The sequence below is a fragment of the Cardiocondyla obscurior genome, linkage group LG02 (assembly GCF_019399895.1).
Source record: "Cardiocondyla obscurior isolate alpha-2009 linkage group LG02, Cobs3.1, whole genome shotgun sequence".
NCBI classification, from domain to species: domain Eukaryota; kingdom Metazoa; phylum Arthropoda; class Insecta; order Hymenoptera; family Formicidae; genus Cardiocondyla; species Cardiocondyla obscurior.
The window spans coordinates 11,864,553-12,967,700 of record NC_091865.1 but is presented as its reverse complement, the minus strand read 5'-3'; the positions used below and the strand labels follow the sequence as shown (position 1 = coordinate 12,967,700).

At 41.9% G+C, this 1,103,148-nt stretch overlaps 84 protein-coding genes, 6 long non-coding RNA genes and 2 other non-coding genes across 204 annotated transcripts; 50 read left to right on the top strand and 42 right to left on the bottom strand.

Moving 5' to 3' along the window:
* Positions 1 to 12,655: 12,655 nt before the first annotated feature.
* On the bottom strand, positions 12,656 to 15,863 carry Jhbp-1 (take-out-like carrier protein). Its single transcript, XM_070674325.1, has 6 exons — positions 15,691 to 15,863; positions 14,956 to 15,048; positions 13,796 to 13,946; positions 13,497 to 13,630; positions 13,158 to 13,307; positions 12,656 to 13,069 (listed from the first exon to the last, which is right to left on the bottom strand). The coding sequence occupies exons 1-6, from the start codon at positions 15,746 to 15,748 to the stop codon at positions 12,921 to 12,923; spliced, it is 735 nt and encodes a 244-aa protein (XP_070530426.1). The 5' UTR covers positions 15,749 to 15,863; the 3' UTR covers positions 12,656 to 12,920.
* On the bottom strand, positions 15,769 to 18,920 carry LOC139113289 (uncharacterized). Of its 2 annotated transcripts, XM_070674323.1 has the most exons (6): positions 18,377 to 18,897; positions 18,025 to 18,168; positions 16,745 to 17,932; positions 16,361 to 16,505; positions 15,926 to 16,015; positions 15,769 to 15,787 (listed from the first exon to the last, which is right to left on the bottom strand). In XM_070674323.1, exons 3-4 carry the CDS (start codon positions 17,815 to 17,817, stop codon positions 16,460 to 16,462), a joined length of 1,119 nt encoding a protein of 372 aa, XP_070530424.1. In that variant the 5' UTR covers positions 17,818 to 17,932; positions 18,025 to 18,168; positions 18,377 to 18,897; the 3' UTR covers positions 15,769 to 15,787; positions 15,926 to 16,015; positions 16,361 to 16,459. The 2 variants fall into 2 exon arrangements, with proteins under 2 accessions (XP_070530424.1, XP_070530425.1); XM_070674324.1 differs by lacking the exons at positions 15,769 to 15,787; positions 15,926 to 16,015; positions 16,361 to 16,505 and adding an exon at positions 16,518 to 16,673 and having other exon boundaries at positions 18,025 to 18,920.
* A 65-nt stretch (positions 18,921 to 18,985) lies between these two features.
* Positions 18,986 to 21,264, top strand: LOC139113288 (zinc finger protein 37). The gene is given in 5 exon segments (XM_070674322.1): positions 18,986 to 19,430; positions 19,539 to 19,787; positions 19,899 to 20,393; positions 20,498 to 20,884; positions 20,887 to 21,264. Coding segments are annotated over 5 exon segments (1,491 nt in total). The 5' UTR covers positions 18,986 to 19,232; the 3' UTR covers positions 21,049 to 21,264.
* Positions 21,265 to 23,235: 1,971 nt separating this feature from the next.
* Ift54 (intraflagellar transport 54) lies at positions 23,236 to 26,441 on the top strand. The gene is made up of 10 exons (XM_070674318.1): positions 23,236 to 23,764; positions 23,885 to 24,002; positions 24,102 to 24,214; positions 24,282 to 24,605; positions 24,786 to 25,150; positions 25,252 to 25,380; positions 25,450 to 25,699; positions 25,788 to 25,913; positions 25,982 to 26,067; positions 26,160 to 26,441. Exons 1-10 carry the CDS (start codon positions 23,630 to 23,632, stop codon positions 26,308 to 26,310), a joined length of 1,797 nt encoding a protein of 598 aa, XP_070530419.1. The 5' UTR covers positions 23,236 to 23,629; the 3' UTR covers positions 26,311 to 26,441.
* Positions 25,157 to 28,982, bottom strand: Spag (RNA polymerase II-associated protein spaghetti). Of its 2 annotated transcripts, none has more exons than XM_070674320.1 (9): positions 28,561 to 28,982; positions 28,314 to 28,436; positions 28,005 to 28,249; positions 27,717 to 27,921; positions 27,374 to 27,655; positions 27,012 to 27,287; positions 26,760 to 26,955; positions 26,553 to 26,694; positions 25,157 to 26,182 (listed from the first exon to the last, which is right to left on the bottom strand). In XM_070674320.1, exons 1-8 carry the CDS (start codon positions 28,702 to 28,704, stop codon positions 26,594 to 26,596), a joined length of 1,572 nt encoding a protein of 523 aa, XP_070530421.1. In that variant the 5' UTR covers positions 28,705 to 28,982; the 3' UTR covers positions 25,157 to 26,182; positions 26,553 to 26,593. The 2 variants fall into 2 exon arrangements, with proteins under 2 accessions (XP_070530421.1, XP_070530420.1); XM_070674319.1 differs by having other exon boundaries at positions 25,157 to 25,334; positions 28,561 to 28,981.
* A 401-nt stretch (positions 28,983 to 29,383) lies between these two features.
* LOC139113285 (bestrophin-4) lies at positions 29,384 to 36,851 on the top strand. 2 transcript variants are annotated; one of them, XM_070674317.1, is made up of 10 exons: positions 29,384 to 30,208; positions 31,048 to 31,440; positions 32,796 to 33,071; positions 33,224 to 33,358; positions 33,438 to 33,604; positions 33,673 to 33,830; positions 34,470 to 34,781; positions 34,985 to 35,136; positions 35,206 to 35,340; positions 35,516 to 36,851. In XM_070674317.1, exons 3-10 carry the CDS (start codon positions 32,893 to 32,895, stop codon positions 36,399 to 36,401), a joined length of 2,124 nt encoding a protein of 707 aa, XP_070530418.1. In that variant the 5' UTR covers positions 29,384 to 30,208; positions 31,048 to 31,440; positions 32,796 to 32,892; the 3' UTR covers positions 36,402 to 36,851. The 2 variants fall into 2 exon arrangements, with proteins under 2 accessions (XP_070530418.1, XP_070530417.1); XM_070674316.1 differs by lacking the exon at positions 31,048 to 31,440 and having other exon boundaries at positions 29,385 to 30,208.
* LOC139113294 (uncharacterized) lies at positions 34,685 to 35,582 on the bottom strand. The gene is made up of 3 exons (XR_011547665.1): positions 35,462 to 35,582; positions 35,238 to 35,346; positions 34,685 to 34,804 (listed from the first exon to the last, which is right to left on the bottom strand). It is a non-coding gene; the product is annotated as an uncharacterized lncRNA (long non-coding RNA).
* Positions 36,852 to 36,964: 113 nt separating the features above from the next.
* LOC139113293 (protein transport protein Sec61 subunit gamma) lies at positions 36,965 to 38,360 on the top strand. 2 transcript variants are annotated; one of them, XM_070674331.1, is made up of 4 exons: positions 36,965 to 37,091; positions 37,463 to 37,569; positions 37,639 to 37,741; positions 37,827 to 38,360. In XM_070674331.1, the coding sequence occupies exons 2-4, from the start codon at positions 37,476 to 37,478 to the stop codon at positions 37,834 to 37,836; spliced, it is 207 nt and encodes a 68-aa protein (XP_070530432.1). In that variant the 5' UTR covers positions 36,965 to 37,091; positions 37,463 to 37,475; the 3' UTR covers positions 37,837 to 38,360. The 2 variants fall into 2 exon arrangements, with proteins under 2 accessions (XP_070530432.1, XP_070530430.1); XM_070674329.1 differs by having other exon boundaries at positions 37,038 to 37,190.
* A 2,875-nt stretch (positions 38,361 to 41,235) lies between these two features.
* Positions 41,236 to 44,117, top strand: Scp1 (Sarcoplasmic calcium-binding protein 1). Of its 3 annotated transcripts, XM_070674327.1 has the most exons (7): positions 41,236 to 41,516; positions 41,637 to 41,904; positions 42,075 to 42,497; positions 42,737 to 42,903; positions 43,290 to 43,419; positions 43,558 to 43,661; positions 43,868 to 44,117. In XM_070674327.1, the coding sequence occupies exons 3-7, from the start codon at positions 42,446 to 42,448 to the stop codon at positions 43,994 to 43,996; spliced, it is 582 nt and encodes a 193-aa protein (XP_070530428.1). In that variant the 5' UTR covers positions 41,236 to 41,516; positions 41,637 to 41,904; positions 42,075 to 42,445; the 3' UTR covers positions 43,997 to 44,117. The 3 variants fall into 3 exon arrangements, with proteins under 3 accessions (XP_070530428.1, XP_070530427.1, XP_070530429.1); XM_070674326.1 differs by having other exon boundaries at positions 41,637 to 42,497; XM_070674328.1 differs by lacking the exon at positions 41,236 to 41,516 and having other exon boundaries at positions 41,597 to 42,497.
* A 122-nt stretch (positions 44,118 to 44,239) lies between these two features.
* On the bottom strand, positions 44,240 to 61,141 carry Npc1a (Niemann-Pick type C-1a). 5 transcript variants are annotated; one of them, XM_070674314.1, is made up of 20 exons: positions 60,816 to 61,140; positions 57,703 to 58,054; positions 57,318 to 57,610; positions 56,579 to 56,771; positions 55,355 to 55,486; positions 54,049 to 54,168; positions 53,730 to 53,947; positions 53,292 to 53,593; positions 53,025 to 53,222; positions 52,750 to 52,951; positions 52,374 to 52,671; positions 52,164 to 52,291; positions 51,831 to 52,085; positions 51,560 to 51,723; positions 51,371 to 51,483; positions 50,702 to 51,285; positions 50,395 to 50,583; positions 50,151 to 50,238; positions 49,378 to 49,469; positions 47,683 to 47,823 (listed from the first exon to the last, which is right to left on the bottom strand). In XM_070674314.1, exons 1-20 carry the CDS (start codon positions 60,936 to 60,938, stop codon positions 47,818 to 47,820), a joined length of 4,050 nt encoding a protein of 1,349 aa, XP_070530415.1. In that variant the 5' UTR covers positions 60,939 to 61,140; the 3' UTR covers positions 47,683 to 47,817. The 5 variants fall into 5 exon arrangements, 4 of the variants coding, with proteins under 4 accessions (XP_070530412.1, XP_070530416.1, XP_070530415.1 ...); XR_011547664.1 differs by having other exon boundaries at positions 47,685 to 47,823; positions 49,255 to 49,469; XM_070674313.1 differs by having other exon boundaries at positions 47,685 to 47,823; positions 49,306 to 49,469.
* Positions 61,142 to 65,222: 4,081 nt separating this feature from the next.
* On the top strand, positions 65,223 to 71,083 carry LOC139112310 (mitochondrial outer membrane protein SLC25A46). 3 transcript variants are annotated; one of them, XR_011547364.1, is made up of 7 exons: positions 65,224 to 65,734; positions 65,885 to 66,167; positions 66,267 to 66,323; positions 66,399 to 66,675; positions 66,753 to 67,169; positions 70,267 to 70,411; positions 70,483 to 71,083. XR_011547364.1 is itself a non-coding variant. In XM_070673287.1 (6 exons), exons 1-5 carry the CDS (start codon positions 65,563 to 65,565, stop codon positions 67,158 to 67,160), a joined length of 1,197 nt encoding a protein of 398 aa, XP_070529388.1. In that variant the 5' UTR covers positions 65,223 to 65,562; the 3' UTR covers positions 67,161 to 67,169; positions 67,244 to 67,578. The 3 variants fall into 3 exon arrangements, 2 of the variants coding, with proteins under 2 accessions (XP_070529388.1, XP_070529380.1); XM_070673287.1 differs by lacking the exons at positions 70,267 to 70,411; positions 70,483 to 71,083 and adding an exon at positions 67,244 to 67,578 and having other exon boundaries at positions 65,223 to 65,734; XM_070673279.1 differs by lacking the exons at positions 70,267 to 70,411; positions 70,483 to 71,083 and having other exon boundaries at positions 65,223 to 65,734; positions 66,753 to 67,578.
* On the bottom strand, positions 67,575 to 71,701 carry Clpx (Caseinolytic protease chaperone subunit). Of its 2 annotated transcripts, none has more exons than XM_070673244.1 (6): positions 71,559 to 71,701; positions 71,264 to 71,470; positions 70,960 to 71,108; positions 70,640 to 70,832; positions 69,505 to 70,409; positions 67,575 to 69,394 (listed from the first exon to the last, which is right to left on the bottom strand). In XM_070673244.1, exons 1-6 carry the CDS (start codon positions 71,626 to 71,628, stop codon positions 69,140 to 69,142), a joined length of 1,779 nt encoding a protein of 592 aa, XP_070529345.1. In that variant the 5' UTR covers positions 71,629 to 71,701; the 3' UTR covers positions 67,575 to 69,139. The 2 variants fall into 2 exon arrangements, with proteins under 2 accessions (XP_070529345.1, XP_070529354.1); XM_070673253.1 differs by having other exon boundaries at positions 70,652 to 70,832.
* Positions 71,590 to 77,809, top strand: Pgm2a (phosphoglucomutase 2). Of its 4 annotated transcripts, none has more exons than XM_070673224.1 (10): positions 71,590 to 71,724; positions 73,344 to 73,548; positions 73,669 to 73,925; positions 73,986 to 74,448; positions 74,540 to 74,727; positions 74,808 to 74,985; positions 75,064 to 75,287; positions 75,369 to 75,474; positions 76,831 to 77,054; positions 77,219 to 77,809. In XM_070673224.1, exons 2-10 carry the CDS (start codon positions 73,474 to 73,476, stop codon positions 77,319 to 77,321), a joined length of 1,818 nt encoding a protein of 605 aa, XP_070529325.1. In that variant the 5' UTR covers positions 71,590 to 71,724; positions 73,344 to 73,473; the 3' UTR covers positions 77,322 to 77,809. The 4 variants fall into 4 exon arrangements, 3 of the variants coding, with proteins under 3 accessions (XP_070529325.1, XP_070529315.1, XP_070529330.1); XR_011547363.1 differs by lacking the exons at positions 71,590 to 71,724; positions 77,219 to 77,809 and adding exons at positions 72,796 to 72,983; positions 76,485 to 76,545 and having other exon boundaries at positions 76,831 to 76,849; XM_070673214.1 differs by lacking the exon at positions 71,590 to 71,724 and adding an exon at positions 72,799 to 72,983.
* A 689-nt stretch (positions 77,810 to 78,498) lies between these two features.
* On the bottom strand, positions 78,499 to 130,988 carry Kst (spectrin beta chain, non-erythrocytic 5 kst). 3 transcript variants are annotated; one of them, XM_070673035.1, is made up of 28 exons: positions 130,535 to 130,988; positions 110,445 to 110,695; positions 109,996 to 110,163; positions 95,994 to 96,219; positions 95,367 to 95,644; positions 92,633 to 95,236; positions 92,235 to 92,551; positions 91,678 to 92,055; positions 90,841 to 91,506; positions 90,446 to 90,731; positions 89,598 to 89,816; positions 89,005 to 89,447; positions 88,731 to 88,784; positions 88,075 to 88,480; positions 87,803 to 88,003; positions 87,131 to 87,731; positions 86,700 to 87,043; positions 86,305 to 86,589; positions 83,002 to 86,187; positions 82,701 to 82,927; positions 82,506 to 82,609; positions 82,172 to 82,402; positions 81,793 to 82,070; positions 81,166 to 81,652; positions 80,950 to 81,096; positions 80,757 to 80,831; positions 80,317 to 80,345; positions 78,499 to 79,727 (listed from the first exon to the last, which is right to left on the bottom strand). In XM_070673035.1, exons 2-28 carry the CDS (start codon positions 110,562 to 110,564, stop codon positions 79,488 to 79,490), a joined length of 12,600 nt encoding a protein of 4,199 aa, XP_070529136.1. In that variant the 5' UTR covers positions 110,565 to 110,695; positions 130,535 to 130,988; the 3' UTR covers positions 78,499 to 79,487. The 3 variants fall into 3 exon arrangements, with proteins under 3 accessions (XP_070529136.1, XP_070529127.1, XP_070529119.1); XM_070673026.1 differs by lacking the exons at positions 80,757 to 80,831; positions 130,535 to 130,988; XM_070673018.1 differs by lacking the exons at positions 88,731 to 88,784; positions 130,535 to 130,988.
* LOC139112266 (U3 small nucleolar ribonucleoprotein protein MPP10) lies at positions 79,989 to 133,947 on the top strand. The gene is made up of 5 exons (XM_070673200.1): positions 79,989 to 80,271; positions 131,506 to 131,690; positions 131,917 to 133,252; positions 133,359 to 133,467; positions 133,549 to 133,947. Exons 2-5 carry the CDS (start codon positions 131,617 to 131,619, stop codon positions 133,911 to 133,913), a joined length of 1,884 nt encoding a protein of 627 aa, XP_070529301.1. The 5' UTR covers positions 79,989 to 80,271; positions 131,506 to 131,616; the 3' UTR covers positions 133,914 to 133,947.
* Positions 133,948 to 134,630: 683 nt separating this feature from the next.
* Positions 134,631 to 165,628, bottom strand: Tgo (Aryl hydrocarbon receptor nuclear translocator homolog tgo). 8 transcript variants are annotated; one of them, XM_070673129.1, is made up of 13 exons: positions 165,515 to 165,628; positions 164,108 to 164,156; positions 150,005 to 150,084; positions 142,322 to 142,483; positions 139,530 to 139,859; positions 139,162 to 139,365; positions 137,989 to 138,174; positions 137,705 to 137,863; positions 137,476 to 137,623; positions 137,226 to 137,383; positions 136,938 to 137,116; positions 136,713 to 136,857; positions 134,631 to 136,569 (listed from the first exon to the last, which is right to left on the bottom strand). In XM_070673129.1, exons 2-13 carry the CDS (start codon positions 164,137 to 164,139, stop codon positions 136,355 to 136,357), a joined length of 1,998 nt encoding a protein of 665 aa, XP_070529230.1. In that variant the 5' UTR covers positions 164,140 to 164,156; positions 165,515 to 165,628; the 3' UTR covers positions 134,631 to 136,354. The 8 variants fall into 8 exon arrangements, with proteins under 8 accessions (XP_070529230.1, XP_070529223.1, XP_070529196.1 ...); XM_070673122.1 differs by lacking the exon at positions 165,515 to 165,628 and adding an exon at positions 165,081 to 165,289; XM_070673095.1 differs by lacking the exons at positions 164,108 to 164,156; positions 165,515 to 165,628 and adding an exon at positions 159,564 to 162,729 and having other exon boundaries at positions 139,530 to 139,847; positions 142,322 to 142,479; positions 150,004 to 150,084.
* Positions 165,629 to 168,610: 2,982 nt separating this feature from the next.
* On the top strand, positions 168,611 to 175,423 carry Mys45a (SDA1 domain containing protein Mys45A). Its single transcript, XM_070673058.1, has 11 exons — positions 168,611 to 168,858; positions 168,967 to 169,074; positions 169,309 to 169,413; positions 171,639 to 171,737; positions 171,833 to 172,348; positions 172,429 to 172,663; positions 172,830 to 172,965; positions 173,058 to 173,370; positions 173,449 to 174,042; positions 174,115 to 174,323; positions 175,309 to 175,423. Exons 2-10 carry the CDS (start codon positions 168,988 to 168,990, stop codon positions 174,313 to 174,315), a joined length of 2,286 nt encoding a protein of 761 aa, XP_070529159.1. The 5' UTR covers positions 168,611 to 168,858; positions 168,967 to 168,987; the 3' UTR covers positions 174,316 to 174,323; positions 175,309 to 175,423.
* On the top strand, positions 169,433 to 171,385 carry Orc5 (origin recognition complex subunit 5). The gene has a single exon (XM_070673266.1). The coding sequence runs from the start codon at positions 169,661 to 169,663 to the stop codon at positions 170,972 to 170,974; it is 1,314 nt and encodes a 437-aa protein (XP_070529367.1). The 5' UTR covers positions 169,433 to 169,660; the 3' UTR covers positions 170,975 to 171,385.
* On the bottom strand, positions 174,754 to 180,349 carry LOC139112240 (protein MTO1 homolog, mitochondrial). 6 transcript variants are annotated; one of them, XM_070673186.1, is made up of 11 exons: positions 180,257 to 180,349; positions 179,162 to 179,195; positions 177,972 to 178,088; positions 177,548 to 177,847; positions 177,280 to 177,456; positions 176,681 to 177,088; positions 176,302 to 176,474; positions 175,582 to 176,031; positions 175,300 to 175,403; positions 175,114 to 175,174; positions 174,754 to 174,897 (listed from the first exon to the last, which is right to left on the bottom strand). In XM_070673186.1, exons 1-11 carry the CDS (start codon positions 180,332 to 180,334, stop codon positions 174,793 to 174,795), a joined length of 2,007 nt encoding a protein of 668 aa, XP_070529287.1. In that variant the 5' UTR covers positions 180,335 to 180,349; the 3' UTR covers positions 174,754 to 174,792. The 6 variants fall into 6 exon arrangements, with proteins under 6 accessions (XP_070529287.1, XP_070529251.1, XP_070529260.1 ...); XM_070673150.1 differs by lacking the exon at positions 180,257 to 180,349 and adding an exon at positions 179,649 to 179,783 and having other exon boundaries at positions 177,972 to 178,237; positions 179,162 to 179,329; XM_070673159.1 differs by lacking the exon at positions 180,257 to 180,349 and adding an exon at positions 179,395 to 179,490 and having other exon boundaries at positions 177,972 to 178,237; positions 179,162 to 179,329.
* On the top strand, positions 179,863 to 181,568 carry Ap-2sigma (adaptor protein complex 2, sigma subunit). The gene is made up of 4 exons (XM_070673304.1): positions 179,863 to 180,166; positions 180,541 to 180,690; positions 180,778 to 180,951; positions 181,134 to 181,568. The coding sequence occupies exons 1-4, from the start codon at positions 179,975 to 179,977 to the stop codon at positions 181,233 to 181,235; spliced, it is 618 nt and encodes a 205-aa protein (XP_070529405.1). The 5' UTR covers positions 179,863 to 179,974; the 3' UTR covers positions 181,236 to 181,568.
* Ints2 (integrator complex subunit 2) lies at positions 181,559 to 189,208 on the bottom strand. Its single transcript, XM_070673047.1, has 5 exons — positions 185,613 to 189,208; positions 183,391 to 185,483; positions 182,964 to 183,168; positions 182,560 to 182,866; positions 181,559 to 182,474 (listed from the first exon to the last, which is right to left on the bottom strand). The coding sequence occupies exons 1-5, from the start codon at positions 185,894 to 185,896 to the stop codon at positions 182,022 to 182,024; spliced, it is 3,342 nt and encodes a 1,113-aa protein (XP_070529148.1). The 5' UTR covers positions 185,897 to 189,208; the 3' UTR covers positions 181,559 to 182,021.
* Positions 189,209 to 189,528: 320 nt separating this feature from the next.
* Positions 189,529 to 192,279, top strand: LOC139109123 (receptor expression-enhancing protein 5). The gene is made up of 4 exons (XM_070667951.1): positions 189,529 to 189,747; positions 190,304 to 190,536; positions 190,616 to 190,751; positions 190,873 to 192,279. The coding sequence occupies exons 1-4, from the start codon at positions 189,621 to 189,623 to the stop codon at positions 190,917 to 190,919; spliced, it is 543 nt and encodes a 180-aa protein (XP_070524052.1). The 5' UTR covers positions 189,529 to 189,620; the 3' UTR covers positions 190,920 to 192,279.
* A 138-nt stretch (positions 192,280 to 192,417) lies between these two features.
* Gudu (Armadillo repeat-containing protein gudu) lies at positions 192,418 to 198,493 on the bottom strand. 4 transcript variants are annotated; one of them, XM_070667937.1, is made up of 11 exons: positions 198,053 to 198,493; positions 197,760 to 197,942; positions 197,487 to 197,684; positions 196,949 to 197,278; positions 196,554 to 196,757; positions 196,132 to 196,218; positions 195,731 to 195,979; positions 195,192 to 195,623; positions 194,086 to 194,490; positions 193,550 to 193,771; positions 192,418 to 192,793 (listed from the first exon to the last, which is right to left on the bottom strand). In XM_070667937.1, exons 4-11 carry the CDS (start codon positions 197,231 to 197,233, stop codon positions 192,674 to 192,676), a joined length of 2,004 nt encoding a protein of 667 aa, XP_070524038.1. In that variant the 5' UTR covers positions 197,234 to 197,278; positions 197,487 to 197,684; positions 197,760 to 197,942; positions 198,053 to 198,493; the 3' UTR covers positions 192,418 to 192,673. The 4 variants fall into 4 exon arrangements, with proteins under 4 accessions (XP_070524038.1, XP_070524035.1, XP_070524028.1 ...); XM_070667934.1 differs by having other exon boundaries at positions 196,949 to 197,249; positions 197,487 to 197,687; positions 198,053 to 198,482; XM_070667927.1 differs by having other exon boundaries at positions 196,949 to 197,249; positions 198,053 to 198,482.
* A 68-nt stretch (positions 198,494 to 198,561) lies between these two features.
* Mrps21 (mitochondrial ribosomal protein S21) lies at positions 198,562 to 199,387 on the top strand. 3 transcript variants are annotated; one of them, XM_070667978.1, is made up of 2 exons: positions 198,562 to 198,651; positions 199,005 to 199,387. In XM_070667978.1, the coding sequence occupies exon 2, from the start codon at positions 199,005 to 199,007 to the stop codon at positions 199,278 to 199,280; it is 276 nt and encodes a 91-aa protein (XP_070524079.1). In that variant the 5' UTR covers positions 198,562 to 198,651; the 3' UTR covers positions 199,281 to 199,387. The 3 variants fall into 3 exon arrangements, with proteins under 3 accessions (XP_070524079.1, XP_070524071.1, XP_070524064.1); XM_070667970.1 differs by having other exon boundaries at positions 198,590 to 198,851; XM_070667963.1 differs by having other exon boundaries at positions 198,597 to 198,776.
* Positions 199,388 to 208,082: 8,695 nt separating this feature from the next.
* Positions 208,083 to 228,389, top strand: LOC139113282 (uncharacterized). Its single transcript, XM_070674310.1, has 6 exons — positions 208,083 to 208,456; positions 219,591 to 219,720; positions 221,671 to 221,813; positions 222,940 to 223,075; positions 224,689 to 224,803; positions 225,500 to 228,389. Exons 1-6 carry the CDS (start codon positions 208,393 to 208,395, stop codon positions 225,611 to 225,613), a joined length of 702 nt encoding a protein of 233 aa, XP_070530411.1. The 5' UTR covers positions 208,083 to 208,392; the 3' UTR covers positions 225,614 to 228,389.
* A 222-nt stretch (positions 228,390 to 228,611) lies between these two features.
* LOC139113283 (uncharacterized) lies at positions 228,612 to 260,180 on the top strand. The gene is made up of 3 exons (XR_011547663.1): positions 228,612 to 230,815; positions 252,879 to 252,976; positions 259,576 to 260,180. It is a non-coding gene; the product is annotated as an uncharacterized lncRNA (long non-coding RNA).
* Positions 260,181 to 263,710: 3,530 nt separating this feature from the next.
* On the bottom strand, positions 263,711 to 310,209 carry Wge (winged eye). The gene is made up of 21 exons (XM_070674309.1): positions 309,346 to 310,209; positions 289,525 to 289,743; positions 287,603 to 287,725; positions 285,055 to 285,339; positions 283,643 to 284,035; positions 282,923 to 283,147; positions 281,305 to 281,472; positions 279,821 to 280,075; positions 278,526 to 278,636; positions 278,216 to 278,437; positions 277,845 to 278,011; positions 276,732 to 277,349; positions 274,639 to 276,632; positions 274,114 to 274,411; positions 273,717 to 273,929; positions 273,300 to 273,620; positions 272,752 to 273,135; positions 272,328 to 272,556; positions 271,820 to 272,261; positions 270,735 to 271,701; positions 263,711 to 270,444 (listed from the first exon to the last, which is right to left on the bottom strand). The coding sequence occupies exons 2-21, from the start codon at positions 289,721 to 289,723 to the stop codon at positions 270,223 to 270,225; spliced, it is 7,836 nt and encodes a 2,611-aa protein (XP_070530410.1). The 5' UTR covers positions 289,724 to 289,743; positions 309,346 to 310,209; the 3' UTR covers positions 263,711 to 270,222.
* A 2,065-nt stretch (positions 310,210 to 312,274) lies between these two features.
* Trnaf-gaa (transfer RNA phenylalanine (anticodon GAA)) lies at positions 312,275 to 312,347 on the bottom strand. The gene has a single exon. It is a non-coding gene; the product is annotated as a tRNA-Phe (tRNA).
* Positions 312,348 to 312,365: 18 nt separating this feature from the next.
* Sturkopf (lipid droplet associated hydrolase sturkopf) lies at positions 312,366 to 314,165 on the top strand. The gene is made up of 3 exons (XM_070672518.1): positions 312,366 to 313,025; positions 313,110 to 313,301; positions 313,414 to 314,165. Exons 1-3 carry the CDS (start codon positions 312,723 to 312,725, stop codon positions 313,846 to 313,848), a joined length of 930 nt encoding a protein of 309 aa, XP_070528619.1. The 5' UTR covers positions 312,366 to 312,722; the 3' UTR covers positions 313,849 to 314,165.
* Positions 314,166 to 314,604: 439 nt separating this feature from the next.
* On the top strand, positions 314,605 to 319,841 carry LOC139113396 (protein shisa-5). 3 transcript variants are annotated; one of them, XM_070674534.1, is made up of 5 exons: positions 314,605 to 314,797; positions 317,127 to 317,283; positions 317,503 to 317,630; positions 319,050 to 319,175; positions 319,439 to 319,841. In XM_070674534.1, the coding sequence occupies exons 1-5, from the start codon at positions 314,740 to 314,742 to the stop codon at positions 319,516 to 319,518; spliced, it is 549 nt and encodes a 182-aa protein (XP_070530635.1). In that variant the 5' UTR covers positions 314,605 to 314,739; the 3' UTR covers positions 319,519 to 319,841. The 3 variants fall into 3 exon arrangements, with proteins under 3 accessions (XP_070530635.1, XP_070530637.1, XP_070530636.1); XM_070674536.1 differs by having other exon boundaries at positions 314,606 to 314,797; positions 319,065 to 319,175; XM_070674535.1 differs by having other exon boundaries at positions 314,607 to 314,797; positions 319,062 to 319,175.
* Positions 319,842 to 320,505: 664 nt separating this feature from the next.
* Axn (protein axin) lies at positions 320,506 to 344,937 on the bottom strand. Of its 2 annotated transcripts, XM_070674529.1 has the most exons (9): positions 344,596 to 344,936; positions 344,271 to 344,439; positions 326,111 to 326,266; positions 325,121 to 325,925; positions 324,572 to 324,736; positions 323,726 to 324,372; positions 323,204 to 323,517; positions 322,844 to 323,130; positions 320,506 to 322,762 (listed from the first exon to the last, which is right to left on the bottom strand). In XM_070674529.1, the coding sequence occupies exons 3-9, from the start codon at positions 326,196 to 326,198 to the stop codon at positions 322,636 to 322,638; spliced, it is 2,433 nt and encodes an 810-aa protein (XP_070530630.1). In that variant the 5' UTR covers positions 326,199 to 326,266; positions 344,271 to 344,439; positions 344,596 to 344,936; the 3' UTR covers positions 320,506 to 322,635. The 2 variants fall into 2 exon arrangements, with proteins under 2 accessions (XP_070530630.1, XP_070530631.1); XM_070674530.1 differs by lacking the exon at positions 324,572 to 324,736 and having other exon boundaries at positions 344,596 to 344,937.
* A 1,607-nt stretch (positions 344,938 to 346,544) lies between these two features.
* On the top strand, positions 346,545 to 354,300 carry LOC139113395 (fatty-acid amide hydrolase 2-like). 2 transcript variants are annotated; one of them, XM_070674532.1, is made up of 10 exons: positions 346,545 to 346,687; positions 349,265 to 349,435; positions 349,644 to 349,863; positions 350,119 to 350,336; positions 350,805 to 350,916; positions 352,563 to 352,861; positions 352,919 to 353,020; positions 353,504 to 353,671; positions 353,744 to 353,923; positions 354,047 to 354,300. In XM_070674532.1, the coding sequence occupies exons 2-10, from the start codon at positions 349,268 to 349,270 to the stop codon at positions 354,158 to 354,160; spliced, it is 1,581 nt and encodes a 526-aa protein (XP_070530633.1). In that variant the 5' UTR covers positions 346,545 to 346,687; positions 349,265 to 349,267; the 3' UTR covers positions 354,161 to 354,300. The 2 variants fall into 2 exon arrangements, with proteins under 2 accessions (XP_070530633.1, XP_070530634.1); XM_070674533.1 differs by lacking the exon at positions 346,545 to 346,687 and adding an exon at positions 348,273 to 348,397.
* A 728-nt stretch (positions 354,301 to 355,028) lies between these two features.
* On the bottom strand, positions 355,029 to 368,425 carry Jar (Myosin heavy chain 95F jaguar). The gene is made up of 18 exons (XM_070674528.1): positions 368,280 to 368,425; positions 361,737 to 361,931; positions 361,073 to 361,146; positions 360,856 to 360,985; positions 360,617 to 360,781; positions 360,049 to 360,461; positions 359,652 to 359,911; positions 359,374 to 359,531; positions 359,127 to 359,291; positions 358,643 to 358,866; positions 358,267 to 358,458; positions 357,208 to 358,191; positions 356,923 to 357,062; positions 356,759 to 356,803; positions 356,361 to 356,481; positions 356,166 to 356,283; positions 355,877 to 356,092; positions 355,029 to 355,489 (listed from the first exon to the last, which is right to left on the bottom strand). Exons 2-18 carry the CDS (start codon positions 361,915 to 361,917, stop codon positions 355,338 to 355,340), a joined length of 3,738 nt encoding a protein of 1,245 aa, XP_070530629.1. The 5' UTR covers positions 361,918 to 361,931; positions 368,280 to 368,425; the 3' UTR covers positions 355,029 to 355,337.
* Positions 368,426 to 374,601: 6,176 nt separating this feature from the next.
* Positions 374,602 to 388,006, top strand: LOC139113085 (uncharacterized). Its single transcript, XM_070673973.1, has 10 exons — positions 374,602 to 375,782; positions 377,236 to 377,478; positions 377,866 to 378,033; positions 378,617 to 378,778; positions 378,889 to 379,032; positions 379,378 to 379,585; positions 379,722 to 379,889; positions 382,380 to 382,679; positions 383,311 to 384,382; positions 387,744 to 388,006. Exons 2-10 carry the CDS (start codon positions 377,267 to 377,269, stop codon positions 388,004 to 388,006), a joined length of 2,697 nt encoding a protein of 898 aa, XP_070530074.1. The 5' UTR covers positions 374,602 to 375,782; positions 377,236 to 377,266.
* A 2,412-nt stretch (positions 388,007 to 390,418) lies between these two features.
* Positions 390,419 to 392,154, bottom strand: LOC139113173 (uncharacterized). Its single transcript, XM_070674124.1, has 3 exons — positions 391,752 to 392,154; positions 391,417 to 391,539; positions 390,419 to 391,314 (listed from the first exon to the last, which is right to left on the bottom strand). Exons 1-3 carry the CDS (start codon positions 391,943 to 391,945, stop codon positions 391,137 to 391,139), a joined length of 495 nt encoding a protein of 164 aa, XP_070530225.1. The 5' UTR covers positions 391,946 to 392,154; the 3' UTR covers positions 390,419 to 391,136.
* Positions 392,155 to 392,570: 416 nt separating this feature from the next.
* LOC139113175 (uncharacterized) lies at positions 392,571 to 398,846 on the bottom strand. The gene is made up of 7 exons (XM_070674126.1): positions 398,745 to 398,846; positions 396,931 to 397,031; positions 396,473 to 396,624; positions 396,162 to 396,410; positions 395,378 to 395,837; positions 394,462 to 394,968; positions 392,571 to 394,080 (listed from the first exon to the last, which is right to left on the bottom strand). The coding sequence occupies exons 1-7, from the start codon at positions 398,827 to 398,829 to the stop codon at positions 393,643 to 393,645; spliced, it is 1,992 nt and encodes a 663-aa protein (XP_070530227.1). The 5' UTR covers positions 398,830 to 398,846; the 3' UTR covers positions 392,571 to 393,642.
* Positions 398,847 to 407,189: 8,343 nt separating this feature from the next.
* On the top strand, positions 407,190 to 413,071 carry LOC139113165 (arf-GAP with dual PH domain-containing protein 1). 5 transcript variants are annotated; one of them, XR_011547646.1, is made up of 8 exons: positions 407,201 to 407,491; positions 407,874 to 408,099; positions 408,226 to 408,424; positions 408,496 to 408,855; positions 408,932 to 409,154; positions 409,230 to 409,334; positions 412,519 to 412,636; positions 412,933 to 413,071. XR_011547646.1 is itself a non-coding variant. In XM_070674108.1 (6 exons), the coding sequence occupies exons 1-5, from the start codon at positions 407,410 to 407,412 to the stop codon at positions 409,295 to 409,297; spliced, it is 1,233 nt and encodes a 410-aa protein (XP_070530209.1). In that variant the 5' UTR covers positions 407,191 to 407,409; the 3' UTR covers positions 409,298 to 409,334; positions 412,519 to 412,655. The 5 variants fall into 5 exon arrangements, 3 of the variants coding, with proteins under 3 accessions (XP_070530210.1, XP_070530209.1, XP_070530211.1); XR_011547645.1 differs by having other exon boundaries at positions 407,267 to 407,491; positions 408,932 to 409,334; XM_070674108.1 differs by lacking the exon at positions 412,933 to 413,071 and having other exon boundaries at positions 407,191 to 407,491; positions 408,932 to 409,334; positions 412,519 to 412,655.
* On the bottom strand, positions 409,799 to 411,289 carry LOC139113171 (PXMP2/4 family protein 4-like). The gene is made up of 5 exons (XM_070674119.1): positions 410,926 to 411,289; positions 410,660 to 410,850; positions 410,474 to 410,586; positions 410,326 to 410,396; positions 409,799 to 410,250 (listed from the first exon to the last, which is right to left on the bottom strand). The coding sequence occupies exons 1-5, from the start codon at positions 411,058 to 411,060 to the stop codon at positions 410,086 to 410,088; spliced, it is 675 nt and encodes a 224-aa protein (XP_070530220.1). The 5' UTR covers positions 411,061 to 411,289; the 3' UTR covers positions 409,799 to 410,085.
* On the bottom strand, positions 411,378 to 413,044 carry LOC139113172 (alpha/beta-tubulin-N-acetyltransferase 9-like). 4 transcript variants are annotated; one of them, XM_070674122.1, is made up of 7 exons: positions 412,908 to 413,044; positions 412,672 to 412,808; positions 412,470 to 412,579; positions 412,069 to 412,121; positions 411,856 to 412,015; positions 411,692 to 411,786; positions 411,378 to 411,603 (listed from the first exon to the last, which is right to left on the bottom strand). In XM_070674122.1, exons 2-7 carry the CDS (start codon positions 412,746 to 412,748, stop codon positions 411,499 to 411,501), a joined length of 600 nt encoding a protein of 199 aa, XP_070530223.1. In that variant the 5' UTR covers positions 412,749 to 412,808; positions 412,908 to 413,044; the 3' UTR covers positions 411,378 to 411,498. The 4 variants fall into 4 exon arrangements, with proteins under 4 accessions (XP_070530223.1, XP_070530222.1, XP_070530221.1 ...); XM_070674121.1 differs by having other exon boundaries at positions 412,896 to 413,004; XM_070674120.1 differs by having other exon boundaries at positions 412,891 to 412,993.
* A 10,761-nt stretch (positions 413,072 to 423,832) lies between the features above and the next one.
* Positions 423,833 to 438,949, top strand: LOC139113166 (homeobox protein TGIF2LX). Of its 2 annotated transcripts, none has more exons than XM_070674112.1 (5): positions 423,833 to 424,503; positions 432,474 to 432,766; positions 433,501 to 433,748; positions 434,004 to 434,162; positions 434,594 to 438,949. In XM_070674112.1, the coding sequence occupies exons 1-5, from the start codon at positions 424,422 to 424,424 to the stop codon at positions 434,907 to 434,909; spliced, it is 1,098 nt and encodes a 365-aa protein (XP_070530213.1). In that variant the 5' UTR covers positions 423,833 to 424,421; the 3' UTR covers positions 434,910 to 438,949. The 2 variants fall into 2 exon arrangements, with proteins under 2 accessions (XP_070530213.1, XP_070530212.1); XM_070674111.1 differs by having other exon boundaries at positions 423,835 to 424,518.
* Positions 436,872 to 440,388, bottom strand: LOC139113176 (uncharacterized). Its single transcript, XR_011547648.1, has 2 exons — positions 439,466 to 440,388; positions 436,872 to 439,048 (listed from the first exon to the last, which is right to left on the bottom strand). It is a non-coding gene; the product is annotated as an uncharacterized lncRNA (long non-coding RNA).
* LOC139113167 (uncharacterized) lies at positions 440,018 to 448,997 on the top strand. The gene is made up of 5 exons (XM_070674113.1): positions 440,018 to 440,215; positions 446,271 to 446,565; positions 446,640 to 446,979; positions 447,130 to 447,267; positions 447,481 to 448,997. The coding sequence occupies exons 1-5, from the start codon at positions 440,018 to 440,020 to the stop codon at positions 447,611 to 447,613; spliced, it is 1,104 nt and encodes a 367-aa protein (XP_070530214.1). The 3' UTR covers positions 447,614 to 448,997.
* On the top strand, positions 448,857 to 451,207 carry LOC139113168 (E3 ubiquitin-protein ligase RNF34). 2 transcript variants are annotated; one of them, XM_070674116.1, is made up of 6 exons: positions 448,857 to 448,997; positions 449,361 to 449,553; positions 449,668 to 449,776; positions 449,921 to 450,284; positions 450,357 to 450,537; positions 450,691 to 451,207. In XM_070674116.1, exons 1-6 carry the CDS (start codon positions 448,950 to 448,952, stop codon positions 450,864 to 450,866), a joined length of 1,071 nt encoding a protein of 356 aa, XP_070530217.1. In that variant the 5' UTR covers positions 448,857 to 448,949; the 3' UTR covers positions 450,867 to 451,207. The 2 variants fall into 2 exon arrangements, with proteins under 2 accessions (XP_070530217.1, XP_070530216.1); XM_070674115.1 differs by having other exon boundaries at positions 449,894 to 450,284.
* A 330-nt stretch (positions 451,208 to 451,537) lies between these two features.
* LOC139113162 (uncharacterized) lies at positions 451,538 to 467,488 on the top strand. Of its 6 annotated transcripts, none has more exons than XM_070674102.1 (9): positions 451,538 to 451,676; positions 455,169 to 455,228; positions 462,198 to 462,278; positions 464,478 to 464,608; positions 465,227 to 465,470; positions 465,577 to 465,755; positions 465,878 to 466,141; positions 466,320 to 466,593; positions 466,805 to 467,488. In XM_070674102.1, exons 2-9 carry the CDS (start codon positions 455,192 to 455,194, stop codon positions 467,158 to 467,160), a joined length of 1,566 nt encoding a protein of 521 aa, XP_070530203.1. In that variant the 5' UTR covers positions 451,538 to 451,676; positions 455,169 to 455,191; the 3' UTR covers positions 467,161 to 467,488. The 6 variants fall into 6 exon arrangements, with proteins under 6 accessions (XP_070530203.1, XP_070530206.1, XP_070530201.1 ...); XM_070674100.1 differs by having other exon boundaries at positions 451,606 to 452,335; XM_070674101.1 differs by lacking the exon at positions 451,538 to 451,676 and adding an exon at positions 453,614 to 453,883.
* A 113-nt stretch (positions 467,489 to 467,601) lies between these two features.
* On the bottom strand, positions 467,602 to 469,798 carry Thoc6 (THO complex 6). The gene is made up of 6 exons (XM_070674117.1): positions 469,548 to 469,798; positions 469,228 to 469,447; positions 468,881 to 469,108; positions 468,595 to 468,762; positions 468,352 to 468,514; positions 467,602 to 468,224 (listed from the first exon to the last, which is right to left on the bottom strand). Exons 2-6 carry the CDS (start codon positions 469,341 to 469,343, stop codon positions 467,904 to 467,906), a joined length of 996 nt encoding a protein of 331 aa, XP_070530218.1. The 5' UTR covers positions 469,344 to 469,447; positions 469,548 to 469,798; the 3' UTR covers positions 467,602 to 467,903.
* A 93-nt stretch (positions 469,799 to 469,891) lies between these two features.
* On the top strand, positions 469,892 to 472,709 carry Got2 (glutamate oxaloacetate transaminase 2). The gene is made up of 8 exons (XM_070674107.1): positions 469,892 to 470,108; positions 470,275 to 470,431; positions 470,504 to 470,632; positions 470,721 to 470,942; positions 471,179 to 471,335; positions 471,400 to 471,498; positions 471,588 to 471,904; positions 471,974 to 472,709. The coding sequence occupies exons 1-8, from the start codon at positions 470,020 to 470,022 to the stop codon at positions 472,094 to 472,096; spliced, it is 1,293 nt and encodes a 430-aa protein (XP_070530208.1). The 5' UTR covers positions 469,892 to 470,019; the 3' UTR covers positions 472,097 to 472,709.
* Positions 472,710 to 473,234: 525 nt separating this feature from the next.
* Positions 473,235 to 477,641, top strand: Wdr24 (WD repeat domain 24). 2 transcript variants are annotated; one of them, XM_070674098.1, is made up of 15 exons: positions 473,235 to 473,364; positions 473,444 to 473,469; positions 473,548 to 473,684; positions 473,757 to 473,854; positions 474,042 to 474,158; positions 474,299 to 474,521; positions 474,616 to 474,829; positions 474,912 to 475,160; positions 475,237 to 475,397; positions 475,482 to 475,665; positions 475,749 to 475,917; positions 476,007 to 476,154; positions 476,303 to 476,807; positions 476,942 to 477,103; positions 477,209 to 477,641. In XM_070674098.1, the coding sequence occupies exons 4-15, from the start codon at positions 473,758 to 473,760 to the stop codon at positions 477,335 to 477,337; spliced, it is 2,358 nt and encodes a 785-aa protein (XP_070530199.1). In that variant the 5' UTR covers positions 473,235 to 473,364; positions 473,444 to 473,469; positions 473,548 to 473,684; position 473,757; the 3' UTR covers positions 477,338 to 477,641. The 2 variants fall into 2 exon arrangements, with proteins under 2 accessions (XP_070530199.1, XP_070530198.1); XM_070674097.1 differs by having other exon boundaries at positions 473,752 to 473,854.
* A 229-nt stretch (positions 477,642 to 477,870) lies between these two features.
* On the bottom strand, positions 477,871 to 477,943 carry Trnav-aac (transfer RNA valine (anticodon AAC)). The gene has a single exon. It is a non-coding gene; the product is annotated as a tRNA-Val (tRNA).
* A 556-nt stretch (positions 477,944 to 478,499) lies between these two features.
* Rpl36 (ribosomal protein L36) lies at positions 478,500 to 479,571 on the bottom strand. Its single transcript, XM_070674125.1, has 4 exons — positions 479,418 to 479,571; positions 479,104 to 479,233; positions 478,892 to 479,026; positions 478,500 to 478,658 (listed from the first exon to the last, which is right to left on the bottom strand). Exons 1-4 carry the CDS (start codon positions 479,495 to 479,497, stop codon positions 478,575 to 478,577), a joined length of 429 nt encoding a protein of 142 aa, XP_070530226.1. The 5' UTR covers positions 479,498 to 479,571; the 3' UTR covers positions 478,500 to 478,574.
* Positions 479,572 to 479,579: 8 nt separating this feature from the next.
* Positions 479,580 to 490,324, top strand: Non1 (nucleolar GTP-binding protein 1). 6 transcript variants are annotated; one of them, XR_011547641.1, is made up of 13 exons: positions 479,580 to 479,788; positions 480,563 to 480,837; positions 480,908 to 481,145; positions 481,234 to 481,476; positions 481,550 to 481,804; positions 481,880 to 482,164; positions 482,246 to 482,524; positions 482,657 to 482,800; positions 482,927 to 483,120; positions 483,376 to 483,547; positions 483,697 to 488,687; positions 489,096 to 489,640; positions 489,762 to 490,324. XR_011547641.1 is itself a non-coding variant. In XM_070674099.1 (9 exons), exons 1-9 carry the CDS (start codon positions 479,741 to 479,743, stop codon positions 483,080 to 483,082), a joined length of 1,923 nt encoding a protein of 640 aa, XP_070530200.1. In that variant the 5' UTR covers positions 479,580 to 479,740; the 3' UTR covers positions 483,083 to 483,325. The 6 variants fall into 6 exon arrangements, 1 of the variants encoding a protein (XP_070530200.1); XR_011547642.1 differs by having other exon boundaries at positions 483,697 to 489,208; positions 489,387 to 489,640; XR_011547644.1 differs by having other exon boundaries at positions 483,376 to 483,524; positions 483,697 to 489,640.
* Mav (maverick) lies at positions 484,770 to 495,937 on the bottom strand. Its single transcript, XM_070674118.1, has 2 exons — positions 495,636 to 495,937; positions 484,770 to 485,563 (listed from the first exon to the last, which is right to left on the bottom strand). Exons 1-2 carry the CDS (start codon positions 495,772 to 495,774, stop codon positions 484,770 to 484,772), a joined length of 933 nt encoding a protein of 310 aa, XP_070530219.1. The 5' UTR covers positions 495,775 to 495,937.
* Positions 495,938 to 521,930: 25,993 nt separating this feature from the next.
* Miox (Myo-inositol oxygenase) lies at positions 521,931 to 524,836 on the bottom strand. The gene is made up of 6 exons (XM_070674261.1): positions 524,467 to 524,836; positions 523,560 to 523,746; positions 523,222 to 523,430; positions 522,883 to 523,019; positions 522,425 to 522,655; positions 521,931 to 522,321 (listed from the first exon to the last, which is right to left on the bottom strand). Exons 1-6 carry the CDS (start codon positions 524,482 to 524,484, stop codon positions 522,213 to 522,215), a joined length of 891 nt encoding a protein of 296 aa, XP_070530362.1. The 5' UTR covers positions 524,485 to 524,836; the 3' UTR covers positions 521,931 to 522,212.
* Positions 524,837 to 526,258: 1,422 nt separating this feature from the next.
* Su(w[a]) (suppressor of white-apricot) lies at positions 526,259 to 531,309 on the bottom strand. Its single transcript, XM_070674249.1, has 8 exons — positions 531,089 to 531,309; positions 529,969 to 530,138; positions 529,683 to 529,885; positions 529,373 to 529,595; positions 529,040 to 529,119; positions 528,117 to 528,284; positions 526,744 to 528,029; positions 526,259 to 526,557 (listed from the first exon to the last, which is right to left on the bottom strand). The coding sequence occupies exons 1-8, from the start codon at positions 531,283 to 531,285 to the stop codon at positions 526,395 to 526,397; spliced, it is 2,490 nt and encodes an 829-aa protein (XP_070530350.1). The 5' UTR covers positions 531,286 to 531,309; the 3' UTR covers positions 526,259 to 526,394.
* A 375-nt stretch (positions 531,310 to 531,684) lies between these two features.
* Lin (protein lines homolog) lies at positions 531,685 to 535,300 on the top strand. The gene is given in 3 exon segments (XM_070674252.1): positions 531,685 to 532,674; positions 533,000 to 533,153; positions 533,156 to 535,300. Coding segments are annotated over 3 exon segments (1,920 nt in total). The 5' UTR covers positions 531,685 to 532,669; the 3' UTR covers positions 534,917 to 535,300.
* A 1,146-nt stretch (positions 535,301 to 536,446) lies between these two features.
* Rnf11 (Ring finger protein 11) lies at positions 536,447 to 539,820 on the bottom strand. 4 transcript variants are annotated; one of them, XM_070674262.1, is made up of 2 exons: positions 539,280 to 539,820; positions 536,447 to 538,842 (listed from the first exon to the last, which is right to left on the bottom strand). In XM_070674262.1, the coding sequence occupies exons 1-2, from the start codon at positions 539,418 to 539,420 to the stop codon at positions 538,459 to 538,461; spliced, it is 525 nt and encodes a 174-aa protein (XP_070530363.1). In that variant the 5' UTR covers positions 539,421 to 539,820; the 3' UTR covers positions 536,447 to 538,458. The 4 variants fall into 4 exon arrangements, with proteins under 4 accessions (XP_070530363.1, XP_070530365.1, XP_070530367.1 ...); XM_070674264.1 differs by having other exon boundaries at positions 536,447 to 538,839; positions 539,280 to 539,819; XM_070674266.1 differs by having other exon boundaries at positions 536,447 to 538,839; positions 539,289 to 539,818.
* A 722-nt stretch (positions 539,821 to 540,542) lies between these two features.
* Positions 540,543 to 544,174, top strand: Dppiii (dipeptidyl peptidase 3). Of its 2 annotated transcripts, none has more exons than XM_070674250.1 (4): positions 540,543 to 540,827; positions 541,316 to 541,613; positions 541,699 to 543,460; positions 543,574 to 544,174. In XM_070674250.1, the coding sequence occupies exons 2-4, from the start codon at positions 541,317 to 541,319 to the stop codon at positions 543,717 to 543,719; spliced, it is 2,205 nt and encodes a 734-aa protein (XP_070530351.1). In that variant the 5' UTR covers positions 540,543 to 540,827; position 541,316; the 3' UTR covers positions 543,720 to 544,174. The 2 variants fall into 2 exon arrangements, with proteins under 2 accessions (XP_070530351.1, XP_070530352.1); XM_070674251.1 differs by lacking the exon at positions 540,543 to 540,827 and adding an exon at positions 540,974 to 541,152.
* Positions 544,175 to 544,273: 99 nt separating this feature from the next.
* Dnapol-alpha73 (DNA polymerase alpha subunit B) lies at positions 544,274 to 552,983 on the top strand. Its single transcript, XM_070674253.1, has 7 exons — positions 544,274 to 544,638; positions 545,227 to 545,455; positions 545,560 to 545,614; positions 550,772 to 550,869; positions 551,097 to 551,879; positions 551,957 to 552,172; positions 552,280 to 552,983. Exons 1-7 carry the CDS (start codon positions 544,560 to 544,562, stop codon positions 552,593 to 552,595), a joined length of 1,776 nt encoding a protein of 591 aa, XP_070530354.1. The 5' UTR covers positions 544,274 to 544,559; the 3' UTR covers positions 552,596 to 552,983.
* Positions 552,984 to 553,198: 215 nt separating this feature from the next.
* On the top strand, positions 553,199 to 569,756 carry Err (estrogen-related receptor). 5 transcript variants are annotated; one of them, XM_070674257.1, is made up of 9 exons: positions 553,199 to 553,318; positions 565,143 to 565,289; positions 565,473 to 565,583; positions 565,662 to 565,809; positions 566,049 to 566,255; positions 566,441 to 566,476; positions 566,718 to 566,858; positions 566,950 to 567,152; positions 567,241 to 569,756. In XM_070674257.1, exons 2-9 carry the CDS (start codon positions 565,149 to 565,151, stop codon positions 567,577 to 567,579), a joined length of 1,326 nt encoding a protein of 441 aa, XP_070530358.1. In that variant the 5' UTR covers positions 553,199 to 553,318; positions 565,143 to 565,148; the 3' UTR covers positions 567,580 to 569,756. The 5 variants fall into 5 exon arrangements, with proteins under 5 accessions (XP_070530358.1, XP_070530356.1, XP_070530357.1 ...); XM_070674255.1 differs by lacking the exon at positions 553,199 to 553,318 and adding an exon at positions 557,126 to 557,437; XM_070674256.1 differs by lacking the exon at positions 553,199 to 553,318 and adding an exon at positions 557,129 to 557,437 and having other exon boundaries at positions 565,683 to 565,809.
* A 2,175-nt stretch (positions 569,757 to 571,931) lies between these two features.
* On the top strand, positions 571,932 to 575,349 carry LOC139113254 (uncharacterized). Its single transcript, XM_070674260.1, has 3 exons — positions 571,932 to 572,368; positions 572,553 to 572,877; positions 573,673 to 575,349. The coding sequence occupies exons 1-3, from the start codon at positions 572,311 to 572,313 to the stop codon at positions 574,382 to 574,384; spliced, it is 1,095 nt and encodes a 364-aa protein (XP_070530361.1). The 5' UTR covers positions 571,932 to 572,310; the 3' UTR covers positions 574,385 to 575,349.
* Positions 575,350 to 587,031: 11,682 nt separating this feature from the next.
* On the bottom strand, positions 587,032 to 901,752 carry LOC139113103 (kin of IRRE-like protein 1). Its single transcript, XM_070674020.1, has 14 exons — positions 901,121 to 901,752; positions 761,256 to 761,385; positions 662,125 to 662,336; positions 639,011 to 639,121; positions 629,207 to 629,297; positions 628,956 to 629,068; positions 626,047 to 626,213; positions 620,654 to 620,798; positions 618,172 to 618,302; positions 608,300 to 608,459; positions 604,617 to 604,916; positions 601,581 to 601,901; positions 591,957 to 592,187; positions 587,032 to 591,072 (listed from the first exon to the last, which is right to left on the bottom strand). The coding sequence occupies exons 1-14, from the start codon at positions 901,197 to 901,199 to the stop codon at positions 590,732 to 590,734; spliced, it is 2,532 nt and encodes an 843-aa protein (XP_070530121.1). The 5' UTR covers positions 901,200 to 901,752; the 3' UTR covers positions 587,032 to 590,731.
* Positions 668,657 to 680,952, top strand: LOC139113106 (uncharacterized). 2 transcript variants are annotated; one of them, XR_011547627.1, is made up of 4 exons: positions 668,657 to 668,881; positions 668,959 to 669,319; positions 669,408 to 669,506; positions 680,188 to 680,948. It is a non-coding gene; the product is annotated as an uncharacterized lncRNA (long non-coding RNA). The 2 variants fall into 2 exon arrangements; XR_011547626.1 differs by having other exon boundaries at positions 668,657 to 669,319; positions 680,188 to 680,952.
* LOC139113105 (uncharacterized) lies at positions 689,593 to 773,968 on the top strand. 14 transcript variants are annotated; one of them, XR_011547615.1, is made up of 8 exons: positions 689,593 to 689,868; positions 689,978 to 690,018; positions 744,933 to 745,832; positions 746,167 to 747,189; positions 747,297 to 747,629; positions 747,738 to 747,841; positions 773,570 to 773,694; positions 773,876 to 773,968. It is a non-coding gene; the product is annotated as an uncharacterized lncRNA (long non-coding RNA). The 14 variants fall into 14 exon arrangements; XR_011547614.1 differs by having other exon boundaries at positions 689,593 to 690,018; XR_011547616.1 differs by lacking the exons at positions 689,593 to 689,868; positions 689,978 to 690,018 and having other exon boundaries at positions 744,833 to 745,109; positions 745,697 to 745,832.
* Positions 798,049 to 822,184, top strand: LOC139109507 (uncharacterized). The gene is made up of 18 exons (XM_070668612.1): positions 798,049 to 798,226; positions 799,686 to 799,921; positions 811,629 to 811,757; positions 812,397 to 812,593; positions 812,767 to 813,126; positions 814,529 to 814,676; positions 815,147 to 815,464; positions 815,737 to 816,107; positions 816,519 to 816,679; positions 818,029 to 818,224; positions 818,704 to 818,917; positions 819,142 to 819,270; positions 819,347 to 819,543; positions 819,619 to 819,713; positions 820,167 to 820,443; positions 820,547 to 821,015; positions 821,410 to 821,789; positions 822,079 to 822,184. The coding sequence occupies exons 2-18, from the start codon at positions 799,717 to 799,719 to the stop codon at positions 822,169 to 822,171; spliced, it is 3,939 nt and encodes a 1,312-aa protein (XP_070524713.1). The 5' UTR covers positions 798,049 to 798,226; positions 799,686 to 799,716; the 3' UTR covers positions 822,172 to 822,184.
* An 8,363-nt stretch (positions 901,753 to 910,115) lies between the features above and the next one.
* On the top strand, positions 910,116 to 911,024 carry LOC139109485 (uncharacterized). Its single transcript, XR_011546838.1, has 3 exons — positions 910,116 to 910,521; positions 910,589 to 910,716; positions 910,828 to 911,024. It is a non-coding gene; the product is annotated as an uncharacterized lncRNA (long non-coding RNA).
* Positions 911,025 to 911,120: 96 nt separating this feature from the next.
* Positions 911,121 to 913,883, bottom strand: Npc2b (Niemann-Pick type C-2b). Its single transcript, XM_070668567.1, has 3 exons — positions 913,680 to 913,883; positions 911,673 to 911,977; positions 911,121 to 911,411 (listed from the first exon to the last, which is right to left on the bottom strand). Exons 1-3 carry the CDS (start codon positions 913,756 to 913,758, stop codon positions 911,328 to 911,330), a joined length of 468 nt encoding a protein of 155 aa, XP_070524668.1. The 5' UTR covers positions 913,759 to 913,883; the 3' UTR covers positions 911,121 to 911,327.
* Positions 913,884 to 914,097: 214 nt separating this feature from the next.
* On the bottom strand, positions 914,098 to 924,236 carry LOC139109461 (glutathione hydrolase 1 proenzyme). Of its 2 annotated transcripts, XM_070668555.1 has the most exons (11): positions 924,088 to 924,234; positions 921,266 to 921,413; positions 920,759 to 920,883; positions 920,520 to 920,659; positions 920,143 to 920,375; positions 919,856 to 920,016; positions 919,057 to 919,280; positions 918,448 to 918,643; positions 917,931 to 918,096; positions 917,307 to 917,453; positions 916,357 to 917,188 (listed from the first exon to the last, which is right to left on the bottom strand). In XM_070668555.1, the coding sequence occupies exons 1-11, from the start codon at positions 924,093 to 924,095 to the stop codon at positions 917,000 to 917,002; spliced, it is 1,737 nt and encodes a 578-aa protein (XP_070524656.1). In that variant the 5' UTR covers positions 924,096 to 924,234; the 3' UTR covers positions 916,357 to 916,999. The 2 variants fall into 2 exon arrangements, with proteins under 2 accessions (XP_070524663.1, XP_070524656.1); XM_070668562.1 differs by lacking the exons at positions 916,357 to 917,188; positions 917,307 to 917,453 and adding an exon at positions 914,098 to 915,032 and having other exon boundaries at positions 924,088 to 924,236.
* A 523-nt stretch (positions 924,237 to 924,759) lies between these two features.
* On the top strand, positions 924,760 to 926,430 carry Prosalpha4 (proteasome alpha4 subunit). The gene is made up of 6 exons (XM_070672958.1): positions 924,760 to 924,974; positions 925,282 to 925,408; positions 925,483 to 925,596; positions 925,741 to 925,874; positions 925,956 to 926,138; positions 926,238 to 926,430. Exons 1-6 carry the CDS (start codon positions 924,873 to 924,875, stop codon positions 926,325 to 926,327), a joined length of 750 nt encoding a protein of 249 aa, XP_070529059.1. The 5' UTR covers positions 924,760 to 924,872; the 3' UTR covers positions 926,328 to 926,430.
* Emc5 (ER membrane protein complex subunit 5) lies at positions 926,272 to 927,921 on the bottom strand. The gene is made up of 3 exons (XM_070673005.1): positions 927,710 to 927,921; positions 927,525 to 927,577; positions 926,272 to 927,419 (listed from the first exon to the last, which is right to left on the bottom strand). Exons 1-3 carry the CDS (start codon positions 927,789 to 927,791, stop codon positions 927,228 to 927,230), a joined length of 327 nt encoding a protein of 108 aa, XP_070529106.1. The 5' UTR covers positions 927,792 to 927,921; the 3' UTR covers positions 926,272 to 927,227.
* Positions 927,922 to 927,956: 35 nt separating this feature from the next.
* Positions 927,957 to 931,450, top strand: Noc3 (Nucleolar complex protein 3). The gene is made up of 10 exons (XM_070672706.1): positions 927,957 to 928,106; positions 928,205 to 928,482; positions 928,563 to 928,851; positions 928,917 to 929,205; positions 929,426 to 929,760; positions 929,858 to 930,228; positions 930,314 to 930,478; positions 930,561 to 930,915; positions 930,991 to 931,088; positions 931,194 to 931,450. Exons 1-10 carry the CDS (start codon positions 928,101 to 928,103, stop codon positions 931,399 to 931,401), a joined length of 2,394 nt encoding a protein of 797 aa, XP_070528807.1. The 5' UTR covers positions 927,957 to 928,100; the 3' UTR covers positions 931,402 to 931,450.
* A 30-nt stretch (positions 931,451 to 931,480) lies between these two features.
* On the top strand, positions 931,481 to 934,692 carry LOC139112024 (protein VAC14 homolog). The gene is made up of 7 exons (XM_070672778.1): positions 931,481 to 931,701; positions 931,871 to 932,252; positions 932,334 to 932,916; positions 933,018 to 933,589; positions 933,823 to 933,941; positions 934,034 to 934,113; positions 934,189 to 934,692. Exons 1-7 carry the CDS (start codon positions 931,598 to 931,600, stop codon positions 934,497 to 934,499), a joined length of 2,151 nt encoding a protein of 716 aa, XP_070528879.1. The 5' UTR covers positions 931,481 to 931,597; the 3' UTR covers positions 934,500 to 934,692.
* Positions 934,190 to 937,600, bottom strand: Ikkepsilon (I-kappaB kinase epsilon). Its single transcript, XM_070672764.1, has 4 exons — positions 936,975 to 937,600; positions 935,663 to 936,836; positions 935,389 to 935,590; positions 934,190 to 935,313 (listed from the first exon to the last, which is right to left on the bottom strand). Exons 1-4 carry the CDS (start codon positions 937,396 to 937,398, stop codon positions 934,876 to 934,878), a joined length of 2,238 nt encoding a protein of 745 aa, XP_070528865.1. The 5' UTR covers positions 937,399 to 937,600; the 3' UTR covers positions 934,190 to 934,875.
* Positions 937,601 to 937,731: 131 nt separating this feature from the next.
* Usp5 (ubiquitin specific protease 5) lies at positions 937,732 to 941,626 on the top strand. Its single transcript, XM_070672692.1, has 13 exons — positions 937,732 to 937,947; positions 938,042 to 938,167; positions 938,365 to 938,541; positions 938,604 to 938,710; positions 938,833 to 939,360; positions 939,513 to 939,584; positions 939,679 to 939,874; positions 939,986 to 940,138; positions 940,215 to 940,396; positions 940,549 to 940,928; positions 940,997 to 941,209; positions 941,311 to 941,420; positions 941,504 to 941,626. The coding sequence occupies exons 1-13, from the start codon at positions 937,846 to 937,848 to the stop codon at positions 941,567 to 941,569; spliced, it is 2,412 nt and encodes an 803-aa protein (XP_070528793.1). The 5' UTR covers positions 937,732 to 937,845; the 3' UTR covers positions 941,570 to 941,626.
* Positions 941,627 to 941,753: 127 nt separating this feature from the next.
* Myo31df (Unconventional myosin ID) lies at positions 941,754 to 950,300 on the bottom strand. Its single transcript, XM_070672678.1, has 15 exons — positions 950,073 to 950,300; positions 947,046 to 947,152; positions 946,740 to 946,935; positions 946,297 to 946,516; positions 945,981 to 946,193; positions 945,675 to 945,878; positions 945,394 to 945,592; positions 945,135 to 945,304; positions 944,781 to 945,041; positions 944,466 to 944,710; positions 944,248 to 944,407; positions 943,839 to 944,171; positions 943,555 to 943,745; positions 943,230 to 943,481; positions 941,754 to 943,146 (listed from the first exon to the last, which is right to left on the bottom strand). Exons 1-15 carry the CDS (start codon positions 950,156 to 950,158, stop codon positions 942,948 to 942,950), a joined length of 3,036 nt encoding a protein of 1,011 aa, XP_070528779.1. The 5' UTR covers positions 950,159 to 950,300; the 3' UTR covers positions 941,754 to 942,947.
* A 151-nt stretch (positions 950,301 to 950,451) lies between these two features.
* On the top strand, positions 950,452 to 954,568 carry LOC139112146 (uncharacterized). The gene is made up of 3 exons (XM_070672964.1): positions 950,452 to 950,928; positions 952,615 to 952,945; positions 953,121 to 954,568. Exons 1-3 carry the CDS (start codon positions 950,715 to 950,717, stop codon positions 953,203 to 953,205), a joined length of 630 nt encoding a protein of 209 aa, XP_070529065.1. The 5' UTR covers positions 950,452 to 950,714; the 3' UTR covers positions 953,206 to 954,568.
* Positions 954,569 to 954,669: 101 nt separating this feature from the next.
* Positions 954,670 to 957,368, top strand: LOC139112101 (carbohydrate sulfotransferase 11). Its single transcript, XM_070672909.1, has 5 exons — positions 954,670 to 955,558; positions 955,695 to 955,891; positions 955,971 to 956,090; positions 956,284 to 956,424; positions 956,508 to 957,368. Exons 1-5 carry the CDS (start codon positions 955,310 to 955,312, stop codon positions 956,893 to 956,895), a joined length of 1,095 nt encoding a protein of 364 aa, XP_070529010.1. The 5' UTR covers positions 954,670 to 955,309; the 3' UTR covers positions 956,896 to 957,368.
* Positions 957,369 to 957,644: 276 nt separating this feature from the next.
* Positions 957,645 to 960,917, bottom strand: Uba2 (Ubiquitin-like activating enzyme 2). Its single transcript, XM_070672793.1, has 8 exons — positions 960,627 to 960,917; positions 960,188 to 960,342; positions 959,819 to 960,106; positions 959,606 to 959,673; positions 959,298 to 959,516; positions 958,964 to 959,221; positions 958,223 to 958,815; positions 957,645 to 958,155 (listed from the first exon to the last, which is right to left on the bottom strand). The coding sequence occupies exons 1-8, from the start codon at positions 960,768 to 960,770 to the stop codon at positions 957,913 to 957,915; spliced, it is 1,968 nt and encodes a 655-aa protein (XP_070528894.1). The 5' UTR covers positions 960,771 to 960,917; the 3' UTR covers positions 957,645 to 957,912.
* Positions 960,918 to 960,990: 73 nt separating this feature from the next.
* LOC139112032 (U6 small nuclear RNA (adenine-(43)-N(6))-methyltransferase) lies at positions 960,991 to 963,854 on the top strand. Its single transcript, XM_070672806.1, has 6 exons — positions 960,991 to 961,248; positions 961,382 to 961,598; positions 961,698 to 961,838; positions 961,929 to 962,289; positions 962,371 to 962,566; positions 962,652 to 963,854. Exons 1-6 carry the CDS (start codon positions 961,144 to 961,146, stop codon positions 963,159 to 963,161), a joined length of 1,530 nt encoding a protein of 509 aa, XP_070528907.1. The 5' UTR covers positions 960,991 to 961,143; the 3' UTR covers positions 963,162 to 963,854.
* Haspin (haspin) lies at positions 963,330 to 1,005,574 on the bottom strand. 8 transcript variants are annotated; one of them, XM_070672649.1, is made up of 19 exons: positions 1,005,252 to 1,005,574; positions 1,004,861 to 1,005,038; positions 1,001,308 to 1,002,084; positions 1,000,335 to 1,000,730; positions 999,365 to 999,616; positions 999,216 to 999,272; positions 971,491 to 971,577; positions 967,594 to 967,785; positions 967,165 to 967,429; positions 966,275 to 967,090; positions 965,520 to 966,192; positions 965,388 to 965,459; positions 965,042 to 965,296; positions 964,823 to 964,943; positions 964,499 to 964,672; positions 964,157 to 964,424; positions 963,904 to 964,056; positions 963,676 to 963,818; positions 963,330 to 963,599 (listed from the first exon to the last, which is right to left on the bottom strand). In XM_070672649.1, exons 8-19 carry the CDS (start codon positions 967,776 to 967,778, stop codon positions 963,389 to 963,391), a joined length of 3,336 nt encoding a protein of 1,111 aa, XP_070528750.1. In that variant the 5' UTR covers positions 967,779 to 967,785; positions 971,491 to 971,577; positions 999,216 to 999,272; positions 999,365 to 999,616; positions 1,000,335 to 1,000,730; positions 1,001,308 to 1,002,084; positions 1,004,861 to 1,005,038; positions 1,005,252 to 1,005,574; the 3' UTR covers positions 963,330 to 963,388. The 8 variants fall into 8 exon arrangements, with proteins under 8 accessions (XP_070528750.1, XP_070528691.1, XP_070528743.1 ...); XM_070672590.1 differs by having other exon boundaries at positions 965,388 to 966,192; XM_070672642.1 differs by having other exon boundaries at positions 965,388 to 966,162.
* LOC139112166 (small ribosomal subunit protein uS13-like) lies at positions 968,095 to 969,403 on the top strand. The gene is made up of 4 exons (XM_070672989.1): positions 968,095 to 968,235; positions 968,593 to 968,778; positions 968,859 to 968,960; positions 969,066 to 969,403. Exons 1-4 carry the CDS (start codon positions 968,233 to 968,235, stop codon positions 969,231 to 969,233), a joined length of 459 nt encoding a protein of 152 aa, XP_070529090.1. The 5' UTR covers positions 968,095 to 968,232; the 3' UTR covers positions 969,234 to 969,403.
* On the top strand, positions 969,535 to 971,893 carry LOC139112089 (uncharacterized). Of its 2 annotated transcripts, XM_070672874.1 has the most exons (6): positions 969,535 to 969,826; positions 969,944 to 970,078; positions 970,157 to 970,500; positions 970,682 to 970,934; positions 971,065 to 971,336; positions 971,480 to 971,893. In XM_070672874.1, the coding sequence occupies exons 1-6, from the start codon at positions 969,719 to 969,721 to the stop codon at positions 971,589 to 971,591; spliced, it is 1,224 nt and encodes a 407-aa protein (XP_070528975.1). In that variant the 5' UTR covers positions 969,535 to 969,718; the 3' UTR covers positions 971,592 to 971,893. The 2 variants fall into 2 exon arrangements, with proteins under 2 accessions (XP_070528975.1, XP_070528978.1); XM_070672877.1 differs by lacking the exon at positions 969,944 to 970,078 and having other exon boundaries at positions 969,535 to 969,660.
* On the top strand, positions 984,986 to 992,889 carry LOC139112057 (segmentation protein even-skipped). 3 transcript variants are annotated; one of them, XM_070672853.1, is made up of 5 exons: positions 984,986 to 985,077; positions 985,616 to 985,740; positions 987,285 to 987,526; positions 988,852 to 989,767; positions 990,033 to 992,889. In XM_070672853.1, exons 2-5 carry the CDS (start codon positions 985,623 to 985,625, stop codon positions 990,074 to 990,076), a joined length of 1,320 nt encoding a protein of 439 aa, XP_070528954.1. In that variant the 5' UTR covers positions 984,986 to 985,077; positions 985,616 to 985,622; the 3' UTR covers positions 990,077 to 992,889. The 3 variants fall into 3 exon arrangements, with proteins under 3 accessions (XP_070528954.1, XP_070528950.1, XP_070528961.1); XM_070672849.1 differs by having other exon boundaries at positions 985,043 to 985,154; positions 990,033 to 992,887; XM_070672860.1 differs by lacking the exon at positions 990,033 to 992,889 and having other exon boundaries at positions 985,043 to 985,154; positions 988,852 to 989,778.
* Positions 1,005,575 to 1,005,700: 126 nt separating the features above from the next.
* On the bottom strand, positions 1,005,701 to 1,007,146 carry Zetacop (COPI coat complex subunit zeta). 2 transcript variants are annotated; one of them, XM_070672971.1, is made up of 5 exons: positions 1,006,889 to 1,007,146; positions 1,006,324 to 1,006,569; positions 1,006,111 to 1,006,244; positions 1,005,955 to 1,006,045; positions 1,005,701 to 1,005,863 (listed from the first exon to the last, which is right to left on the bottom strand). In XM_070672971.1, exons 1-5 carry the CDS (start codon positions 1,006,904 to 1,006,906, stop codon positions 1,005,816 to 1,005,818), a joined length of 537 nt encoding a protein of 178 aa, XP_070529072.1. In that variant the 5' UTR covers positions 1,006,907 to 1,007,146; the 3' UTR covers positions 1,005,701 to 1,005,815. The 2 variants fall into 2 exon arrangements, with proteins under 2 accessions (XP_070529072.1, XP_070529077.1); XM_070672976.1 differs by lacking the exon at positions 1,006,889 to 1,007,146 and adding an exon at positions 1,006,747 to 1,006,878.
* A 67-nt stretch (positions 1,007,147 to 1,007,213) lies between these two features.
* Sqor (Sulfide quinone oxidoreductase) lies at positions 1,007,214 to 1,011,055 on the bottom strand. Of its 2 annotated transcripts, XR_011547318.1 has the most exons (10): positions 1,010,762 to 1,011,055; positions 1,010,472 to 1,010,656; positions 1,010,296 to 1,010,404; positions 1,010,007 to 1,010,231; positions 1,009,728 to 1,009,928; positions 1,009,443 to 1,009,652; positions 1,009,182 to 1,009,368; positions 1,008,868 to 1,009,114; positions 1,007,711 to 1,008,783; positions 1,007,214 to 1,007,567 (listed from the first exon to the last, which is right to left on the bottom strand). XR_011547318.1 is itself a non-coding variant. In XM_070672868.1 (9 exons), the coding sequence occupies exons 2-9, from the start codon at positions 1,010,555 to 1,010,557 to the stop codon at positions 1,008,723 to 1,008,725; spliced, it is 1,326 nt and encodes a 441-aa protein (XP_070528969.1). In that variant the 5' UTR covers positions 1,010,558 to 1,010,656; positions 1,010,762 to 1,011,055; the 3' UTR covers positions 1,007,214 to 1,008,722. The 2 variants fall into 2 exon arrangements, 1 of the variants encoding a protein (XP_070528969.1); XM_070672868.1 differs by having other exon boundaries at positions 1,007,214 to 1,008,783.
* Positions 1,011,056 to 1,014,244: 3,189 nt separating this feature from the next.
* LOC139111925 (cyclin-T) lies at positions 1,014,245 to 1,031,320 on the bottom strand. Of its 3 annotated transcripts, XM_070672577.1 has the most exons (8): positions 1,030,341 to 1,031,320; positions 1,028,220 to 1,028,430; positions 1,027,960 to 1,028,089; positions 1,027,819 to 1,027,864; positions 1,027,523 to 1,027,613; positions 1,027,152 to 1,027,349; positions 1,023,813 to 1,027,052; positions 1,014,245 to 1,016,815 (listed from the first exon to the last, which is right to left on the bottom strand). In XM_070672577.1, the coding sequence occupies exons 1-8, from the start codon at positions 1,030,484 to 1,030,486 to the stop codon at positions 1,016,741 to 1,016,743; spliced, it is 4,137 nt and encodes a 1,378-aa protein (XP_070528678.1). In that variant the 5' UTR covers positions 1,030,487 to 1,031,320; the 3' UTR covers positions 1,014,245 to 1,016,740. The 3 variants fall into 3 exon arrangements, with proteins under 3 accessions (XP_070528678.1, XP_070528657.1, XP_070528668.1); XM_070672556.1 differs by lacking the exon at positions 1,014,245 to 1,016,815 and having other exon boundaries at positions 1,022,205 to 1,027,052; XM_070672567.1 differs by lacking the exon at positions 1,014,245 to 1,016,815 and having other exon boundaries at positions 1,022,205 to 1,027,052; positions 1,027,966 to 1,028,089.
* Positions 1,031,321 to 1,031,738: 418 nt separating this feature from the next.
* Dgt1 (dim gamma-tubulin 1) lies at positions 1,031,739 to 1,034,961 on the top strand. 3 transcript variants are annotated; one of them, XM_070672829.1, is made up of 9 exons: positions 1,031,739 to 1,032,012; positions 1,032,212 to 1,032,471; positions 1,032,605 to 1,032,786; positions 1,032,970 to 1,033,138; positions 1,033,592 to 1,033,770; positions 1,033,828 to 1,033,964; positions 1,034,044 to 1,034,163; positions 1,034,240 to 1,034,380; positions 1,034,471 to 1,034,961. In XM_070672829.1, the coding sequence occupies exons 2-9, from the start codon at positions 1,032,221 to 1,032,223 to the stop codon at positions 1,034,717 to 1,034,719; spliced, it is 1,428 nt and encodes a 475-aa protein (XP_070528930.1). In that variant the 5' UTR covers positions 1,031,739 to 1,032,012; positions 1,032,212 to 1,032,220; the 3' UTR covers positions 1,034,720 to 1,034,961. The 3 variants fall into 3 exon arrangements, with proteins under 3 accessions (XP_070528930.1, XP_070528938.1, XP_070528922.1); XM_070672837.1 differs by having other exon boundaries at positions 1,031,739 to 1,032,071; positions 1,033,607 to 1,033,770; XM_070672821.1 differs by having other exon boundaries at positions 1,031,739 to 1,032,071.
* A 685-nt stretch (positions 1,034,962 to 1,035,646) lies between these two features.
* Positions 1,035,647 to 1,043,160, bottom strand: LOC139111991 (zinc transporter foi). Of its 5 annotated transcripts, XM_070672743.1 has the most exons (12): positions 1,043,029 to 1,043,090; positions 1,042,063 to 1,042,128; positions 1,039,667 to 1,040,379; positions 1,039,526 to 1,039,581; positions 1,039,178 to 1,039,421; positions 1,038,895 to 1,039,064; positions 1,038,613 to 1,038,813; positions 1,038,407 to 1,038,536; positions 1,038,048 to 1,038,317; positions 1,037,785 to 1,037,961; positions 1,037,480 to 1,037,667; positions 1,035,647 to 1,037,400 (listed from the first exon to the last, which is right to left on the bottom strand). In XM_070672743.1, the coding sequence occupies exons 3-12, from the start codon at positions 1,040,367 to 1,040,369 to the stop codon at positions 1,037,254 to 1,037,256; spliced, it is 2,286 nt and encodes a 761-aa protein (XP_070528844.1). In that variant the 5' UTR covers positions 1,040,370 to 1,040,379; positions 1,042,063 to 1,042,128; positions 1,043,029 to 1,043,090; the 3' UTR covers positions 1,035,647 to 1,037,253. The 5 variants fall into 5 exon arrangements, with proteins under 5 accessions (XP_070528844.1, XP_070528837.1, XP_070528853.1 ...); XM_070672736.1 differs by lacking the exon at positions 1,042,063 to 1,042,128 and having other exon boundaries at positions 1,043,029 to 1,043,160; XM_070672752.1 differs by lacking the exons at positions 1,042,063 to 1,042,128; positions 1,043,029 to 1,043,090 and adding an exon at positions 1,041,976 to 1,042,058.
* A 24-nt stretch (positions 1,043,161 to 1,043,184) lies between these two features.
* On the top strand, positions 1,043,185 to 1,052,155 carry LOC139112126 (metaxin-2). 3 transcript variants are annotated; one of them, XM_070672953.1, is made up of 7 exons: positions 1,043,185 to 1,044,775; positions 1,044,881 to 1,045,132; positions 1,046,166 to 1,046,745; positions 1,047,221 to 1,047,358; positions 1,047,763 to 1,050,366; positions 1,050,668 to 1,051,301; positions 1,051,405 to 1,052,155. In XM_070672953.1, the coding sequence occupies exons 3-5, from the start codon at positions 1,046,273 to 1,046,275 to the stop codon at positions 1,047,821 to 1,047,823; spliced, it is 672 nt and encodes a 223-aa protein (XP_070529054.1). In that variant the 5' UTR covers positions 1,043,185 to 1,044,775; positions 1,044,881 to 1,045,132; positions 1,046,166 to 1,046,272; the 3' UTR covers positions 1,047,824 to 1,050,366; positions 1,050,668 to 1,051,301; positions 1,051,405 to 1,052,155. The 3 variants fall into 3 exon arrangements, with proteins under 3 accessions (XP_070529054.1, XP_070529050.1, XP_070529045.1); XM_070672949.1 differs by lacking the exons at positions 1,043,185 to 1,044,775; positions 1,044,881 to 1,045,132 and adding an exon at positions 1,045,579 to 1,045,873 and having other exon boundaries at positions 1,047,224 to 1,047,358; XM_070672944.1 differs by lacking the exons at positions 1,043,185 to 1,044,775; positions 1,044,881 to 1,045,132 and adding an exon at positions 1,045,609 to 1,045,873.
* On the bottom strand, positions 1,050,870 to 1,058,807 carry LOC139112100 (beta-1,3-galactosyltransferase 5). Of its 2 annotated transcripts, XR_011547319.1 has the most exons (3): positions 1,058,306 to 1,058,807; positions 1,056,210 to 1,058,140; positions 1,050,870 to 1,056,041 (listed from the first exon to the last, which is right to left on the bottom strand). XR_011547319.1 is itself a non-coding variant. In XM_070672888.1 (2 exons), exons 1-2 carry the CDS (start codon positions 1,058,436 to 1,058,438, stop codon positions 1,057,050 to 1,057,052), a joined length of 1,224 nt encoding a protein of 407 aa, XP_070528989.1. In that variant the 5' UTR covers positions 1,058,439 to 1,058,807; the 3' UTR covers positions 1,050,870 to 1,057,049. The 2 variants fall into 2 exon arrangements, 1 of the variants encoding a protein (XP_070528989.1); XM_070672888.1 differs by having other exon boundaries at positions 1,050,870 to 1,058,140.
* On the top strand, positions 1,058,802 to 1,061,409 carry Pgap3 (Per1-like protein PGAP3). Of its 5 annotated transcripts, none has more exons than XR_011547320.1 (9): positions 1,058,802 to 1,058,937; positions 1,059,039 to 1,059,221; positions 1,059,298 to 1,059,440; positions 1,059,569 to 1,059,721; positions 1,059,870 to 1,059,994; positions 1,060,163 to 1,060,296; positions 1,060,369 to 1,060,573; positions 1,060,825 to 1,060,953; positions 1,061,270 to 1,061,409. XR_011547320.1 is itself a non-coding variant. In XM_070672927.1 (8 exons), exons 1-8 carry the CDS (start codon positions 1,058,922 to 1,058,924, stop codon positions 1,060,901 to 1,060,903), a joined length of 1,038 nt encoding a protein of 345 aa, XP_070529028.1. In that variant the 5' UTR covers positions 1,058,802 to 1,058,921; the 3' UTR covers positions 1,060,904 to 1,061,047. The 5 variants fall into 5 exon arrangements, 1 of the variants encoding a protein (XP_070529028.1); XR_011547326.1 differs by having other exon boundaries at positions 1,058,835 to 1,058,933; XR_011547321.1 differs by having other exon boundaries at positions 1,058,925 to 1,058,978.
* Positions 1,061,052 to 1,068,530, bottom strand: Mew (multiple edematous wings). The gene is made up of 16 exons (XM_070672662.1): positions 1,068,111 to 1,068,530; positions 1,067,871 to 1,067,998; positions 1,066,518 to 1,066,621; positions 1,066,306 to 1,066,433; positions 1,066,011 to 1,066,219; positions 1,065,593 to 1,065,797; positions 1,065,364 to 1,065,513; positions 1,065,140 to 1,065,281; positions 1,064,532 to 1,065,032; positions 1,064,134 to 1,064,365; positions 1,063,684 to 1,064,080; positions 1,063,308 to 1,063,537; positions 1,062,905 to 1,063,131; positions 1,062,682 to 1,062,776; positions 1,062,431 to 1,062,560; positions 1,061,052 to 1,062,342 (listed from the first exon to the last, which is right to left on the bottom strand). The coding sequence occupies exons 1-16, from the start codon at positions 1,068,281 to 1,068,283 to the stop codon at positions 1,062,112 to 1,062,114; spliced, it is 3,282 nt and encodes a 1,093-aa protein (XP_070528763.1). The 5' UTR covers positions 1,068,284 to 1,068,530; the 3' UTR covers positions 1,061,052 to 1,062,111.
* Positions 1,068,531 to 1,068,966: 436 nt separating this feature from the next.
* Positions 1,068,967 to 1,071,582, bottom strand: LOC139108966 (lys-63-specific deubiquitinase BRCC36). 3 transcript variants are annotated; one of them, XM_070667701.1, is made up of 9 exons: positions 1,071,368 to 1,071,582; positions 1,070,880 to 1,071,118; positions 1,070,643 to 1,070,807; positions 1,070,261 to 1,070,394; positions 1,069,956 to 1,070,160; positions 1,069,777 to 1,069,865; positions 1,069,569 to 1,069,673; positions 1,069,385 to 1,069,487; positions 1,068,967 to 1,069,258 (listed from the first exon to the last, which is right to left on the bottom strand). In XM_070667701.1, exons 4-9 carry the CDS (start codon positions 1,070,372 to 1,070,374, stop codon positions 1,069,113 to 1,069,115), a joined length of 762 nt encoding a protein of 253 aa, XP_070523802.1. In that variant the 5' UTR covers positions 1,070,375 to 1,070,394; positions 1,070,643 to 1,070,807; positions 1,070,880 to 1,071,118; positions 1,071,368 to 1,071,582; the 3' UTR covers positions 1,068,967 to 1,069,112. The 3 variants fall into 3 exon arrangements, with proteins under 3 accessions (XP_070523802.1, XP_070523784.1, XP_070523793.1); XM_070667683.1 differs by lacking the exon at positions 1,070,643 to 1,070,807 and having other exon boundaries at positions 1,071,368 to 1,071,577; XM_070667692.1 differs by lacking the exon at positions 1,070,643 to 1,070,807 and having other exon boundaries at positions 1,070,880 to 1,071,115; positions 1,071,368 to 1,071,577.
* A 2,637-nt stretch (positions 1,071,583 to 1,074,219) lies between these two features.
* On the top strand, positions 1,074,220 to 1,081,643 carry Spin (Protein spinster). 2 transcript variants are annotated; one of them, XM_070667617.1, is made up of 10 exons: positions 1,074,220 to 1,074,533; positions 1,074,630 to 1,074,872; positions 1,074,964 to 1,075,160; positions 1,075,355 to 1,075,506; positions 1,075,588 to 1,075,791; positions 1,075,905 to 1,076,039; positions 1,076,130 to 1,076,391; positions 1,076,472 to 1,076,570; positions 1,076,659 to 1,076,869; positions 1,080,494 to 1,081,643. In XM_070667617.1, exons 2-10 carry the CDS (start codon positions 1,074,674 to 1,074,676, stop codon positions 1,080,601 to 1,080,603), a joined length of 1,569 nt encoding a protein of 522 aa, XP_070523718.1. In that variant the 5' UTR covers positions 1,074,220 to 1,074,533; positions 1,074,630 to 1,074,673; the 3' UTR covers positions 1,080,604 to 1,081,643. The 2 variants fall into 2 exon arrangements, with proteins under 2 accessions (XP_070523718.1, XP_070523726.1); XM_070667625.1 differs by adding an exon at positions 1,078,490 to 1,078,582 and having other exon boundaries at positions 1,074,221 to 1,074,872.
* The last annotated feature ends 21,505 nt before the right edge of the window (positions 1,081,644 to 1,103,148 follow it).

Below are 1,103,148 nucleotides of genomic sequence, written 5' to 3'. Positions count from 1 at the left end.
TAACTGACGTGAATAAAATTGCCATTTTATGTGCGCGGCTAATGATCTAAGTCGCGCTAGTAGCTACCGAAGTATTCCGTGGTGCGATTAAGTTCAGTTAAACGCGAAACGAGCCCGACGTCCGCGAGTCTACCGTCCGCGAATGGCGTTTCCCGCTCGCACGGGCACGAGCTCGTTAAGGGGGGAAAAACACGGCGGAAGAAACTGGTCTCGAGCATTACTAAACACCTCTCGGCGCAACACGACTTCTTTGGCGCTGACACGCGGCTAGGCGTTTACCGCGCTCTCGCGTTCTCCTCGTCATTACGTAAAATTAAATAAACATAAATCGCTAAGCGAGCGAACGAGCGAAGAGCGAAGAGCAAAACGCCGCACACGTCGACTGTAATCGAACCGCTGAAAGGAATTTGCTTGAGCAAATCAACCCCTACAGTATCGCATTTTTATCTAACGAGAGAAGAATAAAAATTTTGGTTCTAATCGAGTTATTTGATTAAATATATATTAATTAAATTTTTTTTTTTTTAAAGTGATTAGAAATATGTAAATACTAGAAGATCGATGATCTCTCAGGCTTGTCAAGTCTAGCGTAAGGACGAGACGCTACTAAAACGATTTGAATCACAATTCAGAATGCAAGATCGTGAGCTGGAGGAACAACGCTTGGAAACTACGTTTCACAACAACAAATTATATGCATGTCACAAGCGAGAGAAAAAGCACACTATTGGGAGTACTGAAAGCGAAAGGGTTAAATAATCCGACGCGCGCACGTTGGTCGCGAAATTCGCGCGGCGATTTACTCTCGCCAGGTGCTTGGAAATGATTAATGCTACGCGCGCGATAAATGCTCACGCGATTACGCGAGATCGCCGCCGGTAGCGAGCGAACGAGCTTCGACGTGAATATCGCATGCGTGCAATTAGGCTTGACGGACGGAACAATGGCAAATGCCGCTTGCATACGTCGGCCGGGGATCGGTAATAACGGGAACGAGATCGGGCCGCAAAACCCACGTAGAGATTAGAATTTTTTAGACGACGCTGGTACGATTCAACGATTCAGTTCACGTCGGCCGCCTGAATCGGTTTTCCGTGTCTCGCGATCGAAAGATCAATGCGGTCAATAAGATCGGTGATCGACAGTGATTGGATGACACGGGATTAACAATCTCCGGGATCTGTATCGCGTCGGTGCATTAATGATACAAATCGTTTTTCACGAATTACCACGAACGATAACAAGTGAAAAAGAAATTTATTATGAAACGGTTGCATAATATTTTTTAAATGACAGAGCGCTCAAAAGTTTTATGAAGAAAGATTACTTGTTACCAAATGTTAATCGATCATTATTGCGTATCAGTCTGAGGCTGATCCGAGAAAGGGGACGTTAGGAAAGAATCATTTATCATGAAATGATTTTCATTGAACGACCGCTCAATAGCGCTAATTGTACAGGAATTATAAAACATTCTTAAGAAATAAAATAATGAGTTGATAAGCTTCGTATATGGATTCGCCGTGAATTGCTATCATATTGTAATCGTTACGTCCTATACACTTAAATTGCATTCACAGAGTTACGTGCACATATGCAGGTAGCCTCAAAGGCCAAGTATTCAATAAATTCCTTAGAAAAATTCAACTTTTTTTCCGATACACTCTTAAATAAATCCCTTCGTTTATCTTCACGTTAAAAATTGAGTTACAATTCGCCCAAAAAAATCATCAAGGTAACCCAGGCATATACGGAACATCTATACAAGACGATTAATACATTAATTAATAGTAATGACTTTTATTCGAATGCTCGTTCAAGGCGTGTTCAGAGAGCCGCGAAAAGATGACTTCCTACCGCGGTGTTTATCGATTGCTTATTAACGATATAACCCCGATAGCCGTGTATGGCATAGCATTTAATTATGCTGCAGCCGCAGTGCACAATTTGATTGACGATGAATACGACGCGGCGCGCCTCGATTTTATGACGCGATATTTATAAAAAAAAAAAAGTATATATATATATCTCCCGGATATATTCCGGATATATAAATATAGCCGCCACCGCTATCTCTATATACGCGGAACCTCGTGCCGCGCGACAGCATTTCCGTTCCGCATCGTGGCTGTATTGTTCGGAAATCTGGCTCGTGGGCGACACTTACGATGTTGTCGCCGATTTAGTAGCATTCCGGTGCATTCGTTCCAACACAGTGGTTCGTATCGAACTAACAAGAAACGCGATAGATTCTTTAAACACAATCATAGATAGGGTAACGAAAAATCAATTTTGTTTCAACCCAAGAGTCGCGTATTTTTATACATAATTAATATTAAAATTATTAGAATGGTTGGAGTATGATTTTAATTTTGAGTCAATTTATCGAGGCCGGTGAATTAAAAAAGGTTCGAGATTTTATGATGTGATAGTGTTTATCGTGATAAACGCGAAGGGGAACAAGAAAACTGCAAATACGGAAGAACAAGTAGATCGGCGCCGGAGGAATTAGTGAAAGAAAAGATTAAAAAAAAGAAAAAAAAAAGAAAAAAAGGAACACGCGGAAGCACGGAGCCTTGAAGATGCCATTTTCGGACGAGTCCTCGTGCCGCGCCGTATAAAGCGCGCCGTTTGCCCGATCGAATTTGCTCGTGATTGGTATGGCATTGCCAGAGTTGATCGAGTAATTTGAGAACCAGCAATACCGGCATAATGAGAATGACGCAAAATCATGAATATTCACGGCACAGCGGAAAAAGTTGTTTGCAAACAGTACAAAAGTTCGATGTAACGTTATGCGACACGGTGGGCGAATGATGATTTTTCAGAATCCTTTTTGCGAGACAGCCGATCCGTCACACGAACGCCTACTGCACTGTTTTTATATTTTGCACAATTAAGCTTCATTTGAAAGATTCAACAAAACAGCGATACGCCACGAAAAGAATTCGTACGCATTAATTTAACATTAATACAATCGAATACTATAATAATGTTCGGAATAATTCATGAGCTATATTTCTTGAGCATTAATTATCTTTTCTCATCTGTCAATTCCAATTTAGCGTTCGTATGAAAGACGCTGCGAAACCTACATATATTAATTTGATGAATTATAATTTCGTATCACGATAAACATTACTTGAGAAAAGATTAAAAGTAAAAAGTTTCATATTTTATTAAAATTCGTATTTTTGTATCTAGATAATTTTTTTTTCTTTTTTTTTAGAATATTGTTTGAAGGCATGTTTAAATCATGCATTACTTTGTCTCGAACGTATGACTCGCGAGCGTGACTCGTATTTTAGCGGTCGTGAACACTTTTAAAGTCATCTGATTTACGCGGGTAGGAAAGAGCAACTATCCTTTCTTAAGAGGGAAATGTGATTCACATCGAAATAGACACGAGCCGTTTTTAGAATGAAGATGAGTGAACTCAGGTCACGAGAGAGAATTATATTACAAAAGGGAACTAAACGGGTGTATGTTAACTTCGTCCGGGTGTATCGACGTGCCACTTTTCAAAAGGTCCAGCAACCTTGCAGAAACATATAAGGCTCGACACGCGTATCAACGCGTGTAATCCACCAGAAATCGATAATGATGGTTATCTCGATGCCAATAATGAAAATAAAACACTCTTTTATAATGAAGGAATTTATTCCAAAAAAGAAAAACGGTTGCCGTGTACTAGCTGTAGCTTTATTTCCCTTCCTCTTTTTCCTCCGAAATAAATTTATTCATTGCGATTATCCGTAATTTAATTTCGTTTATTTTCTTTTCAAGATAATTAAATGTTTTTCGCGGAATTATTTTTACTTCATATATATTATGTTTCTTCTCGGACTAACGATAGCGAGTAGAATTTGATACGTGAGAGCTAAAGTTACGAAAGCTCTGTAAGCTTTCGTGGAATGCTGAGCTGCGCATTACCTTGCTTTCGGTACGTTCTGATTTTAGTTGTCCCGCATACGCCGCAGGTCGAAGTTCGTATGACCGACATCGATTATTTTTGACCCGGAACAAACGCAGTTTTAGTATACCAAGGTAGAATTTCTACACGACCACTTACATAAATAGCGTAATAAATATTAAATGCAATAAGTAGGCAAATTATTTCGTCGATTACAAAAAAGAAAAAAAAAAAAAAAAAAAAAAAAAGTTTAATTAACAGATTAATTTCCATAGTAATCAAATCCTCAATCTAATTCGACCACAAAATGAAACGTGCAGTTAATAATGGTACACTTATAATTTTCCTTAATAACAAGAAAAGAATTCCGTAAGTTTACCAAACGGTATGTCAATCATTAATAAGAGACGAGAAGATAATGATAGAAATAAAATGAAAGATATGGTGCTTGTACTATAATGAAGAGCACTTAATAATAATCTACAAGATAATCTTCAATCTTATAAGAAAGGGTAAATTGCACGCGGAAAACAATCTTCGAGCGTGTACATGTCCAGGGTGCACCTTGGATCTCCCCAAGTAGGACAGGTGGAAAAAGCAAAGGTTGCCGTATATAAATAGACCACGATATCTGTGGGTGCAATACCCAATAGTAGTAGAACCAGGCTTACTGTAATACCTATGTCGCCGTACTCTCGTGCGCGTATATGTATATGTTAACGTAAGGGTGTATCAGACTTTTTCCCAACAATTTCCGACCAAGTGTGTGTCGCGCCTTGCATTATGCATATGTTTACCCGGTTCGAAAATCACGGCGCGCAGAGAACGAAAGAGAAGTTAAAAGCACGGTGCACTTCCGGTTTACGAGCATCGCTTTTGCGCCACGACTCGGTGCATTACGGCGATATAGAATGTCTGATTTTTAGCGAGGTCGCGCAAGAAGAAGGTGTTACAAGTGTTTTCGCGTCGCTTCTGGATGTTACGCGGGAAATTAATAGCGCGCGATGCACGACGCGGCGTTACAACGTGCTTCCTGCTGTTGCGAAAGGGAAATTGAGATTGCGCGTGTTAAAATACCGTGAAGTGAAAGACACTTCGAGAAACGTAGGAAAACCGTTCGATATGTCTCGGAGTATATCATATAAAGATTTTTCTTAATTTCGTCGCAATATTTATAATAATCAATTAATTCTCAGTTAAATTAAAAAATTAAATCTTATTTGCTTTCTTTCCTTTTTTTTTTTATTTTTCGGCACTAACTTGTAAGAAGAAACTTAAAATGTCACTGGGTTATTTTAAAGCTATCTAGAATACGAGGATAATACGGCTCGTTAAATGCACCGCGAGCGAGAAAGGTAGAAAGAGAAAAATAGGCATTTGACAAAGGAGCCAAAGTTGTTGTCCAATCGGCCGTGCATTCGCGCGAGTCATCGACATTGTCCTTCGTTGTCGAGTGCATGACTAATTTTAAGATTCGCGGCGACTGTTTTGGGCCGACAACGTTAATACGGCATATGGAGAACGCCGTGAACCCATGAACGCGGCCGCCCGCGAGGTCTTTAGGCCTCCCTTAGATGGCAGAATTTTTTATTTGAAATTATCTGACGGAGGCCGAGAACGGATCAACCGGCAAGGATACACTTCCTATTAGCGCCACCGTGACTCGCCGTATAAGGCTTAAGGCGTACTGGCTCGCGGGTCAACCGGTCGCAACAAAACTCGCATTGGTTGCTGTAACTTCAAGGTTACTTCCGAAATATCCGGTCGTCGTTTCGAAATGTGAAAAGACCGCCGCGATTCGCAATACTTTGCAGTAAAGTCTCGAACACGCATATGTGTACCGCATTTGTAGGGTAAATTATTGATCGTCCCGTGATTATTGGCTATTTGAACAACCTTTACGAGTTTCTAATTGAAGAGGTAAAATAATTTTTCAACTCTTTAAAGGAAATCGTGAATTTTAAATTCTAATAGAAAGTTAATTTTCTACAATTTACAATCCGTAAAATCGTAAAAAAATTTTGTATAGTATAATAATGAAAAAAGTGAAATATTTTTAAGCTTATCAAAGCTAGAGGATAGGTGAAAAATGGTAAATAGCATTGTTTGCTTATTCGTAAGACACGCTTTCGTCAATACCCGTCATCATGTATCGCCGATCATCATTGATTATCGCCACTCTGATTTTCATCGTGGTACTCGCCTTCGGGCATCACTCATTCGCGCGTAACACCGTGATTATCCGTTCTCTGTTATTATCTTTTCGCTAAACTCTGCAATTTGGAGCGGTATCTCGTATACGTCCGCCATAATCGTTTTACGTCGACTACGGTGGACAAAGTGGTATTCGAGATTAAGAGTGTAAAACTACGTCTGCTTCGCGGTATGCAGCTGCGAAAAGTTTACGTAAAAATGACCGCACACGCTTGCCCTTCGTTGTATTGGTTTTTCATTAAACGCGAGCGGAGCAAAATTTCGTTATAATATTAATTTAAAAAGATGTAGCGTTATAAAATAAAAACGAATATTAAAGTTTTCGGAAGAATATTGCGAAAAATAAATTGTTCAATATTTAAGATGTTGAGTAATCAAGTTACTTTCTTTTCTGCTTGCGATAACATTTTTTAATTAATTTATCGTGACATCGAGCAACTTTACAAAATCTTGTCTCAAATACTTCTTTTGCATAATAAAAATTAAAAAAAAAAAAAATACACAAAGATAGTCATAAAATAAAATCAATTTTAATTATTAAAAATTTATGATGTAATTAACTGGCTCAGGATCGATGTTAATTGCGGCAAATAATATCTCTACGTTAAATTTCAAAATAAAAGTGTCAAGTTATTTATACGGGATGCATGATATTAGTGCTCTTTGGCTTTCGGCGAAACACCTTGTGCAGTCTTGAGACTGTTACTCGAATTTTTCCCGCAACGGGCTATTAGGATTTCTTCATTACGAGAGGAAGGATCGAATAAAACTATCGCGAAGTACTTTTATGTGCCCGGATAACGTTACGTTTTCCGGAGAGTTACATCAGGCCGACGTAATCGCGGCCGAGTATCGCAACGAATCGGTGCACTCGATTATTACGATAAACCGCATCATCCGCCAGCCAGCCGGAAGCGGCGTGCAGTGACTGCCACGTGCGTGTCACCATGCCGTTGGCGATCGAGTATCGCCTTCCGCGCGCGTGTATGTACAAGCGGCCAATTAACTCGCCGAGAGAAGATGATCCGCTCTAATCTCGTACCGGCTCTCAGAAAGGCGAGCACCTGCGCAAGTTTCCCTCCCTCGACGCTCGCGGGAGGTCTAAAGGCACATTCTTCAACTTCGCTCGTGCATTTCAACTATTCTGTTCACATGATCGCTACGCGAACCGTTTATTTTAGAAATAATGCACGCCCGGTCGCAAAATCCTGTATAAATCTTTTGTACGTGAGAGTAAATCAAAGTGATCACCCCGAGTTTAAAATCTGAGCCCGTACAATGATTTTTAACGAGCCGGGGTTCATTAACCGGCCGCGCTGTAGAATCAAAACCCGATGTATCTGATAATTTTCAACGAGAGACACCATATCGCGCATCTTGGTATCTTTCATTTTAAAACGTGACATTTCTTCGTGACACGCGTAATTAAATTCAAAGGTCAGTTCTCGCGGTACGGAGACAAAGAAATACGAAACGCGCCGGGGGGTTTAAAAAAGTTAAGCTAGCTTTAACGCAATCTGTATCATACCTGTAGATATCTTTTCAAGTAACAAAGGAGAGGATTAAGAAACGATCACTCTACCTTTTCCGGAGCACGCAACGCGGTTGTACCGGACGGATTAATGGATACGCACGGTCGTCATCGTGACGCGGACGGACTGGGGTGCACAGCCGAGGAGAGAAAATAAAAAAGGGAACGTAAAAGAGAAGGCTGTACGGAGGAACGTATATGCGCCTTCATGGGCAGGCTTCTCGTCGGGAGGATGCACAGCGATAATTGGCGATGCCTTAAAGCATCGCTATAGCTCTGGGTGTACCTATTATACCTACCGCGGCGCGTGCATTATGACGAATGAACGTGCACACGAAGGAGACGAGTAAAGTCCTCCTCTCCATCTTTCTCTATATCGTGTCGGTCGTTATCCGCCGGTGCTAGTACGCTTTTCTATTGTACACGCAAGATTACGTCTAGGTAGTTGGACATGTTGACATACTGTTTAGTATAACTCGGGATGAGAGGAAATAAAGCTTCAGCACTTGTCTAATTACTATTTTCGTTTCTAATTGTTAATGCTTGTTTAAGTCTTAAGTCTGACTTTTGGAGTTAATAACAGCTTTTAAGAATTTTTACATTTAAAAAAAAAAAAAAAAAAAAAAGCGATTATTCCTGATTGTTATATCGTGATTTTACTTATCGTGGTAAATCATGTTATTTCGTTACGGTAAACAAACTACGTTTCATTTCTCAATGATATACAGAATAGATTGTACAATGATTCCTGACTAACTGTTAACACAATGGGGCTGTGTGTCAAAGGTTAAACATGCCATCGATCGTCATCTCGGCCTCACCGTAACGTCTACCGATTTCTTACTTTGAAGTCCAACGATATCACCCTGAAACCATCTCGGACTACCACAGTGACTCGAGGTAGAATTTCAGAAAGAGAGAGAGACGAGTCTTCCGGGTGGAACTACTATTACCACCACTACTTCCAACAAGCCTAAAGGGTTAAAACGTATCGCAAGAAACGGACCTCCGCGCGCGGCGATGCTGTGTGTTCGTGTGCATACACACACGCGTGTGCCTGTGTGTGTGTACGGGCAATGCTTCCTCTTCCCATCGCGATCTCCATTTCCTCGGGCTAAAAAGTGGCCGCGCACAGCGGCGGTGGACTACAGTCGCAGTTTCTCTACAAGGTATGCTAAGCTAAGCGCAAGAAGCGGCGGCGGAGGCGGCCGCGGTCGGTCTCTCGGACAACCTCGAAGGTGGAAGGAAGTGGCGAGGCAGCGAGCAGCGGCCAAGCTAGGCGTGAGTCATCGAGGCGAGACAAGATCTCGGGTAAGGAGGCGGCGGCCTTGATACCGCGAAACCGTTCGCGATATCGGAACGCCGACTCCGATCGTCGTCACGTCGCGCGCCGATGGACTATGGACCGCTCCAAGGAGGATTAGGGTAAATCAAACTATATAGGATATTCAAGGAATACCGGAAATCTCGCGACAACGGGATCTTACAATTAGTACTTTGCAAACGGCACAAGGACGTCTACCTAATTAATTTAATTAATTTAATCGATACAGATAATGTATATATATATATATATATATTTTTTTTTTTTTTTTTTTTTTTTTTAAGTTGAGGGTTTGCAATAAATAATCTATGTATCCGTGTGATTTTAACTAACGGCTAGCACAGAAATCGAGAAACTGTCTAGGCTGCAATTAAATTTGTAGAGAAGTGTCGAAGGAAGCAATAATCTTCGCATTTGTATTTTTAACTCGGCAATACTAAATCTATGACACGCGTCGCGAACTTGATTCCATCTTCGGGACGGTCTAGCTTAAGCGGGATGTCTTTGGGAAAGATAAATAACGGAGAGATATATTTACAGCCTTGTGCGCTGGCGTTTGTCGGAAAACACCTGCGTTTTAGTCGCCTAGAGCGATAGACAATTGTTTGTTGCCAGCCTTCCGTAGCGAACCATTGCGAAATCGTTATCACTAGGTACGATTGCGACGATAACAGCGAGGTTATCTACTATTAGCGTATTTCCGTATTGATCCATTTTTTATGCGTGCGTGAATGATTTAATGCAAATCCGTTCGAAATAAAGAGAAGATCGCAACGAAACTTAATTTTTTTTTAATAATTTAAAATACAAATCAGAAGACTCAATGGCGAAGCGATACATGGAAAAAATAGATACTAAGAGGTTTTAAAAATAATTTTCATAAAACTATTGTCATAAAATACTAATTTCTTCGGATATATGATAGAATATTTTTCGACACGAATAACAAGTAACCACCTCTCGTTATTTTATATATGTATGTATAAAAGAATGTGTGCAGAGTAATTTTTGATGTTCCTCTTAGTTAACGCCACCCGTGGCGTAAGAAAATTGAAAAAAAAAAGAAGCACGGAACCGAACGGAGAAAGAAAAAGAGAGAAAGATGCGGAGAAAAAGCGGGCGTTACCAAAGAAAGACCCGTTGTCGCCAGTAAAATCAACCGAATGGAAAAATCGGACGTCGGATGGGCTCATTACCGATTCGGCATGTGAATTGCTCAATTTGCAGCTGCAAAAGCACGAACGAGCTCACCTGGTGCAAAGCGTAGTACCCGGACCGCGACGGAATAAGAAATCGCTACACTGATCGGACATATTAAAGTAATGGCAAAATTAAGATATTTATTCGCCGAGTACCTTATATGCAATTTATACGATGTTTTAAATTTATAATTTATTTACACGTTAAGTTTTTTTTTTATTTTTAGTTAAAAAACCGATAGCACAAACATATTTGCGGATTACTATAAGATTGCACCGGACTTTCTGAAATAAATGCGTCGCTAGCAACGGAGTTGGAATTTAACCGTGAAAAAAAAAAAAAAAAAAAAAAAAAAAGCAACCCTAGCAGCAGCATAAAGATATACTTGTTAGCTACTTTTGCATATTTTATTCATTACCGACTTTTATTTACGACGCGATTTGTCGCTAGCTAGCAACACGCTCGCTTCTATAAATTTGTAGCAGATGTGATAATCTGGAAATATATTTCTTATCGTCTTTTATTATTTTTTTCTCCCCTATTTCTCGATATTATTTTATATCATTTTACTACTGCGACTTTTCCCACCCGCTGATATTTTAAACGCAAGTACTTCTTATGTGCGATGTACCTACTATTTAATTGTAGTAACTTTTGATCAATAATATGAAGAAAGAAAAATTATTTTATCAGATTTTTAAATAATTTTACGTCGATACTTCTGCGAGTTCAACTAACGATTAAGAGTTTTCAAGGGGATTGAGTACATAAAAATTTTTCAATAATGCAACAAACTTTTTTAACTAACAGATAGTGTCATCTATCGCGACCTGCTTGCACTAACAGTAAGCGACTTTACCCACAGGTTATTACCGGCGTTTTACTTGCGATATGAATGCATCACTATTGCCGAATAATAAAATTGTACATGTTGTATAATTTCTCATATGCAATATAATTTGTCTAAACTCATCATTCGGAGAATCAAATATATACAGAAAATAAAATAAAAACTCACCGGTGCGGTGCAACCAAGTATTCGCAGCCACCAGCGTCGACAGCACCCACTAGTTGCTCTGTTCCTCTGTTGTCGCCAGATGCCCTCTCCAGAGTCCGGACGGTCCTCCTGGTCCTCCTCTTTCCTCCTTGTTCCAGGTTGATCCTCGATCCATCCCCGTGATTGTCCGTGACATTCACCAACACTCGCGTACAATCCCGAAAAAACCGAACCTCGACTGACGCCGTGCGTATCATCGAGGCATCTCGATCGCGATACTTCGTTCGTACGGCACTCCCGGTATTAATTAAACGCGTTGCTTGCTCTTTATTACCAAGCTAACAGATTGATGTGAAAAATGACGCGGTATGATCGTACGGAGAGCTTTTATATATATATATATATATATATATATATATATATATATATATATATATATATATATATATGTTCGCAAAGCGCAATGATCAAAGAGACGATTGTCGTTTTAATCGCTCGCACGATACACATCGAAGGAATGAACTTTGCGAAATGCACGTTTCGATGGAATTATGTGCAAATAATTATACATGGCAACGATACATATTAGGTTACATAGATAGACGATCGAGTAGACACCGAGTAATAATGCTTGAAACTGACTTACTAATTTCTAGCTTTTCGACTCGAAGACGATTTACATCGCAAAAGTACAATAATAGGCTGATATGGCATTTACTTCGACGACGGCGGCCAAGTCTTTCAGTGCACGAACGACGACTACGAACTGAAAAGCCGGCAAGTCCGGCAACTTCGTTACGTACGACGTGAATCAATGGACGGCTAATAAACGGAAATCTGTACTCAAAGTTCAATATACATATGTGTATATATATTAAATATATTTCGTAACGCATTTCGATTAAATACTTATAGTATGTACGCGAATTAATAAATAATCAATTCTAATATATACTTGAATGTTGAGAAACCTGTGACGTGCGTAGCTACCGTCCCGTTCAAAGCGTGTCGTACGAATATAGCCATTTCAAGCAACATCGTTGCCCGCGCGTTAACAAACCGCGCATTATTAACTATCACTATACATTATCTCAGCTAAATCTTTATTCTCGATCACAATTTGTTGCCTGTGTGCAGAGCACATTTTCAAGTCAAAATGGCTTTGCAAATCCCGTTTAAAATAAACGTGCGTCAACGTGCGATATGTCGCACTTTGACGAAATATTGGTATTATATAAGATATTTTTTACACAGAATAATTTACTCGTCACATTTCGGAATAATCTGTATGGGTTCCGATTGCACAATGAGCATCTTGCCGTTGTAAATCTGCAAACGTTTAAATTTTTAAGCCGTTAGATTTTTCTTCTTTTAATTTAAGTGGTATATGCTTAGTCATACATTTGAATATACTGTTTTACGCATTTATACGTGTACAGTAGTTTGCTTCAAATATTTTTTAGATGGCACAACATATAAAATATAAAATAGGACTTTATTCAAAACTTTAACGCAAATCCAATCGGTATAAAGCTGTAAAAGTTATTTCATGTTTAAAATAATCTTTCTTGAGGTATATACAAGTTATTAATATTATCGCTAATTATTAAGTTTTAATAATATCAAATATCACGCATATATACAACTTTTGGCATGTTAGTATTTACTTTCACCTAATCTTATAGAAATATTTTACTAGACAAAAATATTAGCACAAAATAGTAAAAAATAAAACGTTTGTCTACTTAAAAATCTTATTCATTGGCACGCGAGAGAAAATATCATTCGCGAGTTTAGTAAAGACTAAACCGAAAGTTTCTTCATAAGGTGCTTCGAGTTCCTTGAAGATTAAATCTGAATTCTCATTCAAGAATCTATGCATTTGTTCACCTGTAATCAGTAAATTAAAAACAATTAATATTTTATTTGTAACAAAATATTAAAAAGAATAAAATAAGATTTATTTGAATGAAAATACCTAAAATGCTATCTCCATTGAAAAGATTGCCGAAATGAAGGCTTACGTGTTCGGGTATAAACTTAACAAGATATTTTTTCGCCCTCAAATAAGTCTCTCCATCTTTTTGAAACTTTTCGTAATGCGTTTCATGTTTTGTTATCAAATTATCTAAAATACAGTAATAAAAAATTTTATATATTATTATAATACTTCAAAATGCATAATTTATTTTAAATTTATTAAATATATTTTTATCAGAATATTCACGAAAATGTGTACTATATTAAATTATAACAATTTTAAACTGTATTATATTTTATTGAATAAATTATTTCAAAAATACATTTGAATACTTACGCATCGATATATTGCATTTACCCTCTCCTCGTATAGGTAGTAATAAAATCTTGCCATCGAGTTTATAATCAGCAACAAAGTCTACTTGATTGTTAAAAGACTCCGATGTAAATATTAAGGTGTCCCAGTCTATTCTGAAAAAAAAAGAACAATATATTAACTAAAATTATGTAATTAATAATATATAAATTACGTAATCTGATATTTATAAATTGTATTCTATCATCTTTAATTAAATACATTTTTATTCTTTTTTGCGCACCAAATAATTTCACTGGGATTATTTGATAGTTACGTACTGATAATTGTAAACTTTTAAATCTTTCGTCAGTCCATGTATCTTAACATTCCGATATTCTTGCTTAAGTGACACCGACCCTTGGGACTCTCCGATTTTTAAACTGTCAACCGCTAATGGTTCAATTGGCAGAATTTTGAAACTCTTCAGACCTAAACATGAATACGGAAAATAATTAATATGCGATTTCAATGTACATCTCTTTATAACCTTGATTGTATTCTAAGAATAATGAACAATGTATATAATTTACATTGCAAAATAGAAATTGTAGAATTAAAACGATACAAATAAGACAAATAAATTATCATAATTGCTTATACATTATTTTTACATTAAATCAGTCTGATTTATTTTTAGAATCAAAACAGTTATATAAGTAAATAATAAGTAATTAATTAAATGCAAATATATAGTACTGCTTACCATTACTAACAATATTTTTTATTTATAATTAAAATGATTTAATATTCATAATTATGCAAATGTTTTTGTTACAAAAACTGAGATACGATTACCTACTTTATCATTATAATTTCTTCAAATAAGATAAAAAAATTATTTATATTTAATTGAAATTTCTACTAAATGTAATTATTAATTATAGTTTGTTAATAACAAAGTAGTATTACGATAATTTCAATCATAATTTATTAACAAACAATTGTTAATAAATTAACTTATGCAGTTGTGCGATAATCAGGTACTTTGTTGCACACAGCTAGTTTACCGTGACACGTCTTATTCTAATGAGCTAATAAATACTTTTCGCATTAAGAAACGTTGGTTCACGGTGAAAGATAAAACATCCTGTTTAATTTCCGTGCACGTCAAAGTAATTTGAATTTTATAGACGCAAGATTTTATGGACTCTTTACAACTCTTGCTGAGGCAATAGTACTGGTAAATAACCATTGCGATTTAACGATTATATTATCTTACTGATCTTTTTTAAAGAGAAATAAGTAATAAAGATATTAAATAACTTTAGTTATTTTTTCAACAAAACATTAGCACATTATGTTTATCTTTTAAAGTTTCTAAGATTTATTTTTAATCGCAAATATATCGATGAGTATATGACAATTTATTTTACATAAGAATGGGTGCTCGAATAAAATATTAGTCTACCACTTTGTAACAAAGAAATTACATATTCACCTTTGGCCAATGAGACGACTGCATCTTTGACTGAATCCGCAATACATTCTAATACTTTCGGGTCCGAATTATTACAAGTCTTGAAATTGCTGGCTGTAAAATAGAAAAAGAGGGAAAACTATCGTATATAAGATATTATATAACTGACTGCATTGCTGCAGATCCAATAAACCTGCGTGCTCACTCGATCTTTAAACGGTTGTTAGCTTTCTCTTTAAACCTGCGTGTCAATCGGTCAACAGTTCAAATCAATTTAGGAAAAAGCAATTGATCGCGAACAAATCTGATTATAGATTTCAGTGCAACAGTATTAATAGATCATAACTCACGCGCGAATAGTATTTTGATCGAAAATGCATTGTACTTAATCTGGAACTATTAGACTGATCAGCATGGCTAAATATATTTTTGAAAGTTTAATTATAATATTAATTTTAATCTTTACTCAGATTTTATTTAACCAGTAACGAATTAATTATAAATTAACGTAAAATAACTCAGTTGACTGAAATGTATTGCCTAAAAAGAATTAGCAAAGGTTCAGAAGATTATGAATAATCGTGACTAATTTTAATCAATTAAAGTGTCTTTAGATTATTATCTATAATTAATAATTAAACTAAAATAAATAAGTTTTTTTTTTAAATCGGCATATTTTTAAAGAAAATGACCGGGTTAAAGAAACGGTGTACACAGTATATCTGATTAAAAGAAAGGTATACAGTAGCTACTTACGGAGATCTAACGCCGTCGTGCTTACAACTACTGCAAGCAAGAAAATCGCCTTCATCATTCTTGAATTTTAACTTTCGTCCAATTAAAAAGGAAATTTCTGTAGACAAAAATATTCAGCCAAGTTTAATATGAACTGGAAGACGTAGACAATCCAGGCAGGCTATTTATGTACTGTTTGCCCCACCATATTTCTATACTGGACATTTGTATATACTGTATATGTATGTATACGTACACGTGCGTTCAGAGTGAGGCATAGAAAGTGGACACCTGTTATTGTCCACCGTGTACAGGATAGGGTCAACTATCAGTCATTCTGACTAATCTGTTTAAATAATTATGTGATTAATGAATATTAAAAAATGCAGATTTGTGCATTCTCGATATATCTAATCTTGATAATTATTAAATAATCTTAAAGTATAATATAATTTAATGTATTTACGTCTCTTTGCGACTAAATAATATCTAATGGTTATTTCTTAATTTAAACGTAAAAAAAAAAATATATATATATATATATATATTTATATGTATATAAAAAATTGAATACACGAATAAAACTAAAAAAAAAAAAAAACTTATTTAAAAAAATTATAGCATTAATGTTAAAAATGATTCATAGCGTAATTCGTAGAAAAATAAGTAAGAAAAAAAAATACGAACGTACTGCAGACAACGTGGCAAATGGATTTTCTCAGAAGTATAATTTGTAAACGTGTTGTGTTCACATGTCTTTACTTTAGCGAATTTGAATCTTGACAAAGGTTTATTTGACTTTGGCTCCCTTGTACATCTGCTTATGCATTAAGTTTCTGTAAAACAAATTTTTTTATTAAGAAAAATCATAAAATGCAATTATAATTTCATCAAAACTTGTTTTTTTGTACTTAAGTTCCAAGCTATTAATTAACGATTTAGTTTTCATAATTCCGAGATCAATAGCATGCCCGATGAGAGGATAACTTTAACAACGTTTACGCCTGTAATTGGTATTGCTAAATAAAGTACTTTTCTCTTGTCACATTACATAGTGCATTTCTTAGATACATACCTAGAAAAATAATGAACGCGCTTTTTTTGCTTTGTTGCGCACGATGGTATCGTCACCACACAGTCCTGCTTGTGAATCTTGCCTACTGGCTCCGGAAACAATCGCTCATTTAGCAGATATTGCTGCAACGATTCCGATGACCTAAATGACGTTAAAGTGTGGCTTGAACCATGCGTTTCAAAATAATTCTGCTCTCGATACTTCTTCAGATTCTCTACTTCCTGATTCATAAAATCTTCAACTTCAGATTTATCAATCTGTCTCCAACATTGCTCACAATAATCCAGTAAATCGTATTTTTCTGTACTGTTATTGCTAAACCTTTTAGTTTTTTTCTCAATTTTATTTCTGTAGTAGCAAGGACAATCTTGCTTGTGCAATCGCGCTGTCCTTTTACCTCGCGTCGGTGATTTCGATGTAGATCTTTCGCTCGACTCTGGTATCTGCCTTCTGGATCTGATAGTCTTTCGTAATGTTGACTTTGACAACTTTCGCGGAGACACTTGAGTTCCTTTGCTCGAAGCGCAGACGACATCGTCGATCCCGCTTTGTTCACTCGCTGGTAAATTTACAGGGGCCGTCGAGGATGTTGAAGATTTTTGTCTGTTGTCGACGCGTTTACGTTCATTCAGCAATGACGTTTTCGTATCAGTACCCTGTATCTTTGCACTCATAAATCGGTGGTAACTGGGCGATCGCGAACATGACCACAAATAATCGCCTTGCTCTGCAAGACTTGCAGTTTGTAATTCGCAGATCTTATTTTGTACATTGCGAAGAAATTGCGATCTGGGCTCATAATCGATTTTCTGAACTCTTCTGAGTGTCTCACAACTGATTAGCGAAGTTTCTGCCACTTTGTTGCCAATCTCTTCGATGGGTCCGAGTACATACTTACTTTGACAATGATTGCAAGACGATACAGATTTGCCTTGAGTTTTTGACAACCTTGTATCTATGTCAACTGCAAAATGACAATAACATTCTTTTACTGGCTTTCTAGGTGCAATTTTCGAGCATTGTTCTAAAAGTTTTTTGGATTTTAGTGTGAGTTTCCCAGGACTTGCTGACATATTTAGACCTTGTGAAACGTATTATATTAACTTGAAATTGTTTTAGGTATAAAACAGAGAGGCAATATATTTTTCCATATAATTATCTTCTCATGATTGCAATAAATGAACCAATCTACAAAGAAATAATAATTAAATTATTTACATATATATAAATATAACTCATACCTTTATTTGTATGCAAATTTATATGCAAATTATACTTACAGTTCACAAATATAATTTTTTTACTTCGATATTTATTTGTTTAATTAAAATTTTCGTCAATAAGTGCTATATGTATAATTTAGTTTCTCATGTTCACTTTTCTAAGCTGTCATATAGCTTTTTTTTCTCATATTTTTAAAGTTTCTGAAGCATCATTAATATTATATTGTATAATTGGATTGTTCCAATTGTACCAGTATATTATCGTAATAAAAATCCGGATTATTCCGGCGGATTAATATGATTAAAAAGCTTGAGTATTATATAATATATAAATAAAAAATAATCGAGGTTATTTTGATAATCTGAATTATCGTCATTAACAAAAATAAAAAGTGGAATAAGAATATACCTAAATAAATAATAATACAGCACTATGATTATTACAGCACGGAGAACAGTCTGTGGATTGTAAATATTTTTTTCATCGATATACAATATATACATTATATTAATTGCAGTCTTTTTTATCTGAAGCCACAGTTTCAAGCGCAGATAGTATTAGAAGTTGATCGACAACTTATAATTTTATCACTGTCTCTCAAGAAATTACCCCATACGTCTTAACGTCCTTCGACTGTTGAGCAATATAACGTATGCATGCATGCGCGCACACACACACACACACACACCGAATATCGATTGCCATCGCCGTGAGATTTGACGCGAATCTACTGTAAACAAAAAGGGACGCTTCAGGCTAGCCAAATTCTGAACAATGCACTTTTCTCGCGGTAATTCGGTTCGATAGTTCTTCTGTCAGAAAAAGATTGCGTCTCGTCGATATCGTGAACGTAAAACTGTGCCCTGTTAAAGTTCTCTCGAGCAACAGTAATTTACCCTCGCGTACCCTCGCGATACGGGAAGAATTTTACTCGGTCGTTCATGAGCGGCAACTTTACGGCGCTTTGTTGCGGCGGCGAGCGCACGCGTGTGCGCGTGTGTCGCCATGTTGATCATATGGGACGACGCCGTCCATGGACGTATTGCGCGGTTCGTAAACGTAGCTTAATTTAACTAGGTAAGATTCCGCGTTCATGTGTCACCCGACACGCCATAGGTGATATCCTAATTTCACGCGTTACCGTGCCGTGGAAAATGCGTTTGACCGTTGCGTGATCCGATCGCGTAGCGGACGTAGGTTACCTGCGAGGTTAGAAACGCCGCCGCGGTCATACTTTCCGCACGAGTGTTTTACGCGCGGCATCATGGATTTACCCGGGAACGGAATGCCCCGGGATGTCAAATGTCCTCGTACGCTGCCGCAGTTTTCCGAGCTGTGTTCAATGCCGGCCACCGCCGCCGCCATGGCCTCCATTGCCGCCATCGCCGCGGCCGATAGCCGTAATATGCAATCGCAAGGGATGCAAACCGCTGCTCAAGCAACGTACCCGCAAGAGACACCGGTGAGCTTCTTATTATATCGTTACGTCGCTTTTCTTTTTCCTTCTTGCAGTTTTATCGGTTTTGCTTTGGAATTTAATACATATATTTTTTGTTTCATGTTCTTTCAGACGAATACCTTTAGCAAGTTTTTTGCAACGCCTTTACCTGGCTGGCAGGATATGCTTACACTGTGCGAGAAGCAAGTTCTTAATCAGATAATTAATGTTCCGAATTATAGTCAAAATAATGGGACACTTGGTGTACAATCAAACAGTTTTAGTCTTATCAACAGTTTATGCTTACCTTCCACATCCCAGGCAGATACTATGAAACAAGAACCAAATATCCAAATTAAAGAAGAGAAAAATTCAGATAAGGTAGAAAAAATTAATAGTTAAAATATTAGTAAAATAAGAACATTAGTCATATTTGAAAAATAAGCATAAATTTTTAATTACATTTGTATTTATTTGCAATATAAATTTCAGGACTCTGATATTTTTGTAAAACAGCAACAAACAGCAGCAGCCATGGCTGAATATCTTCAAAAATTACCATCTGATTCTTTACGGGAAGCATTCGAATTGTGTGTGGAGCAAGTGAAGAGAGAGAAAACGCGAGAGGAGAAAGTAGATCACACTCAAAATAATATTTTAAATATACCAAATATCAGGAATATCTATTTACAAAACGGCAACAATTTCGCGAACTCAGATCAGATCTCAGTGCCCGTCAATTCAAATGATCTAAATTTGCAAAATGAACAAGAAATTGAAAATAGTTTGCGAAACGTTTTAAAAGTTGAACAGCAAGTACAAACTGATTTACCGAAAATCGAAAAAAAATCGAAATTTCGAGCGAAAATTGGCGAGATCAAAGTTACGATAAATTATGATGGAACTACAGTTTACTGTTGCCCGGAGTGCAATTTAGGGCTTCCAGATAAGGCGGACGTCGAACAACATATACAAGCTCACTTACAAGTATATATAATGCACACTCACATATATATTTTTTATTGTCTTTGATTAAAAATCAGATAGTTAAAATAAATATGTACCGAATCTAAAATTTAATTTTATTTTAGGAGCGCAAGTATCAGTGCAAGGAATGTGGTGCCATGTTAAAAAGAAAGGAACATCTCGATCAGCACATGCGAGGTCATTCGAATGAAAGACCTTATAAATGTGATGTATGTCAGAAAGCATTTAAAAGAAATGAGCATTTAACAAGACATACCGTCATCCATTCTGGAAACAAGGATTTTTCATGTTCTATGTGTCAGAAAGCGTTTTCGCGTAAAGACCACTTGAATAAGCATTTGCAAACGCATTTTGGCATTCGTAAAAATAAAATGAAGGAAGATTCGTATTATATCGATCAAAAAGATACAACACGAATATTCGATAATGCGGTGAGTACTGATACTGTTACAACTAGGAGTTATATGTTAAAGGATGATAGCTTATTTACTTAAAAATCTCTTTTTTTTTGCAGCATATACAAAATTCAAAAAGTGCAAATTTATTGCACACGTTTGCCTCCCTTAAGGAACATGTGATGAAAGATATAAATATGTCTGAACAAGCACAGAGCAGTAATATGAATGAAAACACGAGGTATTTAATGCAGTCTTAGTTGTAGGAAAAATCCGCGTATGTTCCAAAGCAATATAGCAATTCGCCATAGGAAATTTTAATTCTCGAGTTTGTATTTTCTCAGTGACTATGACTATTTCATAGCTTAATTTTCATACGTCGAAAAATTTTAATATCGGATTAAAGGCATACTAAAAGGCATATTAAAAAATTGCGATATCATGTAAATATCATACATATCTCTTCTATTCTAAAGTCATCGGGACCGAATAGATTTTCTCTATTCCACAATTTCTCCTCAATTCTTATTTTTAATTAATATTACATATGAAGAATGAAAATATTCTTCCATGATCTGTTTTTTATTTGATCTTTAATTTATAGTATAAAATGAGTTGTGTGTGACAAAACGATATGAGAGGAGAAACTCAGTTTAGAGGAAGTTAACTTAGAATAATACAGGAAAATTTAGAATAGAGGAGTTTTGTATATCATAAATGTCAATCTCATACCTTTAATGCGGTAAAATGACGAAATAATTATACTAAGCTATAAAATAAGCTGTGATTACTTTAATTTATCATCTTTGTCCTTCCATCATTCTTCGTCATTTTCTCTATTTCGTCATATCATTGTTATATTAAAAAAAATGTTTATAACTACAGAAAAATATTACGAATTAATTTTGAAAAACAGATTTTTGTATGCGCATTTGTATGATAAAAATTTATTTACATTATTTTTTTAAAAAAACTCAATGATCATGATAATTAATAATTAGTAATCACATTTCCATGCGGATATATTGTTGCTCTTAAATAAATTAAATTTTAAAGGAATAGATAATTGTTAAAATATTAATTATTGGTCTATCTTCACTCAAAACTTATTTTTTTTTAATGCATTCTATATAAAATAAATATTTTTAAACGTGAATAAAAAATTGATGAAAGGGGATAATGAGTAAAGGAAGGCCAATTTATGTATTTGCATGCTTGTCTGCCTTACTTAAGTTAGTCATAAAAAACATTAGTTATTGTCAACAATTCTAGTCCATTGTCGTTATTTTTAACTTAAACTGATTACTTGCATTAAGCAAAGACTTGGACATTTGGATTATTTCACGATAACTAAAACTCACATTAAATCTGCGTAATAAATAAATAAAAAATTAAGATAATTGAAGAAAAATATTGTTAAAATATCGAATCGTCAGGACAAGTTTGTCGATAGAAAATTTTTTTTTTTTTTTTTTTTAAAGAGAATGTCATTAAATAATGATTTGCTTCTGACATTCGAAAGTTTCTCGCTCTTTCATATGTAGTGCTTTTGTTACATAATTTGATTTTATTAACTTTAATTCGGAAAATCGATTAATAAGAGGGCATAATGCGAATCTTTCAAGTTTTAATATTGATGATGGTTATCTGATTAGTAAATATTTCATGTATAAGATATTATTAAAGAGACTTAGAAATAGCAAAACAATATACCACCAAAAATGTTATCAAAAAATTATATCTAAATTTGTGATTAATGTTTAGTAAAATTTTTATATTAAAATCCAATAATCGATTTCTTTTGTAAGTTTATATCGCATTTTACCTCAAGAAATTTTACTTAAATGTAATCTTAAAAAGTATAAAATTGTTATTGTCTAAAAGATAATTTGTAAATGACAAAACTTAAATTGATATTCGTAAATATAAAAGAATGTATTACATTTGATATTATTTTTAAAATATCTTATTAGTGTAGTTAATTTAACGTTTTAAATCTTACTTTATACATATACTAGAGCGAGAGATCGTTGAAGGACTTCCATGCGTCGTAAATTTACGATAATTATAGTTTTCTAATGTTCTCTTATGTATGTGCGATTACTTATGTATGCGTTAGAGTACTAAACATATGGTACTAATACATACCAAACTCTGGTATTACGTAATACAACCAAAGACTTCATACATACGCGTATGTCAAACAGCAGTATTTTAGATCATTCGAGCTGGGGTCTTTTTTTTAATTTTCCATAAGATCCTGACGATTTAATAATGTTTATGTACTAATTTTAATTTTTATTAAAACGATGGAACTTTTTAAGAGACAGCGATCTTTATGTTTTTAAAAGAACTTTCTTTTTTTATCGAGATTAGAAATAATGTAAGGTAATAGAACAACTTTTTAAACAGTGAATGTGCATTTATAGGATTTGCGTTCGAGCACTGTCTTGGACAGCGAAGATGTATGTTTACAAGACTTTATGCATTATCCCATAAGAGAATTGTTATTGTATAGATAACAAAAAAAAAAGATAGCTAAAAATGATATGTATTTTTCAAATCAAAATATTTTTGAATAAAACGTGTATAATGTACATGATTGCGAGTTGTTTCTTAATTTCCTTTCTACGAATACATTAATTCAGTATACTTACTTGTGGCCACCTCGGTGGAAGATCGACCCGACGGCCGGCGCTTTGCGGCACGTATGTATGCACGATGTCACATGTCTACAGTTGCTTAGCAACCATTTAACATTACACTAGGTGCAGATGGCCATGCATCCACGTTGACAGGCATGATTTGTTAACTTGAGGAAAGAAGAAAGTAAATGACACGATGGCAGACGAGGTGCGACCTGATGTGATAAAGAAAACGCAGGATTTACTTGGAAAATATTTTAAAAAACCACCACTGACCGAGAAACTGCTCCGCAAACCGCCGTTTCGCTTCCTCCACGATATTATCACAGCTGTAACTTATCACTTGTGCATTCGACACGTCTTAGTATTTAAAGTTCTTTTTTTTTTTTTCTAAACTTGTTTTATTTTTAATATTATATAAAGCGTAAAAATAAAAAAAAAATTATTTTAGATTATTAAAGAGACTGGTTTCTTGGAAGGATTATTCAGCGAGGAGGAGCTAAACTCTGATAACATAAAAGACAAGGAAGCAAAGCTTGCCTTCTTGACAAAACTTATCGATGTTGTCAGTCAGTATAGTAATTTAATTTTATTTATTGCTTTATTTAAATCTTTAATTCTTAAATATATGATGTCCAGATATATTATATAAATGCTGCATATTTCAGAATTAATTTCGGGTGCTAATTTAACAGTCAGAGCTAGTAAGATTGTATCCGGCCAAGAATCAACAAAAACAAATGAATTATTGCAGGCCATTGGAAAAGCTCTTGATAAAAAGGTAAATAATTTTTACTGCTTAAATAAGAAATAATTTTTAAAATAAATTAACATTTTGTCGGTGTTAGGTCAGTAGTGAAGAGGCAATTGAACACTATAAAAAGAACTTGGAAAAAAAAACGAAGGCTGGATCAAAATCGAGATCAACAATTAAAGAAGAATCCTCGAAAAAAGTTGCATCAAGACAATCTTCGCAAACGAGAAAATCGTCAGAGAAAGACAAGATTTCGGCGGAGCGAAAAAAAAGATCGTCTAGCACAGGCAAAATAGCATCAGGCGAAGCAAAGCGCGACAATGATGCCAAAACTGAAGAGAGTAAAGTAAGAAAAGGGAATAGCAGAAAGGAGGAAAATTCAAAGAGTACCGAGGCCATAGATATTCCGCCAGCTGAGGTAAAAATTTAAAGGAAAATATTACAGCTAAAGTGATTTAGTTACGGTACTTTTGGTACAAATACTTATTAAAAAAATTAAAGTTTGATTGTACGACTAAAATATATTTTTTTAATTATTTTTTAAACATGTACTTTAATCAATATGTTTTTATTTGCATCTTATTTTTATTTTATTTAGCCAATTCAGAATAAAGTTCCTACCTCAGCGCAAAAAAGGAGGCCTTCTTCGTCCGTCAAAGAAAAGCAGGATGCCCTAATTTCTGCAGATGCAAATTACGAAACCAAGGGAGAACAAGCGCAACACAGGAGCGCGTCCAGTAGACCACGACGTTCAGCGCAAGCAAATAGGGCACAGGAAAAAATAGGAAATATTACTCCGCAAACATCTAATAATGAAGAACTAAAGAAATCAGTAACGAACAGTTTTATCAAAGAAATTAAGGAAAATGAAATGGAAGGAAGCAATGCTCAACAAAGCTCTGAGAACGATGATCAACCAGTGTCAGAGCTTGCAGGATCTCAAACTGAAACAACTGAGATGACGTAATATTCAATTTTATAAATTTTTTATAATTTATTATTGGTAACGAAATGATGTCGGAATATGGTATTAATTTTAATATTAAATTAAATGTTTGTTTTAGCATTTTACAGCAATCAAACGAAAGACCTAAAACATCTCTTAGACCACCTAGTGCCAGACCCATTAGCGCTAGACCGGCTGCTCCTAGAGTAAGAGCGAAGACAGAGATAACAGTTAATGAGGAAATACAGTAAGATAATAATTAAATTTTATATTATCTGGATAATTATTATATTAAAATTTCGAAATATGATTGCAGAACACCATTAGGAAATATCAGTGTCATCGTAGAGAATTCTGACTTAAAAGATAATGACGACGATGATGCAGAAGATATGGTTGTAATGGAAACAAAGGGTAGTGGTGGTGATATTTTAGAGAATGGAGATTATAAAATAGATAATCAGTTAATGCAGGAACATGGACATCTTGTGGCTCAAATATTAGAGACCCAAAGAGAATTGGTTAATACGGACAATGTCGATGTAATGCCGAAGAAAGTTGATATTGTAAGATTAAAATTAAATAACTATTTCTCTTTTACTTTTGCGTCAAAATTGCTGTTGTCAGTAAATAAACAAATGTATTTTGATGTAGGCATGGGAATCGGGCTCAAAACGCGACCGAGAAACAGCGGCTAAAGAAATCGACAAATTACGCGGAACTATACAGACATTAACACGCATGACAAATCCTTTGGGAAAATTATTGGATTATGTACAGGTAATATATATACTTATTTATACAAAATTTAAATCGACGTCTATTTGCAAAATTTAATTTGATATTAGGAAGACGTAGAGATGATGGAAAAAGAATTATTGGATTGGAGAAGTCAGTATCGTCAATTGAGCGAAGAATTAGAAGCGGAACAGAAGTATGTACAACATTGCACGTAATATGTAAAATTAACCGTAAAAAATTCTAATTTTTATTTTTTTAATCATTATGCAAAAATATTTTTTGCAGAGAAATGCAAGAGATGGTAGAACCTATGAAAGAAACATTGAAAGAAGTTGAAAGTAATATGAAAATTCAGTTAGATAAAATATATCAAGTAAAGGCGCAAATTATGAAAAATAATCAAAAAATAGGACGATTACTCAATGGTAATTTATAACATAATTATTTAGCTACATATTGGATTGTAAATATTTTTGTAAAGCATTAAAATGTATAATTAATTCTTCTGTAATAAATTATATAGCTTATACCAAAATTTATTGTAAATTTTTTTTTTAATTGAATTAATTATTTTTATCTTCACCATAAAATAATATAGTATAATAAATAAATGTTTATTTTCACATAATTTGCTAAAGTTTTTTATTTGTTAGAAATATGTAACTGACAATACTTTACCTTATTTTATTTTATCGTATGGCTTTAACAAAACTTAAATTTTAACGAAGTTCATATTTGTACCATAAATGTGGAAGATGTACGTACATTTCTAGAGGTATTTCTCCAGCTGTATTAGAATATGCAAGCATAAGTTTTAAATCTAAAAAATAAAGACATTATTTTAAGACATGTATTAAATTATTGTGTATATATATCTATACATACCGTATTTTTCCGATTTATTGAGAAACATAATAAATGTTCTAAACCTTTTAACATTACTAAGGTCTATTAAATATGAAAGTACTGGTTCGTTGCGTTTCCTCATAAATTCTGTTTTAAGTATCATCAAAATATCACTAAAAATATCACTTTCCATTGAATCTTTGAATATTTTTGGCAAGTCACCATATGGTATTTGCTGAAAAATATTTTAATATAGATTATATTTTTCGTGTGTAAAAATTTACAACTTACTTTTAAGTATCTGTAGCGAAAATCAGATGAAGTATCTTTTCTCCAATTTGTTATAAACTGCACTGCATTTATTGGAACAGGAGGCATTTTTCTACTACTTTCGATAAAGTTTTTTTCCGCTTTATTTATTGTAACATTTTCTTTTTGTTTTATGGTATTATCAGAATGTACATCTGACAATTCTCGATATTGGTTTTTACTGCATGTTGCCTTAATTTGTTCTTTAAATGGTTTGCTTAAATCGGCCTTAACTACAGGTATTTTTTTTAATGGCTCCTGATTAAAAGAAAAAAGTATTTGGTTACATTATTGCTCAGTTTTATCAATTTCTACACGTATATAAAATATTAGTATAAATTTACCTTAGAACGTAAATGAGGAGGTTTTTCAATAGGCTCTATAATTTCAACATCATCTTTTTCGGGTAACCAATCGGGAATACATTGATTTTTCTGTAGTTCCATTGCATTTGTTATGCTTGTAGTTGTTGGTTTTACAATATTTTCTACATTTGTATTACTTTTTTTATTTTTATCTTCCTTGATTTCAATTATTTTTTGTTCTGTTTTTTTATGATCAGATTTATTAATTATTTTTTCATGCTTAGGAACATCAGTTGTACATAGTTCTTTAGACAAAAGTGACTGAAAAAAGATAAATGTATAACACATAATTAAATAATAATAATGACAATTTAATACATACATTTTCAATATGCTTCTCAACTTCAGCAAGCAAGGTTTTAGTTTCTTTGCTATTTGGTTCCAAATTTGCGATTTTATTTACATCTTCCATTGCCTCTTTATATTGTTTCAATCCTAATCTAGCTGTTGCTCGTCTGTGATAAGCCTTCACATAAGTCTCATCTAATTGTATTGCAGATGAGCAGTCTGCTTCTGCTGAATACAAGCTGCAAAATAATAATAATTCAGCAGTTAATAAAGTAAAAAATAGAATTATTAGTTTATTATTTTATTAAAATGTATACTTTACTTGTCTTGCTTCAAATAACAAAGTGCACGATTAGCATAAAATATAGCATCATAAGGAAAAATTTGTATTGCCTTGCTATAAGAAGCAATTGCTTTGTCCCATTTTTTTTCTTTCACAAAATCATTGCCTTGCCGCTTGTACTCTAATGCTTTTCTCTGATTCTTTCTCAGCTCTTCCTCAGATAAGGGCTCCTCTATAGATTCATCAGATTGATCCTCACTCTCTAGTTCTTTGCATGCTTTGTCCTATATAATTTATTATAAATTATATCTCAAATCTTAAAAACAGAATATAAATAATAGTACTTACAACATCAAATTTATTCCAGGATGAATAATCATATGATTTTATTCGTTTAGAATTTGTAGGAGTTTTAGTTTCTTTTTCTGTACTCGTTTTCTTATTCTTACTTCTAATAGGTGGAATAATTTCCTAAAACACATATTTTTATACTGTGCTTGACAAGTCGTAGTATATGTTTAAGTTAATAGCTAATTATTTTTTATAAATTATTCTTTTTTTTTTAATGTATATTAATTTATTTGTGAATATCTACCTGTTCATTGCGGTCGTTCAATATCTCTTGTTCTTTGCGTTTCATTTGCGCCTCCCAGTTTTTCAAGTCTAGAAATTCACTTTGCAAGTCCTCCGAATTATCTCGTACTTGCTTTTGCAGCAATATTGAACTGTCGAGCTCCATGATAAGCAGTAATTCATGAAATTTCACGAAATAGTATTGCGTATCACACTCTGCTCGTCGTCAACGACAACAAGAGATTAGGTTATCACAAACAAAATCCGGTGCTTGCATGCTATTATAACCTACATTACCGATACGTTTGCATTTACTTGCAAATTCAAGACAATATTAAAGAGGACACTACTATTCACTTTTGATAAATCTCTGCACCGTTGTAGAAATTATTGCATTCTTGCAGGTAAAACTACGCGAGATAAATTATTATACGTAGTATAAAACCGATATAGAAAAATGAGAAGGTACATTTACAAAAAGTATCTATAAAAATCTAAACCATAATTTTAAAAAATAACAAAAAATTAATATACTCCAATATATTTAAAGACAATTAAAATCAATAATTAAAGAACAAACAAAAAGACTGAAACTTTATATAAATTACGTTGGTGATTTAAATAGATGAAAAATATGCACGCGTGGCTGATATCCTCATCTCATTTTACATCCCTTCTTGCAGAACTTTGCGAGGGGTAACTTTTTGTCTCGACGAGTGCGACCGGGCGCGGTGGCACGCGTCGAGCTTGACATTCGGCCCTTTTTAGATCTTGGGTAACTGCCATCGCATTACGATCGCGGCCCAGGCCGCGAGAATGTTTAATATCTCGCCGACCACGCGACTTAGCCGCGACTTCCTGTTCCCAAGTCACTTGAGGTGGACGCAGTCCGCTGTCGACGAGCGCCAAGCTCGCATGTTTTGGTCCCACACGAGTCGCCGTCCTCGTGCGTTATCGCGTCATTTTCACCGGGACTGTAACTCTTAGGACTTTTGTAATCGAACATTCCCGCAATGCAAAAACTTACTCCGCAAGGAAATCTCGGTTCCGTTAGTGTGCTCGAAATCTTAGAAAAATTTCAAGACGCGTTTGGGATTCTAAAAAAAATTCACAATAATCAGTGTTTGAAAGCCATCGATATCGTGGAAATGAGTCGCAGAAACATTCAAAAGTTATAAATAAAAATTAAGAAAGCATGGATTTAAAACACTCACCTATTTTAAATACTATTTTTTCATTAAAATTAATACCACGTTATTTTAAATAAAATCACGTCAAAGTAAAGACCTAAAAAGAAAAAAAAAATTAATTACAATTTATTATTACTTTAACTTTTAAATAAAGTGGGCAATAAATTTTATTTTCAAGTTTTCCTAAAGCGGGGACTCGAAAAAATATTTAAATCGAGAAGCTTTTAATAATACAAAAAAATCGCGATTAAAGTTATCGCAATCGCTAGCAAAAATTGTAGATCAGGCCTTCAAATTAATTCACCACTTTGATCAGTTGATTTCGTAAATCGTACGACTGACAGGGATCGTCGATTCGCGCGTTAACGATTCCACACGATAACGTCTATGTTGGTGAGTGTGTGCGCGAGTAAAAAATGATTTTACACGCAGAGAAAGATAACAAGTGCGCTAGTTATGACTGAAAAAATATGTTACACGGTAAGTCGAAACCATCGTGTTATAAATCATCTTACTCAATGCACTTTGCACAACGTCGCAACGACGTTGAAATACTCTTTCGCATGAAGTTCCATGAATAAGGTAAAGCAAGATCGAAGATCAAACGTTTTGCGAAGCCATCAGAGAACGGAAATTGGTTTCTTGATAATTTATGTACTGCTTCTGTTGAACTATAAATATTTATGGAAATGGTTTCTCCGCGTATTTGTCATACGCCTGTCAACACTTAATACGTCTTCTGATTTTATCTGCATCTTTAAATGCAATTGTTGATCCAATTGATGTATCTGTAATATATATATATAAAAAATTATAAAATAATTAGAATTATTTTCAACAAGTACATCAGAGAATTTTCATGTACTCTTCATGTATTTTACTAACAAGTAAATATTTTTTTATTATTAAATCCTCGATAATATTTAAGCAATCAAATAAATGTTTTAAAATATTTATATAATATTTTATATAATATAACGATAGAATTTATAGAAGTACATACCCATGCGCTTATCAAAGTGTCTTGACACAACCTTGGCCAATATTCAAAATGTTCAGGTAATTTATTCAGTTTTTTCCATTTCTAACGCACGTAACATTGAGTCATATATCGCTTATTTTACAAACCTTTTCGTTATCAAAGACACAATAACAGCGACAACAAAGGAAAAAGTAACCTGAAAAAAAAAAGCACAACATGTTAGAAAGCATTTGCAAAATCATAGTATCGTAACATTCTCACTTGATCGTAAATCTTTAATATGTCATACTGAACGCAGGATATGCCTAATCGTAAGTCTTGTTTTGGCGTTAAATAGATGCGCTTGCTTCGAAGAAATACCACATTTCTCATTTTGTCAAACGCCGTGATTCTCGTCGCGAGTATTTTCGGTAAGGTCGCGCGGATATATAGCACGTTGGTCAGAACTCAGACGATCTGTCAGACACGGCGACGGCATTGTCACACACGTATATTATTAACGGCGTCATCGTTTCTGCGATAACACGAGAGGTGTGACTAACAATAAGGATGAAGCTGACCACCCTGGGAAAATATTCGTTGCCGACTCTAAACGACGCCCTGACGCTCATGTCAAAACCGTCAAAGCGATTCGCCTTATTTACTTTACGTAACAACTGACGATCGGTTCAGAGCTAGATGCCACACGGGACGATAGTGACGGTAATTTTCAAGGGAGATGTGAAAGAAGGTAATACTACACTTTCCAAAATCATCTTTGACGAACGTTAACGTAAAATATTCTAGTCTTAAATCCGTCGTAATATGATTTTTAACTTCAACAGCTGTTGTTTGTTTTAATTGTAATTGTTATTCAATCATTACGTGAAAATAAAAAAAAAAAAGGCGATGGTGAGAATTACAGAAACGATAAACGGGGTCGTCTGTTACATATTTGAATCACTTCGGAAGTCAAATCGTAACGAGTAAAGTGCCAGCCACTTCTGGCCGCTCTTCGAGATGCATTTTCAAGGTGTCGATCGACAAAGTGTATGCTGAAGTGCCGGGACGCAAAGGTCGTGCGTGCGGAAATCTCGTGCAAATAAGTGTGTTTACCTAGACACTCCGTGGTTACTTCGACATCCAAAGCTATAATTATCCATTGCATTATTGGCGCGATTCCCGAAGAGACATTACAACTAGACATTATTTACTAGAAGTCTCCGTAACTGAGTGAGAAAAAAAAAAAAAATGCAGCCACGCCGATATTCTCGGGGTTTGGCAATGACGTTTCGCTCGTGACGCGTGCAACTGTTTTTAGCGTCACATTGGATCAATTCGAAACTTTATGCTGCTCATAACGATGACGAAATACGTATATAAGGCGCCAGGAATGATACAAATTTCTAAATCCGTAGTCGTAATGAAATAGAGTTCAAGAAATTGATAGAAATAAAAAAGGAAAAGATAAACTCTCGATATGAAATTTACAAATACAGAAATTAAATTTTAAAACAAATATAAAGGGACAATTTTTCTAAATCTATATAACTTTTTAACGCGATACATATAATTCTATACGTTGATAAGCGTTGAAATTATTTTAAATAATAAATATAATACATGTATACATATGTTCGATTAAAATAAAATAAAAAAATAGAATTATATTGAGTTAATAAGTGTAGAGCTATGTCGTTATGTCCATGTTAATAGTTAACAGAAAAATCATTTTTTATGATAGCTGTTTTGCGCTGTTTAAAATAGACTATGTTTATCTTCTGCATCAGAATACGAGCCCATTTCGATGCAACAGTCTACCTTAAAATAGTGATTGCATAGAAGAAACGAAAAATAAAATTCTCGAATATTTGAGTATTGAAACCAGATTTTATCTCGCATGTCTTTCTACTAATATTCGCTCTGTATAAATTAATTTAAGGAACTCATTACCATTACTTTAAAATGTTAATTTAATAATGTACTATTCAACCTAAAGAGACTTAGATGTAACAAGAAAAACCGCAAGCTCTTCACACAATTTCTCGTGATATAAAATATTCCAAATTGAAGTACACGTCAATTACAATAAGATTTCTTTCTCAGGTTCGACAGACGAAAACTGTAAGCATGAGTAACAACGCGTTCATGGGCGCGTCGTTCTCGAGAAGAAACTGGCACGGTGCTCCTGAATGGATAAAAAATGACGGTCTCTTATCAATACGAGGTCGCCAGTTCCACCAGCGGTGGATTCACCAGGCTCCTGCTTATGTGGCGCGGTTCCCTTTACAAACTCATTTACAGGGAACTGATGCTCTATCTAATTCTTTTTGGTATTTTATCCACACTTTATCGTCACGTCTTCACTGCCGCCCAAAAAAGGTGGACATTCTAATATTTTATTTAAATTTTAAATAATTAAACATCACTTAATTTCACATATTTCTCGTTTGTTTCGTAATTTTTCTTGAAACGTTTTACCGTGAATAATTTTTTTCTATCGAGAATTATTCGTAACGTTTAACATGTTACAGAGAATTCGAGCAAATTGTTATCTACTGCGACACCTTAATCAAACTGATTCCGCTGAGTTTTGTGCTTGGATTTTATGTATCTTACGTGGCACAAAGATGGTGGAAGCAATATCAAGCGATACCGTGGCCCGACAAGTAAGCTCGTATACAATTAATATCTTTTTTATTAAATTTCTAAAGTTTGTATGTTAAAAATTTTTTTCTTTTATTGCAGAATAATGCATCTTGTAGCACTCTATGTAGTCGGAAACGACGATTACAGTCGGATGTTACGCAGGTCCTTAATGCGTTACTTAAATCTCTCGCTGATACTTGTGCTGCGTTCTATAAGCTCAGCAGTGAAAAGACGATTTCCAACTCTTGATCACGTTGTTGATTCCGGTAAATCTCAGTGTTGGAACTACTAATGTTGCTCTCGTGGCAATTAAAAATTAACGACCTTGTTGCAGGCTTCATGACCACGCTGGAACTCCAGTTATATCAGTCGGTACCAAGCGTCGAGTTTAATACTTATTGGATACCGTGCACATGGTTCATTAATCTTCTCAAGGAGGCACGTAAGAACCATCGAATATCCGATGCACAAGGTTTAAAATTAATAATGGAGGTGCGAATAAATTTCACATGTTTTTCTCTTGATTTTCTTGTTTTAAATTTGGAAACCTTAAAATAAAAGAAATTTTTTAATTATTTCTTGTAAATATATAATAGTATATTAATATTAATATAAAAAGAAAGCAATTAAAATCGTACTTTAGCATTTAACTTTTTCTTAAAATTTAAATAAAAATAAGAAAATAATTATTTTACAGACACAAGAGTCGGTTTTTTATTAAATTATTTGTTTATTTCTATATTAGTTCGAAGTAAAATATATGAAACGATACCATTGTAACTAAGTAAATCAATCGTTCGGTTACAGAAGCAATTAGATTTTATGGACAGTTACTGACACCGCGTAGGTTGAGTGTGCGGTGATTTGAAATGCATCGTAAACCATGTCACAGTTTATCAGCTATATTTTTATTTTTCGCGATTAGGCACGTGTCTCAAACACATTATATACATTCTCGTACAAATATCTCAATTTATATTGGATTGTTGCAAATAATGCAATCCTTTTTTAGGTGTTTAAAAATAAAATAAATAAAAATTAAATATATTTAATTAAAGTTTTTTTAGAACGATGATAAATAAAATTAATTAAATGGTATAAAATATCTTTATGGGATCAACTAACTTGTAGGAATTCAATGAATTTCGGACGAAGTGTGGCCTCTTGTGGAGCTATGACTGGGTGTCGATACCTTTGGTGTACACTCAAGTGGTGACACTCGCCACGTACAGCTTCTTTGCGGTCGCTTTGATTGGCCGACAATATATTGAAGGCGTCGAGAAGCAATTCCAATTAAAAATAGATAAATATGTGCCCATTTTCACGATTCTGCAGTTCTTCTTTTTTATGGGGTTGTTGAAAGTAGCTGAGCAGCTAATAAATCCTTTCGGCGACGACGACGAAGATTTTGAGTTAAATTGGCTGATTGATCGTCATATGAAGGCAAGGAACTAGTTGCCATTTATCTAGATAAATTAAAAAAAATGTTATTTTTAGTTCAGAACTTGTAATTAAATTTTAAGAATTAAACATAACATATATTATAATCCCAATAATTTTTTTGCCAGTAAATAATTCCGAAAATATAAAATTATTTAATTATTTTATATTTATGCAATCATACGTTTTATATTTATTGTAATTAGGTATCGTATCTTGGAGTAGACACGCTAATGAGTCGCTGTCCGCCACTTGTTAAGGACATTTACTATGACTCTGAAAATGTGAGTCTACCGTATACGGAAGCGGCTGCAGCTTACAAAAAGAAGACTTATCGTGGTAGCGTTGCAAATATGATGTTAGTATCACATCGCAAAATTTATTTCAAACCGGAATAGATTAAAGTTATCGTTGATTTCTTGTTCAGGGTGCCGGAGGAAAAGCAAATGATGTTCTTACCAGGAATTTTAGAAGAAGAGGAAGAACAGTCGTCAGTTTTAACGCCTCGCACTTCCACTATTAGTTTAGCGAATCCGTCCGACAGTCCATCGAACGAAAGACGGTAAGACTGTGAAATTATAAAAATGCAATTAAATAAATAACTAATTATTCAAGTACTAAATAAGCAAATATGATTACGAAGTCATTATTTCAGTAAAAAAAAAGTCACAAAATTCGCTTACAGGGAGATAAATAAATTTTGAGGAACTCTATTAAGTTAGACTCGTTTGTTTCAGCCAGATTAGCAGGTCCCCTTCAACATCTGCAAAGGTGGCTCGCAATTGTTCCGAAACGGTTGTGCAGCTGGATAATCAAGAACAGCCGCCAATTGAAACGGAGCACCGACGGGTAATAGTCGAAGCCGTACGGAAGTTCTCTTCCTTGACGAAGAGTTCGACATCTCGTCCAGGAAAGCCCTTTCGTCCAGTTCTGACGAAATCTAAGCCAGTGTTGCATCCTTGGCCGGGCACATCAAACGTTTCTCGCCCCGTTCAAATATCGTCGATTCCGACGCCGATTCCCGCTTCAGTTAACGTCGAGGTCGAGGATTCTTGGAAAAAGGATCCATACGATTGGAAAAACCCTTTGTATCGTCGGCCTTCCGGGGAGGATTCTGAGGGACGTCCCAGCATTTCGTCGCAGGGCGACAAGAGCCAGGAAGGTGTCTTGAACTCGGCATTCTCCGAGGAGAAAGTGGACGATTTGCCGGATATATGTGACTGCGACGACGTCGAGGAAGGTTACGACAGTTCTGAGCCTTTGCGGGAATCTCGACACCAGCAAGTCGATCAGCAGACATTGACCCCTGAAACGATTAATATGTCTGTTATCAGTGGCGAACCAGATAAATCGATGCTCAGCAGTTCTCCCAAGTATCCGATGACTAGGAGGGTTCGGTCGGTTAGCGATTCCAGGAAGAAGGGTATCCCGTGGCGGTCAAGGTTGTCCGGTAGGGCGCTGAAATTTCGCAGAAGAACCACCGACAGTATACCTACGGCGAGCGAGGTTTTGAGTCAGACTCACTGGAGCTCGCCGAACCTGAGAAACTTGGAGGAGCAGGTGACGGCGCCAAGTCCCATTGTTTATCCTTCTAGCATGCAGGAAGAAGATTCTAGGTTATAATTACCATTTAGGCGATTTACTTAAACAAAGATGTAATTAAACTTGTGATAGTCCTAAAGAAATTTCATTGGCGATCGAAATACTGTCGCAGAAAACTTACGTTTCCGTTGATTAATTGTGAATTATTATATTTATTTAAAAGGTTTATCCAAAGTGACGATTATAGCGATTATAACAATATTCGCGTTAGTTCAACCAGCGATATAAAATATTCTTCCCTGTATTCATTTAAGCTAATTGTAACTGTCAATTAACACGCGCTCCAGATCGCGTTTATGTACATATTGTAAATATTATAATGAATATAAACTGTATAATTATACAAACAATTAGCTAATATAGCTAAAATAGCTGTACGATTATGTATATGGCAAATAATATATATTTTCGGAATAATTTAATTATTGAAGTAAAAATTGACGTGACGTTGGATTCGATTACCAGCTTCCGCTCGTGACATTATCGACTAAAGTGTAAGAAGTCGTGTGTCGTTCAAATAATTGCCACATATTGGCGCTACGATGCTCCGTCGCCAACGACGCCAACATCAATCGTAAGGAAGTGACGTCCTGACAGCACACCGTCCACGTAGCATTTTGAGTACTCGCGCATCACGTAGTCACGTATACAGCGGTGCGTCTCGGCGTTCAAGCTAAAACATTTCGTGTGGTGTGCTCGTTCGTAACGTATGTGAGTATCGCAAGTCGGCACTTTTCGATCAATTTTTGCGTGTAAGGTTTATTCTCTCTCGGGAGAGAAGTACCTGCCTGCGTGATATTTCGCGAAAAGGTTCGGACTCTTCAACATAACCCAGATCTGATTTGTCATTTTATCTAAAAATACGTCTTTGCACTAATATGAATTAATGAAATACTTTTATGAACTAAAATACTGAGATGTGATAATGCAAGCTAGTCAATTAATACTAAAGTTGTGTATAAAATGATCTATTACTGCTGTTTAATATAAAAGCTTGAGAAAATCTGAATAATCTACGTATATTTAGTTTAATTAGATGGTTTTGAAACATCTCGTTTAAATAATTTCTATTTTCTTTACAGTTATTGAATTACCATGGATCAAATCAAGAAGCTTACCGAACCTGGCCGTCAGTTTACCAAGGATAGCATCAGGCTTGTCAAAAGATGTACCAAGCCAGATCGCAAAGGTGATTAATTTTAATTGTACTTAAACGTATTGTGTCATAATTGGTTATAATTTTTTTTTTTTTTTGCAGAGTTTCAGAAGATTGCTATTGCTACTGCAATTGGTTTCTGTATAATGGGCTTCATAGGATTCTTTGTTAAATTAATCCATATCCCAATCAACAATATCATTGTGTAAGTATTTACAGAATCACTGTTTTATTTTTTAACGTTTCAAGAAAATACTTATGCCTATATATATTTTTTTTTTAACTTTTAGAGGTTCATAAAATTAGCCCCGAATGTCTGAAAAAACATCTCGAACTGAAAAGGCAAGGGTTTTCTTTTTTCCAAAAACTTAACCTAACACGCGTGAATGTATTTAATAAAATCTTCCATACCAATTATACAAGATGGATACCTTCTCCGTCGTCATTGCGTGAAGCAGACCGAAACCGAGAGAAAAATAGCCCTTGAGTCGCAATCGCGATATTCTCTCGTCCAAGGCGCACGAATGTATCTTCCCATTTATTAATTTATTTTGTTTAATTATACTTTTTATTACGGCAAACTTTGGTGATGGCTATGACTTTCGGTGGAGAGTACAAGAAGAAAAGGGAAACGGAACAGGCGAGAAAGTCGTTTACTTGCAAGTGCACTCCCGCAAGTCAAGTTTGCAGAAGCTAAACCACCAAGCTAAGAAATTAGTAGTTGATTGAAAACGCGCCTACGGAGAAAGGAATTATTTATATGTTAACGAATGTAATTATGTTCTATAATAAATTGAGAATAAATTAAAATAAAATTAAAAAAATATCCGTGTGTGATTATTTGATATGTTGAGCATAAACTTTTTCCTGGTATGTCAGACTCTCGCTCTAATACGAATTAGCCAATTATACATAACATATCTCATAACAGCGCTGGTACACTCTCACAATGTACACCGAAGAGCAGATACGTTTTTTGCGGCGACAGCGGCTAGCGTATGTAATACGTATACTAGGCGACAGAAGCAAGGGATGAGAGCAGTGGTCGCGGATTTTAGACGGGCAACATATGCACACTAGGCACAATGCCGTGTCCGTGTGTGCCCGTAGCGCCTGCTAACTCGGACGCAGAGAGCCCAACTCGGAATCGCGGCTTCCACGCGTATAGATATAGAGGCTCGTCCGTGTGAAACCAGCGTTTCGACTGCCGTTGGATAGAAAAAAAGGCCAGAACTATACACTGTCCTACTCTTTCGCGGCGTCGCCGGCAGTTATCACAGATTCGCTTCACACTAACATCGCCGAGTTATAAGATGAGAGCAGAAATATAAACTTAACAGTAAAATAAAAAGATTTTGTAATGATTTTATAATTAAATACGCGTAATTGCGGAGCGATTAACGACGCGTCCGCACCCACGAGGCTCCGCAACTAGACCGACCGTCAGAGATTTCGGCGCGTACAGAGAAAGATTTCGATTGCGAACGAGTATAAATTTATTTAGAATTTTTGCCGATATGTGTATCGGTGAAACGCGCTTTAATGCGCGTAGCTATTATGCGATAACTCAATCTCACGTTTCTTGATTAAAACGAACGCCATCGATCGGATCGTTTATTGTTAATGAGCGGATTAAATTTCTACATATAATTTAATTAGCGGGGTTCGTTTTACACCGCGTATCTGAAAATCACTCGCGCGTGCTGGTCACTAAAGCTCTATTTGACTTTACGATATCGCGGATGAGAAGCGACATGTCTAATTTTTATTCACAATAATCGTCGAAATAATTGAGTGGCTTTTTTGCACGTTATCACTCTCGCTTTCTACGGATTAACTTATTGTAAAACTGCGAACTCTCTTTTTCTTATACCGACAAATGTCTAAATAATTGCCTTTACGAGTATGCTTCGCGGGAAAAAATTGTCCATAGCCGGTTAAATTATTTTCTTTTTTGAATATTAAAACAAACCATGCGCATGCTTTGCATCCGCTATTTTTCAAAAAGTTTGTTGTCAGCGGAATGAACGGCGCCAAAAAAGTGCGCATAACGGTAAAAATAAACGGGTCGCAATACAAAATTTTTCACACTCATTGGACACTCGCGGTATCATCCCCATGCCGACCAATTACAACCCTTCTCTTATCACCTGATAGGTGGGAACGTTTTTTCCCTAGTGCGCCAATTAATTACCCCCTCAACATAAGTACCGTTATCACGACCGCGCTACCCTCATTTTGCGCCTAAATGTAGTCGGGAACGGATGTGTAAAGGGGGAATAACTGTTCTCTACCGGAGTTCAAGTTTAAGTTCACGGTCACTTCGATGAGTCAGCGCCTTGAGGAGTAATAATTAAATAAAAGTTTCATCGACGATACATCAAGATACATCAAGATACATCAAGATACATCAAGATACATCATATTTCTTTTGTCAAGATCGAGGATTTAACGGAAGCGTCGTGGACTATCCTGCGAGCGATCTAATGCGCGGTGAATATTATGTGAGCGAGTGTGAGTGTGAGCGTACAGTTTTGCGTTTTTGTATATTATACGGGGTGTTGTGTTTAAGTTATTATAAAACAAGGTCGCTTTTCTCGTGATCGGAATATTGTTTCGCGCTCTCGGGTTATAATTCGCGTTTTCAATTTATTTTTAATTGATCGTTGTACAGCCCGGAGTATTCGTCGGTCCCTCGCGGAGTGTCGTTTTCTGTTTCGTTAGCCGTGACTGATAGTGCGTGCGCTACTGCACGCAATTCGGGAAATTGGCATCTGCTGCTTGAGATTCGCGTTACGCCGGATTGTGTGACGCGTATTTTAGTAGTTTTATAAGTCCTATTCGAACAATTTTTCCTTGTTTTATAATAATTTAAACTAAGTATGAGTGATATTGTAATAAAATGCGCGGTGAATATGAGTCATAGTGTTATGAAGTGCGCGGTGAATATTATGTGAGCGAGTGTGAGTGTGAGCGTACAGTTTTGCGTTTTTGTATATTATACGGGGTGTTGTGTTTAAGTTATTATAAAACAAGGTCGCTTTTCTCGTGATCGGAATATTGTTTCGCGCTCTCGGGTTATAATTCGCGTTTTCAATTTATTTTTTAATTGATCGTTGTACAGCCCGGAGTATTCGTCGGTCTCTCGCGGAGTGTCGTTTTCTGTTTCGTTAGCCGTGACTGATAGTGCGTGCGCTACTGCACGCAATTCGGGAAATTGGCATCTGCTGCTTGAGATTCGCGTTACGCCGGATTGTGCGACGCGTATTTTAGTAGTTTTAAAGTCCTATTCGAACAATTTTTCCTTGTTTTATAATAATTTAAACTAGGTATGAGTGATGTGTAGAATGCATCAAAAATTTTTAACCACACCGGTTGTACTTGCAGAAAATATGAAAAGTATATACAACCGACAGTCCGCAGTCTGTTTAAGTGGGACGGAAAATTTTTGTTGCATTGTACATTAAAAACTTATATTACATTATACATTGAAAATGTCGGACCATACACAATTCGGTGACTCGAATTTCGTACTACTTAAAATTATTTTAGACTCCGCGATGTTACCGAGAAGCGGATCTGAGATATCTGCCGGCGACGCCACGAAAGAATAGGACAGACAGTGTATAGGTCTGGCCTGTTCTTCTATCCGACGGCAGCTGAAACGCTGGCTTCACACGAGCCTCTGTATCTGTCGCGTGGAAGCTGCGATTCCGAGTTGGGCTCTCTGCGTCCGAGATATTAGCAGGCGCTACGGGCACGCGCGGACACGGCATTGTGCCTAGTGTGCATATGTTGCCCGCCTAAAATCTGCGACCACTGGATGAGAGAACGGAAAAAAATCAGTCATCGGCAAACCGGCCGGCGCGGTATATACGTGCGGTACATGTGAAACTCGACGCACACGACGCTGAAGTTACGTTCGCCAGCTGCCGTCGCCACATTTGTCTTTCAGCGTACTACGGACAGTATATAATAATGTAATATAATAAAAAAAAATTTTTTAATGTGCAATGTATAGAAAAAAATTGCGTATAGAAATATGTATATTGTAACATAGCATTAAAAAATTTTGTTGAGATAATACTTTTTGTAAACAGAGTGTGCTCGCGTGTGCGTCGTGACGGTCCACTGTCTACCGAGGACAGACCATGTACGAAAATACATTTTACGTGGAGTAAGAAGATAAATCGAGGTGCCAGCGAGAGGTGGTCGTCGCTTCGTTGACCTCCGTTCAAATTAGAATAATGCCGTGAAGAGAGCACCAATAAAGACGGAACTGCCTGGTGAGACAATGCAATTCCGTAAAAACGACATCTCACGAAGAATTTACTCTTCCCCGGGTAGAGCAGAGGCCAAAACAATCGGGTATCAAGTTAATCGATTTGTAAAAAAAGAGGAAAAAAAAAAGAAAAAGATGTAAAATCGATGTGACGTATATTGTATTCTTTAAATATTAGTATTTTTTTTTATATTTTTATTAATTTTACGTTCGTTGTAATTGGTATTTCAAATTTAACTTTTTTTTTTTTTTGCAGTGAAATTTCGTAAAGTACAAGTTCGCTAAATGTAGCTGCACAGTTCATCGCCATCGTTATCATTGTCACCATTGTCATCATTGCCACTACCACCGCAGTGTCCGAGTTCTCTTCCCGTGCAATACCACGGCCTTTGTACCCTTCAGAGGGGGTAGCCTAAGTATAGACCCGGCAATACTTTGGTCCAGTTCAGTACAAAACCATCATTCTCTAGAATCACTTTACTCGCGTGCCTTCCGCGTGGAAGTTCCATCGCGTCCAACCGGCGAGAAAGCTCACCTCGGAAGAACGTTTTCGGCTTCTTTAAGCTAGAGAGGTTTTTCTCGCGATCAGAAAAGTAATTTGAAAGAGGAAAAATCATCGCAATCACGATGGCGTACAGCTGGGATAATCGTGTTAATTTCATAGTGAAGTTTCTGTACGGTTAGTAAATACGAGGATCATGTAATTATGCAAATTAAGCAAAGTTCAAGCACACGTGTTACAAAATCTCTCTTTCGAAAATAAAAAGTAAACGATAAATTAATACTTTTTATAAAGTGCAACATATGTTTTATCATTTTTTTTTTACACAGAATGTAATAATTAGATACAAAATATCTTTATTAATTTTTGTTTGAAATAAGTGCGTTTAGTGAGAGAAATGTTTTCTGTAACTGCAGATATTGATAACAATGGATACTTGGACAAGCACGATTTCGAGTGTATGGCACTGAAAATGACGCTGATTGAGGGCAAGGGCGAATTCAGTTACAGCCGGTACCAAGAGAATCTTCACATTATGCTCTCGCTGTGGGAGGAAATAGCCGATTTGGCAGATTTTGATAAGGTATTGTTTACACGCAATAAACAGACTGACTATTTCTCCTGGCACAATTTCGATCTCGCGTCGGTCTTCAAATTCTTCAAATTCCTTAGTCGCCCGAGACCGCGGAGCTCTAAATCATTTGCAGCTGACTTTGTTACGAATTTTCTTACATTCTACAAAGCTGGTGATCTATTAAAATCCGCACCTTGCTGCGGTATTTTTAATATGTCATGTTTAATCACGGACGACATTTAAAACTTTTTTATAAAATTATTAGTATTTCGTAAATTCTTTTTTTTAGTACAGAATAAATATTTAAGACTTTGTGTTCAATTTCTATTAAAGTATTGTATAAAAAATTTTTTTATCTAGATAAAGAAGTAAATACTTAATTATTCTCTTCCTAGGATGGCGTAGTGACAATAGAAGAATTTAAAAAAGCTGTGCAAAATAGCTGCGTTGGTCGCTCTTACAACGATTTTCCTCAAGCTATGAAGATGTTCATTGATAGCCACTTCAAAATACTTGATATGAATGGTATTGTGCAGTATTAAAAAACGTAAACGAATCTTGTAAAAATACAGATTAATAGATAAAAAAAATAATTATTATTTTCTGAATTAATAGATTAAATAACGAATAACTTTCAATTTTTAATGTCTATGTTCGTACCAGAGGATGGCGTGATTGGAGCCGAAGAATTTCGATACGACTGTGCTTCGAGAATTGCCGTGGACAATGTAGACATTCTTGATAAAGCTTATCAAAGCCTTTTAAACGTAAGTAAAATAATTCGATTACTTAATGACATAGCAATAAACTATTTTTTTAAATTCCTGAATTAATTCAATCAAAATCAATCTTTGATATTGTAATCTTCGATTCTACCTTATGAGTCATGTTAGATAGAATCGAAATCACTGTTGCCGCTTTTCCACGATGCAGATTGGTTCTTCCACTTTAATATGTATAATTACATTGACAGGATGACGATAGAAGACGCGGTGGACTGACTTTATCACGTTATCAGGAATTATACGCACAATTTCTCGGTAACCCTGACGACAATTGTCCAGCGATCTACCTCTTTGGACCAATAGGTCAAGAATCGTAAATGAAATGCTACTTCAAAGCGAAATAAACCTTAAAATCATTGTATATAAAAAAAGAGATGCCAAAATGTATTTAATTTAATATCTGCATTAATTCTTGTAAAAATTATTGTAATAAATCAGATATTTTATTGTAATAAAACAATGGTTCATATTTCTTTTATAGCAAGACGTTAAAATATTAAACGACAAACAATATATAGTTTTCTCTAAAATATGTCATTAACCGAATTAACATAATGCAATTATGTTACAAACAAGAGAAAATTTATTTATATTTATGACAACACATGCTTTTCGCACGCTACCGGAGACATTTTACTAAGTTCTCTCCCATCTCTCACTTTCCATTTATCCATCACAACATTAATTTAATTTAATTTGATGCTTACACTTTTCGCTTTTTCACTTTACAGTTACATCAAAGCATCTATTGATATGCATTTTGTCATATAATATACATGGTGCAGTATAAAGATCATTTACGATACTCTTCGAACCGGCCAGTACGATTTAATTTAACGAAGGTATCGCTGTATATCGAACATACGTATGCCTGCCAGACAATGTAATAAACTTGCACATACGACATATTTTTATACACATGATTTATAACATTTAATACGAACATTTCTCTTCTTGTCTTTTATACTGTTGTAGTACGTACATTCATCTCCACGCAAATACATATATCGCAGTAACAACGTAGGAAATATTAACAACTTTGTGTGTGTCTAGTGAGTTCCTTTCTTTCGTAATTACACGTACTGCACGAAGTATAAAAGAATACGTTCTATATCGAACGCTCAAATCCATGATGAGAATTCTCTCAATCGAAAAGTAAGCGGGTATGTTGAAAAACATATTAATACTAGCAATTAATTCGTCTGCTGATATTTTTGTTAGATTATATTCCTGTGTATCAAATACAGATAAGACACTGTTGTAAAATCTGTTAGACACATGACGCGAAAGCATTGCATAGTATAGATGTAGAAAACTTACACGTACTAATGACAAAAAGTTAGCGAATCTACCCAGTTTTTAGGAGCCTAATAATTAAACGTAATATAAACCATCCCATTTTCTTCTATTAAAGGTCGTACATAATTCTAAATATTTGGCTAAATCATAATAAATTTATGCCTATAATCAACCGATAATCAAATTTTTTTCTGAATTAAAATACATTCAGCTTAAATATGCGAAATTGCAAAGCTTATCAAAGAAGAATATATTTAAATACACATTTTGAATACGTTTTTATCTCAATTAATTTTAATAATTCGAAATACAACGAGCACAATTCAAACATGTCAATTACCAGAATTGATAAGATTCGTATTTCGTTGTTTTAAGGTTTCTGCTTATTAAAGATATCGCAAGATCAAATTTTTTTGCACAATTTCCGTTGATATAACTATAGTATACGAGTAACTCGATTATTAAAAATAAATAGAGTTATTTTTCCGCAGTGCTTGTATCTTATTGCGTAGAGCAATAATGAATTTAAATGTTTTAAAATTAATATATGAACCATACTACGCGAGATTCTAAATTAATTTTTATTAGTTGTCCCACGTAATTCATTCGACATAATTGCTATAAAGTAAAAGAAATAATTTTCGTATTTATTTTTTAGTAACATTGTAATATCTTTGTCTTGACGATTATTCTCGTACTTAATCGCAGCAGTATTTCTGCTAAAGTAATTTACTACTTTATATATATTTTATAAACTTTAATTTATTTTCAGTCATCCAAATATTCATACATTTATAGGTTTTTACTTCTCAAATGTTATACTTTACTTTTCCTTTTCTTGAAAAAGACAAATATATTTTCTGTTATATCGAAATATGGTACAATTCGTTATACTATACTTCCATGCGTGCAGACTTACAGCCCGTTTTCTTGGTATCTATTAAACTCTAATCACAAATTGGTTTATTTAGCTTCTCGTATTACATTGTTAGACTGAGTGCTTTGAAAACAGAAATAAAGCTATTTTTTTTAGAATATTTATGTAGAAAAAGCAAACATTTAGCCAATCAAAAAGAAATAAAAGAATAATTTTTTAAATAAATTACGTGATTTGTTAGATATTTGATCACTCAATAATCTGATAATAGAGAAGTCACTCAAAGTGATTAGCTAACGTTTTCAAGAAAAAGTATTAATACCGGCATAATAAAGTCGACGTGAAAGATATTTGAATCTTAGACATAATGTTCTCCATTGACTTACACAAATGAGCTAACGACAAGAGAACAACCTAACACTTTGCCTTAATTTAATAACTGTCATATATTCGGAACTTGGCAAAGTAGGATTTACTTAAAAAGTAAACAAAACGCACTCAAATCTAAATAACAATACTGATAATAATTATATACCTCACGACAGAAATTTAATCCTTAAGTAACGTGGTGCAGATTTGTAACATATATATTATTTACGCTGACAATATACACTCAAATGCACATAATCACGATTAATGATTAATAAATGTAATAAAATCCGATTTTTCGTATTATTACTAGACATTCATTAATTCTTTCTTACATACAATTTTTATATATAAAAATAATCAGTGTGAAAAACTCGATATATTTTCACACTATAAATTAAAGATAGTTTCACATGCAATGATGTAGCAAGAGAATTTAATATGAATTTAAGTTGTTTAGATACGATCTCACCATGAAACTTAAGGATTACGAGACTTGAAAACTTGAATCCTGATACAGATATCACTTTTAATGCGATACCAATATCAATGGTATAGGGCTTCATATTTTACTTAACACGTATGCTGATTGTGGACGGCATAAGAATAATTTTTAGTTGATTGTTATAAGTATTTAGTTATAACCGATTTGATCACAGATTTTAAAAAATACGCAAATTTTAAAGTATGCAATTTTTTATATTATTAAAGCAATTATTAATTGTTATAGTTTTAACTTCTTAAATAAATTGCATATTAAATAATTTTGATTCAATAATTAATTTTTTCAGTATCAATATTTTAACATCACACTTACGTAAAAGTAATTGCGTAAATAATTGGATATCAATATCAGAAAAAAAGATTCATGTCACAATTGAAAAATGCATTAAAAAGAGGAAAATACATTTTGTCCGTCACATTTACAATAACCACTTCTCTATCGATTTCCTTAACAAATATGAAAAAAAAATTCTTCGTTCTAGAGAAATTATTCTACCTAAAATCCATAGCACGTACATTTAAGCCTTCGCATTTGCGAAATATATCAATTTCGAATAAGTATGTGAAAAATAATATTAAATTAAAAAATAAGAAAAAAGCCTTGCCCGAAATAAATATGCTAAAAATGTGTATGACGAAGACCTAGAAATTCATTTATCACTAAAATATTAATGCCAGATATGAACGTAGATGGACATCTTCACCAGTCTCGAAGAACCACGTAGGATTAATTCGTATTAAACTTTCTCTGTTTCGGAAGGGAGAATTTATTACAAAAAAAAAAAAAACTCCCTTCCTTGATTTACGATGGTTCGAGGTAAACAATTCTATTGACACTAAATAAGTATTTAGTAGATTTCAGTTCTAAGTACAAAAATTGTATCCGATTAAATCGGCGACGGTTAATTCTTCGTTAGAATTTTACATGGTGATCAAGCACATCAGTGGAGTTCACACTGGCGTAGGAAGTGGACGCGCGTTGGTGGTTGTCGTTTTGGAGTAGAGGAGAATTCGGCTTGTCACGTTCGTGACGCCTAGCTTCGCTTCCGCTCGCAAGTTCGCGGGCTCTTCTACGCCCTCGGCGCGACATCACGCCTGCAATGGCAAAAGAAATATTTTAAACATCTCGAGTCACCACTTTTTATCTACTGTAATCTCCCATCGCACTCCGTGTAACAACAATAAATTAGTATGATTAAGATTATGCTGTTGTGTGATAACATTACTAAAATTTTCTACGTGTTTATGCACTTCTATTTTTTTTTTTTTTTACACAATACACATATACAAAATGCAACTTATTAAATATAAAACATTCATGCAAAACTAAGTATTCTAATAAGTTTATAAAAATTTACTACTGCTTTAATTAAGTGTCAGATGCAACAAAGGAAATGTATTTATACAACATAGCACAATTATTTTAAATGACATTAATTTTAAAAAGGTGTGTACATACCAGCAAAGTTTTAAGATAAAATATAAAAATAATTTGTTACTTCGTCTAAAGGATAAAATTGCAATATAAGCACAATGATGTGATATTATCCTATACTTTGCTTTTTCACCAGTGATAATATTTTCGGATTTCCATATCCCTGTTATAATTAATGAGTTTATAGCAGCATAAGCTCAATCTATTTTTTAATAATTTAAATTATGTAATTCGACAAAGAATTATTTGATCACAGATTAACTCGCAATTTGAGATTATATTGTATATATGCTACGCAACATATACATATACGTTATGAGAAATATAACACATAATGCAATATGTTTCTTATGTATTAATATACACATTGTATTAACCACATAGCGATAGACATCAACACATGACGCGTAAAAACACCAATATAAGTATACATAAAATTAAACCTATATTTGTGACAATGTAAGAGAGAAGTGCCGTGTGAGTATGTGCAAAGCGTGAAGTGAGCGAGCACGCGGAGATTAGGTTTCCACGCCTGACGGGCGTAACGCTATATTATACATATATGTAAATTAAGCAAAAAAACGTACAAGACAAATATAAACTAATACTTTTTATAATTATTACTGGTTTGGTTTGTATGTATGTATAAAATTGAAGTAATGTGCTTGATACTTTTGTAATTTTAAAATAAGTTTACGAAAAGAAAACCATAATTTTGCAAACTTAAATTAAAATCTGATCTATTATTAAATTTAAAAAGAATTACTTCTTAGATGCATATTTACATGTGGTTAAAATAATGATAAACATCAAATCATATTTCAAAACTGACAATATACAAAATAATCTTCTACAATTTACTTTTGTTTAGGCTCGATCTACGTTTCCGTAGTAAGCTTTAAGTCGTAAGAAATTAATCAATCACGTTGGATAATTCTCTTGGAATTTGTAAAACAATTGGCTGATTTTTTACGGCTTAAAACTTACTACCTACGGTAACGTAGATCGAGTCTTATCAGTGCAAAATAAATACGAACACGTACGATGACAGATTTTGAACACAAAAGAAAAAAAATAGTAAGAAATTTTACCACATATCAAAATGTAGACGTTCCTGTTATATATTCAGATGCTCTGCATACCTATCTGTCACATTCAAGCACTTTGAACGTAGGTGTAGTTGTAGTGGGTGTGGGAGAATTATGTTTGCTTACTCGATGATTTAACGACGTCTCTTGCACGTTGTCCAAATTTCCGTGAATTGCTCTCTTGTGGTTCGCCAATTTCTCTTTATTCATGGGTGAGCCTAAAACCACCAGGGGTCATAATGCTAGTCCGCATTACTCAAAAAAAGTACATGTAAAGAATGCGAGTCTTCTTAACGAAAAAGACGAAACGTAGTTAGTAAACGAATTCGGCATAGAAGTATTTCAATGCAATTTGTTACTCTCTGTCGAATTTATAAAGCTATTAATTATGAGAGAAGCTTAAGATATTGCATATAGGGATATGAAAATAAAATATTAATTAATATAACACTGGTGAGTTCAAACAATATTAATTATTTAACTATTTTCTCTTTCGCAAACTCTGAAATATTTTAATAAAGTTTAAAATTGCGGTGACTGTGCTATAAAGTATATTTAGTAATAAAGTATAAAATTATATAAAATATGCTTCATGCAACATAAAATGTTAATGCATGTATGATCGATATATATTTTAATATAAAAAATTTGTTTATTTAAATTTTGTATTTTAAATCAAGCAATTGAGCTTATTCTGTTGTGCGTAATAAAAAAAAAAAATTATTTTTGATAAATAAAAATCAGAAAAGACTTCAAAAAATGTAACATAGACTTTTCTGACATATACTTAGATATTCCAATAAAAAATTGTATACTTAGCAGTGCTGTAAATATATACATATATAAGCCCGCGCGTGTTGATGTGCGTTCATAATTTTAATCATAAATGACTTTCTTACCTATATAACTTAGCAGTACTGGCAAAAAGATGAGACCATGTGCCGCTCCAAATAGTACAATACCCAAATACATTCTGAAGTAAAATACCTGTAAATATATTTTAGCTAAGTAATTCTGAAAATTTTAATTCAAATATAAACAGCAAAACTCCATTCTTGACTGTTTTTTGATCACGATAATTGGTAGTTAATATTAATAAATAATTAATGTTTCATTTACTGTTATAATGAAACAAATACTAACCTGGAAAATTTGGCTTTTTGCAAAGCCCAGCACAATAATTCCGCCAAACTTGGTCAAAGTGATACCGCTAAATACTGAACTCCCCATATTTGTTAATGCATCTGCGACTCTCTCAACCCTAGTTTCTTGAACTGACACAGAGAAGGAATGTACCAGATGACTGCAAAATTCGACGGCTATGCCAACTGCCTGTAACAAAAGCAACATAAAATGTTATATCTTTATAAGTTGCTATACATTAAATTTATTTAATTAAAAATATTAAAATAGAATCTAAAATCTATAGCGCTCGAAACAATTAACTTACCATAACAAGATTTACTAGCGATACAGCGTTCAAAGTTATATGCCACCAATACATCAAACCACCAATATTAACGACAATCATCGCGATTGTAATTATAACCACAAGTGAGGAGAAGATATCCAATCCCATTAACAAGAAAGTGACTACAAATATAGCCAGCAATGAAATTCCTATACTCTGCAGTGTGTCGGGCCACATAGTCAGATACTGTTCGTAAAATACGTAGAAAACACTGTAGGGGAAAACTTCTACACTAGCGTTTTCATCGAATTTTTTCAAATTGTAGTTCAGCATATCTGTAATATTTGCTGCCACTACTCTGGCCGCTCTCATCGATTCATAATAATCGGCTGACGATTTAAGAATAGTGTGATAAGCCATGAAATATGAAGCGCCAACTGTTGACATTCCCGTGTTAGGATTGGTAATGTAATTCACACCATGTCCGTAAGCTGCATGACCTCCTTTAGCACATGTTTCATCGGGGTTGTCTTGGAGGAAGAACGACACATATTTGTCGAAATCAGTCGGTATTGGTCTGTTGTACTCATTTAACGTAATATTGCAAAGAGAACAACGCCGAGCTAAAATATATATTAAAAAAAAAAAAAGATTAAAATAGAATATAGAAATTGAATTATTAACATCAATGTTTTAAAGAATACATACCGGTATGCGGACAGAATGAACTGTTCGTAGGAAAATATCTGCAGCAACCTGACAATCCTGACCAATCAAAATAATCATCTACCCAAGATGAAGCAGGCTTAGCTATATAAGTTCTAAAATAAAAATTAAAAATATTTTTTAGTAAAAGTAAAAAACAAAATTAAAATTAAGAAAAAGTTTCCACAATACCTATTTGATTGTTTAGATGCTGTAAATATTTGCGTCGATACTGAATCGCTATTACAATATTGTCCACCGCACACTAAGTTCTGTGTTTTCGTATTCGAATAATTTAGGCCGTCTTTAACAACAAAATACATTGGTGGGCCAATAGATAAGTAACTATTCATGAACTGGAAAAAAAAATTTTTTTAAGTGCTTTTATAACTATAATAGTAAAGTAAAAAATTATTATAATTTATATTTAGCTCAATATGTTCTATTGATTACTCATACATACCTTGAAATATTTAAGCACAAAACTATCTTCGGGCATAGAAAGTTCCTGATCTAAACCAATTTCAATATGTGGTATTACAGCAATGCTGCTGCAAAGCCAACCAAAGAATACAATCATCACAACCGTACGAACCCATTTTTGGAGTAATAACGGGACGTATACAACTTTGAAAATTTTATATAGTATTCCATCTACCACTTCTTCTCCATCATCACGTTTAGAGCGAATAAAGCAAAATACATCTAATCTGTTATTCTGCAATAAAAAAAAAATGTATTTTATATAGAATAGAATAAAAATAATTAATATAAATTTTTTTTACACAAAACATACCGTATGTCGAATTGTGTCAAGTGCTAAAAGACTGACAAAACATGTGATTTGCAATATGAAGTCTATTAATAATGCCATTCCAGCATAGAGAGCGAATGCTTTCACGGCAGGCATATCAGAAAGACTGCCTATAAACAACAAAAGAGATATATCATTGTAATAGCTTATTAATTAGTACCTTGTTATCGATTGAAGTATATCAATACATACCAAGGAAAAAGCAACAGCTTTCCGATACACTTGTGAGCAACATACTAGGACCAACTTGACCCAATGTACGACCGATATGTTCCGGGATCGATTCATTTGGGCGTCTACCCTCCCTTTGATGAGTTTGTACAAGAATAAAAATATTATCTACTCCGACAGCCAATACCAAAAATGGAATAACCTCGATAATGATCAGTGTAGCTGGTATACCAATAAAACCAAATAATCCAACCGAACAGATTACAGATGCCAACACTATAAGTACACCTCCAAGTCCAAGAGTTATTTTAGAATCGTGCTGAAATATAATAAATAAATTACATATTAAAATAGTAATATTTTTTTTAATGCACAAAAAAGCAAGTAAAAATCTTACCAAAAGACGGGTGCATGATCTAATTTGACCAAGAGACACCGCAATATATCCAAACATAATAATATATGATACCAGGATGGTTACAATGTCCGATTGAGATTCACGGTTTAATTCATCCTCAATTGAACGTTCAGATGTAAACGCTATATCCATAAATGCCGGTTTTCTTGTTGCCGTCCAATTTTTCATAAAGTTAACATAGCTAAAAATTGAATATATATGAAATACAATCTTTACAATAATTTTATTTGATTAAAAAACTCGCATAATTTTACCTCTCTTCCCATTCCATAGCAGGTAATAATTTAGCTTTATTGTGATAATTGTTTACGAGAAAAGTAAGGATTATAGCAGTTGCTTTTTCATATGGTGGATTATGAAGATCTTGTCCTGGAGATAAAAATCCACCAACTGCAATTGCTGGCTCTACAGGACCACCGTAAGGTGCGAGGCATTCAGGATTATATGCATTTCTAAAAGAAAAATATATAAATGTAATATTTTTTGTATACATAAGTATTAATTTTTTTTAAATTACTTACTGTGAGCATACTCTAAAGTGATCCAAATAATTCACAGTGTAATTTCCATCTTCTTCTGAATCTTCAAACTTTTTTATACTATCTTGCCAATAACCCCAAACACTTTGAATAGTGCATTGCGAAACAGTCGTCGGACCGGTGAATGGCCCAGTTAAAGGTGCAAAACATATATCTGCTAATGTATAATTATTGGGACTAATTATATTTTTAATTCCTTCTTGTAATTCAAAGATTGTTTTTAGAAAAGTGTCATTAAATACAGGACCAAATACAATTGGGCCATTAGAGGTGTTGTGTATAATCTGTAACATTAAATAATTATATAATATCTATATAATAATTACAGTGACTATTTTTGTGCTTTAAATGACGAGTATGTATTAAAAGAATATAATTTATTCTATACGAAAATAAGTAATATATTTCTGTAATACATACTTTTGGTAAACCAACAGAAGTGATAATAATTTGTTCATTTCGATAAAAAGGTTCAAAGTGTTTATCAAAATATTCCCTTTCTACACGTGATCGAGAATGTGGGGATGCCCATAATTGCACAGGATCGGTAATAACTTGCATATATTTTATGCCATGTCCCAAGGCAATAATCAATAAGAAGCCAAGAAAGAGAATTAACCAAGGTCGAGAAGCGCAAACTAGAAAAGATTATTAGACATTATATGCAAATGTAGAGTACAGTAATTTAATTTTGTGTAAACTATATTGTAAAATACGTAATATAAATTATTTTACTTACATGTTCCCCATTTGCAAAAAAATTCTTGTAAAAATTTATCGGTATTTGCTCCAAGTTTCTCAATAAACGTTGATTCTTCTTGATCAAATTCAGCTGGCAATTCATCAGTGGATATAACACCTAAAAACATTTACACAAAGAATAATAAATTTTTCCAATTAAGCGCCACTATACAGTTTAAACAATCTTGAGTGCACGTGCTGTAAACAATTAACGTTCTATCACTTATAATAAACATAATAACGTCACAAGTAGCCAATTTCTTATATACAATAAAAATATTCATCCAAAAAAATGTTAAAACCTAAAATAAATGAACTTTATAAGATTATAATAATAAAGAGTACTATCTCTTTATATCATTTTTTTAATAAAAATAAACTTAATATCAGTTTTAAATAGGAAATAGTTGAGACAAAACAGAAATAGCTAGTAATAATTAAGATAATCGAAAAATTAAAGAGACGGGTAAACGTAAGATCTCATATACATATATGTATGTGTATGTATATTTATATATGTATACGTATATAAAATTAAAATAATTTTTTTTTTTTTTTGCATTTTATGTAAAATTATTTTTAAAGTTATTTTACAATTAATTATTTACGAAGAATTCTTATCAAGTTCATAAACACATTTCAGTTATCTTCTAAATGACTATCCAAAGCAGTGCTTCCTATCACATACACATGACAAACATGCAACATATTGAGTATTATAAAAAAAAAAATTTTAACGTAACATTAAAACAAAAAATATAAAATATTTAATTGTATAACACAATTTTTGTGAGCAAAAAGATACGAATTTTTGAAAATTATTTCCTTATAAGACTTGAAAAATGTTTAACGACGCATACTCATAAAAAATAGATTACTAATTATCCGCAAATTATAATGAGATTATGCAATGTAATGTAGCATGGAAATACATATCGTAAAGCTTATAAATTGTTTACTAGTTATATAAAATGCAAACTTCTTGCAAGCATTGTTTTTAAACATTTAGATTTTTAGTGCAGTAGTTAAATGTCTTAATTCGTCATAAATATACATTACTGCGTTGCAAAAGAGACGTAAGAAGTTATGTAGAGCTATGTAAAACATTCAATAAAACGAAAAGTGGATAGATAATTATAAAAATTAACGAAAATTTTGCCTAATGCGCAAGTGGACATCCTGGCAGGTGTAATCTGCAAGGGCTGAAAATAAAGCGAAAGACACAAAAGCTGGGAAGCAACAAAGAAGCTGTAACAGCAATGACAAATACATCAAACGTAACTTTTAGAATCGAAAAAACCTACTAGAACGCTTAGACTGAAGTGGACTGTCTTCTTGGTCAGCAGCAAGGGCAATACGAGCACCATCTCCTGGGTGGTGTAATCCGGCAGCTAGCCGTCTACCCACCTGTCTTCCTACCTCCTCTCCTCGTGCAACTATACATATGCGCACACCATACATACACAATCTATAGTTCGTACTTATTTTATATTTATAAGATGTACATAAGTATTTTATAATGTACATTGAAATAGGAGTCGTACATGTTTCAAATATAGTTAACACGGCAAAATAGAAACTTATTTCCACACACGACAAAAATTATTTAAGTCACTCTCTTTTAATATAATTTTAATGACCATAATAACCATGATATAAACCATTACACATATATTAATTTATGAAGTAACGAAAAAATGAAGTTAGTGCAAGTATTAATAATAACACTTCTAAAATTATCATTACGTATACGAAATTCTGCAGCAAATATGAAATAAATCAAAGTAAATGATATACATATAATACATTCATTATAAAAGGTTATTTTGAGAGATTTTCTTTGAAACCAATGGTTGAGTAATTGATATTTTATAGATTTTATACAGTTCGTTTGTGAACAGAAATGACTTGTCTGTTAATTGGTAAAAAACCTATATGTGTATAATTATAATAACAATTGCCAATTCTCTTGACACTTCTCACAAAAATAATGTTTGTTCTTTAACGTATTTATATAAAATAAAAAATAACGATACCAGTGTTATTATGCATGCCTCATTCGAATTTTTTCAATAAAATAAACAAGGTGCAAGATTTCACCAAAACCAAAAAACCAAACAGTAGCAATAAAATATATTCAAAAATTATTAGAATAAATTAATCACGTAATTAACTCCTTATTTTATCTCCACACTTGATATACTTATTTAGAAGTGATTAATAATAATAACACACGTTAACTACAATTAGTCACTAATATATTCAATAAAATGTCAAAAATAAACTAACTATAAGCAAAATATAATTTAAAAAATAGCTTTGATTCAAAAAAAAAAAAACACAATGCATTTTCCATTTCCACAACTTGCTGCAATTTTCTGTATATGTTTGTAAATGATTATTTACATAGGTTGGTTCATTTTATCTTTTAATATTTAAATACTAAGATCATAATGAACCTTTCTATGCAAGTATATATATTTGAAGAATATGCATTTTTAATATATAGACAAAGTTAAATTTCTTACCTATACGCTTTCTATGACTGAAGCACATCATTAACAGAAGGAAAAGGCAGGTACCGCATATAAAAATAATTGTCATTATCACTTCATAACCATCGTAGCCGAATATTGAGAATGGTTTTGGTAGTGGAGGCATCGGTGGTGCCACTGGACAACTTTGTTCACAATCGACGCAGCTGCAAGCTGGACTATTTTTCTATAAAAAAGTTAGATAAATCTTTTTAGTCCATCTTTCTTACTATATAATTTTCTATTTTGCTATTTCATTATTTTATTAAAAAACCTAATTTATATTCTTGGTAATTATGTTATTTACTAAATAATAAGAACTAACTTCGCTAAAAGCAAAATATTTAACAAAATGCTTCTAGAAGCAGTAAATAATATTAAATAATATATCTTACATTGAAATAAAACAAATAACTATTTAATCTTAACTAATGAATATTGCATTAGCAATTGAGAACCTATTATTCTTGATTGCTTACATTACTATTTAATTGCAAGCTAATAAAAAGTATGAACGTACACAAGTTATTCAGAAGAATATAATCATTTTTTTCTTTTTACAGTATTGCATTTTAAAGTAGAAAAAAAAGTGTAATTTGTCAATAAAAAATCTTACGGAAAAGAATATGTACAGTAAGCAAATCCACCTTAATTATTTTACTAAAGTTTTACTCTATCAACGAAGTTTATATATATATATATTTTTTTTTTTTTTCTAAAAATGTAAACTAACGTTTAGTGCTTTGCTGCATGGTGTAATTGGAGGATCCATCGGCACGAATAAACCGACAGGATTATCAGTATTCACGTATGTGATTTGGAAAGGAACATAAACATTGTTCGCCGCGTCACCCATAAAATGGAACCATTTTAAAGGAGTACATCTACTTGCACCCCACTCTCCGCACATCAAATCTAACGCCAACTGTCCCGTACTCGGCACTGACACTTTATTGCACGAGTTAAACGTTCCATCAAGATACTTGTTCGTTATATATACATCTATCCCATCAATATATTCTATACCTGAAAATAAAGATAAAAAACAACGAAACGTATGTATTAAAACATTATACGATATTTAGCTTTTAATATATCGAATAAAATGTGATAATTACTATTTGCTTCGCCTTTCGCCGTGATATTGATGAACTTGCTTTGGTTAGTGCTGCATGTAAAATCGCAGAAATGTTTCACTAAATTGTCTAAACAACTAGGACATCTTTTTAGAAAATTTGATGCAAGTTTGATATTTGAATCTAACGTGATAAGTTGGTTCGTATCACAGCAAGTGTTAATGCCTTTGCCATTGTCCACTAGTAAATGTGGACAATGCTTAGCCAATAATTTTTGCCCCTCAGAATTCAACGGTTTCGCAGACCCATCGTAAAGGCAATTCTTCTTGTGCATAAGTGGATCTGTGTAACATTCTCCATACCATATACAATGGCCATTTTCTTCGCTGACAGCCTGTGGGAATAATGAGAATTAGATTTTATATATTATTTTTTTTTTGTTGGAATTAAAATTTTTTTTTCAAAGTTTCTTAAAATGTTAAAAAACTGAATTATACATTTAATATAAAAGGTTTTCAGCGAGTTATATATTAATACTTATATTATAATAAATTGAACATTGTCATTTGATGTTTGAGAAATTTCACTGACTGCAATCACATATAAAATGTGTATAGAGTACATAGGTATTACATAATGCATATCCTAATTGAGTTCTTCATGACCTGCGTATTAAAGTCTGATGAGATTTATTTGAGTCAATGAGCTGAATTAATGATTTAATTCGCCTAATATAAAATACAATATTAAATAAAGAACTCTAACAAAGGAATGAAGATTTAATTTCTTGTCACGAAAGACATTCCCACGTGTTTAATTAACAATGGGTGTGAGATAATATTGTTCAATTACTTTAAATTATTTTTACGTTTACACCAAAAACATATTATATTTGCAATAAATAAAATAATATATTATCAAGAGAGAGAGAGAGAGAGAGAGAAAGAAACAATTAGTTACTACATAAAACTTATATTTAAAAATAAAATAAAATTATTAATTTATTTCCAAACAGATTAAATTCAATATAATTCTATTTTAAATGTAATTAAATTGTAAATTTTTTAAAATTAAATTAATTAACATTATTTAACTCATTTTCTCAAAAAAATTTCATTTATGTCATTGTTGCGACAGATGAGAGATATCACACGAGAAACGACGTTTAGTATCAGTTCTTCGCATGAGTCATTCGTCTACAAGGAGTTATAAGTCACGCAATGGGCGTTATACTTTGGATTATGCCCGACACGAATCTGTAGAACGTCTTTAACCGTTGTTATAAACGATTAGTGATAAAATATGCACAAAAAACCTCCCTCCCCTCCAAAAGAAAAAACCCACCAGCTTACAATTTTATTCTCGACTTTAACAACCTGACTAAAAAAGTTTCCATTGATTATAAACTCTGGTCGTAAATTACGTCGCATAATTTAACTTCCGCAGAGATTTAATTAACAAGATATCTGTATGACATGTGAGAAACGTTAGAAGGCACGTATCCGTATTATAGTTACGAAAGTTTTTATTAATTAAATGCATATATTGTGCGGTAATTATATGCATACGTAATTCGATCGTACACATTCATCTGGAAATACCACGAGTTTTCAGTCGCACTGTGTCGCGAGAAAAAAAAAATTTTTTTTTAAAGCGGAACACTAGTATAAAAAATTATTTTGTTTCTAGCCGCGCTTGTGGACTCTTCAAAGAGCAGGCAATTGTCAAGAAATCATAATAACGACACGCGTGAGAATTATTTCTTAGAAATATAACACGCACGATGTGCTAATTGTAAGCATGTATCTTATACAATAATATATAGAATATATACTGAATTAACAAGTATAAAAATTAATAAAATAATAAATTCTTTTTTCTATCTTTTTTTCGCTTAATACATGTCACAGTCTTGGTCTTCTATTACATTTGGAAAGCAAATAATTTCGTATCAGTTTCTTTAATTCAAGATAAATATCCAAACATAAATATTTAATTTCTTAGTTTCTCTTTATTATCCCCGTTCAAAACGTTCCTCGCTACGTAGAGCCTATTTTAAAAAAAGATACATATATGTACAACGATAAAAGAAACATAGTTATATGATACGAATGGCTCGCGTGTGTATGTGTGTGCATTGCAACACACGAGATGCATTCTTTGTCCGATAGTGGTCAGCAACTATCGCCGCTAATGTCATTTAACACTTATGTTAGTCATGTTAGCTGACTAACTCGACTTTCTTTTCTCACCGCTCGCATTATAAACGTACTAATGGCGAATTATGTGAAAGGTCTAACCCTACGGTCTTTTCCCATAACGTAAACGTTCGACAGCGTCAAGTAAATGAGAATGAGATCGAGGATATTTTTCTCGATGGAAGGTTCCAGCAACACGAGGACGACATCTCCAAGGCGAGTCGGTTGATTCATAGACTCGACTTGTCAAAAATATTTCCCTCTCGTCGTCCTCGACCCACAAACACGAAAATTATCATCCACGTTCAGCTGATAGGCTACTCGCGATACGTGATTAGATAATTTATTATGATAATCGCGAGAACAGATTATTATTATTATCGTCACGTTACTTTATTATTATTCTTATTGACACATGATTATTGCAATTGTACATTTTCTTCGATGACGCAATGACATTCTTAATAAAATAAAATAAAAAGAAAATGCAAGTTTACAACGATAACAACATAATTATTATCTCCGTATAAGCTGAAGCCAGGTTTTTTTTTCAAGAGATTCTTTCGAGCTCGCGGACTGGAAGGGGATGAGTTCAACGGCGTAAAGTTTTTCGCAGAAAACGGGAAACGTAGTTATAGGCTTTCTCGGCGATCACCCGAGGTGACGTCACACGGCGCGTAAGCGCCGTCGATTCTACTTCGCTGGGGTGTGGACAACGTGCAGACAGGTACGGAAACTACGGGAAGATGTGTATAGCGTGACGCATGTATACGCGGCGATGAATGTGTGCGGTCGTTGCTCGAGCGCGCACGCGAAGGAGAAACAAGAACGGAGAAAACGAACGTTGACGTGACGCACGCGCGGCGCGCATGCAGAACCGAAAGACGTCGCAAAAAGACGTGCGGCGCATAATACGTATTATATATTCGTCCGTCGAACACTATGCGTATAACTCACCAAATCCACAAGGCCGGACAAGGCCAGCAGCAGGAACAGGGAGCAAAGAGCACCGTGGCGCGTCACGGCGGTGCTTAACAAAGTCCGCCGCGCGGCCGCGCTCGTTTCACTAGTCCTGTGCATCGCGTAACTTAACACCGCTCGCTGAATCCGCCGTTCTGCGGCCGCGTTTGATCTCGCACGAACGATCGACTGGATGTGCGTGGCTATGTCACAGGGCGATCATCGCACGCGAGCACCCTCCTCGACGACGTTCGTCCTTCTCGACCACAGCCCACGTATGTCTAACCGCGCCGCCTAAACGTCACCGACTGCCGTCTGTCGCATTTCGTTCGTCGTCTTCGTCGATCGTCGCGCGACCCTCGGTTGTTTCGTCCACTCCCGCTGCCGCCCCGAGCGGCGTTAGCAACTCTCGGCAGAGAAGCCTCGATTGGTCGGTGCTCGGGAGGTTATCAACGTGATTCGCTACCGTTCTTAAAACCGGATGTAAATCGACAGTCAACTTCATGGTGAAGAATCACTGACCGTTCGCAGATCAGTTTCTTTTCCCCACCTAGCATCATTAATCCCGACGACCCGCCGCAACTCGAATCGCATAAATCACACGAATCATCAGTATACCTTGCTATTTATCTCTCGATCGAATTAAACTTCCGAGGCTTTGATCAGATTGCCATGGCGGCGATGAAGTCGCGCAAACACCGCGCAAACACCGCGCAAAAAGCGAACTCAATAACAATCCTCAGGTCAGTTTCGAGAAACGTTTATCGTAGATATATCATGTGACTGTTACCTTGAGATCTTTCTCGGCACGACGCCAAATTCGCTACCCGACAATAACATTCGTCACAACAACATCGAAAATATTATTAGCTAAAGTAAGCTTGAACAGAGCATAAAACAAGGAAATACTTTTAAATAAATTAAATAAAAAAATGTTGATATTAAGACAATCCTGTTTGATTTACGATTTATCTCATTGAGATTCACAAACAGAGCAGCTCTGCTTTTTTATATAGGAATATAGGAATACAGAAATTTTTATATAGTAATATATGAATTAATTTTTTTTTTTTCTCAAAAAATAAAAATTAAAATAACAGAAATTATTAGACGACGTTCTTTTCTGTCTTGGATATTAAAAATTCGTCGAGTGATTTTTTATCTACTTTACAATCTCTGGTCATGAGCAATGATTGCATAATGAATCATTGCTTGTTCTGAGAAATAAATGTCACCGAAAATCTGACTAGTTTCTAAATAAAGATAGGAAATGTGTAGAACAGCTTAAAGGAAAGCAAGCTGTATATTTAGAATTTGTTTTACTTGAAAGACTGATAATTGATGTCACAGATATAATATTCTTTAAACACAAGGTTATCCATATGTCTCCCCTTTTTGTTATTTTCTTCTGTTTCTAGGACATCCGTTATTGATAACATTCTTAATATGAAAACATTGCTTTCTTGTAAATTAATTTACAAACTATCCTACTACAACTAGTATAAAGTCAGGAAACTGAAAATATGAATGTACTTCTGTAATTTGTTATTCATTCTAAGCAGAAAGAGATTTTAAATGACTCTGAATTAATTACCAAAGATTATTTTAATATATTAATTCGAATGTTGCTTTTATATCGTTTTGACCTTTTGTTCTGTTTTAGATGCCTTTGATGAACCTGGAAAAACGTGATAGGACAACCGTTCCATGAATGTAAAAGTAGAAATGCATCCAATTGTAAAGTATAAGGTGAGAAAATGTTAAACGTTCTCCTATGAATTCTAGTAACCCCGATTTAATGTATCTGATAAGAAAGAGTAGCACTGCTCATGAATTTTATCTCTTTTCGAGAGATGTATAATTCAAATTTCTGTGAAAAAATAACAGGCATATATTAAAGCTGTTGCTCTATTGTCAGGTCAAGGTTGGTAGATTAATTTAAAATGATTGACGAAGAAAGAAAAAAAGTAAAATGAAACGAGAGTTTGCATGTAATGAAAGACTTATAATGTTGATGTGTATGAAATATTGAGAGCTGTACAACTTTATGTTTTTGCGTTGATCTCATCTTCTCATTCAATTTAACCAATGTGTATACTTTGGATGTACATACGTGTTTGTTATATCACGTGCTTAGTACACATTCATAATCACCTAGTGCAAGTTCACGTTTCCTATGTACCGGAAATAGCATTGGCCCGAACTCATATCATATATTTACGTTTAAACTGTCACTGACCGTGCAATCTGCTTGTTTACAAGAAGATAAGTAGTTTCCCAGTTGTTAATATTATGTACATTCAAAATTATATATAAATGTTTCAATACATAAATACACTATTGTATATTAAATTTTGTAGATTGATATAGGTAGGCAGATTGACGATATACATTTATATTATTTAAATATTATATCATTTACTTTAATACTTTAAATGTGCCACGATAATTATTTTCAATATACCAAAGTCACATTTTATTAAAGTTAATGTGCTGAACTTATTAAATTCTGTTTTATGAATTTGAATTTTGCCAATAGCAAAGAAACAAAAAAACATTCCGGGCTCTGTTTCGTGAATGACTTGCAAGTTACGAGTAGGAATACATAGATTAGCTATAGCAGCCAGGTGCAGTTAAGTCTTATAAGCTTCTTAGACACAAGCGTTAATTTACTCAACAGACGCAGTAGTTACTTGCACGCGAATATCCTATTTGAAGTCTTCCTGTTTTTCTCAATTTTCACAAAATAAGGAGAATAATTGAGTTTGCTGTTTTAATACTTGGTACTTGTTAAGGACACAACGACATGCGCATGATTTAAAATCAATTTCGATGATTGTTTATTTGAAGAGAACTATATTTTGTATGATAGACAATTTTTTTTTTTTAAATTTAAATTATTTGTCTTTATCCAATTCATTTTGATCGTAATCATCAGAATTATATTAATATGAATCTACTGCAATTAAAACGTCGCGATTACGGCAAATTTTTTTGTCTTTTAAATTTCTTGAGAAAAAAATCATCGCTTAATTCTTTTTTTTTTTTTTATTTTAAAGTTATTTATGTGTCCTATCTTAAAAAATTAGCGTGACGCGTAAATTAGCTGTTCTCTCGATTTCTCTCAATTAAATAAAAAATTAGTAAAAAAAATTATGCGGCTTACCAATCTGCATGAGCGTCAGCGGAGTTATATATTCTGCCGGTGGCTGTAACATAAAGAGAAAAATATTAATATACACATGCTAGTTAGTTCATAGGTTTAAAAAAAAAAGTAAAACTTTTTTTTTTTTTTTATTTAATTTAAAAAATTGATATTTACCTAAGAGTTGCTCCGCTGATGCACGATGCCCCCCGGGCCTGCTCCTCCTCTCAGATGGGACGTGACGAGCCATCCTTCCGCGCACAAGTCACTCGCGAACGCGACCGTGATTTTATATTCGCGAAAATTATTGATCACTTGCGCGCGTTATTTTTCGACATCTGAAAAAGAAAATCCTGAAAACAAGTTACTGGCTTACCCAATCTGCATACAGCGGAGTTGTAAAATTCTGCCGGTGGCTGTAACATAAAAAGGAAAATATTAATGTAGACGTGCCGAAAAATTAATAAAATTAATAAAAAAAAAAGATAAAAATTTTTTTTAATAAAGATATAATTTAATAAAATTCATGCTTACCTAAAAGTTGCTCCGCCGATGCAGGATGCCCGTCCCGGGCCTGCTCATCCTCTCAGATGGGACGTGACGAGCCATCCTTCCGCGCACAAGTAACTCGCGAACGCACTTCCGTAAAAAATAATCGTATAAAAAAACGTCCGTAAACTAGCGGCACTCCCGAAACGACCGACGAACCGGCTGCGGTTCGTATGATGACTGATATCGGCGCACGGCACTTTAAGTTCTCGTTAAACGATGCGAAGCAGCGGAGTTTCTCTTGATCTGAAACACACAAATTAAAGAATTATTTTGTAGATATCACATTCAAAGCATTTTATTTCAAAGACAAATTTATACTTACCATGGGGTTGCTCCGCCGGGGCAGGATACCCTTCCTGGGCCTCCTCCTCCTCTCAGGTAGCACGTGTCGAGTCGTCCTTCCGCGCGAGATAGTCCACGATACTTCCGAGATAGTCCACGACACTCGCGAGATAGTCCACGATACTCCCGACCGTCTCAAATCTTCAAATTCGATACGAGAAACGGGCTACGACGCACGGATGCCTCGACATTTTCGTTTCGAACTCGGACCGCGTGCTCGCCATGACCTCTAGTAGTACACAGTAGCACGAGTCACCTAGTCTGTTACCAACTCACAATCAGGCGATCGATGGAGCGCTGTGATTGGTCGACGCGTAGTTTCTCTAGTGCGCCGTCTAATACTCAGCTACTGTTGTTTTTCCGTCGATTTTTGCTTTTTAAGAGTTATCTAACCTGAAAAGAAGAGGAAGACGTAATACTGCTTTATACTGGCGACTTCACAAAATTAAAATCTAAATTTTTATGCATATATTTATTTTAATTTATAGAATTATTTATAAAACTTATCAAAAATTGTAAAACTCTTGCAAGTGCGAACACAACTATGAAGAAATAATTTAGTTTTTTTATGATGGAGTGTCAAGTTGATAACTTGACAGGGATCGCTTGCGAGAGACAGATTTCAACGGCGTTATAAGAAAGGTTGATGGTTCGAGCAAATGCTGAGTGAAACGACCTAATTAAGGATTTATCTCGTACGGAAAAATGGCGGGATTAAAAGACTACGAGGATGTGTACAGGGGTCGACCTGCCAGATCATGGGAGGCAGCAGGAACCTCTTATCCACAAAGGTACTATGGTCGAGAGGTTATCCGTCCTCTAGAAATACCCGTTGTCCATCCACTGGCAGAGGACAATCCGCCGGTCGTTGACGATGGTAAATCACGTTATTTACTGATTAATATAAATTAAAAATTTGAAGGATTAGTTAAATAGTTGATTACATATATCCAAAAAGTTAAATAACAAATTGTTGTTTAAACTAAAATATACTTTTAGTAAACCAGATCTGTTTATCTTTTATTAGATATTACTGTCAGCAAGTATGTCGGATTGGGCTGTGGACTAGCTAGTTTAATCACAGGAAATCTTTTGATCCATCCATTTGTGGTATTAAGAAGACAATGTCAAGTCAATCCAGGTGCATCCAAGTATCATCTAATGCCTGTAACGCTAGTACCAGTGATAATACGTTTACATCAAACCCAAGGTATAAACACACTGTGGAAAGGAATTGGCTCTGTTCTACTTGTAAGAGGCATGACATTAGCTGTTGAGGATTTGCTTTCAAAGATCACACCATGGCAAAAGTAAGATAGCTGCCTGACAGAATACTTAATGTTTTGCATAAATTATTTATAATATTGTTTGATTCGTAATTATCCTTAAAACAAGACATTTGATTTCAGAAAAATTACTTATAACAGCTCCATGAAGGCGTTTGGGCAACATATTCTCCTCAAGTGGTAATTATTTTGCTAATTTTTATCGACACATATGAACCATAGCAATTTATTAATTTTTATTTTTTATATTTATAGTATTTCCATAGGTATAGTGACTCCTTTTTATTCGGCATCACTTGTGGAAACTGTTCAGTCTGAGATTGCTTCTGAATGTCCTGGTATTTTGGACGTTTTTCGTGATGGCGCGATTCGTTTACTTGACGTATGCAATAAAGGCAGACTCATTCCCATTTATGCTCTTGTTCCACCTACTATAGTTTATGGAGTATCCAAATATCTTTTCACCTTCACAGTGAAAGGAATTACTAGTTGGATTATGCATGTCAGACGCAAACACTCACAGGAAGTGAGAGTACGTATTAAATTAAGATGCTGAAAAGCAGTAATGCACGTAGATTTATTTCTATACTTGAAACTATTTTTGTTTAGGGCGCTTACAGTAAGGACTTGCTGTCCGAGAGCGTCGTTCAAGACATAGAAACGCAATCTATTCTTGTTTCGATGTGTGTGGCTGATATTGTATTTTATCCTCTCGAAACTGTTATACATCGATTACACCTTCAAGGTACGCGCACCATCATCGACAATCTAGACACCGGAAGGAGTGTTACACCATTATTAACTGGATACACTAGCGCAACCGATTGCTATCGCACAATAATCTCAACCGAAGGACCACTTGGCTTGTACAAAGGATTCGGCGCCCTTGTCTTGCAATTTGCGGTACATTTTATGGTGTTGCGCGCGACAAAGTGGCTCCTGACAGAATTGAGCGCGATATTGATGCCGAAACCTAAGCCGATAAAGCCGCAAAAATCTCCGTATGATGAAATATAAACAAAAAAGGTAAGAAAAAATTATTTTATTCAAGCGCGCACATCTTTGATCATTAAATTTAATTTTTCACGTTTTTCACGCAGTTGATGCTATGTTAAAATGTTTAGTATGTGCGCGACTATGGTTATGCAAATGTTATGTTTTGTAAATTTTACAAGCGATGCAAATCGAAGAAAGGAAATGAGAAAAATTCTCTATAAAAATTCATAAAATGACAAGGATTAAAGTTATGAAATATCGACAATATTTGTAGATAGTCGTTCGTGTACGACATAGTCATTTTCAGTGAGTACTTTCTACATACGATACAATGTAATTATGTGATGTGATCTATATAACTTTATTTGATTATTATATTGATATATTAATATATATAGTATAAATTGTTTATAAGGTAAATAAATTAAAGTATACTACAGTTCCATACATTAGATTTATTACAAATACAGAATTATTCTATATAGGATATCAGATTACCCTGGGAGAAATGGAAAAAACTTGAGAAAAAATTTTATGCAAGTGCGTTCACTCCGTGTTATTACTTTGCACAGCCTTTTTTTTTTATTTTTTTATTTTTCCCTTGTTTTGAACGTTTTTATCGGAAAGTAAATTAGTGATAAGTAGTTTGCGAGGATGTGTATATTCTATGATCAATCTGATTTTATAATTCGCACATCATACAGACCATCCTTTTCACTAATATCTATTATATTATGTACAATATATTACATGAAAGTTTCTATTTTATCCTGACATAAAAATAATCCTGTTATATTATTTACTTAGCTTTCTTTTTTTCAAATTTTTTTTTTATATATTGACGTTCTTTCATTATCGGGAAAAAAACAAACGTTATATCATATTCGTTAAAATTATTGTGCTACAAGAATGTTCTTAATTTTTCGTAACCAATGCGTAACGATAGTGATTTTCTTATGAACACTCCTGACGTAACAATTTATTTATAAGTTACATTAAAATTCTCTTTATTATATGGCTTGTTACAACTTTGTATTTATTTGATCAGAATTTTTTATTTTCATATCGTAAGCCAATCCATTTAATCTACATTCACATCAATCGATATTTGTAATAGAAATTTATCTTATCATATCAAATGTATACACCATTTACATTTCCAAAAGGATTTATGATACTGATTGAATGCGTGTATATATAATATATATATTATTTCACTTTCTTTGATTTATTCGCAATATTTCGCTATTAAATACAAACACGTGTTATGCCGCTTTATTTTCGATGTTATCATCAATAAATGCATACAGGATGCAAAACTCGATACGATGTGGAATGCTATTACGTATGATTTTTGGACTTTTCCTGCAATATGAATGAATTAAACGATATAAAGTTTAATTATACTTTTCCCATTGTCAAAAATTAGGTCTGTAGATTTTTATTATTCTGACATTTTATGCGACACTTTCTCTTGGAAAAGGCAATAATAATGCATGTCCCAAATAGGCAAAAAGACACGTTCGATTTACAAATTTTTTATATTTTTATGAAATGAATAATCTTAAATATATTGGCAATTTCGGGTCTATATTCCTGTCATTCGGCAACATATGTTCTGTTATAAAATGGCTTTTGAAAGATTCTTTGGAAAAAAAGGGAATATATGATAATGTACATAATTAATAATGTGAACAAAAACAATATGTCCAATATTATATATAATATCCAAAATTGAGAAATTCATTGTAGCAAAAAAAAAAAAAAATTTACAATTTTAGAAACGTACAACACAGTTTGAAACGTATGTTTTCACATTACTTTCGTTTTGTACAAAATAATTACGTATCTAAAAGAATATATTATGACCTTTGTAAAATAATTAAAATAACAATTTACACGAATGTTTTAATTTCATTTTTGTTATTAAAAAAAAATATAAAAAAAAGTTACCGAGAAAAAAGCGATTATATCAAAGTGTCGCATTCTTTAATTATTTGTTAATTATGTACATGCTGCGCTTGCTGAATATCATCTTCATTACTATCGTCTCGTTTTACGTATTGTGGTTTCTCAACGCCATTCACACAGTTTTCTGTGATATGAACCGTCACTATATCGCTCCCTGGTACTTCGAACATAGGTTCCAAAAGCAGCGATTCCATTATCGCACGCAAACCTCGCGCTCCCGTTTTCTTTTTCATTGCTAAAGATGCGATTGCATTCAATGCGTGCTCGTCGAATGTTAACTCCACCTGTATAAATCAAACATAATTTTTTTTAATTAAAAAAATATACGATTAAACTATACGATTTAAAGCGGTAGATTTATCTTCACGCTATTGTAAAAAGTATCTGGTTATACCTTGTCCATTGAGAATAACATCTGATACTGTGGCACGATAGCATTTTTTGGTTCTGTCAGAATTCTCGCTAACATGTCTCTGTCGAGAGTGTGAAAAGGCACGAGCACGGGAAATCTGCCAACAAATTCAGGTATCATACCGAAGTCAATCAGATCTCTGGCTTCTACTTGTTGCAACAGCATGTCCTTCTCCTTATTGTCCCTTTCGGTGGAAGGTGACATATTGGCAATGTCGGCCAATGTCGCCGCTCTCCTACCCGGGTTTTCGGTCGCGGGCGCCGCGCCAAATCCGAGATATTTTTCCGATTTGCGCCGCGCTATCAACCTATCTAAACCATTATAAGCGCCTGACGCGACGAAAAGAATATTCGTAGTGTCCACTTGCAACATTTCTCCGCGTAATTTTCTAGAACTGTTTCTTTCCGGTACATTAACTATCGTTCCTTCCAACATTTTTAACATTCCTTGTTGCACACCTTCCCCGCCTACGTCACGCAACTGATGAATTCCGGGAATAGCACCTATCTTGTCAACTTCATCTAAAAAGACAATTCCCATCTGAGCACGATCCACTACATAATTAGCGTCCTGAAGAAGCTTAGCTATAACACTCTCTATGTCCTCGCCGACGTAGCCAGCTTGCGTGAGAGTGGTGCAATCACAGATAGCGAATGGGACGTCCAGGCACTGCGCAATCGTTTGCGCGAGTAATGTTTTTCCAGAACCTGTAGGTCCAAGCAACAGTATATTGCTCTTTTCTAGTTTCAACTGATGCTGCTTGCTGTCTAATATAGCTGATCCAGGAGCCGTCTGACTATTCGCCTTTTGTTCGCCTCCTGGATTGACTGTATGTTGAAACCCGACTCCTGAAAACGGATTTCCGATACCTGATATATGCAGCAAATCTGTAATAAAAACAAAATAAATAAACAAAAATATTTTAAGATAACTGTGTAAAATAATTTTTTTTTTTTTCAGGGAATTATGCAAGTATTGCTATATTAGATCGTAATCTGCTTCAATTACTGTTACGATAAATCAAATTTTAAATTACACTTTTATGTAATAAATTCAAATAACGATGCAAATTGTATAACTTCTTAATAATTTATAACATCGGGGTATTGTTATTTACGTGGTTTAGGACCTCTGTGAGTGAAGGGATGATTTGTTTCCTGCGTGCTGACTGGATTAATGTTAGTTTGCATCTGTGAGTTTTGAGTTGGTAGATTATTGTAAATCCGCTTGTAGTGGTTGTAAACTGCAACACTCAGCACCTTTTTTGCGTACTCCTGGCCCACGACATGTTTATTTAAATATTCAAATATCTGAAAAAAATTATTGCACTGTTTTGTCTTGTTCTAAAATTGAAATCGATGTATTTTATTAAAAAAAAAAAAAAAATTGTTTAACAAACTGAAATAAACTAAAATAAACGGATATAAAGCTAATTACTTTTTTAGGAGGTGGAGGCGGTTTTCTATAAAATCCTTGCTTGCCATCTTCCGGTCTGATAGCCTCTTTTAAACTTTTCTTCGAATCGCTCTCCGACAGCACAACGAAGAAATGATGGCACTTCTCGCATTTGACAAACCTCGTAGATGCTGTGTTATTTGTAAAAATGGGAGAAGCTGTATTAGAATGTAACATTAGTATATAAAGACAGATAAAAGATCTGAATGTAAGTATAGCTGTGAATATTCACAACAGAAGAATGCTTTAATCTTGTCTTTCAGTTTCTACTCAACGATCTGCTTACAGACGAACGTCTCGACGTGTGTGCAAGGATCTCCACATTTGGGGCAGGTAAGCGTGTTTTTTCTTCCACCACCAGTGCCACCGCTCGAAGATCCGCTTGATGAGACAGTGTCCTTAGAAGGTGGTGTCGGTTCTGTCGGAGCTTTGCCCAAGCTGCCACTGATTGTCAAAGCTCTGCTGGCCACGATGACTCTGACAATTTTGTGTACTGCCCGGTTGCAAGTTAAAATTATTTATTACATTTCGTTCTGTCTCTTATACTTGTTTGCTCCAAATAGAGCTGTTTACAAACTCACCATGACTGGTGACTTGATTGGAGGAAGCTAGGCGACCCGCATTGATCAGGCAGCAACGTACGCAGCTCATGATCGACGATGGATCCCGATGAAGCCGAAAGACGCGGAGATAACGGGGCTTGAACTATCTACGACGTTCCGCGCGTTTGGATCTACAATCAGAGAGGTATTTTTTTGCGTATGACCATATTGCTGAATCGGCATCAACGGCCAATAATCCGCGTCCGCGCGCGTTTGCGAAACGATGCGTTGGATGAGCAAACAGTTGTGTACGTCAACGATTCGAAGGCGCGAGGAAGGCAAAATTCACGAGCCCGTTTTGCGGTAGGCGACTCCGTACGGGGGTGACCTATGTGACAGACGAAATCCGTGACATCGTCGCGCTCGCGACGTTGGCATCAGGCATCGCGCGACACGCGCAAGAACGATAAGGCCAAAAAAAAAACTGCGATATATCGGCGCTCCATAAAGTAAAAGACGAAAGAGGGGAAGAGATAAAAAAAAAAAAGAAAAAAAAAAGAAAAGAAAAATAATAATTAAAATTAAAAAAATGACAGATATATATCTGGACGGGGGATAAGTGGAGGGAAGGGTGGACGTCTCACGGATCGCCAATGCGACAAGCCGAGGTCTATTTAACGCTACCCGTGATCTTACCCAACTTGGTGATAAGAAAACGCGACCAGTCGTTGTCGTACGTCAATGCCGCGGATCACCGCGGATGCACAACACCACACAACACCGTCGGGAAAAACATACGTGGGCGCCCTCCCCCGCGTCAGGCTAGAAAGACGTAAGGGGAGAACTTGAAGGCGCCATTTTTGTGTGGACTATTGTAGCACGATTTTTCAGGTTTATTTTCTGTAGCCGTACTGTTGAACTGGTGCACTATTGCAATAAGTTGAAGTAAAACAAATACACTTTCTTTCACTCTAACTTACTGCACTAGATTGGTAGTGCAGCTGCAGAAAACAGGCCTTTGAAATTGGCGTGTTGGTTCTTCCGTGTATCCTTACCTCCATCCACCTCTATCCTCCATGTTCTCACTCGACGCTCTCCGCGTCCTCCTACGGGATTCAAAGAAACTCGTTTCCACGACCTAGACCTTCTCTCTCGTGTGCAATGCTGAAACGTTTACGTTCTGTCACACATGGTCGGGCACAGTTGAACGCGCGCGTAAAAAAAAGGACAAAAAAAAAACTCAAGGCTTTCCTGTCACAATTGTTTAAATATGCATTCATCCCTCCCTCGTATATACACATATATACGTATATAAAGACGGTCGTAATGGTTGCACCATAAAACTGCGTGTATCCAAAGGATGCTTTATTGCCGCGGTATCTTTCTCTATCGATAGACATCTTCGGCGTCTCCCGGCGGAAAAAGAAGCCTTCGACGTTCGTGACTCGTAGACCGAGATTGGAGGTAAATTCAAATTGATTCACGCGACGTCCTCCTGGCCTTCTCGATCGGGTCAGATAAGACGAGATAATTTCGCGCGTGCTCGCAAACGACGAGTACTCGTCATTGAGAAAGTTGCGTGGCCCCTTTTTGTGTAACCTATAACGAACCGATAAGACGGTACGTTTCCCCTCGCCGCAGCTTCCCGTCAAACCGCTATTTTAGTCGATACCAATTAGATATCAATGTGAAGCAACTACATTACTCTTATCATTTGTACACGGTTTTTTTTCTTTTTTTTTTTTTTTTTTTTTTATATATCGAATAACTCTTGAGTGCACAACACATTCTAATCAAATTTTTTTTATTGCGTATGTGTTACAGAAAATTTGGCGAAAGCAGATACACGAGTAATTAAAACGCTTCCCTTTGCGTAGAAACCATTACGCCGATAAACGTTGACTGGATTTATTTGAAAAAGATTTTATTTGGATCGGAGCGCTATCGGCACAGCATGGCTCTCCGTTCGATAAACACGGGCGATGGTAATTTAGACAGTAAGATTGTTGAATGGTTCAAGTGGAACAAGGTATAGTTATTTTGTTAATTAGTTTTAATAGGCATATTGTATTTTAATTTAAAATTACGTTATATATTGCATTAAACGTATTTGAGTTATATTTATATTAAGATAAATGTATTTTTATAGGATCCTAAAGCAGAAAATGAGATATTGGAATACTTGGACAAAGGACAGATTAAGGTATTGTCCAAATTGTTTTTTAAGAGACTTGAATTTGGAACTGCAGGCCTCAGAGGCCGTATGGGACCAGGTTACAGTCAAATGAATGATTTAGTTATTGTACAAACTGGTCAGGGATTAACAAAGTATTTGATAAATACAATATTAGATGTTGCACAGAAGGGTGTTGTAGTAGGATATGATGGCCGTTACAACAGTAAAAGGTAAGTTATGCATGTTTTTAATTTCACTTAATTCAAATTACCGAAAATTTGTTTTTTCAGATTTGCAGAATTAACTGCTGCAATTCTCATAGCTAACGGTATTAAAGCTTATTTATTTTCCAAAATTTGCCCCACCCCATTTATACCTTACACTATCTTGAAATATAAGTGTGCAGCTGGGATTATGGTGACTGCTTCTCACAATCCTAAAGACGATAATGGTTACAAAGTTTACTGGGAAAATGGGGCGCAAATTATTTCACCGCACGATAAGCAGATTCAAAGCTATATTCTTAATAATCTTGTACCGCTTGAATCCTCATGGGATGTAAGCCAGATCTATGAAAGCTCTTATTATAAAGACCCAAGAGACGATATTATGCAGCAATATTACGAAGATTTACAGAATGATGTCATATATCCTGCGGTTAATCGAGACAGCACATTAAAATTTACATACACCGCCATGCATGGTGTTGGACATGAATATATGACTGCTGCTTTTGAAGCAGTAAATCTTAAGGTAGCATTTTTATAATTAATATTTTTATAATTAATAAATAATATAATTCATATTTAGAAACGCAACTAAAGATAAATTATATTTGTTTTAGCCATTTATAACAGTGGAAGAACAAAAGCTACCGGATCCAGAATTTCCTACGGTGAAATTCCCGAATCCAGAAGAAGGAAAAAGTGCTCTTGATCTCAGTATAAAGCTAGCAGATAAAAGCGATTCGTCCATAATACTCGCTAACGATCCCGATGCCGATAGACTTGCATGTGCAACAAAGACAGAAAGGTTCGCGAGTGTTCTTAATAAATTTGTACTTGAACTGTGATAAATGAATAGACAAACGATACATTTTGTTATATTGATAGCGGAGAATGGCATGTCTTCTCTGGAAACGAACTTGGTGCGTTGCTAGGTTGGTGGATGATTCACATTCATCAAGTGTTGCACCCTGATGTTGATATGAGGAAAACATATATGTTGGCATCTACTGTTTCTAGCAAAATCTTAGCTTCAATGGGTAAAAAAGAAGGTTTTAATTTCGAGGTTTGTGTTAAAGTAAATGTGTTTTGTACACTTATATTTATACGATAATAATTTTTATTTTATTTTATTTTTTTACAGGAGACTTTAACAGGCTTTAAATGGATGGGAAACAGGGCTATTGAATTAATGAAAGAAGACAAAGAGGTTTTATTTGCATATGAAGAAGCTATAGGTTTTATGTGTGGTTCCAACGTATTAGATAAAGATGGTATCAGCGCTGGCGTACGTGTCGCGGAACTAGCGGCTTATCTTGATACATTAGGATTAACTTTATCTGATAAATTGGAGGAGATATATGAGGAGTATGTTGTATCACGTTAATGTGAAATTTAATACAAATCTTAACGTGAATTTACTAATGAATTTTATTCTATGATTAATAGGTATGGCCATCACATCAGTGATAATTCTTACTGGATATGTCACGACCCAGATACTATCAAGACGATATTTGAACGATTGAGGAATTACGCGGGCAGACCAAATTCAGTAAGTACCATTTTAGTTTCTATTGCATTAAAAAAAAAATTTTCTTTTTTTTCTTTTGAGTAAAGTTTCAAGTAAAGACAGCTTGCATGTTACTTTCTAATAATTATCAATTCCTATTTACATTTGCATTTTAACCTGATTTGTAATGGATTAAATTACTACTAACCATTAAAAAATACATTATATAACATTTGACATATAAATTATTATATTACATAATACAAAGTCATGTATCATTTACAAAGATATCGCTTGACTCTATAAAAAAAAGAACAAAAAACCTGTCCGACGAGTATATCTAATCTGAATTCTGATTGGCGAGAAGATATCTTTCAAGCAATATAAAAATATACCCGGTGTAGAAATAAAATATATAAAGGAATAGTTTAGATAAAGTTGATTTTCTGTGTCTAGTATAACAGCGAACGCCGTTTCATAAACAACTAAAGTATTGTAATTGGTGTCTAATAGTATGTGTCCGCAAGGTCAACAAGTATACGTGATGCATGAGTGAGGTAGCATAAATTGGCTGACCACTTTGAAAGTGTAATAAAATTGACGCGTTGATGTATTTCTGCATGTGTCATCCTAGGTGACAGTTGAGTCGACAATGGCATTTTATTCGTACTTTTGTGATAAACTCACAGTAAACACAATGTAAAAGTAAAGTGGTGTGTATTGAAGAATAACTCTTTTTACCGAAAAAAATATTTCTCTTTCGATTAACATTTTAGTGCGCAGTTAATTTTTTAAATTTTAACGAACTATTATGTGTTGTAGTGCGTTAACATGTTTGGCGTTCGCAATAAGTAGTAAGATTATTTCTAAAAGAATTTGCTCAAGTATATTTTCTACTTTTTTATTGCATTTTTTACCAATGCTTACGACTAAATGCATACGATCTAAAATGCAAAGAAACAGAAACAATATTTGTAACAAGTATGCAAATGTGGTTGTTATATCATTAACGCTACTACCCTCCGTGCTTCTTGCTATTTTGTTTATTCCAGTAGTATTATCCTTATATCATCTAACACCATTTCTTGAAGAAGAAACAGATATAAGCACGATGTAAGTACGTTTAAATTAAAAAAAGAAAAAGTTAACTGTATTAATTACCGTATTAATCGAACTGTTCACGTTGATTACTTCGACGCAAAAGCAGATTGCATTTTTTAAAATTATTTTATAAACATTAACGATGAATGAAAAGATAAAAATGCACATAAAAATAATTATTTTCTAAAAACGCTTAAGAACTTTGCTTTAATACAAAATTTTCTTCTACATTTTTATTTTTATTCCTCGGTTTTTTTTTGTTTCACGAAGATTCATATGTAATTTCTTTAACGGCAGTACCCAGTCGGAATTCTTAAAGGAAAATATACAATAACTGGCATTCGAGACTTAACAACTGGCTATGATAATTCAAAACCTGACAGCAAAGCAGTTTTACCTGTATCAAAGTCCAGCCAAATGATCACATTCACTTTTAAAAATGGATTGGTTACTACTTTAAGGACTAGTGGCACGGAACCTAAAATAAAATATTACAACGAATTATGTGGATCGCCAGGAGAGTAAGTTCTATGCAATTGTGTTTATAAATTTGTGTTAAATTTATTCTTACTCCTAAATTATTTTTTTTATCTGTTGTAATTTTATTATCTTTAATAAAGTAGCTTATATGTAAAATTAATTACTACGTTATATAATGTATAACAAAATATTCTCTTTATTTTAGGGATTTAAACAAATTAAAAAGCGTTCTCAGCGAAATGGTATCAGCTATTGTTGCGGAATTTCTTCAACCAGAAGTAAATGGACTTGTCGCTCGAGAAGAATAAATTATAATAATGATATTACACAAGCATGTTTTACTTAACAATTAACTCATTTGCATCAACGATACATTATATAATTTACACTTCTCTAAATACTTTAGTAAAATGATTTCGAGAGTTCGTCCGATTTATAAATTTCGCGAGTTATATGTTTTTTGTTATTAAATTTTTAATGCATTAGGAAAAAATTAGTTTATGAACATTTACACGAAAAAGATGCTTTTATTATAAGCCTATAAGACAATAGAAAATGGCTGTGTACTTACATATCATTTTATTTATTGTTACAATTGTTGAAGAAAAATTGATTGCGTTTAAATATCTTTCTTACTTCTACAATTAATGCTTAAAAATATACATATAATGCAAAAAAAAAAAAAAAAAACGTACATTCTGTAACTCTGTAATGTTTTTAGTTTAAAAATTGTGAAAATGCGATTAAAAACAGATTTGTAATGATTAAATGATTATTCGGTCGTTATGTGAAAAAATGTTTTTGCTAGATTATCGAAATTAAAAACCTGAAGTTAAAAGTGGGTAAAATACTCGTCGACTGTAATTTAAAACGTTTAATTTGTGAATTTCCAAAATTATGTCCCGCAGCAAATTATTTATTTTGATGTATGATTTGTGTAGTCAAAGTTATTTTTATTTAATGTAAAATCAACTTGCTCGAGTTAGAAATAATTATTGTTTAATTACGTTATAGAATTATTTTTTTATTTAATGTTACAATAATCGATAAAGTAGAATCTTTGTTATAAATATTTGTCTCCACTGTCCGATGGCGTTGTTGTAGCGTTCGTCATTTGGCTCTCTATGTATTCCGCGAACGGCTTTCCGATGTGGCGTGTTGCGTGCGGCTGTTGTTATCAATTGACCCCAGTTCGTCGCCGTACTCCGAGCAAGTTGCATCGCGCGCGGGATTCGCATATACGGTAACGAAAAAGAAATATATTTTAGAAACAAATATAAAAAAACATTTTTTAATTTTTTAAATGTTAAAGCAAGACAAATAACGTGTAAGCTCTTTTATTTTTATAAAAAGAGAAAAAAAAATGTGGAAATTTTATAAATAAGTGCAGTTTCTTTATTTATATAATATTATATTTTAACCATCTTTCTCTTTCTCTCTCTTTCTTTCTATAACTACATGTGGGGTAGCGATAATACGCTTGCATAGTACACATTTTTATATTGTATTAAATACACTTTACATTTCGTAACATCACCATTATCGTAAGAAATGGTATAACGCTCGAGAATATATAATATTTCGTCCTTCTCATCAAAAATAATGTCTATCTCTGGTATCTAATACATTAAGATCATTGGTCCCACATGTGGGTCTTCAAATATATAATATTTGCATATATTACGACATCTACAACTTAAACATTACGCTCTCCTGGCAGAAAAAGATAATCTTCGAAAACAGAGGTAAACATACATTTCGTTTTTCAAGTCAGGTACATCTCAAATAAACTTGGTAGTGTTCACCTCTTACTCATTTGCGGAATTGTAATTTTTATATATTACAAAACGTAAAGGAATATATAATTTGAAGAATTTTATCATTCAATTCTTGAATTACGATAGTTGATTAACTTAAATTTTTAATTTGTAGCGACTCAAATATTATTTTTGTATGTATATTATACAAAGATTCATCAATAAAATCTAAATAATTCGAATAATATCTACGAACTCCATATTTTCGAAGAATATGAATTTCTGAATAATTGAAATTTTATTGATGACATGAATTTAATTTTTATATTAATATTTTCTGACTCCTTATGATGACTTTTCAACTTATTTATAAATAAAAATATATTTTGATTATAATTAACAATCGATCTCGATCGTAGATATTTGAAAATTTGCTGCATATTTATTTACGTTTCAAGTATTGAAGTACAACATTAAAATTATTGCACAAATTATAATGAATACTTTTTTACAATACTTCTTACAAAAAGATAAATAAATTATTATGTAGTTTAGCAAAAGTACCATGGTACTTAAATTCCCAATGTTCATTCAAGGGACTTCATCGTTCCTTTTAGATAAGAAAAATTCTTTCGCCACATTTAAATCAACAATTTGTGAAACAGCTATAAAAACGATAATTACAAATACGCTTCGTAAAGGTTCTTAGATATCGCGTTACGATTGAGAAGGTTTTTTGCGTCTTCCGAATAAATTGCTCAATACGGAACTTCGTTTGTAATCGCGATCTTTTCGATTGCCGCCCGAGCTTTGCTCGCTTTCCGATCCACTTTCTGACGCTCGTCTATTGTCCACTATTGCGGAATTTGGAGACGTTTGTGGAGCTGCTGGCGGAGCGACATAAGGCGGCAATGATGTTGGTCTGCCAGTGAAAGTATTATTTTGTTGCTGTATACCCTGTAATAAGACATGAACTCATTTACTCTTCAGGCTTATAATAATTTTGTCATTAAAAATATAACAAGTGTTATAGTTTCAGATTGTTTATTATACTAATCAAAAAAATATCAGATTATTTTCTTCTCTTTTTGATTATTAAAAGAAAAAGTTATTTACATTTCCTATCTGATTAGCTGATAATCAATTCTATTGTTGCCGCATATTAAATTATATATATTTTTTTTTGTTACAGAGATCGACGCAGCTGCATCACTGCTGTCAACGAAAGTGTCGTCACCGCCGATATTATTAATTATACGAACCGCAGCCGGTTCGTCGGTCGTTCCGGGAGTTTCGTGCAGTATTCGGACGGCTTTATTCTAAACGCGAGTGCCGAACCATGGAACGCGCGAGAGTGATCGTTGAGTAATTTTCGCGATTATAAAATCACGGTCGGGGTGTTCGCGAGTTACTTGTGCGCGGAAGGATGACTCGACACGTCCCACCTGAGAGGAGGAGCAGGCCCGGGAAGGGCATCGTGCATCGGCGAAGCAACTTTTAAGTAAGTAATATATATCTTCTAGTAATATAAAATTGAAAAGCTTACCTGTCTGATATTTGGCACATTTCCGTATGCTGTAACAAAATAATGCAGAAATTAAGAAATTTATCCATTAAAATAAAATTACAATCGACGTATTTGAAATTCAGCTATAAAGATAAAATAATTGTTATCGTATAATGAATAACTATTTACAATTATTACTATCATTCGTGTAAATTGTAGTTAGAAAATCAAAATTTAAAAGTACCAGCACAGGGTGATATTAAATTAAAATTTTTTAAGTGTTACGTATTACGATTTCCTAATATTGCTTTAGCTTTGTATGTCCCTTGCCAACCAATATTGTTAAATATAAACAAAAATTTTGATTAAATGCCGGTGTAGATAAAAAAAAAAAAAAATAAGTGTATACGTAGAGTGATTGCATGCGATTTCACATTGATATTTCGTTTATCAAATGTGAATGTTTTGTAATGACTGACCAGAATCACGAGGAATATTCCACTGAGCCATTCTAGTCGACGGAGGGGCAGTTGATGGCAATGGAGGTGCTAATTCTATAAAATGACGATGAATGTTCACGTGTCGACGAATATTGAGTAGAATCTTCCTGAGTATTCTGAATCTTTTTAACTTACATTATTATTTGAAAATTTATATTATACAATAACATACCTTGATGTTGCGGAGGAAGTTCTACGCTGCTTTGTCGGTGCCATACTGGTGGTTCGTTCGATGAATATTGTCCAGATCCATTATGATTCAATGTTGCGCTTCGTTGATAGACATTGGCCCTTTCTTGTGGCAAATGGTGTTCCACGTCTAAGTAGAGATAGCATTTAAATAAATTTTTATTGATGCGTAAAAGTACAATAAAATAAAATGATATACCATTGCGCCTGTATTGCATCATGTTTTCTGAACTAGGTGATCGAATAGGGATAGGTGGAGGAGCGCCTCGTGGTGGTATGGGTGGTTTGTCGGTCCCCAGCATCGTAGAATTTTGTTGATACTGATCCCGTTGACCCGCCAATTGTTCTTGCTGTATTAAGAGTTGTCGCTGTTGCGCAAGCAACTGCTGTTGCCTGTGTATTTGCAAAAATTCCGTCTGAGTTTGCGGCTCGGGTCTCTGTGATGTCAAGAATGCCTCAGCGTTCTGCGCGTCGTTTCGTCTTTGCTGATTGTGTCGATGCATCTGTAGAAATTCTATTTGTACCGAACTAGGCGAGTGTTGAGTCGGCGAGATAGGATCGCGCCTAATCACAGAATTCTTGCGTTCCATTTCTGGTGTAGAAGCGCGACTACTTCCAGTTGACGCATTGTCGTCCGCGTGCTCATGTCTCGAGCTCTGTAGCCTCTGCAAGCCTTCTTGTTGCATCTGAGTTTAAAGAATAAAAAATTCTTTTACAATTCAAGAATAAAAAGGAATATACAAGGGGAATATATAAATAAATAATATTTTCGAAAAGAGAAAAAAAATTTAGGAATAATAAGAATATAATAAACTTTATTACGAACCTTTTGAGACTCGTCGTAACTTAAAAGCTGTAGACTTGGTGGCAATTTTGCGTGAAACGAGATTTTATTAACCCAGTCTTCCATCTCTTCTTGACTTAGCGCTAAAAACAAGAATTCCGAACCATCTGTGCACTTCAACCGAAATACGTTTTTCTTCTTGGTATAATCATCTGCTTTCTCGCACACAGCATTGAAAATAGTTATAGGAGCGGTGGCCGCTTTACTTGACAAGAAATCATCTTCATCTTTGAAAAAGCATAACAATTGTCCACATAGTACTGAAACAATTGCGAAATAAAAATAAGTTTAAGATTAAATAAAAATTTCTATTTCTATTTAATGTTTTTTTTTTTTTTTTTTTAATATTATTATTAAATACCAGTATAATATTGCTTCCATGATCTAACAGCTGCCTTTTTTCCGGCACTTTGAAGCTCGTGTTTTCGCTCGAGAAGACCTTGAATCTCGACTGGACGAAGGGCGTCCATATTTTCCATTCGTTGCAATTTCCGAAAGCTTTGCGTTCTTCGTCTGGTCGTGAAACTCGGTGTACGTTTTGGTTTCTTTGTGTCTACTTTCATACTTTCGGCTCTCTTGATATCTGAAGTTGCTAAAAAAATTAATATGCGATCGTAAAATCATTATAATATATAGATAAGATTTTATTAGAATGCAGGAATAATCAATCAGCTTTTTTTTGTAAAATCATGTACCTCGTCTTAATTTCTCGCTGAACATATGCGTTATACCGTATGGCTTCTGAGGTACCGCAAGTTCGGATGTTTCGGAAGCGGTAGCACCTTTTAGCGGAGATAATCTAATAAAAAAGTTAGAGTTGTAAAGATATGAAATTATTGTTTCAAAATATTTTAGCTTTTGATTTTAATTAAATGTTAATTTTTACTCACATGTTCGCAGACTCGTGTTCGTCGACAGACCCGTTAATTTCGTCATGTTGCGCGCGATGAGAATTATCTAGTAATCGCCTACGTTCCTCTTCGCGTTTTCGCTCTTCGGTTATCCTTTGCACCTCTTTACGCTTTCGTTCCTCGATTCTCGCACGTTCCGCACGCTCTTTCTCTGCTTGACGAGCAGCCATTTCGGCTTCTTGTTGTTTTTGAAAGGCTTCTTCCAGCTATATAATGTTAAACGCAATGTTATAAATTTTTAATAATTTATTACCTTTATTGTATAAAAGAATAAACTTACCATTGTAATTCGTTTAAGTGCGCTGAATCTTTCCTCTTGCGCTTGTATAGTTTTTTCAAAATCCTCATGCTTTCTTATTAACTCCTCCACTTGTGAAATACTGTCTCCTAATTTTTCATCTTGCAGCATCGTTTCCCTGTTGATTACCCAATTCTCCAGGATTTCGGCGTCTCTCTTAAACAGCTGCGTGTCTAAATTCTGTTCATAAATGCGCTTTCTCTGTTGCCATGTGTCTTTCAGAATCTGCTGGCGTTGCTGCAATACCGATATTTTGTCCTCGATCTCTTTCGCTAAAAAGTTTCCTTGCTCAATTAGTTCTTGTCCGGTTCGATAAAATTTCTCAAAAGTTTCCTCGCGCGTATCGATTTCTGTTTTGTATTCGTTGTGTCTGGAGAGCAACGCCTCGGCGCCAGGAACATCACGAGCTAATTCCGGCGCCGTCACTTTCGCAACCATCTCATTTATCCAAGATATCAATTCTCTGTACTCGCCTAAGTAGGCCTGTAGATGTTCCGCCTGGGCTAGTTTGCTTCGTCTTTGCGCCGCTTGTTCCAGTAACTCAGCCCAAGCTGCTTCTGCCTCCTGATGTTTTACGTTAATGTGTATACGCGCATCCGGAAACAGTTCAATCAGCCTTGACGCTTCCTCCATCAGACTCTCTACTTGTTCCTTCACAGCCGCCAAATCAGTCTCGAATCCTTGATGCTTCCTTACCAATGCCTGAATCGTTTCTAAATCTTGACCGTAGCCATCCGAGCTGAGAGCTGCTTCCTTCTCTTGTATCCAGGAAATAGTTTCGTCAGCTGTCCTATCGAACATATGAACTTGTTTAGCACCCGCTAACGCCTCTTGTCGAGCGTGCGCCAATTCCTTCAAATCCTCCCATTGTTGTTTCGTTTCATCAATTTTTTGAAGTATTTTATTTTTTTCGGGATTATTTTGGTCGATCAATCTTTGTCCTTCGTCAAGTATAGCAGATACACGTCCTTCACTGGTTGTTAAGCCAGCTAGGAAATTGTCGAATATTTGAATCAGCAGTTCCACGTGTTCTACGTCACAACCGTAGTCTTCTGACGCGGCAATCGTTGTTTGATCCCCGATCCATTCGATAACTTCATCCGCTTGTCTGACAAATTTGTACAACTTTTCGCTCTCCGATAATCTCTGCAGCCGATACTCTTTTAATCTTTGTAATTCTTTGAATTTAAATTCGATATCCGTCTGTTTTTGCGCGATGTTCTTGCTATCAAAGTGATGCCGTTCGACTAGGCCACGCGAAAGTTTCTTTAAATTATCGACCGTATTTTCGAAACCAGACAAGTCGCGTTCGATGCCTTCTAGTTTTTTTAGCAGAGACTGCACAGAGTCTTCATCCTTGCCGTGATCAGATGACGTCAGTTGTGGGTGCTTCTCTCTAATCCACTGTTCAGCTTCTGCGGCTTCGGCATAAAACATTTGTGATTCTACAGCGTCGAGTAATCTCAATTTTCTAACGCTTGCCAAATCTCTGAGATGTGATAATTCCTCTTGTAATTTTTTAATTAGCTTGTCAATTTTATCTGCTGCAAAATGTCCACTTCTAATCATTACAGTTGCTCTGCTAACCAGAGAAGCCACTACTGGCTCTCTGGATAATAATTCCGCTTCCAGAGCGTGATGTTTCTTTTGCAATCGTTGTACAGTAGTCAACGAATTACCGAGATCGTTGCTCGCGGCTAATGGTTCCTTCTCCGACAGCCAATGCAACTCATCTTCGACATCTCTCGCGAACTGATGTAATAATTTTGCATCTTCCAGGTTATCCCTACGTATTTGTATCGGCTCTTGAAGACTGTGATACCTGTTGATTGTAGTCAATGCTCTCTTTTGAATCTCGTCACTTAAGAAATGATTCGATTTCTGAAAGCTGGCGGCGGTATCCTTGATAGATTCGCACGCTTCATTATGACCGAGCACGTCGTTTTCCAAATTGGTGTGTCTTTTTAATAAATTTGCCACGCTCGAGAGATCTTTACCGTGATCTTCTGATTGCAATTGAGTTTCCACGTCATCCATCCACGTTTCAAATTCGTCCAAACTGCGACTGAATAACAAGGCTTGATACGCGTCATTCAGCCGGTTTTTTTTTAGTTCGCTAATCTCTTGCAAATAACGCCATTCTGCCTCTAACTCATCCAAACGTTCCTGTATATCCTTCGAGGCGTAGTGATTTTCTTCGATAAGAGCTTCACCCTCATTGACAACTGCCGCAACTCTCCCTTTATTTGCCATCAATTCGCTCTCGAATGCGGCATGTTTTTGTATCTTGCTTTGTAAATTTGAGGAATCTCTATAGTTTTCATCGCTCGCCACCTGTTTCTTTTGATGCAACCAACCATCCACCTCGTATATATTCCTAAGGAACTGGTGCAAATGATGACTTTCTAAAAGTTTCTTTCTTCTGGCTCTCGCGCTGTTCTTCAGCTTGTCCCTTCTGGTGCAGACCGAGGCGAGTCGTTGTTTTATTATGCCCGCATCCGCGTGTTCATGCGATAGGATTTCGTTAGCAAACTTTTCAAGCTCTTCGATACGTCCCAATTGAGACGTCAACATCTTTTCGAATTCCTCATGCTTGCGTAACAGGGTTTCGACGCCCGACAATGATTCGCCAAGATCATCGTTATTGAGAAACGCCTCTTTCGTCGCTAGCCAGCTATCAGCTTGATCGGCTTGCTCTTTGAACAATTGCAATTGATGTGCTTGCGTTAATTTCTGTCTACGATTATCCCAGGCATTTACTAAAGTTTGCCTAAGTTCCTCCAGATGTACAAGATTATCTTTAACATCCTCGTTAATCGACAGAAGCTTTTGACCATGATCTTTTAAGCCTTTAAAAATGTCCTGTCTACCATCGATTTCCGCCTTTCTTTCTTGATGTAATTCTAATAGAGCTTCGGCTTCGGATATAGTGGTCGGTGGTTCAGATTCGTCCATACGTTTAATAGTATCTGCCACCCAAATATCCAATTCATGTAAATCAGCTTGAAACTTGTGTAATGTATACGCTTGATTCAAAGCGTCGCGCCGATGTCGAGTTACACGTTGTAGATCATCCCAGTTAGATTGCAGCTCAGATAATATCCCATTTATTTCAGATGCCTTGTCTGGATATTTCTGCGACAAGTTTCGCGCCTCTGTCTTATGCTCCTTAAAAAAAAAAAAAAAAAAAAAAAATAAATAATAATAATAAAATAAAATAAAAAAATTAAAAATTGAACATTTTTTTGTTTCAACTATTGTTAATAAAAATTGATATTAGCTCACCTTTAATTTGCCCTCTATTGCTGTCATATCTCGTTCCATAGCCTCTTGTTTTCTTTGCAACTGTTCGACAGCGGGCAAATCTTTTCCTGTATCACTCGTGTTCATGGCCACTGATTTTTCAATAACTCTTTGGTTTGTATCGTCTATATCTCGATTAAATAGATGGATTTCTAGTGCACCCGCTAATGTTTCGCGATATGTGCTTAGCGCACCTTGTAAACCTTTCCACTTATTGTTAAAGTTATCGCGCCGTTGTTGAATTGCTCTTGATTCATTATCACGACCCTGTAATTCAAAATAATAAAATATAATAATGCATTTTACAACAATAAAATTTACATTTTAATAATATATTTTAATATATTTATTTTATTTTATTATGCAAAAGATTTTACTTGTTTTATGAGCTTATCTGCCAAAGCATTGATCGTCTTTATTCTGGAGTCATCTACTCGCATATCACTGTCTACATCATCGAGTTTTCTCTGAAGACTCAAGCAGTGTTCGTAATCCTTTCCGGTATCCCCAGCCTGAACCATCATTTCCTTATCTCTAATCCACGCTTCAATCTTCTCTACTTGATTATTAAATTCCAAGATATCTTGAGCTTCTTCCAAACCTCTGCCACGATTACCAGATTCTAACAATAATTTGCGCCAGGATGCATGTAAATGTTCCAATTGTTGATGAATTTCCGTACTCGCAGGGTGTTTTCGTGCCAACAATGTCTCTCCTTTCGCTATTTTGTAAAGAAATTTAATATTAATTTTTTTAACAAATGAGAAAATTTTATTAGCAAGTGTTAATTTAATTATTAATTAATTACCTTTAATTTCCTCGATTCTACTTTGATTCGCTGCTAACTCTGCTTGGAATGCTTGATGTTTTTGCAATTTCTTGATTTTATCCTCCAAGCTGGATACTTCACCTTTCGATGCTTCCGCTTCTAATTTCTTTTGCTTTTCGCCGATCCAAGATTCAGCTTCACCTACGTCTCTAACAAATTGTGCGTGTAACAAGCTGGCCTCTAATCTTCTCCTTCGCGCATCGCATAAGTCACGAATTCTTCCGCGCCTTTGAATGACTTCGTTTAATCGTCGTGCGATCGTTGATGAGTCGAAATGATTCTGAGCAAGAAGCTTATTCCCGTGTTCTTGCAGCGCCGTCAATTTCTCCTCGTGAGTAACTAATAATTTTTCGAATTCATTGTGCTTTTTCATCTGCGCATCTACCTCTTCGACAGAGATTCCAAAATTATCGCCACTTAGTGCGGCTTCTTGAGTGCTGGACAAAGTGTCGAGTTGTTTAGCATCTCGTAGGAAGAAATGCAAATCGATAAGCTGATCTAAATGCACTTTCTTTTGCTGCCAAGCAGTGTGTAGTCTTTGCCGCTCATCCAGCAATTGATTACATTTTTCTTCAACCTCCTAATAAGTATATCGACGGTGATTAATAGCTATTCGTAAAAATTATTACTATTTTCGATAAACAGACTTACTGTAGCAGCATAGTGACCGGTTTGAACCATGGCTTCGCCCAAATCAAGCACCGAACTAAAGCTGTCCTCTCGTGCTTCGATTTCTCCTTTCAAAGCTTCGTGTTCCGCCTTCAAGATCTGCGCGCTGGCTGCGTCTCGAACCTTTTCTTCCGTCGACATCGTAGCGCGAAGTCCAGCTGCCCAATTCATTAAATCCCTTACCTAAATAAATATTTTTGGTTAAAAAAAAAATAGATTCTTGATATTTTGATATAAACAGTAAAAAGTAATACCTGAGTGAGAAATCTTTGCAAGTCGCAACTAGCTTGCAATTGATCCCTTCGATGAGCGGATCGTTCTTTCAGCTCCTCCCAATGAGCAACAACGATTTGTTGTTGCTGATCGATGTGTACCGCGTTATTACCCGGATAATGAGCTTGTAATCTGGAAGCATCTTCGACTAATACTTGTAGTTGAGCCTCCAAAGCGACCAGATCGTTCTCGAATCCTTCATGGCGTCTAATTAATGCCAAAACCGAATTCAAGTCGCGACCAAGATCCTCTGGCAAAGCAGCCTCTTTCTCTTGTATTCGTGATAGCGCTTCCGCCACGTCACGATGAAAACGATGAATCTCGCCTGCCGCTTGTAATCGTTGCTCGCGATTTCGAATAAGACCCAATAGATGTTGCCATGATTCTCTGCAATAATAGTATTTAAAATTTATTAAATTTTCTTTTCTAAAAATAATGTAAAATTTTTTAGAGAAAAAAGCATAAAGAATTTAGAAAAAAGCATAAGATTGCGAAATTAAAAAAAAAGAAGTGTAGAAGACAAATGAGCTTTGAATTGTAATATAAAACAACTTACTTGTTTCTTACGCAAAACCTTAGTTTTATACAGTTTAGGTTACAGTTTAGATTAGTTCTCAGTATCAAAGCGTATACTCACTTCATTAAATCATGTTGCTTTTGTACTTGTAACACTGGATCGTCTTCATCAGATCTGTGTTGAATTTTATATATGGAAAAAGAGTTAGTTACCCAACACCAAAAAAAAAAAAAACTTATTAATTAATTGCGTGCAGGTGATAAAATAGTAATATTCTACATACATAGAGAAGACAGTGATACTACGTATACAGAGTAATAAGAAACAATGAAATAGAAACGGGAATGAGAACAAAAAGATTCTTATTGGCTAAGAATGTTATTAAAAAATTTACCCTAGTTGTTCCTGACGTTTTTCAATGTCCTGAATGTACGGGCTTTCGTTCGCGATCAGTTTTCTAGCTAATTCTTCACACTGATTGAATCGCTCGGAGCCAGCCTCGATTCGATGTTTGAAGTCATTAAATTTCGTTTGCAATAGTAATAGATGCTCGTAATCTTGACCGTAATCTTCCGACGCGGCTGCTTGCTCTTGCTCCTTGATCCACTGTTCTAATTCTCTGCTCTCTAGGAAATATTCATGACGATACATACTCTCCATTAAACGTTGCTGCCTTACGGTAGCCAGTCGCTGTAAGGCGCGCATTTGTTGAACGATCGCTTGCTGCTTATTGCCAATCGCTTTGCTGTCAGGATGTTTCGAATTGATCATTGTAGAAGCTGTATGTCCCATTTCTGTTACAATGCCATTGTATGTATCTAGTTCGAGTTCAACAGCCTATAAACCAAACGTGAATTGTCAGTAATATTAGTTAATTAATGGCAGTTAATTATGACAATATTGATTAAATTTTAATTAAACTTCAATCGAATAATAAAATAATAATAAGGAATTTAAAATCGTATTTTGTTTTGTAAAAATACAAACTTTGTGTTTTGTCAATAATTTTGTGGCGGCATCGCGATCTCTTCCATAATCAGTGGAGCTCAGGACATCGTTCTTTTCATTAAGCCAACTTTCAACCTCGCCTGCTTCGAAAAAGAATTCTTGTGCCTTTAAAGATAAGTCTAATGCTCTGCTACGCTCTCCGGCTTTGTCTTGCAAATCTCTCCACGCGTCATCCAGAACGTCGCACAGTTCTTGAATCTGGTAAAATTATTAACGTAATTAATTACTTATTACAATTTAACAATTTAATTAAAGACATTTTCAACATGTTACTCGCGCGAAATAAATACGAATAATTTACTAATAATTAATTTTTGAGGTTAATAATACACCGATCAAAGTTTCGCCGTTGTTGGCAATAATATCAGTTTGCATGCAAGAACATATGTTTTTTATATCACAGTTACTTAAGTTACTTGTTTATTATAAAATATAATAAAATCAAAAAGCTTCTTGTAACATAAAATTGCATATATGTATTTTTTTAAATAATAGATTTTATATTTTTATTCTAAAATAAGCTGCAATGTATTTTACACAGAAATAACATAATTGTTAACATTCTAATAAAAAATAATAATTTGTAATTAATATGGTTTAGGATATATAGACTGCTAATAATTATCATCGATCACTTAAAAGCGATAAAAATTTGTAACATTTCCCATGCGTTTGAATATCTACCTTACCTCTATATACGCGACACTCTTCGAAAAGTTCCAGCTGTGCAAAAATCACAAGTTCTTACTCTAGTTTCGTATCAGCTGATTGTACGAATCCACGAGAGAACAAAATTGTTACTTAATAAAAAAATCTTTGTAATTTACCTTTTTCTTCTCTGGATGAGCCTGATCGATCAGATTTTGTCCAGAAGCCAGAGTCTTGTCTATCATAGGCTGATGACCTGCAATCTCTGCTTCCAATTTCTTGTGTTTCTTGTGTAAAGTTTGGGCTTGATGTAAATTTTGTCCGTGCGTTGTCGAAGACGCTTGAGGTAAATGATCCTTGATCCATTGCAACTCTGCGTCCAACTCGAAACCAAATTTGTGGAAACGCAGGCTTTCTTCCAATGCTTCTCGGCGTCTTTTAGCTGGCTCTTTCAGGCCTCGAAATCTATGAGATATAATTATGTTATTTATATATCCATGATTATCTCGATAACTTATTTAAATTTCAGTTTAAAAAAAAAAAAAAAAAAAAAAAAAATCAATTTTATACGTACTTTTTCTGAGTGGCTTGACTGGTCTTCAATATATTTACTGCATCAAAGTGGCCTTCATGCGCCATTTCCTGACCCATGGCCACAAGATCATCCACTTTCTGTTCCCATTGACACATATCGCTTTCGAGAGTTTGATGCTTTTTCAATAACTCTTTACAGCTACGAAGATCCGTGCCTACTTGTTTACTCTGAAGGCAACTCTCTATCTCTTCTAATTTTAATCTAGCGTCTTCCATAGTGCGATTGTACCCGTGTTGCGAGGCCGCTTGTCGTAATCTACGACCTTTTTCTAATGACAATGCAACCAGTCGATCCCATTGATCATTTAGATCCTTCAAAATTTGTCCTACATCGTCCGATCGGTAGTTTTCTTCCGATATAAGTGCTTTGCCTGCCTTGTTGACCGCTCTCAATTGTCCCTCATTAGCACGGAGTTCGCGTTCAAAAGCTTCATGTTTTTGCAATTTTCGTTCGAGATTATTCAAATCACGGTAGCTTTCGTCAGCAGCGGTTTTCATCTTGTCACCCAACCAATCACGTAAGTCGTCTACTTCGGCTGAAAATTGTTGATAATGCTCAGATGCTTTTAAGGCTGCTCTACGACGTTGAGCGGCATCTTTTACTGCTATACGACGGGCTAGGACTTGATTCCTTCTTTCGTTGATGCTAGAATTATAAATAATGTTCATGTAATTTATATAATAGCTTCTCTTTAGTATGTACATATTAAAAAAAATTTTAATTGCAACAGATTAAAAAATTTAATTTAAATTTATACAAATAAATATACAAATATATTCACAAGTGATTATTTTAATATATTTTTGCGATACTTACTAATCTTTATCATAGTGATTTTGGGCGATTAACTTATCTGCAGTGTCACTAAACGCTTTTAATCTGTCATCTTGCGCATGAAGAGTATTTTCGAATTTTTCGTGTTGTTTTAACAGAGCTTCAACGTCATCCAAAGATTCGCCCAAGTCAGTAAATTCAAGAAAAGCTTCGTGTGAACTAGTAGTAGCTTCGATCTGATCGGCTTCTCGATTAAATTGTTGTAATTCAAGACATTGTCGTAACCATTCTTCTTTTGTCATCCAGTTGGCTGTTACTGCTGGATACAATCCATTAAGCTTATCTAAACGTTCACGTACATCCGTCAACGTCGGGTTACGGCGTAATAGTTCTCGACCGAGATCTTCGACTTCACGAAATCTGCAATATGAATGTAAAAGAATATAATTTATTAAAAAATAATTTTTTTATTAGGCACTTTACATTTTATATTAATTTAATAATATCAATTTATTATTAATAATAAATGATTTTTGTTACGCTATATTTCAAGAAATAAAATAAGAAATTGATTTTATACAACTCCAGCAATTACATACTCGTCTTCTTTGGTTCGTATTTCTTCTCCAAGTTCCGTGTGTTGTTTTTTAAGCTTCTCGGCCGTTGCAACGTCTCTCACTGGTTCCTCGGCTTTCATTGTTTCTTGTATGTCCGTGGCCCAATTAATTAAATTCTTAGAACTATTGATAAATATCTGTTGACCAACTGCATCTTCTAAACGAGATCGTCGCTCCTTAGCCTTCGTTTGAACTTTATTCCATAGATCCTTGATTTCGTTTTGTCTCACATTGACGTTATTACATTCGTGTGGATACGAACTTTTTACGCTGTTGCCTAGTAAATCCACTTTCCGTACCTAAAAAAAATTAAGTTGTATAAAAAATTTAAGTAATTATTTTCTACTAATTATTCAATATAAAATATATAATTATTTAACCTTTTCTTCTACTGGTGCCAATTCTCGTTCTAAATGTTGGTGTCTTCTCTGTAAAGCTTGCACAGTCTTCAAGTCAGGTCCCAATTCGGCCGTGTCAAGTTGAGTGATTTTCTCTAGCATCCAATCATGAGCTTCATCGCAGGTTCTATTAAACAGTTCAACACTGGACGCACCTTCCAAACTTTTTTCTTTTTGAGTTTTTAACCAATTCAGATGGTCCCACAGCTGATGAATATGCTTTTGTCTGGCTTTGACTTTGTCGAGCTGACTATGGCCTTGACGAACAAATTCATCTACCGCTGCGTCTATCGCTTCTACTCGTTTTCCAGAGGCTGACAGATCCGTTAAGAACTTTTCGTACTTCCTCCTCGCCGTCTCGACGTTGTCGCGAGGGTCGTCGACTCTTAACATCTTTTCTTTATCTTTAATCCATTTTTCAAAATCGTCACATTCCCGGTAAAATCCGTAAAGCCTGATAGCGTCCTCCAGCAATGCGTGACGTTTCACAGCGAGTTCCTGTAAGTCGCTGTAAGTTTCGTTGATTTTCTTTTGTCGCTTCTCCACGCTATCACCGTCGCTCACCGCCTTTCGCTTAATCGGCTTCACAGTAGACTTGATAGATTTTAATCGTCGAACCGGCACCACCTGCTTCACCATCTTCGTCTTTTTTACCCGTTGCGTCACTTTAACCTTCTCAGGTCTGCGTACTTGCACTTGCACGATCTTCGGTTCGATCTCACGCACGTAATTAGCTGGCACAAATCCATCCGTGCCATCAGCTTTTCTGACACTCCACCAGTCAGGATTCGTTTTGTTCAACAGGAACATTACTTCGCCCTTTACCATGTGCATGCCTTGACCGTTAAATGGATATAAACTTTTTACTTGCGGTACCATTCTATCTTCATGAATGGTTTTCTGCTCGAGTCGTTCAACTACCTCATCGACCCATTCGTCTTGCGGAACCAATCTGATCTCCTTGCTCCATTCCTCCTGCTCGAGTTCTGCTACTGGTTCTGGATCAGCCGACAATTCCAAAGTGGAAATGCCAGATTTGATTAGTTTTTCCGCCTGTGTATTCAAAGATTGCACATCACCTTTGTAAGCATTTAATTCGCCTTCCAAATCTTTGTGCCTTTGCAATAAGGCCTGGGCGCTCGGCTCGTCCACTCCGTAATCCTCAGAGGCTACTAAAGCCATTTTTTCGTTCATCCACGAATCCGCCTCGTTGGCGTCGGCATAAAATTGAAACGCTTCGGCTGCGTCATCCAATTGCTTTTTCCGCAATGCAGCAAGTTCCTCCAAGACTCTCCAGTGTTCTTGCAGCGAGTCGATTCGATTCTGTATTTCCAATGACGATGGATGATTATCGGCTATCAATTTTCTGCCGGCATCGCAAAGTTGCTCGGATTTCGGCCTGCGTACTTTCATCTCGTCTTGCAAGGCCTTATGTTTTTGCTGCAGCGATATTACGGCTCGCAAATCTTTCGCAGAAATTCCAGCTTTGCATATACGCTGTTTCTCCACTAACCATGATTCTTCGTCTTCATGATCTTGAAGGAAATGAAAGAAGTTCCTAGCGTCTTCTAGGCGAGCCTTCCGCTCTTTGCTGTTCTCTATAAGTTCGTCATAAGTGCGATTCAATAGCTCCAACTTCTGCTGCAATAACGGCGCCTCCTTGTTCTGCGGCTGTGCCAAATGTTGAGCAGCCTGTCTACCGAGTCGTCTCTGGCTTTCGCCTAGAGCCGTCACTTGTAATTCTTGCAAGCTGTGCTTTTGCAACAAGTCCTCGACTCCGAGTAAGTGCGGGCCTACGTCAGTACTCTGGAAGTTTAATTGAAGCTCTTGGATCGAAGCCAGCGTTGTATCGATTTCTCTCATTAAGGTCATTAATGAGCTGAGCGCAACCAGATTAGATTTATGATTGTCCAGCAAAGCCAGTAATTCTTTCCATCTCTGCAACACTTCTTGTTCTCGGTTGCGAACTCTTTCTAAACCGTGGTAATTTTCTCGTACTAACTCTTCGGACATATTCGTCAGGTCGTGAAAGCGTTCTTCGCGTGCCAAGATATCGGCACTGATGGCCTCGTGCTTCTTCACTGTGGCGTCTACTTGCGCCAGATTACTACCGTATCGTGGATCCGTCAGGACCTGAATCATCTCTTTTAAGTAACCTTCTCTAAGTACGCTCTTTCTCTCAAATTTGTAATTTAATTGCTCAAGTCTCTCTTGTCGCAACAACTCGGTCCTCAGGGCGACTTCACGACGATGCTCCGCTCTTTCCAATTCTACCCAATTTCTTTCAATGTCGTGAATCAGCTGGCCCTCCTGCGGAGTGAACGCCGGCTGATTCAGAGACTTTAATCGGGTGTTTATGTGAAAATATAACGCTTCTATTTCGGATCTTTCCTTATACTTGGGTGGTTTTTCCACTGTTCGATATTGCTTGAAAGATAAAAGTTCCCGTTGAATTCCTTCCAGCGAATTTGGAAAGCTCCGATTCTCCAGAACTTCAATTTTCATCTTGATCCATTCCAACAGGTCAGTTGTTAGCTTTTCGTAATGGATCTTCATCTTATCGGCGTCCATCATTTGGCCAACGATCTGTCAGTAAAAAAAATGTTAAGATTTCTAATTGAAATATATAAAAAAATTTAATTAACTTTTAAATTTTTAAATCTCTAAATTTAATATAATTTTACACATATTAAATAAGACTTTCAAATAAACGTACATTCGCTATTCTCTTGCCGCTCTTTATTTCATTCTTCATTCTAGCGAATGTATGATAATAAGATGCAACATAGGTGATAATGGACTTCTCGTCTGGCCTGGCTGTGTCCACGTCTTCCGCGTCCAACAGCCGCGGTATGCCGAGTTCTGAGTTAGCAACGTCAAAGGCATAATTGAGATTATCGATGTTCTTATTTTGTTGCAATTCCGACCAAGTGACCAAGTCTGGCCTGTGAGCGTGTATAAGAGCGTTGAAACCAAGTCCATTTCTCCAGGAACCTATTTGTATAATATTTAAAACATTTAAAAAATGTTAATACACTTTCATACACGTGGAATATTTATTAATTAATATTAATTTCTTATAAAAAATATACTTGTATATAATAGAATATAGTAATTGTTATTTATAATATTCTCAATCACTTTATATATTTTTTAACACTTGGAAAAATATAAGGTGAAGGATTATGAGCTCGAAGGTTTCGTGTGCTGATAAAGATTATGCTAAATGTCTTCTAGATTCGTAGATATCATACTTTCTTCATACTTTTTTTTTTTTTTTTACTTAAATAATTAAAATATTCATGCCCGGGTAAGTGTATGCAAGACGAAAAATTTAGCTCACCGGTAAAGTCCTGGATGTTAACGCCGGGATAGCCATTTGTCTTTCTCTGGCACCAAAGTAACAAAGCATCTTTGGCAGACTTCTTCTCGCTGCTGTCGTTCTCTTCGTCCACGTCGATTTCGATCTCTTGAATTTGAAACCTCAGAATTATAGTCCAGATAAGACCGAGTATCAGTCTAGGATTACCGTCCACGATATCCTCTGCACCGATACTCTCAAGGCGGACCTGAAAGCGAAACATAATTTTTCAATTTTCTCTTTCCTAACGTCTTATGTTAACATAGTAATATTTCCGAGTTTCTCCACTTCGAGACCTCGTCATTCCAATATTTCCAATGTGCTATGCCGCGCGGCAAGGTTTTTTTTTTTTTTTTCCGCGAAACTCATCGATCAGCGAATGAATAATGTGCCCATATAATTTACTCGGGAGTTTACCTGCTGTTCGCATGATTACTCGCATTCCTATCTATTGCACAGTCGCGACATAATATTCGATGAAGGTTGCGTAAACGACGGGTTTTAATAACGAATGAGTAATCAGTAAAAATAGAAAACGCCGCGCGACGTAATTCCGAGTAATCGAGAGTATCAAGGCACTGTGCTGTGCCGCGTAAAGTCACCGAGAATGCACGTTGGATAGATATAATTGTCGCCTTGTTACAGCGCTAATTAACCGCGGCTGCATGCAGCTGTCGCCGGGAAAACTTTCTTCGGGGCGCAGATTTTCTACGTTACGAGATAAAGGCCGAAGTCGCCGTTTATTAATTTTTGAATATAAATGAATCAAAATTTCGAGACGTCAGGAATACGCATAAATCTTAACGGCGATGTGTTTGGTAATTAATTGTCATTGCGCGCGTGGTCCATGAGGAACGAATTACAAACATCCGTACTTAATAACTAGTCTTCCACGCGAAAGATTCCAGTTAATTTTATTTAAGTCATGGATGCGCACCGGTTATGAAATTTATTTCGGACCATTAATTTCGAGGCGCGTAAAATCCCGTTGAGATCTCGGGCGGAAGTAATTATGCGACTGCGCCATATAATGAATCACAACCGATGCGATTTAATAATTGCATTTTATTCCGCGTGATCGAGGAGCATGCGGAACGGCCGGAGAAATCCTTCTTTTTTTTTTTTTTTTTTTTTAACCTCTTTTCTCCGCACGGCCTGCTTTCGTGTTTTATGACCTCGCGTCTCGTAATTATTCAAAATAACAAAGGTGGACTTATAGTCTTTAAAGCATGAATTAGGCAGAACGATGTCTCCAGGGTCTTCAAAGTGTAGCTATCATTTCTCGGATAAAGTTTATCTCGCCGGTGAGCGAAGCCACTCGCTATCTATCGTTGAAATAATAATATAAGAGTGAAATAAAAAGCATAAGCTGTAAATGCAAATTATACAGAGATATATTTCAATTCAGCCTTGTCTGGGAAGAAATTGAAGACCCTGGTTCCGAAGATGATAATTAATGGTTCGATTATTCCGCTCGTGAATCTCTCTTCGTCCGAGTAAAATTATTCTCGCGCGCCCTACAGCCGGTTGCTGCACGTCACTACGTTATAGTTGACTTGAGCATAATGGGGTCTTATTGATAATACAACATTTGTTACTTTCAATCGGCGGCGACGAACGCGACCGGCAGTCCACGTTATTGATAATCTCTTGTCGATGGTGAAAGTGGAGCGTTAGATCATTTGACGTCTGCGGCATTATACATTTGCCGAGCGCTAATAATCCTGCGACGATAGCCGATGTGTTTTTAATCATCGCCTTAACGCTCGCGAATGTAGACCCTGATGATATAATTATAGGTATACGCATGGGAAACGTATCAAGATCACCGACTATCCTCGTAAGCGATTGTTCATAACTTTGCTTTTTTATAACAGCTAGGTTGTTTCGATGTCAGATAAGTCGTGAGAAAATACGCTTATAGCGGATATCGAACTATATTTTTATTTGGGCAAAGTCGGTCTTTCCCGTGCTTCTCGCCAGGCTATTGTAGTTAATCGTCGACGTCGGCGACGAAAGCGTTTTCCGCGCGCGGCTGTTGCTACTGCTGGAATGCAGTCTGATCACTTGTGCCGTGGGCTCTATCAAGGCCGCTGAGAAATGAAAATTATGGCGATTGTCGGCCGAGATGGTTGACAGCTCGCGGAATTCAAAACAAAGAGAATGCGTAACGTCACCGTTACCCGGCCCGTCACCGTCTTCGCGAACGAGTCTGGCTGACAATGAGAATGCCGCTGGATCTCGACAACTTGGACCGGACAGACTTCCTCATATCCCGCAGGTTTCTAGCTACGCGCTTCATCTCGACGCATTTTGCGGCAACCGATTGCCAGATGTCCAACCGGGGCGGTTATTTAGTAAAATTTTTTTTTTTTTTTACTCAAGCTGTGAAACGTGAAATAGACTTGAATCGTAGGTCGAGCATTATATCTACAACTCATACGGATTAGGAAAAAAAGAAGAAAAAAAAAGTAAAACGGTTACGGTCTAATTAGTTTAATTAGATTGTCGGTAAAAATTTAACTATATTTTATCCGGGCAAGGTATTGGGCATTGCATATTATCGTAGAGAGGAAATTATTTAAATGACTTATATATTTTTTTTCATCTCTCTTTATTGCGCTGCTTTAAGATCGAGGAAGTATCTCTAATATATTTTATATAATTCTATTAATGGCATGGAGATAACATATTAAGAATTATTACGTTTGACTTTTATTAAGTATTTTGTTCACTTTTTAAGCTTTCACTAAGCTATCTCGCGTTCGATATCATCAAGATAAATTAAACCGACATTCGTAGAGCGTCCCGTCTTATCGTTCTTGACGATTACTGTTGCTCATGATAAATATACCCCACGGCTGCTGTTCAAAGATGCACTCGCGTGCCCTCCCTACGCGAGAAGACACAGTCCTCTCTGCGAGACAAATAGCAAACAAGGCGCGTTAGGCTTAGCAAACGTCGCGACCGTTCCTAAAAAGTTTCATCCCTTCCGGGCGTGATTCACCGCGCGTGATAACGAGACAGGACGCAACGACTAATGATCTACTTAGGCTAAACTACGCGACGAGAACACGAGGGCAGGCGGGATTCTCGTCGCTGTCACCGCGATGCAATTTGCAGCTACCGCGCGCATTATGCATCTCGCCCGTAATAACAGCGAGCGGATAAGATACCTGCGAGCGGTATCCATCCGATAATGATAGCGCGACGCTTAACGATGTGCGACGAGCGGTGCAACGCACTCTGGTAGTCCGGCACGATCAGCTGATCTCGCGCTCCCTCGTTTCTTCCACTCGTCATTAACGTTGGAATCCTAATGCGATGTCAACGATACGCGATACGGCGTGAGCGATACCGCTGTTCAACGGTGCATCGCGAGCTGAAATGCAATTCGAAGCGAAGCACGCCCGAGCGACGATGCAACGCTCGCCGCGTCCTGGCTCGGGACAACGCGATTCTCTAAACGAAACGTAACTAGGATTCAAGTTTTTATCAATTTTTTTTTTTTTTTATAAAATTTCTTTTTCTTGAAACTCAATTAATAGGGTGTATCGTTGCACAATTTATTCGAGACAAACGCGGTTATTTTTCCATCGCGGTCTGATTATGCGACCCAGCGAAGCGTATTAATTACGGAATATTAATTTTAAAGCGCAGTTGGATTTTTTTTTTCTGCGTAAAAATCAAATCAAATTAAATATAATATATATAACGTGCATTAACGTCGCGATAAAAACCGTTGCGTTTAATCTTAACAATTTATACGCCTATATTTATAAGTGGAATATTTGAACGTCGAATATCTTGAAATGTGAGTGATTTACGTTGGATGGAGAACCCAAGTGCAAGTAAAAATCGCCGCTTGTTCAACCGCTTCGTCACATTCGCCGTACGCGACACGGAGTCGCGTTTCGCGAAATTAACCGCGAGGTATTTTTAAACGTCCCCAACGGAGGGATACTCGGCGAAATTCTACGGGAAACGAATAGGATAAATATAGTCCAGTCGTGACAGGTTCGCTAAACGACGCGTTAAAAGAAAACTGCCTTTGACGAAATAATTGACTCCCGTTTTACGACGAAGGTCAACGTTGCAATTTATTTTCGACGCATTCATCGTTGCGAATATAGCTCGACCAGCATTCGTTGACGTATGTACAATTGAAGACTTATTAAAATTACAACTACGTGACCGAGACAAACATCTCGGCCACATTCTCAACAGTTTGATCAATATTCTTTTTAAATTATTCACGTGGCATGGCAAAGCGGATGTTTTTCGATAAATTTCTTTCCCAGCCGCATTTTCATCTTTAATTACGCGAACAGCAATCCGTTAGTTAACGAAGACGGTGACAGGCATTAAAGAGGGATACCGAAACGGGTGGTACCTTGGAATTTTCGCCACGCCGAGGCGCGTGCACTCACGTTGCAAGTCGAGTTTCAGCGGCGCATGAATAATGAATGAGCGCCGTGGTTGCATAGCAAAACGCGATACTGTTATGCGTCGCCGGCTAAAATGCGGGGTACGGTCAAAACTCGTGCAAGGGAAACCCGGCGTCGATAACGGGCAACGGCGTTAAATAACTCAACCGGCCCCCCGAGATCGGGGAGGAGACCCGTTCACCGCGGCAATCGCTTTTTGCGCGTTGCGCATGGACCCGACCGCAATTTTGCGCACGGTTTTAAAGCGCCTCAAGCGCCTCTCGTATAGCCCCCCTTAATTGAGGTATTGTGCCGAAGCGTGCCCGATCGAGTAGATAAAATTTTCGAACCCCGACCTCGCCGTCGCCGCCGATGAAATACGATCGCCTCAATTGATAATTGCATAATGCGCGAGCTGAGCATTTTACACAAGGCGGAGAACGTTACATGGTTCAGTGCCGCGAGGTGTTTCAATGGTCTCAGCCAAACCAAATCGTAGAAAAAAGAAAAAAAAAAAATGCGTAACAGAGTTCAATATATTACATTATTAACCAATAATTTCAAAAATTATATTTCAATAAAATGTTAGCTTACTTAATATTCGAATAGCAATAATCCCGGAGATCGTGGTTTTCACGGCCGTCGCATGAGTTTCCGAGCCGAACGTCGGAAGCGAAGCAGGAACGGAAAAGCCTTTCCATGCCGCATCTTTTGATTCACAGTTACTCGCGGAAGAAGTAGCCGCGAATTCATCGTCATCGTCCGCGTTGAGGAATGCATCCGCGCGACGCGACTTCATGTACGGCTTAATAGAAACATTCGCGGGAATTAATTTCGCGAAGGGTTGCGGTCTAGTCGCGAGGCCCGGAACGTCGAATGGAGATAGCAATTCTAATGCATTTACCGTGGAATGCGACTCCTACGTACGGACATTCACTGGATCGGCTGTGCCGTAAGGTACCCGCTCGACCGTGCTTGCTTCTCGAAGACAGTAACTGCACCGTGGAAATGCAGCGCAACGGGCTGCGTCCATAAGATGACGGTCGTTTACTCGACTCTTCATTCGATACGGTAGCAAATTCGCAATTCTTCGTCAATAGGTTCTTGCCTCGTTCTCTTTTTTTCGCGTATATTTTATTATCGCAAATAAATTCCGGCAAAACAACTGTATACATTCTTCCGAATGATACACTTTAACTAAGTGTCTTTTGAATCTTTTACGAGAGAGCTGACGATGATATTTTCGCCAGTATTCTAGGTAGACAAACGGGAGCGGACAAAAGGAAGATCTACGCTAATCTACGGCAGATCTCGATTACAAAAGCGGAAAGGTCGAAACATTAATTTGTACCTCTACGTGCTCTCTATTTTTAAATAAAACTAAGGTCCTGAGAATTAACGAGATTTCGGATATATTCTCAAGAGTTTAAGAGAAAAAGTGCTAGTCGAGGGCCGCGTAGCGGTTTTCCTACAGCATCTGATCGCGCATTCTTCACAGGACTGCGGAATATCGATCACAGGCACGTAGAAATGATAGCTGGAAAAGGTAACTCTGCCGCTCTTAGTTTATAGCAGGATTTAACCACGGGATTCTCAATGAGTTTCGTCACCGTTTCGAGAAAACGCGCGGAATTAATCCCGCGGAACTCTCGACCGAGGTGCGTCTAAGTGGGTTAATGAAGCTCTCGGAACGATCGTTCGTGACTTCGATATAAGTGTCGTACGTTAGATTTATGCCACAATAAAGTGCGAGGTAATAAAAAAAAAAAAAAAAGTCGATTTCGTTCTATCGACTTGGCGCGTCTCGCTAAAGAAATCTCGTAATCACTGTGAACTCTGTATCGAGAGTTGCCGGGAGAAAAATAAAACGACACGACTCTAAATCTCCCGCTAGATGCCATTCGAATAAACGGATAGATAATTGAGTTGTTTCTTTGGTATTAATTTAGTTGAAGAACTTACGTTAATTATTATTATACCTCGTTATTTGCTTTCCGTTTTCCTTTGGAATTGAGTTGTAGTTACTCGCGATAGAGATTAATTCGACAGGTTACGACGGAGAAGCGACACAAAAATTTCGACAATTAACGATCGCCGTTATCTTCGCCTCTCTTCAAGACGAGGCGCAATTCGTCGTAAAAATACTCTTGGAACTTCTCGCAAAGGGAGGGAGGGTCTGCACGTTTCATCTCTCAAATTGAATAATTGAAAAAAAAAAAAAAAAAAAAAATTCCATCCGCCGACTGCTTCGAGACATCCTTGACGACGGATGTCTCGCGTTAACATACTCCGCCGGTGAGTTTGGGATGTCATTCAAGTCTCAGAGCGCACGTGCACGCTCGTCGGCTTTGGCGCTTTCCGTGAATGGCTATGGAGTACAAGGTTGCAGCGTGTCCGCCTGCGACGGCTGAAGGATGATGATGCAGCCGCGGGGTTGCTGCGGGCAGAGGGGTGGTCAAGGTGGAAGCCCGTTAGAAAAGACGTCCCTTGGCTTTTACGACCGGTATCTCATCTTTGCGGGACCCGTTGCCCGTCTTCGTAAAGACTTACAACATCGACGGGTGCAGTTTTTAGAAGAGAAAAAAGAGAGCGAAAGAGAAAGAAAGAAAGAAAGAAAGAGAGAGAGAGAGAAAGACAGACGGACAGAGAGCTCGTAATAGTGTTGGAATCGTAAAATTGGGGAAACTCTACGGGCGAGCGCAGTCGATGCGTCGAACGAGGACAAGCAGAAAGCTTTCTCTGCGACTACTCTGTTTAAAAGAGAAACGTGGGAAGCCCGCGTGCAGCGTATATGAGAAAAAGGAAGCGAAACATATGCAAATTCGCGATATCGATCGTCGAACATCTCAAAGAGATGAGAGATTTGCCGGCGGCTGAATATCTTGAGATCCTGGAAGACCGTACGTTAGACCGGCGAGTCTATCTCCCTTTCTTTTTTGTTTCCGATCTCTTCGTCATCTCTTGGTTATATATATATATTTTTTTTATTTTTTTTATTTTTATTTTTTTTTAATCAGCGTTTGCTACTCGCACTTCGAAATCGCGATCGAACGTATGCGGTCGCGTAACGACGGAATCAAATCAAATGTCGTACATATTTTGCGTGGACCATCATGCGAAATTAACGTAATCACGGGTTTCGTATGGTAGTACTTCGAAACGGCTCTCTTAATTTGCGTGATTCGATTCTGTGGGAACGACGCGTAGAGGATACGCAAGGACGAGGCTGATTCGCGCCGAACCGCGTAATTTGCCGGATAAAAGGGCAGAAGGCTGGCTATCGAAATTTTCTCCGGGCATATGGCGCGCTGATCATTGATAACACGTATTTGTGATAATTGACTGTCGATTGCTCTCCGCTATGCGATTGCCTCGCGTTTCAATTTGTTCTTACCTCGTCAGAGCTAAGTGATCATCACGGAAAACAGTAAAAATTCAGGTAGATTGCTTTTACGTTTTAATTTGATTCGAGAACAAAGTTCTAAAAAGCAATTAAGAAAATTATTCGGGATTACGAAATTTGTATTTTATACACCGTGATAAACTGAAATCGTATAAGGGTTTGCTCCACTTTAATTAATGTTTAAACTTCTTCGGTCGACTGTCACGTTTCACGCAGATAACACAATCTACAGATTATTAAATACACGCATATTACTCGATAAGGCGTTAAATCCAGTAAACAGTAATCTTTTCTTTATTATCGCTGTAATAGAAGTATCTTAGGACTATCATAGCGCTATCTTTATTTTTTTTTTCACTTGATATCTTTTAATCATCCTATCCCAGTTTTGTACGTCGTTCTGATTTTCTATCGTAATCATTTTTGAATAAAACTCGTTCTCTTGCCGTACTTTCACCTGCATTTTCAAAAATAATGTTCGTTATCAGTGGCGTGATTTTCAGTTTGTTTTTCAAGCTGATACTGCTGCATCATGCTATATTTCTAATTGCAGATTCATAATTTTAATAAATTGAAAGCAATCAATCGTTGACGTGTAAAGGATTTCGTAATCAGGCCAAACATATGTGGCATTTAGATCAAGACATTAAATAATCGTGCCATCATTAGTAAGAAATTACTTGGGGTGCATTTAATATTACGAGAGTAACCGATTGACACGTGTAGTGATCAATCAAGACTTCCAAGGAGAAGTTATCTCTTTACTTGATCGACTACGTGTCATTATTAATGTGTGTTTCTCGTAATATGCGTCAAAACTTTAAGGGGAATTGTTCAAACAATTTATTTTTTAAACGCTATCATCTAACACGCGAGGATCAATCGCCTGTCACGTTTCTTAAATATATTGAAAATGCTCTGCATTTCTTAGTAAATTTTTCCGACATGCCTCGGGTTACAACGGACTCCTACATCAACATGTCGATCAATCGCGTAATTTCGCCTTATCTTTATATCACGTGTGTAATTTTATCTTGATAAAAATCTGCGATATAATGCGAAAAAGTTTGCAAGAAGTTAAAAAATTGAAACTAATGAAATCTTGAGCGATTAATTTAATTGCTTGATCACTAACGTTAGTACGAAGAAAAAAAAAGAATATTATCTTTTCAAATAGGTCAATGATAAAAATTTTCTTTTTCTTTCGAATTGCTTTATTCATCTTTGACCATTAGCTTTCAACTGCGATGGAGACGTTCTGTCAAGGTAAAGACGTAACGGACGTAGTTCAGACGAGGTCGGGCTTTAAACAGTTCTAAAAGCTATTGTCTAACACGCGAAGATCCGCATGGGTCGACGTGTCTGCAGGCATAAGAATAAAACAGAACGTTAGGGGGAATGAAGCCCGAGGGGCAGCAGGAAATTGCGGTCTATGCAACGTGTCTGATGCCTAAATCAGACAACAGGAAGCCACCGTAAATTAGAAATCTCAGATCTGGAATGTATTGTAATAATCGCAAACTAAGGTAATTCCATAAATTAAGTTCAGTTGTACGTTTTTTTATTTTTCGTCAATTAATACATGAAAATATAACAAAATGTATCAATTATAACTTCAAACGATCCTACCGATTATGTTGGCGAGCAATCCACGAGAGGAGCCGATATTAAAAATTGCGATTCCTCCTCAATACGGCCAGCGTTTACGCTCTTTTCTCTCAAACTTGGTACTCTTCATTTAAATAGGCACCTTCGGGTGCTCCCTCTTGTTGCGCTCTTCTATGGCGGTGCCGTCTGGTTTCATTTCACATCTGCAAGGCCTCGCGACGGTCTAGCAAGTTTTGCCTGCCGGTCGCTGACCTCCACCTCTCGTCCTCCATCGACTACCCCGCACTCTTGTCTTTCCCGTTCTTTTCTTCTTCTTCCTCCTTAGCTCTTATCGAACTCACGTTTTCCTTGTCGCGTTTGCTCCTTTCTCCGCCTCTTCCGATTTATGCCTCGTGAAAAATTAGCCGAAATGTAGTGGGGAAAAAGTCAAAGGGAAGTTCGTACCCTCTTCTTTTGCCTCTGCTTCTTCTTTGATATTTTCCGCTTCATCTTTCTTCTTCGTATTCGTGAGGATTTTCTATGTGTGCGCGTGCAACGCGTGCCGACAGCCTCGCGCAAGAGAGATCGTTCCTTTTCTTAGAACATTCAGCGGGGATCTTCCTAATTACCTTAGGGTTGGATTCCTGTAAGTGCCTGAGAAGAACCCCTGGGCGAGACACAGGAATCGTGACGCCACGCTATGCTCCTAGCGAGCCTCCCAAGAATTTCGTACCTCCGCGATCTCTTTGTCATCTCCTAACCTTTCGGGACTTTGCAATATATGACGAGTGCTAAGTGCTATAAACGTCTAAACATCGATCAAGTATTCTCTCAATGATTCCGCAAGTCCTTGACGTAACGCGTCTTACGTTATAAATTAATAATCATAACGCATGTATGTATATGAAATCTCGAATTATCATTTTATTTGAAATTCATTTCTTATGTCATACTTATATCAAGAGACTCGTTAATTTAAGGTAAAAAGTTTAAGTAAAAAAAAAAAATAATAATAATAATAATTTAAAATTGTTATCGATTTTACGTTAACGTGAATTATCTGCCTGAAATCTACTCGAAAGAAGTTTCAAGCAGATATTACGAGGCTAATGCGGTTAATTCTTCCGTAACGAGAGCTCATTATTTAAATCGTTTGTCTATTGATTAGCGTCATTACTATGCTGATTAGTAAATAGGAAGAAACTGGTACTAAATCGTGACTTTTCTTTCATTCGACGAATGAAGGCACAAAGCGTTTCCTTGTGCCGTGTCGTGTTGTAAAAGAAAAATAGGAGATAATACTTAAAAAAAAATTATTGATTGTTCCGCACCCTTCTTTTCGGTTCGTTTTAAATAATTAAATTTTACACAAAGCGGATATTCCGCTCGCGACTCATTTTTAAAATGACTTCAATTATCATTTATGACAATTATTGATTTTTTTTTTTTTAATTTTTAACTCGACGTTGGAACCAAATCATTGGTAGCGTCCCAAGCGTCATTAAGCGATGCCGAGGAAGGATTTGCTCAAGCACACACTCACTCGCGGAATGTTTGTTCGTAACGGACAGCATCGTCGTATCATCCTCCAGAAATAACTCGTGTCCTTTTTCGAGAAGTCCGCGGTGGGAGGTGAGATCGTCACCGCAAAGACAGCCGCGCGATAAGACCGTGATCGATTCGTGCGGCATTCGTAATGCACGAACCAAATTTGACGCCCGGCTCTCGGGTGTGGCCTTTATTTAATCCCTTCGTGTCTAATGGCTTTTGTAAAACCGCCTTTCCTTTCGCGGGAATCTAGAGGCCGAACTGAAGAGTTAACGGTCGCCCCGACGCCAAGTTTCTTGAGTTATTGCTAGCAATTAAAACGTTTCGGTGAATCAAGCTTTGGAGATACGAGCGAGCAATAGGGGAATGCAAGGAGCCTCGTATTCCAATTAATTTTAAAAGGCGGTCTTACTTTATTTCAACAAGTATTTTATTCAAGGTTCAAGGCATTATAAATGGAATGTCGTTTTTTTTTTTCTTTTTCTAATAAAAACTAGCAGAAGATCTATCATAATCAACTCATGGGGTGTTGTAATTATTATCATTTGTATTTTGTTAAATAATTTTAATATGCAATTTTTTTTAAGAAAAAACGAAATGCAAAAGTTATATAAGTAAATATCTGCGGTAAGATAGTAGTCTCGTTACAAAAAAAAATTATGATTTTTGCTACTATAATTAAGTGTCCTAACATTTACAATGAGTTATGAAAATGCTGTTTCTGCCGGTTACGGACCGCGAATAGGGAATGCCTGTTGCAGAAAGACCGTTAAGGTAGAAACGAGCGAGTGGCCAAACGTGGCTTTTCCACCGTTCTCCAAATGGGGGGAAACGAGTAACCGGGGAAAATCGTCTTTTGCATCGCGCGCGCAACGATGTACCGTTTGGTTCGCCGATTGGAGTCGCAAAAAGTTGCACCGCGGAAACACGCACCGCTCGTCCTACCGTGATGGTCTTCGACGTCAAGACACGGCGGTAAACGGCGTCATGCATTATTTAGCAAACGCCATGGATCACTGCTCGCAAATGCAGTCGCATTCCGCCCACCGAAATTATGCGAACGGCTCACATAAATAATCCGGCGAGAAGGGGCCAGCTCGTAACGTTAAGACGGAAGGACCCGCTTAAATTAAGCCTTTATTGCATAACAGCTTTTCTGAAAACTTTAGTATCATTCTCAAGTGTATCAATTGACTGAGAATTTTATTTTATACCGTGCAGTAGCTCGATAAATTGTATCTAGTCGTTGCGCGATTTACGTAACGTTCAACATTTACAAAATAATAATAAAAAAAAAAAAAAATTGTAACAAGAATTTCGAAGGTATTCGAGTATTCTCGCGAATTGTGGTTTACGAAAATTTGATCATTTTATACGCGAAGGACAATGAGTTTTTTCATCGCACGCGAATCAACCGCTGTACGAGTTACGGCGATTTAACGCACGGCTTCGTAACGATGCCTAACGATTACGTTCATATTACCGCGGTACCGATAAAACACGTGCTCGCAGTAAAAAGTATACGGCCGAGCATCACGATCGTTTCGCCACTGATTGTGAGATACGTTTCCGTTAAAAGGTAACGCGTTAAGACCGCGCGCGTTGATCCCGCGAATTGCATACGTGCGCACGAGGGCGACGAGAAGTATCCAATTTCTTTATCGGTCCATATCGATTCCTAATTGAATAACAATTATTTTACCATTATCGCGCAATCTGTTCCGGTCGGCTCCACGCGAGTACGACGTTCGCGAGGTTCATCGGTGAATTGCTCAAAGGACCGAGGAGCTCGCGGAAACAGCTATTTGCCGAGGCTACCGAGAACCGTTATCGCGCCGCTCGCCTACTCGCGGTCTACGCGTTATCTCGCTGAAAAATCAACGGATTATCTAAATCTAAATTTAATGACGTCAGGTTTACTTAAAACAAACAGCCAGACCGGGCAGTTGCGCTCCGGGCATTCCGCGATTATTCTTTCTTCGAGCCCGCCGCGCTCCGGCACATCGAAGCCTGGGAAGTGTAAACTCGTCGTGAATGGCCTCTTATACTTGGTGGCTTATGACATAATAGTTTCACTCCGGGTGCGCGCGGTGGAGTCGCGGGACCGGACGAGAGAGGAGCGGCGTAAAACTCGAAGCCGCGCGTAATGTAAGACGAACCGCGGGCGGAGGCATTGACCAGGCGTTGCGTCGGCGTCGGCGTCCGCGTTCGCATCGGGGTCCAAAGAGATGAACAGAAATCACAAGGCGGCCCCGATCCTCGTCTCGGTCTTACCGGAAGCGACGCGTCGCACACATGATATTTCTTCAGCCGGCCTCGTCCGCGAACCCGTCGGCCATAGGTTTTCTAATCTCTCTCGGATCTGAACTGTAGAATTTCTTTGGCTTCGATAGGCAGCGTGCCCCGACACTGACACGTGTGGGCTACCAGATAGATAGGAAATAACGACTGGGAACGCTGCTATATTAATCGCCTGAATGACTCTTGGCGTTAAACGCGCCGATCCTCGCGATTATTAGCGTGCAAGTCATCGGCGTTGCCGGCGAACCTATTCGAATTTCCAAGACGAATTGGTATTTAGTACCGCAATGTTGATATCTCGCGCCTATTATCTTTCAACGCGTGTTCATTTCGAATTGCGTATAGGCCTGGCAACGATTAAACGTCGCGTGCATCTATCTCTGGCACATTTGCATCGAAATGTACAATCGCCGATCTGTACGGTTCAACGGAGAAATTACGAGCGAGGCTTAACGGCCCTCCTTGTCGTCCCGCTAATTTATCTGGCTCTCAGCTTCGTTTGGTTACTTTTTTTTTTCCGAGTCTTTATTTATTCCCCGGTGAACAAAGTTGTTCGCGCAACAACACGTGCAGCCGCGCCGGGACCGGCCACCGCGTAGTTGATCGTTCGTTCTCGAGAGGTTTTTCGAGAGCGAGCAACGTTCCGGAGAAACACACTCGAGATCCCGAAAGACCGGGACGAAAAGAGAGAAAGAAGAAGGCGTGCAGGATGTATTACCTTAGTATGGAGGAACGCCAGAGACTTGTTCACGTTCTCGATTTTGTGAACTCGCATACGTCCGTTGTTGGGTTTGGCCAATCGCTCGCCGGAGATGATCTCCAATAGTTTGAGTAATTTCTTGCCATCCCCCAAGTCGGTGAAGAGATCGTCCACTTCCATGCGCGCCTGAAAACCCAGATCGTGTCCCGATATAATTCAATTCGAAAGACCGATGCCCGGAGAGGTATTGTAATTACAGATAATTATGATTCGCCGAAGGTAATTTGGGGCATCGGAATTAATTGCACAGAAAAGTATTTGCGACCAGGCCGCCAAGATATAATTTTTAAGATATATACACAGATATTTCGTATCCGCGGCGAGGGTAAATTTTCATCCCTTGCAATTTTCATCTTGCGACGATTTAATTATTCAATGTACGTCCGAGTTAATAACGCGGATATTACCTTGAGCAGAAAGGAATTGATCCATTTTGTGAACGTCTTCTTTTGGATGTGAAGACGTTCCTCTTGCAGGGCCTTAATGCGGCCCTGCTCGAACTTGAGAACGTCTTCCCTCTGAGTCATTCTCTTCTGTATCTGCGCCCCGCCCCTGTATCGGTCGACTCTCGGTGGCGGATATGCGGGGGTGTGCTCGGGATTGCGGGTTTTCTCGTGGGGTGCGACGCTGAGCCCGGCGCCGGGCACATACTGCGCCTCTGAAACAGAAATCGTTTGCTTTTGAAAACTCGTCCAGTCACCGTTAAAACGTGGCGTGAGCACAGGAACACGTGAGGCGGAAACAGAGCCATAAATGTTCTCCAGATGAGGCCTCGGGCGCGATTAGCATCTGTGACACTTCCTTTCCTAGGGAGCACGCGCTCAAAAATCTTTTCGTGAGTTTCACGCAGCCCGCACAGATTCATAAGAGTTGAAATTAATTATATGGATAGGGACAAATGGCAAAATTAATATATGAAGAATAATTTCAAAGTATTAAGCAAATTTTTTTTTTTTTTATATTGTATTTTAGGAATTGCGTCAAACCCTCGTGCTTTTAACTATAATCGATTTCAATTTGAACGATAGACATCTATAATAATAATAATAATAGTTATTTATCGTTGATTTACAAGCGGAAGCCTGATTTCAATAGTTTAATTGAAATCGAGAGGCAACGAAACCCGTGCGCGCAAATAGCTCTTGCAACTTGTAATCTTTCATTATTTTCATGTAGAACGTGCTAACCCGTTTCATCGCTGCAGTAATGCATTGTCGATTTGTCATGATGCATTGAATAGCAACGTCGATAAGAAACTATTGAACTCTCTAAGAAATTTAACCTCGTAAGACTTTAAGTTGCGGCTTGCTTTCTAAGATTAATAAAAGTATGTAAGAAAAAAGTTTTTTCCCCCTCAAAAAAAAAAAAAAAGTAATATACGAATAATTATAGGGGAGATAAAAGATATAACGCGCATGTTAATAGCTTTTTTAAGTAGTTTAATACATTTTTTTTATAAATAGTCGTGCTTATTCGGCATTTTTCTTTTTTTTTTTTTAAAACAATTTATTTTTCAAGATAATTGAAGAGGCGAAAGCTACTAAGAAGAGATTCGTCGCGCCGTGTCGTCTTTTCCATATCTATCGCGAGACGAGATAAGACGTATGTATCGTAAAATAGGGTGATAGGGAATACCATAGGCGTGGATATCGCATCGAAAGATGAGAGCGCAGCGTGGCTTTTTTCTCGCGCGGGAGAAAGGAACAACGGGCATGCTCCTCGGGGAAGATTAACGAGTCGTGATAACTTTTACGAGTGGCAGTATTTACGCAGCGGGCAGATAAACGGCGAATCGAAGCTCGTACGAAGTCAACATTCGAGGCGGCGCGGTGCGAAAATATTCGCGACAGCCTTAATCCGAATTTACGGGATTACGTGGATTAAATTAAGCGAGAACAGCGTGGCCGCGAATATTGAAAATTACGATTTCTCGGAGGACAAGGCGATAAATTCAAGCGGGGATGGCCGCATACCGCGCGTTAACTTCTTTACGATGACGAGGCTCATAAATATCATACTTCTGTACGAGATAGGTGTTCCGCGCCGCTATCAGAGTGCTAATGAGAGTGAATTAATAAATTTGTCATCTCGAAAAAAAATTGATGGCGATTTTAATCCAAATCAATCAAAATGATTCTTGCGAGTGTTGAACGTTTACTCAGTTTTTTTTTTTTTTTTTTTTTGAGATTTATAAACGGTGGAAAAGAATCTGATAAAAAAAAAAGTCTCAATTTCTTCGTACACTAAATGCGTGCGGTTATACTACGCGTAACTATAAAAGGGCTATAGGGTTTCTCAAAGTCAAGCGAATATCAACGCGGAAAAATGCGTGTTTTATTTAATTCTTTTCGAGGTAATGCTCCAGAGAACGCTGATGAAAAAATCGCATTTCATGGGCGACAACCCGATAATGAGAGCAAGTGCATAAACGCTGTACACTCGAGGCAAGACGACTCGTTTCTTGCTGGGCGTTCGTGACTCGGCGGGATTATTGTCCGCGCGTATTGTCACTCCGGCTAATGCTACGTAGACGCAGTCGTAAATTTTTTCGAACCTCTAAAAGGACGCGCCAGCACGAACGTGAGCGCGAACGTAAATTGGCCTGGCGAGCGCGAAAGAAAAGAGTGTACGCTAAAAAAAGGGAGAAAAAAAAGAAAACAAAAAACACGAGCAACTTTCAAGTGTCAATTATGACGACTGCGCGTGCAGGACAGTTAGTGTGCACGTGCGTGCATTAGTAGCTTCGTAGGATTTAACGCCGAATGCTTTTCGAAGCTGTCATTTTGTCCCGTACATATCCGCGTCTTTTTTTTTTTTTTTTTTAAATGAATGTGATTGATTTTTTATTCTTTTAATTTGTCAGAATTCAATAATAACCGTGTTTTTAATAACTCGTGTAATTAATTCTTTCTGATTTTTTTGAAAATCAGGTGCGATACGAAAGAAGGAAATTTCAAAATTGATGGGCAATGTCATCACTTTATCGACGTTGTTTATCGGCTATTAGAAAGTTTGCTAATAGAAAATCGTGATCGTGTTGCTTGTACGTACGCGAAGAAACTCATTCGGAAGATCAAGGACGTGTCTCGACCGAATGCAGATTAAAGGACACGCTTTCACGAGCCGGCGGAATACATTTACATGCGCAAGGGATTTTTAAATGTCACTACGTTTCGTTTACGGTCGAGTGTTATGTCATGTCTAAAGCCCAATTCGCAGAATCGCCAATTGTAAGACGCGCATTTCGAAAGTGGATTAAACACGACTATTTCGTAACGAATCGACACTTTCACAATCAATACGTCAACACGGAAAAGCCATATTTTTTAATTAATAAAAAACGGAAGAATACATCTCTTTCCTACCAAGAGCTTTTTATATTGATGTTTTTTTTTTTCTTTTTTTTTGCATCGTTTACGAGAACTGACGTTGCAAAGATCTACGGCATTGAAAATCTTAGAGGTAGCGGTATCTTGATCCATCTGCGCTACCAAAGAATCTAATACTAATGATTTATCCGTTGCAACTGGTCGATTACAGGATCTATAGCACTGACGATTTATGGCATCGCAGGTCAATGACGTTAAAGATTTATGATATCGGGCGTTTACACCGGCGGTAATAAATGTACGATGTTGAGAATCCGCCAAGGATGCACAAAAAAAAAAATTTAATAAAAAGTTGCCAATAATAAAGGATATCCTTGACATACGGTGGTAAAATCATAAGATCATAACAGGAGGGATGTTGCGAGGAACTATGATACGGGAATTTTATCAAGTCTTTGCCGAAGAAGGATCCGCGTACCGAACGAAGGAAACGTCCGGCTGGGCGACGCGTCGGCGTGGCATCTTGGCATATTTGATTAGAGTACTTAGGCATTCGGTGCTCGCGCACCGAGTGTTTCTAACGGCGGTCGGAACATGTAACGTGACTGTAACACACGTACTTAGCGCGAATTCTTCGAGCGTGACGTGCGCGGCAATACGTATGCTCTCGCCGTACGCGTTAAGTACATTTCGCACGAGCCCGCGGCTTACAGCGAGATACCCCGTGTACGTACATCGGTAGCGATATCTCGAAGTGATGATGTTAATTCTGTGAGAATTGAAGAGAAATATGTTAAACGTTTTGACAAATCTTAAATATAATTCCTTGGTTCTTCTTCGTCAAATTAAGAACCGACGTAATGATGACGTAAAACAAAAAAAAAAGTTAAGCACCGAAATAACAGAGAAAAACGTATAATAATTTTACGTAGAATCGCGAGATACTAAATTGAATTATAACGCAATTCAATTCGTTTCGCCAAACAGCGCAACTGTTGAACTATCTAAAATAAATATATCTCCAACGATAAATGTAGGTTATTAATCCGTCAGAATAGTGGATCAAAATTTCCGCCCAGCCTGTTTTATCTGCGAAGATAAGACTGGCAGACAGGTGTGGTGATTATGGAATTATTTCTAACGCTTTGCACATTGGATCGCAATTAGACACCGCACGAGTATATACAATTATACATTGCATGGAATGATTAGGAGCGCTCTATTACGCAAGCAAATTACGTAACAAAAATATATATTGTACGTGTGGAACGTAAAATGTTTTTGGAGCAACAGCCGTTTTTCATCAAGTATTTACCAGAGTAATAGTGACGATTGTATGCCATGGCACGTTTCACATGCGAGATATTATCCGTTTATCGCGCCCTTCCGGTCGGCCGCGCAATTCCCATCGTTGATCTTTACGTAAAATCGACGAAACACTGGCGAGGTGAGGCGCAAACGAGCGGTGACACCCAACTGATTCAGTTGCCAGTCGAAGACCAGTGACAGGACTCTTATCACATATTGTACGTGTATCATGTTGGCCGGTTTATTTATGTAGCAGAAGCTAAGTACGCGCAAATGTGTGCGACGACGCATAGGCGTAGAAACGAGGAGAGAAAAATTCGCGAGGCAAATAAGCTGGACGATTAAACTTACTCCAGATTCGAAACCGAATTGAACGACTCTCGATTATCAATCTCGTACAGTTGTGAAATTTCTAACAGCTATAGTATACATATGTGTATAACGTTGCAAAATATAATGCAGCTAGTTAAAATTTTTAAGTAAATCACGCCTCATACTTTGTAGCACATTCACGATAAAAAGATTAGTAATGGCAGCGTAAGAAGATAAACGGACAGCGCGAAGGATACGATTGCGCGCATAAAACCAGACAGGATATGTGGAACTTAATCCGGGCTTTTTAAACCGAGGAATACGTCGTTAAAAAGATACCTCTTGCGAAATGTTTACAAGTGACACGTCCCCGACGATAAGCGCGGCCTCAAATTCGACTCCAGTGGGAGATGGTGCAAAATTAAAAAAAGAAAAGAGAAAAAATATTGACCCCTATTTTTAGATCTTTTAAGGAATCTTTTACGTATCTAAGCGGAATAAATTTTGCGTTGGAAAACACTTTCCTATATAGTAACTGTTTAATATGCCGCGTATCTTATTTCAAAGAGAATAATTAAGGCTGAGAGAAAGAGAACCCAGTTTCATATTTCCGCTGGAGGTTGTTTCTTCGTAACCTTGAACTCTTTCAAGAGAGATAAACGATGAAATTGTACGATAGGTAATATCTGCTTTAAAATTGCAATTCGAGGACGATCGAGAGCGTAGATGCTCCCGGCAAGATTAAACATCAGCCCTTTAATCGTGGAGCCGTCAATGCGGCAGGAAGCGCGGAATCGCAGCGGAAATACGGCGATTGCGCCGAAGTGGGGTCGGGTTGGGTTTTTGACCAGGAGGCATCTTCGCGTTATATGGGACTTTGTCAAAGCTGCGCCAATGAAGCGAGCGAATAAATCTGATATTAATCGAAGACGCGAAAAATCGATTTATTACTCACAAAATTAGATTAGATTAGATTAAGCCGTTGCTGAGAAATATTCTAAGAATGTTCTAAAATTAATAATGATGAAATTAAAACTTTAATATTGGGTACAATTAAAAAAAAATATATATAATTATTGTAGATTGCTACAAAGCTCACGTTTTATAGATAAAAAAATATATTTTTATACCTTCGAAATAGTCGGTTTGTATTTTAGCGCGGAACAATTTCGGTGCGCGAAAAATTTCTGCAGGATTTCTAAATTTAGCCTCAAGTTGCTATTCTCGGCTCGATCGGCTCGAAACGCTCTAGAAATCGAACGTGTGTGCGATGAGAAAGATCCCGATGCTGTTCGAAAGGGCATTGTTGTTGCCGGCAGGAAGCGCGGAATTGCACCGGAAATACGGTGAACGCACCGAAAGAGCCGAGAGAGGAGCCGCAAGACTAGCGGACCAGGTGAAATCGGAGCCGTATTATTATCGGCACTCGTCCTGCCTGGAAAGTGCCAGCTCGTTCTGTTGACACTGATAGCCGAGGCGAACATTAATTCATTCTCGTATCGTGGTGTCGCGCGTATGTAACCGAAGCAGAAGCGAGTTTCATGGCAACCGTACCGTGCAGAATTTATAGCGACGTTCAGTCGTCTTCTTCTTCTTTCGAGGAAACGAAGAAATCTCATCGCTCGAAAACATATATGATTTAATTTAAACGACCGCGTAATTAAGTGATTACATTTCGAGTTTTTATAAAACAGAAATATCTCTTTTTTTTTTTTTTTTTTTTTTTAATCGAAGCCCGTTTTAATGTGTGACGCTCGATAAAGAACGTGAGTTAAGTATCCAATAAAGAACACGAACCCGCAAGGTATAATCGATGATTAATTCCGCATCGCGAATCACGCTTCGAGAAATCAAAGTAATTTAATTAGTAGCTGGCTTATTTGCGCGTAATTATGAAAGAGACAACAGAGTGCGCACATAACTTTAGCAACCGCTGGACAATTGAGATCAAACTCAAATTCCTAGTCACATTATCGAAATAATAATAATTTACGTAACAATCGTCTAGCGTTTCCTTGCGACGTATCTCTCTATTGATAACCCTGCTATCTGATTCTCGTATCGAAGTGCACGTAGAAGAAAATAAACGCAATAACAACTTCGCGGTTTAAACGACGGTGACAGCATGGCTATATTTGGTCTGACATTGTGCAAATAAAAAGTGGGATTATTTTTCTAAGCGCTTCCCGCGGCATTAAAACTATTCGTTTCGACACCCCACGCGAGATTCGATCTTGTAAAAAAGATCGATCGGATTGACGTCGAGCAAAAGTGTAATAAAGTTAAAATAAAGTTATGAAATTTAAGTCAATACTTCCGCAATTCGTTTGCGTCCGAAGCCACAAATTACGACGCATAAAGTGCATATTTTTCTTATTACACGTTGCTCTTCTTTTGCAAATGACGAAGCTCGTTGAATCATCTCTCCTTCACGATTATGCATAACATCTCTTGGGAACGAAATGGTAATGGATGAGAAATATTTTTCTACACCTGCGGGATAGTATTTTTAACACGTGATTACGTATGCGCGTTGTATCTGCGGAATGTGTAATTTTTTTTTTTTTTTTTTTTTTTATCGAACATTCGATGATCGTGCATCCTTATCTCATTGGGAGCACATGTGCACTTTGATACGTTTTATGAAAATGTCGCAAATGGCTTTTCGCGTTATCGCGCTCTACTCCAGGCTCGTTGTCTCGCAATCAATTTCGAAGAAAATTCCGCGAAACGAAAGGAATATGCATAAGACAATCATATTAAATCGTTACAACGCAGCTCTAAATTCACTTGGTGCTCCAAAAGTAATTCAATTCAAATTTCACCTCGTGAAACTCTAGTCTCCGGATGAAAGCGGTTCGTGCAAAAATGTCGTAAACGAATACGTGAGTAAATTGCAAATAGTTTATCGTAGTCTGAGATGCCGGGGCGTGACAACAACCGCGGCTCGTTCCGACACTTTACGGTCGGCGCGGCGAGGCGACTTAAAGCGAAACTGCAGGTAATTGTGTCAACTGGTCACGAAGTAATTAGGCGAAAGCATATGAACGGTTGGAAAATGATGTCAGCCCGCAATTACAAGTCGTAAGGGAAAAGTTGACTTGAAAGTAATCGCGTATCCCGAGGAGCTTGGCGCTTTGTTTTGGTATTCTATAATATTATACGGTTTTTCTCTTTGCCGATGCGAAGCCATATGCGGACTCCCGCCGATGTATAACGGCCGCAGCTCTTCTAAGAGTTCGAAAACGCTTCAAATGACTCAGCCATTAGATCGCGGAACGCAGAAACTTGCATACTCACGCGAATTCAGATTGCGCAATAGAATCGCCGAGCATCAGCGGGATTCGTCGCTATTAAGACGTCAACTGTGGCGCACTCGAAATATGTTTTTAATGGCGATTGTTATCTCGGGATAAATTTTCAGACGCCGCAATAAATTACGAGAAATTTATTCCGTACGCGGAGAGAACGCTCGCCGCGGTCTTACATTATTGTTTTGCACATGAGAAATTAATTTTGGAGACACTTCATCTACGATGACCCCACGGAATTGGAATGCGAGATTATTTAGATAAGTGATAACAGACTGTTGACAGTAGGAAGCCGTTGCGCAAAATATTTCGGTTAAATAACGGCGCCGGAAAATTAAGTATCTATTTGCGATGATCAGCACGTAAGCCGATACTGTAGATTGCGAATAACTCCTGAAAATTGCTTGATATTTCACGCACAATTCTTTCTTCTATACACGTTTCTTTTTTCTTTTTTCAGTAACAATTTATCTCTTTATTTTTGCGAGAGGGTGAAAGCTTGATTTATACGATCCTGTATAAATCAACGTTCTCCAATTACTCAGACGTTGATTAAAGAAGATAAAGCTTGACTTTATCTGACGAAACAAATATTGCGTAAGACTGTATAAATATTTCTGCGATGACTTGACATTACTCGCGATATTGTCGGTACTTTGGCCGGTTTCCGTTTCGTCCCATGGCTAAACGTTGACGAGACATAAGGATGTGACGACTGTGACGACACACATATCCTCTTGTCTCTAAATATTTATCTTGCGCGCACGGAACGAACGGACGATTGAAATATTTTTAATCACTTTACTGCGAAATTTTATTCCTGACAAAATTATTAATATACGTAGGTATATAATTTATGTTCAATGACTAATGATATTAAAATAATTAATTTAATGACTTTGCGTGCACAAAATGTGCACAATACGTGAAACAATGTAAGATAAAAATCAATTCAAATTAATACTAATATTAATTTAGAAAAAAAAATAAAAGTGACGAGACCGAATCACTGTTCATGCAAATATTTTTAATAATTGAGCATAATATTATAATTTACTTTGTACTCTTGATTATAACGGGCTCTAATTAAATATCTACATCGATACAATAATACTGACAAACGCGTTCTCGTCCCGCGACTGTCCTAATTAATCTCAAAGGGGGATTGGGTTGGTTTGCGTTGCATCGACGGGCTTTTATTAGCGAACGGAATGCCGCGCCCATAATTGTACATTGATACGATCGATCTTATGGACGATGACTTTTGTTCCTCGTCAAAACCGTCTCTAATTGCTGCTCAACTTTATCATTAAGGCGTGAGAGTAACGCCACCGTGCAAGGTCGAAATGATCTTCCACTTGTCAATCTGACCGCCGGTGAAATTCGCGGGCTAGGAATTGACCCCAATAAACCTACTTTATTCCGCTTAATTAAGAGACGGGGTTTGAATATCCGGTAAACAAGCACGCGTCGACGTCCTATTCGCTATTATCTGCGAATCTGTACGACGCTTCTTCTCAGGTTGTCGAAATTAAACGGATACTCTTACGTTACGACCTCTTGGTCTGGCCTGAAGACGAGGAAATGACAGCAGAACGCGTAAAAAAATTTAAAATATTTTTTTATCGCTATATTACTTCTTTACATTGCCCTTATCTTATATTTACCCTGTCGCATCCGATATCTTATCAAATTATCATTGCGTGTACCTAACTGCGGATTAGCCTGCTCGCCACTTAAATTCCATCTACATTTAATTCCGGGATTTTAAAACGGATAATCCAAAGGACATGCAAATAAAAAGGACGAATAATCGTAATCGCGTCTCAATAATATTCGAGAAAGTATTTTACTTGGAAGCGGGAAGACTTTAACGACGTAATGACGAGGCTCCTTTTTGTTTGAACCGCGGAATGATAACGCTCGTTCTTTCTTTTGCAAGAATTTCTGTCCTATTTTGCAATATCTATCGCGTATCATACCTCAATAGAAAATCGCTGCAATCTCCGCGTAATCGCCGTAACATTTACACAACGAGTCGTTTTATTGCCGCGGCCCCGTAATATCTACATTCCGCGCACACAGAAACGCGGCGGAGACAAAGCGGCCGCTGTTGGATGCAGGAAATACTTATTACAGTGATTACGAAGAAATAATTGTCTTAAGGAACCATCGCCCGATACGTTTATATCGATCTCGCATCGTTTCATTTCATAAAACGTAACAGATGTCAAGCCGGCCAAAGTTGTTCGCCCAACGAGCGGAAATTATTTGCTTTTCACATCAAGTGATAACGAATACATTTTTAGTTACAAATATAAACATATTACTTAAGGATGAAAGCCCTGATATTAGAATCTTCACGTCCGGTAAACGCGGCGCGATTTCTGTGTCGATGCGGTAAAATTTACACATCGAACACGTGCATTAATGCGGCAAGCAGCGATTTCCTTTTTCGTACAAAACACCGGCCATCCGCCGCTGGTCGGCAAACTGGTCGACGTCGCGTTAATAACTTGTTAATTTCACGATGCAGCAACGTAATCGCTTAATACACACAAATCCGACGCGCAGATTACACGCGGAACAAGTTCTTAACGGCACGGCACGAATCGTTGCACTTTTGCGACGACGTTTCCCGTACGTAAACCGGCAAAAGTCGCCAAGCTGAATAAGAGAAAAAGAGAACGTGTAAAAGATGGAATTGCGCAATCTTCCTCGTTGTTTTACGACTGTCGGCTTTAGATTGAACCGATGACCAGATGTAATGAGATATCTAACGTCCTTATCCGCGAATTTCAATTTGACAAGAAGTTCGTTACCTATCTAATTAATTAATCCGACGCTACGTATCATAACTGACATTATATCCAAGAAATAATTAATTCCTCGCGACCTGTAACTCGCGTACGCTGTTACGGAGTTGATTCCGCAAAAGTACCCACGTCTTTTCCGGTGCTGTTTATAATTGCCGCGAGTGAGGCAATTTTGCTTGAAATAATGATTCATTAGAATTTCTAAAAGTAACGATATTACGGCAAATATACACGGGGGCGGCTTCTCAATTCTTTTTTTCTTTTTATTTCTAAAGGCAAAAACGCGACGCGCGTTTCTCAAGCTCGCGCGAGATACACAACGGTCAGGAGACGTAACGTAATTCGAACGTTATATTTAAATTTACGACGACGATTAGCTGTAATTACCGCGGCCGAACGACTTCTCCCTAGACGACCTATTACGGCGTGTGAATGAATCATTGGCTACGTTTCCTACAGGCGTTAAGAATCATAGCTTTCACGAAACGTATTAAGCAACCAAGTATTGCGGGACTTAAGGTCCGGTCCGTCTGTGTTCTATCAGAGGCACGTTTGAATCGGTCAATTACCTTACCGTGATGCTTAACGAGCGGAATGAGCAGAATTGATTAACATATCTCTCTTTTTTTTTTTTTTTTTTTTTTTTTTTTTTTTTTGTTTAGCAAGACGGACAGCATGATGCACCCGATGCAGTCTCTGTATCAATTACATAATTTATATACGCCAAACCTTAATTGTACGTTTTCATTAAAAACTCCTTATGCGATTTATCGTAAATCAGTGGGAAAATATTCTTTGATACGACGGATCTGGATTTTTTTTTTTCCTCTTGATTAATCAGCGGCTAAAGCTTCTTTAGTCCGTCCTAAATATTTTCAGCTGTTCGCAGAGAAGATGACGGAAGGAAAAGAATACCCTGTTACGCGATATGTAGTACGGAAACAGGGTCCTGGCGGGTCGACGCGGCCAGCTGGCCGACGTGAATGGAAGGTGCTATTTCGCGAAAATGCCGTACAGCACAATGCAGCGGTATCTAGCCGCGGTATCTCACAATCAGACGCTTGCACACGAGACACACGAGAACGTGCGCCGACATGGGGTGTCCTTAGTAAATTTCGTCTTAATGGTCTCTATACTCCCACGTGCCACATACGTCTTCCCTCTTCCTCCATTATGCGCGCACCTTCTAATATCCGTTCGACAAGGCTGTATTTACCGCCCTATTGTCCCCATTTAATGCTCCATCGCGTGAAATAAGAGTATGCGTGAGCGAGATTCGTAAAGGGAAGGATTCGCGTAACCTTAAAGTATTTGCGGTATGAAATATAGAGAGGCTCGTCCGCATTTCTCTCGCTGCGATAGTAGGCCGTCAAAGTTTGGAGTCGACCGTTGCAACACAGTCTGCACTTGCCTAACAACTTGATAATTTAACACGAAGACGTTTAATAACGAACGTTGCCGCGACACGGCGTACATTGCAGCGGCGTCGCGTCGCTTTTCATCGAAACTTTAATTGCACGTCTGTCCGATGCACCTGAAGCAACCTGAAGAAGCGGGTCACGTATTAGACCACGAAATTAACGCGGAATGCTTTTCTTAATAGAAATCTGGACTAACGAAGAGCGCGCATTGTATTTTCTCACAATCACGCGAGTATCTGCGAACAGATTTTAATTTAAGAGCATTCATTAGTTTAATGATGCCGCTTTGTCTGTATCGAATAACGCTATAATTTCATTGACAATTAGATTACTTGATGATCTGTATTGTGCCGCATGAAATATGGATACTTGAAGGTAATTTTAAAACAAGACTCAACGTATTGTGATCGCTGTCTTTTTTTCTCTGTCGATGAAAAACGTCATTAAAAACGTGCGCGAAACACGTCGATCGAACAAAGTACATAACAATGCGATTTTTACGCGGGGAAAATATTGAGCGTCGTAGGTACAACGTGAAAAGAACAATATGTATATATTTTCATAGAATATATTTTTCCGACACTTCTCGTCGTTAAGAGGCGCGCGCGGGGTCACGGATGTATAATCGCGATCTCCCTTTCGCGGCGATTAATCTCCGTGGGCATATCGATACGAGCAGAAAAACGCAGAAAAATAGCTAATAACGTCGATGCGGGGTGGGTGCTTAGGCCGGAGTGAAAGTGACGAGCGCGTACTACGATCGTATCGCTCGCGCCGGGGCAAAAACGATTCTGCCGGATGGAGGAGCCGTGCAAGTTACGTACGTACGGTGCACCGCGCGTAATAAACGCCTCTAAGCCGGAGGTCGGCGACCCGTGGCTTTCTTAATTAATTAAGTAAGAAACAACAAACGTGCCCCGTCTCGATAACGCATCCATCATAATTTCCACGGCGTCGCTTACGAAATATCCCCCCCCGCGTATAACGTTGCCGGCGATTTTCGATTCATTGCCGATTACCTGAGCGCGTTACGCGGCTGCCGAAACGATCGCGGAACATTTAGCAAGTCCGTTCAATCACTTCGCTTTGATCTCTCAAAGTGGACCGATTTCGAATTGATCAGTATCGTTATCTAATATGCATCGACTCGATTGGCGGGCGGGCGATTGACGACTCGGGTAGAGAAAATGATTCTCGTGACGCTGGCGCGAGGAATCCGGACGATTTCCCGCAGGTGAGCGATGCGAACTTCTGCGCCGATCGATTTAAGTTTCCGCTCCGTCGGCTTAATTCCCTCTCCGAACGAAATGCATAAGGCTGCACGCGCCAATGCGCATTCCGCGGCCGAACGTCTCTCAACGGGAGAGAGAAAGGGAAGAGATGCATCCGGACGGGACCGTTAGCTTTACGTGCATGCGAACAATTCCAGAGGATGATACAGTTACGAATATGCATTTCTCTGCATCGTCGCGCGTGTTCGGTAATGATTTCAGACTCTAGAAGCGCCTTCAGTTTCACGTGGCATCGGCATTTTCGGAGCGTTCGATATCGCAGGGAGATTACGGTCCGTCGAAGAAGAAAGCTTCGATAGTAATAAATTACAGTAAAATCGATTTACAACAATTTGCGCGAAACGCAGACGCATAAATCACTCGATTTTAGTCGACGGGCGCGAGGACGATTCTATTAGCCACATGATGCAACTGCTCAATTTTCAAAATTATACATTCTCGCATAACCCAAGCCGCAGATTAAAATTCTACCGAAATGAAATCCACTTTCTAAAATGACTAAGGCATACGGTTTTGCAATTTGTTTCCCCGAGGCTTGGCCTCTGCCGGAAGGTAAACTTTCAATTACACGAAAATAATAAAAGCCTCGATATTTTTGTCGGGCGATAAGCCCGAATTGGAAGAGCGAAATAACGGTAGCGGAAACATTCTGTCGTTCATAATGCCGACGCATTTTCGTGCCCGCGGAAGCTTTTATCGAGAGTTATATTTTCTCGGTACTCACGTCGCTGTTTTACACTTCTGGTTTACGGCTATCTCGATCGACGGTGACCGTTATCGTTAAGTTATTGTACAGCGATATAAATTGTCTGAATTATGCATTAGCAGCCGGAGCGATCCCAACTCAGCCGCTCAGCCGTGTCGCCGCGTTTATTCGCTATTTTATTGCGCCGGGCGAAATCCCGTCGAGTTTGTCACCGTTCATCGGTTTGTCGACGACGTGGCATCGTTAATTATACCGAGGTCGCGCGTATCAACCACCTGTTCTCGCCTATTCTCGTCATCGCGCCGACCCATCTCTCGCGTTTGCATTAAATGCGTTTTTCACTCGGCCCCGTTTAGCGTTAAATATGCGGCTGGAATGTGGGCTGTTTTTCTCCTTCCGCACTGTTTTCTCTCGTCGTTATAAATTTGTCGTTAAAAACCCTGCGATGCGATACGTCGCCGGGCATATAATGATTCTCGATATCTAATTCTCATCCTCTTTTCTCCATTCTCTTCGTTGCGCTCGGGGATGACGGACAATGTATAATACAATGCATCGAACTAGCAGGGCTTCCGGGCCCGGGCGCGACGTCACGAACGGATAGAAAGCTGGCAAGAAAAAAAGTCTACATTCCTGCATGTGTCTCTCCGGTGGATTTTACATTCACCGACGAGCTGGCCAACGGCTTCAACCTGCTCGTCGCGTGAGCCAAATAAAGCGTTTCTTCATACCGCATTCCGGCGTCGTTCCGCGAAGGGTCACGTCGAAAGGGTCGGCCGCTAATTAGACCGACAGCTCGCTATCGGGGACAATCTCCGGATCCGTGCGACGTTCCGCTTCCGGTTCCGACCGGAAATTTATGCAACTGGTCCGTTAGGCACTTTGACGACATAATCAACTGCGAAGTCAATCTTTTCGCATCCTCTTTTGCATTTCGTTTACGAGACGTATATCTTTTCACCGATGAAGCGTTCTCGCGAGTAATATACCTAAATATACGATAGAGTTATTTTAAGAATAACTTTCAAGTTTTGATTTCCAAGTAAATTAAATTCGACGGCCGTGCCTTAGAAAAGACGCTAGTAATGTTGCAAGAAACGAGCTATCTTTACGATAGAGTCTTTACTATCGTAGTCCATAAATGTAACTGTAGTTTATCTTTTTTTTTTTTTCTTTTTTTTGCGGCACGGCTGGGGCAAATGCAACGTTCCGATACAAAACGGCACCGACGAGCCGGCGATAATTTGTCATAAATTCACTTAATCCGCAAATGATAACGTATCGGGAAGTAAACACGTTACGCGAAACAAATTCTTATCCTTTTCGACAACGTCTCGCGGCCGCGGTCGCGGCTCGGCCGGCGCAGCTTACCGAAGAGGTGAAAGCATTCACGTGCATATAATTTATTATTAAATATCTGCCGCGGGTGAGCGCTCGCAAATAACCCGCCGAGTCTCTTGGCTCATGTGTTCTCGTTCGCGGCAGGAAGCCGTATTAATTAACACGCATGGGAAATATTAATTGAAAAGCAGTTAACAACCGTTCTTCATTGCTGAAAGCTTCGCGTCCTCGAGTTGATCGAAGATATCGTCGGATCGTTTCCGCTCTGGCTAACAATTAATTGCGCAACGCTCGAATTCGCCTACCGCAGAAAATTCCCAATGTCAAGCCTGCGAACGGACTTTTTCTTCCGGCTCGCTTTCCAGCGCGTGATATAATCCGCGGCCTCGAATGTGCAACCTGCAACACACCTGGGGTTGCCTAATCGCGCGAGTGATTGTGAAAATCGACGGACCGCTCGAATGCCTGGAAACCGCGCGCGGGCTCCGATGAGGATCGATGGTCGTTTCGCGAGGTCGCGAGTTTATCGTGCCTCTTGGAATGTGCAGCACGTCTAATAGAACTACGGTCGCTTTCGAATCCTTCGGAATTCCGTGTCGCCGCTAGATGTATCCCTTCGGATACCACAATTCACGGCGAACGGTCGCAACCTGGGAATTATTCTCATTATGCAATCGCAGCTGTACGCCGATGAACTTGGCCGTTTCCTCGCCGCCCGCTTATGAAAAAGTTTTCGTTTCCATTTATTAATTAAAGGCTGCGATAACCCGCGGGACTTGGACGGCGAATCCTGTCGTATCTCACGATAGACATCGTGTATTAAAATAAAGACGGTAAAACCAAGAGTATAGCGAGATCCCGGCTTGCATCTGAATTAAAATTCGTATACGCGAAATTGCCGATGACCACGCGACACAGGTTATATAATAGCGATTTCAGCAGGATGGAAAGAGTAGAAACGGTAGTGATAACTCGATAGTTTACAGCGTGCGCGTTGAAAGTAGTTTCGATAGCTCGCTTGACCTTTCTAGCGTCTGGAATCCGACACAAGAAAACTAATACCGTCTCTCTCTCCCTCTTGGGACGTTTATCAACAATTTTACTTCCAGCTAAACGTGCAAACTTACTAGGAATGGCATAGTCGCCGTCGATATGCACGGAATGTGAAAGTGAGCACGAGAGGAGAATAATTTGATAAAAAGAAAAAAAAAAAAAAAAAAAAGTCTAATTGCAGAGTACCTGAAAATCGTAACTGGAGGAAATATTGAAATTCACGTTTATACGGTGCCTCACCGGGGGCGGGCGCGTAAAACACGGGACGTAAACGTAATAGCCGCGGGCCGTCTAATTTTATAGGTCAGTCACGTAAAATTCAATGACCAAAGGTAATCTCAAGGAGCAACAATTTGCAACTAGGACGCACCTTCTTCTAGTGAACGCGCGAAAGCCGCGTCTAGTTGTAAGTTAACTGTTCGAGCCACGTCGTCGCGAAATTTCTCTCGGGAAGAATCATCTCGACGCGGTCCACGAAAGTTTTTTTTTCCCCGGTCCTCGCGCCAATCGTCGATTGACGGAAGGCGGTGGTCGGATCGATCGTGGGCCTTGAAGAGCAGCGCGTAACCCGAGTCGTCCCGGGGCCGGGGCCCCGCGTAGGTCTCAAGGATCCCTCCGGGTTCGGCGGGAGGGGAGACAGGCTCCTAGAGCGGTCCAGCAACTTCACAGAATACAGGCATGCGGTTTACGCGCGCGCGAACGTATGCACACACGCGTGCCGGGCGTCCTACCGCCGCTCGGTAGGACGCACGCTACCGCACGCACACAGCTTCCGCCCCAGCGGAGTTACAACATCGAAGACGCGCGTCGCTGGCGAAAAAAGGTCCATTGAGAGCTACGGCATTATGCTGTATTTATTGCAGGGCGCGGAGAAGCACCCCGGAGGGATCTGTTAGAACCTTCTAACAACGTTTAAACGCAATACAATATATGTATATGTGTAATACAAACCCGCCGCGAACACCCGCGATACTCTCTCGACTCTCGACTTCCAGCCTCGTCGGCCAGCTGCCGAGACGACCGAGCCCTCTCTTCAATTTTTTACATTTCTCGCTCGAATTTCGGTCCCGTCGGCCTTCCGGAATTTCAGCCTGCAAGTATTTCAAGTCTCGAACTTTTGGAGACGTTTTCGAAAGACCAAAGTCGCGAGCCCCGTCTCGTGTCTCGACTATCGACGCGCGTTCTCTAAATTTATTTTCGCGTCACTCTATTACGTTGCGTGACAAATTGCTTTTGTACATTCGGTCAACTTATTTTATCACGTCGTTGCACGAGTAAGGAGATAAATTATTTCTGACGATCCTTTTGCAAAATATAAAAAAAAAAATAATAATAAAGTCACCCGCGAATGTGCCGCGCCCGAAACCTTCCCTCGCAAGAGTCGGGAGAATATATGCAAGATACAATAGTTTGTTAACTGTCTCTCTCTCTCTTTCTACATGTATCTTTCTTCCTTCATTCCTCTCCTTCCTTTCAGAAATATGAATCACTTGTTACGCAGGTGCGCGGTTTCGTTACATGACGATGCCTTCTCTCTCACTCCTGAGGAGTATCTGCAATTCGCGATTGCATCACTCATTGTTCCTTATGGAACGTGCACCGGAGGTGATACCGACGCGAATACCGTTTGTGGAAGGATCGAAGTACCGCTCTAATTTCACGTACACCTAAGCCGAGATCCGCGCCCGTTATAATCGCCGTCGAGAGAACTCGTTCGAGGCAAGGAAAAGGAAAACTCGCAGACCGGTATATTTTTTTCTAGATTCCACGCCGGTCCGGTTCGTCGCGCTGTCCTGCAAGAGATATCGTCTGACCGAGGAGACAAATATTCTTCCTCCTTCATAGGTCTTTATCGGATATTTTATTCGCCCACAATTAATTTCCTCGGGAGCTGATGAAAAAGATAATACGAGGATCTAGGCAATTTAACGTCACGTCCGTTTAACGTTGACGCGGACCGAAAAAAAAGGGAATGCCAGACATTTACGCTTCAATTGATTATTAAATAAAAGGGAAACTTTTTTCTTTTCCCAAACTACGAGATAATGTCGTTGCCTGTTACGGCGGCAATTTGTAAATTGATTTCAGTACGTGAAAGGGAACAAGTATTTGCATAACTATGAAATAATTATAAACTGTGAATGAACCGTTGATTAGTGCGGTAGAATAAACTCCCCCCCTTCCTAATTTTTTTTTTTTTTTACACAATGCAGAATTTGATAGAATATTTTTACAATACACAATATCTATATGCCCGATGTATCATCCGTAATGATGGAATACGTTAGACTTGCAAGAAGAAATTTCCAAACGTGACTGGAAAAAAAGGAAGCGCGTGATCTCGCATACGCTCCTTAGAAATCGAACAAAAATTTCGCTAGCTGCCAAATTATTGTGCCAGAGACGGTTTATGGGATACGCTCTTCAGACGAAGAGTTGTGGAAAAGTTCATAGAAAAAAAAAAAAAAAAAAAAAAAAAAACTCTAATTCCGGTATATGTATTTTAGAGACGCCTGCTGAAATATTTTGTGGGTATATTGATACATATAATATCCTTCGTGTCACGCTGATTTTAACGTGAAATAAGCGGGACGTCTCCCAAGCCGATCAATTAGACACAGAAAATTGTTAAGCATTGCGTCGCATGGCTGAGGAGATCGCGACGGATTGTCCGGACGATTCCTCCGTTAAAATCGTGACAAATGTCGCGATTTTAACGGAGTAATCGTCGTGGATAATCATATCGCATGCTTCAGCCAAATTATATCATTAGACTTTACTTGTAGATTCGATCGCTAGCGACGGTATTGTTATTTAAACGACATACGATATTTAATTTTAACACAAAATTGTAACACTTTTTGTTTTAAAAAAAATAACTGACGATCGCAAGAAGTGGTATTAAATAACAGAATATTAATCTACTTGTAAATAAATATTTTCCCGAGCTCGATTACGTTCGTGCGAATTTTTCAGACGAAAGTATCTCGCGATGCAATTCCAGCCGAGTCGCTATCGCGGTACCAACAGGGATCAGGAACAAAGTTTAAGCTCGGCGATAAACGACACGTCGTAATCAATTAAAGGCTAATCGTCGATAACCCGCTATCGCCAAGTGTCGCGACCCAAATATTATCCCACGTCGTCGGCTTTCGAAATTCATGCACCGCGGCGAGGAGCGATCCTTCATATTGCGATCAATTATACTCGCCTTTTCTCCAAGCCGGCGGGCCATCTTCGAGCGATAAATAGAATCACGTGACATTTCGTTAAACCGGTTCCGAATTGGATTTCGATTAGATACGATCGCGCGGGTCCATCACGACTTTTCTCGGTGGCTCGCACGGCGGCGGCTCCCGGCTTCGCGCGGAGCGAAACTCGTTCGGCGGATTTCGCAATTTTGGATTCCACGGGCCGCGCGGAAGACGAGCACGACGAGAGCGGCTTGAGACCTGACCCGGACGGAGAACGATCGATCTGAGCGCGAAACGCACACCCGCCGAGCAACGCCGCGCCGCACCGCGCCGCGCCGCGCCGCGATCGGTGGTCCTGTCGGCGTCGTGGCGGTCGTCGGCTCCACACGGTAACACGCGACAAATAGTACATACCTTGCTCCTTTGTATGCGCGGGTCGAGTTATCCAAAAACTGGAGCGGCGGCTTCACGTCGAGATCGGTACTTGGCAGCCAGCGACGACACCGTGAATCACAAGTAAAAATCCACCAGAAAGAAATCATACAACCAAACGCACTCCGAAAACTTTGCTCGGTCTCTCGCCGATCGGTGCACTCGCGCACAGTTCCCCTGCGGAAGTTTATACCTCTTGGAAATTCGAATTACAGTACACCGGGGGAAGAAAAACGGAAGGAAGAAATGAAACAATTAATAAAATGAGCAAACGCACGTCAGCGGCCCGTGCGTGCACGCCTCGCTTCTGCGTCCGTTGGAGACGGCGTTTCTCGCGTATCTCTTCTCCCCTTAGCGCGTGAACCGGCGTCAACTAAGCCGAGATCTGCGCCAATGCCTCAGCGGCCGCGGACTTGCTCTTCGTTTGCTTCGGGCCGTTTCATGCCGCAGCCCTTCCCTCCACCTCGTACGCCCTCGACGTTCTTTCCCTCACTCATTGCCGGACGCGCTTCCCCACCTCGTCAAAAAAACGGGTTCCCCTACCCTGACGGCCGACGAACGAGTTTCTCTTCTCCTCTTCGTCCCCTTGGCGAACGTGGCAAACACGTTTCGTCGTATCTGCCTTCCGATACGCTAGAGGGTCCTTGGGCTTTCGTTTATCGCACATTTTGAGCAATTTTTCTCTCACATTTTTCCCCCTCGCCTAAGATTCTATCCAATATCAAAGAGAACACGTAATGGCGATTCAATACTGATCCCTGTAGCTCTACGTGCTTTCACGTCGCACGCAAGTAATGCCCTCTAAACAAATTAGAGTGTTAGTCGTGGAAAAAAAAAATCTGAATTTAAATAAAGAGAATCTAGGGTATTAAAATTTAGAGAAGTCATACAGTATATAAAGATATATAGATTTGGATTTTATGGCTGGTATTCATGGTATGTTCTTATTGCAGGACATTCAGCAAGAAAGAACAGGCCAGTTCATTCGTTTTTATGGTCGAAGCGAATGTGCACGTGAATGTGATCGCTTGCAAAATATTATTTAATACATTTATTAATGGACAATGGCTAATATCGACGTTCTTGGCGACATTATATCTAAACTTGACAGTATTCGATCATTGGAACAAATCAAAAGGTAAATAAAATGTAGAATTTTTATGTTATTTACATCGTTAACCTAAAACTTTCTGAAATAAATAAAATAATTTTTAGTTATTTTAGAAATGAAAGAAGTTAATGAAATAATAAAAAACACATTGTTAGAATGACGATATTTTATTAAAAATTTTTATAAGAGTTTGTATCAAATGTAGAAAAATAAGTAAATTTGTATTGCAAATATAATTTCCTTTTTATTTCAGTGGAAAGAATAAAATCAATGTCACAGCTCTTATTAAAAATCTTTACGATTTTACGAAGGAGCAGTCTTGTAAAAATGAAAAGTTTTATAGGAATACAAATGCATTGCCAGAGTTAGTCATAGAAGGCTTTGACGAAGAACAAATCTGGCAACAATTAGAACTGCAAAATGAAAGTGAGATACCACATTTTTCAAATGCAATCTCGAGAATTTTAGTCGAAAATAAAAAAATAATTCCTGTAAGCTCGAAAAAACCTGAATCTGTACAGATAAAAAATGATAAATTATATCAAGAGAATGAAGACATGTTGGAAAATGAAGAATCAAAGAATGAGAATGCAAAAATTAAAAGCAATTTGACAAAGAAAAAACATAAAAAGTCATCTATTGTTGACGATAAATTTTTCAAGTTACAAGAATTAGACGAATATTTAACTAAAGAAGAGAAAAAGGAGAAACAAGGAAATGACAATAATGATTCCGACGACGAATCATTGGATTTATTCAATGATGATTCCGAGGAAGAAGATGAAAGTCAAGCTAAGAAAAAATATGTCAAGTATGCCGATTTTTTTGATAGTCCTGAAAGTGAAAATGAGCAAATCAATGAAAGTAAAAATTCAGAGGATAATGACAATATTAGCGATTCTGAAGAGGAAGATTTAGAAGACGAAGAAATGGATCTTGATGAAGAGGATGACGAGGATCAAGCAGTCAAAAAAGTAAGATTCAATCTTACGAACGATTCAGATGAGACAGATAGTTTAGAAAATAAAGCAAATCATAATAAGAAGAATAAAGAAGAAAAAAGGGAAAATGATAAAGATCCAAAATCTACTTTAGAAGCTCGTCAGGAGAGGATACTAATGAGAATTAAAGAATTGGAAGACGAGGCAATCAGTGAGAAGCCATGGCAATTGAAAGGTGAAGTAAGTGCTTCAAATCGACCACAAAATTCCTTGTTGGAAGAATTTGTGGTTGTTGATGTAAATACAAGGCCGGCTCCTGCGATCACGGAGGAAACCACTATGAAGTTGGAAGATATAATCAAGCAGCGGATTAAGGATAAGGCTTGGGATGACGTCGAGAAAAAATTTAAGCCAGTTGAAACCCCATTGGAATATAAGAAAAAATTGATATTAAATCAAGAAAAAAGCAAAGAAAGTTTGTCCCAAATTTACGAGAAAGAATATCTGAGACAAAAGCAAACATTAGATCCAGAGAATGATGAGAAGAAAGTGGAAACTCCACAATTGCATAATGAAATTCGGCAATCGATGCGTTCTTTAATATCTAAATTAGACGCATTATCTAATTATCATTATACTCCCAAAATGGTAAGATTTGTCATGTGCATCAAATATCAATTTTTATTACAAAATGCTTATGTGTTGAGAATCTTGTTGGTATCCAATGCTTATAATATATATTTTTTTATTTTAGGCTAAGCCAGAAATTAAAATTGTTAGCAATATATCTGCAGTTAACATGGAAGAAGTAGCACCTACCGCGACCACTGATGCTACTTTATTAGCGCCTGAAGAAATTACAAGTATGTTATATAATATTCCATACAGCTAGCATTGGTTTATGTTACAGTATTTTTTTTAATATTATCCAACGATTCTTTTAGCCAAACCACGTGGTGATCTTATTAGTAAATCGGAACGTACAAAAACCGATATGAAGCGCGAGAGAAGGCGAAAGAAAACGAGGCAGCGAGCTAAACAGCAAGCAATTGAAAATAAGGAAAAATCAAAAACATTGCAGCCAGGAATCGCTAAAAAGTATAAAGATAAGACAGAAAAGGCTGCATTGCTTAAAAAAGTGACTAAAGATAAAAACGTTACAAAATTAAATGAAACAACGCATAAAGTTGCGAAATCTTCAACTACATTTTTTACACAATTACAAGATCAAGTCAAAAGTGCAACAAAAATTAAAAAAGATAAAAAGAAGACTTTTAATACAGTTTCCGCTGTAAAACTAAAATTGTAAATTTTGTATAAATATATTTAAAAATAAAACGCGCTGTGCGTGCGTTATTATTTATTCCTTCCTAAAGAAAACTGTTTAACGTTAAATCTGAACATCACCTGAAACAAGAAACAACTAATTTTCGAAGCCTCCACGTTGCGAAACCCCGGGATTGACAAATTTATCATCTTGTTAATTTTTAATTATAATTAAGGATTAAATAATATTTATTCAATTGCAATAAATGTGTTTTTTAGTAGTTCTTTCTTGTAATTTAACTGATCACACGTTTTCTTATTTGGTTCACTTGAGGTCGCAAGAGTAATCACTTTAAAAAAAATTAATATAATTGATTTAATTAAAGAATATTGATATACTTAAAGAAATGAGACGTTCAAATACCAAGTAAGTACATACATACGTTTGTAGTTTCTAAAAATTGTTAAATGTAAAACAGCTTTTTTAAAAAGAATGAAAAAGAAATAACGCGAAGCATGTGCTTTGTAGTTTCTAATTCATTTAAATAAAATATATAATATTGATGAAAAAATTTGTTAATGTTGAATATCGTATCTTTTAAAAAGACTTTGTGCTATTTATTGTAGCTTATATTACCTGTGCTGTCGTCGTTGTTTATAAATCGCAAAAGAATGAAACTAATAAAAATTATTAAAGAACTTACAGTAACGTAAGTTCTTTACTCGTTGCATAATGTAAGATACATATATACACTAAAAATATTTTTTATATCTTTATTGCATGATATACGTATGCATTTCTAACACCCTTCAATTCTTCAAATCATATGAATCGCGATGTTTTTGTGGAACTATAATATGTGGGTGGATATTGTGCAAAGGAATATATAACAGTGGATAAGGGTTTGTGAAGTAATCTTTTTTTCTTTTTTTTCTTTTTTGATAGAGACGAATTCATACTTAACATTCGCATACAAATATTGATACCTGCACTAGGCTCAATATATTAGTTATTGTCAAAAAGTGATGGTATTATTCTCTTCATGATGTAGGATGATTAAAAAAAATTCATGCGTATATGTATAGTTTATATATTAGTGAAAAATGTTCCCAATTCATCGTGATATGCTGTAATTTCGTTCCAATGTGCTTGTCAAAATTTGCTAAAACACGTACAAACGCGCTAAGTCACACGTGGTTACTTATAAATGCAATTATTCGTATGTGTAACATTATCTATATTTTTTTTTTCTTTAAGAATATCTAAAAACGGTGTCTTGCACAGAGAAGCAAAGGTGGATTACACGATTTTTGTACATTTTCAATGTCTCGAACGATTTCTTGTCGCGTGTTTGTTTATGATTGCACTGTTTATAATTACAAAAATCTAAATTAAAATAATTAAGCTAACCTTACAAATCTAACGATAAGCTGGTATTAAAATTACCGTGATTTGTGTATAGATTTTTGATTGAGAAGGTTATTTTTTTAAAAATACTTTTTCTTATTGTTTAGAGTACATTTCTGTTATTTTCATTTTTTTTTTCTTCGGTAAATATGTATCGAATCGCATCTTAGATATCTCACGATATCTTAATTAAAATTGTCATGAAAATTAAAGTTATGTCATTTGATTTATATAATAAGCACAGATGCTTACATATGTTTAGAATACCTGTAATAAGGCCATGAATATTTATCTACAGGCCATTCATTACTCATCTTTATAAAGCTTTTATTCATGGGCAGATTTGATAAATTCGGAATTTTTTGAATTTTAATATTTTATTCCAAATTCATTAAAAATGCAATCGTCTAAATTATTAAAAGCAATAATTAGTATTGTTATTAGTTACGTATTAATTTTTTTTATCTTCGATATTTTTTCGATGCGAAAAAACTAAAATAAAAGTAAATGGCGCACATCAAGTGCACGTTTTGCAATATCTAGTCCAATGTAAAATTTTATATTTAACATACCTTATGCCAAACATGGATAGCCCATCTGTGCGCATTATAATTTATTTCGAGCACTAATTAATAATTGTCATAAAGATACAGTCGCCCGTTGACGTTTTAATGGTATTTTCGTAACGAAATGATGCTCGTCAATTGGGATAAGTACCTGAAACAGTCGGAGCGCATGACGCAACGATTATACCCGGTGACGTCTGATATTTCTGACAATGAATCAAAAACCTCTCATTATAATAGGTATGAATAATATGTAAATAATCCGGTAGACTAGGCTGTCCTAATCCCAGTGCGATCGTTTTTGTGTAAAGTCTATATATGCGGTGCTAAATTATTAAATCGCATTTCTCCTTTCTCCGTGAATGATTCTTCGAATGTCGATATAAACGTGCAGATTGTGATATGCAAGATCAACTCGCAGTAATATCAAACAGCCGAGGAAGGTCCCGAAGAAAGAGAATTTCTCTAAAGTAAAAGCTGCTTTTCAAAGGCGTGTCGCCTTTCTCGCTGCTACTCAAAGTTAGTATTGAACATGTTCAGGTCTTCAAAGCTAGACGAGCCACCCTGATCTTGCAGCATCTGCAACATGTCCGATAATTCTTGCGGCTGTGTGCCGGGGCCAGCCTGCCCAGGATGTGGTGGTTGCGCTTGCCCAGACACTTGAGGACCGGTTTGACCGTCTGGTTGCTGCGTTTGATGCTGTTGACTTTGCCAACCCCACATACCTGACAACAAACACATATTTCAACTTAAACGCATTTTTAATTTTAATATAAAAACAGTGAAAGTTGCTAAAGAAAAATTATAAAAAAAGTAAAACGTTTAAAAATAAAAAAACTAGTGACACAAAGTATGTTTGAAGGCTAACCAGGATTATTAGGCACTGTTGTGACTGCATGATATTGCTGCGTAGCTGGAGTTCTAGCGCCGCTACTAAGCTGAGTGTATGTCGGCCCGCTCGGTGATCTTGACGGGCTTAATTGACTATATTGGTAGCCTTCTGTCACGGGTTGCTGGAGAAAAATGTAATAAATGTTTTAAATATTTGTATTTTTAATTGTTCACATTTAATAAAAAATAAAGAATTAAATACCTGTCTTCCAATCGTCCATTGTGGGGTTGGAGATGTATTAGCCGGCTTCTGAATCCTATTTAAAACCGACGAGGACGCGCTTTGTTGTCCAGGTGATCCATAAGCTATCGGAGATTGCGTCGTCTCATAGCTTTGGTATACGACGTTTTGTGTGCTGGACGGCCTTGGTTGTTGCGGACCTACAAGTAACGTGCATTTAATTAGTTGACAATAAAACAATAATAAAAAAGAGATAGTTTCGGATAAAGTATTTTTATAAAGCTGGATAATATTCGGTAATTGTCTTACTGGCTGTAGCTATAGTAGCTGGATGCTGCATCATGTGATGTGCAGAATAGAGTGAATCCCTAGCAGGATGTCTTTGATGAGAGTAATCCAGACCAGGTTGTCCATATCCAGGTACAGCTTCACTTTCCGTTTGACCGTCGCTACTAGGAGGATATGGCCTAGATAAAAACATGCACGATAATAACAAAAAAAAGGAATAAAAAATATATATAATATATCTTTGAAGATCAAGTTGTAACTTTATTCTTACTTGTACGTGTTTGTACAAACGATATATTCGATGTCTTCGTTGTACGGATTTAAAAATGCAAATGCTGACGTTCTCAACCATACCCATTTGCGATTTTTAACTTGAAATCTGTATGCCACAGATACAACTTGGCCTTTCAATTTCAACACTGGAAGAAAGCGACATGTTGACAATGTTGACGACAGAATAAAAAATGTTTAAGTATAATGAATATAATATTGAACATTACCGTTTTCAAAACTCTCCCGCACATGTGGCAATTCTTCCGGATGAATAAACTCGTAGCATGGATGACCTAAGAGTTCCGATGGAGTGTAACCTAAAATTCCGCCGACTCTTTGATCCACGAAGGTAAATTTGCCTTCTGGAGAATGACGTGATATAAATTCTACAACAAAGAAAAGTATAATTAATACGCGTTTTTCTTACGGCAACTGTGATTAGCCCGTACTGTTAAGTAAAATAAATTTTAATTTCCTGAGAATCTAATTAAGTTAATAATATGGTATTTACCGCTATTGCTATTGGAGCCCGCTAAGTCGCTACTATTTGGTGTGCTAGTAACCTGTAATCGCCCAATGGCGACAAGGCAGCAATGCGTAGAAGCATTTTCATCCGTGACCACACCGTCTGGACCAGTTTGCACGCCTCCTCTGTCACCTAGACCCACACCTGGTACACATGGGGGAACAAAATCACCTACAGCGTAAAATCATGAATCAGTCCATGATTTCCCGTTGATCGGCTTGAAAAAGAGTCTTATGCTAAGAGATACGCTATATAATATAATATACTTAAAAAAATGTCGATACATCGACATTCTAAAGTATTTTATAATAGTTTAAGATTATAATAAAATATTAAAATGTTTAAATACTGTATAAAAAAATCAATACACGTCTTGAAATATGAAAGTTTCAAAGTAGTTTGATTTGCTTCACCTCTATTAATGTGCGCGAGAGCTGTCGCTGTATCTTTCTTTTTTAACGTAACCGATAAGATTGAATTAATTAGCGGCTGCGACAAAGCTATCGATGAAACAAAAACAGCTATGTACGTGATCATGAATATTAAACAAATATGTTAACAGCCGATAACCGCCTCGTCGCGACTCTTAATTGTGACTTTCCATTCAGTTAAACCAATGTCTTGAAAAGGCGAGTATTTCAAACCAGAAAGTTTGTGAGAGAAGCATGATAATATTTTTTCTTTTCTTAGTCTCTAGGTTTTTCTCTTTTTTTTTTCACATGCATCGTTGAATTTATCATTTGCAACATGCAATTAGTAATCTATGTTACTACGTCCTGCGGCGAATTAAAAACGTAGACGATACAATAAATATTTACAGAAAAAGAGTGAAGTACTTGATGAAAGACACAAAGTCGAAAAATTCAGTCACGGTAACCCGAAGCAGTTCTTAATTTACAATATACACGTGGCATACGCGTTTCGCCGTGTTCCAGGAACGGTTCGTTCGTATTCCTCGAGCGCGACGTCTCCCCCGCTTTAAAATAGAAAGCCGGAGCCCGTGTACGTCGCGCCCAAGAAAGAGAAATAAAGAGAAAAAGAGAGAGAAAGAGAGAGAGAGATCACCGTTACCCGGTGGTAGCACATCGACAACGTACGATTATGTGCGGTTCTCTCAACTCAGTACGGATGACAAAATCTATCTTATGTCAAACCTACCGGTGGAAGGCCAGTTTTTAATGTATCCGGTGCAGTGCACCACCGCGTAATTTTGGCCGTCCTGCGCCGGCGGTCCCAGAGAATTTCTCTGTTTCATCCGGTGTAGTCCATGTGCCGCTGCCATGTCGCCAGTGGTCTGCAGATTTCCGACTTTCATGCGGCAGATAAAACCTCTTCTTGAGCCCATGCATAAGCGCATAGAAGCTGCAATCGGAAAAATAATTGTATCATTCCGCACAAACGTGAATAATAAATTCCGAGAAACGCGAATAAAATAGGTTAATAATAAAACAACAGAGATAATACTTTGCAAAGACTTGGCAAAATTATCGAATAGTTTTTTTTTTTTTTTTTCTTTCGTTACTTACATTGGCCTTCCTTTTTGACTGTTCCAGTTTTAAGGTCCAGCACTCTGCCACCGTGCTGCGGTTCTGCCGCACTGAGCTGCTCTCTCACCTTCTCGGTATCATCGGGATGAACTTGCGAATACAAGCTGGTACCGAACCAGTCGCTCTGGGTATAGTTCAAAACCGGCGCAACCGAGTCGGATACGTAAATGATTCTGCCTGTATCGCAGCTTACAACGAATAAGAACCCATCGGCTGCTTCAAGGATCAAGTGCTTCAATTCTTGATCCGTGAGGAAGGATGGCTTATAAGCATTGTCCGTGGCAGTATTTCCGGTACCTGAAATACATACTATTTCACTGTGACAACGTTCGTCCCGACGACTGGATAACGGGATTTATACAGAATGATCTAAATATATTCTACTTGGGCTTACGGTTTTATATGTATCTTATGTTTTATATTTTATATGTATCTTTTCGTGTATCTTTATATGTATATTTTATATTTTATATGTATCTTACATACACCTGGAACTGATTATAAACTTTACTATGCGTCGAGAATTTATCAACTCCCCGCAAGTGCTTTGATTAATTGGAAACTTAAGTTTCCTCGTATCGACGAAGGTTGAACTAACCTAAAAAACTGTCGATTAAGTCTCTGAGGGGAGGACATCGATCCCGAATTCGTCAAGAGCGAGGTAATTCCGTTTGAAGCCTAATCCAAACCTTGAAGAGCACTCTGTGAATTCCTAAGCAAGTCGTGTCCTATCGAATATTAAAATCGCTCCTCGATAGCTTCTTCTGAAGTTGACCTCCGACGAGACGCGAAGACCGGCGCGGCGGTGCGGTACCAAAAATGAGGACGGGGCATCTCGCCAGCGGAGGTAACTATCGAAGTGCAAGATCGGAATTGCAAAGCGGACGGCGGATCTTGAGAGAAAGAAAAAGAGGGAGGAGGAGGTGCGAGGGAGAAACAGCGGCTCTCTCGCGCGGCGATGCGATCTTTACCCCGATATACAGAGAAATTCCGGGAAGAGGTACTTTAACGACTTCCAAACAAGATCTATGGAAGACCTCCGGGAACTTACGTTACCATTACTCTCCACGTGGTGCGCCGGTCTACGTTACTGCCGTGGTTACCTTGACACCTTCCGCGAAGGCATTCTAACGCATTACGACATTTGTAACGATTCCGACTAATGAGATATTAAATTTGTAAAACTCGCAAAATATTTCCACATTTTCAAGTATCTTTTTTTATCTATTTCATATTTTATTTAATCATTTTTATTTTGTTCAGTTTCTCCTCTTTTTGCACGTTTAACGCAGTAACTTCGTTTCAATGCGCTTACTTATGAATATGAGAGAATAAGTCTTTCTTTTCCGTCTTTTTTTTACCGTTACCGGTTGTCAACGATAAGGAACGATGCAGTTTTCGACGCGGGACGTGACGATTAAGTTGCAACGATGTTTGAGTTATCCGGCACGAGCAATGCAATAACTTGGGGGCAACGCGAGATCTCGGTGCTTTAACGTGAAGCCGATTAAATTACGGCCGTAGTTGACCTGCCCTATGTTACATTACGTACCTCCGACTATCGATTACGCGAGGAAACATTCGCGAGCGTCTTTTGCCGGGCCGATGCGGCTGGATCTCCGTCTCGGCAAAGGTGAGAATTTACGAGCTCTTTTAGGATACTTACTCTGTCGGTGGGGTAAGTATCTACGACTTCCTTGTTAGTTAAATCGAAGATGCTCCGTCAAGTTTACAAATCGCAATAGATGCACATAAACGGCGCGCGGGTCTTTAATAAAAAAAAATTACAGTTACATTAAATAATAATTATACGAATTTAAAATTAAATTATCGTTAGCTTTGAAAGTAGATGTTGAAATTCCCGGATATATCTATTATAATTAATCAACGAGAAGACTTTTAGGAGAGTGGGAGGCGGAAGAGAAAGAGTGAGTACGGTCGTAAGAGTCTACGTCGAGTTTCGAGAGCCGGTTGACGGTCATATCGAATGCAGCGAACGCGATATATGCTTCCGGTGAGCACGATGGGCGGAGTTGTGCGTGTCCCGTCCGTCGGCGGCTGTCCCTTTGGGAACTCTGCTGGGTATCTGGCTATCTATTTGAAGCCCGAGGGAGCCTGCGGCCGATGGACGCGTGCTGCGTATCGTGCGTGAACGCGCGCGGGTATATGCGCGATTCCGCCGTGATTCCACCTAGGTATTGGTGGTGCGTCGCGTTGTTTATAGCCGCTTCTCCTCTTTCCCGACGACGAGGGCCGTTGCATACAAATCGCCTTCTCTCCCGGGAGAGGAGGGACCCTCCGTCTCTCTTTTCTCTCTCACCTGTGACGAGAACGATGGGGTGAAGGGGGAGAGGCGGAGGAGGATGCTCGTTTACGCGCGTGAATGCCCCGGGAGTGCGCTATGTGGAGGAGTATTACGCGGTTGCGACGAGAGGTACCGGACATCGGCCGGTTTTTTTTTTTTACGACCTCTGGACGACGGGGATAAAAATTGCCAGAAGGCTGAAGAACCCGTTCGCCGATAGGGAAAACGACGTCGTTTTGTCGCGGAAAACTGTGTCGGAATTTTACGTTCGGGAGTAACCCGCCCTCATCTCGTATAAGATACTTAAACCCGAACAGAGGACAGTCGTTAATATTAAATTCGCAATTTACGCGCTGCAGCATTCGACGATGCCGCGTGGATCCTGTATCATCTCCGAGAGTTAAAATTTGATGAAAAAATGGGGTCGTTACCGTAAATAAAATGTCGCATGACCAAAGTTACTCACCTCTGAGAGCTTTCATGTGCGCCACCGCCATCCTTAGGATCGTAAGCTTGTCGGGTTTGCGGGCCAGGGCTGAACAGGTCGGCACCATGTCGGAGAGCTCGGTGATGTAGGCGGTCATCTTGTTCCGCCGCCGCCGCTCGATCTCGCAATGATTCTCCCTGCAGTAAGTCGCAAGACAAAACCGAGGTAATTGCATAGTTCAAGAAATCAGGGTGCGGTTTCTCCTGCTATGGCTAAAAACGGCGCGAACAACGACATCGAAACGCGGAACAACCGTGGAGACAAGACTGACTTTCTTGCACGTCCCGCGCGAGAGACCGCCGATCTCAGGAAGTAGCGTGAAATAACGTTCGCGATACGGTGTTTAATGTTAAATTTAATTAATTAATAATAAATTAACTAATCAATAAACTATCGATAATTTTTATTATTTCCTATCGCGTCGTTTATCAAATATCAAATAAAGGAACGAGTTCGCGATCCTGTCCCACGTTCATTGACAAGCGCCGTAAAACTTTTTTTGCCAATTAACCATACAGGGTATTTAATTAAAACTTGACATCGGCTACCTAAAATCATGCCGATTACAGACATCGTTGGCGCCATGATCGATTCGGCCGATAAATTCTCGAGTAGTCCACCTAGACTAGGGGGAGGATATCGGGGCGAGACCACAATTTGAGGCCTCCCCTGTTATTACGCTCCCAGAGGGTAACCGCCGCGGGTAACGGTCAGGCACGTCTCCCTTTACTTCAACGGCGAGCTGCGTAATCGCCGGTGCGCGCAAATCGTAAATTTAATGGCATTTAATTCGCGACAATTTTCCAAGAAACTTTGCAAAGGCTGAACCCGCGCGCGGATCCGCACGCAACACGTAAGCCGGATTCCCCGCTCGATTCCCCGATGCGCAAATCGAGCGGCGGTTAATTCGCTATCGGCGCAAGGTTCCGCTCGCGAAGCCAATCATTTCGCCGAGTCAACTTTGCGAAGCCGAACCTTCCCGGTGGAGCTTACGATCCGCGATTATTTTCTGCCCGATACCCCGAAGGAAATTAAGAGATACAAATAAATATTTGCAATCAGTTGGCCTGAACCCGAAGCGAGCTTTCGTACGTTGCTTATTGTACTCCGAGAACGAATTCTTTCTGTCTTTCTTCATTATCCAATCATTGTATTTATATGTATAATATAATTATAGAGAGCACTCCTCGCGATGGGAATTATTGTATCAACTGACATACTCTTTATTGAACCGGCCAGGTTGATCGGTGCCTATTTCCTGAAACGGATCTCTGCCCTGAAGCGGATAAGGAAGAAGATCGGTCCACGGGATGATAAAAAATTTGTTCAGTCCGTGAAATAGATAGTCTCGCGATCAGACCGTAACGTCGATACCCAGATATACACAGGGTGCGAGATTAAAATTTGATATCGATATGCTGATTGGTTTGCGCTAACTCTTTTTCCCCCAGCGTCTATTCCCTGCGTCTGGATGACTGCGGTATGAAATATTGAAAAATAAAATTGATCCATTCAACGCGGCTGGTCCGTCCCCGGGCGAACGTAGGTTCACAGTCTGCGTAAAACGTGTCCTTGCGTTGCGCTATGTTCGTTTTTAAAAATTCTTTTCGAATAAATTATAAAATTCAATAATTTATTTGTAAATTTATAAATTAAATTTATATATAAAAAAAAATACGCGTAAAAGGACCGACCACAGTTTATAGTAATATACTTATAAGACTAGATACGTATATATAAAAATACAACAAGATTAACAAAACCTTCGTTCGAAGACACGATGGATCCGAAAGAGAAACGAAATCATCACGATTACCTTTCCACGTCCCGCTCATTACACGATTCGATGCAACTTTTTTTTTTTTTTATTGAATCGCGCGCGCGGCCGATTGTTATCGTTATTATTATCTCGTCCCGAGGACCAAGGAAATCGGTAACGCTCGACGACATCGTGGATGGCTCCGGCAGAGGTCCGCTATTTAAAAGAGGCCACGGCGCTTAAAGCGCAAGTATAAAGCAAAGTATGCCCCGCGTGGCGTGGCATGGCGTGGAGAGGAGAGGAGAGGAATGGAGGAACGCGATCCGTGAAGAGGAGGACGGGGAGAGAACTCCTGGGTCAGAGGTCAGACGCTCCGAAGTTGCCCGTTCGCTCCGTGGGTCCAATCTCAGTGTACCGGGGTATACCGGGTGTCCCGTACTTCATCACCCCGGCTCCCTTTCAATCCTCGGACTCGCGATGCGTTTATATTTTTACATCTTTTCGCAAAGTTTAATAACGTAAAGTTTAATTCTTGAACGATCGATCTAAATCTTCTCCTTTTAATCGAAAGTATCAGCTTCTTTCGATCAAAAATCGTTATTATTTTTTAACAATCGGTTTTTTAAATTAAAAAAAAAAAAGAAGATATATATTACAATTTTACTTGATAAAAAAATAAAAATTTCCACCCTTTGTATTTATGTAACTTTCATATTTAATTTTTTTAATCGACAGCAATGATTATACACGTCGACGAATCGCTATGAACCGAGACACCGCGGTTGCCACGCTATTTGATACACGGAGGTCGTCGAATGCTACGGCGGAGGACACGGTAAAAGTGCCTGATCTCTAGACCAGAGGTCAACGCTGACCCCGTGACGCCGGTCACGTTACTTGAAAAAGAGGATACTAGTTGAAGATCGTGGTAATAGATCCCTTTATCCTGCCGTGACTCCATTTTAAGTGTAAAATGCAACGTGTGCACGTCTCGCGGACTTAAAAACTGCAAGATGGAACGGAATCTAATATCGCGGACATGCGACTCGTTTGCTATTTTCGCTGCTGATCGGCCGTGAGATGTTTCAACAAGATTGCAAGATGTTTGAATATTTTCTTTGACGTTTTTCTTTAAAGCCCGGGCTCGAAAATTTCTCGCGCAACGATCGATCAAGCATCAAACCGATGGGGTTATAACAAGATGCTCTAGTTGTTACGGTAAGTCACGACCGTCGGAATAGCATCGGTACACCCTGTACCGTTCACGGTGATCTAACGTTGGTTCAGAAACACCCGCGCCGCGCACAGCATCCGGAGCTTCTCGAAGGGAGAAAAAAATCTTCTGGAGAAGACAACGATTCGAAGAGAGCGAGTTATCATCGAATTGCCTCGCATTTAGGACTTTGCCTGAGATGCCACGATGTAAATACAATTCGCTCTCTATACCTCTCGTCGATTTCCGGCATGATTTATTCTCGATATTAACTAGATACTAAATCAAACGAACGTAACACGATTGTATAACGCTTCGCAAATGCGATTCGTACATGCAATTTATAACACGTCTGTTCGCAAGATCGTCTAATGACACTCCCCTGGCGAATATTCGACATTCCTGAACGCTCGTATGCATAAATTTATGGACTTGCGAAACGAAGTTGTTGCGCGCCGTTACTCAATCGTACAATTTATCGTTATGATTTGCTTCTCGCACACAGCTGCATCGATATGCATGAAATTAAGTATGGGCGGATAAATGACGCATTCGCTACGCTTACATCGATAGAAGAATGCAAGTGTAACATAAACAGCAAACGGATATAAATTATCCGAGCATTCGCATTGTCTTCGTTACGAATAAAGAGTCGGACACCCCACGGCGTTATCCCATTCCGACTGTATGATTGAAAATAAAACTTTAATGGTAACGTAACTTCCTTACTTCGCATTTGCATCTTGTTTGCAACATTTTTTTTTTTTTTTTTCTTTAATTTATATTCGGAATTTTTAGTCGACATCTTGCTCCGAACCTTCGCGCGGGCTCCTCGTAATTTTGCAGCAAAGACATTAAATTCGCAAAATAATTAAAAATCCGATTAACGCGTTTATTTTTACGTGTTAAAATAAAGTTTAATTGCAACGGCTGATGCCTTCGCGCATCGATCTGGGAACCCTCGTTAGCGTGCCAGGAGTAATTTCCTCGTGCGTTTAACCGTTCCGCGGCTTATTACGCCATAGAAGAAGCCTGCCTTTTAATTAATTGGCCTATGAGAGCAATCTGCGCGACGATCTGCATCATGTGCTCTCCTCTGGGAGAAGTGAGGCACCGTTTGCCCTTCCTTATGCGGCGTTTAAGGCACGTGCTTTTCACTGCAGCGCAAGATAATCTCTCCACCGTTCGTTCAGAGCCTCCTTACGGCGATTCTGATTTCTGCGAGATTCCAACACACTCTTGTAAACTTTTGCCATTCCTGTAGGCTCGGCGTTATGATCGTGTTTCACGTCTGATTACCGTTTTAGAAGACACTTTGGCTTCTCTCTCTCTTTCATTTTTTTCTGTTTTATATTGTTCTTTATATTTTACACCGAAAACTTTTTTAAACAGAACAAAAGTAAAATAACTTAAAAAATTCAGTAACGATAAAGGATCTCTGTAATGATGTTGGTAAATTCCAATAAAAAGGTCGTAATAGCGATATTCGGTTTCCTCGTTTTTCCCGGGCTACGAATCGTTAATGATGTGCAATGTCCATGTCCACCAGGCATCGAACGGTATTTAAATCACTCCCAAACTGGACGAAGACATTATAATCACGCGCGCGAAACGACAGGGTGTCAGGTCGTAAATTTTCGCGTAACGTATTTACTGCCGTGAACGAATAATCGCAAAAGCGCAATGTTTGCCGGACATATACGCGTTATAAACGATGACTGTACCTGGATTTATTACAGCACCATGTTGTCACAACCTTTTTCCAATAGCTTCTCCTATATTTCTCTTTTACTTTCTGTCTTTTATATTTCCAAGTGATATACTACGAAAATTGCCCTAAACCTCACGTAAAAGTTTTTCGAGTATTTAAGTGACGATTCTTCTTTCATCCATTTAAAATTAATTTCCTTAAAAAAAAATATTTCCATAGATATTTTAATTAAAAAAAAATTTTATGCGACATTTAGGTACACGTTACATTTTTAATTAATAATTTTTTTTTTTTTTTTTTTAATAATACCAAGTTAATACGTAATATAAAAGATTTACATTTCCAAATTTCTTTAATGTGGAAATGAATCGCCGTTGTCGAAAGGGGAAGATCCAAACGCAAACAGAGAAGATACCTCTCCGAGCAAGACCGCCGGTATGCGACAAAATTATTTCGTGGTTATCGCGGCACCAAAAGTGCCGGCACCCGCATTAATGCCGAGAAAATGCCAAGGATGAGGAAAAGAAAAGTGGGAGACGTAAAAGAGAAGAAAACGAGAAGTCTGAGAAAGAGAAAGAGATAAGAGTTACGGACAGGCGGCAAGGAGAGGCGCGCGCGTCTTGCGGCAGGAGGCAGTAATTGCGTTATTAACTTAAAAGTGAGGTTCTCCGGTGAGAGAACCGGGAGCGAGAAAGAGAGAGGGACAAAGGGCGGGGGGGAGGAAAAGGAGAGAGAAAGAGCGCGCGACATCAGAATGTTGTCGGTCGGTCTTTGCCGCGGAGTTTGCGTATTCTTTCGCGGCACCGTATATACCTGGGAAACGACAGCGCGGATACGGAATTGCAGGTGAACCGCCACGGACCCACCCGTGGCGGCACGCGATGAGAGACCATGGATAAGATATCGTTATTGCTATTATGGCGGATCGACAGTCAGTCTTCAGATTGGCCGGCGTTAAAAAATAACAGAGCGCTTTTTTCGACAAAGCAATTGTCTGAATTAAAGTGAGACTTTCTAGAGTCTCACACACACATAAAATTCAGTTGATTTCTAAGAATCAAACTGTTTTATTGACCCAACTTATGGTTTAATGGAATTTATTTTTATTACGATATAAAATTTTTATAACAAAGAAATTAATTTGTAACGAATAAATAAGATTGTAAAATAAATCCAAGACAGTGAGAAAATTGTATGGCTTCTTCTCGCGTGCATGAAATTAACGAGATGAGAAATTCCTAGCTAACCCTCCGCAATGAGCAACCAGATCGAGCAACGCGAGAAACGCTCGCGAGCAATTCCACCCTATCATTTCGCAAGTATGTATGTACTGTGAATAGCGGGCAAAAATTATAAAACGAGAAAAAGAGAGAGGGAAAGAGATAAATAGAGAGAAAGAGAGCAGTGTTCTAATCTCGTTCAGTGAAACGAAAGATGATTGCATCTCAGTTCAGAAGAACAGAGAGGATAATATAACATTCGTTGCATCTCGCGTCGAGTAGCTTCAGGCACAACAGCGAAAATATAGCGTGCATTAAAGAACATAAACGTGAAATTTACGCGGACAGAAGTGTGACGATGCATATAATGCATGCGGGGGATAAAAGCCGAGCTTCCTGCGTTTCCGAATAATAATTTAAAAAATAATAATATATTTCATACTTTTCGAATACTTTTTGGCAAGTTTTGTATAGCCAAATTTAAGATTTAATTTTATCATTTTTTTCTTAATTTAATAATATATAAATAATAAGAATAATAACACGAAGCAAAAAAATTTTTATAATCAATCAAAATTTTACTTAACTCCAATGTATTCGCACGGAATCCTGGTTATATTTGGTTTTTCAAATACGTTGCCTATGATCAGCTTTATACCTTGATTATATCAGGTAGGGAAGCACCGTGAGCCTGGTGCTTAATAGAGACGTAACTCCATACACAGTCACGTTACACAAAGCAGGGGGCTGAGTCACGACCAATCAATGTTACACGCGGTAGGCTCAACCTCCCAATCCCGTTTTTTTTACCTTCCATTTATTGATAAGTCAATTAATCAAGATCGATCGTTGTTATCACATCGATATGATTTATATTCCTTTGTAATGCGCGTAGCAAATAAAGCCGTGATATTTTTTTTATTTATTCTGGTATCAAGCATCGTTTAAAAAATTAAGTACCTATCTTGAATTAAAGTTTTGTCCCATAATTAATCGTCGTCAGGCAATTAAGCGTTATAAAATTTTAATTAAAAAGAAAAAAAAAAAGAAAAAAAAGAAAAAAGAAAAGAGAATCATGTCGAAGTGTCTGTAATCGGTAAGAGACACGCAATGTCTCCGCGGCACATCCTGCGTAATTTTATACGCACGGCGCAAAAGGTCCGTCGAAGATTTTGACGTAGATTTTTATTCACGGGGCTTGGGGAGCAGCCATATTTTATACGTAAGTTATGCGTCTCACGTTGTACATTATTTTCCGGCTTTTGTCCGGCGAATTTAATGCCCGTGCCAGCCGAAATATCTCGGAAGGGAATCAAAGTACTGTGTCTCTTTCGTTATACACGGACTTGAAGGACGCGCGCACTCCGGCGCGCGTATAAGTACCTTATGTTCCCACGCTGGAGCAGCCTCGAGGGCTTCCCATTCCGCTATCGGCTCCTCACATTGCCCGGTATCATGTAGGTATGTATGTACCTTTTCGTACTTGAAGAAGAGAAGGCGTATGTACAGGGTGTACCGGCGAAACGTATTGAGCCGCGATTTCGTGAGACGAATCAACAAACTTTGAAGACGGAAAAAAAGCGTGCCTCCAAAGGAAATTTTCGTAAACGTCCGACTACCGCGACCGGATTTAGTTGGCTCGAAAGTGTCACGACGAAATTGCGAAATAATAAAAAATACAATAAAAATACGAAAACATTAGCGATTCGATGGAACAATCGTCGCAACGTTAACTGTTTAATTAGAGTTAAAACTCACCTGGCAAATCTCTCCTTATCCTGCACATTGTCATCGTCCAGTCTCCTATATTTACACCCACTAGGATCATCTTCATCGGATCTGGAAATTAAATCGTCATCGTTATTAAATTTTTATTTATCGAATACTGCAGCATCGATTGTCACGATATATCGCTTATTTTATTATTTCAACTTGGTATTATTGTCGTTTACAAAATCAACGAAACTCTATCCCGCGATAATTGCTTGGAAACGGAGTTCAGTTAAACGAAAAATAAAATATATTCTAGGTATCAATCTGGACAAATGGTTGCGGACAGCCAAGTCCAGCGCCTGAAGAAACGAATAAATTCTACGTGCGTCGCGTCACCGATACGTAAAATGTAATCGTTTCCGGACTGCCAAACGTGACCGTACGTTCCAAAATTGGTCATCGGTCGTCGTCGACCTTTCTCCCTTCATCCCTAAATCTGGAGCGTCCAGAGCAGTAAATGACGAGAATCTTGTGTGACATATTCACATACTACCCCGTGATCACAATTAAGATATAACTATTTAGAAAGTTAACAACTGATTATCATCAGGGTTACATCATACAACTCAATAAAAAAGAAAAATTCTCTTTAAATAGTCAGTTCCATAAAAGTTTACAAATCTAATGCGAGTTTTGTAATGTATGCGTGAAAGTCATACAATATTAAATAATTAATTAATTTGTCGGGTTCTACACATATATATAATTCTCAAAAAGGTTTAGACAGCGCGATTATCGCGCTATCGATACCGTGCTGAGCTCATTGAAGAAATCCGGGAGCAAGAGCGTTTACGAATCGCTTTTGGCGGATGGTGAGAAAGACAGAAAGAAAGAGAGAGAGAGAAAAGAGGGATGAAGGATAGATAAATTGGAGATCGATAAATCCGTCACCGATCGTCTCATTATCCGTGCGGGTGAGCGTGTATGCCGTCTCCGTCGTGCGCGATAGAAAATTATGCCCTCATTGCGAGAGCAGACTCCACGCAGAAATCCGGCCGATCGTCAGTCTGTATCGCACAGAGAGCTCCGCACGGGTGATGTACGATTCTGACCCTGAGCAAAAAAGCGAGACCCCTTTACTTCCCGGTATCCCTCCACCCGCCGTACTTCTGTTGCGCCCCCTATTCTGCCCGTCCCCCCTCGCGCACGTACCCCTTTTCCTCCTCCTGGAGGTTCGCTCACCGGTGAACGTCGCGTTGAAGAGACGTTGTACGGTCTTTCTGTGCCTCCTCTCCTCTTTCGTTTCCCCGTCGCACAGTCCATAAAATCCGACGGACTCAGGGTAGGGATGGTATAGGGCAGCGAGTGTATCCGGGTATCGCAAGCAACGAGGAGGGTTGAGGGAGAGTCCCCCTTTGCCCCGCCGTTTCCCTTCCCGTCATCTTCCTGCGCGGGAACCTTCTTGGTTCCCTTCGTCCCCACGTTCTCCGCGTTCCTTTTTTCCTGCTCTTCTTCCTCCTCGTGAGGGAACGACAGAGAGAAAGAAAGAGAGAGGAAGGGAAGGAAAAGGGGTGAAGAGGGGCAGCCGCGGAGACTTATGGAGTACATAATGATGCGCCCCGCGGTATTACGTCGACTTAACGGACGCGTATGCGTGCTTCGCAAGCGATCAAGTCGACGACATCGAGAAGTACTCGTGGTGGACGGGCAAAGTCTCAGGAGACAAGTTTTAGAAAAGAAAGAAGAAAAAAGAAAAAAAAAAGATTGCATGCAAATCGATTGTGAACGATTGAAGAACAGAGAGCTTACGACTCTTCCGCTTAAAATAGCGTTTAATTCGTTATATTTTAATTGCGTTTAAACTTTCATTTTTTTTTTTTATATTATTATAAGATAAAATTAAGTAATACATCGACTATACGTATTAAGTTTTACTCCGATTCAGCTTACCCCGGCCCTAAACGAAATCCTTGGCTTACATCGTAGACGAATATGAAGAAAATGAAGCTATAAATTCTGACTTTTCCATTCCGCTCTCTTTCTTCAACCTGGACCGAGAAAAGTATCCGAGGTAGAGCGACGGATAAAGTGAAAATTATGGGGGAAAAGACGGCCGCAGGCGAGAAAGAGATAAATGTGTGACAGAGAGATGTATGAAGCGCATAATGATGCGCAGCGCAGTATTATGTCGGCTTAATAGGTGTTTCGCGTCCGTTTCGCAAATAGAAAATCTCGCGCCGAAGGCCTAGCGACTCTATTCGCTGCGAGGTTTATTTATGACAAACAAGAGACCTAGTTTTTCGATACTTAATGCCTGCACGTTCCGTGATAATAAAATAATTTCGAGAATACAATTACAGCTTTAAAACAGTGAAAAAAAAAGGGATCAATTACGATGTCTCCTCGAAGAGATTTACTTTAATCACGATTACGGTTGCATCAGCTTCTTGCTTAACCTTTACGAGAAGGTGTCATGCCCCGATCATTATATCGTCAGACATTAGCCTGTAATATATAGATATTTGATATATTCTCTCTTGTACGAAGCCTAATGCGAGTATTAATTTATAATTAAATGTCACGCTCTATACGTATATTCTATAATTACACGGCGTATCGATAATCATATAAAATACCTAATAATGATTGCTAACTAGAAAATTCCACCAATTTACTTTTCCACAGTTACGATGAGAGCGATTCTTGGCCGTCTTTCAATTGTAACTTTTTCCTCTCGGGATATTTAATATATTTGATAATCCAAGCCAAACAACTGTGGATTTGTATTTATCGACGAATTCGTTTCCAAGATCGGACGCAAGCCCGAGAGAGAAGATGTGCGGCATGACGCCGCTCTTCCATTACGGTATTTTGACCCTTGACACGAAAGTGATTTGGGCAGTTCAGCTCGGAATTTCGGCGGCGCCGATTGAAAGACCGGACAAACGCAATGCACAGTTACAGTGAAAGGGTTTCTTTCTCTCTTTTTCTTGCTCTCCGCGCATTATAAGTAGGCTCCGATCAGAGGGGTAGGGAGAGCACCCGTCGCTCTATTTCCCCGTTTACGCGCCCTGGAACGACTGATAATTTGTATACGTCGCGAAAACCGTGGGAACAAAGGCGCCGATACTTAGGTGTACGCGGCGATCGTTATCTTCGCTATCGGATACCGTCGTAAACTGTCGTATCTTTCAATGTAGCTCCGCGGGAATAACGAACAGTCGTTCGAGAGAGCAGACACATGCCGCTATTGCGATATGCACACGCGGTACACGATGCATTTCCGTTTAGGTATAACGGGTTAATAATTTAGCGATACGATAACCCACGAACCGTTCAAGCTGTTCGTCATAATGCAATGTTGGCGCCTGCTATTAATATTTCTCGAGTCCTAGTTGATAAATGTACCTACATAAATTTGGTATACAATTGTGTCTGTATTTAAATAATTGATAATTATTTAAAAAAATGGAGAATAATACCAAAATTTGTGCGTCAATTTGTACGATAAAAAAAATTTTACATTGTTCAAAAAAGTTAAGAGATCTCTTATCGTCATAAAGATGCACGTGCTCCCTCGAGTCCCGTCGCCAGTTTTACACCCTTCTTTTTTCGGTGAGTTTAAAGAGCCAGCCAGAAGAAAAAGAAACGCGATACTCTTGCGAAGAAGAAAAAAAAAAAGAGGAATTCGTGTGACGTGTCCAGTTTACGGTGGCGCCTTTTTGCATTTTTCCGCATGGCGCCGAAGTCACGACTTGACCCTTTCGTCTCCCCTCATCCCACCCTTTCTCGTCCACCATCGTACTCTCGCATTTACGTTCGCATTACGTTCTTTAAGGTTCACGTGTTACAAGTACTCTTTTTGTGCGCTGCCAAATGTATATCTAAGTAATTCTCAAGAAAAGGAACATTATTTACTAAAGAAAAAAAAGATAATAAAAAAAATTAATTATAGTTTTTCTCGAAAACATTACATCCTTCTGTCTAATGTAACAGAATTAAAACGTGGAAGAATCATTTATTTTGCAATTCTGCCGACTTTTACGTGTCCAATTCGTAGCAAAATCGCCGAGTTCTTAGAGAGGGAAGACGCGGAAAAAAAAAAAAATTGAGGGAAGAAGACAATCTCTAGGGCGAGAAGACGATGCGTCCGATCGATCGCGAACTGTGGAAAATCGTCACGGCAATCGGCGACGACGAGGGTCGGCAAGAACGATCGAAGAGGTGGTGACCAATAAGGTCGCTGAAGAACGGATAAGAGTCGCAGAGTTGAAGAACGATGGACCGCCTCCTCGCTGCCACGGCAGGGCACGAGGCGGCCCACCAATGGCCACGCTGTTTTCGCGTTAATATGCAAGCCTGGCCGCCGGCATTACCGTTCTCGTAATGAAAAAATTACGTCACCTAACCGCTTAGGTGTTAGATAGTCGATCGGCGCTACGAGACGCTCCATCGCTGGATCGTTCGCCGGCGCCGAGGTGATCTAAATGCCCTAGGCGTTTACGCGATCGATTCGAACTCGAAGAAGAAAAGTATTGTTAGAGATCTACCTAATTCTTTCATATAGTACACGCAGATAGATATGACGAGCCGCTAATGAACGCGCCAAGGCTTTTGGTTATTTCGTACATCAAGCACGGATCTCCTGCCCCACAAAAGCAATTCAATTTTTTTTTTTTTTTTTTTTTATGAAATTTTATTCACGCGTAATTTTTAATAGTTGAGAAATTTCTCCTCGTGTGACTCTACCGTCCGGAAACTTTGATTATGTTGATCGGTTGAGTGATCGCAAAATTTTCCGCTACATTTTTTTAACTGTACACATGCTTTTTTTATTACATCTTTGTTACACACGCAACGTTTTTCCGAAGTGGAATCGTATCGGAGATTGTGATTGATATCTGCAACCTTGGGTTACATTGAATCTTGAATATTATCATAGACTTTCGATACCGCATATCCTTAACACGCAAACCCCTGCATTTCTGTGATCCTCAACGTCTTGATGTTATAGATCTGTAATATCAGATCCGCAAATTGAGCGATCTCTATAGATTACAGATTGTCGATACCGCATCTTGCGGCTTTAAATCTCAAGTTCAACGATTCAAGTAAAATAATTTTTCAATGCCGAGAGCAACAGATTTCTAATGTTATCAATTTTCGCTTTTGATTCGTAAATATTCTACGTCAGGGAAAACAAAGTACCAGACATTTTTCACGTTACTAATAAAGGAATCCTTCATAAATTCGACATAAAAATGCCGGTGGACTTTGAAATTTGTTCGATATCGTTTGATTGCACGCCAAAACGGAATGGATCGGAAACTCGAACGTTTTCACGCCTGAGAAAATCCTTATTGTCTAAGGCGCGGGTTTGGTTTGCCTAGAGCGGAAAGTCACGCGAATCGACAGAGAAGGAAGAGGAAACGAGAAATCGACTTAATTGCGCATGCCGTTTAGTACTTCTGTGCGTACAACAAACAACAATGTACAACTGACTGCTTTTATACGTCTTCCTTCCGTTCTGGACGTTCTTTTTTTTTTTTTTATTACATTTTTTATTCCTATTTAAGAAAACAAATTCACAAAGTATTAAACGTTTATTACTTTTTGTTAAAATTTTGATTCACCTTTGGTAAAAATGCAAAAAGAATTTTACGCGCTGTCAGCCGGTTCTTCTTTTATTTGGGTTGGTTATTATATATATATTTTTTTGATTCTCCATTCAACAGTTCCTTGTATGCGCATGGCAAACGGGGTGCGCGTGTCCAGATGCATGTCGATCGTGTACGATATAAATATGCATCACGGTCCGCGCGTCCGGAGCGTTACTAACAGGGTCTTAATTATGAATGAAAATAATACGAGCGCTTCAATCTCGAAACACACTTTCCTCGGCGTCAAGCCATCCGGTTCAACGACTCCTACGGCAAAAGCGTGCCCGCGCGAAAACGCGTACGACCCCGGTGACGACGACCAAGTTGATATGTGCTCTTCCATTTTCCCCTCGGTCACACGTTAATCGCATCGACGGGAGTTTTAATCAATCAGATTTATCACCTAAAGGTCATATAAACTTTGAAATTCTCGTAATGCTTCGATTTTCCAAACTAAACGTCGAGAGAAGTCGTAAGACCCATCTTTTTCTCCTTATTTTTAAATTAATTCCGCGCGTCGTGGTGCAAGATTTAGCAAATTCTTTTTGCGACGGAAGGCGACCGGATTCGGGAAACTGCGTTCCTGCGTAACGTAATGATCTGGTAATCGGTCACGTGGATTTGCGTTGGACCGGGCCGGCCGCAAATCTCCGCTACGTGACGAATTCCGCGACGAGCGGGTTTTGCCGCGTACCTGCACCCGCACGTGAGCGCATCATCCGCACGCGCGGCGCTAAGCTCCTCGCATTAGTTCGCGCGCTTCTGCAATCGGCAGGAGTTTTGTTTGCTTCGTGGCGAACGGGGGCGACGCACCTCCTCGCGAGCTGTGCGAGGACGAGCAAATCGAAACGCACAGTAACGCCGCTGCGTAACGTCTCATTAGCGTTCGAGGGAGTAAGGCCGTCCGCTGCGAAAAATCTTTTACTTTTGCCGTAACAGCTCGGTCGAGAGAGAACTTGCCCGCATATCGGCTTTTATAGGTACTTATCAAAAGTCTTTCTTTTACAGACGATCACCGTTCTAATTAGAAGCTGCCCTGCGGTTTTACATTCTCTTAAAAGCGCGATAAGAGCACTTGAAATGAAGAATGACTCTTAATTTACGTGGAGCAGAAAGATCATCTTGTGATTTTGATCGCAAACCCTCGCGAGGAAAACGGAGGAACATGTATCACGCTGCTTGTTCATTGTTTTTGAAAATTAGCTTTTAATATGCGATTTGAATAACATCTTCATGAAAAGCCGCGCTCGTGTTTTGTCCTTCACGGTTTGAGATTCACAGCCGCCTGTAAGCGTAATTTCGTTTTGCATGGCGTGTGCGTGCAAGGATGCACGTATTAAATGCAACCAACCTCTCCCCCCCCCTCTTTTGCTGCCGTTCGATGTTAATTACGCGCGGTAATCATTTTAACATACGTTCCAATTATGCGAATGCTATTTGGATTACATTTACATCGTGAAAACTTCCGATGTGCTCGCCACTCTCGTTCGCAAAGCGTCTACGTGGCGTTTAACATAGTTTTTAATCCCGTTAATACGTCCCGCTTTAACCGTCAATAAATTTTACCAGCTACGGTGCGAAACAATACTCGTCGCGATTGCCGATAAAATTTGTATTTATCGCGCGACGATGATTTTTGTTAATATATATTTTTAGATATCTGGTCTTATCGCGTCGCACGTGCCTAGGACTATAATTATGAGTATCCTTCTCGTAATATTGTCTCGCCACGAGTTTCGTTATGCTTCCGAGAGATTATCGTTATCGTTGTTTCGATGACTGTACCTAAATATCGCTTTATTCAAGGCCAACGCAAAAAAAGTTTTTTTTATACAAGATACACGTGTCAATCTTTATTGCGCGAAATACAGCGCGAAAAACGAAGCGGCGAGGGTTCAATTATTAAAAGTTTATTTTGATCCCGCGGGCAAGATACCAAGCCACCTTTCAATTATCTCGTATTATTTTATTATAAAATATTTCCGTTTTCGGAAATGTATATCCTATCAAAAGGTAAAAAATAAAAGATTATCACTTTTACAAACAAAAAATGCAATAAATGTGAAAATCGTGTTCCTGTATTTAAAAAGTCATGTTCCTGTTATTTTTTTCATTGTAAATAACTTTTTCAGAATGCAAAATAACTTGTCCAATTATCACAATGTCCTAATTATAATATTAATTATTGCCAGCCTAATAAGAAAAAAGGAAAAAAAAAAAAAAAAGTTTTATTACAAATCAGTCTACTTTTATGCGTTTCTCTCGTGAATCCTCCCGCTTCACTCTCTGAGAAAAAATTCATTCGCGGTTCGATATCGAATAAAATAATTCAGATCGAGTCGTGTCAGAACGAGGTGTGAATCTATTGAAAATTCTCACTTTGGCCGCACACCTCCCCACAGGAGGTGAGCAACAAGTGAGTAAACATTCGTGGGCACGAATCCTCGAGTTCGCGCGAATCGTAGCGGCACGATTGAATCGGATGGCAATGCGTGGTCCAAAGCTGCAAGGAAAAGTGGCGGGAATGTCGTGACACGCGTACATCAGAACGCCAAGAGACGAAACTGGGATCAATGACGCGTGACTGCGTCCTGTTCGTCGAAAGTGAGGCGGAAATATAATGGCCGCGCGGGAGAAAAGGGAAAAGACGCTTCCCTTCGCGCTTGTTCACCCCTCGGAAGGGCCGGCAGCTATTTTCGATAGATCAACCTTTCACCCCGTCGCAGAAATACCGAAACACGGAGAAGGCTTCCAAATGGAAAATGCGTGAATGGAAAGTTACAACTGAAATATAAGGAAAACTATAATCGGATTAGAAACACGTAATATTGATGCGCGATGGATACTTAGCTCAATTAAATCTTATCTGAAAACGACGAATAAAAGATAAAATTACGAGGGGAAAAAAAAAATTAAAGAAAGAGATACTGTAATCAATAACCGTACGTGCGGGGCTTTTGTATGAATTATTGTATGTCGAATTATTTCGATGTATGTATTGAAATATCCAGTCAGTCAGTTAGTTACAACGAGAAAAACAAAATCGTTATACGAGCCGTCAGTTGACATGCTGATGCGGATAAAAACCTGCTGATTCCGCAATAACATTCTGTACAAAGACTAACAATAATATGCCTCGATGACGGAGTAAAATGAAATTAAGCGACATAAAGATAAAAATATGGTTTTAGCGCACTGCCTGCGGAGACATTTCAGATTTGCTTTTAATACTTTTTTTTTTTTTTTTTTTTTTATATAAAATTGCGAATTTCAATTTTTACCCTACTACGCAATTATCTAAAATAATATCGTTTTAAAATACTAATCGATAATAATATCGCTGAATTCCTAAACATATTTTTTAAAATATTTTTTTCATGAATAAACTCGGTTTAAAATAATCCACGTTTTATTTCAAAATTTAACTTGATAATCAAGTTATTTCAATTCAAAGAGGTGCTTTCTACGCTCCTCTCCTTTCCCCTCTTTTTTTTTTCTTCCGCGCGGTCGCGAAACAAGCGCATTCTGCGAATTGTTGGCACCACGTCAGAATGACTCGTCGACTGATGAATTGCAATGTGGCGAGCGCTAATTGAAGACGTGCGGTTAAAACGACTGAGAGTTTGTAAGCCTTAGAATATGTGCTCACGAAAGTTTTGCTGCAATCGAGACATACGTCGAGTACGATAGAGATAAACGTCATGAAAATTATCAAGTTGATAACCACGTTGTAAAAATGTATATTTATATCACGTGCTTATGTGTGTATAAAGCGTTTGAAACGTTTTAAGGACTCGCAATGCGAATAATAATACGTCCAATTTCCCCCAAAAAAAAAAAAAAAAAATACGTTTTTGGAAATAAATCGAGGAAAATATATTTAAAAAAATTTCACTCTACGCTCAAAAATTCAGACAAACGGTGGACATAATTTTTTTTTTTTACCTCCGTCTTTTCTGCGTCTCCGTATGGGTCGGCTGAATATGATGGGGCGACAGATCGGGACCGTAAGACAAAAGTTGACTTCCCGTGGTGATGGGACAGGTAGGCGGGGGTGGCGGCGGCGGTGGCGGACCCAACTGATACCCCATCGTTGCGGAGGGAGGTGCGAAATGCGAGGGACCCGGCCCGGAACCGACCCCATAGCCCGCGCTACCCGCCGAGCCGCCCCCGTACATTCCACTGCTGTCGGGATACTCTATTTTGACGGTTTTTCGCTGCCACGGTTTTTCCAAATCGATTATCCGAAACAGAACGCGTATTACACTTTTGAGAAGAAATCACTCAACAAGAGTTAACTCCCCATATCGCGGCTACGAGATTACGTTGTCGCAAGCACTTTCACAGAGATCGTCGTTGCACGCTCCTTGTATCGTTATCGAATCGCGCTTAAATTACTGACTCGAATCGCCGTCTTGTTACTTCGAGGCTCACCAGTGATGCACTCTTGTATCTTGTCACAAAAATACACTTACAATTATCGAGTTGTTACTTTTTAATTACCGACTCGTCGTTTTATCGCTGAGATTATTCGTTGCCTGGGACGCTTTTAACGGTATTTATACATTGTCAAAGCTCGATGACCGACAACATGTCGTGGCCCATGCCAGAGTGAAAGCTGTTATTCTTCTTTCCCGAGAGAAATTCCATTCCGTCATTCTCGATTTCCGTTTAATACATCAATCTCCGAATTCTTTTCAGTTTATATACGTATATATACACAATGTTTTAATTGATAAAATATGCGTTGAACAATCACATTTTTCTAATCCTCATCGTGCCCGAGTGAAACACAATTTTTCATCCTTCGTTCCTTTATCGCATCTCGTCATGTTGGGCTTCGGTCTTCGGTGAAATAAAAAACATGAAAATATCTTGACGGTTTAATAGCACGAGTGCACGATTTCGAGGTTCCTGATACAGAAACTCGTTCGACTATGTTGCGCGCTCGCCTTCTACCGAATTATCTTGTCATCTCGTTACCTGGAGCAAGATGTAGATCTACCATCGGTCTACCAGGCAGTTTTGTACTTTGCGTTTCCCTCTTCAGCTTTAACCAGAGATACTTCAGAGCTTCAAAGACTTAAGAGTTTCGAAGGACTATGTATCTAAATTCTACTCACGTTCGCTCTCGTGTACTTTTTTACTGATTTTGAAAGAGCGCGGTGGTATACCGTAATAATTTATCCCTTAATCATTTTATATTCATTTATTTCGTCCGCGCTCTTCGCAAACTCATTCTAACATAATGATCGATGACAGAAGTGCGTTTGTCTTTCGATAGATAATTTTTTTTTTTTTTTTTTTTTTTTTCCTTTTCATTAAAGATTAGTCATTCGCAATTACGTTTGGTCCACGAAAGCACGTCAATCTTTCGATGAAATCACAGAGATAAGCGCGAAAAGACGGACGCTTTATCTGAGATTGCCCTATATTTCCCGGAATTGTCTTTATCTCTGACTGGGACGATCTAACGAGCTCTGTGGCTCGTTTTACTATTTGGTACACGCATAAAATACAATTTTATTTCTACAAACCATCGATTTTTCTTTTCAGCCGGAATTTGCAAATCGAACAAAAGTCGCTTTTTCTATTGATAGCGAGCGTCCTGCGTTCTGCGACGGCACGATTAATCGACCAAGAAAGAAAGTACGGAGAAGCAAAGAAATTCGTTACGGAAGTGCGCCTCTAGCGCGGCGTCGATTTCGGTTTTGAAAAGCGTCAAACCGGCTACTTTCACGAGCTGAATTCTATTTACTTGCCAATAGCAAACGAGTTTGCCTGCCTACGCTCTATTAATTATTGTTTGTTTCGTTTCCGCTCGTGATCTGCCGCTTGCAGAGTCGTCCGGAGCGCTCGCCCCCAAAGGAAGATACTCCGGTTACCCCAGACGTCGCGAATCCGAGGACGTCACGAGATTCTCGATCTCGCCGGACCGTCGTGGCACTCGCGCCGATTTCTGCACGCTCCTCTCGTCGCACTCTCACGTACGATCCACGGGACAATCGCGCTAATGTTTCCCTCGCCTCGCAATTTCCACGGAGCGACGGCCATCGCTGATGCGATTCGTCCGCGTCGCTATCACTTATCTCGATGGACTCCGTTCAAAGCCATTTTCATCGATCTACTTGATCTTCTCAAAAATCTTTATCCGAGTATTTACCATACGGTTCTGGAGCACCGCACTCAAATCACCGTCGCCCCGGCGGTCATGCGACAAGCGAGACACAAAACTATTTTACACGGTTGATGTGGAAAATTAAAATTCCATGTTACATTCGTTTCGGAATGGACGTTCGTTCGTTCGAAATCAACTCGGCTGAGTTTGCGTAACGAGAAACGCACGCAAATCACGGATGCGTCAAATTCCCGCGCAAAACCGCGCCGCGGAAATACCTTCGCTTACCCCGACGTTATACCAGGAAAGTAAGCTCTTTCTCTTCAAAGTCTTTACAGAGTCTTCAATTGTATGTCACGTAAATTCAACACGATAAATCCTAAATATTTAATTGTCGATGCCAGAGTAGGTGAAGACACTTCTCTTTGTACAAGATCTTCGAGATTGCGCGACGACTTAAGAAGATTGATCTTTCTGGTCGATGGTTAAACTCCTTGGGAAGCTAAGAGCCGACATAAAATTCGATCTGATTTTCGACGCCGAAGTTTCTCTTGCGGCGCGCAAGACTTGATCAACGATGCGCCGGTGATGATCGCAGTCCCAAGATCGCAATCGATTGAAGATCGCTGACAAAGTAACGCGAAAAGACTCTTCACTGACGTGAGTGTGGAAGTGCGGGTGAACGTACGTACGGACGGACAGACGGACGGATGGGTCGCCGACTAGCCACCACCCACAACTCGCTAGTGACTGATTCCACCATAGCCGCATAATGTGCTGCTGCGGTATACCCCGGTGAGGACTATCACTTCTCCCACCCGAGAGCCTGGGACAGCCACCGTTGCGAAGCCACGACTTTAACCGGGATGCATCGCCGCCGTTCGCTCGCGACGGAGTATACGCGTTCGGGGTACTCCCTTTTTCGTAATTAATTTAATAAATCTTTCCGGACCTGGACTCTAAGCCCCATTCATTATTAACATTTGTCACTCAGAAGTAACGCATCGAAGAATAGAGACGTCTTATTGTTGCTGAAGATTACGTTCAGAGCGAGAAAAAGTATAGATCACAAATTTAAAAAAAAATTGTTTTTAATTATTAATTAAATATTAATTATATCCTTGAATTGATTTTAAACTTCTTATTAAAATTAAAAAAAAAGAAAAATTTATGTTTTAAACGTACGCTTTGATGCATGATCGTGGCACGCAATAGTGACAATTGATAAAAGCCAGATACATATATCAGAATGAGTGGGAACGGTAACGAAAGGCGGAGCGGACGAAATATTCTTATCGCGCCGAAAGGATCGCGCCGGCCGGGTCCGACAGATCGGAAATTCACGATATAAGAGGGGTCGACCGAGACTCGCTGATCCAACGCGGCGGTTGACATTTGCGCCTGCTTCGCGTGTCGCAGCCGCGCGACAGAAAAGTATTTTCGAGAAAGACTCGTGCACCGGTATAAGTAACGCGACGCTTACGATAACGAAGCGTTTACTTGAGCGATGTCGCAACGCGGACCGCGCTCTGGGCGCACATTGGCCGAGCCCCGACATTGTAAGCCCCGGGGTAGCGGAGAATTGCCTACTGTGTTATGCGTGGCGAACGTCGTAACTGATCCCCAGCGCTGCATCATTTCTCAGAACTGCGTCAATCAAGCGCGCGACACCAAGTTCACCGTGCATGTAAACCGGTAACGCGGCGAAATTTCACCGCGATCGTTAACGCCGGAGCGGCTATTTTCGTCGTCAAACGTCTCTCCAAGCGCGATCTTTTTCTCTCGTTCCCCCTCGCGTGATATCCGACGACTCGATATGGAAAATGCAAATGCGGACAAACGCACTTGTATAACAATTATCTCTGTTTTGAGCGAAATGCATGTCCGGAAAATTATACTTTTCAGAGTTTCTATTTAATGCCTGGTAGGTATATATAAAACTTTTGTAGATAAATATGTTAAAGTTCGTATTTGTGTACTTATGCATAAGCATGCAAAATTAAATAACTGGATTTGTGCTATATAAGTTTAATATTATTAAATTTTTATCGTCTTTTCTTTTCCTTTTTCTTTCTATGCCCGTATATTGTTGTATTCGAATTTGTTTTTGTTAAACAAGTTACCAGTAAAACAAGTTACCAATTTAAAAAAATTAATTTTGTGTAACTTTAATATTTTTTTTTTAATCACTTTTATAATTTCAAAGAGAATTCCTTCTAACGTGATTTCAATTTTCAGAACAATAAAGACAGTTATATGTATAATAGCTACGTTAAATTTAAACAAATTTGAATACAAGGACTATTGGTATTTAAATACTCGGTTAATAAAAATAAATTTATATCTAAATAAAACATTTGCTATGACTCACCCTATGTGGACAGCACTGCGCTTCTGTGCCATTTTGCTTGGATCACCTCCTGTGTGAAAAACAATATTGATTAATATAACGACAAGTAACTTTCCCAGAGAAGACTTGATTTAAAAACTATCTAAGATTCAGATATAAAACTCACAGATTTACTCTTAGTATTCGCAAGGGGTACAACATCTTTAAATTCTATTACAAAATTGTAATAATAGCCTGGTTAACGAAAACTAATAATGATATCCAACTTTGAAGATCAATCGTATCAATATTAATTGTCATACCAAGTATTAAAATTAACTTTTCTCCCTTTTCTCACTTTTAAGATCAAAACTGTGAGTCAGAAGAGCTTTTCATTAGCTTATATTTGCTCATCAACCGTCTGTGTAAGAAACTTTGACCATGCTATTATATAGCATTGAACAGCACCAGTCATAGTACTTACAATTAGATTCTTATGTACTCAATTAGCTTAATGGAAAGATAAATATCGCAGAGACAATTGTTCCAACTTCTTGGTACCTTTCATCCCCCAGGTAAACCCGTATCAGTCTTTAGCCTTCTTTTCAAATGAATAAAGACATCTAATCGAGCACTCATTAAGTAAATCTTATCAAGAGGCTGGAACAATTGGCCTGTAGAGAAACCACAGTCTACTATTTCGTCAAGTGGACTTTGCCTCACAATTGGCTCTCGCATTTCGCACGATAAACTGGAACAATTTGGGAAGAACGTAGTAGTTTCGTCTGATTCGCGCGTGCACGCGAGAGTGCACGAGGGGGGAAGAAGAGAATCGCGGGGAAAGCGACTCGTCTCCCTTTCTTTTTGGAGACTCGTTGCGAATTTTCCGCGCGTGGGAAGCAGACGGTTTCCCAAGTTTCTACGTGATTTCGACCCGACTGCGCCGATTGGGAGAAACGTGGGGCGGACAGAGGCACAGAGGCCAACAATGACAAAACTCGCGGCTGGTTATTACCTGGAATAGAATGGGAGATCGAGGATACCGTGAACATTCAGCCGGGATTTCCTGTTGCCACGGTGCGACGGAAAAACGCTGCGCGCGGGGCGCGAGGGTATATCGACGCGGACGTACGGCAGCTTCCACACTTCGCACCGACATTAAAACTGGGTGTTTACACTCGGCAGTCGCGCCATTTTGGAGTTTCCACTCGGCTCCGGGGTTTTATTTTCACGCATACGAAGAGCCGACGGAAACGCCGCGGAGCGACGGAACTACCGCGCGGCTCGCCACCTGCCGGCGAGGCGTTGATTTTATTCGCCGATACGACAGAAATCGCGACATTCCGATTCCTGTCACACCTAAACTGATGAATTTCTTGATATTCCGAACATCGAGTACGACGTATATCGTCAATTTCTATAATAAATAACACGATAATTAAAAATTACCTAGAAATTTTTAGCTACATGACGCGTCCAAAGGTACCATTGGAGGTTATCTTGTCGAAGCGTCATCGACGAATCCGTTTGCGCATTGTGCACCGTCTGAGGAAACAAACAAATAAAAATATTTAAACGTAGGTGATAGTATTATGATAGTATTAATCAATAAACTCCGTAGCGATAGAATTTTCTCAAAAACCTATCAAGTATATCATCGCTGATCCCTCAGTTAAATTCTGCCGCTTATTACTTTCCTTCTTAAAGTCTGCCAATCTTCTCATTTAATATATCCCTGGTAGGTGCCACCAGTGGTCGCAGATTTCAGACGGGCAACATACGCACACTAGGCACAATGCCGTGTCCGTGTGTGCCCGTAGCGCCTGCCTCGGACGCAGAGAGTCGAACTCGGAATCGCGGCTTCCACGCGTACAGATATAGAGACTCGTCCGTGTGAAGCCAGCGTTTCGGCTGCCGTCGGATAGAAAAAAAGGCCAGAACTATACACTGTCCTACTCTTTCGCGGCGTCGCCGGCAGTTATCACAGATTCGCTTCACACTAACATCGCCGAGTTATAAGATGAGAGCAGAAATATAAACTTAACAGTAAAATAAAAAGATTTTATAATGATTTTATAATTAAATACGCGTAATTGCGGAGCGATTAACGACGCGTCCGCACCCACGAGGCTCCGCAACTAGACCGACCGTCAGAGATTTCGGCGCGTACAGAGAAAGATTTCGATTGCGAACGAGTATAAATTTATTTAGAATTTTTGCCGATATGTATATCGGTGAAACGCGCTTTAATGCGCGTAGCTATTATGCGATAACTCAATCTCACGTTTCTTGATTAAAACGAACGCCATCGATCGGATCGTTTATTGTTAATGAGCGGATTAAATTTCTACATATAATTTAATTAGCGGGGTTCGTTTTACACCGCGTATCTGAAAATCACTCGCGCGTGCTGGTCACTAAAGCTCTATTTGACTTTACGATATCGCGGATGAGAAGCGACATGTCTAATTTTTATTCACAATAATCGTCGAAATAATTGAGTGGCTTTTTTGCACGTTATCACTCTCGCTTTCTACAGATTAACTTATTGTAAAACTGCGAACTCTCTTTTTCTTATACCGACAAATGTCTAAATAATTGCCTTTACGAGTATGCTTCGCGGGAAAAAATTGTCCATAGCCGGTTAAATTATTTTCTTTTTTGAATATTAAAACAAACCATGCGCACGCTTTGCATCCGCTATTTTTCAAAAAGTTTGTTGTCAGCGGAATGAACGGCGCCAAAAAAGTGCGCATAACGGTAAAAATAAACGGGTCGCAATACAAAATTTTTCACACTCATTGGACACTCGCGGTATCATCCCCATGCCGACCAATTACAACCCTTCTCTTATCACCTGATAGGTGGGAACGTTTTTTCCCTAGTGCGCCAATTAATTACCCCCTCAACATAAGTACCGTTATCACGACCGCGCTACCCTCATTTTGCGCCTAAATGTAGTCGGGAACGGATGTGTAAAGGGGGGATAACTGTTCTCTACCGGAGTTCAAGTTTAAGTTCACGGTCACTTCGATGAGTCAGCGCCTTGAGGAGTAATAATTAAATAAAAGTTTCATCGACGATACATCAAGATACATCAAGATACATCAAGATACATCAAGATACATCAAGATACATCATATTTCTTTTGTCAAGATCGAGGATTTAACGGAAGCGTCGTGGATTATCCTGCGAGCGATCTAATGCGCGGTGAATATTATGTGAGCGAGTGTGAGTGTGAGCGTACAGTTTTGCGTTTTTGTATATTATACGGGGTGTTGTGTTTAAGTTATTATAAAACAAGGTCGCTTTTCTCGTGATCGGAATATTGTTTCGCGCTCTCGGGTTATAATTCGCGTTTTCAATTTATTTTTAATTGATCGTTGTACAGCCCGGAGTATTCGTCGGTCCCTCGCGGAGTGTCGTTTTCTGTTTCGTTAGCCGTGACTGATAGTGCGTGCGCTACTGCACGCAATTCGGGAAATTGGCATCTGCTGCTTGAGATTCGCGTTACGCCGGATTGTGTGACGCGTATTTTAGTAGTTTTATAAGTCCTATTCGAACAATTTTTCCTTGTTTTATAATAATTTAAACTAAGTATGAGTGATATTGTAATAAAATGCGCGGTGAATATGAGTCATAGTGTTATGAAGTGCGCGGTGAATATTATGTGAGCGAGTGTGAGTGTGAGCGTACAGTTTTGCGTTTTTGTATATTATACGGGGTGTTGTGTTTAAGTTATTATAAAACAAGGTCGCTTTTCTCGTGATCGGAATATTGTTTCGCGCTCTCGGGTTATAATTCGCGTTTTCAATTTATTTTTAATTGATCGTTGTACAGCCCGGAGTATTCGTCGGTCTCTCGCGGAGTGTCGTTTTCTGTTTCGTTAGCCGTGACTGATAGTGCGTGCGCTACTGCACGCAATTCGGGAAATTGGCATCTGCTGCTTGAGATTCGCGTTACGCCGGATTGTGCGACGCGTATTTTAGTAGTTTTAAAGTCCTATTCGAACAATTTTTCCTTGTTTTATAATAATTTAAACTAGGTATGAGTGATGTGTAGAATGCATAAAAAATTTTTAACCACACCGGTTGTACTTGCAGAAAATATGAAAAGTATATACAACCGACAGTCCGCAGTCTGTTTAAGTGGGACGGAAAATTTTTGCTGCATTGTACATTAAAAATTTATATTACATTATATCTTGAAAATGTCGTACAATACACAATTCGGTGACTCGGATTTCGTACTATTTAAAATTATTTAAGACTCCGCGATGTTACCGAGAAGCGGATCTGCGATATGTGCCGGCGACGCCACGAAAGAACAGGACAGACAGTGTATAGGTCTGGCCTGTTCTTCTATCCGACGGCAGCCGAAACGCTGGCTTCACACGGACGAGTCTCTATATCTGAACGCGTGGAAGCCACGATTCCGAGTTGGGCTCTCTGCGTCCGAGGCATTAGCTGGCGCTACGGGCACACACGGACACGGCATTGTGCCTAGTGTGCGTATGTTGCCCGTCTAAAATCTGCGACCACTGGGTGCCACCCGTGCCACTCAACATTAGAAAAAGAAGAAGATTTCGCACATGAGGCCACATGAGGCGTAAAGCATAGAAAGAAAACGGTTTTCGACGAATTTAAAGTTACGATATTTCACGTAAAAGAAATTGTTAAGGACTAAAAAACTTACGATTTGTTGTTTAACATACACAGGATGAAAATAGATTATAGTGCTTCACCACGAATTTAAACCAAAAATTTATGAAGGTTAATTAGTTTCCAAGCTGTGTGAGTATGCAAGTGTAAAAACGTTTTTATATTTTATTAAAATTGATAAAATATTTTTTATTAATAATCGCAATCTTTTTTTTTAATTATTAAAAGAATTTTTTTCAGGCGTTTAATTAGGTTTTAAATATGGTAAGACACAACAACCAACTACCGGATAATCTTCCACAACTGCAAAATCTTATCAAACGTGATCCAGAGTCTTACAAGGAAGAGGTAACCTCTTTATCTGAGTATATTATACTTTTCTATATTTATTTTATGTATAAATTGCATTTTATGTATGAATTTTTTTTAATGAGTTTCTATGTACTTTATATACTCCTTTATTTTTTTAGTTGATATTTCATAAAATTAAAGTATTAATAAAAATTAAAAACCACTATTAAAAAAAATAATAATATTTGCTTATTAAAAATAATACTAATGAATTATATAATTTGCTTACAGTTTCTTCAACAATATCAACACTACAAGTCTACTTTAGAAGTTTTCCATCTAGAGCCCACTCAATTTAACAAAAGTCTTGATGAGCTGATAATCTTCTTAGCTCAGGTTAGCAAGTACATACATGCTTAAATCATAAAAGCAATAAGAAACAAAAAAATTAATTAATAAATAAAAAAAATATATATATATATATGTATAAATATATATATATATATATATATATACATCTGTTGTAAGTGCACAAATAATTTGTCAAAGCTGTCATCATTCTCAGATACATGTAGCATAGTTAATGATAAAAATTGAAGAGTAAATTTCGGTCTTATTCCTTGGGTAATTTTAAAGTGCAAACATGGAGAGGTATTTAAAAAAGATTGCAAAGAAGAATAAAATTTTGTGTCGTGAGAAGATTATAATGCAGCTGTATTCTTTAATTGGTACAGCTGACGAACCGATGCCAGAGAGCATATTTGTTTATGGACATATGGCTACTGGAAAATCGTTAATTATACAAAGCCTGCTCAATTATTTAAAGTACAATGTTAGCTACATTAATTGTATAGAGCATTTAGGTAGTAGACACATATTTAATTATATCCTGGATGATTTAGCCGAATCAACGAGAGACTTGAGCGATGTACAATTGAAGTGCAACTGCGACAATATTATGGATTTTATTTCCGTGCTTAAAAAGATTTTCCACTACGACAAACGCCCAATTGTGTTGGTATTTGATAAATGTTACAAGATAAAACACTTTGACGCGACCTTTTTGCCGGCGATCTTGAGACTCAAAGAGTTATCTGGCATTAATGTGTGCACGATTTTGATAAGTGACATCGCATGGGATAAATATAACGGCAAAATAGGCGCATTGAAGCCAATAAAGATTTATTTCCCGCAATATACGAAAGACGAAATGGCCGAACTGCTGCTATTAGACAAACCAGCGAATTGTAATACGGATTTTTATAAGAATTATTTGAATCTCTTTCTTTCTGTATTTTTTCGCTTTTGCCGAGATTTTAACGAGCTTCGGTACATGGCCAAAATTAATTTTATCAAGTACGTGGAACCTGTAGAAAGCAAACGAATCGAACCGGATAATGTTGCCGCATTATGGCGAAATATCTCTGCCACTTTGAGATCCAATCTGGAAATTATTTACCTTAGGGTTTCCACAGGGGATTTTTTGCAACCCAATCATGAAATTTCAAGAGAGATCGAGTCGACAACAAAACTGGCTTTGAGTTTTGAACTACCTTTTTACGCCAAGTACATGCTAATCGCGGGATATTTAGCTTCGCACAATCCTGCAAAGTATGATAAGCATATTTTTATGAAGCAAAGTAGTAAGAGACGAAAAAAATTACGATCAGTTAAAAAAACGGAAAATGACTTGCAAAAGAAATCTCGCGTTTTCACCATTTCGAGAATGCTCGCGATTTTCTGCGCTATTCTTAACGAAAAGGTGGATATCAATGCTAATTTGTTGGCTCAGATATCTACTATGTGCCAGCTTGGTCTGTTGTCTATTGCAGGAGATAACGTTACACAATTGGATGAGACTAAATTTAAATGCTGCGCAAGTCACGACTTTATTATCGTCGTAGCTAAAACGATTGGCTTTGACATAAAGCATTACTTGAGCACGAACATGGATTAAGGGCTAGTTGTTCCTAATTTTTTGTACTTTTTTTGGTGAATATCTTCCTTTCTAATTAAATAAGGACACATAATATATTATTTGCCAAGTAAAGTTATCAAAAAGTTTAAACAATCAATCCTAATTACACTTCATATACACGCAATTCATTATATTTATCTTCATTTATAATTTCACGTGTGTTTCCACTTTAATTTTATTTAACTGTTTGTTACACAAAAGCTTCTTGAGTACTAAAAAACACATTTACGTATATAACATCTTAATTTATACTTTAGAATAAGATTTTATTTTTATATATATTTCATATGTAATCGAGTTTGTGTAATGCATGACATAATTTGAAATACGAGAAATGTAATTTGTATAAACAAGAATTTAGTTTTCTTTTAATTAAAAACTTTGCAAGTACGGATACTATGTTTATTTAAATTATTTCCTATGCTGCATTAACATTTACATATATGAAGCGTTTTACAATTGTGTTAATGTTTAAATTATAATGAAATACAGTAATTTTTTTTGCATGCATAAAGTGATATATAAAACAATATATCATAATTTGAATTAGCTACATAATTGATTTTTTTATAATTTAAAAAATTACTCGAAAAATTAACCCATGTGCCAAATTGCTTGTCTACCTTTTTATATATCATTATAGGTAGCTCATTGTTATCCAGGTGATTTGAAAACATATCCTCAAGAGATTGTTGACATATTACAAACTCATAATATCATTCTAGACAATGAAATGCGAATGGTAAGCATTAAATAACACTAGGTATCAAATGCAAAATATATATTGTATGTAATTATAATTCTGTCTCTTTTACTCTTTTTTTTTTCTTTTTACAGACGTTTTGTAAAGCGTTGATTCAGCTGCGTAATAAATCTCTTTTGGAACCCACTGCTCTACTCAGTTTATTTTTTGAGCTTTTAAAATGTCAGGATAAGGCTTTAAGGCAGTTTCTTCAAACGCACATAGTTACAGATATAAAAAACGTTAATGCAAAGCATAAAAATGCCAAGATCAATACAGTATTACAAAACTTTATGTTTTCCATGCTGAAAAATCCTAATGTTAAAGCCGCAAAGATGTCCGTAGATATTATGATAGAGCTGTACAACAAGAATGTCTGGAATGATATCAAGACCGTTAACGTCATAGCCACAGGCTGCTTCTCGAAAGTAACAAAAGTAGCAGTAGCCAGTTTAAAATTCTTTTTAGGAACTGATCCCGAAGAAAAAGACAGCGATGACAGCGATTCGGATGATGAACCAAGTGTGAGGGAAATTATGATGGCTAATAAAGTAAATAAAAAAACGAAGAAAAGGCAGAAGCAATTGAAGAAGGCTAAACAAACATTCGTGGTAAGTAATTTAATATTTGGAATTTGTAACGTTTATAGGAAATGTAAACTATAGCTTTTAATTTTTATGTACATTTTTAGAAGGCGAAAAAGAAAAAATCTAAGGCGCCGCAATATAATTTTTCAGCGTTACATTTAATTCACGATCCCCAGGATTTTGCTGAAAAACTGTTCAAGCAGATAGAAAAAAATAATGATAGATTTGAAGTGAAACTCATGACGTTGGATGTTGTTTCTAGACTTATTGGCTTGCACAATTTATTTCTCTTAAACTTTTATCCATATATACAAAGGTTCCTTCAACCCCATCAACGAGGTGAGATTAATATAATGTATCAACATATTCGAATATTAATTTTTTTTCTATTAATTTCTTAATTAGTTTCTTTTTTATACTCTTACTGTGTTGCTCTTATTTTATTTATTCTCGCGCAACAAAAAGCAAAGCGTGAACTTATGGAATATATGTTTTTTTTTTCCAGAGGTTACCAAACTGTTACAGTTTATAGCTCAAGCTGCGCACGAGTTAGTTCCCCCTGAGGTGTTGGAACCCGTTTTAAAAACGCTGGCAAACAATTTTGTAACTGAAAGAAATTCTGCGGATGTTATGGCTATTGGGTATTTCGACTTACTTTTACTTTAATTCTAACGATTTTACATATATACATACATATATGTATGTATGTACATTATTAATTATGTATTTGCAGTTTAAACACCGTACGTGAAATATGCACACGATGTCCATTGGCCATGAATGAAGATTTGCTTGAGGATTTAACACGATACAAACACTACAAAGAACGTTCTGTTATGATGGCAGCGCATTCTTTAATTGGAACATTTAGACGTGTAATGCCTGATTTATTACATAAAAAAGAGAAAGGTCGTCCTACAGAGGCCAATATTATGATAAAATCTTCCAAGTATGGTGAAATTCGAGCAAGTGAGTTTGTACCAGGGGCAGAAGTTTTGTATAATCAACCTGCTAAGAATAATAAAGAAAATGATAGCGACGAAGAGGTAAGTAAAAATATTTGAATCTTCTGACATTTGTTTTTTGTAAAATATATTTTAAAAAATGTATCTTTGAAAATATAGGATGATGACGAATGGATTGACATAAGTACAAGCAGCAAAGAGGAAACTAGCGAAGAAGAGGAAAGTAATGAAGAGGATATTAGTGAAGAGGAAACTAGCGAAGAAGAAATCAGAATAAACGAATCGGTCGATTTAGATGAAACGACAAGATCTTCTATTTGTAAGAATGAAAATGATAAGACACTATTGGACAGCGAAACTATTGGTACACAAAATACTTGTGAAGAAAATAGCCAAAATAGAGAAACAAATCAAGTTTTGCGAAAGAAAAATGTTTTAACGAAGCAGATGAAGAAAGCACAAAAATTGGAAAAGAGGATAAAACACAAGTCCGAAAAGAATGAAGAATTGACGGCTGAGAGGAAAACGAAAGCGTCCGAGATATCTACTCAACGAATTCTCTCAGATAAAGATTTCCGAAAGATTGATGTTGCATTAGCAAAGCAGGAAGTAACGTATGCTAAACGCGGCGTTAAGAGGTCGCACGACCAAATTCTGACGAATCAAAATGGAGAATTGGTGAAACTTAGCGATATAGAAAATATATATAAGAAACGCAAACATGATAAGGCTGCCCGGCAGCAATCGGTAAAGGTACGTATAAATTATATTATGTTTTAGTCTCATGTTAAGATTGGAATAGTTTAGACATCGTTAAATTTACAGAAAGGACAAGAAACGCGAGACAAGTTTGGATTCAAAGATCGACGACAAAATCCATTGTGCAGCACAACAAATCGTGAAAAGAGAAAAGGAAAAGTATTCTCGATGTTAAAACAGAAATTAAAAACAAAAGTAAAACGGTCTTTTAGAGAAAAACAAATTGCTCTTAAAAATCATCTGATAAAGCAACGGAGAATGAAATAAATATTAAAGTATGTAATTAACTTCTTTATAATAATATACTTGTTATTTGTATACTCACCGTCAGAAATGGTGTTCATGGTGCTACGACGGCGGCTAGCGTACGTGATCTTGGCGTGATGTGCATCGAATCTCACACGAAGCGCGCGCGTAGATGTGTTACGGAGCACCGGTCACAGAGGACTGAGAGAGAACGCGGATTACTACACCCTCCCGTACTCGGCGCCCGAGAATAGGGGAAGTCACGTACGCCAGCCGCCGTCGCCGCTCGCCGCAGCAAATGCCATATCTGTTGTTCAGTGTACATATAATGTACGTTTTTAAATACATTTAGATTCTTAAAAAAAATTAAAGGGCACGTTATTCTATCGTTATTTGATTTACTTGTGATTAAATTCTTACTTGAATAATTTGGTGTTTGTTAGCAAAATATTAGACACATTATGAAAATCCTTGACGTTTATTTTTCATTATAATAAATTATTGTGTTCTAGCAACATTCTCATTGGAATGTTGTCTAATATAATAAAGTAGTCTCAATATAGCAGAAGGTGTCACCCCCGAGATTTTATTAGCCGCTGCGATCTGTAAAATAACTCTCGGTAATACAAATCGTTAGTATAAATAAGCATAATTTGATTAATAGATAAAAGGTGTTAATTTATGGAAATAATTGTGCCTCAGTCAAAGTAAATACTATTAAGATTAAAATAAGCAAGGAAAAAATATACTTTTGCAAAATTTATTAGAAACGTAACTTTTTTATTAATTAATTGTAAAATAATTAATGAAAAAATTTACCGTGCGTGGAAAATGTTTCATGAGTTTTTCTCGATCTTCATTCGATAGATTTAAATCAGAACTATAACAAATAATATAAATGATGAATAATCTCGTACTTTTCTTGAATATTTAGAACATTATTATGTTTATTAATTTTACAACATACTAATTAAGTAATTAAATAGACGATTCTTTAATCTTTACCTGTTATAGTCGATATCCTCGGGTATGATCATCTTTTCATTTCTCCTAATGTCATCGACTTGGACCTGCTGCTCTGCGACAACATAATTATATTTTGCCTCTATCTGAAAATAAAATTATTACGTGTTACAAAAATATTTGCGAATACATTTGACTTTTACACATTCAAATATATTTGGTTGAAAGTATTGAAACTTATGTTACACATATTTCAATCCCTTTTTTTTTAATTAGACTTTTTTTTCCAAGATACGATATATGTTCAATAATGAATTCACAAACCTCTACTCTTCTCGCAAGATTGGGATCTTCATCCATATGTTTTAAACTCGGTAACAGTTTCACAAGTTGTGTGAATGTAACTTCCTCATCAGTTATGGAGAACATATCAAATGCCGACTTGTACTCAGTAGACTTTGACTTTTTCATGTCCAACATATACCGCCATTTATTGACCGTCCGTACGTCACTTTTGAGTATTTGTATAGCTTCCTGCATTTTATTAAAAATTGCTCTCGTCCTCTCAATTCTCTCGCGGGAAACGCAGCCTATCGCATACCCCTTTTCTGTTAATCTTTGATCAGCGTTATCAGGACGCAAGCTCAGACGAAATTCCGATCTGCTGGTGAACATTCTGTACGGTTCCGTAGTACCTTCCGTTATTAAATCATCAATAAGAACGCCAATATACCCTTCGGTTCGACTTATCAAAAGTGGCGGCTTATTAAATACCTAAATATATACAGACTTGTTTATTCAAAATGCATATAAAATAGAGTTATAGTTACTAACTTTTCGATTAGCAATAAAAAAGTCATGTTTGGAATAAGTTAAAGATTTATAATCGTAAAATAAAGACATATAAAAGATAAGCTAAATTAATTATTAAAAAAAATTAAACCGCTTAATTTACAGAAAGTTAGTAAATTTTAAATTAGTTTTTTCTCAAAATTGAAAAATGTTAACATTCTCTATAAGGACTTTGTATATAACACTAATCACCTTAGCAGCCGCGTTAACACCCGCGATGATACCTTGTGCGGCTGCTTCTTCATAGCCGGTGGTGCCATTTATTTGCCCAGCGAGAAATAATCCTGGAATTTTTTTCGTCTCCAATTGAGTGGTCAGTTCCCTGGGATCTATGTAATCATACTCGACACCGTAGCCAGGTTTTACTGAATTAAAATATAAATATAAAAGAAAATTGGAAAAACTTTCTAAAAAAATTACGTATAATAAAAGGGCTCTATCATCACCAGAGCTTAATTATAAATATTTGAATAACATTAATGTGATATTATAAAAATTTGCAAATAAGATTTACGAATAATTAAATACGATAAATTTCCAAAAGTAATCAAAACTTAATCTAAGAGATTACCTAGACGAGCGTTTTCCAGTCCTGGGATGCACTTAACGAGTTCCACTTGCTTATCTTCTGGTAGAGTACATGACAATCCACTCGGATAAATTAGCGACGAGTCCAGGCCTTCCGGCTCCAGCCAGATTTGATGTTTAAGCGCTTTGAATCGTAGAATCTTACTTTCTATACTCGGGCAATATCGGGGGCCTGATAATTCCTCTGTTACATGTAAATTACAATGCATATTATCCCTTATGATCTTTGCAACATTTTCATTTGTATATGTCAGGTACGTTAGCACTTGTTTGTTGGACGGTAACCATACGTTATCACTCATAAACGAAAATGGTATAGGAGAATCGTCCGGCAAAGATTTCAAACACTTGGTGAAGTCTATACTTTCTTTCTCCAATCTCGGTGGAGTGCCTAAAAGTACATACATAATATTAATTAATAAGTTGTTATATTAATAATAATACATGCATAATTAGTAGATTATTAAAATTTTAATTATATATACTATATTACAATAAAAAATAAAACATAAATTTAATGATTAGTACATTATATAATTTTATTTTATTTAAAAAATATATTGCGTAAAGTATTGTTCTTGCCAGTTTTCAATCTTCCTATTCGAAATCCAAGTCTGTCGAGCGTATTAGCCAAGCCAATGCTAGGTTCATCGTCCAATCTGCCTGCAGGTCTTTTTTCTAATCCGATGTTTATTTGGCCTTTCAAAAAAGTTCCTGTAGTTATAATCACCGCGTCACCAAATATTTCCGTTCCATCTTCTGTAAATGTAATCAACTACATTTTTATCATTTTAATTAAAGTAAAACATTTCAAACTTGCTTTTTAGTTTATAAAAAAATCCAAACATACTGAGAATTACTCCTTGACAGAACATCAGATCGTTCTTCAAGATTAGATCTTCTACAGAGGATTCGTAAATATGTAATCCAGGCATACTGAAAAGTTCTGCTTGAAGGTGCTTCTTATACAGCGCTCTGTCGATTTGAGCTCTGAGGCCCCATACCGCTGGCCCCTTACGTTTGTTCAAGACTTTGTAGTGTATCCCTGAAATATCGCATATTCGACAGCATACTCCATCTAAAGCATCCACCTCTCTCATCAAATGGCCCTTTCCAATTCCACCAAAGGATGGATTACATGACATTTCTCCTGCAAATGTAATTGTATTAAAGTATATTATGTCAATTTAACTTTAAATAAAAGTGCTTATTACATGTTGCGAAATTTAAACTTTAGCACACCATTATTATTTAAAATTTAAAAGTATACGCACCTATGGTACTTTTTTTCTGAGTGACCAACAGTGTTTTTGCACCCATTCTAACGGCAGCAGCAGACGCTTCAGTTCCGGCATGACCGCCACCAACAACAATCACATCAAATTTATTATCTATTACTTTTTTTACATTTATCATTTTTCTTAACGAGCACTTCTGTCGAAAGCATTCGTCACCCCATTTGTTTAATAGAGATGGCCTGATCCTTGTAAGTATCATCATCTTGCGTTATTTATCACGCCCTTCGTTGGTATTTCATTTACTGCAAAGATATTTCGTCATTAAACGTTATGAAGAAATTCTCGTAATAAAATATTAATTTACTAATACATGATAAATATCACGGAATAAGATTAATTATTTATATTTCTTCGATAAACAAATGCCACTCTTATCTAACTTATCCAACTTTTATTTATATAAAAAATTATTCCTTATGTAACTTTCTTTTCACAATTTTGTGTTTTGTCAATAGAAAAAGAAATTTGTGGCGTCAAATAATGAGGTGAATGTTTATTATGTTTTTATTATGTAAGTTACAAACAGTATAACAATATAAAATGGAAAAAGTGACAGGAATAAATATATTAAGCATGGTAATCTAGTAGTAGATACTCCTCATCCTTCAAGGCTCTGTACAACGAAATGTAACGAATTGCATTATGCATTTTTAATAATATTAATCGCTCACATAAGTCCTCCTTACTTTCAAATCTCAAATCCATGTATCCTAAATTATTGAAAAATTCTAAAACAAAATTAAAACAATTCATGCTGATGGCATTGTAATAAACAGATTTCCACTTGGGATCGTTCGACATGAGCAATAATGTCTCATCCCATCGTGCAGCCCAAGCAGCTGGTATGATTTCTAAGGCGATGCAATCAGTCCATCTAGCTGTGTCATTTTTTATTAATCCTTCCTTGTCAAATTCCAAAATACTACCGGTAGAATCGACTATTCCGATATGCAGGTTGTCACTCGTTACATTGTAATCAAGAAAGCTACCTCGCAAAGGCCGAATCACGACACTCGTCGGACTGTGTGCAGCATTCGCAAATGGATATGGAACACGAAATGGATCCGTAATGAAGTTTTGTATCTCCGACGAGCACATCGGGCACGTCGCTGGCACGCGGAAACAAAATACATTCTTCGCTGAACAATGACGGAAGCAGATGATACCTGGATCGTTGTTCATGTTTTCAAAGAGCATTCTGTGCACTTGATAACCGCAGAATTTTATTTTTCTAGAGAAATCTTCATTTGTCTTCTCAAGTAAGACGAGAAGTCTGCCAGTTTGCGAAACGAGACGTATGTAGTACATACATATATACAACAAACGTTTATCACCTGAAATCAATTTAGTTGATCATCCCTTTTTTAAATCCTTTTTTTCGCTATTTTATAATGCTTACACTGAAAACGAGAAAACAAAAAGAAAGAACGAAAGAAAAATGACAGGATAAAAATATGTGCGATAACATAAATAAAGTATATATGAAGCAAGTTTGTAGATACATGTGTTAAGTGGCAAGATCATCTCATTTTAACTTATATAACGTATTTAACAAACAGCGCAGAAAATTCAATGGTATCACACCATACTACGTTTTTACATACAGCAAAGATATCTTATGTGCACGTGTCAAGTGTAATTTAAACGGGATACCTTAAAGCAGTGCTCGGAATAAAATGCACATTTCGTTTCGACTCGATTCTCAAAACTTCTCCGTTCCTTCACTGTAAGCTCGAAGGCTAGATTGCATGTGGAGAAAATTAGAAAATCTGTTGAATTCCGATCAAGTGCTAGCGAATGAATAAAATTTCGTAAAATTAATCTATATTAAATCAGGAGATTGCAAATTAACGTTTAAAAGGAAAATGTTAAATATTAATAAATAACGCGAAAAACAAGAGCGAAATATTTCGCGATTGTTATTCACCAATAGAAACACAGTATTAATTCCGATATCCATGCAACGACTCGAGAAATGAATGTGTTTACGGATTTCACCGCGGCCGGCGGCACTGCTCTGCCCATACAGACTATACACTATACAGAGTATATCTCGAAATCTTGATTCCAAAGTGGCCGCATCTGTAATCGTGGTGGGCGGAGAATTGATAAAATTTTATGTTTACCAAAGTTTTGTAGAACGTTCGTGTACCGAATTACCTTTCAAAATGGTACGTGTGAAAATATTTTACTGAAATTTAATTAATGTCAGCTTTTAACACTGATAAGAATATGAACAAGGACAATATGCACGGAAAAATATGCGTTAAAATGTAATTTTTGCTTCTGTTAGGTGGTTGAGCCATTCTTTTGACAAATTTAAATACGATTTGTGACATTCGTTGATAAAAAATATATATATTGTAGTGTTTGCTTTATTAAAAGCTGTAAATTGAAAATTAAAATGCAGCATCTTTGAGAATTATTTTACATTTTCAGTTAAAAATGTGAAGAATTGAATTAATAATATTTAAATAAGAAAACAATTTTTTTTAAGAAAATGTAATTAAGCTTTGAATACTTGTTTCTTTTTTTTTTTTTGCAGATACGATTTATCCTCATACAAAATAGAGCTGGTAAGACTAGGTTAGCAAAGTGGTATATGAACTTTGATGATGATGAAAAACAGAAATTGATAGAAGAAGTTCATGCAGTGGTTACTGTAAGAGATGCAAAGCATACAAACTTTGTTGAGGTTGGTTTGATCAAATACAATTTTTTTGCATTATATATGTGTGTGTGTTTGTCACATATGCTAAATATTGAATGTTATATATTTCAGTTTCGCAATTTCAAGATAGTATACAGGCGATATGCAGGCTTATATTTCTGCATTTGTGTCGATGTTAACGACAATAATCTCTGTTATTTGGAAGCAATACACAACTTTGTTGAAGTACTGAATGAGTACTTCCATAATGTATGTGAGCTGGATTTAGTCTTTAATTTTTACAAGGTATTCTTCCTCACTTTTTTTGATTCATGTCTTAGCAATTATTTACCATAAACTTTGCAAAAATCAATCATTTCTTTACTTAAATTATCATGAAAGTAATCCTAAAAAATTTAATTACATTACTATTATTATATAACTGGCATTATTTGATAATAATAATTATGGTTACAATTATATTTTAGGTGTACACTGTTGTAGATGAAATGTTCTTGGCTGGTGAGATCAGAGAGACAAGCCAAACCAAAGTGCTGAAGCAGCTTCTGATGTTGAATTCTCTGGAATAAATCAGCTTGTTGATGTTGGTTTTATGTGTTAACAAATGCATGATCTGAATATATCACATGTCTAATGTGAACTTACAATTACAGTCGCTCACATAATGATTCGAAAACTACTAAATTTTGACTTTTAATTTTTATATTTTTAATATACATACAAAGAACAACAAAAATATATTGTGTTAGATTAAGTCATTTCTACATTTTTGCGTTATGACTTGTAAAATAGAAAAGAATAGCGCTCAAAACATGACAAACTATTGTAGACGCGAAAAAGGTAGAAAATATATTGCCTTTGTTTTAAATATATAATAAATCATGTAAATATGTTCTAAAGGATATGAAAAATGTCTTTTTATTATCACACGTTTCTTACATTAGAAAATATAAATTTATTTTCTCAATGCAAAACAATATTTCTGTAAAAGAAAACAAAATTATATATACATTCTTTTGTACTTACTTTTAAATTCAAAATAAATATGCAACTAGCATTTTCGTCTACAAGAAAAGTCGTTAAATATACAGAAAGATAAAGTTAATAATTTGATATGTATATGAAATCAACTTAATAAATTGTTATTTATTAGATGATTCAACGATGTACTACTCTTATTAACGCTACAAAATGGAATTCATCAAAATCAAATATTTTATATATTATTAAAAACCGTTTACAAACTTAAATTAAAAGTTGCTTTACAATAACGCATAACTAAGATTTATGTACAGATAATACATTAGAAGTCTCAAAATAGTCAACAAGTTTCTACTGCAGCTAACTATTGCACTTTAATAAACTCGCGATTGCAATATAGCTTTCTGCAATAGCATACAAAATGTTGTATTTACTTTCTGACACAACAAATCTGCTGCTTTGTCACCTAAGGCAGCTTGAGCTGTACTGACTCTGCCAAGTTGCAACAACAGGCCTGTAATATCTTCAACCAATGGAGGGAAAGCCAGACAAATTCGCGTTAACGATGGCAAAACTGGCATGAAAAGATTGACACGATCCTCGGCGGATAACACGCCCAATAGCGTTATTAGGGTATTAATTGCCAATCGAGAAACGCTCAGGGCTTTTGGCAAAGCATACTGAATTGCTAAGTGTGAAGCGAGATCAACGGCGAATACTTGTTTTTCCGATTCAGGCTGCGACAATAATTCTGGAATCCAATCGAGGCATATATGCATCGATGGAATTCCAGAAACCGTGATTGGAAGTAATTCCCGTGGATAGCCCTGTAAAAAGATTTTTTTTCGTGAGAATTATAAATTAAAATTATATAAAAATAAATTGACTAAATCAAGAAAATAAACTTTATACCTGAAAATGAACTAATTTAGCTAAAGATGGATCAGCTATGAATACTTGATGCAAGTAAGAGCACACAACGCTTCGTATTTCTCGAAGAGACCACATTTGTCCAAGAGTTTTTCTGTCTTCTTCCGTCTCCAAACATGTTTCCAGTAAAATCTGCACTGCCGCGCTTTCTTGACCCGCCACTAAAGCTATCCTCAAATCTTCTCTTTCCGTCTCGCTCGTTAACTGTCCGATTTTTTCGGTCAAAGGCTTATCCTGCATGTGCCTGGATAATTGAGATCGCGAGGCGGCCAACGTAGCTTGTAGAATTCTACGAACAGTTAAAAAAAAAAAAAGATTTGATCAACTTTATTTCAAAAATAAATTAATTACTATTGTATTTTATTTAATCAAATTATCTTGCTTACCTTAAGATTACAGATAAAATTGGCGCGCATCTAAAAACTCTCGTATCACATCTCAATACTTGTAACGGATCCAATACGATATTATCTTGCGTTAAAAAAACGTTTTTCACTATTGAATTTTCTACAAGTAACGCGTTTATGGAAAGCACCCATAAGCAACGTGGCAGAACAGTGTTAAGTCTGAGCCACACTTGTTTATAAAGTTCTGAAATTAGAAAAGTTCTTATAAGTTTCTTGTTAATAAATGTTGACATCTCCTCGTATTTAATAATTAATAATATACATATTTAATTAATTCTAAAATCTCCATTAATTAAATATTAATTAAAAATATATAATTAAATATATAATACAAAACAGTTAAAACAGAATTACAATGAGAAATGCAAATAACTTTTACTAAATACTTATTAAACAAACAATGTACCTTGTATATATCTAGGAACCTGCTCGTCAAGAATATCTTTAAAATAATGTATTATCAATTCGGCATGCGGCCACACTTCAGTCGGTTTTAATGCCATCAATTGTCTCAATAATCTGCCGGTCCTCGACGGACAAGTTTTAACGTGACTAAACGCCTCGACGATCGCTACTTCGCTAATTTTTGTGTTTTCGTAGCTCGCGATGGCAGAATCTATATTAATCATTTCATCATCGAGCCAATCGTCCACCAGAGATAAATGTGGAAAGTGTATAGCCAGCAGCCGAAGAAGAGGCGAAAACAAGCTGGCATAATTCATCTGATCTCGCTGGACCAGTTGCAACAGATATTTGATTGGTAATTCGGATAAAAATTCCGTCGAGTAAGATTTAACTTTCCTGTTTTGCGATATAAACGTGTGCATGTTGGACAATCTCACGTCCTCATAAAGCAAAAGATAGTACAGCAATAATAACTGCGAGGTGAGCGAAGGCTTCGACGTGTCGATGTCCATATTATCAGCGTCTATTTGCATAACATTGATGGGATTTTTCTTAAAATCGAAGTTCGCCCCGAACACGCTGTTCTGGAACACCCGTCGGATTTCGTTCTCAGTGATAGGTTTGTTTGTGTGCTCAGACGTTTTGTTGTTCGTCATCAGGATAGAATTCACGTAGACCTCTACGAGAGCCGGTAGAACCGGGTGCAACGGTGGCACACTCGCACAGATCTGTCGATATATCCAGTTCTTGATGGGTACTCGATGCTTCGCGAACGCCCGCGATTTTAACAACTGATGAATGCAATGCACCGGTAAAAAGCCAGGAATGTTGGCGTTTAACATCGCGGTAACCGGTACCTTCACGGCATGAGCAGTGACTACTTGTTCCGTGAAAATCTCCTGCATAAAAATTTGCTTGATTCGCGTAAGATTATTGGGCCTGATAGGTATCTTCATGCCGAGCGTGGCGCATACTAGCTCGCAAATAGCCGACAGTTGATTACTATGAAAATGTATCGCCATCAACAGTAGCATTTCGCCGAAGCTGGCAGTGACGCCGCTCGCGCTCTCGAAGTAGGCTTCCTCGCGCACCAGCCATTGTACCCATTCGATGCTGCGCTTTTCTAAATTGTGATGGCCAATTAGAGACGGGCATGCTATCAGCATGCACAAACCGAGAGACACAAATCTAACACCAGCCGGCGACGGCGGCGGATGCGACGTCAGGAGCTGTACGATCATCGCAACCTCGTCATCTTGAAACTTAATGCCGCCAATACCTCGCAGAGCACAGTATAGTCTAAGTAGTGCGCTCGCTTGAACGACCTGTGACTCCGCCAACTGACTGTCCGTACTTTGCGATGCGATTGTTTGCAGACGTTTCAGCAATTCCTCCCGTAATGACTGCAAAGCCGTCTGAGATTCCCACTTGCGCTTTTGCCCATTCCTGATAAACATAGCAATCCAAGAACGTACCTGCTGGTCGCTACCAAGTAGCAAGCCAGACACAAACGCGACTACATCACTCTCAGGCTGCAAACTGTTTGCGTTCTCATGTTCAAGGCTCAGAGTTATAGCCAGCGCAGGCATTCGGCACAATTCCACACACTTGGCCCTAATCGCCAATGCTTGGCTTGGATTCATCTGACAGAGCAATGTTATCGCTTGTGTTCTGATTCTGCCTAAGGCAGACTCTTCTTGGCGTTCTCCATTAGCTATTAAATGAGTGCATACCTCTGAGAAACTGTCTGGACTATTGGCAACAATCCAGCAAATAATATCTGAACCGTGCTTAACATGCAAGAGAGTCTCTGTAATGTCCAGGATGGAAAGTAACGTCGGTAGTTCAGCGAGAGCAATGCAAATCACGTAACTAATCTCCTCCATGTACACCACATTGTCAAACAGATCTGACTGTCTAATCTGGAATTCCTGATTTTTTTGCTGCTCTTGTATTTGGGATGCTATAAACAAAATTTCGCTGAGCACTAACCTGATTCTGCGAATGGATTCGCTGCGCTCAAATTCCAACGCCAAGCCACTTTGCAGAGACTGAGCCAGCACACTGTCTCTCTGTACACTACCAAGCTTTTGTCTAAAAAAGACAGGTAAATGTCAGTATATTATCAATTCAAATTTTAAAAAATTGGTTAAAAAAATAAAAAATTTTTATAACAGATAGTTCTTCAGTAATAAACTTTAAGCTCGGCATGCAAATCCTAACCTCAACTGCTGTTCCTGCCGCACGTCGGTTTCGAGGGCGTGAAAGTCAATGGACAGTAGAGCAATGATGGAGTTCACGGATTCGATGCCGGACAATATAGTCAGCACTTGCTTTCTGCCTTCGACGCACTCCTTCGTTATGTCCAACGGCGAAATAAGACTCATCCTAACCAAGCACGGAAGAATAGGCCTGATCTCCTTGTGCGAACACAAGGACAATTCCATAATGTCGACGTTCTGTATCGCCGTGAACACGCGCGGCGACACGCGCGTGTTCTCATACATTTTGTCCCGGAGTTTTCCCGATTACTCTTAACGTGAGCTAACTGCAAACGAAACTGAACGACACTAAACAAGACTAAACCAGTGGTCGCAGATTTCAGACGGGCAACATACGCACACTAGGCACAATGCCGTGTCCGTGTGTGCCCGTAGCGCCTGCCTCGGACGCAGAGAGTCGAACTCGGAATCGCGGCTTCCACGCGTACAGATATAGAGACTCGTCCGTGTAAAGCCAGCGTTTCGGCTGCCGTCGGATAGAAAAAAAGGCCAGAACTATACACTGTCCTACTCTTTCGCGGCGTCGCCGGCAGTTATCACAGATTCGCTTCACACTAACATCGCCGAGTTATAAGATGAGAGCAGAAATATAAACTTAACAGTAAAATAAAAAGATTTTATAATGATTTTATAATTAAATACGCGTAATTGCGGAGCGATTAACGACGCGTCCGCACCCACGAGGCTCCGCAACTAGACCGACCGTCAGAGATTTCGGCGCGTACAGAGAAAGATTTCGATTGCGAACGAGTATAAATTTATTTAGAATTTTTGCCGATATGTGTATCGGTGAAACGCGCTTTAATGCGCGTAGCTATTATGCGATAACTCAATCTCACGTTTCTTGATTAAAACGAACGCCATCGATCGGATCGTTTATTGTTAATGAGCGGATTAAATTTCTACATATAATTTAATTAGCGGGGTTCGTTTTACACCGCGTATCTGAAAATCACTCGCGCGTGCTGGTCACTAAAGCTCTATTTGACTTTACGATATCGCGGATGAGAAGCGACATGTCTAATTTTTATTCACAATAATCGTCGAAATAATTGAGTGGCTTTTTTGCACGTTATCACTCTCGCTTTCTACAGATTAACTTATTGTAAAACTGCGAACTCTCTTTTTCTTATACCGACAAATGTCTAAATAATTGCCTTTACGAGTATGCTTCGCGGGAAAAAAATTGTCCATAACCGGTTAAATTATTTTCTTTTTTGAATATTAAAACAAACCATGCGCACGCTTTGCATCCGCTATTTTTCAAAAAGTTTGTTGTCAGCGGAATGAACGGCGCCAAAAAAGTGCGCATAACGGTAAAAATAAACGGGTCGCAATACAAAATTTTTCACACTCATTGGACACTCGCGGTATCATCCCCATGCCGACCAATTACAACCCTTCTCTTATCACCTGATAGGTGGGAACGTTTTTTCCCTAGTGCGCCAATTAATTACCCCCCCCCCAACATAAGTACCGTTATCACGACCGCGCTACCCTCATTTTGCGCCTAAATGTAGTCGGGAACGGATGTGTAAAGGGGGGATAACTGTTCTCTACCGGAGTTCAAGTTTAAGTTCACGGTCACTTCGATGAGTCAGCGCCTTGAGGAGTAATAATTAAATAAAAGTTTCATCGACGATACATCAAGATACATCAAGATACATCAAGATACATCAAGATACATCATATTTCTTTTGTCAAGATCGAGGATTTAACGGAAGCGTCGTGGACTATCCTGCGAGCGATCTAATGCGCGGTGAATATTATGTGAGCGAGTGTGAGTGTGAGCGTACAGTTTTGCGTTTTTGTATATTATACGGGGTGTTGTGTTTAAGTTATTATAAAACAAGGTCGCTTTTCTCGTGATCGGAATATTGTTTCGCGCTCTCGGGTTATAATTCGCGTTTTCAATTTATTTTTAATTGATCGTTGTACAGCCCGGAGTATTCGTCGGTCCCTCGCGGAGTGTCGTTTTCTGTTTCGTTAGCCGTGACTGATAGTGCGTGCGCTACTGCACGCAATTCGGGAAATTGGCATCTGCTGCTTGAGATTCGCGTTACGCCGGATTGTGTGACGCGTATTTTAGTAGTTTTATAAGTCCTATTCGAACAATTTTTCCTTGTTTTATAATAATTTAAACTAAGTATGAGTGATATTGTAATAAAATGCGCGGTGAATATGAGTCATAGTGTTATGAAGTGCGCGGTGAATATTATGTGAGCGAGTGTGAGTGTGAGCGTACAGTTTTGCGTTTTTGTATATTATACGGGGTGTTGTGTTTAAGTTATTATAAAACAAGGTCGCTTTTCTCGTGATCGGAATATTGTTTCGCGCTCTCGGGTTATAATTCGCGTTTTCAATTTATTTTTTAATTGATCGTTGTACAGCCCGGAGTATTCGTCGGTCCCTCGCGGAGTGTCGTTTTCTGTTTCGTTAGCCGTGACTGATAGTGCGTGCGCTACTGCACGCAATTCGGGAAATTGGCATCTGCTGCTTGAGATTCGCGTTACGCCGGATTGTGTGACGCGTATTTTAGTAGTTTTATAAGTCCTATTCGAACAATTTTTCCTTGTTTTATAATAATTTAAACTAAGTATGAGTGATATTGTAATAAAATGCGCGGTGAATATGAGTCATAGTGTTATGAAGTGCGCGGTGAATATTATGTGAGCGAGTGTGAGTGTGAGCGTACAGTTTTGCGTTTTTGTATATTATACGGGGTGTTGTGTTTAAGTTATTATAAAACAAGGTCGCTTTTCTCGTGATCGGAATATTGTTTCGCGCTCTCGGGTTATAATTCGCGTTTTCAATTTATTTTTAATTGATCGTTGTACAGCCCGGAGTATTCGTCGGTCTCTCGCGGAGTGTCGTTTTCTGTTTCGTTAGCCGTGACTGATAGTGCGTGCGCTACTGCACGCAATTCGGGAAATTGGCATCTGCTGCTTGAGATTCGCGTTACGCCGGATTGTGCGACGCGTATTTTAGTAGTTTTAAAGTCCTATTCGAACAATTTTTCCTTGTTTTATAATAATTTAAACTAGGTATGAGTGATGTGTAGAATGCATAAAAAATTTTTAACCACACCGGTTGTACTTGCAGAAAATATGAAAAGTATATACAACCGACAGTCCGCAGTCTGTTTAAGTGGGACGGAAAATTTTTGCTGCATTGTACATTAAAAATTTATATTACATTATATCTTGAAAATGTCGTACAATACACAATTCGGTGACTCGGATTTCGTACTATTTAAAATTATTTAAGACTCCGCGATGTTACCGAGAAGCGGATCTGCGATATGTGCCGGCGACGCCACGAAAGAACAGGACAGACAGTGTATAGGTCTGGCCTGTTCTTCTATCCGACGGCAGCCGAAACGCTGGCTTCACACGGACGAGTCTCTATATCTGAACGCGTGGAAGCCGCGATTCCGAGTTGGGCTCTCTGCGTCCGAGGCATTAGCAGGCGCTACGGGCACACACGGACACGGCATTGTGCCTAGTGTGCGTATGTTGCCCGTCTAAAATCTGCGACCACTGGACTAAACCTAACTAAACCATAGTGGCACAGTGTAGACCAGATGGCTCAACTCTAGGTTTGTTCTTTCCAAGCTGCACTGTGTTCTTATTGGTTCCTATTGGATAACAGTCGCGAGATATTTTACGCTTGTTTTTCACGTTATTTATTAGTATTTTTTTATTTTCTTATTTTAAACGTTAATTTACAACTTTCTGATTTAATATAATAATTAATTTCACAAAATTTTATTCTTCAAGTCGTTGCACAGATATCGGAATTAATACTGTGTTTCTATTGGTTGATAACATTCACATACGCTTTTTTTTGTGTTATTTGGTCATTCTTTTATGAAGTGCACGCCTGCACGGTTAACCAACGCTACGCGCCCAGCTTCGTCGGAAGGCACGATATATTTAACGAGAGAAAAATGGCCCGCATTGCTGCTGTGAAGGAATATCTCGAGAAAGCGTTGAGGGACGAGAGTAAGCCGTGGGCGAAACTATTTGTCTGTGCAGAGGAAAAGACCGGCGTCGATCGGCTATACATTTTTGTCGGTGAGTCTAATTCGGTGATTAGGTGAATTTCCATTTGTCATTCATATTGATTACTCTTCCGCATTTGAATTATTACTCGGCCGCACACTTACATATTATCGTAGTCTTTCGGTATGCATTACCGCGCACTCATTACGCAACCGAATAAATGTGTCTAACCTTCTTTTTTGCATTGCTCCATTTTTTCCGCAATATATTGCATCAATTACTCTTCCGAAAATTTATAACTTGTTGATCTTTGCCCAAGTTAATCGATAGTATCTCGTTCAAAGTACTCCGTATTTTTCGCTTACGTCAGAATTTCTTGCAATCAACAGTAAGTTAAATTCAAATTAAAGCACTTACAATGTAAGGACAGTTACTTTTGAATCCAGTTATAATTTTATAATATTTCTAATTATAGATATGATTGACTCGATTATATTTACAGTTAATTTAATGACATTTATTGTTAGAAATATCGTAAAATTATACTCAGATCTGAATAAGTAACTATATTTTTTTATGTGTCTTTTATAAATTATTGTTATTAAATTCATTATTTGTATGCTAATAGGATCATTGATACTGCTGGCTGTATACTTGGTGTTTGGATTAGGACAACAGCTAGTATGCAACTTAATCGGTTTTGTTTATCCTGCATACCAGTCTATGAAGGCACTAGAGAGTCCAAAAAAAGATGATGACTCAAAGTGGCTCACTTATTGGGTCGTTTTTGCTGTATTTACTATTGTAGAGTTTTTTTCTGAATATATTGTCTGCTGGTTTCCAGTTTACTGGTTGTTCAAGGTATCATCTTAAAAATAACTTAATTCTTGATGATAAGACTCAAGGTCAGGTATTATAAATTATAAATTTATGTACACAGTGTATATTCTATGTTTGGTTGATGGCACCAACTGAGTACAATGGTTCCTTGATCTTATACCGCCGCCTTATCCGTCCAAAGTTCATTCAGTATCAGCCTGGATTAGACAGATTATTGTCTAATGCTCGTGACACAGGTAAGACTGTTACTTTTTGAAAAATAATATCTAAAAAATATATTTTTCTAAAATACAGACTATTATAACAAAAGAATATTTATTTGTGAATGCAAATTAAAGCAAAATTTGATTTTTATAGCAGTTAAAACTGCAGCAGAAGCTCTGCTGACTAACAAGCAAGATTAATGAAGTCATGAATCAAGCAAAATAGAAAGTCCATACGTGTCTTTCCCTTTTTACTCATTCCTAGCAGAGAGAGAGCGTGGATTTCGTGCTTTATCGAATGTTGTTACATTAACGACTACAAGGACGAAGAAAATGCCAAACATAGAAATTTCAATATCCTAAGATACAATAAACAATTGTAAAATAGATCAGGGAAAACCAAAGCTGTCCAAAATTGTGAATAGCGAATACGAAGAATGCATGAAAGAAAGCCTCCCTCTGAAAATAAATCATTTAAAATATGTAGCTTGATTTAAAAAAAAAAAAAAAAAAAGTAAGATTAGGAAAAATTTACATCACGAAAATCGGCGTTTTATTTTCAGATAATTCGGTTTTATTTCGATTCCGAGACGGCTGAAAACAAAACTCGGAGTGTTTTGTATAATAGATTTAGACTGGTCGCGTATTTTGCCATTGTCATTTGCATAATCATTGATGATATACATGTATTGGGATACTTTACTTTTAGAGGAAAGTTTTACCAACATTAAACTCTAATCTCGTTTAAACGTTTAATTTTTTTAAATCAATATTTACTCGAGTAGTATTTAGCTAATAATATTTTAATATTTTAACTTTAAATATTTCCGGTGTTATTTAAAAATGATAAAATTGATTGTTGGTGAAACCGTCTTTTACATTAGATATGTTTTATTACATAAGTCGTTTATCATGCACTGTTAATACAACGCTGGTAAGAACTTGAATATTGCAAAATGACAAAGGTCCAAAATAAAGTTAGTAATACAATATATTCAGATACGTGAAGATATATCGTTAAACCTTATTAAAAGTTTGAAATATTTGATGACTATTTTTGATTACCATTTAATTGTTATATCACGGTAAATTGTTATGAGCGAGAGTTCTAACCCTCATCAGGCATTCTGCCTTCTAGAGTTGTCAGTGAAACGACGCGCACAATTAGCTTAAATTTGTACATTTTACATATGTGAGATTGCATTAAAACTTGCATGCGATTGTCTTCTTATGTTTATAATATGTCAGCATCTTTAAATAGCTTGAATTTCAAGTAATACAGACGAATTTAGAATATGTATATTGCTCAAATTAAGCCATTATCTTATACAATTTAATACTTGATAACTACACATTATCGACTAAGTCGATGTTATATTTGTGGAACCTACGAAAGTTTAAAGACAGTTTTTCTATGTCTTTTTCAGCACTCTTAAAACTCTTCATATGATGTTAACGATTGTTAAAAGAAAAAAATATTACGAGTTTTAAACAAGATTATAAATTTAGTAATATTGACCTGAATTAATAATTATCACAATAATACACACATTACAATAAATGTGTTTTTATTTTATTTTACACGCCCTTTTTCTTCCTCTCTGTTTTTTGCTGATAACTGACGTCATTTACAAGCTGATATCGATTTTCTATAACAAGCACCTATGGAAAACTTAAATAATTATATTTATATAGCAGCTTTATTAAATAACAAAAGCGAAACAATATAATTTATTTATGAAAAGTGCAAATAAATTTTACATATAAAGATGATACTAATTTTCTGTAAATTAAATTACAACAAACTGTTTAAAAAATGCATATTTTATTGCACAAATTAAATGTATATTTAGATATTTAGAATTATAGATAACAAACAAGGTATTGATCAATTTTATTTTTAAATAGAACTTAAGTTTTACTCTTCAGGATTTAGTTCATAAAAAGTGAGATAATTATATTTCGTTGAGATGGAATTTTTCTGCAGTCAATGCGAGTTTCCTGATGTGACGAATAGTGGATGCAGCTGCGATTTGAACTTCTGGGTCATTTGAGCCCACCAAACGCAATACATGCTGAAAATTTATTGACATTAAAAAATAAAAAATTAAGATATGCCGGTACTTTTTGATTATTTATCTCCTGTTATTTAAAAGTACATTAACAATCAAATAAATAATATTTAATTATGAACCTATTAGGTAATAAAAAAATTAAAAGTAAACAAAATGACAAAACCGTCAATCCTGAGGTTTCGCATCGTCGAGTATTCGAAATCGCTCGGAAAATATCAGAAGTATAGGAAAACTGAGTTGATGGTACGGTTAGAGCGCTGCTCCTGCCAATTCCATGGACACGCCTTTTTTATAATGGTTGCTGCTCCCGCCAATTTCGTGGCCACGCCACTTCTACAATGGCCGCAACTCTCATTTACCGTGTTACCAACTAACAAAACGCACAACACTTGGCGGCAAATTTAAGTCTTTTTTTAATTTCGAGAAATCTCAAAATGCAACTTTACTATCGCCGACGACAACTCGAGGTTATCGAGGCAGTGATGGGAGTCGATAAGCGCAAAGTCAGACACATAAAAATTAAAACTTACAAAGTAATAAAAATTAAACCGACATCTATTCTGTCAGCACAAAATGAGCCAAATAAGAGTCAATCGGCATAGCGGATGAGCAGCAATAATCGAGCAACAATGAAATACACTACATCTTCTTTTTAACAAGAATAAGTCTATTTTGAGAATTTAATTTTGTAGAATTATGTTTTTTTAACATTATACAAAACTATCTATGCAAGAAAATGTAAACACCTAAATGTACCTTGATTACACCGCAGGTGTGCATGGTCACGCAATTTAACGGCTCCTTGCTTAAATGATACACGGCAATGCAAACACCCTTTAACACAACCTTGTTCTTGCTGGTCATGTAATTAACGAGCGGTGCAACGGCGTTTAGTTTGCCGAATTCGTAACTGTTCCGATCCCAATCACAACAGTAGGCTATCGCTAGCGTCAGATTAGCGCGCAAATTCTCGTCATCCTTAAAAAAAAAAAAAAAGCTATAATTATCGCCCATTATAGATATTTCAATTCAATATATTCAAACGTGCCTGCTTCGTGGAAAAAAATGGCTTTTAATCTTTTAAATATCACAATTAACAAATTTATCTGGTAAAAAAACACAAAATTATAAAAAGTACATTAGCAAATAAGCATTAAATATTTCATTCCGCACTTTCACTACAAAAGTATTTTAAATAATTACTGAATTTAATTAAAACATTAACAATATATCTCAATTTCCACAAAACAGCGCACATAAAAAGAAGCAATTATAAGCTGCAGTAAACTAACAGTTTCCACGAGAGCGGCCAGTTTCTTCACGACACCGTGATCTGTCAAGATGCCCAAGTTTTCAGAATCGGTGGCGATCTCCGCGATCATCGCGCAAACCGCGCTGAGCACTTCCGTGTCCTTACTCTCTAACAAGCTGACTGTCAACTCCAAACCGCCCACGAAAGCACGCACCATTTCCGGCGAGTCCTTGGCGTGTCGGATGCAGGGTACCAGAGCGAGACAAGCGTTACGCTTGATAACGTCACTGGGATGCTTCAACAGAGACCAAACTAATCGCACTCCATCTAGTCGATGCTCAGAGTCGTTAATAATGTCCATACATCTCTCATCGGCGGCACACTCTTTCAGTACTAACGGCACGTTCTCCAGTAATGGCTCGTACGTGGCGCTCAATAGTCTAATCTGCAAAGGTCTCTGAAGTATTCATTCTGCGGTATCGCCAAATACCGAGGTAACGAGGAAACATCGATCGTTGGTGGGACAGTGTAGCGCACGTTAACTCGATTAATCATCGGGAGCGGTACTCGCGGACCACCCCTCCAATGCGCAATCCAATTTTCGCCTCATTTGGAAATTATCTCTCACACAAACTCAAATGAGATAATTAAACGTAAATGGATTAATGCAGCAATATTCTAATAATAAAATTGATAATAATTATTAAATTGTTAACAAACATAACGAGAATTCATCTAATAATCGCTCAATGATTATTAAAAAAGTCACAATTATCGGTTTTGTTACTTGGATTTGAATGCTTGCTTTGAATGTTAAATAGATTTCCGTTCGTCTACGGACTGAATATATCCCAGTCTGTTAAATAATTTTTCCTTCAATTTCCTTCGAAATTTTTTATTCAAAAAGTGTGATTTTCTCCACAACGGTATATTATATACCATTGTGAAGATTCACACGATGACAGCCTCGTGGATATAAAAAATATACCGTATATTTTTTATATCTACGAGGCTATCAACGTATACGTGTGTTTTCCTCTTATAATTCTAATGTATAAACACGTAGAGAAGCAAAATTCAATTCGCTAGCAGAGAGAGAAGAAAATTACGAGCTGAAGTGTACTCCCGACTTTGAACAGTCTTTACCAGTTTCGGTAGACCCTCGTTAGTCCTCAAGACGTCCCTGTTAGCGGGATCCTTACAGCACTCGGCAAGGGCGCCTACGACGTTGGCCAACACCCGTTCATCCTCGTTTTCTTCGAGCAGAGGCACCAGTGACTCTACCAGGCCATTCTGATTGAACCTCATTATGTTCTCTGGACTGATGGCGCATTTCCAAACACCGCCGGTGACCGCAGCTAACAGACGTTTGTTAACGCGTACCTCTTCGCTTTGTACGAGTTTGCAAAGTGGGTCGAGACCACCGGCACGACGCACCATCGTTCGTGTTTCCCGATTTGAAGCGCACTTGAAGATGGCCAAGGCGGAGTTTTCCTTCAATTTCATGTTGTCATTCTTCAAATGCCGTACTAAGTCGTTGATAACGCCTATTCGCTCAAACGCCTCCCTAAAAACACTCTGCACATATGCGATTTAAATATAATATTAATTACAAAATTTTGAAAACATTGTACTTAAATAATTATCAATATTACTAATAGATAAAGAAAAAAAATTCAATAAACCAGATCAGCGCACTGCTGCACAATGCCCATCGTAGGTACTATCAGTTGAGTGTGTTTCGATTTGAGAAAACGTGACATTAAACGAACGACACCATGTTTACGAAGTTCCTCCTTAACTTTTGGACTGCTGCCCAAAGAATCTAAAATTTTGGCACAGCCTATAGCGACGTTAACAAGTTCTTTGTTAGCTTCGCTCAATTCATTATACGAATGACGAAGAACTTCATCCGGCACATCCATTACATCTAGCTAAAAAATCAAATATTTTGTTAAGCTTATTACATTAAAGAAGGATGTATTTTGATACTTATTAATATTAAATATCGCACAAAAAGTAATTTTAAAACAGATTTAAAACAAACTTTTTTTTTTATTCGAGTAGTTACAACCGAATAACTTACTATGAGTGGTATTCCACCGCGAATTCTAATTTGTTTTCTGGCCTTTTTAACTCGAGCTATAATGGCCATCGTTTCAGCTGCTAAAACCTAAAAAAAATAAAAAATGAATATTATATCAATATAATAAGATTCTTAGAATTTTAAAGTGTTTTTAACAACAAGTTGATTAATTTTTTTAATTTATTCGCTAGATTTTATCTGTAATTATTATTTTAAATTTATCCAAAAATAGAATCTATATAAAAGTATTTAATTTAAAACAATTACTTTTCATAATTTTAGACTGTCTAAATTTGTCCTAAATCTAGTGTTAAATTAACTTAAATTTTATCAATTGATAAATCAATTAGATTCTAAATAAAGCATTTCGTGCAAGAATGAAAAAATCAGATTCTAGTGTAACAAAAAGACCAATAAATAACCTGGATATCTCTGGCAGGATGCTTCAACATTTGAATCAATGGTGTCGTGATATCCAAGTCGATTAAATTTCGCTTCATCTCTGTGGAAGTCGCGATTTGCAGCAAAACCGATAATGAACCATTTTGACATTTGATATCATTCGTTTCAAGGAGATTCACTAGAACCTCAAGACCTCCCATTTCTTGGACAGCTTTTTGTATGATCTGTACTAATAAATTTGACCATGCCATGTATAAAACAGAAAAATTATTTTAAATTAAGAATGAAATTAAACAGTTGATAAATAAGAGAATAAAGCAAATAAAAAAGCAAAAAATAAATCCCTTTACATAGACATATATTTTATTTAAAAGCTGATATTTAACATGTAAAATATTAATTTTTTTTAACAAACCTTGTCAGTGAGATTGTAATCTTTCAATAAACACAAGGATACCATGGTGGCAGTTTGATTTCCAGCCTTCATGTATTTAATAAGTTTCTGTATGTGCCAGAATTCTGAAGGTACTTCTGGATGATCTTCTTGAAGATATCTGGCCTCTTCTTCACCTTCGGACTCAGGTTCATCGTCCGAGCTCTCCTCTTCAGCTTTCTCACTAACTATACGAATACGAGGCCCATAAGGTTCACCAGTGAGCATAGACACCTGTTTTGAAGATTCTGATTCGGCTGCCTTCATGATTTCCAGTTCTGGTCTACAAAAGTAGATCCATTGTCACTAGTCCTACATTTCAATTTTGTTTTTTTATTATACTTAAAAAAAAGTTAAATTTGTTTTATTCTTCTCTAAGCAAAAAAGTTTATGATTAATCTTATTTAAAAATTAGTATTAAATTGTACGTAATTCATAATTGTAAAATAAAATCAACAATAAAGAAAACATAACTCGATTTATGAGACAATTTATTTCCGAATTAAATCCATTCGCTTACTCAGAATGTTCCAACTCCTGTACAACCTCTTTCTTTGGCAGAATCTCCTTTTTTTTCGATGGCATTTTTTGCAGCGGGTATTAAATTCGCAATCGTTTTCTTTTCGAAAAGTATCCAGCACAGTCTAACACCTCCAACCGTCCTCACTCGCTACCACGACGAATTATCGATCAAACAATCACCGCCAATTTCGCTGTCCTGCTGAAAATAACGGAACTTTAAAATCATTAAAAAAAAAAGAAGAGCATAAACGAGATATCAATAGTTACTTACTCGATACGCCGCGGCCGTCTCGAGTGTCACGCTGCTTGAAGCAAACAAACCACTTTCTCGAGCATGTCAGCGTCAGCGTCTATTTGCCAGATATAACATCTTCGCTAAATTATCTGTGGTTTATTTTTAAGTCATCACGAACGCTTGTCGGTGCATAAAAATGTCGCGCAAATTATTGACAGCCTGTTAAAAAAAGAAATTTATAAAGTAATAACCGTTTTACGGGGCTCCTTCGACGGGACCGATCACGAAGTCAGATCCGAGTTTGAACACAGAGATGAGTGAAATCTCACATTTAAAACTGGCCAGAGCGACACGGTGATCCTTGCGAAGATGTGCGTCTGCAGAAACTGAGGAAGACACGAAGAAGGGAAAACAGGAACAAATGTTTGTCGTGCATATATACGCGTCTCCCTTCGTCCTGATTTCGATTATGATTTCTTTAAGCGTATGGCTGTGTGTGTGCCGTTGGGGGTTCGGCTACAATTTGAAAGACAGAGAAGTAATTAGGGTGAAAAATCAACGAAATATCCGCGGGGCGAGCCTTTCGGCGGCGATCTCCGCGCGTTACTCTTCTCCTTCTTGCAGATCACTCAGTGTCTGGTGGTCTACTTCGTCATCATCACCTTGCTAAACGTTATATTCCTCGGACATGTACGATTGTTTTACGATTATTCGCCGGAACAGTAACGTGACCGAAAGTCGCGGGAGCTTCCAGCGCGCGTCGTTGTCGCGCTGAAAAGGGTCGGCAATTGATAACGCCATCGACGCCTGAGACTTCGACCGCTAGATATCACCACCCGTACGATTCTCCATCATCGTTGCGTCACTCCAACTCTGGGGTCGGATCTGTGATTGTCAATTTGCGAGTGAGAGACAACAATTTCCCACGGTGTGTTATTGGCGCAGAACGTAGTTTACTCCGGCGGACGTGCAAGTCAAGTACTTTTAGTTCTCCGAATTGGCGGAAACAGCGTGTGGATTGCGGGATACTTTCCGACCTAACCTAAAAGCAGAGTTCGTAGCAAATATCTCTTACTCTTATGTCTTGTACGAACTTGTAGATCATCACGTAACAAGACTAGTTTTAAGGTTCTTTTTCTTTTGTAACGTTACGTTATTATAAATACGATTCTAGAGTTCTTTTTACCTACGAATGAATTCTCGTCGACAACGAGCTCTCTGACTGTAAAGCGTTCACGAAGGTGGTACAGAAATTAAGTTGTTTCTCGTGTCATTTTGCAGATGGGTATCGCGCGGCACGTCCACCAATTCGCGAGCCGCACGATTTTCGTTCAGAACAACGACGTGGAGAAAGCATGCCGCGTGCTAAACCGCATCCTGTCTAACGAAGACATCTTTGGGCAGTTCCGACGCACGAGGTACTACGAGAAGCCGACCTACGTCAGGCGGAGAGTTAATTTCGAGACGTGCAAGTCGATCTACAACGAGGACATGAGTCGGAAGATCAAGTTTCTCCTGCGCAAGAACAGAGTGGACCCTTTTCCCGGCGCGTCGTAAGACCATTCCGCCTTAAATTGTACAATTACAAACCTCTGTGTTAACACCATACACATTTATTTATGTATGATATAAACGTTATTAAAAATATAGGAAACGTTCCATGAGCCCTGGCAAAGGATTATTTCTGTGCATTATTCCTGCTTCTCTATTCAGTGTCTCCTCAATTAATTCTAAGACAGGGCCGCAAATATTTTTCTTTATTTCGCGCATGAAACGCTTTGACGTGGACGTCGGCTCAATTATATTTGACGAGGACTCGATGCTATTCTCATGCAGATAAAAATGAATTGGTACGTGTGACGTCGAAGAGCAGAAATACAATCTGCATTGAGGAAAATGGATCAATACAAAACGCGCTTTAAACGTTAATACAGTTCCAAAAAGCAAGGTGAAAAATTATCTCGGCGGACGATAAACGCGCTTGCCCGCTATCTCGCGCCATAAGTAACTTCAAGAGGTCAGCTTCACGCGGGAAACGCGCATTTTTTTCACCTCTCTTGCCGTAAACGATTTCCATCATCTTTCTTTCGCGAGAGAGGCGGGGAAAGACAAAACGTCGGTCGGCTTTCCTGGCAACGACTCCGCCAACTTGGCGAAAATTGAATAGATAGCGGGCGCCCGGACTATGCCAAGTTTTCCAGCAGAGTTCGCCGGTGGACAGGAGGGTAATTCGGCCTTGCGGAAGAAAGAGAGAAAGAAACGGAGGGAAGAAAGGAGCGAGAGCAAGAGAAGGACGGCTACTCTTGTTTCCTTTTCTCGGCGATAACGCGGACGGGCGTCCTATTAAGGTAGGATAAGTACCTTTGCTCACGCTCGCGACTCGATTTTCGAAATAGTTCCCACGGCGAAAAACGTCTGACGAAAGTGTCCCGTCGGAATATTAGCGGAAAACTGGAAAATAAGCTCCTGTGCACGCTTACACTTGGCGGACGTTCAATTGTTGAATATTTCTCGCGTTGAATCGACGCCGGTCCTATGAACTTTTCCTTCTCCTTCCTATCTAAAAAAATTCGTGTTACGCGTGACGTAGCGGTTAATTGCTACCGCTTTTCCGCGACGTTGATTGGTTTACTTGCTTGGCTCGCTATGTATGATTTTTTAAGACACATAAATTTTTACGAAACAGAAAAATATTCGGATTATTAGATTATTTTTGGGGCTGGCTCGAACAGGAGTTTTATAACGGCGACGATCTGGAAGCTCGAAAGTGCGGTAGATCTCGGATTCGCGAAAAAAATGCTTCATATTTTTTCTTTTGGAGGAAGACGCCTCGAGCTTGCCGAATGCATAAAAAAAAAAAAGTAAACAGATGAACTCGGTGTTGAGCTCGGCGCTTTCGAGGAACTCGGGGCGAGAAAGACAGCGTTCAATTGACGATCGGACCTATTGCTGTCTCACTTTTTTTTACGCGGTTGTCTCTTTCTATCTAAGGGCCGAAATCTCTACGGTCAGTTTAATTGCGGAGCTTCGAGCACGATGACGTGTCGCTAATCGCTCCGCGATTTCGCGTATTTTCGACCGCGGACAGGATAGCATACTCGCATACGAATAAGTGTCGACTCGGGAGCAAACTATCATTTTTTGCATTCCTGTATCATTTCACTCGTCGTTCTGTGTCTCATTTTGTGACTCGAAAAAGTGTTTCGGAAAAAAAAGGTTATGTCGAGGGAGCAGCGCACGGAGTGTCCGACGTGAACATCGTTGCGTCCAGCGTTTTCGACCCGCTTCACTCGTCATCTCCTTCAGCGACATTCAGTGGATTCCGGTGACCGCCATTAGAGAGCGTGAGGTGATCCGCACCTCGCCGTCTTCTTCGTCGCGGCCGAGATTCTCATTCCGTTTGGAGATAGGAAGGAAGGAAGGAAGGAAGGAAGGACGGAAGGAAGGATGGAAAATAACCCACCCTAACCTAACTGAAAGCTACAAACGTAAGTGAACCGGCAACACGCCGTAGATTACTCAATTGTAATTATCACATAGAAATTATAATACTTAATAAATGTCCCCAATTATAATATACTTAATGACGCGCGCGAATTGGGTTATAAACTTAATTTAATTTGTCAGTCTTGTTTTTTTTAAAAAGCAAATATCGTTCGATATATATTTTTTTCTACGTGAATCTATTTAGTCTTTCAAGTTTGAAAAGTAATAAAAAACGTCCCGTCAGTCCGGCACATTCTGAAAGTTGTTTAATTAGCAAGTCGCTCGGTGTTCGCGCACACATTTCATTCTGAAATAAAAGAGTATCCCCCACGTAAACGGGAGAACCTCGCGAAAGATGCAAATATTCGCGTAGCGGATAAACCACGTTCTCTCCCGAAAGGGTTAAACGGGTTAAATGGCGATAAATTCCAAGAAGTCATCGGAGAGACCAGGATGCCTCCCGGCCGGAGGGACGCTGGGAAGCTTCTCAAAGTGCTCGTCAAGTCGTATAATCCGCGATTTATTTGACCCCGGCCGTCATAAATCCGGCCTCGGTGCGTTATTCCCGTAACTAGGAGTAGCAAACGGATCTCATTTCAGCCATCGGGACCGCACTGTCGCGCCGTCAAAGAGGAAGAGAGAAGGCCGAGGGAGGACGATCCCCGCGTCGTCTCGCTTGAGAAGGCGGTTTGGCTTAACTCCCGGGAATCTGGATCCGAAACTATCCGGCGAACTACTCGCAAGACAGTTTGCCCAGAAACGGATTTCTCAGTCCCGGGGGACGCCACCCTGCCTGCGGCCCCCTCGTTCACCTCACTCCCCCTTTCAACCCCCCGGGCCGTTCTCCTTCTCCGGGCGTTTCGATTTGAAACTCCGCGTATGCCTCCTCTGCCGGGCCGAATAACACGATGGCTCCATTATTGCGCGAGTGCTTTTGGGTATTATGCGATGGGATCGGATTTCAAGCCTGTCTGTCAAAATTGTCGAAACGGAAAAAGGCGCGCGAAGAAAAAGAACTCGACCGCGCAAATGAGAGGATTCCTCTGCTCCCCTCGCTTCTCTCTTCTTCGACGAAAGCTTAGTCTCGATAAAACAGCCGACTCTGAATATATCTTTGCGTGATTATGCTGCAAATTAAATTTCCGTCGAGGCGAGTCTACTTTGAATCTATTGAAAAGACACAACCTTCGCTCGTAATTTTATTTCGAGTTTATTCCAAATGAAATCTGTAAATTTGTATTTTTAATCTTTTTTTTTTTTTTTTTTTTTTTTTAAGTAAAGTGTATTTTAATTTTCAATGAAAACTCCCAACGAGAATGTTAAAAACATCGTCGATTATTATGTAGAGGGACGAACGAGATCTATCAAAAAACACATCAGGCACTGTCACATTCATCCCCTTATTTTCCATGTCGTGATCCGATATCCGACAAAGATCTCGGTGAACGAGAGAGTCGAAATTTTTATTTAAACATTATCCCGACGTTTGCCTGGCTTATGAAAACATTCGAGACGAGGCGAAATGCCGAGTGTGTCCTTAGCGAGAAATAGACCGGGATCGTTTTTCCGCAAGACGGATACTCGCGAGCTCTCCGAATGTTCTCCAAGTTTCAGTCGCATCGAAAATTTCGGATTTAAGAGTTCGTCTTGTCACTTCGCAGCCGGAGTTGCGTTCGCCACAAATTTATTCGCGACACCAACTTATCCTCTCGCTTCATAGATCAATTCGAGATGCCTCTCGATTTAGAAAACCATTTCACGAAGAAGGCGTAAATTTTATTTTATTTTTTTTTCTCCAATACAATTTGTGCAAGAAACGCACATTAATAAAAATTAAAAATAGTAACGTCACGATAATGATATTCATAATCGTTGCCGAATGGCAAAAATTTAAGGCGTAATAATCGATAAGGTGACGGGACGATCGCCGCTCTCGAGCTGTAAAATAAACGGACGTCCCGTTCGCTTTTCCAAGATTTAACTGCTGGCTCGCTTTTCGCCGGTCGTTCCTACGAAGGGTCTCCGCCAGTTTTATCCGTCAAAATCTCACCTCGCGCGGGATTAACTGCCCTTCAGCGAGCCGCGCCGGCCTCTTCGAGATGCGCTTATCAAAGGAACTTTCACGACGATATTTTTGTCTGTCTTCGTACCGCCGGGAAAAAGTTTGCAAGGCGGAATTAGTGGGGAACTTTATAGCCGCGATCGTAAAGCACCAGTCCGCGGGAGTTAAGCCGTGTACGCGCCCTGATCTTCCCCGACCTTTTATTTCATTTTTTTTTCCCTCCTTCTCGCCGCTCTCTCTCTCTCTCTCTCTGATTTTCCACGTTCAATGGAAACCTGCTTAATTCGCCGGTCGTGCGCCGTCGTGCAGCGTTAAAAGCAAATTCTCTACACGATGTAATATTGACACAGCGTTTTGCGCGGCTTAAGATATCAAATTAATGAACTTCCGCAAATATGGAATTTAAAGTATCTCGATTGTTCCGCGCCGGGAGCGCGCTTCCACCTGTTTGACTTTCCGTCGTTGCGATTTCCCGAAAGAAAGGGAAGATTTATCAGGCGTCTTAAATCGCGGCCGACATGGTCGTCGAATTTTCTACTCAGCCGCGACAGCGGCAGCGACAGCGACAGCGATATAAACGAGCCCTCGAGTAAACCGTGGGACTGACGCGCCGATCGAGTTTCGGTTAAAATAAACTGACGTTAATTTCCTTGTCGTGCGACAAGGCGTGGTATTCCCGCCGGCTGTTTCTCATCGCTAAATACGCTCGTCTAATTCTGAATTTCGGTCGCGATAAGATCGAAGCGCCGCGGCGAGATTGGGAGGAGCGAGACGTCAAAACTCGTCACCGGACGCGATCGATCTCCTGCCGGACGTCAATATCGCCTTATAAGTCTTTCGGGGGAGGAAAAGAACGTTGTTCGTTATAGGACGATTACCCGGGGCTGAAGGCTACTCATGAATAGCCGAGGGCCGAGTGTACAAAAGCGCGCGAGAGGCACAGAGACGACAGTATCCCCTCGTGCATATTGCAAGGGAAGCCTCAAAATTACTTTCGAGCACGGTTGGTTAATGCCCGCCTCTCTCTCTTTCTCGGCATGCATCGGGGCTTTAAATATTCCAATTGGTGAAGTTCGTCATCGGCTGGCCGGTTGACAATAGGTACGCCGAGGAAGCTAAATGAGCCGCGGGGTAATTCAAAGTTTTACGCGCCGTCACGAATCGCGGACGTTGCGCTACCCCGAATGCAGTTTCACGTGGGAAAGCTCGTCCCTTCGCGCCGAAAAGCGAAGCCCTACTGTCACTCGATAGCGAACGTCCTCGCTAGGAAGCGTCCGAAATAATTTTCTCCCGGTTTATTTCGTCCCGATTTATTTTATCTCACCGAGAATATCCGACGAGAACGCTCGCCGTGCCTCAGCTCTGATAGCGCCAAGGGTGTGTCATTCATAACGAGAAGACTTCGCTGGGAAGAAACGAGGACGCACTCCACTGACGGTCGAACCTTCGTTCGGCGTATCGAGCAACGAAAATTCAAACGAGCTCGCGGGAATATACAACGGGCGGTGGAGCGCGGATCTTGTAATGCGTGGCGTCAGTTATTTTAGCGGTTCGCCGCGGGAAATCGATGTTAAAGACATTACATCGCCGCCACCGCCGTCGTCGTCGCCACATCGTCGCGTATGGCAGTCGCTTGAAAATCGACGAAAAGCGAGAAAAAGGAGCAAGCGATCGACCGGAGAGGGAAAGAGAAGATAAGCGAAGAATGCGTCTCGCGGGTCTTGGCGATCGATGAATATGGAACGGAGAAAAATAATGTTCGCGGGTGGCTGGGCGAATAAGGACGATTCGGCATCGCGCCCACCGAGACACGCGTTTCTGTGAGTCTCGGGCATCGACGTCAATTCAATTCGATGCTAATGCTTGCAGATGATATACCACAAAGGTATCAGGCCACTGATGAAAGTTAAACAGCGCGGGAGCGAATGGCAAAGTGGTATTACAACAACTTTCGTATGCCAGAGTAGAGTACGCGAACAAACGGCGAGCAACACGAGTTATATCTACATATACGTGTAACGATTTTCCTCATTTCTTTACGCGTATGCATGCGTGAATAATGAGCATTATTACGCAATTATTTGTTTGCGGAGAACGACAAGTTTTAACGGATCGAACATCAACTCGTACTGCTTTTACCGTTGAAAATATATGTACCGGCAAGTTGCAAAGTAATCAAAGTATAATTAGAAGTGAAATAAAATAAGATGGTTATGTATTATTTCGCGGCAATTAAATCTTTATGTGTTTCCTAGTCCAGTTATTCGCGAGATTTTCAATCTTTCAAGCTTCGTACATGTTTTATGATGGTTCTTTTTTTTTTTTTTTTTTTTTATAACATAAAGTTAACTTCTATTTTTTCACAAAAGTAATAAGTAGCCGCAATTAGGTATTGTATTACTTGTGGAATATCTTGGATGGTCTGTCTTAAATATTCCATAAATAATTTTCACTTCGTGAATATTAAGAACGAGAGTCATTATATTTAAAGACAAGTTGCACGTGCGAGATAAAATTAAATACGATTCTATTGATTTTCAGAGATATTTAAAACAGTTGGTTTTACCCTATATATGCTTATATTGTTTTCAATCATTTTTATCATTGAGTTTTTCTACATTTTAATTGCGTGGAATGTCACGTATAAAAAAAATTACGTAAATCAAGGCTTATCAGCTAGTCTAATCGCGAAATAAATTTTTATCTTCCCAGTTTAAGAGTAACGGTTTCTAAGAAACAAATACCTTTGAAATGTCCAGACAATTCTCGAGACTGTTAGCCACGAAACGAAGACCCGCGTTATATTCTTTCACGATAATATTGTTATCGTAAAACGTTATTCTAACTGTTATTGGTGATGATAATGACCATAATTCTGATTTGATTTTCCGTGAAAGGACAAAGCGCTCTTCGTGCCTTCCAAGCTTTGTTTGACGACTATTCGTTCTTTTTTTTTTCTGATCTTTGCTCCATTTTTGTAACGATCATCCCCGAGGCAATATAGTACTTGAATGTGCGTCATTCGGCGACCACCGTCCTGGCTCTGTCGGGCTTCATCATTTTATTTACTTATTTTTTCTCTCCTCTCTTTCTCTCTCTTTGTCTATCTATCTATCTATCTATCTATCTATCTATCCCTGTCTAATTCTCTCTCTGACAGCCTGCCTGTCTCTCTTCTTCTCTTTAACTCTAGAAAATAGTTGAACGTGAAACGTGGACCGCCCCATTTGCATGGATTTCAATCTCAAAGATCACGGATCTGCGAGCGGTATCCTTCGGATAGACGCCCGTCGTAACCCCTTTCTGGTCTGAATTAATGGCCTAGACCATGTACCTTCCAATAGATACTCTCGGACATAATTTTCCCTTATATTCTTGTTTATTTTTACATCAGGCAGTTCGAAACGGGCGTTAGTGCTCCTTTTCACCGTCCAAGACCCGAACGGCGTCTGATATTAGTTATTCTCAACGGTAAATTTTAATGCTCCACGGTAAATTCAGAATTTTCGCGAAAATCCAGCGGTTCAGGTGACTCGAAAAGGTGGTGGAAAAACGAAGGAAAGGCGGCGAGGCAAACTTTATCTGTAGTCACAATTATTCCCGCTCGGCGAATATTCAGGAATAATGTCTGGACGCTTTGTGATGCAATTTGTGCGACGATTATGAGAGTCAGGATACATACATACATATATCGGGACGTGTGCAAACTGCTTTCGGCGAAACAGTAAAGCGGGGAACGGAGCTTTTTACTGCCGCCGTTCATAGAAGGGAGTTTCCGCGAATGGCGCTGGGAAAGTTGAGAAAACTCGCCATACATACCGGTAGCGCTAAGAAACTTTTAATGAAAATCGAGCGGCAGACTCTTCTTTTCTATCCCGCGATCTTCCGTCCCAGGGAATGGATTCGAAAATGGTTTTTCGAAATTCTATCTATCTCGGGCACGCGACGTGCGGCGCGTATCGTCCGCACAAAGCAACACGCCGAATGGCTTCGCTTCTTTTTTTACTCTCAAGTTATTCTCAACGCCCGTATCAATTGGACCGAAAAGAGAGAACTCATATTTCACAAAGAGATCGCGAACGAGATGAGAGGGACCCAATACAAATATGTTACGTAATCTGTACGCGAGTCTGTCGGTTGTTTACTCTATAACCGATAAATTCCCGGATATCAAAGCGAGCCTAATCAAATTCAATTTAAATTGAAATCAAATCCCCGCGCGTCACTCGCGACAAACGTTTCCGCCTTTCCTAGGAAAATTTTCTTATTTTACGCTTTATTAGGCATTATTAGAAGCGTCGTAGAAAGTTATATCTCTCGAGGTAGAATTGTAAACCATGTGGAAGTGATATTTGAATAAAAAAATGTTGGAATAGTTTTATTGACCGCCGCGGTGTGGAAAACGCGGGAAATATCCCATTTCCTCTCTTTCTCTCTCGTTCCCTTTTTCGATCTTCTTCTTTCATTCTCTTATCTCTCTTAAATCGCGCGACCGAGCTCCGGCTCTCGTAAGAGTTCGATTAATAAAATCTCACGCCAGTTGAACGAGCGTGGTAACGACATCGGCGCCAGCGGGCGCGACGGAGGTGCGTGACGATGACGCGAGAAGACGGTCCGATCATCGGGGATCCGGGAGGAGGCGAGGACGGCCGGGGGAGACGCTCGCGAGTGCGAGAAGGACGGCGCGACGTAGCGGGGAAGGGAGAACGGATTGGTTCGCGGGATCGGTGGCGTGAGCGATCCACGCGTGCGCGTTGGCGCCTTCGAAACTCGGCGCGCGTTCTCTCCGCTGCCGTCATCGCGACATCCGCGGAGTCAGTCGTGCACGATCGGTCGCGTGGGACGCACGTTGAGAGAAGCGTGGATCGCGAGTGAAATAGAGAGAAAGATAGACAGAGAGAGTAAAGCCAAACGCACAGCCGGACAACAGACCGCGCGCACGCACAGACGCAACGCACACAGGCGCGCGGCGCGATACTTCGGCTCGGCTGTACTTTCTACCTTCAACTGCTCGGCCACTCGCGTGTTCCCGAACTGCGAAGGACGGTCGGACGGACGGACCTTCTTCCCCTTGCAGTCCTCGATAGACTAACGCATCAGGATCCGACGAGCGATCGTATCATGAAAACGCTTATGGAGAATCAGCTGTCCTGGCTCGCGCTGCTCATGACCGCCTTGTATTCCCGTGAGTATTCTATTTAGCCTCGCGCAATCCCCCGCAGCTCCCTTTCTCTGGGCTTGCGATCGTCGGCGACCGGCGTTCCCGCTCTATTATATTACAACGTCGAGGCGCTTGCGTTTTGCTCTCGTACACCCGTTTGATCTTGATACTTCTTTGATCTCTCTCGAAGATCCGGATGCATTTCTCGTTCGCGACTGCAGAAAATGCAATCAAGCCGATCCGCGTCGCGACGCTCGGGGGCCTCTAATTGGAGCAAGCGAGTTGCATCTCGCTTCGGCTCGTATCAAAATATCGTTTCGCGTTTTCCGAGCGGTTTAAAAGCTTCCGCAGTTTTTTTTCTTCAGATTCGACCGTTGATCCTTATACCTTTGAACGTTACGTTCTTCTTCTCCGTTTCGTTCGAGCTTCCTCGCTGCGAAGCTAGCCACGTGTGCTGCAGCATTCGATATTACGCTACGACGTGCGTGAAGTGACGTTAGAGAAATGATAAACGCCGCGCTCTGCAAAAGTGATCGACCGCCGTGGCCGTGACCGTTAATCGCAAAGTCATCAAACGAAAAGTGACTGAGAAAAAAAAAAAAAAATACGCACGCGAGCGTCGCGAGTACAAACGTGAGTAAATTTTCCGAAAACAACGGACATTCGAGCCGGAGTGACGTCAGCGCTCTATCAGCTTTTTGCGTAAGTCGCGACTCGATTGAGCGAGAGAGATGAGATTATTGCTTTTCCGTTGTCGCTTTTAGGACGCGTAATAAGCGTCGCGCACGCGACACCCCGGTCTCTTTCGCGAAGCGTAGGTCAAGGACGCCGCAGCTGCTTCAAGTGCATAACGGCGGCGGAGGATCGACGGCGTCGGCTAGATTAAAGCAGGACGCGCGCGCTCGTCCACGTCATTACGCGAAATTTGCGTCGAGAAAGTTGGACCGAAAAGCGCGGCGATTAATCGCGGGCGTGTCCTCGCGGATTGACGTCGGTCAGCGACGCGAAAACAGCCGCGCCGCTGCCAAGGGCCTCTGAAATTAGAATCTGTTAATTTGGGGGTGTGCGTCGCGAGTAATTTCCGAGAAGCCGACGTCACGCCTTGACCCCCGGGAGACCGAAGTTCCAAAGATATTTTTAATGGGGCCGCAAATTGTGCTCGGGATTAATCTCGCGCGGAAATTAACTCGCGCCCTAGGTTAAAACAATCCTTCTTCTTTTTTTTTTTTTTTTTTTTTTTTTTGAGGTGGCTTCTTTCCTCTCCCGTTTGCCGAACGGAGGACAAAAGATCGGTTAAACTACGGTCAGAGTTAACGGCGCGATTTTAAGAAAAAAAGATGGACAAATTCTTGAGGACGGCGAAAATGTTTCGCCGGGGCTCGTTTGAGGAGTCGCGCGAATTACCGCGGTAATTGGCCCGACTACGAAATCGGGACGTTTAATTAGAGCGAAGATTGATACTGGCGTGCGAGAGCAAAAATTCCTCAAAGTATCGACCGAGTTTTATCTAATTGGGTCGCCGGCGAGCTCGGCCGCTTCCGTGTCTTCGACGGCGACGCTCCGAGATTATCGAAGGGCCCGGCTGTAGGGCGAGGGCAGCTTTCCGACAATTAGTGCTGCAATTCCTGTCCCGTATTTCCCTCGACCCGAGTCGTTTATTTTGGCGACGGCGTGAATCGATTTTTGCCGGCGCGCACTAATCCGTCGGTGTGCAACAAAAATTTCACGATTGAAGGGAACCGCGGTGAAATGCTTTTTTATCGAGTCGATCTCCGACGAAATATTCATCGAAGGGAAAAAAAAGTATGAAATTTCCCTCTATTTCCACGTCCATGTCACTTCGGTGAGAAAAACACGTCCGCGCATATTTCTAACATATTAATTATCAAAATCGTCTGAAACGTCCAATTTCAAAAATGACAGGGCAAAGACAATTTATCGGAAATTTAAAATGCACGTCTCGTTCGGACGAGATTTAATTTTCATTCGACACTTGCCGGCATCCGTCGGATTAAAATAAAGAGAGCCGAGCAGCGACTACAAGATTCAAATTTACTGTATCGATTAAGGAGCCTTGAAATAAACAGCTGACACGTGCCCGAGAGAGGCGTGACACGTTCAAGGTACGTCCAAGTGCACGTCCGGAATTATCTAGGATTTAAAGTCGCCCCCGCAGAGATGCACGAGCGGGTCTAAAATACCAGTTGCGATTAGCGTCTCGCGGCAAGAATTTCCGTAAATTGTGTTTACGACGCGCTGACGTCCGGCGTGAATCGCGCCGGCCTTGAATCCATTCGGGAGACATTCGCGTCGCGTAAACGAGTCAACAAAACTATCCGCGTAGTGCTTCCTGCCGTTCCGATTGCGAGCTGTGCCTATAAATTTATGCGATAGCAGGTCACTTCGATTCATAGATAACGGCATTGGCGTCACGGCGCGGCGTGACGTTTCTGAATAAATTCCCAGACGCATTTTCCAAGCGGTGTAACATTAAATTACATCACCGCCCGAGGCGCGCCGCATTAGATAATTGACTTGTTTATCAAACCGTGTTATTCTCTCGTGTCCCACGCGTATCATTTCGCGGCCACGATCTCCAGCGTTTTCGCGAGCGATTGCCTCTTCAATTTATTTATTTATTTTTTATTTTTTTTTTTTTTTGTCCTTAAAGTTCGCGGGAATTTAGTTGACCAATTTGTAATAGTAACGCGACAACGCGAGACCGAAAGTTGTCGCGAGAGCAACTCTCCAGATCATTCTCTTGGGGACAGACGGCCTTTCTCGCTACCGAAATAGCCGCACGGCGCTCGGCAACCACGTGGGTGACTCCGCTCCGTTACATCGTACGAGATGACGTAGCGGCCGGTGATTGGCTGAACAGATGGGCGTGAGTCTCGCCTTACCTTTACTGACTCACGCACACGGTGATCGGCGTCACGCCACGGTATCGCGCCACGCGAGGAACGCTTGGACGAGCGGCCGTTTTTCCTTCGCGCGAGAGAGCGAGAGAGCGGAGAAAATCGCCGTGGATATACGACAGATGCGAGGAAGAGACAGGAGAACTGCCAGTTTACGCGCGCGCTCACGCACAACGCATTCCACGGAGTTTAGGTTGTTCTACGTAACCACGCGTACGAGAATGAGGACTTGTTGCGCGACGGCGGGAAAGAGAGCGAAGACGAACCACCGTACGTGATTGATTCGTGCGAGAAATTTTTCAGGAGACTGGAATCGATGCCTTTTTTTTTTTTTTTTATTGCATGCCTAATTGCAGTTTACTCGCGCATATCGTTATTTATTCGGAAAGCGCGATAAACCACGGGCTAATGTTGTAATAATAAGTGGCGTAAACAAGCAATAATACATAGGGAAAAAAAAAAAAAAAAAAGAAAGAAAGGGAACAGAGTAATAAACGTGCATGGCGAAGCGAATTAATTAAAGCGAGCAAAATCTTGTCATTCGCGTATACCGATGTCATATTAAACGCGGAGAGAGTGCCAGGAGGCCGCGCATAAAACAAACAAGCCACCGTTTTCCGGCTGCGGGAGTCGTCTCTCATTTATAGGAAATAAAAGTGAGGCGAAATAACGAGCCGCTTGCTCCGCGGATATATTGTTGTAATAGATAATTTCGTTTCCTGGCCAAACGGAAATATTATTCTCCGTCGGAGCAGAAATCGTGCGCCGATCTGATCGGATTAATTTGCCGACTTCTATTTTCTGTTACTCGCGTGTCGTTTTCAATGTGCTCGCGCGTTTTCCAATACGCTTGAAAGATTCTATAAATACGACGTGTAATTCCTCTACTTACGACATATCGCAAATTATAGATCGCGTGATACGAGCCGGCGCTTTTCAAGGAAATCGAGTAACGCCGCCGGTTTAGAAACATCGCCGGCCACCTCGGCTTCATTAACATTAACCTCAAGTTTTCGCGAGCGCGAAACCGGAATACGCTTTACGGCGTTTCGCGAAAATAAGTAACCCCCGTGAGTTGCAAAATAAAATCGCCGCGACGCTGATCAGCGCTAATATTCGATAATGCAAACAACGCGGCGCTAATGACCGTTAATTACCTCGACCCGTGAGTGAATCAACTTCGGTATTTAATTAAACGGCGCTAAGTGGTCGCTAAATACTTAGCATTTTTGCAGCGAGTTGACTAAAGAGTCGCCGGCGGAGTTGCGACGATTTTCAATTTATCAGTCCGGGATTAGCGACCCGCCGTGTTTTCCTCCGCCAAAAAGAGGATCCCCGTCGGCTAATAGGAACTAACGTTGAAGCAATCGCTTTCCATCCGCGATATGTGGGACGATTTTCAGAATGCTTCGCGCGAAGATGGGGAGAGGGGGTCCCCGCCGTAATTGTTGCAATTTTCTATTTTTATCACGGACGTTTAACGCTGAAATAAACGAGCGGTCGTACCGCAACGACTTAATATAACGCGCCGATTAGATTAACGTGACTCGCAGACACCGCATAATGTGAGCCCGGGAATCCGTGTTATCATCCTCCAGCGCGTGCGTTGGCCTCCAGGTATTTCGGCCCATTAATCACGGAATGCGCGGCCAAAAGTATTATCCGCCGCGCCGCACCGAGCCGCGACAAGATAGAAATATAATAATTACTCGAGATTATTTTGCTGATTAATGATAACTCGTAATTAATGAAACGCGGAGAAAGAGAGACGGGTTTATGCTGCGTTTCGACTGTAATCCTCGTTCCTGTTTGTGCGTGAAAGACCTTTGATCAAACGACGCCGTCTTATCTTTCACGCGGCCGGCTAAAAATGAAGCTATTTTTGTGTGCGCAATCAGCTTATTGCGAGCTGCTCGTCACGTCTGCGGCCCGTAGGTCAGTTACGCGATCAGGACGGCACGCGAAAGAGCAGGGTCATCGTCATCTGCGGAGCCGCCGTCCCGTCCGCGCGGAAAGAGCAAATTGAAACCGGAACTAACGTAGCCACGCGCGTAACAATCGTCGACGATAAGATAACGCCTCTTGCCCTGACGCAAAACGGATCGTCGATCAATTATTCAACTATTTTGCGCCTATTTCTGCTCGCGTCGCGTCGCGCGGAAGAAGCGCGACCTTCTTATCATCTTCCCGTCGTTTATTTCAACCTTGCTGGATAACCCGGAAAGATTTCATTATAATCTAGTACGCTCGGCGATCTCGCTATTCTTAGCGTCAATTATTCCGAAATTTCATCCCACGGCGATCGCTCTCGCAAAACGACGGACACAATGACATTCGTCTGCCGCGGTATAGACGGACAATGCAACCGATACACGCCGCCTCGATACCTTCCATTGTCGTTAGAATTCTGAAGCAGTTCGCTTTGTCGGAATTAGGCAGACGCGGCGCGTGCTCGAAGGTGCGTTACATCACGGAGATATCTACGTTCGCCGCGAAAAAAATTCCACGAGCTTGCTTACACCTCGTTCGTAACTGGAGATTCGTAATTAAGTCTTTGCTTACGATTGATGACGTGACGGAAAGTAATGCATAAGAGATAAGGTTGCGTAACACGAAGATGGAAAAGTTACGATAATAGTCGCGAATTGATATTGACATCGTGACATGGGTCTTATCAGTATTTAAAAAAAGATACGTAGCGCTCAGGTGTATCTTTATTTAATTTTCAGTGGCGTGACTGATTAACAAGACCAACAATGACGTTGATTTCGCGCGAACGTTTGGTTTGCAAATTTCTCGGCGAGCGCATATTACTTCTATTGCAATCGACGCGATACATTTTTTTTCCCCATACCTTTAAGAGATCTGACAAATGAGACGACGAACATACGTACTAATTATTCAACAGATTCCGGACTCGCTTTCGCTTCGCCGGTGTAAATAATTTATTTTCGTGATTTGTCAGAAGATTTTTTTGCAACGAGAACGCTTTGGCGACGCGATTGCTGGCTTTTTTTTTTAATGAAAATACGCGGATCGTACGAGGTGACGTCACGACGTACCGACTTGACACACGCGTGAACGAGCAAGCGGTAACACGTATTCGCACACGCGTTTAGTCGTGGCAAGGCCAGCCTACGGGTTGGCTCGCGATTGGCTGTGCCGGCATCGTACGATGGTCCCATCTCGCCTCGTTATAAATACGAACCCTAACCAACCTCTTCCTGCTGCAGCTGCGTGTACGCGTGTGTGCCTGCGCACGGGCATATTAAAACGAGCCACGCGAGTGTTGGCTGCTCGTAACGTCCTACCGGTCGGTTTTACAATCAGCATAATATATTTCTCGTGGATTTGACGCACGAGAAGAAAAAAGACGACGAACAATGAGCAAATAAAAATTACAAAGTCACGAACATGTGATTGACCCCGCGTGATAATAGAGCTGGTGACGTAAAATCAGGCTTCAATCGATCGAAATGGAAATCCAAGAGTGCGTAAGATTACGCGAGTACGGCATTGCGAGCCACGATAATATCGACTTCCGGGCGACTAATTACGCAATGCGAATTGAATTAAAGAGAAGTGCCCGGCCGGGGAGTACGTGCGCTAAAAATGTTAATTACCGAATTAATTAGGATCGCAATTATCGTGAAACACGAGTCGATTACCAATCGAAGCAGTTATTAGGCGCGATTAAAATTGTCACGACTCGCGTAATTCCGAATAATAAATCAACTTATCCCGGAAACTCATCTCGGGGAATCACTGGCGCTGAATAGAATTACACGTTCCTCCCCCCGTCCCGTGAGCCGGTATTCTTCTCACGAGTGATATCTTAGCCGAGAAAGCGAGTGAAAGAGCTAAAGAACGAAATGCGATCGGAGATGGAAAAATGAATTACGATGTATAGATGCACCGAGAAATAATCATCTTGGGGAAAAGGATTTATATTTTTATTCGCTCGTTCGCCAGGACAAATATTGATAACTTACTACTGATAATTATAGCAATTATCGTAACTCACTTTTGAAGCTTGTAGAACGCTTGAAAATTATTCAGATTGAAAGTGTTTTTAAGCGACCACAATTTCGTACGAGTAAGAAATATAATACCGAGAAAGACGCTCGGAGAAGACGTTATCACATTGTCGTTGCGTAATTCGAGCGCTGCAAATTGCTCGGATGCATCGCGCTTGAACAGAGCTATTTGTTTAATCATCGAAGGACGGATTTATCACAGGCAGACGACGCCCGTTCTCCCGTTGTTACATTCGGTTTACAAAACAATTGCGCCGTTATATCGGCCAGGCCGCGGCCAGTTTCGCGGGCGGCTCATCGAATCGTTCTGGTCGTTACCGCGGTGGCCGCTCGTCCACGACGAGCTCTCCAATAATTTCGATAGTTTGTAATTAAATTTAATGACGTCGGGCCGTCGCGCGAGGGATTTACTCGCGTAGTTTGTCGCGCCCGTCGCCGAATCGACACGTAATGACACACACGCACGTGCGTGACTGTGACGCGACGCGTCCTCCGGCTTTCCCGGCCCGGATACCGCGTCTCGAAATACAGTTTTCCAGCGGGAGTTTGCTCGGTAAAGAAACCCGCAGTTTGCGCGCGAGACAATAAATAAATATATAAATCTGCAGCCGGGGACGGATCGCCCCGTTTGACTTGGAGGGATTGAAAGAAACCTCGCACGTTTCTTTCAATTTCTCCGAGCCTGCCGGGACATTTCGTCCCATCTAGAGCCTCATATATTTATTTGCTGTTTGCCAAGCAAATATTTTTACGAGAATCGCGAGGCGGCGCTCGTCAGCTGAGTTTGACGAATACATTTTTTAATCCAGTCAATTTTTCTACAATTCTCATTTGCTCGAGACTTTTATCTCGCTTTCTCGCGGCTTTAAATTTAAATAAAGGGATACGCCTTTTAAACCGGACCGCGGATCGTGTTTATCGTCGCATGTTTTAGCAATTTCATGTCTTGATAACGATGTAGCATCAACGGCAACTACAAACATTAATTTGCAATGTTTATCTCAATACATGCCATGTTTACAAATACGATGCATACGTTGCAAAGATTATTCAATATCTGTATCACGTGTGCGGACAATCTATTTTGTGATATCGAAAGGGTCGATTTCTACAGAAAGTACCGATTCAGCAGTTAGAAGGACGGCGTGTGAAAAAATTAGCTTGGAACTTTTATGTGACAAGGGGGCATCGCAGATAAGCCAGTCAATCTTTAATTCGTACAGTCTCATTATCTAACAGTCGACCGATATCTCACCGGCGTCTTAAATAAAATAAGATCTCCTGCATAAAACATCTCGATATTTTGAATAACTAGAAGAAACCATGCGCGCACTATTTTTTCAACAGACTCCAATTACAAGCTACGAAAAAAAAATCATGCGACTTACCAATCTGCATGAGCTTCAGCGGAGTTGTAGAGTTCTGCCGGTGGCTGTAACATAAAATAAAACATATTAATGTAGACATGTCAGTTAATTAATGAGATTAATAGAAAAAAAAGATTTTTTTTTTTAAATTTATACTTACTTAAAAGTTGCTCCGCCGATGCACGATGCCCTTCCTGGGCCTGCTCCTCCTCTCAGATGGGACGTGTCGAGTCATCCTTCCGCGCACAAGTCACTCGCGAACACCCCGACCGTGATTTTACAATCGCGAAAATTATTCATCACCTTCGCGCGATCCTGTTCGGCACTCGCGTTTAGAATAAAGCCGTCCGAATACTGTACGGAACTCCCGGAACGACCGACACGGCACGAAACACGCGGTCGCTGCGTAGTGCGTACTTTAAAGAAAGGAGACGTAATCGCACGTGCTTTCCTCATACGGAGAATCACACGTGCTCTTCTCACACGGAAAATAAGGAGGAGAAGATAGTTTTCGTGCCGGGCGGTTTTCGTTAAACGCAAGTACGTATTAATTTCGGCACGAGCACGCGGTCTGCGTAGCGCGTACGTACGTGTGTGTTGCTCGACCGCTGGAGAAGGACAGAGTGAGAGTGGGAGTAGTGGAGGAATATACCTAGCGCGCGGCACGTAGGCTCGCGCTCGCTCTCACCCCCCGTTTACCCCCCGCGCCTATCTATTTGTTACTCTCGTTCGATTTAATTGTAATATTTGATTAGTATGTCCATACAAAGACGGTACTTCCCCCAGGTCGTCCTCGATCCCGAAAATCGCCAAGACCGTCTTTGCCTGGACGTATTAATTAAATATTAAAATTAAATCAAACCTCAAAATCGCCGACTTAACAGCCGACGTTGACTCTCGCTTGGCGTGAAGCAAACCAAGCGAGAGAGAACTAATCAGCGTCGGTTTTAAGCGGTAATAATTAACAGCTAAATCGTCGCGTCACCCCAATTTTTTAAGATAGGATTCGCAGGACGCGCGACGGACTGGCGCGAGCTTGAACATTTTCATCGGACTTTAAATGTAGCGACCATTTATTTCGCTTTTTTTTTTTTTTGTCGTGACGTGAGATATAATGTTACTTTCCATTAGCACCGCCATCGCGCGTATACAGAAACTCTATATTAGAGCAAACACGGTATGAGAGATGAAGAGAGGGGACGGTGGGAGAAAAGTTGCAGGCGTTAACACACAGAGAGACGAAGGGTAGCGGTCCTGCTGCCGGTTCCCTTTTATTACCTGGGAAGTGGCACTTCCGGGTAATCGGTTTCGAGCGGAAGTTATAAGTTCGTTTGGCGGTATCGAGAGAAAAGTCGATCTTGACCCCGTTCCTGCCCTCGGCCTTCTCTTACAATAGCTTGTTTATTACGAGCGAAGTGTAAAGCGCTCTCGAAAGTACTTAATAATTTCGCGGAGAGTGTCTCGAGATTCGCACCCTCCCCTTTAAGAGCCCGGGTACGATGTTTGAGCGGAGATGTTCCGGCATTTCCGACTTTAATTTAATAACGGATTCTTCGATCAATTTTAACCCGATTTTTTCATAATTAAAATTTCGAGGCACCGGTAATTTTCGAGATGCAACGTTTGGCGTGATTAAAAGAACAAGAATAGTGTCTTTAATACAGATTCGCAGGCATGCAAAATTTATTAAAATATTTAAAAGTTGCGGCGACAACTATCCATAAAAAAAAAAAAAAAATTGTTTGAAAAGATAAATCGACTTGAAATTGTCAAAATTAAAATGTGGTTTTCTTAGACATCGAGCGAATGTGCGCGTATATGTATAATTTTCACGAAAACGCGCGAATAGACACACACACACACACACACACATACTCGGTGTAATTGGTAATGAATTCCCAAAAGTTGGAATGAAAAGCACGACGAAAGCGCGGCTAAACTGGCAAACGATGCACCCCCATTAAATCCAAATCAACTTCCTAATATGAACGAATGGTTTTTCGCCAACGGCACATGACGCCGTGATAATATCGCGCGCCATTCGTCATCATTAGTCCGGACGGCGAATGCATTTCCTGTGTTTTTTATCCCACATCCCGAATTCGCGTGTGACCACCGATACCCACACGCGAGCAGCGCGAGCGCATCTTATGTGCACCACCGCGGTAATTCTGTTTTTCCAAATTGAAACACAAAAGATTTTAGCGAGCCGAGGATCATTAGAGCAGATGATAGACAGATGAAAGATGAAAGAAGGCAGAAACCAAACAAACGGTTGAAAAATGCAGAATTATATGGCGAATAAAATCCAGCGAATTAAACTTTGAAAAAAAAAAAAAAAAAATTAATTTAATATAATTCTATTTTATTTTCTTAATCGAGTCAAAATTAAAATCTGAAAATGATAATTCCTCAAGATTCAGTAAACAACGGGGTGACGAGGTTATTTTTCAGCGTGACACAATAAAAGTTTAAGAACAACATCTCGCCGGACGGACGTGTACGCGATACCCCGCGATACGACAATTCCATCGGAATGAGAGAATATTGGGGATCCGTTCGAGTATGAAGTTCTAGGTACAATCTGCATTGTTTCCACGTCAATTAAACTTGTTTGATATTTCCGCTGCAATCACGCTGCAGCGGTAACATCGATTCCGCGCGCTCGTCGCGCGCTTAATCGAATTCGAGAAACAGCGCTGCTCTTTGCGATTCCCTTACTAATAACGTTGTTATCGATGGGGGCCGAAGTATCGAGTCCCCGTTGCCTCTTCGCAGATCGACCACGTCTCTCTCTCTGTTGCCAGCTAACCCGATTATCGCGTTTCTGTTTCAGTGCTCGCTAGCTGCCGAGGTGAAGAGTGCGGACACGAAGAACTGGTGAGGTGCGCCAGGCCTCTCGAGAAAATCAGCAACAGTGACCTGAGTTTCGTCACGAAAAAGGAGGATATCAACAAACTATGCCCGTGAGTTTTCTTCGCCTCTACGCCTGCACGAACGATCTCTTTAAGCGGAAAACGTCCGTTGTTATTCACCGTCTTTACATGTTCCATGAGGAAAAGACGTCGGTGCGGGTTACGCTGACGTTCCGTTTCGCGGAGAGAATTTCGTGACGGTCTACCTTCCTCCTTGAGCTTTCTTCTCGCGCCACGGAAAATTTTTCGCCACGAGAAAAATGCTCGGTCGTTTCTCTCCCTCGTCGCACTCCGTATCAATTTTAAGAACGCGCACCGTCGCGGAACTCTCTGCGGAGCTTAATCGCGCTAATTGTGACGTCGAGGGGAAAAAAGATAAGGAGAGAAGAACGTGGCGGAGAGCTGTTCGCCGCGACTTTATAATTATTCGAAAAATATCCGTCGCGCGAATGTAGCAGTTCTAATCGTCGCCGTTAATCATCGCGCGGGTTCGTCGTTAAAAAGTCGATCGGCACAAACTCCGGAGACGTGCCGGTGGACGACGAGACTCACTCGTCGATCCCGGGGAAAATTGGAAACGGATCCGAGAATAATATTCGGCGCTCGCTCGGCCTTAGTCCATTACATCCGTCCGAATTCGCGATCATATCGAGGTCTCTGGCTTATCGCGACCGGCGATGCTCGATCGGCCCAGTCTCTCGCGCCGTCGGTACGTATGTAATTGAGTGGATGATTGCATGCAAGCTGCCGGATATTTCGCGCGATATTTCCAGCCCCGGTATTCGACGAAGAATCTTATTACAGTTGCAATTTAGCTGCGCCGGCGATAGCACCCAGCGGCCCAGCACGGCGAGGATATTCGGCTCGTTTCATGGAACTTTAAATTTCATTCAGACCCGACTTTCGTGCGCGGGCCAAGCGTGTCCGACAGGTCGTGGCCGATATGACAAATTATTAATCGCGATGCGCCACATCGTGCACGCGCGTTTTCTTCCGCGAGGCCGCCGGCGCTATCGAGGCCCCGGTGCATATAGTAGGTAGAAAGTAACGCGCTATGATATTTCTACGTTTGCTCTTCGATATGGTTCTTTAATCGCGTCCCGCACAATCGGTTTGAGGTAAGACAAAGCGCGTGCCCCTATTAGTAATCCGACACGTCGAAATGGTCGGAAAATTTCTACACGTTGCGCAAATATCGACCCGCACTCTCGCTCGATGTTTCAATGCGGCTTCGTATCCAAGATGTGGCACGATATTGGCTCGTATTTATAGTCGCATTTGTGGCGAACAGTTGAGCTGGAAACTTCTTGAGAAGTGACACGGTTCAATAGATGGATCTTGAAAGTCAATTTGATATTCGTGACGTCGTATTTATAATCGCGACTCGATCGAGGAAGCTTTTGTCTCGGGACCGCGGCTCGAATTCGATTTCCCGTTTATTATTATTTTTTTTTTTTTTCTCTTGACTTTTGAAAGAGAATCTGTGACATCGCACGTGCGGGGGTGTCGACTTTAAAACCCGTATCACTCACAATCAATTAAATTAAGAAAAACCGCACGTCGTTCAATCCGGAAGCCATTTGAAAACACTTAAAGTTTTCGACTTAACATTAGAATTTTTCTTAGGGTAGGTAAAAATTTTAATTAACACGTAAAGTATTTTAATTTTGAATATATTTTCAAATCGCTTCCGGCTTGAATAACGCGCGCTCTTTCCTGGTTTAATTCAATTGCGCGCAAGCAAACATTAAATTAAATTAAATTAAATTAAATTAAATTAACTTAATTTTATTAATGCAGTCTAATAAAGTTATTTTTCTCGGCTCGACGGTAATATTAACTTTGTGATTATACTTGTCTTCGGGGTGTGCTCGCGGTACTACATGCAGTCTCTATTTGTGTGCTGAAAAATTGTTATCTTTGGAAAATTAATTTTGGAGCAAAATAAATAATTAAATAATAATAAATTGAATAACGATGTTCATCCTGTTTTTATTGCAGAGATCTCGAGGCGGGTATGAAATGCATCAAAAGATATACGATAAATTGCATGAAAGAGAAGCAGCGGGAACACTTCAACTCTCTCTACACCGGTACCAATATGGCTATCATGGAGCTTTGCCAAGACGGCCCGTACCAGGACGGTAAGTGCTCTCGCCTAAATCATCGAACCGATTAGACATTTGCATCTTCGATACAATTATAATTGTCACTCGAGAACACACGTGCGCGGGGGAAGGAATTATTTTGAATATCACAATACTCTTTCTATATCTTGCGCATTTAAAATACTACATGCAAGTGTACAACGTGATCACTCTGCGATTTAAATGAGACCGAGGAAAGGAACGAGTGAGAAATTACAGAGGAATGCGGAAGATTGACGCGTCGATAAGCGAAGAGTCGGATAAATTGACTTCTCTAGTAATGCCGCGGTACTTGATAATTCGAGATTTGATTGTTTTCGAGAACGGAGTTTGAAAGCGTCCGCTGCGGAATCTATATAAGTCTTACCCGCGCGAGGAGAGAAATAACGACGCGCAAAGTCATCCGGCAGTCGACAAAGCCCAGTAGTCCGTTTGCCAATTGGGCAAGCGGCGGGCATCAATGCAATTCCAAACTGTCGGTCTCCAGTCGGAGATAGCACTAGACTCAATAATGCATCCGGCACTCTCGAGATTACGGGAATATCGCGTAGATTGTCCGCGGGTCGATCGAGCTGGCATGACTCTTCATAATGTACTCTCCTCCGTTCGAGAGAGGTACTGTAACATAATGAATTGTTAGCAAGGAGAGTAATATCGATTCCTCGTGCCACACTCCGGTCGCGCAATATTCGGCTCGCCTATCGTAAACAGGAGCCAGGAAGGCAGCCTTCGTACTCAAAACCGCAATCTCAAAACATAACGACCGCGCCGGTATGTCAGTCGAATGACCTATATTTTTTTCGGAGCTCGTCTTGTCTTAATTTAATATTCAAACTTTGCTCACGAAACGATTCTATTAATCGATATCCGATTACATGCGCAGTTTTATATTACTTGGATTTTTATAATCATTCATAATTGTCACATGTTGAGATAATTATTTATTGCGAGAGATTAAATATATCAAACGTACGGTTTTTTCCCTTTAATAATATCGAATTATTATTTTCCGGCTTGTTTGCTTGATTTAATTTTAAATTTTATTTTTAATTTATTTATTATCAATATCTCTGTGTCTACAAGCACACGATTACTTAACGGGAACGCAATTTTCTCTTCGCAGAATTTCTGAAGCACGCGCCATGCATGCAAAAATCACAAGCCGAATACGAGATGTGCTACAAATCGTATCAGAAGACGACTCAAGAAATAATGTCCACCGGCTCGTTGGAACAGCAAAACCTCAAACCCCTTTGCTGGTAAGTAGCAAAAGAGTTTTCTCGGGACGCGTGTAAAAAAAATATTTGATTAAATAAACGCAGAGTAGCAGTTGTGCTTTTAATTATCTCAACAATTAAATTCTGAAATCGTTGACATTCTTAAGGGGAAAAAAAAAAAAAATAGATAGTATAACGTGACTTTTCTTCGAAACAATTGGCTTTATCGTATTGTAAACAGAATGATTAAAATGTGTTGAGAATTTTATATCGCGCGAGATACACGTACATTACATTTTGCCGGAATTCTACATCTTTGCAAACAGGATGCAACTCATGGTCCATTTGCTTATTCGGGAAAGTTTGTTAGTTCGGCAACACGGAGGTAAACCTTAGAACTCAAAGCGAGAGTCAATTTGACCTGGCCACTTTTCAAAATGTATACCCTTAACTGTTTTATCTGAATACACCTTATTAACTTTTCCACGTAAGAGTAAAATGGAGCGGTGTAACATTTGTTTTGTGAAAAGAGCGCTCGCCGTGCAGTTTATTTAAACAAATTCGACGGATATAAAAAACATACTTTCATGCTTACAAACGAAAAAACTAAATATTAAAATAATTCGTTGTATTATATCATTTGTGGTATTAAATCGAGTCGCGTTCTGAAATTGTTGAATTGTATAATTTATTATTATTTTTTATTTTTGAAGAATCAGTCTGTAGCTCCTAATTAATAATTTATAAAGACAATATTAAAATAAAATAAGACACAGGGAGATGGAACAAGTACAATTTGTTAAATTTTTAATGCGCCGGACTCTCGTATTTCGAGTCCAACTTCCGAGGACTGATCAATCTTTTTCTCCGGAACGTTAAAGGAATTTTCAAGGAAAAATCGAGTTTAAGATTACAACATGAAGGATCGTCGGGGCAAAGCGGAGTACGAAACGCGGACAAATAGCTTTAAGCAATGCTCGAAATTCCGGCATTTCGCATTAGCGCAAAGACGTAAAATCCCTCGACTGCGATAATTTAACACTTAAGAGCTCGCCGACGAAACAACTGCATTAATAACGACGGGCGTTGCTCAAAGGACCCGCGCAAAAAGAGTGTAATCAGTCCTTTAGGTCGGAAGTTTCACGCTGATGCTTGTACAGACACACAAGGGTGTAATGTCATTAGCGTATCTCTACCACGGTCTACTGCAGCTTTTGAACTTGCGCATCCCTCGCGAACGGGGGACATAAGTAGTATGATGCTGACCCGAAACTGTATAACGGGCCCGCAAAAACACATTCCTCGCGTCATTTTGTTTCTCCGCGGTGATCCAATTAAACCACCGCGCGGTCGCTCTTCACCGAAGGGAGGATAGGTTACTCTATGAGAGCGCGAAAAAAGAAAAATGAACGTTGGTTTATTCTGCGGCAAGTTGGGGGTTTCACGCGCCTCTCAATCGGTGTTTTAACGAGACAATGAAAATGTGCCGTATTTTTCATAATTTCGCAAATTGTTTGATAATTCCGGCACGGTTTTGTAATTTAGTCTACTTCATCGCTGACGTTTTATTAATTATAAAGCTCATTTGTCCGCTTTATTCTATTTGGACGTTTGAAAAGGGATGTTGAACAGAGTTTGGGATATTGTTTGTGCAGCGCCTTCCAGGAGTACTTGGAATGCTCTCATCATACGGTGCGCCGTCAGTGTGGCGATGATACAGCGCGATTTACGAAGGACTTCCTTGACAGAATGTCAAATTCGCTGCTAAAGGTGAGTGCTACATATTGCATGCAACATCACGCGTCCCCAGCATCGAAAGTACACACGAAAGATTTGCATTAATTGCTCCGTTTATAATTGATTTTAATAGCTCACGCGACACTGCGACGCGTTTAAAAATATTTCGATTTTATTGGTAGTTTGATCAATTTGTTTTGACCACATTTGCCAAATATGGAATTACTTTTTATATTTTTTATCAAAGTTTTTTGTTAAAAATTAATTTTTTTTTATGAATAAAATTCTAAGGTAAGTGATATTGTCACGTAAATTTCAATTTGTTAATTTTTGATTGTGTGTCATTTTTCTAACGAAAAAAAAAAGAGACTAGGAAAAATATTTTAATGGAACAAAAAAGTAAGTTCTTTTTGTTACTGAATAAATATATAACACATATTGAATTTTATTTTAATTTATTGATTTAATATTATACATTGTTAAATTTTCGGTGTCATTATCATGCGATTGCACAAGAATTATTTTGTCGTATCCAATTGACGGCCTGTCCAAAAAAAATGTAAACCAACCTACCGAGTACCTAACACCTACGGAACCTACCATTGTCCTACGAAGTCGAATAACGAAGAGCGACCGGCCATCCTAACAAATCATCACATTAACAAATAATAAGATCGATAAACCAGGCAGATTGAAGAAAGGGCGAATCGTTTGTCTTGTTTGTTACAGGCGCACTGTGCGCCCTACACGGAATGCACCATGCTGCACAGCGGCGTTTCCACGCTAAATCTTTCCGCTATTATGCCAATGACTCTGATTCTCCTTATGAGGTACTTCACGTAATTGGTCCTAGCGAAGATTATTTTTTATCTGCGAAAGGTAGAAAATGGGGAAACGTGAATGGGGTGGAATGTACGGGAAAAAGGGAATCGAGGACGAAGAATGGAGAGACGACGAGGATGCTCGTGGAACATGGGCAACAGGAGGCTTTCACCGTGCTTTGCTTCAGAGAGAATATATTCCTTATTTTCGAAGAGTTCCCAGGGAAAGGCTGAAGAGGTCGAAGCGATCAAAGAAGAAGAAAGTAGAAAGAGGAGATATCGAGGGGCGAAAGAAGAAGAAAAAAGACAGCGTTTCTTTCTCCGAAAAGAATATATTTTTCATTTGCAAGATGATGCGTGAGATCGCAATAATCACAATTACGGAAGCAAGCAACAACGAGAGATCAGTATTAAGAGCCAAGGGGGGAGGGAGGAGAGGGGAGGGGATTGGAGAATACTTGAGAGGTACGGTATAAAAGAGCGGCGGAAAGAAGGAGACGGGATCGCAGAAAAGGATTTTCAGGACGGTTTTCTTCCGCGCACGTCACGAAGATATCGCGAATTGATAAAGCCGATCGTGACGCGATACCCCAGCGAGCCTGTTGAATTCCCGATTGCGCAACGCGATCCGCCAGTCCGTATCCACCATGCAAGACTGATTCGATTTTTGCGCGGATTCGTCGCGAGACGAGAATGAAATAAAAATACTCCTTATTAACCGGCGAGATCCTTCGCAAGCTCTCCTCGAATCGGCCGCGCGCGTGCTGCTCTGATTCGAGTGCGCGAACTGGAATCTGATACTCGCGAACACGTGGCGTTTGGATCAAGTCGGAGAAAAAGGCGACGAAGGTAAGAAGACATTTATTACGAGACGGAGGAAGGCGAACGTGTCTTCCCGGCGCACGTTTTCGGCCTCGACTTCGGAAAGGAGTGCTCGTGCGGAAGGAACGAACTATCGTTGCCCCCGAAATCAATTTCATCGAATAATCGTGATCCGCCGATTCGCGACAGAAGCTCTCGGCGGAAGGATTCTAAGAATTTCCGCTCGAGCGGAGAATCGAGGGAGAATGAAATCACGGTGCGCGTTCCTTTGCGCGCAAGAGATCGTGTTTCGCTCGGGAACGCGATCGATTTGACGAGCACGCCGAGAGACATTGAAATTAACACGTTATCGCGACTCATCCGAAATGAAAGTTTTGAGAGAGGATTGGGGTAACTAACTCTCGCCCTCGGAATATACAGCGCGAGCCGATACGCAACGAAGCTTCGAGCCGGGCATGTCAAACTAATTTTGTCCTCCACGGATTATACGAGCGCCGTTCGCGCTATATCGGGGGCCCACGTACTTTCAATATTTGCGAAATGACCGAGATCCGAAAGTTTGAAGAGCACTTTTTAATTCCGTCGTCATAATGTGGCTTTTAAAAAAGTTTTAAAATTCTTTCTCATCAAAATGCATAGGATCACCGGGGGGGTGAATTTCGCGCAATTGAAAATAGCTGAGATAATTAGGGCCGAGATAGTGGAAAGAATCAGCCCCTCGATTAAAATCTCGCTTAATATCGCGAACGTTAACGTGAATGTGATATTTGCGAAACGATGCTCGTCCGGGTGAGACAGACGGAGGGAAAACTCGAGGTGTCCGGTGCATTCGACATGCTTGTCCGAGGCGTGCTGGTTTGTACAAATTTACGAGTCCTAGGTAGAACCGGACGGTCTATATTTTTCTGAGATCTGACGTAGGGTTGTACGTGTTACTTATAAAGACACACGCGCATCATCGCGATTGTACTCGCTGCACAAATGATAGTATTAGCACTTGCATTGTCGTGTCTTAATTATTAAGTAGCTGGAAAGAGTGACTCTGTGTGCGCCGGAGGCGATGAGAAAGTTACGCGTGGCCTTATTTTTACGTCGAATCGATTTTCGGTGTTTGTCGTTGAGACATTGCCATTAAATTTGCACGTTGCATTATGTGTTTAGATAAATTTTATTGAACAAAGTTTATTTATGCGTTAGGGAGATTTCGAGAGGATAGATGTACTCGTTAAAAGATTTCAAAAATCGCCGAAACGGCCGGCCGAAAGAAATAATTTTTATTTACGCAAAAAAAGAAGAATATAAATAAAAAAAAAATAAAGAAAAGAAAAGAAAAAAAAAGAGGAGGGATTACTTTTACGAACATTGCAAGAGATATATTGGATCGACTGAAGACTTTTACTGGAATGTTTACTGCGTTATTGTTCACGTCGTAGATTAATTAATTGTAATCAATTGTTTGGTTTATGAGTTGTTATAAAATCCATATGAGAAAGTCACGGTATTTAATCAAACGTGTCCCATTCATGCAATTATCGATATTTCTCTATTATCCCGCGCGCCGTGCCATTCGGAATATAATGCAGATTAATAATCTAGAAATTAAATTCCCTTCAACGGGGAGTACGTTTATCGATAGCCTCGCCCATACACGTGTGCATAATGCGTACTCAATGTCGACGTCATTTGTAATTTATTATTTCCTGGAGAATTCCGCGCTTTTAACGGCACGATGTTTAAACAAACGGCGAATTTTCCGCAAAAGAGAGCACATTTTTTTTATATTATATTTTTTATCCCCCTAGGATTCTCCGAAAATCGTGCAGCCTTCCGCTTTGCCGGGAGGCTAAACCGTGGTATGTGTGAACAGAGATATTTATTTGTAATATATAGCGAGTTAAGGAAGCATTGTAAATATCATCGAGCTGTCGAGCTTAAGAAAATGTAAGATAACTTAAATACATTCACAATAAAATCCATTATATTTTTATTTAAGAAAAAAAAAGAAAACAAGAGGAGAAAGCTCTGCATATGTCCCGTTAATTCCAACATTACCGCAACAAGCTCCTCGGAGCGCGACGCACGTTGCTGTACGCGGTGCATTGTGCATAGCGTAAGTACACGTGCGCTCGTGTCGGAGTCTCGTAAAGTAATAAGCTCCCTTCAACCCTTTCCCAGTGATGATGATACAGCGTTCCTCTAGGGACAATACATTGCGATAGACGTGCAAATACCAAAAGCCGTCGACCCGCGCTCGCAGCGCAGACGCATCGATAAATAACGGATTATCGAATTCACGGGATCCTTGATTAGCGAGGTCTCCTCGTTCTATTTTTGTGTAAAGCGATAATTATACTCTTGCAGAATTAATATTGGTTTTTCAGATTTATTCGCGCCGTTATAAATTATCTGGATCATTAACGAACGTAGTTCTTCGTATTTTTAATTTATAATTCTTTTTTTTTTAGAAATGTTTCGTTTCTTTTCCCAAAATCCCCCTTTCGCTTTCTGCGCTGGAACATTGTGATCTCACTTGAAGTTTTAGGAGACAAGTATACGGCGAAAATATTTTTATTTGGTTAAGAGACTTGTTTAGGAACGGGAATTAGCAAGAAACGAGGAAGGAAACAACGAGGAGATATATTTAAGGAAAAAAAAGGTAAGTTCAAGTATTAACTTTTTCGCTATGCGTGGAATGACCTTTTCTAAATTAGCGAAAAAGAAGATGCGGTACCACGCGGTATTCCAAATTAAATTATTAAGCTTGTAATACTCTACCGAAAATAGTATTAAGAGTTTTACACTTAATTGCAAATGGACAACAAAATTGAATAAATAAAACCTTAGATCATCGTGAAGGAATCGGCTCTCTATCTCGCAGATTATTTTACATAATTTTGTATTCCTTCCTTTTTAAGGTAAAAGCATTTTACATTTTTACGTAGAATAAAAACAAAACCAGGTGTAACGGGCAAACACTTAAAATCCGAAACGAGAATTGTAAGAGAACTGGAATGTTTCCTTTCGACGTGTTGTCGGAGTAAGAAGTCGTAAAGACGTATTATTTCCTACAATTAGCGAACTAAAGCAAGTACCTCAGGTACGCTTAGATATTTGCAGCTCGTTCCCTTTCGAGTCGAATTTTCTAAACGCGTTGGGCGTAATTATTTATCATACAAAGCATCGGATAATGCTCAAGATATAATAATTAAATTACATCTCGAAAGGACTTGAACGTTGATTTAATCTCACGTCTTTTGGCTGTAAGTACTTATAATGCGAAAAATCACGCGGGCGAATATCGCGCATTTTTGTATTTATCGAATATGACGTGAAATGAAAGTTTTTGGCCGGCGACTGTGAGCGCGTTCAGACCGTTGCGGAGTGGGGGAAAGAGGAAGGTCAGACGTTTCGCACGCACTGCACGGTAAGGATCGGATCGGAGTAGTGTTCGTCCGGACGCGCGCGTAGGTGGTAAATAAACACGCAGGTAATACTCGCCTATACATATTCGCGAAGCGCACGCGGTCGTGCGTTGGGGGTGTTCGCCCGATGCGGGCGGAGGGCGATTTGGCTTGTAACATATAAAACCGTGCGTTGGGACACATTCGATCCGGCAGCGGGTCCGCCGGTGGTCGAGTCTCTCGACAAAACGACGGTCGTATTTCCGGGGTATCGCGTATCGCGAATATTTATCTTTCATTTCGACCGGCGTGTTTGCTCTCGCTCGCATATTTGCTCACTTATCTCGTAACGCGATGCGATCGGGAATCTAGAATGACGCGCGTTCGTAATTCAAAGCGCAGCCAGGAGCAACAGATGCGGTCGCCGCCGGCCAACAAGTCGCGTGAAGTCGCCCGCGTAAAGTTGCCTGCGCGTACCCTCGCTGCCATGTTTAGCGTCGCTCGATTGTAAGCACAGAGTCGGGATGCTTGTCGCGCAACGTTTCCACGTCGAGCCGGTCGTAATTTCGGAAATGATCGTCTCCTGCGTCGTGAGTGCGGGCGTGCGTGCGTCGGGAGTGCCGTGCAAAGAGGTCGCGCGCGCGGTCGTTCTGGTGATTAACACGCGTGCGGTCGTAATTAACCTTGTTTCGGGATTAGTGTCGTGAAGGAACGAATAGCGAAGGAGGAACGAGGTGTAGAGGAGGCAGGAGGAGAGGAGGGAAGCGGCAGCGCTACCACCGGGTGAGTAATTCACCTACATTTAATATTCATTAATCTAAATAGTCTATATTGTTTAGCGATATTTATCTATATTTGCGTGCCGCGCGAATTAATTGTTGTTCCATACGTACGCAATAATTGTATTTTGAAATGTGGGACGTGAACAGGGTGATAACTTGGATTTAATTGTATTTTACAGGCTCGACGTTGAATGACGTCCGGTGGGGTGCATCGTATCGGTGAGTAAAAAAAATCAATTTTAATTTTGTGCCGATATACGAGATTATTATTATTGAATATAAATGTAATACCTGTATATTTATCATAATGTGAAATATATATGAGCTTAATACATAAATAAAGTTGCAGAATACTGCACGGGGATAGTAATGTTTTATAGATCTATTGCTTCGAAATGGACAATGCTCCTGAAAAAGATTAGTAATATTTAATCCTGGAAAATATCAATATCGCAGCGGTGCATTCGGCGAGATTTTCTATTTTTTATGTATCAAACGCTCTTTGTGCAGGCAAGATTTTTAGTAATGAAATTGAAGAGTGAGTATAAATATTAATAACACCGTTTTGTAAATGTATTTAATGTACATTAAATTAAATTAAAATTTTTCAACTTTTTTATTAGATTAATAATGAAAGGTAGAAAGCAAAATTAACTTACCGCGAATAAAATGTCATTTTTGAAATATGAATCTTTTATTCAATTTTTCTCATAACGTTCGTATTTTGACGACAAAGATGAGGCTCTGATTCCATTTTCTACGTGTTTTGTTTTTCTTCCATCTACTCCTAAATGTCTCGAACAGTCATTTTTATCTCTTTCAGGATTAAATATTGTATAAACTGGTGGAAAAAAAAAACTATAACTAACTTGATATTTTTTTTCTAACAAGTATAAATTATAAACGAATAAAAGAAAAATATTAAATCTTTTTTTTACAATACAACTTTTTAAATTTATTTATTTGACATAAATTGTCATATTAGTTGATCGCTATTTCTATTTTTGTTACAGTGCACCAGTCTATTATAATCTTTTACAGTTTACAGCCAATTATGTTTATATTCATTAATTATTGCATCGTAGATAAAAATAAAAGATTAATTTAACAATTATCGTTATTATGTGCAAACATAATTGCGGGAGGGATATTGTGTAATAATTATACAGTAATTAACCGCGTTAAATTATGAAATCGCCTCATTTCTTAATTAAATAACATTTCAGTTGATCTTTAATAAGATCGAAATTAAGTCTCGTTATAAAGCGTTTCGCTTTCTCTAAAACGCAAAACTCTTTAATAATATTTAACGGCTTAATGATTTTTGAAACAATTAAAACGCGTCTTGCCTTTTTGAGAAATATTATATAACTATCTCTCGATTAAAATGTCGAGACAACTAAGAGAGCTCTCGGATGACCGTCAAATAAGTTTGCGCCGTGAAGATATATTAGTAGTGATTCCGCATTCGCCAAGTTGCCAACTAGTTACGCGTACTAGATTATAGGGATTCGCAGGGTACAAAGTAGAAAGAGGACGACGGGCTAGCAAACTTCCGTCTGTAACGGCTGCAACACACATTAATTGTAAGTTTAGCAGATATGTCTATAATTCCATAGAGACGTCAGCTCGCGGTATCGGCGATACGAAAAGCCGTATCTATTTACAAAGCGCCGGAGGAGCGTAACAAAAATCAAAATTTGCGCAAACGATTTGAACCACGTAGCACGGCATTGCGATACATATATGTATACATATCTCTTTATATTTCAACGAAATTCCCCGATTTGCGCGAAACGATTTCGAAAATCGCGTATATAATTACACCGTTTTCGAGGCTCGCGTATGTTTGCCGTAAAAAAACACATCTCTGATTTTTCATTCGAAACACTTTTCTCCCTTTGTACGCGTCAATCAACGACACGTACGACAATCGTTGCGATAGTTCAGTATCGTGCAATAATTTGCAATATTGAATGGGGCAAATACAAACGAGAAGTCAGCGCGAAAGGGTAGCCTCCTGTACTCATATTCCCACCGTTTCCCGTAGGAGCAGTTTTTCCCGGGGAATTATTGGTTTATACGAACCAGATAAAAATACGTGACAAAGGCAAAAGTTCAGCACGGGTCGAGGCTTATGCGTATACACATTTCCAGGGTATATGTGTGTGTGCGCGCGCGTTCGTCCCTGCATACGCGCGTCGCTTAGCTTCTGTTTCCCATTCCCGTGACTTCTCTGGAGTTGTCAGCGCCTAGCGGTATCGATGGGTGAGTTTTGTCGATGGTTAATGGAAATTAATGGTACGCTTTGGTAGGAAGTGAGGGAGAGAGTCAAAGGCCGGGATGAGTCGCCGCGGCTTTCGTCGCTTTGGGAGCCGCATGATACGAGACGAGCTGTAATCTCTCGTTCGAATTACTGCTTTATTATCATTACCGCGCTAGAAAACCGTAAATGGCACGACCGCGATGATTAAAGAAAATATATAACCGTGCCGTTAAATTATATCGCTTCCGCTCAAGATAATTCTCGCCCCACGCGGTTTTTTTCTTTCGAAACTGTCACGCGATTCTTCTTGAATAAATTTGAATCTGCGTCCTGGTTGCAACAATTAGGTAATTGAACACTAGAAAGTAGGAAACATGAAGGGAGCTATTTCATTCCAACTTGAATCGCTGTCGGTGCCAGAGCAGGATTTATTTGCGTCCGTATATTTTTCAAGTATTGATTCTCTGTTATAAAAATTTAAACATGCGTATAATTATATATATATATATATATATATATATGTATATATATATATATATATATATATATATATATATATATATATTTTAACATTTTCACGTAAAAAATTTTAGTTCTTATTTTAATAAAAATTAATTATAAAAAACTCGAGAAGGATCGTTCCTTGAACCATATCTTCGATTATTCGCGCACCGTATTTCACTACGCGCGTGTTCAACTTATGTATATGCATAGAATATATTCATCTTCTAATTTCTCGGGCAGAGAGAAAAATGGTGGTTTTGATGACCTGTTTAGGTGTTTATGATCACGTTTCCGATCTAGTTTCGAGTAATGACTGAAAAACCATTTGCATGCCCGCGTAAACTATAAATAATCGCCGATGTCGATGCGGGGCGATGATTTATGGTTAATTCGACTGAATTTTCCCCGGGGAGCGAATATGCGCGACGCACGCACCCGCGCGGGCCGTCTCGGCCGGTTTTTTTTACAGTGATTGTAACTGCCAGTCATACCTGATCGAATGCATTTTGCAAAGATTTATCGCCCGCGCGTTTTCACGCTATTTTCGTTATTGTGCCACGTACGATATTTAGTGAAATCTTCCAAAGAACAATCGAAACAAATTCAACGCCTATCTATATTATTTATTGGAAATTTCATTTAACTGAATTGCAAAAGCATCGTATTGTCTCGATAAATTTTGGATTACACGCGGATTATAATTCGTTTTTATCTTCGCGCGAAATATTGTTTATAAAAAAAAAATTTATTTTTGTGCAACGTGACGCGCGCGAACGCAGGCCGGTGAAATTTTATCGATCACAAACAGTATCATTCGGATTGCGATAATTTCGTAATCGCAACTTTAATTGACTCTAATTGATATCGAATACTCGCACGGGGCAAATGATCCATGCGGGTATCACGGATCGTTTAAAGTTACCAATCGGAAATTTGCTACGAGCGAAATATAAATGCGGCGACTTGTAAACTTGAGCGTCGAAAATTTCACGAGTGCCGGCTTATTAACATTTTGCGGCTGGTGCTCCTCCTGAAATTACTTTCAAACGGCGAGCGCCGTATTGTTGACCGAAGCTTTTTAATTAGTTTATGACGGAGCACTTACGTTGCGCAGGACTAGTGATTTAATTAAAACGAAACACCCGCGGCGATTTCTGTAAACGACTGTCGATTGATATGCAGTCGGACTTGCGATCGTACTTGCCGAGAGGGGAATAAAAAAAAAACCAAAAAAAAAAAAAAAAACGCCGGACAGAAAATCGTCCGACTGTCACCGGCAGTCTCTTTTCGCGGTCGCTTCGTTCGCCTTTTCTCTTGCCGCTGTAATTCGAGTACGTCAATTTAGACGAAATCCTAGCGATCACCTCTAAGCCTGACGATAAACGATCCGCGCTAAAAAAAATATATCCTCGACTGGCGGGTGAATAATTTTTCGTGACAATCACGGCGAAATCCAGGACTCGACTTGAAACGACATTTTGAGCAAACTTCACCGCACAGATTTCATTTTTAAGAAGAATAAAGTAGGCGACTGCACTCGGTCGTCTTCTTGCCCTTTGCGTGGCCAACTTTTCCCCCCATCGATTTTCGAAGAGGGAAAAGTTCGTTGTTACATCTGAATAAAAATGCAGACGTTTAAAAGCGAGTTACTAGGCAAGTGCACGACAGATTTAGTAAAAGAGAAAACAGTTTGCTCTCCCGGATTTCTCTTTTTCTTCCCGTGCCCTCGTGGTATCAAGAAAACTTACGCCGTCTGTTTAAAAAAGGCGACTGAAATAGTACTTTTTATTTCTGTTGTCATTTTGCAGCGCAGTTTTCTTGCGTTGAAAAGGTTAAAATCAAATTTCGTGAGTGGAGAAATTTATGTATCGAGAGAAATATAATTTTGCGCATTACGAAAAAACAAATTGGAGTTAAGCGAAAAACTGGTGCGTTTCCGGAAAAAAAAAAAGTTAGCTCTGAAGAGACTAATGATCTCGTTTATCGATTGTGTCATCCCGATTGTTCGCCGTCCTAATTATTCTCGGTCGCAAAAAAGACTAACAGCTAATTACGAGATAACGCGAATTACCATTGACGCGGTGCGTACTTTCGTTCGTCTTTCGGGATATCCGGAGGCGAGATCCGCTTTTGCCAACAAGTATAATTACTTGTACTCTAATTTTGATTCACGAGCTGTCTACGCTGCACTCTCGCGAGAAACGCCTGACGCGCAAAAATCTCCAAGACTGCTGGCTCTCGCTTCTTAATGAAGGAAAATATCGCTGTTGGTTTTAGAAAACGCATAATTAAAAGAAAGGATTTTTTCAAATTGACCACGTTTATATAGAATATTCCCAAAATAATGGCTCTAAAACAGCAGCTCGAGTCGCAATTTTTGATCGATATTTTCGGCTAAAGATGAGTTGACAAATAAATCTGCTGAAATTATTATGATGAAATAATAAAATATTGTTACAGATTTTTTTTTTTTTTATGTAAGGGTTAGATAAATGACAAAAACTTAAATCGATTTAATATCGGATAGACTTTTAATAGAATTTAAAGCTGAATCTTAGTCGCTGAGATAATGGAAGTATGAAATTAAAAAGTTGTGAAGAAAAATGAGATAAAGATAACGTTCGATGAGATTTTCCTTGAGGAACAATTTTGATCCAGGGAAGCGACCGTGAATCACTATTTTCGGGCACATCCCGCACAATATAAATTATGTTTCTGTCTATTATCGTTGCTGTTATTAATTAACGTGTCTATTTAGTTTGGATTAATCTCTTTTGTTATTTTGACTTGGATGCGAGTTCGATTAATGCGAGCGAGTGTAATGAGACATGAATCGACGGCAAAGCAAAGAAGAAAAAATTAAATTAAATGAAGGGAAAATATAATAAATAGGGAAAGAGAGAGTGAGAGAGAACGAGCAAAATTTCTTTTAACATTCGTCACTCGTGATCTTTCTGTTTCGTCAATCAACGGACATAAAGAAGAATTCCGGAAATATTATATTGGATATCGGCTGTTCCGGATTATCGAATATCGGCAGAATGTCCTCGGTTTTCTTTCGTGTTTGCAAAGTGGACGTATAAAGCGTGTAATATATCGTTCGGCAAACAGATTCGTTCGTTCGATGCGTTTCAATCGCGTTTTACTATTTGCCCGAAGATGATAGTTGTGAATCGCGAGGCGCGGGATTATTTTTTGTCGAAAAGCGGTATTACTTATTGCACATTGAAAAAGGGGTCACGAGGGGTATTCGCGAAAGTGATACCGTCGATAAACGTATCGATAATACGATCGCGAAATGGCTGCGCTGTCATTTCACGCGGCATTGATGTAAATTTTGTAAAAGTGTTTTGAATAAAATACTATCGTATCACTGTAACGTCGTACTTCCTGGTCGTGAAGGGAAAAGTCACATGTCCCGCCAGAATAATCTCGCATTATTCTTCTTGCAACAAGGTATGCCTGACCGTTATCGATTTATACTTTGCCCAGACGACATTTTAAACTATATCGTTTAGATTGGAATAAGAATACGCGTACAAATACTACGAGTGTCTTACGAGCATTTAAAAGACATATAAGAGGAAGCATATAAAAGCATATGGACGTGTAATCGTCTTGCTGAAATAACAAATTCCCAGGTTCGAAGCTTTCGGGGTCCGCGACCGACCGTATCTAAAATAAACAGCTTCCGAAATTGGCTCCTGGCGCGAAAAGATCGCCATCGCTGAGACCACATCGAACGTACGTACGCTATAGCGGACGAACGCGAACGGAACCGCCAACTTTTGCATATTCGGCGCGCATTATGTGCGTCGGGTTTAGATTAGTCGATGATTTCGCCTTATCAGGCGACCGTTGTCCGAACATGACGCGAACGTCCGGAGACTGTTGGGTCGCGTCGTCCAACTTCCCGTCTAACTTTCTGTATTTCCCTTTTATTCTCTCGGCCGATCCTGGGTTAGCTCACACGTAGGTGCACGTATGTAGGTACGTTTTCCAGACGGCTTTCCAGCTCGCTCGCTCGCGTCGGTTTTGGCGATCGTCCAGCGAGTCATCGTTTGAGTCGCCATCGCGCGCGTGGCATGATTTACCACTCGCCCTTCGTCATTGCGCGGGTGCATCTTGCCCTTTGCCCTCCCCCGTCAATTCATCACTTTAACGATCTTACGGTTCCACGTTCGCATCGTCGCGGATTATCGCTAATGCACTGCCTGAGCCACTCGTGCGCGACGCGCCTAACGTAGATTTTCGCGCCTTGATGAGAATTATTAAGCCGCGTCGCACATACGAGATCCGATGTGCGCGTGTTAAATGCGAACAGCGGGCCGCGTTATTACGTAACGTTATTTTCGAAAATGCAAAATTTCGCCCCCCGGGCTTCGCGCTAAATGACATAGTTAAAATTTCGTATTGTACAAATTTATTAAGCTGCAATATTTATATAGTTAACGAGTGCAGTATTGCCGGGATATATTTTTAACGGGGGTTAATTGGTGGGTTGATGACGTCCCAATTTTATTATGATAAATAATGATAACTCCAGGTTAAAAATTTTGTGACAAACCGTGATGCGCGCAGCGACGAAAGGGTCTCGGAATGAAAAATCGAAATCCGTGAAAGCGGCGGAAACCATATGGGCTAGTCAGCCATATTGACGTGTCAGAGTAGACAGCTCGACCGTGAAACTTTTTTCGGTGGATTAATTTTTCCATTCCGCAACGGTAGACAACAAATAAAGGTGCCAGGGGGTTATCTGTAGGTCCCAATTTTATTTCCGTTTTTTTTTTAATTTTATTTTTAAAAGTTACTTTTTCTTATAAGTTTGTATTTTATCGAAAATTTCTTGATTCTATTTGGGATTAATTAATCAAATTATTATTTTACTTTTGAGGCAAAATTGATATTGCATGAAAAAAAATAAAATAAAATAAAATAAAAACATCTATCTCGCGGGAGTGGAACATGATTAAGGACTTCGATAGAAATTGACGTGCTGCCTACGTGTGGCGCGTTAGATTTCTATCCTTCATAGTGGCCGGAAGCCAGACTTGCACTTCTGGTGATTCGTTATGGGCGAACTTTGAGTTTTGCGGCGGCCGCGGTGGGCGGATGGTCAGTAATGCCAGTCGAATGAAACTCTTTCGCTCTGCTTCCTTCCCACGTTAAATTACTGGCATTTGATAAAATATTTTACGGCCAGGATAACGGTAAACTGACTTTCTTCGACTTTTCACATTTGCCATATGTTACGGTAAAATAATTTTTATATCTCCTTTTTGAAGAAAAGGTAGGAATGTCGGACGGACGTTTGCGATATCGAGACGCCGTATGTACTTGGAATATATCCATGTAATTTTTATATAATTTCTAACGATAGCGCGTATAAAATTTTGTTTGAATTATTGCGCGATTTGTTTTATTTAAAATTACGACGGACATTCCATTTATAGTATTAAAAAAAAATTTTTTTTCTGTTACGTAATTAAAGATTTTTATTTTTTAGTTTTAGTTTTACTTTTAACTCTATAAATTAATGAACATTACTACAAATTCACGTATTTTACACGATACTTTTAATATTCCTTGTTTCTTTAAATGTATATTATATCAGATATTAATTCATTCCTGTAGGTCGATCAATATATTACGCGATCTATAATATAGTATAACCGACATAGACAACGTATTTACTAAATTCGTGATTTTGAGGTTAATATTGAATATAATTGGCCTATATTTTCTTTTACAACTAGTTCAACATCGCAGCGGTCAAAATAATTGTTTTAAACAAAAGTCGTCGGATTTTATCGGCGTCATAACTTTGATATTCAAGCATGTTCACGTGCAGAAATATTATTTTATTCGACGAATAAAACTATCGACTGTCGCGCATTAACTTATGGGATTAATAATCTGCACGCGGATGCTACTTACGAAACAAATACTTTACACAGACCATTTCATACATAATTATTTATAACGCAGCTACTTTAATCCTTATCTCGTCTACACATTTTTGCGGTATATCGATTACTCGAATTTATGTTATAAAGTACTTCCCTCCCATAAGTATAATACGATCTCGTCGCGGTGGGTGGGCCCGATACCGCGAGGATGTTATCCAAGTGTTATTATCCTCGTTCTACAATGTCAAGTACTATTATGAAATTAACAAGTTTTAATATTACATATTTTTTTCCGCTGGCTTAGTTCATTACCGCCTGTTTCATTTCGTTATTGTCCACCACGGTCAGTTCGCCTCGCATCGCTTTCCATTCGATGTATTAGAAGTGACTAATTTTCGTGGCTCATAGTAGAACAAGCACCACTCCGCTCGCAGCTCGATAAACGCGCTTACGTGTCAAAACTTTCAAGATAGATAGCCGAGTTGCGGATTCATATTTAATATGACCTAGCTTGTGCACCTACGTCGGAAACAGTTCCATCACAAACCGTGATTTTCCAAAATACACGCGAGAATATTATCTGGAAAGACTTTTTCTCCATTTTATAATCTGTCTAACATAAAGGGAACATTTCTCAAGTACGTATTCGGGACTGAGCGAAGTAATGGAATGAAATAACCGTCCGACAAACGGAGTGGCAACTCGCCAGTAACAAAACGTTTAAAAAATTATCACGAAACTATTGTTATTTATTTCATTTATTAAATTTATTTAATTATTCTTGGAAAATAACGGGTACCTACTTGCGAAATAAGATCGAAAGTACTATGTTTCTTCTGCAAAAAGTGCAAATTGTATTTAATTTTGTGGATTTTTAAATTAACATAAAACATTCGAATTACAAACAGGTGCATAGCGAACAAGTTCTTATAAATACCCGTCTCGCAAAAATGGCGTTATGTCGTCGTTCAAAATTTATATGTTAAACAGAAATTAGAAAAGCATAAAATAATTATTAAATATGGTGGCGGATTTTTTAGCAATTTCGTAAAACATATATCGCATTTTTGCTGAAGCAAATTTTTTTACAAACTTTTTTTTTTTTTTTTCGACCAGAATTCGCGCGTATTCTTCCCTCTGCTTTTCGCCTCGGCCATCGCGCCGTTCAAGTATCGCAGACTGGTTAATGAGACTTTTGTGTAATTAACGAGAATGGACAGTGAGAAGAGCAGGAGGGAGAATTTCGATGAAAATATATCGGGATCCACGGACGCGGTGAAATAACTTGTAGGAGATGCGTGCGAGCACTTTGCGCGCGCGGAAAAGAAATCGGATGAGATTTAATTCACAAGGCTTCGCACGTCGGTTGCGCGTATTTGTTCAGGGATCATTCGCAAATTTAAAGTTTATCCAGCTCGCACGGCGGCAATGACAATTTCCCGTCGTGCTATTTAATACGCGTAGCATTTGTCGGCGCGTAGGCCGAAACGCGGGGCGCGGCGATTATTGCATGCAAATCTAATTAAGGTACAACATTAATTCAGCACCTAATGGCAGTAATGAGATTTCATGCACAAAGCGCATGGAACTAATTAAAATGGAATATTGGCTGAGCGCGAGTGAACGCGCAATGAAACGCCTGTATTGCTGCTCTCCATGACAATTCCGACTTCCCCTAAAACATTCGTAAGAGACGAGCCGCCATACAGTTCGGTGACTGTAGTCTTACATACCCGCGTTCCTTGTCGATGTGTGGGTGGGGGTGTGTGTGTGTGTGTGTGTGCACGCCCGTTTGAGTCACTGGATATATACAGCGAAACGTGACCGGACGAGAAACGCGAAGGTTAGAGCTGCTGCTCGACCACTGTTTGGACTGACAGTGAAGCGAACGCGAAATATGTCAGACGTTCCAATGCGAGACGTGAGAAACCGAAAGGTTGCCGGATTCGCATTCTGAAGTAAAAGCGCGGTGAAACGCTTGCAATTTCTCTGTTCCTCCCGCGCCGGGTTCTCAGTTAGTCAGCAGGTTCGGCCGTCCTGCTGTTTATTTCAGAACAACGGAGAGGAGGCTGCGAATAAAAATGTACTGCATTAGATCCGCGGAATAATTTATCGCGTGGAGATTGTGTATTGCACACGTATGCGGTCGCGAGAGGATTCCGGTTAGGTCTTCCGAGGCAAATAATGTTTTGTAAAGAAAATATTTAATTAAATTCGGTAAAAAAAAATTTTTTTTTGTTGCCTAATGATTATTTAATAATGAAATAACATTTTTTTATCTTTGAGAATTTTTTCTCTCCACTTTTGGGAATTAAAATCAGATTACGTGCGATGCATTAATGTTGCAAGTATGCAATATAATTTACAGACAACGTATTTTTATTAAAAAAAAAATTTTTTAATGTAATTTTTGTTGATTTTAATACGATCGCAAAACGAATGTAATATTTTAACGGCCATTTGATGGGTAAAGACAGATGAAAAGAAAGAATCGATGTAAAGTCACAATCGACATGTTCAACAATTATTAATGGATTATCGCGCACAATAGATGATGGAACGTTTACATTCTCCTCCATTTCTATTTGCATGAAGCTGCAGCCCCTGCCGCGTCTGTTTTTTGCCGATTTCAATTGTATTGTTGTTTGTACAGCGACGTAAATATGGTATTGTTGCAGCTCGAACAGCATCCGCTGCAAAATCTGATTTAACGTTTTATAAAGTCCCCCGTTGTTTGCCCCGGAATTTTTACTTGTCTTAATAACTGACAATGAAATTATTTTTGAAACAAATTCTTTTTTTTCACAAACGTGGCCAACAGTAATTGTTTGATAATTCGAATTATTCGAATGCAAAGAAGTTCGATCTTCTCGCGAAATAATGTGGTAATTTAATACGAGAATTATCACATTATTGGTTTCGCAGCCATAGAAGATGGCATAAACCGTTGACGTGAGATCTCATCGAAATCGATTGAAACAACGCGAGATAGGGACGCATACACAAACACTTTTATCGTTCTGCATGAAATCCCTTGTCTATTTTTAGCCTCTGCTTTGGCGGCCTTTATATCTTTCATGATGCTTTTATGAGTTATGAATCCAATATCCGATTTCTCAACACGCGTCTCTTTCGTGACCCATTCGCATCTACTGACACGTAAACACGCAACAATTCGCCACCGGCACAAATTACAATCGAACGTTATTACTAATTACGCTAAGAACGTCGAGGTAACATTTTTTTAATTATGAAACGAATATTGTAATCTCCCGCGGCAGACGTTATCGTCAAATAATACCTCGCCTCGATCGAATGATCGACAGTTGTTTTCCCGCGTCATGTATTATTAATCGCGGCGAGGTTAGCAATTTTAATTTCGCGCACAATGAAATTTACATGCCGTCGAACCAGCAGTGGTCAAAGGGTTCGACGCGGTATTCGGATTATCTCGTCGTCGATTATTATCTTCCGCCGAGACGTACGTTCCGCGATAACGAAAAAGAGAACGCGGAAAGCAGGGAGGGGCACTAACGAGTACACGTAGAACGTACGTTTAGTATGTCGACGGCATCTGCGGCGGAGCGAGGTTTTCTAAGGCTGGCAGCCACGACCCCGCAGTGGATAAACAAGTGGTAACAAGCTACGTGCCCGGCCTCGCCCTCGACCCTCTCGCATTACCCGTGACAAATCCACCCTTCGGCAAACCGTGGCCCCGCCGGCGCGCTATCTGCCGCGTCTCGTACAAGATTTAACCGCGATTTGTCATTTCTTCCCGCGGGTTAACGTTAAACGTGTACGTCTGTCCGCGAAAATTGTTTGCGCTAGACACACGCGGCGATGTATCATCCGCGCTTTTGTGAGACGTGACATCTCGCGAGATGCGGCACGCCGGAGTCGCTGTTGACTCGAGAGCCGCTTCGAGGAGGGAGACGCGCGTCGTGGCGAATCATGATTTATGTATTATGTATCCTATAGAGAACCCGGTCACTGCTCGGTCGATTGTTTCCAAACGCGTTCGAAATCCTTTGAGGTAACGAGAATTTACAGGCCGGCGAACCGCCGACTCGGAATTCTTAATTATTTCCAGCAAGCAGCTGGAAGGCACTCTTAAGTGCGCATCCGTTTTCCGATTAATAAATGTTAATTTAAAAAATTACCGGATTTCTCGGCGGGGCGAGCCGGCGGCTTCCGGTGGCGCTCACAAAGAAAAACGGCGATAGATCATCGTTAAGCGCACTCGAGTGGTTTCGCCGCGCTCGTAGGTGGACTCCTATATATTTTAAGGCGCCTGCAACGTAGAATGCCTCAAGTTAGTTGCTTAGCGGTTGCCAGCTGGAGAAGGTGCAGCACTTAATAAATACCAATTACGAGCTTTAGCGGGCCGGGCAATTTAACGCGGATAATTTATATCGCTTAGCTTAAAAAAGAAAACACGCCGTATGCCTTAATTGCGCTCATTTGTGCTCTCTCCGTGTTTTATACGTATTTTCTTGCCAGGTAGTTAATAATTTTGACCGCATTACAGTTAAAGTCGCCGCGTCTAACGTACGATTAGCTGCCGGGTCGAATCCCACGCGTTTTGTTAAAAATCAGCACGCGCGAATACGTTGAGGAAATAAACTATTTAAAGGCACATCTAATTGGAGCAATACGTCGCTCAGAAAAAAAATCTCTTAAAAATAAAAATTTGTTAAATAAAACGTTTGAAAACAGAGAACGTTTGAAATAGATTATCGAGCGTGTTAAAAACCACCGCGAGATGTATGCATTCGTTGGCGCATTTCGACTGGCAGCAGCGAAGTCAGATACGGAATAGTGTCGGGTAATTGATTGAATTGAATACATAAACTTGGCGAAAAGAATGAGAGAAAAAAAAAAAAAAAAATGGAACGTTAAAACGCGGGGGAAGGAGCGAGCACCTAATACCAACGTCGCTGCCATTCGACCGTTCTCCAAGTACCCGCTGTTCCGCCCGTGGAAAACTTTCGCGCAGCCAGTTTTCTTTAACGAAGCGCGCCGCGAAACTTAAACTTTATATTAAGTACGCATTGCTAAAATGTTTGCCTTCCATTTCCCCGTCTGTTCCGCTTGCGCCGCTGCCGGGCCGTCGCTGCCTGTTTTTCGCGATCGCGGTATATCGGCGAAAAATATTCGTCGCAAAGAATCGGTCGTTTCTCGGCATCGTCGGGAAATATAATCGCGGTCACCAAAGCGATCGAAACGCACGCCGGTGAAAAGCGTAAATAGTAATTAATCGAGGGCGAATTAATTAACGCGACGAGACAACGTGCGGGGCTAAAAATCAGTATCGAGCCCTCCCTTTCTTTCACGCGAAAGAGCAATTGTGCCTTTTTAAAGCGGTAAGATTGGTTAATCCCTACGCCCGCAAAGTACTCGGCGCCGCGAAGGTCGTTACGAAATTGTATTACTTATTCACGCTTATCCGGGGCCTTTCTGCGCGGAGTTTACCTCGACAAGTGGAAGTAAGAGCTTTTCGGAAAGAACAGTAGAAGGACGGAATCGTGAATAATCTACGGCCACGGAGCTTCTAAGATACTTAAGGCCGCGGAATCGGGCTCGCCCTTGCCGGGAGATAACGCGGAGCAGCGGTTTACGTCGGATACCTGGAGACGGCGATATCGATGCATTCAACCAGCACGGACGTGCAGGGGAATTATTGATCAATCTCGACTGCGTTGAGAGGCGCCTCCTTTATTTCGTTCAATTAACGATACAATTACAACGAGTCGAATTAAATTAAATGCCGGCTAAAGTAACGCCGAATCGTTCGGCAGGGAACGTGACCCGCGTCTGACTCCACGCACGACTCGCTACTTAAAGCCGGCTATTGTTCCCCGCGTCTTACAAATCACGGGCTCTGTCCGTTGCCCGAAGCTTTTTATTTAGCAAATCTATCGTCGTTCGGTAGCACCCAGCTCAACGCGCACACGTACACCCCCGGTGCTCGTAAATAATACGATAACTGCTGGCGAGAAGAAATTGCGTCGCGCACACGTGCCGCTGGAAAGGCACGATCCGCTGCTGCTTTGCACACGGCGTGTAACGTGCAGCGGCGGAAGCGGATTCTGTGTGTGCCAAGCCCAAGAGTGACATTCTCTCTCCCGCCTTTGAGGCGGAATATCACGATCGATTCGCGGCGTTGAGGAAGCGGCTATATATCGCCTCACCTTCGTCGATTTACACAGCCCGCCCGGTCCCCGTTGCCGGATAGAGAGACGCCGAGAGAACGGGGGCGGAATAATCTTCCGGTTGCACTACCGGGCACACACACTTTCAGTTTTGTTTATCTCCGGCGAACAAAAGTTGGCGCGCAGTCCCGAACAACGTCGCTCTGGATATTCTCTCGCCGTCTCGCTCTTTCGCGCGCAGGTCCCTTGTAGGTACCTTTATTGAGGCTACGTGGTCGGGATAGGGCATCCTGTGTTAGGTCCTCGGGAAGCTAACGGCGTCATTACGCTTTTCGCCCGGTTACGGCTGACGGCGGGTGACGGTGAAAGGTAGAACGGAACTTGGAGAACATGTCCCTTGCACCTCGGGACTGGAAACGTCTATACGCGAACGGCGAGGAGCCACTTTCTTCAATGTGTCGAAACATTAAACTTTTTCGTCTGTAACGTCCACTGTAACACGACGTTTTTTTGTTTTTTTTTCTCTCTTTTATTTATGAGAATATTTTAAAGCTCATTGACGCGATTTGTAATTTGATATTAATTATAAGTATATGTATTCATAAATTGTGCGAAAAATGCACGCGGAGCTGCAGCGGCATGCAAATGCTCGCGTATCTCAGCCGAATGCAAGACGAGAGAAAATACATTGTGCTCGGGAAATGCACGTATTGCGATTCCATCTCTAATTCCGGGGGAGAGCAATCAGATTTGGAGAACCGACACGTTCACGTCGCTCGTCGGATCCATTTTTCCGTCTCCGGGAATCGGCCGCCGTCGCTTCTTCTTCATATATCGTTGTCTGCCTCCCAAGACGCATGCATCGCATCATTACAAAATTGCTGACTATTCCCGCAGCCGGCGCGGAGCCTTTCCGCCCGTTCGTCTCGATCGCCTCGAGCGAGGAATCGAAAATGGCAGTGAGCGATCGCGGCTCCGTTCCGAGACAGAGGAGCATGGGCGAAAACGAAGAAGAAAAGGGCCGCTTATCGGAAAAATAAAAAGACCTCTTTGGGCCCTGGGGGTGAGAAGGGGCGAAGGGACGCGCGGGGAGAGGCAAAAATAAAGCGATACTTTCCGGCACGCGAGTCACGTGATGCATATATCATATGCATAAGCGAAATCGCTCGGGCGGAACGGAAGTGGCTGCGAGATGGATGGCGATCTGGATCATCTTGCCCTCGCTTTCATATCGATCTCGTTTGGGATACTAAAATATCGAGGAGGATTTTTAATCCCGAGATCTACGTGCGTTTGCTCGCTCCATCGTGAAAAATGGCTCTCGCCGCTGGCGCCGCGCGTCAGAATTTCGTCACTTTAATGCCCGCGGACATCCGCAATTACAAAATACGCGGGCGTGCGTTTGCGCTCCTTAAATCCGTGCCGCTTCTCTTCCACTTTTCCGTCGGAGCGCGATCAAACCGCGACTAATTACATTTCCAGATCAAAGAATTGAGATAGCGGGCGCGATCGTTTCTCATCCGCTATCTTTTTAATCCCGTGCCGATCCCCAACTAAAATTGAGGAAAATCCCTCGGAAAAGAGATGGATTTTGCCGGACGGGCACAAAGCTCGCCGTCACTCGACCGCGTCGCGGAAATATTCGGTCGCTCTTGGCGCGAAGGAACGTTAGCAGAACGACGAGGTCGCTCGTGTAATTTCGCTTTGCGAGGCGTAAAGCGGCAAGGGGAGCGCGGCATTTATTTTATTTTTCCAATAATGCGTAACTGCGCGCGATATAAAAGTTGGAATGGGAGGAGGACACTTAAAAACTGCGATACAGCTGCTGATTCGCGACGTACGCAGGGAACACGGCGGAATAGTGATTAATCGATACGTTTATTTATAGCGGAAAATCAAATTTTCAACCGCCACTTCTTTTTAACGAGATAAACAATTTTTTTTTATTATTATTTTTTTTTTTATTTTCTAGTCCGGTGATGTTTGCAGACGGTACGCTATTTCTGGTCGCTACTGTTTATCGACGCGTTATTTATAATGTAAGAATAAATACACGGACGTATGAATATTGCGAAGATTTAATTAAGATAGCAATTTACATTAATTCCGCGAGGGCGTTGCGTCGCAAACGCGCGAACGTTTCCCAAATCGCAAGATGGAATCGTAATCGTCAGCGCGCTATTACTATAACGATTTTCCGCGCTTGCACGGCTTCCTCGAAGGGCCGTTAATGCAACGTACGCATTATGCCGTCGCGGCTGCACGCACCCCGCCGCACCAGCTTGCTCCGTATTCAGCTAAAATTCGACATTATTTTTGACACAAATTACTTTCACCTCAAAGATTAAAAAATATATTTCACGCCGGGGACAAGCGCCTTTCGTGGACTTTGTTGACGTTCGAACGTCAGGCCGATCGAAAGAGTCAAACGGCGCGACATTGCAAAAAAAAAAAAAAAAAAAATCTCAACGGCGCCGTGGCGCCGGGAAATATTTTTTCCTCGCAAAAACTTTGGATGTTAATTTAAACGTCCACCGTTCTGGCGTTCAGGAACGAACCGGCTGCTGCTGCGCCGCTGACGGAATCGCGATGCAGGCGCGTGTAAAACGTGAAGGAGCTATCAGGCGTGAAGTGTAAAACACGAAGGGGATGCGCATCGGCGGTGGCGGTGGCGGACGGCTGGTGGCCGAGGCGGAAGCGAAAAGGAGTACGACGTATAATGGAGGGTGCGTGGTGAGCTGTGAAGCTACACTGATTCCATTGTGATCCTGGATATAATGGGGCACCTACACGGAAGTGTAGCTCTCGCGAAAAATAATGGCGCGCTATTGGGGCCGCCGGTGGCCGGGAGCGTCGGGCAGGAAGAGAGCCTTTTTGCTGACTGGATTTCGAGTGCACGGCTGATGAGGCACGAAAGCTTCGGCGTGAATTTTTACAAGGGCTGCCAGCGAGCAAACGGTCGTTTAATTGAGATATTTTAATTATTGTTGCACGCCGCGAGAACGGCCGCGTACGTGTACCGTCCATGTGCGCACATAATAGAATCCCGGTGAAATTGAGACAACTCGAGATCCGCGTTCTTCACCGGGCATTCATTTCGAATAAATATTGAATATTGTTTCTAATTTATTTACGGCGTGCGTGGGCGTTGTTGTAAGATGAGTTCCGCAACAAGCGTTGTATATGTATATGGCGCTTTAATAGCGTATTCTGAAAATTAATTGAAAGATATTTTAGCATGGAAATGTTAGCGTCAGTAGTACCGATTTAATTATAAATAAGTGTATGCTGTTACAATATTTAAGTTTTTGATAAAAGCTTTTTTTTAATAGATAATTATTCAATATTGAAATAATAAATTAAAAGGAATCAGAATGTTACGTTAATAAAAAAGTTAATAAAATGCATAATTAATTGACATTCAAATATGGTAGTTTTAGATTTTATCTAGTAATTATTGAAAAAAAAAAAGATGAAAAAAAATCTTTTAAATCTTTTAAGAGAAACGGGAAAAATATAAGATTCGAAAGTCACTGAATTAAGAAGACAATCACCCGATATTTTTCTTCGTTACGGGCTTCACTAACGTAAACTTACATGGATTATAATTAGGTCGGAATATTTTAAATCTGAACTTGCCGAGTTTATTGAAAACAAAGAATTTATTTTTAGTCGTTCCATAAGTGAACGTTAAATATCGGGAATAAATTAAGTTCAGACTGATAGTACAAAAACGATACAATTAACTTTGCATTTCTATTTGTATTTAAAACAGAGAGCTCTTATCAGTGCGATGCTATTCCCCAAATTTATAATAAGTTTAAATTAATAAACTTGTCAAAATTAAAGTAAATTTTATTATTTACTTAAATAACGAGCTTCAATTAATTGTCAAATTAATTTAAAATACAAAAGACACGATATGTTGGCACAAAAGTATCTTAAGTATGCGTACACTGAGAAAAGAACATAGTTATTTTCCGACCTATAAATAAATCATAGTTTTAGATCTAATGATAAATTCATTTCAGTCAGTTATACATATAATTGAGTTTACCATGTTTACCGTTCGAAGTGTTATAAAATTATGATCGAGTCCAGAAATAACTATATATTTTTACGACAAAGTGGAAGAACTCAATTTGAAAATTTTATTCCTGGGGAGGGAGGGGAAGTATTCGAATACTGTCGCAAGTCGATGTTAACGTTGCGCAATTAATTAAATTACCAATTATTATTATTATGTGACGAGCGAACAAACGCGAGCGAACGCACCGTCAACGAGTATACGAATGGCAATGCCGCTGCTGGCGGCGTGCTTTTCGCACTCATTGAAACTAGTTGTTCAATCGTGTTTGCTCGCGCTCGTTTACTTAGTCTCGAATTTCAGTTTCAAATATCGCGCGCGATAATCATGCGTGCCGCCAAGTGTTGCATATTTTAGTAATTAATATATGTGATTGTAATTAACTACGTTTGAGTCCCGCGAGCGAATTCCACGCGCGCGAGTTTCCGCTAATGATTCCGCGAATGATTTCACAAGTGATTCGGGATTGAATGAATTCAGGTGGTCTGAGAGGGCGAGGTAGGGGAGGAGGCATGGGAGATAACAAGCAATGACCAGGTGGTAATTACTTATAAATAATTTATTATTTTCAGTTTATACATATTCTCATTTATTTTTGTTATTGTTTTATTTGGTCATTGTTTGTGTGCGTAATTAAAATTTGAAACAAGATGTTTGCTTTTATTATAGAGTTTTACAAAAATACATTTGAGAATTAAAATGTATTTAAGAAATGAGACTGGATTATCTTACGATCCTGCCGTTTGCAAATAGACCGGCTGAAACAGGCCGGAATTAGTATACATTATTTAAACTTTTGTACGGTTACATATACATATATCGATTTATTGTTCCCATTGCGCGAAGGGGCTGAGTTAATTTAAAATTTATAGCACAATCTTGCTAATAAAAATAGAAAACGTTGGAACAGAGCAATCTTATAAAAGAATCACGGATTAAATAATCAAATAAAGTTTATCGTTTGGGAATTGTAAGCGAACACCTAAAGTGTAAAAGAGGATCCGCGTACTTGAAAAATTTTATTCCCGTCGCGAGTAACGATTCACGAAGAACGGCATGAAGAAGATGTACGGTGAAAATTTGATGTCGTCATAGTGATGCGAGAGAAAGAAAGAAAAAGAGAGAGAAACAAAACGCGTCAACTGTGATCTCTTGCCCGTCGTTTCCCTTGCGCTCGGGGGGAAAAGTCAAAATTTTAGATGCAAGTGCGAACGGGGGAAAAGAAAACGAGAAGACGAACTCGTGGAATTTGCGGAACTTCAAAGGCAAAGAATAACGAAGCGAATCGGGAGTACAGGTCGCCAGTCGGCGGGCACAAAGATGTAATTTACAAGACGGAGGGGCATATCGTTCGACAAAGCAATTATCGTTGCAAAGAGCACGAGCGAAAGAGAGAAACGGTACGAGTGTATTATACGAACATAAAAGGAGTTTCGCGTCGCGCTGGTTTCTACTACTTGCGTCGTGCCGCACAAATACTCGCTTTCTCCACTATTTACTGCGAGCAGTAGTGGTAGTTCGCAACGTACAGATCTTATTCTACGAAACGACTCCGCTGCCTTCTAATTTATCGCTTTGCGCTTATGGCTTCCCGATAAGCAAGAAAGCATTTACATTCCATCGAATGCCGACTTTTTTTTTTTTTTTTTTGGCAATAACAATGACGCGGGTGCTTGCGCCACGAAAATATTTGTCTTTATTTTTAAAACCGCAACGCAAATTATATTTCTTAAAAATACATGTTTATACATATATGTATAATGCCGAGGAATCCAATAAGCTTTTAATAATAATTTTTTAAGCAAAAAATTTATTAAGATTTAACTTAATCTTGTTTTGATTCAATTCTTTCTGCCTGTCATTATTTTCGATTATTTTTCAAACATATTATTGATGCCCCTTGAAAAATAGAATTACTTATTGGACACCTGAAATTGGATAAGTAAAGCGCAAGAAGCGCGGGATTATATTTTTATTCTTTGCAATTAAAGAAAATCTAAATTATTTAGACTGTATCCTCGATGATTCGCTTGGTGCATTTATCTTACTGAGTTTCGCCTCTGTCGCTCTGCTTTCCGTCAAAAATGCGGGCGCGAGTGATAAAAACAGGACGCGAGGCGCGGAACGCGGAGTTGCTAACTCGCCACGTGAAACTCGCCAGGTCGAGGACTAATCATCAATTAGGAGCGCGCCCAGTATTTCCATTTATCACACGCATACCGGTTCCGCGACCGAATTTTCGCGTAAGCAAGTTGTACCGTTGTATCACGCGCCGGGCATTATCTCTTACTAATTGCATTAAAAACTACAGGGCAACCCGGTGCACACCTAGGTGGCACGTGCATACACACGCGTGCACTCGTGTTTCGCGCAAGAAATTCCGGAATTCCGGGAGTTACACGCACACCGCGGGCAAACGCCGCTCTTTATGCACATATCATAATTACGCCGAGCGCACTTGTACAGGACGCGGCATACCGCTGTATTAATAACGTCTCCGCCGTTTTAAAGCGGATATTAGTTTTTACACGTCTGCAAGCGGCCGCGATGAACTTTGCCGGACGGCGGTCACAAACGTCGTTCTCGAGCGTTTATCCCGCCACCGTAAATCGCGAGTTAAAATCGTAAAATAGAATCTCGCGCGGAATAATTCAAGCTATTACTTGTAAGCGCTTCTTGTGGAGCGCTCTTTCCGCGCGAGCGGGATTGATTTATTAATAACAATGTGCCTTTAACGAATATAACATTTTGCGCGATCGAAATTTCGAGCTGAATTTTTGCCAACAACATGTTTTGTACTTTGATAAATTAATATAGAAACATAAATAATTATATAAAGGTTTTTAAAAAAAAAAAAAATAATAATAAAAATAAACACAAAGTCCGCGACAGGTACGTGGAAAAATAATAAAAATGTATACGTTATTTAATAAAAACTTAATAGCTTAAAAACAGATATGAAATTAATTTAATTAGCCGGGTACTCTTGAAATTTAAATCTCAAAAGACTTTTATCAGAATAATGCATATGTTTCGTTGATAAAATTTTATTTGTCGCGACTCTTTGTGCGCCTCGGTAGTACTTGGCTAATTAAATTGATTTTACACCTATTTTTGCGGTAAAAATTTTTTTATCAAATACCGCATACATTTTGATTAGACGACTAATGAAAAGTAGAGATCGCGCTGGGACTCGTCCCAGCTGCTTGGGTAGGTCGCGCTTAGGAAGTGCAAAGCGTAACCTACTCGGGGCTGAATATTTTCACGCAAGCTTTATTGTAACGGGAATATGCCCTCCTAGTGTCGCGCGAAAGACTTTAGTCCGCGCACGATTGTAATTTATTGCGCGGGTTTCATGTTCTAGTGCCCAGGATAAGGAAACCACCTGACATCACAAACGTCTGGAGCCTCAGAGGACAAGTTACAGGATCATCGTGGACTCCGTCGGGGCGCGTCGGATCGGTGAGTTAAAAATTTATTATTATATATTATATTTTTTAAACAGTCAACTGGTTCACGAAGTACTCGAATCGATATTAATGTAACGTTACCGTTTAGATATTATCTCCGTGCAGATACGCGAATTACATTTAGCGCTAACGGAAATGTCGGCGTTACCAGCTAAAGCGAAACGTACGTTTTCTTTAAAGTCCCTGTTTCCAATAGAACGGTAAATATCTGCTACTTGCTCATTATTTGCCCGTATGCGTTGCAACGCGCCGTGTTTGCGATCTCTTTTTCGCCTCCGCTTCCCCGACCGTTCGTGCAGCGCGCAAAAGATAAGCGAACTGAGAAGAATCGATAACGGTGTGTTTGGCGAAATCTATTTTTATATATTCCTTTTATTCTTTACTACGAAAAGCAAGCGGGCTCTTAAAGCAGTAAACTCACCCACTTGAAATCAAGATACGTCGAAAGCGAATTTCTCCCGCTTAGAGAAAATTTTTTTTTTTTTTTTCAAGATTTTGAACCAACGGCTTTCGCAGAAACGGATTTTTCCCAACTTTAATTTGTTACTTTAATTTGCTACTTTAATTTGCTACTTTAATTTGCTTTGTGTGTGTCTGTGTTTTGACGCCTCTTAGCGTTTGGAATCCTTTAGTCTCTCGTCTTTCCAAGTATTCTTGCGCCAATTTCCAATCGATTTTGCCTTAATGAGAATTTCGTCGACGCCTCTTCTTAAAACAATTTTAAAGCGCAAGTCTCCGGAAATTAATTTACAAAATTGCACTCGCACCGACATTTTCAGAGCTTCACGATGTAACGATCGCGCGCTAAAATAAATAACCTTATGGCTTTCTTAACTTTTCCCGCACGGTATCTGCGGCCATAATTCCGAGATAGAATCGCTCCGCATAAATTAAGATGTAAATGTAGTCGCTGTAATGCGTGCACAGAGGTTAATCTTCGAACGGAATATTTAACGAGGAATCGATGGCGCCGTTAATATCGCCGCCGTTCTTAATTCGTTCGTTAATAATTACAGGTAAAAGCGGCTCGTTCCGCGAGCTCTCGCATTGTAGAAAATGTATTTTTCTGATTTTAATGACGTCGTGTCTATACGCTCACGCTGTCCGCCGTCGTGAGCGTGCGCGGGATCGCGGGCGGGCGAAAAACAAGTAATAGACAGGAAGTCGAAGGGAAGAGAAGTAACAGAGGACGGGTTTCCTCTTACATTTTCTCGGAATTTTTCCAGACACGTCCGTGCTCTCGACGCTCCCTCGTTCTTTGAGCTTTTCCACTCCGGGGAAAGGCGAAACGCGAGAGCGCGTCCGGCTAAGTTTCTCTGGAACTTGTCGCCCCGGCCGAGTGCAAATCCGGCTTTTTGCGCGCGAGACGCGCCCGAGGTTCCGAATTATTATTCCAGCGGATCGAGAGCCCCCGATGCCGATCGTTCGTCACGCGATCGTTGAATATCCCCGCTTATTCTCACCGTTTATTCTCACGCCGCGCGCCGCTCGCGTATGCAAATCGCACGGAACTCGTGTATGTGCTTACACGAGCGCTTAGTGTAGAAATTCAGCCGCTTCATTATGGTGTTTCATTTCGCGCTTCTTGAAAAGGCAAAGTCACAAAGAGGGAAGGAAATTTTTAACTTACCGTTACGCCAGCGTAGCTCTGCACATTTGTCGCGGCGAGTTTTCTACTCGCCTCTTATTTAATTAAATATGAATATTTCAATGTATGTTTCTATTTTTTTTCTTTTTTTCTAATTAACGTTTGTGTGAAAAAAAAAAAATCGTACGTCATGTCTGAGAGAAAAAAAAAAAAAGAAAAAAGTGCGACGAGCAGAGAGATATTACGCTCCAGTTGAAAATCACCGGGCGATACGGCGCGGAATCGCCTGACATTCGGTCGCGTTTAGGGATAGCCTTAAATACAAATGGCAAACTCGATTGTGCGCACCCGAGTCGTACTCACCGCCAATTAAAACTTTCGAATTCGGCTGCGAGCTACTTAAACAATGTAAAGTTTTTCGTCGGCACCGTTTAAAGCTCCCCCGGTATTTACTCGTCTTAATTAATTCACGGCTGAAGTTTCGCTCGCGGATCTCTCTACGGGAAGTTGCTTTCAATTCGTAAATACGATCGGGAAGTTCGCCTCCTCGCGGCAGTCGCTAAGCCGACGATGATGTGGCAGGTATACCCAATGACAGTGTCAAGTTACGCGAATCCTCTCACGGTCTTACGAGTCGTGAGTCTCTTCCTCTTCTCTTTCGGTCTCCTTTTCTCTTGCCTCTAGGCCTCCAGCTGGGGTCTATCACGGCGCGGCGAGATATACAGTCAGACGTGACCGAGCGATAAGGGCGAGACTTATGTTAATGTTATTCCGCAGCATGACGGGCATAATGAGCGAATATATTCTCCGGACACTCTGCACGAGATATCAAAGGATCTCCCGGATTTCTCCGCACCCGCGAGAGTATTTAAAATATTGTACACGCGCGCCGAAAAGGAAATTAGGAAGACTGCACGGGCTCAAGTTCAGCCGCGCCGCGCTCCTCGAACAATAGCTACGAAAGTAGCACCACAAAGCGGTTCTGCGTGCGGCATAACTGTTATTGCATTAATTCAAGTTCTGCTATAAATGTGACTTAGGTCCTATACCCGCGGTCCTTCGTATAAATGCAAATTCCGCCTGGATTGTTCTCGAGAAATAAATATCTCTCTCTCGCGGCCGCGAATTCCATCGCGTGCGGGCTCTTACGATTTTTATTCCCCGCAGAATTGCGCTTTGTCGACGCGCGAGCTGTTTACAAGCCTCTAGATCGGAAATTTATATTTGCACGCACTTGCATTTATTTTTCTTTTTTTTTTTTTTTTATCTCTGTGATGTTTGTATTTTTATTTTATTTTTATTTCGATGAGGTGAAAGGGGAGGGAGCAGGGGCCGGGGGGCAGCAATGTGCGGTTATAATCGTAACTGCGAATCGATAAATGTGCGACACGGTTCACGCGATCGGTATTGTTAAAAGTTAAAATATGAACGTCGCAGTTTTTGAAATTGACTGGCGAGCAGCGGTGGTGGGAACGCTTCATGCTCGCAGCCATAAACGAGGACTCCCGCGTTCGTTGAGGTATGACCCTCTCGGGAGGGACTCGCGCTTAGACCGAGGATATAGACGGAGGTTCACGTACACCACTATTCGTTAATGGTCCGCCGTTCTCTATCTCCGCTGCAAAGGCGGCAAAGCATATGGGGCCGCCTGACGCATGTAACGTATATTCGCGGGAATGTCGCGCCGGCGAAGATCGAAAATGCCGCGATGCGGCCGGGAAATCGCGACTCGCGCCGCTCAACTATGCGAAATATTTCGCTGGTTCCCCTAAATAAAGCGACGTCGAATGGAGCGACGTGCCTTGAACGGCCGTGCTTGCACTATGCGCCAAAAACTTGCGCGACATGCGCCGTATTACAACGGTGTATCAACCGCATCCCCTCGCGCGTCGTTCACCCCCGCGTTGGTCCCTCATCTTGAGCTCGTGCGCTCCCACCATGATACATGGCGAGCATTACGGAGGCTTAACACAGACGCGTGTATATTTCGCACACCGTGAAACGTGCCACGACGAAGGCAGGTTGTCAAGAGAAAGAGAGAAGGACGAGGGAGGACGAGAGAGTCCTCGAGTGTATGCCATCACCCCGATATATACGGTCTTTGCGGCACTTATATTACATACCCCGTCTGTGCGAGCGCGACTCGTTAATGTACGCCGTTAATGCGTCACGTGCACCCCGATACGCGTCGTTAATTTCATTCGATCGTCTCTGACCCTTTGAGATCCGCCGATGCCGATTGCGTCTCGTGTTCGCGCGGGTATAAAGGCGCCGAAAATTGTCGATCAACGATATCGTAGTTTCACCCCGGGGGAAGACGGGGCACAATCCTTCCGTCGCACGTCGGGCGGTGGTATGAATAATTGAACTTCCGGAGTTTCGGGGAGTCAAACAGCTTCGCGTCTCAATTAATTTTGAGCGGGACTTTCTTTTGACAAGAAACGCAATTTCAAAAGTAATTACCGAATACGTAGCGCGGGACTTTAAAAAACAAGCGATTATTGAAAATAACGAGCGGCCAGGCGAATCGAATTTCCAAAGTATCTAATTAACAGCGGGACTTTATTGTTCATCCCGCGAACGAGTTTTATCTGTTCCTTCTTTAATTTTAATGACCGCTCGATACCGGATGTTAATAAGCAACAATGGACAGCGCGCGGGAGCCGCGCACGATATTCCTCCAGAGAAAGATTCACCGGCGCGCGTAACAACTGCGGGGCATAGCCAATAAGCGAATCGCGATGCAGTCGGCGAAATGAATCCGACGAGACCGTAAAGCGAGCGGCGAGATAAACAGCGAACGTTTCGTCAAAATTACACCCCATGGAAATTAGGTGGAGACTAATTTCGAGCCTTCGCGAAGACTCGGGCGAAGATAAACGTCAGATGGGAGACCGAAGACGCGCTCTCTTTAACGTCGAATGCGCCCGCGAGTCGCGAGAAGGGTCTCGATACGAGAGTTACTCGATCCGCGAGACTAATTGCACACATATGTATCCATTGTGTGCGACGTGGTCGTTTAAAATAATAATTAAAAAACGGACACGGAGGGAAACACGGTGGCGTAGCTACGCCGCTCTTTTTCCCGAGACCGACCAGCCCCGATAAACGAAGCGCAAATGATAAAAGCGACAAAAAGGTTCTGATTGTTAATAAACGCGCGCGCGCGAACGCGTCGATAAACTGGCGCATTGTTGCAGAAAGATAACGCCGCTCGCGGTATATAGACAACGCATTTGTAACTCGCGCATTATTCTGTCAGAGCTGCGGTATCGGCCGCGAAAAACGTTCCTTGGGGCGCATTGCGTCATGGGAGCGATGAACCGCCGGCATCGTCGGAATAATATCCATCGCTCCGCTTAATCGGCACGCTAATTTCACTTTTGCATTCCCCGAGAAACGCGACTTTGGAACTCGAGTCTCGTTCTGTTTTTTTTTTTTGTCTTTTTCCTTATTATTTACCGCCGTCTTCTAAATTATTTTCTCCCTTTAATTATTTTTATCGTGGGAATTGTTTAAAAATGCTACTTTGTCGCAAAGAAATTATTACCCCGTGCAATGAATTATTTGAAAGCCATTGCACGGTCGTTTAAATTAACGCGACTTTGTATGAAATAAAACTTGAAAATAATATTTGAAGATGATAAAGTAAATTGCCGTATCACAAGAGAGAAATTGCAAAATCATTTTACACGAATTATTTGGCTTTACTACGCGCCGACCGCGATATGTTTTAATATTTAGTCAGCAGAAAGTTAATTGATTTGCTTTATCGATCTTTCGCTTTAGCTGCTGTTAAAAAAAAAAAAAAAATAAAAATAAAATAAAATTTTTGCTTCTATTATGTATGTAAAATATAAACAGGTTTTTGCTCAAAATATCTCAAATTTTGACTTGGTTTTGATCCGGTTGACATTTTGTTATTTGCAATTACTCACATATTATATGGGGCCTCTCCTGCTATTTCTAACACGACGCAAATATAGATCTCGTTGCCACAGTTGCTCTTATATCACAAACAACATTATTCATTCACCGTCACCGTAATCTAATTAGATCTCTTATTGTCATTGCGGAACACGTGCGGCAAGTCCTCGCACATTTTTATCAACATGTTGACATGAAATTCGTTAATTAAACTTTCGACTTAATTAACGGATCGTGATTGAAAATCATTATCCCTTTAATCTTCTTTAAATAAAAAAATCAGTGTGAAGCCTAAATTACTTGTTGATCGATTCTATTATTGCCGTTTAAAATCGATTTTGAAAGATGGAAAATAACCTAATCGAAAGGTACAAATGTAAGTGAACCGGCAACATGCCGTCGACCATAGATTACTCAATTGTAATTATCACATAGAAATTATAATTATATAATGTTCCCAATTATAATGACGCGCGCAAATTGGGATTTTTTGAAAAATAGCGCATGCGAAGCGTGCGCATGGTTTTTCTAGTTTTATATAAATTTTCATTTGAGTTCTTTATATTTTTTTTTCCAAAGTCAATTTATTTTCACATATTTTAAATTTAATTTTCGAAAGCGGGATTTAATCGCGAAAAGCGATATTCATCGCATGTCCCTCAACGATTTGTCCGCCCGTATAAAATTTCGTTTTACCCCAGCCGCGTTTGTCGCAGCACCAATAATTAGGAATCGCTTACGTGATATCCGATTGTTATTTTAAAGTGCATCGGCCTGTAAGATTTTGCGATCGCTCGATACCGTTTTATTGAGCGACCTCAATACCGATCGCCTTCTCCGGCGGACGTGGCTAATTGTTTTCGTACTGCAAATAAAATCGTATCACTCGCGTATATTTGGACGTTTCATTTAAGGAAAGAGATTTAATTCGATTCCCAAAAAAGGCAGAACAGTCCCGAGTCTTATTTACTTGTATTAAATATTACAAAGCTTGCGTCGTTTACTTTTGACTTTTTTTCAGGTTAAAGAAAACTATTAAATTCGTTATTAACCAATTAAAATTTATTTTGTTTCAGATCCAGAGGAGAAGCTAGACGAGTTCTCGTCGTCGTAACTTAGTGAACAAATCGCAATCGGTTCGTTGCTTTTTGTCGGGAGTGTCGCATAATAGTTCCGCGATTTTAATTGGTAATCCGATTTCTCGCGAAAAATTTCATGTATCGTCGTCGCCTATTAATCGAATGAACGAACCACGGTCGGGGTTCGTCGCGGATCCCGTACAAAGTTATCGGGTCATCGAAATTTATAACTTAAATTTTTCAAATGGGAGTGCCGCTACCACACTCGTGCGAATAGAGTCTACAGTCCGCGAGTGCCGCAAGTATCTTGTGCTTGAAAGAAATCCAGCTTAGATAACTGAGAGGAGGAGGAGGTCCGGGGTGGACATCATGCTTCGGCGGAGCAACGTATTGGTAAGGATAATTTTTTATAAAAAAAAACTTAATAGTTTAACATTTTGTAAGATTTCTTTATCATTGAAATAATAATTTAATAATTAGTAACGAAAAAATATTTTAAGTTTAAAACAATTTAATTTTTTAAAAATTTTGTTGAGATAATAAAATTTTGAGTTTAATTGTTTAATTGAAAAACTTATTAGAGGTGCGTTAAGTTTTTTTTTTTTCTTACGGTAAACATTATTTTGATTTGTCTACAATTTAATTTTATATTATTTTTTTTACAGTATCATCACAGTCGCAGATCTCCGCTGCTGCGCATTGATCGGTGAGTTGCATGATTTGTTACAATACGTTTTAGGGAAAATTATATTACGCGCAGGAAATAAAAATTATACCGACATTTGCTCACGCACCGCGAGGTGAGCCAAGAGAGTTGGCATCAGTCAGTATCGTTGAAAAGCCGACGATTTATTCGATACAGTTAATTTAAGGCTAATATGACTTTTTTAAGGACACATACATTTTTGCTGCAGCCGTTTAATAATCGGTCGGTTCAAAATCACGTAGTTACAGATTATCGCGGTGATTTTAGAACTGCCTATATTTATAATTTACATTCGCGTGATACACGAGCGACGGCGCTTAATTTCGACTGCTCGCGAATGATTTGGGTGGGTTAAATGACGAAGGAAAAATTTGCAATCTACAATTAACGCGTGATTTACAATTATTAATTGCAAAATTATGCAATTGGCTATAATAACATAATTGAATACAAAGTTTCGAGTATAAAATGAGACGGATATTTTTGAGGTTGATGTTTTCAATTCTATTCCGAATTGAAAGTCTGACATTTTTCCGTCGTGATTATTAAGTACATTACACGATACTTTTGCCACTTTTCCGATAATTATGTTGCGTGAAATATTAATCGAACGGTATTTATCTGGCTCCTATTCGGTGGTTCACTTGACGTCGTAATATGCGTCTTGACACCTCAGCAAAATAAGCTGTACAATTTTGCAGAATTATCCATCGTATCTATGTTATTGAATTACTTACTTTATCTCCAATTTTCTTCACGTATCTTTCGTACATATTTTTAGGAACGTAGAAAAATATTTAGCGGCGGTACATTAAGAGTATTTACATTTATTATTTAATTTAACGTTCGACAACGAGTAAGAAGAAACATTTATCACGCGCTATCTATTTAATCACGGCACCGGTTGTAAACAACGCGACGATCCAGCGTTCCGATCGGCGAAACAAATCGGCGCTGATTAGTCGATACACGCGTTGCGCCGCGGCACGAACAAATGTCGGATGTAAGTGGATGTAGCCGGCGGTTGAGCGGGCAAATTAATCGATTGTCGACGCTCCATCCGTGTCATCTGTCACGCTGCAGCACAATATGCGCCGCAACAAGAAGCGTCATCCGGTTTAGCAGTCAACTAAATATACCAGGCGCGTCGTTCTTTTTAGCGATAAGCGCGTTTGTCGCGAAGCCCGCAATGGGGAAAATTGAAATTCGGACGAGAAAAATTGCGCATACCGCCGAGTTGGGCGATTAACGTTCTATTACGGGTTATATGTTGATGGGACATTTTTAAAAACGAGCGAAAACCAAAGAACAACGCTGAGCTGCAAAATTTAAGGCTAAACCGCGTTTGGCGCCAGCTCAGATTCTAATTAATTGACACGTCGCGCCGCTGTTATACTCGAATTAAATCGGGATTGTAATTACACGTTACATTGTGCTACGAAAGCTGGGGGACAATTAATCGACGCGCTTTTTAGCGTAAGTACGGAACGACGGCTGACGCGAACGTACAGTCAAAGCGGGCCAGAGCCGTGGCCTGCGAAGAACAATCGGTTTTCCATTCCAACTCCATTTAAGCTCTCGATTATCTGGCGGCGGTCCAATCCGCGCCACGTGTGCGCGCGAACATGTTTGTAACCGAGTTAAATTAAAATCCAATTTGTTGCAATAGCTTTCTATATCAGTCGCCGCCGGGAGAAGGTCGACGCTGATGAGAATAGGAGTCTACGCGCACGGCCGATCGCGCTTCATTGATGATGAGATACGCGGGAGAGCATTCGCGCATAACGTTTTCACGCGGAATTGAACCACCCGCGCCGCAACGATAAGCCGAACGATGCTTTTAATCTGATCGCGACGTGATCCCGTTTTCACGAAATAAAGCTCCGCCGCGAAAAAACGGAGCATTAATCGCGAGTCGCGGGTTTAACGGGAGAAAACAGCGTTTAACTGATTCTAATAGATTAACAAATCATACGTTCACCGAATGGAAAAATGCAATTTTGATACAGCTTCCGAATTTTTTTGGTAGCTCAAGGGTGAGCTACAAGAGACACTTAAGAATTCGGAAGTTGTATTAAAGCCGCCACAGATTCAACGCGTAGAATTCGCGAAAAAATTTAAGTAGCGACTGACAACGATGGTTCGAACGTGAGCCGTCTGGTAGCGAATTAATTACACGCGACAACCGTAAGCGAACAAAAGTACGAGTTACTGAATTTTTAATTGCTACTCGTCTCCTGTAGGAAGTCGCAAATAATTCAAGGATGAACGCATCGCGTTACAACCGGGCCGGCTTGTTTTACATTCGCGCGAAAACTGGGGTAAACCGTGCCGCGCGAATTATCATCCGTTCGAATTCATGGCCTTTTAATTAGGATAATTTTCGTCTCGTTAATCTTGCGCCGGAACATCAGTTTCCTATTTCGAGACGGTGACGAGTTGATTGTCTTTCTGTCTCTGCAAGTAAATAATTAAAATACAATTTGATAATTACACTTTTTACCGATCCCGGTGCTATCGAGCTATAATCGTATGACGGCTGAGATTTATTCCAACTTAATGAGTCAAAAATTAATCGGCATCGCGAAAAAGCGGCGACAATTGGGGAGGAATAAAATTTCCACATCTCTCCGTTTTAAAATAGGGAAAGACAAAATCGCTAGCAATTTCTTTCAATTGTCTTTTATCAACGAGACTGTGGGGGTTTTCGGTTGAGGTAATTTCGCATGAATCGCATAAAAATAAGATTGTCTTTTAATGTGCTTGCACGGGTGGCGTGCGTAACTTTTTATTACGGCAGTAACGTTTACAGTACAAAAGGTCCAGAAGGTGCGAGAAAGTAGGACAGGCTCGATTAGAACGCTATGGTCGTTTCCATCCTCGACATATTGGAAGCAGTGCTTGAAAATGGCTCTCGTTATGGCTCGTTCTTTTTCTTTATCACGCAGTAGAAAAAGGCGGGATGTAATTTCTCTTCCGCTACTTATTCCGATAACTCTCCCGCTGTTCGTCTTGGTTATCCACCGAACGATTTATTAATTCTCAATAGCCAGATCCCGACTATTAATAAATTCCGCGTTTACGTGACGAATGTCAGGAAAGCTAATTCAAATAATTAGGAAATCAATTCTGGGAAATAAAATTGTGAGAAATCAGCTCGAGCATCGAGATTCTTATCAGTAATAAAAAATAATAATAATAATAATAATACATAAATAAAAATACCGTTTCTGCCTCTGGCAATCATTTATTAACGCGTAATAGAATTTTCATTACTCTTTTAACGCTAATAAAATTCTTACTGCTACATCAAGATCAATTTGACTTCTTAGCGTTTTAATACGTACATAGGGAGAGCTTAGAGTCAGGTCAAAGGTATGAATGTCTTAGGAACACGTAGGGGATGCAATATTAACATAGTCCTCGTTCACTCATCTAATATGCACTTTATTACCGACCAAATAGTGATATGATAAAAATAAAGGGGAGTGTGCCTGCGCGTAACACTGGCACGTTCGCGCCCGTAAACAAGTATATCCGGTCAGAACTCACTTAATCCCTCTAAAATCTCATAATTAATCATACAGGTGTATGTACAGTTCTATTTATGCGTGTGTCTGTATGCGTATATTTCTCTTGCATTTCATGTGCGCTCGCGAGCGATCAAAGTTTCGGAACAGCGAGTGAATTGATGAGCAGCGAATGAATTAAATCGGTCGCTAATACCAAGGACAATCGACATCACGGCGAAACTACGGGTGTCTTTCGTCTCTAAAAGCACACAGATAGATGAAGTCTCGCGTTCTAAAATCCTTATCTCGACCCCGATCCTTAACGACTATCAAACCGCCCTCATACAGGCACGTTTCTGAAAGTACAAGATAAAAGGAGACGCGCTTTCCTCCCTTTGTTCCTTCTCGCGTCTCTCGCGAAAATTTTCGCGTCCTCGAACTACAATCACCACCCGTCGCCTATCAAGCGCGTTGCTTTGAAAAATATAATCAATCTCGAGTTTTTCTACAGGTCCAAAATACCGCATATTTTTTTTTTTCTTCTTTTTTTCTTTTTTAATTCCTTTTTTCCATCGCGCGCGGGCGCGCACGCGCGAGAAATAAAGCCACTTCGAATCGATTCGCCGTTTTGTTTCTTTTATACGCGGCATGTTATTAAAATTCATTCGCCTTTCCGTTCTACCGTAAAATTCATGTTTGTACAAGGTGCTGCTTCTGCCGGCGCCCGTCGTCGCTGTTGCTGGACCAGTGATGGGAATTCAATTAATCGCGCATCTATCGGGCGGATATGAAATCGAGGAAAATTGTCGGGATACTTACCGCCTATCTATTGATTGCTAGCGCGCGGGCGAAAAGACTTAATTTCGAAGTTCGTTTACGAAGCGGGACGTGTGTGCGCGAAACTTTGGCTCGCTACGTGCTAGATAAATCAGACTTGCCCGGAACGGATGCGTTCTCCCTGTACCGAGCAACCTTGGCCAGAAAGTTCGAGCGATAATTGAGTCGTATGAATAAAGTGGGGCGAAATTTCTTTGCTCTTATTTGCCGAAGAAAATGCACTCTAATTAAACGAGAATAAATATTGAAAAAAAAAAAAAGAAAAAAATGATGATGTACGTTTGGGCATCGAAAATTTGTTTTCAAAAGTATGAAATTGAACGAAGCTAATTAACCAATACGCGAATTGTGACTTTCGAGTTAAAATTTTACGGTCACGTAATTTTCGCTAATAAATAAAAGAAAGTATGTCGCGGAAACGAGATGCATTGATAATGCCATATGCGATACATAATTCATCAGTGTTTATATTTCAAATAGGAGACCGTCAATAAAGATTCTCAGGTTTCTGGTTTATTAAATATAATAATTGAAACGCGCATTAATTATATTTGGATTCCCATCACTGCTCGGTTCCACGCAAAATCCGAGATAAGTACACGTGGAGTGTCGATACTTAAAGATTTATTAATATTAATCTGCTTCCCCATCTCGCGAAAGACACGGGGAGCAGCGGGGGATTTTGTCGACGAATTAATCGAATGGAAAGAACGATTGAACATCGAAGACATAGATATTTCATCTAATTCTTCTCTTCCTCGCCCCGCTTTCTCTCTTTCTCTCTCTCTCTCTCTCACTCTCTCTCTCTTTCTCGCTCTTTTTCTTTTTTACGATCTAAATACATATTTACAAAAACTTCAAAAAGCGAACGTTAATTTTATAACATTCGCGGACGCGACGGAGAGTTCAAAAGCGGCAAATCGGAAAGCCAGACCAGCTGATGGACAGAATTTCCATTTTCATGACAATTTCGAATGAATCGAACGTTGACTCGTCAGTCGTTCGCTCGTGCGAGTGAATTACGCGTTCAGGATTGAATTAGTAATCATATAGCAATTTATTACAATTACACAGTAAAAATATATAATATCCAGAATATATAACGAGGGTGTATATGCGACACCACGCGAGACGAATGCATTTCGCGTAGTGCCACGTCGTCGCGGTTAATATAATAAAATATTATATACCGGCGCTATAATATTACTACAAGCGTGTAGAAAGATTGCGACTCGTTGCGCGTTCTTTGCGCGGAGAGAAGGTACCGTATAATTCACCGCCATCATCCACGCTTAGCCCCCGTGCGAGAACACCGAGCTCCTTATCTGTTACATGCTCTTACCGGGCCAGAGAAAGGCGACCACTTTGCACAGCTGCTGTTTCAGAATTTTTTTTCTTTTTACTTGACGACTATAGTTACTGTGAAGAAGAGGGGGGGGGGGTGTAGCTGCTCTTGACGACACGTACCCGCGGTATCGACCGTATGCAAATCGGTGACCCGTGCGCTTTTAAAGATGCGTCCCGCGAGCACGCATCTTGAAACGCGTGCTCCTCGCGAGATGCAAAGATTCGGGTGAGGCCCGATTGCACTCAGGAAAAATTGGGCACCATCAGTCAGATTACTTAAATTAATCTCAACTCCATCACAACTAAGCACCTCTCGCTGACGGTGTCCGATTGACTTTGTGCGCGATCGGATCGGTCCGAAAAATTCTCACGCCTCGCGATTCTCCGTCGTGAAGAAAGATCGAAATGAAAGCTGGATGGCGCTCGGTGTTCTCGGGGGTCTAGAGACTTTATTATTTCCGATAAGGCCTGATTGCATCCGCCCAACACTGTCTAGACATTCAGTAACCACTCGCGGAAGCTTCACCTGCGCGTCGTCAGCGGGACGATCAAGATCTCCTTTCCTAGACTTAAAAAGCCGGGCCGACTTGTTCGTCGTCCTGTTGCGGTCCTCATGAAAAAATACTATATATTGTACACACGTATTTATATTTTTACGTACTACGTGATTGAATCGTGTGCTCTATACAACGAATCCATTCGACCGTCAAAAATATCTTTCGAACGTTGCGAAATATCGCACGGTTCCGGCGCGCCATATATACACACGGGGCGTCCTACAGGTATATTTACACAGAGAACAAATTTGCCATTTTTTACGCCTGTTATATGTAAGTACCTCTTAGCCCTCGCCTCGGTTTCCCGACTACCGCATCACTCGCGCGCGCATTGCATTTATTGTAACTTCAGTTTGTACTTCACACTCTTACCACTTCGATTTTCAACTCTACGCTAGTATTATAATATTATACACGCTCTGCATATCTCTCGCTCTCTCTCACTTTTTCTCTCTCTCTCTCTCTCTCTCTCTCTCGACAGCAATTTTTGGAAATTTTCTCCGTATTGTACATATTTTATTTGAGAAAACGCGGTAAGATCTTTAGACCATTTTCTTCGATTTTGACGAAATCATTCTAGTCTTCGAGAAGAAGTAAATCTCCTCTGGATGTCGATTGTGTAATTGTTAATTGATTCACGTTCATTTTTCGTTTGTTACACATTTGTCGTGAATTTTACGCAATTAGAACGCCCTGCTGTCGCTGTAAAATCATTTGATTTCTCGTCAACGTTACATATAAATTTGTATTTTCTCGTTTGAGAAATCGATCGATCGCCTGGAGGATCATATGATAGTATTTACCGTATCTATAACATCAAAATTTCTCTCTCACATAAAACGTTCTAAAAATTATATCTATAAAAGAGTCTTTAATTTCGACCACTTCGGAGATCTATCTCAGCGAAGTTTAACATCCCGGCGATAGAGAAGGTGGAAAACTACGATCGAAGCGTCGGTCTTGTAACGCGATTCTATTATTATTATTATTACTATTATTATTATTATTATAATTATTATTAAGGAATTGTACTCTGCTAACTCGCGCGCGGTTGTATATGTATTCTCCGTAATAATCTCAAAAGTAACTGGCGAACGCTCCGGGAGCGGCTTGAGTAAATACAACTGCAAACACATAAAGGCTGAATGTTAAAGTTCATCTTTTAAGATTTATACCTCGGGTTCGGCAAACGTTATTAACTTCCTTTAATTTAACGAGCACTTTTCTGCCGTTTCTTTTTTGCAAACCTGTCCCGCAAGTGATTACTACATTTCGATTCTTTCAATAGTTTTCAATATGTAAAACAAATGTCGCATCGGAATGCAACTGGTTACCAAACGCATTGCGTGTGGATGTAAAAGTAAGCGTTGTAATAAAAAAAAAATAAAAAAGAAAAAAGAAAATTTGTCTCTTAGAACTGACTAATTTTTCCGGCTTTAAAATTAAAAACAAATATTTTACATTTCTTCGGTTAAACACTCGTGTTTATGAAAAGAAAATTAATCGTCTCTCGACGTATAGCACCTTATTTTGTATCACTACGTTTACGTCAGAATCTTTTTCTGCATCGGAGGGTTAAGGGGAAAAACGAATACTATCAAGCTAATTGACGTATCAATTAACATATAAGTATAATTCAGGGAGCGAGCTTGTATTTTACAAAAGTAGCATGTAACTTCGGGATGAGTTACATATCATTTTTATTTAATAAATATTTGACAATGTTGAACGTTACGTTGTGTCTAGAAATGAATTTTATAGTTTTGCCCGTTGCAATTCAAGAACTATTCTTTACTCAACCGTTCCATCTATTTTCTACTCGCGAAATATAGAATTAATCAATAAGTCACGTGTCACGTGCTCTCTTTATAAATACATTTTCGATCATTTAGGCTTGAGCCTCGCGAGTCAGATTTATAAGCTCTAATACGAATTATGATTGAATCATTTGCATTCTCATCAGCAAAAGCGGTTATCTATCCCTTCGCGAGTCGTTTTGATAGAAGGCTTATCGCTACGTCATTTGATGCATACCGTAAATTTGCATTTCAACGTCATAACATTCTCGTTAAGCTTCATTACGAAAACTCGTCTAGCTCCTTTCTCCGTTAATTTGACGTTAAGGTTTTTACTTCTGTCATTATAACGGCCTTCTGCATTCCTCAAGGGGGAGGGGGGGGAAGTGCTACCTTAAACTCAGCGAACAGCCTGTTATTTAAATAATTGATTTTCTTGCGAGCCTTGATGGGATTAATTTTTTATTGCTCGTTACATCACCGCAATATTTCAAGTCAAAGCGTGTCTGACTGCGTCGCAAAATATGCAAATATCTATTCTATCAACGCGTTAGAAGATATATCGATTAGCGAAGTAAAAGCACGACATCGTCGTGTTCGTCATCGATCTACTACGATAAATCGAGCGAAATTCTCTAAAAGCTGTATCCCTAAAGTATGACTCGAATATTTTCATTTTTATTTCGTTTCCCTTCGGCGAAGCGACATTATCGTTATTTTATCGTACCGTCGTTTTAATGATCGTTAAAAAATTTTTACTCTCCGAACATGAAAATAGTCTGTACTTCCCTCTTTTTTTGCTTTTTTTTTTTTGTTTTTTTGTTTTTCTTTTCTTTCTTTCTGTTAAATATCGAAACGTTATTGTTACTCGGGTCATTAGCTTACGGCTTAAAACTTAAGCTATATAAAGTTGAATCTATGCTTTTGTAACGCGATTTACATCAACGAGTCGTGTGCACGTGAATGTTAGACACACATTCTTAAAATGATATTTACAATATGTACAGCAAATAACTTTTTATCTCGATCACTTCCGCATTTAATGCCACTTAGTGTGATTATTGCATCGATCCATTTCTCTCGCTCTATCGTTCTTCCTCTCTCGCTCTGTCACACACACATACACACACATTCTCTCTTTCTCTCCCGCTAGCAAAATGTTAAGCGTAATTACAATTCGGAAATTCACAGAAACCGAACGGCAGTCGGATCGTAACGAGAGAAATTTTTTTCTTTTTTTTTTTTTTTTTTGGACAAGGCACAAGTATTGCCTGTTATGAGGATTAAAATTTGCAGGCTACGAAGTTTTATCAATCTACGTCATTTTGGATCGCGTGCGTGTTCAAACGACAATACACTCCCTTTTTTACTTTCTAATGACTTTAACCAGGATCGATAAAGTATTCAATTGCGTCACGTATACAACAAAATTTTCACATTACTTAAAGAATGCGACGGATAGGTAACACGTTATTATTAATTAATGATGAAATTAAGATTGTTCGATTCTGATAAAATAAATTTAACCTTATTGGGTAGTAAATAATGTTCTCTTATCTCAAAAACGAATGTTCCGTTAAGTATCTCGCGAATGAAGTAATGCTTGTGCCTTGTAGACTCAATGAGCAACGCTCTCGCGATAAAGAGACTTAATGAGAACAAAAAAAAAAAAAAATAACTTCGCATTTATTTTTTGTTTTGCGTGTAACGTATCGCCTACGTTTCTATCAACGTATCAGCTACAAGCTTTCAGGTTTACTTTTTCTCCGCAAAAAAAAGAAAAGAGAGCCGTTCATTTCAAACGGTTGTCGCGTCAGAATTTTTGCAGAGTTATCAGCTGACCACGATTAAGTAATGCCGGCTAACTTAATCGTCAGCTTAAGTTGTTCTCATTCGTTTATGATGGCCGTGACACCAGGCGCGTAAGTTACCGTCGGGTGTGTATAAAAGCCGGCGTAATAGTAATAAGGATCGTTGTCCTCGTAGCCCTTTTGATGTCTATGCGATGCCTGCAGTATCTTATTGTAATCTTCAAGTGGTAGCACCATTACTTTGTGAGAAATCGTCTGCACGTCGTTCGAATCGCTGTGTTTCGACTCAAATAAACCGCCCTGCGAATAAAGAAAAGTATTACCAGTCACGTTTATTTGCATTTTCTGTTAGATAAATTATATATAAAAAAATTGACTATTATTTCTTGAAATTCTCTAATATATTTTGATAATTGTTAAATTAACTTAGAAATATTTTTAGTTTCTAGAAGAAAGTACTTTTAATCTTTTTATATTTTCTTCTTTTGCTTAAAAAAAAAAAAATTATTTGGGTTATAATGTAAAAATAAAAATAATCTTTTACTTTAAATATTACAATAAGATATATTACATTATGAGAGATTAATTACCGAAGGGTTTAGGCTGCAAGGCGGCTGTAGCTCCTCGGGGCGATAGAACCATTGGGACCTGACTCTCATTTCTAGTTTTTGATTTAGCCATAACGACACAATTTTACCGATGTACGGTTTTTCGTGGGGCTTGCGGTAAGAGTAAAATAACACGCTGTCACCTATGTTTATCGTTTCTCTGCCACGTCGTATGGCCGTAAAATATTGATTTCCGCCGGATACGCGGCTGCTGCTCGCCCATTTCCAGTGACGTTTGTTAGGTAACATGCGCGCTATCGGACTAGGTGTTTCGACGAGGTTCGACGCGTTGGCCGGTGCGACTGTCGGGTTGGCGGTGCGATTCTTCGTGACGCGACTCGCGGTGCCGCAGTTCGTTGTGGCGTGTCTCGTTAAAGCGCGATTCGCCGCTGGGCGATTCGCTGTAGCGCGATTTACCGCTGCGCGATTCGCGGCACCGCGAACTGTTGAGGTTGCCGAAGCTTGGCTCGTTAGAGTGCGATTAGCGGAGACACGATTCGCCGAGGCGCGACTTGCCTTCTGTTGTACCTTCGGCTTCTTTACAACTGGCTCTTGCGGTTCTTCAGGCTCCTCGTCATTCACCTGAACCTCTTCTGACAGTTCCTCGGATTCCGTATGACCCTCGTCGCAATTTTGCTCAGGCTCTTTAGCTTGAGTCTGCTGGATCGGTTCTTTTTTCTCGGGTTCACTCTCGATCTCGGTCTGGGTTTGCTGAATAGACTCGGGTGGTTCTGGCACTGTCTGATCGTCGTCGTTGTTCTTTTGAACTAGTTCTGACGGCTCTTCGATTTCCGTTCGAGTTTTACTGTCTTTTTGAGCGGTCGCAAACGATTCCTCGATTTCATCTTCTTCGTCGGACAATCTCGTTTCCTCGGCGGCGGAAAAGCTTGCATTCAGTAAATCTGTCATTGCTTCTTCCTCATTCCTTTGCTCCCAATTGTCTCGATTGCTAAAAAATATTCAATGCTTTAGATAAAGATACTCAAGAAGCTCAAAATGCTTATTTATTAGAAAACACTTGTAAAACATTATATAGCTGTAGAACAAATGACGATAGTGTATTATACCTTACGCTGCTCGCGTCCCCAACGCTACCGTGATGTCTGTGTTTGTGCTTCCGATGTTTCCTATGCTTATGCTTTCGGTGTTCCTTGCAGGACCTATGCTTTCTATGCTTCTTCTTGCCTTCTTGAGCCTCGAGTAGTTTTCTATTCTTTTTTATTTTTTTCATATGCTTTTTCTTGCGATATTCCGTACCGCTCGTGCTGCTCGTTTCGACGTTTGTTTCGGTCTCTGCCTCGACGCACTCGCTGGTGTTTGTTAATTCTACATTAGAAATGTAGGGACACGTGGCGAAGCCATTAGACCCGGTTGTCGCACTCCGAGATGTCGACGGAACGCCTTGACTGCTCGGCGAAGCGGTTTGATTGCTCGCGGAACGCTTGTCCTCCGAAGTAGACGTCTGTCGCCGTCGCTTACCCAGCGAAAGTAGAGGATTTGGATCGTACACTGCACACAAAAGCAAAAATGAAAGATGCGATAACATTTGCGATTTAATTACACCGGAATACGTGCCTACGACAGGATAATTCGGTTGCAAGAGTCTGATGTCGTCCAGGACGATTAAACCACTGTCCCCGTCGTCGAACTCCACAGTGACAAACTTCTCGTCGTGCTGCGGATCGGGTACCAAAGGTTTCACAGAAGTTCCCGGATACAGACACCTATATTGCTGGCTCCAGTAAGCGCAAAGCCTCGTACCGGGCGGTAGCTCTTTCGTAGAAGTCGGACACACCTCCACGATCTGTATAATAAAATGTTTTTATTTTTGTATACTGAACTCGCGCCTGTAAAATTCGGTTTCTACTCGCCTCATGTTTATCTAAATTTTTTTTTTGTCATACTGCAACTAATTGCATTATTACTGCTTGATAGTGCAATTCATTGCGTAGTAACGAGTAAAGTAAGCCGATACTATTGGCATCGGTTTCGAGCCTACCGCGTCTTTCAAGATTTCTTCTCTAGAGTGAATGTGCGGTCTGTTCCCGCGTTCTCCATCTAACGTGATGGCGTAAACGTCAGGTGCCTGCACCGCGCTCAGCCTGCCCGCGTAGAAAAGACCGCCGATCGCCATGAGAACTCGCAGCTGGTCGATGGCTAGGTGAGCAGAAGTTAACTTGCACCGGTTAACAATGCTCTCTGAAGTCTTCGCCGCTGCCTTAGCGCACTGCTTACACTCCAGGGACTTGCGTCGCTTAGATTCTTTCTTGTCGCGATTCGGCGACTGTGACGAACTAGACTTCCGCTTCTTTTTCTTCGACTTCTCGTGTCGCGATCTTTCAGGCTCCTTTTCCGACTGATCCACAGGTTCGATCGACGTTTCCTGATATATATATAAAAGCAAGATTTATGATTAAGCAATAGTTGTTTTATTGATTAATTAATTAGTAATTAAATTTAAAAATTAATAATTAATTAGTAATTGTGGTTTTTAAATTATTTGTTTTCTAATAGCGCAATGAAGTAACATAGGAATAGTTTCGTTACCTTGATAGGTTCTTGAACTATAGGCTCTTCAAGTGGAACGTTTTCAGGTTGTATTACATCGTTATCGTCATCCTCCCAATTTTTCACCTTTACTTCCGCTTTAAGTTTCGGCTTTATTTTACTGATGTGTTTCTCAAGCTTCACCTCTTGACTCAACTTTGCTTTTTCGGCGATGATCGAGCTGATGACGTTTTTATTGTGCAGCGGCGTCTGCTTCGCTGGCTTTGCTTTTAGTTTCTTTTGCATTTTGGCTTGCGGTTTTGGAGAAGAAACCCTTGATTTGAACGGTAACGGGGTGTAGCCAGTTTTACTTATGCATTGCTGGAAGCAAAGACGGCATTTTATTTATTACACTTGTACGATAATTTAAAACTTTTGTATAAAAAATTTTAGGAAAGATTAATATTGACGAGTTACCTTGCTAGATTGTAGATGCCTGTTCTTTGCGGATAGCACGTAACCCACGAGAGAACTTTTACTCTTAGGTTTCTTAGCAACGATCGTTTCCGTTAGGTGTCTGACGCTTCCGGAGGTGCACGTGAGTTTTCGCGGTCGACCCACTTTCCTCTTCTTAGAAGCAGAAGACGAGCTTGCGATAGTTGGTGCTGGCGATGACGTGTCATAACTCACCTAAAAAAAAAAAAAGAAAAAAAAATAGAAAATAAGAATTCAGGAATTTAAAATGAAGAGCACGTTTCTAAAACTGCAACCATTATTTTCTATGTCGTGTTAATAATAAATTTAATTTAATCAGCAATAAATTAATAAGTTAATACGCTAATAAATAAAATTAGGTAACTGTTGAATTACGTACCGTTTCTGTGCTTTTTTCATCATCTTCTGGTACCGCTTTACTAATGTCAGGTAACACTGAAACTGGCGACGGCACGGGCGGTACCGATATCGGGATACTAAGTATACTATCCAAAAGTTTTATATGACTTTTAGGCTCGCCGAGTTTCATGAGATTCACGTTGCATTTCTGCATGGTCAGAACCGCCGAGGCTAACGGCGAGGGTGCGTCGCGTTCCGGTGACCTCGAAGGCGACATTCGCGATGGAGAGGTTATCAAATCCAGGGCGAGTGGCGATGACAGCGTGCCGTGATCGGAACTGAAAGAATCAATAATCGAATTAATTGAATTGAAACAAAATTATTATGTAAATATCATTATGCTCCGATTAATTTTTAAAGATGAAGAAATTTAGCTGTATTATATGTATTAAAAAAAATTTTTTTTTAGTTTAAAGAATAATGCTTTTATGTTTCACGCCTCAAAATGTATTAAATGTATTACGAATGCATCATATAACTTCTAAACTTTTAAATTTTTACTTGCCTGGTGGAGGAATGACTCTTTTTCCTCGGTCTGCCGGGGATCTTCTTATCGTCCTTTTTCGGAATCAACTTAGAAAGCTCCTTCTGTTTTTCCCTGTATTGTCTCTGAATGTCGGCCATCCTAACTCTCATATCAAGTTCCGTGGCGTTCATGCTCGGCCAGTCGTCCTCGTTATCATGATTTCCTTTCTTGGCTATAAACTTTTTCACTTCCAACTTCATCCGAGCGTTTTTGTAGTCGTGAGGGTCTCTCTCGTCGACGGACGTTTTACGCTTATTGTTTCTCATCTCGCAGCTGGTTGACTGTTCGCACGAGGTCTTCAATTCAAATGTCTCGCTCTCCGAGTCCGACGGGTCCTCTTTCGTCATCTTATCGTACAACGTGTCGCTAGTTCGTGAATTATCAGGGACCTCGTCCAAAAGAGCTTGAAGATTTTTAACAGCTTTCGCGCCGGAATAATAATCTTCATCGGTTTTGTGGTGATAGTCTTTTGAATCAATGGCTTTTCCGTCTGTAATATTGCTAATCTCCTTATCAGATAAGCTATCAATATTCTCAGCGCTTTCTTTTGATTTTAGAGCATTTTCCTGCTGCTTTTCATTCACTTCCGGTTTCGATTCCTCAATATTTTTCTTACGATAATTTAAGGACGCGTTTTCGCTTTCTTCTTCGTGATCGTCGATCTTGAATCTTTTGGAGGGATGATTGTCGATCTCGGTGTACTTGATTTTATCCTCCTCTTTCTCGAGAGAACCGCTTCTTCCCAGATTGAGCAGCAATCTGCCGGCTTGCGAGATTTCTTCCGAACTCTCGAGATTTAATTTCCGCGGTACCTTATCGCCTACTTCCATAATTTGCTCAGCCAGGGCGCAGAGCAAGCCCAGAGGACTGCCGACGTTGTTATTGTTACTCTCACTCTGTGGACTTATTAACTTACTTTTAATGGGCGATTTTTCGGTGTCCGTATCCACCTGCGAGTGTTCCGGTTGCCCGACTCGTTGCTCCAACTGTTCGATGCTGTTCGACAGCAGCTCGAGACCACTCACGTCAATGGTAGGCTTTTGCTTCTGCTCTTTAGACTTCGTTTCTAAAGTCGTATCCTCGACCTGGTCGGATTTACGAATGACGTTAGGCTTTCCGAACGGCTGCACCTCGCACCGCCAGACAGTTTTCGGTTTGACGTAAGCGGTAATATCATGGAAGACATTCTTTTCGTTTTTCGCCAGCAGTTTCTTGTCCTCGAATGTCTTGATATTATTATTGTTGCTCCTGCTGTCGTTATTATTCTCGTTAATTAAACTCTCGCTGGACATATCGCTGGTCTGCAAGTGCCTGTCGTTTAAAGGTGAGTGGCGTCTCGATTGCTGTCTGACTGGTTGCTCCGACATCGTGCTTTGCGAGGAGGAGATCTCCGTGTCGGTCGTGCTACTCTCCAAAGAATTTTGACAAGATCTTAGAAGATGCAGCTTTTTCGGTAGCGTTTCGGAGAATCTCCGCGGTTTGACACTCTCCACGCTCGATCGCTCCGTGGATTCTTCGATTTTTTGAACGTTAGGTGTCGCGGCTTCTTGCAAAGCCGCTGCGTTCTTCTTCAACTTCTCCACCACGTTCTCGATGCCCGCGTGGTGAGTCTTCTCCACCGAGTGCCTCTTCGTCGCCTCTTGCAACTTTTCGCAGCTAGATCTGGACTTCTCGCTGGTGGACGTCGGCTCGCACTGAGAATCGTAGCACACCTCGTAGCATCCATCATCGGCTTCCTGCTTGATGGCCACTTGCGGCATTTCTTGATCGTCGCAATCGATGTTAGGCATGTCGAAAGATTTAACGGTGATTTGGGGTCGGTTCTTATCACAGCTTTCGCAGTTGACCTTCGATAATTCCGTCGAGTCGGGCGCGTTCAATTTTACTTCGTTAATCGCTGACGATTCTAATTTAGAGCACGCTTGACGATGAATTTCGACGTTTTCCGAAGCATCGATGATCTTCGGTTCGATCTAAAAGAAATATAACATTTTTAAGTATCACGTCAGATCAAGTCCGGGATATGACGAAAAGCAATGTTGGAAAAAAACGTTGTTATCGAAAATTGTTACCTCTTTCTCGCTGTTAGACTCCTGCCCCAGAGGCTTCTCCTCGATGTCCTCTCGATCGTGTTGATCCACGTCTTTCCTCATCGCGAAGAATTCCAAGTTCTCGTGGAAGCTATCACAGTTCTCTTCGGTGATCTCGATGATTCTCGCGCCGAACCTGCTCCTGCCGCAGACAGGCGTCTTGTCGTCCTTGCAGGTTTCCTCGTCCGCGCAATCGGCCTCGCCCGTTTTCGTCAGGCCCTTTCCGTCTTTCACCGAATACTTGGCGCAATTAGCCATGTTGATGATCGTGTTTTCCGCCTTGTCTACCTTGGTCATGATGCCGCACACGGTCGGGTTCACCGTTGTCGTGGTCGTCGTGATCCTGACGACGTTGCAAATTCTCTCCGTCGGCGCGATCTCGAAGTTTGCGGCTAGATTTGCCCCCGCGGGTTGAGACGCGACTTGGCAGGGACTCAGGCCCTGTTCTTGTTTCACGAAAGCTTCGTGCTTCTCCTCGGTGTCCTCGGGCGCGTCCGTCTGATTCGAGGCGTCTTGCACCCCGAACGACGACGGCTCGATCGCGTGTACTGTCGCTGGTATTTCCGGGGGTGGCGTCAGACACGAGACCGGCGATGTAGCCTTCGGAAAAATTTTTATTAAGACCAAAAGTACAAAGTATCTTGAAAATCTATCTCCAAAAATATTTCTCTTTATAAATATCATTATTATTACAAGATTACCGGTAACTTCTGTATCATTAAACTGCTTGAAAATCTCTTTTTACATGCACCTTTACTCGAAAGCTCTCTCTAACTTTTAAGACTCGTCGTTCTGCGCAGATATCGCCAGATTTGCTCTCGCGCGAGGAAAATTCAAAGAGAGAGACCTTCAGGCGGGAATGAAAGGGGGAGCGGGGACAAGCGAGCGCTGCGGTAATTACGTCAAACTCCCGGGCGCGGTCCAGCCATTCGCATAATGTGGAAACGTTGTGGCACATTGTATTAATCATGGGCAAGCCCGATTTGCATCGCTATCTGCATAGATATTGCCGGCCGGCTAGGCAGTCGCGCAATAATTCGCGCTGTGCGCTGCATACCGCGCTTGCAGCACCTGGTGAAAGGTGACGTTGCTTACCTGCGACCTGCAGTGCGTAGTAGTAGTAGGCTCGGCCTGGCTGATTTGTACCAGCGCCGGCGCTTGAGGATAATAATGCAGCGTGGTGACCAGAGCTGCGTCCGGTACCAAAGCACCCGTCACGGATGTCATGGTCTGTAGCGCGGTCTTCGACGATTCGGTGGACGCTGCGAATGATCGGAAACCTTTCTCAGATTTTGTCTCAATTGAGCAGCATACGAAATTTAAGATCGGTTAGGAGGATACAAGCGTCGCGATCCCGATTAATTCTTTCAAAAATATATACTACGAATTTTTATTTTATTTTATTTTATTTTTTTTATTCAGATATTTGTGGGTGTTTAATTTTTTTCTGATGCGGTCTTACGTACTGATTATGGTCGTTGGGCTGTTGCTGCACTCGGTCTCGATCTTAACTATCGGCAGCGCGCTTTGTTGTTTCCGCTTGTTCTCGGTCAGCACTAATCGCGCGCCGCCGATGTCACCTAGAAGTTGTATCGAGGGTGGCGGTGGCGGTAGCAAGAGCGGCGGTGGTGCGACGTTACTATTATGGTTCGAGTAGTTCGGCCACACCAAAGCTTGCTGCATTTGTTCTGTTGGAAAGAGCGCCAAGTTGATTTTTGTCACGCGCGTATTAATTATTATATTAAATTAAGGAAATGTTCCGCGTTTTCGCGTTACCTGCGGCGTGAATAAGGAGAATATGTCCGGTCGTTGGATCACGAACTAGCTGTAATCCACCTTGCAGCCCGGAGCCCATCTGCGGAAATCCGACCGGCTCCGTTGGCATCGCTGAAAAAGCCGATTGTTATTTTTATTTAAAATTATATGATATTACAGATTGATTATTCACAGCCCAATAATCTTTGTTGTAATAACAAAAGTATTTTTTCGGCCGCTTTTCTCGTCCAGAGATCTTCCGCGTCGCGATTTCCGGCAAGCCATAATCATCGCTATTGTCATTTAAACGCGTGTTACAAGAAGGCGACATCGCCGCTTCTTCGTCGTGAATTTTCGTCTCTGAGCACCCATTGAGCGACGAATTAAATTAAACCAAGTATGTGTGAATGATTTACACGGCGCGAAAATACGCGCGCGGAGCTGCAGACCGTGATGTAGTTCAGCGTTATTTGGATAAATGTCACTCGGTCAGCGAGGCTTGGGAGGTTAGCGCGAGGGGTGAATTCGATCCAAAATTGTATAGGGTCGCTCGTTAGTGGCCCGGTTAATCCCTCGCGCTGATAAACTTGGCGTACGCGAGCGCATCCGCACGTACGCACGCACACATCGCGATACGCTAATTAATTCGAATTTTTGTTCATTGATTACGACTCGTTTACATCGTCAAAAATGAAAATTATATTAATTTGCACCCGCGCGGGTAAATATGTTGCTTCTCGACGACGCGCGTCGCTCTTTCGTTAAATTTTCCTTCGGTAAATAATCAAACGCGCCGAGCACGTAACAAATACGATTTAATTAGCATTAGAGAAATTTTATTCGTAGACCGTTTCGTCCCGATCGATATATCGAGGAATATCCGATTCTCCCGCGATCTCACGTTTTTCACATAAAGTCTCTAATTCCTATTTCGCCATTCCCCCAATCGTCTCGATTTTCGACTGTGTCTCCGGTTAGATTTATAATCCACTCGACTGTGCGTCGCGGCGTCAATAATTCCTTAGGTATTATACTTTTTAATAACCTTTCAAACTATAACTCCCAGCGGCTCGAAAACACCGTTATCATTATTATTATTCACGTATGCGTCAAAGGGGGTGAAATTAATTGGTCCTGCGCCGTGGAGTCTGTTTGCTGCGTTTTAATCTGCCAGCGCGTAGCCGCTTGCCTCGAGAAATCGGATTTCGTGCGATCGTAGATTTCGTTCGTCCGCAGCGTTCGGTTTGACGAGGTCGGTGCGATTTCGCATATCGGCTCGTTGTTCTTATAACAATGCCGAGGCACGGATTACTCACCTGCGGCGGCCGTAGCCGGATACTGCCACAGGGTGGGCGGCCAGGCAGCGGCGGCCGCGTCGGCCGCGGCTGTCGGTCCGCCGCCGATGCTGCCCAGGGTGGAATTCAGGCTGGAATTCAAAGTGGAATTCAGGCTCAGCGAGGGCGCGAGAGCCCCGGAGGGAATGGCAGCGAGGTGGGCCGCACGATCCTCCCCTCCAGGCCCTCCGCAGTGCAGCAGGGTAGTGCCGCCTACCGCCATGGCCGTGCTGGAACCTACAAACGGACCCAAGTTCGTTCATATCGGGCATACAAAGGTCGGTTGGAACCGAGGGGAGCTAGCCCTCGACGGTAGGAAACGGAATTTCTAAACGGAAACCGTCCCCGCTCGCCCGATCGACATAAAAGCTAGCAATTAGAGAGATTAAATATAGGCAGGTCATGTAAAACATAAAAATCTGATAAGGCATCGGTTGGACGAATATCTGCAGACGGTTCGCAGTGTTGCACAATATTTTAATCCGTAATAAAATTATTAAAAAATAAATTAAAAATTGAAGAGTAATAGACGAGATCTTTTAAAAGATCGAGACGTCGGAAGAAGAAAAAATTAATTTGTATACCGATAACTCTATCGCGTTAATAAGAGAAGCCACCGATCAAAAGTCCGTACTTTTTCCTCGAGAATCTTCGTGAAACTCTGCAATCTCCTCCATCAACGTCGCAGGCGTCATTTTCGAGGAAGCATCGTCATGAAAATAATAGCCGTCGGCGGCGATAATAGCGGTGATATTTTTTCGCAATAAATTACGCCGAAGATGCGAAACAATGCGGCAGAAAACCGTTCGACATTGACATCGACGACGACAAGCTTTCGAGCAGGAAGGTTGAGTTGGAAAATAATCACGCGAGCGACGTTAAAGATATTTCAAGTGCGACGAATGAATTTTCGAATATACGCCGATAAATCTAATTGTAAGCGAATTCTCTCTAATACTCGTTTTAGATTTGTAACTTTCGATATTGCGAGGAAATTTGCTGTTTAGTTGGACACCGTGTATATCGCACGCAACTGGGAAGCACGTCCATTCGAAAGAAATATCTTCTAACAAAAAGTTTGCAAGACCATACAGGTTCGTCGTAATTTAAAGCCAATACTTCGTTAGGTAGTAGACTCCTTCAGATGTTCGATATCACGTTCGGCGCAAAGTGCGATTATTGGATCTCGTATAATAAATAATTACGCGGCGCAATTACTGGGATTACTGAGAGAGTTCGCAGCTTTGCGAAGAGATTGAAATGTTTCGTCCGTTCGCGTCTTTTTTTTTTTTTCCTTTTTTTTCTCGTTTCTTTCTCCGCGATCTTACGTGTTTCCAAGCACGACGTGTTGCGTTCACGTTATTAAACGTCGATTTCATATCGCGGATGAGAACGTTCCGGCGTTAGACGCTCGCGTGATTTCATTCATCGGGGAATGGAGTCTCGTAAACGCGAGGGAAACTCACCCAGGCTGTCCGGTTGAAAATGATGGTAGCTGGTCGCGTGATGCGACGTGTGATGACTTAGGGACACATTGCGCATAGACGTCGAAGTCTCCTGATGCTGCAATCGCTGCCTCGCCACAGCAATGCCGACCGGTATGCCACCGGCACCCGTGTTCGAGACGGCTATCCCTGAAACGGTTAAGGAAATCACGCGTGAAACGCGACGAGAGACACCGCCGCGATCGATTCGATCAGCTCAGATCTGAAATTAGGTAACGCGTCGTGAACAGACATTTTAGAGGAACAATGAGATTTCTGAAAAGGCAGTTCTATCGAAATTTGCTCATTATTAAATATTGGTAGACTCGTTTTTTGTTTCTTTTCCTTTTTTAATTCACTTTTATGCGTTTTGAATATGACATGTGTCGCGCTTGTTTCAATTAGATTGTGGACTTAAAATTTACAGTTCGGATAAATTGTAGATACCATATCGCAGATAAGAAAACGCAATTTTCGAAATCGTAATGTCTGCGAACTTCGGTGTCTGGTTTTCATACTTTACGAAACCGTGACATCTGCGAACTTCGGTGTCTGGTTTCATACTCGAAACGTATTTGTTCTTATCATCCCCTGGATCTCCCTTTCGGATTATCGACTCTCCCGTCGCGTCCTGGGAACGTCTCGCGGCGGGTTACAACTTCACGTGGCATTCGTGCGTTTCGCATTATTCTCTTCTGGGTGTTATGCTCGTCGAGCTCAAGCCGATGTATTTTCACGGGAATACGGTAATTCACTCGAAAGTGCATTCATTTAAATCACCATCTCGGACCCCCTTTCCCTTCTCTCGCCGACCTCGGTTCTTTCTTCCGTTTCTCTCTCTCTCTTTCTCTTCCTCGCTCTCTCCGCACCTTCGACGACACGCGTTACGCTCGCATGACGTAACACGTGTGGGCATCACGCACGAGCGTGTGGTGTATCAGGGAGTGCGGATGTGTCAGGATCGCAGAGAGGGTCGAGACTCTTTCGAACCACGCCTTGTGTTTGCGTCGCCATGCGTGCCACGCACCTCCTACTTTAACGAGATTGTCTGCTCGCCACTCTCTCATTTTCTCTCGCTCTCTTTCTCATTTTCTCGCTCTTTCACACTCACTCACTCTCTCTCTCTCTCTCCCCTTTATTTTTTTTTTCTCCCTCCGTCTCCCTTTCGCGCCTTCGTCTCGCTCGCGAACCAACCGGTCGGTCTTTCGTCTCGCGCGATCCCGCATCGTTCTTTCCTCTCCCCCCTCGCGCCTCCTGCTCCCCGCGCTCTTGCGTTCCCATATCGCGCGATTATGCGGTTTCTTCCCGGCTCCCGTACTCGCGTCTATCGAGAAAGGCGTCGCGCCGCCTTCGTATCAGCGCGACGACGATTCTTCTCTCGGCCGGTATTATCTGTTATCAGACAATTCCTCGTTAAAAGGTCCGAATGTCTTCATCTCGAGGGCCTTATTTGTGTTCTAAACGCTTCCGTATCGCGCCTACGTGCCGACGACTCGCCGGTGACGTAATTTAATCGGACAATTTAAATGCAATTACGACAGAACGGATCGGACGCGTGTTTTCTCGAACACGACGAGGTTTTCGTCGGGGATCGACTTACCGTTCTCGGACTTGGGCGGAACGGGTTCGATCTTGACGGAGGTGGTGGTCGCGTGGAGGGACGTGGACACTTCCGCGACTTGACAGGGCACCGAAGCCATGGGTTCCCTTTTCACGGTCAAGCTGGCACTACCGCTGCCGGCGTTGCTATCCTGCCCGCTCCAGGACGAAACCACAGGTAGCGTCCTGCTGCATCCCACGTCCGAGTGCACCACCTTTGTCTTCCCTGCAATCAATCAATTTCCAGTACGTCGTTAGCGAAAGGCACCCGGCCTCGTTGATCGGCAATCCGTCGTCACGCGTGCGGCAATAACTTTGAGAGCCAGCCATTGGTTTCTAGCTCGTCGAAAATTTCTAATTTTAAAGTTCCACGACTGTTAAAAAAGAATTTTTTTAAATGAAATCTCGGAAAACTTGGAAGAAACCGCGAGAAACTAAAGCAGCCTCGACGACCCGTAAAACGAAACACTAAAAGGCCTCAACTTGTCTCACGTCAGTCAGAAATTCTCGAGTACAAAAGTAGGAAAAGTCCTAAGCGGTCGGAAGAGCATTATCCCGAACGGAGCCAATTACGCCCGAATACCTGGGTATCGCCCGAGTGGCGAGCAGGTATCCGGCCAGATTATTCTGTCCAGTCCAAAGTATCGGCCCTAATCTGAGAGCGTGACGCGTCCACTCGCATGCGACTCTATCGTAGGAAAAGTCCAAGCGGACGTCGTACCGTTCCCGTTCCTGCAGAGGCACGACGTCCTGGTCGATTTGTTCTCCAGCTTCACTGGTTGGCCTTGACTCGAGAGGAAAGCCTCCCGCTTCTTCACACCGGTGGTCTGCACGATCTGGCCGCCGGTCTGGCCGCCGATGCCGCCGTGCACCATCATGCTGCTGCTCGTGCTGCTGGTGTTGGTCAGGCAGGATGAACCGTTCACGGTGACGGTACATCCTGTCGCAGCCGCGGTCGCGCCTATTGGCGGCTGGTACTCCTGCAGAAGGACGCCCGTCGTGGGCGCGATGCCGCTGGTCGAGTTGGGCGACGAGAAACTGTTGATGGTCAACGTCGGCGCGGCGCCGGTTACCAGCGACAGCTGGGGCGAGAACGCGTTCTGATGGAGCCCACCTTTCCCGAGAAACACAGAAAATTACATTAACGCACTCCGCCGAATAAATTGCGCGTTCGAACGCGTCAATATCTGGGTGTCTTTTATAATTAGTCTCGCATCGACATAGAAAGACCTTTAGTGACGAATCGAACCGACCCGCGCTATTTTCGCGGCGATTGATATCGCGCCAATAATAATTTGAAATTGAAATGACTTCCGTAAAAATGATGCCGGAACGCAGCGGCGCGAACGTGTAATCGGAGAGTATAGGGAAAACTCGCTCGTAGGTTTTTCCAATTTTTTTTTTTTTTTTTTTTGTCCGAGCTTTTCCCGTTGCCTCTTGCGCGCGGGAAGTGTTACAAGTGTTCATTCGCTACGTAGGCAAAATTGCAATTCGCGTAACGAGTTACATGAGCTCGCTTGTCGAGTGCGAAAGAAATTAAAGGCGGGTCTGATTCCAATTTAGCTCTCTGCGCGCCTCTCCGCTCGTCGAATTCGGTTTATTAAATCCGTCAAACTGGCGTTTCTCCAAAATCGGGAAGATTCAGCCCCGATTTTGCCCGCGCTTGACTCCACAATGTGAATTTACTTCTTTGTTTACCGCGAAGGCGAGTTACGCCGACGACTTTGAATCGGTAAAACTGAGTTATCCGAGTGTTATTATAATAATACCAACGACTGATTATCGAAATAGAAATGAGGGCTTTAATATTACTCGGCCCATCACCTCCGTGACTTTTTATCGATTGCTAGTTCTAAACATTCAAGATTTAGATACGACACGAGCTAGCAATTAGTGACCACTCCCTCATACAGATTTAAGACTGTTTCCTTCAACTTCCTGATAAACTCATTTATTACGCAAACACGTATTTTATCTTCGTGCATTAAATAATAAATAAGTAAAAAAATAATTGTTTTTACATAAAATTATTTTTTTTAATTAAAAGAAAAATGAATGGACAAGTACCCCAGAAAATAAGTAAACAACCTTTCCTTTAGAGATAAGTATAGTAACTTTTTCGGACGTTCTCACCATGATGAAGGTGGTGGATCCCTGTGAGGTTGAGGGTGTGCTGCGTATGTTGCGTATGCTGCGCATGATGCAGGCTGCCTGCGACGTTAACGCCGACACCCTGCAGGCTGAGGGCCTGCTGGCCCGTCGCAGCCGCGGGTGCTAGGCTCGCGAAGTTTTTCGCCAGCAGCTCCAGCTGCGTCACGGGCACGGGGCTGTAGGGCGATCCAGGCGGGGGCGTGGGAGCGCCCCAGGTGTAGCCACCCACCCCGACGCCGACCGCCGCGGAAAACACGCTCTCTGAAACTGTAGAATCCGCCGCCGATTAATCGACCCGACCGGCCAAACGTAAGTTCCGCGCGAGCGTAACGCGCACAGTTTGTTAACCTTCGAACCGTCTAACTTTTTTTTACGCGCGATAACTCGACGCCGCACAATACGCCGCCTTCCTTCCCTTCCCGCACGGAAGACATGAGGCTTTCCGCGTCTACCCATCCTTTTAATTTTTTTTTTTTTTTTTTTTCCGATTATTTTAATTATTACTGCCTGCATTCGTTTTATCTCAACTATTTTTCGAATCTTCTTGCGGCAGTATAAAAATAATTATATCCGGCGTTAATTAGCCCGTTTCTATAAATAAAGTTTCACGTTTATTCGTCCCTTTAATTTTTCAATTTATTTAATTATTACTCCCTGCATCCGTTTTATCCCAACTATTTCCATTTTCAAAATTGATATTTCGTATCTCCTTGCGACAATATTAAAAAAAAAACTACGTCCGACGTTAGCCCGTTCCTATATGAGATTTCACGTTCGATCATCTTTTAATTTTATATATTAACACATGTACGTTTCCGTGGGCGACCACGCGGAGAAACGCAATTTTAAAAATAAATTTTTTTTTTTAATAAATAAAATACATGTTTCAATTTGAGAGTAATGTGAACGCCAACCGCCGATTGGCGTAGGCAAAGCGAGCTTGGCGAGAGTTGAAATTTAATTTTTGTTTTATTTCCCGTTAATTAAATAAAAAAACGAACCTCTTTCCCGCTCGCAGCATTTTATTCCGACGATTACGTCAATTTGTAATACGTAATCAAGTGGCTCTTGTAGATCTGCATTCGCAGATTTTCGCGATTCACATACCGGATACTGTACTTTTTATTATTGATAAAACGGCCGAGTAGTCCCCATATTTCGCCGGTAATTAAAATTCCATATTTCGCCGATAATTAACTGATTGGGTATTTCATCGATAATTAGTTAACCGTGCAGTTTTTCCAAGAGAGACTCGCGCACAATGGCGTGGAACGATTAATATTTTCGGGATCCGGTGCAAGGAAAACGCGCGACTCTCGGGAGGAAGCGCGTCTATCAACGCGCACGGCAGCGCGATATATCCTCGGCGGCGCGCTGCGCCATCGCTAGGACTATTGATTTTATCTAAATGCGGATACGTATCTACCTATGCGATTTAATGTGCGTGAAAAATATCCCGCCGATGCAATGTCTACGCCAACGCACGAAATCGGCTGCCATTAACGAGCACACAATTTTTCCTTCTTCTTTCTTCTTTTTTTTCTGTTTTCCTTTTCTTTCAAATTCCAAAAAACTTGCATTTGCACTCGGCAGATTTTTTTTTTTTTTTTATTAACATTAAGTTAAATCCGTTTGTACTTACTTGTCCGTTCTGTACCAGCGTTAAGACATGAAAGGTAACATACGAAATTAAAAATTGTGAGGAACGAAGGTTTCTTCGGTGAGAAATCGACGCAGGATTTGATTCGGAAGCTCGGCGTTGGGCTTTTTGCGCCGCTTTTTTCGGCGGGATCCGCGAGAAACGTCTCGTCTTTTCACGGGTTTCGCGAGTCCCTTGTGCGACCCACAATGGAGCAATTATGCAATTAAAGCGATGGACTCGGTTGAGAAGCCGGCGTTGGAGAAAAACGTGCGCGCCGCGAATAGAATTCTCGCACGCGGCCGCGTGTCCAAGCGTCGTGTAGGCCTCGTCTTAGTTCTTAAAAAGCTCATTGTTCGAGGTGTAACCCAAAACGCGGCTCCGTGAAACGGATTCAAGAAAGAAGAAGGGAAAAAAAAAATCGAAGAAGAGAACGTAGGAACGCGTTGATCCTCGTTTTCGGCGTCTTGTCGAAAATGGAATCGCGTCAGAGAGATTTCAATTACGAATGAAATGATTGTTCCACTCGCGATCGGAAACATTGCGGAAACGACAAAGTTTAGGAACAATTCCGATCAATTTGTTCGATTATCGAGCGTCTCTCAGTTCCTTTTTTGATCCGCCATCGAAATTTATTCACGCAATTTATGAAAATCCACGGATAACATTATAAAAAGCATTATTAAAGAGAAATTAACTCGAAATTAATAAAGTTAAATCCCTAGTAATCCTTTTTAAATTTCTGAATTTAATTTTATGAAAGACGCGATACATTATTCAGCTGTTAAAGAAGAGATTGCGGGACCGTTCTTTTTGCAAAGCGACGACACGCTGCGGTGAAAGGTATCTCTGAAGAAAGCGAAGGCGTAAGAAAGGAAATGGAAAACTTACCCTTGTGCGTCGCGTGATAAGCCCGTGTTGGCATCGGTTGCTCGGGGGTGGCGGGGGTGGCGGCGACGTAACTGCCCCCGCCACCCCCTGGGAATAACGAGTACAGTCCGTAGCGATTTGCACCTGTAACATCATCGTCGAGATATCAGGCGGTTAATAATTAATGAGAAACTTAAGACTTAACGACGGTGTAACGGGCTAACGTTTGTGCGATTATTATATTTTAACTGAAGACGAGACGGGGCTGTACAATTACGGAAAAAGAATACGATAAACCGGCCCGTGCAAAGATAGACGTGACATTGACATCCGTACTTATCTCGGCATCGTGAAAAATGAGAGAAAGCAGATCATTCTGTTCTTGAATTCCGCGGACGCGCGAGTACTATGAAGTAACGAACGCGAAAGAATTTAATTTTTCTCAGGTTTTATCTGAATTTCTTTTTCTTTCTCTTTTTTATTTTTTAATATTTAATTTTTTTTTTTGTTTTGTTTCGTCACTCCGTCTGTGCAAGGTAAAAATATATTTTGCGCTCGTTTATCCTTCGCGACAAAAGTTTAATCGCCTTGTTACGCGTGGATTAAACGATAAATGCGGTTGTAATAATATTTTGCGCATCTGTTATCATGTTGGATCTAAAAGTCAGATTTTCTCTAACGTCCTCAGCTTCCGTATGGCATTTCAAACATCGCACATGTAAATCATTATAGAATTATTAAACTCAACGGCGGTATTTGCATTTCGCGTCGCACCTCGTCCGCAATGTCTCGAAAGAGATTTTGCGTAATATAAACTGCTCGTATTTATAACTAATTTTGTTAAAACATAATTAATTGCAATATATTATCCAATTTTTCTGCGGACAGACGGTTGTCGGTGATCGTTGAAGCAAATATATTATAGCGACAAACCCTTGCGAAACATAATCTATTAAGTTCAACCGTAAATAAACGTGAAATAAACTTGATTGAAAGGGAAAAAAGCAAATACTCGTTCCACCTTCGAATTGACAAAATTCCATAAGGGTCGCGTCTCGACGTCGCTAAAATTATTGCGCGAGATGGAAAACGAGAGACTCCGCGCCGAAACTTGGAACTGAAACCGGCGACATTTAGCTCCTCTGTTTAACGCTCACGCAACTAAGCCGTTTCGACGCACGAGAAGCCGCCGTGCATGCAGCCCGAATTCAAGATATCGGATTGATAAAGCGTGATAAACGTATTACACGTCAAGCGTGAACGACCTCTGATCAATAGTGAATATTACGTAACGTGTATCGGATCGCAAACATACCTTTCGCCGGTGAGACGACTTTTTCACTTCCACAAATTTACTCAAACTTTGTATCTCATTTTTTTTTATTGAAGAATATAATTAAAAAAATTAATTACCCTCGCATTCTCACGAGTGTTTGAATTTGTCAAATTTTTTGCGACTCAAAGAAGCGCTCGGATCGAAATCGGAGAAGTCGAGTTGACATCGAGACGATAAAGCTGCTTATCACCACGTCTTGAAGTGAAACGATTTCGCGATCGTCTCGAGGTGTGTTTCGGCGAAAAAAAAAAAAAAGAATAAAGAAATTGCTCTCGAGCGGTGCCGCGTAAAAATTTAATGTAACTGCAATTTGGTCAAAACGTCAGATTGTTAGACAAAAAAAAATTTTCACCAAGAATTGCTATGGTGCCACAGTACTTTAGCAGCTTTAAGGAATCGACCTTCAAAAAATTATAGGATTAAACAGAACGGCTGTGCCATAAGGTTTAAATTAATCCGAAGATAGTCCACATACTGTGACACGGTAGTACTTGTTGGTAATTAAATGTATATGTCTTCTCAGTCTTTACGGAGCAAAGAGTCCGCGGATCGCCGCAGCGCCTCTCGAGACAATGACGGCGATTGATACGTGTAATGTAATGCGAACCTTGATTGTGAGCGGGCGTAGGCGTAGCGGCCAGAGGTGGTATGCCCTGGGACTGCTGATTGGGAATCTGATTAGGCTGCGCAGGTGCTAAAGACCATAGGTTTGTCGCAGCGGGGCCGGTTGTCTGCTGAGCCCGTGCCACCGTGTCTCCCACAGGACGATCCCCGGTCCCACTTTGGGCCACGGGAGGGACCAACATCGAACCACCCCCTCCCGAGGCTGCAATCAGAGTATCGGAAAAAAAGAAATGCGACATTAATCTCATTGTCACTTACGGACAGATGCACGGGCGATCTCAGTTTCAGCCGCGCTGAAAGTTGAAGCAAAGCTCGAGCTTTCCTCGAACTTTCGGCCGCTGTTGTTCGACGCGCGACAATTTTCTGTACAATAATTCTCGGTGTTCCGTCAATTAAAAAGATTTCAGAACACACGAAAAGGAAGACTGATGACTTGTGAGATCTTATAATTAATAATAAAAAAAAAATAAGATAAGGCTTAAGATTAAAATTGATCGAAGCATCTATTCTTAATGTTACGAACTTATGTTATTCTTCGAGTGGGTTCGCAATAGATATATAAATCCCAGTTTGAATTTCTCTTTAAATCTACGTATCGACAGCGCAAAAATGTGTGAACGAGACATTATCACTTATTATTACGTTCGGAGATTGCCATTGGGTCAAAAACGTCGATGTCGCTGTAAGTCGGGGCATCGATATTCCATTATTAATGTCTCGGCGTCATTAGCGTCTCGAGTGGAGAACGGCCTTTTGAGGGAAAGGAAAATCGACGAGCTTAAAAAGAACAAGGGAGAGACAAAGAGCGCGGAGACGAGAAAAGAGACGCGGTAAAGAGATCGACCGACCGACCGACCGATCGAGCGAGTGAGAAAAAGGCGGTAAATCGCCAAGTTGACGAAACCGAAAGGGAGAAAACGAAGGGCTAAATCGAAATGAAGAGTGGCTTCGATAAACCGAATAGAAGGAACACGAAAAGCGCGCGAGGACAGAGAGGGCGGGAGAGGAGGGCTCTATTTCGTGGCGGCGGGTGGATTAGATCGGAAGGAACAGTAGAAGGGCGTGAAGTACGAAAGGGTAGCAACAGGTCGGCAAGCATAATGTAGTCTCTTAGATATACAGGGTGACGCGCCTAAGGGTGTGCGCGCGGCAATCGTCGTAAGTCGATATATCCGGCAACCGGCTCCAGTCTTTTTTCTCTCGATCTAACATCGCGATTTTTCAGCAGCTAATTCATCGGCGACAGTACCTCGTCCGTCACCATCGTCGGACTACGGTCGCGTAAATTTTAGAATCGGCCCACTTTTCCCAGCGGCCGCCAACGAGCCGCGGCAATGGGATCGAGTTCATTAAAACATGAATAACGAAAAAAGGCATTAGCTTTGTGCTCGAAGTGTGCCGGGAGTGCGAGCCGACGGTTTTCAAGAACTCAGCGGAAAGGAAGTAAGAGCGAGATCGCGTCGCGGGCTCGTTAAGAACGAGATATTTATTTCGGTTAATTAATTCGCATTCAAGAAGGGGTTTTTTTTTTTTTAATTTTTTTTAACGGACAAGAATCGCGCGTTAATAAAAAGTACAAAAGAACGAAGGTATTTTCGTGCACAACCGGATTTATTTGCGCCAGCGAAGTAAAAGTCTCGCCTCCCGGTTCGGTCAGGATTAATTTCCGGTTACGCCCATTGCGTCACGCGTTGGTGTGCGTGCGCGTCGCTTCCATAAGGAAAATATCAGCGCGGTATTGCGGCCGAGTGGCAAGTAACAAAGTTAATCGCGATCCTTGACGCGCCCTCGCGTGCGCTCGGTCATGCGTGCACGCGCGCTTACGCATACGCGCTTACGCGCGTTCGCCCTCGTTACCGCGCCGCACGCGTGCAGGAACGATCAGCCGCCAATAACCTGTCAATCTGCAGGTATACGCCGCGTTGGAGGAGCACACGTGGCGAGAGTCTCGCGCGAATCGCTACGACCGGCCCGCGTTTCTCTTTCTCCAAGTCTCTCGCCCTCGCGATAAGAGCACAGTTAAGAATTTCGAGTCGGAGGTTTCGGATTACGGTCGGATAGGATGAAACAAAGCCTCAAACGATTCCAGATTATAGAAACTGTTTTCCTGCGCGCAGACTGCGCCAGACTTCTCATTCTGTATTTACACGACGAGAGTCGGGTTTTTCTTGAAAACGTGCGGGGAGCTCAGGTTCTCGAATTCCGAGCGATTAAAGCCGAAGGATCGAGACTCGAGGCGCGTTACGCGAACGACTCGGGTTACGCATATTCGTGGGAAACGGCGGACAAATAAACGAGACGAGTTCGGGGGAGCCCTTTGACGGGGCGTTCTCCGACGCCGGGCACCTCGGGTCTCTTTTCTATCGCGCGGCTGACCGGCGCGAAAATCCGGCCGCGTGTTTCGCAAACACCCCGTACGTACGTGTCGGCGCGCGATAAATAAATGGCGGTGACGAAAAAGTCGGCGCGCGAAGCACGGACGGGAACAAACGGTGCTCCGGAGGAGGCGAGGTCCCGACAGCGGCCTAATTTTTCATTTCCATCGCTGCTGCCGCCGCCGGCGCGCCGGCCGGGGGCCGCGGAAGGGGAACGGGGAGGCCGAGAGGGCGGTGGGCGAGGGAGAAGGGAGAACAGGTTTCCAGGTCGATAGGGTACCCCTACGCGGGGCCCTACGAGTATCTACCTGACGACGCGAGCCCTCCGCGGAGGGAAAAATGGTGAACAGGTGCTCGTAAAAATCTGACACCTTCGACTTTTCTCGCTGCCCCCCCTTGTTTTATTCCCCGCTCTGGCGAGGGGCGAGTTACGGGATCGAGACTATCGCGGGCTTCGTCCAGGCAGAGTCCGATTACGCCGCGATCGACGGTCATCTCGCTTTTTAACTTCCGCCCCGCGTGGACTCGGGGACATCGCTATCTACGCCGCGGGCAGAAAAACTTAATTCCATTATCACTAATTGACGGCCGACGCCGACGGTGAGGCTGCGGTGAGATGGAAAACTGCGGGAAGAATAAGATTATCCGTCAGGGTTCTTAATTTTTTATTTTTCTTTCTATTTTGAGAAGTGGTAAACAGATTTGCGACCTCCTCTTCCCCTCCGTGGCGAGAGCTCGCGATTAAAACGTCGAGAGAGAACTGCGTACGTCCTGATCGAAGAAACGCACATTCGCCCGTCCCTCCCGAGAGCTTTATCTCTCCCCGATTATTACTTATCGGTTACGTCGGGTCTCTCTCGTAACCGCGTTATCAGCGACTGCACTCCGGAATGATCGATAAACGATCAGCGGCAATGGCCAACGCCTGGCTCCGATATCCGTCGGCCCGTCAAATTTTACCCCGTGACAACGCGGATGAGGGTTAAGGAGTCTTCGCTCTCTGTTTTTCTCTCTCGCTTCCTCTCTCTCCTTCTCATGTGTGCGCGAGTCAGGGGTCGTGCACACTCCGCTTCGCCGTCGGTGGGTCGATATATGCAGCCTAGGCGACGGGGAAGAGGGTGGCTGGGATTCCCGTGCGCACCACCCTTCGCCTTCCCCCCCGCGCGACGTGACGGGGGCGACCGAACCGAGCCGGCTGTCATTTCCACACAACCCCGCGCTATTTCGAGGGCCGAAATTTCCGATCTCCAGCTATGCGCCGCGCGGAAGGCGCCGTTTTCCTTTCGCGACACGGCCGACAAAGTGATCTTAATAACTTTTCGAAAAGCAAAAAGGGAACCCAGGGTATTTGGTGGACCTTCCTAGATCCGGAAAGCGGAATAGCCTGCGAATTGAATAACACGCGAGAGGATCGATCTGCGACAGAATGAATTTTTCTCGTTCGCGCCGGCGGCTCTAGGAAATTATTCCAGCGCGATTAGAAGAGCGCGTTCGAGGCGCTCGTCATGGCCGTGAGCCAAGGTCCGAGGGGCCGAATCCCGAAGGCCTTCTTTAAGTCTCCTTCAAGAGGAGGCTCGGCTCGAGAGGACAGGTTCTCCATCCTCGTTCGTTCTCGTCGGGTTTCACCTACACGTTCCCTCGTCGGTCCCTCTGGCCGACCCACGGATCTCGCGTTCGCTGATAGTGCTCGCTCCCTGCCGGAACACCTGGCCGAATCCGACTAAAATCTCCCGTGGCGTTGAGGAATTTTTCAGCGCATTTTCCGAGCGCGTATCGCTTCATCGTGAGATAACGAGCCTCGTTGCGGACTTGGAATTATCTCTTCGAAAACCTTAACTTCTCCTAAGAAGATTCACGGACGGGCTGCAGATTATTACTAATTCATGGGGTGCGAGTCGGAAAATCCATCTGGCCGTAAACAAAATGAGAACCCCGAATCTGGGATGCGGGAGAGGATGGAGAGGAAAAAAAAAGAGAAGAGAAAGAGACGCCGATCTTGGAGAGAAGGACAGAAGACGCATCGTCGAAGAAAGACAGGAAGCTAAGGAAAGAGAAACGTGATAGCGGAGCGGCAAGGGACCGAGGAGGAGGAGAATAACCGAAGGACGAAGAGACGAAGGAGGAAGAGGCGAGAGCCGGCGAAGGAGAACGGAAGGGGAGAGCGAAAGGCGAAAAGAGAAGAAACAGACTTGAGCTTAGAAGATAGGCAGACAGAGATAGAGGGAGGAACTCTCTTCGAGCGAGAGGACCAAAGCGGCGGGCAGAGGAGAGGAGATCGAGAGATCAACGCGGGGAACACGCGGGCAGAAGTAAGAAGAGGACAGGTATCCGAGGGTTTTAAGCTAGCCACGGCATTCCAGGACCCGTCCGTCCGTTCCTTCATCCCTTTCTCAGAATCAGGGTCAGCGCTGGCGAGAGAGCGTCATGAGTAATGCATTCTGTGCCGCATTCGAGCCGCCGGATTATACCCGCCGCGTCGCGTTTGTCATTGTGCGCAAAGACACTCGAGGTGTCTTCATTGAGCGCACGCGACAGGAATCGCCTGCATTTACAGGGCCCGAGGTCCACGCGACTCCGACTTCGGGTTCGCACGTCGTTACCTACTCTAGACTCTTCCGCGCCGGTCGAACAGGCGGCTTTTCGATAACGAGATCGCCCGTTAAACGCTTTCGCCACAGAGTGGCTTAGATTTCCTTGGAAACGTGCGGCGAGGGACTTTTCTTTGTTAAAGGATATTAAATATTTCTCTTTATATCTTTTTCCTGCGCTGTATTGTTGGCGACGGAAATAAAGCGGAAACTATCGTTGGGAGGATGCCGTAACTCTTGAGACGCGCCAACGTCGTCGATAACGCGGGCAATCAAGCTGTCAATGTAGGGCGAAATTGCGTCGTCCAAGGGCCGTTTGCGCACGCGAGAAAGGAAAACTGTACTCCACCGGTGGTGGGCTGCACGAACAATTTGCATTCGAAGGGACGAAAGAGCCGCCTCGGTATTTCGCACGCTTTTCCGTTTATTCTCTCGAGCTCGCAGGGGATCGAGGATCGAGAATCTATCCATGCGATTTTTCCAGGTAAAACTTTTCTTTCGAGCTAGAGGAAGTGGGATGTTCGAACTACTATCGATCGCAAGGATTAAATACTTATTTGCAAAAGTACAATAAAGTTTTGCAACTCCTTGATTTTTTTTTAATTTTATTTTTTATTATAATTTTTTTTTTTTTTTCTTTTTTTGCAAAATTTTTAGATTAATATTACGTCTCTCTCGCTTCATAATAATTTCGATAGGAATCTCGCGTTCGAGACGAATATCGGTGCAACCAGCGTAATACCTACATTTCTTCCCGGCGTTGTTATCTGCGGCGGTCCGCGATCGCCGTGCATACGGGCACGTAAAAGCTTTGTGTTTTCGGGGCTATGGCAAACAAAGTGTGCCCGAAGAGGACTACAGGGCTTCCCGGGGTAGGTCGCTAGGCAACTGGCGCCCCACTATTGCCCGCGGTGCGATGCCGCGTTCACGGGGTGTACCCGAATTAAATGACTCTGCACCACGCGGCGTCGGCGTTTCCTCCCTTCCTCCCCTTCAACCATTCTTTCAAACCGCGCCGGAGATCCGCGTCCGCTGAACGCGTAATCGTGGGCGGGCAAGCCATGGAATCTCAGCTTCTCCTCCACCTCGCCCGTATCGCGAAACGAAGAGAAAAGGAGACAGGAGCGACGTTAAGAGAGACGGGAGAGACGACGTTGATACCGCGAGCTAAGTCAGCGAATACTGCGGAACAAGGGATCGTTACCGTGTGCGTCTTCCGTCTATTCTGATTAATTTCGCGTAAAGTAATCGTAAATAAGCCGATGGACCGCGCACGTTTTTCTGCGTCTCGTGACAAAAGCCCGTTCCTTTCAATGCCTTGAATTATTTTCGGCCGCCTGCCGAAACGCGTCCGTGCCAACTTAATTTCGTGATTCGGCTCGCGATAGAGCCGGCTCCAGCGCGTTGGGTTAAGACCAATCGAACAAGTCGGTCTATGTTTCACGGCGGGCCGACACGTAGCCTTGGCACCGGGCACGCAGGAAAGATCGCGGTGTCAAGTTTCGACGGGGTTCTGCCAGTACAATCGCACGTTAATGGTTAATTCTGGCGTACCCCCATAAAGCCCCCGCGGGCCCTTAGGCGCGCCTTTAAACCCATCGAGCCCCGCGCGCCGGGGAAATTAAAGTCCCTCGGCCGCACTCTTTCTCTCCTCTCGCTCCTGTCCGCTACAACTGGCCGCCGTTCGTAAATTGAAGTAAACTAGACCCAACTTAAGTCGAGCGCCAGAACCGTGTCCGGAGCCACGGCCGCGACGCGTATGACAAACAAACGCGACTTCACGTTTCTAACGCGCGGCCAAGACCGACGCTTTCGGGATTCTAACGACGACGGGAGGTCCTCCTCTTCCCTTTCGCTACCTGCGTACTGGGTACCCCGAAAGTCCCTCTGCAACCGCGAGCCGGAATGCCGAGCCGCGTCTCGTTAGAAACGGGCAGCGTTTGAGGTCTCTCGACGTCCAATTTGTGTTTGCACGCCGTTAAATCTCCAATTAACAGCCGGAGCAGCGGCGTTCGCTTGAATTTAAATGAGAGGCGAGATCGAGTCGTCTCGCATACGGTTGTCCCGAGTCCCGGGCGCTATTCACGCCTCGCGCGTCGTCAGGAATCGGCTTCGAGTCGCGCGAGCGACTCGAAAATTTGGTCTCGAGGACATCGCCGGTTCTCTCGGACTCTCGCAGTCGCGGTTAAACGTCGAGCGTGACGGCGGGAACGGGGCCGGGAAGGAAAGAAGGAAGAAGCGTCGAAAAACCGATCGATCGGTCGGTCACGATTTCACGGATCACCCCGTATATGCGCGGTTAGAGAGATGGGTGGAACTCTCGTATCTGCGCGCCCGCGCGTTCAGATATATAGGAAGTGGACGGGAGAGAGAAGAGGAAAGAGAACGCGAGAGAGAAAGAGAGAGAAGAAGATAAAGAGGCCCCTCTCTTTCTCTTTTTCTTTCTCTTTTCCTTCTCTCTCCCTCGCTCGCATAAAGAGGATATACTCTCGGCTCGGTGGCGAGCAAGGCCGACAGGCCTGTAGTAGCGCTCTATCGGCTTTAACAACGAGTTTCAGAGCGCTTTCTGCCTCCCCCGACCTCCGTTCACCACCGCCGGGCCTCTCGGTCTCCCCCGCCGTCCTCTCGCCCCTCGGGGCCCCCTTCACTCGCTCTCGCTCTCGCTCTCGCCGCCTCCTTTTCTTGCTCGGGGTCTTTCTGAATTTTTCAGCCTCCTCTCTCCGTGCCCCTTCTTGCAAACGAGACCCGGCTTCTTCTTCCACTCGACGCGAAGCCGCGCTTCTTTTCCTCTCTGGCTCTCTCTCGCTCTCTCCTTCTCTCTCGCCTCGCTCATTCCTCGCTTTTTTCTTCTCTTCTTCTTTTTTTTTTTTTTTCTCGTTCCCCTCCCTCTTTCCCCGCGTCTCTCCCGCGAACAAGTGCCGATTTATTATTTGTCGTTGCCGTGTAGCGCGATACGTTTCGCTCTCGCTCGTTCGCGAGTTTCCTCGACGTGATCCCGGTGATTATCGGCGAAACGCGAACGATCAGGGGAGAAAAAGGGCCCGCGAGTACGCGAGGGGCACGCGCGGCGGAAATTATCCGTGGGAAGCTGCGAGCCGGAAGATCGTACCTTCTCGTGGGCCGCCGCCAAATTTCCGTCTCGACTATTTGCGTCGTCTCTTCTCATTTTCTCGACGGAATTCAACTGCGGGTGAAAATTGGGTTACTCGCGTAAACGGGGAGGGGGAGGGGGGAGACGTTTTTAGCCGTGACGGACAGCGTTGAAAAGAGACAAGCGCCGGCCTCCTCCGGAGTGTCTCCGTCTTTTTGCCCGGGCACTGTCGTGTGAGTCCAACCCAGCCTCCCCCATGCGACTCTCCCATATGTCTCGCTCATGTGGAGGCCTCGGAGGCCGTTTAGCACGCGGCCGAAATTAAAAAAAAAAAAAAAACAGACCTCGGTCGCCGGCCGGCGAGCCGGCTCGCTAAGTTTTCCCTGGCGAATCTCGGGTTCTCTCGGCGAAAAGTCGTCGTTCCCGCTTTTTTCTTCTTCTTTTTTTTTTTTTTTTTTTTTGCCAGCGTGATTCGAAAACGCCGTTTCGCCGTCGACGCGGGAAGTTACGGCGCGGCGGGATGTCGTCGGGAACAGTGTCGCTCGGCCGACACGAAAAACGGAAAAGCGCCTTTAGCGTCGACTCGAAAAGCGCATCCGACCGCGGGCATTACCGCCCTATCTGCCCTTGCTTGCCACGGGGTGATTAGGCCTTATCAGATTGACGTAGTTGCGAGCGGCGTTCGTTACTCACAGGTGCGCGTGGGGAAGCGCGATGTTAAATATTTCGATACGTCATCTTTTCCTTATTTTATGCCAATCGAAACTCGGCGCCAAGATTAAAAAAGAAAAAAAAAAAATAAAACCACACAAAAGATAAAGTTTCATTCTTTAAAAGTATTATCTTGATTTATTTTTAGCCTCTTACGGAGAATAATGTCGTTTTCTTATCAATCCCGGCACGGGGTTCAAATTCCTAAAACGTTATCGGGCGAAATCGATACCCCGGTATTAATAATTCGCTCGAAAAGATATTCGCCCGGCCCGCTCGGCGAGATAATAGTATCGGAAAGAGGATGTCCCGACTAGAGGCGTCCTCGGAATAAAAGCGAGCGAACGGGGTTAAAACGATCCGCGATCGCGGGAACGGTCGCAGGGGGAAAAAAGATGGCGCCAACGAGATACACGCGTTTCGCACGCCACGCCGCCGATGCGAGATAAGGCGCACAACTAGGTTACTCCACGCAGTTGCGCCATTCCGCTTAATTGCCCGACTTGGAGCAAGGTAGAGCTCTCCTGGCGGCGGCCGATTAAAAAAAGAAAAAAGAAAAAAAAAAGGAGGAAATACATAAGCATAATTAACAAAAACGGCGCGCCGGACGGCGATAAACGATGAATAGAACGCCGCGGGCGTGTCTCGGGAGAGATTCTCTTCCTGCTGCCGATACGGGCGTTTATTAGGTCGGAATGCCGAGCCTGCTCTGCGTTCTTCTTCGAGAAAACCGAAGCGGCGTAGCCTGAGTGGCGTCAAAATCGTTAAAGTGTGGGAACAGGAATAGACGCGGTCAAAGCGAAACGGCATTTCCTTCCTCGGCAAATTCACTATTTGTTTACACGTCTCGTTTGTTAACACAGTTGCGAAACGGGAGAGAGAGAAAAAAGTGCTTTTTATTTTACGAATCTTTCTTTTTTTTTTTGCATCTTTCTTTCTTTCGGCGCATGTGGCAAGTCGACGGTGATAAAAATTACCGCCGTAAGATCAGAAGCCCTTGATGTACCATGTATTATAAACGCGATTCAATCTTGTGTATTAGTCCCCGGAGAATTTTTCCAGTTTTTCGCGTTCCCCAAAGGAAGCTTCTCCAACTTTTTGATACTCGTAAGATTTCGTAAATCGTCGGAATTAGAAAAAAAAAAAAATTACAGTTTCTCTGGGAGAACCCTCGGTATACGTCGCAACGATTACAGGCCCCTGCTTCGCGAGTTCTGCCCCTCCGACTAGAGCCTGGCCCCGCTCTTTACAGCCCGCGTGCCCCTTTTTCCCCCTTTCTATTTCTCTCTCTTTCTCTCTTCTTCTTCTTCTTCTTCTTCTCTCTCTCTCTCTCTCTATCGCACGTAGCAAAGCGCTCGGGCGATATCACGCTGCGATATCTACTTTTGTTGCATGCCTGCGCTATCTCCATCCTGCCCCTTTCCTTCTTCCCGCATCCCCCCCCGCCTTGTCTATCTCTCTCACACTCTTTCTTTCTTTCTCATTTTTTCTGTCCTTTACTCTCTCTCTCTCCAAGTCCTTTCTTTCATATTCTCCCGCTCCGTTACACGCAAGTCGATTGTTGTTGGCACTTTCCGTCCCCTTTCAAGCCGATACAGCGAATTTTTAGGCGCGATCGCCTAGCTGACCGGGGGCACTTGTTATTTCGGACAGAGCGAATATACGGGAGGGAAATTAATCCCGGCGGGTGTCGCGCGGTTTTGTCTCGCTGGCGTGTGCGAAATAAGATTACACAGCTGACCACGCACATTCGCTTCATCGTGTCGTTATGTGCGGACGCCAGGTGGAATGCATCGGGGCGCCCGAATGTGGAACGGAACTAAGGAGACGAAGAACGGATACCTTTCGCGCGCGATTTATCGGGGAATTAGAGAGCCCCATGTCGAGCATGAAAAATGCAAATGGGTGCCGGATCAATCCGCGCGGTTTATTTCACCTGGACCTCGTCTACGGAGACGCGGCCTCAAAGTTGAATCGATCGCCGCGGAATTCTTCCGCAAGTTCGCTACGCCGGAAAGCTCGTAATAACAGAGATCGCGGCAATCACTGTCATTTCTAGCTGGAAACACTCCCGCGCAGCCGGCAAAACTGTTGTTAAGCACGTCGCGGATCGACACCGGCTGATAAGAGAGTTCGAACCAACTTTTGTTCCCGCTGAACAGCTCGCCGGTTTTTCCAAGGAGCGTTTTGCTAACTCGCGCCTAGATCCGAAGAGACTCGTCGCTGAAATTGCGACGGCGATTTGCGTCTCTTGCCTTTCTCGCGAAATAAAGTTCCACGATCTTTAATCGGACGGCAAATTAGCTAATCGTGAACTAAGAGTCTGTTCTGTTCAAATTTTTTTTTTTCTTTTTTTAGTGGCAAGAGAGCGAAGAGCGAGTGGGTTAACAAAAGTTAACGCTAAGCAGATAAACCCCGACATTTCGAAAATAAAAGTAGACGTAACCGACAGCAAGATTTCCTTCCGCGGTTTTCGTTCAGAAGACAGAGATCCATTAGGAAATTTGTACCAAGTTCTGTTCTACTCGCATAGGTCGGTCTCTTTCTCTTTTCTTTTCCCCCTCGCTTTTTTCCCCGAAGCCTTAATAATCATTATAAAGGTTACAGTTCGCGAAGGTCAGAAGGAGAAAAAGTTTGTCAGTCAGGAAAACTGTCGGAGAACTTTCGAGCTTCGTGCAACAACTCCGCCTCGTTCTCCTTCTCTTTCTCTCTCTCTGTCTTTATTTCTTTCTCCCACTATCTTCCGCGGTTGTTACCGTCCTTTTCTCTCCGCGTCGCGAGTTCTCGAGGGCCACGTACGCGGCGAAACTTCCGAAAAAAGCGAAAAGACCGACGCTCGAAGGCGCTATCAACGTCGTCGCTTGGAAATACGATAATTGGCTGATATTTTCGGTTTTACGAGGACGAGCGGGGCAGCTGCCGGCGAAGCGTGGCGGTTAATCGCCGTTCGGAAGCAACGAGAGGCGAAAATCGAGGAGGCGAGAACGCGTACCGATCTACGAGCGCTCCAACTGACATTTCGACCGAATCCGAGGGAAAGGGGACAGACGAGGAACAATATTACAGGGTAGGATCAAAGGAGTGACGGCAAACGATGAGGCCGAGGTAGAATAGTGTCCCTTAAATGATTGACGGTCGGCCCGGGCCGAGAGAGCGGCCGAAGGACGAGTCGACCGAATGCTTTCCAAATGTTTCTCGTCTAGTTGCCTCTCGTACTTGCCGCTCGACCCCCGGAGAGTGCCCGGATCATTAGGCGTTCCATTTTCGTCGGAGAAAACTCGGCGCTCGCTCGTTGGGATCCATTCGCACCCCCCGCTGCGGCGGATATGAAATAATTGTCGGTTTGCGCGCCTAGCTTCGGCCCTAGCGAACATCGCGAAACTCGTTCCTCGACGCACTTGATGCTACTAGAGCGCCCTAATTAAAGAAACTTTTATTGTGGTCAATATTAATTTTTTTTCAATATAACAGCTGCACGGTAAACTTTCAATAATTACCCAGAGTTTTATAAAAAAAAAAGATCTTTATTTCTTTTTAAAATTCGCTCGCCGCTTAAATTCGAAACGTAGAAAAGAGGATAGAACATGTGTATGTAGTTTTGTGTAGCGCGCGCTTGAAAGCTTTCCCCGGCCTCTCGGTTGAGATTACAATCCCGGACGTCGCCGGAGGACCCAGCTTCCGAAGGTGACGGCCGTTCGCGTAGGTTATTGCAAATACGTCGGGAGTATTGCAGAAAATAATAAAATAAAACAGCAGGCCAGGAGGCGAGCGGTGGTCGCTCGGTGTCAAGCCGACCCGGGCAAACAGGAAGTGAGAACTTACGTCACGGTCGCCGACACAACTCGGTTGGCTGCGTGTCGAGCCGGCGACTCTAAAATCAAGATCGAGACGGCGCAGCGGCTTCCATAAATTTTGTGAATCGCCCGTGATCAGGCGCGAAAAGCGAGAGAAGATCGTTCGGTAAATCGATACGACGAATTCTACGGCGCGCCGCCCGATTACAAGTTCGAAAGGGGCGCAAAAACATCCGAGAGCTCTTCAAAAGTGATAACTACCGACTCGTGATGTATTGGCCGTCCATCGCGCGCCGACAAATTACGCCGCGATAGCGATAATCGCGATTGTTACTCCCGACGATGTTATAATCTGTATTTTCTCAATGCCGGCGACGTGCGCGATTAAAATTGACGCGCGATTCCCGGCGACGTCGCGCGAAACGCCGAGTGACAATGAGGCTGAATTAATTAGCACACTGTGAGAAAAGCCGGCGTGAGTTCAAGTGAGTTTAAAAGAATTCTCCGCAATTCCATATTAATATGAAATGTCGCGTCTTTTTCACACGAGCGATTGATCCGAAATGCTTGATTAACTTCGCAGGCTCGTTAGAAACTGGGAGATAAAACGAGAACGTACAGCGCGACAAAAGCGAAAGATTACGTTACGCAAGTGTAAGGTTGTTTACTTAATTCTGAGACAAAATAACGACAACGGTAATGGTTTTTCACCTTTAAGGAATCACCGTCTTAACGCGTAATATAATATACATATACTAAATATAATTAACACGTACAAATTGCAATATTTCGCCGCGACACGCGAGCAAAAAAAAGTCGCGCCTGCCGCCTACGGACCGCAGAGGAACGTGGATTATTTCGCGAACCTGTTTCGCGAGGCTGATAGGACGAAATTTCGCAATACGGCGCTAAGACGGCAAGACGACCGGTTCAAGGCACAAAGGAGAGAAGGCCTCGCCTCGTGTCCTCCCTCTCCCTCTCTTTCTCTCTCTATCTCTCTATCTATCTATCTTTATCTTTCTTTTTCTCGTGGCTCGCTATCTTCTCCCTCGCGGCGCTCCCCAGCGGTCACATCATTCAAAAGGGACGAGAGGAGTACATGAAACGCACTCGCGACGCGCTGGTCCTACACGCAACGTGATGCGCGTAGGTAAGAGCGTAGCGTGGTCCCGCTTCTTCCTCCTCCGCCTCCGCGCGGCCCCTCGCCTCTTCACGTCGTCTCCTCGCCTCCGCTCCTAGCTCGCGTGTGAGTTTAAACACGTGCGCGGCCGCCCGTTCACTCGCCCGCTCGCTCGCGCTCTCCTCGAAGGTAGGCGTTCACTCGCGCGCTCGCGCGAGCTCTTACTCTTCGTAATTCGGACCGCCGCGCCGACCCGAACGCGCGCTATTGTTCGACGGGTAGCGGAGCTGGAAAAACGTGAAATTAAAATTCATACTTCGGACGCGCCGTTTTTTCAAGCGGTCCGCACTTCGAAGCGGACTCTCGCGTGTTTTTGAGAAATGTTGAAATAAGAGCGTTTCTAAAACAGTCTAAAACTTTTGTTTAATCGCTTATTTTTATTCATTTACTTTAATGTTATCTGCGAAAAAAAAAAAAAAATACTATTCGATATAATTGTCAGAATTACCCGTGTAGGAAGTTTAGGTGCTCGACGAATACGAAATTGTTACGTTACCGAGGAAAAAAAAAAAAAAAAAAAAAAGAAGGAAAAAAAAAAAAGACCAAGTTACATTTAGACATATGTTCGAGCGGAGAGAAATTGGCGGCCACCGCAGCAAAATTAACCCCAACGGTTTACAATAACAATAATTATAATAATTACAATACTTTCTAAGTAAAACTCGCTGGAGGACCGAGTTATTTTCCCCTTTGTTTTGCATACGAGAGCGTGCGCCGGAATCTCCCTCCCCTTTTCCCCCCTCGCGTTCCGCGGCTCGTTAGGCATTCGTCATTAATCGACGACGGGGACGATAGCGACTCCTGTTCTCGTATTCCGCGAAAGTGCACTTCCCGATCGCATTAAGAACCGGGCAGGCAAATGTACGTGATTCGCGAGGTGACTACGCGAGCCGCTCGCTCGTTTTCTCGTTCCGTGCCGCGCGAGAGCCGCCGAACGTTCTCCTCCGGCGAAGTAGGCGGAACATCGCTTGCACGCACCTCGTCGGCGGTCCTCCCCGGTAACGAACGCTCGAAATGATAGTCGTCGAAGCCAAATAAACGCCACTTTACCCCGACACGGAACGGGCAGCGAGAGCGATTGATATAGCCAAGGATGTCGAGCCCGCGAAAAATTGCGCGCCAAGCTGAATCTTTAACCAGTTTAACCCTATACCTTTAATCTAGCGGTGCGTGCAAAACTTGGAATGCAAAAGAACAAGCTAGTCGTACCAAAAGCAGTAAATTGATTATTAATTTTTAAATTGATATTAGTACATTATTTTAATTGTTATTACTTTTTTTTTTTTTTTTAATAGCGTACAAATTATTTTTAATTTTTTGTTTAATTATTTCATTTTTGCACATATATTGGACCTGCAAATAAGATTGATCTGAGGTTTTTGTGTATTCTGCGAATAGAGAAGTCGCTTTATCGAGGACGAAAATAGTCCTGAAAAATACACCTGCGCCTGTTGAGGGATCAAAACGGTGTATTCTCGACGCATCGTCGAATTCAATTTATAGCACACACCGCGAGATTCTTAATAGCCCGTGACGTACAAAAAAAAAAAAAAATAAAAAAATCACGGAGAACGCTCGATCGAAATTATTCATTTGAGCGCAACTGCCGGTTTCGGTAATTCTTTTAAACGACGCCGCAAATTCCATTTGAGTTAAAATATTGTATCATGTTCGCGACCGGGAGATAAACTAAATAAAACCTCCCGATGCATATAGCGAGCAGGCACGAAGCGAGCGGAAAGAGATGACTGCACGCGCGCGGCAAACCCTTTGCAGTAAAGGATAAGCGAACGCGCTCGTGATCGTACAATACCGCGCCGAAAAGGAAGTTTTTTTACGCTTTCGACAGCGCGCTGTTAGCGCTAACGTATCATCCTATCTTTGTACATTTACTTATGAAAGAATTTAATCAAATTGAAATCGATCCCAGGGGAGTTAACTGTATTTTTTTGGATTTTTTTTTTCTTGTTTTCTAAGTCAACATTACCAGCCGTTCGCAACTCGTAACTGCGGTCATGAAAGTCTCGAGTCGATTTTCCAAAGATGCTGCTTTCGTAATGGCAAGATACCCCGCCCGAGAATGCGGTCTCAGGCTCCTCGTTTTCCTCCGGGAAATTTGTTATGCGCGAGAGCTGCAGTTTTCGGAGAACCTTGGGGCGACACGCGGACAATTTATTTCCCGCGGCTATTTTGCCAAAAGTGCCCAGGTCCGGGAACTCCGCCGAGAACTTACCGCCGCGTAATGTCTTATAGCGACAAACCGGTTTCCCGGCGTTTTCTCCGCTTCCCCGTGCAGCCCCCGGGGTCTGCGTTATAGAAAAAAAATCGGGCGATTTAAAGCGACCTTTGTAGGTAAACGGGCTCACTTTGCGCGCTCATGTATTGACGATTAATCAGAGTTCATTAAAATATAAATATGACACCCCCGATAAATATGATATTCCGAGCGGCGCTATAAATTAACGGAAGCCTGGGATAAATTTCAGTCGCTTATTTACGTTTAGTTGAACCCCACGACCTCGATTTTTCAAGAAAAATCAGGCGAAAAGTGTCGCCCGCATCGGCTATCTGCTGAATAGATAACGTCTAATCACAGCCTTATCGATAAGCGCGTGATAAACGCATAACAATGCATCAACAGAACGCGAGCCCTTCTTTGCGTCACGTAAGAAGGGACACTTATTGGAACCGACTCTCTTTTTACTTCCACGGCTCTCCCTACGAGTTCGTAGATTTTTTTGTTTTCCAATCCCCGTCACCTCACTTTTATCACGCTCGAAGAATTTTATTGTTTTTATTGTTCGCGGCCGATATGCATTCGCGTATGAGTCAAGTCGTTACGAAAACGCGCCTGGCGATGGTAAACGCAATAGACGAGACGTTGAAACGGTAATTAAAATTGTCGGGGAACGACAGAGATATTCGGAATTCAGATCCCGAGCGCACCTTCGCGCGGCCGAATTGTCGTGGCTTCCTGCGTAACTGTCGATGTTAATGATTGCGTAAGTGCACGTTATTAAGTGTAAAACTACGTAAATCCCCCTTTTTTCCCCCGGTGCTTTATTAATATTTATCTCTGAGATATCTCCGAGGTTTGCCGCTTGACGCAAACGGATACTGGACGCTGAACTGACCACAGTTCAGGAATTTATCGGCGGCTCGGCATTAAAATCGTATTAAACGTAATCAAGCAAGTATGGCGGCCGACGATGATGACACGTTGGCGTAAAAGTTGCTCAGCGATGCTATCTGCGATTAATGAATTACTGACGCAACGAGATCGCGCCGGAAACGATCGAGCTGAGCGCGATATCGCCGGTTCGAAACGAAACGCTCGATCTCGTCGATAAATTGTGCCTCGCGTTCAAGTGTAAAAAAAAAGAGTCGCTGTCGAAATACCCTTGACACTGAGAAAAAAAAGAAAGACACACTTATCTCGCGCCGTAATATTACGAATATATCAAATAAGTTGTATTCGTCAACGATGATTCTTATTACAGAGCGATAATTAATTACCCACGTAAAAATACATAATGTGGGTGTTGATTAAAAAAAAAAGAAAAAGAAAAGAAACGCGGTACGTAATCGGAAATTAAAACGGGTACTCTTCGTGCGATACTCTTTTTATTTCTACGAAGATTGCAGCGCGATGTTCTTAAAATTCGCGCCTCATCGAGAGACGAGCGTTTTTTTAAAGAGAGTCATCGGTTCCGCCGACGGGGTCCGCGTGTATTTTTGAGAAACGCGTCACGCAAACCACGTTAAACGTCGCAGAGAAGTAGAAATCTTTCCGTCGACGATCGTTTTTTTTTTTTTTTCGCGCAAGTATAAAAAGAAATTCCCGCGCGACAATTCCTTAACGCGTACGTCGACAACGGGCGATTATATCTGTATAACATCGCTATACGGGAAGTGGGAACGCTGGCTATCGATTAGATCCCTAAAAAGGGCCGGCGCGAGCCCTAGAATTAGAAGTGCAGGCCCGCTGATCTCTTAGACGAAGGTGGTCCTCCCGCGAAATTGCCAGATGGAACGAAGACAACTTTTATTTTAATTTTTTTTTTTTCCTTTTGAAGGAGAGTAGAGTTTCGTCGGGAAAAATCGGTTCCCCGTCAGATCTGCGTGGCCTGATAAAGAGGGAGGTCGCCGCAAATAAATTCACGTTGCAACGGAAACGCGACGATGGTGAAAAACGTTACCGCGACGTCCTCTTCGTTCGGTCTCGTTCCGTTCGCTCCCTCACGCACACAACAACGTGTCGCTACCGTTTTTGCCCGCCCTTCGCACCCGCAGCCTTCGTCTTGCGTCTTCCGTGGCGGAACTCTTTACGACGCCCGGCGTCTTCTCACCTGCGCGACCCGCGAGTCCGTCGTGACGTCACCGCTTTGTTTGGTTTCGGCTCTTGTCGCACCGTCGTCACACGTTCTTGAATTTTAGGAGACGCAACGCGCGAGAAGCTACAACGAGAAGATCGCGATTCGTCCCTCGCGATGCGCCCGTCTGATCTCGCCCTGATTTTCGGTAATTAAATGGTATATAAATAAATCGATTAATGAAATTTATTAAACGTCACGTTAACGACAGGTCGATAGAACGCTTGATTTAATTCCCGAAAAGTCAAGAAGCCAAACGTAAGTCTAACCGAGGTGAGAGTTTCTCAATTGGATTACGTGCGAGAGGAAAAAAAAGAAAAAAAAGTTATACCGAGAGCCTAATCGATTGATAACGCAGCTGCATTGTCCACTGGTCAGTGTCGTGCAATAACATTCCGCGTGCTCTCCTTCGCCCGGGCGTGATATCGCTATCGGTACCACGTCGCCGATCTCATTCAAACACCGACTTGTTTTCCAACTTACGTAATCCGCGGCCAGAGTCTCGGGATTATTTTCTCGGACGCGCGCGCGTTGTTAAATTTCCCGACTATTCGGCGGTCGACCCGCGGAATCGCGCCACCGCGTCTTTTCTTCGCTCGTCCTCGAGGGACTTCTGAAAGAACGAATCCATCTCCCTCGCCTTTCGGCCTTGCCTTTCCTATCGCGAAGCGGCACCTCCGTCACTCCGTGATATTAAAAATTTCCCCGAGAAGAGCCCTTCGATTGTTCATCGTCGTCGAAATATTTTTCAGGCCCGATATTCTCGGGGCAAACCCTTGAAGCGAGTCGTCTCTCTCTCGGCCGGAACACTCGGCCCATTGTAAAATCGAGCGATGAGTGGCCGGGAGACTTGGCTGGCTCGCTTCCTTTGCGACATCGCTAGGCCGGGTCTAAATAAATTGTTTCGCGCAGCTGTTGGACGGGGCTCGTTTCGCCGATCCTCGCAGGCCAGCAAAGCTCTGACGGACTCCCCGACACCACCGAGTGGCCGTAAAATTACGTTTGTCACGAGCGGAGCCCGTGCGGCTAAAAACTGCGTTGAAGTAAGCGCGATTTTGAAACGACGTTACTTGGAAAGAATCGAAACGCCGATCGGCAAATAAACGGCCGAATTTCCGGAGCAGCGCCTCGCCACTTTCGAGTTAGAGGAGGCATAATGAGCGCGGCAATATCTACTAAGTGCGAAGCAACGGCCGTTATCGATCGCCGTCGACGACGGAGAAAGTACATTTACGGCTGTCTTGGTGCGTGAGCCGCGTAATCTTTTTAAATCTTCCCGTGCACGACGGCGGAGGGGAGGAGGGGGAGTAAGCCCGAAAATGAAGATAATCGCGAGACGCGTAATTGCGCGTATCAGATCCTAGCCGCGGATTTTCCCGCGCGCGAAACATTTTCCCAGGCACTTTTTTTTTTCTCCGAAAGTCCGCGATAATAGCGCGAGAAGTACGTCGCGTATCGCTCGGAAAAAGTGTCTAGAAGAGAACTGACGAAAGCTGCGCAGTTGTCGCGTTCAGTACGTGCCATTGTTCCGCGACGACGACTAACTATGCCAATTCACGCTACGTTCCGCGGCCCGTGATCCGTACAAACGACTCGCGTACGTGCGTTCTTCGGAAGAATCTTCCTTCTAAAGCTAGGACGGAGCGCCCGTCACGTAGGCACGATCGAGGCACGCGTCCCGTCGGAACTTACCTGCGATTAGGCAGAACTCCACTGTGACGACTAGTCGAGCGCGTCCGGCAGGCAGGTTTCTGTCATCCTGCGACGAGCGGCGGAGTCCTCTTTCTCGATATCCAATTCACAGGCACATCGCGGATGCGTCGCGGCCCGACGTTCCTGTTCTAGCGTCGGTAGAAACTTGGTTAACCTCTCGGGCGTCACTTCGCGGCACTTAACGAGCGCGAGAGGGACAGTTTTGTACCTCCGTTTGGTTCTCAGTTACGACAGACTGAGCGCCGTCTTCCCCCTGGGGAGGCACGGAGGATATATCTCGCAAGCTACATTTCGCATCGGAGCACTCGACCGAATGTTCGCCTTTTCGCGTTGACCGATCTACATGGATTCGCCCGGGCGACCTCGCATCTCGTCACCGAGGGACGACGACGGGATTTCACTTGCACATGGATCGCCGATACGCCGCGAACGGCATCGGTGGAGCGTCTGTTAGTCGGTTGCCGTCGCTGCTTCGGGCATATCTCTCTTTAATACAGGCACCGCGCCGGCCGGGCGTAGCTTAAAGCTGCACTTTGCCGAGCGAGTCTTTCGAGAAGAACGCTCCGCGGGGAACTACGCTGCCGGTAATATCACTCTGCCGTGACGATTTTCACTCAGCTCCGAAATTATCGAAACGATCAATCGGTTAATTTCTGGACAGCTCGGCCTCAAAGCGTCCAGCTCGATTCCGAGCGATCCCTGGCACTACCAATTGGGGTGTCTGGCGAGCACCTCGGGTAAACGGGACGAAATCACTTCGGAATGTTCGGCCGGAGGTGCCGAATCGCACTTCCGGTAATCAAAATTTACACGCGACACAAAGCGGCGTAACGTCTGCACCGCTGAACGAACGAATTGTGACTGCGGACTGCGAGCTTGGACGACCGTGGCTCCACCGCAGGCTTGTCCAGGATGGGGTAAATGTAAATTGTCACGCCCACGAAGCTCCGCCGACAGCAGACGGCTACGCCTTTACCCCCGAAGGTCGACGCTGCCTCCTCTCTCCGCGTTTCTCGACTGTTACCTCCGATTGCGACCTACGGATGACGATCGGATTGAAATTTCATTGGCGCGATTAATTATACGAAAATTTCTCGAGAATAATAATGAGAGGGGAAAACAGTCGGCAAATCTCGTGATAATTGCAATGTTTTTGAAAAAAAAAAACTAACTTCCGCGATCGGTTGGAAAATAATTGCGCTCTTTTCAAACGGATTACTTCACAATTTACAGATAATTCATATTATTATTAATTATCTTTTTGTATTGATATGTACTATTTGATTTATGATATTCTTTCATTAAATTTCTTACATATACAGTTGGTGGAGCACATTTACTTGAAACAGGGTTTGTCAGCCTGAAATATTTTATATTTTATTTCGAGAATATTATTGCTATTTATGACGTAATAGTAAAATCCACATTTCGCTCATATATTCTTCAGTTCAAATGCTGAATATATTCTTCTTAAGCTAATATTCTTTAAGAGCTGAACAAAGTCTGTAAATATTTCCTCCTTGCGTTTTTATATCGCTTATCGTAATACGAAAATCTTGCGCGTACAGGCAAGACTGGGTCAGTTCGTCGAATCACAAACCACAAATGCATTATTAACAAGAACGAAATGACGATGGTCATTTTACAAGTTTGCATCCGGAACGGGCTAATCTAATTCAATCTAACCTTATCCTGCATTCTAATTCTACGATTTATTTTATCCGTCACCTTTTATTTCCGGCGGGATAACGTTTTTGGCAACAGTCGGGCCTACCTTGTCCCCCGTTGTCGTAGCGAGGCCCCGAAGGCTTCGGGGTTACCGTGCGTAAAGAACGATGCGGAAGAACGATCATCCGATTACGCGGATGTCGCGTGCGCGTCAGCATGGCGCCTTCCCGCGAAAAAGGCAGAGCGTTTCTCAGCGACACCTACTTGTTTCCCCTACCGTTTTGCAAGACGCGCCCAGATTGCGAGGCCAACCCGTGCGCTTTTTGCATGCACGTTTACGTGCACACGAACGTACCGCACGACCCGCCCCGCGAGCGCGCGATCAAACGCCATGACGCGTGCGCCTCCACTCGCGGGACTGTATGACGCGCGTTCGAATTACCGCCGCCATACTTTTCCAATGGAAAGCACGGCTTCGAGATGCGGTCGCGGCGGCTGGCTGCGCGTCTATTCTCTCGTTCTATTCCTTGCCGTTTTCCATGCGAATAGACGTCACGTGAAAGATCGGCGATACCGATCACAACGTTCAGGGTGGGAAGCGATCGGTTACGTTTTTGCTACAGTATACACATTCGTCAAACACATTTGACTGTGAACATCTGTAGACGTCCTTTTAATGTCATAATTTTTAGATTTAAAATCTATTTACTTCCACGTGTATTAAAAAAAAAATTAAATAAAATTGAGATTTATAGTTGTCAAAACGTTCCATTTTTCAGAACTTTGAATACATTCTTATATGTGTTTCTTATAAAAAATTTTGGAAATCTTCCAAATATTTTAATTTTAGATGTTTTGCTCTTTCTTAACCTATAAGCACGACTGTTTAAGTTTGATTTTTAATGTATTTGATCGTAATCATGATTCAGCCAACGATAAGATTAAATATTGAACTCTTAATTTTGTGAAGCACTTTTAAAGACGTTTCTGTCGATAGAGTTCTCTGCTGCTGAACTCGAAAAATTCCTAAAAAAATTATTAGAAACATAGAAATATATTTAGAATTAATACAAAAATAATTATTACAACATGTACTTATCTCATGTTCATTCGTGCAGCAATAGAAATATGATAATTCAACTTGTTGTTTTAATTGCCAAAAAAATAAAATAATAAAATTATATTATTGGTTTTATATTTCAATTTTAATAATTAATATTTAAAATAAAAAAATTATTTTTGCCGAAACCCGGGATTGAACCGGGGACATTTAGATCTTCAGTCTAACGCTCTCCCAACTGAGCTATTTCGGCTGACACGAGTAACAGTCCCGTTCCACTTTAGTTACGGTATCGCATACTACCACGTAATCATTTACCGTTGAAACAATCGCGATCGTGGTTTCACTCGACAAAATGTTTTCGGACACAAATATGCTGCGCGTTCACTAACCAACGCAGCTTGAAAATCCAAGAAATCTACGCCAGTAAGTGAACGCACACTTTACCTTGGCAAGGAAAACATTTTTTTGGACAAGTTTACTTTTGTCCGGTCTATTTTGGTTTATTTTTTACTGTGGACACGTCGACACGCGTGAAAGGCCAAGGTCTCCCGATTCGAATAAATATCGAGGCACAAGTTTCCGCATACCTCAAAATTTTCCATCATCGCAAGATTCAAGATCGAAAATGCACCGGGGTACGATCAATTGCAACCAGGTGCAGACTGAGGTGATATCCGAAGGCCGCTGGATAGAGGAAGACCCGGTGCCACATTCAAACAAGCGAGTGGTTTTAGTAATTCCCGGTAACCCAGGTCTCCCACGATTTTACGAAGGCTTTATCAAAGCTCTGAGGTCGAAATCAAACACAGATGTGTGGGCCATTGGACATGCCGGGCACACTCAACCACCTGAGAATCTTGCCATCGCTATGCCTGGTGATGAGAAGTGGGCAGAGTACTACAGCTTGACAGCTCAGGTTCAACATAAGGTACTCAAATGTCTTTATACATATTCTGTTAAATGTCTGATAATAACATGATAATATAATGCCACTGTAACTTTATGCTGGCAGGCTGAATTCATCAAAAGATACATTCCAGAAGATGTACATCTGCATCTTATTGGACATTCCATAGGTGCCTGGATGGTACTTAAATTACTCAAAGACAAGGACATTGAAAGAAGGATACGCAGGTGCTACTTACTGTTTCCCACCATAGAGTATATGGCAGAGACTCGAAATGGATTGCTCTTTACCACTGTTGTATGTTTCTATATATGTTCATTCTTACATTTATCTACCACGTCTATGAAATACTATAGACACTGTAATTATTACTTTTTTTTCTAATTATAATGTTAACATTTTTTTTCAGATATCACGTGCAGCTCCAGTTTTGATATTCCTGTCCTGGATCTTTACTACAATGTTCCCAACGAGCGTGCAAACGTTTATGATACGCGTTTTCGGCTTGTTTTACGGCATTCCAGCCAAATCTGTGAAGGCAGTTCAAGAAATGCTGAACGCACGTGTTTTACGTAGAGTTATCAATCTTGCCAAGGAGGAGATGATCTCTGTCAGAGAAGCTGATCACGAGATTATATCGCAGCACGCCAATAAGCTTTGGTTGTATTATGGTGCCACTGACGGCTGGGTTCCAGTAAAATACTACAAAAACATAATGTCAAAGCATCCCGATTTGAATGCTCAACTATGTCAACGTGGCTTTCAGCATTCGTTTGTGCTGAAGGACGATGTGGAGATGGGAAACATCATTGCTGATCTCCTCAATGAAGACTCTGAACGTTAATGTTTTATACGTCGAGATATTAATGCATTTACACTATATCTCGTATTTAAATATGTTTTAAATGTACTTTTAATATATGTTTACTTCTGTTTATGTTATATATTTTTTATATAATTTTTTTTGCATTTTATGTATATTAGGGTAATTATAACTTATAGATGTATTTAATTGCATGGTTTTTTTTTTATCGTTATGACTTTTACAGAAATCTAATCACTTTATATGTATATGAACAAAGGCAAGAGATACAAACAAAAATTGATGTAATTAATTTTTATATATTAATATTAAAACTGTTAGATATATTAATACTAAAATGTTACACAAGTTTTGTTATCATTGATTGAAAATGTTATTTGATGTATCAATAAATTTTTTTATTTATTCGCCGGGTCGACTGTATTTTAATTCTTAGCGCCGTTCATGATACCAACAATGTAACGACAAACTTACATCTAGGACATTTTAAACAGCAAAACTATCTCCCTAGAATTAAATAGAAATAATTTATAGAATGCTTATAATATAACCAACATTCGTACTCATTTAATATACAATTGTCTTCGACATTTAATCTGTGGTACACTTTGACATTTAAAAAAATATTCGGAAACAACAGCGAGTGTTTCGAAAATTTGCGAAACGACGAATATGCTAAGCCAATTGAATGTCGTTTGCAGGTAACGTGATTTCCAGACTCACCAATCGCTTCTCGCGTTCCACTACTCCCATCTCGCGATTCTCGCGTCAGATAGAGCGATTCGGGCTGCGGCTACTGCGGGCAGTGAGTAATCGGCAGGTAGTTGTTCAAGATTCGTTGTCAGATTGTGATGCTGTTCGACTGAGCCGCCGAGCGACGTTTGCAGATTCATTCAACAGTACGGCATCAAAATGTCACGTCTTGTGGTAGCGTTGCTGCTGATTTATCTACACGCAGAGTCTATTTACGGTAAGGGAACGAAGTCGCAATAATCGAGTGCGATTTCGTCGACGGGGTAGTGTGTGTCTATGTATGTACGCGTATGTGTTACACACGGGGAATCATTACGCCTCGAGCCACGAGACGCTTATCAGGTCATGGGGCTATATGGGCCAGTGATTAATGGCACCCCGTATAATAGAAGCGTTGCCCTTAATTGCGTAACGTTGCATTTTTTGTGATACACTTTGATCGATAAATACGCGTCTCTTGTGTCTGGCTCTTTTGCGCGATGTTTGTGTTTTAATCCTCGAGATTAACTTGAGGATTGTCTTTTTTTTTTGTCTCGTCACGACGGAACAACAGCTTTCAAATTAAACCGAACGTTCTTTTAAATAGCATTTTTATGTATTAATTAATTATTTTTTATTGTAAACGTTTAATCAAAGGCTTATGTTATATTTGTGTCACCTTATACCCGGCGTGTAATACACGGTTGTACTGCGAAAAATCAGCGACCCCATTGCGGAATAAAAATAGACTTCTCGTACCCTAATGGTTAATAAAAAGGAAAAAAAATTGCTAATATATTGCGAAAATCAGGTTACAGAGTAATAAATAATTTGACGATGTGGCGACTTATGACTAGACCGCGTTCGTGTTTTGTTTCTCAAAGGCCCGATTGTTTCAGCTTTTTTGGTAAATTTGCCAGGAAGTTGGAATAAACGGCTCGAAGTCGCGACAAGCATTTCCTTGCTGCACGTTTATGGCACCCCTTAAACGAAATCGATGAATTGAATTCTCGGTCAATGGTTTATTAGTTCGGCACGTTGAAGTAGGTTTGATCGGGATTTCAGGGCAAATAGAGCGCGATTAAATCCATATAAAATTTTATATTATTTCTTTGATTAAATTTTGTCTTATTACATTTTCTTTTTTAATAATTCTTTAATTTATTTCTCGCATTCTTTGAAGCGGCCTTTATGTTTCGAAATGTTAAGCGTATAGTATTATTTTAATCTCATTATTCTTGAGATATGACAATCGCTCTGTTCGTTGGGCAAGTTCCAGGGAAATGAATGATGATTAATGTATGGGAGAGAAGAGCATATCCTGTAGGTTCGAGTTTCTACTGATAAGGCATTGATATGATCCGTCGCTACATTTCTATTTATCATTTTTAGTTTATCTTTTTTTTTTTTTTTTTTTGTTTTAACTATTCCGGCCGTTTTTCCAATTAATTTACGTAATAGATTATTTACGGTAGCGATTGCAACTTCACTTTTATCTGTGTACTTTATCAGTTGTAGTAACATTGATCGATATCGTCATCAGCTCAATCGATCTTTTGTTTCATATATTTTGTACGCGTATGTGCTGTGGGCTTACAGTACAATGATTGATTACGTCTAGTCAAACGAAAGTTCTAATAATGATACCACGAACTTAATTTCTCATGTGTCTTTTAGTAAAATTTATAAGAAACGACAATAACTGATTGTGAATCAAATATAATTTTATTTTGTCTTTGTACTTTATATATTTTTGTTAATTTTCTTTTTATATATTTTTTCTTTTGCATTATTCCATTTGTTAGATAAAGCTATATTTACTTGCAATAGAAAAATCGTTGAGTTCTACAGGAAAAATGCACAGCTAAGCGGGATAACTTTTTAATTCGCTAGCAAGCGAAGAGCAGAAAGCTCTTCGCATTTCGAAGAATAAAATGCGACGTCGGGAATACGTATGCAATTTCTCGCGTACACCGAAGAGCAGATATAGCGTTTTCTGCGGTGATAGCGGCTAGTGTACGTAACTCTAGGCGGCAGTGGCAAGGGATAAGAGAACGGGGGGAAAATCAGTCATCGGTAATCCGGCCGGCGCGGTATATAATACATGCGGCACATGTGAAAGTCGACGCACACGACGCTAAAGTAGCGTTCTCTTGGTGCCGTCGCCGCAGCAATCGCCATATCTGCTTTTCAGTGTACATAGTTTACACGTGATAGTATAAACTGGATCGTCCGTGCATTCCTGATCTGTTACACGTTGAGCTCGAGAGCTGCAGAAGAGCTTCGAATATAATTCCTGTAGTTGATATTATTTTATTTTTATGTTAACCATTAATTAGCAGCGAAACGCAAATAAATCGCAATTATTTATTATTTTTGATGAAATGAGATTGAAATAAAATTACGTTGAAATCTGAAATTATTTAGGAAATAGTACTATTGCTAAATAACTAGCAATTATGAATTAGCGGTCTTAATCCTTTTCTTTAATATTTTTTTTCTCTTTTTTTAAAACATTTTTTATTGTACAACAAAACGTAATATTTTGAAGCTCATTTAATTTTTAGGAATGGAATGTTCTTTCGGAGAGAAGAATTTCATGGACAAGCTGATAGGCTCCAAGTGTCCGGGACCATTTGACTCGTCCGAGAAGTCCTTTTGTTGCTACGATGCGGAAATGGATAGATCCTACTGCTGTTCCAGCGACGAATTTGCAAAGACTTGGTAATGCAATGTTATAGTTACTTGTAAATGATAACGCCCTCAAATCAAATAATATTTAATACGTAAATTTTAAAGAACGCACAATTTTATATGTAACTGATGTTAATTGATATAAAAAGTGTAGAGTGACATGGTAAAAAAGAAAATTATTTGACAAAGCTATTTATAAGAGAAAATATATAGTATATGTGTATATTTACGTACGCTATTACTTTACAGGATGAATATCATCATTCCTGTGCTAGCCGTATCGGCTCTAGTTGTGGGACTAATAATTTGCTGCGTCTGCTGCCTGTGCTGCAACTGTTGTCCCTGGTATCGCCGTCGTCAAGGCGCAGTCTATGGAAGTATGTATTTTCTTTTAGATTTTACGTCTATATTGCACTATATAATTTTCTTGACATTAAATTCATCATAACACTTTTGCATTTTAATATTCCTATTGTATATGACAATTATAAGAACAATTCGTATCAGAGACAGCAGCGATCTTTGTAAAGACATTCTTTTAAAACGTCCAAAGTCACGCACGCTTTTGCACGATGAGAACACCGTCACAGATATTGAATCATTTAATAAAATTATATGTATATATATGCATCGATTCTGAATTGGCTAGTAACAGAGTCGTCATTCTTTCTAGGGCCAGTCACAGCATAATACCATTCCGATACACCATTCCTCCTATGAAGAGTAATTGTATGTTAGTGTTTGAAATTTTTTTACTACTATTCATATTCTGCTTCCTGTACGTATCCAAAGATTGAGTTAATTTTTGTAAGGAAACGTTTATATTTAAATATTTATATGCTTTAAATATATATATACACATATATACGAAAATTGATTTTCTCAATGTAAGAATATCTGCACCGATGTTATTTAAATATTATGTTGCCGATAGTCTTTTTATAGAAGGTCTAAATTTTTGTTCTTGCCGCTGTATTCTTATATGGAGAAATCAGTTTTAGATGTAAGATAACTCGCACAGTGGAAACTAAAAGTCTGAGGTGCACATGTGGCAATTCACAGAATGCTACGTTACCCAGTATTTTACATGAATCTCATTGTGATAATTTTAGTAGTCGTTTTGCTAATAGCATTAAGCGTTATATCTACATACGAGATGTTCCATTTTATATATAATACAAATGCTGTGTGTAGTTTTTAGTTTATAAATTACTTATTTATTATCGAAAGCAGTGTTCATTCATAAAAAAAATTATCACTATATGATTAATATGATAATATTTCACTAATATATATAAATATTGATATACGTATAAATTTAGATGGAACATTTTATATGTAAATTGTCTTCTTTTTTATACTTTTACATTCTTTTTATAACACATTTCAAACTATTGTGTTCAAATAAACATTCCTTCCACTTGTGCATATATTTATTCCTAATATTAAACTTGTCAGTATAATTTGCCTACATATAAAGTTGCAAATCAAATATTATATTTAACATACATAACGTGTAACATTATAACATGTTCAAAAAATATATTTTTTTGCCATAAAACGTTCATTATTTTATATGTAACCTGATTTTTTCATGTTCGTTAATTGTTAAGATATTTAATAAGAACGTCTCTAAGAACAATTAAATGTTGCATGTTTAAAATATTTAGAAAATTCTATTAAATTATATTTTGTTTGTTAATCTGATTTTATAGACCTTTTATATTAATTTGCTCGCTGTCTCTGAGACTATTTTAAGATACACTTTCAGAATTCTCTTCTATCTATTTGACAAGCGTTTGTTACAGAAGTTCAGACACCAATTGTGCAAGTAATTCAACCTCCACCAAGCCTTCCACCGAGCTACTCCGGCCAGCCACCAGTTCAAAATGATTACCTTCCATATCCAATAGATTCAACAGGTAATTAATCAACATTTCTGAGATTCAGATTCAGTCGTTAAACGTGTGTAACGTGTACAAAATTATTAAAAAAATATATTTTTAAATAATTTTTACGATCTTTCTCTAGTATTATTTCATATTATTATTATTAAATATTATTTGGTAATTGAATATTATTTAGTATTGAATTTGGTATTGAATATTATTTAGTAAAGTACAAATAAGAAAAGTACTATAATTTTTTTGTTCTTTGTCTGTATGTTTTTTCTTATTTTTTTTAGGGATACCACAACCTCCACCATATAACGAGGCGTATGCTAAACAGTCTCCGTACAATCCTGCTTATCCACCACCGCAATGATCTTATAGTTACTGGAATTAATAATTCTGAAATATTTACGAGATTCTTTTTTGCTGTTCGAGCGATCTTCTCTATTGGAATTTCGTCTTGAGTTAACACAAAAAGTCAATACAGTAAAAATCGTGTTCATACATTATCACAACAGCGATTGTAATATATGTTTGTAGATATATGCGTGAATGATTTATCATTCAGCATAGACGTTTTTTTACGAATTTTCACTGTTTACAGGCGTTATGTACTTTTTTAATTTTTTACTAAACCGACTTTCTTAGAGAAGTATAGTCGATACATTATACTTTTGCCAGAAAGTTATTCTCACATTTGCCAGGAAGTTATTCTCTTACGAGTTCATAAATCCGTTGTTTTTACTGAAAATGTTGGAACAAATTGAAACAAGTTGGAACTTCGCGAAATACTTCCGACGACATTTGAACTTGTAATGAAGAAAAGAAAAGTTTGTTGATGAGATATTTAACTTTACATAAATTTGACGTCGTTTGATTTCTATCATTATTTCGATTGATCTATAGCACAAAGTGCCAAGCAGCACTTGGCGACAAATTTTATTATTTTTTAGTAGTAAGATATCTCGTCTGAAGTTTAATCATTAGTCTTTACATTAAAATATTATTAAAAATGTTATCTAGTATATTGTAAATAAGATTGATATTCTGCTCGTCAAATTAACCTCAAATTTTTATCACAACAATATATTGTATTAGATTGTAAAACTATACATCGCGTTTAAATAATTTTTTTCATGCAGAGGAATTAAAAGAGAAAGGAAAAATATAAGGTTATAACACGTAAATCTTTATAATACATAAGATCTTTCACAAGACGAGATTTCGTTCGATTCAGTGAAAATTGCGCTGTTATTATTCTCAATATTTTTGATATACAATAATAATTGTTATTAATTAATTAGGTACAGGAACACTTTAACGTTCGCGATTGATAATCAATTACCTTTTAGTCTCGGGATTTATCTTTTTTTTTTTTTTTTTTTCTTTCAATAAACGAACTCTGTTTTTATACATACGTTTTTTTTATAAATCGAAAAACGAAACAATAGATTAGGTACATTTTTTACACTACTTCAATCTTTATTAGAATATACAATCGAACATTTTGACGCGAGACAAGTCCTCGCACAATTTTTCATCCACCGAAAATAAGACTTCAGTCACTCGAACTTCTACGGCTGAAAGAATTAAATAAAATACTATAATCAGTTTCAATGAACGACTTCCTCCTTCGCCCCCAAAAAGCAAAATTCTACGATAAAAGTTACAATTTTGACGGGATTTAACATCTGATGTAATAGGCCTGTTCATTTTCTTTGCATTTCTGAATCAGTGCAATAAGTTGAAATAGGTTTAAATTATCAATACTATTGTACAATAATTAATACATAAATCGCACAGGAATATTAATGGAATTTGTGGAATTTCTTGAAAGATAGTGTAACTTGCGAAATATGAATTCTTTTGTAGAACCGTCACTTACGAATTAATATTGCTGCAATTTTGAACGGGTGAAAGACAATGTACATACAATACAGTTATATCTACTTTTCTTTCATTTCAACTTTGCATCGGTGCACGCCAGTTTCAAAATGTAACGAAAACGAGCTGACCTCGTACTGTTCCTATTAATTGGGCCCCTGTACTCGCAATTTATAAATATCTCTTAATCATTTCTCTTAGATTTATTTCGATCTTACTGCACTAAAAAGGCACATATTTCCGCACCTGATACAAACGTTATTACAATCTAAACGCTAATGATCTGCCTTTCTCATTTGCTTTTTTTTTTTTTTTTTTTAATTTTTTTACCGATGTTTACCGTCTCGATGCCAAACTGCACGTTGTCATGTGATGCAAATATCGTCCCATATGTAGGCTGAAACAAACTTATCTCGCAATACGAATGGATGACTGCGTCGATGACGATAGTGGCACAACGGAAAACAAAAAAGAACATGATTCGCAGTTTCTTTTATCGTATCGCGGATACGTAAAAATATATTACATATATCGTATATATATATATGATAACTTTTCGTATTTACATAAAATATATGTAATATATTTATACGTAATGTATTAGATACTAGTTTGTAATAATTATCCCTTCCTATATAAGTCTAGTGCCTATGCGGACTTTACTAAGGCGATCAACTACGCGGATCTTTGTACAGTCGTGTGGAGAACTATGGGAAGTCTTCGAGAGGAAGAAATTGTTTTAGTCACAATGTATTCGGTGCTTCAACGTGCTGCTGCCCGTTCCCGTCCAATTTATCCCACGAAAACATATCACGCCAGGCGAAATTATAATAAGAATTTCATCTGGCAAAATTCGTACTGACAAAACACATAGCATTGTCATCAAAATCGTTACATACTAATTATGTACAATAAAGCGCCGTCGCGCGAGCTATTCATCACGAAAATTCGTTGACAAATTTCGATTAATAAACGCCATTTTCTCTTTCTCCTGAATAAATGTGTTAATATAAATACGATGAAAACTTAGAAGTGAGAAATTAAAAGAGTACGGCTCTGTAAACTTGATTTTACTCCACTCAAATAGTTCTTTTTGATAATTTAATTTTATTGCTTGGTTTATCCGCGATGGCAGAAAACAGTGAAGTCGACTAGATAAAATGTTCAATTATTATTAAAATAAAAATTTAAATACTTTAGTACGACACTTTCAACACCAAAGAATATTTGAGCCAAGAGAAATAAAAAATAGTTTTGCGCTACATTTGCAATGTAAAAAGTCTAGGATATAATCTTTCAAGAATATTCGATCGAATTTGAAGTGACGTTAGGTGAGGCCGTCCTCTTCTTACTTTTCCACAACATTCACGCACGGAACAATATTGCGCGACTCCGATTTTTCATCTTTTTCATCGATTAAAACTACTTTCTTAGGCAATTATGAGAAAGAGGCCGCGAGACAAGCGTTAATATGTATATATATGTATATATAAACACCGAGCGCGTCGGCTTGCCGAGTGGCGATCTCTTAAATAATATTTATTGCGGCACTTGGTCAGAATACGCGCATTTCGCGCTCGGCTTCATTTTCTTTTTATTCAGTCTATTATTCGAGCGCTTTAACCTGCGCCATCACTTTACCCTCCCATAGTGGCAGAACTTCGGCATCATCCGTTATTTCTTCTTGTATGACTTTTGTGTCTAAGTCTTCGCATTCCGTTTTAAAAAAGTACCTATAATTAAAGTTTTTTTTTAATTAGAAAAATTTTTAGAAATAATTCACGAAAATTTGTCAGTAAGACACGATGCATTACCGATAGTTCCCTTTCTTCGGAAGGTACTCCTTAAACTGCTTCAATGTGACGTTGTGACCAGGAATTTTGGTCCTATAAGGGAACTGCTCGTCACAGAAGCTGAACACAATAGTGGTAAAATCGTCCTGCTTCGGCTTCCGCAAAGTAGACTGATTCGACTGGACGTACGGTTGACTTTGCGATGTGTATTCATAGGTCTGCTTCGAAACGTTGAGGTGTCGTTGCTTACAACTAGCGCGGATCTTTTCTTCTTCTAGCCTTCTACAAGTCTCCTCTAATTGTATAACCTGTAATAATATTGGTAATACATATGTTTAAATTTGTCAAATAAAAAAAGGGAAAAAAAAAGTTTTTACTCACCGTATGAGGTGGTGTTAGAGGAGGCATTCCCGGATCGGCAACGAATGGTTGAGCAGGTACTCCCATGCCCCACGTTTCTCTATTTGGCCTCTCTAAGGATCCGCTACGCGAACCATACTTCTTACCATAGCGACAATGTTTTAAGTCAACTTTTTTATCCACTTCTTTAAATCGAGGCATTAGGCGGACGTCCTTATTTATGGAAGGCTGCACATCGCTAACAACGCTTACCCCGCTATCTGTTAACTCAGTCATTGATTTTTTCGTAGCTGATCGTCTCGTCATATCCGACCTTCGGAATCTTTGGTCGTGGCCTAAAAAAATGAAAAAAAAAAAAAACATTTTACATTTAATTTTACTAGCGATCACAATTTCGTATAAATAACGCGTATTTATGTAACAAATTTAGGCCATAGACCACGTCAATACCGTAGATAGTGAGTCAACTCGTTATTACAAAATATTTAAGTCTCAATTCGAGACTGACTATTTTATCTAAGTATTTTCATCGCTTACATTTACCTTGAACATGCAAGTCCTGCTTGTGGAGGAAGTCAGCGTAATCCGATGGCACAGATTTGGATTTAGGCAGATGCGAGCCTAACGAGCTCATAGAACTGGCTCCGACAAGGTCACTGCCGTCTTGGAAGTCGTGGATATTACCGCTATCCACTGAAAACGTAGAATCCATATCTTTCTCCTTCCTCTGCTTGTAAGGCCGTGGATAATTGTGAGGGGGACGTCTCCTTTCGGGCGAAAGCCTGGGAGACCTTGAAGGTGTCTGATCCGACCAGACACGAGATACATGCTCGTCAAGAATCGCTTGATCACTATCTTCCTCCATGGATAACTTTTCTTTCAACGCATCGTCGAAAGTTTTGGAAGCTCCACAATTTTTTACCACCGGTTCGCTCGGCACATCGTTTTCTTGAAGATACTTCTCTAGCTTTTCGTGAGCTTTCTGCTCTCGCGCCAGAATCTCCAACTTTTGAGTGAGCATCTCCGCGAACTGCTCCGCCGACATTTGTTTAGGAGATGCCATTCGCTGAGTTCGCGGGACAACATGAATCGCCATAGGTTCGCGATTTATATTCGCGGACTCTTTAATTGCCCTACTAGATTGTTTGCTGTATTGCTTCTTGCTCCTCTGTCTATTGCTCGTCCCATCGCTACGGGCAATAAATAAAACACGTACAAATTAATAGTGTATCACAAATGCTTAATGCATATTAACGAATTCTAATACTTCGTAGTGCAGGTTAAACTTTTTTTTTTAATATTAAAGTTGAAAACGTTCTTACATTTTCTATCTCGGGCGCAAAATAAAAAAAATGCTGTATAAAATAAAAATAAGAAAACCAAACTTACATAGAACCATCGTTAAGGGAAACATTGTCCACCTCGGTACGTGCATCACTGCTCAAACTCTGAAGCTCGGAATCCTGTCTGGATACTGGGTTGTAGGAGGAATATTGTGCGTGCAATCTGGATACGTGCATGTGATACGGACTAGTCCCATGTTGCAAGTAAATGCTATAAATGCCACGCAAAATAGCAAAACAAAAACAACTAAATAAAATATAAAATAAAAATATCAAGTTATTCATCAAACAAACAAAAAAAAATTAATTAAATTTTAGCATATCCTGCATGTGAACAAATTATCAAAAACGTTATTTTATGGACAAAACAGCAAATCTATTTTCTGGCGAAGCCAATTGCTTCGAAGAACGACAATAATAAAATGTAAACTTAAAATATAATTCAGATTATGCAAGTTCATCACATCAAGCTTCAAAAGAAAAAAAAAATAAAACGACAGCAATGTTAAGACATTCGCAGGATTGATTTAAAGCGTACTATATAAAAATAACGAATGGTACTTTAGACTCGACAGTTTTATAAAAAGTGCATTACCCGGCGAATGCTTCTTGCCTCGGTCGTAGGTCCATTGCTCTACTCTGTTGGGTGGCCATTAGCATATCTTTGGTCAGTCTCACTTCCCCGGGAGTCCCGCCAGTCGAGTGTGAATTATGCATGTGTCCGTAACTCGTACCGACGTACTCGCTGTCTTCGTGAACGGTGGGCAGTAGACTCGGTCCGCAGAAGATCGACATCTCGCGGCTACCCGAACTCGAGCTCGGGCAACCGCCAGAGTCGGGATTCTGGCAAGATTGAACGTACTGCACGTACACATCAGATTGAAGAAAGTTGGGGTATGTTGTTTCGTTGATTAGCCGCTCGACTTCCAACTGCACGATGTCGAAAACCTTGTAATCGGCGCGGCCTTCTTTGATTCGACGATCCGCTTCCTTCATCACATCCTCCGGTATGCTTAACTGCGACTTGAGAAAAAACCTCCGGTAGATAAGCTTCACCAGTTGCGAGATCTTCTCCGTGTCTTGCTCTTTGAGGCCCTCGCAGGCAAACCAAAAATTGAGCGGATCCAAGTGCCCTTCCTGACTTAGGTACCTCTTGAACAGATCTAGACCCACCGGATCCTCTAGCAGGGAGTGCAGATTTCTCGCCCACCGTGCGTAAGCAGGGGGCGAATTGCTCTCCATGGTAGTGGTTCCGCAACAACCCTCCGGCTCAAAACCCAATGGCGCGGAAACATCGCAACCACTGCCAGAGGTTTGCGATGTTGCAAAAGAAGAGCGTCTTGGTGTCAGAGCGGGACTCTGTGGACGGATCCGGCTAACATAGCTTCCAGTTTCCTCTCCTAAAATATATATAAGTATATAGATGGCTTTATTTTCAATTCCCTTATTTAAAATATATTTAAATATATAAATTTTAATTTCAAGCTATAATTTCTTTTTCCAAAAATTGTAAACTGTCTTATATAATTTTAGTTAATGTGTAGCTTCGTATATAAATTTTTGCCTTAAATATATTTTATGTTACCTGGTACGGGCGGCCTAGGAGAGTTTTCATTGAAGCAACGCGCTTCACTTTGCCGAGATGCGCTCATTCTATCTATTATGGCCTTCATGTGCTATTTTATTATCTAAGCTTAACTTTTGTCCGCAGTGCCTCTTAGTGGACATGATTAGTCCCAACCTAAAACATAAAATAAAACAAATTAATAAATTTTGTAATTAAAAATAACATGCTATAATTTCTTTTTTAAATTTTTACATGTTGCATCCAAGAAATAAAGCTGTCAAGATGTATATATTTTATTTACAGCTAATATATAGAGTTAACTTTTTCAATATGTAGAATTAAACTAAAAATTAAATCATTTATAGCATTTATGCTTCCTAAATATCATTGATTTCAATATAGCCATATTTCTTATGAAAGAGCAAGGCTGGTACGCTTTAACAAAGGAGAGAAATCTGGGATACTGGATCGATCGAGCCCTGGTAGTGAGTCATATCTCCCAATTAAGCAGCTAAGGGAGCATTTTCTGTTGTCAGAAACTTTAAGGGTGGAGCAAAGCGGAGAAACTATAGACCATCTCCTGGCAGGCTGCGCAGAGGGATGCATTTTTGCGTTTACATGTATATATGCACAACCCCTATTGGTCTGTTGCGCAGACCATTGGTATTGATCGACAAAACCTATAACACAATCCATTGAATGTTCTTGGCAGTTTCAAAAATCCATATAGCGAGTTTTGATATCTTCTATTAACTGAAATGGAGCTCTAACACGGTGGAAAAATATTAATAGGTTTATGAGGTAAGGCAATCAGGGGAAAAAAGGGCCATTATGCCTTTGGGGCCTGTTCCTTTGTTATGACAGGGCATTGAAATATGGCTCATATGGGCCATACTCCAGCCCAAACAGCAAATGTGCAACTATCCACTTGGCCAAGAGATATTCCCCTCGTATACATAATTAATTCACAAAAACTGCTTTTGCTGCACTATACAACACATATCACAGTACAAATCACACTGAAAAACTTGAAATAAACCCTATGTGCACATTTCCTACGATGTATTCACAAAAAAAGATCTCATGTATTTACAGAAAAATACACAACACATGTTTGACTTATATCATCAGCTCTAGGACAATATATGACGAAATAATTTTGACATAATGCTATCAATATCATAGGGCTGTTCAGGGGAAAGAAGGTATAGCTCTCGAACGAGCATGGAAACTTGATCCAGACCCACACAAAGGCAGAAATATGAAATGAAAACCTGTCATAGTCAATCATTTCGCTCCACCGCACATTTACCTGAATCAAAGGAGAAGGAAATCAGAGTACATACCATCTTGGTGGTGAGTCTAACACAGATAGCTCTCAAATTTGCTAAGTCCACAATAATCTATTATGATTTTGACAAAAAAATGAGTCGATACGATACTATAAGCACTGCTAAGTCTTTGTTCTATAACAAAGGATAGGGCTAGGATGCTTTCGATGGCTTCGATAGCACTGCTGCAGGCATACTGAACCAAGGCTGCGTCCTGACCAGGACTGAAGCCACGCTGATATAACGATAGGCAGGGTAGGGATAGCGTCTAGGCTCCTTGCGACCTATGTCGATTCCGACTTGCAGCAAAATTCCTTCCTGAAACCCCTTCCTCCCATTGTTCACTGAAGATGAATTAATACTATTTAAAACGCCTATTTTTGAGCTTATCTATCTTCACAAAATTATTTAACATAAAAATATTGCATTAATAATCATGAAATATAGCCTAAAAATGACTATAGAGTATCTCAATTAATTTTATCTCAATTTTAGATTTATATATTGATGCCGTTCAACTGTGCAACAAAAACTATTGGCATTAAAAAGCTTATGTGATTCATCTACGTATAATTTGTTTATACTGCAAATAAATTGTTTTTCTTCGTGTTAATGAGCAAAGAAACAGAATATCAACAAATCTCAGCAAAAAGAGGCCGTATTGGAAACAATCCCACGCTATCTGCTTTCAAGCAAACGCAATAATCAGCAGATTCTTCTATTCGTTTTTCGTTTTTCTTGCTGGTGTACCTTACACGAGCGAGCCGAAGGTGGACTGGTTGAACGCGATATCCCCGGATGAAAGGGAAGGAAAATGTTTGTCAGCAACGGCGGCTAGGTATTAACTTAAGAGGCTTTTCCAGCCGTATCAGTCCCACTGCAGACATCTCGGCATTGTTCGAAACTCTCCCCGGGCTCATTCTCGAAGACGGACGCCGTCGATCCGGTTGGCGAGATCTTCTCCTGGCAGCGGCGAAACGAGCTACGCGACGACACAATCGCCGCCGAGGACGCGCATTACCGAGTCGCATTTCTTCCCTCGTGCCCTTCGCCTCCGCCGAAACAACCGGCGTTCGATCCGTCGAGGGCGTGTCGATATCAGTATCGATCGTGAAGATCCATTCGAAATCGTAACGTACAGCTCGAAACATTTCGAGTTTCATTGTTGCGCCTGAACGGTGCCGCCACCTACCGCGACGGTGACACCAATTCGAGAGAAGGGTGAATCTGTCTTGCCGATCGTTAGGGAGTACGGAAGCACGCACCCTTGTCTCTTCGATCCCGCAGAAACGTGATTTCGTGAGTTTTGATATTCGCACTGGCGGCATTTACCAACAACGCGAAATAAAAAGACGCTGAAAAATGTAAGACTTTCAGAGAAGCACGCGACTGTGCAACGTAATCTCGTATAACTTTGTTCTTTTTTTTTATTTTAATAATTAATAAAAATACTTTGATGAGAATTTTTCTGAATTTTTCATGTATTATATAACTCAACGGGACTGTTAAACGTAAATTTCAGAACTCTTCGAAGATAACTTATTGTATTGTATAACCTTTCAGAAAATTTTTCTATAAATGTTGCAGCTCGTAAAAATTCAGAGAAAAATTCAGAGAACTACTTAATTGTATCATTCTCGACGTTGAGGGTCATTTAATCACGAATAATTAACTTTTATCAGTAATGTGTTGCCGGTCTTCTTATTTATGAAAAGAAAAGACCGCATCGAGAGAGTGATTAGAATTAATTCTAAATCTAAATCTTAAACTTTAACGAAGCTCTCCGCGGAGAAAGAAATTTACGTCGCCGTCTCGATAACGCGCGCGTTCACTTTCTTTTAATTATATGTTAGCGAGCGCGGCGCTACGTCGAATAATTACAACGTCGAACGTCATTAGGCGGGCATAAAATGAGGGGAGAGCGGGCGGTAGGCGCAAGGTGCAAATTAAAATTATTATATTTCGCGCCGCGACGGTTAGACTTTCGCGCGCACGCTAACAAATTGCGAAACGGTTATCTGTACGCTCCGCCACCTCCACTTCCATCGTCGTCCCTCTACTTTATCATTAACGACCTTAACCCTCACGTTTTCAGAACTGGAAACGTATTAAGCCTCTTCCGACCCGGCAGCGATTCCAATCGGCACCCGGCCGCTCAGAATCTCTACCTGAAACTTTATTTTTCCTCCCCCCTTTAATTTATTCGCTGCACTGTAAAGATGAAAAAGCAGCATCTACTTTCGCTAGAGCCGACAACTTTTTATAATTTTTTCTTTTTTTTTATCTTACGTTTTATTTCATTATCAGTTTCAGAAAACGCCGAATGGAAGGTTTGCTTTACAATTTTTTTTTTTTTTATAAACACTGTTTTGTATTCTTGATACTTTTTTTTGCGTGTAGCATTGTCGAGAGGATTTAAGATACTCGGTTTGCTGGCGAGTTCTTCAATAAGATCGCGATTGGTCCAGCATGAAATCGCGTCCGCTTCGACGTGTCGTTGGGCTCCGCGGATTTCGGGGAAAACGGAATATCGCGGGGGCACCGAAAGGGACACGTATTCGACGAGATATTAAGATCTGCCGAGGCGTGCGATATGGTTGTCGCCGTGTGTCGCGAGGAATCCGCGCGAGAAATTCCCCGAGTAAAAGATATTCCTTTCTCGCCCCTATGCGCAGAATGATATTAAAATTTACGCTCCCGTAACTCTGGATGCCGGATCACAAAGAAAAATCGAGCGAATACTAAAGAAATCGTGATGCAGTCGATAATCTCGAGAGCTTTGCATATCGTTCACTGGTATTCACTTTAAGAAACAGTTATCACCGCGACATGTTCCGGGAATGATAAAAGCCCGGCCTTTATCAAATCGCGATATTACCAACGAGAGTATAAAATGAATATGAAATTGCCACGTGACCGATAAAACGCAGAAGTCAAGTATCAAAATCGTAATTCGAATAAAAGATCTATGATCAAAAATAAATTGAAATTATCAATTTTTATCTCGCTCGCGTGCAGCATTAAAAAGTTCATAAAAATAAATCACCTAAATTAAAAATAAAATAAAAATAAAATCCCTTCTATAAAAATCTTAAAACAATGAAAGCTACGCTCAACAAAAATCCAGAAGCAAAGATTCTGCATCTGATAAATTTAACTTCGCAATAATTCCAGTATGCATCATAAAAAAAGAATATTACATTAAATATTATATTTATATTGTGTAATATAAATATTGCATTAGACGATAACAAAGCCGCATTCGAAAGATAAAGCACATATCGTGCGTTCAATTGGACTTGATACGCGATAGAGAGCTCCTCAAGCGAAACGGGGAAGGAAGAGAGAGACGGGAAAATGTCGAAAGCCCTTCGGCCCTTTTCTACCGTGCGAGATGTCGCACAGCGGCGGGATTGTGTGGAATGCGCTTTGAAATCGTCGTCTCGCGGAGGACCATCGAAATGATTTGCTCATTCGAAGCCACTCGAGGGATGATAATTTGCGGTTGCTTCTCCACGGATTTTCCCTACATTCGAACAATTGGTTTTCCACTTCTCATTGCCGCGCGAATAGCGACGTTCTTTTGTCTCATTCAAACTGATATCGCTATAAAGAACCGAGGCCACTAAAATCTCACACGTTGAACGGTTGATTCGTCGTAACGAAAAGGAAACTCGAATGATACTCTGGTAAAATTCCGGTAAAATTCTGAGCCGAGTGCTAATTGTGAAATTAGAGGGCGAGTTTGTGAGAATGAAAAGCAAAGGCTGCATGGAAGGAATTAGAAACCGAGAACGATTACGAGCGGCCGCCGGCCGGTCGCCCCGATTCTCGCGGGGTCCGTTTATCGGCGCGAGCGATTAAGATTCTTTCAAAAAACGAGAGACGCGAACGGGGGCGGAAGGGAGGCGAAGAACGGGCGAGCGAGAAAAGAAAGGCACCAGCGGACGGAGAGGAATCTTAAAGGCCATCCGGCGATACACCTCTCTATGCAGCCGCTGACACGCCGGCTTTTTGTGCGTCGCGATTGAACGAATCCCTTAGGAAACCGCGACTTTCCGCTCCCGCCACCAACGCTAATATGCACCTCGATAATTATTCGACGAAAGTAAGAATTAAATTTAAGTATTTATTTTAATTGAAAAACGAAATCAATACAAATTTTCGTAACGTTCGTGCAATTATTATTATAATTATTCTGTTCTAAATTTTTTTTTTGCTGACATTACTTGTTAACATAGATTGATAATTAACTAAATTAAAATTAAGATAAACCCAGTGGTTTCTATAATTTTTAATTATGAATATTATCGCAACGGTACGCGATGAATATAAAATCTTTAGCGCAACTAGAATTTGAAATACTGTTCAAGTTGAACGGGGATGATTCGGAACGAAAGAAAGAGAGAGAGAGAGAGAGAAGGATTCAGAGAGCAGAAAAGAAAGCACGAGCGAGAAAAGAGAAACGGAGAGAGACCTATAGGTAAGTTGGGTTCTCGGCGCAGGTACGGCGGTGCTTTTGGAAGAAAAGGAGAAAAGCGGAGAAAAAGAGATCGAAGCGGGAGGCAATGCCGTACCGTGATTCCATCGCGTTTCCCGGATACACTCGCGGTTGCTCTCAAAATCGTCAAAAATAGATCCATAAAAATTAATTCTAATTCGCGCGCACATAATTCCCAAAAAGATAAGAAGCATAATTATAACGTACAACGTGACTAGAACGGTACAGAAAATAAATTAATTATTACCAACGTTAATTTTTTTTTTCTTTTAATTTAAAGACCATTAATTAAGAGTTTTGCAAACCTATTTCACAATTAAACAGCGACTTGGCCAAATTATTCTTATCTAATTTTAATAATTAATTAAACTGTTTGACTTGCCGAGATAGCGTTTCGAGCGGTGCTCTGATCCATCTCGCGGGAGTACAGCCCTGTGGAGGGAAGACGGGAGGACAGAGACGGTGGAGAAGCGCGAGAGCGAGGTAAGAGAAAGGCGGAGAAAAGAAACGGATATAAAAAGAGAGACGGAAGACGTAGGCCTCGGCCAGCGGCTGGCGACTGGCGGCGGCACCGCTTGATGTACGCCGGGTCCGTAATTACAGGTTTTCGGAACGCCTCGCTCGCTCGCTCGCTCGCTCGGCGAGCCGCTCGAGAGTTCTCCGGGGCCCTTCCTTCGTCGCGCCGCGCGGTCTAACGGGTGTCCCGAGCGCGTAATCGGGGGTCCGACAGCCTCGCGTAGCGCCAAACGGTCCATCGACGAAACCGGCGAGTGCCGGTTGATGAAAGCGTCTCTCTCTCTCTCCCTCTCTTTTCCTTTTTCCCCTTTTCTCGCCTCCGAGGCATTTGAAATTCTAATTATAGAGCGGCGCTTTTGCCGCGCGAGATGAAAAACGGAGACGTAAACTTGGGATTTTTTTCCCGCCGGTGAAGGTATCGCTTGATAACCGTAATATGCAATAACCGCGATGCGCGCGTACGGCGGAGTCCTCGGTAATCTCGGCGCATCCGATTTCGCCACGCCGCATATTTATATCGCGAGTAGGCTCGGAATCGGTGCTTGTCAAGATCGAAATCGTACGACGAGATGCTTTCCGTAACGGCGAGAAAAACGTTCGAGAGAGGTCACAAGTGAGCGACGTCCCGGGACGATGTTTTCCAGGAAGAACCGTCCGCGCAGCCAGGTAAACGGCCGCCCCGCTTTCAGAGCGAGATACCGATCTCCGATGAGCCGAAAAAATCCAACTCATCGCGGTGCCCTGTTTCGACAGCGAAACGATATTCATCTTCGCGTACTCGTACCGCTCGGTTTCGAGTTAAAATTGAAAGCAGCAACCCGATTTTCAAGGAGCGCACGTTCTTTTCCTTCTCGTCTGCCTACGCCCCAAAAAATTTGTGCTCTGCTTACGTCTACGCTAATTCCTCGATGCTTCACGGACCACCCTGTAGGGGTGGTGCCATCGAACCCTCCGCCGATCAATTTGAATCCGTACAAATGCCGACGAGAAAACCAATCGACCGACCGCCATTAGCCCATATACGGCTCGAGCGATGGAAACTGCCGTCGCGGCGCGCTTAAGGGGTGTCAAATAATTATGCGGGTGGTTTATCACAGGGGGAGAAGGGCACGTGAAGGGATAAGGGCGCGGCGCGATTCCCTTACAGCCCTGGGCGACGCAAGGCTTCTCAAACGAGGAAAGCATACACACGGCTCCCATTCAGCTAACCCTTTCAGCTAACCCTCTCCGCACCTCCGGCCCTCTCCGCGCGATTCTTTCCCTCTTCTCCCCTTTCTTCTTTTCTTCTCCTCTGGTTCTCTATCCCGGCGGTGTTCCGTCCGCGAGGATCCCCTTCGGCCTCTCGTCTTTGCGGAGAGGCAGCGTCGGCGAAATCTCTTTCGCGCGCCCGAGAGAGCCGGCGACATGTCCAAGATCTCTTTTCCCCCTGCTCCGCTTTCCTCCTTTCTTGCGGCCCCCCCTTTTCGGAGCACGCACACCCGGGCCTCCCTTTTTTTTTTTTTTATTTTATTTCTTTTAGATAAGACCACGAATGTTTCGGGACTCGTTTTCCTGCAAAGATTAGCCGGCGGGGTCCTTTTCGATCTCTCGCGCGTATCTGTTCGGGAGCCTTGATAATCAATCGCCAAATTAAACGAGAGTAGACGGTATCGTCGTTCCCAGCTGATATTAGCATTCTATTTTCTCGTGGCGCTTGTTACGATCGGGTTAGCCACGAATCGCTAGGTGATTAGGTACTAATTACGTCGCCCAATGAACCGTGATTAATCTCGGTCGCTTTACGTAATAGTGACGCGGCTGATTATCAATTAATAACCTCATATCCGTGATATGTATATCGCAGACGATTGCCAGCGAGTCCGCGACCTCGCTCAGCGAGAATTCGAATTCGATCTGTTAAACCGGAGGCGAAGGAGAGACGGACACTCGGCGAGTTTCGTGTTTTCTCTTTTTACGCGCGGATGGAAGTGAAGGGTGAAAGGGGGCCCTTCTCGATACCGATCTGAGAACATGTTCGTTCGAGATACGGCTGGCGAAGGGGAGAAGTCACGGCGGAAAGACAAGGCGGAAGCGATCAAAGGCGTGTCACCGTTATCATCGGATGACTTCACGCATCACCTCCGCGGCGTGGCACTACTCGAGCTGCAAATCTCTCAAAGGGACTTCTGAAGGGCCGCTCGCACCAGGTGGCGGCGCTGGGAAGGACGACGTTGCGGCGCGGCATCCACCAAAGCCGGTTCCTCTTCCCTCGGCAAACACAACTACCTGACCTGACCTATCTCGAGTTTTTCCAAATATCCAGCGCTGTCCGTCTCGGGTAGCGTCATTACCGGCGGCGGACATTTAAAGGATGACAAAGAGATTTAATGACTTACCGAGCTTACGGTAATTTAAAAGAAGACATGCCTATCTATTCCTCGATGTTCGTCGGAGAGAGGAACGGTGCCGCTTGATACGAATACTTGGAAAACGCCCAAATATTTTATACAATCACGGTATTCATTGTCCACGCTAATGTAGGCAGAAAAAGGGACGGACGAGATGACAATGGTAAAAGAACTTTGACAGAAGACTTTCAACGGAAAAAAAAATTTCGCGTTGCACTTCCTCGAACGAAATAATGTTTAGAATCGTTTACGTGGAATTTTAAGCACGTGTCGCTTCAATGTGAAATCCTTCTGCGGGAAAGGACGGCAAATCTTTCTCGAAACGGTTTGCGAACTTCCAATTGTGTTTGTTGCGACATTCGGATCTGGCGGATAGTATATCGCGAGAGATAACGGTGAGAATTCGCCGAACGGAAGTGGCCCCTCCTGTCTCCTTTGATAGGTGTCGCGATTAACGATCCGTTTGGCGCGCCGTAATTAATAGTCTCCTGTATAATTCGCCACAATTAATGCCCCAAGTCTACGCCAGTTCAAGGATCAGACGCGTTCGTCATTATCGTCGCCAGGTTGTGCGTGGCCGATGCTATCGCTCGTGACATGTCTCGTCTACCTGCCCTTTTTGAACCGGCATCCGTCCGATAGCATCGGCATCGTTCGCCACGCACAAAGTTATCGCGGAACGGCGGACGTTTCGTCTCGCAAAATCATCAACACCGAAGTGCTTTCTCTCGAATTGAAATTCCTTCGACTCTACCTTTTCTTTTTTTTTCACCGACTTTACGAATGTTGTCGTAACAAAGAAATAGATTTTCCTGAGAAATTCCAGTCAAATTATTCACAAGTCTTAAATCCGAACTTTCCTTGGACGCGCGCTTCCGCGAAATTACTTTCGTTCTCGATTCGATTCTCCGATCCGGAAGATTTCCCTTTTTTCCCCCAGATTTACTCGTCCGATAAAAAAAAAAAAGAAAGTGATTGGGAAATGACGCGGCAATCATTCGTCGATAGAGTATCACGGAGTGCGAGATCGTGTTCGGGTGATTGCAGCATCACTCGCGCGGAGATTTTTCAGACGGAGGCATCGAAGTCTCCTATCGTCGAACGCGCGTTCTCTCTCCTCGCCTCGTCACGGATCAATCGATCACCGAGCTGATTTTACTTCCGCATTGAGATTACAGTCGGTTCCCATCAATAAAAATAATTTCACGACAACCCGCGTCATCGTCGTTATCTAAATCTTGACGGATAAGCCGAGAATTTAATTTTTTCCACAATATTATAATTTACCTGGATCCTTAAATTCCTTATTTTCGTCAGTAAGAGCTAACGGACGATGCTCGAGCAATTAACTTTTCCTTCGGCAACTTTTCTTCTATTCTTGGCTTTTTTTTTTTTTTTAAGTTTCACAGTTGCTTCTAATATTTCAAATCATTCGGAATCATTTATTATCCGCAAAGTATTTACACACTGCACATTTTTGTGAAAAACGATATATATTTCGAGTAGAACGTCACTTTGAAGTACCAAACTATCACGTTTCTCGGAGAATGGACTTGCGGAATTACTCCGGAGGGAAGAGTCGAAGACTTCGCCGACGAACGGAGGGACGACGAAGGACCGTAGGGACTTGCGTCCCATGCAACGTACACGGTGAGACTGAAACTACAGTGACCGCAGGAGCCAAGGAAAAGAGCGAACATTATCTCCGTCTCTCCCTCTCACTCGGTTCCTCACGGCATGCCTCTCTTTTTATTCTTCATCGTGCTGCAACCCCCCACTTGTTCCTCTCCTTCACCTTCCCTCGCGAGCTCGCCGATCTCCACTCGTTCTCCTTCTATCGGGGGGGAAAAGGGGGAGAACGAAAGGGGGGAGGAGAGGGAGAAGAGGGATCTCTCGGTGGACGAAGCCGCGGAACAAAAAAGTGATAGGGTCCAGGTACAAGGGCGAATTCTTAGGAAGATCTTTAAACGCAAACTCGTATTTTTCAGCGATATTTACTGGAACCGCTTTTATGATCGAGAGGAACAATGATCTCTGTCGAATTATCGATTACCGTTATCAGTTCGCTATCATCTAGCCTAGGTATCTACTGGTTAAACCGTAACCGATCGGTTAACGATAATTTATAAAAATAATGATTACTGATAATTAGGTAATTTCTTTAAAGTTTTGTTTTTTTATTAATATTTAATGCCACGAAAAAAAAACCTTGGAATAGTCATTCTATCGATGCGTTAATTCAATTTTTTTTTTACTAGAAAATCAAAGTATTTACTTATAGAAAAAAAAATATATATATATTTATATATAAAGGATTAAATGTGGAGATATAGCGACGCGATAATAAAGCGACAAATTCGCATGACAGCCAGGAGGAGGACAAAGAAAACACACGAAAGACTGGCGGAACTGAAGAACGAAGGAGGGCCGGGAGGGGAGAGCGGAAAAGTGAGGAAACGTGAGGGGAAGAAAGTCGGCGACTTGAAAGGTGTCAGCGGTTTGACCGGGCCGACGGTGGATCGTCAACGAAAGAAGCCGGATGACACTCGATCTCGAAAGATAATGATATATATACGAGGTGTCCCAACAAAAAAAAAAAAAAAAAAAAAAAAAGAGAGAGAGAGAAAGATTTATGTCGGTGCGCTCTAAATTTCTCTTTGCGACGAAAAGTCAAGCCCTGCACTCGATTCTCTCTTTCGTCTCCTTTCGTTTTTATCACCTTACCGATTTCGCTCTTACAAAATAATCTCGGCATAAAAAAAGAAAACAACGATATTATATGTATATCGAATAGATCGTGATAATCTGTCCAGTTTGGAGATGCTTCAGAGTTTTATCTTTTAATTTCGACTTCGAACAGAACATTGATTCGTATCGAGTTAATTACCGGTGTCAAGCTTAAGGAGGTATGATCGATTATTTGCGGGAATAAATCACGGAAGAGATGTCTCTATCTTTCTACATTAAGAATACCAACAAAGAACATAAAGATTAAATTCAATTTTAATACTTTTTAGAACGTTAAAATAATAAGCCATTAACTGCCAATTTTTCTGTATAATTTTTTACTATCGACGCATGTATTCTGAATCTTCGATCGTACCTTCTTAAATCGACGCATCGAATGCATTTGAAATGCGATTTGGCATCTCTCAGCGGCGGCAGCTGAGTATCCCGACAATCTTATCGACTTCGGTAAATACCGATTTAAAGAGATTGTCAGGTACACGGCCGGCCCCGTTACGAAATTCTCTTAGAACGGAACGCCGCAAGACGCGACTAACTCCACCTGTCCCAGACCAAATCTGTCTTTCGCATGTTCCAAGTAATTACGGTTTCGTTCTACAACGTTATGTAGAAGAGATAATGTTATTTTACAGAAGTAAAAAGTCTCAGGGAGGTTCCCAATTAAAAAAACGCGATGTAGAGATATAATTGTTGCACGATTGTCGTCGCTTCTACGCGATGCCGATCGATTCCTGTTTCTCTCTTGTTTCGCGAAAATAAACGTCGGATTGGTTTTTATTATTTTGTACATTTTTTTATTCCTATTATTTTCCCACGTGTAATATACTTTCCCCGAAATTTAATGTAAGTACTTCTCGGCCACGTACGTACGGTGCTTCGCTACCATGACGCGCGCGCTCCGTAACGTTGTAGGAAGATTTCATGTGAAAACAACCGTTACAAAAAAGAAAAAAAAAAGAAAAAAAAAAGAAAAAGAAAAAAAAAAAGAGAGATAGATTTTATTGTAAATTTTATTCGTACTGTTCAGTTTTTTAATTGAGAAAAAATTCATACTCGTGGAGCGAGATAATTTTCAAAATTCGACAATTTACTCGCGCGGTCAATTTCCAAGTACACTACCGGTCGCGAAAAGGGCTGGCATTTTAATTTCGCAGGATCCACGAGAAGTTCCGCGCGCCCGGCAATTAATGGAAATTAAACTATCGGCGATAATAATGGAATCGCGCCTGCGACGGCGGCCTCCTACTTGCGGGGCAAAAGAAGAAGATAGAAGCCAAAGGACGAGACCGACGAGAGAGAACCGGTGCCGCGGTTCGATGTTGTCGTCGAGGAGAAGAGAAAGATGACGAGAGAGAGAGAGAGAGAGAGAGAGAGAGAGAGAGAGAGAGAGAGAGAGAGAGAGAGAGCGCATTCACGAGCAAAAGTGAGAAACTGAAAGCGTGTTTGTCGGAGCTCGGGCGCGACCGGGAAGGGAAAGGAGAAGGCGCGACGACGACGAGGACGACGGCGATGAGAAAAGGAGAGAATCGAGCAGATGGTAGGAGAGAGAAAGTCGCGGCGCGACGAAGAGAGAGAGACGGAGCGCGATCCGTTTGATCTCGCCGCCGCACGCGATCCCACACACGCGCTCCTCCGACGATCCCCTCGCGCCCCCGCCGCAAGATGTGGATTCGCATGAATGCACTAACACATCACGCGATTTAAAACCTCTGCGTCTCCGTCTCTCTTCTTCAGCCCTCCCCGCGCGCGTCAGCTTCATCGTGATCCAACGTTCTCTTCGCCACTGCCAATCGACTCCGGACGCCGGTGCGGCGCTCCCGCTCTCCTCTCTCTCTATCTATCTCTCTCGCTTTTTCTCTTTTTCTCTCGCCCTCTCCTCGATCTTCGGCCCCGTTCTCTCTATCTTTCTCTCTCATATTGGGCCCTGTTCCCTCTCGCGATGCGGCGGACACGCGTAATAAACACCGTGCAAAGCAACCCGGCGCTGAGTCGCCTATAATTTCTCACGGAAAATTATATGTTAATGCGCCCTTAATGGCGTCGTTCGTTAACGGGATCGCCATCGTGGTCGGGGGAGCCCGGGGGACAGGGGAGCACCGCGCGACTCGCTCGAGCGATTCACCCTTTTCTCCCTTCTGTGTCAAAGAGACGATATGCGGGTTAAGTCCGCATTTCTGAATTCTCCGCGAAAACGCGCGGCAGGAAGGTCAACTCACGTTTGTTCCTTTTTCGACCAATTCGACGATTAAACTCCGACCAGCTGTAACACTCGCGTCGCGCAGCGGGATTAAACGAACGATCGTCGTAAGGGATCGTTACAAAACCGTGGGCTTAAGAACTCGCCGGAGAACCGAGAACCGAGAACCGTAGAACGGCATCGCGGGATTACGGCGTAGAATCTTCCGCCGGGCTTTACGAGCGTTTTCTTTTACGGCGAATGAAAAATGCACAGCTCTCTTGCCGAGTTTCGCTCGTTTGATCGATCTCGACCGGAAGATTTGCGGAAAGAAAAGGGCGCGGGGACGGTGAAACCCGCCGAAACTTTTACATGGGATTAAGCGGGACGAGTTTTACCTCTCGCCGACATTAAAAGATTCAGTCGGCCGGATAAGAGGCAATAGTCTCCGCAGACTGTCGCTTCCGGTACCGCGGCTGAATTATTTACGTACCGTGCCTCGCATTTTATCGCCGAGAAACGGGCAACGGAGCTCGGCCGCGAACGCAATCGAACCGTAGATTTATAACCGATAATATTTCTGCCAATCGTATGCCGCTCCTCGATCGAGCGACACGTCACCTCCGTCACCCCGCAACGAGAGACGTCCAGAGGCTGCAAATAATTGTATCGCAATCATTATGCATGATCTCGTGAAGGAGCTCGTGAACGAAAAGACGGGAACGACTTCGGCGAAGCAGTTTTCCGGCCGTGTGGACGCGAAAAGGCTTCCAGGAGACGGGCAATTTGTTTTTCTCCAAAATCAGCGGGACTGCCGTGGCCGGACAAAAGGGCCATACGCCATTTCTGGCCGGAACGAATTAGTCGGTCGGCCGCCGACGTCGAGATATCCTTTCAGGGGCCGCAGGACGCCCCGCGTTTCATTGTGCCCTTTATCGGGTGTCCCCTCGTCGACGCGGCATTTTCGGAGAGCGTTGGAGGGACAGGGCGACTCGCAGCGAGGGCACTCGAGTAAGAGCGCACTTCGAATTCGCCGGACGATTAGCGTCACCCGTCGGGTTGGCTTTGCGATAGACATGCGAATCAAAGCGGCGATGAAGCGACGCGCCGAGGATCTCGAGTGCCGAGAGAAGCGGAGGAGGCAAGAGAGAAAGAGACCGAGATGAAACGGACAAACAGCGGAAAACAACAGAGACCTGAACCAATTACGCGGCGGCAATTACACCCGCAAACGAGCCAGATAATATTACCTCGTTTCCCCTCACGTGGGATATCCGTACTTATAGTTTACGCTAAAGGCGATGCGTCCCGCGACTAGCCGGTGTCATCGAAATGATTAAAAACGTATAAAAAAAAAAAAAAACACTCTTAAAGGCGTAATAGACGCCTTGCCATTTATACCTCTCTTAGAACGAATAGATTTCGAAACCGCCTTTTGGGCCGCATCCCCTTTATCGCTTCGAAGAGAAAACACGGACAAATCTCGCGAGTGAGTGGATTAAAAGGGAACGGCGGTAGATACTCTCTCACAGGGGCCGAGGAGCCGCGACACTTTAAAGGGGCTTTCCTTCCACCCGCGGCGCGATTTCAGTGAGAAAATATTGCCTATAGACGGCGGCGGCGCCGAGTGTATGCACGGCGTAAGTCACTTTCTTTGGCGGGCGGGCGCGTTTGCGGCAAACAAGAAACGGACTCGAGAAAAGTGGAGAGAAAGAACGTAGGCGACACCGCGGGTAAAGAGAAAGGTTAAGAGTGGCGCGCGCGGAAGAAGGGGGGGGGGAAGGGAAAAACGCCAAAGCTTTGTGATGTCAAAGAGCGTCGTTTTAGCGGGACTCCCGCCGGAGAGTCTTTGATATCGGAATGGGGAGGAGTTGCCCCGCCGCTTTGCCGATGTCGGTCGCTTTTTATCCCGGCGAGGAACCACGTGGTATCAAACGCGACGGCACGACTTGGGAGGCGGGGGAGGAAGACGAGGTGAACCCCGGCAGCTACTTTGTCGACGCTTCGCCGGTGTCGTGCTTCGGGGGATTCCCGTGTCCCGTACTTCGCCGTGCGTGCCACTCTTCGTCTCTCTTTCTCCATTTTCCCCCCTTTTGCCTTCACGGAGGGTGGCCACGCGTCTCCGCGTAATCCCTGAGCCACGGCGAATTTCCCCGTGTTATCTATCACGGCCTGCTAACGCGAAGAGTGAATAAAGACGAGGGAAAGGTCAAGGAAAAGCTAAACAGCGATCTCCGCGGCTTCACAAAGCCGGACACACCCGCGCGTGCCGCGAATTCTCGGGGGGGGGTTTCCAATTTCGAGCGAACTTTGATCTGTTCTTTGAAAGCGCCGCGATCTTCCGAGATCTAGTTTTCAGATTTGCCACCCGGTGATCTCGACAGGTGAGTCCGTTTTACTTTCGCGCGGTGGCTGCCGAGATTCGCGGCTTGATGCTGAACCGCCGGTTGCGTGTCCCGCGTTTCGGACGTTAATAGGTGTTAATAGATAGACACGGGCAGTCCGTCGAGGGTGCCGCTCGCATACGTAGTTCGGTGAAGCGGACAGAAGCCTCGGCATGGTAATGGTGGTGGTGATAGCCGGGGGAGACGGCGACGGGGGCAAAGTGGAGCTCGGCAGCCGGGCGCTTTGATGTAGACACGCTCCGCGACTCCTTCACGCCAATAAACCAACGGTTAGGTTAAGCCGTCTCTTTAGGCCGTAATATCATTATCCTTGCCTTGTGCCCTCGGCGCGGCACGACGTCCCGACGTCAACGTCGACGTTGCTTTTGTCGCGCCGCGGCTTTCTTCGCGCGAACGCCGGCGCGCTTCCGGAAATACGGACGCGCGGGCTCCGTTAGGAGAGAACAACGGCGCGACGAGTGCCTTTGGAGATTTGTATAAGCTGGGCGACTATGGCGGAGTCGGCGCGGATCAAAGCGCCAGATGAAAACGCTCGTGTCTCGAAATGTCAATGGGATGTTGAATATCCGAAGGCTCTCGCTTTCTCTCTCTGTCCCGAGTGCGCCAACGCGCAATCAGACAATTCAAGGATCTTTTTTTTTTTTTTTTATTTGGACGGCCGGCGGCCGTAAAAGAGACTTTAAACCTCGTGTCCAGTATTTACCGCTAATTTTTTTTTACTCGCCGGAGTGTCGTTCGAAAATCTGTCTCCGTCATTCGAATTGATCAGTATCGCGGTGTCCGCTAATCGCTCGTCTGTCTCGTTTCGCATCCAGACGAGTCCTCCGTGTCCGAACGGATTTTTGGTTACGAGACGATTATTTTTTCCGCGGGAACACCCGGTATACCGGGCGCGAGTAGGAGGCCGCCGACGGCGCGGCGAGGCGCGGGCCGAAGAAAAAGCGCGCCGCGACCGGTCGAAACGAAAGCACCGACCGCAGAAAACCACCGCGGCACGAGAAAACGCACGGGCTGCACTCGCCGATACGCGTCCGTACGCACACGCACGCGCCCCGCCGCGTGCGTGTGCGCTCGCCGAGCGTCTACCTTTAACGAGCCGGAGTTTTCGAAGGGAACGGCGTTTTTACCCTCGCGGCGACAATAACGACGGGCCGACAGTCGTCCAGCTCGATTTAAAAAGCTCCCTGATTGCATTAGACGCCGTAATACTTTGCTCGCTGCGTTAATTCGAGCCGTCGGAGCGTCCTCGATCGACAGCTTCGTTAGCCGAAAAAAGAAAAAAGAAAAAAAAAAAAAAAAAAAAAAGAGCGATAAAACAGAATGCGCTCGACAACCAGTCGCTTTATATAACTTGCAGAAAATAAGCGGTCTTGAAAAAATGTTTCTCGTTCGTAGAACTGAATCCGTTATGGCTATTAAAAAATCATTATTACTTCCGGGAAAAAATCTCCCAAACGTGTGTCTGGAGCTGTTCGATTCCTCTGCCTGAGAAAAGTGCAGGAAGTCACGCGGGAAGCCAGCTGGCAAGGTTGAGGAAAAGTAAAGAGGAGGCGAGGAGAGAAGGAGAACGGAGGGGAAGAAAAAGGGCAGTCCAGTTTGAATGGCTGCGAGAAATTTGCACCACAATGAATCCCAGGGTGGGAGTGCAGATGATATCCTACAGGGCCGCTCAAAGACGCGCGTAAACAAGCTTAGACCCCGCGGCCGGAAAGTGCGTAAAGAGCGACGTTGTTTCTTCTCCTCTCGGAATACGATCTCCGAGGGCCACCGGAACCAAATTCCCGTCGTGAGCGGCGAGGGTCCTCGCGGTATACGAAACATCAGACGGAATCTCTTTCGGAAGGAATAGACGTGCTCTCGGGGGTCCTCTCGCTTTTTAACGCGGCGAGGTCAGGGTCAGGTATCGCATCGAGAGAGAAATTGCGGGCGGATAGTTAAATCGGGGGCATGAGGGAGGGCAAAAGGGGAAGAGCGGTGAACGAGAAAACCAAAAAGCGAGGAACAACGCAGAGAAACGCGAGATCGAGAGAAAGAGAAGAGAGAGACAGAGAGAAGAGAAAGAAAGGAAGAAAGAAGACAGAAACGTGGACGAAAGCAAAGGAGCAATGACTCACTCTGTATATCCGTCGGTGCTCGTGTTTACTGACGACGTCGGGGGGATGACGATGACGACGACGACGGTGCGGCGGCCGCTTCTCGGTGATGGTTCAGAGACGACTGGTGGTGTGCCTCCATGCTCTCGCGGAAGTGTCAACTCTCGTACACGCGGCGACTCGCCGTGAGCTGCAACACGAACGCAATGTTTCTTTTCCGTTCTTATTCAGAGAGCCTCTTTCTCTCGCGCACACACACATACATACGTACACACACATCCCTCTGTCTCTTTTTATCCATCTCTCTCGTTCCAGCTTTTATTTTTACGCATTCCAATATATTTACCTATGTACGCGTCTCTCTTCCCTTTGCTGGGCACAGACAGACGATCCACCGTGTTCTGCTCGGCGCTTCTTCGACAGGCGCACACCACACAACCACACCATCAGCCACACCAACGAGCACTCGCGCATTCACGCGCGACGATTCGCGGCACACACTCGACGGCGCGGACGACGTGCCGCCGCTGTCCCGCGAGGACGGAAAAACGCACGGAAAACCGACGACGGCGACCCGCACGCACGGGCAAGGGGAAGAAAGGGAGACACGCACGGGGACGCGGATCTAAGGACGGCACGGCGGCACCACGTAACTTCGCAGGCACATCTCGGCGGTCGTCGCCATCGGTCGCTGGCTGCTGCACCACGAGAGTGCGAAGCTTGCTCGCGAGCACGACCTGGCGGCGCCGTGGCGAACTCGCTCGCGCGCGTCGCGGTCTCGGCCAACCAAAACGCGCCCGCGCGGCTCCGAGAAGTCCGCCGCCAGTCGCCACGACGATCTCGCGGTGATAATGAATTAATGAATTTTATTAAGCGACGCACATCGTCAGTGGTACAAAGCCGTTTGTGACGAGCCGCATGAATGACGGCACGTTATTAGTCTTTAGGGTTAAAGATCAGAGATGTACTCGTAAGAGTGTGTCGATGCTGTCAACAAGAAACATGGAAATACCCAAGTTTTTAGAAATTTTTAAATAGATTTTTAAGAATAAAAAAAAAATTTATTACGCGGCGTAAATTTCTTTTAGAAATAAATAAAAGACGTGTTTTTATGTCAGAAAGTTTAAAAATAATTTGCAGTTGCGGGAGGAAAAAGGAAGAGTTGTTAGTTCGCAGTGTAATTATATTGCGTTATACCGATTGCAAACGCGGAAATTTAAGAGTTACAGCTGTATACTTGAACGCAGCTTAATTGTAGCTTGGCAATCTATTTAGCGATGTGTGAAATTGATGCTAAGCGGATTTTAATTGAAATATATTATCAAATCGCATAATATTGGGCTAAGAGTTCCTTCCGATCAATAATCAAATCTACATTTCATATCTCCATCTTTCACGCATTCGCTCACACACGCACCCACACCCACACTCACACCTGTAGCCATACTTTTTCCTCACGCCTGCTGAATGCATTCCATATCCATCTCGCCGTACATTTACATATCATATCCATTACTCACATTATAATTATCCACCAATTGCATTTCTTTGTTTAATTTTCTTACATTCGCCATGTAGTTAGACTCTCGCCATTACAAAAAAAAAAAAAAAAAAAAAAAAACTAGAGCATGCCTATTACATTTATTCAGTATTATTTCTCCTACGACTTCCTTGTTCTTACGCCTTACGTCATTCCTGGACCTTCGTTTTCGTCGCTTTTGCGTTTTCTCTTTTATTTCATTTTTCCTGTCACCCTATTCATTCTCTCTCTTCTTCTGCTCCTCTTTCTTTCCCACATCACCCTCTCCCCATGCGTGCATCCATGTTACTCTCAAAAGTAAAAATAATAAGAGAGAAAGCAATCGCACCACAAAAACACAGCAGCCCGACTTTAAGAATTTCATGGATACGTAGAGAACGTATTACTTGTGCAACGCTGTCAGCTAATTGTTAGCGTAATCAGGTTAATATAATTCAAAATATGCTACGTAGATGTGTATAAGACCGATCGCTGGAACGCTGTCCGTTTCACGCAGCGATGTGGGTACTCGCGTTGAGCTTCACAAGGCACCCCAGAGAGATCCATCGGACTCCCCCACCGACTTTGTTAAAATCTCAAGTCGTGGCATCGTTAGTCTCAGTCCGCTGTGCCGCGCGTCGTTGATACCAGTTGATACCCACGCACTCCGGGACTCAGGGTGTAATCGGGATCTGGTTCGCGCGGATCACTTTGTCCATTTGCATGGCACCTACTCGCGGGCTCGTGGTATTTTTCTTTTAACGCCGACGGAGTGTCACGGCGAGCAAAGTAAGCCGCTGGATAGTATTCGGCACTTTGCTCTCCGCACTTTCGTGCATTTCCAATTCCACGGTATAGACCGGAAGTTATTTTCGAAGGGAAAAATTCCGGCGAAGTCAGCTTTGAACATTGTCTCACGGTACGTGCAAAGAACGATTTTTCCTACCCGCTGCGATATCCTCCGACGACCGGAATGACGATCCTTTTGGCGCGATAAAAGACCTCGCAGACAGATATTTCTTTTTTTTTTTTTATTTTTTTTTTTTTCGAGAGAGAAACGAAATAAACGGTAGGATAAAAAAAGATTAGGTGTTTAATGAAACTTGCCGCAACGTCGTAAAGTGGACTCGGTGAGACTAACGTAGGGAAAAAATTGCTGATTCAAGATCTTAGGTTACATTTCGGCCCATACAAATCGCTTTATCGTGCGTGATAACGATATAATAGATAAACTCAATGACTAATTAACAAAACACATTATCAAGTTAATATGTTATTTGACGTACCAAGATATAAGTAACGATTCGATAATCATATACAGCGTGTATAATTTTATTTTTGCTGAGCTCGTTCTTTCCTATCAGCATTATGCAATAGGAATAATTAATAAGAAACAAAATACAAAAAAAAAAAAACATTATGTTAATTGATCTTAATACCGCGCGTATCAAGTTTTTGCTATTAAGAGACGAATATATAAATGCAAATGTACGTTTAAAATGTATCAATTAACCATTAAAAATATTTGCGTATTTAAGAACGATATATGTAATATAAACGAATAAAATGATTTTTTGCAGATATAATACGTAAAATTATTTATTTATTAATTTTATTTTATTTTAATTAAATTTAATTTTTTTTTAACGTAATGAATAAAATTTTCTTTCCCGGAGTTCTGAAGTATAACGAGCTGTCTAGGTACTTGTCACGTTGCGCGAGTGGGCAGCCTATCACACATTTATTACGTTTAATATTCCGTAATATTGTTACATGCGCGGCTGCTTGCGTAATATTCCTACATGCACTGCGTATTTTTCTTTTTGATAAAGCTCGATCAACGACTTGAACATTATTGCGCACGCAATCATTTAAACCGCGCGGAAAAAAAAAAAAGCGCGAGGACATCTCGATCACTAAGCGATCCATCACCGAACGCGTGAACCTGCAGACCACCCGAATCGTTTATTAAAAATACTGTCCACTCGAAAGGTATTATAGCCTTGACCACTTCGGCATTAAAATCTTCGTATTACTAGCAATTGTACGTCATTAAAATTTTCGTCGCGAGCCGCGAGGCGTCTCGCAACATCTGTCTACGACTTATTAATAAATAATCTTATCGGCGTTCCTGCGATAGAATTTATTTATTCAACGCTGCGATCGCATGCGCGTTTTAACGGAAATGATTGCTTCGCCAAACAGCATTTTATTAATTCTTTTTCTCTATTTATTACGTTTATTGTTTCAATACGTTTTGAAATGTACAATCGACCCGCTCGAATTTATGCAGAGATTTGCAAATTATTCGAAACGTAGATCGCGGTCGACGCGTGTGCCGCGCGAACAAACTGCTTCCATCATTTCTGCGTGTGCAATTTTGTAGAAAATTAAACGACTCGAAAGCCGAATTCCTCGCTCGTTCGAAATTATTTTCGCGAAGTAAGCGTTTTCGATGCGGCTTGGTTCCCCGTAAATGTCGACACGATCCGCGCGAGGATCGCGCTGAATATTGTCGAGCGAAAGCTCTCGTTTTTACGTTCGCGTCGGCCGATGATGAGGAAATCGCCTTATATGCGGTCGCGCGCGGGAAGAACTGAATAATTCAAGATTCACATCACGTGTCCAGGTCTAGATATTTTATACGTACGTCGCACGAGTGTCTGAGAGTATACTTGACCAAAGGGCAGATTCCGGGTCGCCTCGATTAATTCGCACGTGTATTTAGCTACTTCTCCTTCTGTGAAAACATATTGTCGTGAACAATGCAGGAATAAAGAAGTGTTTATTATACCGCGGTAACGAATTCCTCGCGACAGACGACCGTGAGAACCGCAAAAAACTCACAAACTACTTACTTACTACTACTTACTTTTTGTTCTCTTTTTTTTTTTTTTTTTATTACTTTATTTTATTTTATTTATTAATGCTAAACCAAATAATAATCCGCGACAAAAAGATGATGAAGAAAGAGGAAAAAAAGAAGAAAAAAAACAAAAAACGTAAGATCCTGGAGATCGCTCGAGAAAAATGTCATCCGATTAATCCGGCACAAATACGAAGAGAGACATGTATTACTATTGGCCCGAAAACACCTAATCGCGGCCGATTACGCAACAACCCATCGTTAAAGCGCATTGTTATTCAATGATCTGTGCGTGACAGGCACGCGATAGACTTATGGTTACGATTATCCGGAGCCCCGCGGACCGTGACGCGAAATTCAATAAGACCACCTTAGCCGCGATTGACGATAGCGCTATGTGTCCGTGACTTTAAAACTCCTTACGAAATTGCGCAATGCTAATTTCGACCGTTTCATGTATCGCGCTCCGCGCCTAGCGTGCCGTTTTCTTAAACCGTGTACCTAGAAAACACCCGGGCATTCGATATTTTTACGGGGACCGAAATTACCGGCGATAAACTAAATAAAATTAGTTGCGTTATTCGACAAAAAGTTATTAGTCCGACGCATAAAATAGAGTTTCCTTTGCAGACGATGTTGCTGAAGATAAGAATACTGTTCGTTGTGCTGAACGTAGTATACGGAATATGTCGTCGGCTCTTGCTGCTTATTTGCAAAAAACCGCCAAGTATACCGCCGATAACTGATTCCGTGTACATGTTAAGTGCCACGACTCTTGCAAAAAAGATTAGACAGAAAGAGGTGAGTCATCGACTATGTTTTTGCAACTGTTTTTTTTTTTTTTTTTTTTTTTTGTTTAATAGGTGATAATTGTAACGAATTTTCTTTCACTCCGCGCCTGTATAAATATTACGATAAATTTTAACACTCGCTATTTCACGGTCTTTGTAATACGCGTGATTTATACGTAAAACGATGTTGAACGCACTTGAATATATTTTAAAAACAGATTACGAGCTACGAGGTGGTGCAAGCGTATATAAATCGCATTAAAGACGTGAATCCTTTCATAAACGCTGTCATCGACGAACGATTTGTTGCCGCAATCGATGAGGCAAAAAACTACGACAAACAATTTAAAGAAGGCAAAATTGATGTCGAAACTTTGGAAAAGGAAAAACCGCTCTATGGCGTTCCGATTACCGTCAAGGAATGCTGCGCCGTAACGGGTAAGTAATTTTTTAAGTTCCTCTGACGTGAATGCTTCAATTGCATCTTTAAAGAAACGCACGTTAAGTGTGCCAAATCAGAAATATGCTTGAATGATTTTAGCATTAATATTAATAAATAAAGAATTTAATATTAATTTCGTTAATCATTTCACTAATCATCAAAATCATAATTAATTATCATTTTACGTACTATTTTGTAATATAATATTTAGCGGTAATTTTAATTGACTAAGGATTTGACAACGATTGCAGGTTGCAGTTATACAGGTTGTACCTTGTCTCGCAAGGGAATAAAAGCGAACCACGATGCCGTGATCATCCAGCTGGTCCGAAATGCCGGCGCGATACCATTGTGCGTGACAAACACGCCGGAGATGTGCTCCGGTTTCGAGAGCACGAACTACCTTCACGGCCGCACTCGTAATCCCTACGATGCTAGATATTCGGCCGGGGGATCGTCCGGTGGCGAAGTAATTTAGTTCCAATTATTAAATACTCGAGATATTATTTATAAAAAATTATTGCCTCATCATGTGAGGCGGAGGAAAAAAAAAAAAAAGCAAGTCTCGCGAGAAAACTCTTCGAATTTTTACGACCAGTCAATTAGAGTTATAAACATTGCTCCGTTGGTCACGAACACAGTTTACGGTCTAAGAAAATTACACCTCCGGTGATAATTTTAGTTAACATCGAAACTCCACGCGAAACCCTTGCGTAAGCGAGATATGCTGTAGTTTATTATTTATTGCGACTTTCGCTCAGAGCACTTTCCTTTCGCGGAAAAATGCAAAAAAGAAAAAAAAAATGAAACACCACCAAGCGACAGTTTTAGTTTGATAGTTAATCATAAATCGTAAGATTAAAAAAAAAGGCGGTACGCTCGAAAGATAGAAAAGAAAAGTCGTTTCAAATCGTTTTCAAATAAATTCTGGTTTAAGGGTGCATTGCTCGGAGCGGGTGGTTCCGTGATTGGAATTGGCTCAGACTTGGGTGGCTCCATAAGAATGCCAGCCTTTTTGAACGGTATTTTTGGGCACAAACCTACATCGGGTGAGTCGATCTTTTTAATCTATAATTTATATTCTTAACTACTGCAAATGTATATTTAAGAAAATACTAGAAGAGGCTACGCGCGCACAGTTTTTCAAGAGATCCCAATTCGCACGCGTCATTGTATATGGGGACATTAATTAATTAATTAATTAATTAATACGGTTTACTTACATTTGTAGCTTTCGGTTAGGTTAGGGTAGGTTGTTTTCCATCCTTCCATCCTTCCTTCCTTCCTTCCTTCCGTGGCAGTCTCTGGATTATCCTGACTTGAAATCACTTGAAAATCACTTAACACTGTATTAAACTGCTCTGCTTTTTTATAATTACTTTCACTAATTACTAACACTATCACTCGAGAGACGAACAACCGAGAGTACGACGGTGGATTATCGCGGCGATTTTTTGCGATTAAAATTAAGAAGCGCGAACGAACGATCATTCGTTGTATAAACTTGCGCCCACGGTATTCGTGGCGTTGCTTACTTCCACCGGATCGTCCTCGATCTCGACGCAAGCAACTGGTTACGATGTAAGACGAGGTCCTTTTGATTCTTCGGTCAATTCTCGTCGGCGGAATAAATGAGAAAATTTGCGCCAAGCAACGAACAGACGGGTCGCGATATTAGATGTTCTCCGCGTACTTAATCTTCTTCAAATTCCTCAAAAATCTCTTGCTCGAAACGGGATGAGAATCTCGGCCGCGACGAAGAAGACGCGCGAGGTGTAGATCACGCTCTGACAATGGCGACCTCCGGAACACGCTGAATGCAGTTGAGAGAGATGGCGAGTGAAGCGGGTTGATAACGCCGGAAGCGAAGCGCTCTTCATGCCGGACGCTCCGTGCGCTTCGCCCGTGACGTCACTAGCCTCGTCGGAGCACTTTTTCGAGGCCCAAATCGAAGCCCAGAACGATGAGTAGAATAACAGAAGTGTAGAAAATGATCGTTCGTTACCGAGTCGACGACGTCGACACTTATTCGTGCGCGATACTTTGCTATCCGCGATCGAAAATACGCGTAATTACGGAGCGATTAGCGACACGTCCTCGCGCCCGAGGCCCCGGAATTAGACTGACCGATAGAGATTTCGGCCGTTAGAGTAACAGAGACAACCGCGTAAAAAAAGTGAGACAGCCGATGCAACTCGATCGCTGATTGGTCGGTGCTCGTCTTGCAAAGATGGAAAACCGAGTCCGTGTGAATTCTCGGAAAAGATCAGCGACGATAACCCGCGACTGTTGTGTACGATGTATGACCACGAGCGAAAAAACTACAGAGGCATGTAAAAACCATCGTTCTTCATGCCTCACCCTCTACCGCACCCTCCTGTACGTTCGATCGTCAACAGAACGCTGTCTTTCTCGCGCGGAGGCGCCGAGCTCGACTGCGAGTTTTGTTTACGTTTTTTTTAAGGACTCGCCGAGCTCGAGGCGTCTTTCTCCAAAACAGATGATCGTCCTGCTCGACGCTCGAGTATATTTTTTCACGATTTCGAGACGCAGCCGTCGTTTTCGAGCTCCCAGATTGTCGCCGTTATAAAACTCTCAAGTTCGAGCCAGCCCCAAACATAATTCGAATATATTTTTTAGATAGACTTAAAAGAAAATTAGAAGGGCAGCTCAAATCACTCTCTTTCTTGCGCAGGAATTATTCCTAGCGAGGGACACTTCCCGTATTCTGACGATAAGTTCTTTCAAATGCTGCTGACCTTTGGCCCGATGGCCAGATACGCCGAGGACCTCAGTCTGCTCATGAAAGTAATGACATCGAAATGCAATCACGATCTACGGCTAGACGTGCCGGTGAATCTGCAGCAGATAAAGATTTACTATCGGGAGTGTTTGGATCAGTCGTTCGGCGTGCTGCCGATGACAAATACAATTAAGAAATGCATTGTAAACGCCGCTAATCATTTCGCGCAACAAGGAGTTCGGGTGGAGAAGGTACAGTGTTTTTGATAGCCACGCGTGACATTTTAATACATTACTTTAAAATTGCAGCTGCCAATCGAGTGGCCGGTGACGTTGACCGAAATGATGCTCGTGGGATTCCTTAACATAAAGAACCCGCCGCCGCTTCTGATAGACTCGAACAATCCCAAGGTACCCGAAACGCACACGAATCTTTTCTTTTTCGCGAGACGATGATTAAATAATTAAAGACTCGACGCCTCGCGAAGAGCTTCTAAAATATGATCTCTCTCGGAGAGTAGGAAAATTTAATTAATCAGCCTGTTTTACGTACGTGAAAGTCACGTCACGTTCGTGCCCTTTCCATACCGCGGTGAAAAAAAAAAAAACGCAAACTTATTTCACCGCGAAGCATTATGGTATTGCAACCGCGTAGCATACTATTGCGGCAACTTCGTTTCAGAAGTGGAATACGTTACTTTTATCAGTGCTGCGATGCATAAATGTTGTAAGAACATCGTAGGAGTCGAGACGCGAAATGGAAGACTTGTACGAACAATCTCTTATTTTTCTAAATACTTTTAGTACGTATATATCCATTAATTTATCTACGTCTAAAGAATGCACATGTTTTCAATTTTTTAAATCCAACTAATTCTCTTTTCTCTTCCACAGGATAAGAAAAATCCGGTTACCGAGCTGATAAAGTCATTCTTCGGTCTATCTCGGTACACGAAGCAGCTGCTCCTCTTCGCCACTTTGCTCGACACGCATTTCCCGTTAAAGCCCTTAGAAATTTCACACTACACGAAGAAGGGCCAGGAGCTTCGCCAGAAGCTGCTGGTCAGTGTTTCCTTCGCAATTGTCGCGTTCGCACGAGCTGACTTACCGAAATTTTTTCTTTTTTTTTCGCAGGATTTATTAGGAGACGACGGCGTGTTTATTTACCCGACATTCCGGGGTTCAGTCCTCCCACAATTGATAGCATACGAGTTGCTGTCCTTATCGAGCCTCGGCTTCTTCAACATCATCGGATTTCCCGCGGCGCACGTGCCTATGGGACTCGATCACGCGGGAATGCCCATCGGCGTTCAGGTAAATCTCGATTAAACGATACGAACTTCTCTGTTGCGTTTTGCGGTGCAAAATATTGTGAATAATGATCACCGCTAGTATGAATATATCACTTTATTGCTTAACGTATATGAAAATTCGCAGATTATCGCGGCACCTTATCAAGATCGGCTCTGCCTGGCGGTTGCGAAAGAGCTGGAAACGGCCTTCGGCGGCTGGGTGCCGCCGGCAGCATCGCTGGACGATTCGTCTAAATAGGCCTTTTAATTTATCTTATACATAAATTTATTTAGAGGTTGCATGTCTGCTTTAAGTAGCAAGTCTTGTGACTTTATTTCGGCGAATTCTCAACGTTTTAACGTTTCCTAATAAAATATTGCCAAAAACGCTGCCAAAAATGTTGCATGCTTTCTGTTGCCAAAGATTTATTAATATAATATCAATATAGATATAAATATTTAATAATATTATTCTATAATTATCCATTTGATGCGCAGTAACCATCGGTGGGTTTTAATGCAAATACCCAGATGAGATCACTATCGCTCGAGAACTATCATTTATCGCGTAAAAACTTTAATTAAAATTAAACTCATCTATTACCGTATTTACTTAGATTGTGATTATCGATATACTCTATTTTTTCTTTTTTTTTTTTTTTTTTTTTTTACATTGACTATGTTTTTCGCGAATCGAATGAGTGACGTAAATGTGAAAATTTTTCTAACAAACAACTTGTCAGTAGCTCTTAAACTTAATATAGTAAGGAACCTTCGACTATTTATAACAATTTCTTTTTTTTTTTTTTTTTTTTTTTGCACATAGTTCATAAACGCTCGTTTTTAAATTGCAAAACTCTAACTACAAAAGACAAAGCAAACGCGAATGCACGGAGAACAATTATTATTGCTTGGACGATTTAATGACGTGGTATTATTCGAGTAAAAAACACGACTTGATCGGACGACCAAATCAATCGATCGCGTCGAAAGATTTTCTCAGTGTGCAAATAATTATCTTTTTCATGTTTTTAATCTTTAAATATATTAATGTTTACTTTACGCTTTGCGGAATACTGATTAATCGGCAATTGCTAAATCGCTAGTTTTATTTAAAAAAAAAAAAGAAAAAAAAAAGAAAAGAAATTAATTCGATAATGCTTCGACGACAAAATTCTTCGACTTATGTAACCACGACGCAGCGTACAATTTGCGATAGACATATCGTGCGTGCCGCAATGAACAAGGCACCGAGAATCGCTGACGATCGTCCGTCACACGAAAGGCTACGCGAGATACGCGAAATTTATTATATAATATCGCGAATTACCGCGCCGGTTAGTTTACACGACGTTCTTGTTTTTTCTTCTTTTTTTTTTCTTCCTCCGTGACATGACGCAGCAATCCAATTCCATCGTGCATCCATCACAGCGTCTTCACTTCCTACGATCGCACGAAGCTATGTACGGCTTGCCGCCGTATTTTTCCCACTCGCGGTTGAATTCGTGCTCCAAAACCTCTGCGCCGCGTTTCCTCGTTAATCCAGTCTCGTCCAGACTTAATTCGCACATCTGCATATCGTCAATGCCTAGGAAAATAAAAAGAAATCTTTTTGAAATAAAAATTATACCGGCGGTCGTGAACTTTACCCTCGACGCGTAAAATGTAATAAATTAACGGACGGCAATAACACTTCTGGCAAGGATTTCTGCAGAAGTAAAACTTGCTTGGGCAATTGTATTTTAGCGCCCGCGGATAAATGTGGGAAATCGCTCCACGGAGAGTCGCGCTTCGTTTCATTTATCTTCGTTAGCTTTATTTATCGCACAAAGCTAATCGCTTTGACCCAGCTGATCGTTATTCGGTTTCAAAATGTAGTCCGCGTTCCAGACCGATATTTGCAATGCAGAGAGAACGCTCGTGTCGGCACGAGTAACTAATACGTTGAAAGACAAAAGCGACGAGCAGAGCTCACCTGCTACGAGGAGGATGGGCGGCTTGTCGGGATGAAGCTCCATTTGCCGCGCCACGTACTGCCCGTCGAAATGTGCGTACCACCAGCCCCGCTTACCCCCTCCGTGGGTGTTGTCCTGCTGCCCGGCTGCGGAGGAACGGACAAAAGGGATCCGAAAGTATCTCTGGGAAGACTCGACTATCTGTTGCTTCAGCGGCGTCCTCGGCGTTCTCGCGGCTAAAAAGTAACGATCATTTGATTGAAACATCGAAAATCGAACGCAATAAGCGTTTAGAACTGCATTATTCACCCTCTTCCATGATAGACTTCGGCGCTCGCTCATTCTCGTCCATGATAGTCCTTCTGCGGTTTCTCGCCTTCCAGGCGTGGTACACCTTCAGCCTGCGATGGAACTCGTGACGGCAGGCCTGCAGCAAGCGATTTTCTCTTACTTTTTCTCTTTTACAGGCAAAAAGTTGCGGTCACTCGATTGACGTATACGTACTTCAAGTAGCTCGATATCGCAGGATGTATTGATTGCGTCCCGCAATTCCGAGTACTTCCATTTGGACAAGTCGTACTTCTTGTTGCTCATAGCCGCTTGTTGGTTACGCACTTGCTCCGATCTGCGTCGCGTGACAGATACTTGTGAGAACAGTACGTAATCGCGATTTCATAATACTTCATCATACTTTACGGAACGGAATACGCACTCATCGCGTTTTAAGTCTACGGGAAAATCATTTGCAAGCTAAGATTTATGAAATCATGCAGTTTACAGAGATCTAAGTATCATTTCTATTTTGTTCTAATTCTTAGACCAGTATTCATAATTTATTTTTATTTCAAAATCATGAAAAGGGGAAATCTCATTAGTCTTTCGCACGAGAAATTATACGATACCTTATTAGCCTGTTGTTGTTCATAGGCGCGCGTACGTCAGAGCCACTGCGTCAATTTAAAAAATAAAATATGTTATTTTTTATTTAATAAAAAACAATAATATTAAAAAAATTATTTATACTATTATTCGGGACAATTGCGTTAATTAATAAGAAAGGTTTTACCTTCGCATAGGCGGTGGAGAGTCTTCGACTTGTCCATTCGATTCCTGAGCAAGCCTGACCGCCAGCTCGTGATCTCTCCTTTCCTGCTCCAGCAGTTCTCGAAACCGACTCTCTTCCATGGCTTCCTTTTCCAGTTGCGCCTTTAAATAATACACATATAGAAAATAAGAGAATTTTTTAATGGATATTAATTATTGTTTAACTAAAAATAAATTATTAAATTAGAATTAAACATAAAATAATAATTTAGGTTTTTGCCTGACCATGTGACAACTAAACACAAACCTGAAGAGCAGCCGCGGTCTTCTGATCCTCTTCTTCCTGCTTTTTCCTCTGCTTCTCCTCGATCTTCCTCCTGGCTTCCATATCCAGCTTTTTCCTCCTGTTCTCCTCCTCTTCTCTCTTCCGGCGTTCCTCTTCTTCCTTCCGTTTTTTCTCCAACTCGAGCTCCTGTTGAATCTTTCGCAATCTCGCTTGCTCCTCCGCAACCTTTTGTTGTTTCACCATGTCCTGTAGAGTAGCCATTTGCTTATTCACCTGGTTCACTAAGGACGTGTAAAGGCCGTCGATCTCCGTTGGTGTGATTTTCGGGTTGTTCCGAATCTTGCGTATGGCCGTCTCTAGGTCGTCGTCGAGCCTTTTCATGTCTCGCGTTGAATTCTCTCGACTCTTTAGTTGACTCACGGTTTCCTCCATGCGTGTCAGTTGCTTCCGCAGATTCCTGATTTTCATGATACCGCGGATGCGCGGCCGATGCTGTTTCCTCGCGATGTACATGCGCGCCGTTTTCTGCAGTACGATCAAATGCTGTCGGCGATAAATAATCTTATTCTTTAGCTTGATTACCGAAAGCGCGCAGAACTGCAGTTTGTTCCAGCGCGACTTCAGCAGCCACTTTTTCACGTTGGCAATCAGCTTGCGTAGATTCTCTGGGTCGGACCGCATAATCCGATCAAATTCCGCGAACTTGCCTGGCTTGAAGAATACTCGAGTGATGCCAAACTTGAAGTCTTTCTGATTTAGCTTTAAACTGTGCAGCAACGCTTCACAGAAAAATCGTGGATCAAGCTTGGCGAGCTCCGGTGGTAAATACGACTTATACATATTGTACAGCTCGTGGAAAGGCACGCGGCTCGGATACCCGTGCTCCATCAACTCGAGAACCGACGTCATTCCCGAGCAGCGCAGTTGGTTCATGATGCTGTTACCGTCGAACTGATGTGCCACCATATCACTGTTCGGCTTGATGCACCTTATGAAGTTCGTTCCCTGAAAAAATCGACGCGAGTGTCGTTAAAACATCCAATCAAAGCTCTGCGAGGTCGAAAAAATACTCATTCTCACATTGCTCTTCAGCTTATCCATGAGTTCGCCAAGCTGCGTCTTGAATTTGCTGCCGACGCTGATGAAGGTGAGCTTTCCTTTCTGCAGCGAGTGACTGGCGAACTGCGTTCTGAGAAACTTATTACCACTTTCTTGAATCAACCCTTCCAGAGAAGCGTGCAACGCGTCGTTGTTCTTTTCAATGAACTGATTCTGTGAGAAGAAAACGTGAATTTACAGTTACAGTGTGTAAATGTAATACGGAAAGTTCTTCAAACGTAAAGACGCAAAGTGCGTGTAAAGGAAGTCCAAGAAATATTTTAAAAAATGCGTAACGCCGGTTTCCATGCGTTTACGATGGTTTTTGCGTCGTTTTGCGGGTAACACGTCGCCTTACCGTTTGATAGCAAACACCGCCGGCGTAATGGCGAATCACGAAGCCCTCATCGTCTCGTAATTCCCGATGAGCCTTCAATCGTGACGTTCGCGGCAAAGTGATGCGGAAATGACCGCTCCACGCGCGATGAACTTCGTTGGTGAAATGCGCGAAGCTGTGAGTCGGCAGTTTCGATTCTTCGTCCAGCAGGCTGAAGATACCCGTATTCTTCGACTCGATTAAATCTGAAAGTTAGCGTGACATGTCATTTATCTTCAAAATCCACAAACGGAAGTGCCATTTATCGCTTTTATTCGCGATCCCAATAAAGTTTAGGAAAAATTTATTTAAAAATCGACATTGCCGTTTTTCAAAATTTTTTTTTTTTAATAATAAATTAATAAATTTATATTATTAAGTAGTTGCATAATTTTTTTTAATTAAAAAAAAAAATGTTTAAAAATAATTCTACAATTTTAATCAGAGCAATTACAATTTTACGCACCGATGCAATCCTGATTGTCGACGTACGAGATTTTTGGGACGTTCAAGGCCTCTCGGGCGTAAAGCTCCTGCTCGTACTTCAGAATCCGCTCGTTAAAAAACTGCTGAAGTTTCTCGTTGCAGTAATTTATACAGAACTGCTCAAAGCTGTTGACCTTAAAATATTCTATAAGCACGAAGAAGAAAAATTATCGCAATTTATTTTCGTGTACACCAACGGAAGTTCGTTGATAAAGAATAATTCTCACCGAAACCTGCGATGTCCAACACGCCGATGTAGTAACTTGATGCTTTAAAGGGTATACTCTTGTTGATCCGCGAGACAATGTGGTCGAATAGTTTGCTGTAAATGGCTTTGCTCAGAGCATCTCTAGCGTTATTGGCTTCATAAACCTTTAAAGGCACCCTATCGCAATTTAAAAAATTATTAACGTTGCATCGTTAGCGTTTGAATCGTAAAATAGTTTTAAGAAATCCATTTTTAAAGACCATAAAAAAACATTTCTTAAAATATTTGCGCACTCACATAATCACTGTTCCCTTAATTCCACCGCGACTGGTTTGCATCACTTTCGAGACCAGTGCTTGTCGCAGCTCTTCAGGGTCCACTTCCAAAAGTTTCGCGGATATCGTGACCGCCTTATTCGAGTCAGCGGTTATCCTGCAGCCGCCCTTCGTGTCTTCCGGGTTGTCTTCGAATGTGATATTGCCGAGATGAAGCACGGCGGCTACCATCGTGTAAATTTCCATACGTTCGGCGTCCGTCAGGCCAAGTCGCGTGAACGCCTTCGGCACAATAAATATAATTAAAAATCTAATTAAATAATAATATGAAAATATAAAGTATAAATAATTGCCAAAGGTTTTAAAGCTTTTAGATTATTGCAGGTTATTAGGTAAAGAAAGAGATTCCACCAACGCACTTGATCGATGGCGTTGAAGCCTTCAACGTCGTCCAGAATCGGATCATGGAGACTGCCCTTCTGTATCTGATCACGACTCTTTTGTGCCTCGTTTAACCGTTTTTCCGATCTCGCATTGCAAAAGTATTGAGTGCAGCCATTCCTCAGATAATGAAAATCGTCTGGCCGGGTAATTCCCAATTTTGCGCGGAGATCAGCCGGCGCACCAGCGCACATCATATAGAACACATGATAGTTGCGCTCGTCCGGGCTCTGCAAGCACACCCTGGACTTCTCCAGCAAGTAGTGGGAGATGTATCCGCCGACCACCTGACATTTGGCGTCGAAGTGCACCTCCATAAACTTGCCGAAGCGTGAGCTGTTGTTGTTGCGCTTTGTCTTCGCGTTTCCGAACGCTTCCAACACCGGAGTCGCTGCGAGATAATTATGACAAATAATTACAATTATTAATGTACGGCAAATAATGCGACGCTATTTAAGTTTGCTCAATAAATGATTATTAAAAAAAAAAAAAATTTAGCACGTTTTTATTATTTATTTTACGTCGACAAACAACTGTTTTTCTCACCATCAAGAATTCTTTGCTCTATCGGACCGGCCGTTGAACCCCAAAGATCGCAAAGATATCGCAGGAGATACTTGGTCGACTCGGTCTTGCCCGCTCCCGATTCGCCGGACACGATGATGCTCTGAGATTGTTTCAGCACTTTCATATCTCTGAACGCTTTGTCGCCTGTAAAGATAAAGGAAAATAACTGTGAACTCTCGTCGGCAGTAAATCAACCGTGAAAAAATGGGGGGTCGTACCAATAGCGAAAACGTGCGGTGGCGTTTCACCCAAGGACTTTCCCTGATAGGATTTGATGGTCCGCGGCGAGTAGAGATCCTTCACCTCGTAGTACGGGTTCACGGCTATCAAAATGTTGGCGACGTAGGTCTGAAATTCGACGGCGGATTAAAAGTCGTAGAAACTACGATCGCACGAAGCGAACGGCACGATCTCGTCGACGCCGCGATTACTCACGTATATTCTGTCCTTGAAGTAGCGGGTGCGAATGTTATTCAGCAGCGTGGCTTCGTTCAGGTACATCAGGGCGCCTGGGGACAATAATTTAGAGAGGAAAAAGAAGTGGTGACAAGGAAGGAAAAAAAAAATCAGTGAAAGCGCCTTTGCGAAAGAGGGAAAGTCGCGTGAGAAGTGAGCGTGACCGCGTGATCCTAATCTCTGATATATAAAATAGACGAAACGCGCGAGTACGTCACGGTGTAGAACAATCAGGGGAGGAATCGCGAAATAAACGGGCGTTAACGTTATCTTTTCACTCTGTTCTTTTACTTCCCGTAGACGTTACATGCGCGCAACTGTTTTGCATTTGATAACTTTTGGCAAACGAATTTGCGGAGGTATTTCTTTAGAATAATTACGGACATTACAAATGATTGAATAATTTCGACATAATATTCGGTGTAGTTTTTTCATAACGCGTTAACTGGCACAGAGGTGAGATACAAACACAGATCCAGCCGGGCGATCTTGCGCATTTTTGACGTCACGGTTCTCGTGTTTCTTTCCAGTGATTAAGTAAATAATACGCAAGTTACAAAAAAAAAAAAAAAAAAAAAAAAAAAAGAGAGAGAGAGAAAGAAAGAAAAAGAGTTTATTAAGGTCCAGAAATATGTATACTTACAATTATCCTCGACATCTTTGGTATATTCGCCGGCGGGATACACTTCGTCCAGCGGACAGGTGCGCTGCGGATACTTTGGGTCGAGTGGCACGATCAAGGCGTCTCCGTCCACCATGTCCGTGAATTTTCCGATGATAAAACCCTCCTGGGGGTCACGGACCCACACCTGTTGGTTCTCCATTCCCGAGCTTGACTCTGAAACAGGCGCACGATCGAAATGACATACAGACAATTCTCTCTCTCTCCGGCAGCTGCCTTAGTCTTCGTTTTGAACGGTTGAGAGAAAGCGCGTTAGCCGGAACGTTTCGTATAACATAAATCGTAATTACAATGTGAGAAATACGCGTAAATTATTTATGAGAAGTGTCACTCAGTGTGTGAACAATTTTAAAATTAATACGGTGTTTTTCTAGAAATCGAAATTCTTCGTATTTTAAAGAATTAATTCTTCGAATTAAAAAATTTTTTTTTTAATTAAAGTTTGAACAAATAATAAAATAGTGTTGATTAGACAAATTGAAATATATCTAAGAATTGCAGAAAATGGTGGTTTTCTTCGATATCTTCGTTGAGGGAAAAATCGATTTCGAATTAAGCAAAATAAAGAACTCTGTAGTCAAACAAACGTTCGGTGGTTTCACGAGAGTTATTCGCGAACGAAAGCGTTGAAATTTGCAACGAGAGCAACCGTTTCAAAGACGATCGGATCCGTGTCATTGTCGCCTTTGCGAAACGGAAATTCTCGACGACAGCATTTGCTGGCGCAGACACTTTCTAGCCTTTCGAAGAAATTCCCGGCGAATGGATCGCTAGTCCGACTTCCGGTGCTTTTCTACGTATGCTGAATGGAGATTCCCAGCAATTCTGGCAATTCTTGGTCTCGTTTTAAAAGCGGCGCATTATTGACGGAAGAAGCAACAAAAGTGCCGAGGCGATCAATAAAGATTGAGAATTGCTCGCAGTTTAAACAGCGGGAGACCGTCTTCCGAGACAGAACCTCTCGAGTCAAACAATTTTAGATAAATAATTTCGATAAAAATCGTATCGACATGCTATCGGAACATGAACTCAAAAATAAAATACGAATTTCATTACGTTCGGCGGGAAAAATGCTTTATGATTATTTCCGCAATAAAACCTTTAATTTTTTATATTTTAAATAATATTAAAAATATCTTCGATCGTACTATTCCAATAAAATAAAAAATTAATTAATTATACATATATTTTATTAAAGAGATTTAATTTTTATTTAAAGTGTAGAGCATTGTTTCAGCTATCTAAAAATACGTCGGCTGGGAAAACGAAAGTTCATCATTCTGGGACATTCTGTACATGCGCGGCGTCATTTCGGTGGTAGAATTTTATAATAATGACGGAAGCGAAAATTTATCGGTTTGAAAATTGACCGATAAAAACTGGCTTCGCGCTCTTTGCATTGCGATGAATCTATTTTTTGCACGAATACAGGCAGAAATCGAAATGCCCGTTTCAATTTATCGCTTATCACAACGTGCTATCCAGATAAGCGCGTGACGGTAGGCACGACTCCGAAATAATCGTCGTTATTTATCGCCTAAACTCGCAGGTGCTCCGCGTGTCTTTCTACTTCTTAAAACAGCGGGCACTACAGGATTAGATTTTACTTGATGGTATCTTGGCTCGTATCACTAATGTTTCAAGAAATTACAACGTGAAATGACAATTCTTTGAGTTATGATTTTCATCATTAAAAAACGCTTTTGAAATTAATTTATCTACGCGTTGAAATACCGACTAAAAAACGACTCGGCAAATTTTTCTACTTTATTATATTTATAATTAATTCAATTATATTTATTATTGGAAATATAGAATTTATAAATTTGATGGTAGTTTTTTTTTCCTTAATATAGGCAGAAAATTGAGGATTAATTTTTTCTTTCGAAACGACGTCGTCATTCCTGGGCTCCTTAATTTTCATCCTGTCAGCCATCGCGCGGAGATAATTTTACGATTGCGTAACGCAATCCTGCCGACGATTTTCGAGCGCAGCTCGCGCGGCGGACACGCTTCGGGGTTGCGCAGGCGGTCGTACGCGATAAAATCACGGGCACAGAACGACGTCGGGATCGTCTCGTCGTCGCTCCGCGTGTTTCCCGGTGTCGCCCGGATTCGACAATCCGACGAGCGCGATCAAAGGTCGTCACGAGCCGCTGCGTCTCGCGTTTTACACGCGTCGTCGACGCGCCGCGACAGAATTTCAAAAAGGCCGTCGTGCCCTTATCACCGATGCACTAAACCTGTCGCATTTGCATGCAAATGCGTCCGATATATGCGACGCTTCTACTTAAAATCGAAAAAAAAAAAAAAGAGGTGAGCATCGCGAGATTCTAGACATTCTTTATTTTCAACTTCACCGTTTTATTATTTGAATCTTTCATTTATCTTTCTTACTATCTTCGATTCGTTATAGCGCGCGCCCGAACGCTCTGCTGATTTTGTTCTCCGTTCGAAATTAAAATGGATTATCCGAGGCGGGCTTTAACAGAGCGCGAGACTCGGTATCGGTATAATGACGGGATAAAGTCACTTTGAATGCCCGCAATTTTGCCCGATATATAATCCCGCGATTACCGCGTCGGACGGCAGTCGCAGCTGCTGGGAACGGCGCGCGATCTGGAAAGCGCGAGAAATTGCCTTGTTCCTTCTGTCATACTCTCCCGTGCGTCCCGTTAGAGATATCGTAACGGTAAAAGCCAGCGGTAAATCCTTGCATCGATCCGCAGGACATCGCGGCGCGCTTTGGATCGCGCTAATCCACGGAACGAATTCGCGGCGACGGCGAAACGACGGCGGACCCCGAAACGACTCCTTAAATCGATCGGGATCGACGCGGGCGAATAACGTTGCGACACGTCGCGGCGTCTAAGCATGCTAAGGAGCAATTTTCTGCGTTCCGAGAGATGCATCGCGAAGAAGAAGAAGAAGAGGAAAGAGAAAAAGAGAGAGCGAGAAAGAGCGAAAGGAGGAAGAGAGAGGCGAGGAATCGTCCGCATCGGTTCGTTCACCTTCTTCTACTATATAGCAGAAGAAACCGTAACGTCCAGATGTTGCGTCCGTTTTCCTCCTCCCCCTCTCCGCCTCCCTCGTCATCTCGTTAACCCTTTCCTCTCCTCTTTCTCTTTCTTCTTTTTTAATTCGCGGCAAGGCGCGGTGGTATCGATCCCTCGGCCTGAGTACTTGGGGCACGGCGTCTTTTCTTCCGCCCCGGCGTTGAAGAGATCGCTCTAGCGCATTGCATTGTTCTCGGAGCGAGGCGCGGCTCCTCGCGATCGTCGCCGTTTTCGAGGACAAGATCGGCCCCGCGAAGACAATCGCGGAGACAATCGATCCTGAGATCGCGGCTTGCGTGCGGCCGCGCCTCACGTCGACACGCCGCACAACGGGCCCTTAATCCGTCGGAAGGGCCGATCGAATGGGAATGCAAGGGGAACACGAGAGGAAGCAGGAAACGGCAGGTGGGGCCGACATACCGAAACAGGGAGACACGCGTGAGCGCCCACCGAATTTACCGCGTTTAAACCGGCAGCCGAAATAACGTTGATACTTTTTTTTTTTTCCTCTCTGAAAACGGATGCATATCTACAATGTTTTTCTTTATTATTATTTAATGCAGCGGCAGGATTGTGTAAATAACGCAGATTGTACCGCGATAAAAAAAAAAGTGTAATTACCTTCGAATAATATATTCAATAATTTATACTTATTAATTCGAAATTAATCCTGTTGCTGAATATTTCCTTTTTCGTTGCAGAAACAACACGAATTTTTTATTTCTTTGGTTTGTTACGTGAATGCGATTAGGAGATCTCGGATCATGGCGTTAAAAAAAAAAATAGAGTACAGTGAACAAAGGAGTTGTTAAAATGCAGAAATTCGTTCCCGAGAATTAAGCGAGATCGTTCGTTTCGTTAATTAACTCTCGCAGGTAAACGATCTGATTATAATAAATTCATGACGCGAGTTTCATGTTTCGATCATAGCGAGGTATATATAGTCGTCATTTCACGTCGTTTAACGTTAATTGGAACAACCTTCGCGCCACCGCCGTTATCAAGAGCGTCTGGTGATTAGATCGAGTGCAGTGGGTCGAGCTTTCGGTCCCGCGGTCACCCATTTGCATCGAGTTCCGCTCGGCGTTTCGCAAAATAGCCCAATCATAACTTAAATCCATTTCGGAATATCGGTGACAAGTTCTCCGACAATTAAAAAAAAAAGTATAAATTATTAATTGTGGAAATTACAAAATATTAATATAATAATATAACTATATTACAACAGCAATAATTAATTATCGAAAGCCTTTTTCAGTCCGATAGTTCATAACTAACTTAGATTAATGTCGCACAATATCGCGGATATTATCGCTGCTTCAGCTGCGTATTATTCACTCCTTTGTCACCGAGCGGCAACTTTTTTTTTTTTTTTCCAGTCGACGACGCGGCGCCTCGAGGTGTCGCAGGTGCCATCGGCAACGTTTAGTCAGCAAAACGGCCGGAAATTGGTCCCGGTCGTCTGCCCCGCGGCCGGAAATGTGCAAATCTTTGCCAAATGATTTGGTTCCGCGTAAGAGAACCGATCGACAGCGGCGCGATATAAACCGACGACGCGATCCGCGTCTAAGTGCACGGTGATCAAGAACCGCGAATGAGTCACTGGCGTCTTCGTCTCGCACGGCAGCTCGCCCACCTACATCTACATATATGTATAGGGATCGAGCGATTCTTTTTCCCGCGGTTGCGTAATGCGATTCGCGTCGCGTCACACGCGCGCTAAAAGGATCTGATAAACGACGTCGGAGCTCCTCGCGACGAGGAGGAAGGGGAGAGTAATCTCGATTCCGCAGACTCACTTTCGCCGCGGCGCTTTCGCCTAAGGAGACAAGGGTGAACGTTCTATCTCCGATTTCGTCGAGTCTCGCGAATGTTATCGGAACGCGTGTCTTCTCGCTGAGTCGCTGAAATCAAGATGGATCGCTCGAGAACCTTGGGACCGATGATGAGGAAAAACGGGTCGACTTTTCTAGCACGATGAGCAGCGGGGAAAAATTCCGGTGAATCGCGAGATTGGTTTAAGTGATCCTCGTTAAGGACCGCAATTAACGCGACGCGCGGCATGAATGATTAAACGCGGGGAGAACAACACAGCTCCGTGCGCCGTAATTGTGCGGCGACCCGATAAGAACCATGAGATAACGCGTAATTAGGAATCCCGCGGTAATCGAGGCAATCTCCGGAGCACGCCAGAGCGCAACAAAATCGCGACACGTGCATACATATACGCCTAGAAAGCAAAGTGCGAATGTATTCAGCCACAGTAGTTCGCGCCGATTCTCATCGCCTTATCAGAAAAAAATTCCTCTGCGCGTTATCGTCTCGTTATCAGGCGCTTTCGTGCGTTCAAGATGATCTTTCTCGCAGCTCGCTCTCTTCTTTTTTTTTTTCCGAAGGGGGTCGTTGCGAAAATCCCGCGGGGAAACGCAATTACGGTTTTGCAAGGGTGTAGCCACCCATCTATTTCGCAATCGAAACGTTTCGCGAGCGAGGCGTATCATCGTGCATTACGTGCGGCAGAACGCGGGTAATTTTTCTCTCTTCCCCCCCTCGCTCGTCCCGTCCTCTCACCTCACCTACAATCGCGCCGGGATTGTTTTACGAGGTGCACGTAGCCGCTTACGCAGGTTCACACACTAATTCACACGGGCCACGCTTTTGCATTCGCGCTGCACCTGCCGCACCGTTCCACTCTCCTAATCACGAACTAGATAAACCGGCGAGCGCGCGCGGCGAAGTAAAAAGAACGCGCGATATTTTTTTTATTTTTTTTATTCCGGGTCCTCGGCGGCGCAAAAGCCCGGCGCCATAAAAGGGACACGGTAGCGCATTACGTAAAACTCGCGTCTGCGATTATTCGCCCCGCGTTTTCTATTGTTCGCCGAATGGTAACGTGTCGACTTTAATTGTTTTTCTTTTTCTACTCCTCGCTGCGCTACGTCGTTATCTTTCGCGGAAACGCGACGTTCCTAATAAACGAGCGAGGACTCGATATCGCGTACGACTTTCAGCGTGATTCTCACTGTCGCACCCCGGAAGTTCAAATTTGTCCCGCGTCTACTTGGAATTTGCTTGGGGATTATTAAAATAAAGGAAGAGAGTAAGGTTTAGCTGCATTGTTTCGCGTCACGTCGACCGTTCGTGTCTCGACACTTGAGGGGCTTTGATACTCGTAAGCGCGATCCGGCGTCCGATTAATTCAACGATTCAACAGCGGTCTCGTTATTTCTCTCGTCAAGCTTATTCTTGGTCAAACAATACATTCGGGAACGTACATAACGTGTGTATACACAAGGGCAGTGCCGCCGGTTACACACCTGTCGGGGATACAATATCTAATGTTCATCACGTGCTTGAGCGAAGATCAGCTTCGTGTGATCGTAGTTCGACGGCTCGCGGACGGTGAGTTTCTCGCAAAGAAAACACTTCGTAGGGCAGGTTTACTTACCGTCTCGCCGTGCGAGGACAGTTAGTCGGCTGGAGCGGAGCTACACGAACGGCACAAAATCCAGCATGCAACTGTCGGCGCGACTCCAGAGCGAAATCGACGTGCCCGCTCGCTCGCTCGGCGATCCACGGCCGTTTCCGCCGATGCCACGCGGCAAACAGCGATCGTAGCAGACCGTAGATCGCGGTACCACCGTTGGTACCACCCTCACTTTTTGTTAAATTTACAAGATATAAGTAGTTTTAATTTAATAAATATGACGATTAATTAAAATTAAATAAAATGATATATCTGTCAATTAACTTTTATCATTACTTAAATTGTAGGTGACGGTAGACTCCAACAATAACGTCAACCGCTACAAGCCGCCACTAACATATCGAGCAAGTAGTAAAAGTTAACGAGTCGCTAATTAATCGGTATCACATCGGTAGTACGTCTAAATAATAAATTCAATCATATTTTACAATAAAGCGAAATAGATAACCGTTTTATTTTTTAACGCAATAAAAATATAAATTATTGTCATCAGTTTTACTTTGTCGATATTTTAATGTTTGGAAAATGACGTTAATTATTACCGAGAGCATGTTAGTTTATCGAATGTTGGTATTTTAATCAATACGATAATTTTTTTATACCTAATTTGAATTAATTTTTTGTTTATGCAGCGTTAAAAAATAAGTAGAGCGATGAAGATATAAATAAATATTATTATCAGCAATCGAGCAATGTTAAATATGTTTTTTTTTTTCTTTCATCGAATATTTATTACTTTAGATATCTGCGATTAGAGAGTTGAGACACGGTTTATTTATAGAAATTCAGTCTTTTTCTTTTTCCTAATTATTTGCACCCACAATTTTGGATTTATTTACTTTTCATGTTGTGCAGTTTAGAGTTATAAATTGTAAAACTTTAAAAGAAATTTCGAAATTACTTATATACGTTCTAATTGTTCGAAAGGCATGTTCAGCGAAAGAAGCGTTGACTTATCATTATCTTGATTCCTCAAATGTACTTTACTTTGTACAATCTGGTGTGCACGCATTCAAATTGCACATGCACGTTTGATGACGTGTATAATCAGCGGTAAACCCCCGATTTATTTTCGTCAAGCAGGATAATATTATTTTTTACGTTCATTTTTTAATCTCTTCTTTTCGATCTCTTTCGTCTAATCCGTCTCTTTACACATTTTAAATAAATAATGATCGAGCGGTTCCTCGAAATCCTCGCAGAAGCTGACACGGACGGAAAATAAACTACGTCCCGTTTTTCTTTTCTTAAAGAAAATCAATTGCGGCGTTACGTAATTAAATTTCAAGTTAGTTCAAAGCAACAAGCTCCGGCTAGCAACAAGAAAGGCCTAATCGTCGCGATTACAAATTTGATTGTGAATTAGTTGGACCGAGACAAGAATTTTCGTCGAGATAATTTTCGATGCCGATACGCGGATAAGAAAAACAAAGACTGGCAGGTGGTAATCTTGTTTTTCACTAAGTGATTAATATTTAATTTAACAAGAATTATTTTATCGCCGGCTATCTTGACCACCATGGTCTCAGATGGCACGCAGTCAATTAAACATGACGAACAAACATGTATATTGTTTGGTAAATGATCAGAATCATCGACTCGGCGTGATAACGCGAGATCGAAGAGGCGATAGAGCGAGAAATAGTTCGCTGGCATTGAACTCTCGCAGTTTCACGATTTTCACAATCGAATGGCTGGCACGTTCGCGATCTCGCGCAACTCGGCGCGATTTTTCTCGACGCTGGTGAAAGCCACGTGTATCTGAAACAGAATACCTCGCGTTCGTCGCAGCGCAATAGAGATCCTTAAGGATTCTCTTTTTTCTAATTTAAAATATTATATATTTTAATAAATATTAATTAGCTAAAAATAAATATGGTACAGTACGTAAAAACTACTTAGAAATTACAAAATTAGCGAAAGATGGCAAAGATGGTTCATATTTCTCGTCGCTCAATTTTGTGAATCGTTAAAGTGACAAAGCGCGCGATGAAAGAGGCGATTCTTTCTTCGCGGGTTTTTAACGTGGCCCGTCGTTAGTCATCTCACAATCAGTTATAATTCACATTATATCGGGAATGCAAACATCCGCCGAGTGGGTAAAATACACGGCGACGTGTTTTTTATTTTCGTCACGAATATTTACGGGCGGTGTACGACGAGGACGAATTTACGCCGTGGATCTACTTGCGATCGAAATCTTCTGCAAATGAGGTAATGTAAACCAATTATACTTTAACGCTCAACTTGTTTCATTACGGACGATAACCGCGTGCACATCAGATACACGCTCGTTTTGCGTTGCACGCATATCATTAGCAGACGTTGCTTTCTTGACGTGATTACGTCAGATATTCAAATTCGTAATTAATTACGTAATTGCGTCCGCCAGAGAGCGGAAAGAAACTGCGTGGAACAAACGCGTAGGAAGAATCACGGAAGCGAACAAAAGTGCCGACTTCTGATGAATTCTGACGAATCCGTGATGCACAAAGTGAGTGAATTGAAAGAAGAATCGATAAATCGGTAAAAATATATTATGCGTTTTGCCAAGTTAAACATGTTTTAATATTAAAATTGTATTTTTAAACATTTTTTTTTGCAGTCGGAAATTTTCACATTTATATAAAAAAAAAATATTTTTTTAATTTTATATATTTTAATAAAAAAAATTTTTATTAACTTTTTTTTTAATTAAATGATTAATCGAAACTTTAACTCTTGATTTATAAGAATGAGTACTGCATTTCGCAGTAATAAATGCATTCTCCATTTATTTAAATCTCTATAATTTTTTTGTGGCTATATTTAGCCTGATAAAAAAAAAAGAGAATAATACGTTGACGGTATGGAATTTTGCAAGGACACAGCGCAAAAGAGAAAATATTAAATAAGTTAAGCCAAAAGGTAACGAAATCCCGGCAATAAGCAGAAAATATTCGTGTCGATTAAACTAAAAGCATTCTCAATTCTGGCGAGAACGATACGATTTACGATTACGATAACGTGTTAAGTTTTGTTACTTTCGATAATTTTGAGCGTTTCTTCACATTTCTAAGAAAGAAAAAAGCATAAACAAAGCAGGAAAAAAATGGAAATGTTTTCCATTACTTATCGTTCAACTCGGTTTACTCAATGTCGACATAATTGTACGAGTGAATAATTAAACACGCGTATGTTTTATAAACGTGCGCCATTAATCATGCTAATTAGAATTTACGTTTAATCAATAAAAATATATAAACACGCGTAACGATAATAAAGCGCGTGAAATTTCCGTTTCGCAGTCTTCAAATACGCAGGTAACGCGAAAAGGACGCGACGGCGGTGCGAAAATAGTTTTCATCCGGTTATCTCTCCCATACGTTGTGTAATATAACGCATTGATAAGCGGGCATATCTCAATCAAACACACGCCTCTTATGCCACAGAATCATCGCCCGTAGAGCCCGCGGCGAGAATTTCTTTTCCCGCCCGCGCGGGAATCCGTGAAAGCGCGACAATTTCCTCGCGTTTCCCCGCATTTTCGCGGGGAAAAGGGGGCAGGAAAATCTCGCGATAAATAACGCTTTGAGGAGAGCCGAGATAATCATATGCGAGAGATACGGCCAGCGTTATTCAGCATTCCGGGCGATTATTCGATCCTCGTTAACTGCATTCCGTAGCTTGGATGCTCTCTTTCCTCTGCCTCCTCCATCCGTTTCGTGCATTGCGTGACTCGCAGTCGGGATAAAAATGTGGCTCTGATTAACGTTAACCGATACCGGCTGGGAATTCGCGGAAACGCCGCCGGCGAGATTCGCGTTAATCATCGAACAAAGTTAATCGAAGTTGGGGAAAATCTCCGGCGCTTTTTCCCCACCACGAAGTAACGCCGAGTGACCCCCGTTGGAGTCCTCTCAGCCTCTTGCTCGTGCATTCCATCCGTGATCCCTTCTGCCTCTTTAAAGTCGGCGGGACGTCTTGGCGTTGCTACTTCGCGTCCGACATCCTTCGGTATCGCAGGTTAGATCGACCGGGCGGTCTGAGCTTCTCGCGCGCTTTTCGTGCACGAGGAAAACCCACTCCGTACGAGCTAATTGCTCGGATCGTTCCGACGCCTCGCGGCTTATCGGGGACTGCAATTCGAGTATTTCGCGCGAGTGCGTGCTGATTCACGGATCCCAGGCGACGGCGCGTCGTCTATTGACGGTCTGACATCTCGCCGATAACGAAGCCCATCCATCAGACATCGCTTGCCTTCGTTTCGATCAATTACCGCGATTACATGTGACACTACGCAGCGACGTTCGTTATTCGTTAATACGACCACGTTCGAGAAGTGGCTGGCGACCGGCATTCGGCGCGTTTCTCGGACCAGTGGAACGCCGACCGTTGAAAGCAACGCGACGTCTATCTTTTTGTAAAGAGACCACGGATCTCCTGAACTCAGGTAGGAAAAAGAAAAAGGCCATTTGACGCGCTTCGAACGTGGAAAAAGATATTTTACGGAGCACGGACCATTCATGCGTCGCGCTATGTATATAAACAATCGGCGGATTGTCTCTTAAACTAAAAATTTCTGGTGAGGTCTTGCGACGCTTGAGTTTTTTTTTTTTTTTACTACGTGAGGATCCCGAGGGAATCGGTTCGGAATCAAGTGTAAATTGTCAGCTTGCAGTAAAGTTCGTCAAAGCGGCGAGCAAGACGTTGCCGTTGGTCCGCTATTATTAGCATAATCTGCTAATGACATTTGCTGCTGATGACGTGACGATAATCGACGATAGGTCAAAAGCATCCGGATGTGGTCCATGAATTATATTGATAACTGACGTTCCGAGCGGGCGTGTACACTTCAAACTGAGAGAAGTGACAATAGTACGTATCGGGTTTGCGTATTAAATAACATGCGCGTGTCAAAATTCAACTCGTAAGTTTCTGCGAACTTCCTGAGCGAGAATGAATTTCCTGAAACTCTGCGAAGGCTCTTCCGGAATATTGGCCGAAAAGCGCGAGTAAAACTCGAAATGCTTCTCGTTTTCCGCGACGGCGCCTGTTGCTTTTCGAAAGTGAGGAAAAAAAAAAGAAGGAAAAAAAAAACGCGAGGGTCTTTCTTTTTTTTATCGATGTACACGCATATCAGACGCGGAGATTAAAATTATCTCGCGCTCTTTAATTCAAGAGATAAATATTGGAGGAGGTAACTGCAAAAAAAATTGCATACCTGGCGCAGCAAAGAACGCAGTTTCGCGGTTTTCCTAATACTTTTCCTCGTGCAGCGGGATTCCCCGCGCCTCGCGGGAACACCCGGCCGGCAAAATGCTAATGCGAAGGTACGTGCGACGCCTTCTCATTACGTTTGAAACCGTACAATCGGCCACTACAATTGACCCCGTCGCCGAGTCAGCCTTTAAAAGTTGTCACGTTCTCACCGAATCCATTGTGCGCGTGCGATGCCTCCACCAGCTGTAACTTAATCGCGACAGAATCCGAAACGCGATGCTCGTACCGAGGCCAACTGAAAGTAGTTAATGTAAAATGAATAATATTCTAATTACCGATGGCTGCCGTGGCTGCTGAGATGTGACGCGTTAATAAAATTAATCGCTAATTAATAAATCGACACGTTACTAACCGCGTTCGATGGAAAAAGCGGAAAAGAGTTGCTTTGCAACTGTTGTAAAAATTGTCAATCTAATTAACGTGTGCTTCTGAATTCGATCAAAATTAAGAGCACACGCTAAGAAGATTCACGATTTTTGCGAGGCGAAAGGTTGATCGCGGCTGTTGTTGGCAATTGAAAAAATTTTGAGAGTAATTTTCCGAGCGTCAAATAAGTATCTTTTCTGATCCGTTATCTTTTATTTCGCGATGTTAAGTAGCTGTTGTTCGTTTACGCGGTTGAAATTCATCGGGAGATGTCAATCAATCAACGAGACGTCGATCGGAAGTCCTTATAATCGCATCTACGATCAGGCGGCGTACTTGACCAACATATGTATTTACATGTGAAATTTCTTTATACCATTGCGTAATCCTAAAGTATCGGGATGGAGATATCAGCTGTTTAAATGTAGATTAACAGCCCGAAGAAAGGGAGTGGCGAAGAATAGGTGGGGGAGAAAAAGAAACACCTGAACCTAATCGAGGTGACGAAACATGCCCATAAATGAAAATTAATTAACAAGCGGCTTAATTTCGTAACGAATCGAATATATACATTTTTTTTTTTTTTGTTTTATCCTCATGAATTTAATTCTCTGAGAGCTTCACGTCTGATCTTCGATCTTAACACTGGAACCACCGATATAGTTTATATTTTTATATATTAAAATATTTTGTATAGAACTTTAAACTTTAATTGGCTTATTATTTTTTTTCATTTTTATTTTAATTAGAATTTTAATAAAAAATATTGAGTCCGTAATTTAAAGAGAAAACAACTTTAGATTTAATTTTTACGAGCTTGGCAGTTCTAGTGTTAACAATCAGAAACGTCACGGTAAAAGGCAATGGTACGATTGACGAATTCCTCGTTCTTTCCAAGATAAACGATCGATCTCCTCGAACGTTTACCTTGAACGACACAGAAATTCCTCCCCGCCCTGATGACTTCTGACTTTTTTTTCCCCTGCCGGAGGGTCACAGCGCGCTGCACTTTCACTGCATTCGATTCCCCGGTGCCTAGCACTGCCGCGCATTTCAAAGGCCGTTACTTCTTCTCGCGAGCGTTCTCGTTGTTCGTTCGCGCGCCGATTGCTCGAGCCGAGCACTGATTAACGAGCGGACACCGTTAAATCGCGCCACTGAATCGGCACGAGCGGAAAATATCGGCACGATCGGGCGATTCCCACGTCTCGGGTGAGCTTTTCGCAACGATTTCCTTTCGCCTCTTCTCGAGAAAACACATATCCCGATCAGCAAATTTGTATCGGGGAGCAACTCGAAGGAAAATACAAATTTCCCAATAGATTACAGTAACGATACTATAAATTAACGAATTAAATCGACCCGATAATTAAAAAAAGGTACAAATATGCAGAAAATTTTTCCTTTTTGCATCAAAGTCGGTCGTCATCCGATCTCAGAATGAAAACGCCGTCCTTTGTTGGCATCGATTCCTTATCCTTCGACTATACGCGATCGTTATCACTTTTTTCCCCTCACGCAGAGACCAAGACCAGGCATCTCGCATTCGTATACGCAAGACTTGGACGTGTGGAGATGCCTGTTGCCGCGCCGGCGGTGGGTTCGCTTCCATCCTCGAGAGTGTTATCGCGACGCCGACGTGACGACCGCGAAGAGATCGGATGACGATACCGAATAGCACACTGTATATATACGTCGACTGGAAAAGAGTGCGATTAGTGAGTGCGCCGGCTCTCGCAATTATACAGTATTCCGAACGTGTGCCGAATTTGGGGAGAAACGGGCTGCTGTGCCATCGCGAGGAGAAAAGCTCGTGGAGGACGTCACGAAAAAGAGGTAGAGGCGAGGTATTAATTGCCTAATGTAATTTATTGGTAATCGACGTAATTTCTATCGCGAACTTTATTCTATACTGAGAGAAATCGTAGTTGGCTTTGAACCCAATCATAATTAAATGAGCTTTTTGCATAATATATTGCAGTAATTGGCAATAAAGTGCAATGACTCGAGTGTTACGCGGTTTACTACTTCAAATAATCACTCTAAAATTTTATTATCAAGTTCCAAGAAATCGTGCCCGACACGTTCACTGACACCGGGTTGTATTGGTTTTTGCTCCGATTTTACGTTGCCGCTGACGCAATCTAATTTTTCTCTTTTCAATTAAGACCCGAGTATTAAATCCGACAAATTTACAGTTAAATGTATTCACGTTCAATCAAATAAATTGCATAAGTTTAGACACAAGTTACGTCAAGCTACGAAAGCTATCGAAATTTTCAAGTGGCGCGATAGTAAAACTTTTGTCGCGCAATCAATATTTAATGAAGCGGTCCATCTGTTTTCCCGTTTAGATATGTTTGAAATTGTTATATCAATGACAAAGGAAAGTACATTGAAAGACTGTAATTTTCCAGTCAACTCTTTATCTGTGTATCTTTTATCTCTTCGAAAGTGAAAATGTGAGAGTTTAATTGGACTCGAGCTAATATACAAATAAAAAATGAAACTAATTTGAGGTTTATTAATTTTAAGAAACATTAGAAATACGTGGGATAAAAAAAATAAAAGCTAGCTGACAACACTATTGAGTGAAACTTTTGAATGAATAGACAATATTGTATCTAATGAAATCTATAATCTCTTACTAAAGTGATTAGTCAGCAGATTATTAATAATTCTATTTTCTGGACATACACGATATATAACAATAATCTTTCTTTGCCAAGTAGCAACACTATCGCGTAATAATCATTGAATAAAATCCAAGAAGCGTGGAACAAGTGTCGTAATAATATTGTAAAAAAAATTTCAATTCTTAACTGCAAAAAAATATGATATTCTTGGGTAAGATAAAAGTAATAATGAGACTTTTCTCATTATTATATATTATTATAAAAAAAATTCCTGAATTTCGAAAATTATCTTCGGAGATGTGAGAAAATATTCTTTTTCATTTTAAGCTAATAGACTAACACAGAATTTGCGCGCTAACAAAATATCTTGAAGTCGTGAAGAGAAATAAAATTATATGAAAAATGCGCGAGTCGACATTTTAACTGCTAACTTTGAGAAATATATGCGAGAAATGTCTAACTAAGCCTTTGTGCAAAAAAAAAAGATTACGCACGTATTTTTTAACGGAGTTTCAAGCAGACTCGGCAGCATCCATACACAGTTCTACTGCGACTGAATGTGCAGCACGGCGAAACGAAAGTGTGCAACGACACCAGTTATTGCTTGATAATTAATTAATTTATCATTAATTTATTATTTCTTGGGTTTTCAGAAAAAAAGGAATCGAAAAAATTGAAGGGACCATGTCGCTAATAAATACCTTCCTCAGAACGGAGGAAGTGAACGACACGTCGTCTCCCGACGAACACCTATCGAGTCCAGACACGGAACAAGATGCATTAATTGCCAAGGCTGTTACCATGGTGGTTCTGTGCTTCGTCAGCACGATTATGGGCATCGTACCGATATTCTTAGCCAGGTCGCTGAAGTGGGATATGAGCGGTCAAAATCCGAGGTAAAGATACCGTCTCAAACGTTGGAAAACAGCCTCAGCGTATTAATCGCGATAAGAGTTATCGTAACGATTTTCAAGAGAATTACTTAACGTATTGTTCAACTATTTACATCTTCGTAAGTTACAGCGATCTCGATAACGACTTTTGATACGCCGTTTATCTGTTGAAAACTTTTACCGCCGCGAGATAAATGTGAAAGTCCAAATTTGTACTTCGCGAATAGCGTAGACGTAGAGGCAACAATTCGAGCTTGCGAGCTGTAATCCTCAGACGACACGATCAACGTACATCACGAATCCCGCCGATACCGTTTTATGGTCGATGATGTAATGCGGCCGAATTGACGAGTTAAATCACCAGCAATAAACACGTTTTATCGCGCCTAGATCGACGAGGATGGTCAGCGTGCTGCTCGGGTTCGGCGGAGGCGTTCTCTTGAGCACGACGTTCCTTCACTTGGTACCCGAGGTCGCCGAGGGCGTAGAGAATCTCGTCGAGTCCAACAAGTTGCCGCAGCTCAACGTCTCGCTGGCGGAATTGCTCTGCTGCACCGGGTGAGTCAGTCTTTTGACGTCATCACGCGTACGTGAAAAAAAAAAAAATCGCTTCCGCGGAGGTGGAATGCTATTTCGCTGGTCTTTTCAGCAAGAGAGAGAAAGCAACGTGTTACACACGTTGCGCAATTTAAAGGTACCGATCGATCATATCGCGATGGAGATAACGACTTTTACATTCAATTCAATACAATTATGAGGCCATTAATATCGTTCGAATTGATTGACTGTACTGACAACGCCACTCACAAACAACGCACACTTGCCGAAAGAAAAATATAGTTACTATTGGACCCAGCCACAATTTTATACGTATTTTGATAACACATAAAATTAAGCTTATCATATTCACGACTGGAAATATAAAATAAATGACATAATGGCAACGTTATTTTTAATAATTTTAGCGACAAAATAAATAAAATTATAAGTGACTCCGAAAGCAAATATATTCTTCTTTCAGTGCGTAACACGTGCTTTCTCTCTTTTTAATTATATTACATTTTTTAACGACGTAAAATCAATCAAATCTACAGGTAGCGCGCTTCGGAGCAGGAGCATTGATTGTCGATTTCTCCCGCAGATTTTTCATCATGTATCTAGTGGAGGAGTCCGTGCACACGTATCTCCGGAAGCGGCAGGCGGAGCAGCAGGACACGAAGAAGAACGTGAACCTCAGCACGAACGATTTGGTGGAGAACGGTCAAGTTCCGCCGCCGTGCGCCAACAACGGCCACGCACACACGTAAGCCTGTTTGCTCGGCTTTATCAATCGCTTCGTATCATCGCCAACGTGCCGATGACACTTCGCCAGCCCGTGGAAACCACGAGACTTCATCTTCTCTTAATTTATAGGGGCCACAGCCATTTACCGGCGATAATGGACGATGACTTGGTGATCACCTCGCTGAGAGGATTATTAATAGTCCTCGGTTTATCCGTGCACGAGCTGTTCGAGGGGCTGGCGATCGGCTTGGAGAGCTCATCCGGACAAGTCTGGTAAAGCTGCATTACGAATACGACCTTAAACTTTTATCTCGAGCTCGACTACCTTGGATTAATCGTTAAAAAATAACAGACTCCTTGTACTATTTAAATAGCGCTGTTTTCATCTTTATGTTACGTTACATAACGAAAAAAAAAAAAATCGTTTTCGTAATTTGATTTTAATTATTATTTCGATTTCGAAGACCAGATTTAATACAAGGTCTTTAAAGTACGGATATTAAGCTGATTAACTTCTCAGATCAGTTGTTGTTAATTAAACTTCGTCTAGTGACGGTTTTACGTATCAAGCGTTAAGCGCGCGGGACGAAGCGCATGACGAGCAATTTATACTCGCAGGTACATGTTCCTCGCGGTAGCGTCTCACAAGTTCGTCATCGCCTTCTGTATCGGCATGGAGCTGCTCGCGTCCAGGACGAAGCCGTATTTGTCCGTGATTTACACGTGCACGTTCGCCGTCGTTTCACCGATCGGCATCGGCATCGGGATGGGACTCGTCGGCGGTGGAAGCGCGGCCGCGAGCGGACCGATGGCAGTGATCCTGCAGGTAAGTTCTTGAAAATAATGTTTGTTCACGCTCGAGGTATACGAGATTCCGACGATCTGTGAAGTGGCCGTGTGTGGTAAATCAACAGAAAGAGAAGTACTCATGTAGCTCTTTTTTTTTTTTTTACTGCTCGCAGGGATTGGCATCGGGGACTCTTCTGTACGTGGTGTTCTTCGAGATCCTGCAGGAGCACCGCACCGGACTGAGGCAGTATCTTTCGATCCTCGTCGGCTTTCTCGTGATGTTTGGTCTTCAGATGCTGAGTGAGTACGATTTTACTTCGCGTCGACACTTTAGCATCTCCTGATAACGGCGGGCGCGTAAAAATTGGGAATGCTTAACGCTATAAATAAGCGCCCATCTTCGCGCTCCATTAAACGCGCCTCGTATCCAACAAATAGAATTTTAATTGATAAGAGCACCGCACTGATACGTCTCTGCATTTATCGACACTTCTGTCGTTTAAGTGCGCAATCTTCCTTTTCCGTATCAATCGCACAAGTATATTAAAAGACATAACGCGATAAAAAGTACGATACGAGAGTAGGCGATTAAAAAAAAAAATATTATTACATGATAGCACGTTAAATCAACTATTGCTCGTAATTAACCGTCACTCTTTTTCATGCGGGATAATTCTCGACCGAAATTCGCGATCCTTTCTCGCTAATAGACACGACTCTTTTATCTCAAAGTAATATTTTAAACGTAACGCAATTTTTCAGAAACGCAGGATTTAGTTATTGTATAACGCGCAAGTTGAGAAAGAGGCCTGAGAAAGGCTTTCCTTCCGAATGTAATTTTCAAGTGTACTAAATAAGAGTAATAGTAATGCTCGAGCGTGCGTTCGAGGTCGAAGATCACCGACGCGGCCGGCGCTTATCGATTCTCAATGTGCAATTATTGTCGCTGGTCAACAGCCAGCTTATCGCGGAGCACAAGTATGCGCGTTTTTCCCAGAGAGAAGACGGTGCGCCTCTCGTCCGGGCTTATATATTCGAAATGACGCGCAAAATGCACGTCACCGCGGGGTACAATGGCAGGGGGGGGGGAGAACGGAAGGGGAAAGGGGACGAAAGAGAATGTGGCACGAAGCGCAAAGGACATCCTGCCGACGTGATTCACGCGACACGGTTCCCGTATGTAACGTTTGATTTTTGCACGCCGCGAAAAACTTTCCCGCTGACAATAGACCTACCGCTTGATAACCGGAAAAGCAAGCGATATGAAAAACACGGTTTTCGTTTGCCTGATTAATTCGTGAGTCACTTTAAACTGTCTTCTCACGCGAGACCTTCACGCGATTTATCGCTCGACAATTGCGATAGGTGAGGAAAAAAAATAGAAGCTGCTGTAACAATAATAATAACGTAAGGCGCAATTAATTTGTTATCCACGTGACTAATGTTGCGATTATAATTAATATCGACTTCGCGCAATTTTGCGATTCCGAGGACGTTTAATTAAGCGTCGAACCGTGGCGGCGGCATCCTTTCGCTTTTCGTGCGAAAAGGGTGAAAGTACATTAGAGCCAACGAATAATCGCAGAGGCGTGATCGTCTCGGCGGCCCACATCGCGAAATTCACGCTTTGAAAGCGACGAGTGCACTTTACTTTTACATTTTCTCATCCGTGTCACAACGCCATATAGAAATTGAATAAATCTCTCTCGCAATTAGGAGAAATTTATTTCTATGAAGTGCACGGCGGTGCTCTGCACCGAGAAACTCAGAGGGTTGGTTCCGCCGGAACTTTCAGAAACTTCTTCCATTTTTTTTTTTTTTTTTTTGCTCTTTCCTCGCTCAGTTTCTTCTCGTTCTCGTTACCACTCGCGGGATTCTCCTGCGGTCTGACCCGCGAATGTTGTTTGTACCATCGTGGGCGCGAACGTAGAATAGACTGCCTGTCCACGACGACGTCTCCGAGTGCCGTCAACGAGCCTGTTTCATTCATACGGGCGTGAAGAAGGGAAAATGCTTTATGCGTCGCTTCTCGTTAACTACGGACCCGTTACAACGATGTAACCGACACTCGACGTACTTAACAACGCCGTAAAGATAAAAGAAATTCAGCACAGATCTCGTTTCTTTGCCTCTTTATATTTAAAATTTTTTATTTCTTTTTACTTTCTTTATTCTTTCTCTCCTCATTTTTCTTTCCTTTTTGCGCCCTTCTTCCGGTCCCGTTCTATTCTCCTTTCTCTTTTTCTTTTCGTGCATTTCGACGGGAAAGGGAGCAACTCGCGAGGCCGCCGGTCTTACGCCACTGAATGAGGGACGATCAGCCGCGGTGCAGGTGCCAGAAAGAGTATGCATGTTGCCGAGTGATCGTTGAACGAGGACGAGCGTAGCGTTCGCGGGAGTGGGCAGGAAACGGTTCGGCTCGTACTATGTAAGACGACGGTGCGGCGGTCGAGGGGTCCGATCGAGTCGGGTTCCTCTCGAGACCGGAGTAGTGTCCGATCGGCTGTCGCGGCGCGTGGAGCTTTTCGTCGTTTGCGATCGCGAGACTCGCTCTAGATCGATAGCGCACCTGATCGATCTCGGGTTCGCAGCGCAACTTGCAGTTCCGTCCGAACGAACGTCGCCGAGAACGTTCCCGATTGTCCTCGCGAGAGTCCTCGAGAACTGAAGAACGGATCCTCGATGAGAAGTGCGGGATTGTGAGATGAATCTCGTCAGGAACGCGCGATCGAGAGAGGTGGTGAAGTGGTGACCGGCCGATTTCGTCAATGTCTCGCGCGGATCTCGCTCTTGGCATTTTACACGCTCGACGAGAAGAAAAAAGAAGGTAGAAAGGAGCAAAGTTCTTTCTTGCGTCGCATCGCTCTTGTTATCGGTGCCAATCGGTCAGGCGCGTAATGGAGAACGCGATGACGTCGAACGTCCTGCTGATGTCGAAAATCGGCGCGATGATCGGTTTAGGGTTCGGTTCCCTCGCGCTGGGAACGCTGCCGTTGATGGTGGGACGGTACCGAGCCAGGCGACTCCGCCAGAAACGTCGTCGTGCGATCTCGTCTAATCATTCCAGCAGCTCGACGTCCACTTCGGCATCCTCGCCGAGCATCGACTCGACCTCCGCGGCGAACAAGCAAGTACGTCCGAGGAACAGCCGAAAGTCCTCGATACCCGCTCCACTTCCGCAGCTCTCCGGAAGACTCGCCTTTGTGCCGGTCGCGGGTCGAATCGGTTCGCCGAAGACAGCTTCGGCCGCGAAGTCACGCGCGCGGAAAAATAGTTGATATCAAGGATGTCCAGCGGAGAATCCTTGACACCAATGGATATTCTTGCGTATCTATTAAACGCGTTGACGCTGCATACAGACCGTTTTTTAATTCTGAAAAATTTTATCTCTTATAATTGTTTACATTTCAATTCAATTATCAACACGCGCGAATCGAGGCATGTATCTAGCACGGCACAAAGCTGAGACGTATAATAATTATTGTTGTTCGTACAATTCGATTAATGATTACCGATCGATGACTCCGGAGTAGCTGCTCGCTATAGGGTGCTCGGTATATTTGAAAAATTCATGCATCTATAAATTGCAGTAAAATTTTCAATAGTCAGTTATTTGCTTTCTGTAAATTTATACAATTGGCATTTCATGTAAGAGATTGCAAAACGGTAAAAAAAAAAATGTAAAAATCGTTATTCCGAGCCCCTGATTTAACGAACGTAAGTCCTAAAACGAATCCCAAAGCATCGCGGCATCGTCTTCAGGGTCTCCTGACGTCGCTCTTGCTCTGCTTCGGCGGCGGCGTGCTTCTGTTTACGACGTTCGTGCACTTGGCACCGGAAGTGCGCGCCAGCGTCGAGAATCACCAGTCCAACGGCCAACTACCCGACTTGGAGACTCTCGGCCTGGCGGAGCTGCTCTTCTGCAGCGGGTTCTTCCTCGTGTACCTGGTCGAGGAAGCCGTGCACGCTGTCTTGACCGGCAAACCCGAGTCCTCGGAGGCGCTGCTCTACCGGACGGTGTCGGTGCGTAGATGCAACAACAATCAGACGGGTCCATCCGGCTCGGCGATGATGTCGAACGGCTCGATTACAACCGTATCAACGACGACCAAGTCGGCTGTGTGGAACGACGCCAACGACGTCGAGGACGACAGAGATCGGGCGAACGCGAACCGGTCCAAGCTCCAGCTCGATGATCCTCGCGAAGCCGGCAAGGACGACAAGGTGCTACCGACTGTGTTCGTTCTGCCCGTTCCCTTAGCGAGCGAGGGAGCTCAAGTCATTCGGAGACATTCCGAGCTACAGTTAGCCATGCCGGAACTAAATTATCCGGTCGGCCATCATCATTCACACGAGCATCATCAGCACGCCGCGATGATGCAGAACACTTCGGTGCAAGGATTGCTGACCGTGCTCGCGTTGTCCTTCCACGCGATATTCGAGGGCCTGGCGGTGGGCCTGGAACCGTCCATCAGTTCGGTCGCGTATTTGGCGGCCGCGATCGCGACCCACAAGCTGGTGATCTCCTTTTGCGTCGGCATGGAACTGTACGTAGCCGGCGCGTCGACCAAGACCATCCTCGGCTACTTGTCGATCTTCTCGATGGTAACGCCGATCGGAATCGCTGTCGGGCTCGTCCTCGACTACTTCAAAAACGACAGCGAGAACCTGGGGCCTACGCCCACCATACTTCAAGGCATGGCAGCCGGCACTCTGCTCTACGTGGTGTTCTTCGAGGTGCTGGCACGCGAGAGAGCGAACGAAAAGAGCGGCCTGCTGCAGCTGCTGGCTATCATAGTCGGCTTCACGCTGATGTTGGGCCTGCAGATCGCTAGTGAGTCCATTTCCCGGAAAAATCCCCCGTGACTCCAGGGCGCACCGGAGCGTGTCGCGACGTATCGCCGGACAAACGCATTATCGTCGTCGCTCCAACGTCGTCCTTCGTGGCCGCGGTTATTACGCGTTTCCGCTTCCATCCTGTTTCTCGCGTGACCGGCGAATTTCCGCGTGTCAAAGCGGGAAATCACGCGGATTTATTGCCGCGGGGTGAAAGTCCATCCCGACGCACCGTTAGGGCACACCGGAAGCTATCTCCTCCTCGATTTCCTCCGTTCGAATTTGCATGATATACGAGCGCATTATTATTCATGAGAAGGCCAGTTTTATCCTGAATAATTCCGACATTTTTCCTGGTTGCGTTTTAAGGCGCTATACAATGTTTTCCCGCGTGGAACGTCGATTACCTCCTTCGGGAATGTCGATCAAACGCTCTCGCGCGACTTCTCGATCGTGGATGTTTTTTATTCTGCCGATTAAAATGTTTAGAATCGCACGTTTTGGGGCAAATCCACCCACCCTAGGTACGTCCTTGATTCGTTTTCACGTGTCGTATTTCTCGGCGGTTGTCTAATTTGTCTATCGATTCGCCCTGAACCGACGTGGTACCGAAAATCGAGGTCACAAGTGGGAGAAGGCAGAAATTCTTCCTGCATGCAACGCCTCGTTAGGAACTCGCCGCGAAAATAGATCTTATCGGCACGCGTTGTTCCGTTAAAAAATTGGTGCACGAACACGGCGAATATATCTTTCTGTGGGAGACACGTATCTAAGAACGAGTGCGCGAGCACGTTAGCGCTTAAGAACTGGATTACTCGTTGATCTCGAAACGTCAATTGATAAACTCTGTCCACTCTTGATAGTTTATGCCACTTTGTTGCGATTTCAGCCAAACACGGTTTATAATTTTGATAAATTCAACGCGGGGCTAAAACTGAAACGAGAAGTTATTCGGGTAATTTTCAAAGTACTCCTCGCTCGAAATCATAATTTTCGAGATTACGCGGTTACTATTTTCGCGATCAATAATGTAATCGGGCTGCCTCTACTTTTACGACCGAATATTTCGACTTCAGAGCGAGGCCCTTTCTTCTTTTGCTTTTTCGGTATAAAAACGTGCCGCATTAAGTATTATAAAATATATTATATAATTGGGATTGGAATGGTTAAAAGAATTCCATCCCCGACCTCTTAAAAGTGTTTTTTTCTTTTTGCTTGATAGGCTGTCCCATTAATTCCAAATTCTTTCCGATGAGTTTGAAGCCTAATTATAATATTCCTCGACGCGATACCCGATCGGTTATTTGCATGCATATCGTATACATATATTACTATGTATCCAGTAATAAATCGTGCGCGCGTGTCATTTCACCGAGAAAGTAACAGGTGGGAGAGATGGCTCGTAATAACGGTTACCTCTGCGGATGTCACCTGTTACGCAATCCTGCATCGTGACCTTCTCGCGCGAATAAGGAAGGCTCGTGGGATCACGAGATCGCGCGTGTAAAATGAGTTTCGATGGGCGAATGCATCGCGCAAGGCAGGCTCGATCTCACGAGACAATACCACGAAATTAAAATAATAATCGAAACGTATTAATATCACAATTAAGACCATAAAAACGAAACGTAAAGGTAGCATTGAACGAGCAGCATTTATTCGAACGCGGAGCAGCTTGTTGCGAGGCGAAATACCGCGGCTCGAGGGAATCAGGCTAGACGCTCTCTACTGTATCCGTTAAACGGTTTATTGGAGCATTTACCCTGCATAAAATATGCGCTCGTCACTCCTACGTCGGCACGAAACGCGAACTTTTACACGACTCGCGTTGGCTGCGATATGATTGGCAAATTGCGCGCGGAAGCAACCCACTTCTTCCAAGGCACACACGGGTTTCACGTGCCGGAATGACGCGCGGATCGTCGGTGCCGACAACGGGCAGACGAATCTCGAGGTTCATAAGGGATATGCTTATAGTCTCCCAAGGCTTTCTCTCCACCCATGGCAATGACCCGGGACGGGTAGGTCGATGGACGATCCGACCGACTTTCGACGGCTTTCTCGACCGTTTGACGCATTTTGCGATGACGAAATTGCCACGCCGGAGCGTCTGAGTACCGTTTGGAGATGCGAGCATGTACACGCACACGTGTGGAAGTTAATTACGCTCGATAGGCGACTCGACGGTGGTGGAAACGAACGGTGCGCGATCAAACGCGTGGCGCAAACTATGCCTGGGTTATCAGTTATTATTCTGCCGCGGAATATAATTATTTTAATAACTACTACGGACATTCCATAGCGCAAGCTCGGCGCGCGTCATTTATTTTTTCTTATCACGTATTAACTTTTATAGAGATGAAATGTATACAAAGATCGGCTGGCCGGGTGACCTCGCAAGACTTTGTCATCACGACTCCCGCATACCTTTGCCGTACGTACGTGATCGAGAAGTGCTCGTATTATGCTTCGGAAAAAGTGTATTGCGCGCAGAAAAATTAAGCAATTTAAATATATAAAATAAAGCCGATGTTAATCTCACGGCGCGAAGTGAGACAAACGAGAGAACCATCGCGGAAAAGCGGTAACAATCGAGCAACAATGAAATCTCTACGTCTCCTATTTAAGGGATTATATAATTAATTTGGATTATTAATAATAATATATTTGGAGAGATGCTATAGTTGTTATTAACGTATAACTGGTTCTAATAACTAATGCCGAAACGAGCGTTTACTGAAACTGTCGATTATTGTGAAACTTCTGACACTCAGCTTCAAGCAATTTGCTTTATCGTTGCACACGATATCATTATTGTTGATTAGATACTTTTCGATAATGATTAAATATAATGCAGCGTTCGATATTACCTCGACGCGCTCCGACTAATCATCCTTTCTCTTTCACAATAACAGCCGATAAAAATTAATCCGCCGCTCTCCAAATTATTCCGCGAAAACATACACACGTAAATTTGAAATAATTAAAAAAAAAAAAAAAAAAAAAAAAGAGAAAAAGAAATTAAAGAATGTGCGTTTTTGCAGATTAAAAAACTTAAATGTTAAAAAAATTCGAAAAGCAACTAGAATAAAATTCTTACTCCAAGCAAATCTTTCAAAGTAATATAACGGATATGAATGAAGGAAAAGACGGAAGAGTCGATCTTTTAAATAAAAAGAGAATTAGTTATGCAAAATTAATCGCGCACGGAAATGCGGACAGTGCAATTATTCAAACTCCCCGTTTCCGCAATTAAGGTGGTATAACTTGCCTTAAATAAATTGCTGCCGGCTCCTTTCACGGGTCTAAAGATTTAAGAACTCCATAAATCCTGAAACGTCTGCTTTTTCTGTCCACAGCGGCCCACTCTCACTCTCACGGTGGTCACGGGCACTCGCACGGCGATCACGAGGTGCACCAACACGGGCACTCGGAGGAGGACCACGATCACGACCACGACCACGAGCACGAGCACGATCACAAGCACGACGTGGTCGCGGAGGCGATCGACAAGGTCACCGATAGCATCGCCGAGGCCCTCTCCAACGCCTTGACGTCCTCGACGACGGTGCCGTCGACCAACGTGAGCGAGACCAGCCCGCTGTATCCTCGGGACAGTTAGGGACCGATCTCGAAATTCCCGCAGGTATCAAGCTTCGCGGCTGAGCTTTTCAGGCTGAACCTCGGGCTCAGCGCAACCAGGATCTCTCGGAGAACGCGAAGACCTCAAGACGCCTTTACTCAGGGGACTCTTCTCGCGCGCATTTTACCACTTAGGGAAATAGGAAGATAGAGTATCGAAAAGAGCCGATGCTGACTTTCCGGCGGATTTACGCGAGTCCACGAATCCAATCGCGTAGCGCATCGACGGATTTCGATCGCGTTCCTGGCGGATGTGAAGCAAAACGGGAAACTCGCGTTGCAACTCGCGTCGCGTACGATAAGCTGGCATTTTTTTTCGCCGCCAACCAGAAACCGCGTGTCGCAGATGAAACCTCCGGTTTTCCGACGCTTTCGCTGACCGGCGAGCCGAAGGATTTCTCGCCCGAGCAATCGGGAAAGGACGCTCTCGTGTGCCTTTACTCTGCATTTCTGTACCGAGCCGAGTTAATTTCTTTTTAGATACGTACTAGCGAGTAAGGTAATCTATAACTGCATGATGTATTAAGTGCCTCCAAGACCTAGATACTCAACAGTGTCGACAATATTTATTGATAGTAACATGCGAAGGCGTACTTTAGAATTTAAACAAGTTTCCTAGTAATACGAAAGAAAAGAAAGAAAGAAAATGGACACAGAGCCTGTCACGAGAGCCAGTCCATCGACTTCCTAATTAGTCAACGAATCCGAACAGACCATGCATTTATAGTAAGAAATTTTAATAAATTATCATACGTATTTTTTACTACGATCCTTGTTTTTTTTTTATATCCGCAGTAAAAGAGAACGGAATAAAACTATCAGCCCTCTCGGGCTTCACTTTCCTCCGTATTTTTATAGAAAAATTGAATAAAAATTTTATTTTCCGTTTTTGTTTTTTTTTTTTTTTTTAATGTCACAACAAGATAAAATCTATAGAACTGTTTCGAGAGTCAATACTAATTTATGCAAAATGGATTTTAGGCAAATAAAATCGGGTTTACTTAAAGAAAAAAAGAGAAATATAAACGCGAGCTCTTTGAAGCTTTCCGAGACACCTAGGCTGCGTGTTGAGCGGAATTATTGTTAAAAACTATGCGTCATTATTTGCAGTATACGACGAAACAATAACAGCAGCGTCAAGACACGAAGAGGTACGTTGTACCACACAGCAATCGACCAATGCTTGCGGTTATATAGGGTGTCCCTGTTAACTACAGTCAAAGGTGTAAAATTTCATCCACCGAGTCTTTACCTCGGGGTTCCTCCTAATTTTCCAACATTTACAAATCGACAGAGGCCTCTCGAATTTTTTCTTCAAAAACAAGTTTGCTCTAAACTGGCGGAGAATATCGGTACGAGCGAAAAAAGCTCGCTGGACACCGTGTATATCGACCCTCCATAAAAAAAACCCTCCACGTCTATGGCTCTCGACGCGCAGTGTCGTCTTAACGAGATAAATTGTCGTATTTCTGCGATTATAGGGACGCATTGAACGCAACGCGTCGCGGGGAATAAGCCGCCGAGATTTCTTCGGCGATTCGCGACGTCAACTTCGCCCTTCGCGGTCGAAAGCGATCCCTACATTCGTGCCACAAGATTATCAGTCTTGAAAACGTCGATTACGCGGAATTAATTTTTCTCTGTTGTTCTAAATAATATAAATTGTAAATAACTGAATGAGCTTAATCGGGGATCTTATCGCGCGCGACAGGAATTAAGAATCAAATGATAGTGAGTCAACTCGCGAAAACTTGTTGCAACGAGCTGCTTTGCATTCGTTTGCGCTGGTTTAAGAGTCGCCTTATCAGGCTTAATGCTCATGATCATACGAGGGTGCAATAGCACGCGTAAATAAACGATAATGATTTTGAAGAAACAGACGCGTTTCAGCGAGACAACAAGGGGACGGCCAGCTGTGGACTGATAGAAAAGTACAGCAGCTTTTGAACCCAACCATAACTTTGTGATATTTCCAACGAAAAGTATGATAAACGCAATTACGTTTGCAACCGGTTCAATCGTATTCATCGTTAGAAATACCATAAAAATGTGGCTAGGCCCAGAAGCAAGTATATTCCTCTTTCAGGACGCTTATGCCGTCCCCTTGTGAGAAGCGAGCTACGTATTTCTGTTTTATGCTATCAACGCACCTTCCTCTCAACTGTTCTGACTGTTAACTGCGCGACCGAGAAGTCTCGAAAAATTATATATCACGTATAGAAAAAAAAAATATATATATATATATATTTATTTTGTTTAAATAAATAAATGAAATAATGAATGAATAAACTAGAGACATTCTCAATATAAATAGTATTACTTGATCTATGTCGGAAGTTAAACATGCAAAATAGACGGAAATCAGGAAGGTGAGGAGAGCCATTTGCATCGCTTCTTCTTTTTTTTTTTTTTTCTATTGCGTCACAATGCGTTCTTCCATATATTTATGGTGACAAGTTATCTACACATTACAATGCACTTTTATGCAGCTTAGTATTATAAAACATCTTTTGTTGGGCACACCACATTCGTATTTTGCGGCTCCCGTCGAAAGCATTGGGGCCTCGTTTGAGGTCAAGTGCGTGTGCATAACCGTTATATCGTAACGAATAGCTTATCGAACACCTTTTAACATGCGATGTTCAATTGGTGATCCTGTGAGCGATGGAGCGAAGAGACAAGTGTAGAACAATTCATCAAAACGTTCGCTACCCGCGTAAATTCATTCACAATGCAAGAACCACCGACGTCGCATTCTCGTGCGACATAACTGTTCTTACTTTCAATACCGACACAAACATCGACTCAAATCTTTTTCTGTTTTGTCCTTTTGGTTTTAAAAAGAAACTCGTGTATACAAAACTCGTAGTGGAAAAGAAACACGTTATTATTCCGATAGTTTACACTCGGAACAATTTCAGAGATTCGATTAGTTAATTCGAATCCCTAATCTCTTGTCGCAGAATAAAATTTCCGTTTACCGTTTCGGGAGAGAACCGCGCTCGAAAGGTGCTGTGTCTCCTTCAACGGGGTCCAATTTCATTCCGCGACAAATTCCAAGTACAAACTTTAGGAAGGAAAGAAAGGAATAGAAAAAGTAAAGGAGCATCCTACTTTTTCGCTACTTGTCCGTCGACAAACTTGAGATAATTTTGCCCGGCTTCCAAAACTGCCACTCCGGTGCAGATACCAGCTGCTGTGAGACAAGCTGAGTTCGCCGGCATTATAGAACGTATCACTGCCCACAGTAGAACTGATCCCAGGCTCAATAAAACGGCTCCCGTAGAACTAAAAAGTAGACACAATTAAAATGACAATTCGATCTTTATATTAATAAATTTAGTCTTATTTGTGAAAGATGCAACAATTCTCACTGAAGCAAAAGCTTACCTGTACAAAATTCTCTTGTGCTCCGGTGCTGACTTCATATGTTCACGTGTGTAGATGTACGACCCGGTGCCAACCAGAGATCCAAACAATAAATAATTCGTGATTTCCCTTGTCGGGAATATTCTGAAAGAACGATCGATACTATTCACCCTTCTTTCATCGAGTTATTTACCGGGAGTTACATTTTCAACTTAAAATCTATGTTTGTGCACGCATCGCTTCCAGTTACGTAATAAGAGTGAGAGAGAAGGAGAGAAGGAGCGAGGCAGAGAGACAAGACTCGTGCCACACTCGCGACCGATTGAATCATGCCGAAGTGAAGAAGACTGACTTACTTAACGATAAGCACAGGGTTCATCACGTTGACGGACATCGCGATGTACGAGGCGGCGCCGTATGCTGGCACATAAAACTTTGCGAGGTTGCACCGCGTAATCGGTCGCAGCCCGAGCATCTTGATGATCTCAGAGAGGCCACCGGGGACGTTGTCGTCAGTGGCATCGCCACCGCCGTTTCCCGTGCCGGACATCTTTCCTTCCGTCGTGTTGCACGTTTTTATCTCCTTGCCGTGTGTGCGAACCACCGGAAAATTCCTCTCCGCCGGATAATCACTGCCGCGCAAGCCAATTGTCGTTGATTGTCGTCGTCTCTACGCCGCGAGACTTTGTTCAGTAATTTTTACGTTCGCTCGCACACCATCACTCACACACATACACGTACGCAATGATGGTTTTTCTCGCGCATGCGCGGCAGATGTACGTATGCACGAGCAGCGTAACGTTGCTGCTGAGTTGCCTGCCGTGACCTCTGAGCGGCGGCTAAGTGTACCGACGGACGAGACAGAGAGAACAAGATGGCGGCCGGGCAGTAAACTGCCGTCGATACACGTACACAAGTGCGGTAATGTTTCGTGTAGCTTACGCTACGTGACGCTTGTCGGTGCCACAACGGAGATGTAACGGATCGTCGCGCATCTTGCACTTTTGAACAAGTTGATGAATTAATTGGATTTATCGGAGAGACAAGACGACGGTTAATTCGGGATCTTTTCAACGTTGGAAAGACGTTTCGTGATTACGGCAAAGTTCGCAAAATCTTTTGTATAAAGTCGAAAGCGTGTGCAATGTAATTCGCGGTGTCGGGTTGCGGGTGTGCGGTTAATGTGCGTTGCAGGGATTGTGCGTGTGTGCAAGGGACCTCGATGACGACGACGGCGGCGGTTCTTCTGGTCCTACTTGATTGGAGTTGGAACATCGCGGAAGCTGAGACAGGTGAGTCTGCACAGGTAACATTTTGGAATTAGCGATTAATGCGAAGGTGATTTGATCAAAACAGATTTAGTTGACGAGCGGCTATAATTAATTTTCCGTGAGATACAATTTCCTTTCAGTCCGCGTACCGCTTTTCTTCCCCTCCCCCTCGCCGCCATTATCGATGTCCCTCATAATAAAAATCGGCAATTCAGATGTATTAAAATATTTAGTTTGTACGCAAAATATTTATTTAGCAAACGATCGTTTATTTGCAAGCGTATAAAAATATTTTTTTTAAAGTGTTAAATCGGAAATGAGAAGTCTCGCAGAACGAATCCACATTGATTTACATATTTTTAAAAAAGCATTTAAATTACTAATTTTTTTCGTGGCGTAAAGGTAAAAAAATAACAGACGAAAATATTTTTGTTTTTCACACATAAAAAATAAAATGAAAATAAATTATTACTAATCGAAATTGAATTAGTCGTTTTGAGGATCAAAGTACAAGTTCGTCATTATTATTTTCTGCTTACACTGTATTTTATTGCAACTTAATATTTCGTATATATTATATCGTATAAAAATTCAGGTCGGTATACAATAGTTGTACGTCGTTCTTCGTGCGTAGAAAAGCGACGAAGGTTAACATGTTTCCGTGTCGACGACTTCCCCGCCGCGTCTTCTCCTCGCGAATGTTCAAGCGCGTTCAATAGACTCGCGAAAAAGTTGGGCCGAAGTTTCCGCGATCCTTCCGGCATCCGGAATACGAGCCTCGGCGGGAGATCTAATATCCATATTTTTTTTTCCTCAATAATAATAATAATTTCGACGTAGAGGAGGAAGTTTGCTGTTCCCCGCAAGACTCGTCCCTCTCAATCTCAGAACCTTGAGATATCTGATCCGATCAGCGAAGGGAGACGCGAGACCCTTAATTATACCCGCGAGGCCCTTAATTGCGCGTCCCAGGCTCTCATTGTTTCGCGTTTTGAAGAAGCGTTTTTTCGGAGGAGCCGATTCTCAGGCATTTGACGGTTAGGGCGACTATCGTGACGACTGCCCCGACGAAAGACACGACGCCGAAGACCGCCAGGATCGCGAACCAGTTCCTAAAGGTGCCGATTCTGCTGTCGCAGTCGTAGGTGTCGGTCAGGTTTAGGTTGAGAGCCGACAGGTTGACCGGTCTCAGGGAGATCGGCTTGTACTTGCGCCTCGCGACGGTCGAGTTCCGCTGCCGCTTGACGAATCGGTAGAATATGGCATAAGTGAATCCCTGCCCATCGTGAGACCCTTTGGCGCTGTAGTACTGGATCAATAATTCGTTTCCGCTAGACGTCAAAGGTACTTGGATGTTGTTGATGTCCCAGTGAGACGCGTCGCAGTAGGACCATATCAGGAAGCTGTCGTTTACCTGCGATTTCGCCACCGACTCTTAGAACTCGAGCTGTCTCGCGAGCGAACGCGACGGGTCCGCGGTAAACGTAAATCACGAGATAGAAAGGAATTTCAAATTCGCTTCAACAACGCTGCGATCTTTTATCAATCGTTGGCTGCTTTCCCTCGCGTATTTGATTAGCAATTGAAATTCATTCAATTAAAACCGACAATCGAGATCCGTTTAACCGCGCGAGCGCGTCTCTATTTAATCGCGCGAAACGCAAAACTAAAGGAAGATCCCAACGGGGAAGATACGAAATCTCGGGAACGAGTCCACGTCTCGTTTTGTTTCGCGATTTCCAAGGCCGGGCATTGTGAACTTAAGATTCAAGTGGGTAGAGCTTATCGCGCTTACCTGAGCTCCATTATAAACAGTAATCTCGTTGCCCGGACAAGAGCCGAGGGTGAGATTCTGGCGCCCTGGCTCCGGCCTCCCGGCCGCGTTTCTCAGGATCTTTATGTGGATCGAGACCCTCTCCGTGATCCTGCCGAGGAACCTGTAGACGCACGAGGTGCCGGGGGGATACCAGGTCTGCGGCGACCTAATGCTCTCTCTGTTCCGCCGTCGGCCCGTGCTGTGATACGCGAATTCGCACTTGGCGCGCTTCGTTTGTCGCGAGACACGTTCCTCGTGCAGAGTCACCTGAAAGCCGTCGTGGGTGACGGTGCCGTCGCCGCGCGTCACGAACTCCAGAATCACGTTTTTCCCACGCGAGTAGGTGCGCGGTACGCGACCGCTGCCACAGAATCTCGAGATCTCCTGGACCCGGCCGTCCACGGTCTCCAAGAGCGCGAGGTAGTCACCGGCGCCGCACGCGTCTGCCGTCGATCGATCTTCCCCGAGGTATTCGGGCGCTGGCACCTTAATGGATTACACGGGGCATATATCGATCTAGGCGAATAAATAGACGGGAATTTTCAAATATATTTCGCGATTAAATCCTCACGCTGAAAGGGAATGAGACTCGCTCGCAAAGTCTCGATCATGATTTATCGCGACAACTTATTAATAGAAATTGAAAAATTGAATTTCAGCACCGCGAATATGATTTTAAATATCAATTATTTCAAGCAGCTGCGGTAGATCTGTCATTTCTAATAATTAGATTAAATTTCTTTTTCAAATTAATTAGCAGATTTGAATAATGATTGAAGAACCGTGTATATCGTGTATTTTACACGTGGCTGTTATTATCAACTTAGCTAATTAGGAAATTAGAGAAGGGTTTATTTATTCGTTAATGCGCCTTTCCTTAAATTAAGCTACGTACCGCGCTACCGATTGTCCCGCTCGACCTTTCAGGATCGCTATTGAAGTAACGACTTGGGACGACCCCTCGATGATTCTTTCTCGTTATCTTCGATTTAATGCGGGGTTCGCCCGCGTCTCTCCTAGGCAGCTGCCCTTTGTGATGCTGCTTTCCCTCGTGACGTTGCATCGTCTTTTTCTCGTGGTGCCTGAGCCTCGCTAATTGTCCATTCGTCTCCGCGGTGCGTCTCATCGCGGAAATCCAGCCGTTTCCCGATTGATCGTCCCCGATAATGGATTCGTCCGCCTCGACGTGATCCCGAGAAACCAACGGTCCGCCCCTTTCCCCCGAACCGTAGGAATCCTCGCAATTCTCCATCCGACAACCCTCCTGGTCGCTGTAGTTCATCAGATCGAAAAGATCCTCCGGCTGGCCTCCGATTCTGAACCGACCGGCGTGCGATTCCAAAGCGATTCTGCATCTGAGAACAAAAAAAAATTCGACTGATTTCGGCGTTCAATATTCACCGCGAGGATGCGGGGCTATTTTAGAACCCCGAAATCACCAAGATTTTATCCCGTTTACTCCCGAGAAGCGTGTGAAAGTAGTTGATCTCGCCGGAACGTTCGAACGACACCGGCCGCTCGATATTTGACCATATAATTCGATGGCGATGAAGCGAAAAGGCGGAATCGTGGCTTGTTTGCCGGCTCGGCGGAGAGGCTTGTGTTATTTCGGCGAGCCATTCGTTCGAAATTCCGGCAAGCTCGAGCTTAACGGACTCAAAGTAGTCGATAGCGAGCACCTAATCCCGCGTGGATAGACGCCAGGGTAGCTCGGCGAGGTCAGCCTGCAGGATCTGCGCTCGTTGCGGACGGTGCACTCGACGGGGCAGGTCGGCGACGTCGACGCGGAATAGCCGCGGTGACGCTCGATCGCCAGGCGGACCGGCAGGACGGAGAACTGGGCGGAGAAGATGACCGGATGTGCCGAGGCGAATTGTTCGTCCGATGTAAGGGTGAGCGTCAAATCGGGTCCGCGTCGCAGAAACAGCCTGAGGGATCGTGTTAGACGTTTACAGCCGCCCCAGCGATCGACAAAGGGGAAATGAAATACCTCGTGGCGTTTCCGGTCACGTGGCCGCAGTATCGACCTGTTGTCTCGTTTTCCGGATCGTCGACGTTATCTGAGAACTGAAAATACGCCCCTTCGCACCGCGCCTCCTTCAGAAAGCCTACCTGCAGCCTCCGGACTTTCACTTCGATCACCTAGATTCGTTACAAATTGCTGATTAAATCTGTAAAGATGTGTATACACTTAGCGAACCAACACTAAATGGATAGCGAACGTGAAGATTCACGAACGAGCCAATCACTACAAAAATAACGTACTCGACAACACACATCACCGACAAAAGTCGCGGTTGCTGTGTTTGCTCGCTAAGCGTACCCACATCTTTATGCTTACCTCGTTTTTTATTATTTTTTTATTTTTTACTTTTATTTTACTTTATTTTAGTATTTATTTTAATTAAATTGTATCGGGTGATTGAAGATGATTGTTGCGAGATAAACCTGCGGATCCTTAAGCGGCGCTTTGATTCGCACGACGCACCGACCCATTCTTCCCGTCCAGCGAATCCAGCCGACAGAGTGTCTGATGGTGCGATTGCATCCTATTGTAAATGCGAAAAATGCGTCACATTCAAACGAAAAAAAAAAAATATATATATATATATGTATACTATACGTAACGTGTATAAATATTTGCCGTTTACAGCAAAGCAAACGCGAGTATGAAAAAAATGTGAAAATTTTATTTGGAAAAGCCCGCCTGTTCTAAAGCGCACCCGATTAAATAATTAATATTTCTCACTTTACGTTATTTTACGACAGAAATTATATTTTACATCAAATGCAAGTAAAATACAATGTAAAATTTAGATGTGCTCGGTTGCGCGGATAATATTTAATTCTTCTCCTTTTTTTTTTTTCTCTTCTTTGACTCTTCTGTAAGATTTCTTCGAGGTCTTTCGGAATTGATTAAGCAAATTATTTTGGAGAAGAAAAGAAACGGTAATCGAAACACCCTTCGGTATTCGCTGACGAAAGCGCGATCTTGTTTATATAACGATCCTCAGCCCTTCGCCGGACTAATGAAATTACTCGGAGTTTACCGGCTAATTAATTGCCATTGATGTAAGCAATCTCACTGAACTGAGGCGCTGGTTTGCCGATATCGTGTTTCGTCTCGTGTACTTCTACTCCTCGACTCGGCTATATTTGTCATCTTAATTATATCGTGCACGCATGCACACACACGGCCGAGGCGCGTTCGCGTAACGCAGCTGTTAAACAGATATTAATTAACGCCGTTAATATTTCCGTGAATGCCTTTCCGGAAACCGTATCGAGTTAAGCTTTCGGATTCGATTCCAAGCTTTAACGTTACCGGAATTTAATCTCGATTTCTACACAAAAAAAAAAAATTACTTTGCGGTAAACAAACGTCAACGGGCAGAAAAAATAGCGATTATTACGTATAATTAATTTTTATTTCATTTAATTAATTCACTCTTCTTCTCCTCCTTTTTTTTTTTTTTCTTTACGCGACTCAGAAACGTGCAGGATCTCTTCTTCGTTTCCTAAGAACAGGTGTATGCTTATCATTTACCCGTTGGATACTGAGGATCGCCGCGAGCCATCCGTATCACAAACGCGTGACAATGCATACGATTAATTACATCAGGTACCCTCGGGCGATGCGTCTCTCCGCGTAACGATTTTCCCGTCATAAGGGACATGAATAGTCATCAACCAGCGTCTCCTTTGACGCGCCGAGTCCGGGGAAAGCGTGTCGAGGATTCCGAAACGGGTGTTTTTATTGTCACAGATACGGCGAGCGCGTTTAAATTTCGAAATATCGCAGTCGCGAGATATCACGTGCCTCCTTTGCAAAAGGACGTAAGGACGAAAATCCGTTCAATCTGCTCGCGCTCGTCAGCAATTTCGACGCTAAACACGTTGTCCCTCGATCTAGGCGAATGTTATTCCATTACAAAGGTGATCAACGTTCTTTCTCGATGAAGTTTCGCCCCTCGTACTTCATTAAGCCGCGCAATCTCATTCCCGCCGAGGCTTCTACCGGAATTGCAGCCGCCCTCCAATCGAATTATTCGCGAATCGCTCGAACACATTCGCACCGTCGCAAACAATATCGCGTGTGAGTTACTCGAAAAGAAATGCAATAGCTACCGCGAGATGGCTATTTGCCTGTTAAATAGGAAGCCGCAATTAGGCGTGCCGATGCGTAATGAGCCGATAATAACCGCTAATAATGTCTCGTTTACAGCGCTAATTAGCGAAGATACTTAGTGGCGTCGACGAACCTCTGATCTCCGCGGAGGCCCACGAAGGATCATTGAACGACAGGATCAGCAGCGAGAGGAGGTACAGCGCAGTTTCCGATCTCATCCTCGACGCCGTGTATTATGACGCGGCTTGCTTCACGTCCGCTTCTCCGTGCTTCCTCTTCTTCCGGTTTCACTCATTTTCCGCTCTTCTCATCGCGGAGACCCGCCACAAAAGCGGCTAATTCGTTCGTGACGTGCGCTTATCTGGGGGAATGAAAAACGTTCGGAACTTATCTCGCGATCGTTTTCGGCGATCATTAGCTCGTTAGAGCTAATAATTAAACGTAAATCAAGGCGCAAACTCGAAAGCCGCGATCGAAAAATCGCCGACGGAGAATCGGGAGGGACTCGCGAGTCCGTTAGTTACGCGAAAATTGATTCGCCTTTGGCTCACTTTAAATTTGCTCGCTCATTCGGGATTCTCACGACGTATTTCCTCTTACGCAGCGAGACGAATGGCGCAAAAATAGAAGTCGGGATAAAGTTGAAGGATGGTGGGTAAGCGGAGAGCGGGAGCGTAGGATATACATGTAAGCCTTGTAAGTTCGGAAGACGACGAAAAATCTCCAAGTTTGAGCCGTCTCCGAGGTAAGAAAGAGAGAGAGACGAGTCACAGCTAGTGATCCCTCCCGAAGAAATAGCGACGGTCTTTAAGAACTTTCTCGGATCTTTCTCTTTTTTCTCCGGACCAGCCGAACTGCCGTGGAAAAAAAAAAAGAAAAAAAACAAGGGATAATCAGGTCTTTTTATCCCGGAGACGCGCGAGTTCTAAGTCTCTTTTTTTTTTTCTTTCTCCCACTCTCTCCGACTGCTCTTTTTCAAGCAGGGAAATCACTCGTAATCGATCAGGTTATAACTCGGAATATCGAGAAATAAACTAGAGTTACATAAATGACAGTGCAACAAGTAGCCGGTGTTAATTCCTTCGCCGCGATAATAAGTGCAAGATTGAACTGGCCTTCCAGCTGGTGAACGTTGACGAGCGAATGTTAATTACAGAATTCGTGTTACATTTCGTTAAAAATGCGATCAAGCGGGCGTTAATCGCAGTCTTAGGCGACTTCGCAGGAACGAGCTCGCGAAACGGAGCACGTGGAACGCGCGATAACAGCCGCTCGTCGAGATCAGTTTGAAATTAGATGAACGGGGAATATTACGTTTGCGCGCTCAAAACATTTCGTGACGACGGCACGTCGACGGTTATCTACGATGTACAGCTTTACATGCAAGGTCGTTGTCGTTTGCTGAGTAGAAATTCAAGAGAAAGATAGTGGCACGATTCGTCTCGTGTGTCGCAATGATTATCCCTCAAGATGCAAGTAGCATCTTGCAAAGAAGCGCAATTACTTCTTCCGTAAACTTATCGGGGACAACGAATGTCACGTGCGAGCTTAAATGCGATTCGAAATTGAAATCGTGCCGGCGCGAGACAGTTCGTTTCTCTCATTACGTTATTTGCAAGCGATCTTTTTAACAACGGCGCATAGATTTTCTGTCGAGTTTTAAATATTACTCACCCCAACGTAATTCGATCAGTCGCTCTTGGATTAAAATCAGTGAATAATGCACGGATCCGCGGGTCGAGTGACGCCAAATCGTGATATGCCCGTTTCATTATTAATGCGGGTGTTTTCGAGCCAAAGTGTATTCCGCGAGCGTAATTAGCTTTTCGCGAATGAACGTAACGACATGAAGAAATAATAGCGGAGAAAACAGAGGAGAAGAGGAAGAAGAGGGCGTTCGACAACGTGGGAATACCTGCGGGGTGAGTGCTTCACTTGACGTTTTATAAATATATTTTATACAATTATTTCTAATTATCTCTCGGGCGGGCAATAATTATTTCCGAAGGCAATAAAGTGACGTAGCGTTTCAACGCAAACATTTTATTTACGTTGTACGAAGGAAATCCTTGCGAATGGACCATTTCAAAGAGTCGAAATTGAAATTCCTGCGTCGCGAGGTATTGCGGTGCATCGCGTTTGTACTTTGCACGTATCAATTACAAATATATTTTTTTCTTCTTTCCTCTTTACATCGCGTACAAGTTTCCGGGATATTTCGCGGATACATATATTTCGGTTGACTGGCTAATGCCGGGCAAACAAATGTACCTACGCTGTCGCGCCGGAACGTTGTGCAACGCGATGCCGCGCATCTCAATTCTCGATTTGGTCCCGAATTTAGCGGGGGCACGCGCGCGAAAGCCATTTCCCACCAGGGTGGCGCAGGTTCCGGTTATTTTCGGCAATTGTTAAGTACTGTCGCGCGGCCACGCCGAAAGCCCATCTCCGCGCTCGCGTCTCATCAGGCTCGTGATTCAGCGCGCTCTTATCTCGCCGCTTTGTCCGCCCCTAATAAATGTAAGGCCGGCCCGGTGTAATCAGTCTTACCCCCGCGATTATCTAAATCTCGGTGTATTTATAACGGGGTTTCTCGGCTCGCCGTTAAATTAGTTGCTGCCTCGTATATCGTCGCCCTCTTTCTCTCCCTTTAATTCTTTTTTTTTTCTCTCCTCTTCGGAGAATTTTTTATTTAATTTTTTTTTTTTTTCCCCACCTTTGCAACTCGATCCGGTCGGCACTTTTTAATTTCCCATGACACACTTTCGATAATTAAATAAGTAAGCCCTCGCTAAGCGGATCTATTTCCCCGAAAGTTTGCATTATTTGACGGTACCGCGTCGCAATTGCGTCAAGTTTTAATTGCGGACACTCCGTGGAATCTGTAGAACCCATTAGGCCATTTAATTTCGCTCTTCTCAAAAAGTTCAAACTTTAATTCTCATTGAAATTACGCTCGTGATACGTCGAATAAGGTTTTCACGCGCGAGTTACTACAGCAAGTAGCAGAAGTAATGGAAGCAGTATTAGAGGCATAAAAGCGCATTTGCATGGTTGGCATAAAGAGACGGAGAAGAATGATACGGAGCTTAACTTGAGGCAATTACGTGACTATCGCGAATATATATACATGTATAATATATAACCGAGTCACTATAAAATATCAGCATTATTATATTAATTTTATAAAGAAGCTTGTTACATGAATAAGTTACCTGTTTTGAGTCACGATGATAAAATTTACGTCGTCCTTTTCCTAGTCGGCGAGTGCCACGTGCTCCGTATCGAAACGCAAAGCGCGAACATCTCGCGAACTGATCGCTTGATTCGCCCGGGTGTTTCGCAAATTCGCGAATCGGGCGATAATTAGGAACTTTCGACAACTGAATTTAATCGATATCCCACGGAAACGAGCTGGTCACCGTTGTTATTAGCGGCGTCACGTGCTGCCTGCTGTATCGCGCGACGTCCGAATTCTCTCTGTCGCGGTGGAAAAGCTTTTTCCACGAGCGCGCTTCCAGCGCGACACGTAACGCTTTTTATCGGGGCCAGGCACACGTGTCACGCGAGATTATTGGCCTTTGTGAGCCGGCTGACAAATGGTCCACCGCATATGGCGCGTCGCGCACGACTGAGGCCAGATTTTGGTCCAGCAGCCTCCCCCCGAGCCCGCGTCGTTCTCCCCCTGGCACCCGGCCACCCCCGCTCGCGATGCATCACGCAGAATCCACGCATCCCTCCGACGCGATTGTTAACGAGAGCCTCTCGCAATAATACGTTTTATCTCTTGCAGAACATTCGTTCGGCTTAAATTCTACAGACGCTGTAAAGACAAAATTTTCAAAAGCGCTTGAAAATCACTTGATGCAATTTTCGCTTTTGTTATTTTTTTATTTCAATTTTTTATTATTATTATTATTATTACTTTTTTTTTTTTAACGACACAATGGCAGCGTTCAGCGGAAAAAGCTGCTTCGCAACTATTGTAAAAATCGTGAATCTGATTGGCGTACGCTCCTAAAATCGACGAAAATTAAGAGCACACGTCAATCAGATTCACGATTTTTCCAACAGTTGCAAAGCAACTTTTTTCGTTGCACACGGGCATTGGGTTTTTATTTCTGACGCGTACCAGCAGTTTCGATTTTTGAATTATAAATCATGTCCGCAAATTTAACGGATATAAATTGGCGAATCTCCCGCGGCTGATCTCGTCTCCCGGATTTCCCTAACGGACGGACGACAGGAAGGATATACGAATATAACCGGCGACCAAACTTGAATGAAACTTTCTGGGAGATTGCACCCACGGGACTCGTGACGGAGGCTAATACGCTTTAAGAATATCACAAACGGAAATGGTGAAAGGGCCAATCTCGAAAGGTGTCATTTAATTCGAGGAAAATCTCCGCGCTCTCGGCAAACGGCGTGGAAAAAATTCACGTCTGCGATTTAAAAGAGCTCGTTTTAATTTGATCCGGAACACGCAAGCTGCATCTTGATCCCCAATTATCCTTCGCGAGATAAACATATAAAACTTAATAGGGGTATTAAAAACGAACAGTTATTCTTAATCTCAAAGATCGATTTTTCGCGTATATTAATAAAACAGAGAAGGAAAAATTGAGATCAAACCGCTTCGATGTTTGCCGCGCATTGCTGAAAATCTCTCTCAAGTCGATTATTTTAATTCAGTTATTTTTGTCATCGCCATTTCGAATATGATTACCATCGACGCGTTCTGGTTCGGTTGGCGGCAGCTCGGGTCGGATAATGAACGGTCGAAAATAAACTGGAATCAAACGAAGTCGACGGCAATTCGATCGCGATTGCTCGGGCGGAGGCATTCTGCCGGAAAAAAGTACCTAAGACGTGTGAAGGGACCGGCGAACTTTTCACGAACTCGAAACTTGGGATCTTCTCTCCCGCTGAGCCCTCTCGCCTGCTTGATCCCTCTTGCTCATCCCGCTCACGTACGCGAGGGTGGTTGTTTTGGCGATGAGGGTAGCCGGGATTCGCCCGGGCGGTGCTCTCGGCAAAATACGAGATCCGAATTATTGGGACGCTCCGCCGAAACCATCGCGATTCCCAAGTGCGACACGTATGAAGTCGATATATCGTCGCGGGCGATATATGCCACGGTTTTCCTCTCAACCGGGTCTGTCACGAGGGGGGTTGAAAAAGAAAAAACGATCTCGTTAGGAAGAATAAAAAAATCAATTTTACTTTGCGACGAAATATAGAAATTATTTTTTAATTATTAAGAATTGTCGAACGTTATTTTATAGTCCTAATCAACTTTAAATAAACAAAGGAATTCACATTCCGTCTTTTCTCTCGATCGCATTTTGAAAGAAAAAATAATTAATTAATAAATTTAAAAAATAAATTCAATAAATAAATTTCTAGTAAGACGCCGTCGTCTTGTAACTTCCGCGAAACCAGCTCGCGTCTGCAATCCGTTTGTTTTTCCGTCCGCAAAGTAAGGTAGTTTTGTCGAACACTCGGCATCGAGTGATCGTCATTATTGCCATGGGATCCCGTGTGTCGGACGGACAGCAGAAGTGGCTTGTACCCGTCGCCGGGTACAAAGAGCACGCGGGGGATCCGCGAGACACCCCACAAAATTCCAACTGCAATAAATTATATTCGGGGCACGTGCCAGTCGTAGGGGTGAGCGTCGTGTGTGCTGTACCAAATGGCACTTTCATTGCACTTGCCCCACGGCCTTTGCATCTTGCCGAGTTTCGTCACCCCCAATTTATGACTCCTCTTCGTCTTCCCTCTTCCTTTTTTTCTTTTCTTTCTTTTTTTTTTTTTCTTTTTTTTTTATTCTTCCTTTTTAGGGGTGGAGAACCACTCGAGCGGCGACACGTATCGCACATACATTACGCGTTACGTTTATTTATAGAATTTTTTCGAAGATTGTGAACGGCCTGATGTAGCCGAGAGGGTATCGCGCGTGTCGAGGGGTTAGAACCTTTTGTTTCATTTTCGGCCTGCTTTCTTCCGATCCGCCAATCTCCCCCGACGATTCGCAACGAGATATTTTATCTTTACACCGTGTATCCGCCGATAGCGTCATTATTTCCCGAAATGATTCGCGCCGAGCGAACAACGCGCGTGGGAAAAAGGGGATGGACCATTAAGCCGCGCAAGATACGTCATTTTTCATACTTTAACGCGTACGGGGTGCGTGAATAAACCAACGTGAGATCCGCGAGCGAGTTGCGATAAATGACACGGCCGGCTAACAAATGATAATTACGACGGTACCGCGTTTTGAAACTCGGTTGCAATTTTTGTAGCACGAACAGCTTAAAAAAAAAAAAAAGCAAGCCGCGCGATATATTTTGATATCTTTATTAAAAAGAGATAATTTATTTGGTCTCTTTTTGTTTCTGTAACTTTGCGTTTCACTTCTTTAAATTTTTTATATCCGCGACTAGATTTTTCAGATATTCTACATTTTTGTTTCCTCGTAACTCTTCGATTTCTACATTTCCGAATCTGCGGGTTCGTAAATCGAACGGATTTATGAAGCTAAGGCTGCCAGACGTATAGATCTCGTCTACGACCGACCGACTTGTCGTTCAAGATCGCGCAGCGTTAACTTATTACCGGGTGGAAATAATGCGCGAAGTTGCAGAAGCGTCGTTATTGCCAGGCATTGCGGCGAGACGTTAGTTTCGTGTCTCATCGTGCGGTTGACATTTAATTCAAAATCTTGCGTCACCCTACCCTAGCCACCGACGCGAGCTTATTCACGCCTTTAGCCGCAATGCCCGTGCACTCATAAATCTCGGAAAACTTGCCGGTGGCTACGGGCTAACCACCCGCCAATTAGCATCTCGAATTCGAGGGTGCGAGCGAAAGTTTCCGATTTCCCTATTGTCGCAGCGGCGATACTAGGGTGTCCCATGGGCTTTAATCTTAATAACAGATTCTTCGACGATTTAAGAGTAGATTTTTCTTGAAAAAACTAAAAAACAAAAGAAACAAATCGTTGTCAGGAAGAAAAAACAGAATCATGACTATTTCATAGTATTTAACTTTAATTCCTTCAAATTATTTCACTTTCTTTTTCAAACCTCTAATATTAGATAAATATATTAATATAATAATTAGTAATAAATAAATATATATTAAATATCTCGGTTGTTGAATTTTAAATTAAAATTTTCAATTAAAATGATGGAAAAAGGGATTTTTTAAGTCTTACAATTGGATTTACATTTTAATAAGAAATTAAAACGATTTTAAGGCAAAGTTGCTTTGACGAGCTTTTTATTTCAACGAATTTCGCATTGAGGGAAATACTATCTCCAAATAGTTCAAAGGTGCCAGCAATCCAAGCGCCCAACAACTCGTAACGAATGTCCAGAGGGTGAGTGGCAAATGGTTGGCTGCAAAACAGTGAGAGCTCCCTATGGGCTCGTCCTCGACAGCGGTCGTCTACAAAAACATTAATCACAAGTCGGTCGGTGTTTGCGCAGTCTATTTCAAAGCTTGTCCTGCGCACTTTGTCATCGATAGATCGTCGACAAACATTTTCGGGCTTATAGCGATTTAAATTTTAATCGGAGGTGGATGGAATGAAGGCAGAGCACTGAAACATCGAAATATCGATCGTTTTTCTTTAATATTTCGAAAATATATTTTATAACAAATTATATACATATATATGTGAAAAAAAAAAAACAAAATCAGAAGTGCACTTTGTTATTTTCACTTACAAAAAAAAATTATTTATTTAACATTGTTTTATGCCTAACGAATACTTTCTCGCAAGTGATTCTTGATGAACGTGTTAGTATATAAAGAAGCTAGTAAGGAAGCCAATAGGACATGACGATAACTAATCATCATGATTTACAATGATTACCATGTTTACCATGGGACGTAATTCTGATCCTATTTTTACTATAATAAAGTTAATTATACATTTGATAAACATATCAAATTGAAGCAAAATTGCTTAAATTAATTCTTTTAGGGTTTTTATGATTTTATACTTGAACAATTGGCAGCACAATCAAGTTGATATTTTACCTGATAAGTCTTGGAGTACACTATTCGTGTGGCTTTAAATAATGTTTTATTTTAATTAAAATGTGGATATAGTCGTTCTCCTTAAAGTAGAGCGAGCATATTTACAATAATTAAATTTGTTTTTTTTTATATTAATCGCAAGCGATTATTTGTTCAGTAACTTTGATGACTTTATTGGAAACCTGAAATAAATTATAAAATAAATATCAACATTAATTATAAAAGTACTGCAAAAGTTATACTTTCTCAAAACTGTGACGTTCGCAACATATGCACGCAAATATCATTGTGCGCTTGAAAGAAATATTCACTAAAAGAAAACTGAAATATTTATAATAAACTAATGTAACCTGAATGTCTCTGAACGTACAGATTAATGTAAACAACTCACAGTTTCCTATTTCGTGATCAAATTGACTGAAATATCTTATCGAAATATCTCCCTGTTAACAAGATCTCATCAAACTTCTCATTTTACATCATAATTACAAATGTAAACAAACGATTCTGTTTGTAAATTAGTGACTAGAGAGAGACGTGAAGGGAAACCAGCTTCACGGGATAGATAAAAAGCATTCGTGGCCACGCGCACGCGTCGTTTGGGCGAATTATCACCCAAGATTTTCTAACAACGCCGCTCCTCGAGATTGAGTTGGCACGCTTGCCGTGAAAGCTAACTTTACCGTCTTCACTCGTTCGCGGTACGTCGTTGTGTCGTCGACTCTCCGCTCGCCAAATGTTTTAAGATGGCGGACGCGAACCAAAAGTTGCTGGTGGAACTCCTAAAAAAGCCTGGGAACAACGTGTGTGCGGACTGCGGGGCCAAAAGTAAGTACCTACCACAAAAAGAAATTCTATTTGCGCTAATCGTCGCGGTTGTGCGAGACGCATCGATTACATCGTGCATCTTAACCTCTCAGCACGCGTCGCGCGACGTCTCGACGTTTATTTTTCTCGCGGTATTGAATATTGCGATTATATAATGCACCGTTGCGTCGCATCGACGGTTTGCGACGCCTGCCTCTCGACGCCACGCGCCGTCGCCTGCTCTTAATGATAACCGGCGTCGATAATGCGGCTAGCGATAGTGGCGTGAAAGGGACCATAGTAGTCGTTTCTTATCGCGACCACGATATCTTTTCCTTCTTTCCTTTTTCTCGCACTGTATTGCGTGCTACTATTTACTTACTGTACCAACGTCACGTTTTAGATCCGGAATGGGCATCCTACAACATAGGTATATTTGTTTGCACAAGGTGCGCAGGTGTGCACAGATCTATGGGAGTGCACATTTCGAAAGTAAAGCACTTGACATTAGATAGGTGGGAGAATTCGCAAGTGAATAGGATGCGAGAAGTGGGCAATACTGAGGCAAGAATGCATTACGAGGAGCGTGTGCCCTCGTGCTACCGTAGACCAAGCCCAGATGCCCCACAGTAAGTTATCAGAGCTTTGTGGATTTTTTGTTTCAATCATTGCCTTATGATTCATTGAGTTAATATCGTAATATTAATGTTATGACAATATTGAATTACTGGAAAGTAATTTGTAAAATTTATTAGAGTTTTAGTTGAACAGTGGATAAGAGCAAAATATGAACGGGAGGAGTTTTGTCATCCCGAAAGACAGAATCACTATGTGTCGGGATTCATGGAAGGGTTTTTGATGAAACGTGGGAAAGAAGATTCGCGTTACCATTCTCGTAAATTTGTACTTTGCGAGGCAGAAGATACACTCAAATATCATGTTAAAGAAAATAAAGTAATTTTAATTAGTTAGTGATATTCCCTAAATTCCTGGATGCAAATGTGTAATCTCAATTTTATTTTCAGGAACCCAAAGCTGTTTTGAGGATATCAGAGCTAAATGTAGCATTTGCTCCATCTAAAACTGGCAATCAGAATAGTCTTCAATTATCTTTTATGAAAGATGGCACGACAAGACATATCTACGTTTATCACGAGGACCCGGAAGTAATTACGAATTGGTATCTCGCTATTAGATGCGCGAAGCTGCACCGCTTGCAAGTGGCATATCCGGGTGCAAGTGAAAACGAGTTACTGTCGCAACTCACGAAGGATTTTCCGCGCGAAGGTTACCTCTGGAAAACTGGTCCGAGATATACAGACGCTTATAAAAAAAGATGGTTTACCCTAGATGGTAGAAAACTCATGTATCACGACGATCCTATGGTATATTTTAATTTTTATTTACTGCATGTAATATTTCAAGTATTCTATATTACTGTCTTTCTCTCCATTTTACAAGGACGCACATCCAAAGGGTGAAATTTTCTTGGGACATTGTTCCGAAGGGTTCGCGATAAAAACCGGCGTACCGCCAGGTGCTAGGGATCAAGGATTCTCGTTTACTCTCGAAACGCCTGATAGAACTTATCTGCTCTCTGCGCAAAGCGAAGACGATAGAGCGCAATGGATAAACGTGATACAAAAAGTAATAGATAAACCGCTAACGCCACAGGACGCGACCGGTAAGCCGGTAACCGGAACGTATGCAAACTTTAATCCAAAGAAGTATGTATGTATACGCTGGTTTTCATTTACAGTAGCGGCGAGACTCGTAAGAAAGCGCACAGCAAGTGGAACAATGAATATATTTTCGTCCACGAGATAGGGCTGGATTCCTCTTAGACGTCTTTCTTAATTAATCGGTAATTGATCGTAATGTCGAAATAAATACATGACTCAGCACTCACGAACGACACTCCGGATTATTTACTCATTTTGTTACTGTTGAGTCATGTATTTAACTTGCGCACGGTTAATGTAGTTTGCATAGAAAAATACGCATAAGACTGCTCGACGATGTCGATTAACATGGATTATTGCAAGAGTCAATCGCTCCTCGGTAACGATCTTGCATTGAAAATAATGTTTATGTCGCTTACCATCACAACGAGTAGGCAGGCAGTATCGTAACAATATTATAAGAAATTTTTACTTAGCAATAATATTGTGTGATACTCGTCTCTAGCAGTGTAATGTATGGAGCACCGAAAAAAAAAAGATTCTCTTCCAGACGTTTGACCTAATCCGTTACAGAACAATTTATTGAACAGCAAATCTAGCTTAGGATAGACAGATATTATTTTAAAGATTACAGTATTTTCTTCAATTTTTTTTTTTTTTTTTTTTAACTATTTACTTAGCTGGTTCATTTAAACCACCATTATAAGGCCACAAGTGATAACGACACACTCTGTACATAAAAAATAAATTTTAAGGGCCTACCACTCCTCACAATTTCTTCGAAAAAATTGTCTGGTCCCATCATGGTCCATTTCCATAAAATAACATTCGGAATATTACTGATAGAAAAAATTGAAGAATATTATTTATTACCGAATTATTAATAATTTATTATTCAAGTGAATGCGTAAATATGTATGTATGTGAAAAATTTCAATGTTTTTCTTTTTGCTCGTGTTCGGAAATAGGTAAATTTTTTAAGTAACATAAAATATTGACCCAACAAAAAGAGGCAATACTGACATACGTCACTCTAAAAGACGGTGGAATTAATAAGAAGTTCACGAATTGCACCGGCAACCAATATCCGCATGAAGTCTGAAAGACAAAATGTATATGCATTCTGTAACGTTCTACGTTTTTCTAAAAATATTTATTTATTCGGAAACAAACCTGAAAAGTGTGCACAAACTTAATTTTGCATTCTTGAAGGAGATCCGACTTAGCTTCCATTAAACTCATGCCTGTAAGATTTATGAAGTAGATTATTCTGTCATAACAAATTAGGTAACACCCGCATAAAACATTCAAAAGTACTGACTGATAAAAAACAAGATAAGTAACGATGGTGTCAAGATAAATTGGTCCGCGAAAAGCTTTTTTAATACGATCTTTGTGGATTTTCCACTGTAGTACGTATCGAGCCACTTATACCTGTTAATATCTCAAATTAATTTTTAAATTTATTATAAATTAATATAAAACTTAATTAGCATTGTTATAATACCATCCGTGTAGCATCGGTCCGGCCAAGAGGCAACCAAAGATCGCGTATCTCTTCAGTTGCGGCCAGTTGTACGTTGAATCAGCGTTTTTATCCATCAAGTCTAACATTTCACAAAGTTTTTGTACTCGAATCAGTACTGGTCCCTTGACATTAGACAAACTTTCAGACTCCACGTATATCGGTTGCACCGGCTACGAGATGACAATCCGTTTATTAACACACGTTTTAATTACAAAAATTTGAACGGAAGAATTTAAGAATATCACCTTAGACATCTTACTGAAGCTTTGTCGAATAAACTCGGCGCTCGTATAAAAAAAACTGTATACCATTGAGTTGAACAACAATGGCCTCTTCTGCATAATACTACTCGCAACTCGAAGAACTTTCGTCGATGACATGTTTTGTTTTTATTTTAATGTTATTATAGCCGGAGTTCCTGCTACTTGTCACGTTTTTATCCGCGTTATTAAATATTGATACTACTATTACAGTGTTCTAGCGTTGAGTGTAAAGTCAAATGGGCAAGAGGCAAATGCCGCTTGGAAGAGTGACGCTCATACTGGCGTATAAAAGCAGTAGCAACCATTTAGATTCAATCGGGTTTAATCATGACTCAACTATGTCAATTGTATCGCATGAACATTCTGCTCTCGTCCCCTCTTTCCCAAATCACTGTCACGGTGTACATCGTAAGACAAAAAAATACGCATTACACTTTTAAACTAAAAAATATTTTTATATAAAAAAATGTGTTGTGTACATTTTTCTTTATCGCTCAACGTTATTGTATAATTATAAATATATTAATTATAAATTTGTTATAATAATAATGAGAATCAATTAGGTACAATAGATTGTAGTTCAGAATGCAACCAATTTATCCAATCAGATGATACTTCCTTTTCCAGAGTGACTTCTTGAAAAACTTCACTTCTTTCCACCTGAATTTTAAATTTGTTTAACGTCAGATTTGATAGATTTTTATGCCAAATGTGACATAAATTATAATTTAATTTAATTTAAACCTACCTCATGGAAATCAAGTTTTTCAAACATTTTTACGCTCACTGCATTGTCCAATTTAATTTTCGCGTAAAATTTGTTGATATTTAGCGTTTCCGTACCTTTACAAAAATAAGAAATTGTAAAAAGGAGTGGTAGACCCTTTAATCGTTATCACGTCGTCTAATTACCGTAAAGTAGCATTAAAATAACAGATTCCCAGCCTCTCTTTTTGCCCCGACTCGCCTCTTCGGCTATCATAATTTCTATCTCGGCGGTGTGCGATTCTTGTGTATAAAGAAACAAATTTGTATCACCCACCATGGCATCTGAAACAAATGAAAAGAGAGACTGGATAAAAAAATGGTGGCGTGTCAAAGCGTGTGTAAAACGTGCGTACCTACTTCACTTTTGGTTTGTAGGTAAACAGCTTTATCCAGAATAATAAAAGTGCATTCTGTAACATAAAGAAGCGTATAATAGTACAGAATTAGCACGGGAATGAGTAGCTGTTTTGTGGCTATTGCCGTATACGAAACTGTCAGATTTGTAATTCTCAGAATGACAGATTGTATTGACAGATATTGTTCTCTGTCATTATTTTCATACAAAATTGAGAGACGTTATTAGTTTCGGCTCGTGCATTTGCAAATGTGACAAATGGGTCTTTGAATTATATTCGGTATAAAATATACCGATAAAAATAGAAAAAAGAAATCGGGATAAAATACATTTTCCAACAATGACGAGAATTATAAATCGGCTAGCTTTAAAATCGTGGCTTAAAACTATGTTAGATAATTACTGTCTTCGTCCTCTAACCATCGTTTCTGCATCTTAAACTCTTCTTCCAGTGTCAGTGGCTCGGAGCTTGTCAAATACTGCAGCCTAGGATTTGTCATCCACTCGTGATACCTAAACATGACAACATAAGAAGTTGCAAGCGCATTAAATAAAAGCGCAAAAAAAAATGTAAGTTAAAGTAAACATATCCTGTAAATACAAACTTTACGACATGTTTCTCCTGATATGGCACCAAAATCACGTTCGTTCCGCTGATACGAGTCTCTACGTTCTTCCTCATAATTAAATTGGGGCTTGATAATAAATTTATTTCTAGTCCTTAGTAAAACTTGACGATATTCTGTAATAAAAAAAAAAAAAAAAAGATATTCAAAGGTTAAAGAAACGCGAGCCAACGCATGTTATGCGCGAACTCTCCATACTTTACTTTCTCTCTAACCATATGCCTCTTTTTTTTTTTTAAGCACAGAAAATTCGAAGCAGCAACGCGGAGGATTTGTAATCAAAGTCTACAATCAAACAAGGAGCTTCGATCACGTAAATAAATAGACTTCGATATCCAATCGACGATACTTGTTATCTCTGGGAGAAAGCAAGTTTCCGGTCCACTAAGGCCAGGGTGCAAGAATTCATAGACGCGCTCATTCACGTACAGTTCACGTGACGCGTGCCGCGTCGGCGCGTCCATCAATCACGATGCGTTTCCGAACACGTCGGTGAAGGCGCATCCGTTCCGTCGTGAGTTCGAAAGGGGAGAGGGGGAGTTCGCCGGCGAGCGGGCAGGTGGCGTGCCGGTCAGTGCACGCACTTCCGACTAGTTAAACTTTTCCTCGGCCCGTCCGGCGTTCTGTCATTGCTGTCACTGGCTGTCACTACTGTCACAACGGCGCCAAAGCGTAACGTGCTGCGAGACGCTCCGTCGGGACGACCGCACCGGGATACGGCAGCGTTCGCGAAGAGACCACTGAGAGTGAAAGAAGCAGCAGCGAGTGATTCCACGTGCCCGGTGAGTATCGGTCGCGTAATAAACCTTCAATCGTGCGACCCGGCGGCGACGCCGAAGCCGCGCGGGAGAAACCGCGCGCGCGCGCATCGGACTTGTCATGGAGGCGTTCATCTCGAAGTCGACACGTGCTTTTCGCGCCTCGCGGTCGCCGCGACTTCCCGGTCGCCGGGGACGCCGGCGTTGAGCACCGCGGCGTCGGGACGCCGCCGCGAGTCGTCGCGACGACGGCGGCCGGAGGTGCGGCGCGTCTCTGCCCGCTCATTCGTCTCACGCATTTCTTGGATTTTGACAGCTCCTCTCGCAGCCGTAAACAATGGCCGATTACGCGGACTACGGGACCTGCAAGCGGCAGTACTTGATGGACAGCTTCTCACCGGGGATAAAGCTGAACTTTCTGAAAGACTACAGCCCGTTGACTGCAGCGAACGGTAAGTCAACAGCTTTCCATTCCGCCAAACGGCGAATTTTCGACGCGTCGCGGACACCGCTTTCTGTGCGCGCGCAGCGCAAGGCACGCTTTTTCCTGTTACCGGGTGACGCTGCCGCGAGAATGCCGCGGCACGTGGTCCAAAGAGCTGACACGCGAGAGCTTTCGCCGTAAGCTTTTGCCGCGAATCCGGGTGTCCCAGTAAGCGCGTGAGCTCTCGCTCCGTTTTAAGTATGGAGAGAAATATCGTTTTGACCACGGTCGCTATCATCCCTCTTTTGTCACGGGGGAACAGATGCGCGTCTCCTTTAGAAGTTTTCGACTGTCTCGCGTGGCGACGCCGCGAGTCTCTCAAATTATTCAATTTTTTTTTTTTTTTTCCTACGCGCGTTCGAACTCTATTTCCTGTAAGCGTGTGACACGAATTTCGTAGGCGAAAGTCAACACGTTCGTCGACCTGCGTTTCTCGTGGATTGTCATGTACGAGATTTTTTTTTTTCTGTGCGATTGAAAAGTAAAATACGGTTTTTTTTTTGTTGGGAAAAAAATATTAACACTCTTCAGCTGCTAATTAACACGAGTAGTAAGCGATAAATTATTATAATAATAAATCTTGCTGGCAGGTAATTTTCGGATATATTTCTTGAAAACGGTCTCGATAAATCAGTTTATCATGTAAAAATGAAGCACGACGATCTTAGGAAAATATGGTAATTATCTTTAGAAACATTCTGACGTGTCTTTGAAGCAGGATACTCTGACGACACGAGTGTTCTGTCAAAGAATGAGTTTGTTAAAAGATTGTTTGTCCAGTTTTTGAAAGAAAAATACTTCTCGTTCTTTTACGTAAATATTGGACGTTGTTTGCAAGACGATAAGTTATGGATATCATCATAACGCGGTTCGAGGTTTTCTCTCGCGCATTCATTAGTCTGCTCTCGATCGAGTCGTAATTTATTCCCAAGCTGAATGCAAGGCATTTTCTATAAAATTCATAAATAGTTCGGTTTAGAAAAAAAAAAAAAAAAAAAAAAAAATAACGAGACCTTCAAAATGAAGTTTAAGGTTTAAACAATTTTTCAAGTAAAGTTAACGTACGTTTAATCAACAATCATTACTGATTTCAACAAATAAAAACGTTATAATATTTTTATATTATTTATATATTTTCAAAACTTCAATTTTTTTAATTAAATATTTTCATTATTTTCTGTACACACATTAATACGATTAATTCTCATATAATCATGTCGGAAAAATACATTAAAAAATTTCAAAATTCTCACGCGATAATTTTATGGTAAAACGAAAAACGCGACAACGTGGGATTCGATTTTCATGATAATATTATCAAGTGAAAGAGGAGAGAAACAAAAGGAGAGTCGAGGGTTTGATGGGAAACTAGTTCGAGTTACAGTCCAAGGTTGCAGTTTCATTTGACACTAACGCTTCAAAGTATTTTTTTTCTTTTTTTTTTCTTCACGACAAAAAGAAAGAAAGGAAATGCTTCTTCGTGGCATCAAGTGGATCGCAGCCCGAGATTAGCGAGTCTGTAAAATGGGGCGCGCGCGTTATCTAGCCCTGGTCATTGGCCAGTGGCACGTACGCTTCGGGAGATGAAGGCGGCAAGAAGTTGCGTAACGCGCGCAATAATAATCGCCATCGGTAGGGAGGAGGGAGGAAAAATCAGAAGGAGAAAAGACCAAAAAGAGATCGCGGAATGCACCTGACGCTCCTTGGCTTCTGATTCTCGCAGACTTTTCCAAGAGAAAAAGGCGAGAGTTGCGCAACGTGCGCAATACTGACTGCAATTCGCAGAAAAAAATCGGTTTGCAAAATCTTGCTGTCAAAAAGGTGAATCTAGTTGCCGTACAGTTGGTCCTATATGATACACTGAGAGGAGAACACGAGTTACATTTAGAGTCAATCGTGATATTTTTTATGATAAATGTGATTATTACGAAAATTATTGTAATTAAAAAAAAAAAAAATATTTTTAATCATATGATTACACTAAAATTAAGAGCATACGTTAATCAGATTCACCATTTTTGCAACATTCGCGAGGCAGGCTTTCTCCGCTGACGCTACTTCTACTTTCCCTGTCATTTTCCGCCTGCCGTTTTTCACCACCCTCCAGAGAAACCGGCGTCTTCTGACGGTTACGAAAATACAAGTGACGCAACGAGATACAATTTTCGAGATAGGGAATGCGTGCTCGCGTGCAGAATGCCGTCGAGCCTGTCGTGCTTGAAGTCCGCGGATATTTAAGATCGATCGCGCAAATCGGTCTCTTTCTGGTCGCCGGTGTTTTCCCGGCGATTTGCGATCATCCCAGTCGCGGCCAACCTTGAAGTCGCGGCCGTCGTGTATTCTTCACTGGCGTCGTCGCGCGAGACGCAACGCAATGCGGCAACGTGATAAGACGCACGGTCGGCTGTCAGACGAGCGGGACGCGCAAAGTGGCGCTATCGGTGTTACGTAACGTTTTACGATGAGGTCGCAACTTCTTGGGAGCTCCTCGCCCCGTATCTCTCGTTCCCCTCTCCGAGAGCGACCTGAGGCGCGATTAAGCGATCGCGAACCCTTGACATCTTCAAAGTTACACGAGTTCTTTTTTTTAAGTACACAAATTCAGACATATTCACTTTTTTTTGAAAACAATAATATAATAGTAATTATTATTATTATTTGCATCATATAATTTCCTACATGTATACATAGAAGATTTAACACGCAGACTGTTAATTAGGAAGCTGTTAATTAGAACGCGATCAAAATTCGAAATTTTTCCCAGACCGGCGACAGACTTTTGTGATCTGCGTTCGCATCAATCTCGCTTCAGCGTATCGCATTTTGCCATCGCGTCGGTTATTAACGAGTAATTTCTCAATGAATGACGACGATACGCAGTGACAGCTATTGTTATCGAACCGTTAAAAGACAACGTCTCTCGTAAATGCACAATGACGCACGAATTGATAGTCTATAGATATCGCATCAGAAATAAATCATCGGGTTTGTTTCATTGTAAGGCAGTTTATTTAGGACACGCGGTCTTTTTAGTCTCCCGGAGAGAGAAAGAGAGGGAAAGATAAAGAAAGATAGAGAGAAAAGGAAGGAGGGAGAGATGACACCTAGAATACCAAAGTGACAGAACTGGTCTTTTGCTAGTAAAACAGACGCCAGTTCTATTTTAATTAAACCGCTAGATACCTTAGCAAAGAAATGTTCGATAAATCGGTCCCTTCGGCGTGCTTAATATTTATCTAATTAATTAACACCACGCGCATTGAGAGAAAAGTATACTTTCGGACTCAATTATAACTTTATATCTCCGACAATAAATATAATTGATTCGCTTACATTCGTAATTGACTCGGTCACATTTATCATTAGAAGTATCAACGTTATTGTTGGCTCAAACGGTAACTAGATTTTCCTCTCGGTGTATACTTGCCGCCCCGGGGCTATGTTTAACCGGCGAGGCCTCATTAAGGGACTTGACGCGTGCGATAGCAACGCTTCATGGTTTTCACGCCCTAAGGTCGGTTGTAACCTTCGCCCAGGTCCCTTTGCTCAGGTCTCTTAGCTCAGTTCCATTTGCTCAAGTCCCTTCGTCCTTCTGCGACAAGACGCTCCTACTTCGATGTACATAAGTAGATACGCGAGCGTGTGTTTGCGTATGTGTATGTCGAAAATACACGTATCGCTTATGTGTGATAGGCGCAAAAACGCGGGAAACGATATCAACGTCGACCAGGCGGCAAACTTCGCATTTACGTAATGAGAAACGTAACACGATGCTCTCTTCTTCGTCCCTTCCTCTCTCCCTCTTTCTGTCATCTTGTTTTCTTCCTCTCGCGTTATTTTCTTCGTCATTTTGCATGTAGGGTGATCGGCCGCGTTACCGTCTGCACTCATTAGTGTGCTTTTGTGTTTATCTGAACCGTGAAAAAAAAAAAAAAAAAAACAGCGTGGATTAATTAAATAGAAATTTTTTTTTTTTAAATTTCTTTAAATTAGGTCGGATAAATAAAGATAATTAAGCAGAAATACTTTTCTAATTATTTAGGACGGAATTTTTTTTTCTTTTTTTTTTTGTTTAATTGTAAAGGTATATTAGTAAATTGTCCACAAAATGTTTATCCATGACCAATTATCATTGGCGATCGTTGGTCTGTCATGTTACTCTCTTCCCCGCTGGCTGTTGACGGTGCCTAGATAAAAGATAGCTCCGATTTTATCAGTTTTTATCATTTTTTCGTTTATCTAAGTATAAATAGGTTTATTAGTAGCGGGTGGATCTACTATCAAGCATCGCTGTTTATCACGGCTTCATAATGTGAAGTGTCTTCGTAATTTGCTCTTTAAGTGTTCACAATTTCCTCGAATTTAACATATAATACCGATAAAGATGTACATTCTGTTTGATAATAATTTTCCAATGCATCTCAGATAACGAAGGAAACATTTTCGATTACCATAAATTTATTAACTTGCCTCTTTTCTGCGTATGGAACAAATATTAAATTGTAAAATTACTCTTCTTCTCGGAACAGAAGGTCGATAATTTATTTCTCCGAGGGTTCGTTTAACTAGAAATTTTATAGAAAAGCACAACGAACATGTCGACGTACTTCGAACAAATAAAGAGAAGCGTCAAATACCTAGAAAGTTATGATATTTCTTTCAGGTACATAGGTACACTAAATCAAAGAAAAAAAAAAAAAAGATTTCATTAGTTTCTACCTTCCTTCGGTTCAAGGAGAAAATCATAAAAAAAAAAAAAACCTATTTGCGTTTACAGCGCTCGACAATTATTAATTCAGGGATGTCCGAGCAAATTGAATGTCCAGAAACGAGGGATAATTATTGGAAAATATTTCATGTGTATAACGTGCCGACTTTTTGCTCACATTTGCGCGCGAGAATTCCAGGAGTTTCAGGTCTTGGCAACCGGTCTAAAATCGTCGAGATAAGTCTCGCTTCCGCGTAACCGGTCGATTAACAAGATTTCATGAACGACGCGCGTGTCTGTCTATGCCCTCGCTGGATCCAGCGCGTCGGATCGACAAGCGAAAATGATATCCGCGAGTGCGATCCGCCTTGGCGAACGAACGCGGACCCGAATGTTGAACCGATCTTAAAGGCCGCGGTCTAAAATCGTTCAGTTCGGTCACCTATGTGGAATGCCCTGACATTTCTAGTGACAGAAGTATCAAAGACACCGTCGGCTTCAGCTGTGTTCGCGCTCTTTAGCCTGGTAACGGTCACAAAAGAGAAAAGGGAGGGAGAAAAAAGGGAAAACGGAAGAAAAGCACCGTGAAATCCGGGGTAGTTTTTGACGCTTTCTGTCGCCGGACGCTCGCATGGCTTCCTGTTTGCTCGTCAGAGTCGCCGGTAACTGACGCCTGACGGTTTCCTGCCCCGCGTTAGTACGTCGAAGACGACGACGACGACGACGACGACGACGACGACGACGACGACGACGACGACTGATGTCCTATTCGCCGGGCTAAACATAGGAGCGATATTAAAAATACCGGCACTCAGTCGCGCGGCGCGACACTAGAACGTCTTTCCGGCTCCGTCATGTGGAGCACTTATTACGAGACAGAACGCGTATTCTAGTATTCTAGTCTCGCGCTTGCGTGCCCCGCGGGTTCTTTCCCTTTGCCTTGCTCTCCTCTCGGGCTCTTCTTCGGCGTGTGTGCACGACTTTGTCGTACGTCATTAAATTTAGATCCCGGAATTCACCGGCGGCGAGAGGCATTCGCGATTCCTTGTTCTCCACTCTCCCTTTGCGCGCTGGAACCGATCGCCACAATTTGAATTTTCGCTCTTCAACTTTTGGGGGAAAAAAAAAAAAAAAAAAAAAAATAAATAGAAAAGAAGGAAAAAGAGAATAGATAATTTGGTGATAAACTGTCCGCAGATATCGATTGAATTAGTTACAGAAGATTATCGAACCGTCCCGTCGAAAAAGAACTTGTATTTCCTGAGAAAGCGGTATTTTTTCTTTTCCTTCCTCCGTCTTCGGCCTTTCTTCTTCCTTCGTTTACGAAATTCTTATGGAACTTACTTTGCCGCTTCTCGACGCTAAGAGAGAGAGTCACACGGGTTATCTAGATCGGCGTGGTGTATTTATTTTTCCTTCTTATCGTTCTACCTACGACATCTTCGTCGTCGAAGCTCTCGGGTCGGTCTTTTACGCAACGTGAATATGCAGCGCGTTAACCGGAGAGAAAATCTTCCTCGTAAAAAAAAAAGAAAAAAAAAAAGATATCGCGCCGCTTATTAATCAACAGTTAAACCTGATTTTTTTAAACACAAAAAAATGTTTTTTTTTAATTGTGCTTGTTGTAAAAAAATGTAATTCCCAGTACTTTATATAGAAAATCATATATATCGTTGTTGGACGACGTTTCGATCAACCTTTTCCGCAAAATATAGTCTTTGATGTAAACGTGTTATTTTTATTATCAAAACTGAATTTTATTCGCGGCTTAGTCGAAGGCTTTTAAAAAAAGCAGAGTCCCTCGAAAAATCCCCAAAATGTTTTTTTTTTTTCTAATTTCTCAAGTGTTTGCCAAGACAATGGGGCTTCCACGCGAGGCTACTTATCTCCACGTTATCCAGGCGGGCATTATTGTAACGATGCGCTTATCTGGCTCCTATACTTAATGCTAACTAGCGGCCGATAAATTTTGCGCGGTGATAGGCTTTCGCCTGGCGGGGCCTTCTGCTATTTGTTCTGAGGTTCGACAGGGAGCGCGGATTAGATTGCAAAATTTAATTGTCGCCGGCGCGTTACATTGTCCGGCCGATGACAATCGGCGCTTGCCAAGTGAACGCTCCGCGACGACGTGCTCGACGTTTATAAATAGAGCCGGCCGTCGGAAATCGGCTTCTGGCAGTTTGACAGCCGAGATCTCCTCGGGACGAGGGACAACTCGCGAAGAGATCCTCCGTGTGTTCTCGAAAATCCACCGGCACCCCCGGCTCGTAAAAAGATGAGATGAATCACAGACTCCCTCGTCTCGGAGACGTCTCGTCGTTCTCTTCGCTCTCCGTGCGATTTATTTCTCTCGAACCGGTCACTTCCACCGAGAGTTAGCGCGCGCGAACGATCGGGCAGTTCCCTTGACATGTTTCGGTCATTGGACCGGCACGAAAGAGCTACTCTGTCATCGCGCTGTTACGCGAATCGCGCGGCAAAAACTTGCCGCGTTTACCTTCCCGTAAGAGCGACGCAATTACGGGCGCATTTTACTTTCTGCAATCGTCGTGTTTGTCTCTTGCTGGCAAATTAAATTTGAATACCGCTAGATTAATGTGTCCGTTCGGTAATTTCTTTGAAATTAATTCCTGCGTTATTAATATTAATTATTTAATTAATTAACGTAATACTATGTTTTCTCAATTTATATCTATATTAATCGTATTTTTAATTAAAAAAAAAATATATATATTGAACGTATTAAATTGTACGCACTTTTGTAAAGATCTGCAGATAAGATTTTTTTGTAACTAAATTGAAATTTTTTTTTACGGTGTCGAGAACGGGGGGAGGTTCTGTTAAATTCTAAAATAAAATGATAGATTTGGGACGGCGGATAGTGTTGCGATACGGATCGCACGCGAGGATCAGGGTCGGGCGGGCATTATGGACGCAGTGGCGAAAACGCGTCTTCTTCAAGTTAGCATCGGCAGGCTAACGAGGGTACGCGAATCTCCTCGCTCGCTGTCCACGATTTGCGCAAATCGTTAAGGGGGTCCGCGCGGATTTGCGCAAGGCGGTTAGAGGGCACGCGCTAATAGTTGCTCACGCGAGCGAGTTATTTAGTGGTCCAGTTTGTGCCGCCGTATAAATATACATCCTGTATGCGCCTCGTACGTTCTCCTCGAGGCGATGTACTTGGGTTTCCTTCGTAGATATCGGACAGATAAAATCGGTTTTTGCACGCACTTGCACGTTCTGCTAATTTCCGTCTCGCTCGCTATCAACGTACGCCCGAAGGGAAAGAAAGAAAGAGAGTCGGTCCGATGCTCGATGTTTCTTGAACCTTGCGATCTTCTTCGGATCGACACGGATGGGAAAAAAAAATCCCGACGGTGGCAATTTATTTATCGGCTCGAATCTAGATGACAAATTTAACGTATGAAAGCTTTTGCTTCTATAAATAAATTTACTGTTATATATCTAACGGATTCACTGCCACGCGGTGCAGAATCTTCACGATTACTATTTTGATTTCGAGGTCCCTATGGGACAGATTAATTGCCCGAAATGTTTCGTATTCGCGAGATTATGAGGTCCGCACGTAACCGGGACCGAAGTGAGAATGGTAATTAAATAAAAAAGGAAAGAAACTCTTACGAGGGTGAATCTTGACTCGTAGAACTTGTAAGATTTAATTTTTCTGACGAAGAAGCTTGCGACACCATAAAATAGCTGATCGAGATAGTGATTTTTATATTAGCATTCTATTTACCCACACGTGCATTCTCGACCGATGACAAGCGACCGATATTTCGGGTAGACAGTTTTAACATTTACATCGTATTTACGTGCATTTTATCAGTACTGGTGTACGCGTGCTGTATGTTGTAGATAATAAAATAAATGTATGATACTAGTACATCGACGATAAGATAAAGACTCACTACTGCTGAATTGTTACTGGAGTGTTTAAGAAGTTACGGTTATCTAATATCAAATTACTTCTATTAATAGATCTCTATAAGGGTAAGAAAAACACTCGTATGCAAAAAAAAAAAAGCGTTGTGATGGCGTAAATTATTAGAATATTCATGATGACAATATGGAAATAACGTTAGGAATAAATGTTTCATTTATGACCTGATTTTTTTATTGATTATCGACGTCGAATATGAATTAAGCTGTTTAATTAAATCTTATCTTGTAATAATTAATTAAAATAATTTTTTTTTTTTTACTTTTAAAATTTATTTCTTTATTTTTTTCTAAAGATATGACAAAAATTTGAAGAAATTTTTAACAGCAATAAGTTATCGGTAACAAATAAATATTCAATACTATTATTCGAGATGTACAGCAATTTATTTGCTATTTTTAATTAATCTTAGTTAATTTAATGTGTCGCATTGCTGACGGTGGCAAATAACTGTTTACGCAAAACACATTTTAAATCGGCGTTAATCTTAATCGATTAGGTTGAACTCGTGTTTCGCTTGCGTTACGCTACAAGATGTAAAACAAGAAATATAGATATGAAGCGCGACTCAGGACCTTGACATTATTGAAGCGCGATTGAGGAGTCGGGCGCGATCCGTTGTGATCTCGATTCCGTGGACGTGTTTCGCAAGTGCCCGCGCCGGTCATCCGGCAGCGAAATCGCCGGGGAAGAAAACCAAGTTGTCACAGAAGTCATCGGGGCAACGCGAGTCTCTAAATGTCGGGGTCCAAGTTATCAGTTTAACGCCGGAGATAAGACCTATCGTTCGTTCAACCGACACATTTACTCCGTAGCTCTTTTGACACGTCCGTCAGGTGCAGTCGCGATTCGCTCCCGCGCGTTTCTTTCTCCTGATACGACATCTCCGTTCTGTCACTGCGCGAGGAAAGTTTCTCGTTTCGACAAGCGGCACTTTCTAATATAAAAAAAAAAAAAAAAATAATAAAATAAGAAAGAAAACGAATCGTCGAGTCTTTTTCCGAAGAAGGAGAATAAAAAAGAAAAATCAGAAAAGGATTGAAGGAAGATGAAAAAGGACGCGTTTAAAGAGCAGACCTCGGCTGGTCCAGCGCGCGCGGATGCGGCTTTAAATCCGGTCGTTCTCGCTTCACCGCGGTTCCGCGAGCGGTGGGGTAAAAGTGAAGCCGCGGTTCCTTTGCCGGCAGTCACGCGCGTATCGCCGACCGACGCGGAGTATCGTTTGCTGTTGCGTGTGCACGTGTGCGTGCGTGCGTGCGTGCGTACGTGTGTGACGCGCGTGGTGGAGGACTCACGGGATCCGCGGGTCGATAACGCGCGCGCCAGGTGCTCGATTCGTCCCGCTGCCGCTCGATCGGGAGGAAACCACGGGACCCACGTTTGCACCGCGTCGTCACGTCGAATCCTAGAAGTAAAAGAGACGCGAACTGGATGTGGCAATCGCGTCCGGACCGGACGGGGACGTACGGCGGCACGCGTCGTGTCGCGCCGCGACGAGAAGCGCGCCTCAAATGCGGCGCCGGGGAAACCGACCGGCGATCGCGTCGCCGTCGACGTCGTTCTCGCATCGACCCGCCGATGACGGCCGCACGCACGTGATCGTGCGAATCGGACGCGCGGACTTTTGCCGAACCGGTTCTCGCGCCTCCGGCCGCCTGCGAGGGGCCGCGACGCGAGCCGCGCCGTGACTTCCGCGGGGAAACACGACACGTGAGAAAGCTCGCTTCCGTCCCATTTTATTTCTTTTTTATGGGCTGCCGGACTTTCGATAACGTCAGAGACGATCTTGTGCCGTTTTGACATCTCGAGCGTACACCGATGCTTCTGGGACATTTGATGTTAAAGAGCGTCGACGACGCTTACCTACGATCGCCGGATATGCAGCTGGGACAAAGAATGGGTAATGATAGGCCAGGTAAAAACTGACGGAGTAAGCGCTCCTAGTCATGTACTATCGCATTGTTTATCGTGGCTGTTTCGAAACTGTAATACCTGGTAAGGTACCAAAGACAAAGGTATAAAAAGCTTGTTGACATCGCTCTTTTTTTTTATCCGAGTCGACGGCGAGTCTAGGTAGCTTCTAGAGTTCTTTTAATTCTTGAGGTTTTATAGAAGCTTATGGCGAAAACATGCCCTGCAAATGGAAAATTTCAACATTTCTTCAGCGAATGGAATTTTGAAACGTATAAAGTGATTGATTATTTAGGATAGAAGGCGCACAATGCCTTCACGAAGCTTTGAATTAATTAATAAATATGACGAGCTGTTAGAATTTTTTTTTATTTTTTTTTTAGTAGAGTTGAACCGACGAGGTTTGTTACGATGTATTATATTGAAACAAGGATTTTGATTGGTCGAAAGTTCGGTTTTGAAAAATAGTTGTTGTACATTTGGTCGATTCTTGTAAATTTCGGGTCTTCGGGAACAATGCCGGACCTTAACGGCCGCCTGAAACCTTTTTCGGTAGCCTGCCACAGGTGTTTTTAACAACGACTCGGAAGTACAAATGGACATTACTTCCGAGCCGCCCTCCGGCGTGACGCTTAAATAAAGACATAAACTTTGAAGGATGAAAACAAGGAGTAGGCGGAACTTTGAAATTTCCTTTTCTCATTCTAATTTCTTAAGATTTTTATCATAAAAAATTTTTTAACGTCACGAAAGAGTAATAATTATTTTTGGTATTTTTTAATTTTTCGTTATATTTAACAATAACAAAAGAATACTTGACAGTTTATTAAAAAACAAAATTCTTTACTTTTAGCGCTTTGAATTAGACGCTTCCTTTTTTTCATTAATTTTTTTATTACAATGCAGTTAATATAAATATCGAAGAAATTTAAATAAAGTAATCGTTTAATTGTGCGTCTCTTGGATTTACTGTCGCCGCCGATCGTCGGTGTGAGGCAACCTTAGGCGTTCTCGCGTACGTCGAAAGCACGTGGTTGCAGCGCATGATCTGCTATATCAAAAGCGGGAGAAGCAGCGCGCTCCGTGCTGGCGTTCGAGTGAACCCCGTAGCGGTTTGCGAGCACGTGCTTTTGACGGGTCGGGCCGCGCGAACGTAAGAAATGCCGCGTGACGAAATCCCGGTGTCGAGGAACGTTCGTTATTTTTATAAATGATTATTATCTCGTTGCGACTGCACATTTGACATTTTCGAAATCTTAAGAGCCAAAATAAAACGCGTGACTTCCGGATTTTCTTGGCGGCTTGCTTGAAAGCCACACCGGTGGAAGTTGAAAAAAAAAAAACTTTTACCGCGGATATTTTTAAACCGCGGTATAACGACAGATAGATATTGGTACACGCAAATGCGCCTTTTAAAACTTTGCCCTTAGACGCGCGTTGCGGCGGGATATGGCGCTCACCTTCGTGACATCTGCCAAGTGATACGCGCTGTCACTTTGCATTGAATCGACAATTACTTCAGCCTAGCCGAATCCATATGCAATGTACTCCGTTAATCGTCCGCGGGTCAATCTCGACTACGTGTTTTGAATCCTTGAGATTATTCTTCGGACATTTTATACTTTATATTTATACTTTGAGCTTGTAAATAATAGCGCAGTAAATTTTGTTCCTTTTCTTTTTTTTTTATTTCTGAAAAACTATTTTTCCATAACGAAGATTGAAGCAAGACTTTGATGAATTTATCGCGCCTTCGACGGAAAAGCGTCAAACTTTTCTTTTCTTTAATTGCGTTAAATATGAAGATAATAAATAATCGAAGGCGCAAGTGTGTAAGGAATATGCGTGAAAAGGAAGAGAAAGAGAGGGAAAAAAAGAGAGAGGAATTTCTATTCGGTCGATCGCCGTCTTTGAATTCGACGGATTTCTTTTTCTTTTTTTTTTTCTTCTTTTTTTTTCTTCCGTCGACGAAATGATATATTACACTATAAAGCAATGTCATCGTCGACAACGACGGCTACTGTTGCCTAGACGTGCGCGACGGCGAGAGGAGCTATCCTAATTTTACGCCGTCGGGTTACTGGACCTTACGTAACTGCAAAACTCGAGCGCTAAATTTAGTATGTCTCTCTCTTAGCGCGGCTGCTCTCGCGGTGGATTCCGTTTCCGGAGGAGCCGCTGTCATCTTGCGAAATGCACTTCTCGAAGAAAGGTCGATTAATTCATCAGCATTGACCAGAATTGATTCGATTAAAATTGGGAAACGCGACGCGTCTAACAGTTTCATATTTTTGCCGGAGTCTTTTGGGCTTGCTTTCGCATCGATTCAGTTAAGTCCAAATCAGAAGGTGTTATCGTTTGATATCATTCATTTTTGAATGATAAATTTTACTGTTTTTTTTCTCGTGTTTGCAAGCTCGTCTTTCAATTCTTGATATTTGGTTCGGCTGGAAAGATCGTTTGGTGATCGTATAAATTGTTTTTCTGTCATAACGTCTACTGCGCTGAAATTTAGATTCAAAACATCTTGATGGCTTCAATCTCCCTTTCTCTCATCCTCGAATACGTTTTAACCGCGTTACTTCATTTCCAAAGTTCCTAGCTCTGTCGCTTTTCTTTGCCTTTTTCACGAGTTTCGGCCGATCTGTTTGACCCGAACGCGAATCACTCGCGCTAAATATGGAACGAGCGGAACACTTAAATTATTTTAAGAGCGACGAGTCTTCCTAGTGTTACTTAGTAGATGTGACCGCTTATTATATCGTAACGCTGCGTAAGGAGCGGCTATCACGTTGACAGATGCGTCTCCACGAGAAAAGAACCTCCTCGCTTTCTTTTACGATATCTGTCAGGCAGTGGCACGGAGAGGGGGTCATATGTCCGGCATGTTCCCCTCTTTTCGTCTGCTCCACGAGACCAGACTCTGCGTAGATGCATGCGGAGGTATGGTTTGGCCAGCTGCATCGGTTTCGTCACGGAATCGGTTCTTACACATAGGAAATTTGATTAAAAGTAAAAGTTCTCAATAATGTCACAGTAATATTCTGACCCAGAGAATTATAAGATTAAAGGTCAGTCGTTCCAACTTCTTGGTATAAATCGCTATCAGTTAAACATGCACAGTTGGGTATGAACGTAACTATATTTTTTTTCCAGCGCGTAGTAATTTTTTTAAGAGGAAATAAAATTTTTCCATGCAGAAGACGTATAATACGATCGATCTCTCGATTCACTGGTTCTACCTGAAGTGTTATTTTATTATATTTCGACCGTGAACCTGCATCTCCGAGCAAGCGGCTATAAATTTCGTGGATGAAAATGTAAACTCGGATCCCGATATCCCCCTTCTCGGTTAGCAGATTATTCTTTTTTTCCCAACGTCACGTTCCGTAACGACAATTAACTCGACGAGGGCTCTCGGCTAAATTTATAGTGACACGAAATGCCGGCTTCTAAAGTCATCGTCAACGCACATACCAGGGTGTAATGACTCTTGGCAGGGCCGGTTTGTTGGCAGGCGTCATTAGCATTTGATCGGCAAAGGGGCGAGTCACCCGCTTTTTAATGTCGCGCTGTTAATTAAAGTGGCTTTGAACGAGATTTTGCTGTCTACCCAAATTAACAGCCTAATGGTAACAGTTGTTTCGATCGGAAGTGTATTACGATAAGAGGCGTTTTCAGGAGAATTTTCACTCTAAAGATTTTAATAATTCCTTACATTATTTTATCGCATTTAATCATTAGACATTTTTAAAATAAATATAAAAATCGAAAGGTATGTCCTACTTTTATGTTTTTTTTTTTTTTTCAACGCTTTTATATTAAAGAAACGGAAAAAGAAATCGTGCTCTTTTCATTAATTTTTCTATTTAATTCCTCGGATGATCGAAAGTGAGCTCGAAGGCGCTGCAAATTCAATATGGGGACACGATTTTATCACTCCGTGTTTACTGTGTATCGGCCTCGACGTAACCGTCTTCGTCGTTCATTTTCTGTGTTTGACGTTCGATGTCGACCGACCTCTGCTTCGCATAAGTTTTACATAATCATTCGAATAACAAGCGCGATCGCCGCTCCGGAGACCGCGTGTCGTGGAAAGGGAAATCGACCTTAGAATTTTATTTCCATACAACTTACGAATTCGCGTATGATAACGACGGTGTCTCCTAGATACGTGCGCGTATAATTCACAGCGTGCAACGTGATCTATGTAGCAGCGTAATTTATCACAAAGAAATTCGCGCGTGTGGGGTTGGCGGACAAATTCGGATCAAAACTTCGATAATAAGCGTTGTAGCGAGCAATATTCTAAGTACTGTCTTTTTACTGTCATGCTATGAATAGTCACCCCGCTTTATCTACATACTTTCTTTTTATTGACCTAACAAAGCAGATGGTCTCTTTTGTAATGCCAGATGTGATTGATGAACTCATCCTTGAGGTGCATGCTTACCATTTCTGGAATCTTTCTTGAGATTATTTTTAAAACAATACTTAATTTTTTTTTTCTTTTTTTTTCTTTGTAGAAATATCAATACCGGTTTAAAGAAAAGGATCGTCTATTAATTAAGGCAACAGCTTTTTTTTTGAAAAGTAATATTAGTAGATCTTTTCTTGAAATAAACAAAGGAAACATTTTTACCATTGTATTTAATATTTATTTGATTATATTAATTCTGAATATTTTTTAATTATATTATTTCTGCATTTTTATATTTTTTTTTATTTTGCGTGCATCAAACATTTTTCTTTTTCTTTTCTTTTGCCGATAGCTCGTTTTCAGTTATACACTCAGAGTTATTTGTTCGGTATGAATATATTTAAAGTCGTAGCTTCGTATCTCGAGTGGTTCGCAATGTAACACGACCTATCGCGCGCTTTTTCTGACTCTTCGCAGATATCGCCGATTTATGCAACGCTCCGATATTATTCAACGCGCAACTCGCGATCCGTTAACTCAACGTAAACGTTAAACAGATAATAATTAGATTCTGATACGAGACGTCTCTTGCGACGCCACGCGATATTGTATAACATAGTTTGAATAATTATCGCCGCTGCCTTCATTGACGAGGACATTTCGTCCCCGCCGTTCTGTCGAAATTTTTTATTTTTTAATTCATGAACCGCGTCGTCAAAGACTCCACAGTTATTTTATTAATTTTGTTATTAATATTTATTTCAACTAATCTCTGATACTTTTTCGTACCTTGCCGTAGAGCTTATTCGACTTATGAATTCGACGATTTGTTAACGTTAGCTTGATTAATAATTGAATATATATATGTCAATATATGTCTACAATTTGCACTTTGTCATTACCGTTTTTATCTCCATTGCAAGATTTAAACAAATGAGCGGGACCTGCTTTCCCGTAATCGCGAATCATAAATTGTTAAAAAGGAATTAACGTAATATATATCGATCGAATAACTTGTAAGAATTTAATTAAAGTTAAATTTACAAATTTTGTTTGCTGCATCTTTAAAGGGAAACGTGATTCGTATACATTTCTCCATTCTCTTATTCCTCACGTATGAATTATAGTCTGATGATGCACAATTCGTATCTAATTACAAAAGTAGTCACATTCTTCATATTTCTGACGAATAGCAAATTATCCTCTACGTCTTTCACAAGAACTTCATATTTGCCATATTTTTTTCTATCTAAGGTAATGAAAAAGAAAAAAAAAAGGAGAAAGAAGGAAACCCCTCGCACATTTCACACATTTATGATTCTCGTGTTCTCTGATTAAAAATTTTTTTGGCATTCGAAAATTCGTCCCGAATTTTCTGACATTCGGCGTTATTGGAAGCTGCAAGGTTTCCTCTTTGCGATATGATAATAGCACACCCAAGACACGTCGTTGAAACCAATTGCACCTGCATTCATCACGATCGTCAGCCGGGCGCTTCGACTGCCATTGAAATAAATTGCTTCGCGCTTCGGCCGCTTTCCGCACACTGCAATCACTTTGCTCACGACCTCACGTTTATTTGCGAGCTCTCCGCTAACCCTGAATTGCATAACCGAGACCGACGGTACGCGTGCGCCGGCCTCAATGAAAGGGAATCTCGCGCCAATCTGGGATCACACGCGTTTTCATCGCGGGAAAGTGATGCGTCGACAGAATATAGTCGCATAGAATCAAAGACTTGATTAATTTTTATCTCGATGAGACTTTTTTTTTATGCTTCTGTTTCTATAGAAAAGAACATATATCCCGAGGTATAAGCAAAAAAAAAAAAAGGTCTGAATAATTTTTCCATTTATAACTAATATTACTGCTGCCTTTATGTACCTGCTTTGTAAAGTACAAAGAAAAATCTTAACGGATATCAGGTGAGAACAAAGTGTGAGCGAAAATACTTGTATTTTAAGAAACAAGAAACATTGGATTAAAAGGAAAAATTGAAACAGTGACAAATTGTTGTTTCATATAGCTCTTTGAAAACATTTTGTTAAAGCAAATTACAAAAAAACTAAAGTAGAATACAAAGAAACAAAAAAGAATTTTAGCAGAATATTTTATTTTATATTGCTGACGAACACTATTAAATTAATTAATATCTTTTGTCTGTTGTGATAGCTGACAAGGCTAAACACAAAAGAAACGTCACAATGGAAGATTTTGAAAATGATAGGGAGAAAAAGAGAATTAGACGGCAGGCAATGTCTTTTACGTTTCCAAGTCATTCACAATTATACCCGAATTCTTCTTCTCCTGCAAGTTTTACGGTCCGTCATGCAGTGGGGGTAAAGCAATGCACCGACAAAACGTACAAGACAAAGCATTTTTTAGATTTATTGATTTTTTCAGGTCGGGAACTTGAGTTCAAACAATGGCAAAAAGTAAAAAAAAGCAAAAAGATTTTTTTTTTCTAGCTTACATTTTTCTTTGTCTACATGGTTAACCGATATAAGATTTTGTTTTCCACCATTCGGCTAATTGTATACTCGTTACTTCAACTCTATTCCATCAGCATAAAGTTTAAATATTCTCCATGCTAAAATTTTATTAATTTTTCTTGTTGTAAATGTTTATAAATAATTATTTAATAAAAAAAGGCTTTGCGTGGCGTATCTTAAATTCTATTTTTTTGCGATAATTTTTACGATTTTTGCATAGTTAATTAGTTTAAAATAAAGATAAATTGTTAATAAATTGTAGCTTAACTTAATTATTTTAAAAAAAAAACTTTTGATTTTAATTAATTATTTTTTATATATGTATAGTGTATAAATTTAAAATTATTAATTTTTTATTAGTTAAATGTTATATTTTTTTAATTAATTGTATCTTTAACTAAAAAGAAATTAATTTTTTTAACCATTAGCTATCAATCAATTTTATTAAAGTGAAATAATGACGTCCCCACCTCTTAGCGTACTTAGTTTTCTTGGGAAGGGAGTTTATTCTATTTTCCATTCTTTGTACGCAGAAATGGGAAAATTTGGTTGGTGGCAAACTTTTCCCACCCTTTCCCTTCGCCAAATATAAGGGCCTGTAACCTGCCAGCAATGCCTGATTTTTACAAACCTTCAGTTTCTTGAGATTATTAAGGTTTTATCCTTCGCAGTGTCAGTTCAGTAGCTCGTGCTTTATCTTGTACAAGTTTCAAGTCTTGAACAGGCGACATTTTACTCAAAATGTTCTCAAAGTCGTTTTCATCGTCATCCTCGACATCGTCGTCCTCGACATCGTCATCCTCGACACCTTCGACGTCGACATCTTCGACGTCGAAAACAAGATCGCGTTCATTATCACCATCATCTACGTTAGTGCGTAATACGAAAAGACGAAGTGAGTGGCTATCCGTAAGAGCTTTGACAGATGAATTCTGTCACGAGAAAATCGCATCTTCTGATTTCTCTGGAAAACTTCTGGATTTTTATTTTATTTCATTTAATTTTTTAATTAGCATATGTGTGACGTAATTGTATTTCTCTTTGCAGAGCCTTGCTTGATGAATCATTGTCAACATACTGCTGCGAACAAAGCAGTATCCGAGGACGACGGACACATCTCGTCGGAAGCGGAGAACACATCGCCACGAGCATCGCCCAACGCGAATCGCGTTAGCCGACGAACAAGCGCACAGAGTAATCCAAGGAAGCGCCGCGGCAATCTGCCAAGGGAAGCTGTGAACATCCTGAAGCACTGGTTGAGCGAGCACAAGTTCAACGCTTATCCAAACGAGGCCGAGAAGGAGGAGCTCCGTTTGCAAACGCGCTTATCGCTCCTTCAAGTAAGTGCTCGTTTCACATCCTTTGTCAATTTTTACAAGTCCTTTTAAGTTAATAGTTATTTATTTCTCATATATTTTTCACTTAAAAAAAAAAAGGTGATTAAATTACAGTTATTATAAAATTAAAATTTTGCGTATTTAAATTTTTAATACATTTTTACAGATAAATTGACATAAAATTACCTACTTTAGTGTAAGCATATCAACAAATTAAATCGTGAAATGTTCAGTGTTTAGTGCTTTTAATATGCGCGTTACTTTAATATGTTTTCTCAGGGCTGCGAAGTATTTCGAACGCCTCCATGTATTACTATCCTTATTCAACATTCGGTAAAAATAAGGATAAAGTATAACATGCGAAGGCGTTCATATTTCAGAATAAACCAATACAAGCGGTCGAATTCGTTATAAGAAAAATGGTACATTTACCTGAACGGGCTCCTAGAGTTCCGGATACCCTTAAATGCACACTAAAAGCCAATCATAATCAAGAAAGTGACCGTCGTCCATTTTTAAATCCGAGAACGTCAATGATTGAAAATTTAATGCTAAAGTTTTTTTTCCATGCCCCACAATTATTTATACCAATTAAATTATTTAAAAGCGTTGTGAAATAGATGTCTGAAAGTCTTCGAGACATATTGTACACGTATATTTGGATTTAAAACATTTACATGGATTTCCATTGAGCGTTCTCCATTTTACATCAAATTTCTAATTACTGAATTTTGCAGGTTTGCAATTGGTTTATCAACGCCAGGCGACGCATTTTACCTGGCATTTTACAAGACGCCGGAGAGAATCCGAACAAGTACACGATATCGCGCCGCGCCCGTCGGTCTGGCCGAAGGACTCCCCTCGAACCGCTTCAGCGTGAGCCATCGGTGGCTGGACCAGCGCACTTAAACAGAAATTTACCTCACGATGGGCCGGCTCACTTAAACAGAAGTCTGTCACACGAATTTGATCAATCTACATATCGGTAAATATCCTGCATTTTTATTTCACTTATATTATTATTTTTACGAGGTTGAAAAGACTCGACGACGCCGACTGACTTATGCAGAAGACACTCGAACGAGAACGTTGTTTAGTCGCTTACGAACTAATTTTCTATTTCACTACACTGACAATGACGACTTCTCCTCTCTTGGGAGAGTTAGAAAGTTGAGAAATACAGATTATTTAAGTGTATAAAATTATCAGGTGTGTTATTAAAAATTTAATGCCTACGCAGAAATGAGGATAGTCCGAACGATTACGAGAGCAGTCTAAACGATTACCACAGTGAAGAGGAACAGCCTTCGATACGGTGGCCCAATGTAATCGTTCGCCCCTATGCCGAGGCTCAAGTTGAGCAAGACGGCGACGTTGATACTCAACCATACGACCGAAGGTAAGTTTTTAATTGATACGACAATTGTATTCGACAGAAAAGAATTAATGACAGCTATACGACTGTTGTCAAACCATCTGCTTAAACGCTTTTTTGTGAGCTTTCGATATACCCACGAGGTCGTCAATTTTTCTCGCGAAATAAAATTAAGTAAATGTAAAATGAAAAAGTAGCATGGTAACGTACATAACGTTGAAAGGAATGTAGAGGAAGAAACTCATGTATATGAAAGTCGAGCATTTTTTAAATAATTGCCTCTTCGGCACTAATAATTTATTTTAATTAATTAATTAATTAAATTTTTTATGCTCACAGCACTTACATATTATTTCGGTGCTGTGAAAAAAATTAACAGATATTAGACTTTACAAAAAATATATCTTAAAATATAAAGATTGAAAACAATTTTTTCCCCTTTTATTAACGTATAGATCTCCTGAAGAACCTGCTGGATATTGGAGCGCACCTCGCCAACATCTGTCTCCAATCGAATTAGAGTTTACGTTCAAAGTTCGCGGCCTGTCAACGCAAAGTCTTAAAAACGCCTTTGTTCACGAAACCAACGGCGATTCCTTCAATATGCTCGTCGAACTTGCTGTAGATATGCCCTATGCCACATCTCAGCCGAACACGCCACACACATCGTCACCGACCGCTTTCGACGAACCGCAGCCTTCATCTTCCATGCCATCGCCTGCGTCTTCTGTTCCATCGGCGGTTCCACCGTCGAACGAGCATATAAATTAAGAGAATCTACCGCGCGATATTATCGTTGTTATTGATAAGAAAAATTATGACAATATATAAAATAAATAAAAAACAAAAAATTTTTCTCAAAAAACTAAAAATTACCTTTTTCTAATTTTAATCATTCTAGTGTCTTATCGCTGTAAAAATAGTAAATTATTACACTTTTTAGAAATCATTACATTTATACAAATCGCAAAGCAATTATCGTATCACTTCACTAACATTATTAACATTAAAGAACAGTACGAGTGTCATACGATTAAAACTTCGTCGGAGTAAAGATATAATTTTTAATTTTTTGAGAAAAAAAACTTGTCTTCTATTATTTTCCTTTTTTTTATATATATTATATAATAAAAATTAGTTGATAATTGTACTTTTATCTTTGTTATTAGAAACACGCCGCTTGTTGTTAAATTGATTTTCCAGCGGCAAAGGCTGAAAACAGGAATTTCATCTTTTAAAACTTCTCTTAATCAATATTTTTAAAAGTACAATGTTCACAACTATTTTCTATAACGAAACACTAAAGAGCATTAACTCTATGTAATGCTTACGTAATGTCGATGAGACGCGATTATATCACTATTTTACATAATTTTGATGTTCTACTGACATTTTACAGTTGTAATCGAACCTTCTTGATTGTTGAATTTTCGTTTACATGGTTCTTTAATTTCATTACATTTCAACAACTTTTAAGTACACGTTGAAATTTTCTTCTTTTTTTTTTATCATCCTCGCGAGTCGCATTTATTTGTTAAACGCGCGCGAAAGACATACATCAGTACAATGCATTTTTACACAAATCGCGCTCTCGTAATCGCCTTCTCTTTTATTTTTAAACACATCGAGGAAAGAAAAATAATTGAAATTAAATTACGGCAAACTGTACATTTTACACAATGTAAATATAGACGTAATATAGACGTTTGCAAACGATACGCGTTCTTTCGAGGACGGCGTATCGAACCAAAGACTATTGTTACTATTTTTTTAGTGTTAATTACTAATAATGAAATTGTGTTAATTGATAGATAATTCTTAGACAGTATAACGTAGCAATCTTTTGTTTGTAAATGTTGTGAGAGAGTGCGACAGGTCCGTCTAACGAAATAAGAAGTATACTATGCGTGAGGTTCGTCACATATGTGTCATGTGCGTAAACGTGTATATTCGTATGCAAATCACCGTGTAAATTGAGACAATTCGCTGCTCTTTATGATCGACGATATGCGTGATTGCGGTATAGCGAATAACAAAACACTCGTGTTCACGGACAAAGTTGTTAATGTACAACTGAAGTTTATTTTAATATGACGTAAATCTTGTTATCGTAATAAAGAATTAAATATTTTGTATCTGTTTCGATCCTCCCGCACGCTAGCTGATCATTAAGTCGATGTAAAGTTCATTAAGTTCTACTTGATATCAAACTGACAAAGATCGTATTGTTATCGATTTGTAAATGCCGTAATTCGGTCTCTGAAAATCTTCAATAATTGTTCGTGAATATAATATTCATCGACGTCTTCCTTAATTTCTAAAATTCTTTAACTTTGACATTCGTAACGATTTTTCCAACGAATTTTAAAGATTGAAGAAGTTTCTCTTTGTAGAAAAAATATTACTTTTCACGAATGATTTTTAAAGGTTTCCTGAACTATTTATCATTTTAATTTCAAGTAGATACTTCTAAAATACACTGCCAATTGCGTAACAAGCAAACTTTAAAAGTTTTTTATTTTTAAAAGCGCTCGTTGTTATTGACTCTCTTATGCAGAGTGTAAGATGACCATCAACTGACGATAGATATTTAAATAATAAACAAATTATAAACTCTAAAACAAAACTATTGAGACTAGTGGTTTCTAAATCGTTATTAATCAAGATATTGAAATATTATAAATTTAAATCGTTAGTAAAAGTATTAAAATATAATAAAGTTATTATTATGAAATTATTTATCGTCAGTTCAGAGATATACCTTATATATTGAGCGTTCGCCAGATTTCTTATACTGTGGGAGGAATCGATGTGACAAGTTACTCTAATGTACAAAATATCCCTATCGAGCTAGCCCTTATTTTTCAGAAATAAAAAAAAAGCAAGTAGCAAATACGTATATAAACTACTTATAAGCTTTTGATGTCCCGCAAACTAAAAATTTTAAGCTCGCTACACTAAACAAAACTTTAGTTCGTCGACTCAATTCTTTAAAGTAAAAATATTGAATCAATTTTTGCGATAGAATTAGAAGCTATTCATTTAACGTTGTAATAAAACATCTCAACATTGGAATTAAATTTATTTTTAAAAAGTGAATATTTTTTGTGAAAGTAAAGAAGATAGCAGCTTGCAGTGTTTTAACGTTCTTGCAACATAACTCCTGCGCTGTAATATTACATTTACCTCGCGATTAATTTTTTTAACATACAGATTAATCATAGAATTTAAAAAATCCTCGAACTTATAGGAATTTTCTGCCGGCAGTGAACATGCTCAAGAAATTTATCATATCGATGTAATTATATTCTAATAATACTATTCAACAAAAAATATTCTTTTTTAACATAAAGACAAATTGTTTTCCGCTGTTTTATTAAATGCTAAATTGTCAAATTGTTCTATTATGTCACACTTTATTTTGAATATACTTAAAAATTATTTTGGACATTAATCGATGTCTTAATCGTAATTGAGCTCAAAATTTTTAATTTGCGGGATAGGATCGTAGCTCATGATCGTGCCTTCTCTTGAAACATCTTAAATCACGAAGGACGTTCTTTAGTTTATAATTAAGACGTTATTATTCGACTGTTTATTGTAAGTGACGGAGATATATGTTTTCTTTTAACTCATGTCAATCACATCTTTCATAATCCGCGTTTTCTGCATTTATAACGTATGAATATTATTTAAGATAAGAAGAGATACAAGATATTCTTCAAATGTCTACAATAACTCAGACAGGAGTGTGAAAACGACATGGCCCTTGCGGAACTTTAATATGAACTCGACAAGGAGTTTGCTTCACCGTTTCACTCGATTTTGGTAATCGATTGGGATTAATATGCACCCAAGAAAATGTATTTCTTTCGCGTTTGGTTGTTAACCCTCCGTTAATCGCAATGTCTAGAAGACACATTCGAGGTATACCTCAACGTCGAGCTCAATTTTATTTTGTTTCAAGAAATAAAAAGAAAACGGAATTTAGTGTGATATATAAAATATATTTTTATGAAATATATCGTGGTCATCTAAGATACGAAATATCGCGATTAACGGAAGATTAATCTACGATATGAGTTACGAAAATCAGACGGATGTTCGTGAAGAGTTGTGAATGTGAATTTTTTTCACGTATGTTCGATAAAATAAACGTATGAATGATAAAAATACGCGATCGCGATATCTACGGTAAACTATTTTTTTTTCTGCATTAATTGAAGAAATTTAGAAAAGTTAAAAAGAAAAAAAAATGAAATTGCTTTCTTTGAAGATCGGTGTCGTACTTATACGAGGTGAAAGAAAATTTCACATTCCCGGTTTACGTTTTGAAAATTTTCGTAGTATCGAACTCCTCGCACATCTTGTTTCTTTTGTTCTTGTTAAATAGCGAAAGGAGTTCGATACGATTATGTGCGATACGATAGTGTGTTTTATGTTTCGGCGGGATGCGGCGTTGAAGAGTCACCGATCTAGTTTCGAGTTGTACGGGAAAGAAATCGAGATCGCGCTAATAATCGAGCTCAATACGGAAAACGGCTGTTGTTGCAGAAGCCTTTTGTCACGCGGACATATCGCGATACATATCTTCGCTATAAAAACATTTTATTAATAACGAATGTTAATGCGAGCCTATTACAGTTGTACAAACAGCTTTACTTTCTGCATATCGCTGTACTTTTCGACAATAACTTGTGCGCGCAAAACTGTCGACCGATTTGTATGAAGGCACGTTGATTTTCAGTTTGATTTCTACATGCGGACGTGCATATATTATGTATTAAGAAATATACAGGTGCCATAAAATATTTACTTTTAGTTAGTTTCCAGAGTACTTTCTATTCTTTTTAAGAAATCATCAGTTTTAGATCGTAGTCTCATCTAACTCCGCATGACAAATTTAATCGCTGAAAAATCGACCAGAAATATCTATTAATTATCACTAACCATATCAGTCGTCGCGACTATTTATTATATTATTGTTATTATTATTTTTTTATACCGTATAGAATCGAAATCGAACTCCGATATCTGTTAATTACGAAACAACCGCTCTTCATATAGGCCTTATCACCTCGCATGTATTAATTACGTTCGTTTTCGCCAGTGTAAATTAATTTCAATCCCGGTTTAATTTACTTTCTACCTTTCCTTTAGTTTCAATAATAAGAAAACGGCGAAAGGTATAAAATTAAAACGGGATTAAAGTCGTTCCCTGTTAGCGACGGTAGGACTTGAGCGATATTTGAGGGGTGGGCCCGGTGAGGAGGCGGCTTTTTCGTCATTGTTAACGGTAATCTTTATTATAATCTAACCGTACATACCTTTCCCTCTTTAACCCCCTTTTTCTTCTCCTTTTTACGGCGACGCTATATACCGCTATCTTTGTGGATGCTCCTCGATTTTCCCCTTTTTCATTCCCCAGCCGGCTGGTTCTTTCATTTTACGTAACGTCTGTCTTCCTTTTCCGCGTGTGTCTCTTCGTTCTCTTGTTCCCAATATCACACTCCGTATTTAGATTCCGCAACGACTTGTCCGCGAGCAGCCGCGGTACTCCGCTATTTCAGCTGGCGCATTGTACCTCGCAGCCCGGAGCTCTTTGTCTCAAATTCAATTGCGGGGCAAGAGGTGACAACAAAACACGAAACACGTTGGTCGTTTTTAAATTAAACTCTACCTGTTGTCTACCTTTCCGCTTCACGATAACGTTTCGAAACTTGCAAAATTTTATTATTTATATTTATGTACTGTGTATTTTTCAGCGGCGGAAAATATGAAACGAAATTCTAAAGACTTCTGGTTGCTTTATATTAATGTGAAGATGAGACAACAGTGAGAAACGGAGGTAATGCGATTTTTTTATTTAATCTTGCATCATGTCTTCTATGTGTTGCCTTTTTTTAATATTTGTTTTTTTTTTTTTTAAGGTGGAAAATTTAGAAATGGCACGACGCGATTCGTGCTGGTTCTCCCTTGACCACGGAGAGGCTGGAGGTGCACTCTTGAATGACGAGACGAGGCCCCACCGTGCAAAAACGATCAACGGAGGAGTACTTGGCCAGCCGACGAGGAGGGTAAGTGTAACTCGGGAGGGAGACGCATGGTCCCGTGCTGGAGAACGACGGTCAGTCTGAAAGTCGGCGGGTACTGGTTGCTCTCGGCGAGCGAGCAGAGCACGGGACCGAATCCGGCGCATCACGGTTGTCTGACGTATCGGGCTCGGAGGAAAAAAAAAAAAAAAAATAGTAAAAAAGAAAAAGAAAGACACGGTGCGAGCTACAGTAATTGACGAGGAGCCGTTTCCAAGCTGTTTTAATTCAACCTGACGTTCTCCATCCCGCGGGAGTCCGAGGCAGAGTCCGGGAGGCCTGTCGGTCATGCCCCGTCGAAATTGGACTTCAACGTAGGTAGAGACGCGGAGGAGATCTCCCCCAGAAGGGGATGAAACGTTCAGACTCGCGCACCTGCCGCACGACTCGATCGGTTCGCGAAAACGTCTCGGTCAACGTTGCACGTTCGAGAGGGCCTCGCGAGGATATTCGCGGTGGGTCTGGTCGACGCACCCCGCTGGGTCCAGGTCGCGCAGCATCCGCGATACGAGAATGAGATAAAAATCGACCCGTAAAATCGGCGCGATGATTGATCGCGAACCGGGAGCTGCGTAACGTTCGCTCGGCCGTTCTCCAGGTTGGAACGGGAAACGAGTGTTCGTTAAACGACGCGCGGAGAACTGGATCGTCGGCTCGCGCCTTCTTCTCGCCGTTCCGTTTTTCACGGCCGACAATGCGCGGGTAAAGTGCCCGCGCGAAGGCTCTTATTGTTTCCTCCGCCTTCGGCAAACGGCGGGTATGACCAAGGGTGACATGCCCGCGTGAACTTGGACCATCGGCGCGATCTCTTCCGGTACCGCGAGGAGAACGCCGCGCCGGCGTAGCGAACGCGGCGCGCGGCTCCCAAGTTAATCAGCTCTGCTAATCAGTGTGTGTCAAGATTACCCTACATATCGTCCCGCCGCGGCGGCGGCCTCGTCCGGATCGCGCCAGCGGCTGAACAAAAGGTGAGAGACCACGTTCGCGCGATCTACGATTAAATCCCAGTGCCACCCCCGTCTCGTTTCGTCTTTCAGTTCCGGGGGAGCGCGAGCGCGGCTAGCATCTTCGGATTTTTAAACGACGCGCACTTTTCTCTCCTCTTGATATTAATAATATCGTCCGTTTTTCAAATGTGCGGGGATTGCGTTTTCCCTGATACAACAAATTTTCTTTTAGCCGGGAAAATGCTATTCCACGTTGAGATGAAGATATTACCGCGTTATTGTTATTTTATTTTTATTCTCACTAAGTGAACGCTTCCGCCGCAAGAATTTTTCTTATGTCGGCACTAAGCGGCCTTTCTTCCCTTCCCCGACGATCGCGCTTAATCGACCGTCAAACCTCCTTCTTTCGACTTCACCTGCCGAGACTTCCTCCGCACTCGGGGGGGGGGTTTTTTCTTTCTTTCTTTTGTTTTTTACCACTCGAAAAAGCGCGATGCCGTGATGACGGACAGGTGGATCGCGGGACGAGGCTGGTAAGAGCGAGCGAACGGGTTAATCTCCGTGGTTAAGCACGTGTAGTGAATACGCGAGGCTTATGATTACCGATCGACCAGTCCACGCATGGTGGCATAACGGTTGCGTGCGTACATTTTCGCGCAGCGCATATTATAGTTTCTGAAACCCAGGCAACGAGCGAATCCTAAAGTATAAAACGAACACTGCTGGTAGAATGATATAAATTTATCCCAGGTCTATTTTAACTGCGTTCAATGAAGTCTGACGAGTGGTGTCCGTTTTACACCGCGTATCTAAGGCCATCCCGGGAGTCCAAAACCGGAAGCTCGATCTCGCACCCGCGAAGAAGACGGCGACCGGCGATGTTTCGAGCACAGGGTCGCGTTGGCTGCGCGGGCAAACGGGGAAATGATAGAGAGGGTCCACTTAATCGATCGCACGTGAGCAAGCTGCCAACGCAGACCCCCTTCGGCACAAGTGTGACATTAACGCTTCCTCCTCGTCTCTTTCGCGCGAACGGTATACGCGTCGACGGCTACATACATCAGAGCTTCGTATTATCAAGCCACGTGTCGAGATCGCCATCCCGGTCCGCTGGGATTCCGGATTTTTCGTATTCCGTTCGCCAGGCCCCACCAGACTGGTTTCAGGACCTTCGTGACTGAGAGACCCGGGCTTGTCGGGTTCACGCCGCAGATATAATATTTGGTTCCTGCGGCTTGTCGGTGGTCCTCGCGTCACTTTTATTCGATATATAATAATTTACCTTCCCCTATTTCTATTTTTAATTAGATTCCCTTTTTTGAAATACCTATTGACTTTCTTATCAACCTTTCAAGCGTCTGTTCTTGCTGCTCAGTAACAAGTACAAAGTAAGGCTCTCGTCTTAAATTTGCACCCGCGATCCCGTACGAATCACCATAATAACATCATATTGACCGTAATCGCGTCGAGACGTCGGCGGATCCACGTTCGCTTTCACACGAATGCACGATAAACGTAGGGAGAACTTTAGATTGCAGCCCCGCGAATTTCACACGCGTTATTTGCACATTAACGAGCATCGCCGTAAATCCACGTGATATTAAATTAAATGCCGGGTGCGAGGTGAAAAAAAGAGATTAATGACTTTCTAAATTAATTAAAATTTTTTTTTTTTTTTTTTTTGCGGAAGGACAAATTTTTATCTCGCCGTCGGATAAGTAAATTTTCCAAATTTGCTTCGCCGTCGCAGTACGTATTTCCTCAGGTTATAAAAGGTTACAAAAAAAGTATATCGTCGATATCTGGGCGTGATAAGGCGTATCGGAAGACAGGCGGGAGATTAAAGTCCTGTTAATCTCCTGGTGTACCTTTTGGCATTACGACGTCGACGCGTTCTCCTTTTTTTTCTTTTTTTGTCGATATATATATAATATTACATTCTGTAATAATTATTCCGGCCGCGGTGTAATTGGCCGGCGTAGCAAAAACATCCGCACGTGTCGTTTACACTTAGAAAGCAGCTGATTACGAGTGGCGAGCGGTAATTACTCCCCGACACACGTGGCTACGCGCACCGTAAATTAATTCTACGACACGCTCGCGACTCTTAATAGCCACGAGTAAGACGTTAAAGCTCTGAAGGCGCAGAGGTCAGCTCGGGAACAAATTGCCTCGACCATCGGCAGCAAGCCGTGCCTCGGCGGGATCGATTCTGCGATAAATATCCTCCGCGAAGAACCGATTCTCAGGGAATTGACGGCAGCCGATCGCGAGATGAACAGCTGAGGGTACTAATTGATTGATTTAATTCCTTGGGGCTCGGATTTTGCGTTCGTTACAGACCCGGTCTAAAGACGAGCGCCGTTTTTCCGCGCCGTCGCGTTTTAGGGATACCTTAAGCATCCCTTCCCGCCTCTCATTCTCTCTCTCTCTCTCTTTCCGCGTTTTTTTCCTTTCGCCTCGCGGAAGTCATCGGGAGCGCGATTCTTCAAAGCGCGGCGCATCATAGCGATTCTACCGTTAAGCGCGAGTATAGAAGGCACTAGGTCAGGAATTCGCTGCATTTTGATGCAAGAAACATAAAATATGCATCTGCACGTGGATGCATCCGAGATCGAGGCGTAGCGCGCCTCGACGCCGCATCGGAAGCGAAACCGTAACGCTCGCGCGGAAATCGACTCGCCGCTGATTCAATTACTCGTAAAGCAGCGTTTTCCCCTCGGTAGCCCGCGCGATAACGATCTTATCAAGTATCTCCGACGCCTCAACTACCGGCCGGCGAACCGTTAAAGCCGAATTCCGCCTTCACCCCCTGCCTCACCCTTAAAAGAAAAAAATCAGTTCGAACGCGAAGCGGTCTCGATCTCAAAGATCGGTCCGGTTTTTTACGAGTTAACTAACGGTGCTTCGTCAAAAGTGCACGGCCGCTATCAGTAACCGGGACCTGATTGCCAAAGTGGCTTAATTTGAGGCGCGCCGACCGCTCCCTGTCCTCCTCGTTCCCTTCTCCCCCTGTCGCGGACACGCACGACACGGTGCACATATCGAAATATGAGGGTCAATCGTAATTCGTATTCCATGCATTCGATGCCGCTTAGCGGTCGGCCCACCCTCCTTCTGCCTTCCACCCGCCGAACCTTCACCTCTCGCCGGGCATTAAAATCACCGATGTAGGCCGACCAGTCTAGATCAGCCGTTCGATCCGTTTCCGGCACTTCCGCCGATTTCTTGCGGCAGATAATGCGCAGAAACGTTATTCCTCGCGGATGACGACCGGTCTGCCTCGAATATTCGAGACACGAATGCATTAAGTCCGGAATCGGGCAAACCGCGCGCAAGAAATGGTACGGTTATTGACCCCTCTCGCGAATTTACGCGCCGAAAACTTGCGTTGGCGAACCGCTTGTCTCGATTCGTCTGGCGTTCACAGCGAGGATCTGACTTCGGTATAACGTTTCATCATTGTTAGCTCAAAATATCGGGGAAGGAAGTCGTATTAATTTTGTTAATTTTAACGGGATCGTTGGCGCAGTTACCGTTGACATCTAATCGACAATAAATTACGAGCGCGCGCTCGGGATCGGGCTTGCCAGAAGATTGACGGGGCTCGCTGAGACCGGCCTCTCGTTTCGGAGGATGAGGATCGGCGGTATACGGGCAAGACGTGCGTGCGACTCGCATTTTTCTAGGGCAGTCCGGTCGCCTGGTTCCCCTGAACCGCGTTGTTTTGCAGTTTATATACTGTTACATACCGATCAAAGCGAGGGGGGGACTTCTCCCCGAACAGGATGGCCGGTCGTATGGCCAAAGCCTAATGAACTCGTCTCGTACACGTAACGTCTTGGTACCCGGGCAATGGGCGACGTCGTCACGCAGTTCGACACGAAGTGGAAGAGAAATGCGTGCTGCAGCACGCAGCCCGATAACGATCGTGTTCTCGTAATTAAAATGGTACGCCGCGCGGTTTTGTTACGTATTTTTGTACCACATTGGGAAGTACTTTGCCGGCTACGTAATCGCGTAATGGAAGCGTAATAGTAATAATTTTCCAAAAAAGAACAGAAAAGAAAAATAATATTAATAATTTTTTAAATAGGCAATTTTCATTTAAACGATTACGCGTGCTGATTATAATACCGGTGAACGTTTCAAGACTTTTCTTAAATTTTTTAATTCAATTTTAAGGCGAGAAAACGATAAAAAGAAGTCCTCACTTTAAAAATATATTATTTTAAAATTCTAAAAAAGATGCATGTTAAAAAAAAATATAAAAAAATACATATATTTAAATTAAAATGAGACAAGAATTCCGCGATCTCCTCCAGATTCCGTTCTCCCTCAAGCTCACCTTTTCATCGTCGGTTACGACGATGTTTTTCGTGGCGGATAATCGCCAAGTGCGCGAGTTATCTAAAATACGACGTGACAAATGGACGCTTATCGCGCGACGAAGGGGCACACTTATCCCTCTGAAGAAACGACGCGATTCCGCCGTCATCCTCCTCACCCACAAATTACGTTTCTAATTGGCCGAATTGGACAGCGAGCGTGCGCTACTCGTGCCGAATATCAATCAAGGGAAAACTTTTCTAGCCGTTCCGTTCTGGCGAACGGAATGCGAGTTGTTGGCGACGACGACGGCGGGACCCATCGGCGGATACCTGCCGCAGCTGGACGACCAAAAGATATTTCCCTTCCGCGGGTACCGTAAGTCTTGACGACGCGACACGTAACACACGCATGCACCGTCGCGGGATTTATCGCAAATAATTCCGCGGTGGTGTTTGGCCTACTTGAGAGGCACCGACGTGCCATCGGAAGGATGAGAGTTATTATACGCGACTCGCCGCGCGATTCGTTCGCAAACAAAACGATTAATCTGATGTACGGTCCAGTCGACGGTGCCTGGTACCCATTACTCCCTTCCGGCGACTAAGGATCTCCGGTGAAAATGACACGGCGAATTTGGGAAATCCCAAGAAAGCCACTAGAGTTCACTTCGATTCACTCAATTCGAAATCGATTAAATTTTGATCAATAAATTTCTCAAATAAATGCGGGTGTAACATTTTGTATGCAACTTACTTCGGCAGGTGCCTCGGCAATTCGGACGCAGGATGTCGCGAAGGAGATGCCTGCTGGTGCTGCTGCTCGGTCTGGCCGTGCTGACGGAGTCGTCCACGGAACCGTCCGGCGAGAGCGAGGGCGAGTCTCAGCGCCGGGGGCAGCATCACCGGCAGAAGAGGGTCTTCTGGTTCACCAACGACGGACGCATCGCTCTACCGCCTGGTACCATCATGACGATCACCCCTACTTTGGCACTACCCTTCGTTCGGCATCCGCCTTACGGTTTTCTCAGCAACATGACTATTAGTCTGCCGTTCACGAGTAAGTCCGATTGTCCGCCTCAAGAAATCCTGGAAATTATCATGCGCGTGTCACACATGTAATTTTTTTTCTAGTTGATTTCGATAAGTTGGGTTTAACGGACAACGAGAATCCGTACGGCGCCTTACCGTCGAATTTCGACCGGAAGTTGAACAGCCGGCAGGCCGGCATGATGATGGCAGACTTTATCGCGGCGTTCATCAAGCGCAGGCTGCACAAGCGAGACGCGATGGAAATGCCGAGAGACGCGTTCCACGGCGGCGAGCGAGCTCTTCTTTACGGCACCGCTGAGGACATGCTGTCCACGTTGGGAATGAACGGGAAAGCGTGCCTGCTAAGGGCGATCTGTGAGGTTCAAGGACACCACCTGAACAACTTCGGACTGATCGGCGAGATGCTGAAACTGTTCTTTACGTAAGTGGAAGTGGCGATTAAAACTTCTTTTCCTTTTAAAGAACTTTTTGCTGCGTTGTAGAAAACTCTGTTGGATAAATAAATTATATTAAATAATGATATTTAACGGTGCATAGAAAATTAAATTAATTTTAAACGTTTTACTTTTAGCGCTAGCCGATCGCCGTTTGCGAACCTTCTCAAGGAGTACGTCGAGGCAGAAAACCGCGGGAAATTTCACGGAGAGTGCTGGCCTTACTTCAAGGACTGTCCGAAATCTTTGTTCTTACCGTCCAGTAACAAATATCAGTTAGTAATATTGAAACTAATAACAGTACAGCTTACAGTTGAATTTCCGTCCGACGATAATTTTCGCTAAAAAAAATTATTAATTATTAATTATTAAATTTTGTTTAAAATTAAAATTATTAAAATGTAAGTCTTATTATAAAAAAAAAAATTTTTTCACGGTTTTACCTGATTTATTCTTGTCTCGATAAAAGGTGTGAATGTTTTTTTCAGAAAAGACTCGTCGCACGATGAGGAGGACGAAGAGGAAGGGTACTGGAGTCAAATGTCCAACGATCTTGACGAGAAGCAGCCTATTACAAGGATATCGGGCCCGAGAGCGAAGAACATCGTGCAGTCTATGTAGTATTTACTTGTACATATTTGCAGTTATTTTTTCGATGATTTCCGTGTGCAAATCTCGTCTCTAAAGCTGATCTGTCCCTGTCGACGAAATTAATTATTAGTTTCTGTATTCAGTGTATAACTACTCAACTCCGAGTTCTTCGCACACGAACAGATACTAAATTACTTAATTAAGTAATAGATAAGAGCGCGTTGATGTAAAGAGATCAATGCGTGGATGTCATTAGATTGATAACGCGAGTTCTCGCGTTAGATATACGTAGAAGTACGTAATATTTAAGGAATTGTCAAAAGTTTTGGCTAGTCGCCAGCATTGTAATATGATGCTAACAACTTGTTGTATTAAGTTTCATTGTTTTGTACAGCATGAGAATAGCCATATAGCTGCGTGTATGATACGATGTGGTCTATGTAATAATTATATTAATTAATTTACATAGATGATATAGTTAATTGATATTGCATAATTCATATTTTTTTTTTTTTTTTTAGACGAACTACTGTATATATTAATATTCTTTTGGTAAAAAATCATCGAATAATTATAAAATAATTTCTTAAACGTAATTTTAGGCGATAAATTAAGTTCTAACCTAAGTCGTGGCCGATACTCCAAGCTCCTAAGTTTTCTTGCGAAGTTCTGAACATTCGTGAAGGAATACCATTTTGGGAGAATGTCATATGCATTGAGGCATGCGTTGAATATTGAAGAATTCTAGAATGCAACACCATGATGCCATAATATAAATATAATAACATATGAAAACTTTAAGTATATAGTAGTTTTTATTAACATAGAGGAAGCAAGAAAAAAAAAATGACGCGCGTGAACCTCAAGCTTTGTAATACCTAATGTTATTAAAAACTACATTAACGATCGAATAAATAATATTTAATACTCACTTAATTAATTAAATAAAAACGGTGATTCAGTTATCTGCCCATTTAAATAACGGAGAAATTAAATATAATTAATACGTAATGTATGCAGTCCGAGGTTTTCACTGTCGATCAGAGATGGTGCTGGCTTTAGAACACCTGCCATACTGACCAAGCAAAATCTCTTTTTTTTTTTTTTCCCTCTGGACTCCGTCGTTATCTCTTTCATGCTGAATCGATAACAACATTGATCTAGAAGTTCTAAAGGATTATAGTCGTCATTGTTATCGCCGTCGTAGCGGTGTTTTACGCTGTACGGGCTGGGTCAGATTTTTATGAGTGAAGCGTAGAGTGACCGCGTTGCTCTCATTTTATTCCCACGACGGTGATACCTTACAGCACGTGTGTCAAGATCGTTTTCAGGTCGGCAGACAGCCAGTTCCGGGAGATCTAACGGAATGGCTTGTGACGCGTGTAAAGCCAAGTTCAACTTGTTCAAGAGAAAAGTGAGTGCCTGTCAACGACTTTCTCACCAACGAGTTCCAAAGTGATCGGACAAATTAACGAGTCGCAATGTCGAGCTGCGTATTTTCCGAGGAAAGTCTTAAGCCTATTCCAAATTGTCATGCAGATATTTTAGCGTAAAATATCATTTATTTATTACGTAACAAGCTATTTTACTTTTAACACTTGACCTTTCTCCTTTCCGCAATTTAGAATAGAATCCAATTTAATGTATAATTTATTTATAGTATCCGGTTTTAGATTTTTTTACCCGGGTAGATTTTTGAACTGATCAACATGATTCTTAATCAAGAAAGCTTTTCAGTGCTCAACATATGTTTTTACATCATTTATGTGATGTTTAGAAACAATGCGTGGACTGCCTGAGGTACTTCTGTTCCGAATGTGTAATCAAGAGGCTGGATAAGGCGTTAACTTGTGGTAGCTGTGGAGTGTTATCAAGAAGGCCTCTTATTAGGAATCAAATCAGACAAATGCGTACCAGAGATCTGCGTCAATATCTCATAGCAAAGAAGGTTTCTGTCAAGGGTTGTGTTGGTATGTACATTAGTGCTTCATATATGTTCATCTCTCTGTGTTAATAGCTTCTTAATTGACACTAATCTTATAGGAACTTGAAGAATATTTTATAGAGCCACACTTTGATTTCAGAAAAAGAGGACCTGGTACATTTACTAATGCTTTTTGCTAATGGGACTGATCCATGTTTGAGTCCTGATGGTACAGGTGCCAGAATGCATTATGTTGCAGGAGAACCACAGTATGTTTTATATTGCATAATATATTGATACTAATGCTCAATTATTTATGTTCCGCGTTTTATAATAAAAATTTTTATTTTTTTAACAGGAAGTTCAAACTATATATATTTTTCTAGATATTTTAAAGTAATGCAGTTAATTAGTTCCAGGATTGCTCCTGATGCAAATAGAATGGAAAGCATGCCAAATGTCAGTACTGCAAACAATGAGCCTGCTGCAGGCGGACAGACATCAGCGGAATCTGCAAGAAATGAGGATGTCGAAATGGCGGAGGAAGCGAGCGAAAGTAGTGACGGTAGTCCAGTTATTAGTGTTCCATTTAGCGATAACGAATCGCCCGAAGAGAGACCAACGAAAAGTACTGATGTCGAGATAGAGGAAATATTTGAGACTGACAACAATCCAACTGGACCAAGTACCACATCAGAACCAGTTGTTATCGAACAGGAAGAAGTTCCTGAAACGTCCAACGAAAAAAAATCGGATATGGTTACGGAGATTCCTACAGTACGCACATGTTTGATAAGTAATGTTTAAAGAACACATACATGCGTTTACTAATCACTTTTTTTTTTTCAGTGGTCAGATAAAGTGCAATTGTCGGATATAAAAGAGGCGTCGGAACTAGAGTATCTAAGCATTAAACAATTGAAAAATTTATTGAGTACAAATCGCGTGGATTATAAAGGCTGCATAGAGAGACAAGACTTATTGAAGAAAGTGTCCAGATTGTGGCAAGATTACAGTCAATCTAGAAAAGGTAGCAAAAAGTTTATTAAAATATAATATATTAGTAATAAATTAATTTTGATGTTTATTGTGCCTTAAACGAAAAACATTAACACAATTAAATGATACATAAAATGTATATTTTATTATTTCTTTAATATTTATCGTGAATAAATTATTGTAGATGTAGAAAAACTCAGCGAAGAGGAGTTATGTAAAATTTGCTGGGACGCACCAATTGAATGTGTCATTTTGGAATGCGGCCATATGGCCTGTTGTATAAACTGTGGCAAGCAAATGTCGGAGTGTCCAATATGTAAACAATACGTTGTTCGTGTCGTGCGATTTTTCAAAGCTTAAAAAGGTATTTAAATTATTGATTAATTTTATAACATTGTTTTCAATTAAAAATGCAATTCAAAATTCTATCTAAACAAAAGAGAGTATTTTGAAACAAATATGTAATATATTAATGATATGAATTTAATTAATAGTATAATGTAATATAAAATTTTATATTATAAAGTTGCGTGTGCACGTGTGTGTATGTGCACAACTTCGAACACTCCAATCTCCTGTGATCCCGAAAACTGTAAATTCTGTATTGTACAGAATATCTTTTTTATAAAAATAAAATAATATATAGATTAATTTTAAATGTAGAATTATAATAAATTGAAGTTGATACAATATAATCCACATATACTTTAAAAGATTATAATTCATTAGTTTCTCATTTATTTATATGACGAATTGTGGATCTCGTCAGGATTTACGGCCCAACCTTAAATTCTTCCTACTTTAATCCAGTTTTCATCGAATTGGCCGGCTAAAAAATATTAAACAGCTTAGAATAAAATTATAACGATATAAATAAAAATGAAAATTATAAATAGTAATTAAACAGTCCGATCGTTGCAATCACGTCTGCGCGGGTGGCGCCAGCGGTAGGCTGAGATCGCTGCCGAGTACCCGGACGGTGGCGCCGAAAGTCGGGATCGACGTCCTGTGGCTTCCGCTCAGCGCAAACGTCGGCAAGGAGAGCGTGACCGACGATACGCACTCTCTTTCGGGATAGCGTAGCGACAACGTGCCCTCGGTGCGTGATATCGGCCCCGCCGAAGAGAGTCCAGTTCGAGTTAGCGAGCCTTGGCTTCGTGCGAGTGACCGGTAATGTTTTGCAGAAAAAGGTGCCGTGCACCTATATATAACAGAGTTCAGTTCGGTTATTCGTATAAGTTCAGCGAGCCTGATCCAATCGCCTTCCTGGCCCCGATCACGTGATCCTGTCACCCATCCTGCGTGACCCATCGCTGATCGCGGTGCGGGTCAACCGAAAAGTGCGCAGATTCGGACCCGAAGGTGCAGGTGTTGCGCAGAACGAGTTAAGATAAACAGTCGAGAGAAATAATTCCCGGAGTCTGGATAAGACAGTAATCCGCGTTGACAAAGCTCGGGCAGTATCCGCGGCGAGATTGTAAATTCGAGAGACAAAGACGTGATATTTAATGCGAGTGGATTCGAGTTGGGAAAAAAAAAAAAATAAAAAGCACAAATATTGCACTTCTCTCGCTGAACTCGCGCGATCCGGTTCTTTGTTGCGCGACGGACGAGACCTGCTCGAGATTGATCGCACGGTGGTGGGTTTAACGAGGCACGACGGACCTCAAGATCTACCCGATAATTAATGAGAATCACCGCTCGAGCGACGTAGCAACGTTGAGACACAGCGATGAGATGTGCAAGGAGTATCTTCAACCTGAGAGCTCGCGTTGACTCGCCGGGAAAGAATATTTATTTTCTCCGGAGCGACGTAATTATCAATGAAGGCAGTATCAGAAAAAAATTTATACGTTATTTATATGTATTCTTTTAGTTAATTTTTTTGTAGAATTTTTTAAGAAAGCTTCTTGCAGACTCGTCTTTATGTACTAATTTTATTACTATTTTTTTGCAGTAAGATATGATTTTTTTTAATCTTTATTTTATTCCACCAGACTTTTGAGTGTCTGTTTGCAGTCCTTTTAAGTTTTGACATCTCGAACACCGTAATAAAAGAAATTAAAATGGTGTTGACACAAAAAGAAATCTTCCATTTAAATTTCACAGTAGCTCTCATCATCTGTACATTTGCCATGTGTGCCATATAGCTGTGCATTGGTCATCTGATGATCATTCGATTAGTCTCCAAGTCTAAGCACGTAATGCTGAATATAAAAAATCCTTTCTCCTTGAAATAAAATCTTCCTGCGTTTGTTTCCAAGGACCCTTTTTTCAATGGATTTCCAAATAGATTTTACAAGTAAAATTCTTTCACCAAGCTAAAGTTTGTCTTGGCATGTTTATTCACGTCTTATTATTGCATAAGTGCAGGTCAGAGCATTCCTAATGTGATTTGTATTTTTTATGCATGTGTTCTAATTTAAATAAGATGCACCCCAAAGTCTGTGTGAAGTAGGCTACGTCAAGGTGGTCCAACTTGTATAATCATTAGTGTATTAACGTCATGAGGAATCAAGGCCGTCATTGACAGCCTTATGGCCACATGGTTGATGTGCTCAGTTAAAAGCGCCGTTACAGCTCTTCTTTGTCACTGAAATAGCCGTAAATAATAGGATAAAAATAGGATTAAAATAGAAATTAAAATTAACAAAATTTTTTTTTTTTAATTTAAATAAAAATACAATTGCGTTGCGGTGCAAAAAGTATTGAGATTAATTTGGAGCCCGTAAGAGAATCATCCCCAAAGAGTATATCATGGATTCATTAATGACGCTCGTCTGAAGAGAACCCTCGGACATTCACCTCTTATAGCGAGAGGATTAACTTCCGGTCCTCCACGGAAGAGGCTAACGAACGCTAAATCGTAATCGACGTGCGGTTTCTAGTGTCTCTTTACCGCTACAAAAGTAGTCGCACGCGTTGCTCATTCCAGTCGTTTGCGTGCATATGATATATGCGCATAATGAAAGACATGATGAACAAAAGAAACGTTTTCTTAGAAGTAATCTTGAGACTATTTAATTAAATTTAGATTGAAATTAAAAATTGAAATTAATTATACACAGAAGATATTTTCAGACTTAACATTCTTATAAGTAACATCAAAGATTGTATTTTTATAATTATGGAAAAGCTCTTACGACTCGGTATTTTTTGCATTTTAATTCTTTTTTTTTATTTTAATTTAAAAAGCTGTGATGTTAGGGTTTTAAAATAATTGTTATTGCAATAATAATAAATTGCGTTGGTTAGGAATCGATTGTCTTCAGAAATTAAATGAAGGAAAAAGGGAGAATAAGAAAGAGAAAGGAAGAAGGATCGTCCTTGCCGGCAGCTTCGAACTGGTTATGTCAAACAGCCGGCATATGCGTATGGTATATATTGCCTAACTCACTTTCGGGTTTCTTTTCAGTAATAAAAGAGAATTTTGTTTTTTTTAGTTGTAATATAAAAATTTTTTATTTTTAAATACTTATTCTTATTTTCTGGAACATTAATTTCGCTTTTTTTTCTGCTCTTACTATGTTATCGAAAAAAAAAGAGAAAGAGAAATTTTTAAAGATATTAATTTTTATGCCATAACTTTCCTATTTTTTTATGTTTTAAAATGAAAAAAAAAAAAAAAAAAAGGAAATCTGATGACTACATCCAGAGTTCCCGCCTTCTCTTCGCGAGTCAATTAAAATACAGGAACCGGTCCTTCGAATGGTGAATTTTATTAAGTCTCCACGAAATACGCTAATGCACTTTAATTAGATGTTATAAACTTTGAACTCCCATTTGCATAAGCTGCTGACTACTCGAGCTTAGTATCGCGCATTAATCTGTTATACTCAACTGACGGGATAAAGCGAAAGAAAATACACAAACGAAGAAGGCGAGAGACGGGGACAAAGAAAGGCATACCAAATCCGTGATATTTCGTCGTGTTCCGCGTAATTAGCGATACTAATTAACGGCCGTGTCATCACGCTCTTGTCAAATGCAATTACGCGGAGTAAACATATACCGCGGAAGCTACACAAATCAGTGAGCACGTCATTAAATAAAATTTCACATTTCTAATCTTTGCACACGTAGTTTAAAGTGTTTGAAATTGTTTAACGTGTCTAAAAGCGTCACTCAATGTAATGGGATTAAAGTCCGCGATTTACAACATAAAACTCGCTGGCGGTCTAGGCCACCGGTTAAATGTAGATCTGTCGTTACTTTAGTCAAGGGGATTTCATAATTATTAGTTGGGTCCATTGGCGTTAAGAAAACATCCCAACCGAGCCGCGTCTCATCGCCTAGAGCTAAGGGAAGCGGCCTGTTCCCTTATCCACCCTATGTTTGAAGATTATTTTAGCGAGTCTAATGAAGTTTGATAGTCGGCTGCAGATCCTGAGTAATCGCGGGGTGTCTTGCAAGCGTGTCTAATAGCTACCGTTTTGTGAACGTTAGTCTCGCGATGTGGAATAATGTAATTATGAATTTTTTTTTTTTTTTCTTTTTTTTTTTTACTAAGTGAAAACGGTGTGTCGAGCCAAATAAAGCGCCACGAAAGTTGAGAAGAAAGCTGAATATAACTTTGAAATTAATGAAAGAGAAAATTTATTTTTATATGTGTTAAAGATGTTAAAATTATGTGTTTTAAATTATTTATTTTCTTTGTTGCAGGAGCCTCCTCTTTCACAAGCTAGATGATGTTCGCCAGGCTTTGCAGACAAGTCTCAAATGGTGAGTGTTTGAAAAATCTTTATCCACGTGTAGTAGTTAGAATTATAGAGTTCAATTAATATATGCATTCGTTGTTTCGATCTTATTCGAATCGCGCATAACGATGTTGATGCAGAAGCAAGGTATTTTTATCGATAAAATATCTAATATTTGATAAGATAAACAAGGAAGCAATCGCTTCTTTAGAGGGTTTCCGAGAGATCTCTGAGAGATGTGAGTTTGCGTGCCGAGGTCGCGGTCCGACGAAAAGACGTGGGAACGGGAACGTCCTCCTTCGTGCTTTAAAGCCGCGAATTAACTCCTTTTTGTTTCTCATCGCGGCCGCGGCGTAGATTTTCGACATCGAAACTGCCCAGCCACCACCGACACACCGGGGATTACGACTTCTCGTAACGAGACCTCTTCGCTTATTCAACTGGGGTAAAAAAAATCGTGAGAACTGTTTGAAAAAAGGAAAAAAAGAAAGAAATCTCTGTTCGCTTCTCGCGAACATTATTTCGAAGAGATCGACAGGTAAATTGTCTGTTTCTACGTGCATGATAACACACGAAAAAATATAATATGTATGATAAAAAGGCATACGTATTGCAGTGCGTCTAGCATTATAATACATTGACCAAAGTAGCGAAATAAATCCCGAGGCTGGGCAGTCTGGATGAATGCAACTCGCCGAGATATAGTGAGACACACGATAACAGTAAAAAAGAAAGGAGAATTTTATTAAGTCGCCTTAATTAACGAGTTCTCTGCCGAAGCGGGTCTTAATCGACGTCGTTAGACACATTCATGGAACTCTAATGCTTAATTCCGCGATTGGGAGTTAATGTCTTAATTAATGGCTTTATCGTGGCGATGTTGTCCCTTGGGAAAATTATGACACTATCTACCTGCGCGGAACATTACGCGTTGACACCGTCGTATTTTTTAAATGCTCACGAACAGCCGCACTCTGGAGAAATATGTTAATCGCGATTATAATCACGGGAAATCTTTGCATTCCTCGAACTTCTTGAAATTATATTTGTAAATGTCTCCGCTTATTGCAATGAAATTTAATTTAATTGATCTCTGTATAATTATTATTCTATTTTTTTTTTATTAGAAAAAATGTTCTTTCTTTAAAAAAAAAACTAATGGGAATAAAAAAATGGGAAATATTTTTGTTATATTGAGAAGGATGTGCTGTGAAACAGAGATAATATATATAATATTTATTTTGTTTCGTGCAATTCAAAGCTTAATTGTACAAAACTTTGGTTTAATGCATCCTGCGGTGAACCCATTTGACGGGTCGTTTCTCGTGAAGCATAAAAACGATCCTCTCGAGGCCCCCCGTTTTCCGCTAACTTGCCGTCGTAAGAAAGGATGAGAGAAGAAAAGGGTTTGACCTCGAAGGGGAACCGAATGGGAAGCATAGCGCCGACTCTTTTAAAGACATCGGCGCCGCTTAATTAGCATGCTAATTAGTTGCGCGAATCTCGTGACGCGAACGATGAGGATATACACCTCGTTCGAGATGTAATCTTAGGTAGGGCTTGGTCAGTGATCGATTCCCGCGGCATGACCGTCATTAATTATTATTTTATCTGACCCCTGGTCAATTAGCCGCGCTCTAATAATTAATTAGACCGACTGCAATTATGTCGAAACTAATATTAATATTATTCTTTTGAAAAATTATTGAACCCTCTCTTTAATTCATGGAAATATTATTTCTCTAATTAGTACTGTTATCATTAGCTTTGATACACATAAACGTAGATAAAATTAAATTAAAATCAATTTATATTCTCGAAACGAAGATTATATAGAAATTTTTTTGTGATGAGATCTTTTAAAGAAACGGAAAAAAAAAAGAGGGGAGAAAAATTAATTAATTTTCTCAGCTGCACGACGTTCGTGAGCAATTAAAATTCTCTTATCGCTTCTCGCATTACCATTCGAAATTAACTTCCTTACTGAAACGCTTTACGGGATTCTTTAGGAATTTAATCGGTTATCAGAATCGTGCAGCATCGCGAGAAAAGAATGGGAAGGAGCGGCGGCTAATAGATTCCTAATCTTGGGCACATTGACCGATTGAAAGTGAGATAGAACGATAGGGATATCGGTGCTAGGTAATGCCGTGTATATCGGAACGCACGATCGGTCGTTAAAATGCGCCATATCGGCTATATAAATAGGTGTACCTGCGTTTAACAACGCCGTAAAGTCGTTAGGCCATGCTCATTAACGCGTTGTTCTCGGGCGTTCAATTCACCGTCTCGAGCGCAACCTCGACAAGCTTCAAAGATAAGCAATGTTTTACGATTGTCTTTATTTCGCCCGCTCGTTGAAAACTTTAAAACGTTTTATTATTTTAATATAAATTATTAAGTTAAGAAATTTAAAAGTCTCTGCCTTTCTCTCTCTCTCTCTCTCTCTTTGTAAATTTTAATTAATTTAATATTTATTCGTTCTTTAAATATTTGTCGCTGATACTATAAGCATTTGCGTATATTAGCGAAAAATGACATCAAGAAAGAGGCACCATAGGATGATTCGCGCCGCTTTAAGATGAAAAGCATTGTCCGCGCAGCGGGACAGCGATGTTTAAGCGAGGCTCTTCGCCCAGGGCGAGATGTGCCTCAAATTGATTTGTTGTAAGCGATACGCTACCCCTACGGGGCGAGCGAATGGCACAATAATTGGCTACATAAACAATGACCGGTGAAACGATCCCTCACCGTCTCGACATTTCTTAAACGCCGTTACCTCGCAACAATGTGAGACACCAGCCGCTCCGTTCGAGCATACGTGTGAATTCCGAATGAAATACACTGCCGTAGATGTCATCTGTATCGTGATTGAACGAATGATAAGAATATGCTTACTGTGCAGCTTGTAGCAATATTAATCTGTAGTGTGTAAAAAAATTTTTATAAAATTATTATATAAATTCGTGAGTCACTTTTCAGTATTTCTTTGAACGGGGTTTAATTAATCGTGGAATTTCTCGAGAATTTAAGGCCATAAGATAGGCGCGTATGGGACTTTGAAATCTTCCAAGGCGGCCGAGGGATCGTACTTTTGCCAGATTGGCAGAACGGGTCAAATTGGCTTTGTGGCTGAAAAGTAATTGCGAGATTTGAGATATCGCCAGCCAGCCGCTACGCAATTTGGATTCACATCTGGGCCCGCCGCCTTCTTCCTTTCGCCGGACTTTCGCACGTAGATCGAATCGTTAAAAAAAATTTATCTCACATATGTTTGAAGCGAATAATGGCGTACGTTTTGCGGATATACGAGATAAAAAAAAATAAAAAAAAAATAAAGAGAGATAGTTTAAGGGAGACGACGAGGAAAAGGAGATTATCGAAATGCGCGGGGCATATCGAGTTCGTGCCGCTGTAGCGAACCACAATGAATATGTACCAAATTTATGGCTATGTGGTACCATGCAGTTCTCCGCCCACTCACACTCGCGTGCAAGCACATGATTTATGCCGCTCGTAACATACTGACGTTACCGAGCCGAGTACCTCGAGGAAAAAGGAAAATTACCTTCCGCTTTCCCCCGCTGCACGTTTTAATCTAATGTGGAATTTTTATTATTTCGAATCTACGCTGCACAGAAGTTAGAGAGAAAGCGAGAGCTTGAGAATTTTTTAATTATTAAATATTATAAAAGTCGTAAGAAGTTTTTTTTTTTTTTCTGCTCTCTCGATCGAATCGTCTAAGACGGGATTAGAAATCGTTTTTAGAGCGACAGGTGGAGAGCAAATCGATGTCGCTGGATTAAAACGCGATAATGTTCGTCAGTGATTTATCTGCTATCAGAAGCACGCGCGCTTCTCTTCAATTTTAACCGACGTTAATCGCATAATCCGTTATCGAGAGATAACATCTGATATTGAGTTCAAACGGGGGGATAATTCCCTATACATATGCACGATGGTTATTTGTGCATCTGTTTTATTTATTACACCACTTAGATTCCGTTAAGTCTAATTTGATCGTCTATTTCATCATCATTTTTGTGATGCACTATCCGTATCTCACTATAAGAAATTATTTATAACTTGTTATGTTAAGCTGAGTATCATCTAGAATCTGATGTAGGATTCAGGGCTAATTACTCGGTAATTAGTAACCCGCAACTCGGTACAAGTTAAAAAGTTATACAAAAAAAAATTAATTACATTTATGGTGCGAGACAAAAAGAAAGTTATATTTAAAGTTTATTATTATTATTATTTTTTTCTTTTTTTTTTTTTCTGACAATAATTGCATTAAAAATTTCAGCTACATTTAAATCGCTTATTAAATCATGCTACTGTTGTGCACAGCCTCAGGTCGTTGAGAGAGAATACCAGACAGAAAATATCATAATTATAATACGCAATAATTTGACATCATTGGCGAATTAAATGACAGCTCGTCTGCCTAAAGGGATTATTACAATCAAGCTGCACGTAAAGCACCTAATCGAGCGGAAAATCCCGCTTGATGTGCTATTAATGCCTTGCGATAACCGTGATAAGCCTGTTTATAACCGCTGTGACAGTATCTATCGTGACTTTATCTCGATTACCATAAATCCACGGTGCATCATTACGTCGTGTCCGGTCGGTCATCGGAATTCACGTTCTTTCTCCCCCTTTTTTTTTTTTTTTTTTTTACGATACTAATGCCGTAATCCAGCAAAACGAACATTAACAAAAGTAAGAGTAATATTGTGATCGTCATAAATTTATAACAAATAAATCGACATGCATCACCGTCGTGTGCAGTCGTCATTTCCCGATTTCGGGGGTTTCGAAAAGAAACGAGAGAATAATAATAATTATTAATCATTACAATATTTTCTTCACTTACTTTTGAGCGCCGTATTATTTAAGAGTTTAATTGACACCCGATGACAAACGCATCCGCATGACATTATACAAACTTTCGTGCATTCTTCGGGAATTAAAGAGTCGAGTCCTCCTGCCGGGCTGGCGCGAGCCGCGCATCCTCGTGGTACTTGTACCAGCGCACGTGCATGTGCGCCATATTAATTACAATGATTTCCTGCCACTTATGCCCGAGCGAGATTTAAATTATAGATATTCTTCGTGGTGAAGGCGAAGGGGGGGGGGAGAGAGAAGATCCAGAGAGGAAAGGAACAGAAAGGAAGGTAGAAAGAAAGAGAGAATGGGCAGCAAAGAGGTCCGACCGGACCTTCAGTCGTGATTACAGGGTGCGCGTGAACATTTCAGGAATCAGACTCGCGTCAGAACTCTCGGGTCATGGGTCAGCCTTGTCCCCGCCCTCTTACCTTTTTTTTTTCTTTTTTTTCTTTTTATTCCCCATGTCCCTCGGTTTTTCTCTCGCCATGTACACAACGCGAAAGTTTATCGACAAACCACAGCAGCGGGACTTAGCGAGAACGTCTCCGTCGCTTCCTTCGTAAGGTGGTTGTCTGGTGAACGCGAGGACGAAGCTGCCGTTCCTTGCGTTCGCCAAGTGGTGAGAAATCAGGTCGGCGACAGACACGCGCTCTTTCCCTAACTCTTCCGCCTCGCGTCTCCCTCGCGAAAGAGGACTTGGGCTGAGGTTTATGCGTGGCTGTTCGCCACTCGGTAAATGTTATGCCGCGGACATAACGTATATCTTGGCGGGGCTGTATGGAAAGTCCCGTACTGGATGGCCATTAGCCGCATTCAATCACCATTACACGCTCACGCGCTTTCTGGTCCCTCGCACGCTTCTTCGTCCCTCTTAAATCCTCGCTCGCACAGGATCAAGGTGAAAATATGTACGCGCCAGTCAGGATGAGAGCCGAGACCCTCATGAGAATCGATCCTCGTTTTATGCTCGCGTCGGTCGGAAAAACTTGAAGGGGCTTCCGCCGGAGAACGGGGCATACTTCATTTTTGGCCGGCCGGTCGTCGCTTGTATAATTTCCCATTTTTATTGCACTTGCATGTCTCTTTTCTCTCTTTTTTCTTTCTTTTTTTTTTTTCTTTATTTTCTTCTTCAATGTGAATACATTTTTAAAAGCACAAATTTCTATCGCTATTGGTATCTTTTTTTCTTTTCTTTGCGCTACTTTTTACTGTTTAGTACTCTCTGTTTCATCACGTCAAGTTAGTTTACACCCCCTGCTCGCTAATTAAACCTAAAATTCGATTGTCTCGCGACGATTTAATTCGCAATCGGTCAGAGCCCGGTTGAACCCGCCAGTGGTTATGCTGGAGGCTGCAACCAGCGTGCAAGTATTTTGGACCGGGTGGGTCCCGGTCGGATTCTCGAGTCCCTTTCTCGGCCTCGCGCTGGCCCTCGGGCTCTTCATGGTTCCCAGGGGGGTCAGAGGTCGCTGGGCCCTCCTCCGCCTCGGTTCCTCACCCCGCCGCGAGTCTCATCGACCCGCCACTTACGAACCTCCCATCCTCCCTCTTCTCTTTCGCGCGAAAGAGTTATTCATTCGTTCGGGCATGACGAGAGACGTCAGGGCGCAAATCTCGCAAAAATCGTGAAATTATAAATTACACCGGGGGAAATGCATTTGGGACAAGCGGCGAGAAGCTGGACATAGTAATTCCGAAGAAATTTAACAGTGAACGGAAACGTATCTTATTCTTTGCAAGAAGAAACAAAGAGAAGCTGCCGGCGATGATATTGTACTTGTATGAAATTTTATTTAATTTATCAAGTTAGGATTAATAGGCTCAATTGCAGGAATTACAATTCTAATCGGTGAAAAAATGGTCTTATTAAAAGAAGCTCGATTGAGAGCGACTAATTAATTATTAATTTACGGCTGGAAATCTCCATGACTTCGATAGAGACGTGTCATGGATTTTTTAGTGACAATATTTAATAGCTTTTCTCTATAATGAGAGTCGAGAAGGGGGAAATGTACCGAGGGAAGTGCGTGCTCGTCGGATGAACGTCGAAGGGGCGGCTTCGTGGGACTCAAGGCTCAAGTCGGGGTCGTTTTTGCAGGGCCTGATAGCCGACAATTACGTGGTCACGGCGATTGGACGGGCCGTTTTCGCGGGAAGCATGGACCAATCGAGGCATCAGGTATCACCTTCACTCTCCTCTCTTTCTCTTTATCCTGCTTTTTCTCTCCCCGGATCTCTCTTCTCTCCTAGAGTATTACTCGACGCGCCGCAACGAGCACGTTTAGTCTAGTCAGAGCTGCACCTGTGGGTGAACTTGTAAGGGCACCTGCAATCACGTCGTGTCAGTCGGGAATCCGGCAATCTACAGAGAACTGCAGAAAACAAAAGCGTAAACTTTTCTCCCTTTTTTTTTTTTTTTTTTTTTTTTAAATTACCTTCTCAATTACCGTTCCTTTTTCTCAATTTTTACACCTTACAAAGAGGGTGATCTCTAGTCAGTGTGTGTAAAAAAAAAAATTATTGCTAAAACAACAATTTTCCACCGGAGATATCTGAGTGATCAAGTTTATTACATGTGAATAGTGTTATGAAAATTTATCAAAGTACCGGGACTTAAAAATAGCTTGGATAAATCACATAATTACAGGTGAAAGCGTGCAATTAGAATTTGTCAAAAGAAGATCTGGTTTTTCTAAAAGTCCAATACATCAATCATGTGACGGTAAATAAATTATTAAAAAATAACTACACAAGTGTCGTTGATCCGTGTTGAGTAAACTCTCTGAGATTCTTCGCGATTCCCACGTCTTCTTGATTAAACGGGAACATAAAAAAGATAGAGGGGGAAAAAAAAAGCTGTGTACCCGTCTATGTAGAAAAATATCGAGATATAATTATCGTGAGGCTGAGAGGCGCGAAACGAGACGTCGCTCGACAACGCGATATCTTCATCGTCAGGCTGATGACAGTGGCAACGTCATCGGCAACGTGTCGAGCGATCCGGTTAATCGCACAGTGATTAGCGGTTAAATGTTAATGAATTTCCGCGATCGTCGGTGAACCAGAGAAGCGGAAGCAATCGCATAGCGCAGGTAATTCTTATTCCATCTCTTGCCGAGTAGGTTTTTTTTTCTTTCTCCCTCGTACATCGATACGCAGGCATCGTCTGCGACAACGTTTGCTCGTGATTAGACGCGAAGAGTCACTCGCGTATCTATCGATCATGTCGAAGAAACCCCATAAGAGCTTTCCGCATTGCAGACTTGGAGATAACAAGGATTTATTGTGGTTCGGATTGAACTGTCGTGCGCCACGTTTAAAAGGCAAAGGAGTTCATTACGGGTATTGAAAGAACTCTTTGCACATCTTTTGAGAATCTATTAGCGATCTTTGAGATGCTGGATAAAAGCGTTATTGATATCTCTCTTAGAGATTAATTAAAAAAGCCTCTTTTTTAGAGCTTTACTTTAAGTCTCAGTTTTTATTAATTTTTTATTAATTTTTGTTTATTTCTAAAATAATCATAAAGAAGTTAATTTTTATGCAAAAATTAATTGTAAATAATTGTAAAAAAAAAGGTATATAATTTATATTTGCCATATACGCTTGTCACTGACAGCTCCTTGGCAGCGCACGTGCTCGCTTGATCACGTGCGTGCAAATTGATCGTCCGCATCATCAAAAATCAAGCTGACACTCTCGTGGCACAAAATGAGCCTGACGAGAGAAGCAGTTTGCATTGCGGAAAAGCGGTGGCAATGAATTCGATTCGATCTAACGTGGCTATTTCACAAGATAGAGTTATTAATTCATTTATCAGATTAAAAATATTAATTTAATAGCGTGCTAATTTCACATTGTAAAGTAGTCGTAGTACTACAATCTCTTCGACTACGTCGGAATTTCTGCCTGCAAATTCTTGCTCGTCATATTCTCACTGGATCGCGGGTCTAACTGACGTAATCGACATTGGGATCGCGCGAGATCGATAAATCTTCGCGCGCTTTGCTCGTTTCCCATAAAGGAAACGGGTCTTCCATCGCATCGCACCGCGGCATTCCGCTGATGCGAGTAAACGAGCAAATTCGTAGGTTGAGGTCCCCCCTACGGGCCCTACGGTACGTTACATCCGATCGAATCCCATAAGTCACGAGACTCGAATACTGTGTTTAAGCAGCGAGCTCATTCTCTCGTCCATTATCCCGGTGCGCGTAAGGCCCCGAAATGTTCTTTCAAGATCCTTGGCCTCGAAGTGAACGCGAAGCCGAGGCACAGCAGATCATATGTGCTTTATTTAACATTTTTTATTCTTTTGTTTTAAAGTTTTTTAATCTAAATCTATTATATTTTTTTTTTTTTTGGTTTTTATTTTTTGTAGGCGAGCTGAAAAGGCGACATTCCTGGAGCAGCGAAATCGACCATCAATTGGAGGAAACGGAAGCTGTAACTATCTCAGGAGAAGCACCTCCCGCTGCCCCAGCTTTGTCGGTCAACGATAGAATCTTTAAAGTATGGTGTGACACAAATTATTTTTTTATTTCTTTTTACGTTCACATATAAACGAATTTTTTAATAATTAATAAAAACTTAATGATTTTTTTTTATTGGAATTTAAATATTGATAGATGTGCTTTGAAACATTTTTAGAAACCAAACAAAATGAAATTAATAAATTTATATATCCAGTAATAAGGTAGCACGTAAACGAATTGCACAAGGAAGGCATTTATTCCGCAAGAGTACCTCTTTCCTAAAGGACATAAAAATAATAAAGGGGACGTATGCGTATCGCATCTTAACTTCCTGCTTCGGCTTCGTTCCAAACAGCTAGTCGTGCTCTAGAAGTGCAAGGATGCGACACGGTATCAGTAGAGAAATATCACGCGACATTAAATAGCGTTATTTGTTCCACAAAGAGATGATCATTAATTCAAGCAAAAAAATACGCTAAAAGAAAATGTTACATTGAACGAGTGTATTAGCTCGTACTGAATGTCTAAAAGAAAAAATAATTTAATTGCAGCATTTGATTAAACTGCATACTTTTACATATCTATTTAAAATAACTTTAACTTTTTTTTTTACGAATCAAAATTTGAAACAATGACCAGAGAACGTATTTTCCAGGAGCATGGCTGTTCGATGCAGACGGTGGACCTGGTGGCGGACTGCCCATTACAGGTCGTGACGGGTGACTCGAGATCGCCGTCACTCTCGAGAGCACGGACACCCTCTCCGTCGACGAGCATGGGGCAACGTTCGAGTACTTTGTTACGTCCCAGAATCTCGCTAACTTGGGTCTTGCGCGGCCAACAGCAATCTAATTTAGGTCCAGGATCGAATAATTATTCGACCATCAATGGCAGTGGAGGTAAAGTCTCTTTTTTTTTATTTGTTATTTAACATTTTTTTATTTACTTTTTGGAGTTACATATCATTTAATAAGTCTTTTTAATGCAAATATTTCTCTTTAAAAGGTCTAAATAATGATCGAGACGCTTTTTCGAGAAGCAGCAAAAGATCCTCGAGAAGAAGCGTTAAAAGCGTAAAAGAAAAAAATGTTGCTAACAAGGAGAAAATCGAAAACAAGGAGAACGTCGAGAAGCGCGAGAAGAAAATTTTGCACAGGTTTCAAAAGATCGAAAGAATCGAAAAGGTAATTTTTAATCTTCAATTTTCAACAGAATATAAATTTTTTTTTAACAGATAAGCTCTGTCGTTATTTTAAACTTGTTTTCAAATTTAACAAGTATATTTCATTTTGTATACTTTTTAAAGACTATTGGCAAAGAAACAATTGGTGAGAAGCAACTGGATAGTCCTCTAAAAAAGCATTGTGACAAAGACCTTATCGGGCTCCAGGATACGAAGGAAAAAGTAAAGAGAGCCGTATCTGAACCTTCCCTAGTGTCTCGTGAGTCAACATCGACACCCAACGGACGAGAGAAACATCGGCATAGGCGTACTAAACGTTCACACAAACCTAGAATACCAAGTAGATTTGGTTATGAGATCGCCGATCTTGATGCATTCCTGACTAAGGTTTTTATCTCTTATTTGTTTATTATATTTCTAATTTTTTTTTTATTTTTATATGCTATATATATTAAATATAATAAAATTATTATAGTTATTCTTAAAAATTTGTATTTCTGTTACTTGTAAAATGCTTCGTAGGTAGGAAATAAAAATGGTATGCAATTAACAATTTTAATCTTAGGCGTCCATTGAGAGACCAGCAAACATTCCAGTTGTCCTGTCATTCCCGTCAGTATTATATCAAACTCAAGGTGGTGTACAGGACGAAATGGCCCTTCCCCTGGGTACAGTTGTAAACGCTGTCTTCAAGAATCAAACTTGGTTATACGTACAAACACCTCATGGACAAGAGGGCTACGTCGGCTACGCTGCCTGTTTGCCTTTGGGCATCTTACCGCAACCCACACGAGGACCATGCTGGGAAGATTCTACCGACGTTTTTCCCCGGCCGCTAGGTAAACGAACTTGTAGAATTCATTTTATTTTATTATTTTTACAATTTACTTTAAATTTTATTTATAATTTCTATTTTTTTTTTCTATTTCTTTTCTATTATTTATAATTTCTAATTATTTATGAATTTCTATTAGATTGACATAAAGTTCTTTCAAAATCGAACTTTTATTATTTTCCAATTTTACTAATTTAATGTTTTATTTCTTTCAGGAAACGTGACGGATATGGAGAAGTTGCGTGATACTAGATCTGAATGTGGAGCAAGTCGCGGGCGTAGCAGTAGAATGAGACGAGGACCAAGGGACACGGTGTCGGCTTGTGGCGAACGCAGTGTTGATCGGTTGTACCTGAGAGCAGCGGCGAATGCGCGCACCAAAGGCTCACGACACACGCTTTTAGTGATTAGAGAAAACTATGAAGCGCCCGCTACAAATGCCCTAACCGTTTCAAAGGGCGATGTGGTTGCCTTGCTCAGTGACCATACGAACGACTGGTTCTGGGTGCGTTCTAGGGATGGCAGAGAGGGATTTATCCCCGCAGTTATCGCTGGTCACGGTTTTCTCTGACTGTTTTTTTTCGTCAGAGAAATGCTTGCTTAAAGGATAGTCTTTCGTTCACGTAATTCGTGAAAAAGTGATATCGGAGTAGTATCTTTAAAGTTGCCAAATTATTTAAATAGATTCGAATTAGTCTATTAACGTTAAAAAATGTTGGTTCCGTTTTTGAAATAATAATTGTATCATAAAACAAATATTTTTCAGTTTCATGAATGTGATATTATAAATTCAGTATGTGTATATTAAAAAAATATTAATTTAAAATATATATTAAATTTTTTTAATAAATATATATAAATTTTCTTTAATTTATAAATAAAATATAGATAAAAAAAGAGTATAGATACTGATTGATTTAATCACTTTCGCGCGACTCGTATATTTTCTATTCGTAATATAATTATAATAAACTCAGAATGGATATATTACGTATAACTCGTATCATCATGGTTATTTTTTATTATAATTTTTAATTTTTTATTCTTATTAATCTTTATTTAAATAAAAGAAAAGAAGACAATGTAAAATGTGCAATTATAAAGATAAGTGCTTGTGCGTTTATTTTTGCATCTCATCAAGCAAATATCCCTTGTATATTTGTAAAAAAAAAAGTATATAAAAATTGCATACCTAATTAATATATTTTAAAAATTCTAAATATAAAATTTTATTTATATCTGTTTTATCCATCCAAGTTTAAAAAAAAATCCTACTTAAGAAATTCCTATATATTCAAATTCTTTTTATTATTATTACGCAAACTTAAGTGTCATTTCGCGATAATTGAAATTTGTACTGATGTCGATGCAATTTGAAGAGCCTGCCACACTGAGTATTTTGTGTGGCGTTTCTTGATGTACTACACTATACACGGTAAGATTTGAGGTGGGAACTTTGGCTAGAATTTCACCTTGATACGTCATGTGATGAACATGATCGGTCGCACCGCCAGCAATCACGCGTTCCTCAAAGATTTCTGCTACATGGATACCTTGATCAGCTAGATCGAAAACTGTCGCCACTTCCATTGTTCGCATATGCCACATCGATAAATTAGGTCCACCTCCACAAAGCTGTAGTACACAAATCGACAGAAAATAGTTTTAAAAATATCAATTTACATGCAATTTTTTTTTCATTATCTTAGCTCTTTTTTTTTTTTAAATTACATTTAAATATATATTTATTATCGCTACCTACCAACCAGTCTTCAGTAAGATCGATAGCGCCAATCCATTTTCCTAATCGTGGTCGGGCAACTTTGTCTATTAAATGAGGTGTTAATATGTTAGTATTTTCTTTTTTGCGTAAATCCCATAATCTAACAGAACCATCCTCGCTACAGGATGCAAGCTGGTTGTCCCTAAAATTTACAAAAATCTTCTAAATTATAAAGCTCGCCCAGTATTATTTATGTGCAATATATTTACCAAAAATAATTACATTATAGCAAGGCAGTGTATGTAATCAGTATGGCCTTGCATACTTCTTAAAATTTTTCTGTCCTCCAAGTTTATAACATAAATGTTATTGTCACCACAGCCAACATATAATAAATTATTTGTTTTTGAATACACCATATAGTTTATGTCTGGCTTATCATAACTATCTCTGCAAAAAAATGCATGTACATTTTATATTTTATTTCAATACATATAATAAATTTAATTATATTTTTAATAGATTAATATTAAACAATGTTCTACTTTAATTATATTCTTTTGCTTACTTATTAGCAGGAATTTGAATATTCCAAGATATTTTACTCTTTGGTGCTTTATTTGATGTAACAACCTTCCAGTCCCATCCTGATATTTCACCACGTGTTCCTGTTACAAGGAAATTTTCTACAGAAAGCATACATGAAATTTCCTGCTCTGGATATGCAGCAAAACGATAACTGGGTCCTTGTAACTCATTCTCTTCTACTTTGTTGGGTCCCAAAACCTTTGACAAGCTATTTAAAAATTTGACAATTATAAATTATTTAAATAATTAAGCTTGATTTGGTAAAACAGTAATATGCAAAGATAAACTACATTATATAGAAAAAAATATATTCTGATATTCTCTTACTTAAATACTGAGACGTCTCCATAAATATTACCAGCCAGCAGATAATTTCCATCGGGTGAAAATGTCTGTGACAGTACAGTATTATAAAATAACTTTTTATCGTTTGAATCTATCATATTTGTTTTTTTACAATTTGTCGTATACACTTTCAGTCGTTCTTCTTAATAATTATTTAATCACTTAAATTCCTCTAATTTAAGTCTTTTTAGTTCTGCAAATCCTGAAACAAAAACTATTGGATTAACAAACAACACATCACGAAAATATAATTTTAGGTTAGATTAGATTTAAAAAATATAAGCTTTTATGTGAAAACTTACCGGGAATTTGAAATATTATATCGACGAACTAAAATTTCCTTTACGAAAAATTTAATTGTATGAATTTTTTATGTTAAGAAGAAGAGTTTGAAAAAAATTTTCGCACGTTTATATTCATCGACACTCATCAACTCTTTTCATTTAACCTTGTTTAAGCTTGATCGCTTGCAACGCCGTATACGTCACGAACGTAAAACGATCACATTGCACCCATTTGACGCATTTCCTGTGTGAAAGGTATTTAAAAATCTCCACTTTTGACGTAATCACGTTGATAAAACGATCACGATTTGCGATAACCTGTGTTCTACGCAAACTACACGTTTTCGCATTGATCATGTGACCATCTCTGAGTAGATTATATCACAGGCCTTATTCCAGTCAGTCGGCAGATCGACACCGGTCCAGTTGGAATTTAACTTTGTCCGAGGTCAACTTCCAAATTCTCTACGTTCAGGAATCAAGAAATTAAATGGCACATACAACGAAATTGCTCGTGACAAACGGAAACGTCGTGAAAAGTGCATGCAATCTTTTTTCGATGGCCACGAGACTCTCTAGGTGAGATCTATTCTACAATCGTCGATCCAAAATGAACGACCTTTCGACCTTTGAGAGATTGTCCAGCTGCTGCCTACTTTAGTCTTCTCCCTAGTAAAAATTAAATAGCTGTCTATTGTTTATTAGCTTTATTTTGTGAGGTAATTTATTGAACAATGCTTTGCAGTTCGTGGTGGTCTCATGTTGAGATGGGACCTCCAGATGCCATTTTGGGAATTACTGAAGCGTACAAAAGAGATCAGAATCCAAAGAAAATCAATTTAGGTGCTGGTGCTTATAGAGATGATAATGGTAAACCATATGTTCTTCCCAGTGTTCGTAAGGTTAGTAATAAAATTGCATATTATATATATTACAATTAATTAAAAACAATATTTTTTTATTGTTTGCTATAGGCAGAAGAAAAGATACGAATTCGAGAAATGGATAAGGAATATTCTACAATTGCTGGTAATTTGGAGTTTTGCCAGCAAAGTATTAATTTAGCACTTGGAGATGGAAATGAAGTTGTTGCAAATGGATTGGTGAGTAATATCATAAAAATAATATGTTAAATATTTACATAATATGCTAAACTTTTACATAATGTTAATTATTTTTTTTTATGTTTAGAATGCAACAGTTCAAGGAATTTCTGGTACAGGTTCTCTATTTGTTGGAGCACAATTTTTGTCTCATCATTTTCCTAGCAGTAAGGATATTTATCTACCAACTCCTACATGGGGAAATCATATTCCTCTATTTAAACTTGCCGGCCTTACCACCAAGTCTTATCGCTATTATGATCCAAAAACATGTGGATTAGATTTTAAAGGATTGGTGGAAGATGTATCTGTTAGTACAAATTTTTTTTACAAAAATAATAACTTGTATATTAAATATTAATGCATGCATTGACAAAAAATATAAAATAAATATTGCTAATATAATTTTTAATAAAAATAATAATCACGATTGCATATAAAACGAGACAATAGTTGCAAAATTAATATTATATTACATCAGTGATTAACATTACAGTTTTTAAAGAATTAATACTTTGTTGTGTTAATAATGTTATTTGTGAATAGAATATTCCTGAGAGATCAATTATCCTTCTACATGCATGTGCTCACAATCCTACTGGTGTTGACCCCAAACCGGAACAATGGGAAGAATTGTCCACTCTGATTAAGAAGAAAAATCTGTTCCCATTCTTTGATATGGCGTATCAAGGCTTTGCCTCAGGTATATTTTAATATAATCTGGTATTTTATGTTATATTTATTAATTATAATAATTTATTGTTTAGGAGATCTCACAAGGGATGCTCATGCAGTCAGATTATTCATTAAAGATGGTCATAATATTGCTTTATCTCAATCTTTCGCAAAGAATATGGGTCTCTATGGTGAGTATAAACTAAAAATTCTATATACATCTGTGTACGTAAAAATTATAGTATGAAAAAAATCATTAATTTTTTTTTTACTTTTGTAGGTGAACGCATTGGAGCATTTACTCTAGTGGCATCTAATAAAGATGAAGCAGCGCGCACCTTGTCACAATTGAAGATTTTAATTAGACCGATGTATTCAAATCCACCGATTTACGGAGCTCGTATAGTTAACGAAATTCTCAGCGATCCTGAACTGCGGAAGGAATGGTTACGCGATGTGAAGGGTATGGCCGATCGTATTATTTCAGTTCGCACAAAGCTACATGACAATCTAAAGAAGAACGGCAGCACTCGTAATTGGTCCCACATCACAGATCAGATCGGAATGTTTTGTTACACTGGCCTAAAGCCGAATGAGGTATGTGTTATAATTTGTTTTTATAATTAATTATTGATTTTCTTTAAATTGTTATTAATTTTTTAACAGGTGGAACGACTCACAAAAGATTTCCACATTTATTTAACCAAAGATGGTCGAATTTCCATGGCTGGTGTAACGTCGAAAAATGTTGAATATTTGGCACATGCAATGCACGAAGTTACCAAGTAACTTTCTTTCATTAAAAAGGCAACATATTACCATTCACCTGAAACCGCCTTGTGATTAATAAAAATATATAGCGCTCACTATCAAGATCATAGAAAAGTAATCAAGAAACTACACAGCACGGATATGAAGTGAATATTTTTAAAAGTTTGTTAATATTCATGATTTATTAAATATTTATTTAATTTCTAAACAAACACATACATAAGAATTAAATATATAGTTTTTTAAAATAATATTTGAATATTTTTAATAATATTATTAAGTATATATAAAAAATTTTTTTTAAAGGAAAAAAATACTTTTTATATATCTGTGCTGTATAGAGCTGATATAATCATTGTATTTTATATAAATCTCGTATACATGAGAATAATCAGTGCAGATTATGAATGTTGAACATTTGTTGCAACTGTATATATTAGATTCCAGTAGAATACGCTTGTTTTGTATTATGATCTATCTTTTACATTTAGTAGTTCAATCTTACAATGAAAAGAATGAAAATGTAATTATATTTATTATACATGTATCTTTGGCATTAGATACCTTTGATCAAAAGTTTCTGGTAAAATTTATATTTTGAAGAGTGAAATAAAGATTATGTTGTTAATAATTTCTTTTTTAGTTTTTTTTTTTTTTTAATAAGAATTTCAATCTCTTAATAAATATATTTTTATCATCAATTTGCCAGTGGTGATCGACTTCCATCGGTATCTCCTTACATACGTATACAATAAAAAGTAAAATATATGTTTTATAATACCTAATGTTATTAAAAAGTACATTAACAATCGAATAAATAATATTAAATCTTAAATTACAAGTAAATAAAAACGGTAATTTAATTATGCGTTTATTTAAATAATCGAATAATTAAAAATAAGATGAGAGATTCGTCAGCTGCGAGGTTTCGCGGTGGCGAATCGTCGAAATCGTCCGAAAAGTATCAGAAAATATTAAAAGCATAGGAGGAATAAGTTTGTTGCACGAAGAAGGACCGGTCTCCCGCTAATATTGTGGGGGCCACTACAAATTAGCAAGAACGACGCTTGCTCGCTATTGGCCTATATGAACCAATCTATTAATAGAATGTTTTTTTTTAGTTTCAAGAAAATCTGTTACGAGCCGCTATCGTCGCCACCGGCAACTCGGAGCCGTCGGAAGCCTGAAATTTTGACATTGAGGTTAAGTGCAATTTTGATGACATTACAGTGTGGATAATTAAAACAAAATTGAATTGCACGGAAAAATGAGTTTAGAACTATTAGGTAAACAATTGTAAAACACTGCAAGAAGTTATATTTTATATTTTTATTAATAATAATATATATAATTATATTTTTACAGAGTTATTTGGTCAAAATTATCCAGAGGTATGTTTACAATATTAATTATAATTTTATTAATAAAATAAGTAAGTACATACTCTACTTTTATTATTTTTTTTACAGGAATTTGGTGGTACATTAAATTGCATATCCATGATTCTTCAATTTCATCATTTTTCACAATAAAACGAATATAGAGTCTGTCCATATTAATGAAGTAGCATAAGTATTGTTTAAGTTAGTAGCTGGCTGATTACAAGGTATGAATTGCAATAATATAATAATAATTTAATAACGTGACAACAATTTAAGATTAATCTTTTAAAGCTCAGCATGACATCAAAAACTATATGTGTTGCTCAAGAAGGTCCTGCAAATGCCTTAGCTCTTAACAAAGATAATAATCAGGTTGTAATAGCCGGTCGCAATGGTATGTATTTTTACATCAGCTTGAAAAAAATAGATATATTATTATAAAAATAGATGGATTTAGTCAGAATAGTAACAATTAATTTTTATATAAAAACAGAACTTTTTTTTTTATAAAATAATTATTCATATTTTATAGATATTGTTATGCTATGCAAGAGTTATACCACAGTAATATTTTATTACAGTTTTTAAAATATTCACATTGTTGGAGGATAAATTTGAAGAAGCTTGCAACCTTCGTGTAGGAAAGAATTTGAACTTGAATTTTTCCTGCAATGATGTTGCATGGAATCTTAATGATGGTAATTTATTTTTTTATATAATACTATAATATTTTTTTATATAATAATTATATAAATATTTTTTTATATAATAATAATTTATTTAATACATTTTTTCGTAATTTATCAAATTTATATTATAATATTATATTTATTTACAGATCATATTCTCGCAACAGCAGCAACAAACGGTGCGGTCGTATTGTGGAATTTAAATAGACAATCTCGTTCAAAGCAAGATCATGTATTTGTGGATCACAAAAGAACTGTAAATAAAGTAAGCTTTCATATGACAGAACCTATGTGGTTGATATCTGGCTCACAGGATGGTACCATGAAGTGTTTTGATTTGCGAATAAAAGAAGCGATTAAAACCTTTTATAGGTAAAGCGGGCTGTGTAAATTTATATTACGGCATAAATAATGTTATTTATATTTATATGAATATATATTTACATACATTTATATTTGTATGTAGTAATACAGAATCTGTAAGAGATGTTCAATTTTGCCCACAACAACCTCATACGTTTGCTGCCGTTTCCGAGAATGGTCATGTACAACAATGGGATATGAGAAAACCAGATCGTTACTTTCAACATTTTACGGCACACAGTGGACCAATATTTGCTTGCGACTGGCATCCAGAGGCTACTTGGCTTGCCACAGCGTCTAGAGATAAAACTATTAAAGTACCTTACTTTATATGTGACAATATAACTTGCATGGAATGTATAACTACAAAGTTATATTTATATCACTGTGATTTTACAGGTTTGGGATTTATCGGGTAAACCAAGTTGTGACTACACTATACACACTATAGCATCTGTGGGACGTATAAAATGGAGACCTCAAAAAAAATATCACATAGCCAGTTGTGCCCTAGTCGTCGATTGTAGCATAAATGTATGGGATATTCGCAGACCATATATACCATTTGCAAGTTTTAATGAGCATAAGGATGTTCCTACGGGTGTGGCATGGAGAGGCAACCCGCAATCATTTCTATCGACAAGCAGAGTAATACTTCGAATGATTATTTAGTTTTATTATAATATGCAGTACAATGCTTATTTTTATGCATTTCATGTTACAGGATTGTACTTTATACCATCACGTTTTTGACGATGCAGTAAGACCAGCTAGTAAAGCAAATCCACAGAGTGTTGCAATAAGTTTAAAACATGACATCACATGTGCTTCTAAAGTGAAATATGAACCAGCAAGTATTGCAAGACAGCTAAGTAATTTAATGAGGTAAATTTAGTTTTTTGTAAATTTATTTTACTTTATTTCGTTTAGGTTTGTTACACATTTTTGGTTTTTTTCTTTTTTTTACAGGAGAACACCTGTAACAAATGATGATAATTTTTGTATGGCTTCAAGTGTTATGCATAGATTTCGTGGATGTGTACGCGAACCGAATTGGTTTAAAATAGCCGCTGAAAATTATTTGCTTTCTGGAAATTTAAGTGAAGCCTGTGATCACAATGCGCGTATTGCGTATGATTGTGGCAATTATGTTGTAAGAAGATATTCTTTTTATAATTCTACAATATATAATAACATAAGAATTTTATTATGTTTAATAATTATTTTTACATGCAGGTTAGCAAAGCATGGCAAGTTTTGAAAATTATGTACACAGATCCGTTCGAAATATTACAAAAAAATGCACCAACTGCGCCTAAAGAAGACTTAGTCAATACGTCAAATATAGTGCCTGGAGTGACAAAGAGTTCCGGCATGGAGCAATCAAACGCGAGTAAACAATCAAGTAACCATGAACAAGAATATTATAAAAATTATTTTATTATTTTTCTTTTACATCTGCTTTAATTTTATGAATTTATTATTTTTTTTTAGGTCACGAACAAGATGCGAAATCTCTTCAAGGAGAAAATCCCACTGGTGTTGCCAGTGGAGGTGACGATGAAACTGAAACGGAAACTGAAGTACCGGAGAATCAAAATATCATGGGACCATCGACTAATACGACAAGTGTTCTACCAAGGTATTAATGTCATTATCACAAACTGTATAGTTGTTGTATTATACGTGTGTATGGTGCGATTAATTTACATAACTGAATAACATCACAATATGTTATTTTTTTTTTTTTTAGCGTATCTAAAGCACTTGATATTATTATCTAATTACAGGAGACCGTTGCTCAGTGATATACCTTCAACATCGCGAGGTGATTTTATCTTTGGTGAAACTGAATATGAACCCGTGTCTTTGGAACATCCTGGTGAAAGTAGACAAATTGTGATGCGTATGGAGGATGACGAGTGGACTAAGGAATTACAGAAGGAAGCTTTTCCTTTACGGCACGAAATCAAAGATCGCTCTCCGCCGCCAGAACAATTTCCCAATCACCCTCCTGATCTCAATGAGAATTCAGCTTCAGTTATAGTTGAAGATCAACCTCAGTTAGTAGTTCCAGTTTTGCCTAAACCTTTACCCTTTGATTTTACACCTCTTGTTCTAGAGGGATTGTATTTTCACACGGCGATAAGAGATGTACAGACAACAGTATCGATGCTTATCGTCATGGGAGAAATAAGAAAAAAATTGAATATTCCTGTAGCTTTGCAGGAACACTGGATATTAGAATATTTGGATATGCTTGGAAAATTTAAACTGTGGCATGTAGCTACACAGGTTTGTTTATAATTAAAAATCCATTTACAAATATTATCGATTTTTTAATGAAAGATTATACAAATAAATTTTTTTTATGATAGTTTTTACTACAAAATAATAAATGCAGACTTAATAAAGAATTTTACTTACAGATAATACAGTTGGCATGGATTCCGTCTATATCGCAATTAAATCAACAATCGACTACGATACACGCATGCTGTGTAGCATGCACAAAATCATTGCAACGATCGGCATGGTTGTGCGACCATTGTCATACGTCCGAACACGCTTTATGTTCTCTCTGTAATCAGGTAAGAGAAATTTCATTTTTCTCATTTAAACTTTTGAAATAATTTGCGTTTATTTCGATTATGAAATAAACTCAAGGAAATAATGTTATAACATTCTTCGTGTAGGTAGTACGTGGTATCTATGTATGGTGTCAAGGTTGTGCTCATGGAGGCCATATTAATCATATGAGAGAATGGTTTAATAATAATAGGCAGTGCCCTACTGGTTGTGGACATCTTTGTGAATACAACTGAGGAAATGTTGGCATTTGTTATAAATTAGACTTGAAGTTGGCACTGACTAATTTTAAATTAAATATTACAATGTAATATTATATCGTGATATATAAACACAGCAAAAAGTTTCTATGAAAGTTAACTTTTTTATGCATGTAACGTGTGCAATGTATATATCAAAAAATTAAAAAAAATGTTTAGGAAAGTGATATATATATGCATGTATCAATGTACAATATCAAATGCATTATGAAACACTAAATGATGTTATTTAATTTAAAATGTTATTTTGCAATAAAATTAAGTAATTATGTAAGCAAAAGTCACTTTTCTCGTTACTCAATAAACTAGTTTTGTTTTAATTTATCATGAACCATTCAAAAAGGTTCAAAGTAACAAGCAAAGTTACATCATTGACATAATAAAAATCGATAATAAATCAATTAAATATTATTTTGCTTATAATATTATAAAACAATTTTTTTTATTTTTAATAAGAAAGTTATTAAATATCGTACACGAAGATATACTTTTATTTCAGAACAAAAAAATGTTTCCGCCCGGGATCGAACCGGGGACCTTCCGCGTGTTAGGCGGATGTGATAACCACTACACCACGGAAACTGTTTGGAGAGGATATTGTATTTTTAGTCCATTGAGTACAAGAAGGTAAAATTTTAATAAAAATATCACTTTAAACATTTTTTTAATTATATTAAAATATATACTAATAATAACAATAAATTAATTAACGACTAAATACTACAAAACGCGCGTTATTTACTATTTATTCTTTGTTAAAGAAAGCTATTTTACATTTAATAATTTTTGGCAACAAACTATAAATGTATTTTACATATTACTTCACTTCCTTTCAAAAACTAAAATTTAATCAGACGAATTATTGCATGTAAGTATACTTTTTGAAAGTTTATTTTTATGTCTTTGCACGAAACCCATAGTTAATATATCGCGAAGTGCCGGCCGCTGAAAACCACCGAGAATTGAGGGAGAGAAGTCTCACTACCTCTTCCCCCGTCTTCTCGATCACCACCCTTTAGGCCCAGACCAGGGGATGATGATTGAGAAAGCAAGAAAAGTAGTAGGAGTGTTCTCTCCCTCAATTATTACAATAGTAATTTTTGTAGTATTTAACTTAAAAAAAGTAAAAACAGAAATATGAATTTTTACGATAATAATGTATTCTTTGATATTGGGATATTTGTTTATTATCTGAATTACATTTTTAATCGAGTTAATGATGTGCAGCTTTTCTCATTTGTACAAGAATGTTGCCTAGTTCCTCTCTCTTCCTTTTCGCACGGATGTGTGTGCCCAACTAAAAAATATAAAGTATTTAAAACTATATATTTTCAGCTCTCTAAAGTTTAAAAAAACAATCCTGCTTGCTACTGATGTCTAAAGAAGAAGAAAATAAGAAAGTTTCAAGATCTTTAGCTACATGTTTTTTCTTAATTATCATTATATTCATTTATACAGCAAAGCAAAAAATTATACATTATTATCTTTCTGAAATTTATTTAATTATACTTGTATAAATAAAATATTTACCCGTCTCTTCAAGAATTTCAAGGCGCGTTTATCTTTTGACACTTTCAGCAACTCCATAGCGCGCTTTTCATAAGGAGCATGTCCTGTGACTTCTCGAATCAAGTCTCTCACAAATTTACTGTGCTTGGTTTGTTTCTGCAATAAAAAGTAGGTAATAAAAACTTACATCAGTTGATTTACTTATTAATAAATTCTCGTGTATATCTGCTCACCCCTTTTAACCTAGCCGGACGCAAGCAAACAGTCTTTTCTTTCTCCGATTTACTTTTGGCCACACGAATTTTTGTCGTCTTGTGACCCTTGTCTAAGCCGACTGCCAACTCGTATCTCGGTGCCATCTTGCTAATTAATATAAAATATGTTAGGTTATTTGACAAATAATGCTCGTTTAACGAAACACGAACGAGCCGTGTTTCGATACGACAATTTGCAAATCCAATTCGAGTAGCCGAACAACTACGTCGTTCAGATTTTTTTGGATCACGAATAGTTTACGATGATATCTCGAGATACGATATTCACCAACCTTGGCAACAATCGTCCACGTTGAAGAAGAGCGTTCGTCCGCCGTTGTTGTACACGCGGTGACGGAGTTGGCAGCACCATCGGTCACCATAGTTTACAGTATATCGATAGTATTGCAGCGATACTATCGTCGCCATATGGCGTAATTCTGGATCGAGAGGTGCCATGCCATTGTAAAACACGTGCTCCGAAGTAAGGAGAGCTTTTCCAGAAGAGGGTTTGAAACGCTCCGTTTACTCTTGAAGTAAAAGATATTAATTAAAATAGAAGAAAGACAAGGAATACTTATTAATTTCCAACGTCAGGCGGAAAAAATAAGACAAAATGGTTTTATATAATTTCAAGAAAATCGCAGTTGTCCCAACCGCAAAGGTTAGTTTACTCCAGCTCATGATTTATTTAATACTTATATTTAAGACCGGCTATTTTAACTTCCCGGCAAACAAAATATGATTGATAAATAGGTAAATGTATAGAAAACGGGCCTACTCTCCGATCTTATTTAAATTTTGCACCCGCGTAGATTTCGACCTGTAAAAAACGAATCTGTTTGTTGAAATTGTCGCAAAGCATAAGTAATAAAGTAATGAATTTTTTAAAATTAATACTTACTAAATTAGGTAATATGTCACATCACGAATATCTACGCATACTCTGCATGCTCTCTTACCTTTTTTTTTTGCTTTAACATGCTCTCCTTACCTGCCCATCTTACCATTTTCCTGCTTTAAAATAATTTAAATAACCAGTAGAAAAAATTATTTAATTTTATAATTTTATTATTTATATAAATATTATAAAATTAAATAATTTTTTTTACTGTTTATTTAAGTTATTTTAAAGCAGGAAAATGGTAGACATTCGTGGTGTGATATATTACCTAATTTAGTAATTATCAATTTTAAAAAATTCATAACTTTATTATCAATGCTTTGCGACAATTTCAACAAACAGATTCGTTTTTTACAGGTCGAAATTTACGCGTAATCAAAAATTCAAAAAGATCGGAAAGTAGGCCCGTTTTCTATATTTTTACCGATAAATTTACTCGAAAGTCGAAATAATTCATCTTTATATGTGTTACGGTATTTTATACATTTTTACGTTACGATATTTTTTTGCTAAACTGACTCTTTTTCGTCACAGGACTTTGTCGACATAATCTTGTCGAAAACACAACGGAAAACGCCGACCGTTGTTCACAAGCAGTACAAAATCACACGGATACGTGCCTTCTACACGCGCAAAGTCAAGTTCACTCAACAAAATTTCCACGATAGGTTGTCTCAGATAATACAGGAGTTCCCTAAATTAGATGATGTCCATCCATTTTATGCTGACTTGATGAATGTTCTGTATGACAAAGATCATTACAAGCTAGCTCTCGGTCAGATTAATACAGCTAGGCATTTAATTGACAAGTAAGGAAATAGCTGTTTGTATGTAACACACCGAAAACAAAACTTATATAAAACATTTTTAATATTACAGTGTAGCAAAAGATTACGTTCGTCTCTTGAAGTATGGAGACTCATTATATCGGTGTAAGCAACTGAAGAAGGCTGCTTTAGGCCGAATGGCCACTATTATGAAAAGACAAGCAGCCAATTTAACATATCTTGAACAAGTGCGTCAGCATTTGGCTCGATTGCCAAGTATAGATCCATATACACGTACAATAATTATATGTGGCTTTCCAAATGTGGGCAAGAGCAGTTTTATTAATAAAGTAAGTGATGCACACTGAAAGTTTAATATATGTTACCTGTACAAATAATTGATTAAAATGTCATATGTGATTTACATTAATTTAACAGATTACTCGAGCTGATGTTGAGGTTCAACCATATGCATTTACTACAAAATCTTTATATGTGGGGCATACTGATTATAAATATTTGAGATGGCAAGTGATAGATACACCAGGAATATTAGACCATCCACTGGAAGAGAGAAATGTTATAGAAATGCAGGCAGTGACTGCTCTCGCTCACTTACGATCTTCTGTGCTTTACTTCTGTGACTTATCTGAGCAGTGTGGTCACACTTTAGAAGAACAGGTGAATTACAAATACGATATATAACACTAATGATTTTAAACATAATATAAATAATTTTTTTTTATTTATGCAGGTAAAGCTTTTCGAATCTATAAAGCCTTTATTCGCGAATAAGCCTCTGATAATAGTCATGAACAAAGCGGATATTACACGTTTGGACGAGTTATCCTTGGAGAAAAGGGCTGTCTTGAAGCCACTTGAAGATGATGTAAACGTACCTGTATTAGAAATGAGCACTGTTACCGATTTTGGCGTGATGGATGTCAAATTGGAGGCTTGCGAGCGACTTTTAGCTTACAGAGTTGATCAAAAAATGAAGACTAAGAAGGTAGTTAATCAAAACGTCGTTTAATACTGAAAAATTTGACATGCAATTATAATGTACAATCTGTAATAATTATAGGTAGAAGGACTTCTTAACCGATTACACATCGCTCAACCGAGAAGAGTAGATCCTAATCGCGTACCGTGTATACCAGAGAGCGTTTTGAAGAAGAGGCAGGCCGCTGCGGAGAAAACGGAGAGAAAACGTAAATTGGAACGAGAGATAGAGATATCAATGGGAGACGATTATGTGCTGGATCTGAAAAAGAATTATGACATCGAGGGAGATCAGAAATATGATATTATTCCAGAAATATGGGAAGGTCATAATATCGCGGATTACATAGACCTAGACATATTTGAAGTAAGTGCACGTTATTTTATTGAATCACCATCGTGGAATTGTATAATAATAAATATTTCTATGTCAATCTTTCGTTTTTAGAAATTAAATCAACTTGAAAGAGAGGAAGAGTTGAGGGAAGATGCCGGCCTCTATGACTACAAGATACCGGAACTGTCAGAAACAATGCGCGACATCAAGCAATTGGCAATGCAGATTCGCGAGAAGAAGTTTGTTATGAAAGACGAGGCACGATTAGTGAAAGCTTCTACGAAGCCGGTTATACCGCGTACAGCTACGGCCAAGGTTCGCGGTCGATCGGTCACGAAGCTAAAGGAGCAAATGGAAGATCTAGGTGTTGATATGGAAGATACTAAGAACGTAAGTGTTTCATATATAATTCGAGTGTTCTTAATAAAATATATTAAAATATTTTTTCATATTGTACAGGAACTTAAATCAATTTACTGAGCATTGTTAATTTATTTTTAAATATAATTCTTTTGTAATTAGGCACACTTTAAAAGAACAAGAGGACGGTCAAGATCGCGATCAGAACCTGCTAAGAAACGTATGCGTGTAGAATCAGTATCACAATCGCGTGCTCGCAGTGTTTCGAAACCACCGCGAGATGACATGGGTGTTAAAGATGTAGTGGTAAGTTAGAAACACACTTTAAAATCTTGGCACGATAATACACATCGTTATGTTATTTATTTATGTCAAAAAGTATATATATTCGTGCAATGAGCGGCAACGTAATATTATGCATATTTATTACAGATGAAATCAAAGTTGAAGAATATTGCACACAAAGTTCAGAAAAAGAAGATAGCCAAGAAGGGCCTTAAGGGTGAGGGCGATCGTTTTATCGGCACCAAGATGCCGAAGCATCTATTTTCTGGCAAAAGAGGAGTCGGCAAAACATCCAGAAGATAAAGTTTTACACATTACTTATTTGCGTCGTATACTTTTACGTATGTAAAAAATATACATAAACTTTTGTAAATAAGATTTTTAATCCAGATTTCATTAATATTACATCAAACGTTTTGATTAACGATATTTAAATATCGTCGATTAGTACTTTTATGCTTATAATTTAGAGGTAAAGTAAGTTTTGTTAAAATTAAAATAATTCGTATGATTAAACTTGAGCTGAGATATGCTATTGAAAAATGAGACGTCTGACTTCGCGTTGGTTTTCAGTAATCTTATATCGTTTTATTAAGGAATTGGGAAGTGACAAGAAGAAAGGAATAAATGCGTTCTTCGTTTTTATTGAAAACTGATAGATCATATATTTAAGACTTCGCTATAAATGGATCTCCAACATCAGACAAGTTGACAGTAAGAGAGACAGAAGTAAAAGGGCGCCGCTGTGAGTTATTACAATTTACTATGGTGCGTAATCATAAATTTTTAGTTTGTTATATCGGCGCGGTGATGGAATAATTTTTTTCTCATCGATCTCATTACGCGCGATAAATATATAATATTTTGCAGATAAAATACGAATATATTATTAATCATTTATATTTCTTTGCAAATAGAGCTTGCGACGTTCGCGCATGGATCAGCTTGCGACGGCAATTGATCGATCGATGGCAGATCTCGCGGGAACGCATTGGAATTTTTCACAAACGACGTGTTTAAATTCAAGAAAAGAACCATGAGACTTACAGCGTACTCAGAGATTCTCGTCGCAATATTCTATAGGAACTAACAAAACCTCGGTATAAAACAAGGGTTCGGTAGAGCGAAGACTTTAGCTTGCGTCACGAATTACGTTAATAGACATCGACCAGCTCGTTTCACGGGAGCTTACGTGATGGTAATAAGTTAACAGATAGGGGATATGCGTTATAGATACACGATGACGTTATGGCATTTCGTACGGAAGAGAGACGCTCGCCCGATTAAAAGGGAAAACGCGTCGACGTCGACAATTTACAGTTGACTCGTTTGCTTTTAATCAGGCCCGCATATAACGAGAATGACCTAATAATATAAAATACGATCGCTATTTAATAAGCAGAGATCAAAGGAAATGGAAATGCAAAGTGCTAAGTAGCTGCAGCCTTTCCGTTGAAAAATACAATACTGTATATTTTGGACATTCATTTTAAATAGGTAACCTTTCGAACGCATGTCTAAAAGCAGTCTTGCATTTCAAATAGAGGAATTTCAACCACCTGCACTCTATATTTTCACGTCGCTTATCTCTGGTAATAAGGAATATAATGACAAGTAAATATCGTTAGTATCACAGTCGATGCGAGACCCTGAGCGAGCTACGGGGTCTAAGTTGTTCGGTGATGTCCTCGGATCGTCCGAATTATACAAAAAAAAAAGAAAAAAAAAAGAAAAAAAGGAAAGAGAGAAAAGTAATGGAAGTCTAAAGGAATCACGAAAATGCACGAAAATCCTAAAGTCGCACAAACGACTGTATATATACATATATGTATATATATGTATATATATTTTTTTTTTTTTACTTTCGTCGTTATCAATGTATTAATTATTAGTATATTAGCGCGAATGAGTGCGGCATCACCGAACCGCAATTCGGACGATTCTTTGGTGAATCCTCGGCCATGGTATCCTGTTTCATTCCACGTCCTTTTCACGAACAGGCACACTCCAGCACCTGGATGTTCTTCCAGTAGGACACCTTTAGCTGCGTCGAGTCGGTCTCGTCGAAGTAGACGATCATCAGCTGGTCGAGTTTACTGGGCGCGCAGCACGGCTTGGGCACTCTTTTCCGGTCCTCCTTCCACAGCAGACTCTGCAACAAGGCATGATGGTGCGCCGGATTGTAGCGCGGCGGGCACCGACCCTTGCAGTACCCGGCATCGAAGCCCTTTGGGTATACGATGAACTCAAAACCCTTGAGGTCTTTAAACATCACCGTTAATTCGTGCCGGCAGCATTTCTTGTTGTTGTCGCCTTTGCATTTGCTGCGCCGGCCTTTGTGCAACGGCATCAGCTCCTCGGGGGTGGATCTCTTCTTCCTGCCGGGCTCCTTGGTGACGAAGACGTTCAACGTCGTGTGGGAGACCTCACGCCGCGTCGGCAGGCCGTCATGCAAGAACTCCAACTCGAGGCCGTGGTTCTCCAGGCCATGCTCCAGCCAACTAACGGCCGCCTCGGTCGCATCCAACTCCAACCACCGTGACCCGGCTGGTTCGCCCTGCGGAATCACGCGGCGCAACACGAGCCGCCGAGAAACCGGCGTGCGAAGATAAACCAACGCCTCGAGCTCACGTGGACGTCGGTGGTCTCCTTGAAGAAGAAATCTCAGGGCCGTGTGGTCGACCGTGACGTCTTCCGCGTCGTCAGAAACCGCGACGGGGAAGTACAGGGAATAATGATGGTGCCCTTCTCCGCGGCTGAGGCTCGACTCGTTCCTCGAGTGCTCTGTAACCAGAAACGTAGACGCGACGATGAGTGCACGCCGTTACGTAAGCGGGAAATCGTGAATGGAGGTCGGGAAATTCGCGTCATCGCGACTGTTTCCACAACGAGAGGCGAATTTACACGGCCATTAGCCATTGGAGTTTTCATTGCTCCAACTGCGAGCGTACTGTAAAACTTGTAAGCGTTGTTACATCGGCGGGCATTACAGACGCAAATTGTTAAAATGATTAATTGTCTTTGACACTTGTCGAGAGAGAAGACGTTAACGTTATTAGCAAAATGTAATGCATCCTGTAATAATATAGCAGCATGTAATAGCAATGTCGCCTCGGCAAAATGTAATTAATTATCAGCGGAGAATGTCGCGCGTTACGCAACGCCGCCATCGAAGCGCGATGCCTGAAACGAATGGAGGATAACCGAGTCCTTGCGTGTTAATTCGCGCGAGGGAAAAACTCTGGATCCGTTTAGGATCCGCGATTAAATTCCTGCAACAGTGACACGGAAGACTGCGCAGGAGTTTTGCACGTAATCGTGACTCAGTTTCGCTTTGTCATCGCTGTCAACGTGACGTCCGTACCTTCCACGCATACTTATATATACCATCGAGATTTACAGATTGTATTCACGGTAAATTTAGAGCTATGACGAGTACGATCGTTGTCTACCGTTTACGCCGTCGAGAGAACGAACCTTTCCGTGACCCTAACGCTAAAACCGAGACGAAGGCTTGAGTTCGAATTTAAGTCGACGTCCTCGATGTCGACATTTAGGTGACGTTTTATCGTCAGCATTTAAAATGTTGAATTTTTTAAAATTAAAATAAGTTATTCGTATTAGCGTAAGCGATAAGTTTGCGTAAAATAGAGTAATACTTAAAGAAAAAAAAAAAAAAAAACGACTGCGCCGCAACGTAAGATGAGACGATCAACGGTGCTTCGTGCGATCGTAGTCGCTTTCGCGCCTCGCACGAGGTGATTAATTTCGACGAGGCCCCGGCGAGGGAGCAGCAAACGGAAACCGCGTTTTGCCGGGGTTGTTTTAAAAGTCATTGCGTAAATGACAGGAACTGCTGAGTTCCCAAGCGACGCGCTGTCGCAATTGTCTCACGCGTATTTACGGATGCAGATGCGTATGCACGCGCGACGCCACGGCTGCCGGCATTCCTGTCCCGATGAAAGATCTGCGTTACCCGCCCACGCGAATATATTGGCAGGAGGATTTTCGCGAATCGCATACCGCCGGATGGATACTCCGTCGCGCATAAACAAACACGGCCCGTGATATCTGAGTCACGGAACGGCATTCGGCACGAAATCGGCCGCGGTGGGTAAAACGCCGATCTCACAGTCCACGAAACAATCTGGAAACGTTTCAGAGATAATTTCGAACGAGATCTGAATTAACGCGACGACTGTCAACTGCTCGTAACACTTCCGTGGTCTCTAAATCGTGCTTTCGGTCTTTCGGAAGACGAACGAATCAACAAGAAGCACATCAAAACATAGAAATTTCTAAATAATACTTTTCCAGATTGTTTTCTAAATATACTGTTCTAGATATATGTGATAATTATCAAAAAATCTAATTTATTACGATAAGATAAATAAATATGTTAGATTTGAAAAGAAATTAAGCTACGGCTAGTTCGGCTAGGGTGATAAATCCTCCTCTGACACTCGCACGCCGTGATGCTAGAGTCAAAAAAAAAAAAGAAACAGTCCACTTCTTTAAATATAAAAATAACAGTTTATTTATTTGTTCCGTAATATTTCTCTATTTTTGCTCCGCACGCGAGATTTTTATCCCGCGAGGAATTTGTTTTGCTTTGATTCAACGATAGTCTTGATTCCAAAAAAAAAGTGGGAGAAAAATGTCATTTTCTCGCTTACAATATATTCTTTCTTCTCAAGATATTGCCAGAAGAATTGGTCGCCGGCCAATATCGTAAATATCCCCGAACAGACGTACTAACGAGACCGCTCAGAGGGAGGATTTAGAATTTGTAAATCGCTCGTTTCAGAGGCTATAAAAGTCACGTTCAGAGACGAGGGTGCGAGAATCGAATACCTTTCGATCAAAACCGAGCTCTTAAACGACCGCTCGTTTATTTCGTAAAACGTATTATCCTGTTAAAAGAAAAAAAGAGGAAAAAAAATTGTCGCGTAAATATTATTTAATATCCGGGCAGTTGATACTCGAGAGACTTCTACAGCCGATTGAAAATAATTGTTCTTGACACGATTGAACTGATTTTTATTCTTTGCGTTCTATCTGTACATTCTTTTACGTGGATTACTTATGTTTTGTATAATAACTTTCTATCTTTCCGTAATTACGATCTCGTCGCGATTAAGATCTCTAGAATCTATTTAATCCACAATTCTCGTTCTGTGTCACAATTTCGAATACATTCAAGTTATATTTAAGTTATATTTCAATATAATATTCGGCGATCAATTTATTTTAAATTTTTGTATAGCGAGCTAAATTGATTATGGTAGTATGTGCGAAGTGCGGGTGGCGGAAGGGGCGCGCGTGAGCGGCAGTCATTTTACGTTACTTCCTGTCCCGGCGCTCGACCACGTAAGACGTACGCAAGAGACGCTCCGGCTTCATCCAAAAAATACGCGTAATCGGTGGACTGAGACCCGTAAACCGGCCTGAGTTATTTTCTCGGATCAACTCCTCGTACATAGAAAACACCTATCGTCACCTGTTTCTCCGTACAAGTAAGTTATGTCCTGATTTACGCATACGTAACATTCGCTTCTCCGACACGAAAGTTAATCGTCGGTGAGTACAAGCGCGGGGGAAGTGAGAGTAGAGTTGAACGTAATATTCGGCCAAAAGTTTCTTTGTATAACGTGTTATCGTTGCGTAGCAACCGAGAGCAGAGGTCGGGCGGACGGCGAAGGTGACGCGCGTAAGCGGCATCCATCCTTCCTTACTTTCCTCCCTGTCGCTCGACCACCTAAGACGCACGCGAGAGACGCTCCGGCCTTCATCCAAAAGAAAATACGCGCAATCGATGGACTGAGGCCCGTAATCTGGCGTGAGTTATTTTCTCGGATCAACTCCTCGTGCATGGAAAACACCTATCGTCACCTGTTTCTCCGTACAAGTAAGTTATGTCCTGATTTACGCATACGTAACATTCGCCTCTCCGACACGAAAGTTAATCGTCGGTGAGTACAAGCGCGGGGGAGTAGAGTTGAATATAATATTCAGCCAAAAAGTTCCCTGTGTAACGTGTTATTGTTGCGTAGCAACCGAGAGCAGAGGTCGAGCGGGCGGCGAAGGTGTCGCGCGGCGTACGCGGCGTTCAGCGTATCGCGTACAACACATACGCGTCGAATAATACTTGTACAATATAAATATTAGTTGACGCGACCCGGTTTTCGCGATCGGTGATTTATACGCGTAGAATTTTATCTGGGAAGCGAATACTTGACACAGAACAGATATAATTACTCGAGCTTAATATTATGAAAATGCTAATCAAATAAAACTTTTTGCTTGATCCGGAAAGATCCAGGAAAGGACTGCCGTACTTTCGTCGGAGGATCAGCCCGACATTCCGGACATCCTGAGAGGAGGAGAAGTCTCAGGAGGAGCATCGTGCACTGGCGGAGTAGCTCCAGGGTAAGCATAATTTTTTTCTGTACAAATTACCGGCTTGTTTTAGTAAGAGATAACCTTATTTTTTATTATTTTATTTAAAAGTTAATTAGAATCGTGAATAATTTTTTTTTTTTTTTTTAAACAGTATTCGAAATATTGAAATGTCTACAATTTAATTTAATAATTTTATTTGTTACAGATTACGTTAGCTGAACTCTGCTGAAGAGTCGTCGTCGCCGCCGATTAAAAACGAACCACGGTCGGGGTTCGTCGCGAAACCGAGCAAAGTAATCGGGCGTACGAAACTTATTAATGCATTTTATACACGGGAGTAATGTCAGGGCCGCGCGCGTATCGCGAGTGTCGCGAGTGACCAGTGAGAGATGTGATCTGAGTTCTGAGAGGAGGAGCAGATCCCGGATGGATATCAGGCAACGACGGAACACCGATCAGGTAAATATATTTTTTTTTTTTAAACATTCTTTTTTAAAAAATAAATAAAAATTATATTTAAAATCGATAATTAAATATTTAAACATGTTTTTCATTTTAGTTTTTTATTTGTACGTTTCAGAATATCATCTGTCATCTCTTCGTAACTGAATTCCGTCGTCGTCGCATCAAACGTGAGTTAAGAATATTTTTATAACCAAGGCAACAAATCTGCGATGAAATATAATAATCTTTAAATGTATCCCACGATGTATTACAACATATTACAAATCACAACTCGTAGATTTGTCGCCTGTAGTAGAAGTTATAGTGTAGTTTAAAAAGTAGTTCGAAAGTAGTTTGAAAAGTAGTTTGCTTGAAAATGGAAAGATAATGGAAAGTTTCGTCTTTCCAAACTACCTGTGGTGTAATCGACGTCCTTGAAAACTATTTTCCGATCCATAAAAAATATTTTCTTTAATCGTTATAATTCGTTATAAATTCGTATCGTTATAAATTAATTTTTATAATAAAAAATTTAACTAAAACGGAAAATTAATAATTACTCTCGCAAGACGAAGCGAGCCAAACGAGGCATCACGGAAAAGCGGTAACAATTAGATCTCGTCATCTCTTTTTTAAAATAGGTGGCAGGGCGATGAATTCTTCAGATAGTAAAAAAAAAAAAAAAAAAAGACAGAAAAATTGAGAGAATTCAAAGAGTCGGCATTCTTTCGCTGTTCTTTTTTTCTCTTTGGTCTCTTCTTCTCACCTCTCCTCTTTTTTTATCCTTGGCGTTGATTAAGTCTTATTTATGGGGCTCGCGAGGCTCCTCGGAAAAACTCGCGCAGTCATCAATTATCCGCTGCATCGGCGGCCACACACCCACAGTTTTTCCAAGCCCGTCGCGACACGTTCTAGCTGGCGCTGATAATTCAACCGATTGCAATTTCTAGACTTCGAAAGGGAAAAACGGTCCGCAAGGGATAAAAGAAACGGAGCGCAATGAACTTTTCCCAGGACGGGTCGGTGATCGCGACTGCGCCGAGTTTTCATCCAAAATTTCTAAGAGCGCGTTATCTGATTTATTATCTGGCTTTGTCCAGTCATCGTTTAAATTTATAGCCGGGGCGATAAGGAGCTATCTCGATAACGGAAGGAACGCGAAAAGGGGAAAGACGGAAATGAAGGGTGCGAGGCTTCGTTCGCTTTATCTCGAGCACACGTGCGAGCTAGAGTTCCAGGTCGACGATTTCTCTCTCACGCGATGCTGTTTAAATAAACTGTGAAAATAGACGATCGATGGCTCACCGAAAGAGAGAAACTTGTAAAAAAAACAATGTTTGTTCCCATCGGAATTTACGGTCCGCGCGAAATTTTGAGCCGTCGATGTCGCTCGGGCTCGGCGCGAGTCGCTTCTCTCTCTTTCTCTGTTCTCGTCGTTCGATCGCGTGGTTTTAGTCGACGCGTGTGCGACAACGCGATCATTTGTCGAGTTATTATAATGACGATAATTACGCTTGCAAAGTATCGTCGAGTCGGGCGGAGCGAGAAGGTCCGGGTCCTTTTCCGCTTCGCCGCGTGCTCGGAATGCGTCACTGATTGCCGCTCTTATTTACGGGATGTCGCCCATATGTACGCGCAGGGCGCTGGTGGGAAAAAGATTAAGAATGTATCCGACACCCGAAGAAAATCCGTGTCGCCGGCATTTTTCCCCGATCATCACGTTCCTCGTATAATTTATTCGGGCCCGGTGCATCGCGTCACCTCGCGTTCAGGCGGAGTCGTACATTTTCAACTTTTTTTTTTCCTCGCTCTTTCATTCCGTACATTTCATTCTCCGCTTTCAAAGCGAGGGTAACGCTTGATCCTTCGTCCACGAAGCGTATTTCTGCGAATAGATTCGCGCGCCTATTTCTCGCGGGTTTTCTCGCGCGACCAGATGAAAAATGCGATCTTGTAAACGTTCGATACGCGCTACACGCGGGATATCCGCAGAATTTCGCTGGATGTTCTCTTGCTGTGTACTCTTCCGATCGATTTCCGAGGAAAAAAAAAAAAAGAAAAAAAAAAACTTGAGGAAGATCTTTGGTTCTTTGTACCATAATTACGTCCAGCAAGCGGAAAGCGTGCAAGTTTGAAATAGAATCGTGGAAGATAATTGTTTTAGCTAGGATTGCGTGATCGTGTGATTATCTAAATTTAGGACACTGTACGTGAGAAAATAGGAGAGGCTTTAGAGGAATAATAATGTAAATGATTATAAATATAATTAAATCATAAATTAATAAATATAAGAGATTTATTGGTTTACGCTATTCGTGAAATGAAATACAAATGCGGAATTAATTAGTAGCGCGATGCGTGCCGAGCCGAGCTTCCCGGAGTGATCGATCTTTCCAATTTCTTCGGAAAGACATCTCTTCGTCGATCACGTTCGTCGAATAAGCACGGCGTACGTGCATCCTGCGTGTTTCGGTGAAATCGCTCGGGTTTGTTTTTTCGGGCCGCAAAGATCTACTTTTAGAGAGGGGGTGGTAGATACTTTTAGAGCCGCGTTTGATGCATGTCGCGCGAATGGCTCGATAGCTTCGACAGCAGGCGAAAGAAAACCACCGCAATCGACAGCGAACGCGATGCCAAGCACCAAGGCCGTAATTTCGAACGAGAAACAATCGCGATTTCTCGTCCCTCAGAAAATTCCTCGAGAGATGGATCTCTATATCCGGTGGATTACATCCGCGTTTCGAACCGAGAATGAATCTCGAGGCGAGAGGGGCACCGGCGGGTCGGTCCATTCAATCAGCCTCGGCGATGAATCGCGATAGGATGCTGCCGGATACGCGGGCCAGGTTGGCGGTTGACCAGATATCGGCGCAAAATAACCGGGCGATAAAGCGGCCTGGCATCCGCGGAATCCGGACGGTCTCTACCGTAACGATCCGCCCGCGGCGATGCGAGGGCGGTGCGTATTGCCCCGCGCGCGTATATGGCACCCTCGTCACCCGTCGAGAATTCGGGTGCCGGCGGCCGGACGGCGGCGGAGGAGAAGGCGATATTACCCCAAATAACATCCGTGCGCGCGATCGTGAATCGCGTGCCGCGCTTATTATAGGCCCTATCACACGGCGGCACGCTCCGAGAATAGACCGCGCCGTGGCCGCGTGCCGCGATTTACGCGCAGGTGACCCTCCGCGGAGGAGCTTCTCCGAAATCGCGTTCCGGAACCGGGATGGAATCAACAGCGTCGTTAAGGCGAGTTAACTTGGGACAGGCGCGCGCCCCCGCCAAACGCGGGACACGTAATCGAGCAACGATTCCGAGCGACTCGGAATCCAGGCCGGGCCGCTCGGCGAGTCCTCCTGTTTACAAGAGGCCTCCTGAATCACGCCGCGGAATCTTTGATCCCGCGTAACGGCGTCGCGTGACACGGTACACGAGATCTCCGCGCGAAAGATCGAGCTCTTCAAGAATCGAAAATAAGAGGCGCGACAACGTCACTAATCGGAATTGCAGAGACAAACCTGGGGGGTTTTTTTTTATTTGTATTTGATTAATGATAAATTGAGTCAAAAAGTGTCTCGACGCGACATGGGTGTCGAAATGGCAAGCCCAACAAACGAGCCATTGAAGCGCGATGATTCGGCGTATATTTGCAGCTTAGAAAGTCTGAAATTAGCTTAATCTGATCTGACATGTAATATGGCAAGGAATAACGCATCTGCATCTTTCGCGCCCCACATTTAGCTGGCACTCCTCGCAAAATGAATCGAAAAGGTCGGCGCTTCGAAGACCTCGAGTATCGATAGCCAAGAGTAATCGGTGCCTCCATAAGTCGAAGCTACCCACGGATAAATTCGCGACTCAATTCCCCTTTTAATCCTCCGCTTGATATTTATTAGCTCCGCGTCTCATTCGGACTAATAACCGCGATTAACAAGTACTCAGCGAGCCGAGGGTAATTGAAATAAATCCCGGACGAGTTCGAATCGAGAGGTCGGGGTGAGCGTAAGGGGGAAAGGGGGAGTCCAGGCGATTCCTGCGTATCGGCGGCGTCCTCGCAACGATGTCTCGCGGATAAAGCAAGGCAGACTACTTCTCGTTCCCGCGCGCTTCTGCCCCGGCGATTCGTTCTTATTGCATTCGGGAACTCGTCGCTCGGCATTCCGCCGCGGTCGGAATTTCTATTTCATAATAACACAGCCGTGCACACACGACGGGTCCATCTCGCGCGCGCGCGTACGCGTTCCGAGGAGGAGAGACCAGCTATCAAGAGAGAGAGTCCTCCTCCTCCTCTGGTTTGCGCACCTCTAGCCGGTGTATAGACAAGTACCCACTTGAGACTGGTTTCGACGGGACGAACTCGAGCCCACTCGCCGCGGACGTGTTGTTGCGGCCCGTACCACCCGGCGTAGAACCGCGCCGGCCGTCCCGTCCAGATGCGCGCCGACTTTTATCTCTTTGACCCACTATTTTCAGGGCGGCCGTAATTGAGCGGAGTCGCGCGTCGACGAGCCGCCGCCTCGTAGGATTCATTAGCGACGTCCACGTCTCAATCTGTCGAGCCGCGCCGCTTGGATTTCATAAATCTGGCACGGCCTGGTCCGCCCGGGATGATTGAAGCGGAAAGCCCCGGCCGCGAGGATAATTTTAATCGAGTCGGTTGATCCCGAGGGCATTAGCTTGTAGAAACGGAGGGTTGATCTGTCGCAAATCGCTAACGCGCCGCGATCGCGCCGCTGACTCGCTCCCTGCTTTCTTATCCTGAATTTTAGATAATATAAACAGTTTGACCAGTCGCCTCCCCGAGGTCGATGACCCTTGAAATATTCTAAATGTTACGCATCCTCGCGTATCGGCCACCTCGACCGACGCCGAGACGTCGCCGGGCTCGTCGGTACCTTTTCAACGTTAAGCTTCACCGCTCTTCGCTAAGTTCGCGAAGCGAGTATTTTTCCTCACTCGCGGCCGCGCGCCGCGAGAGAAATTAGGTGGACGGCCAATAATAGCGCGCGTATATTTTCCCATCCAGCATCCTTGAAGAAACACGCTTTTAGATCTCGCTTCCGGCAAGCTTCTTTTTCCTCCTGCCGCGAGGGATCTCCCGTCGCGCCGCTCGATCGGACCGATCGGCCGATCGCGCTTTACGTCCCGCGGAATCTCTTGGCGAATTCTCTTGGCGTACGGCGAGCGCGAAATGGGACGGATCGCGAGTTCGCGGGAAGAGATCTTTCGAGTTCGTCGACACGGGAAAAGCAAATACGCCGCGGCGCCTCACGTTTCTCTCGCAAGGAGACGCGTTCTCCGCGCGGCGAGTCACCTTCCGCGAGGTGCGACTTTAATTGCCCATCCTTGAGCGATCGATCGGCGAGAGTGCCGCTCGCGAGACCGAAATGCCGGGATTTGAATGCGCCTCGTCGTGCGGTGACGTATCGACAGGCGGAAAACTCGCGTCGGAAAACCTGCCTCCGTGTCCCCCCCGGTACCCCGTCTCGTTCGCAGCCCCGTTTTCCGCATTAGTTTTTGTCGGATACGCCTCGCTAGTGCCGCGAGGTTTTTCGCTCTCCTTCCGCATACGCGCGCGAGTCGCGATTCACGGAAAAACGCAGAAAAGCGCGGGATTTTCTCAGACCACCTCGCGTGATTAATCCAATTCCGAAAGCGATGGAATCGCCGGGCACCCGTCTGCTCGCCGTGCGTTTCTCGCCCGAGTCCAGGGGAAACCGTGTAATCACGCAGTCAAAGGTGATCCTGACGCAATCGGAGATCGCCTTTGCGAGTTGCGGTCGTCGGGAATTCGCGACGCACCTGTCATCGCGTATTTTTGCCGATTAAATTGATTAACCGTTACATTCGCAGTAATTACCCGGTAAATAAATGCCGACGGAAACGTCGATGCGTAGACTTGGAGGGAAAGAGAGAGAAAGAGAAAAAAGTATCCGCGGTGAATAAACAATCTCGCCTCCGCGAAAGTAGCCGACTTCCACGTCCAGGTGGGAGTTTAAAATGATCTTACCAGCAGCTTGGAATACGTGGAGGTCCCGTCGCGTCCTCAGCTTCTGCCCGTCGTGCGGCAGCTGCACTTGTTTCAGGTACTCTCTGTGCGCTCTCTCGTACTCGGCCTGGCTCACGTTCGCCTGGAAACAAAACGCCATAATGGCTTCCTTAAAGTCGCATCATCGGCCTCCGAGGCGGTTGCTTACGTAACGTTGCGTGTATAATAACGCCGGGACAATTACAACGCACATATACCGCGCGAACAAAAAGTAACCACCGGAAGCACGTTCTCGCTTCTCGGAACCTTTGCGAATGGAAACTTATAGACGCGCGCCTACAATCGGCGGTCCAGTTGAAACGTAAAAAGAATTTCGCAAGTGCGAAAGGAATGAAAATCTTTGCCGTGGTCCACTGTTGTCTCGATCGATCGCTCTTCAAGAGCGCGAAGCGCGGTTCGCTATCGCGGTTCATTCGCCGGGTGAACTTTCGGTCCGTTTAATTGATTCCCGGTTATATCCGGCGAGGTCAAACGCGATAATTACTTCGTGGACGTAACGTCGAAGTTATCTAATTTTCTGGAATCGCAACGGGCTCGGCCCGATTAAATAATTGTCTCCCGTTCACCAGTTGCTCCTCGCCACCCTATCTCTCGCATTTCTCTGGTCTTTTCTGATTCCCTCGCGTTCTTCTCGTTCCCTCGACATACTTTCTCGAGCCAACTCCCGGCGGTCCCGACTGCCGTTTCGCTGCGGCGAAACCAGCGCCCTTTTTCCCTCCCCGCTGCCGTAGTGAGAAAGACCAGACTACGACGAGCCGGCGCTCGCGAAATTAGCTCGTTGAGGCCCGCGACTACTGGCGCGGTTCACCAGACGGAGGATAATGGACCGCTGGAGGGTGTGAGAACCCTCGGGTTCAGGGTCCCGTCCCTACCGTAGCCAATTATCCACCTTACGAAGTACGACACTCGACAGCTGCATCTGACATTTCCGTCATGCATACGTGTTATGATCAAAGAGTTTAAGTTAGGAAATAAATTATTATATATACGTATATTAATTAGATCAGATCCCAACATTCAGATCCCAACATAAGCGTCTTTATAAATATCGCACGTTCGAGACGATCGAGTCGTTTTTCTCGCGCTCAAATTAGCTCGCATCACCGCCGCGCGCGTAATCTAATCGTTACGATATCACGAAATCTGCGGGAACGGAGTGGCACCTAGGTCGCTGCACCGCGCGCAGAACTGCGTCGTCGTCGTACCGGAAGTGGCGCCGTCGAACCGGGCTGGGGGACGATGAATCATCGCGACTGTCCGCGAAGAGACGCGTCGCGACTCGACGCCTCCGCGCGGTCCTTTTTTACGGTCACTTAACCGCTTGAGAATCGTTTAAGCGGCCCGGTTCCGGCCGCGGGATTAGCGCGCGAAAACAAATTTGTGGGCCGCACGCGGCCCGAGAATTGCGCCGCGAAGAGGCCGAGTGAGTCACGAGAATCTCCGGGAAACGGTGGCTGCCGCCACCTCCTCCTCCTCCTTCATCTCGGTGACCCCGATTTTTTTCAATTATTACAAATCACCGAATTAATTTCCGCGACTATAGCGCGAATCCAGAGCCCCGGGATTCCTCGCCGCCGCGGAGTCTATTCCTAATCGCTATCGATCTCGCGTATTGTATGCTAATCTCGCGGCCACCGGGGAACGCGCGTTTGAGATATCCACCGGCTGCCGGCGGCCGGCGAGAAAGAGATATCGCAAATACACAATTATACAGCACGGTGATTTATGCGTGTCGTTTGTCAAATTAAATCGAGCCCGTCGCTCGGCCAACGCGCAGGCAGGGCGTAGCACGGGAACCCCGGCGTCACCTCGATATTCGAAGTCACATGTTAATTCTTAACGCCCACGTGGGATTCCGCCGGCGATTAGAAAGATCGCCGTGGCGAGTGACGTATCGCTTCTTGCCGCGGCGAGAGTTCAAAAAATTCACGCGGCTCGACGTCGGCGGACGTCGCCGTGCTGCTGAACGTGGGAACGTGGGAGTCGCGACGTTCGTCTCGTTATAAATAATGATAATAAATAAGGCGCTCACCGCGAGTGTGGAAAGCGCATAACCCGGCCGCCCGGTTGTATCTCAGGCGAGAAATGTCCGCGGCGGAATTTTATATCAGCGATAAATCCAATCCGCGATGAAATAATCCGGCCTAGATGCTGTTTAAGTACCTGCCGCGAGTGGTATTACCCCGTGACTCGAGATTTTCACTCTCGCTCGCCGGTGCCGCGAAGTCATTCCAATCGAGAGGATCGGCCGTGAATTACGCGACGGTTACCTACAAGCTGAGGCGCGATATTACGCCGCGAATGTCTGCGGGTTAGCGTTAATGAGCACGCGATAACGTTAATAGAGATCTCACGCCGGCCCTCCGACGTTGTGCAACGCTCCCGATGCCGTTTCTCACGTTTACGCAAACGTTCGCGACGCGACTCGAGATGATACCACGGGACATCCCCGAGGAGAGAAATCTTACTTTACCCTCTCGACGGTGCCGTACTTTTGCGTCTAACGGGACCGAATCGATCTTGAATACGCGTATTTATCCAGAAATTATGCGGATCCTCGAGAGAGAGAGAGAAAGAGAGAGAGAGAGAGAGCCCGCATCGGACGCAATTCGTTATGGAATGCACTCTGCATCGTTTTCTCCTTTCGCCCGTGCAAAGATGCGCGTTTTGACATTTGGATTTGTTGATTTTGCACGAGTGCACTCGATCGCGAAATGAATCCCCGTCGTCGAGGCCGTCTGTTCTTCGGCTCGGGGCTCGAAGTCAGGAGCCAGGAGAGCGCAGGTCTCAATTTTGTGCAACAAGTATGTCCCGGATGTCTTCAATTGCCGGGGCCTTCCGATTGCCGTATACGGCCAATGACAGATATCCGGATGCCCGGATAATGGACGTTTTAGTGGCGCGCCGAACGCCTCGGATGCGGCGGATAATCGTAATGAGAGACGGCCGCCGCCGGCGATGCGTGTGTGCCTCGCGTTAGTAGAAAACGATTAGGCTATTTATACTGTTAATAAGGATGATCGTAAAGCGCGGCCGGAACCACGCACTTCTGCTGATGAAAAAAGAAACGTCATTTCGAATAGAATTCGAAACAATCAAACTTAATTCCTTTTCTTGTTTTTCTTTTTTTTTTTTTTAATTTTTCTTTTATTGATTCTTTTGTCCCTAATCGTATACTTCATTGCACCTGCAGCTTTATGAAAAAGACAATCATATAAATTATATAATATTAATAACGCAATGAATATTTTTGCATTGCAAAGGAATAATTTCTATCGCGACCACAAATCTAATTATGACTGAAAATTATTACACAATTAACACGGCTGGGCAGTATACATATATTTTTATGTTGCGTTAAGACAGTTATACGCTCCGTCTTACAAAAGTGCAAGTTGTTCTCGCAGAATTCAGGTCGGAGGAATTCGAAACGCGTCGTCGGATTATCGGGATTTAATCGTCGCGACTAACGATCGCACAACAACAGTAATAATCGCGTAATAACGGCAATAATCGAGGGGCCCCCCCGGGCAGTTTTTGTTCTTATCTCGTCTCTCGGTATCGCCGTTATTTAACCGCTCGTCCTTCCATCCGTCGCCTGCCGCCGTGAAAAGCCCGCGTGAGAAATTTTCGCGCAATCCCGCGCGTTTACGAGAAAACGCAGTCGTGGCGCAACGCCGCGTGTCAATTTTCCTTTTTCTTTTCCTCCCTCCCTCCTCCATCTTGTCAGAGAATATGCGAGGTATGACGTTTTGAGAATAAACGCGAAGGTAAAATGCAGCGCCGGCCGTGAATGGATTAAAGCATCGCGCATTCGCGGGCTTCTATGCGCCGCTCGCCGTCGAGAGCTTTCTCTTAAAATCGAGCCCGATCGTAAATCTCGTTAGCGCCGATTCGAGCCGGGCGACCGTCGGGTTTATTGTCAAGACGGCGTCGGCCAGCCTTTGAGCGATTTTCTCGGTTTTTGGCCGCGCGAGCCCTTACGAGCGAGGGCGTCGAACTGACAAAGCGCGGCTCGTTGTGCCGCATGGAAGCAGCACGCGTTTTTTTAAGAGACGTCAAATCGGAGAACGCGAGACATCGATAATTCCAGTGCCTGTTTATTCTTTCGGATTATAAATATTTAATTATGTTAAAGAGGATGCCGTGTTTACCTTAGCAAGTTAATAAATTTATGCCTATCTCGGTTTTTTTTTTATTATTTTTTTTTTTTTTTTTTTTTTTTAACAACCGATCGAATAATTGGTATTTCCGTCGGTTATAAATAAAATTTTGACTAATCAATAAAATATGCGCGTAAATTAAATATTTATCGATAATGTAACAAGGGATGTCGGAATTAAAAGCTTGTCGATGAAATATCTCCCGACGGCGGCTCGGCTCGGTTAACAGATTCGTTCGCCGCGGGGTTATCGAAAGAGATATCACAATAAAGATCGTCGCACAAAGTTTCCTCCCAGTGCACTAAGCCGTGCTGTAAATAACGGCTTAAGACCGTTAAGTTCTCCCTCGGAACGCCTTCTCCGTTGTGTAAGGCATGGAAATTTATTCGTCGGCGTCCTGTTTATCGGTACCGAATGCGCCGCGGCGAACATCTTTTTCCACGCTTTACAGATTGTTGTATTATTTTTCGCGCGGTCTCGTCGTGATAAAAATTTGTCACATAATCACCAGACAATTACGTAAACATTATTTAACTTTGAGAACAGAGAGAGAAAAGCGGGAGAAAAAAAAAAAAAAAATACTAAACCTGAAATGATATGTATAAGGAAGATACGAGGAAACGGAAGTTCCCGGCGAAGCAATGTTTATACATAGAGGCGGGTTAATTAAAAACAAGGAATAGATTAATTTAACATCTAAGACTAATAAAATGAGTATTTAAACGCAAGGGATTGTGACCCTAAAAGGTCCAATAAAGAACAATTGCTACTATTAATTATTATAATTATTATTCAACGTTATCTTGCCGCGCGCAAAATTGCTCGAACGACTGATCAACACGGCGGGTTTCGCAACTTTCCTTATGACTCGCGACGTCATCGTAACACCTCAAGTCAGTCCGTCTTTACCGAGCACGACGAGACTAAAGAAAGTGCGGCTATTTTAATAACGTCCGAAGGCAATTGCCCAAGTGCTCCCGATAAGTCTGATGGAGTCGTCGCCGAATTATCGCCGCGGAAATCCCATAAATCTCCAGATCTGCTCACAAACATGCCAAGGCTTTATCTTTCGAAAATTTATGCGCCCCGCGAGCGAACGTGAGCCGCGAGATTCGGACAGATGGTCACGCGCCAACGTCATCCCGGCGTTATCAGTTCGGCAATAGTAACGCAGCTTCGCGTTACAACACAACATTGCGTTATTTAATTCTCGTCTTCTTCTCTTTTCCGGGAATCAAAACTCATCGGACAAACAAGGCCCTCTTCAAGTCGCTACGATCGTGACGAGCATGCGAACGCTTTTCAAGAACGGTTATTAAATTAATGTACATTACGCATTATCTCGTGCCCGTTTTTTCCCTCTCGCCGTTATCGAGGGTTTCCCGCGCCTTTCCTCGTTAACGTTGAATTTATTACCTCAATACGCGGCCTGCCATTATCGAGCCTGTAATCATTCCGCGTGCAGTGATAACGCCATCGGCATTACCCGGACGCATTTGACGTCCGTCCGACGCACCGGCGTGCTAAAATTAAACGTATTTTCCTTCAGCGACGCCGCGCCTGACGTTCGTAAATTCCAACAAAGTACGCGCAAGGATCACGCCGGCGGACGTCCGTCTAATGAGCCACGTTACACAACGCGAGATGTGGCGCGGCGTAGGATCGTGATAAATTACGATGCGACGCGCGCCGCGCGATAGCGCTCGTAACTGGAAACAATTAACGTCGATTGACCGGTTTACTTGCCCGGCACCGAAGAGAGGCGAGGCGAAATCGCGAAAGACAATCTGCACCCGAGATACGATTACGTGGTTCCCACGATTCGATCTCCCGCTGCTCGACTGATTCGTCGCGACTCCGCTCTCTCTCTCTCTCTCTCTTATTAATCGCGGAACTGCATCAAGGCTCCCGAACCGGATTACGCGGCGCTCTCGAGCCGGCGACACCGTGATGAGTGATAAACACCGCGAGCTCTCAATCTTTTAATCCGCGAATTTAAGCGGAGCCGCGAAATTAACTAGCCGCTTACGCACTCGGACGGATAACAATAAATTACGGGACGGACGTTTCCTCGGAATCTCGCGCGCGCGACTGAGCCTCCTACTTGCATCTTGCGACTTTATTATCGACGTTATCTCGTCATTTGATCTTCTCGATTAAGACACCCGAGCTCTATCAGTGATTTTCGTGCTCCGGCCATCGTATCCGTACAGACGTACTCAGAAATCCTTATCGGTTTCTCTCCTACTCTCTTTCTTCCTCCGTTATTCGTTTCGACCACAATTAACGTAATAACGATATTATGTCATATGACGTTTAAAATAGCTCGCAGGTAACGCGTGGTACCGCAAATAGTCGGAATATTTTGAGGATGAGAGTAAATCAACGATAAACACGATGACGGAAATCAATGACACGATCTCGAACTCTTCGCGGACTCTTCTCGCGCCGAGAGGGAAGAATATAGTTTCTTCTGAACTTGACTATGATTTTATGACACAAATAATCTATTGTAACTATAAGATTATTATGAAATTATAGTTGAGCCCAAAAGTAACTACTCTTATCCGTGCGCTTTTTACAGAACGAAATATTCGAGCGATTACGCGGCATACAATACATCCGGCACCCCCCGTCGCGCCTCGCTCGTGATTTCACAGGTCGAATCACGGCGGAATTTCCCAGCGATATTCGAATCTCACCTGCGGCTAAGTAAGTCACGCCTCGGCCTGTCGTGGACGACGATAAACCTTACTCATCACCCAGGATAACTTTCGAATCGGCCGGGACCCGCACAGTATCCTTCTCGCGTTTGGTTATTGTGACGAATCGCGCGAACCGGAATTTTGTAATAGGCGATATGGATTTTCGGAGAAAGCGGCGGCAATTTAATAAATTCGACGGCCGTGAATTTACGGCGCGGTATTTAATTCGCGGTCGTTATTTATGGTCGCCGGCTCGACGAGCGAGAAAGATTTGCGCGGCAGCGCGGCGCGTAACGTGTAATTATGAACATTCCAAGGAGTGAATGATTGGCGAGAAATATAATTTAGAAGTGATGATAATTGAACGAGTCGGATGTGCTCGCAAGCGCAAAGAGCTTTCGTATACTCGAAGATTAGCAGCGAACAAAAAAGAGGGAAAAAAAGAAGAAGAAAAAAAAAAAAAAAAAAAAGAAAAGCCGCGCCCTCGATTTCCCAAAAGAGCGCATTTGCATGCTCTCGAATTTGCATAAGGCCCCACGAAGCATTTCCATATTAATCGGCCGCGATGAAGAATTGGATCGCAACAAAGTTCGGAGCACGATCGGACGAGACTAAATTTGGAGTAACTCGTGCACGCGTCGCGGCATTATCCCGTCGGGCGATCATAAATCTCGCTACTCATCGGGTCCCTCGACAAGTAACACAAGTATAAGACTTTCAACGGTACAGAGGCGGCGCGATCAATAATTGATCGCCGGGGAGGGAATTAATCACGCGACGCGCGCGCGTCGAAAGCTATCGGTATGCAAATCGCCCCGAGATTGAATTTGAGGTCAGAAGACGAGCGCCTCGGGCGGCGAGATGAAAGCCGCCACCGATGGCTCATTTGCCGAAAATCGCTCGGAACCGAATAATTGACTCGTGACATCATCCCACCGCCGATGTCTCACCGTGTTTTCTTCATCGGGCGAGATCATCCGGCTTTTGAGGCCCGCGAGCATTCGTTTATTGCGACACCGTCGGCTTCTTTCCGCTTCTAGAAACGCGGAATTACGTGAACGATCTACATCTCGGGGTACGATCTCGGGGGATTACGTAAGCGCGGAGTAATTTTCGGAGAAGAGCTTGGACCTGCGATTGCGACATCCCGCCGGTTGACACGCCGAGCGAGATCGAGTATTTCGCACCTCGGGCCCATTGTCTCCCCGTTACCGTTAGACTCGTTTCGGTGTTTGACGAGGTGAAATGTGCTTTTCCCGTGCGCACCGGCGGCGTGAGAGCGCGCGACGCCCATAGAACTCAAAGGTTAATCTTTACGCGGAATACACGATGTAACCGCCTGATAAACGGCCGCAGGACGCTGAATTGTTGTAATCCTTGATAGGCGATCGGCGGTACATTATACTACTCTCGGGAATGCCGTGCGTGACATTTGTCGAGCTTCCTCGCGGCATGTCGTCGTCTAATGACTGCGTTTCTACCTCGGCCAAGCCAGAAAACAAGCAATTTTTGTTACGGCTCGTCACCGACCATTTTATCCGTTACATCTTTCGCTCTACCGCTTGAGCCGCTGAACCTTTTTCCGCGGGCAAATATATCTCGCGACGTTCCCTCTCGCCAATAAAACACCCCACGAGCTTCCGCAGCGGGTCGGTGGCGAGAAAAGTTGCGTTAACATTGAAGTGCGCGTATATACTCGTAAACGCCGCGGTGGATTTTTATGTATTTCCACGCGGGGAGGTCAAATAGATATCGGGTCGATAGCCGCGTTCTCGGCGACGGATCAGCAGGTCGGGTTCATCTGATCTCGCAATTCCTTGCGTCGCGCGGCGCGGCAGATGGCAGCTGGCTGTGCGGTCCCGCCGGCTTTCACGTTTCACAATAGAAAGACGAGAGCGACGTCGCCGTCGCGCAGAACTGGTTGGCCGTGTATTAAATATCACCGTTGCACGTACGCGGCCAGGTATGTGCGCGGGGAATGCACCGGCCGCCCCGCACGTGGACGCGCCCGGGCGCTCGTCGCTTTTATTACCGCGAGACCGGCACGCACGTGCTCGTGCATGCGTGAGCGAAAGTGGGGCAAAAAGTCGGACCACCCACGTTTTGTGTCCTCTCAGCCCGCCGCGAAATACGCGCCGATAATCCCTGACGAGAGTCGCCGCCGCCCGTCGCCGCCGCCCTGGTTTGTTTACGGACCCTCATTGTCTCGTCGTTTCGACGTTTGCTTTCGCACCCGGTGCCAAAACTGCCCCGGGATCGATTCCCGCGAATTTTCCATTCGCGGTATGTATCGCCAGGCTTTCGCCGCTGGAGTCTAAAACGATAATTCTTCGAAGGCTCTCGCCGGCGCAATCGCGTAATTTGTAAGCCGTCGCGTTTTCGTGTGACGGTTCGTGGCTGACTAATTAGTACTCGCGGCGGTGGAATGATAATTTGAATAGAAAAAGTATCCGGGGAAAACCAGCTTTCTTTTTCGCCCCCTTTCATCGTGTAAACTTGAGATACGCCGTTTCGTAATGTAATATATTCTTTCCGTGGGTGTTGAAGGTGAGACGCCCACGCACGAATCGTACCCGAGTATATAAATATCATCGATTAGATAATTCCGGTCGAAAGCGCGTCGATTTCAATTATGTAAATTCAACCCTAATGCCGATCGCATCGACGACGTTTGACAGCATCGCGATAATTCTATCCAAAGCCGGTGTAACCACGTGGATACGTGACACCTGTTGCATGCGGAAGATCAACAAACGTCGCGTCGACGCGTTATACCCTCAACAATGTATAAAAATTGTCGCAGCTGTAGAGATATTGCTTATTATTATCTTTCTCAGCAAATGTTCGCGACAATTTACGTCTGCAACGTTAAAAAAGACTCGATGTCAACACATTAAGACATCTAAATAATTTGCTCAAATTAATTATTTTCAAATTAAACATTTTTCCTTATTAAAGACGCAAAGCTGACAGAGATAACTAAAAGTACATATTAAAATAGCAGAAATGCAATAAAAAGATGTTAAATTTATATTCAAAAAATTAAGTTTATATAAAAATATAAGATTATATTTTTAAAATATCGAATTCTCAAGAACTTCCATCGCGAGCAGAGAGAATTAAAAACTCCAGTGTGTAAAAAAAAAATTAAAATTCGAGGTTATTATTCGGGAAAGGGATTTCGTTTCACATCGAGATGGCCCATTAGTCGCCTAATTATTATTAATGTGGGAGAGACCGCGGTATTTCGAGACGGAAGAGCGAGGAAATTCGAAGCGGGCGGGACACTTTCGCCGGTTAATGCTCGCGTTCGGCGGCACGAAAGACCGCGTGGAATAAAACGTTCAGGATTGGATAATGACAAGCCGCATCGCGGGGTAATTTCGCAGGAGGCGAGGACTATACTCCGGTCTGTCGGCACATGCTACCGCCATGGTTGGGCTCGAGAAACGTCATTAAGCACGATGACGTACCGAGTCGTCCCCGCGACTTTCCCGCCACGCAATAACACTGTTAATAATCGAAAAGAGAGGAAAAAAAAAAACAGGAGGCTGCCCCAGCTCGACCCCCTCGCCCAAGAAAGTTGCACACTCAATGAACGTAATTAGAGTAACCGCGGCGGTATGATATCGTTGAATGTTAATTGGCGGCTTTAACGCGCATCGAGACCGTGATTTGTAAATTAATTGTATCGCCGACATCGATCTCGGATACTCGGGAGTTCCTAATTACCGAATGTACATCTGTCGTCTCTTTAAATCTCCACATGGCGCGACGCTTCGCCCCCCAACGAAATTCCTCGCCCGCATTAGGAGCAATCAGGCGCATTGAGTAAACGAGGCTGATTACGGTTGCCGCAACCTCGACTTATTTCGACGGAGCTCAATCAGCTCCGCCGCACGCGGAGGAGAATCGGCGGCGGCACGCCGGCGTGTCCGGCTCGGGGAAAATATTATCGGAGCGTGTATACCTGATTTATCGCACGCGCGCGAGCCGCGGACGAAAAGCCGACGTTAGTTAATTGCGCCGTATCTCGCCGGTGAACCTGTGCCGGTTTTCCCCTCCCAGGCGTCTTCCCCGGAATGCGGTCCACGGTGGACCGCGAGTTGGAGGCGCCTAGGCGTATTCCTTGACACACTTAATTACGCGATGGGGATCTAACGACGCGACACAGGGCCTTTGTCTCTGCCTCCGGGCCGCGGCGTAACGAGCGACTTCTCGCGTCTCCGGCCACCGTCGCCGGCTTCTTTTTGCCTCGGCCGCGACACGTTGCACCGGGGTGCATTCGCGGAACAAAAGCCGCCGGTACGGCGAGCCCTTCGAGACGGCGTTCGAGCGAAGCGACGTGGAAGCGACGCGACGAGAGGCCAAGGAAGTCTCGACGGAGGTCGAGCTCCTGTTCGTCCTTTCTTCTGCCTCCTGCTTTTCTCTCCCGCGCGCCTCTTTTCGTCTCTTTCTCTTCCCAAGCGGCTTATTATGCTCCTTTTGGCGGACGCGCGCCTTTCCGGCGAGCCGACACGCGTCGAGATCTCACTGACGCGAGATGAGAGGGACACGCGACATGTCCTCGAGATTCAAAAGAACGAGACAATGTCCGAAAGTTTATCCTTTCGAGTCACCGTCGTCCGGGACAGATCGATTTCAAAGAACGAGCGACATAATGGTCTAAAGACCGATACATTCTTTTAACGAGGCCGTAGTCGTCGAGGTGTTCAGTTTTAAGATCAGAGAGCAAGAATAGAGAACAGAGCTGCAGAGATTAATCTTCTCAAAAAATATCATCTCTCCCGGCGTTTATTCCTGAATCCCCGCGAAAGAAAGAGCCTGGCGGTGAAAAATGCGCGTATTAAAAGTACGCGTGTTATCGAGACGTCACTACGCTTAAATCCCGAAGAAACGAGGTCGCGACGACTGGAAATAAGTGTCGCTCGGGGACGCGTCTGCACTAACAGAAAAGTATAGTTTCTTTCGGACTCAGTCATAATTTTATATTTCTAATGAGCACGATAAACTCAATTATACATATCTATACCTATGTACGATTGACTGAATTGTATTTTTCATTGGAAATATCTTAAAATTATACTTGGATTCAAGAGTAACTGTGTTCTCTTATCGAGGCGGTCCAAGATAAACCTTCGTGGGTTCAGCGCAGCATCTTTCGTCCAGATCCGATTTCAGTGCGGCGCTGTACAGTTTCGTACACGAGGCAAATTTTATACTGGGAATTATTACGGAGTCGCGATATGGAGTTATAAGTTTATAATGGCGGAATTATCGGTATTCCATACTAATTTTAAGCATAAAATTTTCTCTACGCGTGCGGTGACGCCTCTTCTCGAGATTGAACTTTCTCCCAAGGCGCGCGATTAACTCGCCCCAAGTTCTTTTTTCTCTTCTTTTCTCGGGAGGGCCTCAAGGGGGCCACGCCGTGGTTTTGAATGGATGCGGTTTCAATGGAACGTAAATCAGCGCGCGCGGGTAGCATATATCGAGAGCTCCGCCGCACCGCGTAATAGAGACGAGATGAGGCCGGTCGCGCGGCGAAGATAAAGATCGCGCGTATAATCCGCCGCGACGTTATCTACGACAGGAACTGCATTCGGTCGTAAGACTGTTTGCCCGGCTGTCGGCACTCGACAAAGGGACCACGGCGATTACTAGCCGCGTCTAGGCAAACAGCACGCGTGTACGTGCCAGATCGCGGTTTCTCGCAGATACGACAGCACGTCAGGTGTCAAGTGTGCGGAGTTTTCGAAAGCGGAAGGATCTCTTTCTGACGAAACGGTTCTCCGCGCGAAAAAGCGGAAGCGCGCGCGCGGCGGTACGCGAAATCGTGACAGTTCCTCCGTGGGTTCGAATAAAATGAAAAGCCGCACGACCAAGTTTCTCTTCGTCGCGGCACCGAATAATAACGAATTATACACGCACGAACAAAGTGCGCGAGCGATGTACGAGGCGCAGAGGTATAAATCGAGTTAAAACGCGCGCGTGAGGGACGGCCGCGATACGGAGGACGGAAAAAGTAACGGGCAGCGGGAGATCGAGGGAGGATTAAGCGGCCTCCCCGGGCCTCCCGGGCGCGCATTTCGTGCGGGGCGTTTTACGAGACTAATGATCTGGACGACCACGCGACGTGTCACGCGTCTCCCCCTGGAGCGGCATTGTCGTGCTTTTTCATCGCGCCCTGGACGAGCTCGCGTTTCACCGGTGCCTACGTGCGGCGGCTAATACCTTTTTCAGTCCGGCCAATGGTCAACGAACCTGGGCCTCTCCCTTTCTCCAGCCCGCCGAAGGTCCGCGCACCTTTCGCGTGCGGACGTGAGCTACGTTTCCCGTCTGATTTACGGGCGATCTATAAATACCGGCGAATGCACCGCGAATCAATGGGGCCACCTGGGTGCCGCGGCCTCCGCGGTCTTCGCGGCCGCGAGGACACCTGGGTTTACACCACCTGTCTACCTACCCTTGAGGAGTTTCGGTGCGGGGATACGCCGCGTTAATAATTCGCCGTGTCTATTCTCATACGATCGTGACGTCCGCCCGATCGGGAAGCTCTTCATCCGTGGCGTAATTTTAATCTACGGAAGGCGATAGCGAATCCTACCGAGACGGTTCCGTTCGTTTCAAGCTATTGAAATTTTTATTTTATTGTATTTTATTATTTTTTTTTTTATTATTATTATAATGTAATTGTTGTAATTAAATTTGATTTGAGAGAGGATACGTTAAATATAACTGTTGTCGCGGTCATTAAATAAAATTTAATCCCGCTAATGTGGAACTCTCCTTTCCGGAACTCGCGGCGTGGATAAAAATACCTCGTGAACTCTCCGAGATTCCTGTCGTTACGAAACTAGCGTACAAAAATGCGAAATCCGAGATAAGGTCAGCGGTAGAGTTCGACCGTCCTCTGGCTAGAAAGCCGTGGCTGGTTTCATTCGAATAATCTCAGCGGCGGCGCGCCGTCCACGATCAACGAACTCGGAGACGCGAATGAGCGCGACGTCGTCAAGGCGTCCGCATTTGTCTCTTATCGCCCCTGTAATAATTTAGGATTTATCGACTTTTCTCCACCGCCGACGCGCGGATCGTCGATACGCGCAAGGCGAGCTCCCACTTTTTTTTTTTTTTTTTTTTTTTTTACGAGATTGATTTTATACAGCCGGGCAATAGCGCCGTTCGCTTTTAATCATCGGTCGCGTTCAGCGGAAAAATCTGCTTCGCGACTATTGCAGAGTTCGTGAATCTGATTCCGCGAGCTTTCCTAAATTTGACTGAAATTAGGAGTATATATCAATCAGAAGGATGGTATTTGCAACACTTGCCAGGCGTATTTTTCCGCGAAACGCGGCCGTGGGGCTTCGTTCATCAGAAGTGCTAATTTTGCAACTGTCGTAAAATTTCTGATTCCGATTAGCGTGTGCTTTTAGACTCGGCCAAAATTACGAGTGTACCCTAATCAGATTCGAGATTTTTGCAACAGCCGCGAAGCGGGTTTTTCTGGTGGAAGCGATCGGCCACGTTCCGTAGAAATGCTACATTTGCAACCGTTGCAAAAGTTGTGAATCTGATTAGCGTGTATTTTTAGATTCGACCGAAATGAAAAGCATATACGCCAATAAAATTCAGGATTTTTACAGCAGACGCAGAGGCAACAATTCTGCGGAACGCGGCCATTGTCTCTGGATCGCTTCATTCGGATTAATTTATCTGGCGTTTAATCGAAAGTATCCCGTCGAACGTGATTTTCTCCTTCAGTCCTTTAAACGTTCGTTGACGTTAAAACTGCATCTTACGAAATAATGAAAATTTCCTCGGATTAAGTCCGCCTCGTCGTCGAGCACGATTTCGCTATCCGCGCCGAAGATTGTTTCGCAAAAGCCCGCGAGAGCCCTGGCAGGTTTGTAATTCAAACGAGATTTTACTGCGATCTTTATTCATGAAAACATTCGAGTTATTGAAATAATCCGTAGCTCATAAAAGTGCGAGGAATTTGGAACGCCTTATACATCGATGATATTTTCGCATCGATTTATGATGCCTAAACACAGAGCCGTGCTTTCGCAACACGCCACGTATTTCTCGTTCTCTTCATCGCGTATCACTCCTACTGACGGACGAGCGGAAAGTATCGATTTTCAGAGGAAATATTTTCACAATACTCCGCGGTTTTTATTCCGAAGGGTGCACTGGTGCCACCATTTGCGACAGAGGCCAAGTATTTTTAACTGCGCCCGAGTGAAATCCGAATAAATCAAAAGTCGAAAGGAGCTCACGCTAATAGAAACGGCATTTCGAAGTGAACAAAGATTAGTAGATTCAAGTAGGAGATTACGATACTTTGCGATCGCGCCGGATGTTGTCGGCAAGACTCACCTTTGAGGGATCAGGTATCCTTTGGAGCCCGAGGCCTTGCACGATGCTGTTTCTGATTATCTCCAGCTCGTCGTCGCCGAGGTTGCTTCTCGGCATCGCCAGCTCCTCCTCGTTGACGTTCCCGAGGATCGACGAGGAGGGTGCGGCCCGCACCGCGTCGCAGAGAAAACTCGTCGCGAAGAGTCCCAGAAGAAGAGCTCGCTGGAGCAGGCCGATATTCGTCGATTTCCGACGCGCGTCCGCGCCGATCCGCCACGCGTCCCGTCCGCCGGGATCGATTTTTGCAGGAAATTGCAACGTACTCCTTTTTCGGCGTATCGTTACCCCGGAAACGCGCGGCCGCTTCTCGCACGAGGAATCGCCGATCGCGATCAGCCCGGCGGAATCGATCCGACGGCCGATCTCGACGATCGTCGGCGACCCGCTATTCACTTTCGTGCCGGTGCTAGGTAAAGTACGCTCGTTGCACGTGGAACAGTCCGCTGCGTCGACATAGAGAACCTCGAACGACCGATTTCGGTCATCCGCTCCCGCCGTAATACTATCCACCGCCCGATAGAGAAACCCTTCGCGTGCCGCTGATGTGTCGCAGTCATCCCGAAGATCCCGTCGGTCGGCGAGACCGGGACGAGCTACCCGGTCGCGCGCTCGTCTACGCCGCTTGAGAAACGCAGTCGCGTCGACCGAGACGCAACAAGTGCGGTCGTCGCCGGCGGCGGTCCTGCCGTTCCAAAGTTCCGCCGAGCCGGCTGTCGCGCAGCCCCGCGCGGCATGATCGCCGATAATGGGGGTCCACGGAGGCCCGACGGGGTCGCGATCCGTCACCCGAGCGGCCTCGCTTTTATTTTCCGCGTGCCACGTATTTCTACGCGGTCGCGCGGTATCCCGATGCCTGCGGCGCGCGAGGAGATCGCTGTAGCAAGTGCCGGCGTTCGATCTCCGCCGCTCCTCTTCCCTCGACGCGATAAGAAGCCGATGATCGCGATCGGCGGCCGCGCCGAATCGCGCCTCCGCATCGCTGATTACCGCCGCCGTCGCCGTCGTCGCTCGTTCCTGCCGCTTCTCCTGGCCGTCCGCCCTCGCGTTCTCGCGGGTAGTGTCACTCGAAGGGATTATTGGGAGCTTGCCCATAGCCAGGAGCACGATCTCCGGCCGGTCTTACGCCGGCCGCTCCAAGGGCTCTGCTGATCCTGCGCGCTCCTCTCGCTGGACAAACTCGGTCGGGTTGAGGCGCGCCGAGAATTCTTCGACGAATACTGTTCTGGGTCCGGTTAATTCCGGCTGATTCTGGATATTACTTCCGCGTTCACGCAACGATCTTCCCGCGCGTGCCGAGGCGACGCAAGAAACAGAAAAAGAAAGAGCCTTGCGTGCGTTGGCGCGATCGAGGTCCCTTGCGATCGATCTTCAGGAAGCGGCGCGCGGCATTCTAAGAGCGAAGATCGGAGCCGGTCCGGCGGGGAAACTTCACGTGGGGCTTCCTCTTTTCGATCGCGGGCGACGTCATCGCGCCGGGATCGGTTGGTTCCGCGATCGGTTGATCCGCGTTACGATTTCCACCGGCGATGGGGGTCCTTCGGTTTCTGGCCGTTCCTCTTCTATCCTTTCTCTCCCTCGGTCGCAGGAGGAGGAAAGGAGAGCACGAGAAGACCCGCTCCGTACGAGTGCCGCGTGTCGACTGCTTGCCGCTATGATATTGCGTGTGCATGTATATATCCAGCGAGTCCGCTCCCGCCGCAGCGCGCCGCGCAATGCGCGCCTCAAGAGAGCGAGCGAGAACACTTGGGTGCGAGCGAGCAAGCCGGGCCGAGAGCCGAGTCGAGCGGAACGCGTCAAAGGTGTCGCCGAATGGGGTGAACGGGAGCACGCTTTCCACGTAGCACACGCGGACGCATCCTTATCCCGATTCCTGGGAGACGTTCAGAGGACATCCGGATTTTCACGTCGCGCTAGGAACGACGCCGAGCAGATAAATGCACGCGATAAAGCATCCTTGCGCGCGCGACATTAATATGTATGATTCCGCGCGACAGTCTCCTTCGGAGATAATGATTACTTTATCATTAAAATGTAATTATGATTATACGCGCGCTTGTAATGCTTTATGCGCAATGCTAAGAAAAGGGTCATTTTTATGGAAATTTATAAATAAATTTTTTTACAGTTAATTTTTTATTTATTTATTTTTTTTATTGAAATTGTAGGCATAAAATTTCTACAAGTAGATATTGCAGGTGTTAGTTAGAATGTGATTCCGAGATAGGAGATATCTGGATCTCGCGAAGCGGGTTCGAAGGACTGTCGGGAATCCGCGACGTTTGACGGTTCGATCTCAGCCGTCGAATCCCATCTCGAGATATCCGGCGTCGAGACCGTCTCCGTCCGCGTCTCGAGTGTCCCTCCGGTTTTTTTTCGCTCCCGCGCGATCGTAGAACTCGTCTTCTCGCGGCGGGCCGGGTAAAGGGCCGGGGCTTCTCAGAATTTTGTGCACCAACTGCTCGGCGGCTGCAGCCGAGATCCGAGAAAACGACTCGAGCAAGTGGATCCTGTCGTTTCCTGCGTTCCTTTCTTTTCTCTTTCCTATCGAATCTCCGTCGTCGCATTGTCCCGCCTTCTACGGCCACTCCGTCTCGGACCTTTGCACCTTTCTTCTTTCGTGACTCAATTATCGCCGGCCTAAAATTCTTCTTTCCTCTCTTCATTTTTTGGTTCTCCGCAGAAGTGCTAATCCTCCATCCCGCTTTTACAGCGGAGAAGATTCTCTTTATCGAATTTACATCTAAATCCTCGATCGAGTTTTAATTTTTTATAAGATCTTCAGCGCTAAAAGCACCGGCGCGTTTCAGGAGCATCTGAGAGCCTCTAAGTGCACCGGCGTTTAAATTTCAATTATGCGAGACAAAGTATAAAACGATCGAACCTCCCTCTTCGCGCGCAAACACGCGTTCGTCATTTCGCTCTCATGTACGAGGCGCGATCGTGGAAAGAGCTGAAAGACAGTGTTCCGCGAGTGGAAATCAAAACAGGAAACCGACGGGGCGACTTGCCCTCGCGGAGGTGCGGGATAAGCAGCGTCCATCCGCGTTGACCTCCGACCCGCGATTATTCCAATCGCGTAACTCCGCGCGCGCGCGCGCGCGCGCCTTCGATTTTCTCGTTAACGTCCCAGTTAGCCTTTCTTCCGGTGATAACGAGCTCCAGGTCGCAGCCCCGGCTTTTGTCAAGTTCCGCCACTTATCACCCGCGACAGCGTCGTTTCTCAATTAAAATGTCTTTCATGCAGAAAGCGCGAGCTCCGCTCGTTGACAATTGTCGTCCCGCGACATCCCGTCTTTCGCGTATTCGACTAAGGCTCATGCAAGATAAAAGTGATTTCTCGGAATCGACGGCTCCGCCGAGGGACGTGAGAGGTTTGGACCAGAGCGGGATTCTGCTTGGAATTAGCGCGAAACTTTCCCTCCTGGAAAGGCATTAACGAGCTCGCGGAGCCCCGTGACATCGTAAATCCGCGTACGATAAAGAATTAACTTTTATTTCAATAAAAGAGCCTCGCGCCGAGTTCTCGCGAGCTTTCGCTCGCTAGCGGTGAACGAGCGGAGGCCAGGTGTTTCATCAGCGAGAAAGTCAGCGGGAAAATCAATCGTAAAGGGAAAGAACTGGCGGGATCGATCGCGGCGGGCGAGGACGTGACGATCTGGGCTTTACGCGCGTCCTCCTAGCAGCGATCGAAGTTTCTTCTCGCGTGTGCGGCGAATGGGGGTGGCGATTTTCCATCCCCCTTGTGTCGTCTCTCTCTTTCTCTTGCTCGGGCAGGTATGTACAGGTGGAGCCCAGCGAAAGTGTGACCACGGCGGAATCCCCGAATGAAGTCACCTCCCGGAAATCGCCGATCGATGCCGGGCTACGGTCGCACGAGCGCGACACGTGTCGAGTCCCTCGCCCTTTTTCGCGGAAGCGGCGCGGTTTTCGCGTGATGATCCGTTAATCTCGGTGCATTAGCGGGATTCCGGATAATAGCTGGATAATGAGTCCGAGGCGCGCCGTGGGGAGTCCTCGCGATCTCCGTGGAAATCCCCGAGAGGCTGACAATAAAATCTCGAGCGCGCGCGAGCCTCTGAAAGCTTAATCACCGTCAGGTGACTTCGGCGAAGTCGTTCGTTTCACCTCAATTGCCCGTCGCTCTTTCTCTTTCTCTCTCTCTCTGTCCGTCTTTCTCACGTGTGATATAATATTTATAATAATTCTCTGAGGGACTACCCGTTACGGATATCGGACCAAGATGCACGTGTCTTTCTTCCAGCGGAACGTAAGGCTGATTCCACACAGTCTCGGTAATCGATCGCTCTGTAGTGGAACGTTCCTCTCTCTTCGCATGAATAATTAACGCTCGCGAAAAACTTTCGAGATAACTTTCTAGCTAAATTCAATAAAGAAAATAAGTTTTATTTTACAGATGAGAAGCGCGAGCTCCTAATTTTAGAGAAAGAAAAAAAGAAATTTTTTAATGTCTTTGAATTACGAATATTAATTAATTAAATTAATTAAAAATAATACTATTAGATTTAATTTGATATTCTCTTGGGTGTGCACGTATCTTTAATTACACACGTGTAACTGACGCATACGAAACGCTCGCAGATGCCACGAATGTTTTTTTCCGCGACGCGTATGTACGTGAATACGTCAATTGATGCGCTTTATGACGTTCGTGACGTCTGCGAGCGGATTGCCAGGTGTGAGAGCGGTCTAACGGCGAAGCCGGGTCCGCTCGTAAGGAAAACATCAGGAATGCACGATCGCGACTATGTACGGCCGCCCGTGTATGTAGGGTCTTCGTTCGGAACTGCGCCCGAATTGCAGCGAGAAAAAGTAAATGTGAGAAAAAGTACGAGGAATCGTCCGAAAATAAAAATTCCAAATGGTGTCAATTTAACGCCAGGCTCGCCAAATTGTGGCAAAAAAAAGAAAAAGTTACGTAAATCCGTCAGAATCTGATTAAATTGATATCATCTTGACTTTCTGGCCTCTCCGGATCTCTTTTACGCGACGGAGGATGGCTAGGTGGGTAGATGGGAGATCCTCGACCGCAAATACGTCATAACTCACGCTCGACCTCGACTACTTACACCCGGTGAGCCGGTATGCGGTCGCAGGCAGGGACACGGTCGCTTCTGGGAAGTAGGCGTAGCGGCGGATTGACACGTCTAACACGACGCCGGGGTTACCGTGAACCTTAACGCGGTAACGCGAACGCGTTTAAAGTAATGAACGGGGAACCCGAAAAGCGCTGACGCTTCCGGGGAACCCTTTGGCTAAAGGAATCCGAATCTCGCCGCGAATGCCTGACGTAACGGCAACGTTATACCAGGAAAATGTAATAAGAGACTGATAATTAATTAACGCGTAAGTAAGCACGATAGAACGTGACATAATCAAACGCGAGTGGAGACGGAAAAACGTAGATAATCGTCGCGAGTAATTAAATTTTTCCGAAAATTCACAGTGCAACGTAACGTCGGTGGGCATCAACCGCGGACACCCTTTTCCCATTCAGACGTGCATTCTAGAAAGTCACGCGAAGAGTGACGTTTTGCTTTTGCATCCGATAATGCAAAATATTATCTCGCGGGAGGGGAGGGAACAGGAAACTTATCGCCGAGGGTTTTGCGACGGAGATAAAAGCGGCTCGTGGGAAAATGTTCTCGGGGAGCCGCCGCCTTGCCGGAACTGTCAAATTAATAAAAAGCATCGGTGGAAAAAGGAAAGGGAATACGGGTCGTTACATTTTCTGCCGGCGGGTAATTCGCGGCGATTCTATGACGCGTTTTACGGGGAAACCTGCGGATTCGCGGAACGGGCGGATAATGAGCGTGAAGAGTAATCGCACTCAGGTAGGTGGACAAAGAACGACCGCGCCGATGTCGCGGGGCCGTTACTGTCATCCTTCACTACCCCCGCGCACCATTTCCGCGTCCTAGGACATCCCGCGTGTCCTTCTAACTCTTTCCTAAATTAAAACGCATTATCCCCGGACGAGTCCTCGCTGCCCTCCCACACAAAACGCCATGAAGCGTCATGGAAACTAACGGGGTGGAAACGGAAGTTAATAATAGTTATGCGATATCGTATATTACATACTTGGACATTTTCGGAAAACACATTTTCTGAAAGAAAAAAGAAAAATGTTTTTTTTTCCGCGAAAAAGGTGAGATATTCAGTTGTAAATGCAAAACGACGAATGTGTCGTCCGAAAATTGTTAAAGTCCCTCTGCACCCTCGGGTGCGGAATTTCAAAGTGATCGTCGATATCGGTTTCGATCTTTTTCGCTTTTTCGACGTCGCGGAACGTTGCGAATTTCACCTGTCGCGGTATCTTCTCATCGTCGCATTATGTCACGTTAACGGCGTGCGAAAGGGAACGGGAATGATTGCCTCGAATTCTTCGGAACAAAGACGGGTCAAGGAAGATGCCTCGCTTGCGACACGTTCCGAGAGCATTAAGTCGCGGTACCGTTAGGGTACGCGGCAAGTGAAGGCAAATTATTGTAAATTATCCTCAGATTAATATCGCAGATATTATTCGTAGATGACACCTTTGCGAATTTGCATTTTCGAAAGTTTTGTTCTTACATTGTACTCCGGCTCTGAGCGCGTCGATGTTTTATAGAGATAGGTATCACGCGTCTCCAACAAAATATGAATTACCTTTTTCTTATTTCGTCACTTAAGTAGATATGCAAATCGATTACGTGCACATCTAATTTTTTTCATCTCGCTTGCTGAATTGTTCATAAAAGATATAAATTTAATGCCTTTTTTTTATTAATATATATATATATATATATATATATATATATATATATATATTTTTTTTTTTTTTTACTATTTCATTCATCTGCATTACTTAACTCGCGACGTAACTTCTACCTCCCGCCTTTATAGTTCTACGAATTCCGTTCTAAAAACCCACGACTTTCTCCGCGGCGAGTTAAGGTCCTGCGAATCTTCGTTCCGGGAACTACGTTCCACCGAGTACCGCGAAATCTAGGCCCTACGAGAGCGGTGTTCTCCTCATCTCCCGAGCAGCATCCGTCACGGTACATCGCGTTACGTTCAGGGTCTCGACGACCTTCGGTGAGGGTTGGCTGTCCGGAGGTCGCGGACACGGCGAAAGAGAGAAAGAGACGCACAGGAAGAGAGAAAGAGAGAGCGCATAGAAGAGGTGGTATCGGGGAATCGGGCGCCTTGTGTGGGTCTCGGTTACGTGGGGTCGCGTGGGCGTTGGTGTGCACGTATATCCGCGCGCGGCCGACGGTTTCTCAGAAGTCGCGATCGCTTACGAGGTAAAGGTAAGGTTGCATGATTCACGAGCTACGTGACCTACAGGTACGTGCCTTGCCCCGCGGTCTCTCTTCCTCGAGGCCGGCGCCGGGGATATGTACACCGAGAGGCAGATATGGCATTTGCCATCGCCGCGGCAAATCCCCATATCTACCTTTTACTGTTCGTTATCGTCGCGAAAAACGCTATATCTGTCCCTCAGCGTACGTACGTATATCCGCGGGTGCGGACACGCGAGCACGCGGACGGCAGGAGGGCGAGGGCCCTCGATACAACGCGGATGGCGACGCGGGCTGATGCTGCCACAATGACGTCCCGTTAATGTCCGGTAATGCCCGGTAATGCGGCCGCTGACTAAGCCAATTTCGCCGACAGCTCCGGCGTTTGCCCAGCGGGGTAGCGGAGACTGGTGTGGGTGGGCTCCTCTCGTTCTCGCGATCGCGATCGCCCGCGTTTATGCGCACTCGCAGCCGCTCGCTCATACCCCATCACGGAATCGCCTCTAATTGGACTTCCAAGTAAGTCACCTGCGTCTATAGGAGTGCCCCGAGAACGATCCATCGACTTCCACCTACGCTTTGTCATGATCCCTATCTCTCGGGTTGCCTGATCAGCCCCGAACGAGATGAGCTCTTTGGCGAGAGAGACGCGAAAGAACATTAGTTTCAGTATTACGAGCAGAGAACATTAGAGTTATACGTATTAAAAGATACGGCAAAGCCCGTACTTGGGGTCAATAACGCATTAATAATAATTTAATCCTGTAAATTCTTAATATAATTAATGCAATATTACAATTATTCATATTAATAATAATATTAATAATATTGATTAGTCTGGATTTTTAATTATCGACTTATTAACTCGACGATAAAATCAACGGCAAAAAAAAAAAAAAAAAAAAAGGGCAACGGCATGGGGAAGCCACGCGACGCAACCGGAAGTCACCGGGGTTATTCGGCGGGTGGCAAGTATCGGAGTTCCGTGATGACAAGGGATACGATGAATGTCGGTGGATCACTAAAAATAAAGAAGCCCCTTCTCGACGAAGTAAAGAACGCAACAACCTCGAAGAAGTCTTCGTGAGAAGCCGCTTTAAAAAATTATCGAAAATATATCGCGGCAAAATAAAAAAAAAAAAAAAAGTAACAATATTCTATTAATTTTATTAACGCAGAGTGGAAAGATGCTCTCCTTGCGCGTTAATGGCGCCATAAAACCGTTCTAATTTCCATTATATGTTCGCATATAATAAGTTTAACGCGGAAATTAATCAAATACGTGTCGCGCCTCTTCCATTTACGCGAAAACGTATTTCCCTCTTAAACGTATAACATACTTTTCCCTCTCATACGTAAACGCGCGTGCACACGTACATATAATTGAATGTGTCCGCGATTTCACGGTTACACGCCTCCACGCATCGGAAGATCGATGTAACCCCGTTTCAGGTTGAGTAACTATACGCGCCGACCCGTCGGCCTTTTATTACATCGCGCGCGTCCCAGATCGGTGAAGGGACTGCCCTTCTCCCTTCGCGAGTACGTACGTCGCGGCTCGCGGCGCGGAAAGCCGACAATTATCCACGAGGCGGGCCGCGCGATCGGCCGATTCGTTAATAATCCGCGGCTCGGAATAATTCCGTCTCGTTAACGAGGCGCGTAGTCGTTAATTAAACAATAACGACCTTTCGAATTCTCGATCGCGGCGGCCGGCGATCGTTTACGCGCGAGAGCGCGGGAACGCAGGCCCCGACCTCGCGATATTACGCGCGCGGTACGTAAGAAAGCGAGAAAGAAACGTGAGAAGCGGAGTTTCCTTCGCCGCGAAATTCCCTCTCGTTCGCGAGGACGGCCGAGAAAAACGAGCCTCTCGTGGCAAGTTTGGGAGTCCTTTGAAGGAGCCGCGGACTACAGCCGTCTCGTGAATATTTTTTTAAAATTATTTGCTTTTTTTTTTTGTTATTTATCTATCGCTCACGGACGCCGACTTGTCACGATCGGTTTCTTTCCTGGCGTGGATTAATTGCGGACTAATTTTGGAGTCTGGCGTAGATTAATTAGAGACTAATTTCGGAGCCGCGTGGCCACAACGGGATAAATAAAATTCGACACGCGCGCGTGCGGGAAACGCGGATCGCCGCGGCCACGTGGTTGCGAAACGGTGAAGATTAGAATGTAAATGTCCCGCCGTCTATCTTACATGCGCCTCGTTTGCTTGTTGAGCACAACCGACAATTACCCCATACGGAACAATCGATCAATCCGCTCGTTAACAAGCCTACCGCGCTCGAACGCGCGCGCGAGAGAGAAAGAAAGAGAAGAAAAGAGCCGCCGGATTAATTCCTCGTAACTTTTGCCGAAAGGTTATCGGGCATTAACTACTTCTTTGAACATGAATATTCATCCGCAAAGGTCATCTCGCATAAATCCAAAAGGACGTAGCGATCATAAATGATTAAAAAAAAAAAAAAAAGGAAAAAGAAAGAAAAAAAAGGTTTGTGTTGCTTAGTAATCGCGACGGAGCCCTTAACGAGGCTCACCGCATCGTCAGATAATAATAGTACAATAAATTACAATTTAAAAAGCGGTCCGGAGTATCGAATTGCGGTGAAAGTATAATTTTTTACCGCCTTGAAAAATTTATATTGAGGCTTTCAATTCAGCCTCAATTATCTCGGAAATGTTATCTAAGCGAGCTCTTTTCGCTCCGCATCGTCGTCCCGGTTTCTCCCGCGTGCTTTTACACTTGTAAGGGTATTATCGCGCGGGCGCGATCTGCAAGCTCCCGGCCGCGAAGGCAGAGATACCGGCGAAAATACAACTGCAAGACGAGATGTTGCTGTCGCGCGGTCGCGATAAAGAGGCTGCGGCTCCATTATGGCGACACGGGACTCCGCCGGGATGTCGAGGCCGCGGTAGATTGTCCGGTTTATTGAAAACTTCCCAGGAGCCTCGACACGTCCAGCGGACGGCCGCACGTGTCGAAAGTTCAGCCACCGTCGTATTTGATATGTGATAAGCGTGACAGCTCGCGGGAAAGCCCTCGTGTCGCTGGCTGCATCACCTTCCACCGTAACTACATTAACCGCGCTTTGGATTACCTGTTTATTCATTCGCATTTAATTTTAATTTTTTTATGTATTTTGTTTATTATAATAATAATACTAAAATGATTTTACTCTTACTGCTTAGTGCTCGAAATATTTTTTTTTTTTTTTATTTTATCGTTGAAGAAAATTATTATTTTCAGCGGGTGACCCAACGCACTTCATAAACGACCGAATTAGTTCCTGGAGAACAAATTCTTCGTTCGAAGTACCGGTCGGCCCGCGTGAGTCAAGCTCCCCTTCGCGCGTACCGTTTAACGGGTGGATTACTCATCTAATCGGGACAATCGCGATCTTTATTATCGCGTCGTGTAGCGCGTAATCAATTTTATGCGCCTGAAAAGCCACGCGGGCGAATTTTCGGAACGGTCGGTCCGCGAACCGTGCGCGGAAATCGCAGAAGAACGAGTTGGTTGTTTCAAATGACCAGCGTAACAGCTCACACGTATGATCGGAATCCGTATCAAAACTTCGCGAATTGCGCTCGTCAAGTGCTGGCAAATTCTGGACAAGCAATTGTAATAAATTAAACCTAGCTTATAAAATAAAACCACTTACATTTAACTATTTTCTTATAAAACATGTGTCATATGTATATTATGTATAATGTATAATGCATAACAATATCTTTAACATACGTTAATATAAAATATATTAGTCATAGCTTTAACGAGATAGCATTAATAAAAATTTCTAAATTTTATAAAAATGATAAAATCTTTCTATAAAATCTATATATTAGTATCGCACATGTCTAAATGTAAAATAGTTAATATTATTTGCATGTAACAATCGTTAAACTATACAATGTTACATAAGTACGTATAACGGAGAAAAAAGATCACCACTCGAGCACGCCGGGAATATATTTGTCGATCAATTTCTCATAGTAAGGCCACAGCTTCTCGACATCCGGTACCGCGTTGCTCTTAGTATAAAGATCAAATTTGCTGTAAAAATATTTCGCGCTGAGTTAATTGCCATCATCTTAGCTGGGCTCTAACGATACAGTAAAATTTATATTTAAATATTACAATTTTATTATAAACTTACTTGAACTTGTTTACCCAGTTCATTATTTCCATATCCTCCTTGGTACAGAAGTGCATGTAGTCGCCTCCGGTGTGCCAGGGGTAAAATGAATGATAACGAATCATAACTAAAGCGTTCTTAGGTAATTTACTCTTGTTGTGCACGAGCATGCGGTACAAATACTCATCGTGTCCCCATGACATCATCAGATTAGTTATTCCGCATTTGGGTTTGTACATACCGTACTTCGTACTGCAAGAAAAAGATTTTCGAATGCAGCGGCGATTATTAAATTTGTATATATTCGAATGGTCCCTTCGCTTCGTCGTTCTAGCAGATTATGAGTTCCACCACCAGCTTTATAATTTTATAGGGATTATTTTTAGCGACGGAATATTTCGTTAGCGAAAAGAAAAATTGAGAGAATAGCTTGTAGAACGTATTTCCGTTATTGAGAAAGGGAACTAACTGAGACATACTTGTAACGAGGATCTTTGCCGTCGGGATTATTATCGAAACTCGTCGATCTGTACACGATGGAATCGCCCCAGGCGCAACCGACAGGGAACGTGTCACCTACCACCGCCCATTGAGGTTCACCATAAAATGCCATTACCTGCAATAGACAATCAATTGTTACTTGATTTATTATAAAATAAATTTTCGTTGAAAATATAAAAAAAAAAAATAATGATAAAAGAGGAAAAAATTTTTTAATCAAATTTTTTGAAAGTTCTATTTTAAAAAATTGAAATAAAAAGGGGAAGAAAGAAAGAAAATTAAGATATTTTTATATTTCTGCTTATATTTTGTCTTACCTTGCCAAGATCGTGGATTAAACCCGTGAGGTGAAACCAGTCCAAATCCGGATGCTTTTCTCTGATAGATTCCGCAGTTTGGAAAGCGTGGATGATATTCGGTAAGCTTGTGTCCGGATCGCTTTCGTCCACGAGATCGTTCAATTTGATGAGAGCTTCTTTCACCGTCATTTTGAAATGATTAAATTGAAGCCACTTGTTCATGCGAGCTATGAAAAAAGGAACAATGTTGTCACTTCCTTTATTTGTAGTTTGATAATTATGTCAGAAGCAATGTAAAGAAGTTCAGTTTAAATTATATGCAAAGATAGACTTATAAATGTGTAATTTTGACTAACATTTTACGAACTCGACAGTTTGATGAGTGTGCATCTGCTCGTAAGTTTTACGAACACGTTCTTTGATAGGATCGTCAGAATCTTCATTGAAACTGCGAAATTCACTTTGCAATTTCCCGGCGTATATTGGTTCAGGTCGAAGCAGTTCCGACGGGTCCAACAATTCAATGTGGCCGCGACTTTGTTGCTGTAAGAAATCGACAAATTATTTTAGATACCACCGTTCTTTTTTATACGTATATGTAACAGCGATTATAAAAATTAGACATTAGAATTATTAAAATGTAGAATTTTAAAACTTAGTTGTAACATAAAACGAGGAATCAGAATTTTTTTACGCTTTATTCAATATAAAAATTAATTAATTAATATTTGTTTAATCAATAAAATCAGTTACATGTATAATTGACTCAAGTTTTTATTCCTATCTTAAAAAGTTGATGCGTTTGTTCTAGTATTTTATAAAATATACATTATGAGGTATTTAAACCCGTAATGTCATTTGATTATGAAATGTATTGCGAGCGTCGAAAAAAATTCCTATCGATAGGGAAAGACTTTAATGTGCGTCAACGGTTATCTATCTAATGCATATACGAGAAACATTTAAAGAATTTTTACGTATAAGTCTTGTGACTTGTCGAATTGTGATTAAGACTAACAAACTGTGAATTATCAATTTTTATTTTAAACATCTTAATTTGAGACGTAAATCGTAAAACATGTGTCACGTGAACTTTGTAACTTCTGCAAAAAAAAAATCTTATTAAAAAATAAAAATTAAAACCAAAAATAACAATAATAAATAAAATTAATTAAAATAAAGCTTCCGTCGTAATATTGAAATACTAAATCACGAAAGTAAAAATGTTCTCGGATACGGAATAATCGGGATGTATGTACTTACTGCTGTTGTAACAGACATTCCGGAGTTGTTTCTGGATTGACTGGTGTAAAAGCAACCGCCGTCTGACTTACCCTGCGTAGAACTGTGAGTAACTTATAAAGTCGAAGACAATTCACCCTTGATCTCCATATCGCCCGATGGTCCGGCACAGATGGTGGTGGTGGAGGTGGTCGTCACCAGCACAGTGACATCAAATCACATCGTCACTGTCTATCGCACCCTCCTCTCTCCCTATTCCACAATTCTGAACTATTGTAAGCGCGAGTAATTGCGAACGGAACGAATTGTCGTGAATTTTTATCGAAACACCGCGCTATCGCAACTTGCAACGTCACGCGCAAATCGATCCAGCGATAAAATTATCAAAGTATGAGAGGAACGCTTTCAAATTTTGTAAATTTTCATTGCCACAAAAGTTTCACTGTGGCAAAATAACGTCGGTGCTTAACTCGCACGTCAATTTCTTTAATAAACGCTCTCAAATTAAAATGTATGGTAATTATCGCGATAATGGAGAAAATGGAACCGAAATCGATGTTGAAAGATATCATTTATCGTCAGTCGTGAAAGACAGTCTTTATATAACGAAAGGCATTATAACGCGGCTTTAAAGAGCGCTTTGAAAAAATTTACGAACAGTTTTTTTTATTTTTATTTTCTTCTGAATTAATGTCTTGTTCGGGTAATTGCGTCCACTCGACAAGTCTCGATCGCTCGTCGATTTACGAAAAAATGAAAGTTTCGCGAGGAGGTTATTTAATATATAAAGTACAATAATACAATTAATAATTAAAAATATTTTAAACTAATTGTATTATTGCAAGAAGCGAAATAAGCGTTCCATGATTGAGAGAACACTTTAAAGCGTCTAATAATTTTTTACGCCTTTCACAGAAATTAACAGCTGCTTTTTTAAAGAAATAATTGCGGAAAAAAAATAAAACAATGAAATAAATTGGCGACGATAATAGCACGTCTAAAAATAAATTTCTTTATCGTTAACTCATAAATCGGTGATTTGTAATAGTGACGCACATTATAAATAGTTCGTTTAACCGCGTTAAACCGAACTGGTTTCCCGTGACGATCGGTTAACACTTGGCACAACCGACATGCGAATGATGTCAAATATATAATATAATTGTTACCATTCCGCGGCACATGAATTTAATCGCCGCGTGTTTATAGGTTGCGCGTGGTGCATTCGGATCTTTAAGGATTCGGCGCGCGAAATGTCGCGAAACGATAAAGAGACGATAACGTTCCACGGATGAGGAATACTATTTAGCAGCGTGTTCATGCGTGGAAATATCCAACACGATAACCTTTGATATTGCATAATTTCGTCAGCTTCGCTCGACAGTCAGGAAATTTTTGTATCACATGTTCGAATGTACATCATCAAACTATTTACAATTCATCAAAACATTGACAAACTTAACATTTTTTTATATTTTTTTAAGTATTAAAAATTGATTTGCGTTCTAAATATGATTTGCAGCTTGGAATATGACAATTGTTACATTCAGCGTTAGAAATGATTTGGAAATTGGAGAATAGAATTTTTGTATGTATATCTTTTTCAGTTTTGCTATTTGAATTAATATAAATAGGTAATAGAAATTCCGGGGCATCAATTCGATAAAATTTAGTCGGGTCATGAATAAACATCTTGAAAAACGATATTGCATAAGTGCGTAATGGAAAATGGAAAAATGCACGTGTGTGAAATGCAAGAGGTAGGCTGCGAACAAAAATACGTTGGAAAATTAAAGAATAAACTCTTCATATCTCTTGTTGACAAAAGTTATATCAAATTTGTCATAATATGCAATTATAATATGTGTCGTCTAATGGTACATGTATATATATAATATATATACAATATTTTTCACGTAAACTTATTCGAACTGAGTAGGAAAACGTTATCAGGGTGAACTGGAGTCCGAATAGCTCGTATTACTTTCTCGCCGACGTGGATTGTGTCGATGTCTGTGCGAAGGACTGCGTGATCGGGTTCTGTGTCGCGAGGATGATTTCTTGCTCTTCTTGGATCTGTGCGAGCGAGAGGAGCTCGAGCTATCATAATTGCTGAAACATTCATTTTATACTTAAAAAGACGTAATACGTTTAGCAAAATTTTAGATAATAATTCCAAAAGCTAACAATGCACAAAATTTTTTTTTAAGTACAACTACAAATAAAATTATAAGTTGTATTAGAAATAAATAATAATAATTTTAACGCATATTAAAAATAAAATTTAACTAAAATTACCTTCGATGAGAACTTTTCTTTTTCTTGTGCTTCTTGTGCAGTTTATGCCTATCCGTCCGACTGCTACTCCGACTTCTGGAACGTTGTCGTGACCTTTTTCCACTCAGATCCGCGCTCTTCAATCGGTCCATTAGGGAATTACTGCACGTTTTCGTATCTTGAGAAGATTTGTCTTTACTTTCGTCGAGAGACGGCGATGGTACGGAGTGTACTTCGTCTGAATCGTCTTTTCGGAAATTTGGATTCACCGTGGTAGAACCGGTATTAAGTGCCGGTGTTTGGATATGACTGAGAAATATGGCAGCTCTTTTTTTTCTCTCAAGCTGTAATTGCCGTTCTTTGGAAAGTAATTTATCTCGCGCGGCTGCTGCCAATTTATCTTTAATTTTATCCTCCTGAGCCTGTTTATGCTTTATTTCTTTCTGACAATCCTCAAGAATATCGTCCGTCAAATCCATCACCTCTTTATCATCGCTCTTTGGTTTCTTTTCTGACTTCGATGGATCTTTATCTCCGATAGTAATAGAAAAACTTGGATCTGGCGTGCCATTTTCAGGCGAGCCGGGCTTGGAATTAGTCTCCTTCTTATCGTTTTCCATTTCTTCATCACTTTCTTCCAATGGCAACGCATTTCTCTTTTCGATTACTGTACTCTCCCCGTCTTTCGGTTTTTTGATGGAGAACGAAACGGTGGTGATCTGCTTTGCGGATCCCGTGCTCTGCTTCATCTTCGTGTCGCCGCCGTTTTTCTTTTTCGCCTGTATCATTTTTACCCGCTTTTGTACCTCCTCCATTCGTTGTTGCTTCTTCTGCAGTTCTTCCAATTTTTTCTGTTTCTCCTCCTGCGGTTCTTGCTTTTGCAATAGTTGCTCTTCTGTCAGTACTTTTGGATTTATCGCGCCTTCGTATACCGTCAACTTGTGCGCATAATAACCGTGATACTGATGCGACAACTCTAAAAAATTAAATCTAGGATCCCCTTTATTTTTGACAATCGTCTCGAAGTCACGTCCATTTTTTGCTACGTAACTTGCCATCTTGTCGATAATAATTTGAACGTCTGTTGGTGGCACTATAAAAGATGGCCTACTCAGTGGCTTTTGAGTCGGTATTCCGTACGGTACTAATGGCGTAGGTGTTTCCTTAGGCGTTATAGTTTGCGTCGTGACTATGTCATTTGGCAAGGTTGGCACAAGAAGCTGCGGAGGCGATTGCATTTGCCCATTTGGGCCGTATATAACTGGACCATGCGAGTACTGCATGGGTGTAGGATAAGGAGGATAACTCTGAAAAGACATAAAAAAAAAAACAGTAAAAATAATATTCAAAAGTGCTTTGCGCATCTTATTAGTAACGTGATGCCGAAATTATACCTGTGATGGTAACGGGTGGTAGAATCCAGCGGACGACACTGGCTGCACTGTCGGGTCTAAAACCTGAGGCGCCTTTGACGGTGGTGGTTTTCCTGTGATCTTGTTCACGAGCATGGAGTACGCGCAATCCGCCGACGGCTTATATTGTATGCTCGGTATACTAGGTGCCTACAAACGGAAAGCATTTTCTTACAACTTTGAACTTGGCTTATTCTGAATTAAATATCCTCTACGGTATCCAGTAAAATTAAACTGGAAATATAATATATTAGGGATACTATTATGCCTAGGTATCTACAAATGTAAATTTGGGAAGACTAATTTGAACAGATGTCAGAAAATTATTTGAAAAAGCGTGTTTTTTTTTTTTTTTTTTTTTTTTTTTAACACAGTAACTTGAGATATGTGAAAGAAACAAAAATGCAGTTGCGTTTATATTAATATTTGTAAAAAGAAATTTTGATAATTGTAATATACTTGAAAATTTTAATTGTGTTAAATTCATTATTTCTATGTTAACAAAAAAAAAAAAATAGATAATGCATTTGCTACGTTTTTTTGGTATACGGTAAATAAACACGCGCGCGCGTAAAGGAAATACATTTTTAATGGTGCAATAAATGAAAAAAAAATATATGAGAATAGGTCCAATGCATACCAGAATCAGCCCTGGAAGCAGAAATATTTGACACATAAATTAGTGTTGCAGAGTATTATTAACGGTTCGTCCTATTGTGATCCGTGAATTTCGGGATCGCCATTCTTAAAAATAATTCAGTGTAGTCCAGCTAGGGATCTTCATATTTCGAACTATCCCGAATGAAAAACTCTTCCGCATGAGAGCGCAGGGACCGCTTATGCATTTTTAAGAACAGATTAATGTATAGCGTGCAAAGTAAAAGAATGTACCGTGTAAAACGTACCGCTTCGATCTTGGTAAGTGACGATGCGAGACTCGGATGCAGGTACGGTTCGTCATCCTGATCAGACTCTTCCTCGGATTCTACCATTGAAAAGAAAAGGAATGGCGATGAGACATCTTGTGCACGTATCAAGATCATCAAGGTAGATTACGCATAGGTTACCAATTAGAGTATTAACAAAAATTTATGGCAATACTTACGGCAAGAAAAACTAAGTAGAATCAAAGTAGGTGTGGGTAATCAAATCCTGCTTTATGTTGCTTCAATTACTTCAACTCAACTTCAATATAATTACTATAAGACATCGCTTGTTATAGAAAGTGATATGCATACCAGATTGTTCTTTCTCAGGTTGCTTTTCGGGATTATATTTTCCACTCTTGATAGCATCGAGGACATATTTGTAATACTGATGGAGCGGCTCGTCTATCGATAGGAAAGCAAACTGCGGATTGTTTGCTTGTTTCGTCTTTATCAAGATTTCCAACTGGCACCCATGTTGACTTATAAACAGCGCTGTTTTCATTATAATGGCATTCAGTTTCTGCGTTTCTGGCTAAATAATTGAATAATCAACGTATTATTTAATCATATTTAATATTCATGCGTATACAACAAGAAAGATATGAAGCCAAAACTTTACCACAATCATTCCCTCGGGAATCTCAAGTTCAGGTGGCGGTACGAATGCCTGATCTTCTTCCTGCGAGCCCTCTGATTGTTTCGGGCTTTGAGAATCCTCGCCGGAAGCCTTGTGTCCGTTCTCATCTTCATTGTAATTATATCCTACTTGATTATACGAAGTTTCGGAATCCAATGCTTGATGCAATCTCTTTATCTCCTCTTCTGCAAGGTAAAATTTGTGATAAGATTCTCAGTAGCATATAAAAGACGCAACTAAAATATTTTTGGAAAAGAAAATGTGTTACCGTGATATGTAGACTCTTCCGCGTCGTTGTTGTAAAGGGACCGATATCGCTCCTCATCACAGAGCTGCTCTACTTTCAGTTCTTCCTCGGTAAGTATCGTCCGCTGATCGAAACCACCAGATGGTGGCTCGTGAATCCGTAAGTCAGCCAGTGCCCCTCGTCCATCGTATCTATACACATACAATACCACTATTAAAGAAGGAAGATGATATTGTTTCAAATATTTTGTTGTACAGTCGACCATGGCATCTGTGAATATTAAGTCAAGGAGTAAGTCCCACCAAAGCGATTGCACTGAAATAGAATAGAGCTATAGACGACGCCTCGAGCAAACGTTTTTATATTTACTTTTCCAAAATATTAACATATCGCAGACATATGTAACTATTTTAAATAACAATTGCATTATATATTATCAGTTTCTAAATTTCAGCATTACATTTATTTTTTAATACAGATATTCAAGTATTTATCTCGTTAAAGACATACGTAATAAAACGTCAATACAATTGAAATACAATATCGGTTTATGAATTTAAATAAAGATGTATACTTAAATAGCGTAAAACCCATATATAAACTTGCAAGTAAGTGACGTAATTCCCTGTGCACTTTCCGAGGCAAAACCGAGTCTAATGTGCCAATACATACCGTGCTGAGCGGTCGTAATGTACCTACAACCGTCAGCTGCCCGTTTGTCTCTCAACGCCGTGTCTCACCTTGCTGCTGCACAGACGGGCCAGCCATAAGCGTCACGTCTCACCAGAGCACCTGTGCAGAGCGCGTTAACCGCACTGCCGCACCGCGCGCTTCGCTGCCGAGAGAACACCTGCGGAAGCCTTAAACAGTCTCCAGTTTGCTTATCCAGAGATTAACGATGAGAAAGGGACCCCGCCTCTTTTTCGCTTCTAAATGCGGTGCTTGGTTTGGATTTTGTACATTTTTGGTTTCCGAATATTTGTGGTTTTTGATTTTTTTTTTTTTTTTTTTTTTTTTTGACGGTCGAAGTCAGTCGGTTATGCTTTAGTGTTTCGTCGTTGGGGAAACGTGAACGGCGGTCTTATATGCGTGAGAACAAATATCCTAGATGAGAAATTTGGTCTAGGTTAGAGAAACGGACCTGTCTATCCTCAACGTGCTATCGCCCATCCATGGTATCAAATGCTTTCCCTGATCAATCATTTTCGCCTTGTCATCATCGCGAAATAATTTGCAGCTGTATCCGAACACCAACAGCTCCTGCGGTTCCTCGTCGGTATTCTTTTTACGCAGAATCCCCGAGTCTACCATCCATCGTTGATTCTTTGAGGACGCCATTTTCCGACTGCTCCAACACGGCGGAGTCGACGGAGTGGACCAGTACCAGTTCCGACCTCTGACGATCGGCGTTGTACGTAAACGCCGAAGAAAAGAGATGGAGAAGCTAGCGAGAGAAATACGCATCGCCGGCATTTCCGGGATGCGCGGGCACGTCTCTGTAGAAGACGAGTTGTATGAGAGACGTTTATGAATATTTCCGTAATTATTTTTTTGAGATCGTGCCTTTGCAAAAAATTAAATTTGCAAATAATTTGCGATCAACTTAAAATCGTTAGAAAAAGAAGCGTATTTCGATGAAAAAACGGAAGCACAGCCAAAGGCGGCTCAAATTTACCTCCGTGGCGCTGGCGACGCGCGGCGGCGGAAGCGCCACGATCGATGCGGAGTTGCCGATGATCGCGCGCTTATTTATCGCATAGCATTTTCCTTCCGGGCGGCTTTAATCGGCGATTTCGCGGCGTATTTCGCAGGCGCGGGTCGTCAGGGCGCCGAGGGCGTCCCCGGCGTCCGCGTACGGCCGGCCGTTGCGCCAAGGTGCACCCATCACGGCGCACCGCCCTCCATCAGTACGTAATGGAATGCGCGACAGGCAGCTACCGTGTTACGCGGCTCCGCACGATGCCCGGCCGTAGAGGCACGCCAACCCAGCGGAATACGTGCGTGCGACGCGGCCGCGGGCACGACGTCTCGCCGCCCGATACTGGACACGGTGCGCGCCTCTGCCTGCGAATAACGCCCAGCCCCGACCGACCATCACCGTCGTTCGTCGCCGATCGTGCCTGGACCTGTGTCATTTTTCGCCGTCGCCGTCGGTAGCACTTCGTATACGTGGCAACAGCGAGCGTGAGAGTGTGTGCCCACTGCCTGCCTTGCCGAGCGCCTCCGCCGTGTGTTCCGCGAGGGGTTGTCGCATCCTAGTTGCGGCGGATCCCCGTCGACTTTCGGCCTCGAGTCGTCCTGATTACGGACGTTTAGCGGCAGCGCGCGCGCGAGCTCGTTACCGACAACCGTCGCTTGCGTTCGGCGCGACGCGAACACGACGGCCTACGGCGCGACGAGACGCGACTGCGACGCGAAGCCGCGGGTCCCCTAGGAATTAGAAGCCACCTCGGCGACGTGCCGCCTGGAGCACGTCGCCCACCGTCCAGACATCGTCGTCGCCGTCGCTTGTTCTCCGGTACCTATAGCCTCCCTATTACGCGCGCGAGAGCTGCCATTGAAGACTCTCCCCCCTTGGCACGAGCGCGTCGGCAGCGAAACCTAGGGCCCAGCGTCGTCGAGGACATCGCCGGAGGACACCCAGCTGCGCCTGACGTCAACCCGGACCCCCGGATCCAACCCCTTACGATCCCCGGGCGAGAATTGCGCCAGTGGGAATTTTATGCCGTAAGTTTGCCTGTTGCCTACTGGCTTCTGGTGTTACACCCCAGTCATCGTCTACCGTGTTTCTGCCCGCCGCTGGCATCCGAGAAACTTGGACATTATCCGAAGGGCGTGTGTACAACTTTTCAGCTCTCGCAGCGACAAATAATAAAATAATTACTTAAAAAAGATATAAAAAAATTGAGTTTAGAGGAAATTAAATGTGGAAGTGTGGCATGGCTTGGTAATATTACATAGCAAGTGTTAACATTTAATTAAAATAATTTATAATAGAATAACGTTGATGCAAAGTAAAATTTGAAATATTTATGTGACTCTTTTTTGACAGGTGTTCTCGATGGGCATGTTTGTCCAGGGGCCACAATGGGCTGACACAGAATGCGAGTAATTTCTGGATACTCGGACGCTCCTGCCTCTTTCTGCGGTGTCATCTACAGAAGAGAGCTGACCTGACAAAAGTTGATGGTGCATCTTCAGTCGTCCTTGTCCTCCTGTCAGCGTAATGGAGGAGCCGGTTAAAAAGAAGCAGCGCATCGAGATTAGTGCGGGAGCAAAAAATGGGCTCGCCGACATCGAGGAACTGCAGAGGAACCTTCTCGCGCGATGCCTGTGCCATATGCCAGAGAGCAGCTTGCGCAAACCGTTCACGAATTTTACAGTGGAGGAGGCCGACGGTAGCATCCGTTACGCCGTTCTATCCGACTGGGATACGGACCAGATCCTAGAGTATTTGAGTGCCCTGCAGCTGCTGTTTGATTTAGCCATCAAGCAGAATGCGAGAAACGTAATGTGCAAGCGTCTGGCGGATGTTTGCGACGCGGTGGGACGAAATGAGCACGGAATCGTCGACCAGATGATCGATTTGTCCTACACGACCAACAAGTTCGTTTCGTATGCGGCGAGTCGCGTGCTCGCGTCGTTCTTCATCGTCACGAGAGATAACGTGGAGGCTGCCTGGCTGGAAAGGCTCACGCAGTCCTTGGTTAACACCCACTCACCCAGTCAGATGCTGTTCACTCTAGATGTCGTCAAAAGAGTGGTTGAGCACAAGGACTGCAGCGTACATCCGGAGGATGGTGACACATCCGTGCCACCGGCCGGCTGCAACACGTTCGTTATCACCGACTTCGACAGCACGGCCGTTAAAGCGATGTGCGTGAAGGCGCTCGAGTCCAAATGGACCATTCTTGTGTCTAAGTTCAACGACATTCTCGCGGCATACACGCCGCAGCACGCATCCGTTGTCATCACGTTCCTGCACCTGTGGGAGACCGTCATCTCGGTGAAGGCCAATCTTTCAGTCATCGACACTAAGCCATTCTACTCGCAGCTCAACAATCTCGTCCTGTTGTTGAACGCCAATGTTCCAGGTGTGATATGGCGACACTTGCTTGGACTATTCAACGAGGTGCTGTGCTATGGCAGTACGTTGGCACTGCAGGATGTTCTACCAGACGAACCGTGCTCCTTGGCACACTTAATTGTTCGTGCAGTCAAGGACTGGCGTCTGCTAGACGCGTTGCCGTACCGTCACGGTTCCGGCAGGTTCGGCGGCGGCTCCGGCGAAGGTGATCGCCCATTGTTACAGAAAATGGTGTTACTAGTGCTGAAGAGCGTTGCCGTGACAGTACGAGAGACGCGCAGCGATTCCAGCGACTCGTCTCTCGGCTCCGAGGCCGAAGATCTCGACGAGGACATGGCGGTGATCGAAAGAAGCATCCGTGAAGTACTTCGTCAACTGGATCAATGTGTGAAAGCCCTGATGCCGTTCCATCCGGAGATGCCGCTGTCGCAATGGGTCGTGCAGATGTTTCACGACCAGGATGACTTCCTGATCGAGGGTATGGTCTGCTGTCTGGATGTCGCCGTGGGCTTGTTTTATCGCGGCCCGCCGCAGAACGATCTAGGTCAGATGCTCAGTCCCACGTTGACCTTTGTGCAATTCATCCGCGCCGTATCGCACGACCCGGATGTCCTGCTGGATCTGCTGGTCAGCAATGAGACCAGCTTCCTGCTGTACCTCTTGCGATTCCTTAAATACATCAGGCGCAACTGGATCGAGTTTGTCAGGTGTTGCGGCCGCGAGTTGGACGACACTATGACGGTTTTAATAAGACTACGGCTGGCCATCGATCGGCTGGTGTCCAAAAACTTGTTCCCGTACAACATTAGTCCGGTTCATCGTTTACTCGAGAAATGCGAGTCGTTCTACGAGGGTAACGTGGAGAATGGTAATCTCGCGTAAGACAAAGGGTGTTCGGAGAGATTCGTATCGCCACCGAGTCGATCGAGCGTATGTACAAATTATATCAACCATGGTACTCTCCGAGCTTAGTTAGATTTTGCCATCTGTAATATATCATGTGTAGTGTACAGATCGCCGCGTGCCGTCTCGCGAACGCAACGACGGCCGAACTGACTCGCCAATCCCGTCTTGAAAGTCTCAAAGAGACGAACGCGTTTTTTATTTATTAGTCTTTAGCGAAATTTTTTAATATAGCTGAAATTGCAAGATGGAATAGTGTCTCTTCGCGAAATCGACCGAGTTTTAAAGAGAAAATTGGAGTAGCGGAGGAATTAAAAATAGCGAAATTTGTATTATCTTGAAACTAAACTGCATTCGTGTGGTGCTGATGAATTATATTTCTGCCAAAGCACCAGAGCATACATATTGTATACCACTAGCATAATATTTATGTATACTTCGAGAGCTATTTGTACAATTTCCAGTCATATCTGTAAATGTAACGTTATTGTATTTTGATAAAAAAAAATACCTGAGAAATCTGTACATATTTTACAAGCTTCAGATTTTGTAACACCGAGTCTTGGATGGAATTATATGATCTTCCGATAATTCTGCAGAGGGCTTTCCTCTTGAAAGAGAGAGAGAAAAAATCTTATCTTGCAAAAATCACGACGAAAGAGACGTAACACGTAGAAAAATATGTTGCCGTCAAATCGGGTCTCGTAGGATAAAAGAAACACTTTGTAGTGCCAGACACCTAATTTAGCTAGACCGACATACAACGTAAAGTATAATTTGCGATTACGGAGAATATTTGTAATTAACATTTTCGTACTCTATTATAAAAGAAAAAAAAAAACTATCTCTTTGCGATATTAAAATTTCAAATAGACGAAAAAAAAAAAAAAAAACGATAATTATTCGCCGTTGTTTCGAGATTTCTAATGAAACGCAAGTGTAAATAGTAATATTAACAACGCTATACACGCGCGTCACGTAATTCAGCGTAAGGTTTTTTTCTGTAAGTAATGTAATACACTAAAAACTCTCACGTTTTTACTTTTATAATTGTGGTGTCGTTTAATTCAATCTCCCTTTACGATTGAGCGTGTTAGATCGGACCTCTCTAGGATTGCATTTACAATTTTATATTCTAGACTCGACGTTCTTGCGGAAAGATCAGATTTGGCTGCAACTGGAAGATACTTCTCCCCCCGCCCGTTTTATTTTCAATCAAATATTTATTATCATCTTTTCCAAACGCAAGTCGAATACAATTGCCATTATCGAGACTTACGATTATAATGTAGCCCGGTAGAGATTGTCAGTGATGCCCCGCGATTAATCGGGCAGATAACGTCCGATACATTGATTAGAGCGATGTAACGCGCTTGTCTCACCGGGACAAACCGTCCGGATGTCTCCTTTTGTTTCTCGTTTTATTTTTTATTATTATTTTTTTTTTTATACTTTAGAAAGACCCATATAGAATTAAGTTCGTAACGTTAGCCTTTCTCGGCTTATCAGTTTCTTTTTTTTTTTTTTTTATAAAATTATGCTACTTTCTATTTAGAATTTGCAAATATAGTTCTAATTATTTAAATGTCCGATCGGTGCGCGATCGAGGAATTTTGTGTCGAGATGGACATCTTCCAGAAACACAAAAATTTTCTTACTAAATATTTATATTTGCGTATTAAATCATTATTTATATACCTCTGTACTTCGTCAATAAATCACTATTTCACAGCATTATTTTCCCATGTAAAACGAAAACTTAGCGATATCATTACGGTTAAGTTCTTTCTTTTTTTTTTTCCTTCTTTTTATAAATTAAACATTCAATTGCTTTCTTTCCCTTCTCACCCTTGCGAAGTGTTGCTTTGCCCCGAAGGTAAAACTATCGCATATTGTACACCGATGTACGAAACTACGCTAAACTGTACACACCTGTAAAGTTTTATACTCGGCGCGGAACGGTAAATGTCCACTGCTTTATTGTAATTGCAGCGAGAGTTAGTTTAACAAGCTCCACTAAATTAATAAAAGAATCTAAGTTACGTAGCCCATTATTAGCGTGTAGTGTTCAACAGTGTGGATCATTTATCGCGTTTTTTTTTTCTCTCTTATCCTCTGCATTTACTGTTTGCTCCTTTTATTCGTTGCTATACATGTTCCCGTATCGATATAATAAATCACTAATTGTCCATAGCGTACAATGAAACATTCTCTCTCTGTACACGTTATCTAAATGGAAAATGTTCAATGTTCGTCGCGGCAGAAGCGACTCAAGCGATTTACGTGACGACACATGCGCTAGACATCAGGAGAATTAAAACGAGCGTCACAGTAGACAGCTTTTCATCACAAAAATACGACAGACTGTTGCTTGCGCACCTGAGGGCCAGTTATTTCAACTACTTGGAAACTTTATCTACCAGATAAATATGTATTTGTCTTTATCTTTCTTTCTTTTTAATTAAAGACATATTATCAGTTAGTTAAAGTTACCTAGAAATTGGAACAATCAGCCCTGATGGTTTCAAATGGATTTACCGCTTTAGAACTGCCGGTCTGCAGTGCCCTAGCACATTTAATCCGCACTCGGGAAGGAAGTCCTACCTCCTAGGCTTAAAATTATCGGCTAATTTTATTTTACTCGCGAATAGGTACGTTATATCCGGACTCAAGGAGGCGATTAGAAACGATTACGTAAGAAGAAAATGCAATTTGCGTCGTGACTCGCTGGACACTCGCGCGAGAACGCGCACGAAGGCGCGTTACACAAAGCCACGCGAGAAATATAAAGGACATAATAATTTCCGCACACACGTGTCGCACTTATTATCTCGTTACTACGCATATTATATATATATACTATATATACTTATTGTTTCGACTATATGCCTATCGGTGCACGAAGCTCGCTCGACGCTTTATTGCACTCTCACATCGAGCCGCTTCTTTATCGTTTCTCTCTAACAGGAAATCAATGTACAAGCAATTAAAACTTACTACAGAAAGAGACTGCAGGGTCAAAATATTCACTGAGATTTAATTGAGACGAGGTCTCGGGTTTACCTTCTCACAGAAAACAATCTAAAAAGAAAATAAAAAGAAACACTTGTGAATTTAACAGGGAGTGTTCTTCTGTGTGTGATAGAGATTATTATATTAAACGACGCGCGCGCACGTATATGTATATGTAGAACGGCGAAATACAGTCAGACCATTGACACGCGGTTTCTACCCGAAAGCTTGATACGCTCTACAGCAAAAGCAACGACCTTCCTTTTCCTCCGCTCGCATCGCGCTCAGGTTCAGAGCCAATTGTTTCAACTTCTTGATGACTTTATTTGTCAAGTAAACACGCATGTGTTTTTTTTTTTTTTTTTTTTTTTTTTGCCCTAAACGAGCCAAGATTTAGTACATTACCTGTCAGGTAACGTTATTAAAAAGTTGGAACGATTGACTCAGCCTGATAATTTAATTTCCACGCGCCGCTCGACTAAACTAACGAAATTTCCATCACGTCGGTATTAAGTAGTCGGATGATATGAGCTGATCAGCGCCGCATCCACCGGCTCCATGCACGACGGGCACGTCAGCGAGCGCAGCAGCCAGTCATCGATGCAAATCGCGTGGTAGGTGTGCATACAGGGCAGATAACGCACTTCCTCGCCGGCTAGCAGCTCCATCATGCATATCACGCACTCGCCCTTCTTAGCACCGTCGTATTCCCGTATCGGCAAATGCTGTATCAGTCCTATGCGCTTGGCGATCCTCACTTGTTGTTCTTCTTCACTCAAACCAGCCGAACCAGCACTCTGCATTAAATTTACTCCGATCCCACGGCCAATGTTCAAATTAGTAGACTGCAAGTGACGTTCCCTCGTGGCGATCGACGGATAGTAAGACGTCTGCTAAAACATTAAAAATCGAAATTGTATTCAATCACTAATTTCCACGTCGATCGTGGAGCCTTCAAACTTGGAAAAAAAAAATAAAAAACTTGCACGCCTGCTTCACAATCCTCTATAACGATTCTATATTTTATTACACGCTACAATCGCAATGAAAAGTGGCAAAGAAATATTATTGAAATTAATTACTCTGCAGTTTTTTTTTTTCGATTTTGTTTCAACACAGGCATCAAGATCACTGTGCAAGAGAAGTCTAAAGTCAACGATTAATCAAATTGTTAAAGTACCATGGAAGATATGCAAAGTGCACTTAATCGCAAAGTGTTCAAGTGAACGAGAAACGACAGACAAAGGGAAGAGAGTGTAAACAGGTTAGAGAGGATTGAGACACAGCTCGTTGAGTTTCAGATTGACAAGACAGAGCAATGGCGATGTACGTGAATTACGTTGTAGGGTATCGGCGGGCCGAGGCCCTCCTGCGAGGACCCACTCGTCGACACGTTGGGCTCGGGATTGTTGCTCAAAAGGGTGGTATTGTCCTGTTGATTGCCAGCGGTGCGCTTCAAGCAGTTGCCCATGGCTGAGCTCTCTTTCTCTCTTTCGCGCTCTCTCTTTCCTTCTCTCACTAACGACGAGCTGTCAGCTTTGTGGATCACTCGCACGTCGCATCCGCGCGTTCTGCCCAGGACGGCTCGCGTTTCTGGCGCGCGCGAACTAGTGGATCTCGCGCGAGACGAGACACGACGCAGGTTCAGATGTGCGCCTTGCCATTTCACCTGGACCAGCCTGGACCGCGGGCCGCCGCGGCGCGAGACAACATTCGCCGTCGACGGAAGAAGCGCGATCGAGGTACAACGATGCCGTCGAAGACGCAGCCGTCACATACCCCTCCTCGTCAGTCAGCCAGCCCAGTCTGCCAGCAGCAGCACCAACACCACCAGCAGCAGCCGAGTCACTACCAGCTGAGCGTCGCCATGATGCGCAGCAGGTGACTCGTCCGCGCACAATGGCAGAGCGGAAGCTGGTCAATTCCGGGATCCTCGATTTTATCTCGGCCTTTGCGCGCTCGTCGAGCTCTTCTGCTTGCTATAGATTTGAGTTTTTTATTTTTTTTTCAATCGCCCGCGCAGTTTAATGCGAGAATAGGCTGGAAAACGAGTAAGGGACGGTCATAATTAAGCCTCGGCGCTAAGCGAAGGCTCGGCGATACTGCCGTCGGCAGGCAGCTTCACCTGGTATCTGTAAATCACGTCGATCACGTCCGAGCGCATCGTCAGCGCTCCATGAGAAGGCACTTTCGGACCTCGCGCTTCACGTTTTCGGGAATGGTAGTAGCTTGACGAGCGAGATCGCTGCATGCATGGTAGGTTTGTGTCACGGAGACCCAACCGACATAGGCGCTTCACTAAAAAGACGGGACGATTTTTAGGCCGCGCTAAAGATAAAATTGGCCTGAAGAAACAATAACGATCCTTGCCGGAACGTAGAGACAGAGTACCGTAGCGTCTGTGTGAGCTCGAGCGTTGTGTGCAACGATTCACACAACGATCACACAGACGCTACAGTACTTTATGTTCCCGCAAGGGTCGCTATTGTTCCTTTTTTTTGTATTACGGCGTTTGGTCTTTTTATTATATTACTTCGTGGTTCATGTGCTTTCCAGCTAGCGAGACAAGTCGACAGAGTGCAGTACGGTGTATATTTCATCCTCGTTGTTGCACGGTATTAAACAAGGATGAGATTACGTGGAACGAATGTTGAATGATGAAGCGATTATTAGTCTTGGCTTAACTGCGAATACCTAGATACGTCGCGCACCTTCGAAAAGCCGCAAAAAGCGTCTTTTAGCACGGGCAGGCGTTTGCGATAACGAGCGAATTTATCTTATCTTCCTTCAAATCCAATTTAAGCAATTTATCGATAAAAGCCTTCAGCTGACGCTGTTTTTCTTCTGCGACCTCTCTTGCTCCGGTCCGGTTGATTTGGTAAGTTTAGCAATTTCTTTTGATTCCGTCCGATTGTTCTTCACGCAAACCGGGTGTCTGGAAGCGTTTAGAACGTACTGCGCTTTATCCGACTAGTACAAATCAAACCGTTTTTTTACGTTCAATGCTGTACTCTAGTTTCTTTGCCGCTGCGGCTTGTAATTGACGCATTCTCTCGGCGTTTAGATAATATGTCGAAGTCACGAGTTTTAAACGCATTCAGGTTAATTACGAATCGCGGAAGATCGTATCACTCGCTGCCGTATGTGAGAGTCTCTCGCAAATTTCAAGCTGACCAGTATTCGACCGGTAAACCGTGTTTACGGTGTGTTATACGATATATTGTTCTTATCTTATTTTGTTGAAATTTAATCTTCAGAGATTACATCAGCTGCGGGGCGCAGCAGTTAGCAACGGATCATTTAAAACGCTCATTGATTTTTGGCGTTAACATTAAAGTAATATTTCAATTTTTTTATTTGCTTCAGTATGCAGCAGCTGTATTCAACAATGAGTGTGGACACTTCTTTGTATACATTACCGAACCATCAACCTGTGGTTGCGCTAGAATGTGATACCGCGTTCAAATCCTTGACGCAAAATGAAAAGCTGTATGCTCATTACTTGAGCCAGGCCTCATGGAATGGAGGATTAATAGTACTGATACAAACGTCGCCGGAATCTCCACTGATATTCGCATTGTTGCACAAAATTTATCTTGCGGAACCTATTGACAATTTAAAAGGCGCGGCATTGCGCGCCGGTATTACCGAAGATGATTTCACGGTAAAAAAAAAATTTTTTTTTTGTAGTTTTTTTTAAATATATTATTAATTAAACACATAACAATGGGTCATTTTTGGTTCTTTAGGCCTTCCTGGTTTACAGCTGTGGAATATTTTCAAATGCAGGAAACTATAAAGCCATGGGCGATACGAAAATCATCCCAAATTTTCCACAGAATGTGTTTGAGAAAATAATAAAAGCCTCAAACGCTTATAAAAACAATCCTACAGAGATACAGTATATATGGAATAACATTTCGAACGTTGTGTATTCTTTAGACGGTAAATTGAAATCGTTGGGCTTAAACGACAAGGGTATCACAACTTATTTCTCTGCAAATTGTACCGAAAAAGATGCGGACAAAGTTAACGCATTTATGCAGCATAAAGGTCTGGAATCCTGTAATGCAAGATGCTTCAAGACAGTAAGGCGAGATCCCGCGAGCGGTAATGATATCAACGTATACGAGATTAAATTGGCATCTGTGGAAACGTCCGACGATCCAAAGATAACGCTGCCCGAAGAAACGTATGAGAATGCCAAGTTCAAAATTACGAGAGGAGACTACAGCAAACTTATGGTGCCTGTCGTGGAAAACTTGAGAAAAGCCAAGGAGTATGCATCTAATCAGATTGAAAAAAACATGCTGGACAAATATATCGATCATTTTGTAACAGGATCTTTAGATGATCATAAAGACGGATCTCGTCTTTGGATAAAGGACAAAGGGCCGTCTATTGAGACTTATATTGGTTTTATAGAGACGTATCGAGACCCAGCGGGTCAACGAGGAGAATTCGAAGGTTTTGTGGCGATGGTGAACAGACAAATGTCTGAGAAATTCGCTACATTGGTTAATAGAGCCGAGGAATTTATTCCGAAGTTGCCGTGGAATAAAGATTTCGAGAAGGATACGTTTTTAAGGCCAGACTTCACATCCTTGGATGTTCTTACATTCTCAGGTTCTGGTATTCCATCGGGAATAAATATTCCTAATTACGATGAGATTAGACAGTCCGAAGGCTTTAAAAACGTATCGTTAGGAAACGTTATAAATGCGCATATGAAAGATATTCAGGCAATTCCGTTTTTATCTGATACCGATCAAGACTTGATGCGCAAGTATAGAGTAATCAGCTTTGAAGTGCAGGTCGGTCTGCACGAACTCCTCGGTCACGGTACCGGTAAATTATTTAAACAAACTGAGCCGAATACGTATAACTTTGACCGTGATAACGTAAAAAATCCTCTTACCGGTGGTAAAATAGATAAATTCTTTCTGAAGGGCGAGACCTACGATTCTAAATTCGGTTCTCTGGGATCCACGTACGAAGAGTGCCGAGCAGAAGCGGTCGGTCTTTATTTGAGCTTAGATAAAGAGGTATTAAGCATATTTGGTCACGAGGGACAAGTAGCAGAAGATATAATTTATGTGAATTGGTTGACTTTGCTGTGGGGCGGTTTTGCGAAGGCTTTTGAAATGTACCAACCATCCACGCAGACGTGGTCCCAGGCTCACTCTCAAGCACGTTACGTTTTGCTTAGAGTGTGCCTGGAAGCAGGCCAAGATTTCGTCACTGTCGTCGAGACTGAAGAAGGCAAGAATCTTCGTATGATTATTGACCGAAGCAAAATCTTTACGGTTGGCAAAAAGGCCATTGGCGATTTTCTTTTGAAGTTGCATGTTTATAAGAGTTTAGGAGACGTTGAGTCGGCTAAGGAAATGTACAACAGATACAGCGAAGTGCCAGAGAATGGACCGTATCCGTGGGGTCGCTGGAGAGACCTAATTCTGTCTCGCAAAGAACCAAGAAAGATCTTCGTTCAATCAAATACATTTGTCGATGGTTTGTACCAAAAATCTTTACATCTTTTATTATTATAATTTTTTTTAACCATCTGTATGCGTATACTCTTGCGCGACAACGTTTGCCTAAAAAATTGTTTTTAATTGTTTCAGATTCTAATAATGTGATACTAAAGAATTACGAATCGTCATTCACGGGGCTTGTTCAATCGTGGACTGAAAGATTCCCAAGCTCGGACATATCTCAAACGTTAATAGAACTCTGGGAAAAGGATAAGCATTATTTTATAGAAAATTAATCAGAGTATTCGTCTGTGCAAAGTTTGCTAAATCGTTAGAAGTTCTAATCTCGTCTCCGGTTATTTACTGGAGTGGTCAGTGTTACACGTTCGAAAATGTTACTTTTTTACGCTTTATTATATGAAAGAACAATAGTAGTTTTTTGCAGGATTGAATGTACATATGGTGTACAATAGTTTTTTCACTTTTTTAAGATTGTATGGTTGCAGAGTATCATATTTGCGATTTGTATCGTGCTCCGACATTTGTCGCCAAGTTAATCTGAATTTGATCCAAAACTGATCGAGTATTATAGTTTTTGAGTTATATAGCATAAGAACTGAATGCACCTCTGAGAAGGAAGAATGCATTTAAAGTTGAAGGTATTCCGAGCTTGTCTATGATATACAAAAATAATTGTACGTTATGTAAAAGTATACAACTGCTTTATAAATACAAGTTGAAGTATTCATAAGTTTAAGTGTATTTTTATTAAACTATGTTAATATGAATGTTAGTCTGTCTTCTAAAATATGTTTTGCTTTTTGCGTTTGAAATAAAAATGTCCAATCGAATGTTTCAGGTAAAGAAAAAGATGTTAAAAGGGATACAATTATAAAAAAAAAAAAAAATTTTATGTTTGTGCAAAAATTTATTAGGCTGAAAAAAGACGAGTGTAGAAAGCGTAATATTAATGAAATTTGTATAGTTCTCTAAGCGCGCGCTGCCGTTTTAACGCAGCCAATGTCACGTCTATCTATATATATATATATCTATGGTTTGGAGCCAAGTTTAGTTTTGGCGGCAAGAACCAAGAATCGGCGAGGACGAGCGAAGACAGTGCAAAGGCAACACGCAAAATGGAAAGAAAGGAGTCCTTGCGGTTACTATTTCAAGACTTAGGCTGTAAAATTGAAAGCGATGCCGTTCTTGATAAATGTGAGCATTTTTTTTTAAACATTTTCCGCGATTTCTAAACGCTAAAAATCCTCTTTAAAAATCTCCGAGCTTCACCTTGATCCATTTTCCTTTTTTCGGATTATGAAACTTGTTGAATATTTAATTTACATTGCATTAAAAATGCAATCGCAATTTTGAATGATCAACAATGTTCCTTTTTTTTTTGTAACGAGACAATATGCACGATGCAAAATAGATGCTGATTTTATTTCTTTTTTGTATAACCTTACTTTTGAAGCTGGGATCTTCCTTTAGCTCTTATTCAAGCTTCTAATTTGCTCGAAATTAATAAAATTTGATAGATTCAAAAAATGCTGGTTACATCAACGTTAAATAGTTTTAGTTGTAAGGTTAATCTATCAACATTTTCAAATTTTTTAATTAAATTGAAACTGGACTTAGGGAAAGTTAAAGAAAGATTTCTAAACTACAAGATTTTTTTAATTCCCTGATATAAATTTCATATGTTGAAAGTATTTAATTTCCTAATATTTTAATCAAACAAATCTGCTTTTATCAGAATCCTTATTAGAATTGGTCTTCTAATTAAGTATTTGTGTGACATAGGTTTTGAGTTTTGCGACTCCTACAATATAGATGTGGAGAAGCTCACAGAATTATGGCTGACTTTCTGCGTTAATAACAACACTGACATTGATCCTTCTGTTGACACCTTGTTGGAGCTGGAACGTGTGATACTAAAAAAATGTTACAAACTACCTAACTCAGCCACAAAAAGCCATGTGAATCAAGAACAAAGTACAGTGGAGAAACATTTTATCACAAATGAAGCCGAGTATCCTTTAACATTAAAATTATCATTCTTTGACTCTTAGACAAAGTCTGATTAATAATTTGAGACTGCTAGTCATATATAATTCCTTACATTACGTTATATAGTGAAACGGACGATATTCTTAGCATGTATGGATGCATGGAAAAAGAGTCATCAAAGGTGAGTCTTCACAACTAGTTTCTATAACTTTGTACCATGAAAAGCACTACTTATTTTCGTTTGTAATACTTGTAATGCGTTGTTAGATTATTCGGTCAGTTAAGGCAATACGATATCACTTATATGTATATGTCACTTGCAACGATAATTCTTCAATTTGTTTATTCGAATCAATATCGAAAAACTGAAGGTATCTGCCAAATATGCGTATATATATAGGAAATTTATAATTTAATTATTTTTAACTTACAATTTTTAAGAGCAAATAACAGATGTAAAACAATGTTACAACAGAATGGTGCAAAATGAATAAATTATTTATTCAGAGAGCAAGCTCGTTCAAGAGGAATCCTTAAATATAAATTAAGAGTAAAATTGTTTAAATGAGCATGAAAGGAGATGTGGAAAAATAATCCTATCTCTTAAAGTTTTTGAAAAGATCTTGTTCCAGAAGATTTATGTCGCCTTTGTTTGAGAATGGGCATTGTCTCAGTGATGTCCGAATAATTCACCGTTCTGTTAACATTGTTTTTTATTGTAACGCATCTCGTTTGTATAAAGCGTTTCGCGTTTTTTTTTTTTTTAAAGGGGGACTTCGTTCGCGATACCACGTCGCTTTTTTTTTTTTTAATTTTTTTTATTTCTTAGAAATGAGAATCTTTGAAACTCGTATTTCAAAGTTTTCGAGTAAGATGAAGAAGCATCGTTAAAGGATCCCGCATGTGGCGGCACCGTAATTCCCGCCACAAAAATTGCTCAGGTAGGCCCCTCGCTTCCTTCTCGTAAGTTCGGTTCATTTCACGCCGGATCCCTCGCGGGACGCGGAGGGGACGAGGCAACCCGTTTCCATTGGCGGAACGAGGAGCTCGCTGTTCCAGCAGCAAGATTCCGAGAGGGGGTGAAGGGGAGAGAGGTTCTTCCTCCTTCTCCCTCCTTTGTCTCGGCGAGCGGCGAGTAGATCTCTTTCGAAGGGCACGATTTCAGTTTTCAAGGACTTCGACGCGTGGTAGTTGGTCCGTCGCTCGCTCGTTCTCGCGTTTACGCGCGTCTCGCGGAGCGGAGATAATCGCGCGCGATCTACAGCGACGCGTCGGCCCGTTTCCTCGAGGTCGCCTCGCCGAGCTAGTGCAGCGTCTTGCAGTCGCGTTACACCCGGTTATCGGTCGCGCGGCGGCATCGGAGTAGAGCTCGGTATCTCGATGGCGTCGTCCGAGCACGACGCCGCGCCATCGGCGTCCAGACGAGCGCGTCCCGCGAGTGAAATCGTCAAGGCGGCCGGCTCTTCGCGCGATCGGCCCGCGATCGTGAATCCGTTCTTCGTTCGGCGACGGCGGTCCCGTATCGGGCGGCTCGTTCATGTCGCCGATCGCGCCGTGCGTACGCGGCAGGAGCGAAAGAGAAGCGGCGACGGCGGCAGCCATAATGGTTCGGTTTTGGCTCGTTCGGCGACCCATCGATTCCGCGGACATACGGGATCCCGCCGATATCACGAAAGCCCGAAACCCCGTGACGCTTGGATCTGCGTCCCACGGCATTGATAGGATCGCCGGTTCCGGCAGGCCCTCGGTCCCGTCGATCGACCTCTCGGCGTCGCGATCGCCCGCGTACGCGCGCTTGCGCATTCGCGAGAATGGACGCCGCGTCTCGCGCGAGTGCGACGACCGTTGGGTTGACTTCGCCGAGCTGATTTACGCCCGCCTGCCGCTGCAACCTGTTGCGCCGACCACGGACGGTAACCACGGCGTCCCGCGAGGCCTGGACGCCACGGAGGAAGGAACGCGCTCATACTTTCGCACTCCGAGGGAAGCAGGTATATAATTAGGCATTCCATGGAGGGAGAACGAGAGAGAACGGACGGTACGCAACGAATCAACTCGGCCGCTTTTCCATTTTATTTACATAGTAATTTTGTAAATTCACGAGGCGTAGTAGCGCGTCTCGCGCCCAGCACTTAAACTCGAAACGAAAAATTGCAGAGGAACTGCGAGTCGGATAATCGTCGAGATCCCTTTGTCGCACGGATGACCAGGAAGGGAGGAGCAAAGATTTAAGTTCTTCCACCGTTAGAAGTCGCGGATTGATCGAGTATAATTTTCCCTGCGGCAGAAGATTCAATATTTCTCATACTAGTCCTTCGTCGCCCAGCAGTCAAACGAAATTTTCGACGCGAGTTTAATTTTGTAAGTAACAATCGGGTGAGACTTTTTATTTCCTACTTATTATTTGCACACTCATGTTTACGCATTCATAAAAAGAATTATATATCGCTTCTAGCGAGCTCAAAATTCGTCGGAGCAGCTCGAGAAAGAAAAGTTTTCCCCGACGAGAGGTTCCCTTTCGCTGCGCTTAAAGGGTCGAATTTGCCCGGTGGACCTTTCACCCGTCGGCACGAAACACCCGCCGTGCTTTTGTCAGCTCGCTTCTCGGTGAACTTTCTCCTCGGCCGCTGGAATCGCGCTGGTATTGAGAGACGCGCGCGCTGCCCGCCGATAAGCAACGCGAATAATTCGCGCCCAAGCGATATCGCGTTTGACCGACGGGTTCCTCGCGCCCGCGCCCGCGCCCGTTGGTGTCTCTCCATCAATTAAGCACAATTGAACAACAACTGTTCCAATCTCTTCCCTCGCCCGCACGGCTTTCGGCCCGTTTCTTTCGTCTCTGGTCTCCGCGCCGCGTGACTCAGGCGAGAGACAGATCGATATATTCTTGCGAACGCTCGCCGACTGAAATGGTTTGTCAGAAAGAAAAAGAAAAAAAAAAAAACGATCGCACGAATAGTGTCGAGGATAGTCTGTATACTGGGAAGAGTATTAAAGCGAAGTGACGGAGAGGAGCCGAGATTTATGGGTCAATGGACATTAAAATGATCGTAACTTTTTTGTAAGTAGCTCCTACAAGATTTGCTTCTAAATTTTATACCATTGTTCGAATCTTAAGCGTTTGCTTCAAACGTTCGGGTACTACAACACTGTATTTTTCATTAATTTGTTATTTTGAAGTTAGAAAGTCGAATCGAACAGAGGCCGTTAAACTTTTTTTTTTGTACAGACCAGTTTTTCTTTTCTTTTTTTTTTTTTTTTTTTAGAAGAGAAAACCGTGTAATTTTATATGAGAGCTAGAGTCTTTTTCAATAGCAACTGACAAAATATTTTAAGTACGACGCGTGTATTATTTTTTTGTTGTTTCTTGGAAGCTCGTTTTCTTCTTGAAACTTTGTCCTCGCGCGAACCCTTGGTCGTGAGGTTTCTTCCTTTGTAACTGAGCCTTTTGTGCTCTTTCATCCTCTCTTCGATGTCCAATTAAATACCTGCTTCATTTTTAGCGCAAAAAGTATAACTGTGGAACCCAGCCGCGAAGAGCAGACTCGTACGTGCGTCCAGAAGACGAAAAGAAAAAAAGAAAGAAAGAAAGAAAAAAAAATGAAGAAAGGTGCGGAGAGGGAACGTGTCACGTGCAAACGAGCGTACTCGTGGCGTGACGCGCGCATGCGTTGCGAAACTGAGAGTCTGGCCCGGTCGCGAGGAGGATCGGACGGCGTTGGACGCTGATCGAGCACGGGTACCGTTTTCTCTGAACTTGATTGAAACAATGCGTAATACGTTAAGAGCGGCCAGGTTAATCGCAGTTAACCTCTGCCGCAACGGCAGGCAACGTCGTTCTTGCCGTTCCTCTCTTGTACATTCGCGTGTATGCGCAACAAGCGGCCGATTGCTCTCCTTTCATCCCGAAGGACCTACAGAAAAGAAGGAGGATCCACGCGAAGATTTTTTTTTCGGATTTGCCGAATGAGTGGCGGTCTAGTGCACGGTCAATGAAGTTGTGACTAGATCCACACTCATTAAGCACGTTCGAACATAGCAACTGTCGTGCAATCGTCGGAATAAGAGAGCTCTTTTCCTCCTATCTTTTCTCCAGAAGAATAACGTTACTCTCTTGCGAGAGAGCCGATTCGGTTCTGTTCCTTGGACACGTTGGAATTTCTCTACAGTCGGTTTAGATGTATTAACGAGATCTTTGTCGACGAGGAGATTCAATCGATAGAATTATCGTTACAGCGACTTAAAACGAAGTAAATCGTGCTCGGAGACGGAGAAAGAGAATAGTTCCATAGACGAGTGTGGATGTGGTGCACGTACGTCCGATCATATCGTGACTAGATGCATACTCGTCTACGGCAATCTGTCTCTGTATCGGGAGCACGTAGAACGTTCGAGCGCGTGCGTACCGTCGGCATATGTTTTACCTGACACTAAATCGACGTTGTTTCGTAAGACCGACGTGTCCACGCGAACAAACCAATGACGACAATTCCACGTTTCAGCACGAGATTTACAGGAACCTGACTTGCGCGAAAAATCAAAGTCATCGGCGTCTTTATAAGTTATTTACCGCATGTGAGGCGGTAGTGATAATTAACAGAATAAACAAGTGTAATGCGCAGACTTATACACGTAAATGATGATTCGTTGACGAGACTGCTGTTACGTCTATCAGAATTGAAAGAAAAATAATGTAAAAAGTATTAGACATTCGTAACTTAAAAGATAGAACGTAGATATAAATGGTAAATTTGATAAATCGAGTACAAATAAACTAGAAGCGACATTTTTATTCGAGTAAGCTAATGTAAAACCTGTTTTTGATGATTTATGTGTGATACTTTAGATTAAAATGCATACTTATGTACGAAATGTCTAACATAGTTATAATTAAAATAAAATTCTATTTTATAAGAAACTATCTAGATCATTTAAAACGGGTTTTAAAATTGTATATAACGTATAGTCTCTCTGAGTTTGTACTCAGATAATTTCACATGGCAATTTTTTGCCGGTTTGATTTATATTTTTATTTTATATTACATTCGAGAAAGGTTAAACTGTTGCAATCTTTGGTGAATAATTGAAGAGTTTATTTCTGAGATGTTTAAAGCTGATATTTTTTTTTAACGTGGATTATATGTTACAAGGCTTATATATTTCGACAATATATTTAATTATTACTTTTGAAAAAATTTTGACGTAAGACGACTTTGAGATAAACTCTTTAATTAAAGGCTCGTGTTTGTATGCGTTCACGTCAATCACTAGCTGACGTGTAAATACGTTTATGCGCGATCAGAAGATGATAACGTGATTGTTTCCTTTTTCGTCGTAGTGTGTGCGGAAAAGTTCTGAGGTAGAAACCATTGCGGATACACAAGCGAGTAGAGCGACTGCTGTGGAATTTTCATCAGCCAGCCACGTTGAGAATTCGTAAGCAGATTTTTTGATAATAGTTTGGATTAGAAATTATGAGATTCTCAATTATAAAAACTTATTAAAAAAAAAATTGTTGAACATACAATAACATAATAGTTGTTAAATGTAACATGAAAATAAATATGATATTTAATATGTGGGTCTAGATAAAAATTTTCTTAACTGATTGGATCTATTTCACTTCTTGCGAACGTTTTTGTAATATATTCTGTCGTTTGTAGAACTGTGCCAAGTCAGCGTAATGTAATAACGGATAAGGAGAAGATTTTACTTTCCATCGGCGAAACCGTCACGTCGTGGAAGAAGACGGGCGATTACGATGTCGAAATTACGAAATCTGATGAGCCGCATGTCCCTAGCGACGCGAGATACATGTACGAAGTCCTGTCGAAGCAAGGATCTCTTCTTACGTTCGTGTGCCAGAGTTTAGGCAATAGACTGTTCAAGGCATGGTCGGCGGCAACTGACAACGTCACCGAACTGCGTTACGTAAAAAACGTACGGAGTGTGAATCAGACTAACTTTCGAACATTCGGCCGCATCAACGCGAAGAAAGAAGCCTCGAACACGGTGATGTTGGAGGGTAGTATGAGACGAAAAGGCACCTCCGCGGCCGACACAATTAGCCTTGACTTTCGCAATATGAAACAATACTCTGTATTCTCCGGTCAAATCGTGGCGGTTGAGGCCATCAATCCGGTAGGCGACGCGTTATATGTGAAGGAGATATTCGCGAAATTGTACGCACCTCTCGCGCCAGCGCCGAGAATCGAATCGAGAATTAACATCTTCGTCGCAGCAGGTCCGTTCACCGCGTCCAATAACATGCATTGCCAGCCATTGTGGGATTTGATGGAGAATGTCGCGACAAATGAACCACAGGTCTTGATATTGATTGGGCCTTTTCTTGAATACACACATTCCGAAATACAGAACAATACCATTAAAGACACGCATCAGGAATTGTTTGAAAAAATTATCACGAGAATAATGAAGTCAACTCGGTAATATACAATCTGAAATTGCTAAGTTAGCATTTGAGTTGATAATCTTCTATTAATTACATCGCATTCTGTTACAGGCAGAACACGCAAGTCATATTAGTAGCTTCGAATCGGGACGCACATCACGAACCTATATTTCCGACTCCCCAATACACAGTCTTTAATAGAAAGTTATTACAAAGCTATTCGAACTTGAAACTGATGCCAGATCCTTGCATTTTGGATATTGCGGGCTTGAAAGTCGGAGTTACGTCGGTCGACGTTATTAAACACATTGGAAAGGAAGAAATATCGTAAGTGTGCTTTACAAGGTTTAATAATCTTAAAAATTGATGGACAGTTGGTAGATTTTTTATTTAATAATTTACGTATCTTTTAAATAAAAACTAAATATTTTTAGCAATGTGTCGGGTGATAGACTTACTCGATTAGCTGATCATGTCCTCGCTCAAACGTGCTTCTACCCCGTGTATCCTTCACCTGAAGATCTGAATGTCGACACGGAGCTGTGGGAGAAATACACGTTTTTCGATCAACAGCCACACGTGATGATTTTGCCGTCCGACATGCGAAGTTACTGCAAAGTGATCAACGAGTGCATGGTCTTGAATCCTGAGCGTATGCATAAGAACATTTATGCCAGACTAAGTGTAAAGCCGGTTCTCGGTGGTAAATGGAGTCCTAATAATATTTCTTGCGAGATTATTAAAGTCTGATAAAATATGTGATTCCATAGCTTTTTAGTCCTTCAGAAAAGGAGTTTTTATTACAGAGAAATAAATTGTAAGAAAAGAGAGAATTGCTTTAAACTTTTTAAAGCAACATTATACAATGTATACCGCGTGCCAACTGAAAGATTAAAAAACAAGAAATATTAAGTCAAATAAATTTTGATTAGTTTTGTACGTTACAATTTCTAAATTGCGTTATCGAACGATTATTAATTTCTTCAAGTTTCATTAATTAATTTTCAATTGCGTAGCTTTAATTATCGAATAACCGAGTATGTCTCATGCGGATTGTGTAAGATTTATATTTAATTTTTTTCTTTTCTTTTTTTCATGAGAAAACCAAATTGATAGAAATACACGCATATAAAGAAAATTAATCTTGATATCTTCTGTAAGAAACATTGTAATCGGCGCAAAAATGTAAACCGCGGAGTGTTTGTTACTGCAAGTTTCGTGAAAGTATCTTTCGGAGGAAGCGTGAGCTCCGGCTTATCGATAGAGATTCGTTTTCGGTTTACGTGTTTTGTGCGTCTCGTGCGAGATGGTGCTACGCGCTCGATGCTGCTGCCCCCACAAGGTGGCTTGGAGTTTTCCTCCACTTGTGGGCCATAAAATCGGCCATTACTTCGACATTTTTGTCGTGCACAAGGAGCCACGAGCGGTTCGCGATGCGAAGATCGCGGTTGAGCTGATCGAGTCTCTCAGCCGGTGAGTAAACGTGATAAATGTGACGTGAGCACGGGCGCGGGGGGTTGTTGCCTGCTTCGCGAGTCGCACGGTCGCCGTCTCGCCAGCCTCGCGCGATTTCCGAATTCGCGGCCGCCATTTTTGTCGCGTGAGCCTCTGCATTTTCACCTCGCGTGCCCGCTGTACGCCTCGGGTTTTTTTTTCCCTCTGCCGTCGTCCCTCCCTCGCCGTCGCGGAATTATTCGGATGCGAGAGGCCTTGATCCCTCATCGCTCGGAAATTCAGCCGCGTCACGAACTGCGATGGAGTCCGTGACGCCTCGTGGCTCTGCCTCGGAGGCTTCGATAAAGCCTTCCTCCGCCGCGATACCTCCCGCTTTCGGTGCGGCCGACCGCCTCCGGAGCAGTTCGATACGTTGACATTTTGTTCAGATACGAGACTTTCACGAAAGCGACGCGTTACGAAACGGTCTCATAGACATCGCGTATGTATGTAGTGCGTCGGATGGATTCTGCGTTAGTATATGTGTGTCAGCTGGTGCCCGCGAAATGCCGCGAGTCGAATCTCGACATCCAGTATCGGCCGAGATGCTCGAGTGCCTTTATTACCGACGGCCACGTTTCGCTGTGCAATATTTAAAAAATATATACATTAAAAAATATATATATTTTTTAAATATTTAAAAAATAAAGAATTTTTTTTTTCAATTTTTTTAATTTTTGTTTTTTTTTTTTAATGGTTGTGACGCGTTTTAAGAAATAACCTCGCGAATTTGAATAACGGAGGGGTAAGATAAATCATCCTTCACTCCCGGGGATTGAATCCGCCGAAATAATGCTGGTTGCTAGCGATTTCGAACACGTGGGCACGTGCGCGCAGCATCACTCCTATAACGTATCGGGAATGCGAGAGAAAGCGAGAGTGCTATATCGATCCCCTAGGTCCACCTACTTCACTCTTGCCGTCGGCACCGTGTCCGTCAACGGTGGCAAACTTAATGCGTGCGGAAATTAAATAAGCTAGTAGCGTGCGATTTATTATTCGAAGCGAAGTTTTTATTGTTTAGTCCGCAAAACTCTGAAAGACCCCGCGTTTTCTTTTAATTCTACCTTAGGAGTTTCATACGGAGAATAATTGAAGGAATCGATGACCTCGTTTAATGTAATTTTTCTTGGAATAGTACCGTATAATTTTTTAAATACGAGTCGATAATCCATTTTTCTTACGTATAAAAGTTTTCACTTGAACTTTCGTGAGAGAGAAAATATGGGAAGGCACGAGAACGCTAAAAAACTTCAGAACTTTATATATATATATATATATATTTTTTTTTTTTATTAGAAATAAAACGTGTAATAATTAGCGTAAATCGTGAAATTTTTAGGTATATTTTATATTAATATAGTTTCATTGGTTGTGCTGAAGTTAAGAAATTTTCTTGACGGCGAAAGTTCAGTCGAAGACTCTTCTCGAAACAACTTGAGAGTTAACAAGATATTGTAAAGTTTGCGAGTACATTGACCTCGCACATACATTGTACTCGTATCGATCGGCTCGAGTCGTCGCTGCGAATATAATTTTTAACCCGCCCGGCGGGCACGCGAATTTAGATCACAGACTGTAAGCGGCGATAGAAATGAATAGAATCGCTAAATTGAGCCCGAATCCTACGTATCGAGATACAATTAGACGGCCTAAGACTTAGGCGTGCTAACGTTCGAAGAAGCGAGCCGATTTTCCGCGCAAAGCCTACGACGTGAAGCATGAGAGAAGCCGGATAACGAATCGAGAGGAGTCTAATTGCCCTTCGCGATTTTATCCAACGTCGGGATTGCGATTCAGAGCACAGGTCGTCGGATGTGGAGTCGGTTGAATGGATCAGGCGTGCCCTCTCGCTCTAAATTCGCGGAATGAACGTGCCCGAACGCGTGAGACGGAGAAAGAGAGAGATTCCCGGCGACGGGCGGCGCGACGTCGTCATCGTCGGGGAGACGTACGCGGGGTCCACGCCGGTGGGCCGTTTTCGGCGGACGACGCGGCGGCTGTGCGCAAAAAGCGGCGGCAGTCAAGTTCAAGGCCACCGACGTCTTTCCCTCCGTCCCGCGCCGCCTCGTCGCCCCCGCCGCCCACTCGTCCACCGTCGGCATTGATACACATACACACGCATACACTCGCACACTGATAAACGCACAGTGCGGCACAGTAACGTATCAACTCGCCGTCGCTACATTCGTCTGTTCTGTTGGATCCGGCGCGATTACTCCGGGCGATTCTCGAGCGGAGCGTTTCGCTCAATCGATCTACCCCGCCGTCAAGGGAAACGCCAATTCGTCCGTATGCAAATGCCGGTCCTCGCGCGAGGAGCACCTCCGGAGGCGCCCAAAGCCCGTGAAAAAGTACTCCGCGAGGAAAAGCCTTTACACGATCGACCTAAGCTGGAAAACTTTTCGGCAAACGCCTGAAAGTTAGCCCGAAGCACTGGGAGACATGTGCGCTCTTATTTGCCGGACTCGTCGGCGAGTTTTATTCATAAGCATCAGCGTATGAATTAATATAGGCGCGCGGTTATTAATGTTATTAGATATCGCTCAATTGCGTAACGATTATTAATCACAGGCACTTACATATGCATGCGCTTAAAATTTATTTTTGATATATATGTGTACTTACAAGCGGCCGTACAAATCTGTCGATATATAAGGCTATTTATCTACAGTCTAGCGAAATGTTTTACGTCTGGGGGCCAACCTCGCTTCTCGGAAAGGGTGGAGTCCGATGCAAAGACAAGGGAGAGAGAGGGAGGGGTATAAATCAACGTAGAGATACGAAAACGCCGCCTCGGGCCGGCGCGATAAAGCGCGAGTCGTATCAAGGTGATACCGCAGTCGCGGTGTTAATGACCGATTGTCCGTGACCATGATTTTTTTTTTTTTTAATTCCAAAATGACATTGCGCACGACGCTCGCGGAAAGTAGCATCTGTGTTTCAGGCCGGTTCGCCTTATTGATAAGCGCGATAAAGTGAAAATACCTCGGGTGTTGCCCAACACGGTGCAACTTGCCACGATTGACATTATTTCAGATCGGTAGCCGTCGCTGCTTTACATAACGCGACATAATGTTATTGTGCGCGAACTTTGGCACGGGGAAACAATAAAAATTCGCGAGTCGACGGGCTTGAGAAATCCCTCTGTCGTTACGTAAAAAAGTAATTGCCGAGTCGGGCCGGCGGGTGTCTTAATAAAGCGATAGTGTTACGCAACGCTTTCGATGTTGTATTCGCGCGTTATCTGGAAATATTTATCATTGTATATCAGCGCCTTATTAACACGATAGCACCCTGGAATGTTTCTGTAACGCTTTTGCGTATCGCGAAAGCATCCCCGGGGACGCTTTTAAAACCCCATCGGCAAGCTTTTCCGTTCTTCTCTTCCAGCGCGGCGTGAACGCGACGCTTGAATATTCGCAGATCCCGACGCTAACGAAAATGAAAGAACTCGCGAGAGCCTCTTATTGAATACATCCTCCTTTTATCTCTTTGCCAATCTTCGGCCGGCGACGGGCGCCGTCGACTCGACACAAAAGTAGAAAAAAAAAAAAAAAAAAGTAATAAAATAAAGTAAAAAAAATAATCGGAGAAAAATTAAAGCGCGACTAAACTAGTGATCGGTCCGGGATTTAGAGTTTCCCCGGGGATGTTCTGCACGGAGGATCCTCGCGAGACGTCCAGAATCGGGCTTGCGTCACAGCTGCGCGGCCGTCCAGGATGCTCGGTCCCGCGTCTTGCGCCGGTCCACCTCCGGCGGATTTCATTTAACGCCGCCGTTGTGTTTAGCGCCTTCAGTCGCGTACGGCGCGCGCTGCCGTGAACAACGTCGTCGTCGGGGTCCGTCCTCCGCCTGCTCCCTCCGCCCCCGTCACCGGTGTTTTGTATTGCGCGGGCGGCGCGCCTGCTCGCGCCGCGAGAAACTCTGCGACAGCGGGGCCGATCCGGACGATTGGCGGTGCGGTGCGGTGCGTTCGCGTCTAGTCCCGACCAGGAGGAGGTGCGCGCGTGCGAGGGAACGGACCGACCGTGCGTGGATTTTTCGGTGCCGCGTGGGACGAGGACGAGGCCATGGACGCGTGGATGTACGACGTGGTAAGTGCCGTACGTGCCGCGGCACCCAAGCGACTCCTTTTTCCTCCTACCTCTCTGTCGCACCGTCTTATCTCGCTGCTCGTCTCTCCTTCGCGCCTCCCGCGTGATCTCGTGGCTTTGTTTACCGCTGCACGGGCTGCCGCGCGGCGTTACGATCTCGCACCTCCGGGAGTCCTCGCGATCTCGATCAAACGGCGACGACGCACAGGCCGCGGGTTCGCGTCCTCGAAGAGAATTCAACTCCGCCGCTTCGTTCCCGAACGTGTCGCTGAATTGTAGAACGAGTTGCATTTGTCGACGCGGTCTGACGTGTGATCTTGTAATTTTCTTGCTTCCGGTCGTTCGAGATACTTAAAAAATATCTTTTTTTTTTCTTTTTTTTTGTTTAATAATGAAAAGTAATTGCGAAGATTGCTCGAGTATTTTCCGCGTCAATAGTTTAGCAGGTGCGAACCCGCGTTGCTCAATCCGGAGCATCTCGCGACGTTACACAATGCCTGTTAGATAATTCATCCCGCGACTCGCGATTAATTTCCTTTGCCGTTCGCCAGTCGGTCTCCCGAGGGTCCTCTTGAGAAACTTGGCCGGAAAAGTAACGAGTAATCGGGCTGTGTTGCCCGAGACGCGAGGAAAACTCGAAATCCACCAGCCGGGGCTAGTCGGAATGTTTCGCGTCCCTCCGCGCTTTGAAAACATTAAAAAAAAATTGTTGTGGTTGCGCTGTACGAACGTGCGAGGTGTTCTTTTTCGCTCGGTATGTTGTGCTCTTGAAATTTCTCGTGTAAAAATAAAAATTTCACTCCGGCAAGTTCTTCCTCACTTTTTTTTTTTTTTTTTTTTTTTTTTCCTAAGATAATTCTCGAAAAATTGTTCTATTTAATGAAACACGAGGGTTTTTACACGGTATAACGTTCCCGGACCTTCCGAAAATAAAGCCGGTTTTTCGAGCCAAATTATTTAAAGTACAGAGTGAAGAGGTTCTTCCTCGTAAAGTTTACTCGGTTTTAATTAACTTAACCGGGACTATTTTCTCTCTCAAAAATAAGGAACTATTCCCTCCGCTCCGAGAAACTTCGTGATAGTCGCGTTTCGCGATAAGGAGAAAACGCGGATCCTTTTCGAACGATAAGGCGGGTAAGAATGCTCGATGTCGTCCGGATCAATTGCCGAGATACGTGAGCCGAGATTTATGGATGCTGACGACATGCACCCCGCGGTACTTAATTCCCCGATGTCGCTTCGCGTACGCCGGCTATTGTGTTCCGTAGCTAACCGGCTGTCTCGTCGCTGCACAAATTCGTCCCGCTTCCGTAATCTGCCGGCAATTGCCGCGTGTGAATACGCCGTTTACGTGCAAAAAGAACGACCTGCTGGCTGACAGTACTTGTCCGATGACGCGTGACGTGCTCGGTCTTTCTCGTTGGACGTGCTTTGCTTGGTACCCAATGGACCACGCAGCTTCACGTGCACCGAGAGGAAAATCTAGTTGCTTGCGGAGCCCTAGCTGCGATTTCATATTTTGAAAAATTATTCTTATTACATATCAAATTAAATTTATTAAATTTTATACATTAATTGTATTAAGCATCTAATATATTAATTTTATTAAATGTCACAGATTATTTTTATCAAATAGAAAATTTAAGGTCCGACTTCGAAAGTAGCTACATTTCTTTTTCCTCTCGGCACGAGACGTCGCAGCAGGCGGCGTGGCGAAATATCACGTTCGCGTTATCGCCGATATTGTTTTTAACGTTTTCGACGCGGCTACCGAGTCTTAATCTCTAGGTGCGTACTTGAACTCTTCGACGGTCTCTCGACGCGTTAGCATAGCGATAACAATTCCGCGGTGACGAGCGTTATCCGTCGCTTATCGCGCCGCGCCCTTCGGTCGACAAAAGGGCCGGCGAGGACCTCGCGGTTCCGTGCAATTTGGAACACGTCACCGAGTTCCGCGATCAATCACCGAGTGAGAATCTGGCTCGTCGTCACCGATTCGGAATTTATTCCTCGGGTCAAACTTGGCGATTTAAAGGTCGGGAAAAGGTGTTCTCCAATTTTTTTTCTTGAATTCGAAAGGGGGCTCGACGCATTCGGCCCGCCCTTGTATAATTCAACGATTCCGCGACGTGCCGCGGTCTTCTCGGCATCGACTCGTTCGAAATAGTATGCAAATTACGTCAATTATAACGATGCAAAAATAAAGCGATCGAGGCTCGATGGTAGAAAAATATTCGCGCGGTTGCGTCAACGGATATTTTCGGAGTGCTCTTCAAATTTTTCCGGCCTCGTGAAAATCGACATACCAATCGCGATGTGAAATTTAAATAAACTGCCTTATCAAGTCATGTGCTTTCTTGAGTTCAAGTGACACGATAACGCAAATATGTGCATTTATATTAACGAGATTATTACATTTTAACAGCTTGACACAAATCACCCGCGAAAATTCATTGTGCAGATAAAAAAAAAAAAAAAATAAAGACTTCACCGTTTCGTTAAAAACCTGCTGCTTGTACTTAGCTTAAAAACAGGAAAAAAAAAAAAAGAGAGTTTAAAAAATATATAGTATATACTATGCCGACGAAAGACGTGTCGAAACCGATCGACGGAATAATAAGCGTTCCGACGTATAAAAAAAATTACCGTTTCTCGATTTAATTTTCAGCTTTGCTCGACAGGTTGACCCTGCCCACCTATGTGCGTCGGCACGCCGATAAGCTAGAGGGAGGAATGTAATTAGCGAAATGTCAAACGAATTAACGCACGCTCGCGCGAGTTTCTGGCCGGATTATTGAAAAAGGCATTACGACACGCCGCTAGTTGCGCGCATAATAAACAACCGCTCGCGGGTAGGAAGCGGAACGCATTCGGTCGTGATTCGTGATAGAGCGGCAATGCGAAGGTCGGCGTTACGTGATACACGTGCTCGCGATCACCGATCATCGACGCGATATGCTCGCAAGTTCGAAAGAGGTAGGGCCCGATGATTTCGCATAAGACGCAAGAAAAATCGAGCAGTCTAGTAAAACCAAGAAAAATAAATCAGAAAATGTATGATACATCGCGATATTGAATTTTTTATCGTCAAATGGGAATAAGGTATTAAAAGATAAAGAGCAAAACGGTGGAAGCGTCTCGCGTGTACTTGAATAAAAATAAAATACGTACCAGGAAGGATTTCCGCAAAGCCGAGGTGGGCGACGCGAAGTAGGCGAAGTACACGTGCGTCGGAATGTGTTTTATAAATTGACGAAGTCTAAGAACCACGGATGACGAAGTTCTCACGTGAATTCAATCTTGTCGCGACGCTTCAACATATAACATGTATTTCTATACGCGCAGGATTTTTTTTTCTCTCCTCCGCGCGCGGAAACGCGGAGCTCGGGCGGAGCGAACGACTGTCGAACTCTTTAAAACGCTTTATGCGGACGGAATAAATCACGGCACCGTCTCTGGAATTTAAAGAGAAGCGAAAGTTATGCCGGGAATTAGATTAGTGACGTTCAACTAAAGTCTTAAATTTTTATTCTCGTTAACGAGCGTTCTTTAGCGCGATGGAGGAATCTCTCGTGCCGTAAGATCGCGTTATTAATTCTTACGTGGTGAAATCTCGTAGACCGCAGACTTCGATTCCGGGATTGTACCTGTCCACCGAGTATTTTGCACATTGTCCAAGGTTGGGATTCGTGCCTCTTTCTCTTTCTCGCCTGGGTGACGCCATTGGCGTCTAGCGACCTTAAACTTGACTCCCCCTCCGAAGCAACGTTTCGGAGAGCATTTATTCTTCCCCGCGGCAGTGGTGCACGAGGTTCGAGCTGTTGATCGACGCAAGGCCTGTCCTCCTGACCCGTTCACCGCGGATTCCGCCTGTACCTGAACCCCATCGAGCACCATCTTCGCTCCGGCGAGCCTCCTCGAGGTCCCTCTTTAGACCCCGCGGCGTATAAAAAAAACCCCGCTCGCAATCAATAATAGCAGCCTTAATAATGAACCGCTGTAAGGTGCACCGGAATAAAGCCTCGCTCGGCTGAAATCGTTCTCTCATATTAATGTGTAACACGTGGGTTTAAATAGAACCCCGAGCCCCTTGCGCGAGATCGAGGCTGTTTGCTCTGCCCGCGGTGAACGTTCATTTTCACTCGAAACACTTTTGAGAATATGCTAGTCGGATTATGAATACCTATCTCGTACACCGTAGGCTCTGGCGTGAGAAACGTCCTGTATAATACATGAAAATAGTTTTGATTTCGTTGCTACGTGGGGTATAATTGGATCCAAATATTCGAGCGAAGGGCCACCGTATGTCTTTTCCTCGTGGGTGGGACGAGTGAGGTTTTCGAAAACGATTTGAAAAACAGCAGGATGTGTCCCCGTAGAATTTCTCAATTCTAGAAACCTCCAAAAATATTCGAGGACTCGGGGCCGTGAATGATTCAACGACAATAGAAGCCGATGTCGCGTATAGGTACTCGCGGGTTATTCTTGCCGCCGTTTTAACGCCGCGACATTACACGGGCGCGTTATCGCGCTATTTTTATTGGATAAGATCGATGCGAAACCGGAGCGTAGTTCCCGCCAAGGCCCCGGCCTTGACCGCGACCCAGGGTCTTCATCCTCGGGGAATCGATTCGCTCTTTTTAGTTCTAATTCCGTGACCACCCACGTACATACGTGCAACGGTGATATTCCGACCGCGCGCGCGTACGCAATTATAATAATTTACAGATAACGTCGACTTGTTGCGGCCGCCGTGGATCGAGTATATCGACACGTTCGCGGATTTCTATTTTTTTTCCCCCGCAAACAAAACCGCGTGGAAGTGCAAAATTATCCATCCGTTTGCTGCAACAAAGCCCGAGCATTTCTCAGATTTTTTTCTGCAAAGCGTCTCATAAAAAAAGAAAAAAAAATTAAATTAAAAAGACCGACGCATGTGGACTTTTCACGCGCAGTTTTCGCGAATCGCCCGCCGTTATGTCAAGCCTGAGCATTATGCAATTCCGCTCGGCCGATGGCGGGTCGGACATTATACGACTGTTATGCGAATTGTGCACTATCGGCCGATATCGCACCTGGCAACAGACAGAGAGAACTGTTTATTGACCGATGTTAATCGCGGCGTATCTTAATTTCTACAGCGGGGAACCTGCGCGGAGATACCGTTTATTCCGCTCGTCATTATTTCGAAGCGATTCGCACCTATATCGGGTGCATATTATCATCGCTATCATTAGCGGCCGGCCGATAAAAGCGCTGAAGTTCAAGAAACTGTAACACTGACGGCAGCCCTCGATATTTCTTGAAAATAAAAAAAACTCAAACGCGGCAGCCTCCTCTTCGCGTTAAGAGCTTAAATTAGGAGTGAAAATTAATTAATTATTGCGACGACGAGCGAATCATCTCCGCGGCACGGGAGAGGAACTTTTAAGTGAGCTGCTCAACGGAAGTAATATAAACTCGGTTTCTTTTTTAATTAACAATTTTCATTCGGTTAACATTCATTAAAATAAATATTAAGACGTTATTATTTCTTTTTTTTTTTATTAATAATATTTTTATGTTCCATTCTCCACACGTGATTCTCGCAATAATTGATTACGTAATGCCGAATAGATATAATTCGCTCGCGGGAAGACGTTTTCCGTTGTCTGTCAAAGAAAATTTCTTTTATTTTTGAAGAATAATTTTCATAAACCGAAAGGAAAGACGTATTGGCGGATACGATTGGTTTTCTTTTTCCTTCTCTGTTCTTTTCAAAGGGCTTAAACCCCGCGAGTCTTTTTCTTTTTCAATGAGACCGGGCCAGACGTCTCGCTTCTGTTTAAGGGAAAATTAGGACCTGCTCAATTACATTAATATTCTAAAAGCGGGGTGCTAAGTTGTCGGAGGTGTCGGTAATAGCGTCGGGGATTGTGTCGCGTCGCGTCGCGTCGCGTCGGCGCGTAGCGGGACGGAGAATCACGGACGTGCAGGCAGGAAGGTAGGACAGAGGAGGAGATAAAACGAGATAAAACGAGATTGAGAGGCCCAAGGCCGGCATGGTCGGCCGTTTCCGCCAGCGCTCGGCGTCTAAAATTGCGATGCCGTGGCTCCGCGGCCTTCGCAAACGCGGCAGCTTCTCGCTCTCTCGCAGAAAAGTCAAGTTCAAGGCCGGCGAGGCACATATCTCTCTCTCCCCTATTGCCATGCCCGCCTTTCGAGTTCTCAATCGAACGTCGCTCGAACGCGGAGGCAGAACACTTACGCAACCCTTTCTCCCTCTCCCCGTGCATATACGACCTGTCCCGCTAGGATCTGATGGAGCGAACGTAGGACCGGTTGCACCAGCGGTTCCGCGCTAAACGAGCCCGCTTTAGAAGTCTGACTCCCCCTTTTCGATTCGGTGCCCACGACGAAGGGAGCCGGCTGCGGGATGATCGGTCTCGGGTATATTGACGTTACGAGTCTCGTTTACAAAGGCCGCTTCGGCGTTTCGTAATCGAAATCAATTCTCGGCGGGCGCTGAGCGTTCCAGCAGCGTGGCGACAAGGCTGGCGCAAGGTTGGCCTGCAATATTCCGCGGCCGCTGGGATTTGATCTTTTTCCTCCTTGCGCGCGGGAACGCCTTGGGAATAATTTCGGTTGGGTTTCAGTACGCTCGGACGCGAATTCGATGCCACGTTTGCGAAATAAAAGTGTGCGAAGTTCGTATTTGGAAAAAAAAGGGAAAAAAAAATCAAGTTCAAGGTCGACTAGATGCTCTGCGGCCTCTTCCCTTTCGTCTGCGAGTCTCGCTTTCCGTTGGCGCACGACACACGACGCCGCGCAGATGGGAGGGAAGAGAGGACTTACGCAATCCTTTCACCGTTACTTTTGCTCATCAGCGCCCTAATCCAGGGCGCGTTTATCTTATATCACTTTATTACATCGACTGTTAGGCCATTAAATATTCTACACATGTAACTCCGACCTGCGTGCAAGTTGTATTTATTATTTTTTTTTTATTTTTCTCTGTTTTCGAGCTGATAAAAGTTCTCTTATCAATTTCTGTACTTTGCTATCCGAAATTCAAAGAAAACACTTCCCCACATTTTTTTTTTTTTTTGTAACTCATCGAGTAAGTTTAATTTCGCTTGTTCTGATATTTCCCGATCGTTTGCGAACCGGGAATTTCTGAGACTAAATATACTTCGCGATTACGTTTCGGATACGGAACGTTAAAGGTAGAAATCGAGAGGGGAATCTTTGAGCAGTGATCAATACGGACAAGGACGGAAATCCATTTACGCTGCGAGCCCAAGTCTCATCGACGTCTTAAACAGAGACTAGAATTACCTCAAGTCAGCAGCCGCGTACGCCTCGGGTAATCGTATCCCGTTCTCATGCATTGTATTTTACACGTGGGCTCGTAACGGTTCTCAATTTTGCGTTTCACGGCGAGTCCGATTTGCCCGGGCGATTGAGTTCGCCACGAGGGTGGTCCGCGATCGGAGAACGGAGCGCGATCGCGTTAGGAACGCGAGTTCTCAGAAGTAAATTCTAAAAATGCCCGAGGCGTTGGTCGCGCTTAAATATAGCAGGCGCAAAAAAGAAATGCAGCCTCGGCTGCAGAGAAAAGACGGACGATCCTCTCGCACGGGGTCCGCGAATTTTTACGGCCGTCGTGACAATAGCGCGCGATGATTGTCCCGCAGACTTTACGCCTCTTCTTATCTTTCGACAGGTCTGTATGATGTCTGATGTCACCTCGGAAAGCATGATCGGAAATAACAGGACGATGCCCAACATCAAACAGGAAATCGATAACCCAACGACGCCCTCGCAAAATTATCAAGTGTGCTCGCCGACCACGACTCTTCAGCATCAGGAGGTATTGTCTCAGATGCTTGTCGACAGCTCCTTTAATAGCGAACAGGCATCCTGAAAATCTTCAAGTTTGTTACCAGTTATCGTACTTTTAATCATCCTGCTTGTTATTGCTTGAATAATAATTTATATAATTATTATTTTATTTATATTGGATTATATTGTTATTTCAAACGTATGCTTTCAGTCGATATGCACGAAACTAGACATCTCGACGGATTATGGTAGCAACGGTAGTCCCGAGAGTCCTGAGATGCATCATTGTTCTTCGACAACGCAGCCACTAGGAACTCCGGAGGTACGTAACCACGTTCTGATAACATTTCTCTATAAAGAGATTGCATTAGGGATGATTTATATTCAAACTACTGTGAAGAACATGTTATCGTTTGTACAGGACGGCGCTAAGGAAGATATGATACCCAGGAGGCTTTGTCTTGTTTGTGGCGACGTTGCGAGCGGTTTCCATTACGGGGTCGCCTCGTGCGAGGCGTGCAAGGCTTTCTTTAAGAGAACTATACAAGGTAAACGGGCTTATCGATTTCCGCAACCGGCCGCAATAATTCGTCCAGATAGCACCAAGGACTACGTTAATGTGCATTTTCGATCGCGTGAGATTTATGTATGTATGTACATACGGTACATTTCGGACGATATATTTGGGTGCCTATGACCTTTCGTAGTGTTAGCTTTGAAGACTAATTGGTGCTAGCTGGAACAGGAAACCGTGTATATTACGATAAAATAGCTAGTAATTTTACAGGTAACATTGAGTACACTTGTCCGGCGAACAGCGAGTGCGAGATAAACAAACGAAGACGTAAGGCCTGCCAGGCGTGTAGATTTCAGAAATGTTTGCGGCAAGGAATGCTGAAAGAAGGCGTGAGATTGGATCGTGTTCGAGGCGGCCGGCAAAAGTATAGAAGATCCACGGATCCTTATATACCAATGAAGAACGCTACGTTAGAGGGTATTTTGCCTTAATATAATATAACTTTGCGTCACATCCATATCTCAAATCGGTTATATCATACGAGGAAAAAGATAGACATCTATAAAACGATAAATATCTATCTGTAAGAAGATTAACACTCGCTTTTTTGAAAGACCATTTGCATCGTTAACTTTTTTTTTTCCATTATTTAATGTTTCAAGCTAACATAGCGTCGGCAGCTTCTACTGAAACTATAAGTAAGCTATTAAACCATTACCACGTACTTCCGTATGATATACGGATTGCTTTGTCGACTTTTTAGTTTTACTATAATTTTATAACTTTTTATTACATTGTATCGTTTTTCTAGTGTTCATAACTTTTAATTTATGAAAAGCATTAATTTTTCATTATCAACGTTAACTAATTTAGTAACATTTAGCATTTTATCTGAATGTAACTTAAATAAAACGGCACACCGTGTCTTGTCTTTTGTAGACAACAAAATGATCGAAGCTTTGGCGGCCTGTGAACCAGATATACTTCAAGTGTCTAATGTTCCGAGTACACTGGAAACGGATCAGAGAGTTCTTGGGCAATTATCAGAGCTATACGACCGAGAATTAGTTGGCATAATTGGTAATTATCGACCGCGTGACTGTACACTAATGATTAGTTACGTTTGAAATTTTTTTTTCCTCTGGCAATCGCTTAAATTGTTTCTCTGCAGGTTGGGCGAAGCAAATCCCAGGGTTTAGCAGTTTAGCACTAAACGATCAAATGCGGCTTCTGCAAAGTGCTTGGGCAGAAATATTAACCTTTACGCTAGCGTGGAGAAGTACGCCTAATACTGGCAGGTTAAGATTTGCGCAAGATTTTACATTGGATGAAAGACTCGCACGCGAATGCCATTGTATGGAGCTTTACACGCACGTAAGTAATTTTCTGAAAAGCTAAGATAAAGGGAACCTTTGTTTTCGAAAAATAATAATTATTATAATATTATTTCTTTTTTAAACAGTGTATGCAAATGGTCGAGAGGCTCCAACGGTTGGCTTTATCGCGAGAAGAATTCTACGTGTTGAAAGCATTAATCTTAGCGAACAGTGACGCTAGATCCGACGAGCCACTGGCGCTTTGTCGTTTCCGAGATACGATATTGAATTCTCTATCGGATTGTGTGGCGGTAGTGAGACCGGGTCAAGCACTCCGCGCCACGCAAAACATGCTATTAGTGCTACCCGGGCTTAGACAGGCCGATGCGATAGTCAGACGTTTTTGGTCTGGTGTCTACAAAACAGGCAAGGTACCGATGAACAAGCTTTTTGAGGAGATGCTGGAGAACGTTTGTTATCGATGAGATACGTTTGGTCGACGCAAACTTGATAATTCGACCACCAATTGCCAGGATCATGTAGTTTACTGTAAGCTGATATTTGCCATCAACGTGGCTACGTAATTATTTCGGACACGTTTTTTTATGTGTTACATTATTGAAGACACCAGTGAGTGGATAGTGCGTGAAAGAAACGAAGCCCTTCTACGATACTTTTTTACTTTCTAATAAACTCGTGAGTTTTTATTCTTTTTTTCTTTCTTTTTGCATATGAAAAGGATATTGAAAGTGGAAGTTTGGACAGTGTCTCTATCAATTTTCGTAGTTTAAAAATCATTACGAGAGGCAGTCATGGGCAGTCTTTGTTTTAAGTATCCAAACTTTCCTTTTCGAGTACCCCATTTACAGGTACAGAAAGAAAGAAAAAAAGACGGACAAAAAGAAGGAAAGAAGAAAAATGTAACTCTTTATGTTGAAACACAACAGTACAAGATGCGAGAAGACTTTCAGAGTACTCATTTTAGAATAGGCGTATGTGAAAGCCAATCGATGGCTTTATTACCAAACAAAGTGTTTCCGTTTGATCGTGATGATCGTAACACTGAATTTAGTAATTAGATAAGATGTAATAACTGTGGGTGTTTAACGTCATAGTCATGATATCGTGAATTAAGAATCAGCAATCAAAATTACTGTTACTAAACAGTTTTCTCTCTTCTCTTAACTGTTACTTTTAACAATTTTATTTTATTATTAATTTTTTTTTTTTGGTTTTATTCATCGTGTATCCTGAGAAATAATTGGAATGTTTTCCGCGTGCGTTCTCAAAGCTAAATATACATATATATTACCTCTCTTGCATTAGCACTTGTAATTATAATAGCTTAAATGTGAGAAAAAAATCGAATAATATTAATCGATATATTTGTGATAGCTGTATTGAACATCCATAGTTATAGCGATGTAGAATTATCTTTGTACATTATTCTAGAATATATACTTTGTACAATATAAACGAGATCAAGTTAAAATGAGTGTGAAAAGGTGGACGGAAGAAAAATAAGCTACGATGGCTGAATTGTTCCTCAAAGATACGCTGCTTCTACGCAAAATTCGGATTTTGTATTCGAATATATTTTAAATATTAATTATAGACTATTGCCATACCTTCATGCTTTCGTTGGCAGTAGAAGCGTTTCACCCGGTTGTTAAAATAAACACGTTATGTTACTCAGCCGTGCCACGCAAGAAAAATATATTATTTCTAATATGTATATATACAATATATACCATTATTATATTCAGGGATCTTTATTAACTAATTGTCATCAATTATGATTATTACAAAAATCAGCGAGCATAATATCGCGGATGCGCTGATGTGCGATCGTACCATTTGCCTTTCACGACGGGGATTATTTTTTTTTTTTGTAAGGAAAGAACGAAAAACCCATATGTAAAATGTGATGGAGTTTCGTGGAGAATCATTTGACGACGATCGGTTACGAATTTACGGCAATTTTGATCTATTTCTCTTATAATCACTTCAGTCGTTTGAAAGCTTATTTAGCTTAAGGTGTGTATACACTTAGGGAACGAACAGCAAATGCGAACATTCACGAATAAATTAATCTCTACAAAAATAACACACATCACCGAGGAATGTTCGCGGCCGCTATGTGCGTTCGGGGTTTGCTCGCTAAGCGTATACGCACTTTTAGAATTAAAGCAAAGGCTGTATACAAACTAGAAAGACCAAACAGTAGAATCAAATTCTTTCCTATCTTTTATTTTTGGGTTATTTATTTCTCATATACGTAGTGCTAAAATTTATGACAAAAAGTGATATCGGACGCATCTTTTTAATTAAAAGTAATCGCCTCGAGACAAAGGTAGTAATAGCCGCATGTGGATCTCGTTAGATCGCGTGACTATCATCATGGGTAATAGAGTGCAATAAAGTCGAAACACGCAGTTTATTTTCCTTTTTAATAACAAGATAATGTCATTTCTTTGCTCCCCCTTGATTATGCTTTTATTTGTAAGCTACGAGCGTAATTTTCTGTTTAATTTTTTTTCTGCATTTAAATCCGTAAAAAATAATTCGCGACTCGTTTTTACGCCTACTATCCTTTGTAATATTTTTCTAACAATCCGTCATCTTTGAATTTTAAGTAAAAAAAAAAAAAAAAAAAAAAAAACATGTAACCGTTTGGAATGATTAAGAATAGGGAAAGAAAAGAGGTTTTCTCTTCTCTTCTGACGACATTCTTTATGTAACGCGATACCAACGTTCTTTTTCGTCTTTGTTTTTCGTTGAGGCCAACGAGCTTTCCCGTTTAACTGTGATATTCGCGTTACGAATTCCTTTATCGCTGGAATCGATTTGTAGAATTAACGTTCTTTTCTTGTCCCTTTATCTTGTTAACATGCTTGCCGAAAAAAAAATGAATGGAAAAAACGCGGGGGCGTAAAGAATATTTATCAATCCGCCGATGTATTTCTCGAAGTTCTCCGTGTCGCTCCAATTTCTGTAACCCGAGAGCAGAATCGGAATAACAAGGCGTTTTCTTTCATGTAATCTGCGCGCCGCCGATTTCGCTTCAATTTTCTTTTTCTCTCCCGTTATTCACGCTATTTAATTCCGATCCCGTTTTCTCTGCGCGAGCTTCATCAATTACTAACTGGTATTTTATAACTCCTGCTGTTTGACGTCGCAAAGTTACCCTCGAGGCCCTCCAATCGTGCCGGCGCGATGGATGTAGAAAGATGTGTATAGGCGAATATTTTCGCACGCGTCGATTTCATCGAAGAGAGATGAAAAGAGAATAAAAATGACAGCGAGAGAAAGAGAGAGAAAGCCAAAAAAAAAAAGAAAAAGAAAAAATGTCAAGTATTTTGTGTGTGCGCTGCCGGATTATGAAGTTTCATACTTTTTCGAGCATTTTTCTTTGTACATATGTTATCATCGATTCACCGTGGCGGTAGAATCGTAGTCTCAGGGTTGCAAGCAAGCAAACACGATAAAGACGTAGGCACATTCAAATAGTTAAGCGTGCGAATACTGAATATCTCTGTCAAACATTATAGGAGTAGTGTTTAAAGCGATAGAGTAAACGAGAGGTGAGAAGAGCAAAGGTGCGATGCTGCGTAACAGAAAGCTCGCGAATTCTGGAATCGACGGGTGTTAAAGGAAAGTGTAACGTGGACGGAGAAGTATCGACGAAAAAAAAAAAAAATTTTTTAGAGGCGTTAATTAAACAATATTTAATTATTATAAATCATTATGGCAGGACAGCTGAGCTTTCATTTTTTGGGCTTAATTCCGAATTTTACATCACGCTTCTTTCTTTTATTTTTATTTTATTATTACTTTTTATTTTATTTTTTTTTTTTAATTACTTCCGAAAGACTCATTTTGAACGTACGCGCGACTTGTGAGATTTATTCTTTCATTGAGATCTCGTACTGGACAGCGATTAAGTTACCTGAATTGTGTGTAGCTTGTCGTTGGCAGGTTCTCTCTCACGAGACGACATATGTGATGACTCCTTAGGGACGAGATTGCGACGATTGCGCGGCGATTCTGCGGCTGAACAAGTTCCTTCGGTGGCAGCGCTCTTGCCTCTTCGGTTTTGCGAGAAACGCGTCTGTACGCGTGTTATAAATAGTTTATGTGTAAAATGTAACGTGCACGCGACACGCGGGCTGCGAGCTCGAGACTCGTTTACATTTGTAAGGCGAGAGATTCATCAACGTAAATTCGGGCGATCGTCCCTCATCGGGTCCGCCAGTTATTGTTCGCTGTAATATAAAGATCGTGCGAAATTATTGTGCTCTTTTTCTTTCCTATTTTTTTTCTTTTTTTTTTTCTTTTTAAGTTTCTTCGTTTTTTTTTTCTCCGTTGCAAGTCCGTCGATGTAAATCGTGTTTGCAGGAAGAAAGATACAGCTTCTACGATAACTATAAATATGTACGTAGTACGTTACTTTGTAATTATAACATAGATTCTATACATAATTTTTATATATACGTATACTGAGAGAATGAGAGAATGGGAGAGATAGGTGCGCGGTTCGGTGTATATCTGTAAAAAGAAAAGTGAGACGTCGAAGGGAGCTGGCACCGGCATTACGAAGTGGCGTCACGGAATTTCATAACGCGAAACGATTAGATTAGTCCACGTAAGAAAGAAAAGAGTGAGTGTATGTTAATTAAGATAACGATATCTACAACGAGATGCGGAAATAAATCAACAAACGACACGCTGTATGGAACTACCTCGGTAATTCTGCTTTTGTTTATTGCTCCTTCAATCATTCGTCTACTTTCTCGAATCCGTAACTTTTATTGTAACGTTTGTCGGAGAAAACCGTAGCGCGGCCGAGGTGGTTTTAACGCCGAACGTTTTCAAGACGCGCCGTCATCAGGTTTCAGCGAACGGTGCACATTCGACTCGCTAATATTATAAGCCGCGTGACGCGACGAGTTCCTTATTTTTCGTTCCTATCCGCACCGGAAGTTGCGAATTAAGCTGATCCGCGCGGTTGAAAATATTACCTCGCGCTCTCCGGCGAGCGTTATCGCGGCGGTGGGAACGGGTGCGCGGGCCGGACTCGTTTTACAAGAAGCGAGAAACACGCAAGTCTTGTGTCTCACGTGCACGCGAATCGCGGTTGAAAAATGTGCCGATTACGACTAAACGAGGAGCGCGAGTGACGCCGGCTCCTCAGGACGACCAGTTCGACGAGCGAAATGTCGCGGAAAGTGCCGTCGTACGTTTCGTTTTTTCTTTGCGCGATAATTATCAGCGGTGAGTGGTACGCGTCTATGCGTTTCTCGCGAGAGATCCCTGGACGGATACCGATCTTTGATGACGCTGGATCACCCATCAGCCCAGAAGCTTTCTTTCAAATATCGGTTCTGCTCCAAGTGTAAAGCGTCGAGGTGATAACGGCTTAGTAATCGGTACGTTTCTTTTTTTTTTTTTTCTGCAGCGGAGCGCACCAGCGGCGCTTCAGATCGTTGTACAGAGATGATGAAGCTCGATATCGACGAGATCGAGAGCCACTTGGCCGAATTAAATCTCACGGATGTGCCTACGGTGAAAATGATGACCGCCGGGTTTAAGTGTCCGGTTGCTACCCTGCCTTTCGGTGCGCTGAAGTCAGATTGGGCCAGACTCCTACTGCTACAAGAAGCTCAACCTGACGGGTCGGTCGTCAAGACGAAGCTTGTCCGGCTAATACGAATATTAATAATTGCTTATTACCAGATGGAGGAACGAATCGACGTTACGAGTCCACAAACGAAGCCCGTCGAGTAAGCTAACAAATTATTTCTCTTTTATTTTTTTTTTTTTTAAGTTTGCCAGCGAAAAGGATAAATTTCGATAAGTTTCCTCTTCGAAAGGTCGTTTCCTTCATTTCGTTTAATTCGATCGTCCTTACGAATTTTATTATAATCGAATGAAGCTCAACCGAGCGATTATTCTCGTCTCTTGTCACAAGCGATTACGTGTCTCGGCGGCGCATTAAAATAGCGCATACGCTCGCTAAATATTTGATCTGCAGAAGCGCGACGGAAGTTTCTCTCGCGAAGGACTTCGAAGTGCGCGAATTGCATGATTCTTTGAAAATGAGCTTTAACAATTCAGCAGTAGCTTATTTGCCGAAGGTAAGTGCAGTCGGAGACACGTTCCCTTGTAATCAAACTCGCTCGAACTTTAGTCCGGTACATGCTTCGCGTCTGTTTAAGTTGGGATTTAAGCTAAGAGGAACGAGAGGAGAGAAGTCCCGGATGATGAATTTATCGAATCGCTACTATTACTGGCCGGTCTAAATCCACGCAAGTTTTACGGCGTCCGTATATATATGTATACATATATTTACGCAAGGTGGTTTAATCGTATCCAATTTAACCTGCAACCTTTCCTTTTTCACTCCAGCCTGCGAAAGTTTCGCTAACAGCTTCACGGTACCTCAATCGAGAAAGTTACGATAAATCATAAACGCGTATATAATTTTTTTTTTTTTTATCAAACATAACTTTTCTGCCCAAATTCCAGAAGACGAAACGCGACGGAAATTGATAGAAATTTTGCTGTGATAATTTCAGGAAGCCTGTGACAGAAAAAACGACCGTGTCGGCCGCGATGAGTCAGCCGTCTTATTCGAGCAACGTCTCGGCAGCAGAAACGTCGATTGCAAATACGAATCGTTGCTCGTGTACCGATTCCTCCTTGAAAAACGCAACGGTGGGTGACAGCTCGATGATAAAATTAGACGCGATGGTAATTAAAACCGCAACGACGGAGGGCTCGTTCAATTCCAGTGCAACGGTCGCTGTTTCGTCCGACGCGACGCATCAAAATGCCACTTTGCTGGTGGATCCTACAGCGACCACGCACTATCCTGATGACGTAAAGAAAACAGCATTGAGAAAAATCAATAAGTGTTTGAGACGTTTGTTTAATACCGCGCAACAACCGGTCAAGATATTCGAGCCTGCGAAGACTAAGACTAAGACGGAACGCGCGGCACGAAAAGCCAGCGAGATCGATGATCGCGGAGGAGATCGCAAAGTTATCAGGATAACTCCTCCGACGAACGAGTTTTGGCGATACGTAACGCTTCCCACGAAAGCTCTACTAAAAATCGACGGCGTACCGCCGGCTAATAATCGCTTGGAGAGATTAAAAGAGCTCGGGGCAGGCACGCGGAAGTCGCGGAAACGCATGAAATTGAGCAACGACGTTTATGAAAGCTTCAGGCAATTTCACGGCGTCGAGCCCGCTGGCGAACGAAGAAGTGACCGCTTTATTAAATAAATGTAAATCAATCGTAAGGGAGCGTCCCAATCTGAAAGTTTCGCCGGGCCTGTTATAAAACGATGCGGTGAACGTGTAGACCGCAGGAACTAATCATGACTTCGAATTCGATCGCGAGATTTCCGCGGAAATCTAACTGAATCATATATTGCACGCCGCCGACAGCCGCGCCGGATACGCCGCGGCGCCTAATATTAATTTCAATCTACATAAATGCATAATAATAAATTCAATAGCGGATGCGCGCAACGTCGTCGCGACCGGAGATATTACATCGTTCAGAAAAATTCTTCTTTCTTTCCCGGTCTGAGAAAGAAAGAGGAAAGCTGCCGTCTCTTGCCTCGGCGAAATAATTCGTTGACAATGATTTTAGTTGAGAATCCACGCTCGATATATTTTTATATTAAATCGATGAATAAGTTATTAATATACAATGTAATTTTTTTTTTTTTTTAAGAATAAAATAATTATGATGTCAAATAAATTTGTTTATTTCAATTTTGTGCCCTACCCATTGCGTAGCGGGGGCGACGAGGCTCTTTCAAGATAAAACCGACCCGGGGACACTTCATCGATGCGAGATTCTCTTGGGATTCAAGTAACAACTAGAAATACGGGCCTTAAAGGCGTTGCGACGTGCAGGGTAATTGTTACTTGGCCCGTAGGGTTGATTATAGTAATTTTCCCTGCTTCACCCAATTTCCCTCGCTCGCATCCGTCTCTTTACAGCCTCGCGCACGCCGGCATGGAAATTAGTTTCGTATCGCGTTCGACAAAGACCAGCGAGATTGCCGTCGCGGGATAAAAGCAGGGTTAATATTTCAGTTGTTCCGCCGCGTTTTATGATTTCGTTACGCCGCTCGGCGAACGAGACTCGCAAGGATCCTCTTCGAACTCTCGCCGATAGAAACGGAATTCCGAGCCAATGCAGGTGACGCGAAAAACGTCTCTGCGATTGAATTAATATTGTCTGTTTATTTTTTAAAATTTACGAAGAGCGAGCTTGACTCGAAAAAAATTCAGACAGATTGACTCCAACGAAATTGCCCGATCGGAGAATGATTTTTAATGAAAGCTGTAAAAGTCGGGGGTTGTCGAATTGTTTCAACTCTCTCTAGGCCACTGGTAACCTTCAGCTATTCGGAACACCCCCCGAGTCTCGTTTGCATGCTGGAAGAGTAGGTGAAGTTTCGACCTCGGTCCCAAGCGATTATTAGCGCGTCTGGGTGATACCGACGATTCGCCATTCCGCGGACGACACAGGGGTCGATCTTAGGGGTCCAGCTGTTTCAATTTTCGACAGTTTGACTTTCGGGATGTTCCTCGAAAGCTGCTGCGTCGCCATTCAGCGACAACGGCTGCCCGGTATGAATTTAATATCGCGGGGGAGACTTCGCCGGCCACGGGGACTTGTTTGCAAAACCGTTTGCGACGATAACGCGAAACGCGAAGAGAATCCAAATGAAAACTATGGTGATGGCTAAATATTCGTAGCTTTGCGGTGCGCGTCGCTCGTGTTTTCTTCGTCATCTACTTATCTCTTAGAACTTTCAACTGGATAAAAAAAAAAAAATTACTTGACGTTTTATTAAAAAGAATTATTTACACGGAAAATTGGGATGCATTATTCAGATTTAAGAATGAATCGAATCCGCGAGTTCGCCTCGAGAGGCGATCGATGGCAGTCGCGGTTCGGGAGAGCGCACGGTACCGATCGCGTGGCCGGCTGGCTCATCTTAATCACCAATTCATCACTCGCCATTGCCCCTCGAGGCATTCGCGCGTGAATCTAACCGGATAGACGATACATCGACCGTACCAAACGCGTGGTCCCCGCACAGCCTCCGCGGCGATCTAATAGATTGTTAGTGTCGGCCGACGAGAGGAGGCGGCGGTATGGACAATCTCGACTGTCCAGGCCGGTTACCGCCGGTTTAATGCCCGGCTCTCTCGAAGAAGACGGGGGGCGAGAGGACCGGACGACGGCTAGGGGGCTCGAGTCGGACGCGAGGGAGGATGAGTAAAGTTAAGGCCGGGGGGATGGTTGGAATTGATACGAACGTTCCCGCTGACGTGGACGACCCCGACCCGCAGCTCTGCTCACCGATAACAACCCTTAAATCATTCCTAACCCGGGGGTCGGCCCGCCACTTCGTCGCCCACCCCGCTCGCGTCATTCTTCCCTCGATGCGTTTTTCTACTTAGGGAAAATCGGTGATATCAAGAAATTGCTGATTTGCGGCCCGGCAACGAGCCGCTCGGAATAAATTCACGATTGTCGCACGGGAAGGGTGGATATGCCTCCATCCCGAGTACTGATAATATCGCTGAAAGCACTGCGAATTATTTTAAACGATCGGGCGAGTCTTATAATGCGAGCGCCTAATTAATTCGACTGCTATGAGCAAATTAAAAAGTCGCGAAAATGCAATTACTATTTTTGGCGTAAGGTATCAATTAACGGGGATTAATCGTCCGCGTGTGTTTCTTATTTCGACGCAGGGTCGAAGTTTATAATCGGCCTGCTCTTACGCAACCGTTCGAGGGCGGCGAGAGCGGCGCCGGGCGGAAAATGCCGGTGGAGAACCGGCGCGTTCCTCCACCCCTTTCGCTAACACGGAGATGCGTTGGCCCGTGAACTCACCGATAATGCAGAATTATAGTCCACGGCATTACCTGGAACCTCCCTTTTCGAACCAGCCGTGCGACTACCTACGAAATGCCTATCGCCGTGCGTATCGAAGCGTGAGCAGGGGTTGGTTTGCACGCACGTATTACACCCTCGTGATTACACGTCCCATCCCGATCTCTTCGCCCTCCATTGGTCCTTTTTCTCGCTCCTTTCCCCTTCGCCGCTTGGTCCGAGAAAGATTTCACCGAGTTTTACACTCGCGCGTCCCGCGGGAAGCGAATAAAAGCTCACCCACCTCCCCCGGATATTTTTATGGCCTCCATTTTCTTGCTGCGCTCAACCGAGGCGGAAAATGAAACGTATACTTCTTTCATTTTAAATAGTTTTAATTATGGTAATTACTAATAAAGTGACGTTGACCGGAACGCTTTAGTTTGGAACAAGCGCGCGCGGCTGCAAGCGTAATCACGACGCTGTCGAAATTAAATGTAGCGAACGAGAGAGCCGGGCGCGGGACTTTTATTGCTGCGCTATGAAAATTACAATTATCTCAAATCAAAGAGACATACGTCCTGAAAAGTTGCCGGCCAAAGCGCACGGCGGGCTCGGATTACTTTCTCCCTGCAATTACATAATGACGCGACGTAATATGTGCAGCGTACCGCGCCATAAAGTTTTGACGTTATTTTACTCTTTCGTCTCTGGCGTCGAAAGCAGTTAAACGACGTGCATTTGGCCGTCAGACTAATAATGCGTTTTTGCGAGAAAAAAAAAATGGGGCTACAAGTTAATTCGCATTCCCATAAATTATCGTTCGTCGCTACCGTCAGAGTTGGATTTTACGCGACGTTTCCTTTCCTCGTTATTTATTTTTGAAGCAGCTGATTAAACGTTTTCTCTTTTATTATCTCGCCTCTTTATTTTTCTTTCCAGTTGTGAAATTAATTTACAACGTTTGTGAATAAATTGGTTCTTCATTTTGCAAAATTAAAAAAAAAAAAAAAAGGTAGAGTTCTGACGGTATCTGCTAGAATTTTTTTTTTTTTGGAAAATTAAAATGTTTTTTCAAAACCGACGAAGTTCTAAACCTTCCAAAGAGTCACACTTTATTTTTAGTATTATTATTTTTTTTTTTCAATATTCGTGAAATGGAGGGTTAACTTTATAGACGTAAATTTACGACGATTAGCGCGGAAAGCTCTTTCTCTCTCGCGTTGCAATTTGGAAGTTACAATAGAAGCTGGCGCAAGTGGGCGAAGCAGGAAGATTCGATGTATAATTCGCGAATACTTAGGCTCGTGCCCCAGGGATGCGAACCAGCAGCGGACCAGTAGCAGAGATTGTCGAAACCACTGGTCGTTCCCCCGGGGAGCTATCACTGTCACGTTTTACCCTCGTTTCAAATCCCCGATATTACGGACTTACGTAATACGGTCTTGAATTTTCATAAAGACCGCAGACGGGATCGCTGTAAATGAAACTATACAACGGCTGCGCGAACAGTCGTGCTAAGCGAACAATTCAAACGGATCTGAATGCAGAGCCCCGAATTGGCGTGTCCGCCGATCCGAATTGCTTGAATATTTCGAGTATCGCGTTTTGCAACTGCGCCCGAAATGAAAAATCCGGCACGGGCGGATCGTTCCGATTTACATAACAAATTTTAAAACTCGGCAGGATGTGAAGTAAAACGTCGAAATAATCGCGATGTAAATGATACCGTTTTAATTCGGCGATCAAGCCCCGTAATCCCATCTCCCGCCTCTGCCTGTTCTATCCTTATTTAATCTTATCTATGGATTGACGACAATTGATTGCACCGTGGGGACCGTTTTATGTTGGGCTAATACAGGGAGCGCGAATGTGTCCTTACCGTAATCTGTTTAGCTACACGTACCACCCTCGCCCTTTCTCAATTTGTCCCTTTGTCTCCCGGTGTTTCGTTCCATTTCACCCGGGGCATGTAAACTGGATATAATTTATTATCGTTCGTCGTGAAACCAAATCTAATTTACGCGTTTCAATTTTTTAAACAGTTAACAAGATATATATGTATATAAAAAAAAAAGAAAAAAAATTCTGAAGAATTATTGGAATTTATAATAAAATAATGCAATGTTTTTTTGGTTTTTTAAATGTTATAACGCCGTTTATTCATCGTCTGCGTGCCTCGCATAAATTCGCGGATGATCTGTTGTATATAAAACAGTTTCAGCGGCGAAAATACGTCTGAACGGTCCGTCGGATAGTAAAAGATTTCACGAAGCGACGCACCAGTGGCGTTTAAAGAGCATTATTAAAATTTCGTTCGGATTAAACGGCGCACTCTTTACCACGCACGCCGGATACGCGTGCTTTAGATAATTCTGCAGAAAATCATAAAGACACAGCGGGCAAATATAATAGCCATTTATCGGCGACCAGTTGGCTCCATGTTCGGGCGAAATATTCGCGACTGGCGAAATTTTCGATTAGCGACGTAAGAGCGGAAGAAACGCGCGGTCCAGATGGACGAGTTCGGTTTTTACTATTAAATCAGAACGAGGGTGTGTCGACGTCGGTATGAGTAAAACGCAGTAAACCCGCGGCCGGCGTTATATAGTAAAGGGTTTCGGTAAAACCGGAGGAGTCAAACGTGTGGAAAACCTATAGAATCTTTTTGCCGGAGCGCCGCTCGTTAAGCTCTCTTGAAAACGGATAAAAATTACGAATCCGCGGATCTCTAAATTTCTCGCCGCCGGGCAAAAAGCGAAAGCGGCGGCGGCCGATTCATACTCCCGCTGCACCTCTCCGGCATTACGGGGCCGTTATTATCCGAAGTCGCATAATTCGTTAACAAACGACCGCTTTTAACGGCTGGTCATCATTGTTCGGAGAAAAGAATTTCACCGGCTGCGACGGGGCGGATTGAATCTCGCGACTTCGCGATGATCGCCGGCGATAATCGCGGACCGAGGATTTCCAATTACGAGCGTTTTTAGCGAGCACCGACCGGCACCGTCTGAGGGCCAGGCGGCGGCACGAAGGTGCCAAGGGTTCAGCCCGCGAAGAGGGTGGGCTTGGACTGGACGTAGATAGTGGTTTTGAGAGTGTATGGGTCCGGCGTTAGAGACAATAGTAGGCGGACAAAAGCGTGATATACGGCGACCCCCGGAGCAGCGGTATTAAAATCATATTTTTAAGCCCTCCATCTCGGGGTACGCGGGGAGAGCCGCGGGGCCACCCTTCGCTCTCCCTCGCCCCCGGGCTGGGGCTCTTTTAACCGAACCCCTGTCCCGCAATCCCACGCTGGACCGCGAAATGGCGGAGGACGAGCAATGTCTTTGCGGCGCGCCTGCCGCCGCCGGATTTAATTGGATTCGTTGGCCGTAATTAATGCGCCCTGCCGTCGACCAAGACGGACTGTATTATTGATTTACTTCCAATATTATTCCCCGCAACGGCCGTAGTTTCTTCGATCGCTCAAGAAAAAAAAAAAAAGCACCGCTCCCTGGTCCGACGTTTCGATCGACGATCTGTCTCTTAACTGATATTAATATATATTTTATTCTCAAGTCAATTGCTGAGCTCTCATTAATTTTATTAATTCTTAAGAGAATGATTTTTTTTTTAATCTGATTTTTCAATTAATTAAATTCATGCAAATTTTTTTAGACTTTAACTTTTTGCGACGCGATAAAAAACTCCCACTTTGCGAATTAAAAATCACTTGCTTCTGACATTTCGAGATTCCTTCAACTTGCGGCAGGAGGAATAATATGTGTCGACGTTTTCTATCCGCGATGTTTTCATAAATCTGCAGCGACCGCGTAGAGTAAAAAAAAAAAAAAAAAGAAAATTCGATGCTCTCGGAACGCTTATGCCTGCGTATGCTGTCCCGGGTGCACTTCATTAAAACTTTTAAATTTTGCCTCGTCCTCATCGTTTCGCAGTGTAACTCGCGAAACGGGAGTTTTGCTATGGCGCGTCGCGCCGGCATGAATTTGCCGGTCCCTTGAACGTCGTTACGTCTGCCGCTACCGTGTAGTGCTCCTCCGCATAGTTTCTTACGTAAAGGCACCGCTCGACGCGCATATTTCTTTCGCTCATATTTACGCGCTGCTCGCGTATCTCGCTGCCAGCTACTACACGATCAAGACGCGCACAAAGACCTAAAATTCAACTTGGCTTCTCCCGATCGCCAATTACACAGCAGATTATTCGCATTCCATCGTTACTTCATCACATTTTCAGTAATCGAATTAATCAAACGGTTGTCAGTAAAATATTTAAATAAAAAAAAAAAAAAGAAAAGAAAAAGAAATTACATTATTAAGATAAGTAATTAATCTGTAATATTATTATTATTTTTTTTCTTTTAATCAGAGATAAGTTAGGAGAGATCGCGCGACATAGCATCTGTGCTTGAGGACGGGGTCAGTGTTATCTCGCCGATGTTAATCACCGTAGAATCTAAGGGCCTCCCGACGACGTTATTAGGCCCCGGATGACACGAGGGTCGGACGTCTAATCGACCTAGGAATAATGTGCTGCCGGGAACTTGGTCCCCGGCGTAGCTCGCTTCGAGGGATATTCTAATCCGCTTGTGAGAGCTCTCGCCCGCTCTATCGCAGAATCCAGCGGGAGAAGAGGGAAGCGAGAAGTGCCGTATGTGCCGAGCCCGTTAGCCTCCGTTTTCTCCGTCGCGCTGCTCGTACGAGGATAGACGTAGAGGGTAGCGTGGCGCGGGTGGGATCTGGCCGGGGGGAGGAAAACGATAATTCGGCTTGCTCGGTGGTTAAGCTCTGAGAACGGAGGCCCGGGGTGAGCAACCATGGGCCATTTTCTATCCTATCTCTCTTTCTCTCCTCCTCTTAATAGTCGCTGTTAGACGGCGCGACTACCGAAATTCCGCGCTAATCTCGATTTACGACACCGCGGCGAATCATACGTGCCTCCGGCGGCGATTCCGCGTCCTCGCATTATTAGTCGGCTATCGGGCCATCGCGTTTTCCGATCGGCTCCCTTAGACGTCGATCGCGCAAGTAGGAAACGATTGACTTTAAAATATCTGACGGAGAACGTAGGTACGCTCAACCGTTTCACTATGAGGATTGCTGCTGGACCGCTATTTGCCGGTCGCATGGATTTGCGAATTTATCAATTTACCGTGTATATAGTTCTGGCCGGTGAAGAGATTGGAATGTCGCCAGGCGAGCAATCGTTCGTCCAGCTGGAAGGAGGAACTTGCGAGGCGCGTCTGAAAGTCCTTTGTAAGAGAAAGTAATGAAAAAGAATACACGAAGGTGGACTCGAGGGAGAGGAGGAGACTGGATCGCGCGCGGGGTGAGCAGGAACGGCGGAAAGAGAAAACGGAGGAAGGAAGGAAAGGGAAAATGAAAGGAGGTAAGGACAAAGTCTGGCGAGGACCACGAAATATCTGTCAATCGCAGGGGAACGGGGAGGGCCGCGGTGGCGAAGTCGATTTAACGCCCGTTAAGGAAGCAATTCCTTTAAGAAGGACGAGCGCCTCGCCCGCAAGGACAACGTACGTAACCCTCGGAGATCCTTGACCCCTGCCGGCGGTCCTACGACCTTTTCTCCGCGGGGAATCGCTTCCGCCATTATCGGCGGACGAATAGAACATCAATAACCAATTTCGTAAGACTAATATCGCGAAAATTAGTTTTTCCCCGCCTCCCCCGAGGAGTCCGCTTCCGCGCGTCCCCGCGTATTTCATCGCGGTGCCTTTCGTTAAAGGATCGCGGACCTGCTCGATGGCGACATTCATGGTTTTCTTAATGTCCATCCGCGGGGCGGTGAACGATCGTGAATCTCCTTTTATCGCCGCGCGATGGTCCATTTTTCTCCGCATCCCTCTTTCGCGCGCGTCCTCCTCCGCCCGTCCTTTTTTTTCAATTCCCCCGCAGATATATCGCGGCGACATCATTACGCCGGAGCGACGTGGCGAATTTTTCTCTTTTTTTCCCTCCTTTCTTTTTTTCTTTCCTTTTTCTTTTCTTTTTTTTTTTTTTCCTTAACTGGCAATCTTCCCGATTTACAGGAACCTCGGCGATGAGGCGCGGTGTCTTCGAGCGCCATGAATTACCGCATCGCCTGCTGGAAGAGCCGCGACGTCGAACCACGAACGGGTCCCGCTTCCCTCTCGCGTCGTGTTTTACATAATTCTTCAGGTCCGACGTGTCGCCTAAATTTTATGGAAATTTCACGAGCGAGACGCGCCACGGCCGTGCCCAGGACTCGGCTACGATCGCGAGAAATTCCGCGGTATTACGTTACTCGAGGAGACGTCGTCGGGCGGCGATGGTTCGTAAACCGTCGGCGATACGTCGCCGTGAATCCCGTCGGGATGCAAATTTCATGGGTTTTTCCAATGGCGTTGATGAATAAGGAATCGTGAGGTCGCGCGTCGTACGCGAGTAACAAAATGGAGTGCGGAAGGGAAGAGTGGCGTAAAGACCTCGTTGGAAAACTGGGTTTCATCAAGCTCCGCTCACCCCGTCCCTCCCCCTCCGAGCTTTTCCTCGCTCTCTCCGTCCTCGCCCACGTCGCAATCTCGACTCCTTTATGTATATACATTCGCTCTTATCAGAACGCGCGCTTGTAGGGAACGGGCGACACCAGAGGAGGCCCAAAACAGAATTTTGCGTACCAAAGTTGACGGAGCACCCGCCATGCATTATTCCACCCAGCCTTTTGTGCGCGCGTCGTGCCGTATCTGTTACGTGTTTCAGCGCGTCTCTTGTATTTTTTTTTTATTATTTTTTTCCGCGTCCTTTTCTCTGTCGTCGCCGATGGTGGCCGGTAAAGAAATCGACGACCGGCGCCATCCAATATACACCTCTTTCTCCTATTTTTTTTTTTTTTTTTTGCCGACGAAAATTGGCAATTTTGTCTAAATAACTCAAAATTAATAGCACGTGAAGACATTAATGTGTAAATGTAAATAATGGGGTGATTGCGCGGTCGGGGTTGCACTGAGCGAGTGGCGCGAACAAAAGCTAATCGATTTTAATAAATGTCAGTCATCCGCGTGTCGTAGCGTGTCGCGTAAAATTTTAGTATAACAGACGCCAGCGCGTAGAGGCTCTGTAAAACACTTTGGCGAAACGAAAAAGGAACCGAAAAATGACATCTTAAGGATCTGCAGCCTCGTCAAAATTTTATCGTCATTCCTTACGTAAGTTTAATTTTCTTCGGGATGTAAAAAGGTTATTTTTATTTTACGTAGCGGAATATTAATTGACCGGTTAAATGAAACGCTCAGGTATGTCAACCATTATTCTTGACGTTGATTTTTAACTGTGTACCAAATTAGACTTTAGCTTTCTGAATTTTCTTTCCACTTTTAACCTGTATTTAATTTTCCATTCGTAAAGATTCTCATTAAGGGAGCCGAACAAATGCTTAGATTCGCTATACAAAACTGACAGACACGCCCCATTGTACCAAGATTATGGAACAACATGAAAAGAGTATCGAAATGTATCACGCAGAACGTTAACCAGTTCACTGCGAAAACTATAAAGCCAGAAATTCAGAGACTCGATGCGAGTGTAAATTTCTTTTTTAATTGCGTACGCAATTATCGGCGCCCTGGACTAGTTAAAGTTTATTCTTGGCAAGATACACAGAGAAAATGTACGCCAAAGGTGAGGAAAGATAGTTCAAATTATATATTCCCATAAAATATATAATTAAATACCTGGTTCAAACATGAAAAATAATTATTGACGCTGATAACTAAACGAGGAGAAAATTAAAATTATTTTTATCGTTATTGTATTTTTAATAATTCATAATAAATAAAACGTTCAAGAGATTTGATATCAAAATAATTAAAAATAAAATAATTTTTATTAAAATTAAATATAATATTATTTATTTTTTTTTTTTTTTTACTGAGAATTAAAATAATTTTCTCCCATTCAGATTCTTCTCCGTTTTAATGTTAACGCCACGTTAGAATGTCCGATAAATAAAACCGCGGACGGAGAAAAGGAACGCTCTAAGTCTACAGTGTTAGATATGCCATATACATTTCATTTCACGCGAGTAAGGCACTCAATTCTCGGTTAAATCATGCGGCTCGCTCCTGCGTCGGAGTGTTCGCTTGGTTCTCGCGCGATATTGACACACTGCGTAACGAGATGATGGTGTTCGAGCACCTGTACGGAATTGGTTAGTCGATACGTAGTTGCGTTTACCTGGAATTAGCTCGACAGTCGGTGTACACTACTAGCGATGGGTCTCTAATGGAAGAGGGCGGTCCAAAACCCTGTAACGTTACAGGACATCCCGGCGATCTCGCAGTCAGTGGTCAGGCGTAACTGCGAATAGCGCCGAACGCAGGACATTTCTATTTTCGTCTCCTCGACCCCGTGATATTTTAATATCGGAAACACAGTAAACGATGAAAGCCGCGTAATTGAGATATGAAAAATGAATAATAAATCTCTCCTAATTGTCAGCTTTAAATATTCAGGATCCGTTAAGTTAAATTATTTTTATTACGCTACTTTATAATTTACGGTATTATTTTCTATTCATAATCCTATAAATAAATTAAGATCAGATTTAATCTAGAAATTAAAATCAGATGTAAAATGGAAAGGATCGAGTATCTATTCATACGTCACCTTTATTCGCGCAGTTCCACGAGTTTCCAAGGGATCCTCCGGCACTTTCGACCAGCGCAAAGCTTTGCTGGGTCGTGATGTTTATCGTAAAAAGCGCTCTCGCTGCCGCTCTCGTCTGCTGGACCTGCACGGAGGGTTTCTGGGGCGACAGCACCGGAACGGAAGACTTGTATTACAGGATGACGAGCGTGATCTTACCCGATCGACCGGTAAGCAAAATGTCAAGTCCACCGGCCAAGACGCGCAGCATTCGCTCAAACGTTGACTCGCTCTCTTTCGCAGACTCGCCTGCCGCATCTCGAGGGAATAAAATCTACCGCGTGTGTCGCGTACAATCGCGTGGTGTTGAAAGGCATGGACGTTATCGTCGGCGTGTCGCGCGAGGCGCACCGAAGACTGCGAGGTCTCTTATTCCCGTGCGGAACAACTGAGGAAACTGGGAGAAAGGCGGACGGAACGATCTGACGAGAACTCCGTGGAAATGTACTTTCGCAAATTGTGCTTATCAAAAATTCGAGATACCACGACGCATACACACATGTGTACAAAATGTACGTAGGGCGTCTCCCTTTTCGTAAAGTTTGCGGGAACCTTTTTAATTTCGATATCGCGGAATTTAAGCAAGCGCAAATTAGCTGCGAGATTAGAAATTCCCACGGCGTTAATATGCGATCAAAGACATTTGAACTTGCCTCCGTGGAAGACGGTCTAACGTGTCTTTTGCTTTCTTGGCTTTTACCCTTGGTAACCGCGTATATACGAGACGGGATTAAAATTCTGCGCGACATTTTCCATTTTTTTTTTTTTTTTTCTTTTCCTCACGATGCCAAGGACGCACGAGGGAGCTCGCGAGGTGTGCATATCAAGGGATTTTTATGGCCTGCCCATGTATCGTTGTAAAATCTCAGATAAAGTAGCCTTAGAAGCCGAGATAAAAGTTCGCGTTTTGTCACGCGCCCTTTCACGTACCTTCTCTCCGTGTCTTTCGAGCGGAGGGTCGAGAAAAGAATTTCGGATTCGCGGTCAAATCATCGAGCGAACACTCGCGAAGACGCTTGAAGAAAAAAAGAAAAGAAAAAAAAAAAGAGAAATAAAAAATACTTACGTGCGGGATCAGAAGATGTCCTGCGAATTTCTCGGAGCTGCCACGACTTCTCACGAACGTTCCTTTTTTTTTCTTTTTTTTTGGTCCAACTGCGAGGAAGTTTCGGGTCCCATTTTTCAGGCACACCTATCTCACTTTTGCGGCACGTGAGCGCCGTTTGTCAGAGCGCCTATTTTACTTTATAAGCGCGCTGCGCTCCCGCGTCGCGTGTGCAAAGGCGATGCCGACTGCGTCATGGAGCTCGGCGATTTAAATAAACGCGCCTCGGGCATTCGGACAATTAAACAGTTTATTCAGATCAAAACATGGTGTAATATATACATACGAGTTAGTTAAACGATATCGGGACGGGTGGCGGATGGGGAGTGGGAGAAGGGGGTGGATCAGGGCGAGGGCTTGATATGAAATCACCTATACAGTGAACTTGAGGTTCGGGCTTACGACCGCCGATCGATTTACATGGACTTTTCTTTCGCGTCGTGCAGCTGATTATGTACAGTCACATTATTCGCTACTGTTACTTCCTCGCGCTCAATTCTCTTCTCTTTATTTTATTAATTTTTCTTTTTTTTTCCCCCTTTTCTACTTCCCTTTTTCCTCGATTGTTGAGCCATCCAACCAAGTACGCGTGTGACTCTCGGTATCTATTTTCGGGCGATCCTTCTCGCGTGCACGCGCGAGAAAGATTGATACGTCGCCGACATCCTCCGCTTTTACAAAATGCGAATACTCACTTTCTTAATGCGTCACCTCCGTCATATCATTCAGAAGCTCGGAACGAATCCTCGTGGACGTGTAAAATATGTGTCGGCCCGCTCTCGATTTATTTATTTATTTCTTTTTTTCGGCAGTTCGATAATCATTTGGAACGATTACTATTCAGACTTGTGAAATAAAGAGACGTGGAAAAGTCGAAATCGAATAAAATATTAAAATTTGCGAAGTTACCGATAAGGAAAATAAGGAAAATAAAAAAAGGAAGATATTTTGGAGAAAGGGAAACAATTATACTATCAAGAAATAATAAAACTGTGTTTTGTAATAAATTGTTGAAAAAAAAAAAAAATAAAAAAAAAATTAAAAAAAAATTAAAAACCCTTTAACGCTTAAATTCATATTAGAATCCGTTCCCGACGTCGTCGAGAAATCGCGAAGCTGTGCGGAGGCTGAACTGGAAAGATCTTAGCGGGGCGCGTTGCCGAGCGTTTTCGCGTCAAACAACGATGAAAACAATTATTGCAATTTCGTTTTCGCGCGATGAAAAATTAAACGAGCCGCTCGACAAGTCGTTCCGCTTAGGCTTTGCTCTATCTTTCGAAAACACGAACGTCGCCAGCCTATCATTAAACTCTCTCGTGATAATATGTACAGTAATACATTAGCTAACGAGCAACCATCGTATTTGAACCGTTATCTCTTTATACACATCAAAACGCATGCACTCGACGATTGATTCCGACGTTATTCGCCTCTCGTATTCCGAGGCAAGCGACTGCTTTGCGTCACTGACGTAATACTCGTTATTCATCCCTAGGTCCGTCACTCACGCACACACACACTCACTCACTTTCTGTCTCTCTTCACAATTTTTTTTTTTTCTTCTTTTACACATTACGAGTCTATCGATCATCCGCGGAGCGAGCGCGAACTTTTCCACGAGCAAAGTTCGCGTTACATCGTTTCCATTAGGGATACGCTTTTCGTCGATTCGTTAGCTCCATTCTCGCCGTAGAAGTTTCACGATTTCGTCGCGAAGTGTCACGTGGAAGACCAGTTTTTGTAAAGCCTCACCGAGTGAAGCTTTCCTTCGTGCGAGAACGCGTAGAGCGTCGCGAATACGGCCCTCTCGGATTCTCCATCTATCTCTCGCGAATCGAACGCGAATGCCGGCGATAACGATTTGATAAAAGACTCATTAGAACTATGTATATATTTACATCCACGTTTCCGTACACACGCGCAACACGCGTCTCGGTGGGAATGCTTTTATGCCCGTGAGCCTTCCGAGTCTCGCGTGGGCAGTAATTTGTTAATTTATTTATTTATTAATTTTTTTTCTTTCTTTCTTTTTTTTTTTTTTTTTTTATTCGGCGGGAAGTACAGAAAACTCGTGTCGGCGGTAGAAAAATTTATAAATGCTCTATCACAATTACCAATAGAGTGTGATGCGCGTCTGGTTTTGTTTCCGCAAGAATCGCTCTCCACTTTGTACGTTGCGCGGCTCGCGCTCTTCGGAATTCAAAGGGCACTTCTCTCGACTGCCCAATTTATTGTTTGTCCTCGCCCGCGGAAGTTAAACGACAGCGAAATTGCGCGCGATCTCGGGGATTCGACATGCGGGCCGTTCGATGGCTCGCGTTAATATTTCCGTCTCACCGGCAGGCTTTCTTGAATTTTAATATCGTTATCGTTACTCACGCCCGCAATATCGGGCGAACGTAAATATCGCCAGGCGCGATTCGCCTCGACGCAGGGCTGGGTGCCCAAAAATATTGAACTCGGAGAATTTAAACAGGATATCGACGCGCCCGTCTCGTTTTCCATCCCCTGCCTCGCGCTTTATCGCGATATCGAGCTGATCGTTCAACCTTAAAACCGCATTTCACGCCTTCGAACTACACGGCAAAGTGGCATCGAGCATCCCCTTTCTCCCTTTCATTCCGCATTACCCTCCGGCTCTCCTCGCGTCCCGGCTTTACCCGCGGCCTCTCCTTCGTCCCCGGTATATTTTCGCGCGGTTCCTCCATTCGTCTTCATTCGAGCCATCGGAAAAAGGGTTCCCGTTCGAGAGCCTTTTATCTTTCTTCGTGTTTCACGGCCTGATGCTTCCGGACCAACGTTTCGTTGCCAGGATTTGGATTTATTTAGGAACGTCGCGAGATGCTACCGGGGAAATTGTGCCGCAAACAAAAAGAACGAGGGGAATAATAACGAACGAAAGATTAATGCGGCTGGAGGGTAAGTATTCGAGGTCGGTAAGAATACATAAAATATATAATCAGCTGGAACAAAAAGTTAGAGTTATCTTCGTACCGTGTATGAAATAAAAATTGACGTCGGCGGATAAAATTTCAAAAGCCGGGGCTCGGAATAAAAGGGTACGGATTTTGATGTACTCTTCGCCGAGACGCTTCTCGAAAAACGTGTTTTAAATTCGCCGTTCAATCCAAGCAGCTCGCGCGACTCGATTTTCCGTTTTCTCTTTATGGTTCGCGTCCGACGTGAGAGAAAGAAACCAACTCAGAGAAATATTCGTGAAGACACACCAAAGATCATCTCTCTCCACGGTTTGGAACAAAAAGGGGGCCAAAGACGGTTAAGTCGACGACCGAAAACAGAATGTTAGAACTTCGCAATATCTCCCGAGGCGGGGTGGAGAAACTTGGACGAGTTTTCGGTTAACTTCTTCGCATACTTCCGCTCTATCTCTTCTCCCGTTCCCCCCGCGGGGTAAAACTGGTACGACGATCGTGTTTCGGAAACAATTGCGACGGACGGTGTCTCCTTTAATCTCGCGGACGCGAAAAGTCACCCATCCCGCGCGGAGAACTCACTTTCGCCGTCGTCTACAATCGGACGACACTAAACTCGGGTGAAATCAATTGCTCGCGAGACGCAATGTCGATTTCCCGATATGTAGCGTATCCTGGGCGTCCTATCGATCCGCTCGGGCCACCCCCGTGGTAAATCTTCCTATCCGTTTCGCCGAACGAGTCGGCCGCGCTGGAGATCGTTAGCAAACACTAACTTTAATGCTAACAGACAGCTGTCACGAAAACGGACCGCGCTTCCTCGGAAACCGTTCTTGGGTACGCGGCACGTTCTCGAGTACGTTCGAGCCTCGATTTCCGGCTTAGGATCTCGTGCCGGCCGCCGATTGCGACGCACGCGATAACCGTTTACTCTTGAACGTTATCAGGGCAATGGGGACGACGACGAGGTACCGCGTCGCCCGCGGACAAGTCGAGCTTCTACACGCAGCTCTCCGGCAACCTGTTCGCCATCAGTCTTCGTTTGATCGCCTCGCCGTCGAGACACTCGCCGGCCACGACGACCCCCTGCCCGCCGCCGACGACGACTCCCTGGGCGCCGCCGATCACGACCCCCTGGCCGGCGCCCACCATCACCCCCGTCACTGGCATTCCTGGCAGATTGGGTATCGTGCTTCTCGACGGTAACCTCAGCTCCGTCGGCCTCCCCGTGAACTTATGGCAGAGCTCGTCTATGCTTGGCGTAGGTCCGGGTGTGACCCAGTGTCCCGGGGGATAACCGCCTGGATAACTCGGCGGGCTGACCTCCACGAGGTTACCCTCTAGAACACCGAAGCAGACGGGGTTCTCTGTTGGGAGCTGCAAGTCGAGTGCGTTATGGGGCGGAAACGCGGAGAATAAGTTGCGCTCGGGGGTGCGCTCCTCTTTCTTTCCCTCATTCTTCGCCGATTCCCCTCATTTTAGATTACGCAGTAAAGATAAAAGCTCGTCGCGACCGAGATTTGCACTTATCTTTAACACGACGGCATTTGGCAAAAAATATCTCGCGCCTTTTTAAGCTTTATAATTTTTTTGAAGACGAAATTATCGAAAAAATGCCAAGCTGAAAAAAAAATAAAATAAAATAAAATAAAATATTCGATTAATTTTAATTTTGGAGATGGAAAACTAAATTCTCTTTCTTTTATTTCCGAACAAACTTTCATGCTTTAAAACTTTAGAAAATACGGCGACCGGCTGAAACCATGGTTAAAAGGATTAACAAAAATCTTGGTTTAATTAAGTTTGATTGAAAGTCCCGTGTAACTTTTGAAATTTCAAAGTTAAATAAATACGGAGTAATAAAATAAAACTAATGGAAGGTACATAGGAATTCCGATCCTCGTTTAAAACTTGAAAATTTTGTACAAAGAAATGTTAATTGCGTACATAAAATATTTTCGCCGAGGGAGAAAATATAATCCGTTGTTTGCCGTTCGTTTAATCCATTTGACCAGGTGAGTAACACGATTGCGCCTGTTTCCCCCGTATCAAAGCGAGAGGGACAATAAAACGTACTCGCAGCCCGCAAGTCCCAAGCTAATTCAAGTTTAAAGGAGGCACGTGCCCCTCGCGCGTTCACACAAAGGGTCCACACCGGCAAACGATCGTAATCGGATTCGCGCGGGGGCTATTTAGCAGGGTATCGGTTTCGAGGGAGTCTTACCGAACTTGTTCGGGATCACGTCGGGATCAGTCTCCACGGTCTGTTGAGAATTCTGCAAAGGGTACTGTTGAGGCGGCAGCTCGCTTAGCTCCGCCGGTTTCTCGTGTCGCGGCTTTGCTACGCGTTCTCGGCGCACCCTGACCACCACCACCATGATGATGAGTACCAGAGTCACCAGGGCGCCGACCACCACGCCTATCAGCGGTGACAACACGATGCCGGCGTCCTGACCTGCAAAACGAGACCTCTCTTACTTTCGTGAGCAATAAACTTAATCGTTAAAAGATCAGCTATTTACTGTGACCAAACGAAAAGACATTCTGCGATTTATTAAGTATCGTAAATGTAAAACTGACCAAAATATACCGCTTTTATTTCTTCTTATTTTTTTATGTGCACTTATATCAAAAATTAAATTCAACCGTGCGATGCTGAATATTTAATTAAGTCAAAGTCATAAAAATTGCGAGGGAAAAATTATTGCTACTTTCTGTCGAGCTTATAACGATCGAAGAATAAAGTCAATGCGTATAATCCTCCGAGGCAGAGAATTAATCACACCGTCGTCGTAAAGAGAAGACTACTCCGCCTCTTGCGCTACTTGCAAGTCCTCTCATATTATTTCATACTCTTCTTCTTCTGCGAGTCTACTTTGCTACATGCGTAAACAAACAACCCGACCGACGTCACCGCGGAGGGAACATTTTATATTCTTTAACGTCGCGGGATTACATCCGGCAAGCGGAATTTTTTTGTTTCTTCTTTTTGGTTTCTCTTTCTTTATTTTTTTCTTTTTTTTTTTTCTTTTTGCCGCACCGTCACGTACATGATGAGTTTTGCCAGCATTCCGTATTTTCGAATCGTTTGTGGAATCTCAAGTAGTAATGGCAAATGCGCGTTCCAACCGTGTTCGAGAAATGCATGCCGCTGATTAAAATTTACTCACAAGACGAAACGCAGTCACGTGAAATTTTTTTTCACATCTCTAAGGTTGTGACGTTACATTGTTGGATAAATTATTTAATCCTCAAACGCAGAGCCGCCGTTTCAGACTAAGCTCGCCGATCGCATTTCGCCGGGGGTTTATTTGAACAGCTTTGCAAACTCGTTATTTTTCGAATTCGTTATTAAAAAAAAAAAAATAATAATAATTCGGATTCCACTTTAACTAATTTCTATTGGAATTTAGAATGTTTTCCATGTGACATAAAAAAAAAATAAAAAAAAAACACTTTGAAAAATAAAAAGCGAAATGTACCACATTGAAATGCATAAATAAAATAAAAATATATACGTGATATCAAATTATACACAGAATTTTCTCTCTCCCTCCTTTCAGTTTTGTGCGCGCGATATATCGCGTGCATTTTTTATTTACACGTTTCATTTTTTTTTTCTCTCGTACACAGATATTTATAAATTATTGATAAAATTCTGTTCTGAATTCCGATGTCAGTTACAAAGTGGATTAACCCCATTTAAATAGGAACGCGCGATGACATCGAGCGTTCGCCCCAGCGGTTTGGCGCGTCACGCTGAAATCATTTCCGACGATCGTGCAGGATTATTGCACGGTATGAGAAATCTTGCAGGGTTGTTTTTCGCCGCTACGTATCGTCGAGGCTTCCGCCGCCGTTTCGCGCACACGTGATAGCGGTCCCGTTTGATAGCGCCGGCGGGGCGTGGGACCGCGCCTGCTGTTTTTGTCGGATAATTAACAAAACTGCTTTCTTGCACCGTTCTGAGTTGCGATCAAATGCACCGATGGGCGAAGCGGCATTGCGAGAGAAAGGGGGAAGGAAAGGGAATAAAAGGGGCGCACAGTGCTCGCTTGCTCTGCGAGCCCTCAATCTTCAAATTTTCGCCCAACTTATTTACATCGATTAAGCGAAACCCAGCGAAACCGTGCTCACACCGCGAGCTTAAATTCGCAGTGTACCATTTCAGCGTTAGAAAAATATTCGCGTCGGTTTAAAGAATATTCTATTAATAATTATCGCGATAAAATATTTCCGCCGAAATTTTTACAAATACGATACGAGCTTTCCTTTAGCGAGATTTATTCCGAGATTGCGGAGGCAAAAAAAAAAACGTTGCCGTAATGTTTTAATAAACGGCATTAATTATTACGCTTAGATATTCGAAGTTTTTCTCTTCTTATCGTTTATCTTTTTTTATTTTTTTTATTTTCTGGCAAAACAAAAAACTTTTCCGAATACTTAATACAAACAGCGGAAGGATTTGCAAAGAATATTAATTTTCCTCGTTGAAAATAATGCCGCTGTTGAATCTGTGAATTATTTCGCTGCAATGGCAAGCTGTCTCTCGACGCAGCGGAGAAACGCATTATTATTTACTAAGGACAGAGCTCTACGTTTCGCTTTGCCGGCGAACTTGTGCTCCCGTAGACAAATTTGCTTGGCGGGATTCTTTAACAAAACATACTACAATGTCAAATAACTAATTACGGCGGCTAGCTAAGATTAATTGCTTTCACATCGAATGGCAAGCCGACGGTAACCGCCGCGACAATAAACCTCGTCCCTTTTAACCCGGCCTGACAATTGGAGGGGTCGTCTCATTTACGTAGCTCGCGGCTACGTCCGCTGTAATATAGGCATATTTACGCGTGCGAATGCATTAAAACGAGGCGCGCGTGTACGTGTGAGGTATTTCGCCGTGGCGCGTAGTGCCGCGCGTGGTGCGCGGTAATGCTCGTAAAACCTCGGGTTTAATCAGCCGGTAGCCTAGGGTACACACCGCCCTGACCGAGTCCTAACTTGGAGGCAATATTATGCCGGGTGGCGATATCGGGCTGCAAATGGAGCTTTAAGCCCGAAGAGCGCGGCGCCGCGCGAGTAATAAGAAGGCAAACATACGCGACGCGTCGCCGTGCGATCGTTTATCCGCTCCGGAATCTCGAGCTTCCCGTTTAGCGCAAGCTCGATTGCGTGTCTCGTCGACGGATTCTCCGCGTCCAGAGATTCGCCGTGAAGCTGCTGGCAAGCTGAATTTCTGCCAAAAGAGACTAGCTCTTTCGCAAAAAGAAAAAAAAAAAAATAAGAGAGAAGCCACGCGACGCCGAGATTATTAGCATAGCTTTGCGTACAAAATTACGTGCCGCTGTGTGTTTTACGAAAGTATCTCTCGTTTGTATTTCGCATTGAGAGATTTGGTTTTGCGAGAACAAATGCGTGCTTGCAATAAATCCGCGACTTTTAATTTTACCTTTACGGTGTTACTTCTATTCAAAGTTTTGCGAGTTAAATTAAAAAAAAAAGGGGGAGAATAAGTAAAGAATGTGGATGTAAAATTTTAATTATTAATATTTTCTATCTCCGTGAAATTTCTTTCGACTTCTTGCGCTTTTCAGTCGCAATCGCAAGAGCTACTTTTTAACCGGGATGCAAAGCCACGTACTTTTACGCTGATCACGTGATTATCGCGCTCGACGCATCGTCGTCTCCGTTTTTCGTATAATTGGCCCCGCGGCTTCGACTAGACTGCAAAGGAAGATTTATGGAAGTTGCAGCAGCACGTACGGCGAGCGTGTCACGTGTGAGCACACATAAGCGACACGGAGTCCTATTGCAACGAGCTTAAGAAACTCTCGTAAATTCATCCAGCTCTGTGGATGAACTGCAGTAAGGCTTTTGACAATTTAGTTGAGGAAGATTTATGATGCCGGGAGTGCTGCGCGCCACTTTGACGGCTTAAGCTTTTAAATATTTCATTTATTTTCCCGTCATTTTTCGAAACCGCGAAACAGGCGCTACGTCCTCGTTTTAATACGTTTCGAGTCTTTTAATTAAGTCTTCTCACTAGGTTACCTTTGCCGAAACTTTACCTCGCTCGCGGCTAGTCGCGAAAGTATCGCGGCTTTGAAATTAATTTCAATCGTCTAATGCCGCGCGCTCGTTGCGACTTTTGTGCCTTTACGTGTTTCCCTATCGCACGCCCTCGGATCGATGGGTAATTTTTCAATTTATTATTACTTCTATGGAACTCGCGCACGATGGGGAATAGCTACGGTTAGCGATCGTATACAACCCTAAGCCTCCGATACTGTCTCGTATAAGTTGCAATGGAAGTTTAATCGAGTTCTACGCGGAGAAACGTCTGGTGCCAGAGTAGTAAAGATAAACCGGTCCTTATATCGTCGATCCTTGAGAAAGGACTAACGGGATTCAGTAAGGCGGAGAGAGAGAGAGAGCGAGGTAAAGAGGGAGAGAGAAGATAGCATATCCCAGCGGGTTCCCGAATCCCAAGTTCATCGAAGTTTAGATCACTAATCGGACTTGCAGTAGGGTCAGGGATGGAATCTAACCACTTGGATTATTTGGGAAAAATATCCCCCTCGGTGCGGATAGAGGAAACTTGAAAAAAAAAAAAAAGAGAAAAAAGAAAAGGGAAATTCCGATCGTTCCGAACCGAAATATCGCGAAAGTTTTTCTATTTATCAGGAGCACCAGGAACTTTGTATTTTTGACGAATCGTTATCTCCGCGTGTCACTTATTTTTCGAGATTTTCAAAAGAAAGTTAATAAGACATGCACTCACCGACACGACACCCTTGACATCGATTTATCCTGCCGCACGGCGGACAATCAAACGGCGATCAATCTCAATTGCGCGTTTCGTTATATTTCACCGTGAATTGAAATTACGGTAAAAACTTTTCCGAAGGAATAATTACATTACGAACTTTTGTGTTGAGTCGGCCGAGGACTTTGTTATTGGAAAGGTGGTATATCAATAGTAATTTCGTATCCGGACGATGATGGGCGAGTTATTTCTCTAGCGGCGGCTTGAATTTTATTTGACTTCAATTAAATTTTGCTCGAGCTTTCGGCATAAATAAAAGGCGAGGGTATATCCCGGGGTAAATCTTACGTAGGAGCGGCACGCCCGCAAGAGTTAGGAGAGGTCGTTTTCGAGGGGGAGGTTACGCTACGTAACGGCGGCGCGTCAGAGGTAAGACGAAGCTCGCAGGTCATGGTGGCCGGCTAAGTCACCAAGAAGCCAGGCTTAGCCGGCGCCCAAATCCAAGTTCGGCTCACCTGGATTAATTCCAACATAAGGTCGACCCCAAATCACTGTTACGCTGCCTCCCCTTCTCTCTCACCCCTCTCGCCACGCTTTGGGCTAAAGCGACTTAGAGTCCCTCCCCGCTTTCAATTAATGAAACGTTCACGCGGCTCACCTCCGTCGCTCCGTCACTATGGATCATTTCTCGAACGAATTTCCGAACCTCGTTGTAGGAAGCGTCTTCAAAGCGGTCGAAGTTAACGTAAACTCCCGGGGCTTTTACTATAACCTAACGAATCGATACTATTCGTCTATAAAATTAATTAATTTATATTAATTTACGTTTATTTTAGACGCATATTTTACAACTGTTGACTGCGAGATGTCGTAAATATATGTGTATCATTATTATGCGACAGGATATAAATTAAAAACAAAATTAAATCTTATTCGGAAGAGCGAAATTTTAATAAAAAAAAAAAAAAAAATAGAAAACGTACGGGAAAGAAGTGATTTTCTCGCCATAGCGTAGCGCTCGGAGTTCAATAATCAGTGCTCACGGATTGATGAACTTGGAGACTCGGCCGGGAATACGGAAGCAAATCAGCCGATTAGTGTTAATCGCTTAAGAAGATCGTGCTAAGTCAACAGAGCTACTCGAATATCAGGCAACCTTTGTTCCGGATCATCCATCATAACGTACGTTCTCATCAAAGCTAACGAAGGATGATGAAGAGATGGCCGTACGGTCGATGGTCAACCGGCTGGATCGTCTTTGATGCAATTAGTCATTACCGTGCCGAGAATGCATTTCGAGAACGCAAGCTACTTATGACATATTCAAAAAGCAAAAAGCACGATTGTTCTAGCGCGTAAAACGTGCCAAATCGATCTTAAATATCGTAACCGCAGCTTATAAATATTTTCTAATCGCTATATAATTATTACTCATAATAAATTCGTAATGAACCGTGGAGTCGACGGATGGCATTTGCGACAAATGACGCTTTTCTAATGAGCAGATTCATAAAGTTCGGAACGGACCACCGTCAATCGATGCCTTCTTGAGCGCGGTTACACGTACATACCCGCACGCGCATACGGGCTACGCTTGAGGGTGCGTGTCGAAGCGAAATCGGACAGCAATTACCACCGCAATCCCGTCATACAGAGTGAATTGGCTCTCGGTCTGGCTTGCATAGCCGAGATGAAAGGACGAAGTCCTGCGGCAAGGCACGGCCGCAGATCTTGAGCGTCCTATCCGTAATAAGCGCTCGCAAGCGTAGGCGGGGTGCGGAGGGCACGCGGGTCTTTCGATCGTCGACGACTGAGAAGATTTTGGAGTCGATGAGTTCTAATCTCAATTGTTGCGGAAAGCGTCGCGCGTCGCGCGGCATCGACGGCGTCCTTTATCTGGTACGACCGTATCCTCCACGAAACCACCTCCGCCTGATGCCGCCGTAATTCGAATACCCGCGGGCTCGCTTCGACCGAATTAACCCGGGCGGATACCTCGACGGGATCAATCCTTCATAGCGCGGCGCAAGCCGCGCGGGATCCGCTCTCGTGTATGAAATTGTTCGCCGTTTAATTGACGAGCTTTAAACCGGCGCAAAGACTAGGAGGATGTTTTAAATAATTGCTCTCCGCGGATAAAAGGCAATTTCGATCAATCTCGACACATTATTCGAGTTGAAACTCGTCCCCGTGGGTGCCTCTTTTAAAGAAATTACGCCCGAGGAATCGTCCCGGAGTTATATTGCACAACTTACGTTCAACTTGAAGGTTTTGTACGAGAAACAGGAAGGAAATGAATACCGCCGCACGAGCGGGCTGGCAATCCTTCGAACAATCTTCTTTCCGTCAAGCGCAAACTGCTAGTTAAAATTCGCGCGGGTCTCCGAGCGACAGTTTCGCTAACGTCTCGGACGTGATTTCATCGTGAGAAATGTACAACGAGTGTACTGTAAAACTGGAGAAATTTTTATCGTTATACTTCTGCAGTTTCTATTACTTGCATGCCAATTTGCGATCGATTAACGTTTCCTAATGCTTCTCTTTCGAAATAGTTAAAAAAAGACGCGAATTTGCGAATAATGGCAAAACCGCTGGAACGAACGTATGAATAAAAAAAAAATAAAAATAAAAAAAGGAGACCCTGCAAAAGGGATTAAGGGATCGTATCGAGAGCCGATAAAGTTCACTTTTAACAGGACCAATTTCGAAACTTCTCGGCTACAGGACGTAGATACTCGAGTTTACAGGCCCTCTCGAGAAAACTCCTCGTTTTCATTTCTCGATAACCTTAATTGTTGGAATCTGAAAACGCTTTTTTAACGCGTCGCTCGATGCTTTTTGTCGCGACAGCGAAAAGGTCCGGGTTTAAAGCAATCTCCGAAGGAGAGCCGTTTCAGCGTACAGCGCGGTGCTAATTATTCTTGGCCGCTGGACCGTGAAAAAAAAAAAAAAAACCCGTTGGCCTCGGGGACGAAATAACTGGGCGCGGTTGCGCGATAAAAAACGGAAATGGAAGGGAAACCGTAGCGGCGTGCATGTGGAAAGATGTGGCGCTTCGGCGACGTCTGACGAGGTCGCTCGTGGAAACGAGAAGCGCGAAATCGGATGGGAATATGAACGAGGGATGAAGGCCGACTAGGGGGCGGCGCGGGTCGGAAGGGGGCCGAGAAAAATGACGACGGGGGTAAACAGAGCTAAGTGAAGTTAACGATCGGGCAAGAAGAGCGGCAAAAATGACCTCGGGAAAATTACCGCACGCGCAACGGCTTAATGTCCAAAAAGACGAGAGCGGAGGAGAAACGAACAAGCGAGAGAGAATGAGACAGAGAGAGGGAGGAGAGAGGAGCGTAAAAAGAGAAAGAGAGAGAAAAAGAAAGTCAAAGGAAACGGTTCGAGGTCAGGTACGAGAGAGAGAGATATTACAAGAACGGAGAGAAAGGAAAGCTGCAGCTGCTTAATGACCACCCTGTACATTCGTATCTTTCTTGGATAGGCTTTCCTTTTTCTCCATCCCTCGCAGTTCCGCTTTGCTTCCTCTCTCCTCCCCGGGTCCTGCGCGCAGTACCGACGCTGGGTGCCGCTGAGGCCATTATCTGTAATTGCTTTCCTTAATTCGATGCTCGTTGCCTATGTGGCGGAGCAAAAAAATTCGCGTAATAAGTCAGAAACAGCTTGAGTGCCGCTCGAGCTGGTCGCGTGAAAGCGTTCGAATTCGATGGTTGCACTCGCGACTCGCGACTTCATGATCGGCCAGCCGAGAATCGCACCCTTCGATCTTTTCGCGCGAGATGAATCTCACCAACCCGTTTTAAAATCGACGGCGCTTTTCCGATTCCTCGCGTACGAGCGACAGGCAGCGAGTGTATAACGCGAGACGGAGTTTTAGCCGACAGTTGTTTCCCCGATGATCGATACCGAAAATAAATCCGGCCGGAGTCTCCTTCGAGCCGCGTATGAATGCAGATTCCTCCATTTGTTTTTGAGGACGCTCGCGACCCACGGAATGGTCGAAAGTCACGCGGAAAAACCGCGTCGGCCGGCATCGAGCGGCAAATTGATCGGCGCTGCGACTACCGTAAATCACCACGCTGACAATTGATTCGGGCGCTGGCTCGTTCTACCTCGGGCTACTGCGAGAACTACTGTTTACGAGAATGCGCGTGCACGTAACACTACGCTGTGCTGCGTACGCCGGTTGCGGCTTCATTTGCCACCGTGTTTAATGATACGCAACGTGACGCGCCCGTAACATTGCCACGTTCTCGTTGCGTTACCCCGCACTCCCGCCGCGAGATACGCCTCTGTCTGCGCTGACGTTTACAATGGAAATAATTAGTGGGCGACCTATCGCATTAAAATTTATTCTACGATTCCGCGAGATACCGGAGACTCGTTCCGGCTCGTTTTACGTTTGCAATTTTCGTTGCGTCATTAAACTGCAATCGATAAGTTAAAAGAAAACCCGAATAGTTCCTCAAAGTTAATTCCGACGTGTTTCCCGAGCTATCCCTTGATAAGCAACGCGATATATACGAACGTCTAATGGGGTGTGGTGCGTTCGTCTACGTAACGTTGTCTCGAGGGTGGTGATCCGTCTTGCTTACCGTTCCGCGTCGTTGACACCACCCACCTCGAGAAACAGCCGCTAGCCGAATCGTCCTCCCTCGCCTGGAAGACCCTCGTGAACCCACGATGACCTTGCGTCAATCCGTGTACTCTCGACCGGTACCTCTCGCTGATCTCCGAGCGATCGCGGCCATCCGCGCAAAATTGACCGGGGCTAACTTATGCGCGGTTATATCACTCGCGCGTTAACTTGTAAGCGACAATCGGGACGCGATTTTTTATCCTCGCGCAAATACGAAACAGAAATACCATCAAGTTTCGCGTGTGCAATTTAATACCGCGCCGAGCTGCGATCAATCGGCTAGGATTGCCGATTCGTTGACGCGTATCAATAACGGCCGATGGAACGCAATCAACCGGGCGTCGGCCGTCAATGTTATTTGACGGGACCGCCGCGACGACGGGGTGTATTCGGGGGGCGATTTAACGCCGCTTACAATACTATGTACTTACCTGTGCGCTTTTCGGCATCGCGGTACGTGACCTCGCTGAGAATGACGGGCTGACTTCTGCCTTTGGCGTTCACCGCGTAAACCGCTACGTGGACCCCGGCCTCGACCGACGCCTCCAGTCCGGCGAGGGCAAAGGACGGCTCATCCGGGTTCGAGACGTTGTAAAGCGGCTGGCTGCTGGCTAGGTAATCCACGTCGCCGTGATAAACCTCCAGAACGAACTTCTGCGGCAGCCCGCCGTCGTACCCCGGCACGCACTTCACCTCCACACTGGTGTACGTCTGGTTCGCCAGGGTGCAGTTGCGCACCGGAAACGGTTTCCCTGGAACGAGAACGGGGACGGTGATGAGAATCGGAAGACGACGGATCGTATATTATCTGACTTATACGACCGCGGAAAAATGGAGCCCCGACAAAAGCATCGCGAATATCGCCTCCTCCCCACCTTTTTTTTTTTTTTTTTTTGCGGCCGCCGGTTCTTGACACTAAATCTTTCTCAGCGACACGCACGACCGCCACTTCCGTCCCGTGACATTTTCTGGACACCTTGTACGCGTCTATACATCCGAAAGCGGCTCCACAGGTTGGCCTTGCTCTCGGAAATCAAGCGCTCGAGTGAAAAATGTTCGCGTGTCCACGAGTGGCAAAGATTTAGTGTACCAGGATGGGCGTAGAGATGTGTCCCGCTCTCTTTTCCCCGAGCCGACTGTCGGCGTGACACATCTCCGCCGTCGGGCTCTCATCCCCCTGGCCCACCCCCTCTCGACAACGAGAGTGCGTCGCGTCGTCTCTTCTTCTTCCGGTGGAAATCAATTCTCGCGTGTCGTTTTCTGCCAGAAGTCGCGAGGAGCAAAACCGGTGTTTCCCCTTTTAATTCAGTTTAGATATTTCGCGTGCTCGTTTCGCGTTCACCTGTCAAAGATTTCATTTATCACAAAGTCCGCCGTCGTCGTCCTTCGTCTTTCCGCTCGTTATAACTCGCGAATCTGCAGAACGTATATTGAATTTCAACAACGCTTCGTTTGCGACGCTTTACGCGCTCCTCTTCCAGCTTGTCCTTGCCCTTTAGTTTCTTATGTCGCTTTGCGGCATACCCCATTCCTCGCGAACAAACATTTGTAACCCGTGCATTCGTGCTCGTAAAAGGGCATCGTCCGGATAGAGGCAAATTCAAATTAGTTTGGCGAGACAAAGAACGACGGCGGTAAGTTCGTCAAACCAGCTGACTCGCGGAGTGACGCAATTTTCTAGCGCTCTTCCACGCAAATCCCCGCCGAGAAATCAGCGTGTCAAGTACAGACATAATACACGCGATTGTGACCGCGTCGAGCAAAAAATATGCGCAAAAATTACATTCAGCTGCCAGGGGAATCGCAATAAAATTTTTTTCTGGAAAAATTATTTTTTCAAATAAGCAATCTCGTATAATATTCATAATTTTTTTTCTTTTTCCTTTTTTTTTTTTTTCTTTTTTTTACGCGCGCGTTTTATTCGCGATGTTTGACGCTTTTGAAAAATTCTTTTGCTCTAAAAAGTTAATATTAATATTTTTATCCATCGCAATTTTTGATAAAACGGCATATCTTTATTTCATTCATGCGTGCGGCAGCCGTAAATTTCACCCACAAAATTCCGATTGTACGTTCGATGTACGTAACGAGTGGCGTCTAACGTGATCTTCGATTCTGTCGCGAGACCCTGTTCCGGAAATCCCGTCTTTTTACCATTCCGCCACGCTTCGACGGACATATTCCTTACTGAAATGCTTCGCGGAATGCTAACCGACATCAATAACGTCGGAGGATCACGGCGGGGGAGGGAGGGCGGATAGGGGTACAAAAATAATATCATGCCATCGGGTTTACGGGTCGTTGGCATCGGTGGAGCACCGCGAGAGAGTTTCGATATCGAGGCAAAGAAGCGGTTGCGGAAGGAGGACGGGCGATTTTATTTTCGAAGGGGTGGAGGAACCAGAGGCGGTCAGGGGTGAGAGAGGCGAGGGAACGAGGGGCACACCCCGGTGCCGCTCACACTCGACGTATTCGTCAACGTCAATACGTCCTCGGCCGATCGCCATGTCAACGTCACTGTCGATCACGCGCGGGGGAGAGAGCGAGAAGGGGCGAGGGTGGGTAAAAAAAAAAAGAAAAAAAAAGGAGAGCGAGAAAACACGAAAAAATTCGCCTGGGGATTAATGCCGATTTAACGGTCGATGATTGGTCGCCTCCCATTGTACGGCGATGATTCGCGGGAATCGCGCCTCGCTCCTTCTCCCCCAGGGAAACCCTGTGAAAACAGCGATTTTGCATTTCAATCGCCGCGCGCTTTTTTCCGCGCGGCTCTCGCTCCGACAGCTCGCGTGATTAAAAATGCACCTAATTTTACATCTCGACAAAGAATTTATTATGAGACGCGTCACGGCCGTGGACTTCGCTTTTGTTCGACCGCAGCGTTTTCACCTCTGCCCAGCGATCGCGAGCACTGAACTAAATGTCGAGTGCGCGTCTCTTCAAAAGGTACGCCGTATATTTATTTGCGCGACCCTCGTCGTTGCGCTGCGTTGCAAGTATTCTCAAACGCGAGGAATTTTTTACAATTTCGAACGAGCATGGCCGGCCTTATAATCCAATAATCTCTAATGCAACAATAAACGTTCAGCGTTCTGCGAATGGCAGCTTAGCAAATTCATCGACCGCATTGTACTGACTGAATGTTACCTCTACTTTCGCAGTCTCTTTCCCATCCCTGCCACGCTCTTAAATAAATTGAAGGCATTTCAACAAGATAAAGGGAGGATAAAACAATTAATAATTACTGGCTCGTGTTCAAATTAATTTTATTTCGCTGCGGTTATTTTCGCAAAATTTAATAAAGAGAGATTTCCTTCAAAACGAAAGAGCCAAGAGTATCCCGCACAAATTACTGGTTAATAAACGCAGTTTATCGTGTCAATGCGCCGCGGTCGGTAAATTTCTTTTTTTTTTCTTTGTTCTTTTTTCCCAACCGAGAAGATCGCAGTTTATTGCGTAAAACTCACCTGCTGCCACCAGCTGGAAGAGACACGGTCGCGACTGGGTGCCGACGACGTTGTCCGCCCAGCACGAGAGGGTACCGTAATCCAGTTCGGTGGACGGTGTGTATCTCAGCACGCTGACGCCGCTCGACTTCTCCATGGAGAACCTGGCGGTTGATACCTCTAGGGTCTCGCCGCTGTTGTTGAATTTCCACCGGAAATTGTGCGCCGGCGGATCGGCCTCGACCCTACAGGCGATGTCGAGTGACTCGCCCCGCGATGCGCCGACCACTATAATTCGGTCCTCCTTGCACACCGGCGCGACTGAAAGCAGAATTATCGATTAGTGCGTGCCAGCGGCGAAAAGAAGCACCGTGATCTTCGCTCCATACATTTCATAGCTCAACGCGATGAGATAACCCCCCGACAGAATTCTTCCCGTCCCAGTTCGTCGAAGCCCTCGTAGATTTTATTTCTGGATTAACGCCGGGAAGTTTTAAATGACCGGCCTACGGTATCCTCACCCGCGGGCGTGTGTCTGCCGAGAGATTACTCGGGCGACGAGCGGCGCGTACTAATTGCGCCTCTCGATAAACATTATTTAACGCTACTACCTTCGGCTCGTTCCCTTTGGCCCCCCGCGCCGCCTCGGAGTACGGTTTTTATAAAGCTTTTTTTCTTCGCGGCTAACCGTCTAGCACCGACGGCTCCACTTTGTTATGTTAGCCAGAAATTATTACAGCCGCGAAGAAGGGTGAGTTCTCGGGGCGGCTCTTCCCAGGCGACCCGGCCGGTATTCATTAAGCGGCGAGCAGCGTTAATTGCCGATTACAATCTAAAACGTTGTACACTGAAAGTCGCGATATAAAGTGAAGCGACAGATTCGAGCACCGTGTTGCGCGAAGGAAAAGAAAGTTCTCTTTGTTCGATGGTATGCCAATAATGATCTACATATCGCAGTTGCATCTCGGGAAACGCACAAATGGTTAGCGATATCGTAACAGCGGGCTGCGATTTTTCTGACACGCTCCGGCGTTTTGTTACGCGTCGAGGGTGATCGTCTTTTCCTCCCCCATCCTCTCGGTCTCTACCGACAGCGGAATTCGTTTTATCAACGCGAGTTATGCAAGAAGGTCGACTGTCTCTTTCCTATCGTCTCCCAGACGATATGTATTCGTCCCGATTTATCTGCGTTTATCTGCGTTTATCTGCGCCTCCCTTTGTCTCCATTCGTCTCGCGCCCGAAGGGCGAAAGAGAAGACTGGCACGCGTATCTCGCCGCGCTAACCGAACGGAGACATTTCTCGATCCGTGCCGTGGGAAAAATTGATATTGCGCGAATAATCAGAATCGAAATACTGACGTTCGACGAACGTTCAACGTCGATACCGAAAGAATGTAAAACAAGAATCCGGATCCGGGGGCTGAAAAGCTCGCGATCTCGGCCGGGCTGAAATTACTCATTATTAAACTCGAATCGCTTTTAGCATGTCACTTTTATTACGGGCTTTTCAGCTTTATTACGTTCATAATTACCGCGTAGTTTCCCATCGTAATTCGATTCGCAAAAGACAAGCAATTGTTATTAATTTTCGATGACGGCTGTAATGCAGCATTCCGCGCGAGTTAAAGCATTTTACTGTGTAATATTAAATTTAAGCGGGGGAGAGAAAGAGCACGCGCGCGCTTGCCCGCCGCGTTGCAGGCTTATTGTTCTTCCTTCGGTAAAGCTGCATTGTATACCATTTGTAGCATTTTCAATTGCCTCATATTTGAACTTTGATTACGGGTTTTTATCCGAACAAGCAACACCAAACAAATACCCGTCAGAGAAATTTTACGGCCGAACGGCAAACGCGAAAGATGTGTGTGTGTAATTGTACAAACGGACTACATTTATGGCGTCACGCGATTTTTGTAAATATATATTGTGAATAATAATTCCACGTAAAATTAACTCGAAGTCGCGGTCTACACGCGCACCATTTTTAAATACAATAAATATGATATTGCAACGGACGGTAATTGTAAATAGATAACGATTAACATATAATAATTACAATTTATTTTACTTTATAAATTATTTTACACAAATTAATTTCGAATATGAAAAATATTATTTGTGTATTTGTTTGGTATCTTAATATATGTATCATAAATCTCTTTTTCCGTTAATTAAAAATACGAAACTTTTTGCGACATTAAATACAGTAAATTAGGTAAACGAAACTTTTTTTTTTTTTTTTTTTTTGCCCGTATGATGAATTGAGTAACTTGAAGTCAACAATAATTCGCGTAAACTGATCGTATTAACTGCAGCATGCGGCTTTAATTAGTTCCTATAAATTAAACGTATTATAACATAATATAATGAAATTTAATTGAACATTTATAAATCGAAAAATAGCGAGATTATTTTGTTATGCCCATTAATTAATATTATTCGATTTACATATACGTGTAATATCCGATTACCGCGCAAGTCTGTGAAATCGATACGATTATATTCAAAACATTTACAAGGTTTTTAACGAAGAATTTATGATCGTGCGATTGTCTTTAGATAAATTCATAAATATGGAAATATTAAAAAAAAAAAAAAATATTCAACAACACGAGATAACTTTGTTACGAACACGAGACAAACTGTTTTTCTGCCCGTAGAAAAAAAAAAGACAAAAAAAGTATTGCAAATAAAAAGGTACGTGCGTGATATCGAATCGCATGAACTTGAAAAGCTTTCATTCCATCTTCTTTAGGTACTCTTTCATCCTAGATACCTCGAATTTTATTGTATTACGATCGTGTCGATGGCGTAAACGTTATTTCCTCCTTTTTAACAACGGCGTAATATTCGAGGGAATAAACCACGAAACCATTCGGTTTTCGATACGCGGATGCTCGCGAGATGCCGGGTTATCCTGGACCATTTCGCTTATCTTTACGAGGTCGTCACGAGCCACGGTTAAATATTGAGGACTACCGCCTGTCTGCGGGATTCGAGTTCGTACGCGATTGCCATTAACCAGGCCAGAGGGTCTCGTGCTAAATGCTTCTGTGTCGATTAATCCTAGCAAGTCTTTTCGAATTAAATTAGCGTGCCACGCGCAGCCTGTCGATATTTTTACGAAAATCGGATTAAAGATAGCTCAGCTGACTTCAATTTCCTGCCTCGACGTTTCTTATGAAGCATATTATTCTTTAAATTGGAGCGGCATTTTACGAAAAAATTCAGAAACGGCGTTCGGATTTTCTCGCAAATACCTCGCAAATTGTGCGTCATACGAGAGAAGTGCACGAAGTCCTTTCATGCCTCTCCCGTTCGAGATCTCTTACTCGGGAGGGCCCGCTTTGGTAATTCGGGCTCTAGAGAGTTTTTAAGAGCGAGAACCGCGCACGTGTTCTGCCCTGTTCCGCAAGCTACAGTACGAATCACTTCTTTCACGAAACTCCGAAACGGGTCGACGGTCGACAGTATTTCGGGAATTGAATTTAAAAAATGTAACCAATGTTAAGGACTTTGCAAAATATTCACGACAAGTGTTTCAAGCTCCGAGAAGAGAACATGACGAATTTATGTACGGAGATCAGAATGGAAATCGGCTGTCGTCAGCGAAGAGCCATGCGATAATTTACAAGCGACCGGCAACAAGCTTCGTTTCTCACGGAAATTGTTAGAAATATTTATCGATCGTGTGCCAACTTACATTTCACTCGAAAGTGCAGCGGCTCACTCCGCGTTTCGTTCATGGCGTTCGTTGCCGCACAGACGTAGCGGCCGGCGCTGCTTCTCGTTACACTCTGCAGAACGAGACTCTGGTTCGACCAGATGATCCTCGCCGACGTGTTATGCGCCAGGATTTGATTCTGCAAAGAAAGAGGTTTCAATTAAAATAAACTCCGCCGCCCGACGGAAAACGAGACGCGCGTTTACGTATTTATCAGGCTGCCGGCGGAGATAAAAGCACGAACGGAGGAGGAAAAGAGCAATCCTCTGCGCCGCGAGATCGAGCGCGCGATTTCATTTCTCGTTATTTTCTAATTTTGCGATAAATTAGAGATAAGCACGACCACGCGCGCGTCTCTCTACGATGTCTTCTTGTTACGACTTGTTCGTTATTGTACCCCCCTTATTTTTTCTTTACTCTCGGAGAAATGCAGACTAAACGAGCATTTTTATGACCGCGAAAGATAAAGAGGAAGTATCTTGCGAGATACCAAGTGCGTCTCAAGTATGCATTGTCGCACGCGTCTTATTTAATTTGTTTAAATCTCAATTATTAAACATAAGAAAACGTACGTGTAAGAAACGACGGGCGATATTTCTGGGAGACAAATCCATCGTTAAAATAATTACCGCGCTCAGTGATACCGCGGGGTCTTAACGGTGTAATGGGGTAATGCACTCCGCGTTGTTTGGCGCGACAAATACGATTTTACCAGTTTTACCGGTCGCGAGGAGAGCCGCGCACGGTTACACGTCACCGTAACGAATTTGCCGCTTTAATTAGCTCCCCAAAAGGGGTGGTTCCCATTATGTCTTACTTTGTCCCTGTTTTCGCAACAAAATGAGAGAAGCGGGACGAATGTAGTGCTAATATTGCACTCCGGCGAAACTTGCAGCGGGAGCGAACTCTGAGCGTAGTCGAGCAGCCGCACGTCAGAGCCAACAAGTAGCCGGGGTCGGTGCGTACGCCCGGTGGGTGCCGTTGCCAAATGCAGGCCGAACCGCTTAATCAGGCGAGAGCCGGGCCTTCGAAAGTTCCACGACCGCCGTCTGCTACCTAATTTACAGGCTGGTCGCCGGGCGAAACGCTCGTAGTTCGTAACGTAATTACGAAGTCGATTATTAAAAAGTAGTATTCGCTCTTGTTATTGGCAGACGTTTTCTCGAAATTCAACAGGGAGCACGCTTTCCGTGCGTACCCGCAAAAACTTTTCCCGCATTAAGGTGACGTCTTTTTACTTTACCTCGCCGTCGCCCGATCTTTTTGTCCCTCCGCCGGTCGCGGAAGTTCGACACGCGGGGGATTATGAGAAGAGAATATCTCAGGGTCCGCGTATGCTCGTCGCCGCGCAACCGTAAAAGACGTTCTGCCTATTTAATCAGACGAGGAACGACAGCGGGACGTCTTGTCTCGCCGGCGAACGTTTCTCTCGTCCAGTAAAAGTCCCTTAAGTTTTTCCACCCCCCCGCTTACCCCGTCCTCGCTACCTTTCCGTCATCTCCTCACCGCCATTTCGTTCTTATACCTTTTACTTCACTACCGTTTCCTCCATTACACCGGCGGGGACCCGCTCCTCTCCTGTTCCGCCAGAATCCGCTCGCCGAAGATAATTCGAAATCGATTTGAAACGAGGCCATTTGAATCTTGGAGAAGTTGGCGGAGTTGGGGATATAAAGACTCGCGCTAGGGACGTGGCGAAGGGAAAGGGGGCCTCGGAGATTCCTTCTTCCATTCACTTCTGTCTTCCACCCCCTTCGGGACGCGTTTCTTTCTCCTGGATGCCGCTCGATGGAGTAGATTTATTCAATTGTTTTATAATCTCGGCAGCTCGACACGGCGCGTCGCGACGTCGTTCTCCTCCTCTTACTCCCTCGCTCTTTTTCTTTTTTCTCAGTTTATCGTATTTTTCGCTTGCGCGATTTCGCGACAATAGAGCAGATATTTAATTACTTGTCCACGACCAAATGATAAACTCATCTCGCCGCGCGATTGGAATACGCGCGCGGTAGGAACCAATAAAAGAGCACGTTTGCCGGGGAAACTTATTTTCGAAATGCGCCGTGCGGATTAATAATGTTAACCGGAAATGATCCCCTTTCTATTAAAAACATATGGATCCGGAAAAAAACAAGCCCGGCGGAATTTTTAATATTTTACCCCTGCTATTCGGGCCAAATAAAATATCACAGATGACGTATTAGGGATTTTAAAGCACTCAGTCATACCACTCATATCGTGATCATGTGAATTGGATGCGCGGGTTGATATGCATGGAGCATTTTTTTTTTTTTTTTCGATTAAATTCACACAGTCTTTATACGTGAAATATTTTTTCAATAAAATGTAACAAAAAACAATAAAAAAACGGGAAAACAAAAAAAAAGAAGAGATGAGCGCGGTGTTTGCGGCGCCCATTAAGGACGTAACTCAATTAAACTGTATTGTAATCTATGTAATCAGCCATCCATGTGGTCGAGTCTAGGCTGGGAGGTTTAGCACGCTTAGCATAGGTTAAGCCCCGGTTAAATCCCGAGGTTTATCTTCGATTTACTTGCGGCAAGAGACGAAGCTCGGAAAGGACTCGTTAAACGTTATATCTTGTTAAGCTCGGAGAAGGAATTTTTAACGGAACGTCTTTACATCTTTTCTCTGTGCTCCTACGTTGAAGTTTTATATTCAATAATTTTACAAAATAATCCTGATCACGTTACCGTAACCGTCTTCTTTATTCAATAAGAGTTGCCTTGAAATTAGATGTACGAATATAAAACATTAATATTCCCTTAAGGCAGTTTTGATCAATGTGAGAAGGTAAATTGAATATTTCCGAGTCTTATCTGTTTTAATTTTTCTATTGAAATATTTATGAAAAAAAAAAAAAAAAAAATTAATAATACGATAAAAAAATTAAACAAGATTATATTTGACGTATTCGTATTATACCTTCTTGACTCTATGATCGTCGATCTTCTCTCATATTTCCTCGAGGGCGAAACTGGTTCGAGCTTTATTTTACGTTGCCCATGCCAGACGAGAACTTATGTTCGAAGCTTATCGGTCAAAACCACCATCAAAGAGACACTCCGCGATGGAGATTCGCTACACGAAGATAGATATCGCGGCAGCTTACACGTATGGTCCCGCTGCGTATTCCCGCCTCGGCAGAGATAGCGAAGTTTAAAGTTCCCTTTCGCGACTCGAATCCCCCAGCCTCCACCTTTCCGTTCCCACGAGTCGGAATTCCGTTCTTTCGTCGTTCCCGTTCGCGTTTCTCCTCGTCGTCTCGACGAGGCGGAATGGAGAGTACGATATCGTCCTGTGTAGTCAGCTTCTGACTTTCGTTTATCTTTTCTTGCGACCGAGCCATTCCGCGAAGAGCCACCATCCGTCCTACGTCTCATCCTACTTATCCAATCTACTCCTCCACCTGGTGTACTTGTATTTGTCCGCGTAAGTAGATTCGTCCTAGTAATTTCGTTCTAACTCGAGCGCGTGCTTGTTCGCGTGCTTGCGTTCAATAGCCCGATCAAAATTACAAAAAGCAAACGAGCCGAAAATAACCGACCGAAAATTTGGAGCGATATTAAAACTTGAAAGCCACATTTCTGAAATAGAATAAAAAAAAGAACTGTAACAAAATCCGCGAACTATTCCCAATTAAAAAAAAGTTTTTAATTACAATTATTTTTCCGCGCGTAATATATACTTTTCTGCAAATTTGTGTATCTCACCTCTACGTAAATTAATATTAATAATAATAATAATATAATAACACGTTGTAATAGATGAAAAGTAAATATTGTGTTGAATATTATAGATAACAATTAGCGGGTCAAAATTAAAAAGCTACACGGCGAATTCTGCAAATTTAAATTCTAACGTAAGGAGAACGATGTGGCGGTCGGGCTGTCGCGAAGGAAAAATCGTACGCCTTCTATAATCGCGCGTTACATTTTGACTTTGCGTTATAAACTTAATTTTATTACGGCGCTGCGGCGAACGCAACACGATCCTTTGATCAGTCCCAAAACTAGGAGCGGAGAGAGAGCACTACGCTTCCGATAATTAGGTTTCATAGGGTTTGCCCCGTAAATGAGGATCAACTAACTTCCCCATTGTGTCCATTCTCCGGGCGCAGACAGCTGACACCCTTCTACCTATCGACAAGCCTAATTGCATCGACCTAAGAGAATTGCTGTCGCTAGCGGCTAATGTTATCTATCTCTGTCTTCGATACCTTCCTTTCGCCGGGCCCTTAAAAGATATTATAACGTTACTAATAGATTAAACGAGGTCAGCTGGCAAATGCGCGTTCCCCCCTCTCCCTCACCCGAAATTATTTTATCTCCGAGATAATCGAGACGGCGATCGTGTTACTTTATTCTTATCTCGCGCAGATCGGTAGTAAGAGATTCTGCGCGCGACATCCGATTTCTGTAAACGTGTCCGAGATGTTCCCCTCTCTGTTGGTCCAGCAAATCTTGGGACCACCGCCGGACAGCCCGTCCAATTTCGTTTTGGCATCACCTTTCGGATCCTGAGAATCTATCGAATTTTCTCGCGCCCTTCAAACGAGGATCGCCTCTCGTGTAGGAATGCACGCCCGGCTTTGGACACGGAAACCATTCCCTATCACGGGAGGATCTTGCGCGGTCGCGTGATCCTCCCAGTGTTCACACACATATACACACATACACACTCGCTTTCTCTTTCTTTCTTTTCTCCTCTTTCGTATGGTCAGACGCAAAAGGAGCAAATTTGAGGAAAAAGAAAAGGCTCCCGCGAGTCGGGAGGGGATCGTTCATTCCGGTCAGACGGCACACTGATTCTTTGAAAAATTGCCAACAAGCCGCGGCCATACTTCCTTCCACTTTCCGTTCCTTCTTTCCTTCCTTCCTTCCTTCCTTCCTTCCTTCCTTCCTTCCTCCTTCCTTCCTTCCTTCCTTCCTCCTTCCTTCCTTCCTTCCTTCCTTCCTTCCGTCTCTCCTTTCTGCTCCTTTTGCCTCGTCTCCTGGCAGACCGCTATCCCTCAAAGGAATCTTTTTATTCCGTTTATTCTTGCGAAGTGCAGCCCGCTGTTTTTTGGCCCCTCCTTGCGTAGATGCGGCCATTCTTTCAATTACCGTTCGCAACTATTCCAAGACATAATTTTCGCATCGCGAATCCATTTTAACGTGTGATTAACTCGCCGCGCAAATGCGTAAAGAGCGCATTAGTTCACCCGCAGGGTGGCTAGAATGCAGGTTTGTCCAAAGTTATTTATATTTTGATTTTAGCAGTAGAGCAATCCCAATTGTGCGCGGGGTCACACAGAGATGCGCCGTTATCGAATATTTGCAGTGCGTTGCAGTGTTGTTGATTTTATTACGGTAGAAACGAGTGGCGCAGAGTCGATCAATTACGGTGTTGCGCGGATCGCGCTATATCTCTCTTACTCTTTTCCTCTGGCTAGGTTGTTTTATTATTTTTGCTCTTTTTTTTTTTTTTTTCCTTTTGCAAAATATTTTTCGCTCGGAACGTTTATGATCTTTTATTACGCGTGATCCTCTCGAGCCACCCGCCAAAATGCAAAAATTAAAGCTAGAAATTATTGCCGCTATTCTTCTCATAGATATTATCGGATTTATTAATAATTCAAAGTAATCCGTGTCTATGTACCGCGCGCTTTAGAGAGACACTTTGAAAGTGCACGAACGATAGAAGCCGAATTCAAATACGCTTTATCTGCGTAGGACTTGAGCGCAAATGTTTTTGACATTCCCCGAGCGAAGTTCGGCAATTGCAATAGACGGTTGTATTGAGCCATTAGAATCAGCCCGGGATCAATAGCGCTCAGGATTTTGGTTGGTGCATTCGGCGGAATGTCGGAGATACGGCGCGGAAGTAGTTCCGAACAGCTGTTCGAAAGTTGCCGACTATCAGAGCTCTTTTTAAGAGCGCCGGGCGAAGACTGTAGGTGACTACGCGATCGGCTATCGCCGCCGACTCCCGCCCGCCGGTCTCGCCTTATCTTTTAACGAAAAATCGCGAGATCGAAATCGTGCGAAACGAATCCGTATTCCCGCCCTCTTAGAAGTCGCCCTTAGCGGAAACCCTCGGCACGCCTTGATCGCGATGGCAGTGAAATTGATTGATGTACGGCCCGCCGAATTCTCGACAGCCACCTTTCCACGTACACGTGCACTCTCTTTTACATGCACACGCACGCGTACACAGGCACGCTTTTCGACTCCTTCGTACTCTCGCACCCCGTGCCGCATTAAGATCCGAACTTGTCGGGCTGGATCTCGCGTGTGAGGGAAATGCATTTGGTAGATTCGCCGCGCGGAAGCCGTTATCTTTGGCGCGCGCTCGTGCAATCCAATCGATGTATGTACAAAAGCCACGGCGCCGATACGTGCGCATCAAACAGCGACGAGGCGACGTCGAATTTCAAGTTTGATCGATATGCGCCGGTCTCGCACCGGTGGTAATCCACCTCGCTGTGGTTAAGGGGGGGGGGGAGAGAGGGTCGAAATATATTTCTTTCCTCCGTCGTTCGCGCCGACGTGCTTGAAGCGCGTTAATTTTAATACCGGCGAGAAAGCTAGCGCGACGTATTCGCCGTTCTTATACCCGGAATGGACTCGAACTGTCTCTTAATGGGAGCGAGAGCGCAGCGACAAGCGCGAAGGGAGAACTTAACCCGAGAGCGAGCTCGAGATAAATTCTCGATCTCTCTGCGTGTCCGCGAGGACAACGGTATTAATGGGATCCTTCCGGCAGTACGCTCGGTCAATCCACTTTGCGAGAAAAGATGAAGAGTTGAGAGAATCCTTTCAGGTTGGCTCCTCGTCTAAACCGGCTGGCCGATTGGCTCGTCGATGCTGCAGGTAGGTACAGAACTTCACCATTGTCCCCGTGAATGATAGAACCGACTTAATCACTGCACTCCATTATGTCGGCTAGCCCCGCGTTTCTTTCTTCGTCTTCTCGATTTCTTCCTTCTTTTCGCCTTGTTCTCTCCTGGGGCCCTCCCCCCTGTTATTTCCGTTTCTCCTTTACTTTCCGGTTCCATTTAATCTCTCTCGCTCTCGTGCGTCGTTTCTTACTCTCTCGCCACTCCCCCGCGGCCCTTCAAACCGTTCATGATTCTTTCTCCCTCTTTACGATTGCCACTCAAAAGGTTACCGCTACCCGAAACGCTTTTCTAAAATCCCGGCGTGCGGGATCTCGGCGCGATTGCCAGCCCGGGGATTGATTGGCAGATAGAGCGTGCTTCGCGGTCCTTATAATTCTTAGGCAAACTTTTCCGGATGGGCCGAGGTAGATCGGTCCCGCCGAATAAACGAAACACTTTCGGTCTACCGAGCGCGAACGTGAAAATTTATCCCGAGGTTTAAGAACGATCCGGAGTCACGGGAAATAACGAACGTGAAAACGAGACGAGGGAAAAATCGATTCCCTCAGTCACTGCGTGCTTCTGTTAAAACATTTCTGCTTTCTCGACGTTAATAGTACGTGAATAATGAAGAAAATGATTAGCCCTGTCCCGGGCTGTTTTAAAAATAATCGCCGCGAGGGAGAAACGCGCGTATTAAACGAGGCGATCGTCTTTACCGCTCGTCTTCGCTCGAATGCACTTTTCTTCTAAAAGAAAAAAGAGCTCATCTTCGACTTCCGCACGAGAGTTCACTAATCACCGGAAAGTCTGGGTATATACCCGCGCGCAGCCTGTACGTGCGCGATCGCGGATAGTTTTAAGAACTAGTTTTACGATAATGGCGCGGGTCAGATGCGGTTAAGTAATCCATCCATCGCGAATCGCGCGACTGGAAGACGATCCGCAGGCAAAGGGAAAAGAAGGTCGCGCGGAGAAACGCGGCGGAGGGCGAGAGAAAGAGGGCGGAGGTGGAGGTCGACAGAGCCGGTGAGATAGTCGGGCGGTCTCCCACCAGAATGAAGTCGGATCATATTTTTAAGATGCAATTTCGAGGGAAATCTCTTACGCGGTAGCAGCTGCTCGCCGCCCACCGTTAGCCCGTTTCCCGCAGCCCTTCGCGACGTATATCCGGCGAAAGATCGCCGTGCGACGAAACGAAAAGAGGGCTGGCGCGGGGAAGCGGGGCGGACGGAGGATGAGCCGGGTTAAAGTGAACGACGGAACACGGGAGGGATATGAGGCCCCGAGCTGATCCCGGAAAAGACCGGAGGAAAGCTAATGCACCGCGCCGCGCGCTCCTGCGGGATTCCTGGCTAGCGTAGCCGATGGTAATATAATTATGGTGTATATACGTGTGCACCGCAATCTTCCGCCAGGTGTTATGGACGCTGGATTAATGCATTAAGATCCGAGGGGGCCGGGAGAACGCGTCGCTTTGAAAGCTCGAGAACGCGATGAATATCCCTCCGCCCAAGCTTGTAAACAAAATTATGGACCTTATGAGTTTTGAGAAACGCGCCGAGTATTTTTATGTCGATTTATCTCGCGCCAAACTAGTTGTCGGCCACGATGAAACTGGTTGGAATATTTAGACGACTGAAAGACGCCAAGCTGTCTTTCTACCGTGCCGTATTACGCACGACGGGGCGAGTTATCGGATAAGTCCGATAAAAGTAAGGCGCGATCGCTTATAATCGTGTGTCATCTCGCAACTACAGGCTGCATTTGCAAATTAAATTTTATCAAACTTCCACTTTGTTGTAAACCTGTAACAAAGTACCAGGTCTCGCGAAGTTTGCCGTTCAAACGGCTGTTTCTCAGAGTAAATTACAGTGGAAGTTGCCCGAGGAAGGAACGCCGGAAATTAATGCGCCGCCACATTCGTAATCGCGTGATTTCGTAATTTGAAGCCGCGAATTGAGCTTTATTATTTCCGAGTATTGTTCGCGTTTCGACGCCCTTACGTGCCGTTGGAAGATCTCAAGGGCTTTTCCCATGACGAGAAAAATGAATCGCCAGGCGTGCCGGGGATCGCAGCCGGTGATCGAGACGATTAGAATTCAGGAGGTTGCGCTTCCGCGGTTGCTACCGATACACAAGCCAAAGTTTGTCGCTGATAGTCCCGAGTACGCCTTGGGAGCGTTCCTTTAACTTCCGTCTCCGCTGCAATTGCCGCGCCGGCAGGTGTATACACAATGCGCAACGGCGGTAGGTAGTTGCGGCGGAGGCGGCGGCCGCGTTTCGAAATTCAAGTAGCGCAGCCTTAGAATAAGCAGGCAGGCGGTCTCCCGAGGCAACTATCTCTCGTATGAGCTGGGACCGCCTAACGTTACGCTTTGATACCCGTTTTACGCTCGTTGCCCGCCTTTTATTCCCCCAAGATGCGATGTCGCGAATGCGAAATAAATCATGCACGGTATTCAATCCCGGCCGCTATAGCTTCGCAATGCGGTTTCGAAACTGATGCCATTTAAAATTCTACAATTCCGATTGCAGAGCGCATCGCGTGCGCAACCGTCCAAAGAATTAGTACGAGAAGCGGTTAAGTAATTAATGCCGCGGTAGAAATATCAACCGCCGATCTGTCATTCGTAAAAATGTTTCTTGCAATTGTAATTGCATAATACATTCGTTTACGGCAGATTTCAAAATAGAAATGATGAAATTGTCACGATAATAAAATCCGTCGCGAAAGTGAGCTTATGGTAATGTGACAGATAATTATATATTATGCAAATGGAGGATTCAAATTTCCGCTCAGTTCGTAATATAGAACGAGCCAAGAGCGTCGCGCGTATCAGCGAGACCCATAAAAGTCTTCCTATGCACGAGTGCTGCGTAAAATTTACGTGGTGTCGTATTTTCGAAGCCACCGGTGATATCATAAAAAAAAAAAGAGCGATATACGAAAATATTTAAGAATTCTTACGTCGTGTATCCAGACGAGCTTGGACCAAGGAGGATTCGCTCTAATGTGGCACTCGAAGTACACGTCGTCCCCTTCTTTAATGTCTTCTGGGCTTAAAGTCGATCCGAGGTTTAACGATACTATTGGCGGGTCTGCAACAGCAAAATATTAAAATTTTCACGATGCACAAAAAGGATATTTCGGGATTTCGTGCATATTTCGTCGTATTAATCACATATTTTATTATAATTATTATATTAACGTGATCTATAAATGTTAAAGCGGCCAAAAAACAGATATAAAAGCGACAGAGGAATATACTCTAATGTCGCACCTCGCTTATTTGGATATTTCGTCGCGAAGTCTATGTAATATTCTATTAAATACCAGCGATAGCGGGGAGTAAATCGCTGTTTTCATTACCGGACTTGAGGGACGCGCACGTATCTCGATTTCTGCCGACGAAGTCACGTCCTCGAGGCATAATCTCCAACGTCTCTCTCTCCATTAGCTCCGATACCTTTTCTGCCTGCGAGACTCTCAATAATATCTCACGCCGTTCCTACGGTAATTCGTAGATGTTCTCCCGTGACTCTATGGATAGCTGCCAGCAATCAAGTCTTTATTTGCTCGTCGTATTTGACATTTACCGAGTGCATTAGTTTAACCGGAGTTCCTGCAATTTTTTTCCCACGGCTATGGAAAATATATATTTGTGATGAATATTAATTTTATCATTTATTTAAGAGAAAAAAAAAGAGAAAAAAATGGATTACATTCGTGATGTTTTTCTCTTCACAAAAATCGACTGTTACAGTTTCATTAGCGTGTTATTGAACCGATGGCGAAAATAAGGGTCGAGGTCTCGCTGGCAATAGATTAAAGACCAGCGGATGACGTTCGCGCAAGAAAACTTTCGAAATTACGAGTCGCCGACGGGCGACGCCTTAAACCGTTTTATCGCGAGCATCAGCAGAATAGTTTTCTCTGCGACTTTTCCTGGGACCCCCGAGTTTCCGCGTTCGCGTGTGTGCGCGCGCGTGTAAAATCTGCTTTTATGCCCGCGCGACAGCGCGCCAATAAAAGCGTCATTATTATTTTTTTCTGACGCGAACTTTACGACTGGTACGAAATTCATAATCATTGTCCAAGCTGCGCGAGCGGGACGGAGGAATTTTACAGGGCGCCGTACAATAATCTCGCGGGAGAGAATGGTGCCCGGGCAAGGTAAAACCTGCCATCCAACGCGACCGTTCCCCGGCGTCGTCGAATATAAAACACGCCGGCATTCCGGAACGATAGCGCCGACCGCGGCTCATTTGGAGAATGGACGGTGTTGGGACATTCGAGGCGCCCTTTTGCCGCGACCCTCCTGCCACGTTGTCATCTCTTCGTTTTAATATGCACTGAGAAGCGTACCGTAACTCTCGACAAGTCGAACATAAAGTTTACGAGGCCAAATAAGCGTGGTTGTATGATAAATTTCACGGAGGTGCAAACTGGACGTATGCAATGTGTATATACACACATATTCCTACGTCGCGCTTATGATCTTAGACAATAAACAAGGTGGAGACAGAATTAGAGATTAAGAAAGAGAGAGAAGAGAGAGGGAGAGAGCGAAAAAAATGAAGAGTAAAGATAAGAAAAAAAATTTAAAAAATAAAAAAATAAAGAGAATGAGCCAGTATCGCGCACAAACGAAATAAAATCGTTCGATGATGAAAAAAGAAACAGTGTCTTTGAACGTAATTATCGCTCGAGATGAAAAACGCGTTTAATACTTTTCAGATCTAAAGAATCGCGGATCTAAGAAGAGATATCGAGATCTCGCAGTCCATAAAGCGTTGTGTATAAAAAGAACAGAGATTGTATTAAACAAGGGAAGGAGGTTCAATAAAAGCGAGAGATTCTCAGCGAACAAAAGTATGAAATGTATCAAAGATTGCGATTAGGGTGGCGCTAAGTAAGTTGACAATCGGGATCGATCGCGGCGAGGCTCCGAGGGGGAAAAATTCGACATCGTCGAATTTTCGACGGTAATTTATAGGAAATCTTACGAAGGTCTTTTTATTGACGGTTATAAAAAAAGGGGGAGCGGTGTACGTGGGAAACGCAGGAGGTAAATGATGCGTGAGTTCGGGAGATGGGGAAAAATGCGTCCTGATGCGCAAAATGAAGAGGCTCGTAAAATCAGCTTCGGGACTCGAGGCCCGAATGAAGATGAGACCGGGGATGTCAAATGGCTGCCGGACAATTTCTTCATTTTCCCTTTTTTACGACACATGCGTGCGATATACGACAATGAAATGGCCCGAAGGGGAACGTAGGCGGCCGCGAAAGAGCCTGCGCGAGAGAAAGGTCGACGAACGTTGTAAAGTATCATTCGTCATGGTGTCGTATTCGATTTACCGCGATCAGTTTCGCGATCTGTCGGGTCGTGAGCGAGTTTACGGTTCCGCGAGAAATTGGAACGTTAAGGAAAAATGTAATGTGTACTCACATACGACGTCGATCTTCCAGGACTTCTCGACGAAGAGTCCGGTCACGTTTGGATTCTCCGCTCGGCAGGTGATAGATTTCCCATGATCCTCCACACCCGGCTCGAACTCCACCGTGCTGACGGTTCGATTTTCGGATCTCTCCTCCTGCAAACCGTCCAGGAAATTTCAGTGAAATTATCGTTTTTATCTATCACGCCGATTTGTTCGCTATGTATAGTAAATCGCGCGGAAACCGCGACGACGTGTGTTCGGTGAAGTGTCACGCGACGGTAGGTGAACGAATTAACAGAATAATACCATTTCCGAATAATATATACTAAAATTTAATCGTTTTCAATCTCGCTTAAGTATTAAATAATAAAAAAAATATATGTAAAAAGTTTTTTATTTGTCAACATAAGCAGTGAATTGAAACGATTAAAGCCAGGGCACGTATATGAGAAAGCTCATTGGGGAAGACGACGTGGAAGTGAATTAGCACGCGCGTCCGTAGTATGTGCGCGCTTTCGCTCAGACGAAAGTCCTAGTTGCCGCCAACTGCTATATTCTATTAAGGAACTAGGTATGCCGGCTGAGTCGAGCTTCGATCTCTTGAAAACGCGTTTCGTAGTTCGCAATCTCTCACGACGAAAAGTCATTCAAATCTCGCACGACGACGTGACGTGGAAGCGAGTGCGCCGACACAGATGAAGCGCTTCGATCGGTGACATTAACGGATTAATATTTCGTTAAAATTAACACTGCAACGTCGAGCACAAAAAGTAACAATTTAATATGAAACACTGTACTTAGAAATTGAAATATAAAATAGTGTATATACCTGAAACCTTATAAAAAATCGTTTACACTGGACAGAATTTATTAAAAAAATATTTTTCGAGAAACCTTCGAGTATCTGACTTTTCTAATATAACCACCAACTTATTGCAGTCATTACTTCTGTGCTAATATTAATTTTCTGCCCGGGGAATCCGAATGTATGTACATTTGCATTCAATTCGTTACCTCGCTCTTATCAAACTCGTCTCCTGAATCTCTGTTACTTGTGTTAGCCCACTCAAGTTTACAACGGTTAGGTTTCACAAAACCCCACACGGGAGGAAATCGCCATCCTGGCTCTTAATTGTCACTCGCTTCGTGCTTTAATCATTATGCTAATCACATAACTACTATATAGGCCAAATTTCGCAACTCCATGAATACGTAATGCCGCCAGGAATGTCGATAAATGCTCATTATTGCTTTACAACTCTTCTCTTTGTCTCACGCGTATCTCTATATTATCCGTCTTTACGTCTTAGCCGGTTCATATCTTAATTCTTTACGACGTTACATTATGCAGTAATATATTACAATTATTAATAATAATGGGAATATATATTTTGCATAACGTGCCTTTAATCTTCGCGTTATCTCGCACGTTTAATTTCATCGTCATTTCAATTTTATAATCACATTTCTAATAAATTGTCTTCTTTTTTTATTTAAATGATAAGTTAAATATATAAAAATAGAAAGGAGATTTTTAACTTATTTTTAACATTTTCGATCACGGCGAATAAAATATAAAATTAAACGCGGAGCAAAAAGAGATACGTTAAATAAGTAATTTATTATAAAGTTAAATAATTTATTGTAATTATGTATTTTATTAGAATAGACGACGGAAATGAAAGGGATTGCGATACGCGCGGCTTGGAATGCGCTCTACGTTTCGCATCCGGCGGGAAAAATAAAGCTGGGCGGAAAAAGCGAGATGGACAAGTACAATTTTTAAAAAATAATAATCCCGCGGCGAGAGAGAACGTTCCGAAGCATTCTTGCACGGTATAATTCCGTGGCTCAAGATGGCGAGGGAGGGCGAAATGGGGAAAAAAGGACGAGAAAAATCTGATTCGACGCGCCGCTCGCCATGGTTAATTTCGGTTATATTAGGTTCCACAGGGGCGGGCTGTAAGCAACCATGGTAACATCTGTCGGGAATTCGTCCTCGCCGTCTCTCGGACGCTCGAAAAAGCACCGAGACCCCGCCGACGTGGCGAGAATTTTTCCTAACCGGCGCAAATTCCGATCAGGGACTCCGCTTATTTCTCATTTACCGAGGAAAAGTGAGAGCTACCTGCCTCGCGCATAAACCAGACTGCTAACTGTTCTTAATTTTATTTATTTACTTATTTATTTTTAAACGATAGAGATTTATATAAATAAAAAAGAAAAAAAAAAAAAAGAAGAGAGAAAATTTAAATATACTTTGACGAAAGTAAAATGGCAATACCGAATCGTTATACATAAACAGCAGTTCTAAGTTTCCATTTCTTGCACAATTGTTGCTAACGGCGTCTAATTTGAAACGTACGCGAGGCACGCGGCAATCGTTTGCACGGCTAATCAGTGAATATAACGGAGTTTTCGCCCGCTCCGGGAATACGGTTCGGAGCTCCCGATATGCGGAGACGCCAAAACGTCGTTAAGCATTGCGGTCGGGGTTCGTTAATGAACTACGTGAAATTAATTAGGGCCGCCCGTCAACGGAGACAACGCCGATTCCAAAGTGCAACGCGTCGGCGTGTACGCGGGCCAACGCGCGCGGAAGTTACAGCTCTGATTCCAGATTATCGATAATGCCAGGCCCCCCCAGGGCCATGCGTATCCAACTATCACAATTCGAGTCGTCCCGGCGCTGGCTAGTGAAGTTCTATTGAACGTTCGACGTGACCGAGGTATTCCTATCCGGCTCCAAACGTGAGCGCGACGAACTTTGGAACGTTTCGTGCATCAAGAAAGTCGAACGATTATTGTCCCCCCTCCCATACTCGCAAGATATTTTCGAACAGCTATTCTTGAACCTAAGTCTAGACGAAAAAAATTTAAGAATAAAAATTAAGTTTTAATCACACATATATAATGCTGATATAAAACTCAAACTATCGTTTAATAATAATTGGATTAAATTGATTTAATCATCGTCGCTTTTAATTTGACATTTCTGATATTAATTATGCCGAGTCAATTACCGGAATGACATATTTAAATAGTTTTGCATAATTATATATTTTATTATTAAAATACCAAAGAACGTTCATTTAACATTTTATTATAATTTTCTTTAAAGTTTTGCTCAAATGAAATGTTATATGCACAAAATGCTCGATATTTTTATTATACGTCTTATAAATGAGATGGTATAAGTTGAGATGAATAGATTGACCTATATTCTACAACATTTCATATTCTACGTGTCAATAGAATCGACACTGTGCATATAATGCCGTAACTTTACGGATTAGAAAATTCGAGGCGATGCGACCCAATATTTTAAATACAACACCGCGGAAAGTTTCGCTTTTAATTATCAAAGCCGATTAATAATTATTGTTTAACGTAACGACGACCTAGCGCCGGTTTGCGAAGGCGGCTTAATTTTCATAATTACGCGTGACACATCTATTTCATCGATTTGGCATTTCATTCATTAGGCTGTGATTAATAAATGGCGAACCCTTGGGGAGCGGGCTCCTTGCCCGCGCTTCGTTCGGATGTAGTTTAGCAGACACTCCAGGAAGCCAGGCAGTAATGTGCTCCTGACGATACATACATTATCGGATAATGTCGAATATTCCCATCGGCCCGGACGCGGATTTTCGCACTGTGCGTCCGCTCTCGTAACGACCGCGTCTAGCGGAAAGGGCTTTTAGTATAGTAACATTTTGACAAGTATTATGCAACTCGCAGTTACAACACCGAGGAGAGTTTCTGGTATCACCGCTTCAAGGATCAATATTTCTTCTCCCTCGAAGGGAGGAGAGAAAAGGAAAAAGGGCACGGAAACGTCGACTAGGATATTATTAATTATTTACGGACTGTACCAACAACTTTTAAACACGCCTATTTTTATGTCATTTTTTTCAAAACCATTGTTAAGACCGTCTTACGATAAAATATCGCAATACGAAGGTAAATAAATTCAAAATAAAAAAAAAGGCTTTAAGTACGCGTTGCCGCGACGGAGCGATAATATTCCAGATTTGTTTCGATATTTATAGCGTCGTTATTATGCAACATGCGCGATAGATTAATGCTTCTCGTGGCGCTTAGAGCGTTTGCGTGTTCCCCGCAACTTGCTTCTCGCCGCCATTTGTTTAGCTAAACGCGTCGAATAGACATCGCTCTTCGGTAGTCTCGGCCCGGCGGTTCGCGGAAGAGAGACGTAAATGTAAAGTGGATGTTCGGCCCCGGGATCGGGTGAATCGGTATGGCTTAATTGGCAATTAGCATGCCGCCAATGAAAATATCTGGAGTCGACAGGTGTGGCTGCTTAATTCAATCGACGCGTCTCGAAAGCTCCGATCTCCGCCACTACACCACCATCACCACCACGTACCTCCGTCGACGCTATCGTCGCTTTCAACCTCCCTTTCGACTTGCTTTCAACCAGCTATCACAATCGGATGTGACTTCGAGCTCGAGTCCAATCCGTTTGGGCAGAGCACTAGTTTTTTATTTGTTCCCGGCTCCCTTTCTCTTCCCTTTACCTCTTTCTCCGTTTTCTTCGCTTCTGTCTTTTTGCCCTTATCTCCCGCCTTCCCGTCTTCCTTCTTTATCCCGACCCTTATGACTGCACTCCCCCTCGCGAGAATCTCCCCCAAGAGAAAGATTCACCATTGAGGGGTGCGGTTATCGGTTCTCCGGAGTGTTTCGACCTTTCAACCCAGCATCCCTTCTCGCGTTCGCGCCGTCAGCTCAACGTTTCATTCCTAACAAACTCGAAAGCGGCATGCAATTCTCAAAAGTACCGCTAGAAAATTGACCCGATCCTGCGATATCTCGCGGCCGTCGTATAACGAAATGCATCCTCAAGTGTTATCTAAAGAACCGGGATACGTCACCCGGAGAATTTTTTTTTTTCCTCGAGGATCAACGGTGTCGTTATCAAACTCGAGTGCAAAGTTGATTGGCACGAGGGGAAAAAAAAAATCGCCGCAAACGAGACCGTTTTAATTGTTCCGCGTGGCAAAGAGTTTCGCAAGATTCGTATTCCGACAATATGCTTCTTTTTCGATAAAATTGGTTGATAACTTCTACACCAAATCGTGTTAAAACAACTTAAAACAACGTATATATCAGCAAATAAATTCCGGTTAATCGCGAGCGCGAATCATAGTCGAGGGAAAGTTCGCGCCTTTGGGATTAGCCGGTGTCCTTCAGTGTTTCGCGAAAGTGCCGGAACAAAAATGGAAGTGACGAGCCACGAAGGAGAGCGGCTTTTGTGCCGGGGGACAAAAGACACGGGATATACTCATGGCATAAGCCACGGTAGGGGGATAAGCAGCAGCTACTTCGAGGTCGAGGATCCGCGTAACCCGCTGTTATACTTCTTATTTTTCTTCCTTACCGTTGTGTGCTTCAGCTGTCTTCTCCGACCCTTGTACCAGGTTATCACCGCGGGTGGCCTTGAACCAGTGGTCTCGCACTCCATGTCGTACCGCTTCCCCGCCAAAAGGGACTCGTTGCCTACTCCTTTTCTTCCCGGTCTTCTTATGATCACAGCTAGAGGTTTTACTAAAAAGAAAAACAAAAGATAAACAATTACAAAACGTTTAAAGTTATTATCGTGCCGCGTCACGTCGAAGCAGTGAATTCTTATGTCAAACTTTTTCAGTATTGTTTACTGTTAATAAAATCTGATGAAATATTCCGAGAATACTTTATGGATTAAAATTGATACTAAAAATCGAGGCAGAACGTTGATGAAAATACCCTCAAATTACTGACATTTAATCGAAAGCAATTTCGTCGGTTATTTTAAAAATTTGAAATATTAATTAAATTAATTATTCTACGTGCGGTTTTATTCGGCGTATTACAAAAATTTTCTTAAACGATTCGTTAAAAATATATATTTCTTAATAAAAGCAATTCTTTTCCGAGATATTGTATACGTAATAAATATTTTATAAATTTTATTTTAAATAAATGTAAACTATTTCTAATAATAAGTATGTTCAAACGTAAAAAAAAGCTACCTTTTATTTTTAATGAAAATTACATTTCCTGCTTTAAGAAATTAAGAATGTTTGATAGAAATATAAAAGCCCTCAGCTACGCTCGTGTCAAATGGTTGAAATGGATCTCACGTTAAAATGATATAAAATGATAAATTGGCAACCTGCAGCCACTCTTCATTTCTGGATTAAGCTTCGATATTTCGTATCGGTTGCGCGAGTAGAAATACAATCGCGTAAGTTAAACAAATATTTTCGACGTTTCCCCGAGTAGGCGCATTTAACGAGCATTTATTCGGTAAATATTTTTGCGCAAGGAATGAATGTTTAGTTGTACGTTGCGCGATATCGTTTCACTCGATGATCGAACGTTCGCGCGTCGCCAACTTTTGCAATCATTGTTTCCGATCTATTATTAATAATTTACCCTTTTTTTTTCATCAAGTCTCACGTGTATGCGTGCACGCGTTGAAAAACGGCACCGTCCTAAATATTCGCGCGAGTGACAATGGTCCTGACGGCCAATAAATCCAGGTTTCCAATTCGTTGGTGTCGACTAGATACGAGTCGCTCGTTCGTGAAATATGAAAACTGTGAATAGGGATTTCCATACGCTGTTTGCCGCGCACTTACCCCGATAATAGTGGCACGTATGCGTTATTCATTATCTTTATATTATCGCCCTTATTACCGGCAAATTGTTTACACATTGACGCCACGTTTACATAAACATTGAATATTTATTACTCCATTTGCGTAATTAAATAATTAATTTTAATGACACGCGGTGCTACCATCCGCAGAATTGTTCGATATAAAAATTGAATTTATTCGAGGCAATTATCTATTATTAATGCAAAATTGGTATTTAGATATTTGATAATAATGCTTCCTAAATTTCTAATGACGACTAGACGGCGAGAAATGCAATATAAATTACATTCCAGTAAAGTTCATAATTATTTTACTGAAGCAATGATCTTAGTTCAATAACGTTTGCTTTAAAATTTTAATAAGCTTTTAGTTAAATTATGAGTGCATTGACGTGCCAGTCAATACAGCAATTTCATAATCGACGCGTGCTGCCTTTAAAGCGCTAAACGAGCGCGCTATTTGCTCGAGATACAATCTTCACTTTTTTATTTCACGGCGAGTAAAATAAAGCGACGGAATAAATACGTTTGATGCGCCGGCACTTTGACGGAGCAACGAAAATCAAAGGGCGCTCATCGTTTAGGCTGGATCCCGACTCGGCTCCCTTTTCCTTCATCAGGACTTCCACTCCGGTCGTTTCAATCTGTAATTTTTTTATTTCGCCGCCACGATGGGGCCGCTCATCGATAACCGGCCTGCAATTTCGTTAGTAGCTCCGACGAAAATTCGTGATTTTTGGAGGACCTGATTATTGGACGCGTATCGATCACCGTCTCTTCAGTATATGGTCCTCGATATTCTCCCGTGGAAAAGCGAAATTTCTGCCTCCATAATAAACGTAAAAAGGAGCAAGACCGATGGAATCTTTAGGTGAGCGTCGGTGATGGATCACGGTTTAATCGAATCAAGGGTCGGCGATCGAATCGTCGACCGATAACGATCGGGAGGAAGGGATCGCTAAATCGGCTCGCGCGATACAAAAGATCCCGTCGTGTCGCGGACCGGACGGCGATCGTTGGATAAGGCGCGCGAGATAAGATTCCCCGCTCGCCAATTTTTTTTGGCTTAGCACGAAAATTAGGACCGTCGCCCTGTCTCTATTCTACACCTCGCCCTCAGCTCGCCCTAGGCGGGTTAACGAAGAATTCTAATTTCGTAGGGGCCTAGAGGGTGGTCTTGCTTTTCATGCTTCTTCTTGCTCCTTCTCGAGAGAGGATGAACGAGCCGGGTAGGACCGGAGGGTGGATTTAATATATTTCTCGTCTTATCTCGCCTTATCTTCCCTTAAAGGCGACTCGCCCAGCGGTGAGGGAGCAAAGGATGTTGGCCCACTTTTGGTGTCTCGTAGATTTTATCGTTAATGCGAGACAAGATAGGCTCAGGGGCGAGGCCTCTGATTTGTAGGCCGCGTGATAAGAATTTATATTTCCCATCTTTGCTTTCATTAGTCTTCCGTTTCTTTTTCTCTTTATTTTTTTTATTTTCTTTCTTTTTTTTTTTTAAACATTTAACCGGCAACCCGAGAAAAACGCGAGTTTGTTATGCAAATATTTTACTACGCAAGTGCTTCTCCACGTGGATAAGTCTTAGACGCGAATTGCTCTTTTATTTAAATCATGCGATAGAGACATTCAGAATCACTCACAGTAGAGATCGAGAGAAATCGACGTCTCCTTCGGATCCACCAAGTCCGTGTTGCGCGCCTCGCAGGTAAAATTCGAGCCAAGATCAGAGCGGCTGATGGGCTGCAGCGTTAATCTATCAGCGTTAAAAGTCAAATAGATGTATCAGCTTTGCACATTAAGAGATAATTGTTTAAGGGAAAGATTTTCCCGTGTAATATTACACGCCGTACAAATATTTGCGAGAGACAGTTCATTAAAGAAACTATCGTACCTGTTCTCGATCACATCCCCGGCGTTGTTTTCGTACTCCTCGTCCCTCACTTGGCCGTTTATGAGCCATCTAACCATCGGCTGCGGTTTACCTGTAATGCAAACGAAAACATAATTTTATTTCAGACTTCACAGCGTGTCGTTCGGCGAGATAATCAATTTGGGCGTCGGAGGAGTTTCGCCGGCTCGCATAATTACCGAGAATTAATTACCTTCGGCAAGAATTCTCTGTATGCAGCAGCCGCCCTCGTAACTATCATTTAGAATCGAAAAACGAGCGCGGGATGACGTGGCGATGTGCGCGCTCGCAGGCAAACGCTCGTCGACAAGCGGCGAAGATCGTGTACACGGTGCAACGAGCTCCGCCGGGGCTGCTAAGCGGTAGACGAGCTTTCGAGAACTTTTAAATTAGCCGATACTTCTCCCTTGTCCTCGCGATGCTTTCGGCGTGCCGAACAAAAACTGGAGAGGCTGCAGTCTCGGGGCGTTCGATAACTGCGAGTTATAGGACGTCCGCGCGCACCGACGTGGACGAGGGGCCAATAAATGCGGGTTATATAACGGATCGGAATATGCGGCGCGAACGATCAAAGCGCGATTGAAAAATTAAAAACGAGATTACACGGCCGGCCGGCGGAGCCCCGGCTCTTTCGAGATCGAAATGAAGTGCGCGCGAAAGTAAACGCGGTTATATCGCCCGGTTCGTGCGTCCCTTCGCTACAAAATTATTTTTTCAATTTTTCGCCCACTATTACGTTAAAATGTTTAAGCAATATGTTTTACTTTTGAGGAATAATGGACGAATTATTTTAATGACATTTCAATCGCGTTTTATTTCGTAAAATAATATCTGTTGATGAAAAAGCAGGAAGGGCTGGAGAGAGAGATTTAAGGCGAAAGAGAGAAAGTTAGAGAGAGCGAAAGAGAGAAAAAAAAAAGCGAAAAAATCGATGTCGAAGAATATTAGATTTTTATATTGAGAGTTCATTAAACTTTTTAAACGACAAGAGGTATGTACGTGTGTTGTAATATAGTTATCACTCGGCGATACTGAAATATTAATGATCGTTTTAATACGATGCGTATCCAATTAGACTACCTAAATATATCGGGAGCAAAAGTGCTGATTTGACGCTCGGAAATATCGGTGTTTTACCGCGATATTAGCTTTATCTTTGCGGGCTACGTCGCGCCAATATTTGTGCTATCCAGTCGTGGATGTGGAACACGAACCGACGATGTGATCAAGGGAGAGCCATGTAACGAGAGTAACTGTGGCTTACGGCCGGATACGAACAGAGGTAATTCCTCTTACGGGAGGGAAATAGTGCCGGGGCTCTGCGCAATCTCGCTTCGTTTCATATCTATTGAAAATGTGTATTCGGTCCTCCACTTTCCTCTCGTCTCTCTTTCCCTCTTGCAAATGGATTTTTATAAACAATATATATCATCCGAGTTAACATTATAAAACATTTAAAAATATTTTACAAGTTAATTCTGTCAATTAAAGTAGATTAAAATTTTTATAATCCTTTAAAAATGATTTCGACGATGAATTATGTTAATAATTATTTCAAAGTAAAAACCGTGAAAATAAAATAACGAGATTTATCGAAACTTTGAGCGGTTAAAGTAAAAGTTTCGTTACTTTTGTTTGTGATAAACGCACGTTTCTCGTTAAATCGGCAATATAAAAAAACAAAAAAAACAAAAAAAAAATTGTTGCAAGTACATCGTCTATCACCTACACTTTTAGCGCAAACGGCGGAATGTAGAGGCGGTATTGGTAAAGTGACGGCTGTGAAAGGTTCGAATTTTCGAAACTGTAAAAAATATATTTTATTTTGTTTATAAAAACTGTTATATATATATATTTCCCATTAATCCGTTCACTACCGCCGGGACCGCATATGTCCCAAGAAATATTTTAAAAATTTCAATTAAAATTACAAAATTTTTATCAAGAACAAAAAAAAAAGAGCAAAATAAACAAAGATACGTTTTATCTCGAACCGTATAAATAATATATCAATTTCAAAAAAAACAATCTCGATTTAATAGCAAAATAAATCTATTCCGAAGCGCACTTTACATTTAACGGGAGCGTGTAATTATTTTTATTATTGCTATATTTTTTACATTTCGTGCAAAATTAAATATCACTGCGGGAGACTTTGGTTACGCCCGTAAAGCTGCACGCAGTCAGACAAAATCGCTAGAAACGTGGACGAGAGCGTTGCCTCGAGCACCGGGAGTGCGGGGAAAAATGTGCCATCCAAATGCCATTGTTTCATTGTTATTCACGGTGGCACGCGGCGCCGGAAACGCAATTTAATCAGGTCCGATGCAACATCGACGCGACACTTAAAATTGCAACCTGATCTTCAACCGGGGCAAACACGGGACACATAGCCGACGTGGGAACGGTCTCCCGCTTAGATTAGTTCCATATCATTGTTATTCACGATGCCCGCCAATCCTGATTGCGTTTTAACCGTCTCGTTGCTTCTGATTCTCGTCGTTCTCGGCCCCTTTCGCCCCCTACCTACTCTGTTGCCTTTTCTTATGCGCCGCCGTCTAGCGAACGCCATATTGCCGTTGCTCGAAATTAATTCCATCATGTTTATTAGGTTTTACTTGAATCGCGACGGAAATGTAATAAATTTAAGAGAGAAAAGACTTTCTCTCGCGACTCCGTTTCTTGCATTTAAAAAAGCCTCTCATATTTACGCGAGCGCTTGTATCGATCGTTCTTTAATTTTAATTGACTTCAATCGCGTCGAGACAAAAATTTCAAAGCGCCAGTCTTCGCTGAAAAATTAAATGTTCTAAAGATTTCATTCAAATGCCGATACATCTGATGAAATAATAATCAATGAAATATCATTAAACGTTTTAGAAGAAGAAGCGACTACTTTGAGCGGAAAGCAATTTTATTCATACGATTCGCGCGGCTTCTCCGTTTAAGAAAAGGAGGGAAACAAAAAAGTAACGAGAAGAGGGTAAAAGAAAAAAAAAAAATTAAAAAAAAAGGGACGAACCCGTTCGTTTGTGGAGTGCCGCACGCTTAATTCAACGGTAAGCATTTTTCAGTGAGCAGACGGTGCGTTATAACGACGCGGCGGTCGCGCTTAATTCGTAAGCTCAGCCGCTCGTTTGCATGAGTACTTAGGAATGAGCGAGAGGTCGGTCGACGACTAGCTGTGGTGGTTCAGCCGAAACCGACGACGATCGTGGCAGAGGCAAGATCTCGGGGGCGCCCCAGGCGTTGACTTTAACCACTCGGACTACCTTCAACCCCCCGGAGCGCTAACCCCCCTTCGATACGACGCCGAGGGCGACGCAAGACGACGCGCGCCGCCGTTACTCAGACTCTCGTTTCTCTGGAAGCCGGCGACAACCGGCGCTATCTGCGCTGCGCGGAGCAGCGGAGGGAAGGACACTAAAGTGCGGATTTTAATCCGCAGATACCGGACGATATCTTCCGGGATTAACCGGGTCCGCAAGCGCGCCCGGGTCGGCATCTAACAAGTTTACCGTTGGTTCGAACTCCGCTTAAAGCAAATACCTACTACGTCGGGGACCCGGCGAATCCTCTCGGCACAGACTCCAGTTCCTTTACCCCGGCCAACCTCGTCCCGTCATGATTTAGGGAACTCCTTGTTTGATTAAAACCAATCGTGATACTCGCGCAGCGTCTCCACGACGATCTCGGCACACAGACGTTTCTTTTTCTCGTGAATATAAAGGGGACAGAAATCTTTCGGTTGATGATATGAAGACACCGTTCTGCTCACAGCGATGAATATGAAAATTTCGTAAAGCACGAGGTATTTCGCGAAGGAGCGCGCAAATCGGCGAATGTTTTTCCTGTCGACAAAGAGCGGTAAAAAAAAAAAGTATTACGGAAATATAAAAGCGGCGATACGTAGGAAGATTTTTGCGTCTTCAGTTCGCGGAACCAATAGCTACGGTTATTACGCCTCCAATATCAATATTTTCGTCGTTCCCGTGATATCCGGAGGTTTTATCGACTGTTGCATTATTGAATGTTGGATTTTCCATCGCGCTGGATATTCTCGCGACGTGTAGACATTCCAGCAGCGCGAGCTTGTACAATTATGTCGCTCCGCCGGTCGCGCCGGAGCGGGCGTATTACTACTTAGAGCCGTAAACGGCGGCCGCTCGTCGCTGGCAATAAATTTTATTCGAGATGATTATAAGCCGGAGGGTATTTACGGCGACATTTATGTAGACGTTTATGCGCGACTTTTATACACGATCGGCGGGTTTTTCTTATCGAACCTCCTTCGACTAACTAAAGGGGGAAGAGGAGCCGGGCGTTTCCTAGCGCAAAGTTCCGCGCTTAAATACCGCGCGTATATAGTCGTGCCGTTCCTTATTTCGCATTTGCATCCTTAGCCAGCGAAACCGCCGTTATCTCGTATTTTCATTTATCGCGCCGCTTCTTATTTTCGATTGGAACTTTTCGCGATTTACGAGTTTTCCGAGCTACGTGCTCGGCCCCTCTCCACCTTTCCTTCCTCTCGCTGCGCACGGGAACTGGATTATGTTTTCCGATTCCCCCCACGGAGATGCACTATCATATTCGAATCGTGCCGCCGATCGTTCCCCTGGCCGGCTGGTCGGCCAATATCGATTTCCGCAGTAAAAACTCTCCGCGGTGTCCGACGAATATTTCCTATGGTTTCGTATCGCAAAAAATTTCTCCGCCGATGCTCTCCCTTGTTGGCGGGCGTTCTTATCATCCCCTGGCATTTGATTTCAATACCACGGCGAGCGCAATGAATTTTTACAATCGACCGCGCGGCGCGGATGTACCTCGCGGAAACGTGCCCCTAGCTGAAATTCGACTTTCCGAGACAATAAGCGCCGGGGATATATCAATATCCACGGTTAATATTATTGCGCTAATACCGTGCCGTTTCTGATGGACGTTGTTTATCGGTTCACGTTTCAAGTAAAACATATTATTCCGTATGCACCTCGGTACCGCGGCACACTCTACTAGAACGCGGCAAATATTTAATTATTGTTATAAATTACATTATAATTATCCGCGACTGGCGGATCAATTTAATTCAACGCTTAATTATGCCATTACAGCAATTGCGTCGCTTTTGCGGTAACGAGGCTCGGGAAATTCGCGATGTTCCTCGCACCGAAGGGAGATTAAGGGAAGAATAAATACGTATTCGTTTTATCTCGGGGCTGTGTATTCGATAAACGGGGCGGCGAGCTTTCGGGAAATAGGGAGAGTGTTTCGTGGTGCTATATAGTTGAAAAAAATGTAGAGGACTGCCGAGAGAAGCGTTCGTTTGTTCCACACCAGAAACGCGGACAAACGGAAATGATATCGGGGCATAAACCGGGCGGCTGCTGGACGTCTATTGCAACAATAGCTAAAAACTGACGACCAATCATTACGCGTAATTTGCAGGCATAACAAATAAAAAAATATTCTTTTTTTTTGCGAGTGGTGGCAATTTATTTGCAGCCTCGTATCACGCAATACGCGAATCAATTCCCATCTATGAAGCACATTACTGTAAATATGTCCAAACGACGTCGAAGAAATAAGAAATGTATGTTGTAGCAACCAGAGAAAGTCGTTAACTCTAAGCACGTTTTAGATATAATAAAAATAATATCTGAAAAAAGAAAAAGTCTAACATTTCTACTAGATATCCATAAAATTGCGAGCTTGGTAGCGGAAAACTTATGTCTAATTGCCTTGGTCAGTAATCGCGAAATTTCCCTTTCTGATTCAAATCGAAAATCTAATTCGATATCTCAATTGTCGTCACGTGCTTGTCGCCGGGCTGCTAGAATTAACGGTGATGCGTCATACTCGACAGAGTTTTTCCTCCCGCGGGTCTCGTTGACGGAAAATTATTTTCCCTCAGCTCGCATCTTCCTTCTTTCGACCCGGGATTGACGCGATAGCAAGAACTGCTGGTCGCGTTTTTCATCCTCCGCCCCGCGATAATCGTTTCTTCATCTTCGACGAGCGGTTTTCGAGATGTGACCGGAATATCTTAAGTCGCCCTGGCGAAGTGGAGACGCGAGGCCCTTACCGGGGTTGCACCCTTAAATTCAAGCACCGCTGTCGATCGGTAATCATTCGCGATATGAGAATTTACGGTCCGAGGTGGGTGAGCTCTCCTCGCGTCTGTCCGACGAGCTCGCGGCGCGAAAAAGGACGAAGGACTTCCCTTACGCGTGTAATACATATCTTCTACGACGGTAGGAACCCTCGATTCTTTTCTGGGCACGAAGTCAAGTAATTGGCAATAAATTCCGAGCGCGGGAACAAGTCGTAAAATTTTCTCGCCGGCATTGTCATAAATTATAGATAACGCAGATACGTTCCTCGTGAAGAGAGTCGGGCTCGCTTGTAAATCGCGTGTAACAGAATACTCGGAAGAAATGTACCTAATTGCGGTGGCTCGTGTCGAACTTTCCGATTTATCGCGCACGAAAGGGAAGGGCTCATTTTTTTTATGTTTTTACTTTTTTTTTTTTTTTTTTTTTTTTTTGGTAATTAACTTTCGCGCGATTTGAAAGAGCCACGTTGAAGGAGAGTAAATAATATCTCGCGCGCTAATACCATCCTGATGACGGATACGCTCGCCCGAACGTAGATATTCGCGTGACTTACTCGGCAACTTATTTATACACGCAGCGGCGGCATCGCCGATCGATCTTCGTTTAGACGGCGGAGCAAACTCGAAAATGATGAGCGCGATATTAAATTCCCATTTTTATTACATCAACGTTAACATCGCGCGCCGCTTAATTACGCGGCACATGGCGTTGTTTTTACAAGACGGCGCGGCGCCGAGGACCGAATTACGCTCGGAAAAGAGAAAGAGAAAAAGAGAGAGAGAGAAAGAGAGAGATTCGAGCGACTTTCGTTTTCAAAGCTCGTGTCGCGTACCTCGTTTTATGAAGATTAGATCCGTCCGGGGCGTGTTCTGCACGCGTGTCGCGCAAATCTCGTACAATTTTGTGGCGCGGATAACCGCGCGCTGTAAAAAATAACGAGTCGGTGGAATGGCAATCGCCCCGCGGTTCGGCGCGATTATTGCAGGACTGTCGTTTCCGAAGGCCCGATAGAAATATGGCCCGTCATTATAAAAGAGAAGCGAAAGTAAATGTACGATATCTGTTTTCGGCATTTTGATAACTACGCGAATTACGCACGTTCGCTCGCGCAAAAAAGTCGCCCGCGGAAGCGGAATGTCACGTGTCAGCCTGTCACTTACAACCGAGAACGTCGTCCGATCGTTTTAACAAGCGAGTTTTTAATTTTAAATAAAAACACGATCTCTTCCCGCCTTCCTCTCCCTCGCGCTCTTTCTGTCTGTCGCCGCCACCCGCGCTTTGTTCTCCGACTGGCAAAAGATCGCTTGACATTTAATGCTCGTATTATACTCGTCTCTCGTGCGCTCCATACGTCGCAGTCATGAGTCGGGTGAAAATTCGCCGTGAGATTCAAACGATCAGCAAAACGAAAAAGAAGACGGAGAAAAAATAAAAGGAAAAAAAAGAGAGCGAAGTGTCTCCGCTTGCTCCGCCGGGTGTGATACTTGATCGTGCGCGGGATCGATTTCGCGCTCCTCCTTCGTAAGCGTTATTTACAATTAAATTAAAACGCCGGATTCGCGTCCGGCGGATAGAGTCTTCAGGACCGCGACGGCGAATGTATTGTTAAGGATAAGCCGATCTTCTCGATATTCAATTTATACGCCGCAATGCGTTTGATCGATGCGCGGCGTGAATGCAATTCCCATCGAATCTGCATACGGCAATATTCCGTCGGCTTTGTATATTTCGATATATCTATACACGTACACACCCATATTTTATATATATATATATATAATATATATAATATATATATATATATATATATATATATATATATATATATATATATATCCGGCAAAACGCGGAACTCGACTCGCGATGAACAAGGGCCACCGGATCCGCCGTTATCCATTGCCTGTATTTGGCAACGATGACTAATACGACTGCTCGAGGACAGGGCGATTCTAATAGCGAGATTCATCTCTTCTCGCGGTAACGAAGCCTCCCAATATCCCCCTTCTTTTTGCTCTCCCCTTTCTGCTTCCATTTTTAGCAAAACGAGAAAGATGGACAATATATCGTGATGTATAACGCCGATCACCGACGGGAGGATTTCGATAGGAATTCGCCGTTGATAGATTACATCGGTTCAACATATTTGTGCAATTCCGCGGGAACAAATAGGATTCGACGTCGTTGCAACGAGTAAGTTGTAACAAATGTGCCGGAAGTGATCCAGGAGCAATTGTAAATCGACGCGACTTAATTAATTAAGAGATAATTTAAACGTAATTAAAGCTTCATTCATAATAATTGCGATATAAATGCTGCGATGTAAACGTGACGGTGCAAAATAGTTTTTGATTTTAATTAATTTGTAAATCTAAATTGTTGAGCGTTAACTCGTTGAAATCCTGACATTTTCATAAATCCGGTGTTTATCTGAAAAGTATGTCGCGTTTTGACGAAAACAATTAAATAACGACGAGCGGGAAGGAACGAGAGAGAGAGAAGAGAAAGAGGGAGAGAAAGGGAAAAGAGAGACACGCGACAGCGGTAATGAATATTCAAACGGCAGATGAGACTGCACTCGGCGCGACTCGAGTTTGCCGAATTTCGCCGCGATGCGACTTAAGATCTTCAACGACGCTTCATCCACGGCATATTCCGGACCCGGGAGGGAAACAGAAGGTGTACAGTGCTTAATCACGGCGAGAGCTCGAAGAAACGTCTCCGTGAGACAGAACGACGGGGCATTGAAGACGAGTGGCAACTCGGGGTAAACCCTACGAAGTAGGGACAGGGTTGGAAATAATCTTTTAAGGCGGCCGGAAGAAGTTGCCGCAGTTATAAACAGAAATTTAGATCCAGTTGCTAAAGTAAACAGCGGGGAGCGCCGCTCGGTTGCGCCCTGTCTCCCCGTTTTCATCCCCTTTCCGGCTCCCCCCGTCCCCGCTGGCCCTCGAATCCGCCACGCACCAATCTAGACTACCCCGGCGATACCTCGCGCTCCGCTGCCAGGGGTGAAAGGGAGAGAGAAAACGGTCGGACGGCCTCGCGTTTCACTGAACTTTTCACTTAGCCACACTCGCCGATAAAAAGTTGGCTGATCTAATAACCGGCGACACACCACGACCAGTGACTCCGACCACGATCGAAGTTTCCCCAAACGATTTCGCGGTGAGGTTACCAGGAGCAACAACTCTCAAAAATGCGTCGCGTGTGACCCAGACGGGACCCGGTGGGGAAAAAAGGGGGGGGGGCGATCTCACTTCGCTGTGAGTTTTCAAGCTGGGACGAGGGAGAGTTTTATTCTCGATGATGTCAAAAAAGAAGAAGAAGAAAGAAAAGGGAAAGATAGAGCTCGCGGGGTGGAAATTTGCTGATTTATTCGCGGAAGGTTCCCTCGGAACCACATATATCATCCTTTTCGGCGCGTATATCAAATGTCAGTCGTAAAAAAGAACTTGTCTTAATCTTCAATCACCCATGATTTAAAAGCTGATTGAGATTCAAATACCTTTTTAACGCCTGATGCTTTTAGATTAATCGAAAGATGAAAAGACTTGTAAACGTTAAACGATTTGTTAAAACACTCGAACAAGTGTAAATGTGCCGTGACAGTTGGCAAACGCAAATAAACGTTTCTCAGCTTATGCATATTATATTACTGTATTTTGTGCTGACTTACCGCCCGTGACGCGGCACGTGAGATAGGGTCTATCGCCTTCCTCATAAGGGCCAACTGTGCCGTTCACGATGCGGCCCCATCGATCCAAAATGGTTGGCTGCTCCGGTGGAACTGCAACAGAAAGGAAAACTCATATAAATGCTAGTTCCAGAAACGGGAAAATAAAATAAACGGCACTCTACAAAAATAAAATGTTAAATAAAAATAAATTACAACTTATACTTCGTTTTTAATATAATATATGTAAATATATAATTACATGTGTATCATTATATATAAATCTGTATTTTATTAATTTAATACAAAATATTATATATATACATATATATTTATGCTTTATATTTAATTATACCCACAACGTAATATCGTGTTAACATACGTGCTGCATAAAACGTAAATTTTATCATCGTTATTGTCTTTTATATTTATTACAAAAGAATTATTTTCCCCGCGAAACAATTAATATGCTATAAATAATGTAACAAGATTAATTAATTGTATAACATAATTATGAAATAAAAGACACAGATCGAAAATGTTGAATTAGCTCTTCAAAAAGCTGGCTCGCCGTTTGACTTCGCTTTCGCGACGATGTTTAAAAACGGGGTTGTAATTTTAGCGGCCGCTCGCAGTCACATGTCGTATAGACTCAAGGTTTCACGGGAGTGGCGAACGCCACGTGGATATCAAAGATATTTATGTCATCTGAGTTATGCATTCGACCGTCACTGGCTTCCTGCTTTACTTCTTTGTATTTCGAACAAATTCAGCGCGCCTGCAACGGGATACGCGCCCCGGTATCGGCTATGTAGCTATGATCGTTCACGGATTAAGCGCGGCGATATTTTTTCGTGGAATATTCGCTCTCGCGAAATCGAAGCGGAGTCGGATAAACCAGCCAGGATATTTCTCTTGCTTTTTTCATTATTTTGGAAGTTACGCGCATACGTCGAACATATCCGGCATTTTATCAACGGGGTTGCTCGCACTCGTTCTCCTTCTTTCTCGCTTTTATATATCACTACAAATCGCACCTCCCTCTCTTCGCTTTACTTTCGTTCATTTTGCCGTTCTTTACCTTACTTTTTCTTTTTTCTTTCTTTTTTTTTTTTTTTTTTTTTTTTTTTTTGCGTAAAATTATGCGGCTGCGGTGAAACGCTCTCGGCTTCTCCGCTCGTTGCTGCAGAGTAATTTTCGGCAATCGTAATTGCACGGGTTTACATGTCGACGTTTTGCCGAATCTTTTAATTTAAAAGGTCAGTGTTTTCAAAATACTCCGCTCGCAACCGTGCGGAATATTGCTATTCGATATATCGGCTGCAGGATCTCGGACTGAGTTTACTCAACACCGCGAATCCTGCGTTTAACGATATGTGTATACGCCGGAGCGTACACCAGCCACTCTAGCGCGGCCTTTTCTCCCTCGAAATATCCACCCCTTGCACGCTCGTCACGCGATACTCGGTAGAAAGAGGAATATACGCATATCTATTGAACCGTGGAATATTCAACACGCTTTTCATGATCCGTACTACCTTTTGTTTTTTTTTTTTTTTTTTTTTTTTTTACGAGCAATCTTAGAGCCGATTCATCTCTAAAATAAATGATTTAAACGAGGAGCACTCTCACGCTTCGCGCGATCGTGCCTGCAACGTGTCGATTCGATGTAATTGCCCGCCAATATTATCTATTCGTCCGGATGGAAACTTTCGGGTCTTTTCCCGGTTCTCGCAGCTTATTTGAAGCTTAGCGGGCGTCTTTGCGGTGTTTACGTGGAAATGTACCTCGGCTACACGTGCACTTAGACAAAAATCCGCGAAACAGTCCGAAAGTCTTCGTACCGCATTAAGGAGATCCCGCATTACAAAAGAGCACGTTCGTGAAAAGCGGTTAAGCGAATCCTGCTTTTCCGAGTAGTATCGACAACCTATACGGCCGCCAGAAGGCTCATCGCGCAGATAAAAATAAATCAGTGTATGATAATGTGAAGATCCTTCGACGGAGGTACTTAATCAAACGTTTTCCCCGTGTTCCGACAAATTAAATTTTAGACCATCCACCGTAACACCCGACCGACAACACTTCGCCGACTGGCCCGAGAGCTAGCTACTTTTTTTCCTTCTCATCTTCTTCATCCGACCTTATTCCCCTGTCATTCTCTCCGGCTTTTTTTTTCTTTTTTTTTTTTTTTTGACCGCCTCCTCGTCTTTCGTAATAGCGCGACGCCGCGATGAAATTTCCTCTCCCCCACCGGGCGTTCCACCTGCCGGAACGTACCTGTAAAGTATTCACGAGGATTTATGGCCGCTTTTCAATCCATAATCGAGGTGTACCCGGGGTGGAAAATAAAGCGTCATCCATCGTGGCCACGCACGTCAGCGTGCCAATCAATCGATGCCCGGCTCGTCTCTCGCTTCCTTTTTTATCTTCTCTATTTTGGCGCACGCCCTCGTTTCGTCTTTTTATTTTCGACGCTATTCGTGCATGGCTCGAAATTTCGCTCCGTTTTCCTAGTCGCTTTATTCCTCTTTTTGATCTCTCTTTCTCTCTCTCTCTCTTTCTCTTTTTTCTTTTTTTCTTCCAGACAGCCTTAGGAGAGGCTCGAAATGGAAAGGGAACGTCAAGGAGATATCACTGTAGGATTTTCGCATGGAAAACGCCTCGTAGAAAGCCCCTTGTGTTAAGCTCGTTTGACGCTGCGCGCGCACGGACTAAGCTTCAGGCGTAGATTAATTAAATCCGCATCAAAGTCGATGCGCGAGAGCGTGCGAATTGCTTTCCCCGATGTTGCTATTCGTTTCCAATTCATTTTCTTCAAGTGAGCCCTTTCCTTTGGATTCGCGCTCGTTATTTATAAAATCGTAATACTAGATATCCCGTTGGATGTATATTCTTACAAATTTCGTAATTACGCTTTATAACACAAAAGGCGACGATAAATTACGCAAGGCATGGTAAATTATTTTACATGCAATATATCAGAATTCGAATTGCTTGGAACGTAACTTAAACACGAACTTCGTAATTATATCACTTTGCTCGAATAATTTCAACGCTTTGTCAAATCACTTTTGTAAAATTCAAAAACGTAATTACAGGTAAATTGCATTTTTATTTATATATATTAACGCGATACTAATGTAATGAAAATAATCAACTTTAATTAATATTGCCAGATCAACGTTCCACGTTTGATCGTCAGCGACTGAGAGGAAGATCAATATCTTTTTACTAAATTGCACGCGTATATGTATAGAAATGGTGTAACGTCGAACGTGATTTTCTTAAGTGCTGTCTCAAGGAAATTTAAAATATCAGTTTTGCAATCGGTGCGTAATAACAATTAAACATCGCGTTTAAATGACGGTGCAGCGAGCGAGGTAATGTTCGCGCGGCGTTTAATGGCATCGTCGATAATTTAGGCCAATTTATTTCGAAAAGCTGCGTATCCAGGCAAATTAAATAGGGATCACAGCGTGTCATGCATCAGCCGATCCGCGACGATGTGTGACGGACGACGACACCCCGGCGAGCTTAATTTCTACGAGGCACCGAGAACGGATATTTCGCCGGACTTTTGCGCGGCCGTGACACACGCGGTGTATTTTCTCTCCGCTCTTTAATCCGGGATCCATCCCGATCATTCGGCAATCTCTCTATAACTCGGTAGAGAAGATTATTTATCGAGCGTGGGACTACGCTGACATCGAAATGGAGCACATACCGATAAATAAATTGGAAATCAAGAGAGACATCCATCTTGCTTTTTTTTTTTTTTTATTTTTATCCGGCGGAAAAAAATTGAGTAAAATGAATATGGCTTGGATATCTTAGATTGATAAATTTTTATAAAATATAAATCTTTGTTGAAATATTTTTTTCTACATTATTATAAGCGCTGTTACGTTTTAAAATTAACGATAAAATTTTTCTTACTTTGTTGTAAACTTTTAACTACGGTCGAATTGAATGTGCTACATTATTGCTCGCGCAGCTTTACCCCGAAATGTGAATTAAGGGTATTAATACGACGATCGATGTTTCCAACTATGAATTTCGTTCTCATTTAATAACAGACGTACAATTTTCAGTGTAAAATCAGAGAGAGTTTTAGTGGCGATTTGTTCCAAAATATTGTTTCGAGGAGAGTCTATACTGGGATTTCGTTCTAAAACGTTATTTAGCGAAAAGTACATATTAATATCAAAAGAGTTTTTAAAATGTTCAAAAAGTTACGAATTTGCCTGAGTAAAAATTCATCTAACTATTCCGATTTTACAGCCAGTGGTTAAATCTCGCAGATTAGATATATTTCTGTATGACTAGCTTGAAACTAGACATTTTTTGATACTCTTCACATACTAGACATAATTTAAAAAAAAGCATTTTTTATTTAGTGACTATCCAACTAGTGTTTAACCGTTACTTTATAAAATTCGCGAGATTGTGTTATAAAGAAAAAAAAAAAATCTATTTAGTCTCCGTCCAGCGCAGGCCATGTAACGAAACAATTATAACGAGCTAGAAAAGTTAGATGTCTAAATGTTTTTAACCGCGTACTAGTCTACTGCGCGTACTGACTTATGTTAACGTGCGCTCGACTGCCGAGTCTACCGGCCGCCGGATCCGCCGGCTGCCTCGCACGCCGCGAGCACGTGAGTGTGTTTACATCGGCCGGCAGTCGTTGCGGTGCACGGTGGTCGCGTGGTGGAAGTTGCGTGGGCCGCGCGGGCCCGGAGGTCAGCGGCCGCGGCAGCCAAGCGCGCGTAGGTATAGGTCAGTGCGCGTAGTAGACTTATAGTACGCGGCGAAAAACTTAGATATCTAGCTTTTTTAGCTCGTTATCAGACAGTAATAATTGTATAGTACCTAATCGCTTCGAGCGTAACATTTCTGGCTCAGTGCTGAACGGTTTTGCTGAATAGTTTTGCTAGACAGCCACGAGATAAACCACGGATTGATTAGCTAATCACTAGATAATTAAATTTAATTTCCACTCGGGGAGTTTCTTTAGTGAAATGTATAAATTATTATTTTTTTTTTTTTCTATTATTCGAGATGTAAAAAAAATTGTTTGCAATTAGATTAAGTCATCGAATGTTTATCTCCTTTAGAAATAAAATAACGCACGAAAATTGTATGTAGAGTTTAAATATCTTTTTATATCACGTCGGATTTATGTGAATCTGAGATTACATATAGATATTCGGCAGAATTATTCGTCAATCTGTAAAATCGTTTTCGTGCAAACACGAGAGAAGCACGAAATACAGGGAATTTATTTGTTACAGATTTCATTATCGGGTTTAATCAGTCGAGTGAATCGACGTCGGCGAAAAATCTGAAATTAAGCAATTAACCGTCACGACGTATTGCGAGGGAATGAAGTCATCCTTTACCGGAGTATCGCGTCGCGATGAATTGACGAAGCAAAAGGCGAAGGTATTAAAAGCCTGCATGATGGAGTTCTGAAAGGAAGCTAAATTTCATCGCGTTTATCGAGCAAAGCACGCGTCTCATTTTATCACATAACAGGCATTACGTTCATTAATAATGCGAAAGTGTGTGGAAGACGTGCAGCTTATTATTAAGCAAAAATATGCATCCTCCGGGTGACAGTTTTGTGTCGCAGATATTTTCGCAACATATCGTCAACCTTAATTTTTCACAAACCGCTCGGAAAGCGGTATCGATAAAATATTTACAATTCTAATACGTATGTCGGATCATATACGAGTCAAATTTTTATCGGGATTCGATTGAACGTCAGGTTCGTCCAGAGTTCGCGGGATACGTCAGTTCCTTTATTTTTGCTCTCGGCAAAAATTAGAAAAATGTTAGAAATACATCTTTTCGCACACGGTACATGGATTACCCACTTGAGCGTAACGTAAGATCGATACCGCGCGCGATACTAATCGGGGGGTTACACACACGCGCGGGTGTATCTCAGAGAAGCATCGCTCCGCAGGCGAAGCGTAATCGTGGAGTACCGCCGGTAGTTACAGATACAACATCGCTTTAGAGATCGAAGTAGCCGTCCATTTCTGCAAATAGGAAGTCTAGTTTCGCGTGCAATGTCGTACACATGTAACAATCCGCCTCTGCAAATATGGACTTTAATTTGCCTGGAACGTTACGTACAAGCATGCGCCTCTTAAATATCTTGCGCATACCGCCCGGCCGTAGTACCTACAAGTAATGTAAAACGCGTATATAGCCAAATAAAATTGCGTCTCTATTTGTTCCGCTGGATTTTTGTTCCGCATTTTATACCGGGATCCTCACCTCCTTCTCGCAAATATTTACCGCTGCGCCCTTGTGTATACGCTAAATTAGAACAAAACCCGTTCTAATTACTGTTTCATGCGGTCGAAGTTTCGATTTGCCTGCATGTACCTCGCTATCGTTATTCACGACAATTGAGAAGTTTCACGCTGAATGCGGCTCGTTATCGTCACGACAAAGGGAGTTTTGAATTCCGCGCTGGATATCGAGGATCGCGGCGAAGCCTACCGCGGCCCGCGCCCGTATGCACGAGACGTACCGGCGGAAGAGATCGGGTACGACTGGATAATGGTAATTACCGGTGGTAATCAATGGGTCGCGCTCAGATCGCGCCAATAATTTCTGAATCCGACTGGAAAATAGGCATCTCCACGTGGAAGAACTAAAGTGCCGGGCGACGTATGCTCGCCGCGATCTCAATTGGATTAATTTTAAGTTCGCGCGACGACGAAATGGAAACACCGAGAGGTAAGCATTCGACAGATGTTACGGTCGCGTGACGAGCTTGTTATTTGTTTCGGCGCACACGATTTTTTTCTTCTAGCGCGCTGCCTCTTTCATCGAACTTTCAAAGTCGGCTTACGGTAAATTTTTTTTTTTTTTTTTAAACACAGAAGTAATTATTTTGCCTCGGACGTCTATCGGATTCGAGAAGAATTTTCGCGCCCGACAGAGAGAATTTTTTTTCCTGACGACGAGAGGTAAATGTGCCCACCCGCAATTTTGTGAGAAATAAAATAAAAAGGGAAATACGAATATTTGATGATTTATCGTTACGGCGTCAAGAATGACGAACTTGGTAATTCGAGGAAACTGCAAACAGTCCTGTTCTCTTAAAATCGTAAAAATGGCGGCAACGAGCTGGCGGCCAGCTGGCACTACGCGTGTCCCAAATGGCCACGTGCAATCAAGTCGCTATTTTTATTACATTTTTTCTTCTGCATGAATTCATGGTGTGTAGAAACCAGCAGGTACACAGAGAGGTGAAAGCGCGGATCCGCAAAGAGAATATTCGTGATTTTTATCAAAGAAGGGTTTATAATGTAAATGAAATGAGTCCGCGCGAATGCCCGATTACAAGTGTGTATGTGTGTGTGTATTATTTTATTACAGAGCGCACGGTGGAATATCATAAATACGACGAATCATTAAAGCGTGGAGGATATTTAAAAATAACACAAATATAAAAGATTACGTTATCACGCGATTTTTTTTTAATGAAAGTAATTAATATTTTATCGCCGGTAATAAAGATTCTTTAGAATTGGGGAAACGTTTTTTGATCAAATCATCCACCGCAAAAATGTATCAAAGTATTGCGCAAGAGCTGACCTACTGACCCGCAGGTTTAAGCAGATTGGCCGCGCGGCGTTATCGAGATTCCCTGTGGGGCAGGATCGTACATCGCGATGGCATTCGCAGACGAAATTACGTGTCACAAAAATATTCGCTTATTATTCCGCCGCCCTCGGCACTCGAAAACGAATATCACCACACATTTCCGAGAGATTATTTATCTTCCGCGCGCGGAAACGGGGCCCGCACGCATTCCTCCCCCCCTCCTCGCCGTTTCTTCCCGAATATATATATCACTTACAACTACACGGAGGGTAACGATCAAGTGAAGAAACGTGGACGGGAAGTTAACGGATCGTTTGTCATGTACCAGCTCGTTTTCCGTTGAATTTTTGCGCCGCGGCGGCGACGGTCACGTTGAACGCGAAAATTCCGGCAGGATGGATGATTAATTGAAATCACTTCGGGATTTTTGCGAGACGGGATTTTATCGTGTATCTCGCTTTAACTGTATTACGTTACACGGTGCATTAACCGCAACGGGAACAGGGGATTCTATCCTTCTCGCTTCCTTGTGCGGATTACCTTGTCGTTTAACTGCGTAACAATAGTACCACGGCTCGCCGAGCGTGTTTCATTTCACTTCTTCCGCGCGCGACACGCGAAAATTCTCTCCCGTCGCATTTTCGACACTTAAGCGCGACAGCGGAGTTGACGTTATACGCGAGCCGAATAACGTTATCGATCGCGACGGAAATAATGGAAAGTATAAATTCTACGCGCGAGATGACGTATAAAACATGGGAAATATAAGAGGAGTATTGCGTTCGCAAAATTGTGTAAAGAAGATTCGAATGCGGGCGACGGGTTGCTTCAATTTTTGCCGATAAGAGAAATTCGCCTCGCTTTTATTTATATGATCCGCCGCCTTCGAATTGAACATGTCGACGTTATCTCGCCGTATCGCCCGCGCGTTGTTTCATCGCCTTCGTTTAAGTCGGGCCGGGAAAGACGGCGCGTTTCATGCTGTCGTATCGGGGTAAATTGTTATCGACAGGAATATCATCGTTCGCGGCGTACGGTATCGGTTAAGGCGACGTCGCCGGAGTGCAGGCGGCTAAATCGATTCTCAAGCAATTACCACCTACGTAACACGAGCGCCTGAACCGACGTACTAAACAAGGGCTGCGATTTCGTGCCGCGATTTCCGCTTTTAGCGAAAAGCGTGGCCGAACAATCGAATTGGCCGCAGGCTCTCCTCTTTTGAGAACCACGGAACCAAACGAGAACCAAAAAAAAAAGGTGTTTGGACGGTGATTCCGCGACGTCGAGGAGAAATCGAAATTCGCGACGGAAGGCTCAGAGTCGCGAGGACGTTGTTTGGTGACAGAGCCGGGGTCAACAAGCTAGAATCGTGGAAGCTGCGACGCTTCTAGGAGGGAAGTTTTTCCCACTTATTCGCCGCTCGTAATGAGCGAAGTTGCGCGACTTTATAATACCACGACAATTCGCCGGGCTTAATATGCATCGTGATAGAATTCCGAGCCCCTGATTTTCTCTCCCCCGGCAGCCAGCTTCTCCCGCGGCTCTCATATTCCCTCGCTTTCCACGATCCGATCGTCTTTGCATCTTTGCATCGGCGCGACAAGAAATTCTCGCTATGCCGGGCTATTATCTCCGCGAGCGAGTGAATTGCACGCTAATGGATTACATCCGACGGACGGTTACGTTCGAGTTAAGATCCATCATTCGTAACTGCGCTATTAAACCCCCCGGGGCTCTCTCTCGCCGACGTGAAGGATTACATGTATATATACGCCGGCGACACGACGCGGGCACGGCGCGACGCGGGTGCTCCGTCCTCGGATTTCAATAAAAACGTCAAATTTTATTTTCAAATTCACCGACACCACCGTCGCGCCCATCGTTCATGTTCCTTGTCACCGTCGAGCTCGTCTTCTTTCGTCTGGGATTCCGTGTCGTTTTTCCGTCGGCCTCCCCATCCTCTCCCCATTTTTCCACCCCGTTCCTCTTCGCGATGAGTCACCGGATGTGCACCCCTCGTTTCCCCCGCGGAAAACCGATCACGGTGGCAACCGGAGTTTCAACCTACTGGCGAGAACCGCGTATTACTTTCGTGACGCGATCAGTCGCAGCATCCGAACGGTTCTCGCCTTCATCTGAACGTTTAACGGTTGAAACGAATTGGCATAATTGGAGCATATCGCGCGTTCGATGTCTAAATATCTCTCGAGCTCCGCGGGAAGTAATAAGACAGGTATTCCCTTGACACATGTCGAAAGGCATCCGCGCGGCCGACAGGGACACGGAAAGGTAACGTCGGCGATACAGCGGTATAACCCAGGGGCAAACGGTTTGTCAGGAGGTCGTGAATTAATTCGCGCCCGGCACCACCTACCCGGCTCACCCGCTCACTCGCCGGAAAGTTAAATTCACGAGTCGTGCGAGGTACACGAGTTTCCACTATCGTTCTAAAATTCAAACGAGCCACCGGCGAACTGGGCACGGTACTCGATCGTCGGGGTCGCGCCGCGGTTTTAAAATACTTGTCCGACCGAGACCACCTGAGTCGACTGCGAAACGAAATTCGCGAGCGATATCTCGCAGGAGAGAAGGGAAGAAGGGTGGAGGAAATAACCGTGGTGCGCTGCTGCGGGCGGCTACATTTTAGAAAGTAGATTGCTCGGGACTTGATACGCCTCGCTCCGAACCGAAGCGAAAAATTAGCTATTCTTTTCAATCGAGACCTTGCTCCTCAAGCGAATTATTAATAAAAATCAATATCGCAAAATTGCAGCTTGGTAATAGAAATTACGTAGATATCGGGGCTGATTCTCGTGAGGAATCGAAATCTCGGATAATTATCACTTGTCGGAGGATTAATTTAAAGCGTTGTTGATAAAAAAAAAGAAGTCCTCTTAATTTCGAAATCGCGACTGCGAGCCAATTTATTACTCTAGAAAATCCGCGCGTCTTTAAATTCATTGCCCATTCGGAATATCTGAATCGCATGACGATGGAGTTTCGTCCTCAAGAATATTTCATCTCCCGTTCGAGCAGCGAGAGACAGAACGGGACATTCGCGAGCGTCCTTCTGATTTAAAATAATCGCTTTCGTCCAACCTCGTTCAGCTCGCCATACTCTCGCAAGTACGACGCGTTTTGTTGAGAAAAGTATAAGGGCGGCGCGGATGGAAAAAAAAAAAAATAAATAAAAAATAAAAAAAAACGAGAAAACAAACCTGGGCAACCTGTTTCATCCTCCGTTTCTCGTCCGGGCGTCCATCCTTTTTCCTATCGCGTTATTTTCTTTCCCGCTCTTTCTTTCTATCTATCTCGCCGCTGGTCGATTTGAATAAGCCTGCTGAGCTTGAAGCTCTCGCGAGTTGAAAAGCCGCACAGTGTTTGTCGAATGCCACTTCGTATGCGAGCAACGCGAAGTACGTTCCTAAGCAGGCGAGCATTTTCATATTCGGCCGTGTGCGCATTGTACGTGAGTGAGTTTTTATGCCAAATGTAGAGACAGGCGAAATGGAACCGAGAATGCAACGACGACTTTCTTTTTCCCCCGACGAAATCTGGGATTACCATCGCCCTCGTTTCGGGTTCACGGGTCAACGAAAGAAACGCTTAAAGCGCGATGATATAGTTTCGGCGATACGCTTTCGCGGGAATACTGCATAGTAATAATTGCGCGAATAAAATGTTACCGAATATTTTCAACGGTTTAGGAGAGAGAGAGAGAGAGAGAGGGGGAGGGGGGGGAGAGGCGTTGTTATCGTTGTAAACACATCGAAACGTGTTCATTGACGCAAATTAAATTATCGTGCAATATTAATTATAGCGCAACGCACATAATAACGTAATTAATTAAATTTCAACGTGGGATGGGTATTATTTTAAACCGCGCCAGCCCGGGAAGCCTTTTTCCATATTCGCAGTTACGGCGCGAGGTAAGGAACGCGGCTCAGAAATTTACAACGCCGTGATTATTCGACGTGTAAATTATCAGGGTGGAAATCCGATGACATACCGGGAGCGAAGAATCCCGGCAATTCAGCTACCGTAAATGCCGGGCCTACTTTATCGGGGGCGACAATAGATGCCTGCGGAATGATACGCGGGCCGCTTGGGTAATAATAAATATTGGATTCCACCGGATTTCAATATCACTCCGTTGCACGAATCATTCTTCATTTCGCATTATTGGAACAGTTACGAGAGTTTCTTCCCTTCTTTCTTTTTCCGTTCTCTCCCTCCTCTTCTGCCCTAATCCGTCTCCCTCTTTTCCTTATCCTTTTCGTTTTCCCTCGCCTCGCCACAGGCATCATCAAATCCTGTGACCCGGTGGTCCAGGAGCTATCCTTGTTAAATTTTTACGGCCAGCAGTTTTTGCGACGGGCAACGTGCAGGGACAAGCGGAAGCGGGTTTCGTGTCATCCTTCAGGATCGCCCGGAATTTATGAGGCTCGTCGCATCGATATACATTTATAGAGCACCGTCGATACATTTAATCGAATATTCGAAGCGGTAAGCCGAAACGAAGAGAGTTCGACGACCTTACACGGACTTCCGCGTTATCTCTTCGTCACACAGAATGTGCCATTGATGCGAATCGATTTCGAATGCAAAATCCTCGTATTATCCGCCCCGCTAATCCAAAAAGAGAAATGGAATGACGTACAAATGATGATTTTGGATTTATGGAATTCCGCAGCGAGCAATGCCAGCAGTCGTCAAGTACCTACGTTAATTTTACAATACAAACTCGAGAGCTAGGAAAGCTTAAACTCGATGGAAATGTTCGTGACAATCGACAATTTGGATTAAAAGAAATGGGAGAAAAGTAACAGAAGAGCGCACACGATATACCTATTTTCAATAACTCTTTTTATAAAATACCAAAGTACTTTTTAAAAATACAGTTTACATAATTTTATTTAATAAAAGTCAAATTAAATTGAAATAAGAGACATTAATTACAGGGTTTCGTAAAATTTTACCTACCAATAATTAACGTTAGATATTCGATTGTTTATGTACATGGTATTTTTTTCTGAGTAAAAACAAATTTTTATCCCAGCAATTCGAAACTAGTATCCTTAATCCTATCTGTGTGCATATTGGTATAACGAATGTGTACCTTTAATGGACCCGTGCATGGAGCCAGATATCTAATAAAATAGTGAGGTACGCGATTTTTAACGAAACTATGAGAGAGGGAAACTAATTGGACGCGGAACGATGACGAAAAATAAAATATTTCCTTCGGCGGTGTGCGAATGGAACTCGATCTGAAAGAAGGCTTTCGATGATGAAAAGATATCCATCTCTTCGCAACAACGTCTTTCATCTTTCCATACACCCCTTACTTCACATCTACCTGGCAACGTGGTCAGAGCCAGTCGAGCTGATTGGCCGGAACTCCGTGAAAGGAAGACTCGATCGAAAAGAACGAGAAGAGAGGGACTTCTTTTTTTTTTTTTTTTTTTTTTTTTTTTTTTCACGAACCTTGTCTCAGTCTGAGATTCGTATCTTCTTTTTCTCCTTCTGGTGCAACCCTAGTACCCATAGTCGCGCAAAGTCGATAAGTCAAAGCGGCCGACATTTTAATTATGGCACACCCGGAAATTGCAAGGTACACGGAAACGAATGTAACGCTAGCGATCCTCGTTAATTCTTTTGGCCCCCGGCCGCGTCTTTCCGTCCTACCACTCTTTCCGACTTACTCTGTATTGTCTCGCGCAGAAAATATGTGCCCGAACGACGCGACGCGAATCTACTTTGATCGCGAAACAGGTGAATTTTCAATAATTGAAAATCAGTTTTTACGCGCGCGCGTAAATAAAAATGCAAGAAGTTGTTATTCTAAAAGACCGCCGGGTGAAAAAGAAGAGCTCTCCAATATCCCGACGTTCTCGTTTTTTATCTTTTACAATATATGCAATTATTTGCTATTATGAAGCCGCGCCGTAGGTGCCCAAGGGATTCCCGTGTCGCTAAATAAATGTCTCCATCTATCTATTTATCTCTTCAGAGCGGCTTTTTTTTTCCACAAAACGAAATGGGATCCGACCCGTTCTGTTTTTATCGGGCTGCGAGATTTGAATTATGATAGTCGCGATATTGGCCACGGATTAATGTTCGATTTCCGCGCCGGATGTGGTCGCTAATGGACGCGCGAGTGACTAAAAGAGATATCGGAAAAACGATCGGATTCTTTAAGAAAAGTTTTCGATAGCAAATATTCAAATTCAGATGAGCTAGATATGAATCTAAATTATAAATGCCCTTTGCTATTTACGCGGTTATCTTATTAAGTAACACTTGTGGCGTAAGAATAATGTAGGTCTATAATAATGCTTATGGCACTTCCTTTCTCGCACAATCGCTCGTTTCGTGCGCGCTTCAAAGTTCGTAATATCTTCCCCGGTTCGCCGCTACCCTCGATAACACAATCGAATCGTAATTACGGTAGCGTGTCTTCGTCCGTCCAGACTTAAAAGTTACGGCAAAACTCTCGCGAGCAATCGTCAGGGTCGTTTAAGCCTAAGTGGTCTAATTTTCAACCACCAAATGGCTGTCTTCGGATTCCTTAGTACCTCGTTAACCGCCGGCGCGGTGGGGCTAGTGTGCCTGCGGGTCTTTATTGGTTTTAGATATCTGCTGAGGCCGCGTATAGAAGTTTCATAGATGAACTAGATATGTATATACGTATATACGTATACATATATATCCCGCTTGATACTCTTTACTTCTCGATTTCGTTTGGCGAACGGCTTTCCACGATTTTTCCTCCGTATTTTGCGTACCGGGCGAAATTATTTTTAAAATAACTTCCATAAACTCAATTTCGTAAGGAAAATTAATTGATACGGCGATACGATTTCGCTCGGGAATTTTCAATTTAATCTTCCGCTCGCACCGCCTGCATTCACAATGCCGCCGATGCGCGCGTGCTCGTGCAACTTTTCGGAAGATAGGCGAAATCCGACTAAAATGATAGGCGAAAGGTTAACGAAGTCTGCGGCGATAATTCGAAATCGGCTTACACTCGCGGCGGCATTATGGAATCTTTTCCACCGCGAAACTGCCGGCCGTTATGTCATTGCGAGGGAGTCGAGATGTCGCCGACGCTCTCGGGGAAAAATGTTATCCGGCACCATACGTCTTCGGGATAATGTAAAGAGAGGTGAGGGTCGGTAAGAATAATGCGGGCGTTTTCAGAAGTCGTCGACGGGCGAAATGGATTCCCGCGAGTTATCCACGGGATATGGGTTATGGGCGAAGGAAAAAGGGAGGCCGAGAAAGACAGGGTCCATATTCGGACTCGAGGGGGTGATGTGCGAAACGACGACGGATGAAAAAGTGCTCGCGATTCGTATAAAGTGATTTTAAGTGAGAGTCAGCTCGCGTCGAAAGTTCGCTTTCCCGTTGAGATATGACGGCAAATATTAAAATCCGCTGGCCGGTTGTTCGCTGCTCTTCGCCGCGAGTCCACGAGGACAAGTGATTTTTATTTCATATGAAAGAGCACGGCGAAATTGCAAAAGTTCGTTGCGCAGACGAGAAAATAATTATCGTTTTTATCGCTGACGCTTAAACGATGGAATGCCATTAAATACAAAATTCTTTTTTTTTCTGATTAATCGGAATAAAATTTATCAAGACTAAGCGTTACGGAGCGCGGCTCGCGTGTCGCTATCGGCACGGTGTGTTCTCAACGATGGGTCGGATGTCGCGTAGATGTTAGTGAGAAGGAGAAGAGGCTGGAAAGATACGTTTCTGTTGAAATATTCGTCTCTTGGCGGTGGATACGGCGAGGAAAATTTTGTGTACTTATCGAGTTATGTACTCGCTTCACGTTCGTCGGATGTATCGAGCCAATTTGGACGTCTGCAGTCAGATCAACTGCAGCTGCGGCTGGGTGAAAAGGGAGAGACGGGGAAAAACGGGAGGGGAAAAAGGCGCGGGGAGGCCGAGTGCGGATATCGAGATTCCGGAGGGCCAAGCCGGTAGGTAAAGGAGTCGATTTCTACGCTAATATTTGCGAAACATTACGCCGCGGCGAAGCGACACATACTCGCGGAATGAATACCCGTCGTCGAGGAGAATTCCGCGCTTCGTGAAGGATGAAATGAATAAATGGAGACAGCTGCGATATTTTTAACGGAACATCTCGTACATCTCTTTGAACGACCTGGCCAAACGGCAAACGGTTTCTCTGGCACCTTAAGACTGACCCCGATAGTTCGATTCGGCCGCAAACGATGACGTAATTCGAGCAACGGCGATATTAGTCGGGGTGTTCGGATACCTCCAGCAACTAACGCGATTACCGAGCCGTTTTTGGTTACCCGCGCGAGATCGCAATGACACGACGAGGGGTGCGAGGAATGCCTCCACCGCCACCCTTTTTCACCCTCCCTCGCCCCACGCGGAACCACACACACGTTTACACTCCCCCGTTTGTTTCGACCGCGCGTTATACGCCGAGGGCTCGAGGGTCTGGAGAGATGTGCGGGCGAAACTTCTTCAGCAAGTACTGCGCATAGCACCGGCATCTACTTGGAATAATTCGCGTAGTTAGCGTGCGGCAGTTTATCACGCCGCGGGTGACAACGTTCGTTCGCCCATACATAGGTACGCTCGCACTTGCGGGGTCTCGAGCCGACGAGGGAGGACGAGAAAGAGAGACAGTTGTCGTCGTATACATAGTTCAGTAAGCCGAGACCAAGACCGCGAAGGATGCTCAGTAAACGTCGGATGAGAACAAGACGTCCCCGAAACAGTCGACGGGTCAGTTTTGCTACCAGCTACTTGCTACATTAACGCGAATTTTAATCCCGCCCGCTATCTTATCCATCTGTAGCACAGTGTCCGTTCTTTCATCTTCTAGTGCTGCATAAGATTTACTCTACTTTGCCGAAGCGCCCGAATCGTGATATAAGAATTTATTTTTACATTTACCTACTGATATTAATAATTTTTCATCAAATAAATTTATAAGTTTATCTTAAAAATCGCAGAGAAAATCGGTATGCTTGGTATGCGCTACATATATAAGAAATTCATTAAAATTTGAATACTGAAATTAAACGTGCAATAAGGTTAAATAATGAGACCAATTATCCGCGTGCAATTACTATAAAAGGAATCGGATATTGAACGTTGACAGAAATAGTAGGGATATTTTCAGCTCTTTCTATTTGATGGATTATTTTCGATCGTAATCGCAATTAGTTGATATTATTATCTGCTAATTTACTTACTAATTTATATTAAGCGAACAATTTTACGATTAACAGATTGCGTTATTCGCGACATGAAACTGACAAATTCGATTTGCTGTATGCAAATTAACGATCCCATCTACCTCCGTTTCTTTCCCGGTCGAGAAACAGTGTCTTCTCATCGCGATAAAATACTTCCAAACGTTACAGCTGCAAGATGCTTTAATAAAAGACCATCAATCACTTTCCATTATATACTGCCGCGCGTATACGCAAGCCGTGTTTTGTCGCAACACGCGAAAGTCGCGTTTTAATGAAAGATCGTCGGTCTTCTAGATTTCATTCCGGGCGCCTGGTTCATTTTACCGTATTAAATTCCCGACGTGCAGTCGACAAAATGGCGCGCCCGAACGTTATTTCTCTAGATCGTCTGTTTTAATGAAAAATAACTTGGTCCTCGCTGCGCGCATCGAAAAGTTAAAAATATTCTTCCCGCGAACGAATTCCGGCCGCGACAGATTGGAAATCCCCGGGAACTTCACGTCATCTCGTCCGGAGTCGGAATTACCCTCCCACGTTTCGGATATATCTGCGCCGTCGACATCTTCAAGATTACGAATTGTTACACCGGCCGTTTATACGACATTTCACGCGCGACGGTCGATCTCATCAATGGACGGAGAAGAATTGTCCGTTCCAGTTCTACGAGGGACGGGGCCTTGGATGGCGCAAACCGTCCGGAGCGGCGGCCGACGTCCGCAAAGGCTTCCGAAAATCGTGGTACGCGCGAGCCAGCAACTTGGATTTATGTCCCCCATAAATTCATGCGACTTCGCGGACCGTTTTTCCGATCTCGAATCCCGTTTGCCAATCTCCCTTTCTCTCTCTTTCCCGCGCCACCTTCTTCCCGCACTCCCTCGCCCTCTTTTTATCCCTCTGGCGCTCTCTTTCCTCGCCGGCGCATACCGACATTCCGCGGGTTCTTCCCCACCTACAAGAATGAATCCCTCCTGGCCGCGGTCAGTTTGCTACTTATTATCAAGTGAAATATCGCGGTCGATTTGTTATCGTAAAGGGTGGGTACTTTGCGGGAGATCGCGAGGCTTACGATTCATGCGCTTGTTGCAGCGACAAGAACAGAAATCTTGCTGTCGCCGGCGTACCCGTGGTATTTTATAGGTACTCTCGTAAATATAAAACGTCGGTTAATGCCTCGAGTACTTCATACATCATTCGCGTGTGTCACGAACAAATTTATAAAACACGATATCTGATAAAGCCAGAATTAAAAACAAAAAAAAAAAAAGAAAGAAAGAAAAATAAAAAATAAAAATGCGAAACAGTCAAAACTTTACAAATTGTTAAGAAATTAAATTAAATGCTGCGAATATTAACAGAATATAATTTTCACCGATTAATGTGTACGAGTATCTAAGTCATTCGTTAACGCCGTACTTATTTCGCGATCACAATAACATGACGCCGGGATGGAACGATCGAATTAACTGAAAACCGACTCGTCGAAGGAAGTACGTTTAATCAAGAGAATACGGCATTAGCTCGGTAGACGAGAAAGGTCGAATCGAGAGTGGAACGATAGACTTGCGATTTAATTTGTGCGGCGAGCACGGGAACGAAACCGAGGCAGGAAGGGGATGGTTAATTAGTCTCGCCACAAAGGAGCTCGATTATGTGGCGCTATACGACCGCGAATAGTACGGGCTACTTTTTTCTGCTCTTCCTCCGCCTTTGCACCTCACACGCAGCGGCTTCACTTATACTCCATTAGTCGACGCACAGAACATAACCGTGTAACCGGCGCTCGTCGGGAAAAGGGTTGCCGACCTCGATACAAGCCCCCTCATTGTTCATCGCGTGTATGTCTGCGAAGCGCGTGCAGCCATGTGCGCTTAAAAGGGCGGAACAAATTTCTACTCGTCGTCCTGCAAAGGCGGCCTTTGCCTGAAGATGAATTTTTCGTCGATCCTGCGAGCGCGTCAAAGTGTTTCGCGTTATTTGTACCTTCGAGGATGGCGCGTTCGAGCGTCTCTTGAATCCGATTATCAACTTTCGACCACTTTTACACGCGAGATAACCGTCGCGCCGTTTAATTCTTTATCTCCTTTGTCGCGCACGAAAGCTTTTATTCACGCAACGGTCTATTACAGTTTCACGAGCTTTTTGTGTAGTGTCAGAAGCATCTCTCGACAAATATTGCACTTTATCTTTTGCGGCACAGTTTACGGTTTGGAACGCACGACTTTGGAGGATTTTGCTTGCAAAAATTATTTTATATTGCACGGTAATTATTTAGGTATATTTATAGATAAATATTCGAAAATAAAAAAAGGTTGTGTCGCGCAATGTATTTTCTCGAGGAGTGAAATCGATGTCACGTAAATCTTGCGCAATCGATCAAGTGCTGTTAGAGCGGCATATTAATGCGGCAGAAGCATTTTGTATAAATGGAGATTAAATCCCTCGCGGAAAAACACAAATCCAAATTCCTTCTGCGACCGACTCCGCGCGCGTCCGATAATCCGCTTTCGCTCGTTTCGAATTATTCCCGAGAAGACGCGTAGCCGCTCCCCGACAGCTTGACAAAGACGCTTTATATTATTTCGTGCTTAATTTCGACTTGCATTATCCGAGCTCTCGAGTATCTCCCGATATTATTTCAACTGCAAAGCGGGAGCATCGATTTAGCGGCGCGCCCTTTTCCTCGGCAAGGGAAACGCGAACGAAGATTTTCCTCCGACGTTAATGCAATGGGAAGGTTAAAGCGGCAAGACGGAGGCAGAGCGGGAGGCGACAGGAAACGAAGCTACGAGAAGGAGAAAAGGGGGGAGGAGGGTGGAATGAACGAGAGGGAAAAGGTTAGGTTAATTAAGGGAAGACTTAACGACGGGGGTTTGTCCACCCACGTCCATTCGCGTTCTTCCTCCTTCGCACCCTATTCGCCGTGGGAGTTTGACTCGAGCTAACGCGGAAAGTTCGCGTGGATTTCTGAAATTCTAATTCGCTCCTCTAATCTGCGCTATCCTTCTTTTCAACGACGCCTCGCCTTCGAGGCACGCCGGGCTTTCGGACGTGCCCCCTCGTCTCTCTCTCAGACCCAGAGAGCGCCGGATAATTACATATATAAAAGTGATCAGAGATTCAGGGAAGCGATAATTACAAAAGGACGGAAAGAAACGAGAGAAGAGAAACGTACTCCTCTGAGGCTCGCAACGAGGAAACGTCGCGCAATTCGTTGTCACTGCTTGGGGTGAGGAAGAGGAGCGAAACTGTATTCCGCGGAGACTGGCACGAGCGCGACACGCATTTTGGGGTGGGTTGGGGGAGGGGGATGCGTTCGCAAAACTCACGTAAGTAGAACGAACGCTAACTATCGCGCCACGCGCCGGCGCGTAATACACTTACACGATTACGGCGGATAATAATATTGCGCCCGTATACTGCAACACAGGGCGCGTTGTAACACGATAGCGTAACAATACCGCGCGAATACTGACGCATTAGGTTAATCTATAAGACGGTGTCCCGCGCCTGTGTGCGTTAATATATCACGGCCATGTCCGCAAGAACGTACGCGTGTAGTCCATACGTATACACGTTTCATGTGTAACATATAACATCCTCGTATTAAGAGAAGCTCTATGGCGATTTCAACGTACCTCGTACGGCTATCGTTTATTTAATAACTTATATGCCCCAAACCATTCAGAAATGAAAATAAAAATTGTCAAAATATATCTCTGGATCATATAATTAGATTTAATGTAACGAAAGCAATCCGGCAGTTTAAATATTATGATTTAACTCAACTTAGCAGCGAGCACGGGTGCAACTCGAACGCAGACTGTGCAAGCGGTAAGACTTAAATTTCACGTACGCGTTTTCGCGATCGTGGTAAAAAGTGTAGTGAGAACCTCAAAGTGCTTCTTACCTTGTGAAGCTTAAAGAGACGGACGGAGTACGTCGCGGTAGATAACAAAAGTTACAATGTACGTTGGGATTCGCTCAACGGCGGCCGCGCTCATGCAAACTTAAACGTCGAAGAGCTTCAAATACGTATTCTTCCCGGCGTCCCAGGCGCCGCAATATGCGAGTAAGGAAAAGAGATAAAGTGGAAGCGACGCGCTCGGACATTGCATCGCTGGCATAGGACGTTGCTGGTTATCGCGGAAAAGCCCAGGAAAATCGCACAGAGAAAAGCAGAGATAGATAGGGAGAGGAAAGCGGAAGGGGAAGAGAGAAACAGAGAGAGAGAGAGAGAGAAAGAGAGAGAGAGAGACGCAATCTGGAAACTCTCGGGAACCAATCTTCTCTGATGAAAATACCTTGTCCTCTGTGAGGTTTGATACCGCACCCGCGGGGGCCAATTTCGTTTGTTACTTTTTGGAATACCGCGAGTACGTTTGAATTGGACGGGGTCCTTGCGAGGCAGATTCCAGGGGAACATTTTGAGGGTACGTGCAAGCGAGCGTAGTCGGCAAAACAGGGGTAAGGAAGTGGAAAATGAATTACCCCCACAGCGCGTGTCGCTTCCGCGATCTGTTCTCGCGACGAAAAATATTGGCGCAGCTTAATTAGACCTCGAAAGCACGCGCAGACGCAATTGCAGGAAGGTAAAGCGTTGCGATGTCATTTTTTTTTTTTTATGTATTACAGACAGGCTTATTTTTATAAAATTATATATGACTTTTCAATTTTAATTCAGAATATTTTGTATAATAATTGACGTATGTAAAGTTTGAGGTGCAAGAGTCGCGGCAAATTGTAAGTTTTCGCGACGGAAAAATGGATTTCAATCCCGAAAACGAATATATAATACCAATGAATGAAAAGGTTGTAAGTTTACTTGGGAATACCCTGCATTTGCGGGTCTTATATGGATATTCGACGCGGGGTGTTTCAAGTCGAACATTTCAGAAACACTACGCGCGCTCGACTATTACTGGAAAGGGTTAGATCGCCCGAGGGATCAAGCCGGGGAATTCCATGCTGGTCGTCGGGTCTTCTGGGAATCTGCACTGCGACACTTACATTCTCACCATCCTTATCCTTTTCCATGTCGTTCTAAATCTCTCTCTCTCTCTCTCTTTCCCTCTCTCCTTTTTCCGCGCTCTCTTGCCCTTTCACTATTCCGCTGCAGTCGATAGCGGCGGCGAAAAGAGGCGCCAAAGATGGATTCCGGTATCGGAAGGATCGGGAGTAGAATTTCCCAGGTTATATTCCTGCCGCGAGCTATACGGGATATCCCGAGATTCGAACGTACTTCGCTACCGACTGCTCCAACTGGGGCTTCCATGAAAGTTACACCTCCGTACGATGTGGACTTTATGATCGACCCACACGACATTATACTCGCACCGCGTGCATCCGGGTAAAGAAAGCGCAGCGGTAGTATCCGGATATTATTATAAATTGCGAGAGAAAGTAAACAAAAAAAAAAAAAATTACCGCAACGTACGGCGATGATGACGCGAGATTTTTCATGAACTCCCACGCAGCCGCGACTTGTAAATCTCACCGGAAAACACATAAGGGAACGTTATACGAAAATTCAGATCCATCGCGAGCTAAGCTTGCGAATTTTATTCGAGGCGACGCAGTTGGGTGCGGATCGAGAAAACTCGGATTATGCGATTCACGGCGCGGAAAAACCGCAGGCGTGCAAGAGGAAATCGCGGTCGCGATTGGTTCATGCATTTTTCAGCGGTCGCGGCATTTGCTTGATCGGACGTTTGTATGTCCCTTCGACGTCGGGGCGCACCTTTCTCTGGGCTCTGCGAAAGGCAGCACGCGGTGATAAGACGGTCGTACCCGAGCGAGTGTGTGCTCGAATAAGTGGCGTGTATAGAAAGTAACGCGGACCCGGTCGCAAGTTCGCGATTGAAGCGGGAGATCGATCGGTGCCGTGCCCTCGCGAAATAACGATCTATAGCACACCTATACCCCTTCATGTTCGATCTGATCGCCACGAATCGTTTCTCCGCGACGGCGCGGCGCGACGTGCGTGTCGAGCTTGATCGATTTCCCGAACGAAATGTAACTGCTATTTCTCCCTTTTCCCGGTTCTCGCTTTTCCAATGTCCGTGAGAGCGTAATGCGCGCCTAAGGTTCCTCTTTAAAGTCGTGGTAAATTAGTTCGCGATCTTACTTTAATTGAGATAGGTACGACAGTCTGCGTTTCGAGTTGACGCCCGATTACTTTGTTCAACATATTAATGAAATATATGAAGATTAAAATTTTATTGAGCTGGTACTCACCGATGACGGTCAAATTATACCGGAAGCTGCGCGCCTGGCCATTTCGGAAATCCACTCTACATCTGTATATCGCCGCGTCGTGCCGCTTGATGTCGTCGATTACCAGAACAGCTGGGCTGGGAAAAGACGTTCGGAAAAAGGCGCGTGGTCCAAAAACGCCGGAGTCTGATGAGTGGTGTGCTTTCGCTACCGGATTCACTCGTGCGTCGACTCTGTAACGAGAAGAAAAAATTCGTTATAGTATATACTTTCGACCGTAATCATAAAAATGTACAAAATAATTCATATACTATGACACAAGCAAATAAAAATTTTTTTTTAAACAAATTCTCACGCTGAAATTAATTTTTGTTCAATTCCCAAAGGCCGTTTAATTATCTTACGCTCGGGCTCTTTAAGTCCGACGTGGCGTCGTTGTACACCCATATTTCTTTTTCTTTCTCGCAAATTGTAAGACAATTACCAGAAATTTTGAGAATTCACGGCACGATCGGCGCCGTTCCAATATGTATACATAGAAAACGATCGCACAGTTTCCGGGCAATGAAATTCCAACCTCACGCAAAGAGATTGCAGCGAGCGACGGCGGACAATGGAGATCGCGCGGCACGGTGTTACGGGGAAAAAAGAAAATCTGCATTGCGATTCATTGACCGTTCCCGACGAACTGTGATAGTATATACATCCAAGTATTACCCGCTTACGAGCCCAATATAATTATTTCAAATCGATGGTATAATTATCATGCGCCGCGCAGAGAATGGGACGCAGGGTGCAGGTAGCCGGCGATAACGCAATTAAATCGCAGCCGTGTTATCCGATATTTTGCACCGACACCGCTCATTTCATCGATATCGCGTAGATACTAGGCTAGCCGAAGAAAAAGGGCCGATACGCGCGATCGAATCGAATCGAATTGGGCCGAACCGGCTGATTACAACGGGTAATTGGAAAATATAATCGCACCGCGCCGCACGGTGTAATCTACGGCATTTACGTAATATTACGATTTAACGCCCGTGTTAAAATACAGGCGGGGCGTTTCGCGAAAATTGAGGGCCCGAGCTGATACGCGGCGCGAACGATCGAATTAAGTTCCAATAACAGGAACCTCCTTTCCTCGCGGGAGGACTTTTTAAGTTTTGCGTAAAGACGATAAGAAGATTCGCGGCGGGAGTATAATAACGGCGGGGGCGTAGTATGCGAAATAAATTTGCAAAATAATGAAAATCAAGGAAAGCAATGAAAATGAGATGAAAGCGGAAGAAATAAAGGGAAGTATTCGCAGTTGATTTTTGCCGTTTCGTGCCGCGCGGTAATTCTAAAATGAGATTTTACGAGTGCGCGTTCAGCGATTCCCGTTTGACATTAACTGCAATTATATGCACGTGTAATATAGTAACTATATATTAATGGGAACGTAAAATTTCCCCGGTGGCGCAATATTGAATCTCATTTGACGTAAATATAATGTCAAAAGCTTCCTGTCGGTGAAATTACGTATTTTATTAACAAAAGTGGTGATACGTTTTACGAAATTCACGATCGGCGCAGAAGGAAAGTTACATTATTATTATTATTATTACTAATTTCACGCATACGCATTATTTAACAGAGAACACTATCCATATCGTCGTAAAATGCTTAATGATAAATAGTGCATCATAAAGTCGTAATTATTTAACGAAAGGACGTTTCCTCGTGACAAACGTCAGATTTAACGTACCGCAATTATGCCACGTAAAACACTGCGACGTTAATTACCCCGTCGGGTCTCATCACATTCACGTAGAATAATTCGTGCGATCCTAACGTGAGAGATGCGCGAAGCAAATGCGTCTGTATCGTGTGTAAATTACAAAAAAAAAAAGAAAAAAAAAAAGAAAAAGTAGGACGCATTGTATCCGCATTGCACCTTCTTCTCGCCTCGGATGCATTCGCGGAGCTTATGCGTGCCGGTACAGAAAAGTTTTCGCTTCTCTCCCTAGAATTTCACGTGAACGAGAGATGCGGGAGACGCGACGCGGTCGAGAAGTGGCGGGAATAGAAGAGTCGACGGGGACGAAAAGAGGGGGATACGCGGTCGAGAGATGCAATAAGGAAATGCGTATCTTTCGTCTTTCCTTTATGCGCCGGCAGGACCGTTCCCTTATCCTTCGGCAGGCGTTCTTGAGGAGCACTCCGGCGAAGACTCTCGATTCACGTCGACGTGGGCGCCGGGTAATACGGAATCGATGTCTGTTTTATGAAACGTTTTATCTTGCCGCGCAGCCAGCTTTCCAATATTTCGCCCGACTCTCGCCTGCCTCGTTCACGACCTTTTCTCTTCGCGAGCTATCGTTCTCTATCCCCCCGCTGTTATTCCCTCTCGCTTCGTCACATCGGCCCGTTCTTCTCCGTACGGCCGCGTTCCGCTTCGATTATCATCCCGGGAATGATACATATTTTTTAAACCAGTACTGAGTACCGAAGGTGCGCATTCCCTCGAGACGTATGCACAGGCCGCTTGCGATAGATTTTTAAAAAATTCAAAACGCTGATGCGCCCCGGTATCGATGCAATTTTTAATGTATCGATCAATAAGATAAAGAGACGAGTGTTTTTCGTACAGTCGCGACAGCATTTTGATGATACAAAACAAAAAGGAAAAAAGAAAAAAAAATAGATACGTCAGAACGAAAAGAGCCACCACTTAAAAAATGGATAGCTAAAATAAATAGATGCACACCGAAAGCAAATCGATGGACTGTCGAGGGCTTGTGAATGAGTGATAAATTCTCTCTTTTTTTTTTCTTTTCTTTTTTTTATTCAATGCTATTAATTTTAATCCCAATATTAAACTAGAATAAGAAAGGGACGAATTATCTGTCTAAGAAATCTCGGCTTTCTACGGTCGTGCACAACTGGAAACACGGTCATATCGCATTTAGGTCGAATAATTTCGGAGTGCAGTCAAATTCGTTTCCAATACTCCGCCCTAATCCATGATCTCGTGCACGGCCTTTTCTTTTTTCCCTCTCGTCGACCCACGACCGAGGATACGGCCTCGTAAAAATGATAAATGCCCGGCGAGCAAGGGGTAAATACCGACAGAGCGGAATGAACGTACGGCCCGGTGCTTTCGCATAAACGTACAAGAAAATTATATATTTCTAAATATTTATTGGCGCATTAATATCGCGATGTGCCGTTAGCCTTGATTGCCCAACTCCACCCGACACGGAGAAAGGAGGCACGATAGTTCTCGACGTGCGTTCGCCGTTGCGCGTCCACGGGATAAAGTCGCCGAGACGACCTTCTTTCACAGTTTTCTAGATTACATGAATTTCGAGAGCGGCTGAGTGCTTTTTAATATTTCGCTTCACCCTTACCACGGCAGGCTCGCCCTCTGCACATACGCGATTCTCGCCCACCTACCCTTCTTTCTTTACACACGTCCTTCCCTCATCCTCCTTCCCGTCCCTCTCCCTTACCTTCTCCGCATCCTTTCCTCGCGGTCGCGGTCTTTTATAACGAAAATAACACGCGTGCCCTTAGGGCAAAGGGTAAATAGCAAGAGAATAAATGCATGGCACCCGTTTTACCTGTGCGCGCAATAAAATTTTTTTTACTTTTTAACCCTGTCTCTCTTATAGCTCCACGTTAATTTCCCGCGTTTCTGCGAAAATCGCATTCGCAGCGTATCGCGATCAGCCGGAAGAATTATCTCCAATTTGCACGGCGCTTTTATATTCGTCTTTATCAAGTTGCCAAGATTGTTATGTTAACATTGTAATAAATAACCGTAATATTCGTGAAAAGTTTGTTCGTATTTCGTACTTGGACGCGTGTATATTACACCGTTATAATAAATCGTTCGAAGCAAGCTCAGGTTTACTTCCAAACTCGAGCATGTTTCTTTGTTATTTGAAGAAAAAAAACAAACATTCATAAATAACATTTTTACAAAAACATCGTTCAATATAATGTCTTTGAATATTAATTTACGAAAAATATTAATTAAATTTGAGTACAAGGTAACGATAAATTATTTAACAAAATTTGAGAAACTCTAAATTAGTCACTGCAACTTTATAATACATTGAGATGTTCTGGAATCGTGTCTTCATTAATAAATTAATTAAATTATATTTCAAATTCTAGTTAGAAATTTAATTTATCTAATGTCTTCAGAAAATGTATGCATATAACGCGTTAAAGTATAATTCGTATTTTACAAAACTCTGCAGATTCTTCATATTATATTTCATTTAAAACCACATAAAATCTATACTTACGTTTTTAAAAATGTACATAATTTATTCTATTAAATATGTTATAAAAATGTTGAACAAAATATATTTTACAATTCATAATAAATAAGTAAAATTCTAATTAAAAATTTATGAAAGGTCTGTGTAATATCTTTACAAAGGGAGAGCACATAGCACATTAAAATAATTAAATATCCATTCGTAACTTTAATCTGATTCGCATATTTAAAAAATGCAAACCCAAATACAGCATAATAAGATAAAATAATAATTAATTGATAATAAAGTATATAAAAAAAAAAAAAAAAAAAAAATAGTAATAATGAGCACGTAACATTTATTACTGATATAATAGATAGACATGGTTGGAATGTTTTTCTTTCTCAAAGTGGGAGTTTAATTAAATTAATATTGCGCAATGACGGTATCGTATATTAAACCGTAAACCTGGAAATCAATTTCGATTTTACTTCCGCGATATACTGGTGCAATCTCCGATACGGTCATTACGCGATCGCTTGCGCAATAATGCCGGTTCGTGTCATTTAAGAACAGCAGTTAATTGAACGCGCCAACGGTGAATTGGATTACAAGACGAAAGCGCGGAAGTAGGTAAGCGAAAAGTATCCCCGGCGCGGATAAAAATCGTTCTTGCGGTACGGATGAGTCTCGCCGTCACGTTGCGCATATTCATATATCAACGGTATCTTGCCAAAGCAACTTTTTGCCGCGTAGCGGCAAGTCGCGCGAAAGGATAAATAAGAAAGGAATAAAATACGTACATACCATGGGCGACCGCCGTTGCTCTCGCACGTGCCGCAACCCCAAAGCAAACACGAACGCGTAGGAGGAGGAACAGGAGCCCGGCCGGGTGAATTTGCTGCACGATTTAGAGAGACGCTCATGGTCGAGTACTGCGTCGGTCGCGAGGAGCCGGTCGTATGATTTACACTAGAGTCACTAGTCAACGTCTTGAACCGCGCCGCGTGACGTAGAGCCACACGATTGGCTGCTCGCGCTGGTGAGATCGTACCTTGATGGATGCTCGTCGGTATGTCGCCTTCGTTATATGTGTGAGTGCGTGTGCCGTTCTTGAAGTGCCAGGGTAACGCTTGTATGTATTCATGTGCAGGAAATCGCCGATTGATACGTATATGGGTGAAGGCCTTTGCTCCGTTGTCGATTAATGATTGCATGCCTGTACAGCGTTGATATTCAGTAATGTAAATTCTTAAGCGTTACCAGCGTTGTGGCAGATCAGATGCGGATGCTTACCCTGTGGAGATACTACGTAGCCGATTGCCGTCGACACGAGTAGATCAGCGCAAAGGGAGGAAAACACGAGCCGACCGAGTGACCGCTGCGCGATTTACGGAGCTATTCAAGGCAAGTACTGTGTTGATCGCGAGGAGCCGGTCGAATGATTTACGCGGCGACACTCGTCAGCGTCTTGAACTGCTCTGCGTGACGTAGAGCCACGCGATTGGCTGCCCGCGATGACGCGATGTTTCATGATGGCTGCTTGTCGGTGTGTCGCGGTTGTTAGTGTGTGTGTGTGCGCGTCGTTCTTGCAGTGCTCGCGTAACGCGTACGTACTTATATGAGAATCGCCGAATAATACGCATATGGGTAAGGGTCTTAGGTCCGTCGTCGAGTAATGACTGCATGCCCGTGCGGCATCGGCATTCAATAATGTTAATTCTCAAGTGTTACCGACGTTGTGGCAGATCAGATGCGGATGCTCATTCCGTCGAGGTATTACGTAGCCGATTGCCGTCGACACGAGTAGATCAGCGCAAAGGGAAGTAAACACGAGCCGACCGAGTGACCGCTGCGCGATTTACGGAGCTACTCAAGGCAAGTACTGTGTTGATCGCGAGGAGCCGGTCGAATGATTTACGCGGCAACACTCGTCAGCGTCGTGATCTGCTCTGCGTGACGTAGAGCCACGCGATTGGCTGCCCGCGATGACGCGATGTTTCATGATGGCTGCTTGTCGGTGTGTCGCGGTTGTTAGTGTGTGTGTGTGCGCGTCGTTCTTGCAGTGCTCGCGTAACGCGTACGTACTTATATGAGAATCGCCGAATAATACGCATATGGGTAAGGGTCTTAGGTCCGTTGTCGAGTAATGACTGCATGCCCGTGCGGCATCGGCATTCAGTAATGTTAATTCTCAAGTGTTACCGACGTTGTGGCAGATCAGATGCGGATGCTCACCCCGTCGAGATACTACGTAGCCGATTGCCATCGACACGAGATCAGCGCAAAAGGAGGAAAACACGAGCCGACCGAGTTGACCGCTGCTCGATTTACGAAGTCACTCAAGGCACGTATTGCGTTAGTCGCGAAGAGCCGATCGTATGATTTACGCACCGTCACTAGTCAACGTTTTGAACAGCGCTATGTGACGTAGAGCCGCGCCGTTAGCTGCCCGCGGTGACGAGCTGCCTGTCGGTGTGCTGCGCTCGCAGATGCATGCGAATCGCCGAGTCAAACGCATAAAGGTAAGAATCCTTGCTTCGTTATCAAGTAATAAGTACATATCCGTACGAAATCTACATTCAGTAATGTTAATTTTCAGTCGTCGTCGGCGTTGTGGCAAAGTTCAAACTCGGATGCTCATTCTGTCGAGGATAACGACGCAGTTGATTCCCATCGACAAGGGAACTTCAGAGCGGCGCGTAACGTGAACCGATCGGCGAGAACGGTGAGAATGCCGAGAAAAAGGAAGCCAGGAGAAAGGGAGAGCAGCGAGATCGTGTTAAAGTTGGAGAAAAGCCTGACGCGTATCGCACGGGAACTGGCGGCGGTGACGATTCGAGCGTCGCGATAACATGAGCAGGATCAACGCTCGACCCGGCAAAGTTAGACGACTTAAGCGGCTGCGAGAGAAAGGGCCAAGGACCAGCGAACGAAGCGAACAGGAATAATGTCTTTGCAAGGTGAGACAACTTCCTTTCCCTTCCCTCTTCTCTCTTCCCTCCTTGCCGTGAATCATATATTTTATTAACGTTAATTAATTGTTTTTAGATAGAATTGTGGTGCACCGAGGCTTTATTCAACGGGAAATGGAGGAGTTCTTCACCTTGCGTCCCATAATGATGTAAGACACCCTGGGGAACGTTGCAGGTAGGAGAACTTTCAAAGTTCTCTTATTTTTCATAAATACGACACGCCGCACTTCCGCCGATCGTCGAGGAATTATTAAAAATTTCTTAGCTACGCCGTGCCTCTTCGCAGAGACTTCGCTGCGTGTTTGCTCAGCCAGAATTAACTTTGTTATTTCAACGAATTATCCTCGCCCTTTCCCACGCGCAGAGCAAACAAGCAGCTACATACCATCTTATATCGACACGCCGGCTTATTTATCACATTATGCGCATTTGTTTTAATATTATAACGATACTTGTAACGCCAACGTGCACCTCTCTGCGCACGGGCTGTGTACTTTTACCGGTTTCAAGTTGAAGACCCTCTCGGGCGCCGCAAAAAAATAATATTTGTAATGTAGAGCAATAAAGTTCTGGTTTTATTTAGTCAGCGGAAAAAGGAAAAGGTAGAAAACGAAAATAAAAAAGCAAGAGGCACGGCCGTAATTTCCGGCGGTTGTTTAAAATTAAAATTTGCGTCGCCCTCGCTCAAGTCACCCAGGTTCGCCAGGAGGCACGTGTTTTCCGTGGCAGTCGACGGTGACGACAGATAAACGTTAATGTGAGCCAAACTGGCGCGCCTCGACAATCGCGTCTCGTGTTCCCCCTCGTCAGCGCTGACTGTTGTCGACAAATGCTCTTCGTAGCCGCGGCTAGGCCTCGGTTTTCGCCACATATCCAATTTTGAGTATGCAATGGTAGTCGCGTAAGTTTGTACGCACTTTGGTTTAGCATGAGACTTCCCGGTCGGTCAGATTTTAATGGAAATAACGATACACTCGGACGTATCGAGTTCGAATTGTTGCAATTGAGTATATATTGAAGCGCGCTGCTACTGCCTGTAGCTCAATCGCTATACCTGCATCGCTTCGTTTCGTATTTTCGTCTCACGAAACTTCGCTGCCTATAAATTATCACGGATATAATGGAAATAGAACATTGACATCTCGTTCATAAAATAATGTTGCGTTTATGCGTTGCCTGCGATTTGAATTATCGTTCGACGGACGGAAGTTGTGCTTGACACGTATAGATTAAACATATTTTATATAATTGAAATGAAACAGCGATGATATGAGACGTGTTTATTGAAACGAATATTATAAAAAAGCTGGTCAAGAGGTTCATATGTTTAAAAACTTCATATATATATTTTTTTTTTTTTTTTTTGCAATAACTTAAACTCGTGAAAATTACTCTTACTTTTATCAATCGCTTTTATGCTTTTTTATTATTCGCGAAAGAGTTTAAATGCAAATATCTCACAGATGAATTTCGGTTGCGAGAAGCAAAAATTTTAATTATTGGCAATTAGTTTGGAAATATCTTGATGACATCGGTTTGACAAGAGGGCGAATTTCCCGCGAAATTGCTACGCGTCAATTCATCATAGAATTTATTTTCCGCTGACAGTACTGGCGAGAGGTTAACGATTGTAACCACTTTTGATGAATTTGAGTGATAGAAACAATATTACGAACGCGGAAAGTGCACTTTGTTTGGCTATCGCGTTTTCCGGCGCGATTACCGCGTGATGAAATCATGAGGCTTTTGCCATAAATACTCACAATAGGATTTGTCGGCGCGCTTGTCTCGACGCACGAATTGTTTCCGCAATTCATTCCGGTAATAACGTGTTATTCGCGGCAAACACGTGGAACGTATTTTCGCCGAGTGAGATTCCATTCCGTGCAATTAGTCGCTTGATTTTCTTCGGGAGCTTATCGGTGCTTGAAATCGAGCCCGCTATCACCGATGCAGCCGGCGTTTTCACGTCGCCACTTTTACGTTCGCGAGTGAAAGATCGTTTCATCCTCGGGCGAGCCCGAGCGAGGAAAGGTGCGTAAGCTCGTTTTTACCCTTGACGAATCAAAGGAGACGAGGTCGGGAAAGTCTGATACTCGAAACGTATGCGATCGCGTCTTTCCTTTTGACATCAGCGTCGATAAGATCGCGCTATTATCTTAGCGGTCGGAAAATCTTCTCGGGAGATTGTTTCTCGTGTCACACACCCACGTTTACCTTCACCAATTCGCGCTCGTTTTATTTTCCCCTCTCACGCGAGTACGAAATTAAAGTCCGTGGCGAGTACGCGAATTTGTCTTGCCGAAGCGATACTTAACGAAAGCGTTTTTTCCTTTTTTTTTTTTTTTCCTCTTTTTCATCACAGTATTCGCATTCGCGTGACCATTCTAATCGGGCGATATCTGCTTGGGTTTTTTCCTCGCGGGACAAGTGCATTACGCCGGATTATACGTGCGGCGACGAAATAATCGCGCTCGAAGGAAGGCGTTCGTGTTTCGTGCCCGTGTCGCCTAGGGTCCTAAAATTCTATCGGATCCGTGCGTAATGCACGACGGGTTGGCCTTTAAGCCGCGTCTCTTCCGCTTTTCATCTCGCTCGAAATCCATCCGCAACAATTGTCGAACAAGTGCATGCGGCGCGCCAGCCCCCGGTCAGACCTTTGTAGAGTTCCCGGTACTCTTTATAGCTCCGGTAATACTTGTCCTTAGCGGCCAGGCCGGCCCCTATAATTCCGGGTCGATAACGAAATTCAATATTTCTGCGGTAATAGCCGTACAGGCGCACAGTAGCGATGGTAATGCGGCGCAATTCGCCCGCACAAGCCCCGTGTTAATATTTAGGGTTACTACTCGCGAGCACGCCACGCCGAGTGCATCACGCACTTTCGTGCAAGCCCACATAGCGGGTTTTTTTTTTTTTTTTTTTTGTTTTCTTTTTTTCGAGCTTCCAGGTTTCAGTCAAAATTGTCGAGTTCGCGGGCAGTAGACCATTTCGAAGCGAGTCTACTCGATAAAATTAATCTCGCAGTTTTGAAACCCTAATTGAGAAATTTTTATTAGTTTTAGCTCTTGAGGGCAACGATTCGCAATAACGGTGCTTTGTCCCCCTTTTTTTTTTGTTTTAAAAAAAAGGAAAAAACGGGAGGGAAAAAAAAAATTAATAAAACAAAATAAAATAACGCGGCGATATATGTATTACTCAAATGTAGTGTGCATTGCGAAAGTGAGACTTCTGTTAGAGACCTGAGCAATTAACAGCGGTCTCGCGTTTAAATTCGACGACCTCGTCGAAAACCATGGGTGCGTTAATACATCACTTTTTTAACGGCGGCGTTTCCTGGCGCATCGTGGTGCTTTGTTTTCGCGGCTAAACATTGTTATGCAGATAGGACCAGACGGCATTGTTGTTTGGCTGGATCTCCGTGCGTAACCACAGGGCCATTCTCATGATAATTTTTGGAGATTATTTTTCGTAATTTCTCACGGAATACGTTCAACATCCCCTTTTTCTCTGCCCGGGTCCTGAGAACAGAGAGCGCGATCGCCAACGATGCTTCCTTTAATTTTCTTCTGCCGCGCACTAGCTCGTCGCGCGTTTCAACTAAATAAACCCGCCCGCGTATATCGCGAAACATTTCGGTAGCTGAACGTTACTGCGAGTTTGAAGTTTGATGAGTACTATAATTACCTTTGTTTGTCAAGTCGCCCCCTGACTGCAGCGACGATCTTTGATCAACGTTAAGTAACGAGCGTACGGTAAATTGTCTCGAAAACATCTCTAATCTTTATCCCTCCTTCGGCCCCTTATCGCGCTCGCTCTCCTCCGCTCTCGTTTTATTCGTGCGACAACCTTTGAAAGTACCGAGGCCCCGTCGCAGGTTTGAACGACCGAAATTACTTGCCAGCCGGGCGACATAACGGAAGTCGTGTTAGTATATCAGGACGTGTTTGCCGCACCGCGAGGACACGGGAGAAAAGGACAGCCGTGGGCCAATTCACTTAAATTGCGTTCCTCCAATCCGATCTGCGTTACAGCCGCCGAGTTTCACCTTTCGCGTCATTTCTTCGCGCCGAAGCTTCGCACAGTCGCCATGAATACCCGGTCGGATTAAATTTGCTGTCGCTAAACGCGGGGTGAAAGCGTAATTACATGCACGTCACAAAAACACGACGTTACACGGTGACACGGCGGCCATTGTAATACCGTAATACCGCGACGTCGTACCGCGGCACTCATTATTCCAAATTGATGATTAATTATATATGTAATTATAATAATCATAATAATAGTAATGATAATGGCGACGGCGGTAATAACGAGAGGATGCGACGAGGGAGACGTTGTTTATGACGATTGCAAATTGTGATTCACGAAGGCGTCGTTACGGAAAAAAAAAAAAAAAAAAACAAAGAAAGAGAGAAAGCATTGTTCGCGGGTAGAAACGACACTGCGCGAACGGCGACAATCGCACGTGTACGGTAAATGCGAGGGCCTTTACGTCTTCTCGCACGGATGCATCCGGCAGGCGAGAGTCGGGGAGAGGTTATTCGCGGGATGACAATGCGACAAAAGTGCGTGTTTCCTGTCGACACGGGAGTACATACGTTAGCCATTGCGTCCAATAGGTAACGCAACCAGAATGCCGTCTAACGCCCGCGATAACTGGAATACCCCGTCCTGTATACGCGCATCCTCGACGAGCGGCGAAACACAATTACGTCCTATCAGCGTTCATTGAATTTCATCCTATTATAGCAAAGGTGATTTATAGAATTACGGAGTGCACGGCGCGCGACTGCATTTATGAGAGGAAGTCGCGTTTCCTCGCCCTCGCACTTTACGTCAAAACGTGAGCGCGTGACATTTTGTATAAACCTCGCGGAAATTTATTGCACAAAGTAAATCCAGAAACGGCACGGAACACAGGCGAGGGATCGGAGGGGGAGGGCAAAAAAAAATCCTTATCGGACCGTACAAAGAGGATCGACGCACATTACGATAGTATCATACGCTAACCATATTTGCTTCTCAGTGTACGTCACATTGTCGCGCGCGCCACAGAACGGAAGAATTTCTTTTAAAGAATTAAAATGATTATCTCGCGCGCGTTATTATAACAAAGAAGACGGGTAAGTCAAACGTCGCGTCGTCCCACGCATTCTGTACGCGCGTATATCGCATCTTTATTTACATGCAAATGCAAAAATAGCAATCGCACCGTCTGGCGCGTTCTTGCGCGGGAAGAAAAGCGGAGAGAAATAGCGGAGAAAGGATTATTTGATCCAGTCGCGCGATAAAAACGGAACGAGCGAGACGTAACGGGGAGAACGGTAACGGAAATCAATAATGCAACCTGAAAGGAAGCGGATGCTTCTTCGATGGCGATTCGGTACTAATTATCCGTATTGGCGAGAGGGCGAAGAAACTGCGTTAGGAAAGTAGGCTCCCGCCGTGGGTGGCTTGCAAGCGGTTATTTATCTTGCATCGAATAGGATCGACGTACGGGTTTCGGCAGCTTCTGACTCGGCAAGCAAGCGGGACCGCTATCGTTGAAGCATTTACGCGATGAACGACAATGAAAAGTTCACAATTGGCGAACGTTCATTTTACGCTATTAGCCAAATTGGCGCCCCAAGCCCATTCACGGTGGTGAATCACGTCGCTACGAACGGACGATGAATTAATTTCGACCGTGCGCGCGTATCGGAGTTGATTTTCCGCGGCGGAAACACGCCGTTTTGGAAGCGAATTTCGCCGCTGTCAATTCCGAAAGACAGTTTCTGCCCAATGTACATCGATGTGCTTCCCAATCTCGCTTCCCCGCCCCTGAAATCGAGTCTGCGCGACCGATAACAACTACCGTTGTATCACGGTGCCTATGCTTGCACTTTGCCGATTGACGTCCCAACTTTCCCGATTGTCGACGAGATGATAAACCAATCCCCTCGTGGACCAATTGTGCGCCAGTTGGCCAGGGCAGACGGTTCAATATGATTCGATACGTTACAGGCGATTCCAATGATAACTTGTAGTCCAATGCAGCGCGGGCGAAAGTTCAATCTCACCGTCCTCGATCACTGGAGGTGACCTTATCGCGCGTTTTACAATGCGCGGACGTCTGCCAATGAAACGGCGAGATGAAATCCAAATGTAACGTTGTCGCGAAAAATCTCGGTTATTTTCCCGCGCTTTTAATGCGATCTGGTTTAAGTTACTTACATCTGTCATTTTTAAAGGAACTTGCTATAACCTACTTTTTTTTTTTTTGTGCCCGTGGAGAACTTTAAACGTCATTAAAAGTTTATCGATTAAACTTATCGTTTAATGCGAGTTCGACATTCGTTTGAGTTTATTTAAAGCGAGCAGAGAAAAGGGACGCAATCAATCTTTTATTTTTAATGCCAATATACGCCCGAAAACAATGCGCGGTAGAAAAACAAATTCCAATTAGCGGTTTTCGTACTTCTTGTGTAGCGTTACGTGTCTTTGGTTGTTTCGCTAATTACGATATATTCCAGTAGTATACCTCGTTCCATCGCAACTAAATACTTCATTTCCTGCTCCTCAGCCATATTTCTCCCTCTGTCTCTTCCCGTTCCATCTTCGTCATTCCTACTCTATCAGCTGACACTCACCGGCTGCGATTTGAGGCTCTTCGTTGCCCTCTGTGTTATCCTTTCTATCTCGATCTCCCGTCCGCGGTCTCATTCGGTTATCCTCCTCGCACTCTCTGATTTAGGTCGTAGCTGGTCCGCTAACTGATTGAGGGTGATTGACGCTCTGGCTGAATACCGGACAAGCCCAGAACCCATTATTTACTGCTCGGCCCTGTACAACGTTATAATTGCCGGCAGCTATTCCACCCTCGCTTTCTCCCCATTTTCTCTCGTCTGTCCTCTCCGCCTCTCGCCGTTAGCCGGTCAAGCGAACGAGTCGGCTTATCGACTCGCGCTCATTGAAGCCGATTTCGAAACCCTTGCCGCGATCATGGGGATGCGCGTTTTGATGAAGCGTTTATCGCGTGGACTTAATGACACCGGCGATTACAGATAAAGGCACTCGCAAATTGGTGGTAACAATTGCCCCGCTTTGCCATTTATCACTTAAAGCGAAAAACAACGTTCACCCCTCCGTTGAAGTTAAATGTCAATTTGAGTCGCGATCTCGCGTGCTACAATTAACAATACGAAGTAAATTAATTAAAAAAAAAATTTATTTTTTTGCAAAGTAAGACGCAGCCTTTGAACATTTTCGTTGCGCAATGAGATCTCGTATCTTGGAATTAAAAGAAACCCGCGGTTAGATATCGGTCGCGGTGAAAGTGGCCTCTTATAACAGACGTCACGTCCGGCATACAGTTTGTCTCGGGAACGTGGGATCGATCTTGACGGGGTTAAGTAGCCCCATCTGGTCCTTGCAAGAAATATACTCGCCGTGAACTCGGGCACGAATCACGTTCATGGCTGGCCATCCCCCATCGCGGCTCCTGTCATCTTAATCCCTCGGATCCTTTTTACACGGCTTTCTCATTCGCATCTTCTGTGTACCCGAGTCCTTGTGGACTTTGGAGCTCGGGGCGCATTGGGACCACCTTTCCTCTTATCCACTTGAATTACGGTGCGGCACGTCCGCTTCTAGTAGGTCCTGCTCGGGGCTGGACATCTCGTTTAAGTTTCACGAAAAGGCAAGATTCGCCGAATGATCGAGCCGTAAAAAATATAACAGACCCGCAAGGCTAAAATTTTTTTATTCATGTAAGAAAATCTCATTTTCTTATCACATAAAATCGTATTAAAAAATTAAATATTAGTAAAGGGAGTAAAAATAAAATTCTTCTTTTTAATAGAATTGTTAATTAATAATTAGAATATTAATAGTAATAATATAATTACTCTTTTAGAACAACGGTGAAATATTTTATTCGCGACAAGTCTTAAATTTAATCTTTAAGCGAGCGGATAATCGTAAATTCGCTTTTGCGTGCAAGCGCAATTCGTTAAAAGAGTCAGCGACAGATTTTCCGAAAGTTACTCCACTTCCTGAGCGCATAAAGTTCGTCTTCAAATCGAGGGAGCGGTTAGTTGATTTCGTCGACTCTCGCGACGAACGTGGGCTACTGAGAATATGTTCGTGCGACATCACGTACAACGAAGATGGTGTTGCAATCAGGTCAGTCCGATCAGTCAGTTGATAAAGATTCGAAGGATAGGTTTTGTCCCAGTCAGATACCGCGTTCACACGTAACTTGAGCCGGACAATAGCTGGGCGACCGTGTCGAGCACGTTTCTATGAACACGAACTATGAGTTCTTCCGATTGTATGATTCCCCAAGATTTCGGCGTTAAAGAAAAAAAGCTCTCCGATAATCATCATAAAATGAAATTTCTCGTCGCTCAAACGATTATCATTACGAGATAAGATTCGCATATGATTCTCAACCTAATCAGCGTCGCGAAAACAACAATTAGATCTTCACATATTTCTTTCAAAGTGCGATGTCTCGCCAATTTTTTTTTTTTTTTTTAATTTAAATAATAACTTATTTTCGTTATTACACTTTTCTGTAGATCGATCGATGTCAACATGATCTTGAATTACTTTTTCCCATTACGACGAAGAAGTTTTTAAATCACTGTAGAAAATGACATCTTAGTAACTAAATCTCGAGATTAAAATATAAAACTTTGAAATCAAGCTCGATATCTTGGATATTCAGAAGTAAATTTCTTTTAAAATAAGTGTGTATTTCTTGTGAAGCGCGGGAATGCTTTCTTCTTGTGGAAAAATAATTCTCTGATATCTTTTTTAAAATGCGCGCTTTATAAATTTAAAACTCGTTAAAACGCTGCTGATATGAAATATTGATTAAGCAGCTGCCTTTTCCCCTTCATTTTTTTTTCCCTTTTTTTTTTTATTTTTTGCGCTTTCTTTCCTTGCCTCGTTAAGGGTACGACTTGCAAGCCTAATAGAAGCTAACATCTCTCAAAGGAATCGCTAGATGAGACAGTTTACTGTTATAATGAAATTGCTACCTATAACTTTGGGTGTAGCCCAATTATTAAAGAATAAAAATTTTTCGTAAAAATAACGTTATTAATTAAAACAATTTTGTGTAATTATTGTAATATAAAAAAAAAAAAAAGAAAAAATTGCGAGGCACACTTTAATTCCTAGCTTTGTCAAAATGACAGTACTTTAATTCGCACGTCCATTAAGCATTTCTCAAATTCGAATCGGATTCTTGATCACGTAGCCGAGTATCGCAACATCTTACCGTTAATCTTATTGCACCGTTACGTAAGTTTCGTAAATTTTGCTTATCTTGCTCGGTCTGGCACTGACTTGAAACTCGAATGTCGACTGCGGGAGATAGCACAGAATTGTTCGGGTCCTTTAAGCGAGCTGCATGTGCACGGCGGCGGTTGGAAGTTGCTGGATGCTTCCGAAACGTCGGGGCCAAGGGATAGCCGCAGTTTCTGTTTTGATGCGTCAAGAAGAGCGGGCCGAAATTGTGCTTTGGGTTGCGCCAAAGTTGAATCTCCGCAATGCCCGTTGCTTCAAAGCATCGTGCACTGTGTAGAGGTAGAGTCCTGATCGAAAATTACATTTTACACGACAGCTACAGTCAACTGCAGCGTCTGTCGGCGCTTTCACATATTTTACGTGAAAGGCCTCGCTAATTGGTACATTTAAATAATTTTATTCGATTCTACGTGCCCTTTCTTAAGTTTTTCGTATTTTAAATTGTACAATTCTCAAAGCAAATCCGGTTGACGTAAAATCTTAGGAACGGGGACAAAGTAATTAGCAAGTGGCATTAAGCTTTATTAAAATTCAACGGCGACGCAACGCAGTTTGAAGAGTAAAACGTTGTCATATCAATTCATACTGCCATTCTAATCTTTAATCGCAAAATTCAGCATTAGCCCGTAAATCTCCGTCCTTCTTTCTCTCTTCCCCCTTCTTCTCTGGCAGGTAATTTCTTCGCTCGAGAGCAATGTTGCGTCGTCGGTATTTTAGCTTCGCTCACGAGACAAAGATACTCGACGAAGATGCGAAGTAGAATCCCGCGTTAAGGAAGCAAAGGAGGAAAGTTCCCAAAGTTTCGAGCAGTTTCTAGTATTTGCTGCCATGTTTCAGCGTACTCGTTTCACGGACGCTTGTTCCTGTTTGCAGAGTTATAAATTGAGTGTGTTTAGCTAGATGGAGAATGATATTTTTCCGCAGCGTCGAATGTCTTGGTTTCCTCGCGGGGGCGGGTGGGATTATGCTCTTGCGAGCAAGATTGAGTCTTTGCACCGTATGTGTTTGCCTATCAATACCTGTAGCTTCGATTGTAAAATTTCCCTTTACTTTTTTTTTTTTTTTCAATGTGTGCGATTTTTTGCGAGTCGCGAAAAAAGCAAGTTTTCCATTTTTTATTTTTATTTTTTTTTTTTTTCTATATTTTCGCTCTTGCAATGTATTTATAATGGCTCACGTCGAGCAAGAAACGTTGAAATTTCGTCTCGATATTGCGCTGTGAATCAATATTGCGTCACAGCCGGATATAGAGTGGATTGAATCGCTATTAAATCGCTTTTCCGTAGATATTTTCGAAGGAAGATGTGATGTGACACGCTTGAACGCTTCTCGTTTCTTAAAATTAATTTATATGTTTACTCAGACATTAACTATATTCGCTCCTTTACGTTGATTATATTAATTACAAACGATTCGATCTAATCGTCAAGTATTTAGTAGTTATAAGTTTGCGATGCGCGAGACTGAATATTGAGACGCGAATTTTTTTTTTTATGCAGTACATTTTACCTTGATCTCTCTCTACAATTTAATTTTACGTTTGTTTGTTACAGTATCATCACAGCTGCAGATCACCGCTACTGCACATCGACCGGTAAGTCACAAAGTTTTTTTTTTTATTATACGTGTTAGATAAAATTATGTTATCTGCCAAAGAAAATAATACAATTTAAAATATTAAAAAGAATAAAAATAATTAAAATTACAAAATAATAAAAATTAAACTGACGCTTATTTTCGCGGCACGAAGTGTGCCAAGCGAGAAGAATCAATCTGCATCCGGAAAATGCAGTAATAATCTCTTTTTGGAAATAGGATGACACAATAAAAAAAGCGTTTTATTTTCATCTAATTTTTACTGTCGGGGTCGCATCATACCTTCACATTTTGGAAACGCGAATACACGTTATCGACGAAATGAGATAAAAAATAATTATACATTGAAGCGTAGAAAGTGCTCGTTACATTTCAACCGTCGTTACGTACTTAATATTTACTCGGGTAGAGTATTACGTTTTCAATGCGCAAAATTTTACTTGAATTCTACAAAGTGACCAGTTAATTAAGATGCGAGTATTTCATTGGATTCTGCTTTATATTTCAACGTAATTATGGCCGCCGACCGCTTTCATCACGAAATAGACTCGGAAATGTTGGAACGCACATACCCGCGCGTAATGTATATTACATTATTGCGATCGTGTTACATGCTCTCTTTATAAATACGAGAACCCGGTGAAACATGTATGAATACGGTCGTCGATGAGGGATCGTTTTTATTTTACAAGTCGTTCACGAGTCCTCAGTAATTAAAAAGCGGTCGCGTTGCGGTTACCTTACGTTCGGAAGGGGAAAAGTCCCCCGTTGCCGAAGGCGCGCGACAGAAAGAGACGCGGCGAGGTACGTTTCGAGAAATCAATGTGACATACGGGTGCATAGTTCATCGCTGAGAGATCACCTCGTCATCGTGAGAAGCCGGGAGAGCCCGAGAGATGTGGTCGGGAAACGGGTCCTGACCTTCGCAGGCACAAACCTTATTACGCGTCTCCATTTCAACCCTTTCTTCTCTTCCGCCGTCTCTCTTTCTCTCTGTGAAATTCTACGTTTCGCGTGAATCCTGCAAAGTGGCGAGGATGCCGTCAACCGAATAACCAGACCATAAACCACCGTCGTGGCGGCCGGTTTGCGCTGGCGGGGGTCCCGTTTACGTCACCCGTAAACCGGGCGTCCTGCCGGATTTCGACGAGCAAACACACTCGGTGGCTACGGTGCCTCGTAAAGCCAACGAATCCACGGAGCTGACGCACCGTTTTCCGCGGGCGATGCTCCTCGGGGACGAGGTAGCTCGTACGTTCCCGACGAAACCCCGACCCTATCGCTATCCGCCCCCTGCGGAAAGCTCCTGCGGCGCGGCCGGGCGTTTTTCTCCTTGGAAATCGCGCCGGGTTTGCCACCAGCGGGAGATAAATGCGCTACATTCGCGGCGGATAAATATTTAATGCGTTCACAGTCCGTGAAGATGATAACGTCTCTAAATCCTCTCGGTACGCGGATTCGACGACGTCCCTTCCGTCTCCATCCTTCCCGCGCCGGAAGACGCAAGAGAAATTAAGCGGGAATATTTGCCCTGCCGGATTACGTTTGAATGACGCGATTTTCCGCGATACGGGCACACGGCAGATTATGTCGAGTTAAAAGAGCGTGCTGACGCTTCCGTCTGAGGATTGGTGTTCGGGGACGTAGCGTTGCGGATCTGACCCTTCCATGCGCCCCGGTCGGACCGTTGCATTCTTCGCCCGTAGCTAAGAACCGTGCACTTCGGTGCACAGTCTTATCCAGCCCGACCGCTCCGCGAACTATTCCCGCTAAGGTTTTCTCTATCCTCCTCTACTAAGCCGCGTACATGATTGCGAGAGCGCGCATTTGCGAAATTGCCATGGCAAACGCCGTCGTATGTAAGCTGGATTACTTCGAAGTACGACAAAGCACGCGCCGAGCTGATCAGTTTTTCGTCTGAGAATGGAATGCTACGGCGGTAATCCTAGGTATGTCTCACGTTAACGGATGATATATATCAACGTAATCCGGAACGCTGGTTGCCATAGTGCCCGAACATGAAATATTCATACGGGTACGAGCGAAAGTAAAATGTTAAAAATACCCGAGACGCGCAATTGATTTCCGTGAAAAATCTCTCGTGTATAGCAAACGCGTAATAATGCAACGTTACGAGGCTTTTATTGTTATTCGCCGTGCACATAGAAGCGGTAAATTTTTTTTCCTCGAGACGTCGTCAACCGATTCAGCTCGCTGTCGACACGCGACGTTGCTCCGTGCACCTGAGAGTACCATTATCACGTCTTCCTTACTCGGAGTAGCGAGCGACAAGGTCGCTCATGTATGCCTAAGTGCAACGTTACTGCGTGTCATTACGCATAACAATGCGACCTCCTAATGCCGCTGGGAATTTGTAACGCACCCATTACGGCGCCCTGATATAACGGCGGAAAAGGTCTCGAGCCGAGTTTCAGACATTCTTCGATTAGCACGATTCTGAACTTAAACCATTCGAATTTCGATTAAGTATTATTATTTTATTTGTTTAAAATTTATTTTTTAATATTATATTAATAGTACCAAATAGAAATTGTTTGCTTCAAGTAAAGGAAATAGTATCATTTATCGTTCGGTTAATACTTCCGCTTTAAAATCGCGTAGTAACGACGTGAAAGAAAGATATCAGATACTCGTGATAGATCCGATCCCCTGGCTTGTTGAAAATTTTAAGGGAGTTTCTCGAAGATGCCGTCACACCCTCGTTCACCAGAGCATTTTCGATGACGAGTTACGTCGTCGTGTACTATATATATTTCAATGTATACAATATACTAGACAGCAGAAAATTTTATTAACTTCGTGAGCTGTTGTTACGGAATTTAACTTTTTTTTATTTTCTATTATTATTATTATTTTTTTTTTTATCGTAATTTACTGAAACGAGAAGGCGCAATCGACTGTGTCTTGTAAAAAGACGGAAATTGATAGGACAAATGAGATTAAATATTTTGTAGACAGAACGGCACGTTTAATACCACCTTTCAGAGACAAATCCGGGAAAGAATTATCGCTCGATAGGATAAGAAAATGAATGCGCTTAAGTAAGATACTCGGCTGAAACGTATGTGGGTTAATTCTGCGTGATGCGTAAAGTCTGCCGGTGACGTAAGCGGATTAAGGCCTTAAAGGGGGAGTAAAGTTGAGAATTTACGGACATTTACGTCCCACAAAATCCAGCCTTCTACAGCTTGGGTCCGATCTACGACCCAAGGCAGATATGTGGCTGAGCAAGACAAAATAAAGCCGCCTTTCTCGTGTAAGATTATGCGACGGGCAGGTGCTGCTTTGCATGGGAATATTACCGTGATCGATCTAATTTTAACCGTTGTACAAATCACGAGACACGGGATACTTGATTGACTGGTTGCACCAATAATAAAATCGCGTCTGCGTTTTGTCTTCAAATAATGAATATCTGTCGTTTCAATAAAAATTTCTTTTGACATAAAAGTTTTAACTAAAATTGTTATACATGTAAATGCAATATTTTCGATTCAATAATTTGACCGCTGGTCGATTTAGTCTACAATTATTCACGGTAGACAATTTCTTAATTGCCCCAGTATATATTTTGCGGTTGCTCATCGGTAGCGTTACTTTCGCGGAATATTGATTGTCTCGATGATTCTCTATCATTGGGAAATAACCCAATCATGATGATATTGGTGCGGGAGTTCCGTTTGCAGGGATGAGCGGGAGTGTCAATCTCATTTCGGAAACTTCGTGCCCCGGTTGATATCGGCAGATGCGGCATCGGCGAGAAATTGATTGATTAGAAAACTTCCCTCTATGTTAATATTTGTAAGCAATATCGCCGCCTACAAACCTCTCGGAAACTCATTACCGCGTCGGTTCATTTTCATCAAAGTAATTCTCAATACATCAAATTCGCTTATTTGCTAATTTATTTATTATCTCGTGTAAAAAAAAATATTTTTTTTAACGTCATAAATTTTTCACATTTATGACAGTTCAACCGTCGCATAAGGATATATTTTTGTCTCAATATATTAAAAATTAAAATGAAAACCGTCATAAAAAGAAAGTATCAAATAGTCAATAAAATATTTACATTTTAAAGATATATCGGGCGCTGATGAAATATTTTTAAGGCTTATTTAAAATCCACCGCGGGAGAGTCAATGAACTCTACGACGTATACGTACATCGAGCGGGCCAGAGGAAAAAAAAAAAAAAGAAAAAAGAATCATCCACCGTTCTTTCTTCTCTTAACAAGTAACCCATCACCGGAGAATAACGAATCGCTGGATCGGTATACGTCTTCTTTATTTACGAGGAAAAATTCTCGGTGGAGCGTGCGAACACTCCAGCGTCGTGTTCCGCAACAACCGTCCAATTAAATGCCGTCCGAAGGAAAGGATTAGCAAGGCGTGAATAACGCGAAGTGGTCCGTCGTGGAAAAGCCGCGGCGTTTTACAATGCACCGACGGTGGGGCGGTAGGGGGAAAGTGGGCGGGAGGGGTGGGCGAAGGAACGAGCGGCCATTAAATCAGTGTGCATCGATTACGTTTATTGTGCCGGCGGTAAGTGTGCCCGCCGGAAATGCGGAAAGAAACACTCGAGCGAGCACTCGTTCTCCATTACTCGCCGGACCGGAATCGCCGCTTATTGTTGCAAAGGGTCTGAGGGGGAGAGGGCGAGATAGAGAGACCGACCGGTAGATTCGCCGAAGTCGCGCGATAAACCCGCACCCTCGGCCATAATTTCGAATTCTTTCCACGCGAGGCCACGCCGGTGTTTTACGACGTTTTCCCGAGCGTCTTACTAATAGCCGACTAATTCGTTTTTCGTAGTATATCCCCGCGACCATTGTTGCTACCCTTTTCTCTTGGCGGCGTGCGTGCGAGAGTAAGAAAAAACGAGGACTTTCTAAGAAAGTGGCAACGCGCGAGTTCTCGCGATGCTTTATTTCGCACTTTTATCGCCCTTCCGCCGCTAATCTTTCGTCTTCTACTTCCTTTTCTTTTTTACTATGCCTTTTCTTTACGCCTTTCTTACTCTCTGTCTCTCTCTCTTTCTTCTTTGACATTAGTGTGGCATTGTTTCCACGTCCTTTATTTCTTTTGCTTATCACGCGTATACTGGATGTGTATACCGGTTTTTCCTCATTTTGACTTTTTCCATCTATTTTTCACTATCTTGGTGGATACTCTTTCGCCTTAACCCCTGTGGTTTTGTGTTCGCCTCGGCTTTGCATGCTCTATCTCATTATCTTAGAAACGACTTGATTGCGTACTCGTATGTTACATTTACCACCGTGTATGCAGACACCATACGCGATATATAATCACACGTTTTAAACATTCATGCAGGTGTCCGAGTTACGTATTTATTTTTCCCAGGCGTAACGCCTTGTTTTTCAACGTGAATAATCTGCACTAAGTACGTTTCGGGTGGGTTATATTTATTGATTGATTTTAAACGAGCAAAGTTAAATCGTTCATCAAATGCATATGCTTAAAAAAATAAAATGTTTTTTTTTTTAATAAAATAAAATCTGCACTCAAGAAGCAAACTCGCGGGTAAATAAAAAATTTTTATACGCACCCTGTTGATGAATATTACGAATATACACGTCCCAGCTGAATCCGGACATTTCCGCGCCGCGTAAAGTCATTATCAATCATTGCCGAGCATAATCACTGTTTTATTCGCGGCCGCGTATAGGAGTTCGCGTGCTCGGCAAAAAAGTCTCCCGATATTTCTTTTGCCTCTTTTCCCTCCCCGTTAATTTTTTTCACCGTCTCGTTGCAGTAACGACGGTGCAACTGGCGTTTAATTGCGAAACGTTTCAGCCATAATGCGAAACGATGAATCAACGCGGGCCCGCGGACTCTATCCTGTTTAATTACAAAATATCCACACCCACTCGGCTCTTTGCCTGTCTACGCCTCCATCTCGTCTCTCGTCGCGTCGCTGCGGGACGTTATTTTTCTTTTCCGCGAACGCGTGTACCCGGTCCCCGCGGTTTCTGCCGCGGAATTTTTGCCGTTCGAACTCATCAGCGATAAACCCGCTAAACCCGGCAAACGAGAGAGCGCGCAAAAATTAATGTATCGCAATTTGCGCGGTTTGTCCGCTGATTTCCACGTTTAATAAATGCGGACGCAAATGCACGGCCACCGTGACGTTATGCTCGACGACGGCGATGATAATTATCGTTTAACATTATAAATTAGAGAAAAAAAAAATTCTAGCGCGAAGAGTAAAGAATCGAAAAGATGTACGACGACTATCGCTATTATAATAATTAATAATCAGCGTTTTCGTATGTATATTAATGGCCGATATATTTTACGACACGACAGTAAGAAGCGAAAAACCGGGCTTATTAACTTGCCGGGGTTTTTTTTTTATGTTTTTTTTTTTTTACGTGTGTTTTTATAACAGTCATAAATATTTGTAGATGCATCGCACGTTCGTAATAGTATCGCCGGATGTTGGTAACTTGCGGATTCCTAGTGTACAAGCTTCCGCTGTCGGCGCGAAGTTTCTATTACTGCTTTCCACGGCGAAACTTTGTTGCTCAAATTCGAAATGACAAAGTAGTACCGTGCACACGGTGACGCGGCGATTTATCGGACGGCCCGGATACAATACTAGCACTGTAAAAAGTTTTTCTCGTACATATAAAAGATACTGTGGAAAAAGATGGAAAGTTAAACTATAAGACTTTAAAAAAGAAAAAAAAAAAGAGAGAGAAAAAGGAAAAAAGAGAGGCTGTATATGAATATCGCGAGATATTTTATACTTAAAAATGTTTTCTCAAAATTCTTAGCGAAGCAGCATGTTTGCGCAATGCCAGTCGCGTGTACGTGAAAGAGGCGTTTATTTGTGGTTTTCGGCGACTTTTATGCAAAACAATCGCGACGCAAAGCGATTCCCATTCCGCGAAATAGAAATTGCCTTTCTGCTGAGCGCTCTCGTGCCGTGAAATTGTTTGCGCGTAAAGAATGAAACTTAAATGATTCCTTTCTGGCATCCGCGGATATTTGCGTTGTCCTCGATTTAAATACGATTTCTCAAGGGGAATCGAACTGGAATATCCGGATGTAAATTGAAATATTTAATATTCCGCGCGAAAAGCGCCGATTGCCGGGTGAATGCTAGTCGTTTATCGCAACGTTAAAATTTTCACGGGCTATCGGTACTATCGGGGACGAGGAAAAGTGGCAATCGTATACAGAAACGTGCTGTGCGATCGTCAACGGTTCAATTGAACGCTACTGTGACATTTCGTGCTTAATTTCCTAGATCCGGTATACGCGCCTTAAATTGAAACTCCATTAGTAGGAAACGACTACGTGAAGCACCGTCTGCGGCACCTGTTTTCGGGAATTCGCAAAGGCTTCGCCGACAAAAGCTATAATCCTCGGTTACGTCAGGATAGCTCCGCACGCGTCGACCGCCGCACAAAAGTGGAAAGTAAAAGCAGGTAGAGAAAGAGAGGAAGAAACAGAGGGATGGTAGAAGGCGCGTGCACGCGAAACATACAGCCGCCACTTGCTGGTATACGGAAATATGCTGAATATTTTCCGAGGATATGTCGGATATCCCCGGATTTATACAATTCCACGTCAGTTATTGCCTTTAAGGGCGGCGCGATATTTTATTGTACATCGGAGCCTCGGGAAAAGAGAAAAGTGGCTTATCCGTTCGCACGATTTCTTTTATTTTGCAACCTGTCACTCGACATTCGCGAAATAAGTGTTGGGAATTTAGTCTTTGCAACGTCGGGGGCGCAAGAGAGAGAGAAAGAGAGAGAGAGGGGGGCAGAGGGAATCGATAAAGCGAACTATTCCATCTTTTGACACGTTCAATCTGGCTGTCGCGGTCTCGTAATTGCGCGGAAATGAGGGCTCGCTAAATTAAATTCAGCGCACGATAGAATTTTATGGTACTTCGAGAGAGTTGTCTGGAATTATTAATCCGCTGAATCCGGCAGCGAGGGGGAGAAAAAAAAAAAAAAAAGAGTAACTCGTGAATTTGCGAAATATCCGTGTTCGCGTAGAAGTCGATACAAACACGCGCGCGCCCGGCAGGTTCATCATGTGGACCGTTCCCTGCAAAGTTTCATCATATGTCTGTGTGTTTCTGTGTACCTCTAACTTTTGCAAAAGTTCACCGCAGCGCTCCCACCCTCGTTGCAACGCGTGAGGAAAAAACCACCGCGCCAATCTCGTTTATGCACTTTCTATTAGAGTTAGAAATAGAAACTCGCGTTTCAATACGCGTGGAATATTGCTTATTAAACACAAACTTATTAAAGAATTATATTTTTAAGCGAATTATTGTAATTGGATTTTGAAGTAAACCGCGGAAATTCTCTTCTGATCGACAAGCTTCAACGCTCTCGTAACAATCGATCGAATTATTTCTTGCGTCAAACTTTTCTGCGGTACACGTACATTTAACAAATTGCGCGGAGGGGAATCGGACATACGGAGGTATTAACATTTTCAGTGGCGCTTTGAAAGTTTAAGTGCGCAGCGGCAGTCGTACACAGACCGGGGAGGGGGGGGAGAGCGTCTCGTCAGAAAGTTTAGAGACGGAAACTCTTAGAAGACCGCGTACAGCGATGGAACGGCGTGTCATTAATATAACACGTATTTTTGCATGCTGGCCGTAGATTCGGTAATATTATGCGCAGTCGCTCGAATATTCAACGGCGGTCGCGTCGTTGCGGTGCGGCTACTGCTATGCATACCGGATACGTTATAGATCGCAGACGAGCCGCGCGTTAGTAAAGGGGCACGGGCACGGTGTTCAATTCGTAGGATAGTTAAGGGCACTGACGTAACTACTGCAGCTAATGAGGCATAAACAACCGGGGGTGCTAGGTGCCCGAGACCACGCGTATGGCAACCACCATTCCCTAAACCGTTCTCTCCGTTTCTCTCTCTCTTCCTCTCTCGGTCCGTTCGCTACACCCGCTTGCCAGCCATCCCCCTACCCTTCGCGCCCGGACCGGCTATCCTTGTCTATTTTAGTGGCCGTCTATAGTTTAGTCACTGTTCTCGTAAACTAATAATATCGACGCCGCAGAACGGTCCTTCCGTGCGGTCAGCCTCGAATTTATGGTCGCCGACCCCCGGCTCGCACTCGCGCTCGCTTTACCCGCCCGGGATCGTCGTTCCGGATCGTTCCGGTAAAACATCCACAGTTTACGGTTCGCCACGTCTGAACTGTGGAAACCGGGCAACGGTTCCGCGAAGGGTATTTCGGCTTTTCTGCGAGCCTCCCGACGTTAAAAGTCCTCTGTCGGCCCGGCGAAAGTCGAGAGAATCGGAAGAGTAACGTTCCCGTAGTTTCGTTTAATCGGTATCATCCGCGCTAACGCCGTTCTATTTTAAAGCATCTGTGGGTGCTGTTAAGTTAAACCTCGCTGAGTTAAATTTAATCCTATCTGTAAAAAAATGGTTTGACGCCTGAATTAGCTAATAATCGATTCTATTGTTGCCGTTTATTAAATTATATATATATTTTTTTTATTACAGATCGACGCAGCTGCATTTACTACCGTCAACAAAAGTGTCCCATCTGAGAGGAGGAGCAGGCCCGGGAAGGGCGTCATGCATCGGCGGAGCAACTTATAGGTAAATATACATTTTTTTTTTTTTTAGAAAATCCTTATAAAAATGAAGCTCTTTACCTCTACATTAATTTAAATACATGTCTACAATAATGTTTTATTTTATGTTACAGTCACCGGCTGAATTTTACAACTCCGCTGAAGCTGCAAATTGGTGAGTCGCATGATTATTTTTTCGTAGTTTAATGGTAATTGGGGTTTCTTTAAAAGTAGCGCGCGCGTAGCGCGCGTATGGTTCTTTCTAGTATTACAAAAACCATTTAATACTGATAAGAAGTCCGGAGAAAAATGATTGAATAAAATAACGAAAGTTGGTTAAAGTAATTAATTAGCTCGAGAATTGTACAAAAAAGAAAAAAAGAAAAAAAAAGGCAATCCCTGCTCTGCACATCACACGTTTGTAACGTCCAGACGCGTTTTATATGAAACAAAGAACGACGTGAACATTTAGAATTATATTCGTGTTACGAGACGAAGGCAAAGTGACATCAATCTTACTTTGTGCGAGCTCGCTGGGTCACGTAGCGAGAGGCTGTATATTCTTATTCAGATTAATGCTTCCCTTTTCTTTTGTTTTTTTTTCGTCACTGCGCGATTCCAATCGCCCGATTATTCTTATGGCATGCGACACGCAACAAGTTCGCGTGAAACGAGCTTAATCTCGGCCGGGACGTGAGTTGAGCGATGAGTTCACATCAAAAATGATTTTCTTACGCAAGATTGTACACGATATCATGTTATTGCCTAAGTGCCTTTTACGTTTATTTCCTATTCTCGAGAACGCACGCTGATTCTTAATTATTTTGCCATAAATTTTCGTCGCAATAACAATATCACGAGTACACACCGACAATATCGTGAAATCCACTAGAAAGAAGAGTAATAAAAAAAAAGGAAATAATCATAACAAATTGTGCTAAATTATAAAGTCGGGTTTATTAAAAAATCAAAAAGATTATGCTGCAATCAGTGCCACGTGTGCCATTTTTGTATACAAAAAGCGTGTACATGTTGCGTTATTTAGAAAAAGATAAATCGTTCGAAATAAACTGTTTTCGTTGTAACGAACAGCTTCTGCGACTCGCTATATCTTTAAGAGTAATCCCGGAGAGATTTCTTGTATTACGAGAAAATCCGAGCCTCCTCGATCCATCAAAATAGAGCGGGAGAAAAGGCCGTCCTTGACGCTCGTCGAGTGTCTTTTAAAAGTACACCCTCGCTTTAGCACCAGTCATTACCGCGCGTCGGTGCGATTGTTCCGCGCGCTAATTTCCGAGGACATCACCAGTTACGCCCCGTTATTCGCTGTAAGAAATCCCTCAGTAGAATTTTTACCGTTCTCCCCAGGGAGTGAACTGGAAGATAGGCGGTCTGATAAGCTTCTTGCCGGCTTCGCCGGTGATAATTAAGTAGCGTGAGCCGCCTGGTTAAGTTTTGTTTACTACGCGAGGAACGAGCGTGGAGCGCGAGAAGGAAGGCATTTACTTGCTACGAACGAGCGACGAGAATGAAAGAAAGTAAGAGCGCGAGATCGGCGGGCGGGTAACTCTAACGGGTTTAAGAGGGTCGTTCTTAAAGCTCGTCCGACCGGCCCGAGTATCAGGGAAGGCGCGTTGGCCGTGAGGAGGAACGAAGATGAGAGAAAGAAGCGGGAGAAAGTGGAAGGCGAATGTATGGAGGAGACGAAAGGACCCGGGAAGAAAGAAAGAAAGAGAGAGAGAGAGAGAGAGCAATGTCGAGCCGAGGAGCGTACTTCTTCGCGTTTCAAAGTAATTTCGTTAAACGCTGGTGGAAGCTCGCCCGTGAGAGAAGAACAACGTTCCCGTTGTTTAAACGTATAGCCTCTTTCCGAACAGTTGAGAGGATAGAACGCTTGCCGGTTCTCTTTAGACACGAAGGCGACGAAACGAGGGAGAGAAATCGATCGTTTCGCCGTTCTCGTCATTTTCATCGTTGTCGCATCCTCGCGGCCGAGGGTGCGAGAAACGTTTCTCTTTCTTTCTCTCTCTCTCTCTCTCTCTCTCTTTTTCTCTTTCTTTCGTTTCGTCGACATATGTGTTGCTTGTTCGTAAAATGCGGCTAAACCACCGCGAAATCTAAATGACCGTAGAATCTGTATCGAACAATGCTTTCACGGATCATCGAGCGATGATGACATAGCAGTAAAGAGCCCTCCCGTTTGAAAGCGAGACCGAAAGTTCGCAGCATTGCTCGCCGACGCGTACAGAAAACCGTCGATAATAATATCACTCGTTGTTAGCATTATTACAATTATTGTGCAAAGAGGAAACGCGCGCGAACAAATTTTTCGGCTCATTAAACAGCGCAATCACGCGATTTCTTTTGAACGTGCGTTTATTTAAAGATATCGCTTGGAAAAAAAAAGAAAAAAAATAGTATTACCTTTCTCATTGTGCCGCGCCGTTTGTTCTCCTCTTTAATAGTTAATTGATACATTTTTCTTGCTAATTGCGCTATTAACTGCGTCATTAAAATCAACTTACATTAGTATCAAAAATTACATTAATTCTAGCGAGCGAGGGAAATGCACGAAATTTTGCTCCGGTATTCATTACGAGATACTCGAAACAATTAATTCCGTCCATGGCCGATTGAATATACGGGCGTTGGAACTTTCATCTGACGAAATCTCAACAATTTTGCGGACTGTGAAACCTACTCTCGCGCGCACTGGGCGCGTACGTTTCACCCTTCACGTAGAAACCGATATCTTCATATTAGAGAGCTCGACAAACGGCGAAACGGCGCGAGAATTTCGATAGAAAATAACGCTGGCGGAGCGCGTGAACTTTCGTCAATAATTATTATTGAAAGGCTCACCGGGACAATTAATTCCGATCTTCCGCGGACAAACTACTGGTCCCGTTTAAACGCCGTCGCTTATGCGAGAATCAAGCCTCGGTTCCATTTCGTTCGCCGAATAACCGTCGTAGAATTTCATTAGGCCCGTAGACAGGCGTTTTCCACGCGCCGGCGGGAACGGACTCGCATAAATCGACTTCGTAACCTGCCTCGCATAATCCACCACCCGGCAAAGGGCTCGAACCCTCGATAAGTGGACCGAACATCGTTCGCTAATTTGCTAAGTGGAATTTGTCGCGGACCGGCGAGTTGATTTACGGGGGAAAATAAAGGCCGGCGGTATTGCTCGACCCGGGAAATAACCGCGTGGAAATAACGGAAGGCAGCAATCGTGAACGTGCGAAATGCACGCCGCCATATCGTCCGCGAAGAGTGTCATATAAACGGGGCGGCGATGGTACATCCCGCTATTACGTTCTTCCTCGTGTATCTTATGCGGCAGATCGATCCGCCGGTTCTATTTCATGACGCGTGTGATCCATGTAGTAACAAACGTGCTCCTTTATATCGCGGGTAAATCGCGACTGCTATTTATCGCTCGGGCATTTTCTTTTCTTTTTTTATTTTTTTTATTTTTGCGGCGCATTTTTGACGTCTAATGCCTTATTCATATCGAGCACACGCGCTCAGCGAATGAGAGCTAAAGTAATCCGTGTCGTTTTATTTGTACGACCCATTATGCATATCATCGGTGTGTCGATAAACTTCACGAATCGTGACGACCTTCGGGAATCGACATCCGGTGGCGCGGGGTAAATCGTTAGAAATTTATTCACACGGCGGGGGTCTCGACCGACCCCCGCCGACGCCAAGTTATTCCCGGCGGTGTGGCTAAAGCCGACGCGTAAAATTCACGCCATCCCTTTACATAACTGGATTCAATCGGAAGGCGTTTTCCTTGCGAACGCGACTTCGCGAATGCACATCGATGAGGTTCTTCCCTCGTTCGCAGGTTTGAAGGGAGTGCTGCAGCTTGACGCGGCACGGGGCGGCAAAGGGTGGCCTTACACATTTGGAGAAAAGCGGAACGAATGTAGATTCGACGCGCTCGCGCGTATTCCTGCGACATTCTACTTGCCGCTCGCGAAAAGTTAAGTCGAACGTGAAGCGTGCATTCCGCAGAAAAGCACCTTGCCGCGCTCGAAAACCGCCGTAATATAACGTAAGAGATTAATTAGCAGCACCTCCGCGGACGTGTACCACGAGAATCGCTTTTTAGACCGTCCCGCTGCTGCTGGGTCAATATTATTTACGGCCAGAATTCGCGAGCCGGAAATCGCGCGCCTCCGCGTTACGGAGGATCGATTTGGAGGAAGCTTTCAAATATAAATTTAATCGAGATATACGTTTTATTTGGGCAATTCGCGTCGCTCGAACAAAAATTGATTCAGCTCGAAACGATAGTTTGATGACGAAACGAATTCTCTCCCTCGCGACACGAAGATTTTCGCGCTGCGAGCGGTTAATAGAAAACATTATCCCGAGCAACGTCCGTGAAATTACAATATCATATGAATCGCTTTAAAAAATAGCTTTTGTCCTGAAAATATAAAAAATAGGTTTTCTTTACAACAGTGTTATTATTATTTTTTTATTTTTTTATTTTTTTATATTTTTAAACATACATGTACACACATAACGCATTTAGTCAACGAAAGATTGTTTCATTTTCCACCTGGCACTGATACACAGACAGTAAAACGGACAGTAACAAAGCGCGATAATAAAAATTCTTAAAATCAAGTTTTAATTCCAGTTCGCTAAACATTTTTTTCGAGTTTCGGAAAAATTTTATTTTTCGAACAACTAATGGTAACAATTGTTATTCACACTCGCGTCGAAGTATTAAAGTTCTCCATTATTTCCGTCGAGTAATAGGTATGAAGGGCGAAAACAAAAATCCGCAATGGCGCGTTGTTCGACTACGTCCAGGCGGGACTATTTCAATTTCATATATATTTCTCTAGATATCGCGAATTTAACGGACGGCAACATTATTTGTATTTCCCCGGAGTTTCGAGCATTATTCCGCTTTCCTCGACACGTAGCTACGTGCATGTGCACGCGTATATATAATGCGCACGGTTTGCGATACGGAAACCGCAATGCTACCCGTAAGAAAGTTACGAGGCTTAGGTGCAGCAAGTCTGTAACGTGCGTGAATGCGAGTTTACCTCCGTAACAAGCTTACAAACGCCGGTGCTTGATGTTCGTATGGAGTCGGATAGAAAATTGATCCTTGGAGCGGAGTTTCTTGAATGCCGCGAAAATGGACAAAGTAAGAGGCTTCGTTAGGAGCCGTTTAAATTCCTAAGGCTTACCCTGGCCGATCGATCGAATAACTCGCGCGATAAACTCGATAAATTATTTTATACGCATACATACGAATCATATTCGGGCGTATAATGCGTTAATTGCAGCTTGTTTAAAATTATCTACTCGCACACGTGTACAAAACCCGGCGTTCTCGCTTCGGTTATTTAACACTGCGCGTGTTGATTCGACTGCCACTCACTTCGCTGAAAGGCACTTATGCTCATATGAAATATTATTTCACGCTTCTTGTCTTGCTTTACGGAAAGATACAGACGTTCCGCGAACAAAAGCGTCGGACGGATGGGCCGCCAATATTTTCAGTAGTAACACTCGATGTCTGGAACATCGGGTTGAAGCGACAAGAGCGGAAAGAAAAACCGTAGAAATACCGGTATATATATATAAGAGTAGACGAGAGATCGGCGTTCCGGTCAAAGAAAAAGCGCGAGGTAGAAAGACACGTGAAAGATGATACCGGTCGAGAGATAGAATATACATACACACGCACGTCCTATCTATATTTGATACTGCTGTCACGCCGTATGGCGTGTGGTAGACATAGTTGATTCATCCAACCGGAAATGAAGCTAGAGTGACCGTCGCATACTTCAACGTTGCATTTCCCGTTGTTATCCCTGAATTATCACCGAAAATATGACGAGATAGACAACCGACCGACGCGAAATTACGGGAGGGAATAACAATTGTCAAGCAAACGAGTGTCTGCGAACAGGTTTAAATTTCGATTTCTTTTCTCCTTGCGGCTTAGCTAAACTTATTCAACAAATAATAGTACACGCGGAGAAATAATTACAACGTTATTCGACGGTGAAGCCGCACGGGACTCCGTCAGTCGTTGCTCGTGTTCGTGCGATTCGCAAACTCGATTTGATCAAGTTTCCGTGTAAAAACGATGTTTAGGTTTTCTCGTTAATGGCGATGGCCATAGTGCACTGTCCGGGCTAGTACGGAATGGAATATTAATGGAACACCTGCCGTCTCTATTCGCCGGGAGTAAGTCTGCCACATATTTTCCGTACGTGGGAGAGTGCTTTTAAAAGTGCCGGCGAAGGCTCCTCTGTTTGTTTGATAATGAGAGAAAAGCTTCGATTCTCTCCATCTCGCCCCCATTTACCGGGCTCCCCCGTTCCGCTATCGTTCGCGTGGTCCTCGCTGTCCGTGCGGGCGAAGATTAATCGTGTAACAACACCTGGCACTTAATCGGTCTGCTTGCGGAAAATCCCGTCCTCTCGCAAGTAGTAGTAGTTACACTCTTGTCAGACACGGGGCTCACCTCGCCGCTATCGACAAAGCTCCCATTGTCCCAGTTAGGTCAGAATTACTGATGTGTCGTTCCACGGATAGAGAGCGGAAGGTACAGCGCGTACAGCAGATTTAACCGGCACGCAATTCGCGGGAACAAAAGACCGCATTTACAGCCTAATTGACAGGATAGTTTATTGAGCAAACTTCCCAAGTTAATCGAAGTTCATGTCGCCGGGCCAATAAAACAACTGGGGCGTCGTTTGTTAGCAGACGAGAATTTCCAATACATTTTACTAACGAATTAGCGGACCTCGCATTGTCGCGAGCGCGCCTACGGGGGCTCTAATATAAAATTGAATTTATAATCGACAAGCGCGCGTCGCAAATTGCGACATGTAATAATCGATTTACACTCGAATGCAAGTTAAGTTATTATCGCGAGAGCGGACCGGCCGATGTAATCGTAAGGCGACAGTGTTTCTCGATATATCGGGCTCGGTTCCCGCGAGCCCGTGACTGCCGTCGCGAGACGTTTAACGCGATAAAGTTAACAGGCACTGCCGGCTGAATGGATAATCCGTGCAAGAATTGGAGCGATCTAGTTAAGACGGGCATTTAAAGCGCAGGATTTTCCGATGAAGATCGCGTACCGCGCTGAATCGGAATATCAGTCGGGTGTGGAGGATCGCGTTGCGCTCACACGGTACGCGATTTCGAGACGAAGGTAAAACGAAAGGAGAAAAAAGTATCAACGTTCCGGAAAGCCGTACAGTCGTTTCCTTGGCAGCCGCGCACCCAATAATCGTCTCCGCCGGCAGTGATCATAACAGTTACGTCGCGCGCGAGACCGTCTCTATTTTCGCCGAACGGAGTATAACATTATTATAAGAACGCGGCTACGAGGAAAGCCGGGAGAAGCGGTCATCGATATGAACGGCACACGTGTTGCGACTGATATTTCTCGAATAAATCCGCAACAAGCGTTTGCACGAGGAGCTTTAATCCGTATTTATTTGTTATTTATTACTTGTATTATAGCGGTCCAAAGCAACGTTCTGAAATCAGATAAACGGATATCTTTCAATAAAGAGGGTGGAATTTTTCTCGCGAATTTCGCCGAGTTGCGGATTTTTCGACAAAAAGCGAAGTTTGCGGGACGGAGAAGCCGGGGGGTTCGGGAAAGACGAAAAATGAAGTCGAAATGGAAATCTTCCGGTGAAATTTTCCGCGAGGCAGATTCCCACGATATTCTCCACAGGCGACCGCCATTTCCGCTTTTGAAACCCCTTTCGAAAGCGCGCGGCTTATCCGCGCGATCATCCGGTTTCCGCGTTCCCTCTCGGTTACCCGAGAGACGAGGAAACGCACCGCGTAGCGCCACTCGAATTCACATTTCACGCGTTATAATCTTTAATTAAAGCGAGTTTTCCGTCGCGCATAATGTGAGGTCATTAGACGACGTCGGATGCCGCTGCGAGTTGCCCTCTTCGCCATCGCAGCTGCCTCCGTCCCGCTTCTCTTGGCCTGCCCGTTTTGTCTCCGTCCTCGTTTACTTCGCAGCCAACCGCTGTTTCGCAAAAGCATTTAAGCGAGTGGCGCTCGTCGTTAAAAATTACGAGCCGCGATACCTTACGACGTTACCTCGGCGTTTCCTGCATCGCGTATCGCTCCTTGATATGCAATCGCCATTAACCCCATTTCGCGTCCCGTCTTATAAGCGCAGCTCATACATCGCGCATCTTTTGAAAACAGCCGCTCGCACCCGATCGCCGCGAGCTTGCTTCCTTTACGGCCCAAGAGATCTCGTTCGTAATTTAGTTTTTTCTAAGACACTGCAAAGAGATAGCGTTACGGGAGGCTAATTCTAATTTCGCTTGCAGCGTATTTTTGATGAAATGATAGTTTAAATAATATACGTATACATAACGTAATTCGGCAAATAAAACCGACGACCGCGGTCGTGCTGCGTTACATCGGCGCCAATCCTCTTAGCTCTCGATGGGGGAGCTTATATATATTCAGTCGCTCGTTCGGTGTATACATAACTGCATCTTATTGCGAACAATCTTGATTCTCGTCGGTTGTATCTCTTCGGTACAAGTTCAAGTAACCAAGAGCGATCTCCCCGCCGCAAGTCCCGACCGACCGTTTCTGTTTCGCATTCGGGTGGGATTCGGTGCCGCCATTGAACATCCGCTTACGTTTCTCGAACGATGCACCTCCATTATGGATGGCTTGCTCCCCCGTTTTACCCCGCCGCGAAGGTACGCGACTCGTCATCTTTCTCGTCGACGTTGTGGTGTATTCGTATGACGCGTCGCACTCGAGCTCTCTGCGAGGCTTTCTCGCGATCGTCCGGGAAACGAGCGGTCGTCATCGTCGTCGTCGTCGTCGTCGTTGTCGAGAAAGAGGAAAAAGAAGGAGACTTTAAAAGAGCTAGGCGAGCTGAGGAGTGGATGAAGGCGCAGTAATGGAGAATGTTTGCGAGCGCAACGGGGCTTGGTAGTTAGGGCGGATGGCTAAAGGGGTTTTATTATATCTGCGGAAGAGTCACGCGAGTGCTGGGTTACGGGAGATATATCCGCGAGGCGACAACGAAAAGCAGGTGGTTTCTCCGGGTCCAGGAACGAGTTACGAAGGCGCGCGCGGAGGACAAGTCCACGCCGGCCAAGCGATATAAAAGGTTTTATTGTATTCCCGTGGAAGTGCCGTGTGAGAGACGGCTGAGAGACCGTCCACGCACGTAGTTCCATCTCAAAGACAAAGGCCTTTATTCACTTATTCGACGGGCACGATGCGAGATCATTGGCTGAGATTAAAGGCATTCCTCGCTATCCCGACCATTTATAAATCTTCACAGCTTTGTTCGGTCTACCGTGAATGTACATCTGTAGCACTTTAAAGCGCACATCTGGATCGTGCTCTCGATTCCGTTTTCCAATTAATTTCAGATTAATTTTAAATTAATTTTAAATTATTTTCGAGTTGCGAAATATATTATATTACGGAAAATCTATCGACGTTCGAGCAGCTGATTGCACAATCATCAGATTGTGATACGAAAATATAAAAAAAAGATAAAATAAAATAAAGTAAGAACGATATATTTTAAATGTAAAGTCCCCGGGAGGATCGAAAGATCGAAATTAAGAACGCGATCTCTAATATTTATTATGTCACCTGCCTAATTTCGTCGTTTCATTTATTATGCATATAAATGTCAATTGTTTTTTTTTTTTTTTTTTTTTTTTTTTACCGTGACGCTTGGACGTATTTCATATTGACCGGTGCGCGATTCCGCGTGTAATTTTCCACGGATATCCGAAAAGTATCGCGGCAGTATCATCGTCGAGCCGTCTCGCGGCATCGATTGATTCGACCTATCTACCCTGCGCCGTCCGCACAACGTCGCATCCATCACCCCTTCGGGTCCATAAATAAATTACGGTCGCGTGACATTTACCGGTTACACACCGGCGCGCTCTTTCTTCGTCGTCGTTCTCCCGGTCTCTTTCGACATAGTCCGAGTATAAAGGGAACTTCTTCGCCTACGTCCGACGAAAACGCGGCGCGGCGTGCGTTTGCTCAAAGACTTTTCCCATGAACGCGAACGGCTGATGTAAGGAACAAAATAAAGAGGAGGGTAAAAAGAGGGAATAAGAAAAAGAGGGAGGAGGGAAAAGAAGAAAAGGGAGCAAGATAGAACTCAGGGAAAACGTAGGAGAGTTTGAAAACCGGAACGAACCGTCGAAATCGTACCCTTTAAGTTTCCTTTTGTGGCATTGGCGTCCCTCTTTTGACCGGTCATCCGATAAGGAGATCCCGGTATCTATTCGTTTTTAGTCGTAACCCCTGGAGTACCCAGCTGAAAAGCTCACAGGGAACCACCGCGACCGCAGGCGGAAAAACAAATGACCCAGCGATAGCACTCGCGAAAAATCTTAATAGAAGCGGAGAGGCGATTCAGCGCCGTTGCGACTCACAATTAATAGACTTCGTTTTTGTAATAAAAAAAAATTAATAAATAAAAAATAAATAAATATATAAATAAAAATAAACAAAGAGAATGAGAGACGTATAATTTTAACACACCGCGAGAAAAAGGTCAGGCCGCATTTCATCTGCGACATTTCCTCGAAAAGGCAACGATATCTAAGAAAGTACGCGTTTTATATTTAGCCGCGAATAAGCAGGAGGGTTAGACAAAGCGACATTCTGCGCGCCTGCTTTATAAATGATTTCACGCTTCCTTACCCGGGGTTTTTCTTTTTTTACCGCTTATCAATTCGAATAGATTATTTCAAAGCGTTTTATTTCCGCGCTTAATCCGAATCGAGCCTGCCGTTCGCGAACCTGCGTACGACGTGGAAATATAAATAGCTCAACGGATATCGTACGGAGGTACGTGAGAAACTGTTAACTCACGGGTAATAAAAATCAAATGACTTCAGACAATCGGCGGGATCTGCGCGCGGGGTTCTAAAACTGCACAGGTTATTTATTGCGAGGTGAACGGCAGCAGATGCGTCTGCAGTGTACACCGCGGAAAGGAAGTATACTACTTGCCTTTATCGGGGACGTTTAAGTGCCCGGATTATAGCCGGCGGAAAATTGATCCGCGGACTCGGCTCGCACGCGTGTTTTTGATCGACTACTTTAAGGTCGCCATCCCGGAAAAGATGAACGGCCACCTGCAAACGAAAAGATAAAATCCCGCTCCCATTGTCTCGTCCGTCTTGCCTCTGTAATTTCCTTTTTCTTCCGCAAGAGTTACACGAAGTAGCGCGCCGTTAAATTACACGGTGCGTCATGGCTCGCGGCCGAGATTACGCGCTAAAGATCTGGCCCGTAATATCGCTAACAGCTGCAAATCGCGGCGGCAGTGAAGTAAACAGGCGATTATCGTTAAATAATAGTTTTGAAAGCCGCCTATAATGCCCGTAGGACTTGATTCCCGCGGCAGATTCAATTCGATCGCTATTTTATTGCCGTCGCTCGGCGGGGGATGGAAAATTCGAAAAAATTTGCTGCAGTCGCGTGGTAGAATCCTGTTTATCGCCTCTTGGCTTCCCCGGCCGTATCTTTTACGTACGTGATGTCAAAGCCGGACACCGTATATCGATGCCCGTTTTTATAGGACATCTAAAAATATTTCTGGGTCATTGTCCGCCGATGTTTCGCCGTTCGTAATAGTCGGGCGCGAAGTGGAGTTTTGAACGCCGACAGAAAATGCAGCTTTATAGACGACTTTTCGTACTTGCGGGTGGGAAGAGCCTTCAGAATGACGCAGATACGTTCCTCTTTACTCTTTTTTTTTCTCTTCTTTTTTTTTTTTTTTTTACTATCGTACATACGAGCTCGTAAAAGAGTGCGAAGGAGACTCGACGATTACGACGTCTACGGCCGACAAAGTCAGACGTTAAGCGTTCAAAGCGGATGCTCTTTGCGTGACTTACAATCCCAATATGGCGATCTGGTTACGAGCGGGATCGTATTGCGGGAATTTTTAGGGCCGGCTACTGTGCGCCAGATTACTCGACAATTACAAAGGGAATTCGCCGCTCGTCTGGACATCGCGTGACAGGAAAGGAACGATATTTTACCGGCGAGTCGTGCGTATAATTTCGCTAGAATTAATGTTTATTCTCGACACCATATTCTCGGCATCGCTTTCATTTTTGCAAAAATAAACGTTCGAGTAAAAATTTTAATAAATTTTTTTTTTTTTTTCTAATAAAAGCACGGCGTTATTAATATATATATATGTGTATATAAAAGTAGATAAAACCGATGACGGTGTCGCGCCACTCCTCCGCTTGCGGCTATCGCACCGAGTTATACGTTCGACGGCCTCGGTATCGGTCTCGTAAATAGTTGATTAGGTAAAGGACCCCGTGAAAGAGACCTTTTCTCCTCGCGTACGGGGACAGCGCGATAAGGGGTTATGGAGAATGCTCTGGCGTGCGTGAAGACTGTAAATATTTCCCGCGAAACGTAAAACGCGTCCCGCTCGGTTACGTTCATATAGGGCTTTAAATAAAGCGATGAATTTAGTCAGAAGTAAGGCGGGCACCCGGCTCTTCTTGGCCTTTAAGTAAAATCTCCGTTGAACTAGAAGAGAAGATTTATGCGACGTTTAAATCAGTAAATAGTTTCACGGTGGATAATCCTTTTTCCTGGAGGAGAGAAGCGCCTGTTTTCCTACTCGCAACCACCGATCTCACCTTTCTCTCCTCCGTAAGAAAAATAGAGGGAGCGAGAGGGAGAGGATAGGAATGGACGCGCGGAGGAGAGCGCGTTTTAATGCGGGCACGATTTACAGTGCGAGTATTATCTTCATTAGCGTGCTACGTCTTGACATTTTCCGGCTGTAATAATTACTTAGGGCATTATTTCGCGCCGCGTAATCTCTTCGTCTTCCACGGTTTCTCAATCTCGCTCTTAATACCCAGCCAACAGCGGGCATTCCGCGTGAGATATCGCCGATGGAAGTTGTTTCGATCCCGCCACGAACAATGCTACAAATAGTGTTGTTAACCGAAACAAATTACTTTCTGTCTACGAATAGGGGGAGCTTCATTTCGCGTTATCATGTACCAGGTGGTGCCCAAGGTGCAAGGGATTCCAAGGAAGATTAATGCTTCGGAAGATGCGCGGGGGCTTTCAAAGGATGATAACTCATAGAAGGGGCGGCGCGCTGGCGTGTAACGTGCCACTAAATTGTACTCGCGGTGGAAAAGTGGATATGTCAACCGTCTCGTTAGCTTGTAGTGGCCTTTAAATAAAGCGATAAATTCGCCGAGGAGAGTTCACGACCCCGGGCACTACGCGGTACGACGCGCTGCTTCCGCTCTTCCGGCTCCGCCGGAAACCGCTTTTTGTAAGCGCGATCGCTCGCTTTCTTCAACCGTGGGAAATGTATGCGCGCTGGTCTATTGTAGGTAATAATTTTCTTTACTAATCTACGTACGGTTTAATATGCCGAGGCGGAGGGGAAGACATGGATCGGCCGCCGCGAAGCGTTTATATACGAATGGGCGTCCGATGGGAAAAATTCAACGCGCAATTTCGCGTCGGGCAGAAATAATACCGTATACCCTCGCGTCGCTTCCCCGAAATAGAGATTTAGAGACCCATGATTCATGGAGATAGGTAGGGCTCTAATTTCTATTGTTCCCGGGACGATAGAGTCGGAGCGGAGAAAGCCAGGTGCCCGTGTGCACATGTACCTTTACATGCATGCACGTCGTCTCGAAAGCGACTTCCACCGGGTGGCGAGTAATAGCTCCGCTGGCCGGTAGATTAAAACGCTCGCGGGTTCCGGCCGTTTCGTCGCCATTTATATTCGCGTACACGAAGGCCCCCCTCCGGTGAAACGTGTCAGGCATATGACCGATCTCCGGGAAACTCCTGACGCGTTTTCAGCCTGCCGGCAGCTTGCGAGCGAGTTGGCTCGTCGTAACGGACAGTTTAAAGCTTACCGCGGTGTGTCCTGCGCTGGTAATCCTCTCAATTTACTTCTCGTTATTGTGTACGTCCCGCACGGCTGTTTTCCCTCGACATCCCCCGGACGAGATCCTTTTAATTCCCCGTGTCCTCCGCGCTTAGCCGGCCGCGCTCGTCTCCGCGCGAGGAAAGATCTCCCTCGCCGGGCGGCGCTGGCTCGTTTTAAAGCGCCGGTTTCAATTAGGCGCATCCAGCGCGGTGTATATCTGCGTGGTTTTTTTTTTCCCCTTTCTTTTAATTTTCATATCCCCTGTATCGCCGTATGCGAAACGACCGGTCGGGACTTCTAATAAGCCCGGAGCACTCGCGACCGGCTGGAGGAATACGAGCGTTGTAATGAACCATTAAAACTAGAACGAACGAATTGGAAGATGTATTTTATTTTAAAATAAAACAGGAAAGAAATGGAGGGATGGATTAAGAGAGACGGGGATTAAAGATCTCTCGCTACTGCATAATTGAGGTTAAGAGTAAATTATATTGTAACAGCCGTGTATTCAGTCGCTCGAGATTGTTTGGCGAGGCATCTCACCTTTTAACGCGATAGATCGTAATTTTAATCTCGCCTATGCAGATCGCGGTGCAGGTAGTTACTAGTCGTGTGATCGCTCTTAAATCCCGCTTCGATTTAACGCACCGAACTTCCGCCTGGCAATCGGGAAAGTATCGCGGCCCGCGTAGTTTTTCACGGCCTCCACTTTGTCCGGTTTCAATTTACGAGTCTCCCAACTGTCTCTGCAAATTCGTAACTTTTCGCGTGCACGGTCCGAGGCTCCTAGCGTCACACGTCGAGTTATGAGACGCCAAGTTTGTCCCCGCAAGCGCAAAAGTTCTCGAGTGCATTCCAAGTTTTGAAAGACACGTGACGCGCGCGGTACCGCGGCGCAATTCGATGACGGAGTCGCGGCGGGACCACTTCTTTGTTCTCCTTAATTAATTTTGCTGAATCGCGGACAAACAGAAATACCGGAAACAGGCCGCCGCCCGCCCCGGCGCGGCTCAATAGCGAAACGGGTTCGAGCATCTCAAGTCACTCGAGTGGGCAAACGCAACGCCCGTAATTACGAACGGCCGAATCGATTAATTGTCAGGATTGAAAGCACATTTGTGTTGAGCTTATTTAAATATTGCCGATTCGCGTGATGGAAATAACGAGGCGTGCAGTGCGCTGGCAATTAAATACAGATACCGCAGGCTAAACATGGACCCGAATGCCGGAGATCAAACACATTCGCTCGTCATTGGAACGTAGCGATAAAGTGCAGTCTGCGTAATCGATTTTCATATCAAATACCACGGTATTTTATGCACGTCCACGTTGACGCTCCAAAATTCATCCCGGCATAATTAGCCACTTTAGCGTACAAATAACTGCTGCGCTTTTGACTGGTTACGTATCGCGCGTTGCAAATTAATTTTGGAAAAATAGTTACGTTCGGCCAATCGGCGAATATCGATGGCGCTTTCGCGCAGCAGAGGTTAACTTTTAATAAAAAAATAAATAAAAGAACAAAGTATTTGATATCCGTTGGTTTATTTTGTTCAGATAAGCACGTGCACATTAAGACATGTTCATTTCGCGCCGTATTAAAATGTACCGCGCATTTACTTTCGACCGATTCATACGCGGGAATAATCCGCGAAGCTGAAATTTAACGGTGGCGATTCGCTCTGTATAATCTTCGACCTGTATAATCTCCCGAGCGCGTTGCAAGATTGATTACACGAGCCATCGAATTTCCATTTGATTAATTCGAAATAGATGTAAATTACACTTCTTGATCTAATATTGGACGGTTATACGTTCCATAGACTCGCAATGAGATCCGAGCTAGAAATGTAGAAAAGATATTTAACATAAATTCGATAATATGACGGCGTCCGTTCGTCCGTTCTATTTCGTATGGAAAAGCAGAACGGATTCGTGAAAGAAGCGGGACGGTGAAGTCCATTTTGGAGCTTAATATTAAACGGATTTGCTCGTCTTCTCAACGTATGCATTCAGTTATGGGCGTAGGATCGGCTTTCTGAGTTTATGCTATCGCGTGGTGATTCTAAATAAAATTTAGCTCCTATTATTTTTTTTTTTTTTTTCTTGGAGGGAGAGATTCGCTCGCCCTATCGACAGTGTCATATATTCTCGGCAGTGGAGGGTGCGTGTCGCCGAGGTTCGACACCCTCGCGACAAGAAATTTTCAGGCACTTGAAGCACTCGGAGTATATCGTTGCCCTACCCCTATCGCACTCCCACGAACAGAATTCGCGGCAGAAGGCAGTGCTGCTGAATTATTAAAGGGAGGTCGACGAGGTTGCTGCTTGTTCGAGTCGAGAGCGACCGTGCTATGAACACGAAGACAAAGCGCCCGAGTAGTATATACGAGACGCACGTCACGACGGTGATTTTAATCGCGCTCGTTGCGGCAAAGTTCCAATATTTGGATCAACTCCACCTTCGCCATTGTAGTCGCGCGATTCGGTCGCTTTGGGAAAATTCGCCCTTTTACGAAAATAATTCCCTTCTCTCCGATAGCGTCGTAGAATTTTAACGTCAATCGATAGTCGAAAAGTTTCGAGTGAATTTTATTCCGCGAATCTTTCGAAGTAGTTCTCGTCAACAGCGTTAGGTAAAAAGCGTTAGGTAAATTTAGAGATTCGGAGGAGGAAGCGTCCTCGAAATATTCCCAGCAGAAACGTGTGAGAATCACTGTCGAGCAATCCCGGCTGCATCTGAATCTGCGCTGCGGTCCGGCGTGTGCTCGGCTCCGAAACAAAAGTGCACTGCGCTGTCTCGTAGTCGGATGATTCCCACGTCGACCTTTTTAACCGACGTACTTGCGCATGACCGCTTGGTATAGTGCAGCACGCAGTTACAACGCGGGCGACTATTGTTTCTTCCGGACGCGCGTAATAGATTGCACGAATCTAATTTAATCCCTTTGCTCGCGAGGACCCCCGAACTCGTTTAGATAAGTGCTGTTAATTACAAGTGCCGCAGTCAACTAATCCTGTCAAATGCGCTTGCGAGATCACTCAGGCGAGCGAAGGTAACGTCGCGCAAATTACAAACGTCGGCGATACGTTCCTCACGTTGATTCACTATCATTTCCGTGTCAGCGAGTTTAATCGTTCCATCGACCCTGTTCCGTTAGTTTTTCAGCGCGATATATCAGCGTTTTAATTTTTGACACGCGTAATATTTCCTTTCGAGTCGGAAAATAACATTTGGTTAGCTCTTACATTAACAATGAAACCGTTGCGGTGTTTTTAAAGACGTATATCGCTTATTATACGTGACATATTTTATTAAGAAAAAAAGGAAAAGAAATCTAAAAATGTTTTCTACATTTAAATATAGCATCGCTAAGCACTTCAAGATTTTTGAGATCACATTAATATTCTTTATTAAATTTATTTAAAAAATTATTATTTATTAACTGCAACGTTAATTTGAATTTCAACGAGCAGAGTTTGTGGGTTAATATTAGAAACGTTTTATATTGAATATTTAGACAAGTTAAAAGCCGCGAATCGAAAAACGTTGAGCATCACTGGCGTCTGTAACCTCGTTCGTTCACCCGTGTTACACACGCGAGATCTCCGCGAGTAGCGTGTAGTAACATCTAAACTCTTTTACAGCTGCACTCTGTATCTATCGTTTCAATTACACGATTCCTGCATTCCGGGAAAAATTCCTTCATCGTTTTTAAAATCGTTTTTAGCGGGATAGAGATGTGCGCTTCCGCAGAGGACCAGAAAAAGCTCACCGCCCGAATTATACGCATTCGCGAGATTTGCCGTTGAATAAAATCGCTAATACAAATACGCAGATTAAATTAACGTTTTCCGACATATTTTTTTTTTTTTTTTGGTGCCCCTTGTTGATTACAGAAATACTAGATAAAAGCTATGAGGTCAATATTACCGCGCAGACGAATGTAAAAGCGGCGTCCGCGACGCCAGGTGAGGGCGTTTGAAAGATACCGAGTATAATTTATTAGCACGAGCAATTCTGTCCTTCTACATTTGCCGAACGTAAAATATTAACGATCGAGCGCCGATAAGATTAATGGTTATCCGAAATGTGCGATCGCGTGCGACGGTTTGCAGAGCATTATTTATTAAGGAGTCGGTCTACGTACCGTATTATCCAAGCCCCCGTTTATTTTTTCCTTCGATGTAAAACTTAGCTGTAAAATTCATGCCGGGACATTTGTAAGATCGGTACATTCGATTTTTCTTTCATAACCGTGGAGAGTTACGTTATCCCATAACGAATCTGCGTACGACGTCGGCGAGTCGGCGAGCAAGCTGTAACAGGCGATTTTAGTCAGCCAACTATGTCATTCTTAATAATGCGCTTATAGAACGCGCCGCCGGCGCGAGCTGCGTATTACGTGTTACGAGTACACGTGAATTGATGGAATGCAATCTCCGCGCGTCGTGAAAGGAGCTCGTGGAGAAGGTGCCCTCGAGGGGAGGCGCAGAGCCGAGATGGCTTTCGCGAGGGAAATATACGAGGGCGCGTCAGAAGAAAGAATAGATACACCGTAACTGTTAACGCGACATCAAAGTCGCCCACGATTTATGCGTTCCCGGACGAGCTCACGAGAGAGGCGTATTAAGCGAGCGGCAAATGACGTCGCGCGAGAAACGTGTTTCACCGAGAGCAGACGAAAGAAAGAGAGAAGCATTAATGAACTCTCTACCCGAGAGAACGCACGTTCTGTGCATAAATCGCGGAGATCGGCGGTAAATCGCGCCGCTTTCTGCCGCCGCAGAAAAAAAAAAAAGAAGAAGAAAAAAGAAAAATGCTTGCTTTCGATATCGATTAAATTTACGGGAATCTTATAATATTGTTTGTATGTCGTAGTTCTACATAAATTTCGTAGTAGCGGGCTCATCCGATCGATGCCCGGGCGTCTAAATCTTTTCAATAGGTTGCGTCCTCGTCCCTTTGCTCTCGAGATGATTTACAGCGGAGACTACCGAGCGCGCGTCTGAAAAAGATACTGCGAAAATATACGCGGCGGAATATTTTAGGGCGGGCCGATCGTTACCGGTGAAACACACACCGCGCGGCCGCGCGCCATAAACGTCCCAAATACCGTAATTTACCGCGTTATTTCGTGTGCCCGCCGCTCGGCGTGTTACACGGTAACGGAAGACTAAATAGATATCGAGCGGCCGCTCGAGCTGACATGCACTTTGGCCCCGGACTTCTCGTTTGTCGCGCGGCAGTTTTATTTTGTCACTGTAACCGCGGTCGCGGCAGTTAGCAGCCGTCAATTTGCAAGAAAAATATTGAGAAAGATCTAATTATTCGCGTGGCGAACACTGGCGAAGGAAACCGTGTTTTTCCTTTCTCTTTTTTTTTTTTTTTCTGCGCGTGGAAGTTATGAGATCGGACAAGCAAATGTGCCGGGACACGATGGTGATACGACGGCGGTGTGGCGGTGGCGTTTTAATAAAATTAGTTGGCAAGTTCGGCCAATAAGGTGGCGATGAACGATGCGGTTCCGTATATGTCGCGCCCGTGCTGCGTTGGCGATGATAATACCGTTGCAACGGGGGTGAGGGCGACGGGGGGAGACGCGCCGTTGGTTGACGCGAAAATACGAGGCTGCTCGAGCTGGCAAGTTTCCTGATTAAAGCCGTTAATTTGTAATTAAAGGGTGTGTGCACGCGCGCGCGCACGCGACAAACGGGGTGCCTTTTCCCCTCCGTTTCGTTCCCGAGGCGAATCACCATGACAGACGATGTCGTACGTTTGCCAAACTCGCGCACGATTATGTTTTGCTTCCGCGCGGCGGGCTGTAAAATTTAATTTCCCCGATCGTCGAATCTTCTTTCTTTTCCCGACTTTTTCATATCGATCGCTATTTAAAAAAAAAAAGAAAAAGAAAAATTATCCATTTTCTCCTTTTACTACATATATACGACGAGATATTCTTTCCCGTATGCGTTCTCCGTGCGGTGAAAATCCGGCGGTTCTCACTTTCCGCGTGCGCGCTATTCACAACCCGAGGAATCTCCATGTGTAATCAGAGGATCCTCGATGCGCGACGTTCGCGTCTTTTTACGGCAAGCGAGACTTAAAGCGGCACCGAGCTGCGGAGCTCGAGATTCTAGGCTGAAAAGCGGCGCTCTCGGGGATTCTTGAAGAAGGCGGCATTTCTGAAAGGAGCACTATCGAGCTCGGAATTATTGATACCGAAGGCTTTCAAGAAGGCACCCAAGAAAGGACGCTCCGTCTAGCGTCGTGTTAATGATCTATATACAAATTATGAAAAACGCAAACCTCGTGTTTTTTAAAGCTTTAATATAGCTTTTCGTCCTCCCTCTCCCTCTTTAATTAATAACCCGGACGTTGAAAAAAATTTACCAATAATAACTTTAATATATGCAGGTAATCGTTTGAATTCAATTCTTAACTTAATTTTCGTTTACATGTATATGGGTGACGGATTAATATAAAAATTATTAAACGTCTGGGGGTTAAAAATTCAACGCTGAGAAATGGTAGCAATTGAAAGTAAAACATTAAATTAAAATATTTATTATATTGTTAAAAAAATTATCGTTTTTAACAAATTAATGATATAGAAAAATAGAATTTGCGTACAACTTCCATAAATCACGGCCGCCTTGCGATCTGCAACTGCGTAACATATTGCGTTGTAATATCGATACGTGGGCTTTTCCATTGCATGAGCTTTTAAAGCATTGCATGGCTTTTCATGCGCTGCAAGCTTGTTCCGTTTAATCATTTTCCAAGAAGGACCGTCGCTAGACGGACAATACATCACTGTAACCAGATTTAAAACAGGACACGAGATTTCGTTGCCCGTGCGATACGTGGAACGCGAATGCGATACGAAAAATGCACAGTATGGCCGGGAAGGGAAAGACGAGGACGGTCGAAGGGGAAGAGAAGTTACGTGCTACGCGTGCAAAGCGGGATCCCAAACGGGCAGGACCCGAAAAACGATCGCTGTCACGGCAAAATCGAATCGGTCCTCTTAGCTGTCATGGAGGGATCCGGGAAAACGGAAGGATGATCCTTAAAGAGACGAAAAATAATATATCTCGCTTAGCAATACGTGTTTGTTTCTGTTGACTGATGAAAATGATTATACATATGTATTTGCGTGAACAAACGGAGAAAAATATTCTTCGGCCGGGCGCAATGATTCGTCTCGACAAGCTTTATGATTACGTCATTCGTTTTTTTTTTTTTTTATTGGGCTAGAACTTTTTCATACGCGACTTTAACGTTCCATTTTTCGAAAAATTACTTACGTCTTACTACGACGGCAAATTTTTACACGTGCATAAATTTATCTAGAATTACTTCTTTTGATACCAAGTTCGTATCTTGCCAATCACGCGCATTTCATTACTAATAAAAACTAAAATTGGACAAGCAATTCAATTCGATTCAGCATTTTAAAATTAAATCGCGAGCGTGCTCTTTCCAAGAAAAAAAATAAAATAGAATAAAAAATCGAAAAAAAGAAAATAAAAATTATTTATAAAACATTCGTCTTATTTCAATTATACATGGGATTGAAAATAAAATTGAAATGCCAAACACAAGTAATCGGCACGGGAACAGGAAAAAGGATCGAGTCGATCTTGCTAGGACAGAGCTGAAATCCGTAATCAGATAGAATTAAAGCGCCTGCTATAAATATCCAATAGCATTTCTCTTGCAAAGCACCTCTCAGGATGACAACGGGCACTTTAAAAGCTCACGAGGCATGGCCGACGTGCACGTTATCCTCTGAGAGCTACGATCCAATCTGAGCCCTGGCTGATATTTTACGATCAAAGAGCCGGGAAGAAGAAAAAACGAAAGATTCGTGCTGCCATAAGGGTTCGTTCAAACGAGCTGGCAATTGCCGTATTATATACTTTCCACTGCTCAAGATTACAAGGCACGCGAGCTTTAAGCTCGGTAATAATGTTGGGCGTTCTGGGGTGGCCTCGCGGCACGTGCTACTTAAATGCCGGCTTAAGACCTCAAATTATAGGAATGTAGGCTCTTAAATTTTTGGGACCATGAAATCTAGCTGAATTTTACGGTCACTTTACTACGGTGACTCCGGAGCGCGCGGGAGTAATCACGGGGGATGGTAGTCGCAGGAAGAGATCCACTTTCGCTCGGTCTTATCTCTCCTCTCCGTTATACACCCGTGAATGCGACTCGCGCAAATTGCGTTTTGAAGTTTGTTAGACGCACCGAATGCAGATACTTATTCGAACCAGGCGGTGAAAAGAACATCGATTTGAAAAATATATTTTGTAGGGCGACAAATAAAATTTTCTCTGTCGTTGTTTACGATTTATAATTCGTCGTTAATCGTTCGCTGATTCGGGACAAGTTCCTGCGGGGAGGGGGGGGAAATTTGCCTCCAGTGCTTTTACGTGAGACAACGAGATTCCTAGAACGCGTGCGTATTTATGCGAGCGGGAGTCGTAGGTGTCGGTAGGCTGGGGTTGCCGGGGGGGAGGGAAAGGGAGGTGGTTTGAGATTAACGATTGTCGAGAAATAATTGCCGGAACACGCAAAACGCCGAGCCACTCGAGCTGATCTTCAGACTGCGAGAAGAGAAAGACGAAGGAGGAACAGGGCGAGGCGAGAGTTAAGAGGAACGAACGAGGAGGTTGCACGCGCCTCCGTGTGGGCATTAGCGTGTGTACGTGTGTCGGTAGGGCGTAAAGAGGGAAGAAGGATGGGTCGTTACGCCGTGGAAAAGCGGTGACAACGCCTCGGCTTTGAATCCGCCTCCCTTGAGTCGCGACGGAAGGATAAGGGCGGAGGGACGCGAGGGCGCGAGGTGAAAGAGGAGGAAGCAGCTCGGATCTGTTCGCGAGCGGGCGGGATGCTGTGCAAAATTTAAGGAGTCCATGGCAAACAGCGCGTGCAGCACGGCGCGTGGAGAGTGGAAATGAAAACTGAGCACGGGGATTTTTCTTCCGCGTACCTCCGGCTATAAATATGAAGGAGGTGATGTTGTCGAGGCGGATGTTGCATTACATTGTGATCGTGCCGCTCGTGCGTGCACAACGGCACCCACGCCAGCTATTTATTTATGCCCGTACGCGAAAGAACAAAGAGATAGGTATACGTGCGATTCTCATAACGAGTCTTCGCGGTTGCATTCGCGCGGCGCGTATGTACAAATTTTAACAGCGTGTTAAGGATACGTTTAACCGAGCCATCGGATTTTTCGTCCCCACGGGGTCGACGCGCTAGGTCTCGCGCGCGTTATCGCTAAGTTTTAACGAGATTGCCATTTACGAAATTACCGCGCGATGATCGGGAAACTCGGGCAACTAAAAAGTAGCCGATTAATCCGGGACGATATTAACGCGATAAACCGGCGAGCCCGTGGTCTTGCACCGTTTGTGGATTTCGCTGAGTGTAAATGATATTACGTGCGCGTATACACACGCATGCGAGCTGCATTTCTCCGCTGGGATGCGCCCACCCCCGCAATTACGCCCGCCGCTCTCCCTTTCGCGCGCGTGAATATCTAGCGCTGCCTAAATACGCGTGTACACGAGAAGGAGGGACGGGGAGGGAAGGGTCGGCGGATAGTTAGGCAGGGCACAAATACGTGTAAACATTTGGCTAAACGCGACAGATAGAGAAATTTGCTGGGATATGGGAGCGCGAGGGCGTGCACGTGCCACATGCAAGGCATCGTGCGGCTGACACGGTCGTGGATGCGCGTGACCATCTCGAAGGGAGGGACAGAGGGGGGAAAAAAAAAAAGAGATTGTTGTACGCGCGTAAGTGCATAATACCGCGTACACGTCCCGGTCGTATTAATACACGCGCGTGGGCCACACACGCGCGAATTAGTGTCGCTGCCGCGAGCGGCCGGGGAATAGTAAGCGGCGCGGTCCTCTCGAGCGGTAAATCAGGGATTTCGGGGCTGATACGTGCGCGCCTCGCCGAAACGATCGCTCGATACTCGCTCATCCGTGCCGCAATCCCATCCCTTTCCCTTCGTTGCGCCGATCTCTGTCTCTCTTCTTTTTTTTTTTTTTTCTCTTTCTCTCCCCCGTCCTTCCACCCCCTCGACCGGTTCTCGCTCACGTACGCGCGTCCCTCGTTACTACCCGTTGTTCATGCAAGACCGGCGGATGCGTCTCGGGATTTTCTGCCAAACTGACGTCCGTGTAATTCCGCGTGACGTGCCGCCGACGCGGATCACCCAGATCCGATCGATCGATCGATCGGAATCGGAAGGAAACGCGATACCAGGCGCGGGCCCGAATCGAGGGAGCGACGCGCGCGGCACGAATTCCAATGACCTATTAATACCAATTAAATACTAGAACGGAGGAGTTTTCAACTGGAAATCGATGGTATCGGCATTTTCCCTGCAAATTCGCCGGCGCACCTGTAAACAAACGTGTACATTGGCGCGTGTTTAACGGATAAATATATTAAAATCATTGGAGCGGTGTTATAGCGTTTTGCAAACAGCTTCGCCGGCCGATGTGTTTGACGGCGTAAATACCGATGAGTCTAATGAATACCGCGCAATGACGGTGTTGAGATAAAACTTTCACGCGGCCGCCACGGTAGATTGAAAAGCGAGATAATTAATTAGTGGAGGGTGGTTTCCCCTCGAAGCGCGGGAAGACGGAAATTAGGCACTGTTTCCGCGAGAAAACTTTTCTATCCGGATTGTTGGCGCAAGAGTGGGCCGCGGTAGCATCGCGACGTAGCTTCTCGATGCGAAAACGAGTGGCCGAAGCGAGATTTTCCTCGAGAAAACGGCGTAAAATATATAAAATTCGATTCCGCAGGCGAACTCCCCGAAGGTGGTGAAGTTTAACAGAAACGATGGTGACCGATAAATAACTCACCTCGCGTTAAACATCGCGAGAAGTTTCGCGCTAACACTTGTTGTCCAAAACTTTAAAGTAGACATTTTCGTATTTTATTGTTAAAAAAAAAAAAAAAAAAAAAAAAAAAAAACTGATAATAAAATAAAAAAATAAAAAAGAAACGCTATTAGCTATAAATCGGAGATGTATTGCATCGTGCACGTAATATTTTTCTACGGATCTAAGTAAAAACCGTGGAAGCAGATATTCCGGTCGACGTTACAGGCCCCGTCAAGTTTACACGGATTATCAACTTCCCACTGGTAACGACGGATTTATGCGAATAATACTCCCGCGAACGCGGTAAGGTGAGTAAGCAAGCGGTTTGAATAAAGCGACGACGATAGAGAACATTGGGGGGTGGCTTTTAGTGTTTGCGTATGTGATACTCCTCACTTTCACGGGCACGCGCGCGTGTGCGTGCCCACTCCTACTCTGTAAGGAAAGCACGCCCGAGTGTTCATGTTTAGACGGCACAAAAATCCAATATTAAGAGCCGCGGCGCCAAGCCGGGTAGAGAATCGGAAGTAACCGTGAATGTACGTCGAGGGGAATTATGCGCCTTGCTTAAAGCACTTTGCGATTTTCTCGAGAAAGAAAAAAAAAAAAAAAAAAAAAAAAAAGGATAAAATAGAAAAGAAAACGACGCGGAATGCGGTTCCTCTGTCTGCTGCCCATCCACCTATCCGGTTTCCTGCGAGCTTACTTGCCGCGAATGCTGTCGGAGACTTTCAAAGAAATTAGGGCGACGGATATCGCGCGCGGGAATTTACGCGCGCTCTCGGCCGAAGCGCGCCAATATTAATCCCATTAATCCCGCTACATTCAATTAATATCTCGTTTGCATCGGCAATATCTGTTTAAGTAATTAAATGATTATCCGTTAAATATACAGCTGAAGAAACCTCACTCGTAATAATTCTATCGGGATTATTCACACCCGTATCAAGCGGCGATATCGATGCGCGTTCAATTAATATTTGTCTCGTGATGGAATTATCGGCTCGCTTGTGTAGGAAAATTAGCATTCATTGAAAATGTATTGTAATAAAATTTGTATATTCCAATAAATAAATAAATAAATAAATAAATGTAATAAATGTAATAATAAATATATGTATCCGCGTGCATAATTAATTACTTTCGTAATGTGAAAAAAAAAAATTCTGAAACAACAGTTTATTATTTGGAATATTAAAATTATTCGAAAACAAGGGACGTTAGGAAGTTTTCTGCACGTTAATTGCTCCGTCAGACATTCAATTAGAGAATGGATGAATCTGCCCCGTATCTCTGTTTCACGCAATCCGCGTGATAGATTTACTCTGTAATAGATATATGTGCAGTGCCTCAAGGCTCACGTATTAATACCAATGCGTGGTATACACGTACAAATCAAATTACATCAGAACGGTTTCCACTACTGGGATTAGATTATGCGTTCAAAATCCAATTTTCCATGTCGTTTAAGTGATTTTAAATTGCGATCAAACATACGAGACATCTCGGTATAAGCTCGGATGAAAAACGGCCGAAATACCGCGGTACGCGTACGCGAAATAATACAATCGGCCGCGATGCACTTCGAGAAACGCTGTTTATCGTTGATTTTTCAACGAATGTTTGCCGAAATATTTTTCTCGCCGAGATCGTAACGCGCGCTCGTCGTCGGAAAATTATCAAAATTCGGCAGCAAGCCGTTTCCCGTCGGCGCGATAATTTATTCGCGAGCGCGTAAGAATCTCGCAACTCGTGAGAATGAGACTCGCGTGTATCTTAGCGAAGTTTGCGCGGCATCGTAATTTATGCGCATAATCCCACAATTATAAACACCTTTCGATTATTACCAGAAGTTCTCTCGCGTACGTTCGCGGGACGTGAAGCCGCTGTGTACGAAACGGCTGATTAGTTCGACGTCAGTTTTCTAACGAGTCATTCGATCTCGTCTAACCGAAGTTTGATAGATTCTATATACGTATATACCTCGATGCGCTCGCAGCTGATCAGCGGGGCTCGTAATTAATGGGAGCCGCGGCGCAAAGTAATGCTTAATTAACAGGGGAGCCGGCAGAGGTGTCGTTCGATTGGATTTTCTTTACATTCATTCTGTCCCTCGCAAGAAGGTAATATAAAATCAGTGAGAAGAAATCTGCATAGCGCCGCGCAGAACCTTCCAACTTGATAATGCCGCGAGCTTACTTTTTGCTTGACGGGGGGAAATCCGCAAAATGTTATGCTAATGCGTCCTGACACTCGCGCATTTGTTTCATGCCGCGTCCTCGATTAATCAGCTAGCGTGACAAAACGTATTACAAAATTATTGCGCAAACGTCGAACGCAGTAACGTACGATAGCGCGATTGAATCGTTAGATCGATACTGAATCATTAAATAGATATTTTAATTCACGCGGCGCGCGTAGGAAAGAACTACGCGAAAGAACGAAAGACAAAGGGTGGTGTAACGCAGTCGTTTGCATGCGCCCGAGCCCGACCTTTTACGAAATCGCATTGGAACACCGCTCGATCGTGCTTAATCCGCGATTAAGCTTCAGTTCAGGCATCATTAAGCCTGAACTAAAGGACGCCGAGAACCGCCGTGGAGACGGCCGCGAGATAAACGTACGATCGATTCTTGCCCAGCATAAGCCGGGCCTTGACTCCTCGATCGTTCGTCGATCCCGTTTCTATTCACTGGCCGAACGCCCGGGTTTACCGCTGTGGACTGATAGGCGCCGTCGCTACAGGCGCGTATTCCGCAGCTAACTCCGAAACGTATTGATCCTGGGACGTTAAGCTGGACAGCGCTGTTCTGAATTTAGCGCAAACGGAATCTTGCCCCCATTGCGACTTGTCCGGCTATGATTAAAGGCAAAGTTTCAACAATCGGCTCCCACTTACGTTCGTTCGTATCACTTTCCCTCGATGCCCGCTACGCAAAGTCGATCCCCTCGACGCCGCGGACTTGTCAATTCAACCCTCTTCTTAATTGCCGCTATTGTTTGTTAAGAATACAGCTCTTACGCGATGTATTCTCGTCATTTGCCGCGCACCGCCGGCGTTATCTTTGCCGTGTTTTAAGATAATGGAACACACGTTCGTTCCGCAGCGCGCACCGCGTGCACTTAAGCCGCGACATCGGGAAAACGTGTTTCAAGGTTTGCTGCAGGCAACACATTTTCATTCTTGTTACGTTACCCCGCCGCGCATTCGACGTGCTACGCCCGCGAGACGAGCACGTTTGTCGATTTAAGAGCCGTGAATCTTTAAAGTCGAGGACGAAATAGACGCGCGGCAACGAACAGACGTGCATTCGAATGCTTTCACGATAGGAATGCCGTTAGATTACCACCGCGCGTTTTCCGGCCGTCGTTTGGCACAATGAAATCTCTAGAAATGAAACACCGTCAGAGTATCGCATTTCGCATGGCCGGCCGCTCGCTCCAAGCCGGTTTATGAGCTTGGCGGCACATTAATTTGCCCGAATGACGGTTTCGGCCTGTCATCTCGTAATTCGGCAACCTAAAGCGCGATTCATATACAGTTTCGTTTGATACTAGCCGAGCTTGACCGTCTTCGTGCGAGCTTTCATTAAATCGCAGGACCCCGACTTCCACGTCGTTAATTGGGAACATCGCGCACACGTTTAACGAGGCGATTGAACCGGCGCACAGCGCGTCCCACAATTTGTCTTACGTTTTGACGATTCACTCCGAAATTCGACCGGGTACCTTCGGCTTATTGCGGCTTTTAATAGCTTACGGTTAAATAAACAGATTTCTAATGTAAATAAGTCATAATCGCGCACGGCAAGATTAAAACGTAATCGCGCTACAGTTGTAATTAATCGGCTTTCCCAGTCGCTTTTGGTGCGCCTCGCCGCATCTCTCGTCGCGAGCTCTTCCGCATGACCGCGAGGACGATGAAAAGTATTGAACGGCGATCGATGTAAACCGGAGGAAGAGCGGGGACGGATTTCTCAATTCGTAACTCGGCGCGACAGCTTCTGTTGCGGCGGCAATTAGGAAATGAAAGTCAAACGGCGGAAAAATCACTCCCTCGCGATCGGGTCGTTCCGCGCCGGCACAAAGTGGATCCTCGAGAGTGACCATTTAGGGGTAGCAGATGGCGGAGAGAGACGACGGGCGGGTGACAAAACGAGCGAGAGGCAGGCCGCGAATATCGAACGAGGGAGAAGACAAAAAGGGAGGTCGAGAAAGGAAAGGGGTAATAGCGACGGGTGGAGTGGCGAACGGACAGTTAAAGTGGGGAAAAGGGAAATAGAGGAAGACGGGTGGGACGGGCCGTGAGGACTTTTTTGAAAGTTCAAGCCGGCCAGAGTTATCGATAATCGATCATGCGAACTACTACTCCCGGACTCGTTTCGTGGTTGAGCGACGTCGTGCGTCTACGGCGATTTTAAATTCGCAAAGGAGAATAAGGTGCGCGGAACGGGGCCCGCTCGACCGTGAACGTGCAAATTTGAGTCTCCACGGTCGACTCCCCGCGGAAGCTGTATCTATCTACGGCACAGTCGATTGGTTTGGCGAATGGGGAAAACTGGGTTACGCAACGACTCGATAAATAATCATGACGGATTTATAAACTCGGCGAGATGCGAAATTAAAATTTCGACGACTCCGGCGAGCGTCAAAAATTTTGAGAGGCACAGGAGCGCGAGGCGTTTCTATAAGTAACATATAAATTTGCAAAAGAAATTATTATTATTTTTTTTTTTTTTTTGATCGAAAACTCGACGTTTTCTGATTGATGCTGGAAGCGTTTGTAAGCGGGCATGGTCTCTTTTAAACGTTCCACCCGCGTTTTTGACAGGAAATATTAATCATTTCCACTTGGGCGGCTTTGTCTTTCTGTCAGTCTGTTCATTTCCCGGCGTGGTTGGTCGGTTCAAGCCGGGCGATTTCTTGACATTTCAATTACAAATTAAGCGTTTACCAAGCGCGCTGCGAAAGTCACCCCCGATGCTCGATCCATCGCGCAATTCGTCGAGGAGGACGGGGAAGATAGGTGCGAGCGGAGGGGGGATGAATTTTTAAAAAGCTCGAGGGAAACGGGCAAGTGATTTGAAAGTTTCGAGGATGCCGAGTAGAAAAGTTTTTAAAGGGTGCTGGAAGAGACGAGGAGGAAGCGGGCGAGGGATGATATAAAAAAAAAAAAAAAAAAAAGAGAGAGGAAGATGGCGCGCGGTAGGCTGCGGCGGATGGAGGAACAGTGTAAGCCATGAAATTGAACTGGCTGTCTGCAACACCTTCGGCTTCGAGGAGGATGCTCGGCAAGCCAGTTATATCGAGTTGTGTACCGACTACGGAGACTGGAAAGAAGAAAGTTCCGGTTCGCGCGCGTCTGCACGCGGAATTTTTACGATAAATCACGGCGATGAGTTTTAAAACATGCGAAACCGCGCCCGCGCCTTCCACCGTAATTTAATTGCAATTATTACCTCGGCCGCATACAGCCGCAAACCGTAATCTCATTTGCAACGACTTTCTCATATTATACCTTGTCCGAAACCAAAGGGGAGAAAGAGAAAAACATAAAAAGAAAAAGCAAAAAAATATGGCTTTAGCCCCGGATCGTTGATTGGCGTTTTCGCTAGCATTTGCTCAAAGTTCGTATATATTCTTAGAGTAATAAAAAAAAAAAAAAAGAAAAGAACTGATGGAATCCCAAGCAATTTTACGCCAATTAATTTTGCTCGGCTGCTTCTACTTTTATGGATTCTAAAATTATCGTTGGAAATCCTATAGATTCGCGATTGACCCACAATCGACATCGAATTTCCTGCAGCAAATAAATTATCCCGAATAATTTATCTTTGACGAGATCGCCGATAAATTCATCTTTAATTGCAAATATATTTGTACCGCGCCATATATTGATATAATGTATCGCGTTTTCTGTTTTACTCCCTATCTCTCGCGGTCAGCGCAGAAACGTCGATACGGAAGGTGAAAGTCGAAGAGCGAAAAGGGGCGGGAGGATATGAGAAGCGAAGAGAAAATTGAGCTCTTCACTCGAGGGAAGAATACAAAAGTGCGAGAAATTCCACTCGATCTGTGTATCTTGTCCCGTATACAGCGATGTGTATCGTACGTGTGCGTGCCTTTCGGATGCCTCGTGAAAAACGTTAAGGGAGTCCAATGTATCATCGCGCCAACAATACAAGGGAGAGGAGAAAATATAAGAGGGTGAAAACCGAAAGCGAAAGAGCCGGAAACTTAAGAGGGAAAGAGAAAGGGTGAGAGGGAGGGTGAGGGAGGCGAAGATAGGGCGAGGTACGACAGCCCGTGGCGAAAGGGTACGTGTCTCGCGTTGCACAACTACATCCTTTTCTCTCGCCGCAACCGCATCTCGTGACGTTATTTATTACTTATTGAAGCGGGCTTGTAATTTCCTCGCGTGATATAGTACTCGCGGAAAAATAATATCGGCCACCCTCTGCATGCATTATGTATATATGGCGATTTCGGTGCGAGAGCGGCTGCCGGTCGCCCCGTTATACCTTGGGGTCGAAGGCACCGCGGTCGCACCCCGGGGCCGGAAGTTGGTGGACAATATGCATAGCGCGCGTTCGAAGTTTGTATTTAATGTACCGAGCAACGCGCACCGCCGCTTAATTATTCAGGTGGACGATTCCGCGACGGGCGCGGAGGCGAGACGGGAGGCTCGCAAAGGGTTTGCTTTATCGCTTCGCGCCCTTCCCCGTTTTCAACGTCGTCGTTTCCGTTTTTGGATGCCGTGGCGCGCGGCAGAAAACGAAAATAAAAGTAAAAATCGAGAAAAGGAAGAAACGGAAAGACGAGAAAGGAACGTCGTAAATAACGTAATGAAATTTTTGAGACGGGTCGGGACACGCCAACGGCATTTAAGGCGCGACTTTATGAAGTCTTTAAATTCCCCGGTGCGGAAGGATATTATTAAATTTCCAACGGCAAAGTTTGCGTTTCCCCGTTCCCGCGCGCTTGTTTGTCCCGAGTCCTTCCGGTTCCGCTGATACCTCCGCGGTGCAATCCCCCCTCGCCATTCCTCTCCGTTCGCTCGAGAGGGCTGATTATAAAAAGCGATAAATAACGTTATATAATGAGCATTTGTTTCGCGCCTACGTCGGCACGCGTTTTCGCGCAAACGCGCCGCCGGAAACATTGTGTCGAACTATTAATTTGTTCGCCGCGCGGAACAATGAATTGTGTGATGCAAGGTACGATCGATACCCGCTTTGCGAACAAACTTAACCCCTGTGACATACGACCGATCGATATATGATAGACGACAAAGGAAAGATAAAGTGGATAAGAGAACGCGCGCGTCGATGAATAATGAAGGAGCTGTCATGTCGCGAGGGAAGAGGGGGTGATCGCTGGCACGTGTTTCCGGTGTGGCCGAGCCGAGCGCGATGTCAAAACACTTCACCGTGATATACTGTACGACTGAAACACAAAAAAAAAAGAAAAAAAAAAAACGAACGACCGTCACAATTTTTTCGCGAGCTGTCCGTCGTGTTTCGCGGCCTGGTACTCCTGGTACTCCGCGCGTATAAATCTCCTTCGCCCCGTTAGAATTTCGAAAAGTGATCGGATGATCCTCACTTATAGCGGCCGGTGAGTGTACCTTTGACACTCGTTCAACCTCGAGAATAGCTTCCAGGAGAGGGAAGCTCCGCGTTGAGACAAAGGGCCGGCCGTTGCTCGAGCGGCGGCGTTCCTATTGCCTGTGTATCGAAACATCTTGAAATATTCATGAGCCTAGCCCAGAGTATCGCTTACCGCTGGATTGTGAAATTTTAAACCGTCCCTTTCCCAACGGTTTTACCTCTCTCTCTCTCTCTTTGTTATTTTTTTTTCTTTTTTTTTTTGCTGCACTCCGCCTGTCTTTCTCTGCCGACCTCGCGTCGACTCCCCGAACGCGAACTTCCCATCGGTGTGTCCAAAGCTTGCGCTCGGCTTGCCAATCTCGGTAAGCGCGTGCGCGCACACGTCCTGCAGTTTGTCCTACAACATGTATCAAAATGTTCGAGCGACAGCTCGGAAAGTAGTTCAGTTGCCGAGGATCAGAACGGTCGGGGGGACGGAAAAAGTCCCGTGCAAAAACGTCCTTCCATATTTTTTCCGTTACATCCGATTTTCGTTTATGTATCTTTTATTTTTTTTAATTTTAATTTTTTATCGAATTGAAATAAGTTACGAACAACAATATTTAGGGATGTTTATAAGAGTTTCATACGCGTATTTTATATTTAATAAAAATTTATCGATCGCCCAAACGTCTGTTACAACAGCGAGTCTAACGTGGGAAAGCAACGCGCGTCGGGTTGAATCAAATTGTTAATTTTTTTTTTTTTTCTCCCGGGTATTTATTTCAACACTTGCTTTGACAGCCCAATGCGTCTCTATCTCTAGTTATCGACAAATTTAAGGTAAATCGTGCCAATTAACGTTTACACCGGGTAACCATTTGTTTCACTGAATGGCACTTCGTTAACTAACTTGCTCGATCGGCCTGCTTGGCGCACTCGCGCACTTTGATTACGCGTTTTAATCAGAATATCACGAAAATTAAACTTTAACGAAACACGAAACGATAATTCGGTTAAGGTAAAAATATAGAAGCTCTCTCTCGCGATATTCGCCGGGATATTCTTTCAAGCCACGTAACATTTATATAAATTAATCTATTTAGCGAAACTTGATACATCCCGGCGTACTGACACCCGAGCGATTGAACGTCACACGGGCTTATCTTGTATCTAAAAAAAAGGAAAAAAAAAACTCTACTTACTCCAATAAAAATAGCGTAAAACGCGTAGCAGAGTGATTATAAAATTACGATTTAAACATGCGCGACGCGCGAATCTCGTTATCCGTTCCATCGTCGAAACAACTTGGAGCAAAACATACATTCAAAGCGGGGAGGAATATACGCTTCAAAGCCGGTAACTGGAGCTCCTAACCGTATCGACGCAATGATTTTTCGCCGTGTCTACTAGCCGCGTCTGTACACTCTCTATTTCCGGATCGCGCTGTACGGCGACAATATCACACGGGCACGTGTATGCGAGGGGCACGCACACGCACGCCCGTACGTGCTCAGGCGCAACGACGGAGATACATTTCGGTAGAATCGGACCGGATATAATCCGGCGCACTCGTCCTGCGAGCAGAGGGCTCCCCGGTCGTCGCCCTCCGCGCGTGGATTCCACATCCCCGATTCGTCCTCTTCCGTTTTCCTCGCGCCGCCATCGCCTCATCCTCCAGCAAACCTCGTACCGGCCATCCGTAGTCACTGCGCAAACACGCGACAGCGTACGGGGCTGTATTTCGACCGGCAAGTGGTACGAATGCGAAATGGGTCAGGCGTAAGCAGCGAAATCACTGCCTGTCCTATCAGACCACTCTCTCTCGCTCTCTCTGTCCGTCGTTCTCTCTCTCTCTTTCTCTGTTTCTCCCGGCATTTCTGTCCCGCCGAGCTTTGGACAACCAACAGCACGTGGACATTGTTCGATAGTACCGGAAGCCACTGCCTCTCGACTGGCCGCTCGCGGCTCGAAGAGAAATATTAACGTATACTTTGGACCCCAGAAAGCTACACGTCCAAAGTCTGACAAATTTATGGGAAACACAGGTGTATACGGTATTAGTAAATCGTCGTTGCCGCGCGTGCTTCGACATATAACGGTCCGGGCTCTACATTTCCGGGTGAATATTAATTAATGTTTCCAGCTAGAGCAATTACAGTTATTACAATTATTAGATATTGAAATCGACGAACCTCCGCTTCGGAAACAAAGAAGCAAATAATTTCAATTAAAAGAAAGTTTGTATCGTTCGTATGATTTTAATTTCTTTACCGCGCCGTCGTATTTATCCCGGAGAACTATGCTGCGAGTAAGTCCGGAGCGTGATGACAGAAGCGCGAAGCGAAAGTATGCATTTGATGCGTGATTCATAAATAATCCGCTTCACGAAAAGCTTTTTGAAACTCTCCACTTAAGGGATAAATGCTTAATCGACTGTATAAAGGAGCCGAACGGATCGCAAATCAGTTGATAATTGAATCGGGGATGAAAAATTAAAAACGTGACTTAGATTATAAACTTTATCATTTGCCGCGAGAGGAGGGCTAAAGACGTGCGCGAGGGAGTGTCGTCTCCTTTACGTAGCAAGGAACAGCAAATTAAAGTCTAATAGAGCGAGGAAACTCGGAAGTAATTGAAGGGCCAACGTAGGTCTCATACAAAGGGAAAATATCATAAAAAGAGCTCGAGACTCTCACGCTCGAAAGGGCTTCAATTGAAGCTCCTCGCTAAACAACACAGGAAATCCTGCAAACGTACGCGAGACCAATTTTATTATTGCCGTCGTGATTTCTTTATATACGCGAAAGTCTCGCGAGATAATAAACGTAAAAAGAAAAAATAAAATATACGCCTCTAATTTATACCTGCTACAATGTTGGAATCATCGTTGATATTTTTCTAGAATTAAATTGATCCGGGACAAGCAGTCTGGTATTCGCGACTGCGTCGCGAGTGCACTTTGATATTACTTACAAGACTTTATATTAATTAATTTCCTCGTTAAACTCGCGAATTAAAATGTCCCCCTCCTGCAATTTTATCGCGCCATATCCGCCTCACAAAACGACCGAGCAACTTTACTCGTCCTCCCCCTAAAACACAGGCGCTTTGATCCCGACTTTATCGCGACGTTTTTGGAAAGTCCGAAAACTGCCGAGACCTCACTATCGCCGTCCGACAGATTGTTCTCGGTTTGAGCTCGTTTGCTACTCCGTTAGAACGCGACAGCCAGCCTCGCTGTTTCCGTATGCCGCCCGTTCCATTTTTACGGACACGCACGTACCGTTTTACGCCCTACATACGTTTTCTCTCTCACAACGCAGCAACACGCGTCGCAAACGGGCAGCTTTACGAGGGCGCAATTTTTTCTTTTTTTTTTTTTTTCTCCTTCTCTTCTTCCCTCCCGTTTCTCTTTCCGAATGTTCCACAAACGTCGTTAAACGCGTGATGGAAGAGCGGAAAGGTTACCGTACGTATACCCGCCGTAAGGAAAACCGGCGAGTGCGGAAGGTTCCGAGGGCGAGTCGTCGTATTCAGGACGCGCGATAGCTCAGCGCGGCAGCCAGCGCTTATTTTATGGGTAATGCATTTCGCCATCGTACGTTTATTTTATTTCGTGATTTTCCGCGACGGCGTATCACCGTGCACGTACGACGTGGCGTAACACACGCCGTTCAGCGCATCGGTAACATCGCGGAATCTGACGTCGCGCATCCGTTAGACGCGCGGCGTCGCCTTCGTCACATTACAATTCTGACGCGCTTATTTGTAGCCGCGGCGCAAAGGACGGGCAGGTAATAACATTAATCTCCGGATAAAAAGTTAAAACAAAAATGTACGACTTTATTAGGTTCCTGCAAGTTTACGATAATATGACAAGATATTAAAAAGAAAAAGAAAAAAAAAAACAGAAAAAGGCAGCGGAGCTTTTTTTTCACGTTACAAGCGAGCGTTTATTTCAAGAATGTACAATGCTGTCGGCTGGATTTATTGACTCGACCGTAATATTATGTACCGGAATGTCTCCCGTGTTACTGAATTTAATTTCAATCTCGGCAAATGCCATCGCAGCGTTATTTCCGGTAGGAGAGTAAGAGAGAGAGCGACCAGAATGAATAGGACGTCGAAATTACTTGACGTTTAAAAGAAGAAGGAACATCCTTGTCGCGTTTTCCATTATCCGTATATATACACGTCCGCCTGCGAAACGCGCGGGCAGTGAGCTTTGTTTTGTCGGGGTAAACAGGAATGGCAATAATACTCGGTGTATCGCGAGGTATCGAACTATCAGGCTCTCCTGCGGGACCAATATCGCGCGCTACAAAAATACGGAAAACGCGATGGAACCGGTAGCGACATGGGCAAACAGATAAGGTCGTCCACGTGGAGGCAAGGAAAAAAATAAAAAGAAGGGAGGGAATGACGTCGAAGGTACGACGGTTCCCTCCACGGGATTTTCCTTCAATTTCCTTCTGCGGATCTCGACTGACGCGACTCTGCCTGTTTAAAATATTAAAATCATTCTTTCAACGGGATTAATCGTAAATAATTAGCAAATAAAATTGATCTAACTCTGACGAATAAATTTTTAATTTAATTAAATTTAATTTAACAACGATTTTCTGGTTTCTCGTACATTTATCAAAATTATCGAAGAACCTAATGCTCGATAATTACGAATTTTAATATTACATAAATGTAAATCAGCAAAATGCAGCGCGAGAAAGTGAATTACGAAAGGGAAAAGTATACATTACTTTTACATGAAAAACTTTTTCATCGCGAGTGATGAATAAGCAAGATACCGCCGCGAGAAAATAACCGTCAGCATTTTATCTTATCATCCCCTTTCCGAATATTGTTTCGTACTTTAATTCTCAGACGCGGCGATTAATTCCGCGATTGGAGTGCCGCGAACGAACGTACGATGCGGCGTAAAATACTTCGTGCGCCGCGGTATAAGCGACCGATCGTTGAATATCACGAGCCGGAAGTAGCGCAGGAAGACGAATAGCCCAGCGGCGTGCCAGCGCGCGGCAAGAAATCGATTGTCCCCGCCTGAGATTAATCGGCATGCATAGTTCACTTACAAGTGTACACGTCTGACGGGGATGATTGCCGCTTTTATCGAGCCGTCCTAATTAAAAGGTACGACGAGGTATCTCTTACGAATCAACGCAAGGAAATGATTATTCAGGGTCGAAAATCCGTTCGGCCCAGTCTTTGACTCGGACACGTTCCCGCTGGCGGGTTCCCACGGTTCCGTTTACACGTGTAAGACATTCCGCGCGAAAGTCGCCCGGGGATGGCGATCAGTAATGAGGGTGAGAAGCGTGAAATCGTCGCCGATCCCGTGCGGGGGATTCAATCTCGATCGGCGAAATCCCGCCGCGTGTTCGCGGGTCATTCCAATAGATTTAGTCACTTCGGGGTAACAACGTGCGCGCCCGTGGTCCTGCCCGGATGCACTTGACACACGCGTAACACGTCCACACACGCACGCGTTCACACGCGCGCGCGCCTTCGTTCGTTCGTTCGCTCACGCGCGCGGCGGGTTTGTAACGGAGGCGAGCGCGCGGCGTTTATGCAAATTCGAGCATGTGCTCGCGGGAAGTTCCTAATACAATTCGGTTTTGCGTGCGCGTACACGCCCGGTACTTAACCGTTGTCAACTGTATCGGCGAGATTCGCCCTGTCGTGCCACGTCCGCGCAACAATTGCGCCCCGTTCACCCACGGTCGCCGTGTTTTTGCCCTCTCGCATAAATACGAGCCGCTGTCGCCCATCTCTCACTGGTTGTAACAAGCGTGCCGGACAATCTGTCATATTGCATCACGTGTATTAATAAATACTCGTGGAAATTCGAAGCGTCGAGGAGGAGAAACGTGAACGAAATCGCGTCTCGCAGCGACTCTGCAGTACCGAAACTGCTATAAAAAATTTATTATATTATTGTAATTATTAACAAAAAAAAAAAAAAAAAAGACGCTGTTTATGCGGAGACGCTGAATTGTTCGTTTCTCAGGGTTTTGTTTTCGCAGTTAAAAATTTTTCACGCTCACATGGGGGTTCTACGCGCGTTATAATTCGCGCGTTTAAAACACGTAACGCAACGCCAAGGCGTTTTAACAAACGATGATTGAGCGACGGTCTAAATATAACGCGGTTAAGTATGAATTAAAAGGGGTATAATAAATGATATACCGCATGAATGTTAATATTTCTCTCGGGTTTACTTTTTCCCGCGGCATGATTAAGGACTCGTTGCGGTTCAAGCGTCGGATTAATGGCGCGCCAGGACACGGTGCGCGACTTATGAATATCCATGAGGCGACTTCCGCGATCGGCGATGCGCCGGATCGTTTACCCTCTATCATCTATAATCGCGCATCGCGCAGTTCCGCCTTCGTGAATCCGGCCGTATTTATGACGTTTCCAAAAGTCTCTCGAATCGCAGGGGGCCCGGCGAAGCTGCCCGCAAGCTGTCTCCGAAAATATTATAACTCGGGGCTGAACGGCGGTCGGAATTTTATGAATAATCATAAAAGTCGGGGCCGTTTCGCGACACGTCAGCGTATACCGCGGGATCCTTACACGCGGCGATCCCCTTTCGCGTAAATCGAAATGTCGGCCACGCGCGTATCGCTGGCTGTAAAACGGCCGGCGCCCGTCTAATCTCGTAGCACCCGCGGCGCGGGATCTGCGACGTTCGCAATTCGAATGCGTGCGGCGTAAGCGCGCGGCCTCGAAAGACACCGGGGGGTCGATAACCCGGCCGGCAGCGTCACGCTGCTCGATGAAATCGCCGTTCTTCATCCCGCGACGTAACGAGCGGGAAATTGAATCCATCGGCGCCGGCCGCCGGCCGAATCCCCGCGTGTTTACGTCATCGGCGCGATGTCCGGCGTGCCGATTCCCTTGGCGCGGCGTCGCGTTTATGTCGGTTCAGGATTTGCCTGGGAAATTGGCGATTACTAATGCGTGACCAGCCCCGCGGATTGACTCGTGGCAATAGCCCTCGCCGACCAGCGGCGACAATCGGACGAGCCCTCGCGATCGCCAGCTCGTTTCCAAACACTTGAAATCGTTCACGTCAAACAAACCCCGTGCTATCAAAAAAAAAAAAAAAGGTACATAAATTGATTGTTTTATATCGTGGCTCTTCTCTATAGCACCCGTCGATTCGCGTTACGAGAATCTCCGGCTAAGGTTCGACCGGATAGCAGGCAGGGTGAGAAACGTATAGGAAAGGCAAACGTTTATCGGCACCATCCGCTCGTTCTTCTTTTTATCGGCGCGAGTCGAGCACGCGTTCTATCGTCTTTACCCTTCGACGGTGCTACCTATACGCCGTTTTCCGCTCCGTTGCCTCTCCGCGACCGAGGTCGCGCTGCCCCCGCACCCCTTCCCGGTGGATGAAAATATATCATTCCGCCTTCCTCGCCGGGAAAAGTAAGTAGGTCGCGGCGCCATTATCGCTTGCCACCGGACCTTCCGATATACTTGCAGCTCCCGCTAGCAGAATACATATCCCGGCGCGACACATGCATAAGTTACGAGACCGAATGCGCGTGCAGGTCCGACTCGGGAGTCGAACGCGGTGGCGTTCTCTCGGCGCGCCACGATTTCTTCATCTCTTTATTCCCACAACGTCCTTATATTTTTATACTTGCACCTCCGCGAGCGCCCGCGTCGCGATGACGACTTCGGCGGGAGAAAATCGAGGCTAAAGGAACGGCTTTATGCGTCCGTTATCGCGTCGGGCGAACTAGTGCATGAGTAAAATACAATAGAAATAAAATCTTTACTCCGAAAGTGTATAAATGCGCGTTAAAGATAGTCATGAACAGAATTTAGCGGGGTGGAATTTAATTGTTGTGTTTAAATTTACGTGGAAATCTTACCCGTTTGGTTTAAATGTTGCGCATTATTCACGGTGCAATATATTTTTGTAGCGATGTAAATTATGTAGAAAGAGAGACAGAGAAAGAGATTAATCAGAGCGGTGTATCAATGAAAAATACCCGAAATTCCGTCAAATATCACAGGGGCATGTCGATAATGTCAAGGGGTGAATATAAGCGTCCGCGAAGACCGAAAGAGCGGCGGGTGCAAATCTTGGCCGGAACCATCGGTGAGACGAAGATCGCGAGGAGGTCACCCACGTCAAAACTCAGCTGGCTCCGCGCTAAAGCCGGCTTACTTAGAGATTGGCTCCTGCACGGGCGATGCATATTTATGAGTCGTCGTTCTCGTGTCAAAAGAGCCCGAGTTCGTTCCAGACGATGTTATCGATTAGACGTCATTTGGGCATCGCGAGCTCCCTAAAATATCACTCGGCAATCTTGTTATACACACGCTATACTATGTACGCATTCACCGAGTTTCTCGATGTCGATTCAACGTTGATCTTTAACGAAAACCTTACTTCTAACGGTGGCGTTATTTCAGACCTCCATCCCAGACGCTTATCGTGTATATTAATTTTTTTTTTTTTGCAAAAAATGAAAGCATTTCTCTCCAGCTTTCTGTTGCGAAAAGACGTTTTTGTAACGCAAGCGAAAGAGTAAACGCTACTTTCTCCAAGTATATATACCGGCGATAATAGACAGTAAAGAAGAGAGAGATTGAAAAAACTTTCCGCCTTGGCCAATATCTTTCATGGATATTCATGAGTTATTTGACTTTTGGAGTATGCAATTAACAAGCCCCATCAAACTGTTGAAGTAATAACTTGGAGTGAAGCTCTAGTAGGGACCAGAGGGTAGGGGCGGGGGGGAGGGAGGGAGGGCCCAATCGATCGATAGTTTAGCAAAATGCGTTCTAATACGATGGCAAACTATCCGCGCAATATCCGATCGGGAAGATCACTTTCATGGATATTCATGGGGTTATTTCTCTTCCGAACGCCCTGCAGTTAAAACCCGTGCTCGCACCGGTTGACTTACACGGGCTTGCACCAGATACGCGGGTACGAACCTTGAAGAGTGCTTCCGGAAATTTGCGAGAGTCGAAAAAAAAACGTAGCAGCGGCCAGCGTAAGCCGCACGCGATCGATCACTTTCGGAGCTCGGGAGCGAAAACTATTAGTTTTACCGTGCGTAAGACTCGACGTCGGTATCACCCGCCGTCTCGTCGATTACATTAAAAGTTCATCGCGATTAGACGTTCCTTCGGAATTATTTAAAATGCGTGGGATCTACGTGGTCTTGTTATTCCGTTATCCGTAACGGAGTAACATGGTTCAATGCATGCGATGAATTTTTAAATGAGCTGTACAAGCCTGTCGGTCATTCACCGTTCACTTGAATAAGTTATAATTAGCTAGGCGGTTATATCATAATGCAGCCGCGGTGATATTTTAAATTTTACAAACACACGAGCCAGACAATAAATTTCCATTCACTATCGATTGTATTATTCACTATTGCGTGATATTTAAAGCATGATAAAACGCAAATAAGCTCGAAGCGCTGAAATAAGTTTCAAGTAAAAAATTTAAGCTTTCCCGATATTCAATCGGCGTCGTATAGATGTAAATTAAATTGCATCTTAAACATTGGACATTTAGCAGTCCGTTTGAAATAAAATTAATTTTCCAATTATATGTGCAATTTAATGACGGCAACGAATAATTTCTTAAAAATAAAAATAGATATAACCGTATCAATTTAATGACTCAGGTAAATGGATTAATTACGTGTCTCTATAACAGATGCATTCTTATTAGAGACGTGATTATCTCCGGCGGGAGGGATAGAGGGAGGGAATAACGAAAAGCAGCAGGCATGCCCACCCATCGTTTCGTTTAATAATTTAATTAATACCTCTCATCGGTGCCGCGATATTTCATAAGTGGATTAATGGGCGGTGGCTCACGCCGACGTGAAATAATGACGGGACGTCGCGCGACGTTACGCAGACGTCCCCGGCATCGTTTACGCCGTTTTGCCCCCTGTTTACACAACGCCGGGGCTCTAATCTCAGCCGGCGTCGACAAATGGATTCTCGTAATTCTCCGGTCGATTTACAGAGTTCCGATTAACTCGACTCCGAACGACTCGGCGGCCAGAAAGTGGCGCCCATTGTTGCCCGCGCGTCGCCGAAATGCTCGGTAAATGGATTGGACGGATGCCGAAAGCGACGGCTCGAAAGAATCTGCGGTTTTTTTTTTTTACGCGCACTTTCCCGTCGCGGTTCGCGCTCGATCGACGCTCGCCCTCGTAGCTTCCCGTTAATCAACGAGTCATATTCGAAAAATCTTCTTTCTCGCCTCTGTTCGCCTTCTCTCTGCCGTATTAATTCAAAGAGCTTTTCGAAGCCGACGTTCGGATGCTCTCGGGCGTATTTCACGTGCGCCGCGCGTTTTTCTATCAGGTGATAGCACGCGGATGTTCCTATTCTCAAGTTCCTCTTCTTTTCGAGTGCTTTCTTGCACCGACTTTTCCAATCTCGCATTGTCGCGCTTTCGCGTTTCCGCGAGAGCGTTCGGAATGTCAACGTTTCGCCGACGGTCTCGATATCGTTCCCTCTCGCTGCACGAGTATCGCGCGGATAGAAAAGGAGCCCGTCCTAAAGGTGGATGAGGCGAATAGGCGTAGAACGCGGGACGTGACATTCAGCCGCGCCTCGCCCGTTGGCCCGGGCACTTTGCTAATTGCAAAAAATCCGCGACCTCGATATCTCATCGGCTTCGTTTCCGGAAGCGTTCCGCGGATTTCAGATTCACGGGCCGGCGCGCAAAAATAGCGCGTATTCGCGAGCGCAAGCACGGTGAGTTCGGCGGGCATATAATAAGAAAGTAATTATAAGTTTCGTAAATCTATGAAACTAGAGGTACAACTTTAATCCTATAGTCGTGAAAAGGGATGGGAAGATGCCGCGCGGAAGTTCGGGGCGTAATATTTCTCTCGCGGATGCACTCATTCCGTCACGTCCGCGGTAATTATTACGCCGCGGCACGTTAATCTGGGGGTTTACGCTCAGCGCAAGAATAGCAGTCTCGATAAGATTAATTACCCTCGTCGGGCGTTCGCTCCCGCGGACTTCCGGTCGCGTCGCCCGGGCTGAATGCAGTTATCGCGCCGATGTTATCACCGTCGGATCGGCCGAACGTCTACCGGCGGCTCCGAATAACCGGCTAATAGCCCACGAAACCCGTGTTGTCGGTCGGCACGATATAGAATCGCGGAACCGTATTTTGCCATGCGGTATCGCCCGGCGTCAACAAAGAGCGAACCCTTTCTCGCTAATGAACCACGAAACGCGGCAACGTCATAGAAATACTTTGAAAGGCGAGATGCACCGCCCGCGCGCCTTCTTTTGTTGCTTCTCATCCCCCTATCCTTTCCGCCCCCATCGCCCGACCCTTCAACCTATCCATCTATCTTCGTCCTTTATCATTCCTTCTCATCGCGCGGTGCGCCCTTTTCCTTCGCCCACCGTCGCGATGCTCTTACTTCGCAACACCTGCGCCTGTTCGGAGAAGCGCGAGCTTTCTTAAAATGATCCCTGGCCGATCGCGGCATCTCTTTAGAATTCCACCCTATTTAGTTCATTGTATGTCGCGAGAGCAAAAGGTGACGTAAACCACGCCGATACCCTCGAAATACCCTCTTTCTCGCGACCGAGTACGAAAGGCGAAAGGGCGAATCGCGCGGATACACCGTGCGGCTGAACTCTTTGTACGATATTGAATTTCCAAGTTCGATATACTGCGCGCATTGTGCGAGCAAATATTTGCCACGCCATCGCGGGGATCGTTGAGCACGTATCCGAAATTCGTAAAGTAAAATTATGCGCGCTTAAAAGAAACGGCGTTATAAATTCGAAGAGATCCCGCCTGCCTCTCTTCCCTTTCTTATCCGCTCGAAAGAAAAGATGAAAGAAGAACGCGTGTAATTAAAACAAGTATTCCCGTTAGCCCGGGAATAATTGAGCTTCGCTAAAGCGCACTCGCTCGGATCGCGGGAGGCAAATACAGGCGAAGGGGTCGACAGAAAGATTGACCCGGCACTCAGTGAAATTTATCGTAAGAAAGAGCCCCCAGGGTCCTCTTGGCTTTCAGGCCCCACTCGGGTCCTTCGCTCGGAAAGGATTCGTCGACCCTAATTCCCGTGCGCCGAATGGAAGAGGATGAAAGTCGGCGACCAGCTCCGCGCTTCAAGAACGGGATCGATACCTACGATCCGAACGCGCGATCGTTTGAGGTAGAAGGCGAGGTTCCGGTCCTCCCGCCTTGCACATTCGATACCTCTCTCATTAATCTTGTGTACGTCTTGCCGACGAATGGCGCACGCCCAAAGTCAACGCGACATTACGCGAATTGCTGTCGAATGAGATACGGCCGCGCACAGCTCGAAAATTTAACGTTTCTATCTGCGTTAAGCAATCCCGTCATCAATTTAAACACGACGTTCTGCATATTTTCCCGTCTTGTCGAATCTATCGTTTTTTTTTTTCTTTTTTTTTTTCTTTCCCCCAAAAAAGTTGTTTACGAGAACTGGATGCGATTTACGATACCGACGAGTCTCTCAGACCGATTAAAAAGACTAGATGACACGAATCAACCAGCGGCAACTCCGGAATAATTCTGAATGGACGATGAGGCTGCTGAATTCCGTGATTTCGCGGCGCACGTCCGTGGAGCTACATCATGAATATGTAAAGCGATTGTAGGCTGTCACATCACCGCGCATCCCGCGTGCCTTCAAAATACTTTCCTCCCTCGCGCGGGTTCGACTTCTTTAACAGATTCTCCGATTATCCGGGCGGATATTTTAAATGATACCCACCGCGAGAAAATAAATTGCTCATCGGCTGGCAAAATACTGGTAATTGTCTCGACCGTGCAACGTCGACAGACGCCTCGTCATCAACGTCACCGTCCGTCGTCGTCGTTCGCCACAAAACGCTCTTTAATTAAAAGCACCGAGCGCATTCATTGACTTCGTAATAATCCATTCGCGGCGTTCAGAAAACGCCGGGACGTTTAAAATGTCTCTCCGTGAATATTACAAACCCGTCGCGAAAACGTTAACGAGCGTAATACCCGCCTTTTTACATTAAGAGGCAATTTCAGACGAGGGGGGGAAAACCTCGCGTGCGGCGCGTTCTTCTTTCCGCCGTTCATAACTATTCGCCTAACTCGCATCAAGTCAAGTATAATATTTCTCCGCCGCCTCCATCGACGAGGAACGCTTTTCGATCCTCCGTTCTCTACCTCTTCCGTTCACCGCATTACCGCGCAATCTTTTTATCGCGGAGTTTATTGCCGCCCCCTTTCCTTAAGGGAATAAACATCGGGTGTAACGTGTGTTTACGTACACACATTCGAGACGCGAAATGATACCGGCAAGATCTCCGCCGCGATCTTTAATTCATAGACGTGCACTCGGGTTAAGGTCTTTGTAAATTTTCACAGATTTCCACGGAATACGTACGTGATCCTGAATGAATGAATGAACCTTATCGGCACCGACCGGTCGAGTGTCGCAAACGGAAAAGTTACGGTTCGGGGCTTCGGAGGGAAATTTCGTGGCACGAATCACTTACGTATTCGCGCGATTTTCATAATACGTTGAGTGGCTTCGACGAGAGACATTAGTATTCAGTAGTACACCCGGTGTCTCTTTCTTCCGCCCGAAAATTATGAATAATTCCGTCCGCGTTGACTGCACGCGATTTGCAACGTGTAAATCCGAGAAATTATCCCGTAGAAATGTATTACGCGATACTTTCTGTTTATATTGCGCAGCCCCACATAAGAATACAAGTTTTCCCTCCCGAAAAAAAAAGAAGAAGAAAAAAAAAAGAAGCGGAAATATTTTTCCATGCAGCATTTATTAATCTTCTGCATAACATTCTCGTATTACGTTTAAATACCGCCCTTAATTTCATGTTTAATAATGATGCAACGAACGCCTCTGTTCCGCAATTTCCGCGAAAGTTTCGCACATATCTTCGTTTTGCCGTGGAAACAGTTTTATCTAAATAAACGAGGAACTCGTAGTTAACAAGAAAAAAGGAGGGAAAAAAAAAGGGAATATGAAAAGTCAAACGAAATTATTTACATTTTTGGAGCGAGGGAATAAGTGCGTTATCGAGTTTCTCGTTAAAGTGTTTATCTCGACAAAGACCGCGCGGATACGCCTTATCGACTTTTAAAAACATCCAGAACGGGATTTTGAGAGTTTTAAATAAAGCCTTTTAACGCATCAATTATAAAAGACCAAAAGTATTACAAGTTTAATGAAAAGATGAAAAAATTATCACCCCGGATCGTTGATATCCCGATTCACTCGTGTCTATCAAAGTTTAATTATTTTCTCGCGCTCGCTGAAAAATCCCTCGTAAGTAAATCCGCCCTCGGGCTGACGAGTTTTAAGAACACCAAACGTTTGACCTGCGAAAAAGGCCTGGAGGTGGGCCGTAAGTGTCTCCGTGGTATCTGCCGAAGTATAAACTACCCCTTCGCCGACTTCCACGGGCGATATATAATATCCGGATCTCCCTGCATTTGGTCCCAGGCAAAAGTTGCCGCATAAATTTATACTCTCGGCGGTGAGCCGGTTCGGCGAGCCCCGACTAGGCCGCGGAAAAATCGTAACTTTCCGACGGTACTTGCCAGGTTTTTTTTTTTTTTTTTTTTTTTTTTTTTTTTTTTTTTTTTTTTTTTTTTTTGGTCGCCCTACGGTTCTACCCCTACGGGGCGCGGCCAACTTTCACCGAGGCGTACGTTCCCCGCTGTCTTTCCCACTCCGGCCGTACCCTTCATCCTCGTTTAGAAAATCCCCCGCGTGAATTATCACGACGGGATAACGCGAAAAGCGCGTCGTGCATAGGTATCGCGTGCAATCGCCGTCGGTTTCTCGCGGATGAAAATCAAGAGTTGTTCGACAGCGGGGCGAGAAAACGGATCGCCGAGGAAATTTCGGAACGAGTAGCGTATGGGAATTTTGAAGAACCTGAACGAGTTATCGCCTTCCGACCGGAATTTCGCGCGAAGAAACGTCGTTGCGTTCGAAGTCGCAGAATTTTTTCCGCGTTTATTTATTTAAACGCGTTTGAGCGTAATCGATACGTGATACGCGCTGTAAATTGACGATATATTTTGCATCTGATTTAATAATTTGGTAAAGAGAATTAACATTTGATTTCTACGTCAAATGAAATAAAAATCACACAGCCAATACAATGTTACGCGATATAATTTAATGAAAATTTTCATTGGAGAGCATTATATTAATGATGCAATGTTTCGATAATGAATCGTATCGGGTATCTTTTTATTTTTCCCTTCGCAGACCGCACAATTTCACGCTGCCCGGACGCGAAAAATAATATTTCCCCGTTCTATTTTTAATTTTCGAGTTTCTCGCTCGTTTCTCGCCTCTCTCGCGGGCGAAAGCCCGAAGAAGCGTAACTAAGTACCGTAACGAGTTAATTAAGTCACTTGGTAACCTTAGTAAATTCGGAACTTGCATTCAAAGGTCGTTCGTCTGCTCTTGTAGCAAATGATAGAAGTATACTGTGAAGTTTGATAATTAACTCGGAACTTTGAACAATGCTTGACAATATGAAGTACCGACTTTAATTCCATCACCATCCGACGCTATCGTCAACAACTGTAGAGCAATTATCTCGATAACAAAATCGCCGAAGGGTGTCGAACGTCATTTACGGTGTCTTCCACGTAAATGAGAAATCATTGAACAAGATATCGTTAATGTTAACCCGCTAATTGCCACGATTCTTATTCGTGAGAGGAAACTACCTTTTATTTTTTATTTTATCAATATCATCGATCGTGTTTAAATAGTGTTATAAAATAAAATATTAAAAAAATTATGTCCGACGTTAGACCGCTTCTACATATTAGCGCTAATACCGTGTTTTTCAAAAGTTTTTTTTTTTTCTTAATTATGATATTGCATCGCCAGCAATGCATTAAGATAGCTTCCGATTTCGGCGGAACGTATCTTCGAACAAGCCTGCGCGTGATTGTTATAAGGCATATTTTCTCGCGGATCCAATTCCAAGTGAGAAAGAACAGACGAAAGTGCTTGAACCTGCTGCGCGGCAAGGTAATCGTATAATTTCCAACTTTTCCCTTCGGCGTTCTGGTTTTCCCCGCGGCTTTGTTCGTATGCGTTTTCCGCGCGTTTCTTTGACGCCGGGCGCTCTCGCGCGCCGCACTTCGAAATAGAAGGCGGTCGCGGAATATCTTCTTTTCTCTTCTTCTTTTCTTCTTCCTCTACTTCTTTTTTTTTTTCCTCCCTCGCCCTTTACTCTCCTTCTTTTTCGTCCCACGTCCACGGTGGAAACATTCAGCGATGTTTCGCGCTCTCGCACACAGCCCGGCCGCCGCCGGTGTGGATTTGCATTCTCAAAATATAATTCCTCCGGAGTGGCGAGGGTTTATTGTGCGCGCATAAATACTACCCGTCAGACAATTCGCGCAAACGAGCGCCACGAAGCTCGCTACGGTTTTACGTACAGGCAATAACCCGCGCCGTGCACATCCGCGCGTAACCAAATCTCCCTTGTTTACCCGCCGAAATCTTGACGTAAGATACACGATTATCGTCGGGGAGGGACGAAAATTTTGCGCCGATAAAATTCAGAAATAAGGGGGACCCTTCCGGGTATCGCGACGCGATAAAAGCGCGATCGACGGTGAATAGATCGCGGATCGAATTCCTCTTTCATCCGTCACGCGTCCTCGCCGCCTTCGATCTCCGCGAAGTGGAGCACGGGACGACGAGTCTGGCACGTGTCCGGCATGGGATTCTTTTATATCGAGGCCCTATAAATCTGTCGGCAGCCTCTCGTGATACGGATCATGCGTGCGGGAGAGAGTGAATCGCTCGAAAATCGCGTTGTCGAGGACCGGCTATTGTTCAACGCGAGAATCCCTTTATTCCCGTCTCGCTTGTCGCTGACTCGTTTCCCTGGGCGAGAGCAATCGCGGCGCTCGCCCCGATATTGTCTGCGTGTCCTTCTCGCTGCCGACGAACGGCCGTTTGATGGATCGCGACACGAAGTGGCGGCAGTCTGTCTCTTCTTTTAGGTGCCTTTATCGTTGTAATTTACGACGCGCGTATTGCTGCGTCGTGTCGGCAAGACAAACTGCACGGGATACCGACGACAATGCACAATGGTACACAGTCTAAATAGGCGAGCAAACGTTCTGAATCTCTCTCTTTCTTTCTTTCTCTCGTATTGCGTAACAGAAAATTTAAAAGATCCCGCGAGGTGTAGCGAATCGGGTTAACAGCTACCCCTATCTCGTCTCAGATTGCAAATAACGCTCGTGTAATAATTTTTCGTACGGTACTCGTCTCGCAGTAACTGTCGCATAATACAGTGCGGATCTCGAGCTTTTACAATGTCGCATCATGTGGCACGTCTTAAAAGGCAATGCCGTCTTGCTCGCGCACTGCGAATAATTTCGTGGAGTGGCCACTACGACGACGTCGGAAGAAAATGAAAGGGGGAAAAGAAAAAAAAAAAAAAAGAAAAAGGGGGAAGCGAAGAGCAGAAACGGCGTGAGCAAAGGAGCGTGGGGCCGAGGGAGTTTAAAGCGGAAGAGAAAGAGAGAATGGCCAGAAGATGCTTTCGAGACTGGCCTTTCCAGGGCGACGCGACGATTTCCGGATGATTATTCTCTCCATGGCTCGGTTTTTCGCGAAGGGTACCTATTACGAGCCCATAAGCCGACTGAAACGCTTGAAAAGAGGCCTGCCTCCACGAGATTAAGATCAAAGGAAGTGGCTCCGAGCAGAGGGCTGCCGCCGGAGACACGGCTGAGACCGAAACGATGTTTCCGAAAGGTAGCGTTGGGCGAGCAAAGACACATTTCGCAGTCAACACTTATCTACGAGCTAGTGAAAATGAATTAAGATAAGGCCGGCTTTAATGAGACGCGTTCCGCATTACCGCAATTGAATTAATAAACCGTTGGACATTTTTATTACGCGACATATATGTATTTTAAATTAATTATTAACGACTTATATAATTTATCTTAAAAGGAAAAAAGTAAGTGCACGCAAATCATTATCAAAGAATACATTTATTTAGTTTAATTAAACATTGTTCTTAATACAAATAACAATTAGTAGCACGTATTTTCTTTTACGATGAGAAAATTGGCGAGAGATGCTCGGAACGTTTTTTTTAAATAACGTTAAAATCGTGATATACTGTGATGTATTTAAACAGTCGGGGGAGGAGGAGGATGTTTTTGAAGCAAATACCCTCGGTGCTCTTTCGATCGGAAATCGAAGGAGGGATCCTTCTTTGACGGCAAGATTGCTCGAAATCGCATAGCAAGTCCTTTAACTCCCGACTCAACGAAGGGGCTCCAATATGGTGTCGATGCAAAGGGGCGCGGGGGCTGAATAAAGGCACAGGTCTATTTATAGCTGCTTTCGTTTCCGGTTACTCCGTGAATGCAAATAAAAAAAAATAAAATAAAAAGTCAGACCGCGGCGCGCGTCTTTGGTCCTTAAAGTACCTACCCACCTCGATAACCTCAAAGATTACGTCCGTATGCTATTGTTCGAAGCTTCCACCCCTCATCAGGGTGGACTGTCACGATCTCGTTTCATCGATCTTTCTTCCGGTAAGTAAAGAAGCGTGGCGTTTTGCTATTGTTTGCGAAGGGATCGTCGTTATCGTTGCCGGGAATAAAAAAGTAATATCACGAGTTTGAGGAACCGGGAGGAGGCGTGTGAGCCTTATATCTGGAAGGGAAGAGAAAGAGAGAGAGGAAGGGAGCGAAAAAAAAAGTTTCCGTGTAAATTCGTCGGTGACGTTGCGCCCCGCAGCGACATTCTCCTTGTCGGGATGAGATACGACGTAGTCCTGCGTGCGACGCGTCGGACGTCGAAAATAGGAGAGCGTTATCGCTCCCTTCGAGCATCGTACGGGCGACTTCTGTAGCAAGATAACGGCGAGGCGCTTCCTAAGTTCGTAACGGGAAATTTGCAGCCTGGTAGTACACGTAGATACTTCTGTGTCGCTGCAACGAGCCCCCTTTTGTCTCTTATCGCATTACTTATTTTGTATCCCTATTGCGTCAAAATGCTCGCTGTCTCGTATACTTTTATATATCGATGCGCGTATCTTTAACCGGTCGGAATCTAAAGTGAATCACGGTCGAGAACGTCACGCCTCCGCCCATAATGCACACTTTGTCGGGATGAATCATAACCGTCGGAGTTTCGATTATACCGGTGGGTCGATTAATATCGCCTATGTGGAACCGGCGAAATTTTGTCTGGAGAGTAATCACCTGCCACCGGCACCGTTCGTGAGCGACGGTTTGTAAAACACCTTCGTGAAGTTTGCAAACGCGAACTAGAACGGTACGTACCGCCGCCGCCGCCGCCGCCGCCGCCGCCACCCCTGCGCGCGGAGGATGCTTTATAGCCCGTGACAGGGGAAGTGGAAAGAGCGAATCAGCGAAAACAGGGTAGCTAGATATCGAGGAATGAGCGCCGCTGATACGCGCCGTTCTCGCGCGGTTCCGGGATATCCTGCAATAAAACCGAACGATCGTCCGAACGAGGCAGGGCGATCCGGCTGCGGAGGGTTGTCCGGCGCACCGGAGAGCATTGAAAATAATTACTGGCGATCCGACGCGCCAGCCACCGCTCGCGAGAGGAAGCTTTTCGACGGCCGATCGCGGGCGCGGCAAAAATTCACCTGCCGACGCGGACTCCAACCCTTTATCAACCCTTTCCGTTGAATCGCCGTACATTCCGTTATCCTCGCGGCTTACGATCACGACGCGAGAAGCGGAGATAAGACCGGGGAAGGGGTGAGCGAGAGCGCGTATCTCGCCCAAGCGCGGGGTGGCTTCCGCGGTTTAAGCGACGTACTTCCGGCCGCGCGAGACTCGGCGTCGTAAAATCCGTGGCCGGCATACGTGACGAGGGTGCCTATTAATTCGATTAATAGACTGCGCGATCGGAGGGGAGAACACGCGATCGTGCCTGCGAGATTCACGGTGATTCGCGCGAGACGAGCGGAAATTATGTCGTATCGTGCCGCGACTACGCGAGCGAATCCGGGGGAGCGCACCCTTCCGAAAGTGTCCGCGCTAATAATATATATCTATCGTTGGCACCAGTCTTCGTACGAGACGTCGGTGCCGCGTGTAATCATTCTTTACGGGAACATCGTGTCCATTAAGTGCACCGGCTTCTCTTCCTCGTTTATGCCAGAGACGTTTATCGCGAGCACGCGAACGCCGTATTTCTTTCCGGAGCACACTCGAAACGTTGTCCTACGGCTGCAGATACATTCCTAAGGCTCATTTAATTTCGTTCACATAGCGCCGTTTATTTCGCCGCCGTCGTGTCGCCGACGCTTCGCGACGTCCTCTTTTCTTTTTTTTTTTATCTTTTCTTTTTTTCTTTCTTTTTTTGGTTTTTCTTTTTTTGTTCCCTCTCCCTTTGCTGCGTATTCTGTCGGTCGTGCCGATGGAAAATGTAACCGGGAAGGGAAGAAAAGCGGAACGAAGGGTTCGCGGAATGTCTCCCTTTTCTCTTTCTCTCTCCTTTTTCACACCTGCATCTCGGCAATGCGGCGATCCATAATTCCTTCGAGGAGTGCAATTCGGTCGATTCTCTGAATACGTAATTGCCCCTTCCTACACGATGTCGTTCACATTTCTTCGTCGATTTCGTTCTTCTATGTTTTTTTTTTTTTATTTTATTTTTTTTATTTTTTTCTTTTTTTTTTCTTCATTCTGCGTCTCGCTGCGCGTTCACTTCATCCTGCGACGTGACGACGCCTCGTGCAGCCAATGTATCATCGATATTACATCACGTAGGTGCCGCCCTGACCTCAATAACTCGCCGATAGATAGATCGATCGATAGATAGATACATAATACCGCGATGCAAGGTGGCTCCTCGGCGCCCGCACGCGAAAATCGTTCACGCGAATATAAAAAGGGTCCGCGCGACGCCGAGTAATTTATTACGCGCATTATGGCTCCCATAGAGCCTGATATCCCGGTATCATTCGCCGGCGCAAAAATTGTTTTCGTCAATATGTCGCGTGAATTTTCCGCCGCGCGAATATTGCGAGAATCCAGCGTTCTCGTCGAGGCCGCTCGCGTTAACGAGAACGAACGGAAGCGACGACGACGCGACGGGAACAGCCCGAGTGGAAATTCAGCCCAATCGTTGTCTAATGACTAGCTAGCCAATCCGCGGTTTATCTCGTGGCTGTCTAGCAAAATTATCCAGCAAAACTGTCCCGCACTGAGTCAGAAATGTAACGCTCAGAACGACTAGGTACTATATAATTATTACTGGCTGATAACGAGCTAAAAAGAGACTAGTATTAAGCTAGTCAACGAGAATATATCTAATCCGCGCGATCTAACCACTAGCTGCAAAATCAGAATAGATGAATTACCACTCGGGAGGCTCTTTGACAAAAAAACGATTTCGTATCTCGACGTTAAAAGTCATGTCCGCCTGCGCGATTTGTGTCTGTCGAACCGGATCAGTCGAGGCTCGTAAATAATCGAGAGCTACGGGCGCGTACAGATTGAGAGTTCGCTGGGAAATCGTTTGCTGTTAGCCGTCGGCGCAATCCGTCCTAACCTGGGAAGACTTGGAGGTTGTGTGTATGTATCTTAGAATTAATCATCGCGCCGATCCTCGGGCATGGAGACGATTTGCATAATTACTCGGGCTAGGACGAGGTAGACGGCAGCCAATTGTCGGTGCCGACCTTCCGCGAAAATACATGCATCGCGTATCGCATAATTCCAACGTCTACATAATAATGCGAATTATCTGGCGGAAAATTCATTAAACCAATACCGCGTAAAAAGCCGATTATGTCCCCTTTTTGTGTGTTTTTTTCTTCTTTTTTTTTATATTAGACATTACAGAACGCTTTGCGTTTTTATCTCTCTTTTGAAATCGGATAGGTATATAATATATTGTTGCAGAGAATATCAGTCCCCGTCAGAAATTATACAGCAATTGTATTCGCGAAGTGCAGCGGCGTTTTATATACATATTTTAAAATGATTGTATTGTACTTTCAATATTTTTGCATTAGAATTGTTCTCTTGAAATATTTTGTAAAATCTGTCGTTAAAAGGATGACGAATCCATGACACCTGTATAATTTTATGTTGAAAGGATTCACTTGATTGTACTAAAAATCATATTCCAATTTTTTTTTATTCACATAAAAGTGATGTTTTTGTACTAACTAAATTCAATGGTGTTATATCGCGTAACATCGATGGCGTACAATATCACAACCGTGATAATTAAAAATAAAAATTTATATTTTCAAAAACATATATATTTCTTATTTGTTAAAGAATAAATAAATTGAATAATTTAATAGTCTTGTCCGAAGTTTTTGCAGGCGTTCTAATTATTGTATTCTATTAAATATAATACGACGAAACATTTTTATCGTTTGAAATTGATTTATACTTGAACGGCATTATCATTTTTGTTGCGCTCGATTTAGAAGAAAAGAAATTAATTTTATTTAGATGCCGAATAAGTTTGATAAAAGATGTGCATACGTGATACTTAATTTTCAGTCGCGCGGGCTCCACCGTAGCCGCGAAGAGTTCGAGAGGAGTCGGGCGCGCTCGGGCACGATCGGTCGTGGCATTCCGGCACGTAGGCCCATCTGTGTCGGTCGTCCCGAACATTCGGTCGAGTCCATTGTCGAGTCACACAGCCGTTTCTGGAGGAGATCTCGTCGTTCGCGTTCGGTAAGTAATTCAATGTAATTAATAAAGATGTCGGTACCTACGCGAATTAGTTTCTGTTCGGATTGTGGTCGAGGGGAAGACGGGCCGAGGGGATGAGTCAAGTGTATGCTTAGTGAGCCACGGCGGAGTGCTGTGACCTGTCGGTCATTGTTGTTGTTCCGTCCTGTTCTTTCCTCGGCCCGGCTCCGAACAGTAGGTGCGGTATCAGGATGAGAGGCACCCGGTCGTTTTCATACGCTGGCCCCGTGGTGGTTCGTAGACAAGCGTAGTGTGCCGCGACGAAGTATTAAGGTGAGATGGCGGTTACCGGAGCCGGCTAGTGTCGAGTCTCCTTCGCACTCGTATACGTTTTATTTTGCATTAGTTTTTAATTGTCGCGCTTATCATAAATAGTGCTTTTTGTGCATCGGTTACAAGGCTACCGCGGAGAGGTTACCCGCTCTCTCATTGTCAGTGGCGTTTAATCGTCGCGTATCAGAGTTCGATATTTTTTTTTATACAGTATATTTCCCCGAATAAGAACGATCTTGTCACGATAATTGAATTCTCAAAGACAGTGTTTAATCGCAATCATTTTTCTGTTTCAGATTGAAAATTCGGAGAACAGCCAAGGCAGCTCCTTAACGTGTAGCTGGAGGTAAAAATTCGCTTATCATCCTGGACATTTTGATAGTAGGAGGAAAAAAAGGAAAAAGTGGTCTTCATCAACGGAACAATCGCGTGGTAAGAATTATTTTTTACTTGAATATTAAACGCAGAGATTATGTACGAGTCGATACATTTTTATAATATATTTCTACATTTGATTAATCAAGCAAAACTTGTTTTTAGGTACAGATCTAGAGAAGCTATACATGTTCTTGGGTGAACAGCCAACATCTTTTGAGGAGGAGGAGGTGGAGGAGAAGAAGGAGGAGGAAATGGCTTTGCATCAGCAGAACAATCATGTGGTAAAAATTATTTTTTAATTGAATATTAACGTAGAGATAACATTCGAGCCAATACATTTTTATAATATAGTTTTATATTTGATTAATTGAGCAAAACTTGTTTTCAGGTAAAGATCTAAAGAAGCTGTACATGTTCTTGGGTGAACAGCCAACATCTTTTGAGGAGGAGGAGGTGGAGGAGAAGAAGGAGGAGGAAATGGCTTTGCATCAGCAGAACAATCATGTGGTAAAAATTATTTTTTAATTGAATATTAACGTAGAGATTACATTTGAGTCAATACATTTTTATAATATAGTTTTATATTTGATTAATTGAGCAAAACTTGTTTTCAGGTAAAGATCTAAAGAAGCTGTACATGTTCTTGGGTGAACAGCCAACATCTTTTGAGGAGGAGGAGGTGGAGGAGAAGAAGGAGGAGGAAATGGCTTTGCATCAGCAGAACAATCATGTGGTAAAAATTATTTTTTAATTGAATATTAACGTAGAGATTACATTCGAGTCAATACATTTTTATAATATAGTTTTATATTTGATTAATTGAGCAAAACTTGTTTTCAGGTAAAGATCTAAAGAAGCTGTACATGTTCTTGGGTGAACAGCCAACATCTTTTGAGGAGGAGGAGGTGGAGGAGAAGAAGGAGAAGGAAATGGCTTTGCATCAGCAGAACAATCATGTGGTAAGAATTATTTTTTAATTGAATATTAACGTAGAGATTACATTTGAGCCAATACATTTTTATAATATAGTTTTATATTTGATTAATTGAGCAAAACTTGTTTTCAGGTAAAGATCTAAAGAAGCTGTACATGTTCTTGGGTGAACAGCCAACATCTTTTGAGGAGGAGGAGGTGGTGGAGAAGAAGGAGGAGGAAATGGCTTTGCATCAGCAGAACAATCATGTGGTAAGAATTATTTTTTAATTGAATATTAACGTAGAGATTACATTCGAGTCAATACATTTTTATAATATAGTTTTATATTTGATTAATTGAGCAAAACTTGTTTTCAGGTAAAGATCTAAAGAAGCTGTACATGTTCTTGGGTGAACAGCCAACATCTTTTGAGGAGGAGGAGGTGGTGGAGAAGAAGGAGGAGGAAATGGCTTTGCATCAGCAGAACAATCATGTGGTAAAAATTATTTTTTAATTGAATATTAACGTAGAGATAACATTCGAGCCAATACATTTTTATAATATAGTTTTATATTTGATTAATTGAGCAAAACTTGTTTTTAGGTAAAGATCTAAAGAAGCTGTACATGTTCTTGGGTGAACAGCCAACATCTTTTGAGGAGGAGGAGGTGGTGGAGAAGAAGGAGGAGGAAATGGCTTTGCATCAGCAGAACAATCATGTGGTAAGAATTATTTTTTAATTGAATATTAACGTAGAGATTACATTCGAGCCAATACATTTTTATAATATAGTTTTATATTTGATTAATTGAGCAAAACTTGTTTTCAGGTAAAGATCTAAAGAAGCTGTACATGTCTTCAGGTCAATAACCGACATCCTGAGAAGAAGAGGATTAGGTGGAAAAAGTGACTTTGCATCAGTAGAACAATCATGTGGTAAGAATTATTTTTTTAATTGAATATTAACATAGAGATTACATTTGAGCCAATACATTTTTATAATATAGTTCTATATTTGATTAATCAAACAAAACTTGTTTTCAGGTAAAGATCTAGAGAAGCTGGTCATGTTCTCGAGCCAACAGCCGTCATCTTGAGAGGAGGAGGAAGTCCAGAATAAGCATCCTGCTTCAGTAAGCTACGTTTCGGTAAGTTTTTTGTTTAAAATTAACTTTTTTATGATATTTATCCAAATTGTGATGACGTAAAACATCAGTGTTAATAATGCAATCCTTCTTTGAATATTGGCAAATCCTATACATAATGGAAACAAATAGCATGCATTTCATTTTAATGGAAATAAATTTTAAATAAATCTCACGTTACTTTAAATGCAAAAAGTATTATACACAAAAAAAATACCGTTTTCTCGCGGTGAATTAAAAATAAAAAAATAAAAAAAAAGAAAAGAAAAGGTTTTGATTTCTTGATGATACACTGGCTCGAGTGTGATAAAAGTAGAGTTTGCGTCGGTACGTAAAAGTTTCTTTTAAATCTTAATATCGACGATTGCATTCCCGCGAAATATACCCATAGAGATTCGTAAATATCGCGTTACGAGCGTGTAAAGACCGTGATTCCTCGAGGGATTGTTCATTATTAGCAACTGGTGCAATACTAGCTTATTCCGGGCAACGGATATAGAGTGAACTTTCATCGACTTACACGCAGCTTACTCCGTTTTCACGCTTGGCTATTTTTCGGATAACAAACGATATGCGAACTTTAATTTTTTTTTTTTAGTAGAAATACTTTAATTGAGAAAGCGCGTCAGCTTGATTTATAATAAAGTTTGCAGCGATATTAATATATATATATATATATATTTATATAATATATTCGTATGCGGGATTCTTCCTGCTAGATTACATTCGAGCCATGTGGCAGGCTCGTTAGTAAAATATAATATCCTTCCCGAGTGCGGTATAAACGTTAAGAGGCGCATCCGTCATTCCGAATATCCCTCTTTCGTAAGCGATTGTTGCAATTCCTGGGCTGCAGCGGGAATAGCATCCTTAGATTTCGGCGAAACAATTCGCATAGGATTCCACGCAATAGGAACTCCCGGATTGCCGCAGTGCCCCGCCGGTCCGTAAACTTCGCGCTTGCGGGGAAATAAAGACCGCAGATATCTCGCGTGGGAATCGTTCGTTATTAGCCGGCAGGCAATAAGTTTCCCTTATTGCCGCGTAAACGATGCACTCGGTGGCCGCGCGAGCGCAGCGCTGCCGCAAAGGGAGAGTTTAAGGGTAGCGCTCGAAAAAGCGTTAAAATAGGCGAAAGAGAGAAAGATAAAGAAAGAAAGAGAAAGAGAGAGAGAAAGACGAGCGGAACGATTGGAGCAGGTAATATACAGACACCATTTTTAAAGTTAAGCATCGCCACGCAATGCGATTTAAATGGAGATAGACGAGGCCCCATTCGCGGAGGTGGACCGAATCGTGTGCCTCTATTTTTTTTCTCCCCGTCCACCCTCGCCTCCCGTTATTGTCCGTTTGAGACTGGCTTAAATCTAACGCCGGCGGAGATGGAATTTAATTTGGTCCCGCTTTCAATTTCTTGTTTCTGGCCGAGCGCGCTAGTTCGTCCACGACTTCGCTCCTCAGTTTATTAATTCGATATAACAGTCATATCTCGCGTTCTTCGCTCGTATCCTTTTTTTTTTTTTTTTACTATTTGGCCCGCTTTGTCGTGATACATTCCTTGCCGTTTCGCAGAGTCCGGCCCATCGATCTGGTGATTTCTCATCCAGCTCTCGCGGGCGTCCGCGAGAGACTGTGACGGTTTCTCGGCCGTAACAATCTCTCGTAGTTCCGGTTCGCGTAAAACGTCCGCTTTTCTTTCTCGAGCGGCACGGAGAGCCGTTTTATGCGGGTATTTAAGGGATGCTACGCGCCATCTCTCATATCATATCCACTCGAATCGCCGGGCCGTACCCGTTCGGGCTATTCATGCATGATGCACACGACGGTAACGCGCTTCCGCCTCGCGTTAAAGCGCTTTTTGAAATCTCGCCGCAGTGAAAACGCAAACCGGAGAAATGATTGGGATTTATTGGCTGTATAATCTGGGCGCGCGCGAGCGGCCCGTTTATTTTTCGGTTATCCGCTCGCTTCGTAATAGCTAAATACACATGCACCGCATCGTCCGATTTGTAGGGCGCGATTTGTCGAGCGTTTGGACATCGCAAATGACTGCGGCGCGACTTTAATGCACTCCCAGATTTTTCAACGCTCGTGTATCGCGCGTCGATTTTATTTCGCACGTTTGTCCTTTTTTTTTTTTTTTTTTTTCTTTCCTCCCTTCATCCCTTCGTCCGTTCCGCGTTCCGGTCGGCCTATCGCGCCGCGGCGCAAAATCGAACGTGACAATTATTCGCTAAATGCGAGATTATGATACATCGCGCGACGCTTCATTACGGAACAACGTTTATATCCCCGGCGCTCTTACTCAGCGAATTGTTATAATTTACCGGCGGTGTGCTCGCTGTACCAACGGTGCGTGCACGCGCGTATTGTTACGCGAGTGACACAGTGACGTGATACGCCTGAATAAGCGCCGGCAGATAGGAACCGATAGGGAGCCAACCCGCCGCCTTTCCGTGCACAGCCGACATTCGCAAATGCTTATTAATTAGTCATTCATCGGTCTAATGGCGGAACGCGCCGGCTTTTTGATGTGGCGCTAATAATTACACGCAATTAGATACTATTAAGGGTCAATATGCACACCTTTATATGCACTTTGCGGCTGCGCGCGATCCCTTTAGCACACTAAATCCACGATACCGCGAACATAAACAGCCTTTATCCCGCGTCGTGTGTTACGCGACGATACGTCCGTCGATATCCCGTGCAATTTCCTGATAATAATTATACAGGGCTAGGAGCGTCCGACATACCGCGATCTTTCACGGCTCGCGATCGGGTAACGGAAAAGTAAAACCGCTGTATTGTCCGTCGTTAGGAAGTTGTCGGTTAAAAGAGCAGCCCCCTTGTTGCCGCGAGTGACTGTAATTCGATCGATTCCCGCGTTATTATACGTTACCGTTTCCGACCACGCGGACTGGGACATAATTTTTCTTTACTCTATCTGTGGCTTTTTCTTACCGTAGCGAGTCCGTAATCGACGTGCGGCCGATTCTCAGCGCGGCTCGACGTTTGTCTACGTTCGCTCGCCTTTTCCCTCTTTTTAAAAAACATTACGCGACGTGTATCATTAATTAACGCGAATTTAGACGGGCGGGATTTGCGGCCAGGCGTTTGTAATCCGTCTGTCGGTGGTCCAGCGCGCGGGCAAACATCCGGTTCGCCGCGGCCCCTGTCGCGCTCTCGTTGTTTCCGCACGATCCGTCGCGCGAGAGAAAGGACGAGGAAGAGAGAGGCTTGCAATCGGAATGATCTCCGGCGTGTCAACCGGCGCGGCCGGGTCGCCGCAAGCGCCAAACCGCAGCGCTGTCAACGTGCGTAATTAATCCGCATTTCAGTGGGTCCGGCATACGGCCGACAGCAGCCTAAGATTTACCGCAATCCAATTTTACACCTGTCCGTCAGAATTCACGAGTCCTGGGACGGTCGCCCCTTCGGCGAAAACACCCGCGGGCATCTCGCGGCAATTATCGGCGCGCGTCCGCGTCGGCTGTCCTACCCTCCCGTTCTCTTCTTCTACTCACCCTCTGCGCATTGAAGGCGCATTTTACGTCAACGATCGTGTAAGAACGGCCGATGTCTTCGATACGCCGCGGTACGTGGATAACCGCGAGATGGTCTCGAAATCGAGCGAGATGAGTTCCGAGTTTAATCGGTCACGTTCTGAATTTTAATGAAACGCCGCCACCTTTTCGCCCACCTCCTTCTAGTAATCGGAGCCAGCTATTTACGTCGCCGTGACGGGTCACGTCTCGGATGACGTACGCGTATTTCCTACAAAACTGCAGAACCCCATTGCAAACGCGTTAGGAGACACGTTGCAGGTTTATCTTTGTCTCCGTGAAGTTACGCGCGACGTTACGAGGAAATATTTTTTTTTTTTTAACAGCGCAGGAAGTGGCGTTGCCGAGGTGCTCGAAGGTTAAACGCGCGTCAAATCGTTCCGCGCGACGAGGTCACGGGGTTTCAACGAGCTTAATTCCCGACGCGCGTATTGTCGGACAATCTGCGATCTTTATTTCACGGCGCGCCGATATTTCCGCTCGTTTGTATCGCGCCGGCAGTTTCCACGATTATTGCCGCGCGGTCCGAGAGACAAAGGCGTCATCTACGGGGATCGTTGATACTGACGGTCGTATAACTTTTGATTGGCGCGCACGGTTTTATTATTCCGACGACGCCTTCGAAAAGCGCTGTCGCTCTGCTCGTTCGGAATTATTTCAGAGCGTAGAAAAATCGGAATGAGAATTAGCGAAGAGTCGCCGATCTGGGTCACGTCTCCTATTCGTGATTTTTTAATCCAGTAACGTTTTCAGCCCTACACAAAAAGAAAAAAAAATGGAAACACTCGAGGCGCTTTTCATAAATAAAATTATATAATTACGACGATTGGTTAATTGTTAACGTCTGTCTTTTACGCAATTTTATTAAAGATTACAATTTCGTGAAACTGCTCAGCATAGAATATTTAAATAAAATAATAATTTTTCCGATTCGAATAATAATTTTCTGTTAAAGAAAAATAATTCCTTCCGGATACATGTCTCGATTCGAATTTATCGCGCTTGTCTGATCTCGCTATCAAGAATCCGATACGGCTTGACGTATCCGTGACGGTTATTGTGGTAACGGTAACGACAGCAGCTACCGCCGACGGTCTCGCAGTCAATCCGCAGGTGAATGATGAAATCGCCGCAATAAAGTTCGCGGAAAGATAATATTTGTACTGCGGAATAGTTGTCAGGGACTTCCCCTCGGAATGGCACTCGCTTGTACCGCGATGTCGATCAGGCCCATCGCCCGGAAGTTAACCATCGACGGACCGTAGCGGCAAAATGAGGCGCGATAAAACTTAAATGACGCAATTTTCGCTGATAGCTTACGGTACGGATCTCCGGAGGGAAAGCGAAACAGAAGACACGTCCGCGTGAAAGAAACGGAGAATGGGGGAATGTGCCGCTGCGCGTTGGCACCGCGGCGATGCTAACTGACGCGGTTACGCACTGACAAACGATCCTTTGCTCTGTATTTCGCAGTAGTTTCGCACGAAAACGAGAAACGCACTAAAATGCTTTACGAGTGCGGCGCGCATAAGCCGCGGTCCAAAGGCTAAAACAATCCGCGAGTTACGAGAAGAGGGATGCCCTCGTGAAATTCACCGTCGCGATCGTAGCTGCCGAGTCACGGTGTCGTGAGCATCTTGACGACGCGATGCAGAGACCGCGCTTCGAAAATTAGACTCGCTGATATATGATTCAGGCGAACGTGTAGATCAGTATTTTTTTAGGTTACATCGCGAAAAAAGAAAGTCGTGGTTAACGATGTCGATCGAAATGATTTTGCAAACCATTGCTCACTCTAATTTTTTTTTTTTTTTAATTTTTTAAGAGATACCCCGAGGTTTTTAATCCCCGTAAATTTCAGAAAACATTATCTTTTAATTCCATCTTCGCGCGGCGCACTGAATTTTTACATTACAAATTGAAGGTGTCATATATGCAGGACGAGACATATCTCGGAAAAGGAGAAAATTCTCCGACGAGTCGCCTACGTGCGGGTGGTAAGATACTTACTTTCCTGAAGATATTGGCTTTCGGGACTTGCCCCGGTTTTACTCGCGGGCAGATCAATAATTAATTTTTCCGACGGGATGTGTGCCTTGCAATTTTTTTTTTTTTTTTCTCTCAAGATTAATTGAAATTTTATTCATACCCGCCGGGGGCGGCGGCAAGACGGTAAACGTCGGGGGCAAATTGTACGAAAAATAGCACGCCCCTTGCGCGAGTAGAATTCTTTAGTGTCGGCTGAATACGGTCTGCGGGATTTTAATTCGCGGGGAAAGAATTTTCGACAAAAAGGCATCGCGCCGTTTGCGAGCGATCGCATTGCCCGATATCGACGCGGGCGACCATTAAACCCGTTTACCTGGCCGCTTTCGTGCCCAAGGAGCCCGGCCTCGGTGACGGCGGCGCGGGCGAAACGGGCGGGCTCGATTTCGAGAGACCGCAGGCCGGAGGTTCCGCAGGCATTATGTGATTCGAATCTCGGTATTATTCTATAATCTATTCCGCGGGGATGATAGTGTTGGCGTCGGCGGTTAGGCTCGGTTGCATGCCGGCCGTGGTTTGTTCGACCCTGCACGCCACTGGCCGGCACCCTCCCCCTTCTCCATTGGCCATCAATAAGCATCCCCTTCAGCAGCGCGCGCGTGCACCCGGTGATCGCCGGGAGGCCAGTGTCTGCACGCGTGGGTCATCCCGCACGACGGGGATGCTCACGTGAACGCGCCCATCGCGTTACCCGGTGTAAACTCGTCCGATATGCAAGCTCTTGGGTTATATATTCAATATGTAGGTACGTATGTATATACAGCGCGGTACACGCCGTAAGCTTCTTGATTATGGTTGCGCCTGGCGCTGATGGTAAAAGACCGAAAGGACCGGTGGTTGTTACCGCTTATTTGCTGCATAATGTCGAGGACGTCTCTGCGGAAAGTACAGACGGAAAGCGGAGGGAAAAAGAAGGTACCGTAGAAAGGAAAGACAGAAAAAAAAAAGAAAGAGCGAGGCGAGATAACGACCAAGACGTGAGGATGCCTTGATTTATGGAATTTGTAAAAAATACAGAATACAATGAAAAAATTCTTTCTCTCTCTCTCTCCCTCTTTCTCTCTTTCTCTCAGGCTTGATTGAAATTCGTCCCGATCGGCTTTTGCACCTTCCCGCGCCCCCCTCGCGGAAGTTACGCAGGTATACCAGCGCGATGAATACGCTCGCGGATATTAATATCAGTTTATTAAACCATTTAATGCATCTACGATCACAGAAATTTCGCGTAATTTTCGCGGGCGCTTATATTCACGCATGCGTGAGCGCAAACTCCAATATATCGTTAATTGTAGTTATGATTAATCAGATTTACGGATGTGAACAATAAATCTGATTGGATCTGGGCACGTAGCTACGATAATGCTGTAATCGGCGTAAGCGTACCCGGCCGCCGATCGACCGGAAGTTATTGCCGCAAACAGTTCGGGGGGGGGAGGGGGGTTTTATCGTAGATGCGATCGTAACGCAAAACAATTCTCCGTCACGGAACGACACCTCCGCCGATTTATTCGGGCGCCAAAAATTACGTTGATAATCGCGGACGGTGCATCGATGGAAATCGCGGCCCAGCCCGAATTCTCGGAAGTGCATATAGAGCACAGTCGTAGCTTCTGACCTACAACCCCCGGGAGCGTGGCCCGGGGCCACGACCCCTGGACAGTTTCCGCACGCCTCGTAATCCGGGGATGAATCCCCCAAGATCCACGGCCTGGTTTCGCCAAAAGGCGAAGTCGGGCCGCTTGACTTTTCGCGGCCGAAATTCCATCCGTGGTTTTCCAACATAAACGTAATCGGTGGACGTTTCCACAATGTAAATTTTTGACAATTTTCATATACTTCGTTCCCTCTCTCGACGTTTAACGAGATCGTTCCGGAAAAATTTTTAGGCGCGTCAAAGTTACATCTCTCTCCGTTTGACGCGATCGAAGTCAAGACACGTGTCTCGCATTGTTTATAATAAATCGCCGTCAGTAATAAGACTGAACTGCGGGAAATAAATGAAAAGAAAATAGTTGCAGCGATTTTTCTCATTCGACGCGGCGTAATTTTATTACCGCTTCTTATTCCCTCTTTTTTTTCTTTTCTTTTTTTCATTTTTCCTCCGTCTGCGAACAGCGTCCCGAATTTTTTATGCTTCGCTTCGCGCGCAATTAATTTGTACGATATTCGATGCAATTACTCGTGAGCATAACTCGAAGCAAATAAACTGAAAGTGCACGATAATTTTGCGTAACGGTAATCGACGAAAACGCGAACACCGACGGAACGAGACCCGTCAATCGATCGCGAGCATCACCGGCCTCGTGCAAGTCCGACGTTAAAGATTAATTCGTCAGCTTATAACACTAGAAGTCAAATCGTGAGACGCCTGAATAATCAAGTTGGCAATAGATAAGACCGAAATATCCGTACTAAATCATTGAGTCAGAAATCGTAAAAGAGACAAATGTCACGCGGGATAAAAGTCGAAACTATTTTAAGTAACGTCTAAGCTAAAACGTAACACTTTTAAAAATATCACGTTTATTCGTAAAAATTACTTGACACATGTTCTGTCATAACAACATTTTATAACTCGTAATTCTTAGCGTTTCTGTAATGTAATCGGAGCGGACACAAATAGTGGCCACAAATACAGACTATATTCGTAGCCGTAATGAGTATAATAATCCGACAGGAAACTAGCCTGATTAAGACGAGCGGGCTTCCAGTTGTATGTTCATTAAATTATATTAAATATAGAGCAACGTATTTAATTACTATCGTTAAAACACGCGTCTCTATACCAAGTTAATGCAAAAAAAAAAAGTTAAAAAATAATTATTTTTATTATCTTTGCTATCGTTATAATACATAATCGTCAATTAATTGCGCAATTCATGAATAAAGATAGTAGAAAAGCATGTTGAAGTCAACGTCTTCAGCCGTTTTGATAATTAATCAGGTTATTGTCGTCGAATGTAACGGGGGCTAAAAATTACTGCAATTATGCGAAAATTGATAATGACGTCTGCGCGATAGGGGGAGGAAAAGAGGCTTCCGGATAACGGCGTCCGATGTAGCACTTGGGAGCGCTTTCCCGAAGAATTTCATCGTTAAACGAGCTCTCCGCGTGCAACGGCGCACGGTCGTTGGCGGAAAGTATGGCGGCTACGTTGCTCGTCCGAATTTATGGTATCGTTCGATTACGCCCGATGCGTTCGAGCTATTCGCCGCAGGTGATTTTGCCGTCACGATTATAGCGTTCTCTCGTGCCCGACGCGTCGCCCGTATTCCTTTATCTGTGAGGACACACGTCCCTCTCGATACTTTTTGCGAATTAGCCCCTGACCCTTTGACGCACAACTCGCTAACGAACACGGTAAAAAAAATCGAAACCCCGGAAGGATAACTGTAATAATTCCAAACCAAAGTATTTGGATAAAAAAATAGGACAATTTTTTTTAAATTTCTTTCAAAAATTAAAAGGAAAAAAAAATTTGGTGGAAGGATTATTTTTAAAAATCTTGAGTAAGAAAAAAAAAATGCCAAAGGTCTCGCGAGGAATCTCAAGGCTTCAATAATTTCACGGTTGAATAACTAAAATGATTAATCAGAAATCTTTTTCTTCGCCGGCTATATTTATTGTTCTCATTTTTCATAAATTTTATCTCGGCTAAGATAGAAATTCGACTCGATTGTAGATCTAGACAAAGGGGACGAAAGAGAAAGAGAGAGAGAGAGAGAGAGAGAAGGAGAGAGGTCGATAAACTGCCACTGAAAGCAGCAGCGAAATTGAATTTAGGGAAGATCGATACCTCGGTCTGATCTAAAGCTACCTAAAACTATCCAGAACGCGCTCGAAACGAGTTTGTTCCCGTAAAAGATAAAAAAAAAAAAAAAGATAGCTTCGGGGAAAGAAAAGTAGGCGAGCCTTTTGGGCAAAACGCAAAGTGGACAAAGAGGTCGGAGAAGCGCCTTGCGGTACAAGTGGACGCGCATAAATATTTGATAACGCGGCGAGAGATAGACACAGGCATCGATATAACAATGCGGATGTTCGATGAGGGTTGTGGGTGCGCGATGTTGGGCAAGAAGGGTTAGAATAGAGGGGGGCAAGTGCGAGGGGCGCTTTTGGCCGCGCGCATAGCTCGCATACCGGGCCTTCCTCGCATGGTATGTTATAATTAGTGCTTCTCCTCCGTACGCGCACGCAACATCGATATGTCCACGAGCTTCGGAATACTTCCCTAATGAGATCGCAACGATAAACAACGGGTTAAGTGCTCGCTCGCGAACCTCTCGCCCGTCCTTGTTCGCCTGAGGCTCGTCCTACGTTAATCGCGGCAGCCGGTTGCTTGCGACTAACGTAAGAGTCAGCCTAGAGCCATTAATTTCAAAGTCATTCGCGCCGCGTAATAAAAGAACTTTCTGAATCTTTCCTTTTCTTTCCAAAAAAAAAAAAAAAATTAAGTTCTTTTTTTTTGTTTCTTTTTTCTTTCTACGATATACCGTATTCCGACGTGCGTGAGACGCGCGGGTAAGAATTGAATATTTTTTTTTTTCGAGATAATTGCACGATAGGTAAATCACACAATGTCTATTCAGCAGTCATCGCGGATGTACGTTTGCAGAAAGAAATAAACACACGCGAAGCCCGTCGCGCCTCGGCTCTTGGCACATTTAGCTCTCTTGCCACAATAGATTTACATTGTACATCTCGCGTGCGCGACGTAAGCATGTTTTACAACTCCGCGCGAATAAAAGCGTCGGCGGAAATCATGTTTCTTTCTTTCTCTCCTCTATTTTTTTTTTTTTTTTTTGCAATGAAAATTTTACAAGTTTGCGCAAACCAGAGTAATACCAAATCGCCGACGCCGAACGCGATCGATACGACTTATTGAATCACCGCGCTAACAAGAATTATTAAATTTGCGTCACGCAGAATCTTCGACGACAGAGCCGACTCGGCTCGTTCTCGTGATCGAGGAGTTTTCTCCGACCTGAAAAGTGCGCCTCGAAGAAAATACTTTTCGTCCGCGAAGCTAATTGTCGCGAAGCTTTCGCACCTCCGACTCGCGTCGCCGCGCCGGTTTCCGTCATCGATCGCGTGACTTTTCGCGAGCCGCTAGTTTGAACTTGATATATTAATTACGCCGCGGAGGAGATTAATCGCGGTCGCGCCCGTCATGAATCAACGGTTCTGAAAAACGGTTTTTATCGCGAATCCGCGGGCGGTGAGGAACGTTCGGGCCGCACGAAAGTGTCCCTCGCGCGGCGGGGATAGGTTTCTGTATTAGCGTCATTTACTCTTATTTGCCGCGACAAACGTCACTGCTATTAGAACGCGGTCGCGAAACAGAACCGCAATTGCTGGTCGTCCCGGGACGAATAGAGGGGTAGACTCTCGCGAGCTTCTTCCCTCGATCCCTCGCCGCTTTCTTCCGTAATAATCGTTACGCCGGATAGCCGGCGGAAACGGCGTCTCGGAGGTATAGACGCGCTAGAGATACATACACCGATATACCGACCGCCCTCCAATTATGTTTCATCAAGACTTTAATTCGGTACTTTGAACACAGTAACGCAACGACCGGAGACGAATGGAATTGCTCGCCGAGTACCTGCATCTGGAAGGGCACAGCCGGGGAAATTAAATATCGCGAGGGGTTCCGCCTTTCGCGGAGATACACTTTACGCGGACGTTCGCGTTATCGTGATAATTCTTTAGCATAGCCGGGATGAGATCCAAACGAGAAAAGGTATCGGAAATGACGGTAATCGAATAAATATATCGATCTTGCAAGAGACTGTTCTGGTTTTAAATTAAAAAAGAAAAGAAAGAAAAAAAAAATTCGGCAAATGTTAATTAGAAAATTTATTTGAAACGGAGAAATTAAAATTTTTTATTGCCGAGAGACGCAAACGGTAATCATGCTAATGTAGGTACGAGATTAAGCCGGGTTTAATCCGATTTGATTGTATAAAGCGCACGGCGAGAAAGAATGCGCTTGTAATAAAGTCTCGGGTTGGTCTCGAAAATTTCGGGTGCTACTGTGACGAACAGCAAAGAGGCGTCGCCATCGTTATCAATTATAACGCCGATAAAGCTGCCACACTGAATCTGGGAAACATCGAGTAGCACAGCCGCCTCTTACGCTCGTCGATTGAAATTTATTAACATGCCATAATTACATGCCACCGAAGTTAGGTTGCGTGGCGTTCGAGTTCTCATTAGGCGCGTAAGTTTAAATACGATGAAACATTTTCGAGATCTCAAATAATTGCAATCTTTGATAAAAACAATATAAAGAATTGATTTACTATGCTTGTGTGTATTAAACTGTGCTTTTTAAACTCTGCCGCTTTACTCTACGCTTTACATGTAATAAAAGAAAAAAGAAAAAGAGAAAGAAAAAAATTACATAAGTCGTCCCAACTCAATTCAAGCAAAAATCCCTTTATTGTAAAACAACAGTTGATTACGCATTCGATTTCGAGCCAAAGAAAGACCGTGTGTCCTCCCCTGGGTATACTCGCAGTATCGATTTGATAACGGTGGATCAAGCGGTCAGAGAAAATAAAAAAGAAAAAAAATGAGAACGCCGTTTGAGAGGATGGAGGAGAAAGGGAAGAAGATTGCATGCCGCGAGCGGAGGCAGAAACCGGGCAGGGAAAAGTGCTTGGACGTACGATACGCATACGTATTCGTTATCGTGGACCGGTTAAGCGTTTTCCTACCTCTATTTGCGTTCTATCGAAACACGCTGTTTGTCTTCAATCCGCGTGGATCGAAAAATATTGAAGAGGTCGAGCATACGGGTTAATAGCACGCCCGAGCGATCCGCGCATCGAAATGCGCATTCAAACAACGCGCGCGACTCCAATAGCCGCGTCGCGCTTAATTGAGCGGTGATTTCCCCGCGCCGTTAAAATTTTAATGACTGCTACGCAAATGCCACTGGCGATCCGCGGACGATCCGCGGGCGATCCCCGTGAATTGCGAAAGCTTTGTGGCGCAGCGACACTTAGGAACGACGGTACTCGAGGTCTTATTTGGACGGGAACGCCGCGGCGGAGGCAAAGGGATCCCGTACGCGAACGTGTAATTCGAGGACTGGCTTATTCGCAAAGGGGAATATCGTAACACCGCCGGATGTGGTATGCGAAAGGGGAATTTCCGTCGGAGCACCGACACGCGGTGATGTACGTTTAATAACGGGAGGAGTGTCGTAATAAAGAAGGGCGCCGCCAGTGCGAGCGGCTTTACTACATATTAGTCGCGAAGATCGTAGATTCTTAGAATACTGGAGATTTTGAGAAACGCACTACTCGCGAAGTCAGAAAACGTTGAAGCACAGATTGCCAGGGGAAATTGAATCGATCAATTTTATTGAATATTACGATGCAGGGTCTCTTGATGCTGGTTTTGCCAAAGGGTTCGGTCAAAACTTTTGAAAGCAAAATTCCGGAGGCAAACGCGGAGATTTTGGACAATTTACCGCGGTCGCTAAGCAACGTTAATGCGATTTAGACGATAAAAAGCACGATAATACATACATGTAAATAAAATTTTGAAATTATAAAAACACCAAGTTTTTTTTTTTTTTTTTTCTTTTATATAGATTATTTAATTTAAGTTTTCTAAAACCGTGTCAATTAAAAATTCATTAAGGCTGCGCTTTTTAGGAATTATTTTTGCAAATTTCCACCGCGCGCATTTCGTTATCCAGCTGAAGCCACAGTCGTTCTGTAATCAACACAATTTCGCGAATGCTAATTCCGCGGAGATTTTGCATGCAACAAGAATGAGATTGCAAACTCACGTGTACAGAGGTACTCCGGCTTCGTCTTTAAACCAGAAAACCATGCTTAGCATGTCGGTGCCAGGCGGAGTTATGTCGCACGGCAGTTCAGCAGGTCTTCCTTCAACCACGCTGGTATTCACCAATGGACCTGAAAACAATTTTATTTGTTTCAATCATTGTCATAATTCTTACAATTAATACGGTGTTAATTTAAAGCTCGCAGACTAGGTTTACTAATTTGATATTAAAGAACACAATCTCTTTACCAATGTTTTCTTCGTGGAGACACATTTATTTTTCTAGTTTCAAAAGAAAAAAAAAAGAAAAAAAAGAAAGAAAAACGCCCCGAGGAACAAATTTTACGGACGAATTTTTTCCGGCAAACGTTTATGGGCAAGGAACGATGTAGATACTCTTGTAAATCGATAAGTGATATTCACGTGTGACTCGATATCAGGAATACCGACGATTTCTCGTCGGCCACGGTCGGCGTCGATCGAACGGCACACGAAACCCCCGATTTCGCGATTGGATTAAGAGATCCGGCTTATGAAATTCCGTTTTTCCGCGGGACATCTCCTGATCGTTGTTCGCGCCAGCTCTCTCGCTGCCGCTCTCTTCCGTCTCTCTTTTTCTCTTACGGTGACCGGAGGCGCAATCCGGCTGGACCAATTCGAGTAAGTGGATCGCTCGTTGGTCAGATCTCGCACGAGAAGGCCAATTCCTTCCGTAAATTTCCGGTAGGCTATTTCCAAGAAACGAGTTTCCATTCGATTCGGTCGGCTGCCTTCGTTCTCCTCCCGCGTGACGAGGCGGACCCCGGTATAGCCCCGTTGCACGAGGAAGGAAGGCCACGGCGTACGAACCCCGTGGCGCCGTTTCATTCGTGACGCAAGGATCCTGCGGACTTTTTTGTCCGCTGACCGACGTGAGAAAGAAGAGAAGCGATCTCGCGTCTCGCCTCGTCGCTCTCGATCTTGTCGCCCGTCGGAACATTGAATTGCCGCTGGTTCCCATCCGCCGTCGAAATGCGCGGATAAAGGCAGCGACATTTTAAAATCCACCCTGGCGCGCCCCGGACATTTTTACTCCGCGATAAATAATATCACGCCGACCCGATTCCTCCGTTTCTACGAATAAACCTCGCAATTTAATGCATCCGGTCATGTTTGCGAAATATTTTATTTAATAATGATCTTTTTTTTTCTCGGTGGTTATATCTGCGCTGGCGAAATATAGCTTTTTTTATTTTTTTTATTTTATTATATTTTTTTATTGGGGTCGCAACGTCGACTCATGGGTTTCTCGGTTTAAGAAACGACTTTTGAAGTCTTATCAATCGCTTGGACTCTCGTCAATAATCGTCGTTTACTATAGCCGGCTACGGGTGGAATTTTAAAAGACCTTATCAGCACAAGCAAGGGACAAGTATAAAGATTAGCATAGGCTTAGTATTTATTGCATGCCTCCGGCTCCAACGGCGGGCATAAATATTGTTTAAGGGCGACTCTTTATCATATAAACGCTCCGGCGTAACGGTGCTCATTTGAATTCCCGCTTTTTCTTGAGCATAAAATGGGCTTCGCTGACGCGCAACAAGCCGTTTACTTCCCCTCCGGTTACCAGCGTAGTTGCTGTTGCCACGGTGGCAGGAAAGCCGCAACCTTCGCCATTGTACGAGGGAAATGCAAGAAATCTTGGTGGATTCGTTATAATTTCGCGTACACGTCTCGGGTGCAATTCACGGTCGGTTCGACGACTTTTTCTACGCTATTTTATTATTTAAATTAATATTTAGAACGGCGAATATATTTTCTTAAGTTAACGCTGCATCGGGAAATCCGCGTCTACTTATACGTCGATATTTCTATGTCAGGCACAAAAACAATCTTCGATGGGACGCCGGCCGACGCGTGTTACTTTAAATACCAGAAAAGCCTTGAAAGCCGTTTCGATTAATGAAATTCCGCAACACGTCCGCAATTAACCCTCAAAGACCCGAGGCGGTGGTCGAAATGTCCAGCGGCGCGCTAATGGCGCGCGATGGTCGTGTAGCATTCGAAACGCATTTAATGAATTCATTATCGACCAGAATTGGACCTATACGTTTCGCTCGCAGCCGTGCCGGGCCGGAATGCGATTCCGGAATCTTTTCGCGCGCACCGCTACGTCGGGGCCGCTCTGATCCTTAATCTAATTCTAAAAAATTAGACGTAAAATAAAAGGGCGGACGAGAGGGCGCGGCTTTGGGCTCGCCGACTCGCGAAATCGGAACGGCGCGTCGTAACGTTGATTGGACAAGTTTTTCGATCGATTCGCGTCGGGAAAAATTTTACTTTACGCCGACTGTATTTTCTTTTTTTTTTTTTTTTCTTTTCTTTTTTAACGTTAACGCAACCACCGTAATCCTCGATAAGGGAAACGTCGCGGAAATAACGCCGCGAGTTGAGAAACTCGTAACGGGGACGAGCGTTCCTTTTAAAGTAAAATGAAAAGAAGGTTCCGAGGTGAAACGGCTGCGTGCGAAAATACGACCCTCGAACGGCGACCGATGGGGAACAAGGACGTCATTGCGAGAAACGGGGTCTCGACTTAACGCGAGACACGGTCTCGAAAAAGTTCAGTCAATATATGCGGATAGGCGGCGGGAAACGTAACGGACGTGTGTCGCTCGCGCGTTTTTAACGCGCTCGATTATGCGGCCGCCGCGGTAACGACGACAGATGTTCGGTTACATCGTCGGCGTGACGTTGTCACGCCCGCGCTTCAAAATGACGTCTTCGTTAATAATTAACAGCGCCTGCTCGGCAGCTTCACGACTGTAATTACGACGAGGGGAGGAAGGGTGGCGCGCCGCTCACGAGAAGAGTTACATATTTCTATTAATAATAGCGAGCCATTACATCTACCGGAGAGCGCCGCGTGAATAATGAAAACCTCCCGACAAAAACTTCACCGCGCGAGGCATTAATTGCTAATGAGGAGCGAGAGATCAAACTTGTGATCTTAATGCTACCTGTCCCAGGAAACGCTTTGAGAACGTCACCCTCTCCATTTTTTTCTTTTCCCCCTTTTTTTTTTATCCGTTAATATCGCGCAGCATGTGGCGCGGGAGAAGATTGAACCCCAAGTTTCCGTCCGAAAAGAAGAAGAAGAAGAAGAGAGAGGCGAGACTTCCGTAGGTGGACGTCGAAGTCCGTTGTGTTCTCCCCGGGGGGATTTTCGCCGTGAACTTTTCTGAACTTATACCCCGGCGTTCCTCCCTCGAAGCCGCGACATGACAGTGAAAGCAAGTATTTTCATAAATCTCCGGGAGCGACGTGGATTGATCATGCCGCTGTATCGACGTCACCATTACACCGTAATCGCCCGGCTCCGGATACACGTTAATGGACGATGTCGCTATATCGAGCCAGCTTAGGCCACGCACGATCGTCTCGAAACGAGCGGACCTTCGAGAGAGACGAATATTCATACGTTTGGCCCTTTATTAAGCGTTACATATATTCGAGGGGAAAATCGATCGGTGCGGCTCAACGTTTTGATTATGGATGCACGCGAGCGTGTCTGTCGCGAATTAGCCCGCAATAGGAACAATTTTGTCGCGTTACCAGCGCAGTCGGTACGGTCGGGTTGATTCAAGGATAGCGGCCGAAACGGTGGCGGTACATCCGTTATTTAGGGGTAGTTAAGTGTTCCGAGCACCCTCCCGCGCTACCCTCGGTACGCTCCTCTCAGAGGTGGCCTCCTCAACTTGGCAAACCCGTTTGCTTCCACTAAGCGTATCAGCCTCGCCATTGTCTACGCTCATTGTCCCTCCCCGGTCGCCTCCTTTTCACGTCTACTTCGTGTCGTATTAAGTTAAAGGCAGCGCCAGCTAGGACAAATTAGCAGCCGCGTTAATCAGTTCCTTAATTTTCCGCGGTGGCCCCACCGAAGTGGAAAATAGAGGAAATGCAGTTCTCCGCGAGTTTTTGCTCTCTGTGAATCACGGCACCGGCACCGGAGGATCTATTGTTTGCGAGAAACGCTCCCGCCGCGCCAAGTTTTAATGGCGAGGAGTCGTAGCAATACCACCGGTAAAAACTCATCCTTCATAAATCGCAAGAAATTACCGTACTGATCCCGAGGCTGCTTAAATCAACTCGGACGCCGTTCACGACGTCGGAATCGTACTCCGGATAGAAAACTTAAAAAAAAAAAAAAAAATTGATAATAATTTATATTTAATTAAACAGCCACTTCTGTATCCGTGTTCGGTCCGCGACAATTGCAAATCTCCTGCCTCGCTTTCGGTAGGGCTTTCCGTAGACGAGGGCGCCGCTATTGTTTCAAGTGCGATACGCGAGTAATTTTGCGGAGCCATTCGTCGGAAAGCGGCGCGAAAAGCCCCGTCCGTAAAATCCGAGCGGCTCTCTCTGTCCTCGCGGCGAAATCGGTGAAACCAGGCATAACATGCGGTCCGCGCGCCGGGATTTCGCGTTCCACCCCGCGGTTAAATGGAGCCGTGGGGGTTACAGGGGGAGGCCGGAGTGTCGGATGCGGCGAAAGTGGCGGTGACAGCGGACGAGAGGGCGGGCGAGCTCACGCTTTATTGCGTATTTACATATCTCCGGCGAATCCCCGCGACGTTTTATAAAACTCGGCGCCTCCGCGAGGGCCGGCGACGCATCGTCGGCACTTGGTGCCTTCGAATTTCCGCGAGACGGGTCTTTCTACCCCGCCGCGTTTTTATTTTTCCGAACATCTGGCGAAGATCGCTTTAAAAGGCCGGAATTTCCCTGCGATCGTGGGGGAGGCTTCGGCGACCCGCCGGTCGTTCCACGAGCTTCAACTGACGCTTCAGCGACCGCGAAGCGCCATGGGAAACGATACCCGCCGCAACAACGGTTTCTCAATATAGAACTTTCACCCAAATTGATATGTATGAGAAGCGTATTGTGCATGCAATACGTAGGTTCATGCGTCCCCGAGCTTGCACATTCTCCCTCGATATCTTTGAAAATACAGTTTCGATTTAATATGGTAAGTTGACGCGGGACTGATAACTGGAAAAGACTGCGCGTTTAAATCCCGTCTATATTACCCGGTATCTTTATTCGTTATGAAACGCGCGCAGCAATATTTTTATACTCAACATAATTTCCACAAATGGTCCCCCGTGTGTTAGGTACTACAAAATGCGTAATTATATGTAAGACGAAGTACCGCTAATTCCTGCCGAGCATCGTGTCGCTATAAAATTCGTAAGAAAAAAAAAAAAAAAAAACACGAAGAAACAAATTGCGTTACATTCCGTTACGTCCTCGTCTAACAATTTTCCTTGCGCAAGCAATTCCCCATGGCAGGGTATACTTTATACCCCTCGGGGAATTTAATCCCGCGTTGCACCGTATCGAGCAAGTGTCCGCGATTTTTCTTGTCAGCTGCACCGACCGACCTGTTGGCAAATAATTTCCTCGCCGGACAAAACGCCGACTGCGGAGAGCGAAAGGGAATTCATTGGTCCGAGCCCGCGCTTTGTCTTGGCTAAACTCGGCGGCACGAAGCCGCCTCGTAGAAGTTCTCGCCGACTCCACACCGCAGGGATTAAACTTGGTACGGTTCTTCGGAGTTGATCCTCCAAGGGTAGGAATAGGGTGGGACCGGCCGCGGGCATAGCTGACCCCGGGACTCGGTTTGCCCTCCGTCGCCAGCTATCGAGTCACGACGTTAAAGCTCGGTTAAAGCCGAACCGCGTAAAATTAATTACGACGTTTACGAGCGACCCGGTTTCGGCAGGCCGCCTCTCGTAAAACTCGTCGAAAGAGTGGATTAACCCGGGGGTCCGGAGCGCGTCCCCCTCGTTCCCTTGTCGCGGGGTTCGTACGCCCCGCTCGGACAGGCTTCGATTTTGCGGGATGAAAAATAATAGAGAGCCGACGTCGCGGGGATCCAGGCGGATGATACGGGCTTAGCCGGATCGGACGGTTAGCTGCGATGAGATACGGTAACACGTTCTGCTCCGGCCGGCCCCCAGATCTCATGGGCCATCTACGAGCGCGCCGGAAACGACGGCGACCGAGCGTGCAGAAATCGTATGGGGCTATTCGGATTACGAGCGTGTTATATTCCTCACGCGCAACGGTTCCCTGCCATTTGCCTCGTTACGTACGATTTCGCTTTATGCCGGTTGTTTTATTCCCGCGGATCCGTTTCCGGGTGGACTAAGTCGAGGCTGAAATTTCGCTTCGTTTTTGCACGCATATTTCGTATCGCGCGAAATGTACGACGGATTTGTAATTACGAAAAAGAAAATTCATCAAAATCGCCACGTAGAACTTTCCAAATTATTATTATTCTATTTATTTATTAATTTAATTTAATTTTAATTTTTTTTTTGGTTTGCCGTGTAAGCGTTAGTTATGTAAGAACGATAAAAGGATTACATCAAAGGATTATGTCAAGTCGAACGACTCAACTTCGCGCAAGCGGAACTTTATAATTTAATATCACGTCCCACCGGAAGCCGCATACGAGCGCCGTGCTGTTATCGAGTCCGCCAAAAATCTGGCTTGCTCTGTAATCCGCAATCGCGGATTTCCGCAGGAGTCCGGCGTATTATGGCCGCGCTTTAGGCTTCTCCCGTGCCGATTTACTAGTTGAATCAAGAGAATCAGGATATCCTGAAAACACGTTACCGGGCGGCCTGCCGGCGCATCGCTGCATCGCAGGGGAGTCGTAGTTTGCAGGAAAGCAGGCTAATTGAGAGGTCGGCCTCCGGAGAGTAGAACGAATCGCTTAGCTACCCCACTTCCGCCCTTCCATCTTTCTGTCTCTCTCTCCCTATCTCTCTCTCTCTCTCTCTCTCTCTTTCTTTCTCTCTGTTTCTCTCCACTTCTGTCGTCGTCTCTCTCCCGCTATCTCTCCCTTTCCCTGAAGTTGCAGAGGTACGCTTACAGCGTAACGACGTCGCTTTGGAATTATTAATAGATCCTTACCCCACGAGATCCCTATTGTTGCCTGAGGACTGGCTCCCTTCAGGCTTCTTTCGTGGGTGATAACTGCTACTGTCGAGGGCGTTAGGTGTACGCAAAGAAGTTTTAAAGTCAAAAAAAAAAAAAAGAAAAACGAAATGAAAGAAAATAGCCACGCGTGTTAACAAGCAATCGGTCCTTCGCGCGAAGCGACTCAAAAGTGCTGAAATATTTCGAAACTCTCCCTCGAGGAGAGAGAAAGAGAGAGAGGGAGAAACAAAGCGCCGAGACTTTTCACCAGCGAATTATGTAAAAAATTATATTTTACTCATGTAGCAATTTTAAAGCGCGCAAGAGATATTTGAAGATATCTCGTCTCACTTAACTTTTAAATGCCGAAAGAATTCGTTATGAGTTTTATCTTCCTGTTATCCGCGGAATAATTCAAATGTTTCAGATTTACGGTGCCCAATTTAATGTATCGTTGTGCGCGGTGCAATAATCGAAATATAATTTTGCATGCGCCGCCGTTGCGCATTTTCGAAAGAAAAATACAAAATATGCACGCGCCAACTAGTCGAAAATTCGACGTACGTATCTAATTACATCCCCAAGATTCATTAACATATCATCGCACAGACGATGCATCTTTAATCAGATTGTATATCGGATTATATTAATCTCAATGCGCCGGCGATTTTAGCATAAAGAAGTTAAGCTCGTGAATTATTTGCACGCGCGGGAACAATTTAAATTTAAAATCTACGCTTAGTTTCTTGTTCATTTTGATATTCGCAGTCTGGCAAAATGCAAATCCTCCTCCTCCCCCCGTCCCCCCCCGTTTTCCGAAATGCAGCGGTACGCGATAAACCATTGTAACCCCGGCTTCTACAAATATTTTATCTCATGCATTATATCGACGCTATTCAGTTTCTCATCGGCGCAATGATTTATGTATCACAACGTGAAAATCGTGTAATATTTTTGACCCCGCTGCGCGCAGGATTGTGCGCGCGCGTGTGTGTGCACGTGTCGGTTCTATCCTCTCGATATTTGGTTTAAATTCAAACGGGCGCCTGCATGTTTTAACATGTTTTATTCAAGCGTATTCACTTTTTTTTTCTATACGAAGCAAGGTTGCTTAAAAATAGAGGATTGACCAACTAATGAAATTTAAAGATTTATCATCCACGAGCGACTTGTTAAAAATTAAAACCAAAAAAAAAAAAAAGAAAAGAAAAAGAAAAAAGACAAATATTGAGAAGATAGGATTCGACGGACGTGGTTAGAGTTGCGAAGTGTAGCCCTGCCACGTGACGGCGACGATAGCCAGGTATAGCGCAACGATGTTGCATCTCGCGTGGCGAACGGTCGTTCTCGGCCGCGGGTTCTGGTGACGCGCGGACTGTCGCGGCTCGCGCGATTAATTTCCTCTCGCCGACACGTGTGCGGAAAGGCACACACGCTCCGAACGGCCGACACGTAACGGAGCCCCGCGGACGTACGGCTCCTCGGCATTGATGCGACGTACACCGTTCCGTAATGCGACGAACGTTAACAGCGGCCGTAGAGCCGCGCCGCGACGTCTGACGTTGGTGTTGCTGGCGGTGCCGTTGCCGTTGCATTGTGCAGCGCCCGGCGCCGGCTCGCGAGACACTGAGTTACGAGCCACGGAAGGGAGGTCGCGGCCACTTCCGGTTGTAATGCAGTTTGCGCAACAATGGGAGCCACAATGGGCTAAGGGACCCACGTAACATTGCGCTCCCTTCGGAGACGTTGGCCTTTGACCGAGGATCAAAGCACTGCCCCTACGTCGCCGACCTCGTATAATCCGCGCGAAACCTTTGCGAGATGGGGTCCGATCTTCGCGGCGGCTCCGCGGCCAGCGAATTATTTTCCGCGGTATATCGGGACGTAATTATGCTCGATTAAACTCCACGGCAGCGGGAGGGTCTCCCGACGCGCGACGCGAACGTGCAAAAATATCGCGAATAATCTTTGTAAATTTTCCAATAATGAAAGTAAATTAATTTTACTCGGCGATAATTTTTAAAGAACGTCGACGAAATATCGAAAAGATTTATACGCCCGTGTAAAGGAATATCTTGAAGAAAACCAAGCGGCGGAGGGGAATAAAAAAAAATCTATCGAGCTCATTAAAAAGTCTAATGGTTCGCGACTGCGGCGCAAAGGGCGCAATCATTTAACAGATTTCCAACTACCGGTCGAGTTTCAGGTCGGCGCGGAAAAGAACCGGACGCAATGAATGTATTTAAGATATCTTTAATTAACGTACTTTCGTTGCAAATCTAATCGACGGCGTTAATGAAAGCCGGCTTGAAGACGGTTTCTTCGCTCCAGCCGTTTCCTTTATTATCCTCGCTATCTTCTCGCGAGGGAAAGGGCGGAGGGTACAGAATTGGCGGCAAATGAGCGGCCGCCGCCTCCTCGTTGTCGCCGAGGAAGAGTCAGCCGAGAAGTTCGCCAGTTTATCACGTCGGGAAAAAGGCGCGATTGCTTGAAACGTTGGCCTCGAACGGCGACGAGTTGACACGACGCGCGGAACGGCTTTCGAAAGCTCGAAAGTCAATCGTATTAATTAACGCAAAACGTTCGCAGGCGTGCGTATATATATATACCTCGATACGAATTAAGAAAGAAATCGCGGACATTACGGCGAGTCGGCAGCGGTGAGATTGAATTAATTCCGGATAAAGAATTGGCTTCGGCGAAACCGCTCGAGAGATCGTTAGGCCACGGGCGCGATGAAAGGGGTGAAGCCGAAGGGGAAACGACGGGGTGGGCGGGGAGGGGGAGGGAAGAGAGCAAGGTAGACTTCTCCTGAACGTTCTTCGAAAACTTTAAATAATGTTTGTAAACTCCGCCCGAAGTAATTCGCGTAAGAAAAGAGAATTCCGGATCCGCGGCGAACGGAGGGATCGAGTTTACGACAACTTTAGAAATAATGCCATGATCTTGCGGTCGATTATACTTCGACGCGCAAATGGATGACGGATAAGCGGAGGAAACCCCTGGATTGCACGCTCTCCCTGTAATTTCGACGAAAATTAATTATTCTTTCCCGCGCCCAGCGAATAACGGTTCCGATGAAATATCCTTATTTCGAATGCCCCGGTGTAACTTCACGTTCGCCGATTTTTTTAAAAGCTACACGTCGCGCGAATCGGCGAATTAATTACCGTCGTTAGAATTATAAATTTAATACGCGTCCGTTGTATAATGAAAAGTAATTCAATTTTGAAACTTACGGTAAACGAAACGGGTAATCGTTAGGTATTATTTATTAATATTTCCTCGGGTATATTTTCGTCAGGTAGGATTACGTGCCTCGAAACTGGTTTAACGAACTTTCTTACGAGATTCATAAAGTCTGTAAACCGGCGTCGTTTCGAAAAGTTTTTATACGCGGGGGAAACGCAGTAGAGCATGCTCGATTTTGGAGAAGCGCTTTATCGCTCGCTTATTAACAATCTCCAAAACTTTTGTTTCTTCTCGCAATCCGGTGGTTACGTTCGAAGGGACGCGCCTGGATTATCTTTTATTTTTCCCTTTTAAAGGACCATCACGCGACGCGGAAAACGCGTCGGAGTGGCGAGAGGATTTTTGCGCGGAGCGCGAACGCCGTCGATACTTTCACGTTTTTTTGTTTATTTATTTCTGTAATCGAGATAAAGTAATATGTGTGCAGCGGGAATCAAAAATGTGTGCACGGAGGAAGGGGGGGCGGCGCAGTCCACCGAATTTTCCCGACAATACGGCTTTTCGAACGAATGTAATTGTTTGATCGCCGTCTAGTTGGTAGATATGCACGATGCCCGACGGCGGCATATTGGTATTTGCTTGTCGCACGCGTCAATACCGTCACTTAACTAGCAAATATCCGACCTGAAGCGAGGTAGATAGGCGGCCAAACTCCCGGACCGAGCACTCCCGCCTACAAATCCCGTGCTTGATAATGTCACCTATTGTGACTGTTCTGGCGCAGACTGCGCGCTACAAACATCGGAGATCCGGTTACAATGAATTTTAGTCTTGCCGTCAAGTTGCTGGAACAATTAATGAGATGCGAGACAACGGGACTCGCTGAAGTCACAATATAATTAAACTTTCTATTATACTACGTCAAACACGGCCAATGCGGCTTACAATAATAACGCGCGAGAGATATATTTTATAACCAATATTAAATATTAAAATATCAAAATTTTATTTCCGCGATATTAAAATTTCTACAACAGCAAATACATTTATCGTATTGCTGCAACAACAATGGCCGCGCGCGATGATTAATTTAATTTAATTTTTCAACGCAAAACCCGTAATTTCTTTTTTTTTTTCATTTCTGAAGATAAATCAGCTTTTATCTACAATTATATAAATATCGAAGACATATATATAATACCCGCTAATTAAACGCCTTTTCTTTTTTTGCAAATAGACATTACAAAGCACGCGTCTTTTTATATATATTTTATATAATTTTTTCTATCGCGTTATCGCTGCGACGGGCGAAGCAGCGGGCAGAGGCCCAAAGGTGCGCGCATGTGCGATACGACGCCGTGCGCGGCGTGGGGGCATCGTCCGGCACAGTCGACCGTTCGCTCGCGCGCAATCTGGACCTACGTAACTCACACGCTCAACGCGAGGGCATTGACCGGCACAGTCGGCCGCCCGCGCGCATCCTGGACCTACGCCACCCGCGGGACCTAGACGGCTCGCGCGCGGTGCGAGGGCATCGCTCGAACAGTTGACTGCTTTCGCACGACTTGGGACGACGATCTCACAGCGACGTACGCGGCTTGCGCGCGAGGTATTCGATCAATTCTTCGCGCGAGATTATCTCGGCGGATCTCTACACGTGCCGAAAAATAAACTGTTATTTTATATTTAATTTTTTTTGGCTTTATTAAGATAACATTTTTATAAACTTACGTCTAATGTTATCGCGTTTCTCTGTATTAAGTTTCACTCGAAATAATATTCGGCATAGATTTTATGTAGTGTAGTAGTAGGTCTTTAAGTCCAGAGCGTATCATAATAAACAAAGTCGTTGGCCTTCGGTCAAGCGGCTTAGGCTCTCGCAATGTTCCCTCCGCACTTTTCCCGCATGCCTTAGTCGCCTGATACAGGTAGAGCACGTAGATAGCGGTATGTGCGCAGGGTGGGGAGCACTAGTGAACGCAATTCTCGCTGTACCTTGTTCGCTAGCGGTCGAGCACGTAAAACGTACGAGACGTTCCGGCTTTACAACAAGTAATAAGCATAGTATTTAACAAGTAATATTCGCGATTCTTCTGCGATTTGTGATCTGTACATACATGTGATACTAATCACATCGAACTCTTTGTGTTTCAGATAAAATTCCAGAGAAGGAAAGGCAGTATTATACCAAAGGACAATCGACTCCGACATTTTACAGGCATTCTGAGAGGAGGAGGAGGCCTTGGACAGGCATCATGTCTCGGCGGAGCAACCTTGGAGTAAGTATCACTTTTTTTTTTACCATAAAATTAATAACTTTACCGTTTCAATGAGAAAATATTGTTTTGATATTTTATTTTTTAATTGTTAAATTATTTCCAAGTGCCTAACAATTTTTTTTGAAACGTTGGAAATTATTTTCAGCCCTCCTACATTAAAATATTTATTTTTATGTTACAGGATAGCCGTAACTCCGCCGCTGCGCATCAAACCAGGTAGTGCATGGTTTCGTATTTTTAGTGATAGCATTTCGGGTGGGAAATTCACTTAGTACGCGGAAAAAAATATCCTGAATAATCAAATATAAATTAATTTAAAATGATAAAATAATACATACGCGTCGCGATATAATAAAACATAAAATAAAATAATATTAATAAAAAAAAAAAAAGAAAATCTTACTTGATTCATATATGTGCCAACTACTAATTGCCATTACTACAACATATCAATATAAATTACATACCTACAAAACTGTGTGTAATTTAGCTTGATATTATTACAGCCAACCACTCCCGGGATATTTATCGGAGCGAAACTCTTGTTTTGCTTCGATAAAAATCCGAAGGGAAAAAGTGCCGTTACCGCCGATATTAGTAATGAAACGAACCGCGGCCGGTTCGTCGGTCGTTCTCTCGCGAATATCGCAAAGTAATCGGGCGAGTGTATTTATTATACGATTTTTGAAACGGGTGTGCCACCCAATATCACGCGAAAGACAGTGCTTGATAATTAATTTCTTCGGTCATAAATTCACCCGGTCGCGAGTTTCGCGAGTTTCTTGTGCGGAGAGATGACTCGACACGTCCCAACTGAGAGGAGGAGCAGGCCCGGGACGGGCGTCATACATCGGCGGAGCAACTTTTAGGTTGGTATTAATTTCTTATTTTCTTTTTAATAAAAATTGTTAGCCTTGTCTCTTTAACAGATAATTTTATTTTTACTCATTTAAATAAAGAATAAATTAGATAAATGTAATTTTTCTTTTATATTTACTTATACCAGATACATTGTCTATATTAATATTTTTTTTTATCTTATGTTACAGCCACCGGCAGAAATCTACACCTCCGCTGATGCTCATGCAGATTGGTGAGTTGCATGTGTTTCTTAAATGCGGTGAAGGAAAAAATATACGACACGCTTTGAAATGATAATAATAAAAATTTATTAAAAGATAATAAATTAATGAGTAATAAAAATAATAAAAATTAAATTGAGATTTACTCTCGCGGCGCGAAGTGAAACCGAGCGAGAGGATAAATTAACGTCGCAAAGAAACGGCAATAATAAATTGGATTCGATCTAATACGGCTTTTTCGAGATAGATATCGTAACATATTTTATTTATTTATTTTGTTTTACGTCAGTTTACAAATTCCTTTAAGAATTCTCCGAAGAATTCTTTAACTTGAGAAAAAGTTACGCGTTCGAGCGATTAAGCGTAGAAGTAAGTTTCGACTCGACTCACGAGCTTGCCATTACAAGTGGCACAACACGGATTATCGGTGATTTCACCAGTCACTCCGTTCGCTTTCGTCGGCTTGCCTCTATTATTCTATTTTTCCTTAACGAAACACGGTTAACTCGACCCGCGCGTTTAAAGACGCCGGTGCAATTTTTGTTCCCATATGCCGCGGCATGTCCGAAAGTACAATAAGCGACTAACGGCGCTCGGTTTCGTTTTGCTTCGTTTCACTACGCCCGTAATTGCATCTCGTTACGCCCGATTACATAGTCGGGGCAATGTACAAAATAGAAAAATGGACGATTAGGTCGAGTTCGGGGCACCCAGAATGGCGAGCGCTCTGATTACGTTCCCGCGTACTTTGTTCTCGCAGGCGAAATTAATAATAAATAAGCGAATATACCCTTGCGCTCTCGATTTATTTGAGGAACGAAAGAAGTCCCGATAATTTTGCACTCAACTTCGCGGACTGGAACAGCCCGCCGAATCCCCCGAGCCACTGTCTCCCCGTTCCCTCGCTCGCCGGGATCCGTTGATATTTCCGCTTTTTTTGCGAGCAAAACACGTCAAATATGGATTCCGCGCGCGAGTCCGGCGATCGTCCGGATTCAGTGAGAGCGACCGAACCGTTAAAAAGTTTTATTCCGCCATTACGGTTACGCGATAACAGTCGATTCGCGTCAGCGCAACTTGCTGCCCAATGTTGCCTACCCTTTGACAGAATATCTCGCTTTCGAGCGCGCTTGTACGCTTCCTGCCAAATATAACGCGCCGTTTCCGGCGCGCCGATTAATTCGCGCGCTTTTAACTCCTCGCGGCGGATCGCGACAGGTCGCGGCCTCGGTTTTGAGACGTGGCGTGTCCCTCGCGGATGACGAGCGCACAATGCGCCCGATAAACGAAGGACAATGCGGGAACGCGGATGAATGAATGTACGGCAAGCGGACACGCTGTTGTACGCGTGTCAAACTGTATTTGGCAAGCGGCGCATTCTCATAGAAATGTTTCGAGGCTAATTAAAACCGCGAATAATTGACCGGCGCTTTCCAATAATTAATTCCGCCGTCGGAGATAACGTTTCGCATAACGTCAGCGGCTTCCCTTCCCTCCCTCCTTCCCTCCTCCCCCCCGCGGCTCGGTTGGTTGTGCGTTCGACACGGCCGACGCGGCATAACATATGCATTTTATCCGCGTTGATATCCGCGAAACCGCGCGCTGAGCGAGCTGTGACATCGTGCCGCGCTCGATTTTCCTACACACGTATCGAATCAACTTGATGGACGTTTCAATAAATTATTCCCGACGTTCAATGAGACCATCCATCCCCAGGTCTTTGGAATAAATTAATCTTATATCGCTCCGGGCCGTCCTTTTACTACGCAAGTGGCCGATTATCGGCGATTAATGAAGTTTGTCCGGTTAATTAAATTAAGTAATTAAAGTGCGCTATACTTACGGCATCTATCAAGCGGATAATTCGTAGCTAAAAAAAAAAAAAGAAAAAAAAAATAGAAGAAAAAAGCAAAAATAAAAAGAGTAAAGTGCTTAGTTTCTCGTCAAGCGTGTAAATGCATTAAATCCCGCAGAGTTCGAACCTCTTATTCGACGGAGGAAAAGCGAAATAAATCCGGGAAAGAGACACGTTTATCCTTAATTCTCAATGGGGTACAATTGCGGGCGGCGGCCCGCATTCAGCTAGCTTGCAAATAAAATGAATAATACGTTACGGGCGCCTGCAATTTTCCATTATGACGAACCGCAATTGCCGGTGCGAGCATAATGAGCTTTTGTCGTCATCGTGGGTCCGCGTAACGCGGTTATAATTTTATGGCAAGATAATGCGCGCGCTTAACATGCAAGAATTTACGGTGTATGCGATATCGAAAATTATCTATTAATCGGCGGCCGTAACGCGATCGCGCTGTCCGCGATCGTTTATTCATGCGGCTCTAATTGAGTCACGTAGGAAGCTCCGCCGCGCGGCCGGCGCATATATTTCCCCGATATCTTTTAAGATATTTTACGTCGCGAGATTGTAAACGTTAGGTGATCGCCGTGACTGGCGAAGCGTGAAATATCGCGGGGACCTTGACACGCCGTTTTAGTTCGAGGCACACTTTCTTCACCGGACGACGTAATTAAAAGCAAATAAAATGAGCCAGGAAGAGATGCGGGCGGGCGGGTGATTGAGCGATTCGGCCGAACAACCGACACACGCGGCGTTCCGTATATACGTATATTAGATTGCCGTGTTACGATTGCGCGGCGCGGAAAAGTTTCAGCGGAATTCCAACGGTAATTTCATCAGCGTAAGTGCTCGTTACTCCGCGGCGGGGTACGTACGTCTTCGACGTCGCTATTCTTACCCGGGGCGACGTTAAAAATACGCGCTATCGGATTATTTAATGCCGGCGGACCGGGGGCGGACAAAGGAGATACGGCCGCAAATGTACGGCGGCAAGTAGCGCGGGCGGGCGCTATCTCGGGCGCACGATGGCGAGTCGGTAGCAGATAATCGCCGCGGTCGTAGAAGTCGGGCCATTCGGACGCGAAATTGTTAACTTAATTCCATTCTCTAATTCAATTAACGCCGCGCCTCCGTGCCAGACGTACCTACGTACCTACCTACCTACCTACCTTACCTACCGGAATGTCCGCCGCGTGATTAAATGGAAAGTACTTTCGCGCTGGGAAGCGATCTTTCACGCTTTCCACGTTTCCGGAGTGTGTAACAGTAACGTTGCCGCGCACACTCGGCCCGGCTCCACGTCCGACGGTTTCAGCCTTAGTAATCTGCCTCGGTGACGAGGTGCACCGCGTCGGGCATTTATTTCCGGCTCGTCCGTTCTGGTCGTTCTCGCGTTACCTCAGCGTCACCGCCGACGTTACGACACCGTGAGACGCGCGGCCCCGGACACTTCGAGAGCCGTAACGCGAGTCATTATTCAACGGTGTCTGCCGACCGAAAACGCGTAATCCGAAAAATCCCGCTCGTAATGCACGACCCGGTGGGCGTTACGTGAAGCACCACTAGTTACGGTAACTACGGGGGTATATCACGTTATTAATTTATGACTTCGAAAATACGTATACATAGTCACGACACTTAAGTATACGCCAAAAATAATAGCGAGCATGAGAACATACATAATGTAAACGTCGCAAAGTAAAACTATTTCGACGACTTGAAGCGAGTATAATTTAATACAGAGGAAGTTTAGAGAAGGCGTGCGCAGATTTCTGCGAGCGGAATTGCATTCAATTAAGGAGAAATCGGGGTCTTTAGTTGGATGAACTTGGCATACGTAACTAGCAGAAGATATTCAAATAGAACGTTTCCGAATACATTACAAGACCGCATAAAGAAAGAATAAATCGCTAAGGAACGGCGGGCTCGCGGTTGAAAGGCCTCGGTTTTAAATAGCATACAATTCTACGTGTATGTATTTCAATTCTTGATAACAGAATAAATTACTTAAATTATTAAAAAAAAAAAAATTATAATATATCTCGTACTTACATTTCGTTCATTCTCGTATTCGTTAAAAATCCACTTAACTCGTGAGTCTAACTTAAACTCCTGAGTCTAACGAGACTGACGTTACAAAAATAATCATAATTCACGATCGTACGGATCATATAAATGCAGACGTGGTCCAACGAACTCCCGGAATGTATCGATCTCGGGAAATCGACGGTAATACCTTGCATTTCGCGAAATGTTATCGCGCGGCATTCGCAAAACAGCTGCAGTGTGTCTCGCAGCCAGCGTTACGAGAAGGGGGGGTGAGGGGGTCTTGTCCGTTATTAGAAGGATGATATCCCGGCCCTTCTTCGAGGAGGAGCGGCCGGGCCGCGAGGGCAAAACCGTTCGAACTGTGCATCGGTTAAGCCGAGAATGATTGCCTCTAATTTCCACCCGGGGCGGGCCGCAAGAAACTTCCTAATGCTTTCAACATGCTCCCTGCTAGCTGGTATCAGCTAGCACCCCAGACATCCATCCCCGGCTTTTTGCGGGCGTACGTACGAAGGCGCGCGATCTATGTGACTGCGTTCGACTGCGGAGGTTCGAAAACGGTCAGCTCCCATCCGACTAATTCGCGCGATAAACGGGAATATTGCCCTCCGCGACCGAGAAGCGTCGTAAGAACCGCGGCCGCTTTCTGCCGGAATTAACGGTGATTTATTGCTGATTAACTAATATTCAAGACGCGTATTTTCGCAGCGAGTTTAAATTTACGTAACGCGTCGTAGCCCAGCGGCACTGACCGTCCCGAGCTAAGTATCCGCGGAAAGGAATCTCGCCGAAGGGAATTACAATTCCTCTGCGAAAAGACTCGTCTTAATTACATAGAGTTATAATAAGAAGGTAAAGCGAGATAGTAAAAGTGATAGGGATTGCGAGATTCTCAAAGCAATCTCGTCCTTTCACCGTTAATATGTTGCGCAGGCGAGATTACATGCGGGAGTTAATCACACCCGGTGGACTCCCGTAAACTTAATGAATAGCCGTTTTAAAAACAATGATGTAACCGAGACATAAAATTATACGCTCGCCGGTGTGTTATTACGGAGCACGTTACCCGCCGTAATCAATAAGTGCAATTAATTTCTACGCTGCGTTTCCTCGAAGGTGCGCGCGCTCGCGCGCGCAATATTGTTCTCGCTCCGCTTATAACTCCGCACCGATTTGTTGCAGCCAACAGCCCCGCGAAATAATACTTAAATTAATCCACTTGAGTTAATGCCGTTTAGTGATAATCCAATCTAGCGATATTCCGGCCGCGTAATACAATCGATTATTCAGCGCGCTAATACAGCGGTACTGTAAATCTTTGCGATCAATTAGCGGGGGCGGCATTGTGCCCGCACACAATGCGCTTGATTTACCCGCATATCCGCCGGCCAAGGAGCATCGGGCCTGTCAATGTAGCCGCGTTTGACTTGGGCCGCGAAATGAAACGGTCAGACTCATCAAGCTAATCCTCGTGATAATCAAGAGTACTTCGGCGAGCTTAATTACCTGGGTCGGTGCACGCAATTACGCGTTCGTTACTACGATACGGGGGGGGGAGGGGAGAGGAGGGTCCCGCCTCTGGCTTTTGCGAGGCGCATTTTCAGCTTGTTGGCCCCGGCCCGGCCGAATAAATATTTCATGCCGCGCCCGCTCTGCGGAACGTGGAGTTTTCCGCGTCAATTACCGCAATGGGATTTGAAACTTAAATGCGAGGAAATCGGATCCTGATATCGTCCTTACGACAAGTTCGACGTGCACGTATCGCGTCCCCAACTTCGGCCACCGATGCGTCACGGTGGTGCATTTGACGTTCGCATCGATAGTATCAAATTAGCGTCTTCAACGCGCATAATTCGATTTGGCCCCGATTTGCTACAGCCGTGATATTACGGTTTATTGGCAGCTCGCATCAAACGCTGTAATTGAAATGGGTACGCATCACATGTCTCGAATTTGATTATCTATTAATCATACGTTTTGCGCCGGCCGCCGCTACTTAACATTAATAAATCCCCCCGGAAGCTTTTCCACCTCCCCCCCTTCTCCCCCTCGCAAATAATTTACCTTACGTGGCCCCGAGGCGGGCGAAAAGAATATGACCTCGTGGCATAATCGCTGCGGCAGCCCCTTCCCCTTCGTTCTCACCGGGTCAAAGTTCGCGCGGGAACGTTGGGTCGTTCGTGAGAGGAGAGAAACAAGTTTGTAAGAATCGTCGGGAACGAGCTGCGACGAAAGTTTTCATCAAGGAGCGGCGCGTACTCGCATTTTAGCGACCTACGTATATTCATACGCCCGGCGGAAAGAAAGCAGGCGAGGATCGGCCGGCCGTCAGTCGGGGATGTCGGGCCGGACGCGGAGAACTTGGAACAAGTCGGGCAATCTGGAATCGAATGGAGTTTCGGGGACTTAGCCGAGTGAAAAATTGTCCGAGGGGTAACTTCTCCGCGCGCGACGCGCCTTTCTCCCGGGCCCCATTAGACGACTCAACAAGTTACGATTCCAGCAACCGTTTCGTTTCGCTGCGTCCTGAATGCGGGATCGCGGGCCGCGCCGGAGACTCGAAACGGAAAATCGTCGAGGGTGTAGGAGAGCAAGGGGGGGGGGAGGGGGAGAAGAAACTACCGGAGAAAATTGTCTGTACCGCGTCGCTGCTCTGGAGATCCACGTCGCGAGTAGTCCCGTCGAGGTACGCCAAGTAACGTAAACAATCGGGATTGCAGGCGAGCGGCTATTCGTTTCGCGTCGCTGACAATTTCCGGATGAATTTACGAAAGCAGTTCGGGGTGAAAACACAAGTGTTTCTGTAATTTGGCTAATCTCATTTACCTCGTGGGCTCGCCGGCGCAAATCCGCCGGCAAATAGCGCAGGTTGATGCTGATAATAAAAAGAAAGGAAAAAAAAAAAAAGGAAGAAAAGAAAGCGCTAGTACGCTCGGCTCTTTCCCGAGGTGCACTTCCGTTTGCGTAAAATAGACGTAAAACTACGAAACGTTGAAACGGAGGAGAGTAGAAGTGAAATTTTAATTCCTCGGAATTATTAGTCGCATCGCGGCTGCACTTTCCGCAAAATAATCCGTCTAATCTCGAGCCCTTTGCCTTTCTCTCCCTCACCGTTCCCACGCGTCTGGCATTAAAATTTCTCCGCCGGCGAAGTTCGGGGGTTTAACGAGTGCCCGTCCGTGTCCTTCGTTAACGTATCTCACTTTCTATTCCGTAAATGTTTTCGCCACCCTAACGAGTATTACCCGGGGGCCCTCCGAGCTCAGGGGGGAAGTTTTGCAATAAACATGCACAAGGCGCCGGGTAGTGGGGCCGTAAATTTTCGATAGTTTTAAAGGTAAATGCAGCTAAGAGGAAACGTGGCCAGGTGAGCGCCGGAGTGCATACCTCTCCCGTTTCGGTCGTCAACGCCCTCCGTGGGAGCCGTGACGGAGAAAGGGAGCGCGAACGACGTACTTTGACCCGTCGCAGTTCCAACTTCGCCCCGTAACACCGCCAAAGAGCGTTCTTGCTTTATGGAAAGAGTACTAAAGGTCGTGGGCCTGGGGCGGTCTCGAGTGCGCCAGCTCGTTAGCCGTAAAGCTCCCCGAATTCTCGCGTAAGCGCGACTCCCGATCGGGATATCTTATCGAGTTCGCGACGCCAAATTAAAACGGAATCTTTGGCGAGGCGTCGAAGCGGTTGTAGCTTCCCAACGCGACTTTCTTTGCGAACGTATATGTATATTCTGCCCTGCGCTGTGCGGGAAAAAATAATCCGATCCGAACGTGCGAACGCACGTTTCGCGAAATAAAAGCTTAATTCGATGACCTCCCAATTGACCGGCTCGAAGCTCGCTGCAACGACTTTTTGCGGAATATTATTTTAAGCAATTATTTCACAGCAATTTGAACAAAATCGACATTACTGCTGTAAATAACGACATCAAGCCGGACGGGGGATAAAAATAATTACGCACGTTCTCAACGCATCGCCGCGCGGATCGACGGGGCTGTTTTTTTTTCGATCCCGCGCGCAGTCAAGAGCCGCATTATAATCGTAAATACGCGCCATTGATAAAATTTAATTAATTGATCGCTCGAGCGACGCCGCGTTTCACCGGTCCGTGTCGATATATTTTAATTAACATCGCCCTTTAATTGAACATGTAAACGTCGAAAATCTGCGACGCGCGTAAAACTTCTCTCCGGCAGAGCGGCAGGCGTACGGAAAGTCGACAATTATTTCCGATCGGTCGGCCCGAACGGATGAGATTGGCATCATTGATACAACGGTGGGTGGGAAGGACAGAGCACCGCCAAGGCGGGGGATAGGGAAGGCTTTCGCAAATTTGAATTCGAATCTGCGAGCCAAAGAGCCCGGCGAGTGAAGTGCTCGGTACATTCCACCCTCAAACGTGTGGATAGCGCGGGAAGAGTGCGAGGAGCGGAGTAAAGGGATGGGTCGAGGGGGATGAGTCGAAATCCACTTCGACGGTAATTGCATGTTCGGAGTTATCGCGAATCTACTGCCGCCGTGCGATAGAGGGTCCGGTTCGAGGATCCCCGCTTTCGACATGCGTTTTGCGTTATTGATCGATCGGCCGGATGACGCGCCGGCACCTTCTTGCCAACGAACGAGATAACCTCCGAGTAATTAGCAAAATTACGGGAAACGTGATTTCTACGACCTATCGGGGATTGTACGCGCGCGGCCCGGTCGCCGTAAGTCCGCCGGTCTGCGATAAAACGCGAAATCACTTAGGAGGAATACGACACTTTTTTTTTTTTTTTTAATCGGGGCTTGAAATCGGCGCAACAGCTTTTACATAACCGGGGACTGAAACGACCGCGGAGGAACTTCCGCTTTATTTCTGTTGCCGTTGTTTTCATTATCTGAGAGAGCAGTCCGCCGGGATTCTCGAGGGAGTTATTCGAATCTTGATACCTGCAGAGCGAGGCGATAATTTCGCGGTTGCATTAACGACGGCGGGAATGTGGTTTCAGACAGCTGTTACCGCGATTCGCGTGGCTTTCTCTCTTTTTTTTCTTTTCTTTTTTTTTTTTCGTACCCGGAGAAAATCCTCGGGATTTAGCCGCGAATTGTCACCGCGATCAGGATGGCGGAAGTAGCTATCGCCACTCCACGATCTCGCTGAAAGGAGATAGCGGTTGGGAGGGACTTCTTACACGGGGGCGAGCCGCACGATCTTTGCCGCCGGGAGCTTTCGGGGGCGAGTTAGGCGCACGGGCGCACCGTTGATCCCGCGGAAATCCACCGGAGGAGATCCCGCATAGCCCATAACTTTTATCCTTTCCCCTCGAACTGCTTCTCCGTAGTTTTCAGATCCGAAGCCGCGATACCGGCCCCTCGCGCCTCGCGCTCGTTAACCCATATCGAGTGGTGCCGACGGTTGGGCCGCGTAATTTCTCTTCTTCCGTCATTAAAGGAGCTTCAAGTCGCAACTAGGGGCCGGGCCGCGCGATTCGAGTGCCGCGATTAGGCTTAATCACGTGGCAATCGAAGCTAACCCGGGCTGAATTGCGGCCAGGCCAAACTTCCGCCCGGTCATTTCGAACCCGATCGATTAATAGACTTGGACTATTCACGGGATAGATGTGCTTACAATTAACAACGAGATCACGTGACCGCGCGCTAATTGTTATATATATAAATAGTCGTTCTAAACAAGGGAAACGATCGGCCGATGAAATTCATTTAAATTGAACTTCCATTTGAATTGTAATTGCAAAATCAATGTTGTTAAAGGTTAAAAGAGAGAGACAGAGAGAAAGAGAGAGAGAGAGAGAGAGAGGCAGGGATAATTAATAATCTGTGTTATTTTAGTACGTGATGGTACAATTCCGCATGGAAAACAAGAAATGAAATTGTCTATGTGAACAACATGATACGGCACGGTAATACGGTACCAATAACGCGTTAAACGGCATCCAATTACAAGGCTTTCAACAAATGTCGAAGCGCTCGTAACCGTTGCGTGTGCTAGGATGTAGTCGGTATTTTTATTGGTCTTCTAAGTACAGGGCAATCCGGGTGCGCACGGGCGCGCGGGCGATGTCGGGGATCTCGAAGTAGTCCAAATATTACGGGTGAAAACACCCGGAGCACGGGGTTCTTCGGTTGTGTGCTCGGTTCTTAAACCCGGCATCGAAGTCACTAAGCCCGGCAAGGACTCGCAAAGACAATATTATCTCGGCGAAGGTCCTCGCGATGTTGTCCCGCTTCGCCCCCGAGCTATTTCGATATATACGTACGCTCTTCTTGATTTTTCGCAAAACCGCCGGGGGATGTGTTCCTCCGTTAATGGAGAAACACTGTTTTCGATTTTTTAAATTGCACCTAGTTGGCTGCCACGTCACGCGTTTACCAACCGCGTTTACGTGCTCCGCAGCCTTTTAATGCGCGCCGGCGAACGGGCCGATTTATTAAATAAACAGGAGTGTTATTAAATCTTCTGCATCTATCTCAAGATGCTGTTTCCATTACTAGTCGTTATTAAAAAAAAAAAAAGAAATAAAATAATAAAATAATTAAATATAAAAAACCGGCTCGTCTCGTTCTCTCTGTTTTTATTATGATTTATTTAAAAATGTATAAGATTTCCAATTTATACAAATTGAATGTTTTTAATATTTTATACCATTAAAATATCTATAATGAAAATAATCACGTAATGGAGGGCCAATTGTTGGGTCATCGGTCGGCTGTCATTTTATGAACGGTAAATTTTAACGAGGCGCTCCGAAGAGAGAATCTCGTGACGCTCTGTCGATCGTGAAAAAAAATTCCGCGCGGAGATAATGTCCGAGGGCGAGATGAAGAGACAGCGCGGCGACGTTTCGGATGCGGCGCTGGATGCAAAACCAGATTTAATAACCTGTAAACCGATTTGTACGTTCGCGTGGCGGCGGTGCGGTAAAATCCACTGCGAAATAATCACGCGGCCGTTAAATATTTCAGGCTATTCTGACCGCGGGCATAGCTTGAGTGGCGTGCACGCCGGCGTGCATCATTTATGCACGGCGCATGCAATACGCCGAGCGTTTATAATCCTCACCGCGCGCGGAGCTTAGCGGAGAGTACAGTAATGCGGCCATTACTTACACACCGGCGCGATCATATCGCGCACCCCATTCGATACTCGTGGAAGGAAGAAGTAAACCCGCCGTCTCCCGTTTGCACGTGTATACCATGTAAGCGCGATCATTTTTACACCTCTCACGATCTCGCGTCCAACGAATTCCGCGGAGATAAAACGCAATAACGCCCTCCGCTAATAACGCGAACGACCACCCTCCTCTCCCGAAATATTTCCGTAACGGCACTTCGTAAATCGCGTCGATATTTAATTAAATCGATCGCGTCTTTTATTTTTATTTTTTTTTTTTTCTTGTTTCGAGAAAATGTTCTGGGGATTCGACGAAGTTCTATTCTTTCGGGATATTGCACGCGTCTTGTGCATCACGTATATATTGATATTGCGCATAAGAGATGCCGCGCGCCATTAGAAACCCGGCTGTACAAGGAAGGACACTCAGAGCTGGGAATCGGAGCTTTCGAGCGTCCTACAAATCTTACCGCGGGGAGGTCTCAGCTTCCGGTTTTGCGGAAACACGCTCGTAACGATGGCCGAACGATGTCGTCCAAGAGCTTTTCCACGTTCCCCCGGGCATCGCGGTATTATTGGATCGGCGATTCCATCGGCGTTTCCGTGATTATTCCGCGGCTTCCTCGGTTTTCCGGTCGAAGCGTCGGCGCATCGAATTTCCGCGGAATAACGAAACGATAAGGCGCATCAAGGCGTCTCTGTTAGCGAACGAGAATATTTTAGACTCGTCGAAATTCTCTCTATAAAACCAAAAAAAAAAAATGTCTGTTACGTTTTTCTTATTAGCTTTTTTTACAGTAGACTTCGTTAATCAATGAATAACTTCTGCGCGAGGTATTCGCGAATTTAATAAATGTATATCGTCGACAGCATTATCGCAGTAACTGAATGTTACAGTTGTCGATTATGGAAGATAAAATTGTTTCTTCATTTTAATAGACTTTTCTATTGGTAATATCGCGACTGAAATCCTCTCTTTATCCACTATCTCGCCGCAGCACGCGCTAATATAATCCAATACTTGGCGCCGACTTTCCGCAGAGTTCTTAATTGCGAATGGAGCTAATGAAGACAGCGGAGAAGCGTTAATCGGTGCCACTTTATATATACATAGTATATCAATTTATCTTAATAAAAACTTTCCGGTATAGTTAAGAGAACAGATCGATTTAATGATTAACGTAAATCGCGTTACTTTGCCCGAAACACGATTAAAAATTTAAATCCTTAATAATGTAACGCAATTTGAAGCTCAACCCAACAAGAATTGGTTATTATTTCGTGGCAGCGATGTTAATTTCGTGTAATTTTCCGCTGACGCGAATCAAATTTTAATCAAGCGATCAAAGACAGTTCATGCGAGCGAGTCGATGTGAAAATAAGAACGTGAGGCGGGCGCGAAATATATAAATATATGTATATATTTTTTTTTTTAAAGTCGCTCACTGTTTGCCACATCGGGCAGCGTTTCGAAAGTTTCCAGTAGTCGCGAAACTTATTTACCTTCGGTTTTAACGGACAGTCAAGGCGATATTAGAGAATTCGTAGCTTCTTCGCTGACGACTTACGGCAATATTCCTCGTGAGTTAACTCGGCAGTTAGCGCAGACTACCCGCCAAAAAGTTGCGGAGCTCAGACGGAGTTGATGAAGAGGACGGGGGAACGTTGGCCGAAGCTACCTACGCGACAGTTTGCTTATTTAAGCTTAGCTTAAGCAAAGCTCCCGAGTTACCGCGGAATGAGCGAAGGGGGAAGCTTGTAGGGAAAGAGAGAGAGAGAGAGAGAGAGAAAGATGGTAGAAGAAGGAAATACAGTTTGACGACGAATGCGTTGTAGATCGAACTTCCGATTCGCCGATAACGAGAGCGCAATCTCGCTGGGATGATTAATCACGCGGTTGCGTCTCTACTTTTTTAAAAATTTTCCTAAACTTAATTAACTTTAATAATTTCTATCGATCGGCATTTTTATGAACTTCTATTCCGCTAGGGTTGCCAAAATTTTTCAATCCTTCGGCCGGCTTTAATTTACCTTCGGGGCTCGGCCATTGAAACGCGAAAAGGGTACGCGATGAAATTTCCGTTGTCACGCTGACAGCGGAAACGGCCCGGTATTGACGTTGGTTTTTCTCACGAGCAGTCTCCGTCTCGCGACAGTTACAGCGGACAAAAAGAGGAGGACGGCGCGAAGGGGTTGAAAGGGACGGGCGAGGCTGCGATCGCGGAAGTTCTCTCTCCCGCCCTTTTTATCGGGTCACCACGCGCGCTTTGCGCTTTCAGCGTCGGCTATAATCCGCCCGGGGTGAATTCAGAGGAGCCGCTGCGTGCAACGTTTCTCCTGGAACGTGCCGAGGGGGGAAAAAAAGGACGTGGAAAAGCGCGACGGCTCCGATGCGTCCTGAGCCCTTCTTCCCTAGCGAGCCTTTGACGTTCGCGTATTTCCGCGTCGGCGTCGGCGAAGTAACCGCTCGTAGCGTCGCTATTTCTTTCCGACGTAAGATGGGATTTGCTGTATTCAAGCGGCTGGATGGGCGGTCTTTCAGGTCCTTTTTTTTTTTTTTTTCCTACTTTCTTTCTCTTCCTTTTTTGTTCGTCGCCCAACCGCGACGTTTGCGCGAGGGAATTACCGCGTGTTTTTCATTCCGCGCTTCTTACGCCTGTCGCGTAGACTCGTAATTCCCTCTTTCATTAGACCTCTTTCGAGTTGTTGACGAAAAACCGCGAAGCCGATAAGACCGGCGGCGTGCAGTCACTCATTAACGTCGCACGATAATGACACCTTGATTGCTATCCCATTAACTTTAAAATCGTGCGTATGCACAATAGAGCGTAGTAAATACGCGAAACGGATTATCGACGAAAATAAATGAGAGAAAGCGCCGATGAAAGATACTTGCCTAGGTTGCGAACCGTCCGCGGTGTATTAACCGTTAAACAGACTCGCAGATTTAACGATGGCGATATACTCTTTTTATGAGACCCCGTCATTTTTCCCGACCGAGCGCTGAAGGCGAGCGATGCGTGTAATAAATATAAAATCGATGGATATTAGCGGCGCAGGTCGCGCGAGTTATGCGTTTCCCGGTAAAGAAAAAATAGGGAGAGGCGCGATGTAATAAAGAAAAAAAAAAAAGAAAAAAGAAAAAAAAGAATGGAAGGAACGACAAGGGTAGCGGGAAGGGAGGACTATTTGTACAGGCTGCCCCATAACGACGGGCTCGCCTTAACGCTCATAACGTGCAGGTGCATGGAGAACGACTGTCCTGGAAAATACGAGCTGGGCGTGATGCTCGTATGGATCAGAAAGAAAGAGAGAGAGAGATAGAGAGAGAAAGAACGAGAGAGCAAAAGAGCTCTTGAAAACGGAAATTTGATTTATCTAACATAAGTGAGCTATATTGAGAGAACAGCCGTAATAAATTCATGCATTCATACATTCATATATTCGTGTACTGATTATACCCGCGTGTGAGCAACACGTTGTCCGCGTCCTAATAATTAAAAAAAAAATAATTTAGTTGTGGTATTTGAGACGGCCGATAAGACGACGACCTAATTGATGGATCGTAACGCGGGGCAAGTAAGGATTGTTTCTCGATTCCGAGATGCAGCCTGGAATGCCAGAGCGATGTTTGCGCGCGCTGACATGCGATAATTTCGAACACCTCGACGTGTGCGTGCTTACGTAACATCTGAACGCCGTGCCAAGGTGACAAAGTCGATAATTGCATTGTTAACTACCGGGTTAACAATCGGGTTAACGATCAATCTAGTTTACGTCCCGCCGGTCATTATTTTATCCGTTAATGACAAAGTTGATCCGCGCGAATATTTTATGTTACGTTGAAAGAGAAGGGAAAAGAAAGAGAGAGAGAGAGAGAAAGGAGAGAATAGAATAGAAAGAGAGAAAGACTAGAACAGGAGAAATTCTGGCAATATTCACCGGCGTCTAACTACCATGAAATTGTGTGCATAAGTTAATTAACGAGCGCATCACGCGAACGAGAGGACGAAAAGTATGCCAAGCATAGCTAATAATCGCTTCACGAGCGATGCATCAGCTCGCAACAATGCTCTTTAGATATGTTCTTGCAGTAGGAAATTGTGGTGTTTCTTGGTGTTATAGCAAAACAATGGTACACAATGAGATACAAATGAAGGCGCAGATGATACGGAACGCTAACGTGCCTCACTAATTAATGCGTACGAACATATGTGAAGTATTTATGAAAGAATAACTGGAGGAGTAGGTTTACAAAAGGAGAAAGAAAAAAAAGAAAAAGAGAAATCGATTAGCTTTACTTTATTCTTATCATAGATCGTTATTTTTTGTTGCATACAATTTTTTTTTTTTTTTTTTTTTTTTTAATACAAAAAAAATACATTTAGCGAAATCATTTTTACAAATTTAGTCGCTGCAAAGTATATCAATGCGTCATTAAATATGCAACACGTTTGGCCAAAGAACTCGTTTCGATCTTTATCGTTATCGTCATTAGGTGTGCGTTAAATTAGGATAATTAACTCGACCCCCATTTTCATATTGTATTTACATATTTAAAAAAATAATTCACAGCCGTGTGTTTCGGTTGAAATTAAATTAATTTAATTAAATTAACACAGTCATTAAATTTTCTTTATCATTATTTTTTTTTTTAATATTTACTCTTGCTCCTTCTACGTTAAAGAAAATTATTTTACAATTATTAATATTCGGTAATGAACCACGGATGTATTTTGCACGTTATTTTAAGCACCTCTCGTTTCTTTAAATGTAATTTAAATGGACAAACAAGAAAATCAATCGGCAATCGCGAGAGACCGGTTACTCTCGGAATCGGATTGCCGAAAATATTAATTCTCTGCTTAATTAAAAGCCACTATTTAAATAAAGAACCAGCTATTTTCTGTATTCCGTTAATGAATAAAAGCTTGACCCGGCTGACCTAAAAGTCAATCTGTCTCTTTAATCTAAAAGTCGCGGACTAATTATCGGATGAGCGCGATGTTCGTTGCCTCGTCCATTAATCCCGATACGTTTCGAGGAGCGTTTTGCCGCGATGCGCGCCGTAATATTCTCTGTTTGCCCGCGGAAATAAAACGCGGGCGGATTAGGAATAACGTTACGAGGAGGTAATAATATTAATGGGCGGCGAGAATTACGCGGTCACGAGATGTAGAAATAGCGCGGCGCGCTTGCTCTTTTCTTTTGAGAAAGCCGCGAGGCGGCATTCGAGCATTTTATGTCGCTGATTACTACAGTCTTACCACTGACGACTCTCTTTACAGTTTCCGGATAGTAATTCCCTCATTCTCTCCGTTCTTCCTTCCTGCCCCTCGCCGCGAGCTCCGCGGAGTGTTTACTCATATCCCTCCGCGGGGAAGTTTTAGACTTCCGGGGGGTGGAGAGACAAACAAACGCTCGGAAAGGATAAGAACTTCGTTAATATATGCATTACTTGTGCGCGCTAATATCTCATCATCCGTTTTACTTGGCGCACGATCTTCCTCCGCGCCGCCGCCGGGGCTGACAAATGGATTGCAAATCGCGCGCGATTAAACAGCTAAAAATCCACGAGCGGGAGTAGAAAAAAAAAAAGAAAAAAAATAGGAAAAAGACCGCGGCGATTATTATCAATCGCCGTATTTATTGCCGGCAGGAACGCGAAGACGGATGATAGATATGCAGTCGATATCCGCCTCGCTCGCGAGAGGTGGTGAGGGGGGAAAAAAAACATTGATGACCGCAAAAAACGCAGGCCACTCTCTCGTTTACACGCGCTTTGTCTCGCAGATAATGATTTCCTGCGGTGTAACAGACGGAAAGGCGGCCGGGACAGGGCGGATCGGGGTAACGGGAACATGGGGTAATACTCGCCCTTATTTCTCAACTTCGTTCGCAAAGTTCGACGAACTGGGGGGTCTTATGTTTTTATATTAATTTTTTTTTTTTTAAATCTTGTTAGCAATGGACAATCCTTCACTTAACGAACGCGGTCGCGGTCCGGGGCTTTATTTTGCCGGCGTAATATGCGTTTTGTCATCGTGACGATGGCATCATTGCCCACGTAACACGCGTTTTATAAAATCACGGGCCATTCTTCGCCGGTTTTACGACGGAAAATTTTGCAGCGAGCTTCGACGAGCCGCCGCGTCATCCGCTTGTTCCGGCTGGAGATGATTATCGATTCGGTCGGAATTGCTCGATCACGCTCGCCGCGGGTTTCTTCGAACCTTCGGACTCGCGTGTGTTACGTCTCCTCGCGTGTTGACAGCCGGCGGCGCGGATACCGGTCACGGGAAGACAATAACAGAAAAAAAAAAGAAAGAAAAAAAATAGGGAAAAAAAAAAAATTAAAAAAAAAAGGAAAAAGAAAATACAACGATCCGCGTAATAAAACAAAAATAAAACCATATTGCGCAAACAGCGCGGTGCGTCATCAGGGAAAACGCATTGAAAAGACACCTGGCGTTAACGAGGAGGACGAAGCGCTCTCGTGTCGTCGTGCAAACGAGCGCGAGAACAAAAGAGGCAGTTCTTTCCCGACCCGTCTTGGAATTAAGATAAACGAACGTACACTCGCGCACACCAATTCACGAGGAAACTCTTAAATTGCTCGCAAGAAACGCGAAGCCGCTTTTTCGTTCGCGGCTCACTCGGAGGGGGATACCGTCTGCTGGTTTGGACAGCGTCTTAAAGAGAGCTTGTCCGGCCGGATTAGATCCGAAGGGGGAAGAAAGCTCGAGAGGCGCAAAACGCCACGGAAATTACCGCGACAGACAAGGAGGAGGGGGGGGGGTCATGTGTCGGTACCTAAAGGAATTAACGAGCGCACTCGAGCCGAACGTAACCGGGGAAAAATAGAAAGCGAGACCGCGGCGCTTGCCCGTGAAACACGCGGCGAGGCAAATTGAAAATTGCAATCAGGCCGACTCACGCGGAAGCGGCTGGTATTTTTATGCCTGTCCTTCTGTCATCGTTCCACTAGGAAAACTAACGGACGCACCGAGCGTTTCAGCCGTCGATTTCATGCCGTTTAATTAATCGCCCGCGGATCTCGTGCTAAAAACAAATCCGTTGGCGCGGTAATATACGTTAATTAATATACACGTGCCACTTGTCCCGAAGTCAATTTTGTTAAAAGAACGATTAGTCCGAGAACGAGGCCAGCCCTTCTTGCCAGGAATTATTGCCGCACGAAGGGAAAAGCTCTTCGGTCAGCCGATGATTTTCTAATTACACGGTACCCAAACGAACTTAAGCGGATTTAATAAAAGCGAGAGCGATTATAAATATTTTAGGAAGCCGTGGGAATTTTCGTCCGAGATCCCTCGGGAATCTCGCGTGTTATCGTTCTCCGCGCGTGTCTTATTCAAACACCGTCCGTCAAAAGCGACATGAGGAACTCCGTTCCACTTAACGCATTACGGCGACGTTAATGAAAGCGGCTCTGTTTACTCTTCTCACACCTGCGTGCGGTAACGTGCACGCGGATGCGTTATTAAACGTGCGCTGGGCGCTCATCGCCCTTCGCTCTCGTGTCGAAATTCATCGCGGGATCGCCACCGACGGTCTGTCGGGAAGAAAAAGGCCGGAGGTTCCGCTGCCTGCCTGCGCGGCGGAGAGTTTCTCGCGAAATATACTCAAGGTTCGAGCCGATTCAGCTGATTTAGCATCGCGAGCGATTCCGCGGATCGCGGAGATAATCACGCTCAGCGACACGGAACGCATTAAATATCCGCGAAACTCCGAAATCCGTCTCGGGCAGGTGCGACGATTTTTCACTCGTCCGCGCGACTCGCCGATAAATTCGAATTCGCGGCCGGGCGCATAATTTTTCCGAGTGCCGATTTTGCGCGACGGTCGCCGTCCCCGTCGTTCTTAAAGTCGCCCGATCGGCCGCAATTAACATTTTCTTCGCCGCGTTAAAATGACAGTCTTAATTACGCGACGTGTAATAAATTGCTCGCAGAAACTTTGCCCGCTCTTTCGTCACTTCCAGATGACGAATGAACGAAGGTCTCGCGATGTAATAATTACGCCGTGTCGATTCACGTTGTTCCCGGCGAAATTAACAGCTGGATGCCATTAGGCTAATTATATCAGTTTCGCGGAATCGGTACTGCGTCACGCGGCGATCCTCTGACGTACCGCCCGGCTGGCGCGGCATCATTTTTCAGAACCGCCCCGACAACAATTATTAGCCCCGCGATCTATCGGACAGGATCCGGAATGGATTTCCGCGTGGGATCCGACCACGCTATCGCTCGCGCGTAATGCGCGCAATTTTTCGACGAGTCAACGTCATAAAATTCCAACTGATTTCCCGCTAGAGGTACATCGAAAAGCATCAGGCATTGCCCGATTTGCCTTTGATCTCCGCGGATGCATCAAACCCACACGATCGCGCAAACACGCACGTGCACGTTCACAACGACGTTATAATAACCGCGTGTAATCGAATCGGCAACGCTAATTTCGGTAATGGCCATATTCCGCCGCGCAAACGAACGAAAGAGACGCGGACTCGTTCGGCGCTTGCGCGAACGTTGTAATTAAGTGCGGGGTGCACCGTTATCTTTTATAATACACGTATACGCAATTATATTGTTATCCCGTGATTGCCCTCCGCCAGCGGGACGGAAGGGACGACGGGAGGGGGAGATTTCGCGCTTTATCGGCGCGACTTTTCACGCGACCCGGAACCGCGTTAATAATTCGTCCGCGAAGATCCAATTGTTTCGCGCTAAATTGGCACGGCGTGCCGAAGCAGCCCCCGGATGCCCGCGGGCCGCGATAGCCATTTCGCAAACTATGGATTATCGCGATCCCATTAATATACGTATGTCGAACGTAACGCGGCCGTTCCGGCGTTATTTCGCGAAATAATGCGCCGGGCACTCGCACGAAATTAGCGCGCGGTTTATGTTTCGGGGGGCGAAATCTCGCGTCGAACGCGCAGAGGTATCCTTGACGCTCGCATCAGCGATTTTTTTTTTACCCTTCGAGCGCCTTCGAATACGCGGTGCAAGACGTAGAGAGAGACAATGGCTCGCGGCCGTGCACGAAGCCGTGACAAGCGCATTTTTACAGGTCAATTGTTCAACAACCTCGCGATCAAGGTGCATTGGCGCACTTGCAGTTTTGCGCAGTAATGTTTCACGCGGCCACTTAATCGATATATAAACTTCGATTTTTTTTTTCTATCCCGACTAATAACCCCGCTTGAAATTATTTCCCAACGTTGAAAGAACCTGTTCTCCGAATGAGAAGTTTGGGTTACACAGTGTTTCAATAAATTGCCAATCGTTTGATCGAGCTGGCTCCAAACGTGAAATATCTGCATAATATTTCAGGCCTCGTGTCGCAAGCGGGGAACTTTGTAAAAACACTCCGCTGCGGTAATTATAATTTTATATAGACGAAAATAAATCTTGCTGCACGTAGACGTTGCCTGTATTTTCCGGTATAAATATAAGTATAAGGCGCAAAACAAAATTAATTATTAAATATCCTTGATATGTTGAACGCGAACTCCGCGATTATTACATTATTGTACTTTACATTCTTGGAAATCAAATAAAACTCTTTTTTTTTTCGTTTTACCTTCGATTTGTTTTAAAAAATTTTGTCTGAATTTCTTACGCTGCGTAATATACGGAATATCACGTTTTATGGCACATAGACATACAAATAATATTATATCCTGAAATCTGACATGAACCGTAATTCGCTCAAAGTGAATTCAACTGCAGAAATCGTGGCAATACCATAAATAATATTCTAAGAACTTTTCAATTGAACATGCGTATTTAACAGAAAGTAATTATACGTATGGATTAATTACCGATCATATACGCAACGAGTCTTGACTTTTTCCTTTTTTTTTTTTAAGCAAAAAACAAATTATACAGACACAATGTAATCTTTAACTATACATTTTTTTTTTTTTTTTTTTTTCTTTTTCCTTTCAAAGTCCGATGTAGCAGCGAATGTGCGTGTAGGCACGTGTGCAGGTATATTAATATTCAGAGCATAAAATAGATATCCGTGATTTATTCAGTCGCAATGCGACAATCGCCTTGCGCTCTATGCATATTTAATATGTCATATGTAACGTGCGTCTTTTCTCGCGTAATTTCGAAAAAGTCGCGGGAAGCTATCTCGCCTCGTCGATTAATCGGAGAAACATCGGCCAGTCTTTTTCGCCCTTGCCGATAGCGACCGGGGGGGATCGGTTTGTTAGTCATGCAGATTTTTCACCGGCGTCGAAGTTGCAATTCACGAAAGAGTTGTGTGACGTACGCGTGTGCGTGCCCGAGGGCCATCACTCAGGCACGTGTAACGCGCGTTATGCCTCAATTGCGTGCGTAAAAGAAGTGGGATGTTCCGCGTTTCGCTGACACCGGGGCGCTTCACGCTCCGCCGCCGCGTGAATAAATGAACCCGACGTACGTAAATAACGTGTGTGTTCCTTGCTCGCCACATCGCTGACTTAAATTATAGAATTATGATTTACGATCGCGCGCGCGCGCGCGCGCGGCCACGTCCGCGGCGGACGTAACGTTGATTTAACGTTACGTTAATATGTTACGGCTGAAAAGCGCGCGCCTTTCGCGCCCCGCGTATACAGATCGTTATTATTAGTTACGAGATTAGGTGTACATTGTAAGCGTCAACGATACAGCTGCGCCGCGTGGGTTCGAGTTATTCACTTTATCGGTATTTTTATCGGGCGTAAAGTATAACCGAAACTTTCTGCGGGGCAGAAATTAACAGCTGCAAGCGAAACGGTACACGACGGTATCGCGATGGGATCGAAACTTCGCGAGATGTATTTTTAATACGCTTTATTAATACTTTGAAGCATAATTATAATATGCGCGACAAAACGATCGATCACGTAACGTCGGCAAATAATAAAACGGCTAATGCACTGTTATTAAAAGATAAAGGAAGCGCGTACAAAGGAAATTAATTTGCTCGATGCACGCTTCTCCTGATTATTGCACTTCTATTTTCTGCAGTTTTCTATGTACATATATTGGTTATGCATTTTTATCTGCTATTGATAAAATTCTTTTTGCCGTTACGCTTAATTAATGAAAAACAGATGACAAATCGCACTCTTTCTCTCCTTTCTCTCTCTTTTTCTCGTTTTAAAAAAATTTTTTTTTATTAATATTATTATTATTAAATCTGAAATAATCTTTGTATGGTCTTAATTACATTTATGTTTCGACGTCATTCGCTGTACGTTTAATTTCACACACGATTATTTAATTAGTTCTTTTGCAAGTAAGTAACATGCATCTGTAACATTTATAGCTAACGCTCGACTGAATAAAACGATATCTAGCAAGTAAATTCATCGAGATTTAAAAATACACGCTGCAGACTCGGTTTCTTTTTCCTTTATTATCGCATATTGATATTATCGCCCGTAGATGATTACGCGAATATGTTATTGTACAATGAAACTCACAGACTCATTTTACTTACGAGCGTTCGGTGCTTTGTTTCGAGCATTAATGCATAGAATCTTAACGCGAAGATCAAATTATTCCACCGAACTTATTACGTTATGTCGAATACAATTATCCGGCTGCGAAAAGCGCAGATTTCATCCATAAATCATGCATTCGACGAGATAAGGAACAATTTAGTTATGAATAAATAACCATTCCTCGCGTTTACGTAACGTAAGTTTTATCTATTATTATCTCACTCTTATTCCTCGACAGGAACGCTCACTGTTCCTCGCGGCGAGTGAATTTTGATACAAAAAATAGTAAAAAAAAAAAAATAAAAAATAAAAAATACACATTTCAGTAAAAGGACTCTACCTCATATTCATTTTCGTTTTTTGCGAGCTCGAAATTCAATCTTATCCGTCTTTTTGCATCCTTGATGCGGAAATCGAAGAACTAACAGCATTGAGCTCGAACCGATACTGGAAACCAATCTTTTTCTTTTTTTTTTCTTTTTATTCAATTTTCAAAGTTTAATTTGCTAAAATTTCCGAATTGCGTCAGCGGAATTTCTGAAATCGCATCACCGCGACTTCGGCGCCGCATTACGCATCGTATTTCTTCGCGAGGAACTCCGGAGTCGCCGTCGCGACCGATCGTCATTTATTACCGAGACGTATCTTCATTCCGGCGAAAAACAAAAATTCCACGGGACTTTTCCCTGCCTTCGCGATCGCGCGGATTCATTGACGTGATCTATGGTGGGTGTCTTCGGCGGTGAAGCGGGCCGCCAGAGTGGGAGATGAATTATAAAGTGGCGTTCTACGGTGAGAGGTCTTACAGTTACACTTTGCCCGTTTGCTGCACCAAAGCCGCACGTGCGAGCTTTCGCCGGGTCACGTGTGTACCGGAGTGCGTCGACGAGAGATTCATCGAGACGGGAACTGCGCTCTCCAGCTAGTGCAACGTTAGTATCATTTATATTTCATAACTCAAAGTCGGCTCGCATCGTTTCCGCGTCCCTTTCTCTATTCATCTCGATTCAACCTGGCTGATCTCCAGCGGGAACACCTCAGCTATCTGTCTTACGAACCGCACGATAATTAACGCTCGAGAACGCGTAGTGTCTCCCGCGATTAAAAAAAAAGTTTCGAAGTAAGCTTATCGATTTATTTACTTAATTTATTTGTCTCTATAATTTTTCTCTCACAATATCGCGTTGCAGCTCGATTTGCGATAAATCATACGCGCGTCCGTCGTACATGTTCAACAGTTTGATGCGTGTACATTATAAATGGCGGGCATAAAACGCGATTCTGTCACTCGTGATTCACGTGACCCGCGGGGGCTCCAACGTTACGAAATAAGCACACGTTAATTAACGTCGGCACGATTTTCGCGGCACACCCTCGCCCCCGCCCTGGCGTACCGAGGTGACGCGCGATTTTCCCGCGAAGGGCGAATTATGTAAATTGATCGCGGTAATCATTGCGCTTAGTCCGCGGACAACTCTTTGTGGCTCCAGCGTTTCGTTCCTCCGGGCGCTAATGCACCGGGCCCGTAATGGCGCGGAAAGGCAGTCGTGTTAATTAGGGATGAACTAATTAATACGCTCGGTTAATTACAGCGCTATTAACTCCATCCGTTAATTAAAGGGAATATTTATTTATGTTAAACGCCGCGCGCGACTCCTCCGCGGCACCGCGGCGCGAACGGAGGCTTATGATAATGTCGCGATACGGACTGTCTTTTGAAAAACGAAGAATGAATAATTGATGCGGTCGAAAACCTCGAGACGCCGACGGCGGGCGTCGAAGCGACGTACACGGAATTAAATATGCGGTGCGAAGGTAGGCGGTTTTTTTTTTTCGAGACCGGGGCACAGGTGCCTTTTTCGCACCGTGCTCTCATCTCGCGCGTGAAAGCCGGAGTTTGCGCGTTTCAGCACGTCCCTGGCTCCGATTAACCGGATATCCCCATTAAATCGCCTCTGAAAAAAAAAAAAAAATTAGAGAGATCGCGCGAAACGCGAGCGACAGGCGAGCGCCAATTAAATATGATTTTACACGAGGCTCGGAATTGCGGGCTCGCGCGCCGTCATGCGACGCGCAAATCGCGGTCTCGCATTATTGCGCTTCCATTGATCTGTTAAGTGTTCCAAATATCGCAATCAATTTACGATCACGCCGCCGTCTCTTTTTACACTCGGCGGACACGCATCGCGGGACAAACGTGACAATAACATTCAGGACGGTAGTCACAGTGGCGGTGAACACTTCGCATTTTCGCCGCGCAAGAATTCACGTCGCGCAGATAAAAATAATTCGCAAAATCATCGTTCTCACGTCCCGTTGCAGCGGATTAACGCCCGAGGCGACGTACGCCGAGCTCGTGACGTAACGACTGGATTGTTTCTTCAATTGCAGGCGCTCATTACGGTAAATCGCTATTCGCAGAATGTCGAACGTGTCGGTTGGTCCAGCGTGCCCGATATCCCATCTCGGGCCGAGCCTCGCCCAGGTATGTTCAGGATCGCAGTTTCTGACCTTTATGACGATCTTGGACACCCTCGTACGGGCCCAGGACAAGGTGTCCGAATCGTGCGAGCGTGTGCGGCCGAGAAATCCGCCCGAGTACTACTACGACTTCATCGTCATCGGCGGTAAGCAAACAGTTTAATTTGCCGATTAACTCCGTAGCGTCATTAAAGCGACGCGCGGCTACGGGAAACTAATAGCTTAAAATTTTCCCGATAATTAATCCGCCGTGCACGTGTTTGCGAGAAAAATCCCAGGTGGTATTTTTATTCTTTAATCTCTTCGAAACGACCGTCGCAAAGATGTAAAATAGAAAATTCCTGAGAGCGGCAGTTTTAGAGTAACACGTAACATTTTAAGGTTAACAGCCGCGATATCGCGAGAGTTGAAAAACAAGATTTCTTAGTCACGGTCTCCGACGACGTACTTCTATATGTCGGAGTTCGTTAGTCATATCGACTTCTCTCTAATATGGCTCGATTCGACGCGCGTTTTTCTTCTTTCAACGAAGCTGTCGCGCGGCTTCCAGAAAACGAAGGTGGGAAATCACGATCTTCATTAAGGGCGAGAGTACAGCGGTTGTTTACCGCGTTCAGAGGAATAACCGAAGAAAGTCAGACCGGTTTTCTAATGGGCAGGTGAAATTGATCGTCGTAATTGGAATGTATCTTAGTGTGCACCTCGCCGATCGCGCAAACCGGTTTAGATGTCGATAACAATCAAGGCGGCCTTATTAGAGCAATGAGCCGGCATGTCGTGAAAATGTGTAAACAACAAGTCGTTTCCCCGATTAGCGGGGACCCGTTACTTTGACGCGACTTAGACGCCTTTGCGAAAGGCGACTTCGATAAACAGACCAAAACGGTCCGGTTCACCGGCGCAGCGGAAGCTGGGCGATCGCTCGGCTCGTAAATGCCCGCTCATTACGCGTGAAAGTCAGCGAGCCGCGGATTGGAAATAATAAAATAAACGCGTAACCTTCAAACGTGTGGAAACGGCCTGCACGCGATGTGTCGAAACGTCGCGCCATAACCCACATTTTAGCCTCTTTCCCTTAGACAATGGGAGAGGAATTCTAAAAACGGGAAGTGAAACGAAATGCATAATCCATTAATGATAGGGCATTAATAACTCAGGCAAATGTACGGTGTGCACGGTGATTATTCCTAGTACTTGCACATTACCGTTGCTCTATATACCCAGCAAATAGTGCTCCAATAATACAACACAATAATATAATATAAACGGATATAATCGCACGCTATCACGCAACGGTTCAATCGGAACGCGATATCCGCACCAATACACATGATCGTATTAATGAAATATTTACCGGGGATACATAACTCACTGGGAAAATGAAAAATAACTGATGCTCCGCTCGTAAATCTCGCGATGCTGGTATACATTAGGAAGACAATTCCTCCCGCTTATACAAATACATGCGTGCATATATTTATACATGATATGTTTTTTTTTATTTTTTAAATACTTTTTTTATTTCTTTAATTTTTTTTTTTTTTTCTCTTACGAGCTACTCAATGTTATCTTGAGTGTTGCAAACGGACGAGTTTCTCAGCTCGCGGGCTAATTTCCTGCATAATTAATACTTCTCGTCGTAGCCCACGGCACCGACAATAATGTGTAAACTCGAGAACTCCGCGAGTGTTTTCCCCGCTGGGGAGAGCGGAAGATTAATCGTAAGTCTCTCAACACGCGGCGCGATATTCGCGACTTTCGACATTTACATTCGGCCGACGAGGTTTAATCGTAGACTAGGAGAGGAAAAAAAAAAAAAAAAAAAAGAGAGGGGGAGGGGAAAGGCAGAAGGGACGGGCACATAATTGAATATTTTAGTATGCGGTTGATAAAACCCGGCCGCGTAAATCCCGGTTCCGGAAATTCACCGGCGGACGGCACCGAACTCGAGATCGAGCGATCGAAACTAATTTTCTTTGCTTCCCTTTCGGTGATTATTCCCGATAGGACTCCCGGGGATATCCGGACGGGAAGATGGAATTTTTCAGTGACTCGACCGGTTATCCGGTCGCCGCACGGATGACCGCGCTCCGCTCGTGATATCGACCGACCCTTCTTGCCGGCCCGAATTTTTCCGCCCCGCGAGAATCGCGCCGTAAGTAAGAATACCGCGTCGCGGAGAAAGAAACGCGCGAGGATAACGAATAACAGTGTTCTCGCGGCCCTTGCGGCGCCGTTACGATGATTGCTTCTAATTAGAGACCTTCCGAAATTACGCGGTTTAAAGAATTATGTAGGGCAATAGGATTCCTTTTTTTCTTTCTTTCTTTTTAAAGCCGCGTGTCGCCTAAGCAATATGCGGATGCAAAAGTAAACGTACGGAAACGTACTTGTGTGGAATGATTAATCGTTCACCCGCGTCGACGACCGCGGGTGTATTACCCGCGAAGGTGAGGAGAAAATATTAATAACACCGTCGCCGAGTAATTAGCGTGATGCTTATTAATTATTCCGTCAATGCCCAGTCGGAGGAAAGAAGCTCGTGGAGTAATTATAATGGCGCAATGCACGGAGCAGAAGTTGGGAGGGCGGTAAAAGGGCCGAGTCGACTGGAAAGGAAAGAAAATGGGTTTTGTCATTATCATTAGGGGCCAAGCAGCGCGATAAAGCGCCGCTGAATAAAATCCCGATATGAATGGCGCGGCGTGACGTGATGTAATTGAAATAATTACAAAGATGTCGTAACATCTCACTTAAAAATATAAATTATGCTCAAAGCAAATTGACCGGGAAGGGGGAGGGGGGGGGAGCCCGGGACGCCGAGAGAGCCGAAGCGAAAGCTTATTATTCCGCCAACAGTCGACGTAAAGAATGATGAAGGTGCACTTGTAACAATCCGGAAAATAAGCGCCCTTTATTGCCCCGGAGTCGTCCGAATGTGCAGAAGATGGATTAGAAAATCAAGATAAAACACCAGCGTGCTCGCGGTGGAAAGAAAAAAGAGAAAAAAAAAAAGAAAGAAAGGCGGAAAAACGAGCGGAATGAATCTACGGGTTGCGTTTATGTGATCCGTAAGCATGGTTCTTGCGCGCAACGCCGGCATCTAAAACCCCGAAAAATCCATCGGAATAACAAATGTTTTTTCGCGCAACGTTTATTCCGCATCCCCGTTACGAGGAGAAAAAAAAAAAAAAAAAAAAGAAAGCGCTGCGCGGGTCTCCCCGATGAGAAGAATACGTATGAATAAATATATTCAACGCATTAGCAAATGAAATAATTACTGTAAAACGTTTTGCAACATTTTATAAGTCCCCTCTCGTCCCGCGCTTTCGCCCTTCGCGGCCGGAATAATGGAAGAGCAGGAAACGCTTTCGCGCGCAGCATCCGCAGTAGCAATAAAATATACGATTTTCACGAATTGTTCATTAACAAGCTATTAAGGCACTAATTAAAAAATAATTGAGAGCAGCCGGAGTCAAACGAGGCGTTCGGCAAACTCGGCAATTCACGGAGGGGAGAATGCAAGAAGGCATTCCTCGCAGCCAATTCACCTTCGTTACAAAGAAAATAAAAAAAAACTTCTCCCCCCTCCAAAAAAAAAAAAAAAAAAAATCACTACAAACCTTCCGGTGGCGTTTACATATTTACCACGGGCAAACACAGTTATCACGAGTCGTCGCCCGTGGCCCGCGAGTGGTAATTGTTATTTGTCGTTTACAGGGGCGCGATCTCGCTGGCGAAAATGCAATTCGACGCGCATGATCGTTCCTACGCGCCGCGTGCTTCGTACGGATTGCGATATTAATAAAGACCGTTATTTATTCGAGAGGCGCGTGATTATTGCATCATTAATTTAATTATCGTCTCCGCGCCGCGCCAGCTTCTCGTTTCTCTCTTCTCTTTAATCTCCCGGGCCCCTTTTTCCCTCCCGTCTCTCTGTCGAATTCGACTCGAACCATAGAGTCATTACGTCGAAGCTGCGTTCCATTATTCCACACGTTCCTGGCCCTGTCGGGACATATAAATTCTCGAAGGTGGCAAAATTCGTCGAGTGGGAAGCATAGAGGACCAGAGGGGCCGCGGGGCTGCGGATCGCCAGCGCGAGCGATGCGGAGAGAGCCGGCACATAATGTGATTTAATCGGCTCAACGAGTTTTATACGCTCTTTGCATTTTGGGATAATTCGTACCGGCGACGCGATCGCCCATGAGTGAACGCGCCCGCCCGTTCTGCATTTTGTTTATACATTTTGGCGATCTGTCGCCGGACCGCTAATACGCACGGCGACGACTGCGGCTCAAACTGATATTGGTCGAATTGTTCATGGAGACGGAGACGAAGTGCAATCGGTTTTTACCCTTCCCTTTTTTTTTTAAGAGAAAGATGACAGACGGATTAATATTATTTTTAAATGCGACTTTGACGCAACAACTAAGACATAAATATATAAAATCGTTAGCCACATATTAATTTTCTTTTTTTTTTTATGAGTTCTTTTTATTATATTTATTATTACTAGTATTTTTTTTTTTTTTTTAAAGACAAATAACAATTTTTTTTTAAGTAGATATACATGTTTTCAGCAATATAACGCAACGAGAGAGATCACGCTCCATGTTTTATTCCTCGGCAGGCCCGCGCGCTACTTTTCCCCTTTCGCGTTTTTCGGCGATCAAACACGTCTCTCCGCGCGGCCAGAAAATAAAACGGCCGCCGAGCGGAATAAACGCGCGTCAAAACGCCGACGCGCCAAATGTTGTCGGAAAAGTCGGCGCTAGACGCGCGTCGAAATCGATACGTACCCGACGGAGATAAAGATTTCTCCCCCGACTCCCTTCCCTCCCTCCTCCTCCTCCCGCTTCATTTTAATAATTAAATATCAGATCTTGAATAAAATATTCACGATTTTAATATCCGCCGCGCTGCGTGCATCTCCCGACGCTCGCGTACAGTAATTTATACGAATATTCGAGCGCGCGTAACTGATGTAAATGACGCGGCCGTCGACGTCTCTTTGACGTATTTTTCCCCCCTCCCTCCCTCCCTCCCTTCTTTCGACGAGATTGCATTTCTTCATTAACACATGTGTCCCTCGAATTTTAAAATTATTTTTAATCAGGTTTGATTACCGGGCTCCGAACATTCGACAATTCCGGGAATTATTCAGCGCGAGGTTAGACCTGATTCGTTAAATTAAATAGTCGATAATTATCCATTCAATATTTCATGTATGAAAATACGAGAACCGAGCACGGCAGCCTTATAAATACGTAGTATTTACACCGGTAGAATTTGCATCGTTTATTCATCGTCTGGGATTACGTTTTTACACAGATACATACATATATATATATATATATATATATATATATATATATATATATATATATATATATATATATATCGCACCCACAAATCGCGGAGAAAGCTCGCGTTTCCAAATGAACGCAAACCATCTTCTATCGCTAGCTACTCCCGGTCGCGAGCCAGTAAGTCACATTATTCGCGCCAACGTCGGCGATCGGCGCCGTATACGGGACGCAAGCAAGGGTACGACATGTGTGCTCGATGACCCGAATAAATGGGGTGGGTTTTGGATATGCGGAAGTGTTGCGGCCGTACGATGCTAACCGCCGTGTCTCACGTAACACGTCGGGCACGAGGAAGCCCATAGACGCGGGGAGCCGCGAGAACGGCACGTAACGTCGTAAGGCAGCAAGTGTAGCGTGGCGCATACGTAAAATCGTGGAAAACGAGATCGGGAGAGGCGGCGGGACAGGAGGAAGCGCACTTTCTTCGCGCGGCGATAAATCACGGACCCTTGACCGAGATGCCGAGACGCGGTAATGCCGTCTAACGATAAGCAAACCACCGGCGCGGCCGTAAAGATACGAATCGACGAGAGTCTCGCGAGGCAACGATACGTTCCGGGTGCCCGTGAACTGGGACTTTCGCGGTCCAGCAGCGCGGTTCCAAATCGATCGGGCAGCGCGGAAGAAATCGGGCGGAGGCACCGGGAGGGATTAGCGAACGTTTCGTCCGCTCATTCACTCGCGCGCTCATCGTGCGACGCGCACGAGTGCATCGTACTCTCCTTTCATCGCGCGTTCCACGTAGCCGTTTGCGTAAGAGCCGCGTCGTTTCGATCGAGACCGCGATTTCACTCGGCGGTCTCTATTTCTTTCCCTCTGCGCGTGTATCCGGTCTCGTTCGAGTGCAGACGCGTTACGGCCGCGGGAATAATATGAGAGAGGAAGAATGAAGTGGATGGGCTTCAAAAGGAGGAAACCAGCCGGCATATGAACCGGGATTATCACTGCTCGCGGATTTTCGCGGATATTTAGAGCGACCCGGCTCGCCGAGTGTACTCTCCTTCTCTTTCTTTCTCTCTCTTCTTCTCGTGGTCGTGAAAGTAATAAGCCGAGAAACGTACGGGTTGCGACACATAAATTAGACGTGCTCCCCAAGTTTTCAGGTATTATTTTTTTTTTTTTTTTTGGCCGAGACTCGCCGTTTTTTTTCTTGCGGTCTGAATCGATATCGAGATTACTCCATGAACGTTTCACTTATCGCCCCAATCATGCACGAGACTCGATAATACACGGCAATCTAAAGAAGTGTTATTACCGCGTAGAAACGCGATCTTTTTTCCCCTTCTATTCGTTTCCCGAGCTAACAATGTTTCACGTAAGAAGGTAATCATTTAGTGATTGACGTATGCGACGTATGACATTACGCGGAAAGTAATGTGTCACGTTTGGATCCCGTTGAAATTATTATATCAGATTTAGTGAATTGTTTAATAAATATGCAGATAGGTAATATGTTATTTACGTGGATATTCATTAATAATGATTTATCGAATTTGGATTAACTGGGTCATCCACTTTTATTGGAAAAATATGAAAAAATGAATAATAAATGATACCGCGACATTTAAAAAGAAATAAGTTATTGATTTTTCAAAATGCCCACAGCAGACTAAAAAAAAAAAAACACTTTTTTTTAACGCTTAATATGAAAAAATATTACGTAGGACAGTTTATTTAAATTAATCAAAATATTGAAATTAATGCGAGGTGAACTAACTGTATCTTATTAAAAAAAAAAAAAAAATTATTCGTTGCCGCAACCGCTCGCGTTCGCCTACAACTTTCATGAATAGTGCATTTCATATTCCGGCCTTCGTAGGTTAATAAAAATAATCAGTGTCCAAGAATTCCACATCTCGTAATAGCAATTCTCGCGATCTTTATTGCCGACGAATGCCGTTGTCAGTCGACTCTATTAAAATTCCCAGCGGTGCTAAAGAGTACTTTGGCCAACGTTACACAAAGCCGGGACGTTATCTCTCACGAACGTTATATTTCTACTTACGTCTTCAACATCTCCCATGAATTGCGCTTACAAAGGGCTGTCAACAAGTACTTGGCCCTTGTATCGTTATCTAATTACATATAGTATGTATATATATTATATATATATATCTTTCATTAAAAACCCCAGCCTTACTTAGTATCCCTTTTAATTACAATATTTATTTTAAATTGCACTTACGACAGTTATCTCTAATATTCAATAACCGTTAACACACGCCTAAATAAACATCGAATAAATTAAAGTTCTTTAATCGCGCGGAGAAACTACTGTGCGTGCAATTTTAACGATATTAGCGTGACACCAGCTCCCAGAATGAGCCTCGGAAAAATACTTTTCTCAACGCTCGGCGGCGCAAATATGTCGCGTGAAAAATTGCGCGGAAAGAAGTAACTATCGTGCAGTTACACGCGGTGTTAACGCTTTACCGATTCCTTCCGCGAGCGGTAGAGGAAGAGAGAGGAGAGACAGAGAGAGAGAAAGAGCGGGATCAGCGAATGCCGAAAGAACGGTGACAAGAACTATTGCGATCGGACGCAGTCTATTTTCCGCACTGTTGCGCCGAAAGCAAGTTGCACGCGAAAACGTAAGGAAACGAAGAACAATCCTCTCGTCTCTCTCTCTCTTTCTCTCTTCTCCGATGCACGAGAGTATATTTTTGCCATTCGAAGAAGACGGACATTCGACCGACGTTCCCGCACGCTCATTAGACAGAATATTTTTCTTAATCTGCGGTTGAATCATGCACGAGAAGTGCAAAACATCTGAACGTTTTCGGAAGAAGAAATAAAAAATTTGTAGGATACAGAAATTAACGGTTGCATAAATCCGCTTGTCATTCGTATAAACTGTCACCCGTGAAAACGGGAAATTTCATTATTTCTGCGGAGGGAAAATCAGTGCGAAAAAAATAGAAAAAAAAAAGAAAGAGATATCCATCTTCTATCAAGGTATGGTATTTTAATTTGAGTGCGGAAATAAAATTGGGATTAAAAAAATAATGCACTAATGGACATGCATACTTTAATAAAGGTAAAGGATTAGCGGAACGTTACTCTTTCTTTCTTTTTTTTTTCTCCCTGCGGATAAACATTCCGGATACTTATTAAAATTCAATCCAATTATAATTCATCTGGTCGTTTAAAGCGAACGGAGAGCAAGATATTTATTAAGAGCAGTCTTATTTTTGCCCGGATACTTTTATAGAGGCGCGCGTTTTAATATGATTTACTCAACGTGTCGATAAAAATATAATCGCGTCGCGATAAAGCTCGCACCGGCTCGGCGATATTATCTGCTCCAGATAGAGCTATCTTCAAGTTATGGAAATATTCTTTTCGGCTATTAATACGTTCGCGCAACAATGCAATTAACATAAATTCAATTCGCATTCGCGTTTGCTTACCTAAAGTACGTATACGGAAAGTTTGTCCGGAACGGGAAGTAATTTCCCATATTAATTGCTGAATTCAAAGTGGCTCTCATAAAGGGGCTAATTATAGACATCGTTAAGCTGATTTACCGCGGATAAAATTCCTCCCGGCCTGTTCCGGCTTTGGCGTCAATATGAAAATTCTTTAGGAACGCGATGGGTCGCTCTTGGGTCGTTCCCGTCAAGTTCAACTAAACGACTAATTATCGAGGGGCGAATTTGGCGCGTGCTCCGTATATTTTTCCTCTCGCAAACTTTCCCTCTTTCTAACCTACTCCCGCCCTTGTATTTGCGAATCGAAGAAGGAAAAGAGATGGTGGTTTCGTCGCGTAACTCGTTTTTCCGCAAACGGCGGCGGCGTGTCCTCGCGAGCGCGCTTCGAGCACGTTTAACAACCGTCGATTGAAATATCACGAGTGTTTCGCCGAGCGGAAGAGGGAAAAGCGTCGAGATCGGAAACATTTCATCGCGCGGGCAATCGCGGCCGCATACGTAAAAAAAAAAAAAAAAGGAATCCATAAGTTTTGCACTTAATACGGTTAAAACATGTGCAATTTTCCCAGGTAGCACGTTACCGCGGTTGCGGTTAAATAAATATTTATCCGCCTTGTATTATAAATATAAAATTCATGGACGTGAGGAAGAGGTGGGAACCGACTTGCGGAAGTAATCTTGTTGAATATGCATCAACTATCTCGTTTCCTCTCCTATATATCTTATAACGTGATTATTCGTTTCATAATTCACAAGAAATCTGGCGCATAAACAGAAATGTTAGTCTTCATTAGAAAAAAAGGAGGAAAAAAAAAATTATGCGTATAAAAAAAAAAAAATAATAATAAAAAAAAACACAGGCTACACAACTGGGACACGTAGTATTGGAAAACGACTGGCAACTTTAATTAAAATTTCGAGCGTTGTTTGTGTGGGAATATAAAATTAAGCGGAAGAGAAATGAAATTTACGTTTATAACATAACAATATAAATACGTAATACAATTATAAATTCGTGCAAGTCACTTATGTGTGTTTTAATATGACGCACCATTGCGCGGCTCCGAGCCCGTGAGCACATTTGCTTTTCAGAAAACTTGTTTTTCCTCGTTTGATAACAGGTCTTATCAGGTATATCATTATACGCGCGGCTGGAAAAGTTCGTTCACACCGTGTCGCAATTTCGGTGCCATGCAAATAATGTGTCGCGTCCCAATATGCAAATTCCTGCTATTTATGCCGACATGCCGATGGACTTTTCACAAACGCGTTTCGATCTCTGTTAGAAAATTATCGCAATTTATCCCGACAGCGGTGAATATATCGTCCGCGAAATAGCGGGGAGTGAAAATTCCCCAGTCAAAAAAAAAAAAAAAAAAAAGAATTTCTCCCGCCCCGGGCTCCGCGTCGATCCGACGAGAGACATTTATCATCGGCTTCGTTAATAGAAAGCTACTTAATACGAGCGGCCGACGGGATCCCCGCTCGCCGCGGAATTAAACTGTAAAAACGGCGGGCGCGCGTTCACACGGAAGGCATTAAGACGGGGAAAGAAACGGTCTCGTATTTGGCCGCCGATATGCGCCGATTTGCGCGCGGGGCGTAATTATGCGCGATCGACAAAATAGAGCGGGCAAATCGTATTACGCAAGTGGCAGTAGCCGTAACGCGATTTGATGCACACGCGGAAATGCTAATTGAATTTCTTGATTAGAATATCCCCGGCTGTAATCTGTAATATCTGCGGGAAAATAGAATTTGATTAACGTGATGCCGTTGTAAGCGCGACCGGGGGAGGGGGGGGGGAAAGCAGGCCCGGTGGAGCGTATTTATGTCGCGTGAAATGCATATCTCACGGTCCCGTTGAGTTAATCTGCCCAATTAATCGGACGTTAAAAATGCAGGAAAAATAATAAACCCGGGCGCCGCCGTTTGCCCCCCAGTCGTTATGCTTGTTGTCAATATGCCGCGGCGAAATAACACATTTTCACGTTGGACGGGCAACAACATTGTCGGAGCGCCCTGTATTATTGCACCCGCGCGAATAAAATTATACCGGTCGCGTGACCGTTTCAAACGAATGTCGCCGATAATGCGGTGACATTCGCAAATCTCGACTGACCACGCAAACGCCTTCGTTTACGGGAACGCTCGGTTTCCACCGTACCATCGCGGGAACCTAAATTAACAATTCATTTTCGCTCGGCACAGAGTTGCGAAAGCGCCGCGATAAGACGGTTTATTTAAACGGCCAGGGCATATTTTAAAACTTTCGCTGCTCCGGTTCTGGGCTGTAACCGTTCCGGTCGAAGATACGGGTATGCAAATAGTACGACGTAACGTCCAATCAAAGATGCAATATTTAGAACGGAAACTGGAGCGACGAATATTATACCACCGTGAAATGCAACATTTAACGTGCATGAATAGCACGCTTGGGGTGTGACTTGGCAATTCTGGTCGGGAGACAAAAATTAAAAATGCCAAACCGCGAGAGATTTCTCCCCCGGCACGCGCGTGAACGTGATTGCGATCTCGCGCCGGTTGCTGGGGGTGCCATTGTCAAGGCTCTTAACTACCAGCTTTCCAACGCGCGGCGGACGAGCCTTCTCCCAGCGATTGATAAGATCGCGATAATGGCAGCCGCGCCGCCAAATTGCATACATCCGACGATAGTCGATTAACATAATAATCCGGCGCTATATATTACGTCCCTACGACGGCACAGTAATCACCGTCGAACGATGACTGTTCAACTCTTATCAGACTTCTCTCGGCCTTCTCGGCCCCTTGTCATTAATCGAACGGTGAAAGAAGAGACGGCGATTTATCGGCCGATAATGGATCTAATCGCAAAAAGAAGAAGGAAAGAGAGAAAAAAAAAAGAGGAGTTAATTAGGGCCACGCGGATGCTTTCCTTCCGGCGAATGCAATTATAGCGGCGCTTCGCCCGAAATCCGCTTCTTTCCGCATCGCCGCGGACTGCATTTTTCTCGACCTCGCGCTGAATAACGTTAGGACTTTAATGACTTCTGTCGCTTTGGAATTAGGAGGATCAGCCGGTGCAGTGGTGGCGTCTAGACTGAGCGACATACCCGAATGGAAAGTTTTGTTGCTAGAAGCCGGCCCGGACGAACCGCCGGGTGCCGATGTTCCCAGTATGGTGGCAATGTTTCTGGGTAAGTTTCAATTGGACCGGGTCACCGTGTACGTTTTGCTATTCGCAGAAGCTCGAACTTCGCGATAATGAGTATTCAAGACGCCTGCGATCGAGAATTATTTTTATCTTACCGTTTTAATACGGAAACTGATCAGAATTACGAACAGGAATTTTTTTTATTTTTTTTTTGTTTCCAATTAACGTCAGTTCGGTCACTTTCCATAAAATATTCCCGTAAAATAGTCGCCTTTTATTTTTAATGTTCGTTAATTATGCTGCAAAATAAAATTCTGAGCGTGTCTACTTAAAATTCAATAAGAACTAATATATTATCATTTATTAGCATCCCTGAAGCTTGATTTTAATCAAGAATTACGCGACGCGTTTAATTCAACGATAACTGCATTAAAACAAAATCGATATCAAATTGGCAAGATAAAACCCGCGGATGGCGGGAATATCTAAGGTGCCCGCGGATTCTGTAACAACGGGAAACGTAATCGCGCGGGCCCGCTTTTATTTAGCGCGAGTGTTTCGAGCACCTGCGAGCGGAAATTGTTACAATGCTCATCTGGAATCTGTATTATTGCGAGAGCACGGTGTTGCGATCCGTTGCGGGCTTTACGCATGTTAAACGATCTGACAATTTTGCCGATAGGAACTGACATTGACTGGCAGTATCAAACCACGAACGAGATGAACGCTTGTCTGTCAACCGGCGGATCCTGTAGTTGGCCGCGCGGTAAAAACCTAGGCGGAACGTCCGTCCACAACGGCATGATGTACAACCGGGGCCACGCGAAAGATTTTGACAATTGGGCGGCGATGGGTAATCCCGGATGGAGTTGGCGCGATGTAAGACCTTATAACTAATCATTTCAGGCATCTTGTGCAATCCAAATGCGGACGGCGTGGTCCGAAAGAAAAAAAAAAAAAAAAAAAAAAAAAAAAAACGAAGTCAATCTAAAGTACTCTTTTAGATTGCGATAACCTCAAATAAAAGACACGCGATGATCGGTCTCGTTTAGGTCCTGCCGTACTTCATGTGCTCCGAGAACAACACAGAGATCCACCGAGTCGGCCGCAAGTATCACTCGACCGGCGGCCTGTTGACCGTCGAACGGTTCCCGTGGAAGCCGGCGATCGCGGATGACATTCTCGCGGCGGCGGCCGAGAGAGGATACCCGATTAGCGAGGACCTGAACGGCGACCAGTTCATAGGGTTCACTGTCGCGCAGACCACGAGCAAGAGCGGGGTCCGTGTGAGTAGTGCGTCGGCGTTCCTCCGGCCGGTACGACATCGGCGCAATTTGCACATCTCTCTGAACGCCACCGCGACGAAAATCATCATCGAAAACAATAAAGCCACTGGAGTTCAATTTTACCAGGTCAGTACGTGCAAAGTTTTTTTTTTGTTTTGCTACTTCGCCAACGATAACACCGGGGATTCATAATTTACCATTTTATTACCATACATTAAGGATTCGTTAGTGTTTCCATTTAACGAATTATTAATCTGAATTTTAAATACTATTTTATTAATTATGAAGTCGGTAACTAGATCGAACACGTCGGAAACCTAATTCGATTAAACAGGGTTCTATTATAACTCGTAAGTGATTAATTAGGTAATGTTTATTATTAATTTAATTTGAAATATAATTTGGCAGCTGATTAGCTGTTTTATTTGAAAATTTTAATGCCAGCAAAAAGAGAAATAGATGAAAAGGATTAAATTTTAATGTATTATCTCTTAAAGAAGTTAAAAATATCATTTACTTCAGATTAATTAATAACTTAAATCACTATATAATTATAGTAGCATCTATAAAGTTATATGTCAAATTGATTATTTATGTCAAAATTATTTCTTTTTTTTTTTTTTAACTTTCAAGTATCGTATGATTGACAGATATAATTTTAGTAGATGCCACAAATTCTGCTTGTCACGATACCGCGAGCAAATGCTTTTTATTCGGTCGAGAGAAACCGGCTGCTTTTATTAATACTTTTATGAAAACGTCATGCTTGAAAAATCGGTATTACGCACGAACGGAAATTTGCCGAGGGACTTACTTTATTGTTTTACCTGCATTAAGACACAACGCTCTAGTGATCATGCGCAAAAGTCGCGCAAAGTCGTTTTCACGGGTATTAAAAATATTAGTTCTCGTCTCTTTCCCTCAAGTTTCGAGTTTTTAATTACCCGGGTAGGTCAGTAATTATATAACGGCGCCGGATAGCTCGCGCGCAGATATCGCATAATCGCGTCATTTGTATGAATATTAAAAAGATAAATTTTTACCTCGTCCGTTGAAGTTACAAGTTTTTTTTTTTGTTTCCCCCGCGCGAGCCAATAATTACATAATACCTGACAGCTCACGCGCAGGTATCGCATAATAGAGTCACTTTCACGGGTATTAAGGGGATAATTTTTATCTTGTTTGCCGCGTGTGGGAGTTTTTTTTTTTTTTTTTTAAGCCAATAATCAATTTGTCCCAGTTCAACGGGGCGATGCCTTTCTGACGCCGAGGAATAATATTTAAAACGTCACGACAGTAGGCTTGCACCGCTATTTAATGTTTTCGTTAATCGATCGCGGCCCGGTGCCATTAAAATCCCGCGAAATATACTCGCCGTTGAAAGCGGACGAGACACGGCGTGACAATATCGCGCCGCGAACTTTGCTTTTTGCGGGCCGGTTGCCGGCACTTAGACGCGAAATCAAGTTCGCGCTCTGAAGCGCGTCGGCGAGTTTGGTGATGTGAGTTTCAATGAACGCATCTTCAGGATGGTGAACTTCGAGTTGCCCGCGCCACAAAGGAGGTAATCGCCTCCGGTGGTGCCGTAAATTCGCCTCAACTGTTGCTACTCTCCGGAATCGGACCGAAGGAGCATCTGCGAGCGGTGAACGTCACAGTCGTCAAGGATCTTCCAGGTAAGCGATCCATTCATCGCGCGTAACTCATTATGAATACGGCGGTGTATCCTCCGAGAGAAGATAATGTATCCGCCGACAGAATTTAGCCTAATTTGGCCGATAATGCGCGATGAGTTCATTATTCGACTCTGCAGTTCTGCGCTGCGACGAGGATATCGACGAGTCTTCTCCCGGAAATAAACTTGACAAAGAGCGCGACGGAAATTTCGCGCTGTCGAAAGATAATCAATTAGCCGTTGAGAAAAACTGAAATCTAAATTTTTCAAGCGTTTAAGTTCTAGCCTAACCGAGATACGTCTGTGATTAATTTTTTTCGAACGTAAACGCAAACGTCATTAATTACGACAGGCGGAAAGTTTATTGTAAATAAATTGGCGGAAACGAGCGTCGACCCGATTGAGAGCGAATCAGAAATTACACCGGTGGTGACAATTGCGCATTTTAATCAGTTGATTATTTTGTTCCAGGCGTCGGGGAAAACTTGCATAATCACGCGTCGTATACTTTATCGTGGACTATCAACGAGCCAAACCTGTTTGACCTGGACTGGGGATCCGCCGCGGAATATATCGCTTTTCAGAAGGGACCTATGGCGTCGACCGGTTTGTCGCAAGTCACCGGGATGGTACCATCGATCTACACGACGCCAGATCATCCCGATATCCAGCTGTTCTTCGGCGGCTATCAGGCGGCTTGCGCGACCACCGGCGAAGTCGGCGCCTTGATGAACAACGACGGTCGCAGCATCAGCATGTCGCCGACGATGACGCATCCGCGTAGCAAAGGTGAGCGAACGTAATTAGCCCGTAAGAATTTTCTAACTCGATGGTAATTCCGAACTTACCATCAATCACGGCCGGCCAGAATTCTATCCGTAATTAACCGCAGGAGGTGATAAGAGCTCTCTTGCTCGCGCGCATATCGCCGGGAAAATTTCTACAAATTGATTAATCAGCGCGTCAAATCTTCGTGAAATCCCCGGTCAGTTTCGACAGTCAATATATCACGCGTCAGTTTCGCCACCGATTAAACGTCACCGAAATGAACTTGGTAACAGGGAGGCTGCTCCTCGCCAACAACAACCCCCTCGCCAAGCCGATCATTTGGGGTAACTATCTCAGCGATCCCATGGACGTGACGATCCTCGTCGAAGGCATCGAGATCGCGCTCTCTCTCGCCAATACCAGTGCCATGGCAAAGTACAATATGACTTTAAACAACGCGCCGCTAGCCGCCTGCTCTCAATATCCTTTAATGAGTAAAAATTATTGGGCCTGCGCCGTGCGTCAAGACACCGGCCCGGAAAATCATCAGGCAGGCTCCTGCAAAATGGGCCCGATTAACGACCCCATGGCTGTGGTCGACAATCGACTGAGGGTGTACGGCATCAGGAACCTCCGCGTCGCCGACGCGTCCATAATGCCGCAGGTAATTATCTTTCGCAATCGCGAAAACATCGCATTTTTTTTTTTTTTTTTTATTTCTCTTTTATCGCACGCGATATAAAAGCAGTCAAAAACCACGAATGTACATAAATATAAAATGCACATTGATACATTAAAATACGTGGCATACTTTTTTTTTTTTTTTTTTTTTTTTTTAATTTATCGCGAGTTATAAATCGCCTGAAATCAGATTAATAAATCTGCAAACTTCCACGCGGCGATGTCAATCTTGCGGTATATTTAAATCCACGTACCGTTACTTTTAACTTTAATTTTTCGATACGGCAAAAGTTTTATTTCATATTAAAATATTACTAAAACGTGCTGCGTTAAGACGATTCTGTCCCGCTTCATCGGAAGAGATAATGACACAGAAATATGGTTACTTTTTAAGGTAACATCCAGCAACACGGCGGCCCCGTCCATGATGATCGGCGAAAAGGCGGCCGCGTACATCAAGTCCGACTGGGGCGTCGCCGGTACACAATGGTACGGGAAAGAACCTTGCTCCATGTGGAAACACAACCACAACCACCATCATTGGAGATACCAATAGTCACCAGCAATTTACCATGTTTCCTAGTTCACACGCGACGATCGACAGTACGCTGGACCTATTACTTTGGGGGATCAAGTACATCGACTGGGATCAGGCTATATGGTAGCCCGGGCTCCACGATCTATCTAGTCTCTTATTGCATCCATCAATGCGTTTACCGCGGCCTAAGAAAGTCGGCGAGAACGCGACCGAAGGCGATGGCACTCCGGATGACTCCCCGTAGGCTGCGAGTTTCTTTTCTTCTCGGTATGACCGGGCGATCGTGCCGGACCTCCGCACGATTCGCCCGAGCGTAATGTCAAACACGAAATTATCCCGCGACCTGCAATTCTATTCTCGTTACTAACGCGGAGAGTCGCGGCGGCTGCAGACCACCAGCCGTCGTCTCGCCGCATTCGCCATGTTTTAATTTCCAGTTTAAGAATTTCCTAGAGATTGCACTACCTTGTGGCGTCACGATCCGCGATCGGGTCGATTAACCGTGACGCGACCGGGCGCAATTCGTACAACTTACGCGTAATGTTACTACTACGTTAATTCCTTAATTAAAAGAAGTAACTTCCTATTTTTTTAGTTACCGTATGCACTAAGAGTTTAAAGTTAATCCTTGTAAATGTACGTAATTGTACTAATAATCTTTCGCGTTCATAATACCTTTTAATAGCTGTAGCGTGTAATACTACCCATGGATGTCCTATTGAAATGATGACCAAAGACAGATTCTGGTACCTGGTACACCGACCGCCAAAAATATAGTGATTAATTGTGTTAACGAGAGAAAAAAAAAAAAAAAAAAAAAAAAAAGAAGCGTAGAGAAAGAAGTGAACTACAAATACGGATCACTCGGCCGCTCTCGGAGCCCGGGTGTAAATCAAAATATTGTAAATAAACGAGATGAACAGCAATTAAAAATCGAACGTAAGATAGCTCGCACCCGCTCGATCCATTCCTACGATATTATTACAAACCGGGTTTTTACGTATCGCGAATAAATTTGACGATCAAATTTTTGAGAAGACAACTCGTTGCTTGTGAAAATTAAATATTTGTCGAAATTAATTCGCTTATAAATTTAGGGGGAGGGAGAAGAAAAAGAGATTTAGATAATTACACGTGATAGTGCGCGAAATATAAATGAACGGAGTAATACGTTTTAACGAGCCGCAAGATTTGACTTCGAAACTTCCGAAATGCAAATGAGTTCGACGGAAACGCAAACGAGTTCAGTGGAAGTGGATGTCACAATAGCGTTATATCTTTCGTTTGCGCCATTTTACCGACGGACTATCCGTCATTTTTTCTGAAATGATAGCACGTGCGGTTATTTACAAGTGTGACGAGTAAGTGTTATAGCGAACGCCATTGTTTTTACGTTATGCGTCGAGCACTTAATCACAGCTAGACATTTCACGGAACGTGCATATGCATACACACGAAACGGGTATATAACAGGGCGACAACGAACCGAACGCCGCAATCGGGTTGTAAAAGCCGAGCACAACGGACAGGACTCCTTACGACAACCGCATTCACGGAAAATGGTACGTTAACATTCCGCAAGTTGTATTACTTACTCATCGTATCGGTGCAACGGGAAAAAGTACTTAAAAAAAAAAATAATAATAAATTAAAAAAAAAAAAATTAATTTTTAATATCTCATAACGACATTCTATGTCTTGGACATAAACGTATTCGAAAAAAGCATGCCTTCGAATAAAATAATAAAATAAAATGCCTATCGCAATTAATTTCGGAAATTAAAATTTTATAGAAACCGACAAAGAGATTAATCGAGGAAATTATGTAAGATTTAACGCATTAAATCCCCCCCAGCAGATTATTACGTTATTCGCGATTTAATTGCAAGAGTAAAGTGATTTCGCCGCAGTAACGGCCGTGATATTCGCAAAATAATGGAGCGCCGTTCTACGGTTTATACGATGCATAAACTCGAGATCAACATTCTTAAGTGCCGCAATATATTTAGTCGCGTAAACTATACGTTACACGGTATTATAGAACGTGTCGGACTACGAGATGCCGGAAGCGCAGTGTTCGTCGTCCTACGTAGGCAGCCCTTCGCTGACCGACGTCTGCGCCGGCAATTCCGCCACTTTGTTTCTAACCGTGGTGAACATGCTGGCTACCTACAGTTCAATAATTAACGGCGCGTGCGAGCGAATCACGCCCATCAAGAGGCCGCGGCTCACTTACGACTTCATCGTCGTCGGAGGTAATATAATCAATGTACTCGTAAATATAATGGCCTATCAAGACCCATCTTGTTTAGCGATTTAACATAGGAATGCTTCGCATAATTATTCTCGGTGAACGTAAACCGCGCGGAGCTCGTTTCTGAACTGCATCGATTTAAAACACGACAGGATGATTTTTTATTTTGTTAACCCTTTTTTTTCTTTTTTTTTTTTTCTTTTTTTTTTTATATTTTTGACTCAGGCGGCGCGGCAGGATCGGTCGTGGCCGCGAGACTCAGCGAAGTCAAGGCTTGGAGCGTTCTGCTCGTGGAGGCTGGACCGGATGAGACTGCCGGCATGCAAATACCGAGCAATCTTCAACTTTACTTGAGTAATGCCATCTTTGTGCCTTTAATAGCGTTGTTAAAACTACGGCGGGCGATTAATTTTATTTGCGATCGTTTCAGACACCGAGCTCGACTGGCGGTATACCACCACGAACGAGTCGTACGCGTGTTTGAGGCGTAACGGCAGCTGCAGCTGGCCGAGGGGCAAAAACCTCGGAGGTTGCACTGCCCATCATGGTATGGCGTACCACCGAGGCCACAAGAAAGACTACGACAGATGGGTGGAAATGGGAAACGAAGGATGGTCGTGGAAAGAAGTACGAAACGATTATTATTAAGATCTTCCGCAATATAAATTAAAAAGAAAAAAAAAAAAATACTTTTTACGCTAGGTTCTCCCGTACTTCCTTAAATCGGAAGACAATCAGGAAATTGGAAGGGTGAGGGCGCAGGATCATGCCACTGGAGGTCCGATGACGGTTGAAAGGTACTGAAATCACACTTTTCTTTTCTTTTTTTTTTTCTTTTTTTATTTTTTTTATTAACGCACGTTGCTTTAATTTTTTTCACACAACGTGACGCAAACGATCGCTATCATTTACGTCACGCAAGATAAAAAGTGATTTGAAATCATCCGTGTCGTTTCCAGAGTGATCACGCCTGTGAATAAACGCGCGATTGTCACGTTCGACTTGCAACCGTTCGCTGTCATCTGTTTAATGATTATTTATTCGACGAGAATTAATTTTGCCCCCGCAAAGTGTTCCAGTGTCACATCCGTCCCCGTCTATCGCGATTACTGCACCCGATTCGGCATTCATTAAACGGGATCTGTGCGTTTCGAACTGCCGCGCTCCTCTAACGTAATCCCCGCGGCTTCGCCGCCGATTTAATTGATCTACACGTATGAATTAAACTCGCTGATTACTTTCATTAATAGATTCCCCTGGCAACCGCAATTCGCCCGGGACGTAATAGCGGCGGCGGAGGAAGTAGGCTTAGGAGTCACCGAGGACTTGGTGGGCCAGAATATCACGGGATTTACCGTCGCGCAGACGATCAGCAGAAATGGTGTTAGGCTTAGCGCCGCCAGGGCTTATCTGTGGCCGAGGAGGAATAATAGAAATCTGCACGTGGCTCTGGACGCGACAGTGACGAGAATCAATATGAGAAAAACCTTGTTGAAAGTGAGGGCTGATGGCGTCTCTTTCATTACGGTGAGCCGGCCTAATTAATTATACCGCTCGATGTGTCTGTAGAAATAATCTGTCGGCGTGACTTCGCGACCGCACGGCATAGTAAACGACTTAATGCCCGCAGAACGGTGAGCAGTACAACGTGAGGGCGAGGAAAGAAGTGATACTCGCGGCCGGCGCCATAAATTCGCCTCAGCTGCTGCTGCTGTCGGGAATCGGGCCGAAGAGTCATCTCGAATCGGTGGGCATTCGCACGGTCGTCGATCTGCCGGGTGTCGGTGAAAATCTCCATAATCACGTGTCTTACGGCGTGGACTTCACGGTAAATGAGACGGACGTGAGCGAGCTAAACCAGGATAACAGCGATTTGTATTTCTACAATCAAACCGGTCCGCTGTCGTCCACGGGCTTGGCCCAGCTCACCGGGATTTTACCGTCCAACTATACCACCGCGGACGACCCGGACATTCAGATCTTCTTCGCCGGCTATCAGGCAATTTGCAACACGGGCGGCAGAATCGCGGACTTGAAAGCGTACGATAACAAACGCACCGTCAGGTTCACGTCCGTAAATATTCAAACACTCAGCCGAGGTAAGTGAACGATTGTTTTGTCCTAAATAGCACGGCATTAGCATAAACGTACCGACAATACAAATAATTTATACATCGCGGCGTATTTGCGCGCAGCGAGACTTTAACACTCGACAACGTTTTCAATATTTTTCATCGAATTTCTTTTAATATTTTTTTTCCGTTATTTTTTTCTGATAATTAAATCTCCTTTTATTCAATTTCACTGGACTGATTCACTCGCGATAGTATTAAAAGAAAATTAATTTCAATTTTAACTTAGTTATAATTATAAACGGAAAGAATCGATAAATTAAATGAAATCAAAAAGATGGTATAATTTTTTTTTTTTTAATAAATTAACATTTTGCTTTTGTAGCATAATTAAATTCGTTTTTATTAATAAATTCGTCAGGTCGACTAACGCTTGCCTCAAAAAATCCTTTGCGCTCCCCGATTATCTGGAGCAACGACCTCGCGCATCCGCAGGATCGATCAATTGTTTATCAGGGGATTCAGCATATCTTAAAACTGTCGAAGGCGAAAGCGATGAAAAAATACGGCCTGAAAATGACGGTTCTAACCGATCCGGCGTGCGAGCAGTATAAGAAGAACGAGAAGATGAATTATGAGTATTGGGACTGTCAGTTTCGATACGACACCAGACCCGAAAATCATCAAGGCGGAACTTGCAAAATGGGTCCCAGCTCGGATCCCATGGCTGTAGTTAGCCCAGATCTCAAAGTTTACGGCATAGACGGTTTGAGAGTGGCCGATGCTTCTATTATACCGAAGGTAAGTTGACTTGAAATTTTTATAAACGCGCAGCATCGAAATATATAATAATCCTATCGCGTAATTTTCTGTTTTTTTAAAAATATTTCTATTAATTGAGTTATTTTTTTTTAATTATTATAATTTGCGCTTACAAATAAATTTAATATCGTGCTGAGCGTGGAAATAATTTTTACGAAACTTTCTTCGATGTGCGACATAAACCAGAAAAAATGCGATACGTATACTTGTATATACATTCGTAATTAATTTCTTTTTTTTATTTTTGATTTTTTTTATTTTTTTTCAGATGGTTTCTGGTAATCCCGTTGCCGCAATTAATATGATCGGTGAGAGGGTCGCCGATTTCATAAAAAATAGTTATAGAGTGTTTAACAATTAAATAAGAAAGTTTATATGACTATTTTATTACCAAAGAGAGAAGTAGAAGTAAAATAGATTCGATCCCACCGTATTAATAGATTATATTGTACTTGTAAGTATAATTTCTTATAAAATATGTAACGTTATCTGCGGTTGATATAAAATAAAAAAATTTAATTTTTAAATGTCCCGTAATATAATGTAAATCGACTTAAAACGGCGCGACATAGATGTTTCTATTCTAAACGTTCGAAAATGAAATCTCGTATTCATCTAAGCTGGTCGGACGTAAACCATTATCTGGGCTGTTAAATTAAATCAATCCGGTCGACCGGACAGAATGCTAATCAGATTAACAAAGCGATCGAAAATTATTATACTCAATTTTAACCGCCGATGAACATTGAGTCGTTTCGTTTCTAGTCGCGAGGAGTTTCTATACCGCCGCGAAAGAATACGCTGGCTGGGATCGCGGAAGATTCACATCTGCGATACCTTACGTCTCAATTATTAAGATGAAAAGAGGATAAAACGAGGGAATGCACCTTGGAGGAGGTCACGACGGCGGAATAGAGCCGTACAGACGGCAGCTAGTGAGGACTCGGAGGAGCTGGAGAGAGAGAGAACCGAGCACTCGACCTCCTTATACTCGCGTGCTTACACGAGAGCGATTTCGCGACCCTTCGCTTGACCTCAGTAGCTATTCATCCATCTGAACCTTTCGAGATCGAACGCGCTCGCCTCCAGAGTGCATTAAATCCGGGCGTCCGATGAACCGGCAGCCCGGATAATCTATCTACATAACGGGGCCTGCCTCCAGGACAGATAATTGACCAATTCGAATAAGAACGTCTCCCTGCTGAATTACGTTAAATGCAATTATCCCGAAGTGTTCCTAAATGATATTTAAGCAGCGGTGGATCGCAGAATCGGGATGGAAATACATATTTGTTCACTCGCGGAATGTGACGCGGGCACGTTGAGTGAATTGTAAGACAGCGCTTCGGTTATGGTATCGACTATTGCCGACTTTCTGCTTCGATAATGTGAGTTACTTACTTTCAGCCGTTCACCTAACTATATTTCTATACTCTTTGAGCTGTTAAACCTATCGTGCGCGTTATTCATGACTTTCGCGTGCCGCGGATTGATATCGCGAGGAGTGTCCTTGAATTTCATCAGATCGCGATGAGGAGAGTGTGCTCGCGCCTTCAGCAAGAGAATGTCGGATCGGGTCGCTCAAACGCATCCGGAATGCCGCGTTTACGTCTAATACAGAGCGTGAGATGTAGCGCAGCAGATTACGCATCGACTTAATGCCTTTCAGGAATTGTTTCTTACGAAATCGACGCCTTTCCCAGACCTCGGCGTGTCTAAGTGTTCGCTCGAACGCGCCTCGCGGAATTGAATAATTGCGGCGATCATAAATCTTAAATCGGAGCTCAGGTCGTTACTACCGGCCACTACAACGTAAAGAGTTAATTAGAAGCAAAGCGTTTCAAGTACGAAGTGCATTTCGAACCGCTTTTTCAACTCCACCCGAGTGTCGCTTTTATGGTAACGTTCGGGAATTACACGAAACGCGATCTCGATATTCCACCTGTTGTCAATGACTGCCAGCCCGACGCGCTTGGAAACGCGCGGGAGGATCAAAAACGTCGGGCGCACCCCGGGTCGTTTTTCCGTCACCGAAATTCTAAAACATGCACGGGCCCCTCGGACTTAAATTGCAACTTCCGTTGTGAGGCTCGCGAGGAGCTCGCTCGAGGGAGTTCGTTTGCTTCATTCGTGTCGGCCGACACTCACGGGGAAAAGTCCCCGGCGAGAAGCACGGGGAGAAAAGGATGTTTGACTATTCATGTTCTCGACGAGGAAGGGACGCCCGAGAGCCACTGACGGACGGCAAGCGTGTAGACACCGTTACATATACAAGTCGGCGAGTCCGCGAGCAGATGATGAGATAAACAAATTATAAATAAAACATCGAACAGCCACCCCTCGTGTGAGCGGAGGGAGCGACGTTAGGTAACCCTCGCGCAACACATCCGCGTAGCTGTAACCATCTCGTTCTCTTCGTCCTCTCCGCCGGCGTCGCGTCGCACTCGTTGTCGTTGCGCCGGGACCGTAACGACTGCTTTGAATTTCATGAGGGTGCGAATGAATTCATGGTGGGATGGCGGGCCGGCCTCGGAGACCCGGCGACTTCAAACGCCTCCCGTGACCTCCCGGTGCCGCGAGAGAGCCACGCGCTTGCACAAAAGTCGAGGAAGCAATTCTCGTAATACTAACTGCCGCTCGTTTTATGCCGGGACGTAATTCCTTAGGCCGATGTAACTCACGGCGGCGCCGCCGGGCGATTTTTCAGACCGACGCGTAAACGTCGTGAAAAATAAAGGATGAGAGAGAGAAAAAAAAAAAAGTAAAGCTATTGACCGACGAGTAACCTTTTGTCAGCTTTCTCATTAAATTAATATCGCGGATCGATATCCGTTTCCACGATTCCAGATGCGGAGCCGTAGACAGAAATAGCGTAACGTATTTATGGTGACACTTAGCAGGACAGCGCGAAACTCCGGCCCATTATAAGGTAAAGCCTTTATGAATTATGTAATCCATTAAATTGCGAAATATCGGACTGATAAACCAGGTGCGGTCACGGGTATTTCCGAAAATTATGCCCCAATTCCTCGACGAGGCGAATCCGATTATACTGGGTGAACCCTTCGCGCCTGGCGTAATGAAATCTCCGTTGCCTCGTTAGATAGTAACACCGGTCGCTTTGACGCTGGAATTTATAATTCCTCGCGCCGTTAATGCGGCATTAGCGAGCGAAGTAAAGTGAAATTGCGCGAGGCCCGGGCGCAGTCGGCTGACAAACGAATAACCGCGTTAACCTCCGCGCCGGCGTTTTCTTCACTAATTAAAATGTAAAGATGCGCGCATCACTTGACATGTAATAAAGCTCCCGCGCTCATTCGCCACCGGAAACGTAGGTAGCGGCAGGAGAAGCAATTCCTGGCGCATTCGGAGTTTGTCTATACTTCGAAAGCTGTTTATCGAGGCAAGCCGACGGTCTTACCTTCTCTTCACATATCTCTAATGGTCGTCTAACAAGCTATCCGTAGCGAATCCGGAGCGTCGAGGCAAACAATTCCGATGCCATTCTCAGGGTTCGTTATACAACGCTACGTCGTTCGCAGCAGAGATAAAACACTCGAAGGTAAGTACGTATGTACCGCCCGTTGTCGCGCGTTCAACAAACAAGCAACCGGGGTATTTAATATTTAATTGACTTCGCTAATTACTCGCCGAATGGTGGAGGAACTGCGGGGTGAGAGAACGGGGAAAGGAAGCCGATCGCGCCATAAGCCACGTAGGCTTGCAAGCCTTGACGTGCTGCCGCGGGTAAAATATTTTTGCCGGGTGCCTCGTTATTTATCCTGCCGGCGAAAGTTGTCGGTGTCGTCGGTAGTCGTCGTAATAAATGTTCCCACCCTCGAGAGCGGACTTGGCTCGCGCGGGGTGGATGTCGTTACACAAGTTGGCCCGTCGTCGCAGCCGGCTCGGTTTTGCCCTACTTTTTGCACAGCGTGCGGCCGCGATCGTGTCAGGGACAATGTACAAAGCGTCTGGCGCTAGAAAATAAGGCAGTGGGAGGGAAGAGAGCGGCCAATTCTTCCACTTCCCGGGAACGTCTGAAATGCATTTCCTCTGCGAGGCGAAACTGACGGGGTCTTTTTTTTTTTTTTCTTTTTTTCTTTTTTTTCCCCCCCTTGAGACGGATTCTCCGGAAGATGATAAAAATTACAAAGACACGGTAATTATTTAAAATTAATAGGATACGTCTGAAAATGGGTATATCTTGTAGATTTAATCCGTCCGCGGGTTCGCGCTATATTAAGCTATTAATTAAATTTGCACTTACGCCGTATTAATAACTTCTAACATCCTCGATGAATTATGCAATGTTATATTACTCGCGCTGGCGTGGGCTGACCGGAAGAGGTTCATTCCGAGGGACAGCGTTTTCGGGTCGCGATCAATAATAGCGATCCCGTCTCGGCTTCGAGATAATGAGGTGGCAAGAAAGTGGAGCGAAACGGAAACGGCGGGTGCGTGGCACGCGGTACACCGCAACGATCAATTAGCGCAATTAATTCAACGACCACTCGTCTGCGGGGGCCACGTTATTAAATTCGGGGAATAGTCGCGATTACGTAACGGCGCGCAAGAAAACGGGTTCGTTATACTCGGATCTCGTTATGCGCTCTTCTAGCGAGCCGAGTCGTCGTGTCGCTTGTACAAGGTATATAATCCAATTAGAGTGACGTTTAAATAAATTTCCATCGGCAGACGCTCGTCACGTCTCTCCGCCGTATAGACTCGCGAAAATCGACTCGGCGTTGGATTCTTCGGCGGCGAGTAATACCATTAATTTCGAATCATCGCGAACGTCCGATACCGATCGCTTATCAAGTGAACGCTCGCGGTTGAATTTCGGGGAGGAGAGCTTTCGCGGAATGAGACCGATCGTATTTTCTGTGATTAATCGATCGATGCTCGCCCGCCACTGATTCATCACGGCGCTGACGTAACGCGGTCATTTTCAAGTGGCCTGCATCGTATTACCGCGTTATCACGACGAAGTTAATGTTGCTGAATTCGGAAATGCTGATACCCGCGGTATGTCGCGGTCAAATTTTGCGGATAGAAAACACGACGCGCGCGGCGAGGGCGCCGCGAAAGCGCATTAATAACCGTCCGATAATCGACTTATGCGAATACAAACGGAATAATTGGCGCCGGGAATACTTTATCGACGACAAAGCTCCCGGCAACGTCGGCCGAAAGCGTTTTCAATATTTGCGAAATATAATTCCCCGTGCCATTTGGGCGTTCTTCGGGCGATATAAAATTGCGAAAAAAACGTCACGCATCAGTCGTTTAAACTGTCTCGCTCGTTGAAATATAAAATAATATTTCGCGCGCGTTATATTCGTCACGAGGTTAATCGCATGTGCTCGTAAAAAAAAAAGTTCTGCGTTTTTTTTTTCTCCTCTTTTTTTTTTTTGCGCAGATCCGCCCGTTTTCCAATTCCGCGTCGCGAGGATGAAGAATCGAAAAGCGGATGAAGGGGCAATTCGCGGGGCTTTTTCCGACGGTAACCGTCATGTCCGGGGCCCCGATGCAACGATGCTGAAGAGCGCTTGTACGGGGACGTGCGAGAAGGGCTTGTAGTTTCCGAGGGTAACCCGGGGAAATTCACGTTCGTCCGGAACGCGCGGGGGAGGTAATGATTGTATCGTCCTATTATCGGAAGGGAGTCATAGTGTTCTCCGAGCGATACGAGCAGCACGATCCTATTTCACTCCCGAGTGAGCGCACGCACAGGGTCGGGGGTGTTGTTAACCAATCCGATGGAAAGCCCGAGCTCGCGTACTCGAAACTTTCTCCAACCCTCTCCTCCTCGTACTTTCATTCATTCTCTGATTTTCTTTTTTTTTTATGCGTCCCCTGTGTGCTTTTTCCCGGCCGTTTACTCAAACGGCAACGCGCCGCCGATAAATTGCGATAATAAACAACGACGTTAGAGTCAGGATGCCGCTTAGCTTCTGGCGAGCGAGAGGAACGCGATTTGCGGCTTTAGCCTTCGTGGATGCGTCGCCCGGCTCTCTCGTTACGGCGTTCGAATAATGCCGCGCTGTATTCAGGATAACTGCATTCCCGTGTGCCAAGACGCGGTCGACGGCAGAGTGACGTGACGAGAGTCACCGGCGCTCGCCGGCCCCCGCGGTTTCAGCGCCGAGGCGCACAAACTGAAATTGGAGACACGTCGCTTAGCGGGATATTATTATTTCGCCGTTTCTATTTTCACAGGCGCGCGTGTCGGTGTCGGCCAGCTCGTTTGAAGCTATGCACAAAATTCCCTCCCGTTCCCTCTTTTCTTTTTATTCCACGCATTATTTCGTCGCAAGCTCCACCCTGGTGGCGGCGAAACGATCGATCGGATTTTTTTTTTTTTTTTTTTTTAAGTCACGATTTGAAACGTCCCCGATCCCCCTTCTCTCGCGGCGTTACGTGCTCCGGAATTGGGCTGTGAAGCTGGAAGCTTTCATTCACGGTTAGGGAACGACTATCCCGCAAACGTGCCGTAGCTGAGGGTATCGCGATATCACGATGCATTTATATGAATTTTTCCTGCAGTATTTCCAGTTCCTGTAATAACAAGAGCGCTCGAAATCACTGGAAGCTCAAGCCGACGTCAGAGCGTAGCAGTAAAAAAAAAAGAAAGGGGGGGGAAAGAATGGAAAAAAAAAATTCAAGGAAGGCGTAAATCGCGAACAACCGACGCGTGCAACCGCGCGGAATCGATCGCACCGTGTTTTCTTCGCAAAGAAACGATGATACTGCATCTTTTTTTTCAATTAGCTCCCTCGGCGGATTATACGAGGAGAAAAGGGTCGCGCGAGAACGGGCAAAGTGGGCTGGAAGTGCCGAGAGCGGCGTTATTACGTCTCCCACGTTGGAATTACGTTCGCTGCAAATCGGAAACGCAATTCGATCGCCGGCGAATGCAAAGTGAGCCGTGTACCTCGTCCGAAAGCAATCTTGTTTTCCTTCTCGAGATATTGGATAAGATCGGCCGTAATGGCGCCAAGTGGCGCAATAATCATTAGCGGATGTTAATGAATTGCCCCACCCGATCGGTCGGCGGTTCGTGTGTCGTGTGTCGTGCGTGTGCAACGTAACACAAAGGCTCCCGCGGTCTCGCGTGTCTCGGAAATTATGACCGGCAGAATTGCCGATGGCAGATTAACGAATCCGATAGACGTATCGTGTACGCAAATTACGTACGCGAATGGTACTTTTTAAGTCGGTTACCACGGGCTACTCGCGCTGCGCGAGAAATAATCCGCTCGGGGGTGAAAAACCGAATGCGCCGGCCGGCGGGATAGACGGCGACGTGACACGATTCGGAAGATTACCCGGCTGCGATACGGCTCACGGAGGAGCGATAGGCAAAACCGGACCGGGGCCCGATGTAAAGCCAATGTAATATTACGCTGCGTGCCCGATAATCCGCATCAAACGGCAATGCCTCGGCGAGCAGGCCTCGGCGCGGCGGAGGCTTAATTCGCTGCCTTGGTACAATCACGTTCACCAGCTTACGAATAACCGGTGCCGCGTGCACGTGCGCGAATAAACATTTCGCATATATGCAAACGTAAGCTACGAAATAAAGCGGGATAATACGGGGACTGATTGCGCTCTCTTGAGTGGCCACGCCGGCGACGATATTGTGCGCCGTGCTGCCGGGGCGGCGCGGGCGAGGAGCCGTTCCTCTTTGACGGATTATCGAAAATCGATCTGGCCGATACTCAATTAACCTACAAGTCATTACCGGACGTAATTATGCCGATACTGATCCCGGGATCTGTTTAAATTGATAATAATAATGATAACATCGGAACGTGCGCGCGTATTTGCAATATCGTGATCGTCTCTCGCGTCAGCGAGATATTGCAATCTCGCTCGTTTGTCGGCTGGAAAATATACAATATATATATATACATATATCTTATTTTATTTTTCTCTGACACACGCACGTAAGCCGAGGCTTATGCGATCAACAAATTTCTCTTTAAAGAGGAGAAAGAGCCGCGGGAGCTCGCAATAACGCGCTTGGTTTCTGACAGCGGTGGGCAACGTGGCTCTTCACATCGAGTATTTCGCCGTTCAATTCCACGCGAAATTGCTGACGATCTTGATACGAACAGGATTCCCGCTTTTGTTCGCTTCGCACCGACGCGACAATTCCCGATAAAACCTAATCTCCAAATTAACTATTTAATGCCGTGCCGGAGTAAGCGGGAATCACGGGCAAACAAAAAGATAATACGGTTAAAAGGAACAATGCGCGGGAACGGAGGAAATGGGATATCCGTCAAAAATCTTTACGGCATTCTTCGGACATTTATCTCGTCTCGAAGGATGGTAAATTAATTATTTTAAGTATTTTACGATGTGCAGTATCGATTTCTTACAGTTGAATCTCTCCCTTTCTCCTCTTCTCTCCGACAAGTATTATTAATCCTTTGAACTCGCTATCAATCACGGGCTTTCGTTGTTCGATGAAACTTTGACGATAACGTGGATTATAGCTGCAAAACCGCACGTGCTGCACGGCGAAAAATACACAAAATCTCGCGCCAGTCAATTTTATGGGCTGCTGACGTTTTATTGGACGTGCATATATACCTCTGGCGCAGCCTTGCCAGCGAAGCGGTTATTAGTCATAATTGGACTAATTAAACGCCCCGGCACGGAACTGAAAGAAACGGTATTGCTTTCGAGCTACTAACTGCCGGCGATAAAAACTACTAAAAACGACTTACTTTTCTCACACTTCGCGTATAAAAGGATGTCTCTGCGACGGAGGATGATCGAGATATTTTTACAGTATTTTTATTATTTCGCAAAATATACGTTAAGAACTCGGGGCTTCAATTAGCGTGCAAAGGGAACGTATATAAATTGTATAAAATACTTCTGTGTCACTCGTAGTGGTGTTGAGTGAATTTATAAAAAAGCGCATCAAGAGTTCACGAATGGGGCGAATCAATGAAACACGAAATATGGGGTATGTACATTATGGAGTGTCGATCCGTTGCATTTCTTGAATAATTATCGCCGGGCCTTGTTTTTCTTTTGCGCGACGAGAGACAACCGGTGACAGCGATCGCGCAGAACGAATGTGCAAATATTGTCGTGCTTCGTAAATCGCAAAAACAACGGGGCTCGTCAAGCGGAGGATTTATGCGCGGCGGTTCCGTCGCAGCCCCCCCGTCGCTCGCCTCTCACGTTCCCTGCCGCTTTAACCCCGCCGTGACCACCCCCCTCGTCCATCCATCCCGTATCCGCTTCCGGTTTGACGTAGGCGCGCACATGTGCAAGAGGACCCACTCTCCCTGTGACTCCCACCCTCGGTTACCGTTCTCTTTTTTCGTTCCTTTCTCTTCCGCGAAACATACCCAAGGGAAAGGGGAGACAGGAAGCTCCCAATCCGTGTATTCGTGCCTTCGTCGTACACGAGCCGGCATTAAGCTACAATTTCGCAGCGCCGGGCGAAGACAAATGGAAAAAAAAAAAAAAAAAGGAAACGGAGGGAAAAAAAGAAGAAAGAGACGCGCGATTCCGCTCGAGTAAATATGTGGGATGCCGCGTCGGTTCGCGCATTAATGCTCTCTCGCCGCATCGCGGGATTCCGCCACGTCGGAATGATTCCCTGCGATTCTCTGCCCGCGCCACCCGGTTATTCCGTCCTACTTTCCGAAAAGTGGAATTCAGTGCCGATTGGCGCGCGCCGATTCGCGCGATGGAATTACCGGCCACCAGCCGAGGCTCCCAGTATCCTCGGATGCGGATTTAGTTTCGGCGGGAATGCTTTCGGAGGGGTGCCACCGCGGAGATGGGGGCGGCAAGTCGGCGAAATCACTATCGACGCTCCGTCGCAATCAACGATAAGCCGGTGCATTCTAAATATTATCCGCATATCTCTCTCTTTTTTTTTTTTTTTTTTTATACCTCGATTATTTTTCTCGCGACGATATCGCCATTATTTAGCATCTCATTGCGTGGCTGCTGCCGTATCTTTCCTTCTCCTCGGCCCTCCCCAGTAGCTGCGCAGTTATTATTTATTAGCCTTATCATTTCGGATTATCTCAGTGCGCGGCAACTATATATATCGCTGTTTAAACGAGCCGCAAATGGCCGAAAGTTTGAAGGGAATTTACAGCTGGGCGCTGTCGCTAAATGGACGCGACCGCGATAAAAGGGCGCGGCTATTATAACGAAAGTCTTCGGAAAGGAGATTACCGCCGCGCGCTGGTTCTTTCAGCCGAGCACTTTTACGAATTGTGCCGCTCATTTAATTTCGACGTCGCTTTAGATACGAATTCCCGCGTTGAAGACTGGAGAACCCCTTTCAGGAGGCTCCCTGGGGGCCTGGCGCGAAGGTGCAGTCACACTTTATTTATTTTGCCAACATTTTATCCTCGAAGCCCTCCTTTCCCGAAGGGTCCCGTCGTTTTTCGATCTCAAGTTAGGGGCCGAACCGCCGTCGTACGACAAATCTGCGCCGTTAGGGCGGCGACAATTGTTTCTCGGGGCTACCATCGTCGAGCGCGACCTAAGATGGCCCCCTTTTCTATCGATACCTATTTCCGGAGCCCTTTTTGCCGCCCGCTGCCGAAGACGTCGCCTCTCGTTTCGTATTTTTCTCGCCGGCGAAAGAGGACATCGAGTTCCGTAAAAATTGCCGGATAAAGGTACCCGTGCTAAGATCGTCAAAATTATTAAGCTAACGATTTAGAATAAAATTTAGATAAAAATATATAAATAAATAACACGGAGTAAAGTAATTTCTGCAGCGATGCGAGGAGAAGTCGCCTTTATCGCCTCTCAACGAGGATCTCTTGCATCGGTAATCATATTTGTTAATAACGGGGCAAATTGTTAAATAGCTAAGTAGCGCGGTAAGTAGAAAAAAGGGGGATAAGCGCGACGTCATAATACCTGCGGGCACAAAGAAAGGGAAGTTTTCGCAAGGCTCCATCGCAAAAAGGCACTTTATGAAATATTTTTTTTTTTCCCTCCCCCCCTCACTTACACGAGCTGCCTCGCTAATTGTGTTTCTTCAGCTATTTATGGCAATAATTAATTAGGAACCGCGTTGAACGAGACTGGAGCTCTCTGGCTTATGCCTTTTTCCCGCGAGCCATTACCGCGAGCATCCTTTTTACATCCATTATACAGCCATAATAAAGATGATTTATTATTATTACCTCCTTTATTTTTGTCGTACTCACTTTGCGCCGCCGATGAGACGCCGTTAGGGGGTTAACTCTCGCGAGGTCGCGCGCGCGTAAATTTTCACGATAAATTTTCGAGCGGCGGTTATCTTCGAGTGTACCCAGCCTGCAACACCGGTGCTCCTCGTTCGACGTCGTGTTCTCATTTCGCTCCCGATTAATAACTTTTATCGTTCGCACGGCGACATGCGACTCCGGCCGCGAGATATTTGCGAGCAGAGAACGCTACCCCGTGCTCGTCGCGTGAAAGACTCGCTGTCGAAATTGAGACGCGACAGTTTAACCGCGTTATCTCGCAGCGGCCCGCTCGATTGGCAAATCCGTGATAGCGGCCGCCGTTCGCCGGTAGTGGTCGTGATGATGACGGTAACGACGATCCGGTGATATACCCGGTTGGTGCTTCGTGGTAGTGGTGCGGCTGATCGAGATGGTGGCGAACGCAAGCGGTGCGAGAGGGTGAGGAGGGGAAAGGGAGGGTGGGATGAGCTAGTGACTGAGCCTGCTATCTCATGTCAGTACGATGTTGGGAGCAATGGCGTCCCTCCAGGTAAGCGTGCTAGCTACACCGGAGGCAAGGGTGGGTTTAACAAGCGATGTTATCTGCCCAGATGAATGCCGGTCGCCCCTTGCCCTCTTCGGCCACCATCTCGCCGCCCCTCGGCCTCCGATCGTATCGCGCCACATTGCCTGCTTCGTCACGAATCTCACGAAACCCGTCGAGCCTCGCCTTAAGAATCTTTGAAGGAGTCGTTCGACAATAATTATTCCGTGTAATACTGATATACTTTTACGAGAGGGCGGCCGATTCGATCGTTCAATAGTACAAGCAACTTCTGCGCCGGTAGGGACGGCTGTACTTCTCGTGCGGGATAATTTGACGCAAGGTTCTTACGAATTCGCCTGCGAATTTCACAATCTCGCTCTCACTTATTTCGAACAATAATGAAATTGGCATTAAACTTTTACTTTTAAGTTACTTCAATTTGTATAGTTCCGAAGTATCGAGAAAGCTCGGCAGCCAAGTGAAAAAGTCGTCCGGAAAATTAAAGTAGCATTTATAATGAAAATTAGAATCTCTTTGGGTGGCGCTCTTACGGAAGGTGAATTTTCAAACGATAAAACTTTTACGATGCGATTCGTATTTAGAACAAATGCTGAAGGAGCATTTAGTGATTCTTTCTTCTCTTTTTTTTTCTTTTTTTTTTGTAAGAACCCGCGAAGGTTCATTAGCGATATTAAGACGTTTCGGCGAATACCCGATTGGAGAGCTTCCAGGATTCAAACGAATTGCCCGGGAGGCGGTATGAGAACGAAGGAGAGCGAATCGCGAGATTTATTGAGACAGGCGCGAGAAATCCCCCCGAAATTACGAGCGCGGCTAGCGGACGAGCAATCTCGTCGGACAATAAAATTTTCGAATAAGGCAGCGCGAGCCACTCGAATTTTTCAAAGCAACTCGCAGGAGAACACGGTATTGCCCGTAAAGAGGACTAAAGCTGCGTTAAGCATTTCACTATAAAAGTTACGTCATAAAGAGAAATACATCTGCAATAACGTCGCTTTAGCAAGAAAATAAAAAAAAAAAAAAAAGAAATCCGGAAGAGGAAAAAGAACGAACCGAATAACGTGTTAATGTTCGCCGTCGCGTTTACTTCAAGCCCTCTTTTTTTTCAAGGACATTAATCATCGTCTCCGGTAAATGTTCTTTGCGTTGTTAATGTTTCGCGTTAACCGTGCCCTCTCACTCTTCTCTCTCTCTCTCTCTTTCTTCCCCCGGATAACAAACGTTAACCGGCGGCTCATATCTCGGTCTCCGCGGAACATTGAAATAAAACTACCAGCCTACTCCCACTGCCCTCCCTCATTTTTCCTCAGTCATATACGAATAACGCAAATTTCTCACCTGGCGTACACCAACGCGACGTTAACCAGGTCCCATTAATCTCGACACTCTCCTCCATCCGAAGTTTCTCGTTTAGTACGAGGTGCCCCCGACCCTTCGTCCAAACGTTTCCACCCGCCCCCACACCCCTCTAACTTTCCCCTCGTCTTTCTTTTCACTCAAGAATGAAGACCGGGGTGGTAATTAAAACCTGAATAAATAAAAGGTAGTCGCGTAAATCCCGCTACATGAAAAAGTGAGCGAGCGTGAAGAAGAGAGAGAAAGAAAGAGGAAAGGAGAAACGTGAAGGTGGAGAGATTGCGAAAACAATAAACCTACGTCGGTTTACGACCTTCTCGAGATCTTAATCGTCGACTCCACTAGGCCGATTTTCCACGGCGAGTCGCGCCCCGGCACGCCGCGGGGACGGAGGATCGCCCGACTTCGGAGTTACACCGTTTTTGAATAATAATAAGCCAGTCCGCCCCCGCGAAATTCCGCGAGAAACGTACAAACATTTGCCCCCGAACTTCGCGGTCTGCCGCGATGCCTAGATATATGCCAGTTGCGGAACTTGCGGATCATGAAGTTTCCCGCGTACGCGGAGAAGTTATACACTGTATGTCCCATTCCGCATAAAATGTCTGTCACGGAACTTCGTGAAGAAATGTTCAGGGAGCCCTTCGCGAGGATATCCGCATCGAGATCCATATCATACGTTCACGTCCACGTCACGGAGGGAAACTCGCGTCGTAACTTACACGAGCGTTGAAGAATCGCGCCGTCGAAGAAGCGCCAGCTGAGAAAAAAAAAACGGGCGCAACGATTGTTACCCTTTCTCCGAATAATATATTAAAATTACTTTTAAGCCCTCGCGGGCGAAAAAAGGAGAGGCCGGCCGTTCTCTCTTTTTCACGAGAACCCCGCGCACGCTCCGGGGATACGTCTCGATTCGTCTTCGTTGAATCCCGCGCGGATGAAGGGGAAGGGGGGGGTGGGCGCGGGAATCCGCAGGGGTAATTGATTCCTTCCGACTTGGCGGTAGATCCAATCAGGATCATTGGGAAAGTTAATCGAGTGGAAGGAAGCGCGCGATTTCCTCCCTGAGCGCGCGGGCCCGCCGGAGCGTATCTGCGCCACCCGCGTCGCGATTTATTCGCGCTCGCAACGCGACACGCACAGCTCTTTCATCTCGGAGAATTCATTATCGTCCCGCGATATTACCGTCATTCGTTATTGCGTCAGAGGCGATTCGTTTCGGGACGCTGCCAGGCGCGTAATATGATTCCCGGAAATAAGTATGGAGATTCGGCAAGCGGACGCGGCGCAAACAACGGCGCATTTCGATAGCGGGTGCAATCATTGATGAGTTGAGAGAGAGAGAAAGATACAGAGAGAGCGAGGGAGAGAGCCGGGGAATCGGCAGCAAATTAAAGATCCCGTTAAATCGCGCGTGAAACTGAAAGGATCCGATTGTTGTATTTTCAGCTTTAACCGAGCGGATTTGCTCAACGACTTTCCACTCGCCCGCCCACATACATAATTAAACATTTTGCGCTGACAATATGTAATTGTTGAAGCAAGAGGTGATTTAATGAAGATCAATATTCCAGTTTTACCAGTCGCCCCATTCTATGCGCTTAATAATAATGTTTGTTTGCCGGTAAACGATCATACATCATCATACCGAATATGTTTCAATCATCGAATACCGCGGCATGACAAAACACAGAGTATCTTATTCCGAGTGTTTAATGATTGTAATAATACACGCGATTCAGTTTGGTAAATTAATATAATTATAATATTCTATGAAACTCTTCTATTTTATTTGATCGAGTAATTAGTAATTAGTGAAGACGTGCGTAGAACGCGTACAATTATTTGTAACGTCTAGAAAAAACAAAAAAAAAAAAAAAAGAAAAACGATTACAGTTAAACCTCCACGTTTTTTATTATAAATAAGATCAGACCACATAAATAATTATCGAATACCGGCATCGTATTTATTCACCGGTGAAGTTGCGGGTGGGCTGTAAAGTAATAAAGACTTGATTTACGGAGATATTAAAATCGCAATGAGCGCCCCGGGAATTTCGAAGAAAAATGCGTTTAAGAATTTCGAGGCGGATTCCTTGTCGCACGTCGTGAGCGCCGATGTCTCTAAATTGCTGCGAGGCATCCCGTAGCACGCACCCAGAGGACATAAATTACAATGTAGGTTTACTGCGAGGGGCGACGGGCGGGAAGGGGGCCGGGATGAGGACCTAATGATTAAGGCGCGCATAGTTAGCGCGCGGTCGGTCGATTATCGAAGCGGCATTTGTATCCACCTTCGAGCGCGGGAGACTGCCGTAAGATATTGGGCGATTCACTTACTCTCATGAATATGTATCTACGTTGCGGTCTCTACTCTTCCGCTCTCGACAGTCATTATTCTTAATAACCGCCATTACGACCGGCTATGCCGCGAGGGTTTTTTTAACGCGCGGACGCGAAGTGATGGCGCAAAACGATAAAATTATACGGCAAACGTGGATTTCAGGAATGAACCCCGCGTCAGTTCTCAGGTAGGGAAGAAGAAAAAAAAGAAGATGAAAAAAAAAAATAGAAAGTTCCCGTCTTACCGTAAACGTCGCGTAACGAGCAGCAATATCGCACCGGCAAAGGGAGAGAAAAATTGGGGAAGAACAACGCTCGCGACGATTCGCTTATCACCGTTTATCACGAATTTTCCACAAACGGCCGATGGGAGCTTTGATCAATTAATATGCGCTTGTATTATTTGCGCGATCGTAATTATATCCAGCGAATTAATTACCGTATAATTATGTAATAATACTGAAAATATATCACTTGCACATTATTGCTGGCGTCGCCGAATAACGCCGGGATGAGCGGCGCGTAATATCGCAAGAGATAACCGAGACGATAAGTGCGTTTATGATACTTTTTTTTTCTCTCTCGACGAAGAACGATGGCAATCGTCGACCGGCGATCATTTATTAATCTACGCACGCGAAGCGATTGTTTATTGCGCACTAAAGAAGCCCCGGGCATAATCCGGGCTGTAATTCGTCTCGCTAAAAAAGTGCTCGCGTCGAAACGCAGGTATCGCGATCAAGTAGACCGCATTTTCGCGTCGAGGCGTTCCTCGCGTTTTAGTGCCGAGGCTGGTCCTGGCTGACGTCGCGGCGGCACGATATTTACGGCCCCGCTTATACCGCACGGCTTGCACCGAGCTGCAATTATTGACGCGGCCAGTAAAAACGGACCCATCTTAACGAGGCTACGGGGCCAGTAATAGTCGTTCGCCGCAGCCCCGGCGCGCAGTTTAGCGCGAACAATTCCGGGACACAAAGCACGGTGTACTTGTGCACGCGCGTGCGGCTTAGATAAGAAATTCACCAAGAACCAACCCTTCCGTACGCGCGCAGCCCCGCTAACGGGGTTAATTACCAATGGCGCCTCTCATTGCCGCTTACTCGCCGACAATACCGGGGATATATCGCTCTGTCATCGTTTCCGACTCGCGTCTTACGCGGCGAATAATAGATAGTTACTTCCGGACTCATCCATAATTTCAAGATACTTAGAGTGCCAAGTATGATTGACTCGGTAATCCGCGTGGTTTATTTTATATACTTTACGTAAAATATATTTGCCTTATTCTTGCCGTTTTCGTCCCTCTTTCGTGAGCGGGCGCGCAAACGCCTGATAATTTCCGCGTTAATGTATTCAGAATGCCCGGCCTGTTATTATGAGAGAATGAATAATGCACCCAATCTGTTATAACATAGGATCTTAAGGTTCCCTAACATCATAACAGCTCGTTATTGCGATCGGAGGTAACGTAAAAACACGGGCGAGTCGACAAAACCCCGACACCGGCCGTTGCAATTAAAACCACCGGACGTTTTATGGCTTTATGCTCAAAGATTTATCGTTTTAATTTACAAATGTTTACCGTTCGAGAGCGGGCGACCGACGAAATTGCGTATTGCCTGAAAATGGTCCTAGAAATAGAATTCCCTCTTAAAATGGTTTGATTACGAAAGTCTAAAGGCTCTCGGAATATCGTATGGATCGGCTTAGAAGCGATTGGCATCGAAAAATAATCTTGAAACTCGAATCCCGTTCAAATATAACCCACGCTTGTGTCAATTAAAATTAATTTGTAGATAATGATTAAGAAATTAAGCGTTAATAACGATAACTGGGTATATTTAATATAGTAATAATAGATAGAATTTTTCTCATTTCAAGACGTAGGGAATTTTTAACTCGAAACAGTTTTGAATAATATTCTCGCCCCAAAATCCATGTAACGCTATTGAAAAATTACCATTTCTCGGACAAAAACTGTACTGTGATCGAGATGTGTACTCCGCAGTCAGCACCGTTTTTGTCCGAAAAAAAAAATGACGGTTCTTCGTTGAATGCTAACTGGAAAACTAACCCAAAAAAAAAAAAAAAAAAAAATGTTGCACAAAGCTGCTTTGTTACCATTTCACTCTCGCTTCCCTTATACTGATTCACGTGCGTGGATCCCTCGATTTTGAAATTTGTACAAATGGTCGAAGTAATAAAAGTAATTTTTAACGGCCTTCGGGAAACGTCATTTCAACGTAAGGAGAGAATTAAAAGCTCGCATCGCGAAAATTACGAGCTCCCACACGCGCATCGCATTTGAAATACTCACTTATAAGAGCCCGGCGAGTTGTGCGCGAGCTCAATTACTGCCTCTCGTTGCCGATGAGGTAGGAATGAAAATGAAAAGCAACCATTTCGCGCTTCCAAACTAACTAACTCAGAAAAGCAGCGGGCCCGCATAAACGCACGGCGAAAATAAGCATCAGCGAGAGCCATCAAAAATAGAACGCCGCCGGTGAATTTTTCATTTCGGGTTTATGTCACATTTAATTATGTCCCGGATTAATGCTCGGAATTTCTGTCTCTCTCTCTCTCTCTCTCTTTCCCTCTCTTTCCTTCCTCACTTCCAACCCTCGTCTCCACTCTCTTTCTCACGCTCTCGGCGTTTCCAGATCCGGTAGTTGTCTTTTCGTTGACGGTTTATTTCAAAATGGTATTATACGCGGTATATGCCGTTTAGATTGCGACCGGTGAGAGAGACTTTTCTGTTTCGAAATACCATACCCGTACAACGTTTCCCTCTTTTTGTCCCGTCCAATTTTTCCATTTTGCAAAAAATATTATTTAATGTTTGCCGATTCAATATTTTCTGACAAAAACAATAAATAGCGTGTCTCTCGTAACAACGAAAGTGGAAGGAAGGAAAAATTATATATACAAATATGTATACGAGCTATTTATTTTTACCCTCCGCTCGCGAAATAACGGCCGCGTTTGTCTCATTCGGAGACACTGAACTAATTCCATCGCACTTTATTCCTCATCTCGCAATTACGGATACACTCTTACTTTTTTTTTTTTTTTTTTTACGCCAAGTCACTGATCTGTAATTATCGAAGAATTGTCACGCGCGTAATAGAATTTACCTGACGCGAGCGTAGATTGTTACCGGCGCGATTCGGATAAACCGGCCCAGGTTTAACCGCAATTATTAGAGAAGATGTCGAAAGACGAGCCGGCCGGTTTCACGAGAAATTATTCTGCGGTGCAGAAACAAAATGTATTCGACGAAATGGAGAGAAAGGGGTGCGTCGGGACGCGCGGATAGCCCGCCGTTTTCCATCCACCCTCGGTTTATTCACAGTGCGCTAGTAACGAGCTGCGCTCTTCAGAGCCTCGCGTCGCCACGATGACGGAGCTCGCTCGTGCGCCGCTTTCTGAAAAGTCCCTCGGCGCCGGATATAGCCCGCTCGTCGCGTTCTCCCGTTCTTTCGGCTTGTACGTGCGTTGTACACCGTACCCACGACCCCGTCGGATTACTCGCGGGGATTACTTGGTCGCTCCAGCCGGGATTCGCTCTCGCCGATCCCTAGGCCCGCACCTGCCACGGTAATATCGAATGCCTCCGCCCGCCCGAGTCGACGGCATTGATCCGACCGCAAGGCGTCCCTCGAAGACACAATTGTGACCCGCGACGACCAAAGTTGCCGCAATCGACGGCAAGATATCGCGAATCGCGTTACCGCGCGGCGATTTAGATCGCGGTTGACTTTCAGACGCGAAAATCGTTTCTACCTTGCGCGATCGAGGAACCCATCGACGTAATTATATGCACAGAGAATTAAAGTAACTCTCTATTTTTTGCTCCTCGCAGCTTCCGGTAACAACGCCCTCGTTACGGTTATAAGAATTTTGAGAACGACGCTACACGACCCTTCCTAATTATGTTTGTTAGATATTAATCGCGCAAAAACTGCGAATGAGGTCATTATAGCGCGCGAGGTACTAAAAAAAAAAAAAAGGTCGATCGAAACTTCGCTCAGTGCAGTCTAGTTTAAATGGCACGGTACTTAATACGTTTCAGAAACGTGAGGGCGCGAAGCCGTTCGCTGGGTACATTCGCTAATTGTACACACCAAATTGAGACGCAGCTGAATATCTGAAGATACAATTACCGCGCGGCGAAATTCCTAATTAAGCCAATAGCGAGAATAAGACCGCGTCGTAATGATAAATTTTCATAGTGATTAAAGTCGAGCTGATGAAATAAAATATTTTCAGTTTCCACGTAGCGCGCCGAATTGCCATCTGTCGAATTAATCTAATCGCAGTCATGACTATATTATACCCTAGAGCCTCAATTAAAAACTTATCGCGTATATTCGAGACGCCGTTTCGCCATACGTTCGTCTTCGGCGGCCGTAAAACGGCTGAGGTGCATAAGGACTCGGCGCGTCCGCGAATATCGAGGACCGTCCGGAATCGCGTTTACATCGTAATTAGCTTTATCGTCGAAATTTTCGAACGAGAAATGCGTTCGAGATGCTATTGGAAGTTCGGGATTGCGAGTTAACTCGCCGGTACGCCAGCGGCCGTAACGCGCAACTCGGCGGAAACGATGACGAACTTGGCGAAACAAACATCGAACGACTAATAACTTCCTGAAGCGCGGACAAGATGCGCGCACGGAAAATCCGCCAACTTAAGGATTTGCCGTAAACTGGGCGTCGCGAATCGCTCGAACCGCTCCAACTATTTGCCGCAGTCACTTGAGATTATGTGCCCAGCCATATCATTCGACTTAAGTCGGCCGACGCAAAACAGCTAACTACAAGTAACGATCCACTCCAAGGTAAGCAATTAAAGCCGGGCGTCCCGACTCGACGTCGGGTAGTTTGCTAGAAATTTTACGGGCGGAAAGATGTCCGGCGAAATTCTTTCGCGGTCCCGTGCCCTTACTCGTCAAAGACCACCGCGGCTGATTCGATTTCGGTCGGACGACTCGCTGGTCGCTATGAAATTCAATAACGATACTCGACAACGAGTCGCGGCGAATTGCGGATACGCCGGATAAAGAAGGGATCGGTGCTTGCTTCAGCGGACGAATTCCGCGCGGTGCTAGCCTTGCGCAAATCCGCACATCAAGCACAACCTAACGGCAGACAGAATTAATTATACGTAACGTATTAATCACCGATCGCATTACTTTGAATTCGAGGTAGCGCTTGGTACAATCCTTTGGGGAACGCCAGGAGACTAATTATGATGAAGTGACTCGCATCTCTCTGACGTCTCCTGTGTCTGGCGTCTTCCGCAAGTATCCCGAGCCCCCTTCATCCCTCTCGCGAAACGGGATAGAATTTTGCCGCTCGTTGTAACCGCGGTTACGCCGCAAGCACTCGCGGATTTCGCGTGATAGACAATAGCGGGCGGGTGTTGCGGCGGCAAAAACGCGCAAGACAAACGATCGCCCGCGCGAAAATGCCCGACGGGCAGCGCGCTACCCTTCAAATTCTCAGCCGCGTTTTTCAATTTGCGAAGTTCTTCGCACCGCGAACTTTAATTAACATCATGAAGATTAATCGCGCGAGCGGCGAGTCGTCATGTGTTTGCGTTTCCGGCGGACACTCGCGATTGCGTGACACTCGCCGGCTTCTTATTTTCGCTGTAGATAATTAACGCAAATGCCTGAAAACGCGATCCATCATATTTTACCATTTGTCACAATTTTTTTTTTTTTTCACACAGTTTTGAATTTATCGCGAAAACACACCACCGTGTGTCGCGTGTATTTCAACAAAATTGATAAATATATATATAAGTATTATAATATACGATTAAATTTTTTTTATGTTAATGGAAATGGTGTGTTTCTTGGATACATATCTAATTTCTCGTTTAAAGTTTTAAAGCCGCGGGTAAACGATTTGGTGAAATAAAAAGGAGAAGATCGGCCGCGACACTTTAAGATAACTTAAATACAGAAATTAAACGCGTCACTGGTAAAAGTACGCGAAATAAGGGACTTAATGCTACTGGGTTACCAATCAGAACGGTGGGATAAATACAACGTTTGAACGCTCGTGAGTAGACGAGCTAGACTTGCTAGCGTAAAGGGTTAATTTAATAGGGGCAAAGAACGCCTGAACGCCTGTGGCTAACCCAACTGGACCTACCTAGTACTAGAGTTAACCCTTTGCTATCCAACTGGGAGAATTACAGTGGAAACGGATGCGGGCTCTCTATTTAGACGTCTAACATTCCTCTCGATATCTTATCCTATATTATACGTTCAAACACCATTCGCGCTGATAAAAGCTAACAACCAGAGACACGTTCAATTTTTAATTTGCTAAATGTTTTAAATGAGAAATAACGCCAACAAAATTAAAAAAAAAAAAAGAAGAATATACCCGAATAAAAATTGAATTCCATCGTTATCTAATAATTAGCTAGCCAATTCGTGGTTCATCTCGTGGCTGCCTAGCAAAACTGTCCAGCACAATAAGTAAAATAAAAATTAAAATAATACCGCGAAATCGGTTTGCGCAAAACAAACTCATCTTTTTAATTAATTGGCGTTATATCTCGCAATCGCGTCGCGTTATTAGATTGCCTATTATTATTATACGTTATTAGATTCTCTGCCACAGAATGGATCTCGATCTCCGCGAAAAGAGCCCGTGTAATCACGAGGAAACGCGCAAACATGCGGAAGTACGGACGGGAGGTGCGTAACGCGACGCGACACGCACAGAACGGAGATTAATATCGCCGTAATTCGTTGGGCAAATATTTATTTCCTGCTTAATTAATCGTTAGCCTTTAATGGCCACGCTATATTTCCCGGCTTGTTTGGCCGTCCGCGCCGCGCCACGGCCATTCTATTATAAATTATAACGGGCCACTATTAGACGGCCGGTGCTGCTTTTATCGTCGAACGCCATGAATTATCAGTGTTGACCTTTGCTCGTCCGAACTGCCGCTTTTCTGGGAGGGAGGAAAATTAAAAAAAAAAAAGGGAACCGCGTCCCGCAATTAACATCCCGCGCCGAAATGGTGCCAAAGCGCCAATAGTGCTATTCCGCCAGGAATATTTCCCGACCCGGTAACATTTTCAATTTGCTTTTAGTATCGCTATTATCGGCCATTATTATCACTCGACACGCGCATATTTTACGCGGTGTACCCCGATTAGAAGCCAAAGCTCATATATTCTAATAATCGCCGCTCTTATTATTAATGCTCTCGTACCCGCTTTTCTTTTTTTTTTTTCGCGAAGAACAAAAGGTAAAGAATACATTCCCATCGACAGCATTTCGTTGTCCGCGATACGGGGGATTCGCGTACGATGAGGCATCGAACGTTACGAAAAAATCTCCATTTTTCCCTCTCCCCCCCCCCGGTTCTCTCGGGAGCCCCTTTCGCGCCGACACGACGAGAATGAGGTCGAGAGAATATCGCGGTCGGTGTGCGAGTCTCCAGCGGTCGGACCCCCTGCATGTTCCCCTCGCCGTTTCTCCTCCGTTCCACCGCGGCCGACTATACCGGCGGTTGCCTGGCCATAGTCACGCTAGCACTACTAATTGCATGTCCGACCAAAGTATATCACCACCGCCACCCATCGTGCCCGCCCAGCGCACTGAATCCGCTCGTTTCGCGTTGCACGTACTGTTCAGTATTCCTCTCCCTCAGGCGTTTCTCCCTTTCCCTCCGCCACCTATCACTCCTCGCACGGACTCGTCTCGCCCTGTCTCCCTATCTCGCTTTCTCTCTCATCCGCGACTAGGTTCTCCGCTCTTCACCCGCCGCCCGTACGGGCGCACTCGTATAATCCCCGCGTACGCTTCAGACCGCGGTATTACCCGGCGTTGAAGTTGCGTCCCGCTTTATTCGAATTATTCGCGACTGTTTTGATTAGGTTCGTCGTAACGGCCTGGCCGCGACAGGCTTGGATTCACCCCGATCCCCAGCTTCTTCGCCCCGCGCCGCATCCTCCCCCGCGAGAGACAAACCGACGTTTTCTTGCATTTACATCGCGGTCAATCACCCCTCCCGACTGATTAGTATCGTAATAACTCGCGGGATGCAATCCTCAGGTAATCCGGTGGTCATCCGGATTCGCGTCGCTTTTATCTCACGCACTATAAAACGTTTGCTCGGAGTCTACATATCAAAAAATAGTGTGCCATGTGGCTTGGAAAGGGCTCGTAAAAAAAAAAGAGCCACTCGTCACTTTTCCCAACCGGCAGTCGTATCATTTTGATAAATTCATGCATTTTATAAACAATATTTTTTTCTCCCCAGGAATGATAAAATGGTACATTATTTTTGTCTTTTTTAATTTTTCGTATTATTATTTTAAATATTAAAAATTTTTTTATTCCCGGCTATTTAAATACAGTTATTGTATAAATACTTCCTGTGTATTTAAAACTTTTTTTTTTTTTTTTTTTTTTTTTTCAATAATGGTGCAATAAACTACTCTTGCATTTCGACGTTGTTGGTGCAATATATTGTCTCGAAGTGTTAACATCACCGTAGAGTATGAAAAAAATAAAATTATTTTATAACTAAAATATTTTATAATGATGTCAGTCACGTATAAGAGCGTAATTAATTTATTTAAAAAATCCAAGCATTTGTACAATTTCTTACTAATACATTCTTCAAAAATAGCGAAGCCAAATTTTGAAAATTAAAAATTCTATTCACAAATTTTTTTTCTTTCTCTTTCTCTTTTTCGATGAAAAAAAAAAAAATCGTAGTCACATTAATCTTTTGTTCCTTCCAATCAATATAGTTATGAATGAAATCCGTATTAAATCTGTCGAGGCATCGGTCGCACCGACACGAGTTCGACGACGTGTAGTAGTTAATAATTCAGCGGCTCTGTTTTCATCGCCCTCTCGTTACACGATTTCTATTTATCTCCTCCGGTCCCCTCTTCACGTGTCCCATTAATATTGTAATAATCCTTGGTCACGTAACATCTGCCTTTGCTCGGCGCGACATGCGCGCGCGTATCTGTTTCAGCCTCGGCAATCTGCCGCGCGCAAACACCCGTCTTTGTTATCTGTCGAAAGTATCCTCTCTGACGCGTTTGTTTTCCAACCGGTGGAGTATATCCGTGTCGAATTACGTGGGAGGTACGATTACCTTTGAACGCTTAACGCATGCTATCCCATCTTCAGGTCCACTTTGTCCGGACGCTTCGAGTGCTTTTACGGAAAGGGGTTGGCACTGGCTGCTCGCCGTTAATCCGGCGATGACGCACGTTGCGCATCGTCGCGCTTTTCGCGGATGAGCTCGGTCGCAGCCGGATTTGCGACGCGCATGACAAATTCGCGCAACGGAACGGAATAATTCCTTATTGTCGTACGAATTCGGTCGCGTCCACGATCCTTCTTCAATGGCTTCTCCCTAGCTGCTTACCGCCGGGCGCTTCGTGCAATCGCTATCGTGTAAATCGTGACTCGAGAACACCAATTTCAGCCCACCCGGCCTCCTCAGACCGCCCTCGCAGTTCGACGCGATAGAATAATGAAATATATACCGGGCGCATGTAAAGCGGGAATAGCGTGCTAGTCCGCCCCCGCGATGCGTTCGGCAAATTAAATATCTTAAAGCGGAGAAGATTAAGAAGCGCAGATGCGCGCAGCCGGGAGATTAAAAGACGCAATAAATATTTGTCGGGCTAATCCGTAACGTACTTCTTTAACCCGATTGCACGCCGCTCTAAGTTATGGCATAATGAACGCGCTTAATCCACCCCGGCCACAATTCATTACAGTTTCCCATCGACGCGCCTTGTTCTCGTTATCTGCAAAATTAGCTTCCCTCTTTTCTCTCTCTTTCTCTCTCTCTATCCTCCAGTTTACATATGCGCGTATTTCTCGGCAAGTCGGCAAGTCGTTGTCGAATTCCATGAAAGCCACGATTTAGCTTTGAACGACCGGCGTCGAGTAACTCGCGTTTCTCAGTCCTTGTGCATTTCCTGTCCTCCCCGTAGAGCGATTAACCTGATGAGGAGCCCGGGCGCCCGCGTTTTCCGCCCCACGTTCGGCTCTAGCCGTGCAGAAATTTCTTGCGAATCCTCCGCTTTTCGCATTAGCACGAACGCATAATTTATCTGTACTTTATCTCCTTCTCTTTCTCTCTCTCTCTCTCTCTCCCACTCTCTCTCTCTTTCTCCGACCGCTTCAATTATACTCTTAACTATACGGCGCCGTTAATGCGAACGTTCATTATTAACGACGAATCTCGCCGCGCGCCATTCTTCGTTACGATATCCATTCCCGCGGAAGCTTTGTCCTTTGTTGTTCGCGAAACTACTCCATACCTCGGGCGTCAGTTCTCGTTTTCACAGCGTACGACACCGGTTCGAATTTCACGAAAACCACCACGATTTACCTTTGTAAACACATCCGACACGTTATCTCTCTCTCTCTCTCTCTATCTTTCTCTCCGTTTGCCTCTCTCCCTTTCTCTTTCCTTGTCTACATATTGGTCAATCCAACATCCATACGCTTCTAATGACGTCATCCTTTCCATATTGTAATTCACGGGTCTGATTATACCAGCGCTATTAAATTGCAACATTTTTCTCTTCACTGATCAATTATGAGGATAATTTCATTATTATTTTGTCAGTTATTTAATTATATCTTCGCTCAATTTCGCGACTGATAAAATCATATTACCGCAAAAAAAAAAGAGAAAGAGAGAGAGAGAGAGACAATAGAAATATATGAACGTAGTATATAAAAGAATTAAATTAAAAAAAAAAAAAAAAGATATATAACATATTTAAAACAGAGACGTATAAATAATATATATTGAATTTTCATTTATGAGTATTTGAGAATTCTTAATATAATATTTAAAAATCAAAACTTGGATTTCACTCTATTTTTCACATTGTTTTATAGAGAGATAACTCGCAAATTTGACAACTCGCCGTGTATTTTAATAGCGCTTTGATGATTCGCGGTACATTTAATCTTGTTACGGTAATTTTTCTACTGTCAACAGCAAAATTGCCCGTTCTTTGTTCCTTATTTTTCTCCACGTGCCCATTTTCTTGAGGAAAGTTATGCAAATTCCGTGAAAGCCACGACTTATCTCTATAAACAAGTCAAAGGACGATCCCTTATTTTTCATCGCTTTGCTACTGTATACGTTCTCCGCTACACTTTCATACAGATTCTTCGATTAACATTCGAACTACCCGTGCAGGTGCGTTATTTTAATAAAATCTTAAGATAAAATGGTTGACCGTCGATAAAATATAACTTTCGTAATTCATTAAACCGCATATAAATTTTATTTCATGCAATATTGTTGCAATTTAATTTTTAATTACATTCCAATTTTATCTGATGATATTTTCCTTAAAAATATTGATTTAAGTTAAAACTCTTATTAATCGTACATTTGTAATAAACAGAACGGGCGATAAAAACATTGAAAATGTTTTTACTTTTTTTTTTTTTTTTTTTTGATAAATGTACTCAATTATAAAAATGTTTACATGAGGAGAGAAAAAAAAAAAGAACGCTGAAGAGAAGGGACAGACAAATAGAGGATTTATATTCACGAGTGCACACTTGAAATACAAAAATCGATTGCAATTTAATTAACTTTTCTACCTCCGTATCGTTTGTACCTCGGAACGTCGTCGAAACGCTATAGTGATTTCTTGGCAATGAATTTCCTGCAACGCGGAAAATGGGCGCGGTAATCTTGCTTCAGCCATCTCCTAGTACCTCCAAAAGGAAAAGCCCCTCTCATCCCGACAGTAAGAGCGCGTTTAACAAATTCCAATACGAGCCGCGATTTACCTTTGTATATGCGTTCGCGAAATTCTCTTTCTATCCCTCTTTCTGCTTTTGCCTACCTCTCTCTCTTTCCGCCCGGCCTCTCTTCATCCATCTTTTTCTCTTTCGCCCCATCGTGCTAGGGGTGTTCTCCTGCCTGACGCGTATCGCGATTAATCCGCCATTCGAGCGCAAACGCTTGGCCATGCCACCGGAAAAGAGCTGTGCGCTCCAACTTCCGGTTCTCGCCTGGCGGGATAGCCACGAGAAAACGCGAGATACCCTAAGTGATACCGGCGATAGCGGCCGCGATCCCACCGTTCTTTGTATGCACTTGGGTGCACACCCCTCATGGATAACGTCATCGTTTTATTTCTTTGTTACGTTTAATTAATCCTTTAATGATCTCGTCGCGCTGACGCTTGGCCCTAATTGCTGAATCTGATCGAAGCTCGTGTTTCTAACGGGAATTCTAGACCCGGAGAGTAATAACGACATGCCTCGGCGCGAGTTTAATATCACGGCGTTTAAGTTTATTTAAGACGAAAGATCTGTATTATTAATGAATATGTTATTTTGCAAGTATTCAAAACTTGATAACTTCAACGAGAAGATAATGATTTTTATTCGGAAAATTGTCTTAACGCGATGGTCAATATATTATATGTACCGGAATATTTAAAATTTTCTGTAAGAATTGAAAAAGTAAGGTAAAAGAAGTCAAAATTTTTCCCCGTCGCGCATATGTAACGCAATTGTCTCGAAAATCGATAAGCTGCACAACTGCAAATGTCTCTTTGCAAAATTCCAGCGCACCGGCGCCTCATTCTCTCCTTTCTGCGTCAGAGTTATTTACGTCGCAAACGGGTCCTATCTCTCGAGTGTGTTACGTAATAAACTCCATCTATCTGTATATCTGTCTGTAATGAACGACATTACGGGCTCGCAGTAGTTCCGCACATACGAAATGTGGGTAATGACTGTTCCCCTTTCATCGCCCTCGTCCTCGTCCTCGTCGACGTCGTCGCCGTCGCCGTTGGTTCAGCACCATCCCGCATCGATTCCGCCCGTGAATCCGTGACGGAGAAACTGAGAGCCCGGGTTCGCACTCACGAGGCACTCCTCGCGTGAGCGAGCGTGCTCGGTGACCATGTCGAGTCGTCGGTAAGTGCCCATTCGTGTGCACGCATACGTCGGACGTGTCCGCGGTATATTCGCGCTAACCAACGCCGACGACGACGAGCACGCGCGAGTTCTGCGGCCGCTCGAGCGCCGCTTTATTAATGGCCCGCAAAGCACCGAGTTACACCAATTTCTCCCACGAACTCTGTTATTTCGAGCACGAGCGGACTTCTCCCCGGTGACTCCGGCGCGAAAATGCCCGATGCCGAATGAGAAGGAAAAAAAACCCCTGCGGCGGTCCGCAAATTACACGACTGATAATTCGTGCGATCGTACCCCGGCCGATAATTACGTGCGATCGTACTTTTGCTAGCCGACTCTGCGCTGACGCCGCTCGGCGTTTGCAACGCGATTAATCGGAACGTGACTTGCCAAAGCTCCGCTTCTCTTAATCGAACGTAATTAGTATATCCGATATTAACCATTGCACCGCGAGGGAGAAAAAAAAAGAAAGAAAATAAAGAAGAACACGCGTCTCAAAATTAACAGCCGTCAGTTCAAAGACGCGCGTCTCGCTAGCGCGAATTACAACGTTTCTCCGCGATTGAATGGAACTATCCCCGTATTTCCTCTTCCCTAAAGGAGAACTATAATCAATAATCACATTGCGCCGGTGGTACATGCAATTACATTACGTAAGTTACTGCTGTGCGCCCGCGGAGGATTGATTCGCAACGCGGATTGAACCTAAATGCCTCCTATGAATAAGTACACACGTAATTCGCATCGCTGCCGGCAGACATTGTTCATTCGGCAACTAGCACGTCGCGAAGCGCCGCTGGATGTAACACGATATCCGTGTACCTTAATGCTACTGGTTAACGAATTCGGCATCCCGAATATAGAGCGCAATCGTTAACGCGCGCCGAAGATGTACATCCGAGAGAACTCCGTAATTCCCTTCCCGCGTTATCACCGATATCCCGGGCAACTTAGACATTACCGGCGTAATAAACTTCGACTACATCCAGCTGACGCTGGATAAGGAACTACATCTGGACAAGTTGTACAGGGGCCGCGAGAGTACCGGCGAGATGCAGGGAGCTACGTGCCGCGGACAGTGAAACTATTGGCAACAGCCGATGATTAACTACCGGTGCTACCTTAGCTACCCCCGTTTCTCGAATGGGATTTCCTGTTGGCGGCACGAAATCTCGATGCAACTTGCACTACGGCGATTGGACGACGATTGGATGTACGACGACGTCGTCGGCGACGGTACCGTGGGTTTCTACGAAGATGCCTCACCGTGGGGAACTGTCGAGGCGGGCGGCATAGTCTTTGATCGTCCGTGCGAGCTAAACGTCGAATAGTTTCGAATAGGTCGACGTCACGCCGGAAGTGACCCCGTGCACTCCGCGAAAGGGACCCATGGGGCATCGCGATTACTTCACCTGCTTTCCCTCTCTGTCTTTGGTCTCTCTCTTTCTCTCTCTCTCTTTCTCTCTCACTCTCTGTATCCACGATATGTCAACAGCCAACGAATTTCTCGTACGAGTACCGATGGGAATACGGCGGATCGATAACGCCCCCGCTGCGAGACAAATATTAGACTTCGATATTACGGGATTAATCGACGAATATGATACTAATCGGCCGTGCAGAATCGGCGATTTTGTTTGGCTACCAACTACTGCCCGGCGCACGGTATCACGTACGACACCCCGTCGACACACGCTCCCCTTCGCCAAACATCATCACGCTAATTAAAATTACGAAAAATACGAATTATTTTTCCGCGGAAATCGCGGTCGACGTTATTCGCAATTCCCGTTCGTAGCGAGGCGGATTTGTGAAACAGTACGTAAAATTAGCGGAATAAAACGGAGTAAAGTTCTATTTTCAGAATAACATGCGTGGGTATTTATAAATATAAATACAGTGCGCGGCAGCATTTATTTAATGATAATACAAGTATATATAATTATTTTTTAATACCGTACCTATTTGTCACGGTGAAATATCACGTCGACGATTGTGCCCCACAGTTATCCCGGAGTAACTCGGTAACAATGCGATCTCGCGAATTAAATTACCTGCGCGGATACGTTTAATATCTTACGAGATAAGACCTTTAATGGACGCGAGTGTTAATCAGAGACATGCGACGGGCTAGTCAGTCTGCTGGCCGGCGCGGAACCATTTCAAATTTAATTTATGTCAATTTACAATCTCATTTCAACGATTCAACAAAACGCGGAGTTTCGAGGGTGCGTACACACGCGTAGCAAGTGGATGAATGAGCGGGCAGGAGCCGGAGATGGGGAGAGTGAATTTATTGCCGGCTTACTGAGCCGTGAATACAGGCGGACGAACAGAGAAAACCGCAGGAAGCTCTGTCATTGACCGTCGGTTACTTCCCTCTCTATCTTTCTCTCTCTATCTCTCTTCCTCTTCTCTCTACTCTCCTCTTTCGTACCCTCTTAGCTTTCCTCGGTCGCCAACTCTTCCCCTCTCTCTCTCTCTCTCTCTTTCTCTTTCCACGCACAATGCGCGTCCACCGTGCACACTGTCCGCTCTCTATCTCCTGGGCGTCGGTTTCGAAACATTATCAACTCGCAGACAAAGCCGTATGATAGTTCAGCGTCTCTAGCCGCGGGGAATTTAATTCGGTCGTGCTTGCCTGGCATTTCGTCCGCGGCGAAATGGTTTATCCGCCCGATCTCTGTATCGCGACCGAAAATGCATTCCCCGTGAACGCGCCCGGTGCCTCGAAATGTTTCTGACGTTGCTGCCCGGCGACGATAATTCCATATCGCGGGAGAGGAGGAAGTGTCTCGCGGAATCATTTAAACGCGATGAGCCTCCCCGACCGGCAGCGTAATGGACCGCCACCTCGTACGGCGTGAGGGAATCTCGGCACATCGCCCACGTTTCACTACTTACTTATTCGTTTCACGTTTGTTTGATCGCAAAACTCGTACTAATATAGATTTCTCGCTTGCCTCGTTTGCCCATTATAATCCGGCTTCTCGTTCCGTAATTAACTTTATATAAAATATGAAGTTTTATATCATTACTTTTGCAATCACGTATTTCTATAAATACCCTTCAACGAGGATTTTTGCAAATAAATAATAAATAGCTCTCCACTGTCATTATCATTTTGTTTAAATTTATTATAACTTTATATTACTGATAATGGAAACGAACGTTGGCAGTGAGAGAGAGAGAGAGAGAGAGAGATAAACTGGAGGTACAAAATTATCACAAAGCCGCGTCCATCCTCTTTAAAAGTAGAGTTATCTGCGCGATTAATCTGTTCTACGGATGTCACAGCTGTGATATTTATTATCGTGCTCCATTTTCCCACGTACTGCAGGCTGTCGACAGCTCGCTTTTACGCTTGTCATTTTATTGCCGTTTTCGAAGATTCGTCCTTAATCAAAAAGACGATTTCCAAACCAGTGAGTAACGATGAATTCATTAAATAAAAGCGGAAAATATCGTGATGCATAGCTGCTTAAATATTAATTTGACGACGTTTAGAAGCGATCTGTCTCTTCCACGATTAAATACGATTTTCGTCAGCGAATTTACAAATCAAACTTGAATAATAAGGTCGTTAGCTCTTTGATTCTCGTCAAATTAAATTCCTACTAGTAATTAAAAAAAAAAAAAAAAACGAGAGTAAACGTTAGTTGTCAAAAAGATTTTGAAATTCGGTATCGGTTCAATTTAAAATTAATATTCAGCATATAAAATTATTTTATAACGCGTTGAATTGTGCAGAGGTGATATATATATGTTTTAATTAATAAGCGCGTTGAAATTATCAGCGCGAAGTAAGCGCTTAGGAGGATGTCCAGATTATCAATGAAATAATTTTTCCGAAGCAGCTGTATGCGGATTAAGATCGCGGGGGTACGGTGAAGGCAAGAAAGAACCGAAGCCGAAAGTAAACGTCGGCGAAATTTTATACACAATCGCGCGCGCGCCGTTTGTAATATAATTGAGTCTTACGACTGTATGCAACCGGTCTTATCTACCTGCCTAATCCCGGTACTTAGTAGCCTGTCGTGTCGCATACCGCGGAATTTTGCAGAAAAGTAGCGGCGCAATAAAATTACCCTGCGACAGAAACATAATCCACCCTCGGCGGAAAGAGGGCAAAGTAGGTACTGGCTCATCAATTAAAGAGATAGCCATCTGCGCAAATGACCGTCTGGGTCGTATACCGAAACCGCGCGAGGAAGGAACACGTAGAGGACCATTGCTACATATTCACGATGCTAATTATGACGTTGTCCGTCACTTCGCGGAGAGAGTTTAAAATACGCCCTTTGCACGTCCGCGATAAAATCAAATTTGTGATCTCGCCGCGTAAGATCGTACGGCGGAGAGAAATCTCCCAGCCGATCCACACCGAGCGGTTAAGATTTACAGAGGGGACTACACTATTAACGTTATTTGTAAGAGATAGAGTAAAGTCGCCGGAGGGGAGGATGGAGAGAGAGACGTATGGACAATTATGTTAAAATTACGCAGCTACTTTATCTGCGGGCCGGGGTAATTAAAGTCGGCGGAGTTGTTGCGGCACGCCCGGCGCTGTTTTTAGTCAATGCCGGGGAAGGCGGCGAATTGCCGGCGGAAAAAGGGTGCCGCGGAAAGGGCGAGCTGAGGCGGCGGAGAGGAATGTGGAGTGGATGGAACAAATGGTGGCTCGAGCGAAGGGTAAACAGAATTCTACTCACGACTCTCACGTAGTCACCGCCCGGGCGTCGTAAGAAAATTGGGCTCTACCTCCTCCATTTCGGACGATTGCCCTTGCCTGGCTTTCTACTCTTTCATTCGCGAGCGTGTATCGACTCAGCGCCGTCGAAATTCAACGGGAGGGTAGACGAAAGCCGAGAGATACGAGCCAAGGTTAAAAAGGAGCGATGCTCGTTTAATGAACTTCATGGAATTTCGGAATCTTTGCCTTTAGCCGGCAAACAACGTCGTTCGAACGTAATTGCGTAAAGAAAGAAAAATGTACAAAGAGAAACGATTCTCTCGTAATATAAAATTCTTTAACTAAAAAATATCCCAAAGTAATCTATGAAAATTGAATGTGAATAAGGTACGCGAGAAATTGCTATTTCGCTTTTACATTACGCCAAAGTGTTTACTAAAGTGCCGGCAGTGCGAGGTCCGGCGAACTATAAATGGCCGGACGATAAGTTACCAAGTTTGCGGGTAAGTCCGGGTTCGCTTACATGATTGATTGTCGCGATTAATGTGGTTACTGTCTTATATTTTCATTACGCTTGATAAATTGAACGGGCGGCCTGGCCACCGCGCTCTCTAAGCCGAGTTTGTTTCCAAAAAGAGATAACTATCGAGGCATATGGGCCGACATCGAGAACAAAACTTTTTGCGAAGAATGATCCGCGAGCGTCCGACATTCACGTTCATTCATCACAGACTACGATAAAATTTTCCATCGAAAAAAAAGGACCAAAAAAAAATAACACGTGAAATCGTATTAATAGTATATTTAATTTAAATTAAAAACTTAATATTTTTGGCACACAGAAAGTTATAAAAAAAAAAAAACATAAAATAAAAGTAAATTGACGCACGCGAATAAATGACAAAAGAAATAAATCAAAGTATTATTCAGCTTTATAATTAATAAGGAACTCCTGCGTTTTGATCTCAAGGAAAATAATGCACAGATGAACGTACGAAACAAGCGTTACCTAAAGGTACAGGCTGCTCCGTGCCGGCGATGAATATACAATGAATATGATATTAGCAAGTTAAATGTCGGGCTCGGTTAACGGAAGGCCTGGGAGGTAAGACACATTCATCTAAACTCCAAACAAGGTGCTGGAAGTCGCGAGATTCTAGCAGTAACCTGTTGACTTGATTGCGATAAGAGATGCATATAGGCATGAGGAGACCGATCGACCGTTAGCGAGAAATTATACGCGCTCCGCGGATCGGTATTTTTTTCGCTAAGTATGCACGCGCGCAGTCTGCGATTTTTCCTCTTTTGAAAACGTCATTCGCTTCAACGGCCTAAAAACTCGTAATACACGTACGTGAGCGAGGCCGTAACGCGCAATAATGCCGGCGTATTAACAAATTGCACCGCGGTTGAATTTTCGCCATTTAGACAATATTTCGCCGCCGCCTTTGTTTCCGCGCTAACGAGGACGCGCAAAAATAGCGGGAGCCCGAAGCACAAGTATCTTCGTGACGGCCGGTTTTCATCGAGGAAACGAGGATGGTGGTTCTTTCCGTGTCTTCGTTAAATTCACCACGGGAAATAAGACAACAATTCATAACGAGGCCGCCATAGTAATTTCGTATGCGTTAATCGTTAGCATAATTATTATGTAATTATACTCGTCTTCGTGTAAATTATTCGCGCCTCCGCGCTTATGAAGCGCCCGCTCGGCGCGCTCTCAAGGTATTCTCATTAGCGCGAGTAGCGGCGTTCTAAAGGGTTTAACGGGCAATGGGGTAGGCGGTATACATTTCGAATCGCCCGGTGCATACGGACGAAAGGGTGGGCGGAAGAGCTACGACTGCAATAAGACGAGAGCGAGCTAGGTAGGGTAGACAAGTGGAGCGCCGATCGTTAATCAGCTCCTTGTCATTAATAAAGTTCCCGCGGGAATTTATCCGCCGCCCCTTTCCTTCACTCCGTGTGCGTGGGGGCGCTTCAACGCGCCGTTCGGAAAAAGCGCGCGACCCACGTCGCCTCGAAATAGTCGCGATGATGTATGACAGAGGCTGGCGGCCGCAAATCGATGCGAGTTTCTTCTCGAAAAGAAGGAATTCCGCGACGGAGCGACACGTCTGTTGCCGACTTTGACGGAGTTCCCGGCGAAAGAAAACGTAGCACGCGAGATTTATTTCCGCGGGCGGCGCACGCTTTTTGCCGCGAATTCTCTCATGCACGCCGCTCCGTTCTCGCCGATGGACAAAGAGAACCGTACCGGAATGCGACGACGAGAAACGACTTTAGATTCGCGGCTGACTTCTTCCGCCGCGAATCTGATTAATCGGACACACGCACGTGCATCGAGCGCGGGGTGAGAGCGGTTGACTTATATTTTCGACCAGCTTAATTAATTATCGAAGAAATTAAAATTCCACCCCCACCCCCTTTCCGTTAATTATCGTATTAATTAAACTATTGACGGGGAATAATTACAACAGTGCATTCCATAGGTACAATGGCACTGCCCGGTACACTGAAATTGTATGATAATAAGCGCTCCAGTATAATCACGGACTTTAATCCCTAAAATTATCGAGCTAAATTAACGCGTATCGTAAAATTTCATGTAATAGTCCCGGGTGGATTAACGTAACTTTCGTAAAACAGCGGAGTATCAGGTCTAAAGATTAAGAAAAATACGTATTAGTAAAATCGAAGTAGAAACTGAGAGAAAGAGAAAGAGAGAGCGAGAGAGAAATCGAAGTCACGGAGCAATTGGCTCCATCAATAACGAGCCGATGCGATTTGATTTATTTTCTTGTCGATACCTCAATTATAGTTACCGCTATACTCGTTTCACGAAGTAGGTTGCATTTATTCCGTAGTCACGGTTCGTTAGTCGCGTCGTTACATTAAGGGGCGGGAGAGAGGAGGGAAGAAGAGAAAGAGAGAGAGAGAGAAAGAGAGAGCCGCTATCTCAGTGAAGGGTGCAACTATGCAGCCGACTTAAACGTCCGCAGTATATCTTACATTCCGAATTCGCGAGCGCGCTGCAAGCTACAAGCTCCGGTGCGTCAATGTCTAATTAATTGGCCGATCAATCAACGGCGATACTCCGTAATTTTCTCCATGGCAAAGCCGCCACCGTCTTGCCGCCGCTGTTATTGCCGAGCCCCCGCTTGTCTGACGCACATACGACGTCAGTCGTAATTAATGATCCGATTAAACGACAACCGCGTAACCTATTTCCCTCCCCTCCCTGATCGAAATGGCGTTCGCGACCCGTTATTAGAAGACGCGCGTTGGCCGCATGAGCTCGCCGCGACCCCAAAGTCGCGCTTTTAACGGAAAAAAAAAAAAAAAAAAAACGAAGATTGTCGGCCCCCCCCAGCTCGTTTATCTAACGAGAGCATCGGCTCCGGCGACACGAACGCATTTCAGGTAATATACTCGGAATACACGATGACCCGTGCCGCGAGAATTTCTCGTGAGAGAGCTAACTTCCGTTTCCCTTCAAGGTAGCCTGGCTACTCGCCCCGAATTCGACGTCCGATTCTTTCTTTTCGGCAAAACGATCGCGCCGTGGGCTGAGTCGGCGAAATATATTTCATGGCGATTTGGTGAGACGTGCCCGGCGACATCGTTATTTTTTTTTTTTTTTTTGCTCCCCCTTTTCTCTTCTACTTTTTGCTCCTTTTCCCGTATATATACTGACCGCGCGCGCTCTCTCTTTTCTCGAAGCTCTCCAGTAATTTTATCGTTCGCCGCTCAGTGTTATCGCACTGTTAACAGGGTACTTAAAGAAAATTAACCTTAATCGCTCGTACTTTTAATCCCCGCTCGTTCCGGTCGGCAAGGGTTTAAGTGGCTTAAACGGTTATCGATGGAAAGATTGTTTAGGGTAATAGCCCCGCCGGTGTCTCCGAGGATCAGCTATTGTAGAATATAACGTCGAAACAAGGTATCCCCTCAGCTTTCTCACAGAGCACTTAATGTTATAACGTTATTTGCGCGCGACATTATTTTGCGATCCTTCCAGAGTCCCGCACGAACAAAATGATGCTCGCCGGAAATTATTGCCGGGCATATTACATATATAATAGCGCCGTAAAGTTTCTTTAATCATCTTACTAAATTTTCATTTCGATATTTGCGACAAGATTATTTCGTTATTAATTTATTTTGCAACAGCTAATGTATTTAAAACTCAAGTGAAATGACAGCGAAAACAGCGCGCAGTGAATATTTAATATTTTTTTGCGGCCTTGCAACAACACGTGACCGTTTATAGCAACATTTATATTGCCCGGGAAAAGAAATCGATACGAAATTGTTAAAATAAACTGCAAGCACCGGGAGAAAAAGAGAATAGGAGGAAACCGTATCGAATTGCTTGCGGGTGCGAGCAAGTGGGCAAACTTATTATTTATCCTCCGCGTGCATGTGTATTTACCGCGTCTACCACGTACAAGAGCCATCGTTTCAACAACGCGTACAACTCGATCCTATAGATCGCGCGAAGCGACCGCATAGCGCGACACCGCCGTCGCCAGAATCCCGCAATGTATTGGTGCAATTCCAATGCCTCGGCTTCGGCGGCACCGGAGACGCGAGTTTCGTCCTATCTGTCAGTAGCAGGCGAGGCAACCCCCCTCGCAAGGAGGGGGAGGGGGGAACGTAAGGATCCCAAAAGGGTGGTACCGCGGACCAGAGGGGTGGAGGAGCCCTGACTACGACGGTTGAAGAAGGTGGGGCCCCGAGGTCTGCAGGATGCCAAAATTGCCGCTTAAACATGACGCGCGCACCCCCCAAGTCAAACTGCGAGATTGCAACCTCCGCCCTTCTCTCCCTCGCGCGACCCTCGTTTCTCGTCCTCCACCCCCGTCGTCCTTTTCCCACGGCTGGCCCGCCGCCTCATCGAAATCCCCATACAGTGCGTCAGACTCGGAAACTCGTTCGATAATATTGGATATGGCATCTTCGAGCACTCGCCTCTACGTAACCACCCTCCCGTTACTCTTCGACCTGTCGACCAATATGCGGTGGAAGTTATATGGTGCCGGGCGTTATACCCTCTGCTATTCGCTTCCCTCCGCGACCCGCCGGGCCCGCGGAGAAGATGCTGAGTTCTTGAGTTTCTTAACTTTCGCGTACTTATTTCCCTTCCCTTTTTTTTTTTTTTTCCCGGTCGGTATGTCTGCCTATAAAGTCACTTTCATCGAGAACCTAATATCGCCTACCGCGTTTGTTGCATCGCGATATTTTCAACAAGTTAATCGATCATCATAACGATCGGTAATACGGCGAAGCTGAAATTAGCGCGTCGAACCGAAAAGTTTTCTTTTTAATATTAATTTATTTCGAATAAAAATATATTAATTCAGATCGTATAAAATTGGTTCTAAATCGAACCTTATAAGATTAATTAACTGCCCCTTCCTGTATTCTTTTCCGGATATAGGGCAAACTGATCCAAATAAAAACTAATTAAATTTCAAGATTGATGTGCTACACCAACCAACATCACAGTCTTCTCGAAATAAGATAAACGATTTAATTTGCAGTGATCGGTATTAGTTTTACCTCTAAAATAGTTACTTCTTTTTTCGTCACTTCTAAAGCACCGTAAACGCAATTCGTGCTTTTTAAATAAACTGCTCCTGGTTCCGTGAAAAAAAAAAAAAATAATAAAAAAACAAATAAAAGAAAAAGACAAAAAAATTCGGCCTACTTTGAACCTGGGTTTAACGAGCGCGCGCACAGAATTGCGCTTTCATGTTTTGCATAAGATGCACACGTTCTAGCGTGTGACGGGTAAAACCTCGGTGAAATTTTTATAAAGCAAAATCTATCAGGCGAAAAGTGCACGAGCAATTTAATCCGTTATCAAGCACGGCTCCTATTTATTTTGTTTATGTAGGATCGTCCGCTCTTACGTCAAATTGCGAAAGAACTTTTGCTGACGCGATATTGAGGGAGTAACACCCCTAAAGCAATATCCCCTCCCGTCCGCCATCACGCAGGTTTCCCCCAAAAGTATCACCCCCGATTCAACTTTATATCACGCGAGCTGTTTTGCCGAGATAAAAAAGTTAGAGCATTTTTCCTCAAGATTCACCAAATTCATCTACAGACGACCGAAACCTTATCTCTCGGCCTTTGCGCCGGATAGGTTTCGTATCTCTCAAACGGAGGCACGTCTTCATGAAGTTACAAACGCTTGTTCAAACTTTCCTCGCCAGATCGTATTTATAGTTTGTTTACTCCGTAAGTATAAAAGAAAATGCATTTTGTAGAGATTGCAGGGATATCCAGGAGAGAGCCTATTCCCGATCCAAACTCGTTTTGCGGCGTGTCTTTCATCGACCATTAACGGCGGATATAGGACGCGTGCAATTAGCATTAATTTAAATCGTAAAATAAAAAAAGGAAGAAAATCGTATAGCTTCGTTTTATGAGTCAATAAAAATCTCGCGTTTCGATCACGGGCTTGTAAAATTCTCCCCTAACTTTTCCATCCCTTTCTCTCTTTCTCTCTCTTTCTTTTGCGACGTGCGGCTCAGTCAGATAGCGATTCAAATGCGGCCCCGCTATATTCTCGACCGCTGGCCGGTCATGCATGATCATCCTTTCATAATCGACGTCGTTTCCCCGAGCTTTTGAAAGGGACGATCTACATACAACGGATTATTGCCGGGTTAATTATCCACGCTATCCTCTTTTTCCGCTTTACGACGGTACCCCATAAAAGGAAGCCGACTACGTGCTTTTATCACCTTAGGCGGATATTGTTGCGCGCGCGCACGGGAACCCTGCTCGTTCGGGCAATAAAAAAGCGCAGCGCTCCGTGATCGGGGCGCGCATCCCGATCCCGCATCAGCGCGGTGCTACAGGGGTGGAAAAAAAAAGCCATCTCGCCGGCGAGCCACCACAGCTTTCGTTCGCGTGCACGCACACATTCGCGCGCGCGACGCGATGTGGATAACTAATGATGCCATTTACCGTCGCACGTGCGAATTTGCGGTATTCTTTCGGGGAACGTGCGTGTGCAATTAAACCGAGACACGCATCTCGCGGGTGCTACTTGCAGCAGCAGATATTCACCCTGCCTTTCCTCGTAGAGCTTTTTTAAATTTCGAAAATCTTCCCGTTACGTACTTTAAATTAATTTTCTTTGCGATTTTGGACAAACTGAGATCACGAATAGAAAATTCACGTTCGCTCTCGTAAATATCGCTTCGTTGATTACACGAAATTTTTTTATTTTTTATTTTTATTAATTAATTTATTTTTGTTTTTTAATTAAATTAGAAATTTCTTTGTATTTTTATTTTTATTGCCGTCATGTAATGGGAAAGTTAAATTTCGTTGCTTTATAGATTGAATCGAATCGAATCGAATCGCGGCAGCTACATTCGCCGTTATTCTGAGTTGATTAAATCACTTGTAATGACTTTCATGATTTATTCCGAAAGCTGCAATGTTACATGCACATAATTGACAATTTTCATCAATCATATTCGACTGACTGTCAAACTTGAAATTACGTAAAAGTAGCATCCGCATGTTATATCTACAAAAAATTAATATCCACAGTCCTTTTTACCGTCGACGAGATTTATGTACATATGCTTGATTAGTAATGACGCAAAGCAATTGTGTCGTTCGCAATTTTCCGCGTAGCGACGCGCGTCCTTCGGCTTTTTAATAAATGGAAATCACTTTGCCCGGATAATAAAAGTTCGCCGTAAAATGGGAACGAGATGGAAGAACGTTATGATTTCCTAAAACACTGCAAATTGCATTGTTAAATATGCACATCTGGCGATATAAAGTATCATTATTCCCTACCCCTTCCTCGGTACTCCGCGCGCAAAAAGAGCCAGGTATCGACAGCGCGAGCGACAGGCATAAAAGCGATTCGTTTGCATGCATCACTTCGCGCCGCATTTATTTCAAAGGTGCATGGAAAAATGCAATAAATTAACAGCGCCTAACAGCCAGCGATCATGCAACGATTTAGCAAAACGCAGGCAGGAAACGATACGGTACTTCGTTCGTGTCTTTGTTAGCATCTTGTAATTCGACGTGTTACACGCCCCAGCGGGCCGAGCGCAGATTCTAGGCTGCCGTATTCGTATTAGCCATTAACACGTAACGTCGCGCGGCCGAGCCACAATCAACGCGAGCCTTTAACGGCGGGAGTTTTTTTTTTGTAAAATCCCACCCGCCATTTCGTTAATTCACCCGTCGGCGAAACGTGAAAACTAATTACCGGGACACAAGCCATGAATTCGCGCTAATTCGGGCATTGATTCGCCGCGACCCCATAAGGTAGCGATATGCGCGGCGCGCGGATGCTGACCGTCGATATTTAATCACTATGCCCGGCGTAACAAGTCGAAATTCGAGTGTAATACGCAATTCTATCGACGTGACATATCGGCCGACAATCTCCCCAGCGGATCGATGCCGGGTGTTGCCAGCACCGCCGAACATAAATTCGTCAGATGCAACGCGCCGATATCGGTATTCGCGTGTATTCCGTGTCAATGGATCTTTTATCTGATTTTGCCGTTTTGAAATTATGCAGCGATCGACCCGCGATCGGTTAATAATCTGCCCGCGACACATTATCACGCGCGCTTTGAATTCCTCGGTGCTTCTTTTCATTTATTCCGCTATCTGCGTATCGGATCTGAATTCCGCATTGAAATTAATCCCGGTATTTATATAAATTGGTATCATCTGGTAAACATAATCCTCACGTCAATGGCGAACTTTCTTTCTTTTTTCTTTAATGAAATCGCGGATTATCGTACTAAATAAAAATGATTATTATTAATTTTAATTTTTTTTTTTTTCTTAATTATTTAAAATTAAAAAAAAATGAGGAAAAAATAAACATATATATATTGTAACGTAGGTTTCGTTCATTTAATTTTTTATTTTTTTTATTTTTACGTGGATCGAGGATTCGGTATTACGCGGATTTTCCCAAGATAATTACCCTAGAGATAACGTCAGGGTAATATCAAGATATTGTGGCGCCGTCGCGCCGCTTTGTAACCCTTTGGCATTTCGTCTACCTCATATCCTGAAATCTATCTTCAGCAGCGAACGGAATTGTAACGACGCGACGAGCAAGAAAGGCCGTCTTTTGATTGAAAGCAGATAGAAGGGGCTGATTAGCTCTCGCGGTGAATAAGGGACTAAACAATGGTACAGCATCGACAAGACCTCGCGAACAGTACGCAGGTGAATAAATATACCGAAGTTTCTCATCTACGTCTGCGACTGTCGGCGAGGACTAGCGTCAATAGCTGGCAATATCACGCGGCGCGTATCTATCAAACAAAAGGGAGCTTGGATAGAAGTGTCAACGCCCTTCGTCACGAATCGTTTTTCTTATCCGGCTAATTAATTATTAATCGCAATTTTAAGCCAACTGCGCTTTGAAGGTGCATTCGATCTAAGGCAGAGAAAGGAAGCACGGAAGACCTACGTTTTGAGCTTGACGAATGGAAAGAATCGGTGTTTCGAGAGAAACATTCTAAGATGCTTAATTATCGGAAATCGATAGACGGCTTCTTTACTTAGCTCAAATCTATCAGACGATAATAAAAGCGCAAAACAACCCTGCGAAGCCGTAAGAACAGGACCGCAAAACTGTTTGTTTCTACCGGAAGCAATAAGCGATATAACGTTCCTTTTCAATCTTGTTCTCGTGACATTTGTCGATGCAGATAAAAGTCTAAAGAAATTATATTTTACCTTCGCTCGCGCGCTCCCGGCTGCATCTGTACTCGCTCGAGGATTATAACGGGAGAGAAAAAAAAAAAAAAAGAAAAAGGAGTCGCGTAGCCCGCCAATCTCCAAGTCAAATTTAATGCCGCTCGATTTTATTTATTCCTGTTTCTTAGTCAGCAACGGGGCTGTAAATGACACCGCGGTGGCTCGATAACATTCAACCCGTTCCTGAAACCTCGCGGATCCCTCGGGACGCTTCGCTGTTCGGACGTCGAGTCGCAGGAAAATCGTATGTACGTCAGAACGTCGCCGTCCATCGCGTTTTTATTCCGCCGAACCGTCAGTGAGAATCGCGCTCGCGCGGGCGTTATTGCGGAGATCGGTCCTCCGGGAGTTCCCCTCTTTCGGTTTCCATTGTCCGGCGCTGATGCCAGTCGCGCAGGGTAGTAATATCACGGCTCGTTAGCTCGCAGGGGTGGCCAGGGGCCCTTATCGAACCGCTTCGATCATCGACAGGCAACGTGACTTCGCGCTGGCCGGTCAATTGATAATCGACGTACTGTTAACGCGACGGCGGCACCGTGCGAAGCTCCACGATCGATTTATGTTTCTCCTTCGATTCCCATTACCGGATACGCCACGGCCAATATTGAATCCCACCGGGGCCTTATCAAGCCGATTATCGATTTGGCTGCGACGCGCGCGTTTGCCCGACGGCCCGCCGATTGATAATCGATAGGAGTTTATCTCTCGGAGTATCTGCCAACAACCAAACAGCCCGGCACCCCGTGAGATCGAGGCGGCGTCACGCCACTAATGCTATCTTGTCGGTAATAGGCAGAGATAATGGCAAAGACGAGGCTAGCCCGCGTGCGATTACGCTTTCACGCTTCTATTTATCGAACTGTCGCCTGCCGTGTACCACTGCTTCTATATTAATCGCGACAAAGCACGTAATTTCAGATATCTCTGTTAATATTCACTCTTTGCCTTAAAAAAAAAAAAAAGAAATAAAAGTAAAGAAGCGTTGCTGAATGATTTTAAATATAAAAAAAAAGTTTTATTAACAATACTACATTAACGAAATTGCTTCGAATAATTTAGCGAAATTACTCTAATCGCAATAATTACTAATTTTCGTAATTGATAGGATATTAATCGCAGGCTAGATAAAAGCATTTTGCATTGTTCGTCGCGAAGCGAGTTATCTTCGAAACGAAACGTCAACGTGGCTGTTAGCACAAGTTCGCGAGAGCCTGGAAGTTACAGTGGCCGCGATAAGGAGCGGTTTACATCGGGAGGACGGTTAAGGAAGAGTTACGGGTACGTGATCCTGGATATCGAACACATTCGATCGATACTCGCTCGGTCGCACTTGGGAATTAGGAACACGTCCACACGTGCGCGGCGCTTATAGACACAGTTTTCGTCACAGGGAAAGAGACGAAACAGGGAGGAGCAGAGCGGGCTGCTTCGGGAAAGGCAGAGATAGGGAAAGAGCGAGCCGAAGGAAAACGTATAGCGTGGCCTAGAATCGACGCCGAGAATGCAGCGCGAGACGTCGAAAATTCGAAGAAGAGGAGGGCCTCCCCCGATGATGATGCTCTAGTTTGCTCCAACTTTCGAACGAATGGCGTACGTGCGAGAACGCGTACCCTCCAATTCCGAAAAGACGTGATAATCTCTCGAACTGCCTCCGATCTCTCATGCGGAGACGTGTGCGACAGATTTTACTCTCCCTCGGGTTTCTCTCTTTTTTTTTTCTCTCTCTCTCTTTTTTTTTTTTTTTTAATGTCACGAGCACGCGAGCGGGCTTCAGTTTTTACGGTTTTCAAGTTGCGCGACGCGTGCCACTGATAAAGCGGATCGTTGTCACCCTATGTGCTGCAGAAAGCGACGGACGAATGCAGGACAGCTCGAAACACTCGTGTCGCGACTGTTAGCTCGCGCTCCATATCGGACACATCGACGGCGCGCGAGTGTTATATCCCTGTTTTGTAGTCCGGAGTTGTTACGAGCATCGGCGTCACTCAAACACCGCGCTCGTGATCAGAATATTCGCGTGCCTCGGTATGATCACGATGGAGAATCAAGAAAAATTACGGGTGACCGAGATCCTTCCCCGATTTAATTAGGAGGGACGGAGGACTCGAGAAAGCCAGACGCTACAGAAACGGATCAAAAATTTGCGAAATTTTTTTTTTTCTTTCTTTTTTCTTTTTTGAAATTGCACTTGTAATGTACAATCGTGAAGTTTTCCGGTACTGTAATTGCAAGGTTTAATTGCGTCGCCTTTAATTTGCTACACTGGTATTATTGTCTGGCAAGGCATGACGTTGCATTTTGAAACTTGAGCACGTTCAGGGAACCACGAAATAACAGGTACTTATCAGTCCGGAAAGTACGCGGCCAACTGTTCAATCGTCCGGTGTTTGAGTAGTAAATGCCATTATACAAACGGACAGATCGCCTTACAGTTTGTAGTCGGCATTATACGCCCGTGTTGCACTCCCGAAGTTACAACAACGAGAATTGACTCTAGACGTGCCGCCGTTTCGCGATCCGGCCATTTCTGATTTGACTATTAACAACGAACGTTATACATGCCGGCTTGGAGTATGGACGAAATTGGCGGTCGCCGTATCGCTTGTTTCGATGTACTTCGCTTTGACGAACGCTCGAGCGTTAATCTGCCTCCGGCGACCCTTCTCATCACAATTTATCGCGCCACGTGCTTATTCTCGTCGAATTAATACAATTATTAATTATTAAAATTATCAGTGACATAAAGACTTTCGTAGATTTCTCTTGCATTTTATAGAGCGTATAAAAAAATTCAGTAACGTATTATATCATAAAAAAGAAAAAGAAAAAGAAAAAAAAAAAAATAGAGGAACGATTCAACCTCATGTTCTCAAAATCACCGAGGGGTGATACGGCCAGGATGGAAATCACCGCCTATCGCGTATAAAAAAAGAATCGCGAATTTATAACGTGTATGTATATCTGTACATCGCGAGACGTGTGTGAAAATTTTATGCCGCATCGATATCGCGCGTGTGTCAGACGTGGAAAAATAGCGCGCAACAACGGGAAGGAGAGACCGTTACTGATTTTCGATCGCTCGATATGCCGATAGTAACAAGCTTTACATAAGCGGACAGCACTTCGCTTTTCTGCTCGCGTACTTGTTACATGCCCGTATCGTACTCTCTAAATTTGCAACGTTTATTGATGCAGCCGTGGCTCGTGTTTCGTGATCAGAATATTCGTGCCGGGGTCCCCTGACCACCCTCTCTTTCATCGGTCACCGTCGAGCGGCGGATATTTATAAAAACCATTGTAAAGATTCGTGATAATTACGCGCGAACGCCGAGGCGCTAAATCGCGGATAGTTTCCGTCCCGCATGTGCCGCAATATTCGCAAGGATCTGTCGATTCGGTTTCCGCCCGTAGAACAGTCGCGGTCAGAGAACTGACAAACATTTGGCCCAAAGATTAATATGATTCTACATAATTATGCGATCGCGCACGGGCCAATCCGGCACGATTTGCGTAATTTGTTAGGCATTGTGGGACAACAGTTTCTGTTTAACATCGGCTTCCTCGTTTCTCTCTCTCGCTCTCTTCTCTCTCTTGTTAGGGCAAAAAGCAGAATAGGTCGAGTGTACCGAAACAAATCGTTAAGCGACCCTTTAGAAACTGTTCCGAACCAAATCTTTTTCAATCTTTTTAGTTTCTTTCCTGTGAGTTCTATATAATCTTCGTGACGGCTATCGGTAGCGTCGAATATCGCCGCCGGGCATGTCGCGCGCCGGCGGAAACGCAACGAAAACGCGACGGAGTAAAAAAAATTTTTTTTTTTTTTTTAATAAAAAGAATAATCCGTTCGGGACAGAAACGGGCGTCGCGGCCTTTTGAAGTTGGCGTGCGCACGCATATAATGCACGGCGCCGCAAAAAGCGTCAGGAAAACTTTCAATCAATCGCCCGGTATTGCAGTAGTAACGGGTCTTGTATGGGCGGACAGCCCGCCCGGGGCTTGCTACATAGCGGCAGCGCGGACACAGTAGTCGTGGATTTATTCGGTCGGACAGGAAACACCGGCGCGGCGCGGCGCGCGGCATCGAGCTACGCGGATTTCATGGTTGGCGACGAGCAGGGCGACGACAACGAGGAGCAACGCAGAGAGAAAACAAGAGAGAGAAAGAGAGAGAGAGAAACAGAGCGAAAAAGAGAGAGAGGAGAAAGGGAGACAGCAAACGCGACGCAACGCGGCGCGAGGGCGGACAGGAACAAGGATGAGAAGCGGAGAGGAACGACTAAGGGACGAGGACATGCATATTAATAGGGAAACAAGTACCGAAATGTCTGACCACCGTGAATGAGCCGACGTCGTTGTATCGAACGTTTGCAGCGTTTCCCTCCCCTCGCTCGTACACCCCATTCGCCCCATCTCCCTCAGAGCCCAATCTATCTTTGTCTCTCTCCGCCACGCGATCCCACGATCATCCCCCGCGTTCATCCTCGATCTGCACTTTCCGATCGTTCTCCATTCCAGTTTCAATTCCGACATACGGGATACCGAGGACGGCCCTCTCGCCGTTGATCCTGATGAACGTCGCGACGCGAGATCGATTAAAGCGCGGATCGATACCGCTATCCGCCGTTTCGCGCGCGGCCGAGTAAGGAATTAAATGTGCGCCGATTCGCGCAAATAATCGAATAATAAATCGCATGTAATGACGAGGACACGACGACGCGCTTCCTCGCGTCACGCGCGCGGAATTATACGAGATCGCGCTACCCGCCGGTCGGTCTCGTTGGAGGATTTCTCGTAATCCCGCAATAACGTCCTCGCATATTCCGGGGAACTTTTTCAACCGGCGGGAACCCGTTAATATGTATTTGACGGATATTGAATAATGTCGTGCATTGTCACGCCCGCGCTCTGTTATTCCGGACATTCGTCGTATTTTTCTTCTTCCCGCGCCTCCCTTTTTTTTTTTTCCCTCCCATCTTTCATTTTCGCGCTCGTCCGCCGCCGTTTATTTCCCGTTCCCGTCCGATAATTATATTTTCGATAAACAGCGGATTACTTTTCCATTAAAAGTTGTCCCGCACGGATGCCGTCGGGCGCGGGATTTAATTCGGCGTGGCGCTCGTACACGGCGACAGATTTTTTTTTTTTTTTTCTCTACGTTCGCGTACAAATGAGCGCCGCCGCAGCCGCGACGCGCGGCTATATTTCAACAATTTTAATAATGCACACCGTTACAGCCTAAGCTATATATTAACGATTTTAATAATACATGAGAGGACACTTTCGAGTTTGTCAGCGTTACACCGGCCCGTATATATTCGCGTCAATATCGACGGCTTATTTTTTTTTTTACTCTCCTTTGGCGTTCCTCTTTTCTCTCTCCCTTGTTTCTCCCGCCTGGCCGCTCGCTTCTACCTCCCCCACCGCGATCGAGGATAAAAATTAATGATACGCTCGGAGCATCAACCAAAAGAGATCATGAAAATCGATTCGAGCGTTCCCGCAGTAAATTACCCGACGGCAGGTTAAACCGCCCCGTGGGATCCCGCCGGCGAACGTGCAGCCTGCAATCGCGCACGTGCAAAACAAGTACGTGCCGAGAACAAGCGGCTAAGTAGAGTTATGATCGACTGCGAAAACTGTTACCGGGTCGATGAGTAGCTCGCGGTCTTATTACGGCAAGTATAGCCCACGAAACTTCAAGGAGTAACCGATTATTCACGAATTCCCGATTAGCCTCCCGCTCGCGTGGCCACGGCGGATCGTTATGATGATAAAATATCGAGTGGCCTCTGATATACCTCCCGCTCGCGAGCTTAAAATGTTCTTAATCACGTGCCGCCTTGGCGGCTCATTTATTTCGCCGAACGGGGTGTCCCGCGAAAGAGGAAGAGGTGCAGCGTGCGCGGCTCATTCGGGAAATCAACCGCGACGCGGTATCGGAGTCCCCGTGATTGATCAACACGTACTCGATGAAGAGGAGCGAGAGCGGAAAGTCGCGACAAGAAGAAAAGAAGTTAAATCGACGTAAAAAGTTAAATCGCGAAGTTGAACCGCTCGCGGGCGATACTTGGAACGGGAAGCGTGCCGTGCGAGCGGACGTGAAGTGTATTCTGAAAATAAGTCTCCGGTCTTTTTCGAGGAGCGGATACGCGAGAAGTTAGAGCGCGCGGTCGGAAAATTTGTAAAGCACGCGGGAAAGGCAGAGGGGACATTAACGACGACGGGGGAGGCTGGAAAATGCGCGTACGTGTGCGCGTGTTTCTCGCGTGGCATGCCGAGAGGCGCCGCCGCATAAATTAGTGGTGAAAAGTTAATTGGAGCGGACACTGGCTTGCTTTCGCAGTACAAGTTACACTCCTGTGCCACCCCTCGGCCGTTCCCCTCGCGCTTGCCGTACTCCCCGCCCCCCTATCGCCCCTCTGTTCCCCGCGGTATCGGGGCGGACAGAGGGAGGTAAACGACACAGCAGCGTCCGATGGTAAGCTAAATTATCGGGTAGGCCAAACACGCTAATTTGCACGACAAATTCGTAATTATTGCGAAATCCGGCGGGACCGTCCCACTGCGGCACGTCGGAGTCAAATACCGGCGAGTCGGCCGCGCCATCGATTCTCCACTTCCTCCCCCCCGTTGTTTAACTTAAAAAAGTACGACAATCGGCCGCCACGAGTGACGGATTTAGATCGGGGTTACCAGATTTCCCGGCGATTTCTCCCGCGGCGGAGACGGTAATGGCGGAATCGTGTGATCGAAATTGCGGTCACGAATACACAATTTTGCTGTCCCGCTCGAGCCGATTAAGTGTTACAATTTAATACCCTCCTGCGCCCATCAAAAAGAAGTCGGAAGGCCCGCGCGCGACGTTACGTACCTCGGTGGAAATAAAAGGATCGGGCGATCCATCAATCTAACATAACATATTACACCTCTTACTTACGTATGTGCATGCACGCGAGTGAAGGATGCATTTTAAATACATAATTTATTTGCGGCGAAAAAAAAGGAGAGGAGGAGGGAAAAAATGAAAAAAAAAAAAAAGACCCGACAAGACAGGCGCACACATTTCGAGACGTCACGTTGCGCTCGCGGAACAAAGTGTGCGGGGGTCAAGGTTCACGGAAACTGCACACGAAGAGAAGTTTACTGGCTTAGTCCGCGCGTACGAGCTCGCGTACACACCCGCACACTCACGCTGCGCAGGATGGTTGCAGGCAGTTTACTTTTTAATTCGGCCCGGCCCAGGTGCTTTAATAAAACCGTTGAAACAAGCGGGCAAAAGAAAGCAGCGGGAACGGAGGCCGCTAACGGAGGCCGCTACCACCCCCTCGTCCACCGCCTTTTTTTCATTTTTCTCCTTTACCTGCGAGTCATACCACACGCGCGCAACATACCGTACACACACGTCAGAGGCGCGGCGGCGGTTCTTGGCTTTTTAATTAATGAACACCCGGTGGATGCAAAGCGTATTACAGCACGCGTCCGCGTTCTATAATAATACCGTTAATAATAATAATAATAATAACAATAAACAGCGGAATTATTACGTCGATTAGAATTACTGCTGTTATTACCGGCGTTATCGCGGCATTATCGGCATGTCCATTATAAGATAGTGGCGTAACGGGAACGGCAAATAGAAGACAAAGACGTAGGAAGGAAAAGGGGTGAAAAAGCAGCTCGGCTTTCATTAAAGTCCGCATCCCCAATAACGTATCGGCTAATTTCACGCCCGGGCCCGCAATACTCGGCCGAGTTTCCGCGGTTTCTACGACTTCAGAGGAGATGCAGTTTCTCTTCTCGTCTCTCGGAGACTTTCGCTCTCCTTCTCTCGTTTCCCGGCCACCCTCGCTCTTTGCGCCACGGCGCAAAGAGATCTCGTTGCGCCATACGATGCGAGCGCCGACAAGAAAATTCAGAGAACCCTCTAATTACGCGTCCGGGAACTCGCACTTCGGAGTTTACGATCCTTGATGAATATTGATTGGCTATCCCGGTCTTTTCGACCGCTCGGTCACGAAGGGCCAAGCTCGCGGAAGGCAATCCCCGGGCCTCGTTTTGACCGACCGTCCTCGCTCGCAATTCCTGCCGGAAACGTGCGATGTAATATTTAAGTGGTCAAGCTCCCCATTCGTCAAGCCGAATGTGCAGCCGCGAAAAGAAAGGGAGGACGTGAATGCTTTATGCGAGCGCGACAAAACTGAGGTACGTTGTTTGCTGTGTAAACGTTGCGATTTATCGGGATAATTGTAATACACGTGGCACCATAGCGCAGTTACAAGCGTAATACGTCGAGGAAAAATAATTGTTACGGTCCACGGTACATCGCGCTGTTTCCAATCCCTCCCAAAAAAAAAGAAGAAAAAAAAAATATCGATGTTACTCGCGCAGACATACGGACCTCGAGAGATAATAACTCGGAAATGTATACTTGGCGCTCGCGAGGGACGCGAAAATCGAAAGGGGGAGGGAAATCGAATAACGCAATTTGCCGTCCACGGTTACGTGCCCGCCATAATTGTGACACCTCATTAAAACCGTCGAATTTTCGGTCGAAGTATCGAAAATAGTATTTGATCTTGCGCGCGCGCGCCCTGTCCGGGGATAGAGGCGTGAAAATGAGATTGTTTTCCACAAAGCGTTAAATGTTTATCGACGGTCATCGAACAGCTCATTACGGTTACGCAAATTTTCCACGCGGTACCGCCGAAACGAAAATTGAGAGGGGAAACAAAGAACCGGGGCGCGGAGTCTCGCTCGTTGCCAAAATATGCGAAGAATGGGATAACAACGAGCGGCGGCGCGAGAGGTAAAATAAATTTCGGTGCAATACGAGGGCGCGAGCTGGAACAAAAGTGCCGCGGAATTTACGTTTGCATGGCGCGGATTTGTTGTCGCGAATAACGGGCGACCAAATGTTGTATGAGTTGCCGCTGAATAAGCATTAAATAATAAATAATCTGCCAACTGATCATACTCACTTAACGGAAACGCCCGCGAATTATTTTGCGAATTTTGAGGGCCGATCCCCTCAATCGCGCGGCGCATACAGCGATCGGCCAAGTATAATGTTTGCGCATTATCGAATTCCGAATGCTTCCGATATAGAAGTAACGCGGTCATTGTTTCGGGAAATTTTACATTTTAACAACGCGGAAAATATTCAGCGGCGCGCTCAGACGCATAATTCGAGAATTGCCCCCGGTGCAAAATGACGATCAGGTTCCCATCAATTTCATAAAAAAATATGCGCGCCCACGTAGCCTTTTTGTAATGGCCATCAGATTAAAGATTATTTATTATTTGTCATACATTCGGGCCGCAATTCGCGCAATAACGCGTGTCACGGACGCGCGGGAATGTAAATTTTCGCCGCCACCTTTGTTCCATCCCTCTCCCGCATCGGATCGAAATATTTATGTTCGCCCACACGTCATCGTTTGTCGCGAATAACTTGTCGGGTGAATTTGCCAACAATAACTTTGCGCGCACGCTGTCTGTAATAAAACATTCGGCAAAATCTATCCCGCGAGAAAATAACTGTTGCAAGATATGTATTTATCATTTGACGACTTCGAAAATTACGTTACATCAATGTGTAATAATTCGACCTCGTAAAAAAGAAAATTCCAACGTCGATTTCGAGCGATGTATAAAAATTTATTTTTCACGTCGATACATGTTGCATAAAGGAAAAGAAAAACACGTCTCACTATCGACGTAAGGGAAACAGCAGAACGCTTTTACAGAACTATCCAAACCCTACCTAGCGTTTGTGGCGTTTCGAGAAATAGGAAACGTGACTTTTTTTCTTTTTTTTTTTTTTTTTTACCGATTTTTTTAAACGATTCAAATAATGCAGTCCGAACTGCGTTACGTTTAATACACGTGTGACTATTGTCCTTTGACGGTCGCCGCAGTTTTGAAATTGAACAGAAAAATGTGCAGTCAAATAAAGTACAATGAAGTGGCGGAAATCGAGAGCCTTTTGCAGTATTGTTATCGGTTATTCTAGTCTTGGTTACCCGGCGCCGCTCACGTGATATCTGTTATAAAATAAACTATATTAAAAAAAAATAAAAAAAATAAAAAAAAAAGGGAAAAACGGGAGAAAAAAAGCAAAAAATGCGGGGAAACTCATTGAATGCAATGCACACGTGAGAAATGCTCCGGCGAGCCCAGTTTCGGGTTACATCTTTCTTCATCCCCCGCACGTTCGTGACGTGAGAAGACTAACCCTTTACCGATGAAACAAGGCGCCGCTACGTCGAAACGTGTTACCAGCCGGCTAAGGACGCCAAAGTTTCGCCCGTCCGTGCAAGACGTCGGCGGATGGAAGACAGGAGAATGCCCCGGGAACGAGGCACTTCACCCGTGCTACTTAAAACACCCAGCCACTTCTTGTCGAGTATCTTCTTGCGAGATTGGCCGAACACGAGACGACGAGGGACGCAACGGGAGAAAGCTAACAGAAATTTGAGAGGTGCCGGAATACCGCCGGCTGATGAAGAATACGGGACTATCGAACGAAGTTGCTCTCCCTCCCTCGGGAGAGAAACTTCCTTTCGAACGATATGTCTCCGTACGCAGAAAAGAAAAATCGCTCGTTTCGCCAGCGTGAGATTAAATCAATTGTAATATGACTGCTGGCATTAGATCGAAAGTTATATATTTCGCACATAAGTGGCAATAAGCAATCGTTTAATCGGAATGTCGCTGATAATCTCATATTTAAATATATTGCAACTTTAATTTTTAATTTCTTCAAACGAGTCTCGTCTGTTTGCCGCGGGTGGAATCTCACATCGAGAGTAGACATCTTTTTAGGAAAAGAAAAAATTATTTTTTTTTTCTCTGCGTACGAAAAGTTGATACGTCGGGAAAATTTCTGACGTGAAAGTGGTACGAGGGAAACGTAATATTTCGCACAATGACGTTCGCACGGCGTCGACGATGATACTCGAGAAAAATTGTAAAGGTCGTATTTCGAGACAACTCTAGCTCCTAATATCATCCAGCGCGACTTAATCGGGCTCGATTTCAAACCCGCCTGCATTGTCGAAACGCGTTCCAGATCGCCGCCAAGTTTTGCTCGTCGCTTTATAAGACGCGGGACAGTTCGACGTAAAGGCACGTTGACACAGCGACAGTTTTCAAGCAATAATCTTCTTACAAGTTTCAATTCGGAGGAAAGAAGGACACGCGTGCGACGTGGTGCATCGCGTTAGAAGACAGGGAGGAGCGCGGCAAAAAAAAAAAAAAAGAAAAATTGCGAATTTAAACGAAATCATGACTCAACGTGAAGAACGTAGCGCGGGAAACAAAGAAGCCGGAGCGTTTTTTTTTTTCGCGAACAGAGATGGTTGCAATAAGTTAAATTCTGTTCTTTTCAACTGTATATTTTTACGCTTCTTGCATCGGGGGAAAAAGCAAGTGCATGCTCCTGCCTCAATGGGGAAAAAAAAAAAAACAAAAAAGGAAAAAACGATAAGCATGGAGAATGTAACTAGAGGAAAAACAGACCGGTAGTTCTCTAAATTGAATGACAGCGGAGAAATCTCACGCGAAGATCGCGGCGCGGAAAGAAAAAAAAAATTAAAAAAAAAGAGGGGAGCGTCGGAAGAGGATTTTTAATTTAATTCATCTTGCAAACATCCTATCGCATTCCACTCGATGGCCTCCTTAGGGTCAACAAGGAAGAGTCTCGCGTGATATCGTCACGGCGCCCTGAGTGTCGCTTAATTCTTTTTTCGCCCCGTGTACTGTTTTATCGTCAAACGAACCGGAAGTAATTCCCCACTTCAATTATGCTCTTGGACCCGGTGTTCCATTAGCCATAACGCGATGATGCGAGAATAACAATGATGGGCAAAGGTAAAGATCCAATTTTCTACGCGGACACGTTAAATAAATTTGCTTTCATTAAACCAACGTGCGGATGTGATATACATGCACGTGCGCCCTCCCCTTCTCATCTCCGTGCGTCCTATAAACGTATCTCATGAAAGTATATGACGTTAAATGTAATAACTGATGGACGGGCCGCGCGGAACCAGCTGGCGACGCTAATGGCCAAGAGCGAAAATAATATTAATGGGGTAATCCTCGCCTCGCGGATTGCAGCCCCGGCCAATCGAGCTGACCGTACGGGTTGTAAGGAATTATCGCGCAAACAATCGAGACGGCAAACACGTCAGTTACGGATGAGACCCCCCCTAACGTTTGAGAGGAAGAACTTAACTAACGCAATATTTGGTCCGTCCATAGCAACCCGGTTCTCCCCCGCCTCCCTCTTCCGGTTTACGTACATATTTACCCCGGTAAACAGCCCTTGATGTGTGCGCACGCATAACTTCGCCTTATCACTCGCAATCGTCCGTGCAGTGTGGACCACGAGTGCCGCGATTAAATTGAGATTTTTTTTTTCCCTCTCCGCCCTGCCGCCGTCGGCCACTCTTTCAGCTAATTAATTCGCAAAACTCCGACGTCCTTTCCTCATCCTCTCGACCCTCAGTAGAGGGTGGCCGCGCGTGCGCCCCGCCGTCGCCCGATACGTTTTCGATACCCGATGCAACGAAACAATCAATATTTTGATATCGAAGTTTACATACCGCAGCAATGTAGAGACGCGACAAATTGTTATTGCGGAAATAGGATTAATTGGATAGCCCGATGAATTTGCGGCGAGAAAAACGTTTCATAATTATCAAGCGCCGGCAATAATTGCAGCGCACCGTGTCAAGTACGGCTGAATAATTGCCAATTCCAATCCGATGATAAAATACCCCCGGCGAGCGTAATTGCCGCTGTAACGCAATTAATAAACGATAAGACTGGCGTGATGCAACGACTGTTCCGCCGGAGCTCGGACGGAATGCGGCAAATTGGGGTGGGAAAGGGCACGAAGGGCGCGATTACGTTTGAAAATCACAGATGCCGCGTGGTAACTCCCTCTCCTTCCACTTTACGACTTATGTGACGAAAATGTGCGATGCTCGCCACGTAGAGACAAGTATACGAATAGGTGCTCACGTGTGATGCATTAAATATGTATCCGGCGGAGACGGGCAAAGAAAAGAGGTAGGCTGCCAGCAGAGTAACCAATTTGGCATTCAAAGGAGCGATCATCCAAAGGGAACAAAATCCTAGCAAACAGCACAATATCCGTATTGTATCGAATCTCCGTGCGCGGCGCACAGAGAATAAAGAACAAACGTAAAATCCTCTTATCAAAATGCACGCAAAATAATAACTTTGTCGATAACGAAATTATTAATACCCTCCCACGTTCTATGGCTTTCAAGTTTAAACCTTTTTCTCTCAAAAAAAAAATTTTTTTTTCTTTCCCCCGTTGACGTCAACATTACGCCAGACTTCGCAAATATCTACCGAGAGCAAAACTGTTGACGGTGTTTGGCGAGCTCGAAAATACACGAAACCAAGTAAAGGCTTCGATAAAGAATTCAATGAGAACATATTTGTCTTGAATTTGGGATAAAAACAATACGTAAACGTTAATGCGTTTGCATGTCAGCCGCGCGGAATAAGGAATCTCGAAATGCACGGGAGCACGCGGCCCCGAAACCCATCCCCCTGACCGAGAGTCCGTGAATAATTAGCGGGCGAGTTGACGATAGGATGAGGGATATAACTTGCGCCTCTCTCGAACGCCCCGGAGGTACCTTTTGTTAGGCACTCCTCATCGTCAAGTTCGCCCGCCGTCAACGGATCGAGTAGGCCCCACACAACCCTCGCCTACGTGAGGAGGGTGCGGTAAACACGGGTGGCGCACAATACTAACTATCGCCGCGTTTCCATCATCCCCCTCGCATCAGCACGTCACCCATCCCAGTGGCGGGACTCGCCGGTGTTTCACTTCCCCGCGAAACCTGTCCAAGGCCTTGGTCTTTCTATTCTCGTTCTTCTTCGGCTACTCCTCCGTCTTCGCTTTTTTTTTTTTTCCCCCTCGCGCCCTCCTCGCCCGCTCCGCCTCGCTTTGCGGACAATGAGGATTTTCTTTCCGAGCCACTGGGCTTAATCGACGATCGTTTTTCATAAATTTCAACTCGACCGGAGGCGCGGCGCGGGGCAACGCGGGGTGGCCGTTGGGGTCGAAGCCCCGCTATTGTTTGTACGTGTTCTCGCGGCGGGAGAAGATGTGCATTACGAGCTCATTCTTGTCGTAGCGATCCGCCGACGCTTCCGTGCTCTCCGGAGCGAACGAACTTCTGCAGGAAGAGCTCGTACTCGTCAATGCGATTAGACGCGTCCCGGTGTCCCGACTCGTTCTCCACTCGGAGAATGTCCGCTAACAACTTCCCATTCTTCTCCCGTTCGCACCATTGACCGCCGCCTCGTCTACGAACCGGAATCGACGAACTCATTTCGCGGGATAGATACCCTCCCTCCGCTTTCGCATCCCTTTCATCTCGCCCACCGCCACCGTTTACGCCCGTTTTATCGGAGCGTTACGATCATATGTAACCGCGCGATCGCGCGTAACAGATGCCTCGATATAATAAATGTCGATATTCAAAATGTTCGGCACGGCCGAAACATAAATTGAGGAAATTTGCCAGCGATGGCGGGACGTAATACTTTCGCCCGAAAAAAAAAAAGAAAAAAATAGGAAAAAAAAAAAATGCGCGCCAGCGAATGTCACACGCGCCGCCTCCCGTACCGTATGGAGTGGTCTCAATAAAATAATACATCGCAAACAATCAAACTCAAATTCGCCCGACAGGATATTTATTTTAACAGCGAAATCAAGCACTCCGGTTTTATTCATACCGCCTGTCCCTTGCGCATCAGCGTTTTTTTTTTTTTTTTTTGTACGACCCAGCGAAAATGTTGTAAATGTTGTAAACGAAAAACGCGATTTTAATTTATATCTGTCATTTCTGTTTTCGTAAAAAATGATAAACGGCTAATTGGCCGCGCAAAGAGTAAACGAAAGTGGACACAAAATTGTGAAATTTTACACGAGCGAGCTCGTATAATAAGAGAAATGCCAATTAACGGTGTAAAATGACCTCAAATTCGGATATAATCTAGCAATTTCCCTCCGCCTCATTCCCGATATGTTAAAATAATGAAATTGCAGGCTCGGAAAATGTTTGTCATTCGGAGCGCTCAGTGCCCAGCATATTTTCAAATTTCTCGCTTTATCCTTAGTTTCTCATTCGATACAGCGTGCAGGTTAACAGAATCGATTCTGCAGACTCGATTTAAAATGGAATTTGGTTCAACTCTATTGGTTTTTGGCTAAAAGATTAGGTTACGGAGTTGTTGTTTCAGTTTTCAGTTTCGTCGACGCACACAATTTGGATTAGCGTCGATTTCGCCAATCCCGCTTAAAACGAAGTTTTGCTTTAATTTTACCGAGTATTCATTGAAATATCATATTACAGTATTCTTCTTTTTTTTTTCTCTTTCCTCTCTTTCTCCGTTGTAAAAGAAGATGATCACTTTCCTGCGCAATTGCAATATTTTGCGGATCAAAAATCCGAGAGTAATCCCAAATTTATTCATTGAATTTAAATGCCCGAGTTACGTTCGCGGAGGCATGAAATTTGTTTTTATATTTAATTTAATTTCGATTAAATTTATATAGGTCATTTTTCAGCGTATAAATAGCTTAAGTTGTAATAATGAATTTTCTGTCAATTTACGTCCATCGGTTTTCACGTACCTAATTAATCGATTGAGTCGTCAGTCCAATAGTAAAATATACATTTACATATGTCTTTTTTACAATATATTAATTTTAAAATTAATTTTAAAGTTGAAGTTAAAAAACCACAACAAATAATACTTATACGGGTTATTATTATTTTTTTTAAATTAAATCTTTGATATTAAAAACGTTTGACAAGACACGTGTTGAAAGAGATCAAAGAAAGAATCAAGTTGAGGATTTTTCGGTTAATTTCGAATTTTACTTTAGCGGGGGTTTTAATTTGAGACCCGGTTGGATAGATGGAGACATGGAAAGATATATAACATTCATAAATGAAAAATCTTGCTCTCTACTCTGATACTCCCCCGGCAAATCCATTAAAGAATCCGTCATTAAAATTTCATCCAATTTCTATTTTACTTTAAAACGTGCCGCGCAGGAAACTCAAAGAACGTTTGTCCTGCATTTGCTCTTAACAAAAGCGGCGCTACTGACAGAAGTGTTCATCATAGAGATCGAGCAGGCTCGGATGGATGGCGTAGTTAAGAAAAATCCGTCGTCCGGGAAAAAAGCCGGAAATGAAGAGTTTCAAGAACGATGAGCGAGCGAGCGAACGAATAAACGAACGAACGAACGAACGGACGAACGGAGCACGGGCGGGAGCGGGCGTTAATGAAATTAAATAATACACAGAAACGACGAAATTAAAGAACGCGAATGAACGAAGGGTCGGACGGGATACAGTCGCGCTTAATGCCAGGAAGGAGAAATTAGTCGGACGGGTATCGCGCATTCTGTGAACAAATCGCAATTAACTGCGCACCGGTGCAACAGGAGCGGGGAGGAGGGGAATGCATATTAAATCGCATTAAAACCAGGCACACCTTTCGGTCTCGCATTCGTTTCCTAGACGCTGTCGGAAGTCTCGCGTAATTTTATTTTCGAATTTTTAATTTATCGAGATGAACGTACTCCCGAAACTCAGGCGGCGCCCGAAAGTGATACGCCGTGCTCGCGAATACCTAATCCCGGGTAAATCTTATCAATTAAACTAATGCGCCGACCTGGCGCGGAAAAGCGCGGATAATTGCCATCGAAATTCAAAGTCGTCGGAAATCAAATAAAATTAGACGATATCGAAACGACGAAACTCCATTTTCACGGTTTATCAGGCGGTGATTTCGACTGCACGCATTTCACATTCATCGCGAACATCTGTTGCGATTAAGCGCGTATCGAGATTATTATATTCCGGCTCGTGACGAAGCGGCGTGTAATTTATCCGTGTTTAATTGCGCGGCATTGTCCGCGTCCATTTCGCGCATAGTTCATTCAATTTAAACGCGATACCACGCCCGAGTGATCGATGGATCGCGATCGTCCGCGCGATTGCAGTTAACGAAGTCGTTACGCTCGCATCGGCGACAGCGCTTCGCGCATTCTTCTCGCGAGAGAATGGGCGGCCGGGCGCCGTCCGATGGTCCGCGGACGCGGAATTTATCGGTGATAAATTCGAGGCGTCGCCGGGTTGAATTTATTCTTATTCAAAATAGCCGTCGAAGTATGTCCGAACGGGGCTCGCGTCGGCGGCCAAAGCGGTTGTACGACGAGCGTCCGCGGCGAAATTGCGGAATATCGCGGTGAAGTATTTCCGCCGGGTAGGAAATTTTATAGGGTGGAATAAAAAGTACGGGGCCAGGTTTACTGTGTCTGGACGGTGACGTTTATAAACGACGAATGTGAAATATCGGGGCGGCGGTAAAGCGTTTATGCTTCGATATTATGCACGATAACTCTGCGCGCTGTTAATACATACGCGAATGCGGCGCGTACGGCACGAGCAAACTTTTATCGCCCGTTATTTAGACATGAAAAAATTACATCTATTGTGTGCCCGACGCGACCCTTTTGACGACCGGCCATCAAGATGACGAGGGTCATTAAGAATTATCTGGGAATCTATCTCAGATTAGAAACGTATTATATGTATCGTGTGATACTTTCCCTGCCCCGTTCTTGTACCCTCTAGAAAAAAAAAGAGAAAAAAAAAAGAAAAAAAAAAAGAAAAAAAAGAAAGAAAGAAAAAAGGAACCCTGCGAATCTAAAGCCGGCTTTTTCAGGTAAATCATTACTTTCTCTCCTTGTGAAAGCTCGGGATTACTTTTCACGAAATGATATGCAAGAGGTAATACTACTAGCGACGGCCGGGGCAACGATCTCTCGCCGCTTCCCGGATTTGACATCGGTCGATCTGTTGCACAAGTATTGTTTGCCACGGCGTAATGCACGACGGGATGGGACAATGAGCGTGAATTTTCGCATGACAATATGCAGACAACGCGTTATGTAAATGGGGGACGGGCGCGCGGGAGGGAGGGAGGGAGGGGGGGGAAGGGTTGCAGGGTGCGTGAATCCTGGACATTCGGCGAGTCGTCGTAACCGGCGTCGTAACCGCGCGACCGGCCGCTCGCCGTCGTCATCGTAGTCGTCATCCTCCGGATTCAAGTTAGTTGACGGCACCTGCCCATGGACAATGGGTATACGGTCAGTACGGCGCCATTATCCGCCTCTCGCGCCTATGACAACCCCATGAATTATGCAGCGTAATGTAGACGGATATGCACAAGCGCTTCTGTGCACGCGTGCGAGTCCCGTGCGTTGTTCCATTACCAGGTACCGGCGAAGACACACGATTTACGTTACTCCCGCACCCCTTGCTCGGCTTCCTTCCCGTCCACCCACGTCTAAGTCCCCCTTCGCGCCGGTAGATTTATGTTTGTTTAGCGGAGCGTAAACCCGGCGCTTCTTAGCAATGATCCATGCGCGCGAAAATCTTTCGTCTTCGACAAGACACGACGTACGTGACGAATGTACGGCCTCGACGGTGCGACGCGGGAGGCAAAGCGTTTCTGATACGCCGCGCGGCGATCAGTTTGGCGGCGGGAAATTTTTCGGCCTCCGAAACGACCCGGGGAGACCAGATACGAGCGTAGAGACGACCGACGGCGGAAAATTTCAAACTGCTACGTGAATACGTTACCGGTTGACGGCATGCGATTTTGCGCTTCCTCTAAGGAGAAAGCGGAAGCACTTCACTGGATCCGAAGGACGTAGTTTCGCAATAAAATGCGTTCTTTCCGCGGGGATGTCTCGCCGGAGAACAGCGGAGGGACACAGAGAGACATAGAAATAGAGATAAAGAGATGGAAAAAGGGAGAGAAGGGAAAAGAGGAAATAACGCAAATAACTCTCATCCCTCTTCCGCCGTCATGAATAATATATACACATCCGTCCACTTGTTTTCCATATCGTCTACTATTAACGATGGTAAGGCGGAATTCGTACTCGAAACAGATCACATTGAGAATTCTCGCGTCAAGTACATAAGAATATTTTCTCTTTAAAAAAAAGGGGGAAAAAAAAGGAAAAAAAAAAAATAGAAAAATCCCGCGTTTGTTGGAAGAATCAAGCCCAGGACATTATGAAAGAATTTTATTTGCGCAAGATCCTCGACAAACAATCTACTGCTAAGTATCCAGCGCAAAAGCACCGCGAGCTGAGAGAAATCTTTTCGCGCGGACGGGACGTTGTTTCGAAATAAATGCAATTTGCGTTACCGATGAGGCGGTGACGCGATGCGCGTGCATCAAGAATCAATTTCGCGATAATGCAACATTAATGGAAAGCGCGATTTTTCTCGCGTTTGCACCTCAGCTTCCACGCGGCCCGCAAATCACCGGCGCGCTCCCACACTCGCCGTTCATTTCCATTTTAATTTCTACAAACAAAAATCCGACGCGATACGCGGAACGCACGCTTTCCGAAAGATTCCGCGGCGATATAGAACGCTCCCTTGAAATAGCTACCTTCCACCGCCCTAGAAAAGTTTTTCGATCCCGCAATCCCATTTGCATTTCAACCAGGATTTGTCGATAACTTGTATGAAACTTATGAAAGCGAGTGTTTTAAGGAATCCCGGCCAATAGCACTCGAGAAATCAGCGTTATCGCGTTACATTGAAAATGAATGAAATATTTTTCGGGCACGGATTAAATTGATTTTCCACGGTAACCGCATTCCGCGCGAATATTACGGAAGAAGGCGGAATAATCGTAAATTTTTTCGGCGTTGTAAAAAAAAAAAAAAAAAAAAAAAAGAACTAACGTAAATGAGGAAGGCCGGCGAAAATCAAACGTTATAAATATTTTTCATAGTTACACGGCGGTCTAGAAATAACATTATGTAAGTCGTTCTGAAATTGTAGCAACGAGAGTTTCAACAAGTTCGACCAAGTAGTTTAGCCTCCCGGGACACGCGGGTGAGAGCGTATGCGGCACAGAACCGAAGTATGGTCGATAGGTAACGAGTCGTGAAGCACGATTAAAACTTTAAAGCGTTTTCTTCGAAAGCCGGCGGCACCGTCTAACGTAGGACTTTGTCGCGGTTTCCGAAATGCGTTTTCCGGTCGGTTAGACGGTTCATTCGGGACGATATTACGATTGTCGATAAGTGTATTTTTCGTTATCTCCATCGAGTCCGCCGAAGCGCTGAAATTCGCGGGGAAAGAGTTAATATCCGACCGAAGTACATTCAAGCCCCGGCAATTTTGATGACACTCGAGACTTTTTCTCGAGTGGAATCGATATCTTTATAAAGAGATCGGAAAACGACAAGATGTTTTCCCTCTCACCCTATTTATTCCCGTAATCGAAGATTTATCCGGGATGTCGTTAAAAACTTGTCCGAGATGTATTTTGTACATCAAATACATCAGTGCTCGCGCTCGTAATTCTCGTGCCGCATCGCGGAACTCATCCCGTCGATCAATATTTCAGTAGCGATGTAATACAGATTTTTTTTTTTTTCCCCTCCCCTCTTCCTTTCCTCCCTTGTTTTCGAGAGTGTTAACGATACACCGTGAAACAATGCACACCGGAAAATGTAGACACGGTGGAAAAATGGCCGTACAATCACTAAGTATTCCCGAGGGCTAAAGAGAGGAAAAAAAAAAAAAAAATTTATAAAAACTCAAAAATTAATTCGCGGAGGCGTTCGATGTTAACACCGGCGATATCCCGCCGCGAGTCAGTGAAAGCGTCATTCCCTGAGGGGTCATCCGTTTGGCGAACAGATGACCGCTGAATACCGTTGCCGAGTGATCAGTCGCGCAAGAATCCTACGGGAAATCGAACATTATAACGATAGTGCGTCGCAGTCGCTGCCGAGCGAATAGCTACACTGGATTCTATGGACTCCACTATTTACTAGGTAAGCAAATCCCTTTTTAACAAACAGCGGTCAATAAATAGTGCCGTATAATTTTCGCGAACAACGGAATAAAATATGCATTTCGGTATGTAACAATATAAAGTTTGACGAAGTAATCAATCACGGTCGCATCGAGATGATTAAACGCATAAATAAGAGCCTCGTATTATCCGTATGAATTTCGATTAGCCTTCCGGGAACAAAAAAAAAAAAAAGAAAACGTGTTTTTAATGCCTTTGATTTGAATAATCATCAGCGCGTAAAATTAGCTTCATCATAATTAATATTTGCAACACTCGATTAATATCCTTCTGTTCTTCGATAAGTCTGTCATCTATCACTTTTGATTAACTGCGAGCGATGCGTTTTAACAGCACCTCGGTCAACCAAAGCGGGTTACGACGCGCCTTTGTGGCGCACGACGGGAATATTAAAATAGTGAAATCTATAAAAAGATAAAAAAGAAATCGATGGAATCGGCTCTACTTCCATCTATATCTTCGGCTGTTTTCCCAACTTACGCCGGCCGCGTGCGGGCTACGTAATCAAGTAGAATAGACGTGCGTTATGAAGCGAAGCCGGTCGATATTGAGCGGAGGTTACGTAAAGAAGAGGAAAAAAAAAAAAGATGAAGAAAGCATATGTTAATCGTTACAAGACACGCGCGGCGCGTAAAAATAAATCTGCGATATGCATAAAACTGGCGCGTGTGATTACAAATTTATCCCGGCACACCGGGAGCGACAGATTCGATAAAGTACTTTCGGCAAATCGTGGCGCATCGTGCACGCGCCGTTTCGAAGCGGTGAAAGAAATAACGCGACGATTCGTGTTCGACGAAACACGTACAATAATTCATATTAACGGACGAGGGAGAGAAAGGGGTGGGAAATAGCATTGCGAAAGTGTAACGTAATGTGGTAATCTGATAATTGCACGCGACCGGTAATGTAAATTAGCGAAGCCGTAAGGCGTAAAGAATCGGGCACGTTAGGTGTGCTATCGCGATTGCAGATTATTTCGCAGATACCGGGATTGACAGTTGGAGACGAACGCGCGTCAATCACGCAGGATCGCGCTTATTTGCGTAACGGATCGATCTCCGATTCACTTTGGCGCCGTTGAATTTAGCGTCGCCCGGTAACCGCGATATCGCCCGCACGATTTCACGCACGGCGTAAAGATTTATTAAATCTAAGAGCGCGACACTTTGTGCCCGATCGTATCAAGGCCCGTCCGTTGCGGTCGGCATATTGCCGCCGCGCTTTAAACCACAACGTTAAGAGAACGCGGGCAATAGCTCCCGCGTGCGGTGCGTGCATAAGCAGTTCCCGTACCGAGGAAATCACGCTTAAAGCAACCGCGTATAGGTATATCGTATCGTATATCGCTGCCTCGTAACCGATATTATCGTCCCGAGCGAAGAAAGCTTTACATTTCAGCGCTGAAATAATCTTGAATTAACTGAAAGTACGCGACATGCCGAGCTTCCTTTTTGTACATCAATTTTACGGTCGAATATTCGTCGCGAGCTACGGAACGCGGTAAAATCTGTTGACTAATTATTTTATTTTATTTTATTTTATTTCTTTCTTTTTTTTTGTTTTTTGCAAACGGGAAATCTGAGAAAGTGCGACGTACGCGCGTTATCGATGGCGAGAGCTTTCCGTGAAAGCACCCACGTCCCGGTATCTGTGAAGATAGTGCACGCGCGGAAACACTTTGGCGCAAACCTCCCCCCGACGGTCATAACATTGACACGTTATTATTTTCATGATCTGTCATCCGCTACGGCGGTGGAATGCGAGAAAGGAGCGAAAGGGAAAAGGACGGGCAGAGGAAGAAGGAAAATTTTCCCTTATCCCCTTCATCCCTGCCCGTCCTTACGTCTGACATTGACATATCGTTCGCGCCGCCACTGACTGACGGCTCGCCATTGGCCGACGGCGTTCCGCCGTTCCTCATGATACGCAATTTCCCATAGGAGGCCGCGACCTACCCCGTCACCAGGCGCCTCTGATCTCATCGACTTTTTATCGCGCTGATGGAAGTACCTCTTATCCATCCGGCGATAAGACTCGGGGAGAAGAACGTGGCCCCCGCCATCCCGCCGGGCAAGCTAACGGCGCGACTTTAAAGGAAGCGACCCAGCGCCGTCCCGCGATTAGTCCCGTAAAATGCTCCGGGCATTAAACTGATAGAACAATTACGGAGGTAACCGGAGGTACGAAATTAATAAAATATCGCGCGTGCGCTCGCCGGGGGAGGGTGTAAGTGTTACCGAGAGCGCGAGAAGAGACGGGGGGTGGCTCTCGCTGACTTACGCGTTCCGGAGCGTACAATTAAATTTCACGGGAGAGACCATGAAGCGCTTCATTACGAGAAGATTCTGAACCCATCATCTTTTCATCACGTTGATGGGAAAGACATTTCTTCTTCTTATCCCGCCGTCTTCTTACCCGACACCGGTTCCCCCCGTATTATTACGGCAGAAGTTACAACCCGGGAGGTCGCGAGTTCTATCAATCCACGTGTATCGCTGAACGTGTAACGATAAATTAATACGCGACGTTAATAATTTCGGTTCAGATCATTATTTCTCCGCGTGCGAATCTGTGACTCGCAATTACGAGCCAAGTTGTCTCGCGCTTGTTAACGAAACGAGATACTTCAGTCGGCGCGCGGATCGCCATCGTGATTACGGGAGAGACGATAGGGGTACGTGCCGTAAACTGGAAGTTTTCAATGGAGATTTTACAGAGGTAGAAACGAGAAATGGCGATTCTATGGCGTTCCGTTATAATAACGCGACGCGGATCTCGCGTCCTGATATCAAAGGTCGATGCGATTCCGTCTTACATAATGCCAAGGACTCCGGCTTCTTTATCTACGTGACTATACTCCAAGTATAAACGAACTGGGACGGCTCTCTAGATAGATACAAAAGTGATTCGAGCTTCAAGACTCAATTAGGAATTCGAGATGGGCGAGCTGCCGGCTGCCTTATTGTTAGAGACCAGACGAGCTCGCTAAAATCTTTTGTGCGTCCTCGCCGCCTAACGACAGATTATTTGCATCGCCCGGAAATTCCCTCGCTGCTTTAATTCAAAACCCGCAGTCTCTCCCTCGCGGCGAAAGGTCAGATTCCCCATTGCCCGAGGCGTTTTATGTTAAGTACGGCAGAAACCCGGCCCGCTGATATGGCGCATCGCGAGCCCACCTTTTTTTTTTTACAGTCGTAAACGGGAAAAAAAAAACTTGGTAACTTCGGCGCTACGTAAATGCCGGGGCTCTTTCAAGGCTACATTATGGTAATACCGGGCCATGATAATAAACGCGGAGCACTTTTTTTGTTTTATTTTTCACAAACGACTCTGGTAACACGCGCCGTCCGCTAAATATGTTACATCGCGTGATGCGAGAGGCGCGCATCTCTCGGCGATCTCGTTCGAACTTTCGTAGCCGCGAGTAACGCGCCGCCGGTGGAAGTGCGCGCGGGGGCCTCGTATTTCCAACCGGGTAAGCGCACGGATAATCGTCGTTTGGATAATTGAGAAAGTCGCGAATGTAAAAGCGGCTAATGCACTTCGAACGATTCCGATATCAGTGAACGATTAGCATTTACTGGCAACGGTGGAGGAGCGCGCGCAGGATAGATACATTACCCGGCGTGACAACACCCATTTCTCCGTTACTCCTGCGGCCCCTCCTTTTTCCAGGAGCAACCATGAATCTCCGTTGGCGGCATTGTTACGAGATCGGGAAAAACGAGCGGCTAAACCGGCACGCGGATGGTCTTCGGCAGTTCCTTAAAGGGAGATCGAGAGGTCTGCTTCAATGACCGAGCGCGATAGCACGGAGTTCGCTAAGGGAAGAATAGAAACAGCGGCTTGATCGACGAATACCGTAAGGATGTATAAAGAGAGGGCGGGCGCCGACATTGTAGAAAGAAGCCGAACCGAATGAACTTTTACTTCGAACATCATCGGGCGATATGTGTGCTCGATCAATGTCTTCGCGCCGGCTCCGATCTCGAAATTAGAAAGGAAAATGGTACGGCGCGGCGCCTCGTTACGAACCCGTCGCGAAAGACCTGCTTTAATGTGAAGGAGGATAGAAATCAAGCGACGCGAAGATTCACGGCGACAAGTAACGACGAGGACGATATTATCCAATTTCTACGCAATGGAAATAATAGTATTTACGGCGTTCAAACGGCGAGAACTTAGAATTTAGCGTGGAAAATAACGGCAATTGTGCTATCTTACAGGCGGAACTAGTTCCACGTCAAGTCAGACGTCGCGAACTAACTTGGCGCAATTGTCGCACGTACAACTGCTAACAAATATTGTTCACGGCGAAATTGGGTCGTGTTAAACGTACGTCGCCTATGGAAAGTCAGAAGTAAAAGAGACCGACTGCCAGTCATTAAATCGCCATTTAATGTCGCCCGTTTTTCTCTGGATTAATTAATTTTTCTCTCCGGTAAAGAAAAATGACGGCGTAACAACGAATAAAATAACTTAAAAAAATATTGACGAAACATCGGAGATTCGCGATACTTCTGCCGATATTAATGGCTATCCTGCGTTCCACTTACGTTATTCTTTATCAATATGTTTTCGACGGTGCTCGATCACAAAATCGTCCGCGCGCCAATGACCTATTTTGTGAATTTTGTGAAATTAATTCGCCGTCAATTCCACCGCGAGGTTACGACAGCCGCGGATCGAGAGGCGTCTTTTATTTCGATTTACTTTACTGACTGACGAGCAATGGTTCCGATAAGTACGCAAACAATTACGCGATCCTCGCTCGACAGCGAGCTACGGTGCGAGTTAAGCAGGGCTTACTTTCGATCAATAAGACGCGCCGAAAGTACCGGGATTACGCGACCCCCCCTCCCCTCCCCTTCCTCCTCTTTGCACCCCCGCAGCTTCAGTCAGTAAATTAATCCGTCGTTAACAAACCGTGGCTTCCTTTATAGTTCTCCCCGACCCGCGCCCTAAACCGGGGTGCGACCAAATACCGGCTGCCATCCGAGACGACGCCAGCCCCCAAAGCAAATTACTTAGTGCGGCATCGGGCGACGTCGCGGCTCGTCTGGCGACGTTGATTGTCGAAATCGTAATTCGAGAATCTCGGGCCACTGTCGTATCGCGTGTCGCAGCCGGATTAATCCTCGCTGCGAAAAGGGCACATCCGCGAGAGCCGAGCCGGCATTTAGAAACACGCATGAAGAAGAAGAAGGAAAGGGGGAAAAAAAAAAATATATTTATTTCGCATCGATCCGAACGTAATCGGCGCAAACTGCTGTTTAAACAGGGTGCATGTAGAACAAGAAGCAACGAGCGTACGACGGTAAAGCGTGTTATTTCGTTACATCGTTTCTCTCCCGCGTACTTTACACTTATCGTTAGAGCAGCGCTTTCATCTTCGTCCGTATGCTTATGACATAATTCAAGTTCAGCGTGTGCTACTCCGCTTAGCCGTCATATCAATTTTTTAATACGTTAAGTAAATGAGAAGAAAACGTTGCGTTCTATCCGCTTTATCGCGAAGACTCGTACAAAGCTGACTGGCGCAAGGTTTTCCATCCGCGAGCACCTGCGGCTGAGCGCGGTACAAAAAGCGACGGGCTCTTAGCCCGAGTAAATTCGTATATTCCGTCAAATCCCGTTGATGTAGGCTGAAATAAGTGGCTTGTATCCCCCGCGGTTTCACCACCTACGGTCGCGTCCGCTTATCCCGAACTCTTCCCACCCGCAATTGACGGCGAAATAACTTGAAATCGTTCCGCGAGACAACGTTGGAATCGATCCCGCCAAGCGAGATTCAATCGCGAAAGCTCTCTCGTATCGCTGGCGGCCTCGGGACTTAAGATTGCAGGTGTGCCGACGTGCATTCCCCGGCTGCATGCGTGCATCAAACTCGCGGTATGCGCTCGAAGCCCGCCGAGGAAGCGCGAGAATTCGAGGTGCTATTGGAGTCACGCGATCCACCAGAGCTTGACGTTAATATGCGAGTATTTGTACTAGAAGAATAGAACATTTTGATAGTATCGTCGGGTGGCTTTACCGTGGAAAAAAAAAAAATGAGAGAAGAAAGTTTCGGTGGGACGAAGCGTCTTTGAATAAGCTTTTTTGCGCGAATTTTGAGTAAAAGATCGACTAAAAAAAAAAAAAAAGAAATAAATGAAAGAAAAATTGACATCTTATCGGTCCGGAAGAATTATTTAAAAATCTCGCATTTGATATTACTTCCTTTTTCCGTCGCACGAAAACTACAGACGCAATCATTCGTGCGGTAAGCACAATTTCCAAGCAAACGCGATGAGATCGGAGATATTCGTATGTAATCCCGAAGAAAGGAGGCTCCTGCGTTCCAGGAGCTCCCTCATCGCTGACAGTTATAGGACGTCTCGTTTGTAACTGTCGACACGACAGAATCGGGCTTAAAGCCGGTATGTATTCCCCAAAAACCGACGGGGAAATATTGGATTCGATGCATCCGGAGGAACGAGGGAGATTCGGCCGCGGGATGAGTCGAAAATATAAATAAAACGAGCGATGTGCAAATCGAAGCTCGGTCTCGTCAAATCGACGGACTCGTGTATCTTTTTTTTTCTTTTTTTTTCTTCATTGAGCACGTACCAGTGCTTACGTCGGACGAAAAGCTGCCAATCTCGAGCGGCGAGATTGAAGTGATTGACACGTATTACCGAAATCGATCGCGCAACTGCTCGTAAATTTTGTTAAATAATTCTGACCCAAAAGAAAACTTTTCGAAAAGAAGAACTTCAAAATTGCGCGCAACGTGCTCTTTTCTTACATTGAAAAAAAAAAAAAATCGCGCTGGTCGATGTTTAATTTCTCAAATCGATTATTCGTTAAACTATTCTTAAACTTCTTGCGAGGTTATTAAAATTTGCAGCGTTGTCCGAAATAAGATTATTCTGATCGATCCCGCCCAAGCTTGGCCGTGTTATATAAATACATTTACGTTGCTCTTATTGGAAAATATGTCGGCTACACAGTGAATGATCAAAGGTCGGTAGCTCGTGTAGATTGTGAACGTTGTAGAGCATGAAATAACCGATAACACGTCGAGATGATTCGCGCGATCTACATTAATGTGTCTACCTTATCATATCTCTCCGAAACTTTCGTCGCGACCATTAATCATTAAATATTCAGCCGGCGGAAATTCAATTAAAAAAAAAAAAAGAAAAAAGAAGAACCCTTTCCATCGATAAAGCCGTCTTAAATATTTACCTGAACTCATCGCGATATACTGTTAAAAACGTCGACGTTTCTTTTTCAACCGCCGGCATTCTTTTGAACTCGATGGCGGATAATTATATGCATAATAAAATGGTTAATCGCATCAGGCGGCGTTATACTGTCGAAACGTGAAAACTATCGCGCGAAAATCTCCGCGCTCGATGCTGAAATTAAAATTCTATTTCATCCCGCATTCCATTACAATGTAAATGAAAATTCATTGTACCGATAATGATAACAGCGAGCGATAAGCTGGACATTAACTTGGTTGACAGTGAATACTCTATATATCACTCACAGTTTAAACGCGATGCCCACCAAACAAATACACGTCCCAATAATATTAGCAACAAATACAATACATTCAGCGGAAGAGGGCGAGAGGTGGCGAGTGAATTATGTTACGGGCAAACAACAGGGCGCCGTGAAAAACGCCCGGACGATAATCCGCTTTGTCCATTATTAATGCCAGGCGATCAATTTTGCGTGTTTTTTTTCCCCCCCCCCTCTCCCTCCTCCCCTCGCGCGCGCATATCGCGTAACTGCAGGTCAAATGCAGCTGTAAAATTTCCTTAACGCGGCAGTTTTCCGCAGTTTATTCTGATTACAAACGAATGGACGAGCCGACCGGACCTTTATACGCGACGTTGCTGCGCCCGACGGCGGGACGACGATAAAAGTTTCATCCTGAAAATTAACTGATTACTCGCGATTAAGGGAATCCACCTTTCGATTAGAGCCGCGCGAGGAATTATCGTGCCGACGACGTCACAGCGTGAAATAAACTGCCGCGAGCCGAAGCGTTAAAGTTCCTGAAAAGAGCGCGGCGAGGAAAAACGAAATCGGCGAGATTCTCCCTCGTGTTAGCGCCTACCTTTTTTTTTTTTTTCTTTTTTTTTTTTTTTTTCTTTTTTGCCCCATCGATCCGTATCACAAAGGAAGCGAGGGCACCCAATGAATCGTGAAGAGCTCCGGGATAAAAATTACGCGGTAATAAAGCGTGATATTAACACGAGTTGCATGCAGCCCCTTCGCGAAGGGAACTCGCCCTCTTCGAGTCACGTAGTCGTAGAAATGAAGACCTCGCACGTGAAAGGCGACCGCGCGATAATCTCTCGGCCGGGCATAAAAGGAGTCTTCTTTGAAACGTACGTGCTAAGTGCAAGAAACTTCGGAGCGAACTTGAAAATACACGCGGATGTACACTGAAAGGCAGATATGGCATTTGCTGCGGCGAGCGGCGACCGGCGGCTGGCGTACGTGACTTCCTTCTCTCTCAGTACGTCGAGTACGAGGAAAGTAGTAGTAAAGCGCGTTCCCTCTCAGTCCTCCGTGACCGGCCCTCCGTGGCACACCTACGCGAACGCTTCATATGAGATTCGACGCACACCACGCGAAGATCACGTACGCTAGCCGCCGTCGCAGCACCACGTACACCATTCCTGACGGTAAGTGTACATATTTGGCAAATGGACGCGGACCATAAAACGATAGACAAACGCGAAACTCCCGCAACGCTAAGAAATACAGTCGACTTATACGACATTCGCGTAATGTTTAATAATGATACAAAATCGTGATACGAAATCAGATATAAGGCCAAAGCCGTTGTGCCTCTAAATCCAAAGTGTAAGTTTTAGAAAAGTACGAACAAATTAAGTAGTTAAATGAAAATACATGAAAATAACGTAACGATATTTAGACGATTATTAGGGAAAAAAAAAAAAAAGAAAAAAAAATTCGTGGAAGCTTCTATGAGTCTGCTGATAATATTGCCGCATTAGTCACGCACTTTAAATCTTAGTTACGTCAACCGGGTCAGTCATGTTAGCTGTATCCACACAATACCGCTATCGCGCTTAAGCGATCGCGGCTAAATAGAGTACTCAATTTTCACCATGCACGCCTGGCTCGCGTGTTCTCGCAAAACGTACGCAATATTTTGCGAACTGATTCAACCCTAAAACGCTCCCTAATAAAAGCGTTTTTCAGACCTTATCTCGGGATACCTCACGGTCGTTCCCCTCTCGAGAGTCGAGGCCGCAATCAGCCGTGCACCCCGAATCCGCGAAATTGGAAGAGGCGTCGTAGGCGTCGTGTGTGCCGCGGCGCGGAAATTAAGAAATGAGATTACGAGAATGGGACGCGAGCGGAGGGTGGGCGAGCGAACGAGTCGTGACCGGGAGAGATGCGGCGAGCGACGCGCGACAAGAAAAGGGTGCATTACGCGAGCGGCGGGCCGAGGGAGAGGAGGGCGGGACGGTCCGAGGGTGGCGCGGCCGAGACGTAAGGGAAGGAAGTCGGAAGAACTGCAGGAAGGAAGCTGCGGCGGGATCGGTTCGTTAAACCACCCCGGAGAGAGAAAACTGCGCGTGTGTGCCCCGATTCATCACCCCTTTCGCCTCGATATCTCAACGGCGAGGGCGGCAGCACGTGTCGAGGTATCCCGCACGCGTGTGTACACGTGTGCACATGAGCGCCGGACACCGCGGAGTCCGTTCGCATACGAACCCCACGGTCTTTTCTTTGATCGCGAAATAAACCCGTTTTCTCTATTTTTAAAGACACGCTCGTCCTTCGTATTTGCTATTTATCGACTACCTCGTTCGTGCCTGCATGCCCGCTTTTCCTACCTGGCCTGCCCGGCCGTGTTTGCACTTGGAAGAAGTGGAGCAGCCCCTGCGTCCACGAACACTTTAATCTTTTCTTCTTTATCCGTCCGCACTCTGCCTGCCCCGCTATATGTATACACTACGTACGATATTGCAAACTGAGTTTTCTCACGAAACGCTACCGGCATCTCGAGATATTTACGATTACCTGGGAATGCACAGGTTTCCGTTCGATTCGATCGCAGTTGTAATTTTACATTTTTGCAAGCAGAAAACATGCTTCGGTGTATTTATATGGTTTCCCCGTGCAATACGTTGTCATATTTCTTTTTTTTTTTTTTTTATTTCTTCTCTAACATTTTTATCTCGTCTTGCTTTCAACGTAATAGTCCTCCGACTACGTGTTAAATATTTTCACGTCTCCCCCAATCTTAGCGTCAAGCAATTTTATTGCCAAAATTGAATCAACTCAATTTCCCGGTGATGCTCAATTTATCGCGTGCGCTTGTTTTACATTAAACGATCACCCTACGTCCGTTAAATAATAAACAGAAACGTAATCACGCCTGAACTGAGTAAAATAAAAAAAAAATTAAAACAAAAAAAAAACGCGCAGGAGTGACACGAGGCACGTCATCGATAATTACCGGTCTTTCAAATATATTTATTATCGAGTGCGGCGCAAAAAGGAGAGAACGAGTGAGAAATCCGCGCTAACGTACGTTCCTTCAATTTCCCATAATTACGGCGTCGTGTTATAACCGCGGGCGTTAATAATTAATAACGAGTTTGGCCCCATTTGCGCGTTTGCGCCGATATCGCTTAACAGCGCAAATATGTCGCGACACATTCGCCCGGCGTTGCAGGTTCGGTCTCCCTTAACCGTAAGAATTATCGATCACGGGCCGCCCGTAAAACACGAGTATGCAGAAATCACGGGGTGAGTTCGGCGAAAAATATAGGGCGGGCGGTAAGTGACTATGTCATAACTATGAATCTTGCCGGACATTTTCTGCGAGGTCACCTCTAACTAGAAATAAGTGAAATTGATTTTACCCAGATCTATCCGCGGAAACGCAAAGTGACAGTTGTACGCGCCGCACGCTGTTGAATCAACTGGAAGATATTGAACAATTAATAACCTCCGTTATTGACTTTCCCGCCTTCTTTTTTTTCTCTCTCTCTCTCTCTCTCTCTTCTTTTCTTTTTTTTTAATACTCTTTCTCCTAAATATGTCGAAAATATAATCGCGTGTGATTCGCGCGCTTTGAACAACGCCGATAGAGTTTTCACCGCAATATTTCTGCGTGTGCAAATGACACTCGACAAAAGCCACCCTATAACACGTAACGTCACAGTCGATAATTGTTACATTTCGAACATGTTTTTGTTATTACGACACACGCTGTTCTCCCAGCGCTATTTTCAATCGGTATAATTGCGTTAGTGTTAAAATTACCAATCGCCGGATCGATAAGTAGAAAATTTAAAGAAATGAGAAAGGAGTGCATCTCGAGCTACGCATTAAAATTATGAAACGTTTCGCGTGACAGGCGCGAGTTTAAAAAATATTTTCAGTGCAGCTCTTTAATTCGCATCTTTCGCTCGGGCGCGCGAAGGGCTACGGCCAAGACTTCGCTCTCGTTGTGTAAATTTCCAAGATTTCCGATTGACAGCCCGAATACGTCAATATTTGTAACGTCTAGAAAGAGCTGATCGATTTTACGGTATCAAATATTGCGACAGAGCCGATAGGCGACCGCTTCGTTCGATCGGGGAATTAAAGGGCCTTCTCAGTCAGCGGCTCCGGCGCTATCTTAATTTTTAACGCGCGCCAAGAGAGTAGACGATTTAATCTCACCGTGAGCGCGGAGCGGATTAATAAACGAGCTGAAAGCGTCCATCTGCGGCACCGACGCGAAAGGATGAAAACCTGAAGAGACATCCCTCTAAGGCTCTAAACCCGGAGCCAAGAAAGCTCCGGCGCTGTGAAAGTGTCGGCGCCGTCCCGTATCCAGAAACGACGCTAAAGTACTTGCAGAATCGCAGTACGTGTCCGAACTTCCCTCGGCCTCCGACCCGCCGAGTCTCGGTTGTCCAACCCCCGCAAGTTTCCCAAACTTGGTGGCGGAGCCTCGCCTATTATAACGGCCAAGTTCCAGTCTGTCCCCGGACCCATCCGTCCACGCACACCAGCGCGATGCCCTTTAATATATACCCGTGTAACGTGTCACCGACTACGTCCGTGCAAACGCCCGGCTTGTGTCCGTACGCGTGTTTCCGGCCCTACGTCCTTTAAACACGAGGTCTGTTCCTGTCATAAGACGAGGCGGCGATATCGACCGGCGCGAACCGAAAAGCGATACGAGGATGCAAACGAGCGGCTAACTCGGCTGGATGTTCCTTTGAAGACTTTGATAATTGGACATTTCTGTGCAGAAATGAGCTACATCTCGCCCTCATTATTATCATATTGACTCTAATAAAAGATTCCATAATAATAAAAAAAATTAATAAACAAAATTGCTTCTCTCTCTCGAGATCGCTACAATTTTTATATTAAATTATTTCGTAGGAAGAACAAAAGATATTTAATTGCGCATAGTTGAACTTATTAAGTCGATGAACGGAGGGAAATTTCGAACCGACGGAAAATATATCAATTTCTTTTTTTTTTTTTTTTTTTCTTCAATTATAAGAAATATCTAAAAACATTGCCGATGATATACCGTTTCCGGTGCAAGGCGGCGCAGCTATCGGATACACGAAAGTAAATGCGAACGCAAAGTAAAATCCAATCAAATCCTTTACAGACGGAAATACGGATAAGCGATTCGGGTCTTCGTCAATCTCTTGTGATCAACGGAATGGAATCTCCAGACCTTTCCGCCTGATTGACAAGGGCAGAATATCTTTGCGCTTGAATCGCAGCGCCTTAATCGAATTCTCCGCGGTGCTCGGTGAACTTGTTTAGTATCGGGAACTGGAGACAATTGGCCAGAGTAAATGCCGAAGTACGAATAACGTACTAGCGATAGAAGTGAGCTCGTAGAGAAAAAATGCGAAGTAAGCAGATTTCAATGTAAATTGCCCGGCGCGTCGTTATTAAAAAATTCCTTCGTCCCTGCCACGAGTCGTGAATGAAATATTATTTAATTTCTCCCCCTTCCCTCCTTTTTTTATTTCCTTCTTAAAATATACATTCCGCTCTAGATGGGAAATTAATTTCGCGTGACTTGACTTAATATTGCGATAACGACGCGAGTCGACGCGGGCGCGAGTCGCGCGATCGCAAATCCCGATCAAAGACAAAATTCTAGACGGCGCTTTTTGCGCGGAATCCTCACGCCGTTAACGGTATCGCTGATTTTTGCGCCCACGTTCGAATGAGCAGAATCAATATCGGAATAAATCAAAGAAATCCTACGTATTCGCGTAATTTGATTAAGTTTCCGCGCGTTCGTACCTTTACACTGGTGGCGCCAAGTATAAGTAGCACTCGTGAAAAATGCAAGCCATGCGCTATGCTATGCAATGACTTTGAGATAGTTTGAACTAGTTTGCAGCGACGTAGAGCGCCGACAGTTTATAGTTAAGCGAGCAGACGTCATTGAGCTAGTTGAAAGAAAAGCAGGCTACAATTAACTGGTCAACAATTATAAAAAAAGAAAAGAGAAAAAAAAAAAAATATCGAACGTTACTCATCAAACAACGTCAAGTGCACGATGTTGGAAAGTCGTTAATTAAATCCATTCATAAAATTAATTATGTCCCGTTAAAAAAATATCTCAACGGCGACCTCGGGTCTCCGCCGTACGAACACCTGCCGGGATATACGTCGCTAAAAAATTTTTTAACAGTCTTCGAGATCTAAAATTAAAGAAGCAGAGAAAGAAGCTCGCGACACGTACGCGTGACCATATAATTTCTGCACGGCATTTAACATTCCGCTTCCCTTACCGCCGCGGCGACGAATCGCGATTGTATCTGTGTGTCCGAGGAAGGTTGGAACACGAGCGATATAATAAGGTCAGAGGTTTCCGCTACGTTACTTATGTCATCCGACCGCGAGCGTAACTGCCTAAAGGTTTCATAAAAATAATTGGACGCTCAACGGAACGAGAGAAGACGTACAAAGAAATGGCGCAACGAATTTAACCGACGTAAGTTCTTGATACGTTCCCCCGCAATATTCTGTATCAACAAAGTGATATCCCGCCGCAACATCGGCCGACAAAGACCCGCGGATATCTCTCGGTAGCTTCTTATTCCGCCCGTAATCATTCACTATGGATTTGCAGAAATGTCTACCGCGCGTATGAATCGCGGCGGCATCATAAATTCTACACCGCGGCCCCGCATGGCAGTATTCAATTTTGTAATTTCGATGTTATGCGCGCGATGTTATTTTATGATTTCGTACTTACACAATGGATTAATTTCCTCGAGCGAAATGTGAATTAACTTTGACCACTCCGCTGTAAAGCCATAAAATTGTAAAAACCGTTAAAAACAAATGTTAATACGCCAAAACTATTTTCAATCGCGAATACTTTTATGAGATTATCAGATTTAAAAGTTATTACTTTTATATCGTACGCAATTATTTTCAAAGCTCATAATTGCGAGCTATTTTACGGCTTCAATAAATGTGCTTCTGCGAGTGTAAATGCACAAATTAATCAAACTTCTTTTTTTTTTTAATTATTTAAAAAAGAAAGGGAAGATTGGATTCTGATTCTGGCTGGTCGAAATTAACGATTCTGTTCAGCGGAGGGGGAAAAAAAAAAAACCCCCCCAAGAAAAACCAAATAGGGATCGATGCTGGAAACCGATTGCGCGCTTGTTTTTCATTGGTTCTGACAAAAATATATTTTGCCTCTCTGGTTCTCGTTGCGACATTCTCTATCATGGGAGTCAGACAAAAATAAAATTGGAGTCTACCGATGTATCGGTATAAAGTTCGGCTCTGTCTGATATTTTCTGGCAAACGGGACGAATGCGCGGCATGTGGAGAAGCGCTCCCAGCTAGTACTTTATAGAAACGAGCAAAGAACAGGCGGCTCGTAAAAATGCAAATATATGAAAGCATGTTTCTATTCTTTTTTTTTAATTTTTTTTTTTTTTCTAAACATTGTTTCAAATACAATTAATAAAACCATTGCGTTTTCAATCAACGGTACGTAACGAATATTAGCGAAACGCTCGAATAAATCGAAAACGATTTTTCCGGATTCAGCCGTCAATTTTGCATCGGCTACCGCATCCCAAGTTAAATATTAACCGATCGATGTAAAATCGGGACAATTTATTGCGTTAATATTTTACATCTCACATCCGTCGTGTGAGCGAAATTCGCGGCACGAGTAAAGTTCGCTGCACGAAGCAGGTGACAGGTAACGATGGAGAAGAGTGCAAGAGATGTAACGCCAGTAATGGTCGCGCGGTCGTGATCTTGTTGTTGAGTTCGTCGAGAAAAAAAAAAAAAAGAAAGAAAGAAAAAAAAAAATATAACCTGCGGGTCGCAAGACGCACGCGACACCGACGTACCTGGATCGATGTCACCGCTTCCAGCAACGTACGAGACAGCCTTCATTAGTCCGATAAATAATAGCACTACACTCCACATGTTCTCTCGTTAATCCGTGAAAATTTTCGTGACGAAAAAGATTACGACGTGACGACGTCGCGCGGTAATACGCGCTCTCCCCTTCGGCGGCCGGTCCAGCACAAGCGATCTGCGGTCAACTCGTCCACGAGCCGACTGTGTTCGCGTCGTGCCACCCACGTTAAGTCATCATTCCAAGAGTCATCGAATCACTCGCGGGCACTTACGATCATCAGCTCGACCACCACCATCCCCTTCTCGTCCGAGCGGGAGTCATAAGAAGCGATTTGCGCGACGATCACCGTTAACGTTAGCCGCGAACCCCGTTACACTCGCGCGTTTCTCGATACTTTTACCGTGAACACACGCAGCGGAGGAACGTACACGCGGCCGACCGACGACGGATGTTTTCTTTCGATTCACTTGAGGTAACCATCCACCGGCGCATTCCCCGTTGCTCCTGTCGAAATCCCTGCGGTCGCCAATCTACCGGCAATATAGCGCTTTCGGCACCTCCGATATTCCCTGTTTTTCGTCTTTAATTAAAGATTAATTAAAGCACATTCTCTAGCCGCGCACCGTTTCCCTTTTTTTTTTTTTTTTCTCTCTCTCTTCTTAGCCCGTCTTTTACCCCTCGATTCCCGCTCTTCCGTTATTGGTCCGTTATTAAAGCGCGACGTGGTAATTTCTGAGACGGTGGAAAATCTCTTGCACTCCCGCTCTAGCCAGACGCCGCCACCGCCGATAACCCAAAATGTTCATCGTGGTACCGGAGATTCCCAACGGTTATAATATGATTCCGGGGAGCGGTTCACCACGTCGTTGCCGAGGGAACGAGGAGCCTGGAGAACGTTCTCCACCGATTTCACCGGGGAAAAGGAGGGAAAATTTGATCTTACGAGGTACCGAGGTTCGGCCGACGTGCGCGTGATTTCGTACGAAACCGTCTCCGGATTTATAGTGCTAAATTGTCCATCGTGATACTATCGCGCTTACACGGAGTTTTACTTTCATTTGCATCGCGGGACACGACACTGTCTTCTCGCAGTAACGATCGGCTGCCGACCGATCTTATCCATTCGGGCCAATTACAAAATCGACACAATCTTACGTCCGATCGCCGCAGACACGATTAGAACAGCGCCGGGCGATTTTCGCGGCCGCTTATCGTTTCGACGAGTCGAGGACGATTGATTTAAACGTTACCAACTAATTTTTACGAGACTGAAAACGCTCGCGCGCGACGATTCTGCCTCGCCGGGCTAGACACGAATTTGTCAAACTATATGTACAGCGATATGTATAAAAACCGAAGGACTACGGAGATGTTCGATCACGTTGGGCCACAGATTTCGGGGTTTTCCTGGAATCGGTCCAAGTAACGACCTAGGGGACGCAAAGGCCTGCAATCACGTTGGGGCAGCAATAATTGCGAACCACCTGGAATCGATTCGAGGGAGGGCTGAAGAAACCGATGGATCCTATCACGCAGTCATCGTAGGTTTCTTTTATCGGCCGAAAATCGTCCGGGGCAAGTAACACCATGCCAGAGAATCCTACAACAATTTTCATTCTCTTCGCGATGAATCATCTCGCCGCTCGCACATACGTCGAATGGTTACGGGCACATTAGGGAAACGAGTTCGCTTGCTCGTCGATCAACCGCGGTCCGTCGCGACGAACTCAATTTAACGCAGAGAGAGGATGAGAAAGTGTAAATTGCTGCTTCTTCCGCCTTGCTACTCCTCTTACGTCCGGCGTCTGGCATGTGCGAATAGCGGAATCGAAATTTCGACCGAGTCCCGCACGTGTCGCGGTTGGACGTCACCGTGAAAACGTCGCGGTCGTGCGATTTCCGGTGCTGTCGACGGTGATCCCTCCCCGCGGGGGTGATCGCCCGGACTGTCCGCGAGCGGCACGAAGATACGCGCGACGGCCACCCCTCGCGACGTAACGCAACACGCCACACGTGATTCTCGACCGACGGCGGACGGCACACTGACGGAAAAGACGAGCAAACGGCGCCGCGACGGACGCGCAGCCTGCAAAGCCTCCCGAGGAGGTGGCGGTGGAGGTGGAGGAAGAGCGCAGGGCGCGACGAAAGGGGTTTTCGGACTCGTGCACCACCACCGCCACCACCAGGGAGGATACTAGGGCAGAAAGGGATGTCTGTTTCTATATCTAAGGGTGCGCGTACTCGAATAATGCACGTCGCCGGTGAGGGCGGAGGGTACGGGCGAACGGGATGCACACGCGTGCTCCTCGACACCCCGTCGTGCCGGCCACCCTCCGTCCTCCCCCCTTCCCCCGCGAAATGGAACGATATGCGAGCGCAAAGTGGCCCGATAGCATCGATAAACGATGACCCGGGGGTACGGCTGGGAGCCCCGTCGACGGATATTTTATTCCAACGAGAAATGAGACGAGGTAATAAGTCCGTTGCGCTCGCTCGCGTGCGCAAGCGTTCGATAATTAACCACTCGTTGATTGCGATCGACATTAAACGCTCCGATCGGAGGACGCGAAACGCGCTCTTAAATTCTAGCCCGAGTTCTGAGACGCGTTCACTCGTACGGGGGAGAGGGTGGGGCGGTAAATTTAATACACAAATAATTACTATTAATGTGAATTTGCGCCCGGTAGCAATTGGGCGTGCTTGCGTAACGCGGTGAACCTGCATCTCCCCCGCCCCGGGGTAAAGGGGAGAGATACCCCGGCTTCGGTATCTCAGGGAATATGTACTATTGAGCGCGAAGGAGAGATACACGCCGACGTAATGATTTCCCGCGGCCGCGCGAGTGCACGCGCGATTAAAGATAAAAGTAAACTAGAAAAACCCGCGGCGGGCGCACCTGCTTATTTATCGTGCGAAGCGGCGCCGGGCAAAAATAAATGGTTTAAATTATAGTTGTAAAATAACGGCCAGCGTAAATTAGGCGGGTCGCTGAAACTGTTACGATACCCATGTAATTAGCCGCGCCGTAATATTTGCATATTACTCGAAACTTCTGCACCCGTGGAATGCAACGTGCATACATACGTTACCGCCGCCGCGATACAAAAGGTCAAAAGCGAGCGTGCCGATACGCGCGCGATATATTTTGCGAAATGCCACCCCATATAAATGCGCGGCGCCACAAATCACATAATTCTGATATTGAGTTCCGACTAATTATGCCGTAAGCAGCGAGCGCGTTAGATCGGCGGAAAGATTATTCAAAAATAAAAAATAAAAAAGTACCGACGTTAAAATAACCCTGAATTAAAAACGAGACTCGTTAAATTCTTTATTCTAGGACTATCGCGATGCCATAATCACATTCTCGGAGTACCGTTAATTGAAAGATATTACGTTTTGACGTACGCGACGGTTAAAACTAAACTTTATCGATATTTCTTCTTTTTTATTCCTGCTTTACTTCTTCAATATTCTCAGTTTATCTCCGGTGCATTTAAGGTCCTATTTATTCGAGATATTGCTCGAATAATTATTTCAACCGGTACTGCTTGTTCTGAATAAAAATAAATTGATCGAATAACAGTTAATATGGCGTTGCCTTCGCGTTTAAGGTTTTGATTCAGTTTGCGATATTTTCTTGTCGCAAATATTTGCGTTGAATTTGCCAAGAGAATCAATAACATATTAAACTGATATATTGCATATTTAACCGCAGCAAACAGTATTCGCGCTTGTAACGTTGTAATAATAACCGGTTGATAAACGATCGTAGAATCCGAAATATCTCGCGAGACTCTCAGACATTCGCGATCCGTGCGTGGTATCGATCTCAGAGAGATCTCAGGACGGGGGTGGTCTCGAGTACACGCGGACGTTGAAATAATGATTTAAATCGATTCGCAAGGCAGCGGCCAATTTTCCCGTTGAACGTTAAATCTGGGAGGAGCCGAGAGTCATTCCGCTCGGCACGAAGGTGGCTCTTGATAGTCGGGTTAAGGTGCTTGCGCGTACTCGCTCGTCCGTGCACGAGTGCTTGCTTTTCGGTTCGGTGTCGAAGACGGTTTATAGTGGTTTAAGAGGACTAGAAGTCGACGGCACAGCCGGGGCGGCGGGGGAGGAGAAAGATAGAGGGACAGATCGAGATAGGGCGAGAGACCTCGGGGCGAAAGAGGCGGATGAGGAAGCAGATGCTCCCCTACCGGTGTCACGGATCACGGTCATCTCGAAAGCTCCCGAAAGGCGGTAATGCCTCGCGTGTCCTCTGAAAGCTATCTCCCAGAGGAGGGTAGCCCGGTCATCTCGCGTCGGAGTCGCGCGGGCTTGTTCTCCTCGCGCACACGCGCATACGTGCGTGTGCACGTACGTGTGCCGCGAATGGTGTGCAAATATGTAGAGGGGGTCCCTCCGAGGACGAAAAATGGCAGGTACTTTGCGGACGACGGTTTCGTCCGGAGCTCGTTAACTCGTTTACTCGTGTCAACCTTCGTTTTCACGTTTTTCGCGCGCACGTCCCTCCATCGACACCTCTTTTTATGCGCCTTTTATAGTTCGCCAATTTGATCGGCCGGCTCATACGGCGACGATAAATTTTGACAGGAACGTTAACGGTGTAATATGAAATGACAAACGCGTTTATATTTTTCTTCAGCCCCTAAATTATATAAAAAAAAAAAAAAGAGGTTTAATAGTCTTAAGGTATATACTACCAAAATTGTACACCAAAAGTTCGTAAAATCCACGGTAAACGATTCGGCTCTACGTCGCTCTTGCGCGCAATTTATATTTCCGTTATTTTTGCATAAATCACATTTAATTACCGCGGGGCATGAGATTTCGTGACGTCGAGGGAGGCACGAATACCGCCGCGAGCAGTTTATCGTCTCGTGTTCGCGTCGATCGCATCGTAGAACACGGTAGACCACTCGATACGACCCGCCACGGGAACGATATTTCGCGGAAAATAATATAATACGCCATGGTTACTATGTTATGACGCTAAAGATCGCGCGAGCTTGTTAAACGCCGCGGCGATCGGCAGGTCCCGAACGAGACACGCACGTGAAACGACTATGTTCACGCGAAAATAAACGGCGAAATTTTGCGAGCGACAATTAGCTCTTCGCAACACGGACTCGACCCTCGGAATGGTTTTCTGTTTCAAAAAGTTGGAACCCCCTACGCTAAAACCACCCGTTCGATCTTCACTTTGAGAATAGAATCTTAATCCTGTCTTTTTACGAAAACACCACGAAAAAAATGGTTTTTGACCGGCGCTTCGCGGTATATTAACTATGGGTTTTGTATAAGGATCGACGCACGTCACATACGCTAACCGCCTTCGTCGCGACAAACGTCATATCTACTTCTCAGTGCACAGCCCCACGAGCTGTTAGACCCAACTGACATATAATCTCAATGGAAAGTCAGACGTTATAATGCGGTATAAAGCGTTGAAAAGTTTGTCGAATGAGTGTGCTTTAAAAGCACCGAAATACACGGTATACAATAATGGCCCCGGCTCTAAACAGAACGCGATACGTGAATAAAAATGCGAGTAAAACGCTGGGAAGCAAAAATCGAGCCGGAGCCACGCTAAACTGTGGCACGTACTACTACAATTGAAGCAGCAATGAGTGTAAAGAGAAACACTTCCGCGTTTAATAATCCATTATTTAGTAAAATCCTTTATAATTATATAAAACAGCTCGAATAAAATGGAATCGTTAGTGGGTCCGGTTCATTAACGCATCTGTTCCTGATCCAATTAAGGAATTATTGAATATTAAACGTTAAAGTGCCTCGCCGGTAACCCATACACGCGCAAAATAGGCACACTGCCATATTGTTATACACCATTTGACAATTGAAGCCGCCGTGTATAAATTAACTTGTGATCGTAAAATTAATTGTGCAACGTAAATTAGATACCGGGCCGAGCGAGCTGCTATAATGCTAATATACATTAATTAATTTAAATCGAATAGTTCATTCACTATTTTATATAAATGTCGAATAATTGATTGTAAATCGCATTCGCGCCTTTCAATCTCGAATACGTGCGCATGCGGGCAGATGTATTATTTGTAATTAATTACAGCCGCGGCGCGAGTACACTGATTAATATTTAAAACGAATAGTATGCAAACAGGAAATAATTCAGCAAATTTATATCAGTCTACATTTACTTTTTGTACTTTAATAATTGATAACGGAACGCAGAAATATCCGGCTCCACGAATAACTTGATTACGCGCAACATTTCTCGTGCAAATTATTAATTATCACCCTTTGATTTGCCAGAAAAAGGGGGAAGGGTGAAGGAACAAAGGGTCAGTGAACTAGAGAATACGAGAAAAATGAAAAATTGTCACGCTGTTCAATAACGGTGAAGGAGACACGATTGCCGTGGTGTCGCCGCGTATTCTGCAAATTTCATGAAATAACGAATGAATAAAAGATCAATTCTCTTTCTCGGCCCGTTATTTAATTACGGCGTTTATAAAAGCGTAATCACTTGAAGCAATCAATTAATAATTACGTAGGTATTATAAATAAATTTACTCACCGGCCGCTGCGCTGGTGCTGTCTCTTATTCCCTCTCTCGTCTCATTCTCTCCTTCAAGTCCTTCGGGGTCAGCTTCTGTTACTCCCGCTCAGTCCTTCACCGCCGCATCTCGATTCTCTCCACCTGCAATCGCACAAAATCAGATAATATTGTTGCCTTTTTATATTCGACTATATCTGAAGTCCACAATTTAAGTTAAAATTTAAAATAACTTCCTACATATCTGTAATTTTATATGCGTTATAAAAATGGATCTTTTACTTATATCAAAATTATTTTAAAATAATGTAACAAAATTAGACTCTATAACTGTGTAATAATAAATTTAATAAAATATAAAACAAGATTAAAAGGATGGAATTTAAAATAACACATGTTAAAACAAAATTTTGGAAATCATAAATCAAATTAACATAAAAAGTGCGGTCCAAATTATAAATTTTGAAGATAATTTTAATTTTAAATTGGTAATACAAGTTGCAGATCATCTGAATAGCCCTGAAAAAAAAAAGTGAATAAATTAATGACAAAAATGCTATTATGATTTACCTTCGACCTGGATGATCTCCGTTTAATTAGTAGCTGTAGATCCCACGATGAAACGGCAACGATGCGAATGAATGAATGCACAACACGGCTGACACCGGAACGGCCGCCTCGAGCATATTACAGGCGCGAGGCTAATAAGCGAGCTGGAAAGACGTGACGGGTGGATTTCAAGCAGAAACTAGCATCCGCGTGCAGTGAACCGCGTGCGTCGTAAACCCGAAAGTGCCGCCCGTTGATTGTCGCACCTCGCTAACGTCGTACTGGAACGATCGTCGAACGACGGGTCGGCCAGCGGGAATCCAGCTCAATCCGAACGGTTGACCGGCGTGAGTCACAATGAGCTGCAATTAACCACAAGATCACAGATAAATGACGACTGTTCGACAAACGATGCTCGACCGCCGCCGATAGGAAATTTTTGTACTTACCTACGAGAGCCGTCTTGAGACGATCCGCGGGGTGCGTAAGCAATTATCCGGAATACAAGATGGTTGCGAGTCCAGCGACGAGCGGCGTCGCGGATGCTAATTAGTGGCCCCGCCGCTACATTAACGAATGATGAGCGAATCAGACTCACGACATCCGCTGCTCTTCGTAATTAATCGCTTCGCATTTAGAGAACGCTCGTACGGCCCGTACGTGAACAGAAATAGTCGCGCGGCATTCTGAAATGTAGCGCATTAACGCGAGATTAATTATTTATTAGCGTGCAATATTATTTAATATATTGTCATTTAATTGTCGCCAATCAATTTAATATTTTACCTGGCGTGCACGAAGCGCGGCTATGGGCACGCGATATATAATGGAACGGCCGCTTCGATTATATCACGCGCGCGGCTAATAAGCTATAGCTACAAAAACGTGACGAGTGAATTTCACGCGGAAACGAGCGGCCGCGTGCAATAAACCGCGAAGCCGGTGTCGTAAACCGAAAATGTGCCCGCGCGTTGATCGCCGCACATCGCGAACGGCGCGCTGGAATGATCGACGAACGAACGTCTAGACGGAAGGCGGAAATTTAGCTCGATCCGGGCGATCGGTCGGCCGGCATAAGTCGCAATGAGTCGTAATTAACCGCGAGATCGCGCGTAAACGACGGCTGTTCGATGAAAGGCAATTAACGGCCGCCTACCCGATATATTCGCACTTACCTTTGGGATCCGTTGCGAGACGATCCGCGGGCCACAAGGAGGAACGGCGAAGAGACAATATGGTAGCGCGTCGGTCAGTTGGTGGCGTCGCCGCTGCATCGGTGAGCGACGAGCAAACTATACTTGCCGCAACCGCGGCACTACGCGATCGTTTTAAATTCGAAGAATGATTTCACGGGAACAGAAGTAGCCGTGCGGTATGCTGAAAATTCGCGCACCAGCGCGGGATTAATCATTTATTAATGCATAATATTATTTAATATATTGTCATTTAATTGTCGGCAATTAATTTAATATTTTACCTTGCGCATGAAACACGGTTATAAGCGCACCTATAATTAACACCTCGCTGATGTGAATCTGTCGTCGATCGCGGACGTAAAATTTTGAGACACAAAATTTGCGTGACCCCTCGCATCGCTCTGCACGCGTCTTTCGAACGTATCGCGAGTAGATTTTATGGCAAAGATACCAGGCGTGAAGTCGCGATTGAAAGTCTGACGAATTAGAATTTTTAACGACCTCTCGAGATTATAACAATGTCTTGTTGACGAAGCGCCGCTGGTACGCGAATATTTAGACAAATGCACTTGTAGATGTGTTGAAAATATCTTGAAAAATTATACCCGAGGCGATGCAAGATGAACTTTACTCGACGCTTTGTACGATTTCCATAAGGCGACAAACAGTAATAATTAATGCAAATACATCTTTAAAAAAGTAAAAAAAATTAGCTGTGCGTGGCACGTCCGTTTACGGAAGTCTGCGCTCCGATCGCCAGTGCTGCTTATTAATTTCTCCGTAATGTCTCATAAATCTCTCTTAGCCTTGTAAACTTGGCTGCTTCACAGAGACGGTTCGTTCAATTTTTCTTGGTCGTTTTTAGTGGGATTTTCACAAAGGCTGTGTACACACATATTCCGGAGAATCACTCTCTGTCAGGTTATATGCTTCATTTGCAAGTTGCCTTTTTTCCCTCTTTTTTTTTTCTTTTTTTTTTTGACAATTTTTAATATTCATATGTGTAAATTCCTCGCCTCGACTCCTATGGGGTTTCATTATATGCCCGTGAATACTCTTCGATCTACCGTTGCGACGGTAACAGCACAATAATGGGTATGCATCAACGCAGCACGTTTAATTTTCATCATTTTGCTAATAAAATATAACGTTTTTGTTTCAGATGAAAATCCAGAGGAAGACTTTTGTCGAAGGAGCACCAGCCTGACATCCCCGTTAAAGTGGCCAGTGCTGAGAGGAGGAGCAGGCCCGGGAAAGGCCTGCATCATGCATCGGCGAAGCAACTTTTAGGTAAATATAAATTTTTTTGGTTAAGAAAATCTTTATAAAAATAAAGCTTTACCTTTAAATTAATTTAAATACTAACATGTCTAAATTAATATGTTTTATTTTATGTTACAGTCACCGGCAGAACTCTACGACTCCGTTAAAGCTCATGCAGATTGGTAAGTCGCATGATTTTTATTTTTTTTTTTTCGCAGTTTGTAATTGGGGTCTCTTAAAAAATAACGCGCGCATGGTTTCTTCTAGTATTAAATATATTCAGTGAACTTAAATGAGTTTTATGATGCTCGCGTTCGTTTCTAGCGTAATATAATTTTATAATAATATAATTTTACCTGAAACAAAATTATTTAATTGGAGCACAATTAGGAAACATGGATAAAATAGGTGAAAATAAAATGTCACATTAGTTAAAATGTTCAAACGTTATTTTATTATTAAAATGTTTTGCGCTCACGTATATCACAATATGATGGCATACTTTATATCGAGGAGATTATTCGCATGCGATGCAATACTACATGATATCGGCCAATTACATAATTTCGAAGCTATATAAACTACACACACTACTGACTTTTAATTGTAATACGTCAAAGTCAGCAACGCGGAGCAGTTTATTTCGTAATCTTCGCTCCTACTTCGAAACATATGAGTCTCTCAGTGCCTTCTCGCAATGCGTAACGTACGACCAATGAAACCTGTAAACAAAATTTTAATAAACATTTATTGGGTCAAGTTAAAATTGCATAGTTGCAAAAGAAGCTAAGTGCGTGGTAATAAAAAAATTAAATTAATAAATTAAAAAAAAGAAAAAAGAAAAACCGAGTGTCATTGTAAAATTATTCTCGAGAGTATCTTAACGACTTGAGTTACAATACTTTATAAAAAATGTATTCATTGACAAACGTGCAATTACAAATGCACATTTCTCGAACTCTCGAATAGCGTGGTAACATTACCCTGGGATAAAACGACAGTATAGGAAAACTGTTTCTGTATATGTATTCGGTGTTTTCCTTTAAAGGGCAACTGGCTTTGCTGCCGTCGGGATTGTAAATGTCGTCGCAAGCATCTGTGCTGTCGACTCCTACGAAAGGCAGAGGCACGTTAAAAAGAATCCCGTAAACTTCGTTAGTTAGGGTCTCAATAGTTCTGCTTGGCACCAGCTTTATCTCTATGGTAGCGTTCGTTCCCTGTTTCAACTGACATTCGGGTTGATCGCAGCCGGATATTCGGATCTGCGTGGCATCCTCGAACGGAATTCCTGCAATCGTAAATCATAAACAGCAAATTACAAACGTATCATAAGAATCATGCTCGGTAGGCTAACTTTCCACGCAGCTCACTCTGAATCACTCGATTATATAAATCAAAAACCCACTGACCGTATGATTATTTCATTCACAAAAGGCAGCGTGTAATTTAATACCGGCGTAATATTCCACGCGCATCTTTTTGAAGAGTGCGCACGTTTGAGTAGTAAAAGAAAAAAAAAAAAAAAGACGGAATAAACGACGACAAAAAGTATCGTGACTCGCGACGAGCAGTTGATTACCTTGAAATATTTGATCTTCAACAAAACTTCAATGTCACTACAGCGTCTGAGAACGTGAACTGAGAGAAAGTAACGACTGGTTCATGGAAAACGAGCGTATCGTACGATTATCGCGCTAATTTTTTTATTTAAAGTTTTTTTGCTTGAAAAGAGCGTCGTAAAAAAAAAAAAAAAAAAAACAAGAAAGAGTAATGATACGTTTGCTTTTCATTATCCGCGACCGAAGGTTATTGTTAGAACACGGTCATTACTAAATAAAACCGGTTTTACATCGCACAGGTTAGCAAAATGTCCAAAACAATAAAACAAACATAAATCAAATACTCTCGCACAAGTACGATAGTTATTTTAATTTTTTCTCACGCAACTTTCGTAAGTACTTACTGATAAATCTTCCTGCGAATGTAACTTTTTTTATCGTACATTTATTCGCCCGACTATTGCGACGTAAAAATTCAAATAAAACGTAATAAACAGTTTTTTTTTTTTCTATATAAAAAGAATTGTTTCCGCTGAAGATATTATTTGATAAAAATATACTTTGCCAAACGAACATGCATTACAACAGACGTTTTATCAGAGCGAAATAAATTATAATATAAAACGTTGTATTTATTATCACTTTCTCGATATCTTCGAATTAACATTTTTTAAAAGATACAGTTGGAACTCCGACGGTGTTTATAAATTAATTCGTGAATATATTATTTTCTACTGCTATTCGCGGTTTCGCTTCGGTGCATACTTCGACTAAGAGACTCGAAAACGTACGCGACTCAAAATATTTATGGTACCATAATCGCCGTACGGGTTCTAATACAATATTGAAATTCTAACGGTGAAGCATGTCGACCGTAAATTAACGTTCAAGTTAGTATTCCGCTCGTCACTTTCACCGCGTGTCGATTATGTTTCTCATAAGTAATTATGTAGGTATTAATAACGATATGTTACACTTCATTGTCTCGTTCGCACACATTGTATCTCCAATAATTAGTACCAATTATGCGCGTCGTGCAGTGGTAAAATTACGAGAATACTAATAGGTTTAACCATGAGCACGAGAAATAAACTCCGACGTAGTTTTCACTCGGCGCCGAGACTTCTAATTTACGTTGATCTTACTGCCCGATGGCTGGAAAAAGTTCTACGTTTTGTCACAAAATCACGGTTAATATTTTTACATCGACAAATATTCGGTAATACAGAAAAAAGTCGAATACGTTTAACAATATACAGCATGCAATATATTTGAAAAAGAAAAAAAAAAACTAAAGTTAAGAAGAAAAATTATTTTCTTGATTATCGAAACAGTCTGCGCTTCGAATGTGATTTGTTAAAAACTGCCTTTCAACTGGCTAATATTTTCCAAATGTTTCTGCTTAGTTTTACATGATTATATTTTACGTACCGGTGTCGCAATGATTAACTTGTGTGGCACTTGCGTACACAACGAGTGCCGCGAAAACGAGAGCCGTTTCCCTCAGCATCCCGGTGAAAGTGCTTTTCTCCTTTTGGTTCAAGATACCTTGTCAGAGTGCTTGGGTCCGATCAGACCCAACTCCAGCTCTAGACTGACGACTGTAGCTCGAATGCGGTCACAGATGCCTAACCGCAGGCTATTCGTCAAGTCCTGCTACGTATACTTCGGCAAAAGGAAGGGGAGTAACAGAACAAAGTATCGAAGGCAGCATAAAATAGCACTTGCATGTTAATTAAAAAAAAAAGTGTATATATTTCCTAGATTGTCTATGAGGAAGGCCAGTTTGTAATTGAAATGAATGAATCACTTGATAATTAATGCAATATTAATTAGAAAATTGCGTAGAAATATACTTGCGGTTAAATCTAAAGAAACATAATTCTAGAATAAACCTTATATGGAATTGAGGAAAAAAAATGAGAACCGTGAAAATTTATAAGTTGAGTTAATAACAAAATTTTGTTAGCAAATATTAATCATTAATCTTCACATACATAAGTTACTTGGCAACATTTTGTAATTTTTCTGAATTTAAATTTTGACGTTAATAAGAGTATCGTTTAATTTTTTATACGTTACGTATAACTAGAGACGTAACGTATCTAGATTTTCTTATAAAAATTGTTTTAAGTGTTTCACGTGGCTATAAACGTTTTTTTTTAATATGTAAAATTTTATTTATCAGAATTTTTAGACTTCTTACTTCCGGATTTATCTGTTGTTACTTTAGATTACATTTTATGTCCCTCTTTCTTATCGCTTTTTATCAGTGCACCCAAACCGAATGTACGTAACTTAAAAATGCTTTTAGCCTCGGGAATTTTAAATAACAGTACACTCAAAGAGCGGGCCAACTAAAATAATAAAATAGATATGCACATGCAATAACTAGCTCGACAATCGTGAGCGCAGAAATTCCGCGCTTTGATTGTAACTCGCAGCAGTCGCTCTTCATAATGTTTGATTCCTCCTTTTTTCTGACTTCGTTTCGTTTACCTCGGCACAACGAAACGGAAATGAAACGGACCACCATGGTCACAAGAACAAAGCACCGGAAATTAAGAATCTCTGTCCACCATCTCGTCCCATTCCTTCTTCGTTTCTCTCGTCTCCTCTCTCCCATTCTTTCTCTCTCTCTCTTTCTCTCTACGGCTGGATGAGCGTCCTTATTTTCAATGGCAAGCGGGAGATCTCGATTAACTCTCGTAAACCATATACTCTTAAAATTATTGCTGCGTCAGCATCATATCGAGCAATGTATCTCGTCGGGACTCGGCACGGCTAGAAAAGTAGAGACCAACGAAATCACACGAGCGATCTTGTGATCTTGTTTCTTTTTACATTTAATAATTGAACAATAGCAACCGTATTCTCTTTTATTTTTTCTCCTTTTTTTTTTCTTTTTTTTTCTTTCTGTTTTTTATGTTTTATAAGTGAGATATCAATATAAGAAAAATTATCTTGATGACAAACAAGATTTTTCTCGTGATCAAGAATCGCTCGGGTTTATGCTTGTAATATTATCATATCTAAAGTGTGTATTGACTTTATAATATCTTCGTTCTTGGAAAATTACACTGCACGAGAAATATTAACGTCGAATATGCAGATGCGAGCCCCCTCTCCCCTCCCCCGGATGCGGTTTGGTAATTAATGAAGAGCTTTCAAAAGAGTAAAAATGCTCTTTTACGCGTCGCACAATCGAATGAAGCACTGCCGTAATCCGCGATACTGTTTTTTATAATATGTACGTACGTACGTATGTTTTGCGAGATGAGAGTGACATTAACTGACGTGCTACTGCGAATTATCTTCTCACACTGACAGAATGATCAGTGTGAGTCAGAATAGTTATGAAACTTTTTTTCGAAACCATTGTCGCATGACAGTAAATACCTTTTGTCTCCCTTTTAATCAAATGGCATTAAATGTGCGTTTGACTTTTCATTAATCTTAAATAGTGACTTGCTTAATTTTAAAAGAATCAAGCTTTCGTTCTGATAAAACAATTTTGATTAAAAAAAAAAAGAATGATTACAGTAATCTGTCGAACACATAAAAATGATAACGTAATTAAAAAGTCGATAAAAGTGTCGATATCTTTAAAATGTTTCCGGTTGATATAAATGCGGAAGGAACATATTATTGCGGATGTTATCAACGAAGGTCATGTATTAAAGGAAGAAATTTCGTATTCTGTATTCGAGTCGTACAACGAGTGCATTGGTTAAAATAGAAACCCAAAAGGAATACTAATTACTGTAGCAGCAGCAGCAACCTTGAAGGAAGAGCGCTTAAAGACTTTCGATTTAAATCGTGGATTGACGTACGAAATTCATTTTAAAATTAGACTTTATTTGGAGATGTTACAAAAGGCTGTGAATTTCTTATTTTTTTTATGCTTAAAAAGATATAGAAAAATTAAATTATTAACTTTTTGATTGATATTAAGAAATTTGTATCGATTGCAATTAATTGCAATCTCGTGAATAAAAAATTTTTTTAATGCCTGCTACGTATATGTATAAAGTAGAATAATTATACACCTGCGATCGCGTTGAAAAACATCATTTATAAAATAATATTTTTAATTATAATACTACTATTCGCTAGCTACGCAATTATTTTTAATTACAGAAATACATTAACTGAGAAATATAAAATAAATATACATAGTTTTGTAAATTGTACTAGGCTTACATTAAATTAACTTAAATTGATAAAGAACTATATTAAAATAAAACTAAACAAAAAATAACATTTTATATAGAATTGTACATGCACATAATTCTCTCACATTACATAAAAATTAATACCGCGCTGCCTGTGCTATCACAAATAGAATTCTACGTTATCAGTTACGGGTATGTTGTATGTTATTTAAACAATAGGAAAATATAAAATATATAATATCCAGAAATTAATTTAATTTATACTAGCACAAAGGTATAAGAGTTTTCATTATTCTATTACATTTAAATCATGTATAAAATATTATGGAGTATGTACAGAGATGCGATAATCGATGAATTATAAGAAAATAAATATTAACGCGCGTTATTACAAATTTTAAGTATTTACAGCCAAGTATGTAGTAATATATTAAATTCAAAAATTAGTAGTATCTTTATACTTTTCAACAACTTCACGTGTAAACGTGTTATCCTTTCAATTATTAAATATAAAAAGTACGTTTTTGGATGCAGTATAATTATTTTCACGTAGATTCTACTTTATTCTAATAAAATTTACAATCCTGCTACTGTTCCTTGTCGGCGGTAGTCTGAGTTCGCGAATATAAATCCATTTTCGTTAGATACAGCCGTAATCGCGCTTCCAATTCCACTGTACAAGGTGACATTGTGCCCAATTTTTTTCAAGAAATCTAAGGTGTCTTGGCAAAAGTGTTTCTCGTTTTGGATATTCATCGGCAGCAACTGTAATTTTTCAAAAAAATACAATATCAAATATTATTTGATTCGATTAAATTGCAAACTTAGTTTGCACTTAAAAATTACTTTCTCAACTACAAATGCTTGTATCGCTCAAACTCACTTGATGATGAAGTCTGCGCGCATCAATCGCTTCCTTTATGTCGTAACCAAACCAGAGATTCAAAAGCATCCCAATCGCCACGCCGGTGGTGATCTTTGTACCACCAGCCGCACCAATCACTAATCTCACTTTGTCCTTGTGATCAACCTAAGAGAGATCGCGCAATTGAGTCAAACGAACTTAAATTAACCGCCCAGGACTCGCTGCGTATACCTCGCGCGTTCCTTTTTCAGATCGTTGAAGAAAAAAAAAAAAGAAAAAAAAAAAGAGAGAGAGATCTTTTGAAATTCGGGTTCCTAGACCCGGATTTAACCTGTCGAAAGTGCATGAAGAGAATCAGACATGATTTCACGTAGCGGTAGCATGGAAAATTGCCTCGGACGTTCGTGTTACGGTCGCGAATTGCAATTATATCATTGAGCCGAGCGGATTCCCGGAATCGATGGTTATCTGACGGTGGTTAATTGCAAACTCATTGCAGCCATTTCATTTAGACGCGTTTCGCAACGCTCACTGAGACGCTCGATTGTTTTGCTCGCCGAACGCATGGCTGTTTTGCCGCACGTTATTCCCCGAGCTGCCGGCGAATTTGTCGACGGTCACGTTCGCGGTGAAATGGCTTACCACTATAGTCGGGCACATCGAACTCAATGGTCGCTTGCCGGGCCGAATAAAGTTCGCTGGTGACGGTGGCAGGTCAAAGCCGTTGGTGATGTTGGGCGAACTGAAGTCGTCCATCTCATCGTTAAATATTATTCCAGTAGACTCAGAACGTATCATCGCGCCGAGCCTGTTAAATAAAGATATTTGCAATAGCCGGAAAAATTCCCGCGCGGGATACGTAAGATCTCACGGTGGACCGGCGTTCATTGAATTGTTCCATTTTTAAGGATAGATATAAGCCCGCGCTTTCAAGAACGACCGTATCGAACGTATTTCTAAAGCGATTCAATCGGTCTTTCCTCTCGTTTTGTAACGGGTCGATAGAAGACGGGAGTATTACGGCAAAAGTTACAATAAAAGGTTGAGCCCCGAGTAAAAAAAAAAAAAAAAAAAAAAAAAGAAGAGGTCTCGCAGTTGATTTTACGCAGTATGAACGCTCGATTGGAATGCGTAATTAAAATCTGGCGACTTTTCTTACACCTGATTGACGGTCGATGTAACGGAAACGGCGGAACCATCCGGGGCGAGAACGGAAACGTGCGCGGTTCCAGAATCCTCAGTTGTCGTGAGAACGGCGCCGTAATATTCCGGATCTTGACTCGTTTGGTCATCCTTAATCCTCTCCTTTATCATTTCCGCGTAATCGTTGGACGTTAAATTGACGAGCAGCGAGTCTACAAAGAAATAATTACATTCCATTAGACGCGTCTTCATTAACGGGAAGAGACGATTGTATTCGAGCGAGTCGCTATTATACGAACGTCAATCAGCACTAACAAGTTTTGCCAGACATCTTTACGCGATGATGTATCTCAAATTAGCTGATAGCAAACATCTGACGTAACGCTTCTGACAAAAACGTACCGTATCGCGGTTATTTTCGCGGTTTCTTCATTACACGAGGACCTCTGTCTCCTCGTTTTTTTTAATTAATTCATTATCGTGACGCACATTACGTCAGCGCAAACGGTAATTTTTTATTTATTGTCATGATACGTCAAGATATTTTTAACGCATTAGTTTTAACGAATCAAATATATAATTATATAAAGAATAATCTTATATTGTGAAAAGTTTACGGTTTTACCTATTCCATCGACGAAATCAGGATCGCCCAGCTCTGTCCTTCTCGCATAAGCCCACTTGAAGGTTTCTACTACGCGCTGCCACATCACGTTTTCGTCGTTGATCGGCATCATACGACGAAGAACGTTCATCACGAACAATAAAATTGCACCTGAGCCTGGTGGCGGAGCACTATAAATCGTTAAGTTTCCCATTTTCACTGCGACTGGTTCTCTCCATACGGCTCTGCAAAATAATATTACGTTATTAAGTAACACGTACATATCACTTAACATGTTCTTTTAAACATATTGCCATTAAGTCTACAATTATAAATAACTTTATAAAAATAACAATCTATTAGAAAAGTAGCTTTATAAATAGTCACAAGAACTTTATTAAATCTCATTGCGAAATTAACGATATCTAATCGGCACTTATATTTTTATCAACCTTAAATCAACCGGTTACAGATAATGAATTATTAATTAGATCATCAGTCTGGCTAATATTTAACAATATATTTTGTTTTTGTGATCATTAGTATTACTTTCCTGATTTAAAAAAAAAATTATCAAAAAAAATTTTTCCATTAATGTTATCGCTAAAACAGATGCTCGACAGCGTCGTTTTTTTTTTACACACTGGCCGGTGGCATTCTATTTTTTTTTTTATGCTTCCTCATAAAATTTTAGCTGCGTAAAAAAAGATAATTTATAATTGCCTTTAGTCCGCATTACGGTCTGGTATTTAAATAGCTCCACATTTCGCAAACATCTGAAATATTTAAAAATTCCGAAATAGAAAAACGTAATTTATACCTGTATTCTTGAAAATCTCGCTTCGTAATTATTCCTTGAAACTTCGTTATCTCGTTGACTAGCTTGTCTGTAATATTGCCGTTGTAAAATACCTCGTGTCCCTCTTTAGCTATCAATCTCAACGTTTCCGCCAGCTTCGGCCTCTTTATTCGATCTCCCACCTACAAGTATTTTTCCTGTTCAGATACATTTCAAGTTCTGCAGTTTGACGAAATGTTCGCCAGACGACGAAAGAATTTTTTAAAACGACAAGAGGTATTTCGGGAGCGAAACGCAAATGTACTTACGGTCCACGTTTTGTTAGTTACGGGATTTATGAGTATTTCAGCTAAAGTGCTCTCGTTCTTTATCATAGGCTCCTTCTCGGTCAGATACTTAGCGAGGTAATCATTGACGATCGATCCGTTCTCGCACAGCTTAATGGCAGGCTCGAATAACTCGTGCCATGGTAATCTCCCGTATTTATTATAAGCTTCCCAATAACCCATGAGCTCGCCAGGCACTGCAACTGCCAGTCCACCTGTTCGAAACAACACGTTGACTCCCCCGGTTTACATCGGCATTTTGCATTTATTAAACATTAATGGTTTTACGTCCGGCAGTAACTGCGGCAATCACTTTAAAGCGAGTTCGACAGTAAACTTTGCTGCAAAGCAATCCATACCATACATGGCCAAATCGGCATCGCCGTCGAACATGTTCTCCGTTGCGGCCGAAGGAGCGACCTCCCTCGCATCCAGATAATCCGCCCTTTTGTTCTTCGCGTCCCATATCGTCATTAAAAATCCACCGCCGAGTCCCATGCTTTAAATCGAACGGAGTAAATATTTCATTTACGAATTTCGTAGCGAATAAGTCGTGTAATTATTTCATGATGAAAAAAGAAAAGCAAAAAGATAATACCTGTGCAGAGACGCGACACCTTCGCAGAGGAGTGCAGCTATCGCCGCGTCCACTGCCGATCCATTTCTCGATAATATATCTTTACCAATTTCCGAACATTCCTGCCCGTTCGTCGTCACGGCTCCCTGTTGAATAATTTAATAGTTAGAAAATAAAAATGAAAAGGGCCGACGAAATAACGATTCCAATAAAAACTAATATTTTACAAAACGTTACACACTTATTACATCGATATTTTTATTATTTACTGTTATTCGATATCAAGCAAAATTCTAGATTATTAATCTTTTTGTTATTGATAGGGCAAGATATATTACGAGCTTGAAAGTAATCATTATTTTTAAGGAACGTTACATTTTAATTAAACGAATAGTTTAGCGAACGCGCTTTTGCTTTACAATGTAAGTACAAGTAAAATGCTGGTATCCCTATTACGTTGTAATTAAAGTTTCGTTCCATAAATTCAGCTTTCTTTTTTTTTTATGCTCTTTGATTAATAAATATTACCTTTTTGTACCGACCCAGTTTAGAAGAACTAACGAACTTTGAATCGCACTTAACATCTGAATTGACCGTGAAGACTACAATTATTACCACGAAAACGGTAATAAGTATGATCGCCGCTACACCCAATACAACCAGTTTTTTTCGCACTCTATAAAATACGTAGAAATAAATATTAATAATTTTTAGAATTTGTCTTATTACGATTCAGTCTGAACTGACCCGTTAATCGAGCAATATTTGCTCCGAAAACATTAAAAATTCGTTATTAAATATCATGGAAAATATATGCATAATCTTTTTTTTTTTTTTTTTTTTTTTATTGCGAGTTTAATTCGCATGATATTTCACGTGTGATATTTTTATTCAAAATCTACATTTAATGCACAAAGAAACTTCTATTTTCCGCCGCATTGATTGTACAATATATAAATTAAAAACCGGCCGTGTAACGAGAAATTAATCGAAAAGTTTGAATAAATCGAGTTATTACAATATGTACTTTTTTTCAATAGAAAGCCAGTAATTACAATGCACGTGGAGAATTGTATATGTATGATTGACAGAAGCCGCACAGAAATTATAACATAAAAGCCTGGTGATTAGTGTGCATCTGCTGCTTATTACGATCTCATGGTCGCTCTTCGCTCCACTGATTTACCATGACCGCATTTACACCTGTTGCAAAGGTATGCGAGCGTAAAACGCAATTATGACACTGCGAAATACAATTAGAGTGTAAAGTTGTGTCACTTCTTTTTTATCTCGCCTTAAACAAACGTCGAATAAACAAATAATCTCTCAAGTCCGTCTAAATAATCGTTCAAATTAAATCGTCAAACTCAAAGACGATCTCGCGCACAAATTAAAAGTATTACGGTGCAAAATGTGATCAGTCATCCCAATTAGGCAGAAATGTAATTTCCTTTGTAAGTAAAATTGCAATCAGCGTTTATGATTGCGCGATAAGATTTCCGATTTAAGAGCTTATACTTTATATAATTAAACGCAGATATACGTACTGCATTCGAAAGATATCGCAAGATCGCGCCTGTCATCTTTATTGCCGACGTTGATTCGACAACGTGGTCGGTCAGCTATCATCGCGTAATCGCAGATTTACACACGCAGAAGACATTTACTATGCAATTCGCTGGGATTGCGCAATGCGTGTATACATCATCCAATACATTCATGCCTCTGTGCAGACTTAGCAACTTAGCAACTTAGCAAGCTATTACAAGATGTACCTGTATCCCTGTCAGATTCGAGATAAGGTACGAAATACAGCTCTAAAACTAGAAAAAAAAAAAAAAAAAAAAAAAAAAAGCAAGAAAGATATTTTTAAAACCGATTAATTATTCAGCCGCAAACACCTTTACTAATTAGTAAATATTTATTTGCCCCGCGTGTTATCAGTCTATCGTATCTGCAAGCTCTTTAATAAACGAACAATCAAGATGTAATTCGAAGATATTTATGCGGGAAGTGTCATTCACACAGATAAAGCGAGAAAAGAGTTTTCTTTTTATATCTTATCAACTAGAATCAAACATAAATGAAACAAATGACTTTAAAATTAATTAATAATTTTCCCGAGATATTATCATCAAATGACGTAAACTTCCGTGTATATTAAAAAAAAATACAATTTATAAAATCACACGTAACAGCAGGTTTTGTCGCAAGGTATTAACGAAATTTGATGAAAATATACGTCTTAATAGTATCCATTATAATTGCATTGTGTGCTCGCGTTACATTAGATATATAGAATTATCCGAAATTTTATATTGCAAATATATTACAAAAGCAATAAATAAAAAAGAAATTCGCCAACATTTGTTAATTAAGGATCACGTCGAAGCCTTTATTTTTAGTGACAACACGTGACACCATATCTTCGACCAAATATGTATCGCGGTCACGACTTTATCTGTTGCTTGTCATTAGTTAACCGTTTTTTGCAATTATAATAGAAACTGGATAAGTAGTTAACAGTGATAATTGTACGTATAGTAAACGTAACGTCTGGAATATGGTATTATACGGTGGCTGAAAAACGCAAATGTTTAACAAAATATTGAATTGTTAAACAAATGTACGATATTGAACAGTACTTGAGGGTAATTACGGCGGTATTTCCGATTACCACATACGGTAATTTAGCCGCGCTGCTTGATTACGCAATTGCTAATCCGGTATCTAAGGAATATCATTCTTGTTAACACACTCGCCATATGTCTTTAGAAAAAGTCACTAATTCTTGCACGTCTTCGAATTATTTTTACGAGGCAGTTACAGTGAAAATTAAACACACGTGGAAAACGGCACAAGTGCAAAAGTGGCACGTTATATTATTTCACCAACGAACATATATTAATTTACATGCGAAATATAATAACTCGGCAGACAAATGTGCCGTAAAGATACTCGAGTGAGTCGTGTTAAAAAAAATTACGCTCGACGTATTCACGAATCATATAAATAGTTTATGCTGTGATTTACACTGCTTTGAACATCACGAATTGTGCAAGGTTTAATAATAAAAGTCGCGTATCGCAAATCGTATTCGATTTTCGCATACGAGGACAATCTTTCATGCAAATATGCTTTCGGGTAGTTCGTTTTACACATTAAATTTGCATCGACTTTAAACAGGTTGTGCTATTTAAAGAGAGAGACCTCATTCGTCTTAATGGGAAAAAGAAAAAAAAAAAGAAAAAAAGAGCCATTATGCAAAAGTCGTGATGTTGTCGCAGGCATTTTTGTCACTGCACCTTCGCGAAGCGGTAAAAAGACAACGAAAAGGAAAGTATACCAACCCGATCATGTTGTACTGGCAAATATGACGCACCGAGCATGACAGAGAGTCCAGCCTTGACTAAACGTTTCTCTAAGCCGATCGTTTCTCTTATAAGAGCAACGATACCGTTTCTATCTATTCATCCCCACTCGCTAGTGCAATTTACGGAAGCCGAAATAAACGTGCATTTGATTTAACTCGTTCCCTTTATTTTTTTTATTCTAATTGCGTTCCTAAATCTTAATTAAAAGTTTCAAACCATGGTCATTACTCGTACTTGTGTGACATTTTTATTTTTATTTTTTTTTTAATAAAACGTTTATAGCTTGAACTTAATATCTTCGTAATATTTATAATAATAATAATTATTTTTAATTGTTATTTAAAATAATTGATTTTTTTATATTTACTTAATCAGTATTAAAACTGAATATATATATTTGTAAAAGAAAATAATCTTCAACTAAATTTAAATCGTATTAAATATAATATTGGACTAGGAAATATTGTTCCTGGGCAATCTAAAACAATCTAGAGCAATCTTGAAATTACATTTAACATAATGATCACGCGGCGTCGTAAATTTATAATAATCCAAAAATGTAAAGTGGTCGCAAATGTTGCGACATGTCGCTTCATGGAAGTCCGTTCGTAGTCTTGGAAACACGGTGCGTTTCTAGGGAAGTGCGTTGTCATGTTCGCGTCCGGAGTGTGTGCCGGATCGAAACGGTGAGCTCGCTTGGAAAACGGCGGAGTCATTTTGTGTTTTCTGTAGGACGATAAATACTTGGAACGGCCGAGACGATGTCGGCGAGATACGATAGAGCGATTACGGTTTTCTCGCCGGACGGCCACCTGCTCCAAGTGGAATATGCCCAGGAAGCTGTCAAGAAAGGCTCGACCGCGGTAAGTTAAACATCCTAACCTCTTTTCCTCGCCGAATCAAGGAGTCACTTTCGTTTATTTCACCGAAATATTTCGCCTCCCTCGCCGATCTGAAATTTATTTCCCGTCGTATACAGGATTTTAGTTGCAATTGAGTAACTCCGCTTGTTCTCTTCACGTTTATGACTCGGCGAATATTTTATGCAGGTTAAGTTGATGTTTCTATACCTCAACACATCACCTTTTGTCGCATCAGGCTGAAATTTAGTTTTTAAGCGATCCGTATCATTTTTTGATCGCGAAATATGTTTATTTTTTAATTGCTCAGGTCGGTGTACGTGGTGCGGACGTCGTAGTCTTGGGTGTTGAAAAGAAGTCTGTTGCCAAGTTGCAAGAAGAACGTACGGTACGGAAAATATGTCTCCTCGACGATCACGTAATTATGGCCTTTGCAGGTAAAGCGTTAGCTCAAGGATAATTATTTTTTTGATAATGCAAACAGGATAAATGTAATAAATTTTTTTAACAGGTTTAACCGCTGACGCAAGGGTACTGATTAATCGCGCGCAAGTCGAGTGTCAGAGTCACAAATTAACTGTAGAAGATCCCGTTACCTTGGAATATATTACAAGGTATATTGCAGGTACGACTGAAGTTTACATTTTTTCTTTTTTACTTAATAAAACATTTTTAATCAATCTCTTATAAAATTGAAATATATATAAAATGGAAATTTACGATATTTATATAAAATTATAAATATAACTTAAATGTTTGTAATTTATAGGCTTAAAACAAAAATATACACAGAGTAACGGCCGTAGACCTTTCGGAATATCCTGCCTCCTAGCTGGGTTTGATTATGATGGTGTTCCACATCTTTATCAAACAGAACCTTCAGGAATATATTATGAATGGAAGGTATATGAATTAAATTAAAAAAAAAAAAATTATAATACGATATTAATAATGTAATATTTAAATTTACATTAATTTTGATAGGCGAATGCAACCGGTCGCAGCGCAAAAACTGTACATGAATTTTTGGAAAAATATTACACCCCGGAAGAAGTATCCACAGAAAAAGGTTGTATAAAATTAGCTATCAGAGCGCTACTTGAAGTAGTTCAGTCTGGGCAAAAAAATTTGGAAATAGCGGTAATGCGACGTGGGCAGCCATTACAGGTATATTTTCAATTACAATTTGCACAAATTTATTAATGTTTTAATGAAAAATATGTTTATTTTTCAAATAAATTTATAATAATAACACATACATTTTAGATGTTGGATACAGACACTATAGGCGAATATGTAACGGAAATTGAAAAAGAGAAAGAAGCCGAAGCAGAAAAAAAGAAACAGAAAAAGTGATGTCTCGTGTTTTATTATGCACTATACCATTATTAATTTTTCTTATAAAATAAATATATTACAACAAAAAATAGAGAACGGAAAACATAAATGAAACGCGAAATTGTGAGACTTTTTTTATTCATATAATATCTATTGCCACAAAACTGTGAAAAATGTATATACAAAACCATTCACCTCATATTTTAAAACGATTTTTCAGCTTGTACAGAGTTCCGCTATCTGTTTATTATTTTTTCGACCATGGGCAAAAGAATACAGGAGTAATAACGTTAAAGTCGAGCAGGAGCCGCCCATCCTTTATGTATCTCATCCCTATGTAATTTAGCACGCTACAAAAGAATTTATACACCGATTGTTATAACTCCCATCACTATCTATCTCGATTTACCGGTAGCGACAGCAAATTGAGGTACTGATAGAAATCAACCACCGCCAAATCGGACGTTCCATTATTTCGTGGTATATCTCGATTCAAGTTTAAACGGATGACTTATTTTTAATTTTAACGAAATTCATGAATATATAATAAACTGTATGATTAATGTCCGAATGTATATTTAAATTACATTTAACGAGAGGTGCTTAAAGTACCATGTGAAATACACGCGTCCGTAATTCGATACTAAAAATTATTAAATATAAAAATTTTTTTTATCATAGAAAAAACGAGAGGAAATGATACGCGCAAAGCATACATATTTGTAATATCTAATATATGTATATATATATACATATTTTTTTTTTTAAGTTTTTAAATTGAATATATTATTAATAAATGACATTAATTAAATTTATATCTAAATTACAATAAATCTTTACTGTTCTAAACATGGTTTAACGAACAATAATAAATAACTTGATGTAACTTTTGTCCATAATTTAATACTAAAATAGATTTCACTCCGTGATATATTCTGGAGATAAAGATCTTCCACGATGATTGAATACTTGAAAGGACGGTAGATTCCTTAGTGTTTCCCACGATTTATTCTCCAGATCAACAACTGCCCGAATCTCTTTGAAATCGCCAGCAATGTACATAACACCGTACATGACGACAAATAAACTAGCTATACCTTGGATTAAGATCTATAACAGTAGTAAAACAATCAAAGATAGCAACTTCGTTGAAACCTTACGCTTTTGACTTCTTGTACAGGCAGAAAAGACGAGTGTTACGAAGTATAAACTCACGTCGATTGGTAAAGTGGTGAATTCCTGTTCCGTGATCCGCAAGTAAGAACGATCTGTAAAAGAAATAAAAAGTATTCCGCTACAAATACGCGAGACATTAGAACGAAAGCATAATTTCGGCGTAAAGTTAATGTCAGCATAACCTAAAAGAGATAATAAACTAACGAGGCCAAGCAAATACTCACGCTGTGCCGCGGAATAGGCGGCATGTAATATAGACGTAAATCCTACGAAAGTTAAAAATTTATGTACGACTGTAGCAGACATGACGAATGTGCGATATCACAAATAATACATTGAAATTAAACGACGATAACGACGCAACAACCAGATGATCGATCGCTACTGCACTTCCTTTTACTTCCTCTCGAAAGTGGAGTTGGAGCACATGGAGCTGTTGGAGCAGTAAAGTCTAAAGTAAAGTAATGGAGACAGTCGTGTTTTTATCAATCACACGTGGACGTACATACACATCATAGGACTGTATAATATATTTAATTTCGTTTAATACGTGCTTTTTTGTTAACTTAAATTTAAATTGAAAGCAATAGCTTAGTTGGATTGAACGTTTGAAATATGGGGGTAAGTTATAAAATGATTAATATATATTTATTTAACGATGACTTCGTGCCTAGCCTCAAAACTTTGTTAAATTATCTATGTATATATTTATTTTGTAGAAATTAAAAAAGAATCAGAAAATCAGTAAAGTTAAGAGGAACAATCAGATAAAGACGAAGCTCTCAAAACAAGGGAAGCTTAAAACTCGGCGGCATAAACCGCCAAAGAAGCAGCCTCAGAAATCAGTAGCACAACATCCGAAAGTAACAGAAGAGGAAGAAGAGAGCGATCATGGGAGCGATTTTATTGATATGATGGAAGAGGATGATTTAAACTTCCTAAATAAAGCTATATACAACAAATCCTACAATTTGTTGAAACAGATTCGATTGAATGAGTACAAACATTATTTATAATTTTTATTAAAATTTTCCGAAACTCGTACATGCATATATATTTGGTATTTTTTAATTTTAGATCAGATAATGGCTTGAGAGATAGAAAAAGAAAAAAAATCGACAATAATCAATCGGTAGAAGAAGCATACGAGAGTAATGTTGCAAAAAATATAGAAGAATCAGAAGGGAAATCAGTCCGTATAATGCTTCCGATAAAAACAAAAAATGGTTATATAGAGAAACACTTTATTAAAGAAAACAACGAACTTTCAAGCGAAGATGAGAGCAAAGATGCAAATGATGGGGATCAAGAAATAAATGAAGAAAAAAATGAAGAGTTAAACAGTGATACCGAAATGGATGCGCAAGTAAAGCTTAAATTATATATTCTAGTATTTTAAAAATTTGTATGTTATCTATTGGAAATTTTTAGAATTACTCGGAAGTGACTGATAAACCAGTATCCACCATTGAGCTTTTGGCATGTCGCGAGGAAATATTGAAAGCCAAGCGTTTCAAAATAGGCATACTTTCGAGCGGAATACTAGAAAATCCAGAACTCAAATCTGGAAATTTCAAGATATTGTTAGATATGATGAATGATAGAACTTTAGAGTTTCATGTAACAATTAGAAAACTAGTTATGGTGTCCCTTTTAGAAGTCTTTAAAGATCTACTACCGTCATATAGTATTCTGCAAATTTCTCAAGACGGAGTGAAGTGTACGTATACATATATGAATAAAACTCAAGCAAATTACACAGGGTGTCTGACATAAGTTGTCGAGTAAGGGAGTAAAATTTTTTGGCAAATTAGCGCGAAGAATGCTATAAATCGGGCACGGCAGAAGACGGCAGGGATATAGAATCGTGACTCTTTATGTCAGACACAATGTATATAATATATATATGTATTAATAATAAACTTTACTTGTGATTGTAGTTAAAAAAGATACTCTAGCGCTGCAGAATTATGAAGCTTCCTTGTTAAGGAGTTACAAAACTTATTTAACTAAGCTCGAAGGCATAACAAAAATTTTGAAAAGAAAGACAAAGGATACACGATCGGTAAACGAGCGAGAAATACAATTGGGCGAAACTGCTCTATCGTGCATGTGCGAACTTCTTGTCTCTCACCCGTATTTCAATTTCTCCGTTAATATAGCTACTTACATCATTCCCTTATTGGACAATAAGCGGAGTAGTGTGAGAGAAAAAGTAGCGCAGTGTATTTCTCAAATATTCAAAGAAGACAAACGTGGTGAGCTGTGTCTTACAGTAAGTTACCATTTTTATTCTCGTTATATATTGATTCGCGCTTGTAAAGTTATCAAGAAATTATCGTGACCTACTTATTGGATTACTAAAATTTTAGATAGTTCGAAAATTAAATCAATATATCAAGACAAGGAAACATTCTGTACGTCCTGAAGTTATAGCAGTGTTACTGGCCCTTCGTATCAAAGACGTCAATTTGGATAAAGAAAAGGAGGAGGAAACAAAGCAGAAAAAACTTATGTCTCATAAGCAAAGAATACTCGCGTTAAGCAGACGGGAGAGGAAGAAAAATAAGAAACTAGAGCAAGTGGAGAAAGAAATGCTTGAAACGAAAGCAGAAGAAAATAAGCAGGCGAAACATAAAACTCTCACGGAAATAACGAGTACAGTATTTACCATATATTTCAGAATTCTGAAACAAGCTCCCAATAGCAAAGTGTTATCTGTATGCCTGGAAGGATTAGCCAAGTAATGCAATTTATATTGCTTATGCATTTTTATCTTTATGTATTTGCTGTTTATATTTTATTCAAATATTATTTATACGTTTTAGATTTGCACACTGTATCAATATAACTTTTTATCAAGATTTAGTACATGTCATAGATAAATTAATCGAGGAAGGAAATTTGGGATTAAGGGAACAATTACACTGTGTCCAATGTATATTTACGATATTATCTGGACAAGCTACAGCGTTGAATATTGATCCGTACAGGTTTGTATAAAATAGTTTTCCCTTTTTTTTTTTTTTCTTTCTTTAACACTGTATACAATGTTATTCGATCTCCGTCTTGCAGATTTTATGTGCATTTGTACAAAAATATGTTGAAAGTCCACTGCGGGAGGACGCACTCGGAAACGGAGATTGTGCTGCAAACATTACTGCAGATTCTCATTCATCAACGAAAGAAAATCACGCAAACGCGTATGGTGGCCTTTGTAAAGAGAATGAGTACTCTGGCCTTACAATCGCAGCACAACGCGACTCTAGAAAGTCTTGGTATTATAAAACAGGTGATACAGCTTGGAAAAGCGGCTCACGTTTTATTAGATACCGACTGCACTGGCGACGGTCATTATCAGGTCGAAATTGAGGAGCCCGATTATTGCAACGCCCATTGTACTGCATTGTACGAGCTTGTTGCTTTACAAGTACTGTATTAAATATGATATTTCTTTTGCTTGAAAATAATTGAACATTATATGATACAATAATTTTTCTTATAGCGTCACTATCATAGTGTAGTGCGGCAACTCGCGAAAAATATAGCGTACACTACACCGACGAGCGGTGAGGGCAGTTTGACTACCGAAATCGCGAAGCTGTAAGTGCGGTTTGATAATTAGTAATGAAAAATTATTTAATTATTAATAATTGCGTTGAGCCTTTATTTTTTTAATTATTTTAATATTAATTAAATTCATTTTAGGTCGCCTGAGGAGCTCTACAAAGAATATGATCCTTCAGGCGTAGTGTTCAAGCCTGCTGTACCTATTCCGAAGAAAACTAGCGTTAAAAAAGCACCGGCAAATTATAGCATGAGTTCTAAACTCGAAGAGTACGTTAACACTGTCGATGTCGAAAATTTATTTGCGGACGGGCACGTTGACTTTTATGAAGCTTGTAAAAATACTTAGAATAATTTTTATAGCACGTAAATAAAGAATAAAACGTTTATAAAAAGTATCGACACTCCGTTTTCAGATAGTTGAAAAATTAAATTGGCGATCTAACCTAGCCTGACCCTTCAGAGTCGTCGAAACCACGGTTATTGTGCTCCGACATGCTTTGACGTTTTAAAACTCAGGATCACGTCGTAATATTTCATTCAATATGATGTCCGAGAGAGATTACGCGCCCTTAAGCGCGGCGTGCGTACGATCCCTCAATGATAAGATGTACGAAAAACGAAAGCCAGCTGCTGTGGAGATAGAAAAGTAAGGTTATCACTACTCCATACAACTATCCCTTTCGATCTCTTGAGCTTGACAATTTTTAAAAGATATAAATCACTATAGATTACTAATGCGCAAAAAGTTTTTCTTTATTCTTTTTTTTTTGTTTAACAATTCACAAGTATATGATCCATGTTTTTGTCAATGTTAGAATGGTGAAGGAGTTTGCGGCTCACAACAACACTGTGCAGATCAAGAGGCTGCTGAAAGTCCTCGGGCAAGACTTTGCGAACTCGCAGAACCCACATACGCGCAAGGGCGGCTTAATAGGTCTTGCTGCAATTGCAGTCGGTCTTGGAAAGGACACTGGTCAGTATATAGAAGATTTGATTCATCCAATTCTGGCATGTTTCTGTGACGCTGATCTCAGGGTCAGATACTACGCCTGCGAGAGTCTGTACAATGTAGTCAAAGTAGCGAGAGGTGCCGTGTTACCGCAGTTTACAGACATCTTTGCAGCCCTCAGCAACCTGGCATGTGACTCTGAGCAGAATATAAAGAACGCTACCGAGCTACTCGACAGATTGATGAAGGTAGGCAAAAGATGTACAAAATATTTGTTACAATTCTAATTTTTTCGTCTTATAATATTTTTATTTTTTATGTCGTTTCAGGATATTGTGACGGAAAGTGGCCTCTTTGATTTAGTCGGTTTTATGCCTCTGCTGCGCGAGCGTATTTACACGAAAAACCAATTCGGCAGGCAGTTTGTAATATCATGGGTATCCGTGCTGGACGCGGTCCCTAACATGGATTTTATAATATTTCTGCCAGAAATATTAGATGGATTATTTAGAATATTAGAGGACCAAACGCCGGAGATCAAGAGGGTCACGGATACAGTTCTCGGTGAATTTTTACGTAGTATAAAAGCCAATCCCGCGAGAGTAGATTTTCCGGCCATGATAAATATATTGATTACACACGCTCAGAGCAGCGACGATTTGCTTCAATTGACCGCTATTACGTGGATCAAGGAATTTGTAAATCTTTCCGGACCTCTTATGCTCCCGTATATGTCCGGGATTCTCGTGGCCGTTTTGCCATGCTTGGCCTACGACGGTGATACGCGTAAAAGTATTAAAGAAACGGCAACGCAAGTGAACGCCAATTTAATGAAATTAATAATTGTCAAAAGTACAGAGGCCACAAACAAGGATCAGGAAAACAAGATGCATTCTACAATGGAAAAAGATGGTAAGCATTTAGAGTTTAATTGTATTAACAATGGATCAAATAGAGTATCATTTTTAATCGTTCAATAAAATTTTATTTATATATATATATATTTTTTTTAGGTGTATCACAAGATCATTCCCTGGCTGAGAATTTAGATCTCGCAAGTGTAGTAGAGGTACTTACAAGACATTTATCATACTTGTCGGTTCAAACTAAAGTCGCCGTTTTAAAATGGATACATCACTTATTTATTAACATTCCGCAACAAATGTTTAATCACATTGAGGATTTATTTCCAATATTAATGAAATCCTTAAGCGATACTTCCGATGAAGTGGTGCAACGGACTTTAGTGGTAATGGCTGAGATTATCAGCTCGAAATCACCGGAAGCGGTAGCAACCGATCCCAACGCAAAAATGCAGAACAAGTATTTCACGAAATTTATAGTAAATTTATTAAGGCTTTTCTCGACCGATAGACATCTGCTGGAAGAACGAGGCGCTTTCATTATAAGAGAGTTGTGCTTGCTTTTGAGCGCAGAGGATATATACAAAACTCTAGCGAACATACTGCTAAAAGAGCAAAATTTAAGCTTTGCTTGTACAATGATACAAACTCTTAACGTTATCTTGTTAACCAGTTCAGAGTTATTTGACTTGCGCAACAAGCTCAAGCATTTGGATTCTCCAGTAAGTTTGCTTTTTATTCAGCATATTTTCTTATGAAATTTTATCAGTTGGTGATCCGAATTTATTCTATCTCCGATTTTCAACTTTTCTATCCTTTCCTTCACCTCTTCGTTATCCAACCGACGTCCTCCTTTTTCTATTAATAAGTAATAATTTATTTTTACCCCCTGTATTCCCCAAAAATTTTATTAAGCAGTAAAATAATATATTGGATAATATTCATGAATTTTTAGGATAGTTGCGCGTTATTTGAATGCCTGTATGTATCCTGGTGTCACAATCCGGTCGCGACGGTGGCTCTTTGTCTTTTATCGCAGCATTACCGACACGCGTGCAACATTATTCGATCTTTGTATCCTTTATTATATTCCTTTTCATTTTATCTATACTTAAATTTTTACATCGAATGTTTTTAAGACCTTAACATTGGCTTATATATATCAGCGAAAACATAGAGGTCACAGTGGAGTTTTTAACAGAGATCGATAAGCTGGTACAGTTGATAGAATCACCAATATTTACTTGTAAGTATAAAGCATTGTGTCGCCAATAAAAATATTAAAAGCGCGTTATATTGTATCTTATTTCTTCTGTTTAAGATTTGAGACTGCAGCTCTTGGAATGGGAAAAGAATGATGCTTTAATATATGCGTTATACGGCTTACTGATGATCCTGCCACAGAGCGATGCCTATGCCACTTTGCAACGTCGTTTAGCGGCGATACCTCCAGCCACGAAGCCGATACCTAAAGCTGATTACTCGCAGGAAAAAACAGATGCTAATTGCCAATTTGATTTCGATAAATTATTACAGCATTTCCATGCAGTGCAAGAACACCATAAGGAACAAAAGCGTAAACAAAGGTTAAATTCTTTAGTCGAGAGAAATACTAGTCATGTAGATATATAAATCACGCGTTCTTTTTTTCATACGCGAGAATTCGTACAATTTTACAACGCATGCTAGAGAAAAGGGAGAAACCTGATTTGCTAATTTTTTACTACGTAACGGTGTAAAAAAAAATTATGTTTAGCTTTATTGTATAAAAATACATATAATTATTATTTATTAAAATGCAATCGTTAAAATCGTTAAGAATTAAGTCGTGCTGTTGATCTTGAAATCATTTAGCCGAAGAAATATAAATTACAAATTTATTTACTACTTATCTCAACAAATTATATAACAATCATGTGGAAATATCGCGTTTCTAATATATACATTCTTAGTTTCAGTCTTTAACTTATAATTATTGTCAGATTGATAACGATATAACAGTGATGCGTTAAAAATCATACTTCATTATGTCTCCATCGATAATTTTGTCCTCAATCATGCTTAAATGATCAAGTTCGTCTATAACCAAACTATTTTCACAAAGTATCATACCGATTTGTTCTTGAGTATCGCAGATATTTCGCCATTTCTTCGTGCTCTCCTGAACTGGCACGCTCGTTTTTTTAATCGTTTTCGATTTGCCGGGAAGCCTGTCTAATGAGTGTAAAAGATTTTCATTGCGCTCCTTGCTCTCCTGCGACAAACGATAGGAGAACGATTCCAACACAGTTTCGTAAGTATTAATGTCTTTGTCTAAGATCTGAGTCTGTAAGAACACAGTTTGTGCCATTTTATACCAATCGGCGACACATTCCGATCGTTGTATCATTGCTGGCATACATTCTGTTTCGAGAAGCGCCTTTAATCGACGTCCGGTTTCTGTCACCTGTCCAATGAAATTAATTAATTACATATTTTTATTTACGGGATTAGAAAAAAAACGGTACGTAATTTTATATACCTTTATGCGTTCAAGAACGTGAAATTGTTCGTCATTGTAAGTGAGACTACGAGTAGCCCTGTCCCTCAGTAAATGTTGCCATCCATCTCTCAAGCGATCGACCAATGTCGCTGCCCTTTGACTCGCTTTCGTGGCCCACGGGCACCACAAATTGCGAGTACTGGTATCCCATTCTCCGCGTAAGCTACCCTCTTTCACATATCTGCAATTTGTTTAATAAGTTTTTTTTTTTTTTGCAGCAATTAGATGTTTTATATCTTTTGAAATAATTTACCTTTGATGAAGTTGTACTATTGCTGGAGTTAATTCGCTCGTAAGCTCCTTACTCTTCACATCTAATTCTTTTCGCCAGCTTTTGACCTCCACTGCAGTTTGACTACCGAATTTGCGGAACACGTGCTTAGCAAAGGTCTCGCTCCTCTCTACCGCGAATACAGTATCTTCCACCGCTTTCGTGAACTCTTTTGAGTGCTGACACTTTCCTAACACTCGAGTAAGTTCCGTAGATAGAAGACCACTGAACGAGTTTATGGCGTCTCGCGATAATTTACTGCACAAAGCCAGCTTATCGATTCTACGTTTGCAAACGTGACCCACGGAACACGCAATTTTCGCTTGGCTTGCATCATTTTCTACTGAAACGAGATTCGCAAAAACGGGAAATTTCGGCAGTTCGGTTTCTGTTGGTAGCACGACGTTATTGTTCTCTCGCGAAAACAGCATCAGTGGTTTGTCATTGCTAGTATTAGGATAGCCCTTGCCCGGCGTAAATTCTTCGACAAGATTCGTAAGAGGTATCTCCCCAAGAAGAAGAATTTGCGCGTGAGGCATGATTTCTGTCTGGTCTTGAATGTGTATTTGCAGAGCAACTAGCTTTTCTTCCGGATGCAAGAAAACTTTAATTAAGCTCGCTCTGTGAATATTAAATATATGAACGGGTTTTCTGCAAAGTGTGTCTGTGACTTCGCTGAAAAATCGTTCGAAACTCCAAATTCTTTGTGGATCTACTTCGAGCAAGCCAGCCAACAACGGCGTTACAATTTTCTTGAGGCCTGTGCTCAGCTGACAGGCCTGCGGCAGTTCTCTGCTCCACTCGATCGGTCCGTTTTCCGAAGTCTGCAGCCCAGATATCACTCCTGACGCCTTCTTCGTGGTGATAAAAAACATCGTCTCCTTATTCCTTCGTCCTCCAAACGGTCTGAATGGTAGATTACCTGTCGCAACGTGGTAAAGGGTTACACCTATGGACCACAAATCAACTGTTGCGCCAAAAGTCTTGCCGACAGGCTTTCTCAAAACAGCACGCTCGTACATGTCCGGATGTAGGTACTCCTCAGTGCCGTACAACGAAACGAACTGCTGATCTTCTTGCAATTCGCGAGCAGCTCCAAAGTCAGTAAGCTTGTATATCGTGCTACCGTCGTCGGCGATAAATTTCATTATATTACCTGCGTGAAAAGGAACAAAGAATAATATTTAAAAAAATCCAAATATAAAATAGAAATCGAACAAAAACCGAATCCTCTTAAAACGAGGAGTACAAACTGCCGTTAAATTAACGATATTCCAAACGTTGTATATATTACCTGGCTTTAAATCTCGATGAACCAAGTTGTTATCGCGCAGGTGCTTCATGCCAGCTGAGAGATGTTCCAGGACGATGAGGAACTCGCTCTCGGCGAGGCCATACGTATTCTCCGGGTCGTCCAAAATGTTGAACAGGCTACCGCCGGTGCAGAGCTCCATGACGATCACCTTACCTCGGCTATCCTGTTCCTCTTCGATCGCCAACAATTTAACGATGTTCTCATGCTTGACTTTCTTCAAAACCTCAAACTCCCGCACCTGGACGTCGTAGGGACGCATGTGGCTCAGCTGATTGAACGTTTTCACCGCGACTGGTTCCCCATTGTTCTTATTGACGCCCTGGAAAACCGCGCCGGTCGCACCTTTGCCGAGGACGCTGGTCGTGCACCAGACGTAGTTCGCGGATCCGCGAAGAAACGACATATCGTGTTCGCGCGGGTCTTTCCCTTCGATCAAACTGTTCTCCCAGACTCATCCGAGCCCGGCGTCACTCCGGCCGGACGAATGACTCTCTCACGAAGTCACGGCCGTCACCTTCCACGTTCCTCCGCGTATCGGTGAACGTACCTTGACTCATCGGCGCTAGAAAACCGTCGCACTCTCGGCCAGAGCGTCGACGTAAACACGGCGAGGTCGGCGAATGGTCATAACCTATACGGGATATTCATTTTCTCCGATATTGGCAGCCCTGGACCTTCCAGGCTGGACGCTCCTCGAGCTTCGTGCTTTTACCGCGCGGGGCCTTTCGGAGCGATCCGGAGTTTGGCCCGTCACTCCCGTCGCAGGGGAGGAAGAAAACAGAAGAAAAAAAAAGGAGGAAAAGAGGAGGAAATCAGCCGAGACGAACCCGGAAAGCCACTTCTTGCCGCCATGGAGTTGACGGAATTGACGAAGCACCTGGACAAGATCAACGTGCCGCGTGCCGGCGACAGGATATACAAGGATGAGTGCGTTTACTCCTTCGACACGCCAGTAAGATTATCCTTCGTCCTTTGTTTTCTTTCGCCGAACGAGACTGCCGGCCGCGAACGTTATCAGTAAATAAGTAAATTTCTTTCTTCCCAAGGATACGGCCACCGGCCTCTACGTCAGCCTCACCACCTTCTTAGGCCTCGGACGCGAGCACGTTGCCCGGTACTATGAGCATACCGGTAATGCCGTGTATCTTCATGTTAAGCGTACCAAAAAGGAGGTAATTTTACTTCGCCGGAACTTAATACTTTTTGTTTTTACGGTCGATGTAATATAATTAATATTAACGGCACGTAATTGGAATTTAATTTTTGCTAAAGAGATTAATTGATAAATGCATTAATAAGAAAAATATGTTGGAAATTCGATCTTTTTTTCACAAATAATTTCAGGAAACTATACGGCATTTTTTTACAGATTCCATCTGAAGAGCAGGGAGATGGCCCGGAGAAAAAAATCACGCGTTTGGCGATAGGGACGGTTGGTGGATTTATGCCAGATCAACAGAAGTATATTTATGAGGAGACTTATCAAATAGTCGTTCTACCTGATTTCCTTACTATCGCTTATCCTGAGAGTGACTTGCCTGAGAAGGTAAAATTTATCCCTTTGAGAGTAATCAATAATATATTTAAAATGTACAATATTGTTAATAGGTAGAGCAGTCTGTTAAGACCATACTACAAATGGAAGGTGCATGGGCTGTGGCACAGGTAGAAGCTGTGGCTAGTATGTGGGATGGAGAAGTTAGAGTTAAATCAAAGTGAGCCATGAAGTTTATTTATTTATTAAATGAATAATCTTGAAACTTTTCTTCTATTTTTTGGAATAATATTTAAATTGAAATTTTTTTAACGAGTACGTAATGTTTGCTAAATTTTTTAGACATGCCGCGAATTTAAAACAGCTGGCCAATGGTAAGAAAATTCCACCGAGTGGTTGGAAATGCGAAAAATGCGATCTCACGCAGAATCTCTGGTTAAATCTAACTGACGGTAGCGTGCTTTGCGGTCGCAAGTTTTACGACGGAAGTGGTGGCAACGGCCATGCCGAGGAGCACTACCGTGCAACTAATTATCCCATGGCTGTAAAACTAGGTACAATCACGAAAGGCGGTAAAGCCGACGTATTTTCCTATGATGAAGACGACATGGTAGATGATCCAAATCTGACTGCACATTTGGCACACTGGGGCATAAATATTGCGCAAATGGAAAAAACTGACAAGTCAATGATTGAATTGGAATTGGATCTGAATCAAAAATTTGGTGAATGGGTCTCTCTTCAAGAAGCAGCTAGTAAACTGACGCCGTTGTATGGTCCTGGTTACACCGGCCTAACAAATCTAGGCAATTCCTGTTACTTGAATAGCGTCATGCAAATGTTATTTATCATTCCCGATTTCGTTAAAAGGTGCGTAAAATTTCCGATAACGCGCTGCCATTTGTCGTAAAACAATTACTTCGATTGTAAATAATATCGATATATAAATATTCTGATAAGAAGATAATATTCCTCGATCTTATAATTAAGATCGACGTCCAATAATTGCCGATAAATTTCAGATATGTGGAGAGAGCACCAACAATATTCGCTAATAATTACAACGATCCGGCGTCGGACATTAACGTTCAAATGTAAGTTCAAACATTACAGTGATATTCTATAAAGTATTATTTATTAAATTATATTTTCGTATTTAAAATACGATAAATCTCAATTTTTTCTTAGGGCAAAATTAGGCATTGGCTTACTCTCTGGCAAATACTCGGATCAACCGAACAAATCCGGTACAGACGATGAATCACGGCAAGGTATTCCGCCACGGATGTTTAAAGTCCTGATCGGCCGCGGACATGCTGGTTTCTTTTCGAATCGACAACAAGACGCTCAAGAATTCCTCCTTTATCTGATTAATCTACTTAGTGTAATTATTAATTTTATTATTAATAGCAACCAAGTTTCTACCAAATTCATACATCTGTAAAATATATTGTTAAATTAAGCAAAATTTTTAATCGGCAAATTAATTTAACAGCGCAACAATCGACACGAGGTATGTCCTACGGAATGTTTTAAATTTAAAGTTGAGGAAAGATACCAATGTGGTAAATCTAACAAGGTCAAGTACACCAATCGACCAGAATACATTCTGCCATTGCCGATACCATTAGACGCAGCAATAAATAAAGTATGTATATTTGAACTCATTTGATAATACTTTTGTAGAGTAGCGTTCTTTAAAATTAATTAAATAATATTTCAAGGATGAGGTAGCTACATATGAAGCTCAGAAAAAAGAAGCCGAAGACAAAGGACAAAAACTAGATTCCAGTACTCTTGTAAGACCTCGTATAAAATTGTCATCGTGTCTTGAAAGTTTCAGTCGCACGGAAATTGTGGAACAATTTTACAGTTCGGCATTGAACGAGAAGACCATAGCACACAAGTAAATACTATCAATAATTAAACTTTTATATTAAAATATTAATTTTTTTTTTATAGCCGACAATATATTTCTAAATATTTGACTTTACTTAATTGTTAATAATTAAATTAAACCCGATTTTTTATAGTCATTTTTTAATCTCATTTCTTTAGAACCACCAGACTGGCTAGCTTTCCAGATTACTTGTTGATTCACTTAAAAAAGTTTACCGTGAAAGAAGACTGGACACCTATTAAGCTGGACGTAGCGGTGGAAATGCCGGACACGGTAGACTTGAGCTTTTTGCGTGGAAATGGTTTGCAGTCTGGAGAGCAACTGTTGCCAGACGGCGTGACGCCGCCACCGCCTGTTTACGATGCGGAACTTCTGAAGGAATTGACAGACATGGGATTCCCACCAAACGCATGTAAACGAGCTCTGTACTTTACGAAAAACCAAAGCCTCCAAGCCGCAACAAATTGGGCGATGGAGCATATTACGGATTCCGACTTTGATGAGCCGTTTGTACCACCGGGAGTCGATGTTAAACCTGGTAAATTCATACATTTTATCGTCAAAATCATAACCGGTTAATTTTTTTATCTGATTTTTTTATTACAGACGAGGACAAATTTGTACCAGATCAAGCTGCCTTAGAGATGGTAATGAGTATGGGTTTCACACAAGAGCAAGCGACAAAGGCACTCAAAGCGACCAACAACAATTTGGAACGCGCAGCTGATTGGATTTTTAGTCACCAAGCAGAGCTTGATTCTCCAGAAACAGAGAGTAACACGACGCCACCGAAGGAATCGTTTAGAGATGGGAACAGTCGTAAGTTATAATATTATTTACCACTTACAAATTAATGTAACCGAATTATCAGTGGAATTTGTAAAGCACTTCTATTTATTTTAATCGTTTTCATGTTTAAGAATACAAATTAGTGGGCTTTATATCACATATGGGTACATCAACGATGGTAGGCCATTACGTTTGTCATTTATTGAAAGAAGACCGATGGGTGATATTTAATGATGAAAAAGTATGACAATTATTTTTAGATGACTTATCGTATTTTTTTTTAGCTTTCGATATTTCTTTTCCAATACAAATTTCTTATTACAGGTTGCTTTATCAGAAAATCCACCAAAAGAATTAGGATACATTTACATGTATCAAAGGATGGACTAGTGGAACTGCTGTTTTGTATAAAAATGTTGCTTTTCAACAATAAAGAAAATGATAAAATTGCTTTTTATATTACTAGATATTACAAAGAGCGCTTTGCGCGCCCACGTTATTTTCTCTTTCGCTATCGGCGTATCGAGGTACTGATATAAGTCAACTGAGGAAGAGATAACATGTACAGGAAATATAAGATAAAAATTCGACTTTATTTTCTAACAATGGCACATTTTTCAATGTGTTTTAAAGCACTTCGCGACTACATTTGCCAATGAAAATAAAGTAAACTGTTCTCTAAATACATATGTAAATTCAAAAAAAGCGGACTATTTTATTTTTAATTAATGCTTTATAAATGCATAAGTACTGGATTAGTTACTTCTATGGCAATGTATAACAAATTCTTTACGTATCGAATTTAAATCGATATAATCGTAAAATACATATTTTGATTAAACTTGATTATATGTATATGTGTATATATATATTTCTATACAATCTTTCTAAATCTAAGTACATGAAAAGATCCAAAATTACAGTTTGTATCGAACAGGCACTACTGGTGTACGGTAACGTATATATTTAGTTTTATCGTAACTGCTTTTGCAATCGTATATTTTGTCATACTGCTTTTATATTTAAATATTTATTGAAAAATCTTCAAAAAATATTTTAATCTGTAAGTAGAAGGCCACAAAGTTAGAGTCACACGTTGTGTTAATGAGAAATGTTCTATATTATCACCGTAACACGCCGATAGTGTTTTTCATTACGAAAAGGACAGTTTGATTTTTCATGAATTATGCATTCACTGTATATGCTTCTATTAGTAACAATCGGTTTTGTGAATATTACTCTCTCGCATCATACGTTACAAGCTAATAATATATTATAGAGTATTTACAGAAAAATGCATCGTGGGCGTAAAACCCGAAGGAATATATTATCTCACGAAAAGACTTTATCAAATTCCTTGTGCCTTATGCACGGAAGTAATTTGTATGTCACATATAATTAATATGTACTGCAATATCTTTTCTTTTTTACATTCTCTTAATAAATATATCTATTACTACAATTGACGAGATATCAAATTAGTCAAAGTTTACTTTTCAAAATTGTCAAAAATAATTCTGCTATGTTTTTGTTATAGTATAATTAGTATTGCAATTATATTCGTCACAAATTAATCTTGCACAGAAAGTACACAAAAAACAATTGATACTAACCAAAAAAATAAAAAAACTTTTAAATACGAATATTGAGTGTCCTATATTAAGTCACTAAATGTAGATTTACGCAACGGGACACGTTCGGTAACGATACGTTATTAAAAAATATTTTATAATACAGACTCGAATAAGTCGTCAGACTTTATAATCGATCAATGTGATCTTGTATTAGCACCACCATCGATGATGCCCACCGATGGTGGAATGGCATAGATAATTTGATTACCATCCTTCTTAAACGTGGGTTCGATCACGTCAGGCATCACTTGAATGTGTAACAATTTGCTCTTGTTACCGAGCATACACTTGAATTTCACGTCCACTGTGACATGTAAATCAGTGTCACGAAGTCTATCCAAAGAAAAAGAACAGCTTTATTATCAAATAAAACCTATTTGTATATTCGTTAAAAATTTTTTTTCGAGGCAACTTACTGATAATAACGATTACTCAGCACGCCAACCAATTCTCCAACCCTATCGTCTTTGGCGATAATCGATAAAATAAAATCATTTCCGCGATTCGAGTGAATCGTAATAAGCGGATCTCTTCCAGGAGAAACGCTTAGGCCAGTAATTTCTGCTATAGGCATAGCTTTTTTCCCCATAGTTTTGAACTTGACACCGTCGAGTTTATACACGGCTTGTTCTGTCACTACTAAAACGCGATCTGCCGGTTTGTTGTACCTGTGTTATTTCTCAAATTAATATATTGTTTAACATAAAATCAACGTGATAATTAATTAACAAAATAAAAAACCTGTTAGTCTTTCTAATAAATGCACTGAACAGGATAGCCTTGAAATGATCGGTGTTTCGTAGGTTGTTAATCGAAGAGTTAAAAACGTCGCTTTGAGGATTCTCATCTGGCTTGGACAAATAATTTCCATCCCAGCGACGGTCTTGACCCCAGTAAGATCGCTTTGAACGCAACACAGCGCCCGCGGCCATCTGTAAATGAATAACATATACGATATAATTAGCAAGTTACATTAAATTATTGATAATTTATTTCTAAAGATAGAATAGCGAAAACTGCCATACTTTTAATCGAAGTTGCGGCCAATCTTCCCGAGGAATCGGTTTGAGTAACATCCATGCGTACCACCTTGCGTACATATTTTTTAAAGAGGGTACTACGTGTTTTACAGCAAAATTTTCGCGTGGCCACGATAAATTCTTGCCATAATGTTTCATATTCTCGGCGCCTTTAAATATTCGTTCTAGTTGTTTAATGTACACACGTCGTTTGTAACTTCTATAATACTCCATTATCACTAACGCGGCTTTCATTTTCTTGTACTTTTGACGACAAAGGTATCCACGCCATTGCTTTTGCAAAAGAACTACGACACCCGGTATCAAATCGCTACGCATCTGCAAACAAAATAATAATTAATGCATTATAATTATAAATATGATTAGATATACAAAATCCAGAAAACTAATTAACCTTTTCTAAAGTAAATAAGGTCTGCGGTGAGCGAATGAATATTTTCGTGTGCCCGTACTGAACGTCGTTCGAGAAATTCCTTTCCTCCATTAACGTGCGCACACCATCTTCATCACTGCCTCGAAAGTTTGGCCACGTGTATTGTGATATCATTTTGTACCTAAGACGACGAAAGTTAGAATTTTTTGTTATTTCATAATTTTGTATTCAAACATTACCTTTTTAGAAATCTGTCGTATCGTTGCCTGTACACGAAACCAGCTCGTCTCACTAATATATTCTCCACAAGTCCCAAGTATCTCACTTGATGATTCACTCTTTCATTATCGAATACGACTGGAGATTTAACCTCATTGGGTTTTATGCATCTGACATAAAAAGGCTCTTTACTTGCTAAGTTCTTCACCAGTGCAATCATAGAATTACGGAACAGTGTACCGGCAGTTAAAGGCCTTTTTGTCGTCTGAATAAAGTAATGTGCACATTTAAATAAATACGATTATTTTCATATTAATAAGAATATGTATATGTACCTTTAAAATATTCTGGGCTCCTTCAGGCCACATTTTGCTAATTACAGAATTTCTGCTTTGATACAGCAGACGTTTGAAATCTTGGAAGAGCGTGTCTTTATTTTTATCGAGGAAGCCATTAATATTGTAAATCACATCTCCCGCATAGTGTTTAATCTTAAATTGTGTTCTGTGTTCCAATTCTTTATCTATTGGTTTTAATTGTCGAGAGCTATAATGTTTATGGTTCACAAGTTTCTTATCCATTGCGTCGAGAAGCATCTAAAAAATGGGCATGTTTTACATTTTCCACAGAGATTTTTTTGCTTAATAAAACTTTCTCTTATATATTAATAAAAAAGATCTTTTATTTACCTCATCAGTGACTTTCCCAACGTTGAGGCAAGCTTCATCCATGATTGCTATAATCCCTTTGTGAGATTGTTCGACCAACTCGCAAATAATTTGATTGTTAAAATATTCAATGTTTTTCCATGCTATTCCTTCTCTCCGATATTCCTCTTGCTCTTGTTTTAGAACCAATTCTGCAATAAAATATTTATATTTACGGTTGCGTTTCAATCTTATATATTACCGCGCGTATTAAGCACTATTATGAAGCACTATTACTCACCGATGAAAAGTTGTTGCAGTTTTTCATTACAATAATTAATGCAAAACTGCTCGAAACTATTTATGTCAAAAATTTCAAAGCCGTAGATATCGAGTACGCCAATCAGTGTTCCGTATCTCTTCATATCGTCACTGTTATTTACGTTGATTGATCCATTGACGCGCGATACTATCCACGTGAACAATCGCTCGTATATAGCCTAAAAATTTTATTAAAATTTTTATTGGTACACATTAATTAAATAAAATATTAAAAAAAAAAACGTGTGACTTTGAACGTACCTTCGCTAATGCATCTCGACCATATTCGGCCTCTATCAAAGTGTGGGTCTTTTGCATAACTTCTCCACCGGCTGCTATAACTCTCTGCGAAAGAGCGGTGCTTAAATCTTTCGAGCTGATGGAGAATAAATTAGCGGTATCATTTAAAGCACTGTTATTCCCGATTACGAGTTTGTCATCGTCCAGTCTGAAGGTAATGTTACCCTGAAAAGAAAATTAATAAATCACGCGAAACGGCACACGTAGTTATTGCAAAGACAAAGTGTTAGAATTGAAAAGCGTTCTACTTTTATGTTAAGTACGTACCAAATGTAAAATACCGGCGACAATGTTCCATATGGTTTGCGTCTCGGTTGAAGAGAATCCGAGAGTGGACATGGCAGTACAAACAGTTTTGTAATCGCTTCTGTCGGAAGAGGCTGTTTTGTTGTTGCTTCCATTGCCAATAAAATAATAAGCCGCTGGGTCGCGGACCAAACGTAATTTGTTCAACTCAGTTTCGCTGCAGCCGTTCAATAACTACAAGCATTAACATATTTCCAACGTGACATATTTATTTTAAAAAGATTCCCATCTCGTGCGACGAGATGTTTCACGAATAAAATTAGTAATCATACGAAACCTGATAGAAGCAATGAAAGTTGCGTTCTCCTTTCTGCTGATATACCACCCGCGATTTCTCGAGAAGATAATTAGTCACATGGCCGCCGATAGGGTCTCCCTTGAAGTCAAAATTGATGTCCATGTACTTTCCGAAACGCGACGAATTGTCATTTCTATTCGTTTTTGCGTTGCCAAACGCCTCCAATATCGAATTTGACTGAATGAGAATGTTCTTCACCCTGAAACAAAAGGCAACCATTATTATTGATCTTAATTTTGCTATGGAATAAATATATTTTCAGTAGATTTCAATAGAATTTTGCGTTAAGCGTTTTGCGCAATTGAGTAATATATGACCACTTCTAAAAATGTAGTGAATTTAATCTTATCGTAAAGTTTCATGCTGGATAGATTAGATAGCAAAAGCCGATAGTAACTACCATTTTAAATGACAACTCGTACCTTTCAATTTCTTGCTGGCCGCTAAGATTAGTCACGGCGGCAATATACTTCATTATGATTTTACTGGCTTCTGTTTTACCAGAGCCCGACTCGCCGCTTATGACTATACAAGTATCCCTGCCCTGTTGTTTCATCTCCTTATGCACCGCATCCGCAATCGCGAAAATGTGCGGTGGGTTTTCGAATAATTCTCTTCCTAGAATCAGTTTTGAAAATAAAAGCGTAGAAAATTATTAAAATGAATAAATTATGTCTATAAAAATAATTAGTCCTGTTTTTTTTTTTTTTTTTTTAACTTAATCGTACCTTTATATTTATTAATCTGGTCCGCATCATAAATATTGATACTCCTGTAAGGGTTTACACTCACGCATACCTCGCCGATGTATGTGTAAATTCTTCCTCCATTAAATCTGTAATAAAATATAACAATAATTAAAAGAAGATAAGTGCGATAATAAATTAAAAACCAGAATCAATTAAAATAAGAAAATTGAGGCAGCATAAAGTTTTGCACTTTATGTTTATGTGGAAATTCGTTCTGTAAAAATTATAAACAATTGATATCCGCGAAAACGAAAGATAACGCTGGTCGTACACGAAATCGGCTTTGAGATTACCGAACCCGATAACACGTCACTTGTCCTTACTTTAACGACAATTACGTGCTCGCCAGTGTAAATAATTATTCTTTCTATACACGTGGCGAGAAGCTTTAAAACGACGTATTTGACATACAAAAACATTTTACAACGTGTTCCTCAGTTCTTATACTAAATTAAAAAAAAAAAAAAATTGTATTCTAAGAAATTAAAGATATACAAATTCATATAGAAGCTGTTGAAACTCCCAGGAGAAAATCTAATGTTATATTAAAAAATTATTTCATAAACGCTTCTGAAAAAAAAAAAGAAAATTCTATTATAAGTAAATTCGAATAGTCACGCTTAACATTAAACACGAGCTTCACGTACGTTTGCTCAATGTGTTCTTTCGCCTCTTTCTCGTGAAAGTTGCAGTTTAGCGAATGGTTGGGGTGGTGTCGGTGATTTTGTCGAAGCGTGGAGGAAAAAATAATAGGCAAACTCGTTTGAAATCTAGCGAAGTAAATTAATACGATATCAAAGTCATTGAAAAAGATACGAGACATTTAGTTTCGTGATTGCACACAGGACCTGATATAATAGTTCTGCTACAAAGTATTAATATAACAATATATAGATATAATTTAGCCGTTTCCAAATAATTATTTGATTTCTCTACTCCATATCTAATAGGATATCTTCCCCTAAGCAACTGATTCTTAATTGAGCACTTTATCCAATTATATATCTCTACTTAATTAAGCAACTTTTCCCCCATATTTAATATGATTCAATCTAACGTACAGATTTATGCGGGATTCCTCATAATATGTGTAAAGCATCTAACAGACGATGAATCAGACCGCGTAATCCATTTTCACTCATGATTGTGTGCCTTCTACGAAATATGCGTCACACATTGTATATTCCTGACCTTCGGACACTATAAGCGAATTACATTGAATTGTAAAACAGCTTTCCTTTTTAAGATTAATTAATTATAAAGCTCCAAGCTTCACAGCTGAAACTTACTATAATTGCACCGGTCGCTTTATCTTAAATTACGCTACTTGTATCTGGTTTCTGTGTGCAATTTCGTGGTGGATACACGCAACGCGTATAAATTACGAGAGCCTTTTATTCGCAAAACGATACACCCGCGTGACAGGTATACTATTACCACGCAACACGTATACACATATCGTTGCCACCATAAGTTGCTTACATCGTGATATTTAATTTTGTGCCCTCAGCGATACGATACCCTCAAGTGAATAGGAGTAGTTCCTTTTCGTAGTACAATTTTCTTTGCAACTCATTAATTTTTAACGGCTTACATTTCCGTAAAGCATTACGTTTCCTAAAGCACTCACGAATAACTTGACTAAACGTAAAATAAAATGAAGAACCTTAGGACTCGGCGAGATACATTCCTCGATATTGAATATTTCTACCGTTAAATTTTTTTTTTTAGTAACAGATTAACTGGAATTTCAACTATGAAAGAGAAACGGATAAATTTATAGTACGTATACGACAGGCGTTCAGCCGAACCGCAACACAGTTTCGGCTAACTTAGTCTGCTAATTGCCGTTTTTAATTTTGTATTGCAGCGAGAAGACACGAAGAGAACGAATTAGCTGCGGTTAACGTTGATTAACGGTCGATTGCATCTTATTGCTGCCATTTCGAATACGATTGCGCTCGTGGTCCGCTGCAGCTCAGGTCGTTCGCCGTCTATTTCTGGATTATGTGCCTCGCTTGTAACACGCGGAAAAGTAACGTGCAGTTAAGTTATAATTAGTGTCGGCGCAACCGGCCTGGAAAAGCTTGTCACTGTAATTGTCACGTGAAAACGAAAGTATGAAATATAATACTGTTGGAAATTATTTAAGACAGTAGAAAAGATTTGTACCTGCGAGATTTTGCATTCCGCTTTGCAAAGGATTTATATTAACGATTTCCCTTTCGATTTCGAATTCCGGACTCGGCTCCTGAGTAACGATAGCTAAGCAAAAGTCGCTCGGTATTTCTTACATTGATCACTTCGTTTTTGATCCTTTAGGAATTGAAATGTGAATGTACAATGCAGAAATAATTTTGAATTTGCTAAGTTTTGTCTCAGGCTGTTAGCCGACTAAGAGGAACCTTACTATGGTCCGATCCTCGCAAAAACGCAGATTATCGTCAGCCAGAATTAACTGGCCAAGGTTGTCCGGTGGAAACGACCTCGGACTTCTTTCTAAAGACGCCGCCTTCACCGGGTCAAGTTCAAAATATATAAGAAGCCTACAACATTCGAAGCGCATGAAAGATAAGAGAAACAGAAGGACAATAGATTACGTTAATTCATGCCTTTCTTATCTCCGCACGGAGTCGTATCAGTTACTGCTTCACGTGCACATTTTTACTTTCCCCAAAATAAACGTCTTCTAAAAAAAAAAAGGGGGGAAGTTCTAAAAATGTACTGTGTCTCTAGATAAAAAAACGATTCGGTCGGACTTAGTATGTCAACAAATTCTCCGATCTCCTGTTCGGTGTGAAGTTACGTGTGCGCAGGGAGGTAAACCCTTCACCTAGGCGACCACCTGCCGGCGACGCGCAAGCCACACCCTCTCGCGGCCGCAGCGGTGAATCGCGCGCGGGGCGCACCCCGCCGTCCACCTGTTACAAAGCGCGTCCACGCTCGCGGCTTATAGCTTCGGAGCACCGGGACGATTCGATACCTCGGCGGACGTGTGTTACTCACCTGGTTTTGAGGTTCTCCACCACGCGCTCCGTCGTGATTTTGTCCAGCAGCACGAAATCGCCGATGCCGACGTCGTCGCCCGCCATCTCCGTTTGTTTTTACTCGCTCGCTTGTTCGCACGGTAAGGCACGCGGGGACGATGCGGCACTCGCGATCGTAATTAGTCGCACTTGTCAAAACACCCACGCGGTACCACCGCGCGCGACCGATCCGCGCGCACTGACGTTAGTGACGGTTGGCTCCCGCGTCCCACCGTCAGCCAACTGCAGCCAACTCCACTACGTTGCGCGAGCGGCAAATGCGGTCATCTTCAACCCTCCGCCGTTTCCCGCTACCTCACCGCGCGCGGTCGATGACGGTGCCCGTAGTGCCGTACGCACCGGAGGCGGCCTGACGAAGAGCGAGCAAGTCGGAGGCTGAATATTCGAAGAAATCGTACGATTTACCCCGTCTTTCGGTACGTTAAAACGCGTACGTTCCTGAGACTGTGGAAGACAGGCCGCGCGTGCGCGCTCGCGTGCCTGTCTCACCTTTATTTTCGGAGACGACTCATCGGTGGCTGGCTGTCACATCACAGAGCTGTCGGACACCCTCGAATCCGACGTACGTTTGTATGCGCGCGTTCCCTATCCCTCGCGAGCGATGTGGACGCGAGGACAAGTGACGTCGACGGAGTCGACGTTCAACCCGAAAATCACCTCGTCGCCGATGACCAACGGCAGCGGCAGCCACGATTACCGGAAAGCCGCACCGGTGAGGCTCTGGTCAAGGATAGGCGTCAACGAGTGGTCGTTCAGCCTCTCGCTCTTCGCCCTTTCGCTCGCCGTCGTCTTGAGCAAGCTCTACATAAATTATGGTAAGCCGAGAGACGAGTCACTTCCTCTTCCTCTTCCTTTTCCTTCTCTCTCTTTTCCCTCTTTCTTTTCTCTCTTTCTTCTTCTTTTTTTTTTTTTTTTCCGGCGTCTCGTTTCTCCAGACTTCCTTTAGCTTCTCGAAGGACGCCCGCAAATCTCCCCGCGCGCAACCCGGAGTTGAGGTTAAGTCGCTCATCTAAATGCACGCATTTTTGTTTTAATTCTGTTACAAGGAACATCCCCGGCGGTCTGAATCACCCTCCCCCTCACGAGAATCGTCGCGCGGAACCGCCGACCGGTAGATCGGCGCCGATCCGGGCCAGATTTTTATTTTGGTTACGTTGGAGGCTGAAATGTACCGACGATGCAAATCTGTCTCGAGGAAGCCTGTTACACGCCGGCACGCACTTTAGATTTTTATTCCGTTGTGTTTTTCTATTTTTTTATATTTTATTTTATTTGTATTTTTGTTTTCTCGTCAAAGAGAGCGCGGTGAACTCTGATGAAAGAATTTGTTGCTTCTCCGGTCACTTTCTATACCATCTGCGTTGCTAGATGTGTTCTCAGTTACGTTTTTCACGCTCGTTTTTTTTACCAAGTTTCCGCAGCATGAGCACATATAATTATATATAATAAATCTCGTAGAAAAGAAAAAGAGAAACGCGTGGCTGAGAAAGAAATATCTGGCTAACGTAGCAAATTTAGTCAGGCAATTGTTTAACTTGTTCAGTGTTTCAACTCTTTATTTGTTGCCAAGGGATACGAACACGTGTACAAATTCGTAATTAATGTAACATTAATCACTGTTGCTTCTGAACTTATGTTTTTGTAAATTAACCGCCAAGAGGCCCTAACAAGTATCACTCTTGGTCGTTCACGTTAACTTCACAAATTGTATCGCTACAAGTCCGAAAGTAGACTAATCTAATGTACATTTATAATGTACGTACAATCATAACGTACATTCATGCAGTAATGTACCCAGGCAGTCATTTGTTAAGTTCGTTCTGCGTTTCGAAATATTTCTTTTATTTCGCAATATATATACTGTGTATTAGTTGAATTATTTATGTAACACTTAACCGTTTATGTTAATTTCAATTATTGTACCGCGCGTCTGTTCTATTTCGTTGTTAGGAAGAGCCTGAAAAAAAAAAAAAAAATCCCGAACGATTCTCGTCGTCGCTTATTTTGAACGCAATAAACAAATTGTTTCTACTCGCAGTAATTCACGAGATTGTGTGAACTTTACTCCTCTTAGGAAAAACGTTAGCGTCATTGCGTTACATGAGAGATGAAAGGTCAGCCGAGTCGCGTCGGCTCCCAAGGGCCTCGGAATTTTAATGCGCGAGCTCGCGTTAAAATGCACACGCGGCCTGCATTCCTCAGTTGTATTTTTATCAGCGATGGCCCATTTTCTGGCACGAGACGCATCTCACCGCGGGCGACGCGAGTCCTTCGAATCCTCTCCAGCCTCCTCGTCGGCCCGCGAAATCTCTGCACTGCCCGTGACCGAAATTACTAAGGCTGCGCTGTCGCACGAAAAAATTATAATAAGAGAGACGGTATATTACAAAAAGAGAAACGGAATCATTATTTTATTTAAAATAAATCATTTCTTTGCTTTACGAATCTCTTCTTTCTGGAGACTTAATGTAGCTGATGTGAGTCTGATGTTTTGCCCTTAGGAAAGCCCTTGTCGCGGCAAGTCGGCGGTCAGTACTCCTTGCCGTCTACGGCAACGTTTACCCAAATGTACGAAGCGATACCGAGTATGTCCGTTTTGCCAAAATTTGGCGTGAAACAGTTACCGGACAGCGAGGAACTCTTGAGTGCCAGTAATCAGTATGCAGAGGCAGCTACTAATATGATAATCGCAGTTTATGGAAAGTATGGATGGCTGCTGAAAGCAACAATAAGCGGACTTGTGATAACGGGTTTCAGTTGGCTTATCCTTTATAAGGACAGCAGTATACCTGGTGTCAATCCACCATCTCCCTTCAGTCCCTCCAAACAGAGGTAAAAGTTTTTGCCTTTTATTCCACTAAAAATGTACTCTCAATAAAAATATACCTTTATCTTTCTTTGAAGATTGTCGAGACAAACGTAAAGTAATCTGATATTTATCTTGTGTGAAATATAAATGCGGGTGTGCCGTTATCTTCTACACGTTCTAATATTACTTATATTTCAGGATACGCGGAAACCCGAGGTTGCAGCTTAATTATTTAATCGGCATGCTAAATGGGATATTATTTTTCTTTTACATGTGTCTTTAATTATAAGGAACCGTCGTCGGTTTGCGAAAAGCGGCTATATGTTTCTTAAACTCGAGATATAGTATTATTTATTTCACTTATTTATGTTGTTCCGTAGCAAATGCTTTTAGAATAAGAAACGATACTAATGGTAGAGGATCTTAACTCGTTTTGCGGTTCTTTGTGTGGTTAAAATATTGCGATAATACGTAATGCTTTTGTAACTTACGTAATCTCTGAGTGAATCAAATGTCGCGAGGATGAGTTAGGACCTTCAAAATGCAGGAGCGCTTTAAACGATAGAATTCGTTTCGCGAGTAAGGAATTTATTCTGCGTATCAGTAATGTGTTTTTACTGCTAACGACGCAAGTAATATGCGGAGAGCTTATACCAAGTGTGATTGCGATACGCAACAACCAAAAAATCAAAGTACAAAAAAGACCGATGTTCCACACGTACCCTTTTCTCCAAATTATACAAAGTTCTCTATTTACTACTATTTAAGACTGATAGATGATCTGACGAAAGGGCATATTTATTGATAAGATAGTTTAAGTGTTGCAAGATACAGTTTTTACTTTGTATGCAGAATATATTTTTTCTAGCGTGCTTATATAAGTAAATATAACTGGCAGAGGTGTTAAACTAATACGAGCCAATTGTACAAGAGAGTTATATTAAATATTTAATACGTTGTTCGAAATATTCAATTTTGTAAAGATTAATTAAGCTGCTGACGCGTCGAGAACGTGCTGCGATAAGAAACGTTTACACGACATTAACGTCAGTTGAATTTTTTCCCGACAAAGAAAAAAAAAAGATTTAAATAGCGAGAAACTGCAAAATGTTAGAATAAAATAATTTTCGAATCGTCACAAAATTAATCTTACGCTATGAAAGTGCTATACTTTTTGAATGAGTAATACAGAGTTTAAAAAAGAAAGGATTCATAGTGTAAGCTGCGCCTTATTGTAAATATTAGACCATTTAAATAAACGTTGGTGTCACGTCGACGTGCGATTTGCGGTCATTTGAATCTACCGTCCGACAGTGCAGCCACAGATGGTGCGGTCCAGTTGCTGCTTTCATATAATGTCATATAATGTGAAAAATTGCTAGCGCCACAGCGTCATTACGTGGACACGAGAGCTATCTCCGTGTCAGGAGCCTGATGGAAAGCTCTCATGTTCTGTGTTTGCTAGGTAGGTTCAGCAGAAAAGTTGCTTTGCAACCGTTGTAAATTTAATTGGCGTATTCTTTTCATTTTGGTAAAATTTAGAAGCATACACCAATTAGATTCACCATTTTCACAACAGTTGCAAAGCAGATTTTCCTGCTAAATCTAACAAATGTTTCGAAATAAAGAGAAAACGATAAATTTGATTCTGTTCTTGTCACTAATTTTTTTTAGATAGAATTAAACATTACAAACATAATAATTTTTTTTCAATAAAGTTTTATATTATATTAATCTTTATTATAAATTTTGTTTATTTTCTAAAATAATGTTCTTCTTTTATTTTATTTTAATTTAAATTGTTTTAATGAACTAAAGAATAGAATGTACTGCCATATTTTCATTCTGCTTTACTAAAGTAAGATTAGACAAAGATTAGGACAGCAGGAAGTTTGAAGATAACAGAGACACTCAGATGAACTCGCGATGGAATATTAAAAGTGTGCATGTGTTTATATGATCTAGTAGTACATAATATCTGAAAATTATGATCAAGTTTTTTTGTGATATATAATTTGTTTAAAAGAAACGTGTCTAAACAAAATTTAAATTTAACAAATAATAAAAACCATCGCTTATACATCGCTTATACAAAATAGGCGGATATTTCATTCTGACGAGAGATAGAAGTGCGGAAAGATTCTAATATGTCGGAATTATTTCTGACGTATCAATGTCATAAATAAATTTTTTTATTAACTTTTAATTGCTATATAAATCTTGGAAGTGTCCTCAAATTATGTTTTAAATAATAAATTTTTATAAACCAAAATTTTATAAGTTTATGTACATTATACAATTTTTAATTACAACTTTCTACAATACGAAAGTTGTTTTATGTATTGTGTGGTTGATATTGAAATTAAATTGCAATTTATTAATTCATTATGTTTTTTAAAGTGCATATTTTAAAGTTTGGTTTGTGTACAATATTATATTTCCTCGTTTGTTTAATTTTCATTAAAACAAGAAGAAACAACGTAGAAAAAGTAACAAACGTGACGAAGATAGTTATTAAATATCAGCCGCAGAAATCCTATTTTTCAATTTCAAACAAGACGATTAAGAAAAATGTTGAATTGGAGATTAACATGTTACGAATAGATGAATTAAAGGGTGGAACCATCGATCTGCAGGTATCTTTATTTTAATCAATTAATAAGTTTGATTTACGTATACGCAAAAATAATGATTTTGTTTTAACAAATTTTAAACATTAAGGAATAGTCGAGTAGATGTCTAATTTTTTATTTTATATATTTCTGTTAACAGAAGAGCGCGACTCTGCTTCAACAGGTATCAAATGTTTGCATGAAGCAAAAGCTGAGAACACCTCTCGTTAAAAAGAATTTTTTATATAATGCCAAACATAAATCACTCTATTGTTGGATCCGCAAAGTCGCATCTACTAGTTTTACGAAATTATTTTCCGACATGGACAATCGTCGAGTTGAACACAATTTTTATAAGTAGTACATGAATTACACTTAATTATTACTTATTACTCTACATTCGTATAATTATATAATTTTGAAATTTTACTTGTAGAGAAGCGGACGTTTTGTCGCCAAAAAGTTTAGAAAATTTGCAGCATCTTGCTAACAATAATACTATTTTCAAGCTGCTCGTCGTTAGACATCCATTTCAACGATTGGTTTCATCATATAGGTAATTAATCTTATTACAAAAAATATCAATGTCAATGTAAAAATTAACAAGTTGATATTATTTTACAAATAGAAGAAAATGATGCGAATTCTATTATTCTAGTGGAATAATAAGAATTTACATTAATGTACTGTTATCGATTATTTTAATGTTAAAATTAAGACAAACATACTATATATAAAAATAATTATAGAGATCGCATCGAAGATAATAGTAAATACACTGCACAATCTTGGTTGTACGCTCGCCAAATTCTTCATCTCTCAAGGCCGAAACTTTTTCACTTCAATGCGTCGGGCAACATTCTGCAAAGAATATTCTTCAATAATAAAAAGTATTTACGACAAATTAAACTTAACTTCTTACATCACAATTAATTCATGTAACAAAGAGTATGAAATTTATGTTTCTTTACAGATTAAAAATAATACCAAGTTTCCGAGAATTTTCGGAATGGTTGCTAAAACAATCGCCAAATCACGATGACGTTCATTGGGCTCAATATCACAGTCATTGTGCGGTCTGCAACGTGAGATATAATTTCATTCTGAAATTGGATGAATATACATTTGGGGAAATCAATTATATTTTGTCAAAACTAAAATTAGATAAAAATAAGATCTACCTGCCTAAACTGCAGCGTACTCGTACTGGGATTACTAATTTTGATAGAACTTGTAAATACTTTAATGATCTAACTACCGACATAATTCTACGATTATACGAAAGGTATAAAGTAGACTTTGAGATGTATGACTATCAACTGGATAAGTATTTGCACTGTGCTAAGAGTAAAAAACTTTGATCAGGCAGGAAAATAATATAGCAGCAATAATTTTTAATTAAATAAACGGTAAAAAAATCTTTCTGAAAAATAACTACTTTCGATAAAAAATTTTTAAGATGTGACATCTTGTACTTTTTTATAAACTAAATGTAAAAAATATATTGTAATTAATTTTTTATAAACGAGTTTTTGATTCTATAAATACAGAAAACATAAATGGAAAGTTTTGTAAGAAGATTACACCTTAAAAATGTAATTATTAAATATTTACTGTTATTATTATAATAATTTTCGCAATAAGGTAGAAATTCATTATATAAAAATCATAGTGACTACATATACTATACAGGGTGTTTCGGTTTATGTTATGGACCTCTTAGGGCTAAATAGATCTTTTAGAGATAAATAAAAAAATCCTATATTATTTCGTTAAATTCTCAACTATTATTAAGTAAAAAAATTAATTATCCAGCGTAAAAGCGACAAGAAATAGCGTCGTCGCTTGTCGCGCTCACTTACCCACAGCTTCTTCGTCGCTCTTATGCTAGATATTGTAATTTTTTTCTTAATAACAGTTAAGAATTCTATAAAATGTTATAGGACCTTCCTAAGAGCTTAATAATCTTTAAGAGCTTAATAATATGGAGTGGAACACCCTGTACATACGCACGCACACGCGCGGGAGGATATTCTTTAATAAATGTTTATGTAAGTGAAAATGGTCTTTTTTTTAATGATAAAAGATAACGACAATAGCAATGACACTATAGAATATTACGTTACATTTATGTAGATCAATATACAAAATTAAATTACTTGTATAAATGACATATTGATGTTACTAATACAAAAAATAAAAGTTTTACTCCTCTGCAATTATAAATGAATATTAGAAATAACGTTTAAACTATTTTTCACACACGTCTCTTATTTCTTATATTGAATTCTTAAGTTTTATCGATTTTCTTGCAAATTCTTCATTATTTTAAGATTTATCTTTTGCTTTTTCAAGAAATAAAGTTAGAAAAAAAGAAATTAATTGTCGTCGCATATTATCATACAATCATTGTCATCAGAAGGCTTTCGAATCCTCAATGGTGGTTTTTTCGGTTCAGATAAATTATCACACGATGTGTCGTCGTTGTTAAGAATACAGATATCATCACTATCATCATTATCATTGCCATTATTAACTTCCACTTTGCGTTTTTTAACTGTCACTTCATCTTCAGTATCATTTTTACGCTTCTTAGACACATCCAATGTTTCGGTCACGTTCTGTAGAAAAAAATTTTTTTAGTAAATTATTTTAAAAAATTGAAAAACAATTTCCTCAAATACTTACCTGTCCATTAGAGCTGGAAGACTTTTCTATTTTCTCTTCTTCTTTTTCTTTCGGTTGAAGCGCGTTCTTATCTGCCAGTATTAAAAATTGCGGGCTATCGTCTTTGGGACCAGGTTTTTGTCGATAAACTACAAAAACAGTTAGTGAATAATTTTGTTGAAAGTCGTCCACCTTGAGAATTGTTCCATCCTTGATTCCTAATTCTTCCAATTTCTTGTCATTGTTACTCTCTGTTTCGCCTTCCTCGCTGCTAATAACTACAGCACCAGTTCCATCAATCATGACATCGGGGGCGATCATGTTCAATCTATTCTTAAGCACCAATTCTTCCAGTTCTTTAATAATCATATTGGAGGTATCAACTGCTAGTACAGCTTGCGGGGTAGGCGCGCAAACATAACATTGTGGATTAGGTGGATTTACTGCTTTTTCTGGAACTAGCAGTTGATTACGATGATTCATCTTCAAACGTAGATAAACCGATTTGCAAGCTTGCAAATTGTTCTCAAGAACTCGAAAAGCATGAAGGACCACCATACCCGCAATGATAGCATTGGTGGTGGCGATCGCTGGGATTATGTTGCCTGCCATTGCTAAGAAAAAAAAAAGAAAAAAGTAACATAAAGATTAAAATCGGAGATTCATATATAAAATACAATTAAACAATTTCTATAAATCATATTTTTAAATAAGATATAAAATATGTAAAAATTGTAAAATAAACGATACATTGGTACTCACATTTAATATCAAATCTACTCTTTTGAGAAATTCCAAATATATGCGCGCGAATATTTGCGCATGCGGCGACAAAATCCATAGCATACTGATCATCCTTATCCCAAACTAAATGATTGCCCGGCGATTTCTCTTGAGAAGATTTCAATGTCTGACTCAAACTTTTTATTGATTCTGCAAAAATCGAGCCACATTTGGAAATGCTCCAACGTTGCTGGTCCTTCAATCCAGGTTGAATAATTTCTTTACTGCAACCAGCCACTTAAAAAAAAAAAAAAAATTATGTTAGTTTCATTGAAACAATTAAAAGAACAATATTTGTGATATAATAGCAAACCTCCATCTGGTAAATCTCTCCAATTCAATGGCGTTGGAGGTCGGCGTTTTTTCCATAAATTATCCATACTCAGCAAATATTTAATATCATCGTGAAAAAGTTTCGTAAATAGCTTTTCCGGATCGTAATTGCAAGACTGAACCCAAGCTCGTGTTGAAATCCTATCGATATTGCCTTTATCATTAGATTCCATTTCTAAAGCCTCTTTTCCTGCTGTATCTGCAATTAAAAAATACTGTCTTATTATGTTTCTTGAATTTATAATTTACACTATGTGTAAATGAATAATACACCACAGTTTATATTACCAGTTGCTTCAGGATCTGCAGTATCTGGAGAAACATCTTGATCTGGATCTTCTTCTCCAAATAATTGACTGAAATTTAATATTATAAAAATAAGAATTATTAATCATAAAATTGATTTTTATGTCGTTCAGTATAAAAAAAATTAAAATTTATGATTATTATTAATATACAATTATTGTTCTATTCAAATGTAATTTATTAAGCAATAATTACTTAAAAAGATGTTTAGCCCATACAATACAATGAATAGGCTCACTAGGAGTATTGCGAATAGTACAACCAGGATAAGTCTTTTGAGCAGCTTTAGGTGTACATTCATAGCATTGACTCAGGCCTTTCTTGATAAGTTCTACCTGGCCTTCATAACCTGCAGTGCCAGATTCAATTAATGGCACATCTGCTGCCAAACACATACGATTTACATGGTTTCTAGCAGCTCTATTATCAAGAGCATTTAAAACCACTGAAAACTTTTTGAAGAAAGATAAACCAAATTCTGATCTGTAAATATATAACAAAAAATGTCAAGTAAGATTATAACACTAGCATCATTTGTTAAGCAGTGCATCAATATAAACTTACGATGTAATACTGTCATGATAAGATATAATCTTGACATCTGGATTAAATGTCAATGCTGTTTCACATGCTATACTGGCTTTTGACTTTCCCACATGTTTCTTTTGAAATAAAAATTGTCTGTTTAAGTTGCTAACATCAATTGTATCCAAATCAATCTGAAACAATAAAAGATTTAAGTAAAAACAATTTCAAGAAATAATAATAAAAATGTAAATGTAAATTAAAACAGAAAATATAATTAAAAAATAGAAAAAAAAATAATTTAGTAAAAATAATTAGTTACATGAATATGATAATCTGTACTGCTTTCGTTATTTAAAACATTTTATATTGTTATTGGCCATATAAAAGTGAAAACGAATAATATATGTAGAGTAAAATAGTATACGAAGATTCGGTCGGAAATGAGGTTAGGTATTATAACATTGCGTGTACTCACGATTTCAATATCGGCGAAACCGGACATCACTAAATTTTTAAGAACCTCACAGCCGATGCCACCGGCTCCGACAACAAGCACCTTGCTATGTAAAACTGCATCGCGTAATTCCTCACGAAAGACTCCTTTCACAGTCGTCGCCATCTTCCTAACAGAATTGCTTTGCGGCGGCCGGCATAGTTTTTCGATTCAGCCGATTCAGCGGTCTCACGATTCTCGCGCCTCGCGGCATTTCTCGCGTGTGTTTGCGCAGACGCGAAATCAACCTGGGTTGCGTTCGAAAACGTCATCGGGTATTATTTTATCCTTGTTTTTTACCGAATGTTAAACAAGGCTAGAATGATACACCCAGGCACTCGAGTGACGTTCTCACTTCTAATCTCTAACCTTTAACATTATTTTGTACAGAATAAGAAGAGGAGATTGTGCCGTATATCTACAAATAGATAGATGCACATTAAAATAGAAAGAAAAAAAAATTTGTACAGAATAACAATTTTATTTAATTAGGGTAAAGATGAGCGTAAAGCAGTACATCCATCCAAGGAACAAGTACAAACAACCGCCTGACTACAAGCAACTCGCGGTTATGTATCCAGAGTTCCGTGAAATTGCAATAATGGTACTACATTATGTTCACAATGTATAAATTACATTTAAAACTTAAATAAATTTGGTAATACTTAAATAAATTTGGACACATTTAAATGAGACATAAAACATTAAGATGCATTTTGTCTATGTTAATTATTTAGGACTTCACTGGAAAAGTCAGGATTGACTTCAAGAAAAAGAAAAGCTTGCATGTACTCACAGAGACACTTTTAAAGCATGATTTTGATCTGCACGTGAATATCCCAGCAGATAATTTAAATCCAGCGATTCCACTGCGCTTAAATTATATTTTGTGGATAGAAGACTTAATGACTCATTCTAAATTGGAGATGGACAAAGTCACAGGCATAGACATTGGTAAAAATTTAGTTTTACAGTGTACCTATACATTTATTATTAATATTATAATATTTTAGATTTTTATTCACAACCTCTGAATAACTTTGTTTTAAATAGGAACAGGAGCAGTTTGTATATATGCTTTATTACTGGCAAAAATCCATAAATGCCAAATGTTAGGAACTGAAGTAAATATGAAAAGCATAGAACATGCAAAACAATGCATAGAGAGAAATAAATTGCAAGATTTAATTAAAAGTAAGTTATTTTTTTTTTTTTTTGAAGCAACAGCTAAGTGATAACTACTGAAATTAAACTTTTATTTAATTTAAAAAATTTCTAATGTAGTAATTACAGTAAAGTCCGATAGAATTTTTAAGGATGTTGTGCAGGATGGTAAAGCTTATGATTTCTCAATGTGCAACCCACCATTTTTTGAGAGTGAGGATGACGGTTTCGAAAAAATCTCAAAAGTTTTGCCACCAAGAAATGCTCCTACTGGAAATGACAAAGAGCTGAAAACCGAAGGCGGCGAAATAGGTTTTGTAATGAAAATGATTGAAGAAAGTGTTGAAGTAAAAGATCGAATAAAAATCTACAGCACAATGATTGGTAAGAAAGCCGACTTAGTCAATTTAAAACGATTGCTAAACTTAAAAGGTATAAAGAATATGACGTGGACGGAATTCTGTCAGGGACATACAACACGGTAAATACATATGATAAATTAATAAATTAATACTTTTTTTACTTTAGAACTTATTAAAGTACATAGTATACATGTCAACAGATGGGGTTTGGCTTGGAGTTTTTTATCCCAAAATATTGTGAATCTCACAACAGCACCTGTTATCAGAAAACGTGGCAAGTCTATAGTGCAGTCGTTAAAAAATTACAAAACTTCGATAATATTTCCTATAGACGATAAATTTTCTTGCATAGATGATATAATCAACTTTTTACAAGCAACAACCAAAGAGTTAAATGTAATATAAATATATATTTATTTCCTTAATTATCAATAATAGAATTAAGTTTAAAAAATTTCTTTTAATTTTATTATTGTAACAGATTAAATTACAAGATGTACCTATTTCTGAAGATAGTTTCAATGGTTGGGCATGTCAAATAACTGCTAGAGAAAGATCATGGGAGCATATGCGTAGAAAGCGGCGTTTAGTACAACAAATTGCGTTAAAGCGAGCAAAGGGCGAAGATGGAAAATGTACTGCAGTGAATAAATGCGCTGAAGGAACTTCAGTTAACAGAGAAGAGGGTATGAAGAAATTGAACGAAGAAAGTTATAATAAAGAATTACCTGATAAAGATGTTCCCTTGCTCGTTTGTAAGTTATGGGTAGAGACTGGAAGTTCTGATGATTCTCAAAATATAATTATGCAATCTCACGAAATATTCAGAATATGGATGGTATTCGAAAATGGGTATGGTGGTTTAGACGCATTACATTCATTGCGACAGTATTTGATAAACAAATTAGAAATAAAGGAAAAGATTTTAAATAATCAATCAAAATTTAAGAAAAAAATAAAGAAATTAAAAAATAAAAAGTCACTATTGTAGTTGTAATCGCACGGTAAAAAGAATTTATTAAACAATAAATAAAATGTAAAAAATTCTGAAAATTCTTCATTTGACTCGTATTACATATAAAACAATTTATTCCATGCAACATGTTAAAGAAAGACAGTATAACACGTATGAGTACGTAAATTAAAAAAACGAGGCACATTACTTGTAGATAGAAAATTTTACCATTTTATTATCACTATTTTAATACATTTATTATATCATAGATACGTAATGTTATCAGAATTGTTTATAAAGTCGTATGCACTACTGTAGTTTAAAATCGAATCTTTAAAATTTTTTAATTTAATAATATTCTTTTTATGCACTTTTAAATTTGTTTTTTTGTATCTTATCATTGTAATCATTTTATCCAAAATATAGTGCAGCCACAGAATATTTGTATATGGTTCAAACTTTTGCCAATTATTCCTGCACACACATAATAAAGTTATAATGCAATAAATATAATGTAGAAAAATTATAATTTAAAATGAATGACACTTACTCAATTTTGTCACGCATGAGACGATAAATCTCAAATTGATAATCACCGTGAGCTGTAAATAAAACTGGATCCAGTGCAAGATCGTTATATATACAACATCCTTCGTATAACATCCTTGATAATGTATAATCTATTACAGATACCTTAATAAAAAAATTAATTAAATTATATTAAAATTATATATATCGAAGTTGTAACAATATTGGAAATATTTTTTATGAAACATACCTTTACACCTTTGTTAGGAAACTTAATCTTTTTTTCACCGAGGGTGTAATACGTGTATAGTTCCTTTGTTCTTGATACTAATACATTACCCCAATGCAAGTCTCTGTGCTCAAATTCAAATGCCTTTTCGGCAACTGCTAATGCCAACGCAATCTGCCGAAAATAAAAATTTTAAGTATTGATGGTTATATGATTAATTTTAGTCATAATAATGATTAAACATAATTTTCTAAAAATCCTGTAAATAAATGACCTGCAGAAACAGAGAATAAGCTTCCTCTGCAGTTTGGAATATGAAGGCTTCAAGATCTTCTCCGCCGTGATCAAGTTCAAAAACAATATATAATTGATTTTCGCCAAACATCGATGGACAATCGTTATCAGATGTTTTTTCATTGTCGTACACATTCCAAAGTTCTATGAGTTTTTCTGGATATTTTCCTATAATACAGCTGATATTTTTAACGTGTACAAATCCATTTGTTTTGTATGTATTATTTAACTTGAGATCATCCAGTTCTCTGCAAATATTCTTTTTTATAATAAAAATTATAATTATTTGTAAATAATTAATTCATGTGATGAATCGACTTACTTTGCAATTACGATTTCTGATAATACTTCATTAAATTTCTTCTGCGGTTCACCATTAACTAATTGTTCATTTTCTATAGGAATAATTTTTATGACAGATTTTATATCATTGTGCTCATAAAGAAAAACTTCTCCATAAACACCTTCACCTATTTTACGGCAATGTTCCAAATACCTTTCAATAAGATTTATATATCACATATATTAATATATGTAGATTTATAGTGTCAAAAATAAAATTAGTATAAAACTAAAGATAAATTATGTAAAACAACAAAAAAAGTCATGCAATATTTTGCAAAAATATATATAAAGATTTACATACAAATCTGGATAACGATCTGCAAAAGATACATAGTGGTTTTGTGAACATTTTTGTAAAACAACATCCTTCACAGTTGTAGAATGATTACTAATTTCATCATGTATTGAAGATTCTTTCCGATCTAAATAAATAGAAATGATTATTTTAGATCAGTGTTTGAAATTATGTAGATAGAATAAAGCAAATAGATTACAGCAATACATGAATAAAAATACTTACAAGAGAGATTCGAATTTGGAGATTTTTCTGTTATTATTCCAAATGCTTCGAGAAATGGCGTATCTTTAATATCACTCTTAAGGTTAGTATTATTCAATACAACTCGTGTTGAGATTCTTTTAAAAAATCTAGAGCTATTCATTAAATTAAGTTCTTTGTACATATTACTATTGGACATTGATACAATTGTAGATGTATCATTATGCAGATTTGTCTTATCATCTTTTCTATTCTTCGTACAACATTGAGAAAGTCCTGTAAATAATGTTAAAATTTTATTAATCAAATAATAAACACCAAAAATAATTATAATTAACATTGTAATTATTTAATCTTAAAGAATTACCCTGTTGCTGCATATCTAATATATTTCTGACGCTGTGTCTCCAGTTTTTTCCTTTTCCAATACTTAATTTGTCTAAATCAGATTTCTTGTTTATATTACTTAGTATTGATAAAGATCTAGTCCACTGTTTACCTGGTTTTAAAAACACAGATTTCTCCACTTGTGCATTTATTTTACTGTAAAGAGGCATGTCGCTAAATGATTTCGAATGTTCTAAATTATATGTCGAGTGACTGGGGGACAAATTTTTATCCTTTGCCGCGCAATAATACATTTCATTATTTAATTGTGTGGCTTCAATATTCAAACTATCAGAAATATTTGACATGCTAAGCTGCCATTTAGGATATTGCATTCTCTTTCCTATTCTGATTGAATCTTGTAATCGTGTAAGCAGTACATGATTATCGGAAATATTATTTTCAGATGCTGTACATATTTTGGAAGGTGATGTGTACTGTAAGTTTTCATCGGATTCTTCGCGATCAGTTGGTACACGCTTTTGTTCTAAACATGATTCGACAAGTATATCTTTCATATTTGTTGCAGCTAAAACATTTTTCTTTTCTCTGTTATTTTCGTTTGTATCGTTTGATGAACGATTATATATTGTATTACCAAACAATGATGGCGACTGATCAGTATTTGCAGGAGATATACTTAAAAGATACGAAATTTCTGACTTATGTCTCTGAGTAACAATTACATGATCATTATCTTTGCAAGATGTTACTTCGTTCTCAATAGCAAAGTTGCTTGTAGACGTTGGTGATTTCTGAAACATTTGTGAAGTCTGCATTTCTTCCTGTATATTTTCAAAATTAAATTTATAGAATGCCAACATAGTAATTAAAAAAAAAATATTTCTAAATATTGAAAATACTTACTTTTGTAACTATTAATGAGTATTCCTGGTTTAAATGTAAATCGTCATTGATATTCGAAATAATAGGTGAAACAGTTACTAAATTAATATGTTCAACTTGTTTTCTAATAGGAGTACTAGAAAATATATTTTCCTTTTCTTTATTAAATACTATATCACTTTCCTTTATAAATTTTTTTATTTTTAATCTTTCTACGTTTATAAAATGCTTTTTTATCTGATTTTTTGTTCCAATTTCAGATGGATTATAGATAACTAAACGCGACATATTTGATATATCTTTTATATTTCTCACGTTTCTCTTACTCTCTAAATACTTATTTTCAACTATATCATTTAATACTACAGAACACGATTTGATTTGCATATCTTTAAAGCTTTTAGCGTCATTATATTCCGGTGAGAGTAAAGTAGTATTTTGTACTTTTATAATATTTTTGTCAGCATTTGTATCACATTGTATATTCTGCTGATTTTCTGAAAACTTTTCACAGTTTAGTATGTAATTTTGAACATCATGAGAATCTAATTTAACAAAACATGGCTTTATTTGTTGATAATTTGCAATGTACTTCAAACTTGCAGTAGATTCATTCATTTTGATTGATTCAGTTTGCATAATTTTTTCATCAATTTTCTTAACATTTTGATATAAACGTTCATCGTTATTGTTATATGAAACACCATTCTCATATGAGGCACTTTTTGAATTATGCATCAAAGTATTTACATCCAATACTTGCTTATTGTCTGTACAAGATTTTAATTTATTTTTAAGCTCTTTTTTCTTTTGAATCTTTTTCTTTTTTTTCTGTCCCTGATTAATAAGTATAACATTAGAAACAGTATAATTTAACAATTAATTTATTTATTTCTACAAACTGTACATACCTGTACTTTTTCTGGTTGTCTTTCATCATTTATCGACATCATTCTTGTTCTTTTAGTCAACTTTCCTGTTGAAATTGCCATTTCTTGAACAGCATCCTTCTTATTTTTTGTTCTTGCAAGTTTATGGTCAACTTGTGCTGAATTCTGTGTACTGCTTATTAAAAAATTGGTAGATTTTACACTTGTTAAGTTATCAATATCACTCTCACTGCTAGTGCTTTGCCATGAATCATTTTCATCTGTATTCAATGGCCTAGGAGGCAAACTGTATTAAAATAAATTAAAACAAAATTAATAAAATAACATATATATTATAGTATATTAATATGTATATACATATATTGTATATGCATGCATAAACCAACTGTAAGTTTATATTAAGTAAATGACTTATTTAGAAATACATGTTCCTGTCTAAATTATTCTTACACTGCTTCTTTAGCGATTCTGTCAAACGTTGTTTCAAATGGGTCATAATTTAAAGAATCATCAACATTCTGCTTTTCCACAAAATTACAGTTTGTACTCGATATAAAAGATAACGCTAAAGAGGTTACAAATGGTTTCTTGACAGTTTTCCTTTGATAAGTTCGAATTGGTAATTTGCGATTCATTTTTTATCTAAAAATAAAAGTATTTGCTTTAGTTTGTAAGTTATTTTAAAATATACAAATAAGTTATAAACAATTATGATGATAGTAGAGTCAATGTTTGCATCTTTTATCATAAAAAAATTAAGACTTAAAGATATCTCTTTTTTAAAAAAAGCAAACTTTGATAAATATGTGCCATTAAAATATAAATAAATATTAAAAGTATCTTTGAATTTCACTAATTTTTTTTTACTTTTTCCACTTGTACATACACCAATTAACTAAAATAACGTTTTTCTTTTTCTTTTCCACCAAAGAATGCATCCAGAGACGCAACCGCTTAGTGAGCTTTTGTATCTGATTGGTGGATATTTCAGAATGAATATTCTAGGGCTCGTCCCTTCGCGCCTTACGAATCTTTCTGTGTCTATCGAATCCGTCTTTTTGGTAACTCGACAACAAGGTTAACAACAGGATGGTGAGCGTTCACGTAATTTTTTTCAAATTCCCGAATTTTCCACGGAGTCTTGTATTATGCGCTCCAAATATTCGAACACAATGATAAATTTATTAATTCTAAATTTGTCTCGAGAAATATTTCGACGAACGTTGCGAGTAAATAATTAATTTGACAATTTTTTGAGGTCGGATGTTTTGGAGAATCTTAGTGATTTTGATGTTTTTAATTAATACGATTTCACAATGATTATTAAAATTTAACGAGTATGTATTTTTCGGTGGACGAAATTTCGTTGAACGCCTTGCGAATTACTTTTGGTCGCGATTGAGGTTAAGCGTCTATGTGCATATACGACCATGGTGATGCTTTTTGCAGTCGCTCGTCATTCCCGAGAAGTTCCAACACATTCTTCGTGTCATGGGCACGAACATCGACGGCAACAGGAAAGTCATGTTTGCCATGACTGCGATCAAGGGTGTTGGGCGTCGTTACGCTAACATCGTTCTGAAGAAGGCGGATATCGACTTGGACAAAAGAGCTGGAGAATGCTCAGAAGAAGAAGTGAGTTTTACCACTTTTCATTGACAAAAAAATTTTCAGTAAACCAACATGTTGCTCGTATACTAAAAAAATATTATTAGGTCGAAAAAATCATTACTATTATGGCCAATCCAAGGCAGTACAAAATTCCAGACTGGTTTCTTAATAGGCAGAAGGATATCGTCGATGGAAAGTACTCACAGGTTTGTTATCTAATTATTAAAAAAAAAATTATTTACAAATAATTAGATGTTTGTAACAAAGTTGCAGGATATTTTCAAAATTTTATATGCTGAATTATTTTACAGCTCACGAGCGCTAACTTGGACTCGAAACTGCGTGAGGATTTAGAGCGAATGAAAAAGATACGTGCTCACAGAGGTCTGCGTCACTACTGGGGTCTCCGTGTACGTGGTCAACACACTAAGACTACTGGTCGTCGCGGACGCACGGTCGGTGTATCGAAAAAGAAATAATTTTTTTATACACACGCTGTGTATTGTAATATATAATAATAAATCTTTAAATGGTAAATTTTTTTATTCGATAATTATAATCGTTTATTCGGTCGATCGTGAAAAAAAATCCACTCACAATTATGTGATACAATGCTGAATACGGAAATAAATAATTCTGGTATACGATACTTATTTTATAATATAGCTGATGTATTCCTATGTCCTTTTAGGTGTTTATTATCATGTTGTTATTAGTTACTTCTACCGAAGTTGGTACGTGATGGAATTTTATATTGAGATACCTATAGAAGAAACAAATAGAATTTCCGACCGAGGACGAGTCCGTTAGCTGATGACAATAAATAACATCTACTATTGATGAGAAAGGGATTAGTTTTTGATGAGAGCTACATCTGGCAAGACAATATTCGCTATCGCTAATCACGTACGAGTCGAGCGTTATTTTATATACGTGTGCCTATAGTTTTTAAATTAACAGAAGCATGGCAACTGCCGAAGGAGGAAATGAACAAATTCTAACGAAATTTTCATATGATATAGCGCGTGCACTGTTCCTATTTGTGTCTTCGCCTCGCATAGTAACTAGATGGGTATTTAAAATTAGTTTAATCTTTTCGTTGTGCTATTCACAACAATACAAATCAACGCGTATAATTTCGAAAAAATTAATTTTGTTGTTTTTTTTTTTTTTTTTTTTTTTTTTCTAGCGCATACTAGAAAAAGGTACTGATCAATCAATATTTAGTCAGACACGCAATCTTTCGGGCGCGAAAATCAGAGAGGCATTACGTGACATAAGAGAACACATTTACAGAGAATATGTTCTTAACTACGGAATTGAAGTAATAAATCAATTAATTTCTCTTTTATTCGTGAAAACTTGTCAGTCATTAATTAAATTTATTGATTGATTGTTTCAGATACACTCTCCGATAGATTATCATCATAGGATCTTGTTCGTAAAGGGATATATTCAAGAAAGAGGTGCTGTTTATGCTCTTCACCAAATAAAAGAGAAAGGGGTGTACGATGGAGTGGTCGCGGTCTCAATAGATGGTTCGTTTGCTGCTGCTCTCAGCTATTACGGACAAAAATATCAATTAACCGTAACAGTAGTGGTGCCGTTGTCGATACATAGATCACATGTTGAATTATGTACAATATATGGAGCAAATCTGATTAATTTAACCACAAACAATCCGGCAGATTTACATAATGAAGCTGTGAACATAGCGCGGACAAGAGGCTTAGCTTACATTGATAGGTACTTAATTTTTCTGAAATTTAATTCAAGGTTGAAGAAATTATTTTACGAAAAGGAAGCATTTATCGTTTATCGTTTTCGTCTCTGAAAATACTTTTATACTAATACTTGTTATTCAACGTGTTACCGATTACATTACTTTTACTTGATATTAAAGTATGTTTCATGTTTTTTCTAATAGATACGATCATCCTGACATAATTATTGGTCAAGCCACTTTGGGTATTGATATTTTAGACAATATTCTAGAACAGAGATCTATAGATTTAGAAGAAAATGAAAAAAAGGCTAAAAAGAATAAAAACCTTAAAGATTTGCCAACTAAGCCTCCTGCAGAATTTGCAGTTTTATTACCAACGGCAAGCAATAATTCTGCACTTTCAGTGGCCCTTGCGATAGCTATCAAAGAACGTGATCCTACCATACAAATCTATGTAAGTAAATAAGTGCATTATTATGACAGTAAGTTGAAAATCGTTATCTTTAATTTGTCATTTTTAATAAGACATAGTTTATCGTCAAAAAGATTTGCCGATCACAGAAATTCATAACCATTACTTTTAGGAAATTCGTCCGACAAGTTGTGATCTTGGAAACTCAGGCGTTAGAAGGCTAACAAAGTCGACAAGAGAAGTGGCTGGAATAACACCGTCTAAATATACGTGGTTTACTCATTTCAATTTTAAAAGACTTTTTGATAGTATTTTTATAATAAATAATGCGGTAATAGGCAGGTATTATCAAATACTCCAAAGGCAAGGCTTCAATGATATCGATGCAGCAATTTGTTTCGCTGCAATTGAGTGTCGTCGATTTCAGCTGCTCCAAGGAAAAACGTAATTATTAATATTAAAACATTTTTAACTTTAGCATACCTTATCACTCTCGCGGATTTAAAGTACATCTTCGTTTCATTTATTTAATAATACTGTAATTTAAAATTTTATAACTATATTCTACTTGTGTTTACTTTTTTCAGTTTCATAATACCTATGTTTGGTGATATGGAATGGAGTCCAGACTTTGTACGTGAGATAACTTCGGATTCTGTTCCTCCGGGACCTGACGTCCCTGGACCTGCGAATGCATAACAATATGGATATGTGTAAATTGTCAACGAAGAAAACATTTTATTAAACTCGCATATAATTATGCAATGAAGTAATTTTGAATAACGAATGCATACATAAAAAAAATATTAAAAAAAAGAGAGAGATTTTGATTAGATTTTATTAAAAGTTTGTAGTTTTAATGTTTCTCGATATAATTAAAATTTTGTTAATACTGTTATAATTATGCGAAAAATCCAAATTAATTTTTATGAAACGTAGCCGTATATAAATTTATATTATCTGTATACATGTATTTTCTGAATAAAAATAAAAATATAAGATTAGTGAAGTTAATTAGTAACTGTAACCTTCTCTTTATAATTTTTTATAATTAGATATTACAAAACGCGAATGTTATTTAATACTTGGATCGAGTTGCATAATACCCGATAGTAAGATTCTGTTTTACTATTTCTATTACCATCGGGTAATATGCAACTCGAGCTTCTCGTTGTCGATCAAGGATAGCTCTGATGGCGGGCGGGAGCGATGCCCTAACTTCGAATACCTATTTCATTATTCTAAATTTCTATTACTTCTCGAGCATCTTCAGAGTCTCTGCACCGAGAAACCTCGGGAATGACGGATTATCATTTTGTTCACTTTGAATTTCCCAACCACCCACATAAGTGCATGATCAAATTACTAAGTATTATAGTTTAATTGTAATTGAAAATAACAAAATTAATTATTCGATCGACAATGTACTTTTTGACATCATAATAATAAAAGAAAAGTCTACAATTTTATTTTAACATTAGTTTACATAATTAATAAATTTACATGTATAATATTACGTTTTAAATTTGTTTTGTTTCATCGCACGTATGTAAAATTTTTTTATATTTTTATTACAAATTAATTTAATCGAGCACAGATATCACGAAAGATTAATCTCGAAACCCACTAATTTTTTTTTTTTTTTCTGTAATCGTACCATTGTTCTATTCAAATTGGGAAGATATGCGGCAGAAAAATCACCGGATTTCACGCTCGTAGACGAGGAATGGTCTAGGATAGACTGAAATATACCTTCGTGGAAAGAAAGTAGGTGGAGAAAAGACGGCCCAGCTTCACGCGGGGTCGTAAAGTGAGAATGACGTCTTTAAAATGGCGTGACAGGGCCTGTGTCCTGGCGGTGCATCCATTGACGACAGTGCAAACGACGAAAGGATAAAAATACCAGGGACATTACAAAAAGGGCCACAATAACCCTCTAAATAATGAATAGATGACACCGAGGACGCGTGAAAGTTAGCGACAATTTTTTTTGTCTCTCTTCTATTGTAAAAAAAAAATAGATTTAAAGAGGTGCGCATCGAGAAATGATTTGAACGTACAAAAAAAAAAATTAATGTAACTTACAAAAATTATATTATATAAATATGGCCTTATTCTGTTACGCACATGTATCGGTTTATTCGTTATATTAAATATTATTAACTAATTTATTAAAATTCGTTCTTAAATCACATTCAACATGCAAAAGAGCTTCGGAATCAAAGCGTCGCAAATCGCTTGGGGACGGTACATCGGGATAAATTCGCCATTCATTTCGAATAAAGTCCTTCGCGAGCAAATATACAAAAGGGAAACGGAGATAAACTGGTCTGATGATTGCCATCGTCGTCGTCGTTTTCCGGCCGATCGTTGAGGAAGTAAAAGAAACACGCGTTCTGCGCGTCGAAAAAAAAAAAAAATCCCGCTCGGGGATCTAATATTAACAGCCGGCTCTCGATTCCACGGATGCACCAACGAGGCTGTCGAAGCGAAATGAAATTTGTCTCGGTGTGTCGATGGAGTTTCGATAACTCGATAAAAATCCGGCGAGCGAAAAAGCAATCGTTTCGCCACGTACTCTCGCCCTCCTTCCCTTTCTTCTCTTTTTCCTCCCCCGTCTCCGCTTCCACGCTTTTATTTTTTTTTTTTTTTCTTTCCTCCCCTTTTCATCCCTTCTCGCTCTCTTTTTTTTTCTTTCTTTTTTTCTACAATATTTCTATCTTTTTCCTCCCCATTCTAATCTTGACTGCGAGGGTCAAAGGTTACTCGGTCGAAGGTAGAGGCAAGGTGCGAAATCGAGGTGGCGAAAACGAGTCGAAACGAGCGCACGGAGAGCGAGTCCGGGGAAACGGGGGAATACTCGCCGAGTTCCCGTGCATGATCCCCCTTTGATCCGTTTTACTACGGTCGTTCCCCCGGATTAAGCCGGAATAAGAAAGAATTCGCGGGAGTTCCGCCTCTAACATAATTTATCCGGCCATCGGCGTGGCGCGTCTCGCGTCGATTTTAAAGAAGAATAGGAAAAATCCCTGCAGTCCTCCGTGCTCGAGAGGCCTGCGAGATCGGTCTCCTTTGTTTCTACATAGTAATGCGGATCCCCTCGGTAACTCCGACTATTTCCCGCGCGATCTCCTTCTTTAGTTAACTTTTTATCCCGGGGGAGGGATCGCGCGATCCGAAGATATTGCACCGCTACGATCAAAAGTTATCGCCGTTCCGGCCATGATTTTGCATTAGTCGCCGATCTGCGTGGGCCGTTCGAATATTTACTCAAAATTCAGTTCTCACCCTCCACCTCCTCCCTCCCACCGGCCGAGCGCGGCCGCAGCGAAGACAATCCGCGTTGATTAAAACGGGAAATACACGCGACGGATGCTGGGGTTGTATCTCGCGGCTCGTCTCTCGCGATAAATTTGCCGCGGAATTCATAAAGCATCGTTACGCGTCCGCTTCAGGCGAATTGCGCGACAGGACATACGGTTTATCCTCTTTTCGTTTTTTCTTTCTTTCTTTCTTTCTTTTTTTTCTCCCAGAAAAGTAGTATCCTTTCGGAATCGTAATAAAAAGAAAAAAAAAAAGGGGAGAGACGTCGGAGGGATCGAGCGACGCTCGAGAGGCTTAGAGCGCCAAGACGATTAATCATCTGACGGCTTCTGCATTATGTGGGACGGCTACGTCGTCTCATCGACGGTCCCCGATGTCGCTCACTATCGGATTATGATAGAGGATTTGCAGCCTCGACTGACATATGCTCCGAACGTTTTTTTTTTTTTTCTTTTTTTTTTTTCTACGTTCGAAAAATGAGTAATGTGTCCGTTGCGTCGATAGTATTGATAATTAAAGAATACTTTTCGTTGAATAAGTTAAACGTATCTTGAATCGAGACTGGACGCTCGAACATAAATAGAAAATATATATCCGAACTTAATAGATCAATAAGTATCTCGCTTTATCTTTTATGAGAAATCATCTCCCGTTTGGTAAATGAATTCGCGTTTCTTTAAAATCGTATGACGGAGATAAAAACTCCTCGAAGAAATACGGAATGCTAAAATATCGATCTCGTAATTTTTTTTTCTTTTCTTTATGTTTTTTTTTCGTTAATTTTTTTTTTTATTCGCGGATGTTTTTCTTATATGAATCGCGGTGAATTGTTTAAGCGCGCGGGGTGTCCATGAGACGCAACGTTCCAAGTGACAAATTCGCCCCGCTAGAGCGATAAATTGAGCACTTGGTAGCTGCTCGCAGGGATCATCGCGATTGTCACCGTAACATCGCATAAGCGACGCAACGGTGCTTATTATTTTTCGGGGCGCGCGGACTTCCCCTCGGGATTGACTCGCCGAAAGAAAGGGTAATCTCCACCTGCTGTCATCCAGTAAATAAGAGAGTGCGAATCGACATGGGGTGGAAAATCCTCGCGTCATTAAAGCGATATAATAGTCAGTTTAGCTGCCGGACAGACATTTCGGCATGTCCATCTTCAATCTAGACTTTAATCATGGACTTATCGAACTCATCGGATGAGAATCATCACATGACTGCAAATTAGTTTGTACAAATCACGTCTGAAACGAATTAATTATACGATTATATTCTCTAACAATTGATAATGATTCACTAAAGTTTCATTCCACGCAAGGGATCAAAATTAATAATTTTAAAATCGCAGCGAGAAAAAGAGAGAGAAAAAAAGAAAGAGAAAGTTGATTTCAAATTGAATAATCCGCAATGAAAGAGCAAAAGATCTCGCGAGTGGACGAGGAAATCGTCATCAGAGAGTCGGTGGTACCGTGAAAACGCGGATCATAAAGTTGCCGAGTGGCCAAGAAATCCGTGTACGAGCTCGCGTAATAAAACGAAAGGGTGCGAGGCAAGGGAGAGACGAGGTAGTTAGAACGAGGGGTGGCCGAGAGAAGGCAAGTGGATCGTCGGAGGGATTTACCGCGCAAATATTTATGTAGCGGGGCCCCATGGGGACGGCGGATCATCAAATTCCAATAACAAAACGATCCGCACGAGATCCGGCTGGACCCGTATCCGCGGGTGGCGGCGCCTAAGGGAGGCAACGGGGATTTTCACGCTCGCATATGCTCCCTGCGCGAACGCAGCGTGAAATCCGCTGTAGTTTGACGGTGCATTAACGGGGCAAGTACGGATTATGACGACGAGAACACGGGTTTCTTCTCTCCGCTTGGATTTGCCTTTTTTAAATAATTAGACATGTTGCTGAACGCGCGTCGCTTGCTCTTGTTTCTTTCTACGTTAAAGATAATTGTTTTATTAATCAATTTCAACGATGAACAACGGACGCTTTTCGTTCCTTTAAATTTATTTATAGATTCGGAGATTAATTATCTTTCATTTCACGGACTCATTATTATCGGACACTTAGCATCAGGGACAGGTGGAACAGGTCGCAAGGTACGTATACGCGAGTCGAGTGATACCGAAGTCGCGGCGAAAGGGTCCGATTTGTCCGCTGATGGTCCCTGCTCGCCCTTAATCTAACCACCCCCCGCTGTCCCCGGCCTCTCTCACCCCTACCGCCGCCCTAATAGCGGGATACGACAGGTATATCCTTAGGTCCAGGGTGCCCTCCGTCCTTTTTCGTGCCGCCCAATGACGTGCCGTGCTGCCACGGCCAATCGTCGCCGAGCACCGAAACAAGGAGTGGTGAACGAGCCCCCTTCGCCCCATTCTCTCCCTTATCTCTCGCTCTCTTTCTCTCTTCCCCTTTACGCCCCCCCCCCTGTCCAACCAGCGCCGGAGGGGTATATACGCTTACGGACTTCCTCGCTTCAACTCCAAAGTATCGACCCGAACAATAGCACCCCTGTCCCTCCGCGCAGATAAGCGAGTGAGACCAGAGCCATCATGGCCGCTGGATGTTTCGGCGTTACGTGCGATATGTAACGCGCGTAGTTTCACGGAGGTCTTAGAGACTGCGCGCGCGGATCGGATTCAAAATTAATTCCTCCGCTCCTATCAATTAAGCTTCCCTCCCGCCGGCTGGCGTTCAGCCCTCCCCGGCGCGTTGATCCGGGCGACTTCTTCTCCAACGAAGCAACCACGAGCGAAAAAGTAATCCACTAATTACTCGCGACGATGATACCCGGAGACGATGCGCATCGAAGTAAAAAGTCGAATTATTCGGTCGGATATTTCCTCATCACTTTTTAATTTCCACTCTCGCTCATTCTCATTCGTTATTCGACATTCTCTCCCCTCCCGATGGGCAATGGGCGATGGATAATATATTACTCGGCGATCTAATTCTGTCGATTTCCCTCTTTTCCTCCGCTGTGTCATATTTTATTTACCCCGGGTCGTCCCATAATGCGACTTTCAGAGACATTTTTGGAATAACATAAAAGATCGCCAATCTAAAATGCATTTTGTATCGTTTATGGAAAACGTATTCTCGCTTTAATCTTAAATCTTTGTTTCTTTTTTTTTTCCCAGCGATGAAGATCCTTCGCTTTTTAAGCTACGGAATAAATCGAGCCCCCTTTTCGCATCGCATTATTTATCAGATTGCCCGGTTGCGTTTGGAAACTTCCGCGCGAGAGCGATTCGCGCGAAAGGTCGCCGGGCTCGCCTTTCTGTTCGTAAATCGCGCGATGAGGAGGACGCGTCGTCGTTATGGATGCTGCAACCCGCGGGCTCAACCCGGGTCCGCGCGTTGCCAGGATCACGTGTATACACGTACACCCTCGCGCGTGCACCTACACACGCGTTCACCAGATCAGAGGTCGTAACAGCGCGGTGCCCAGTGCCTTATTGCCACCTACCACCTTACGCCAAGGAGGAAGCGAGAGGCCAGCCCCCTTCCGGTCTTCCAATTTTCGATCCTTTCCCCGGCGATATCCCCTCGCTCTGTAGACGCACATAGAGAAGAATCCTCACGAGCGTGTGTCCGTGCGCGCGCAAGCGTACATATATACATTATGTATACGTTTATACAGGACAAGTCACAGAGGGGTGGTTCTCCAAATCGCTCGGCGTCGCACTCGATTTCCGCGCGATACCATCATACCCGCTCAGCATCGGACTCGTTAATTAGAGAGAGAAAGAGAGAGATACGGTAAATGCCAGCGACGCAATCGTCTTAACGGGGCAACTTTCGGGAAACTTGGAGTATCGTCGTTGAACGTAGCTGTAGAACGCGGACATAGAGAGCGAGTACATACCCTACACTTACGCAGAGCGCTGTAACGGCAGGGCAGCGCGGGGCTCACTTCGTATATTCGGCGTCTACAAGAAAATGTTGCCATCTAACTCGAGATTAGCGTCAGGGACGCTCCTACCGCCGCGAATTTTCGCCGGCTTGTCGATCATCCTGAATCCGTGCGAATAATCTCGGGGTTAGTCAACGGGGTCGTTTTCCGTCAACGCGAAAGGACTGCCTTTTAATTCGGCGTTGCACGACGTTTACGTTAGTTATTAAACGGAGCAAATGTAGATATATTAGAATAATGCTGCAAAACTGCAAATTATTATTTAAGAAAATAATTTACCAATTAATGTAGTTTCCTTTTTTTTTAATCATGCGCTTTGCAAATCGAATAAATAATATTCTTGTAGAAAGAGATGTTGAAGATATTTCTATTTAGAAGCTACGACAAAAGCTTATTTTATCAATTTTGTCTCTGCTTATTTAGACAATTAAAAACACATAGAAAAAATAATAATTTATATATATATATATATAAATATATATGTATGTATGTATAATTAAATAAATTATTCAAAGATACACATAGAAATTATAAAATATTCCCAAAAGTAATCGAACTAAAAATAAGACGATCTGGACGAATAATAAACTGAATTAAATCTGTTTAAACAATAAAAATGGGGTTGACGAGTCCAAGTAAGAGTTGCGCCCCTGGCAAACGACCCCGGCGATATCCTTCCACAAGGTGGCCATGTTACATTCCCTGGAGCGGTAAAGCCCCGCCGACTAATAAGTTTCATCCCCCGCGTAGTGAGCACCAATTATGAACTTGCTCCGGCCATAATTAAAAAATGTAATTTCGCCGCCAGAGCTCCTCGATCTTCCCTTAACGCCTTAACGATCTTTTACCCCGTTTCTCCCCGGAGGTATATATGCGCGGAAGAGTATAACGGATTGAAATATTCACCCTCGCGAGCCCTCTAAGTAACCGTCTATATCTATCGTCGTCGTTGCCGCGATTTTGCAATTTCGCCTTATTCCTTTTTATCGCAGCCAGTAAAATCTGATCCTATATTTATCTCCATAATATTCGTATAAAATGATACAACGCACGGCAGTTAAGAGAGCTGTAATACGCGTATAGTCATGACCTTTAAGAATAATAAAGTTACTGGCCGTAATTTTTAATTATTTCATAATACTAAATTAAAATTGTCGTTAAACGATGTTAGTGATCGGGGAACGCTTTTATTTGTCCATTGACTTCTCCTACGAAAGAAAAAAAAAGGAAAAAAAAAAACCCCCCGACACTTTGGATCTTTCCTCGTGCTCAAGCGGCAATTAAAACGAGTGACAAGTGCCGGAATTAGAAGGAAATTAGGCGTGCCACTCGAGAGGCTTGTCTAGGATTCTCTCACCGATCGAGGATCGTTTTCAAAAGCACTTCGAGGCAGCAGCCCGGGCGCCCTTGGCTCTTCCTGTTTCCTACACCTTTAACTTTTTTAAGTCCTCGCCAAGATAAAAAAAAAAAGGAAACGACGTTCACGCTGCGTCGCTCGAACGCTTCCGTGGAAAAAAAAAATATATATATATTCTCGCATCGCTTATCGCGACGAGCAGATGCGGATGAGACTCCCTTCCGTTGTTCTACTTACACGATACTTCACTTACGACGCGATCAAGGCACAAATAAAGCCATTAGACATCACTCAGCGTTTGTCTCGGCGAATGGGCTTTGAAAATCAGAAACAGTAACACTGCATTTATAAAATACAAAATTGTACCTGAATATTATATCCCGATTAAATTTCATATGTTAACAATTTTTAATTAAACTTTTAGAAACTGTTCCTTTTTTTTTTCCCTCCGCAGATAACCATTGCTTTTTTTTTTTTTCTTTTATCACCACCAGACGTTTTTGTTTTACGAATTTACGAGTGGCACATTGACTGTAAATTATTGCGCATTACCGCGTAACGGGCCGCATTTCGATGTGCTCGAAATTCGTCTACCTGACTTCTGCCTCGGAAAATCCCCGGCTCTCTTTTTCGGCTGCGAGCGATCTCGAGACTCGCAGTGGCAAAATCGCGCCATCCGGAACGAGCCGGGAAATGAAATTTAATGTCTCTAATTTCGCGCGATCATCCCCTAATTTAATCAAAACACCCGGAGCCTCCCGATTCCACCGCCTCCTATCCCCCTCCTCTTCCCCCCCGGGCGCCCCGCTCACCCCGACGGTTAGCGTCGTTATACTCCCCCGCCTGCGGAATAAACGGAGCAGCCGATTTCGCTAACTCGGTTATGAACTCGGCGCCGTATTACGCACCGAGGATACATGCCTCGATCCATCCTCTTTCGTCCTCCATTCTCCCGCATCCCACCCGTTTCTCCGGCACTTCGCAAAACCCCGGCGGGTTATGATGGCGGCTATGAGCAGGTACGCCATTAGCGCGGAAATTATATTATAATTAGGAGCGCGGGAGAGCGCAAAGGATGCAGCCTCAAGAAATTCGCAATTTCACGCGTAAATCTTTACCTCGTCGGATCGATCCTGAAAGCTGAACAATGCGGTCTTTGTCCTTCCGAGAAAAGCACCCTGGAAAGAGTTTTCAATGCGCTTCATGTAACGGAACTGCTGTGACGACCCTAAAACATGATCGCAAGCGACGAGGCTCGTTGAATTTTCAACTTGGAGCCGAACATTCGCACCTCTTGTCTAAATTTATATCGATTCAGTATCTGACTTTCTAGATATTCGAAGGTACAACTGAACGGTGTTTTTTCATTATTTTTTGTTAAAAAAAAATTTTATTTTAATTAATAATTCCTTGCAGAAAGACGAATTGCAATTTTTTCGAGTATCTCGACCGAGAAATATCATCGCGCGATGTAGGATGGCTCGTCATCGCTGGCGGCCAGATGTGGGTACTTGACCAAGAAGAAAAACGATTAAATTGTGCGACGTGTCGAAGCCGACAATACGCGAAGATCTCGGTGACCAAGACTAAGGGACAAGGAGATCATGTCGATTCAATCATCACGGAAACGCGGAAAGTCGTCTTATTTTTCTAATTAACGCGACCTCATTAAACGCGAGCGGCAATAATATCCTGCATCACACGTCACGGATCACGAGCAGTAGCTGGGGATAGGGATGAAACCCTACACGGGCAACCTTATATTATAATAAACTGACATATGGCGGTGGAATCGCACCCGATCGTCGGGTAGTAAATTAAATTACTCAACGCCAGCTAAATCCTCATTTGAAAGAGTTTAATTCAGACCTCCCTGGATTTTCTCGTGCGCGATTAAAATCACGACAAAAAAAAATGTATCTCGACAATGATTAAAATAATATTAATTAATATTAATTAAAAAAAAATTAATAAAAAAAAATTAATTAAAAAAAATTAATATTAATTAATAAAAAACCTGAAAAAAAAAAATCTTGAGAAAAGCGTCGTCTATGGAATACAATAGTAGCTAGCGAAGATCGCGGAGTCAAACATATTCGCGGGTGTACGAGCGAGTCGGGACCATCTCTTAGAATAAGAAGACGGCAATGGAGGTCGGCGGGCCTTTCATCTCGCCGCTCTCGATGAGAGGCGCGATGTGGCGCACAGTGGCACGCATGCTAATGCGTCCCTAAAAATATCGACAACAATTGCCGCAATATACACACCGCCGGCTTTACGACACGCACGGGTCCTCGCACGAATTTACATCCCATGTGGCGGGAAGCCGATTCCCGCGCGCACCGCACCCGCGAACTCCTCGTATTCGAACGGCGGCCGAAAGGACACTCTCGAGTATCTGCCGAGTCGTGAGAGGCCGAGATAAGAGAACAGCGGTTCTCTCAACGAGCCTTATTTCAAGTATATCCACATGACGAGCGTATTTACTAGTTCGCTCCTCTTATCGGCGCGCTGATGATCTTAAACCGACCGGCGGGAGCTCCCTTCGCTTCCGGGGAAGCTTCTTTTACATCAAGACATCACGCTGCCCGTTCCCCCGTTTCGTTATTTCTCAAGAAATTATTCACGTTTGAATCCCGCAAGGCAACTGGCTCGCCCGTAGGGTGGGCTCGCGTTAAGCAATTCTATCCGCGCTGAACGCTAATAATGCTTCCGACTTCGGAATGTTTATCGTTAATGGGTGCTGTATAATTGCCCGTGTCGTTTTACCCGCCATTTGCACGGCTCTCTCGTCACGGCAGCGCCCGTAAAATCGCGCTTCAATAAACTCTTCCCCGTCGCACGCGCGCTATCGATACGCTAATTTCCGGGATACTCGCCGATAATTGACTTAATCGCGCGCTAACGTCGCGCGCGTTGAATTAATCGCCGCGTCCCGTATTGCGGCCTGATCCGGGGAAATCGCTCCGAGCTCGCTCCTGGAAATTATTGCGACCCCGGCGCGAATTCCGGGCGAGTCGAACGCCGCTTTTGAAGATTTCGTAGACCGTGGGCTTTTCCCGTGGCTTTACGAGATTCGGGAATCCAATAACTATAACGACATTGTACGCGTTGTGTAGACGCCACAACTCTTATAGGCGAGCGAAACGACTCTCGCCTCTTCGTTGTGATTATTTTTACCGTTACGGCAATAACCATCCATCACGAGCATCATAATGTTGAAGGCAATAAAACCATTCATTTCGCTCACTGAATTTTCAGGCCGGACCGAGTTTAGCTACTTTTTTTTTCTTCCCTTTTTTTTTTTTTTTACCCTACCTCGTCATATTTTCCGGGACGAAAAAGGAGTCCGTCGCGTCTTGTGCTATTTCTTTGCATTTAAATGCTTGAATTTTTCCGCTAAGTGAAAAATATGTTGCGCTTTTAATAGCGGTGAGCAATAGCGCTCTTCGGCCAACGTTACGAAATTGAACGACTTGCGGAAGAGATAAGGAGAACAAGATTGCATCGATCGAGAGAACGACAGCCCTTAAGAATTTAAATGGAGGAGCTGTTATAAATAGAGATCATAAAAATTTCAAGGACCAGAGTGAAATTAATGAATTTAGAGTACAAATTGTTCGAGGAATAGATAATTCTACAAGAAATTAATTCCCGATCCCCGTCTGTCATTATCATCGTTCCCGAAGAACAAAGGACACTCCGATGATATCTCGTTTGATATCCCGTCGCGATTCCGATGCAACTGTGATTTGCGGACCGTGCGAAACGCACAGCCGATATATCGGGCTATAGATTTTGCATAAAGTAACGTTACATCGCGCATGCGAGTAAATTAGTCGCTTAATCAAGCCGTTTAATCAGCGGCATGATCGCGAACCGCATCTGGCCGAGCTGTTCGCGCCAATTATCTCTCGTCCCTCCAGCTCCCTTCAACCCTTTCTCTCTCTCTCTCTTTCTCTCTCATCCACCCTCCCTACTGTGCACACTGACGTAACTAAACAGGGGAAGATCTGAACGACAAGATTTGCGGCAAAACATTGAAAAATTGATTACACCTATCGGCACGATCGAGCGACGAAAATAATCTCGAATAAGGTGTTTTCGAAAAAAAAAAAAATATATAGCGAACTTGAAATATATGTACAAGCGTTAAAGTAATGGAGGAAGAAAAAGATTCAATGGTTTTAATTTATTTTCCAGAGATTTAACGTCTGGACGTTGCACGCATTGTTATGTCAAATGCGTATGTGCGGCGAACGAGCGGCATGTTTTTCAAGTTCACCAGTCGCATAATAATTCTTTCTCAATGATGCTCACCGAAAAAAATTGTTCCAATTTCAATCTTAAAAATGTTCTAGTTTCAATGAATGCCGGGTCGTACTTTACGACGTGAACGTAAAACGGTACTTAGAGAAAGGAAAAAAAAAAAATGATCGACGAAAGGTCAACGCTGCCGATACCATAAAAAAAAAAAAAAAAATAAACCATTTGTTCACGCCTTTTAAGTAGAGCAATTTTTTACAATATATCTTTCACGCTTTTGAGAAAAAAAATCTGGAGAAGAAGACAATGCTAAAGGTAAGGAATATGAAGACCTAAGCAATGATAACAAAAGCTGTCGAAAAGTAATAAAAAAAAAGAAAAAAAAAAGAAAGAAATAGACACGTAACGAAAGAAAGATTATATAATAATACGCTATTGATCGGTTTTAAAATGTAAAAAAAAAATCTTATTTTTTGTGTCGCTTTCTTTTTAAATGGCAAGGAAAGTTTCCTTATTTTACCGTTAGTTTCCCTATTTTTTATGCACTCAGAGTGCACGCAGTTAACACTTTTTTTTATATTAAATTTTCACCATTTAGAATAAATATAGATACCGATTGTTTCTCTTTCCTCCTCTGAAATATGACTGAATGCGTTATAATCATTTTATTACTCTTTCAGCTAACTTAACGGAGCATTCTTTAAGATTTGTGACACGATCGTGATACTCAATTCTGCCAAACATTCTAGATGCTAGAAACTTTTTCCAAGCTTGAAATATATCGCACGTTATTACAGAAAATGATCATAAACATTATCATCGAGTCGAACAATAGGCACATAATTCTTTTTCATGAACTTATTTTTATGACGGTAATAAGCTCTGCTATTTTATATTTTTATCTTTCCTTTTCTTTTTTGGACATCGGTATCGGGTCTATTTCATCATTGCCATTAAAATTATAAGCGACACAGTTGTATAATAATTATGTTATGCTTTACATGAAAAAAAAATCGATCGCTAAAGATGCGTTTAAAAGAATTTTTCTCACAATGTCAGAAAATTCATCGTGTGCAAGGCTACGAAGAGAGCAAATCCGATCCTGTCCTTTCCCACCAGACTGCTTTACCGTATGCCTATGATGCTGGCTACTGACTCCACCCCTCACTTCCACCTTCTCGGAGGGGATGTTTGAAAGGGCGGAATAGTGGAGTTTTCCCCACTCGCCGAGCGAACGTTGGAGGTGGATGATATTATATATATGAGGACCAACACTGTCCACAATCACAGTTTAAACACATCATCTTCGAACAAAGCACGTGTAAGTTATCTCTGATCTGTGTGATAATTGTGTAGTAACATTTTCCATCGACCAAGACGACAAATGGCTACTTTTTCGTAAGTCACCCTCCTGTCCCTCATAAAATTAGTGATCTAAAAAATGTCTCGGGAGCACGTTTGAACCGCACCGGTAAATGATTTCTAATGTGTCGAAACAACGAGTGACTTCGTTCCGTCGCGGGGCTTGAAACGGCAAGTACTCGCGATCTCGCGATAGCTTCTCACCTTCGTTGCGATTCTACCGATTCGAAAAATCGGCCGGGCTCGGAATTACGAAATTAAAATTAAAGGTGGTCTCAATTTGTTTTTCTGTCAGCCGCGGGCGCGTGCGATTATTAAATTTTTTAATGGCCCCCGATACTTTATTCCGAGACTTCGATCCCGTGGCGTAATCCGCCGCGTGATACCGCACGAACGTACGAATGGTTTTCGCGATCAGCCACGTGTGTTACACGCGTGCACGTGTGATGACGCGACGAGGTGATTAATATGCGTACGCATCCCGATTGTTTGTAAAGTGACAGGATGAGGAATCCCTACGACGAAGAGACCGCCGTCGACGAAAACCCGGAGGAGGACAACGTTGTCGTGGACCAGATGAACGCGTCGCGTAACCCGCACATCGACATAGTCGATGTAAACGGTGAGTTTTGTGTGTGCTTCGTACGTTCTAATCGATTACATGTAGTAATTCGCGGTGTACACTTGATATAAACAGAATTCGACTCAGGCTTCCTTTAAATGTCAACTGCCGATGGTACCATTGACTAATTAAGGCAGGCAATATGTAGGTAATATTTTAATAATATCTACGCGATGGTCTCCGTTTTGGGCAAAGACGTATTTTACGAGGGTCGTTCGTCGAACGGATGTACATTAAAATTCTGATTTTTTTTTTTTTAAAGAAAATATTGCTACCTGAGCCGAAATGATATTATTGACGTTTAACATATAGCCATAGGTGAAATTCACTCTAAAGTTTGCGAAAATTTATGGGATAATTTTGAACTACCTGAAAATATCTGCCTTGAAAATATGTGCCTTGAAAATGTAACACCGAAATGTAAACTTACTTGTCTTCAATTAAAAAAAGAAAGAAAAAAAAAAGTTAGGCATAATTTTTTTTTAATTTTAAATTTTAATATAAATAAATGTAAAATCATTATTTTACAATACCGTACATGTGCGGTAAAAAATTTATATAATTGCTTTAAAAATTCGGCGCAACTGTAACAGCTTAATCGTTCAAAAATGCAATTAATTTCGATTAATTATCTCTATCGACACGTGAAAGTGATCTGTTCGTGTGCTGGCGCGAAAAACTGACGTTGAGACATTAATAATGGTATTTTCCTTTTTTTTTTTCTATTATTATGCCTTTTGTAGTATATGGGAGACATTTCCACGTAACTTGCATTATTATGACGCAATTTCGTGACCGTTGTTCCACAATAGAGTCACCGAGGAAAATCATACGAGCAGGATTGCATTATGATCGCGGAAAACCCAACGGGAGGCTGACCGGCAACTCAATGGACCCGCGTAATTATTTAGCTTTTCGGCGTTAGTTTACTGCTACTGCTTTAGGTAGTGGATACCTCCTACCTGCTGTTAGTTGCTTTTGACAGAAATTGCATGACCCTTGTCACCAGGTTAACAATATTATGCTCTATTCTTTGCGGGATATTTGCGGCGTCGTGAAATCTCCCTCACTTCGAGGTACTTCAGAAGACATGGAAGAAGAATCGATCAGCATATGGTCTTACAATATTTTGATTATCTCAGAAAATATATAGGAGCATCCCTCTTGCATATGCTCAGAAACATGAAGGAAAAGAAAAAAAAAAAACGAAGCGGAAAGAAAAAGCGTGAAAAGATTTGCTTCCCTTTCTCAAAGAAGCGGGCGGTAAAAGACAAAAGCGGATCTTTACAGTTCCATAACTTCGCAGCTTTGAATGTTCCTGGAATGTTTTTCATTCCACATACTGTTTTATTTCTCGCTTGAAAGCTAAAGACGCCTAAACCATCGCTGACTCAAACCGGAGCCAATAATAAATTTATACACCGAGTCCATCATTGAAAGCAATTCAAGTCGTCAGTAGCAGAATCGATCGCGTGAAATAATTATTTAATTAAGCGAATAATTTCTGAGCGCCTCGAAAAATAATAACGCATTGTTTCATGCAGATCCGCAGCCGTCGACGTCGCGCGGAATCGCGCATCAGCACCAACAACAATCTCAACAGCAGTCTCAACAACAGCAGGCGTCGATTCCACCTATTGATCCTAATGTGAGGAGGTACAGGACTGCCTTCACGAGAGAACAACTCAATCGCTTAGAGCGGGAATTTAGCAGAGAAAATTACGTGAGTCGGCCCAGAAGGTGCGAATTGGCTGCTCAGCTTAATTTACCGGAATCGACAATTAAGGTTTGATTTCTTTGATAAAGAAGATTATATAAATATCTATATTAAACGTCACGGCAAAGCAATCCGTCCCCTCAAATATTTTTTAATTAACAAGTCAGGCGTTAAAAGTGTAATGCTCAACTTTATCCCGCCCGTAGATCGAGCGCCGTGATCGATTGCCGCGAGCTGATCGAGAATGAGCAAACGTTTACTCGCGCAAGATTCGATAAACAGTGACTTCATATGTGGCCAGCGCAATAACATTTTCCATTAGCGCTTTCGTGTTTGATTGCGGAATTCGCGCGGGATTATTAAGAAAATCCTTCGATCATTTAACGATTATTAACAGCAAGTATTTTTGCGCGAAAGAAAAAAAAGAAAAAAAAACTCCCCCCCCCCTACGTACTTTATGTATCTTTTTTTTCTTGTGGATATTGAAATCTTTTTTATCGTTTATTTGTCGTCTTTCGTCTCCGAGTCTTCGTTCTGGGAGTTATTCGGATATATTATTCCGCGGTTTGATTTCTCACGGCCGCGAAGACGGGAGCCTCTGAAGCCGGGTCGGCTTAATAGATGCAATTAGTAGCGTTTTTATTCGTGCGAGCCGCCAAGAGCTCCCGGTGGCTCTTTCTTGCCGCGGCCAGCTGCGGCCATATTTGATCGGCGATTATAGCCTCGAGAGCGATTCAACGGTCGCGATTCATAGCTTTTGATCCTTCTCTCGCGTGTCTAAGGTGCAGTGCCGTAACGTCGCATCCTCGCCGAGATCCTCGGCAGAACGGATCGAAACGAGGACTCCACTTTACGTAATATATGTACTTCTGACTGAGCGCATCGCGTTCTGACGGGGACCATCGCTTCAGTCACAGCCCTGATCGAGGGGGCGACCGGTCGGGCGAAAGTGTTAAACGGCTCAATTAGCGACTACCTCGCGGCCCACCTCGGACTTTAATGGATCTCTTAATTTCTCGTCTCGCGGCAGCTCGTACTCGCTTCGACTGGTGGTCGTAAAACGGCAAAAGGGGGGAGGACGGGGGGGGGACGACGAGAGGGAAGAGAGAGAACGGCGGGCGAGGTGTTAAATGACGGTAAACGTTCCGCACGAATTACCGGTATAATCGTTCGCCGCCTCCGAGAGAGTCTCCCGCATTCGTGAGTGTCTACGTGTCCGAGCGCCCATCTCGAAACACGCGCCAACCCTCGTGCCGCGATATAAGTTTTATTATTCATATACGTATTTCACCGCGCGCGCATTTGTCTGTGATAATTCTCGCACCTATGTACGGCGCCACGGAGCGCCAGATCCTACTGAACTCTAAACTACCCCCCGCGTGTGGGTGTTACAGGTTTGGTTCCAGAATCGGCGTATGAAGGACAAGAGACAGCGGATGTCGATGACATGGCCCTTCCACGTGGCGTATTCGGACCCAGCGTTAGCGGCGACGTTGCTCGCGGCCGCCTCGGCTGGCTCGTTTCCGCCGATGGCTTACCCGCCTGTGCCAACGCCGGCGAACTTGCCGGCGACGGCGCACCTGGCACCCTCGGCGACCCCTTACACCGCAGCGGCCGCCTATTACCGCTACGGGTACCACTCGACCAGCCCGGTTGCCGCGCTACATCGGCCTCACGCGCGTCCGTATCCGCCGCCCCATCTTCTGCATTCGCATTCGGCGATGTCACCCCTGCACATGCTACACATGTCGAACGTTACCGGCTCCGGATTTCCCACCGTGAGCAATCCTCCGCCACCACCGCCAACTACTTTGTCGTACCGGCCGACGTTACTCGAAGAGCTCAGCCCGGTGAACTCCGACACGAGTTCCAGCGAGTGCGACTGCACCACGACCACCCAACTGACCCGCTTACAGTCCCCGTCGCATCATTCGGCCCAGCAATCGTCCCACCCGCACTCCCATCATTCGCACCACGCGCACCGCGCGAACGCGACCGCGGTCGTCACCACGTCACCTCTAATGACGCAAAGAGACAGGCTCACGATCAGCAGCAGCGAGCAGCCGCAGCAGGTGAGGCTCAACGGTATGAGCGTACCGATCGTGACGGTGCTACCGTTCGAGAACAACGCGAGCGGCTCCTACAACCACGTAACGATCCCTTCAACGTCGAGGATACCCTCGTCACCGCCCTCCCTGATCAAGCCCGACCAGGAACAGGAGCAGACTCAGCAGCCGCAACATCCGCCGCAGCCCAAGCTGTTCCAGCCGTACAAGAACGACACTCCGGAAGACAAGCCGGATCAAAATGGTACGATTTAAGATAAAAGTATAATCCATTCGTTCGATTCTATCTCGGCGCGAGTGTAACTGTGACGATCAATGATACGCGCTTTGTTAAATAACCATCCCTTGTCTTACGTTATAAATCGTTATACAGTTCTCTGCATATTGTTCGCGATGTACATACGTACGGGCCGTTCGCAGCCCAGAGCAATTAATTTTTATTTTTACTTTTTTTTTTTTATATATTTTTTAAAATTTTGTTGCCAATTTTAGTACGGGTTTTGTTTCAGATTCACGCTGTTATAAGCCTCAAATGGCTCGTGTCTCATATTAGACTTCTGCGCGTACACCTTGGATTTGCATGCCTGCACAATCGAATCTTCACGACGCTACTTGAAGTTTCGTAACATGACATGAAACAGGGTGCACAAAGAGCCGTTCACAGACTGAAATCGATTAACTCCATCTGTTGAATTTCACGAAATTTTGGACTTGTCAAAGTACTTAGTCGACATTTGACATATTCAACGTTCGTTTTTTATTTTCTATTTATTTTAGAATGGAGAGTTAATTGATTTAGCAAATAAATGGCTACATCCACTAATTGATCTTCCACAAAGGTAGATTAATTCATCCAGATCAGATATATTAAAGATATTTTTAAATTTATTACATTGGAATAAATGTATACGTGGGTCCTTCTTTTTGTAAATAAGAAAAACATGTGTTGGATCATAAATTGTTTTAGATATTAAGACAAATAGATATTACAAAAAAAATTAAAACTTAAAAAAATCTCCAAAAAAAATTTTTCTTTTTTTAATTCTCGAAAGAAAGAAAGTGGAGGGAGAACAAATGAATATTGTATATAAATAAGTATTTTAATTTATGATATAATAATACATTAGATCGGGCACGAAATTCCATCAGATATTTCTTGCTCATTTGAAACATGTAAATAAGTGCATGCTCATTCTTTTATACATTTCTTTGTATTTACTTACAGTACATGTAAGTGCACTCACTCACGGTGAATATATTACAGTAAGTAAATACAATATGAAATCTCTTTTTATTGATTTTCGTGATCGCAAATTTCTTCAGACATGCCTAATGTATTATATTTTGTACATACAAATGTCTATATATAAAATTCATTTCCCATTTTTCGTTTCTTTAGTTTGCTTCATCATTATCATTATTAGTACGAAAATAAGACGTGTATATAAATGTTTAATTTGCGTGTTAGTTAATTTAGTAGGTTTTCTATAAATAAACTATACAAAAGTTAAGTCTTCCAGTATTTATTTTTTTTATTTTATATTTCCAAATATCGTAAGGAATATTCGTAGCATTTGCAAAATTCGACTATCCGGCGAGGCGCCAATCAAGAAAAACGTTTGTAAATATTGTTTTTCTTCATTGCAATTTTCTATTTGTAATTTCATTTTGTGTATATATTACTGTATGATAACGTCGATGATTATAAAACGATAATTAATTGTATTGATGAGACGTAGCTGCCACCAGGACTGAATTTAAATGAATTTGAATGGCATGGAAGAGTACATTTATAACATTCTCTTTTTTTTCTTCGTAGCCGATTTGAAATCGTATCCATTTTAAGAAAGATTATAATTGCGATTAAACTTTATTTAAAATTCTAGATAATTTCCGTCATACCAAAGATCTCTGATCCAACACATGTCTTCTTCGAGACACGATGAGAGCGACAATTGCTTTCGACAAGCATTATCTTAACTTTATATTATCTTTAGCAGCGTGTTAATGCTCTATAATTGTTTCGAAGTTCATGGAACTTGCCACGAAATACGTAACCGTGTTGTTATTAATGTGTTATTACTGCGTAACATTACTTAAAGGAATAAATGAATATGAATGAAAAAAAGTGATTTTAATATTTTTTATTTAATTTTACTCGCTTACTTTTATACGCAATTAAAGAAGCATACGTTCATGTAAAAAAAAAAAAAAATTAAATAAATCGTTATAGCCAAAGAAGAGTTTTTAACAAATTATCGATGTAAGAAGCCGTTATGTAGATAAAAATTGAATAAAGATCAAAATATACGGAAGTAATAGATATTCTAATTCAACGCGACATTTCAGATCCCCGTTTATCAAAATGCGTTACTATATGCCAAGCGTTTTAAGGCTGTTATAAAAATCATATTTTTTAATTCGATTTTTTAATTTTCTTCCGACATACAATTAATCGTATTTGAAGCGATTCGCATCGAGATGATTAAGCCTTCCATATTCCTTCAGTTAATACCACCTCAGAGAAATGAGAGCGAGTAATTTTTGCACAAATGACTTTACGACGGACTCGCCGCGTACGGGACGATTCGCGCAAAGAGGGAGACTCCGGGACGCCATTTTGCCGACAATAAAATATCCCGGATACCCGGGGGCCGTCTCTTATCTTTCCTATTATCGATAGCTGGCCGTGGACCAATATGGCCACGGCAGCGGTTGCCATGGCTACGTTCGGTATCTCGCTTCGGGACGGAGGCCCCATCATCCGCGCTATTATCGCGCTTCGCCGTAAATAAGAAAAAGGCACCCTCCCTCATCTTTCGGAGGAAACGATTTCGGAGCACACCCGCTCTTTCTCCTTCGCCCGCGCGTAAGGGAGTCGATTCCGCCTGATTCCGTCTCACGTTCGCGCGTCATCCCTTAGCTGTTCCGAGCTGAGCGAACGCTGATCGCGTAGAGCATGCACGTTTCGAGAAACAAAAAACGTGTCCTCCCGCGAACGGAATTATTTCCCTGCGCTTTAGATTTTTCTACGATTTTTAGATCCCGCGAAAACGTCGCCGCGCACGTGAACGTGAATATGTCGAAACGCGATATGCATCACGCATATGGAAATAAAGGGGAAAAAAAAAAATATACATATAGAGAGCGGCATCACGAGGCACGCGGATCTTTTGTAGCCGGCGCGAAGGGAAGTTAGCACCTACGGCTAGCGAATACGTACTAAATGAATGCCGTCATGGGAGGCGAATGGCAAATGGCCGATCAATGGCAAAGGCCCCCGGCGCCCATGGGATGGAGAGACCGAGGAGCGATGATATCGCTGACGAGAGTCGCCGTATTGGCTGCCACCCAACGCAAGCAATTCGGTCGGTCGACGAACGATAACTCGCCATCGCGACCCCTTCGTCGGTCCTTTCCCTCCCGGCGCTCTGTCCTTTTTCGACGCGGAGGGACAGCCCTTTCGAGCCGGGTGGCCGGTGGATTCATCCCAGATACGAGGGAGATAAGGAGACGGCGGCAGCTCGCACGTGGCTCGCCGTGCCGCGTCGAATCGATACATCTTTCGCGATCGGCACCGATCGAGGTTCCGTCTCTCCCTCCGCGTCCTTGACACATCTCGGAGCCGAGGGATAATAGACTCCATTGACGAGGTAGGTTAATATTCAATAAAAATAGAAACGGGGAAATTATCGCTTGACGCACAATACGCGTATAGTTGTTGGAAACCAAAAGAAACGACTTTTTTTTCCTTTTCCTTTCTTTTTTTTTTTCCTACTTTTACCCCGCTTCGTCCTTGGCCGCGGCCTACTTCTTACGGGTCGTCTGTTATCCCGACAGGAACCATGGGGTGCTTTATTCTACGCTTAGTTTGAACTGCAAAGCTACTATAGTCCGAGGCGTTTAGAAGACTCAAGGTTAATTGGATTATTATTTTGAAAATAATTAAATATACACCAAAGTGAAAAGTACTCGTCACTGAAAAGATTTGTTCACGCTTAACAGAAATTTCATGGCTCTTGTGTGTGCTTTAAAGAGTCTTAATGGGAACAGCTGAAGATATCTCTGCAGGCTTTAATAACCGGCGACTTACACATTTTTCTATTTTCTCATCCCTTTTCATTATTACAACAACAACAAAAAAATAAAAAGTACTTCAAGAAATAAGAACCAATCTAACCGTAAAATTAAGCGTACGTAAAAAAAAATAAAAATAAATAAATAAAAAAACAGGTAATACAATTTTCTGAAATTTCTGCTATGTAGAAGATAATATCATCGTCAAGATACGTAAACGAATTACACTGACAAAAATCGATGTGCTTTACAAGACACTTTACTTCCCGTGTTTAAAGTACTTCAGAATAAAAGAAAAAAAAGAAAAAAAAAAAAACGCATTAAAAAATTCTCTCGCTTTTGGAAAACGTTCCTAGAATTACGCAAGAAAAAGGATCGGGTAAAGAGTAAAAAGGCCATGGACAGTCTCTTGAAATTCTCAAAAGCGAGCGGGGTCAGCGTGACGCGTTCAGAACGATAATTTATTTGACTCGCCAAGAATTTACGACATCCGATATTGGATAATGAATCAGGTGTCCCTTGATGGAATTAACTCTCCTATAGCCCGGCTCTCTCCGTACAGTATGACCGTACCCCCGGAGTGACCTTTATTAGACTAAAGAAGGTAGGAAGGAAAACGGTGCGGCGCGTAGCTCCTCGGTTTGTTTTACGGGCGATGTGTTACATTTTTATGGGAGCCTGTAGACACGGCTTTATTCCGCGGCTTCTAGTCTTCATTCGCGAATAATTTCCCGGTGCGCGATAACCCTGATACGAGCTAATCCCTCAGTTAAATCTGCGAAAACTCTTTTCCGTTTTAAAGTTCTCCTCAATTTTCGCTCCGCTAAATTCACGGGGGTCTTATTATTATTTTTTTCCTTTTTTTTTAACATTTTTATACGAAATAACCGGAACAAAGTTGAAACACGTATTCCTGCGATTGTAAAGGAAAAATAAGTGCTCGAAATATTTGAAACAAGACTTGTTTGAAGCAACTGGACTTTTAACAACCGCGAAAAGAGCTCAAAGAGCAGAAAATCATGAATGATAAAGCGCGCATTACACACTCTGTAAATTACTGACATAAACGCATAAATCTACGTGATTTTTCGGTGGAAAATTTATAGCCCTGAGACGACACGTCTGGATGGATCCCTTCGGGATTTAGGGACACTTGCCGTGAACTGAGACGGACAAGCGGACCAGCATATGGAAGGATGTTGAAAATGAATGAACGTAAAACTTGTCAACAAAAATTGCGATGCACTATTTTTCAATCATATTTCAAAGACGTGTTACTAACTGCATGATAACGGATAATCCAAGGTTGTCGCTTTTATTTTCTTTAAAAGATTCTTTTTTCTTTAGAAAAAAAAAGAGAGAGAGAGAGTTTGCGCATTATTCTATTTTATAGACTTATTATTTCGCATATCTCTCGCTTTACGTAACGATATCGCGCTCTTTCCGCAAGAGCACAAAGACGGAACCTGCGAGGATCGTTGGAATCGGACGGAATCAATTTTCACGCGATCGAAGCCTTCGAACTTTTAATCGCCGGTTCGATCTGCGACCGGGCAATATTTCCCTCATAAACGGCAAGCATGGCGAATCCCGGTAGGGCCCCGCAATAAAGTTAGGGCCAATAAATAACGCGGTGGCGGCTGCAACGGGGTAGAAAGACAGGGCTGGGGGACCGTGGCCAATCGCGGCCGCCGCTCCGATTCTCACCCCTCGTTGATCGCGTATCGAGAGCGGCCGATACATACGTCGATCGGCATTGTTGATCCGGCCGAGCGATTATCGCGGACGCGCCAGACAACTGTGGGAAATTAATTCGGCGATTGTCGTCGCCAATGAACCGATCGGCTGCGTTCATAATCGTTTCAGTCACTTACGGTTACAGAAATCGAGACAGGTATACGCGTATCCGAGATTTTTCGAGTATTCGAGCATTTCAATATGTACCTTTTTCCGGTTGGAAGTAGAAAAAAAAAAAAAAAAATGTCCGTAATAAATTTTCATTCCCTTTTGTGCGTTAAGCTCTCCCGCAGCTTCTACGAAAATTTCCTCATTTGCGTAAAAGTAACTATTTCACTTTCTTATTTCTCTTTGTCTGCGACACAAGCAAGAAGAAATAAGTGAATTCCAAAAGCGAACTGAGCAAGAACCTTAGCATATTATCGGACTGTGAGCGTTTCCTCTAAATATCAATAAGGCGACCGTACCCTGAATTTAGAAAAAAAAAATTTAAAGCTCTAATTATGCTGAATGGACTAGTTGAGAAATGAAAAAGGGAACAAAATTTTTTTTCTTTTTATATACAATTTACTGCCTCGGAAATATATATTAGAAAATCCGTTCAATCAATACCGTTGACGGGACAACATTAATACTTTTCTTTTACCGACCCTCAGAATTATTGACGGCATCTGTTCTGCAAAACGCGCCTCTGCCCTTCGCCGAGTCCCGCGAGACAATCGTTAATTCGCGAGCAGATTTAATGGTAAGGCGCAACCAGGCGCGACACTTTACGCTCGTACTATTGACGAAGTAGCGAGAAATGTTATCATATATAAAAGAGAATCGCACTGCCGAGCCCCCCGTCAACCTTCCCATTGATTCGCGGCGGGGTGTCATCGAGGTTTGCCAAGCTTTCAGCTGGTGAAGCAATAGTTGTGACATCCAATTAGCCGCAGACCCGTTAGAATTTAAAAATATTGCGTCACGTTACGACACGGCAGGCAACATCTTGCTTTAGAAAAGCGGAAAAAAAATTTCGTTCCGTGCGATCCTTCGACATCTGCTTGGTTCTTTTCTCTCTTTTTGTCTCCTCGACTGGACCTGCCTGATTATTTTTCCTGAAGAAGGTGCAGACACGCGCGAAAATCGCATTCGACACGCGTGATTCTGTAACAACCGAGTTTAGGCCGTGGTGTCGAAACAGTTGGAGTGTAGGTAGTGATTTTTCCATCAGCGCTGAATTCGCAGGGATTCTTTGCCTACCTCGGATCGCTCCCATGCAATAATTTCGACGTTAACGTTACAGTTATTCGTTAAATTAGAAAAAAAAAAATCAATCTCGATGCGTGAGTGCGGCTTATTATTTTTAGTTAATAATCAATTTTTATTTTCCGACGCGATATAAAAGTAAATTTTTATCGCGCATTGCACGTCGGGTATTAGCATTAATTAACAGTTAATTCGCGGATCGTAATAATCGTTGTTTAAAAAAGGTATACCATAGTATATACTACCTACATCGGGGCCCCGATATTTTTTCTGCATAACGACCATTTCCGCTTATATTTTTTTTTCAGTTTGTCTGCGGATTCGATACGGTAATATCCGAGTGAAAGCGTTCGGTAATCGCGCGGTTGTCAAACACGGACCTCGAAACAGCTTGGACTTATAAAAAGCGTATTTCATGATAACAATACCTCTGACTTTACAATGGGACGCTTTATAACGATCACGGGACTTAACTGCACAATGCAACGCGCTAACTACTTTGTTCAGGCGGAGAACCCTAAATCTGCCTTAGCAGTGACCATACAATGTTTTTCGGCGACTTGTTTTATTCATCCTCATCTCGGCGATGACATAACTTGCCGTTTCTATCCCTTCGATGGTGAATTATAGCAAGGATTTTTCCCTCCCTCCTTTTACCCCTTTTTTTTTTTTCCACCACGCTGTCGACTTGGGACTTTTATGACGTTTCATCCCTTATAACTGCGGGTATACATATAATCACGAGTCTACACAAAAGTTCCAATGCTCAACTATATTATACTCACGTCCCTATTACTGACCAGTTTAAATTGGCATTTATTTAACATTATTACGCATTATACTTTTCCTTCGGCGGTAAATTAATTTTTACACGATTTAATTAACAATTCCGTTTCCGCGCTGCAACTTTTAACGCAGCTTACATTCTTGAAAATAATAAATGTTTAATCAAAATTAAATGGTCGTTGAAATCAACTTTTAAAATTTTTACGAGCCATACTTTCTCGGAATAGTGAATGCTGCTGAAGCATTGAATTGTCTTAGAATTGGGAACTTAAGTGCCTTCGCCTTTTCAGACGTAAATAACAGTGTCTTAGGTATTCGCGCGCGTTCCGGTACGTGGGCGAGCGTCGACAACCGTTCGCGTTTGTCTCATCGCGTCCTGATGGGTCATTAAACCGACGACGTTCATACGAAATTATCTCGTTTCATCGGGACCATCGACGGAAAACCGGTAAACGAGCTCGGAGCTCGCCCGCATCCCTATACGGCCGGGGGGTGAATCACTCGTAGAGTTAATTGTCCTCACCGCACCCCATCCCCGTCCCCATTTACGTGCACCCTAGCTTGTATTTATGTACATACTACATTTAAGGCCTTAAATATTAGTCAAAAACTATCGCTGCTTTTGTGCAAGGGCCATACATGTTTCCGTACGAAAGACACATTGCTTTAGCAAACGATTCAACCGTTTCGATACTTAACATTCGAAAGATCAATATTTCTTTAAAAAAAAGAGATTTAACTTTCAGACAGATTTTATTCGCTTTAAGTAAAAAGGCACGACGAATGAAGCTAATGAATTATCGGCTCTCGTTTATTTTTGTAAAGAACGTTGTACTTTGAGGAAAAATTTTAATGCAGTTATGTGTATCATTGTTTAGAAAATGCGAAACACGTGTTCGTTGCTTGAGAACACTTACGGATAAGCCGAAGATGGGCGGCGGAAGGATTTATTTAACGCGGTGCGACGTTTTCTTTAGTTTTCCTAGCACGTACACGGGCACCTCGGAAAACTTCACCGACAAGAGCCGGCGCGAACCGTTCCCATTACGCGAAATAAATGCGAGTTAATTAAAGGGAGGAAACAATTACTCGCGAATAAATCGCCGCCGTTAATCCGTTATAGCGCGGACAAGTTAAACTTCTCCTCTCGCCACCAATTCTCTTTCTCTCTCTCTCTCTTTCTCTCTCTCCCTCTCGCGGGTGCACACGCTTACGGAGGCTTTACGAGAAATAGGGATTTGCGAGACCGACCTCGACGTCGGGGCGCGTTCGCATAATTGGCTTTGAGCGTTGCCACCTGAGCCCCAAAGTCGAAACCGAACGGTTGGAGGCGAGGCGGAAGACGAAATGGATCATTCGATTCGCGAAGATTGCTTTAAAACACCTTCCTCTCTTCAGGCATACTTAGCACTGTTTCACAGTGCGATTTAAACTTTGAAAAATTGCGTATGTAATTTTTTAATAAAGTTAAATTTAGAATTTTCTTGAATTTTAATTCAAGTCACTACTTTGCCCACCCGTTTTAACTGCTTACCCGTTCAAATTAAATTCTTTATGGGAGGAATAACGAGACAAATTAAATGCCGGTATTTTTTTCTACGAATTCGAAATTGACGGCTGAAGACGTGGTCGACTGTGCCGCAAGTATTCATGAAAGACAATGAAACGTCTTTCCGTTTGGAAGCTACACTACTTTCTACATCGAGCTACTGTTACTATAGGCAACGAATCTACGAGTCGTTAATGTTAAAATTATCAATTTTTAATTATACCACGCTAAAACATAAATCATATTTTATCGTAGATTCGTTCCCTCGATAAAAAAAAAAGTTGTGACTCACATTTGATGCGGCGCAGGCGGAATTCAGCAACCGGAAGATCGTTGATAGAATAATAATCTGTAACATAAAAAAAAGCAAAAATGAAAAATTAAACTGAAACAAATAAATAAGAAAAATGGTTACTTTGAGAAATAAGAAAAGATACTTACCCAAATCGTTGTTCCGCCGATGCCCGATGTCCATCCGGGACCTGGTCCTCCTCTCAGAACTCAGTTCCATCCACATGTCACTCGTGGAACACTCGCGAATACCGTGAAAGTTACTTAATTAAACCCCTTAATATCAATTAAAATATTTCGCGCGACACAGTAGACGATACTCGCGATAAAACGGCCGACAAACCGGCTACGGTTCACTTTCCAGTAATCGACGAGGATATAGAAGCGCCTCCAGATTCTTATCTAAACAGAAAAAGATTTTTACTTAAATAATATCTTTGACTGACTCGGGTATGTATACATACGCTAGCCGCTGTCGCGGCAGCAAACCCTATGGTGTTTTTATGGTGTTAAACATATCTGTTTTTCAGTGTATGTAGGACATACTGTATCTCGCTCGCTATCTTTACGCATTTAACCGCGTTATAAAAATGAATAGATATTATTTCGAGTATAAAGCCGAACGTTTGCATTGTGACTTTAATGTATCATTATAAATCTGTACTTGATAGAGACACCGCAGTATTCGCCGATTGGATTAATCATTCGTACTTTCCGCAATCAACTTAAAGAAATGTACGGATGAACTTAGATAGATCGTCGGACATCGTTCAATGTCCGCGGCGTCGTTAGACGAAGGTATAACAATCAAGGCGTTATTACAGTCTACTTTGCGATAAGATGTTTTCCGTACGTGCCCGTAAAAGGTTCTCAGCGACGAGTTATATATTCGTGAAACGCGAAATAATTAATACCAACAAATTTTCATAATAGTTACGCCGAATATCTCTTGCAAAATTTATTGTATTTATAATTTTGCACTTTTATTATCTCACACGTATGGGATAATTATAGAAAATCGTTTAACGAATTTTCAATTAAACACGACCGATTGGATGTAAAAATTCTATCTCGAGATAAGCCGCGCTCTTTCGTAAATACATTTAATGCGGAAAAATACCTTATTGTCTCGATGCAGTAGTTCGGTAGCGAGTCGGACAAAGAGAGGGTTCAGCCTCGCCATCCCTAGCTCAGTTTCTCGTCGATGATTGGCGGTAGCGGAGGGAAGAAACTCGGATCGCGACGACGACGGCCACGGCGATGAAGGGGTGGTTGGAGAGTAACTTGGTAGAGGGGATACCTCCGCGCCGCGATCCGTGGCTCGCCAGAGAATCTCCCCGTCGACCCTGGCAACCCCTTTCCTCGAACTCCGCGTAAGTCGTGAAACGCCATCATCAAGCATTCATAACGTGTAGCGGCGTGTTTATCAGGGGGATTGCCTTCAGTCATCTCTTCTCTCTCTTTCGGACCCTCTTTCCTTACGTAAGAAGTGCGCCAGTAACAAAAACGCTGATGACTGAAAAAGAAACACACAACGTTAGTAAAATATAATATATTTATGATTATTACATTTATGACTTTAATATATTTTTTTTTATGATGAATCAGTTTGGTTTTTTCAAAAGAGATCCTAAATATGTCTTTTAAAAAAGTAAGAGTAGAAAAATAGCTAAAAATTATATCTGTCACATTGTTTGCTTGTCATCGCAGACAAAAAGGTTTAGAAAGCGAAAAGTTTTGTACCTTAAGAAACCTGTTTAAAAACGTATAATGAAGTGCTTAATACCTGTCAGACCATTTTTCTTCAATAAAACGACCTTCGCAATCTATGTTCTTAGACAACGCTTTACTTAGACTTTGTTCTATACGTAATTTACATAAATGACTCTAATAAATAACATTATGACAAAAAAAAAGACAAAATACGGAAGATCCTTCGTCACAAAAATAATGATGCGCGATAGCAAGAACAATTAAAACGCTATAATTAAATTCGTGCGTGCGATTATGATAGTTCATATCGCGGCGCGAGTCCCGAGAATCACGGGGGTGTGCGAAGGTAAAGGGAAAGTGATCGGGGAAGGGAAACTTACCAACATTAATCGCGAGAAGAGTCGCTGCATCCCTGCGAATAACTTTCCAAACCAGACGACGATTACGGCGTCTGGTGTCCGATATACATCTCGTGAAAGAGAGCGGCGGCGCGGCACGTGCTGACATATGGATTTCCGGGGCTTTGCTTGTCTGGTCTAGTCGCGGTGGCCGGGGTCTTTGTGTGCGGGGGTGGTAAATGGGATGTCATCGTGTTAAATGGCCCCTGATGCCCCAGCGACAGCCACGGGGCCCCATTGAAAAGCGCCCGGCATGGGCCAATTCTTGCGGCTAATTCTCGCCGTTTATACGTTTAATTGCCCCTGCCGTGCCACCTGGACCACCGCGCGCGAAAGCATTAGAAAGCGAGGATTCGATCCCCGGGTCCGTTTAACGGGGCGCGTTTAGCATCTCGGGCATGTGCCGTTCGCGACGAGCGGCCTGGTCCCACCCCCCTCTGCAACCCCCTCGCTCTTTCTTACTCCCGCTCGTCGGGTTATTGATTTACGAGAGCGCCTCTTTTCGGCGGATACGTTGCACATCGATGCAGTCGGACGTGGTTAAAATTGCCGGACTGGACCACCCAGTAATGAATAAATCAAGGCATCCGCTCTCGGCCACGAAGCAGCGATAATGGCAGCAACGATGACCTCGTAACAATACCACAGCTGACCAGGATTATTAACGCCCTCATAAGCGACTGCACCTTTTCTTTGAGGATCTATCCAAGCAACGATTCGATTGGGAAGATCGAGTCCTCGGCGAGTACTTACAGCGAGCTGCAAATTAAAAAAAAAAATTTTATTTTTGTTTCAAATTACCGCTTTGTGAAAATCGTAAAAAAAAAACCGCTATTGATAATCGCGCAATCCTCGTCTTATTATTTTAAAGATAACGTGGGAAGAGAAAAAAAAAAGCGCGCGTCCGGGAATTAATCCTCTTGGTAGGAGGAGATGCGCGGCTCTCGTCAAAGTGTCGTCGTTATCAACGTCCTGCTCGTTTCCGCGCTTGACGGGTCGTAAATCGCGGTATCGACGGCTCTCGCGAAAAAAAAAAGGGCGACGCGACGACGGGAAAAGAAGAGAAATTGATGGGGCGAGCCAAAACTTCGTGTACGCGCGGTGCCCACGGCGAAAGGAAATAGGGGGTGTATTGGAAATTCTGCACGAGCGAAAGCCATAAGGGCTGACCGTGAAAAGTGTTCTTTTGACAAAGAAACGACCGATTATTAGGGGAAAATTAGGGACAGACGTGATATTACAAATGAAACCTGCAGCTTAAGCGCGGAAGAATTTTGCATTCTTAATTTTTCAACTCCATTATGATCTCAAATTATTTTATCCTACAAGTCGGGGGATTTGAGGTTCGATTTGATTTTAATATTTATTTAATATGTCGAAGCAAAGACGGTCTTGGCGATTTTCGAGATCGAGAACGACCTGATGGAAGTACCGTCTTTGTCTGGACATACTAATTAAATATTACAATTAAATCGAACGAGAGTAACGAATAGATAGTCGCGGGGGGGGGCGGGGGTGGGACGGGGTGAGAGCGAGCGCGAGCCTACGTGCCGCGCGCCAGGTATATTCACCCACTACTCCCACTCTCGCTTTGTCCTTCTCCAGCGGTCGCGCGAGAACACACGTACTACGCACTGTACAGCAGCCACGTGCCAAAATTAATACGTACTTGCGTTTAAAGAAAACGGCCCGGTGCGAGAACTATCTTTTCCTCTCCATTCCCCGTGTGAGGAGAGCACGTGTGATTCTCCGTGTGAGGAGAGCACGTGTAATTGCGTCTCCTTTCTTTAAAGCACGCACTACGCAGCGACCGCGTGTTCGTGCCGAAAGTAATACGTATTTCCGTTCAACGAAAACCTCGCGATACGAGAACTATCCTCTCCTCTCTATTCTCCGTGTGAGGAGAGCACGTGCGATTACGTCTTTCGTTAAAGTACGCACTACGCAGCGACCACGTGTTCGTGCCGTATCGGTCGTTCCGGGAGTCTCGTACGGTATTCGGACGTAATTTTTCGGCATGGCTGTATTTAAAACGCGAGTGCAATGTAATTTTCGCGATTGTAAAGTTACGGTCGGGGTGTTCGCGAGTGTCCAGTGCGCGGTAGGACTCGTGCCATCTGAGAGGAGGAGGAGGCCCAGGAAGGGTATCCTGCACCAGCGGAGCAACCCCAGGGTAAATAATATCAATTTTCCTTCCGAATTAAATGCTTCAGATTTTTCCTAACATTTTTTTAATACTTTATTTAATTAATTTAATATGTATGAAATAATTTTTTTAATTTTTCTGTTACAGATCAAGAGGAACTCCGCTGTAGTGCAGTGAGAAATATACGAACCGCAGCCGGTTCGTCGGTCGTTTCGGGAGTGCCGCTAGATCTCGGACGTTTTTTTACGATTATTTTATTATCGGAAGTGCGTTCGCGAGTTTCTAGTGCGCGGAAGGATGACTCGACACGTCCCATCTGAGAGGATGAGCAGGCCCAGGAGGCATCATGCATCGGCGGAGCAACTTTTAAGTAAGCATGAATTTTTTAATATTAAATCTTAATTAAAAAAAAATTTGTACTTTTTTTTTATTAATCTTATTAATTTTCTGGCACGTCTACATTAATATTTTTCTTTTTATGTTACAGCCACCGGCAGAATTTTACAACTCCGCTGTATGCAGATTGGGTAAGCCTGTAACTTGTTTTCAGGATTTTCTCTTTACAGCAGTGCCGAAAAATAACGCGCGCAAGTAATTAATAAATTTCGCGAATATAAAATCACGGTCGCGTTCGCGAGTGACTTGTGCGCGGAAGAATGACTCGTCACGTCCCATCTGAGGAGGAGCAGGCTCAGAAAGGACATCATACATCGGCGGAGCAACTTTTAAGTAAGTATTAATTAAAAAAAAAAAAAATCTTTCTTTTTCTTTATTCACAAAAGTAAAAGCGCATACGAATCGGCGGTATTGTTTAAGCTTCGAAGACAAGTGGCGTCGATATCGCGAATAAAATCAGGCGTCGAATGAGCAAGTAATTAGCGAGATGAAGGACAAGCGAGAAAAGACACGAATGAGAGAGAAGCGAGAGAAAAAAAAAAAAGCAATGGTGAACGAAGCTGCGCGAGCTACCGGCCGCGATCTCTAGGAAAATGAACGCCATAAATAAAGTCGGCCGGCCAATAATTCCGTCGCGATCGGGCGACGAGAGTTTTTCATCGGGCCGCGGGCGAGAAAGAGCGGCGCCGGGGGGTCGAGCTGGAGGCGACGGTACGCAGGAGGAAGCGGGAATACAGGGAGACGAGGAAATGCGGAAGCGAGCGCGGAGGGGGAGGGCAGGAGGGGTAGCGGGCCGGGTTGGCGTTCGGGCAGTTTGTAATCAAATTGAAAATTCCCAGCGCGGAGGAGGCCGATGAAAGAGTAACCAACGAACGCGATCGAAACGGGTCGTCCACGGGTCGCCGGAATAACGCCGTAACGTGACGACGGATAAACGGGGACCGTCCCGTGCCGCTTCCTCCGTGCCGCGCTACCTAACATCAATCCACTCACCTCCGCTTTTGCGTCCTTTTTTTCTTTTCCCCACCCCGTCCACGGCCACCCTCGCTCTCGTTGGATTTCCCTGGGGGGCGGTGGGCGCCGACGGGGGCTGTCCGTGTAAAAAAGTTGGCGCGAGTAATTCAGCATCGCCGGGGCTCCATTAGGGACACGCGCGCTGGGATTGAAGCACCTATAATATCGATAAACTTAGCGATCTCCGACGCCATAATCGCGCGTAGATGGATTTACAGATTCAACCCAGGTTACATCGCTCGGATCGTACGACGCGTGCGGGAAAATGACTCGCGTTCGTTAAAATTATGTAATGTATATGTACGTGGATATATAATTGGAAGTTATCTATGAAAATCGTATGCATTACGATGTATTTAAAGTATATTACCTGTATATTTCGCAAGTATCAAACGTAAGCAAATAAGGTGACTCTTCCAATTGAAGAAGCAAATGGCTGACTGCGCGTCTCCACAGACATCGAGTCCGTGGCGTCACCTGTTGAAATATATATTTATTATTTCCCGTCGGTAACTAACTGTGAAGTCTATCTTGTATCTTTCATGTAATATCATTACATTATTTTATCGGTTACTACTATAAATTGTTAAAAATTGCGATTGCAAAAGATTCAAATCGCAAAATACAACTATCTTGAAAATTAGTTAAATATTAAAACATAAATTACATTATACATATGTATAAAGTTATCTTAAATTCTTTTTTTATACTTTCAAAAATTTTTCATATTTTTAAAATCGTTTTTTCGTAAAATTTCTTATACTTTAATAAATTGTACTTTTATAGATTAAAAAAAAAATTGATTGGTAGCAAATCAACTTTCATATCGATATCATTATATTAAACTTCTATATTACACAATAATATTTCATAGCATGCACTGTAGCATATGCCTGTATACGAAAGAAAATTATATAGAAAGGAAATGTTTATTTTATTTTAACAATGACCATTTAAGCTGTTCCTTGGCCGATTGCAATACCTGAAACAAAAAATTTATACATATGTATATGTGTTCATGAATACAATCTTAATCAATCAAATTTAATTGTTTAAAATTTATAACTTATTACCTGTGCTACCGTTTGTTCCCCAAGTGGAATGTCATCCGTTCGCAATGCTACCCTTTGAACTACACTTGTCGCGTCTGCATCCAAAATAATGCTGAAAAGATAAACCTGTTACCTTGCTGTTGAATTTAATATCAATTAAATAAATATTTCACTTACCCATTGTCACAAATTTCATCCATCGCTAACATTACTATATCCAAACTGTCTAACACTGCTCTTTTCTCCACGTTCTTTCTAAGAATCTGACTGACTGAGTCATACAGACAGTTCAGGACACTCATTAAAATCAACTGAAACAAGTACAATGAATTAATATGTACATTCTGTAACAGCACTTGAGCTATTTGACAGTTTTATAATTTTACAAACCTCGTTTTCATGCGAGCTGCCCATAACATAGAAAAACAAGTCCACATTACTTTTGTAAACACAAGTCAAACCATCCAACATAATGATCTCTGCGTTTGCTCGATGGGTTTTACTAAATAAATTTTTCTCAAAGGTTTTCTGTTCCTTCGGGGTTGGAAATATATTTTTGTCATAGTACTTTGCCAAAATCCTGTTGCCATCGTTGTCAAGGATGGCCATTCCCTTAACTGTGTACAATGTGGGCTCCTAAAATAATTATTAAAATTAAATTCTGCAAAGCACATGCTACATGATTAAATACGCGATACAACATATATAAAATAATAAATATAATTTAGGAATAATAACGAATTTTCCAAGATTATTTTCTTCTTTTCTTTGTAAAAGAAAATGACATACATTAGAAATAAAAATTGACTGTACCATATGATTCGTTAAAAACTAAATGTGCCACTTTTAGGTTATGTCACGTAACTTTCTTGCTTGCTTGCTCGTACAAAGGGTACTAAGAACACTTTGCTAATATTTAATGCAAAAATAATTAATATTTATCTTGAAAACTAACCAGTGGTTGACCATCCATGTTTACGTCAGATTAACTTGATTTTGACGTGTCAACCAGGCCTTCTTCTATTCTTGCGATGATTTAGGTTAAATGCAGATATCCTGATTCAGCGTCGATACCTAGATATTAATCGATGATATTGCCGGTTACTGTCGATGATGAAAATGACGGTCAGGGTACTCGCAAGTTGATTTTTACCTCAGCCGCGTAATGCTGTAATGACGTTACACCCCGGTTTCTTTAGCTGTGAAAGAGAGAGGGGATGGGGAGGGAAAAGAGGGGGAGAAAGGGAGAAGAGAAAAAGATGTATTAAAAAAAATTAGGATAATTTTTTTTTTTTAATTGCTCATATTTTTCAAAATGTTGTTCCGCATAGCTAAACACTTTGTTGAACAATTTATCTAAGATCTCGTTTTTTGATCGGTCGAGACAGAGAGAGAGACTAACATTTTTTTTTATGTCGATTTGAAGAATTTCCGGATTCTATTGTTTATTATACGTAGTTTTTCAAGGGAGAATCGCAGCTCCATGTATAGTTTTCTTCCGAGTTGTTGGCTGCAGCTTGAGCAATGTTTCCCTGCCCTGCCAGAATGGTAGCCGAATCTGCGTTTTTTTATTTTATGAATCTAATTTTTGCCTTTTTCCTTCATTCTCCTCTATGTTTTTTTGGCCATACAAACTAAAATGAACATACAGAAGATTAGCAACACGTTTTCGTTCTCGTGATTGAATATGCATACAATTTACAAGCAATTATCCCGTTTTAAATCGTAATACAATAGTAAATGCGTATATAATTAATTAATAATTAAAGTTACTTACTTTGAACTTATAGAAAACTTGAATTTAAGCTTCAGGAAATAAAAGGCAGCTCTCACTGTTCCGTTAGTTTCCATTTTAAAGATTCTTGTAGCTCGCAAATGGGTTGGATAACACAAAATAATTTTACGAACACACATTATGTCGAAGTTATAACAAAGTAACGCCGTAGTACAGCGAATAAAGTGAAGCAGAATGATGATGGTGACGAAATGCCAACGAAATAACGCGCGCGCTCGGGTTTGAGGCCCCACTTTTTATTTCTTACGTATCCCTTCGTCCAAAGGAAAGAAGGGATAAAATTTTATGTTTGTTTTTTAAAGAGATAGAACCATAGCGACGTTAAATGATATTTTGCTATCAACATTCGGCGTGCTGAACAAGAATATTAAATTTCACTCTGCACGTAGTTTTGATTTCTCGCTTAAGAATTGATAGCGAGTGTAGCCCGAGTTCGTATAATAGACTTCTTAGAATCCTGTCCACAAGTATTTATTCTTTGCTTTATTTCAAAGAATAAAAGTTTGAAGAGACGAACAAGAGTTTTATTAATTAAGTTCCTATAGAGTTTTAAGATCATGGCCAAAAAAAAAATTAAAAGCCCGCATTGAATAACATGGGTTGCTTTTCACTTAAAATAATTCGATACGTTTGACTGTTTTACGGAAAGTAAATCAAAATGTGCAGAATAGATGAAAGAACTCTGGTTAGTCTCTTCACGTGTCAAGTTCGTTTATACTCGTCCAGAGAGTCTTTATGTTGTGTCCGCTGACACTGTGTCACAAGTAAAACAATGCTAATCGCTCGAGGACCCATAGAATACGGATCCAATATCTCGAGTTATTTATATGATCTCTTATCTCCGTGAGTTCTTAGAAATTCAGCACCTCTCGAGCTAACGTTTGCAATGCTAATTAACTACTTTTGCTTAACAGAGAATAAGTATAATAATAATAAAATAATAAAATATAATATAAATAAAATTTAAAATAATATATTTTTTCGGATTATTATACTAATCTTTTTTTAAAAACTTGGTGAATTTACGGATAAACTCCGGTCCATTCCAGTACCCTCTAAAAAAAAAATTATACGAAGATTTAATATAAAATTCTACATGTTAAAATATTTAACATATCGTAGTTTATTTAAATACTTACTTTAACATCAAGCGCCAGTATATAAATGGAAATACATATTTCTTCAATAAAAACATGGAGTAAAATTCTTTACTTTGGTTCACCGGAAAGGTCTCCTTCGGTTGTAAATTATAATCGAATTCTGCCAGAATGCATTTGTTGTAACAAGTAATTAACGGGCACGATGCATAACCGTCATAAGCCATTGTCATTGGTTTGCCGGCCAAATCATCTAATATATTTTGGTACAATACCTTTCCCTGCGCGGCTGCATAACAAATGTATAAATCATTCTATTTTATTATCTCCTTAATTAAAAAAATACTTTTCTTTACCTATTGCAGCCATTGTTTTCGAATTCGGTGTACTTGTGCAATCGCCTATGCCAAATATATTAGAATATTTCGTATGCTGTAGCGTTTTCGGATCGACAGAAACAAATCCGGCTTCGTTAGTCAATGCTGGATGTTCCTTCAAAACTGTAGGCGGTCCCATCGGAGGCGTTACGTGAAGAAAGGAATACTAATTAATAAAATAATCGATTTAAATTTATAAATAATTACATTCACGCCATTTTTATTTAAAATAAAACATACGTCCTGTGTTAATGTTTCTCCTGGTGAACCTAGTTTCTCAAACGTCGCTTGTTTTTTGCTCGGATCTATCTTTACTAGATTCGTTTGAAGATTGACAGTAATGTCTCTCCTTTTGCAAACGTCCCAGAGGGAATCGGCATATTTCTTGACTCCGAATATAACCGGCAATGACGTATTGTATACGATTTCAATACCACTTCTTAATTTACGCTTTAAATAAAATTAATATTATATGTATCAAACACTTTCCCTGCAAATTAATAAATTAAACTTATAAAAATATACCTTGCGATAGTAGTCTTCGGCAATGTAGACAATCTTTTGAGGTGCGCCCGGGCACTTAACTGGAGTATTCGGAAACGTAAATAATGCCGTTCCTCGTTCGGTATTTTTTATTTTCTTAAAAACTTGAGGCACAGTGTCGGTTCCATAAATAGAGCAGACTTGAGCATCAGGATCATATATACTGTCTGTCAAACCTGGAATCTGTAAAAAATATTTTAGTATAACACTTGAATCGGTATAAAAATTCAATTGAAACCACTTAAGCACTATGTATCTTACTTTATCCCAGTACAATTGCAACCCAAGTGCAACAATCATAATATCATATTGTATAGTATCTCCATTATGTGTTGACACTTTGTTAACATCTGGTTGAAACTCAACAACAGAAGTTTTTAGCCATTTAGCTTTTTTGGGTAAAACATCTTTCATAAATCTTCTTGATGAAGCATAGGGGCTAATGCCACCACCAACCAAGGTAAACAAAGGTTGATAATAATGTACCTAAAAAAGAAATAATGATTCTTACCTATTGACATGATTAATTCCTTGTAACAATAATACTCACATCACTGGGTTCTACCACAATAACTTGCTCTGGAGTATTCAGTTTTCTTGACAGTTTTGCTGCCATCGAACAGCCAGCTGTACCACCACCAACCACCAAGATTTTACAACTAATGTAACAAATAACAAGTATATCAAACAAATGGCATAAATTCTTTAACTAAACATTGTACTTACGAATGATGGACTTGTCTGCTTCCATTTTTTATTGGCATATACTTTAACAGCTGTATAGAATTGTGAGACAGCAGCAGGCGAGACATGGTGACAATATGTGTGGTTTAAATGTCTGTTAACCATTAAACACTCGTCATTGCAATGTCAGTGACACAGCACCAGAGAAGTAGCCCAGTCAGATTAAACTAAAAGAACGCAAATATAGATAACAGATATAATAAAATATATGGCGATAAAAAATAATTCTCGTTAGTAACGTGATATCGCGTATCGAAGCGAGGCATCTGTACCTTGTTTACATATAGCTCGTCCTTCAAAAATTTCCTGACTCTAGAGTACTTGTTCATATCCGGGTTGAATTAACCTCCTCCATCTCGCACGATGCCGCGATGCTGTGATCGCCAGTCGCCACTCGGAGGAAAAAAATAGTAATTGATACCTCCAGCCTTGGAGGCACGTTACGGCCCCCCGTATATTAAATGTCAACGTATGGTGCATCGTCACAATGTCGAGAACTTTCACAACTTTCAAACGCTACTTGATAACCTTTTACATTGAAATAAACAACCAGACCTTCGGAAAGTGCGTGAACCCTGCGAGACAAGTGGAATCCTTTTATAAGGGCTCGACAGACACGAGGGAAATAAATTCATGCGTGGCAGATATTTTAATTTCGAAATATTAATCCTTTAATTTTTAAAACAATAGTTCAATTTTTAAATAATACATACCCCTTTTTCTTCATTCTTTTTTTAATAAAAAAGATACGGCTGTTGAACATGGATCAGATTTACATTAGCAAGACCAGTAAAAAAAATATTTTTTTTTTATTAAAAACGTTTATATAAATTGATTAATGTAACTCAATACTTTTTTATAAAAAAGATATGGCCTTTGATGCTGTAAATTCGACACTGGAGACATCCTCGAGATCTCATTTTCTATCGAGATAATCGCGATCAATTAACTATGTGTACAAAAGAAATATTTTTATACAAAACAAAAATTAAATTTGTTTAAATAATAATTTTGATATTCGTTCTAATTCTCTTATTGAGAACAGCTTTTGCGAGTGCCGCCTTAAGCTGAAAAAATACGACGCGAGTCAGCTGGATTCTGGACGAGCGCCAAACTTTAGGTCGAATCAAACTCGGCACTCGCGCCGTCCGCGTCTAGTTAGAAACAAGGCATAAGAATTAAAATACGCGCAGAGCGGGCATACAGGTAAAGGAAAAGAACATTATCTTGACGAAAATGTTCTCTTTATTAAATCCATACCTTACGATTACACAGAAACAAATAGCATGCAGAATTAATTAAACAGCTGTACATATAAAACGCGCGAAAACGAGCGTTTCTTCTAATTTGCGTTGCTATATTTATAATAGCAGTGGGCAAACTCTCCTCTTCCCTTTCTCTCTCTTTCTCTCGCGACCAACAAGCGCGCTCGCGCGCCTCCTCAAAAGCTAGAATTGAAATTTTGAGTCTCGTCAAGAATAAAATCAAAATTAAAACGTGGAGAGACAGGGTAAAGAAAGTCTTTGGCAGTTGGTTTTAAATGATCGTTTTCTTCTCTCATTTATTGAGGATAACTTTTTTTTTTTATTTTTTTTCTTTTTTCTTTTCTTTTTTTTCTTGTTTGAACGCCGCCTTAAGCTAGGCAAAACTCGGCTCGGTTCAGCCGGGTCCCCCGATCCGCCACGAACTTTACCCCTCGCCGGCCCGATTCGCGATCAACTTCGCGGTAAACGCGAGGCACGGTACGCGTACACAGCAGGTTCGAAAATAAATTAAAAAAAAAAGGGGGAAAGGGGGATTAAAAAAAGGGAAAGGAAGAGAGGCGAATCGGAACGGCGAGCTCGTCGACCGGCAGTTGAAGTCCCGCTCAGTTTCCGTTTGATCGCCGTAAGAATCGCGCGAGTTCACCCTCTCGCGTCGCAAGGATGCGTGACGCGATGCGGGAAAGCCACGGGTTTTTCGCGGGACGTAAACGGCAACTGATCGCGGGATCAGTCATCGTACCAGACGCGAAAGGAAAGCTCTTTCTGGAGGCGCAACCGGGGTCACTCAAGGTATGCGAGAGCAGCAGTTTACATTCTTCCATATCTCTCTTTCCTCGCTCTGTTTATGTCTCTCATCGTGCAAATAGTCGGCTGTTAATTCTCTAACTTACAGCTAAATTAATTATGTACAGTTGTGGACACAATTCCCCGTCAACTTTCGCTAGTCGCCCGTTCTTCTCAAGAGCACGATTCGCGCACGAACCTCGTTGCAAATTCATGACTCGAGGATCGTGACGGAGGCTGCTTTCCTTCCCGCTTCTCTGACGACGATCGAATGTTCTTCCTGGCCTTGGACGGGAGTCGTCGAGAGGAGCACGTAAATGTCAATGATTAAATCCCGACCAAGATTTGTAATTCCGGGCATCGGGTCGATTGTCGGCGTATACGTTTGTCACCTTCGCTTTTCACAACAAAAAGTAAAATGTCGAGCCAACGCCAGGAATTACAAATCGCGGACAAACTGATAAACGCACATCGAACGAAAATGTGATAACAAAACGTTCCCTTTTTCCTCATATTTGAAGCGGAAAAAGATTTACAAAAATGCTAAACACAAAAAGTCTAGTTGTAGCAACCGAGAGTCGCATAACAAAAAGAATCTAAAAATTTCTCTTGCAAAATAATTACTTGATTGCAAATCACTTGCTCGCGAGATTGTGAAGACACGTAGAAAGAGAAAAAAAAAAGTTACATTAATTCTTACTGCTCCGCTCAAGGGCTCATTGTCCTTCGCAATAGATTTGCTAATTACGTGGTGTGACGAATCAGCAATGAACATTTATGCCACGTAGCCGAGATAAACAGAAAGTATTTTTCATGGAAGAAGACTCTGGCAGAATTTAGTATCATTCCCTTCTATTTTCTCTTTCTATTTATTAACATTTTTTTTTTCTTTTCTTCCACTATCTTCCTTTCTCGGTTACGAGGCTCGTATTACGCCAAATTACATGTCGGCGCGATAAAACAAACTCCACTGCTCTCTCTTTTACTATAAGAAATTTCCAATATTCCTGACGACGTACATCATGAGAGGCCTCGCAATTTTTATCGCGCCGAATAACTTGATCGCAGTTTAATCGAACGAAACGTCGTGAAAAACATCATCGCAACAACGATTAATCTACCGGCATATCGTACGATCGTCGTTAAATTCGTTATGCGCACTCCGCGTATACGCTGTACAACACGTTATTTAAAAAAATTGAGGGGGAAAAAAAAAAAAAGAAAGAAACGGAGGAACAAGACGTACTAATTGCGGATACATCGAATCTCGCTTTTTTACGATAAAGCGGCGAAATATTCTAATAACAAACCCGTTAATCGACTTCGCGTCCCTTTCGCAGCAGTACAAATTTTCGTTAATTAAACGTTGGCTAAGTGTACCAAGGCGACACGTTCACTTCTAATCTCTTTCTCATTCTTCTCTTATTTCGTTCTCTCAGGCAATTCGTTATTAATTCATACTTAATTCCATAAGCATTAATTGACACTTAACTTAGGCTTAACTTAAGTTGATCGTTATTTATAAAAAAAAAAAAAAAGTAGAAGACAAAAAACGAAAAAGAAATATATAATTAGACGATCGTCGACCGAGCGAACACACTTTGATCCTACACGGCTATCGTGTACCGCTGAACAAAGTACAATTATTAAAATCGGCGCGTATCGTCGAACGAAATGTGTTGTGCACGTGTTAATTTCACACAGATGTAATCGCCTGCAATCGTACTTTTTTTTTTTTTAATTAGAGGGACGCTCACACGCATGTGTGTGTGTGTGCGTGTGTGTATGCATGCGTATATGTGCGTGCGCGCGAGCGTTTTCCATTTATATTTTTCACGTATGTAAGTTCACACAAAACATATAGACAGAAAATACACACACGCACACACACACACGCGCATTCCCTCTCGTACGCATTAAACTACGCATAACATGCGTCAAAGAAGTAGCTTACTCTCATTTGGTTTCTTTTGGCATTACAAAATAATCTTATTTACAGTCTGTTGATATAATATCAATATTACCTTAAAGTTCTTTATACTAAATTACGCGATAGAGCATATCATGTTTTACCTGCTATATTATACGGGTAGAGAACTATTTACACAATAATAAGATGATAATATAAATACCGTTCGGATAACGTCGAGCAGGTATTTTACTGCACGTGTATCTCTGTATCTATATGCGTGGATGTGGGTAGGTGCACGTGTGAATGTGTCGTATCTGCCTTCCTTCTTAATTTGAATCGATCGTTTCGTTGTAGAGACATTCGGTCATGGATTTTGTTTTTTATATCTCGCGGAACAATCGGAAAGATAAAGTATCGATCGGGGAACACTGACTCTCGACAGGGCGAATTATCGGTACCGGAGGATTTCATAGTCATCGGGTCATCGTGAGGAAATGTAAAAATGGGCATATTCTCTGTGGGTCCGGGCATCAGCTACCGTGATGCGCGTGAAAAGAAACGAAACGAAGAGAGGAGGGGTGAAAATATCAATTAAAACACAGCCGGAAATAAGGCATTGTTAAATGCATAACGTATTCGAGTCCGTGGACGATTCTTATCTGTAGTAACATAATAGCTCTACTTTACTTAGAAAGAAAAAAAAAATCTAGAGTAGCTTGCACGCTGAGAATAGCCCTACTTAAAAGATCTAAATTATCTCTTTTGCACGCTACGGCAATCCCAATATGTTACAAGTACTCGATTTTTAATATTTTATTTTATTTTTTTATTATTTTTTTTTTTTTTTTTTACCTAACTAAACGTCCCGAAAAATCGAGCGACCCGAGAAATCAAATCGCACAATCGGGCTATCGGTAATAATAATCTACTTAAGATTTTTCATTGGATGTAGCTATTTAAATTAAAATCCCGAATTTGCCAAATTTTCCTCTGCAACGAACCTGTCGACGGTCAATTTACAGGCCAAGAATATTCGGCGATGAATATTCACGTCCTTCCAGGTGAAGAACGACGGGATAATTACGCAATATCACTAAAACGAATTAGCGCGAGCTTCCCGAGAAAGCTTCACAAAGATACAGGCGTGAGAAAAAAAAAGTTTTTCCTTTTCTTTTTTTTTTTCTTTTGCCTTTAGCTTTGCAAAATCTTATCGCGGAATTTCTCTTCTCTTTTTCCTTTTTCCCTCTTTTTTCCTTTTCTCTGAAATAATTTACAATCAAGAACCCTTGCCCATTAACCGCTTCCCTTCGATTTAACGCCTCACTATTCGCGTGAGTTTATTATTAAAGATATTCCTCGACATTCCATTCAGTCTAGAAAATACAACAAATTTAGATTTAGCTGTTTTCTTCATCATGTGGAATTATTAAGTGCAAGATGCTATCAATTATCAGTCGCTTGGAATCAAGGGGGATAATAGGTGAACTAAAATAAAAACAAAATAAAAATAACTTCAAGACGTGAAAAAAAAAAGCTGTAACAAACAAGTCGGGAGGTAACTCACGTAGAAAATAGCGGAGCGTTAGATCGTATCAGCGTTGTTATAATCGCATCAAATGCGTCAATACATTTTGTAAACGGTTAATTCATTTAGGATACAGACGGCGGGACGTCATGCATTTGTTTCACGAGTCGATAGGGATCACCTCTGTTTCGGGATTGTCACTTGACTGCATTTCGGTTGTTATGTTAATTAAATAGAAGTAAAGAAAAATAATTACAAACAATCAAAAGCTACATCTAAATCATCTAGATAAGAATACGTTTTTTGTTCTTCCTCTCATTTGCAATTTTTTACTCCGTGTTTTGCTGTAACAATAATTTACCTCAAAAGCTTATATTATTATGCGACAGTCGTAGCAAATTTTTCTTGTCGCTAAAGAAAAAAAAACAAAAAAAAGAAGAAGTAAAAAAGACATAATGCGCAAAGATGAGAGGAAGCCCAGCGAATAAAGAGATGATCCTTATCGAAGCAATCGTACAATAAATGTAAATCAAATATGTCCTGATATATAATCCACCGAAAATTTTTAGAATATATCTCAGGACGTACTCGAATATATCTCGGATGATTTTCCCAAGACGTATCACAAGATCTAGAGGTATCGCATCATTCAACTAACGAACTTTCACTATGTTTTCAGAATATGCGCTTCCTTCTTCAGAACGAACCAACTGAGTAAAAAGACGTCCATAAAGCACCTCCACTATTCATTCTTCAAATAGCCATACTACGTTGCATGGGACTGCTGAGACTGCTGAGACAATCTACTGGAGCTTTTGTGATGGCTGGATGCATGTCTTTCCTGAAAACGACAAATAGAAATGTGACGTCTTGCTCCATGAAGTAATGCGAAGTGTAATATGAAATGAAACATCCGCCAGCACTTTGGTAATAAATAATTCACGTAAATAAGTACGTGTACATTTCTAATATATATTAAATATATTTAATTGAGTCTATTATTTTGAAGATAATGCACCGTTTAAATCCCAGACGTTGAATCATATGAGCAATTAGTTTTCAGCAAAATCAAAATAAACGACTCAATTTTCACATTTTCTAATAGCTAAGCGTGAATTCCTTTTTCACTCCGATGAATCCTTTGATGTTCTTTCTCGCGAGAACTCAATTTTGAAGTCTGATGGGAATTAAAATTGTAAAAAGTTAATTAAATCTCAGATTAAATATAGTGTACGTTTTTCAGGTGGGTTTTCTGTGAAAAAGCATGTGATGTACGGCGTTTATATACAACAAAGTTGAGGTGTGAGCAAAAAGAAAATGAAGTGCCATATTAGTATTTCTACGATAAGCCTGCCTCTCGTTTTCGCTTCCTCTTCGATTATGCGCAACAACGTGGGACGAGTTAAGGTACGTAAAACCACCTGAAGCGTTTATTTAAACATTCTACACATGCAGATGTACATGCGAATGCAAAAAGCGTAAAAGATGCAAGCGCATGCTCATACCCACGTTCTTATCATGCACACACGCACGCACACACGTCGCAAAAACATTAACAATACCATTACAACACAGCGATACGGTAATGTAGCGATAACAGTAATATTTCAGCTCCTAATAATAATAATAGCGACATTAGTCGTGATGTAGCCCTTCACCAAGCAACGGGAAATGACACAGGCAATATCAATTAGTTTGATCATGTTGATTTTTGATGAATTTGTTTCGTGCGTGACTTGTGTAGCTATCATCGCAATATGGTACTCGTACAATATACTGAGCCATGATGTTAGTACATATATATATATATATATATATATATATATATATATATATATGTATATATATTTATATATATTTAATAAAAAAATATATATATATATTTAAAAAGAGAGATGCGACGGTACGGTGTGCGATACTGCATATATGTACATTTAACATGTGTGGTATTAAGAAGACAAAATAATTACTAAGGTACGTTTCGTTTGCACAGTACGTTTATTTGCGTTGCTTTAATATTTCTTTTTCTTTTTTTTTTTTGTTTTATTGACCACGCGACGCGTACGATTCCTGTTGTATAATACTATGCAACTCCTATGTACATCTGTCAATATCTCGCTATAATTCTCTAATTAAAGATAAATATTTGCAATTGAATTAAAACGATGCAATGACATAAATCTTTCCTGCATTTCTCTCTCTCTCTCTCTCGTTTCCTCTTTGAGACAGGCAGCGTACGCAACGAGTGGTGAATATACATCGTGTACAGAATTTACGCAGTGTTCACGTTACACATATATATATTCCTCTTTTTCATTTCTTTTGTGCTAATTAATTGTACCTTAAAATTCATATTTCTCAATTTACTATCATACTTTGTATTATATTCGTTGTTCACGCGCACGTAAGCTTGCATCGTATGTCTTCGTGATGACTACTCGTTTTAGAACATTAGCAGCATTCGTTGGCTAACTCTAGCTTGAAAGCATTGCCGATGATTCCGTCAATCCAAAATTTTAATCAATTTGATTTTTATTAGCATTATGATGAAACATAATAGAAGCTCTGGTACTCTGAATTAAAGTAAAGGAAAATATCACGAGAATTATTAAGAAAGATCGTGAATTTTTAAGATTATCAAAAATATTTTTTTTTTGTGAAAAACGCTAGAAACTTATTTACATCTTTAATATATACATATATATGTGTAATTTTCTCGCTTTTTTTCTCTCTCTCTCTCTCGCACGCTCACTCACTCCCTTCCGTTCTATCTCTTTCTTTTTTCTCTATTGTGCTACTTATCAATCACAGATTTTCTGTCAATTTTTAAGTTGCTCCGTTTATTAAGAAAATTCTTACGCCACTTATTTATTACTCTGTAATATATCTCTACATATTTCAATTTTTCATAAAACTTTACTATCATTTATTCGATTTTTTTAAAATATAATCGAACTTTTATCAAGCAAAAGATCAGCTCTAAATTAGTAAAAAATTCGCTATATCAACAAGAAAAATATCTGATGTCGATTAATAAGGTACTATATATAAATATATATATATATAGATATTTATATATAATATATTTTTCTGTTCTCTTAAATTTGTTACGATCACAGAATAAAAACTAGATTTACCTTAGCAATTATTTTGTCTTTCTATTATTCTGTTCTGCTTTTCAATTACTATCGTAATTGCACAATTTGACTACTTGTAGTTTTACTCCCTTTGACTTTACGTGTTCGTCACCGTTCATGATTTCGTTCACACATATTGGCAATAAATCGTGTTACAATCAACGGAGATCAAGTCGCCGAGTACATTTAATCTTTAATTTGTATGACAAATAACAGAAAAGACGCGCGCGAGTTTCCTGAGAACAATGTTCCATGCAGCATACGAAAGATTTCTTCCTAAAAAGAATCCTAAGCACGGCGATTACAAAATATCACATTCCGGAAACGGAATTTTTTTTCATAATATATCGAATATGTATATACATGTTAATGGTCTTCGATAAATTCGGTATGTATCTAACTACGTATATGCGGTAAGAAAAATCGCGTTTAAAGTACATAACGCCTAGAAGTAATCTCATCCCGTGTAAACTTCGAATACAAAATAAGCAGATGTCAGAAAAATATTTAACTCACATTATCTCATACATACGTGTATTACAGCTGACAAAAGAGAAAAAAATTAATGAAACCAACGACAACGAGATAAATATATATATATAGGAAGGAGACTTAAATGTAGAAGAAAAAAAAAAAAGAAAGAGAGATGTAGAAAAGAACGCGTTAAGTGTGAAAAACAAAATTTTAGTACAAGTGTTAAGATATAGATAGAAACAATAATTATATATGTACACAAGTTAAGGCGTTAGACAATGCTGAATTAAGTAGAGATGGCCAACACTTAAAAAATATTCAAAGAGAGAATACAAAAAAATTTCTTGTCTAGCTAGTTCCGGTTCGAATTAAAAAAATGACTTTTTCAATAATGGAATAATTTGTCGTTACTGTTATTAGAATAATTTTTTCACCTATATAAATATTGAGATTTATACATTAGCTCAAAGATCTAGCAAGATGTTGCACTAATATCGAAACTTAATTAAGTTCACACGGGAAGAAAGAACAATATATAATTACACACAGAGCACCTCATATCAATAAATGAGATTATCAATTATATACTCTTAATCATAGATCCTCTGCATTTCACAAATGAGTCTATTTGCGTAAGTTAAAACAGCGACGGTATAATCGTGACAATATAACAATTAACAATTAACAATGACACATTCACGATACCGATATAATAATACCACTTTTTTTTTGCGCGTCATAAACATCTTTTTGAACAATATTATATATATATTTATATATATATAGAAAAAATTTATATATATATATATATATATATATATATATATATATATATATATATATAAATGTGACCATACGTATACATAACATACACTCTTAAAAAATATATTCCGAGCGTAATATATCGATCGCATTATAATTTATTCTGATACAACGTTCCTGAGATAATATTCGTTTTATCAAAAAATTCACATTATCGTGCGCGAGTGCAATGTAACGTACATAAATATAAATCAAATCGAAATCATTAATAATTTTGGGCAAGTCTATGATTATACAATCGAAACGATTGATAATAATCTCTTAACTTCTTTGCTGGCAATGTGTTATACGTATTCCTTGTTACTTGCTAATAACAAAGATCCCACGCGAATAATATAATTGCATTTTGGGTATAACTGACGCCGATAGAAAATCACTTTCTCTGCTATACCTTCGTTTAATATATCTCGTCTGTGAGACATGGCAGCATCCCTCTTCACATACTTTCATAACGTAGTTTTCCTCTTCTACAACTTATGATGCTTTACCTAAGGGGTTCTTATATATCCAACAATTGATTATTATACTTAAGTTAACACATAACTATTAAGCGATATTCTATATGCATAGAAACAGATATCTACAAGAGTTTTGTAGAAACTTACGAGAAACTATTTTCAAAAAATTTCCCTTTTTTGTACTAATTCTACGTATTGATGATCTTAATTAGTTAAAAAAAAAAAAAAAATAAGGACTAATAAATCAATTAGATTTATTAAAGGAAATTTTTTAAAGATCTTTAAAAAATTATGTATATTTTTTAAGATAAGGAAAATAACTATAGCATTTCCAAAATATAATTGAATTCGCAGAAAAAGAAAATGCTATATAATGTATCTAATATCAAAGATTAAGATTAAAATTATTCGTGTTAAATGTTTTTTTTTTTTTTAATTTCAACAATTATTCATTAAAGCTTTTTTTTTAAATTTACATAATTTGTTTTTTTTTATTTATTTTTTCAAAGATATTGCATGTAGAAAGAAAAGATAGTAGCAAGCAAGAATAGATGTATCTCTATAGCAAACTCTTACAATAAATCATGCTGGCTAAAAGTGGGAAGCTAATTTTGTATTGAAAAGAAAAACTAAAGAGATTAATACGAAATAAGTAACAACATTTTAAAGCAATACCCCTCTACACGCCGCATTGCAGTGTCAATAACATGGCATACATTGATTTTATAAACATTTAATTTTTATTTTTGTTAAAGTTTATGAAATCGGTTGTCTGCAACTTATCGAACATTGCATTAAATTTTGCATAATATTATGCACACTCTCGCCAGATCGATAACGAGAAATTTCAAATCGATCCTGTTTCAACAATACGATAAAATCTATAACAAAATGAAAACAGCTTTTCATTCGACTAATTTTTTAGTAGTGGATATATGAGGAAAAAGAACGATCGAGCAATAGATTGATAAAGGATAACGGCACAACGTCATGCTGCTAATTCTACCAAACGAATTCGCAAAATCGAAAGGAAAAAAAGATAAATTGATAGCATTCCCACGAATTTAAATGGTCTCAATATTCAATCTAAGTACAAGAAAAAGATATATATATATATATATATATATAAATTTTAAAAGTAATAAAAATAATATATTGTATGTCTAACTTGATTTTACAGCAAAGTACTATATATTTGCACATGTATGAAGAATATTAGAGAATTATATGTATATACTGTTTAAAAATCTTTTAAACGTAAATTTCTCTAATAATTTTTTTAATAATGCATAATTTTTTAATATAAAAGTTATATATAAAAAAAGATATTACAGACATCTATGTAAATATATAATTTTTTAATGAATACAAATACGTAAAAATGTATTAATTAATTTAGAAAATTAAAGAGAAAAGGAAATAGAGAGAAAAAAGTAAAAAAAAGTATTAAAAAAAAAATTTAGAAGACGTAGAATATTTTTTGTTCTGCTTCAGATATACTTTATATTCTTAGTCTTAAAAAAGAAACAAAGACAAAAAAAAAAAAAAGAATAAAAATATCCAAAGCAGAAAGAAATTTTACATATATACTACAATTGTACATAATTGAAAAGGGGCACTTGATTTTTAAAGAGGAATAATCTAACAAATACTTAATATAAAATATGTATATATAAATTTAGCAAATAACTTGCTTAAATTGCAAATTCTGCAATGTAAATAAACTATATACACAGATATACATATAAATTGATTGTTCGGAAAGTTCGTGATTTTAATAAATATTCATATTAACGAAATTTCTCTTTCGATATAATTGTATTTATGTAGCCTGATAAAAAGTGAGCATTTTAAAGCGTTATTTCAAACCAAATAATTGAAAACTTGTTAAATCGTATTCAATGCTTAAAGAGTGTAAAAATAAGGGAACACACTTTCACTACATTATGTTCTTTTACTTACAAAAGTTAAAATTCTGTCAGCGTAAAAAAGGTCACTGTTTACGGAAAATGGCTTATATCAGCATACAAATACTCCTGTGCACGTGTAATTTATCACTTTTAAATTGATAATTTTTCTTTAAAAGACGTAGAATATTCTTACATTTATTATTGACGACATAAAATCGTGACGTTATAAAAAACGTTAGTAATAAATACTATATTACTACTTCAGAGACTCGAGATCCTGAAATCGTTAAAAATGTTACTTCTGTACAAACACCTCGAATTATTTTAATATTACTACGAGCTTTCCGAACAAGATTATTTTATATATACATTTTTTATGTAAAATATATACATATATACATATAAAATACATATGTATATGTGTTTTATCACTCCGGCATTGACGGAGGAGGAGGTGGTGGTGGTGGTGGCGGAGGTCCACTCGGCAAGGGAGGAGGCGACGGTGGTGGTTGCAGAGGTGGTGGAGGCAACAAATGTGCGTCTTCCTGCCGAGTGGATGCAACCGGCTGAGAAGCTGGGCGGTTTATATTTTGATTCTGATAAAGATTTGGAATTAATGACGGCGGTGGCACCGACGTGTTGATGGCGCCATCCGGGGTCATTATTAAATTATTTCCTGCCGGGTACATCGGGTATTGAGATTGCTGAAATTGTTGATAGTACTGTTGGTAAGCGGAATCGTACACGTATCCAGCGGATGCGCCAAACATCGGTGCTGGATAATTAGAGTAAAAATAAGAATCTGTGCTCTGCTCAGCCTGACCAGTCCCCCTCGCGAACCCGCCGACGTCGCCGCGAACGACTGGGGGATGGTGAGGCTGATGAGAATGATAATGCTGATGACCGCGATTACCGCGGCCGTTACCGTAAATCTCCCGCTGATAGTGACTACCAGCGTTACCGCGTTGGCCGGCAACTGCGTGATGTGGTGGTGGACCGCGACCGCCGTGATGCTGACGGGCGCCTCTACCACGTACCTTATTATTGCTGCCGGAGTTATAGTGTCTGCCGTTCTGCCGTTCTCCAGGTCGGTGGCCCTGCCCATAAGCACCTGTCGTTGGTATCACCATCGCTTGCTTCTTCGTGGCCGGGTGGCCACTACTGCCCGAGCTGTCGCCGAGCATCTCGGCTCGGTCGCGCTTCCGACTCGTTGTTTCGTTCACAGATGATTCAGAGGAGAGTTGCATATGCGACGATATGCTCGAACCATTCGACGAAGACGACATTGACGTGGGTGGCGGTGCCGCCGAGGAACTCCTTGAGATACCATCGGTGCGTATCTTGATCTTTAACGAACCTTGTACCACTGGTGGCTGTGCCGGTGACGAACTGGGTACGTTGTCGGTGCCCTTGAGCCGTTCTTTAGGGATCTTAATTTTCAAGCCCGTACTCTGCGGCGATATATTTTTGTCCAATAAGCTGGGACCTCCGCCAACCACCGTCGACGATGCTTCCGTACTTAGATTTAGTTTGTCTTTCGGAATCGTGATTTTAATAGGTGCTGCTGTCGGCGTCTCTTCTTTTTCTTTGTCTTTTTTTTCACGATGCTTCTCTTTATCTTTATCTTTATGTTTATGCTTATGCTTTTCTTTGCTCTTCTCCTTATCTTTGTGCTTATGTTTCTCCTTCTTTTTCTTCTTTTCGCTCTTATGTTCTGATCGTTTCTCTTCGGTTGGAGGAACAGTCGTTATCGTCGAGGTAGCTGGCGCTGTCAGTTCTATAATATTGTTGTTTGGCATCATCAACACATCGGAAAGAACACTAATGTCGACGGTTGAAGCTATCGGTGTGAAATTATCGCTTGCCATCGATAAACACTGAGTCGTCACTGGCAAATGCTCGACCAACGGTTGAATGGTCTGCAACTGAATCTGTTGTTGCTGGTGCTGTAGTATTTGTTCTTGATGCATCTGCTGAGTAGGTAATTGTCCAGGTTGTTGCAGCCCCTGTAACAGCGATGGCATCGGCGCCAGGGTCTCCTGGAGCAACGCGCTTATACTCTGCGCGGATTTTATCGGCGATGTATATTCAAGTTTCGTTTGCAACTGGGAATGCATTGGTTCTGGAACTCTGTGTCCCGACGGCTCCCTCTTCATATAATGCTCTAAAAGGTCCCTTTTCGGACGATTTTCCGGAAATTCTTGTTTCACTAAGTCTATACCATTAAACAGTGCGTTAATCGCTGTGTACGTGTTATCGCAATGTGCTTTATTATGCTGAGGTAATGCATTAAAGCGAAGCTGATCCGATTCGAATGGCTTGATAAGTTCTGGCGGTTTCAGATCGTTAATGACGGATGACGCACTATTTCTGCTGTTCGACGACGACAGATTGTCACGTATCGGTTGAATTAAGTCAGGTACGCGGCCGAGCATCTTCAGCGCCTTTAAACTAGTTGTATCTTCTGTCTTGATTTCCTGTTTTACTTTCACCGGTTGCTCGTTCTCGCCGATGCTCGATGCACGCGTTCTCTTGTGCGAGGGTGCCACGTTATCTGGACGTTTCATCGTTAACGAGTCTTGTAAAGTCGGTGAACTTACAACCAGCGGTACGCGTTCTTTTACCTTCGCGGCTGCGGAAGGTGGCGTCTTCTGCTTCGATCTAGGCCTTGCGCTTTGCACGTGCGATTCTTTAGACACAATCGGCGTCTCTGGGCTAAACAGCGATTTGTGTTTGGCTGGTGGTGTGTGTAAGTTGCTCTGTTGAATGTCGACGGAAATTCTTTCAGTGAATTCTTCATGCGCGGTCACTTGCAGTCGTTTCTCCAATTTCGTATCGTCCACGTTGTTCAATGTGCTCAAGCAAGACTGAGAATTGCCATTTTTAATAGTGTCTTTCAAAATTTGAGATACACCCTGCGCTGTATGCTGACTGTACATCTGTGTCTTAACAGATGTGGTCTTTTGCGACGACGAAGCGCTCGGTGATAATCCTTGTGGAAGCGCGTTCTGACTGGCAGTTGCTGCGTGCTTCATATCTCCTGTGTATGAACTGCTTTTTTCCTGCTGTTGCTGATTGTATTTGGCATGATGCGCTTGTTGTTTCTGTTGGGCGTTTATAAGATATGAAACTTCTGCCGGCTTCGGCGGTGGCAACGGTTTCTCAATCAACTTCCGAACTTCCTCGCACCTTTGCTCCAACGTCTCCGCTTTTCGTCGTTGATTCTCAAATCTGTTCATATCTGCATATTTCGCAGATTTGAGCCTCGGATCCTCGCCACGGTACAACCTCTTATCGTGCGCTTGATGCTTGCTATCAAGCGCGTTCAGTCTATGTCCGCTGTGATTATTACTCATTTTCTCCTGCAAATTACTATGCGCCGAGGACGCGGAATCCTGCACGGCACTACTGTCCGACCTATGTATTATAGATACGGACGAGGAACTATCTAAATTGGCATGATGCGAAGAGTGTGTTATATTAGCAGTTATACTGACGATACCAGTATTGTGCTCTCTCGATAATCGTTGTCTACTGGGATCGCGATTAGGTTGACTACTAGTCGAATGTCTCTGCGGCACTGGTTGACCGACTTTTATATCTGGTCGATGATGATGGTTATGATGAAGAGCGCCTTTTTGCACAGATGGTATCTGATGCTTACTCGGTATACTTGTGTTTGATACTTGTTTATGATGATGAGAATGATGGGGCTTATTAGGATCGGCAACATGAACAACAGTAATAGAAGCAACTGCTTTTTCCCGTTCTAAACGTTCTCGTTCTCGCTTTTCGCGATATTCTCGGTAGTCTATCGCAGTTGATCTTGACGTTGATGGACCTGCGATAGCCCCGGTTTTCTTCTCATCTTGTTTTTCTTGTTGCGCGTGATGAGAGCGACTTGAATGAGCAACAGCTGCTGAGCCGGCAGCGGCACTGTCCATAATATGATGAGAACGATTCGAATGGGCAGCATTGGCAGAAGCGGCTGCAGTATCCGCTGCATGATGAGAACGACTTGAATGAGTAACGGCGCTGTCCGTCGAGTGATGCGAACGACTTGAATGGGCAGTAACAGCACTAGAGGTAGAAGCGATACTATCTGTCGAATGATGAGAGCGGCTTGAATGAGTACCGGCACTTTCCACCGAGTGATGAGAACGGCTAGAATGGGCGGCACTTTCCATCGCATGATGAGCGCGATTCAAATGAGCAACAACAGAAGAACCAGCACCGTCCACTTCTGCTGGAGATTGTATTTTACGCGGCTCAGTATCCTAAAAAAAATTAAAATAAAAATTAGAATTTATCAAAGTAAGAATTAAAAAAAAAAACACGAAAATAGAATCATAATTGTATAAATGTAAATTACTTACAAATGGTGAATTTGACAGACTCGGATGGTGCATACTTGGACTTTGATTTGCGGAAATGCTCATAATTTTTCTTTTTAGTCTTGATGGGCACTTGTCGAATATATGAAGAAACTCGTTCGTCAGTTCTTGAAGTAGTTCTGAAGTCACCGATTTGTCTACGTACCAGAACCATTGCTTCCCTTCAGTGCTTTGAGGTATCTGTATATGAAAAAGAATAATCAATTATTCAAAACGTACAATATTGTGTCAAAACAATTTTTTTTTTTTTTTTATTAAAATAGACAAATCAACTTAAGCAATACAAATTTTTTTTTTACACAATTTTAATATTATACTTCTAATCAGAGCTGTAAAAAAACATAATCTCTTACCTCCCAATTGGACCATTTACAGGCAAGGTGTATACAAAAGCAGGCAACAACTGTCGGCTTATATTGTAGACACATTGTAGTTAAATGTAAGCTGTAAAAAGAAGAATACATCATTGTTTAAATTGTTTGCATGCAAATGATGAAAAGCTTTATCCTAAAAAAAAAAAAAAAAAAGAAAAGAAAAGAAAAAAAGATAAAACTAAATTCTTTAACCGATTATTTTATGTACATATTTGCTTTTATTTCATATTTTTGTTATAAAACAAAAGAAATAATACAAAAAAGCTAACAATTACCTGTTAGATGCCATGAAGTACGAAGTTTGAGCTAAGTCCTTGCTCGCTAAAACAAATTAGTAAAATCACATTTAATTCGTTTTCATTATAGTATAGCAATTCTAGTTAGAATAATAAATAATAATGATACTAGAACCTAACCTGTACCTTTCACTAGTTGACAACATCTAACAACATGGGTATGTGGATGATCAATGGCAACATCAAATCCTAACGTTTGTAGGAGAACATTTTCATTGAACACCAAGTCTTGGGCTTGTTCAAGAAATTGCTGCAAGTAATAATAACAGATTTCATGCAAAAAATAAATAAAATACCACCTTTTTTTGTATACAAACTGATGCTTTTAATTTTGAATCATGTAAAATTGACGTATATGGTGTCTCCACAGAATAACTTACCTCAGATCTACTGTCAGGTGGTATTTGTTCTCTGTGGAGACACATATAAGCCATTTTGATAACATGTTCTAGCTTCCTTGGTTGTTCTTCTACTTTTGCTGCTAAGAAGAGTGCTGCCACTGCAATTGCATTTCTGTGAAACTGTGTCAACGAATGAAAGACGTAGAATCGGTGCATGTAGACAATAGCTGTGTTGATGCACAACTGAGATCTGAATTTTTTTCATTAAGGAAAACTCTTCGCATAATGTTATATATACACATGCTAAATAGAAAATTAGGTAGGAGATGTAGAATGTTCAGGATATATACGTGACTTGCAATTATAATAATTCTATGAATAATCACATTAATTAGATGATATTAACATTCTAATATTCTTAATACTACATTCTCTGAGAAAAAAAAAAAAAAAAAAAAAAAAAATTGTAAAATTAAGTTAAATTAAAACTTTTTTTTATCCATAATTTTCATATTTCTTAAAGTACGAAAAAAGTGAGAGAAATAATTTCAATTGTATATATCAGATGGTGCGTGAGTAACAGAAGATTCACTATATTGGATATATTTTTTACAACACATGTTGTGTTATAAAAACAGGCGTTATTTTAACATAGATATATTCTATAATATATACCAGATTTATTTTTCATTATGTTGTATCGACGAGGGATCATCAAAATTCATAATATCACGAGAGGGAAGGTATACATTGGGAATCCGCAGTACTATCTCTGTAGTGTAGACATAATTAATAAAACAAAAAAAATATTTTGCCAAATCATAGGATGAGTAACAGAGATAAATTAATACAAAAAAAATTCCTTTGAATGTTTTTAACTTAAAGAAAAAAAATCCAACAAAAAGTAATCAAAGCTCTTAATGTTATTTCAAAACTTTACAAAATTAAATTAAATGGTAAGATTAGAAAATAGAGAGAAGGTACAATAGTTTTTTATATATAAAATAATTTATTAAAGTTTTTATTTTCAGTTTACAGCGATGTGGGAAAGTTGATTTAATGAACTCAGTCAATAGTTCTTCTTACTTCTTCCTAACAAGTTTAGTTTAATGGTACAAGAGAAGAGTACTGAAATTTAATGAAAGCATACATTATTTGCATTGTTGTCAAGAAAACTTCAAAAGATTAACAGAATTAAAAATATTATAATAAATTTGCTAGCTAAAATATAACAAATAAGCTGGGGGGCCTTCATAACTTGATATAAAGAAACAAATATTTTCTGAAGATAGCAAAAATTCTAAGTAAAATTAGAAGCACAAGGCAAACTTTCCACACATTTTTAAATGTCCGCATGTCGAGTGAACACGACAAGTCTACAAAGATAGCGCTGCATTGGAAACTAATGCATAGACCGTTGTCTCATTGCCTAAAACAGATTTTTTTTTTTTAAATAGACCGGAGTTTTCACGTTCGCGATACGCGAAGTGCAAACCGGGCTAAAATAAAACTTAGCAAAAATGCCAAGAGGCATCACGTCAGATCTGCGGAAACATTTGTGGTCCAGGATGATATTAAATATTTTTTTTTTTTTTTAAAAAGGACTTTTAAGTCTTCCTCATTCTCTTCCCTATACGTTCCGTTACTCGATGAGTCCTCGTCGGAACATACATACTCATGCATACGAGCGCACGTGTGTGTGCGCGTGCGAGCACGCCAACGCGTACACACATGTGCGTTTCTGAGCAACACTTACGCGTTGCTCCAGGTACCGTATCCCCTGAATCAGCCGAGCCTCCTCTGCGTCGCGTTCCTTGCATTTTAACGCTGTGAGAATCGTCAAGAAACGTGTTTACGGTACCTGTGATACACGGGACTCCAATATGGTGAATCCGCCGTTTTCCCCCGAACGTCATCCGTCCGCGCCGCACGGACTAGAGGCGTTAATCGCGCGTCGTCACCCCCGCGCCGCGTTATTCTCATCCCTGGACTCTTCCGTGTACATTACTCTAACACTTGTCACTGGATATCGGACACCCGACGAAGTCGGGGCGGTGAGAGATGCGGAAGATCGGGAGATGTGAAAGAAGGTGAAGGAGGGGGGAGCAGGGCGGCGATCTAGAAGCGTGGAGAAGTATTTGCGCGTAAATAAAAGGATACACCACTAGTCGCTGGCCCATATCCTGGATGAAATTCGCCGCTTGCTGGCGATAGCTCAGCTCCTTGTCCGCGTCTATGCCGCATCTTCTGCTCGGCGTGTTTGCAAGCTGCTCTCGTGAAAAATACCATCTTTCGTCTGCCGCCATTTATATGTACACACAGTCCGCCCGTGATCCGTAAACGATGCGCACACTTGACGGGAACGTCGCGTGCCACGGACGGCCCGCCGGTCTGGCAGCTTGATGGCCGACACGAGGGGTCGAAGGGACGGAGAGGTGGGCGCGAAGTAAGCGGACCTCGCGCTCGAGTCACGTTTTGCTGATGCCACGCCGCTCGCTCGAGAACGATGGAAAATGGCGCCCGCGGGCGCGAATGACGCAACGCAATGCGTCGCGACGAGACGATGGGGCGTCGCGGGAACAACGGCGTTTCTCGCGTCGTCCACCACGCACTCTGAATGGCGATGTCCTGTACGTCGTTGGCGTCGTTCCGCTTCGGCGGGTCGCGCGCTTCGGCTGGAGCAGGATACCTGGAGTAACTAGAATGGTCGCTGGGACTCGCTGCCAAGCTTCGCGCGGCACCAGCACCCTCGTCGCCTCGCTTCTCGCGCACCACGCTCGCGAGGAAAGGCGCGCGCGCGCGCGTGGCGACGTCGAATTCGCGACGTCGTCACCGTTAACGTCGTCGGCAGAGTACCGTCGCCGTACGTGCATGTATGGGGGGGTCGTCGTACCGTTGCTCGGCAGATTCTCGCGCTTAGCGTTTACCACGCGGGACGGAGCATCGTCCACGAGAACACGCTGTCATAACCTCTGCCGCATTCCATAGGGCCGATGCGTCGTCATTGCGGTCCTTTTACTCGGCCGGAGAACCTCGTTCCCTTGAGCTCTCTTTCTTTCTTTCTCCTGCCCCGTAACGGTTAAAAACGACGCCGACGGTGCATCGGTCGCGTCACACGTTGCGTAACATGCGTGGGGCGAGTCGCCGCGTCGTTGTAGCCACGTCGACCACCTCGTCACCTGCGGTTTGCTTCAGGGTGCCCACACGTCCCCGCGAGTGTGAACCTCCTCTCCGACGATACGTCGCCGCGCCTCCGGAGGCTAGCGCGTCGCGTAAGCGCGCTTTAACGGCGTGTCCGTAGACCGTTCTGAACACATATCACGGAGCGGAAGCGCAGTACGCTGCGTATCTTCGGAGCACATCCGTGATTGGCTAACCTAAAAACTACGGTGATCACAGACTCCTTGCGGACAAGTTGGCTAATTTCCTAATTACAAAAAACTTATCGCGATTACACGTATATATCTTGAACTTCCTTTTAATATAGATAAAAACAGCCGCGCGGTTACTCGACAAGTAAATTTTGTAAGAAACTTGGTACGCACGACCGTATAATCGCAATCACAGCCAACAGAACCGGAAGAACTAAGGTTGCTTTCGTTGCAATCCGTTGCATCGCGAGGTCGCGATCAGTGTGAGAGAGTCTTGAGGTTGAAAAATCGCATAATGAAAGACGTTTTATTTTTCGCCTTAACCTCTCCTTTTTCGTATTGTTGAAACGGTTGAAACATAAAGGCTTGAATTGAACATATCTCGTCGTTGGATCGAGAAGACGAGAACTATTGTCGTTCAGCAGTAGCACGACGTCGTCCAAAGATTACTCCGCCGCCCAGTAAGTTTTTTGTTGCTCTCTGCTCCATTATTTCGAACTGTTTGAGGAGAGGGAAATAGGTACGAGCTTCCTTTGATATAATATTTAATTTAATATAATACTTTATTTAATGTAATACAATGTCATTTTTACATTACGTACATCCTTTTTTTAAAATAATTTGAGCTCACATTTTTTCTTTGTTCATTTTTTTTATTAGGAGCAAGGAATGTTTCGGATACCAAAACCTACGATGCCTACGTCAACTGCAACAACAATTTCAAAGCGTCCCAAGCAGGCTCAAAGTTGTCTCTATACGTCTTACGAATGCACGCAGCCTTGTTTGGAGGGATATTCGTACTGTGCTAAGCATATTCTTGAAGATCCCGCCGCTCCTTACAAACAGTGTGCTTTTGTATACAATTCTAATGGAAGGAAGTGTTTGAATCCAGCCCCCAAATTGGACAGACGAGATGTTTCGTAAGGATATTTTCTGTTAAATAAAATTGTAAAATCTATTTTTTTTTTTTATTATATTTTTTTTTTTTTTTTTTAGAGGAATTTTTCAGAGAATTTTTTTTTAGAGAAATAATAATGTCTTTATTTTTTTTAGATACTGTACTGAGCATTCGCGGAAAGCTCAGATTGCTCGGATTAAATCGACATCGCGACGTTCTTTGCCAGAAACCCCCGAGATGTTATTACTTAATTTAAGCCATTATGCCAAACCAACAAATTCCAATGCTGATGATAAAGAAGAGGAAAGAAAGAAAGTGAAAACTTTAAATCCTTTCAGTGAGTATTAACATAGTTTAATGTACCGTAAGATTATGCTTTTACTCTTGTTTTTTTAATATTTAAATCACTCTTACTATGTGAATATTTCGTGTAAACTTAAAAAAGTTTTACATCTGTATTTTATTTTTGTGCATGTTGATAAAAGTTACTTCAAATGGAACATCAAGTTTTTATTTTCAGCCGAAGTTGATGCTTACAGAGTTAATGCTAGTGGTAGTGATATCTTAGATTATGCTAGTTCATCAGAAAGTGATGTTGAACCTACTGTTGTTACTGACACTCTAAGAGGAGTTTATCTCGACGATAGTGATAATGAGAGTTTACACAGTCCACAAGAGGATCCCTTGAAGTAAGTGTGTTCCATAACTTCACTATTTGCACATGTTATACTTTAAAAACTGCTATTACATATTAGAATCTGCTAGCATGCTTTAGCTTGTGCACTCTTTTTACTTCAAAAAATATATATATATGTTTAAATAATTGTTGCTTTATTTTAATATTTGTATCTAATATTGAAATGTATTTCTATCAGCTATGAGTTTTATTGATTACTGCAGATTTAAATTAAATAAATTTATAACAAATACAATAAAAGTAACAATTAAATCGAATTATTTTTTTAATAACAAAAGCTGTTAACATATGTATATGTATTTGTTGTAACATACTGTTTTGTTATTTTGATTTTATTAATGTCACTTCACAGATTTGCAATATTATTGTCTAGACAATTTCTTGATTTCACTTTCTGTAGTTGCTTTGCGCAAGATAAGGAACTAATTACTCCCTGAATTATTAGTATCAATTTTTTAAGGCATGCAGGGATTTTCACGGCAGAAGAAGTTATTTATATCGCGAGAGAAAAGTTGATTAGGCTTCAGTCTCTTTATATAGATCAATTTAGAAGACTTCAATACGTGTTAAAAGAAAAAAGACGAAAATATTTGCTTGCTTTGAAAAAAGAAAAAGAAACGTTATGTAAGTATATTTTAACGCTAGAATATTTTCGATAAATTAATTACATTCAATACGTAGGTAGCATACACAGTCAGAAAAAGGAAACAGCAAAAGAAAAAAAACTATACGAGAAACTGAAAGCTTTAAATCGCTATCACAGACGGAGTGGCGTTGAAGCGATACTTTATAGAAAGTCATTAGAACGTCGTGCGCAAGTAATATGAATATTATTTTTTTCGTTAGTGTTTGAATAAAATATATTAGTTAAATCACAAGTAAATTATGCTGTTTTAGGTAACAGAGCCTATTCAGAAACCACCAAATGTATCCAAGTGCGTGTTCACCGAAGGTGGCGTGAAATGTGGTGAAAGAACGCTTCCATCGGCTAAACACTGTCGTAAACATATTTTGAAGGTACGTATTTATATTTTTCTATTAAAAAAATTCAGAATAATATTTGTTTTGTTACGTTAATTAATCGTGTTCGCAGGATCAACATCAAGTTTTATTTAAAGCGTGCGGAGCAGTGCGAGCGGATATCGAGTGCCACGAACCCGTGCCAGTGATCTTCGATTCTAACTGTGTATTTCATATGAATTTGCCGTCGCCGTGTAAACTAGAACCTGTGAAGGTAGGGTAGTTTTCGTCACTAATTAGTTTTAATTTGTTACAAATATTCCTCTATAATTTTTTTATTTTTTAATGATGTTTACTCTGATAGTTTGAAGAAGAGATCCCCACAAAAGAAACGTCGTTGCTCGACCATCAGTCGATGGAAATTGACGTGGTGGGTGAAGCACAAGAAATAGATCCTGACGATGACATGGCAGGATTGATGAGAGAAATGAATGATTCGGCCAATTTAAAACCTTCATTTGCGAATGAAAGTTTAAACAGTGAAACCAGTACGGACACAGCGTTTAGTTTATCAGCACAAATGAGCGATCGAGACGATTTTGTTAATGTTTGACCAAATATTTTTCTATGATTTGCAAAGTGGAATTTGACTGTTACTTTGTTGCAATTAACAAAGATGTAGTGATACGCTCTTCAGTATTCTTACCAGAATTACAATTTTATTCCCTTTTGACTGCTGTGCGATTACTTAAGTTCACATGTGCAGTTAATTTAGCTTCACGTATATTAAAACTATTTAAATAGAATTGTTAATATATTTGTATATACTTAATTAAAGAAATAGATACGAAAAAAGTTGCAATTTTTTTTTTTTAATCTAATTTACTATTTTCTTTGAAATAAGTATTGCATTTTGTAGTTGTAATGTTTCCTTTTTATAATATTAAAGATATATATATTTTTAATTCAAAGAGAATAAAAATGAGCTTAAGTTTCGTTTTATTATTTATTTAAATTAAAAAGCCACGATTTTTTATTTTCCATTGATTGGTTGTTTTCTTAATAATTTTGGTTGCGCGAAATGTCTTTTAATAATACTATGAATATTCGATATACGAATATTTAAAATAGTAATCGGATCTTGTTTCGTACAAATACTCATTTAAATAGATTACATCTGGATACCAAATAAAAAAATCATCCAGATATAGCGCAATTTAAATATCAATTACGCATTAAAAAATGGATTTTATAAAAACACAACACTTCACATTTTTACATTCCATATAAACGGAAAATAACCAAAATAACATGCATGTTGCATTATTGGTTATACAAGGTTTGTTTTTTATAGCTGAGTTAAAGTACATTTTTTTAAACTTAAAATAAAATCTATATATTTAAAGTTGATGAAAACAAAAGTAGTTTTAATGTAGCAATAAAAAACAAACCTATAATATTAATACTAATATATACACTTAAAAGAGGAACTTGTACACATTAACACATGGATGGAATTGAATTTTCGACAGAATAGCAATAATTTTTGAAAAGTCAATGTATCATAGCAACGTACAATTTCTTACATGGCTACAATTTTTCGCTACATTAAATGCATTCCAATATTCATACATAATCATCACATGGATTATAAAATAAAAGTGGGAATATGCAAAAAAATCAAAATTACTATTTCAATGTAGTGTATATAAAATTCTAAAATTATTACTAACAATATCATTATTACAATTATTAATATTATCGTTATGATTAATATTTGGTGAAAAATAAACACTTGTGTTAGAAACACAAATACAAGTTTCAAATATTGTCATGTGCGACACTTCCCTTAAGCCACATTGATGGAACAAATCCTTTTACACCTTTCTGTATCGTAAAAAAAAAAAATATATATATATAAATTAAAAAAAAAACTCATTCTTATCATAATAGATCTATTTAAATCGCGAGAACATTACGACAATGTTAAATATCTCGTAACAATATAATTTGTCTAAAATGAAATATTATCGTAAGTAACTGATAATGCAAAATTTCACTTAGTTGATAACCGAACATATTGGATTGACTGCCAAGCCTATTAACTTGTGTAGTGTTTACAACACAATTAATACAAAATTAATCTTTCATTCATAAAACAATACTGTACACAATATTCTGTTAATATCGCCTATTTAACAGTAATAAATGTAAATTAATGACGATATCACTATTAACTTCGTGAAAAAAAAAACAAGTATTATTTGTTTCAAGATCGTTCAGTCTCTTAACGATTATATATGTACACTGAAAGACAGATATAACGTTTGCTGAGAGGATATGACGATCGCTGAGGAGGAAAAAAGTATTGAGGCGGTGGAGAACGTTTTTTTGACCTCCTCAAAATCCTCATCGTGTGAAACTCGTCGTACACCACACTAGGGTCACATACGTTAGCCGCCGTCGCCACAGCAAATGTCATATCTGCCTTTTAGTGTACATAGCTACTAAAAAAATTATTTACGGTTATAACAAAAACATGAATTTTATTTACTCAACACGAGTCTGTAAACTGATTTTAGAAAGATCATGGACAATAATGCAATTGATTCGGGAATAATTAACCCTTAATTAATTCGATTGACAATTCGATTATTGGTACTCTGTCTAATAGAAACCACCTTATTCTTCATCGCCCTTTGTTCCTCTAAAGTACTTTTACGGGCAATCCTAATTCGGATATTGTCGCTTTATTTAAATTGCGATCTAACTTGTGCAGTCTTCCCATTACGTACTTTCTTTTTTCAAATATATGAAATAACACAAGTCGATATTAAACCTGCACAAAATGTGTCGTTTTCATAGATTTTTTGTAATTAAATCTGAAAGTAAAATTCTTATATCACGTTAATTTTTCCAAAAATCGAAGTTTAAGATCGAAAAGTGCAAAAATCTACGAGAAACATTATATCTATGCTGTACTTTTAATATCGACTGTGTAATTGTTAAAAAAAATCTTTTATTCGTAATGTTGTTTTAAAATACTGCTAAAAATTGAGATTAATAAAAAAAAAAAAAGAGATACAATTGGAACGTAATAGGAAGAAGTTTCCTTTAACAACAATATAAGAGCAACTGTTTAGAAATCTAATTATCGAAAATATGTTTAAGATCATGCTCATAGGCAGCGATAAGTAACATAATTCCAAGGCCTGTCGATAAACCTAAAGTTTGCCAAATGCACTGTAATCGTGAACCACTTCCCGCGGAATGACTCGACGACAATTCTGGTATCTAATTTAAAAAAAAAAATTATTAGAGGTAATTAAATTCATTAATTTTTTTTAAGTTACGTTAAATAAAATATATTTACCATGTCGACTAACGCTATGTATATAAATATTCCAGCGGCAACTGCGAATACCCAACTGGTGGCATCGGGGGTATTTCCTAATAATATTCCACCTATCATGCCTAATAGACAGAGCACTGAAGATAATATATTGTAAAAAACAGCCTGTTTGGTACTCATACCCGCTTTCAACAGTACCGCAAAGTCACCTACACAAAAATTATATTCATATTATTGCATTATTAACTATGTGTATATGTTTGTAGATATAATAAAAAAAATTAATAAATTATAGATACAACTATCGTGGATCAAAAAGACAGTACCGAGTTCGTGAGGTAATTCATGACAGAGAACAGCAATAGCCGTGGAAAATCCACCTGCGATGTTTGCTGAAAAAGCCGCCCCAATAGCCATACCGTCTGTAAAATTGTGCAAACCATCCCCCATTACGACCATCCAAGCCACGTTGGACATTGATTCAGGTGCGGAGTGTACATGACCTGGAATCGAAACGTTCATGTCGTTAAATTACACGTGCACGCATACAAAGTAAGTTTACAATTTTTGTAACTTGTTTAAAACGTACCATGGGAATGACTATGACCGTGATGCTTGGTCTCGTGTTCACGTAAAATGACCGTGTAGCTTTCCGATTCGTTTAGTGCCGCATCGGCATCACCAGGATTTTTCTTAGCGTTCGCAATTGAATCATCCATTCTCCAATCATCCTTCGATTTTTTATCTATGTCGCTAGCCACAATTTTCGTAACCGAATTACAATTCGATGTCAATGGTTTCTCCTCTTCGATAATAGGAGGTCTATCGCGATGATTCATTCGGCGATTGTGGTGATTATCTAAACCAAACAAATATACATATTTTTGAAAACGTCTTCAAAATTTAACACATTTTATTCGATACAAAAAGAAAAGAAGCAGCTGTTACCTTGAGTTTCACTGGCGATTTCACCGTAACAATACGGATACGATGAGTATTTGTGTTTACACAGCTTCTCACCAACCACATTACTGTTTGGCCCATCACTCTCTCTCATCACTCTTACGCGTGTAGGTAACTGAACATTTTTAATTTTATTTTTTACTGGTTTATATAATGTGTGAGTTAATATGTTACAATAAAGCTTCTCTTACCTTTTTTTTATGCTGCCAATGTTTCCGCCATTCAGATATCATGTTTAATGCTTTCTCAGTAAAGAAGAACAACACGAAACCCATCATAGCGACTAATCCTTTCCACATATTAATATTGTGTAAATTTATATGATCAATTTGTTCGTCATGATGGTGTTCTTGATGTTCATCATGTTCATGGTGATGTGGTGGCATCATCGCCTAAAGATTATTACGACGTTAAAATAATATTCTACGCTTCTACAAGTGCATATATATCAATAAAAAAAAAAAAGAACTTGCGTGTGGTAACAGATGGATAAAGGCATCACCGGTTAAAGTACCTACGGCCAGCGCAACTAGAAACTGTAACACGTGATGGTAATAATTCTTTCCCATGACTGGAATTACTGCTACGCCGAGCAATCCGCTAAGACTAATTACGAAAATACTAATTGATGAATATATCCAGACTGGAATAAATAAAAATAATAATTTTTTTACTGTGTTTCTTCAAAAGGGTCTGATATTAAAATATATCAATTATTGTGCATCTTTTATTTGTATATGTTCGTAAATCTTATACCTTTTACAGTACTGCGTGCCGAATCTTCCGTGGTATAAAATTTATCGACTGGCACGGCAGGCTTATAATTCTCGGGTACTCGTATACAGCCATTTCTTTCCGAACTAGATTCGGCCGCTAATTGATACACAAGAACTGGGCACACGCGTTCGAAAAGCCAACTCGGCAATGTCGTTGCGTTATTGCTGCTAACATAGTGCGTATCTTGAGCAATAGTGCCCAGCAACTCTGAACTATTTAAACACTGAAACAAAAAGATCAATGCGTCATACAAAATATAATTACTTAAAATCAAAATTTTACACTCAAAAGTTACATTGTATAATACATATTACATATTTATCTTACCCTTTCCTTATTTTTATCTACATCGTGTAGGCCCTTATTAGAAAAATTTCTATTATCTGTAACATATAAAAAATTTACTTTCTCAATAAGTTAACTAATTATTTAATTTGTATTGACGATTATTTTAATTTTTTTACATACTTCTATCAGTGTCATCCTTTGATACATCAGTCAATAATCTTAATAGACCCAGTTTCCGAACGAGCTTCTCGAAACCCTCCATAGTTATACTCGTTCCATCACCGTAGGCCTCAAAGATCTTCTGCATGAAATATCTTTCATTTACATCTCTTTTTAACCTAGATTTATTAACAGTACGTAAATCTTCGCTAGATTGTGCAGACTTCTGTTTGACATCTGGCACCAGATCCGTTTGAGCAAGACGCTCCATAAGCTCCGCATCTCTCGAATTTACAGAATTCACATCGGCTGCTCTCGTGACCACCGATGGTGGTGTATACTGCGAATTTCCACCACCTTTGAAGCTCTCCGTCGTTTGCTTCTTATGATAAACATGCGACGCATTCGATATCGCATCATCAGTTACAGATATATTATTACTGTTAGTACTATCAATGTGTCGTGCAGTATGAGATCTTACAGCGTTGTGCTTATTGCTAGTGAAGTTATTTGGATTGTATCTCTGTTGGTTCGAGTATGCGTGCGTCTCCTTAGGTCGTAGCAGCGACCAAAACGGCTGTCCCCGTGCGTCTGGACCTGAATGATTTTGCGCGCTTGTCGAATTATCCGATGTTATCGCCGATGAATTCGTATGCGCCGAGCAGGGTACATGTGCGGCGCACAGAACACAAACCACACACACGGTAACGATATGGTGCGACATGATGAGCTTCCTGAAAGCAGAGCATACACTCATCAGAATGTATATCACAAACATTCTGACTATCAATCTACAGGTACTAATGATTTTAACGCGCGCGCATCAAACTGCATGAAGCTACTGAGAACTTATTTTATATATTTGTTAATCGTAGCGCAGGAAGAGTAATTATCTATGTTATGATAATGTCAAGTATAACCAGATAGTGTGAGCAATCAAATAATAATAGTGATAACATTTCATTTCTATTTCCCCGTAGGGTATCTCGATTTTATCATAAACCGTTCCGCTTATTCTTTCTTTTTTTTTGCAATTACTGATAAATTATTGTAATAAACATAATTAATTAGACGAAAATAATTCCACGTTATCACGCAACGCATAACTTGTCTACTTACATGACAATCCTACTTAAGAACCGTAATAGCTTCATCGCGACTACTGAACTTGAATGCTTGTGACAACGTCTCACAAACTTCGTCAAAGTATAACAAAGCGTGTCTTTATAAACGACAGCGTTTATAAAACAACAGTTAAGACAAATTATTTAGAAAATTGAGTTTGACCTTCTATATCGTTACGTTTCGGTGATTCACATTAATAATTGGTAAGACGACATAAGTAATAAGCGATAAAAATGAATTATTACAAGGCCGGCAGTAAGAAAAGTATACAAGGTACACGTACAAAAACAGCGTGGAAAAATACTTAAAAAAAAAAATTTTTTTTTTAAGTGCTACTGTTTCTTTAAAGTCGCCCAACAACGAGCTAACGAGAGGAGCACGCTGCTTGTCGAACAGATATCTATCCAGCGTCACATTTGTTGATACAAGTAATCTACAGCTATGTGCCTGGATGTAAAGCCCATCCAACCCCGCGACGTCTTATGCAACGTATGCTGCCTGACTCATTCTTCTGACACATGTATATATACATTACTCTAATCTATATTAAAAGCGTGCTCTCTCTCGTCCGCGCATCACAATAAGACTATGTTGAACAGAGCTAAATATAAAATAACGATTAACTTCCTCATGAGATGACGTTCGGCATTAAAGAGCGAAAGAGATTAAAATAAAGCTGATACCGCGCGCGGCACGTGAACGCGCCACGTACGTCCCGGACGTCGCGTTCTCTCGCACTGTGCGTTTCTGTAAAAGGTCCGGCCGACGCGCAGATTGTTCCGCTGGACAAACAAACCGAAAACGGCACGGTCTGCTTAGTTAATTACGCGTCTCGTCCTACGCTCGGTAATTTTATTTCTCCGCGTTTTCGCTCGCGGTCTCTTCGTCGCTCCCCGGTCCAACTTAATAAACGAACGAATTTATTCGTGACAATCGTTCCCTTCTCGTGCGTGCACTTCAGTGTTATCTTGGGAGTCCCGACTGCGAGAAGTAACTCGAGAATGGGGTGACCAAACGACCCAAATTCTTCGCGGGATATCCAGATTTTCGGCTCGCATTATACTGCAATATATGTACCATAATCAAAAATGAACATGCATCGTACATTAACGTCATAAGTATTTCGTAATTTGATATACCAGCAAAAAGAAAAATTAACTTTCTAAAATTTACGTTCCAAAATTTTCTGCTTAAGCGTTGGTTACCCATTCGAGAAGCTCTCGCAAATCTGCGTGAAAACGTGAAGGATCTATCGGTTTATCTAAGCGGTTAGCGTTTCCCTTTCGTCGTACCTCGACGTTATCTTGGCATTTCTCGAGAAAGGAGGCGACGTGAAAAGCTCTGCAGTAAAAATCCACCTGAAAACGCGGGAATTGTCTAAGTATTAATTGGCATATTACAATCGCTATCAGAGAAATAACTGCAAACGAAAGCCGATAACGGTGAAAAATGAATCCGATATTCAATCATCCGGTATGCGTTCCATTCATATTCGCGAGCGACTCGACACCGGCGTGCAGTGTTCGCTCTCGCGTTTTTTTTTTTTTTTTTTCTTTTTCCTTTCTCAACAACGTACCGAGTGAGGTATACGCGTGTTCAACGCAGATAAACAGGCGGATAAAATCGTCATCGGCAATCCTCGCGCGCGTGGCACGCGAGGCACGCCACCAGGTACGATCGATAAACATTGAAGCTAGACGCGGATCGACGCGAGCTCTTGATCTTTTTCGATCGCAACGTCGGGCACACGACTCCTTTTTTTGCGCCAGGAAGAACGAGGCAAAAGAAAAAAGAAGAGGACATATCAACCTGACAACGGAAAGATCTTCGCGAAAGCGCAAAAGAACGAGCTCGAGGATCGCGACCGGCGCCGAAATAGCTGCCGTCAAAAATTGTATTTTTAGCTGGTAAAAAGTCGAAGGTGGAAGTCGGGGAGAAGAAGAGAGAGAAAAAAGGACGAGGTGGGACACCTCGCCGCCGTCCTCCTACCTTCCGCTCCCCCTCTTTCCTCGCCGCGACATGCCGTTTGGCGTCAACTGACAGAATTTAGAATTTAGGTTAGGAAGGCCGGGGCCTCGAGCTCGGGTGGCGGGGTCGCCGGGGATATGGTACCGTGGCGTCGCTCGATCGAGGCTGCCCGGCGGCCCCGCCGACGGCGCACGTCGACGACGACGGCGGTTTCGGACGGCAGGTAGCGTCGAAAATCGCCACCGACCGCGAAGAGACTCTCATGCCTTCTCTCAGCCTATCTCTCTCACCCGGCTTGCGTGGTCCGCGGCGTGCGACACGGAGGTGTCGCGTAGAGAGCCGTGCGTGGCCGGTGCGTGGCAGGCCTTCCCTTTCTTTCCCGCTTCCTTCCCTTCTCTTCCCTTCTCGCCTCGTCGCGTCTCGTCTCTTCTGTCTCGCGACCGGCCGCTGGCTTCTTCGCGCCCTTCCTCCTCTCTTCCGCTTCGTCCCTCTCGATCACACGCACTGTATCTCTCGTTTTCTCTCTCCCACAACACCCGGTCTCTGTCTGCGCCCCGCGACGAACTGCGTCGCGCGCCCGCGAGCAACAAGTACAGGTCCGTACAGCCAGAACGTAGCGGCAAGAAAGCGCGCCGAGAACGATGGGTCTAGGTAGACTGGCAACCCGCGGATTGGTTGACGGCACCACCGTTCGCACAATGGCGGATGCTCCTCCACCGTCGCGCACGCACGCTCTCATTTCGTGCTCGTTTGTGTGCGTGGACGCACATGCGTGCGAGGACCACGGGGCACGAAGAGGATGAGGAACAGAGCGACCAGCGACGACGATGACTCGTCACGACCCAGGAACATTCCTTTCGATTCTTATTTAACACGTAAATTACTTTATATTAATTATATTGCTCCATTTAACTAGAAAAACTATTTAATATGTCAACGGAGCTGGACATTAAATTCGACCGTCCTTAAAAACTTTTATATTATTACAACTGAAGTTTTTTGTCTCGCGAACTGCATGCAGTTCCTTTTTTGTTGACCGCCGCGGAAAAAGAAATCCCACAAAAAATATGCTCGTTCCAACGAGGGAATTGGTCGTAAAATGGCTCTTCGCTTTTTGCTTTAACTTCCCTACGGAATAATATATAAATATTAAATCGCCAACTTTTCCATTCTCTCGTTTTCTCTTTTCTCCCCCCTCCCCTTCTTTCTATTTTATTAATCAAGTGTGAAATCTGGTCCCAGTCTCGGCAATCGTCATCTCGACGAAACTTAATTCGATTTTCGGCGCAGCTCAAAGGCCAATAAAACGGCGGCAACAAACGTCACGATCGCATACCAATCGTCCTCCCCTTTATAATATATATTAATCGCGATCAATCACGAACGCGTGCTCCGACATTCGGAGCAGTTCAGAGCGGGCTTCACCTCCCCTTTCCCTTCTCGAGGTCCCGTTCGGCCGCGGGCCACCCGGAAGACTCTAACCGTGCGATCGATCTTGACATCGTGCTCGACTTCGTCAACGGTAAACTAATAATACGCAATAATTACATGAACGTGGAGGGAGAATTTTTTTTTTCATAGTAAATGTTGAAATTTAATTTTTACGTCCTACTGCAAAAGTATCTTCAAAAATATTACCTGCGAGATAACTTCTATTACTATATTACGCAGTAAACTTCATGAATGTGTGTAATTAAAATGTAAATCTGACGCATAATAATTCAAATAATTTTTTTAATTGTTACATTTGTTACAATTGTTACATTTTTTAATTGTTACAATTGGAGTATTCAGACTTTGAGGTTTTCGATTCGCACGCGGGTCAATTTTGTTTTTCACATTATTAATCACGAACTCCACGAAATTGACCTTTTGCATCTCTCAGCGATCTTTTTAAATCGAATCTCTCGTACGGAGAAAAATGACGTTTCGAATTTCTCGGGTTACGAGTCGACGACGAAATTAATCTGGCAGATTAATTGACTGGACGTTCTATTGATTACGTTGGTGAACGACGCTGTTAACGACGCAGTAAAAGTATGAAAATATTTTATGAGAAATTAATTTTTTTTTTCTTTTTCTTTTATCGAAATTTCTTTAGCTTTCTCACGAATGTTTAATTCATTGTGATTTTATTTTCAGAAGGAAAAAATAAAAGGAAAAGAAAAAAAGAAGAACGCAATTGCAGCTGTTGCAACGTCTCCTGGCTAGGCTAATTATATTGTAAATTGCAGTGGAAAATTGTAAGTCTTATCAAGAAGAAAAAAGTTTCGAACACTTCGTTTAATCATGTATTCTTATCGGAGTGGGTTTCAAGATATCGAGGAAAAAAATGATTCACCATTTCAAGCACGTGTCCTGCGTGCTTTTCTGTCTGGCCTCAAGTTCTCGAAGGTTATTTTTTGTGTAATATAATAATTTCTTAAATAAGACAGATATTTAATAATTGTCATTTTTGTCATCGATCCAGGATAAATCTCTAGTTAACGTACAAGAACAGAGGAAATATCTCAATCCATACCTTGATTCATGTGGTAAAAGTGACTTCGTTAAATTCTAATTAATTAAATAGAATTACAAAGTTCCCAATTATGGAATTTGTTATCTCTAATTTAATTTAAATTTATATTTAAACATTAATAATGCTATCCATTAAATTAATATAAATATTAATGTGTCGAGTCACTGATTAAATTAATCAGAATTATTTTTAATCAATTCGACCCAGGAAACTTTGTAATATATTAATTTATCGTGTACGTTAATTTTAATTATTTTTTTCTTACGTTCAACAAATAGTTTCGCTCGTATTAGAAAAATACCCTCCAAGTATATTTATAATTATTGATTAAGCAAATTTTTTTAAATGCAGTTAATTTTTGTCGAGTTTATTTTGCGTTAATTATATACAATCGTTATATTCGTAAGATCATAAGAGAGAAGACGCGTGTATGTATGTATGTACTAGCATTCGTTTCTTTCTGCTCACTCGTGGCGCTTGTATGTGACCGATCGGTTGTGGATCTTGAAACCCCGAAACAGAAGGCAGCGTCGCCGTCATCGTTCTACGGACGCGATTGTCGTAGACCATGCCGCACGTATTGCTAAGCGATTCAATTGCTGTGGAATTAGAAGGTAACATCTGAGCGTCGCGTAGTCTACTCCGCAAGTCCCACGCGAGGGGTCTAACCTTGCAGCACCGTAAACAAAACAGCGCGTGATCTAGCGTGGTCACCAGTCGACTTCGCAAATAGCATAAAAATGAACCATCGAACATCTTGCGTTAATCGTCTCGTTTTCTCTCTCATGTTGTAGCTCCTCGTTTTTTTAGTTTGCCCACGTACATATACGCGAGCATCAATTATGTAACAGATTACATTAGAGAGTGAACCATTTGCATGACACTAATTGATTATGTTTTTTACAGCTCAGGAGCCATGGCCACAACCGATTACCTTGTACCAGCCGTACGAGGTAGAGCAGATACTGCTACCCGACAACGCAAACTGCTTAGCGGTACAGGCCTTCCTCAAAATGTGCCAGCTCGATTTTCAGATCGAGCCGAGGAAGAATGCGGAATTTATGTCGCCATCCGGTCGTGTGCCCTTTATCAAATGTGGCACGAAGTTAATATCCGAGTTTGATGGTATTGTGGAACATATAAAAAGCAAAGGCACGAGTTTGTCTGAGGATCTAGATCCTGCCGGTAAGGTGGACATGAGAGCGTATCAGTCTCTTGTTAACAATGTATTTCTCAACGCCGAATTGTACATCTGCTGGGTGGATCCAACGATTTTAAACGGGCTTACAAAGAAGAGACACGGAAGCGTGTATCCTTGGCCACTTAATCACTACTTGAACTGGCAAAAGAGACGAGAGGTTATAAAAAAACTCAGTGTCCTTGGTTGGTACAAGAAATCTTTAGATGAAGTCTTTGACGATGTAAAGAAGTGTTGCATAGCGTTGTCCGAGAGACTGGCAGACGAGGAATTTTTTTTTGGGAAAATGTAAGTAGTTTTTGTAATTCTTTTTTTCAATTTTTTGTCGTAATTTACATGATTTATTAATATTTCCAAATTATAATCTTGTTCCATAAGTCCTACTGAAGTTGATGCCCTGGTATATGGTCACATTCACACTCTCATGTCACCCTGCTTTCCTTGCAATCAAGAAATCACCGCCACGATTTGTCAGTTTCCCAAGCTTATTCACCACATGTTTCGAATCAAACATCGCTACTTTAATTTTCAACTACAAAACGAAATTGCTGAAGATTTTAAATTAATTAAATCGTCGTCTAAAGATACTCTATGGGATGGCTTTCAATCGGAGGCTGAATCGCTTCCTTCTCTTTCCGAACATTCCTTTACGTTATCGCCAAATTAACGAAATATCCTAGTTTATTAAATAAATGTGATTTTGCAAATATATATCGGTTACAAGATATGGCATAAATTCTTTTTATATGGTTTTCATATATAGTAGGCCCAACGAGTTGGACGCCTTGGTTTTTGGTCACATATTCACGATACTCACTACGCCGTTAAGCACCGACAAGCTGGCTACAATCGTGAAGGACCATCCAAAGCTTGTGAATCACTGTAAACGCATCGAGATTAGGTATTTTCAGCGTACGAAGGATTAGATAGAACTTTACTCGGATTTCAGATACATCGAGTTGCGGTACACTGATTACGTTCATCGTAAATTAAAGTTCCTGTGTTTTGCCACCGACACGACTAAAGACGATCACATACAGCAAAATCTTTGTAACATTCAATAAATAAATGACTCCCGATTCAATGACGATCTGTAATTGAAAAGGGCAGTTATATATTTTCTTATCTTACCGCAGGATGGACGTATCTGAAATGCGAGTAATGTTGAAGCATGACATATGTAGTACACATTAATAATGTTTTAAGCTGTTGTTATAAACATGAGATATATATTAAAATGGATCATTCCATGATACTTAAATAGTCTTTTAAATGTGATGTAATACTGCACATAACATTTTTCAGCTTTTTTTCTCCTCGAGCTATAGACAGTCAGACTAATGAAACGCTGGAGTGCAAGAATTAAGCCAATGATCCAACCGTGCCGAAGATATCGAATTAAAAGAAAACACGGCGATCTTTGTCTAAACTAAATTCATACGTGATATCCCAATGTCGGGTAATGAAAACGTGCCGAGACATATATCGAAGCACGGTTTTAGCCACTGCCGATTAGGTACAAAATCTTTTCTTTTTATCAAATGCACCGCCGACTATGTCATATCAATGTTCAAGGTGATATTTATAATCGTTCTTATATATTTATATTATTTTATTAACGTATGTAATTAATGATGTAATGTATATTGTTAAGCATGGCGTTAGATAAAATATGTCATCGATGTTATACAGTAGATCAGGGAGAAACAATTTTCTAGTCAATATACCAACCTCCGTTTTTATGTCTGTTGTGTGCAGACATGGGAGAGGTAATTTTCAATGTATACATCGTGCATATATATGACTACATATAAAATTTGAATATAATTGTTTTCTCGTGTTAATATTTAAATAGGTTTCTTGTCTCCAGCGTTTCAGTTATCGCATCGTTGAAACGCAAATCAAAAGTAATATTTATGTTAGACCCTTCTCGTTTATTTTCATAATTTTACCGACATATCGGTCAGTTTATTTTTATAAAAAAGCATCGCAAATTTAATTTATTTTAATACAAAAAAAAGCACTTTATAATTGTAAAAAGAAAAACGTGAAAAGAAAATGTTTCAGGGTAACCGGTTATATATGATCCAAATTCACGATTAGCAATTAATTTGCTTTATTATTGTAATTAATTGTGTTTGTGCAAAATGTGAATGTAATCTTAACTATGATCAATATTGCAAGATGTAAAATTTCTGTAATCTTTTGTTAAATTATGCTGACTTTGTTCCTTTCGATATTGAATTCAGTTTAAGCTCTTTATATTATCGAATTATACACAGATTTATATTGTAGCACATATAATTATGTATAATTTTATGCTAATTATCCTGTTACATATTGCGAATTTGTATCCGTCTTTCTTTAAAATGATTTAAATTGTGATAGCAAAAGTTATAAAATTTTAATTTTTTATTGAAAAACATATTGGAAAACGTAGCGAAAATTAACAAGAAAAATTAACTTCAGATGTATTGTTAAAAAATAAATAAGCGGTTAGTTCCTATCATTACTTCGACTGACTTGATTCATCGGTACGGTCATCTTCCATCAATACCTCGATGTTTTTTTAATATTTCTTTAATTTTTTTATTTTATTTTATTTCATTACAGTAAAATGTAGCGTTTAAATTTCTCGGGCAGCACTAGATAAAAACAACACGCGGCAAATTTTAATTTTGTTTTAGTTCCCGAGAAATCTGAAAACGCGATGCCACCATCATCGAAGGAAATTTCAGTTACTGAGTTCGACCGTCACCGATAAATTAAAGTAGTGACGAAATTCAACTAAGTAACGCGAAGTCAGACATATTATATTAAACATTATATTATTTTTTTTTACATAAAATATCTCAATCACCTATATGAGCGCGTGATTAAATTACCGTTTTTGATTAATTGTAAATATTATTTATTTAATCATTAATGTATCATTAAATAATATCGGTCGTTACAAATTGTGAGAGCTTCACGCGCGTCATTTATATATATCGAGCAGCGCACCAGTTCAACGTGCATACAAAATAATGAAAATTAAGCACGTAGATACTTTCTCTCGTGGTACGAAGTGAGCTAAACCAGATAACCAATCTGCATTGAGGGAAAGTGCTAACAGGTAAATTCGATTCGATTTAACCCAATTTTTCAAAGACCGATACGTAATATAAATGTAAGCATAAAGAAAAAAAATTCATGTAATTAAAAGAAAAATTGTATTTAACAATTTTCTTCGTGTCTGAAGTGCAGAAAATGTTTTATATAATTTCTTTCTGCCCGTTTACGTCGAGCGTAATTTGTGCCTTGTCAACACACGATGACTGACCCGGGCACTTAGGATAATGGAACCATGTGAATTGCCACCTCGTTACGATATCCGACGATAAATGGGTGCTTTCCAGCTAAGAGGCACAGTGTCGACACAGTGTGCCTATGTGTTGCACAATGTCGATTTATAGTTAGAACACTTTTTGATTCTTTATTTTGCCATAATGATATTTAATTAGATAACTTATATTTTATTAGATTTTTGAATAAATAACTTTTTCAATTAAAAACATGGTAAAATAAAACATAAATAAGTGCAATAAAATGTAAATTTTTGGTACTTATGACACGATCGGTACGGTCATACTTAACTATTTAACTGTGTCTTGGAAGGAAAGCACTTGATCGTGTGCTGTGTTACACAGCATCGCCTGTGCATATTGCTGGAAAGCACTCAATGACGTCGCATTGCGCGGCTCGCGAATCGGCCGTTTCAGTCCTTTGCATCGCCGAGCGTATTTACAAAAGCGATGACGACGCGACGGGGCGTTTATAGTTTCTTACACGCTAACACGATGATTGCGAATTGGATGAATAAATTGCATCTGAATTACGCAAGCAAGCTAATGCAACGTTAATACCTCGGTGAGTTCTTACCTTAATTCGAATCATCGCGATTCAATCGCGACCACGAGCATTAAAGGATTGCGCGAGTTCTCTCGCAATTTCTCTACTTCTCTAAAAAGAAAAAAAAAAGAAAGAAAAAGAAAGGAAAAGGAAATCTTCGATTTATTCGCTGTCGAGATAAAAAAAAAAGAAAGAAAAAATCCCAGAGAAATGAGAACGTGATATAAACATTGTATTTTGAAAGTAATTGAATTGATTTATCTTATTTGTTAATTTATCTAATCATTTGTTCTCTTTTCCCTTTTTTTTTTACTTTTAGATACGACGGAAGGTTTATCCATCTTTTATCTCTAAGGAATTGCAAGTTTAAATATTGTAACAGAAAATGGCTGGCCATTGTATTAGATCTCACAATTCCTTGCCAGTCCATAATTATTATGACATCATAATAATTCTCTATAATTGGTATAAAATTTTTGTATAAAGTTTACAGAGGTAAGACAACGAAATAACACAGCGCATAAGTGAGTAGAGAATTTATTCGTATCTCGGAACGTCAATATATTGAGCATCTGTCACATCTGAGTGATACAATATAAATATCGAAATAAAAAATACACGTTTGAAGTTCCGAAACACCAGCGCGTCGCCGCGCAAAGCATTGAAAATCCAGGGAAACAAGAAAAAAAAAAACGCTTTGCGAGGGCCGCGCTCGGTTTCTTGAGCTGGGCGACTCGATTTTTCATACTGCACTCGTGCAAAGTGTCCGACAACAACACCTGTCGATCGCCAGAAAGCTGCGATCGGATAAATGAGCGTAAAATCGAATCGCCGACGGATGCACACTCGCGACTCGACGCGCGAGATGTGCGTGAAATGCTGATATATACGCGCCTTCGCTCTCCTCTCGGTACGCAACTCAAAGCACACGGAATCCTACGATGATAATCCAGGTAAAGAAACGTGTCGCGAAATAAAATTCCCATCGCTTCGCGGAAATAACACGAAGCGAGATTTCAGCGCCGGCGAGAATAATAAAGATTGCCTTCCTTTCAGAGAACACCATCGACGCGGATTGACATCCTTGAGCACGAGGTCTTTTCTCTTGTCAAGCAAATACTGCAAGTACGTGAATTGTGTTACGAGGAAATTATAAACGGAAAGCGGCGCGTGGAAATTTCGATCGGAGGTATCGATTTTGTTCCCTGGAAGGAAAGCAGCCGGAGTATCTCCTCGATCAGAAAGGAATTGAATTCTACGTGACGCAATCTCTGAAGTTATCGAAAGTGCCTTCGAAACTCTCAGACTTTTCGCTAAGATTTCGTAGAGTATTAAGTATAGAGTATTAAAAATAACTGGAATACACGTGCGTGTATATTTGAGCCTGCGCTCGGGGCTATTATAAGATCGAGAGTTGTAATTAACTTCTATACGTCCGGCGCATTTAATTTACTCACTCGCCTTGCTTTCGTTTCGCAACGCGAATGTTAATCTTATTGACTGTTCCGTCTTAATACGTGCCGGATATGTCCTACGCGACTTGCGTCGCCGCGCATTTCGCAATGCGACAAAGGCGAACTTGAGAAACGACCGTTCTGCGTCTATTTCGCGCACTAGATAAATACAATAATTTTTTTTTTTATCTTTTCTTTTTTTTTATCGCGTGTTTTCGCAATTCGGAGAGATGTTACTGTAATAATTGGTGCAGTTACGCAAACAGAGTTAAACTAAGTGCGACGATCGCGGGAAATTATTGCGGAAAAGCATGCTTCTTGCTTTTAGAAACGTTGCGCACGCAAAAGTAAAGGTATTCTTGAGTCGAGAATACCTTTTTATTTTTATACAATAGATAGAAACTAACGTTAGACAGTTTGATTGATCGCCAATTATGATAATCAAGGTATAACTTATTTAATCGAGTATCTATACAGACACTTGCACGGACGCGCATAAAAATAAAATGCAAATAACATGTAAATATCGGTTAAATCAGGAATTCTTAATTTAAAGGCGAATCTCCTGTAAATCTCGCTCGTCGAGAAATTCAGCGCCTTACATGCGTAATATGGAAATTTTTTTGTATTCTATTACACGCGTAAAACATAATAAATCGATTAACATTCTTTGACATAAAAGTAAAAGCGCTTTATTTTTAGGTAATGCTGAATAAATATTTATCTGGCATTCCAATCGTTACAAAAATTTTAATGGGCCTTTGATAAAAAAAGAAAAAATGCAGACTCTTCATTCAGGATTTTAGAAACAGAAGGAGAACTAGCGTTCCTCCGCTAATAAATCTTCGGCACGATCGCGAGCGTGACAATTGTTATTTTCGAATATGCAATCATCCTGGAAGAAGAATTATAGTTACTTCTGAAATCAGTAGCTATAACTTTAAGACCACCGGTGAATATGATTAATTTAATTGAATTTATAATTGACTCAATCAAATTTATCGTTAAAAATATCATAAAATTATGACTAATCCAGGAATAACTATACTTTCCTTTCAGGAAGTGGATCGCGATCGTGTCCAGAAAAGAGGAAAATGCCCATGTTTACGTGCGCGGAATCTAGAATATGTAAGTACTACGGTGCCGGAACTGTAATCAAAGGGATGCCAGCGAACTTTGGGTCTAGGAATTCGGGCATCGAGATGCATCCTGAGAGAAAAATATAAATACTTCTAAACCAAACCATAATTTTGTTATACTTTTTAATAATAAATACGATTAATTGGATTACATTTAAAATTGACTCAATTACATTTATCCTCAGAAATATCATAAAATTATGATTGGGTCCAGAAATATCTATATCTTTCTCTGAGTACAGGCTTGTCTCATGACGACACGCGGAGAAGCCAGCTCGCCTCCGTGCAATTTCAGTGAAAACCTGTCTGTGGATTGTGCAAGACCACTCGTCAACTCCGAGGGGAGACTTTGCAGAAGCATCCCGCGTGAGTGAAGTCATCTTCTCGGCATAATTTATGACTCACGTGCCCGTCCGATCGCGCTCCTTTCGCACTTTTTGTGCCGCTCGCAAGGTCGATCCTGTGAAAACGTTATACGCTTCCTGCGAAGACTAGGAGACACGCGAACCCAAATTGGTGTCAGACATTGTCTTCTCCTCTCGTCGAGATCGGAGTGATTTTTCCTCCGATTACGGAAACACTTTTATGCTAGGAATTATTATAATGTCATGGTGGTTACCGACCGTCATGGAATTATAAGTCCAAATGCTATAGCAGATAATGGACTAGCCGTAGCATTTGATAATAATTATTGTTTTTGATTCCCAAAACTGTTGCAAGAAAATTAGGTTGCACAAAAGAGGCGTTCCCATTACATTTAGAATAATTGGCCGCGTTTAGCGACAAAGAGCAGCTTTGCAATTTCCAGCAGATGTTCACTGAACAATGGTTGTATGTAATTAAAATACGTGTGATACTTAATTGATCGTAGCATTTTATCACATTATTTCACGATGGTCTACAACTCCCGTGACATTATATTACAATTGTTCGTACAAAATCTTCTCTGTGAGAAGATCTCGCTTCGAAGACGACCGATGGTTTGCACTGAGAAAAAAATCTAATTACCTTTGAACCCGGCCATAATTTTATAATATTTCTAAGGACGATGTTCGGCTCGGTCACATTTGTCGTTAGAAAAATCATAAAAGTATAGCTGGGTCCAAAAGTGACTAAATTTTGTTTTCTCGGTGTGATTCTTTTCAGTCCCGGACGTCGATGACGACTTTATGATTATATTGTACGACAAAAGAAAAATATTCTCTGGTCCCGCGTGCATCTCGACGTGCTGGCAAATCGTGCCAAGGACACAATTGAAGTATTACGCCGTCTGCTGACGAGCGTAATGGAGCCTTGGCCCGATCTTTGGGCTCATTAATTCGCGCGCGATTTTTCTCACGGCTCCTAAGAGAAACCTGGTCACCACTGCTCCGTCGCTTGCCCAATCGAAATTGATCGAGAGAAACGTTCTTCTCTTTCTCCCGCCCTTAAAAAAAGAAAAAAAAAGGAAGAAAAAATTCCTCACGGAATTCGATAAATTCCAGATAATCCCTTAAAAAATTCATTAGAACGTTGCAGATAATTTTTGTCCTAAAGATTGTAAAATGCTGGAGAAGCGAAGAAGCGGCGCGAAAAGATGACATTAGGCTAGATTGGCTAGAATATAATAATATGTACGCAAATAAGAAATACAATACGTCTTTTTTTTTAAGGAGATAGGATCGATTATTTGAATTTTTATTTAAAAAATTTGCGCAAACTAGACGGTCAATTAATTCAAAATTGTAATGTGTCGTCACCGATATTCTGCATAATTATAAACAAATTTTATAATTACGTAGACATTTTTTTTTTCTCGATTGTATCTCCTTAAGCGCGCTTATAGGAACGCTCCCAAACGAAGTAAAATATAAAACTAATTAAACTTAATTAATGTGAGCGTTATCGGCGTGGACGGGACAGCGAGATTACGAATGACGCAACGGTTCTCCAACTGCAGGACTGCGAAAAGAGAGGCGTCGGTGAAACACACATCCGTAAACAATATTTAACAAAAGCAACTGAAAAAAAGCGCTCGCACCTAGGAATTGAAAATCAAAACGCATTCGTCTAACAATCGTAGTAGGAAATTCGTGAAGGATCTTATCGCCGCCAAGTAATCTCTCTATCTCGTCCAGCCGGGAATATCGGTCGACTCTTGGCCGGTCGCCTCCGGCACATCGCTTCCTCTCACATTTCGGCCCGAAAGTTTCCTCGCAGCCGCGCCTCGGGTATATGGCACCGGGACCGGAAGTATAGTACGATACTTCCGCAGGATAAAAAGTGAAAAGAACCGCGATAACGAGAACGCGCCCGGGCGAGGGAAGGCATGGCCGGTATCGGACGCAATCAGCGTCCGCGCTACCGCGGCATATTATCCAGACGGTGACTAGATAATATTCGGGGGAGGTACGAGGCGGAGGGAGGTCTCCGGGGCACTCCCCGCTCGTCGTGACACATTTTACCTCGCATCTCGCAAGCTCACGATTGGCGCAATCGCGCGCGACGCGCAATAATCGTCGGCGGGACGTCTACCCCCCTAATTAACGCAAACCGCGCATTTCCGCACGCACGTTCTGCGAGCGGAATCCGTCCGCGCGTATGCGGACCCACGCCGAGAGGAAAGCGCAGTTACTTCTGAACCAGTCACAATCGTGTGATATTTCTAACGATAAATGTGATCGTGCCAATTAAAGAATAATCGAAGAGGATCGTAACTGTTAGAATTATTATAAAATTATAGTTAGGTCCGAAAGTAATTATATTTTCTCTCAGTGAGCGTAGGCTTATTTTTTGCCAAGCAAAACCGATCGGAACGAGCGGGCTGCGCTAAGATTAACGAGACGATTGCGAGACCCTTCGAATGGAATGTATAATAATTCCGAAGGTACTCCGATGCTAAACGGCGTCCCGGTGAAACATCGAAAAGAAATATTGTCTCTAGATTCTTCTCTTAATTGGGAGAAAGCGCGTGATATCCGATACATCCTGTTAGATATCTACTTTGACCTGATTTACGCCACAGATCGGATGTCGCCGATGAGTGCGCGTGTAACCGCACGAGAGGCCGCCGATTACACGAAAGAACCCCTCGGGAACGACGTCGAGAGATCCTCCTACACTAAAAGAAAAGTATAGTTACTTCCGAACCCAGTCACAATTTTATATTTTTTTATTTTTTTTTTAAGCAAGTTTAATCTTTAAGATTATTTTGCTATTTTATGATATTTCTAACGACAAACACGATTGAGTCAATTATAAATACAATAATCGAGTTTATCACATTTACCGGTAGAAGCATCCATATAATTATAGTTGGGCCTGAAGTAACTGTAATAATTTTCTATCGGTGCGCGCTACACTGTAAAAAATCTTGCCCTGTATTCTTCTAGCGCACTTCTTCGCGATGCGATCTGTCCAGTTCCGCCCGGCAAGTCGTCCCGAACAAGGAAATGCTGCCGAAAATGATGGAATAATTAGGACAAACGTGCGGGCGATAAACGCGAGTCATGGTTTCGAAACAGTTTAGCACCGGGGCACAGAAAAGAAAAGACGAAAAAAAAATACCGGCGGTCAACGAGGAATTGCAGAGCCATTTGTCTTGCGTGGGAGACATTTTTTCCTTAAAAAAATTAAAAAAAAAAAAAAAAAAAGAAAATAAAACAAAATAAACGGTATTTTATAAAATTAATTCTACTTTAACAAAAATATTTTCTTTGGAATTCAGAGAGATATAAAAGATAGATACAAAATAGTTTTTTTTTTCGCCCTCCGGGGAGCCCTCCCAGAGAGGGAGTTATCACTTCCGCTCGACCTCTGCGAAAACCGAGCTCACGGCCGGGCGTACTTCGTGTAAAAATTTCAGCAGCGAGATCTCTGTGCCGCTTCGCGGTGTGCAATTTCTCACTGTGTCCTCCCGCGCGTGTAGTACGTGTGTATGTATGCCACTCACTCGCACTTGAACCGAATGCAGGCGCGTGGCTGTGCGTGTGTACGAGGTCGTCAGTGAAGCGCTACCGTGTCAGCCGGTACTTTAACCGGCACTCGAGTCGCATTAAGACGGTAACGATCGCATCACTTGGTTCGCCAGGGTCAAGCGTAGAACTCTCGCCGTCCTCAGCCCCGCTGGTTATCTCTTGCACTTACTCTTACCGTCGAGCAGCTTCTTCCAGAGGTCGAACTGCTCGCTATACTTCACCATGTGTATGCTTATGCCGCGCTGGATGTTGCAGGGGGTGTACTGTATCCGCTTGTTCAGGAACTCGTTCGCGTGGGACCGCTTGATACCGAGCCTGTGCGCGACGATGCCGGTGGTGAACACGTCCTCGAGCTTCAGGTACGTCTGGTCCAGAGCGGCGTCGTACAAGCGGCGCACCGTGTCGCTCGACAGCAGGTACGCCGGTCCGGTGGTGAAGTCCGGGAATATGGACTGCTGGAACTGCGCCTGCGACACGTAGTACTTGCTCTTACGGTTGCGAATCGGCTTCCACTTTCTTGCCAGCCGGCCGAATATCACGTTGCGGTCCTTCGCGTGCTTGTACACGAACGCCAGCAGCCGCGGCACGTTGATGAACATGTCGTCGTCGGTTTTGAGCAGGTACTTCACCTTGGGGCAGTAGGTGTCCACCCACTCCAGCGTCGAGATGGTCTTGAGCGTGAGGTTGGAGTACGAGTCGAGGAAACGGCCCCGTATCATGTCGTTGTACATGTTCTGCTCCTTGTGCAGAATCGCCTCCACCCTTGGATCGTTGGTGGTACCGAGCATGAATAGCACGCTCATGTCGCTGCGCTGGCCGAAGTGCCCCCAGGTCTGTCGGATCGCCGTTCGCGCCTCGAGGTGAGTCGGCGCGGACATGACGATCACCACCAGGTCCATGTCTTTGCCGTGGTTGGGACAGCGCTCGGGAATCGACACGGTGTGCCCGGCTTCGTAGATAGCAAGCGCCGAATCGTTGCGCACAATAATAGGCGCTGACCTGGTCACATTGATAACCTTTGCCGTTTGCAGCTTCTCGCCCTGTTTCAAACTAACCAGCGTGCTCACGGAAGACGACGAGGATAGGGACTGCGCGCTGGAGGACGTCGACAGTGTCGTGAAAACCAGGGAGTTATTACTAGCGTTGTGCGCTGCGTATGCGTTCAGAGACACTCCATCCGAGCTGGAGTTCTTCGAGCTGAGGTTCACATGCGCATGAAGGCCATCTTGATATGTAGAGTAACCTGGAATACGTTTAACTCTGGATAATTATCAATTTAAACTAGAAAATAAAATAAAATAAACCAGCATCGAGCGGTGTACTTCTAGCTCGTTACCGACTTCTTCAAAGCAAGTATGATTTTTTTAAAAATAAATCGGCAGTCTTAATAATCTTTCAAAGTGCTTACTGGCGTTTCGTGGCGAGTTGTACTGGCGAACATCGTACACGGTGGTACGGTAGTACGCGTAAAAGGTCAGGCCGATCAGCGCGAGGATCAGGGTCTGCAGAAAACGACTCCTGAGATGCAGATAGTGGAACATGACGAATGTTTGATCGAGTCACTGGTCACTCTCTTCTGCGGGATGTTCGCGGCGCGAGGGCTATATCATCGTGTGCGTCGCGCGGCGGACGACCTGGCGGCCGTCGTCGCTCCCTCATGGACTCCACCGCGGATCGGAGCACCGCTACGTGCCGTCGTGCGACAGATTATTTCCATACTGCGCGCTGGGCCCCACTCGCCGTTCCCTCGTTTCTTCGGATGGGGGGAGAAGGCCGCGGTCGAAACCTGGATCCGTAGCGCCCCGCTTCCACGAAGACTTTTCTCGCCTGTCGCATCACACGGCACCGAGCTGCTCCGAAGACGCACCTCAGTACCTCTCACCACCCAGCAGTCCCGACACCTCCGCTGCCTCTGCAAACGAAGGACGAGAAATGGAAACGCGAACTTGTGTCGCCAGCGGACGTCGCGACGAGCCCCCGCCGTTGCCGACGGGAGCCGTCTGTTGACGCGTCACCATTAACAGATGGTGCTACCTGTAGGTAGTGTTATGTTAGATGGGTTATACCGAACATCGAGCATGGTTCGTCGATCGTCGTTGATTGAATTAATTTATTTTTTAATTAATCGTTACTTTTCGTAGATTTAATAACGCTACTTACGGCTGGTTTCGGAATAATCGATATGTCAAAGTCGATCAAAATATGGACTCTTTGGTTGATTTTTCATGTGTGTCTTGTTGGAAATACAATTGGTTCGACAGGTGACAGGTCGCAGGTATACAATCAATGTCTAGCATCGTGTCGCATTAGCCACTGCGAAGATGGTAATGACAATTCTTTTTTAATTTAATTTTTTATTTACTTTAATTTAATTTTTAACGAATGTGATGTATGTTGTAGAAACGAGGTTTAAAGAAACACCAGCTCTATCTTTAATCTTGTTACACTGGTCTTGCAAGGAAGACTGCAGTTATATTTGTACGTGGAAGACTGTTGACTACTTTGTATCTCATGGTTTGAAAATACCACAGTTTCATGGAAGAGTAAGTAAAATAGTTCAATACTTATATTAATTTTATAATTGATTATGTATTATTTATTTATTCTTATTTTAATTATTAAATAAATAAAATTAATTAATTAAATAAAATAATTATTCTTATTTTTACAGTGGCCATTTATTCGTCTATTTGGATGTCAAGAGCCTGCCTCAGTTTTATTTTCTATATTAAATTTTTATGCACATTGGATCATGTATCAGAAATTTAAAAAGAACATAGACCGATTCAATCCTATGTTTTACATTTGGACATATTTTAGCATTGTAAGTTTAATATTAATATTAATTTACATACTTATGATATATAAATGTATTAAAATAATTTGTTTATATATATATATATAATTTTTTTTTATGATTATGAACAATTTTTAAGAATAATACTTGCTTAAAAGGTTCAACTTTACTATAGATATGTCTAAATGGATGGTTTTGGTCTACTGTATTCCATTCACGGGATTGGCCATTTACAGAAGCTATGGACTATTCTTGTGCATTTAGTATGGTACTTACCCTCTTATACTGTATACTTTTAAGGTAAAAGACAATAAACTTTGTCTCATTTACATACAATTAACAAAAAACGAAAAATCTTATATAAATTCAAAATCTTTATTGGTTTTTTTAATTTAATCATTTAATGATCATATATATATATGATAAAATCATTAAATTAATCATTTAATAGATGTAATTATTTTTTAGGATAACGAACAAAAACAGTAAAGCATTTTTTATAATAACTTGTGGATACGTAAGCATTTTGTGTACGCATTTATCACATTTATGGTCAGGCAGAATTAATTACGGTTATAATATGACGCTTAATGTAGCGATAGGTAATTTTTACAATTTTTGCATTTTTTTGCAGGAAAATATATATTATAAAATTAAAGTATTTATGATTCTAGGAATAACGACTGTCGTGATAACGATGCTGTGGTGGTATTTTAACCGTACACAGTTGCCTTACTTGTACTTAATTGCTTGTTTTGATGTATTAACTATTCTCGTAACTATGCTCGAGTTAGCAGATTTTCCTCCTATTTTTTGGATATTTGATGCCCATTCATTATGGCACGCCAGTACAGTACCTTTAACAATATTATTATATAGGTAATTATGCATGCATAGATGTACGCTGGAAAGCAGATATGACGTTTGCTGCGCCGACGGCAGCTAGCGAACGTAACTTTAGAGTCGTGTGCGTCGAGTTTCACATGTACCGCGCCGGCCGGATTGCCGAAGACCGATTTTTATCCGTTCTCTCATTCCTTGCCTTTGCTGCCTAGGATTACGTATATTGTTTAGATATTTAATATATTTAAGTATATTTTAATAATTACGTCCTAATTCGTATTTTACAGGTTTATGATCGCAGATTGCCATTATCTAAAAATGTATTACAATAAATCATTTCTAGATATTGATCATCATATGCAATAATTTTTTTTCTTAATGTATAATATTGGTCTGAGCCTGTATAAATATTCGAGGTAAGTTAAGAAAACCATTTACATTTTTTTGTGTTTATTTCTGTAATAATAAAATATTTTAGTTTAGAAATAAAGGTTAAAAAAAAATAATACGATACTTTTACCCATAATTTTAGAATAAAAATTTATTTCGTTAATAATAAAATGTAAATATATATCGAATTTATCAGTTACAAACGAATATAAAATTTATCGCATATAACATTACAAAAAAAATTTTATATACATATATAAATATAAATTATATATATAATATTACTAAATCTTAATAAAAAAGTTCTATAATTATGCATATATAGATTTTTTTCATTTTTAGGGCAGTATAACAAACATTGGCATGAGAGATCATAACATCATTAATGCAGTATAGTTTTAACAATCTTAAATAAAAATATGACCAATATTGTATTTATGAGAAATTTTTCATTTTTAAATTCTACGTATAATGCATTGAAATTTTTATCGTGCGAGGTGGAATGATTTCTTTCTCTTACGAAATTATAATAAACATTTATAAATATCAATAGAAAAAACATTTAAAAAAAATAATTGATACGTATATATGTTAATGTACATAATCGATTCAATTTCAATATAATATTAGAACAAAGAACAATTATAGTTCAAATTTAATTCATCTCCCTTCTATCACGTCAATGTTATTTGATGTGTATATAATGAATAAAAATATCAATAACTACGTACTTTCTACTAGATATAAAATGGCTTATTATACAATATAAGTAGCGATCGTAGAACAATGAGACACGTGCTGTTTAAAAAGCCGAGAATCTCTTTCGTTTTCTTGTTCTTCACTGTAAGTACTTATTTTTAAGTACTTATCATAACAATTTGTTTTTATATTTTAACGTTTTACGTTTTAATTTAACGATTATGGAGATCCTAAAGTTAAGATTAAATTTCGACAAGTATAACAATGTAAAAAAAAGAGAATTTAAAGTATTACTAAAACTTTTTGTTAAATAAGTCATTTATGACAAAATAATTTTTAGGCATTCGAGATGTAGTCTCGACCTAATTTAACTATTTCTTTGATACTTATTTATGTGATTCGTACAAACGATAATTTATTATTTATTGTCTAATTCAAACATTTTACTTTGTACAGTAGATAAGACCGATGACTGTAGGATCCCCTTAATGTTTGAATAATGCTTCATTTTCAGGATTATCGTCTCTATGCTTTTCAAGATTTCCAGATAAAGTCGGATCCGGACGCCGTCTCTTAAAGAAGCCGAGTTTTCTTAATATTAATGTAAGTAGAATGAATAACAGCATGCCAGCTACTGCAGCTACTATATAAATCCATATTGGTACGGGTTCTGCTTCTTGCTGATCCAATAGATCTGGATAAGCAATTGTCTCAGCCTGTATAGCAACGTGAAATAACAGTTTACTAATTTTCATTGCAAAAACTTTTAAAATTTTCTATATTTTTTATATGAAGTATACGTACAATTGCATAATCATCCTTCAAGTTCTCTTGTTGTATCACAATACTCGAAGGTATTACTATTCTAGCGTTGGAACCTATTTTAACCATGTCTACTTTGGGATAGTCTTCAACTAAAGTAGAATTCCAAAGTCTGAAAATAATTTCTTTAAATATTACAAGATGCTCCGCAATAATTTTGAAAAATATATTAATTAATAAATTACAATTTAATATGACACAGTTAATAATTAATTTTACATTTATATTATTACCTTGCTTTAACAGTTATAATGGCTTCCTGTTTTCTTTGTAAATTATATATATAACATACAACGTCAAAACACTTTGCTGTACCAGCTTTGCAATTCTGTAATGTAAGATTTTTCTATCAATGTTCAGTGAAATTTTATTTTTGCATTTGATTTGAGAGTATACTGATAGTTCTGTATATTTGAGTTCAGTTAAAAAAACTTATTATTATAAGTAATAATTTACCATTGCAACGACACGATGCCGATGTCCATCTTTATCCGTAATTGTTCGTGTATTTACAACTTTTTCTGTATCTCGCGTTATTCTTACATGATTGGTATGGTTGTATGAAACTGTTGATGGAGAAGTCGAAAATTGCATAATGTTACTGATATCGTCCAAATTGGCATTATCTTCCAGTTTTAATGGATTAACTACATGTCCCGGTGGCAATATACATTCACCATCCCCTACACGTAAATAATTAAATATTCACTAAATAAAATTTATAATATACTTTGCAGTAAAATTTAAGAATTTAGATTATCATTTAATTTTAATTCTCAAATTTTACATCTTTTATTCGTTTTTTTTTTTTTGCACATTGTACGATATATTAAGGGAGGATAAAAATGTTTCATATTACCTTGAACAGTTGGGATTTCTTCCATGTAAAGTAGCCACTTGCCGTGTGTTTTGTCGTTCGCGACCTCGTAAGGCCATGAAATACGTATTTCTACAGTACTAACTTTCCATGGGCCTTCATTAAACACTTCATAAATATGCGACACCTTCGGCCCTACTTCATTCAAGTATTTTATCGCAGATTCTCCGACTACGGGACCACCATAAAACGCCCATTGAGTTTTTGCGCTTCTATAAATTTACGAGAAAAGAATGTGAAAATATTACGTAACATGAACATTAAATAATGATAAGATATTAAAATAATAAAATATAACTTTAAATTAATTAAAATTATTAAAATAATTAAAATAATAAAATAATAAAATAACACTTACCCTTTAATCGAAAGTTCGGCGCGTTTTAATACTGTAGCTTGCAACACAGTAGGTTGCTTTTCTTTTACTTCTTTTGATGTAGAATTCGCAAAAATCGTGAAACTTAACTGCGATTCATTATCTTCGAGACCTTTGGGATCAAATCTTACTTGTATATCCATTGCCTTGTCTTTTTTAAATGGATTGCCAATAGAACACGATATTATAGTAGCATTGAACAAATTGCAGATCACGGAGTCGTTGCTCTTACTACCAATGTAGTTCAAACTTTGTGAATGAACGATAAACAGTTGAGCTTCATACGCAGACTCGCCAACGTTTGTCACATTCACTTCTACCACTATCTCTTCTTTCTCGCCCAGAAGTAACTCGTAAAAGTCCGGTTTTACTGAGGAAGCTAATTTAACGATGTTATTATGTGAAAATTTTAAATTAAAATGAAATACTTACCTGATAAATTCAATTTAGCCTTCACTTGCAAATCACTTTCGCAAATATCATTATTTCCACAATCTTTCTGAAAGACAGCTTCAAATATGCGTGCGGCTTCTTGTTGATTGAGTATCGGATAATTCTTCATATCGGGTAAAGGAGCACCTTCAAACGGCATGACTGGTTCTTCTTGTATCAGCGAGTAATTAAGACGGAATTTAATGGGAGTTTGGATATCGCGTGTGTTCTCCTGTTAAATTCATAAGATCTATATATTGTCAAGAAAAACATGAACAAATTATAAAAAAAAAAAAATAAGACGATAAAAGTATTTAATATTTGTAGTTAAATGTTATAAAAATTAATACATGACTATCAAAAATATAACGACAGAAGAAAAGTAAAATAAAATTTACCTTCAAATAAACAGTTTCCTTTTCACAGTGTGTTAACTTTGAACTATTCAGAGTCACCGTTCGATTAATGTAATGAAGACGTGAATTACCGTTGATACCGAACCAAACTCTTGAGAATTTCTTAGTTCCGGCATAAGTTTCCGCTTCGATGTAATAATTCAATTTGAGATTTTGCATAGAATCTTTTGCTAAAGAGAGCGATTCCGTTTTACAGCAAGCCTCAAATGTGAAACATGTATAATTCGAGTTTGGATCAGCCAAACATCCAATTCTGTTGGGATCAATGGGTTCTATTGTATCTTGATACTGCTCATTCTTTTTTGCATAGCGTATATAAGTGGAAATATCGATTATTTTTTTCGAACGGAGAAGTACAACGGCATCGTTCTCGTACGCCCCGATCAAGAGATCCGAATAACCATTCTGATCCATGTCAATTCCGCCGCTTAACGAATAGCCAAATGTTTTTAGTGGTGTAGGCATATCTTCAGCATGAATAATCTGTGAACAATAACATTAAAAAATGACAAATCGCATAAATCAAATACTAAAATATATAAATAAAATAAAATAAAATAAAATAAAATAAAATACTAAAAACTTCTTACTTGTGATGGTGTTTTAATTATGCCATTTTTGGAACCTAAATAAATGTAAACTGTTCCTTTTCCCTCGTACGGAGCTCCAATTGCAATATCTTCGTATCCATCCTTATTTAAATCACCCAAATTCGTCAATGCAAATCCGAACCTATCAATTTGTTTAAATTATAATATATTTAATATTCATCCAAGTATTTAAAAAAATATATATAATTAAAAATATGCTAAACCTTGATTCTTCACGACCAACGAGCTTAACAAATGCACATTTATCACTATCTCTAACAGTTCTACATATATCTAATGCTGTGTAAATATAGACAGCTCCACCTTCTGCTTTGTTGAAATAAAACGGTGCGGCCACAATCAAATCAGTTACCCTATAATATAAAAATATTAAAGTATATAAATAATGATCTTAAAACAAACGTTAATAAAATCTGTTAAATAATATCCTACTTGTCTCCATTTATATCCGCCGATGTGATTTCGTATCCATAGCTAGAGGCAAATTGTTCGCCGTCTAGAATAAGAGCGACATCCATATCTGGTTTAAAATCACGCCTGGTAAACAAAATTACTTGGCCTGTGCCATTAGAACGAGGCGCTCCCGCCGCATAAGCCAAATCCTTGCCAAAGAAGTTTCCAACGGCTACGGACATTCCTATAACACGTAAAAAATGTTAAAGAGAATTAAATAAAAAATCAACATAGTAAAATCTTAATTAAAAAAATAAAATAATAATAATATAACAAATTTGAATGCAGAATAAATCGATTTTCAGGCAATAATTAATAAGTAAGATATTTGTCACATTTTAAATTAAAGCATTAAAGCTTACTAAAATATAAAATTATTTTTAATAAAAATACCTACCAAGATAACTATATTTGTTAACGGGTGAAAAGTCTTGCATCGGTGCATTGTAAACTGTATTATCCCTACTCAAAAATTCATCAGAAACGGTGAATAAGTAAAGAGTTCCTCTCCAAGTATGTGGTCCCGGAGTACCGATCACTACACGATCTTCAGCAGTTAATAAACCGCTAATACCAGCTTGACAGTAGCCGAATTGCTCGTGAGCTCTAAAAAATTGAATTTTAAAAAGAAATTGATTATTAGTTGTTAAATTTATGAAACACTAGGAACGTGAGTAGCTTTTTTATATTACTTGTTAGTAGGTTTTCCAGAGCACGGCTTTTTCAAATCGTCGTACTTTAAATCCTGAGATAATATGTAACATTGGCCTTGACCCCATTGGGAATCGCTTGTTTTAACGATATGGCGATGCGCGCATACCTGAATTAATAAAATTAATTAATATTTTATGCGATATGGTACTAATGAATTTAAAACTGTTTACATACACCTTTTTTTACTTACCATAACTTTGCCTCCTACTCCTTGACTACGTACAGTAACGCCTAACCATTGATTATTTTTTATTTCATCATTCCCTGGTGGCACTAGCTCATCAGACTCCAAATCTGAAAAAAAAACAAGACTTTTAACAAGTATAAGATTATAAATAATTTACATTTTATAAACATTATAAATATTTTATATATATATATATAACGTTCGATTTTATGAATTAAATTATTAATTTAATTTAATTTAAATTGCAAGAGTATTTAAAACTTAATAACAAATAAATAAATAATTAAAAGATAGGAAAACGTAATATAAAACTATTTTGTATGTTTGTAATTGTGTGGTACACTGAGAGATAAATGCAAATAAATAAGTTATAATTTTTTAAGATAAATAACAAATTATTATTCTTGAATTTATTACATCATTTAGTGATCATGCTTCAATATAAATCTCAATAAAGAAAACACTGCAAATAAATTTGCAAAAAATAATGTTAGTAAAAACGGAAGTGTCAGTCAGCATTCATGTAACATAACAATGCTGTAAAAAATATAAATTGCTATCATTAATTAGTGTTATTAGTCTTAAGAAACAATTCATCTATAATTTATTTCGAAAGCTTTAATGCTTTAATTACAAGCTTTAATGCAACAGAATTAACATATGTGTAAGAGATAATAAGGATTATTTTTTTTTTAACCACGCATGCTTTCTCGTATTTTTAATATATAATATTTCTTTTCTATTCAGAAAAGATTTATGCAATTTATATGGCAACCTCTGGCTAAAAGTCTTCAAACTCTTCATTCAATTCATTCTGCAAAGACTCTGCTGAAATTCATTATGCACTTACTTGAACCGTACGATTCGTTTTCATGTGGTCTGTTTAGACCATCATCCACTGGTTTACCGAACCATGATTTAACAAAAAAGCATCTTATTACATATACATAATATAAAATTAATTATCAAATAATATATAAATAGATGAAATCAAATATAGATTAATCCACTATTAAATGTGTTTAATACAAAGGGCATGGAGAATGCATGGAGAATGCATCTTATTACATATACATAATATAAAATTAATTATCAAATAATATATAAATAGATAAAATCAAATATAGATTTATCCACTATTAAATGTGTTTAATACAAAGGGCATGGAAAATGTGCTTAACTCAATTTTAACATTCCAACACTGAACAGAATCTGATAAAGTGTAGTGATAATTCAATTTGTACAGTGATATAAAAAGAAAGTTGTTATAACTGCATAATAGTATTACAAATCTATAACTTTTAAAGTTATTACATTAATACAACTAACAAAATTAGAAAAATATGCCAAACATACTCAGCCGGCCGTCTGTAATAACTTGAGTGCAATCCCTTGTATATGTGCTTAATGGGCATTGCCACAATGCTCCCGACCTGTTTGTACCCGGTTGTCGATTTTGATCCAAGGGTGCGCCGACCAGCATCCTGTAAAAAAGAAAAAAAAATTAAACGTTCTTAAAATACAAGTCTTGTAAAAAAAAGAAAAGAAAAAAATGAGTCTGATAATAATAAAAACAAATAAAAAAATCGGACATACCAGCTCGTCAGCTTCGGAAACGAGTGATTCTCCACCTCTATGTGTTCGGCGACGGAGTAACCGAAATAGGAGCCTTGCAGACCTCTTTTGATAACAGGTATCCGCGGCTCGAGATTGAAAGCGTGTGTGACGCACACACTCAAAGCTATCCACAGTAACGTTCTCGTTCCCATCGTTCGTGCTTCTATTTCAATACTACGGTTATCGTAGAACTAAGCTGGTCGACCAGACCCCTTTCGAATCGTCCTCTGATCCTTCCGAGCTTTCTGCGCGGCCCTACACTATCGTGCGTCACGTTTCTTCGTCATCACCGTCGGTGCTGCGAGCCGCGAGTCGCGAACTGGAAGCCAAGCCAAGCCACAAGTGCTCCTTTGCTCCGTACTCTTACTACATTTTTGAAAATACACTACCCAACCCACCCATCCACCCACGCGTCGAGGCGTACCTTCACAGGGAACCGCACAGTTCAGGCTGCCCTTTCATACGCGGCACTCCGCGGCGGCGTTCCGCCATTCATTTCGGTATTGGTTAAAAATTGAAGCGCGCCATTGGATTAAAAAACTCAACCAACAGCGGCGCTGTGCTTGGTCGGCGCGCTAGAGAAATTACGCGTCGACCAACCACAGCGTTTCACTAGATACAGGTACACGATGATGAGCCGTGAGAAAACACACTTGGATGCCTCGACGTCTTTATCTCGAAACCGATGTTCTCCGCGTGGCCGCGTATCCTCTCGTTTGCAGTAGCACGAGTCACATAGTCCGTTACCAACTCGTGATCAGGAGATTGATGGAGCGCTGTGATTAGTCGGCGCGCTAGTTTTATATAAAGATAGGATTTAGTTACGAAGAAAATATTTTATGTTAATACGTATTGGGTTTTATTCTTGGTTGTTTTACTGTTGTATTAATCTGTTCTCTGGTCATTATTACTAATAAAAGTTTGGTATTTAACAAAAAGTACAATCATAATTTATTAGGAATTATTAATTTAAAAAGTTTTTTATCCGCTGCACATTTTTTGTAATTCTTGTAGTTGTCTTCGAAGATGTATGGTACGTAATTTATTTAACGCTATTCTTTTTTCAAACGTTTGTACTAAAGGCTTTGTGATAATGTCTGTTATATGAACCAACGCACGTGTCCTAACTGCAAATAAAAATTATGTATATTTGTAAATTGTTATTTACTTTGTGAGATATTAGAAACTATTAATTAAATTAATTATGTTCTAGATATATGTATGTATAAATTGTCTAATAATGATACACGTACCAGCATTGTTGTGAATACTGGCCAAGACATCTGGATGATCTTTACACGTTTCAGCCATATCTTCTTCTTCTTGTACCAAAATTTTCGACAAATCTGTCATTGTCTACAATGTTACTTAATTACAATAATGTGCTTTCTTCCATTTACAGTTTTTTTTATTATAATATAAAAAATTAAATCTTACTCTTAAACATCTATCCGAAATTTCTGGTGTATGTACTATCTCTAATGGTATTTCCGTAGCCTCACCATTATCTGATTGAAAACAACTTAAAAAGATTTCTTGTTCCTTTAAAACAAAAAAAATATTTTATTATATATAATTTATAATAACAATTATTAATTAATTTTTCTTGTTAATGTAGAAACTAATAAAAAACAAGTATATATACCTTTGTGTCTTTGCCTTCTGAAAATACTGAAAATATTAAGCCCACAAAACTGTGATCCATTGTTTGATAAGTAGCTTGTGTCCTAACATCTGTGAAAATAAAAATTTAACATAAAAATTTTAAGTGCAAATTAGATGTTACTCAAACGTTTTGACAAAAGTAATACTTATAATACACACCAACGTGTGATGGACAAACTGTAATATGTGGATGCGAATGATACCATCCGAGGACGCGCATAGGTCGATTTAATTCTGTAGTTAATCGTTCAGCTTCGGCAGCTGCTTCCAATAATTGAACTGATGAAATCTCTACTCTGTCTTTCTTCTTATCTAGACGTCGTAAAATAATAACAGCTGATATTTTTGCTACTCCACAAGCAGACTAAAAAGAAGATAATTAATAATTGCTTACAATTGCTTCATTAGTTGTGTAAAAAATAATAAAAATTGAACATAAAGCATTTTTATAAAATTCTACTTACGTCACCAATGAGTAAACCCATTACTTCAAAGTTTTCTGTGGATAAAGCATGCTGCAAACATACCATGTAGACATCTGTTTGCAGCTCTACTTTACGTAATGGAAAGTTGTCCATTATTTATAAAAATATTAATCCTGTAAAAATAAAATATATAAATACAAATAAATTTATACTTATTATATCATTAATCAAATTAAATTTTATAATTTAATTTGAGATACTACAAGTAATACTCTAGACTTGAATTTTCAAAAAACAAAAAGCATATAAAATGCACATGAGAATAAACAAATATAAATAGTTCTCAGAAGCAAAAGTTTCTTAATCAGCCAAGGTTTTTTAATCAGACATTTATATATGACAAATAATGTAAGATAGTAACCTATGCATAACCTATACCAGTTCTGAATTGACACCCACGTATATGCCAGTTTGTCTGGTACTAAATTAAGTCTAATATATGGGTGGTCTTATATGAAGCCACAGTTCTGCCAGAACTGTTCTACCTTCTTGTACAGAGTATCATCATTCAAAAGGTAGGTTGTACCTACAGTACAACGAGTTCTAATGTATTACTTACTTTCAAATATTGTGTTTTCTATTCTAATAATATACTCACCAGTAGATAAACTGTGAAACAAGCTTATGAAATCCAGATAGGCAAAGTGCATCCGTCAAGCGTCAACGGGCGTTGCAGCCGTGGTTTAAGCGTTGATTGACAAATTTTACCCTAGAGTAGTTTCTCCGCATTCCTCTCGTTTCCTCGGTTCAATGATCTCTGACGATCTCTCTGGATTTTCCCCTTCGTCGCAGCTCAGCTCTACGTTTCACCACCACCTCGTTAATGTCGCGGTGCTGCTGTGGAATTGATAAGCGATTAATGAGAGCGATTACATTGGCAAACAAATGATATCTTTCCAAGTTCAATGACAACAATTCAAGAGTGAATTCTGCGATCGAATTACGAGTGTCTAATCGAACCGGTTTCGCCGTGACCCGTGAAATATTAGCTGACGGGGATTTATTTCAATTAATCTCGCTCGCAATCTATACTGTTTATATCGAGACAGCCCGTACAATCGGACGGCTGTGTGCATACATACATACCTCACTCTGCAATTTGCCGACGATGCGTGACGCACTTTGTACGATTTTTACGTCCAAGAACGGAAAATTTAGCGGGAGCGGACCGATCGCTAAACCGCCAGCAGTGGTCGCGGATTTTAGACGGGCAACATATGCACACTAGGCACAATGCCGTGTCCGTGTGTGCCCGTAGCGCCTGCTAACTCGGACGCAGAGAGCCCAACTCGGAATCGCGGCTTCCACGCGTATAGATATAGAGGCTCGTCCGTGTGAAACCAGCGTTTCGACTGCCGTTGGATAGAAAAAAAGGCCAGAACTATACACTGTCCTACTCTTTCGCGGCGTCGCCGGCAGTTATCACAGATTCGCTTCACACTAACATCGCCGAGTTATAAGATGAGAGCAGAAATATAAACTTAACAGTAAAATAAAAAGATTTTGTAATGATTTTATAATTAAATACGCGTAATTGCGGAGCGATTAACGACGCGTCCACACCCACGAGGCTCCGCAATTAGACTGACCGTCAGAGATTTCGGCGCGTAGAGAGAAAGATTTCGATCGCGAACGAGTTTAAATTTATTTAGAATTTTTGCCGATATGTGTATCGGTGAAACGCGCTTTAATGCGCGTAGCTATTATGCGATAACTCAATCTCACGTTTCTTGATTAAAACGAACGCCATCGATCGGATCGTTTATTGTTAATGAGCGGATTAAATTTCTACATATAATTTAATTGGCGGGGTTCGTTTTACACCGCGTATCTGAAAATCACTCGCGCGTGCTGGCCACTAAAGCTCTATTTGACTTTACGATATCGCGGATGAGAAGCGGCATGTCTAATTTTTATTCACAATAATCGTCGAAATAATTGAGTGGCTTTTTTGCACGTTATCACTCTCGCTTTCTACGGATTAACTTATTGTAAAACTGCGAACTCTCTTTTTCTTATACCGACAAATGTCAAAATAATTGCCTTTACGAGTATGCTTCGCGGGAAAAAAATTGTCCATAGCCGGTTAAATTATTTTCTTTTTTTAATATTAAAACAAACCATGCGCACGCTTTGCATCCGCTATTTTTCAAAAAGTTTGTTGTCAGCGGAATGAACGGCGCCAAAAAAGTGCGCATAACGGTAAAAATAAACGGGTCGCAATACAAAATTTTTCACACTCATTGGACACTCGCGGTATCATCCCCATGCCGACCAATTACAACCCTTCTCTTATCACCTGATAGGTGGGAACGTTTTTTCCCTAGTGCGCCAATTAATTACCCCCTCAACATAAGTACCGTTATCACGACCGCGCTACCCTCATTTTGCGCCTAAATGTAGTCGGGAACGGATGTGTAAAGGGGGGATAACTGTTCTCTACCGGAGTTCAAGTTTAAGTTCACGGTCACTTCGATGAGTCAGCGCCTTGAGGAGTAATAATTAAATAAAAGTTTCATCGACGATACATCAAGATACATCAAGATACATCAAGATACATCAAGATACATCATATTTCTTTTGTCAAGATCGAGGATTTAACGGAAGCGTCGTGGACTATCTTGCGAGCGATCTAATGCGCGATGAAGTATTATGTGAGTGAGTGTGAGTGTGAGTGTGAGCGTACAGTTTTGCGTTTTTGTATATTATACGGGGTGTTGTGTTTAAGTTATTATAAAACAAGGTCGCTTTTCTCGTGATCGGAATATTGTTTCGCGCTCTCGGGTTATAATTCGCGTTTTCAATTTATTTTTTAATTGATCGTTGTACAGCCCGGAGTATTCGTCGGTCCCTCGCGGAGTGTCGTTTTCTGTTTCGTTAGCCGTGACTGATAGTGCGTGCGCTACTGCACGCAATTCGGGAAATTGGCATCTGCTGCTTGAGATTCGCGTTACGCCGGATTGTGTGACGCGTATTTTAGTAGTTTTATAAGTCCTATTCGAACAATTTTTCCTTGTTTTATAATAATTTAAACTAAGTATGAGTGATATTGTAATAAAATGCGCGGTGAATATTATGTGAGTGAGTGTGAGTATGAGTATGAGTATGAGTATGAGTATGAGTATGAGTATGAGTATGAGTATGAGTATGAGTATGAGTGTGAGTGTACAGTTTTGCGTTTTTGTATATTATACGGGGTGTTGTGTTTAAGTTATTATAAAACAAGGTCGCTTTTCTCGTGATCGGAATATTGTTTCGCGCTCTCGGGTTATAATTCGTGTTTTCAATTTATTTTTTAATTGATCGTTGTACAGCCCGGAGTATTCGTCGGTCCCTCGCGGAGTGTCGTTTTCTGTTTCGTTAGCCGTGACTGATAGTGCGTGCGCTACTGCACGCAATTCGGGAAATTGGCATCTGCTGCTTGAGATTCGCGTTACGCCGGATTGTGCGACGCGTATTTTAGTAGTTTTAAAGTCCTATTCGAACAATTTTTCCTTGTTTTATAATAATTTAAACTAGGTATGAGTGATGTGTAGAATGCATCAAAATTTTTAACCACACCGGTCGTACTTACAGAAAATATTAAAAATATGTACAACCGACAGTCCGCAGTCTGTTTAAGTGGGACGGAAAATTTTTGTTGCATTTTACATTAAAAATTTATATTATATTATATCTTGAAAATGTCGGATCATACACAATTGGGTAAGTCGGATTTCGTACTACTTAAAATTATTTAAGACTCCGCGATGTTACCAAGAAGCGGATCTGCGATATATCTTAGCCGACGACGTCACGAAAGAACAGGACAGACAGTGTATAGGTCTGGCCTGTTCTTCTATCCGACGGCAGCTGAAACGCTGGCTTCACACGGACGAGCCTCTGTATCTGAACGCGTGGAAGCCGCGATTCCGAGTTGGGTTCTCTGCGTCCGAGGCATTAGCAGGAGCTACGGGCACACACGGACACGGCATTGTGCCTAGTGCGCGTATGTTGCCCGTCTAAAATCTGCGACCACTGACCGCCAGTGTATGCCGTAATCTACTGATACGTGTATACGTGGTGAATACGCACGCACGGCGCAATATAGAGACACACGCGTGTGTATACTCGCGATTGCTCGGTAACAATCCCACTTTTATCCGCATTGGAATTCAGTCAAAGGTGGTGTGATGCGCATACTGTAACACTCGAAGATGCCTGCAAACAGTTTTTTGTTATCGCGTGACAGAGCAAGTTGGCTGACTCTGAGGTTATGTCTCGTCGCGAGAGTGACTAGTGGCCTATAAATAAGGTAGTCGAAATCGGTGATAATTTGTGAATTCATGAATTACATTATTTCATACAGCACGACGCAATTGGCGACGATAACGGTGAAGGGCTCGTCGCGCTATGGTAGACAATCGAGCGCCTGTTAACACGGAAAATAAGTATCGTGCGGTAAATGCGGATCAAGACGACCCAAGGGAGACGCGCGTGAAAGCAAGAATGCCTTCGGAACTGAGGGCGATTAGCCTGGCCGACTGGATCACAGTCGTGGTCCTCTGCTTCGTAAATCTCATAAATTATATGGATCGTTTTACGATCGCTGGTGAGTGTCATTTTGGCCTGTGAATAACGTTGAGTTAAAGGATCGCTTTGACCAGCTATTTATAAAAGAAAGCTTAATTTGTTTATTGCAGGTGTGCTAACCAACATCAAAGATGATTTCCATATTACTAACGATAAGTCCGGATTACTGCAAACAGCGTTCATTCTGAGCTACATGGTGTTTGCGCCGTTATTTGGATACCTAGGAGATCGTTACAATAGAAAAGTTATTATGAGCAGTGGCGTATTCTTATGGTGCCTAACAACATTCGTTGGTTCATATATGAAAGTAAGTTTCTCTCTCTCTCTCTCTCTCTCTCTCTCTCTCTCTCTTTTTTTCTCTGCATCTTGTATTTAAAAGAAATCTATGTTAAAATATAAAAGTCTTATATTCCACTGGATGGAGAAATGCATCAATAAATCTATTTTTATTATATGTAATAATATATGAAGAATGTATTTAATTTTTGTAATTTGTTTCAGACATATGGATGGTTTCTATTCTTTAGAGCACTTGTTGGTATAGGAGAAGCTAGTTACTCTACAATTGCACCAACAATTATTAGTGATTTATTTGTAAAAGATGTGCGCTCTAAGATGCTTGCTTTATTTTACTTTGCTATTCCAGTTGGAAGGTACATTAATTATATATTACACGATTAAAGTACATATTTTTTAATCATTTTACATTATTGTATTTTTATATATTATTTCAGTGGCTTAGGATATATCATAGGAGGTGAAACAGCTCGTATTACTGGTCATTGGCAATGGGGATTACGTATTACTCCCATATTAGGTATTGTGGCGATTCTTCTACTGCTTACTGTAGTAAGAGATCCTATCAGAGGAGAACGAGAAGGAGGAGTTCATTTAACAAGTACTGCATGGTCGCGCGATATCAAGGAATTATTAAAAAAGTAATTGTCGTTAATATTATATTTTCTTAATTGTTTTAATATTATATTCTCTTAATTTTTTTCATAATTTGCAGTTAATACTACAATTTTTATATTATTGATATAATTTTTAGTTCAAGCTTTATGCTGTCTACTGCAGGATTTACCTGTGTGGCATTTGTCACTGGTGCACTGGCATGGTGGGCGCCAACGTATCTAGAATTAGGTTTTAAACTACTTCCTAATGGAATGAATGTTGATCCAGACGAGTATGTTTTTTTTTTTTTTAATACTTATTGTAATATGTTTATTACAAATCGTTATAAGAATATGTAATTTTAATTATTCTTATGTTTTAGTGTTTCATATAAGTTCGGATTGATCGGTATGTCATCCGGTTTAATAGGTGTACCTCTAGGTTCTACTATAGCACAAAAATTACGAGTTTATTGGCATCAAGCTGACCCTCTGATATGTGCTGTAGGTCTTCTCATAAGTGCTCCTTTATTATTCTTCGCTATGATTACTGCCAATACAAATCCTACTCTTTGTTATACATTAGTATTCTTTGGTCAGTTGTCATTAAATTTGAATTGGGCTATTGTAGCAGATATGTTATTGGTAAGTAATATGTAAAAAAATATTTTTTTATGTGATTATTTATATTTTATTCAATTTAACCATCTTTTATTATGTTGCAGTATGTAGTAATTCCCACAAGAAGATCTACAGCAGAAGCATTCCAAATACTTATTGCACATGCTTTTGGAGATGCAGGCAGTCCTTATCTTATTGGACTGGTATATAGATATAAACTGATTACTTAAATACACAATATTTATCAAAAATAATTATTAATCTCTTTTTTTTTTCTTTTTTTTGTTTTAGATATCAGAAGGATTAAAGTCGTTGTTATTACCAGCTGGTGTAGAAGGACATTCAAATGCTCACGACAATCAAAATATAGCTGTTGAGTTTCATAGTCTACAATATGCGATGTTTCTAACAATGTTTGTAGAAATATTAGGTGCTCTCTTCTTCTTCTTCACAGCATTGTATATACAAAAGGATAAGGCACTAGTCGACCTTGCTATCGCGGGTAAGTAAAATGATATATCTATAAATATTAGAGATAAAATTGATGCTTAAATAATGCACAATATTTTGCATGTCCGCAATTGAAATTACTACTAATACAGCTTGATATTTTACACATACATATTATGTATATGTACTAATAATGTTATACATTGATTTTTATGTATAAGATACGTTAATGCAAGTATAAATGTGGATTTTGGAAGAATAATTTTTTTATGTTTAGTGCTAATTATTATATAGAATTAAATATCGAGTAAAACATCGAGACCTGTGTTCACACGTTATTGCAAATGCAATACATACAAATATTAAAGTATTAAATGATAAAATACATCAAATTGATCGTTAATATAACATAATAATGTTATAGTGCTTTAACAAATTGACATATATGTGTTATCTTTTTGTAGTTTAGGCCGGGTTGGAATGTGAAATAAAAATTTGCAATTTTATTAAAACATTCTATTTTTACACAGTGCATGAATTGTTCGCGACTTTGGACTTACAAGCACAAGCTTTTGGACCAAAAATAAGGTAGTATACCTACCTTTATCAATTATCATATTGTTTAACACGTTAACATTAAAAAAAAAAATTTTTATTTTGTATTCCATCAGATATACATACATGAATATTAAATAATAATATCTGGTTATATAATGTTTTTTAACATTAGATGTATAATATATTTTTTTGAAAGGGAAAAACTAATTATATTGATCTTGATTTACAAATTATGCTTAACGTGTTAAAGAACACATGAAAGAAAGATTAATATTGTTCTTATAATATATTAATATATTAGTTTTATTTTTAAAAGAATACTTAATCCACAATAACATATTTAAACTTACATGCACGAAAATGGAACATATTATAAATAAACTAATAGTTATTTTTTAATTATCTATTAATTTTTTCTTGCAGTTTTTAGTAATTAATTAATACACGGGCTATCTCAAACATACCGTATGGAGCCTTTGAGGGTAGATAGAACTGATTAAAATAAATAGCAATGTCCTATACCATTTTGCAAAATTGTCGATATATGTATAGGACTTTGCTACTTATCTTAATCAGTTCTATCTACTCTCAATGGCTCCATACATATGTTTGGGACATTCTGTATATTTATTAATTATTTGTAATAAAAATTACAATACTAGAATTATAATATTTATTTTCTTACAATTTATATGTCGATTTATTCTATTTAAAAAATATGAGTACATTAATTTATTTATATGTTAATGTATATAGGTTAGAACATTCCACATACATTATTATGGGCGTAAGAAAAGTTTTATATTCTTATAATTAAAAAAGAAATTTCTAAATATATACTATATAAAATATTATGCCACGAAAATAATAAGACCTGCATTTTGCATAAAAACTTTTTATACCAAAGAAATATATTATATGTATATTTAAATTTTTTATTTTCTAATTTTATTTAATAATGAAGTTATACTTATATGTCCACGAATGGTTTTATATTCTTCTTATTGCAGTATTTTTCAGAATTGGACTATATTTATCGTAATCAATAAATGGTTTAGTTCGGAATGTGCATGTAGTTATTTTTTTTGATAACGTACAAACATCTTTCTTGCAGACAAATATCTAGATACTAAGAATAACGGTCAAGCTGAAACAACGCCTTTATAAATCATCATTGGGCCTCCTCTGATAATATGCTGTGTAACTGGTATATAATTTATTTTCATGATTTCATTATTATTTTTTCTTTTTCATTTTTTTTTGTTTTATTTGGTAATCAATTTAATTTGGTTTTTACGAATATTGCTTTTTTATTCTATAACAATTTACTGTTTTTCTAGATTCATAAATTACTTTAACACTATTTTAAGAGGAGATACGTATTTTGACATATACTTCTATGAAAAGATATGTGTTTCGTATTTATTAGATTATTTGTTTTATAGAAATATAAAATTACATTACATAAGTAAATTTTATGATAATTACTCAATATGGTAAATAGAACCACTCGTGAATATATTATATTGTTATATGAATTAAGTTATTATTTTTTAATCTAATTGTTACATTTATATTCGCATGTCAATGCAATTTTACAATTAAATTGATTATCAATTATCATTTCATATAATTTTTTTACATTCAATTTTATTAATTATAAAATTTTTTTTATTTACTATTTCGGAAAGTATTGATCTATTTTTCTTTTTTCTCTTTGTTTTTATGATTTATGTTTTTTCTAAAAATGCATGAGAGGAGTTTAAAGGAATATGGAACTTTTGTATTATTTGTATCGTCTTAAATTTATGTTTTTGGGTTGGATTCTAAATGGGATAAATGTGACAAATTAGTTATATCTTTCAAACACTTATAATATACAAAAACTATATCTCAGGTTTAATATCTCTTTAAAATTAACGATAGTAATTTAAAAAATAATTTTTTAAAGTATTAATTTATTTAGAGAGAAATAAAGAAAAAAGTACAACTACTTACTTACAATGATAATAAAATTTATTAATATTAAAACGACATGATATCATTTTAGACTGATAATGCTTGCCTATAAATCTATATGTGTGGAATGTAACACAACTAATAATTTTTAACTTATGTATATTTGTATATGTTATGTGGATATGGTACAATGTTGCATGTATGTTTTTCATTAATTAAATTTTAATTGGGTTAGAGTCAACATATAATCGATTTTATTAATGCAATCTAATTAGACATATGTTTTGTTTCGTAAATGTGTATTTTTATTTGATTGTGTGTTTTTGCTTTGCAAATTTATTGGTATATACACATAAATGTATTTATATTAAAAATTGAGTAGGTGGGAAGATGCTTTATACAATTTATGCTTGATGTTGCACAATATTGTTATTATACATTTTTCGTCATTTAATCCGCTGATTTTAGTATTACTAGACATTACAAAGAGCATGCTTTACACGCGTTATTTACTATTTATTCTTTCTTAAAAAAAGCTATTTTTTTTTAATGTAAAAGAAAGAAGAGTAAATGATGCACGCGAAGTTTATGATTTGTAATGTCTAATGTTATTTAAAAATATATTAATAACCGAATAAATAGTAATTTATTCTCAATTATAATTAAATAAAATTGGTAATTTAATCATGCGTCTCACATAGGTGGTTGAGAAATTCGACATAAATAAAGTGATATAATTTTATAGAAATGGTTGAAAGATTACTATAATATTATTTATCTATATTGGTTGTGTGTGTACTCCACTATTTTTTTTTATTTTAGAAATTATATCTATATCTTGTCATTACATGATCTGAGATCTTTCTGTTTAACATTAATAATATAAATACTAGTCATTTATGATTGAAATAATAACTAATATATACGTACACACTATATATAATACATAGAAATTAATCAATTTAAAAACGCATATGTTTTAAAAATTAACGATGTGATTTTTTCAACTTAATATTAATTTATATATCTCATGTTTATATTATTATACAATTAATACATAAATTGTTATTGTATATTTAGCTGCAGATTTTTGTACCTATCTGGATCTATATGCTATATAATAACGTTAATTAATAATTTATATTTATATTATTTTCAGGTGAAAGTCTTTCAGACTCAGTATGTATTTGCAACGACGCAGTTAACAGCGAATTACAAAATGATGCAAACACGATATTGGAAATTAACAGGCAAGAACCGCCTGAATAAACTTTGGAGGATCTTAATACTTTAGTAATTTAAATAAAACTGTTATGAATGTATGCATGAAATTATCACGCATAAATATGATTTAATTTTATAATATAAAGTGTGTCATTGATACAAAGACTTATGTATTATATGCAGAATGTATTTGCAAAGAAAGTTTTCATGTAATTATTGTGAAAAGTACTCTAAAAATAGAGAAAGAAAAAAAAGTTAGTTGAGGATACTACTGTTAATAATGTACAATAGATATGTGAATTAATAATATGAAGCTTTTCAAATCTAAATGAAGATGCACATATAAATTGTATAATATTTTTTTATGTTATATTTTTATAATTACTCATATTGCAAATTAATAATGTATTATCTAATGTATTGCGACATTATTACAGAATAGACGCACGTAAATTGTATGAAATTATAGTAAGGTTGTATTAGTAAATAATATATACATATATGTATAAGATGTGTAAGTATCTAAATCAAATATAGATATTTGATTAATTTAACTATATATACGTACTGCTTTAACATTAAACTGTAAAAAAAAAGGAAAAAAAAGTAACTACAATTCTTTAAAGAACATTTTCAACAATTACAATACTATGACACTTTTTTTTACATAAAATACAAAATATTATTCATAATGACTATATTGAGTTTAGATAAATTAGAGTTACGTGTAGGTAAAAATACTTCGATAAGCATAAGTATAAAAATACTATTGTATTTTGTCTCAAGACTAGAATATTTTTGTAGAATTATATAATAGTATTATACACTTTCAGTAGTCAATGTGAAATATTATAAATCGTTATAAAATTTATCTCTTTCTTTTTAGTGTCATGAGATACGAAATCTTTTCAAATATTTCAATATATGTACTCTTAATATTTATGACAAAAGCTACTACGTAATGCGAGTTTAAAATGTTTATATTTATTCAAAGTACAATATGATACTTTGTTATATAAAATATATATTAGAACATTATTAACACATTAACAATTTAATAAAATTTTATAAAAATGTTCTCTGTATTATTTTCGTGTTGATTTATATTTCATAGATTTATATTAATGGTTTGTTTCAAATTCGCGGATGTGTTAACTCTAAATTCAATTTCTTAAATTATCCTTTACATACAGAATACGCCATAGTATCATGTGCCTGCAGGTCGTGGTTGCGTTACAAATAAGCAGGCGAAGCTGGTATTTTTAATGGGAAGTCAAAGAGACTGCCTGAATAGAATAAGCTATCGGAGAGGGAAGCGACACTCGGTTTCTTTGATCAATAATGAAACTTCTCTTCACCTTTCTTCTCATTTTCTTTCTCTTTTTTTTTTTTTTTTTTACCTATCTCTTTCTCATTGTCTCTGCTCTTTTTCCATCAGCCTCGCTCGATTCTCACTTTACACTCTCCGCATACTCTTACGCACCTCCCTTGTCGCTGTCTTATCTTATACATTTTTAACCCTTACTCTCGCGTAGACAAGGAGAAAGACTCAAAGCGAGAGAACCAAGTTTTAACAACCCTTAAGATGTGCCTCCATCGGTCCTCTTTTCTCTAATCCACTCGGTGAGCCGTTCGCGCGTAAGCCTTTGTAGAAAAGGACTCGATAGCCTGCATCCTTCGAGGACCAGCGTCAAAGTTCGAAATCCATGAAAAATTTGGATATCTAAAACTGCTTTACGAGTCAATAAAAATATTAAAACTCTCTTTAATACAAAGTATATCACATTTATTAAAAAAATTATTTTTAATATATTAAAGAGAAGTATTATTAAATCAATAGAAACCTATATGACTTGTTATAAAAAAATATAACGATAAATATATTCAACTTAGAAAATAATAAAAAATATTAATATTTGCGACACGATTTTTCTTACAATTTTTTTTTTTTAGACGTCAGCTCGTAGCGGATGGAGCAACCGAGCAAGACCGACTTTTCGTCGTCCCTCCGCAATTTTTCCGAACAGCCCTATGTCCGATGATGAAGACAGTGGAACACGAAGTAACGTCGAGAGGGGAAGCATCGGAGTGATGTTGGCACAAAGAAAAGCGCGGGGGGGTGAAGGAGGATAAGGAGAGGCCACCGCGGTGTGGGATAATGCTTAACAAGCCGACTTGAAAGGACAGCCGCCATTTTGAGTCAATACTTGAAAGTCTTTGCTCATTAAGAATATTTTACATCCCACCTTCCACACGCTACGCGAGCTCGGCCGACGTCGCTGTTGCCTTCCTATAACCGACGCCATCTCCGCTTTTACTTTCTCGCTCCTACGCCGGGACTTTCTTTTTCCACCGGCCCTTTCTTACCCTCGAGCTTCGAGAGCCGTTCTCCTCCTCCTTCTTCTTTTTCTCATTCACTTTCTCGTCTTCTTCCTTCGCCTCGTACAAGGGCTGCACCCTCGAAGATGGAAGTTATTTACGCGGCACTCCACGCTCCACCGTCGCGACCCCGTAGCCGAACCCTCACCCCTGCCGTTTCGATTTGGTCTCCCCTTTGCCACGCTAACACGGTGCCCCCGCCTCATCACCCTCGTCTTCGCCCTCATCGAGCATGCAGCAGCCACTGGGCAAGGTAGGGTGGCCAGCACCAACCCCGCATCCTCGTTCTTTCGACGGGGGATGGAGAAATCTCCGAGTTCGCCATGGGGCCCACCTTCGCGCTCCCTTCCAGCAATGACGGGTAAACACCGTCCCATCTCGCAGCGTTTTTCCTAATTCCTACCCAATTTCGCTTTTAGCATTTCAATTTCTACCTTCCTCCCTCTCTTTCCTCCGATTTCCCCTGTCCGCCGCGTCGGAATGACGGATTATCGTCGGACGGCCGAGAGCTCGCCGGGGGGAAAGAATTTTGTGGGCGAAATAGATGAGCGAAAATGACGAATAGCTCCGCACGATGGATGAATGTTTATCGCGAATTTGGAACAGGTCTCTTAAGATATTCACCAATTTATTTTATATCCGTTTGTTAACAACGCGCACCGTTGTGTCAATCTTCGCACGGCAAGCGATTTCTTACGCTTTGTAAATTTTGAATTTAAGTAATTGTACTTGAAGATGTGATGATCGTCTGCGATATAAAGACGCAAGAGCACATGTGATATTTACTACGAATCTAAAATACGTAGCTCAAGATTTCTCTAATATTAAATAAAAGTATTGATATATTGCTAACATTATAAATGTATGATATATTAAAAAAAAAAAAACGTATATATTACTGGCAATGTAAATGAATTAAAAAACGCTTAAATAATATTTCACAAAAAAAAAAATTATAGATTCCAGAAATGTGCTTTTAGAAATAGAAATAATTTTATTCGTTTTGATTACGATAATAATCAAAAATTGCTTAATTAAAATTTTTTATTTGTCTCTTTATCTCCACTGTCTATATAGCTGCATGTTAGTTTTTGATAAACAGTCATCAACCCTTATTGCGCGTAAATTTCGATGCGGTTCACATTCATACGCGTCAAATAATTCACCGTGTCCAGGACGAAATAATTTCCTCGTCACAAAACGCTTCCGCTAGTTACGGGGCAATGATTCATATCCGTAACCGTGCCTCGCGCAGAGCGCTTTTTAAATCGTCACAAGGGTTTTTTTTTCTTTTTTTTTTTATTTCCCTCAGTTTTACCTCCCCGCGAGTCCGTGTCGGAAAAACAATGTAGCGCGATGTTCCCGCGCGTGAAGACGGGATGGTTAGCGCGGAGCGGAGTCAAAGGGGTTGACTAGCAAAAATAAATCAGGCCTGTACCGACGCAGCGACGTTTCTCGTTCAATTGTATCAACTTTAACCCCTTCATTGTCTCATTTTTTTCTCGGCCATCGTTCTGCTCTCTCGCGCCGTTTGACCGGATTCGTCCGGACCCTCTTCGCTCTTTTCTACACGGCGCTCTCGCAGCGAACCGGGTTTAAAGTTTGCCCGTGCGAACAATTGGCGTGCACAAATGGAACGCTCGAAAGCGCATATATATATAATAAGCCGTAAAGAGACAGAGAGCGCGAGAGAAGAGGAAAGGAGGGCAGAATGAAACAAAAACTGGTCTCGCTGTATAAAACAATAGGGGGTTCCTCCGGGGATGTGAGAACGCGAACGGAAGATCGGGGGAAAACGAGAGAGAGAGAAGGAGAGCGTGAGCAGCAAGAGACCAGAGAGAAGCAACCCTATCGTGTGATGTGTGTGAAATTCAAGAACCTGTAGCGCCAAGAAGAACAAAACGCGCCGGTGCCAGCTGTGCGGTGCATACGTTATTAATGCGCCGCTCTGTCCTCCTTAGATCGGGCTGCACCAGCACCGTAATTCCGGTTCAACCAACTTTTGGCTAGGTAACTTCGATAAGCATGATCTGAGACTGCCGAACTTTCATATCTCTCACTCCCGAGACCACGAATGCGCCAAGCTGGCAGCGAAATAAGTCAAATAACAACTTACCTGTTCACCCTTTCATTACGTTTGATTAATGAAGGCGTGCAGGCAATTTGTTACTTGAGACACTCGCCTGTTTACCAGCTTCGTGTAAATTCGACACCGAGGTGATATCGTCTTGTTTAAAGATGTTTAAAAGATGCATGCCGATGTTAAAAACATTATGACTTTATTGGTTGTTTAAATATTGAATAAATAAAAAAGTAAAATAGTTTAAATTAAAAAAAAAAAAAAATAGCAAGACAGAAATTATATTTTTCTGTATATTTAATATTTAGCTCGGTCAACATTAATCATGCTGATTATCGGCAAGTCGTGTGTGTGATATGAATATATATTAAATTATTATGGACTTTTCGTACTTGCGAGTCGCGACACATGTGATAGTAGCAATAAGAAGCTCCTTTTACTTTGCATATTCTCTGCCGGTGGTTTCTTCCCCTCATACGTGCAGCTTCGCGAAACAGGTTCTTCTCTATTCGGGTTGCCTGCTATGTAACTTATTGTTTTCATCGAAAGGCGAGGGTCGCCAGAAGTGGTCCTTCGTCAAGTGAGAAAAACGAGACCGCGAAGCGCGTTCTCATAGCCGACGTCGCTGCAATTATCATACGGTTTTATTGTGCGCTCGTTTCTTTCGCAGTTTCATCGCGTCGACGAGAAACGGGATCTTTGACGACGTTCTTTTTGCGAGGGACGAATTAAACCCTTCATCCAGCGACAGCGTGCGAGTATGTCAGCGGAAACTGTTTTTTTTAATTTTTTTTTTATGAAGATCGGTACGTGATGCAAGTAGGCTCGTCACTAATTTTGATTAAAATTCGTGATATTTGCATTTAAATATGCTTATAGTATGGAATATAAATGGAGCAAATTTAAAAGAAATTAACGTTAATTTCCTAACGTATAATAGCTTCTCAATTAAGCGGCTATTTAAATTATTAAAAAATTTAGGTTTGTAAAATTTTTCTTTTTAATTAAAAGTTTAAGTTTTGCATAGCAGCAATTAATGGGGCTTCAAAAGCTGTCAATATTTTCGTGAATTTTCTACGTAATAAATTGTGCTGCAACTATAATTACCCATTGCAGAATAAATTACTGATTTGTCATATTTTTCTGTTCGCGGTAGAATAGCCATTGGTGGCAGATGTCCAAACGCAATGAGAAAGGATTGTCTTTTTTCTTTTTTTTTTTCCTTGCTCACAATTTTCCCTGGGCGCCGTCCAGGTGTCCATTGTGGGTCCGAGCAACAATCCTCAACCCTTAATCCTTAACCCTTTGGTCGCGCGTATCCGCTGGTGAACGCCCATTTACCGATTCTGAAACAATGGTGACTGGACCGCACCCCGGATGCGCACGTTTATTAAGTAATGTCCCCCTCTGATTTGGCGCCCGGCAGCTGCCCGAGCAAAAAAGCCACTGTAGCTATTGTCTATCGTTTCTCTTCTGGATCAACGACGGTTTCGTAACGACGACTTCGAACAATCATCATCCTAAGAAAGCACGAAGAATAGAGAGCGACCTGTCTTACAGGTACGTTATAACTTTTATTTCTTATGTTCCTGATTCCGAACTTTAACAATCACTCTTTCCTCCCTTGTGACCGGTGCACAAGAAGAAAAATTTACGAAATTATTTTATATAAGTTTTGTATTACTTAATTAAATTCTATGAATTTAATATTAATTTCTTTTTTTTTTTTTTTTTTATTTTTAATGCAATGTTTCATTGCTTTTGAATTTTATCTACGTACAATTCTTTAAGAATAACAAGAATTTTATTTGGATTGTTTAATTTTAATTCATTTTATCACGGAAATATACTTATTATTTTTAATTACACACATCTCTATGGAATTAAAAGTTAATCTACAGTCATCGATATGTTGTTTCTTAATTATTATTAACCAGGTTCAAAAATTATTTTAAAGTCCAGTTTTTCTGCGACGAGCGTGTCCAGGGGGAGTCCTCGTGTTCTTAAAGGGTCACGTGAAACTCGAGCGAGTCCACCCCACTACATGGTCGACGAAAGGGTGGCCCTTGGAAACGGGTCCTCCATTCACACAAAATGCAAGAGGCCAGTTTCAAAACGGCCGGCCATCAAATCTCTACGTTGCTTATTTCGTCCGAATTATTTTGGCAGTCGTGCGACCAGTGCAGCGGAATACGGAAAGAAAAAAGCATCGTCGAAACTGGTGAGATTGAAAAAAAGACAAACAATTTCTATAATTTGTGACTATTAATTTTTTTTTTATAATTAAAGTTGTTCAATTAAATAATTTCTTCTGACACAACAGAGTAACTAAATAATGAATTATGTTATATCGAAATTGCACGTATATTTAAGGAAATTTAATCCTTGTCGTTTTATTCGTCGATATTTCATTTTGTTCAGTCAAATATGATTCTTAGCAATCGGTCGTCTGGAAATAATATCGTTAATCTCAGAAAGATCAATTAGTTGCTAGTTAAATCTCATAAAATACGTCTTCGACCATTTCCTTCTTGATTGTCCGTGAAATTATCACGCGCAACTCAATCGTCATAATGATCGGGCAGATTTTATGCTTCACGACTTTTATAATGCTGCATTTGATTTTTGCTCGCGCACAATTACAGTCAATTACCGAGAAATTGAGAGAAAAAAAAAGAAAAAAAAATCTTTACGCCAAATAATGCAAAAATATAATTTATTACATTTTTATCTGCGTGATTTTTAAAAATTAATAATATTTAAAAAAATGCATACGTAAATAAAATAAGTACATAACAAAGATTGAGATATATGTGTTCATTTTAAAAAATATACATACAATAAACATAGATTTTTGGAAGATAAAATTTATGTTTTTCAAAGAGAAATTAAAAAATAATTTTTTTTGCATTATATGTACATATGTTTAAGTAATATTAATTTTTATGGAGTTGTACAAAAAAGAAGAATTTCTTTTTAAAAGCGAAATATAAGCCTGATAATTTAATAGAAAAATGTGTATATTTTCAGCACAATGTACAAATTCTAAAAATTTTATATGCCCACTTTTTATAAAAAATTTCTTTTAAATCTCGAGTTCGTGGATAAACGTGCTGTTCGAGGATAGCCTTTTCTCTGCCGTTGCTCTTCGAAGCCGACACCCCTTTAACTTTAAGAAGAAGGTCGAAATCCCTCGAAATCGCGAGACGTGATGTAGAAATAAAAGAGACGTCCAAGAAGAGAGAATTAATTGGTAACGACAATGCGGTTGCTTAAAATGTCGGCCGCGAAATTTTCCCCGTCCATAGCTTTCATCCACCCTCCTCTCCCTGCGTGGAAACTCGGGGGTCCGAGCACGCTGTGGAAGGAGGTAAAGCCCACCCACTCTGGTTCGTACGTCGAAGGTACGGAGCCATTGATTTTGAATATGTAATCCGAGGCATTTTATTATTCCATCGTACTTGGCAGAGGGAGGAGGAAATGAACGGGGGAGAGAGAGAGAGGGGGGCAATGGAACGGGGCGGTTCGACCTCCACCGCCATCGACCTTCGTCCCCCATCGGTAAGGGGGATGGTAGTCGTGAGGGGGCGATTCGATTCTTTCTCTCTTTCTCTCTTTCATTCTCCTCCACTACCACCATCGTCACCGGCCGGGTTCTTGACGCGTGATTGAATATTTTTTCGCTATGTGCGATTGGTTCGTCGTAACGGTGGCAGGCAGAATGGACGAAGGAGGTGGGGAGAGTATAGAGGGTGGCCGACGGCGACGGCGGCGGCGGCGGTAGTGGTGGTTGCAGCCACCTGTCAAGCAAAAGAATCGCCATGGTAACCAGGCCCCGCCGCCATCGGCCGAAGGGGCTCGTTCGCCGGGGGTGGCGACCCGGACTCGTAGGGATGCCCGCAAGGTTCATATTGAATTTTAAGAAAGTTTCCATCGGCGCGGAGAGAGAAAAAGGAGAGGACGGGGGAGAGACGAGAGGGTTACACCCGGACACAAAGCGAGGAAAAGGGGTCGCCGAAGTTGCGCCGGCGAGCATCTCGAAATCTTTGCGATTTACTTCGGAAAAAGGGACACGGTCCATCATTTTACATGTAACGCCGGCGATCTTGCACGGAGACGTTATTTTTTTTGCACGTCAAATAATGTAGGGCTTTGTCTGGAATGTCTTTCGTGGGTACGCAGGATTAATGGAATGAGAAGAAAACATCGATTCTTTTTTTCGACTAAGTAACTTAGAAGAGAATATTAAAAATCGTATTTTAAATATGTGTTTTTTTTTTATATAAAGTAAAATATTAATTTATATTTAATTAAATGGCATGGAAAATTGATATCGAATTATTTAAAAAATAATACGTAAACTCTGTGATAATATTTAAAATTGCAGAAGTATTCACGAAGATGTATTTGTAAGAACACTCAAGTCATGATGCGATTACATCTATCCGCATTAGTCTGCATAATAAAGGAGATGAATAAGGGGTAATTGTGGACGACTACAACTTTCTCTTCTTTACAAATGACCCAAAGATTAAATTAAAGGATTTTGCTCGGAAGTTAAACTATATAAAATCTTATATGATACCAGTTTATTTTAGATTTTATATATACCCGAAACAAACTATCTAAATGAGTATTTTTTAATCATTTTCTGATTAGATTTTAATAATGGTTGACACAGAGAAATTTGATTAAAAGTGTATCCGTTTTTATCGCACGTTAATTAATAGATAGAATTAAAAAAAAAAATGTACTATACAAAAGTACAATACATATAAAATATATACAAAAGTCAGTTTCTAAAGTTCCTCTGATTTCATTAAATAATCGTATTTCTTTCGATAATTTTTTACGAAGAAGTCTTCTTGTAAATTGCTAAACTTTGATTTTCACATTAGTAACGACGCAGCCTTGTTTTGTCGCATAAAAATTTATGTATTCAAGGGTTAAACAACTTTCGGCGCGAGGATGACGCGACAGCAGAACTAATGGAGACAACGAGACGACCGGGTACCGACTTTCTCCGTCTGCGGGCTCTCTCCGTGGGGCGGAAAAACACGGCGTCTGAATTCGCCGGGACGAACCGCGCGCGCGGGAAGAGGCCGCAACCCCCAAGGGTCGAGAGCGAGCGAGGGAAAGTGAGGAGCGAGCCTCGGCCCCCGCGAAGGGCGGCGGGAGGGATCGGAGGCCCTGTAATGATCTTACGGCCATGGTAACTTTTTTAATCAGCGCCCGGTTTAATTATACGGTCGATGAGGAGGTACTCGCGCGCCCACTCTTCCGCCCCCCCCGTCCCCCCTCGGCCGCTCTTCTGGTGCTTCAATCTCCCCGTCGACTCGTTTCGGTTCACCCTCTCTTCTTCTTCCCGACGAGTCCATCTCTTCGCGCCGAGCCCTCGGCACGGCAGACCCGGTCAGTCGTCCTAACTAGGCACCGACTCGCAAACAAGATTTGACTTATTGCGCCCGAGCGATTTCTCCTGGCATTTCCTTCTCTATCTCCGTTTCTCACGACGATAGACTACGAAGGACGATGGGCGGCCGCCACGGGAAATTCCGAAATGCTTTTAATTGGAAGGTCGTGGCTGTGAACCGATACCGCGATGATCAGAGAGCGCGGACTAGACGCGCGGCTTCATGTTTTTCGATAGAATTTGTCGAAGAAGTGCATTATCGTTAATTAGCGGCCGCGCCCAGGAACGATGTCTCTTTTTCTTTCTGGTTTCGCTCTTCTCTTCCTACTTTATACGCTTTTAATATGCACACGTCGCAAGTTTTTACTGTCTTTTTAAAGAAAGATCTACTTCTTATTCTTCACTTCATTTGCATAGCAAACCAAGTACCATGAGCTGTCGCAATCTCAAATTAAAAAAAAAAAGAAAGAAAAAAAGTACAAGATGACTAGGCATTCTTATTGTATTTTAAATATATTCCATTACAAGCGGAATACGAGACACATAAAAACAACGTTTCTTTTTCGTCTCTTTGTGAGAATTATTATTTTTCTGCTTTATGGTTTGCGACGCAGGTCTTTTTATTAAGATTGTGTTAAGAACAATTCCACGTGTAATGATTTTATTGAGTTAGATAAAAATCAAAATGAAATATACGTGTTATTATTAAATTAGATTATTTATAAATCTTTGCTGATCTTCAAGTAATAAGGTACACACTCCGTAGTTTGTCGTACACTAAATAAGGGCGGTAGGGGTGGAGTTTAGAGGGTGGTCCCTCGACCAGCAACACAATTCGCATTTCTCTCTCTTGCAATGGCGTCTCTCGTACTTTTGCATTGTCCTAATGCCCGTATTAAATACACAATTACCCTGGTTCAATTTTTTAAATTATCAATAATTAGACATGATTTTAAAAAATAATTCAAAATTATAGACATATTTTATAATCGATACAATAAAAATGTACTTATTAACAGAATTTATTATTTTAATTACTTTAATATCGAGTCTTTTTAAATACTTATAGCATGTAATTATTTATTGTTATTGATTTAAGAAATTTATTCTTTACTTTTCTCACGAGTGAGATTCGATGTCAAATAAGGGTTTTCAGTCTAGACAAGCCTTCAAGTGCTGAGGCTTAAGAAATGGTATCTAAAGTTCTGATTGTTGACCTTTTCAGTGCGGCACGAGCGTCAATGCATTGGTAATCGATGTCTACCTGCAGTGATTTTACCTGAGCGCGTGCCGTGTACCTGCCACGCGTGAAAATCAAGTCCAATCGAATCGATGAAGCGGGAATAATAAGGTATCAATACCTGTTGCTGAAAATGCCTTTCGCTACCTGTTTCAGCTGGCCCATTTGCGACAAAAGAAAAGACACAAGTGGGATAAATTTTTATAAAAAATAATTAATCAAAGATATGACATTTTTACAGAGATATGCTTTGATAAATTGATGCGAAAACAGGATATAAAAGCAATAAAATTCTACTTACTTCGACAACATAATTCTTATAAATATATATACTTTTAATTTTTAGAATAGATTTTCTAATTATAAAATAAAAATAAAATACTGGTTTAAGTGACATATAAGATCATTTGCACGTTAAAAACTCGTTCTTAAATAGCACTTTATTTCCAATCACTCGCAACGAGTTGAAAATAAACAGTTTGAATTTGTGAAAGAATTTATAGTCCCAATTATGTTGACGAATTTGTCGAAATTGCTGCGCATCAGATATTGACGCGGCCCGTTTATCGAGGTTGTTAAAAATACGGGCGAGTAACGAGCATGAAATGAAGTTTTAATGGCGCCGAGTTGGAACCGGAGTAACGTCGTATTTTGTTGCGTCTTTTTTTTGGGGGGAGGGGGTCGCGGGGTTGAACGTAGGAGGGTCGATAAACGCCATCGTCACCTTTTATTCCGCGTCGATGGCGGCGATTCGGGCTTACGGAAAATTCGGCTTTAAGAAAGCCAAATCACGAGATCCATCAACCTTCTCACCACCCAACCTCGCATCCGATGGCGCCGGGAGAATGACGAGAGTTAATTACTGGGTAATTAACGTGTAAGGTAATCTGGGACTTACGTTTCAACCAAACAAGAGAACGAGGACTCGTAATTAGCATCTTGCTTGAAAGACTTACGCCCTCGAGCATGTAAAAATAAAAATATATATATTCTTAAGGCACGTTCTTTACTACTTTGTATAATTAAATAATTACTTTGATGACGTTTATTGTTTTCCGATAATTTATTGTATTTCAAGTATAAAGTTATTGTAAAGTTATGGAATAATTGTGTAATATTTGTTAGATATCTTTTTTCTGCAACATATCACGTATTGCATCTAATGTGAGAAATTAATTCTAGAAATCGTTTAATTAATTCATACTTTTTAAAAGTACATTAAAATTAAATGGAAATAAATTGTCGCTCTTAAAATAAAATGTTTATGCATAAAATTCAGATAAAAATCTGTAATTGTTAATAATTTTATTAACTTAATTAATTCTATATAAATTAAATCTTTAATTTAGAAAACCTTATAAAAATTATATTAATTATATTAATATAATTAATTGTTATCTTTAAAAAAATGTTAAAGGAACGTAATTTTTCATACTTTAAATTAATATTTGTAGTATTTTTAAATTATAGTTATTTTAATTGAGAGAAATTTTTTTTTAATGCAATACACATTTTTTATAAGTATTATTTCATAAATAATATTTTATAAATAGTACTCAATATTTGTATTACACCCTATATATTTTTGAGGTAAAACATTACCGACTCCGAACGACAAACAGGTTTTAAACGTTGCTTGTTAGAGGGTACGCATATCGTTCCGCCGAGGGGTTGTACTCTGCTCCAACCCTTAACCTTTACAGTCGTCTCTGTTATCGGCTCCAAAAAGGTAAAGCAGTTGTCTAGCTTGCCACACACAGTGACTCTCAAAGCTTTACGTGCGTGAGTTTAATGTTCACATTAGAAAATATCTCACGTTCTCGATTACACCGCGTTAAGCTTCTAAAAGAGATTTATAAACGCGATAAAATGAATTTCCATGCCAATATGTAGCGGCGACGATCAAATTGCTAAAATAAATTAGAATTTACTATTATACCCAGCTGATTGCATTCGTATATTTTCCGTGAAAAACGTTAAGGGTAAATGGCCCATCATCTCTCTCTCTCCACTCTTCATTTAATTGCGGAACGCTTAATTGTATAATTATAGTAATGTAAATTTTCTCGGCTATCCCATTTCATACAAAGTTATTAAAAAAAAAAAAAATTACATATATATAAAAATTATATATGTACAAGAATATTTAATAATTTATTTGTACACATTAATTTTTTTCTTTTCTTTTTCTTTAATTGACGTAAAATATTAATTTGACTGGATGCGTTCTACGGAAACAATTGCAGATCTTCTAGCGACGATTACGCGAAGCCAAGCTTGTCATAGCGTGGTATTGTAAAAGATTAACGAACTTTTGGCTTCGTCAAGAGCGCTCGCCAAGGTACTCGAAACTTGCTGATCGACCATGTTGCGAAGAGCCGGTTCTGATGCCCAGCAACGTATTCTCTCTGCTGTAAAAACAGTTATTATTTTTCCGACGATTGTTCGCGCCGGCAGATGTATACTGAAAGAATCTCTCCTCGCACGGTCTCCGCCCCGCGCGGCCGTCTATTTCTCCCGTCTATTTCGCATCGGATTTGCATACGCAGGAACGAATCGGCCCGGGTCCGGAAGGACGGCAGGTAGGACGACGGCGCGATATGCAGTCGTCCTAACGCCGTGCACCGGCGCGCCGTAGGGTGAAAATGAAGTGGCCCGGGCGCATTAATAACTGCACAAAGGGGGCCTCGAAGATCGAGGTGGGGCGGCACGTTCGGGCCGCGATAATGCATAAATTAAACCGAAACGAGTTTCGCGGGCCAACGGCTTCTCGTCGTGACGACTGGACGCCCGTTTGCTCCGCTTTGTTCTCTCTTTCGATTCGCGCTGCGGGAACCTTTTTCTTTTTTTTTTTTTCTCCAAAGACAAGTTATCCGCGAGTTAAAGTTCTTCATTCGTAGCTGCACCAAATGGATATTTCGAGTAAAGAAAACTTTTGACATTCACGTTTCTTATACATATATTTTTTCCTATTAATTTATCTATTTAGCGCCAGTAATATAAAGAAAATTAATATTGAGTAATAATTTATTTCTTATGATATTAAATAAATATATATTTATGGTTAGATTTAATTTGATATTTAGAGATTTTATAATAATATGGTTTCGAGAAAGAACATCCTGTTTTTTGTCCGTCGAACGGAGTAATGCCATTAGATTCTTGAGACATCGCGGTAGCTCATCTTGCGCTTTTCAGTCGACCTGCCTACGCCACTCCAGACAGCTTTGTTCTTTTCTGCAGTACGAAAAGCAATTGTTTCGTGTTAGCAGTCTACAAGAGAAGGAGAGAGAGAGAAAGAGAGAAAAATGCAGAACAAAGAATGGCTGCTGAAGGGTGGATTGGGGACAGAAATTATAAATGCGCGACTGCCGGCGACACCCCATTACTCGGTTAGGGCCTTCTTCCTTTCGACGCCATTGCATCGACAATTCTTTGCAAAAAAAGAAAAAAAAAACAAAAGACAGATATTTTAAAGGTAAAAAATTTAATTTACGTTATTAATAATATCTATATAGTCGGCCTTTAATCAGTTTTACAAATCTTCTTTCTTCTGTTACTTTTAATTAAATTAAATTGAATTAAATTGTTTCAGATATTTTTATTATATCATTATTTTATATAAATATAATATAAATAATTTATTTGCACGTATTTTATTGTTATTCAACCGCTGATTGATTTTCTCTTTTAAATGTAATCTGCCTGGTTTTACGTATTAATTATATTTAATATATTTATAAGTATAGAACCGGTTCGCAATAAATGACAAAATTTCTTGCAAATTACTCGTTCCTTTCATAACGTTCACGAGCGAAAAATGTCATTTTGGTAGTGCACGTAAAAGAAACTGATATTTCCCGAGCTAATATGGCTCTGTTGAATTTACGCGCATAGCTGGACACCGGCATGTTCGCGTAAACAAGTTTATAGGGCGAAACCTGTATTTTTTTTTTTTTTTTTCCACCGTGTTCTCGTTTTTCCACTCAATTCAGCTCCGTAAATCCGGGTCCATGTTGGTCTGGAGTTGAGCGCGCACTCCGATCGATCCAAGGCGTCGCGACGCCTACCTCTCTCTTTTCGGATTCTCGGCATATGTTTCCCTTCGAATCTGTCGACGGCGAGTACCTTCCATCAGTTATCCTTCAAATCGAGACGCACGCATAAAAGAGATCTCAAAGATAAAAAAACTCGGATCAAATTGAAAAGGTTAGTCGCAATGTTGGAAGCGATTGGACCGCGCCGGTGATAGAACAAATTTTAAAATCTAATAACTTAATAATATTCTTCATAATACTTTTGATTGTTTAAAATTGGCACATTTTGTATTTTCACAAGGAAATTAAATGCCCAATATAAACACGCAATATGTGAAATTATATTTTTTTTTAGAGCAGGGAAATAAAGTGTAGAAATGTATTCCTTTTGAAAATATCCCTTTAGTAACCCGCGGAGGAGAGACACGCGGAATACGATTACGATTTTCTCCGCTCCGTCGGTGGATTATATTTTGAAAGAGTCTTGCGTAATTTTGGGTTTTGCGTTAGTGGCACTTATCTCGCCTGGCGGTACTTCCCACACTTCCTATATCGCGTTTCAAGACGCACGGAGGTAGATGAGAGTCTCGCGGAAAAGATGTTATTGATGACAGCTTTAATAATGGATCGGGTTCTCAGCCGATAGATATCATTAACGATCATCTGCCTGAGCTACAGTGGCTTCGATCAATCATACGAAATGCCGACGTCGTCGGCAGACTCTACCCTTCGTTCCCCACGGCCCCCCCGTCCACCCTCCGACCGCCCCGTGTTGTCGTTTCTTCTTTCGGCCCAACCTCTCACCCCCACAACGTCATCGTCTTCGAGTAATTCCTGCATGGGCTGGGATATCTTTTTTCCACCCACCGTCCTGGAGATTCGCCAAGATTCATTCATCACCGGTATCCGAGGGCGCGAGAGGAACCGCCGCAAAAACCTGCTCTCGCAGGAAGAGAAAAGGGCGCGCGAGGAAGCGAGCTGAAGCGAATCAAGATGGGGAGGGGAATGATCGTTATCGTTGTAGCGCGAATGCGTGGCGCCGTTAGAATTATTATCGATGCGACGTGAGCCGGATAAGGAGAAAAACGGGCACATGTGATTAAAAAATATAGAAGAATTAATTGGCAGAATTATTATCGCCAGGAACGTTGTAACTTATAGACTTTTAGAAAAAGAAAAGGAGGGAAGAAGGCAGGAGAGAAGCGAGGACAAAACGGTAAGTGACGTTACGTGCATGTAATAAAAAAATGATATAACTAGCAATGTATTGTTAGACATTAAAAAAAAAAAAAAAAAAAGAAACGAAACCAAAATGTAAAAATAAATTTATTCGTGAAAACTGGAAAGTATTGAATCATATAAATGCGCATAATCGTGCGTGTCCGTCATATAAAAATGAAACTCGCTGCGATTTCCATCTCGCGCTTTCGTCAGTAGAGGGCAAGCGTATAAAAGCTGGGAAGCTGGAAAAAGCTTTTGGTTCGGTGGTGTCGGTTGGATAAAAGTTCCCGCTATAGCTCCTTGTCCTCGCTTCTCTATTCGTGTTGATTTTCTCTCCCCTTTTTTTTTCGACTTTCTCTTCTTCTCACGTACATTTTATCCCCAGCTTCTCCGATTTCTGCTTGCCATCGCGCGATGCTAAGCGAGGACAAGCATCGAATTTTATTCTATAATTTTATCCGAGCTACGTGTGTATATCCATTTTACACCGTTGCTTCTGCGTGTAACGTGAAGACGTTAAACATATAGTTGAATTTATGTATGCAACAATCTCTAGATTTTTTTTTTTTTTTTTAAACTAAAACTAAAAGTGTAGTAAAAAATTAGAAACACATATTGCAATGCGTATTTTATGCGATTTGATTCGTTGCTTTATAATTGAACGTATTTTATTAGATGTGTGTTTTAACGTTGCTACGAGATTGCCTACGAGAAAAATTGACGAATGAAATATTTCCAATCGCCGGTGTTTCGTACATATTCATGCACGCGTACGCGTGTCCGTATCCTCTTTGGATACAATGTGTGCGCGTCAAGAATACACACTATTGATCGTGGGTGGATGCGAGAGAAAGAGAGGGAGGGTAAAGAGAGAGAGAAAAAAAAAAAGAAAGAGGGAAAGGAAGGACGTGGAAACGGCGGGGGCGCGGGAGAAAAGAGACGGCGAGCCAGGAAATACAAGGAACCAGATCGAGCAAGGAATTTTTCTTCTTTCCATATTTTTCATGCAGAGAATACGACATCCTCTAATAAAGTTCAACTAAGCATCTTACCTTTTGCAAATTGAATTCTAAACGTAAGTTAACGACGCGGTATATAATATTTAACTTCGTGCGTGAATTACGTCATCGGTTATTCCACCGGTGACTTTACGTTAAATTCGCTAATATAAAACACGTAAGAAAATTAAATTCCCGAAGTAAAAAGTTCAAATTAACGAACGGACGTTTTTTTTATAATTGTCGGAGATAAAGCAACGTTTAATTTCGACGTATGAGAATTTTCTCGCATCACTCTCTGACGTATTAAACATTTTGCATACGCATTTTTGATTCGAACTAATAATTCTTCTTTCCTCGACACGCGCTCTTTATAAAACCATTAGGCTATAATACGCAAGTGTCGGCGGGATCCGGTTTGTTTACCGATCTCGGACATTGACAAAGTATCAATGATCTATAAATTTGCCTAAAGATCGAGTGCTCCCGCGAGGAGGGGCCGCTGCCATTATGCGTAACGTCGGTATCTTTTACCATGTGCGCAATCTGGCGCGGCCAGTGTCGCGTCGTCCCTTTATACGAATATTAATGGCCATCGATACGTGTCACCTCTTCACCGTCCGCGTCGTTAAACACCTGCCCTACCTTGACGCGGGTAAGGTAGACCTTTCGTGTTCGGAATCGAACGTGGGAAAGCCTCCGGGCACCGCGCTTTCTTCAGCTTGCCCCTTTCGCCTCTGCGCGCACGAGGAAGACCGCATAAATCTGCATACATGCATTCGCCGAAGTAAAAACTTTGACGCCCCGCGTGCAGACACAAAGGCTGTTTTTCCACGGGGAAAGTTCTGGAGGAGCACCGCCAGGAACGGGGAGATGCGCGCGGCGAAAGCACAACGACATTCGGCGGCTGGGTAAAATCTCTTGGATTTTTCCACTTGGGTCATCTCGCGACTTGTACATTGCAATTTTATCGAATTTCTACGTGATTCTTAATTCGTTAAATATTAATGTCGAACCGTGAATTGTATAAAATACATTTACAACTTTTTTTCTTTTTTTTTTTTCTTTTCTTTACAAGCTATACATTAAGCAATATTCTTCAAGACGTCTTTTATAAATTTTTTATATTTAATAATCACTTATCGTACATTATTAACGATTAATTACGTTGACGAGGTAAGTTTGTCTAAACTGCAATTATCGCCAGTTTATCATTATTAGCACTGGCGAAAGGCGACGGTGTATCTTAATTAGAATTTTAACGTCTTGTAAACGGCCTCTGAATGTGGGCCAAAGTATCGAACTTCATTTTCCGGCACAGGATCTTCTTACCAAAGAAAGAGAGAGGACGAGAGAAAGAGAGAGAGAGGGAGAGAGAGAAGACGAAGAGCGGGGCGAAGGAGGAGATTAAAGACGCCTACACCCACCTGTTGAGACGTTCTCATAATTAATTTCATTTCACACCGCCACGCGCTCGCTTTTCTCGGACAGCGATGGAAAGAACGAGCCTGGGACGGGAGGCAAGGACAAATAAATTAAAAGAATATATATTCTTTCATAGAATTTTTCTCTTGGTAAATTATCCGGTGATATCAGGAAGTAAATTTCTTTTTTTCTCTGGCTCAATTAACAAAAGAACCTTTAAAAGAGCATAACTCTGCAATATTATTTGCATTTCCCGACGTTTTTATTTTAACTTCGCAACGCAAGAAGCAAGTAGATTATTTATGTACTTATATTCAATTATAAATTCGCACAAAAGTGTCCCGAATCGTCTTAAATATTATTAATTTCGTATTCAACAAAATACACGTCGTTAACACACGACGTAAGAGTCGAAAGGATTAATAATTGTCAACGCGACATCATTAACCGCGAAGACGATGCTTCTTTTGAGATTTTTCCATTCGCTTGTACCCTTCACGTTATACCCAGCCTCCGCGTAAAAACATATCACTCCAGCCTCGTAGCGGAAACCTTTCAAATACTCTGAAATCGGTACCTTCTTCCCATTTCGACCGGGGCATAGTTCGATAGCGCGTTAAGGGGAGGCAGCGGGGGCAAAACTTTCCTTCGCATCCATTCGGTCGCATTTTAATCTTTCGCCGGGTTCGAAAACCCGCGGGGCCGTCTGTTCCTTCGGGTAGTTCCATTTCAATTTCATCCGCTCCCCCTCCCGCGCCGGTCCGCAGAATTCCCGTATTCCGGAAGGCCAAGTGCCCTCCCTCCCTCCCGCCCGCCATCCGCCGAAACCTCGAAACTCTCGGAAGAAGCGCGGAGTTTGGTATCTACATTATGCTGATACGAACCAACTACGTTTCATCCGCCTCCGTGATGTGAAGTCACCCCTCTGCCGCCGTCACTCCTTCTCGCGTTCTTCCCGGTTCCCCGCCGACCCCACCTCCCCCTTGATGTCTCTTCTCAACGCCATGCGTTTCTCCCTCTTGACTTTTCATCCACCGCACTCGCGCTCTCGCTTCTTTCCCCCCTCCCGTTCTTCTCTCTCACTTATGACGTCATGCATTGATGCAGGAGAGACGCGCGCGAGATAATGGAAGAGATTCTTCCTCGCGGGGCGCGCCGTTGCGAGGAAACGAAAGGTCGCCGTGGCAAATGTTCTCCAAGTCCGCCCCGGAGTCTTCTTTGTTTGCAGAAATATGCTTGCAGAATGTTCTCTCTAGAGATGAATGTTTTATCCGGGAGATTAATTTTTCGCATGTGAATGACGCAGTTCTTGACTGAATATGAAAAGCGGAATAAAAATTAGCCTGCCATTTGATGATAAAAATTTAAAATTATTTATTTAAAAGCACGCGTCGCGTCACAAGTGAAAAATACGGAATATATTTATCTATTATCAGTTTAAATTACGTGTTTTATTTTACGAGTCTTAATTTTCATAAGAGATAATTATTTTTATAAATTTATTATAATATCCGTTTTTAATGTCATAAATTTTTACTGATAAATATATCATTACTTTTATTTTTTTAATTAAAATGCACGTTATATCGTTCTTTTATTTAACGAATAAATAAAATTTAGAAGTATAAAATGAGACGATTATAAAAGAGTAAAATAAATATTAGAAATATGTAGCGGCACACGCGTGCTTACCATGCAGGCAAACCTGTTTATTACCGAATGGTACGTTCAGTAATATAATTTATACAGTATGAGAATGTTTGGTTACTGGATTTATATAATACAAAACCGCACGAATGAAGACGGAGCTGAGCCACGCGGAAAATTGATACAACGGAAGCCATTGCATGAGGGTGCCGTCCTTTTTCCGCGAGAATTCACACAAAATATCGATTCGCCGTTTCGGCATGAAGCGCATAAATAAACGCGTTTTATTGCTTACGTTGCCTCTGCCTCGCCTCGACGACACGATTTCACAATTTATACCACGTTCTTGCAATGCGCAGATTTATTCGCAAACGTAATTTACGCAAGCTCTTTTGCAAAAACAACATACGCAAACGAATCAGAATGTAAACACGCGTACGTATCATTCCTTTATATTTTTAAGAACAAAATTGATCCGACGGACTTTTTGTTCGAGCCTGAATACAAGATACCGTGAAATGCAAGAAAATAACCAAGATATAATTTTATTCTACATTACCAGAAGTAATATATTTGAAAAATATAAAAATTAGTATCGCGCGTGCCACAAGTCGTTTCAAAACGTACGTGCGGTGCAGATCTCGCTTCTGTCTTATAGAATTTAATATACGCAGATGGTCCAGAGGTTGGAATAATTCAATTAATTCGAAGGTGAACATTTTTCGCGTCATTTCACGCGACAAAAGTCGCGAAACGTGTGTCGCCAACATCGTCCGGAAAACGCGGAAAAAAAAAAAAAGAAAAAGGGGAACCTCTCCTCTCGTTTCTCCTTCGCCTTCATCTCACACTCCTCTTTCTCATCCTACATCGCCGCACGTCGGGAGAATTCACGCGCGATATCGATTCCGTGGCAGCATGGAGCATATAAATAAGAAGAGTTTTCCTGCGTGCACACGCGTCACTGCCCACGCCACGTCTTTGCAGCCCCTCCAGCCCATTTTTCCGGCGTTAACGTCATGAGAGGCAGGGTGCGCGCGGGGGTTGTACGCGGCCGAGCGTACGCGAGGGATGCCGGAGGGAGCGGGGTGGACACCAGGGGGGTGAACACAAGCGAGTTTCGCGAAGAGAGAGGGGTCAATGCGAAAGAGTAAGATAAAGTTAGAGAAAAAGGCAGAAAGAGAGAGGAGACGGGCCAGAGGGATGGAGATTATCCTGCGGAAGTATCCCGGGTGGGGGAAAACCTACTGCCAACGGACGAAACATCTCCCTCAAAAAGTGCCCCCTCCTTCTCCTCACTTCTCATCCTCCATGTACCATCGGCCTGGTTGGACCCCGCACATCCACCCTCCCGTATCGATTCACTCACGGACGGCGCGGATGTGCCTTCTTTTCCGCGGGAAACGGGAAATTCTAGTAATAGCCGTAGATGAAGCTGCAACCAAATATTGCTCCCGCTCGCCCAAAATCGTTAGTAATTATTGAATAAGCGGAGGTTTGCGTTTGCTGCGTTGCGTAATGGAAAGAAAGTAAGTAATTACACTTTAAAGAAAAAAAAAAAAAAAAGAAGGATGGAAGGTGACTGTGATTCAAAATATTTAAGAATTTTTTATTTTGTGGCAATTCGGTTAAAATAAAAAATAAAAAAAAGAAATATAATTTCAAGGCATTACGAGTCAATTTGCAAAAATAATTGTCAACGAAATTGTATTTCCTCTTAATATATCTAAGAGAATAATCAGCGATAAGAAACAAGTTTGAAATCGATGTTACAATTTGATTCGACAAGTACGCTGACCTAAGAGGAAGAGATGGAGGAAGGGGGTGGTATTCGCGTGGCCGGATGGGAAGTTTATCGGAAAGTATAATGTTCCCAATTAATCGGCAAACTCAAATTAAAACTTTCAAATTGTCGACAGTCACCAAATACGACACTCGATTTCGTAACAATGCAAAGTTTGCCTCGTTCGATGTGGTCTTTTCGCAAAGAAAGAGCAGAGAGGCTCCTCGAAGAAATTATCGACTGTCTCCTTTACGGTTGTAGGTCGCGTATTGACTGCAAAAAGAAATTGCCAGTTCTTACTCTATGATTGGTTTCATCTACTACTCGAGAAAGTTCTCGTTTCATCAATTATTCCCGCTATTAGAAAAAA

Bases quoted from the DNA above. Each gene is read 5' to 3' on its own strand.
- Jhbp-1 (XM_070674325.1), bottom strand. From the start codon at position 15,748: ATGATGAAGGCGATTTTCTTGCTTGCAGTAGTTGTAAGCACGACGGCG. The intron at 13,308-13,496 runs GTAAGTATTCAA...ACTGTATTTTAG, and splicing joins TAAATGCAATATATCGATGC to ATAATTTGATAACAAAACAT. The intron at 13,070-13,157 runs GTATTTTCATTC...TACTGATTACAG, and splicing joins CAATGGAGATAGCATTTTAG to GTGAACAAATGCATAGATTC.
- LOC139113289 (XM_070674323.1), bottom strand. From the start codon at position 17,817: ATGTCAGCAAGTCCTGGGAAACTCACACTAAAATCCAAAAAACTTTTA. The intron at 16,506-16,744 runs GTATGTATCTAA...TTTGTTTTACAG, and splicing joins CGCGTTCATTATTTTTCTAG to AAACTTAATGCATAAGCAGA.
- Ift54 (XM_070674318.1), top strand. From the start codon at position 23,630: ATGGCAGACGAGGTGCGACCTGATGTGATAAAGAAAACGCAGGATTTA. The intron at 25,151-25,251 runs GTAATATTCAAT...TGTTTGTTTTAG, and splicing joins ACTGAAACAACTGAGATGAC to CATTTTACAGCAATCAAACG. The intron at 25,381-25,449 runs GTAAGATAATAA...ATATGATTGCAG, and splicing joins ACAGTTAATGAGGAAATACA to AACACCATTAGGAAATATCA.
- Spag (XM_070674320.1), bottom strand. From the start codon at position 28,704: ATGGAGCTCGACAGTTCAATATTGCTGCAAAAGCAAGTACGAGATAAT. The intron at 28,437-28,560 runs GTAGATATTCAC...TATGTGTTTTAG, and splicing joins TGAACGACCGCAATGAACAG to GAAATTATTCCACCTATTAG. The intron at 28,250-28,313 runs GTAAGTACTATT...TAAATTATATAG, and splicing joins CCTGGAATAAATTTGATGTT to GACAAAGCATGCAAAGAACT.
- LOC139113285 (XM_070674317.1), top strand. From the start codon at position 32,893: ATGACGGTCTCTTATCAATACGAGGTCGCCAGTTCCACCAGCGGTGGA. The intron at 33,831-34,469 runs GTGCGAATAAAT...ACTAACTTGTAG, and splicing joins GTTTAAAATTAATAATGGAG to GAATTCAATGAATTTCGGAC. The intron at 35,137-35,205 runs GTTAGTATCACA...TTTCTTGTTCAG, and splicing joins GGTAGCGTTGCAAATATGAT to GGTGCCGGAGGAAAAGCAAA.
- LOC139113293 (XM_070674331.1), top strand. From the start codon at position 37,476: ATGGATCAAATCAAGAAGCTTACCGAACCTGGCCGTCAGTTTACCAAG. The intron at 37,570-37,638 runs GTGATTAATTTT...TTTTTTTTGCAG, and splicing joins TACCAAGCCAGATCGCAAAG to AGTTTCAGAAGATTGCTATT.
- Scp1 (XM_070674327.1), top strand. From the start codon at position 42,446: ATGGCGTACAGCTGGGATAATCGTGTTAATTTCATAGTGAAGTTTCTG. The intron at 42,904-43,289 runs GTATTGTTTACA...TTCTCTTCCTAG, and splicing joins ATTTGGCAGATTTTGATAAG to GATGGCGTAGTGACAATAGA. The intron at 43,662-43,867 runs GTAAGTAAAATA...TTACATTGACAG, and splicing joins CTTATCAAAGCCTTTTAAAC to GATGACGATAGAAGACGCGG.
- Npc1a (XM_070674311.1), bottom strand. From the start codon at position 60,938: ATGCACAGGACTAGTGAAACGAGCGCGGCCGCGCGGCGGACTTTGTTA. The intron at 51,724-51,830 runs GTATGTATGAGT...TTTTTTTTCCAG, and splicing joins TTGTGCTTAAATATTTCAAG to TTCATGAATAGTTACTTATC. The intron at 47,824-50,150 runs GTAAGAAAGTCA...TTGCCATTGCAG, and splicing joins AGTACTGCTAAGTTATATAG to GCGTGATGTCGCGCCGAGGG.
- LOC139112310 (XM_070673287.1), top strand. From the start codon at position 65,563: ATGGCGGGATTAAAAGACTACGAGGATGTGTACAGGGGTCGACCTGCC. The intron at 65,735-65,884 runs GTAAATCACGTT...ATCTTTTATTAG, and splicing joins TCCGCCGGTCGTTGACGATG to ATATTACTGTCAGCAAGTAT. The intron at 66,324-66,398 runs GTAATTATTTTG...TTATATTTATAG, and splicing joins CAACATATTCTCCTCAAGTG to TATTTCCATAGGTATAGTGA.
- Clpx (XM_070673244.1), bottom strand. From the start codon at position 71,628: ATGAGCTGCGTACGTTGCTGCCTGATCAATGCGGGTCGCCTAGCTTCC. The intron at 70,833-70,959 runs GTAATTAGCTTT...AATTTTTTTCAG, and splicing joins CGCCTCCACCTCCTAAAAAA to ATATTTGAATATTTAAATAA. The intron at 70,410-70,639 runs GTAAATAACAAT...TTTTTATTACAG, and splicing joins TCACAGAGGTCCTAAACCAC to ATTTGCTGCATATATCAGGT.
- Pgm2a (XM_070673224.1), top strand. From the start codon at position 73,474: ATGGCTCTCCGTTCGATAAACACGGGCGATGGTAATTTAGACAGTAAG. The intron at 73,549-73,668 runs GTATAGTTATTT...GTATTTTTATAG, and splicing joins AATGGTTCAAGTGGAACAAG to GATCCTAAAGCAGAAAATGA. The intron at 77,055-77,218 runs GTAAGTTCTATG...TCTTTATTTTAG, and splicing joins TTATGTGGATCGCCAGGAGA to GGATTTAAACAAATTAAAAA.
- Kst (XM_070673035.1), bottom strand. From the start codon at position 110,564: ATGACTCAGAGGGAAGACGTTCTCAAGTTCGAGCAGGGCCGCATTAAG. The intron at 82,928-83,001 runs GTAAGTTTATTC...AACATTATATAG, and splicing joins CACTTAAACGAATTACAATG to CTGGAAGAAGCCTTTCAAAA. The intron at 81,653-81,792 runs GTTCGTAATAAA...CTTTAAACTCAG, and splicing joins GTTACGACGAGTCTCAAAAG to ATGCAACAAGAAGGCTTGCA.
- LOC139112266 (XM_070673200.1), top strand. From the start codon at position 131,617: ATGGCTAATATCGACGTTCTTGGCGACATTATATCTAAACTTGACAGT. The intron at 133,253-133,358 runs GTAAGATTTGTC...TTTTTATTTTAG, and splicing joins ATCATTATACTCCCAAAATG to GCTAAGCCAGAAATTAAAAT. The intron at 133,468-133,548 runs GTATGTTATATA...CGATTCTTTTAG, and splicing joins AGCGCCTGAAGAAATTACAA to CCAAACCACGTGGTGATCTT.
- Tgo (XM_070673071.1), bottom strand. From the start codon at position 159,796: ATGTACGGGGGCGGCTCGGCGGGTAGCGCGGGCTATGGGGTCGGTTCC. The intron at 150,085-159,563 runs GTAAAAAAAAAA...TTTAATTTCCAG, and splicing joins GAGACGCAGAAAAGACGGAG to ATCCGATGAAGATGATCCTA. The intron at 136,570-136,712 runs GTTAGCCTTCAA...GTTTGTTGTCAG, and splicing joins AACAGTGCCTAATAATCCTG to GTATGTGGGGTTGGCAAAGT.
- Mys45a (XM_070673058.1), top strand. From the start codon at position 168,988: ATGGTAAGACACAACAACCAACTACCGGATAATCTTCCACAACTGCAA. The intron at 172,664-172,829 runs GTGAGATTAATA...TTTTTTTTCCAG, and splicing joins CCTTCAACCCCATCAACGAG to AGGTTACCAAACTGTTACAG. The intron at 174,043-174,114 runs GTACGTATAAAT...TTAAATTTACAG, and splicing joins CCCGGCAGCAATCGGTAAAG to AAAGGACAAGAAACGCGAGA.
- Orc5 (XM_070673266.1), top strand. From the start codon at position 169,661: ATGGAGAGGTATTTAAAAAAGATTGCAAAGAAGAATAAAATTTTGTGT.
- Ap-2sigma (XM_070673304.1), top strand. From the start codon at position 179,975: ATGTGTTTACGGATTTCACCGCGGCCGGCGGCACTGCTCTGCCCATAC. The intron at 180,167-180,540 runs GTACGTGTGAAA...TTTTTTTTGCAG, and splicing joins CCGAATTACCTTTCAAAATG to ATACGATTTATCCTCATACA. The intron at 180,691-180,777 runs GTTGGTTTGATC...TATATATTTCAG, and splicing joins AGCATACAAACTTTGTTGAG to TTTCGCAATTTCAAGATAGT.
- LOC139112240 (XM_070673186.1), bottom strand. From the start codon at position 180,334: ATGTCACAAATCGTATTTAAATTTGTCAAAAGAATGGCTCAACCACCT. The intron at 176,475-176,680 runs GTAATCTCTTAG...ATTTTAATTCAG, and splicing joins ACTGGAAAACGCTCGTCTAG to TAAAACCTGGCTACGGTGTC. The intron at 175,404-175,581 runs GTTTGTGAATTC...TTTTATTTTCAG, and splicing joins ATCTTGCGAGAAGAGTAGAG to ATAGAGGCAAAATATAATTA.
- Ints2 (XM_070673047.1), bottom strand. From the start codon at position 185,896: ATGTATGAGAACACGCGCGTGTCGCCGCGCGTGTTCACGGCGATACAG. The intron at 183,169-183,390 runs GTACATTGTTTG...TTCTAATTTCAG, and splicing joins GGTTCCTAGATATATACAAG to AACTTTATAAACAAGTGTGG. The intron at 182,867-182,963 runs GTAAGCAAGATA...AACTGTTCGTAG, and splicing joins ATTTTATCTGTAATCTTAAG to AATTCTACAAGCTACGTTGG.
- LOC139109123 (XM_070667951.1), top strand. From the start codon at position 189,621: ATGGCCCGCATTGCTGCTGTGAAGGAATATCTCGAGAAAGCGTTGAGG. The intron at 190,537-190,615 runs GTATCATCTTAA...TTATGTACACAG, and splicing joins CAGTTTACTGGTTGTTCAAG to TGTATATTCTATGTTTGGTT. The intron at 190,752-190,872 runs GTAAGACTGTTA...TGATTTTTATAG, and splicing joins GTCTAATGCTCGTGACACAG to CAGTTAAAACTGCAGCAGAA.
- Gudu (XM_070667934.1), bottom strand. From the start codon at position 197,551: ATGCCATCGAAAAAAAAGGAGATTCTGCCAAAGAAAGAGGTTGTACAG. The intron at 194,491-195,191 runs GTAAAGACTGTT...AGACCTTTGCAG, and splicing joins ACGAGGGTCTACCGAAACTG to ATTAGACTATTGAGCGCCAC. The intron at 192,794-193,549 runs GTACATTTAGGT...ATAAATTTTCAG, and splicing joins ACACCTGCGGTGTAATCAAG to CATGTATTGCGTTTGGTGGG.
- Mrps21 (XM_070667978.1), top strand. From the start codon at position 199,005: ATGGGTATCGCGCGGCACGTCCACCAATTCGCGAGCCGCACGATTTTC.
- LOC139113282 (XM_070674310.1), top strand. From the start codon at position 208,393: ATGAAAACGCTTATGGAGAATCAGCTGTCCTGGCTCGCGCTGCTCATG. The intron at 208,457-219,590 runs GTGAGTATTCTA...TTTCTGTTTCAG, and splicing joins CATGACCGCCTTGTATTCCC to TGCTCGCTAGCTGCCGAGGT. The intron at 224,804-225,499 runs GTGAGTGCTACA...TGTTTGTTACAG, and splicing joins TGTCAAATTCGCTGCTAAAG to GCGCACTGTGCGCCCTACAC.
- Wge (XM_070674309.1), bottom strand. From the start codon at position 289,723: ATGTTGGTCCCTCCCGTGGCCCAAAGTGGGACCGGGGATCGTCCTGTG. The intron at 284,036-285,054 runs GTGAGAACGTCC...TTCTCGGGAAAG, and splicing joins GATCCACCACCTTCATCATG to GTGGGCTCCATCAGAACGCG. The intron at 278,012-278,215 runs GTACGTAAGACC...GATCATTCGCAG, and splicing joins CAGCCCAACGACCATAATCA to CGTCCACCGAATCGTCGAAG.
- Sturkopf (XM_070672518.1), top strand. From the start codon at position 312,723: ATGCACCGGGGTACGATCAATTGCAACCAGGTGCAGACTGAGGTGATA. The intron at 313,026-313,109 runs GTACTCAAATGT...TTATGCTGGCAG, and splicing joins CAGCTCAGGTTCAACATAAG to GCTGAATTCATCAAAAGATA. The intron at 313,302-313,413 runs GTATGTTTCTAT...ATTTTTTTTCAG, and splicing joins GATTGCTCTTTACCACTGTT to ATATCACGTGCAGCTCCAGT.
- LOC139113396 (XM_070674534.1), top strand. From the start codon at position 314,740: ATGTCACGTCTTGTGGTAGCGTTGCTGCTGATTTATCTACACGCAGAG. The intron at 314,798-317,126 runs GTAAGGGAACGA...TTTAATTTTTAG, and splicing joins ACACGCAGAGTCTATTTACG to GAATGGAATGTTCTTTCGGA. The intron at 317,631-319,049 runs GTATGTATTTTC...CTATTTGACAAG, and splicing joins TCAAGGCGCAGTCTATGGAA to CGTTTGTTACAGAAGTTCAG.
- Axn (XM_070674529.1), bottom strand. From the start codon at position 326,198: ATGAAGGCCATAATAGATAGAATGAGCGCATCTCGGCAAAGTGAAGCG. The intron at 324,737-325,120 runs GTAATGCACTTT...TGGCATTTATAG, and splicing joins AGGCAAGAAGCATTCGCCGG to CATTTACTTGCAACATGGGA. The intron at 322,763-322,843 runs GTAATGCATCGT...CTTTAATTATAG, and splicing joins CCGAAGAAAGGGAACTATCG to GTACTTTTTTAAAACGGAAT.
- LOC139113395 (XM_070674532.1), top strand. From the start codon at position 349,268: ATGTTGCTGAAGATAAGAATACTGTTCGTTGTGCTGAACGTAGTATAC. The intron at 349,864-350,118 runs GTAAGTAATTTT...CAACGATTGCAG, and splicing joins GGAATGCTGCGCCGTAACGG to GTTGCAGTTATACAGGTTGT. The intron at 352,862-352,918 runs GTACAGTGTTTT...TTAAAATTGCAG, and splicing joins AAGGAGTTCGGGTGGAGAAG to CTGCCAATCGAGTGGCCGGT.
- Jar (XM_070674528.1), bottom strand. From the start codon at position 361,917: ATGGAGAACCAACAGGTGTGGGTCCGTGACCCCCAGGAGGGTTTTATC. The intron at 358,459-358,642 runs GTAAGGCGACGT...TTCTTCTCACAG, and splicing joins GCGGTGTTTGCTATCAAACG to AATCAGTTCATTGAAAAGAA. The intron at 356,284-356,360 runs GTACGTATACGT...CGCTTGCTGCAG, and splicing joins GCGATATCGAGCTACTTGAA to GCCTGCCGTCACGAGTTCCA.
- LOC139113085 (XM_070673973.1), top strand. From the start codon at position 377,267: ATGTCGCTAATAAATACCTTCCTCAGAACGGAGGAAGTGAACGACACG. The intron at 379,033-379,377 runs GTAAAGCTGCAT...TTATACTCGCAG, and splicing joins AGCTCATCCGGACAAGTCTG to GTACATGTTCCTCGCGGTAG. The intron at 382,680-383,310 runs GTACGTCCGAGG...CATCGTCTTCAG, and splicing joins CCTCCGCGGCGAACAAGCAA to GGTCTCCTGACGTCGCTCTT.
- LOC139113173 (XM_070674124.1), bottom strand. From the start codon at position 391,945: ATGTCCGGCACGGGAAACGGCGGTGGCGATGCCACTGACGACAACGTC. The intron at 391,540-391,751 runs GTAAGTCAGTCT...TCGTTCTTTCAG, and splicing joins AACCCTGTGCTTATCGTTAA to AATATTCCCGACAAGGGAAA. The intron at 391,315-391,416 runs GTAAGCTTTTGC...TCTACTTTTTAG, and splicing joins CACAAGAGAATTTTGTACAG to TTCTACGGGAGCCGTTTTAT.
- LOC139113175 (XM_070674126.1), bottom strand. From the start codon at position 398,829: ATGAGATCGGAAACTGCGCTGTACCTCCTCTCGCTGCTGATCCTGTCG. The intron at 396,411-396,472 runs GTATTTCATTTC...ACGATCCCTCAG, and splicing joins GTGACCGGAAACGCCACGAG to GCTGTTTCTGCGACGCGGAC. The intron at 394,081-394,461 runs GTAAGCGCGATA...GCGAAATCGCAG, and splicing joins CTGTTTATAATGGAGCTCAG to GTAAACGACAGCTTCCTGAT.
- LOC139113165 (XM_070674108.1), top strand. From the start codon at position 407,410: ATGGCGGACGCGAACCAAAAGTTGCTGGTGGAACTCCTAAAAAAGCCT. The intron at 407,492-407,873 runs GTAAGTACCTAC...GTCACGTTTTAG, and splicing joins TGCGGACTGCGGGGCCAAAA to ATCCGGAATGGGCATCCTAC. The intron at 408,100-408,225 runs GTAAGTTATCAG...AAAATTTATTAG, and splicing joins CCAAGCCCAGATGCCCCACA to AGTTTTAGTTGAACAGTGGA.
- LOC139113171 (XM_070674119.1), bottom strand. From the start codon at position 411,060: ATGTCATCGACGAAAGTTCTTCGAGTTGCGAGTAGTATTATGCAGAAG. The intron at 410,397-410,473 runs GTCAGTACTTTT...TAAATCTTACAG, and splicing joins ACTTATCTTGTTTTTTATCA to GCATGAGTTTAATGGAAGCT. The intron at 410,251-410,325 runs GTTTGTTTCCGA...TTTGTCTTTCAG, and splicing joins AGTTTGTGCACACTTTTCAG to ACTTCATGCGGATATTGGTT.
- LOC139113172 (XM_070674122.1), bottom strand. From the start codon at position 412,748: ATGAGGAAGAACGTAGAGACTCGTATCAGCGGAACGAACGTGATTTTG. The intron at 412,122-412,469 runs GTAATTATCTAA...TTTATGTTACAG, and splicing joins ATGGTTAGAGGACGAAGACA to AATGCACTTTTATTATTCTG. The intron at 411,604-411,691 runs GTAGGTTTAAAT...TTTAAAATTCAG, and splicing joins AAAAACTTGATTTCCATGAG to GTGGAAAGAAGTGAAGTTTT.
- LOC139113166 (XM_070674111.1), top strand. From the start codon at position 424,422: ATGCTTCTGGGACATTTGATGTTAAAGAGCGTCGACGACGCTTACCTA. The intron at 424,519-432,473 runs GTAAAAACTGAC...TTCTCTTTGCAG, and splicing joins AATGGGTAATGATAGGCCAG to AGCCTTGCTTGATGAATCAT. The intron at 433,749-434,003 runs GTAAATATCCTG...ATGCCTACGCAG, and splicing joins TTTGATCAATCTACATATCG to AAATGAGGATAGTCCGAACG.
- LOC139113167 (XM_070674113.1), top strand. From the start codon at position 440,018: ATGTCTTCTATGTGTTGCCTTTTTTTAATATTTGTTTTTTTTTTTTTT. The intron at 440,216-446,270 runs GTAAGTGTAACT...TTACTTCGGCAG, and splicing joins TTGGCCAGCCGACGAGGAGG to GTGCCTCGGCAATTCGGACG. The intron at 446,566-446,639 runs GTAAGTCCGATT...TTTTTTTTCTAG, and splicing joins TATTAGTCTGCCGTTCACGA to TTGATTTCGATAAGTTGGGT.
- LOC139113168 (XM_070674115.1), top strand. From the start codon at position 448,950: ATGGCTTGTGACGCGTGTAAAGCCAAGTTCAACTTGTTCAAGAGAAAA. The intron at 449,554-449,667 runs GTATGTACATTA...CTTTGATTTCAG, and splicing joins TTCTGTCAAGGGTTGTGTTG to AAAAAGAGGACCTGGTACAT. The intron at 449,777-449,893 runs GTATGTTTTATA...ATATTTTTCTAG, and splicing joins TATGTTGCAGGAGAACCACA to ATATTTTAAAGTAATGCAGT.
- LOC139113162 (XM_070674102.1), top strand. From the start codon at position 455,192: ATGATGTTCGCCAGGCTTTGCAGACAAGTCTCAAATG. The intron at 465,756-465,877 runs GTAATTTTTAAT...TACTTTTTAAAG, and splicing joins AGATCGAAAGAATCGAAAAG to ACTATTGGCAAAGAAACAAT. The intron at 466,594-466,804 runs GTAAACGAACTT...TATTTCTTTCAG, and splicing joins CGTTTTTCCCCGGCCGCTAG to GAAACGTGACGGATATGGAG.
- Thoc6 (XM_070674117.1), bottom strand. From the start codon at position 469,343: ATGATAGATTCAAACGATAAAAAGTTATTTTATAATACTGTACTGTCA. The intron at 468,515-468,594 runs GTAATTATTTTT...TGTAAATTTTAG, and splicing joins ATACACTGCCTTGCTATAAT to GGACAACCAGCTTGCATCCT. The intron at 468,225-468,351 runs GTAGGTAGCGAT...TGTGTACTACAG, and splicing joins ATCTTACTGAAGACTGGTTG to CTTTGTGGAGGTGGACCTAA.
- Got2 (XM_070674107.1), top strand. From the start codon at position 470,020: ATGGCACATACAACGAAATTGCTCGTGACAAACGGAAACGTCGTGAAA. The intron at 470,109-470,274 runs GTGAGATCTATT...AATGCTTTGCAG, and splicing joins ATGGCCACGAGACTCTCTAG to TTCGTGGTGGTCTCATGTTG. The intron at 470,633-470,720 runs GTGAGTAATATC...TTTTATGTTTAG, and splicing joins AAGTTGTTGCAAATGGATTG to AATGCAACAGTTCAAGGAAT.
- Wdr24 (XM_070674098.1), top strand. From the start codon at position 473,758: ATGACATCAAAAACTATATGTGTTGCTCAAGAAGGTCCTGCAAATGCC. The intron at 474,830-474,911 runs GTACCTTACTTT...GTGATTTTACAG, and splicing joins CTAGAGATAAAACTATTAAA to GTTTGGGATTTATCGGGTAA. The intron at 476,155-476,302 runs GTATTAATGTCA...ATCTAATTACAG, and splicing joins ACGACAAGTGTTCTACCAAG to GAGACCGTTGCTCAGTGATA.
- Rpl36 (XM_070674125.1), bottom strand. From the start codon at position 479,497: ATGGTGCTGCCAACTCCGTCACCGCGTGTACAACAACGGCGGACGAAC. The intron at 479,234-479,417 runs GTTGGTGAATAT...TATATTAATTAG, and splicing joins CGTGGACGATTGTTGCCAAG to CAAGATGGCACCGAGATACG. The intron at 478,659-478,891 runs GTAAATATTTTA...TATATTTTTTAG, and splicing joins TGAAATTCTTGAAGAGACGG to TTGGGCACACACATCCGTGC.
- Non1 (XM_070674099.1), top strand. From the start codon at position 479,741: ATGGTTTTATATAATTTCAAGAAAATCGCAGTTGTCCCAACCGCAAAG. The intron at 480,838-480,907 runs GTAAGGAAATAG...TTAATATTACAG, and splicing joins GCTAGGCATTTAATTGACAA to TGTAGCAAAAGATTACGTTC. The intron at 482,525-482,656 runs GTAAGTGTTTCA...TTTTGTAATTAG, and splicing joins ATATGGAAGATACTAAGAAC to GCACACTTTAAAAGAACAAG.
- Mav (XM_070674118.1), bottom strand. From the start codon at position 495,774: ATGGCGTTTTGTTTCCAGGCGAACGTGAGCCAGGCCGAGTACGAGAGA. The intron at 485,564-495,635 runs GTAAGATCATTT...TTCTGGTTACAG, and splicing joins CCACGTATTCCAAGCTGCTG to AGCACTCGAGGAACGAGTCG.
- Miox (XM_070674261.1), bottom strand. The intron at 523,431-523,559 runs GTTAGTCAAAAT...CTTTTTTCATAG, and splicing joins AACTGTCGAGTTCGTAAAAT to CTCGCATGAACAAGTGGCTT. The intron at 523,020-523,221 runs GTAAGACAAAAT...TGTCTATTGCAG, and splicing joins TAATCCACGATCTTGGCAAG to GTAATGGCATTTTATGGTGA.
- Rnf11 (XM_070674262.1), bottom strand. From the start codon at position 539,420: ATGGGCAACTGCTTGAAGCGCACCGCTGGCAATCAACAGGACAATACC. The intron at 538,843-539,279 runs GTACATCGCCAT...TTAATGTTTTAG, and splicing joins TACCCTACAACGTAATTCAC to CAGACGTCTTACTATCCGTC.
- Dppiii (XM_070674251.1), top strand. From the start codon at position 541,019: ATGTCGAAGTCACGAGTTTTAAACGCATTCAGGTTAATTACGAATCGC. The intron at 541,153-541,315 runs GTGTGTTATACG...TATTTGCTTCAG, and splicing joins ACCGGTAAACCGTGTTTACG to TATGCAGCAGCTGTATTCAA. The intron at 541,614-541,698 runs GTAAAAAAAAAA...TTGGTTCTTTAG, and splicing joins TTACCGAAGATGATTTCACG to GCCTTCCTGGTTTACAGCTG.
- Dnapol-alpha73 (XM_070674253.1), top strand. From the start codon at position 544,560: ATGGAAAGAAAGGAGTCCTTGCGGTTACTATTTCAAGACTTAGGCTGT. The intron at 545,456-545,559 runs GTATCCTTTAAC...TACGTTATATAG, and splicing joins TTTATCACAAATGAAGCCGA to TGAAACGGACGATATTCTTA. The intron at 545,615-550,771 runs GTGAGTCTTCAC...TTTTCGTCGTAG, and splicing joins TGGAAAAAGAGTCATCAAAG to TGTGTGCGGAAAAGTTCTGA.
- Err (XM_070674255.1), top strand. From the start codon at position 557,414: ATGGACGCGTGGATGTACGACGTG. The intron at 557,438-565,142 runs GTAAGTGCCGTA...ATCTTTCGACAG, and splicing joins ACGCGTGGATGTACGACGTG to GTCTGTATGATGTCTGATGT. The intron at 566,477-566,717 runs GTAAGCTATTAA...TGTCTTTTGTAG, and splicing joins AGCTTCTACTGAAACTATAA to ACAACAAAATGATCGAAGCT.
- LOC139113254 (XM_070674260.1), top strand. From the start codon at position 572,311: ATGTCGCGGAAAGTGCCGTCGTACGTTTCGTTTTTTCTTTGCGCGATA. The intron at 572,369-572,552 runs GTGAGTGGTACG...TTTTTTCTGCAG, and splicing joins TTGCGCGATAATTATCAGCG to CGGAGCGCACCAGCGGCGCT. The intron at 572,878-573,672 runs GTAAGCTAACAA...TGATAATTTCAG, and splicing joins CCACAAACGAAGCCCGTCGA to GAAGCCTGTGACAGAAAAAA.
- LOC139109507 (XM_070668612.1), top strand. From the start codon at position 799,717: ATGTCGAACGTGTCGGTTGGTCCAGCGTGCCCGATATCCCATCTCGGG. The intron at 811,758-812,396 runs GTAAGTTTCAAT...TTTTGCCGATAG, and splicing joins TATGGTGGCAATGTTTCTGG to GAACTGACATTGACTGGCAG. The intron at 821,790-822,078 runs GTAAGTTGACTT...ATTTTTTTTCAG, and splicing joins ATGCTTCTATTATACCGAAG to ATGGTTTCTGGTAATCCCGT.
- LOC139113103 (XM_070674020.1), bottom strand. From the start codon at position 901,199: ATGTGGAGTGTAGTGCTATTATTTATCGGACTAATGAAGGCTGTCTCG. The intron at 629,298-639,010 runs GTAAGTCAGCAC...TTTGCATTACAG, and splicing joins CACGTGCCGCGTCACGGGCG to GTAAACCGCAGCCGATGGTT. The intron at 601,902-604,616 runs GTGAGTTTTACG...TTCTCGTTCCAG, and splicing joins CTTCCAGCTGGTGGCAGCAG to GGAAACCGTTTCCGGTGCGC.
- Npc2b (XM_070668567.1), bottom strand. From the start codon at position 913,758: ATGCTGAGGGAAACGGCTCTCGTTTTCGCGGCACTCGTTGTGTACGCA. The intron at 911,978-913,679 runs GTACGTAAAATA...TTACGATTGCAG, and splicing joins AGTTAATCATTGCGACACCG to GAATTCCGTTCGAGGATGCC. The intron at 911,412-911,672 runs GTAATGTTACCA...TTTTGTTTACAG, and splicing joins TACTGTCGTTTTATCCCAGG to GTTTCATTGGTCGTACGTTA.
- LOC139109461 (XM_070668555.1), bottom strand. The intron at 919,281-919,855 runs GTATAAATTACG...ATTATTTTGCAG, and splicing joins CGAGATTTTCAAGAATACAG to AGCCGTATGGAGAGAACCAG. The intron at 917,454-917,930 runs GTAAGCCATTTC...GATCTCTCTTAG, and splicing joins CGATGTGCCCGACTATAGTG to GTTGATCACAAGGACAAAGT.
- Prosalpha4 (XM_070672958.1), top strand. From the start codon at position 924,873: ATGTCGGCGAGATACGATAGAGCGATTACGGTTTTCTCGCCGGACGGC. The intron at 925,409-925,482 runs GTAAAGCGTTAG...TTTTTTTAACAG, and splicing joins CGTAATTATGGCCTTTGCAG to GTTTAACCGCTGACGCAAGG. The intron at 925,597-925,740 runs GTACGACTGAAG...TGTAATTTATAG, and splicing joins TATTACAAGGTATATTGCAG to GCTTAAAACAAAAATATACA.
- Emc5 (XM_070673005.1), bottom strand. From the start codon at position 927,791: ATGTCTGCTACAGTCGTACATAAATTTTTAACTTTCGTAGGATTTACG. The intron at 927,578-927,709 runs GTGAGTATTTGC...TTTCTTTTACAG, and splicing joins CGCCTATTCCGCGGCACAGC to ATCGTTCTTACTTGCGGATC. The intron at 927,420-927,524 runs GTGAGTTTATAC...CTACTGTTATAG, and splicing joins TCACCACTTTACCAATCGAC to ATCTTAATCCAAGGTATAGC.
- Noc3 (XM_070672706.1), top strand. The intron at 928,852-928,916 runs GTAAAGCTTAAA...GGAAATTTTTAG, and splicing joins ATACCGAAATGGATGCGCAA to AATTACTCGGAAGTGACTGA. The intron at 930,916-930,990 runs GTACTGTATTAA...TTTTTCTTATAG, and splicing joins ACGAGCTTGTTGCTTTACAA to CGTCACTATCATAGTGTAGT.
- LOC139112024 (XM_070672778.1), top strand. From the start codon at position 931,598: ATGATGTCCGAGAGAGATTACGCGCCCTTAAGCGCGGCGTGCGTACGA. The intron at 933,590-933,822 runs GTAAGTTTGCTT...ATGAATTTTTAG, and splicing joins TCAAGCATTTGGATTCTCCA to GATAGTTGCGCGTTATTTGA. The intron at 934,114-934,188 runs GTAAGTATAAAG...CTTCTGTTTAAG, and splicing joins AGAATCACCAATATTTACTT to ATTTGAGACTGCAGCTCTTG.
- Ikkepsilon (XM_070672764.1), bottom strand. From the start codon at position 937,398: ATGTCGTTTCTTCGCGGATCCGCGAACTACGTCTGGTGCACGACCAGC. The intron at 935,591-935,662 runs GTAAATTATTTC...AACAAATTGCAG, and splicing joins ATAGTACAACTTCATCAAAG to ATATGTGAAAGAGGGTAGCT. The intron at 935,314-935,388 runs GTATATAAAATT...TTCATTGGACAG, and splicing joins ACGTTCTTGAACGCATAAAG to GTGACAGAAACCGGACGTCG.
- Usp5 (XM_070672692.1), top strand. From the start codon at position 937,846: ATGGAGTTGACGGAATTGACGAAGCACCTGGACAAGATCAACGTGCCG. The intron at 938,542-938,603 runs GTAAAATTTATC...TATTGTTAATAG, and splicing joins AGAGTGACTTGCCTGAGAAG to GTAGAGCAGTCTGTTAAGAC. The intron at 938,711-938,832 runs GTGAGCCATGAA...TAAATTTTTTAG, and splicing joins GAAGTTAGAGTTAAATCAAA to ACATGCCGCGAATTTAAAAC.
- Myo31df (XM_070672678.1), bottom strand. From the start codon at position 950,158: ATGGCGGGCGACGACGTCGGCATCGGCGATTTCGTGCTGCTGGACAAA. The intron at 946,194-946,296 runs GTTTCGTATGAT...TAATGCTTGTAG, and splicing joins ACTTTCATTGCTTCTATCAG to TTATTGAACGGCTGCAGCGA. The intron at 943,147-943,229 runs GTAAGTTGCCTC...TTCTTTGGATAG, and splicing joins CTGAGTAATCGTTATTATCA to ACTTCGTGACACTGATTTAC.
- LOC139112146 (XM_070672964.1), top strand. From the start codon at position 950,715: ATGTGGACGCGAGGACAAGTGACGTCGACGGAGTCGACGTTCAACCCG. The intron at 950,929-952,614 runs GTAAGCCGAGAG...TTTTGCCCTTAG, and splicing joins CAAGCTCTACATAAATTATG to GAAAGCCCTTGTCGCGGCAA. The intron at 952,946-953,120 runs GTAAAAGTTTTT...CTTATATTTCAG, and splicing joins TTCAGTCCCTCCAAACAGAG to GATACGCGGAAACCCGAGGT.
- LOC139112101 (XM_070672909.1), top strand. From the start codon at position 955,310: ATGTTTTTTAAAGTGCATATTTTAAAGTTTGGTTTGTGTACAATATTA. The intron at 955,892-955,970 runs GTAGTACATGAA...TTTTACTTGTAG, and splicing joins GTTGAACACAATTTTTATAA to AGAAGCGGACGTTTTGTCGC. The intron at 956,425-956,507 runs GTATTTACGACA...GTTTCTTTACAG, and splicing joins ATATTCTTCAATAATAAAAA to ATTAAAAATAATACCAAGTT.
- Uba2 (XM_070672793.1), bottom strand. From the start codon at position 960,770: ATGGCGACGACTGTGAAAGGAGTCTTTCGTGAGGAATTACGCGATGCA. The intron at 960,343-960,626 runs GTGAGTACACGC...TTATTGTTTCAG, and splicing joins GTTTCGCCGATATTGAAATC to ATTGATTTGGATACAATTGA. The intron at 959,222-959,297 runs GTTTGCTATTAT...TTTTTTTTTAAG, and splicing joins GAGAGATTTACCAGATGGAG to TGGCTGGTTGCAGTAAAGAA.
- LOC139112032 (XM_070672806.1), top strand. From the start codon at position 961,144: ATGAGCGTAAAGCAGTACATCCATCCAAGGAACAAGTACAAACAACCG. The intron at 961,599-961,697 runs GTAAAAATTTAG...TGTTTTAAATAG, and splicing joins AGTCACAGGCATAGACATTG to GAACAGGAGCAGTTTGTATA. The intron at 962,567-962,651 runs GTAATATAAATA...TTATTGTAACAG, and splicing joins CAACAACCAAAGAGTTAAAT to ATTAAATTACAAGATGTACC.
- Haspin (XM_070672590.1), bottom strand. From the start codon at position 967,778: ATGAATCGCAAATTACCAATTCGAACTTATCAAAGGAAAACTGTCAAG. The intron at 967,430-967,593 runs GTAAGAATAATT...ATTTTAATACAG, and splicing joins AGAATCGCTAAAGAAGCAGT to TTTGCCTCCTAGGCCATTGA. The intron at 966,193-966,274 runs GTAAGTATTTTC...GAAAATATACAG, and splicing joins ACTCATTAATAGTTACAAAA to GAAGAAATGCAGACTTCACA.
- LOC139112166 (XM_070672989.1), top strand. The intron at 968,779-968,858 runs GTGAGTTTTACC...AAATATTATTAG, and splicing joins GAGAATGCTCAGAAGAAGAA to GTCGAAAAAATCATTACTAT. The intron at 968,961-969,065 runs GTTTGTTATCTA...ATTATTTTACAG, and splicing joins TCGATGGAAAGTACTCACAG to CTCACGAGCGCTAACTTGGA.
- LOC139112089 (XM_070672874.1), top strand. From the start codon at position 969,719: ATGGCAACTGCCGAAGGAGGAAATGAACAAATTCTAACGAAATTTTCA. The intron at 970,935-971,064 runs GTAAGTAAATAA...CATTACTTTTAG, and splicing joins ATCCTACCATACAAATCTAT to GAAATTCGTCCGACAAGTTG. The intron at 971,337-971,479 runs GTAATTATTAAT...TACTTTTTTCAG, and splicing joins CAGCTGCTCCAAGGAAAAAC to TTTCATAATACCTATGTTTG.
- LOC139112057 (XM_070672849.1), top strand. The intron at 985,741-987,284 runs GTGAGTTTTGTG...TGTTTCATGCAG, and splicing joins CGACATAGTCGATGTAAACG to ATCCGCAGCCGTCGACGTCG. The intron at 989,768-990,032 runs GTACGATTTAAG...GTTTTGTTTCAG, and splicing joins AGACAAGCCGGATCAAAATG to ATTCACGCTGTTATAAGCCT.
- Zetacop (XM_070672971.1), bottom strand. The intron at 1,006,245-1,006,323 runs GTTTGTAAAATT...TACTTGTTTCAG, and splicing joins GCAGCTCGCATGAAAACGAG to TTGATTTTAATGAGTGTCCT. The intron at 1,006,046-1,006,110 runs GTAAGTGAAATA...TTATCTTTTCAG, and splicing joins GATGAAATTTGTGACAATGG to CATTATTTTGGATGCAGACG.
- Sqor (XM_070672868.1), bottom strand. From the start codon at position 1,010,557: ATGTCTCGCCTGCTGCTGTCTCACAATTCTATACAGCTGTTAAAGTAT. The intron at 1,010,232-1,010,295 runs GTGAGTATTATT...TTTCTTTTTTAG, and splicing joins TTGTGGTAGAACCCAGTGAT to GTACATTATTATCAACCTTT. The intron at 1,009,369-1,009,442 runs GTATGTTTTATT...TTTATTAATTAG, and splicing joins GAGAAACATTAACACAGGAC to TATTCCTTTCTTCACGTAAC.
- LOC139111925 (XM_070672556.1), bottom strand. From the start codon at position 1,030,486: ATGGCGGCAGACGAAAGATGGTATTTTTCACGAGAGCAGCTTGCAAAC. The intron at 1,027,865-1,027,959 runs GTTAGGTTCTAG...AATTTGTTTTAG, and splicing joins TCAACTAGTGAAAGGTACAG to CGAGCAAGGACTTAGCTCAA. The intron at 1,027,350-1,027,522 runs GTAAGAGATTAT...TTTCATATACAG, and splicing joins GTAAATGGTCCAATTGGGAG to ATACCTCAAAGCACTGAAGG.
- Dgt1 (XM_070672829.1), top strand. From the start codon at position 1,032,221: ATGTTTCGGATACCAAAACCTACGATGCCTACGTCAACTGCAACAACA. The intron at 1,033,965-1,034,043 runs GTAATATGAATA...ATGCTGTTTTAG, and splicing joins CATTAGAACGTCGTGCGCAA to GTAACAGAGCCTATTCAGAA. The intron at 1,034,381-1,034,470 runs GTAGGGTAGTTT...TTACTCTGATAG, and splicing joins GTAAACTAGAACCTGTGAAG to TTTGAAGAAGAGATCCCCAC.
- LOC139111991 (XM_070672718.1), bottom strand. From the start codon at position 1,040,423: ATGTTTGTGATATACATTCTGATGAGTGTATGCTCTGCTTTCAGGAAG. The intron at 1,039,582-1,039,666 runs GTATGTAAAAAA...TATATGTTACAG, and splicing joins AAAGGATGACACTGATAGAA to ATAATAGAAATTTTTCTAAT. The intron at 1,039,065-1,039,177 runs GTATAAGATTTA...TATTTATTCCAG, and splicing joins GGCACGCAGTACTGTAAAAG to TCTGGATATATTCATCAATT.
- LOC139112126 (XM_070672944.1), top strand. From the start codon at position 1,045,828: ATGCCGCACGTATTGCTAAGCGATTCAATTGCTGTGGAATTAGAAG. The intron at 1,045,874-1,046,165 runs GTAACATCTGAG...TGTTTTTTACAG, and splicing joins AATTGCTGTGGAATTAGAAG to CTCAGGAGCCATGGCCACAA. The intron at 1,046,746-1,047,220 runs GTAAGTAGTTTT...TTTCATATATAG, and splicing joins GAATTTTTTTTTGGGAAAAT to TAGGCCCAACGAGTTGGACG.
- LOC139112100 (XM_070672888.1), bottom strand. From the start codon at position 1,058,438: ATGTTCCACTATCTGCATCTCAGGAGTCGTTTTCTGCAGACCCTGATC. The intron at 1,058,141-1,058,305 runs GTAAGCACTTTG...AACGTATTCCAG, and splicing joins CAACTCGCCACGAAACGCCA to GTTACTCTACATATCAAGAT.
- Pgap3 (XM_070672927.1), top strand. The intron at 1,059,222-1,059,297 runs GTAATGACAATT...TGTATGTTGTAG, and splicing joins CATTAGCCACTGCGAAGATG to AAACGAGGTTTAAAGAAACA. The intron at 1,060,574-1,060,824 runs GTAATTATGCAT...CGTATTTTACAG, and splicing joins TTAACAATATTATTATATAG to GTTTATGATCGCAGATTGCC.
- Mew (XM_070672662.1), bottom strand. From the start codon at position 1,068,283: ATGGGAACGAGAACGTTACTGTGGATAGCTTTGAGTGTGTGCGTCACA. The intron at 1,065,798-1,066,010 runs GTAGGTATTTTT...TACGTGTTATAG, and splicing joins TAACAAATATAGTTATCTTG to GAATGTCCGTAGCCGTTGGA. The intron at 1,065,282-1,065,363 runs GTTTAGCATATT...ACAAATTGATAG, and splicing joins GTTGGTCGTGAAGAATCAAG to GTTCGGATTTGCATTGACGA.
- LOC139108966 (XM_070667701.1), bottom strand. From the start codon at position 1,070,374: ATGGACAACTTTCCATTACGTAAAGTAGAGCTGCAAACAGATGTCTAC. The intron at 1,070,161-1,070,260 runs GTAAGTAGAATT...TCTTCTTTTTAG, and splicing joins TGGGTTTACTCATTGGTGAC to TCTGCTTGTGGAGTAGCAAA. The intron at 1,069,259-1,069,384 runs GTACGTGTATCA...TTTTATTTGCAG, and splicing joins CAGTATTCACAACAATGCTG to TTAGGACACGTGCGTTGGTT.
- Spin (XM_070667617.1), top strand. From the start codon at position 1,074,674: ATGGTAGACAATCGAGCGCCTGTTAACACGGAAAATAAGTATCGTGCG. The intron at 1,075,507-1,075,587 runs GTACATTAATTA...ATATTATTTCAG, and splicing joins TTTGCTATTCCAGTTGGAAG to TGGCTTAGGATATATCATAG. The intron at 1,076,870-1,080,493 runs GTAAGTAAAATG...TATTATTTTCAG, and splicing joins AGTCGACCTTGCTATCGCGG to GTGAAAGTCTTTCAGACTCA.